Source organism: Choloepus didactylus, chromosome 6 (assembly GCF_015220235.1).
Source record: "Choloepus didactylus isolate mChoDid1 chromosome 6, mChoDid1.pri, whole genome shotgun sequence".
Classification (NCBI taxonomy): Eukaryota; Metazoa; Chordata; class Mammalia; order Pilosa; family Megalonychidae; genus Choloepus; species Choloepus didactylus.
The window spans coordinates 45,737,018-46,792,726 of NC_051312.1; the positions used below are offsets into that span (position 1 = coordinate 45,737,018).

Genomic DNA, 1,055,709 nt, shown 5'->3' on the forward strand with positions numbered 1-1,055,709 from the left:
GTTACAGGACCCTTTTCAGGGTTCTCACATTCTCGCCATTAGAGCTCCCTAACTCCAGCTCTCAGGGAGAAGGGTTTGGGAGTAGGGAAAGGGACTGTTCTTTTTCCTCCCAGAAGCCTTGGCTCACTCTGTCAATTGGCTCCTAACTCCCTCCCCAGAGCCCTGTCCACTGGAGGGGCTTCCTTCCCTCAGTTATGCATTAGGTCAACACACGTTTCCTTAGGTAAGGAAGACTGCAAGAGGTCATCTATGCCTAATTGCTGGCAGCTTCTTTTGCTAAACAGAAAAGAAAAAATTATTTCTGGCATCTGCCACAAAGAGATGACCTCATTTCCTCCTCTCAATAACCCTATGAGGTAGGCGTTACTACCCCCATGTCCTAGGGAAGGACACTAAAGCCCAGTGAAGTGAAGTTCTTAGAGGGGACTCAAAGGCCCCTCAGGCAGGCTGCCTCCCAGTCATGAAGAGCCACCATCCTCAGTGGATAACATTCACCTATGAATAAATGACATTGAGATGAATGCTAAAATCAAGAATGGGTTTCAGAACTCAGCAGGTGAACTCGCTGCCCTCTCTGCTATGTGGGATCTGACATCCAGGGGTATAAATCTCCCTGGCAACGCAGGATATGACTCCCAGGGATGAATCTGGACCCAACATTGTGGGATTGAGAACATCTTCTTGGCCAAAAGGGGGATGTGAAATGAAACGAAATGAAGTTTCAGTGGCTGAGAGATTTCAAGTGGAGTCAAGAGGTCACTCTGGTGGACATTCTTACTCACTGTATAGATAGCCCTTTTTAGGTTTTAATGCATTGGAATAGCTAGAAGTAAATACCTGAAACTATCAAACTCCAACCCAGGAGCCCTGACTCTTGAAGACAATTGTATAACAATGTGGCTTATAAGGGGTGACAGTGTGATTGCGAAAACTTTGTGGCTCACACTCCGTTTTCCAGTGTATGGATGGATGAGTAGAAAAATGGGGACAAAAACTAAATGAAAAACAGGGTGAGATGGGGGGGATGGTTTGGGTGTTCTTTTTTACTTTCATTTCTCATTCTTATTCTGATTCTTTCTGGTGTAAGGAAAATGTGCAAAAAATAGACTGGAGTGATGAATGCACAACTATATGATGGTGCTGTGAACAGTTGATTGTACACCATAGATGATTGTATGGTATGTGAATGTATCTCAATAAAACTGAATTAAAAAAAAAAGAATGGGTTTCATACTTTTCTGCTGGTGAGTGTTATTTTTATTTAACCCCCCCCCCCCATATTTATAGCTCTTGCTACTCATTGTGTTTCCCATGATGTCAAGAGGGTAGGTTTCTACAATATTGTCTTGCTTCCTTCAAGAGTATTTTTTCCCTCTGTGCCAGAAGGAGTGACTGGAAAACAGGAGAGGTTATTAATATGAAGAAGGAGGCATCCTGCATGTTTTCTTTTCCTTCATGGTGTTAAGCTTACCTACCATTTAAAAAAATTGAAATAGTCATCTTTATTGAGTACTCTGAATGTGGGATGCTTTACACACATTTAATCCTCACAGCTATCCTATGAGGTGACTGTTCTCAAGACGGGGAAACTGAGCCACAAGAAATGTAAGTTATTTGTGGCATTTTACAGTGTGTCAGTAAACGCTCATGCTTTTATTGACACGATTCATGCTTCTCAAACTTTCCCATTTAAGTATTACTAAAAGCTGAATAGAGTAAAAGGATGGGCTTTGCCTCTCAAGTGTGGGCCCTGGACCGGCAGCGTGGGCATCACCTGGGAGCTTGCTGGATATGCAGAACCTCAGCCTTACCCCAGACATACTGAATCAGGCTCTGCATAATAAAATTCCCAGGTGGGACTGGCTAAATAACTTGTGGGACCAAGAGAAAAATGAAAATGCAAGGTCCTTGGTTCAAAATTATGAAGAATTTCAAGGCAGAGGTAGCAGAGCAGTAAAACAAGCCAGGTATAACCATACAAGTCTCACACCCAGGAAGTGGCCCTGTCCACAGATTTGTTTGCACAGTAACATGGGAGAAGCGTTGTCTGAAAGGATTCCGAGCTAGAGCTTGACACAGTCCTTCACTAGAGGAATGGTTTTATTTTTATATTATTTTATTGTAAAAATTCAAAAATTTTGCATTACACTCCAAAAAACATATATAGGCCTTACTATAAAATGACATCCCCCCTCCCAGATTCTTGAAAGATAATTGATACTCCAAGATAATGCACCATGTCTATCTGTAGTTTCAATAGCTCTGTGGTGTTCTGCCCATTCACACATGCATCCCAGCTTGAAAAGCCTAGGCTTAGCCCATCCTGGATGCTGACTGCAGAGCCCTTAAGTAGGGAGTAGATGCTTTCAACAGATTCACCCCATACACATTCATGACCCTTTTTTTCAAGAAGCTGGGCAGTCATGTAGTATGACCCCTGAGCAATTATTTAAGCTTGCTGAACCTCAGCTGTCTCATCTATAAAACAGGGAAAAGAATAGAACCTACCTTAGAGGGTTGTTGTGATATTTAAATCTGATAATAAATAAATAAAACACAGAGAACAGTTCCTGACATATGTTAAATGCTTATTGAATGTTAGCTTACATTATATCCTGGAGATTAGATTATTGTTGCACCTTCAAGTAGGCAGGCAGTGAAACAGAAAGGGAGTCATAAGGGAAATTTGCCCAGCTCTCAGACAGAGCCCCATGGGATGACATTTACTCTAATGAATTCATCTTGCCCTGGTTCTGATCTTCAACTGCAGAAATCAGATTTTGTCAACACCTGGGAGTGCAGCTGTAATGAAGGGGGGAGGGGGAGGAATTTATAACAGCTCACACTAGTGATGTGTGGGTGTGTGTATGTGTGCGTGCATGTGTGTGTATGTGTAGACAGATAGATGGATAGATAGAGAGATTAAGAATGATTGAGAGAGAGCAAATAGATCTAGAATCTGGTGAGGATGACCTATATTTTTTTAAGTGAGAGAAACTATTTGTACAAAGAGCTGTAAGGTCACTGGGAGGAACAACAGCACCAGAAGTGACAGGACAGTCTCAAGGGACCGTCCAGGTTTCAGCTGTAACGCCAAGTCACCTTTCTTTGTTGGATCTTCTCAGCCAACTATAGTAGGTAGCACTGTGGCGTCCTTTGGCCTCAAGGGGGCGCTCTAAGCTTCAGCTCTAGGAGGGAAGCAAGAGCATTCAGCCATAATTTGTCTTTTGGATATAAAACTGGGATTTTTGTAGAGAGCCAGGGGATTCTATGAGTGATTGTGCTTGGGAGAGGGAAGCTGGACTCTGTTAGTCTGGTAATGTGGCTGCTTGAGAGGTGTGTTTGAGGACATTTCTGGAAAAATATCTTTTACCTCTCAAATTCTACATTTGAGTATGGTAAACACCCACACACAGACACACACACACTATATAAATATTTTTGATGATGAAAGGTAAACATGCCTATTGCTACAAAATTCAAATATTAGAGAAAGTATGGATTTGAAAGTGAAAGCTCCCTGTTATCCCCAGCCACCCCCACCCCTGGACCCCATGCCCCACACCCCCCGGACTAAGGCAAACAGACACTGCTGAGAGTTTGGTGCAATGCTAACAAGCTAGCTGAGTAACAACTGTATGTATTCGAGAATGCGCGTGTGCATATTTCTACATAAACATGGGTGCTGACCTTGACCTTCCCTGTGATAACCTGAGCTGTACAGCAGGCTGGAAAGCCTGAGCTACACTGCCCAGGGCGCTCTCCCTACGTGCCAGCCACACAGAGAGACAAATCCTCAGAAATTTATGAACTGAGTGTGGAAATAAAAATGGGAGAGGGAGTTAATCTTCAGAAATGTCTTTGAACTAAGAGAGTGCTCACCTCTTCCTCCACTCCACCGTCCCCAATCAACACGAGAGAAACCAGTGTCTCATGGAACACATTTTGGAACATGTTGACCTTCTGTGTCTATGTCATTTTGAGGCTTCCTCAAAGCAGAGCCTGTAACTTGGTTATATCACTCCTTTTACAATTCTCTACATTTGGATGAAAATTAGTAGTTTTCTTTAACCCACCTATGGGTCTTTGAAAGGATGTTTAATGACCAATTTAAGGTGAATAAGACTATCATATTAATTTTTATTCATATTTCAAAAGAGGACGGTAAAAGGGAAGTTTCCAGGAGCAGTAACTTTAGGTTAAATCAATAGGCCAAAAATCCATTAATATTAATAAACTTAAAAGTAAACCCTACCTTTAGCTGTAACTATATATAAAGTGTTTCTTTTAAAAAAAAATCCTTGTTCCTAGATCCTTCACGTAAACCTAGATATGTGAGTCATGATGACTTTTGGATGCATAATAACAGATGAAAAATGGCACATCTGGCACCAAAATGTTCTTCATCTCATCCACTAGAGGGTACCTGAGAGTTATTCAACAACAGCTCTCAGGAAACCAAAGTTTAAAATCTGAACTAGAAACCACAGATATAAAGTGCGCTCTCTCTCTCTCTATATGTGTGTGTGTGTGTGTGTATCAGTTCTGTTACACTATTGACTAAATTCAGTTTGCTTCAAGTTAGCTATGTGGTTTTTTTCTAAATTACAGCATTTTGATATTCCCACTTTAAAAAAAATTCTGAATTTTGCCTAGATAGGAAGGCACAGTGTATTTTACAATATAGTAAACATGAGTGTTTTCCTAATGAAAATTGTGGCATTTATTTACTAGAAAAGGTTGATAATTTTATTATCATAATCCCAGAATTGTTTTACTACTGTGTTCAATTACTGTATTACTTAATAGGACTCACTCAAAATAGTCTCATGAAAGATGCAGAACATGATTTTTCTTTCATTAGGTTCACCTTCTACTTTTTGCTCCCATTCCAAGTTCCAGTCATAGCAAAGTATTATACTGCATATTAAAACTAAAAACTGGAAATAGTCCAAATGTCCAATAGTAGGGAATAGGAAATTCAACACCATTGTGTTATGGCAATGGATATTTATATTAATATACTAATTATGATATGTATAAATTATATTACCAACATACTAATGCAATAGTATTAGGAATTCACTTACAAAAGTATATTGATCACCCACTAAATATCAGTCCCTGTGTTAGATGGATGATAAACAAGAAAAACTCCTGGCTCTTAAGGAGCATGTAAGGACCATGTAATGGTCTTATTCACCTTAAACAGGTGATTAAAATCCTTTCAAAGACCCATAGGTATGAATGGTGGGTGTGAAGAGACCCATAATCAAATACTCAGAGGGTAAGGATTTTGAGTATGGGCTTTGGAGTGAGAAACACAGGCTCTGCCACTCATTTATTATATGACCTTGAGCAAATTATTTCACCTCTCTCTCAGCTTTGGTTTTCTCATCCATTACATGGGGATAATCACCTACCTACCTAAAATTTATCTGAAAAGTAAAAGTGAGATCAGGAACACAAAGCACCTGTCACCCATTAGGAGTTCAGTAGTGATAGTTTCAATAGTGGTTTTTATTCCTGCTGCTTTGTGTAGCAGGGAACAGGGCTGCAGACCATCGTGGACTGAAGTCCCTCAAGCTCTATGACTGAGAGGCCTGAGAATTTCCAGTTCAAAAATAGCAAAGCGAAGGACCCTAATCAGCTGGGACTGGCTCATGTGCCATCCCCTTGGAACAATCTCTGTCACCAGTACTACGCCTGGCCTGGCCTGGGTCAGGTGCCTCCCCTGTGGCCAGAGGAAAGTGAGCCACTGTGACTGGAAGCCTCCACCAGGATCTCATGTTTGGAGCTGGGGAGGAGCAGTTCTTCAAAAGAGAGGGCGTGTTGTTTTGGGCAGAAAAAGCATAATGTCTACTCCATGTTCCAAAGCCAAGTTGAACAAAGCCACTCTATTCCACCCCTTTTTCTGAAGAGCTCCTGTTACCATCCTGGTAGAGCAGTGCTCCATGGGAGATACTTTGTGAAATAATGCCTTGTGTCGGGTTTTCACAGGCTGGAGGGATGCTGGAGCTTCTCTTGAGTAGCAGCCTGGACAACCACTCAGGCATTGACGGTGTTTGAAGGTACAGGAAGGGAGTATGGGTGGAACCCATACTTATAGTGGAGGGCAGAGCTCCGTTTAGGGGAGCAGACTCAGAGGTGGCTTGTAGAAGAGCTAGTTATATGGGTTGTTACAGTGGGATACTCCTCTGTGGGACCAGGTAATGGGCAGGTAAGGTGTTGCCTCAGGGACCTTCAGGGGCTGGGTGAAGGGCTAGACTCTTTGGATGTCTCGTCAGCCATGTTTCCTTGAAAATTTCCCCTCACAGACAAGAGTGGGACCACACAGACATGATGGAACCACATCATTCTGTTTCTCTCAGGTCACAGATTGGTTAAAAGGTGGACAGCTGACCCAGGCTGGGCCAGTCGTATTATTTCCCCCTGGAATTTAGAGTTGGGACTTAGTGACTCTGGCTGGAGGTTCACGTTAAGTGAGGTTGGTGGAGTGGCCACATATATGCTATGCCGGGGGAAGCTGGTCACCAGCTGGGGTCAAAGCAGACATGCAGGATGAACCAGAGATGAGAAACCATGCTCCCTCAGAGAGATGGAGAATGGAATCCTTGTCCCCAGCTTTCTTGTTTCTAGTTCCTGGCCCCCATGACATCCGGCTTTACTTTCTTGCCTTTTCCTTATGTAAATACTCCTGTATTCTCTTTCTTTTTAATGTAAGCTATGTTGGGTGACTTTCTGACCCTTGCAACCAAAATATTCCTAACTAAAGGAATGGGGCAGACAGAAAGTAACTGTAGATGGTCTTCAGGGTTTTGAATAGTCCTTTCCAGCCTTGCATGGTGATTTCATGCCAAAGTTATAGCCTTTTGGGGCATATTTCTCCTCCAAGAGCAAACAACTACCTGCTTTCATAGATGAGATCCTCTCTCTGTTCTGTACTCTGGGGCTGCTGCTGGATGACACTACCCCACCAAGTGCCACTGCTCACCATGTGACTGACTCAGCCAGCCACCACCAGGATGAGATAGAAGCGCTGTTCCAGGGCCAATTTCTCTGGCCAGAGAAGCTTTAGCAACTTCTTGACAGTAACAGTTGTTTGTATAGCCTGGTGCTTTGGGCTGCCTGGCCTGAATAAAATCACCAAGGAATCTCATCTACCTTTCAATGATCTGAGTTTCCGTTTTTGCTTCAAGGTACAGTGGTCAAAGTGGGCTTCTCAGGTGAAGCCTTCTTGTAGTCCCCAGGGCTAGTGTAGACTCCTGCCAGTGTACATGAACTGGCTGACCTCAGATGGAACTTCCTTCATAGGCCTGGGGTCCAGGAAAGAGACGAAGTATTTCCCAAGCAAAGTTTCAAGTCATGCTGAAATCCAGGGAAACTGCAGAGCCAAGAGTCAAATTGGGAACTGTGAAGTTAAAAAGCCGGATGATGAAATGGGTTGTCAAGGCAAGGTAGGCCAGAATCTGTGCTTAAATCCAAGGTGTAAAACAGGGACTGGGAGCCAGGGTAAATACTATTTACTGGCTACTATTTCTGATACTGGGAGCTTATATTGATGGTGATGCCACATAAATACTCATCTGTCTCTAATATATCTCTGGAGCCCAGACCTCTTCCCTGAACTCGAGATCCAGATACTATTGCCCACTTGACATGTCCACTTAGAATGCCAAAACAGAACTATGGTCTTTCCTCCAAATTCCACTCTCCTCCAACTTAACCACCTGAGTAAATGGCACCACTACTCATGCTTTGCTCAGGCCCCCAAACCCAAGTCACCCTTGATTTTTCTTTCCCTTAAGTGCCAATTCTAGTGCAAGAGTAAATCCTTCTAGATCAACCTCCAAAATCAACTTTGAATCCAACTTCCTTCTATCCCCACTGCTCCCATCTTATCCCTACAACCACCATTTCTTGCTTAATCTACTTCAGTGACCTCCTAACTGATCTTACAGACAAAATTCTTGTCTTACTATAATTCATCCTCTACACAGCCAGAGTGATTTGCCCAAAGTATAAATTAGGTCTTGTGAACCAGTCCCCCTTCCCTATTTAAAACCTGTAAAAGCTTCCCATTGCATTGATAATAAAATCTAAACTACATCTAAACTACATGATATTGACCCTGCTTATCTCTCTAAACTCATTTTCTTCCAGCCATCACTTCCTTCCCTGTACTCCAGTTATAATCACCTCCTTCTGTTGTGCCTGGCTCAGAGCCTTTGCCTTTTCTGTTCCTTCTATCTAAACAGCTGTTCCTCCACCACCTGAACTAAAACAGCCACCTCGATGATGCTCTCTATGCCCTCTCTCTACCCCTCTCTCTCCCTCTGTCTCTTCCTCTCTCTCTCTCTCTTCTTTCTATCTTTTTTTTTAGAGAAGTTGTGGGTTTACAGAACAATCATGCATAAAATACAGGGTGCCCATACATCACCCCACCACCAACATTTGCATTGGTGTGGAAAATTTGTTTCAATTGATGGTAGCACTTTTTTTGTAATTCTATTCTTTTTTAACAGTAGTTACATTTGTTACAATTGATGAAAGATTATTAAAGTAGGACTATTAAATATCATCCATAGTTTACTTAGGGATATTTTCCCCCATATTCCCATATTTTTTTAATGCATGTCTTTATTTTATTACTCATCTGCCCATACACTGGATAAAGAGGAAGTCAGTCACAGGGTGTTTACAATCACACGGTCACAAGATAAAAGCCCTATATAGTTACACAATCATTATCAAAGATCAAGGCTACTAGATTACAGTTCATCATTTTCAGGTATTTCCTTCTGGCTACTTGAATACACTAGAAACTAAAAAGAAATGTCTATATAATGAGTCAGTAGTCATAATCATTTGTTAAATACTAACTTTGCCATTACAACCCCTCCTTCTCATTTCATCATTCTCTCAAGCTTCAAGGCTATCTGAGCAATGGCCATTTTAACTTCTTCATGCTGAAAAGGGGTATCAACATTACGGGGTAGAGGAATCCAACTAGTCGATGTTCTTGGAGAGACTGGTACCTCAGGTTTTCAGGTCTTATCCAGCATAGGAACAATCTGGAGACTTTAAGTTTCTGAAAAAATAAACTTGATAAGTAAAGCTTTTATAGAGTCTTAGATAGAGTCCAGGGGCTTGGCATACTATGGCAAATTGCAATATCTGGCTGAAGCTTGCATAAGAATAACCTCCAGAATGACCTCTCAGCTCTATTTGAAATATTTTAGCCACCAAAACTATTTTGTTTCATTTCTTTTCCCCCTTTTGGTCAAGAAGGCATTGTCAATCCTATAATGCCAGGGCCAGGCTCATCCCTGGGAGTCATGTCCCATGTAGAGGGAAAGGTAGTGAGTTCATTTGCAGAGTTTGGCTTAGAAAGAGAGGCCACTTCTGTATACTCTTTTTTTATAGCACTTATCACCATCTTGTTTCATTGAAATGTAAGCTCCCTCTTCTCCAATCCTGGAACTGCTATTATACTTGAACCAGGCCAGTGGGCCTAACCTCTTGAATTCTTTGCCAGGAGGTTTGTTTTCAGATTTCCAGATAGGTACAGATCAATCTGAATTTTTGAGAAACAAAGCTTTGGGCTGCTAAGATGGGATTCCTGCTATGCAATCCCATTCTGTTTTAGTACAAATTAGGGGAAACAAAGTTTCAGGTTTAAAAAAAGTGGGGTGGAGGAGGAAGTGGGATGATTTAAGTAGCATTTGAATTATATGAATTGGTCTGGTTATTTAAAGGTACAACTTAAAAGAAAAAAAAGAATTACAATAGCTACAACTTGTTGAGTGCTTACCATGGGCTACTGGCCCTATAAATGAAACAAAGCAATAACTGACATAGGAATCTTTTTTCCTCCTCCTGTCCATTTAAGAAGGATTCTGGTTCTGCACTGACCCATGTGGGTCTTTGGTTTATTTACCTCCTTGCATACTAGGCATTAGTATTGCCACATTTTGCAGATAAGGAGACTACAGTTTAGAGAGCTTAGATACATGAACCAATTGACTAATAAAGCCAGAATTTGAGTCTAGTGCTATCTGACTCCAAAAGGCAGGCTGGAGGCACTCTACCTGCATCACATGGGTATGGTGCCAGTGACTAAGGGTGTGGACCCTGGTGTCAGGGAAACTTGGATTTGAATTCTGCTCTACCATTTACTAGCGGCATCATCTTAGGCTAGTTACTTAACACTTAGGAGGCTGTGTTTCTTCATCTGTAAATTGGGGGTAATAATAGCACCTCCCTCAAGGGTTACTCTGAGGAATACGTGAAATAATACATGTGAGACGTAGCACAGACCTGACAAACAGAAAGAGATCCATAAATGTTAGTTATTGTTTTAATACACCATGCCGGCCTTTGAGAAGGGTACTTTGGCATCTGTCTGAGCCCATTTCACTGCCGCATCAGAAACATATATCCTATCTTGGAAATGTCTCACATAATGGATTGTGTCTGCTTAGCTCACTCTGTTCTGTGCTTCACACACCAGCCATCTAGGATGATGATATTACCCAACTGCATGAGTGGGTTTGATAGCTTTTCCAAAGGGCTGGTATTTCAGTTGTGTAATTGTAACTGCTTCGTGGCCATAGAAAAGATTTATTTTTTTGGACCTCAATCAACCCTTAGTCCTATTTTTCAAACTCCAGCTCTATCACAAGATGTCAAAACTGTGCAGTTTGGTCAAAGGTGCTAGTGGCATCTTGCAGGTGCAAGATTGCTTTGCGATGCTGTCTGCCCCGAGACCTGCTTGCCCTTTAAGGCCCAACTGGTCGAAAAATTCAGCCACAAGCTCATCTAGAAGGCAGATGAAGAACAGAAAATTAGTTTGTTCTGCAGGGGCCTGGGATTTTGTAGTGGGGGTAAAAGATGCCACCAAGAAAGGAAAGGGTCAAGTAACCATCTTCCTTTAGATCCAGGGAGGGCAAAGAAAAGGCCTCCCATGAAAAAAACATTCTTTTATAACATAAAGGAATGGTTTTCTAATGTGGGTGATTGCCTAGTTCCTAAAAAGGAAACAAAGGAGAAAAAAAAGAAGGATTTTCTTTTTAGAGGGCCACTGTTGTCAGTGAGGTAAGCAGTAAAGAAATCATCATTTAATTTGTGGGACCAGATTACTTGACCTGAAGGGTGAATAATTGGGTGCTTGCTTCAGTCAGGGGTTCTAACTAGTCTGTTCTCCCATCAAAGAAACTGAGTCAACTTGACATATTTTCATAGTGTAAGAGCACTTCCCCAGGGGAACTTTCTGCATCCTGCCCTTGGATTACCTCTTCTCTCCCCTAAATCCTGGTTCATGAGATGTGGAGTTGGACAGGCCTGGGTTCAAATAGTGGTCCAGTCACTTACTGCACTGACCCTTTGGGCAAGTTACCTCACCTGTTTTCTCATTTGTAAAATGGAGTTAATCAAAGACTCTACCTCATTAATGTATGTGTAATGAAAAATAAAAATAACAGTTTAAACCAAAACTGACTACAGCCTCCTCTTCCTTTTAAGGGGCGGAGGGACGTAGGCATGCTTCACATCAGTGAGGAAATACATTTTTCCCTTGTGCCCTTCCCCTGGGAGAGAAAGATTGAGCAAGTGGAATTTAGCAAAACATGTTACTGTTCATGGTCTTTGGATGTACTGAGGTGGGGTGGGAGTCAAGGATGGAGAGAGAGGTTGGAAGAGGGCTGAACTGTTCTGGCCAACAAAGTGGGAGGAATCAATAGTTTTTGGAGTTTCTGGTGGTCAGTGAGGAAGAGGGAAGAGAGAGTTGATCCAAGTAATCCTGAAGAAGGCAGATGATCTCAAAGGCTAGGTGAGCCCTGCTGATATTTGCTGACATATGCCAAGGCACTTAGAATAATTCTTGGCACCAGTAAGCATTTTTAAATGGTGACTAGGATGACTAGCCAAGCTCTAATAGCCTCTCTCCCTGGAGAACATCTTCTCTCTCTTTGTGGTGTGTGGTGTGTGTGTATGAGCGTCTGATGGTGAAGAGAGATGTGAAGCGTTCAAATTCTGGCTCCACAGGGTTTGTTTCTCTGTTTCTTCAATTTCTCCTTTTTAAATTAGGGCAAAAATGGTACCTCATTTCACATGACGTTTAAATGAGATCATCCAAATAATTCACACACTAGGCCCTTCATTAGCTTTAAGTAAATGTCAGCTCTTACTAGTGTTCTATGAAAATAGTCATATGAAAATGGCGTCCCCTCCTCGATCATGTACTATGTGTTTTTATTTTTTAACTTACATATATGTTCACTGCAGAAAACTTAGATGATAGAGAAAGGACTCAGAAAAACAAACATCCACCACTCCAACAAAAAGATCACCACTGTATGTCCTTCCTGATTTTTCTCTCTCAAGTATGTATACATTTATGTTCCACCTTTTCAAAATGGGACACTATTCTATAGTCTGCTTTTTTTTTTTTTTTTTTTTTAACTTAGCCATAAACTGTGAAGAGTTCTCTGTGGATGAGTTTCTTATTAAGATAGAGTTTCCTGTGGAAGCAGCTGTACCCTGGGCCAGCAGATTCATCACTATTCTGCCTTTAAAAAGGGGGGGTGGGAGTGTCCTACGTCCGTTCAAGTGTGGGACATGCTACTTGCCACGTTTCCCTCTTGGAAAATTAGCAGCGACATTGGCAGATTAAGGGCTCCGAGAAGTCCTTTGGTAAGGAACCCTTTGACTTTAAAAACTCAGTGTTTCCCAAACTAATTTTACACTGTGGAGCCATTCCTTCTCATAACTCCCGCTGATGTCTCAAGAATCATGTTCGGAAACCATGTTGTAGGCTGAAGTTTCCTTAAGAGCAGGGAGCATGTCTTTTTCATCCTTGTTGTTTCTCCATTGCCTTGCATTGGGGTTTTAAGAAATTATGAAAAGTGGGAGTGGATTGATGAATCTACTTTCTAACCAAGGCCACACATGTGTGAACTGGGGGCAAAGCTAGAGGCTGGGGCTGTGTTCTGAAGTGTGTCTCGGTGTAGAACTAATTGGCCCTTTGGGGGATGAACCTGTGAACTTGGCCTCGTTAGCACCAGCACAAAACAGCTGAGTTAGTTTATCTGGTGCCATGAAATTGTTTTCTTACCCAGATGCTCATGCTCTCCTCCAGGTGGCGATGCTGGTTTGTTAACCTTCTGAAAGCTTGAAATTTGGGCCTTGAAAAGTTTGAAAATGAGGGGAAACAGAGGCCGATGAGGAATGGAGCTAAGAATGGAGTGATGACTGAGAACTTCAGAAGACACAATGTCAGGTTTGCAGTGACAAGAAACTGAGGTAAACCTCATACACTGAGTGTCCAAACACAAAATTTTAAAAACTTTTGGTGAACCTGAAACTCAAGAATAAATGTCACTAGTATTTATTGAGTACCAGGCAGTATGCCAGGTAATTTCATTCACCATTCCGTTTAATCCTCATAACAGACCTATATGTAAGTGGGTCTCCTAGCTAGAAGCAGCAGAACTGGAATTTGAGCCTTGGTACTGTGTCTGAGTGTTTTGCTAGGCTGAAACAAGAAGATATTTACCAGGGATAAAAGTAAATGTAAAATGTTGATTGCTCACTTGCTCTATCTACCTATCCATCTACCTTTCTATCTATCTATCATCTATCTATCATCATCTATCTATATATTTCATTTCATTAGTACAGGGTGGGCGTAATAACACTTCATTCAATTAATACCAGGATTATTTAAATAGCGACCTGCTAAATAAATTAATTGCAGCTCTGGACTGAACTCTAGTCAAAGCAGGGTAGTGGAGATTCCACTGTATTCTTTTCAGTTCTGTTGGCCATACTGTAAGACAGACAGGGCCAAACTGAATGGTTCCAGAGAAGAGTGGCCAGCTTAAAAATTGGTTGAAGGATTGAGTGGTTCTATCACACCTATCATATCCTGATTACAGCCCTTGCCACATAGGACATGTTGAAATTGTTTCTTTAATTGTTTCCATCCCCCAGTGGACCGGGCATTTCTTGAGAGAAGGAACCAGGTCCTTCACTACTGTATCCCTAACTCCTAGCACAGTACCTGGTACAGAGTAAGTCGCTAGTAAGATTTAAATGAATGAGTGAGCGGATGAATGAATTGTGTGTCCTGCAGAAATGATATCAGAGCAGACACTGATGAAGGGACCAAGGGAGCTTAGTTTAGATTAGAGGAAAGAAAACCCGTGAGAGAGATAAGACCTATCTTCAAATATGTGAAAAGCTGTTAAATGGACGAGAAAGTAGAACAAGGTTGTGCCTCTTCAGATGGAAGGCTCGGAACAGCTAATTTCTTCAACAAAAAAAGAATCTAAGAACTGTCTAAAAACCAAAGGCATTACCTTTTAGGGCAATAAACCAGAAGTGGGATGTCCATCTGGTGGGAATGTGGGAGACTGGGTTCCTTCTTCATGTGTGAGCCTGAAAAGGGGTCACTGAGGTCTGTAGTGTCTTGTCACCACTGTGTGCCAGGGCCCAGAATGGACACATAGCACTTCGTAAACATTTGTTGAATGCATGAATCACAGGCTTCTCTGAATCAAAGACTCATTCAGCAAATATTTGTTAAGTTTTCCTATGCATTTTGTCCACGCTCAGCTGCAGGGGATGTATCAGTAAAAAGGATGACTTAGTCCTTGTCATCAAGAGGGAGTGTATCCTACCAGATGGAAGCACAGGATCTGAGCCACCTGGTCTGAGTTTGAAGCCCAGCTCTGCCACGGATGAGCCCCTACATCTAAGTAAAGGCTACAGTAAGTTACTATTATGTGATGGTTGCTCTGATGGTGTGCCAGTTTGAATGTATTATGTCCCCCAAATGCCGTTATCTGTGATGTAATCTTGTGTGGCAGACATTATCAGTGTTGATTAGATTTCTTTGAGTGTTTCTTTGGAGCTGTGCCCCACCCAGCTGTGGGTGATGACTCTGATTAGATAATTCCATGGAGGCATGGCCCCACTCATTCAGGGTGGGCCTTGATCAGTGGAGCCATATAAATGAGCTGACGGGCAGAGGGAACTCAGTGCAGCTGTGAGTGACATTTTGAAGAGGAGCTACAGCCAAGAGGGACACTTTGAAGAATGTACAGGAACTGAGAGAGGAGCTGCAGATTATGGGACAGTTTGAAGACAGCTGTTGAAAGCAGACTTTTGCTCCGGAGAAGCTGTGAGAGGAAGAGCACCCCAAGAGCAACTAAGAGTGACATTTTTGAGGAACTGCAGCCTAGAGAGGAACGTCCTGGGAGGAAGACATTTTGAACCAGAACTTTGGAGCAGACGCCAGCCATGTGCCTTCCCAGCTAACAGAGGTTTTCCAGATGCCATTGGCCATCCTCCAGTGAAGGTACCCGATTGCTGATGTGTTACCTTGGACACTTTATGGCCTTAAGACTGTAACTGTGTGACCAAATAAACCCCCTTTTAGAAAAGCCAATCCATCTCTGGTGTTTTGCATTTCAGCAGCATTAGCAAACCAGAACAGATGGGTAGGTCAGAACTGAAATATTCGAGCCCTTGGGCAGGATAATAATCAGACACCCATTAAATCAATGTGCTTTAAAAATGTATTCAACTTTCATCAGAGGAGTAGCTGAACATGTCATGAGATGGGACTTTTACTCACCTGTCAGAGCCTTTTTGATCATGTCCCCTACAGAGCCCACCAGTGTATAACATTCATTGTGATTCTGTCAGGAGGGAAGGGAAAAAAGGAGGCCTGCTGGTGTCAACATGCAGCCTCATGTCTAAGGTCCTGAGCAATTCAGCTCTGGCCCCAAACCTGCAGTTATCCACTTGGCCAAAAGCCCTGCAATCAAACAGTCCTGCCCCTCTTGGAGGGCAGTTTAATGATCATCTAGTGTTGCTGCTCAGGCTTGTCCCTTGGGGGGTATTATTCCTGAGAGCTGTTCTAGGAGAGAGAATTTTTCTAATCTCGTTACATTTCTGATGCTTTTTATTCCTCATCGACTGCTGACCCAGGTGGCTGATCAGGTGGCCCATCCGTTAATCTCTCCCTGCTGATGGGGGCGTACAAGGTGCCATGAGGACACCTCTGAGGGACCTCACCCAGATTCGGGGGTAAGGGAGCACTTCTTGGAGGACTGAAGGGTGTGTAGGAATTAGCTATGCAAATTCCCTTTCAGACAAAGGGAATGGCACGTGGAAAGGCCTGAGGTCAGCAAGAGTATGGTGCATTCAGGAAACTGAAAATTGTTTCATGTGGGGGGTGGGTGGGGAGAGAGGGTGAGGAAGACGCTGGAAAGGTACACAGGCTTCAGAGAGTGAAGGGCCTTGTGAGTTGAAATAAGGAGCTTGAACTTGATCCCAGAACAACAGAGAATCCCCAAAGGGTTTTAAGGAAGGGAGTGAAATGAACAGGTTGGCATTTTAGAAAAGCATCCTACCTAGGGAAAAGGGATTAGGAGGGATGAGTGTGTGTGCACGCTGCAGCATACATATGCTGGGGGTGGGGAGGGGTGAGGTGGCAGGTAGCCCTGGAAGCAGGGAAAACAGTTACGAGGGTGTTGGCAATAATCTAGGCAAGAGATGAGGGGACACTGAACTAAGGAAGCAACTGCATGTGACTGGAGAGAGTTGTGAACAAATTTGAGAATCACTAACAGTACTTGGTGACTGACTGGATTCTGGGGATAATTTTCTCCCATCTGGTTCTTGGTGCCAGTGTGTACAAGATATTAGGCTAGAACCAAAGTGGCAGAAATACTCCATATAGAACGTCTGACCCTCTTTTATTATGCTTTATCCAGGAATGCCCCAACTAGATCTCTTTCCTTCTTTTTAAAAATCTCTTCTTGTATGATAGGCAGTAAAGAGCATGGGTGTCAGAGTCAGGCTTTGGTTAATCACAAGCACTACCACTAATGAAGACACTTCATGAACTTCTTGGATCCTCACTTACTCAATTATAAATAGGGACAATACCTACCTCATAGGGCTGGGGTTATGGTTCAGTGCAAGTTTTCCCATTCTCCCTCTGGGGGAAGACAGTAAGTGGCACCCCTATACACATTTACTCAAGCCCCAAACCCATGATTCCCCCTTTCCTTAACCCTTACCCTGTGTGAACCGCTTTTGTCCTGTGGCCTCGATGGCTGCTCTAGCTTCTTAACTGATCATCCTGCTTCCGTTTTCATCTTTAGAGGACCCTTTCTCCATTTTCTTCATAAAGCAATCAGGGTGATCTTTACGTTGTTTGTTTTTTTTTTTTGACAACTTTATTGAGATACAATACACATACCATAAGATTCACCCTTTTAAAGTATACAATTCTGTGCTTTCTAGTATATTCACAGAGTTGTGCAACCATCACCACTAGCTAAATTTAGTACATTTTCATCAATCCATACCCGTTAGTAATTACGCCTCATCCCCTTCTCCCCTAGCCCTTGGCAACCACTAATTTATTTTCTGTCTCTGTAGATTTGCCTATTCTGGACATCTCACATAAATAGAATCATGCAGTAAGTGGCCTTTTGTGTCTTGCTTCTTTTACTTAGCATAATGTTTCAAGATTCATCTATGTTACAGCATGTATTAGTATTTCATTCCTTTTCATGGCCCAATAATACTCCCTGGTGTGGATATACCACATTTTGTTTATCCATTCATCAGCTGATGGATATGTGTGTTGTTTCCACTTGGCTATTATGAATAATGCTGTAATGAATATTCATGTACAAGTTTTTGTGTGGACATGTTTTCAATTCCCTTAGGTGTATATGCCTAGGAGTGAAATTGCTGGATCATAGGGTAACTCCGTGTTTAACATTTTGAGGGACAGCCAAATTGTTATCCAAAGGGGTTGTACCATTTTACAATCCCACCAGCAATATATGAGGGTTCTGATTTCTCTACATCCTTGCCAGCATTTGATGTTGTCTGTGTTTTTGATTATAGCCATCCTTGTGGGTGTGAACTGGTATCCCATGGTGGCTTTGATTTTCATTTCCCTAAGAACTGATGATGTTGAGCATCCTTTCATGTGTTTATTAGCCATTTATGTATCTTCTTTGGAGAAATGTCTATTCAAATTCTTCGCCCATTTTTAATTGGATTATTTGTGTTTTTATTATTGAGTTGTAAGAGTTCTTTATATATTCTGGACACAATCCCTTATCAAACATATGATTTTCAAATATTATCTCCCATTCTCTGGGTGTCTTTCCACTTTCTTGATGGTATCATTCAAAGCATAAAAGTTTTAAATTCTGATAAACTGCAAGTTTATCTTTTTTTTTCTTTCCTTCTGTCCTTTGTGCTTTGGTGTCATATCTAAAAAACTATTGCCTAATCCAAGGTCATGAAGATTTACTCCTATATTTTCTTCTAAGAGTTTTATAGGTTTAGCTCTTACGTTTAGGTCCATGATCCACTTTGAGTTAATTATTATATATGGTGTGACATTGTGCCTGGGTGATCTTTTAAAAACACAAGTCAGATCCTGCGACTCCCCTATTTAAAATTTCCACTGCTCTGAGAATAAAATTCAAGTTCTTTACCATGAGCTCTTAATTGTCATCTCATTTTCCTCCTTACTAGCTTGCTCCAGCCACGCCTGCCTTCATACAGTTTCTAATCATGCAAACTCCTTCCTCTCCCACGGTCTTTGCACTTGCTGTTCCCTATACCCCAAACACTGAATATCTGGCTACTCTCATTCTTTAGGTCTTGGTTAAACTGTGCTTTCTTCAGTGAGACCCTTGCTGACCACCCTATCTAAGTAGGTTCCCCCCACTGTCCCTTAATCCTTCTCACATCACTGGGCTTTGTTCATTTCCTTCACAGTAATTAACAAGGACCATCTTCACTAGGTTTATGTATTTGTTTAGTTGTTTATCCTCCTAGCCCCACGAGGGCTGAGACCGTGTCTGTCTGGTTCACCTTCATCCCCAGCATCTACCAGAGGATCTGGCACTAAATAGGTGCTCAGTAAATGTTTGCTGAAAGAGGGGGGTGGGGGGGAGGGAAGGAGGGAGGGGGAGGGAGAGAAAGAACAAGCAGGAAAAATATCATTTCTAGCATACTTTCCCAGTTTTCTAAAAAATTTTTTTGTGGTGATATATATGCAACTCAAAATTTCCCATTCTAACCACTTTCAAGTGTACAATTCAGTGGTACTAATTGCATTTACAATATTATGCTACTGTCACCACAATCCATTACCCAAACTCTTTCATCACCTCAAACAGAAATTCTGCACCCATTAAGCAATAACCCCCGATTCCCCTCACTCCCAGCCCCTGGTAACCTGTAATCTACCATCTGTCTCTCTGCTTTCCAAGTTTCTTTTCCCAGTTCTGCTATTTCCCATTTAACATCACACCTTTTCCCTGGATTAGCCTTCATTTCCTGTTTTTATGGAATATGAAACCATGAAGGGGAATATCCGTTTTGCTTTTTTGGGTTCTCGTATTTTTCTTTTCTCTTCTCACTGCTTGTAACATATAAGAATTGGTGTTGCTGATTCAGTTCTCTAGACCACAACAATTTTTTTTTTTCTTTTCTAAAACTTTCTTAATAGAAACTCGATATTGAGCTACCTTGGTCTTTTCTTATGTTTTGATATGCGTAACAGTTTTCTCTTCAGTGAAGATATCAGCTCTCCAAGAAAAGAATTTCTTTTCTAACTCAGCGAGTGCTTGGCTGGGTTCTGGGCAAGTATAGCTCAATAAATACTAGCGGGTTAACCAGCAGCAGTTTAACCCAGTAAGACTCAGGTACACGATAGCTAAAACATCACAAATTCCAAATCAGTGGATTCTGAAAAATTGTTGCAACCCTACAGCACCCAAAATGTAATTAATCAAGCACCCTTTGTGTGTAAATTCTATTAGAAGTAATCCCATAATAATATGTGTTCTCAAAAATCCTGTAGAATAATTTCTCACAAGCGACCCCCTATTTAAATGGAGAGACTGGGGCCTTTGTTTGGCCACATATCTCTGCACACATTTCTACTTCATAACAATTCAGCAGGATTATAACCATAAAAAAGGAACACACCTTCATCTCAATGTTAAGCCTGCACCCCATGCTGATAGAAATCCTTTTGATGAAACCAGGAGACAGAAACATGGTTAAAGACCATTTCACCTGAAAGCCTTATGTTCTGGATTTTTTTTTTTTTTTTTAGTTTGCTATCTTGCTTATCATTTGCAGATACCAAATGCCTACAAAGTAAGCCCAAAAGGTGATTGAAACTTTTGATCCAAGAAATAACTCACATTTGTTTTGCCTTACTCTAATCTTTACAGCTGTGTAGCATGCTGACAAGTCCTAGATTTTTATAAAAAACAGATTTCCCTTGGGGTTTCCGTGCCTACCCCCTTTTCATTGTGTGGTATTTTCTCCTATCTTCCATCTTCTAAAACAGTAGGTGTAACAGTCTAGTCTAATCAGGCTTTACCAACTTTTCTGCAAGAACATGGCAGAAAAAATGAAGATATAAATCAAGAATTGTTATTATTGTTTATGTAGTGGTGATATATGGTTCCACTGGGCTTTGCGTTTTACATGGCCACTTTGAAAACACAGACTGCTGTTCAGGCACAAGCGATTTGTTTCTGAGCCCTGTGCTTGGATATTCCTAATAAATATTATTCTGCCTCTGATTTTATGATAGCAACAAGATACCCATGCAATAAAATATTCTCAGATTCCTAGTATTAAGTCCACACTGTCAGACAGAGATAATGCCCCTGAACTTCCAAGAATGATAGGTAGACAAAACAGCAGGCATAGAATAACTAAATTTTTGTAAATTATAATAGTACCAATGATATTTTTATGCACAGGACAATGTCTGGAAGGATGTACAACAAAATATTAAACCATATTATTTCTGGATAGAGAAATCACATGGGGTAATTTTAATTTTCTTTTTGGGGGGCTTATCTATATTAATTTTTTCTACCTGTGAATATGTATTACTTTTGCAATTTAAAAAGAAATCTTTTTCAAAGTATAGTACATAGGAAGAGTTGGTAAAACTAAGTAAAAATAAAATGAGTAACATTCTTTTACGCAAAATAGGGAGGGTAGCTTCTGAGAAACTGAAGATCTAATTTATCTTCTATTAATTTCTGAGATCATATGTGCACATTTTCTATTAGCTTAATGAAAGCACTGGCTACTTGTTGTGCACCCACATTGCCGTGTCTTAACCAGACCAATATGCCCACATGCTGCACACCGGGAGAAGCAAGTAGCAGATCCTCCTATTTCCCAGTGGGAAAACAGGCTATTCATTTGATTCCCAATCAGCTCCAACTCTGATCCCATTTCCACCTGGGTCCTCATTCCTGGCTTTGTCTCCTGTCTGGAGTTTTCATCCTCTGAGCCTTGAAGAGTGATGACTTCTTTCAGCCCATAAACCCATGTAATTCCCTCCCTCCCCACCCTCACGACTTCCCTCCCCTCCCTTATCTCAAGAGAGTCAGGGAGGGCAAGCTCAAGAGATCCCTCTTTATTATAATAACCCACCATCTCACCTCTTAGTGCCTCATCATACAGTGTTATTTGGGAATAGAAGGGCTTATATGAAATGGCAGAGAAGGCTGGACCAAAAGACACCCTGCCAGAGTGTTTAGAGTAGTGGCCTCAGGTCAGACATCTTGGAGACATTCAGCTGTATGAACTAGAATGGCCAGATGCCTTGTGCATGGCTGGCATCTGTTTGACTGTTCAGTATCCATGTGTTATCAGTTGCTAAATATTTTGATACCTCCCACAGAGTCAAGTTACTATTGTAAGCTGATAGTATTTACAAGACCTGTACTTGAGTATGTGAATTAGGGCCAACCACTTACCTTCTCTAAGCTTTGGATTTTTCAGTGGGCAAATGGGGATATTGATACTGCCTTGTCCATCTCAAAGAGGGGCTGTCATGATGAAATTGTGGATGCAGAAGTTCTCTATAGATTATGAGAGTCCATGTACAGGCAAAGAAGAATGATAAAAATGATTGATGATGATGATAACAATGGTCATGATGAAGGTCAAAAGGATGGTGCTAATAAAGAATAAAAAGAAGACAAACATAGGAACACCAGTGAGGATCCTTTTCTACTTCAATATGCTACAGACACTGCTCTCTGGCTCATAATTCGCAGTAACAGTCGGACAGATGCACATAAACTGGCAACACCACCCCTCCCGGTTTATGCCATTGTAGCTCCTAGGTTATTTACTGGCCCAGTGCTGATAGGCACTTCTCTTTGTCCGTGGACATTCATTCCATGATTTATTTCATGTCCTGACTGGGAAATCTTTATATCTTGTAATTCCCAATACCAGCTCTTGATGTCCATTTAATGATCTGCTGGTTTCTGGAGCCAGCAAAATGGAAATGCGGAATTTTCCCACTGGGTTCCTGCTCCCCCCACACAGTATAATCCAAGCTGGATTTTCATGTGCGTCCTTCTGATACATGTCCCGTGATCCCTGAACCTACTCTGCAAGTGTCTTGGATGAGCTGTTGGTTGTGGCCAAGTGGAGTTAATAATTGACTTCCTTCCTTCCCTCCCTCCTTCCCTTTCTCCTCTTCCCTTCTTTCCTCCCTCCCTTCCTTCCTTCCTCCCTTTTCTTTCCTTCCCTTTCCCCTTCCATTTCCCCTCCCCTCCTCTTCCCTTCCTCCCCTTCCTTTCCCTTCCTTCCTTCTTTGTGCTTGTCCCTCCCATCCCCCACCCCACCCCCCTTTATGAGGACTCTGGGTCTGTGCTGAGTCATATAGGATGCTTCTGGCTGGCCTTGATAAGAGACCCCCAACTCTGACTTTGGGGAAACGTGCGGAAGTCACCACGGGATTATTCCAACAGAGGAAGCACATGCTCAAAGAATAATTGACTCCTATAATTCATTCAGAGCTATGGCTAGGTGACAGAGAGGTTTAAATTCTGAGACCTTGACAGAAAAGCATATCCTAGAAAGGTTTCCCTCCCACTTTGTTAACCATGAAATAAAAACACTCCTGCAGAGGGGCCCCCTTTCCTGAGGACTTTGCTGTCCTTTCTTGTATGATGAGTGGCCTCTGGGATACTCTCATTCCCCTTTCCCCATGCTTTGGGATCAGGTACTTAGAAGTTTTACAGGATGTAAGATAGTGGGGAAAGGGGTTGAAATGAGGATCCAAGCCTTAAATACTCCTAAAGCCTTTCTGATGCAAGGAGAGAGCAGGGCCCTAGGGTGGGGGTGCAGTGTGGGGGTCATTTGACAAGAGCCACACATTCATAAAACGCCTCGAATTCTACTTTATATATTATCTCTAAATGAGGTTTTGCATACAGTTGTAAAAATACCCTGGCAGAATTCAACCATTAAAACATCACACTTTCCATTTGACCCAGTTTTGCCGTTTCATAATATACTTGGAGTCTTTCTTGACCTGGTTCATACCATGAGGTAACCAAACTGATTGTCAGGAGCAGCTGGTTTGGACTCCATTTGGTGGGAATTAGTCAACTTGGTTGTTATATTTGACCATTTTGATGGTTATCAGTCCCACTTCACAGATGGGGAAATTAAGGTTTTGCTCAAGCTCATATAGCTAGGAAGGAGTGGAGTTGGGGAGCAAATCCAGGCTGGTCTGACCCCAAAGCCTCTTTCCAACTTTCCATTATTAATGACAACACAGTCTGTCATTTTATAGCTAACTCTGTGCATATTTATCAGGCCTTAGCTCCTGGGATCACATTCCGGGTAGCTCTACTCCCTTCCCGGCCCCCTACCAGGGACAGTGCTGCTGGAGCTGTCAGGTGCGGCTTAGGTTTATGTCTGGGTTAAAATCCTCTAAAATTCCCTTCTGAGAGACTCCAAGGCATCTGATGCCTTGATGTTATGTTTAATTTAGTCTGACCTCCCTGAGCTCATTTCTTTGTCCCGGTCAATTTTGCTCCCATCAAAAAATAACAGGTTGCTGATAAGCTGGCTTTCAGCTGTCCCACTCACGTGGTCAGACTCTGAATCTGCACTCAGAGCAGACCTCTCAAGTTTAAAAAAGCCCTTATGCTCTGTATTTTGACAGGTTGAGAAATCCAATCCATTTATTTTGAAACCCATTAAGCCCAGCCAATATGGGATATTTAGAAAGGCCAGAATTTTGCTTCCAGTCAGAAGGTCAGCGCTGTCATAAAGTAGCAGCTAAAGGAAGTGAAACAAAGCATCTTTTATTGTAGGGCTTTACTTCCCAAACATTCCTTAAAAATGTACTTTCAGTTGAAGTAACACAAAACAAAGAAACACAGCACATTGAATTGCTGGAAATTGCCACCACTATAAACTGTCTTTATTTAGAGTACTTATTCAATTTTGTATCCCCAATTCTCAGACCAGTGACAGGCATATAGTAAATGCTCAACAAATGTTTGATGAATGAGCCTCAGAATGGTTCTATGTTTATTTTGCGAGCATTTTTTGTAAGAAACAGCTTTTCTTGCTCCCAATGGCTGTTAAATCATTCTCCAGAAAAGAACATCTGATTTCAGTGCTCTGGGGTTTTAGGAAGTGAGTTTCAGAATAAGTAAATCTGATTCTTCTTGGCATCTTAAATTATGTTGTTGATGATACAGATAAAAAGGTCTTCCAGTCAGGTTCTCTAAAGATAACTCATTTGATCCTTTCAACCTTGTGAAAGAGGGATGGGAGATGTTTTTATTCTCATGTTACTCCTTGGAATGGTGCATAGGTACAGACCATTATCTGAAAGACATTAATCTTCTTATTAGGTGATCCCAACCATGCATGGTGTTTAGAAGATGGTGCAAAACATTCTTTTAATTTCCCATCAAGTCACCTTTCAATCCATATAACATCCTCCTCTGATGAGTGTCCAGGTGTTCCTCTTTTTGGGTTTCCCCTCCTTCTTTTCCTATTTCCCACAATCTCCTCGATCTTCTCTACCCCCATCCCTCCCAACTCCATCCTAGGGAATCACTAGAAGGTCTTCTAGGTTCTGAGCATGGCTCCTGCCTTTGGCCTGGTGGATGATGGCAGATCCTAATTGTGCATCCAAAAATTTGAGTTTTAGACAGAGGGAGCAAATTTATGACTGTGTTTTATTTCCTTGGCTGCTCAAGCAAATATCTTGCAATGGGTTGGCTTAAACGATGGGAATTTAATGGCTCATTGTTTTGAGGCTAGAAGTCCAAATCAAGGCATCATCAAGGCGATGTTTCTTTTTCCGAAGGCTGGCACTATGGGGCTGGCTGCCTGTGATCCTTGGTTCTTGGGTCCTTTGTCCTTGGCTTCTCCCTTCTCTTCTGGGTTCCATTGACCTTCAGCTTCTTGCTTCCCTTTCTCTCTGTCTGAATTTCATGACACTTATAAAGGATTCCAGTAATAGGATTAAGACCCATCTTGATTGAATTGGGTCACACCTTAACTGAAATAACTTATCAAAAGGTCTTACTTACAGTGGGTTCACACCACAGGAATGGATTAAGTTTAAGAACATGTTTTTCTGGGGTATGTAGCTCCAACATGGGACCAGAGATGCCCTACAATCTCAGGAGTCTTGAGGTAGACCCAGTAAATAGAATTCCTTTCCTCTGTCTGCATTGTGAACCAACTAAATAAAAAGGTCAAAAAGCAAGTTGATGGAGGTAACATATCACCTTTAATGATAAAGTGAATATTGGAGAATATGGTTGCATCTGCAGGCAAATAGAGTTCCTAATACAGAATCCTAGAATTTTGCATTCGTTCCCATGCTGGACTGGGGTAGACTACGTTTCATAGGGTCAAAGCCTGCCCCTGCAGGATCAAGGCAGAACTGCCCACTGTGGGCAGGTTGCTCCCAGGGGAAAGGAAAGAGGAAGGTGTTGGGTTATGGATGCCCAGTTTCTCCTTCCAGCAGGCTAAGTTCCTTTTCCCCACCAGGGAGGCCCGAGTGGAGAGTGCAAGGAGGCCAGAAGTATCACTCTAATAGATGTCACTTCCTATAGAAGAATCATCAGGAAGGGAAGTAAGTAGTTCCCCTTAACATGGCATGTCTTATTGACCCATGCTGTTTTCCAAAAACTTGGTTTAGTAGGTAGCATTTAAAAATAAGGAGGTTTTGCTAATGAATAGGTATCTCTGGCTTTTCTTGAAAAGTGGAATGATCCGTTAGCCCTGAGCCTGTGTTCCCACATGGTGACAACATCTTGGAGCTGAATTGTGCCTGCTCCTTTAGGCAGATCTTCATCTGTAGCTCCTCCAGGACCCCAGTCCCTTTTGTGTATATATTGCTCCCTCTGGTTCCATTCATTTATATTACTGCCTGGTCCTTCTAGGTGTTTTAGTTTGTTACATCTGCCTTACCTGTGTAAATCTTTGGATTAGAATGGAGTATCAACAGGATAAACATATTTGTCTTTTGCTAATATTGCCCACCTCTACTGATCATTGCCTCATGTTGATGTATTACTGCTTAATGAAGTCCCGATCTTTTTATTCTGTCTTTCCTCTATGCCAGAAGTCCTCCTCTATGTCAGAGGTGTTGGAGAAGATAAAGGAGGTAGGGAAACAGAAAATCCCGTCCTACTACGCATATTAAACGGAGGAGGAAGTTGAGGCTCTGGAGGTTAAGGGTCTCCTCAGGGGGCGTTGTAGAAGGAAGACGCCCATGCGGTCCTTTGCCATCCTTTCTGCTGCACTGCAGCTGTGGTTATTTCTGCTTTACTGGACACCACTGATCCAGTGAGTAATCCAGATTGCACACCTAAGTGTGAGTTTCTGAAATATACTTTGCCTGCTTAGGTGGATCAGTAAGGCAGAAGCTCCACTTGACTGCTTTGGACTCACAGCCACTTTTTCAAGGCTAGCAGTGGGCAAAGAGGAGCAGTGGTGAGGACAGGAGGTGGTCCAGAGAATGTTTTTATAGCCTGCCTACCACCACTCTTCCATTTCTTGCAGAGGAGCAAAAAGTAACATCCTTCTGGGAACCAGACCTCATTCATACATTCCTCTCCTTACCCCGCCCACCAGTTTTTATGGTATACCTATACTTTCCTCAGAGATTTGGCAAGAACCAGAGGGAAAGATGGTTGTTATGATAGACGGATGAATGGATAGATGGATGGATAGGTGGATAGATGAATAGACACATGGATGGATGGATGGATGGATGGAAGGATGGATGGATGGATAGATGGATGGATAGATAGGTGGACCAATGGCTTGATGATTCATCTCAGGGATTTTTGCAAGGTTCTTCCATGTGTTTCCATCGAATATTTGAATTTTTTTTTAGATTCCTGCTTTTAATACCTAAGATTCAAACATCAAGGCTGAAAAAGCAGAGACACTCAATAGCCAATGAGAAGGAAGAACAACAGAGATTAAAAGCATGGGCTTTGGAGTCAAATCAAATCAACTTATATTGAGTCCCAGTTTTGTCATTTGCTCCTCATCAACCTCTCTGATCTTCAATTTCCTCATGTGTAAAATGGGGATAATAGTAACTTTCTCAAAGATGGTTGTTACTAGAGTTAGATGAAATAATTTTTGGAAAATACCAATAACTCAGCACCTAGCAGATAGTAAGCACTCAGGAAATGACAACCCTTATTCAAGGGAGAGAATTCTATTTTTTACTGAACAACTTATTACATGCTAAGCACTCTTGGGGGATTTAGGTGTGCAAGTTTGTGGTAGTAACACAATTTTGGTGGCATGGCATCTGCAGGGTATGATTATGAGGTTAAGTACAAGGACATATTTATGGAAACTGTAACTGAGCTCATCATATACAATCTGGTGGGTGACTGGGTGGGGAGAGTGCTACTCTGGCTGAAGCTTTTGAGAAAGGGATTGAATAAATGAAAGGAAGTGGGCTTTAGAGGAGTATTTCAGGTAAGGGAAGCCACACCGCTAAGGGAACAAAGCAGGCATGACTGCTGTTGGCTGGCTACAGTAAGGAGATGGATGGAATTGTAGCTGCTTGTTGATTCCTTCCCTTTTTTTTTTTTTTTTAATTATTGTTGTAACATATATAACATAAAATTTGCCATTTCAGCCATTCTTAGATGTACAATTCAGTGGCATTAATTACATTTCCAGTGTTGTGCTACCATCACCACCATCTATTACCAAAACTTTCCTATCACCTCAAATAGATATGCTATACCCATTAAACAAAAACATCCTATTCCCCCCTCCCTCCCTACCCCACCCCGGTAACCTATAATCTACTTTATGTATCTATGAGTTTGCTTATTCTGGATATTTCATATAAGTGGATCATGCAATATTTATCCTTTTATGCCCTGTCCACACCCTTTTAACCTTCATCCAGGGAACTCCTCTGACGAGGCAGACTCTGGCCTAAGTCCTTTCAACTGAGTCCTGCTGCTTGCTGTTGATTTTACCTAGACTTAGTCACTTAACCCTCTCTGAACCTCAAATTTTCGTCTATGAAATAGGAACACTTCTATTCCTCTTATAGGGCATTACAATGTTAATGAGATTGCAAATGTGAAAGGCATTCCTAAATGGCAAAGCACTGTACAAATGTAAGCTCTGATTGTTGAATGCTTTCTCACCTGGCAGCCACAGTGAACTGTTTAAAACACCAAGCACATCATTCCCAGGCTAAAAATCTCACCAATGGCTCCCTATTGCACTTAAAATCCAAACCACTAGATCTTGTACAACCTGGCGAGGACCTCATCTTGTACCCTTCTCCCCACTGTTCACTGTCTTCCAGCCACGTGCCCTTTCTGCTCCACCAGAGGCTAAGTCATTCCTACTACAGCACCTTTGGACTTTCTGTTGCCTCAGCCAGAAACTTCTGGCTGGCTCCCTATTGTCCTTCAGGTCTTCTCTCAAAGCCCATCTTCTCACAGAGGCAGTCTCGGGCTACCAGATTGAAGTCATTGTCGATCCCTTCCCACCCACCCTCTCCATCATCTTGGGTGATTCTCTCGGCATTTAGGACGATCTGAAAGTATCTTTGTCATTCGTTTACTCATTGTTCAGCTTTTCCCCTCGCCTCCTCCTTCCCCCAATGGAAGTTCCTTCCAAAAGGACCTGGTGTGTCATGTTCACTGCTCCACTTTAGTGCCTGAAGCGGAGAGGTGTTCAGTAAATATTTACTGGCCAAATTTAACTATTTAACACTGACACCTTTCAACAAAAACCAAACAAGTTCCATTCATGGGGAAAATATTTACAATTCCCCCCAGACTTCTAAACTAGGAGAGTTCTGAATTATATTGCACTCACTTAACTCCCACATCATTTAAGAATCATGAATACAGAGTCGAATGTAACCAAGAAGGAGGCAAAATTAGCAAGCTTGGCCTGTTCACTACAACACCAGTTGAGGTAAAATACATCAAGCTCACATTTGCCTGGGATGTGTTGGGGACAGACAAGGACAGGGGCAATTGGCATTTAAGAGGAGACTAATGGGCTGCAAGTAGGACTTTTAGGGCAGCAAAATCAAGGACGAGGGGTGGAGCCTTTGTTAGAATTGGCAGCTGGTGGCCTTTTAGTGAGGTAATTTTTGCCTGGTTGGCCCCGTCCATGATGTTGGAGGGAGGTGTTGACAGATCTGTGTTGCCCTGTGGTGCTCGGTAAATTGCTACTGCTGCTTAATGAGCCCGTCAGCCCAGCGGTTACAGCGCCTCCCACAGAAGGGCAGCATTTGCAAATTGAGCTAATGACAGAATGTACTGAAGAAAGGAGGAGTTGAGTCTTGGTCAAAGTTCTTTATGTTCTGCCCCACCCCACCCTTTACCTCTTTCACTTTAACATTCTCTTGTTCATTCTGTTGCAGCCACACTGGTTTCCCTGCTTTTGTTCTAGCCCACCCCGGGGCCTTTGCACAGGCTGTTCCCCTGCCTGGAACTGTCTTCCCTCAGACCTCTGCACAGCTGCCTCCCTGACTCAATTCATAGCTTCCATGTGGCCACATCAGAGAGGCCGCCTCTAGCCATCCTATCAAAAAAGAGAACCTGCCCTCAGCCACCCTCAAGTCCCTTACCATCACTTATTTTTCTTGAAGTAAACCTGACAGTTTATTATTATCTATTTGTTTATTCACTCCTTACCCCTGTCCCCCATCAATTTAATGTAAGTTAAGTTCCTGGAGGATGGAGATCATGTCTGTTTTGCTCATTGTTAGCTCAGAATATCAGTAACAGCAAGTATCAGGTGAATTTGTTGAATGAATGAATGAGTAATGAATGAGATAAGGTTTAGGTTCAGGTTGGGCTGGGTTATGGAGGGTACCAAGTACCAGAGGTGGGTGCCAATAGGCAGGGGTCCAGGTTGGAGAGCGTATTGACTATTGGTATTGAAACAGGAAAGTCTCCAGGAAAACAGGTGTATTTAAAGTGCTTTATTGGTCTCACGCACAGCCACATCCCACACTAATATATATATATATATGTGTGTGTGTGTGTGTGTACATATATATTTTTTCCTCTGTAGATAAAACAGAAAAGATTTGGATAATTTTCACTTTTGAAATTATTTGGTTTCAAATACATTTATTTTAAATTGGCTATTATGACTCGACAATCACCATCCACATTCAGAAATTCCTGTGAAGTGATCAAAAAGTAATCCCCAAATTATTTTCAGTTGAGATGAAATTTCATAGATACAAAGTCCAACAAATTAATTTTAATTAGGTACTTTACTAAAAATTTCTTAATTTCAGTTCTTCTTTTCTTATTTTGATTATCAATTAAAACATATATATTTTTAGGCCTCAAACATTACCTTGGGACCCCGCAAAAGTTTTTAGGGCCTGGACCTTGTCTCTAAAGACTCTAATGACTAAAAGGGTTCTGGGGAGGGAGGAGGGCTGAGTTTTAGGGGAGATCTTGCCTGTATGTGGTCAAAAGGGTCTGGAGTGGTGGAAATCTCTCAAGCAATATCACCTGCACCCATATGGTGAGAGCTGAGGATCTGACAGTGGGTAGCAGCAGCAGGAATGAAAAGAGGGAGGTCAATCTGGAAAAGAGTTCAAAGGCAGGGACTCTCCAGACCCGGGAGATAAAGGAGATCCAGGGAGGACAAGAGGATGCTTAGTTTCAGATCCCAGGGTGTGGCAAAGTTGGAGATGATGGTGACTGAAATGGAGAAACTGAACAGGGATGTTGTGAGGTTAGGAGGAAGACGATGGCTTGAGTTTGGACATATTAATAAGGGCTGGGGTGTCAGTTTCCTTGTCTGCAAAGAGAGGACTAGTAATGTTCTCTATTACAAAGGGTTATGAGAACTAGATACACATAAAGCACTTAGCATCTGGCACATAATGAGGGCTCACTAATTGGTAGCTGTGGTTATTAATTTTATCAAAACGAATGTCTGGAAGATGATTTCTCATACCAAGATATAAAAGTGTATTCACACCAGTGTGGTGCCTTTATATGGTAAACACAAAGTAAATATTTGTTGGATTGTTGAGTTGAGAGATATTTTTGCTAAGAGTTGAATATTATATATTTCTCTTCCTGGAATGCTGACATTGTCCAAGAAGTTATTCATGTGGGCCATAAGCAAGCCCCAAGAGATCCCAAAGTAGCCATCACTTTGGGGTCCACTAATGTGAACCTTTAATTCAGGAGAGCACAAAGCCTAGGGAAAAATATGGCAAAGACGTTACACCCTACATTGCTGATAAGAGGCAGAACTTACTCCATGTCTGTAGGACCCAAAACCCCTGCTTTTACCCACCATGTTTCCTCCCTGTGACATAAACTTAGTTTTGTCAGTTCTCTCACCCATCATATGGGGAGAATAATGCTAATGCTTTCCACAAGGGTATTCTGAGGATCAAAAATTATGCAGGTGAAAGCATTACATTAACTCTAGAGAACCACACAAATATGAGTCCGTTAAGTCTATTACTTTTATCAAGGGCAACATGGTCAACACACGCACACACACACAAACACACACACATATATATATGTTCCTGTGTCCACAAATATTTTTTAAGCACCTATTATATGCTGAGGACTGAGCTAAGGCCCTGGAAATCATGGCGGAGGAGTGGGGAGGCCTTGGGGCTTTCTCAGCGAGGCCTCTCCTGGCTCACACTGTCCTAGATGGGATCCTTCATGATTAGCAACCTCAGAACTCTGCTTCTTTTCTTTATGACACTTGATTTGGTTTGTTTTGTGTGCATTCTTATAATTCTTTTATTAATACGTATCTGTCTCTGCCACTGAGATTTTAAGCTTTATCAGGGCAGGATTTTCCTACCTTATATCCCCATGCTTACCTCAGTCCTGGCACAAAATAGGAACTCAGAAACAAGCTGTCAAATGACTTGAATGAACGGATGGATGGATGCGTGGATGACCGAATGCTTTCTAAGTGCCCAGGATGCAAAACACAGGACAGAGTAAAGGCTCAAATGTGCACAATAGTAATGATTGTTCAATACAACAGTGGACCCAGGGATTTGGAATGAAGTTCTCATTAGGTGGCAACTGAAAGTCAAATTCAGTCATCTGCTTTAAACTGTCATGGCGTTGGAACTGAATATTATCTTCTGAAGCAGCTGACTGCTGCATGCAGAGGAGGAGATGGGAGGACTTTGATGCATCAAGTGCATCAAAGATGTGGTGTTCCTTCCCCAGATCCCAGAATCTTCCCCATCATGGCCCGAGAGATCAGTGCTGACCTTCCTGTGGCTCCAGATGCAGTATGGAGTTATTATCTGGCCCGACCTGCTGCTGGCCTTGGGGAGGTGGAGCCACAGTCCCTACCTCAGAGGGACCCCATCACCTTTCCACGGAAGCTACCTCCAGTACTTCTGGAGAAGGAAAAGCTCTACCAGGCACAGGACATCGGAGTGTACTGGGTATCCAGAGCCACCTCCCATCACCCAGCCACCTCCAACTGTTTGGGTGCCATAGGAGTAAGATTCACCTCCATGATAAAAGATGTGAAACTTGCAATGTGTGTCCTGCTAACTGGATGAGTCTACTGGTTTCTTCCATCTCTCCCTCCTGCTAGAGAGAAAGTGATGGATGGGGTAGGTTCCAATAAGAGTGGCAGCCTCATGAAAGATCTCACAAGCATTCTGAGTGGAGATATCTCTGAAGGGTTTGGCCAACTCTCTTCAAATATTTGAAGTCTCTCTGCCTAGAACAAAGATCAGACTTAAATTCCTTTGACTCTGGAGGGCCACAGCAAGAACAACTTTTGGCACAATGAAAAGAAGAAGTTTTCCTCAACTTTCACTACCTGAAAATGAAATGGGCTGCCTAGTAGAGTAGTGAGTTCCCTGTCCCTGGAGGTGTTCAAGCCTAGCCTGGAAATGAGCCATATATTCCATACGTGTAATGAGGGACGTTTCATAGCCCTGCTGTTCTTCAGGAAGGGTGGATGCTAGTGGGATGGGAGGCGGGATAATCTACTATGACAAGAAGAAAACTGAAAGGCATAAGTAGCTCAGTATGTGGGTATTGAGCACTAACAGGCACCAAGCCCTGTGCTAACTATGTTGTGTGAATAATGTCATTTAATCCTCACGGAAAGTCCTGTGAGGTCAATACTCTAATTATCACCACATTATAAATAAGGATACTAAGACTCAGAGAGGTTAAGTAACTTACCCAAGGTTGCACAACTAGGAAGTGCAGAGCTGGGGCTTGAATCCTAACAGTCAAACTATTAACTGTTATGCTGTTGTAACCTCCTCACTTCAGTCTCCTCTCCACCTCCCCGCCCTTTTCTATTAGAGCATAAAAACTATTACAGCATTAAAAATAGATTCTCCCAGGAAAGTTCATCGGAATGGGCCCCATGCAAAGCAGCAACTCTAACAACAATATAAAAAGCCCAAAATGGGGGGAAATTACAGCATTTGAGTCCAATTTGCAAATCACCTAGAGAGAGAGTCTTCTAAAAGCAAAATGAGAGCCAATTTTAGTACACCCACATCCTCCTGGGCTGGCTCCTTCCTCCTCAAAGTTTCTCTGACCTTGCTCAGGCAAAAATCCCTGTGCCTTTATTTGCATTGTTCTCGGGAGGGGGAAAGAGAGCCAGCTCTGAAGTCCCTCCCCTGAGGAGAGAGTCAGAGTCAAACCTCATTCAGCTTGACCAGCAGTGACTTCCTGGGAATTTGGCTTAGGAGTCCCAAATGAGTCAAACCTAATTAGTCAGCGTTTCCCTTAGAGACACTTGACCCTTCACAAGAGAAAGTGCGCCCCACCCAGTGACAAGAAATGAGGGCGCTGGTTACCAAAAAGAAAAATAGAAAAATGGGAAGAGGGGTGTTTTTTAATGTGCTTCCACCCTGTCGGACCTGGAGCTCTGGGCAGTGGAGACTTCCTCAGCCAGGACAGACTGCCGGGCCGCCATCACTTGTCAAACAGCTTTCACCCTGGAGATTCAGGGAGGCCCCGGAACTGTGAAACGTTGCCTCCCAACAGCCTCCGGAGAACCACATGGAATTTATGTGCGGCTGGGTCGTTTTGTAAAGTGGTTTTCCGTGCCCTGCCACACAGTTTATTGTAAGATCCTGAGGCTCTTAAATGTCCCGGCACCCTGCTGTGCTCTAGAGGACACACCATATGGACTTGTCCTAACTCCTTCCCTTGAACCACGTCAGGAAGCACCTAGTTGCCTCTTGGGTCCCTGTTCTAGGCTGCAGGGGTCCTGCTAAATCCCAAATCACTGATTCCCCACAAGGGCCCTGGGGTAGCCTGGACGGTCACGGTGTTTATTTAATGAGAAAACAAAAATACTTTTCACCTCAATGAAATTTCAAAACCAAGCAGAACGTGTGTGGCTCTCCTCGGCATCCTGGGGACCCCGGGCCACTGTGGCTCTGTGCTGGCAGGGAGGACAGAGAATGACGTGGCATGGCGAGGGCAATTCGTCTATTCGTCATTAGAACAACAAGGCCAGCAGCCGCGCAGCTCTGGCCTTATCAGCGCGGGAGGCCTCGCTGGGTTCTATTAATTGCCCAATGCTGTTGGGTTTGGCAGATACAGGAAGCAGTTTACATGGCTACACAGTGCCCCAGCTCACAGTCTCTCTGAAACGGTATTATTGTAGCTGGATAATTGTGATTAGGGACAGTTCCCTGAGGAAGAACAGGCCTTTGATGACTGAGTCACTTCCTCTCCGCTCCGCTTCGGCGTGGATAGAGCCGTCCGTCCCACCAGCACACACCCTTTGCTAGCTGGAGTCCCATGTCCCACAGCACGTTCCCAAGCAGCGGCCCATCAAAACCAGGAGCACTGGAGATAGGGAAGCAGGCCGGAGACCAGCACTTGTCTTCCCTACTTGCACCCCTCTCCCCACTTTCTTTTGTAGGTGACGGTGACAGGCCACCTCGACAATGATCTCAACTTTGGAACTGGGGAAACCAGGCTCTATCTATGCTTTCAGCTGTGTGGCCTTGAGAGGGCCCTTCTTTGAGCCTCAGTTTCCCCACTTGTAAAGTAAGGATGATAAGAGAATTGATCCCACATGACTGTCACAAGGATGACATGGGGTTACCTTAATGTTTGTAAGCGCTCAATAAATAGTAGCTGTTACTGTTATAATCGTTGCTGTTAATTACTGCCCCCCAGAAAGCAATAGTGCGCTGAGGGCAGGATCGAGTGGCCTTCATCCCTGGTGGAAATGCAGCCACCTCAGAGGTGAAGGCAGGGAGGGCTGGAGCTGGCTAGAAGCAAAAGACTGGAGAAGGGCCAGATTCAGCATCCTCGGAGGCCGTTCCCTGGAAACAGGGCCCATCTCTCCAGCTCTGCACTTGGCATGTGGTCTCCAATACCACTAGGCCCACCCTCTTTGCTCAAGGGTTTTTAGTCAGAGTAGCCCCTCCTGGATTTTCCTGAATTTTCTTATCTCAGCTTCCATCAGGCCTCTGAGAGAAACACACCCGTCTGTGCACATTGGTGGGGACAGTGTTCCCCCAAGTGGGGACTCCACCCTATTCCCCCAAATGGGGACCCCGCCCTAATACTGGAACCCAGGGTGGGCCCTCCAAATGCCTGCAGATGCAGGAGGTGGGGTTTGACTGGGGTGAGGTGTGGCGGAGCTGGCCTGCCTTGTCACAGCCTGCAGAGGTTGGGGACACAAGTACATGTGGCAGTAGCCTTGACTCTTGACGATTGCATAGCAATGTAGCTTACAAGGGGTGACGGTGTGATTGGGAAAGCCTTGTGGATCACACTCCCTTTATCTAGTGTATGGATGGATGAGTAGAAAAATGGGGACAAAAACTAAACAAAAAATAAGGTGGTGGGGGAATGGTTTGGGTGTTCTTTTTACTTTTATTTTTTATTCTTATTTTTACTTTTTCTAGTATAAGGATAATGTTCAAAAATTTGAGCTGATGAATGCACAACTATATGATGGTACTGTGAACAGTTGATTGTACACCATGGATGATTGTATGGTATGTGAATATAACCCAATAAAACTGAATTAAAAAAAAAAAAAAAAAAAGACCTTCCCGCAAAGAAATCTCCAGTCCTAGATGGCTTACTGGTGAATTCTACAAAACATTTTGAGGAAATTGAAGAGGATATATTCATTGTCTTGATTGTGGTCATGGCTTCACATGTGTACACAATTGTCAAAATCTATAAAATTATATACTGTATATATATGAAGTTTGTTGTATGCCAATTATACCCCAATAAAGCTGTTAAAAAAGTTTTAAAATAAAAAATAAAAAAAGAAAGCACATGTGGGCTTTAGAGACAGATTCAACCTGCTGCTTACTAGTCACGCACTCTTAGGAAAGTCACTGTTCCTCTCAGAACTTTAATTTTTTCATCTGGCAAATGGGGATAAAAATACCTATCTCAGAGTGCTGTGGTAAGGGTGAAACTAGATATATATGCAAAGCACTTAGTTTAGTTCCTTAATTTAGAAAATACTCAACAAAGGCGGGGAGGGGGGGCGGGCAGTGGTGGCGGTGAGCCAGCTAGGCCAAGGAGAACACAGAACACCACTGGCAGGTTCTCAGCTCCCACTACTCAGAAATCCTTCTGGGACCTGACGTGTCTCAGGAATTGCCTGCCAGACTCAGTGTCCCCAAACATTGGGAAAGTATATTGGGGAAACTCGGTACGGGCAGGAACCATGTTTGTATTGTTCACCACTGGATACCAAGTACCTGGTGTATTTGTTTCCTGTTGCTGCTGTAACAAATTCCTACATATTTAGTGGTTTAAAACAATACATATTATTTTACAGGTCTGGAGGTCAGAAGTCCAAAATGAAGTCACTGGATTAAAATTAAGGTATAGGCAGGGCTGCATTTCTTCTGGGGGCAATTTGCTTCCTTGCCTTTTCCAGGCTCCAGGGGCTGCCTGCATGGCCCCTTCCTCCATCTTCAAAGCCAGCAGCAGAGCATCTGCACATCTCCCTCAGACCCTCCTGCCTCCCTCTTTCACTTATAAGGACCTCTGTTATTATGTAGGGCCCATCTGGATAATTCAGGGTAATTTCCTCATCTCAAGGTCAGCTGATTAGCAACTTTAATTCCCCCTTGTTATGAAATGTAACATATTCACGGGTTCTGGGGATTAGAATGTGGCCATTTGGGGGGCAATATTACTTTGCCTACTACACCTGGAATGAAAGAAAGTAGATCAAATGCCAGATAATAACATTGAGCACCGAGTTTGGACTGAGCTCCTTGCCAAGGATGGCGGGAGGTTCTTACAGTCTACTCCAGGACTCAAAATGTTCAGTGGTGAAAACAGTCATGAACACATTACAAGTAATTACAACCTAGAGCAAGTGTTAACAGGGTGCAAAAGCCCTTAGGGGATGAAAAGTCTCAGGTCAAGCCCCAATAAATCAAAATATTTATTCACTAAATATTTTGAGCATCAGTTAGGTACTAAGTGAGGTGCAGATAAATAAAATTATTATCCCTGCCTTTCAGGAACCTGTAGACTCGAGAAAACCTCCTAGAAGAGATAAGGATTGAACCGGGGTTAGACATAGGAGAGGGCTAAGGATCTGGGGAGAGGATGATGGTTTTGAGAGTTAGTACATAGCAGTTACAAGTACAGAATCTGCAGTCAAGACTGCCTGGGTTCAGAGATTGGCTCTGCCATTTACTAGCTGTGTGACCTCCAGCAGTTTCCTTAACTCCTCTGTGCTCTACTTATCTCATTTAAAAAAATGGGAATAAAAAATAGTTCCTATGTCATAGAGACATGGGAAGGATTAAGTGACTTAATATTTGCAAAGTGCTTAGAACCATGCCTCGCACATTCAAAGTGCTATTGAATTGTTAACTAATATTTTTTCCCCTTCTTCTCCTTCTCTCAGTCTTAAAATAACAAGCAAGGAGGGTGGGATAGTCCAGTGGATACTTGAAAGGAGACGGTTGTGACAACTAACGATCTGTGGTCTGAAGTTTCATTTGGGGGTGGAATTTTCCACTTTCAGATTCTCCCAAGGCAGTTCCTACTGACAGCTGTTGGGTGACAATATGTCACCGAGCAGATTTCCTCATGATCCCCTAATATAGACAGACCAAAGGGCACTGAGTTTGACCCCAGCAGGGCAGACTCAAACCTTGGCATTGTTCTTTGTGGGTCCGTGCACCAGATGCTGGGGAGTGGGGAGTAGGAAAGCCAGAAGCTCCCAACCCAGGCTGGGGTGGGGGGCAGTCAGGCCCAGATTCCCTGGGGAAAGGTCCCTTTTGGCCACTGGAATCTTTTACCAAACAGACCTAGAAACATTATTCTTGTTCCCCAGTATCCTATGTGCCCACTCTTCCTTAGACTCAGGGTTAATGGTTGCTTAGCGAGCCAAGTCTCCGTTATCACAGGGGGCTAAAACTGGATTTGTTTGAAGCATTTTCTCTTTGGAGGTGCAGTAATTGCCCTCCGATCAGACAGGAAGTCCTATTGCTCGAAAGGAGCCAGTGTTATCAAGAGAAAACACATCAGCGCCTGTCCTCGCTGGCAGGGAATTGTGATAATCAACAAGTCTCCTCTCCAGCTGGCCGCGGGGCCCTTTGTTCAGACAGCGGACAGGTCAGGGAAAGTTTGAGCCGGCAGTGCTTTTAAGACGGGGCAATTCCAATTCTTTCTGTTCATATTTTTCTCCCCAGGGGACAGGCTTTCCCCAGGGAAGGAGGCTAATCTGGGTAAATTGTTCTGAAGCCATCAGACAAATCTGATTACATCACTCCCCTCCTTGAGCCCACCAAGGGCACCCCCGTGGTCCTCAGGATCAAGTCCAATTCTTTCACATGGTTTACAAGGCCCTTGGTCACCTGGCCCTGCTGGTCCACTTCTCCCTCCTGCTTTGTCTATCATCACTCCCACCCAGCACTCTTCTTTCCAGTTCTTTCAGTGCCTAGTGGGTACTGTATCCCTGAGCAAGTTAAGAGCAAGTTCTCTTATCTCTGTCTGGAACATTTTTTCCTTTCTCCACTTCCTCGGACTGTGGGCATGCATTTCTTATTTCCAATACTACATACCAACTGGAGAATCTTGAGGTTAAATTTTGTCATCAACCTCGTCATCGTTGTCATCACCGTCACCTCTTCAGAGAGAGCATAGCCTAGTGAAAGGAGCATGGAGTCAAGTGAGATGGATCTGGATTTTGTCCAAATTCTGTCACTCACTAATTGTATGAACTTGGATAATTCATCTCACCGTGTTAGGCCTCAGTTTTCTCATCTGTAAAATGGTTCTAATAAACACCAATTCGCAGAGTTGTTGGGAAGATTAAATAAGATAATAAATATAAAGTAAGTGGCCAGAGAAAATGCTCAGGAAATAATGGCTCCCATTCCACAGTCCCTCCTCTCCATTCATGACATCCATTCATTCACCTGTTCACTCATTAATTCATCTTTCATTTACTCCTTCATTCATTCACTAAGCAGGCCCTGAGTGCTATATGCAATATGGTGTATTGGGTCTAAGACATTGCTTATGTGCTCAGCAGACCAGATAAGCAGACATAAGAGAAAAGTCCTATAAAGGTCAAGAAATGAATGCTACAGACATGACTGACAAATTTCTCTGAGCCAGGCCCACAACTCTACCAGCTAATTGCTATGTGGCTTTCTGTGTGCTCTTGTCCTAGGATGTATGCTTCTTGAGGACAGAGCTTTCTGATATATCAGTGTCCCTCACCAGAAGATGATACTGAAGGTAATAGTGATGATATCAATAGTAGGTGCTTAATGATTGCTACCACTAATAAGTCTCATTTATTGAGCACATGCCATGTACCAAGCTTGCACTAAAGACTTCATGTGCCCTATCTTATTCAGTCTTTACAATGACCCTATGAGGTAGGTGCATTATCATCCCCACTTTATAGATGAGAAAGTTAAGGCTCACCGAGGCTGTCATGCCCAGGGTTATACAGCTAAGAAGTGGCAGAACAGAAACTCAAATGCAGGTTTTTCTGAGCCCAGACCTATCTAGAACTCAAAGGCATACTGCTTCCTGTATGTGGCCATTGCATGGACGCTCCAGGTAGCACAGCTTCTACAGGGCCTAGAAAGCTCCAGGAAAGGCAGGACAGAAGTGACCAGGGTAGTGCCTCTTTTGTTTGGCTTCACTTCAAACAAAGATCACAGCAAGGAAACTGAAGCCCCTGACTTCCTTTCTCTGAAGACCAAAGCAAGGCCAAAAATAGGAGAGAGAGGAAACATTTGATCTCAAAGTGTCAAACGAATGTAAACATCCTTCCAACTTTGCCATTGGGCTGCCACACTGAAGTTAGTCAAGGGGTCAGTCTGCTGGTCAGTGCCCAGCCAGAACCCCTTGGGTCAACACAGGTCTGGGGTCTGCTAGCACATCTCCAGGGTTTTTAGAATGTTGAACATCAGAGTGTCCATGGTGCTTCAAGATTCTTGTGGCCAAAAGAATACACCTCACAGAGCTCCAGCTAACTACAGGAGGCCCCAGCTGCTGTGCTCCAAAATCCATTGCTGCATTTGCTCTGAGGTCACAGCCTACAGGCTGTTCCCAGCCAGTGTCTGGAGAGCAGGGATACTAAGGCAGACCTGTTCTTGGAAGATGTGGGAACTTGATAGCTGATTTTGGCTCAAGGACTCCCTGACAGCCTTGCTGAACTTTCCATGTATTGTATGGTGGTCTAGGGTACTTCCACTTAACCCTCCTTCCCTCTCTCCTTCACTCAGAGTCAGACTTGCATCATGATCTGAGGGTGCTCCCAGCCTTCCCCAGCTCCTTCTCCGTTTCCTCTCCTAGGCGTTCCTCCTAACATCCTTGCACGTTCAATCCCCTGCGTTTTGGAGCACCCAGACCAACTCAGAGATCATCTAGGAATGGCCTCATTTTATGGCTGAGAAAACTGAGGCTCAGAGAGGCAAAGGGATTTTTCCAAGGTCACAAATAAATAGTGTAGAGCTGGTGTCTTAGTTTCCTAGGGCTGCCTTACTAACCACATACCACAAACTGGGTGGCTCAAACAACAGAAATGTATTGTTTCACAGATCTGGAGGCTAGAAGTCCAAAACCAAGGTTTCAACAGACCCATGATCCCTCTGAAATCTGTCAGAGAGAGTCCTTCCTCACTTCTTCTTAACTTCTGGTAGTTTGCTGACAGTCCTTGGCTTGCAGCTATCGCACTTCAATCTCTGCCTCTATCATCATATGGCCGTCTACTCTCTTGTCTATGTCTCCTCCTTGTCATACTCCTGTATGACCTCACCTTAATTTAACTAATTTCATCTGCAATGACTTTATTTCCAAATAAGGTCCCATTCAACAAGTACTAGGGCTTAGGGTTTAAATATCTTTTTGAGGATCACAATTCAACCGGCAACAGCAGGGAATGGGTCTCCCAGCTTGCGGGCTATATTTCTTTTCTTTACTTCGTGTGAGTTTGGTATGGGAAGGGAGAGAAGTGATGAGAATCATGCAAGGGGCCTCCCTCATCCACACTCACTCATAGCTTCCCTCTAGACTGAGAGCCCCAGAAGGTAAAGACGGTGTCTCTTATTCACCTATTCGTCCTGGACACTCCAGTCTCCAGGGCTTGGGTCCTTAACCATGCTGCTTGCCTGACATAATAAATGTAAGAGCACCATTCAAATGAGAGGGGTTATTATTGCCGATGTAATTGGGACAAAGGCGAAGGGGAGCAGACGATTGCCACAAATGTGTGTGTGGAGAGCAGAAAGGAGTGGGAATCTTCCCAATCAGAGAAATGGGAGCATCAGCATTTGCCCCGGGCCCTCTCCTTGCTGGAGCCCAAGTAGACCTGTCGGGTAAGAGGCCTTCTATTATTTCCTCCGCACCTGGTCAGGAATTATGGATGCCACATGGTTTCCATCACTCTAATTTCCTCCATCTCCCCAGTGACACTGAGCTCAGTTCCTGATAAGGGGCTTCCTTAATAGTCTCCCATTTCCCTGCTGACACCGGAAAATAGGCCTGATTTGGTGGGGTGTTACTGCAATGAGCAAGGCAGAGCTGTCAAGCCCCAACCATTAGTGGGCCTAGAATCAACAGTGTTCAGGCAACCCTCGTTTCCCTGAAAGCATTCATTTGGCACATATGCTGTTTGTCAGGCGGTTAGTTCCTTTCTCTAATGTCCCACAGTCCATGGCCCTGCACTAGAGCCTCTCCTTCTCCTACAAAGTGCTGAGGGAGTTTGCAAGTTCCAGACAGCATCAGCATTCTCTCCTCAGAACAAAAGAAGGGTGATAAGACTGGGTATTTGTCAGCAATGGGTTGTAACTAATGACAGTCTTGGTTGATGTTCTTTGGTTGCATGCAACAGACATTGACTGTGGTGAACTTTAGCAAAGTAGGATCTATTGGGAAATCTCTTTAGGACTCATGGGTGAGGCTGGATCAATACCAGCCAAGTTTCCTAAAATTCAAGTTCAAGGGAGAGAACATCAGTTTGGTCTAGTTTGGGTCATTTGCCTATTCTCTGGCCAAAGGAATGTAGGGCAACTCGATGGTTTGTAACTAACGAAGTTGGAATGATGATACCAGATGAAGAGAGAATGGATGTGGGTCAGGCAAAAATAATGGAAGTCCCCTTGGTGGATAAACATCTGGAGAAGTTGGGGAGCCCAAAGAAGGTGCTAATGACCCAGTGTATGGCAATCAGACCCCCTTTAGCCTTTAGTTGTCTCCACCAGCTCTGTGTAAAGTGCTTGGCATTGAATGCATGTTTAGTAATTGATAGCTAGAGATGCTTGAGTTATTGGTATTGTAGCATAATTCCAAACGTAAGGCAAAGTTAAAGCACCTGGCAGAAGGCTGGAAACATGGCATAATTATTGTCTTAGAATTCATGATGAATCCTGCTAAGTCTTTTGACCAGTTCTTTTTTAAGGTTGCTGCTAAATATAGTAGGTAATGGGAATGACCTGAGATTTTTGAAGACTTGGATGAGACATAAAGGAAGAACTTGCAGCCTTTAGAAGGGATTATAGAATAGCATCGTGAACCCTTCTTCTCAATAGATATCTTTAAACAAGGGAATTTTGTACATCCTTAAGCCAATCCCAGCACTGTCATACAGAACTTGTACTATAATTGCTTGTTTACTTGCCTGGATCACCTTTTGACTGCCAGTTTCTTGGGGAAGGAGGGCAGAGGCTGGGAGCTTCTTGCTCACTGCTGTAATTTTGGGACCCAACACAGGCATGGCCCATGATATGTGCAAAATATGTGACTGACTGAAGTGATGATTGACCTTTCAAGGTCACTGGTTGGCTAACGGCAAAGCGTTACAGTTGCTGCACCACAGCCATCTGTAGAGCCAGAATAAAGTGTCCTAATGCCCTAAAACCTTTTAAGGTTTTCTTACCTAAAGCCTTGAACTCTTTAGTGAAGTGGAGGGGAGAGAGAGATTGGAGGGGCTAGCAGGGAAATTCATGATTCAGAGGTGGGGCCAGGAGGAGTGGAAATGGAGGACAGAGGGCAGGATGTTGACGGGCAATTCCCATGGGGACCTAGACACTTCATTTAGTTCTGGCCTAGAAACTGCTGACCACAGGTGTCCTCCTGACTCAGATGCCCATAGGCTGGAGGGAAGTAGGCTGTCACTGTGCTATCCATCCTCTCCAAAGAGAAAATGTTAAATAGTATACAGGACATGTCAAAGGCAATTCTTGACGAAAGGCCATGTGCACATTGAGGGAATAAATGCTATAGGAGGTCAGATGAGTAGGACACCATCATGGCAGAAGTGGTCAACGATGGCTTTGTGGGTAAGGAGGGGAATTCAGATTGGCCTCAAATGATGGGAGAGATTTGGATATGTGGAGGAAAAGGAGGACAGGCAGGAAACAGAGCCTAAATGAAGCGCAAAAGTGAAAAAGTAGAGTGTGTGCTACCAAGGCAACAAGTTCCTGGCAAACTCAGGAAAGTACATAGTCAGAGAAAAGGTGAGACAGGGAAGCTGGGGTCAAGCGAAGGAAAGCCCTTAATATCAAGGTAAATTATTACTTTTGATTCATATATATATTTCTTAAGTACTAGCTACATATGAACTAGCACGAATGAATGAATGAATGAATGAATGAATGTGAAAATGCACAGAGAGTGAACAGGAAGGGAGAAGATGGCTCTTGTGTTGTTACATTAATTCCTTCCAATCCAGTTATGACAACGTGATTTAAACAGCCTCCCAGGTGAGTTACACTCACCACTGCCACAGGGCTGGGAGGCTCCCTAGAACTCTGGCAGAAGAGGTGGCCTGGCTCACACAAATGTGCTGTAGCTTCTGGGGCAGGTCTACAGCTAGTGAAGTTCTCCAGTGACCACTCTTGTGTCGGCCAATAGAGGGGTTTAGCCAAGTGGGTTAACCTGTTAAGTAGAACAGACTATTTCCATACGGCGAAATTTCAGGGATGCCGGGAAGGCTTACTGCCTCCAAACAGCCCACCCCATCCCTCGACCCAGTTGGATAATGCCTGAAATTTCATAATCAAAGCTTCGTCTCTTAGCTCCAAGCTGAGGATGCTAACGCTGAAAGCTGTTCTATCAGTTACACCCTGCTGCAAATGAAGGACCTAGAAGCTGGTTTTGACAGGAAGTTATGAGTGGGAAAGAAAGATGTAACCTGAGAACGTGAGGTGGAAGATTTTCAGGGACATTGAAAGGGGTAGGGAGACAGCAGAGAGAAGGAGCCGGAATCATGACAAATTTTGCCAAGGGCAATTTTGCCAGGTTCTAGCAACTAATCCGAACACTAGCCAGACTGTCCGGTTGTTAGCAAAAATGTGTTATAAACTCAGTCTGATTACAGCATCATGCAGATGATTTAAATGGCTGCATTAGGCAGCTAAATCCAGAACTGTTGACCTCTCTAACACATACAGGAGCTTGGCTAATCTTAATTTTAGCAGGTTGCTGCTCCTCCCCAGCAGCTGCCTGCCTCAGAGGATGAGTGATACTGTTCTCAAGACCCTGAGGAGGCCCAGGTTGTTCAGGAGGATGGAAGTGTTCATTCTTATTATAAAATCCCCTGGGAACACCAGGCCGTTTAAAGGATCAGTGTGTGGGCCATTTTTTTTCTGAGAAACCTGCCCTACAGTCTCATGCTGCATATTTCCCAGTCATAATAGTTTGGAGAAAAATATTGCTAAATAGCTGCATAAACAATTTTAATTGGCCTGGGCTCCCAAAATGTGCTATTTTTGTTCTGCTGCCAAGCTTGCTTTTTTACTAGCTAATTATGCCCAGCATTTAACTTTCAGCAAAAAAACAGGAAATAGGGCATTCATTACTCGAGTGACAACTTTTCAACAAGCCCACATTTCAACATCCATTGTGTAATTTCCTCTCCCGAGCTTACAGTTAGTTGTTCCATCAGGCCTTTGGAAACAAACAGCTCCTTCAGTGGGGGCTGGGAGAAGCTTTGTTCCGTTCTGAATGCTTGACTATCTCCAACTTAGGCAGAGGGAGAGGCTCCCACAAGCCACCAGCCCCGACAGGGTGGGTGTCCCACCTTGTCTGGGATCCTTGCAGAAATTCCCGGACTAGAGTTTTTGCTAGTCTGAGTTGGCTGCCAGATGGGACTCTCCCATCAGGAGCTGGCCTCTGCCTGTTGTTTACTCAGTGCTCCAAGGCTCCTGGGGACTTGGGGCAAATCTCAGAGGGATGCCCTCTTGTCCCCTGAAGAATCACAAAAGGCAGTCAAACCAATTTGTCAGGGAGTAACTCGTAGAAAGCTCTGTAAAGCCATGTCTTGTTATATGATCTCTTAAAAATTTATTTTCTACAAAAAATCTTATTGTGGTATATATCACACATGCAGAAAAAGTATTCCAGTTATTAAGTGTACTGTTCACTGAATTATCATAAAGCAAACAGCATATGAAAACCATCCAGGTTAAAAATTGATTATTATCAGCACCCCAGAAGCTTCCTTTGTGTTCCTTCCCAATCACTACTCCCTGCATCTTTGCCAGTGGTGATGACCATCCTGACTTTTAATACTATAGTTTAGTTTTAGATGTTTAAATTTAATGTAAATGGAACTATACAGACTATATAAAACTACATAATGGAACTATATAAAATGTGCCTATGCATGAGCGGGTATTCTTATAACTGGCTTCTTTTGACCTACTGTTCTACTTTGTTTTGTTGCTTGTAGCTGTACCTCATTCATTTTCATTTTTATGGAGTATTCCATTGTATGATTATATCACAATTTATCTTTTTTACTACAAAAAGACATATGTTGTTTCCAGTTTGCGGATGTATTCTTCCTAATCCAAAGTGAGGTCCTGATGGCTTGTAGGATGCCCCACTGGGCACCAACCAAGGCTCTCACACTCTATCCATGTTATTCTAAATCTCTAGCATAATTTCCTTACAAGTTTGCAAAAAACATCTTTAGCAAGTCCCATCATGGATCTAATGTCCTAGTTCTGTGCTCAGTTTCTGTCAAGGTCACCAAAGCTATCCTGCTACATTGTTCACAGTTTATATCATAATGACAAAGCATCACTCACAGAGTTTCATTGCCACTGTGTGACAATGCACATGCTCAGGCAGTCGTTTCCTATATCAAAAGGACCAGGAGGCAGGGAGAACACTGGGCCAGGCCAGGCTTACCTCTAACAATTTCTGAGCCTCACTTTCCTCTTCGGCATATGGGGGACTATAATCTCTGTCTTACACTGTCCTTGAAAGATTCAAATGGGACAAAGCCTAGGATGACCATAGACTCTGTCTGCCCAGCATGCTGCCCCAGGCCCTTCTAGTCACATATGATTCCCCTTGCTTGCACTGGTGGGCACATTTCTTGCACTTGGTAATTCACTCCTAATACAGCCCACATCTGGCTGCAATGAATGGCCCAGAGATGGTCATATGGCTCAAGTGGCAGGAGCAGGCAATGGAAGAAATTCCTTGGGATTCCTCTGCTGGCCCCAAACCATAGGCATTATAAGATAGTGTAGCTCTGAGCTAATACTGGGTGTGCTTGAGCCCCAGCTTTCTTTTTACTATCTGTGGGACTTGGGACAATCCTATTTACCTCTCTGTACCTCAGTTGTCTCATGTTGCAGTCAGGGTTCTAAGAAGCAAACAACATAAAGGATTCTGGTGAGTTCAAAAATTAAAAGCATGCTTTAAAGCATATTAGGAAGCTCACAGAATTCTCTGGGAGGGCCAGAGGGTCAGGCTTGGAGGCTTTTCATCAGAAACAACCTCCCAGGTGACACCCAGTACCGATTCAGAGGAATGAGCCCACCCCCAGCCCTGGGCATAGGCAAGGGCAGCGTGCATGGCTGAGGCTGGTCATGTGCACGGCCAGTCATGTGCACGGCCACTAGAATCTTTACTGCTGCTCCCCCTGGAAGCTGAACGCTTTGGCCATCCTCCTCAGAGATTCCACCCTATGTCGACTTCTTCACGTCATGAAGTTCTGAACTGACCTCTCTTGTGGGTGCACCAGATGGGTGACTCCTCTGTCATGTACCTGAACTAGAGCTACAAAGGAATCTAGAAAACATGTGTCTGGCTGGCTGTACCTTGGAGAGGCACAAACTCACAAAGTGGGGGAAAGCCAATTATAGGAAGGGTGTTCAAACATGCTCGGTGGCCAAAAAGAACTGCAGCCACCCACTGCATCCATCTGTAAAATGGGAATAATGAGAGATATTTTGAGGACTAAATGAGTTAACATCTGAAAAGCATTAGCCTGTGCCTGGCACATAGTAAGCACTCAATGGAAATTCAGTAATACATTGGCTACAATTTCACATCACTCATCTGAAATGAGTAGCCAGGGGCCTTGACCTCATTCAGTGGGGAAGCTGGTCTGCAAGGGAAGGGAATGAAGGGGGTACCCTGTGAGAACAGAGAAGCAAGAGGGTGAGAGTCTTTGAAAGCATCAGCCTCCTGTTATCATCCTCAGCTACCTTCCTGCCCCACTTATGTAAATCAGTAGTTCCCCCTTCTTTTGTTTAGCTTAAGTTAATGTCACAGATTGCTAGAACAGAACTTTGCAAGCCTCAGTTTTTGATTGGGACAGCAATATGATTGATGTCCAGTACCAAAGTGGATGTGCGATAAATCCAAATATAGAGATTTCAAGAGAGAATGGTCAAGAACCTCTTAAACACCCTAATTTAATTTGAGGTTTAAAAAGGAGTCAGAGCCCTCTACCATAGGTTTTACCCTTGGGAAGACGGTTGCTGCAAAGGAGAGGCCAGGCCTCCCTATAATTGTGCCTAAGAGCCTCCTCCCGAATGCCTCTTTGTTGCTCAGATGTGGCCCTCTCTCTCTAGCTAAGCCAACTTGAAAGGTGAAATCACTGCCCTCCCCTCTACGTGGGATCAGACACCCAGGGGAGTGAATCTCCCTGGCAACGTGGAATATGACTCCCGGGGAGGAATGTAGACCTGGCATCGTGGGACAGAGAACATCTTCTTGACCAAAAGGGGAATGTGAAAGGAAATGAAATAAGCTTGAGTGGCAGAGAGATTCCAAAAGGAGCCAAGAGGTCACTCTGGTGGGCACTCTTACGCACACTTTAGACAACCCTTTTTAGGTTCTAAAGAATTGGGGTAGCTGGTGGTGGATACCTGAAACTATCAAACTACAACCCAGAACCCATGAATCTCGAAGACAATTGTATAAAAATGTAGCTTATGAGGGGTGACAATGGGATTGGGAAAGCTGTAAGGACCACGCTCCACTTTGTCTAGTTTATGAATGGATGAGTAGAAAAATAGGGGAAGGAAACAAACAAACAAACAGACAAAGGTACCCAGTGTTCTTTTTTACTTCAATTGCTCTTTTTCACTTTAATTATTATTCTTGTTATTTTTGTGTGTGTGCTAATGAAGGTATCAGGGATTGATTTAGGTGATGAATGTACAACTATGTAATGGTACCGTGAACAATCGAATGTACGATTTGTTTTGTATGACTGCATGGTATGTGAATATATCTCAATAAAATGAAGATTAGAAAAAAAAAAAAAAGGAGTCAGAGGTGGTTAATGGGAGTTTGGGAAGGAAAATATCCTCAAAGAAGTCTGTGCTGTGATCCCTAATCCTCCCCGACTTGAAGGATAGATGGATAACTGCCCTCACCTGAAGTTTCAAGAAGGGGACATCTTCAAACTATTTGAGGAAGAAATTGATGGAGAAGTTTATTTGGAGGAGCCGTTGCATTAGGATAATCTTGCACTTCCCCAATTTGTCAGGGTAAACGGATGTGTGTGTATTTCCTATGGTTCAGATATAAGAAAATAGGGCTGGTATGGAGTTGCCTTGAATTTTGCCCAATAAAGCTGTCTGTTGGAGTGAAGCAACCACAGCAGAAAGAGGCTGAAAGTGTACAGATGACCATGAACTGGGAGATGAGTTACAGGAGACCACTTGGAAGAGAGACAAATCTCTCTAGGTCAAGAGCATGGCAGAAGAGAGGTCCTCAGCAGGGAACCTCCAAAATGCCCACGAAAGAGCCATGGATAGAGCCAACATGAAAGAAAGAGTCGACTGCAATCGTCTTCCAGACCATTGGAGATATCCACTTCGGCCTGACTCTAGTATATCTGGGGGTGTACCCGAGTCCAGTACATCCAGGGATGCTAACTTTAACCTTAAGTCTAGCCCATGACTCTTTCCTAGGAGAGCACAAGTCCACCTATCCAAGGAGGCAAAATCTTATTGCCTCATTTCTCTTCCCTCCCAAAGTTGACCCTGGTAGGAAGCAAAAGGGCAGCTAATAAAGTTGGGAGGAGGTTAGCAGATTGAGATTAAGGAGCAGGTGAACCATGTTCCCCTCCCTTCTAAAGTCCCAAGCTGGGAGCATCAGGGAGAAGGAATACATAAATCCAAGTCAAGTTTGGCGTTTGATGGTCTGTTCTTCTCATTACCCAGTTGGGAGAGTGTTTGCAACTTAAAGTGACAATAGAGTTGTGCAGAAGCTAAGAGGTGAGCAGAAAAGCTATATGCTTGCTAGAATTTTTATCCAGGGCAGGAAAACATTACTCCCTACTGAATATAATTTATGGGTACCGAAAGAAATAGTTTCATTTAGATTTACAATCCACGTCATGGCATTCATGTACTGATTGTACCAGGTTGGGCTGGATTTCTGTCCCTTGCAACTCAAAAGAATCCAGGTTCCAGGGATTGGACAGCTTGAAAGGCTATAATCCTCCTCCCCCATCTGATGCTCAGAGTCCTTCTGTGACTGATGTGTGGATGAGAAAGCAAACTGTAATCTCTGAAGCATACCCAAAGGCAGGCTGACTATACCCCATGTTAGCCTACTCATCTTACAGAGAGGGCCTTCTCCCAGAGCTTGTCCAGGTGTAGACAAAAGGAGGCAATGTGTCAACACCTGTCCCCACCCCAAGGATCCCAGCCTCTGATAGTTTCATACAGCTATGGGCATTCTAGGATCCCCCACTGTACATACCAATTTTTCTTCTTCCTTTATACACCTCTATTGCAGTTATATAATGCTGTGTAACAAACAACCTAAACTTGCTGACATAGAACAACCAAAATTTTTTCTGTTCATATGTTCTGCAGGTCAGGACTTTGGTGAGAATGGCTTGTAATTTTACTACGATATCTGGGGCTTCAACTGGTGAGACTTGAATGGCGGGGGCTGGAGTCATCTGAAAGCTTCTTCACTGACATATGCCTGGTGCTTGGACTGGGTTGGGCTCAGCTGGGGCAGTTGAGTGGAACACCACTGTATGGCCTGTCCACAGTCTGGTGCCTTCAGTGAGGTCAGATGTTTTATATATGATAGTTCAATTCTCCAAGACTGAGTGTTCCAGAAGGACAAGGTGAAAGCTGTATGGTCTTTCATGACTTGGCTTTGAAACTCATATATACCTTAAATCACAGTAAGGGGGCTTCCTCAAACTTTTTGAGGAAGAAATTGCACAGACTCAAGGGGAAGGAACATAGGCTTCACTTCTTGATGGGAGAAGTGTCAAAGAATGCATAGCCATATTTTAAAACATTCATGCTTTAAATTTATCTATCCACTGCCCCAGTTGCTCAGATCCTTTATTTTTGTAAGACTCTTTTGGTTGCAAAGATAGACAAGAAATAACACAAGATAGCTTAGGGGGAAAAAAAAGACATGGATAATTTATTATAAGGATAGTGATATCTCACCAAAAAACCCAAATATCTCGCTACAAGCCCTGTTGTGTGCTTAGTGCTAGGGAGGGCTGAGGGTTAATGAGGCAAACGCATCCCTGCTAATGTATTACTGTACCCGGGTAATAATGCGTTAGCCCAAAGGCCCTTTGGGAATGCCACTAATGGCAACCTTGTCACAGCTCAACAGAGAGGAGGCCACAAGTATGGGTCTGCTTGTACCTCCCTCAGGTGGGAGCTGCAAAATGAGGGTCTAGAGAGGGCTGCTTGGAGCAGTGCTCTGCAGACCCTACGCACATGGGTATTTATTTCAGAGGGTGGTCTTAGGTATTTTTTTTACCCATTCTAACTATCAGACTGATTCTGGCTATCCCCAGCCTAGCATGATCCAGTCATTCATTAATTCATCAAATATTTATTGAGCCTGTTGGGTATGCCCAGCACTGTGGCAGTGAACAAGACATTCCAGAGCCAGATGAGATGAAAAATGCTCTGATCCGGGACCCAGGAACCCTGATTCTGCCAGTTACTCTCTGAGTGACTTTGGACATCAACTCTCTGGGCCTCAGTTTCCCCATCAGTCAAATCCAGGCCTGGGCCTGGAATGATCTCTAACATCCCCCCAAAAACCCCAGAAGATGTTTTTGGCACACCAGGCACTCCTAAAATTTCAATCCTCAACCTCAAGTTTATTTTCTCTCTTTTGCCTTTACTGCTGGCTGGCTTACTCGTGCTGTAATTTATTTAACTGAGCCATGCTGAGCAGTTTGGAACTGAGTTTGCATGAATCACTGTCCATAAAATCAAGTTAAATGGATTTCATTCCACACAGCACACCTGTGTATATACTCTGGGAGAAGAAGCTGGATTTTCTTGGCTCTTCCAGACCATGGTTAGAATTGCTTCTTTACAGATACAGCATTCACATTGTATTTATAGTCCATTGTTAAAACAGCCTCCTTCAGAGACCTGAAAGTAAAGTGTTGGATGCAATTTTTCCTTCAGATCATTTTATACAGCTGTCCTGTTTCTCTATCTAGCTGGGAAAGCTGACATTGATTTCCTCTATTTTATCAGAGTTGGCAAATATCAGATTCAACTTCATTCAGTCATTCAGTAAATATTTATTGAGTGTTATGTGAAAGCACACTGAGCTGGATTGAGGAGTGGGGGTTCAGGGGAAGTGTCACGCTTGTCAAAGACTCTGCAAACTATGCAGACCGGTAAGTAACAACTCAAGGATTAAGCAAGGCACAAGAATGTCGCTAGGCAGAAAATGGGAGATTGGATGTGTTGATGTGTTCTGGGGAGGATTATGGAGAGTTTGGGGAGGATGTTGAGCTTGTGAGGTGGTTTTCTCTTTGGAATGGTGCCCACATTCCCCACCCCACCCCCCCATCCCACAGACATAACCCAGTCATTTCAGTTCACCATTTTGTAAAAGGATGCTGATCAGAAAAAAAGTAAAAAAAGGTTTTCAGTGGAGATGAGCTTTTATAGGAAGAAATGCCCAAAGGGTCCGCTATGGTGCTCATGAAAATATTTTTGTTTGAGCCAGTGTGAGGGATTATAAAGGGATTTATTTTGTATTGTAACACAGCCAAAAGCACAAGCAGAGTGTGACTAAAATGGCAGTGCCCTGGACTGGGTGTTTGGATCTTTGTTCTTATTTTCTATCTTGATAGAAAATGTGCGCTTTTCACTCTGCCGCAGAATAAACATTTCACGGTTTTCCTGGCTGATTTCAACTGTTTTGGAAAATTCAATTCTATTTTCCCCGTCTGGGACTCAGAGGGATGGACTGGGATTGTAAGGGAAGGGCACGGAGGGAACTCCCCTCTCCACTGACACTATGTTTGTAGCCGTACAGTCCTTTTGAAAAAATCGAGATGCTTCAAAAGACTTTAAGCTTTGGGTGAACCTGTGTTTGTATCTAGGCTGCAAGCAAAATTTGATTTCACGTCGTAGATTCTGTTTGTTGTGCTGTCTTGGGACAAGGCACACCCACATTTCCCCAGCAACCATTTGGGATGCTCACAGTGCTTTCGGCTGGATGGTTTCTGCGAAGAGACCTGGGTAGTGCTGGAGGGTCTTCTGGCCCTTGAGGGGAACTACTACAACGGTCTGGAGAGCAGTGCTGGTCAAAGGAAATATAATGCGAGCCACATATATAACTTAAAATTTTCTAGTAGCCACTCAAAAAAGTAAAAAGAAGCAGGTGAATTTTAATAATATATTTATTTTTTCCAGTATATCCAATATATCATTTCAGCATATACTCACTATAAAGTTATTGAAAGTCAGTTCTTATAGATGCAAAGATTAGAAAGTTTAAGAAATAATGACCCAATTATATTTTAGAAATTTACCTTAATGAATTTGAGGGTTAACTGGAATTTGACTTGGCTTTTAACTACCCACAATGTTATGTAATACAATGTTTTCTGTGGACTATGTATTAATCTTGTTGAATGTGCTTATTTCCTTATTCACAATAAAAACTATTTCATAGCATGGCAAAAATATAATTATTGAGATATTTTACTTTTTTTCTTACAAAGGCTTCATACCTGGTGTGTATTTTATACTTACAGCACATCTCAGTTCAGACTAGTCATATTTCAAGTACCCCTTGGGTCTGTGGAGGTTCCTCTTTTACCTTTATAGGTAGTGAAGAGCTCAACGCTATAGCTTTGACCAGGAACAGCTGACTACTTAGCCGTCCAACTGGATCATGGTCGCTGTTACTCCCAGAGATGGAATCTGGGGATTTTCCAGAGCCTTCCATTATGGTACCCAGCTCCACTCCCATCCTGTTTATGCCATGTGTACACCTTGCTTGTGTTTCGTGCCCTGGTCCTTTCTGTGTCTCCTTTATCCTCCCAATACTTATCTTTCCTTAGCCCCTCTTCCATCACTCTCCTACCCTGGGCTTGAGGGATAAGGATGATAAAGACTATTGATGAAAATAAACCAAGGTACTCTTCCTAGGATACCAAGACACATCGATCCACTTCAAAATTATACTTCTCCTGTAGAAGATAAGTGCAATGGGGCAGGATGACAGAGCTTTGGAACTGGAAGGATCTTAGAGAGCTCCTAGTCAGTGGTTTTTAAATAGGGCCTTGAGAAGCCCCCTGAGGGCCACCAGGCTGAGGGAGTGGGGAAGGCCAAGTAGGTAGCCCACACCCTCTTCTCCACAGTCACTCCACTGTTGTCTCTTTGACATACTTTACAACTCATGGACTATTCCATTTGAGTGTAGGGTCTGAAGCTAACGTAAGTTTGGCAGTCATTTACTAGTCCTACATTTTCTAGACCTTCGTTTTACATACGAGGAAACTGAGATCACAAGAAACAAAAGTTACTTGACTGGTGTCTTGAGATTGGAAACTTCCAAAACCAGTAATGAAGCCATATATTTTTGACTCCTGATCCCATTCTCTTTTTTTTCAAAAATGCAATTTTATTGAGATACATTCACATATGTGTGAATATCAGTGGTTCACAGTATCATCATGTAGTTGTGCATTCATTGCCACAATCAATTTCTGAGCATTTTCATTACTCCAAAATAAATAAAGAAAGAAAGAAAGAAAGAAAGAAAGAAAGAAAGAATAACAAAATAAAAAGAAAAAGAACACCCAAAACAATCTATACCCTTCCCCCCCTTTATTTATTCAATTTTTTGTCTTTATTTTCTTACTCATCTGTCCATACACTGGGTAAAGGGAGTGTCGGTCCCAAGGTTTTCACAATTACACAGTCACACTGTAAAAGCTATATAGTTATACAGTCATCTTCAAAAATTACGGCTACTGGATTGCAGTTCAACAGTTTCAGGTATTTCCTGCTAGTTATTCTAATACACTAAAAACTAAAAAGGGATATCTATATAATGCATAAGAATAACCTCCAGAATGACCTCTCAACTCTATTTGAAATATCTCAGCCACTGAAACTTTATTTTGTTTCATTTCTCTTCCCCTTTTTGGTCCAAGAAGGCATTCTCAATCCCACAATGTCAGCCAGGGCCAGGCTCATCCCTAGGAGTCAGGTCCCACATTGCCAGGGAATTTAACCCCTGGGAATCATGTCCCACATAGTGAGGAGGGCAGTGAGTTTACTTGCAGAGTTGGCTTAGAGAGAGAGGCCACATCTGAGCAACAAAAGAGGTTCTCTGGGGGTGAATCTTAGGCATAATTATAAGTGGGCTTAGCTTCTCCTAAGTTTCATAAAGGCAAGCCCCAAGATTGAGGGCTTGGCCTATTAAATTGGTTGTCCCCCATGCTTGCGAGAATATCAGGAATTCCCCAGGTGGGGAAGTTTACTATTTCCACGTTTTCCCCCCCAGTCCCTCAAGGAGGCTTTGCAAATATTTTTTATTCTCTGCCCAAATTACTCTGGAATGTATTGGGGCATCACACTAACCTGTACAAACCAAGAAGATCTCACTCCCTATTCAAGTTTCCATGTAGTTATGACATTCAAATAAACTGAATTAGATAGTTTGCTACAGAAAATATAAATTTTGTACCAAATAAACATCTATTCCTTTGGTCTCACACAGTTGAAGTTTTAAAACACAGTCAATATCACCTTTACCCCTTAGTCTGATTTACTTTAATCATAACCAAGGCCATTTCATTCATATCTCTTATTGAAGTCTAATCTCTTTTTCAGTTTTTGTTTTTTTTTTTAACAGTTGTTCTATGGTGTAATGCTGATTTTCATAGCTGCAGAACTTTAGCTCTGAGTCTCAGGTGTCACACAGATACCCGAAGTTCCAGGGAATGACCAGCTTATTCAAAAAATGCTCTCAGCATCTCAGAATTTAGAAATAACCATTATAATTTAGGAATAGATGTGACTGCTGTAAGAGCTTACAGTCTAGGACCCTTTGCTATAAGCTTTCCCCTCATAACCTGTGCTCTCCTATTCAATTCTCAGAGTTTGCACATTATAGTTAGTCCATATTAGTGAGGCATTATAATGTTTGTCTTTCTGTTTCTGGCTTATTTCACTCAACATACTGTCCTCAAGTTTCAGTCACCTGGTTGCATGCCTCACACCCATTCTCTTTTAAGGATACTACCCTGATAATAGTAATAACAATAATGATAATGATAATGAGCACATATTAAATGCTTTCCATGTGGCAAGCACTTATAACTCCTAATAACTCTGTGAGGTCCATGCCATTATGAGATACATTTCCCACTTAGAAGGCTTTTCCTTGGCCTGCAAGACCACCCACCAAGCCTGTTATCTGCCTCTCCTGCCTTCCATAGCCCTTCTCCAGCCCATGGTGCTCCTGCAGTTTATGGGAAGTCCAGCACGTTCCAGCATCAGGGCCTTATCACTCTGCTCTTTGCACCCTCCCCCCTTACTGATAAACTCTTAAGTTATAAAGTTTTCAGAATTAAAAATAATATACATCATTGGGCTTTCTCAAAAGCTTCCAGAGTAGACTTTGATAGCTCCTTTTAAAATCAAGGTAGCTAAGTCTTGGCCAGGTAAAATCAATTGCTTGGGGTCACACATTCCCACATTCATATCCTCATTCATTCTCTCAAAAAAAATTGTTTTTAAACCTTTATTTTGTGCCAAGCATTGGGATAGGTGTTGTGTGGGATATGAAGATGAAGCAGATGAAAATCCTTGCCCTCGGGGAACTTAAAGAGCAGTATGAGAGGTGAGATATGAACATAAACAGCTGTGATACAAGGTTAGAATCTGACGTGCTAGATCCAATAATCATGTACATGTGCAAAGACTTTATTAGGATTAGGTTCAGGTGCAGAAGCAGGAAACCTCAAAATAACAGTGCTTAAATAAAAGAGGCATTTATTGCCTTGTCATGAAAAGGGGGTCTGAAGATAAACAGACCTCTGATTCTGGGGTCATCAGAGATCCAAGCTTCTTCTAACCTTCTGCTCTACCTCCTTAGAGTGTGGCTTCCATTTTAATGGTTCAAGATGGTAGCAGGACCACCAACCACACTGCCTGCATTACAGGCAGCAGGAAGAAGGAAAGAGGTGAGGGCAAAAATAGAGCACTTTTCAACTGAGAAGACGCCTTCCCAGAAGTGCCAGTTACACTTCAACTTATATCTCATTGGCTGGCATATGTTCACTTGGCCTCAATTAATTGCAAGGGAAGTTGGGAAATGATATATATTTTTTTAACTGATCTTTTGTCACACCAAGTAAAATTGGAGTTCTAATCTAAGGAATAAGGTGAGAACCGATATTGGGGAATGTTTAGCAGTCTACCACAAGTGCTTACTTGAAGCACTTTTTATAGTGAAAAATTGGAAATAATGTAAATGTCTAAAACATGATTGGCTCCATAAATTATGGTCCGTTACCATGCATGCTTAAATATTATGTTTTAGAGGAATAATTAACGACTTGGTAAAATATTTTTGATATTATGTTGAGTGAAAAATAAATTACTACTGTTCTTAAAAAAACAGTGAAGGTATTATGTAAGGATCTTAAAAGAGGAACAACTACTTGTAGATATAAAAGAATTGTGGTATTGTGATTATCTTTTAAAAGGAGTCCTTATCATTTAGAGATATGTTTATGGATGAACTGATATGATGTCTGGAATTTTCTTTACAATAATCCAGTGGAGGAGGAAAAAGGGTGGAAGAAGGGAGCACAAACAAACAAACAAACAAAATGGCCATCAACAATTAAATTATGTTGATAATTGCTGAAGCTGTGAATGGCTAAATGGAAGTTTGTGAATTTTTTTTTCCTTTTACGTATGTTTGAAAATTTACACAATAAAGAATTTAAAAGAGGATAAAGTATGAGTCATTTAACCAGTCTCATTTCTGAAATGGACTAATAAGAATACTTAGCTCACAGTGGAGGTGGGATTAAATGAAATGATAGGGTCTGTGAAAATACTTTGGGATGAATAAAGGCCATTAGAAATGCCAGTTACGTCAGGATGGAGTTGGCACAAAGTCAGGTTAGGGGACAGAAGCCAGGTTTCCCTGACTCTTCAGTCCTGAGTTCGTTCACTCCCCACCTGGCCTTCCCTGCCTCTACCTCCCACCCACATGCCCCTCACAGGGGCCGGGGGAGGTACTAGGACAGTTGGCACAACGCACAGCCGAGGTGGAGCAGGTTTCCTTTATCAGATCCTCCAGCCTCTTATTATATCAGCGCTGCAAGGACCTCCCGTCTTGGCCTATGCATGGGCCAAAGTGACCACTTTGGCACAGAAGCCGCACATACAACCGCAACAGGCTGGGCCATGGCCCTGGTGCTCCCTAACTATATGGCTGCCCCTCAGGCCAGTGACTCTCCTCTCAGCGCCTCAGAGTCCTTTCTGTCCGTGGAAGGGATTGAACACACTGATTTTCAAGGAGTCTTTCAACTATGATTTTCTTTATGACCCTGATTCTTTGGTTCTGGGATTCTCTGTCCTTGATGTTTTTAGGAAATAAATGATACTAATATTAATAACAACAACAGCTGGCATTTATTGAGTGCCAACTATGAACCAGGTGTTAATGCTAAGCACCTTATACCTTTAACCTACTTAATTCTTACAACCACCTTTATGAGGCAGGGACTGTTATCATCTGGTTACAAAGGAAAACGTAGGCTTGGCAATAGTGAGTAACTTGCTCAAAGTCACGGAGCTGGTAAGTAGCAGAACTGGGTTTTGGAGCTGGGCAGTTCAGCTCCAGATCCTACAGGCAGGAGAGAGCAGCAGACTATGTGGGGCATTTAGTTTTAGCTGTTAATAAGGCTGGATCCATGTTATTGTTGCCACACTAAGTTCTGGAGTCCCTGATAAAACCCTGAGTGTGCAAAACTCACTGAGGGACTCCCCAGTATTTCTCCCAAGGAATAAGGAGCCATTCCAGGTATCCATTGCGGAGATCAGAGAGAACAAGCTTTCAGTGCCCCACTTAGGTTAAGGATACCCCACTAATTGCCAGCTGGCATGGACCAGTTTGGTCTTACGAGTTCTTTCACAGCTGTGATAGTTTTGATTAGCCCACACCCATGGTGAACCATTGTCAAATATTTTTAGTATCACTCTAGATGGAAGTACGTCCTGTTTGTAAGGGCTTAAAAATTGAACATTCTTCTCAGAGGAGGCTGGGGGGAGTCTCAGAAAATGGTAGACAGCTCTTCCAGCTCTGGTAGAAAACCAGGCTATGTGTTGATGGCCCTCCAAAGTCCTGCCCTGACCTAGAATCAGACAAACACTCATAAATACTGCTGGATTGGCCACTCTTGTTTGGGGAAGATGATAACACAAAGCCACCAGAAAAGTTCTATAGTAGAAACATGTCACTGCCAGCCCATCTTTGCCACCCCCGTCTTTAGTTACCACCACTTTAATAGTCCTTTGGGGAACTAGCTCTCCATACCCACTTATGCTCTTGGTGGGAATGTCCATAGGATGCCAAGGGAGGGGCAAGAAGCCCTGTGAGGCTGCTCAGATGCTCTCTTGAGATATGAATCTTGAACCAAAGGACACAAAAACCGAAAACACGAATGCATCCCCCAAATAGCGCCATTGAGAGAGTAGAGTTCTCATATTTCCAAGACCCAGCTATTTTAGCCTTTTTCTTCAATTATACCCCATAGTGTGCCAATACTTTTATTTTCTGAAGTTATCCACAGTCAGTTTCTGTTGCCTGTAACCAAAAGTCCCTAATTCACACAAGGCTCAGTATCGAATGTCAGCGCTTTTTTTCTTAGAAGCTTTTAATCCTGACAGACAGACCTTTCCTCCTGGCCCAACCGGCCCAGCCTCCCCAACCGCAGGACCTAAGGCCTCCCTCTTCCATTTCCTTCCACACTCCCTGGGTCGGGGTGGAAAAAGGCTCTTGTCAGCGTGCTAAGCTTTACCTTGAGGGATGAGTGAGGACACCCTTTAAATTACCCATAAAACCCTTTGATTCTCTCAACAGAGGTTGCCATGGGCAATTTGCTAAGCTTATTGATTATTTTCTGTTTAAATTAAAGTTTGATGTCCTGGAACAGGCTGTTCAGCGCACAGAGTTAATGGAAAAGGTTGAGATCCAGGGGAGAGACACTCGCTGGGGAAATGGAGGGTAGTCAAGGGGAAAACGGGGAGTCTACGAAGAGGAGATTGTCAGCGCCAAGTTGTAGTAAATATGACGGCAATAAAAAAGATAGAGAATGGAATTTTTATGGAGAAGGACAGCTTCCTGGACATTTAAAGCCCCAGGGAGATGGAGAAAATGTACTCATTCCACAAATATTTTTTGGGCTCCTGTTGTAGGCCAGGCATTGTGCTGGACGTCTGGGGAAAAAATAGTGAACAAGGCATGATTCTTGCCTCAGTGTTCTAAATCGGTGGTCCCTGAAGCAGAAGCATCCCTAAGGCCATTTGCATGTTAGTATGCAAATTCCAAGGCCCCACCCCAGAACTACTGAACAAGAAACTCTGGAAGTGGGGCCCAGCAATCTGTGAATCTGATGCAGGCTACAGTTTGAGACCCCTCGCTCTACATCCTTAGGCCTCTGAGGAATGGGCCTTTTGGCTCTGCAAACCAGGTTCTGAGTTTGTGTCAGTGTCACTGTTCCCAACATGTTGAGTATTTATTCTTGCCAGGCCTTGTGTTCTGCATGAAATGTAGATGACCTCAGTTCATCCTCACAGCAACACTTTCCATAGAAAGTGAAATGGAGGCACAGAGAGCTTAAGCCACTTTACCCAGGGGACACTGCAGTCTGAGGGAGAGGCAGAGTTCAAATGCAAGAGTGTAAACACTTTGCTTTGCTGTCTCCCAAACACCCAACTCCCGCAAGCTCCGTGACTCAATCGCCCTGGTCAATGCTTTTCTTCAGGTAGAAACAGAACTGCGGTCGGCCTCCCCACCCCTCCCCAGATAAGCTGTCTTGTGACAGTAGTGTCTTAAGTTGGGTTTGAGATGCTTGAGGAAGAAAAGGAAAGAAAGGCATACAGAATGGCCCGGGAAGGAGGCAGAGAGCATGTTGGGCTTTGAGAAGCTGGGTCAATAAACCTCACCTGCACAGCTATCCTCATCTTGTGGGAGGCTAAAACTCAAAATCACCATGTCATGATCAGGTGTGGGGAAATCTTGTCAATTCAGCCAAAAAGGGAGGACTTCAGGTTGTGATGCCTAAATTCAAGCCCTAATTCTACTTACTGTGTGATCTTACAAAAGTCACTTCTCTTGCTGAAAGCCTCCATTTCTCCCATAAATGGGACTAAAATACGACTTGGTCCTATTCTTAGAGGGCTGTGATTGCAATGAGTGAAAATGTCATTTCAATCACAGATGTAAAATATTAATGTCTCAGTTTCCTCATCTGACAAATGGGGATAAGAGTGATGTTTTCCTTCATACAGTTAAAAATATGTATTGCTCATCTACCACATTCCATGTTGCGTTCACGTTACATGCACGTGCGTATCTGTTACAGAAAAAAAAACCTCAATAACATGAAGTTGCAGTAGCAGTGTACGTTATATTTTAGAGACTTAAATATGTGTCAGCAAATGGACATAGATGAGGCCGATTCTCTTGAGGAGCCAAACATCCGATGACTCATACTATCATGCAAGAGAAGCAATCAGCTCAGGTCCCAAGAGACGCTGGCAAACTTCATGAACTTCAGAGTCTGTCCACTGGGCTAATGGAGGGTCAAAATGAGCAGCCAGCATCCTACACAGTGGGTGCCAGGGTTAGAACCAGGCATGTCCACTGGAGGCTCATGATTGCCACTCCCCTGGAACCACATTTGTTGATGATCAGAGAAACAAAAGCAGCAGTCCACCAGAAGAGAGACATTAAAGTTGATTAAGTGAGTGGGCCAATTAGTGTCTGGCTTCATGCAGTGTGGAGTTAATTAGCCGCTACAAAACAACAACAGCTGCTTTAATGGCGGGGCAGGAGGCCCAGCAGAGAGGAGCCCTGGGAAGAGAAGTGATGGGGCCAGTGCTTAATAACTTGGCTGCAGTGGGCCCTGCCCCACTAAAAATGTAGAACAAAGCCCCGGTTGAACTTCCCTACCTGCTTCCAGACAGTGCATGGGGCCTGAGAACCTGTCCCTTCCATGCCCTCCCCGTAGTGAGAAGCCACACTCAGATCTCAGGTTTGAATTTCTTTTTTGAGACTGTTTAGCACAATTTAGTTAACATTCTAACAAATCGCTACCCTTCACATTTTGTCTTGATCCTCAACTTCAAAAATAATATTAATTTGTAATGGAGATATTTATTCCTAATTATGAAAGTGTTATATTCTTATTGGGGAACACGTGGAAAGTATAGAAAAATACAGGAAAAAAATTCCTCTATCCTGAAATAGATTCTTTCATTCATTAACCATTTATTGTGGCCCTACTAAATGCCAGTGTCTGTTCACGGTAGGCAGACAAGGTATATAGCCGTTTCATTTTTTCTCCATGCAAATATATATATTATTTTACAAAGTGGACTCACTGTGCATAATCTGTAACAAACTATTTTTATTCATCAATATGTCATGAGTATTTTCCCCATCCTATTAAAACATTTTTCTAACTATTTAGCCTCTGTGATTCCACATATTACACTATTTTGTAGTTGTCCATTTATTTATGCCTTCTGCCTCCTCTTCTAATAAAGTTCTTGAGGGTAGGGATGATATCTTTTTTACCACTATATCCCCAATACCCAGACCAGAGCCAGGCATGTGTAGGCACTTATTAAAAGTTTGATGAATGAGTAAGTAAATGAGTGAATGAATTTAGCCAGCCCCTCTGTGGGCCACTTAGGTTGTTTCCATTTCTTTACCATTGCAAAAAGTGCTCTTGTATCGGTTAAGATTGGGTTCAACTACAAGTGACAGAAAACTCCCAAAGTAGCGGCTCAAACAAGATGGTAGCTTATTTCTCTTTTGCAAAAGTCTAGGAAGTTAATCCATTGGCATGGACTCCATTTTCAAAGTCACCTAATTGTTCAAACTGGCTGCTAAATCTCCAGCTACAACAGCTGCTTTAATGGCGGGGCAGGAAGGATGGGAAGGAAGAAGAAGATGATGCACCCTTCCTTTAAGGACCCTTCCTGGAAATTCCACATACCACTTCTGCTTGCATTCTCTTAAGTCAGGGTTTAGTCACATGACCATATCTAGTTGCAAGGGAAACTGGGAAATGCAGTCTTAATTATACAGCTAATATTCAGGGCTACCATAATAAGAAGGGGGGGGGGAAGAAATTGGAGGACCATTTGATGGGGTGGTTCTTGAGCCCTGGATTGACCCCCACCCTCTCCAGCTAGCCTTTCCCTAACGTGACCCTTGGTTTCTCCAGATGGGATCTGGATATCCGTCAGGTCAGTGTGGTTTCTTGGACTCCGGTCTGAGACCATTTCACTGGGATACTTTCAGAGACTTCACCTCTCTGCTGTAATCTTGATACAGTTGACATAATCATCACCAAAGATTGACTCTATAAAGATGCCCCATTTCCCAGAGGATGTTTTTCCAATTAGTGCAAAGAGGAAGTTCCAGCTGTGAGAACAGGAATTGGTGTTTCTGAAATACAATTATTATTAGTAACGATCAATCAAACAACATTATAGGGCAATGGAGAAAAAGCCAGCTCTGAAGGATGCTATGTGGGACAAGGATGATGGGCTGCCTGCAACAAGAGGCAGTGCAGCTCAACTGCAATGTGCCAAGCCCCTGAGAAAGCAAGGGACTTTGTAACGAGGCTTTACTGCCTGCAGTAAAAATCCTGCCAAAACGCACTCAGGAACGTGTAGAGAGATGTGTATTCATTATTATGCCCCTAGCAGCTATCACAGGAAACCATCTGGGCTCAGTTGGCCTATAAATTTGCAACTTGCAGTTGGGTGGGCTACAGGGAATCAGCCAAGCAGGAACTCAAGGTGTGAAGTGGATCTGGCAGGTTCCACACACACACACACACGGCTAGCTCAGAAAGTTGCCATGCCTTGCAGTTGTTTTTCTTTTTAATTCCTTATTGTGAAACATCACACACACACACACACACACACACACACACACACACACATACACACACACACACACAGAAAAGTGCATAAACATGAATGCACACTTTAACAAATTATTGTAAAGTGTATACCTTAACAATCACCCAGTTCAAGAAATACAACATTGCCAGCCTTCCGAAAGCTCCCCATGTGCCCCTTCCTAATTGCAATGCCCTCTTTTCTCCCAGAGACAGTGATCCTGACTTTAAAGGGTGTCAATTTCTTGCCTCGCTTTACTGTTTTGTCATTTATATATTCACCCTCAAACAATACAATTTACTTTTGTCCATTGTGAACTTTATACAATTGTTCAGAATCGTACAGTCTGTATACTTTTGTGTCTGGCTTTTTTCCCCTTCTCAACTTTATCTTTTCAATATTCATCCCAATTGTGTGAGGCTCTAGTTTGTTCATTTTTATTATTGAATATTATTCCATTTATCTATTTTACTGCTTGTACACATTTTACTGTTTTTAGACGTTTGGGTTGTTTCCAGATTGAGATCATTACAGATAATGCTGCTATAAACATCCTTTTTTTAAAAAAAATTCAGTTTTATTGAGATATATTCACATACCATACAATCATCCATGGTGTACAATCAACTGTTCACAGTACCATCATATAGTTGTGCATTCATCACCCCAATAAATTTTTGAACATTTTCCTTACACCAAAAAGAATAAAAATAAGAATAAAAAATAAAAGTAAAAAAGAACACCCAAATCATTCCATCCTCCCCATCCCACCTTATTTTTCATTTAGTTTTCATCCCCATTCTTATACTCTTCCATCCATATGCTGGATAAAGGGAGTGTGAGCCACAAGGTTTTCACAATCACACATGTGACTACACCATGTAAGCTACATAGTTACACAATTGTCTTCAAGAATCAAGGCTACTGGGTTGCAGTACAACAGTTTCAGGTATTTCCTTCTAGCTATTCCAATACACTAAAACCTAAAAAAAAAAGAGATACCTATATAGCGCATTAAGAATGCCCTCCAGAGTGACCTCTCGACTCCATTTGAAATCTCTCAGCCACTGAAACTTTATTTTGTTTCATTTCATTTCCCCCTTTTGGTCAAGAAGATTTTCTCAGTCCCATGATGCCAGGTCCAGGCTCATCCCCAGGAGTCATATCCTGCGTTGCCAGGGAGATTTACACCCCTGGGAGTCAGGTCCCATGTAGCAGGGAGGGCAGTGAGTTCATCTGCTGAGTTGGCTTAGCTAGAGAGAGAGGGCCACATCTGAGCAACAAAGAGGTTCTCTAAGGGAGACTCTTAGGTACAATTATAAGTAGGCTTATCCTCTCCTTTGCAGTAACAAGCTTCATAAGGGCAAGCCCCAAGATTGAGGGCTCGGCATACCAACTTGTCAGTTCTCAGTGTTTGTGAGAAGTATCAGTAATAACCCAGGTGGGGACGTCCAACATTTCCGCATTTTCCCCCAGCTCCTCAGGGGAGTCCTGCAAATATATTTTTATTCTCTCGGCAAATTACTTTGGAGTGTATCGCTAGTTCACACTAACCTGTACAAACCTACCAGATCTCACTTCCTATTCAAAGTTTTATGTAATTACGGTGTTTGAAAAAACTGACTGCTTGTACATATATCCTTTTGCACATATGTAGGAGTTGATCTATGGCTGTGATTCTCAAACTTTAGTGTGCATGGAAATATCTGGAGAGCTTGGTAAAATGCCAATTTCTGATCCTAGCCTAGAGATTCTGATTCATTGAGTCTAGAGTGGGGTCCGTAAATTTGCATTTACAACAAATTCCTAGGTGATAAAGATGCTGCTGATCCCTGGGACACCCCTTGAGTAGAAATACACCAGAACAGGAGTTGGCCAGCTACAGCTTATGGGTCAAATCTGTTCCATCACCTATTTTTGTCCAGTCCATGAGCTAAGGATGGTTCTAATATTTTTAAAAGGTTGGAAAAAGTCCAAAGAATGATAATATTTTGTGACATGAAAATTATGTAGATTTCAAATTCCAGTGTCCATAAGTACAGGTTTATTGGCACACAGCCATGCCCATTTCTTCATATATTGCCTATGACTGCTTTAGTGCCCAGCAGAGTTGAGTAGGGGTGTGCATTTTTAACACCTTTAGTGGATAATGCCAGTTTTCCTTGGTGGTTATACCACTTTGCATTCAGATTGGTAGTGGATGATAGTTCTTGTAGCACCACATTCCCATCAACACTTAGTTTTGTCAGATTTCAAATTTTCACCCATCTGTTGAGTATACGGTGAAAACCCAGCGGGGTTTTAATTTGCATTTTCCTGATAACTAATGGGACATTAGGCATGTTTTCAAAGGTTTATTGGTTGTTTGTTTCCACTTTAGGAACTGCCTGTTCACGTCTTTGACCTTTTTTCTATTGGGTTATCTGTCCTTTTCTCTACATATTCTGGATACAATTCCTTTGTTGTTGACATGTGTTGCAAAAGTCTTCTCCCACTCTGGGGCTTGCCTCTTCACTCTTGTTATGACGTCTTTTGACAAACAAAAGTCTTTAATTTTAATGTAGTTAAACTTGAATGTTTTTTGTGTGTTAAGAGATCTTTTTGTACTTTACAGTCATGAAAATACTGCCCTTTGTTATCTTTTAAAGGCTTTGTTATTTTGCCTTTCACATTTGGGTTCTTAGTGTACTTGGAATTGACTTATTGTGCATGGCGTGAGGTAGGGATCCAATTCCATTTAATGAATACTCAATTGTTCCAACATAATTTATTAAAATTAAATTATACCCCTTCCCCCACTGTTCTGCAAGGATACTTTTGCTACTTTTGTTTCTGGGATCTCTGTTTCATTGTATTTCATTGGTCTACTTGTCTATCTTTGTGCTGATACCACATATACTTAACTGCTATAGTTTATATGTGTTGAAATCTGGTAAGCAAGCCTTCCCACCTTGTTCTCCCCTTCTTCAATGTGTTTTAGCTATTTTTTGCCCTGAAAGGTTTTTTTCCCCTTAATTTACTCACAAAGAACATGAAGTTTATTGAAGTGAAAAGTTACCACTGAGTGGCACCAGGATAAATTAGTACAACCCTTTGGAAAGCAATTTGAACCTTCAAAAAGAACATGTACTTAAACTGAGTAATTCCATTTCTGGAATCTATCCCAAGGAAATATCCAAAACCAAAAATGAAAACAGAGGAAAAGTATTTGACTCAACAGGGACTCAGCACCCATTTTGTGTCAGACCTGTGCTAAATGCTGGAGGTTCAATGATGAGGAAATCTACTCCTGACCCCCAGAACGTTCTGGTCTAGTTAGGGGAGAGAGCCATATAAATAGGACATTTCAGTAGAATGTGGTAAATGCTCAGATACAAGTATGTGCAAAAACTACATGCACAAAAATGTTCATTCCAGCATTATGTATAATAGGAGGAAATTAAAACAAATGTAAGGCAATAAAGGAATAGATGGGTAAATTATGGTGCATCCACATGATGGAATATTATACAGTTATTAAACTAAAGACTGTAGCAACATGAATAAATGATTTGACTGTAATGCTAAGAGAAAAGTACAAAGAAAAAAATAATATGTGACAGTACAAAGAAAAAATAACTGGAAAAATAGATGCTGTGCTGATTTGAATGTATTATGTCCCCCAGAAAAAGTCATTTTCTTTAATGCAATCTTGTGGGGGCAGACATATTAGTGTGGATTAGGTTGGAACCTATTGGTTCAGTGTTTCCATGGAGGTGTGGCCCTGCTCATTCAGCGTGGGCCTTGTTTAGTTCACTGGAGCTCTATAAAAGCTCAGACAGAAGGAGCTCACAGCTAGCTATAGCTGAGACAGACATTTTGAAGACAGCCGTTGGAAGCTGATGCAGACATTTTGGAGAACACCATTTTGAAACACAACCTGGGAGCAAGCAGACACCAGCCACGTGCCTTCCCAGCTAACAGGTTTTCCGGATGCCAATGGCCTTTCTCCAGTGAAGGTACCCTTTGTTGATGGACACTTTATGGCCTTAAGACTGTAACTTTGTAACCAAATAGACCCCCTTTATGAAAGCCAATCCTTTTTTGGTATTTTGTGTCCTGGCAACATTAGCAAACTAGAACAGATTTATTGGAAAAAATACTGGAAGGGAATATACCAAAATGATAATATTAGTTATGAATATGGGTGATTTTTTGCTTTTTTCTACTTTTCAAACTTTCAGTAATGTGGTTATATAAATTTGTATCAAAAAGATAACTAAAAAAGTCACTTCCTATTGTCCACCCCTTTTTTCACAATAGCTGCCATGTGCCAGGCAAGAATGTTAAGAGCTTTGCATGCATGATCTCATTTAATTCTCAGAACTCTTACAGGGTAGGTGTTTTTAGATTATTCTCATCCCATGAGTAAGATGAGGAGAAAGAGGCTTAGAAAGGGGAAGGAACTTGCCCCAGGACTCACTGTGAGATACACTTGCTGTAGAACCATGGCGTCTTTCAGAGGGCAGCGGTTTCAAGGAAGGTTAAAATATGACTCTGCCATCAGAGTCTGTAACCCCTCTGGCCTGGTACTCACACTAACTAGCTGCGCAGTCTTAGACAGTGACCCAATCTCTCTGAGTCCCAGCTTCCCCTTCTGCAAAATGCAATAAACAGAGCCCACTTCATTGGCTGTTTAATGAGATAATATATATCCAGAGTCCAAAAAAAAGTAGGCACTCATTAATTTATTTCCTTCTACCCAATGACACAGGAAACTTTAAAAAGCCCCAGTCTTTAGTGTCACTTGGCCTCTGGTTATTGTCCTGGGTGTAATGGAGTGGAAAGCTCTGTAGACGGCTCCCTCTGACAGTGAATTTCTAATCTCAGAAAACTTAATGGTTTTTGTCAACCTGATTGTCCATGAGAGTGGATTAGGAGAATGACTTCCCTTGTCACTGGAAAGTTGACTTTCTTCACAACATTCTCCCTGTGCCAGTGGGAGGTGTGATCGATACAACACAGACCTAAATACTTACCTGTGGTTTCGGGGCCGGGAACAAAGGTTGGACATTCCATTTAACTGCCTTCAGCCATTTCCAGGTCGACCCAGGCGTGATGTGCATTAAGCAGTTCAGGCCGGTGACCCGGGAGCTCAGCAGTCTGAGAGGCAAACCAGAAATCGAGCAGTTGCTTTCTCCTGACCAGCAATGCAGAGGCCCCTCTGGCTGAGGCTGGATTTGTTTTCTCTGCTCCAGTTTTCCCGTCTGCAAAAGCAAGGCCCATTAGTTACTGTCTGCGCCATGCAGGAAAGACAGCTTTGCCTTTTTCTGTATCAGGACTTCCCATATACAGTGTACTGGGGGGCGGGGAGGGTGCAAAAATGGATGAGGACTGCTAATGGAAACTTGGTTCCAAGTTCCGACTCACTGCCAGCCCGTAGCCTGGAAGCCACACATCACCTTGGGCAGTTCTTGCACCGCAGCAGATGGGACTGAGACAGTCTTCAGCAGGGAGCCTCCACCAAAATTTAGTAATGTCCGGGAACTTCCTGCGTGGCCAGGGAAAGTTTCCATCCTGGAGAGCAAAACAAAGCACTATTTTCTTTGAAGCACTTAAAATCATGTCACTTCCTTGGGGGCAGTCATCCCTGATCTTTCAGACTAGGTAAGGTCCCCTGTACTTTTCCTTCATGATACTCATCCTTATTGGAAATAAAACCGTATCTACATAAACTATATAGGCAAGGGTATTTGCCTGTTTTGTGATTGCTCATCCTCAGTGCCTAGAAACATTTCTGGTACATAGTAGGTGCTCAATAAGTATTTGTTGGATACATTAATTAATAAATCTGTGTAATCACTTGCTGATGGCCTGTCTCTCCTATTTGACTAGAAGTCCCATGAGAGAAGGAACCGGGTCTGTTCCATTTGCCCTCTGTCCTTAGCACTCAGAATAGTGCCTGGTACATAGTAGGTGCTCAATAAACATTGAAGAAATGCTTAAGTAAGAAATGTTTTAAGTAAGGTACTTACAATTCTTTATGTTGGATTAACATTAATGATATTAATTTTAATGATTAAAATAATAAAACCACAATAACATTATTTTAGAAAAAAAGAAGTAAAGGACACGTCTTCCATTACTATCACCACTTCTCAAACAGCTGTTTTTATTCTTCTGATGTTTTTCCTTTCAGTTTTTCACTTGTGAATTTTATACATAATTTTAACTGGATTATTTTAAGCACATACACACACATAAACACATATCAACAACTGTCCAGGTGTAGGGAATTTTATGAATTTAAGAGCAAGAAGGGAGGTTTGAATGAATAATGTCTTTTTATTGTTATGATTAATTGTTGGTCCTACAATGGGATTGGGTGTCACAGGAACTGCTAGTGAAAAGCAGGGCTCTCTAAAGGTTCAACCCTACAGTCAATACAAATTTACCTATAGAAAAAATTTGTAAGCTAGAAGTAATCCACAGGAAAATGCTTTATTTTTATGACACAAATCAGGGAAACTTGTTTTGGTCCCTGCTAAACACAAAACAGTTATATACACTGCAGTGGACTTAGTGGTTTTGTGTTCACTCCACGGTCCTTTTTATTTGGATCATTATGTGGTAATCAACCCAGTTTCTATCTTTAGCCCTTAGTGATGTGGTGATGTAGTACCAACAAGTAATTTCTATTATAATTATAGACATGAGGAAACGAACACAATTTAAAAAACAAAACAAATAAAAACTCTGTTGTGCTGTTCAAAATACGTTCCTAAACATTTAGAAGGAAAAGGGTAAGAAACAGCTTGTGATGGTAGAATGCTTCTTAGCTTACTGTTCTAGTTTGCTAATGCTGACAGAATGCAAAACACCATACATGGATTGGCTTTTATAAAAGGAGGTTTATTTGGTTACACAGTTATAGTCTTAAGGCCATAAAGTGTCCAAGGTAACACATCAACAATCAGGTACCTTCACTAGAGGATGGCCAATGGTGTCCAAAAACCTGTTAGCTGGGAAGGCACATGGCTGGTGTCTGCTCCAGAGTTCTGGTTCAAAATGGGTTTCTCCCAGAACGTTCCTCTCTAGGCTTCAGCTTCTCTCCAAAATGTCGCTCTCAGTTGCTCTTGGGGTGTTTGTCCTCTTTTAGCTTCTCCGGAGCAAAAGTCTGCTTTCAAAGGCCATCTCCAAATGTCTCTGTAAGCTGAAGCTCCTCCCTCAGATTCTGTGCATTCTTCAAAGTGTCCCTCTTGGTTGTAGCAAGCTTGCTCCTTCTGTCTGAGCTTATATTGTGCTCCAGTAATTTAATTCAGATCCACCCTGAATGGGTGGGGCAACACCTCCATGGAAATTATTCAACCAAAGGCCTTGTGCACAGTTGATTGTGTCACATCTCCATGGAAAAACCCGAAGGATTCCAAAATCTAATCAACACTAATATGTCTGCCCACACAAGACTGTATCCAAGACTATGGCTTTTGCTGGGGGATATAATACATTTAAACTGGCACACTTACAAAGAGGAACATTTATGAAAATTTATTATTGATAAATAAGGTAGACAGGAAGTTGGTGAACAAATTACTTATCTATTGCTGGGGGACCACTTTTGGCATTGGACACAGATTCTGGGTTGACTGGAGGGAAGGAGGTGCAAGTTGATCTTGATCTTTTGTCTATTTTTCCTGTTTTTAACCTGGAATAGAAAATAGGGCTAATGGGTGGAGTAGGGTGTGGGGGTGTAGGAAGGGAATCACCTGAAATTAACAAGTCAGCACTCCTTCAGGGGATGGCTTAGTGGGAAGGCAAAGGAACTAGATGCCAGTTCCTGGTCTACACCACCTTAGTGTGTGAGAACCCAGTCACCTTTCTGGATGCTGGGGATGAAGGTAACCTCACAGAGCCTTCACAGAGTTGTTGCAGGGATCTGATAAAATCCGGACTGTGAAAGCACTTTGAAAAACCTAAAGTACTAGGCAAATGCTTTAAAATGAGAGTAGAGGCCCAATATTGAGAGAGGAAGCCATACTATTGAAAAGCCTTCATGAGGAATTTCAGCATCCAAGCTCAGGCAGCCATGTTGGAAACTTGGATAAGCTGAGGGCTTGCATATTGGGGGATAAAGAGGGTGCCATTTTCTTAAGCCTACCAAGTTAAGAGGCACTGGATAATAGCTGAGTTTAATGGGAAAAAATTCTGTACCTGTTTTGTTTTTTTTAAATTCCCTGTCCATTACGATGACTTATTTGTACAACAAAGGTAGTAAAGGAAGGAAGACTATTTATGCAAAAATTCTAGGTAAGTTAGATTTTGACCAGAACAGCAAAATAATAAGTTTTTCTCATTTTCCCTGGTTATTTACAATTGAAACTTTATCTGCTGAACAAGATATTCCCTTTAACAGGCTCCATTTCTTTTCACCTTATTGAATTCATTTATCTATTCATCCACTTGAATGCACAAGGAGGAAAGAATTAGCTTCCCTAGGGTGGGTCTTGTAGTCCCAAATCTATTGGGCATTGCAAAGACCCATAAGAAACAAGAAGAAACAAAAGAGAAATTGTAAGCTCAAAGTGCCGTTCAGAATTGAGAAAGGAAACATCATATTGCATAGCAGGGACTGATGGCTGCTGACCAAATCCATGTTTTCCTCCTCTTCCTGGGCTCCTGGATAGTCTATATTTCCCAGTATCTCTTGCAATTAGCTGTGTCCACATGACTGGATTCTAGCCAGTGGAATGAGATCGATTGGAAGTTATATGCTCCACTTTCAGGCCTGGCCCATAAAAGTTCCCCACACAATGCTCCTTTCCTCATCCAGCTGGCTGGAATAGAGAACACCTCTCTTGTGGAAGATGGCAGAGCCTTCATTAGCCTGGATCCCTAAATGACTGCATGGAAGAAGCCTTCCCTGCCAACTGTTCACCAATCCAGTACTGCTAGGAGAACAAGAAGCGATCTTCAATTATGCTGAGTCATTATACATATTGGGGTCTGTTGTTTGAGCAGTTACTGTAATATAGCTAATCCGTATGGCAACCGAGTCTTCACATTTTGGGCCAGTAAGAAAGAAGAAATAAGGAATAGCAACAGAGATTATTTTGTAACAATGGACACTTTTGCTGTTTGTCAGAAAAACAACTCTAAGGGTTTGCAGTTCTCATTCTGATTGTTCTAGGGGCTTTGCCTTGTCCCAGTAGGATGATTTTTCATCCTTATATTTTTCTCTGCCTTGGTTCTTCCATGAAGAGAGTATATGTGTGTGTGTATAAAAGATATATTTGTGCATAAATATATATATATATATATATATATATATATATATATATTTGAAGGTAAAGTGTAACCATTATGCCCTCCAAATAGTGGCAATTCATTGAACTCCTTCAGTGGAAGATGGAGATGTAATAAAAGAAGGATATAGGGCATCAGGAAGAACCCGGTTTTCCGTATCTCTGATCATGGCTCTGTCAGTCCTGCCAATGCCACCTCGCCAGGGTGGCTGACAGTAATATCAGGCATCTGTAGCCTGAGCCTCACTCAGAACCTGTACCCATCATGGTACACTAGGAACCTGCTATCTATTTATGAGCAAAAGGGGTCTGGAAATAAGCTCTCTTCTGCTGATCCAGCCTTTGGTTAGGATGCTTTCAGTTCAAAGTGATAGAAAATTAAAACTAATCTGTTTAAGCTAATAGGGAATTTATTGATATATGTAACTGAAAATCCAGGGGCAGGGCTAGCTCCAGGCATAGCTGGATTCAAGGAATCAGACAATGTCATTAGAACCTGGTCTCCCTCCTGCTCTCCTCTCTGTTCTGCTCTTTCATCCTTCGTTATGGCTCTACATAGTGACTGCATCCATATCAGTTACTTAAGGTAACTGCTCTTTTCTGAACAAATCAGTGGCCAGGGAAACATAGTGCTTTGATTGGCCGGGCCTGGTCACATGGGATATTCTGAAAGCTGGAAGTGGGAACTCCACCCAGATTACCCAGATTGAGAACAGAGGAGAGAAGGCTACCAAGGGAATACCAAGGGCTATTCCCAGAAAAGGGGGATGTCGGTGCAGAGGAGGCAAACTACACCAGACACCAAGAGGTTCCATGAGGCTCAATTCAGGTAATGGTATTGTGCTGTCCCTTTCCACGTCCCCACTCCCTGTGGCACTAACTGGCCCTTATAGGATCTGGGAAGGGGAACTAGAGCCAGTTCTAAACCCCAGAAGCAGGCTAAAAAACTGTTCCATTCATCTGCATCCTCTCAGCCCCTTCCTTCATGGCTGGTGTCTAGATTTCCCTAACCTGGAGCTGGTCCCATATCCTGCAGGGGGCATGTGGGGGGAGGGACAGCTTTGGGTTAGTTGGTAGAATTTCTGCCAAACGATCTTGCTATGATTTCTTTCCACTGATATTTATTTATCTGCCTTCTCATCTCTGCATCTGTCCCTTTTCCATACACCATTCTGTTTCTTCCATCAGGTTGGGCTCTTTGGTTACTGACATCTGCCTAAATTACACAAGATTTTTTCTAAACTCCTTTGAACTTCATTGTCAAATTCTCAAGAGGGGAGGTTCCTTCTTTTTGGTCTCATGGTTTCTCTGGCTCTTGTCTTCCCCCTTCTCCCTACCTCAGTCCCACTTGCTCACACAGCCAGACCTGCTCTGCAGCTGATGGACTCCATCAGCCCTGTAGGCTCAGAGCATGTGAGAGTTGGGGATTCATCAGCTTTCAAGTGGACCCTGGATAGAGACAGTCAACTGTTCCCCTGGACTTCCTTGGGCCAGAGAGACATTCTCTAGAATTGAGCTGGTAGCTCTGACCTTGTAACTCTTCTCTGACCTAGTGATGGGGAAGACTGGTGATGTTTATAGATTCAAAAATGAAATCATTTTTAATACAGATGTGTCTTTTTTTTTTTTTTTTTTTTTTTTTTTTTTTTTTTTTTTCAGATGTGTCTTTAAGTAGCCAGTGTACAGGCCTGAAGATAGCTTATGGACATAGACTTCTTGAGCTAGTTGGAAGAAAGCAGAAGCGCTGTGGGTTTCCCAGAGGTCTGTGATAGGAGCCATGGCCTTGAATCTCTATAAAGGCACCTAGATGGGTAGACTCTCCAGCATTGATCTTGGGGAAATTTGGATCCCTCAGTGATTAGTTTTCTATGAAAATGAACTTGAAGTGAATTTTCAGATTTTAGGAAGAAGGTTAGAATTTGTTTCTTATTTGGAAACTAATGAAAACACCTATAATGATAATGGCTAATATTTATTGGGCCCTTTCTATGTTTCAGGCACTGTTAGAAGACCTTTACGTGTCTTATTGCATTGAATCCTTACTACATGTCTGTGAGGTGGATGTTATAATCTCCCTTTTACAGATAAGAAAATGGAGGTACAGAAAGGTAAATTAACATGTCCTGGTTACACAGCTAATGAGTGACAGGATGAGGGCACCAACACAGTCTGACACTGGGGGCTGTGCTCTTAACCTCTTCATTACAGGGCTTAGTTTTAGGAGAAGAGGCTCAGGTCTTATAAAGGGTTTAAACAGAGTTGGGGGATGGTCCCAGGTGGAAAATTCCAAACCAAAGCAGAAGCATTGCCATGAGTCAAGAGCAAGTGGTCAGGCTCGTCCTAACCCAGAGACTAATCCTGGCCAATGTCACAAATAAGTAGACAGTCAGACCAGGAGCACAAGGATTCTGAATCAGGTTGCCAGGTCAGAATAACGTGCATAGGAGGTCTAAAGCAGGGCCACAGAGAAAGGTGATGCAGGAAGCGAGTGACCCGGGCTCCTTCAGTGTGAGTTTTTTCCCTCTCCTGTGCTTATCTTGGCTCACAATTCAAGTCCTTTGTGCTTGTAGGATCTGGACTTCAAAGCATTAAGCAGAGAAGTTTATCATGGGTTGGGAGTGAGCCAGCAGGGACAGAGGTGGACAACCAGAGACCAGAAACTATATCAAAATACTTTCTGGGCCGAGCGCTCCCAGTGGGGCCACACAGGCCTGCGGGACTCATTGGAAGAGTTAAGGCATGTACAGGGGTGAGATAAAAGGGGAAACAAACTAGAAAGAATTAGAAGAGGAAGGCAAGCAAGGAAAGAAAAAGAAACCAGGGGTGATTGCAGCAGGAAGGCAAAGCCTCGTGCTTTGACGATTACTGTCGTGGCCCCTTAGTGCAGCCATCAGCAACCTGTGTCAAGAGGGAACATGGGTGGACAGATCCTGTTTGATTCCTTGGGCTTCTTTCCCTGGTCTGTCCACTCTTTTAAACGAGTTTTGAGTACAAAATGTCTCTCCCTAGGCAGGAAGAGCTTTAGTACTAAGACGTCCAGAGTTAGTTATGACACTCAAGTTAAAAGCTTCTTGCAGGAAGGAAAAATTTTTTTTTATGTCATCATAAAACTGCCCAGATCACCTAGTCCTGCTGTGGAAATGGTGCCTCTGAGGACAGAGGGGAGATAAGAGCATCTGATCTGAAGCTGAGGCAAAAGGGCAAGCTGGGGAATTCATGTCCGCTCCCAGCCAGAAAGTCAAACTTGCCTTTCTGCTGTGCCGGAGGTAACATGAAGCAACAGATGGCAAGCTGCAGAGGAAACGGAGAGTACAAAAGGGAGCACCCAGCCTGGCCTGGCCCAGCCCAGCCCTGGTGCCTGGCCTTGACCTCCTCTCCTGAGGGCGTTTGTCTATGTGCCCAAGGGGCAACTGCCCTGAACCTCTGCTTGACCAGAGCTTCTCGTCCTAGATCCTGCCTAAAGGAAGCAGAATCAGGTCCACCAGGCTGAGTCCACAGACCACAGGTTCAAATGAGAGACATCATGGCTCTGGAGTCAGGCAGACCTGTGTTCAAATGTGGCTTTGCCATCCCTGAGTCACCGTGCACATCCCCAAACATCTGTCTCCTCATCCATAAAGTGGGAAAAATGGTCCCCACCTAGGAGTGCTCTGAGACTGGCATGAGTGCAAAGGACCCGGCACACAGTGCCCACGGCATTGTTAGCCGGAGCCTTAATAAGAGTGTTCAAGAAACTTTCCTTCCAGAAATGCAGCTTTGAGAGTCTTCTCACCCAGGCCCTCGAGACACAGGGATGAATGCGACAGGTGCCTGCCCTCAAGGGCACACAGTAAGGAAGGACATTTTAGTAAGAGGGAGCAGCATAAACAAAAGTATGGTGACAGGAAATGACCCAGAATATTGGGAACCCGGCGAGTGGTCTGAGGGGCTGGAGAACACAGTCCATGTTGGCAAGTGTCAGGAGGGTGGGTAAGAAAGGTCACCTGTGAAGACTTAGACGTGACTCTCATCACAGAAAGTGATCCCATGGAACAATGCTGTCCAAGAGGAGTTTTGGTGTTGATGGAAATGTTCTATATCTGCTCCATCCAATATGGTAGCCACTGGCCACGTGTGGCTCTTGAACACTTAAAGTGAAGCCAGTATGACTGAGGAAATTATTTATTAATTTTAAGTAATTTAAATAGCCACATGCAACAGTGGCTACTGTACTGTACACAGCCAAAGAGCTTATGACCAAGTCTTCAGCATGAAGTGGGAGCTCTCAAGACCCTCACCTTGCACAACGCAGCCTCAGCCCATAAAATGGGAGCTCCCACCCACGTTGCTGCTGTGATTGTGCAGCCAAGTGGACGAGTTGGGGCCAAAAGACAACTTGCACCCTGCCTGCCAAGCTGTGCACCCTGCCCAGAGGAAAGGGAGCATTTCCCAATTCTTACTAAAGGTGTCATCTGGTCTAGCAGTGGCCCTGCTTCTTCTAAAGTTTCTCTCTTGTAGTGGCCGGTCTGCAGGTGGAACCCATTTTCCCCTCTGCCCCTGCTTCTCAGAGTCGCTGTGCCAGTGATCACACCTGGGGCATGGCCCATGCGGGGCCTCTTGGGCACTGACTGTTACTCGGCAATGCTCCCACAAGCTGGGGAGGTGAGCTCCCCATGTGGCTGTGGGTGTAAGGGTCTGTCCTGCAGCCCTAACTCTGTCCATGAGCAGGTCCCTTGGTCTAAACTCAGGAGGTGGTCATAGGTTGTAAGAGTAGTTATTGTTCAGCTTTACCAGCAATAAAGCAAACATCCTGGTTTAATGCCCACCTGGCTTCCTGGTCTATTTCTCAATTGGTTCTAATATAGAGAGGAGGATGAGAGGTAAGTAAATACCCTCCTTCAGAACCTCCCCCCTTCCCCCCAACAAAAATGACAAGGGCACACTTCCTGGTCTTGAATGCCAAAGCAGTGAAATAACCATGAGCCAACAAATCCATTTATGAGGTACTGCCGTAAAACATAGGCGCAGACTGTCAGGGTGGAAAGGAATATTGAATTCTAAAATCTCTTCATAAGATGAGGAAACTTGGGTCCCAGAGAAGGTTGATGACTTGCTTAAGGCCACGCAGACATCAGATATGACCGGAGCCCAGTTCTCCTGACACAGTCCAGTTCCAACTATAAAAACCAAAGATTAAAAACTGGTGGCCATTAGTTGAATTATGCCTTCTGATTTTTCTTCTTTATTGTCCACAGTGTTGACAGACACAGGGTTTAAAAATAGTTTTGAATTGGTGGCCTAGATTTAAAAGCGAGAAGAATTAATCTTGAAACCCAGTTTAGCTATCATTTCTGGGCCTGAAGATCCATGTGGCAGCAAAGGGCTGGAGCTAAGTAGTGCCTAATCCTACCAAAAAGAGGGGTAAAGGAGAGGAAGAAGAGGCATGGGCTGTTTCAGAAGCTGATAATCCAAAGCTGTCAAACTGGATTGCAAAGTAATATAAGATGCTTTTTAGAAGTTTGGTCATTAATTAGTGCTTATTATAAGGACTGAGATTTTCAATTTGTTAGGAGTTTAAACACAAAATAGATCTTAGAGACCGTGTGGCTAAGTCAATTCATTTTACCGATGAGAATCATAGGTCCCAGACCATACCAGCCTATAGATAAAAACAGGGTCACAGGGGCATGGATTTACTTGACTCCTTTGGTTTATTTTCTATGGGGACACCAGACCGATCACATGCCCCCCAAAAGGTTCAGGGAGCATATCCTCAGGGATGTATTTTGCAGACTTGCATGGACTGAGGACACTGTTTTCTGCACCAATGGCATTAATGCCCAACCTGGCACATAATATGCGTTCAATAAATCAGTGTTGAATGAATGAATGAGTCAAATGACCTCAAAACATGGTGCTGCTGCCCAAAGCCAAGGCAACTGGAATTGGCCCTGCAGCCACCATCATTTGAAGCCACGAGCGCCATGTTTGCTTGGCTGACACCAATGCTATGGGTGCCTTGTGTCTTCTGTCCCATGGATATTACAGTGAAAAGCCTTTGATTCAAATTGTACTCCCTTTCATATTATAACACTCTTGCTTTAGGACACTACTGGGGCCCAAGAGCTATCCTCAGAAACACCTGTGTCCTCCGCCCATTGTTGCCCATTGTCCTGAGTGAAACAAGTGCTTCCCAATTTTGCCTCTCTTTAGGACAAGTTGCCTTTTGAGAAGCACCTTGGTCCTGCAGGTAATAAGGTCCTGGAGCGGGGAAGGTACCTCGTTGGTCCTCCGACTGGTTCAGACATGTCTGAACCTAGCTTAAGCTACTTTGTCTGTTACACAAAGATTGTAATCCATTGGAAAGAAAATGAGACAAAGGCTTTGCAGCTGCCTGGTAGAGTGGCATGGGTCCTTGTTTAGCATTTGCTGGGCTCCACTAGCCGTGTTCTGCCACTTAGATACCCTTTGCCAGTTGAAAGCATTCTCTCTGTAAACATCAACAGCCTGGAGAAAAATCTCCATGGTGAAAACACTTTTTTAATATTTAAAAATTAGGTCCTAGCATGCACTTTGAGACAGAAGAGCAATGAATTACAGCTTACTACTGCCAGAAATTATACTAATTATACATCTTATTAAATTCTTACAATAGCCTTGAGAAGGTTTATAATCCCCATTTATAAATGAAAAATAGAGATGGAGAGACTAAGCGACTTGCTCAGATAAGGGCCTGAGCCAGAATTCAAATCCAGGTTTTTCTAACTACAAACTAGTGTTCTTTTCTTAGTGTTCTGTTCTAGAAAGACTTTATTTTTTTCCTTAAAGCACCCCAAATCATGCAATTACAGTTGGCCTTCTCTGTGGTATTACCACAGGGATCTCATGAACTGCCATATTCCCACCATGGACTTAGACTCTGCATAATGCACATACGATTAACCTGGAAAACCTGAGAGAATACCCTCAGTATCCCAAGCATTAGTTAGCCCCTGGCAAATGCCATCAGCTCACCCATTCCAAGGCTCAGCCTAAAATCTTCTGCAGGGTGCCACTCTAAAGATAACCCAAAAGGTCTCACAGCTTCCTGGTTGTTAAAACAACAACTACAGTAGCAGGAATTGAGATCAGTGGGGTAGATCAGTGGGGTAGAAATGAGGAAGGAAATGGCATGTTAAGTGACGATTTTCCCCAGTTGCCCCGTCCTTTCTATATAGAGCTCCAGAACTTGAGTAGTTATAGTGGGAAGGTTTGATTGATCAAATGCTGAAAGATTTCTATTGATTACAAGGCTGCTCCAATCCCTATGGACTTTGAAGTCTGGGGTGCAATAGGATCCCTGAGAGATTTATGCTCTTATCTTTGAGAACTGTTAGGCTCATTTGACCCCTGCAGGAGGCCTTTACAAAGCCATTGTGTAAACAGTCTTAGACCCAACAATAGAGTTGTGTCGTTGTGGTTCTCTGCCCTTCAAATGATCTGATCTCAATACCCTCCTCTTCTTTTTTCCCCTGTCTGATTTCATCAAATTTGTTGCCAGTTTCTTTCTTTCTCCCTTTCTCTCTCTCCCTTGTTCTACTTCAGATGAAAGAACTTCCCCCATTTCTGGATTTGTTCCCTGGAGGGCAACGCAAAGTTAGCTTGCTTCTCACCTCCTTTTCCAGGCACACAAGGTGCCCCTTAGCCTAGGGAAATCTCCATTCCTAAGAGCACATCCAGAATTCATGCTCACAAGGTGTAGCAGGAGGAAAGGTTTAGTTTGATGTGGTTAATTAAGTCCTCACCACATCATTATACTCTCAGCCCCAAACCACTGTCCTCCTGCTTATTACCCTCACTTTCCATTTCTTTGGATAATCTTTCATCTGTTTACAATTCACCTCCATAGTCCCAACCAAGGCTGAAAGGGGGATGTGGTGGGGAGGCCAGGGAGGGCAGGACATTTCCTTTCCTGGTTGAGCTACTGACTGCTGTGGGTAAGCCGTTCCAGTTCAGGCTCATGACAGGGAACCCGAGAAAGAGAAAGCAAGAGTGACTGGCACTGCAAAGACTGTTGTTACGTGGTTTCCCTTAAGCCCCAGAAATAGAAAGCCAGACTTCCGACCAGCAGGGTCTCTGTGCAAACCACCAGGCCACACTGTCAGATAAGAAAAATGTCAGATTGTGTCATGTTTCCTTCATCAGCTCCCATTTCTGAAAATGATCCTGAATTTCAGAGAGCCTAGTGATGATCCTAAGATTTAAAGAAGAGTGAAGAGGGAGGACCAAGGGGTGGGGCATCTTTCTTTTCTGGTATAAGTTGTTTTCCACCACCGAAGTAAAGGAAAGAAAAGAGTATGAAAGTCATGAGCTAACTTTCTTGTTTGCATGAACAAGAGAAAGAAATGTGCGCTGGACATCGAAAGGCATTGAGAAAGGGACTCTGCTCATCAGCGATGTGTCCCGGGACCTTTCGATTCATGTGCGATGTTTTTGTTGAGCACCTACTATGTGCCAGGTATGTGCTTGGTGCTGCATATGCAAAGAGAAAAAAGATGCTTCCTTGCAAAAGGTGGAGGCTGCACTAGATTCAGATTCACCTAGATTCCAACTCTTGTGCTTACCACCACCACCACGAAAATAATTTTGCTTGACTCACCTCAAGCAGCCTCAGCAGTTGCCGGGGTTGTCAGCCGCTGCAGGAAGAGTGATGGCTGGGGTGTTGACAGGCTCCTAATTGGAAGGTAGGAGGTGTCACCAGAGATCAGCTATAAAAGTTATCTTTCGACTGGGGTGGGCTGCTAATGCTTGGAAGAGACTCAGAGGTGAGGCCTGGTGAGCTGTCACCGTGGGAGAGGAGGGCCTGGCCCAGCAGACAGATGATTCGTGCAGGGGAGGCAGCTGACAGACAAGGCCCACATGGGGAAGTAGCCATTTCAGGGGATGAGCAGTTTGGCAACAATAGTGTGCAAACCAGGCAGAGAGCTCACTAGGGGGTGGGACACAAGGACTGGAGAGCCCACAGTGGCCCCAAAACCCAGGGTCAAAGAGGCAGGACTGGGAGGGCAGCTGATAAAAGCTTTGTGGTGAAGTCAAGGGAATAGAAAGACAGGAGTTTCCTTTTACTCAGCCAATAAAGAACCAAGTACTGTACTGATGAGTGACTTCTGCATGCCTATAACTGTTCCAGACCCTCAGGGGTTCAAAAGAAGAACTGGGTTAGAAGAATTTAACCTCTAATTAAGGGATGATCAAATCCATGCACTGAAATTATTGTGTGTGTAGCATAATGTAGGCACTTGTGCAAGCTCTTTCTCTGGATTATTTCATTTAATCCACTCAACAACCCTGCAAAGTGGGTACCATTATCCCTGTTTTATAAATGAGGGTGCTGAACCTCTGAAAGACTGCATACCTTGTCTAAGTTTGCCAGCTAGTAAGTGGCCAAGCCAGGATTCAAATCCAGTTCTGTGTGAGCCTCTGGACTTTCTGGTACAGCCTCCAGCTCCCCTTTACTGGGATAACTGTCCTACCTGAGGAAGAAGGAAAAGTAAATACTGGCTCTGGTGGTTTGGAGTTATTGGAGCTATGTATCCCCAAAAACATGATCATAAATTTAATCCATTCCTGTGGGTGTGAGTTCATTGTATGTAGGACCTTTTGACGAAGTGTGGCTCAGAATGGGTCTTAATCCTATTACCAAAGGTCTTATAGGGAATGTCACAGAGAGAGAAAAAAGTCAGAGAGGGAGCAGCCAGAAGCTGAGAGTCAACAAACCCAGAAGAGAAGGGAGAGGCCAGGAGAGGCCACCGTGTGCCTTGCTATGTGACAGAAAAGCCAAGACCAAGGATTGCTGGCAGCCAGCCCCAGAACACCAGTCTTCTGGAAGAAAGCACCACCTTGATGATGCCCTGATTTGGACTTTCTTTCAGCCTCAAAACCATGAGCAAATAAATTCCCACTGTTTAAGCCAACCCATTGCATGGTATTTGCTTTAGCAATGAGGAAACTGAAACAATGGTTGATAGAGCCATAGAGAGAGGCAGAGCTGTGTGGGAACAGGGTCAAAGATGCCTGTTCAGAAATCCTGAGGTTCATGAGCCTCCTCCAAGTTCCGAGACAGAGGACACGGGCCTGAGTTAGGCTTTGGGCCATCTGGGCTTGCTGTCTAGCACCATATGTTGGGCCTCTCCTGAAAGCCTGGGGATTACACACAGGGCACATCTGGGGTGAGAGAGCTCCCTCCAAGGGCCAAGGCTCCGTACATCAGGTAGACACCCAGGCTTCAGATGGGCCCAGCTCTCCAAAGCCTGGGTTTGCAACGCACTCTAAGAACAGCAACTGGCCTTGAGCAGAAGGGAGAAGAAAACAGCCCTGAAAGGAGTGGGCATTGCTACCCTGGCAGAGAAAGGAGGTGGCATAGGCACTGGGTGCTAGGGTTACTAAGGCCTCTTGAGAAGGAACAGGTGCGAAGGAGGCCATTAGCTGAGAAGGCATCAGTGGAGCAGGCAGCCTAGATCTGATAGAGGAAGCCACCAGGATTACATCATCTGCTGGTGAGTATGCTTGATTAATTCTCTGATGAATGGAATATGGGGAGGGATTTTTTCTTCTTCTTCAAGAAACCAGAAGAAGTGGTAATTAACTTTGTCTTTTAAAACAAAAAGATTCTGAAGGGGGTACGAGATTTCAAGCATCCCCCATGGCGTTCTGGGCACTCTGGCTTCTCTCTCCACTATTCATAGGCTGAGCCTTGGAGAGGCCCCACCGTGAGTCAGGCACTTCTGCCAGCTGGGTAGTTGCTAATGTCTTTGGGAACTGCTAATTTAGCCATCTAATTTGTTCCTCTACACCAGCCACAAAGGGAGACCACTCAATTATTTTGATCCAGAAGAGAGGCTGGTGTTTACCATGATCTCCCCAGCAATGCTGTGTGTGTGTGTGTGTGTGTGTGTGTGTGTGTGTTTGCACAATGACCTCATGCAGTGGAGAGGCGGAGCCTGCCCTAGCTGGCATTTTCAAGCACATTCCTATCCTGAGTTAAGGGCAAGGATCCTAATGGAGTGTCTCACAGAGGCCTTGGCTCCTAAAGAGGTTATGACCTGAAAGGTAATCTTTAAAGGCATACGGGAGAGTGCCCACAAGTTCCTACTGCCTCAGAGGACTGATGGAGGGAACAAACATTTGGGAGTATCTGCTCCGTGCCAGGCACTGTGCTAGGGTTTTCCGTATCTCCTCTTGTTGACTTCTCACAACTACTCTTTGAAGCAGGCTTTGTGTTTTCATTATTCCAGAAGGTTCTTTCCTTCAATGTTTCAGTTTTGAGAAAACCCAAGTTTCTTTAGGTCCCATCCGAAATAGTACATCTTCTGTAAAACCTTTCCTGACTTTACCAGATAAAATTAGTTATGCCCTCCATTGTGCTCCCAGAGAATCATTACAGATTTCAGGAAGACACTAGCCTCAGCTTCCCCATCTGTAATATGGGAGTAAAGATGGGTCATTGAGAGGAAAAAATGAATTAAGTCATGCAAGTGCTTGGATAGTGGCTACCACTTAGCCCTTGTTAGTCATAATTATTGATAATAATAATATCACTTATAATTACTTACAATTAGACTCTAAGTTCCCTGAGTATATGGACACTGTATACTTTGTCAAATGTTTTATACTCAGAGTCTAGGAGTATTCAGCCCATGGCAGATTATCGATTTCTAGCTGGTGAATAAATTAATAAATGAATGGAAACATTTGTCTCCTTTTTGCCTCTGTGAGCCCCGGAGGATAGGCCCTTGTCTGACTCGTTTCTGGATATCTAATGTCACCACATTGTCTGGCTCAACATTCAGTGACTGGTAAATAAATGAGCAGGTCCAGGAGATGCTGCTGCCTGCCCAGGGCCTGGCCTGGAGCCTGCACTGCATGCACGTCTCGGTGCTCCAGTCAGCCAGTAGTTAGTCACTGCACCATGAGTTCACCAAGCACACCCTCGTCTCCTCACCCCTAGGTGGAGAGCTCCTGAAGGGTGGGGGACCGCATCTTGTTTATTTTTAAATCCTAGTGCCCACCTCAGTGCCTGGCACAAGGAAATGCTCAAATGGCCATTACTGGACTCAACTCCAACTGTACTCAGTCAAAAGCAGAGTCCAAAATGAATTTGTCATATTTCCCCTATCATCACCCCAAACTGTTCTTTCATAGAACTTCCCTAAAGACCAATTTTCTCAGTTTCAAAAGTCCAAAACTCCTACAGTATTGCACCCCTAATGGAAGAGAGCATGTTCTTGTGGTCAGACTGTCCTGGGTTGAAATCCTGGCTTTGACACCTACGAGGTGTCCTGCCCGGACAGCTTACCCCTCCCGAGCCTCAGTTTCCCCTTTTGTCAAATCAAGATAATGGTATACACTTTATTCATTCATTCATCAGGAATTTATTGGGTACCTACTATTTGCCCGGAACTGTTCTAGGCACTGGGTATACATAGATGTGAACAAAACAAACATTACTCTTGCTTTAATGGAGCTTACAGACTAGGGGTGGGAGGAAATAGACATTGATTACGAAAAGCAAATAAATGGAGAATATGTCAGATGGTGATAAGTGCCATGGTGAAAAACAATGCAGGGTGAGTGGAAAGGGCAAGGAAGTCTTTTATAACAAGGAGAACCGAAATCTGAGGAAGAATGTTCCAGGGAGAGGGAAAAGAACAAAGTCCCGAAAGCTAGAGTTGGAAGAATAACCAGGAATCTGGTGTGGCTGAAGCCGAGGGTGGTAGGGAGGGACTGTAGGAGCAGAGCACACAGATAAGGGCAGACCACGTAGGGCCTTGAAGACTTGGGTTTCTACTCTGAGTGGCATAGAGGTGGGGGTAGATATTGGAGTGTTTCAAGCAGAGGAGTGAGATGATCTGATGTAGATTACAAGAGGATCCCTTTGACTGCTGCATGGAGAAATGCCTGTGTGGATGGGGTAGAAGCAGGAAGCCAGTCATTTGTACCCCACAGGGCTACTGTGAGGAACACATGAGATAATCTACTAATGTGCTTGGCACAGGTCTGGCATGAAGTAAGTGCTCAACTGGGGGGGGCTCCCCTGGATGACTCCAGAGACCTCGTGGCTGCCTCTCACTTGTCCCCCACAGACAAGTAAGGCAGGGCCCCTGTCTGCCCTCTGCCTCCAGCACTCCTTTACTCAACCTTCACTGATGCAGGAGGTCCCCAGAGAGCAGTCTCCCCTTCCACCTCTCTCCACTCAGTCTTCCCCAAATGCAACTCCAATCGCATCCTACCCTTGCTACAAAGCTGTCAGAGGACTCTGGTCTCATTCAATCCGCATTCTTAGAGACTGGTATTCAATGCCCTCCACAACATGACAGTGTATTTACCTTTTGCTGCCCCATCTTCTACTGCTGTCTCAGTGATACTGAATATTTATGGAGAAATAGAGTTGGGTGCAGTACATCACTTCCAGCAGAATGACCAAGGAACCCAACTGCATTGCTGATGGAAGCCTGATTATACTGGGTCCTTACCCCAGATCCCCTGGGCCACCCGGTATGCTCTAACCATTGTGAATGCATATATCCATCTATTATGGCTCACCCCTCCTGCTGTGCTACGAAGGATTCCATGATAGGGGGTCTCACCAAGTCCATATTGATCCCATTCATCTGTCCCCAATAGTACCAGTTCTTATCAAGGCGTCATTTCACAGCCCAGGCACCCAGGCCCAGCCATACCCCTAGGTCATCCTCTGGAACTTCTACTTGTTGTATGAGCCCCAAGCATCTGGTCTCATAAACTGTCCTAATGGCCTCTTTTAAAATGCTCTGTTAAAACTACAGAATGGTATATGGTTTCCCAAATGGGTTTCTTTTTATAGCTCTTATCTTCCTCAATATGTACCCCAATGGGCCCTTTACCCCATACCAAAATATTCTCTGCACACCCCACCCACCCCACCACAATTCTATCATTAGAATAGTCATCAATTACCATATCCTATTGCCTGCCCCAAGCTCTCCTGATCCTCCATTCCTCTGTCCTTTTTCAATCCAACCACAAAGGATTGGTGCCTGGACTGAGCAGATAATAAGCTGGGAACTGTTGGCCACAGATATAACAGAAGAATCCCTGACATTACATTTCTAACACCCTGAAAATCAGGCACCACTACCTCCTAAAATGTCCCCTAGATATGATGGATTTAAAGACTGACTAATTTGGAGTCCTTCCTGCAGGAGATAGAAGTATTGACACCTTGACTGATACCCACCACTGTGTGGATCTTGGAGAAAGGCAAATGAGATCCAAGTCCCCAATACCAATATCCTAAAATAGCATGAGGATACCTGAGGATACCTATTTCCCCACTATTTCGGGGTAGGGGGGTGGGGCAGGACATCAACAGCCACTCATAGATGTGGGATACAGATGTCCCCTGTCATTATAAATGGAGAGCCACAAATGCTATTGTGGAGCCTAGAAGCCTGAAAATGTGATTGAGGGGTCTTTTGGTTAACACCAGCTGTCTGTGCCTGATATGGCTGATGGCCTGGGTCTAGGCGCACAGTCTGTCCTACTCAATGCCAGGACACCTGGACAACATTGTGCCCACAGTGTCATCCCTATCTTTTTGGAATATACAACTATTCTTCTACATTACCATAGGACAGGCATATTACATTAGCCAGAGCAGCCATCAGGATGAACAATAAAGAATGTGATCCTGCATTCTTCGAGTCCCCTGGGTTAGCTTATCATAGTTATGATGCCCAATTGGCAGCCCAGCATGTAGCTAAATGTGCCCCCAAGCGTCTCTTCCACTTTGTGACGGCCTTTCTGATGTCGACCTGTGCCTCCACAACTTGGTTCTGGCTCAAAAGTAGTACTGGTCTGGGAGCCAAACACCGCACCCCAGAGGATGAATCAGCCTAAGCAAACACCACATCCTGGAGGATGACCACAGCCCAGCGAACTCCTGAGCCACATCCCCACGCTTCCTCAGGCTATTTCCTGCCAAACACACCTCTGCTTATTGGGTTGGTCAAGAGAACCAACTTTGAATCTCAGGGACCTGACACTTAATCCCAACACAGTCCTTAGTAGTTCTATGACCTGGAGCAAGTTCTTTGGCCTTTCTGTGCTTCATAAAATTATGACAATAATACTTGCTTCATTAGGGTATTGTAAGAGCCAAACAAAACACTATATGTGAAGCTCATAGCACAATGCCTGACTCAATGGAAGCTCCCAGGGATTCAGCTATAAAGGAGCAACTCAATTTCTACTTCTTCTAGGAAGTCTTACATTCCTATTCCCACTATGATTTCCTCTTAACTAATCTGATTGCATTTTTGTTCAGCACCTCACTGTTGATCATGTATTTGTTCTCCATTACATAAATATAGTAAGATCTTTGAAGGAAGGAACTACATTATACTTGGTTCTCCCACTGACTTGCTGTATTATCTTGCACTTAACTTTTTTGGGGCTCAGTTTCTTTCTCTGGGATGGCAAATACATGACCTGTGTGCCATCATTTCTCCATTCCACAGCCTTGGGAGAAACCATTATTCACTGATGACCCTCTTCCCCTCAGAACCTGGTCTAGATTTAGAAAATTTCTCAACACAGTGTTTTGGGCAGCGTCTACTAATTTATTCAAAATGTATGTATTGTGTACTTACTAGGTTCCACCCCTTCATCAGTTTGCAGATATAAAACTTTGAATGCCTTGCCCCTGCACTTATGGAACTTGTCACCTAGTGGGGAAGAAAGATGATAAACAAATACATAAATAAGAAAATATCAGACAATGATAAGTGCAAAGATGAAAATAAAACTGTAGGGTGTTAGTGCCTAAGGGGATGGCTACTTTTGATTCAGGGAAAGAACTTCTGAGGCCCTTGGAGATTTTGACCCAGTAGATTTGGTGTAGGGACTCAGAAAATATATTTTTAACAAGTAAATGCAGGAAATTTCAGGAACTTTGGCATGATGAATAAGAGTGAAGGTGCGGAGTCAGAAAACCTAGATTCATATCCAATCTCCTAGACATGGGCAGTTGTATGACCCTGGGCAAGTTATTGAACTTCTCTTAGCCTTAGTTTTCTTATCCATAATATTGGAATGATAATACTACTGAATGATAATTCATTTTATAAGGATTAAATAAGATAAAACATAGAAAATGCCTGGCACATAGTAAAAGCTCAATAAATGGTAGCTAATTTTTGCAACAATAGACCCACCTATTCCTATTTGTAGTCTTTTGTCTGAATTACTCAAAAGACAAATCCAACAAATGCCACCCACTAGGTAGTATGACCTCTGGGTTGACTTTTTCCCAAGGAAACTCTTCCTCTTGAAAAATAAATTCTCAGAAGACCTCCTCATGAGCAAAATGCCAGAGCCCAACTAATAAGGATCCTATGGCACTCTAGTTTTGGCAGGTTTAATATTTGGGAGGGCTTTAGCCTGATTTTCTCTCTTACCAAAAGGGATCCTAGTTACCTGCCGTTTCTAACTCAAGGGGGGTTTTCTGAGACCCAAAGTGACGTGAGATTTGCAAAGCGTGAAACCCGGAGGGATGTCACTCGCCTTCTCAGACTGGCTGGAGCATCCAACCGAAAGGCCACAACCATAGAGATAAAGATAACTCCTAAAACCCCGGCCATACACATTTGGAAAGGGCCACTCCTTCACATTTATAAGCTGGCCTGGTACATGAAGTAGAAGAAGAAGAAAAAAAAAAAGTCAGGCAGGAAGCAGCCTTTTCAACCAGTGAAGAAACCGTTAGAATCCATCCCTCTGCCCTAAGCCAGGGCCCAGCCTGCCCCACCCAGCCTACTATCAACGACATTCACTCGTGCTAGGAAGGCCCTGGGGGTATTTTTCCCTAGTTTATCAGGGACCTGATGGAAACATTTTTCTAACTGAAGATAAAGGACTTTTTTTTTTTTTCTCTCTCTCTCTCTCTCCTCTCTACTTCTAGCTACTTAAACCAGAGAGTTCCCTCTCATTTTCTTGCAATGATGAAGGTTCTGCAAAGAAGGTATTTTTCAACTTGGCCTTGAAGGAACTGGTGGAGAGACAGGTAAGTTGTGTATCATTCATTCATTCATTCAAAAAATATTTATTAAAAGTTTTACTATGTGCTAGATACTGTGCTAGGCTCTTAGATTCAATTCTGAGCACCTTGCCATCTTTGGATAAGCCAGATGGTATTTTGCAATCAAAAAATGTAGAATTATAAATTATGATCTGAACTTTGAGTGAAAGCATATAGGTGGGTCCTAATTTAATCACAGGGGTCCAGGGGTGGTCTTTCCTGAAGAAGTGACACTTAAGCTGAGAGTGTGTATAGCAATTTTATAGATTTAGCTCTTGCCCTCCAAGTTGGTGTTTTCAGGGTTGAAAAGATGCCTCCCAGCCCAGAAGACTTGCTGCCATTCCAAGGCAGGCCTACTTCTGGTACCAAGTCACGATTACTCCACCCTCGTGAAGGTTAGGATGGAAATGACTTATTGGAGTGATAGAGGAGGCAGCATAAACCTGCCAGGACCTCCTTCAAGATTCAGTTCACTTTGCAAAAGTTGCCAGATAAAAGATATTTCCAGATGGAGAGCCATGCAGGAAATACAAATGGAATATTTTTAATAGCTCTTCCTTTGCAAGATATGACCCAAGGCACCCTCTGCAATATGATGGGAAGTAATATAGCCTGAAGCGTGAGAGGAGTCCGGGCGGCCCTGAAGCCACCCCTTACTTAAAGGAGAGCCCTCCACCCCCACTCCCACCCTCACCACCATGAAAATGGAGCCAGAGCCTGCTACTCTTCCACTCTGGGACTCTCAGGGGAGAGGCCAGATATAAAGCGTTGGGTTCCTTTAAAGATCTGGCTTTACATAATAATAGACTGCACCCTTTCCCCTGTCCCTGGAGCCAAGTGGATAGTTGCAAAGATCATCTGGAAGTCAGGGACCCGCACTGCTCACAGGGGACTAAGCAGGCAGGGATTGCCATTGGGTGACCTGAAGACTGTCTCAGAGCTCTGGGATGGGCTTTGCCATAACACCAGGGGTTGTTAAATAGGTCCGCAGATGAGCTGAATAGGTCTGTAGGTGAGGCTGAGAAGGTAGCAAACTATATGTAAAACAATGCAGGTGGGCACACAGGTTTTGTCTAGGGAATGATCTTTAGCTTTCACCAGGTTTTTAAAGGGTCTGTGACCAACAATGCATGGGCCATCCCCAGTACCAATTCTGGAATCCCAGATAGGGAGACCTTCCTCATGGATGTAGAGACTCTCCCTCCACAGGTCAACGTGAAGCTGGGAGCTGGGCCGATTAATCCTGCAATTGATGCCAATGGATGTGATATTTGAAGGCTTCAATTCAAAAGTAATTTCTGAATGACTCTAAATGTCCCTAGATTTATATCAGTGCTGTGGGAGATAGTGAAGATGCAAATCATGGCCTCTCTTCTCCAAGAACTTACGGTATTTTTGAGGTGACAAGATGCTGCCCACATATGAAATGATTGCACTGCAAGGCTGTCTAATTAGGCACCTACCCAGGGCCTAAAGCTAAGGCTGTGAGAACTCAGGAAGGGAACACTCATTATGAACTTCAGTGGGCAGAGAAACCTTCAGGGTAAAGACATAGCTTCAGCTGGGTCCAGATTGATGAACAGGATTTGGAGAGCAGAGAGGACTGGGGAGGATTTTGAACTAATTGCAAGTAAGTAATCATTGCCATTTACTGAGCACTTATTACGTGCCAGGCACTGTGCTCTGTCCACTGCATGCATTATCACAATTAATCTTCTTAGGTCCTTATTTATCATTATCCCTGTGTTTTTCACTGCAAGCACCAAAGCCTAGAGGTTTGCCTAAGACTACCCAGACAGTAAATTGTGAAACAGAGACTAAAAACCAGGTTCATTAATCGATGAAACCTTTGCTTTTAACCGCTCCACTATTCTAGCGCTGAAGTTTTGAAACACAGACGAACATTCCAGATAGAACAAAGGAAGACGTCAGAGGGAATGGGGCATAAGAAGGGTGTTTGATATTAGGGAGGAAGAGCAGCTGAATGGGAGGTTCTGGCTCTAGGGTTGTGGGATATAAAGTTGGATTGATAGAGTGGGCAAGATAATGGCGTACCTTTAATGGAAGCATGGGGAGTTTGGACTTGATTTGCTTCAGCTGTAATCATAGAGATTTTCCAGTCCATCTCCTCCCTCTGTACAGATGAGAAAATTGAGGTCCCCAGAAGTTAAGCAAGTCATGGTCACAGGCAGTTGGGAGCCCCTGCAAATTTTTGAGCAGGTGGTGACAGTGAAGAAAACAATATGCCAGGTAGGCTCATTTGGCAGTAAGGTACATGACGGCAGCTGAAGGGAAGCAGAGAAAACTGTCGGAGAGAAGCAAGCAGCTCTCTCCTTGGATTTTGCCAAAGGACATCTGAGCAGTAGGCATTTCTAGGGAGAACTATAGATGAGATTGCTGAGGCTGTAGCTTAGGAAGACATGGAGACAGAAAGTGGTGGCAAGGGTCATCAGGAAATCAGAATTTCCTTCCCTGCCAGGCTCAGTGCCCTCAGCTAGTCATGGATGCTGGAAAACACAGCTTCCCTAGCAGCAGCCTGGACTTTCCCTCTCTCCTCCTCCAAAGGAAGGCCTGTCTTGGGTGCAGGGTATCAGACCAGAGGACCTTGACTTGAGGAGCCAGTGTTCATACGCTCCTGGTGCCCTCTCTTTATGTTGGCCTCCTGAGCATGAAGATGGTGACTTTAATCCACCTGAACCATGGGGCCGTCAGAGTAGGATAGTCAAGAGCCCCCCAGATGAGGAGGCCGAACTCACCTGCTTAGGTCGAGCCCTCCCTGTGGCAGAACTCCAGTTATCCACCCATGTCCAGCCAAGAAAGGCCTTCTTAGATTGACTGTCCTCATCTGTGTTTCTCTTTGCTTAATTAATTCTAATAAAAGCTGCCATCCATGGTATGCTTATTTCATGCCAATCATCGTGCTAAGCATTTTACATGCACAATCTCATTTTATTCCTGCAACCCTGTTATGAAGATATTATCATCCCCATTTTCCATATGAACAAACTGAAGCTCAGAGCTCTTAAATAATTTGCCCAGCACTATCTAAACGAGCCAGGACTCAAACATAAGCCTGTCTGTCTCCAAAGCCTGTGCTTCTAAACTTATGATCGACTATGTTCTACACATTGGCTCGCTGCAGCCATGTCTCCTAGTGGAGTGGGGTCCTGCCTGGGAGGATCAGGCTTTAAAGAGTGGCCTCGTCGCCTACTGATAAAACCTGAATCCAAGATCCTGGTCTCTTTCCAAACCAAATCTGGGGACAGAATCTGAATGGTAGCTAGACCCTTATTCTTCTCCCAAAAATGATGTTCAGGAAGGACAAAGGACCTTCAGACTTTTACCCACAAAGCCTAGTGCAGGCAGGCTTTGGCCAAGGCAGGGGGCAGGGCTGCCATTTGTACATTCATTATTCAAAACAGATATCTACTGGGGGTCTACCATGTGCCAGTCACATTCTCGGCACTGGAGACTCAACTGGGAGCAAATAAGAAAGATTTTCTACACTCATGGAGTTTATGTTCTAGTGGGGAAGAAAGGCCAAAACAAAACTACCTTCAAAAACCCTACAAATGCATATGTAATAAAATAGAAGTAGTGATGAGCTACAAAGAAAAATAAAACAGGGTAAGGAGAGGGAGAATGATGATGAGTGGGACCCTAAAAGGCCCTTCTGATGATGAAATATTTGAACAGAGATCCGAATGAAGTACATGTGAGCCATGATTGGCTCGATCTAGAAGAAGAGTATCCCAGGCAGAGGAAAGAGCAAATGTACAAGCCCTCAGGTCGGAGTCTGCCTGATTTGTTCGAAGGAATAGAAAGAAGGTCAGTGTAGTTTGAGCAGAAAGAAGGGGAATGTGATGGAGAAGTCAGAGGGGTAGCAGGGGTCAGAGAGTGGAGCACCCTCCAGGCAACAACAGAGGAGTTTGGGTTTCAAATGTGCTGTCCCATTGTCCCAGGCACTGCAGTGCTACACTAGTGGGTGGCCTCTGAGTAGCTAAAGAGAGGCGACAGATTGCATCAACAGAAATAAGAGCACAAAGTCTGCTCTTTGTGAGCCATCTCAGTGAGCCATCTCACCCGGATTTGACAACCCTAGAAATTGGAGCAGCAAATAAGTCCAGGGACCCAGACCCAAGACAGAAGGATAGGGGGTAGGTCTGATGTTGGCAGAAGAGGAAGAAGAGGCTGTTGGCTTTTATGTCTCTTTACCTTGTCCATCAAACAAAGGGTACAAAGTATCAATGGGTTTTCAAGTATTTAAAAACTGGCATCTCTTTTAGAAACAAAATCTTCCACAGGAGTTTACTATGTGCCAGTACCTTTCCAAGTGCCTTAGATATTTTTATTTCACAGAATCCTTAAAACAGCTCTATGAGAAAGGTATTCTGAATATGCCCATTTTGCAGATACAGAAGCTGAAGTACAGAGAGGTTAAATAACATGCCCAAGGTCAACAAGTGTGGAGGTGCTGTAGGTAGAGCAGGGGTGGGTGAATGCAGCTAGGGAGGTGGCTTAGAACCCCAAGAATTCCAAGGAGCAAGCTGGAAAATCACATGGGACATGCTACAAGCTTAACTCTGTTAAGATCTCCCTGTGAAATTGTGAAGTGTTGGTGAAGTCACTTCAGCACTTAATTTTGCCTGATTTCTTAGTTGTAAAAGGTGGTTCAGGGATGTGGCAGAAGCAAGCAGTGTGGTAAGGGAAGCAGGTTAAATTAGCAGCAGACTACCCAGCAGCCCACCCCAGGGCTAAATGGGCACAGCCCTTCATTTCTGGCTGAGAGCTGTGGGCTCCCTGACCTGAGACCAGCTGATGCTTTAGGAAGGCTTCTGATTTTTTAAGTAGAACCTTGGTCTCAGCATTCTCTGGTGGATGTCTCGATTGGCTGGGAAATTGCTGCTCCCTGATATAGGGGTGACTACTTCTTAAAGATGGGTAAATAATAAGAGCAATCATTTTGGAGCATTTACTGTATACTGGCACTGTGCAAAGCATTTTAATGCACATTATTCTACTGAATCATCTCAAAACTCTGGTGAGGTGAACAGATACCCTCTGCGGCCTCACCCTAGTCCCAGCCCTGCTGAACATTATTATTACTTCCATTTGACAGATAGAGAAACCAAGGTTCAGAGAGTTGAAATAACTTCCTCAAATTGCACACCTAGTAAATAATTGTGAAAGGTTGGAGTCTGACTCATGTGCTCAATCTCCTAAAATTCAGCTGATAAGAATTTTTCTTTTTTAAGATTTATTTTGGGCTCTTCTATACTGTATAGGAAACCTGGTTAATTTATCACTAAGGTTACTAATAGGTCCAATATTCTGTGAAATCATGTCCATCTACTGTCCCTGAAATGTTATGAAACAAGTTTGTAGGCCTGTGACAATTGAATAATATAAAAGAATTTTGTAGGGGAGCTAAAACCATATTAAGATAAATGTTTATTTTTGTTCCCATATGTGAATGTCACAACTAACAGGCTTCTAATTGTTGGGGGTAGGGTGGGGATGGTAGGTAAATTGTCATTCTTGGCAGTTTCCCAATGACATTTGCATTTTCATTTCTATTAGAGGTTCATTTTAGCAAAGGGATGCAGCCTTCATCACTTGAGAATGCTCTTCCCTAGAAAACAATTGTAACTATTGTAAGGAAAAAATATCAACAATGCCGACAGGAAAATATGATCCACCAGATGCAAATTCATCATGCAGATTGATTCAGTCTTCTGGCATTCACATTCAGGAAGAAAACTTGGAAATTTCTAAATTTGAGGGTATTTAAGATTTGCAAGCACTTGGGGAGAAGGAGAAGGAATTGAATTTAAAACCAACTGGGCAGGGATCAAGTTCAGATTTCCCCAGCACTCAAGAACCATTTTACATGTTCACATCACCTCCCAGTTACTGAATTTCTCTTCTGTACAAAGCATGTTGCTATGGGAGGATGCAGTAAGTTCATGAGTGCTTAAAAATTATTCATAACAAAAACACATTTTTGAGACTTGATTCTAAATGCTAAAGTCAAATTTGAGCGACTTAATTGCCCGTTGAATAGGAATGAAATCCCACTGGTAGGCAGTTATTTCTTACAACTACTGTGTGTGAAATTGAAATCTTCAGATACCATTTCAAATATTCACCTTCTCTAAGGAAGTTCTCCCCAAAGAGTTGTGAAAGATAAGAAAGCGACCCAGAGTCATGTGTAATAATCGCTCTTTCTTTATACACTCAGGTCAAAGCAGAAGCATATTATTAAAAGGAAACTTTATGCCAAAAAGTTGGCTGTTCTGAGATTACCTTCTGGAATCCAAGGATATATTTATTTTAACAACTGATCTGAGTCCCATCCAAGGAAGGTAGCAACTTACCAGATTTAATTAAAGTGAGCAGATGCAAATATATCATCTAGTCACGAGGATAATGAACATTAAAATGGAAAATGCTTGTATGTTTTGTTTATTAGCAGTAGGGGATGAGATGAAGAGACCCTGGTCTGTTTGCTTTTTAAAAATAGGGAATAGTTTTGAATTTGGGTGGGAGATTTTTATTTTAAAGCCCCTTTTCTCCTTTAAATTTAATTTCAATCTCTTTAAAAATTCTCTCAATGAAGTCTTTTGCCATAACATAGCAGTTGCCACTTGTGAGCACTTAATATATGCTATGTGCTTTCCATGCATTTAATCTGATATATCATTTAATCTTCAAAAACTCCTATGAGGAGGCTCTATTGTAACCCTCACCCTGTTGTCAAGTCTACATACCATGCTTGCATATGTTAACTCTTTTAATCTTTACAACATCCCATGCAATAGGTTCTATTGTCCCCATTTTACAGATGAGGCCACTGGAAAGTTAAATTCCTGTGTTAGCCTAGGTTCACACAGCTGATAAATGGAACACAGCACTCTTGCTCCAGATTTCTCACTCTTGGCCACTACACAATACTGCCTCCTCATATCAAGTAACTTTCCTAGGCTGTACTAGCTGATAAGTGAGGGCTTAAATCAAATCCAGGCAGTCTAATTCCAAAGTCCCCACATTTAACCACATTGACTGATTAAGCCAGGTAAACCGCTCATTGCAACCTATATGTTTATTTTCATTTCTGATTGTAGAATTGTAGGTTATATATTTATCACATAGTTTAGGCCTGCTTAATGATTTTAGAGGTTTTCTTTTCTTAATTAAAAACAAGGGTCTGATCAGGACAATGTCTTTTTATACACTGAAGGCTTTGGACTTGGACTTCTTTTGGCACACACACCCAAAGATTTTAATTATGCTCCTTAGAGCCCCAAGCCTTGGGACAAGTTGATGAGAAAATGACAAGAGTGAAGCAGACAATAGTAAATTCTGGTTATACTTGTGAAGTCAGTGAGGATGTGGCTCTGAACGGGGAAAATGAAACATCACTTCTGATTTCAACCTCCACTCTTCAGGGTGACCCTATTCAGGACCCTTCAATGCCATCTTTTAAGGTGGAAATAAACTGCCTGTGACCATGATCCAGATGCTTTCTGTAAAACGATGGATTCTGAACGTACTTGGTGGCTTCATTTTTACACGACTCATGACTGGCATTGTGCACAAACAGGCCTTTAATCATCATTTCCGAATGCAGACATTTCCAAGCTTGAGGCTCAGGGGAACCAAAGTTGTTCTCTACAGAAGGGCAAACTATTAGTCTCCTCCTCGTCCCTTCTGCATTCTTCACTCTTAAAAGAACTTGCCTTCGAGGTTGGAGGGGCGACCCGAACCCCTACATCAAGTCTGGCTTCTTTCCCTCTCCCTGGCCCAGGCCCTATTGCTCTTGATCATTGGAAAAGCTCTTGATCATTGGAAAAGCACTTTCGCTGTGCAGGGTATTTACTGGTACTTTAGGGAGTTGGGAGGGGGGTGTATAACCGCAGGAGTCCGCCTCAGTCCACTTCATCAAAGATGCTGAGGGAGGGAATTCCGCCGCCGGCAGATGGGGATGAGACCCCGACCACCGTGGTCCCTCCCAGCCGTCTTTCCCTCGGGGATTAGCTGCCCCTGGCACAGCTCAAGCGTGCCCGGCCGGAGCGGTCCCTGCTCGCACAGCTCCAGCTGCCTCTCTGGAGTGCGGACGCAGCCACAAGCCCGCAGCCAGCAGAGCCGCGCTGTCCCGGGCATCCTCGCGCACAGCGTCGGCGGACCCGGGACCTCGAACCCCGGAAGGACGGGAAAGCCGCTCCGAACGCTTGCATTTCTGTATGTGCTTATTTCATATTCTTCTCTTTTCTTTCTTCCTCGACCTGCCCGCTGGTTACTTTCAGCATTAGTTGAACCATAAGGGCAACGCGGAGGAGGGGAAGTCCTAAAGGATTTATAGGCAGCCCAGCTTCCTCTCCAAAGAGGGGTGTTCACCCAGCGACTCACCACGTCCCCATCGTTGGCCCCTTTAAGAAGCTAAATCAGTCCTGCTCTGCTGCTGTTTGTATTGCTAATCCCCAGGAGCCCCCTTTAAAAAAAGGGGAGGGGGAAAGTAGGGGGGGAGGATGGCCGGGCAGCTGTCTCTTTAAATGTGATTTCCTTCTATTGTATTTGAATCGTGATCAGGAAAAAGGAAATGAAACCAGAGACAGAGGGAAGCTGAGCGAAAATAGACCTTCCCCGGCAAGGAGGGAGCCCGGGGGGCGACGCACTGCCCCCTCCCCGCCCGCAGCCCGCCGCCCCCTCCCTGCCCTCCGCGGCGAGCTGCGCGCTGCGACCCGGGCGGAAGGTGCGAGGGGCGCGGGGCGGCCCGGCGGGTGCGCACGATCCCTGCCGGCGGCGCGGATCTGGCGACAGCGCGCGAGCGGGACCGGGCGGTGGCGGTGGCGGCGGGACCGGGATGGAAGGTTAAGTCCTGAGCAGCAGCAGCTGCTGCAGATGCCCGGAGCCAGGCTGCGCGCCCCGGCCCCCCGCCTCGGCGCGCCCGCAGCCCGGTGATTCGCTCTCTCTCTTTGGCGTTTGAAGGGAGCGCGGTGACTGTCCTTGAGCGCGGAGGGGCGAGCTCGCCGCCGGAGCTCCGGAGCCAGAAGAGGCGTAAGAGCGGAGGCAGCGGCGGCGCCCGAGCACCCGACGGGGTCCGAGCCCAGGCAGCTGGCCAGCCCCGCACCACAAAGGGAGCGCCTCCGCCACCCGGCACGCCACCTCCCTCCCCAATGTCCTCGGCCATCGAGAGGAAGAGCCTGGACCCGTCTGAGTAAGTGTAGTGCCCCTGTCCCTGTCACCCACGTTGTCCATGGCCTCGCGCCCCGGGTGGGGTGGCGCGGGCCGCCTGCGAGGGGCTTCAGGTGCGCGCCTGCAGCATGCCCTTGGCTCCCCCTGCCTTTCGCTGGGCTCCCCCTTACTCTCTGGTGTCTCCGAGGTCATTGGGAGAGGAGTTGGGCCGAGGGCAGGGTGGGGGGAGAGGGGTTCTGACCCGGGACCCCGCGGGCCCCTCCCGTCGGTCTGGAACGCTCCCCAAGCCCTCCGCCGGCCGGAAAGTTTGCACCGGAGCAGGCACAAGGGGAGCTCGGAGGCGCACAGGTGCAGTCCGGTGAGCGTACAGGGCTTGATTCTGCTCCTTTCGCCCCTTCCCGGCCCCGTTTCTCTCTGTCCATTTGGTCTTGGAAAGGGGGGACATTCCAAGTGGAGGCCTTCGGCGTCCCCGACGGCACCCCTCCCAGCCCGCAGGTGGAGCGGCTGCCAGCAGCGCCGGTGGCTAGCGGATAACCGAGCGTCCACCTCGGAGCTTACTCTGGCCTCCAGAGACTACAGCCGATAAATCCGGAGTTAATCTGGGTTCATGTTCCTTGGGGTCCACTGATGGGGTCTGTGAACCTCGAAAGTCAGTGCACCATTTTGTGTAAAGGTGAATTTTTCTACGATGAAGAATCTCGTGGGTTTTGGGGTCGGGGAACCAGAACTCTAAAGACTATTTGCTGCATCTGTTTTCTGAGCCTCCTCCTGACTTGGAATGCTCCCCTATCCCCAACCTACACCCCCCAACCCATTCTTTGGTGATAACATGGGGAGAAAGGATTGTTGAAGATATTTTCCCGTCAACGTAAATGCCCTTTTAAGATTCATTAACTGTCTGGTTTTGAGAATTTTTACTCCTTTGAAGTCCCCATCTAATCCTTTGAAGGGATTTGTTACACAGGCCAAAGCAGCTGGTTAATGACTTGTCCATTTGTGCTTTTAAGAGGCATTTGTTTTTTGTTTTTCTTTTCTTTCTTGCTTTAAAAGAATTGTGCTTTCGTACTTGAAGTCTCCCTCCACCCATCCAATTTCAGCCCTCCATGGTGTTTATTTACCTGGGTTATACCCTCAGTTACCAACATGAAAGCTCAGCATGTTCTCATAAAACTCAGGAAGCACCATGATCCAGTGAGAATATAAACATCACTATTCAATCTTAAAGGTTAAGACACCAGTACTATAAGGAGCTGGGTTTGTGTTAACAAACCCCTAGCCTCCCTGAACAAATTCTCAAGAGAAAAATAACATTCCTTTACTTAAAAGTATGTATCTATGCAAACAATGTGTTTGAAGGGTGGTTTGTTCACTTTTTTTTTCTTTCTTCACAAATCTAAAATTACAGCTTAGCCCAGAGGCCCAGCAAGACCACAGTAATAAAGTAAGAGGGTGAATTGGATGAATTGGTGCCTAATGCCCTTTCGATCAGCAGAACTTAGTCACTAATCCTTTTATTAAAAGATAAATCTGGAGGTTTCAGTTCCCCCAAGGAAGTTTGCTCTTTTCAAAGTTTGTGCTTTTTCACTGAGGTTAGAAAATTGAAGCATCCTAGCCTCATAAAACACAGCAAGCCCCTGCTGAAGGATGCTAACCTATTCCATCCTTCACTTCAGTATTTTCCAATGAAGACAGGTAGTAACCAAAGATGGACAAGCTAGTTGAGGAATTGGTGCCAGCATATTTTTTTTCTCTTTCTCAGTAAAGGGTGATAAATTATGCCCAGAAATTAAGGCAGAAGTGATATTCAGGTATTATATTCAGGATAGGCTCTAGGAAAATATAAAATATTAATATGAAGGTGAATTCCACTCAGTCATTTGCTTGGAATGTCCTCTGTAGATAATATGATATTATGATTCATTACAGAAGGATAGACATAGCCAGTATCTTATCCTGTCCATTTCTATCTCATTTCAGGCTGTCATGATAGCTTTTTTGCTTAATATTTCTACTGTGGACCACTGTCCTGCTAGATGCTTCACTGCATACTTAGTCAGCCAACTTGGGTCATTATGATCAGCATCTCCATATTGCAGATGGAGACTTACCCAGGCTCATGCAAACACAATGTTTAGATGGAAAGGCAGCTAGAATTCACGAACTTGGAGATTTCTTCTACGATGCAATTGGTGGCCCTTACCTCTTCCCCATGAGTCCCAAGACCAATTCATTTTAATTCCAGGCAGTTTTGCTCCAGCTAAGTGCAAATTCTCCTCTTTCACAGTTGGTTGGCAGTGTCAGCACCAGGGTATTCAGTTGGTAGAGGTTCTCTGAGCGTTTTGAAAGCTCCAAGTGGGATCGTGGCCCATGGAAAGAGAAGAGATGCAATTCTGAGTTGATGTACATGAAAATGCTGGGGATATTAGTTATTTTTCCTAAAGTAGAATGGAAGTCCTTATGTATGGTCTGTAGAAACAAAGTAAAGAAAAGCAAATCAGGCCTGTAAATGATTACAACTATTTAAGGACTTGATTTGCTTTTTTCTTAACTGGCTTGGGTTGCACCTTTCCTTGTTCTAAAAGGAGATAATCTCATAAAGTGTCCTTATATGGCCCTTTACCCTCTCTATCTACAGAGTGTGAGCTGGGTTTTAGCATCTCTTAAATGTTCATATAGAGATGTGCTCTTTACCTCAGTCATCACAGGTTGTCCAAGGGTTTTATAAACACTGATTACCTGAACCTCAGAGTCCCTAAGTGCCATGGATGCTGAGCTCTGTGGTCACAGTCCAATTAGGACACCAGGTCACCAGGTAAGTTAGTGTCAGCTAGAATTAGGAGACTCAGATTTATACCTCCAAGGCACCCAGGGGAAACTCCCTTGGTGAATATTACAGTTGGAAGCGGGTCCATTTAAAAAAAAATTTGTGTTTGAGTAAGTCTAAACAGTGAATTTAATTTTTACAAATCAACAAGTATTAAACTTTTTCTGTGTCCCATTTGGTGCTGGAATCATTCTTTCCATTCCCTTTATTTTATTTTGACAAAAAAATGTTATTTATTTTAAAATGTGAAACAAAAGTATTCAGATTCCAGTTAAATAGAATGGATAGAAGACATGACTTTTTTTTTCCGAGCAAAACAAAATCACATTTAATGGTCTTAAATGCAAAAGTAAAAACAAACAAAAAAACACAAAAAAGCAAAAGAAAATTAACAGAACAGAACAACCCAAAATGTCAAGGCAGTTATGAAGAGAACTCTGAGGGTTAATCTTTAAAACTACAAGCCAAAGGTTTCTGTTAATAGACAACTGGCAAGAAGTACTTTTCTGCTGAGTGTTCATATGAAAGCAAAATTTCAAAACAAAATCCTACTAAAATAGAAAAAAAATCTAGCACTCACAAGAAGGGATGCAAGAAATACAATGCTCAAATGTTTGTATGTTATTTAAAAATAGAGCTGTCTTATGCATTCAAGCTATGTTAAATGATCTTGGAAACGGGAAAAATTCTCATGAACAACTGTATCCGAAGTGTGGGGCACTGTGCATACAATGTTTGGACAGAAATTCAGGGTGTCAGAGTTGCAACACATCTTCAGGTGTGTCTGGAGCTTAGATTTGACTCTAGAATATACTGGAGTTTCCCTGAAATTCTTTGTTCCATTCCCATTGGTGCCTGGGCTTACAAAACACACTTGAGTCCTTCTCTGGAAGGCCTGACTCAGCATGTGGTCGCCTCCCCTGTGGTGGAGCATTTGGAGACATGACTTTTTAATGAGAGAATACATGATTGTCACAGATTCATGGTTAAAGAATTGCCTAGATTGAGATTTCGGTCTGTTTAATTGCCTTCCACTCTATTTAAAATAATCTTTGCCCCCTCTCCCCATTTTCTTTACTAACTCAACTTTATCCAAGTCAGTTTTGCTTTTGTAAAAATGTTCCTGTGAGGAAAGAAAGGTCTATTTGATGGCCTCTGTAAAGCGGATGGTGTCCTTTAACATCTGGGATTTTTCTCCAAATATTCATTCAGTAGAAGGATGGGATGCTGAATTTCTGTAGAAAATAAAGCAAGTGGAATTCTGTTATATCTGATGGAATTTTTATATTGGAAAGAGAAAGTTACCTAAAATAATTTTCAGTTGCTTTCTTCTTTCTTCCTCACCTCCTGCTTTTGTGTAGTTGAGAAGGGCACAGAGTAAAGATGGCATGCAGATTCAATAGGAAATCTGCAGATTTTTAGCACTCTGGGTAGTTGACTGCTCCAGCGCTAAGCAACTCTTTTATTCCCAAGTGCCTCCTCTGGGATTAAGCAGTGCCTTTGGGTTGTGGGTATAGAAGGAGGAAAAAGAATTGTGAAGCTAGAGAAGGAAGGTAGGAGGGGACCGTGGGGAAAAGAAGGGAGACCAGAAGTGCCAAGAATGGTGCTGGGCTGTGGGTGGGGGTGCAGTGGCTCCTACAGTTGTCTTGGATGCCTCTTGGTGCTCTGCGCTTCCTGCTAGGATGCAGGAGCTTTCTCCTGTCTGGTCCAAGGCTGGCTTGGTATCTCTGCTGTCTGGCCTAGGGATCTGTGGCCTGGTCCCTTCTTATGTCACCGAAAGGCCATCGAGGGAAATTCCCGTGATGTAAGCTCTGCCATGGACCTGTTTGCTTCAGAGCAATTCCTGACCCCCACCGCGTGTCTCACCCGGGTGAGATTGTCCCTAATGCTTGGCCTTCTTTCCAGGGAGCCAGTGGACGAGGTGCTGCAGATCCCCCCGTCCCTGCTGACATGCGGGGGCTGCCAGCAGAATATCGGGGACCGCTACTTCCTGAAGGCCATCGACCAGTACTGGCACGAGGATTGCCTCAGCTGCGACCTGTGTGGGTGCCGGCTGGGAGAGGTCGGGCGGCGCCTCTACTACAAGCTGGGCCGCAAGCTCTGCCGGAGAGACTATCTCAGGTACGTTGCTTTCAGTGCACCCCCCACCCCAGCTCCTGCCACGGAGCCATCAGGCTGCTGGAACCAGGCTCAGCCGCCCCATGCCGGGCCCCATGTGGCATTTCTTCCTGTTTGAGAAGCGTGTTCTCTGGGGTACATTACTATGTGGTAAAATATGAGTTTTTTTTTTGAAAGGCTAGAGAATGCAAAACACAAAATTCAAAATCGCAGTTACTCCTGAGGGGCAGGCAAGGGGATAGGACTGGGGAGAGCGTCGCAGGAAGTAGGAAACCGGGAACGTTTTATTTTGTAAAGTTGAGGATGGGACTTTTGGAAATTCATTTTCATGCTTCGAGACATACACAGAGGTTATAAATATTTTGTGTGACTCCAAATTTGGGGACAAGAAATTTTAAAATAGAAATCGCACTCTCTCCATGAAGCCCCAAGCTTTTGATTGACACAACAGGGAGGCAGTATTCGACCTGGCTAAGGGCAAAGGCCAGTTGTAAATTGAGAGGCGGCTCCATTGCTTTCTAGCTCTGGGTACTTGGGCAAGCTACTTTTCCCTTCCCAAGCCTCCGTTCCTTCATCTGCAAAATGGGGTAGCAACAGTACCTACTTCCAGGATGGTGGTGCAGATTAGATGAGATAATATATGTAAAGTACTTGGCTTGGTACACGAGTATCAAATAGATGTTAGCTGCTGTTATAACTGACCTTCGTGACATTATCCTTAAATCCTTTCCTAACGAACAAGGAGATGGAAGCCTGGAAGGGTGAAATGGTATCTCGTCAACATCAAGTGAGATGGGAGCTAGGGACATGTCTGATGCTTTGGGTCATGCTATCGGCGTGTGAATTTTTAAGTACTCAGTGAGTGCCTCTGCCTGGAATATTCTAACATTTCCAGTTTCATAGTAGCTGCTGTGGAGGTAACTCTGTGCCCTCCACTGTCAGATCTGTTTTGCTGTGTAGCTGTCAGGTTTTTGCCACCTTCCTGTGGCAGATGCCCATTGAGAATGCATGCATGCACACAGACACACATGCGCGCACACACACACGCTTGTAATGCATTAGGACCACCAAACAGGGGAAGCGTGCTTAGACTCCGGTGCCCTTGGCTGCCAGGCCAGCTCTTCCTCCCAAACCTGCCCCCAGAGTCTTTTGCATTAAAAATAAAACTGCGGGCAATTCAGGGGTGAACACAGCTCTTCTGTTTACCCAGGGACTGATACTCTAAGCTTTCTTATTTTCTAAATTCCTTGGTAAAGTCCTTGCAGAGAAAATAAGTAAGGTTTTTCAATGATTGTGATGATATTGTTGGTCATTTTTTGTTTGAAGTCACAAGAAAATAAAACTGGGATAAATAGAGCCTGGGTTTTGCTTGGTAACCAGTTTGCCAAGTCAGAGCAGAAAGCAGAAGGGTAAATGATTCCCATTGGGCTCCCTGACTACATCCCTGTCAAATCATTTGTATCTTATTAAATGAAGTGCAGAGAGAGGAAGGTCAAAAGAGCCTGGGCTTCTCCCTATCTCTACAATTTTATATAACATTCAAGAATAAAACCAGTGCTGCCCGGGCTTGTTAATCTTTTCCGGTTTTAAAAAGGAGAGGAAAAAAAAAATAGTCTGAAAGAACCCAACGTTAATTAACTTGTGTCTTGGTGACATGAAATAATTCTTCTCCCTGCTACATTTCCAGGCAACATGTTAATTAACTGGGTTGGTGCAGGCGTCTCCAGCCATCCTTTAATATTTATATTATTGTTATTAAAATGGGCATCAGAAGGCTTAAGATGTGACACCTCTTGACAGAAGAAAGAGAAATTGTTTTGCTTCAGGGATGGTCCTTTAACCAGGGACTTGTTTATTTGCTTCTTAATGTACGCAGCAGTGTCTTTGGAAAAAGGTAAAGGAGAACAATGATGAAGTGGGATGTGTGGAGGGTTCGGTCCATCTTCTCCCTGGGAGACCCCTCCCCATGAAGATTTCGTATGACTGACTCACCAGTTCAATCCTTTTCAGATATTTAGCCTCAAATATCCACAGGACTCCCCATGCAGAGCCTAAACCCTACAGCTGTTGTTTTGTTTGGAATCTAACAGTAGCTGTTAATGTCAGTGTCCTGTCCAGATCCCCTGGATCCCTGCAGCACCCCACTTCTCCCCTCCACTGGTGGGTTTACTTTGAACAGTCAGCACCTGTATGTGTTAAAGCCAGAAGGATGCTTCTCCCCTCCCACCCCTCACCTCCAGCCAATCACTAACACTGTAGGGGTAAGAAAGCCCTACAACCCTGCCTGGAGTCAGGACGACTTAGAGACATAACTTACACTCCATAGTCCCCATGAGGTCAGATTAATGCTCCCATCTCAGGGACTTTGCCTGAGATTGCACCTTTGTTTGACCTCCCTCTGCCCCTTTCTGCCCAGCTTCCCTTCTGCCTTATCCAGATCCCTACATCCTTAGTAAATATCTTGCACCCCACATCATCTCCTCACCAATTCTTGGTGCCAGAGGTTGATGTTCGAGTTAGGTGTCAAATCCTGGTTTATTCTTACTATTATTAGAATCTCAGAATAGTAGAGCTGGCAGGGCCTTAGCAGCCTTCTCTTCCAGTTCCTTTGCTTTCCTCTAAGACACAGAAGCCCAGGGGGAGGATGTCATTTGCTCAGAGCCACCTGACACCTTAGAGGTGATGCTAGGACCTGAACTTCTCTCCCAAACCCTAGTCCTCTGCCCTGCCTGTCATTAGTTGCCCGATGTGCATTGTAATTTACCCCCTGAATTCCCTTTAATAAACTCTCTCCTTCTTCAAAGGTCACACGCCCCAGGCAATTGGGCTGATTTTGTGCATACTGTTTTGTCAGTCATTTATCCTTGCTCAGCCCAAACTGAACTTACTGAACAGTCAGGAAACCAGAACTGCCTTTTCACTCTGTGACCTCCAACGTGGCAGTTACCTACAGCTCCGCCATCTGCTACACTGGGATAAATATTCTCCCCCAGTAATGAGTTTGCTCCCAGGTGGTGCTTTGAAAACACTCACAGATCTTCAAATGAAAAGCAGGAGTCAGAGGAAAATTCGATGGCCCTGGCTCTAAAAATGAGATCTCTATGCACAGACCACATCTTCTGGTTCCATTAGTTTTGCCCAAATGTTTCAAAATTTGTCAACTGCCCCTATCTCTGATCACCTTTTTGAACATACCAATTGATTCTCTGCTATTCTGAAGTTAATAGGAACTTCCAATGAGACTGAGCATTTGCCTAAATCTGCCCCATATGTATTAAGTGGAAACCACCTGCAGACATGCCATGTTATCAGCCATGTGTGAAAATCACTTCCTGTGGAGAGACTGGCACAGCTGGGAATGCATCCGAGGTGAATTAAAACAGAACCAGCGCTGGCACATCCTTTTACCCTTGATGCTTTACCATGTTTCATTTGCTCTTTCTAACAGCTGAGTGAGGTAGATGGTGTGATCACTGCCCTTTCACGGAAGCTCAGAGAAGTCAAACGTCTCACCAGAGGCACTCAGGTTCTGATTCCAGTACTTGTGCTGTTCCACTTTGGCAGGCTGCATATCAAATCTTAGCCTGCATCAGAATCACCCGGAAGTGCTCATTAAAACACAGGCTGCTGGGCCTCACTCCCAGAGTTTGTCAAGCAGGTGGGGCCTGAGAATTTGCATTTCTTACAAGTTTCCCGGGGATGCTGATGCTGCTGGTCCCCAGACCACACTTTGAGAGCCACTGCGGTAGGGTCTACAGTGTTGCATCATCCACATCCACACCAAATATTGCTTGAAATAAGTGACTTACCAACTGAGACTTAGGAGCGTCTTGAATTAAATGTCAGAAGAGATGTTTCCCCAGAGATCCCTGCCAGCGGGGCAGAGGGTACCTTGAATTAAGATCTTCCATTCAATGTAGAGTGATGCTGTTTGTCCTCCACATCTCTGAGGCATGATTAATGGCACCATGTGCTTTCTGTCGAACTCCCCTCCCTCTGTCTCCTAGCAGCTGGGGCCCCCAGAGAATAATCAGGTGGAAATGGGCTTTGCAGCTTATGGAGAAATTCAGGGCCAGCCCTCCCCATGGGTGGAATTAGTGACTGTTGATATGGTAGAGTTTGGGGAGCCTCAGGAAGAGATGCATTTTATTGCAATCCTGGTCAATTCACTCTCCCCAGAGGGTCCCTTTGGGTTTATTCCAGTTGTTCTTCTAAAATGAAAGTTCTCCTGGGAAGGGATACACAGTACATCCTAACCCCTTATCTCAGATCACTTCAGTTGAGTGTCTTCCATAGAGAATGGCCTGGAGCAGCCTAGAGGCTGGGGTGAGTGGTTGCCAAAGGCTGGGGAGAGCTCGGAAAAGGAGATATGCTAAACACAAATGCCACTGATTACAGTTTCATCCAGATACCCTCTCCTTTCTAGAAAAGACTACAATAGTCAGCCACCTGTCTGGGCCCAACTCTTTCTACCTCCCTGACATCTTGGAAGCCCAAGTCTGTATGATGGAATCCATCCCCAAGCCCTTTCTCCCAATATTGTCTCTGCCACTGTCTTCTTAGACTTTCTTTTTTTTCCCCAGGCTTTTTGGCCAAGACGGTCTCTGTGCATCCTGTGACAAGCGGATCCGTGCCTATGAGATGACCATGAGGGTGAAAGACAAAGTTTATCACCTGGAGTGTTTCAAATGTGCTGCCTGTCAGAAGCATTTTTGTGTGGGTGACAGATACCTCCTCATCAACTCCGACATAGTGTGCGAACAGGACATCTATGAGTGGACTAAGATCAATGGAATGATATAGGCCAGAGTCCCCCAGCATCCTTGGGGAGATGTTTCATTGAAGAAACTGTCTCCATGGCGTCTTCACTCTTAGGCACTTTGGGAAGTTGAGTTTGGGGAATGGTAGACACTGGGCACTAAGACATAGCATCCAAGAGATATATAATGCAAGGGAGGAGATTTATAAGTGACTAAAGGACTAGCCCTTAGGGAGAATTTATGGCTATAGCTTGTCCATAATAACTGACAAGTTTAGAAAAGGAAGGGAACATTTGGGGGGTGGGCAGGCTCTGTGCCATCATGATGCAATTTCACATCTACAAATAAGTTGTAGAAAGACTTGTTATGACTTTGACTCTTGCAAACTAGAGACGTGCAATTGATTTCTTCTCTAACTGGCTTTTATAACTATCCTGTTCCAATTACTGTCCTCCACATATGAAAGGACAGAGAGGAGACTGGCCACCTTTTTCTTCTTGGCCACCTTCCTAAGGCCTTAAGCTTTGGATCCAAGGGAAACTGCATGGGGACATGTTTCAATTGAGAATGGAAACCACAACTTTTAACCAAATAATTATTTAAAGCAATGTTGATGAATCACTGTTTTTAGACCCCTTAGTTTTGAGGTGAGGAGTTCCACAGATTGTTTCTATACAAATGTAAATCTAAAAAAAAAAACATCATTCAACTATTTTATTATCTTAGATTATATCAAAGTATTTGTTGTGTGTAGTGAAAAAAAAAAGACCCTGCAAACAATAAAAATTATAGACTAAGCGGTTTATTTGATAATGACTTACAATTTGGAACGGCAGGAAAATGGTCTGCTTTTTCTATTGTAAAGGGGGAAGTAAACAAATAATTTCCTTTTGGGTCAAATACAAAGTTCTGTTTATTGCTGGGGTTTATAGGAGGCAGTCATATTTCTATAGTACTAACAATTACATAACAAGTCATCACTTAGCTCAGAGGGATGTAGAATAATTGAATTGATATTATAAAATGTGCGTTTCACTCCAGCCTTCTGCAGAAGGACTGAAAGGCTAGACCATTGCCTTTGGGAAACCTGTAACCTAGAAAGGACACAAATACATATAACAGGTTCCCTTTGGGAGAGGAGGTAATTACCTAGTTTGAAATGTGGCAAAGATGCTGAGCTTGACGCTTCGATTTTCTAAGACGTGCGTCTCGGGTATTTTATGACAAGTGGTTAAGAAGACCTTACTTTGAGGATTTAAAGCAGCCCCTTACTCCGTGCGTTGGCCTTTCACCCCATCTTGGCTCTGGCCACGAACTGACTCAGAACACCACCTGCTGGCCATCAGCTTTCAGCTCGCTAGTCCAAGAATGTCCCAGTGCGGGACAAACCGAGATGAAGGATACAGTTTTCAATTGTTTCATAAAAATATTGCCAAAAAGCAAGAAGCCTTTGTATGTTTAATCATCAAGACATCAGAAACACGCAGCTAATGCTAAGGTTATTTAACTATGAGAGTCCCTTAAACTCGCCAATCATCTTAAAGGCCCTCCCCCCTCCTAGAGGAGAAGTAATTAAATGATGGCTCCCTTGATCTGTAAAATGCTAAAAGAGGTTGAGAAATTAGATTTATTCAGATGCCTATTTAAAACAAACCTTATTACACTGTATTCCTGCTGAGGTGGTGGTGAAGTGCTACCCTGAGGGGGAAACTTGTTAAAATCAGTGGTTCCCAGAATATGATCTGTGAACCAGCAGTATCAGTATCACTTAGCAACTTGTTAGAATGCAGATTCTTGGGCCTCCCTCATACTTACTGAATCAGGAAGTTGGGGCGGGGTCCAGCAATTCGTGTTCTAAAAAGTCCTAATGTGATTCTGGTGTGCAACTGAAGTTTGAGAATTGCTGTTCTAAGTCATCCTCCAGTTAGAAAGATAATGCATTCTGGGTTATCAGTTGTCAATTTTTGACACAAATGTTATCACTGAGTAATTTTTCCATATGCAGATAAACTCTGTCTTCCCTTTGTCCCTAAATGGACAATTTTTACATACTTTTGACACTCAGCTAACAGTTGGCTTGCACATTATCTACTAGATCAATTACAACTCAAACCACCATTTTTAATCATACTGACATAACTAATATAGTACCCATAGATTTTGTTTGTGATTTTTCTTATAAACGGAATTAAGTAGAAATAAAAAGGATTCTTGCCTTGGAAATCTAAACCTTATTCTGAATCCCCACTATGTTACAACATACCCATGATTTAAGAAATCAGCCATGATCTTCACCATCCTCGACAGAGCAGTGATTGGCATTTTCCATTTGTCAATGGCACCACCTTGTGGAACTGTGGATGTATAGGCAGTGTGTTTGTGGCAGGTCACCCCAGGGCCCCAAATGTCTAACTAACCCTTTGCTGGGAGGACACATAAAGAGAATTCAAGTGTGACCAGCTCCACATTCCACCCTAGTGGTCCTTGCCTAGGCGTATACCCTCTGTGTCCTCCACCCTAGACCCAGTGTCAGGAGAACCAGCACCTGCTCCCTTCCTTGGTCCAGTGTCTTGATTCCACAGTTTGCTGGGACATTTTGCTTCCTCTCACCTCATTAAAGTCTTCTGTCCTGGACCAGCTTCCTTTCTTGCTGCCTCTTATAGAACCATACTTCTCAGAGAACCCTGGAAACCTACAAAGTTAAAATAGAGCAGTGGTTAGGAGCTTTATAATCCAAAGACTTGGATTTGAATTGCAATGACATGACTGTTTACTTAACAAACATTTGTACAGCACTTACCGTGAGCCAGGCACCAGGTAATACTACAAATACTACAAATATTAACTCCTTTAATCCATACAACAGTTCTGTGTGACAGTTTCTATTTATTATGATCCACATTTATTGTGAAAGAAGCCGAGGCACAGAGAGGTTAAGTACCTGCGTAGGGTCCTACAGCTAATACATGATCGCAGTAGGCTTTATCCGGGGCTCTCTACCCCTGTGCTCTGTGGCCTTTCTTGGACTCCCTCCCTGAATCTCAGGTTTCTCATCTGAAAGTAGGGATAATTCATACCTTTCTCCCAAGGTTATTTGAAAATATTTGTTAAATGTAAGCAAATCACAATAACACAAGACCAGCATCGTAATAAAGATACATACAAAGTGCTATGGAAACAGAGAGAAGGGGACAATTAAATCTGCCTGGAAGGTGGCTGTCTGGAGTAAAGAGGAAGTAACATTTGAAATGGCTCTGGCTGGGAAGGGGGGACAGTGTGGGCAAGAGTTAAGTCTTGGATGCAGACCTGCAAGCAGGGCAAGTAGTGAGGACAGCCTGGATTTGGGGACAGTTTGCTTGGGGCGAGGGAGAGTAGGCAGTAGCTGGTGAGGTGTTTAAGTTCTGATTCTGTCACTTCCTGGTGGGGTGACCTTTAATTCTGCGTTCCCTCACAGGGTGCTACTACTGTGCCAGCCACAAAATCTGGGTCCAGTGAATGTTGCTGACTTTTGATTTGACACTGGACCCCTCTGGCCAAGCCCCTCCTCTTCCACAAGCTTCCTCATCTACCCCCATACCCCTGCCCCAGTTTGCATCCACTTGTCCAAAGCTTCTCAACCTTCAGTGTGCAGAAGTCTCCTAATTAATAGGGGAAGCTATTAACATGCAGGCTCTTGGGCTGAGCATCAAATCTTCAGAATCAGGACATCTACGTGTTCGCCCAGCAATGCCCCTTGCTTTGTTGTTTGTATAGTTTGCTCCTTGCCTTCAGCAACAAACTGTGGCTAAACCCTGAGTCCCACAAAGTCAGGGACCGTATCTCGTTTACCCTTGTGTCTACAGACCCTGGCATGTGCCTGAGACATAACAGGCATTTATATATTGATGAAATGATATATAATGCTCAGTTTTCATAGCACTTCCTGCTCTGAAATATTTTAGTTTATTTAAAATTTTGTTCTCTACTTAAAAAATGCAGTTGGAAATAGGGATTGTCTTAAACTAGACTGTAAGTTCTTTAGCATCATCCATGGCATGTAGGCCAATGTTGCATATATGAAAAGAAGGAATAAATATTTGTGGGATGAGTAGGTGAGGGGGAGGGTTGGTGAGTAAATAAAGAGGAGAGGTAAAGTTTTCTGCAATTTTAAGACTAAACAACAAATCAAAATCAAAGTAGGAAAGAAACCCAAGAATCTTCAGGTCTGGGGCAAGGCAGGGCCAAGACAGGCCTGCAACATCTTGTGAGGCCCGAAAGTAAAGAAGTGCTCAAGAAAATGATGTAGGCATGTCCCAAGGACAAAGGAGCGGCTTGCAGGGACTTTCACTTTTGAATCTAGGGCAATTTGACGGCCAAAAAATCAAAGACAGGAATGAGTTATAAACATTGGGAAAAGGATTCATGAGTCCATACTGAATAAATAAATGGGGAAGAAGGAAGGACTCTTGCTTACAGTGGAATTCCAAGTGCCAACTGGTAAATGTAAAGAGAGTACTGGAGTTGAAAAATTATCATTTTGCAACTATCATCGTAAAGATAGGTTCAGACAAGAATCATCAGTAGATGCTAAATTTCAACAAAGAGCAGGATATTGTATGGTCTTAAAGAGTCTTCCCATAGATCACTTACTAGTTGCAAGAGGATCAAACGCAATCACACAGTGGAGAAACTGGATAATATCTTGACTGGGTGGTAAGTGACAGGCAGATAGCCATTGTGTGCCTCCAGATGTGATACCCTGGAAAAGACACAACATCACTCTTTTTAGTATTCTGGCTGAGAACGCATAACCTGAATCTAATTATGAGTCAAATTATCAAACTCAAAATGATGAACGTTCTATTAAACAAAAGTGAGGATGGGGTGGTGGACTCTCTTCTGCTAAAATGTCAATTTCAAAAAAGACAAAGGCTGTGGAAATGTTCCAGATTAAAGAAAGGCTCAAGAGATGCGGCAATTAAATCCAATACTTGCCCTTATACTGGATCCAGTACTGAAGGGGAAAAAAATGTTATCAAGGACATCATTGGATTAATTGATAAAATCAGAATACAAATGAATAGATTAGTTAAAAGCATTGCATCAATGTTAAATTTACTGAAATCGATAATTATACTGTGGTACAATCTCTATTCTTAGAAAACACTCACTAAAATCTTTAGTGGACCATAATACATGTAATTTATTCTGAAATGGTTGAGAAAAAAATTATGTCTGTTTATATATATGTGTGAGTGTGTGTGTGCACGCATGCATGTGTAGAAAGAGAGGAAACAAAGGGTAAAGTAAATGTTAAAACAAAAGATAAATGGAGTAAAAATGTTAACAATAGGTGAATCTAGGTAAAGAATACACAGGTGTACTATTCTTGTTCTTGCAACTTTTAAGTGAGTTTGAAAGTATTTCCAAATTTAAAAAAAAATTTAACTCAGGAATCTTGGCTTTCTCTTGTTTTGCACTTTTGGTTCAGCTAGGAGAAGAATAAGGTAGCTAAAGAGAGAAAAAACAGTCTAGAATTCAATAATATAGTACTATTAATTTGTCACAATTTTATTGTAATTTTGACCTTAGAAATAATGTGTCTCAAGAAGTAACCCCCTCTGCCACACCCGTCTCCACCACACATGTAATATGAATGATGCATCTGGGGGATTCATTTGGTGCCAATTTCTGAAGCAGGTTATTTCTCAACCTCATAAAAAGAGTTTACTAAAAATTTTGCATTTCTTTTGGAATTAGGATCAAGATGTAATCACCTCATTCTGAAATGTGTATACCATAGGGGCAGGAATCTAAGCTATAATGTTTTATATGTGGATTGAACAACTGAGCTAAAAGAAGTTTCAGAGCACTAATCACTTCCATTCTGTATCAGGGGCTGTGTATTAATTCTCCCATCATTGCTCTGAGTTAATAGAATCTTTGAAGGTAAATGTAGTCAATTTCCCATTGTCACATTGTGATGCTTTTGAACTGGGCTCGCTGAGTTATCCTATTCAACAGTACCTTGAAGATGGCTTTGTGGTCATCGCAAAAGAACCTGCAGCAGCAGCAGCCGCTGTATACCTCAGCCTCCCCACCCCACTCCATTTGTTTGAATTATTTAATGAGCAGCTCAAGGGAAACGTTCCCCCTTAAGTTATACAGTAGATAAGACAGATATGAAGGCAACACAATGTGATGGAAACAGCACTGAGTGGAAAATGAGAAACCTGATTTTACCACTAGGTAGGGGTACAACTTTGGGCAAATCTCAGTTTCCCTATTTGTGAAATGAGGAAGTTAGAATAGAAGATCTCTAAGAATGAGCTACTCCAAATGTGGTTTACAGACAGCTAACTATGAAAATTGGGGGTAAGCATTTTGAGGTTGCCAGTCTCCAAGATGGCCCCCAATGATTCTTGCCTCCTGATAGTCATGCCCTGTATATTCCCTGCTCACATCAACAAGAACTAACCTATCTTATCAAGAGGGTATTGCAGAAATGATGAAGTATGACTCCCAAGGCTAGGTCATAAAAAACTTCGTGGCTTCTGCATTGCTCTCTCATGGATCACTTGCTCTGGGGAAAATCAGCTGCTGTGCTGTGAAGATGCTCAAGCGGCTCTATTGGGAGGTCCATGAAGAAAGAGGAATGGAGGCCTCTTGCCAACAGCCAGCACTCATTTCCCAATCAGGTGTGTGAGCCATCTTGAAAGTGGGTCCCCCAGCCCCAGTCAAGCCTTCAGATGACTGCAGCCCTGGCTGACATCTTTAATGTAACCTCACAAGAGACCCCGAGCCAGAATCACTCAGCTAAGCTACTTCTGAATTTCTGGTCCACAGAAGCTATATAAAGGTAATAAATGGTTGTTGTTTTAAGCCACCAACTTTTGGGATAATTTATTATGCAGCCAGCAACAATTAAAACACATTTTAAATTTTTTATAGCAATTTGAAGGAGTAACTTTATGTCTGTTGAATCTAACAATAAAAAAATTGGACTTTAATTTTGTATGCTTTTTAAAATTTTTATTTTTATAGACATTCATTTTTATTGTATTCTACAAAAGTACCATTCCATGATGATTGGAAATTGAAAAAAAAAAAAAAAAAGGTCCTACTCCATAGAGAGTTTGAGAACCACTGGTCAGAATAATATAATCTGAGAGTTGAAAAGGTTTTAGAAATTACCTAGGTCAACCTCTCACTCAGTAAATGAATCACCTCCTATAGTTTTCCTACAATTTCCAGCAACAAAATACTGATTCTTGACAACAATGTTATTAAACATGGTTTTTATTGAGCATGTGCATTGCAAAGGCCATGGTCTAAACATTCTGTAGTTCTTACAACAACCCTATGAAACAGATAGTTTTACCCCATTTTACAGAAGAGGAAACAGAGCCTTGGGGTAAAGCCTGGACTGTAATCCAGGTCATCTGATTTCAAAACCCATTCTGTTGTTCCTAGCTTCATTAATTCATTTATTCCAAATAAACTTTATTTTACATAACCAAATGACATGTTTTCTCTGACAGTTAGAAATTGTTTCCATTTATTTTGAGGAAAAAAACCCCAGAATTTGAGTCTTAATACAACCAGTGAAAAGAAAACACCCAAAGCATTTTACCAATGTAGAATTTTTCATTATATTTAATGTTACTCGATAAAATGGAACAGGGGTATAATGTAGAAGAGAGTAAGTACTCTATGGAAACAAACAGACTTGGCTCTTTCTAGTCAGTCTTTTCATCTGTAAAATAGAGATATAAAATATATCTAAAGATATTTAAATGCAAAACTTAACTACAAGAAAAAACAAATAAAGGAAATTTAGGTCCATAAATAAATAGAGGTCATAAATATTGCATAAAACTGACATTGGGATGCCCTGGGGGAGTTACCAGCTACTATAATTTGTCTCCATCAGGTTTAAGAGTTGAGGATTATTGTGGAGTGGGAATTTGGAAAGGAGACACATACAGCAGACATCTTAAAGGGCCACATCCTCAGTGAAAGGGCAGACTGGAAAAAGAAATCCATCCACAGGCATGGAGAGATGTCAAGGACATTTGTAATCTCTGGCTGCATTCTGGGTGAGAGAAAACAAAAATCTCCTTGAAAACTCAAAACCTCAGGCCTGCCACTTATACAGGTTTTGAATTTATAATAAATGCACAGCCCAGGAAACGCCTCTCTCAATCCAAGTAATTATAATAAAAATTGGTCTTGGACCAGTGATTCCCCCAGGCAAACACAAACCTTCTTTGAAGAGATATGTTTGCAACCCAGACTGCATGGGATTTCACATACAAAAAATAAATCCTCACCCAAGATGAGCTCAAACTAAAAAACAAAAACAAACAAAAATCCAAAGTATGTGAGGTTAATAACATTTCCCCTCATGAACAAGTGCCAACAACATAACAAACAGGAAGACTTGAGAGCCCAAGAAATTAGGTTCATAGAAAAACAGTTTGAAAGATAATATAAAATACATGTTTAAAATGTTTAAAAATATTAAGAACCAGAATTTAAGAACAAGACTATGTTTTTATAAAAGGCAGATTTGAGCAAGAATTAAATAGAGCTGCTACAAAGGAAAAATAAAAGGGTTGAGATTAAAACTCAATAATGGATTAAACAGTTTAGATGGCTGAATGAAGAATTAGTGAACTAGTAGACAGAGTTGAGAAAATTACCCAGAGCAAGATTAAGAGAATTGGAGGTTAGAATGAGAAGGTTCAACATACATCTGCCAAGAGTTCCAGAGGGAAAGAATAAAGAGAATGAAGAAAAGGAAGTATTTGATAATTTCCAAGAACTGACTGAAAATATATACACAAACATGAATTGTCACATGTCAGAGGCACAACTAGTTCCTAGTTGGATAAGTAACATAAATCCACACTTAGACACATTGTAGTAAATAGGAAGGCCATTAAAGACAGAGAAAATCTTAAGGAAAGCCAGAGAGGAAAAAACAGAATGCGAAAAGGGATATCAGTAGACTGATTGTAGACTTCACAAAGGTAACAATGGAAAACAGAAAACAACGGAATAATATCTTCATATGCTGGAGGATGAAAAATTTCATACTCAACTAAACTTTCATTCAAGAGTGATGGCAAAATAAAGGGATTTTTAGACAAGAAAGATTAAGAGAGTTTACCACTGACAGTTTCTCACTGAAGAAACTTCTAAAAGGAGAAAAGAAATTGAAACTGTAAGGAAGGACTGGAATGTAAGAAGCAATGGTCTTTAAAGGAATCAGTGTATTTACATGGGCAAATCTAAACAGACATTGACCTTATAAAGCAATAACAATAATTACTAATTTAGAATTATGAAAACAAAGAGGAACTAAATTACTAAACCACAATAACATGTAAGGCAAGAAGGATTAATGGGAGTTAAAGAATTCTAAGTTCCTTGTATTATTCAAGAGGAGTGTAAAAATATTGATTGATCAAGCTTAGAGGCCTTTGAAAATTTAAGGATAAACACTAAAAGAATAAAAATAGGATGCATAACTTCCAAATGAGGAAGCATAAGGAAATAAATAAAGTGTAATCAACCCAGGAATAGGCAGTTTATAAATTTCAAATTGGCCATCAAGATATCAAAATTTCTAAACTCTTGTAGAATAAACAGAACCATAACTAGTGTCTCATAATTCATATAGCTGATTGTAAGTATTTGCAACAGTTCTATTTCATCTTTGGCTAATAGAAAAATGTTATTTTTTAGGAACTTAGGGGAAGGATGGTTGGCACTCTCCCTAAAACCACCACTGTCTGTTCAATGTCCTACTTATGTTTACAAAGCATAGAAAAGAAGTACAGAAAACTGAATAGGTTGAAAACATCAATAAATTGATAAAGGTCTAGATAGAATGCTCATGAAAAAGGAGAGAACTCACAAATTACCAGTATCAGAATGAAGAGTTAACACAATTAAAAATAAAACAGACATTATAAAGATAATTGGAAAGTTAATGAACAACTTTACATCAACAAATTAGACAGCTTAGATTAAATTTCTTGGAAGTCATAAACTACCAAAACTCACTCAAGAAGCAAGAGCTAATCTTATGCCCCTATTTCTAATAAAAAAGTGAATACATATTATAAAAACCTTCTCATAAGAAAACACCAAGCCCAGATGGAAGAAATAATACACAAATTCTTCCAGAAAACAAGGAAGGAAGGAACACTTCCAACTCATTTTATGAGGCCAGCATTAGTTTTATATCAAAACTAGACAAAAGTATTACAAAAAAAGAATACTACAGATCAATATCATTCATGAATATAGATGCAAAAATCCGCAACAAAGTTTTAGCAAATCTAATACAGTTATTTTAAAAGGCATAAAACCTATGACCAACCAGAGTTCATCCCCAGATTATAAAGTTAGTATAATATTTGAAAATAACCAATGCAATTCTCTATAGTGTGTTATTGGTATAAGTATAGGCAATGGAACAAAGCAGTTAGTCCAGAAATAGACTCACACTTACATGGTTAATTGATTTTTCACAAGATCCCGAGACAATTCAATGGGGGTAGGACAAATGTTGCTAGGATAATTGGACATACATATGCAAAAAAAGATAATGAATTTTGACCCTTACTTCATAAAGGAAAAAAATATGAAAATGGATCATACACCTAAACTCAACACAAAAATCTATATCACTTCTATAAAGAAATATAAGAGAAAATCTTTGCAATCTTGGGGTAGACAAAGGTTATTTTAGATGCAACACAACAGCACAAACAATAAAAGAAAAAGTTGATAAAACGGACTTCATCAAAATTTAAAAATTTTGTTCTTCCAAAGATGCCATTTAGAGAATGAAAAGGCAAGCTACAAACCAGGAAAAAATACTTGCAAAACATATACCTGAGAAAGTATTTGTATCCTGAATACGTAGAGAACTCTTACAACTCAATCATAGATGACAGCAATTAAAATGGGCAAAATATTTGAACAGACACTTCACCAAAGAAGATATCCAAATGGAACTCCACGCAGCAATAAAAAAAAAACTACAGATACATGCAATAACATGAATGAATCTCAGAAGCAGTGAACTAAATGAAAGAGACCAGATGCAAAAGACTACATACTGTTTGATTCCATTTGTATGAAATTCTAGAAAAGGGAAAACTATATTGATAGAAAACAAATCAGTGGTTGCCAGGGGCTGGTGATGGATGTGGATGGGGTGAATTCATTTCAAAAGGGCCTGAGGGAAATTTTGGGGGTGATGTAAATGTTCTATATCTTGACTGTGGTTGTGGATACATGACTGTGTAAATTTGTTAAAACTCATTGAATTGAACACTTAAACTTGATGAATTTTTATCAAATGTAAATTACAAAATTATACCTCTATAAAGCTTACAAAATGCTAGATATGGTGTCTCTATGGACAGGGTTAGAAATATACGGACATGCAGTTTTCTGTTTCCTTTGAACATATACAATAGTTGGGTGATATTGGACAATTTAATTAACTTCTGTGTGTTCTCAGTTTCTTCAGGTGTAATGTGAGAGTAATAATATCATATCATAAAATGTTATGAGGACCAAATTAAATAATGTATATAAAGCACTTAGGACAGTGCCTGACACATTATCAGTCAATCAACAACTCCGAGACTTTCTGACCCAATTGCTTTTGTTGTGACTCACTCAACAGCCTTCTCCACAACCTTCTCAACTGATTCAACAGCCTTCTGTTATGGCTTGGCTTCCCTTGTAGTTTCCCTACAGGGAGAGAAGGACCTAAGAGTGTCCAGTTCTCTGGATAATTTGATTTCAGAATGTTAAAATTGCATTCTGGATTATAATTTAATCTCTCATGAATTTGTTTAGTGTGAATTGCCTTCCCATACCCAACATATCTGGGACACTGATAAGATCATGTGTCTAAACTTGTAAAGCTGAGGACCTTATTCCCTAGATTGTGTGGAATGAAGAGACCTAACTGTAGTGGACTCCCAGGCACCATTTCTGGGCCATTATGCTCTAGCAGTAACTTCGAGGTGGATGTAATAAATGCCAGAGAGGAGCTGATCCATCCATCACCTCCAGGCTTTAAAAATTTGTTTGAATACAAGAAATACAGGCTATCATGCTCACTAGCAATAGAGACCCTAATGAAAAATGATGTCATTTTCTTGAAGAAACTCTTCAGGAATGGAATAGGGTTGATTGGATCATTTTGGGGTGGTTATTCTGGTTTAGAAATGATTTTCTATTTTTTGGCCCATGAGGAATTCCTGACCTTGAATTGAAATGGACATTTAGGTTGAATTCTCATTTCCAGTAAGAGGAAGTGGAAAAAGAGAGAATGAATACTAGTGCTTCCCAACTGTTTCCACATCCTAGCACATAGAGAATAGAATGCTGCCTGTGGCCAAGGGCTTTGCCTAGCCTCTCCAAGGGTGTCGAAAATATAGGCCTAATAGTATCCTTTCTAAGTACATCAAGATTTCCCACCCAACAGTTCGGTTGCTCTGCTCCAAGAGCAATAGCTGCAAATGAAGCAACTGTAAATTGGGAAGGAATAATGGTCTAAATGTTGGCTGGTTGTGATTCCACCTCTGCAGCAAGAGACCTGTAAGTTGATCAGAACACCTCAGTGTGGACCCAGACCACATTCCTGGACAGTATTCATGAAAGTGAACCGATACCACTGCTGGATTCATCTTTGCTACTTGGACATTGGCTTAATGTGTTCAGGTTTTACCCTAAATCCTTGAATCCAGGAGAAAGGCTGGATCTGGGGGCATGTTGCTGATGAACTTTTATGTATTTAATTGTCCCTCATTGACTGCCTGTCCAAGGCACTTCTGTAACAGAAACTAGACATATTATAAACATTTCTTACAATTATAAAATTGGGATAATAATACCTACCTACCTCAGTTTTTGCAAGGATAAATAAAGCATATGAAAAGGACCTGTCATGTAGTAAATGCTATATAAATGGTTAGGATGATTATTTATCTGTTCACATTCTTCCTACTAATTATTAGGTTAAGAAAAAGAGCAAAATGTTAAATCTGCCAAATTCACTTTAGAGGAGTGTGAATTTTGTAGGAAATGTGAAGTCAAGATACCTGAAATATTTTGCCGATGTGACCGATAGTAATAAATTGTCCAATGAGAGAATAGAATCAGAGAATTGGGGACCAAGAAGGTCAAAGACCAACATTTTCCTTTTTCAGATGAAGAAAATGAGACTCAAAGAAAGAAAGTCACAATAGCAAACCTGAAATCACAAAAAAAACTCCACAGTCCCTGTCCAGGTTTCTTCTCCAGGATGCTATGCCATGGATAAAAAAGGCTTAAGAAAAACAAAGTGAATAAATTGCTTCAGAAAGGCTATGCAGTCTATAAACAAAAGGTAGTGTCAACACTATATTTGGGCAAATAAATTGAGAATATGCTTAACAATTGCTCTAATGGAAATGACAACTGGCACAAGCAAAATGCCTATGATTCCAAAGATAACAGGACCCAGCTCACCAGATCTCCTGTTATTACCGATGGAAACCTTCTAGCTGTTACACTTTGGAAAAATATGAACGTGTTCCACCAGTGAAGACAATTTAAAAGAAGAGAAAGCAAGTGATACTTTGGCTGCAATGCTACCCGATATTCAAATGCACTCTTTTGAGCTGTGTTTAATGTCAGCATCATTTTTTTAAAGAGACATATCAGTTTCAGTCAAGGTTTTATTTCACTTTCCCCATTCTTCACTGCCTGGACTAAGGGAAAAAAAAATGTTACCAGCTACATTACGTTTTAATTGAATGCCCTTGAGTAAGGGCAATAGCAACGAGGCATGATAGAGATTTCAGGGAGGACAGCAAATGAACAGTTGTTCCTGCAACGTCTTCCATGAATACTGGTTGCAGCAGCTGTCTCTGCCATCATTCTCTCCAGGTAATGCATTGTTTCCCATTGTCATTGTATCTCAGAATCAAATTATTTGAATTCCAGATGCATCAACAGCACACTGAAGGGCCCCTGCCAATTTGTGCAGCTCACTTGGAAAAGAACGTCATGAAGCATCACTCATTTATACGACTCCCAGGCTCCTGTTGTAAATTCAGTGTGCCCGGCTGCCTCCAGGTGCAGCCCTTCAGCTTAGCTCTCTAAGCCTGTAACCCTTTACCACCAGCTCCTTCCCAACAAGAAGTACAAAAAAAAAATCCCATGCCAGATCTCCCACCTCTTTAAGCCTCTGTTCGTGTGGATGGAGTCCTGGCTGCTAGAACTTCCTTAGACATGGCAACCAGCTATTTTCCTCAGTCAGACCTAGAGGTAAAAGGACCCAGAGCCACCCCTCCAACATTATCTTACCAGTGAAGTCTAGTTAAAATTAACATCTGTCCTACAATAGAGAAGCAGCTGATGATAGCTTGCCTCTTGTTGGCAGCAAGAGTATGTTTGAAGAATTTTTTTTATGACCTAGGAAAAATCTCACAAGATAAATTTTTAAAAATATGTGCAGTATAATCCCAAATTTTATATGTATTTCATATTGCATGTAGGTACACACACATATTTAACCAAAAGAAATATATCAAAGTTAATAGTAATTATTTTATTTTTCTTCTGTATTCTTTTCTTTATTTTGTAAAACAAGCAGATATTATACTTTTATAATCAGAAAAATAAATGCTGCTTATACAGATAATGTCCATCGAGGGTGCCTTTTAAATAAAAGGACTGTTTTCAAAAGGTTCACCCCAGGGTCAGCGCATGGCCCCAGTCGTGAACACGAGGGCTCCTGCACACTGACCCCCACTCAGGAGAGTCCCTTCATGGGGAGCTTCTAAGCACTAGTCCACTAGTAAGCAGCTTTTGGGATTCTGGTTAAAAGGGTTTTGTCCAGCAGGAGCAATGACAACCATTTTATACCTGTCAGATTCCCTCCCTTGGTTTGAGCTTCACAGAGAGCAGCAGCAGAGGCAGAAGAAGAAGGGAAAGAAGAGGGAGTAAGGAAGAGGATGAGTCAGTGGAATGGCTAGTGTGGACTGCTGATAAGGAAACTCGAGAGCTGGAGCTACCTTAGACCCCAGACAAGCTTCTAGGACTCTGTGCCATGCAGGTCCACAATTCCTGTATTTTCCATGAGGCCTTGGTTTTTGGTCTTCCCAGGTACCCGGGAGACAGACCCTTGGCTGAGAATTCCATTTCCCTTAGTACCTGGGTATCCTTCCAACACTCTGTTTGGGGACCCATCAAAATCTCCTCCTGGATTAGGCTCTATTTTGATTCTTTTAGTTCACATGAGACAGGAATTTCGGGATAGCAAGAACCTGAGACCAGGAAAATGGTTACATGGTCCATGTTATTCTTTATTAAGTGCACTACCCAGACCTGGGTCTGCCAGCCCATATGGCATTTTGTGCAAATTTGAAAAAACAACCCCTTTCTCAAGTTAAAAAAAATTAGTATATTATTTATCGCTTTAATAATTATTAAAAAGTCACTCTATAGAAATTATAAAATTAAATGATTCATCATAAAATAAGAAAGTTCAAACATTTAATTATAATAACTAGGAACCTCAAATCACTTGGATCAAATAATTTGTCATAGAATAGCTATAGAGATAAAATTCTTTTTGACACTTTCAACACTTACTTGCTTTTATAGCTCATATTTTATAGAAATGATCACTAGAGTGATAGTCTTTATCATGACATTGTGGACTTTACAGTGGCTTTAATGTATTTAATTTTGAGGAGCCACATTCTTCACCAATATTGATACTGGCAAAAACTATTGGATCTTGAAAGTTACAAAGGGATTTGGAAATGGGTCTGGAAAATTGCTGTCCCAAAGATTTTGCAATATTTCAGTGGGAGAATATTTAGATTTTAAGAAGACACCTTCAGATTTTTAGTTCTTCATATGTTAATGAATGGTATATCAAATTCTGTAATAGATTTCTCAGTCAGTTTAATTGTACATTTTACCCATCTTTGATATGTCATATTAATAGCAATTCTTCAAATTACATATGATATCTCAAATCTTGCTACTGCAAGAATCCAGCATCAGAGCATCACCAGGGACCTTGTTGCAATGCAGAATCTCAGGTTCCTCTCCAGAAATAGGAATCAGAATCTTCATTTTAATAAGATCCCCAGATGCTCTGTATGCACATAAAAGTTTGAGAAGTAGTAATCCAGGACACTAAAAAGGACATGACTTTTGTTCAGCAATGTAAACCTTTCTTTTACAGATATTATTATTACCAGTATAAAAATATATATATATATATATATATCTTTGGATAATGGGTAGATTAATTGTGGAATTAGGATTTGAAATGAATCTCCTTCCCCTCTCTGATATTTTCTGCAAGTTGGGGTCAAGGTCAGTAAACTGCAATTTGTTTAGAAGCAACAATTTATTTTGTTATAACTATCAAAAATTCATTTTTTTCAAAGATTTTCTTAACCTATTATATGCTTTCAAGGGCATGATATACCACTGACCTTTTGTTCCTAATTTTGCTCATAAATTAATTTTATCTTCCCTCCTAATTAGTACTGACCAATGAATTTTAAAAAGGATGATTTCAAAAGTATATTTGTGACTTGCATTTTAGAATCTAAATTTTTAATCATACCATCAGCATGCATTGCACAATCCCTCTAAGTTTTAGTAGCAAGATGGCGTCTACTCAATTTTCCCATCACGTATTCAACAATGATTTTAAATTTCATGTTTCATAAACGTGTTTTCAATATGCTCCAACATTTGGTTGAAGCAAAAGCAGTAATTGTATAATTTCTTGGAAGTTATAAAAAATTCAGTGCTGTCAAACAGATTTGCATTATTCAATACTAAATTTAAAGAAGACACAAAAAATATATAGAATGCCCCACAATTTTTTTGAGGATCTGTTGCAGTCCATTATGTTCTGTACACACATTTATGGTAATCTTGCATACATTTTTTTTTCTTTTTCAACTTAATTTTTGTAAGTAGTCCTCTGAAAATGAATATATGCTTTCTTTAGGCTGGTCATCTACTGAACAATACCCCTCCCTAAATTATTCACATATGAAACATTTGCTTTTTTGGATATACACACATCTAATAACATTATCTGTTCTGCATGGCTTATACTAGGTTGCATCTAAAATAATCAAATAATATTTAGCATTTCTTACCTTTTATCAAAATGAGTTTATTCATTGTGTCTGCTAAAATTTTAGTTATTTGGTTTTGTATTGCATTCCTTTAAAATGTGTAATATTATTTGGTATCAATATGCCATTGTGATATCAAATTTTGTACAGTTTCTGCCAAAGAAGGATAATTGCCATCACTGTATTCATAATATCCTGGATAATCTTCTCCCTAGATACTGACTTACCAAAAGCTGAATCTTGTATATTATGTGCATACAGTGTTATTTCTCATTTCCATAGCATCTTTATTTGTCTATTTATCTATAATCTATCAAATCATAATTCAACTTTGAATTCCTAACACAATTGTTGAAGTGCATTTTACCTTCATGTTGTTCTTAGTACTGTATAATAAATGCTGCCCATCTTGGCTCACATTTTCATTCTTCAGTTGATATTTTTTTCCATCCCTGAAGAATTTTCAGTATAGACAAAACACAGAAATTGTTAAGGTAGAATAATGTGGGGCTTTTCATGATTACTAAAAATTTATTTGATCTGGTTTCTTTCACTCAACATGTTGTTGAGATTCATCCATGTTTCTGTAATTAATGCTGAATAGTATTTTCTAGTGTGGATATGCTACTATTTGTTTATCCCTTTACCTGTTGGTGGACATTTGTTTTTTTCCAGTTTTTGGATATTATGAATAAAGTTGCTGTGAATATTCATGTAAAAAACAAAAAAAATTATGTGTAAACAATTTTTGACAACATCCTACCTGTACTGATATTTGAAAAGTTAAATTCTTACATTAGGTAGGCAATTTTCAACTAGAGTGTTCCATTATTTATTATTCAAATTACATAGCCAGACAACTGGATGGGTAAAGAATATATGCTTAACATTTTTCTTTTCCCTTCATTTTTCTCAAAATTAATTAGTTATACTTGACATAAGTATTGACAGTAAATTCACATCCTAATCCATCAGTTTTTGCCCCTCTTTCATTCTACCTATTTTCTTCAAAATTGTATTCAATGATCCAAATAATATGCTTTCATTTTCTTCTCTGTTTTCTGAGTCTGAAATTAATTTTTAAAACTCCTTTTTAGTGTCTGGTCAAAAAAGCAATAATTCATATTTTATCCTAGAACTTACATGTATGTAACCCATAAAACATAACTAGCAAGCTGTTAAATGTCATCAAGTGTTAATATTTTTACTGACAAAATGATTATAGTAACAAGGAATTACTGTATATATAATTACTAGATAATTAGTAATTTCTGATTAATGTGCGTAAAATACTTATTTTGTAGATTATCTATGGTAAATGAGGATATGTTATTAGATGGAGACTCATATAATAATGAACCCCTTAATGATGTTACCTTTAATTGGGGAACTCAGCAATACCTTTTGGGTACAGAAAACAAACAGCAGATGACATAAAATGTTAAATTAGCCAATGCACTAATACCAATAGGGATTTCTTTTTCAATTTTGAATCCTTTGCCTATCAACACATCAGTTGGAAAAGCAGTTTCTTGTTTAGACACAGAAGTTATTTTAGATGATGTTGGCTCTCTTATTGGCTTTGATTATTGGCTCATTTTTCCTTTGTGAGTAGAATAGAACAACATACATTAAATCTCTTAAAGCAAGAGATTTTACTGCCATCTGCTGGGAAATTGTAAAAAATATACAAATCACCCATCTTGGCAATTAACAAAATAATAATAGACATACAAAACTTTTCCAGAATAAAGGCGCCTGTGCTTTGAACAATTCCCTTTTAGATGAGCAGCAAGTGTGCATGCCCATTTAAATAATTATACTTGTTATCCCAATCCTAACTATACCTAGATTTTACTCACGTTGCTTTCAATCCTCTGCCAAAGGAGAAAAACTCCAATTGTAAAAAGCATTCTTGGGGCCGCTCCAGGGTTGCTCACTCATACTGTGGGAGAAAAAGGAGGGGGGTCACCGCTTACAGCGCAACTTCTCGGGAGGGTGACCACTCCAGCAACTCAGACTGGGAACTCTGGACTTTCAGCTCTGTCACTTTCCTAGGGACGGGCTGAGGGTGAACTCTACTTGGGAGTCTCCCCAGGGCTAAAGCAAGGAGTAGGAGCTGGGGAGGGGTTAAACCCAGGTAAATCCGTACAAGGAAAAACCTCTTCCAAAAAACAGGGAGCTTTTGGATGAGCTAGCAGGATTCCTAAACAGAAGAATCGCTAATGGGGTAGGTGTGGGAGTGGTACATGTATTAGTTATAATTCTTCAGTGCACACTGGCAAATGTTCCACTTTGCAGCCAGACATGCCTGGGTTTGCATCTCAGCCCTGACACTTACATATACAGTTAAAAGTTACTGAGCTAACACTGAGCCAGGCAATCATCCCTAGAAGTTGTATGTTATTTCATTTCCTCCCTGCAACTATGGGTAATATTCCTATGCCCATTTGATAAATAAATTAGCTATGGGACTTTAGGGAAGTTAACCTCTTGAGGCTTCCTTTTCCTTATATGCAGAATGCTATCTCTCAGGGAGGTTGAAAATACTGAGATCATTCATCAATTCAGTAAATACTTATTGAGCACCTACTACGTGCCAGGGACTATTCTAGGCACTGGAGAAACAGCAGGAAATGTTTTATTATGACTATATGTATATATATTATAAAAGAGCATAAACAATTTATATTACACAACTGATTTTTTAAAAATCCAATTATGGGCTTTACATTTATCTCTGCAAAAGTCCCTCTATTTGGCTATGCAATGGCCAATTATAGCCTAGACTTCATTTGAAAAGCTAAGGGTTAATACATGTTCTCCATTCAGTTCCTGCTCCAGTACCAAACACCCTGGCTGGTAGTAATTAGTCAGTGCTTCGTTGAGGGGCTCATTTGTTCCTTGGATAGAGCAGCTGGAGCTTCATCAGGGATGTTGGTCTCTGAATAACCTCCTCACTCAGCCCTCAAAAGCAACAACCTAGAGGATAACCCAGGTTGTATCCTGTCCAGCCTCAAGCCAATGAAATCATGGCTGATATATTAGGAGATCCTTCCCACAATGAGTGAAGTCCAGAGTTTGCTTAATATTTCTTATCTGGTAACCAGGTTATGGGAGGCAAACTTTGCCCCCTGAGAGTGCACACACAGGACTGGCCTTCTACACTGGGTTCCAGGTTCCTATTTCGGATTTTCATTGGAAATGAAATAACCAAGTCTGCATATTGATCCAACCTCCAATTGCCAATGCATGTCCTTTCTTTGCCCAGAGTCTTTCTCTGGCCATCAGAACCTGCTTTGTTGACTTTTGGCAGGCCTGGAAGGACCAGGAATTAGTGCCCCACTCCACCAGAAGCGGCCCTTGATCAATGAGTGTTGGTGTAAAAATACCGGAGCTTCCTTCCCCTGGGTGGGATAACACTCAGATGCATTTCACACTGGTTCCCAGAGTGCCCCTGAGATTAAGCTCAATTACTCAAGTGGTAAGTTTTTTTTTTAATTTTATTTTATAATAATTTCAAATTTACAGGAAAGTTGCGAAAATAGTACAAAATCAATACAGAGCACTTCAACATAACCCCTATGCAGTTGCAAGATTTATCAACTTCTAACATTTTACCACATTTATTGTATCTATCATTCTATCTATCATTCTATCTATCTATCTGTCTATCTATCATCTATCTATCTACCTACCTATCATTTTCTAAACATTGGAAAGTAGGTTGTATACATTATGTTCCTTGAACACTTAATAGTCCCATGTATATTTACTAAGAACAAGGAAATTCAATTATGTAACTATACTAAGTACAGTTATCAAGTTCAAGAAATTTAACATTGATATAAAGCACACCGTCTATATTCCAAAATTTTCAATTTTTCCAACAACGTTCTTTTGGCATTTTCTTCTCCATTATTAGATCCAGTCCAGGATTATGTTTTTCATTTAACTGCCAATGTCTCTTTAGCCTCTTTCTTTTTTTAAATGGTTACAGACATACAACATAAAATTTCCCATTCCAACCACTCCCAAATGTACAGTTCAGTGGGATTAATCACACTCACCATGTTGTTACTACCATCACCACTATCCATTACCAAGACTTTCCCATCATCCCAACAGAAATCCTGCACCCATTATGCATGAACTCTCCATTCTTCCTCTCCCTGCCCCTGGTAACCTGTACTCTACTTTCTGTCTCTATGAATTTTCATATTCCAGGTATTTCATATAAGTAGAATCACACAGTATCTGTCTTTTTGCATCTGAGTTATTTCACTCAATATGATGTCTTCAAGGCTCATCCACGGTTTAGCATATAGTAGTAGAACTTCATTCCTTTTTATGGCTGAATAATAACATTCCATTTTATCTATATGCCACATTTTGTTTATCAATTCATCTGCTGGACATTTGGTTTGCTTCCACCTTTTAGCTATTGTGAACAATGATGCTATGAACATTGGTGTGCAAATACCTGTTCAAGTTCCTTTTTTCATTCCTTTGGGGTATATACATAGAAGTGGGATTGCTGGTCATATAGTAGCTCTATGTTTTACCTTTTGAGGAATTATCACCATCAAATTGTTTTCCACAACAGCTGTACCATTTTATTTTCCAATCAAGAGTGTATGGAGGGTTTCTACTTCTCACCATCCTCACCAACACTTGTTATTTTCCTTTTTTAAAATAAAGCCATTCTAGTGGGTGTGAGGTGGTATCTCACTGTGATTTTGATTTGTATTTCCCTAATGGCTAATGATGTTGAGCTTATTGTGTCATTTGTAGATCTTCATGTGCTTATTGACCATTTGTATATCTTCTTTAGAGAAATGTCTATTAAAGTTCTTTTCCCATTCTTCAATTGGGTTATCTTTTTGTTGTTGAGTTGTAGGAGTTGTTTATATATTCTGGATATTAAACTCTTATTGGATATGGTTTTCAAATATTTCCTCACATTCTGTTGGTTGTTGGTTGTCTTTTCACTTTCTTGATAATGGACATTTGGTGCACAAAAGCTTCTAATTTAATGAAGTCCAGTTTATCTATTTTTTCTTTTGTTGCTCATGCTTTTGGTGTAAAGTCTAAAGATCCATTGCCTGATAGAAAGTCCTGATGATATTTCCCTGTTTTCTTCTACAAGTTTTATAGTTTTAGCTCTTATATTTAGGTCACTGATCCATTTTGAGTTCATTTTTTTTTATAATGCCCTTCTTTATTTTTAATGCATTTTTATTGAGATATAATCACATAACCACAGTCATTCAAAGTGTATAATCAGTTGTTCATAGTATCATCATATAGTTGTGCTTTCATCACCACAATCAAATTTTGAACACTTTCATTACTCCAAAGAATAAAATAAGAATAAAAAATTTAAAAAAAAGAACAACAAAGACATCCCATTCCCCTCCTCCACCCATTGTTCATTTACTTTTTTTTTAAATAAGATTTGTTCACACACCATACAATCAACCAAACTATACAATAAATTGATCACATTACCATCATATAGTTGTTCATTGATCACTCCGATCTATTTTTTTTAACATTTTCCTTGAACCAGAAAAAGTGATAATAAGAATTAAAAAAAATAGTGAAACAAGAACACCCAAATAGACCCCCCTCCAGTCCTATTTTTCCTTTAGTTTTTTGCCCCCATTTTTTAACTCATCCATCCATACACTGGATAAAAGGAGTGTAATCCACAAAGTTTTCCAAATCACTGTCACCTCTTGTAAGCTACATTGTCATACAATCGTCTTCAAGAATCAAGACCACTGGGCTGGGGTTTGATAGTACTTCTAGCTATTCCATACATTAAAACCTAAAAAGTGTTATCCATATAGTTCATGAGAATGTCCACCAGAGTGACCTCTCGACTCCATTTGAAATCTCTCAGCCACTGAAGCCTTATTTCACATCCCCCTTTTGGTCAAGAAGATATTCTCAATCCCCTGATGCCAGGTCCATATTCATCCCCAGGAGTCATATCCTACTTTGCCAGGGAGATTTATACTCCTGGGAGTCAGGTCCCACGTAGGGTGGAGGGCAGTGAGATCACTTGCTGGGGTAGCTTAGTTAGAGAGAGAGGGCCACATCTGAGCAACAAAGAGGGATTCAGGGGGAGACTCTTAGGCACATTTATAAGCAGGCCTAGCTTCTCCTTTGCAGTAACAGGCTTCTTAAAGGCAAGTCCCGTGATAGAGGGTTCAGCACATGAACCCGCCAGTCCTTAATGTTTGTTTGCACATCAGCAACCATCCAGGTGAGGAAGCACAACACCTCTGCATTTTCCTTCAGCTCCTCAGGGGGGCTCTGCATATTTTTTTTCATTGTTTCTTTTTTTAAATTAACTTTCTCAAAAAATTTTAAAAAAGACAATAAAAAAACATTTAAAACAAAAACAAAACAAAGGAATAAGAAAAAACAAATATCCTAGAATAACAAATATCCTAGAATTACTTCCAACATGTTCCTTAATTCTGCCCCAAGAAAATATACAGACTATAACCCAGGAAAGGAATAAGAATAACAGATAACCTAAGAGAACTACATTTCTGTGAACTTGTTCCTACCATACCCACCAGAAATTAACAAAACATAGTCATTCCTGAGCATTCCCAGAACATTAAATTTACCCACCATAACTTATCTGTTCTTATTAGATTATCATTCGCCCTTCACTAATTGCTATCTATTGCTAGGTCCCCTACATTCTACATTATAAACCATTTATTGTACATTTTTCAGTGTTCACATTAGTGGTAACATATAGTATTTCTCTTTTTGTGCCTGGCTTATTTCGCTCAGCACTATGTCTTCAAGGTTCATCCATGTTGTCATGTTTCATGACATCGTTCCTTCTTACAGCCACATAATATTCCATCGTGTGTATATACCACATTTTATTTGTCCACTCATCTGTTGAAGGACATATGGGTTGTTTCCATCTTTGGCAATTGTGAATATTGCTGCTATGAACACTGGCATGCAGATATCTGTTTGTGTCACTGCTTTCAGATCTTCCGGGTATATGCCAAGAAATGCGATTGTTGGATCGAAGGGTAACTCTATATCTAGTTTTCTAATGAACCACCAGACTGTCTTCCAGAGTGGCTGTACCATTATACAGTCCCACCAACAATGAGTAAGAGTTCAAATTTCTCCACATCCTCTCCAGCATTTGTAGTTTCCTGTTTGTTTAATGGCAGCCATTCTAATTGGTGTGAGATGATATCTTGTTGTGGTCTTATTTGCATCTCCCTAATAGCTAGTGAAGTTGAATATTTTTCATGTTTTTTTTTTTTTTTTTTTGCCATTTGTATTTCCTCTTCAGAGAACTTTCTTTTCATATCTTCTGCCCATTTTGTAATTGGGCTTTTTGCACTACTGTCATTGAGTTGTAGGATGTCTTTGTATATGCAAGATATCTGTCTTGTCATTTTTTCCCATTGAGTTGGCTGTCTCTTCACCTTTTTGACAAATTCCTTTGAGGTACAGAAGCTTTTAAGTTTGAGGTGTTCCCATTTATCTATTTTTGATTTTTGAGTTAATTTTTATATATTGTTTGAGGTAGGGATACATTTTTATTCTTTCGCATGTGTAATATCCAGTTTTTCCAGCACTATTACTTGAATAGTATTCTTTCCCAATTGAGTGGACTTGGCACTATTTAAAAATTCAGTTGGCCATAGATGTGTGGGTTTATATCTGAACTCTCAATTCTATTCCATTGGTCTTAATGTCTGTCCTTGTGCCCATATCACATTGCTTTGATTACTATAACTTTGTAGTAAGTTTGGAAATCAGGACGTGCTAGTCCTCCAACCTAGTTCTTCTTTTTCAAGATGGTTTTACATATGGGTTTATTACCCTTGCATATGAATTTGATGTTTAGCTTTTACATTTCTGCAAAGAAGGCTTTTGGAATTTTGATTGGGATAGCATTGAATCTGTAAATTGTTTTGAATAATATTGACATCTTGGTGATATTTAGTCTTCCAATCAATGAGCACAGAATTTCTTTCCTTTTATTTAGGTCTTCTTTAATTTCTTTCAGCAATGATTTGTAGTTTGCTTTGTACAAGTCCTTTACATCTTGGTTAAATTTATTCCTAGATATTTGATTATTTTATTTGCTATTGTAAGTGGAATTGTTTTCTTGATTTCCTTTTCAGATTGTTCATAGCTGATGTATAGAAACACCACTGATTTTTGTGTTTTGCTCTTGTACCTTGCCACTTTGCTGAATTCATTTATTAGCTCTGATGGCTTTCTTACAGATTCTTCTCGATTTTCTATATACAGGTGTTTGGGTTTGCTAAAGCTGCCAGAATGCAATATACCAGAAATGGGCTGACTTTTACAAAGGGGATTTATTAGTTTGCAAATTGATAGTTTTAAGGCCATGAACATGTCCAAATTAAGCTGCCTCTGAAGAAAGGCAGCTGGCATCTGGGTTTCCTCTGTCACATGGGAAGGCACAGGGCAATGTCTGCTGGTCCGTCTCTCCTGGGTTCTGGTTTCAATGACTCTCTCAGCTCCCATGAGTCCTTCTTGCTTCTCTGGGCGTTTCTCTATCTAAGCTCTCTCCAAAGGTCTCTGCCTTTTATCCTCTCATAAAGGACTCCAGTAAAGGATTAAGACCCACCTTGACTGGGCTGGGTCACATTTCAATTGAAGCAACCTAATTAAAAGATCCCACCCACAATAGATCTGCCCCCACACGGATGGATTAAAAGAACATGGCATTTTCTGGGGTAAATGACAGCTTCAAATCAGCACAATAAGATTATGTCATCTGTGAGTAGGGATAGTTTTACTTTTTCCTTTCAAATTTGGATGCCTTTTATTTCTTTTTCTTGCCATTTTCTCTGGCTAGCACTTCTAGTACAATGTTGAATAGAGTGGTGAAAACAGGCATCCTTGTTTTGTTTCTGATCTTAGGGGGAAAGACTTCACTCTTTCACTGGTGAGTATGATGTTAGCTGTGGGTTTTTCATGTGTGCCTTTTATCACGTTGAGGAAGTTCTCTTCTACACCTGGTTTGCTTTATTTTCTTAATCAGGAAAGGGTGTTGGATTTGGTCAAATGCCTTTTCCACATCAATTGAGATGACTGTGTTTTTGCCGCTTCATTCTATTAATTTGCTGTATTATATTGATTGATTTCCTTACGATGAACAACCCTTGCATTCCTGGGATAAATCCCTCTTGATTATGGTGTATAATTCTTTTAATGTCCTATTGGATTCAGTTTGCTACTATTTTGTTGAGGATTTTTTTTTTTTGCATCTATATTCATAAGAGAAATTGGTCTGTAATTTCATTTTCTTGTGATATTTTTGCCTGGCTTTCGAATTAGGGTGATGCTGGCCTTGTAGAATGAATTAGGAAGTTTCTCCTCCCCATTAATTTTTTGGAGGAGTTTGAGCCTTTTGAGTGGGTATTTACAGTAATCATGAGTGGTATTTCCTCCACTTTTTTTTTTCAATATATAAGATTTTATAAAATTGCTTTTATAATAAATTCTCCATGTTGAAGAACCAGCATTATGAAATTGGAATCTAACGAAATGATAAAATTTTGCTAGATTCATTTCAGAGCCTTATTACCACCTGGGGGCCCAGTGGAAAATCATAAATCCCAGCATGGTGAAATTATATAAATATTCTGAAAACTAAATGAAAAAATAGATTAATTGATAATAGTGAAACACATTCCAGTGTTTAAGTTTTCCTTGTATGTGTGTTCCATAGAAATTGAGAAAAAGGAAGAGTTAAAGGATAAAATCTCATAAGACAATGGCATTTAATTCTGTCAACGTATGGAAGAATGAAACATATCTTATGGATAAGGGTTAATTACTGAATATCTTAGACATGCCTATACATTGATATATTTTACATTTCAAAAGAAGATAAAAAGAAAAATTGAGAAGGAAGAGTAAAAGCATATGAAAAATCCGAAGACAGATAAAGATGGAAAATTGCAAGCAATATCCAGAAAGATGGCATGAACATGGATCAGATAGATCTACATTGGAAAATGACATCTGTTTGATTTGGAAATGGAGCCAAACTTGTTCATGCTTTCTTCTCTCTTGTTTTCTCCAAGTGGCTTTGCTGAACTCCACAAGTCCTGATAGCCTTGAGGGGGTGGTCCAAAGGTTCATTCTGTTGGACATTTCTGTTTACTGCAGCTCAGTTCAGCCAAGTTCTTCTGGTCTTCCTTGTGTGGCACTCTACATTTGTGCCACTCCTAAGCCAATATCACCACAAGGGCCACAGGGACCAGCCCTGCCACGCCCATTTGGATCAAATTCTCTGTTGTGTAATCCTGGTCGATAGAGCCAGGGTCTCTGGGGCTTGACTACTCTCTGTGCCATTTCCGCAGCCTAGGGGCCTTTGCCTGCGTGGTCAGTGGAGGCCTGGGTGCCAAGGTCTTTCCTCCACTTCTACTCTGTGGTTCTTGGATCCAAAGATTTTGGCTCTGGAAGAAGTAGCACCATATTTTAGTTTCTGGTTCAAAGCACTAACCATGTCCTGCAGAACAGATACCACAGTCTCATTAAGTTCTGTCTCCTCTCTCGAACCATAACTGGCACTCATCTGGCACCATAACTGACTCTTCAGTGTGTCATTCCCAGCTACTTCTGGTGATGGGGTACTTTATAAGATTAGTGACTTCCATGGGCACCATGTAAGTTTTATTTCTTTCATTAAAAGTGAGTTATTCAAATGGGAATGTACAACAGTGAATCTTATAGTGGATAACATCCATGATTAACTATACAAATACAAAAAAGTTCTTTCATGAACTAGAAAAAATGTGCAACAATATTATAAGGAGTTAATAGTAGAGAGGTATATGAGAAAAATGCACCTATTGCAAACTATGGATTATAATTAACATTACTATTTTAATACCCTTTCATCAACAGTAACAAATGTACTACACCAATACTATGGGTCAATAATGGGGGGGTTTATAAGAGTTACGGGAGGATTTGGGTTTTCTTTTTATTTCTTCTTTGGAGTAAAGAAAATGTTTAAACATTGACCATGATGCTGTACACACAACTATATGATGATATTGTGAGCCAGTGATTGTATACTTTGGATGGTTTGTATGGTATATGAGTATATCTCAATAAAACTGCTTTTAAAAAGTGAGTTACTCAATAATAATTCATGTTATGTGGGCTAATGTAAAATTATATAAGGCATTAAGTAAATTAAATGCTGGAAGAGTGTTTAGAGCAGCATGGTGAATTAAAGATGGCAGCAAGTTCTTTTTCATTCCTTCCCCCTTCCCCCACCCAAATATGGCAGGGCGTGGTGACTTGCATTGTCAATAGAATGTGGTAGAAGGGACACTGTAATTTCCAAACCTGGAACTTAAGAGATCTGTAGCTTCCTTTTCCAAATGTCATACTGTGAGAAGCCAAAGTCAGACGGAGAGGCCACATGGAGGAGAATGAAGGTGCTTTAATTGACATCTCCAGCTGAGCTTCTTGTGGATAGCTAGCATCAATTCCCTGTCATGCAAGTGAACCATCTTGGACATTCCAGCCCAGTCAAGCCCCCAGATGACTGAAGTCACAGCTAACTCCATGGAGAGCGAAGAACCTCCCCTTGTCAAACCACAGATTCATAAGAGATAAATAGTTGTTGTTTTAAGCCACTAAGTTTTGGATTGGTTTGTTAAATAGCAATAGATACCAAAACAAGCAGCAAAAGCAAATCTGAATCCAAAGTGTCTGTTTCAGTAATGAAAAATAACTGCCTCCTTCATAATGAAATGGGTCTAATAATCAATGAATCAGTTAATTTGCTGATTCCTCTGAAGTAAGGTATCTTACCATGGACTCAGGGTTAATCAGTGCAGCTGGCAGATTGGGCACTCAGCCTTAGACAGCTGTGGTGAGAGGAAGACCATAGTGGGTTGTTGAGCTCTTGCAATTCTACCACAGACATTGTTATCATGATTCTTTTGAGAAGGCCCTGAGATGGCAAAGGGAGGAAACTGACTGACCATCTTGTTCATCAATTAGGAGCCTTCTCTACATGAAGAATTTGGGAGTATTCACATGAGACACAAATACACTCACAATCTAGGCTTATTCCAAGAGGTCCATCTGCATATCTCTTTCCCAAACCCTGTCATCAGTCTTCCAATCCTGTTTCTTCTAAGTCCATGACCATATAGCAAATTATTAGTCACTACCCAAGAATCAGCATGGATCATATCTTAAGCCATTTCTCCTTCCACAAAGAGGTCATTGAAAGATTCTTCTCAATAGGAAGACTTTCCTTTTTCACTGTTCATCAGGGTACCCTAATGGTTTAGCTACAAATCCTTTGAGATACCCATTGTGATTCTCTTCTTGGACATGCATCAGGCTCCAAATAGATCCCAATGTAATGAAACAGTGTTATGTTTTGTGGGGTGAAGAGACAATCAAAGTCTCTCTGGACTAAAATGTGGCATAGCCTTGGAAAGTTGACCTTTCTCAGCGTTGGGACAGTAAAGGGCTGTGAAATAAAGAGAAGCAAGCTGCTTCTGATTTTTTATTTATTGGACTAGAGATAGCGACTGCATACCATGTGCCAGGCACTTTACTTATTTTCTGCAATAACAATACCCAACCTGGAACAGCAGCTGCAATTGTGGTTGTCACAGATTGAGTCTTTATCTTTGGTGTTCTTTTTAACTCTGATTTTTTTTCTTATTTATCTTGCTTGGGTTTCTTGAATCAGTAATTATATTTCATTAGTTTTGTTAAATTCTTATTCATCATCTGTTCAGATATTGCCCTTGCCCCATTCTCTCTCTACTTTCTTACTGGGCTCAAATTAAATGTATTTTGGTCCATGTCCTCTTAAACACATATATTTTTCAGTCTGTTTGTTTCATTGGGTGGTGCTCTGGATAATTTCTTCAGTTCTATCTTCCACTTTACTAATTCCTTCTTCAGCTATGCTTCAAAAACTGCCCATTCCATTTTTTATTTCAAGTATCACAATTTTCATTCATAGAACTTTTCTTTGATTCTTCTGCAAATGTGCTTTCTCCTTACTACCTTTTGAAAGCTCTATTTATTTCTTGAAATATATAAAGTACACACTTATTTAATCCTGTGTCTAATAGTGCAAATATCTGAAGTTTTTACAGGTCTGTTTCTGCTTTTTGTTTTTTTTCTGTTAGTCTTGTTTGATTTACTTTTCACTATGAACTCCTCATTTTCCTTGCAATTTTTATCTTTTGAAATTCTTTTAGGTCTGGGATGAAGGATGGCTTCTCCAGAAATAATTTGTGTTTATTTTTGGCCACACTACCAGTCTAGGACCATGTTAAAAATAACTCCTTGGCTTCATATTTTGCCAGCCACACACACAGTGTGAATTCAGTCTGCAAACCAATATGAGGTCTAAGTTGAGGCTGACAATTCTCAGAAAAGATAGTTTCTCTTTCAGTGACACTCAAGTTTGAGATAGGAAGTTTTTCTTAAATTCTCCTTTGCAGGGGTGGCCTTATTTTTAACTTATCCCTACACAAATGGTGTAGCTTCTTGAAGTTGAAGCTTTATATGGGGTTCCTTATTAGACTCCCCACCACTTTGGGTGAGTCCTGGGCTTTATTTTCTGTTTCCAAGCCTCACAAATCCTAAAAAGAAAGAGAGAAGAGAAGAGAAGAGAAGACCAATACTCAACATTTACCAGAGTTCAGCAAATGCCATGAAAGCTATTTTCAGTGTTCCATTGCCTCTCTGCATTCTATATTACCTCTGTTCTTACACTTATTTTCTCATTTCCTTCTTTTCTTTTCTATTCCTGCTCAGTTAGTTTTCATAATATTAAGCATTTTAAGAGAAGATATTGATGCTTTATTCTCAAACTAAGAGATCTGGGCACGTGGAAATAGGTTTCAGTTACCACATATGGATTCTAGGTTAAATACAGGTCCTTATTTTCTTGCCTCTCATGGATGACTTCCCAAAACGCAAGTCAGAATGGTTAGTATTCCAAAGAGCTGTGCAAACAAAACTCCAGAAGTCCTCAGGGCATATGCCTTAAGTTAAATTATTCTTCAAATTGGCATCAATTTAGGTGAAGACTATGCCATTGTCATATTAGATTACACTGGACTTTTTAATACCCAAGAACTAAGACTATCTACTAAAACCCGAGAGTAATAACTTGAAAAGCTCTGGGAACTTTGTGAGATTTCACCAAGGTTGAGAGAGAACTGTCAACACAGTGGGTTTAAAGGTAGGCAGGGGAGCACCCTACTGTGTTCAACTTATCCAATAAACCAGTTTCATCTGAACTCAATGTACAAATATGCAATATTGTTTTCATAATAATTGACACTGGTTTTAATTTCCAAGGACCACCCCCCCACCAAAAAAAAAAAAAAAAGAAAGAAAGAAAGGAAAAAGGAGAAAGAAATATAACATGCCAACTAACTCCTCAGATAATATATTCTTCCACATGCCCCTTCCCCATTGCAGATTCTGAGTCTGGCCAGGCCCCATCGGTGGGGCAGGAAAAATTTTAATTGGATGAGAAAAACTTTGACATATCTCATAGCTTTCTTGTTTCTCCCAGGATTTAAATGAGGGTAGCTTATACCCCAATACCTGTCTCTAATTCCTCAGCAGAACCTGAGATTTTCTAAGAATAAAGGACACAGTTTCCTTAAGTTCAGAGTACATATGAATCCCTCTTAGAGCTTGTTTTAACAGAGTCCAAGGCCACGTTCCCAGAAATTCTCGCTATTTGTATTTCTTCATCCAAAGCAATGTTTTTGACAATGTAATGTTGGTTAGACTTCTGTGTAACCCTAACGGTACTCATTTACATGCACCCTTGGCTCTTAACCCAGAATTATAGTAAAACACTTATTTATCTGGGCCCAGGTTGTTAGCCATCTGTCACAACAAAGAATGGACAGAGAAAGGCTCTGGAGCATCATTTCCAGGCTTGGCACAGACAGACAGACATGCACACGCTTGGCTTCCACCCTGCTAAATTCCTGGTATATCACATCCCTAGCTTTGCCCTAGAAAGAATGTATATTTATAAAGACCCCAATACTTGGGCAGTGGCGGCGGTGATGGTAGTAATGGTGGCAGCTGTGAAGGGGTTTCAGAAGATGGTGCTGATTAAGGAATTCCGTGTGGTTTTGCCACGTTCTGTTCAGGTGTATCAGTTTGACAGCTTTATTCTGTGGCTGAAGCTAGTAAGAATGAAACTGGTGGTGGAGAAGGAATTGAAGTCTTAAAAAATTAACCTTATGAGAAGGATGGAGAAAATGGACAGTATACACACAAAATTATCACCTAAAGAGCAAAGTTCCAGCATTTTTTAGGATGATTGCTCCTGAGGGTTCCTTGGTGTTTCACGAAAAAGCCTGGAATGCATACCCCTACTGTCAAACAATTGTAACAAATGAATATATGAAAGATTATTTCTTCATTAAAATTGAAACATGGCACAAACCAGACCTGGGAACATTAGAAAATATACACGGTTTAGATCCTAATACATGGAAAACCATCGAAATCGTCTACATAGATATTGCAGACTACATAACTGATGAAGACCCAGCAAAACTGATGAAGACTCAGCATTATTCCAATCAGTCAAGACCAAGAGAGGCCCTTTGGGACCCAGCTGGAAGAAGGAACTGGCAAACAACCCAGACTGCCCTAAGATGTGTGCCTATAAGCTGGTGACCATCAAATTCAAGTGGTGGGGACTGCAAAGCAAAGTAGAAAACTTTTTTCAGAAGCAAGAAAAAAGGATATTTACAAACTTTCATTGCCAGCTCTTTTGTTGGATTGACAAGTGGATTGATCTGACACTGGAAGACATTAGAAGGATGGAAGATGAAACTCAAAAAGAATTAGAAACAATGCGTAAGAAGGGTTCCATCTGAGGCATGTCAGCTGCTGATGCCTAGATCAGGGTCAGACACAATATCAAACTGTTTACGTAATCAAGGTCAAGTGAGAACAAGTGCAGCCAGTGATGAGTAAAGAAGAATCTGACCAGTGTCTTGCAGTGTGATGTTTCCTAGACATGTGCTTACGACTTTGTACACACATGCAGAGGTTCCCAATCACGTGTGTATATATGTATGTGTGTGTATATCTGTAGCTGTATATAAAATGCATGTAGAGCTACAGATAAAGGTACACACATTTGTGTACATATATATGTACATACATACGGAAAGGATTCGTACAATATCTCCAAAGTACTGTACCTATCTTTGGCAACAATGCAAAAGAAAATATTTTCAATATATCTACCTGGAACAGATTTTAATAATTATCAGAATAATATCATTAATGGACAAACTGCAACATAATACTAGCTGGTATGTTTCATAAATGTCAAGTTGTGGAGATATATATATATATATATATATATGGCCTTTTATTATCTTTCCATTCTTTAAATCAGTCTTAAAATTTTTTATTTTAGACCCATAAGCAAACAGACTCCCAAAGAAAAATTCATTCTAAATTTTTTTGGTATCCTAATGAATCTGGGCTGTAAACTTTGAATGTATGTATAACTATTTATTTCTGGATGGTCATTGTCTTACAGTCAAATTTGACAATATCTATTAGTGAGGGGTAAAGTCACTGGCCAATTTTTACTTGTTTGCCCTGAAGGAAAAATCCTTTTAAAAAATTTCCAGTTTTTATTGGATTTTTGTATTTTAAATTTCAAGTATTTTTCTACATCAAACCTAGCAAAAATGGAGATGATGGTTTCTGATTTATAATAAACACTATACAACTTTCAGGCGCCTGTTAAAAAAAGGAATTAAGAAATTAATCTTAATAGTATTGTAGGCTGTGTAGAAAAAGTGGATGTATAGCACTTCCATGGAGTCTTGTCTCTGAAATGACTGTTTTCTGAAATCGCAGCTTGGAAACTAAGCAAATGGTCTAGGTTCCTCACAGCTTACACAATAGGATACAGTGATGATGTTTTGCTCTTTTCATGTTGAAATACACTTTAAGGGTGGGGAAGGGATGCTGACTTTGAGATAGCAAGAAAGACCCAGCAAGAGGCTTGCCTGCCTGTGGTTAGGGGGCCCTGCCGAGGGACTGGTGTGCCTCTGCCCTTTCGATGTGCTCTCAAGTACAAGGTCCATAGGAACGGATCCTGGATCAGCATGATGAAAATACCGGAATGCTGGTGAGAAGCTGTTGCCTTTTGGGGGGTGGGGAGGAGTGGGGAGTAGGGGTGTTTGGGAGTTCTTAAAAGAAAGGCAAAAATAGCTAGCTAGGAATTTTTTAAATCAGCTTTCTCTGTCTGAATGCAGCTTTTCTCCTGTCAGTCCTACAAGCTCGAGTATAACGATATCCTGGAAGCCTTCAGGTCACAAACTGTCTTCTTTAACTTCTTGTCCCTCCTAAAACACGCCAGCCCCTGTAGTCACATCACATTAGTAATCTGATTTGCTGACAGCCCAGCCATCCCTGTGCCTCGTTTTTCCACATGTCCGATGTCCCCATTGCAGTGATTGCAGTAACTCAGGTGGGGTGTTTAGAGCCTTACCGTACCTGCAAGGCCCAGTGGTCCTCAGCCACAAATCCCACATCTCACATGTCCTCCGTGTCCTCAGGATAGAGACTTATGTTTACTTTCTGGGCACTGTTGTAAGATAGGTTCCGTCAAAGTTTAATCATTGTCTGCAAAGTGTGTGGTAGGAGGAGGAGTATTGCTAATTTTGTGAAATAAAGAGTCTAGTCCTCTCCTCTTAATGAAGTTAATTGTCACTGGCATCTGTAGCATCATTGGGAGCTCGGGCACACATGGAAATGAGAGCCCGGTGCGTGATTTTAATTTTTTTTAACAACTGTGGAGATTTGAGGGAATGTGCAGTGAATGTAAAAAACCTAGTTTACTTGGCAGTCTCTTGTGTAAATTACAATAAAACAAAGTAAATGAAATTTAAACAAAAAATAAATTTGATCACAAAAAAAAAAAGACCCTAATTCTTGGCATAGAGATACTTGAATTATAATCAACTGGGGTTTATGCCTGGAAGTGAAGACAAACCTTGGATTGTTTAGAGAGGGATCATTCAACGCTGTCACAATATGGGGCAAAAATCTGCCTAATAAGGGGCTCTTTTTTCTGAAGTATAAATGTCAGGTGCATGCAGAGAAAACATACGCCTTCCATTACTGGAAGCTCTTAGATCCAGAGTTAGGTAAGAGTTATGAGCCGACTTCTGGGGTTCCCTCCCATCCCCTTACATACTGATACCTGCCTCCTGTCATCTAGAGCACTTTGTGTGTTTAATCCTTGTGACTGAAGAACGTCATATAGTGCTGAAGGTCCCCACTTGCTTCTGTTCTGAGTCCTATGGTGCCATTTGGTCAAGCGGCCATAGCTATAGAGCAGGGAACAGGTGTCCGAGGGTTTCAATCCAGCACAGACATCCCAGTCTCGAGATTTCCTCCTGCTGTCATGAGGTTCTGAGCTTCCCTGCAGGTGGGCACTGCTGGCTCTGCAGGGAATTCTCCTCTTGCGTGCATCCTCCCACCAGCCCCTTGCCTTGCCCACTTAGCCCTCCATACAGCTGAGCTGGCCTCAGCATTGGGGCAGCGGGTCAGATAAAGTCTCATAAGAATGCATAGTGATAGTTTTGTCTTCTCTCTCTTTCCCATATTTCCTCTTACCATAAGGCAGAGCTGTGCTTGCCCTCTCCTCCCAGGATGGTGGGGCAAAAGAGCAGAGGTTTGGCGTGGGAAGGAAAACTCCATTCCCTCCTCATCTTCTAGCTCTATGGAACTAAACCACTTTAGAGTCTGGCTCTCCTCAGAGCCCAGATCTCACACAGGGCCTCGACTCCCTCTTGGGTTCCCAGGGAGAGTTTGTAACTGTGAGAGCTTTAGGGAGAGACTTTCATTTACCAGCTCTACAGTCATTTCCATACCAACAATATTAACCCAACAAATAAACTCAATAACAATACTCAAAGAGAAAATGGCCTGTTTTGGGTACATTTAAATTCCGTACAAATCTTATTTCATTTATACCAATATCTTTTCTCCCACAAAGTATAAAGAAGTAGAAGATAAAGGTTCTTCTTCCCTTGTTCTGAATTCTTCTTCTGTGTTTTAAATTTTAATTTTTTTTATGAGCAGCATTCTAGGCCATGCATCTGGTGTACAATATAAAAATTCCAGGAAGTACAGAATTAAACAGTCTTTAGAGACATCCCCTAGGGGTTAAGGGAGGTGGGCTGTGGAGGATCCCCAACTCCCTTTGCCCCCTACCCTCAGCAGCACTTCAAGAGAAGAGCCACCTGCCAGGCCTCACCTTCTAAGAGAGGGAATGGGCCTCCCTGAGGGTGGAAGGAGGTGGAGGCAGCACAAGAGACAATTTCCCGAAAAGCTCTGTCTTTAACGTTCCCCCCACCCATTGTCCTCTCTGATCCACACCCAGACCAGTTGTGGTGAGTCAGGCAGGTGCTGTTGTCCCTGATTCACAGATGTAGACACTGAGTTACAAGGATGTGGAGGATCATATTCTAGGTCAGTTCTTCTCAAATGTAACATGCACGTGAATCTCCTGAGGATCTTGTTAAAATGCAGATTCTGATTCAGTGGGTGTGGTGTGGGAGCCTGAGACGCTGCATTTTTAAGAAGCTCTCAGGTGATGCTCAAGTCTCCGGTTTATGGACCAAAAGCCACACCATCAAACAGCAAGTTAAGTGACAGATGGTCAGTTCTCTGGATGGACGTGAGAGTTGCAGTCCCACCTCTTTAGGGTGAGGCTGAAGAGGCCCTGAGAGCTGTACTGGGTTGCAGGAGGGAGACATAATTCTGCCTGAAGTTCCTGCCACTTCATCTGCAACTTCTATTAGGAAGCTGGGAAAGGGCTGTCTTATTGCAGTCCCATGTCTTATATGTCCTATGAAAGTCAGTTATATCCTCACTCCCTCCCCAGACAGAATTCAGAGCCCTCTCTGCCTTGTCTGCTCCTCACCAGAGTCTTCTATTTTGGCTCCTTCCTCTTCTAAACCTGAATCATCACAATAACAGAAACAACAGCAACAACAACAAAACCAGCAGTGGCTCCCATCAGAGCCCAATATACCTGAGGATGACCTTAAATGGGACCTGATTTTAAACTGGGCTCAACCAAACCCACAAGGCTACTCTCCTGACCCTTACCCTGAGCCATCATCTTTCTGGAAGAGTGTCCACTGCAAGTTATCCCTCAATATCACAGGAAGCACTGTGGTCAGCCCCTGGAAGTTCAAAGGTATTCCAGAGCCAAGTCAATATGGTGTCCCTGTAGAGGAGACATTTAGACAAGTGAGACAGAGATGGGAGAGGAGGCAGTGCAGCCTCTAGACCCCATCAAGAGGGTCCCTGCTCTGAACCCCACACCTTACAGAGCCTGGCTCTGGCTCTCCTCTGGATCCACCCTCCCACTGAGTAAAAAATTTCAGGGCCAAGGTGACATGTTCCCTCAACCTGTATCCTGGCTATGGCTCTGGAATTCCGTGTCCAAACTGCAGGAACCCCATTGCCAGGCACAGGCTTCTTCCAGCTACATAACCCCAGGGACAGCAGAGCCTCAGGTGAACACACCCCTAAGCCCAGAAGTGGTCAAGGGATGTGGACAGAGCTTTAACGTGGGGCTCAGGTGTCCATGTGTGCTTTGGAGGCCCCAACTGATGCTGAATGAGGCTGGGGGTGGAAAGAGCATGGGGTCTCCCTGGAAGGGAGAGGGACGGGGCTTCTATCCCGCTTTCCCCTGCCTTTGAGGTCTTTTCTGATAACCGCCGCCACTTCCGCTCTGACCACAAGGCGGTGCTCCTCCCCTCTCAATGTTCCTGAAAGCTCCCTAGGTAACCTGTAGCACAGTAAAATGGGCCGGAATGCGGAGAAAACGGGAGTCCATCTGATTTCCACGGTTCGTTTTCCTCACCACCTTCACTTGGGTTTCTGCCCAGGGGATCCGCGGGTCCAGGTGTCTGGGCCGCCTCCACATGGGAGGCGCTGGGGACGTCTCTCACGGCCCACCCGGCCTAAGAAGACGAGGCTGCCCCTCTCCCGCCTTGTAAAACTGCCTGCTTCTAGATTTCCTTTTTTGAGAACCGTCCTCTTTTCAGAAAGAACGCCGAGGATAATTCGCTCCGCGTTTACCAGGACGGGCGACTTTAAACGCCTGGCCCTTTGGGGGCGCTGTGGCGGAAGCTCCTGCCCGCGGCTCCCGCGCAGCACGGCCTCCACGTGGGGGGCGCGGGAGAGAGAGCCCAGGGGGGCTGTGGGGGACATCGCTGGAGAAGAAAGGAGGGACGGGGGGCGCAGGGCTAGACCCCGGAGGGACTCGATACCTGGGAGAGCCTGGTCGGGAGGGGGGTGGTGATATTAGGTGGTGCCCCGGAAGCGGGGACCCCGACACCACAACTCCTCCACCTCACCCCCCACACCCTGGGCCCGCCGTGGGGCTCCAGGCTCGCTTTTCAGGTGCCTCTCCAAGACCTCACCGGGTTCCGGAGGGCGATTTCGCTCTCTGGCTGCTCGGGGATGCCAAAGAGGGACTTGTTCTCTGGAGATGGCAGAGTTTGGGGACCAGGTACCGCTCCTCACCTCACCCTACCTCCAGAGGGTTTGGAGCCCAAAGGCTTTCTGGGATCTCAACGCTGCAGGTTGCCCAGGGGTCAACAAGATGGAGCCTGTGAAGTAGGAGGGCTGCGCTCCCGCTCTCCGAGGCAGGCTCACTCCCCTCTCTGAGAACATGCACGGGCCCTTCCTTCCCACCCAACTCTTGGGAGGTGGAGGTAGTGCGGGCCTTAGTATTGAGCTTGGGTACCCTGTGCTGGCCTGGTCATGTTCTGTCCTGTGTCGCCAAAGTGGGGAAGGAAGCCCTGTCCTCAGGTCTGTCAAAAGAAGTGCTACTGCAAATAGAAAGACGAGAGCTGGATTAACAGAGTGATAATTAGCCAATTGGGCAACACCAAGTAAAAACAGATGTTCCAAAGGGTTGGGGGAAGGGGGTGGTGGGTGTGGGTATTGGAAATTTATAGTAAAAAAAAAGGGGGGGGAGTGCAGATTGCAGTTGTCGGTGAGTTGTTTTCTAACAGCTTATTGGAATATAAGGCAGCAGGAAACTTTTTCAAAGCTGATTGGTTAGAGCTTAGGTTTCTTTTTCTCCTATTTCTTGTAAGCTTTAAGATTCCGATGTTCAAGTTGCCCATTCCTGAAATCTGATTGAGTCAGTGCTAGAGTCTTGCCCATTTTGTGTGTGCTTCCTTTGCTAGGAATCTTTTTGTAACTCCAGGCCTGAAAGTCAATTGAGAGTTCCTTTCACATTTCCTCCTTTTTGTCGAGATCTTTTGTAGAAAGTGTCTCTGATAAAGATTGATTTCGCGCTGTCCCACAGTGCTGGGGGGATATCCGAGGCACCCCTGAATTTGAAAAGGTCAGTGTCATGTCCCACAGAAGAGGGAATATGTTACAGAAATATGGCCGATTGAGGCAACAGTGGGACAATGGATTCTGTCAAGGGTCAGTGACAAGGTTTCTGCAAGACAGCGGGGAAATATTATTGGGGGTCAACAGCACTTAGGGATGAGTGAGAGTTTTATCAGAGAGTTTGTCCTGTAGGGCATCATAAGTGCAGGCCTCAAGATAGACAGCCTGATTTACCAGCATGATTTTGGAAGTGAGAGTTGAACCGTGGTCATTATTCTGCAAATAAAACAACAAATTAAAATTACTATTATAATTAAAATAAGGAGTAAGATTGGTGTTTGGAATATGTCTCTAATCCATTCTCCCCAAGATCCAAGGTCCAGCCAGCAAAATAAATCCCAGGCCCTAGGAGTCCCTAGTTCTCACAGCATTTAATCTTTTCTTTGATGTCCTTAAATGTTTTGTTCAATTTTGCCAGATTGATTTACATAAAAGCAGCATTGCTCCCCTAAGAGGCCACATGTCCCTCCTTGCTAAGCCATGAGGACATTGAGTGCCCTATGGTTTTGTAGGACAACTCCCACTAGACTATCTCCCTGATTTTGTAAGTTCTCTCATGTCTTGATGGTATCATTAAAAGTGCCCTTAATGGTTTTTGACATGTTTCGGATGGCTTTTTCAAGTTTGGAAATGCCATGAAACTAAAATATTATTCTCAGAAAGTTCTGACCCTTACCAGGTCTTTCAATTGAATGGGCTGTATTGTTTAGTGCCCCACTTAGGTCTAAGTTGATAAATGGAAGATCCCAAGTTTGCTACATTTTTTTTTTTTTTTTTTTTTTCAGTTGGTTCCTCTTCTCTAGGTCAGGATTAAGGCTGATTATGCAAGTCCCATTCCAGGCTGGTGGTAAGGCTATAATAGTCATTCATTTCACATAGGAAGAAATATCTGGTTCTAGCCAGACTGAGAATTAAAGGACTACCTGTAATCTAGCGTTTTTGTTGGTGCTTCTCTCGATCTTTGGCTATGGAGAACTTTGCGTCTTTGGGGTCTAGAGGAGTATGAACAATGGACATTGTGGTATAGTTGATATAACAGGCTGTGGGAATGGTTATAAATGAGGGAAGTACTGTTAGGGACTTGTGTCCAAGCAAGGCATAGGATTTGGATTAGATGGTATGATTGTCAGAGTTACAGACAAGCACAACACTGGTGTTCCAATGCCCTGAAGTTTCCCATGGTAGAAAGAGCTGTTTAGTTTGAAATCATAAGAGTCAAGTACGTCATCATCAGAATCCTGTTTGATTATCATGTCATTGTAGAGAATATGCAATTTGCCTTCCCCTTGGTTATACCAGAGGGGCTGATTGCAGAGTTTGGCTGGGGTAGTACCTAGATAAGGCCCAGTGCCTTTATCGTTGTTTATACAAAGAGATAATTTCATTACAGTCGGGAAATTTGTACTATGGGGTCACCTTTGCTTCAAGGGTAAGATAAGTCTAACGGGGCAACCATTTCTGATATTTATCTATTGTGTGTCCATCCCTTTTGTCCCACACTTGGTCTATGTGAAATATACCTTTTATGTCTATCCAGGTCTGAGTGTCTATGGTTATAGCCAATAACTGGGGCTTTTCTGTGAAGTCTAAATTAGTCAGCCTAGCAATTTGACAGATAGCCCAGGTTGGCAGCCCATTGTATGGCTGGAAATAAAGGATGGTGGGTGGTATAGACCTGGTGAGTGATATTATGAAAGCATCCCTACCAGTTTTTTTCCATTATTTCTATCATTTTAGCTGATCTAAGGTGTATGAGTGAATGAAGTGCTCAGATCACTGATAATTTTAGGGCATCTGGTAATACTGGGTTACTGTTAGGCCCTGTCCAGTTGTTTTGGTTAGGGTCTAATTTACAGCCTGAATCCTTCCATAGGCTCTTCTCTTTGGGAGTTGCCAATTCTTGATATTTTATTAAGTCATGGGGTTTGCAAGCTATTAATTCTGCCTGTTGAGTGAACGTTTCTTTAGGAAGGGGACTGCTCTCAAGAACTTCCATTAAGGTAATCACTGCATATCCAGCTTGGCATCTGCCGTAAATATGACCCTTCAGTAAAGAGGTTTAGATCTGGGTTGTCTATCAAGGTTTCCTTGAGGTCGGGCCTAGGGTAAACTAGGGTTTTGGTAAGAATTATGCAGTCATTATCAGTTGCTCCTTCACCAGGAAGTGGGAGCAGAGTGTCAGGGTTTAAGAGAGAGCCCTTATGACTGAACATATGTGAGGGAGAGAGAAGCATAAGTTCAAAAGATGTGAGTCCTGCAGCAGTGAGATGTTGAGTTAAAGCAGAATTAAGCAAGGTTTCCACAGCATGAGGAATAAAAAAGATCAAGTTGGTTCTGCATCACTGTATCTACAGTAACTTCAACTAGTTTGGCTGTTGCCGCCAGATTGGAGACAAGGCAGATATGCTTGGGCTGCAGGATCTAACTATGTACTGTAATCTCCAGTGGGCCTCTGGACTGCTCCATACTCTTGGGTTAATACTGCCAAGGCATTTCCCTTTTTTCCATGGGCATGCAACTAGAAGCAGGGATCATAGATGGACCGAGGGCAGGGGTGTCTTCAAGGGCTTCCTTCAGATTTTGAAGGACATCAATCTGATCTTGATTCTAGCTCAAAGAGTCAGGTATTGTGTGCTTTAGGAGTTCAGAGAGAGGTTGAGCTAGAAAGCAGATGTTTGGTATTCAATTCCAACAATACCCACGAAGACCTAAGAAAACTCTCAGTTGCTTTTTGTCTAGGGTTTGGGAAAGTCTTTTGTAGAAGAGATTCTTTGGAGATCTAATAGTCTCCTGGTTGGGTGTATGTCTTCTTGCTGCATGAATTGGAGTTTGTCCCTAGAGGATTTATGAGCATTTAGGATTAGCTATTGTAGTAAATGTGGGGGAGTCAACCTGACATGTTTTTTTATTAAGGGGAATCATCAATATATTGTATAAGAGTAGAGCCTGAGAGAAAGATTATGTCTTATAAATCATTTTTAAGCGTTTGAGAGAAGTAACTGGGGGATTTGTGAATCCTTGAGGCATAACAGTTTAAGTACATTGTAATTCATGCCATGTGAACATGAATAGGTATTGGCTATCGGGGGATTGGTATGCTGAAGGAACAGCAGAGGCCAACTACAGTGAAGTGGGTAGTCCAGGGGGAATGTGGGTTAGGTGTAGATGAGGATTTGGGACTATGGGGGAAGCAGGGAATGACAATTTTTTTTATTGTTTTTAGGTGTTGGACAAATCTCCATCTTTTCCCATTGGGTTTTCCTACAGGAAAGATGGGAGCATCGCAGAGGCTGGTGTGTGGGATCACTAAGCCTTTCTGTATGAAGTCTTGATCAATGGGAGTTAAACCTCTAATGGCTTCTGGTTTGAGGGGATATTGGGGAAATTTGGGAAGGGGGTGGAGGGTTCTATCTGGGCTAAAATTAGTTCTGTGCTTTTAAAAATTCAGACCACAACTCTTGAGGGACAAGGAATAGGAGATTAGTATCTACTCATTGTTCTAGGGTGAAATCAGCTTCTAGGCTTAATGCATGCAGGTGACATAGAAGTTCTTGATCTAAGGGGGTTCTGGGTCATGTCAGAATAAAATTATTTCCCCCTTTTCATTAAACTTGAGATCACATTTCATTTACTTAGGAGATCTCATCCTGATAGTTTAACTGGGTGGTATTGCAAAGTAGGAAGGAATGAGTTTCTGTAGATAACTGATTGGGGCCAATCTGGATGTGGTTTGAACTTGACTAGAGACCCCACAATATAACTCTGAGGTGTGGGCTGCTTCAATAGAGAGGGATTAATAGTGGAGAGTAGTACCAGTATGGGTTAAGAAGGTACGAGTTTCTCCATTAATTTTGAACTTTATTTCCCCTTGCTGGTTAAGTGTGAGGGCTGGAAGCAACCCCAGAGTACCCCCGGATGGCAGCCAGTGGGCAGTCCATGGTGGAGGATGTGGATTGGCAGCCTTGTCATGTTTGCTTTTTAAAGTAAAGCAGTCCTTTTTCCAGTGCCCCATTTTTTTTTTCAATAATGACAGACCCCAGGAGGTCTTTGGAGTATGGGATGGCTTAGGAGGGGTCTGCAATTGTTGTAATTGTAAAGCAAGTAGTTGGGCTTGTTTAGTGGCCTTTGCAGTTTCTAGAGTGCATGCTAACTTTTCAGTTAATTTGTCAGCTCGATAATGGGGACCGTTTCCCAGTCAAGTCTGTGCCTTTTTGCTAAAGTGAAAAGGTCAGGCTTTAGACTGTGGACAAACAGCATTAAAAGCAATTCTGGCTCCGGATTCATCTAGGGAAACATTTTTGATAGTCTTTCTTGAAAATCAAAGACATGTCCTTCTTTGCTGTGCTTGCAGCCTTGGAGCTTGGCCCAATCAATCCTGCATGGAAAGGCTTTAGGAATGGCATCTAACAATTGTTGACATATGATTTTAGCTTGATCTAGAGTGAGGAAAACTACTTGAAAGGTCATATCTTTTTCTGGGTCCTTCCAACTTGCCATTCGAATACAATTTTGGTCTTCTCCAGACCCAACTAATATGAGAATGAGTTGAGAAAGCTCAGGCAGTCTAGGTTGATAGTCCTGAATTAAGATGTGAAATTCTTCAGTAAATTTTTGAGCATCTTCCTTTGGTTTAGGGCATTCTTTAGGTATGGTGCAGAGTTCGGCCTTAGACCAAGGGGTGAAGGTAATTTGGTCAGGCTTCCAAGTGCCATCAGAGTTGGTGCTTTCTGCAGGTTTCATCTTGAAAGGCATTTGAAGGTGGGGTTCAGAGTGGACAGGAAGTTCAGACAGTGAAGAAGAGGAAGAGATGGTGAACTCAAGAGGGGTAAGCTGGCAAAGGAGGATATAGAAATGTGGAACAGAAAGTATGGACTCAAGAGAATTTGGGTATTCATTTGGGATTTTAGTTCATGATTAGCTAGAGACAATTTAGAAACAGTATCTTTTAGGAATGCAATTTTAGAGTGTTGAACCGTTTTGAGGCCTCCAACTACCAACTGAAATAAGCATCCTATTATAGTTGTCTTATTTTAGAATTGTGAATGTAAAAATACAAGTTTATCTAATGAAAAGGATCCCCAAATTGACCATGGATTAGACAGACTATCCCAGGTGAAATTTTGCCATTATCCGGAAACAAGCATGTACGCTAGAGCACCATAGTGTTTGAACATGTAGTGGGCTCGAGTCCACGAAAGGAATTCAGAAGCCTTTTTTGAACCTCTGGTACCTGTGACCAGGACAGTAAACAAAGGTAATTACCTAAACTCCAAACCCAAGTAACAAATGAAAATAAAGCTCTAAGGGCTGCAACACAAGGAAGTGGAGCTCGGATCTGGGAGAACTTACCTCCTGCCTTTAAAGAGGCTGGAGGAGACAGAAAGCCCAAAGGGCTTGGCAGGGAGCAGAGCCTGTATCCAGCAGAGACCTCAGAGGCTGAAGGAGAGTGTCTTCGGATTTCACTTCTGATAACAAAACTGTCAAAAGAACTGCTACTGCAGATACAAAGAAGAGAGCTTTGTTAGTAGTATAACAATTTGTGAATTGGGCAATACCAAGTCAAAGCAAGTGTTCCAAAGTATTTTGGGGGGCATTGGGAATTTGTAGTCCAAAAAAAAAAGGGCGGTGGGGAATAGCCATTGTCAGGTGAGTTCTGTTCTAGAACATGAGGCAGCAGGAAATGTGTTCAAAGCTGACTAGTCAGAGCTTAGGTTTCTTTTTCTTGTATTTCTTGTAAGCTTTATGTCTTGTTTTCTGGCTGTGTGTGCCTGACATCTGTGTGTGTTGGCTCAGAGCGTTCATCTTGTGCGTCATCTTTGCTAGGAGCCATTTTGTAACCCAGGGTCTGAAAGTCGATTTAGGGTTGGATTCTGCCCTCCTCTCTCCCTAGTGCCCTAAGCAGGGCCTGTAACCTGCAGGGAAGCCCTGGAGGGCAAGTTTGCCCTGAGGTGCTGGACTCGCAGCTTCCTTCCCAGAACATCGTGCTGACCTGGCTCTGGGGTGGTGAGTGCCTGAGCCAGAGCACACAGGATCCTGGGGCAATCCTGCACGGTGGGATGAGGCCACCAGATCTGGGTGGTCACAAAGATCCCCCATGGGGAGAAGTGGAGACCCACCTGCTGCAGGGAGTCCCTAAGGCTGAGAACCCAAGACTCCCTGTGATCCCCTGTGAGGAACTAGGGGTGTCCTAAAGTGGGCTCTTCTCTGTTAGGATTAGGGGCAAGGCAGAGGTCAGGGTAGAAGTCTTGTGGGTTTAGGTGGGCGCAGTGTAAAATCAAATCCCATTTCGGAGTGACCCCTCCCCCCTCCAAGGGAAAGCTATTTTTGTTGCTGCTGGGTTTGTTTGATGATTTGAGTTGAAACAAAGAAAAGGCAAATGCAGAAGCTTCCTGCAGGGAGCAGAACAGGCCAGAGAATGGGGATGAGCAATTCTGTCTCTTCTCAGCATCCAGAGTAACCACATTATGCACATTAATAAATGTGGTTTATAATACCTGTCCCCGCTAAAATGAACTGGGGCTCCATGGAGAAAAGTTTTATAGTTTTGAGAATCGGAAGGTAAGACATGAAATTTAAAGTGCCACCTCGACATCTTTGGGCCTCACAGGTCCCCAGAAGCTTACTGTGGGTTCCCCTGCTCTCTCCAGGTATGTCCCCTATACACTGAGAAAGATTCCCCACCAGGCTAGTTCCCCTATCATCTGGACCAGCTGCCTTTCACCTGACTCTCATCCAAAAGGGCTTCATTCTCTGCCAGCCAGTGGAATTAAAACAAATCGTATCCCCCACAGGAGCCAGGAGCAACCTCTCCCTCTGGTTACTACAAAGCCTGCCGCCCACAGCCCCTGCTGGTTCACTTATTACTGAGGTCAGCTCCTAGGTAGCCCTGTGTGATGTGCTGCACCCTCCTCCACAAGCCCGTGAGTATATGTGATTAATAAACTGCTGCCAATCTCATCTCTCCAGGGTTGGGTGTTGTCTGTTCGCCATCTTATACTGTTTAAGAAAGAGGATCACTCCTTCACCAACAGGGTATATAGGAGGTGGTCAGAAAAAATAGAATTTTGGAGGGTGGGGGGTAATATGATTGTTTCACCATTTGCTAACAAAGCAAAAGTCAGTGAAGTCAGATATTGGCTAAACTTCAATCAATATAGGGAAATGTTGTGGCATTGTAACATTTGTAAAGGTCACAGTGGATAGGGGAACTAAGGAGTTGGCTCATTCATTCAACAAATATTTATTTATTGAGTACCTATTATGTGCCAGGCATGTTCTAGGTTCTAAGAATACAACAGTGAAAAATAGAGACAAAAATCTCTGTTTTACTTATTTGTATTTGTCATTTGTATTTGTGCAAGTGTATCTTTGGGATAGAATTCCTAGAAGTGGGATTGCTGGGTCAAAGGGCACTTACATATGTAATTTTGCTGGATAGTGGAAAATTCCACTTCCTAGAGGTTGTACCATTTTGCATTCCTTTCAGTAGTGTATGATAGTACCTGTTTTCCGAGCCTTGCCGATAGACTGTGTTGTCAACTATTGGATTTTTGCCAATCTGATAGATGTGAAATGGTATCTCAGTGTAGTTTAATTTGTATTTCCCCTATTTTGAGTGAGATTGTGCATCTTTTCATGTATTTATGCGCTATCTGTATTTCTTTTTCTATTAACATTTTTTTCATATCTTTTGATCTTTTTTTCTATTAGGTTATTGGACACAATCATGGAAACAAGATAGGAGCTATTGCAGTGGTCCAGGTGAGAGTTGGTGGTGGTTTGGACCAGGGTGATAGCAGTGGAGGGGGTGAAGAGTGGTTGAACTGTGGTTATATTTTGAAGCACAGCCAACAAGATTTATATTTGGGATATGAAATAAAGAGAGGAGTAAGTAACAAGAAGGTTTTGGGCTTGAGCAGCTGGAATAGAGGGATTTGCCATTACTGAAGTGGGGAAGATTATGGGAGGATCAGGTGTGGGGAAAGTAACAGGAATAGAGATGTGGGTTAGACCTCCAAGTGGAGAAGTTGAGCAGCCAGCTGGATTTATGAGCCTGGTGTTCAGGGGAAGAGGTCAGGCTGGAGATGTAAATTTGGGTATTATCAACACATAGTTGGAATTCAAAACCTGAGAAAGAGAGTGAGACTACAAGAGGTCCAAGGGCTGAGCCCTGGGGTGCTCCAAAGTTTGAAGGGAGGAGGAGGAAGCAGCAAAGAACACAGAGGTGAGGCCAGTGGAAGAGGAGGAAACCAAGGGTGCATTTTATGGGAGAAGCCAAACAAGGGAGACCAGCCTTTGAAGGAAGTAAAAGCAGCCAACCATGTTAACTCCGCTGATAAGTCAAGTAAGATGAGGCCTGAGAATTAACCATTGGAATCAGGAACCCAGAAGCCCTGGGAGACCTTGATAAGACTGAGTAAATATCCTTCCATTTTTTCCCTTTGTTTATTCAATAATATATATATTTTTTTCTTTTTAACAAACATGATGTAATTCTTATAACCAGTTATTTTCACTTAACCATCCGTACATTTTCCAAGTCAACAAATAAAAATATACCTCTTTCTTATAAATAATGAAATAATATTCCATTTTAAAGATTTTCCATAATTTATAGAATTCTATCCCTACTGCCAGGCATTCAAATTGTTCCCAGCTTTTGTTAATGCGATATCTTCCTATTTGGTCATATAAGGTTTTGCTCTAATTGTACAAGGTTTAAAAGCTCAATCAGAATCATTGCAAAACTGGTTATTAATAAGTCTTCATGTACATGGGGCCAGGGGGGACAGCAAGACAGACTAGAAGGGATATATAAACAAATCTAATATGAGTTACCAAAGGCACCTAAAGCTGGTGCTAAGTAATTACCTCAAGACCAGTGAAAGCCAACGTCTTGAGGATTATTCAATAGTTGTGGGGCTTAAGACAAAAGTACTGAACAATTCTGAGCTTATGGACACCTGTACATATTTCTTTGAAATGGAAGCAGTGCATGGACAATTATCTGAACTGTGGACAGGTAGAATGCAAATGACTGGGGGGAGGCCATATCTTCACGGAGGAATAAGAAAGACCCGATGTCACCCTGAGAAGGCTACCAAGAGCTGTCAGACCTCCCCGATGCAGGAGGGTGAATGCCAAAAGGTGTCACTGGAATTTTGTGAATGCACCAGTTGAGTATTTATAGCATCTAAATGGACATGCAAAGTTTGTTGGTGTCAGCAAATGCTTAAAATTGTATCTTTCGTAATTTTTATAACTCTCCACCATCACTGTTCAAGTAACACCTTCATGGTTCACAATCCTATGACTTAGTTTCCTCATATCCCCATCCATGTTTCAGAAATGAAAATACATGTCTACACAAGAACTTGTACATAAACATTCATGGCTGCATTATTCATAATAGGCAAAAAGTGGAAACAACCCAAATGACCATCAGTTGATGAATGGATGAACAAAATGTGGTCTATCCATATGATGGAGTATTATTCAACCATAAAAGGGAATGAAGTACTTATTGTTATAATATGGATGAACATTGAAAACATTATGCTAAATGAAAGATACCAGTCACAAAGTATCACATAGTGTATGATTCCATTTACACGAAATGTCCAGAATAGGCAAGTATATAGACATAGAAAGAGATTAGTGGTTGCAGGGACTGGTGTAAGAGCATAGGGTGGGTAGGGGAGTGACTGCTAATGGGTGCAGAATTTATTTGGGGGGTGATAAAAAAGTTCTAAAATTGTGACGGTTGCACAACTTTGTGAAAATACTAAAAACCATTGAATTGTACACTTTAAATAGGTGAATTGTATGGTATGTAAAATATCTCAAAACTCTTTTTAAAAAAGAGCAGATGTTCTTTGAGCTATAATAGCAATATCCTTGTAACTAGAAAACAATTTTCAGGAAATAGGTATGAAATTTCTTAATTTAAAATAAATAAATAAATAAAACTAAACCTACAACCACTGGTCATTCCTCCAGTTCTTGCTGTATGGAAGAGATGAGCTGCTGTCCCAAGATGGTTTTTGCAATAAGCAAACCCAAAGGACTTCCAATTTTTTGAATAATGTGATGCTTTTGAAGCCGTACCTCTTCTTTAGCTTAAAAAATGGCTTTTTATGTGAATCTGATTTGTACCATTAGTCCGTACCAAATGGGACTAGGATATAGGGTGTCTGGCAACCATTTAAACTTACCAGGCTTGTGGCCCCTGACAAGATCTTTCAGCCCTTATCTCAGTCCAACGAGTCGGCACGATCACCAGGTCTCAGAGAAGTTACCTGGCTCGTGGTCACCACAGCAGCTAGAAAATTGAAATAGTGAGAGCTGATACTTGCTACCCCCTCACTCACCAGGTACTACTTTAAGGAATTTTCATGTTTTATCTTATTTAAACCCTACAGCAACCATATTACGTGTATAGTATTTTTAATACTGTATTACAGTGAGAGAACTGTGGCACTGAGTGGTTAAAATAACTGGCTATCTTAAACAAAAGTTTGTCAGCTTTATTGGTCTTTTCATAGAACCAGCTTTTGATTTTATTGATTTTCTACACTGTTTTTCTGCTTTCCTTTTCATGATTTCTACTCTGATCTTCATCACTAACTTCATTCTACTTCTCTTGGGATTTGTTTGCTGGGTTTTCTTTCTAGTTTCTTTGGGTGGAAGTTTAGATCGGGGGGGGGTCAGTAAACTTTCTCTTAAAGGACCAGATAGTAAAAATTTTAGGCTTTGTGGGCTACACAGTCTCTGTTGCAACTACAGTACTCAACCTTTCCATTGTAGTTTGAAAGAAGGCAAATGCAATATGTAAACAGTGATGTGACTTTGTTCCAATAAAATGTTAGTTTCAACAATAGTCCATGGGCCATAGTCTGCTGACTCCCGAGCTAGATTATTGATTTGAGATATTTTTTCTTACATAGTTTGAACATTTATTGCTATAAATTTTCCTCTATCCACTGCTTTAGCTATACCCACAGATTTTGATATGTTCTATGTTTTATTTTCATTAAGTTCTAAATATTTTTAATCTTCACTTGGAACTTCCTTTTTGACCCATGGGTTATTTAGATGTATAATGCTTAAGTTCCAAATATTTGGAAATTTTCCAGGTATCGTTCTGTTATTAACTTCTAGTTTAATTCTATTATGGTCCAAGAACATATTTTTTACTACTTTTATTATTTTTAATTTGCTGAGGTTTATTTTATGATGCAGAATATGGTCATTTCAGTGAACGCCCCAATACACTTGAAAAGAAAATACAGTCTACTATGTTGGGTGTAGTACTCTATAAAAATCAACTGACCCATTTGGTTCATAGTGTTGTTCAGATGTTTACTGTGTTTACTGTTTTTCTGTTCCCTTGTTCTATCAGTTGTGAGAGAAGAGTATTGAGTTCTCTAACTATAATTGTGGATTTTTTTATTTTTCCTTTCAGTTCTAGCATTTTTTTCCTCATGTGTTTTGGAGCTCTGATGTTAGGTTCAATACACATTTAGGATCATTATATCATTTTAGAAAATTGACCCCACTATCATTATGTAATGTCTGTATTCCTGTTTATCTTTGTTTTTGAGCATATTTTGTCTGATATTAATATAACTTCTCCAGATTTTTGTGGTTAGTGTTTGCATGGTATATCTTTCTCCATCTTGTTACTTTTATTGTATTTATGTCTTTATATTTAAAGTAGGTGTCTCATAGATGGCATATAATTGGATCTTTCTTTTTTAATCAATCTTTACAATCTCTATCTTTTAACTGGCATGTTTAGGCCCATTCACATTTAATTTGGTGATGGACACGGTTGGATTAAAAGAACATTTAAGCAAATGGAGCAGAAGCTTAGGTTTTTTCCTGCACTACTTTGGAGGTTCTACCCACTGTTTCTTTTCTTTTAGTTGTAACCCTAGAGATTATAACATGGACATTTAACTAATCTAATTAATCTAATGCTGATTAAAAAAAACCTTTACTCCCAGCCTAGACAATTCAAAGAACGTAGAATACTTTATTTACCCTCTACTTATTTACATGCTATTGTTATCAACTATTTTGATTCTCTATATTTTTAAACCCCATAAGACATTAGTTTTATCATTCTGTACAGTCATTGCTCATGTAATTTTATGGACATTATTTACAGCATTCTTCACTTGCCCTTCCCTCTAGCATTTCAAAACTTTCAACTGGAATAATTTTCCCTGTCTACCTAAAAGTACAATCTTTGAATGTACTTTAATCGGTCCTACTGGTGTTAAACTCTCTCAGTCACACATTTTCTCTGAAATTTTCAGTGGTTTGCCCTCATTCTTAAAGAGTATTTTCTCTGGAAATAGAATTCTAAGTTAGCAGTTATTTTATTTAAGACTTTGATTATGTAACTCCACTGTCTTGTGACTTCCATTTTGAGACGTATACTTTTAATCTAACAGTCACTTGCTAGGTGGACAACAATAACAAACTTTTTGATTTTTTTCTACAACATGTCAGTTGTGGGGGTGGGAATTCATGATAGAATACATCACTGAATGTAGTATATTGGAGCTAGCACTTAAAAGCCAAAATTTCAAAATAAATAAGCAATACAAGAAGTATCACTCAATTCCTGATCTATATATACTGTGCCAGTTTGGATGTATTATGTCCCCAAATGCCATGTTTTTTGATGCAATCTTGGGGGCTGATGTATTAGTGTTGATTAGGTTGGAATCTTTGGATTAGGCTGTTTCCAAGGAGATGTGACCCACCCAACTGTGGGTAACACCTTTGATTAGATTATTTCCATGAAGGTGCGGCCCTGCCCATTCAACATGGGTCTTAATTAGTTTACTGGAGCCCTATGAAAGCTCACAAACAGAAGGACCACAGAGCAGCTGCAGCTGAGAGAGAGATTTTGGAGACAGCCATTGAAAGCAGACTTTTGCCGATGCTTTGGAAATACTAGCCCAGAGTTTGCCCCAAGAAGCTAAGCCTAGAGACATTTTGAAGAAAATCACTTTGAAACCAGAATCCCGGAGCAGATGCCAGCCACATGCCTGTGCCTCCCCAACTAATAGAGATTTTCCAGACACCATCGGTGTTCATCAGTGAAAGTGCCCTACTGTTTATGCCTTTGTTTGGACACTTTTATGACCTCAGGACTATAACTTTGCGACCAAATAAACCCCCTTTATAAAAGCCAATCCATTTCTGGTATTTTGTATCCCGGCAGCATTGGCAAATCAGAACATATACCCTCATCCCTTTTATGACCATTTGCCGTTGTTAAGTCAGATAAGAACCAGAGCTAAATTCAAAGATTAATGAATCCCCACTAAACATCATGCCCACCCTCAAGCCAGAAGCTGAAAAGTCACTGGAGTGACATTCTGGAGCCACCTCCACTTTGCTGAGTGACATCAAGAAAACTGTATAATCACAGGAATCCTTCCCACCCTCCATCATCCATCCCCACCCCCATTGTTAATAAGGGGCTGATGATGCCTTTTTCACGCTGGAACTCAAAAAATTCCAATAAGAATCCCCTTCTAGAATTTGAAGGGCTGGATCAATGTGAGGTACCATCATTTCACAGAGCTGGGATGGGATGTGTTCCGTTTAAGGCCAGCACTTGCCAGGAACCTCCACTGTGTTGCAGTAGACCCTTGATTGTGGAGAGACTGATGTGACCTATTGGAGGTGCCTTTTGGTCTGACTGCTGACCCAGCTAACAGCTGAGACTGGGCCCCAGCACTGTGGTCACTAGCAGTGTCAGATGATGGAAGGGCATCCCCTCCAACTCACAGGGTCAGCTGGAGAAGTGGAGCTCAATCTGAAGGAGAAGATTGACGTGGAAATCTGAGATGCCACTTGTTTGGGACAAGAGCTACCTAGCCACACCTACTAGCCTCTTAGTTGGAGGTGGTTAGTCCTACTTCTGCGGAAATCTGTACACAGAGATCATTGGTGTTTGAAGTATTTAGGAGATTGGAAGCTAGAAGGAAGAAGATTTTACATTTTATTTTATCTGCTTCTGATAATATCAGGCACTGTTGTAAGCCCTTTCCATGATTTTTTTTCTTATTTAAACCTCACAACACACATATTAGGAATGTTGTACTATTAATACAGAGGGGGAACTGAAGCAGCAGTTGATGGAAATGACTTGCCCAAAGTCACCCCATCATATGTGGCAGGAACTAATCCTGAGCACTCTGGCTCTGACATTGCACACACACCATTAACCACTTCTCCCTGAATTCCAGCGACACCCAGGCACTCCTTCCCCCTTGTGTGGGGCATAGACTATCTCACACTGAAAGGTAGAAGCATTGGCCAGCCATGGCAGAGACTGCTGTGGAAGATGATTTCCCTTTAATTTCAGATGCTCTTTTATGTGAGGTGTTAGGTGAAACCAGAGTGACAGCCAAGGGCAGCTCTGTTGGCCAAAGGTAATCCTGGGGAACCTGGAAGTTAAAAGGAATCTCTCCAAGATTCAGCTCAAGTCATCTCACCTCTCCCAGGGGAAGCAGGCAGGTTGAGCATTCACAGCCTATGAAGTTTATTACTGATGGCACCAAAGCAAGCAAATCAACCTGGGAACCAGCACTGATGGTTTATCTATGGAGTGAGATACTCAGCACTGGACAAGTGTGTGTGTGTTCATAGTCCCCACAATGCCATGCATTCAGAGGGTGATTAGTTATTAATGCCTTTGCTATTCATGTTATCTCAGCACCCAAAGAAATCAGTATTTGGGAGTTGGTAAAATAAGCCCTAATTTTTTTTTTTTTTTTTTTTTTTTTTTTTTTTTTTTTTTTACCATTTACTGGGATGGATAGTATGTTGTGCAAATCTGAGACTCACCTTCATGTAGCAGTCTGTCCCAGTCTGTCCTTGAAGTGGGCCAGTGAGGAAAGCACAGTCTTGGACACTGGAAACCAGAGCTTAGCCCTTCATCTTCTTTTTCTGATTATTGTGATCACTTGATTAAACACTGGGAATTACAGAGTGTGCTGCCTTCAACTTGGTGGAGTCCTGTGCCTGAGCTAAGATCTGAGGAGGTAGTGCAGTAATTTTTCTACTGCAGTTGTTAAAAATATTTTTCTTTTAAGCTAAGTATAGGACTGCCATATGATTGGCAATCCCACTACTAGGTGTATATTCAGAAGAACTGAAAGCAAGGACACAAACAGACACTTGCACACTGATGTGCATAGGAGCATTAATTGCCAAAAGATGGAAACAACCCTGGTGCCCATCAACTGCTGAATGGATAAACAAAATGTGTGTGTGTGTGTGTGTGTCTCTCTCTATATATATACATATGATGGAATATTATGCACTGTAAGAAGAAATGAAGTCATCACACTTGTGACTACATGGATGAACCTTGAGGACATTATGCTGAGTAAAATAAGCCAGGCACAAAATGACAAATATTGTATGATCTCACTGATATAAACTAATTGCTCTATAATAATAAGCAAACTCAACGAGTTAGAATCTAGAACATTGGTTATCAGGGGATAGAATGAGGGCAGATTGGGGAGCTAATGCTTAATTTGTGCAGAATATGTAATAAGGTTGATTGTAAATGTTTGTAAATGGATGGAGGTGATGGGAGCACATTATAGTGAGTGTAACTAATAGTGATGATATGTGGGCACAATTGTAGTTGAAATGGAAAGTTTAGAGTCATGTATGTCACTAGAGGGAAAGCCAGAGGATGAAATATGGGACTTTATAACATAGTGAACCCCCTTGGGGTGAAAATGTTCTAGAATTGATTGTGGTGATACATGTAAAACTCTGTGAATGTATTAGAAGACAATGATTGCATATTTCAGATGGATTTCATGGTATGTGGATGTTTCAGTTTGTTAAAGCTGCCAGAATGCAATATACCAGGATGGATTGGCTTTTCAACGGGGATTTATTAACTTAAAATTTATAGTTCTAAGGCCACAAAAATGTCCCAATTAAGGCATCAACAGGATGATACCTGGACTCTGAAGACAGGCTGCTGGCATCCAGGGTTCCTCTGTCACATGGGAAGGCACATGGCAATGTTTGTTGGTCTTCTCTCCTCGGTTTCATTGCTTTCAGCTTCTGGTTCCAGTGGCCAACTCTGTGGGTCCTCTCTTAATTTCTCTGGGGCTTTTCTCTCTAAGCTTTCTCAGCTTTTTCTGTCTTCTATCCTCTCATAAAGGACTCCAGTAAAGGATTAAGACCCACTTTGAATGGACTAGGTCACATCTCAGTTGAAATAACCTAATCAAAAGGTCCCACCTACAACAGGTCTGCACCCACAGGAATGGATTAAAAGAACATGGTCTTTTCTGGGGTACATAACAGCTTCAAACAGGCACAGTGGATTTATCTAAATAAAACTGCTTTAAAAATATTTTTCTCTTAATTGTAGACTATGTCAAATAGAGAACCAGCAAAAATAATAAAGTGGCCAATCACATTTAACAAATTTTGACATTTTGAAATATTTGCTTCAAAATTCTCTCTCTGCAACTTTCTCTCTCCCCTCCCCCCTTCTCTTTTAAGAAATAAATCACTGCATATACAGTTATTGCCCCCAAACTTAAACAACTCTGCCACTATTATCCTAAGAGGAAACCACTTTAATGGAGTTGGTGATTGACCCTCCTGTGTATTATACTTTTTGATATAGTTGTGAAGCCTACAGAAATATGTCATATGGCTGTCAGTGTTTTAATTGTCATAAAGGCATCATACTACACAGATCCTTTTCAGGAGTGCTTTTCTTATTTTAAAATACTTTTTATTTTGAAATAATTTCAAACTTAAAGGAAAGTTGCAAAAATAGTATAAATCAATGCAGAGAACTCCAATAGGCACCCACCCAGGCACCCAGATTTGCCAACTTTTAACATTTGGCCAAATTTGTTGTATCATTCTGTCTATCCATCTATCTATATCTTCTAAACATTGAAGAGTAGATTACATACATGATATGCTTTTAGCACTTAATACTTGTATGTATATTTCCTAAAAATAAGGATATTCACTTATGTAACCACATTAAGTACAGTTATCACGTTCAAGAAATTTAGCATTGAGGTAAAGCATACAGTCTATCATCCAAATTTTTCAGTTGTATGTCCTTTTGGGCCTTTTCTCCTCCATCATTAGATTCAGTCTAGGATCATGTACTGTATTTAATTGTCAATGTCTCTTTAGTCTCTCTTTCTCTCTTTTTTAAATTGTGGTAATATTATACAGATTAAAATTTCCCATCTCAGCCTCTCTAGGGGTGCTTCTTAATGAGGCCCAGGTTTCTTGTCTTGATATCTATTCCCAAAGTTTTGCAAAGGTGGATGTTAGGGAAGGGGGTAATAAATGACAAGGTCAGTGACTGTGCCTACAACAAGAAATTTTTTCCCATGATTTTTGCCCCCTAAGTGCAGTTTGAATGACAGACAACCGGGAATGGGTCTTGTCCCTGTCTTTCATCCAGAGCCCAGGTGGATTTTGTGAGATGCCGTGCAATCTGGAACTGCCTAGAAGGGACAAACCCATCCTTTTAAAGAGAAGAAACTGGTTCAGAAAGGTGACACTTCTTGCTCAAGGTCACAAACCAGTTAATGGGAAACAGGAACATTCATTTAATCATTCATTAATTCATTCATTCAACAGATATTTGTAGAATACCCATGTGTGCCAGGCACATGGGTCAAAAGAGAACATCAGGGAATTAAAAGAAGGAAATCTCTGCCTTTGTGCACATATATTCTAGGGGACAGAGACAGACAATAAACCAAATATATTAAAAAATCACTTGGAGGGATCTAAGATGGTGGCATAGAGAGGAGTGGAAGCTAAGTAGTCCCCCTGGAACAAATAAAAAAAACCAGAAACAGCTAGTAAATAATCCATAATAACTGCAGGGGGACAGACGTGACTGTCCACTCATCATCCACCAACCTGAATTGGGAGGAATGCCCGAGATCACAGCATAAAATCTGTAAGTAAGAACTGCGGATCCAAATCAGGAGACCCCTCCCCCCATAGCCCGAGCTACATAGCCTCCTGGTGCCGGAGAGAAGCTTTCTCCCAGCAAGCAAATATAGCTCAGCTGAGCTCCAGCTGGGGTTTTAATTAGCGAGTGTGAACTGCTCACTAAGAGATATGAAGCCCTAACAAGTAGACAGAGGCTTTGGGTGACGACTGACCTTGGAGAGCTGGAGGGTCGCCTTGTACTAGCTCTGTTCCCTTTTCGACTCAGTGGAGAAAGCCTTGGCCGTTTTTAGTTCCCAGCTCTGTGACCCAGACAAGGGTGTGTCACAGGCAGAGACAGACCATTGAAATGTTAATGACCTCCCCCTAGGGCATCTATCTACTCTAGGAGGAAAGGGGTGGGGCCCAGCTCTGCTACCTGCCTTCCATTCAGAACTTACACCAGTCAAGAATTATAGGCTAATCTTTGCATCAGGCTGGGAGTGCCCCTGCACAGCCTGGCGGCCCGGGGCTTCCCTTGAGGAACAAAGCACACTAGTGATGTAGCACAGCCTTCCCTCAGCAGAGATCCTGGAAGATCACAGCTGAGAAGGGGGGCCCACTCGGAAAACCCAGGGACGCTTCATCAATGCCAGTGGTTTGTGGGTCAGCGACAGAGAAAAGCTGGGGCAAAACTGAAATGAAGGCTTAGACTCTTGCAACAGCCTTGAATCTCTGGGAACACCTGGGAGCTTTGAATATTAAAGCAGCCCAGCCTCCCTAGCCACCAGGACACACGCCCCACATTCAGGGCAGTCAACTCCAACAACAAACCCAAACTGAGTTCACCAGCTGAACCCCACAAAAATCATTTCCCCACACACCACAGAGACAGAGTTGGGAAGAACTGACTTGGGTATAGGTGACTCGCGGACGCCATCTGCTGCTTAGTTAGAGAAAGTGTATGCCACCAAACTGTGTTTCTGAAAAATTAGATAGATATTTTTTTTTTTACAACTTGAAAGAACCTGTCAAGCAGAGCAAATGCCAAGAGGCCAAAAACAACAGAAAATCTCAATATATATGATAAAACCAGACGATATGGAGAATCTAACTCCAAACACACAAATCAAGTTGAAGAAGAGACAAGGTACCTCACACAATTAATCAAAGAACTACAATTGAGGAATGAAAACATGGCAAAGGATTTAAAGGACATCAAGAAGACCATGGCCCAGGATATAAGCGATATAAAGAAGACCCTAGAAGAGCATAAAGAAGACATTGCAAGAGTAAATAAAAAAATAGAAGATCTTATGGAAATAAAAGAAATTGTTGGCCAAATTAAAAAGACTCTGGATATTCACAATACAAGACTAGGGGAAGCTGAACAACATCTCAGTGTCCTAGAAGTCCACAGAACAGAAAATGAAAGAACAAAAGAAAGAATGGAGAAAAAAATAAAAAAAATCGAAATAGATCTCAGGGATACAATAGATAAAATAAAACATCCAAACTTAAGACTCATTGGTGTCCCAGAAGGGGAAGAGAAGGGTAAAGGTCTACAAAGAGTATTCAAAGAAATTGTTGGGGAAAACTTCCCCAACCTTCTGCACAATATAAATACACAAAGCATAAATGCCCAGCGAACTCCAAATAGAATAAATCCAAATAAACCCACTCTGAGACATATTCTGATCAGACTCTCAAATACTGAAGAGAAGGAGCAAGTTCTGAAAGCAGCAAGAGAAAAGCAATTCACCACATACAAAGGAAACAACATAAGACTAAGTTGTGGCTACTCAGCAGCCACCATGGAGGGGAGAAGGCAGTGGCATGACATATTTAAAATTCTGAGAGAGAAAAATTTCCAACCAAGAATACTTTATCTAGCAAAACTCTCCTTCAAATTTGAGGGAGAGCTTAAATTTTTCACAGACAAACAAATGCTGAGAGACTTTGCCAATAAAAGACCTGCCCTACTTCAGATTCTAAAGGGAGCCCTACCAACAGAGAAACAAAGAAAGGAGAAAGAAATACAGAGAATTTTAACAGACATATATAGTACCTCATATCCCAAAGCACCAGGTCACTCATTTTTTCTCTAGTGATCACGGATCTTTCTCCAGAAGGGACCGTAAGCTGGGACATAAAACAAGCCTCAAGAAATTAAAAAAAAAAACAACTGAATATACTCAAAGCACATTCTCCAACCACAATGGAATACAAATAGAAGTCAATAATTTTTGAATTGTAACTCCACTATTTACTTCCTACATGATATAAAATACACAAACTCTAATGACAAATCAGTGGTTTTGAACTCAATGTAAAATATGTAATTTTAGACAACTATATAAATGGGGAATGGAGGAGTATAGGAACATAGTTTATGTGTCCTATTGAAGGAAAGGTGGTATCAAAGAAAAACAAGATTGTTATGGATTTAAGAGGTTAATTTTAAGCCCCACAGTAAACACAAAGAAATTATCAGAGAATATAACCATAGAGATGGGGGAAGGGGCAATGGGGAGTTAAAAAATGAGTGTAGGGTTGCTGTTTAAGGTGAAGGGAAATTTCTAGTAATGGATGGTGGGAAATAGCATTACAACATTCTAAATGTGATTAATCTCACTAAGGGAATGTTAGGGAGGGGGTGGAATGGGAAGATTTAGGCTGTATATATGTTTCCACAACTGAAAAAAAAAAAAAAAAGACAGTCTAAATAGATGACGATTGAATGAACTTGGATGGGATTGGAGGATAGAGGACAGGTGGTTCAAAGGGACACAGTTGAGACATAAGGAAAAGGAAATATAGAATGTAAGCTTTGTATCATTGTTGAATCTCTTGTACTTCTTAGTTATGCTTAATGGGATTGCATAAAAGAATGTTCTTGTTCATGGGAAGCGTATACGTGAATTATAGTGTTTGTTCAAGGATGTGTGCAGCTTGCTCTCATATGTTCAGAGGTCAGAGCAATAGATGATGGATGATAGGGAGGAAGTGAGAGAGGGAGGGAAAGAAAGCGATGTGACAGCATGTTAAAGTTGGTGGATCGGGCTATCAGGGGAGGGGGGTCAGGGTATGATAGAATTCTGTGTATGGGGCTGGTATTGTTTTTTCAACTGTTCCTATAGCTTTGGATTTATTTCAAAAAAAAATAACATTTGGTCTATCAGTTTGGTAAAAGTGTAAAAGATTGTTATATTTTTATTAGGTGGAGGAAAAGGTCATGAACCCTCTGGGGAAGTGGAGGGCATTTATACAATATTTACTGAAATTTGCAATGTACCCACTTTCAACCCAGGGAGTTCACTGTACCATCATTTGTAACAGCAGAAACTTGGAAAAAAGCAAATTGTCCTTCAGTAGATTATTTGTTTTTCTTATTCCTTTGTTTGGATAGGGTTTATTAATTTTCTTGGAGTATGGTAGGAACATGTTGGAAACAAAGTAGTTATTTTAGGTTTTCTGTTTTTCTTAATCCTTTGTTTTGTTTGAAATGTATCTTTTGTTGCTTGTTTTAATTTTTTGATAAACTTTAAAAAATTAAAAAAAATTAAAAAATTAAAAAAAATCACTTAATATTAGAAGGGTTAAGTGTTATGGAGAAAAGAAAAAGTAGATCAAGTTTAGGGGATTGGGGCCTATTGGTGGTGGGTAGGGAGACAGCTGATAGTATTAAATAGCATGGTCAAGGTAGGCTTCTTTGGGATTGTGGAATTTTAAGCAAAGGTTTTAAGAAAGTGAGGTGAAGAGAAGAACATTCCAGGCAGAAAGCACAGCCAAAGCAAGGGCTCTCAGGCAGGAGTTTGCTGGCATGTTGTAGGAACAGCACGGAGACCAATGAGGCTGGAGTGGAGTGCCTGAGAAAAGAGGAAGATAGGGGATCAAAGTAGTAATGGAGGGGCCAGATCTGGTAGGACCTTGTAGGCCATCAAGGTTTGCCTTTTATTCTGAGTGAAAGGGTTTAAGTAGAAGATTGACTTGATCTCACTTAGGATTTAAAATGGTCACTCTGGCTGCTGTGTTGAAAAGAGAGCATAGTAGGACAAGGTACAAGCAGGGAGATGGGAGGTTGGTCCAGCAGTTTAGGCCAGACATGAGGGTGGCCTGCCCTGGGGCTGAGCAGTGGAATAATAAATGAGTGGGTGCTGGGCTGTTGTGCCTGCTGTTCCCTCTGTCTGAGTGCTCTATCTGCTTGCCCGTCTTCTTCAGGTCTCGGCTCAAATAGCACTTTACTAGAGAGGCTTCCTTTGACCAACCTATATAAAATAGCAACATCATGTTTGCACACTCCCTCCCTCTGCTGCATCCTTAACTGATATTTCTCCGTAGTATTTACCATCATCTCATATATCTCTTTTGTTTAATTATCTCCCTCTCCCAACTGGGGTAGAAGGTCTATGAGAGCAGACTATTTTTTTTACTGTTGTATTTCCAGTACAAGGATAGCACCTGACTCATAGCCATAGCTCAAAAGAAATATATTAAATGATGAAATGAATGAATGGACGATACCTGCATAACAAATTACCCCCAAATTTAGCACCCTGAAACAACATTTATTATCTCACAGTTTCTAAAGGCCAAAAAGCTGAGAGCAGCTTAGCTGGGTCATTTTGGCCCAGAATCTTTCATGAGGTTGCAATGAGGCTGTCAGTCTTGGCTGCAGTTATCTGAAGGCTTGACTGGGGCTGAGCTCTACTTCCAAGATGGCATACTCACGTGGCTTTTTGCAGGCCCCAGTCCTTCGCCTCATGGTTTTCTGAGTGTCCTCACAACATGGCAGCTCACTTCCATTAGAGCAAATTATCCAAAACAGAAAGAGGCAGAAGCTTCAATGACTTTTATACCTTAACCTCGTAAGTGACATACTATCGCTTTGTCATATTTTGTGGTCACACAGACCAACTTTGAGACAGTGTGGAAAGACATGAATTCCACAAGGTTGCAAATACCAGGAGGCAGTGATCATCGGGAGCCATCTGGGAGGCTGGACACAACACTCACTTTTATCAAGACCTTCCTCCTCCCTGTTCTAGTTACTAGTTTCTAACTCAGGGGTGGCTAACTAGTGGCCCACAGCTGTAATCAAGGTACATATGTATTTTTTTAAGTTGCATGATTTTGGTTATTAGAGACAACATTTAAAAATAAGGAAAAAGTCAGGGAAGCCATCGTAATGGGCAGCCCGTGAAGGGTTGAGGGTTAGGACAACAGTTAGGCAGTTGGAATGAAAAGGCTGTAAGGAATCTGAGAGACGGCTGAAGGCAGCCCTGAGCAGTCATGGTGGGATGTGGGAGACAGAGGCCAGGCATGAGGCAAGGGCAAAATTTCAAAGGCAGGAAGACAGGATAAATAATAGTGCCCTGAGCAGTAGGGAAATGGAGGGGATATGATCTGAGAGGCAGTTTGATTTGCCTTTACCATGTGTGAGCCAGAGAGAGGCACCAAGAGGACAGGGTTCTGTCTTCAAGTAGCTCATGGTCTAGTAAAGGAGGCAGGCAAGCTCATAAATTAGCTGCAAGGTTGAATGAAAAAAGATCACTGGAAAAGCTGCAAAATCACATTGGTCAATGACCAAGAAAGCAGTTTGAGGTAAGTTTGGGGCTCCCTGATCCTGAAATGAAGGCAGGGCATCAGGAGGAGACATCCAGAGAGGGTGGGGAAATTAAGGACAAGCTCAGAAATGGGAGGTGGGTTGGGGACTAAGATTTGGGAAATAAATATTTGTGAGTAAATGGACTAGAGGAATGGAGAGTTGCTTGAGGAGGAAAAGGAGTCAAAGACCCAGCCTGGGGCACTCAGAAAATAGAAGGCAGAGGGAGGAGTGATTAATAGCATGGTGCCTTGAACCAAACCTCTTGGATGTGAACACTGGTTCTGCCACTTGTTGGCTGTGTGTTCTTGAGCTGTTACCTACCTTCTCTGTGCCATGATACCTCCATCTGTTAAATGGGTGCTGTTATAGTACCTACAGTGAAGGTTACCCATACTGACAAAGTAAAATGTGGGGAACTTTTCTTGGTATGTAGTAAGGTTCGATCAATATTAGCCATCTTTGGGTGCATTAGGAGGGGAAAAGAACAATAAGAGTAATTGTAAGTAGTATTAAGATAGTACAACATCACTGAAGTTCCAGGGAGCAAAGGGTTTTAAGAAAGAGAAAGGGGCCAGGATCACAACAGGGAACATATATTGAGCATATGGCATTATTTCATTAATTTTCATGCAACTCTTGGAGGAACATCATCAAATTCAGTTTACAGATGAGGAAACCAAGGCTCATTGATGGGAAGTGACTAGCACAAGGTCACACAACTGGACAGATGTGGAGTTGGGGTTTGAATCCTGGTCTGCAGCCCATGCTCTTCATCAAGACCCCCACTGCCCTCCAGGAGCCTCCAGGTTGGTCAGAGGGGTTGAAGACAGAGGAGGGGCCATTCAGCCTGAGGGGAAGGAGCAAGCCGTTTTGGGAAGTGCAGGGCTGCAGCTGGTGTCTAAGAACTAAAGAGTGGGCAGAGAGGAAATGGAAGTGGTGGACATAGGTCACTCATCTGAGAACTTTGACCAAGAATGAATTGAGGAATGGGGACCAGCTTGGTGACAAGAAAGGATCACATAGGGGTTTGTTCAGAGTAGGGATGCAGGACTTGTTTTCAAGCCAGGAGGAGATGGAAATACTAAAAAGGCTGTGGGGTACAACTGATGGAGAAAACTCTTCGGGGCATGGAAAGTGCTGAAATCAGGGCCACAGCTGAAGGAACTTAGTTTTGGACTGAAGGAAGAGCTTGGCTACAAGCCAGAAAGGATTTATGAGTGTATCAAAAGGGGCAACAGGAGGCCACGTGCCCCTCTGCTCGCTCTGTGGGAGGAGGACTCCCCACCTGAGCACACGGGGAACCTGCCTTGAGACATAGGCTTCTGGTGAGTGATGGGCACACCTGATTGGAGACCACCCATTTGTGCAAGGGCTTTGGGGTCTCTAGCTAGAGAAAGCAAGAATGACCCCTGCTGGTATCAGTAGAGCCTGACCTCCACCCACCCACACACCCATCCATCCAGGCACTCAACCAATTTTAGAACTGGAGAGTCAAGATTGAACAAAACAGGCATGAGTTCAAGGCTGTCGGGAGAGACTGCCTACACAAGAATGATGCTCTAATTGGTGAAGTGGATGATGCTGTGAGGGCACCAATAAGGGGCCTCCAACTCATTTCCTGACAGGTCACAGTACAAAAGTGAGGTCTAAGCAGAAGAGCTGGAGGAAGGGGTGGTAGTAACAGGGGAGTGAGGCAGAGGCTCCAGGCAGAGGCCATGGCTTCTGCAAATAATTGAAGGAGAGTGATATAATACATTCCAAAAACTGGATGCAGGTCACAGCCATAGGAGCATAGACCATGGTGCGTGTGGGAAGAAGCTGCAAGGGCAGACAGCAACTTGTACTTTATTCTGAGGCTCATGGGGCTATTGAAGTGTTCTGAACTGGGGAGAGCTGTAGTCAGACTTATTTTGCTGGGGAAGCTAACCCTGTTTCCTCTGTGGGATTATGCACATGACAGGAAATAGGAGACCAGTGAGGAGACTGTTGTGGTCATGCCGTTGAGAGATGACACTGGCCTGAGCCCATGAATTGGCAGTGATCACAGAGTAGAATGGCAGATTTAAGAGTCTAGAGAAGGTCTTGGTGGTGTCTGCAACCTGGAGGATCATGGCATATGCTTCAGTGAGAAAGTCACTTTGGGGGAGGGACGAGGGAGAAGTTCCGTTCTGAAGTGAACTCAGGACATCTAGGGAGTCATATCCAGGAGGCAGTTGGAGTATGGAGCTGTTTAGAAGAGATCTGGGAAGAAGTTGACAACTTGGGAGTTGTCAGCACAAAAACTTAGTCTTGAGGAGGACAAGTTCTTCTAGGCACAGTGTGTGGAAGAGCCTGGCAGATAAGATGGAATTTAGATGGTCAAAGCTTTGTTTGGTTTCTCAAGATGAACAAGACTTGTGCTTATGTAAACCCTGATGGGAGGGAGCCAGTAGAAAAGGGGTTAATTAATGGATCTCTGGCTCTGAGAAGCCCAGATCAGAGCACAGAGTGAGGATCTGCCTTAGCTGGAGGAGGTACACAACTTCACTGAGGCAGGAGGGCAAAGAGGGAAAGGGGCAGGGTCGGAGGTTTAAGGAAAGAGGGTAAAGGCTTAAATAGCTGCTATAAATGTGAGAAGAGGAATTGGGAGAGAAACAGAGAAACTTGGAGAGAGCACCAGTCAGTGCTGAGGGCTGGAATGGGTTTGGGAGGAGAGGGAATTCTTGACTGTTTTTGTCCGCAGGATGCTGCAGCTCGGGTGCAGGTGAGGAAATGACAGGAAGCTGAGGCTTGGCTAGGCACTTACAAAGGAAGGGCCAGGGAGTGGTGGGCTCATGGCCCGTGGCATCCACACTGCATCTCAAAGGAGAGGCCAGAGAGCTATGTCTGGAGAAACTGTGGGACACCTTGACTGACATCTCTGTGCCCGGGAGTTTGGGCACACCCTTCTGAACTGTGGGACTGGCCAATGCTGGCCTGTTCATGGGAGTCTGAGGAGCCTCCTGGGAGAGACTCCATCCTGGGGGGTGACAGGGCCAGTTCTCATCGCTGGTTTTTTGACTAAAAGAGCAGCAAAGTACCTAGAGGGTCCCGCAGAGATGCTGCTGAGCCCTGCAAGAGAGGGTTTGCTTGTGAGAACATCTGAGATGCTCATGGGGCCACCAGGGAAGGAGGGGGCAGCTTTGGATGACTCTGCAAGAGGAGAGTAACTCATGTAATTGTCTCTGTAACCCTGTGCATGAGATGTTTCAATGCCCATTTTATAAACGAGGAAAGAGAGGATTCAAGAAGTTCAGTGATTTTTCTAAGACCACACTTCTCGAGGGTGGCAGAACCCAATCTTAATTAATGCTCCTATGTCTTTATATCCCAGCCTAATCCATGGTAATTTTTATAATCAGTTTCTCGCATATGCCCCCAGCTCCCTTCCTTGGGTTTATCCAGAAAACAGCAACCCTGGTCAAGACCAACTCTTTGGCTGCAGGATCCGGCTGGACTTGGCTGGAGCAGACCTCACCACACTGATGACTGAATTCATGACTTTTACCCTTGACTAGGCCCAGGTTAAAGGTCAGGAATTCAGTGCTGCCTGGAAGTCCTGTTACCATAACCTGGTCCAATCACTCTTCCAGTCTCCAGGATGACCGTTTCATACCTACCTTCTCTGACCTCCACCTCCTGGGAGCTTCCCAGGGCCCCAGGGAAATGAAGGCAGCAGGCTCCATGGTTTATGGTGAGAAAGACCATCAGAGAAGGAAACTGAGGTCTGGATATTGGTGCTGATGCCAAAGCCCATGTTTCATGTGTCTGCTTCCTTTACCTTGAGTAAACTAAGGCTGGACCTGACACCTGCGCTGGCCACGCCCCTGCCCATATAAGCAGATTCCCCAGGGTTTGGCAAAAACGCCTCCCGCCCTAATGCACAGATTTAATATGCTCTTTGCGAGTGAAGGTATTTTAAATTTCATTCCTCACCCCTTTCTGAATATGAAGGTTATGGGAACCATGACAACCACCTCCATGAGGAAACCGATGGTGCTCTCCCCCATCCTGTCTTTCTGTCCACTTCTGGGGAAAAGACACAGAACTACATATGGCTGTAAATGCACAACCTTCCTGCTCCTTACTTGGAGCAGGGGAGGTGACTTGGGGTGAAACTTGGGGAGACCTGCTGCAACTCCAACTTCCCTTGGCACACTTTGGGCCCGCAGAGTTGCCCTCTGCTCTACCCTGGTCTCACCCAACATCTCTGCCTAAAGAGCACCTGGCACCAAAGATAAACTTGATGTCCTTGGAGCAAGATAACTCCTCTGGGTCTCAGTGACCGTGCCCACACCTGCCAAGAGCCACAGAGCTGGGAAGTCTAACTCAGTTCTGGACTTTTCCTACCCCAGGGCCTTGGTCTTTTGGTTCACAAACCTGTTTGGGAACCAATATTACATAGGGAGATTTGAAAAATTATTAGAGGTTGTTTAAAAGCAAGACCTTTCTAATAGCATTATAGCTGCATAACTATCTAAATGACAACTTGAAATAGGGAAGCATTTCCTTCTTAGGCTACAAGTTGAGGTGATCTTGTTTTAAGTGGTGAATATTGCTTTTTAAAACCACAAATCTCAGAGTTGACTATGGCAGGTTGAGTGTCCCTAAGGACACCTTGGAATGCAGATCACATGTCTCTTACTCCAGATAAGACCCCAGTAAGAGTCTCCCAGGGGTAAGACACACAGGAATCAAAGTTGAAGAAGTGACAGATATCCATAAAGTCCCCTCAGTGGAGGAGTTGGTCCAAATGAACTGGGTTGGAGCTGGCATCCCTTCTAATAGGGATCCAGGCTGGGTATTTTGCTGGAAGTCAGATTCCCTGGCTCCCTGTATGCCTGGCAGCCCTAGGAAAACCCGAGGCCACAGGCCCTGAGCCATGGGTGGGTCTGCCGGAAGATTCTAGCGCACGAGCTGGTGGATCTGGGTGAGGAAGGGTAGAAAAACCGCACCCTGAATTTGCTTTTGAGCACTAGGGCCCAGGCTGAAGCTGACCCCTCTGCAGAGTCACTGTTGAAGGCAGCTGGGAAGAAAGGGCCAGAAGGAGCGGGGGAGACCCAGGCCTCAGCACTGAGACTCCTGTCTCTTAGGTCTCAGGACCTGGAGCCTGGCTGTCTCTCCTGTCCCTGTGACGGCCAGGCTAATTCCCTCCTCTCAGTTCCTGTCATGAGGGACCCTTGTCCCCCCCACCCACTCACCCCTTTTGTCCCGCCATTCATGGGAATCTCCCATGAGTTTCCCAAGCACCGGATTCCCAGGACTCCCCACCATGAGGCTGCTTGCCGGAAGCTGCTACTTCCTAAAGCCCAAAGTTCTGGCAGTTGCAGAGGCCTGGAGCCCCAGCAGAAGGCTTCTCAGAATACTGTGGGCCTGCACCCCACCCTGTAGTTTCCTGGCCTGCCCCTCCAAAGGCTCACTCAGACTTTGTAAAGGCCTGGAGTTTCCATAAGGCTAGTAAAAAGTCTAAAATCCTAAGCTGAAACTGCTGTGGCCTCAAGCTGTTTAACCGACAGTGATGGGGAGGGGAAGGAGGTAAAAGGAGTCTCGAGGTCAAGGGTGGCTGAGGGAAAGGGGGTAAGGGGGCAGACCTGGGGCCCATTTTTTTCTCCCACTCTCTAAAATGACTTTTACACCTTTTTATCTCCTCTCATACCTCCACCTCTCCTCTCCTCCTTCCTTCCTCTCAGCTGCTACATTGCTTCCTGCTTAGCTGATAAAACAGGAGCAATCAAATAATGCTCCACCTACTTCCTACCAGCTTCTGTACCTATAAACTCTGCCTGCCCTCCCTTTACAGCAGATTAACTATCATTAGTCTTTTTCTCTCTATGGGACCATTTTTGATCAAATGAAATTATGCTGGGATGGTGAACTTCGAAGCCAACTCTATTGAGATATAATTTTGATATATAATTAAATGCACCCATTTTAAATGTAAAGTTAGATGAGTGTTGACAAATTAATCATTAAGTTACAGAACACTCCCATCATCTCTGTTCTAGTTTGCTAATGCTGCGGAACGAAAAACACCAGAAATGGATCGGCTTTTATAAAGGGGATTTATTTGGTTACAAAGCTACAGTCTTAAGGCCATGAAGTGTTCAAGGTATGTCATCAACAATCGGGTACCTTCACTGGAGGATGGCCAATGGCGTCCGGAAAAACCTCTGTTAGCTGGGAAGGCATGTGGCTGGCATCTGCTCCAAAGTTCTGGTTTCAAAATGGCTTTCTCCCAGGATGTTCTTCTCTAGGTTGCAGTTCCTCAAAAATGTCACTCTCAGTTGCTCTTGGGGTGTTTGTCCTCTCTTCGCTTCTCTGGAGCAAAAGTCTGCTTTCAACAGCTGTCTTCACCTGTCTCTCATCTGCAGCTCCTGTGCTTTCTTCAAAGTGTCTGTTAAGAAAATGAAAAGGCAAATTATGGACTGGAATAACATATTTGAAATACATATATATGACATAGAACTTGTGTACAAAATTTATAAAATACTCTTAACACTCAATAATAAGACAAAGCACCTAGGAAAAAAAAATGGTTTTGGTAAGCAGAAGTCTAAGATGGTCTCTACTGGGCCATGCCCTTGTGTAATTGTTTCTCCTTGAATATGGATGGAATCTGTGAATATGATGGAGGTCACTCCTGTAATTAGATTTCAAAATGGTGTTCTCCAAAATGTTGCTCTTGGGGCATATTGTAGTCTCTTAGCTGTAGCTCCTCTTCAAAATGTCACTCTCAGTTTTTCTTCAAAATGTCACTCACAGCTGCACTGAGTTCCTTCTGTTTGTCAGCTCATTTATGTGGCTCCAGTGATTTAATTTAGACCCACCCTGAATGGGTGGGGTAACACCTCCATGAAAATTATCCAATCAGAGTCATCACCCACAGGTGGGTGGGGCACATCTCCATGGAAACACTCAAAGAATTACAATCTAATCAACACTGATACATCTGCCCACACAAGATTACATCGAAGATAATGGCGTTTTGGGGGACATAATACATTCAAACTGGCACAACCTCCAAAAGTCTTCCCATTGCTGAGTAGTATTCCCTTGTTTTGAAATATGTTTATTCATTCACCTATTGGTGTACAATTGGGTTATTTCCACCTTTTGGCTATTATGAATAAAAAGTGCAATGAACACTTACATGTCCTTTGTGTGGACATATGTTACCATTTCTCTTGAATAAATATCAGGTAAAATAACTGGGTCTTATGATAATGTATGTTTAATTGTATAAAAAAGTTTCCAAACTTTTCCAAAGTGGCTGCACTGTTGTGCATTTCCATCAGCAGTGTTTGAGAGTTCCAGGTACTGCACTTGTCAGGTGTTTTTAACTTTAGCCATTATATTGAATGTGCATAGAGGTATGTTTATTTTGGTTTTAATTTGTCTTTCTCTGATGATTAACAATGTTGAGTGTCATTTCATGTGTTTATTGGCTATTCATATATCTTCGTTTGTGAAGTGCACGCAGATCTTTTAGCCATTACATTAATTTTTTATATAATGCCACAAATGCATTGACTTAAGCAACGTACATTTATTTTCTCACAGTTTCTATGGGTCTGGCACAACTTAGCTGGGACTTCTGCTCAGGGTCTCACAGGCTGCAGTCAGGGTGTCGGCCAGAGCTACAATCTCATCTGAGGCTCTGGGTCCTCTGCCAAGCATACATGACTGTTGGCAGGATTCAGTTCCCCACAGCTACAGAACTCATGGTGGTTTGCTTCAAGGCCATCAGGAAAGCATTGCCTGATTAGGTCAGGCCCACCCAGGATCATCTCTCTTTTGATTAACTCAAAGTCAATTTATTAGGAATGTTAATTGCATCTTCCAAAATACCTTCACCTTTGCCATATAACCTAATTGCAGGAGTGACCTCCATCATATTCACAGATTCCATCCATATTCAAGGAGAAACAATTATACAAGGGCATGGCCCATTAGAGACCATCTTAGACTTCTGCTTACCAAAACCATTTTTTTTATTAGGTGCTTTGTCTTATTATTGAGTGTTAAGAGTATTTTATAAATTTTGGACACAAGTCCTATGTCGTATATATATATTTCAAATATATTATCCCAGTCCATAATTTGCCTTTTTATTTTCTTAACAGTGTTTTGATAGAATAGAAATTTTTAATTTTGATGAAGTCTAATCAACTTTTTTATACTTAATGCTTTTTTTAATATATAAGAAATCTTTGCTTACCCAAAATTTGCAATATTTTCTCCTGTTTTCTTCTAGAAGTTATAAAACTTCTATGTTTATTTCTATGGTCCATTTTAGGTTAATTTTTGTGATGTGAGAGAAGTGTTGAGATTCACCTTTTTTCCCAAATTGTTATCAATTTTACCAAAACCATCTGTTGAAAACACCATTTCCCATTGAATTACCTGGGCACCTTAATTGAAAATCAATTGATCATATATGCATGGGTCTATTTCTAGAATCTCTATTGTTCCATTGACTTATATTTCTATACTTCCATCTACAGTAATCTACTTTATCTTAAGTCTTGAAATTAGGCAGATTACATCCTCCTATTTTGTTCTTTTCCAAAATTGTTTTGACCATTCTATAATCTTTGAATTTCCATATAAATTTTAGCATCAGCTTGTCAATTCCTAAAAAAAAAATTAAGCTTACTGGAATTTTGATTGGGATTACATTGAATCTGTCAAATAAAAGACAAATTTTGAGGCTTTATAAAAGAGAGACTGTTTGTCACAAGAAGACAGTTTGCAAATTGGGGGATGCTCAATACCAAGACAAAAGCACTCTTCCTTCTCCCAAGAAAGAGACAACTTATATGGCAAATACATTGAGGTTACACAAGAAAAATATGATTGGCTGAAATTTAAATTTCTTATTACATAGAAGGGTCTTGCACAGTGGGGATCAGATGTATGTTCGTTAGTATGATATGCTTGTCTATATCTGATAGGTGGTCTCTACTGGACCAAAACTGGCTTATTATAAAGTGTCTAGGTATTGCTCAAACTGCAATTGTATTGGGTCTTGATCAGTTGTTATATCTTTTGGAAAGTCCCTGACATTTCTCAGAAAGGAGTCACTCTGAAACCCCCAATGCAGGATGCTATTATAAATGATATTTTAAAAATTTAATTTTCTAATTGCTCATTGCTAAAGTATATAAGTATAATTGATTTTTGTGTATTGTCCTGTATGTTTTGTCTTGTACTTTGTGACTTAGCTAAATTCACTTAATAGTTCTAATAGATTTTTTTAAAGATTCCTTAGGATTTTCTACATACAAGATCATGTCACTTGTAAATTAAGTTTTACTCCTTCCTTTCCAATCTGTATACCTTTTTGCACTGGCTAAGACTTCCAGCATAACATTAAATACAAACGGTGAGACCAGATATCCTCACCTTGTTTCCATTATTAAGGGAAAAGCATTCAGTCACTCACCATTAAATGTTTTCTGTAGGTTTTTCATACATACACCTTGATAAGATTGACTAAGTTCCCTTAAATTCTAAATTTGCTGAGAGTTTTATCATTAATGAATATTGAATTCTGTCATATGGGTTTCCTGCATCTATTGACGTGGTTATATGGCTTTTCTTTTTTTTCCCTATGAATATGATGAATTATGGTGTTCAATTTTTCTGAATGTTAAATCAACTTTGCATAAATTCTACTTGGACACGATGTATTTGTGTGTGTATGCACTAAATAAATAACTTATGAATATACAATATAAATTATATATTATGCACACAGACTGACACATCTACCTACATATATACACACAGGCAGGCCTTGCTTTCCATGGTTCTGATATGCACAAATTTAGTTACCACAGATTAGTTAAATAACACCAATACCCCAACATCACAGTTCAAATTTAGCAATAAGGTATATTAACTATGAGTAATAGCATCAAGTACAAACTTCACGGCTCGCTCTTCAGTCCACAAATCACTGCATAAATAACAGATGCGCTTCACAACCAGTGACCAATCACGTCACCTCTTTCAAAACCTGCCAGTGATTGGTCACTGCACATCTCTTGCTTGGTTCGGCAGACAGTAAAACCTGTAGTTTTACTTTTTTTTTCCTTCTTTGTCCCCCAGTAATAAACCTATGTGGCATGTTACAAATGTGGACAATCAACAGAGGGAATCTCCCGTCAAAGATGAAAGTGCAGCAAAGAAAAAGCGATCATGTTGGGAGTTGAAATTCGCGTTGAACGCAGATGACATTATAGTTTATGTAATTGGTCCTGGCGATGTCGGCATTGCCACCGATTGAGACACTTGGCAAATGGAGCCAAAGGAATTTAGCAAAGGCAGAGTTATCAACAGCAGTGAGTAAGGTGGCTGTGATGAAACAGATGAAGATGTCCCAGAGGACGACGTGTCTGCGCTTTCTCCACTTCCTCATTTTCCGTTCACTGGTTTTTCATTTGTTCGCGTGTGAAATATACCATACATGCATTAAAGTAATGTACTCAGTTCGAAGGATGATAGCGAAGGGAACGCCTCCCCTCCCTGCTCTACAGAGGCGCCAACCACCCTGAGACTTTTGTTAAATATCCCCATGCTTTCCCTTATTCCCGTACCACATATGGATTTATCTCTATCCCTTATCTTTCCTGTTGCCTTTCTTTATGTAAATAGGACAATTTTTTATGTATATAGTATACTTTTGAAAATTTATTTATATTGATACTAAAACCTGTTCTTTGTCTGCTTTCTCTGCAGTTTTGCGCTCCATTTCATGACTATGTTTTATACAGCAATATGAATCAATTACAGTCATGATGTAGAATAGTGGAATTTGGTCATGAAAGATGACACCGTGATTCCATTTATATGCTGGAGAACACGCAGATCTAATCTGTGGTGATAGAAGTCAGTGTTCTGGTACTCCCATCTAGTATTTCTGCCCATGTTCCAATGTAAGAAAACAGCCTTCCCTTTGGGTAATTCTCTGTTAGATTGGCTGGAAGTGCAGATGGGATTACCTTGTGGCAATAGCTTCCTAAATACAGTCCTCCCTATAACCTCAGAAGGTTCTAGTGAATAGAAAAGAGAGAACAGAAATGATGTCTTGAAAGGTTCATATTGCCAGCAAATAGAAGATAGTATTATTTGGTACTCTTATCCAGCCCCACGCCACTCCCTGTCCTACACAAAAACATTGTGACCTGCCAGGATGCACAGGAGAAACTATTACCCACCTACCCGGAGGAGGCCCAGTTGAACAAGGCTTCCTCCAAAACCACCCAGCACTGGGAAGGTGGAACGTGTATGTAGGTGGTGGCCAGATATCATAGACGAAGGTCAAGCGTGCACACCATCAGTGCCATGTGGTGTAAATAGAGAATAGGGTTTACGGGGGTGGGGGTGGGGGACCTATAAGCAGAGAAGGAGTGGAGCACACACAATCCCTTAGCTCTCATCATCTCACAGAGAGGTGGGGTAAGCTGGGCACAACTGGACTGGGCACAGCTCAGAAAACCCTCTGGTAAAGAGAGAGGGACCCCCACACCATAATGCTCTATAAGGATGGGGTAGAGGGGTAAATTCTGCCCTTCTGGAGCTTTCTTAGTGTGGGGATCCTAGGGTTCCCCAAGCTTATCTTGACTAGAGGAGAAAGAAGAGAAGAGAGAGGGATTCCTTCTTCACTCCAAACACCACTGCTCTTCTGGGGTTATGACCCCCCCCCCCTTAAACTGTCAGACCCAGAAAAGCCCCAGGACATGGACTCCCTGCTACTCCCCAAACTACTCTCTGCTTCATATCTTTTCTGCCATCCTGATCCTCTGCCACAACCACTGCTGAGCACGTTCTTTTACTTAAAACTTCCTTTCTACTCAAAATTCTTCTCAGGTACCTTCCGAAAGTCACATCTTTCCTGATTTCTGAGGACTTTGAAAAAGATGATCCTGGCACTCATGCTAAGGGGGCTCCCTGGACCAGGCCCCTGCACACCCTGTCTCCATCTCTCAGCCTCCAGGCCATCCTACACACTGGAGGCATCTATCTAAGGCCAGCTCATCTGGGCCCCTCCCAGACTCAAACATCTTCCATATTTCTTTGCTTCCTCTGGGCTAAGATCTAGAATATCTCTTAAAAGGCCTTGGTGCCTCTGCCTGAATGTCAAGGTCTCTCCATGTTCTGTGCCCCTTTCTCTCTTTCTCTCTCTCTAGTGTTAACTCCCCTGTTCCCTGGGCCTCACCTTTGCCCCACTCATACTGGCCCCATATGACTCCATTAACACCCTTATTCATCCTGGTCCTCTGGTTTGAAACGTGACCCCAACCATCCATGGGCCATTGAAATCCAGCCAATCCTCTACTCATGCCTCATCTCCAGGAAGCCCTCCATCACTGCAGTGGCATTGCTCTTCAGTTTATTTCTCCAATGGGTCAGTCCTGAATTCTTCCATCAATGAGGAGCTCCTTGCACCTGGGAACCCACAGGCCCTGAGCTCAGAGGGGAGGGAGTCACCCTTTGGTGTCCTCTTATGCCCAGGTCCAGCTCAAACATGGAAGAGCCCAGGAATAAGACCTGGACTGAGTGTCAAGGTCCTGGGCTCTGGCTCTATCTCCTAGTGACCCCTAAGTCTACTGTTTCTGACTCTGGACCTCAGTTCCTGAAGCTATGAAATGGGAGCAGATGAGTTGGGATAGAGGATTCCCCAAAGCCTTTACAATTTTCAGGATTCAGTATTCTACGTTAGTGGTTCTTACTCTCAACTCTCATTGAACATCAGAACCACCTGAGGAACCTTTAAACAATAGAGATGCCCGTGCCTGACTGCCAAGGGTGTAGGATGCAATTGGCTTGAGGTGAAGCCCAAGCATCCATGATTTTATAAAAGCTCCTCACATGATTCTAGGGTGCAGGAGGAAGCCATCTAGGATCAAGACTTATTTTCAGGTACAGGCAGTTATGGCCTCGTGCTGCCCCCTAGTGGTCATATTGCTCTCTGCAGGCAGATTTCAGCATCTCCTGAGTGTTACAGGCTGAGGCGGAAAAATGTTTATATAAAAATAAAAATGATAATGAAGAAGGATAAGAGAAGAGGAAGAATGAGGAATAGAAGAACAGAGTAAAAGAAGAAGAGTAACAGAAAATAGGAGGAGGAGGAGGTAAAGGAAGAAAAGGAGAAGGAGTTGAAGACCTGGCTTCTCCATGACTGAAGGGTTCACCAACCCACAAGGATTCCCACTTCCCTCTTTCCCCTGTAAAAAACAAAGCACTTCCAGAAACTGAGTTCTCAGGGCAGTCATGTCTGCATTAAGTATGAAAAAGCTCCCTCTGGGTCCATGGCCTGGTGTCAGAGAGTGGAAGGCTTGGCGTTAGCTCCTGAGACAGCAAAGCCAAGCAGGAGGCTGGAGCTGGTCCCCGTCACCTGCCAAGACTGGAGCTGGATGGGCACTCGGAGAGGCTGAGTCAGGCTGCTTGCCAACTAACTGAAAAAGAAGCATGATGCTATTTTCAGTCAGATTCTGCAAGGAAGCGTATAATGAAAAACCCAAGGGAACAGTATCTGTGATTGAAAATGGGGGCAGAGTGCTGCTGGAAGGGCCTGAGAGCCAGAGGGCAGGGGGCTGGGGTAGAGGTCCAGTGGCTGGTTAAGGGGCCGATCACGATTGGTCCCAGATGGCTTGTGCCCGTGCTTCTGTGCATCACAGCAGTTCTCTCCTTCAAGCCATGAGTTCACTCTCATGTCTAAACTCATGCAGGGACTCTAGGCCATGGCTTGCTCACATTGGGAGGACAGATAATCTGCCCTAAAGAAGTGGAGGCAGAGACAGGGCTAGAGGGGCAGCTCAGCCAACAGGGACTGGTGCTCAGGTTGGCCTGGGGAGGGGTCCTTCAAAAGTTAAATGCCAGGGCTCCCTCCCACCCACTCACCTTCAGAGCTGTCTGTGTGGTCATGGCAACTGCAATGAGGAAGGGTCATTATTTTTGCTCTAGGAATCTAGACTAACACAAATTTCTTGGTCGTTCTGCTGTTCCCAGACATTCAACAACTCCCTGCTACCCAGAGAAAAAAAAAATCCTTAACACTCCACCGTAATCTGATCATGACATCTGAGCATCCGCAAAGGACTTTCACTAACTCTCTGTATATTGGAAATATAACTTTAAAACATCTTTAAATAATTGCAAATCTTTAAAAGAGAGAAACAAAACAGCACTTCAGAGCACAGCTTGCACTCTAGTATATTTTCCCAATCACATATTTCCCAGTCATCCCAGGGTTCCACAGACATGGGAGAATCAGGCTTTGTGGTTTCCTCTGGGAAAACTGTTGATCAGATGGGACTGCATGGGACAGAGGGCTGGACCTCTGGGAGCTGTTCCTGAGAAACAGCTTCGGACATTGGCTGGAGAGAAAGTCAGTTAAGGTCTGCCGTTAATACCTGTACCACCCTCTGCCTTACTATGTAAAGGAAACAAAGAAAACAAAAAACAGAATAAAAGAACTGAGGGTGATGTTAATGAGAACAAATAAATTACCATGAACCTCAGGGCCTTGCAATAGCACTTATTTCACTAAGATTCCTATAATAACATGCTGTGGGGCTGCTGAGGAAGCAGGCCTAGTGATTGCATTACCTTTCTAATGTACGGAAGTTGGGAAACTGTAAGTCCTCCAATGTTTTCTTTTTTCAAAATTCTTTTGATTATTCTAGGTCTTTGGCTTTTCTGTATTACTCTTAGATTCAACTTTCAATTTCTACTGAAAAAAAAAAAACTTTCGGAATTTTGATTGGGATTGCATTGAATTTATAGGTCAGTTTGGGGGGGGTTGCCATCTCAACACTACTGAGACTTATACTCCACAAATATGGTATATCTCTCCATTTACTTAGGCCTTTATTTTTCTTATTCTTTCATCAATGTTTTGCAATTTTCCACTTGCAGATCATGCACATATTTTGTTAAATTTGGATTTTTGGTGTTTTGAAATGATACCTTAACAAGATTTTCAATTCTACTTGCTCATTGCTAGTATATAGGAAAACAATTGATTCTTTTATGTTGGCCTTGTATCCTGTGACCTTGCTAAACACAATCATTAGTTCAACTAACTTTGTAATAGATTTTTGGGGAAGTTTTCTACATAGAGAATCATGTTATCTGCAAATAAAGACAGTTTTATTTCTTCCTTCCAATCTTTTTGGCTTTTAAGGCTTTACTGAACTGGCTAGGACCTCCAGTACAATAAGAGTAGTGAAAGAAGACATGACTATGGTTCATTAATTTTCTTTTGGTATGGTAGGAGCATATTGGAAAGAATGAAGGTATTTCAGGATATTTGTTTTTCCCATTGCTTTACTTTGTTTTGTTTGGAAATGTTTTTTTTATTTGATGAATAAAGTTAATTTAAAAATTAAAAAAAAAAGTAGTGAGAGCAGACATCCTTGCCTTTTTCCTGATTTTAGGTGGAAAGCTTTCAAACCTTCAAGCATGACACCAGTTGTAGATTTTTTTGTAGATGTCATTTATCAGGTTTAGAAAGATTCCATCTATTCCTAGTTTACTAAGAGATGTTATTTTTCTTTTTAAATCATGAATGGATTTTGAATTTTGTCAATTTTTTTCTGTATCCTATTTTTTTCTTTCTGTTTTTTTCGTTGTTCTGTTGAATTGGTTAGTCACATTGATTTTTTTTCTTTTTTTAATTTTTTTTCAATTAAGTCAACTTTTATTTAAGGCATTGATATCATAAAACATTTCACATCCTACAATTTGAGAACACAAATATTAAGAGAACTACACAAAGTGTTGAACACAGATAACTCTTTTGGTAATCTCTAAGCACTTGAAACTTTAAAAACAAATGCAAATGGGGAAACAAGGAGGCTCAGTAGGATCTATAAAAGGTCCATAATAAGAACATATAATTTAAATTCAATATAGCAACCCAAGACTTCCTTTTTCTGTCAATACTTAGGAAAAAAGGTTAAGATTTTCTTTCTATCATTTTTCAGTCCACAATTAATACAAATATTTTCCTTGTGTTCCCAGTGATATCCAATAAATATTTGAAGATAATAGCTCATAGGGATATTGGCTTAATTCTGGATAATTCAATTAAGTAATACTACTTAAAATAGCCCCTTTGAAGGAAATCAATTCGATAAAAACTATCAGCATTTTTTTTTGGTTGGTATAGGACACATATGAATTTTTGAATGTTGATCCAACCTTGCATTCCTGAGATAAACTTTTCTTGGTCATGATGTATTATTTTTATATATTGTTGAATTTACTATTTTTAAGGATTTTTCCATCTATTTCACAAGGAATTTTGGTCTGAAATTTCATTTCTTTGTGTGTGATATCTTTATTTGATTTTGGGATCAGGATTATGCCGGCCTCATAAAATGAATTTGGAAGTGTACCCTTCTCTTCTATTTTTGGGAAGGATTTTTATTACTTCTGCCTTAAATGTTAGGTAAAATTACTAGTGGAGCCATCTGGAGCTGAAAGTTTTCTTTTTGGAAACTTTTTGGAAACTTTTTAAATGAAAAATTCAATTTCTTTAATAGACAGAGGAATCGAAGTTACCGATTTCTTCTTGAGTAAGTCTTCAGAGTACATCATCAAGTCCTTCTGGCTCACATAATTTCCAAGAGAAGTTTGGTTTTTACCCTTATATTTGTTCCGCTGTGTGTAAGGTTTCTTTTTTTTCTTTTCTGACTCCCTTCAAGCTTTTATCTTTATCTTTGGTTTTCGATGGTTTGACTTTGAAAAGTCTTGGAATTTATCTTTCTTGGGGTTCTCTGCACTTCTTGGATATGTGGCTTGAAGTGTCTTTATTAGTTTTGGAAAATTCTTGACCATTATCTCTTTAAATACTTCTTTTACCCTGTTCTCTCTTCACCTTCTGGACTCCAACTGCAGGTATGTTAGATTATTTGACATAGTCACACAGATCTTGGATGTTCTTTGCTTTTTTACCTTTTTGTTTCTGTTTGGATAATTTCTTTTCATCTATCATTATGTTGCCTGAGTCTTTCCTCTTCTGTGTTCAGTCTATTGATGAGTCCATTGAAGTCATTCTTTATCTCTGATATGTGTTTTTTATTTTTAAAATTTCCATTTGATTCTTTTTATTACTTTTCTTCTCTCTGATGAAATTCTCATTCATGTTGTCCACCTTTTCCACCAGATCTTTAAATGTATTAATTAAGGTTATCTTAACTTCCACATCTGATAGTTCCAACATCTAGATTATCTTTGTGACTTTCTCATGATTTCTTTATCTTTTGACTCTGGGGTTTTGGCTATATGTGTCTGTGTGTGCATGTGAGAGAGAGTGTGTGTGTGTGTGTATGTGTATGTATGAGAAAGTGAGTGAGAGAGAGAGAGAGGGAATTTTTTATTGAATGTCAGACAGTGTAAAAAAGAACAGTAGAATCTGAGGTAAATAATATGTACACCTGGGAGCTGGGCATGCCCCTTTTCTCAGTCCCTTAGTGTGGGAGGTTGAGCCAATTTAAGTAGGAGTTGAGCAGTGCTGGTTTTTGTTGAGCTAATCTTACCTTCATTGCCTAACAGACTTCAAATTCTTCCTGTAGACTATTTCACCTTGTGTTTGAGTTGGGGCTGAGAGGTCAAAATGTTTTCTCAGTGTTCCTGTACCCCTCTTGGTTATCAGTCATCTCTAATTTCTTCACCACAAAAGTTCTCTCACCACTTTCTTGTCACTTTGCCAGCAATAGGCAGCTACTATATCTTTCTCAGTGCTAGAATCATGGTGAAGACTAGGATTGTTCTCTATTGTTCTGGTCTAGCCTTAGATTTAGTCCTCCAGTGCCTGGACCTTGAGGGTAGGGCTTCCTCATCATTCCTGTCCCTTCTCTGTATGGCAGCCAAACTCTGCCTTGCATCTGTAGTCGGTCTTGCACAAAAGTTTCCTGCCTCTCTCCCAGCTGTAGTAGACCTCTTCTTGGTGTCAATGAACGATCCTAAGCCCAACATAGTTTCCTACTTTCCCCAGGGGTAGACTTTTTTTTTGCTTCTATCCTTATCCTAGCAGCACTGGATCTTTGCCTATGTCCTGAGAAAGCATTTTCTTCTTCTGCCCCTGTGTATTTTTTTCCTACTGTTTCTCTAAAAGCAATGGATCTTTGGTTTAGCCCTATGAAGTGAGAGGGTTTGCTGCCCTTCCTCTAGAGACTTAAGACTTTTGTTTCCTAGGAGAGAAGGGTCTGAGGAACTGGGTGTGGATTTATTCCAGTTCCTCACCTCCTCCCCACCTGGGCCACCAAAGTGGTGTAAAACTTTTATAGAGTCATGGATAGAACCCAGAGTATTCTTTAGGGGTTTCAGAAATACTGTTGGTTGGGGCAAGGCAATTCCTCTGAGCCTTGGTGATTATGGCCCATCTCACAGTACTATCCTAAACACAGAATGTGTTAATGGGCAAAGTGTATTTTGAAGGGCCACAAAATTTTGTGGTTTTTTTTTTTTTAATTTTTTTATTAGAGAAGTTGTGGGTTTACAGAACAATCATGCATAAAATTCAGGATTCCCACACACCTCCCCACCACCAACACTTGTGTTAGTGAGAAAAATTTGTTACAATTGATGATAGCACTTTTTTTTGTAATTATACTTGTTTTTTAAACAGTAGTTACATTTGTTACAATTGAGGAAAGATTATTAAAGGAGTAATATTAACTATTGTCCCTAGTTTACATAGGGGTGTTTTTTTCCCTGTATTCCCAACTGATTTTTTTTTTTCATGCATGTCTTTATTTTATTACTCATCTACCCATACACTGGATAAAGGGGATGTCAGTCACAAGGTTTTTACAATCACACGGTCACAAGATGAAAGCTATGTAGTTATACAATCAATATAAAAGATCAAGGCTACTGGATTACAGTTCAACAATTTCAGATATTTCCTTCTGGCTATTCTAATACACTAGAAACTAAAAAGAAATATCTATATAATGCGTCAGTAGTCATAATCATTTGTTAAATCCCAACTCCTCCCTCTCATTTGATCATTCTCTCAATCTTCAGGGATCTGGGCAATGATCATTCTAACTTCTCTATGGTGAAAAGGGGTGTCAGCATTATCCAGTGGAGGAATGAAATTGGTTGATGTTCTTGGAGAGACTGGTACTTCTAGGTTTCTGAGCTTATCTGGCATAGGAGTCATCTAGAGGCATTAAGTTTCTGAGAAAATATACTTAACAGGTAAACTTTTATATAGTCTTAGATAGAACCCAGGGAATTCTTTAGGGTTTTCAGGAATACTGTTGGTTGGGGCTTGGCATACTGTGGCAAGTTGCAATATCTGGCTGAAGCCTGTGTAAGAGTAACCTCTGAATGACCTCTTGACTCTATTTGAAATCTCTATTAGCCACTGAAAGTTTATTTTGTTTCATTTCTCTTCCCCCTTTTGGTCAAGAAGGCATTGTCAATCCCACAATGCCAGGGCCAGGCCCATCCCTGGGAGTCATGTCCCATGTTACCAGGGAGACACATGGGAGGAGGATAGTGAATTTATTTGCAGAGTTTGGCTTAGAAAGACACCATCTAAGCAACAAAAGAGGTTCTCTGGGGTGACTCTCAGGCATAATTGTAAGTAGACATAGCTTTGCCATTACAGAAATAACTTTCACAAGGCCAAGCCTCATTGAGGCTTGACTTATTAAATTAGGAGTCCTATTGCTTGAGAGAATATCAGGATTTCCCCAGGTGGGGAAGTTTAATAGTTCCACTTTTTTTTTCTCCAGTACTTCAAGGGACTTTGCTGATACTTTTTTATTTTATGCCCAAAATACTCTCGAATGTATTAGGGTATTATAATAACCTGTACAGAATAACAAGATATCATTCCCTTATTCTGGGTTCCATGTAATTAGTTGTTTAAATAAACTGACCAGACAAGTTTAATTGCATAATGTGCTACAGAAAATTTAAATTTTGAACAAAGTAAACATCTCTTTCTTTGGTCTCACACAGAAGTTGAAGTTTTGAAATACAGACAATATACTTTACTCTGGATTCTGATTTACCTTAGTTCTAACCAGATCAGCTTCATTCATATCTCTAACTGAAGTCTGAGCTCTTTTTCAGCTTCTTTAGCAGTTTCTGTGTGGACTAATGCTAACTGTCAGAGCTTCAGAATTCTAGTTCTGAGTCTCAGATGTCACACAGACACTCAAAGTTCCAGGGAACTACCAGGTTATACACAAACAGCACAGCATCTCAGAATTTAGAGATAACAGTTAAAACTCAGGAATAAATGTGACTGCTGCAAGAGCTTTCATTCTAGGAACCTTTACAATGAGCCTTATTGAGCATTCTGTACACCTTAATCATTGATTGCCCAATCTCTGCCCACTTGCTATCTCCGGATAACCTATGCTCTCAAATTCAATTTTCAGTTTGTTCTTTATAGTTAGTTTATATTAGTGAGACCATAAAATATTTGTCCTTTCATTTCTAGCTAATTTCACTCAACATAATGTTCTCAAGGTTCACTCACCTCATTGCATGAATCACTACTTCATTCCTTTCTGCAGTAATATAATATTCCATTGTATGTATGCACCACAGTTTGCCCTGACACTCATCAGTCATTGTACCCTTTGACCACCTCCATCCATTGGCTATCATGAATAATGCCACCTTAAATATCAGTATGCAAATGTCTATTCATATCCCTACTTTCAATTCTTCCAAGTGTATATCTAGTAACTGGATTGCAAGTCATGTGACAACCCTATAGCTAGCCTCCTGTGGAACCACTACACTGCCCTCCGGAGGGGCTGCACCATCTACTTCCCCACCAACAGTGAATAGGTATATTTCTCTCTCCACATCTTCTCCAGCATTTGTATCTTTCTGTTTATTTTTTAAACACTTTTATTCACACATCATACAACCCATCCTAAGTGCACAATCAGTGGCTCCTGGTATAACCATATAGTTATGCATTCACCACACAATCTATATGAGAACATTTCCAATTCTTCTGCAAAGAAAGAAGAAAAAGAAAAAAATGGAAAAGAAAGAAAAGAAAAAAAAATCCCATACCTCTCCCTTATGTACCCTTCTTATTGACATTTAGCTTTGGTTTATTGCCTTTGTTACAATTAATGAAAGAATATTACAGTGTTACTGTTAACTAAAGACTCTAGTTGGAATAAATTGTATTTTTCCATATACCATCCCATTTTTAACACCTTGCAATGGTGACATACAATTGTTCTCATGTAAAAGCTTTCTTGTGTTTGTACAATTAGTCACCAGCATTGTCCACCTTAGGTTTCACTAAGTTATACATTCCCAGTTTTTATCCTCTATCTTTCCTTCTGGTGCCATAAATGCCCCTAGCCTTCCTCTTTCAACTATACTCAAACTCAACTTTGTTCATTACACTTATAATATTGTGCTACCATCACACAGTATTTATCCATTTCTGAATCTTTACAATCAATTTTGTTAAACATTCTGTACCCCTTAAGCATCAAATGCCCAATCTCTATCCTCTTTCTATCTCCTGATAACCTGTGTTCTCAGCTTTAATTCTCAGAGTTTGCTCATTATAGTTAGTTCATATTAGTGAGACCATTCAGTATTTGTCCTTTTGTTTCTGGCTTATTTCACTCAACATAATGTCATCAAGATTCATCCCCATTGTTTCATGTGTCATGACTTTATTCCATCTTACGGCTGTGTAATACTCCATTATATGTATATACCACAGTTTGTTTTTCCACTCATCCATTGATGGACATTTGGGCTGCTTCCATCTATTGGCAATCATGAATAATGCCACTATAAACATCAGTGTGAAAATGTCTGTTCATGTCCTTGATTTCAGTTCTTCTGAGTATATACCTAGTAATGGGATTGCTGGATCATATGGCAATTCTGTACTTAGCTTCCTCAGGAACTGCCAACTGCCTTCCGAAGTGACTGCACCATTCTACATTCCCACCGACAGGGAATAAGTGTACCTATTTCTCCACAACCTCTCCAGAACTTGTAGCTTTCTGTTTGCTTGTTTGTTTTTTTGGTAATAGCCATTCTAACAGGTGTGAGATGATATTTCATTGTGGTTTTGATTTGCATTTTCCTAATAGTTAGTGAAGTTGAGCATCTTTTCATATGTTTTTGAGCCATTTGTATTTCCTCTTTGGAAAAGTGTTGTGCTCAATTGAATCTATTATGTCCCCCACAAAAGTCATGTTCTTTTAATCCAATCTTGTAGGTACAGACTTATTTTGGGTGGGATCTTTTGATTAAGTTGTTTCCATGGAGATGTGACCCACCCAACTGTGAGTGAGACCTTTTGATTATATTATTTCCATGGAGGTGTGACCCCGCCCATTCAAGGTGGGTCTTGATTAATTTACTGGAGTCCTTAAGAGAGCTCTAGGGATAACACAGACCCAGACTCTTGGAAATGCAGACAGAAGGACATTTGGAGATGCTAAGCTAAGAGATATAGCCCAGGATTTCCCCCACAGAAGCTATGAGAGGAACTCTCTAAGAGGATACTTAGAGAGAAATACCTGGGAGAGCAAGCAAGGATGCATGGGAGCTGAGAGAAAGAAGCTAAGAGAGACAGAAACCCAGAGACATTTTGGAGTAAGCCATTTTGAAACCAGAACCCAGGAGCAAAGGACCAGAAAAGCCAGCCACATGCCTTCCCAGCTGACAGAGATGTTCAGGATGCCATTGGCCTTTCTTCAGTGAAGGTTATCCTCTTGTTGATGCCTTAGTTTGGACACTTTTAAGGCCTTAGGACTGTAAATTTGTAACCTAATAAATCCCCTTAATAAAAGCAAATCCACTTCTGATATTTTGCACTCTGGCGGCTTTAGCAATCTGGAACAAGTATTTATCCATGTCTTTTGCCTATTTTTAAATTGGGTTACTTGTCTTTTTGTTGTTGAGTTGCGGGGTCTCTTGATGTATTCTGGATATTAAACCCTTATCCAATATGTTGTTTCCAAATATTGTCTCCCATTGAATAGGCTGCCTTTTTACTTTCCTGACAAAGTCCTTTGATACACAAATGTATTCAATTTTGAGGAGATCCCATTTATCTGTTTCTTCTTTCGTTGTACGTACTTCAGGTGTAAGGTCTAGGAAACCACCTCCTATCACAAGATCTTTAAGATATTTCCCTGTATTTTCTTCTAAAAGTTTTATAGTCTTAGCTCTGATGTTTAGGTCTTTGATCCATTTTTAGTTAATTTTTATACATGGTGTAAGATAGGTGTCCTCTTTCATTCTCCAAGCAACATTTGTTGAAGAGTTCTCCAAGCAACATTTGTTGAAGAGGCTGTTTAGTCCCAGTTAAGTGGACTTGGCTGCCTTATCAAAAATCAGTTGTCCATAAATGTGAGGGTTTATTTCTGAACTCTCAATGCAATTCCACCATGACCAGTTTATTTGTCTTTATGCTAGTACCATGTTGTTTTGACCACTATAGCTTTAAAGTCAGGTAGTGTGAAATCTCCAGCTTCATTTTTCTTTCTCAAGATATTTTTAGCTATTCAGGGCACCCTGTCCTTCCAAATAAATTTGATTGTTGGTTTTTATATTTCTGCAAAGTAAGTTGTTGGGATTTTGATTGGTATTTCATTGAATCTATAAATCACTTTGGGTAGAACTGACATCTTAATGATATTTAGTCTTCTAATGCATGAACATGGTAGGTCCTTAGATTTATTTAGGTTTTCCTTGATTTCTTTTAGCAATGTTTTCTCTAAATAGGACTTTTATATCCTTGATTACATTTATTCCTAAGTATTTCATTCTTTTGGTTGCTATTGTAAATGGATTTTTTTCTTGATTTCCTCTTCAGATTGCTCATTACTAGTATATAGAGACACTGCTGGCTTCACTGTATCACGTAAGTTTTGATATGTTGTGTTCTTATTTATTTTCATTTGCCTTAAGATATTTACTGATTTCTCTTGTAATTTCTTCCTTGGCCCACTGGCTGTTTAAGAATGTGTTGTTTAGTCTCCATGTATTTGTGAAATTTCCAGCCCTCTGCCTATTTCCAGCTTCATTCCATTATGACCCAAGAAAGTCTTTTGTATAATTTCAGTCTTTTAAAATTTATTGAGACATGCTTTGTGACACATGTGATATATCCTGGAAGACAATCCATGAGCACTTGATAAAAATGTATATCCTGCTGTTGTAGGATGCAATGTTTTGTAAATGTCTGTTAAGCTAGTTCACTTATCATATTATTCAAGATCTCTATTTCCTTATTGATCCTTTGTCTAGATGTTCTTTTCATTGATGAGAGTGGTCTTTTGGAGTCTCCAACTATTATTGTAGAGGTGTCTGCTTCTCACTTCAGTGTTGTCAGTGTTTGCTTCATGTATTCTGGGGCACTCTTGCTAGATGCATAAATATTTATGATTGTTATCTCTTCTTGATGAATTGTCCTTTTTATTAATACATAGTGTCTTTCTTTGTCACTTTTGGTTTTTTTACATTTGAAATCTAATTTGTCTGATATTAATATAGCTCCCCCACTCTTTTCTTGTTGCTGTTTGCATGGAATATCTTTTTCCATCTGTTCCAGTTTGCCAATGCTGCCCTTTTGCAAAATACCAGAAATTGATTGGCTTTTTTTTAATTCAATTTGATTGAGATATATTCACATACCATACAGTCATCCAAAGTGTGCAATCAATTGTTCACATTACCATCACATAGTTGTTCATTCATCACCTCCATCTATTTTTTTGAATATTTTCATTGTACCTGAAAAAGTGAAGATAAGAATAGGAAAAAAGAAGAGTAAAAAAAGAACACTCACTTTGTTCCCTCCCCTCCCACCCTATTTTTCCTTTAGTTTTTTTGTCCCCATTTTTCTACTCATCCATCCATACACTGGATAAAGGGGAGTGCAATCCACGAGGCTTTCCCAATCACATTGTCACCCCTTGTAAGCTACATTGTTATACGTGAGTCTTCAAGAGTCAAGGCTACTGGGTTGCGGTTTGTTAGTTTCAGGTATTTACTTCTAGTTATTCCAATACATTAAAACCTAAAAAGGGTTTTCTATTAGTGCGTAAGAGTGCCCACCAGAGTGGCCTCTCAACTTCATTTGGAATGTCTCGGCCATTGAAACTTTATTTTGTTTCATTTCACTTCCCCCTTTTGGTCAAGATGTTCTCAATCCCACGATGTTGGGTCTAGATTCATCCCCGGGAGTCATATCCCGCATTGCCAGGGAGATTTACACCCCTGGGTGTCAGATCCCATGTAAGGGGGAGGGCAGTGATTTCACCCACCAAGCTGGCTTAGCTAGAGAGGGCCACATCTGAGCAACAAAGAGGTACTCAGGGGGAGACTCTTAGGCACAATTATAAGCAGGTTTAGCCTCTCCTTTGTAGTAGCAAACTTCACAAGGACAAGTCCTGTGATAGAGGGCTCGACCCATCAGCCCGCCAGTCCTCAATGTTTGTGAGAACATCAACAGCCATCCAGGTGAGGAAGCCCAATACCTCTGCATTTTCCCCCAGCTCCTCAGGGGGGCTCTGCATATTTTTTTTCATTGTATTTTTTTTTTCAATTAACTTTTATCAGAAAATTAAAAACAAAAAAACAGACAAAAAAACCCACACTTCAAACAAAAGCAAAATGAAGAAATAAGAAAAAACTAATAACCTATAATAACTACATTATTTCCAAAATGTTCCTACTCTACCCCAAGAGAATATTTAGACTAGAACCCAGCAAAGGAATAAGAAAAACAAGTAACCTAAAATACTACATTTCTGCGAACTTGTTCCTACTATTCTTCCCAGAAATTAAAAAACCGTAGTCATTCCTGAGCATTCCCAGAACATTAAGTTTACCCACAACTTATCTGTTGTTATTAGGTTATTGTTCCCCCTTCACTATTTGCTGTCTGTTGGTAGATCCCCTACATTCTACATTATAAACCATTTATTGTGCATTTTTTAGTGTTCACATTAGTGGTAACATACAATATTTCTCTTTTTGTGCCTGGCTTATTTCGCTCAGCGTTATGTCTCCAAGGTTCATCCATGTAGTCATATGTTTCACGACCTCATTCCTTCTTAATGCCACATAGTATTCCATCGGGTGTATATACCACATTTTGTTTATCCATCATCTGCTGAAGGACATTTGGGTTGTTTCTATCTCTTGGCAATTGTGAATATTGCTGCCATGAACATTGGCGTGCAGATATCTGTTCATGTCACTGCTTTCAGATCTTCCGGGTATATACCGAGAAGTGCAATTGCTGGATTGAAGGATAACTCTATGTCTAGTTTTCTAAGGAACCACCAGACTGTCTTCCAGAGTGGCTGAACCATTATACAGTCCCACCAACAATGAATAAGAGTTCCAGTTTGTCCACATCCTCTCCAGCATTTGCAGTTACCTGTTTGTTTAATGGCAGACAATCTAATTGCTGTGAGATGATATCTCATTATGGTCTTAATTTGCATCTCCCTAATAGCTGGTGAAGCTGAACATTTTTTCATGTGTTTTTTGCCCATTTGTATTTCCCCTTCAGAGAACTGTCTTTTCATATCTTTTGCCCATTTTATAATTGGGCTGTCTGTACTATTGTCATTGAGTTGTAGGATTTCTTTCTATATGCAAGATATCAGTTTTTTTGTCAGATACATGGTTCCCAAATATTCTTTCCCATTGAGTTGGCTGCCTCTTCACCTTTTTGATGAATTCCTTTGAGGTACAGAAACTTTTAAGTTTGAGGAGTTCCCATTTATCTATTTTTTTCTTTTGTTGCTTGTGCTTTGGGTGTAAGGTCTAGGAAGTGACCTCCTAATACAAGGTCCTGAAGATGTTTCCCTACATTATCTTCTAGTAGTTTTATGGTACGGTCTCTTGTGTTGAGGTCTTTAATCCATTTTGAGTTAATTTTTGTGTAGGGTGTGACGTAGGGGTCCTCTTTCATTCTTTTGGATATGGATATCCAGCTCCATATCCATTTGTTGAAAAGATTGTTATGACTCAGTTCAGTGGTTTGGGGGGCTTATCAAAGATCAGTCAACCATAGATCTGGGGGTTTATCTCCAAATTCTCAGTTTGATTCCATTGATCAATATGTCTGTCTTTGTGCCTGTACCATGCTGTTTTGACTACTGTGGCTTTATAATAAGCTTCCAAGTCAGGGAATGTAAGTCTTCCTGCGTTGTTTTTCTTTTTTAGAATGTTTTTAGCAATTTGAAGCATCTTCCCCTTCCAGATAAATTTGATAAGTAGCTTTTCCAAGTCTGCAAAGTAGGTTGTTGGAATTTCAATAGGGATTGCATTGAATCTTTAGATGAATTCGGGTAGAATTGACATCTTAATGACATTTAGCCTTCCTATCCATGAACAAGGAATATTTTTCCATTTTTAGGTCCCTTTCTATTTCTTTTAGTAAATTTATGTAGTTGTCTATGTGTAGGTTTTTACATTTTTGGTTAAGTTTATTCCTAGGTACTTGAATTACTTAGTTGCTATTGAAAATGGTATCTTTTTCTTGAATGTCTCTTCAGTTAGGTCATTTCTAGTGTATAGGAACATTATTGACTTATGTGCATTAATCTTGTATCCTGCTACTTTGATAAATTTGTTTATTAGCTCAAGTAGCTGTGCCATCGATTTCTCAGGGTTTTCCAGTTATAAGATCATATCATCTGCAAATAATGACAGTTTTACTTCTTCCTTTCCAATTTGGATGCCTTTTATTTCTTTGTCTAGCTGGATTGCTCTGGCTAGTACTTCATTTTATATTTAGCAATTTCTCTTGCTATTTCTTCTTTAACCCACTGATTGTTCAGGAATGTGTTGTTTAACCTCCAGATATTTGTGAATTTTCTAAGTCTCTGATGGTTATTGACTTCTGATTGTATTCCATTGTGATCAGAGAATGTGCTTTGAATAATTTCAGTGTTTTTAAGTTTATTGAGGATTGTTTTATGGCCCAGCATATGATCCATTCTGGAGAAAGTTCCATGAGCACTAGAGAAGAATGTGTATCCTGGTGATTTGGTATGTAATGTTCTATATATGTCTGTTAATTCAAATTCATTTATCAGATTGTTTAGGTTTTCTATTTCTTTGTTAGTCCTCAGTCTGGTTGATCTATCAATAGGAGTGAGTGATGTATTGAAGTCTCTGACAGTTATTATGCAAACATCTATTGCTTCCTTTAGTTTTGCCAATGTTTGTCTCATGTATTTTGGGGCACCTTGATTGGGTGCATAAACATTTATGGTTGTTATTTCTTCTTGCTGAATTGTCCCTTTTATTAATATGTAGTGACCTTCTTTGTCTCTCATAACATCTTTGCATTTAAAGTCTGTTTTATCTGAGATTAATATTGCTATTTCTGCTTTCTTTTGACTGTAGCTTGCATGAAATATTTTTTCCATCCTTTCACTTTCAGTTTCTTTGTGTGCCTATGTCGAAGATGAATCTCTTATAAGCAACAAATTGATGGTTTATATTTTTTAATCCATTCTGCCAATCTATATCTTTTAATTGGGGAGTTTAATCTATTTACATTCAACATTATTACTGTGAAGGCATTTCTTGAATCAGCCATCCTATCCGTTGGTTTATGTTTGTCATATATATTTTTTCCTTCTCTCTCTTAATTTCCTTTAATGTACCCTTACTAAATCTCTTTAGTTCTGAACATTTCTCCATATCTTTCTCTCCTTTCTTTGTTTCTCTGCTGACAGGGCTCCCTTTAGTATCTCAAGTAGGGCAGGTCTCTTGTTAGCAAATTCTCTCAGCATTTGTTTGTGAAAAATTTAAGCTCTCTCTCAAATTTGAAGGAGAGCTTTTCTGGATAAAGGAGCCTTGGTTGGCAATTTTTCTCTTTCAGAATTTTAAATATGTCATACCACTGCCTTCTCGCCTCCATGGTGGCTGCTGAGTAGTCACCGCTTAGTTTTATGCTATTTCCCTTGTATGTGGTGAATTGCTTTTCTCTTACTGCATTCAGAACTTGCTCCTTCTCTTCAGCATTTGACAATCTGATCAGAACGTGTCTTAGAGTGGGTTTATTTGGATTTATTCTGTTTAGAGTTCACTATGCATAGATGATTTGTGTATTTATGTTGTTTGGAAGGTATGGCAAGTTTTCCCCTAAAATTTCTTTGAATACTCTTCCTAGACCTTTGCCCTTCTCTTCTCCTTCTGGAACACCAGTGATTCTTATATTTGTGTGCTTTATGTTGTCCATCATATCCCTGAGGTCCATTCGATTTTTTTGATTTTTTCCCCATTCTTTCTTTTGTACTTTCATTGTCCATTCTGGCCTCTTCCAGCTCTCTGATTCTCTCAGCTTCCTCTAATCTAGTGCTGTGTGTATCCAGAATCTTTTTAATTTGATTAACAGTTTCTTTTATTTCCATAAGATCATCTTTTTATTTACTCTTGCAAATTCTTCTTTACGCTCTTCGAGGGTCTTCTCCATGTCCTTTATATCCTGTGCCATGATCTCATTGTTTGTCATTAGTTCTTTGATTAATTGCTCCAAGTACTATGTCTCCTCTGACCTTTTGATTTCGGTATTTGGGTTCGGGTTATCCATATCTTCTGGTTTCTTCATGTGCTTTAAAATTTTCTGTTCTTTTTGGCCTCTTGACATTTGCTTATCTTGATAGGGTTCTTTTAGGATATGCAGATTTATTTGAACAATTATCTCTAATTTGTCAAAGCTACAACTTGGTGGTGCGCACTTTCTCTGACTTACCAGCAGATGGTGCCCATGAGCAGCCTATTACTCTCAAGCCATTTCTCCCCAACTTCATCTATGTGGTGCATGGGGGTCTGAATCTTGTGGGGGTCCAATCAGTGCCTCAAATTTCTGTGTATAGTTGGTGCTGCCAGCCCTGAATGTAGGTTGTGTGTAGCAGTTAGGGAAGGAGGCTGGCTTTAAGAATCAAATCTCCCAGGCATTCCTGGAGACTTAAATCTGTTGCAGGAGTCCAAATGTTCAGCTCAGTCTCCCCCCATTCTTTCTCTGCTGCAGACCCACAAGTCCCTGGTATTGGTGTAGGGCCCCTGGGGCTTCCATGCAGGTCCTACCTCCAAGGGCCTCTGTAGGGGGAAGACAGGGCAATGTCACAGGTGAGCACAGTCTCCAAGGGAAGCTCTGGGCAGCTGCACCTTGCAGGGGTGTTCCCAGCCCACTGAGAGCTTAGCTGTACGGGGTGTCATAAATTCCTCCTTCAGTGGACCTCTGCATTCCTAGCTCTGGGACAATTAGCTGTGAGTGTGTGAAAGGCTATCATCCACACCTGATATGAGGTGGGTGTCCAAGGTTTGGAAGGCAGGTCCCACCACACTTGACTGCACGGCATAGCTCTGGGCTGCAGTGCATGCAGGGGTGTTCCCAGTCCACTGTAAAGATGGCTGTATGAGGTGTGGTACCTTTCCCCCTTTTCACAGACCTCCACCTTCCTAGCTCCAGGACAATTAGCTGTGGGTGTGCAAAAGGCTATCATCCATGCCAGATACCGAGGCAGGTGCCAGGTGTGGGGAAGGCAGTTCCCCCATGCTCAACTGCATGGCTCTCACTACTAGATCCACAGCTGCTTTGGGGATTTTTAAACTAATCCCTCTCCAAATGCCAACTCCCAGTTTCTCCGAACTGTAACATGGCTGCTGGCTCCCTAGCAGCCTCACTCACTCATTTCTGAATGCAGACTCTGGTATTTTCCAAATCCACAGTCCCTGTGGATTTAGCAGACCTTGTCCAGTTGGTGCAGCACTGGAACTGGTATTCTGGAACACTTTCTGTCTATCTAGTATTTTTCACAGATGCTTTTTCTGCCCTGACTCTCCTAATCTGCCATCTTCCCTCCTCTCTGGATTGGCTTTTATAAAGGGTTTTTTTTTTTTTTTTTTTGGTTACAAAGTTACAGTCTTAAGGCCATAAAGTGTCCAAGGTAATGCATCAACAAGGGTACCTTCACTGGAGAAAGGCCACTGGCATCTGGAAAACCTCTGTTAGCAGGGAAGGCATGTGGCTGGCGTCTGCTTGCTCCAAGGTTGCGTTTCAAAATGGCATTCTCCAAAGTGTTGCTCTTGGGATTTTTTGTCCTCCCTTAGCTGCAGCTGCTCTTCAAAATGTCAATCTCAGTTGCTCTTGAGGCATTTGTCCTCTCTTAGCTTCTCCAGAGCAAAAGTCTGCTTTCAATGGCTGTCTTCAAACTGTCTCTCATCTGCAGCAAGCATCTGGGCCTGTGTGGCTCTTTTTAAAGTACTCCAGTAATCCTATTAAGACCCACCCTGAATGGGTGGAGCAAAACCTCCATGGAATAATCCAATGAAAAGTCTCAACCACAGTTGATTGAGTCATATCTCCATGGAAACACTAAATCAATAGGTTCCAAGCTAATCACCACCAATACTTCACTCCCACAAGATTGCATTAAAGAACATGGAGTTTGGGGGGACATAATACATCCAAGCTGGCACACCATCCTTTCCCTTTCAATCTATTTCTGTTCTTGTATCTAAAGTGAGTCTCTTTTTGACAGCATATAGATGGTGTGCTTGTTTGAAACAAGGAAAGGCATCTTGTGGATGCAGACTTATTGTGGGTGGGACTTTTTGATTAGGTTGTTTCCATGGAGATGTGACCCACCCAACTGTGGGTGACACATTTTGATTAGATTATTTCCATGGAGGTGTGACCCTGCCCATTCAGGATGGGTCTTAGTTAGATCACTGGAGTCCTTAAAAGAGCTGAGAGCCCACAAAAACTCAGATGCTTAGAGATGCTTGGAGATGCAAACAGAAAGACATTTGGAGAACTTTGTCTATTTTATGGATGGATGAGTAGAAAAATAGGGGAAGGAAGCAAACAGACAAAGGTACCCAGTGTTCTTTTTTACTTCAATTGCTCTTTTTCACTCTAATTATTATTCTTGTTATTTTTGTGTGTGTGCTAATGAAGGTGTCAGGGATTGATTTAGGTGATGAATGTACAACTATGTAATGGTACTGTGAACAATCGAAAGTACGATTTGTTTTGTATGACTGCGTGGTATGTGAATATATCTCAATAAAATGAAGATTGAAAAAAAAAGATATAGAGAAGATATAGAAAAAAAAAAAAAAAGACATTTGGAGATGGTAAGCTGAGAGATGAAGCCCAGAGTTTGCCTCAGAGAAGTTAAGTGAGGACCCCCAGATGATTTAGAGAGAAACACCCTGGAAGAAATGGAGAAACAAGCAAGGATGCACAGGAGTTGAGAGAGAGAAGCTAAGACAGAAGCCCAAAGACATTTTGGAGAAAGCAAAGGAGACCAGAAGCTAACCTCAGGAGAGACCCAGCAGACTCTGGCCATGTGCCTACCCATATGACAGAGGAACTCCAGATGCCATCGGCCTTTCTTCAGTGAGAGTGTCCTCTTTTTGATGCCTTAGTTTGGACACTTTTATGGCTTTAGAACTGTAAATTTGTAACCTAATAAATCCACTTTATAAAAGCCAATCCATTTCTGGTATTTTGCATAATGGCAGCTTTAGCAAACTGGAATAGATGGATCCTGTGGTTTTGGTTTTTTGTTTGTTTGTTTGTTTTAATCCATTCTGCCAGTCTATGTCTTTTGTTTGGGGGATTTAATCCATTAATATTCAATATAATTACTGTAAATACAATATTTTCTTCAACTATTTTGTCCTTTGGATTTTATATGTCATATCTTATTTTTCTCTTTTTCTCATTTTACCCTTAGTTACCTTTACTGATAATCTTCATTTCTACACTTTCCTCCAAACATCTCTCTCCTGTCTTTTCCTATCAGCCTGTAGCACTCACTTTTGTATATCTTGCAGAGGAGGTATCTTGCTCATGAACTCTCTCAGTTTCTGTTTTTCTGTAAATATTTGAAATTCTCCCTCATTTTTGAGGGACAGTTTTGTTGGATATAGAATTCTTGGCTGACAGTTTTTCTCTTTCAGTATCTTAAATATATCATACCATTGTCTTCTCACCTCCATGGTTTCTGCTGAGAGATTCACACTTAGTCTTATTGCGCTTCCCTTGTATGTGATGGACCACTTTTTTCTTGCTGCTTTCAGAATTCTCTCTTTCTCTTTAGCATTTGACAATCTGATTAGTAGGTGTCTTGGAGTAGGTCTATTTGGACTTATTCTGTTTGGGGTATGCTGCACTTCTTGGACCTGTAATTTGATATGTTTCAAAAGAGTTGGGAAGATCCATATTGGGGAGGCGGGGCAAGATGGCAGACTGGTGAGCTGTAAGTTTTAGTTACTCCTCCAGGAAAGTAGGTAAAAAGCCAGGAACTGCGTGGACTGGACACCACAGAGCAATCTGTCTTTGGGCATATTTCATACAACACTCATGAAAACGTGGAACTGCTGAGATCAGCGAAATCTGTAAGTTTTTGCGGCCAGGGGACCCGCGCCCCTCCCTGCCAGGCTCAGTCCCGGGGGAGGAGGGGCTGTCAGCTCCGGGAAGGAGAAGGCAGAACTGCAGTGGCTGCTCTTATCGGAAACTCATTCTACTGATTCAAACTCCAACCATAGATAGACTGATACCAGACACCAGAGACTCTGAGAGCAGCCAGCCCAGCAGAGAGGAGACAGGCATAGAAAAAAAACAACACGAAAAACTCCAAAATAAAAGCAGAGGATTTTTGGAGTTCTGGTGAACACAGAAAGGGGAAGGGCGGAGCTCAGGCCTTGAGGCGCATATGCAAATCCCGAAGCAAAGCTGATCTCTCTGCCCTGTGGACCTTTCCTTAATGGCCCTGGTTGCTTTGTCTATTAGCATTTCAATAACCCATTAGATCTCTGAGGAGGGCAGTTTTTTTTTTTTTTTTTTTTAAATCCTTTTTTCTTTTTTTAAAACAATTACTCTAAGAAGCCCAATACAGAAAGCTTCAAAGAATTGCAATTTGGGCACGTCAAGTCAAGAGCAGAACTAAGAGAGCTCTGAGACAAAAGGCAATAATCCAGTGGCTGAGAAAATTCACTAAACAACACAACTTCCGAAGAAAAGGGGGGTGTCCGCTCACAGCCACCATCCTGGTGGACAGGAAACACTCCTGCCCATCGCCAGCCCCATAGCCCAGAGCTGCCCCAGACAACCCAGTGTGACGGAAGTGCTTCAAATAACAGGCACACACCACAAAACTGGGCGTGGACATTAGCCTTCCTTGCAACCTCAGCTGAATGTCCCAGAGCTGGGAAGGTGGAGCAGTGTGAATTAACAAAGCCCCATTCAGCCATTATTTGAGCAGACTGGGAGCCTCCCTACACAGCCCAGCAGCCCAGAACTGCCCTGGGGGGACGGCACTCACCTGTGACATAGCACAGTCATCCCTCAACAGAGGACCCGGGGTGCACAGCCTGGAAGAGGGGCCCACTTGCAAGTCTCAGGAGCCATACACCAATACCAAAGACTTGTGGGTCAGTGGCAGAGACAAACTGTGGCAGGACTGAACTGAAGGATTAGACTATTGCAGCAGCTTTAAAACTCTAGGATCATCAGGGAGATTTGATTGTTAGGGCCACCCCTCCTCCCCGACTGCCCAGAAACACGCCCCACATACAGGGCAGGCAACACCAACTACACACGCAAGCTTGGTACACCAATTGGGCCCCACAAGACTCACTCCCCCACTCACCAAAAAAGCTAAGCAGGGGAGAACTGGCTTGCGGAGAACAGGTGGCTTGTGGACGCCACCTGCTGGTTAGTTAGAGAAAGTGTACTCCACGAAGCTGTAGATCTGATAAATTAGAGATAAGGACTTCAATAGGTCTACAAACCCTAAAAGAACCCTATCAAGTTCAGCAAATGCCACGAGGCCAAAAACAACAGAAAAGTATAAAGCATATGAAAAAACCAGACGATATGGATAACCCAAGCCCAAGCACCCAAATCAAAAGACCAGAAGAGACACAGCACCTAGAGCAGCTACTCAAAGAACTAAAGATGAACAATGAGACCATAGTACGGGATATGAAGGAAATCAAGAAGACCCTAGAAGAGCATAAAGAAGACATTGCAAGACTAAATAAAAAAATGGATGATCTTATGGAAATTAAAGAAACTGTTGACCAAATTAAAAACATTCTGGACACTCATAGTACAAGACTAGAGGAAGTTGAACAATGAATCAGTGACCTGGAAGATGACAGAATGGAAAATGAAAGCATAAAAGAAAGAATGGGGAAAAAAATTGAAAAAATTGAAATGGACCTCAGGGATATGATAGACAATATGAAACGTCTGAATATAAGACTCATTGGTGTCCCAGAAGGGGAAGAAAAGGGTAAAGGTCTAGGAAGAGTATTCAAAGAAATTGTTGGGGAAAACTTCTCAAATCTTCTAAACAACATAAATACACAAATCATAAATGCTCAGCGAACTCCAAATAGAATAAATCCAAAAAAACCCACTCCGAGACATATACTGATCACACTGTCAAACATAGAAGAGAAGGAGCAAGTTCTGAAAGCAGCAAGAGAAAAGCAATTCACCACATACAAAGGAAACAGCATAAGACTAAGTAGTGACTACTCAGCAGCCACCATGGAGGCAAGAAGGCAGTGGCACGATATATTTAAAATTCTGAGTGAGAGGAATTTCCAGCCAAGAATACTTTATCCAGCAAAGCTCTCCTTCAAATTTGAGGGAGAGCTTAAATTTTTCACAGACAAACAAATGCTGACAGAATTTGCTAACAAGAGACCTGCCCTACTGGAGATACTAAAGGGAGCCCTACAGACAGAGAAACAAAGACAGGACAGACAGACTTGGAGAAAGGTTCAGTACTAAAGAGATTCGGTATGGGTACAATAAAGGATATTAATAGAGAGAGGGGAAAAATATATGGACAAACATAAACCAAAGGATAAGATGGCCAATTCAAGAAATGCCTTCACGGTTTTAACGTTGAATGTAAATGGATTAAACTCCCCAATTAAAAGATATAGATACGCAGAATGGATCAAAAAAAATGAACCAGCAATATGTTGCCTACAAGAGACTCATCTTAGACACAGGGACACAAAGAAACTGAAAGTGAAAGGATGGAAAAAAATATTTCATGCAAGCTACAGCCAAAAGAAAGCAGGTGTAGCAATATTAATCTCAGATAAAATAGACTTCAAATGCAGGGATGTTTTGAGAGACAAAGAAGGCCACTACATACTAATAAAAGGGGCAATTCAGCAAGAAGAAATAACAATCGTAAATCTCTATGCACCCAATCAAGGTGCCACAAAATACATGAGAGAAACACTGGCAAAACTAAAGGAAGCAATTGATGTTTCCACAATAATTGTGGGAGACTTCAACACATCACTCTCTCCTATAGATAGATCAACCAGACAGAAGACCAATAAGGAACTGAAAACCTAAACAATCTGATAAATGAATTAGATTTAACAGACATATACAGGACATTACATCCCAAATCACCAGGATACACATACTTTTCTAGTGCTCACGGAACTTTCTCCAGAATAGATCATATGCTGGGACATAAAACAAGCCTCAATAAATTTAAAAAGATTGAAATTATTCAAAGCACATTCTCTGACCACAATGGAATACAATTAGAAGTCAATAACCATCAGAGACTTAGAAAATTCACAAATACCTGGAGGTTAAACAACACACTCCTAAACAATCAGTGGGTTAAAGAAGAAATAGCAAGAGAAATTGCTAAATATATAGAGACGAATGAAAATGAGAACACAACATACCAAAACCTATGGGATGCAGCAAAAGCAGTGCTAAGGGGGAAATTTATAGCACTAAATGCATATATTAAAAAGGAAGAAAGAGCCAAAATCAAAGAACTAATGGATCAACTGAAGAAGCTAGAAAATGAACAGCAAACCAATCCTAAACCAAGTACAAGAAAAGAAATAACAAGGATTAAAGCAGAAATAAATGACATAGAGAACAAAAAAACAATAGAGAGGATAAATATCACCAAAAGTTGGTTCTTTGAGAAGATCAACAAGATTGACAAGCCCCTAGCTAGACTGACAAAATCAAAAAGAGAGAAGACCCCTATAAACAAAATAATGAATGAAAAAGGTGACATAACTGCAGATCCTGAAGAAATTAAAAAAAATTATAAGAGAATATTATGAACAACTGTATGGCAACAAACTGGATAATGTAGAAGAAATGGACAATTTCCTGGAAACATATGAACAACCTAGACTGACCAGAGAAGAAATAGAAGACCTCAACCAACCCATCACAAGCAAAGAGATCCAATCAGTCATCAAAAATCTTCCCACAAATAAATGCCCAGGCCAGATGGCTTCACAGGGGAATTCTACCAAACTTTCCAGAAAGAACTGACACCAACCTTACTCAAACTCTTTCAAAACATTGAAAAAAATGGAACACTACCTAACTCATTTTATGAAGCTAACATCAATCTAATACCAAAAGCAGGCAAAGATGCTACAAAAAAGGAAAACTACCGGCCAATCTCCCTAATGAATATAGATGCAAAAATCCTCAACAAAATACTTGCAAATCGAATCCAAAGACACATTAAAAAAATCATACACCATGACCAAGTGGGGTTCATTCCAGGCATGCAAGGATGGTTCAACATAAGAAAAACAATCAATGTATTACAACACATTAAAAACTCGAAAGGGAAAAATCAATTGATCATCTCAATAGATGCTGAAAAAGCATTTGACAAAATCCAACATCCCTTTTTGATAAAAACACTTCAAAAGGTAGGAATTGAAGGAAACTTCCTCAACATGATAAAGAGCATATATGAAAAACCCACAGCCAGCATAGTACTCAATGGTGAGAGACTGAAAGCCTTCCCTCTAAGATCAGGAACAAGACAAGGATGCCCGCTGTCACCACTGTTATTCAACATTGTGCTGGAAGTGCTGGCCAGGGCAATCCGGCAAGACAAAGAAATAAAAGGCATCCAAATTGGAAAAGAAGAAGTAAAACTGTCATTGTTTGCAGATGATATGATCTTATATCTAGAAAACCCTGAGAAATCAACGATACACCTACTAGAGCTAATTAACAAATTTAGCAAAGTAGCAGGATACAAGATTATTGCACATAAGTCAGTAATGTTTCTATATGCTAGAAATGAACAAACGGAAGTGACACTCAAGAAAAAGATACCATTTTCAATAGCAACTAAAAAAATCAAGTACCTAGGAATAAACTTAACCAAAGATGTAAAAGACCTATACAAAGAAAACTACATAACTCTACTAAAAGAAATAGAAGGGGACCTTAAAAGATGGAAAAATAATCCATGTTCATGGATAGGAAGGCTAAATGTCATTAAGATGTCAATTCTACCCAAACTCATCTACAGATTCAATGCAATCCCAATCAAAATTCCAACAACCTACTTTGCAGACTTGGAAAAGCTAGTTATCAAATTTATTTGGAAAGGGAAGATGCCTCGAATTGCTAAAGACACTCTAAAAAAGAAAAACGAAGTGCGAGGACTTACACTCCCTGACTTTGAAGCTTATTATAAAGCCACAGTTGCCAAAACAGCATGGTACTGGCACAAAGATAGACATATAGATCAATGGAATCGAATTGAGAATTCAGAGATAGACCCTCAGATCTATGGCCGACTGATCTTTGATAAGGCCCCCAAAGTCACCGAAACTGAGCCATAATGGTCTTTTCAACAAATGGGGCTGGGAGAGTTGGATATCCATATCCAAAAGAATGAAAGAGGACCCCTACCTCACCCCCTACACAAAAATTAACTCAAAATGGACCAAAGATCTCAATATAAAAGAAAGTACCATAAAACTCCTAGAAGATAATGTAGGAAAACATCTTCAAGACCTTGTATTAGGAGGCCACTTCCTAGACTTTACACCCAAAGCACAAGCAACAAAAGAGAAAATAGATAAATGGGAACTCCTCAAGCTTAGAAGTTTCTGCACCTCAAAGGAATTTCTCAAAAAGGTAAAGAGGCAGCCAACTCAATGGGAAAAAATTTTTGGAAACCATGTATCTGACAAAAGACTGATATCTTGCATATACAAAGAAATCCTACAACTCAATGACAATAGTACAGAGAGCCCAATTAGAAAATGGGCAAAGGATATGAAAAGACAGTTCTCTGAAGAGGAAATACAAATGGCCAAGAAACACATGAAAAAATGTTCAGCTTCACTAGCTATTAGAGAGATGCAAATTAAGACCACAATGAGATACCATCTAACACCGGTTAGAATGGCTGCCATTAAACAAACAGGAAACTACAAATGCTGGAGGGGATGTGGAGAAATTGGAACACTTATTCATTGTTGGTGGGACTGTATAATGGTTCAGCCACTGTGAAAGTCAGTCTGGCAGTTCCTTAGAAAACTAGATATAGAGCTACCATTCGATCCAGCGATTGCACTTCTCGGTATATACCCGGAAGATCGGAAAGCGGTGACACGAACAGATATCTGCACACCGATGTTCATAGCAGCATTATTCACAATTGCCAAGAGATGGAAACAACCCAAATGTCCTTCAACAGATGAGTGGATAAATAAAATGTGGTATATACACACGATGGAATACTACGCGGCAGTAAGAAGGAACGATCTGGTGAAACATATGACAACATGGATGAACCTTGAAGACATAATGCTGAGCGAAATAAGCCAGGCACAAAAAGAGAAATATTATATGCTACCACTAATGTGAACTTTGAAAAATGTAAAACAAATGGTTTATAATGTAGAATGTAGGGGAACTAGCAATAGAGAGCAATTAAGGAAGGGGGAACAATAATCCAAGAAGAACAGATAAGCTATTTAACGTTCTGGGGATGCCCAGAAATGACTATGGTCTGTTAATTTCTGATGGATGTAGTAGGAACAAGTTCACTGAAATGTTGCTATATTATGTAACTTTCTTGGGGTAAAGTAGGAACATGTTGGAAGTTAAGCAGTTATCTTAGGTTAGTTGTCTTTTTCTTACTCCTTTGTTATGGTCTCTTTGAAATGTTCTTTTATTGTATGTTTGTTTTCTTTTTAACTTTTTTTTTCATACACTTGATTTAAAAAAGAAGGGAAAGTTAAAAAAAAAAAAAAAAGAAAAAAGACAAACAAGGAAAAAAAAAAAAAAGATGTAGTGCCCCCTTGAGGAGCCTGTGGAGAATGCAGGGGTATTCGCCTACCCCACCTCCATGGTTGCTAACATGACCACAGACATAGGGGACTGGTGGTTTGATGGGTTGAGCCCTCTACCATAAGTTTTACCCTTGGGAAGACGGTTGCTGCAAAGGAGAGGCTAGGCCTCCCTATATTTGTGCCTAAGAGTCTCCTCCTGAATGCCTCTTTGTTGCTCAGATGTGGCCCTCTCTCTCTGGCTAAGCCAACTTGAAAGGTGAAATCACTGCCCTCCCCCCTACGTGGGACCAGACACCCAGGGGAGTGAATCTCCCTGGCAACGTGGAATATGACTCCCGGAGAGGAATGTAGACCCGGCATCGTGAGATGGAGAACATCTTCTTGACCAAAAGGGGGATGTGAAAGGAAATGAAATAAGCTTCAGTGGCAGAGAGATTCCAAAACGAGCCAAGAGATCACTCTGGTGGGCACTCTTACACATACTTTAGACAACCTTTTTTAGGTTCTAAAGAATTGGGGTAGCTGGTGGTGGATACCTGAAACTATTAAACTGCAACCCAGAACCCATGAATCTCGAAGACAGTTGTATAAAAATGTAGCTTATGAGGGGTGACAATGGGATTGGGAATGCCATAAGGACCAAACTCCACTTTGTCTAGTTTATGGATGGATGTGTAGAAAAGTAGGGGAAGGAAACAAACAGACAAAGGTACCCAGTGTTCTTTTTTACTTCAATTGCTCTTTTTCACTCTAATTATTATTCTTGTTATTTTTGTGTGTGTGCTAATGAAGGTGTCAGGGATTGATTTAGGTGATGAATGTACAACTATGTAATGGTACTGTAAACAATCGAAAGTACAATTTGTTTTGTATGACTGCGTGGTATGTGAATATATCTCAATAAAATGATGATTAAAAAAAAAAGAGTTGGGAAATTTTTGGTGATTATTACATTTATTCTTTCTACACCTTTTCCCTTCTCTTCTTCTTCTGGGACACCCATAACATGTATATTCATGCACTTCATATTGTCATTCAGTTCCCTGAGTCCCTGCTTATATTTTTCCATTCTTTTCCCTATCTGTTATTTTGTGTGTAGAAATCAGATGTGGTATCCTCCAGTTCAATAATCCTTTCTTCAGCCTCTTCAAATCTGCTGTTGTATGTCTCTGTTCTGTTTTTCATCTCTTCTATTGTGCTTTTAATTCCCATAAATTCTCTCTCTCTCTCTCTCTCTCTCTCTCTCTCTCTCTCTCTCTCTCTTTTTTTTTTTTTTTGTTTTTGCAAGCTTCTGAGTTCTTCTTTATGGTCACCCAGTGTCTTATTTGTATTTTTCATCTCTTTTACCACATTTTCCTTCAACTTGTTGATTTGATTTTGAACTCCTTTATCTCATCTGAAGTTTTAGTTAGTTCCTTTGACTGAGCCATAACTTCGTGCTTCCTCATATGACTCATGATTTTTGCTGGTGTCTAGGCATCAGTTTTCTTAATTAGTTTACTCTGAAGGTCATTTTCCCTCTTTTGCCTAGCGTTTTCTTGTTGGTGGGCTTTGTTCTCTATCTGTCCTTTGACATTCAGTTGAACTTATTCTAGACCTCTAGTATAGCTTCTGTTCAACTGATATGAATTTGTCAGCTCTTATTTTCTGATTCTTCCCCTGCCTACATGGAAAGTTTTTGAGATTACCCTTTTTTGTGCAGCTGTTTCACACCCCAGAAAAAAGCTTTCTCTCCCTCTTCCTCCTCAGAGAATGTTGATCTCTGTTTCTTTTGTTTTGTTTTGTATTTGCCTCTATATGTTTTTTTTTTGCTTGCCCTTGTTATTTAATGTATTAGTCAATAAAATACACAACTTCCTTATGTACATGTTCATGCAAATTTTTTTGTTTTTGCACAAATATGATAACAACTTTAATCCCACCATCACTGGCATTTTGGTAAACATAAACTTCCATTTTTTTTTAAATGTATATATAAACATTTTATACCTTAGGTTAGTATGCATGGTTTTGTTTTCTTTTTTTTTATCTTCATTTTATTGAGATATATTCACATACCACTCAGTCGTACAAAACAAATCGTACTTTCGATTGTTCACAGTACCATTACATAGTTGTACAATCATCACCTAAATCAATCCCTGACACCTTCATTAGCACACACACAAAAGTAACAAGAATAATAATTAGAGTGAAAAAGAGCAATTGAAGTAAAAAAGAACACTGGGTACCTTTGTCTGTTTGTTTCCTTCCCCTATTTTTCTACTCATCCATCCATAAACTAGACGAAGTGGAGTGTGGTCCTTATGGCTTTCCCAATCCCATTGTCACCCCTCATAAGCTACATTTTTATACAACTGTCTTCGAGATTCATGGGTTCTGGGTTGTAGTTTGATAGTTTCAGGGATCCACCACCAGCTACCCCAATTCTTTAGAACCTAAAAAGGGTTGTCTAAAGTGTGCATAAGAGTGCCCACCAGAGTGACCTCTCGGGTCCTTTTGGAATCTCTCTGCTACTGAAGCTTATTTCATTTCCTTTCACATCCCCCTTTTGGTCAAGAAGATGTTCTCCGTCCCATGATGCCAGGTGTACATTCCTCCCCGGGAGTCATATTCCACGTTGCCAGGGAGATTCACTCCCCAGGGTGTCTGATCCCACGTAGGGGGGAGGGCAGTGATTTCACCTTTCAAGTTGGCTTAGCCAGAGAGAGAGGGCCACATCTGAGCAACAAAGAGGCATTCGGGAGGAGGCTCTTAGGCACAACCATAGGGAGGCCTAGCCTCTCCTTTGCAGCAACCGTCTTCCCAAGGGTAAAACCTATGGTAGAGGGCTCAACCCATCAAACCACCAGTCCCCTATGTCTGTGGTCATGTTAGCAACCACCGAGGTAGGGTAAGCGAATACCCCTGCATTCTCCACGGCTCCTCAAGGGGGCACTACATCTTTTTTTCCTTGTTTTTTTTTTTTTTTTTAACTTTCCCTTCTTTTTTAAATCAACTGTATGAAAAAAAACGTTAAAAAGAAAACAAACGTACAATAAAAGAACATTTCAAAGAGACCATAACAAGGGAGTAAGAAAAAGACAACTAACCTAAGATAACTGCTTAACTTCCAACATGTTCCTACTTTACCCCAAGAAAGTTACATAATATAGCAACATTTCATGTGAACTTGTTCCTACTATATCCATCAGAAATTAACAGACCATAGTCATTCCTGGGCATCCCCAGAACGATTAAATAGCATATCTGTTCTTCTTGGATTACTTGTTCCCCCTTCCTTAATTGCTCTCTACTGCTAGTTCCCCTACATTCTACATTATAAACCATTTGTTTTACATTTTTCAAAGTTCACATAGTGGTAGCATATAATATTTCTCTTTTCTGTGCCTGGCTTATTTCGCTCAGCATTATGTCTTCAAGGTTCATCCATGTTGTCATATGTTTCACCAGATCGTTCCTTCTTACTGCCGCGTAGTATTCCATCGTGTGTATATACCACATTTTATTTATCCACTCATCTGTTGAAGGACATTTGGGTTGTTTCCATCTCTTGGCAATTGTGAATAATGCTGCTATGAACATTGGCATGCAGATATCTGTTCGTGTCACTGCTTTCCGATCTTCCAGGTATATACCGAGAAGTGCAATAGCTGGATCGAATGGTAGCTCTATATCTAGTTTTCTAAGGAACTGCCAGACTGACTTCCAGAGTGGCTGAACCATTATACAGTCCCACCAACAATGAATAAGAGTTCCAATTTCTCCACATCCCCTCCAGCATTTGTAGTTTCCTGTTTGTTTAATGGCAGCCATTCTAATCGGTGTTAGACTGGTATCTCATTGTGGTCTTAATTTGCATCTCTCTAATAGCTAGTGAAGCTGAACATTTTTTCATGTGTTTCTTGGCCATTTGTATTTCCTCTTCAGAGAACTGTCTTTCATATCTTTTGCCCATTTTATAATTGGGCTGTCTGTACTATTGTCATTGAGTTGTAGGATTTCTTTGTATATGCAAGATATCAGTCTTTTGTCAGATACATGGTTTCCAAAAATTTTTTCCCATTGAGTTGGCTGCCTCTTTACCTTTTTGAGAAATTCCTTTGAGGTGCAGAAACTTCTAAGCTTGAGGAGTTCCCATTTATCTATTTTCTCTTTTGTTGCTTGTGCTTTGGGTGTAAAGTCTAGGAAGTGGCCGCCTAATACAAGGTCTTGAAGATGTTTTCCTACATTATCTTCTAGGAGTTTTATGGTACTTTCTTTTATATTGAGATCTTTGGTCCATTTTGAGTTAATTTTTGTGTAGGGGGTGAGGTAGGGGTCCTCTTTCTTTCTTTTGGATATGGATATCCAACTCTCCCAGCCCCATTTGTTGAAAAGACCATTATGACTCACTTCAGTGACTTTGGGGGCCTTATCAAAGATCAGTCGGCCATAGATCTGAGGGTCTATCTCTGAATTCTCAATTCGATTCGATTGATCTATATGTCTATCTTTGTCCCAGTACCATGCTGTTTTGGCAGCTGTGGCTTTATAATAAGCTTCAAAGCCAGGGAGTGTAAGTCCTCCCACTTCCTTTTTCTTTTTTAGAGTGTCTTTAGCAATTCGAGGCATCTTCCCTTTCCAAATAAATTTGATAAGTAGCTTTTCCAAGTCTGCAAAGTAGGTGTTTGGAATTTTGATTGGGATTGCATTGAATCTGTAGATTAGTTTGGGTAGAATTGACATCTTAATGACATTTAGTCTTCCTATCCATGAACATGGAATATTTGTCCATCTTTTAAGGTCCCCTTCTATTTCTTTTAGTAGAGTTATGTAGTTTTCTTTGTATAGGTCTTTTACATCTTCGGTTAAGTTTATTCCTAGGTACTTGATTTTTTTAGTTGCTATTGAAAATGGTATCTTTTTCTTGAGTGTCTCTTCAGTTTGTTCATTTCTAGCATATAGAAACATTACTGACTTATGTGCATTAATCTTGTATCCCGCTACTTTGCTAAATTTGTGAATTAGCTCTAGTAGCTGTATCGTTGATTTCTCAGGGTTTTCTAGATATAAGATCATATCATCTGCAAACAATGAGAGTTTTACTTCTTCTTTTCCAATTTGGATGCCTTTTATTTCTTTGTCTTGCCGGATTGCCCTGGCCAGCACTTCCAGCACAATGTTGAATAACAGTGGTGACAGCGGGCATCCTTGTCTTGTTCCTGATCTTAGAGGGAAGGCTTTCAGTCTCTCACCATTGAGTACTATGCTGGCTGTGGGTTTTTCATATATGCTCTTTATCATGTTGAGGAAGTTTCCTTCAATTCCTACCTTTTGAAGTGTTTTTATCAAAAAGGGATGTTGGATTTTGTCAAATGCTTTTTCAGCATCTATTGAGATGATCAATTGATTTTTCCCTTTTGACTTGTTAATGTGTTGTAATACATTGATTGATTTTCTTATGTTGAACCATCCTTGCATGCCTGGAATGAACCCCACTTGGTCATGGTGTATGATTTTTTTAATGTGTCTTTGGATTCGATTTGCAAGTATTTTGTTGAGGATTTTTGCATGTATGTTCATTAGGGAGATTGGTCGGTAGTTTTCCTTTTTTGTAGCATCTTTGCCTGCTTTTGGTATTAGATTGATGTTAGCTTCATAAAATGAGTTAGGTAGTGTTCCATTTTCTTCAATGTTTTGAAAGAGTTTGAGTAAGATTGGTGTCAGTTCTTTCTGGAAAGTTTGGTAGAATTCCCCTGTGAAGCCATCTGGCCCTGGGCATTTATTTGTGGGAAGATTTTTGATGACTGATTGGATCTCTTTGCTTGTGATGGGTTGGTTGAAGTCTTCTGTTTCTTCTCTGGTCAGTCTAGGCTGTTCACATGTTTACAGGAAATTGTCCATTTCCTCTACATTATCCAGTTTGTTGCCATACAGTTGTTCATAGTATCTTCTTATAATTTTTTTAATTTCTTCAGGATCTGCAGTTATGTCACCTTTTTCATTCATTATTTTGTTTATATGGGTCTTCTCTCTTTTTGATTTTGTCCGTCTAGCTAGGGGCTTGTCAATCTTGTTGATCTTCTCAAAGAACCAACTTTTGGTGATATTTATCCTCTCTGTTGTTTTTTTGTTCTCTATGTCATTTATTTCTGCTTTAATCCTTGTTATTTCTTTTCTTGTACTTGGTTTAGGATTGGTTTGCTGTTCATTTTCTAGCTTCTTCAGTTGATCCATTAGTTCTTTGATTTTGGCTCTTTCTTCCTTTTTAATATATGCATTTAGTGCTATAGATTTCCCCCTCAGGAGTGCTTTTGCTGCATCCCATAGGTTTTGGTATGTTGTGTTCTCATTTTCATTCGTCTCTATATATTTAGCAATTTCTCTTGCTATTTCTTCTTTAACCCACTGATTGTTTAGGAGTGTGTTGTTTAACCTCCAGGTATTTGTGAATTTTCTAAGTCTCTGATGGTTATTGACTTCTAATTGTATTCCATTGTGGTCAGGGAATGTGCTATGAATAATTTCAATCTTTTTAAATTTATTGAGGCTTGTTTTATGTCCCAGCATATGATCTATTCTGGAGAAAGTTCCATGAGCACTAGAAAAGTATGTGTATCCTGGTGATTTGGGATGTAATGTCCTGTATATGTCTGTTAAATCTAATTCATTTATCAGATTGTTTAGGTTTTCAATTTCCGTATTGGTCTTCTGTCTGGTTGATCTATCTATAGGAGAGAGTGATGTGTTGAAGTCTCCCACAATTATTGTGGAAACATCAATTGCTTCCTTTAGTTTTGCCAGTGTTTCTCTCATGTATTTTGTGGCACCTTGATTGGGTGCATAGACATTTATGATTGTTATTTCTTCTTGTTGAATTGCCCCTTTTATTAGTATGTAGTGGCCTTCTTTGTCTCTCAAAACATCCCTGCATTTGAAGTCTATTTTATCTGAGATTAATATTGCTACACCTGCTTTCTTTTGGCTGTAGCTTGCATGAAATATTATTTTCCATCCTTTCACTTTCAGTTTCTTTGTGTCCCTGTGTCTAAGATGAGTCTCTTGTATGCAACATATTGATGGTTCATTTTTTTTATCCATTCTGAAAATCTATATCTTTTAATTGGGGAGTTTAATCCATTTACATTCAATGTTATAACTGTGAAGGCATTTCTTGAATCAGCCATCTTATCCTTTGGTTTATGTTTGTCATATTTTCCCCCTCTGTCTATTAATATCCTTTATTGTACCCATACCGAATCTCTTTAGTACTGAACCTTTCTCCAAGTCTCTCTGTCTTCCTTTGTTTCTCTGTCTGTAGGGCTTCCTTTAGTATCTCCTGTAGGGCAGGTCTCTTGTTAGCAAATTCTCTCAGCATTTGTTTGTCTGTGAAAAATTTAAGCTCTCCCTCAAATTTGAAGGACAACTTTGCTGGATAAAGTATTCTTGGCTGGAAATTTTTCTCACTCAGAATTTTAAATACATCATGCCACTGCCTTCTTGCCTCCATGGTGGCTGGTGAGTAGTCACTACTTAGTCTTATGCTATTTCCTTTGTATGTGGTGAATTGCTTTTCTCTAGCTGCTTTCAGAACTTGCTCCTTCTCTTCTGTGTTTGACAGTGTGATCATAATATGTCTCAGACCGGGTTTATTTGGATTTATTCTATTTGGAGTTCGCTGAGCATTTATGATTTGTGTATTTATGTTGTTTAGAAGATTTGGGAAGTTTTCCCCAACAATTTCTTTGAATACTCTTCCTACACCTTTACCCTTTTCTTCCCCTTCTGGAACACCAATGAGTCTTATATTCGGACGTTTCATATTGTCTATCATATCCCTGAGGTCCATTTCGATTTTTTCAATTTTTTTCCCCATTCTTTGTTTTATGCTTTCATTTTCCATTCTGTCATCTTCCAGGTCACTGATTCGTTGTTCAACTTCCTCTAGTCTTGTACTATGAGTGTCCAGAATGTTTTTAATTTGGTCAACAGTTTCTTTAATTTCCATAAGATCATCCATTTTTTTATTTAGTCTTGCAATGTCTTCTTTATGCTCTTCTAGGGTCTTCTTGATATCCTTTGTATCCCGTACTATGGTCTCACTGTTCATCTTTAGTTCTTTGAGTAGCTGCTCTAGGTGCTGTGTCTCTTCTGGTCTTTTGATTTGGGGGCTTGGGCTTGGGTTATCCATATCGTCTGGTTTTTTCATATGCTTTATAATTTTCGGTTGTTTTTGGCTTCTTGGCATTTGCTGAGCTTGATAGGGTTCTTGTAGGATTTGTAGACCAATTGAAGTCCTTATCTGTAATTTATCAGATCTACAGCTTCGTGGAGTACACTTTCTCTAACTAACCAGCAGGTGGCGTCCACGAGCCACCTGTTCTCCACAAGCCAGTTCTCCCCTGCTGTGCCTTTGTGGTGAGTGGGGGAGTGAGTCTTGTGGGGTCCAATTGGTGTACCAAGCTTGCATGTGTAGTTGGTGTTGCCTGCCCTGTATATGGGGCGTGTTTCTGGGCGGTCAGGGAGGGGTGTTGCTCTAACAATCAAATCTCCCTGGTGATCCTAGAGTTTTAAAGCTGCTGCAATAGTGTAATCCTTCAGTTCAGTCCTGCCACAGTTTGTCTCTGCCACTGACCCACAAGTCCTTGGTATTGGCGTATGGCTCCTGAGACTTGCAAGTGGGCCCCTCTTCCAGGCTGTGCACCCCGGGTCCTCTGTTGAGGGATGACTGTGCTATGTCACAGGTGAGTGCCATCCCCCCAGAGCAGTTCTTGGCTGCTGGGCTATGTAGGGAGGCTCCCAGTCTGCTGAAATGATGGCTGAATGGGGCTTTGTTAATTCACACTGCTCCACCTTCCCAACTCTGGGACAATCAGCTGAGGTTGCAGGGAAGGCTAATGTCTACGCCCAGTTTTGTGGTGTGTGCCTGTTATTTGAAGTGCTTTCGTCACACTGGGTTGTCTGGGGCAGCTCTGGGCTATGGGGCTGGCGATGGGCAGGAGTGTTTCCTGTCCACCAGGATGATGGCTGTGAGTGGACACCCCCCTTTTCTTGGGAAGTTGTGGTGTTTAGTGAATTTTCTCAGCCACTGGATTATTGCCTTTTGTCTCAGAGCTCTCTTAGTTCTGCTCTTGTCTTGACCTGCCCAAATTGCAAGTCTTTGAAGCTTTCTGTATTGGGCTTCTTATAGTAATTGTTTTAGAAAAAGAAAAAAGGATTAAAAAAAAGGGCCCTCCTCAGAGATCTAATGGGTTATTGAAATGCTAAGAGACAAAGCAATTAGGGCCATTAAGGAAAGTTCCACAGGGCAGAGAGATCAGCTTTTCTTCGGGATTTGCATATGAGCCTGAGGGCCTGTGCTCTGCCCTTCCCCTTTCTATGTTCACCAGAACTCCAAAACTCCTCCGCTTTTATTTTGGAGTTTTTCGTGTTGTTTTTTTCTATGCCTGTCTCCTCTCTGGTGGGCTGGCTGCTCTCAGATTCTCTGGTGTCTGGTCTCAGTCTATCTATGGTTGGAGTTTGGATCAGTAGAATGAGTTTCCGATAAGGGCTGCCACTGCAGTTCTCCCTTCTTCCCGGAGCTGACAGCCCGTCCTCCCACGGGACTGAGCCTGGCAGGGAGGGGTGCGGGTCCCCTGGCCACAAAAACTTACAGATTTCGCTGATCTCAGCAGTTCCACATTTTCATGAGTGTTGTATGAAGTATGCCCAAAGTCAGATTGCTCTGTGGTGTCCAGTCCACACAGTTCCTGGCTTTCTACCTACTTTCCTGAAGGAGTAACTAAAACATACAGCTCTCCAGTCCGCCATCTTGCCCCTCCTCCCCTCTATATGTTTTTTACACTCCTTTCAATACCTCTAGCAACTTTTACCTAGGAGTCCAGCTCTGGGTGGAGGGTTCTCCCAGATAGGATTGACCCCAGTCAGATTTTCCCAGGCAGACAGGCCCAGGACTCAATGAGGGGCTATAATTAGTATCAAGTTTGCCTGGGGATGAGACCCAGCCTGGTGCCAGTTTTTCCTGGGAAGCTTCTTAATTCTGTGCTTTTTCTGTCCTGCCCAGCAGATGGTGCTTTTCAACCCTCTGATCCCTACAGACCTAACATGCTACTGTGCCTTTCTCAGCAGACCCCATCACTGCCAGGGGCATGGTTGATACAGAGGCTGAGGCTGAAGATGGGCTTAAACTATTTCTGTTTTCCACCTCCTGGGGTCTGAATTCTCTAAATAACAGTCCCCATCTCTGCTAGGCCTTGTCCCCCCTCTTTTTCAGGGGAGGGGAGGAGGGGCTGCTCTTCAGCCCCCTGTTCCTTCAGCCTGGAAAAGTTACAGGACTCTCAAGCACCCTCCCTTCCTCCCCTGCCAGGAGCATGTTTGAGACAGGCTGGGCTCCACTTTTTGTAGGTTGAAACTGCTGCTGATATCCCAGCCTATGGGGTCTTTTATTTTCTGAATGAGAGTCACCACTTGCACTGAGCCCTGCCCCCGCCCCTTTTTGGGGAAGAGATATGTCCTTTAGGAAACTATCTTTTCCACCTGAATAATTACTTCGCTTTCATTTAACCCTACTTCCACCCTTGCCTGGAGCAGGGCTGAAAATGGAGAATGCCTGCTACTTTCTTTACTGGGCTGCTTTAATTAAAAAAAAGAGGAAAGAAAGAAAAAAAATCTATTCTCAGAGCCAATCCCCAGTCCCCTGGGTTTGCCAATCAAGAGCCAGAGTTGGTAACCAGCTCTATGTGCCCCTTTCCTTGGGGCACAGCCCTTTTCCTTTTCCAGTATTCTGAGCTTAGACAACTCCAGAAGCCTCTGCTTTATATATATAATTTTTGTTTTTGATCAGTCCTTCCTTCACCCTGCTGGGAGCAGGGCTGATACAGAACTCCCAGTTTATTTCTTATTTGCATTGTAGATTTATCTGCTCTTGGAGCTGGTACTCAACAGTCCAAATTTGTTAATCAAATCTGCAATTGGAGCTTGGTTGAGCTTTCCTTCCCTCGCTCCTAGTAGAGAGGGCTTCTGTTTCCCACCAGGGAGAGACTCTGATTCAGCCTGCCGTGCACTGGGGGGTGGGGGGTGGGAATCAGTCTCCACAGCATGGAAGAATTTTCTTATGGTTCTGTACTGTGATTTATCAGTCTTGGCCCTTCCAGTCATTCCTGGCTGGTGTACAATGTTCTTCAAATCTCAGAAGTCCTCCAAACAGTTGTTCCAGACAATTCCTGACTATTTACTAGCTGCCCTAGAGGATGAACTAAATCACATACCTCCCTATGCCACCATCTTGACCTCTTGACACAAAGTTTTAACCGACTCCAGGAACTCCAAACTCTAGGCTCATTGAATATGGACTAGGACTTCCCAGCCCTGGTTGTGAGTCTGAAGAAACTGGGGAGCCTTTTTTAAAACATAAAACAAAAGTATGTGAGTAAAAGTATCACTTTATCATAAGAACACATTCTACATAATACATTATTTACAAGAAAAAGAAATTTAAAAAGTAGGTATGTCTTGTAAGCTACAACTACAAGGATCAGAAGGAGGAGAAGGAGAGGAGTGGGATGAACAGCTCCTCGGTATGGGTGGGTATTTTCAGTGGATGAGACCAGGCTGGACATTTATAAAAGACTTGGGTATTTTTGGCCTCAGCTTTAATTATGCCAATCCTTATTGCCTCAGGGCCCCAGATCAGGAGAGAATTTATATTGAATGCTTGTGACCACACACGAGCTGAGTTCCCTCCCACTTTGTAGCTAATTCTAACACATCCTTCAGATCTCACTTCAAACATCACTTTCTTCAGGAGGCCTTCCTTCGCATCCCAATCAAGTCAAATGCCCCAATTTAAATGTTGTCAAAATATGCTCTATTTCTCCTCAGAGAATGACCATTACATATATATATATATATATATATATATGCATTTTATATACTATGCAATTTACCTACTTAAAGTGTACCAGTCAATGATTTGTAGTATATTCACAGAGATAATTTTACCCCAATAAATTTTAGAGTATTTTCGTCATCCCAAAACAGAAACCCTGTATCCATGATGTCTACCACAACTTTAATTAATTCAATTTAAGAAGAATTCTTTTGAGTCTGTATTTGCTGAATGAATGTGAGACCTTGACAGAGGGACTGCACCTGCATCTCCAGAACCTAGGACAGTGCCCATCGCAAGGGGCTCAATAAATTGTTGATTGCATCCATCATCAAGATAAACTATTCCGTCTTTTCCAGTTATTCCATATTTATTTATTTAAAATTTCCTTATAGTTAATTCAAGGAAAACTAATTCATTTCACAGTGGCCAGCATAGCTACTTTTTCAAAAAGAGGTCATTTATCAAGTGCTGATTGTGGTGATGAATACACAAGTATATGATGATACTGTGAACAATTGATTGTACATGATGGATGATTGTATGGTATGTGAATATATCTCTACAAAGTTTCAGGGAAGAAAAATAAACAGTGGGATACAAATACTGAAGAAAACATGGAGAGAGGGATGCACCTATTCACTGTTGGTGGAGAAGTAGAATGGTGTAGCCATCTGGAGGACATATGGTGGTTCCACAAGAAGCTAAGTATGTGGGGCCGTAAGGTCATGCAACCTCATTATTGGATATATACTTGGAAGATATGAGAGCAGGGACGTGAATGGATATTTGCATTCTGGTGTTTATGGTGTCAGTATTTGTGATTTACAATGGATGAAGGTGGCGTAAGGATACATCAACTGATGAACAGAATGGTGAACTGTGGTGTATACATACAATAGAAAATTGAGCAACTGCAAGAAGGAATGAAGTGGTGAGTCACGCAAGTAGGTGAATGGATTTTGAGGACAGCATTTTGAGTGAAGTATGCCAGAAACAAAAAGACAAGCATTATAACACCTCATCTAATATGGACTAACTGTAATGTCCAGACTCTGAGAATTGAATCTTAGAGCATAGTTTATCAGGGGAAGGCTTAATGTAAAGATTCCTAAATTGTAAGCTCTTACAGCAGTCACATCTATTCCTGAGTTGTAATGGTTATTTCTAAATTCTGAGATGCTGAGCTCTTTGTGTCTAACCTGGTTTGTCTCTAGAGCTTTGGGTATCTGTATGACTCCTGAAACTCAGAGCTAGAGTTTGGCAGCTATGAATGTCAGTATTACCTCATGTAGCAACCGTTAAAAAAAAAAAAAAAAGCTGAAAAAGAGTTCAGACTTCAATTAGAGATATGAATGAAGCGGATCTTGTTAAGACTAAGACAAAACAGGCCAAAGTATAAAGGATGACACTGACTGGGGATCTATATTTTCTGTAGCACACTAAATAGTTTAATTTGTTTGGTCAGTTTGTTTGAACAACATAAATATATGGAACTTTGAATGGGAAGTGAGATCTGGTGGGTTTGTACAAGTTGGGGTGAAATCCCAATACATCCCAAAGTGATTTGGGCAGAGAATAAAAATTTATTTGCAGGGTCCCCCTGAGGAACTGGATGAAAATGCAGAAATGTTGGACTTCCCTACCTGGATTATTGCTGATAGTCTCACAAACATTAAGGACTACCAATTTAGTGGGCCGAGCCCTCAATCTGGGGGCTTTCCCTTATGAGGCCTGTTACTGCAAGGGAGAGGCTAAGCCTGCTTATAATTGTGCCTAAGAGTCACCTGCAGAGAACCTCTTTGTTGCTCAGATGTGGTCTGTCTCTCTCAAAGCCCACTCAGCAGGTAAACTTGCTGCCCTCCACCCTACATAGGACATGATTCCCAGGGATGTAAATTCTCCTGGCAATGTGGGACATGACTCCTGGGTATGAGCCTGGACCCAGCATAATGGGATTGAGAAAATCTTGACCAAAAGGGGGAAAAGACATGAAACAAAATAATTGTTTCAGTGTCTGAAAGATTTCAAATGGAGTTGAGAGGTCACTCTGGAGGGTATTCTTATGCACTATATAGATACCCCTTTTTAGTTTTCAGTGTTTTGAAATGGCTACAGGGAAATACCTGAAACTGTTGAATTGCAACCCAGTGGCCTTGATTCTTGAAGATAATTGTATTACTATGTAGCTTACACAGTGTGACTAAGTGATTGCGAAAACCTTGTCGTTCACATTCCCTTCATCCAGTGTATGGACAGATAAGTAGAAAAATGAAAAATATGGTGGGATGGGAGGATGGGAAGTTTTAGGTGTTCTTTTTTACTTTTATTATTACTTTTTCTGGAGTAAGGAAAATGTTCAAAAATGGATTCTGGTAATGAATGCACAACTATGTGATGGTGCTGTGACCAATTGATTGTACATGTGGATGATTATAGAGTATGTGAATATATTTCAATGAAGCTGTATTTTAAAAAAGAGGTCATTTATTTCTTCTTCTGTTTTTATTAGAGAAGTTGTGGGTTTACAGAAAAATCATGCATAACATACAGAGTTCCCATATAACACCCTATTATTAACACCTTACATTAGTGTGGCACATTTGTTACAATTGATAAAAGCATATTTTTATAATTGTTCTATTAAATGTATTACACTGTGTTATACACTGTTTGTGTTACATGGGCCTATGGATTTAAAAAATATATATTTATTATATATATATACACAACCTAAAATTTCCTTCCTTTATCAACATTCAAATATATAATTCAGCGCTATTAATCATGTTCACAAGAGTCATATACTTCTTAGGATAAATTGAGACCAGATTATCCAAACATTAGAAATAGTAACAAAATTAATATCCTAGCATATGTTTGATCTCCATCTTTTCCAAGTTATACTTTAGTCTAACATCCTTCTTGCCACTCATGTTCCCATAGATTTTCATCTTTTTTTAAAGAAAAAATATGTATGCACACCCTACCACTTGACTTAGAGTGCACTCCCTGTACAGACCAATGGTAATATTTAGCTTTATAAAATTCTATGCCTGGACACAGCCCTGGTCAGAAGCTCACAGATAAGAATTGTGCTCATTTGCCTTCCACAGGCTGGATGAATTCTAAATGACCCAAGCTACTCAAAATAAAGTCCTGGGATCATCAACATTGTCATCACCTTGGAACTGTTAGAAATACAGAATATCAGTCCCCACCCCAGACCAACCAATTAGAACATGTGTTTTTTTATTCAATTTTATTGAGATATATTCACATACCATACAGTCATCCAAAGTGTATAATCAGTTGTTCACAGTACCAACAATTGTTGTGTATTCATCACCCTAATCTATTTTTTGAACATTTTCCTTGTACCAGAAAATAAGAATAAAAAAAAAAAGTAAAAAAGAACACCCAAATCATCCCCCCCCACCCTATTTTTCATTTAGTTTTTTGTCCCCATTCTTCTACCCATCAAACCATACACTGGATAAAGGGAGTGTGATCCACAAGGCTTTCACAATCACACTGTCACCCCTTGTAAGCTACATTGCTATACAATCGTCTTCAAGAGTCAAGGCTACTGAGTTGCAGTTTGATAGTTTCAGGTATTTACGTCTAGCCATTCCAATGCTTTAAAATCTAAAAAGGGAGGAGCTAAGATGGCAGTATAGAGAGGAGTGGAAGACTGTTAGTCCCCCCCTGGAACAATTCATAAATGACCAAAAAACTAGTAAATAAACTGGAATAACTGCGGGGAGACAAACATGACTGTCCACTCATCATCCACCAACCTGAATTGGGAGGAATGCCCAAGATCGCAGCATGAAATCTGTAAGTAAAACTGCGGACCTGTGATGAGAGCCTAGAGCCAAGAGCCGAGAGCCCCTCCCTCACAGAATCCTTGCAGTGCTAGAGAGCAGCACTCTGTTAGCCCAGCTCCAACTGGAGTTTTAACGTTAACTGCCCAATACAGGCAGTGAATCCTCAACAAGCAGACAGAGGCTTTTGGTGACAACTGACCTCGGGAGAGTCAGGGGACTTATCTGTCTCAGGACAGGGAGCCCAGAGTTTCAGGTGCTATCTCTGGCTGATGGGTCAAACTGGGAGCTTTTCTGTCCCTTTCTCTTTCTATGCAGAAAACCTCAGCCATTTTCAGCCCACAGCGCTTTGCAGCCTCAGCCATTTTAAAATCAAAATACTTTGATCAGCAGAGTCAGAGAAACAAAGAACTTATTGATATGCAGATGACATTTCTGGAGGGGGGCATAGCTTCCCAAGAGGAAAGGGAGGGGCCCAGCTCTCCTGACTGCCTTTCGGAACCAGACCCCAAAGCCTGGGGGAGGAGAGCCACAGGCCACACCCTCTTATACCAGCCGCTGACAGGCTGACAGGTGCACCTGCCAGGCAGAAAAGCACAGGTGTATCAATCCTCTAAGAAAAACCATCAGGGAAACCAGATACTGAAAATTTCCTCCTTCTGTGACCTGAGCCTGTTCTCATCTGGGAAAACCTGATTGGGGTGGCCTAGGAGGTCAGCTGCATAGACAACAGAAAACTACAACCTACACTAACAAAAATGAACCTATGGCCCAGTCAAAGGAACAAATGTACACTTCAACTGAGATACAGGAATGTAAACAACTAATGCTAAATCAATTCAAAAAGTTTAGAGAATATTTCACAAAAGAGATAGAGGCTATAAAGAAAACACTGGACATACATAAGGCAGAAATCGAAAGTTCAAAAAAACAACTAGTAGAATCTATGGAAATGAAAGGCACAACACAAGAGACGAAAGACACAATGGAAACATACAACATCAGATCTCAAGAGGCAGAAGAAAACACTCAAGAACTGGAGAACAAAACACCTGAAAGCCTACACGCAAAGGAGCAGATGGAGAAAAGAATGAAAAAATATGAGCAACATCTCCAGGAACTTAGGGATGAAACAAAGTACAAGAATGTACATATCATTGGTGTCCCAGAAGGAGAAGAGAAGGCAAAAGGGGCAGAGGCAATAATAGAGGAAATAATCAATGAAAACTTCCCATCTCTTATGAAAGACATAAAGTTACAGATCCAAGAAGCACAGCGTACTCCAAACAGAATAGATCTGAATAGGCCTACGCCAAGACACTTAATAATCAGATTATCAGAAGTCAAAGACAAAGAGAGAATCCTGAAAGCAGCAAGAGAAAAGCAATCCATCACATTCAAAGGAAGCTTAATAAGACTATGTGCGGATCTCTCTGCAGAACCATGGAGGCAAGAAGGAAGTGGTGTGATATATTTAAGATACTGAAAGAGAAAAACCGCCAACCAAGAATCCTATATCCAGCAAAGCTGTCCTTCAAATATGAGGGAGAGCTCAAAATATTCTCCAACAAACAGACAATGCGAGACTTTGTGAACAAGACACCTGCCCTACAGGAAATACTAAAGGGAGCACTACAGAGTGATTAGAGAAGACAGGAGTGCGTGGTTTGGAACACAATTTTGGGAGATGGTAGCACAGCAATGTAAGTACACTGAACAAAGATAACTATGAATACGGTTGAGAGAGGAAGGTTGGGAGCATGTGAGACACCAGAAGAAAGGAGGAAAGATAAAGACTGGGACTGTGTAACTTGGTGAAATCTAGAGTGTTCAGCAATTGTGATAAAATGTACAAATATGTTCTTTTACGAGGGAGGACAAGCAAATGTCAACCTTGCAAGGTGTTAAAAATGGGAAGGTGTTGGGGGAGGGATGCAATCAACGTAAACTGGAGACTGTAACTAACAGACTCATTGTATTATGCTTCCGTTAATGTAACAAAGATGATATACCAAGGTAAATGCAGATAAGACGGGGGGATAGGGGAGGCATGTTAGACACTTGACATTGGTGGTGTTGTCTGACTCTTTACTTTGATTTAATGTTACTTTTCCTTTTGCTACTTCCTAGCTGTCTTTTTTTTCCTCTTTCTTTTGCCTCTCTACCTTCTTTGACTCTCCCTCCTGCCTTGTGGAAGAAATGTATATGCCTTTATATAGACAGTGGTGAAGGTGGTGAACACATAAATATGTGACCATACAGAGAACCATCAATTGTTTACTTAGGATGGAATGCATGCTGTGTGAACAAAACCATCTTAAAAAAAAAAAAAAAGGGTTGATGACAAAACCTCAAGGGCAATATACTGAGTGAAATAAGCCAGACACATAAGGACAAATATTGCAGGGTCTCACTGATAAGAACTAATTACAATATGTAAACTCATAGACATGAAATATAAGGTACCAAAATATAGGATGAGGCTTAAGAATGGGGAGCGGTTGCTTAGTATGAGCAGAATATTCAACTAGGATGAACTTAAATGTTTGGAAATGAACAGAGGTGTCGGTAGCAAGATGTGAGAATAACTAACAGTGCCAAGTGGTGCATGAATGAGGTGGAAAGGGGAAGCTCAGAGTCATATATGTCACCAGAAGGAAAGTTGGAAATCAAAAGATGGGAATGTATAAAACTGAATCCTGTGGTGGGCAATGTCCATGATTAACTGTACAAATATTAGAAAACTCTTCCATGAACCAGAACAAATGTATGACAATACAACTAGAAGTTAATAATAGAGGGGCATATAGGGAAGAAATATATACCTATTGCAAACTATATACTACAGTTAGTAGTATTTCAGCATTCTTTCATGAACAGTAACAAATGTACTATACCAACACTACGAGTCAACAATGAGGGGAGTTGGTTAGGGATATGGGAAGATTCGAGTTTCCTTTTCTCTTTTTTTTTTTTCTTTTTTTCTTTTTCTTTTTTCATCTCTCACTTTATTTCTTGTCTGGACTACTGAAAATGTTCTAAAAATTGAACAAAAATTAAGTGTGGTGATGGATGCACAGCTGTATGAGGGTACCAAGGGCAACTGATTGTACACTTTGGTACACTTTGGATCTTTGGATAATTATATGGTATCTGAGCAATCCCAATAAAAATTAAAAAGAAAAAAGAAAAAAGAAAAAAAATAACCCTGAAAAGGGTTATCTGTATAGTGCATAAGAATGTCCACCAGAGTGACCTCTTGACTCCATTTGGAATCTCTCAGCCACTGTAACTTTATTTCATTTCATTTTGTATCCCCATTTTGGTCAAGAAGATGTTCTCAAACCTAGGATGTCAGGACCAGATTCATCCACAGGAGCCATATCCCGCATTGCCAGGGAGATTTACACCCCTGGGTGTCAGAATTCACATGGGGGGAGGGCAATGAATTCACCCAATGAGTTGGCTTAGCTACAGAGAGAGAGCCACATCTGAGTAACAAAGAAGTACTCAGGGGAAGACTCTTGGGCACAATTATAAGCAGGTTTAGCCTCTCCTTTGCAGTAACGAGCTTCAAAAGGATAAGTCCTGAGACAGAGGGCTCAGTATACCAAACCACCAGTGCTCAATGTTTCTGAGAACATCAGCAACAATCCAGGTGAGGAAGCCCAACACCGCTGCATTTTCCCCCAGCTCCTCAGAGGGCCCCTGTATGTATATTTTTGTTCTCTGTCCAAATTACTTTGGGATGTGTCTCTATTTCACACTAACCCATGCAAACCTACCTGGTCTCACTTCCTATTAAAAGTTCCATGTAATTATGGTATTTGAACAAACTGTATGAGTTAAATTGTTTAGGAAATATAAATCTTGCATCAACTAAACATCTCTTCCCTTGGTCTCACATGGAATTTGAAGTTTTATAATGCAGCCAGTATTATCCTTTACCCTTTGGCCCAATTTGCCGTAGTCCTAACCACATCTAATTCATTCATATCTCTAGTTGAAGTCTGGACTCTTTTTCAGCTTTTTTAACAGTTACTATATGTGCTAATACTGATATTCATATCTACCAAGAAGAACATGTGTTTTAATAAGATCTCCAGGTGATACATGCACAAAAATGTTTGAGCACTGCTCTTTCAGACTGCTGGATTACCAAACTCTTCAGAGCTCATGGATCCTTTGAATAATATTGAGTTCTCATTGGTCTGAGTCTGGAAAAGCTTTCCCTCACAGCTTTTAATGAAATCAAATCTTAACTGAGGCAAAAAAAAAAAGGCTTGTCAACAATTTTCCAAGACATTAGGACTGACAAACTTGCATGCCACTTACCAATTTGCAATGGCCTTATTTCTCTGATTAATGCCACATACTCACTTTGCTTCATGTTTACATCAGTTCAGCAAAGGGATGGTCAGTCAGTCAGTCTCACTGTGCCTTGGCCCTGTTTACGGGCTCATTCCTAGAAAAATCAAATAACTTGCAATTAACAATTAACTTTCAGGTGCAAAACACCTTTAAACCTTGACCTGTCTACTAACATTACATGGAGCCACAGAAAACTGAACAAAGGGCAAGGATGCATAAACACTGACATATTTGACAAATCTGGGTTAGAAGCCCCAGCTTTGGAGACAAAAGATGTCATCTCTTTCATGGGTGATCCAGCTCACAGGAACTCCTCACATGATGAGAGCTAGTGGCTAGAATCAGCCCACCCTTGAAGTTCAGTTTCCTTACTAAGCCACTTGAGTTCTTTGTGGCTGTTGATGGTATCCCTCCTAGGAAAAAAAAAGATAAATAATTAAATTGGGTTTCTAATCATTGTCATTTTTATATGAGTTTAGATATCAAAAGCCAGTTTTCTGAAGATTTGACTACCAATAAACAAGAAGAAAAAGATTTTGCAGTCCAAATTATGGAATGTAGCGTGGTAAGCAAAACCCAAAGTCTGCCCTTTCATATAACGTAATTGGCCTCCTACCACTGGATGTTACAAACTCTAAACCAATAATAAATGTAACAGTTGGCAAAAAATTTAGTTCAACCATTTCATTTGTTCAGATGATACTAAGAAATTAAGCGACTTGTGCGAAATCACATTTCTGGTTCCTGTCAAAGCAAAACCCAGCATCTGGATCTTCAGATTTAGAAGCAAGTGTTATCATCATCTATACAACTCTGCACATGGAACATAACACCTCTCCTTATGGAACAACAACAAAAAACAAGACAAAACAAAATACATAAGGGCAGGGATGATGTTGGTTTTATTTATTATTCTATCCAGTATAGCATAAAATCATGTATTTACTAGCATTCAATAAATCTTTGTTTAATGACTTGCAACAGATTAAAATTCAATAAATATTTACTGAATGATCTACAATTTGTTAGGCAGTATAAGGGGTCAAATCACATTATTACTTTCCTTTTATACTAATCATATCATCATTGACATTATTGATATTATCTAACTTATACACAGGTAATAATGAATGAGATGAAGACAGAGGTTAACATTTTCTCTCATTTGAGATAGAAGAGAAAGAAGGGTAGTAGACATGGGAGGATATTATTTCTTGGAACCTGTAGAAAGAAGGGCTCATTTTAAGCATGATTTGAACATTGACAATTTCTGGAGTATATAAAATATTATCTTTTCTCATGGAATATATTTTCAGTGGATAAATACTTAACCCTGAATTTTGCTCAACTAATGCAATTCCTAGAGGAATGTCACTATTATTGATAAGAAGTGAAGGAAAAGAATTAAAACCAAGGACTCAACCAGATATTAGCATACTGATGTTCCTAGTGGCTTTATTCATAGTTGCCAATAGAAAGAAGCAACCCAAATGTCCTTCAATGGAAGAATAGATAAAAGAAATGCGATGTATCTCTACAGTGGAATTTTATTCAGCCTTAAAAAGGAATGATGAGAGGATCTAAGATGGTGGCATAGAGAGGAGTGGAAGCTAGTTAGTACCCCTGGAACAACTAATAAGCAACCAGGAACAGGTAGTAAATAATCCGGAATAACTGCAGGGGGACAAACGTGACCGTCCACTCATCATGCACCAACCTGAATTGGGAGGAATGCCCAAGATCACAGCATAAAATCTGTAAGTAAAAACTGCAGATCCAAGCTGGGAGCCCCCTCCCCCCATGGCCCAAGCTGCAAAGCCTCGTGGAGCCAGAGAGCAGCTCTCACCAAGCAAGCGAGTATAGCACAGCTGAGCTCCAACTGGGGTTTTAATTAACAAATGTAGATTGCTCGATATGAATTCCCAACAAGCAGACAGAGGCTTTGGGTGAAGACTGACCTTGGAGAGCCAGAGGGTGGCCATGAACTGGCCCTGAAGGGGGATTTCTGCCCCTGTTTTGGCTCAGTGTAGAAAGTCTCAGCCATTTTTGGTTCCCGGTGCCCTGGCCCAGACAAGGATGGAGATAGCACAGGCAGAGAGAGACCACTGAAATGCTAATGACCTCTCCCTAGAGGGTCTATCTTCCTTAAGAGGAAAGGGGTGGGGCCCAGCTCTACTACCCACCTTCCATTCAGAACCAGACCCCAGAGCCTGGGGGAAAACAGCCACAGGCCACACCTCCTTACCCAGTCTGGAGTTACAGGCTAACAGGTGCCACCTGCTAGGCAGAAAAGCACAGTGACCTGAGGCCTCACAGGGTATACCAATTTTCTAAGACATGCCCTCAGGGAAACCTGATACTGAATAGTTCCTCCTTCTAGGACCAAAGCCCATTTTGGTCTGGGAAAATCTGATTGGGGTAACCAAGGAAACTATGCCTAGACAACAAAAAACTACAACCTACACTAAGAGAAATGAAGTTATGGCCCAAAGGAACATACTTACACTTCAACTGGTATACAGTAACTTAAACAACTAATACTAAGTCAATTCAAAAAGTTTAGGGAGGATATGACAAAAGAGATGGACCATATAATGAAAACACTGGGTGTACATAAGGTAGAAATTGAAAGTTCGAAAAACCAACTGGCAGAATCTATGGAAATGAAAGGCACAACACAAGAGATGAAAGACACAATGGAAACATACAACAACAGATCTCAAGAGGCAGAAGAAAACACTCAGGAACTGGAGAACAAGGCACCTGAAAACCTACACACAAAAGAACAGATAGAGAAAAGAATGGAAAAATACAAGCAACGTCTCTGGGAACTTAAGGACAAAATGAAAATCAGGAATGTATGTGTCATTGGTGTCCGTGAAGGAGAAGAGAAGGGAAAAGGGGCAGAAGCAATAATAGAGGAAATAATCAATGAAAATTTCCCATCTCTTACAAAAGACATAAAATTACGGTTCCAAGAAGTGCAGTGTACCCCAAACAGAATAAATCTGAATAGGCCCATGCCACGACACTTAATAATCAGATTGTCAAACGTCAAAGATAAAGAGAGAATCCTGAAGCAGCAAGAGAAAAATGATCCATCACATACAAAGGAAACTTGATAAGACTACATGTGGATTTCTCAGTAGAAACCATGGAGGCAAGAAGGAAGTTGGGTGATATATTTAAGATACTGAAAGAGAAAAACCACCAACCAAAAATCCTATATCTGGCAAAACTCCTTCAAATATAAGGGAGAGCTTAAAATATTCTCAGACAAACAGACAATGACAGAGTTTGTGAACAAGATACCTGCTCTACAGGAAACACTAAAGGAAGCACTGCAGACAGAAAGGAAAAGACAGGAGTGAGAGGTTTGGGAAACAATTTTGGGAGAGAGTAGCACAGAAATGTAAGTACACTGAACACAGATGACTGTGAGTATGATTGAAAGAGGAAAGTTGGGACCATGTGGGACACCAGAACAAAAGACAAAGGATAAAGACCGGGACTATGTAACTCAGAGAAACCTAGGGTGCTCAATGATTGTAATAAAAGGTACAAATATGTTTTTACATGAGGTAGAACAAATGAATGTCAACATTGCAAGGTGTTAAAAATAGGGTGGGATTGGGGGAAAATATAATCAATGCAAACTAGAGACCATAATTAACAGAAAAATTGTATTATGCCTCCTTTAATATAACAAAGGCAATATACCAAAGCTAAGTGCATATGGCAGGGGACAGAGAAAGGATATGGGACTCCTGGCATCGGTGATGTTGTCTCACTCTTTATTCTACTTTAGGTTAATACTATCTATCCTTTTGTTGCTTTCTAGCTGTCATGTTTTTTGTTGTTGTTTTATTTCTCTCTCTTTTTCTTTTGTCTCTCTGCCTTCTTTGACTCTTCCTCCTCTTTGTGGAAGAAATGGAGATGTCCTTATATAGATAGCGGTGATGGTGCTGAATACATAAATACGTGACTATACAGGGAACAACGATTGTTTGCTTAGGACAGAATGTATGGTGTGTGAACAAAACCGTCTTAAAAGAAAGGGGTTGATGAAGAAAACTTGAGGGCACTATATTGAGTGAAATAAGACAGATACATAAAGGCAAATATTGCAGGATCTCACTGATATGAACTAATTATAATATGTGTGATGGTTGGGTTCATGTGTCAACTTGGCTGGGTGGCCTAGCTGTCTGGTCAAGCAAGCACTGGCCTGACGATTGCTGTGAGGATATTTGAGGCTGGTTAATAAACCAACGGGCTGGTTTGTCGGATCATCAGTCAATTGACTGCAGCTGACTGATGACTCATCAAGGGGCGTGCTTCCACAGTGAGAGAATGCAATTGGCTGGATTTGGTCCGGGTGAAGTTGGAGGCTTATAAGCCAGACGGTTAGAGAACCTTCACTTCTTCTTCAGCTGCTCAGTGAAGCATTTCCTGGGGAGCTCATCAAAGCTGCCAGTTCGTTTCCTGAGGAGTTCGTCAAAGTTGTGGGTTCGTTTCCTGAGGAGTTCGTCAAAGTTGCCGGTTCGTTTCCTGAGGAGTTCATCAAAGTTGTCGGTTTGTTTCCCGAGGAGTTCGTTGGACATCTTCCTTGGAGTTGACAGCTTGTTGACGGCTCTGCAGAATTTGGACTTGTGTGCTCCCGCAGTTGCGTGAGTCACTTTTACAATTTGATAATCAGAGACATCTCTCATTGATTCTGTTTCCAAGGAGAACCCTAACTAATACAATATGTAAACTCATAGACATGAAATATAAGTTACCAGGATATAGAATGAGGCTAAAGAAGGAGGAGCGGTTGCTTATTATGAGCAGAATGTTCAACTAGAGTGAACTTAAACATTTGGAAATAGACCGGGGTGATGGTAGCATGTTCTGCGAATAACAGTGCTGAAAAGGTGTGTGAAGGTGGTGGAAAGGGTAAGCTCAGAGTCATGTATGTCACCAGAAGGAAAGTTGGAGGTTAAAGAATAGGCATGTATAGAACAGTGAATCTTGTGGTGGACAATGTCCGTGATTAACTACACAAATATTTGAAATCTCTCTCATGAACTAGAACAAGTGTATGACACTATAACTAGAAGTTAATAATAGAGAGGCATATAGGGACAAAATGTATACCTATTGCAAACTATATACTACAGTTAGTAGTATTTTAACATTCTTTCAAATGTACTATACCAAAACTATGAATCAGTAATGGAGGGGGAGGTGGTTAGGGGTATGGGAGGATTTGAGTCTCCTTTTTTTGTCTTTCTTTCTTTTCTGGAGTAATGAAAATGTTCTAAAAATTGAAAAAAAAATTAATTGTGGTGATGGATGCACAGCTGTATGATGGTATCATGGGCAATTGATTGTACACTTTGGATCTTTGGATAGTTGTCTGGTATGTGAACAATCTCAATAAAAATATATATTTTTAAAAAAGGACAAATATAAAAAAGGAATGACAGTCTGATACATGCTACAACATGGATGAACCTTGGAGATATCATGTTGAGTGAAAAAAGCCAGCTGCAAAAAGACAAATATTGTATGATCTCAATTATATGAAATATTACAACATGAAAATTCATAGAGTCAGAAATTAGAATACAATTTAGCAAACAGCAGGGGTGGGGTGGTGAATGGGTAGTGAATGAACAATTGGTAGTTTCTGTTTGGGGCAATGGAAAAGTTTGGTAATGGATGGTGGGGCACAACATTGTGAATATATTCAAACCACTAAATTGTATACTTGAAAGTGGCTTAAGTGATTAATTTTAGGTTATGTATGTGTTACCAGAATAGAATTGTATAACACAAAGAGTGAATACTAATGTAAATTATGGACTATAGTTAATAATATAAATATAATAATAATGTTCCATCAATGTAACAAAGTTACTATAGTAATGCAAAATGTTAATAGGGAAAAATCTGTGTCTGGGGAGGTGGTTTATGGGAACTGTGTACTTTCTGCATGACCTTTCTACAAACCTACAACTGCTCTAATTTTTAAAAAGTGAAAAAGAAAACAAGCACCAGATGCAGTACATTGCACAGTTTTCATGCCTTAAGATAAGCATTCATTTATGAGACAGCATGGTAAATACAATGTAATAAACATGTTTTAAAGAAACATAGCAGCCTAAACATACAATTAAAAAATAAAATTGGGGGAGAAAGTGAAGGGAGGTGTTTCTAATGGTTAGCTTTTCAATTTTCCCTGGAAGTTGGCTCCTATTTGTTGCCTTTTTTAAAAATTTGCATTGAATAATCTAGAGATACGTAAACATAGGAAGAAATGGTTTGGAAGACATAAAAAAGAATGAGTTATGTCTAAGGACTATGCTAAAGTTGCCTGATTGGCACCCTTCAAAAACATCTTTTTCAGGAGAACATGGTCTTTCATTATAGCTCACATCGATCCTAGGGAAGAAATGTAGAAAAAATTCCTAAGTATAAATTTCCCTATATAGCAATAAATTCCATTTTTATTGTTACCTGCTAAAACCTTCAGTGAAAGAGTATACAATAAGGAACAAGACAGAATGAGGTTGGAATTCTGGCCTTGCTCCTTAACAGCCACTTAGAAATTGGCATATGGTGAGTGCTCAGTAAATAATAGCTATTATCCTTACCATAGAGGTAGTTGTTCTAAGCCTACAATCTTTGATGATTTTCCCCTTTTCCACAAGGATCCACATGGATCTATCAGATCAGCTTCTTCTCCCTAGAGGGACTGAGTCTTTGAACTTCAGCATTGATTTTTATCTAGATTATAAAGTACCTGCTTAATCTTTTCCTGCCTAGTCAAATTACAATAGATAATTTACAGGGTTTTGTTCTAAGACATGGTAAAATGATAAAACAAAACAAAACAGAACGATTAACAGCAGGTGAGACTCAATATTAATAAATCAGTGTGTATGTCAGGAGTGATGGCAAGAGACAGAGAGGGGTAGACTGACTATATCTGAGTGTAGGTCACCAAGAAGACTGAACTGGCACTGACCCCAGTAGAGATCTAAAGATCAACAAAGCCAAGTTTTTTTCTGAGGAATTTTCCTCGTTTATTGAGTCCAAGCCTAAGTTGACCATTTTTGGGTCATCTATGAAACTTATTGATCCTCTCCACAGAAAAACATCCACAGACCACTAAATCTGTAATGTCAGTGGTAGACCCATAAGGGTAATGATTGGACCTTATTTGATTCTCTGAACCTCATTTTAAGAAAACCTTGTCCAAGGTTATCCCCTACCAATGAAGAAAAAAGTGGGTACTCAGCTTCCTGGAAGTTAAGAGAAAAACAAAGAGTATCCCTAGACAAACAAGAGACAATACCAAACCCACCCTAAACTGAGGACAGCTGTAACACAGAAGATGGAGGGGCCAGATCTTCCCAGGGGAAAGAAAAGGTAATAATGTCACTAAGAGAGATAGGGCTGCCAGGAGCTGCAGAACTTCCTTCAGTGTAGGTGGGGGGACACTAAAGGTTAATCTCTGAAATATGTGATGGTTAGTTTTATGTGCCAACTTAGCTAGGCTATCGTGCCCAGTTATTTAATCAAACATAATCTAGGTGTTGCTGTGAAGGTGTTTTGTGGATGTGGTTAATATGTACGATCAGTTGACTTCAAATAAAGATTACACTTGATAATGTGGGAAGGCCTCATTCAATCAGTTGAAGGCTTTAAGAGCAAAACCTGAGGTTTCCCAAAGAAGAGGACATTCTGCTCAAGAATGCAGCATTAACTCCTGGCTGAGGGGAGACAGCATTTCTCTGTTGGATTGATCTGGCCATGCTGACCAGATTCATAACGTGCATGAAATAAAAACATGTGATACTTTGCCTCAGAAAAGTCACATGAAGATTCAGAGAGATCATGGATGAAATGATATTGGGAAAAGTCAGTATTGCTACACAAATAAAAAATAGTATTGTCATATAGTTCTACTCACCCCACTCCCCATAGAAAAACTCTGGTGTATTGAAAAGAAAATGGTATGGAGGGAGTGGACCAAGTTTCAAGTTGTTGCACCTCCTCTTAAAAGGTAGATGTCAATCTAATTCTCTGAGCATCATTTTTCATCTACTCTCTTGGTGATGATGATAATGATGAAGAAGGATAGATGATGATGAGATTATTGATTACATCATCACCGTCATTAGGTAGCAGCTACTCTTTCTTGAGCACTTTCTGTATGCCAAACATTGTGGCAAGCCATTTTTTAAGCATTACTCATCTCAACTCACCCTGTAGGATAGACGTTATTCAGAGACTGTGAGCAATTTTTAAAAAAGCTTTTCTCTTTCCACTGTGCTATACACATGAACCAATTTGGGTAAATAGGCAGTGAGTAGTAATGTATATCAGATATTTTTGCTATTCAAATGTAATATAATGCTATTATTCTCTAATGACTCCCAAGAAAGTCATCTCCCAGATACTCAGCTTCTCATAATCTTGTCTAGCGAGCTCTTCTTTGGAGTAACACAGGCAAGGTTTGATTTCCAGCTATATTTCATTGTTAAGTGTCTTTGGGATACTCTCTCAGCCTCTATGAGATGCGGTTTCACAAACAGTAAAATGTATGGAACGTGGTTTCTGTCAGAATTGGAGGAGTTATTCTAGATTTCCTTCAAAGAAGCTGGGTCCCAATGTTAAGGGCTTTGGTTAATCTTTTTCTCCCTTGTCCTATCATCCTCCATTTTCTACCTATTAATCAGGGTGCCAATTTGCTCTCCCTTTTGTCTTACCTTTCCTCCAATTGATAGTTAGAAAGGACAGTCCATCTCCTCAAATATGGTCAAATGTTCCCTAAAATAACACTATTATTTTAGAATTTATCACATAGGATTGTTTATTTCCTTCTACAACACTTTCAGGCAAGCTATACTACTCTTTCATTTCCATTTGCAGTACACTAGACTCTCTAGATTCATTTATATGCTTATTTTCTGCCCCACCAGAGTAAGTCACAGGCAGAGTCCATGTCTGTTTCTTCCTTTGTATCCACTTAACACATATTAGTGACACTTTGGTAGAGTCAGAGGATTTGTAGAAATCAAGTTCTTTCTCTCCTCTTGGTAAAGAGAAAGAATTATTTTAATGATTCATTATAAGCAAGTTTTAGGATTACAGCTCATTCTTGGTCATGCCCTTGTCTGACTATTACAGACATCACCAGCAAGGGCCACTGTTAATGCACCTAATCAGCCGCAGAGCATCCTGACAAAAGAACAGACTATGCAATAAGAAGAAATAGCCATGTAAGCTCTGGTCTCCAGCAAATTCAGGACATTGTGAAGCCTTCTCTTGGTGTTGGAATGGGGGTATGGGGGTGGGGGTGGGGTGGGGAGTGGGAAGGGGAGAGAAAGGGGGTGAGAAGGAAGAGCAGGGCATGGGGGTGTGGGGAGGCAGGGAGCTGGGGGCTAGATCTCAGAACTAGTCCTTATTTTCTGTTGGTCCAGTTTTGTAATTCTCCTACACCTATTGAAGGTTTTCTCATCAGACCGTAAGCCTGTCAGGATTTGTGCTTCGAGGAGTAACTAAATCCAGGCCAGGTTTTCCTACCAGCCCATCAGCCTAAATGCCCATGTCACAACTGCAGAATCCAGTCATCTGTCTTTGCTACTAGCCACTATATTTCTAGCCTCCCAGGTTCAGCCACTGGATTTTTGTGTTCTCTTCTGCATTCAGCAGGGTTTTCTGGACTCCTCAGAGCCCTCCTCCTTTTTGCTGGCAACAAGCAGCCTCACTTCCAGGGTTTTCCTTCTTCAGCGAATCTACATCTCTTTCAAATGGCCCATTTGCTTTTGGACTTTGGCAGCTGGCTAAGTCCTTGCTACCCTTCTGGCTTTCCCCTACTGCCTCTCCCCGTCCCTGAGCTCAGAGCAGGCTCTCAAGCAACTTGATTCCCAAACTCCTTGACTGCCTCACTCACTCCTGGGCTTGCACATACCTGGGGTCCTCGTCACCCAGTCCTCAGCCCTTCATAAGACCTGACACGACCGCTAGGAAAGACTGTTTCCCAACCCAAGGTGGTCCAGTTTAAAATGACCATTAGGACAAAGTGGAGTGTGTACCTTTTGTGGTTGGAACCACCATATAAGAGAACAAGGAGACACACCCCACCAGGGCCACACACCTGCAGGAGAGAAGGCAGAGCGTGCACAGGACACCCCAACCCCACCCAGACCTCATCATCCCACAGAGAGATGTGTCTAGGCTGGGCATAGCTGGACTGGGCTCTTTATGGGGACTGGGGAAAGGGGATGTGCAAGAGACCATGTAAGAGCAAAGCTTCCTGGTCGAGGAAAGGGCCTCCTTAGAAAGGAGGATCCTCTGTAGGTTGGTTTGTCCTTCCTCTGCTCTAACTCAGACCTGGTGAACCAGCTTTTTGAAAACTACTAGGGCAATCTACACTGGCCCTTAAAGTATTTTCTTACCTCTAGAGTCTTAAGGGCACAAACTACATTGCTTTAATCTTGGTAACCTCCACAATATGGAGAAAATAAAAATCAGGATAACTGGCACAGATAAAACCAGCTGCAAAGTTACTAGTAAACAATATTTCCCCCAAGGATACAATGCACTGTAAAGTATCATTACCAACCCCTCTTTGAGTGAGTACTGCCCTCTTACTCACTGAGAAACATTATTCTCTAAAATCGTTGACTGTCAGAAACATTGGTATATGAAATTTATCAGTAAGAATGAAATATCCCGTTCTTGGCTGGAAAAACTAAGATACTTTGACACAGAAAAGCAGCCTTGATTTACAACCCAGGTGCAGTGCCTCAGATAAAAGGTTTATGGATGCAACATTCCACATTTATCTTAATTTTGTGGTTTCCAGGGAAACATTATTTTGGGTCCACTTCACAGTCCAGACCTGATGACGACATTTTATACTCACCTTGCTTTGCTTTAAGCCCATCAAAAAATTACATTTAAATTTCATCTAGATTCATCCTTCCCCAAAATTATAGAACAATCCTAATTTTTTCTTTGTTTGGTGAGATTCTTCACAGTTTCTCTAGCATGCGGTTTTTCTCATTGCAATGAGCCAACAACCTGACTTTGTCAGACCACAGGTTTGTCTCTCATTGTCTTGGGCTGATTGGGTCATGACAGTACAAAGACAGGAACTTCAGATGGATTTGCTGAACAGTCAATGTGGACTGTGAAATAGACGAAGATATGATTTGAGTATACAGAGGAAGGGAATTTTCATGATAGGCCAAGTGAGTATGTTCATTTCTCAAGCATTAGATAACTCTTTTTGGGAGAAAATGATAAATTTCTTTTTTTGAAGTGTACCAGTCAGTGGTTTTTAGTATATTCATAAAGTTGTGCAATCAGAACCACTGCCTAATTCCAGAACATTTTCATCGCCCCAAAAAGAGCTAGCCAAAAAATGGAAACTACTTTGCTGCTTGTGCTTTTAGTGTCATAGCTAAGAATTCATTGCCAAATCCCAGGTCCTGAAGATTTCCCCCTATGTTATCTTCTAAGAACTTTATGGTTCTAGCTCTTATATTTAGGTCCTTAATCTATTTTGAGTTAATTTTTGTAAATGATGTGAGGTAGGTGTCCAATTTTGTTCTTTTGCATGCACTTTTTTTTTGTTGCGATTGTTCACATACCACACAATTATCCAAAGATCCAAAGTGTACAATAAATTGCCCCTGGCACCATCATACAACTGTGCATCCATCATTACAATTACTTTTTTTTCAATTTTTAGAACATTTTCATTACTCCAGAAAAGAAATAAAGACAAGAAAAGGAAACCCAAATCCTCCCATACCTATAACCACCCCCTCATTATTGACTCATAGTATTGGTATAGTACATTTGTTACTGTTGATTAAAGAATGTTAAAATACTACTAACTGTAGTACATAGTTTGCAGTAGGTATATATTTTTCCCTATATGCCCCTCTATTATTAACTTCTAGTTATAGTGTCATACATTTGTTCTAATATTTGTACAGTTAATCATGGACATTGTCCACCACAAGATTCGCTGTTTTATACATTCCCATCTTTTAACCTCCAACTTTCCTTCTGGTGACATGCATGACTCTGAGCTTGCCCTTTCTACCACATTCATGCACCATTCAGCACTGTTATTCTCACAATGTGCTACCATCACCTCTGTCCATTTCCAAACGTTTAAGTTCACCCTAGTTGAACATTCTGTTCATAATAAGCAACTGCTGGGAGAACCTAAGATGGCGGCTAGGTGAGACAGGGCAAAAAAAATACCTCCGTGATAAATACTAGATAAAAACCAGAAAGTGACCCAGATCACCAGTTCCAGCAATGCACCAGCTGGGCAAGGTCTGCTAAAACCACAGGGACCGTGCACTTGGTGAAACCGGGAGTCTGCATTCTGAAATGAGTGAGTAAGCCAGCTGAAGGTCCCACAGCTGCGCTGCAGTGTGGGGAAACCGGGGGTTGGTATTTGGAGACGGACTAGTTCTTTTTAAAAACAACAACAACAACAACAACAACAAAAAACCAGGAGCAGCTGCAGTTATGACGGTGAGAACCATGCAGTGAAGCACGGCAGGAGCGGGCTGTGCCAACCTCTCAGTGTCTGGCATAGAGGATAGACCACTGCTGATTCCCTCAGGGCCTGGGGGGCAGAGGGGAGAGCCAAAAGGAGAAAGAAACCATGCTGCTTGCAGCTGGCTCCCCAGTGGGCTGGAGACACTCCTGCCCGGGGCCATACCCACAGCCCAGAGCCATGCCAGGAAACCCAGTGTGATGGGGAGTGTATCCCACAGCACTGTGCACATGCCACAATATCAGCCATGGACAGTGGCCTTGGGTGCACACACAGTTAGTTGTCCTGGAGCTGGGAAGGTGGAGCTGTGCGAAGGGGGGGGTTGAGATGCCCCATTCAGCCATCTTTGCATCAGGCTGGGAGCACCCCTGCACGGCCCGGTGGCCCAGGGCTTCCCTTGAAGGACAGCATGCACTTGTGATGTAGCACAGACTTCCCTCAGCAGAGGTCCTGGAAGATCACAGCTGAGAAGGGGGGCCCCCTTAGAAATCCCAGGGACCCTATGTCAATGCCGGGGACTTGTGTCAGTGGCAGAGACAATCTGGGGCAAAACTGAAATGAAGGCTTAGACTCTTGCAATAGCCTTGAATCTCCAAGAACACCTGGGAGGTTTGAATATTAAAGCTGCCCTGCCTCCTTAACCACCCAGACACAAGCCCGACATTCAGGGCAGACAGCACCAACAACACACCCAAACTGAGTGTACCAACTGAACCCCACAAGAATCACTTCCCCACACACCACAAAGACAAAGTTGAGGAGAACTGACTTGAGGGGAATAGGTGACTCACAGATGCCATCTGCTGGTTAATTAGAGAAAGTGTACGCCACCAAGTTGTAGATCTTAAAAATTAGATTGGTATTTTTTATAACTTGAAAGAACCCTATCAAGCAAAGCAAATGCCAAGAGGCCAAAAACAACAGAAAATCTTAAAGCATATTATAAAACCAGACAATATGGAGAACCCAATCCAAAACACCCAAATCAAAAGATCAGGAGAGACACAGTACTTGGCGCAATTAATCAAAGAACTACAATCAAAGAACGAGAGCATGACACAGGATATAAAGGACAAGAAGAAGAACATGGCACAGGATATAAGGGACATAAAGAAGACCCTACAAGAGCATAAAGAAGAAATTGCAAGAGTAAATAAAAAAATAGAAGATCTTATGGAAATAAAAGAAACTGTTGGCCAAATTAAAAAGACTCTGGATACTCATAATACAAGAGTAGATGAAGCTGAACAATGACTCAATGTCCTAGAGGACCACAGAACAGAAAATGAAAGAACAGAAGAAAGAATGGGGAAAAAATTGAAAAAATCAAAATGGATCTCAGGGATACGATAAATAAAATAAAACGTCCAAACTTAAGACTCATTGGTGTCTCAGAAGGGGAAGAGAAGGGTAAAGGTCTAGAAAGAGTATTCAAAGAAATTGTTGGGGAAAACTTCCCAAACTTTCTACACAATATAAATACACAAAGCATAAATGCCCAGCGAACTCCAAATAGAATAAATCCAAATAAACCCACTCCAAGACATATTCTGATCAGATGGTCAAATACTGAAGAGAAGGAGCAAATTCTGAAAGCAGCAAGAGAAAAGCAATTCACCACATACAAAGGAAACAACATAAGACTAAGTAGTGACTACTCAACGGCCACCATGGAGGAAAGAAGGCAGTGGCATGACATATTTAAAATTCTGAGAGAGAAAAATTTCCAACCAAGAATACTTTATCCAGCAAAACTCTCCTTCAAATCTGAGAGAGAGCTTAAATTTTTCACAGACAAACAAATGCTGAGAGATTTTGCCAATAAAAGACCCGCCTTACTTCAGATACTAAAGGGAGCCCTACCAACAGAGAAACAAAGAAAGGAGAGAGAGATATAGAGAATTTTAACAGACATATATAGAACCTTACATCCCAAATCACCAGGGCACACATTTTTCTCTAGTGATCACGGATCTTTCTCCAGAATAGACCATATGCTGGGACATAAAACAAGCCTCAATAAATTAAAAAAAAACAATTGAATATATTCAAAGCACATTCTCTGACCACAATGGAATACAAATAGAAGTCAATAATTTTTATTTTTAACTCCACTATTTACTTCCTACATGATATAAAATACATAAACTCTAATGACAAATTAGTGGTTTTGGACTCAATGTAAAATATGTAATTTTTGAGAACTATATAAAGGTGGGGGGATGGAGGAGTAGAGGAACACAGTTTATGTGTCCTATTGAAGTTAAGTTGGTATCAAAGAAAAACAAGATTGTTATGGATTTAAGAGGTTAAATTTAAGCCCCACAGTAAACACAAAGAAATTATCAGAGAATATGACCATAGAGATGAAAAGTAGAGTATGGGTTATGAGAAGTGGGAGAAGGGGCAATGGGGAGTTAAGAAATGAGTGTAGGGTTGTTGTTTGAGGTGAAGGGAAATTTCTAGTAATGGATGGTGGGAAGGTGATAGCATTACAACATTCTAAATGTTTTTAATCCCACTAATGGAATGCTAGGGAGGGGGTGGAATGGGAAGATTTAGGCCGTATATATGTTTCCACAATTGAAAAAAAGAGAAGAAAAGAAAAGAAAAAGACAGTCTAAATAGGCAATGACAATTAAATGCCAAGGATAAGCCTGGATGGGATCTGAGAATAGAGGAGAGGAGACTCAAAGGAACACAGTGGGGACATAAGGTAAAAAAAAAGGAAATATAGACTGTAAGCTTTGTATCAATGTTGAATTTCTTGAACTTCTAAGCTGCACTTAATGGGATTGCATAAAAGAATGTTCTTGTTCATTGGAAGTGTATATGTGAATTATAGTGTTTGTTCAAGGATGTGTGCAGCTAGCTCTTGTATGTTCAGAAGACAGAGCAATAGATGATGAATGATAGAGAGGGAGGGACAGAGGGGGAGAAAGAAAGAAATGGTGGTGTGACAGCATGTTAAAGTTGGTGGATTGGGGTATCGGGGGAGGGGGTCGGAGTATGCTGGAGTTCTGTGTATGGAGTTTGTATTGTTTTCGCAACTGTTTCTATAATTTTGAATTTATTTGAAAATAAAATTACAAAAAAATAAGCAACTGCTCCCCATTCTTTAGCTTCATTCTATATCCTGGTAGCTCGTATTTCATGTCTATGAGTTTACATGTTATAATTAGGTCATATCAGTGAGACCCTGCAATATTTTCCTTATATGTCTGACTTATTTCACTCAATATAGCATCCTCAAGGTTTTTCATCACCCCATTTTTTTAAAGACGGTTTTGTTCACACACCATACATTCTGTCCTAAGTAAACAATCGATGGTTCCCTGTTTAGTCACATGTTTATGTGTACACAACCATCACCACTATCTATATAAGAACATCTCCATTTCTTCCACAAAGCAGAAGGAAGAGTCAAAGAAGGTAGAGAGACAAAAGAAAAAGAAAAAAGAAAGAGAAAAAAACCAAAAGAATAAAACAAACAAACAAACATGACAGCTAGGAAGCAAAAAAAGGAAAGATAGCATTAAACTAAAGTAGAATAAAGAGTCAGACAACATTACCAATGCCAAGAGTCCCACACCCCTCCCTTATGTCCCCCTCTTATATGCATTTAGCTTTGGTATATTGCCTTTGTTACATGAAAGGAAGCATAATACAATGTTTCTGTTAATTATAGGCTCTAGTTTGCATTGATTGTATTTTTCCCCCAATACCTCCCTATTTTTAACACCTTGCAAGGCTGACATTCATTTGTTCTCCCTCATGTAAAAATGTATTTGTACATTTTATCACAATTGTTGAGCACTCTAGGTTTTACTGAGTTATACAATCCCAGTCTTTCCTCTTTCCTTCTGGTGTCCCACATGCTCCTAACCTTCCTCTTTCAACTATACTCACAGTCATCTTTGTTCAGTGTACTTACATTTCTGTGCCACCATAACCCAAAATTATGTTCCAAACCTCTCACTCCTGTCTTTTCCTATCTGTCTGTAGTGCTCTCTTTAGTATTTCCTGTAGCACAGGTAACTTGTTCACAAACTCTGTCATTGTCTGTTTGTCAGAGAATATTTTAAACTCTCCCTCATATTTGAAGGACAGTTTTGCCAGATATAGGATTCTTGGTTGGTTGGCAAATATATCACACCACTTCCTTCTTGCCTCCATGGTTTCTATTGAGAAATCCACACATAGTGTTATCAAGCTTTCTTTGTATGTGATAGATTGCTTTTCTCTTGCTGCTTTCAGGATTCTCTCTTTGTCTTTGACATTTGATAATCTGATTAGTAAATGTATTGGCATAGGCCTATTCAGATCTATTCTGTTTGGGGTACGCTGTGCTTCTTGGATCTGTAATTTTATGTCTTTCATAAGAGATGGGAAATTTTCATTGATTATTTCCTCTATTATTGCTTCTGCCCCTTTTGCCTTCTCTTCTTCTGGGACACTCATGACATGTACATTCATACGTTTCATGTTGTCATTCAATTCCCTGAGACATTGCTCATATTTTTCCATTCTTTTCCCTATCTGTTCTTTTGTGTGTGGGATTTCAGGTGTCTTGTTCTCCAGTTCTTGAGTGTTTTCTTCTGCCTCTTGAGATCTTCTGTTGCATGTCTCCATTGTGTCTTTCATCTCTTATGTTGTGCCTTTCATTTCCATAGATTCTGCCAGTTGTTTTTTTTTAACTTTTGATTTCTACCTTATGTACATCCAGTGTTTTCTTTATAGCCTTCATCTCTTTTGCCATATCTTCCCTAAACTTTTTGAATTGATTTAGCATTTGTTGTTTCAATTTCTGTAATTCTGTTGAACTGTAGTTTGTTCCTTTGGCTGGGCCATAACTTTGTTTTTCTTAGTGTAGGTTGTAATTTTCTGTTGTCTAGGCATCTGGTTTCCTTGGTTACCCCAATCAGGTTTTCCCAGACCAGATGGGCTCAGGTTCCAGAAGGAGGAAATATTCATTATCAGGTTTCCCTGAGGATGTGTCTTAGAAGATTGACACACCCTGTGAGGTCTCAAAAAAAAAGTCTCTGTGCTTTTCCTAACCTGCCCAGCAGGTGGTGCCTGTCAGCATGTAGCTCCTGACTGGTGTAAGGAGGTGTGGCCTTCTTAGTTTTTTGTTTTGGCTGTTTTTCCCCAGGCTCTCGGGTCTGGTTCTGAATGGAAGGTGGGTAGTAAAGCTGGGCACCAACTCTTTCCTCTTAGGAAAGATATACCCCCTAGGGAATTTTTGTTTGCATTTAGGTAGGTTCTTTGTCTCTCTGACTCTGCTATCTCCACCCTTGTCTGGGTCAGAGCCCTGGGAACTGAAAATGGCTGAGGTTTTCTCCACTGTAGAGCACTGCGAACTGAAAATGGCTGAGGCTTTCTCCACTGAGCCACTCAGGTTGAGAGAGAGAAAAAGGGACAGAAAGCCCCCTTTCAGGGCCAGCCCATGGCCCCCAGTTTTACCCATCAGCCAGAGATAGCACCTGGTCCTCTGGGTTCCCCCTCCTGGGACAGAGAAGTCCCCTGGCTCTTCAAGGTCACTCATCACTAAAAGCCTCTGTCTGCTTGTCAGGGATTTGCAGCTTGCATTGAGCAGTCCATGTTGGCTGATTAAATCCCAAGTTGGAGCTGGACAGATGTATTTTTGCTTGTTCAGAGAGTGCTGCTCTCTATCACAATGAGGCTTTGCAGTTTGGGCTGCTGTGGGGGGAGGAAGCTCCTGGCTCAAGTCTGCAGTTTCTACCCACAGATTCCATGCTGCAATCTCAGGCATTTCTCACAGTCCAGGTTGCTGCACAATGTGTGGACAGTCATGATCGTCCCCCAGCAGTTATTCCAGATCATTTACTAGTTGTTGCTGGTTGTTTATTAGTTGCTCCAGGGGGGACTAACTAACTTCCACTCCTCTCTATGCTGCCATCTTCTTCTGTCACCCTAGCACCATTTTTTTTTTATAATTCAGTTTTATTGAGATACATTCACATACCATACAATCATCCATGGAGTACAATCAACTGTTCACAGTACCATCTTATAGTTGTGCATTCATCACCCCAATCTATTTTTGAACATTTTCTTTACAACAGAATCAGAATCAGAATAAAAAATAAAAAAAAAAAACCACCCAAATCACCCCCGATCCCACCCTATTTCTCATTTAGGTTTTGTCCCCATTTTCTACTCATCCATCCATACATTGGAGAAAGGAAGTGTGATGCACAGGGTTTTCATAATCACACTGTCGCCCCTTGTAAGCTACATTGTTATACAATCGTCTTCAAGAGTCAAGGCTACTGGGTTGGAGTTTCGTAGTTTCAGGTATTTACTCCTAGCTATTCCAATATATTAAAACCTAAAATTGTTATCTATATAGTGCATAAGAATGCCCATCAGAGTGACCTCTCAACTCCATTTGAAATCTCTCAGCCACTGAAGCTTTATTTCGTTTCATTTTGCGTCCCCCTTTTGGTCAAGAAGATGTTCTCAATCCCATGATGCCGGGTCCAAGTTCATCCCCGGGAGTCATATCCTGTGTTGCCAGGGAGATTTACACCCCTGGGAGTCAGGTCCCATGTCGGAGGGAAAGCAGTGATATCACCCGCCAAGATGGCTTAGTTAGAGAGAGAGGGCCACGTCTGAGCAACAAAGAGGCACTCAGGGGGAGACTCGTAGGCACAATTATAAGCAGGTTTAGCCCCTCCTTGCAGCAACAAGCTTCATAGGGGCCAACCCCAAGACAGAGGGCTCAGCGCATCAAGCTGTCAGTCCCCAGGGTTTGTGAGAACATCAGCAACAATCCAGGCAAGGAAGTCCAACACCTCTCCATTCTCCCCCAGCTCTTCAGGGGGGCCCTGAATATATATTCTTATTCTCCACCCAAGTTACTTTAGGATGTGTTGCTATTTCATTATGGTATTATGGTAGCTATACATACCTACCATAGTTCATTTCCTACTCAGAGTTCCATGTAATTGTAGTGTTTGAACAAACTGACTGTAGGAGTTAAATTGTTTAGAAAATATAGATCCTACACCAAATAAACATCTCTTCCCTTGGTCTCACTTGGAAGTTGAAGTTTGAATACAGTCAGTTTCAACCTTAATCCTTTGGCCTGATTTGCTCTAGTCTTAACCAGATCTGCTTTATTCATATCTCTGATTGAAGTCTGGGCTCTATTTCAGCAATTTTTTTTGACAGTTACTGTATGCATTAATACTAATATTCATATCTGCTGAGCTCTAGCTCTGAGTTTCAGGTGTAACATAGATACCCAATGATCCAGAGACCAATCAGGTTATACATTAAGGGATCAACATCTCAGAGTTCAGAGATAGCCATTACAATTCAGGAATAGATTTGATTGCTATAAGAGCTTACAATCTAGGGACCATTACAATAATCATTTTCCTGTTAGGCTGTGCTCTAAGATTCAATTCTGAGTTTACACATTGTAGTTAGTCCATATTGGTGAGGCATTATAGCCTAGCACCATTTTTTACAAGACTCTCATTTTCCCTTGGAACTTGGCACCCTTGTCAAAAATCAATTGACCATAGATGCATGGGTCTATTTCTGGATTCTCAATTCTATTCCATTGTTCTATATGCATATCCTTAGGCAGTGCCACACTGTTTTTATTACTGTAGCTTGTAGTAAGTTTTGAAATTAGAGAGTGTGAGTCCTCCAATTTTGTTTTTCTTTTTCAAAAAAATTAGCTATTTGGGACTGTTCTAGTTTGCTAATGCTGCCAGAGTGCAAAACACCAGAGATGGATTGGCTTTTGTAAAAGGGTCTTTATTTGGTTACACAGTTACAGTCTTAAGGCCATCAAGTGTCTGAGGTAGCACATCAGCAATTGGGTACCTCACTGGAGGATGGCCAGTGGTGTCCGGGAAACCTCTGTTAGCTGGGAGGGCACGTGGCTGGCATCTGCTCCAAAGTTCTGGTTTCAAAATGGCTTTCTCCCAGGATGTTCCTCTCTAGGCTGCAGTTCCTCAAAAATGTCACTCTTAGTTGCACTTGGGATATTGGTCCTCTCTCAGCTTCTCCGGAGCAAGTCTGCTTTCAACAGCCGTCTTCAAACTGTCTCATCTGCAGCTCCTGTGCTTTCTTCAAAGTGTCCCTCTTGGCTGTAGCTCCTCTTCAAAATGTCACTCACAGCTGCACTGAGTTCCTTCTGCTATGTCAGCTCATTTATATGACTCCACTAATCAACCTAGACCCAGCCCGAATGGGCGGAGCAACAACCCCATGGAACTTATCCAATCAGAGTCATCACCCACAGCTGGGTGGGGCGCATTCCAAAGAGACATTCAAAGAATTACAATCTAATCAACACTGATAACGTCTGCCCACACAAGATTACATCAAAGATAATGGCATTTGGGGGACACAATATATTCAAACTGTCACAGGGACCCCTTGAGATTCCATATGAATTTAAAGATTGGCTTTTCCATTTCTGTGAAAAAAAGAAAAGAAAAGAAAAAAGAAAAGAAAAGAAAAGAAAAGAAAAGAAAAGAAAAGAAAAGAAAAGAAAAGAAAAGAAAAAAACAACAGGCTGCTGGAATTTTCATAGGGATTGTGTTAAATCCGTAGATTGCTTTAGGTATTATTGACATCATAACAATATTAACTCTTCCAATTCATGAAAGTGGGATGTCTTTCCATTTATTTGTCTTCTTTAATTTCCTTCAGCAGTGTTTTGTAGTTTGCAGTGTACAGTTTTTACCTCCTTGGTTAAATTTATTACTAAATATATTGTCCTTTTGCATACTATAATAAATGGAACTGATTCCTTAATTTCCTCTTCAGATTATTCATGGCTAGTGTACAGAAATGCAGTTGATTTTTGTGTGTTGATCTTGAACCCTCCAACTTTGTTGAATTTGTTATTTATGGCCTCTCTTTTTTCCTTTGTCAGTCTAGTTAGAGGCTTGTGAATTTTATTGATCTTTTCAAAGAGCTAGATTTAATTTCATTTATTCTTTCATTTGCTTTTCTATTCTCTGTTTTGTTTATCTCCATTAATCTTATTTCCTTTCTTCTGCTGACTTTGGATTTAGTTTTCTCTTCTTTTTCTAGTTCCTCAAGATATGAATTTAAGTTATTGATTTGAGACCCTTCTTTTACATTAATATAGGCATTCATAGCTATAAATTTCCCTTTGAGCACTGCCATTGCTTCATCCCATATTTTGGCATGTTGTGTTCCCATTTTCATTTGTTTCTAAGTGCTTTATAATTTCACTTATGATTTCTTTTTTAATCCATTGGCTGTTTAAGATTGTGTTGTTTAATTTCCAAAGATGTGTAAATTTTTCCAGTCTTCCTTTTGTTATTGATTTCTAGCTTCATTCCATTGTGTTTGCAGAAGATAGTATAATTTTAATCTTGTAAAATTATCAAGACTTGTTAGTGACCTAATATATGTCTATCCCAAAAAATGATCCGGGAGCACTTGAAAAGAATGTGTATTCTGCTTTCATTGGGTGAAGTGTTCTATGTATATCTGTTAAATCTAGTTGGTGTATAGTGTTTAAATCCTCTTTTTCCTTATTGATCTTCTGTCTAGATGTTCTGCTCAAATTTGAGAGTGGTTTATTGGAATCTCTATTAATGTAGGACTCTCTTGCTTCAATTCTGTCAATGTTTCATATATTGGGGGGGCACTATTGTTAGGTGCATATACATTTATAATTGTTATGTCTTCTTGTTGATTGGCCCTTTAATGAATTTATATTGTCATTCTTTTTCTCTTGTAACAGTTGTTTACTTATAGTCTATTTTATCTGATATTAATATAGTCACCCCAGCTCTCTTTTGGTTACTATTTGCATGGGATATTGTTTTCCATCCTTTTCTTTTCAACCTATTTGTGCCTTTGGGTCTAAGGTGAGTCTTGTAGACAGCACATAGTTGGATCATGCTTCTTTATCCTCTGTCAATCTCTATCTTTTGATTAAGAGTTTAATCCTATTACATTTAAGGTAATTACTAATAATGCAAGACTTACTTCTGCCATTTTGCTAATTTTTTTTTTGTAGGTTCTTATACAGTTTTCCCCTCCTTTCCTTCATTACTGCCTTCTTGTTTTGTTTAGGTGATCTTTTATAGTGAACTATTTTTAATCACTTATTGTTTACTTTGATATAAATTTTTTAAAGATATTTTCTTCATGACTATCATGAGATTACAATTATTTTTTTAAATCTATTACAATTTAGTTTATATTGACACCAACTTAACTTCAGTAGTCTATACATGCTCACCTCCTGTATTCTTCTGTCTCCCCTTTATGTTGCTCTTGTCACAAATTATATTTTATACATTGTGTGCTCAATGTATAGCATAGGTTTATGGTTGTTTCTTATGCATTTATATTTTAAACCATGTAAGGAATAAAGAGCAGTGTTTTGAATGAATTATACTGGCATTTACATTATACATTTACATTTACATTATACTGGCATTTATATTTACCCCCATAGAACCTATATTGGAGGTCTTTATTTCTTTATATACCTTCAACATAATATCTAGTGTCTTTTTTTTTAAACATAAAGGAATCCTGTTAGCATTTGTTATACAGAAGGTCTAGTGGTAATGAACTCTGTTGGCTTTTGTTTTCCCAGAAATACCTTAATTTCTCCCTCATTTATGAAAGGCAGTTTTGCTGGATATAAAATTCTTGCTTGACAGCTTTTTTCTTTCAGCACTTTCAATTTGTCATCCTACTGCCTTCTGGCCTCTGTGGTTTCTGGTGAGAAATCAGATGTTAATCTTATTGAAGATATGATGATTCACTTGTATGTGATGATCTGCTTCTCTCTTGCTCTTTGTCTTTATGTTTGGGTCTCAGTAGTTTAACTATAATGTGTCTCGGTGTGGATCCCTTTGCGTTTATCCAGTTTGGAGTTCACTGAGCTTCTTGGGTGTGTATAATTAAGTTTTTAATCAAATTTGGGAAGTTTAGGGCCATTATTTATTCAAATCCTTTTTTTTTTTTTTGGTCCCTTTTTCTCTCTCTGTCCCTTTTGGGGCTCCTATAATGTGTGTGTTGGTAGTCTTGATGGTGCCCTCAGGTACTGTTCATTAATCTTTACTCTTTTTTGCTCTGTTCCTCAGTTTGTATAATTTTAATTGTTTTACATTCAAGTTTTCTGATTCGTTCTTCTGCCTGCTGCAATCTGCTGTTGAATCCCTCTACTGAATTTTTCATTTCAATTCAGCTGCAGAATTTCTGTTTCCTCTTTACAATTTCTATCCCTTTATTGAAATTATCATTTTGTTCATGTATCATTTTGCTGATTTCCATTAGCTCTTTGTCCATGTTTTTCTTTAGGTTATTGATCTTCTTCAAGAATTTGATCTAAGAACTTTGGTTAGTAATTCCAGAGACTGGGCTCCCTCCAAGATAGTTTTCATCTAATTCATTTTTTTTTTCTTCCCTGTGACCAGAGTGTACTTTCCTGTCTCTTTGGATGCTTTCTAATTTTTTGTTGACAACTGGATATTCTGAGTATTATGTTGTGATCACTCTGAAACTATAGTTCTGCCACTCCTCATTCCTCAAGGGAAAAAAAGGTTCACTGCCTTTTTAAGTCTTTGAATAGATGCCAGTGGGATGCCACTGCTGCCAGAATGTTCAAAACTAAGGTTAACATCTGTGCTGAACTCTCAGGGATCTGTCAGACAAAAAAAGAAAGAAAAAAAAACAAAATGAAAGGTGTACAGCCTCTTTAAGATTCCCAACAGATGCTGGAGAGAAGCTGGACGCTGCTGCTCTTGAGAGGACTAAAACTGATCCTCAGGGATTTGCCAGACCAAACTCAACTTGAAACCCCAACTTTTGGAGGACAATATTTTTTCTTTGCTGCTCCCCAAATATAGGGCCTCATTTCCATAGCTTCTGCTGTTGGCCTGAGGAATGGGTGGTGTGGGTGGCTGGCTCATGTGCACCCTCACTTATGAGAGCTTGAAAGCTTTGCAGGCTCTCCCTTTACCCAGCTCTCCTGTATTTGTCCTAAGTGTCTGTTCTAGTTTGCTAATGATGCCAGAATGCGAAACACCAGAGATGGATTGGCTTTTATAAAGGGGGGTTTATTTGGTTACACAATTACAGTCTTAAGGCCATAAAATGTCCAAGATAATGCATCAACAATCAGATACCTTCACTGGAGGATGGCCAATGGTGTCCAGAAAACCTCTGTTAGCTGGGAAGGCACATGGCCAGTGTCTGCTCCAAGTTCTGGTTTCAAAATGGCTTTCTCCCAGGACGTTCCTCTCTAGGATGCAGCTCCTCAAAAATGTCACTCTCAGTTGCTCTTGGGGCATTTGTCCTCTCTTAGCTTCTCCAGAGCAAAAGTCTGCTTTCAAAGGCCATCTCCAAAATGTCTCTGTAATCTGAAGCTCCTCTCTCAGTTCCAGTGCATTCTTCAAAGTGTCCCTCTTGGCTATAGCTCCTCTTCAAAATGTTACTCTCAGCTGCACTGAGTTCCTTCTGTTTGTCAGCTCATTTATATGGCTCCAGTGATTTAATTTAGACCCACCCTGAATGGGTGGGGTAATACTTCCATGGAAATTATCCAATTAGAGTCATCACCCACAGCTGGGTGGGGCACATTTCCATGCAAACAACCTAATCCAAACATTCCAACTTAATCCCCACTAATATGTCTGCCCCACAAGATCACATCAAAGAATATGGCTTTTTCTGGGGGACATAATACATTCATACTGGCACAGTGTTCAATCTGGTTCCAGAGTTACCAACTAGTTAATTCCCCTCTCATTGTTATGGTGGAAGGAGTGATCTGTAGAACTTCCTACCCTGCCATTTTGCATCTGCACCTTCTTGAAATGAGTTTTAAATGCAGTTTGTTTATTTCTATATGTGGAGTATATTTTTGTTTCACAAATGAAATTTGCTGTTGCTCTTCTCGAAGGATGGTGGGCCCCTCCTAGGACTTGGCTTCACCTATCTCCTTTGGGGAGGCAGCATGTTAGAACAGAAAGTACAGTGGCTGTGGAGACAGACAGAACTGTATTTTATTTCCAGGCACATCACTTCCTGGTTTTGTGTCTTTGAGTATGTCTCTTGGCCTCTCTGAGACTCAATTTCATTAACTACAAAATTTGAAGAGTGTGGGGAACTCACTCATCCAGATTTTTTTCTAGAGGATTTGGGAACGATGGCCAGAGCTGCTTTGGTTAATAATTCTTTCCCTTTGCCCCCTAGCCTTGGTCAGGAGCACAGCACTCTATCATCCATTTCTACTATTAAGCAGAGTGACAAACTGCACTCCCTTTACTTTTTCCTTTTCCCCTAACTTCTTTGTGAGATGGCTCACTGTCACAGCCCAAGACGGCCATGCCAGTCCAGAGGCCAAAGAAGACAATGAGCATTTTCTGATACATGAACATTTATTCAGGGCTTACTTACAGGGTGAGTAGTCATAGAGAGATCATGACGGCTCTCTCAGGCCAGGCAGGCATCATGTTCGCAGGGAAGACAACTGAGTGATGCAAAAAGGACAGGAAGCCTTTTATAAGGGTTTAAGACAAAGGCCTTCCTAAGGGTGGGGGGAGCATAGATGCAGGAACAGGTTACTCTGACGTGGGGGGTGGTATAGGAAGGACTAGAATAACACTTGAACAATTACATTTTGCTCTTTTTGTGAGACTAAGAGCCTCTCACTTCCTGCCTGCTTCCCATAAAGTTACATTTTAATGTCAATTTACCCTTTTTCTCTTTACTGGCTTAGAAAGACAATAGGTTAAACATTTAGCTGCGTAGGTCATGCAGACTGCTGTGCACCAAAGATCTGCAGGCCTGTGTTGCTCAGGCCACAGGTTGCCACACTCACCAAGCCCCCAAGTATCATTGGTTGTTTCTTTCTCTGCAGGCCTGTGCCCCCTTGAGCACATTATTTTTAAAGAAATTGCCACATAATATTGTAATTGTTTATTTACTTCCATAGCACTTTCAGGTAAAGTCTTTATTATTCTATCTTGCAATTTTACTTACAGTTCCTTGAATGGTGTGTCAGTTTTGATGTATTATGTCCCGCAAAATGCCATGTTCTTTGATGTAATCTTGTGGGGGTAGAGATATTAGTGTTGATTAGGTTAGAACCTGTTGATTGAGTGTTTCCATGGAGATGTGACTCAATCAGTTGTGGGCAAGACCTTTGATTTGATAATTTCCATGGAGGTGTTGCCCCACCCATTCAGGGTGGGTCTTTATTAGATCAGCGGAGTACTTTAAAAAGAGCCACACAGGCCCAGATGCAGAGCAGCTGTGAGTGACATTTTGGAAAGCAACAGAGAGTAACATTTTGAAGAGGAGCTACAGCTAAGAGAGTACAATATGCCCCAAGAGCAACATTTTGAAGAACACCATTTTGAAACACAACCTGGGAGCAAGTGGACGCCAGTCGCATGCCTTCCCAGCTAACAGAGGTTTTCCGGACACCAATGGCCATCCTTTAGTGAAGGTACCCTATCACTGATGCTTTACCTTGGACACTTTATGGCCTTAAGACTGTAACTTTGTAACCAAATAAACCCCCTTTATAAAAGCCAATCCATTTCTGGTGTTTTGCAAAATGGCAGCATTAGCAAACTGGAACAGTTTTGCCCAACCAGACTAGAAGCACCTTGTGAGCAAGGCTTTGTCCTCTACTTTCTTTGTTTCCCTCATAACATTAGCTGTGGAGTTGAGGTACTATGCATTATGGAGAAACTATTTCAGGAATCCTGAATAAGACCTGCTAAAATAGACTATAATTTGGTTCTTGGGTGTGGTAGGGACATGTTGGAAGCAATGCAGTTATTTTAGGTTATTTGTTTTTCTTATTCCTTTGTTTTGTTTTGTTTGAATTTTTTTAATTTTTTGATAAAGTAAAAAAATAAAAATGAAATAGAATGAAATAGACTATAACTTGGAAAAAACAGAATCATAGAGTTTTAAAACTGAAAGAAATTGTCATGATTGTATTCTTCCTTTTCATTTTCTATGAGAGGAAACTGAAGTCCAGAGAAGTAAAGTGACTTTCCCAAGGTCATGGGGTCTTCAAGTGCCCAAGGAGGACGACATCCTAGATTTCTCAACATTCTGGCAGGCAAAACCTGCTGCTGCACCTGTTCTAAAAAATGGCCATCCTAATGTTGAAGTTCAACCTTTTCATCAAGCTTGGCCATGAAGCTTATAGCAAGTGTGGCCAGTGGACTCTGGAGCAGCTATAAAATGATGGATCCTGGACACAGAGGCCCCCAGTAAACCCAGCAATGGCAAAGAGCAGCTCTCTAAACCATAAGCTTTGTACTTCTAAAAACTGTCACACCCTCCTCTTCCAAAATTGTCAAATTATCATTATCATTGTAACAACAAAACAATACAAAAGTATAAAAAGAATTAAATGAATCACCTCCCTCCATTCTCTGTTATTGTCCTCACTCATCTTTTCCGCAACCTCCCCCTCTCCATCCCCAAGTAAGTAATGCTAACAGCTACTTTATTATATCATTCTACACCTTTCTCCAAATCTTTATAAATCTTTCTTCAAATTTTTATATCATTTCAAACCTTTCTCTGCTTTTCAAATTTGCTTGCATGAGTGCATGTGCATGCACACACACACACACACACAAACAGTGGGATGATAGCATTGTTTCTTTTCCCCAAAATAGGGTCATACTGAACTTAGAAATTTTTACTTTGGATACAGTCTTAACAAAGAAGATAATCAAAACATATCTTTTTGGAAAAAAGTTCTGCATACCTCATATTCCTATTATACATTTATGGTGTAAAATACTACTTAGTCATGGGAGGCCCAACAGATAAATTCCTAAATATTTAAAATTAATGAAAAGATTTCCATCTGGTTTTACAGGTCTCCATTCCTCAGTCACTAAGATCCACACAGCATATCCTTCCATAGGATGAACTAAGTACTGAATCTATCTTTGCACACTAACATCATCAGCTAATTACAGATAAAAACTAAAACAACATACTACATTCCTTTGAAGTTCATTTTCTGTCACAATTACCGATTATGTAAAGCAGGCTCTAAAAATAGATTGCCTGAATCAAAAGAATGGCAGCTCTAAAAGAAAGTAGCACATAATTTAAAATGACACAGCTATATAGTTAATGGTCCCATATATGTCTAGAACTGATTAGGCATGGGAAAAAAAATCCTATCACCTTGAAAACAAACCCCCACTGTCACCATCACTCCCAGACTTCACTTCTCTCCACAAGCTTCCTTATTTAGCAAAATCCTACCCATCCCTTGATGCTCAATTCAGCTGTCACATTCTGTGGGAAGTTTCTCTTCCCTGACCTGCTAACTGCTAAATTAATCACTTCCTCCTTTGTGCTTTGATGACACTCTAATGACACTGATATTACTCCAGTAAATCCCACTGTGAATGTCAGCTAGGTTCAAGTTCTCTTGTCTGCTACCCTGTCGTTAAAATGTGGGAAGGCTCCATGGTGGTTCCTGCTCCTTTGAGCACACATGAACACACTCACATGCAAGAACATAGAGCAAGGTATTGAACAGATTAAATTTATCTGTTAATTCCATTATTTTCTATCCCCAGGTCTTTCAATTCTGCCTTTACTTTAATTTATCAAGCTCTTGGTTCCCTTAAGTGTATCTGTTCTTTTCTATCTTGAGTGGAATGGTTTGTATTTTTATTTTTATTTTTACCAGAAAATATTTATGGTTTTAAATTTTCTTCCAGTTGAAGTTTTTGCAGAAAAAAAATCTTACTTGTCATTCTGATGGTCATTACTATCGAAACAATTCTGTGACATCAGTTTTAATTTCTTCTTTGATCAAATAGTTTTTTAGCTGTTTTGTTTATTTGCTTTTCCAGGTCAAAAAGGTTGAGTTTTTTTTTTTTTTAATTGTTTTATTGAGATATATTTACATACCATACAATCATCCATGGTGTGCAATCAACTGTTCACAGTACCATCATACAGATGTGCCTTCATCACCCCAATCCATCTTTTTTTTTTTTTGACTTTTAACCACTGAGATTTATTAGCTTACAAGTTTACAGATCTAAGGCTGTGAAAATGTCCAAGTTAAGGCATCAGCAGGATGATACCTTCTTCCCAAAGACAGGCTACAGGTGATCTTCAGCCCCTCTTGTCACACAGCCAGGCACATGGTGATGTTGGCTGGTCAATGGTTGAGCTTTTTGAATTACATATTTGTAATTCATTTCTGATCATATTATATTTGGATCAGAAATTAAAACTTAGGTCTTTAGGCCCTCTAACTCCAGCCCCAGTGTATCCTTTCAGAACACAAAGCACTAGTTGTGAGGTTGTCCCACCTCAGAAAGTCAAGTACCAGTCAAGGATCCCTTTCAAGAAGGGTTGCCAGCCATCATCTATATACAGGACATGCCCTGTGTTAAGTGATTCTGTCCCATGTCCTGAATTGACTTAGTCAGGACCCCCTAAATGCCTTATATTCAGCTTTTATTCAATAAATTACAAAACACTGGCAGTTAGAGAAAGAAAAAAGGAGTACTTAAATCACTATATTGCCACACTAGCTGAACATTATACCTCCACAAGTAAAGATACAGGCAATCCCTGTGGCATCTCCTGTAGGTTTGGCTAAGGGAACACCAAAATGAGGAATGAGAATTTAAAATACCTATTTTTCATATTCAAAAAAGGATAAGAGTGTTGTTTGGACAAAGTCCCAAGCCATGAACAAATATCCACCATTAATTAGATATCTAATTAATGTACAGAAGATCAGTACACAACCTCTGAAAATCAGCCAATCACTGACAGCCTGACCCCAGTAACCACACTTCTGAAAGATCCAAATCACAGATGGCCCCAAGCTTCTGAAATCAGTGATAAACCCCTGTCCTGGAAGGCAGCCAATCAGTGACAGCCAGTACATAGTCAGTACACCAGCTCATAATGCTATTGTTGGGTGTGTTTTCTCATTAATCAATGTTCAATGGACAAAAGAACAAACTAGGTTGGATGTGACCACTGTAGAAACTATGTTACAATGTAACTAAAATATAAAGTGTTACTGCAAGGAATTTTATAAGCAAATTATGCAAAATAAGGAATTGTTAAGGAGAGTCAAATCATCAGGGAAATATAATTAAAGAAAGAGGTAGGTCATCTAGATACTTACAAGTTATTGCAGATAAAGAATAATTTTTTAGAATATGTCCAATGCAATGTTTTATTTTTTAGTTCAATTTATATGTGTATAGGCAATTGGAGATAATTTATATTTAACTAGGCTTCCTGGTTTATTTGTTTGCTTGTTTGTTCATTTTGTTTGTTTTGTTTTTTGTTTTTTGGCAGAGGGTGTTAATCAGGCAACCTTACCCTAGGCTCTAAGCATTGGCCGTGAGTTACCTGCTCTGAGATCCAAGCACTGTAAGTGTCTGTTGTCAGAGATCTCAATACAAGCTGTGTGGGATCTTTCTCAGATCAGCAGACCCTCAAGGGGTCTATCAAAGTACCACATGGTGGTGGCCCCTCTTTCCAGCTCCTAGGTTCTATGACCTCCCTTCCCTTTTATCCTGGAGCCGAGATGTGGTAGCTGCTTCTGGCAGTACTAATTTCTGGGTTATCTTAGTATTCATCCTTTGCTTTTTCAGCCTTCCCACATATGTATAACCATTCTTTGTATTAAATATCCTCTTTTGAAATATCTAGCATGGTCTCTATTTCCCAATAAGACTCTGACACACTCGTCTATTATACGTTATTCTGTAAAAAAGGGAGGTAAGGAGAAGAGTGAACTCTTCCTATTTACAATTTCCTTTGTGCCTGCCCCTTGACCCCTGGGTGCTTTGCTGCTCAGCTAAGGCAGGGATTAGTATGGTGGTGTGCAACTTATAAATAGCTGAAGAAAGCAGAACCAGCCAGTCTTATGAGGTCATCAGGTCATTGTTGGAGAAACTGGTAGTTAGCCAACAGCACAAGCTTTTTTCCTAACAGAGGCTTCTTATATGTGTCAACAAGAATTTTTGGTTGGATATCCCAATCCTTGTGGTGGTTCCATTACTATGGCAGGTTACAGCACAGAGTCAGCCTTAGCTGTCATAGATATGATGCCATATATGCTTCATCAGCTTTTTTAGTCAGCTATTTTCCTCTAGATTTTGTTGCTTCATAACTATTTCCAGACGGGCTGCCCCATATGGTGTACCTTTATTAACTCAGTCCTTGGGTGGTCCAATGACCTGACCAAATAGCTAGGCCATCAGTGACATGTCTGTGTGTGTCAGTCATGGAACTATGCTGTTCAGATCTGCTGCAGGTAACACAGTTGACTGCCAACTCCAGCTGCTGCCCACATGGCTTTTGTACCAAGGCCATGCTTCCCTTTGGCTGATCCCAGCCAATGATCAAGCATGATGGGGTATTAGTACAGGCCCATCCTGGGGGTCACAGGACTTCTCTAAAAGCAGCTTTGGCTTAAGGACTCCCTATTTGCCTGGCTGAGACATTCTCAAAGCTGCATTCCCATTTGAGACTCTTCCTGCCCAAACCTCCTTCCTTCACCCTCTCCTTTCACAGGCATCAGACCTGCTTCACGGTCTGAAGGCTCCCCTTGCTTACTTCTGCTCCTCCCATTTATCCCTCACAAGCATCAACCCTCCCCACCACCCCACACACACACCTCACCCCCAGTAAATCTCTCACGAATCTAATCCTATCTTGGCATTTGCTTGTCAGAAGATTCGAACCAACATACTACATAAAGCTTCATTTCTACCAATCTTGGGACAGTATGCTCTCCAGCCAAGAATAGCACCTGAGGTTTAGCTCATTTTTCAAGAGGTCAAATGCCATGGGCCTCAGGAATTTAAAGTTGTGGCATATGAGAATTACCCATCTTAGATATGTTATTTCATCAGTGAACCATGGCATTTTGTCAGGTGGCAAGTATTATCAGAGAGGCCCCCAAGAGGCAATGGTTTAGGCTTAACAGTAGATAGATCTCTGTGTCATTTGGGCAGGCAGCCACCTGTTCCTGAAGTTAGCTTAGGCCTTGATTGGAGGTGCCGTGTCTATATTGCTACAGGACTTTCTAGGTATTTCAGTTCAGAAAGGATCCAATGTAAGGTGAAAATGTCAGGTAGCGGAGTTATCATTTTCCTTTCTCTGTCTCCAGTAGGGGTGAATTTCAGGCTCAGCAGCAGAAGTCCTTGCAGGTTTGACCGATGAGAAAATGGACTCTCATTTCCATAGGCTCCAACAAGCTGTGAAATTGATCACTGAGATCTGTAATTCCTTGGTCGAAAGGAGATAGAAGGCTCCATGGCAAGGTCTGCCTTGCTGATGATTAGGTTGCCTTCAAGGCTTCTTGCTATTGGCACCCCCTCCTCAAATGTGATTGCTTATCTGGCATATTAAAGACTGTAGTAAAATTCCCAGGAATGAAGAGTGTTGTTTCAAACTCCAAAGGGGCCAGTCAGGAGTTGGGCCTCCATCCCTATAGCTGGTGGCCTTGGGGTTGTAACTTTGACTTTAATGAACTAGAGAATTTCCATTTTGGGGCTGTGGCACAGGAAGACCCTAAGAGGGTCTCCTGAGGGGCAGAGTCTTTTTTCTTCATTCAAAGCTATCCATCCTTGGTTAGCCTCTCTAGGATGGGATACTAACTCACTAATCAGTATAATGAAATGTTTGGCCCCAACCAGCGGTTCTCTTTCTATTAGCATTTGTTCAACCCACTAATAACATACTACTGGGAAGTTTAGTACGGTACTGCTTGCCTTGATAGTTGAAGGTAAATTTTATCAGTCAGGGTCTTGTCAGGAAACAGACAAAATAGTCAAAGGGGTTTAACTGAACAGAATTCAATGAGAAGAATACTTACTGAGGTATGAGCAGGATAAAGGAATCAAGAGGGATGGTGAGTGTGCTGGTTTGAGACTATTATGGACCCCAGGAAAGCCATGTTCTTTTAATCCAATCTTGTGGATGGAGACTCATTATTGGTGGGATCTTTTGATTAAGTTATTTCCATGGGGATGTGACCCGCCCATTCCAGGTGTGTCATGATTAGTTTACTGAGTCCTTTAAGAGAGCTCATGGAGAGAAGAAGCTGAGAGAGACATTTTGGAGAGAAGCTGAGATTTGTAATCCAGCGTTGTCCCTGAGAGAAGCTAAGAGTCAACACAGACCCAGACACTTGGAGACGCAGAAAGGAAGATGTTTGGAGATGCTAATCTAAGAGATGAAGCTCTGAGTTTGCCCTGGAGAAGCTAAGTGAGGACCCACAGAGGCATAAAGAGAATGCCACTGGAATCAGAAGCTGAGTGCAAAGCAAGCCATGAGTAAAGTACCAGCAGACACCAGCCATGTGCCTTCCCAGCTGACAGAAGTGTTCTGGATGCCATCAGCTTTTCTTCAGTGAAGGTATTTTCTTGTTGATGCCTTAGTTTGGAAATTTTTATGGCCCTAGAACTGTAAATTTTTACCTTAATAAAGGCTCTTTATGAAAGCCAATCAATTTCTAGTATTTTGCATAGTAGCAGCTTTAGCAAACCGGAAGAGTGAGGTACTCAAGGATTAGTGTCTGAGGGAAGCTGTTACCCCTACCACACCCATAGCCTAAAAGAGTAATGGGAGGGAATGGTGTTACTGGGAGAGTTGAAGATATGAAAGAGGGTGCCAGAAGAAAGTATCTTCACTGAGAAACACAGCCACAGCCAAAACCACAGCAAGGTAGAGATTGAATATCCTAATTCCTCTTTTGTCCCCCTCTTCCCCAATCTTCCACCCATGCTTCTCTTTGACTGAACCCAACCAGAAGCCAGATGACAAAGGAGTTCATAGAGATCAGCTTCCCAGGGCACAGAGCAGGGCAGAAAAGGCGGAGACTGACATTTTTCCCTTCTGCCTGGAAGGATCCAAAGAAACACATTAGCATATCCAATCTGCATACTAAGTGTCACTGGTGGCACAATTATAGTTTAACCACTTTTATTAGGTCAGGCACTTCAGGGACAACAGTGGCCACTTAACCTCTTTAAACCTCAAGGGCACACCAACACCAGTGGCTTCCCCAGCCCTGCAGGAATACTGAACTGGTCATAGGCATTGCTCAGCACCCTGGCTTGTAATACATCTCCTATGAGAAGACTAAATTTTCTCTCTTTCTGGTAGGAAACCGTTTCAGTGATGCAATCTTGTCAAGTTTTGGGATTACAGGACATTCTTGGCCATGTCCTCAGCTCACCATTTTAGAAGCCATCAATAGGGTCACTTTAAATGCATCTAATCAGCAGGTTCACTCACCATGCATCCAGAAGGTCCGTATCAATTATACAGGATGCAAAAGATTAAGAAGTATGGTGCAGACCAAAACAAAATAGCAGGCATTTGTTTAGCAAATTCAGGAAGATTTAAAGTCTCTGCCCAAGGGAGGAGCAGGAGAACAATTTCAGAACTTAGTTCTTGTAACTACTGAAACTGTGCCTATAAATCTCTTACATCCATTCCAGATATCTCATGAGCCATGGATTTGTGTTTTTGCTCCAGAGGAGCAGCTAAATCCATTCCAGATTTTTGCATCAACCATCAGGTTGGCTGCCTTTCTGACACAGTGGCAGCCCTAAATCTCCACTTGTCCCAGTAATTTTATCCTTCTCTCTGTTTGCAGTCATAAAGAATAAGCATGCTCCTGAATTTTCCTGGGCTCTGCAGAGGCAGGCCCCTTTTACATATCACCAGCAGCCTCTCAGCCCAGAGTTTTTCTTTGGGTGCTGCACTTGTTTGGGGGAGTTAGTATCTGGCAGACCCTTTGTGCACCCCCTCTTTCTCCTGGGCTCCCGGATACCAGGACTGCCCATCACAACCAGGATACTGACACCAGGGTTTGCGCTGTCCAATCAGAGGCTCTCCCTGTGACCTGACCCCATCAGAGGGGCTGTTTCCCAGCCCAGTTGGTCAAGACCATTTCCAAAAACACTTAGCACTGAGACAAAGTGGTGAGTGACCCTTAAGAAACTGCCATTCCACAAAAAGAGAAATATTGTATGTTACCACTAATGTGAATTCTGTGAAAAATGTACAATGTTTTATACTGTAGAATGTAGGGGACCTAGAGATACCAATTAGTGGAGGGGGAATGATAATCTAATAAGAACAGATAAACTATGGAGGGTAATCTCAATGTTATGGGAATGCTCAGGAATGATTATGGTTTGTAAACTTTCTTGGATATAGTAAGATCATGTTGGAAGCAATAGAGTTATTTTAGGTTTTTTTTTCTCTTATTCCTTTGTTTTCTTAGGGGTTGTTAATTTTCTTGGCATATGGCAGGAACATGTTGGAAGCAATGTAGTTATTTTAGATTATTTGTTTTTCTTACTCCTCTGTTTGGACATGGTTTATTAATTTTCTTGGGGTATGGTAGGAACATATTGGAAGCAAAGTAGTTATTTTAGGTTATTTGTTTTCCTTAATCCATTGCTTTGTTTGAAATGTTGTGGGGTTTTTTTGGTGGTTGTTTGCCTGTTTGTTTTTAATTTTTTGATAAACAAAGTTAAAAAATTGAAAAAAAATCAGTAGAAAAATGGGAGTAAAAACTAAATGACAAATAGGGTGGGATGGGGGGATGGTTTGGGTATTCTCTTTTCACTTTTATTTTTTATTCTTATTCTGATTCTTTCTGATGTAAGGAAAATGTTCAGAAATAGATTGTGATGATGAACGCATAACTATATGATCATACTGTGAACAGTTGATTGTATACCATGGATGACTGTATGGTTTGTGAATATATTTCAATAAAACTGAATTAAAAAAAAAAAAAAAGAAACTGCCATTCACGGTGGGGGTTGGGGTGGGAGGCCAAAGATCATGTGGCATATACACAAACTGGGGGAAGGGGCAAAGAGGGAGCGCTACAAGCAGAGAAGAGTGCACACCACATGACCCCTCTCCCCATCCCAGCTCCCAGCTCTCATTGTCCCATGGAGAGGTGTACTTAGGCTGTGCAGAGCCAGGCTGGACACAGCTTGGAAAGGACTCATAAAAGAGGGGCCCTACATATACAGGGGTGCGGGAGGCTTAGGGGGCACATCTAGGCCACCATTTAGCAGGAGACTCTAGAGCTGGGCATCTGATGACACCTGTCCTTCCTCTGAGCCAGCTAGTTGCTAAATCATGAAAATGAGGGTGGAGGATTGGGGGAGGAAACAAGCTTCTAGGTCCACTTGGATTCATCTCTCCTCACCCAAACTGTTATGGAGTATATCTCTCACCTTCTAAAGAGTGATTGTCTCAAGAGCAGGAACAGCACTGTGTTCATCTGTGTCCCTCACAGTCCTGGGACCAGACTCTGGCAAATGATAGGATGTGAATTAATACCCAAGGGATTTACTGGAGCAACCAATGGGAACCCTGAAGCCCAGGAAGCTACCATGTGATTGATTTCCTACAGGTAGGGCATTGTTTTTAAGGATGACTGGCTTTTAAGGATGACTTGTCATAGACCAAAGTGACACTGGGGTTCTAAAGAGAACATGTAAGAATATTTATTTCTCAAGCATTCTTCTTCTCTCCTGAGAAAATGAAGAGACCTTTAAAAAATCCACACGAGCTCTCCTTTCAGAACTCCATGCCTTCTGATCTACCATAGTAATTAAAATGCCAAGCAGATAGTGTTCTAGTGAAATTCTATGACCTTAGAGACCAGATTCCAAAACAATTAGCAGACTTGGAGGTACTGTTTCTCCCAGTCAGGCCCACAGGATCTGGAGCTCTCGCCTTCAATCTTTGTCCAGGGGAGGTGTATAACCAAGACGTGGGCTCCCTCCTTCCACATCTTTTCCCAGCCATTATTAAGGGGAGGTACAGTAGGAAGCCACAACCCACAGCCCAGGAAGGGACTGTCCTGGATCCTGCCCACTTGCATTGTCCCTGCACTTTCTCCACCTGCCTCATACCCTACCCTGTTGGGGAGAAAAATGAAGCCTGGGTGGAAGACACCTCCCCAGGGAAGCCTGGGCTGTGGCAGAAGCAACTGCAACCTGATGGCACTCTCCAAGGTGGGAAGAGGCAGAGGCTGGCAGCCTGAGAAAGACGGGCTGAGTGGGGGGATGACTGCGGCTCTGAGCTCAGTCACATGGGAGAAGCAAGTCCTCTAGCTGAGCTCCCTTCTGGCTTTGTGGAAAACAATCAGCCATTTAAAAGATAATAAAAACATGTATTTAGGGGCACATATTTTTCCTTTTGCCTCAGTCTCCAAGATGGCTCACATGGCACTTTGGGATCCTGTCTTCTGTTTAAAATTTTGGTATTTGTTCATCACAGATTTTTTAGTTAATTTTGAATTTTTAAATTATTGTATTACAATATTGTCTTGATTACCAAGTTTTTTAGGATCTCCTTAAATTTTGCACCTGAGGTGAGTGTCTCACCTCACCTAATGGTGGCCCTGACAGTGGGGACACCATTCTTTTGGTTTTCTGCATTGTGTTACAGCTGGACCAAGTCCAAAGGAAAAGAAAATGCAATAAATGCAGTGAACTTCAAACTCCTACCAGCTTTTAGATTAAAAACAAGTAGCCCAGAGAACCTAAGATGGCGGCTAGGTGAGACAGGGCAAAAAAAACACCTCCGTGAAAAATACTAGATAAAAACCAGAAGGTGACCCAGAACACCACTGCCAGCAATGCACCAGCCAGACAAGGTCTGCTAAATCCACAGGGAACATGCATTTGGTGAAACCAGGAGCCTGCATTGTGAAATGAGTGAGTGAGTCGGCTGAAAGTCCCGCAGCCATGCTGTGGTGTGGGGAAATGGTGGGCTGGCATTTGGAGACAGACTAGTTCTTTAAAAAAACAAAAAAAAAGCCCAGGAGTGGTGCAGATATGATGGGGAGAGCCGCACAGTGAAGCACAGCGGGAGCGGGCTGGGCTAACGCCTCAGTGTCTGGTGTGGAGGATACCCCTTCCCACACCCGCTGCTGATTGTCTCAAGACCAGAGGAGCAGAGGGGAGCCAAAAGAAGAAAAAAAACTGCATTCCTTGCAGCCATCTCCCCAGTGGGCGGGGGACACTCCTGCCTGGGGCCAGACCCACAGCTCAGAGCCATGCCAAGAAAACCAGTGTGATGGGGAATCTTTCCTGCAGCACTACACACAAGCCACAATATCAGCCATGGACAGTGGCCTTTAATATACCCACGGCTGATTGTCCCGGAACTGGGAGGGCAGAGCTGTATGAAAAGGGGGAAGTTAATGCGTCCCATTCAACCATCTTTGAAGCAGGCTGGGAGTACCCCTGCACAGCCCAGTGACCCAAGGCTTCCTCGGCAGGCCAGCATACACTAGTGACGTGGCGCGGCCCTCCCTCAGCAGAGGTCCTGGAAGAGCACAACTGGGAAGGAGGAACTGCTCGGAAATCCCAGGGACCCTACGCTAATACCAAGGACTTGTGGGTCAGCTTCAGAGACAATTGGTGGAAAGACTGAAATGAAGGCTTAGGCTCCAGCAACAGCCTTAAATCTCCAGGAACACCTGGGAGGTTTGATTATTCAAGCTGCTCTGCCTGCCTAACCACCCAGTCACATGCCCCACATTCAGGGCAGACAGCACCAGCAACACACCCAAACTTGGTGCACCAGTTGGACCCCACAAGAATCAGACCCACACACACCACAAAGACAAAGTGGGGAAGAACTGACTTGAGGGGAATAGGTGACTCACAGACGCCATCTGCTTGTTAGTTAGAGAAAGTATACGCCACCAAGCTGTGGTTCTGTCAAATTAAGGATCAAGTAAGCAAATGCCAAGAGGCCAAAAACAACAGAAAATCTTAAAGCATATGATAAAACCAGACGATATGGAGAACCCAAACCTAAACACCCAAATCAAAAGATCAGAAGACACACAGTACTTGGCACAATTAATCAAAGAATTACAGACAGGCAACCAGAGCATGGCTCAGGATATAAAGGACACGAAGAAGAGCATGGCACAGGTTATAAAGGACATAAAGAAGAACCTAGAAGAGCATAAGGAAGAAATTGCAAAAGTAAATAAAAAAAATAGAAGATCTTATGGAAATAAAAGAAACTGTTGGCCAAATTAAAAAGACTCTGGATACTCATAATACAAGATTAGAGGAAGCTGAACAATGACTCAGTGTACTTGAGGACCACCGAACAGAAAATGAAAAAACAAAAGAAAGAATGGAGAAAAAATTGAAATGGATCTCAGGGATATGATAGATAAAATAAAATGTCCAAATTTAAGACTCATTGGTGTCCCAGAAGGGGAAGAGAAGGGTAAAGATCTACAAAGAGTTTTCAAAGAAATTGTTGGGGAAAACTTCCCAAACCTTCTACACAATATAAATACACAAAGCATAAATGCCCAGCGAACTCCAAATAGAATAAATCCAAATAAACCCACTACAAGACATATTCTCATCAGACTTTCAAATACTGAAGAAAAGGAGCAAGTTCTGAAAGCAGCAAGAGAAAAGCAATTCACCACATACAAAAGAAACAACATAAGACTAAGTAGTGACTACTCAGCAGCCACCATGGAGGCGAGAAGGCAGTGGCATGACATATTTAAAACTCTGAGAGAGAAAAATTTCCAACCAAGAATACTCTATCCAGCAAAACTCTCCTTCAAATTTGAGGGAGAGCTTAAATTTTTTACAGACAAACAAATGCTGAGAGATTTTGCTCATAAAATACTGACCCTACTTCAGATACTAAAAGGAGCCCTACCGACAGAGAAAAAAGCTGAGGGACTTCACCACCAGTAGATCAGTCCTATAAGAATGCTAAAGGGAGTTAGCAGGCTGAAAGGAAGGGACACTAGACAATTGACTGAAACCACATGAAGAAATAAAGGGTACCACTAAAGATCACATGATAAATATAAATACCAATACTACTGTATTTTTGATATGTAACTTCACTATTTCCTTCCTACAGGATCTAAAATACATGAACTGTAATGATAAATCAGTGGTTTTGGACTCAGTGTAAAATATGTAATTTTTAACAAGAACTACATAAAAGTGGGGGAATGAGGGAGTATAGGAACATAGTTTATGATGTGTCATATTGAAGTTAAGTTGGTATCAAAGAAAAACAAGATTGTTATAGATTTAAGATGTTAAATTTAAGCCCCACAGTAAACACAAAGAAAGTATCAGAGAATATGACCATAGAGATGAAAAGTAGAGTAGGGGTTCCGAGAAGTGGGAGAAGGGGCAATGGGGAGTTAAGAAATGAGTGTAGGGTTTCTGTTTGGGGTGAAGGGAAACTTCTAGAAAGGGATGGTGGGAAGGTGATAGCATTGCAACATTCTAAATGTTTTTAATCCCACTAATGGAATGCTAGGGAGGGGGTGGAATGGGAAGATTTAGGCTATATATATGTTTCCACAATTGAAAAAAAAAAAAGTCTAAGTAGATGACAATTAAATGCCAAGGATGATCCTGGATGCGATCTGGGATCTGAGGATGGAGGAGAGGAGGCCCAAAGGAACACAGATGGGACATAAGGAAGAAAAAAAAAAAGGATAGAATGTAAGTTTTGTATCAATGTTGAATTTCTTGAACTTCTTAGCTGCGTTTAATGGGATTGCATAAAAGAATGTTCTTGTTCATGGGAAATGTATATGTGAATTATATTGTTTGTTCAAGGATGTGTGCAGCTTGCTCTCATATGTTCAGAAGACAGAGCAATAGATGATGGATGATAGGGAGGGAGAGAGGGAGGGAGGGAGGGAGGAAAAGAAAGAAAGAAATGGTGGTGTGACAGGATGTTAAAGGTGGTGGATTGGGGTATTGGGGGAGGGGGGTCAGGGTATGCCAAAGTTCTATGTATGGGGTTTGAACTGTTCCTGTAAGTTTGAATTTATCTCAAAATAAAATTTCTTAGAAATAAATAATAAATAAAAAGATGGAAGGACCTTCCCTTTTCATAGATTGGAAGACTAAATATCATTAAAATGTCAATTCTACCCAAATTGAATTACAGATTCAATGCAATCTCAAACAAAATTCTAGCAGCCTACTTTGCAGCAATGGATAAGCCAAGTATCAAATTTTTATGGAAGAGTAAGTGGCCCCAAATAGCAGAAAACATCTTGAAAAAGAAGAACGAGGTTGGAGAGCTCACACTTCCTAAGTTTAAAGCATATCGTAAAACTACAGTGGTCAAACAGCATGGTGCTGGCATAAGGATAAATATATTGACCAATAGAATTGAAGCAAGAGTTCAGAAATAGACCCTCACATCTATGGTCAATTGATTTTTGACAAGGCTCCCAGGTCTACTCAACTGGGACAGAACAGTCTCTTCAATAAATGTTGCTGGGAGAACTGGATATTCATATCCAAAAGAATAAAAGAGGACCCCTAACTCATACCTTATACAAAAATTAACTCAAAATGGATCAAAAACCTAAATATAAGAGCCAGGACCATAAAACTCCTAGATGATAATGTGGGGAAGCATCTTCAAGATTTTGAGGTAGGCAGTGGTTTCTTAGACTTTACACCCAAAACATAAGCAACAAAAGAAAAAAACTGATAAATGAGACCTCTTCAAATCTGAACACTTCTCTGCTTCAAAGAACTTTGTCAAGAAGGTGAAAATGCAACCTAATCAATGGGAGAAAATATGTGGAAACTGCATATCCAATAAGGATTTAATATCCAGAATATATAAAGAAATCCTGCAACTCAATGATAAAAAGACAAAACCACCTGTGCTGGTTTGGATGTATTATGTCCCCCAAAACACCATTATCTTTGATGCAGTCTTGTGTGGGCAGGAAACAGGTTCGTGTTGATTGGGTTTGAGACTTTTGATTGGCTGTTTCCGTGGAGATGCGATCTCTCAACTGTGGGCGAGATCTTTCATTGGATAATTTCCATGGAGGTGTGGCCCTGCCCATTCAGCATAGGCCTTGATTAGTTTACTGGTACACTATATAAACTCAGACAGAAGGAGTGAGCTTGCTATAGCCAAGAGGGACACTTTGAAGAATGCACAGGAGCTGAGAGAGGAGCTGCAGACGAGAGACAGTTTGAAGATGGCTGTTGCTCCAGAGAAGCTAAGAGGGGACAAACACCTCAAGAGCAACTGAAAGTGACATTTTGAAGAGGAGCTGTGGCCTAGAGAAGAATGTCCTGGAAGAAAGCCATTTTGAAACCAGAACTTGGAGCAGACGCCAGCCACATGCCTTCCCAGCTAACAGAGATTTTCCAGACACCATTAGCCATCCTTCAGTGAAGCTACCTGATTGTTGATGGGTTAGCTTGGACATTTTATTGCCTTAAGACTGTAACTGTGTAACCAAATAAAACCCCTTTATAAAAGCCAAAAAAACAAACAAACAAACAAACAAAAAAACAGAAAACAAGTAGCCCAATCTGATAGAGAAATAGAGACAAACATAAATTAGAATCAAATGCCTTCATAAGCATTTACCTGTATAAACTGTATGGTTCCCTTGTAAACAGAAATGACTGGTTTGTCTTCCTTTATTCAACCTGAATTTAAACTTTCTACTTCTTGGGTGCCATGCTAGGTCCTAGGGCTATGAGGATGAATAATCTTGTGAAAAAACAAAAGGAAAAACTAAGCCAAACCCAATTTGATAAATGCTCTAAATATGTGCATAAATAATTTGAAGGTACAGAGACGTAGAAAGATTTTTTTTTCATTTGAGCAAGTAAAGATATAAATTAATGGAATGTTATATTGAGAAAATGGAGTTTTCTTTTTGGGAGAATGATTTCTACTTTTCCAAACAGTTGGGAGAAATTTTCTCCAGGATGTGGAAAAGTTTGAAAACTGAGCAGGGGTGGGAATAAAATAAAGCTTTGGAAACAGCAATGGATGTTATGGACTTGGAAAATTAACATTACACAAAACCATGTTATCATCCTTAAACCATCCTAAGAGGGGACTGTTACCTTCATCTTAGAGATGAATGAACAGGCTTATAGGGGTTAGGCTTAGTTATTCCAACGTTTCACTCCTAGTAAAGTAAATGACAGGTGTGTGATGTCCAGGTCTGTCTGGACTCCCCAAAGCCCCTTATACTCTATTGCCTCTGAGAAAGCACTGGAAAAGAAGAAATCAGGCAAGTGATGTTTTCCTTAGCTTATGATCCATTACATTTCTCCCACTCCAATTTTAATACCACCTCGGCAAAGCATGTGTCCATCATCGTGCCTCAAGCCCACTGGGAGGTCTCAGTTCATCCCTTTACAATGGGGTACTTAACCCCTGGGATCTAAACTTTGGTGGCGGGGTATCTTTTTACTATACACTTTGCATTGCCCTAATAGTCTGAAAACAAAACAAAACAAAACAAAAAAACCCAAACAAACGAACAAAAACCACGTTGGCCACAGTAAGTGAAAGTGGGTGACACAGTTGCTCATGTGCATTTTTACTGTGGTGGGCGGAAGGGTGTGGAGGGGGGTGGATAGGTGTTTGTAATTATGCTCTTAACGATCATTTTCCCAGCTCGGGTTTGGGAGAATAGCCTTCGTCTGGAGTCTCTGGCTGATTTCCAAATCTGATCTTACTTGATGGACAAGGCTCCCAGCAGCTACAGGGCGCATGGGAGGCTGAGCGCGGGGAACGAGGGGTTCCTGGGCCAGAAAAGGAAAAGAAGCGATCGGTTTGCCGGCCCAGGACGGAGAGGAGTTACAGTGTGAGATTTGGGGTCAGGCTTCGAGAATACCTTGCTGTAAATTTTCGGAAACAAAGACTGCCAGGAGTCCGGGCTGGGCAAATTTAGTAATGGAAATGGGGGGAGAGAACTTGGTACATCTGAAGAGGAGGACAAGGGCAGCGACCAGAGTTGTGGCAGCTCTGAGGAGCCGGGATCACAGACGAGACGGCTGGAGCCAAGCAGGCACTCATCCCTTGGGGAAGTGGGCGGGACCTACTCGGGAACCGCCCCTAGGCCCGCCCAGCGGGAGGGGCTGGCCCAGCAGTTACACAACAAACCTGTGCAAGCGGCTTGGGAGGGGCTTGGGAGAGGCTCGGGCGGGGGCGGGGCGGGGCGGGGGCGGGACCAGACTCGCACCGGGCCAGGCAAGATGGCGGCCATGGAGACCGAGGCGATGCCGCTGACCCTAGAATCGCTGCCCACCGACCCCCTGCTCCTCATTTTATCCTTCTTGGACTACCGGGATCTAATCAAGTAATGGAACGACACGAATGGCAGGGGTGGGGACACGGGGGGATGAGGTGTTGAGGCAGGAGGGAATGAGGCCCGGCCCGCCGAGACAGGACCCCGACTCCCACGGCAGCCAGAAGGTGACGCCAGGGCCACCCTTATCCTGCAGAGCCACCCCGGGGCCCGGTCGAGATGGGAGCGGAAAGGGCCGCACCCTGAGGTCCTCCTCTCGTCCAGGGCCCAGGCTTGAGGAGCGACGAGAGCTCTTTTTCCTAGGCCTCAGGAAGGCCCAGTTGCAAGGAAGGGAGATGCTGCTCCCCGGTGCCGCCCCGCCGCGCCCTCGCGCACCCCAGCGCCCTGCACCCCGCTGGCCCCGCTGGCCCCACCGGCCTCCGCCCGGTCTGGCTGGCCTAGCCCTGGTCGCTTTGGAAAAGGGCCTAGCCCTGTAATCTGCCTGGGCCCCGGGCCTGCGGAGTCTGGCGTCGGATTGGGCAGATGGGGCGCCCAAGAGAAGGAGCCAGGCGACCTCCTGACTCCCCAGGTGCGACTTCCGTGGCACCGTAATCGCTAGTAGGGCTCACTCTCGGACTTCTACGCTTGAGAATTGTGTTTTGCTCTCAGCCTAACTCCTCGCGGTTGGATGTTGGATTTTGATTTTTGGTACTGACTTCCGGTGGCGCGATACAGGTGACCGTCTTCTCCTGTGCGCTTTGGGTTTTCCATATTACAAACATCTGTTTCAAAAATAAACACTGATTGCATTGAGGGTGGTTTTATACTCAGTTCCTTCAGAGTTTCGGACTGTCTGTGATGGTGGAAGAAATGGCGCTGTCGTCCCCCTTCCCTCCACCCTCGCCCTCCCTCCGAGTCAGGACTGCTTACACCCTTGACAGCTGGTGGCATGGTTCTAAGCTTCTTGTGCCACAGTGTATATTTGCAGAGGAGGAAAAATCACCTTTGGAGGATGAGTGGGCGAGATGTTTTTTTTTAATTAACCATTGGATTCTAGCCATTTGATAATTGTACCCTATGTATTAGGGATCCTTTTAGAAATACATCCTTCTTGGAATTACAGGTAGTTATTGGTTGGCCTAGCTAAGTGGTGATGGAAGGAAAACCAGAGTTTCTGGCTGCTATCTATATTAGTATCTACTAACACTTTCATCTTTCTAAAGAATATAATTTTCTTTACTCAGGTTTGTTCCAAAGCAGAGAGTTAACATTATCTTTTCTTTAGAAAAGGCTTTTCCAACTGCAAACTGTTTTCGTCTGAAATATTCTAGTGCTGTAGCATCTTACAACTCGAATCTCTATCCCTAACCCCTCCCTTTCTACCCATGGGCTACATTGCTGCTAAGACATACTGAATTTGTCTCTCCTGCTTGAAAACCTATGATGTCTTCTTGCTGTTTACAGACTGTAACTTCTGGAGGTATCTAAGGTTCTTATTATCTGTCTTATCTAAGGCTTTCAGGCCTTATTTTTCTTCCACTACCATGTTTACAAAGTCTAACCAAATTACACCTCTGGCTTGTGGTCTACTGTACCATACACTTGTGTTCTTTTGTTCTGTGACTTTAAGCTCTTGACCCTACATAGAATGCCTGACCAGCTCTTCTCAATCTGCAAGATGGAACTCCTTTAAGACCTCCTCTCTTGATTTCTCTCTCTGCCTGCTTTCTTGCTGTGCAGAATGTTGAAATGCTAGGTAGATTATGCACTTGTTGAATGTAAGGAATTATTTTGTTAATATTCACTTGTTCATCAGTTTTGGGTTTTTTTTTTTTTTTTTTTTTTGGAGCGCCCACTGTATATGCCACCCTGTTAAATGTTGAGGATAAGTAGTGAACAAGACAGATAAGGCCCCTCTCATGGAGCTTACACTTTAGTGGGGAAGATGGAAAAACAAGTAAACAAGTACATAAGTGCTATGAAAGAAATGGAATGCCCTGGTTAGTAATGGGAAGGAAGGATGATCTAATACAAATTGAAAGGAGCTGCCATATGTGAAGGATGGCAGAGAGAACAATGTGTTCAGAAGCTGATTGGGTGACAGCATGGCCTGTTGGAGGAGCTAGAAGGCTGGTGTGGCAAGAGGTAGGGAGTGACTCACAGGCAGAGTGGCTTGAGATGAGGCTAGCCACATCAGGCAGGACCTTGTGAGCCAAGATGAGATTTTATTTTAAATGCCTTAGGTAGTAATTGAAATTTTAAACAGAAGTGGCATGACACTCCCCCAACCCCCCAACACCCATAACTGTTTGTGAAGGTAAACTGAATTGAATAGCATCAAGTTTTATCCACAGAAAATTTCTAGTGTAATGCAGCTTCTTTTCTGCATTATACAGCCTAACTGTGCCAAGTGTCCAGCCCATTGCAAAGCTCTGAGGTTTCGAGTACATATTTGGTGAACTGGATTGGGTTAGATAGGCACATTGGGATTATCATGTTATAACTGCTGCATACTTTGATTGTGAGATTGCATGATGCCTTCTCCATTCCTAGATGATTTATTGTGTAGCATTCTTAACCCTCACTGTGCATCAGAATCACTTGTGGCACTTTAAAAATATACAGATATCCGGGTCTCACCCCCAAGCCTACTGAATCAAGGTCTTTAGAACAATAGTTTTCAACTCTGGTTATGTATCAAAATCACCTTTTATGTTTATTCCAGAGATTCTTTTACATTGTTTACCCGGGGAGAGAGAGGGGTCAAAAAAAAAGAGGAAATGGAACCTAATTCACAAAATCGGAAGGATTTCTGTGTTTGCAAGAGTTTGCCTGGGTATCTGCTGAGCTTAGCCAAAAAGGATTAGGATGATGTTTCTGTAAAATCTGAAAATTGAACAAAGGCTATTCTATTTATCATAGATTGATTTTTAATGCAATTTTATTGAGATATGTTCACATAACATACAATCCTTCAAAGTGCACAGTTGTTCACAGCATCACCATATAGCTGTGTACTCATCACCACAATCAATCCTCAAACATTTTCATTACTCCAAAAAATTAAATAAAATAAAGAACATCCAGAACATTCCATTCCCCTCTGCCCCCCATTGTTGGTTTACTTTATTTTTTTTTAATTAAATTCAGTTTTATTGAGATATATTCACACACCATATAATCAACTGGTGTACAATCAACTGTTCATAGCACCATCATATAGCTATGCCTTCATCACCCTAATCCATCTGTGACCAGCTCCTTCACACCAGAAAGAATTAGAATCAGAATAATAAATAAAAGTAAAAAAGAACACCCAAATCATACCCCCCCACCCTATTTTTCATTCAGTCTTTGTTCCCATTCTTCAACTCATCCATCCATACACTGGACAAAGGGAGTGTGATCCACAAGGTTCTACAATCACAGTGTCACCCTTTGTAAGCTACACTGTTATACAGTCATCTTCAAGAGTCCAGGCCACTAGGTTGGAGTTTGATAATTTCAGATATTTACTTCCAGCCACTCCAATACATCAAAACCTGAAAAGTGTTACATAGATTGATTTTCAACATGCCCTACTCATGGGCTTGGCAAATCCCAGGTGATTTAAAATTCTGTTAATTAGCTATTGCCTGAGTGAGATTTTTGAGTACCTACTTTCTGTAACTTGTAATTCTCTTATGAATGGTTAAAAACCCATTTCCCTAATCTTAAATTTCTTCTTTTGCCAAATTAATAGTGTAGGGTCACATTTATAGGATTGGAGCACTACTGTGTTGGGAATGTCTGTATAGTAAGAAAATTATTCTAAAGTTCCATGCATTTGAGCAGCTGACACTAATTTATATAAGCCATGAATATTGAATTGGCCCTGTTATTGTTATGAATCTGGCACCTTTTATAGGTGGACTCCAATTGCTGTTAGAATTAAAAAGTGTTTTGGGCTGCAATATTTCTTTTCTTCTTCAAGAAAAAATTAGAAGAAAAACAAAAGGCCTATGGAATATTAATAAAAAAGTCTCAGATCTTAAAACAAAATCCAGTTTATTTACATAGTAACTTTTATTCCTATATGAGTAACATTTTTTCGTTGTTTTAGTTTCCTTTGGCTGCTTAAGTAAATACCATGCAGTGGGCTGATTTAAACAATGGAATTTATTAGCTCACAGTTTTGCGGCTGGGGAAAAGCCTAAATCAAGATGCCATCAAGGCAATGCTTTCTTCCCAAAGACGCATTCTGGGGCTGGCTGCTGGTGATCCTTGATCTGGGGCTCCTCTATCACATGGCAACCTCTCCTGGCCTGTTCCTCCTGTTCTGTTAACTTTCAGTTCTTGCTTCCTGGGGCTTTCTCTCTCTGAGTTTCATTCTGCTTATAATGGACTCCAGTAATAGGATTAACAGCCATCCTGACTGAAGGGAGCCACACCCAACTGAAGTAACCTCATCAAAAAGTCCTTTTTACAATGGGTTCATACCCACAGGAATGTATTAAGTTTAAGAACATGTTTTTCTGAGTACCTACAGCTGCAAACCACCACATTCCTATATGTAGAAATGATTACTGTCCCCATAATAAATGCAGGAAAGCTCCTTGATTTCAAATTGACTCCAGTGTTGTATCTGTTTTATGGACTTTCATATGAAAATTAAAGTGATGAGAGATTTTGGGGATTTATTTGTGATCTCAAATACTTAAGATTTCACAACTCACAAGGCAGCTAACACATTAAACAGGTTTTAGAAAATATTGTTTTGCAATTATAAGGGTAGAAAATGAAAAATAGAGAAAAGCGAAAAGAATAAAATAAAACTTATTGAATATTTTAATATTTATTTTTAAATTGTTTTCTTATTTTCTTTTGTATTGCCTATGAATCTCATTACTACCAGTTGTTGCTATGTCAGTCGAAGACTTAGCCAGCTATCAAGTCATGATCCTCTGTGGAGAAGACATTGCAAAAAATACTGGCTTATATCTGAGTGAGTATGCTGGGGAGTATGTGTTCTTGAAAGTAGGCCCTTGACTTCTATAACACTAGTCTGACCTGATTTAACTCTTCCCTCTCTATTTCCTTTGATGGCTGTTCTTTTGCCAGCCAGTAAATGTTGGTGTTCTCCAAGGTTCTGTCCTTATCCCACTGCTTTTCTCGTTCTATGAATTCTTCCACATGGACTGTTGCAGTTTATAGTGACTATCTGTGTGCTCTTAACTCCCAAACCTGAATCTCCAACCCTGACTTGTTTGTCAGCTGTCTTCTGGACCTTCCATTGGTTCATGGAATTCAGTAAATGCTAACAAATTTGATAGAATAAAAGTATAGGTGATAACAGAGCTGTCAAATATTGGGAAGAGGAAAAACTAGAGAGGGGGAATTTTAAGTTTTGCTATAGCCTCTTTCTCTTTGGGGTATCAGTAGATACTAAGTAAAATTGATAAATCAAGAACTAGAAACATGATCGTTTAGAATTATTGAGGTATCTTCCAAAAATAACTAAGGTTTCCTTTGAGGAATTGAGAACAAGAAACTAGTTTTTCACCATAAGTTCTTTGGTACTTTTGGTTTTGATAATATGTGTATATATTATTTGGATTAATGAAAAGGTGCTTCCTATCCCCTGCCTCCCCCCCCAAAACCATCCTGAATTGTTCTCCTTTCTCTATCCCTAAACCTGATCCTCCTTCATTCATAGTCTTCGGGCAGTACCATCCACCCGAGCACACAAGCCAAAAACAAGAATCATGCTAGATCTCCTGTCTCTTCTTTCCCTACATTCATTTGATTGCCAAGGCTCAAATCTTCCCATTAATTTCATTTCAGTTGCCAGTTTTAGTTCAGTTTATCACCTCTTACTGGGACTACTACAAATACGCTCCTAACTCATCTCCATGTCTCTAGTGTACACCCCTTGAATCTGCTCCTCCCAAATCACAGCCACAAATCTGCTCTTTTAACTCCCTTTTTAAACCCTTCAGTGGCTTTCCACTCTTTACAAGATAAAATCTAAGCTTGTTAGTATGTTACCCTAAGGTCCTCTGTGGCTACCTTATCCTCCACCACTTCTGACTCTTCAATTTACACTCCAGTAACACTGAAAAACTTAATGGTTCACTGTAGTATACACCTTGCTATTTTATACATTGCCATGCTTTTGCTCATCCTCTACCTTCCACCTGAGCAGGAACTTTCCCACTGTTTTTTTAACTCTGTAATTCTTACTCAACCTCCAAGAAGACTTACTCCTTCAAGAAGCCCTCCTTGAATCTTCAGGTTAATTTAAGAGCTCTTCCTGTCTAATCCCTTAGCACTTATGTTACTGGAGTTATTTATATAATTTTTCCTCCCCGATTAGACCATACAATTTTTGAAGGCAAACAATGTGCCTTACATCCTCAGTGGCTAAGTGGACACTTAATAAATGTTTGCAGAATTTTACCAAGAAGAAATGTTAAATTATGTAATTACTTTGGTACTTTATGATTCTCTGACTAATTCCAATCCAATATAAATGTTAGATTAATACTATTGTAGAATTATGTTCTAAGTATTCTCTAAAATAGAAAAAATACATAGACCTTTTTAAAATTTTAAAATAGGTATATTTTTAGGAGTCAGTTTTGAAATCCATATCCCACATACTATTTTCATTATATTTTTTTAAGAATTAGAAATTAGAAAAAGATAAGTAAAAAGAAAATAAGTGACTGATCATCACCATTGCCCACCATGCCAGCAATAACTTCTGTTAAAATTCTTGATAAATGTGTCACTTTTTGCTGTCCAGCCTACATTTGTGGCTAAAATAAATCAAAATAAAAGCAAAAGTGACCATACATTCCCAATAAATTATGTTGATAAGTGTGTAAAATAATTACTAATGTTATTTCAAGAGATTTTTTAATATATATATATATATTTTTTATCTATTTAGGGAAGAGAAAACACAGAAGAATCAATGTTGGAAATCTCTCTTCATAGATACTTTCTCTGATGTAGGAAGATACATTGACCATTATGCTGCTATTAAAAAGGCCTGGGATGATCTCAAGAAATATTTGGAACCCAGGTGTCCTCGGATGGTTTTATCTCTGAAAGGTAATGGGAATGCAGGGCCCTTCCCCATTTTAGATACTATTATTATAAATAGGTTAGTTTAAATAACTTTGGGTCTCTTTAATCTTGCTGATCTGTGCATCTGTGCTGGTCCAACACTGTCTTGTAATTCAGCATTCACATTTGGCCAAGGAAGTAGAAAGCCAATATTTCTAAAAGAACAATGTACTCTTGCTCTAGTGCTTACCCTATATTTGCCCATGTTGGTACCCACGTGGTTATTTATTAGAAGGTCAAGCTGAACTCTTTTTATCCTGATATTTGTTTTATATAAAGAAACTAGTAATACTGAGATTGCTTGAAGGTAACTCGTGTGATTTCTTTTAATAGTTTTTGTAATTGAAAAACTTGGCCTCTTCTATCAACCCTCTTTCCAATTTTCAGTACAGGTATGTGGGAGGAAAACTGTTTGTTTAGCAGTTTAATATTTGGAAAGAACCTGGGTCTCTAAGAGTGTAAGAGCAGTATAATACTAACAAGGAAAATTCTTATCCCTGTTTTGTCATTTACAGCACAGTGAAACTGAGATTTGAATTGGGGTCTATTTGACCCCAGAATTTGCTCTTTCTCCTATGTTATTATTGTCCAATCTGGGCCAGAAATATTAACAAGCTATTTCCCAATGATTTGATTTCTTAAGTTATGCCTATGAAAGTATATAAATAGACTGTAGTTATATTACTACTATCCTCTTTAGCCCTTAAGTTATTCCAAATGTCTCCTCTGAAAGGAATTGTACACTTGTTTTGGTTTTCCTAAGTTGAAATTAGGACCAGTTGTTCTCAAATATTTCTTTTCCTCAGGAACTAAGGTCTTTTTTGAAATAGCATTCTCTTTATAATTCATATTTTAACTGTAATTTCCCATGCAAATATATTCCTTTCATACAAATCATGATTGTAGGTATTTACAACTGCATCTGTAGAAGGTAAAAAAAAGAATGATTTGGCAGAGAGAGTAGAACTTTGAAGTAAAGTACCCTTGATTAATAATTTTAATAGCTCCTTTTCTTAAAAGAAAAGAATAGTTTAATTCATTTGTTATGTGGGGTTAAATACTTTCACAAGGAAAATAATTTTGAAAATAGATAAATTAATAAAATAATTAAGGCTTACATTAGCTATTATTGAACATAGCTAGGTACTAAGCTAAGTACTTCATAAGTAATATTCCATTTAGTTTTCAAAAATCCTTTGAGGTAGGTAATTACTTTTCTCATTTTATAGGTGAACTACCTAAGGCATAAAAAGGTAAATTGCAAAAGGCAGAGCCAGGATTTGAATATAGGGCCGACTCCAGAGGTCCAGTCTTAACCTGATTGAATGGAGAGAGGCTAGCATTTAACATACTTTGTTTAGAATGCTTTAATTCTCTTAAAGAGCTAGTCTAATAATTGGACATTTGTAATATGAGAATATAGACATGATTCTCTTTCTAGGTACAGAGCTTAAAGAAGGGAAGAAACTAAGGATGTGTGGCAGCTGCTTCCGTTTTCTTTGCACTTAATTTGGTATTCCCAGGCTCCCTACTCACTGTCCCGTACCTAATGGTTGGAGGTGAGGTTGCCAGAGAATTCCTTAAGAGTCATTCTTTCACTCCCAGGTGCCAGCTCTCTGGGGGTTTTGCCATGTGTTGGAGTACAATAAAGGCTCTTTGATACCTAGATTGGTGGGGATGCTAGGAACTCCAGACCTATGAATTTTAGGACTCAGAAACCTAGGTGCTCAACTCAGGTGCCACAGTCCTTGATTGAATTTCAAGGTTCTAGAGGTACTGATAAAAAAGAAAGTTAGAAGGTACTTGGGCTTGGTGAAATTTTTATGAAGCATGTTGAAATTATAGTGCATTAATGTTCACATCATATATCTTCCAACTTCATATTTACCTTAAATTTGGCTTAGAATTTTAGAGATGAAGGGACCTTAGAGATTCTTTACACCAGGAGTTGGCAAACTTTCTGTAAAAGATCAGGTAGTAAATATTTTCGATTTTGTGGGTCAGATAGTCTCTATAATAACTACCCTGCTTTTATAGTGGGAAAGCAGCCGGACAGTACTTAAACAAATGGGTGTGACTGTGTTCTAATAAAACTATCCAGAAAACAGATGGCTGGCCTGGATTTGACCTTAGGCTATAATTTGCCCATGCCTGATTTATACTAGTACCTTCATTTTACAGTTGAAGGGAAAGGCCCAGAGAGGTGACTTGTGCAAGGTCCCATAACTAGTAACTGACAGGGACAGAACTCTAATCCAGGTTTCTTGGCTCTTAGTATCTTTTTTACTGTTTCCTCATACAATAGGCTAGGAAAGGAGGAAACTAAATGAATATTTATTGCGTGTCTGTAGAATACTTTATTAGGCACTTTTGTATAATGATATTTTATTTACTCCTCACTTTAATTCTCTCAGGTAGCTGATATTATCCCCCATTTTACAGGTGAGGAAATAGGATTAAAGAGATTACACAATCAGTAAGTGGTAGAGCTGAGATTTGAACCCTGGGCTGTCTGGCTCCCAAATTCTATTATAGTGGAATGTCTTTTTAAGCCTTAGTTTTACTGTATTGTAAACATATATTTCCCTCTTTGCTGTGTTTGTTGTTGTCATTTTATTGTTTTTCTTACTTTTTATCTTGCTCTTTACTTCAAGAAATTCTTGATTTTAATGTTAATGTCCAACATGTAGCACATACCACATAAATATTCTTTTCTTTACTGATGCATTTCTATCCTCAACTTACTGGTTCAGACAGCCATTCGGCTTGATTCCTTTTGTACTAAATTTTCTTTTTAAAAATAATCTTTTTATTTTGGAATAATTTTAGATTTACAGAAAAGTTGCAAAGATAGTACAGAGAGTTCCTGTACACCCATCACTGAGTTTTAGTTTTATTGTCTTATATTACTATGGAACAGTCGTCAAAACTACAAAGCCTTCATTGATACATTCCTATTAACTGAACTCTATCTGGATTTCACCAGTTTTTCAATTAATAAACTTTTTCTGTTCCAGGACCCAGTCCAGCATACCACATTGTATTTAGTTGGCATGTCACTTTAGTGGACTCTGGATTATGACAGTTTCTCTGTCTTTCCTTGTTTTTCATGACCTTGATAGTTTTGAGGAAAAATGCTCAGCTATTTTATAGAATGTCCCTCCAATTGACTTTGTCTGGTGTTCTCATGATTAGACTGGGATTATGAGTTTTTAGAAAGTTTGCCAAAGAGATAAAGTACCATTCTTATCACATAATGTCTGAGGGTACATGATATCCACATGACATCATTGGTGATGTTAACTAACATATAAAAGTGTACACAAATCATAAGTATTAACTTAAGGAATTATCACAAAGTGAACATGCCCATGTAACACTCCCCAGGTCAGGAAATAGAATATTATCTCCATTTAGAAGCCCCCCTTATGTCCCTTCCTTCCTCCATAGAGGTAATAATCACTATCCTGATTACTAATGTCATAGAGTAATCTTCTGTTTTCCAACTTAATATAAGTTGCAAGATTGAGTATGTACTTTGTATAAATTATTTCTGTTTTGTTTGTGAGATTCAATCATCTAGCGTATAACAATAGTTTGTTCATTTTTTTGTGGTATGGTATTCCGTTATATGAATAGGTTATAATTTATATATTCATTCTACTAATGGGTATTTGTGTACTTCTAGTTTGGGGCTCTTATGAATAATGCTCTAAGTCATTTTTGATGTATATATGAACACTTTTCTATTGGATAAATATACAGGACTGGATTTGCTGGGTTGTAGAGTATGTTTGTATAAACTTCAGGAGAAACTGTCAATTTTCCAAAGTGGCTCTACCAATTTACATTCCTACCAGTACTTTAATGTTGTCATTCTTTTTATTTTAGCTTTTTTGGTGGGTGTGTAGTGACGATTTTTAATTTGTATTGCTTGGAAATGTAGAATAATGACAACTTTATTCTTTTTATTTTCTTTCTTTTTCTTGCTTTATTGCACTGACTAGGACCTTCAGTACAGTGTTAATAGAAATGATGATAGTGGGCCTCTGTATCTTTCTGAATGCAGAGAAAAAGCTTTCAACTTTTCACCTTTAAATATGATGTTTGCTTTATTTTTTTGTAGATATTCTTTATCAGATTGAAGAAATTCCCTTCTATTCCTAGTTTAGGAGGAGGGTTTTTTGGTTTTGTTTTTTACTGGATAATTAAATTTTTATTAACTGCCTTATCTGCTTTGTGATTATCATATGATTTTTTCTCCTTCATTCTTTTAACATAGTGTATTACACTAATTGTTTTTCTGAATGTTAAATCAGCTGTGTATTCCTGGAATAAACTTACTTTGGTTGTAATATGTTATCCTTTTAAAATATTATTAGATTTGATTTGCTAGTATTTTACTGGGGTTTTTGCATCTATGTTCATGAGAGAGTTTGGCCTGTAATTTTCCTTTCTTGCAATGTTCTTGTCAGGTTTTGGTATCAAGATGGTGCTGGCCTTGTAAAACAAGTCGGGAAGTGTTGCCTCTTTTTCTGTTCCCTGGAAGAGTTTATGTAAGCTTGGTCTTATTTCCTCCTTAAATGATTAGCAGAATGCACAAGTGAAGCCATTCACTCCTAGAGTTTTCATGGTGGAAAGGTTTTAAATTAAGAATTCAATATCTTTATTGGGTATAGGACTATTCACAGTTTCTATTCACTCTTACGTAAATTTTGATGTTTTGTTTTTCTAGGAAATCCATTTTATCTACATTTCAAATGTATTGGTTTTTCATAATATCCTCTTAGCTTTTCAATGTTTGGTGAATCTGTAGTGATATCCCCTTTTCCGTTTCTGATACTAATTATTTGTGCTTTTTCTGTTATTCTTGATCTGTCTTGTTAGGGAGGGGCTAATCGGTCTTATTAGTCTTCTCAAAGAACTGGCTTTTGCCTTTGTTGATTCTCTCTATTGTATGCTTGCTTTTTATTTCATAAATTTTCTTTTCTTTTCATTCTTCGGCTCTCTTTGAGCTTATTTTACTGTTTTGGTTTTATTTTTCCTTCCTGACTGTGATGAATGCCTAGACCATAGATTTTCATCCTTTCTTATTTTCTTCAAACACATTTAGAGCTATACATTTCCCTGTAAGCATCCCCCAAGTTTTAACATATTTTCATTGTCATTCAGTTAAAACTATTTTCTGATTTCTTTTGATTTCTTCTTTGACCCGTGGATTGTATAAAAATGTATTGCTTAATTTCCAAATATTTGGGACTTTTCTAGTAATTTAAAAAATTTTAATTTATAGTTTAATTCTGTGATCAGAGAACATACTCTATATTTGTTCAGTCATTTGAAATTTGTTGAGTCTTTCTCTGTGGTCCAACATATGATCTATTTTGGTAAATGTTCCACGTACACTGGAAAAGAATGTATGTTCTGCAGTTGTTGGTTCAGTACTACATAAATGATTAAGTAAAATTTATCTTGTTCAAATCTTTTGTACTTTTATTGATTTTTTTAATCTGCTTGTACTATTAGTTATTGAAAAAGGTATATCAAAATCCCTCACTGTGATAGGCACAATTCTGAGATAGTCCCTAAGATTCTTGCCCCCTAGAGTACTTGCCCTATAAAATCGCCTCCTTTTGAGTGTGGATGGTACTATGAATATATTTCACTCCTGTGATTAGATTACCTGACAGAGGTGAAGGGATTTTGCCAATATAATTCAGGTCCCAAAGTGAATATTAGAAATCAAGAGGGAAATTATCTTCAGTGGGCTTGATCAAATCAAGTTAGCCCTTCAAAGTGACTATACCCTTCCAAAAGTCAGAGAGATTCCAAGCATGAGTGATTCTCCTATTGATGCTTGAAGAAGCAAACTGCCATGTTGTGGAGAGAGCCAAGTGGGAGGTAATGGTGGGAGGGAATGGCAGGTGACCTCTAAGAGCTGAGGACCTCAGTCCTACAACCAAAAGGAACTGAATTCTGCCACCAACCAATGAGCTTAGAAGAGGGTGCCAAAATGTATAAGAGATAGCAGCTCCAGTTGACCCCAGGATTTTAGTCTTGTGAAACCTGAGCACATGATCCTTTTGAGTCATGCCCAGACATCTGACCTATATTAACTGTGAAATAATTTGTAGATGTATGTTGTTTTAAGCTGTTGAGATTATGATAATTGTTATGCAGTATTAGAAAACTAAGATACCCACTATGGTTGTGTTTATCTTTTTTGCATTTTAATTCTGTCATTTAAAAATTGTATTTTGAAGCTGTGTTATTAGATGCATAAAATTTAGAATTCTAATATCTGCCCAGTGAATCTAGCATTACTCTTTGTCATTATGAAAAGTCCTCCATTAGCTCTAATAATGCTGTTTGCCTTGAAGTCTGTTTTATCTGATCTTAGTAGAGCTACTCTAGCCTTATTTTCTGTATCTACATCTTTAAGATGTGTTTCCGGTAAGCAGTATATGAGTTTTGGTTTTTAATTATTTAGTCCATTTATTTTAATGTAATTATTAATGCATTTGAGTTTAAATATAACGTTACTTTTTATTTTTTGTTTTATCCATTCGTTGATAACTTTTTTTACATTCTTCTTAATTATATTTTATTGCATTCTCCTCCTTTCTTGTATCTTTCACTTTTTTTAAAAGATTACAGGGCATCTTTGATTTATCAAAATCTAATGTAAATTAACATTTTTATCACTTCCTGGATAACAAAAGAACCTTAGAAAAAATTCATTAACTCCAGTTATCTCTCCCCTTGCCTTTTGTGTTATAGTTTATTTTAATTTTTAGTGTATTTTAAATCCCTGAAAACACTATTATTTTAAATATTTGGTATTATTTTAGATTTACCTATATGTTTACCTTTTCTGTTGTACTTTATTCCTGCCTCCATCTTCTTGTTTCCATCTGAGATCATTTGCTTTCTAAAGAATTCCTTTTAGTATTTTAGTACGAGAAACTGCTGAAGTTTTTCAGGTTTTGTTTGTCTAAAAATGTGTTTATTTCATCTTTACTTTTGAAGAATATTGTCACTGCATATAGAATTCTAGTTAGTTTTTTTTTTTTCCCCAGCACTTTGAAGATATTTTTTGGCTTCTTTTGCTTCTATTGAGAATTCAGGTGTCGGTCTTATTGTTGTTCCTTTGAAGTTACTTAAATATCTTTCCCTCTGCTCTGGCTGCTTTTAAGATTTCCCTTTGTCTTTGATTTTTAGCAGTTTTTCAGTTATGTGGCTAGACATGATTTTCTTTGTGATTAGTTTCCACGGAGTTCATATAGTCTTTCTTGAATCTATGACTTGATGTTTTCATCATTTTTTCTCTGCTTTCATTTCTTCAAAGACTGCTTCTGCCCCTTTCTGTTTTTTCTTTTTGTCTAAGATTGCAACACATCTACATTAGCCTTTTTTACCACATCCTATATGTGTCTTTCACTCTTTTTCCTGTATTTTTCTATCCCTTTTTGTATCTTGCCCAGTTCTTAATCAGCTTTAAGCTTATAATTTGCTGTTAACTCCTTCCACAATGTTCTTTTTTTAAAATGAAGTTTTATTAAGATATATTCACACACCGTAAAATCCATCCAAAGTATACAACCAGTGGCTCACAGTATCATCATATAGTTGTGCATTTTAGAACAGTCAATTTTAAAACATTTTTATTACACTAAAATAAAGGAAAAGATAAAAATAAAAAAAATACCCCAAACATTCCCATACCCCTTATAACCCCCTATTTTTTGTATATTTTTTGGTCTTTATTTTATTACTCATTTGCCCATATACTGGATAAAGGGAGTGTCAGTCACAAGGTTTTCACAATCACACGGTCACACAATAAAAGCTGTAAGTTATACAGTCATCATCAAGAATCAAGTCTACTGGTTCAATTAGTGATATGAATGAAGCAGGTCTGGTTAAGACCAGGGCAAGCCAGGCCAAAGGGTAAAGGTTGAAACGGATTGTGTTTTAAAACTTCAACTTCCATATGAGACCAAGGGAAGAGATATCTGTTTGGTACAGGATCTAAATTTTCTAAACGGTACAGCTCTACAGTCGATTTGTTCAAACACCACAACTTCATGGAACTTTGAATAGGAAGTAAGATATGGTAGGTTAGTATAGACTGGAGTGAAATAGTGACACATCCCAGAGTAATTTGGGCAGATAATAAAAAATATATTTACAGCCTCCCCCTCCCCAGCCCCAAGGATCTGGGGGAAGGTACGGATATGTTGGACATCCTCACCTGGACTGGTGTTGATGTTGTCACAAACATTGGGACTGGCGGTTTGATGTGCTGAGCCCTCGATCATGGGACTTGCCCTTATGAAGCTCGTTACTGCAAAGGAGAGTCTAAACTTGCATGTAATTGTGCCTAAGAGTCTCCCCCTGAGTACCTCTTTGTTGCTCAGATGTGGCCCTCTCTCTCTAACTGAGCCATCTCAACAGGTGAACTCGCTGCCCTCCCCCCATGTGGGACCCGACTCCCAGGGGTGTAAATCTCCCTGGCAATGCAGAATGTGACTCCCGGGGATGAATGTGGACCCGGCATCGTGGGACTGAGAGTATCTTCTTGACCAAAAGCAGGATGCAAAATGAGACGAAATTGTTTCAGTGGCTGAGAGATTTCAAATGGAGTCGAGAGGTCACTCTGGTGGACATTCTTATGCACTATGTAGATAACACCTCTTAAGTTTTAATGTATTGGAATAACTAGAAGTAAATTCCTGAAACTACCAAACTCCAACCCAGCAGTCTGGACTCCTGAAGACGATTATATAATAATGTAGATTACAAGGGGTGACAGTGTGATTGTGAAGACCTTGTGGATCACACCGCCTTTATCTAGTGTATGGATAAGTAGAAAAATGGGGATAAAAACTAAAGGACAAATGGGGTGGGATGGGGGGATGATTTGGGTGTTCTTTTTTCACTTTTATTTTTTATTCTTGTTCTGGTTCTTTCTGATGTAAGGAAAATGTTCAGAGATAGATTGTGGTGATGAACGCATAACTATGTTATCATACTGTGGACAGTGGATTGTATACCATGGATGATTGTATGGTGTGTGAATGTATTTCAATAAAACTGAATTTAATAAAAAAAAATAAAAAAAAAACAAAGAATCAGGTCTACTGGATTACAGTTCAACAAATTCAGGTATTTCCTTCTAGCTATTCTAATACACTAAAAACTAAAAAGGAATATCTATATAATGCATGAGAATAACCTCCAGAATGATCTCTCAACTCTATTTGAAATCTCTTAGCAACGAAACTTGATTTTGTTTCATTTCTCTTACCCCTTTTGGTCAAGAAGGCATTGTCAATCCCATAATGCCAGGGCCAGGAATTACCCTGGGAGCCATGTCCCATGTAGCCAAGGAGACTTACACCTCTGGGAGTTATTTCCCATGTAGGGGGAAGGATAGTGAGTTTATTTACAGGTTGCTGAAAGAGGTCACATCTGAGCAACAAAAGAGGTTCTCTGGGGGTGACCTTAGGCATAATATAAATAGGCTTAGTTTCTCTTTTGCAGGAATAAGTTTTCATAAGAGCAAGCCACAAGATTGAGGGCTTGACTCCCTAATGCTTGTGAGAATATCAGGAATTCCCCAGGTGGGGAAGTTTAATATTCCCAACTTTTCCCCAGTACCTGAAGGGGGCTTTGCAAATACTTATTAATCTCTGCCCATATTACTCTGGGATGTATCAGGGTTTCATGCTAACCTGTACAAACCAACCAGATCTCACCCCCTATTCAAGATTCCATGTAATTATGGGGTTTGAGTAAACTGACCACAGAAGTTACATTATATAGCATGCTATAGAAAATACAGTATTATGCTATCCATTTCTGGATCTATACAATCAATCCTGTTGAACATTACGTACTCCTTCAGCATCAAATGCCTGATCTCTGACCTCCTTTCTATCTCCTGATAGCCTGTTTCCTCAACTTTAACTCTCAGATTTTGCTCATCAATGTTGGTTCATATTAGTGAGTCCATAGAGTATCCGTCGGTTTGTTTCTGGCTAATTTCACTCAATGTAATGTTTACTGTCTACCATTTTGTCTTTTGGATTTTAAACGTCATATCTTATTTTTATTATTTTTTTTCTTTCTCTCTTTACTCTTACTGCTAGTCTTCATTTCTACTGTCTTCTCCAAACCTCTCTCTCTCCTGTCTTTTCCTGTCTGCCTGTAGTGCTCCTTTTAGTATTTCTTGTAGAGCAGTCTCTTGTTCACAATTCTCAGTGTCAGTTTGTCTGAAAATATTTTAAACTTCCTCATTTTTGAAGGACAGTTTTTCTGGGTATATAATTCTTGGTTGGCAGTTTTTGTCTTTCAGTATCTTAATATATCATGCCACTGCCTTCTCACCTCTGTGGTTTCTACTGAGAAATCTGCACATAATCTTATTAAGCTTCCTTTGTTTGTGATGGATTGCTTTTCTCTTGCTGCTTTCAGAATCCTCTACTTTTCTTTGACATTTGATAATCTGATTATTAGTGTCTTGGAGTAAGTCTATTCAGATGTATTCTGTTTGGGGTATGCTGTACTTCTTGAATCTGCAATTTTATGTCTTTCATAAGAGATGGGAAATTTTCAGTGATAATTTCCTACATAATTCTTTCTGCCCCCTTTCCTTCTCTTCTCCTGGGACACCCATGAGTTGTATATTCATGTGCTTCATGTTGTCATTCAATTCCCTGAGATCCTGCTCATATCTTTCCATTTTCTTTTCCCTATCTGTTCTTTTTTGTGTAGGATTTCACATGTTCTGTCCTCTAGTCCCTGAATCCTTTCTTCTGCGTCTTTGCTGTTGTATGTCTCCATTGTGTTTTTCATCTCTTCTGTTGTGCCTTTCATTCCCATAAGTTATGCCAATTGTTTTTTCAAACTTTCAAGTTCTTCCTTATGTTGGCCCAGTGTCTTCTTTGTATCCTTCATCTCTTTTGCCATATATTCCCTCAACTCGTTGATTTGATTTTTGAATTTATTTAGCATATTTATTTAAAGATCTTTAATTAGTTGTTTCAACTCCCATATCTCATTTGAAGTGTAAGTTTGTTCCTTTGACTGGGCCATACCTTCATTTTTTTCTAGTGTGATTCGTAATTTTTTGTTGTCTAAGCGTCTGGTTTCCTTGATTACCCCAATCAGATTTTCCCATACCAGACAAGTTCAGGTCTCAGGAAGAAGGTGTAATCAGTATTAGGCTTCCCTGAGGATGAGATCTAGAAAGTTGTCAGTTTTTCTTGTGAGGCCTCTAGATGCTATGCTTTGCCTATCCTGTGCAGCAAGTGGTGCTTTTCAGCCCGCAGCTCCCTACTGGTGTAAACAGGTGCATTGCCTTTAATTCTTAGTCGACCCTGTCCCTGCCAGGGGCTGAGAGTGTCAGAAGCCAAGCTTAAGCTGTTTCTGTGCTTTTTTTAATTCTCCAGGCCCTAGGATCTGAGTTCTCTGAGGGAGGGCTGCCACTTGAACTGGGCCCTACTTCCCTTTTTCTTAGGGAAGATAAGCCCTTTTAGGATTTATTTTCTATACTTTTTTACTATCTGACTATCTTAACTCCACCTTTGCCTGGGTCAACACTGACAAATGAAAATGCCTGAGGCTTTCTCTAATGTTCTACTTAGACTGAGAGGAAAAAAAGGGAAAAAGAAAGAAATCCCTTTTCAGAGCCAGTCCCCAGCCCCCCAATTACCAGTCAAGAATTGGAGTTGGTGCCCAGTTCTATGTGTCCCTTTTCTTGGGACACAGCCCTTTTCCAGTATTCTGAGCTCAGCCAACTCCAAAAGCCTTTTTTTTTTTGTATTTTTTTTTTTCCATCAGCCCCACATCTTCTCTGCCAGGAGAAACCTCCAGCTTCCTTTCCTGTTTGCTCAGAGTTTATCTGTGCTCATAGCTTATATTCGGTAGTCCAAATGCATTGACTAAAACTGCAGTTGGAGCTTGGTTGGGCTACATTCCCTTGCTCCCAGCAGGGACTGCTGCTTTTTCTCACAGTGAAGTTTTCCAATTCTGCCTGCCATGCCAGTGGGGGAGGGGCACCAGCTCTGCAGTTTGGGGAGCTTTACTTTCAGTTCTCATGCTGTGATCTCAGCCATTCCACCCATTCCAGACTGGTGTACGATGTTTGTCCAGTCACAGATGTCTCCCAACAGTTGTTCCAGACTATACTAGTTGTTCCTGGCTATATGCTAGTGGTTCCTGGCTATATGCTGGTTGTTACAGAGGACTAACTAAATTCCACACCTCCCTATGCTGCCTTCTTGCCCCACCTCTCTCTAAGACTCACTTTTGCATTCAGAATTGACAGTTACCTCAAAGGCAAGGTGTCTCCAGATGCCAGGCTAACTTCTTTTCATTTCCTTCTTCTTGATCCCACCAGTTCTCACTGCCTTGGTAGGTCTCCAAATGCCTTCAAACCATTTTTGTTTTTGTCATTCAGCTTTTCTAGTTGTTTTCTGCAGATTTGATCTGACAACCTGGTGGACTGCTGCTGGAAGTGGCTCTCTTCTCTTGGTTTTTTAATTGTTTCCTGCTCTTTAATGCTAGAATATGTGGCCAATGTACAAAATAAAATCTGGGCTAATGGCCTCTTCACAGCATGAACTTACACCTTATATCCTGTGTTTTATGTTAAGAGGCTGTATAAAGACTCTTGAGCAACATCAGTATAGAGAACTTCTGGATGTCATTTTTTTTAATAAGTAAGAAAAACATGAATATATTAGATTTAGAAAAATTATTTACAACCTTAAAGTTTGTGTTGTAATGTGAAAAAATTATTGTGGAACTCATTGGTGTCCACTTTTCCATGTTTTACTTAGAGCTGGTGTTTTCTCTCCTGAGAGGAAACTGAAAAATTTGATTGCTCAGTGCTTCAAGAGGCAGAGCCAATCTGGAATAATGTCATGTTTCTCTGAATTTTCAATTCATTTCACTGTATTTCAGCAATACATTTTGGAAAGAATTTACTTCCTCTAAGATTGTTTCATTGGTTAGCAGATAGTTTATATTTCTTTTTAGATTTAAGGCTTATTATTTCTTCACAATTTGCTTTTTGTGTGTATTTACAGAGGGTGCTCGAGAAGAAGATCTAGATGGTGTGGAAGCGCAAATAGGTTGCAAGCTTCCTGACGATTATCGATGTTCATATCGTATCCACAATGGGCAGAAGTTAGTGGTTCCTGGGTAAGATGTTCCTGGTTTTGGTTATGTATACTGATGCAAGTTATTTTCTAGAATGAAAGTAAACAAATTGTATTTGTATGTACCCTTTACAGATTAAAGGAGTATAGGAATTCCCTCTTTCTCCCTCTACCAATCAATAAGAAAAATATATAGCTTGAATTTGATTTTATCAAAATAAGTATCTCATAGAAACATCATTTCTACTAACATACAGTTAAAACGTGTCAGTTTAGAAGTGTAGGGGGGTTGGGGGCGGGGTGCAGACATGGGGTAGATGTGTGTGTGTATTTTAACAAGGTATTCAGAAACTTTGAAGTGTTTAACCTGTTACAGGCCACATAAATTGTTTTAGAGAGCTTTATGTATATTCTGTGTAGCATGTACATTGAAAGCAATAATTTGTTCAAAAATACATATACTAAAGTAAAGAGAATATAGTTTTGTCTCATTGGCGCAAAGCCTGTAACTGAATGACCTATTTTAAATTCACTTCTAAAAGATGACATATTCATAGTGGAACCTTTTAATAAAAGCAGACCATGCAGTAGCTGTCAAATTCACTCAGTTTTAGAAACTACATGCTTTGAATAGGTCTTCTCCTTTTGTACTTTTATAAAATTAAACTAAAAGACATTGCATCTGTGAAATGCTAATAAGAATTTATGGAGAGCTTAGCATTGTTCTTATTGTTGCCCCCTTGTGTGTGAAGAAGGATCTGAGTATCTGTTACCAATTCAGGTCAGAGTTAAGTGAGTACTTAAGGAATCCCAGAGGTGATCACGCTGAGATTACACGGTAGTATTCAGAAATCAAATATTGTGCATAGGTCAGAATTAGAAGTCAGTTAGGACTAGATAAGTCTAAGTTATTGGCTGTTTTTCTGTCTGAAACTTGATGAAGTTGAAAATTTCTCATATTTAAGAGCAAACAGGACAGGCGGGGCAAGATGGCGGACTCGTGAGCTGTATGTTTTAGTTACTCCTCTAGGAAACTAGATAGAAAGCCAGGAACTGCATGGACTGGACACCACAGAGCAATCTGACTTTGGGCATACTTCATACAACACTCATGAACACGTGGAACTGCTGAGATCAGCAAAATCTGTAAGTTTTTGTGGCCAGGGGACCCGCACCCCTCCCTGCCAGGCTCAGTCCCATGGGAGGAGGGGCTGTCAGCTACGGGAAGGAGAAGGGAGAACTGCAGTGACAGCGCTTATCGGAAACTCATTCTACTGATCCAAACTCCAACCATAGATGGACTGAGACCAGATACCAGAGAATCTGAAAGCAGCCAGCCCAGCAGAGAGGAGACAGGCATAGAAAAAAACAGCACGAAAAACTCCAAAATTAAAAGTGGAGGATTTTTGGAGTTCTAGTGAACATAGAAAGGGGAAGGGCAGAGCTCAGGCCCTCAGGCTCATATGCAGATCCCAAAGAAAAGCTGATCTCTCTGCCCTGTGGACCTTTCCTTAATGGCCCTAATTGCTTTGTCTCTTAGCATTTCAATAACCCATTAGATCTGTGAGGAGGGCCCTTTTTTTTTTTTTAATCCTTTTTTCTTTTTCTAAAACAATTACTCTAAGAAGCCCAATACAGAAAGCTTCAAAGACTTGCAATTTGGGCAGGTCAAGACAAGAGCAGAACTAAGAGAGCTCTGAGACAAAGGGCAATAATCCAGTGGCTGAGAAAATTCACTAAACATCACAACTTCCCAAGAAAAGGGAGGTGTCTGCTCACAGCCATCATCCTGATGGACAGGAAACACTCCTGCCCATCGCCAGCCCCATAGCCCAGAGCTGCCCCAGAAAACCCAGTGTGACGGAAGAGCTTCAGATAACAGGCACACACCACAAAACTGGGTGTGGACATTAGCCTTCCCTGCAACCTCAGTTGATTGTCCCAGAGTTGGGAAGGTGGAGCAGTGTGAATTAACAAAGCCCCATTCAGCCATCAGTTCAGCAGACTGGGAGCGTCCCTACACAGCCCAGGAGCCCAGAACCGCCTGGGGGGACAGCACTCACCTGTGACATAGCACAGTCATCCCTCAACAGAGGACCAGGGGGTGCACGGCCTGGAAGAGGGACCCACTCACAAGTCTCAGGAGCCATGCGCCAATACCAAGGACTTGTGGGTCAGTGGCAGAGACAAACTGTGGCAGGACTGAACTGAAAGATTAGACTTGCAGCAGCTTTAAAACTCCAGGATCACCAGGGAGATTTGATTGTTAGAGCCACCCCCAATCCCTGACTGCCCAGAAACATGCCCCATATACAGGGCGGGCAACACCAACTACACACGCAAGCTTGGTACACCAATTGGACCCCACAAGACTCACTCCCCCACTCACCACAAAGGCAAAGCAGGGGAGAACTGGCTTGTGGAGAACAGGTGGCTCGTGGACGCCAGCTGCTGGTTAGTTAGAGAAAGTGTACTCCACGAAGCTGTAGATCTGATAAATTAGAGATAAGGACTTCAAGTGGTCTACAAATCCTAAAAACCCTAACACGTTAAGCAAATGCCAAGAGGCCAAAAACAACAGAAAATTATAAAGCATATGAAAAAACCAGACGATATGGCCAACCCAAGCCCAAGCACCCAAATCAGAAGATCAGAAGAGACACAGCACCTGGAGCAGCTACTCAAAGAACTAAAGATGAACAATGAGACCATAGTATGGGATACAAAGGATATCAAGAAGACCCTAGAAGAGCATAAAGAAGACATTGCAAGACTAAATAAAAAAATAGAAGATCTTATGGAAATTAAAGAAACTGTTGATCAAATTAAAAAGATTCTGGACACTCATAGTACAAGACTAGAGGAAGTTGAACAACGAATCAGTGACCGGGAAGATGACAGAATGGAAAATGAAAGCATAAAAGAAAGAATGGGGAAAAAAATTAAAAAAACCGAAATGGACCTCAGGGATATGATAGATAATATAAAACGTCCTAATATAAGACTCATTGGTGTTTCAGAAGGGGAAGAAAAGGGTAAAGGTCTAGGAAGAGTATTCAAAGAAATTGTTGGGGAAAATGTCCCAAATCTTCTAAACAACATAAATACACAAATCATAAATGCTCAGCGAACTCCTAATAGAATAAATCCAAATAAACCCACGCTGAGACGTATTCTGATCACACTGTCAAACACGGAAGAGAAGGAGCAAGTTCTGAAAGCAGCAAGAGGAAAGCAATTCACCACATACAAAGGAAACAGCATAAGACTAAGTAGTGACTACTCAGCAGCCACCATGGAGGCAAGAAGGCAGTGGCACGATATATTCAAAACTCTGAGTGAGAAAAATTTCCAGCCAAGAATACTTTATCCAGCAAAGCTCTCCTTCAAATTTGAGGGAGAGCTTAAATTTTTCACAGACAAACAAATGCTGAGAGAATTTGCTAACAAGAGACCTGCTCTACTGGAGATACTCAAGGGAGCCCTACAGACAGAGAAACAAAGAAAGGACAGAGAGACTTGGAGAAAGGTTCAGTACTAAAGAGATTCGGTATGGGTACAATAAAGGATATTAATAGAGAGAGGGGAAAAATATATATGACAAACATAAACCAAAGAATAAGATGGCTGATTCAAGAAATGCCTTCACGGTTATAACGTTGAATGTAAATGGATTAAACTCCCCAATTAAAAGATATAGATTCACAGAATGGATAAAAAAAAATGAACCATCAATATGTTGCATACAAGAGACTCATCTTAGACACAGGGACACAAAGAAATTGAAAGTGAAAGGATGGAAAAAAATATTTCATGCAAGCTACAGCCAAAAGAAAGCAGGTGTAGCAATATTAATCTCAGATAAAATAGACTTTAAATGCAGGGATGTTTTGAGAGACAAAGAAGGCCACTACATACTAATAAAAGGGGCAATTCAACAAGAAGAAATAACAATCGTAAATGTCTATGCACCCAATCAAGGTGCCACAAAATACATGAGAGAAACACTGGCAAAACTAAAGGAAGCAATTGATGTTTCCACAATAATTGTGGGAGACTTCAACACATCACTCTCTCCTATAGATAGATCAACCAGACAGAGGACCAATAAGGAAATTGAAAACCTAAAGAATCTGATAAATGAATTAGATTTAACAGATATATACAGAACATTACATCCCAAATCAACAGGATACACATACTTTTCTAGGGCTCACGGAACTTTCTCCAGAATAGATCATATGCTGGGACATAAAACAAGCCTCAGTAAATTTAAAAAGATTGAAATTATTCAAAGCACATTCTCTGACCACAATGGAATACAATTAGAAGTCAATAACCATCAGAGACAGTGGGTTAAAGAAGAAATAGCAAGAGAAATTGCTAAATATATAGAGACGAATGAAAATGAGAACACAACATACCAAAACCTATGGGATGCAGCAAAAGCAGTCCTGAGGGGGAAATCTATAGCACTAAACGCATATATTAAAAAGGAAGAAAGAGCCAAAATCAAAGAACTAATGGATCAACTGAAGAAGCTAGAAAATGAACAGCAAACCAATCCTAAACCAAGTAGAAGAAAAGAAATAACAAGGATTAAAGCAGAAATAAATGACATAGAGAACAAAAACACAATAGAGAGGATAACTATCAGCAAAAGTTGGTTCTTTGAGAAGATCAACAAGATTGACAAGCCCCTAGCTAGACTGACAAAATCAAAAAGAGAGAAGACCCATATAAACAAAATAGTGAATGAAAAAGGTGACATAACTGCAGATCCTGAAGAAATTAAAAAAATTATAAGAGGATGCTATGAACAACTGTATGGCAACAAACTGGATAATGTAGAGGAAATGGACAATTTCCTGGAAACATGTGAACAGCCTAGACTGACCAGAGAAGAAATAGAAGACCTCAATCAACCCATCACAAGCAAAGAGATCCAATCAGTCATCAAAAATCTTCCCACAAATAAATGCCCAGGGCCAGATGGCTTCACAGGGGAATTCTACCAAACTTTCCAGAAGGAACTGACACCAATCTTACTCAAACTCTTTCAGAACATTGAAGAAAATGGAACACTACCTAACTCATTTTATGAAGCTAACATCAATCTAATACCAAAACCAGGCAAAGATGCTACAAAAAAGGAAAACTACCGGTCTGTTAATTTCTGATGGATATAGTAGGAACAAGTTCACAGAAATGTTGCTATATTAGGTAACTTTCTTGGGGTAAAGTAGGAACAGGTTAGAAGTAAAGCAGTTATCTTAGGTTAGTTGTCTTTTTCTTACTCCCTTGTTATGGTCTCTTTGAAATGTTCTTTTCTTGTATGTTTTTTTTTTTTTAATTTTTTTTTCCATACAGTTGATTTAAAAAGGAAGAAAAGGTTAAAAAAAAAAAAAAGAAAGGAAAAAAATATGTAGAGCCCCCTTGAGGAGCCTGTGGAGAATGCAGGGTTATTGGCCTACCCCACCTCAATGGTTGCTAACATGACCACAGACATAGGGAACTGGTGGTTTGATGGGTTGAGCCCTCTACCATAGGTTTTACCCTTGGGAAGACGGTTGCTGCAAAGGAGAGGCTAGGCCTCCCTATAATTGTGCCTAAGAGCCTCCTCCCGAATGCCTCTTTGTTGCTCAGATGTGGCCCTCTCTCTCTAGCTAAGCCAACTTGAAAGGTGAAATCACTGCCCTGCCCCGCTACGTGGGATCAGACACCCAGGGGAGTGAATCTCCCTGGCAACGTGGAATATGACTCCCGGGGAGGAATGTAGACCTGGCATCGTGGGACAGAGAACATCTTCTTGACCAAAAGGGGGATGTGAAAGGAAATGAAATAAGCTTCAGTGGCAGAGAGATTCCAAAAGGAGCCGAGAGGTCACTCTGGTGGGCACTCTTACGCACAATTTAGACAACCCTTTTTAGGTTCTAAAGAATTGGGGTAGCTGGTGGTGGATACCTGAAACTATCAAACTACAACCCAGAACCCATGAATCTCGAAGACAATTGTATAAAAATGTAGCTTATGAGGGGTGACAATGGGATTGGGAAAACCATAAGGACCACACTCACCTTTGTCTGGTTTATGGATGGATGAGTAGAAAAATAGGGGAAGGAAACAAACAAACAAACAGGCAAAGGTACCCAGTGTTCTTTTTTACTTCAATTGCTCTTTTTTACTATAATTATTATTCTTGTTATTTTTGTGTGTGTGCTAATGAAGGTGTCAAGGATTGATTTAGGTGATGAATGTACAACTGTGTAATGGTACTGTGAACAATCGAATGTACGATTTGTTTTGTATGACTGCATGGTATGTGTATATATCTCAATAAAATGAAGATTAAAAAAAAAAGAATCAGTGTATAGCTAGAGTGCTCAAAATTCTATTTGTATATTATGATGTAAATTTTATACTTTAACAGTAAAGTTGCAGCTGACAGAAGTTAGAAAGTGAAGGCTAGTGGGAAGGGTGCAAGAAAGTGTAAGGGTGCTTATTTCCTCACGCTACTTAGAGGAAAGTCATGATGATGGAAAAAAGAACCAAGGAGTTACATTAGTATTTAAAGTTATAAATATTATCAATAGAACAGTCAAATATAACATATAATTGGTAAACTGAAGAGTCTAAACTTGGATACAAACAGGAATGATTTCATTTTTCTCTAAAAAATTCCTGTAAACATGTTCTGTTGGATCTCTGCTTCCATTGCTAACATCTGGGCAGATCCCTTAGCTTTCTGGTAACTTTTAGTTTTAAAAACAAGTCTGACTTGTAATTAAGGACTTTCAAGTTAGAAGGCTATGATATGACCTAACTCAAAGCTTCAAACTCATATCCAATTCAAAAATCTTACCTTCACTTCATGGCTATTCCTTAGAGCAAGCTCTGAGTCCTGGAGTCAACCCTAATCTGGGTGAAGGTAGAAGTCTGCATTCAACCTCCTGATACAAATATATTCAACAAAATATTGAGTAGGGGAAAGGGAAGCAGTATAAGTGAGATAAACTTCTCATCTTTAATGCCAATAAATCAATTGTTTACAGTTAATAAATCAAGAAATAAGCGTCTGTGCCAGTTTGAATGTATTATGTACCCCCAAATGCCATTATCTTTGATGTAATCTTGTGTGAGCAGAGCTATCAGTGTTAATTAGATTGTAAGTCTTTGAATATTTCCCTGGAGATGTGCCTCACTCAACTGTGGGCGATGACTCTGATTGGATAATTTCCACAAAAGTGTAGGCCCACCCATTCAGGATGGGTCTGAATTAAATTACTGGAGCACTATAAAAGATCAGACCAAAGGAGCAAGCTACTACAGCCAAGAGGGACACTATGAAGAATGCACAGGAGCTGCAGATGAGAGACAGTTTGAAGACAGCCGTTGAAAGCAGACTCCTGCTCCAGAGAAGCTAAAAGAGGACAAACACCCCAACAGCAACTAAAAGTGACATTTTTGAGGAACTGCAGCCTAGAGAGGAATGTCCTGGGAGAAAGCGATTTTGAAACCAGAACTTTGGAGCAGATGCTAGCCACATGCCTTCCCAGCTAACAGAAGTTTTCTGGACGCCATTGGCCATCCTCCAGTGAAGGTACCCAATTGTTGATGCATTACCTTGGACACTTTATGGTCCTAAGACTGTAACTGCGTAACCAAATAAACCCCCTTTTATAAAAGCCAAAAAAAAAAAAAAAAAAAAAAAATCCATGGGTTGACATACCCTGAGCTGCAAAGCCTCGTGGTGCCAGAGAGAAGCTCTCTCCCAGCAAGTGAATATAGCTCAGCTGAGCTCCAACTTGGGTTTTAAGTAGCGAGTGTGAACTGCTCACTACAGGTACAAATCCCCCAAAAACAGACAGAGGCTTTGGGTGAAGACTGACCTTGGAGAGCCAGAGGGTCCCTTGGACTGGGTCTGAAGGGGACTATATGTTTTTTGGCTCAGTGGAGAAAGCCCCAGTCATTTCCAGTTCCCAGGACTGACTCAGAGAAGGGTGGGGATAGCACAAGCAGAGAGAGAGACCATTGAAATGCTAATGACCTCCCCCTAGGGGGTCTATCTTCTCTAAGAGGAAAGGGGTGGGGCCCTTTCCATTCAGAACCAGACCCCAGAGCCTGGGGGAACATGGCCATACCTCCTCACACCAGGCAAGAATTATAGGCTAACAGGCTCCACCTGCTGGGCAGAAAAGCACAGTGACCCGAGGCATCACAGGGTGGAGCAATTTTCTAAGACACACCCTCAGGGAAACCAGATACTGAATATTTCTTCCCTCTGGGACCTGAGCCTGTTCTGGTCTGGGAAAGCCTGATGTGGATAATCAAGGAAACCATGCCTAGACAACAGAGGATTACAACCTACACTAAGAGGAACAAAGTTATGGCCCAGTCAAAGGAAGAAACATACACTTCAACTGAGATACAGGAATTAAGCAACTAATGCTAAATCAATTCAAAAAGTTTAGAGAAGAAATTGCAAAAGAGAGGCTGTAAAGAAAACACTGGGCATATATAAGGCAGAAATCAAAAGCTCAAAAAAACAACTAGTAGAATCTATGGAAACGAAAGGCACAACACAAGAGATGAAAGACACAATGGAAACATACAACAATAGATCTCAAGAGGCAGAAGAAAACATGCAGGAACTGGAGAACAAAACACCTGAAAGCCTACATGCAAAGGAGCAGATGGAGAAAAGAATGAAAAAATATGAGCAACGTCTCCGGGAACTTAAGGATGAAACAAAGTTCAATAATGTACGTATCATTGGTGTCCCAGAAGGAGAAGAGAAGGGAAGAGTTGTGAGGAGCTTGATAGAAAAGGCCAAAACTGCTTTAAAGAGACTGTTTGTGGAAATATGGACTCTAAAGATACTTCTGATGAGGACTTGAACAGAAATGATGAATGTGTTGTAAACTGGAAGAAAGGCGATCCTTGTTTTAAAGTGGCAGAGAATTTGGCAAAATTGAGTCCTGGTGTCAGATGGAAGGACGAATCTGGAAGCAACAACTTGGAATACTTAGCTGAGGAGATCTCCAGACTACGTGTGGAGGACGTATCCTGGCTTCTCCTTGCAGCTTATAGTAAAATGCGAGCAGAGAGAGATAAACTTAGAACTGAACTCTTGGGTTCAAAGAAACCAGAAGTTGATGGCTTGGAAAATTACGGGCTTCCAATGGGTAGAATCCCAGAAGCTACAGCCCAACCTGAGGACAAGCCAAGATTGGATAAGGAGTTAAGCAGAAAGGATTTGTGGAAACTCCTATTGTCTGATGGCTTTGACCCCTGCATGCTTCATGCAAAGCCAACAGAATTTTTGCGAGATCTTTATAGACGGAGCCATTGCCGGTCTGGACTGGAGGAGACAGACAAGGAAAAAATTAAAGGAAAAATCTCTTCAAAGACAGAGCCATGGAGGTTGAGGTCTGGAGTCAAGAGGTTTAGGGCTGGGAGAGCGGAGCAGCCCACATGCATGGAAAGGGTGAGTTTGCCCTGGAGGTCGAGGGCGGGCTTTCCGCCTCGATGCTCTGGAAGAGTTTTGCCACCTCAGGTCCCAAAGAGGGTGGAGCACATTTCCAGGGAATTGGGGAGAGCCTGGCTGCCACCACACTGTTCTGAAGGGGTTGAGCGTGTGACCCGGAGATGGAAGGGAATCCGGGAGCTGCCCCGATGTTTGAGGAGGGTGGGGCCGAGAAGGTGGTCTCCCCAATGTGTGGAAATGTTGGAGCACTCACCTAAGTGTTTGGAGAGGAACGGGCTGCAGAAAAGGCCCTTGGGAAGGGTTAGGCTCCAGCTCTCTCAAGCCCCAAGGATGCAACGTTGTTTTGTTAGTGACTCTCGGACTTTGAAATCTAATGGACTTTGTCCTGTGGGTTTTAGGAACTGTTTTGCTCCTGTTAACCCTGTTTTCCTTACTGTTTCTCCTTATGGCAATGGAAATGTTTATCCTATGAATGTCTCTCCTTTGTATATTGGAAGCACATAACTTGTTCTAGGTTCACAGATCCACAGCTAGAGGGGAATTATGCCTTAGAACTGACCAAGCCTAAACTTATTTTGATGGGATTTTGTACTTAACTTTTGTTACTGAAATGATTTAAGTTTTTGTGATAAATGAATGTATTTTGTATTTGGAAAGATAATGCCATTTTGGGTTCCAGGGGGTGGAATGTGCCGGTTTGAGTGTATTGTGTCCCCCAAATGCCATTATCTTTGTGGTCTTGTGTGGGGCAGAAGTTTTGGTGTTGGTTAGATTTGCTTGGAGTGTGCCCCACCCAGCTGTGGGAAATAATTTTGATGAGATGTTCCCATGGAGGCGTGGCCCCACCCATTCGGGGTGGGCCTTGATCGGTGGAGCTATATAAATGAGCTGACTTGGGGGAAAGAAAGAGAGTGCAGCTGGGAGTGATGTTTTGAAGAGAAGCAAGCTTGCTAGAAAGGAACGTCCTGGGAGAAAGCCGTTTTGAGGCCGGAGCTTTGGAGCAGATGCCAGCTGCCTTCCTAGCTAACAGAGGTTTTCCGGACACCGCTGGCCGTCCTCCGGTGAAGGTACCCAATTGCTGAGGTGTTACCTTGGATGCTTTGTGGCCTTAAGACTGTAATTGTTTAGTGAAATAAACCCCCGTTTTATAAAAGCCTATCCATCTCTGGTGTTTTGCATTCTCCAGCATTAGCAAACTAGGACATGAACCTTTCTCCAAGTCTCTCTGTCCTTTCTTTGTTTCTCTGTCTGTAGGGCTCCCTTGAGTATCTCCAGTAGGGCAGGTCTCTTGTTAGCAAATTCTCTCAGCATTTGTTTGTCTGTGAAAAATTTAAGCTCTCCCTCAAATTTGAAGGAGAGCTTTGCTGGATAAAGTATTCTTGGCTGGAAATTTTTCTCACTCAGAGTTTTGAATATATCGTGCCACTGCCTTCTTGCCTCCATGGTGGCTGCTGAGTAGTCACTACTTAGTCTTATGCTGTTTCCTTTGTATGTGGTGAATTGCTTTCCTCTTGCTGCTTTCAGAACTTGCGCCTTCTCTTCCGTGTTTGACAGTGTGATCAGAATATGTCTCGGAGTGGGTTTATTTGGATTTATTCTATTAGGAGTTCACTGAGCATTTATGATTTGTGTATTTATGTTGTTTAGAAGATTTGGGAAGTTTTCCCCAACAATTTCTTTGAATACTCTTCCTAGACCTTTACCCTTTTCTTCCCCTTCTGGAACACCAATGAGTCTTATATTAGGATGTTTTATATTATCTATCATATCCCTGAGGTCCATTTCAATTTTTTCAATTTTTTTCCCCATTCTTTCTTTTATGCTTTCATTTTCCATTCTGTCATCTTCCTGGTCACTGATTCGTTGTTCAACTTCCTCTAGTCTTGTACTATGAGTGTCCAGAATCTTTTTAATTTGATCAACAGTTTCTTTAATTTCCATAAGATCATCTACTTTTTTATTTAGTCTTGCAATGTCTTCTTTATATCCTTTGTATTCTGTACTATGGTCTCATTGTTCATCTTTAGTTCTTTGAGTACCTGCTCTAGGTGCTGTGTCTCCTCTGATATTTTGATTTGGGTGCTTGGGCTTGGGTTATCCACATCGTCTGGTTTTTTCATATGCTTTATGATTTTCTGTTGTTTTTGGCCTCTTGGCATTTGCTTAACTTGTTAGGGTTTTTAGGATTTGTAGACCACTTGAAGTCCTTATCTCTAATTTATCAGATCTACAGCTTCGTGGAGTACACTTTCTCTAACTAACCAGCAGGTGGCGTCCACGAGCCACCTGTTCTCCACAAGCCAGTTCTCCCCTGCTTTGACTTTGTGGTGAGTGGGGGAGTGAGTCTTGTGGGGTCCAATTGGTGTACCAAGCTTGCGTGTGTAGTTGGTGTTGCCCGCCCTGTATATGGGGCATGTTTCTGGGCAGTCAGGGATTGGGGGTGGCTCTAACAATCAAATCTCCCTGGTGATCCTGGAGTTTTAAAGCTGCTGCAATAGTCTAATCCTTCAGTTCAGTCCTGCCACAGTTTGTCTCTGCCACTGACCCAGAAGTCCTTGGTATTGGTGTATGGCTCCTGAAACTTGCAAGTGGGTCCCTCTTCCAGGCCGTGCACCTCCTGGTTCTCTGTTGAGGGATGACTGTGCTATGTCACAGGTGAGTGCCGTCCCCCCATGGCGGTTCTGGGCTGCTGGGCTGTGTAGGGAGGCTCCCAGTCTGCTGAACTGATGGCTGAATGGGGCTTTATTAATTCACACTGCTCCACCTTCCCAACTCTGGGACAATCAGCTGAGTTTGCAGGGAAGGCTAATGTCCACGCCCAGTTTTGTGGAGTGTACCTCTTATTTGAAGCGCTTCCGTCACACTGGGTTGTGTGGAGCAGCTCTGGGCTATGGGGCTGGCGATGGGCAGGAGTGTTTCCTGTCCACCAGGATGATGGCTGTGAGCAGACACCCCCCTTTTCTTGGGAAGTTGTGGTGTTCAGTAAAATTTCTCAGCCACTGTATTATTGCCTTTTGTCTCAGAGCCCTCTTAGTTCTGCTCTTGTCTTGACCTGCCCAAATTGCAAGTCTTTGAAGCTTTCTGTATTGGGCTTCTTATAGTAATTGTTTTAGAAAAAGAAAAAAGGATTAAAAAAAAAAAAAAAAAGGGCCCCCCTCACAGATCTAATGGGTTATTGAAATGCTAAGAGACAAAGCAATTAGGGCCATTAAGGAAAGGTCCACAGGGCAGAGAGATCAGCTTTTCTTCGGGATTTGCATATGAGCCTGAGGGCCTGAGCTCTGCCCTTCTCCTTTCTATGTTCACCAGAACTCCAAAAATCCTCCGCTTTTATTTTGGAGTTTTTCGTGCTGTTTTTTTCTATGCCTGTCTCCTCTCTGCTGGGCTGGCTGTTCTCAGATTCTCTGTTGTCTGGTCTCAGTGTATCTATGGTTGGAGTTTGGATCAGCAGAATGAGTTTCCGATAAGGGCTGCCACTGCAGTTCTCCCTTCTCCTTCCCGGAGCTGACAGCCCCTCCTCCCATGGGACTGAGCCTGGCAGGGAGGGGCGCGGGTCCCCTGGCCGCAAAAACTTACAGATTTCGCTGATCTCAGCAGTTCGACATTTTCATGAGTGTTGTATGAAGTATGCCCAAAGACAGATTGCTCTGTGGTGTCCAGTCCACGCAGTTCCTGGCTTTCTACCTACTTCCCTGGAGGAGTAACTAAAACATACAGCTCACCAGTCCGCCATCTTGCCCCGCCTCTCCATGGATTTTTATCTGTACATAGCCCAAACCATGAGGCTTAGGATAGGGAGCTCATCAAAGACCGAGTAGGTCCTGACACCTGTGTGGCTCTCGTGTATATGAAGAGATTAATTTCTACCCCATGCATTCAGAATTTATGAAAATTTGGGCAGCATGTAGGATGATTTACATTCATGCTGTCTGATAGGCTATGGTGAGCTAAAAGTTGCACCAAGATAAAGATATTAGAGAGAATTTGCCTGTTTAATTAGTCATGCATACTTCTATGGCAAAACAATATATTGTGACACAGTAGATTCTTTTCTATACTGTATTTCTTTCAAAAAGTCTGAAATTTATGCTTTTAATTTAAATAAGCCTCTTCTTTCCACTCAAGAGTTTGAATCTAATATGTAGAAATTGTAGTATTTTTGGCATTCCTGGCTGAGAATTGACATGTTGATCAGTATATGTAAACTTTTCTGTGTGAAATTATTAATCAACAAAAAGATAAAGCACAGCTCTTTGGCACTGGAAGTTTATTAACTTTTTGTGTCTATATTCTTCTCAGGTTGTTAGGCAGTATGGCACTGTCTAATCACTATCGGTCCGAGGATTTGTTGGACGTCGATACAGCTGCCGGAGGATTCCAACAGAGACAGGGCCTGAAATATTGTCTCCCTTTAACTTTTTGCATACATACTGGTTTGAGTCAGTACATAGCAGTGGAAGCTGCAGAGGGCCGAAACAAAAATGAAGTTTTCTATCAATGTCCAGTAAGTAGGAAGTGTGTTCAAATGTGGCTTTCAGATATGTTCTGATGATTGTATACATACGTGTGCATTAGGTATTTTCGGGGTTGTAGAGGATTTTAGAATGGAAAATGCTTATCATAGTTATCTGAGATGTGACTCTGTGTAACATTTAAACATTTAAAGAGTTTGCATAGCTTTAATTTTTCTCCCAAGCCTTTTCATGTCTTTTCTCTCATTTTTGACCAGGTACCTCTATAAAGTTAGTAGGATAGTGGTTATTCTCTCCAATAGTTATGATTAACCCAAAATTGTTCAGGTCTCGATTCTGAATCCAAAGACCTTTCTTATAGGATAATAGGCTACATACCGTCTTACCTTAACTTCCTAATTGTTTTCATGAAGGAAAATTTCTTAGCTTCTTGTGACAGTAATAACACTAAATAAGTGTTTTAACTATTATTCCAAGGGCTTTATAGAGAGAACCCAAATATAGAAATCATGAGAACAAGAGTTGAAAAATATGAGGAATGTCAGAGTATAGGTTGGAGCACTTAAATTATTTTTATTTTTATCTGTTTTGCCTTGTCCCCACAAAGTATACAGATAAGGAATATTAAGAAATCAAGCAAAATGCATTTTTATCAATTATAACATCTTTTTCTCACCTAGGATCAAATGGCTCGCAATCCAGCTGCTATCGATATGTTTATCATAGGTAGGAGGAAGAAAATTCTTTCTTTTCCTTTTTGCTTCCTGGTAAAAAAATTAATTTGGTAAAAAAGAAAAAAAAAAAAACTGCTTTTCAATTATTTGAGCAATTGGAAATTTTATTCTTATACTTCTTAAGGTTTGCTATTTATAAAGTACTGCATTTAGACCCTCATTAGAATAGCCCTTGGACTTTGTTTGTATTTGGTTTCTGTTTGGAGAAAAAGCCATTCCCTTAACAATCTTGGGCTCTTAAGACTATGAAACTGCTACAGAACAGGGGAGATATCGAATTACTGTGAATGGGTATTTGTTCCCTTAACATGCACCTATATTTTCTGTCCATCAGATTAATGTATAATCTGGAGATAAGATATATATATCAAAACAACTTTATACTTTTTGTATTTTGATGCCAATGCTATAGTAAGATGCTTAACAGTTACATTAGAGATCTCAGAGGCAGCAGTTCTCACAGATCAGTATAAACTATGTGCTTCATAAACTCCCTGATACCTGTAGTTTTTCTTGGCTTTAAAAGGCTATTTCTTATAAATTTTTGAGAACCCTTCAATTTGTATGCAAGTATAGCTCATCCCTTTTCTATTAATCAGATTTTGTTTTGCTCAGATTTTGTTCACTTAAGAGAAGCTTCCTGACTCTCCATTCTGTTTTTTAAAGGCATTGCTGGCACATAGTAAACAGCCCTGTATGTTAAGAGTAAAGGAGCCTTGTAGACTAAGGAGTCTGTATTAACTTGTATCTTATACTTGGGTCCTTGAACAGAGTAGTAAGTCTCCATTTGTTCTGTACTATGGTATGTTCTGGGTTTGTAGTATACTTCCCAGCATCAAGAAGACTTCCCCCTAGTAAGTTATAAAAAGCATTTAAACTTTGGCCCCCCTTTTACTCCTCCTGACTCATGTAGTCTGTGGTTTCTAAATTAAGCACCCTCTGGGTATTATGCCCAGGCTGGTGGCCCTCAGTGGCATCTTTGCAGAGCACATACTTTCAGAGATGGTCATCATGCTGTAGTCAGGTGGTTCACCTCAGTTTATAAACTGAAAGCTGCCTAAGCTCTAAAGGAAGCTTCTAGCTAGGCCATATGAGTTTCTTATGTTTAGTTTGGTGCTGGTCTGACATGGTGTTCAAGACCTCACCACTATAGCAAACCACTATGGTCTGATAACTCTATTTTGGTAGCTGGGAGAGCTAGTTTGTAGAATGGGAGAGCAAAGCAAAGGATTTGGTATGCCCTGAAAAGAAATGAGATGGAAAGTTATTGCTAGGAGGAAAAATGAAAAGGCAGCCCCCAGGAAGCTTCCTTTAAGCTACCTTGATAAAATGCAATACTGTCAAAGAAATTCCAAACCGTGGGCTTACTTTAAAAGATAGACCACCCTAGAACATATAAATTGCACCTTGATTCAACCAATTTTGAATTTCTTGGAATTTTGGGGAACAGATAGGTAGCATCTTCTAGTGTTCAGTGCACTATTAATAGATATTTAAGAAAACTGAGATCTGTGTTAATTATAGTAGTGAATGTTGCATATTCTCTCACATCTTAGAGAACACACTTTAGTATGTGTTGTGATAAATTGAGAGATGTTAAAATACTCTGTGCCAATTTCTTTTTTATGTAAACCATAAGATTTTTTTTTCGTTTAACATGTTATTCCATGAAGTATAGAAAATGATTTTTAAAACTCTTTGGGGAAATTACTAATTAAAATGATGCCTTCTATGAATTTTAGATACTGACATTATTAATATAGCTCCTTAGTGTCTTGCTCAGGATAGATAGATGCAGAGTGATTGTTTTGATACAATAGCATTAATAAATAATGGGTCAGAATGGGCCAATAATAGACATTGAGAAAAGAAATAACTATTCTAGTTTACTTTCTCTCAATTGATGCCTTTACATTTTTAATGCTTTGTACCCCCAGACACAAACTTAAAGTGTATTTTCTATCATTCCCTAAGTACAAAAAGTAAATTTAGCATCTGACATTCATCATGGCAGAGTGTAGGAACTGGGTTAATAGAAACCAGACTACAAAGAAATTCACTGAGCAACATTGATTAATTGACTGTTATCTGCTCTACACATAAATAAATAATGGGAGTGGTCTAATAAAGTTGCGTTGTATTACCTAGAAGGGGTAAACATAATTCATATAAATACTTGGTATTGACCCAGTTACTAGATCATGGATGTATAGTCTGGACTGGACTGTTCCATTAATTCTTTCCTGCTTTGAGTTGGTCACCGGTGTTATGGAGGACAACTGTGCAATTAAATCCATAACATTGCAGCCAGACCACTTTGGGATTGGTCTGATGCATAGAACTCATTAATACCATGTCCCTGTTAGTTGTCCAGACTAAGCCTGGCTTTTACCAGAGTTTTGTGCATAGGTCAGGATGAATCAGGACCAGGAGTACATATGACTGAGGATAGCCACATGATATTTTTCTTGTGGTTTCTTATTAGATATAGCTGCATCTCCTTAGTTCCTTATATTCTGGAAATAGTAGACAGAGGGCTTTTCACTCTCACGCCAGAACAAATGAAAGTTTTAAAAGTAATTAATTATAAGTATTACAAGTTTAAAAAGTAGTTTGAAGGCATTTGAAGGTTTCCCTAGCACAGCACTTAGGGGTGAAAGAGTAGGATAATCCCAAAGGCATAGAATTGAGGATAGAAATTGACCTGATAAATGACTAGTGGAATTATATCTGTAAATGTTTCCAGTTTTGGTGTCACATCTTAAGATATGAGAAATTATAATTGTTTCCTGTGTAGATTTTTAAAAACTATTTTCCTTTTTTTCCCCTGGTTTATAGGTGCTACTTTTACTGATTGGTTTACCTCTTATGTCAACAATGTTGTATCAGGTGGCTTCCCTATCATCAGAGACCAAATTTTCAGGTATTTCACTTGAGATTTTTTGGATTGAAGTAATTATAAATCAGAAAAAAAAGTCACAGATCATGAGATGAAGTTAGTTATCCACAAATGGTAAAACAGAACTTAATTCTCATCATTTACAGTCTCACTGTTTTCTTTTCACTTTAAAGCCAAAGCATCCAAACAGTTGAATAGGTAGTATTTTTCTTATCTTGAAATAGCAAGAGATAAAAACTGATTTTAACTTAGAAGCTATGGCTTGATAATAGCTATATAGTTTCTTTTAGGGGAAAAGAAAAACCTCTTTGCCAATTAATACTATAAATAACAGTTTAATAACGATTAACTCCTTACAAATATTATTTATCTCCAATTGGAACATTCATGTATTGTAGATACTGGTTTACAGCAGCCTGATTGGCAGAAAAGATAGATTAATTATATGTTAGTGGTTTCTAGGAGCAACATATTAACATATTGTTTTTGTCAATGACCATTTATAATATGTAGCTGGGTTTTCAGATGTCACAGAAGTTTCTGTAGCTCTGACAACTGAGATAAGCTCTTTTTAGTTTCCGAACTAGTTACTCATCCATTATTTAAACCATTGATCACTGAACCTTGGACTGTTCCCATTACTGGTCCAGAGCAGCCAAGGTTTTCTAATTTGTTCATAATTTCCAGTTTTCTTCTAAGTTTAATAGGACTATAACTTTAAAGTCACAAATATTTAAATTTTTGATGTTGTAGTAAAGTATAAGCTATTTGACATCACGTCTTTAAATATTTTATCTTATAGTATTAAAATTAGTTGATTAAAATTTAAAATTTGTTTTAATTCTGTAGATATGTTCATGATCCAGAGTGTGTAGCAACAACTGGGGATATTACAGTTTCAGTTTCCACATCGTTTCTGCCAGAACTTAGCTCTGTACATCCACCACACTATTTCTTCACATACCGAATCAGGTGAGAATTTCATATGAGGCTGACTTTCAGTTAATAGTGGGGTATATCCTATGGTTGTGTTTTTATTGCCCCATTTGACATGATATATAAAACACATTTTGAAAGGCTGCTTCTTGCTGAAGTTTGGAGGGAGACGGATAACAAAATTTTCTACAAATGGTGTTTGTAAAGTACTGTGAGTTTACATTAACCTCTAAGTTATTTATCTGTTGCCAACATACTGTGTATAAAGAAAGTATTATGCCAGATACTAGGGTAGGTGGGCCACTAAGTTGTAATCATTGTTAAAGCTCTATATTGCAGTTGTAATGAATTCTGTCAAATTGTCCAAGATAAAACCATGCATTTTAAATTTCATCTGGCCTGTCTATATTCAATTAAAAATAGAATAAACACTCAGTGCTTCCTGTATGTCAAATATGATGTTAAGCTTTGAATTTGGTTAAATAAAAAATAAATTCACTTTAATTAGAAGTACTTCTAATTATGTCTAATTATGACATAAAGAAAAGTCATTGCTCCAAAGGATTAAGGATAGTGTATACTTAACAGAAGCATCCTAGGGTTTTGGTATGGTACGCCTACCATGAAGCAGCCTAGGAATATCTTTGATATGTCCAGTTATACGTGTATAGATGCTTGCTGTTTTAGTTGTATGATTTGGATCCTGCTGAGGACTGAGACGTGCTTAAAATAAAAACACCTGCACATGCCTATAGGATACTCAAAAAAAAGAGAGGCAAGCAGATTACTAGAAAATTGGGAGAAAGAGTCCAGGTATAATCCCAGTAACAGAATGGTGATATGGTGACATTTTGCTTTGAGCTTTCTAGCAGATAATGGAAAAATGGGAAATGGGTTGTATAGATTGTAGTGAAAGAAAGGCTATCAGTTCTTTAGCAAAGAAGTTTTATATGGCACTATATTCTAGAAAGAGTGTGTCAAACTGATCCTTACTTGAACAGCAAAAAAATTGTCACCATTGTGTTTGTAAATTTTTATGTTGCCTTTTTTATTGTTGCCCCTTACTGAAAGCTGAGTATATTTACTGAGTGAAAGTATTTCTGTGGGGGATCAAGCCAATATCTTTGAGAAGTTATAGGACTAGATGGTTAACATAGACTTTGGGTTTGGGTTTCTTATTTCCTTTGGAAATTCCTTTCTTAGTATTAACCTGAATACAATAATCTTAAAGAAAAGAAAAGGAAACAAAAAAAGCCAGATTTGTGTCTCCACCAACTCCCCACTCCCTTCTCCAGGATTGAAATGTCAAAGGATGCACTGCCTGAGAAGGCTTGTCAGTTGGACAGTCGCTATTGGAGAATAACAAATGCTAAAGGTGATGTAGAAGAAGTTCAAGGGCCTGGAGTAGTTGGTATGTAACCCAAGATTTAAACATCAGTTGCTTCTATGAAAGTTTAGAGAGTATGTGTATGAAACCTGGTTTGGTGAATGTAATTAATAAGACATTATCTTTTGTATCTCTTTGTTCTGCAGTGTGAAAGACATCAGAAATCAGGCTTCTCCTAAGTATAATACTTGGCTTCATAAATATAAAGTGTAACAGTCATTATCCTATCCGTTTAGTCCCTCAAACATTAACTATTCTAAAATTATAGCAAACTCAATTATTATTCAGGGGTTGATTTTCCATCCTGTGGATCACCTGGTTCTTTGTTATCATATCCTGTAGAGTTAGAAGGCATAGGGGAGAAAAAAATACATTTCATATTGGTCACCTTTATGAAGTTTGGAGGGAAATATTAAACTTACAGCACAGATTTTTTTTTGTTTGTACATTTCAGTCTTTAGCTCTGGTTAGTATTGACATTCAGCTTTCTTTTGTAATTGTCTTAAATTTCTACACCCTCAGATTTTTTAATGTGTGCTTTAGGAAAATAACAATGTTTAAACTATGCACTTCTGTTATCAGCTGTAAGCATACGCAGAATTCAGTTTAAAGTTGCCCAAATTCATTGCTACCAAAAGATTCATATTCTACGTGTTTACTTGAGAAATTTTTTTCCTGGACTTGTTTGTGAAATTCTTTTCCTGTCACCTGGTCTCTTGGTATAAGAACTCTTCTCTTGTGACTGCCATGTGTCTGGGATGAATGTTGAGGATGCATCTTCGAGCTTTATGTTTTAGACTCTTGCTGCTTTTAAGCATTTAGGTTACCCTTATCTCTGAGCTAGTGTCTAACTGAGAGGCTTTTGTTACCCATATCTTAACATTGGTGTCTTTCAATGACTCATAGCACTTTGAAAAATAAATTAATGCCTTTGTTTTGTTTTGTTTTATTACATTTCCCTCCTACATTATGGAGAATTTGGGGAATACGAATAAATTAGTCACTCATAATCTCATCACTGTTAGCATTTAGTTAAATTTCTATTTAGGTTTTTCCCCTAACTGTGCATTTACTTTTATGTCATTTACATAATCTTGTAGAGGGCGTGCTTATTTACTGTTTTAAGAACTGTATTTTATAATTTGTTTTATTGTTCTGTTGTCCCTGCAGGTGAATTTCCAATCATCAGCCCAGGTCGAGTGTATGAATACACAAGTTGTACCACATTCTCTACAACTTCAGGATATATGGAAGGATATTATACCTTCCATTTTCTTTACTTTAAAGACAAGATCTTTAATGTCGCCATTCCCCGATTTCATATGGCATGTCCTACATTCAGGGTATCTATAGCCCGACTGGTAAGTTAAGTTTTCCTCTTGGTGCTGATTTTATGACTTTCTATAATTAACTACATGGAAGGTCTTTATTGATTGGGAAAACAAGTGGTTTATATACAGTGGTTTATATAGAGATTCTGAGGAAGTATCTTGGGAGGTCATTTGAGTATGTTGAGGGAGGTGGACAGCACATGAGCTAGACTCCATACACTTCAAACAGAGCAACTCTACTGTTATCTATTTTAAGGATTCAACTATTTTTCCACTGTTTCCAAAACAGTTCTGTGACCTAAAAGAGTATGAGAAGTACTCATAGACCAATGAGAATAATATTATTTCATTAAGATTGAAAAAAACATTTCTTAAGTGTGTTCACTTACTAAAACTCCCAATTTAGTAAAATAATCTAAATATCCTATGGAGATGGTTACAAAGAAAATTTAATGGGTAGACTTGTATTTTTGGCAGTCTCTCTCTCTCAGATCATTTCTTAAGTCAACTAGGTATATTTTTAAAACCTGGCTTTTAGGGTTACGTTATGAAAAGTTTAGCAGAACCCCAATCTTAAAGGGCTATAAAATGATTTAAGAAAATGATGAAGCTCACTTACAGAATATGAATAAAATATGAATTGTTTACTTAGAATGTAGTTGAGACATAGGTGCTGAATTTTAGAAAATGCCCTCTGGCTCCTGGGGTAACCCTGATAATGTGTCTCAACTAAGTCTGGGAGGATGGACATGATATTAATCTACCTGAGAGCTGACATGGTCCCAACTCCAGTGCAGAAACAGAAGAATGATGATGAATCTTTAGGTCATTACTTTTGTGGTATGTTGGGGAAAAGGATCTACAGTCTAGGTTCAAAAGGGAAGTTTAACTTGCCTCCCAATGGAGGAATACTGCCTACTATATATTTCCAGTACTGGGGAATTCACTACTTCCAGTAACGGCCTTCCATTTTTGACTAGCCCTAAGTGTTAAAAAATTGTTTCTTATATCAACTTTGAGGTATAATTTACATATGAAAAAATGTGCCCATTTTAAAGGTATAATTCAGTAAGCTTTGACAAAAGTACAGTCTGTACTATTTTGTGTCTGGCTTCTTTTGCTCACCATGTTGTTTTTGAGATTCATCCATGTTTTTGATGATTAGATGTTCCTTTTTTTACTGCTGAATAGTATTCCATTGTAGTAATATAAATAATTTGTTTATCCATTTGCCCATTAATGAACACTTGGGTTTTTTCCATTATGGGGCTAATATTACTAAAATTTCTTGTACAAATATTTTTTGACCATATGTTTTCATTTTCATGGGTAAATACCCAGGAATAGAATTTCTGGCCATATGGTAAATATATTTTTAACTTCATAAGAAACTGCCAAAAAGTTTTTTATGTTACATTCTTACCCACAATGTATGATTTTTCCAGTTGCTCCACATCCTCACTAGTAATTAGTTTTTTTTTTTTATTGTAGCCATTCTACTGGGTGTAGAATGGTATCTCACTGTAGCTGTAATTTTGCATTTCCCTGATGATCTAATGATGTTGAGCATCTTTCATGTGCTTATTGGCCATTCCTGTATCTTTTGTGAAGTGTCCCTTTAAATTTTTTGCCCATTTTAAAAATTGAATTGTCTTCTTACTGTATTTTAAGAGTTCTTTATATATTCTAGTTACCAAGTCCTTTATCAGATTGTGTATTGTGAATATATCTCTCAGTCTATGGCTTGGCTTTTCATTTTCTTAACTGTGTCTTTTGAAGAGCAGAAGTTTTAAATGTTGGTGAAGTCCAGTATGTCAGTTTTTGCTTTCATAGTGTCTTTTTATGTCCTAAGAAATCTTTGCCTACCCTACAGTCACAATGTTTTCTTTAAGAAGTTTTATGGTTTTATAGTTTTTAGCTTTTTCATTAGATCTACAATCCTTTTCATGTTAAATTTTTTTGTGTGTTGAAAAGATTATTATTTCTCCCATTAAATGAGTATCTCTTTTGAAAATTGATGATACATGTATATGTCTGCTTTTGGACTCATTCTATTACATTGACCTATAGGTTTATCCTTATACAAGTACCACCCTGTTTTGTTAACTATAACTTTATGGTAAACCTTCAAATGAGATAGTAGAAGAACTATAACTTTTTCTTTCTTTTTTGAAATTGTTTTGGCTATTCTAGATCTTTTGCTTTTCCATGTAAATTTTATAATCAGTTTATTAGTTTCTATTTTTAAAAAAAAAGCCTGCTTGAGTTTTGACTGGGATTGTGTTGAATCTTTAGATCAGTTTGGGGAGAATTGATATCTTAACGATACTGAGATTTCCTCTCAATTGAGTTAGCATGTTGTTTTGTTTATTTAGGTCTTGATTTTCTCTCAGCATTATTTTGTAGTTTTTAGTGTATAGGTCTTTGCATTGTTATATTTATCCCCAGGTTTCCATGATTTGGGGATTCTATTGTAAATGATATTTTTATTTCATTTTCCAGTTGCTCATTGCTAATTTATAGAAATACAATTGGTTTTTATATATTGACTTTAATAACCTTCAACCCTAAAAATTTACTTTTTAGTTCTAGAAGGTTTTTTTTTTGTAGGTTATTCATACCACCTGTGTGTTAGTTATCTATGCTATGTAACAAACTATCACAGTACCTAGCAGCTTAAAACAATGCATATTTATTATCTCAATGCTTCTGTGGGTCAGGAATCCGGCTTAGCTGAATCCTCCACTTCAGGGTCTTTCACAGGCTGCAATCAAGTTGTCAACTATAGTCATCTCTAGGCTCCACTGGGGAATGATCCACTTCCACGCTCGCATCGTTGTTCGCAGAATTCAGTTTCTCATGGGCTGTTGAACTGAAGGCCTCAGTTCTTTGCTGGCTCTTGTCTGGAGGCCTCCCTCAATTCCTTGCTACATGGACTTCTCCAACATGACAGCTTGCCCTATCAAGCACACAAGCAGAGAAGACAATGCGTTCTGCTAGCAAGTCTGAAGTCACAATCTTTTGTAACCTCATCATGGAAGTTCATCTCATCACCTGTTCTGTGTTCTATTGGTTAAAAGCAAATTAGCCCCAGGAATTATACAAGGATGTCAATACCAGGAGGCAGGGATCATTGGGGGGCCATCTAGAAATCTGTCTACCACAACCTATAAATAATGACAGTTTATTTCTAACTTTCAAAATTTTTATACTTTTAATTTCTTTTCCTTCCCCTATTGTACTCCCTAGGATAATACCAAATGCAAGAAAAGTGGTATAAGCAGAAATCTGTCTTATTGCTGATCTTAGGGGGAGAACATTCAGTTGTTCAACACTATGTATGCTATTCACTCTAGGTTGTTTTACTTTGTTTCTAACAGTTTTATGGAAATATAATTCATGTGCCATATAATTTACCTATTTAAAGTATATAATTCAGTGGTTTTTAGCATATTTACAGAGTTGTACAACCATCATTACAATATAATTTTAGAACATTTTCTTCACCCCAAAAATAAACCTCATACCCATTATGAATCACTCCTTAGTCCTTCCTACCCCTTACGCAGTCCTAGGTAATCACTAATTTACTTTCTGTTTCTGTAGATTTGCCTTTTCTGGACATTTTGTATAAATGGAATCATACAATATGTGGTATTTTGTGACAGGTTTCTTTCACTTAGTATAATGTTTTCAAGGTTCATTCGTGTTGTAGGATGAATTACTACTTCATTCCATTTTATGACTGAGTAATACTCAATTGTAAGGCTATTACCATATTGTATCATCCATTCTTCACCCATTTTCTTAGGTGTGTTTATCATCTTTGGAGAAACTTCTATTCAGATCCTCTGCCCATTTTTAAATTGCATTATTTGTCTTTTTATTGTTGAGTTTTAAGAGCTCTTTATATATTCTGGGTACTAGTTCCTCATCAGACATTTTGTGGGTTATCTTTTTGCATTCTTAATGGTATTGTTTGCAACTTAAAAGTTTTGATGTAGTCCAGTTTATCTGTTTTCTCTTTTGTTGCCTGTACTTTTACTGTCATCTCTAAGAAACCATTGCCTGGTCCATGGCACAAAGATTTATGCCTGTGTTTCCTTCTAAGAGGTTTATGGTTTTAGCTTTTACATTTATGTCTTTGACTCACTTTGAGTTTATTTTTGTTTATGGTGTGAGAGTCCATCAATAGATGAATGAATAAGCAAAATGTGGTATATAGATACAATAGAATATTATGCAACTGTGAAAAGAAAGTTCTCATACATGTGACACTATATTGAGTGAAATAAGCAAGACACAAAGGGACAAATATTGTGTGATCTCACTGATATGAAATAATAAAAATAAGCAAATTCATAGAATCAGAATCTAGAATAGAGGTTACCAGGGGCTGAGGAGGGGATAGGGAATGAGGTACAGAATTTCTGTTTGGGGTGATAGAAAAGTTTTAGTAATGGAGAATGGTTATGGTAGCACAACATTGTGATTGTAATTAACACTACTGAATTAGATATCTGGATTTTTTTTAAGTGGAAAAAAAAATATTTATGCCTATGTTTTCTTCTAAGAGTTGTGTGGTTTTACTTCTAAGATTGTTTACATTTATATGTTTGATCCACTTTGAGTTAATTTTTGTATGTGGTGCAAGGTGTGGGTCTAACTTTTCTTTTCCATGTGGATATCCAGTTGTCTCAGCCCCATTGTTGAAAAGATTATTCTTTCCCAATTTAATTGTTTTGGCACCCTTGTTGAAAATCAACTGACCACAAATGTGAGTGTTTATTTCTGGAGTTTCAGTTCTATCCCATTGATCTATGTGTCTGTCCTCATGCCAGTACTATACTGTCTTGATTACTGTAGTTCATTGTAAAATTTGAAATCAGGTAGTGTGAATCCTCAAACTTTGTTCTTTTTCAAGTTTGCTTTGGCTATTCTGGGTCCCTTGTATTTCCATATGAATTTAGAATGAGCTGGCCAATTTCTGCAAAAAAGTCAGCTGGTATTTTAATAGGGATTGTATTGAATCTGTAGATCCACTTGGAAAGTACTGCTGTCTTAACAATATTGAGTCAATCCATGAACACAGAATGTCTTCCCACTTATTGAGGTCTTCTTTAATATCTTTGAATGATGTTTTATAGCTTCAGTATACAAGTTTTGCATTTCTTTTGTCAAATTTATTCCTAAGTATTTTATTCTTTTTGATGCTATTATACATGGAATTGTTTTCTTAATTTCATTTTTGGATTGTTCATTGCTGTGTGAAGAGTTACAGTTGATTTTTGTGTATTGATTATGTATTCTGCTCCCTTGCTGAATTTATGACTCAATAATTTGTGCATATGTGTATAGATTCCTTAGGATTTTCTTGTACAAGATCAACTAGAGATAGTATTATTTCTTCCCTTCCAGTTCTGATGCCTTTTATTTCTTAGCCTTGCCTGTGATTTATTTTAAAAATATTAAACCACCTACCTTTTGCTGGGATAAACCTCACTTGGTCATGATGTATTGTCCTTTCTATGTATTGTTGAATTTGATTTGCTGTTATTTCAAGGAGTGCTTACTGATCCAAAGTTTTCTTGTCTTTGTCTGGTTTAAGTATGAGGGTATTGCTAATCTCATAAAATGAGTTGGAAAGTGTTGCCTTCTCTTCTATTTTCTGAAAAAGTCTGTATGAGATCGGTATTATTTTATCCTTCAATGTTTTATATAATTCTTTAGTTAAGCCATCTGTGGCTTGGAGCTTTCTTTGTGGGAAAGTTGTACATTTGAATTTAATTTCTTTAATATTTAGATTTTCTATTTCTTACCTCAGTTTTGGTAATTTGTGTCTTTCAAGGAACTTTTCCATTTCATATAAATGTTAAATTTATTGGCATAAAGTTGTTCACAATATTCTCTTACTATACTTTAAATGGCCACAATAGTTGTGGTCATGTCTCCTCTCTCCTCTTTTATTCTTTATATTGGTAATTTGTTCCTTCTCTTTGGTTGATGGGTTTAGCTGAGTGTATAGATCACTTATTGATCATTTAAAGGAACAACTTTTGGCTTCATTGATTCTCTCTATTGTGTGCTCATCTTCTATTTCATTGATTTCTGAAGCTATCTTTATTTCTCTCCTACTTTCTTTGGGTCTCATTTGCCTTCTAGCTTCTTAAAATGGAAGCATAGATTATTGATTACTAGACCTTTCTTCTCTCTAATCTAACACTATTTTAGCTGCATCTCACAAATTTTGATGTGTTGTGATTTCATTATCATTTGGTTAAAAATAGTCTCAAATTTCCCTTGTAATTTAATTTTAATCTATACCTTTTCTAGAAGTATAATTTCCAAATGTTTGGGGATTTTCCAGTTATCTTTTTGGTTTCTGATTTCTAATTTTGCTGTGGTTAGAGAACTTGCTGTATATGATTTTAATTCTTTTATTTTGTGGCCCAGCATTACGGTCTAACTTGACATATTTATAAAGAATGCATATTTTGCCATTTTGGAGAATGTTAGTCTATAAATGACAGATCAGTTTGTTACAGTGTTTTTCAGGTTGTGTATATTTACTGATCTTTTTATCTCTGTTTTATCCACTAGTGAGGAATTATTGTTGAAATCTCCAACTATAATATGGATTTGTCTGTTCCGTTTTAGTTCTGTCAGATTTTGCTTCATGTATTTTGAAGCTCTATAATTACGTGCAAACATTTAGAATTGTTATGTCTTCTTAATGAAGTGATGCTTTTATCATTATGGAATTTCCGTCTTTATCTCTGATAATTTTTCTTGTCCTAAAGTTTAAAAATGTTGAAGTTTGTTTTACTACTGGATCAACTGGATCCTTTTGAGACTTGTTTTTAATCTTTGTTAGGGTGAGTGTAAAATAGTCTTTATTTAAGGACAGTAATTCTCAAGCTTTTCAGTCTCCGGCCTCCCTTAAACTTGTAAAAATTACTGAGGCATTATAAGAATCCTTACTTATGTGGGTTATATCAATATTTACCATGTTAGAAATTAAAACTTTTGTAGCATTTAATAGTTCCTTTAAAAATAACAATAAAAACCCATTACATGTCCAACCCCTCTCTCTCTCTCTTTTTTAATGTATTCTCTTTATTCATTAAGCTGTGACCAGCCCTCTCTTAACAGTGTTCTTTTTGTTTTGTTTTGTTTTCCTCCTAAACATATATAAGCATATAAAATCTTGAACTACATTGTGGAAAATGTTTTCTCTCAAGATTGAGAAAGCAATTAAAAAATGAAAATTCTGTACTTATTCCTAATAAACATGAAAGAGGCCATGGGTATCCTATTTGTTGACCTTTCCTGTTTGAATATTATTTTCCTTGATACGGAAGATGAATTGTGCTGTTTCCTCTTCGTCCTCTAACTATATGATTTTAGCCCAAGCAGTAGGCTTAATCCTTCTGGGTTTTTTTTGCACTTTGAATGCCACTTTAAAAAGTACTCTTGGTTGGTCTTAAGCCTTTTCTTAGTCTGGGTGGTTGATTGGTTGGTTGGTTTTTGGACACCTTAGAGGCTTCTGCTGCTCATTTATTTCCATTCTTGTCTGTATGTTCCACTTTCCATCTGCTGTTTGTGTACCTATACTTTTATGTGAGATCAACAATCTCCCTCTTTAGTTATATTGATTTCTTTAACAGTCTTTCTGTTTTCTTCCTCATTAAAATAATAATCATACTACCTGGATCTCATGTTTTAGAATTTCTTAAGCCTCCTCCTTCCCCTTTTGGGCCCTCTACTGAATTTTAAAGTCTTCACTCCCTAGATTAAAAAATATACATCCAAAGATAAAAATAATGGAATATGTTTTAAGTCATATCTATGTACATTTTCTCCTCTGATTGTTGTTGTTGTTGTCATCAATGTTATATTATAATAAATCCTAAGTGATACAATTCCTTTCTCCCACATTAATTCATTTACTTGCTCAACAAGTATTTACTGAGTACCTACTAGATGCTGAGGAAAATGCAGTGAACAATACAAACTGCCTTGGAATTTACATTCTAGGGAGAGACAAACTGTAGCAAATAAACACTATATATTTATGTTAAGCGGTAGTAAGTGCTATGGAGAAAAATAAATCGGGGTAAAGGGCATAATGAGTGCCCTGGTGGGTTGTTCTAGTATAAAGGTGAGTCAGGGAAGGCCTCAGTGATTTGAGCTGAGTCTTGAAGAAGTGTTGGAGGGAGCCAAATGGATATCTAGGAGAAGGGTGTTCCAGGCAAAGGAATAGCAAGTGCCAGGGTCCTGAGGCAAAAATGTGCTGGGTATGTTTGAGGAACTGTATGCAGGCCAGTGTAGCTGGAGTTCAGTGAACATGGGGAATAGGGGCTGGAGATGAAATCAGAGGGGTAGTCGAGTGCTGATCATATAATGTCATAAAAGCCTTGATTAAAGAAATTTTGCTGACATCCCATCCCAAGTTTCCCAGCAGTTCCCACATTACCAGCTAGGTCCTCCTTGCTGTTCAGCACTTTGTCCAATATAGCAACTCTTACTGACTCTTCAAACGTGTGAGAGAGAAAATTGACAGCAGAGTGAGTCAAGACTTGATTAGAGACACTGATTAAGCTGATTGAAGTTTCCAAAAAATGTTAACATATTACATGTTTAGCATCACTAATGTCCTATTCTGAGAGCCTTCAACAAGTAATTTAAAAGTCAAGGCTATTGATGTGGCTAAGTTGAAATGAGTGTCTGTATAGTAGGAGCTCAATGAAAATCTTTTTGACCTTTTGCTGATAGTACATAAAAGTTGTCAGTAGAGGTCATACCTGATTAATATTTTCACATCCTCTTTTCTGAAAGCATATAGATTATTAAAGAACTTTATTCAATACATTAAAGTATTAAGTTCAGTAAAACTTTATCTTGGGTGGTCAGGAGTATCTGCTACCTTGTATGATTATCAGCTACTATATAAATATAAATACTGTTTTAATGAAATATGCTTACCATTAAATCCCTACTAAGCATTAACATGTGATGCAGAATACACTCTAGGCTCTTGCATCAGTATGTGCATTATGAAAATGCACTGTTAAAATCTACGAATATTCGTATTTGACATGTCTGGTAGTTTGGATCCTAGATAATTGAGAATTTGGATTAAATAAGTATAAAAAACTGAAATGGAAGTTTTTTAAATCAAAAGGTTATTTTCTCTTTCAAGGAAATGGGTCCTGATGAATATGAAGAGATGGAAGAGGAAGAAGAGGAGGAGGAGGAAGAAGACGATGACGATGATTCAGCAGATATGGATGAATCAGATGAAGATGATGAGGAGGAGAGACGGAGGAGAGTCTTTGATGTTCCAATTCGCAGACGTCGCTGCTCACGCCTTTTTTAGCGAGCCTTCTGTTGAAGGAAACACTGGGATGAATCCAGTCTGTTAAATAGAGTTCTCAATAATGTAAATAACTAAATTGTTCTCAGCATATAGCAGGAAAACTAGCATGAAACATTGTTCCAGGCCCTGGACATTACATTAGGAGTTGGATTATTTTGGTTTGCTTTGTGTTTTTGAGGTAATAGAAGAAATGGGAACTTTTTTTCCTCTTCCAGAAGTCAATGGGGGAAATAGTTCCCTAAGGAACAAACATTTCTTTGTTTTAAAGTATTTTATACTTATAAAAATAAATGGGAGGGAATTGTTTTGAATAAGGATTTAAAATGTAGCAGAAATACTTATACAAGGATAGAGAGAAACTATGTGACTGAATAATTCTGTGAAGAGACTTCTTGCAGTTGTGAATTATTTAGAAGTGAGCAAAATTTGTAATTAAGCTAATCCGTTTAGTGATTCCTATATATTTTGTACTCACAGGGAACTAATTGACTAAATAACTTGAATGCTAGTGGTCTGTCCCTTCTTAGACAATCTGTCCTTGAATTTAAAGTCTTTATCACTAAAACCTTGAATTTAAAGTCTTCGTCACTACAACCTTGAATTTAGTCTTCAGTACCACAACCTTGGCCTTGAATTTAAAGTCTTCAACAGTATGACTTTTACCATATTCACAGATGCATCACTTTTGAAATACAGTGTGTAAAAGTATGTAGTGTTGTTTATTAACAAAAGATTCTTCACGTCTCGTAGTTTAAATTTGTAAATATTGCTTCTGCTTTATTTCTCCTTTATATACTTGATTGTCTAACTTTGTGATAAGTAACATGAACTTATGTTAAGATTAAGTATGTTTTCCTGAAACATGGATTTTTTTGTAATTATATAATTGAGTTTGGAATGAAATCCTTCAAATGTCAAAAACTCACATTTTAAAAGCAATTTTGGTTCCAATCTGTATTTTGTATAATTGACCATTTTCCATAAACCGACATTAATAAGCCTTTGCTCTTAAGATGGAAGATGGGATAGACATTCTTTGGTCTGTTGCCAGAGAGTAGCTGGCCCAACCAAAATCATTTCCTGGCTTTGACTACACCCTGTCATGTGCTCCACCTTCCATTTTTCCCAACAAGAGTTTTTTGTAGGGAAAATTGTAGGAAAAGGGTATACAAGGTTAAGCAGCTGCCATCAGGGACCATGACGGAAAACTACCCTTTCACATTGGCGCACGTCAAAATGTTCTGAAATGGAATAAATTTTAAGTGACTTACTATGTCATTTAAAACTTGTTTTCATGTCATAGAACCTAAGACATGACTTTTCATGTCATAGAGTATTACCAGGCTACCAAACCCTTCTCTTATGGCTAGCTCTCTTTTTTTAAAACAACCCAATGATTTAAAACAAAACAACTTTTCCAATAAAGCAGTAATGAAAAAAACACAAAAAGTAACTAGTTAATGTGAAAGTTAAAGCTTGTCACAGGATCTTTTGCCATAGTTTGCATCTTTTCTCTTTTGACCCCTCCTCTCTCTCTCAGTTCCCAGAGTTCTTGTGCCCCAGATCTACTCCCTAACCCCACTCAATCCTTGCTTCTAAGAATATTTCAAGCTTGCTTATCCTTCCACCAAAACTCCCATTCTCTCAGTATGAATGAATGACCGTATTTTATACTAAGGTGTGATTCCTGATAACAAGCTCTCGAGAATATTTTTTACTGGCAGTAATACTTATTCATATGTGTATCAAGGTTCTCCAGAAAATGGAACCAACAGGATATATAAAGAGATTTATTATATGGAATTGGCTCATATGATGTGGGAGCTGGCAAGTCCACACAGTAGGACAGGCCACAAGCTGGAAACTGCAATAAAGGTCATTTTTAAGTCTTTTGTTCAAATTCCCTGAGGGAAGCTGTGTCTGGTAATTCCAGCAGGAGCCAATGGTGAGTTCAGGCATAAATTCTTCTGACCTTGAAACCCTCAGTTCTGGCTTTTAAGACCCCAACTGACTGCATGAGAAGACCACCCACATTGCTAAGGTCAAGCTCATTTGTTGACTGTAGATGCAATTGAGTGATTATAGATGTAAATCCCATCTACAAAATACCTCCACAATAACTTGCAGGCCAGTATTTGCCCAAACACCTGGAAACTATAACCTAGCCAAGTTGAGACATGAAATTAATCATCACAGATCCACCCGTTGTCAACTTGGCAGCTATACACATTTGCTTAATCTCCAAATAAAGGCTGTAACAGTAATATTTCATCTAACATGATAAAACTGTCCTGCATGTAATATGTAAAATGAGGCTAACAGCATTAATATTGCCCAACTATGCTATACTTTTTGGTGGATTTTCTAGCTCTGAGACACCTTGAGAACACCAACTACTTTTTAAAAAAATTTTTTTTTATTGTGAAATAGAACATGCAGAAACATGCTAAATTTCAAAATACAGTTTAACAAGTAGATATAGAGCAGATTTCAAAGTATGGTATGGATTACAGTTCTACAATTTCACATATTTCCTTCTGGCTGTTCTAATAAATTAGAGACTAAAAAGAAATACCTATATAATGATTCCGTAGTCATAATCATTTGTTAACTCCTATCTTCACTGTTAGAACTCTTCCCTTTCATTTGATCATTCTCTCAATCTTCAGGCATATTTGGGCAACGACCATTCTAACTTCCTGTCGAAAAGGGGTGCTGACATTATGGGGTGGGGGAATGCAATTAGCTTATGTTCTTGGAGAGACTGGCACCTCTGGATTTCAGGGCTTATCTGGCATAGGAACAATCTGGAGATTCTGAAAAATAAACTTAGTGAGTGAAACCTTTATAGAGTCTCAGCTAGAATCCTGGGCATTCTTTAGGGTTTTCAGGAATACTGTTGGTTGGGGCTTGGCATACTGTGGCCATTTGCAATATCTAGCTGAAGCTTGCTTAAGAGTAATCTCCAGAATAGTCTTTTGACTCTATTTGAAATCTCTTAGCCACTGAAACCTTATTTTGTTACATTTCTTTTCCCCCTTTTGGTTGAGAGGGCATTGTCAATCCCACAATGCCAAGGCCAGGCTCATCCCTGGGAGACATATCCCATGTAGGGGGTGAGAATAATGAGTTTATTTGCAGAGTTGGGCTTAGAGAAAAGCCACATCTGAGCAATAAAAGAGGTTATCTGTAGTTGACTCTTAGTTTCTTCGTTACAAATATGAGTTTCATAAGAGCAAGCCTCAAGATAGAGGGCTTGGCATCTTAAATTGGGAGTCCCTATCACTTGAGAGTATCAAATTCCCCAGGTGGAGAAGTCTAATAGTTCCATATTTTTTTTCCAGTGTCTCAAGGGACTTTGCTAATACATTTTTATTATCTGCCCAACATACTCTGGAATGTATCAGGGTATTACATTAAGCTATAAAGAATTAGATCTCTACCTATTCTAGTCTCCAAGTTTTTAGAGTGTGTGAATAAACTGGCCAGACGTATTAAGTTAGATTGTGTGCTACAGAAAATTCAAATTTTGAACAAAATAAATATCTCTTCCTTTGGTCTCACACAGAAGGGGAAGTTTAAAAATATAATAGCATCCTTTACTCTGTATTCTGATTTACCTTCATCCCAACCAGATCGGCTTTGTTCAGATCTCTAGGTCTGATTTCTTTTTTTTTTTTTTTTTGGCTTCTTTAGCAGTTGGTGTATGGAGTAATGCTGCCTTTCAGAGCTGCAGACCTCTACCTCTGAGTCTTAGGTGTCACACATGTAACCAAAGTTCCAGGGAAATACCAGGTTATACACATAGAGCACAGCACCTCAGAATTTAGAAATAACACTTGATACTCAGGAATAAATGTGACTGCTGTAAAAGCTTACAATCTAGGCCCTAATTTTCTTTTGAGTATTTTCTAAATGAGATCATACATTATTTGTTCTTTTGTTTCTGGCTTACTTTGCTCAACGTAATGTCCTCAAGGTTCATTCATCTTGTTGCATGCCTCAAGACGTCATTCCTTTCTGCAGCAGCACAATATTCCATCATATGTATACACTAAAGTTTGCCCTTCTCAGCTGATGTACCTGTCGGCCACTTCCATCTATTGGCTGTCATGGATAATGCCACCTTAACCATCAGTGTGCAAATGTCTATTCGAGTTCTTGCTTTCAGTTCTTCCAAGCATATCCCTAGTAACAGGCTTGCCTAATCACATGGTGACCCTATATTTAGCTGCCTGTGTCTGCTACATTACCCTCTGGAGGGGTTGCACCATTCTGCTACCCTACCAACACTGAATAGGTATATCTCTCTCTACACATTTTCTCTAGCACTTGAATCTTTCTGTTTATTTATCTATTTATTTTGTATCTGCAGATTTTGTTGAGATATATGCACATAGCATATATTCTATCCAAAATAAACAGTCTCATAGTATCCTCACTTAGTTGTATAATGATCATCACTCTCAATTTTAGACAATTTTCATTGCTCCAAAGAGAAAAGTAACAGGTAGACACACCCACACCAAAGAGAAAACCTGAAACACCCCATAACCCTTATCCCCACCCCCAATTATTCACCCCTAGTATTGGTGTGGTACTAGAAGGTATTCCTGTTAAATAAAGTCCATAGCATGCAATAGATAGTTTTCCCATATACCACTCTATTCTTAACTCTCTGTTCAAGTGTCATACCTTTGAAATAGTTCATGCAAGAGCTTATTTATATTTGTATTGCTAATCAGTGAGATACATGACTTTACCCCTTTCTATCGTATTCACCTCCAATATGGCACTAATACTTATAATCCCACTAACTGACTTCCATTACCTCTATCCATTCCCATACATTTAAGTTCAACCTCACTAACAAGTCTGTACATACTAGGTAACCTCTCCCCCTTCTCTAGCTTCTATCACTAGGTCCCCTATATTCTACATTTTAAGACTCTGAGTTTACATTTTTTAGGGGGCTCATATTAGTGAAATCATATAATATCTCTCCTTTTGTGTCTGGCTTTTTTCATTCACATTATGTCCTCAAGGTTCATCCATGTTGTCACGTGCTTCAGGACCTCATTCCTTCTTACTGCTGCATAATATTCCATCATATGTGTACGTATATGTAGATACCACATTTTGTTCATCCATTTGTCTGTTGATAGACACTTGGATTGCTTCCATCATTTGGCAATTGTGAATAAGGCAACTATGAACATTGATGTGCAAATGTCTGTTCATGTCACTGCTTTCAGTGTGTAGGTATATACTGAGTAGTGGAATTGCTGGTTAGTAGGACAATTTGATTTAGTTTTCTGAGGAACTGCCAAACTGTCTTCCACAGCATCTGTACCATTATACAGTCCCACCAGCAGTGGATAAGTGTTCCAATTTCTCCACATCCTCTCCAACATTTGTAGTTTCTTATTTGTTTAATGGCAGCCATTTTTATAGATGTGATATTATATCTCATTGTGGTTTCGATTTGCATTTCCCTAATAGCTAATGAAGACGAACATCTTTACATGTACTTTTTAGCCATTTGTATTTCCTCTTTAGAAAAAAAGTCTACTCATATCTTTTGCCCATTTATAATTGGGTTGTTTGTTTTTTGTTGTTGAGTTGACCAACTACTTTTTACTCATTTGTCTAAACCTGATATATGAGGATCAGACAGAGACCTAAATTACCAGTAGCTTAAACAGTTTAGGGGTTATTTTCTCTCATGAAAAGTCAGAAGTAGCTAGTTCAGGGCTGACAGGGTGGCACAACGATGTCATCAGTGTCCCAGATTCCTTCCATCTTACTGCTCTGCCATCCTTCCCACAAGACTCATCTTAAATAACACTCCATGGTTGCAAGATGGCTGCTGCAGTCATATTGTATTCCAGGGAGAATGATGAGAAAGGGGCATTAAATAAAAAATTTAAAATGAGACAGGACAATGGACTGGTCTCTAGCAATAGTTCTGTGAAGCAGAAGGAACCTGGTATGAGGGAATTGTAACGTCCAAGAAAGATACGCTGCAGGCCCAAATTAGGGTAGTAGCAGTAAGAATGAAGAAGGGATGAAACTGACATATCTAATTGGTAAAGAAGTTAGGAATTGATGATTAGATGTGAGGCAGTAGAAGTAATCAAAGTTGATTGCCAGATGTTTGGCTTCATGTGAAAAAAAATGGCAAGAAAAGCAGTTGATCGTTGGAGATGAGTTCAGGTTTGGACACACGGAGTTAAAGATGTAGTTGGGACAGACGAAAGGAGATGTCCAGCAGTCAGTGGATATGAATATAAAGATCGGGTCTGTGGTCAGGGCTGGGGATAGTGATTTGCAAGTCATCTGCAAACACCTCTCTCAAAGGTAAAACAGAGTGGATGCACTACTGTCTCCCAGGGAGCACATATAGCAATGGTCCTCAGTCCAACCCTGGGAACACCAAATTATGAGTGGGTGATGACAGGGGATCTCAAGACTGAATGGTGAAGAACTGGGAGCAGAGCAAGAAAAGTGGTGTCCCCAAGAGAGCTTCAAGGAGGGAACAGTTAGCAAGATACATATGAGATAGTGCACGTGAAACAGCTTTGTAAACCATCCAGAAAATAGCATATTAGCTATTTTAAGCAGGCACACTTCAAATATTGAAGGAAAAGTCCTTCAATTTAAGAAATTAAGAGGAAAACCAAGATTTGGCCACCAACATATGAAACTCATTCCCTGACATCCCGAAGCCATCAGAGGGATCGTGGCAGAAAGCACTGCAAATGATTTCCTTGACTGAATTGTATCTCACAAGCTCTTCCCCTCCCAACTCAGCATAAGCAGCCCAGAGACGCAGAACCTACTCACCCTCAGTGTCTCGTGCTCCAACAGAGTTTAGTCTCTTGGAAAAAGACGTGTACTTTCGGCCTGTTGTTCCCACTCTCATGCCCATGGAGCTCTTAAAGCAAATTCTGCAGTGGGTGGAATACTTTCTAAATGACAAATGGAAACTTCAAATTACATTTTCATATTAAAATAATGTCCTAAAGGGTCCGGGGCCAGCCCACAGAACCATTTAAATGGTTTAACAGTTTTGTCTGGGTTCCCAACAAGTCACAAGGCACAGGGGTTGCAACTCTCCTGGCTGTGGCTGAAGGGTATCTGGGGCTGCCAGAGCTGTGAGCTGGTGCCTCAAGCTGCAGCAGGGTTGCATAAACCCACAGTCCATCCCAGTGGGTTTCAGGGTACAGGAAAGGTGTGGGCACACACACACACACACACACACACACACACACACACACACACAGCCTTGAGAAAAATGTAAATATAATTTTTTTAATTAAATTCAGTTTTATTGAAACATATTCACATATCATACAATCATCCATGGTGTATAATCAACTGTTCACAGTACCATCATATAGTTATGCATTCATCACCCCAATCTATTTTTGAACATTTTCCTTACATCAGAGAGAATCAGACTAAGAATAAAAAATAAAAGTAAAAAAGAACACCCAAATTATCCCCCCCATCCCACCTTATTTTGCATTTAGTTTTTGTCCCCATTTTTCTACTCATCCATCCATACACTAAATAAAGGGAGTGTGAGCCCCAAGGTTTTCACAATCACACTGTCACCCCTTGTAATCTACATCGTTATATAATGGTCTTCAGGAGTCCAGACTACTGGGTTGGAGTTTGATAGTTTCAGGTATTTACTTCTAGCTATTCCAATACATTAAAACCTAAGAGGTGTTATCTATACAGTGCATAAGAATGTCCACCAGAGTGACCCCTGGACTCCATTTGAAATCTCTCAGCTACTGAAACTTTTATTTCGTTTCATTTTGCATCCCCCTTTTGGTCAAGAAGATATTCTCAATTCCAGGATGCCGGGTCCAGATTCATCCCCGGGAGTCATATCCTGCCTTGCCAGGGAGATTCACACCCCTGGGAGTCTTGTCTCACGCAGGGGGGAGGGCAGCGAGTTCACCTGCCCAGGGGGCTCAGTTAGAGAGAGAGAGAGAGGGCCATGTCTGAGCAACAAAGAGGTACTCAGGGAGAGAATATAATTTGATTTTTAAGCATAGAAGGGAATATCAGAAGTCTTTCGTATTTCCTAACACTTTAGACTTTCGTGTTTTTATTTTAGAAAACGGAGCTGAGGACGACACCATAAACTCAGTTCCCAGGGTTCTAAAAGGTCTTCATCTAGTCCTGGCCATGGGCCTTTTTCTGAACATGAGCCGAAAGGCTGCGGCACTTACGCCCCTGCCGCCCAGCTCCCTGACTAGGCCTGGTCGCCGCGGCCGCGGCCCGGGGCTGCCCCGGGAACGCTCGGTGGCGCACTGCGGTCTGGAGCCTCAGTTTCCGACTTCGGGTACCCTCGGGTATAGCGGGCGGCTGCCGCGCAGCAACCCCGCCCAGAGCATCGGCGGGGGTGGAGCCGGCGGACGGAGGCGGAGTCCGCGGCGGCCTCACGGACAGGGAGGCGGAGCCGCGAGCCTAGGCTTTAAAGCCGGAGAGACGTAAAGGGTCAGGTAGCTCGAGGCTGGCGGCGGAGTTTGTCCTGTTGTCAGGTAAGGGTCGAAGGCGGTGGCTGTGAACCGAGCCACAGCTGGGAATCTCGCGAGACTGTGAGCCCCCCGGGCAGTGTTCGCCCGTGCCGTGGAAGCGGTTTCGTAGTGCGCTCCGTCCCCACGCGCGTGCCCTGGTGGCCGGGAAGCCTGCTCCTGTGAGTCCCGGGTTGTGTCAGGATCTCAGATCCGGACCGCTCTAGCTTTCCTCCGGTTTGCGCAGGCCAGGGCGAGCCCCCCTCGGCCTATTCGCGGTCCCGGCCGCGGATGATCCGGCTTCCCGCGGCATCCCCGCCGCGCTGCCTCCGGACCAGAGGCCCCTAGTAGGATGCCTTAAGCGCCACAAAGAAAAAGCCCGGAGCGGTCCCTATTGCTGAAACACCACTAATTCCACGGGCTGTGTTCTCCATTCTCTCGGGAATATTTGTCTCAAACCTTGACCGCCTGCCCTGCCCTACTCTGAAGGGAAGCTCTTGAAATTTAGGGGAAAGAAGTCGTGCCTTGAAGAAGGGTAGATTAACGCCGTTTGGTCATGGCCATTCTTTTCTTCCCCCGAGGCCCGAATTTTGAATTTTATAAAGCGGGCATCCAGGGCTGAAACGTAGATGGCGTGTGACGTTTAGTTTTGTTTTTTGGTACCTGTTTGGGTCGCACTCTTCTAAGAGTCTGACTTAAAAAAAAAAAAAAAAGTTTTATCGTGTTAAAGAGAAAATGGAGTAAGTGAACTCTGGAAATGTGCCACCTAACTTGTTACATTTCTCCTCTTTAACAGACATGAACACTAGCCAGTGTGTTGGCTGCTTCTTTTTATTTTGAAATCCAGAAGTGAGAAGACCTAAAGACTGTAGCTCACCCTAAAATTATCTAATTGGGTAACTTAACAAAACTTGGTCTCCTTTCGGCCTTCACGTTTCTTGTGTGTGAAGTAGTGGTTTGACATGGTTGCCACTTGTCAGGAGGAAAGGCTTCCTTCGTTTTCCGTCTGACTGGTATTTTCCTACCTTCCTATACTCCCTATTTCCATTTGGAAAGTGCCTCCTGCTGTGACTCAGCTAATTCTGTTAAAAATCATGTTCTTACTGGGTGTGGTTTTCCTAAGGAGGTTAACAGGTCTCAGCTGAGACCTGGCTCCCCACCGCTCTAAACAGCAATAATTCTACTTCATTCCAAATAAGTAAGTTCATAAATTTGACAAATTTAGGGACATAGCCCACATTACATCAAGTTAGCTTATGATGATGACAGTTTTGAAAAGGAGAGAGGGACCACAAACACAGGAGAGATAACCCAAAGGAAACTTGGTTTTCAATTCTCAGAAATTCCTGATCAGGGAAACACCTTTTTCCTACACTGCCTTTCCATTTCTAGCTTTATCTATTTTTGGTGACCATGGCTCTGGAAACCAACTAGAATCAGCATAGACTGAGACTCAGTATGTTTTGAGAAAAGTGGAGACACCACATATTCTCACCAATTTCACATGTCAAGTGTAGTGGTTAGGGGCATGGGCTTTGGCATCAGACCTGGGCTGGAACATTGCTCTGTTTGTTGGCTGGATAATCTTGAGCAAGTTATTTAATATCATTTTCTTATCAGTTGACTCATATGCCTTACTTTATAGGGTGGTTGTAATACATGGAAAGTGATCAGCCTGGCACCTATGAGGAGGACAAAGGTGTTTTTTTAATATTTTGGGTACCCTTGTGACCCAAAAGCAGTTGTTTAACTCTCCCATTAGGGACAGCTTACTTCCAGTTCCCCAGAGAAGGCACACAGAGCTCAAAACATTAATTGAGAGCAGAGGCAACATTTATCAAATGTTCTACCCAGGTGACCATCACACCATTTCTGTAATGTGGCTATTTACCATGTGTGGATAATTTATCACCTGAAGGCATAAGGGAGTTGCCTTCGGACAGGCCTGATGTGCTGTAACTTTTGGCTTTTGTATTTGCAAAGTGGAAGCAGGAAAATGCTTATCAAGCCTTGTGTTCCAGTTTGCTAACGCTGCCTTTTTGCAAAACACCATAAATGGATCAGCTTTTATAATGGGGTTTATTTGGTTACAAAGTTACAGTCTTAAGGCCATAAAGTGTCCAAGATAAGTCATCAACAATCAGGTACCTTCACTGGAGGATGGCCAGTGACGTCCGGAAAACCTCTGTTAGCTGGAAAGGCACGTGGCTGTGATCTGCTCCAGAGTTCTGCTTTCAAAATGGCTTTCTCCCAGGACGTTCCTCTCTAGGCTACAGCTCCTCAAAAATGTTATTCTTAGTTGCTCTTGGGGTGTTTGTTCTCTCTTAGCTTCTCGGGAACGAAAGATTGCTTTCAAAGGCTGTCCCCAAAATGTCTCTGTAAGCTGCAGCCCCTCTCTCAGCTCCTGTGCATTCTTCAAAGTGTCCCTCTTGGCTGTAGCAAGCTTGCTTCTTCTGTCTGAGTTTATACAGTGCTCCAGTAAACTAATCAAGGCCCACACTGAATGGGCAGGGCCACACCTCCATGGAAATTATCTAATCAGAGTTACCACATACAGTTGTGTGGGTCACATCTCCATGGAAACACTCAGTCAAAGAATTACAATCTTATCAACACTAATATGTCTGCCCACAGAAGATTGCATCAAAGATAATGGCATTTTGGGGGACATAATACATTCAAACTGGCACACCTTGCTATAAGGAAAACATCCCTACAACTGAGAGGCTTGGAAGATAAAAGCTGAAATAAAATAGATTTTAGGGTGGGGAGAATGGGTGTGTAATGGAATTCATTTTTGACAACTATGAGTACAAGCTCTTAAAAAGAAGAGCATTAAAAATTCCAGGCCAGCTCTTTCTTTAAGAACCTCAGCCAAACTGCCACAAACAAAACTAAGCCTGGAGCTACTTGAGATTTTCTTTAAAAAAAAGATGTGGTGGGTGGGTGGAGATGTGTTTCTACCTGTGTCCCATATCCTTGTGAAATATCTCCATTAAATCCTTGGCTCTGCAAGGATAATAACAAAGGGCAAGGCCAAGAAAATGGAGTAAGAGGGTTTCTTCCAGCCTTGGGGGCTGAGGCTAGGGATTTGGGGTCCTGCAACAAATTGCAGAGAAGACCCTCAAGGGAAGCTGCAGATTTGTGTGGTTTAGAGCACTGCAGTAGTAGTTTCTGGTGGATGGACTTCCTGATGACTGGCATGGCCTCTTTCCATTTTAAGGGTGGCTTCCTCTTGTCTCTAGCTGCTAATGGGAGCCCTGGAAATAATTACATCTCTGAGCCAAGCAACTGGTCTTTGTCTGGGCATGTAAGCTTCCTTGGCTACCATGGACACTGTGTGTGTCCAAAGTGATAGGATGCAGAAGCTCCAGGCCCCTGGTAGTCTGCCAGCGCTGAGTTATATTAAGCAGCTGTGAGTCCTCAGTGCCTGGAAAAAAGACACAAGATCCTCCCAATGTGGCTCTGCCACTAACCTGTTGCTTTGGAACAAGTAACTTCATTTCCCCCGCAGACTCTGTTCATTTCCTATAAAATCATTTCCTAAAAGATCCTTTAAGCCTTAGAGTTCATCAGCCTCTAAGGCCCCAGGCTTCAGGAGCAGTAACTATACCCATGGGCATCCGGAAGTCTCCCAGAAACTGCCAGTATAAAACCTCTCCCCTAGAGGCCTCAGCTTAAATACTTGCTTTCAGAAGGTGAAGTCACAAGAAGTCTCCCCACCAGAGAGTTTAACCATGGGTTAAACTGGGTTTAAATGCTGCTCCACCATTTACTAGTTCTGTAAGGTTGATACATTAGTTTTCTATTACTACTGAAACAAATTACCACAAACTTAGAGACTTAAAACAAAACAAATTTATTCCTCTTCAGTAAGTTAGAAGTCTGATAGGGCTAAAATCAAGGTGTCAGCAGGGCTGTATTCCTTTCTGGAGGGGAGCATCTTTTTCTTTGTTCCTTCAGGTTGTTGGTCATTCCTTGTGGTGTAGGACCAAAGTCCCCATTTCCAGCTGGCTGTCTGCTTCTAGAGGCCACCTGCCTCTGTCTTCAAATATGGACTCAATAATGGGGTTGAGTCCATCTCACTTTTGAATCTCCTGCCTCTCTTTCTGTTATGAGGTGCTGTTCTGCCTTCCTCATCCTCTTCTAATTCCTCTGCATCTTTTTTTTTTTTTTTTAATATTCCTAGAAGAATTGCCTGGAAGCTTGGTCTCCATTCCCTTCACATCAAATAGGTTTCTCTCACCATTGCACCAAAACTGCTTTTATTCGACTACTGGTAACCTCCACATTGTCAAATTTAATGGGTACTTTTCAGTCTTTTAATCTACCTTTCGGTGTTTTCAAAACTGCTGATCATTCTCTTCTTCTTGGTTGCTGTGGCTCTACTTCTGAAGCTGTTCCTACTTCTCTTTCTGTACTAGGCCTCTAAATATTGCCGTTCCCCAGTTCTATTCCCCTTTGCTTAGTACTGTTCTCTTTTCTCTTTATACTCTCTCTCTAAATGAGATCATCCATTGCCATGGCAGAAGTCAGCAACTCTCAAGCTTCCTTCTTAGCCTAGACTACTCTGTTTTTGTTCCAGATTCACATACCCAACTATGGATTTAGCAGTTCCACTGGGATGTCTCATAGGCATCTCAGACTGAACACATCCAAACATAAATTCTTAGGATTGCCTCTCAAAACTGTTATTTTTCTAGTTTTCCCCATTTCAGTTAAAGGCACCTCTGTCCATCTAGTTGCTCAATCCAAATTCCTAAACAAGGTCTACAAGGCCCTGCAGGACCTGCACCAGCCTACCTCTTCACCAATCATCTGCTATCTACCCTAAAAAGTACTCTGTTCCAGCCTGCTCACAGATCCAGGAACATGCCAAGCTTTTCCCCAACTTTAAATCTTTGTGTCTAAGTGTTTCCTCTACGGAGAATAATCCCCTCCTCTTTTCCTGCCTCAGCCCTTCTCCTAAACACAGACATCACCTAGCAAACTCCTGCTCATACTCAGGTTCAGTTTGAATGCCATCCCCCTCCCCACCCCCCCCAGAAGTCTTTCATGACCATCACTCCTAAGGTGGATATTAATTCCCTTCCTTCCTTCCTTCCACCCTTCCTTCCTTCCTTCCATCCATCCTTCCTTCCTTCCTTCCAGTTAGAGAAGTTGTGTGCTACAGAACAATCATGCCTAAAATTCAGGATTTCCATATACCACTAATACCTTGCATTGGTGTGGAACATTTGTTACAATTGATGGAAGCACATTCATTTTCTTAATTGTACTATTAACTATAGTCCATGGTTTAACTTTAGGATTCACTGTTTGTGTTGTGCAGTTCCATGGATCTTTCTTTTTAGTCTTCTTCTACTTTCAAGTGCCCATATGATTACGTTGGGCCCGTCCATATAATCCAGGATAATAATCTCCCTATTTTAAAGATCCGTAACCTTAATCACAGCTGCAAAAGTCTCCTTTGCCATGCCACATGACCTAGTCACAGATTCCAGGGATTAGGGGTGGACGTCTTGGGCAGGGAGGGGCATTCTTCTGCCTGCCACAATTGGGTAAATTAGTTCCCCTCTTTCATTCTCAGTTTCCTCTTATAAATAGAGGCAGACATAAAATACTTTTTAACTTTAAAGCAGCCAATTTTGAGAAGTGGTATGTATTTTTATACCTAATCGGGTTGGGAAGTAGAAAAATTAAAAATTAAGAAAATGCTAGTGAAACGATACATAAATACATTAAAGTATTCTCTCATGTTACACTTTTTCTATAAAAATGTTCACTGTTAAAAAATAATAAATTTAAACATAAATAAGCCACTCATAATTCTACCACCCTGTGAACCACATGTTCCAAAATGTTTGGAAGAATTGATAAAATATTCCAAACATTTATTCTTTTTAAGAAAAGCTATTTTGAAGCCAGTTTTTTTTTTTCTTTATACACTGTAAACAGCCTTCCATGTCTGTTACTCTTAATGGCTATGTAGTTCCCCACCATGGGACCATACCATAATTTACTCAATTTCTTGTTGTTGGATATATGTGTTGCTATTTTTATGCTATTTTAAATCATGCTTGTATATCCTTGATTGTTTACTTATTCATGGGATGAAAAGTCTTTTTAGAGCTCCCCTTAAGGAATTTATTTTAGAGCTTCCTAGGAAAATCTGTCCTTACTATATAAGGCTGGATGAAAGTCTGTTTTACAACCTGTTTTGGTTTCCTAGCTGCTAAAATAAATACCATGCAATGTGTTGGCTTAACAACAGGAATTTATTGGCTCATGGTTTTGGAGACTAGGAGGCTTGCTTCCTCCCAGGGTCGGTATCTTCTGGCCAGCCAGCAATCTTTGGGATTTCTTGGCTTTTCCGTGACATGGCAATGCACATGGCTTCATCTTCTCCTTTCTCTTCCGGGTTCTGTTAACTTCCAGCTTCTGGCTGCCGCCAGCTGCTTCTCTTGCTTGTAAGGACTTCCTTTGCTTATAAGGACTTGAGCCATATTGGACTAAGGCCCATGCTCATTTAGTTTGGGCTCACCTTAACCAACAGCAACTTCAAAGGTCCTGTTTACAAATGAGTTCACACAACAGGAACAGGGAGTAGGACCTGAACATAAAGTCTCAAAGTTGGAGTCAAAGTTGGGGGATGTGACTCAATCCCCAACACAGCCCCAAATTGTATTTTCCAGTAGGCTCACAAATTTTATTCTGTGGCCCTTACTCAGAATGACTTCAGGCTGTTTCCAATAATTAAATCCAGCTTCAAAAGGTGAAGACTTGCTACTAAATATCTTCTTTGGGGATCGCCAGCAATGCATTCTTTGGGAGTTCTAAAAATCATGTGAAACAACAGCAGTATTGTTAGTGTTGTTGGGACAAACCCACTGTTTTAATAAGTCCTGGGTATGTTGGAGGAGTTGGTGCCTTCTGAGTGTGTCTTATATGTTAAGGCTTGATTTGGGTGGATTGGGAAGTTGTGACAGCACCTTTGGTTCATCCATCATCTTATATATGCTTAACTTCTGGGCAACAGTATTTTATTTCATTTTGTTTTCATTTAAAATGGAGGGTGTTAGACTGGGAGACAAGAGTTTCAAACCATGAGGTTGGGTTTTTAAAATTTTTTTTTTAACCTGAAACAGACTTCCAAAAGATTCGTTGATATTCGACTACTAAAAAGGAAACATTTATGATGTGTAGATTTTCTTGATATTTCTGATTAAAAATGTAATAAGTTCATTACAGGATATTTGAGGAACGGAAGGCAAAAAGTAAAGGGTGAGGAGGAAAAATTAATAAGTCATACATAATCCTTCTGCTTAGTGTTAACTACTATCAACATTTTGGAGCATTTATAAAATAACTTTAAAATAGATGTTTCTTTTCCTGCCCTCCCTTCCCGCACTCCACAACAACATTTTGCTCCTGGAAATTCATACTTGAGTGGCGGTTGACAAAGACCTGATCTTATTTCGATGCAAATAGCATATGGAATTTTCATCTCATCGTACCTTATAAGCGTAAAATAAGCAAATTTGCAAGGCAAGGACATTAGATAGGTGCTGCTTTACTGATAAACCCATTTGGGTTGTACTTGCTTTGTAGCTGGCTATCAGCAGAGATGAGAACTGGCCTCACCTAGCTGTCCCTTGAAAGATGGCTTCGCTCCTGGGGTCAGCTGTTCAATCTTGGTCTCACTGGCCATTTCTTCCCTCTGCCCTCTCCTTCTCTGTCTTTGCCCTCTTTCAGCCATGTCACAGAAGAGCCCCCATGATCACCAGCCAGTTGTGTGGTGTTGAAACTAAGACCTGACACTCCCCATCCAGCCCAGAAAGCCAGGGGCTGTCTTAGGCTCAGGGTCTGGGGTATCCCCTGCTTATCTAGTCCTGAGTGTTTATCTGATTCCTTCACCCCACTGTCTATGCCCTCTTCTCCTCCTGCCTCCTCACCCTTCTACCTCTACTGAATTTCTTCCTCCTGGTAACCTCATGATTTCTGTATAATTCTAACAGTGGCTCCTGCTTTTTGAGTTCCTTCTTTGTGGCACTGTGCAATGCAGTGAATATAATTATCTCCGTGTTTTCTAGATGGAGAATGGAGGCTCAGAGATTGGGTAAAACACAGCAAATAAGTGACAGAGCCAGAATTAAACAAGGGCTGGACTCAAAAGCCTGTGCTCTTAACCAGTTCATTGTGTTGTCCCTGCTGCTTTTGTAAGAGATGAGTCTTTCCTAGCAGACCAGTTCTTTCTAATGTACTTCGTCAAGGAGCAGTCTTCTGTAAGGGATCCTGTATGTTGTAACAGTATTATTTATGTCAAAGACCATTCAAAAAGAAGTCTCCTAGAGCCAGCAGTTCCTGCCAGTCTTAACCCCTTTCCAGCATGTAACCCAGCTTGCGAGTCAGGAAGTTCCCTCCCTCCTCCTCCAGTGAAATTGCCTGAAGCAGGGGCTATTCTTAACTTCTGGGTTTCTAAAATTCAGTGCCTCTCTGTTTGGGGACTTTAGCTCAGTACCTTCTTCTCCTTGCTCACTTGTAGCAGGTAGAAGCAGTTTTTCACATACGTGAGCCCTGCCTAACTTAAATCCGTGAATCGTTCTTTCTATCCAGAAACCCCAAGCATGGGGAGCCAGGCCAGAGGCTGGCTGTGTGCTGGGTCCATGGACTGGGTCACGGGCTAGGGAAGAACGGCTATGTTTTTTCCACATTCCTCATCTGACTCCAGGCAGAGGGCATTGCTGGTTAGTCAGGGTGTCAGCAGGAGGGGGGCTGGGGTTGCCTTCTGTTCTATAGGGGTACAGAGACCTCAGTGCCTCTCTCTGTAAGGGTCAGAGAAATAGCAGAAAGATCCCTGGAGAGTCAGGTACTTAGACCAGGATGAATTGGACATACCTGTCTGGTTTAGGGCAGGAAGTGTCCATGTATGGTTGGAGGCAGTTAAGGGTGAAGAAGGAAGGGGTAAGTGACAGCTACCACTTATCCATGACCGACCATGTCATGTACCCACTGTTATTTGTTTTAGTTGTTTTCTTCTCACTGCATTCTCATGGCTATTCACATATCCCTTGAGAAAATTGAGATTTGGTTGCTGCAGCAAAGTCAGACCTCATGTCCAGGTCTTTGCTACTTCAGGTTCAGTCTCACATCCTCACGGGGTAGGGTTGCTGGGGCAGCCAAACCCGAAAGGTCACGGGGGGTCATGGTGGTCCTCAGCCGGCTATAAGTTTTGAAGAGGCCAGATGGACGCACAAGATACTTAGCTTGAAAGGAAAGGCCAGGCCCGGTTTGATTTCCTTCCTTGTCCCCACACATCAGAAGGCGACCTTCCTCTCACCCAGGCGTGGCTTGCTGACTTTCTTCTTTGAACATTACCAAACTCTGCCCTTTCCACTTGTCAGTTCTCCCGTGACCTTTATCAGCCAATTCCTGAGCAGCACGTGACCCTTAAAAATGCAAGGTGATGAATGGAGAGCCACAGGGATCCCTTCACTGAGGGCCTGGCCTGGCTGCCAGGCTTAAGTCCTGGCCCACGGGACTCAGTAGAATAGAATGTTGAGCACCCTTGTTGAGAGGAGCTGTCACCTACTTATTTCAGGATGGGTTCACAGAAGAATGCGCCTTGGAAACAGCAGGGAAGTAGGAGTGGAGTTGGGAAATTTATTAGGTCTGCTACTGATGTTTTGGCCTTAGGCAAGTTAAAAACCTCCCTGTGCCATGACTGCCTCAACTGGTGAAAGGTAGCTTTGAGGCCTTTCAACCTCCCCTCTTCTTACCTAATGCAAGATGATGATTGATACATGTCTAGGCACTAATACAATGGGAACTAATTATTGCGGTTACCCCAGAGCCAGAGTTTCCATGCATGCTAAATCTTTGCCTTCTCTTCCGCTACTGAATGCATGCTGGAGTCCTCCAGTGGCCCCTTTGGTTTGATGCCCGTAGTGGCCTCATCTGAAGTGGTCCTGACGAGGTTCTGGCTCAACCAGCAGCTTGGGGTAAGGGCCAGCAGAGCCGGACCTGTGATTGCTGGACGGAACACTTTTCTTGTATTCTCATTTGACGAAATAACCCTGTTCTAGTTTGCTAATGCTGCCGTTATGCAAAATACCAGAAATAGATTCGTTTTTATAAAGTGGGTTTATTTGGTTATAAATTTACAGTTCTAAGTCCATAAAAGCATCAACAGGAGGGTACCTTCACTGAAGAAAGGCCGTTGGCATCCAGAACACCTGTCAGCTGGGAAGGCATGCGGCTGGCGTCTGCTTGCTCCCAGGTTGCGTTTCAAAATGGCATTCTTCAAAATGTCTCAGCGTCAGTGTCAACAGGTGTCTGGGTCTATGTGGCTTTTTTTAAAGGAATCCAGTAAACTAATCAAGACACACGCTGAATGGACATAGCCACATCTCCATGGAAATAATTCAGAGTTATCACCTACAGTTGGATGAGTCACATCTCCATGGAAACAACCTAATCTAAATATCCCACAAGACTGGATTAAAAGATCATGGCTTTTGGAGGGACATAATATATCCAAACCAGCACAAACCCTCTGGGGAAGGTGGTGCTGACCCCACTGCATGGTCATGAATATTGAGGCTTGGAGGGGCTGAGTTTATTCAAAGGTACATGGCTACCATGGATTTCAGCTGAGCAGGCTCTGGGTATTCCTGACTCTGAAGGTAGTGGGCTTTGACCCCTTCTCCCCCTAGTGCTGCCACTCTCACTTAAGATCAGCAGTGTCCCCTTAGGTAAGTTGAGGTCCCGGGGCAGGAAGTGGGGTCAAATCTGCCCCACCTGAGAGCTAGATTCTTGGCATACAGCCCTGGGAGGTTTCCTGTGCTTTCTTATTCTGCTCGCTCCTTCCCCCTCTCATTTTCTGAAGGCCTCTGTGTCTTCCAACTCTTGGCTTCTGAGATAACCAGCAGTCATTTGTTGGTTCATGACAACCCTTCATGTCCCTTCCTTCTAGGCTCTGTGGATAGTCACAATGGGAAGCAAAGGAAGGTTTGTCCTGCTTGGGCTCCTGCTCATCCTGGCTGACCTCTGCCATTCAGGTGAGTGGTGCAGAATCCTGGGATATGCCTTGCCACGAGTTGCCTTTTCCCCAGGCCTCAGGAAGACTGCACCAATGTCCCTGGCCTTGGTTGCAGCCCCACCCCCGTCCCAGGCCTGGCTGTGGCTTGTTTGCCTTCCAGTGTTACAGGTTGTGTGACAGCTCCCTCCTACATTACAGCCTCAGTGGGACATCTTCCAGAGTTACAGCCCATCCTGGGTTACAGGGCTGCACTTTTTAGGGTGGGGAGAGGGACTCAGATTTCACCCCTCTCTTCTTAGCTCCTAGGGATGCTGCTGGATGCCATCTTTTTGTGCTGTACAAGCCCCTAAGGGGTTCAGTGTGCTCAGAGCCTTCTCAGCTCAGTGCTTCTGCCCAGAGCTTCTCCTGTATTACAATGATGATAAGCATAGTAATAGCAGTAACAGCTTATGCTTCTAGCACTGTGGGCCAGTCACTAGTCTAAGCATATTACATGTATTTAGTTATTTAGTCCTCATGTCAACACTATGGGATAATTACTATTTTGATTCTCATTTTACAGATGACAAAATTGAGGCCCAAATAAATTTAGTAACTTAAAAAATAATCACACAGAAGTGGTACAGCCAGAATTTGAACCCAACAGTCTTGCATCAGAGTACCTGTTCTTAACTTCTTCCCCAGGGCCACCCCTTCCTTGGGCCACCCTGTCCCCTGGCAGTAACTGTGTGCTCCCAAGTCTTGTCTCTGTAACAGTAGGAATTTCTATGCTTCAGTGTAAGAATCCAAATGTCATTTCCTGCCTGATACAATATTGTGGCCCATTCCTTTTGGGGTAGGTGGGTAGGAAGTTGGAATACAAGGAGAAAAAAAGAAAGATTTCTGAAGTGTTAGAGCATGTCTATAATATTAGTAGCTACCATGTATTGACTGCTTATTACAGGGATTGTGCTAAGCCCTTTCCATGACTTATGTCATTAAATCCTTCTAACTATTCTGTTAGGGGTCAGTATATTATACCCTGTTCTGGTTTGCTAATGCTGCTGATTTGCAAAATACCAGAAATGGATTGGCTTTTATAAGGGGGGTTTATTTGGTTACAAAGTTACAGTCTTAAGGCCATTAAGTGTCCAAATTAAGGCATCAACACAAGTATACCTTCACCGGAGACAGGCCGTTGGCATCCAGAAAACTGTTAGCTGGGAAGGCACATGGCTGGTGTCTGCTTGCTCCCAGGTGGCAGTTCAAACTGGCATTCTCCAGAATGTTGCTTTTGGAGCTTTTTGTCCTCTTTCAGCTGCAGCTGCTCTGAGGTCCCTCTGTTTGCAAGCTCTTTTTATAGGACTCCAGCGATTTAATTCAGACCCACCCTAAATGGGTGGGGATAACACTTCCATGGAAATTATCCAATCAAAGGTCTCCAACCTAATCAACACTAATACGTCTGCTCCCACAAGATTGTATCAAAGAATATGGCTTTTTCTGGGGGACATAATATATACAAACCAGCACATACCCTATTTTCCAGTTGAGAAACTGAAGCAAAGAAATAACTTGCCCAAGGACACAATTGAACATACTCTCTTTCTGAGAAAAAAAAAAAGGCCGTGACTCCTTACCCCACCACTTCAGCTAATTCTAGCCAGGAGAGGTTACAGTGCAATTCACCTATGTTACAACAGCATGTTATTTTCTCAGTTCTTCCACCCAGTGTATTTTTATAATTTTAGTGGCCTAATCATGTCCTATTCCCTGCAGTCTGCATTTATTTATGGAAAAGGCTTGAGTGCAGGGCTAGCTATCAGTTGTTCTGTGACAGGACTTGGGTGTCACGCAGGCACACACCCAGGTGAGAGGCCTTCTTTGCTGCTGCCCCCAAACTCCAAAGACCTTGAGGGGAAAGCCTTCCCCTGCACTCCAGCTCTTGTTGGCTCAAGGTCAAATCCTGTGTACTCTGATTTAGTGGCTAAAGTATCAGTTGTCCAGCTGACTTCTTGTTTGTTCTGGACCTGGGTTTGCCCCCAAGCTTTCTTTCTCTTCCCTGCTCAGAACAGTAGAAGAACATCATGCTTAAACCCATCATGGGTTTTAGACCTGACAGCCTGAGTTTGAATCCCCTCTGTCACCACTCAGTAGCTGGGTGACTGTGGATAAACTAGTTAACTTCTTAGTCTTAGTTTGCTCTTCCAAAATGTGGATGGAGATAATTGAGTCTGCTTCATAACAATTCTGTGATGATTTAGAGCAGAGCACATAGGTACTCAGATATGTGAACACTGAGTGAACTTGTTAGCTATGAATATTTCAGCCCTACAGAAGTTCCAAACAGGGGATTTGACCCCTCCACCTAAAGGTTTGTTAAGAAGGCAGATGAGCCCTGGTTGTAGCCAGGAAAAAATTCATTTATATGGGGCAACCTTTTACTTAACCCTGAAAAATAGCCAGACTAGAACAACACCCTCCCTTTTATGCAACTTTTCACTCTTGCTTGTGTGGGTACACATATCCAGAACCAAAAAGGGACCATAGAAAAATTGCATCTTGGTCACATCTCCTTGTGGCTCCCTTTACACAGGGACGACATGTGCTGACACTGGGGGAGAAGAGGCCAAAAAGTCTAATGGAACCCTGTCCACAGCCTTGGAGGCTAGCTCCAGCTCTGTTGCTTCATAGCTCAGTGTCCTTGGGCAAGTCACTTCACCTCTCCAGGCATCTGTCTTGCCTTCTGCAAACAGAGTGGGGAGGGAGGGTTTTTATTGACAGATGTGTCCAGGGTTTAAATGTGAAACTTTCACAAATCAAAGAGTCCTCGGCTGGGTGGAATTTCAGACCTGTAAAGGCAGGTTTGGCCATATAAGGTGCATAAAAAAAGCCTGACTCCTGTCTGAGCTCAGGTAGTGACACACCAGCTTTCATCTGATCTTCTGGAAACCACCCCCACCCCTCTCCTTTTCCCCCAGTGGTTAAGCTAGGTTTTGGCCTCAGAACTGGAAGTCAGCCTCTAGTTCTTGGGTTCTAAAACCCAAGCATGGTTTAACTGTGACACAACATTTTTAGCTACTGCTAAATATCAATTAACATTTGGCAGAGGCAGTGTGGCAGGAAGAAGGTCATTTCTTCTTCATGCATAGAAGTGCATGTCCATATGGATCAGGAAGATTTCCTTCCAACTCATCCTTCCCCAGCTTCTTATCCACCCTGTTTTCCATCACCATTGTTACAAAAAATGGAGAAAGAAAAAAAAATCCAGCAAAAGCTTAAATCTAGCCAGAAAAGATGAATCTGAAGAACTTGAGTGGGAGCATTAGTTGTTTTTCAAATTAGGAAACTGGAGGCAATTTGCTTCTGATGTCCTCTGGCTCTTGGCGTTTTGTGTCCAGTGACTCTGCCAATACCTGGCTGCCCCACATGGGCTTAAAGTGTGCAGCTGTGGTCTTGTCCTTGATTGTGTGTTCTTCTAGTGAAGTGCCTTCAGTGATGACATACTACCCTAGGGGTCATCAAGCTTTTTCCGTGCAGGGCCAGATAATAAATATTTTTAGGCTTTGCAGGGTAAGAGACACAATTGAGGATCTTATGAAGGCACTTATGTATAACAAGAGAGGGATCACATTTCTACAGATTTTTATATTGATGAAATTCAAAATATAATGAATACAATTACAATACAGGCCTTCTAATGAGAAGAATGGAATTCTTTTTTGGGAGAGATAACATTTTGCTTAATTGGGGTTCAAACTTAATGTTCCCTGTCATCAAATCCATTGCAAATGTTGATCTGTCATGAGATTTTGTGTATTTCATCTTTGAAAATAATCTTTTCACATATTTAAGTACTGGAAAATACTGATAATCAATCCACAAGCATTTATAGATTGGTTGGAAGGCATTTATCGATGTCTGTGACTTTCTCCTCTTGAGATGTTCCTTTTAATATGTCCTCACATTGTAGATTAATCACTTCCAGTTGAAGGTTAGGAGAAAGCTCCTCAGTTGCACAGTTAGATGGATTTTGAAATAAGAAGTTCCCCTTGCTCTTGCAGCAGGGTTCAAAATATATTACTGGAGCTGTGGTTTAAGTTTGGCAAAAAATATCCACTGAAAATGTGTGTGGGCATGGAGGCAGACTGCAGGTTGCTGACCTCTGCCCTATACTAAGGGAGATTGTAGGCTTGCTTCTGCCAGGAGGGCAGATCAGTGCTGGTCCAAGAGGTTCTAACAAGCTTTCTTCCTGGCTCTAGGTTACAGCCTGCAGTGCTACAACTGTATCACACCGCCTTCTAAGTGCACCATGGTCAGCAATTGTACACATAACATGGATGCGTGTCTCCTGGTTGAAGCCGGTAAGAGCCTCCCCTTTCCCCTCTCCTAAGTGTAATGGGGTGATGAGAGCCTGGGAAAAACATTTTGCCACCCTAATTCTCATTAGACTTTTATTTAACAAGTAATAGCTACCATTTATTAGCACCAGTTGTGTACTGAGAACCAAGCACTCGCCATACATTTTCTATTTAATGGTTCCCACCAACCTTTCAGGGGGAGGAAAATGAGGCTCAGATTTAGAAATAGGCTAAAGTCAAGTAACCAAGTCGGGATTTGAACCTGGGAGGACATCTGATTCCAAAGCTTGTCCTCTTAATAACTACACTCTGCTGCCTTCAAAAATCTTAAGAGCCTACTGTGTGCTAGAGTCCAAGCCAGGTACTAGGGATGCAAAGATGAAGAAAGGAAACAATTTAAAATTAAAACAGAGGCCTATTCGGCTGTTTCATATTACTGTATTTTTACCTCTGGCTCCTTCCCACAGAGTATCTAGTACCTCAACAGTCTGAGAGCACTCAAGCTGGGTTCAGAGGACAAGTAATTGATAAGAGAGTCAAGGGGGGATGAGTGTTCGGGAGAGGCAGCAGCAGGTACCAAAGTTCAGTGGCCCCAGAGAGCAAGGCACTCACGAGGCTGGGGTGGGAGCGGGAGGGTGGGAACACTGACAAGTCCTAATTCCATGTTTTCCAAATGGGTTAGACTATGAAATCTCCACCTCCATAAATCCTATTAAAACAGAATTTAGGAAATGCAGTTGGGGGAAGAAACCAGCCAAGAGATGCCCTCTGTTCTTGCTCAGGTGTGGTTCTGGATTGAATCTGTCTGTGTAAATGATACTGGTGAGGAGTGGCAGTACAAGGGAAGATGCCCAGACTTACATTTCTAAGAGATGAAAGTTATTTTTACTCCTGTACCCTCTACTAACCCTTCCCAGTGTCAACATCAAGGAACAAGAACATCGCAGGTAACTTCCAAATGAGAGAATAAAGGCGATATTTTGCGTCAAGCGAATATTAGATTAGCCATTGGGAGCTCTGGCTTCTGCCCTGCCTCTGTTTCTTTTTTATGAAATGCCTGTGTCAGGCGGTAAAGGTGGGGAGGGGAGGAAAGTAGGCCAGAGTTGAGATCTTGTCTCCAGCTCTCAGACGCCATAGTTTCTTACCTTGAATTGTTACACTTTTAAAAATGGCTAATGTGAATCTTTAATGTGTTTTTTTCCTCTCGTGAACATTAGGCCAGGACTTCACCTAAGCATGCGATGGCAGCAGTTCTTGAAATACCGGTATTCTGGCCTCCCAGTCAGGCAGATGTTAACAGAGCATTGAAATCCTCCTCCAGTTGGGGTGATGTCACCTGGGAGAGGTGCAGGGCACACAGTCATAATATGTACTGAATTCTGAGTCTATTCTGAGTCAGAGGCCAGCCCCTACCTTGGAGAAATTGTTTGCTCCAGCCACATTTCCACACCACCACCCCCTCGCTGTAAAGTGAGAATGCTTATCTCTCAGGGTCAGTGGGGCAGTTCAGAGAGAGCGTGGATATAATCGTGCTGTGTGGAGTAAGTCTACAAGAGAGGTGAGTGTTGGGTGTTAATTCAGCCAGTTCTTTCTGGCATCTAGCCAGGCCCTAGAAGTGTAAAACTTGTATGTATTTAGAATCCCACGGGAAACCTCTAGAAGTGCCAAGCAATCACTGCTGTAATTGTGCTGTGAATAAAGACCTGCCTAGGAGAATTAGGGACTGCAGCAGGAGGTTGTAGGTGATATATGCTCAGCAGAGAGAGAGCTGATCACTCCAGTGTCCCACAAAACCTTCCTTTCTCTTGGACCTCCCTCGTTCTCCAATCTAATCTGGTTTTATTTGGGTGATTCTGATACTGGCTTTGGTGAGAAAATCACCATTAAAAATCCCTTTCACTGCTTCGTAAGATTGTTATGTGAATATGATAATGCATTTAACATGCTTGGCACACTGCAGTATACATAGTAAGTGATTATATGGTAGCAACTATTAAAAAATACTATCTGCTCTCCCCAGACTGTTAGGTTTCCCTAATTAAAATTCTGGAAGCTTTAGTGCTTTGCAAGTTCTAATACTCAATTACTATTATATAAAGCAGTCACTTGTCCTATTTAACAGAAGCTTTTAGTGCCATATTAGCAGCATTCACTTAAATCCTAGTGACTCTAGCAAGTAGAGCCATTTCTGGAATAGTCTCTTTGACTTTTACCACTTGACCAAACTTCATTAAAATCCAATCCAAACACCCCTCCCCTCCAAGGCAGGGAAGATGGCAGTTATACCTGTGGTTATAAACTTAGAACTGATCTGTTCTAAAGCTATGAATGAAATTGGATAAATTAGTTATAATCCTTAAATAAAGAATAGGATATATTTTTTCCTTCCAGTACAGAAAATATGAAAATGATTCCAGGGCAAGGATCATACCTTCTTCATTTCTGTATCCCCACCGTCTAGCCCATAATATGGCTCATAGACACTAAGTTATTTTTGGAGAGGAAAATCGACCATACTACTTATCTCTCAACTAACACATTTTTTAACTTACCATGTTTTTTCTGAATATTAAAAAAACACTATAAGATATTTGGCATATACACTTCCGGCCTTTTTTTCCTCTATCCACACAAGGGTATTTTTCCAAAGTGGGGACCATAATGGCATGCTCTTTTGAAAACTTTGCCCATGTTACCAAATAGTCTAGTGATTTTTAAGTGAAGTTTAAAATATTTTGAAAATAAAGGAAATTAATCCATAAAATATGACTGTTTAAAACACCTCAAGTCATATAAAAATGATGAATGAAGAGCTGTCTTCTTTGATGAAGATAACAGTTAAATTACTTGGAAATCCTTCCAGAGCCAAAATGACTGCATTCACCCCTATACATACAGGCTTTATTTATGCAAATGGATCACATTCTACACACTCTTCTGCATCTTGGCTGGTTGTTGTTTGTGTGTGTGTGTTTTACCAATAATTCACATATAAAATTCACTGTTTTAAAGTGTACAATTCTGTGGATTTTATTATGTTCACAAGGTTGTGCCACCATCACCACGGTCTTCCTTAACATTTTCATCTCTTCAAAAGAAATTCCTATTCTGGACAGTTCATGTAAATGGAATCATACAATTTGTGGCCCTTTATAACTGGCTTCTTTCACTTAGCATATGTTTCCAAGGTTCATCCATGTTGTAGCATGCATCAGAATGTCGTTCCTTTTTAAGGCAAAATGATATTCCATTGCATGGATATGTTTCATTTTGTTTTTCCATTTATCATTTGATGGTCATTTGGGTTGTTTCCTCTTTTTAGCTATTTTGAATAATTTTGCTGTAGACATTCATGTATAAGCTTTTGTGTGAACATGTTTTCAGTTCTCTTGTATATATATTTAGGAGCAGAATTGCTGGGTCATATGGTAACCCTGTGTTCAACTTTTTGAAGAACTGCCATTGTTTTCCACAGTGGCTGTACCATTTATGATCCCCCCAGCAGTGTATGAGGGTTCCCATTGTTCCCTTCTTTGCCAACACTTATTTTCCATTTTCTTGATTATAGCCATCCTAGTGGGTGTGAAGTGAAATCATTGTGGTTTTGATTTGCATTTCCCTACAGACTAATGATCTTGATCATCTTTTCATGCTCCGTTACTTGCATAACTTTTTTGGAGAAATGTCTACTCAAATCCTTTACCCATTTTTAAACTGGATTATTTTTCTTTTTATTGAATTTTAAGAGTTCTTTATCTATTCTGGATTCAAGTTCCTTATCAGATATATAATTTTCAAATATTTTCTCCCAGTCTGTGGGTTGTCTTTCACTTTCCTGGTAGTGTTGTTTGAAGCACAAAAGTTTTAAAATTTGATCAAGTGGAACTTACCTGTTTTTTTCTCCATCTTGTTTTTCTAGCTTGCTATCTTCAAGCTCTTTCCGTGTCAGCACATGCAGGCCTATGTCATTCTTTATCTGCATGGAATTCCATTGTATGGAATTGTACCAAAATTTCTTCACTTTTTTATTAGTGGACTATTTGTTTTTTGGTTTCTTGCTGTTACAAATAGTACTGCAGTGACCATCCTTGAGCATATATCTTGACCTCATTTACAAGTAACTTCACAGAGTAAATTCTAAGAATGGAATTGCTGGATCAAAGGCAATATGTGTTTAAAATCTTGGTAGATATTAGGAAATTTCCCTCAAAAATAATGCCTGTTGGCTCCCACACTTAACTATACTGACTAATGAGACTTCTGTTCTATGAAAGAATTCCATTTAGAGCTGTATCATCATTTACTTACCTGTCTCCCTTCATATCCCAGCTGGGATGCACATTCTTGCTGAGATGTCTCTACTTCCACAGGATAAGTTCCAAGAAGGAGAATTGAGGGTTCAAAGGCAGTTACAGAACTTTACACGCTTACTTTCTCACCCTTGCTTGTGTGTCTCCCACAGGTTCAAGACGATATTATCAGTGTTGGCGGTTTTCAGACTGTAATTTCGAGTCCATTTCAAGGATCCTGGGAGAGAAGGAACTGAAGTACAACTGCTGCCAGAAGAACCTGTGTAACGGTCAGGGGGCGCTGACCTTGCCAGTGAAAACATTTCTGCTGGTGGCCTTGCTGCTGGCAGCCTGGAACGTCTATCTCTAATCAACACCAAGAGGGCTTCTCTTGAACTCTGTGCATATTCCCCATCCCCTTGCCACTGTATTCCCCAAGTCTTTATTTTTAACAAGTAGATGCTGTTGTGAAAGAATAAAATTAGTGTGAGCAGCTTGTCTAAGAGGGAGGATTCTGAAAGACCTTGAAGACCAGTCTTGTTCAGGCGGGGAGGATCTGTTTGGGGAAAAAAGGTAAAGAGCTAGGTTACATGCTTCTTCCTCTGCTCTTTGGAGGACCAGCTTTGCAGGGACAGCTCGGGTGGGTTCTTTGCAATCCTCAGTTCTTTCTCTTTGATTCCTTGAATGTAGTTGAATACTATGATCATTGCTTTTTGAAGAGGCAAAAGAGGAGCCTGTGACATTCTCTCTCGTGGCATTTTTTCATCCCTTCACGGCCCCTGCATTGCCATGTGGGTGCACTGAATGTTCCAGATGGTGGGCTGTCAGCAGAGGCAATGAGATTCTTAATGCAGAGTGAATGGAGTGACTATTGTACTCTCAACTGGAAGGTGTCTGGCAGGGAAGGGAAGAAGCTCTTCAGATAACAGAGTAACAAGGTTTGTCTTTAGAGAGGTTTCCTGTGTCCCTAAGTTGTGTATGGGCTTTGTGTCTTTCATTAGAAAAACTTACAGTATAAACTAATGGTGTGTTAAAGCTATTTTTCTCCTTTTTTTTTAAAATGGTGTGATATCTTGGCTTTGCCACAAATAAAATATTCTGTGCTACACATGACTTTCAGTATTAAGTGTGCTTGTTTTAAATATCACTGGTAAGACTTTTGATTTTGCATGTATACTGCAATGGACTAGCCATTGAAGTTGCAATTTGGGATGTCCAAATTTCATCATTAACAGCAACAGATCTATAGAGATTTGTTTTCTTTTGTTTTTAATTTTTTTTTCTTTTCACTTTATTTTTTTTCCACGTGTTTCTTTATTTTATTACTCATCTACCCACACACTGGATACAGGATAAAGGAGTTGTCAGTCAAGGTTTTTACAACCACAGTCACAACATGAAAGCCATATCATTATCAAAGATGAAGGCTACTGGATTACAATTCAAGAATTTCATGTATTTTCTTCTGACTATTATAATATACTAGAAACTAATAAGAAATATCTATATAATGGATCAGTAGTCATAATCATTTGTTAAATCCTAACTTCTTAGTTACGACTCCTTCTCATTTGATCATTCTCTCAATCTTCAGGGATATATGGGCAATGACCATTCCAACTTCTTCATGCTGAAAAGGGGTATCAGCACTATGGTGTAGAAGAATGAAACTCATTGATGTTCTTGGAGAGACTGGCACCTCTGGGTTTCAGGGCTTACCTGGCACAGGAGTCACCTAGAGGCATTAAGTTTCTGAGAAAATACACCTAATAGGTAAAACTTTTATAGAGTCTTAGATAGAGCCCAGGGTATTCTTTAGGTTTTCAGGAGTACTGTTAGTTGGGGCTTGGCATACTGGCGATTTGCAATATCTGCATGAAGCTTGCATAAGAATAACCTCCAGAATGACCTCTTGAGTCTATTAAAAATCTCTGAGCCACTAAAACTTTGTTTCATTTCTCTTACTACTTTTGGTCAAGAAAACATTGTCAATCCCATGATGCCAGAGCCAGGCTCATCCCTTGGAGTCATATCCCATGTTGCCAGGGAGACTTACACCACTGGGTGTCATGTCCCACATTGGGGGGAGGGTAGTGAGTTTATTTGCAGAGTTTGGCTTAGAGAGGCCACATCTGAGCAATAAAAGAGGTTCTCTGGGGGTGGCTCAGATATAAGTGGGCTTAGCTTCCTCATTACAGAAATAAGTTTCATAAGGGCAAGCCTTAAGATCAAGGACTTGGTTTATTAAACTGGGAGTTCCTAATACTTGACAGAATATCAGGAATTCCCCAGATGGGGAAGTTTAATAGTTCCACATTTTTTCTCCAGTCCCTCAAGGGACTTTGCAAATACCTTGTTTTCTGCCCAAAATACTCTGGAATGTATCAGGGTATTACAATAACCAGTAAAGAATAATAAGATCTCATTCTTTATTCTAGGTTCCATATAATTAGGTTGTTTAAATAAACCTATCAGGTTAAATTGTGCTACAAAAAATTTAAATTTTGGACAAAATAAACATCTCTTCCTTTGGTCTTACACAGAAGTTAAAGTTTTAAAAATACAGTCTCATCCTTTACCCTGGATTCTGATTTACCTTAGTCGTAACCAGATCAGCTTCATTCATATCTCTATATGAAGCCTCTTTTTCAGTTTCTTTAACAGTTGCTGTATGGAGTAATGCTGACTTTCAGAGCTGCAGAACTCCAACTCTGAGTCTCAGGTGTTCCAGGGAACTACCAGGTTATACACAAAGAGCACAGCATCTCAGAATTTAGAGATAATGGTTAAAACTCAGGATGTACTCAATGTACTCATTAATCACTGATTGCCCAATCTTGCAGAGATGTCTTTTACCTGTCTACCTACAGCCTGTTGACTCCTGGCTGATTTAACACACACTGTATAAAGTAATTTTGTAAGAGCTATTAGCATAAGGACAAATGTTGAGGCTTTCTAGGGAGCCCTTTTGGGAGGCCACAGTTGTTCTTTTCCCTTGTGGATGCTGGTGAATAATTCTCAAGATCTGGTAGACTTAATGATGGTTGTATTCTTATGATCTTGGCTGTATTTAATAGGACAAGTCTGATATTTGCAGATGAAAACAATTCTTGATTAAATGATTTTTTTAAACCTCTTGATTATTTAATCCACTAGACAAATTGAAGAGTGAATGATGTCTTTCTGAAAATAAAATGTAATCAAATGGATGTGAGTATGATTATCAGCCCCAAAGGGTAAAAATATATACAATGTGCCCAATGTTAGAAACTGAAAGAAGAGCTCTTGGGCAATACCAGTTCTCTTCTGTTGACACCATCACCTGGACATAAACAAATAGACTCCTTTGGAAGAACCCAGAATGACCTTGGTGCTGTGTTCTCTGTTGGCAAGGTGTTTTTCCTTGCATTGTCTTAATTATTTGTTCCGAGACAAAATACTAGGTGTGGCTTGTACTTCTGTGCCTGGAGAAGTATTCAGCTACTGGCTGACAAAAACAGCCTGTTTCATGTAGGGCTTTTTGGTTCTAAGAAATGACAACCAATTTTGATCATTTAAGCAGAAAATTAGTTTTTTGGAATTTGCTGAAGGGATTCAACTAGATTGCAAAAATCCAGGAATTGGAGATTTAGAAGTCTCTCAAGATTCAGACTCCAGCATGAGACTGGCCTATCTTGGGTCATGTATCCACTTTTGGGCCAGGGCATGGTGGGGGTAGAGTTATTCTCTGAAGTAGAATGTGGAGCAGAGGAGAACATCGCTGAGCAGTCAGAATCAGCAAGGGTCATAGAAATGACCTTAATCTCAGGGGTTTCCTTCTGCAGAAAGTTGCTCTGATCCATGCCATGGACCAGGATTTGGGTGCCTAGACCCAAAAGCAACACTGCAAAGGCCAGTTGGCTATTCCAGAACTTTCATGGTGCTCAAGATTGGGTAGCGATAACCACATTGGGTCTTCTTTTTTGGGGGATGAGCTGTGAATACAAGGTACACACAATGGGTAGGTAAGTGTGTACAAGTGTACTTAATTTCCTCAGCAACTGTGAATAGTATTGTCCATACCCAAATTCATCAGAATGCTTGCAAATTTCAGATATCATGCCCATTTCACTGACTGGGGCTTTGGGGCCTGGGCAGCTCTGTCAGTGTGGGTCTCTCCTTGGGTTCAGTAAGGCCTATCCATATCATAACTCCCTCTGCCCTTTTTTGTTGCTTGAACTAGTGTGAGAAAGTTTCTGTTGCTTGCAACAAAACATCTTTGACAACTAACAGTGAGAAAGATTAACTGATAATTGCTAAGGAAACCACCCTCCTTCTTGAGGCAAAGGAGAGGCAGATAAGAGAACATTGAAGATTGAAGTGGAAATAGCATGTATATGATGTGAAAAGAGTAGCTTTGAGATTTTTTTTTTAGGTTTACATGGACATAATCCCCGTGCAACAGACCTTCACTCAAATGCAATACATGTGTAGTATAGTTGCAAAGTGTCCTTATTCATTTCAAGTCTAGCTTTTCCTATCCTGTCTAAAACTTGAGGGTAGTGGAAGCTGTTACCTTCCACTCATTAAATAAATGTTTGAGTCTATAAAGGGGAGGTATCATTTTAGGACAGTGCAGGAAAGCCTGGACTTCAGTTACACTGACCTGTGTTCATTTCGGCATACCACCTCACCTTTCCAAGCCTCTGTGTTGTCTTCAGCTGGAACAATGCCACCATAGGGGATGTTTGATTTTTTTAGCCACCCAGCATCTACTTCCTCTCCCTTCTGGCAACAGAACCTTTAGGGGAATTCTACCCTTTAAATGCAGTCTTGCTGGAGCTGTGAATAAAGGTCGCCTACCCTCCTTTAGCCAAAGAATGGGATGTTGTCTCCTGGAATTTATGTCTTGAGTGGAGTTATGGAAGGACTGAAAAAAAAAAGACTGGCTGAAGCTGTGAATCGCTCAGGAAGGCACCCAACTAAAAGTAACAGAAAAGTTATAGTGACTAAAGCAGATGGAGACTGATTCTCTTGCATCAAAAATCTGGAAATAGTTAGCTGCTGGCATTGATTCAGCTGCTCATCAGTGTCTGGGCTGGAATAATTGTAATATTCTTGGTCTTTCCTCATGATCACAAAGTAGTTGCAGACTTTCCAGCATTGCATCCAGGTTCAAGGCAGGAAGAAGAGAGGGCAGGAAAGCATCAGTTTCTCCATCCCTTTTATCATGGAAGCAAAGTCTTTTCGAGAAAGCCCACAGCTCCTCTGGTCATCTTCTGGCTGGAACTATCTCATGGCCATTCCTAGCTGAAAAGAGGACTGAGAAAGCTAGTATTTAATTTTTCCAGCCTATGTAGCAAGGAAAAAGGGTTGAGAATAGTCATTGACAATAACCAACTAACAGCATCTACCATCCCAGTACCCACACTGAGTAGGCTAATGATTCTTTCTTGCTATCTGGATCCCTGACGTTGCCCTGGTCTCTGTGCCTTCTAAACCTAATTTGTAAGCTTTCAGTTCCATGAGCCATCTCAGAGCCCTCTGACAGATTCTCAGCATCAACTTCTGTTGCTCATGAATAGAGTATTTTGGTTTTTTTTTTAATTGTGAATTTTAACAGATAACATGAGAACAGGTCAAAGTAATTGGTCAATAAATGTTAGCTACAATTATTTTGTCCAAGATCACACAGCTAGTTGATGTTAGTGGATAAGACTTAAATCTAGCTTTCTTACCTTCCAGGCCCCTGTACTCTCCATTCCACTAAACTGCATCCCAGGCTTCAGATTATAAAATTTTTGCTTACTCTGCAAGTGAATAGGAGAACATCTACCAAGTAAAACAAAGAATAAGGGCTGGGCTGCAGTTTTAAGAAACTTTTGAAAGAGCGGGCCTTGTGAAGGAACCAACACAATGGATATTTCAGAAGAGTAATAAAGAAAATACTGTTCTGGGTTTCCCAGAATAGTTGAGCCCTTGAATTAGAACACAGCCAACCTCTAATCAGAGCCATCCAGCTGCCAGAACACAGACCAGAGGCCATGAGGTCATGGAGGTGGCCTTGCCCTGAGGGTGGGGAATGGCTGAGAACTACGGAAGAGTCTGTGTGCTGGAGCCAGACTGCCCGGTTGGAATGCCAGCTCTGGCAGTGACCAGCCAGAGGACCTCAGGGAAGGCACTTAACCTCTACCTACCTCAGTTTCCTAATCTGGAAAATGAGGACAATGGCACCTAGGGCTTGGGGTTGTAGGAAAGAGTAAATGATTCAAGACAAGTGCCGGGCACACAGTAGCCTCTGTACTCTTATATCATTATTCAAAGCAGGGCAACAGGCTTCTCAGAGATGGGCCTTGCTAAATGATCTGGAATGAGGTTGGTTTTCTAGGGGGAACCCCTCTGCTCAACCTTCCTTGTCAATTCATCAGGACTTAACAGTGACTTAAAGAATCCATTGTAAAAAGGTATCATAACCATAGCCACACTTAACTGAGTACCTGGTAGGTGTCCCAGGTACTGCTTATCCATATTTTTATCGAATACAACAATCCTATGAAGTAGATATTGTCTTCATTTTATAGATCAAAAGGTTGAGGTTCAGAATGCTGCCAGGACTTTCCCAGGGTCACAAGAGTCCTGATTCAAACATAAGTCTCTTGTATTCCAAGCCACAATCATTACACTCCTCCCCAAAAAGGGGGCACGTCCCTACAGAGGCCAGGAACCTGGTGAAGGTGTGGTCACCAGCAGTGTGTCTAGATGCAGGGCTAATGTGACGAAGGGCAGTGTGACTCCCAGGGGAGCAAGCACAGAGGAGGCTTTCAGCATTGTCTCTGAACGAAGTAGTTAGATGACGGGGGGAGCCAGGCAGACAGCAACCCCCACCCTCCCAAGACCTCCTGGTTGGAGAGGGTTGTGGCAAGTGGTAAACAATAAACCCCAACACAAGAATTGAGTCTCAGTTAACGATCAAGTTGAACACAGGGTGTTGGAAACGAGCCTCACCCTGCTGTGTTGTGTTTCTTAAGAGTGACTCTCTCGGCCCCTCATCACCTGTGTGCAGGAATGACAGCCCTGACCAGTGGGTTTGGAGAAGGCACCAGGACTGCCCTTGGCCTACTCTTTGCAGCACCGGTAGAGGCCTTTCCCTGCGGGCAAAGCCTTGTGCTGGGTGGGTCAGTTCAATTCAGAAGTGCGGTATTAGCAAGACCACCTGGCTGCCAGACCTAAAGCTGTATCCAAGCCAGCTTCATCAGCAAGGATGGCGATACGTTGATCTCCACTGCACCACCACTCTTGTGTGTCTTCCTCAGTTGATTACCAATGCAGGCAGTGAGGAGGGGTGTTAGGAATTGAATCCCTCAAGCCCCAACACAGTGTTATTTAATGGGGAATTTGAGAATTTGAGTGGAGAAGTAGCTGATATAAGAGCTTCAGAACCCAGGAAGAGAAACTTCTCCCCTGCTCTATCTTTTCATCATGGACTTGAATTTCCTGGACTATTGTTTGCAGGAACAACTTGTGGGTTTTTTGTTCATTTTTTGCCTTAACTATATGGTTTGTTATGAATCCACATGGACTTAACCTCCAGTCTGACGTATAGTCACCTCTGTGTTTGTTCTTTGTGGCTCCTGAGTGGTTTTGTTACACAGTTTTTAGAGTAAACAATTTACTCTTATTTAATGATAGCATAAACCCTTCACGGTTTATGCTATCATTAAGCCATCTAGTGTAAAACTTGTTTGGGTGGAGTTAAGAAAGAAAAAAACAATTGCAAGCTTTTTCTCCTTGGATGGATATTGCAGTAGAGTGAATCATGTACCCCAACAAAAGATATGTTCTTAATCTTAATACATGTTCCCATGGGTGTGAACCCATTTGTAAACAGGACCCTTTGAAGAGGTATTCTTATTTAAGGTGTGGAATCATTTGTGAATAGAATCTTCTAAGACCCTATTAAGGTGCGGCCAAACTGAATCAGGGTGGGTGAGCCTTAATCCTTTTTACTGGAGGCTTTATAAAGAGAAGCCATAAGTCAGAGAAAGCCACAGAAAGAGACCAAGGACATCGCCATGTCACGGGAGGCAGAGATGCAAGCCAAGAAAACCCCAGGAAAGTGGCAAGCCAGCACCAGAATGCTGCAGGTTTCAGGGAGAAAGTTTAGCCTTGCTGATACCTTGAGTTTGGACTTCTAGTCTCCACAACTGTGAAACAATAAATTCCCATTGCTTAAACCAACCTATTGTGTGGTATTTGCAAGAGCAGTTAGGGAAACTAAGTCAGATACATACAAGCAAAAATGTGATAAATTGCATGATTTAAAAAGCATAATGCAGAATCTCTTTCTCTTCTAAGATGTTCAATGTATAGTAACAAGAGCTAATGTTTACTGAGTGCTTGCCATGGCCAGTGTGGGGACTCAGGGCCCAGGCCCCCTCCCCTCCATGGTGAGTGTGAGTTATTTCACGTAGCTGCCAGGTGGGGAAAGAATCCATCCAAAGAGAAATGGTGTCATAAACAAAGCATTAAAACTCCCCTCCCCTGATCACTGTTAATAACAAATCTCCACACCCCTGTGTCACAGGACCCTGCCCAAACTCGAAACTTGGTTCTCACACCCCATGGAATATCTTTGTCCTAACCCTTATAAACACACCCCTGGAATTCCCTGCTGTTTGCAGAGCGCTAACTTCCATCTTTTCTGGCTGGCCGCTGCCCTGGAACCATCTCTTCTGTCCGTAAGTCCCATTAAACTGTTGTCCAACTCTGTGCCTGGTGTGCTCTCTGGTCTTGGGGCAGAGCTGGTTTGGAACAGCCAACTAACTTAGATTGTCTCATTTAATCTTACTAATCCAAGTGAGTAGGTGGCATTGCTATTCTCATTTTACAAATGAAAAACAGGTGCAGAATACAGCCTTGGTGGATGGATACACATAGTGAATCCAGGGCTTGGTCCCTGGTCTGAGTCTAAAACCTAGGCTAGCACCACTACTGAGTTTCCCACAATACATAAGAGTGTTTTAAAAGTCCCCCAATTTTTATTAAGTCCTATTATGTGCTCAGTATAATAGAATTCTTGCCTTCAAGGAGCCTACAGACACATATGGAAGGAAAAGCTTTCCCGCTACAGACAAGCCACTGTGTAGAGATATGCTCCTTACATTAGGACAGTTTCCAAAGTTTCCGAAGTGATTCTCTGATTATCACAAAAAACTTTGTGAGGCAGCCTGGTTCTCTTATTTCTGTTTTATAAAAACTGACTCAGAGGTCAAGCAGCTTACGCAAGGCTACCCAGCTTGGACCTGTGTCTCTCTCTCTTTGCAGCCTCCAGCAATGCTCTCTATATAGAGTTTACTGGCAGAGCTGGTACTGACTCAGACCTAAACTGGCCCCCCACCATCCTTGTTCATTTCCACCATAATGATTAGGTGGAGGTTCTCAAGGAAATTTACTTCCCTTCAGTCTAAGACATAGTCACAAGCTAATTATATAAACAATGGCTGATGGGCACATCCATCAGACAGAACATCCAGTTTGCTTATAGCCCATAATCTAACTGAGGTGGGTCCAGCAGGATTTCCTTTTGGTGGTTAGTCTATTGTCTATTAGTCACGATAATGTATGTGCATGGAAGAGAACTAACTTGCACGTCATTGAAAATGACTGCAGATCTGTTACAAATCCAGACCACACTCTCCTTTTGTAGAATCTTTCCCATCCCTGGTAAATTTGGCAGAAATATAGGTTGGCTCTAACAGCCATTCCCACTCAACACTTTTTTCCTTTGTCTACTTTCAACTGTAGAGGATGAAAAGTCCGATACTCATTTTGATAGATTCCAGGCCTGAGACCCCCAGGTTGCCCCAGCCAAGGTCCCCCTCCTGCTCCCTCCCACTCCTGGGACACCCAGATAAAAACTGAGCCAAGGACCCCTTCCAGTTCCTGAAATGCCCACATAAGACCGCGGAACCCACCTAATCTAAAAAAAAAGTCCAAACCAATTCGTTGTGCATGTGCTGAAAAAGGGACCCTGAACATAAAACACCCTGTGAACAGAATTAAAGAGGGCAGGAACAACAGGAAAAAGAAATACCGGACCCAAAAAGAAAACAAGGGGTCCATCCATTATCAGTTCTGGCAATGCCACAGGCCCCAGCTATTACAACAAAGGACCAATTAGCAGAAGTAGTATTTTGCAATCCCTAATTTGAATATCTAAAACAGCCAATGGCACTAGTTAACCTGTCGCTAATAATTTAGATATTTACTAACAAATTACCACACACCAGTATCCCATACATCCTTGTCTCTGCCTTCCTTTGTTTGATTTTAATAAAATCCCACAGTTCTCTAGTTCAGTGAGAGAGTTTTGAGACTGTGAGGTCTCGTCTCCACTGGCTATTAAATCACTTTCTTCTGCAACAAACTGGTATGACGAGTCGTTTTTGTTGTGCTGGGCAAGGACCCAAGACCCACAGGGTCCCCTTCAATTTTCCCAGAATCCTTTGTAGCGAGGGGTGGTCACTGAGATGTAAGGGAAATCTGCAGGGCAGGGGACAGGTTTCTAGGAAATATTTTTCCTCCCTGATACAAGGAAAGAGTGTTGAAGAATTTCTTTCTTTCTTTTATTTATTTATTTATTTTTATTTTTTTAATTTTTTGCAGTCTTGGCCACCTCTCTGATTCTTGCTTTTGGATGAAGTTACATTGGGATGTGTTAGCAGGAGCTGGGGCAGCTATCTTGCGACCATAGGAGAAAGCAAGAGAATCCCAGGGACAGCAACCCAGTGCCCTGACCCTGTGAAGACAATGAATAAACCCTAGCTGCCTATCTCTAGGCTTCTTGTTAAGGAAATTTTATGGTTTTAAAGCTCTTATGGTTTAAACGAGGGGTCAGCAAACTTTTTCTTAAATGGTCAGACAGTAAATAGTTTAGGCTTACAGGCCAAAAGGCAGAATCTATTCTTAGCTCATACAAAAACAGGCAGTAGGCCATATTTGGCCCACAGGTCATAGTTTTATGACCCCTAGTTTAAGCTACTGCAAACTGAATTTTCTGTTATTTTCATACAAAAGTTTCAGCAAATAAACAGTGCAACATTTCAACCTATTGTGGGCACCTTTTACGGTGTTTGCCCAGCCCATACTCCTCTTTTCTGAAAAACTTTCCACATGTTTGCACTGCTTTAACCTCCCCCATGGCCACTGATCATTGAAGCAGGGTAAGTACTTGACCCCAGGTGAGCTGTACTAGGATATACCAGCTGCTCTAACAATCTCAGACTGAGTAGCTTAACATAGTAAGACTTTGTTGCCTGTACCATGGTCCAATGTAGTCTAATGACTCTGCTGCATGCATTCAGGATGTCAGGCTTCTGTCTTACGATGCTACTATCTCAATTTGTGGTTTTCAAGGTCTTTCAGAATGGGAAAGGAGGGTTTAAAGGATTATGCAAAGGGTTTGTGGTAGTTTGAAGCTGTTATGTACCCCAGAAAAGGCTATTTTCTTTTAATCCATTCCTGTGGGTGCAGACCTATTGTGGGTGGGAACTTTGGATTAGATTATTTCAATTGAGATGTGACCCACCTCATTCTAGTTGGGTTGTAATCTTCTTACTGCAGACCTTCATAAGTGGATAAAACACATACAGAAGCTAAGAGATGAAATTAAGGGAAGCTCAAAGAAAACCCCCCAGAGAAGCTGAGAGGAACCCACTGAAGACAGAAGCTGAAAGCAAGAAACTCAGGAGAGAAGGAGCAACAGATGCTGGCCATGTGCCTTCCCATGTGATAGATACTGGCAGCCTGTCTTCAGAGTCCAGGTATCATCCTGTTGATGCCTTGAGTTGGACATTTTTATGGCCTAAGAACTGCAAATTGTAAGATAATTAATCCCCATTGTAAACACCAACCCATTTCTGGCATATTGCATTTCGTCAGCTTTACTTTTGACCCCACAATTCTTGATAGCCCTTTCACATTTTGCTTTGGAAGGTCTGGGATTTGGGCACTAAAAAGAGGCAGCTCTGAAATCCATCTGAGGGAGAGGAGGAAAGGATGGTGTTTGTCCATCAGACACTGATCAGGTTCCATCTGGATGTTGTCCTCCACCACTTCCCCAGTACCCACCATCATCAGTCAAAGCCACATAGTCTGAAGCACTGAAAGATGAACAAACGGAAAGCAAGGGTTATGCCTTCAAAGTACTTAGGGTTTAGTGCAGGAGACAGGGAGGCAGAAGGACAATTCTGATGCAGGGAGCATTTGCAGTGATGGAAGTTTCCACAGCAGGCAATGAGGCTGAGAGCCTGGGGCGTTGAGGAGGTGATCTCGAGCTTGGCTTGCAGGAAGGGTAGAGGCTCAATTACCAGGGAGAGGAAGAGGCACAGGGTAGGGAAGGAGGGATACGAAGCGGCGCCCACGATAGCAACAGAACGGGGGAAAAACTTGTGGAATTTAGGAGCGGTAGGAGCAGCTGTCTAGGGCTTTTCAAGTTATGGAAATTTACAACTCGCGGTTCGCCCAGGGCGCGCCTGTAAAAGTTTCCAATCGCTCCACCGCGCACGGTACTGGCTTCCTGCGCCCCCGGGGCGCGCCTGTCGCCTTGGGCGGGGCCACCTTCGGGGGCCGGGCCAGGCGCGCGGCCGAACCCCACCTGTTCGGGGGGGGGGCTGGGGCCACAGGGTGGGCCGCGCTCCCTGGGGGCGGGGCTCGTGGAACCTCAGAACCCCGCGGACTCGGGGCCGCGGCGCGCGTCTCCCGGCGCGGGGTTCCTCCCACGCAGCCTCCCATTCAAATGATGCCGAAGGGGCGGCGCGGCAGCCAGAGCCCCACGATGAGCCAGCGGCCCGCCCCGCCTCGCTACTTCCCTTCTCTCTATGACCGCGGCATCTCCTCCTCCCCGCTCAGCGACTTCAACATCTGGAAGAAGCTGTTCGTGCCGCTGCAGGCGGGCGGGACGCCGGCGGGGGCTCGGTCCCTGCCACAAGTGTCCTCGGCCCCGGCGCCCCCGCCCCCGCCGCCGCCTCCCGGCCTGGGTCCCCCCAGCGAGCGCCCCTGCGCCCCGCCCTGGCCCTCCGGCCTGGCCTCCATCCCCTACGAGCCTCTGCGCTTCTTCTACTCGCCTCCGCCGGGGCCCGAGGCTGCCGCCTCGCCCCTGGTCCCCGGCCCTCCGACCCCCCGGCTCGCCTCTGCCTCCCACCCGGAGGAGCTGTGCGAGCTGGAGATCCGGATCAAGGAGCTGGAGCTGCTCACCATCACTGGGGACGGCTTCGACTCCCAGCGCTGTGCGTGATCACCTCGCCTGCCCTGGCTCCCTCCCTGGCTCCATGTCTTGTCCCAGAATGGGGCCCGGGGCTCAGACTCCAGATCCTAAATCCATCCCCCAGAACCGAGGCTCCCTACATCCTGGATTTCAACCGACCCTTTCCTTCCCCCACCACACATCTGGATTTCATGACTCCTTCTGTCCCAAACTCCATTCTCCCGCCCTGAACTCTCTCTCTCAGTAATCTGGACTCTGAGCCCCAGAACCTGGAGCTCTATCTAGTACCACCCGGATCTTGAACTTTAAGCCTCCTGCCCTGTAATCCCCCCACCCCTGTACTCTGCAGTCTTCCCACTCACCCTAGACAGCCCATAGCCAATGACCTGAGCTTTAGTGTTTGATCCTAAACTGGAGCCCTCGATGGGAGGTAGGGGAGGGTCGGTTGGAGTGTCCCTAGGAGAAGGTGGGAACTGAGCAAGGCCCAGTAGGCCTAGGGACTTTCACTGAGATGCTTTGGGGCACTCCACTTAGTGCTGGAAGTCAGCCTCCCTGGGACCCCATGTCCCTGGTAGTCCTCCCACCATGTAACTTTAGGACTGCAGCTGTAGGCATCTGGACCAAGGCAGAGCAGCTGTAGTGTGCAGATAGGGTCAGCATTCCTCTGCTGTGCGAGCTGACTAGCTCCTCCTTGTTGGAGGACAGAGCTGTTATATCCCATTCTACTCCTTTTGTACAAAAAGACATTCAGTAACCTTAGGTTGCTGCAAGTGTTGTCTTGCTCATCAGCTGTCCTGGCCAAGGCTTACATTTAATCACTGGGGGAGTGCAGATAGTTCTAGAAAGACCATCCCACTAGGTCCTTCTAGGTCCTTTCTAGAAATTCAGGTTAAATTGGTCCCCTGCCACACAGGGAAAAGGAGGCTGCAAGAACCCAAATGCTTAGGTTAATGTAGCCCTTGGAATGGTCCCTGATTTAACAGACACCCTGTGATATCCCCTTCCCCATAACCATGGAGAGGAAACAATCCCTAGAAAACTTGGGCTTTTTTAAGCCCCAGGTTTCTTAACTGTATTATTCTCCAGTTAAATGCATTTCAGCTTTATACTTTTTCCTACCAGCTTGGATCACAAATGAGTTTGGGTTCCTATAGGCAGCACAATTGTCTCCCAGAAGCCTGGCTTTGGTAGTGTTAGAAAAAGCCCTTATCTCTACTACAGCTAAGTTTGTTTTGATCTCCTGCAGATAAATTCTTGAAGGTGCTAAAAGATGAAAAGTTACAAGGACTGAAGACCAGGCAACCTGGAAAGAAGTCGGCCTCTCTCTCCTGAGGAGCCGCCCACCTGAGTTTAGGCCGCCACCTCCATAAGTGTTAGTGCTTAGATAATGTGCCCCGTTTGTTGTCATTTCAAAGATCGTTATTTTCTGTTTTGTATTTACTTCTGTTCTTGTTGCTCCCAGCACTTAACTCCACATACAGTGCCCACTTGAGTGGTAAACCTCATGGTCTCTGTCTTGTCTGTACTCCTGGGGGAGCTCGCTCGCGGGGTCTGCAAGCTGTGGCCGTGTCAGCATTCGGGGATCCTGCTATCAAGGGAGGAGACCTGTGGGGCCCTCAAGGAAGGGGGACCCCCAACACTGCCACAGTCAGGCAGTATACACTATACAGCCGGAATATAGTAATTGATGTCAGGAGGGAATTGGGAGAAACCAAGGGCAAAACAGAAAGAGTCTTTGAGGGCTGGAATGGTGGGGGGTTTTTCAAACACCTTTAATTCTTGGAACCTTCCTTTTTTGTTTGTTTTTGTTTTTGTTTTGGGGTTGTTTGATTTTTTAAATGATTTTTGGACGACAATACTGATAATCTGATCAAAGCCACAGTCCTTCCTGGAAATTCATTTATCCAAGAAATATTTATTGAGTGTTTATTATGTGCCAGGCACCCTCCTAGGCACTTGGGATTAAGGTTGGGGAAGAGGCAGCCAATAAATATTATAAATAAGTAAATGAAAATATGGCATCACAGAATATGACATACTAAGAGGGAAAAAGAGTAGGGTAAGGATGGTCAGAGGAAGGCAGGGAGAATTTCAAATAGGGTTTCTTGAAGAGATAACATTCAAACAAGATTTGAAGGAGGTTGAGGGTATGGGGCACCCTGGGGGAACGTCCCAAGCAGAAGGGCCTGTGCAAAGTCTCCAAGGTAGGAGCATTTTAGCATGTCTGAGGGTCAGCAAAGGGACCAGAATAGGTGAGCAGGATGAGTGGGACAAGGGCAAAGAGGGTCAGGGAGTCACGTTCAGGGAAGGACTCTGAGTTTTACTCCAAGTGGGATAGGAAGCTGCTAAACGGCTTTCAGCAACAGAGGAAAATGATCTGACTTGTGGTATTAAAGGTTTTCCGCTGCTGATGTAGTGGTGTTGGGGTAGGCAGCAAGGAAGAAAGCTGGGAGAGCATCTGGAAGCTATCATGATTAATAATCCAGATAAAAAGATCACAAAGGTAGCTGTGGATGTAGTGGGAAGTGGTCAAGTTCGGATTATGTTGAAGACAGAGCCACCAGGAATTCCTGATGAGACTGGATATTGGCATGTCACGAAGAGGTCCCATGGATGTTTCCAAGGCTTTTGGCCCAGGCAACTGCAGGACAATGTTGTGATCTGAGATGGGGGGTGGTCTGCAGGTGGAGCAGGTTTTGTAGAGAAGATCAGCAATTCAGTTTAGGTTATATGAAGTTTCTGGTCTCATCTCTTAGACGTCCTGGTGGAGATGCTATGTAGGCAGTTGGAAGTGAGCCTGGAGTTCAGGAGAAAAGCCTGGGCTGGAGGTATAAATTTGAGAAGCTCTGACATATAGATATATTTGAAGTGTGAAATCAGATAAGTTCACCAAGGGAGTGAGTGTAGTAATAAAGAGGACAAACAATGAGCTTGGAGGTATTCTGATCTTCAGAGTCTGGGGAGAAGAGGAGGACCCTGCAAAGGAGAATGGAAAGAAGTGGCAAGCAAGATGGGTGTCTTAGAAGCAAATGAAGAAACTATTTAGGAGGAGGGAGTGATCAGCCCTGACAGATATTGCCAAGGGGCCAAGTATGATGAGTCTGAGAACTGACACTTGGATTTAGCAACGTGGACTTAATATTAGTGATATTGTCGAGAACAGTTTGAGTTGAGTGATAGGGGTTAATGCCTGACTGGAGTAGTTTTAAGAGCAAACAGGAGGAGAAGAATTGTTGATGATGGGTGTATCTCATTTTTTTAGAGGAGTTTAGCTGCAAAAGGAGAGCAGAGAACTAGGGAGTGGTAGCTGGCAGGACAAGTGGGATCAAGAGGTTTTTATCAGGATAGAAGAAATAGCTCCATGTTTGTGGTTTGATGGGAGGGATCTAAGAGAGAGATCGGAATTACTGGAATGACATCCTTGAACGGGTGAGAGGGATCTAGTTTAGGAGTAGAGGATGATCTTTCGATGGCAGCTGGGATGGTAAGAACAGGATGTTACGTCTGTGTTTTGGAGTGCTGAAGCTGACAGGTGGGTAAATTGGGTGATGGGACCCCTAGAAGTTGTGCACACATGCACGAAAATTTGTGCAACAACCAATATCTTGAGGACACAAATGTGCATGCTCTCAAGGCCAGGCTGGAAATTGTAAAGTGACTGAAGGGAGCCAGGTGGAGACTGACAAGCTGCAGAGCTCATGCCCAACTACCAGGGGCAGATGATGCCTGGTTCCAGCTGTTTGTTGTCAGGGGTATGGGTGGAAGCTTCTGGTTTCTAAATCTTAGCCACTAATTCAAATGCTTCTAAAACACGGTGCATGCCAAATAAAATAAACCACAGCCCCCCAGGATTTGCATTCTGTTTTACCCAAGGGAATCCACAGACCCGGGGCAGGGATTCCAGGCCCTGTTTGTCTTTCTGCAGGAAGAAGCCAGATTCCTGTTGCCCTGGGCTGGTTGCTACTAGAGAAGCTTTTTGTTCTCCCAGAATACTTCAGGCTGGCAAGGCCAGTCAAGGGGGCTGGAGAAGCTTAATGAGGCATTGAGAATTAACCAGGCATTGTGAAAACCCAGCACAGGGTTCAGATAGAGTCTGAGCTAGCCGTGGGGGCCTTGTTCCCAGTCCCTCACCAGAGTCCTGATAGCCCTGCCCAAGCCATGCCTAAAAGAGCAGCCACTTATTAAAGAGCATGTCATGTCCTGAGCACTGAAGGAGGCAAAGTTGGCATGCATCACCTCATAATTTCATTTCATCCTCACCACCACCTTGTGAGGTTAGTACTATTGGCAAATTTTCCAAGTGAGGAAATGAGGCTCAGAGAGTAACTTACCCACAGTCCCAGAGCTAGGAAATGGAAAAGCCAACTTTGGAACTCAGGCCTGTCCAGGTTCCCCTAAGCACTCCTTCCCTGGTAAGGCTTAGGTACTGGAGAAGCCCCAGGCGAGCTGTGAAAAGAGACGTCTGGTGTTTCTTCTGAGTTCTGATCCCGTCACAGCCCTCAGGCATCCTCTTGGTGTGGAAGGTGGCAGAGCAGGTTGTCAAAGAACAGTGACCATGGCACTTGCTCTGTCCTCACTCCTCAGTGCCCTCCTATAGAGCCACAAAGTCACTTGTGTAGACGGGGCCTCCCCTTCTGGGTTTCCCGGGATGGCCCAGAACCAGTCCCTCCACCAGGCAGCCAATTGCTAGACATCCTCAGCGACACAGGCCCTGTTCTCTGCAGGCCTGAGCCAGCCAAGACAAATAGCTTCAGCTCTCAAGTTCCAACTTCTGTTTGTTGGCGCTGGCCCTCGGGAGCTCTTGGGGAGCTCAGAGGGAGAGAGCGCCTAGATTGTTCCTTGGTGGGGAGCAGCAGCACACCGTGCCATTCCTGGGGCACAAGGCCCTTCGGTCAAGGCTTAGCTTCTGGGCCTTGAGTTTACAGAGAAGAGGTCTGAGCAGGGCCAAAGAAGGGCCTGCGCACAGTGAGGGAAATAGAATTATGAACACTTATTGGCAGGTTCTAGGGAACACATGTTGCTTGAAGCTTTCTATGTGGACCATCTCATGTAATCCTCGTAATAACCTTGTAAGGTAGGGACTGCTGTCGTCGTTTTTTCAGAAGACTCAAGACTGGGGCACAAAGAGGTAAAGTAACTTGATGACAGTATTGTCAGACCCCAGAAAAAAAGAGTCTAACAAATAGAAGGAATGTCTGATCCAGGGGCCCCGCAGCTTATCTCATAGATACCAGGTGCGCCATAAACTAAGGGTTAGAGGCTGTTTTAGAAATCCCAGTCACAGTGGTGCCTAGACCCCAAAAGGTGGCTAAGACATGATCAGATAGGCCCATAAGTTGAACGACCACAAGCAAGCCAAAAGGCCTGCTTCCTCCACATAGATGATACAGCTGCACATCAAAGAAGAGTAGTGTGTTAGAATGCTAGTAACCGGTCAGCTCAGAAGTTGATAAGCCCTCACCCACTCAAAGCACAAGACACCCTTCTGTCCCCATGTGGTTTTTTCTTTAAAAAATGCTGCTCTCAGAAAGAGAGCTGGAGCCGTTTTCTTTCTTTTCGCTGGCTTCCACCTGCTTTCTTCCTCTAATGAATCTTAAATTTTATACGTAAACTTTGACTCGCTGAGTTGTGTGGATTCTTGAACAACTCTGACCTAACAAGTATTGCAGCTAATAAATGGGAAAGGCAGAATCCAAACTTGGTGCTGACTCCAGAGCCCAGAGTCTTAGTTCCTGGGCCATGGAGCCTCCTGGACAGAGCAGGTGGGGAGTTCTTGGATGGAGATAAGCAGGGGATGTGTCAGTCAAGGTTCCAACAGGAAACAGATGGCACACTCAGAATGGATAATTCAAGGAGAGTTTAATCAAGGGGGTTTATAAAGGTGTGGGCAGGGAGCAGGGAAACCCAAGGGGCAGTGTAGCACCAGGCACTGGTGACAGCACTGCTGCCATCTCTGGGCCTGTAGGAGTGAGGGGAGGGAGCTGTGGCCAGAACTTGGGTACAGAGAGGACTGTGTGGAGAGGGCTCCACTGGGGAGACATACAGTCCACAGAGACCCTGCAGGGAGGGAGCCCCTGCAAGAGATTACAGGGGAGGGGGTTTGGAGCAATTTGCTATATGGTCTGTTATGGGAACATAGGCTCAGGTACAACAGAAACTTTCTCAGCAAATGACCACTTTATTACTTACATGGTAAGAAGGGTCCAAAAGAGCAGGGCAAGTGATTCTGTGGTGGCCTGTCTCCCTGGGAGGCCAACTGCTCAGGGCAGGATCCGTGGATGGCAGCTCCCCACGCCCCATTTTGTGTGGGAGAGGTGAGACCACTCTATGCTGCCCAGGGAAGGGGTATTTATATGACCCACTGGGAGGGGACCCTGCCACTGAGAGTTCCCACCCTGATTAGTAGCTGTGGCTGCTTGTTCCCAGTTTGAAGTTTAAGGTACAGTCAGGCTGCTCCATTGGCCCTAACGTCTCACCAGGGCTGCAGAATGGAAAAGTATTGCAACATCTGCACACAATGGAAAAGAGGAGTGGGGTGGCTAGGTGAGGACTGGGGAATGGCCCCCAGCGGGGGGAGTGAGGGCAGAGTGTTTTAATAAATGTAATAGGGGTAGGGCATGATTTGGGGGTTGGTTGGGTTGCTCTCTGCAACTTCTTAGGTGAAAATGGGGTGACGGTATTATAGTAGTACAGCCAAGGCTCAGGAATGCCCAGATCCTGCCCTGCCCTTTTTGGTCACTGATTCTGTTTTATCAGTGCTCAGTGGGGTGGGGGTGGGGTCAGGTGATCGTCAGCCCCTCCAGAACAAAATAGAATGGAACAGAAGAAGCAGTTTCCCAAAGTAAAGGCTGTTTGGTGGTTGAAAACTACAGGGGTCCTGATTGAGAGAACACCATGTGCAAGGAATAATAGATAAGGGCAGTGGTGTGCTGGAGCCAGTTTGTGAATTACTTCTGGGCTGGCTCAAGTTCCTTCAATAATAAATAAACATTAAGGGGCTTTCTAATGATCACAAGACTTCAAGGTTGTAAAACAAGATAAGGGGATAGAAATGGGACTAGTCACAAGGGTTTTATATCACAACGTTTTATATCGCAAGGGTTTTATAATGTAAAGATACAATCATTATCAAAGATCAAGGCATGGGTTTACAGTTCAATGAGTTTCAGTAGATTCTGGTATTTTACTTTTGGCTATTCTACAACATACTAGAAAGTAAAAAGACATCTATATAATGATGCAGTAATTATAATCATTTGTTAACTCTTACCATCTTGGTTACAGATTCCTCCAGAAGGGACAGGGTACAGCAGGCAATGATTGCTAGCCGAGCTAATGCAAGGAGAGAAAACCACTAACCTCTTAGTTCATACATGGGAAGGGGGAGATGAATAGTGGGGTGGGCATTCCTATCCATCGCTGCAGCCTTATGTCTCTGGAGACCCTGCCTTGAAATCTTTTTTCCATCCAGACTGAATGACTTTCTGTTTTTCCAGCTCCCATGGGCTCTATCACTTCTGAGCCTTTGCTTCTGCTATTTCCCCTCCTAAAACACTGTTTCTCACTTGCCAGAGTAACATAGCTTCACTGTGTGAAATCTCTGAGGGAACAGAAAATAAATTGCACCCATCTTTCCCACCAGGGCTCTGAAAAATAAATAAGACAAAGCTGAAAGACAGAGAACTAAAATAGCATCTTTATTCCTCACAAAGTCCAGTTTGGAGCATGAAGCCTGAGTATGAGAGAAAATGGGCTTCCTACCACTAAAATGCAGACCTACCCATCTTGTCCCAAGTAACAATGGAGAAGCAGCAGAGAATGCTTGCTCCTGCAGGCAGCTCTCTCTAAAGGGGATGAGGGGCAGGGTAGTGTCAGGCATGCCCAGTTTACTCTTCCCCAAATCACCAATAACATAAGCCCTCCTCTGACCTGTGGCACTGAACAAGCAAAGAGGCAGAGATAGGCCAAGATTGCTGTGCTAATGGAGGCATCCCTTGGAAAGGGAACAGAGGCTGAGAAGAAGTGCCCCCCTCCCAACAGCTTGGATGTCACTTCCTCCAGGAAGCCTTCCCTGATCCCCCCACTCTGAGTCTGGGTTACATGTCCCTCCTCTGAGCTCCGTTAGCACTCTAAACAACCCCTCTCCTGGCATTTACCACCCTGGATTACAATTGTCTGTCTGTCTGTCTGTCTCCCTAGCTCAATTGTGATTTTCTTGAGGGCAACAGATGTGTCGTCATCATCCTCATCAAACTTAAGCACAGGTTTGTTTTTTTTTTATTCAGTTTTATTGAGCTATATTCACATACCATACAGTCATCCAAAGTGTACAATCAATTATTCACAGTACCATCTAACAGTTGTGCATTCATCACCTCAATATATTTTTTGAACATTTTCCTTGTACCAGAAAAAGTGAAAATAAGAATAAAAAATAAAAGTAAAGAAGAACACCCAAAACAGCCCACCACCCTATTTTTCATTTAGTTTTTGTCCCCATTTTTCTACTCATCCATCCATACACAGATAAAGGGAGTGCAATCCACAAGGCTTTCACAATCACACTGTCACCCATCATAAGCTACGTTGCTATACAATCATCTTCAAGGGTCAAGCCTACTGGGTTGCAGTTTGTTAGTTTCAGGCATTTATTTCTAGCTCCAATGCATTAAAACCTAAAAAGGGTTATCTATATAGTGTATAAGAATGTCCACCAGAGTGACCTCTCGACTCCATTTGGAATCACTCAGCCACTGAAACTTTATTTTGTTTCATTTTACATCTCCCTTTTGGTCAAGATCTTCTCAATTCCACGATGCCAGGTCCAGATTCATCCCTGGGAGTCATATCCTGCGTTGCCAGGGAGATTTACACCCCTGGGAGTCAGGTCCCACGTAGGCGGGAGGGCAGTGAGCTCACTTGCTGAGTTGGTTAAGCACAGGGTTTTGCACAAAGTACATATTTCATTAACTCGTTGAGCAAATTGATGGCTGTGGATGAATAGGGAAATGCAGTCCTCAGTCTTTTGATTTGATTTGTAGTCCTACATGGTGAAACATCAGTTGGTATAAAATCTTAAAGGATGGTCTAGGTGTAATATCTTGGGACTCAACTGGGCCAGGAGCCTGTTCATAACAGGTTGGGGGCTCGGGATGTGACTTGCATTCTTTACCCGGATTTGGGGACGTGCCTTAGCTATCCCTCCTTATCTAAGAGGCCATAGATAACGAGGCCACTAAGAGTGCTGGCTCTGGAGCCAGACTGCCTGGGCCCAAATCCCAGCACACACCAGCTATGTGACTTTGGGCAAACTACTTTGTGCATCAGTTTCCTCATCTGTAAAATGAGGAAATTAATAGTACCCCTCTCCCATCCCACTTCATAGGTTGCTATGTGGTTTAAGTAAATTAACATGTACGGAGCTCTCAGAACAATGTCCAGGTCAAAGCAAGAGCACAATAAATGTTAGTGATCCCATCTCCTTCACAAACTCACCCAGGATTATTATCTGAATAATAATAAATTCCAGAGTTTATCTGAATTAAGTGGAAACATTCTTTAACTCTGAAAAATGTACTTAAATTATGCCTGCATTCATTTACTCATTTGTTCATTTATTCATCCAATCTTTCTTTCAATCAGACAGGTTCTTAACTTCTCTGAGCCCCTTTTCTCATCTGGTAAATGTGCATAATTCCCCTTGCCTGGGGTTTTTGTGAGTCAACTGAGATAACATGTATAAACTTCTCAGCTCAAGATATGACACATAGCCTACACTCAGGAAATTGGCACCATAAACTGCCCCACAGGGTTTGCTGGACAAATTTACATCCAGGTCACTACTGGTCTTTAACACGAAATCCCCACGCTTCTCTGTGGTGGGATCCACTAGGTGGCAGCGTGCCTTTGGAAGTGGGTTTGAAAGAGCCCTCTTCCCTTCCTCGCCATCTCTGCAACCAGGGCTGATATTTATCAGCGTGTTCATTCTTATCTAGAAGAAAATCTAGTTTGGAAGCCTTTGGGGAAGAGGCGATACTGCAGTCATTGAAGGTGTTCATTGGGAAAATAAACACAGGTGCACCAGCTTTCCCAGGGGCTGCAGGTGGCTGCCTGCTGAGTGCCACATCTAACTGGCACAAGGAACATTTGCTCTGTTCAGAACTGGTTTCAAGGTGAAAAGTTCAGTTCATGTGAGTAAAACAAGCCAGACTCAGCTCACTGGCATTTATTTACAATGTGTATACCTCCTTACTTCTCTCTCTCCTGATATCTATTGTCAAAACAAAACAAAACAAAGTCACCAGAGTAATCAAAGCTGCAGGTTTATTGAAAGGAATGCTCTAGAGATCTCAAGAAGTTGGAGTGAGAGTCTCAAAATGGTTACAGCATCCTATAAAGGCAATTAGGGGGTTTCCAAGTGGGCAGTTATAATGATTGCTTGAAATTTAAATTTTTCATTACATAGGAGGGCCTTGCAAAGCAGAAAACAGATAATCGTCGGTTAGTGTAGCATACTTGTCAATTTTTAATAGACTCTCCCTATTAAATAGGCCTGAGACAGCTAATCACTAAATGTTGCAAAAATTGCCGCTTTGTTGAGACTGCTCCAGTCTCTCGGAAGTCCTGTCCTTGGTCAGTGTTTCAGTTTGCTAAAGCTATTGGAATGCAATATACCAGAAAATGGGTTGGCTTTTAACAATGGGGATTTATTAAGTTAAAAGTCACAGAACTAAGGCCATGAAAATGACCAAATTAAGGCATCAACAAGAGGATACCTTTTTTGAAGAAAGGCTACTGGCATCTGGAGTTCCTCTGTCACATGGGAAGGCACATGGTGACGTCTGCTGGTCCTTCTCTCCTGGTTTCTGGTTTCAACAGTACTCTCAGCTCCCATGGGTTCTTGCTTGTTTCTCCCAGGGCATTTCTCTCTAAGCTCGCTGGGATCTTACTGTCTTTTATCCTCTCCACAAAGGACTCCAGTAAAGGATTAAGACCCACCTTGAATTGGATGGGTCACATCTCAACTGAAATAGCCTAACCAAAAGGTTCCACCCACAATATGTCTGCACTACAAGAATGGATTAAAAGAACATGGTCTTAGATGAGTGGAAAAATGGGGACAAAAATTAGATAAAGAATAGGGTGGGATGGAGGGGATGGAAAGATTTGGGTGTACTTTTTTGCTTTTATTTTTCTTTTGGAGTAAGGAAAAGGTTCAAAAATGGATTCTGGTGCTGAACACATGACTGTATGATGGTGCTGTGAATAACTAATTGTACACTGTGGATGACTGTAGGGTGTGTGAATAAATCTCAATAAAACTGTATTTTAAAAAGTAAATGAATAATGGGGGAAGGAGGGGAATGAGATGTTTTGGATGTTCTTTTTTATTTTAATTTTTATTTTATATTTTGAAGTAATGAAAATGTTCAAAGATTGTGGTGATGAATGTACAACTATATGACAATACTGTGAACAACTGATTGTACACTTTGGATGATTGTATGTTATGTGAACATATCTGGATGAAATTGCATTACATAAAAAAGAACATGGTCTTTTCTGGGGTACATAACATATCCAAACCAGCGTAGTCAGTTTTTATTTTTATTTCGTTTTTAGAAATGTCCCTGTCATGTCTCAGAAAAGGGACTGTTCTCAACAACTCCCAATGCAGGTAGTTGTTTTATTTTTGTTTAACACTGCTTAGTTTCCTGCTATTCAGATACATATCTATTTCTCTTAACTGACTGCTGTCTACCTGACTATTTGTTATCTGTTGTTATTATCCATTAATGGTTGGATGTTCTAGATGAGCACTAAGATAACTTTCCTCAGTGATGGAAATGTGCCATATCTGTGCTGTTTAATCCAGCAGCCATTTTCATATACAGCTTGTTTAGACTTGACATAGTGGTTTGTGCATCTGAGGGACCGAATTTTAAATTTTGTTTCAATGTAGTTATTTAAATTTAAGTTTAAATAGCCACATGTGATTAGTTGCTACTGTGTGGGACAGTGCAGGTCTAGATAGAGGCACATATATACATTTCCCCCTTCTTTAATGATTAGATTGTATTGAGTCTGGAAAGAAGGAAAATTTAGTGTTTCATGTTGGCTTGGTCTCCAAAGTTAACTGTTGTAAGGGTGGATATGCCAGTTTGGATGTATTATGTCCCCCAAAATACCGTGTTCTTTCATGCAATCTTGTGGGGGCAGATGTATTAGTGCTGATTAGGTTGGAATCTTTTGATTGAGCGTTTCCATGGAGATGTGACCCACCCAATTGTAGGTGATAACTCAGATTGGATAATTTCCATGGAGGTTTAGTTCTGCCCATTCAGCGTGGGTCTTAATTAAATCACCGGAGTCCTTTAAAACTGCTGGCACAGACCCAGATGCTGGCTGGCTTAGCTCAGAGATGCTTGGAGTTGTGGACCCCCGACGCGGTTGCAGCCTAGAGAGACGTTTTGAAGACGGCCATTGAAAGGTGATGCTGACATTTTGGAGAACACCATTTTGAAACGCAACCTGGGAGCAAGCAGGCACCAGCCATGTGCCTTCTCAGCTAGCAGAGGTTTTCCAGATGCCAATGGCCTTTCTCCAATGTTGATGCCTTACCTTGGACCCTTTGTGGCCTTAAGACTGTAACTTTGTAACCAAGTAAACCCCCTTTATAACAGCCAACCCATTTCTGGTGTTTTGCAAAATGGCAGCATTAGCAAACCAGAACAGTGGGTAAAAATGCCACTTCTGGGACACTAAGACTCAGAGGAGTGATGATATCACCTGAAGTGACCCTGTGGTTCAGGGGCTCAGCCTACCTGCTGTCTCCGAACCTCCAGGTGGCAGCTCCTCCTTCTGCCTAAGCCTCCAGGAAGCCTAGTTTGTTTCTTGGCTTTTCTGGAGGTGACTTGGAAAGAGGTGTGGGACAATCAGGACAGGCCCATTTGTCCAATCTGTGAGGTGCATGTGTGTACACGTGCATGAGTCGGCATCTTACAACCAGAAGCTTATATGACCCTTTGAGTGGGAAAGAGGGTGGTGTGCAAGTCTGAATTGTTCACTGCTCCCCTGCCCCATCCACCCCCAAAGAAACAGTTTATGCAAGGTGCATTTCAAGGTGCTGGTGTTAGTTTAGAGTCTATTCTAGGACAGAGCAAAGATGTTTCAGGCAACCATTCTGGTGGGGCCAGTTAGAGTATGGAAAAGTTTTCCTAGGGTCTGAGCCCAGGGGAGGCTGATGGGGGTTCAGAGATGCTGTTAGAGTTTCTTTTCAAGCCCTGCCATAGCCACAGCCACCAATACCGATTACCAGTCCTGTTGTTGAGGGATCCAGGTATGGCAGGCCCTGTGCTCAGCACTCTACATACAAGACCGCACTCAATTTTACTGTCTCAACCTGCGAGGAAGGTGCCCTCGAGCTCCATCTTACAGATACACTGAAAGCCCCTCCAGAGCTGGAGCACCTGGACCTTGGCTCACCATTTGGTGACTGGCTTCAAGCTGTCATTTTCTCCCTGTCTCCCTTAAGCCCTCCTCACCCACTGATACGGGGGACATTTGTGTGCACGTGTCCTGACTGCCAAGGGTCTAGACTCTGACCTGAGGATGGGCAAATTTTCTCCTGATTTCAGTACAGGTGAACTTCACTTTAAATGACACTGCCCCTGAGGAGCTACATGGTGGACTTTTCCTAAGTAGAATCTTATTTTCTCTTGGCTTACTGTCCATTCATGTTTGCTAATGCTGCCATTATGCAAAATACCAGAAATGGATTGGCTTTTATGAAGGGGATATATTCAGGTACAAATTTACAGTTCTGCAGCCATAAAAGTGTCCAGACTAAGGCATCAACAAGAGGATAATTTCACTGAAGAACAGCCAATGGTGTCTGGAACAACTCTGTCAGCTAGGAAGGCACGTGGCTGGCATCTGCTGGTCCTGGGTTTTGTTTCAGCTCCTCTCTCAGCTCGTGTGTGTCCTTAGCTCAGCATCTCCAAATGTCCTTTCTGCAACTCCAGGCATCTCTGAGCATCTCTGTCAACTCCTGAGAGTCTCTCCAAAAGTCTCTCTCAGCTCCTCTTGGGGTGTTTTGTCCTCCCTTAGTTTCTCCAGAGCAAACTCTGGGCTAGCATCTCAAAGTGTCAGCAAAAGTCTGGGCCTGTGTCAGCTCTTTTGAAAGGACTTCAGTAAACTAATCAAGACCGACCCTGAATGGATGGGGTCAAATGTCCATGGAAACATTCAATCAAGAAGTCATACCCTAATCAAAAAGATTAATAACTCTGCCCCCACAAGGTTGCATTAAAGGATATGGCTTTTTAGGGGACATAGTATATACAAACTGGCACACCTTACTTTGGTAAGGAGTTCCATGCCATTCTTTTTTTTTTTGGCTTTTATAAAAGGGGCTTTATTTGGCTACACAGTTACAGTCTTAAGGCCATAAAGTGTCCATCAACAAACGGTACCTTCACTGGAGGATGGCCAATGTCCATGCCATTCTTACAGAGCTGACTGTCTTTGCTGCTGTGCCTTTAAATGTGCCAAGCCCAGCATTTTACAGGGAGTAACTTGCTAGGACCAGAGCCTTATATGCTGGGTAACTTGAGTCTGTTTGTGGCTCGGAGGAACGGCCCCTGGAGGTGATGAGGCTGTCACCCAAAGAGTGTGTTCCACACCCTGTCTAGAATCTGTGGGAGATCGAAAGCTGTTTCGAACTCATCTTCCCTGGGCCAGGCATGAATAGCTTTTCCTTCCACAGTACCGTTCTCCACTCCCTGGGTGTCCTGAGCTCCGCCCTCTGTTCTGGGGGTATAGGGATGTCCTGGCTGTTGAAAAGGGAGATTGTCCACAGGGGCTGTTAGGATGGGGATGAGCATAGGAGTCACTCCTTCTGGGTGATCAATGAGCAATGCATGGGCTCTGGTCAGATAATGAGCTCCCCAGTGACCAGGAGTATTCAAGGAGGGGCTACATAAATAACAATAATCCGTCATGCTTGTAGAGTTCCTTCCAGCTCTACGGTAACTTCATGGCCTAGGCCTTGCCGTCATTTCACAGATCAGGCTCAGAGAGTGGACATGACTTACTCAAAGTAGCACAGCTAGAATGTGGTAAAGGCAAGGTTCAAACCCAGATCTGATGGCCCAACTTTTAAGATGGGAATCCCTTTAAACAGAGACCATGACATAGATTCAGAGCTGGATTAAAATCTTTACAGGCCCCAAACAGGTACCCTTTCCCTTTTTATGTAATTGAAAATCAAAACAATCCTTAACTCTAAAATAAGTACAAAGAAGTTCAATAAAGTTGTGGATCCCCTGTCCCACTCCCTGAGCAGTTTCCAAACATGAAACTATATTTAAAATTCCTCCTTCTCTCCCCTCCCCTCGTTCTTCCCCTCCCCCACCTCCCCCCACCATTTGAGTACTTGCCTTGCCAAAACCCTAATTCTGCTTAACCTCTGACCAGGTTAGCCAACATCATGTACATATGTCATGAAGTTTATTCTTTGATGACTGCAGGGTGAAAACTGAATAATATCACCACTGAATTCTTTTCCAACTTTAAGCTGTATGTTGCTCATCATTTAATCCCCATCGCCTTGCAGAGAGGCCCACCAGAATCCAGAGCAAGCTCATCCATTTCAAAGATCCTAAGATACATCAGTTTATTTCATGGTGATTTCTAATACTCTTGGGATATCATAAATGCTTGTTAAAGTATTTTCCTTATGGGGGATGACAAAGGAAATATTAAGCAAGAGAAAAGACAAAATGTGAACACAAATATCCACTAACACCTTGGGAGGAAAATTACCAGTTAAGACAATGTGCTTTATTTCATATGCAGATTTTTCAAGAAAGAACTAACACACTTTCAACTAAGCTAAACAGACTAATGCAGCAAAGAAATGGTATCACTGAAAAGCTCCACCTGGTTCCCATATTTAGATTTGCTGCATAGAACACTATATTTCAGAGATGGAATAAAACCCAAATCTATTCATTAATAATCTAGTTCATTCTGAAAGGTACTTTATTGATAGGAGCAATTAAAAATGAGTGTGTTAGGTGAACTGTGGTTTTGTTTATAAAGTATATGGTTTCTGAAAATTTCATTTGGATTGCATGGTATAGTTCCCAAATTGGTTTATTCCTTTCCTTGCCTTTTGGGTTCCTGATTTCATCTGATGGTGATAGCACTGAAATTTGGGTTTGTAACGCTTGTTGATTCTAGGCAGTTGGCAATTTGCTTCGATCTCCCTGGAGACATTGTGGGTATCTTACTAATTGGTTAAAGATATTGGGAGGGAAAAGCTATGCAGCATAAAAGGAAGATGCAACAGCCGAGTCTTGTCCTTTTCCAAACCTTTTAAATGTTTCTAGAAAGAAGCAGACTTCGGATTTTATTGATTGGGACTTTTATGAGGTAGAAAGAGCACTGAATGAACAGTGGCCCATAATATGCTGCACTTTGTGTCTCAAGGATTGACCTTCCTTGACTGAGCTCTCTGTGGGGCAAGAGCTGTGTGTTGCTCACCGCTGAATCCCCATGTCCTAGCACGCTGTCAGATGCGTGGTACCTACAGCAAATGAAGGTCTGAATGGATGGCTATGTAGAAGGTTCTATTAGTGATTCCTGAACAGTGCCAATTAAATGAAAGATTAATGATCAACAGGATAAAACCATAGCCAGACATGTCAGTCCTGGCAGAAAGACAGCTCTGTAGCCCTTTCCAGGGACCTGCCCAGTGGTGGCATCTGGTATTTCGTCTCAGCCATTGGTTGTCTGTTACCTGGACCCCTTTTTAAGTCTTTGGGGTCTAAGAGGCTTGTTTGTGACCTACCCATTCTAGAGACAAAACCTTGAATTAAAGAGAAACAAACTTTTAGTGCCCAAAGCACTCAACCATTAATACACAAAGTAATTTGGGCATTTTGGCAGCCCTCTGTTTTCAGTCTTAAGATTATCCAGATCCTTTCTCCTGTTGCTGCCAAAACGTGATTTACAACATGGGCTTCCCCAAGAGAATATAAACAGCCTTGAACTTTGTCTCCACAGATCCCAGCAGAGTAGGATGAAGCATGATAAAACTAGCCCAACATCCAGCTCATTGGCAGACCCTGTTTCCAAATGTCCCATAGGCAAGACACCTGGTTGGCAGTCTGATTTTTTCCATTAGGTTATGTCAACATTACTGAGAATAAGTTCTCAAGGAATGTGACTTCCACAGGTCCTTTTGATCTCTTAGAGGTCTCAGCCACTAGGACTGAGGAGCTGGGTGAGGGTGTGGCACCAGGGGGAAAAGCAAGCTCTTCTTATATTGTGTGGAGGCCCACCAGAGTCCAGAGCAAGCTCATATAGCCCATTTCAGAGACCAGGTAATCTGGAGGTCTTCCACTTCAAAGAGTTTGCCAGAGCTCTTTGGCTTGGAGGAGGTGTTGGTGGTGAAAGTGTTATGGCAAACAAACTTTTTTCAATTCCAATGAGGAAGATGGTCTTTCCCCAAATGTGGGTTTGTGCATGTGCCAACGTTAGCATTGAAATGTTAAGTGAGGCACCCAACTGTGCAGGCCAGTATTTATTATAATCACACTCCAGGAGGTCATAGAGAAACACTCACAGCAATTATGTTTCCTACTAACCATCCATGTATATTTTATAGGTGGTTGACCATCAACATCACCCTTACTTGGTCCCATCTCCTTTATGGCTGTCAGTGGCTAGCAGAACTCATGAGTTGGATGCATGACATTTATTCAGGGAAGTCTAGAGACCATGCTTTGGAATATTTGCTCTCCTATTTCTGTCGGGGACCTAGCAAAGAGTGGCTGGGTTTGTCATGTGTCTTTTCCAGCTCCCTGGGTTTGTGTCTGCCTGCCATTCCTGGGACTGAAGGAGGTACCAATTTCTTTCACTTCATCTTTTCATTTGTCCTGCAAATTAACAGCAGCTAGGGTCCAGGAGGATGGAAAATAAGAATGGAGGAGTAGGGAACCTCTCAGTTTCCTAGACCCACTGATCTTAGTCTTTGCAGTGCTGTCCATGCCATGGTGAAGCCCACATGGCACTTTGTGGGGCTCTAAGTTTACTCCTCATCTCTGCAGCAACACAGTGGTTTGGGGTATCTTTTGTGCATATCTGAGCCCTCTTTACAGAGGGGCAGAGGAAGAAATAAAAAAATTGCTCCTTTAGTCTCTAGGTGCTTTCTAAGAACTTGCAGAGAACTTCAGAAGATTAGGCACCCATGAGAAGCAACACTGTATTGCTGCCCAAGTCTTGATGCCCCAGAGCTATGGTTTCCCATTACAGCACAGAGAATCCTCAAAACATTCAAAGTTGGCTTGTCTTTTTTGTTGTTGTTGTTGTTGTTACTATACAAGAAATAGGCTTTCTTGCCTCTACTCTAAATCTCTTCTGCCTCAAGACTACTTCTTACTCAATATTCTGCTTTCTCAGACCTTTGCTTTGTATATAGTCCATCACAGTCTCTCTGAAGGCATGATCATCCACCTTCTACATCCACTGCTAATAGACTCTGCTTCTTTGCATTTCCTGGAGAGAGACTCTGATTGGCTCAGCCCATGGGCCCAGCCACATCTTCTTGGCAGGTTGGATGTCTCTCTTGTCCAATCAGCTAAAGCTGTGGGCAGAGCATGATCTCTGGATAAGTCTGAAGATATGGCAGGCATCCGACTAGCACAGGATGGGAGAAGTGCATGGTCTTGGTTCTTTGTGTCCCATACCAATATCAACCCTGGACTCACTGGGAGCCACTGACCTAGGTGTGACTTCTTTATGCTCTGAAAAAAGCATCTAAATATACATTGGCTTCTTCTGCCCTGGGGCAGGAGTACATCTTTTCTTTTTTTTTTTTTTTAAATGCTTAATTCAGAAATTTCAATTGAAAATCCATCAGGTTTTTTATATTCCTCATTTTTCCCTAAAAGAATTGTTTGTGTTCTAAGAATTCTTTCAATAAGCACTACCAAATTTATAAAAGGACACTTCTCTGGGAAAGGAATATCTAGAATCCAAAATAATTCTAGAAAGTAATACACTGTACTTAAGAATATTTGAACATGAACTGAAACTCAATGTATCTTGCAAATTAAATTAAATTATAATTTAATAGCAAGATTTCTAAAAACACCTTTTATACGGTGTTGAAATTAATAAATTTATAAATTATTACAGTTGATATAACTTGATTTCTAATGTGTTAAATTTATTTGACTTCAAATATGGTAAAATAAATGGAAACCTACTATTTCCTAAGGGGAAATATTTTGGGGGTAAAAAATATAATTAAAAGAGTCCCTAATAGGTTCCAACTGTATGACTCCCAGACGTGTGAGTCTCCGTGGCAACATGGGACACGACTCCCAGGGATGAGCCTGGCACTGGCATCATGGAATTGAGAAAGCCCTCCTGGGCCAAAAAGAGGGAAAAGAAATGAAACAAAATAAAGTTTCAGTGGCTGACAGATTTCAAATAGAATGCAGAGGTCACTCTGGAGGTCACTCCCACGCATTTCATAGACATGCCTTTTTAGTTTTCAATGCATTGGAATAGCTAAAAGGAAATATCCGAAACTGTTGAACTGTAATCCAGTAGCCTTGATTCTTGAAGATGATTACATTACTATATAACTCTTAAGATGTGACTGTGTAATTGTGAAAACCTTGTGACTGACATTCCCTTTATCCAGTGTATGGACAGATGATTAAGAAAACAAAGCAAAAAATAAATATAGAATAGGGGGATAAGGGATTTGGGATATTTTGGGCATTCTTTTGATTTTTATTCTTATTTTAACTTTTTTTTGGAGTAATGAAAATGTTCAAAAATTGTGCTGATGAATGCACAACTATGTGATGATACTATGAACCACTGATTGCATACTTTGGATGATTATCTGGTATGTGAATATATCTCAAGAAAATTACATTTAAAAAAAAGGTCCCAACTAAATAAGTTTACAGAAAAAAATCTTTTTTAGACAATTCAATTTTTTAAGCTTCATCTATTTTTCCAAAGAGGAGTTTCTCGAATAACCCTTCCTAACATTCTTTTCTTTTTTTTTATCTTCATTTTATTGAGATATATTCACATACCACACAGTCATACAAAACAAATCATACATTCGATTGTTCACAGTACCATTACGTAGTTGTACATTCATCACCTGAATCAATCCCTGACACCTTCATTAGCACACACACAAAAACAACAAGAATAATAATTAAAGTGAAAAAGAGCAATTGAAGTAAAAAAGAACACTGGGTACCTTTGTCTGTTTGTTTGTTTCCTTCCCCTATTTTTCTACTCATCCATCCATAAACTAGACAAAGTGGAGTGTGGTCCTTATGGCTTTCCCAATCCCATTGTCACCCCTCATAAGCTACATTTTTATACAACTGTCTTCGAGATTCATGGGTTCTGGGTTGTAGTTTGATAGATTCAGGTATCCACCACCAGCTTGGAGTACATCTTTTTTTTTAGTTCCAATCACAGATAGGTTGAAACTGATCCTTTGGTGCCTATTGATGGTCAGGGTTGAGCTTTCTTTTGTCCCACAAGCTCATGCCCCAGTTTGGGGTAGCTTCTGGGCCTATATTGGGTCTGCCAGGCCTGTAAATGTTCATCAACAACCCCCAGAAGGCACTGCTCTGTGAAGGGGTCATGAAAGCATGGATTCTATCTCACTGTCTGGAAGAGGTAGAATGAGAACCAGGCAGGTTTTGGGGTACGAAAGCCTTTGTTATTTTATTTTACAATAAAAAAATTCTAACAGCATATGAACACTCTGTTCTCAGCAGAGGCTAAGGACATACAAAGTTAATTAGAAAGCAAAGCATCAAAACGACAACAGCTACATTCAAAGCTCCTGTTCAGTACTTGTCTTTGCCCAATATGTCTAACATGGTTGGCAAAGAGAAGCTGTTCTGGGTGTTTCACCCAGAGTTAAAGCACACGTACAAGTACTTACACATCCTCTGAATCATGTACAACAACAGTAACAGCAAAATACAGCTCCAGATGAAGCTGGCTTTTATGGGCAAGTCCAAACATAGAAAATTCTTTATTTTTCCTTGACAAGAAGTTGCATCGTGGAACATGTGAAAATACAAAATAATTCAGTGGATGGGAAGAGCTAAAATATTTTGCCAGATAAAATTGAATTATGAAGCTAATAATTTAATAAGAACACCTTCAAAGATCCTTTTCAAAGAATTTTCGGATACATTATGCCATGTGCTCCTTGCATCCACCACGGGAGGTAGGAAGTGTAGATGTTGTTGTTATATCCACGTACAGGTGAGGAATCTGAGACTGGTTTAAATTGAGCCGCCCAGGGTCTAGAATATTTACACGTTTTCCAAAATTTCCAGTCCTCTGGCTTTGTTCAATACAAACCTTCTCCACTCAGTTTGTGTGGGGGATGGGGGTGGGGGAATAGACATAAGGAATAGATGGGGAAAATAAGATGAGGCCAAAGTTAATTTATGTAAAATCCATTGACAGCTTCCCTCCATAATTTATAAAAGTTTGACCAAGGCTGGAGAATGAGAATAATCAATTTCTAGGTTTCATTACATAATGGCTCTCATTAAAGTGTGAGTTTTACCTGTAGAGACACATTCTGTCATGTCACAAATTTCCTTATTTTTGAAACCTTCAGAATCAAAGCAGCTTAATATCTTCTAAAAGCATGAAGAATTTGCTTCTGTCATTACTAACTGTATTTTCTAAATATTCTGTTCTAGAAACGCCCTGCATTTTAGCACTGATCACAGGCTAACATTGTTTAACAGTCACCTAAGGAAAGCAAGAGAACTTTCAATTCTCAGGATGCTCATTTATTATATTTGGAAGGTCAGAGCCAAAATCAGTTGAAACCAATTTGGTTTCAAAGTCTATTGAGAGGCTTATTGGTTTTCTCATCCATGCAAGTTGGTGGCTTGAGCCACATTAATAGCACCTGAGCTGAGATCATGCAATTTGATTCACACGTATTTATTGTCTGTTGAGTGAGACACTATGCGAACTGGGCCTTGACCAAAAATCAGCCCTCAGACCCATCAGCAGTATCCATAGGACTGGTGTTGGGGTGGAAGTGGTTGGGGCAGACTGGGCCAGCCTACCAGGGTTTTAAGTGCATGCATTCTCACCTGACGCTTGACTGAGGGATGCCCCTTTCCTCTCTGAGGCAGTGTCCACAGGGATTGCTCACTGAGTAGTGGCCACTTGTTGGCATCTTGGAGGGGGCAGGTCAATTCCAATCTGTACTAGGTTCCTTTGGAAGGTCCTGCCCGGTTCTGGGTTACCAGCCCCCAACAAAAGCCCTGGCTGAAAGGGTCCTTCCAGGTGGCCATGCTTGCAAAACATGACCCTACCTCCTTGGTTACAGCTTGTTGGATAAGCATCTGACCCAAGGGTGCCTCATCCGTAGGCAGAGAGGGGAACCAATCAGATTTTCCAGAATTGGGGAGCACAGAGAAAGATGGTGGGCCCTGGGGTGGATTTTTCAGCTGCATATATACTAATGAGAAAGCAGAGAAAGCTGGTTGGCTGAGGAGAGCATGAGAACTGAGCAGAGATGCACAGAGAAACAGTGAGGACAGATGCTGTGGAGAGAGAGCATGAGAGAAAGTGAGCAGGGGTGAGGGTAGCCGGCACCATCTCTGTCCCATGATGCGAGCTGTGTTTTGTTCTTATGAAATATTCCTGTTTTCTTTCCATCAACCTCTATATTCCAGCAAGTGTGAATGGGTTTCTGGGCTTTGCAAAGTTCCTTGACTAGAATACCTTCAAGGTTGAACTAAATGGAACTTAATGTCCAGCACAGACCTGAGTCAGACAATTCTCCAAACAAATTACTATCTTTCCCTAAGAGTATTTGGCTGTATTTTATAAGGCAAGTCCAGATTATTTTCTGGCTTGTGGTGTGGGGTAGAAAGAATAGATTTGGTTCAAATCCCGATCTTGAGCTCCAAAATAGTATCCATTATTTTATTCATTAAATGTTGAGCTCAAAATGGGAAAAAAGAAGCTCATTTATATGCAATCAATATTTAAATCTTTTGATCCAAGACTCTAATTTCTGCCTATTAGAGAAACGTTTCTTTTAATCACATATTTAAATTCCCTGCTTCCTCCTTTCTGCACTCTCTCTCAGAAAGTGTGTTAACTTTTTTTTTTGAAATCACAGATCTTACAACTTCCTATTCATTCTTCCATCAAGATTGTTTAGATCACATGCCCATCTGCTGAGTTCTTAAATTAACAAACACACAATGCAACTGCTCCCGGGACCAGAGGATTAATCGATTCTTACATGACCTACCTTGAAAGAGGCAACTTCCTGCTCCACAGATAACAATTTCCATCTCGTTATTGCACAACCCTCAGGTCATAGATAACCAGGGCACACAATACACACTCTGCTCCTGCACCACGGGCAAGGGTCGCCTCCCCCCATGCAGAGTACGGAACCGGTACCTCAGAGTGACAAGCCTGTTTGGATCCAAGGTGCAGAGAAGGACACACCCCAAGTCTTGCCAACAGTCAAGATCACCATTTCCTTGCTGGCACCCTGGAAGAAGCCAGTTTTGACAGAAAGCATTTCTTTCTCATTAAAACAGAAAACCCACACCAATACCAAAGCTGAAAGTGTTTATTATGTCACAAACGCATTGCATGCTATACACTTTATCTGAAGTTCCTTACAGATTCAGTCATCTTTTCTCTCCTCAAAAACATTACAGAATCCCTCATATGACCCGTTTACTTTTTTAAATGTATAGCATGGTTAAAGAAATGTGTCCCACCCAAGTGTGGAGGCAGTAAGGTGAAATGGAAAGTAGGCTGGATTACGGATCGGCAGGCTTGGATTTGAGCCCCCAGGCAGGTCACCCCTCTGGGCCTCTGCTTTCTCCTCTAGGTCTCCAAGGTCTTCGGGGCTTCTGCAACCCTGCCTGGAGGGTCACGATGAAGAGCTATGCGCCACCTCCCCTGAGCTCCTACAGAACTTGATTTTCACTGCTATGAGGCACTTTTTACAAACCGCCTTGTCTCCCAGTCAGCTCTCCAAGTATCTGTCACCTCCATGAGATGCTGAGACTCTTTCGAGAAGGGACCACATCTTGGTCACTGAAAATCAAACAATGGCAGCTATTTCCCAATAGGCGGGAAAACATGAACAAAATGGATTTCTTTTCAACTTTTTCCCTCCCATATACTTTTCTTAAACCCAAGGTGCCTGGTTTAAGAGAGTGTCTGATTTAGTATATTATATATTTCTTTGTTCCAGTTGATTAACCTGGTTTTTCATGAGATTCTGCAAAGACCACCGTGATTTGTGGCCTGGTCCTCTTAAGTGTTCACTCTTAAGTGTGAACTGTGGGCTCATTTTGTATAAGTTACTGGAACATCCAAAGCTCAGACACTGTCTTTTGAAGCATGTACATATATTTCAGTTATACTAAGGTCTTGAAACTTCATTTTCACCAACTGTATTTCCAGGCATTTACCATGTAGACAAAGTACTGGATTGATTCTACCGCACTGATGAAATACTAATATTATTGATAAAGTGGGACAATGTATCTGACTTTATCAGACTCTTACAATTTGCATGAAAAGGCTGAGTTTCTTTGGCTCTTTGTTCATTCAAGTGCACTGAATGCCTATTTGGATAGACTTAGGCATCGTGTTAATCCGTCAATAAAATCTTGCACTGTCCAAAGTGTTTTGCAAGCGGATTTAGATTTTGGATTACAACAACTGGCCATTGGTAGAAATATACCATATATACACACGGAAATTACAAAAATACATTTTATTTATAGCTGTTTTTTTTTTTTTTTTTTTTTTTTAAGTAACAAAAAACTAACACTATGAAAGATCAACCAGCATACCAAAAGGATACTACCTAATATCATCCGAACAAGAGACTTGTTTGGGGTTTCCATGATACATCATCTCTGGTACTTTCTAGAAGGGCGATTTTCCATTGGGGAATAAAAACAGCTTCTTTAAAAGTCTGTGCTTTGACAGTTTGAATTTCCCATCCTAATCAGTTCCATTCCTAGTCTTCTCTCAGATTTTAAATTTCCACCTTCTCTTCTCTTGGTAAAGACCAAAGAAACTCATGAGGAGAATGGAAAGATGGGCTGAGAAGGGAATGGATAGAGCTGAAGCTAGATGGATCATGGGGTGATGGCAGGACAGGACCTCGGTCTCCAACAGACACCAAGTAAGGTCCTGATGCTGTACACAGAGTCCCAGAGTGTTCCCTCCCCCTCTGCCACCCAAAGTCAGCAACGGAGTGACCAGCTGCTGCCTCTGTGCTATGAAGCCACGACCTCTGCACAGAGCCCTGGGGACAGACCCCGAGGTCACAGATCAACACCCTGTCATTTCATTCAACAAATGTCCCCCTGCCTCCTCACGTGTAGGGATCCAGCTAAATCGTTTTAAAAATGTTATTTACAGTTTAATGCCAATCAACAGATTTTCTACATCCAGAAGCTTCTAAAAACACTGCCTGAAGTCTGGGGAAACCGTGGATCCACCATGTCTGTTTCTAACAGGCGTCAATTACCGTTTCCTTTTGTACCACTTGGCAGCACATGCTGAACATCATTGTTGAAGAGAGAACTTTTACGACTTACAGAAGTTGATGTATCTATTATCTCAAAAAGAGAGAAGCTCTATTCTCAGGTCCCCTTCAATGTTGGGTAAAGAAAAACTTCCACAAATAACTTTCACTTTTGCAGGATCCTAAAAGCTCTTAGCTCCGATTCCCTTTCATTTAGATCTTCCTCCAAACTTGCAGGGTGCTCTATTTCCAAAATGATAATACCTTTTCAAAACCCTGTCAACACAAATCCACTATCCCCTCTTATCTTCTCTCTTGGTCTTTGTTTAATTAATGGGATTAAAAAAAAAAAGGAGTCAGGACTATTTACAGGCGCAGCCATTGACAGTACCGATTCTCATTCAATTCACTGGACTTTGAATGAGAACTTGAAAAGAAAAGGACTCAAGTTACTGAGTGCCTCCTTTACGGCTAGAGATGATTTTAACGATTCCAATCATGGCTGAGTGACAGAGAGGACAGTCTGTTGCTTAATCCACACTCCTGCATTGGCTTTAACACAGAAACTGAGTTCACATGCAGAGGTCAACGAAGACAGAATTATATTCTCCCCCTTCTGGTGATTTATTAAAATGTGTCATTGGACAGGAATCTGTAGATTAGCTAGTGCCTCTCGTAGCTAAGGCTCCCAACGGTTCATACATTTAACATAACAGAATATCAAACATATAGTCCCAAGCAGGGACTTCTTGACATACAATCATCTGAATAAGCCAAACACCCCATTGCTCAATAGTTTCCTGTTTTGTAGAAGTCCCACTGCTTCCCTTTCAGAAACTGAGGGTGAGAAAGACTCACCCATCATCTACCTCTTCTCAAAAGTCCCAACACGTTAGTCTTGAGAAACCAGAAGACTGTTTCCTTGGAGTTTGGGAGTCCAGCGTCCCACAGGCCCAGGCATTAGACCTGGAACTCAAACATGTCTGTCTGTTTCTTGGCCAGCTTGGCCACCTCTTCCCGGATCGCCTTCACCAGGGCTGCGGTGGAGATGTTGGTCAGGGGTGTGTCGGACGGGTCATTCTCTGCCAGGCTCTGCTGTGAGGCCGCTGTGGAGGGCCCCGGGGCCTGCTCCAAGCTGGGGTGCAAGTTGGAGGGCTGGCTGTACTGGCGAGGGAGCCTGGAGGGCGAGTTCTGCTGATAACGTGACCGGGGGTAAGCCTCAATGTACCCGGGGAGGGGGACCTGTAGCAGATGTTGGGAGAGAAGAGAAAGACCTGGGATTAGGAAGAAGCTCACGTCATAGGCTACGACTGTGGAGGCAGGAGGGGTTTGGGGACAAGGAACAGCATTTAGAAGAAAATGGAGGCCAGAGACCATTGTACAGGTGCCAAACCTATAGTCAGTTTGTTTAGAAAATAGGTAATTTGGACTCATTGAATATGTTGGTTGGATGAATTAATTAGGTGTTTTAACCCTTGCTGAGAAAATGTGGAATACATCTGAGTGTACATCAGAGTCTACTTGGCTCCCTTATTCATGGGCACAGTCCAGCAAACAGCACTGTTTCTGTTTATGAATCTTAAAGGAACTCAGAGATTTATTATTAATAATAATAGCTAATTAATACCTAATATTGATGGAATAATGTCTGCATGCCAGGCCTGGTGCTAGGGACTTTATACATATTATCTCATTATCTCATTTAATTCTCAAAGCAACAACCCATGAGGGTGGTATCATTATCCTCATTTTACAGATGAGGAAACTGAAGCAAAGAGAGCTATGCCACAGTCTGAGGTGACACAGTTATTAAGCCACTGAGCCATGCTTTGAACAGGTCAGTGTGGTTCCAAGGGCTGGGAATTAGTCACTGCACTATGATGACTTGAATCTATGATATGATCTTAGTCCCTGGAAAAAATTTTTCTCTTTTCATTAAAAGTGGAGGGCAAACAGTTCTATGCTTAAATAAATGGAAATTTCTAGTAACAGGGACAAGATGAAATTTGGAATTCAGGATTGACTTTTCCACAGGAACAGTCACACATGGGAATGCTGTTCCAGAGTAGCCCACAAAAGGCACTTATATCCCATAACATTAGTTGCAATACAGAGGGATCAGTGCTTGTGGAGGTAATGGCCACAGGATGCTCGCTGCAGGGAACAGAACATGTGGCAGGTGGAAGGGGAGCGGTGAGACAGCTTTCTGGAAGAGGCAGCTCAGCTGAGACTTGAAGAGGAACAGGCTACTGCCAGAAGACAAGGGACATTACAGGCAGAGGGAAAAGTGAATACAAAGGCATCGGGGAGCAGAGAGTATGGTTCATACAGGGAGGGCCAGTGAGTCTGGCCTGGCCAGAGACGGCATGTATGAGGTGTGAGAGGAGCTCAAAGAGCCATGCAGGGCCAGGTTGTAAAGCTGCCGAACGCCAGGTTAAGGAGTGTGGGCTTCCCTGGTACATCCTTACAGTTTTCCATGTACTAATTCCAAGGAATACAGCATATTGCCATTCTTAACAGGAATGCTCATCCAGGCCCTGGGTGAGGATGGGATGGGATGGGATGGGTGACGATTCAGAAATTCTGAATGTGGTAGTGTGTGTGTGTGTGTGTGTGTGTGTGTGTGTGTGTGTGTGTGTGTGTGTGTGTGTGTGTGTGTCTGTGGTGTGAAACTATGCTCCTCCCTACACATACACTTAGCCCCTCCAGAGAAAGGTTTCTGAAGCTGAGATGCATGCTGAAACTTTGCCTGGGAGCCACTGATGTGTGTTAGGCAAAGGAGGGGTCTGTCATTTAGAAAGGATACTCTGGAGGGAGGTGATGAGTTATGAAGACCTGAGCAAGGGAAAAAGTAATGGGATGGCTGTCCCAAGTTTGGGGCTTTAATTTCCCCTCAAGACCCATCAAAGAAGTCAAAGCGGCAAAAAGATGCTAATGGCAGGTCTTTATATATGAAGGCTGTTATGTTTCACTTGCATCTTAGAGGAAAACCAGTGCAGGTGACTGGGGTTAATGGAGAACCAAGGTGAGGATGTGGGACTCACACTTCAGGTCTCAGCTGAAACTTTCTTTCTTCCAGACCCTTCCTAGCCCTATACTAGATTAGGGCTCTCTGTTAGATGCTTCTATGCAGTTTCTTTAGCCTAACAGTCATCACTCATGACATAACCACTTGTCTCAGACTGTCACTCTATGGAGGCAGGGGTTGTGCCTCTTGTGCTTACTACTCTACACTAGTGCCCATAATTGTGCAAGGACCATAGTGAGGAGTCTCTCAGAACCTGGGGTTGAAGGATGATTCAAGGATGATCACCTGGTGCCAAATGCATGGGAGGAAAGCTGCCATATCCCCCTTTCCTGCACTTCAAACCCAGCTAACTGCACTTGCTGGAAATGAAAGAGTCAATTCTTGAGAGCCCTTAGCTCTGCTGCATCAAGCAACTTGGTGCTGGTGGTTGGGAAAGGCAAAGGACACCTGACCCCACTGAGTGGCCTCAGGGTAACATTTAGAAGTAGGGCGAAAGCAGGGAAGATGAGATAAAAAAAACTCTTCCTCCCTTGTAGTAGATGCAGGCTGGAGCCTTCACATTTTGCTGGCCAAGAATCAGGACTAGCAAATACTGCTCCTTTCCTAGCCAATACCCACGGCAGACATCACCAATTGATCACAGCATACTCTCCTGCTGAGCCTGGAATTCTCCTCTCAATCCTTCTCCAAGCAGAGTCAATCAGAGGCAGCACCAAGGATGAAGCCTATTTGTCATGCCAGGTCCAGGTGATTTTATTCAAGCTAGCTAATTATGCCTGGATACCTGGGATGATGAAGGTCAGACATCCAAATGATGGTGAGGGAACCTGATTCTTCTCATATGGATGTGTAGGGTGTGTACTATCCCTGTCCTAATGGGGTGTCTTTCTCACGCTGACAACTGGTCTCTTCTGAGCTTTCGGCAATGCCTTTCATTGTGCAATAAATCACCTGCCCTCCCAGCTTGGTCCCTGGGTGCTGTGCTCCATGCATGAGTGCACCTCCCTGCTTAACTGGGTGGTAACTGGGTTCCAGGAAAGATGCACTTGGTCTGCAGCAGTCATCTTCCTCTTAATTAAAAACAACTAATAGGAAACTGGCTCTCGTTAAGACGGAAGAGGATGAGCCCAGTATGATGGAGTTATCCTAACAGGAAGGTTAGTTTTCGATTTGCTGGGCTCATTTTAAGGTGATACAGATCCAAAGACATCAGGATGTAGCTATAAGCCTGGCTAAGCTACCATTTTTAAGAGTCTTGAAAGCAAGAGCCAAGTCGGTGGAAAACACTCCTGCTGACTCCCACAGAGCATACCAGCGTAGCACACTACACACAGTGGGTGAGCCACAAGCTCTGCTGCCTTACTGCCTGATTAACACAAGTTAAATCATCTGTCTTCTGAAAAGCATACATTGTGCTTACACCATAAGTGGAATTATGGAGTCAAATAAGCAGTGGATGGATCAGTTCCTACCCAGTGATTTCAGCTATTTAGAATAGACAAGAATAACAAAGGAAGGGAAAAAAAAAGCCCCAAACAAAAACAGATGTCATAAAGTCCAATATTAAGATATATACACCTAACTGTAGGGAATCCCTCCAGTTCCTCTCTCAGAGCTTATTTACCCTGACTCTATAAACAATTCTAATCTGATATCCCTCACTTGCAGATCACAGTACTTGAGGAAAAGCAAATTTAAGGGTGAGCATATTGCTGGAAGAGGGGATACTGACAGCAATATAAAGTGCCAGCTGGTAGCAAGGTCAGAGAAAGCAAAGCCATCTCAAACCATTGTAACAACTCTAAACATTATAGTAGTTTGGAGATTTTTGATATGGGGTGATAATCTATAAACCATGAGAGCCCATCACACAAGCTTCATTTTAGTATAGTGAGGCATAATAAGGATACTGAATAATTCATTAAAGACAAATTAAAATATGTTGTAATCCTCTTTTTTTAAGAAGGAGGAGAAAGGATATCATTCATTTCAGAAAGTTTTTTTATGCAAGATAGCTTATATTTTAAAATGCAGAAATTAAAGGAGTCAGCTTTGGTCATCAGGGAAGTTAACATATGTAGGATAGCTTTACCCCAATGATGTCATTTAAATGGGGGCAGTGCTACAAGAAGACTAGACACTTACTGAGGGTAAGAGGTGAACCTGTAGGGGTAAAGGGCGTGACCCCAGGGGCTTGGGTAGAGAGAAAAGCTGATGACCCACACCTTGGGTGTCAAGGAGCTTTCTAACTCTATGATATATTCCAAATGCTGATAATTGAACCCTAAAATGAGCGAGCCCACCAGGGGGATAGCCTGTCTTTCTTATCCCTGATGGATGGTCCCACACAGGGACTGGAAAACCCACTCTGGAAGCCAGCTCTGGGCTTTTTTGTTTGTTTGTTTGCTCATTTTCCCACTTAGCAGCCCTTGAGAGGAGACTGGTTTGGGTGTGAATATCCAGGTTCCCCTGGTTGCTGTCCCTCTTTGGTCCAGGTGGGGACCGTGACCAGAGAGTCCTCAGCCGGAAGTTAGGCAGGAAGCCTTGGGGTCTACATGCAATGCCGTTCAGCCTTGGGTTTCTAACGCTTCACTTCCTGGTATTTTATCTACAGTTTTAAAGTTAAAATGCTAGTGGGCAAATTTAACACAAGCTTTGGAGCCTGACAGATGCAAGTGTGAATTCTGGCTACTGCGCTTACTAGCTGTGTGGCTTAGATGGGTCATGTCACCTGATGAGGCCTCAGTTTTCGCATCCGAAAATGGGAATAATCATGGTAATAAGACCTACCTGATAGGTATAAGACATTGTAAGACAAAATAAACAAAACATCTAACGTGTTATCTGGCACAAGATCAACAAAAGATAGTTATTACTATAAAAAAGCACTTGAGAGGCGGGGCAAGATGGCAGACTGGTGAGCTGTATGTTTTAGTTACTCCTCCAGGAAAGTAGGTAGAAAGCCAGGAACTGCGTGGACTGGACACCACAGAGCAATCTGACTTTGGGCATACTTCATACAACACTCATGAAAACGTGGAACTGCTGAGATCAGCGAAATCTGTAAGTTTTTGCGGCAAGGGGACCCGTGCCCCTCCCTGCCAGGCTCAGTCCCGTGGGAGGAGGGGCTGTCAGCTTCAGGAAGGAGAAGGGAGAACTGCAGTGGCAGCCCTTATCAGAAACTCATTCTACTGATCCAAACTCCAACCATAGATAGACTGAGACCAGACACCAGAGAATCTGAGAGCAGCCAGCCCAGCAGAGAGGAGACAGGCATAGAGAAAAAAAAACAACACGAAAAACTCCAAAATAAAAGCGGAGGATTTTTGGAGTTCTGGTGAACATAGAAAGGGGAAGGGCCCTGAGGCGCATATGCAAATCCTGAAGAAAAGCTGATCTCTCTGCCCTGTGGACCTTTCCTTAATGGCCCTGGTTGCTTTGTCTCTTAGCATTTCAATAACCCATTAGATCTCTGAGGAGGGCCCTTTTTTTTTCTTTTTTTTTTTTTTTTAAATCCTTTTTTCTTTTTCTAAAACAATTACTCTAAGAAGCCCAATACAGAAAGTGTCAAAGACCTGCAATTTGGGCAGGTCAAGTCAAGAGCAGAACTAGGAGAGCTCTGAGACAAAATGAAAAAATCCAGTGGCTGAGAAAATTCACTAAACACCACAACTTCCCAAGAAAAGGGGGGTGTCCGCTCACAGCCATCATCCTGGTGGACAGGAAACACTCCTGCCCATTGCCAGCCCCATAGCCCAGAACTGCCCCAGACAACCCAGTGTGACGGAAGTGCTTCAAATAACAGGCACACACCACAAAACTGGGCGTGGACATTAGCCTTCCCTGCAACCTCAGCTGATTGTCCCAGAGTTGGGAAGGTAGAGCAGTGTGAATTAACAAAGCCCCATTCAGCCATCATTTCAGCAGACTGGGAGCCTCCCTACACAGCCCAGCAGCCCAGAACTGCCCTGGGGGGATGGCACTCACCTGTGACATAGCACAGTCATCCCTCAACAGAGGACCCGGGGTGCACAGCCTGGAAAAGGGGCCCACTTGCAAGTCTCAGGAGCCATACGCCAATACCAAGGACTTGTGGGTCAGTGGCAGAGACAAACTGTGGCAGGACTGAACTGAAGGATTAGACTATTGCAGCAGCTTTAAAACTCTAGGATCACCAGGGAGATTTGATTGTTAGAGCCACCCCCCCCTCCCCGACTGCCCAGAAACACGCCCCATATACAGGGCAGGCAATACCAACTACACACGCAAGCTTGGTACACCAATTGGACCCCACAAGACTCACTCCCCCACTCACCAAAAAGGCTAAGCAGGGGAGAACTAGCTTGTGGAGAACAGGTGGCTCGTGGACGCCACCTGCTGGTTAGTTAGAGAAAGTGTACTCCACAAAGCTGTAGATCTGATAAATTAGAGATAAGGACTTCAATTGGTCTACAAATCCGAAAAGAACCCTATCAAGTTCAGCAAATGCCACGAGGTCAAAAACAACAGAAAATTATAAAGCATATGAAAAAACCAGACGATATGGATAATCCAAGCCCAAGCACCCAAATCAAAAGATCAGAAGAGACACAGCACCTAGAGCAGCTACTCAAAGAACTAAAGATGAACAATGAGACCATAGTACGGGAGACAAAGGAAATCAAGAAGACCCTAGAAGAGCATAAAGAAGACATTGCAAGACTAAATAAAAAAATGGATGATCTTATGGAAATTAAAGAAACTGTTGACCAAATTAAAAAGATTCTGGACACTCATAGTACAAGACTAGAGGAAGTTGAACAACGAATCAGTGACCTGGAAGATGACAGAATGGAAAATGAAAGCATAAAAGAAAGAATGGGGAAAAAAATTGAAAAAATCGAAATGGACCTCAGGGATATGACAGATAATATGAAACGTCCAAATATAAGACTCATTGGTGTCCCAGAAGGGGAAGAAAAAGGTAAAGGTCTAGGAAGAGTATTCAAAGAAATTGTTGGGGAAAACTTCCCAAATCTTCTAAACAACATAAATACACAAATCATAAATGCTCAGCGAACCCCAAATAGAATAAATCCAAATAAACCCACTCCGAGACATATACTGATCACACTGTCAAACACAGAAGAGAAGGAGTAAGTTCTGAAAGCAGCAAGAGAAAAGCAATTCACAACATACAAAGGAAACAGCATAAGACTAAGTAGTGACTACTCAGCAGCCACCATGGAGGCAAGAAGGCAGTGGCACGATATATTCAAAACTCTGAGTGAGAAAAATTTCCAGCCAAGAATACTTTATCCAGCAAAGCTCTCCTTCAAATTTGAGGGAGAGCTTAAATTTTTCATAGACAAACAAATGCTGAGAGAATTTGCTAACAAGAGACCTGCCCTACTGGAGATACTCAAGGGAGCCCTACAGACAGAGAAACAAAGAAAGGACAGAGAGACTTGGAGAAAGGTTCAGTACTAAAGAGATTCGGTATGGGTACAATAAAGGATATTAATAGAGAGAGGGGAAAAATATGACAAACATAAACCAAAGGATAAGATGGCTGATTCAAGAAATGCCTTCCCGGTTATAACATTGAATGTAAATGGATTAAACTCCCCAATTAAAAGATATAGATTTGCAGAATGGATCAAAAAAAATGAACCATCAATATGTTGCATACAAGAGACTCATCTTAGACACAGGGACACAAAGAAACTGAAAGTGAAAGGATGGAAAAAAATATTTCATGCAAGCTACAGCCAAAAGAAAGCAGGTGTAGCAATATTAATCTCAGATAAAATAGACTTCAAATGCAGGGATGTTTTGAGAGACAAAGAAGGCCACTACATACTAATAAAAGGGGCAATTCAGCAAGAAGAAATAACAATCGTAAATGTCTATGCACCCAATCAAGGTGCCACAAAATACATGAGAGAAACACTGGCAAAACTAAAGGAAGCAATTGATGTTTCCACAATAATTGTGGGAGACTTCAACACATCACTCTCTCCTATAGATAGATCAACCAGACAGAAGACCAATAAGGAAATTGAAAACCTAAACAATCTGATAAATGAATTAGATTTAACAGACATATACAGGACATTACATCCCAAATCACCAGGATACACATACTTTTCTAGTGCTCATGGAACTTTCTCCAGAATAGATCATATGCTGGGACATAAAACAAGCCTCAATAAATTTAAAAAGACTGAAATTATTCAAAGCACATTCTCTGACCACAATGGAATACAATTAGAAGTCAATAACCATCAGAGACTTAGAAAATTCACAAATACCTGGAGGTTAAACAACACACTCCTAAACAATCAGTGGGTTAAAGAAGAAATAGCAAGAGAAATTGCTAAATATATAGAGACAAATGAAAATGAGAACACAACATACCAAAACCTATGGGATGCAGCAAAAGCAGTGCTAAGGGGGAAATTTATAGCACTAAACGCATATATTAAAAAGGAAGAAAGAGCCAAAATCAACTGAAGAAGCTAGAAAATGAACAGCAAACCAATCCTAAACCAAGTAGAAGAAAAGAAATAACAAGGATTAAAGCAGAAATAAATGACATAGAGAACAAAAAAACAATAGAGAGGATAAATATCACCAAAAGTTGGTTCTTTGAGAAGATCAACAAGATTGACAAGCCCCTCGCTAGACTGACAAAATCAAAAAGAGAGAAGACCCATATAAACAAAATAATGAATGAAAAAGGTGACATAACTGCAGATCCTGAAGAAATTAAAAAAATTATAAGAGGATACTATGAACAACTGTATGGCAACAAACTGGATAATGTAGAGGAAATGGACAATTTCCTGGAAACATATGAACAACCTAGACCGACCAGAGAAGAAATAGAAGACCTCAACCAACCCATCACAAGCAAAGAGATCCAATCAGTCATCAAAAATCTTCCCACAAATAAATGCCCAGGGCCAGATGGCTTCACAGGGGAATTCCACCAAACTTTCCAGAAAGAACTGACACCAATCTTACTCAAACTCTTTCAAAACATTGAAGAAAATGGAACATTACCTAACTCATTTTATGAAGCTAACATCAATCTAATACCAAAAGCAGGCAAAGATGCTACAAAAAAGGAAAACTACCGGCCAATCTCCCTAATGAATATACATGCAAAAATCCTCAACAAAATACTTGCAAATCGAATCCAAAGACACATTAAAAAAATCATACACCATGACCAAGTGGGGTTCATTCCAGGCATGCAAGGATGGTTCAACATAAGAAAATCAATCAATGTATTACAACACATTAAAAACTCGAAAGGGAAAAATCAATTGATCATCTCAATAGATGCTGAAAAAGCATTTGACAAAATCCAACATCCCTTTTTGATAAAAACACTTCAAAAGGTAGGAATTGAAGGAAACTTCCTCAACATGATAAAGAGCATATATGAAAAACCCACAGCCAGCATAGTACTCAATGGTGAGAGACTGAAAGCCTTCCCTCTAAGATCAGGAACAAGACAAGGATGCCCGCTGTCACCACTGTTATTCAACATTGTGCTGGAAGTGCTAGCCAGAGCAATCTGGCAAGACAAAGAAATAAAAGGCATCCAAATTGGAAAAGAAGAAGTAAAACTGTCATTGTTTGCAGATGATATGATCTTATACCTAGAAAACCCTGAGAAATCGACGATACAGCTACTAGAGCTAATAAACAAATTTAGCAAAGTAGCGGGATACAAGGTTAATGCACATAAGTCAGTAATGTTTCTATATGCTAGAAATTAACAAACTGAAGAGACACTCAAGAAAAAGATACCATTTTCAATAGCTACTAAAAAAATCAAGTACCTAGGAATAAACTTAACCAAAGATGTAAAAGACCTATACAAAGAAAACTACATAACTCTACTAAAAGAAATAGAAGGGGACCTTAAAAGATGGAAAAATATTCCATGTTCATGGATAGGAAGACTAAATGTCATTAAGATGTCAATTCTACCCAAACTCATCTACAGATTCAATGCAATCCCAATCAAAATTCCAACAACCTACTTTGCAGACTTGGAAAAGCTAGTTATCAAATTTATTTGGAAAGGGAAGATGCCTCGAATTGCTAAAGACACTCTAGAAAAGAAAAACAAAGTGGGAGGACTTACACTCCCTGACTTTGAAGCTTATTATAAAGCCACAGTTGCCAAAACAGCATGGTACTGGCACAAAGATAGGCCAAAACAGCATGGTACTGGCACAAAGATAGACATATAGATCAATGGAATCGAATTGAGAATTCAGAGATAGACCCTCAGATCTATGGCCGACTGATCTTTGATAAGGCCCCCAAAGTCACCGAACTGAGCCATAATGGTCTTTTCAACAGATGGGGCTGGGAGAGTTGGATATCCATATCCAAAAGAATGAAAGAGGACCCCTACCTCACCCCCTACACAAAAATTAACTCAAAATGGACCAAAGATCTCAATATAAAAGAAAGTACCATAAAACTCCTAGAAGATAATGTAGGAAAACATCTTCAAGACCTTGTATTAGGAGGCCACTTCCTAGACTTTACACCCAAAGCACAAGCAACAAAAGAGAAAATAGATAAATGGGAACTCCTCAAGCTTAGAAGTTTCTGCACCTCAAAGGAATTTCTCAAAAAGGTAAAGAGGCAGCCAACTCAATGGGAAAAAATTTTTGGAAACCATGTATCTGACAAAAGACTGATATCTTGCATATACAAAGAAATCCTACAACTCAATGACAATAGTACAGACAGCCCAATTATAAAATGGGCAAAAGATATGAAAAGACAGTTCTCTGAAGAGGAAATACAAATGACCAAGAAACACATGAAAAAATGTTCAGCTTCACTAGCTATTAGAGAGATGCAAATTAAGACCACAATGAGATACCATCTAACACCGGTTAGAATGGCTGCCATTAAACAAACAGGAAACTACAAATGCTGGAGGGGATGTGGAGAAATTGGAACTCTTATTCACTGTTGGTGGGACTGTATAATGGTTCAGCCACTCTGGAAGTCAGACTGGCAGTTCCTTAGAAAACTAGATATAGAGCTACCATTCGATCCAGCGATTGCACTCCTCGGTATATACCCGGAAGATCGGAAAGCAGTGACACGAACAGATATCTGCACGCCAATGTTCATAGCAGCATTATTCACAATTGCCAAGAGATGGAAACAACCCAAATGTCCTTCAACAGATGAGTGGATAAATAAAATGTGGTATATACACACGATGGAATACTACGCGGCAGTAAGAAGGAACGATCTGGTGAAACATATGACAACATGGATGAACCTTGAAGACATAATGCTGAGCGAAATAAGCCAGGCACAAAAAGAGAAATATTATATGCTACCACTAATGTGAACTTTGAAAAATGTAAAACAAATGGTTTATAATGTAGAATGTAGGGGAACTAGCAGTAGAGAGCAATTAAGGAAGGGGGAACAATAATCCAGGAAGAACAGATAAGCTATTTAACGTTCTGGGGATGCCCAGAAATGACTATGGTCTGTTAATTTCTGATGGTTGTAGTAGGAACAAGTTCACTGAAATGTTGCTATATTATGTAACTTTCTTGGGGTAAAGTAGGAACATGTTGGAAGTTAAGCAGTTATCTTAGGTTAGTTGTCTTTTTCTTACTCCCTTGCTATGGTCTCTTTGAAATGCTCTTTTATTGTATGTTTGTTTTCTTTTTAACTTTTTTTTTCATACAGGTGATTTGAAAAAAGAAGGGAAAGTTAAAAAAAAAAAAAAGACAAACAAGGGGAAAAAAAAAAAAAAAAAAAAAAAGATGTAGTGCCCCCTTGAGGAGCCTGTGGAGAATGCAGGGGTATTCGCCTACCCCACCTCCATGGTTGCTAACATGACCACAGACATAGGGGACTGGTGGTTTGATGGGTTGAGCCCTCTACCATAAGTTTTACCCTTGGGAAGACGGTTGCTGCAAAGGAGAGGCTAGGCCTCCCTGTATTTGTGCCTAAGAGTCTCCTCCTGAATGCCTCTTTGTTGCTCAGATGTGGCCCTCTCTCTCTGGCTAAGCCAACTTGAAAGGTGAAATCACTGCCCTCCCCCCTACGTGGGATCAGACACCCAGGGAAGTGAATCTCCCTGGCAACGTGGAATATGACTCCCAGGGAGGAATGTAGACCTGGCACCGTGGGACGGAGAACATCTTCTTGACCAAAAGGGGGATGTGAAAGGAAATGAAATAAGCTTCAGTGGCAGAGAGATTCCAAAAGGAGCCGAGAGGTCACTCTGGTGGGCACTCTTATGCACACTTTAGACAACCCTTTTTAGGTTCTAAAGAATTGGGGTAGCTGGTGGTGGATACCTGAAACTATCAAACTACAACCCAGAACCCATGAATCTCGAAGACAGTTGTATAAAAATGTAGCTTATGAGGGGTGACAATGGGATTGGGAAAGCCATAAGGACCATACACCACTTTGTCTAGTTTATGGATTTATGTGTAGAAAAGTAGGGGAGGGAAACAGACAGACAAAGGTACCCAGTGTTCTTTTTTACTTCAATTGCTCTTTTTCACTCTAATTATTATTCTTGTTATTTTTGTGTGTGTGCTAATGAAGGTGTCAGGGATTGATTTAGGTGATGAATGTACAACTATGTAATGGTACTGTAAACAATCGAAAGTACAATTTGTTTTGTATGACTGCGTGGTATGTGAATATATCTCAATAAAATGATGATTAAAAAAAAAAAAAAAAAAAAAAAAAAGAAATCCTACAACTCAATGACAATAGTACGGTCGGCCCAATTATAAAATGGGCAAAAGATATGAAAAGACAGTTCTCTGAAGAGGAAATACAAATGGCCAAGAAACACATGAAAAAATGTTCAGCTTCACTAGCTATTAGAGAGATGCAAATTAATACCACAATGAGATACCATCTAACACCGGTTAGAATGGCTGCCATTAAACAAACAGGAAACTACAAATGCTGGAGGGGATGTGGAGAAATTGGAACTCTTATTCACTGTTGGTGGGACTGTATAATGGTTCAGCCACTCTGGAAGTCAGTCTGGCAGTTCCTTAGAAAACTAGATATAGAGTTACCATTCGATCCAGCGATTGCACTTCTCGGTATATACCCGGAAGATCGGAAAGCAGTGACACGAACAGATATCTGCACGCCAATGTTCATAGCAGCATTATTCACAATTGCCAAGAGATGGAAACAACCCAAATGTCCTTCAACAGATGAGTGGATAAATAAAATGTGGTATATACACACGATGGAATACTACGCGGCAGTAAGAAGGAACGATCTCGTGAAACATATGACAACATGGATGAACCTTGAAGACATAATGCTGAGCGAAATAAGCCAGGCACAAAAAGAGAAATATTATATGCTACCACTAATGTGAACTTTGAAAAATGTAAAACAAATGGTTTATAATGTAGAATGTAGGGGAACTAGCAATAGAGAGCAATTAAGGAAGGGGGAACAATAATCCAAGAAGAACAGATAAGCTATTTAACGTTCTGGGGATGCCCAGGAATGACTATGGTCTGTTAATTTCTTATGGATATAGTAGGAGCAAGTTCACAGAAATGTTGCTATATTAGGTAACTTTCTTGGGGTAAAGTAGGAACATGTTGGAAGTTAAGCAGTTATCTTAGGTTAGCTGTCTTTTTCTTACTCCCTTGTTATGGTCTCTTTGAAATGTTCTTTTATTGTATGTTTGTTTTCTTTTTAACTTTTTTTTCATACAGTTGATTTAAAAAAGAAGGGAAAGTTAAAAAAAAAGCACTTGACTCAGGTAACCCTGCCAGGAAGAGGTGGAACCTGAACTGCAAGGCACATCTCGAGTTCCCCCATCCAGAGGCCATCCCACTGTCCCACTGTCTCCTTTAAGCCACCTGAGCTGTGGGAGGGGGCTGAGATAAAACAACACTCAGTCTCAACCTTTCATTCAATATTCTCCCCTAAAGGGTGTAAAGCAGGTGAGGTTTTGTGAGGGAATCAACAAGGGCTTCACCGAATCGGCCCACTGGCCCGGGAGTTCGCTGTCTCCTGCGTAGGACATCCAGGCCTGGTTCCTGTAGGATGAGGAAGGCGTTGGGATGAAGTAGCCGGTGAAGCCAGGCCTGTTGGCAGCTGGGATGGCGAACACTGCCGGCACTGTATTACCTGGCATGGAGGAGACGAATGAGGAGATTAGGAGAGGCTCATCTCTGCAATCCACCGCCCAAGAGGCAGTTGCACAAGCCACTGGCTGGCTGCTGTGTGTGAAATCCCTTTAACCAGGTCTGAGCTGAGGGGGGCTTGCTCTGTGATGATCATTTGCTGGGGAATGCAGCTCTATCTAAGGTATGATGGACCCTGGCCATGAGACGCCAGGTAGTCTAGCAACAGGGAGGAGGGTGGCATGTAGAGGAGGACGCTGGCCTTCCTTCTTTGTGGAACTCTTCTACCGCCATTCTGCAAGGCTGAGTGGGGGTGGGGTGGGGGGTGGAGGATGGGGGGTGGGGGAGTCAGGGGGGCAAAGTCCCAGACCTTGGACACAAAATCCAGCTTGTGTTCTCTTTGCCAGGGGTGGAGTCTGCGTTTGCCCAGGAGAAGAGAAACCTTTTCTAATTTCACCAAAATGCAGCATGGGCTAGTAGTGCTCTAGACTTTTTCCATCCTCCCATCCCTTGAGAGGGAGTTGTAGGCCCAGCTGGCCATCTGCCCACTGCACCTGCATCTGCATAAGTGGGGGGAGGAGGGAAGGGGGAGAATGGAGAGGGGAGGCTGGGGTAGCAGGGGAGGACTCAGCTTTGGCCCTGGCTGGGGGATGAGAGGATGAAGGCCTGGAGGTGGCTTGGAGGTGGCTTGGAGGTGGGCAGCACGACAGACGCAGACTCCCACTTGCAGTGCCAGCCCCGCTCTCCTGCCCAGTCAATATGGAGGGCATCATCTGCTGGGACTCAGACCTGGCTTCTCTGAGCTGATGGCTAAACTCCCCTCTCTGAGTTCTCACTGACTCCCCCTGCCCCCTCCCAACATCCCTGACTTGCTGGAAAAAGGAAAGGACACCTTGGGGCCCAGGTGTTTTCCTCCCAGGATGATGTGTGTTTTTTAAAGAGCCAAGGAAAAGTACCAAAAGGAATGAATTAATTTCAGTGACTTCTTTAACAAGTGTAAAGTTTTAAAAACTGGGGCTTGCAGTTTAGCCTAAAAGGTATGGTGTGAATAAACTCAAAAACCAGTTAGGGCAAGTACGATCCTCGATGTTCATTTCAGCACTCTGTAATAACAAAAACATGGGAAACAACCAAAACGTCCATCAACAGGGGATTGGATAAATTGTGGCATATTCACATAACAGAATGCCACTTGGTGGATCAATCACCTGGAACTACAAGTGGCAACATGGAGAAATCTTGAGAACAATGTCGAATCAAGAAAACAAACTGCTGAAGGAAATGCACAGCATGATATCACTTATGTAAATGTAAAATCCATAAAACAATAATATATACTGTTATATCTACATTCATGTAGCAACAGGTGGAAAAAGCCCTGACTGAGGGAGAGGGAAGGGAATGAGGATGGCTGTATCTGTAAGGCTTCAAAAATATAATAAAAAAAGATTGACGGCTGGCAAAACGTTACCATATCCCCTGACTTAACATGTCCTAATATTTTATCAGGTTTCAGATCTTTTTAAGAAATAAAACCAGCAGCTCTTTTAGGCAGGGCTAACTGACGTCATGAGGGGATTCAGTGGGGGGCAGGGAGAGGGCGGACAGGGTGGATTTGGGGGGCTGCTAGACCACAGCAGCCGGAATTGGGGCTGCGGTACCGCTCAGGCTTTCTTCGGGGTTCCTTCTCCTCCCACCTGAGTAATTTAAAGCCGACTGATCCAACACCGGGCCTCTGGCCACCTGGGCGAAGGAGGCGCTGTCGTGCAGCTGGGCCGGCTCGGGCCCCGCGGACTCGGCCATTCTCGTCTTGCTGCCGATGTCCGAGGTGGACCTGCAGGGGCAAGGGGGCTGCGGTCAGAGCTTCCCACGGGGCAAAAGGCAGGCAGGGCCGGCGTGGGCTGGAGCTCCCGCGGGCCCCATCATTTTTAGGGGCAGCCTGGGCAGCCCCAACCCTCCCTGCCCCCCCCCCCACACACACCCAAATCCCACGAGGGTGGGGCCCTATTTGCCAAAAAAAAAAAAAATAACAAAGGGAATTTTGGGTGCGCAAACACCGCAGGAGGCGCTCAGGCTTGCAGCGGCCTTCGTGGTGGCCCGAGCTGGACTAATTTTTAGATATTCAAGGTCAATTTTCCCCTAAAGGTAGCTCTCCTGTCTCTGAGTAGTAGAACATTTAATAATGAGCAAAGCAATTAGCGCCGGGTATTAGCTGGGGATGCCGGACCCAGGAGGCGATGACATCATCGGCAGCCAATGAGAAGGCTGCGTCTGGACCGAGCGTCCTCTCCCTCTCCTGACACTGGGACGGGGTGACCCTGGAAAGCCCGGGAGGACATTTCCTGCTGCTGTTGGCAGAAGCAGGAAGCCCAAGAGTCCGGGAAGCTCGGGCTGAGCCAGGGAGCAGGAACCTGGCACTATGTGGGCATTATGAGTGAGGGGACACTGTTCCCCCCAAAGGCAACACCGGATAATCAGGCCCATTTAACACATCATATTTCCACTTAGTGCTCAGAAAGCCGTGTAGGAGGACGGGGGCAGGCAGCAGGCGATAGCCAGGGCTCAGTGGGCACCTGCCCATCTCCCTTTTATAGAGGATGCTTCAGCCCCAGATGCCGTCTTCCCTCAACAGGCATCACCCTTTGCCTGAGGTGGTATCACAGAGGGACTTCAGGCTCCCCTAAAATTGAAATGGGAGGAAAGCAAAGGCAGCTGCAGCAAGTGGCAGGCTGCCAGCCCTCAGGGCTACCCTCTGAGCTGAGCAGCGGCTGTCACAGTAAGAACAGAGTAGAGCCTCAGCAAGGGACCAGATGCGGAGGCCGAGGCTGGGTTCTAGCTACTGCCCCCCTCTCTCAGCCTCAGTTTTCTTGTCTGTAAAAGGGATGGATGAACTCATCTCTAAGGATTCCTTCTTTCCTGGTCAAATTCTTTGGTTTTATATGAAGGGCAGGTCCCCAGCCAGTGGCCTCCCAATATTTGGCAAGGATGGCAGAGGTTGTAGAAGGATATCGGAGGAAGCTGGTGGTTGAGAGAAGAAATAAATAGATGCTGGCCTCAGCAAGCCTACCACAAATGGCCAATGAGAAGTTGTCTCCAATCCAGAACTCTTGGGAGCAGCCAAGACGCATTCCCTGCCGAGGGTTAAATGCTGAGGCTGTGATGATTTGACTATACATCAGGGTGGGTGCCAGTGGCTCTGAGCAGGGTCTTCCTTCCTCTCTCTCTCCCTGTTCTGCCTGCAGACAGCCCTTGCCTGCCACATGCTGTTGCAGGCATCAGCTCCTCATCCGGAAAACCCTTCTTGGGAGAATTCCTGGGTGCTGGCTCCATACCCAGCCTCCTTCTAAGGAATCCCAGAGTCTTTTGAGATCATTTAGGCCATTGCCCTCACTTTATGAATAAGAAAATGGGCAGGAGAGGGAAGGCAACTTGCCTGCAGTTACACAGCAAGGTACTGGTGGATTAGGGATTGGAACTTTGGTCTGCTGCGGCCCACCCCACTCTAGGCTGAGCTGGGGCCAAGGGGTTATGTCTATACACAGCTCTGCATCCTAAACCACTGGGAATGAGGGCAGGGTCCTTTCTCAGGGGAATTCTTATTTTTCTTGACTGTTATCACAAAGTCCAGAGCTGTTGTCCACAGACGGGGTATGGTTGGTATGTGGTGGGGAGGCAAAATGACCCACGCCTACCCCACGGCACAGCTGTTTCTCCCAACCCTGGACATGACGACTAATCCAACCTCTCCCAGTGCTCATGGCTTTGATATTTCTCATCCATCTTTATTTAAAAAGGTGTGCTTTTCAACTACATAACGGTACTGTGAACAATTGATTGTATGCTTTGTATGACTGCATGGTATGTGAATATATCTCAATAAAATTGAATTAAAAAAAACAAAACAGAAAAAGACAGAAGCCCAGAGACATTTTGGAGAGAAGGGCCAGCAGATGTTGCCATGTGCCTTCCCATGTGACAGAGGAACCCCAGATGCCATCAGCCTTTAGTCAGAGTCAAGGTATCTTTCTGTGGATGCCTTAATTTGGACATTTGCATGGCCTTACAGCTGGAAATTTGTGAACTAATAAAGCCCCATTGTAAAAGCCAAAAAAAAAAAAAAAAAAAAAAAGGTGTGCTTTTTAAAATATCATTACAGAGCAAAGATAATTTTTTTTAACCTAGGTTTCACAGTTGATATATGTGAGTTCCTGTGTTTTCAGCCTGTCCTGCTTGGAAGTGATGAGCTGGGGGTTGGTGTCCAGGCATGTTTCTCCCTGGCCTCCTGGACACTGCCCATAAATAACAAAGGGATTCTGGGTGTGCAAACACAGTGGGAGGTGCACAGTCATCGTGGTGGCCCAAGCTGGAGTAATTTTTAGATGGTCAAGGTATGGGGCTTTCAGGGTAGGGGACAATGGGTCTTGTGTTGTGGTTTCCAATTGTGGATTCTCAAGGACTTTCTGTTTAAAATGACATGGCAGTTGGCCAACTCTCTTTTGGCTCCCACTTCCTCCTGGTACGCAGAGTGTTTGTAGAGGTGATGGGCCCTGAATAGGGTAAGGCATGAAGGAAATTTGCTATTGTCAGGCAGGGGTACACAGGGCCAAATTCTTTCAAAGTATTCCATACAAAGCAAAGATAGGAATGTGTTACCTTCTAAGAGAAGCGACAGCCACTGGGCCAGTCCGGGGAGGTACAGGTGGAGGTGGGGAGCCCATGACCATTTCGGGAAGCTGGGAAAACCTGTAGGCCTGTGAAAGGGAAAGCGAACAGAGGGAGATTTGTTAAAGCCCAGTGTCCATCAACACATAAGCTCTTCTTATTTTTAAAGGGGAGGCAAACCTCCAAAGACCAGACTTTGATTCTTTCCTCAAACTTTTTCCTGGTTCCCAAACATGTCTTCTAGCTCGTCTCCCACCACTTGTCTCTTTGATCTGCCTCTGTAGCCACAGAGCCCTTCAGTTGTTCTTAGAACATGCCATGTTCTTCCTGCCACAGGCTTTTTACTTGCTGCTGCTTCTACCCTGAACATTCTTCTCCCAGTCCTTCACGTGCTTTCTTCTTTCATTCTACTCATCCAGCCACATCCTTCCGTAGACCCTCATTTTATTCATCCCCATATTCTGCTTTGTTATTATTATTTCTTATAGCAAGTGTCACTCTCCAACATTACATTATATTGTTGCTTGGTTTGTTATCTGCCACCCACTGGACTGCAATGAGGGCAGGGTCTGTTATCAGCTATATCCTTGTACCTGGAACAGTGCAACAGTGCCCAGTGTGCAACAGATGCTCAATAAATATTAGATGAATGAATGAATGAATCATTCATTGTGTTTTTACTTTCTTGCTCACAGAAAGTAGGTTTGGTGGAGAAAGCATTGGATTTGGAATCAGGAGGTATGGGTGGAGGTCCTGCTTTGCTGATGAATAGACCTATGTCCCTGAGCAAGTCAGGTGACCTCACTGAGCCTCAGAGTCCTTTTCTGAAATAGGGACAACACTGCCTTGCTCAGAAGGGTGCTGACAAGTTCAGGCAAGTCAGTGTATGTGTAAGTATTTTGAAATTTATATAGCACTACTCAAAGGTAAGTAATTGGAATGGTCACAAAAGTGAAGGCTTCTATCAACACAAGAAGGGGTAAAAGGAAAATGGACAGAGATGAACAGGATCAGAGAGCCAGGTCACAGGCTTCTTTAGCAAGAAAACAATCTATAAATGCTCTTTGGGAAGACAAAGCTTAACTTGTATTTCTCATCCATTTCTTTTAAGTGTCATTTCTGCCAGATTTGGCAGAGCAAGATTACAGGACTTTAAACCTGAAGGCAAAGCAGTAGCACAGGGAAGCCATAAACAGATTTCTTTACACTGACTAGGGGTCTACCCCCTCCAACTTTATGGCAGACTATGTACTAGTAAGGGCGACTAAACAATAAACAGATCCTGGATGAAACATACTTTTGAATGCATTGTGGGAATTGCAAGGTGTAAAGGAAATCTCCAAGGAGCTTCTCCCTCCCCCAAAATATACATGGTAGCAAACTAAAACAAAACCATGAGCTGGAAGTACTGAATAGTGAGCAAATATGAAGAGTGGAGTTGCCTAGAAGCCAAATGCCACATTGGCAATCAATTAAGAAATCAAGCCTTGGGGGCAGGGTAAGGTGACACAGCTGAACTTGAGACTCTCATATCAAACCCAGAAGGGAAGTAACATTGGTCCCAGGTTGGTAGCACTCCCAGGCACAGCAGAAGCAACCCCAAGTCCTTTTTGAAAAGGAGTATCCTTAAACTAGGCTCTCAGGATCACAGGTTAAGATGAAACAAATACGAGCTCATCATCAAAGACTATAGAACACACAGAAACCATGAGTGAATTTCAGTAGATTTAGACCTGCAAGGACTTTAGATTTTGAAATTTTCCAATACAAAACAGAAAGTAACAATGTAAGAAATGTTTAAAGACATAAAAGAAGAATCACAAAATTGGGCAAACAGAAATATACTATCAGGAATGATCTGGCAGATTTGAAAAAGAAGAAATAGAACTTATAGAAGTAAAACACAATTATCGAAATAAAACACTCAGTGCAGGAGAGTTAAACAATAGATTAGACACAGACAAAGAGAGTTAATAAAATAGAAAATGGAATTGAAGAAATTACTAAGAATGTAGCACAGAGAGAAAGGAGATGGAAAATATGCAAGAGAATTAAAAATATGGAGGATATATGAGAAGGTCTGAGGTGGAGACACGGAAGTTTCCCTGGCTCGATAGATTATACAGCAGGCCCATTTCCCAAGCTCCAGATGCCTGAAGGCGGGCCCCAAGCTGGAAAAAGGCCAAAGTTTTGCATGTCTGAAGGCAGACAGCAAGTTAGATAAGGGCTTCTTGCTGGGCTCCTTCCATGCTCCTGTCTCCTGCTCCTGCTATCTCCCATCTAGCCCCAAAGAAATTGTCCCTTGAGATTAAAGATATGTAAATACACCTTATGGCTTTAGAAAAAATGTACCCTCCCTGAAATACCTGAGAACAGTCACGTAGGAAACTACCTTGTATGTTATAAAAACCTGTAGAAATGAGTAGAATAAAACTTTCTTTTGCAGGAACACAGAAGACGGAGTGGGCTCCCTTCTTTCACAATTGGTGCCCCGGGTGAGTCTCACCAATCCTGACCACGACGTTTGGAAGCTGCGCAGTAAGTACAAGCGAGTTGTCTCGCGGTGGGTCAGAAGTTTCAGCCACTCAATGATATGGGTCAGTCTCTCAGTGTTCCCCAGCGCCAGTATGTGTTAATTTTACAACGGCTGCTGCAGGCTAATGAAGCTTCTGTTTCAGAAAATAATTTGTACTCTTTATTTTATGATGTTGTTCAACATAACCCTTTGTTTCCTGAGAAAGGCACATTAAACTTAGATGTGTGGGAGTGCACTGGACAAAATTTAAAGTGCCACTTTGAGCGAGGACAAAAAGTTTCCTCTAAAACATTTACTACATGGGCTCTTATTCGCACTGCCCTGGCCCCTCTTCATATTGCCGAAACTGAGGCTTCAGAAACTAAGGTACCTGAAAGAGAAACCTTCGCTCTCTCCGATAAATGCCTCCCACCCCCCAAGCCCTCGGTTCCCATACTGCCAGCCGATAAAGGCGGCGGAGAAACAACTATAGCCTCGCTCCCTCCTTCCTCCTTTATTGCCACCACCGCTGCCTTCCCTCCCTAGAGGAGCCGCACCAGTTTTGCAATGCTGTCTTCACAAGGCGACATTAGCTGGAGATTTTATTTACCCAATTACGCTTAACCAGTTGCCCAGAAATTTTTCCTACAGTACCGGGGCTGGGAAGTCCAGATGAAAGTACCTGCCACAAACAAACACCAAACACATCTGAGTTAAGGTAGCTTTACCATTCAAACTTTCCCTGTGCTGGGTAAGTGTGTTAATTTTTTATTTATTGTGTTCACTTTGCTTTCTTTATTTTAATTAGTCTATTATGTAGTAAAGCTAATTAAATTAATCCAAGAGTCATGCATGCAAAATCAGTGGGTTTCAGCCCCACTAACTATAACCCCAGATTTATAGTTCTTTTAAATTTTGTGCAGTTTGCACAGTTTGCATTTGTGTGAAAAACCAGTGTCATAAAAGAATATCTCTACTAAGGAATCTATAATGAGAACTTTAACTCCCTCTCTCTATAAAGAATGTTTAAAAATATTTAGCATCATTCTAACAAGTTTAATTTTGGTGATAATAGCATGTTGTATAGAAGGTATAAATAATGTTTTTCTAATTAAGGGAAAAAGGCAACTAGCTTTGCCCTAAATAACTAATTGTTTAGAAATGTAAAATAAAGCCTAAAAGGATAAGAATGTGGGATAAAGCTTAGATGGATACAGAAAGTTGTAGAAGGTTTGTAAAAAGTGGAAAATTTATTTCTGTAGTCAGGGTTGAAAGATAGGTACAGAAAGCTGTAGAAAGTTTGTAAAAACAATTATTTCTGTGGTCAAAGTTAAAAAATAGACAAAACTAGTAATAACACTGCTTAACAATAAAACCTCACAACTTAAAGAAAAAAAGGTGGTTTTATAAAACAAAAGAGCATTAAACATTTTAACCACCACCCAAAGCAGTAATTAATATTCAATGTTGTATGTGCCTAATAATTCACAAAATATAAAACATTCCTCACCGTACTGCAAGCTCCTCATGTTATGGTCTCCTGCTGTTTTTATTAAGAAAAGGTTTCCTTAAATTATTAAGGTATTATTTCTTGATAAAAGGTTGTAAAAGTGTTTTTCTAAATAATCGGTGTAAAATGCAAAAAGTCTCTTTTATCAACCTAACTTCTTGCACTCAACATATGTTAAGTTTATCATGTCCTTGGTTGTTTAAAAATGTTGTCTTCTCACTTTTAAAAGAGCTAAGTCTTTTCCTTGACTTTAATTAAAAATAAATAAATACTGCCTCAAACCTAATAACTTTTAACATTTTACTTTCTCAAAATCAAACCTAAAGAATATCTTTTTATTCCCAACAGTTACAAAGAATTTATTCTTTCACCTTAGAAAAATAAATATATAAATAAACTACTAAAAAATGATTAAATTCATGCAGTATGTTGTAAATTGCAAAAAAAAAATGTTTAGACAATGTTATAAAAATTAAAAACTTCTAACCTTCCTTTGGTTACTAATGTGCATAACATCAAACAACATAATACTAATAATTATAATTTCAGTCATTTTTAAAAGGTTATCTGTCAAAAAACAGCCCAGTGGAACTCTGGAACCCACCGTCCTGCTTCCCAGGGAACCAATGATGCTGTAACAACTGTACAAAGAAGATACCTCCCAAAGCTGACTCCAGTGCGGATGGACTAGCCTAAGAAGACGCGGCACCCATTCCCGAAACCACCATGATATCCCTATGAATAAGCTTTATATCACTACACCAACCTGTAGTCATAAAAAAAGGGGGGAGATGTGGAGACACTGAAGTTTCCCTGGCTCCACAGATTATACAGCGGGCCCATTTCCCAAGCTCTAGATGCCTGAAGGCGGGCCCCAAGATGGGAAATGGCCAAAGTTTTGCAAGTCTGAAGGCAGACAGCAATTTAGATAAGGCCTTCTTGCTGGGCTTCTTCCGTGCTCCTGTCGCTGGCTCCTGCTATCTCCCCTCTAGCCCCAAAGAAATTGTCCCTTGAGATTAAAGATATGTAAATACACCTTATGGCTTTAGAAAAAATGTACCCTCCCTGAAATACCTGAAAACAGTCACGTAGGCAACTACCTTGTATGTTATAAAAACCTGTAGAAATGAGTAGAATAAAACTTTCTTTTGCAGGAACACCAAAGGACAGAGTGGGCTCCCTTCTTTCACAGTCTAACAGGCAGCTACATCCTTTTTTCCAAAGGAGAAAAGTTGGAGAAGAGAGGAGAGGCAATATTTGAATAGATAATGGCTAAGAATTTTCCAGAATTTATAAAATGAATGATTTTGGGAAGTACAATGTATCCTAAGCAGGATAAATAAAATAAAATAAAATATACATCTAGACACATTGTCGTGAAATTGTAGACTACCAAAGGCAAGGAGATCTTAAAAGCAGCAAGAGAGAAAAGGCATATTACCTGTAAAGGGATGGCTTCTAGACTAACAGCTGACTCCTCCATTGTACCCAGGTGACCATAGAATGCAAAATGCTCAGACAGAATAATCATCAACTTAGAAATATATGCAGTAATACTACAAATTTCAAGAACAAGAATGAAAGAAAACCTTTTCTGTAAATCCAAACCCTTGAACCCTGTGAGTCAGCCACAAGAAGGACACTCATTTTATTTCTAACTTCTGTCACTAGTGTGAGACAGTAATTTTCATAGTTTCACCCCGAACCATCCCCTAAAACATTGTCAGTGTACTCGACATCTCTTGTTTTTGACTGTTCAGTCTCTGTTCTCCATCTTTTGGTTACCAGCATCTCAGTTTGGCCTTGTGAAACCATTGTTTCCTCACTGGATACAGCCATGGTGGGCCAGGCCAAGGGAGGGTACCGACTTCAAGCTGGACCAATCAAATTCTTTCTCACTGGAATCTGAATCCTAACCAGAGGATTCACAAGAACTGTGAATGGTTTGCACTCATGGATCCTTATGGCAGTGCCCTGAGAAACATTATCCATTAGTTCTGCTACTCAAACATTTGGAACTATCCTGTGTCTTCACTTTTCTGAAGACATTTTTTCTTTTGCAGCTTTTTCCTTTAATTCAGTGAGTTATTCCATAGTATTCTCAAAATGTTTCCCAACTTTTTTCCCCCTCACGTTAGCCAGTCAGTTTTTGTTGGTTGCATTCAGTGAACCCTGGCTGGTATAACCAGCATTTTATTGGTACATAGGCTGTCTAAGGTATCCATCAAAGGAGTCCTCTCACTTGGCCAGGGACCCTGGAAGACTGGGAAATACTTCCTAAGGGACCCAGGGCATCCAACCACAAGACCCTCAGTTGCCTGTGTGCATTTTAGGTTAGAATTATGGATGCTTTCTCCAGTTCTTCAGACCAAAGACCACAGGTTCTAAGCTACAGGACTTCTAAATCGATATAAATTGATTTTAAGATACATGACTTATAAATTGGTATAAATTCAACTTATCCTTCCATAGTTCTGGGCAGAAAGAAAGAGTGAGATTCAAAGCAGGTACTCTGGGTTTGCCCAGATCTAGAGGTACTGACTGAACCATAAGGAAAGCTGTGTTACTCTGCTGCATTTCCATAAGCATCAGTAAACTATGTAGGCTAAGGTAGTATTCAGGGACCCAGTAGCTTCAGCTCCACTAGATCCTGAGCTCCTGGGGTCCAGTCACCATGTCTGCTTCATACCAGTACTCCTATATCACCAAGCAAAGTTTCTGAGCCTTCCAGGTACTACGTAACTCTTTCCTGAATGAATGAATGTTGAGGGAACCAGGAGTAGTAGAGACCAGGCTCACATGTTGTCATGTATTACTTCCTGTGGACATGGCTCTCAGCCTCTCTGAGCACCTTTTTGTTTGATTGTTTTATCCTTGTGAAATAAGGCATCTGACTAGCTCATAGGCTTCCAAATATTTCTTTAGCCACGAAACCATTTTGATAGAAACCAAACACTTAAACAGAATAAAGCAGAGTTTCTCTGGTTGAAGTTGGGGGGGGGGGAGCCCTGGTGAATTTGACTCTGTTTACCTGCATGATGGTCCCCTGGGGACCTCCCTTGAACCCCAAGGTTTTGCAGACATTTGAAAATCACTGTCCTGGAGGTCCTTCCAGTTTTGCAATAAACCAACCAGTTAGGATGCACCTTTCCCAGAATAGAGAAAGGGATTTATAGCCCCTTTTCTCTCTCTTGGCCTCTCATGATAGTCAGTAGAGGAGACAGACATCATGTTTTTACCACTGGTTCTTGGGAGACTAATTCTGTAGTCAATATAGTCTCCCAGCCAAGAAAAGGCTTTCTATGCCTGTATCTATCCTGCAGCAGTTCACCAAAAGAATGGATTGATGTTCTGAACTTCTGATAAACATCAAAAGAATTCCCTTTTCTGGAAGGGTTTTCCAGGTACAAAGCAAGACTGCACAAGAGACCAGACAGTCCCCTTTGGGCTGAATCCTTTAGGCCTTGGGGCAACCACAGGGTCCACATAAAAAGCAGAGGGGCAACCTGCGCTGCTGCTTGCAGGCTGAAGGAATTCCCCTACACCATCTTTCCACCACCCCCTGCGCAGCCTCCCTGTGGTTCTGAGTCATCGTGGCTTTGCATTTTGGCTCCCCTTCTCATGTATTCGGAATCTAACTCCTTGCTGGCTGCTTTGTGACTAGGCTCCTACTGAAAGCGATTGCCTAGAACCATTGCCATTTTCCAAGTTCCATGAAGATGGCCGTGAGGTGCCCAGCCTCACACCCCAGGACACTCTCTTTCAAGGTCCCTGCCCTCTGGCCAGGAAGGAGATCAGGGACTCTGAACTTAAAGCAGTCTTTGTAAATAGTTCTTGGATCTCTGAAGTGGAAGGAGTCTGGGTGTGACTAAAATAGGACAATCCTTGGGTTCAGAAGGTTGGTTGTGAAGTGGAAGGAAAGATGATGCCAGTCTGCTCAGAGTCCCAGTCCTTTCCATCAACCGCTCCTGTTTACTGTGGATTCACTGGTTGCTCCTTACTATCAGGTTCACAGGGGAGCGCTGCAGAGGCATTGCTACGGCTCTTGCAAACCTCAATGATTTAAGTTGTCCTAATTTCTTTTAACTGCTTTTTATATTTTGATTGCTTTCATATTTGAATTTTATTCATCTTTCTAGTAGAAAATACACTGAAAAATTAGCAAAATAATATATTAAAAGATGACAAAATTGGAAAAAAAAAGTTGCTGTGCTGACTGTCCTCAGGTGGGGCGGGTGGAGAGAGGACCCACTCTGTGCTGGTCCTTCTGGAAGTGCGGGTGTGCATCCAGCCAGGAGGAATCTGGTTAAAGATAAACGCAAGGGTAGCACTTCAGGGAGGATCGGGCAAGGGGGGCAGGCTGCAGCTGGAGGAATATCTCAGGAAGTCATTGGCTTTGCCTTGGTGGGGGAAGGAGGACTGAGAGGCCAAAGTCAACCCGACCTCATTGAAGGCTACTGTCCAGTACCAGCAAGACAGCCCCAGGTCAGAGCGGACGTGCCTGTGCCTTGCCACACCTGGCGACAGCTCTGCATCTCCCTGCACGCGGCTCCTTCCACTGCATTGCACTGACCCTGAGAACACTGCTCCAGCCTGAGAACACTGCTCCAGGCAGAACCGGGGCGGGTAAGTCCGCAGGCAGCTACAGATGATAACTTTACATCTGGTGCAGTGGGAAAAGTCTTCCAGAAGGACAGTTCTTATTTGATTGAAAGCTGGGGGTTTGGTAATTGAAGAAGACTAAGCCCATGGTGAAAACCCAGTGCTTATCTTGATCTGTCAATTCACTAAGAGCTCTGCATAGGGAATATTACCAGAACCTTTTAAGACTTAGGGAATCACAGACGGTTAATGGTGGAAAGAGAGCAGGAGATATTGAGATGGTGACCCTTACCTTAACAGAGGGGCATCCAGAAGCCCAAGGAGGTAAACGGACTTGTCCAAAGTCTCACACTCACACACTGTCTCACAATTCTGAGTTCATCGTGGTGTGGTACAGAGAACATGGGCTTTGGAGTCAGACACATCTGAGTTTGAAACCAGGCTCTGACCTTTCTCTGCTGCTTGCCCTTGAGCAATTTACTAACAGTGCCTGCTTTCTCTCTCCCTAGGTAAGTGAAGGTAACAGTGTTAGACTCCAATTTCAAAGGCCATTTTAAAGACTGATTTTATATATTAATGTAATATCTGGAACACAGTAGGTACTCAACAAATGATATTCCTTTCCTCCTGAGGTAGGATAATATTTGGTATAGTAACCAGGATCCCTCCTTCCCTCCCCCCACAGTTCCCTGAATCTGGGGCTCCTCTCCTGCCCTAAGCAGGTAGGGCACCCCACCTTCATGCCTCAGGGAAGGAAGTCCAGGCAGACAGAAGACGGAACAAGAGCCGAGTCTTAATTTTGGAGTTTCAAAACTGTAAGCATCTGGGATTTGAAATATCAAAAACTCAAGTCATGCAAGGACTAAGGTGATTGCCATAAACAAGAGACTTGGAACGCTGGAGGTAGATTTAGACATCTGCCCCTAGATTAGATTAATGCCTTCAGGGTAAGCAAGAGGGCAGATGGGTTTGGAGAAGGGGCTGTGTCCTGAGGAGAGGACCTAAATCCCATTAAAAAAAAAATGTGGGAAATCCGTGAGACACACCATCTGTGCCTACCTCTAGGAAAGCATAGGGAATTAGCAACAGCATGGAATTCCCTCTCAATGGGCACGGGGCAGGAGAAGAGTATAGCAGTATGGGAGTCCAGTTAGAAGGGCTTTTAATAGTCTTGAGTGGTGACCCCAGAGTGGGGGCAAAGCTGCTAGAGAGGAACAGAAGTGTGTGAGCGGGTGTGCATGTGTGTGCATGTGGCTGTGTGAGTGAGCATGTGAAAGAGAGAGGGAGAGTGAGACAGGCAGAGACACAGAGAGAGATAGAGAGAACATGGGAGGAAGGAAGGAAGGGGTCTGGAGGGGGCTTGTTAGCAGAAGGAGGAAGATATAGCTGTGTTCTGCCCAGATATTAGCTGGGAACAAGGACTTCTCAGAAATGCCAGCCAGGGTAGTTAGTTGAGGCTAAACTGGGACCAGATACGGAAGCTTTCTCCCTACGGTTGACCCCACCTCCTACCATGCTCTGCACTGTGTAGATCCTCCAAAATAAGTCTAACCCAAGGCGAGGGAGGAAGACCCTGAACTGAGTGAGATCAAGCATCTGGCACCTGGAGGAGATCATGGAAAAAACAAAAAGTTATGTTTCTTGCACACCTGAGTTTGCGGATTAGCTAAATATGCTCCATCCACTTTCTCTTCTGCCCTCCCTCTCTACCTTCCCATTCAGCCCGTCTGGATTAGGATGGCTTTTATTCATCCTAATGATCTTTCTAAGCGTTCTAGTTTGCTAATGCTGCTGGAATGCAAAACACCAGAGATGGACTGGCTTTTATAAAAGGGGGTTTATTTGGTTACACAGTTACAGTCTTAAGGCCATAAAGTGTCCAAGGAACACATCAGTAATCAGGTACCTTCACTAGAGGCTGACCAGTGGTGTCCAGAAAACCTCTGTTAGCTGGGAAGGCACATGGCTGGCGTCTGCTCCAAAGTTCTGGTTTCAAAATGGCTTTCTCCCAGGATGTTCCTCTCTAGGCTGCAGTTCCTCAAAAATGTCACCCTTAGTTGCACTTGGGGTATTTGTCCTCTCTTAGCTTCTCCGGAGCAAGAGTCTGCTTCCAACGTCCATCTTCAAAATGTGTCTCATCTGCAGCTCCTGTGCTTTCTTCAAAGTGTCCCTCTTGGCTGCAGCAAGCTGGCTCCTTCTGTCTGAGCTTGTATACTGCTCGAGTAATCAAGGCCCACTCTGTATGGGCGGGGCCACACCTCCATGGAAATGATCTCATCAGAGTTATCACCTACAGTTGGGTGGGGCACACCTCTATGGAAACACTCAAAGAATTCCAATCTAATCAGTACTAAAATGTCTGCCCCACAAGATTGCATCAAAGAATATGGCTTTTTCTGGGGAACATAATACATTCAAACAGGCACACTAAGCTTAAAAGGGTATGTCGGCCAGATGTTGGACACACAGTTGGTGTTCAGGAGGCGTTTCTCAGGACAGTCCCGAAGCAATTGTCCCCGTTACCAGTCTGGCCCAGTCTGATGGAGTGACCACCTTCAAGGGCCCCAGAGAGTTGGACAATGCACCATCAACAGTGATGGTGTAGACCCGCCCCCAGTGTCCTAAACTTCATTAACCACCAACAACTTTCATACTGCCAGAGGTGGAGGGAGACCAACAGTAACTGACACTGAATTTCCCACCTACCTAAAGCTCAGAGCTGATTCAAGTTTGATTTGGAGAAACGGAAGAAATGTAATATTTCTTGAATCCAAGTGTTACGGTGGATGCAAACCCAGGCCTGACATGTCTGCATATTTTATCATTAACAAAGGCTTAGGGAGAGTTCTTTGTTTTGTTTTGTTTTTCAGAAGAAAGAAGGAAAAACAACTGTAAAATTCCAATTTCCAACCTAACGGAGATGTCTCCATTACTCGACGCAATGATAGGGATGGACAAAATTCCTTCACATCAAGTAAGCTTCCTTCTGAGAGGATTATACTGCAGAGTTTTGGAGATTCGAGTTCTCATCCGAGTCTGGAGGACATCACCATGGCTCACCTTGGCCAGGTGGTGAAAAAGTATGGGCTTGGGCCATACAACTCTGGGTTCAAATCCCGGTTCTGTCATTGATAGCTGTGCATCCTTAAGGCAAGCTGCTTTACTTCTCAATGACTCAGTTTCCTTACTGACTACGTGGGGTAATAGCATTGTCCTCATAAGGATGGTTGTTGGATTAGAAGAGGTAATATCTCTACTTAACACTCAGCTTAGTGTCTGGTACACAGTGGGATCTCAATAGATGGCAGCTGTTGTTGTTATTATTATTACTCTTAGTTCCATCTGTAAAGTTCTAGTAGGGAAGATGTTTTAGCCCTGATCCCTTTCTTGGAATCCCCTACTCTGACACTAACAGGAAGGCTGTAGGATGTTTTCATTCCACTTGGCACAGGCCCAGTAAAGATGCTAGCAAAATTGGACTGGTCATTAGGTGTCAAGTCCATTTTTTTCCCACAGATTCAAGGGATAAAATATGATCAAGAGTCTCCTGAATGGCAGTGCAGAAATCCCAAGCTGCCAGCAGTAACCTTTTCCATGATATAAATGCCATCAGCCTAGCCTAGTGCATTTAAAACCACCAGATTCCACTTATCCCCCAGACAGTGCTCGAAGCACTTTCTTTTTGGAAGATAAAAAGTAATCACAGTTATCATTCTGTATTGTCACCTTTTCTATTGATTTCCACATTATCATAGCACGAGGAGGCTCTGCAAGAGCTTGGGTTAAGAATCATCATTTGTACTGCATATTTTACCTATTTTCTCCTGTCATGAAAACAGGGACCACATAAGTTATTGGCAAAAAAGGAAACATTAATGACAAAAGAGCTAACTGCCTCTAAGATTGTTCTGCTTTGATGGCCCATCTCTCTGTCACATTATTTCTCAGTCCTTCTCCATTTTAGGTGTCCTCATTAAAAAAACTATATATATATACATAAAATTTAAATATATAAAAAATATATTTATTTATTTATATATATATAAAATGTTGATTTTTTGCCCTTCTTGGCACAACTGCTACCTCTCTAATAAACAAACAGAACCATCTAGCTTTTCACGTTTCTCAGTTTTGTAAATGGAGGTGTAATGGATGTGGGCTGTGGCATTTTCTTGCATGTCACTGGTTGGAAAACTTGTCCTGGCTATTTATAAACTTTTCTCATTGAAACCCAGAACTCTTCACAGACACTTGGAATCTGGTGTCCAGCCAGAGGAGTCCCCTTGTTCTTGAGAATCATCTTTAAACTGAAGCAAAGTTTCTCTAGGACCTCAAGGTGGGCCTTCCAGTGCATGGTCTTAAAAGAATTTAACAGAATAGGAGGAGGAGACAGTGTCATCTCAGAACTGTCCAGAGAAAAGGGCTCTAACTAGCAGAACCCAGCGAAAAGGAGGGAGTAGCTTGGTAATAATGACTGCCATTTGTGGAGTAAGTCCATGGGCTGGCACCACACTGAGCACCCTGATTAACATCAGTTAACACGCACTGGGTGCTTACCAAGGTGTCAGGACTGTGCCAAGCACTTGATGTGAATTATTTCATTTCGTTCTCACTGCAGCCCTAATAACACCACCACTTTATGGAAGAGGGGGCTGAGGCTGAGTTGCAGACACTTACCCAACGTCACTCAGCTGATGGGGCCTTCCCACGGCCTGACTTGTAACCATCCTGCTCTGGGCTGGGGGAAGATTATGATCCGCTCATGGAGATCAGGAGGGAAGAGCCAATGAAATTGAAGGCAGCGCAATTCAACATATAACGGATATAGGGTAACCTTTTCCAGGGGAGAGCCACGTAAGAGGTACTTATAAATGTGGTAAGATTAGGGAGTTTTCTAAATCTCAGTAAGGAAATACCCTCTCCCCCAAAAAGGCAGGTACCAGTATAGTGTGCAATGAGTAGAAAACTGTTATATTGGAAATGGTAAAGTGACTGTCATAGGAAAATATTTTAAGATGAGAGATTTTTAAGGCTGAGTGAGAATTGAAAAAAAAAAAAACAACAACTCTTTCTGAAGGTGGATTCTTGGACTCCATTCTGATGGGAATACAGTCAGAGAGGCTGACACTCTTCTGGAAAGGGGTGTTTCTTGAACGTATCCATCAAAGTTCCCTGATGGCAGAGGCAAACTCGTATGCCTGAGAAGATCTGGACATTGCCCAAAAGTCTTCTATTTTACCTTAAAACTTATATTAAGAATTTTGCATTGCCTTCTACCCATATCTCAGAAAATGTGGTGTACAAAAGATGCCTCATGTTTACTGTGTTTGCTTGTGCTCTCTGGATTTGCACACCTCAAACTGAGAAGATAACTTTAAGGACAACCAATTCTCCTGATACGGCTTATCTTCCCCAAACTGGCTTTGACTTAGTAGAAGAGTAAGTGACAGAGCAGGGATTCAAACTCAAGACATCCAGCCCATGCTCTTAACTACTACACTACAAAGCCCCTTAACACATGGCGCCACAATACTCTGATATTCAAAACAGGTCCTTGTGTTTGAAGATGTAGGAAACCAACAGTGCATGAAGAATGAGGTCAGCCCTCTACAGGAGGGATAGCAGAAAAGGAAATTCATCCTAAAATATAGTATCATTGGACATAAGGGCTTCTTATGTGCCTGCTTGCACAGGATTAAAAGGCTTAGCGTTCTGGATCACAGATGAGAACCCAGCCAAGTTGGTCTCCAAATTCCAAGGTGACCCCCATCAGAACACCCTTGGTGGGGCCGACCGGATGCTGGCTAGTGGGCGGGACGTCTGACTTACCGGCCGGGGGAGACTGTACTGGTATATTTCTGGGCGGTAGGTGGGCACCCACTGCACCCCTGCCCGGGGCCGCGTCATGGTCCCAGGCGCGCTGGTCACCACCTCTGAGTAGGGCAGGTGCTGTGCTGAGCCGTAAGCCTCCGGGTGCCGGCTCTGGCCCGCGTGGCCGGCGGACGCCAGGCTGAAGGCCTCCTCGAGCAGCATGTGCATCTGCTGCCTGACCTCATCGATGGACGGCTGGGAGCTCAGCGTGGAGGTCTCGGAGTGGCCTTTCACCTGCCGCGACCTGGCGTAGCCCCGGGGCTCATTAACTCTGTCGATGTTGGTTTCCTCGATGATTTCCGGCTCAGTCTGTGGGATTCAAACAAAACCCATTATTTGTTAATTAACTTTCCTTCTCAGTAAGGCCTGTAACTTACTTTATTATGTTGTTCATGGACATATATATACTAATTTAAGTTATACCAGGGAGCCCTATTCAAGAATTCACGCTATGGGGTAGTCACCTCACATTATAAGGGTAAGGCCACACTCCTGCTCACCATGTGCACTTTGGTTGACCACAGACCGATCAATGCCACAGGCTTTGCTAATTAGCATCATGATGGTGAGAAACACATTTTCACTGGTGAAATTGATGGCATTCTTTAAAATCTTTTAGAAATAGTTCCTACTCTCATGTCTTTTGGTATAAGAATCTAGAGAAGTTGTAGTCTACACCCAGGGGGACGGCTGCCTGGACTAACTTTCTAAATGGCCCCGTGTCCCATGTCAGGGAATTGCTGGTTGCCTGATACCAGTTATCAGAAAGAGTAGCAAAATCCTGCCTCTAGATCACTGTTCTGGCCTGAAAGAAAAACTTCTGGGTGGGGTCCAGCAATCTTGCTTTAACAAGCCCTCCAGGAGATTCTGATGCCCTCTAAAGTTTGAAAGCCAATGTTCTAGAATGTTCTCCTGCCTTCCTCCAGTGATGCTTTCATGCAAAGAGCAGTATCTAAAAGGGAGAGAGCTGGGCCTTCACTGAACTTCCAGAGCTGGCTGCCTGGAGTGTCTTGTGCTTGACTGCCCAGGAATGCTTGTTTAAGAAAGGCCTGTATGTGTGGCTGATTTTGGAATGAGACTTATTTTCATAATAACCTGACAGTAAGGCTCAGGTTAAGTATTTCTGTGGCTAACCTTGTCGGCTAAAAGAACTTAAGAGTTCTGTGTGAATAAACTGGCTTAGGTCCATTTCACCACCTGCTCTCCATGTATTACTTCTGTAATTAAAAAATTAAAAAAATATTGGTAATAAAGATTAAAAAAAAAATTGAAGTTCCCTTTACATCCAGCATCCATTAACATTTTGGTGTACTTATTCCAATCCCAATCCTATCTGAGTGTTTGTGTATACCCTTCCTCCATACACACACACCCATTTGAAAATATTTATGTATGTAGATACTAGTTCTGGTTTCATCTTCTTATTTTACATATGGTGAATTTTCTCCTGCCTGGGGCAGCTGTGTGGCCATAGACAACGCAGAGCCCCAAACCTAGATTTAATGCAGATCATTTATTTTGGAAAACAATCCCCCCAAATAGGAGTGAGGCCTAAGACCAGTAAATTATAGAATCGTTCAGGGGCAGGTTACTGAGTCAGTGACTGCTGTGGGCAACAGAGGCTCAGTCCCACTGGACCCTCTGAGGAGCCATGGAGAATGTGCCTGTGAGTCGTATTACAGTTTTGTCCAGCAGCTCTTGTCTGCATTAGTCAAGGGTTGTCCCAGAGAATGCCTTGGCACTCCGAGGTCTGTGCATGGGCCAGAATGGCTGAATGGTCTCCCAAAGGTGTCCCACGTAGCAGTGGCAGAGAAGCCTTAGGGCAGAAAGCCAGAGACTGGGGACTGCTAAAGTGACATAGGTTGCTGCTCTGATTGGCAGATTCCCGCAGCAACAGCCAGATCTAAAAGGTGTGCTGAGAAGATGAAAGACAGGGCATAAAGGTGTTCCAACTAGGAAAGTTACCTAACTTTTTTGTGCTCCAGTTTCCTCATCTGTAAAATGATGATAATAATAGAACCTACACAGAAGGGTCATATGAGGATTAAATAAGAGGACATACTTAAAGAGTTTACAACAGTGGATGTAGTAAAAACCATAGTAGTTGCTCTCATCATCACTGTCATCATTATTATTTTCATTCATTCAATGGCACATATTTTGCATGTGCTTACTGTGTATAAAACACTAGGATGTATAAATGTCATTGGGAAGCTCATTCACAAAGTGAAGACCTTCCCTCCTCAAATACTACAGATGGAAGTTCAGAACTTTGCTATTTTTCATTTTTTAAAAATTTATTTACTTTTCTTTAGTATTAATATCTGCTCATTGGAGAAGAAATTGAAAATACAGAAAGCCCAAAAAAGAAATTAAACATTTGTAATCTTACACCCAGATTTAGGACTTGGGTATATTTCAAGATAAAAAAAAATGAGGTTCTTTGTCAACCTTCAAGTTAAGATGCATTGACAAACATTTACAGTAAGTTATTTAAAATACTATTTCTACATTAAAACAAGCAAGGATAGATTATGGGGTAGAATGCAAAATTCCCCTTGCAATAAAAAATGAGAACTCAAAGACACTTCATGCTTGGATGCATGCCCCAGACCCCGGCATGAGGGACGCATTGGGGCTTTTCTGCTATTAGGGGATCTTTAGGGAAAGGCCTGAGATCACTCTCAGGACAATGTGTTCCATGTCACACATGCCAGATGCCAATCAAAGGCCTGCAAAGCTGCCCACTGATATTTTGCCTTGCAATATCTTTGGTGACGGTAGAAATTGGAGTGGCTGGCTGGGCAGATGGGAGATGCAGACAGTGTCTTCGTTGGTGCAGCTGTTAAAAGGCCAAGGACCTTAAGTTCAGTTGGGAGGATTAAGTAGCCAATGCATGTGCTGTCCTGGATATGCATCATTGATTGGCTTTTAAATGATTTCTAGGGTTGTGAGCACAACTTCTGGAGTAAAATTTTTTCACACTGCGCAGAACATTCTGAACTGAATTTCTGAGACGGAAAGGACTTTAGAAGACCATTTAATTCAAACCCCATTTTGCAAATGAGGATGTCTTGCTCAAAGCTGCCCAGAACCTTGCTCTCCCAGCTACTGTCTGCCCACGCCATGCCCACACATTGTCTCTTACATCTCCTCGTTGATGCTACCCACACGCTGCCCTTCCTCCCTACATTCCCTAATAAATAATGGATGCTTAATGCTAAACTGCTCCCTGGTGGAAGATTAATGGCATTGGAGCAAGCTGAGCTATACTTTTTCCTACCCTGAGCTGTACTGTGCATCTCCAGTCACGCTGGTGGATCTATGATGATGTGAATTGATATCTGTGACTCAGGCAGGGCAAAAGTACACTCCTTAGTAACGTCTCCCTGCTCTCCCCCTTCCACAGGTGCTGGAATGGTTCTCTGAGTAAGGTTGGTAAGAAAAGGCACTGCTTTTGCTGGGGATGTAGAGACATTTTCTCCAGGAACCCTCCCCCAATGGAAATTAACTTCTGCTTCCCTCCATAGGGTTTCCTTTCTACATGGGGGGAAGTGCTGGGCCCAGAGCCACAACCCAAGTGTGACCTCAACTGGTTTTCTCAAGCCTCCTGTAAGAAGTCCTACTGCCCCATGACTCTCACATGGTTTCTTCTGCCTCTTCACATCTACAGGAGGAAACAAGACTAGTTCTCATTGTACTCCGGGCTTCCCCTCGTCATACTAGTAGTTATTCACTGTCTTATCTAAGACTGGAAGTTCTGTGAGCCCGTCTGACCTCTTTCTCCCATGAGCCTAGCATAGGGCACTTGGCATTCAATAAAGCGTCATGAAATTGAACTGAAATTAAAAATTTTGTCAATTGCACATGGGATGCAATCTGAGGTAAGATAAAAGCCCCCACATTCCCTAACAAACTTCCTCCAGTGCTGCGAGACCGTAGACAAGTCACCTGGAATCCCTAAACCTCAGCCCCCTTGTCTGTAAATCAGGAGAGTTGAACTATGATCTGCGAAGTCCCTTCTGATTGGCCATTTGCTGTTTCTTGAACTCTTCCTACCATTCTCATCCAGGGGGGAATCTGATGTCTACTCATGAAGGACAAGTCCCTGTACATTCCCCTCCTTAACCTACAACACATGAGTAGTGATATGTTTGTTCTTTCACTTAAAAGACAATTATTGGCTTAAACAATGAGTTAAGGCTCTGAGTTGGGGATTATGGAAACAAAAATTAATAAGACACTGATGTGGCCATCAAGTAGCTCCCAGTCTATGGGAGAAGACAAATAACATCAACAACAATAATAGCACCTAATATTTATTAAATGCTTACATGCCAGACACCATTTTACTTTAGTGTGTTTAAGTACTTTATATATATTGACTCTTTTCATCTTCTGTAGTGGCCAGGGGATGGGGAGGGCTGGGGCCTGGGGGTGGCAGGGGCTGGCAATGCTCTGGCATTCTTAATCTTCATCCTATTTCACATGCATAGGAAAAATCTTGATGGACATGCACGAAGGTCAAAATGTTAACAGTAGTTATTTCTGGTGGTAGGATTAGGGTGGGTTTTAATTTTCTTCTTTTTGCTTATCTGTGTTTTCTAATTTCCTACCATGAACAGACATTCCTTGATTAAGTTTTTTAGAAATTTTACTGAAGAACATGTTGATTAGTTTATACAAATAGTTTTAAAAAATAGTTTCCTAGCCCTTTTCAGGAGTATGCAATTGGGGAAGCAAGTATGGTAAATTCCAAGTTAAAGAGGAACTGTCTCTGACATCACACATAAGCCAACCATGAGACAGATGGAAACACCAGTAGGCACTGGCAGGTTTGTCTTTGCTCCTTTCTCCCCATTTTTGTCAAATAAAAGCAAAAGGTATTTCCAGAAGGGCAAGTTAAGCAGTAGGAATGGTATCTGTTATCTCAGGGATTAAGTGAGGTAACACACGTGGAAAACCCAGCCCAGGTTGGCACATGACAAGTCCTCAGATGGATCTGGGCCCAGCTGGCTTGTCCTACTCAGTGTCCCCCTGCTCCCCTCCCACAGAGGGTCTAGCCTTTACCACACAGGTTCCCCAGCTTTTGTGGTGGGGAACAGGAGAGGAGGGGGTGGGCAACAAGAGGTAGCAGCGGTGTGAGCTGCAGGACTTTTTAGTGGGATTGTGAAGAGCGGTGCAGAAAAAGCTATGGCAGGATGAGAGAAGAAATAAGGGCATTTTAAAAGTATTACTGGACATAAAGTATTTCTCTTCACATATATGAGAAATATGAGTAAAAGAGTAGAGTCATTTCAAAATGACTTTTGATGGCACAGTCTTTTGATTTAGATATTACTCTCAGACTGAGCCATCTGGGGCATGATTTTATAAACAGAATATATATACCCACACACACACATTTACATATATAAGGTTTTTTGTTTTTTTTTGTTTTTTTTTAGAAAATAGGATTATATTAAATATACTATTTTAAAACCTTTTTTCTCCAACAATTCTGTAAATAAATTTCTCAGCCAGTAAGTATGCTTATAGGGAATAATTTAAAATGACATCATAGCATTCCATTATATGGAGTTTTCAGTCCGGTATGTCAGGTGTTTTCCCAATGTCTTATTATATAAACAAAGCCGTAACAAGTATTCTTGTGGTTAAAACTCTGCGTGTAGCCATGGCTTTTTCCTTAGGTTAAATTCCTAGAAGTGGGGAGATGCACATATTTAAGGTTTTGGATACTCATGGATGAACTTAAAGCCATTCCTTCTCTACGCCTGAACGCACAGGGCTCTGGTCTCAACATCATTCTGCAGTGCTTTCAGTTTGGTTTTCAAAAGAGCAAAACAGTCCCACCTAGGACAGCCCAGCCAATGGCTAGGTATCCATGTGCCTTCAGCACTTCTGCAACACCACAGGAACATACTTGAAGGAAATTATAGCCCTGTTGAAAATCCCAGTACTCCTTCCTGGGACATAATCCAATACAGCTTAGTCCTATTGTCTAATTAAGCCACTTCTTGTCATAGGACATGTTTGGCAGTCCTAGGACCTCATCAAAATTAAAAGTAGTTTTTATCAAATAGGAAATAAAAAGACAAGCCACTGACCAGGAGAAAATATTAGGAGTTGTATCCAGAATATATAAGGATTTCACACAAATAAATAATTTTAAAAAGACAATTTTAAAAACCCAATTAAAAAATTGGGCAAAAGACTTAAATAGACACTTTAACAAAAGACACAGAAATGTCCAATGAACACAAGAAGAGTTACCCAACATTATTAGTAATTAAGGAAATTATGTATCACTGGAATGGCTAAAATTAAAAAGATTAATAACAACAATGTTGGTGAAGTTGAAGAGCAGAACTAGAATGTTGCATTAATGGTGGGAATGGAAAATAGTACACATATTTTGAAAATCTGATGGTAGTGTTTTAAAAAGTTAAACATACACCTATGTATGACCCAGAAATTCCACTCCTTGATAAATGAAAACATACTCACAAAAGACATAAAAAAATTTTTCAGCAATTTTATTTCTAATCCGTCCAAACTGGAAACGACCCAAAAGTCCCACAATGGGATGATGGAGAAACAAACAGTGGTATACCTATACAATGAAATAGTACTCAGTAATAAAAAAGAATAAACTACTGATAAATGCAACAACACATAGATGAATCTTGCAAATATATTGGTTGAAGAAGTCAGACACGAAAGTGTACATACTGAATGGGTCCATTTATATGAAGTTGAAGAACAGACAAAACTCTCATGGTTAGGTATCAGAAAAGTGGTTGCCTAAGGGGGTGGGATGGGGTGGAGTGAGGATTGACAGGGCAATGAGGGAATTTTATGGGGGTTACAAGAGTATATACATTTGTCAAAACTTATCAAATTGTATACTAAAGACATGCGCATTTCACTACATATAAATTTTGCCTTAATACAACAAACAAAATAGGTAGGGCAACATATCTAGTTAGATGGGGATAGTTAAGGAAGACTTCTCTGAGGAGTTGACAATTTTGGAGATTTGAAGGAGAATGGGCTGGTCACATGAAGATAAGAGGAAAGAACCCAAGGAAAGCTTGTGACAAAGCCCTGAGATGGGAAATAACTTGTAGGGTTTGAGAAAGAGAAAGATGAACCATGCAGCAAAAGCCCTGACTGTCAGGAAATGGGGCTGGAGAGACGGCAGGATCTTTCAGGCCATGGTTGGACTGTTTTTAAATGGCATTGGGAAACTCTTGAGGAATTTTCAGCTGAGAGAGATATGATTGGAATTTATATTTTAAAAAGACTCCTCTTAGGTGTCTTGTTTTTATTTATTTTATTTTATTTTATTTTTGAAGTAATGAAAATGTGCAAAAATTGATTTTGGTGATGAATGCACAAAAATATGATGGTACTGTGAACAACTGATTGTACACTGTGGATGACTGTAGGGTATGTGAATATCACTCAATAAAATGGAATTAAAAATGAAAATTAAAAAAAAAAAGACTTACTGTTGGGTGTGCATTCGCTTTCTTGAGAAATATCTGTATATCAAGGGACGGAGGGAGCCTTGCTCTCGGCCCTGTCCTCTAGTATGTCCATATCCAGACCCCGTGGATTGCCTGAAAAGTGCCCTAAGGCATATTTTATTGTATGTCTGGCCTTTTCCAGGACATCCCCCCCTTAAAAGGAGCCCAATATCTTGGCGGCATGTTCCTTCCCTCTAGCCCAATCATAGCAACATTCGGGGCTGGCACCGGGGAGATTCCTTCCCTAGAGCTTCTCTGCTTATAGCAAATCCTTTCTGTTCCCTTAAGCAATTACCTAGGTAGGAAGTTAGAAGCACAGACACCCAGGAAGACAAGTGGGTCGGCTCAGCAGCCTCGGGCTGGCACTGGGCCATCTGTCCCGAGGACCCTGGAGACCCCCGGGGATAGGGAGCCTAATCCCACGGTGCCAAGGGATCAGCGCTCGGAAGGACAGGCCGGTGACTCAGGACACCGGGCACCAGTACAGAAATCTGCCTTTTTCTTCTTTCTCTTCCTTAAAAATGGGTGGTGCTTCCAGTAGTCCGGCTGACAGTCCATTGGACTGCCTGTTATGAAACTGGGATAATCTTCCCTCCACAGAGCTCAAAAGGAAAAAGCAGCTATACCCCTATTTTACAAATTAGATCCCTTTTGTCAAAAGGAAGGAAAGTGGCAAGAAATTCCTTATGTACAGCTTTTTTATGGCCTTGTATCAGAATAAATCCATGAGGGGCTCTTGCAGATTGCGTTATGCCCAGGAGGACTGTCAGGAACTTCCTCCTCATGGCCCGTCTACGCGGAAGGAGACAGATATTTCAGATGATCCTCTTTTAAGTAGCACACCCCACTACAATCCTGTCCCAGAACCCGAAGTGCCTCTAGGCCCCCCTAGGCTCGAGACCCCAGCCCCTCAGCACCCTCTCCCTCTCCACCCTACCTCGCCTGGCAGGCCATACCTGCAGTGGCGCCCCACACCACGCGACGCAGGAAAAAGGGAAAAAGGTTGGTATGTTTCCCATTTGGGAGGCGGCAAATGGGGACACAGGAACCATCTGCGTTTGTGTTCCTTTTTCTATGGCCGATCTGGCACAGTGTAAGACACAGGGAGGTTCCTGGAGGGCCCCTCGAGATTTCCAGAAGAATTAAAAACCTAATATTAGCCTTTGAATTCACTTGGGGGATGTGCAAATCATTCTTTCTTCTCGTTGCATTCTTGAGGAAAAATATCAAATTTGGATGGCAGCACAGGGCCACGCAGACCAACATGTGGGCCAGCAGCCAGCCCAGTGTGCAGAGGAGAGGTAGCGGTTCCAAATGTTAGTCCAAACTGGAACTACCAGGGTGTCAGGCAGACTTGAAAGCCAGGGATCACATGATAGCTTGTCTAATAGAAGAAACGAAAAAGTGTACCACCAAGCCTGTAGATTATAATATATAACAGCGCATAATTAAGGAGAATAAAGAGAACACAGCCTTATTTCAGGAAGGCTGGTGGGGGGCTCTGAAAAATATACCCAAGTGGACCCTGACTCCCCAGAAGGGCAAATAATGTTTAAAATCTATTTTATTGGTCAGTCAAAACTTCACCTTCAACAAAAAGGACTTTAACGGAAAAAACAAGGCAAGTACATAAATTATGTTCTACTCATTAATTAACATAATGCTCTTGAATGTGTAAAGGTAAAACAGGACAAAATTTCTGCTATTGTTTATCAAATACTCAGCCAAAAGAAAGTGAAGCTAAAGCCCTGCCTGCAGGGACTTGAGCTCAAAAACCAAAACTAATCGCCCTCACTTGAGTTCTAGAACTAGGAAAAGGGAAAAGGCTATGCCTTCCTAGTCCTGCATGCTCGTATAGCAGTACAGAGCCAGACCTTCTACCAATTAAACGCCACCAAGAGATACCCCAACTCTTAAATGCCATCCTCTTGCTGAAAGAAATAGCTGTAATTCACTGTCCTGACCATCAAAAAATACTAACATCTCTCGAGGAAATAACCAGGCCGACATAGCAGCCAAAGCTGCAGCCTGATCAATCAAGCCCCTTCTGACCTTATTCCTGTAGCCCTTAACTTGCCACATGCACCGTCTTATTCCCCAGTTGAGCAGGAATGAGCTGCCCAGCTCGGATTCACTCCTGAACCTAAAGGACAGTCGTTCCCTTCCTTCTTCCCCAGTCTCTCTTGGCTAATGCCTCTCCTAGGCCCGCTCTTTTCCGTCCTCCCCTACTATTGATCAGCCCTGGCATTTTTAAACTTCTCACTAAGTTTATTTCTTTTAGACTAGAAGCCTTTCACACCAAACTAATGCGAATGCAAGGATTTTCAGCCATTACAGCCACCCCTCCAGACTCTCTCCTCTCAACTTAAATGAGAGAGCCAGAAAGTTCTATGCCGTCAGGCAGGGCCTACACCCTCTGACTAGCAGGAAGTTATGAAAGCCGACCCTCATCCGTCAGCAACCCTATTGATTAAGGGGTGAGAACTCTGAGGGGGAAGTTGAAGCAGGCTAGAACAAGGAGAGAGGGGAGAGAAGAGACCGTGAAGGAGCCCCTGAGCAAGGATGGTTAATCAAGGTGGGGAGGGTCTTTCCTGGACAGATAACCTGCCAGGGGGCTCCCCACCTACAGGAAACATCTAGCTCCAGCTGGCCCACCCAAATGTACCATCCACCACCAAGCACTGCCCTGGAGAGAAGGGAGGGAGAAAGGAGGGTAGGAGGAGGGGCCCGGCACAAAGAAGGGGAAGGGGAATAAGTAGTCTATAAAAGCAAATGGCCCCACATTGCCAGGGCCTCTCACCTCTGACCTTTCTGTTCCTGTGAAAGTCCTGGCATGTTCCTCTCATATGCATACCTAATAAATTTTCTGCCTGCTTATTCTAAAAAAAAAAGATTCCTCTTGTCCAGATCTTTTTTTTTAAATACCATTCTCCACTAAAAAGGACCAGGCCTCCTTAGAGAAATGGCTGTGCCAGGGTGGGGTCAGGGAAAGTGCGAGAAGATCCTGGAATACCTTGCTGGGCCAGAAAGAAAGGGAGTGCTCAAAAAATAATGGAGACATGTCAAAAGCAGAAGTCTGCTTGAATGGGCGCCCACTAGCTTAATCTTAGACATTATGAGCATCAAAGTAAATAATGACAGCAATGGGTTATAACTCATTGAATAAAATAAATATCCATAGGTCCATGCAGAAAATAAATTAGAAGTAGATGAATAGGTAGATAGATGATAGATAGACTGATAGATGGAGAGATAAAAGGAGAAGGGAAAGCTCTTCCTTACAACAGCGTGCCAACTAATAATTAAGAAAAAGTATTGGAATTAGAATATCACCACTTCACAACCATCAAAGTAATCGATTCAGGAAAGAATCATCAATGGATGCTAAAACTAATGGGTGAATGTTTGATCTAGAACAGGATGCTAACATAGTCTCAAAGACTCTCCCCACAAATTACTTATTAATTATAGAGAGAAAAATAGAAGCTTTACAGTGGAGAAGCCTGGCAGATATCACCTTAACTAAGTGATCAAAGTTAATACTGCTATTAAGGGGACAAACTGACGTCATGTGTCTCCTGATGAGGCGCTGTGAAGGACAGAAGATCATCCCTGTGGTATTTGTACTGAAATGCATAACCTGAGTCTAATCATGAGGAAATATCAGATGAACCTAAATTGAGGGCCATTCTACAAAAATAAATGGTCTGCACTCTTCAATAGTGTCAATGCTATGGAAGACAAAGAAAAGTGGAGAAACCATTTCAGATTAAAGGAGATGAAAGAGACAAGAAAACTAAATGCAATGTATGATCCTGGATCATTTCCTGGGCCAGAGAAAAAAACTTGCTATAAAGGACATTATTGGTTCAACTTGCAGATTTTAATACTCTAGCTTGGAAGATAGCATAAATGTTAAATTCCTGATGTTTGATAAATGTACTCTAGATGTAGAAGTAGATATCTTGCCCTAAGGAAATACACACTGGGGAATTTAGGGATAAAGGGCCTGAAGTCTGAAATATACTCTAAAATGGTTCAGAAAAGAAATAATATATAATGAGAGAAGGATAAAGTTAAGTGCAGCAAAATGCTAAACTGGCGAATCTAGGTAAAAGGCATATGAAGCTACCAATCTTTTCTCTAAGTTTGAACTATTTTAAAATACAGAATTAAAAAAAAAAAGTGTCCTCTGGCCACTGGGTGGAAAAGAGAATGGAGGCCAAGATTTAAGGCTAGGAGGTCAGTTAGAAAGCTCTTGCAGGAATCCAGGCAAGACGAGACAGCAGTGGCTTGGATTCAGGTGGTGGTGGACAAGAGGCCATGGATGAATTCAGGATATACTTTAGAGACAGCGCTGACAGCACTTGATGATGGGTTAGATGTGGGGCAAGGGAAGGAGAGGAATGGAAGGTGGACCAGGCACGGTTTGGCCTTGACACCTGGGTGGAGGGTGGCCCCATTCCCACGGAGGGAATCTTGCTACCCGGGTCTCCGTGGCTGCATTCTCTCTGTGCCTGAGGCCTGCACCTTCCCCTCTGGGCCCTTCCACCTGCTGCTCCCCCAGGTGCCAGCCGGGCTGGCTCAGGTCTTCTGCTCCCAAGTCCCCTCGTCAGAGAGGCCCAGCCTGGCCAACCTATTAAGAGCAGTAACTGTTCTCCATCGCTTTGCCCTGCTTTTTGTCCCTCCATAGCATTTCCTGACACTGTGTGGTACATCTGTGTGCTTAGGTGTTTATCATCTGTTCCCTCTACTGGAATATAAGCTCCACCAGGGCAGGGAATTTGTCATGTTTCTTGCTGCATCCCAGACTGGCACATAGTAGAACTTCAACAAATACTTGCTGAATGAATGAATCAATGGAAATCAGAGCTAAAAGAGAGGCTGGAGAATATCTGCTCAGAAGCCTTCAATAGCAAAAGACATTTCCTTGTGTCCAAACTGAGCCAGAGTCTTATCTGGAGTGGCAGCGGCAGGATGAAGTGCTCTTGAGGCCCCATTTGTTCTAGGATGTCTTGAGTCCAGAGTGAATGGAAATCACAGGTCATACTTTCCGGAACAGGTGAGTCTCTGCAATAGCACTCGCCTCACCCAGGCATGTCATTCCTGGAGCACAGGAATGTGAAGGCTCACTCCAAAATTTTCCCACAGCCCTGATTTTCAGCTCAGTGCCAATCACAGCTCCATCCCAGAAGGGGAACAGATTCTGAACAAATTCTGCAACTCCACAGCAAGGGCCCCAAGACCAGGTGGGAGTTTCAGCAAGATAAATTTCCGGGCCATCTGGCCGTGATGAAATTGATCTGGCTCCATGTCCATTTTTCTCTCCACCAAACGGGGTCCTTTGGGCAACTTAAAACAGTGCTATTTTTCTCCATGTAGTGCCTCCTTTGGTGTAACAACCCTTCTGCAAATACTGACTATCATTGAGGAAATGGAGACATATTTACAAAGCTGTTTCTGGAAACCAAGTTTCAGGGAGTTTTCACTTTCTCTTGAGGGAAAAGAACTATGATGGCATGGGGGCAGGCAGAGAGACCTTCACAGGTGTTTCCTACTGAGCCCTCAAACTCATCTGACATTTCAAAAGCTTCTCTGACAATAAAGTGAGATCGCTACCCCTCAGAACAGGTGAGGGGCATGTGTGTCAAAATAATGGCTTCCTGACTTCTCTTCTGCAATAGGTATGCAAATGGAATTTTTAAAAAATATTGGAAAAATTTCAAGTTCCACCCTGATTACCTTCCAAAGGATAACTCCCAATCACTTAATGCCATGGGAATATGAAAAGAGCATGATGTTTCTGTGTTTCAGGTGATAGAAAAGAAATAATAGAGTCTACCATATATTTCTAAGCAAAGAAGAAACATTCTCTCTTTCTCTCTGTTTTTAATTAACTTTCAAAGAGTGACCCACAATTACACAGAGACTATGGAGACAGGACAGTCAAGGCTAAAAGATGGAGCTTCAGTGTCCTTGCAAACGGGCAAATTTCAGCACTACCTACTACTCCCAAAGCTAAAGGTCTTTATCCTGCAGCAGGAGTTTCAGGAACCAGCTCCATCCTCTCTGCTCCATTTGCCCCCTCCCCACAGAGCAGTGGAGTAGAATAACTGAGCAGGTCACAAAGTCCCCTTTTCCCTGAGTCATAACCACTGGGCCACACTGTCTTGGGTGAAGGGTGACCTTGGAGGCTGCCTCCGTCAGAGTGGCCATGTGCTGAGGCAGCAGAGCACAGGGCTTGGGTGCCCTTCACAAAGCCCTTCTGCAGTCACATCTTGTCAGAGCAAGGGACACTTTGAGGAGTATAATCCTCTCTTTGATATATGACAAAATTCATAGCAATTCTGAGATGTCTAAAGTGGCAGAATGGGAAAGAAACAGAAAAACAGGTATCACTCTCTCCCTCCTGGAATCTGTTAGCCACAGTTGTAACAGCTAACGCTCACTGCATGTTTTCTATTTACTTTACCTGCATCCATTCATTCAATTCTCACAACAACCCTGAAAGGTAAGTGCCATTTGTATACCCATTTTATAGATGGGGAACCTAAAGCACAGATAGGTTAAGTAACCAGCCTAAAATCACACAGCAAGTAAGTAGCCGAGGTGGAATTTGAACCCAGCTTAGCTCCAGAAACTATGAGCATAGCCTCTACACTGTCATGCTTGTGAACTTTGAGCTACAATCAGTTAATTAAAAATACCTTTTAAAAAGGAATCAACCTGAAAGCATGTGTAAAGATGGCCTTTTTATCCTGGGGAGCTACTTGGCTTTTAGTTTTTGAGGTGCGTCATCACCTGCTTTTTCTCTTCTTAGCTGAGCTGGCACTGCAGAAAGCAAGGACACTGAGAAGATCAATCCCACGAGGCAACACGATTACATAATGAAACAGGTCCTCCCCGCCATTGTCTCAGACCTGCTTTTTCTCCTTTTCAGCTCTTGAAAAAGCCAGACAGATACACAAAATCCCTCTTTGTCACTCTATCTTCCTACTCCAAAACACGAACCTCTAACCATAACCCAGGTTTCCTAGCCTGCAGGGAATAGTGGTCAGTGGCTCATCACGAGCTGATTTTCCCTTTTATGGAGGGCTAAACAAAGATGAGAACCCAAAATTGAAGGAAGAGTGGCACAGGCTGGTTCTGCCCCTTATAAAGCCCGAGCACAAGTGTTCCCCAAGTTAGCGAGCTCTGTGGGGGCCTCCTCAGCACCCATTCCACTCCTCTGCCCTGTATCACAGGCAGGGGGTCTGGATGGGACAAGTCCTGCCCCAGCTGCTTTGGTGAGGCCTGCTGGGTTTAAATCAGTCAGTGTAACCCCCCAGGGCTCCTTGCTACAGTGAGTGATACAAGGGCGGGCACTTGACCGTGGCTCAGGCAGAGCAAAACCCATAATGCTGTTTTGCAGTTGGGAAAAGAGAAGTTCTCTCTTACATTGGTCAACGTGGTACCTAGAAGGCTGGGACAGCTAAAGTCATTTTCTCCCGGAGGGAGCTAACTGTGGATGGAGCCACCCTGTGAAGGAGGACAACTGCGATATTCAGAGAAACAGAACTGGACCCTGATCACACCATGCCTGACTTACCATACCCAGTAAATTTCCTTTGCTTTTTAAAAAGGCAGTGTGAGTTGGGTTGGGTGTTCTGTTAGTTTAGCTGAACATCTTAAGTGACACCCATCATTTAGGCTGAACTCCAAACAGTAATGGATGTTTGTCTACAGTTTTGATAGTCAAATCAAGTGTTTATATACCTCAGAGATACAAATCTAGGCCAATTTTTTCAAGTCTCAGCTCAGGAGTCACCTCTTCTGGTTGACACATTTGTTTGTTCATTTGCTCAACAAACAGAGACACGGCATCTACTAAGAGCCAGTTCCTATTCTGAGTGCTGAGTTTTCAAGGATGAATAAAATGTGATTCCTGTCCTTGAATGGGGAATAATACACATAAATCAGCAAATGTAGGACAGGGGAGTAAGGGCTCTGATTCGGGGCGAGTACCAAGTGCTACTGGGACACAAAGGATGGGCATCTCAGTCAGTCCCATAGGCATGGGGTTTAGGGACGATTTGAGGGGCAGAAAATCTTAGTAAACTGAGGTCTGAAAGCATTTCCTAGATCAGTGGTTCTCAGCTGGGGGTGGGGGGGAGGGGGGTTTGCCCTCCAGGAGACATTTGGCAATGTCTGGAGGCATTTTTGATGGTCACAACTGTGGTGGGTGGGGGAGTGCTACTGGAATTTAATGAGTAGACACCACATGTGCTGTAAACATCCTACCATGCAAAGGGCAGTCCCTCACAACAAGGAATTACCTGGCTCAAAATATCAGGCCGAGAAACTGGGGCCTAGACGAAGCATGCAGGAAGGGATGTTTCAGCAGGAGCACAGCATTGCGAAACCGCACAAGTCTGGGGAAGGGCACATGAAGCCAAGCAGGGGGCTACGGGGAGGTGGGCGTCAGCTAGAAGGGCAGGCCAGGGCCAGCCAGAGCAGATGAGTCCTGGGCCTAAGCTTAGAGTTTGAGTTTTATCCCACAAGCTGTGGGGAGCTACTGAAGGATTGTAAACCAGGGTGTATGTCTCAGAAGGATGCCCCTGGCAGCAGCTTGGCAGCTCCAGCATCGTGGGTAATGGGGTCTGGACTGGGCAGCAGCTATGGGACAGAGAGGAAGGAACTGACCTTCAGGAGGACTCACTGCAGGTCACTGCCCCTTTTGTGCCACTGCATGGAATGTTGCCTGTGCCTCTACCAAACACACATTTCCTTTCTTCTCCCCTGGTGTGTAAGCATCTGGGGGCAGGCACTAGAGTTAATTTATCTTTCTCCTCTCCATAGGGTCTCACACAGGTAAGTACAGTGAGACTGCATGAAGGGCTTAGATGCTACAGCTAGCAGAATAGGGAAAAACCATATACAGTAAAACCCTGAACATCTCTAAAATTATACATGTGGTACAGCATATCTAGTGTGATGGTCAGGTTCATGTGTTAACTTGGCCAGGTGATGGTGCCCAGGTGTCTGGTCAAGCAAGCACTGGCCTGTTACTGTAAGGATGTTTCGTGGCTGGTTAATAAATTGGAAGGCTGGTTTGTTAAATCATCAGTCAGTTAATTGCATCTGTGGATGATTACATCTATGATCAACCAAAGGAGTGTTTTCTGCAATGAGAGAATACAATCAGTTGGACTTAATCTAATCAGTTGAAGACTTTTAAGGGAGGAGAACGTTCATTTCTTCTTCAGCCAGCCAGCTTCTCCTGGGGAGTTCATCAAGGACCTCCATCGGAGTTGCCAGCTCGTAGCCTGCCCTGTGGAATTGGGATGCGTGCATCCCCATAGTTGCACGAGACACTTTTACAAAATCTCATATTTACAAATATCTCCTGTTGGTTCTGTTTCCCTAGAGAACTCTAATACACCTGGCTTTGTGTATACACTATAGAGTAACATGTAAAAAGAAATATGCAATCAGTAAAGTACGATATGAAGAGAACATGTGCAAAAGCTAATTTTCAGCATAAATTTTTTTTCCCCTTTTCTTTTAGGGCCTGTATTGTTGAATTTGCATATATTAAATGCACACATGATGTAATGGTCCCACTGCACTCAGTAAACGTTTGCTAGAGGAAATGAAAGGGATAGCACCTCCCAAATGGTATTCTCATTTGTCAGCTGGCCTCCAGCTCCTGCAGGGGCTTGGGGGCCACAGGTAGGCCAAGGAGCACAATGGTTGGAAGGACTAGTATGGAATGGGTGTTATACCACTCAGATCCCCCTGCAAGACTATAGGACTTATGCCCCTAGCTGCTTGGGGCTCTGCTAGCTGACAACCGTCAGCTGTCAGCTCTCTTTGGGAATTGCTCTTGGCTAAAGAAAGTGGCCCTACCCAAGGATACCCAGAGATTAGTTAACACTAGAGTTCCAAAGCCCAGCCCCTTTGCCTAAATACAGGACAATTTTGTAGGACCATCTGAGCTTAAGAGCTCCCATTTGAGCTTAAGAGCTCCAGTTAATAAGAGCACTTACAAATTTTCCCAGGAGGCCCCAGACTCTGCAAGCTACAGGGTTTATACTATAGCCCAACTTCCACCCATGCCCAATCTTGCTTCCTTCCCTTTCACCATGGGTTTGATGCTAAGAGCACGCTGGGGGGCCTGGCCTGCAATTAGGTACATCAAGAGGCTAAGAGATGTCAGATTCTAGGAGAAGCAGGGATGGCATGTGGGTACCAAGAATAGGAGCAGGCAGTCCTAGAGCACAGGGGTCAGAGAGAATGAGTGGGAAGATGGCACTTGAGGGCTCAAAGCAGAGGAGAAGCTGCCTGCACGGCAGGGAAGTCCCACGTCTGCAGGGGAGGCCTGGTTCTGAGCGACTATCACTAGGCCCTCCCGAAATGCAGCCTGCCTCCTCCCAAACCAGCCAGCAAGAATCCCACTACCCACTCCCACTTGCCAAGTGGGCTCCAACTACATGGGATTAAATGAGGCTCTTTCCGGGCAGCCACCAGTCTGGTGAGACCTGGACTGTACCAAAAAGCCCCCTCACCACCAAACACCTCAGCATCTGCCTGGGATTCACACAGGGAGCCTGATTTCCCATTATCAGATACTTCCTTTGGATTAAAAGCCCCTGTTAAGATATAGAGGAAATGAAATATTATATATTGTATAACCTGAGATAATATGTCAAGACAGAGATACAAACAGCTTGAATTAGCAGGCAAAGGTAGGACAAAAAATTAAAGGCAGATAGAGGCCAGGTAGGACAATTCTATGTGGGATACTAAAGTGATGATGGAAGTGGGAGCAGAGTCAACACCAAAGCATCTAGTTCAGGGGTCAACATTCAGGTTGTTACAGGAGTGAAGAACAAAATTTCTGAGTTCAATCCATTGCTTCCTGATGAAGCCAAGAGCTGGTTGTACCCTTAACCTGGAACTATTAAATCATGTGTTGCCAGGGCATTGCTGTGGTTTGCCTGTACCTCTGGCTACTATGCCAACACCATTAGGGTGGTGAGGGGGTGGGCAGGAGAGACTCCCATTAATAATGGGACTTACAAATTTCCACAGGAAGCCCCAGATTCTGCAAGCTATTGCGGGCAGTCAGAGGCTTTCAAGACCATATTTCATTCCTCTGCAAATGGAACCCATCAAAACAACAGTTCCAATTCCTTGGTATCCTTCCAAGGATGGAAGACTCGCCTGTAGCAAAGGCAGCTAGCTGCAAGATAAACACAACACAATGCACCCAGGCTCTCTGCAGGCTGGGTGGACTGAGCTCCAGCGGTTCCTCCATTTCCCCTTTGACTATACTCTTCCCCACTAGTTGCCATGTGTTGCCCCACCGATGTAGTCCTCCTTCATGCCATTTTTACCCAGTGCCCGAGGGGGAGACAGTGGACAGGCTCTCGGCAACCTCTTTGCAGCATTCTCTCCTGGAGTTCTGACATCTCCTATGGGTGGCAGCTCTGGAAGAGACTCAGGCTCCGTGTGCAATCAGCGGAAACAACGCTGTGGCTGCTGCTGCTGGAAGCTGGGTTGTCGAGACCCCAGGTTTTCCTTCACCCGAGTGCCAGGGTCCAGTCTCCAGCTCCATGGGGCTCTCATTCTTGGTCAAGCTATGGCGAGTGTCCTTCAACTCGGCGGTTCCAGGCAGCCCCTCCTCAGGACAGCCCTGGGGTTTTGTCCTGGGGGTCTTTCCTGGAACACTCCTCCAGCCCCTCTGATGATTTTGTAAACACTTAATTTCTCACCTTAATTTTTTTTTGGTCTGTTTAAAATAGCTAGATTTAACTATGTTCTGCCATGGAAACTTGCCTGATATAGTAGCCCTTTTTGTAGATTTACATGCACTTTCAGTTGTAAAATCATGTGTTTTGCCAGCATTTCAAAACGTCTCCCAGAAGATAGCCTTTGGAATGAGAACCGATGAGTGTGGTTCCTACAGCAGAGGCTTCCCCATTGCCTCTTCTGAGATACATGGAGGGATCAACAATCCTTAACACTTCCAAACACACTGCCCACATTTTAGGGTCGAGACCATTGGTCTCCCAGCATCTCCAGGGGGTGAAACCTTGGACAAGGTGCTGCAGAGAAACCTAAGGAAAGCAGCTTGTCAAGGTGTCCACTTCTGAGAGGTCAGCATTCGTTTCCAAGGGAAAATGCAAAGAATCCATTTTCAGGGTCTCCCTCATAGCCCAGGCATACAGCTGGCATGGACTTTAAACCCCAAACACAAATCAAGGCTAAGAAGCTGCGTTTTCATGTCTGGGAAATGATGTGATTATTACTTGCTCTTTGGAAGTGAAGGCTGATTCATCATCCACGTATGGAGGTAAATAATTCAACTGATATGCGAAAAAGCTCTTGGGTGTTTTTCTGCTTGAGAATTCACATTTGGAAGATTTTTCTTCTCCTCATTGCTTCATTATTTTTGTATGACTTTCACTTGGAAAATAAAAATTTTTAAATACTTTGAAATAGAGATCTTTTTGCTTTTAAATATTAGGTTGACATTATCTTTTCTATTCTTCTTATGCACTGGGAGGAATTAATTCCAAGGCCAAAGTTATTTTAATGATGTAGTCTGTTCTTTTAGGGGTGATCAGTTCAAATCATGCATCCTTCTAAAGGGGGTGCCTCCTTAGAAAATTGCTACTCAAGTGAGTCATAGTTACCGCCAGCGCGAGTGGCATCTCTCAGCTGTTGAGGTGACCAGCAGGTTGAGAATTGTTGCTGCAAAACACAGTGATTCTTAAACCCCTTACAGCTAAGTGGCTATCTTACATTCTGCTATCGTCTCCGGTTCTATGGAAAAGCTTTGAAATAACCCTGACTGCCACCATTCCTGGGGTTAAGATTTGCCTATGTAGAGTTTGCTAATTTCATGCATGCTGTTTCCTTTGGGGGCTCTAAAGCGGCCAACTTTTGACAAATTCAAAATTAAATCAATTTCCCAGTTCTTCTGATTTTACAGCATCAAGGAGCAGGTCCCTCTGGCTTGTTCCCTTACCTGGCAAAATGACTGCGCATTTTGGCCAGGCATCGAGAGCCCCAGACCCAGTAGGAAGAGTGAATGTTTCCAACTGAATTCCCTATTCACTGCTGGGCTATCAGATTCTCTTGCCAGGAGCACCTTGGCATTTTTGGAAAATCAAGAGATTAGAAAATGAATGCAGTGTTTAAAACTATGACCCTCTTCTTTTTCTATGTTACCTGTTGGTTTATTCTTTGATTGTGTGTGTTACCTACCTAAGAATGCTTTTGAGACCTGACATCTAACCTCTTCCAGAGGCTCAGAAGTAGAGGATAAACAAACATACAGTGTGAAGGGATGTACATGGCAGTTAACACCAGCTCTGGAGCCAGGCAGACAAATTATGTAACTGCTTGGTGCCTCAGTTTCCTCATCTATACACTGGGGATAATACTAGTACCTACTTGACTGCTGACTGTGAATTCAATTTGATGATACACAAAAAGACAAGAATAGGGCCTGGTCCATAGTGGGCAGTCAGAAAACAATAGCTACTTTATAGATGATTAGCATAAAAAGCATAAGAGAAACAGGCAAGCAATTTCATTTTTACAGTTAACAGTATAAATTCTTAAACTTGTTCCCTGAATAATCATTTTCTCTTTCTCTTAAGGCAGCTGATATTTATGTTTTTGATATCATGTGCTTCTAGAAGAAATGTATATTTTTAAAAAATCTACTAGAATTAAGTGTGCTTCCCTTGCAATATTTAAATATTTAATTTGTGAAGGGTTAGCAACTTTCTTTTAGAAATCATCTCTTTCCTTCCATTGCTTTAGGTAATTTATCAACATGACATTCCAAAGATATTTAGTGAGTACTGCAAGTCATGTCAATGTAGTTTAAAAAAACTGCAGGGTTCTTTTTGCAAGATTAATAGGGAAACCTCTGGCCTATTTGCTCACAACTGTAAAAGTATTTGTGCCTAGAATCTCAAAGGAAACCTATTAATACCAATCTTGGAATAAATTAAGACTCCTATCATATTGCAATTGCCTCAGTAGAGAAAAAAGTTCCTCAAACTTACCGAACAACCAGGAAGAATGAATATTCACTGTTGGCAGGGATTGGTTAACTGGCACCCTCAAATGCCCAATATTTAATCAGAGGTTGATTATCAAAATGATGATTGAGTTTGGTATGAGAAATACTTTTACGATGAGAAAAATGAACACTGAATAATTCAGCTTGGGACACAAAACAAAACAAAAGAGCTCGCCCCAAACATCTGAAATCCTATAAAATGAAACTATCAAATTGTTTCATATGAAAAGGAAAAAGAAATAAAAGATAAAGGTATCACCACCGACAAACATCAAGTTTAAATTCAAATTAGGGGAAATATCTCTGTTTTTAATTGGACAATTTAAAAAAACTCGCATTTTAAGCTTTTGTGGCACACAATGACCAATCCTGAGAGAAAAGGATCTTCTCACCTTCAAATTAGCAGGGTGTTTTTAAGGAATCAAGGTTTCATTTTCAAATTATATCCTCTCAAATTATAACAAAAGGTTGTCCAGACATAATTGAATTATAAGTCTTGGTACAGAAAAATTTTCATTTGTAGTTAGAGGAGATGTTTTAGGGGAGTGGAAGAGAAACATTTTTCATGAAACTTAAGAGTATATTCAAGACTGTGTGAAATTCTGCGGCAGGGAGAAGTGTTATTGAATATCTCCGCAGAGTATTGTTCAGCATCAATGATATAACTATGTGGCAGGATACACACAGCTCGATGGGAAGCACCAAATTCTAACCCATCGTCTGGGGAAGTTTGGTGAAACTAGAAGAATTTTTGCAGTTTGGAGACATCTCTGAACATAAGTATGGGCTTCATCATATGAAATCAAACCGCCCTGTTGGATATCTCATTGTTTCCGTGGCATATTGAGGAGTTATGAAATCAGGGAACAAATCCAACCTCTCAACACTGCTCTGGATTAAAAGAAGCCTGTGTTCCAATGAATTCTAACCCACGCCATGGCTCCTACTGAATTTCTAAGGACAAAGTGGAAATACTTAAGGAATTTTAGAATCTCTGTTGAGTTTAAGGTCAATAATGTACTGTTCATAAAATGGTAGAATTTAGAAATCAAGATCCTTTTAGCTGTAATTTGTTATTCTGACACTCCAAGTCACCTTACTTTGCAAAATAAGTAACAAAGACTAATGAAATATAAAATATTTTAGTGCATTTAAAAATTCCACAATGGGAAAATAAACTGAAAAATTATGGGAAGGCAGATCCCCTTTGCTTTAAGAGGAAAGCAAAGCTTGCATTTACCCCGTCCACCAGGGAGACTTACGTCATAGCCACTGTTGCGGATTCCACGCCGGGGCCGCTCCCGAGTCACCAGAAGGTCCATCTCGGTTTCCCCTGGACTCGGGCTGTTCAGAGACTGCCGGCTCCGATAGACAGAGTTCTTCATCTGTTGCCTGAAGAAAATTTAACAACTGTTATGATGCGGCAAATGCCCTGACAGATGGAATTCTCCACTGATCCAAATTACAGGCAACCAATGAAGGGTTTGGATTTGCCTCACAAATTTCAGAATTGATATCTGTTCCCTGGCCGTAAGAGCCTGGAAAAAGAGTGGAATAAAGTTTTTGTTTTTGTTTTTTTTCCTCTCCAGATGCTGTAACCATTTGGTTGAATTGTAAATGCTCTTTCATATGGAAACTAGGTAACTACAATCCATCACAACACTGCAACCTAAATTTCTGCTAATGGCAAGGCCAGGGTTTTTCCATTGACCCTCTAGGACAGCCAACCCTGGAGGAACAGACTTCCCTTTGTTGACTCAGCAGCCTGCGGTTCCCTTTAACCTGTCTGACGTCAAATGCAGGGATCTATGTTGTGTTAATAAACCTTGCAGCTAACGGGCTGCTTAGTACTGAGACTGCTGATAGATAAGGACCCATCATATGAGAGGCAATCTGGGACTCTACTATGGGCTGAATTGTGTCCCTCTAAAGACATATCTCCTGAATGTGATCTTATTTGGAAATAGGGTCTTTGAAGATGTGATTAGTTAAGATGAGGCCAAACTAGATTAGGGCGGACCCTAAACCAACATGACTGGTGTCTTTATAAGAAGGGAAGAACGGCACACAGATGGAGCGATACCAGGGAGAAGACCATGTGAAGACGGAGGAGGCAAAGTGATGCACCTCCAAGCCAAGGAAAGCCAGGACTGCTGGCAACACCAGGGGCTAGCACAGGCAAGGAAGGATGCTCCCCTCCAGGTTTCAGATGGAGCATGGTCCGCCAACACCTTGATTTTGGACTTCCAGCCTCCAGAACTGTGAGACAATACATTTCTGTTGTTTTAAGCTATCCAGTTCCTGGTACTATATTATGGCAGCCCTAGGTAACTAATATGGCCTCATTCATTCATTCACCCATCCATCCATTCAGCCATTCATCCATGTAATATTTGCTGAGTGCCTACTATGTACTAGGTACCATGGAAGATGATGAGAATCCCCAGGTGAATAAGAGAGTAAAGGCCCCTGCCTTCATAGAGTACATTCTAATGAGGGGAGACAATTAACATGATCATTTCAAAGAGTGGTAAGTGCTATTAAGGAAAACAAGATGTGACAGGAGGACTAGGATGAGGGAAGACTTTACATAGTGTGGTCAGGGAAGATCTCTCTGGGGAGCCAACATCTAAGTGAAGACCTAAATGGAGCCAGGATGTACCAATATGGGCACTGAGCCTTTCAGACCCAGGGAGTGGCAGGTTCAGAAGCTCCACTCAAGTATGCCTGGAAAATTCAGACACTTGTTACCACTGCTTGTTTTTGTTGGCATTAGAGGAGTCTTTTTGAGGAGTGAGAAAGAAATACAACACAGTGAGAATTGTGGCTGTTCTTTTCTTCTTGCACAGAAGCAAAAGATAATGCTCTCTGCCCTTTCACGAGCTGGGATAAGTGGCATCCACGTGATCCCGCAGTGACAAAGGTGGGATAAAATCACTGGCTACTTGTTTCTCATCCAATGAGTCTATCTCTGTAAATAAACAACCTGCATTATCAAACCATTTATCTTCAGAGGACTCCACCAATTTTATGTCTCACTTCTAAAATTTTACCTATTTGTGGATTGAAGGTGAGGAAATTGCTTTATTATTTCCAGTGACTATGTAGGAAGCTAGAAGCTTGGCAGGCACACATACTTTTCCACTGATCACACAAATTAGTCCCAGCACCAAGAACAGACATTAGAACTTCAAGGCAAAGTACTATGCTTGCAACTAGCCTTGGGAATCAAACAGAAACTATTAGAGTCATTCCCTCACCATGCAGAGCTTATGCCTGTTTAGAGAACGCCTGTGGTATTTGCTTGCCTGACACCTTGCTTGCCAAATAACTTGGTAAAAGTATCCTGATGTTCCTTGGGGTAAAAGCATGCTTCCTCCAGGGCTCGGCATGAGGCTCAGCCTGGATCAATTATATGAGCCCATCCCCACAGCAACTGTGTTTGGTCAGGGATTGGGCATATGACCCAAGTTGGCCCAGTGAGACTCAGTCTCAGAGCTTTTGCTAGGGCAACCAAAAAAGAGGTGCTCTCTTGACATTGAGGTTTCTAAAGGGTGTATATAAGCCTGGAGCTGCTGGAAGCCACTTTGCCTCCATGAGCTAAGAACCTGCCTGAAAATGGGGCCAACAAAGAGTGAAGAGAGTGCAACATCAAATATGGGACACACTTAACTTTCTGCATCCAGCCATGCCTGAAGCCTTGCCCTTTCAATAATGTTCAACAATAAATTCTCCTCTCATGTAACCAGTTTGTGCTGAACTTCCGTCTAGCAACCTAAAGAATCCTGACTAAAACAGGAGGTTATAACCTAACATTATAAACTGTGCTGTATAGTTATGTGCAATTAGAGGCTTCCTTGAGGAAAGGAGCACAACTTCAGTGAGCTCAGTGATTCACACTTTATGGCAGACCCTAAAGAATTCTCATCCTTGACCTAATTACAAATCATTTTTTGAAAAAGCAGACTTGCCAACTGTCCTGAGATTGCCAATTAGCCCATTTAGAAAATATTTACTAATAAGGATAATGGGGGAATAAATACTAGGATTAGCAATTGACATTTAAATTGGGTTATTTTGTAAGTCGTAGAAGTACAATAGTGAGATTGTGTGAGCCCTTTCAAGAGCAATGAATGTGGGTGAAAGCTTAGACAGTGGAGTGTTCACAGTCCACCTGCCTGTCAGAGCCGTGCTCCAACAGACTCGCAGCTCAAGGCTGCTGCTTAATGTGGATCTCAATTGACCAGACCACTAATGTGTGCCCAGTGTGCAAGCATCTACCTAGACATAAACTAGGCTCTCTGGCAGAGAAATTACTTATTTGCATCCAAAAGAGTTCCATTAGGCGTATTCATTTCTTGTTATTTTGTTATATTCTTAAAAAGCTAATAAGGTTTGAAACTTGCAAGCTTGAGAAGTAAGTTTTTTACTTACTGAAAATCTTGCTGGGTAGATAATGATGAATTTTACTTGCGTTTTCAGGGACTTTTAATCCCAGCATAGTTTAAGAAAGTTCTCAAATTGCGTTCTATGGAACCCGGGGTTCCGTAGAGATGGCCTGGGGTCCCTGAGAGGGGGGAAGAGGGAGACCAAGCTTTATCAGAGCAGCTCTGTTATTATGTGTTATTCCCTTAGGTTGGGTTTTCCCAGAAGCAGACCCTAAGATGATTTATGTGTGAGTGGTTTATTTGGGAGAGGATTCCAGGAAGCCCCAGTTGGAGATGGGGAAATGAGAGAGGGAAGGGAAGGAAGCCAACAAATGGTATGATATAGAAGCAGATCAGTGTTTTGGGCAGGTGGGGCTCAAAGTCACAGGGGAAGTCACACCTCAAAGCCTCTTAACCAGGGGTATTTATCCATCAATTCCCATCCGTCATTTTGATGATGCTCCAGAATGCATTAACTCCCTGGCACTCCTGGTCAGCAGCTGCCAAGAAAAAGCCCTCAAGTCCAAGTGGTCAGGGCTGCAGTAAGTAGGACGCTCTGGCCTGGGTGTGAACAGTGAGAGCAGAGGGGACATGGGTGGGCCAAGGACAGTCTGTGTCTTCAGGTAAGAGTTTATAACCTAAAAATGAGGGTGGTCTGATTTTTTTAAAAACTGTGAAAACTATACAAAAATATCTAGTGATGAGTTAAAATTTGGAATCTGAACTTTGTCTTTGATGTGATTTAATTTAACTTCTATTCCTGATGCTACCTCTAGACAAGAGAATAATCCATTCACTCATGCCATGCTGTAGCTAGATCATTCAGAGCAGAACCTCTGGAGATTTGAACTGTGAACAGCAATTAACAGGTAACTTCAACCTGTGATAACAGAAAATAGTTGGCAGACTGGGAGTAGGTGGCAAGGTGTGTCAAGAATAACAGCTCAGTGCTCACCGAGTTTCTGTCACTCTCCTTTTCTCTGTTAGTCTTTCCCTCCCTTGCCCAACTCTCGCTGATCCTATCTCCATTCCTACTCCCACCTCACCCTGTTGGGGGATCATTTTTTCCCTTTAACAGGTCAAACACTTTTTAAAAATTGTTTTTGGTGTTTTAGAGCTATTAAATCATTTCTTCACCAGATATTTACTATGAATTAAATATATACTCAGCATCAGCAGGTCATAAGAAGAGTCTTTAAAAATCTGTCTACATTAGCTAGGAGGTGGGGGATAGATATACCACTACTGAAAAAGTTGTTTTCTTCATTCTTCTTAGAAAAGCTTAACTGAAATTTAGATATTTTTTCCTCAAATTACTTCCAAACTATGTTCCTTTTATTTGTGCATTATCTTGGATTCATTTTCCCTGAGCATCAGCAGGAAATCCAGAGAAAACAACTCCCCACCCCAATCTAAATAGACCACCGAAGGGAAGGGCCCCAAAGTGCGAAATGAAAGCTCCAGAAGCCCCTGGCCTCCCTATGAAATCCGTATCTTTTCTTCTCTCTTTTCTACTGTTATTCACAAGATGACACATACATTCTGAATGCTGTCACACTGCGATTTTGTATCAACAGCTTGTCATGCTAACCACGCCTAATTAGAAGCATGGTAAGTTAAGCACTGGTTTAGAATTGTCTCTTTTCTTTATTGAAAATAAAACTGTTGATTGAATTCATAAAATTTAGTTCCACCTCCACAGCTTGATTTTGTGGCTTCCATCCAAGCCTGTCATGTGGACAGTTTTGCTTTTAATAAATCCCCACTTGGGCCAGGAGTTGCCCTGTTCCACCAGTCTGTGCAGGATGTGTCTGCCAGGCGGCATGGACGGTTGGAGGATTGGCATGCTCAAAACTAAGAGGATGTTTGTCACCAAGGAGAATGTTTATTTGAAAGAGGTGGTTTCAAATCATGAAAATGCTTTAGAGGCAGCGCTTCAGGGTGGAGAGGAGAGGAAGAAGGGTGTCATGTTTAGCTTTGCTAACCTATACCTTTCACCCAGTATGTGAAATCTCTTTCTACTTAGGTAACAATTAAGTTTGGAAGGATGTCGTGGTGGTTTGGAGCTATGCACCCCAGAAAAACATGTTCTTAAACTTAATGCATTCCTGTGAGCGAGAACCCTTGTAAATAGGACCTTTTGATAAGGTTATTTCAGATAAGGAGTGGCCCAGAATGTGTCTTAATCCTATTACTGAAGGCCTTATAGGGAAGGTCACAGAGAAAGAAAAAAGCTGCAGAGGGAACAGTCAGGAGCTGAAAGTCAGTGGAAACTGGAAGAAAAGGGAGAGAACAGGAGAGGCTTCCACGTGCATTGCCATACGACAGAGGAGCCACGGACAAAGGATCACAGGCAGGCAGCCCCAGAACAGGAAGAAAGCATTTCCCTGATGACGCCTTGATTTGGACTTCTCCTAGCCTTAAAACTGTGAGCCAATAAATTTCCATTGTTTAAGCCATTTGCAGAATATTTGCTTTAAGAAATAAGGAAACTAAAACAGATGACAATTCAAACCATCTGGTCTAACCCCTCCTCTCCAGGCCAAGGCTCCCTTTTAGGCTGACACAGCATCTCACATTTCTTCATCAACATCCATCACACTTGTGATTAATGAACCTTTGGAGTGATCCTCTTTCACTCCCACCAGACCTCAAGCTCCACAAGAGCAGCTATCACTCTGCCTTGTCTACCATAAATATTGAATGAATTGGATGAATGAATGAGAAAAAGCACATATCTCCATGACAGTCTTCAGCATCTTGCACAGAGTCTAATACATAGCAGGTGGCAATAAATGTCAAATGAATGAACAAATCTATGAATGAAAGAAATGAACAATGGCAAGGGGCTCTGAGGAGCTGTATGGTAAATACTTACAGAGGCAGAATGGAAAGGTGAGGCATGGAATTTGCTCTTTCTTTTGTTAAAGCCACCAAAATAATTGAAAAATACAATGTCCCTTGATCTGGAAATTGCATAACTAAGTAGGTGATAATTATGACTTCATCTGGCCATGAAACAACTACAGGTTTGAAAAAAAATCATTAAGCTGTAGTACAATTATGGTTGTTTGCCCAAGTTTTGTTTTTTTAAATGTTTTCAATTTTATTCTCTCCCAGACTTATGATGGAGCTCCTGCTGCCACAGACCAGTGTGGTCCAGATCAGCAGCCTGCATCTAGCAGGTAAGATCCCCGTCCTAAGGTAGCAGATCAAGGGGTCAGGACTGCATTGCCTGAGGCATCCTGTGCCCCCATCCCACCAGCTATACAGACATTGAAAGACTCTCTTAGAGACCGCACCTGTTTTTCGACTCAGTGAAAGGGTCACACAGTTCTGGGTCAGGCTCTAGAACATGGTCGATTTCCTTCTGGGCTTTTTCGTACATCTTTTTTCTTTCGATCGGACCCTTGTTTGTCTCCACTGGGGGGAAATCGTAATATCCTTTCCTCTTGGCCTTGAGGCGGAGCTTGTTCCGATAGTGCTCAATGTCCGACTTCTGTTTCAGTGCTTTGTTCACCTGGAGAGAGAGAAAGTCTCAGGCCCACATCTGACCCAGCAGTCCCGACAGGTATGAGGATTTCATCAGAAGGTCACAATTGTGGAAAAGCCATCCTAGGCTTTGTCTCTGGTCCTTTGAGCCCGCCAGACCCACCCGTGTCCCACCCCTAATCCACCCACAAATGGTGGGTCAGGCACAATGTGGGCCCAGTGCTCACTGAGGTCACCTGTGACTTTCCACTGGGGCCTCACTCCCCCCCGTCTGGCCTGTCTCTGCCAGGCCTGGGTGTTACTCCAAGCTCTTAGTCTGGTGGCTTTGGCCTTAGACCTGCCCATGCACTTTTGGTTCCCCCTGTGAAAACCTCTGACTCGGCACCCCAGCTAGAGTAGGCTCCCCTATTCTAGCTCTAGCCCTGTGGAACCCAGTGGCCTCCCATGGCCATTTAGCTGGTACCCACCTGGTTAAGACAGCCTGTTCCGGAACAGGATTGGGTTGAGATGAATGAGGTGGAAAGAAGGAGTAGACACTCTGCTCCTGAGCCCTCTCCACACTATCAACCTGCATTTGAGGGTTTATTTTTGTAGATCTATGTCTTTCTTGCGAAAGAAGTCATTCTGAAACCTTGCATGGCCACTAATGCCAACATGGTCCTGCTCTATAGAGGAAAGCCAGTTTGGTTTGTCAGGAAAGAATGTGGCCAGTGTATCCTCTGACATGTCAAAGATACAAGCAGATGACTACACTACACAAATAACAAATGACAAGGACATTAAACTCATGAACACAACTGGATGGTGAAATCTGCCTGGCACTTAGTGGATGATACAGAGAACCACAAGTGCTGTATATAATCAGATAATATTTGTAGAACTATGTATAGTGTATACAGCATTTTCACAGATGTAACTTTAAGGGTCAATCATCAAAAGCCTAGGAAGTGTGGAAGTGTAGGCATTACTTCCACCTGACAGGAGAGGAAAATGAGGCTCCACAATGTTAAGCTGGTAAAGTGCAGAGTTAGGACACCCCCGTTACCTTACGAGTGTCTCAAAGTGCCAGGCATCAGAATACTTTATGCACATGAACCTTCTTTAATCTTCACAATAACCGTGAAGCAGATTATTATTACTCTTCAATTTCCACATGAGATTAAGAAACCCTCTCATGGTCCCATATATAATCAGTGGTGGAGCCAGGATGTGACCTTGGGTGGCCTGAATCCATTCATCGCACAGTTAACCATTATGTACAATGTCCCTCAGTATGAGAAGACAAGGAAGTGGGGAAGGTCCAAAGTCAAAGTTCTTGGACTGGAAGGTTCTACCCCAGGTGGGAGTGGTGAGGGTGGCTGGGGGGCTGTTGGGATTGGGATTATCATGGGCTTCCAAGACTTGGGTCTTTCCATTTGGGAAATGATCAAGGCAATGTTTCCCGGTCAGGTTTGCTCCAAACTGACTGGAGAGTTGGCAAAAAACACAGAGGCCCAGGGTTTACCTAAGTCTTTCTGAATCAGACTCCTCAAGTGTGGGGCCTGGGTATCTATGTTTCTGAAAAGCCCCTGAGCTGATTCTGACTCACCAGCTATGTGAGAAACTTCTGTCCCAGAGTACTGGTTTTTAAACCACATTTCATGGATTTGTAACTTTTTGAGACTCTACTGAGAGCTATGCATACACAGCAATTTCTATATAGCTCCCACAGTCTTGGTTAAGAACATTTACCCTAGGGCTCCAGGGGGTGCCTCAGGAGCCAGGGAAGTGTGGGAGCAGCAAGAAGATGGGGCTGAGCAGCTGGCTCTAGTCCCCAACAAACAGAGCATCCCCCACCCCTGTGTTCCATACTGGCTTCTGCAAAATACCTTGTTTGAAGAAAGGATCAGGGGTAGAGAAGGTGTGAAGTCTACTGGTCTAGGGGCTCAGAGACTTGGTGCCTGATCCTCAAGTCAATCAGAGCTGAGCTCCAGGGGGAGGAAGAGTCAGGACCATGAGCCTGAGATGGGCACATGAGAAATAGAGGAGGGGACAGTGCAGCTCTGAGGCCAGTGAGGGGAGAAGAGAGCTGCTCCAAGGACCCCTGGGACAACGGTAGCAGAGCCTCCTCACTTCTCTGGCCTTTGCTGAGGGTTGGGGGGCAGCTTAACCTTTTATATCCCTCCTGGACTTGAAAGACCCTCAACTAGCAAGGCCCCCTAGCCTGGGATGCTGGACTTGTGGCTTGTCGGGACCTTGAATTCTGATTCACTATAGGTCCTGCTGACAATACTTTAGATTAAGCTTTTTTTCTTCTTAATGAAGTCTCTCCTATTTGGATAGTTAATTTAAATCTGTTAGAACTTCCAGACTTTAAAAACTAAGGACAGGACAATACTCCCTTCTGCTGGGTAATGTTTCCTTTCCTAGAATATCTTAATATCTCTGCTCCTTATTCGAGCCCTAAGAGTTACTCTGCATTCTTTTTGGTTCTTATTTCAGGAGAGAAAGAGAGACGGGCAAGTCAGCTTCAAGAAGCTGGCTTCTGAAGATTAGGTATAGTACTAGCTGTGTTTAGAGAAGTTGTGGTGAGAGTGTGGTGTTTTGTGGAAGTCCTGCCAAGCACCCATACAGCTAGCAGGAGTTATTCGTCTGAGTAAACATATGCCATCCTCAAGGATAAACCTTCTGATACTCAGGGCTTGGTTAAATGTGCAAGTTCACTGTTAGGCTATGGTGCCAATGCATTTACTAGGTGGAGAGATAGGTACCAACCTATGGCCTGAGGCCCAAGGCTCACTAACACAAGGCTGCACATTAAATGCTTTATTTTTACAGCATGTGAAAAAACATAAATTGGGGGAAATATTTTTTCTAACTTTTGGAAAGATCTCCCTAACGTGGGACCTGATAGTATTTGAAGTTGGTAGCATTTCCCAAGACTTCATTGTTCCCTCATTCTGCCTCCCACTGAAAAAATTAGTAAAAAGAAGAAGCCAGCACAACCTATTCTGATCCAAAAATCCCATTTCTGGAAACTCTCCAAAAGTCAGACATGAGAGATAACACCAACTGTCATCAATATCATATCAATTGTATTAATACCAAGTTCTCTCTGTTAGGGTGCACTGAAAAGGATACAGAACTTTCCCATGGTTATGCCAAAAATGCATAACTTTAATCCAGTCATAAGAAAACAGCAGACAAGCCCAAACTGAGGGACAATCTACATGATAACAGGCCAGCCCTCTTCACAAGAGACAAAGAATGACTAAAGAACTGTCTCAGCCTGGAGGAGACAAAGAAAACAATGAAATGCCACTGGGGTCCTGGACTGGATCCCAGGACAGAAAAATGGCATCAGTGGGAAAACTGCTGACATTCAAGTAAGGTCTGCACACCAATGTTAATATCTAGGTTTGATAATTATTTTAATTTTGTAAGATATTATAGCATTAGGGTAGATAAACAGGAACTCTACTGCAACTTTTCTGTAAGTCTACAATTTTTTCAAAATAGAAAGTTTTTAAAGAGACATACATGAAGAAAAGACATAAAAATATAAAAACAAACAAAAATAAAAAGATAAAAAGAAAATAAGAAAATATAAAGAACAAAAAATACAAAGAAAGAAAAACCTCTAAAAACACTTTAAAAAAGGCAGACATAAAATTATTCTTTGTAGTGTTATTTACAATAATCAAAACCAAAACCAGAAACAAAGAAAACCTGGAGGTTTGAACAATGGCAGATTAGTTTTTCAACCAATAGTGTACCTATTCAACTAGGCCATTTAACAACGATAATCAGAAAGACTATGGCAAATGTTTAATATTCAAGATATAAAGATATCTGCATGTTTAGATATTTATTTAGAATAATGGGATTCTAAAATATACAAGTTTGGTCAAAGGCTTGAATAGAATAGCCCAAAATGAAAACAGAAGATATGTTAGGGTAGTGAAATTATGATTAATTTTCTCTCTTATTTTCTGAACTTTGTGTGGCTATTGTATTTTCTTTAAGACGATTTTAAAAAGAATTTCCTATAATTCATAAAAGGAAAATTTATGGCTTTGGGACTTTGCTTTCACCACTTAAACCAGAGAAGAAGAGAAAGAAAATTACAAGACAATCTGCCTCAAGCCCTACCAGGCAGCAATTACAGAGAACAGCTCAGGGCTCTCTTCTAACCCAAATGCCAGTGAGGTCCATTCCTTTAACTACCAAAATGTATCAAGTATCCATTTCTAGACAAGGAAAATGATCATCTGTTCTTCTGTGGCAGGGTAATGGGTCTGGCAGAACGGAGTGGTAAGGTGAATTTAGCAGAGATTTGGAATCTGTCCCCATGGCATACACATCAAGCTGGGATGATGACACCCAGGCATGGCAGCTACTACCTGGGTCCATAACTGGACAGAGACCTAATCAGGAGCTGTCACCAGTGCATTAGTGTCAACCTCAGAGGCCTCTAATCGCCGGGCTTATGTTTCTGGTGGCAGAACTGGGTCCGGGGAAAGATTCAGTGGCTGTGATGGACTTTGGGAAGACATCCAAGTGCATTCTGATTTAGAGCCAAGGGGCATAAAGTAGAGGGTCAATGAATCCTTGCTATTGGCTGTCTGATGATGATGATGAAGATAATAATAACAAACACCACCACCACCACAACACATATAGTGCTTATTGTGTGCCAGGCACTGTTCTACATGCTTTACATATATTAACTCATTTAATCCTCATAACAGCCCCATTTTACAGATGGAGAAACTGAGGCACAGAGACATTGACTGCCTTGCCTAAGGTCACACAGATAGTAAGTAGTGGGGCTAGGATTTGAACCTTTGCAGTATGGCTTGAGAGTCCATACTCCTTTAAGCATGATGCTATTTTTCACTGATGGGCTGTAGTAAGTCAAAGAGAGGAAAAGAGCACTGGATAGGGAGTCAGGGGACTTGAACGTACTGGGGTCAAAAGAACCTGTAGTGTAACTTTGTGGATTTTATTTATTTATTTATTTATTTATTTATTTATTTATTTATTGTGGAAACTGCATCTATGTTGATTTAAGTGGCATTTCACTTAATGGAGAAACCTATACAGAATAATTTTGTTTATTTTCATATGTGATATAGTAAGAAAAAAAAGGAAAATGTTCATGTGAGTGAGCGCTTCTGGGCTTTATAAAGAATCTCTATATTCGTGGGACAGAGATATGTATCACTTTTTGTTTTATTACTAATAGAATCTTTCCAAACTGGTGAACTGCAGCGTAACTTTGGGCAAGGGACTTGACCCCTCTGGCCTCAGTTTCTTTGTCTAAAAATAATGAAGTTGCAATTAGAGTCTTCTGTAAGTCTATGGTGTGTGCTGGTCTGGAGCTGTTATGTACCTCAGAAAAGACAATGTTCTTTTAATCCATTCTTGCGGGGGCAGACCTATTGTGGGTGGGACCTTTAGATTAGGTTGTTTCAACTGAGATGTGATCCAGCCCATTCAAGATGGGTCTTAATCCTTTACTGGAGTCCTTTATGAGAGGATAAAAGACAGAAACATTTCGTAGAGAGCTTAGAGAAAAACACCCAGGGAGAAATAAGCAAGGACCCACAGGAGCTGAGAGAGAAAGCCATTGAAACCAGAACCCAGGAGAGAAGGACAAGCAGATGCCACCATGTGCTTTCCCATGAGACAGAGGAATCCCAGATGCCAGCAGCCTTTCCTCAGAGAAGGTACCTTCCTCCTAATGCTTTAATCCGGACATTTTCATGGCCTTAGAATTGTAACTTGTAACTTAATAAATCTCCATTGTTTAAAGCCAACCCATTTTCTGGTATATTGCATTTTGGCAGCTTTAGCAAACCAAAACAGTGAGTAATTTTTTAAAAAATCAGAGAACCTCAACCCACCACATCTTTAGGCCAGCTCAATCCTTCTGCCCAGAAAACAAGAGTTGCTTCCTGAGTCAGGGTTGCGAAATGCTTTTGTAAGTGGTCTGGATGGTGGAATGAGGATAAGCCCCTAATGTGAGTTTATGATGCCCCATTGTATAGGGCTGTGGCAAGCTCCTTGAGGTGTGGTGGGAAAAAGACTTTAAAACTTAGGAATTCTCCCATGTTTTGCAGTTAATAATAACAGAGTATAAACAAAGAAAATGAATACCAACATGACAATAACAGAGAGAAATATAAGAAAATATGTGTATGTGTGTGCAGATATGTAAATGTAAATGTCTACATGCAGGTTCCATGTGCATGTGCTCAAATGTTTGTAAATATTTTCAGCCTACTGACCATTTTGCTGCAGAAGATGAAGGAATGACAGATAATTTTTGGCCAATTTGCTCTTTTGCTAATTCCCCTATATCTAACTATCCATCCATCTATCATCTGTTTTTCCTTGGTGAAATCATCACTCTCTAGTGTATATTACAATTTTTTTTAAACACTTAAGAAAGTTGATTAACATGATGATACCCATTGACACCCTAGAGGAAGCAATGGACTATTTCAAGCTTGCTCAAAAGAGTAAAACAAAGCTTACACAGTGGGCTACATCCCTGTCTATATGACAATAAGGTCTCTGGTTCCCTCTTGACTCAAGCCCCTTCCATCCCCACTCAATCCACATCCCACAGCAACAGTTTAGGACTGTTACCCAGAAAGGCAGAAGACACATGTGTGTCTTAGGTGGGGTGGTGTAGAAGTTCTGATGTTCCTCTTTATAGCTACAGTTTTTAAAAGTTCCCTCTGAGCTTTCTAATGAAGACAGATAATGCTCTGAAAACATTTCCCATCATATTCATTGTGCGTGACTTGTGTCCTGATTTATTCCGCAGAGGCTTGGTGCATGTGGAGGGAAACCTGACAAACGAAGTCTACACCCAGCTATTCCAAGGTGTTGCTCCTGGGTCCTAATCCCCTGAGGCCTGGCTGGGCTCTCCCGCTCTGGATCTTGAGTTCCTTACCTCGCCATTGAGGACCGCCGACTCCTGGCTCCGGTCTGAGGAAGGGGGTGCCATGGGGAGGGCAGTGGGTTTTATTGCGATGAGCTGCACAGAGCCGGAAGACGTGTCAAAGGGGTCTGTGGCCGCCTTGCCAGAGTTGTCAAAGAGAACCGCTCCCTCCTCTTCGTCGCTTGCTGGCACTAAAGCACAACATAAACACATCGATCTTATGATCAGGGAGACTTTATGTGAAGCTCACAGCCTAAGGACATTACTCAAAAATGACCTCAGAAACAACAGCATCTGGTTCAGTGCCAAGGGCTCACAGATGTGCAGGGATTTCTTTTAAATATCAGATCTATAGTATTTATACCTCCACTGCATTATCAATGGGTAGGAAAACATTTTAAAGTTTTGAATTTAAACCATAAAAACCATTCTTTTAAAGTGCATATGACAATATGCACTTGAAAAAAAAAGTAAATATTTCTCTATTCTAGCCAGAGATGGGAAAAGTGCAATTTTGTCAAACTCTGCAAATATTTTTAAACTATGACAATCAACAGAATAACAGCATGCAGTTCAGTCTCTGTCACCAATGCTACCAATTTTTGCATGATATTAAGGTAATGCATCTTTGGTCAACTGGCCATAGTACTCGCTGATGACACTTGATTATGTTTTTCTTTAAAAGGCTACTTCTCCAGTGGTTTGGATTTCTGTTTCTTTCATTTGTTTAATACAAAAGAAAGTTAAGAAATAACCACCAGAGAAACTGATTTAAAGCTACAGACAACTCCCTTAATTAGAGTGATTTCTACCTACGCTCTGTTAAACTAATTCTCCCTTCTGACAGATAATTCTGCTGCGAATGCTAGGAGACACCCGTCTGCCGTGTGCTTCCATGACTAAGCTGATGAAAGAAGTTCCAGAGCCAGTGGTATCTTGCTGATTTACTTGTTCTGAAATTATATTCCCACTAAGTAACTATAAGAATGACAGTTTATTGAGCACAGCTTGGCAAGAGACAAATTAAGCCTGTTCAAACAACTACACCAGTGGACAATTTAGGAGCAAAATAGGTGTTATATAAAATATGAATGTAATAGAAGTGTATTCATCTTCCCTGCTGTCTGCTAAAGAGATTGGGATGTTATTTAAATTACTGAGAAACACCTAGTTTGTATCATTCTGTCACTCGTAATCACAGATTTGTCAAATTAAGTCAAGTCAACTGTTACTTTAGAATGTAGATAAAACACCTCAGAGTCTAACAAGGGGTAATAATTGGAGTATTTTTTCAGTTCTGTGGACATATTTGTGAATAGCTGCCCACCATGTAGACAATGACAGAAGAAAGTCTCTACTCAGAAGTGTAGCTTCATAAATATTTTTAGAGTGGAGATTTGCTGGGCAACTTCGCTTGGCCACCATCATCTTCCATCTGGACAACTGCTATAAATGTCTTCTATGGTAGCCAGCCTCCAGGATGGCTCATTATAATTCTCACTTTCATACCCTAAGTAGCAGCCTCCCTTGATGAATAGGACTGATCTGTGTAACCACCAGGAAATTGAAGAAATGACAGTTGTTAACACACTTCCAAGGCTAGGTCATAACTGACACTGTGGCCTCCATCTTGCTCTCTCTTGGATCGTCTGCTTTGGGGAAAGCCAGCTGCCATGTTACGAGATGCTCAAGCAGCCCAGCACAGAGGTCCATGTGGCAAGGAATTGAGGCCTCCATCTACAGCCTGGTTAGGAATTGGGACCTCCTGCCAATGGACATGTGAGTGAGCACTTGGAAGCGTATCTTCCAAGCCCAGTCAAATTCTTAGATAACTAAAGCCCATGCCAACTAGTTGACTGCACCCTCTCAAGAGACCAGAACCATCCAGCTAAGCCACCCATGAATTCCTGACCCACAGATACTTTGTGAGCTAATACATTTTTTATTGTTGTTTTAGGTAACTAAGTGTTGGGGTAATTTGTTGCGCAGCCACAAATAACTAATATGCTTTCTAAACAGGCTCCCACCTCTGAGCTTCCACTCTTGGCCCCCTATCCTTATGATACATAATCCATCAGCAGCCAGTATGGAGGATCTTTTCAAAAGACAAACAGATCACATTACCCTTCTGCTCAGAACCTTCTGAAGGTTTCATTTCTCTCACTATAAAACCCAGAGTCTTCCCTGGGGCCTACAAGGTCTGGTGCTGGCCCTCTTGCTGACCTTATTTCCCACCTCTTTGCCTTACCCCCCCCTGCTCCAGCCTTCTTTTGGTCCTTGAACCCACCTCAGGGTTTTTGCATTGGCTGTGCCCTCTGTTCAAAATGCTCTTTCCCCAGATCTTTACATGCCTGAATCTTTTGTATTCTTCAAGTCTTAGATTAAAAAGAACCTTCCCTGACCACCAATCTAAAATAAACCCCCTTACTACCCCATTACATTTTCTACATAGCACTTATCACTATTGATTTATTGTATTGATTTATAGTCTTCCCTCACCTCTGCCACTAAGATATAAGCTCCATTCTTGTCCATCTTTTTAAAAGCTGATGGCCATTTCCTTTAAAAATGCCTCACTCATAGGTGGCTTTCAATAAGTATTTGTTGAATGAATGAATGAATGAATGAACTTTCCCTACTTGGAAAATGAAATGTTAGCACCTGCAAAACAGCAAGAAGTTAAACAAGTGTTATTGCTAAACTGTTCGGAGGATGAAGAAATGGTACTTAGAATTTCTGTTGCTTCTGAGTCATGACCACTCTGTGCTTGGGGTAAGGTAGGGAGCATAACTATAATGGAACAGGAAAATGACACCCTGGAAACCATACAAACCACAGTTCTTTTCCACCCTCATATTAAAAGGTCATATTCAGATTTGTACAATGAATCCGCTATGTTTTTATTAAGAGGAAAAATAATCAGTTCTCCTCCAAAAGAATTAGAATATACTTTATGGAAAAATACATTAAAAGACATTACATTAAATATTGATACATTAAAATGTGTGAGCACAACAGGTTCATGGGAATTTTGAATGCATAATTAGTTTCTAAAGAAAAGGACATGGGAGAATGCTAAAGGACAGGGAGTCCCAGAACATCATCCCAATGTCACAGTAAATGCCACTAAACAACCGCCCCACATCTTGTGGCATGCCTTATTTGCACTGATGGTTTGAACTTCAGTAATGCAGGCTGGAAAGGGAGACTTCATTTCTTCACATTTGAACTGGCATGGGAAGAGCTCTCCCACTTACGGCAGAAAATGTTTTTTAACCAACACATCGTCCTTTCTTTCTGAAACTTTCATTAAAGCTCAAAGACAATCTACAGTCAGCATCACTGCCCTCTGGTGTTTATCAGATAACAAGCAGATCTTCACTTCATTGGGAAAGCAAAGGAAGAATAAAAACTGAAACCATGTTTTAGAGCTAATATCTCTGAAAAAATCTTCCTTTATTTCTCAATCCCAGACACCCCTCAAGAGCCCTTCCTAAGAAAGGAGTAATCCATCCTCTAAACCCTCAAATTCTTGTCCTCTCCATGCCTCACCTGCCCCATGACTTTTAAGAGGTAAGGTCAGGTTAGATTCTGAGCTTTGACAGTGAATCTTTTAATAACATAAAACAAGGTGCACGCTTAAATGACTAAATGACTGGAGATGAAAATACATATATTATGTCCTAACTTGAATGCATGTTTAACACTTTCCTGGAAAACATTCTTTCTAAGGTAACAATGGTTTTGGTTCAGAGGTTCAAATATATGTATTTAGTTTAGAAAACACCAAATTGCTTTCAAACTCCTAGCTCTTACATCTATCTTTCCAATTAAATATGAACATCATCATGAAACAGGTCATAAAATGGCCTTGCAGCTATGGTAACTAATGAGGTCACTGAGCCATAAGGACCAATACCAGCCATGTGCTAGCAGGACAGTGTTTTTATTTCCTTTTAAAGTTCTGATTTTCCAAGGAGAGCAGAACTGGAGGCTACAGATGCAACACACCAGTTAGAAAACAAGAACAGTTTTAAAATGACAGCATGGTAAAACAGTATTTTTTAACTGTCCTTAGTAATCTTAAGAATGGAAAGCAGAATGGATAGTAAACCATAAGAGAACAACACTTGAATGTTCCATATCAACAGAATAATCCATTCTCAGAGGCCACATTCACACAATAAAGTCCTTACTATTTTTTTGTAAGCTGACAATATGATGAAAATACACCTTTCTGGTTTCCCCATAATTCCATTCAATATTTGTTATTTTCTTGCTTTCTTCCCTCCCCCATCCATTCCTTTGGGTCATCTTTCAATCTAATAAGATTCACTGCTGATTCTTTTAGTTAAAATCTAACCCAATATTATGACCAAATGAAGCCCTTTGATAAAAAGGACAAGTGTAGGTTTCATTAAAGGACAATCCTAGAATTCTACCTCTCTCCCCACTTCTGGAAGGATAGAATTTTTCCCAATGTGAAATGTACCGATAATTTAATGGAATTTACTTGATTTTGCCTTCTTAAGGTCTGACTTCAGAGAATCAAATTTCAAAGTCATCCTCACATCCTATTATTCTGATATGCTTTAGCATCGGTTGTGTTTTAACATTAAACTAATTGGTTCTATCATTTCTATTTGAAAATTTCAAATCTAAACCTCACTGAATGGAAACCTGTGGTGAAACAGAAGCAACCCACCCTGAAAATATGCCGAGTTTACTTTGGCAAAAAAAAATGCAATCATTCTGAACCTGGGAAAAGGAGGGCTTTAAAAAAAAATAAAAAATAAAAACCCCAACCTGGTATAGTAATTGCCTTTTATTCATACACCCATCTGCTGTTATATCTGAATTGGTCATACTTAAATAATCAAAATGATCTAAATAGAACAAGGTGTCGGGCAGAGAAGGCAGACAGACAAGAATGGTGAAGGTCAGCCAGGACATTTAGAGCAGATCAGTATTTCAACTGGGGTGGGCAGTGGTGGTGTCCACTGCCCACTTCCTCTTCCTCTGTGAATTAAATGCAGGGGAGGAGAGCAGGGATCATTTTGTAGTCATACTTACTGACAGAGGAGTATATATATAGCACATTTTTAAGCAAGGAAAAAGGGCATAGAAAAATATGCACAGTACACCCATTTTAAAAATGAAAACAAAACAAGGCAACAAAAAGACATGCGATGTGTTGTCTGAGAAAGACACACCCTAAATTATTAAAGGCCGTGTGAGGACTGGGGTTGGGTGAATGGGGCACCTGGGGGATGTTGGACTTGGACTTGGCTTTGTATACTTCCGGGAAGTAAATGAAGGAGGGGGGTCGGATGAGGAGAAGGGTGGAGGAGAAGAAGGGGAGAAGGAGGGGGAACCTCATCTTGGTTTGGCAGTCACAGTACTTAGTTAAAGCAACCTTCCTTTGTGACTTCACTGTCCATTGTCTCCGCTGTCACCTTGTTCCCACTGCCCGTCTCTCTTAACACCTCACTCTGGGAAGAAAGAGAAGCTGCTGAATTCATAGGCCCCTCCTTAAGTTCTAAAGCTCCTCTTACTCTTTCTTTGCTTGCTTGGCAGAGAGCTGATGGGGCAGGATTTCAAGTGGTTCCAAGTGGGGCAGATATTCCAAGAAAATCCCACATGTCATACCATAGTTCTGATGTGGAAAGCATAATCCCTATGTCACAGGGCATGGGGAATTCAGGGGAAAAAAATTCAAGAAAAAAAAATTCAAGAACCAAATCGGTATGACAGTTTAAACAAGTACTTTATATAATACCTAGAAATGGAAACAGGAACCACATTTTCCCTGCACAATACAAATCCTCCCTCTCTCTCTCCCTTCTTCCCTCCCTCCCCTCCTTGCTCTCTCTTCCTCTCTCCCTCTGTCCCCTCCCTTCCTTCCTCTCTCTCTCTCTTTCTCTTCTTCCTTCCTCCCTCTTTCCCTTCTTTCTTTCTTTAGTTCTTTCATTCTTTCATTCTTTCTGGGTCAGAAAAAAGAAGAGTGACATCTGAAAAAGGGAAGTACAGCTAACAAGAGTGCCAGATTTCTTGGCTTTCCACATGGCATTTCTGTGTGGCCCCACCTATAACTCTTTGAAATCCAAAAGGAATTATCTGTCGCCTGAGTGGCAGAACTGAGTACGTTAATTCTGGGCCCCCATAAGCCACAGCTGAAGGTTCAGCATCACACACACAAGGACTGAGTGTGGAGGAGGGTCACAACGAGGTGGGATGGGGACGAGAGGAAAACAGCACAATGATGCCCTCAACAGATGAGGCCTCAGTGTAATAAGGTGGCCCAGACGACTCATAAACACAACCCAAACTCCAGCCATTTATAGGGAAGGGGAAAATCTGTGAGAGAAACAAAGCAGGTAAGTATTCCTGGAGAACAAAGGCAGAGCATAAGGCTGCTTTTTTTATGATGACAGATTTATTGCTTTGCTATTTTTTTTTTTCTGCAAGAGATGGATTTGCAATATCTGGACTCAATGTCATAGACTGAACTGCTGAAACTGATCAGGGGAGTTGGGGCAAAAAAAAAAGTTTTATCCATGAAGAAGAAATGATACAGAAAAAAAAAAAAAGGAAAAAAACCGCATACTGCAGCATGAGTTAAGCAGCTAGTTGTTGTGAAGAGCATTTACTGGAGCTCAGCTCTGAAAAGTCCAAAACAAGCAGAGACCTGCCACCTTAGTAGATCTGGTGCTGGAAATCACATTAATTCACCCAAGAAATAAGAAAATCTGTATGCAAACATCAGTTCATTCTGCATAAGGTTTTTCTAAGGCACTGTACAATTCCATGAAAATAGGGGTAGCAGGAGGTGAGACAGAATAATTCAGAGAAGGGGGATAAGGTGAGACCCCAGGAGGTAGGTGTGACTCCTGGACCCTGTGGGGCAGAAGAGAGAGAAGTGAGGGCTATAGCACACCAGTGAGTGTGTATGTGTGTTTGTGTGCACCCAGGGGTGTGTGTGTGTGTGTGCACATGCGTGCGTGGGGTGGGCTCAAGGATGGTGCTTGGCAGGGAAGGCTTCTCACCATTTCTCCTCCTTGCCTCCTCCTTTGTCACTTTTTGCTGTGCCATTACATTCTGGGGAGAACGCCTTCCTGAGCTGGGCTTCCCTGATTCGTTGCTGATGACAGAGCCATTCTCACTGGGAGACCTGCTGGAGGTAACCATAGCAACAGGGGAGACAGTAAGTTTCAACTGAAGCAGCCTCGTCTCAAGGTTATCTTACTTGCACAGTTTACGTCTGTAGCCTTTCATTCCGGTTTTATCCATGAAGAAGAAATGATACAGAAAAAAAAAAAAAAAGAAAGGAAAAAACCCTCATACTGCAGGATGAGTTAAGCAGCTGGTTGTTCTGAAGCACATTTACCAGAGCTCAGCTCTGCAAAGTTCAAGGAGTGCAGCCCTTCATTCCCACTTTTTCATTAGCCTCTAGTGACTATGGAAATGGTGATAATGGCTGTTTGTATAGCATGTCCACTTTTTAAAACCCAGCACTTTGAATAGTGTCTCAGAGTGTCTGAATCACATAACCACAGAAAACACGGTTCTCTTTTGCTACTCTTTATGACATCTACCTTGGCTACTGAATATTGTCACCCCACCATTGGGTTCTCTCCCTCCCTCCCTCTCTCTCACACACACATACACACACTCTTTAAATGCGGCAGCCAGTGGAGTAACTACTCACATTTGAAACTATCAGCTGTAGCCACTCACTCACTCCAGAAATACTTCTTGTACACCTACTCTATGTCAGGCACTGTGCCAGGGATATGGTATACAGAGCTACTAAGACACCACCCCATGCTCTCCAAGAGCTCCCCATCAAGGAGCATTTACTATGTGCCAAGGATTGTGTAGAGTACTTTCAAAACTACTAATGAGTCACAGCTCATTGCTAATGAGTCAAACTGCTAATGAGTCATGGCTCATTGCTAATGAGTCAAGATCCCCTGATTTGCTGACTGTCACCCCTGTTTAGCAAGTGAGGAACGTGAGGTTCAGAGAGGTGAACTGTTTTGTCTAGGGTGGAGTTGGGAAGTGGCAAATTAGCACTGGAATCCAGGGCTCCCCCTGCAGGTAGGGGCTTTCCTCACACCGCCAGAGGCACCTCCCTTTACTGTCTCCTCCAGTGACCCCAGAGGAGGCAGGCCTTACACAGGCCAGTTTGCTGGCGAGCCACTGGGCCTTCTCTCTGTCCCTCAGCGCCAGTCTCCCGTCTTCCAGAACTCTGTGGGAAAAGGGGCTCTTGAGGTCTTTTGCTAAGGTTCACGGTGCCTCGTACCTTAGATCCTGCCAGCCTGGGGCTGGGCCAAGTAAAAAGACTAACTGCCTTCCCCTCTGCGGGAGACAGTCAGAAGACAGGTATCTAGAAGTCTCATCAAACCTCTTGTTCTTCTATCGTCAATTGTCCAAAGTCATAAAATAATGACATCCAGCCCCTACCTACAACAGAAAACTGACTGCAATAGAGTGCACTTGACCAGAAAGTGGAAGCTGTCTATGCCTGCAAATTTCTGTTCTTCCTCTCTTTCTTTCTGCCCCAGTCATCTCCTGGGACTTTAAAAATCTCAGTTCTGTGCACTTTTGTGCCCTAAAAGCCACAAATGAGGTAAGTGCCACTTATATTCATGGGATAAGGCACCATCTGCCAAGAGTGTTCCCCAAATACTGGAGCCAAGTGAGATATTCTTCAACCCAGCACACCAACCACCACCAGCACTCACAAAGTTCCATGGACAACTATAAGTTTGGGAAATGCTGTTCGCCATATTTCTTCTTTGGAGATTCCTAATGCACATTAACATATCGAAGTCCTGTCATAAAGAGACCCAGCCAACTTTTTTTAACCCACATTTCCCAATTTACTTGGCCACAAATCTCTTCATCACAAAATCTTTTAACATCCTATAAAACTAGGAATACAAAGAATGTAGATTGGGAAAACATGGATAAAACATTAATTTATTGAATGTAGGTTATTTATTTACCCAACAACTATTTGATCACTGAGTGCTGTGGTACACACACACAGAGAAAACATATGCCCTTGGATTGTTTTGGGAATCTCATTGTTAAAGGCACCTACTTTTCTAACTGGTTTCAGTGGGACAAAGAGGCTTTTATTTATTTAGGTAGTATTTACTTAATGGTTTTCATACCCTTTCCTTCATTTGATCCTGAAACAATTTTTTGGCTGTTCCTCCTCATTGCAAGGAAAGGTATAAATAAGCAAATTTATGGTGAGAAAGCCCAACTCTGCTTTATTCTATGCATCAGTTAATAGACCATGTTTACATGGAGATACCAACTCAAACATTCTGTTTAAAACAGAGTGAGATTTGTGTGTATATGTGTGTGTGTGTGCCCACTCACATAAAAAGAACAGATGGTTTTGAAAGTAAGACTGTGTTGCCTGTGAGACTGCAATTTTAGTCCTTGATCTTGAAATCAGTGGTTCCCACTCTGAGAATGTGGTCAACATGGAGCCTGGAAGAGGAGTCATGGGGTGCTTAATCAATATGTGCTGAACATTTATGGCCAATCACTGGATTTAAGTGCCCTTCGCAAATGGCTGTCCTGATGAGGTTTATTCTCCACCCCTGACTATCAATCACACTCATGGACCAACAAGAAATAGCATCACGAAGAGCCTGGTTGAAGGAAAAGAACCCACAATGCCATTCTGGTTGCCTGGAAGTGAATGAATCCTCATATTTCAGTTTTGAAACAATTTTTTTAAACTTCAGATATCTTAATGACTATCAAATTACTTGTTTCCCCTATATTTTCACTTGTGAAACTTTTTCAATCATTCATCATGAGGATCATGATTTGGTCATGCAGTCTTTAGTAGGAGCAGTAAACTCAAAGGAGTAAACAATTAACTGATGGGGCAAGATGGGGAAGCCAGAAACATAGATTCATGATGGGTTTGCTCTTGGGTTTGGCATCTTAAAATCCTCAGGAGTCAGCTGGACTTGAACAGAGGAGAGGTTTCTCCCACAGGTTTGGCAATGATGCAGCCAGCCCTGTGTAAAATTATATTTACGTGGTAAAATTATGAAGCAAATGTGGAGATTGTTCAGCAGTGTAGACATCATTTTCTTTATTTGTATGTGGTGCATGAGATACTATTTCTTAATAAAAATTTGAGGGATTGGAATGAAGTTTGATTAACAAAAGTAAACTTGCAAATCCAATAAGACACGCTTGTTCTAAAAAATTTTTTTAAAAGAAATCTTTACACAATTTAAATCACTCAACTAGAATGGGGCAAAAGTAATTTTTATTTTTCCTGGTGGTGCTGTTAAAACCTTAATTTCATTAATTCTATTTATTTCCTTTCAGTATTCTCTAAATAGCTGATAAATAATTTGTTAATATGCCTTCTTTATTGTACTCATTAAAGACCATTATGAGAATAATTACTGTAGGTAATTCTATTTGCCAGTCATCTAAGATAAATCATTGATTGCTTCTCCATACATTTCAATTCTGCTCTCCCTAGACTCTCCAATGTTGGGGTATATTGCTGCAGTAATGGCCTGAATTTGTTCATACCTCCCTATGGTAAAGCTCTGGGTTAGTCCCTTCCCACACTAACTCTGGACTTGACCATGTGACTTGCGTTGGCTAATGGGACAGTAGTGAATATGACATAAGCAAAGACTTGAGAAGTTCTTGCTATCCTTGGAACCCTGTAGCCACCTTCTGAGAAAGCCTGGGCTAACCTGATGGAGGATAAGACACCACATGGTCAGAGGCTTCAGTTTACCTGGGCCATCCCAGACAAGGCTGTCATCAACAAGCTAGCCCAGCCAACCTACCACCTGACTGTAGATGCATGAGTAAGCCCAGGTGAGATAAGTCAAGCCTAGCAAAAACCAGAAGAAACACCCAGCTGAGTTCAGCCCAAACTGCTGACCACCAAATGTGTGAACTAAATAAATAGCTGTTGTTTTAAATTAATTAGCTTTGGGGCCTCTTTGTCCCGCTGTGACCTGGTCGTGGTGTGGAACTGGAAGCAGGGCAGGTGCACCCACATGCTCTGGTCTCGCCACTCTTAGCCCTTTCCCAAGAGCATCAGAAAATGAACAAATCCCAGGGATTAGTTTCATTTAGGGACCTAACTGTGGATTTCACCCAGGAGGAGTGGTAGCAACTGGACCCTGCTCAGAGAATCCTGTACAAGGAGAACTAGAGCAACCTAGTCTCAGTGGGGTCCCTGAAGTCCAAAGAGCTTGGTCCAGCTTCTGTATCATTTCCCATTAACAAGGTATCACGTTAGCAAACCAGATGTGATCTTCAAATTGGAGCAAGGAAAAGAACCATGAATAGTGGAGGAATTCTTAAGACAGAACTACCCAGAAATTGATGATGCCTTGGAGAATGACAAGGAAATCCAAGAAAAACTTTTGAGGCAAATTGTATTCTTTAGCAACAAAACACTGATTACAGAGAGAGCTAATAACGTATTTAGAAAAACATTTAATCCAGGCATGGATATTGTTCCCTAAGAAAAATACCCAATAAATAAGATTCATGTGAAAACAGTTTGAAAAGTAATTCAGAAGTAATTGTTGTAAAGAAAAGCTATTTTTAAAAGATTCCCAATGAATACAGTGAATGTGGAATATCACAACTCCATACTAAGCAGGAGAAAAGTCATTCATAAATGAAGAAGTACAAACATAATCAAATTAAGAAAGCTGGAAATCAAAATGAAGATCTTATTCTGCACCAGAACATTCAGACTTTGAAACAAACCTTTGACTATAATCAATGTTGGAAAACCTTCCTCAAGGAAAACAGTCCTCATTACACAGAAGAAAGTACATGCTGAAACGAAGCCAAATGAATGTAGTAAATGTAGGAAAACCATCTCTAAGAATTCCACCCTCATTGTACATCAGAGAATGCATAAAGGGGAGAAACCCTATGCTTGTGATGATTGTATGAAAATTTTCCATGTGAAGACACACCTCACTCAACACCAAAGAACTCATACTGGAGGGAGACCCTATGATTGCAATGAATGTGGGAAAACCTTCACTGACAAGTCAGTCCTTATCTTACATCAGAAATGCATAGAGGGCAGAAATCATATGAGTGTAATGAATGTGGAAAGACTTTCTTTCAGAAGTCAGCTCTCACCAACATTTCAGGTTACACACAAGGAAGGAACCTCATGAATGTAATGAGAGAAAACCTACTGCCACAAGGCAGACCTCGCTCACCATAAGAGAACACACACTGGAGACAGACCCTATGAATGTACTTAATGTGGGAAAACTTCCTGCCAGAAGTTCTTCTGCACTGAACATCAGTGAGTTCCCACTGAAGAGAAGCCTAATTGTAATGAATGTAGGAAATCCTTCTGCCATAAGTCAGTCTTCAGCATACATCTGAGAATTCACCCAGGAGTGAAACCTTGTGAGTGTAATGAATGTGGGAAAGCCTCCCGTCAGTTGTGGATTCTCACACAGGGCGGAAACCCTATGAATGTAACAAATGTGAAGAAACATTTTGCCACAAATCAAACTTCCTTTTACATCAGAACACTCACAAAGAATAATTTCCAAGAAGGCAACAAATAAAATAATTTACATGAGACTAAAACTCCATGAATTCTCATTAAGGAGTGAAATCTTATGAATGTATTGACTATGGGAAGTTTTTCCACCATACTCAATATTCACTATATGCCAGGAAACTCACAGGAGAGGAATACAGTGTGTTTATTAAATGTGGTAGAACATTCAGTATGAACGGTGAAGATGTTCAGCAAGAGTTCAAACATTATGCCAAGTGTACTTCCCTTTTAAAATAATGAAACAAGCATTATTTAAGTTAAATTGTTAATAGAGTCCTTTCCATTGTTTCTTGACAGTATATGTAACGATGTGTGAGTTCATTCTAAATCCATACCAATTGTTCCTATGCTGATTGAGTACTTTACAATTTCCCACTTTATGGTGTGTTAAATTCTCAAATTAGGCAAAAAAGTGCTTTGGGGTGGTTTATTATGAAGCAATTGATAACTAATCTGTATGCCCTCAACCTTCTTCCCCACACAAGCTGAAATCCAACCCTCTGTTCCTCTGTACTTCTTTTTTTGAGGTACCAAGAGCTCCTAAGAAAAAACCCAAATAACCTCATTGATTCCAGTACAAAATTGCCTGGCTATTGCTTAATTTACTCCCTTCTTCCACTCCTATAGCAGCTGTTCTGAGTCTTTTTCTTTTCTCTATCACCCAGTCACCCATTCCCATGTCCTCATTTAAGAGAGACTGGAGTGGAAACTCCTTCAACTTTCCATCCTTCAACACAATTCAATCTCTTCTGGCTTAGAGGAAGCAATGTATCTTCATAGCAGTGCTCTCAACCCCACCCCTTCTCATGTGCTCTGAGAGATTATTTCATATACTATGCTCTCTTCTTCTTGAGTCTCCACTTGATCCTTCTTCTCTATGTGCAAATTTTTGTTATCCTGAAAAAAAACCGAAAAAAACCTTCCTCAACACTGCCACCCTTTCTCTCCACTACTACCTTCCTTTTCTCCCCCTAGCGATCAAATTTCTTGAAAACTGTCTGCACTTACTCACACTACTTCCTCATCTCCCATTCACTATTTAACTCTACAACCTGGCTCCTGACCCACCCCTCTACTGGGTTTCTTGAGCTCAGGTCCACGGTGACCTTTTGTCTTTTCCAGTGGTGCCTTTTCAGACCTCATCCACAGGCTTTATCCATAGCCTGTGTCACTGCTGACCACTCTTCCTTCTTGCTTTTGCTTCTTTCTTTGAACTTTTTTTCTCCCTTCCTTTCCCCTCTTCCTCTTTTCTCTTTTTCCCTTTCTCCCTTTCTCAGTGACTTCATCCATGGTTTCACTGAGACCTTTTTGGGTGAGATCCCAAATTGGCCCCTTCCGCATCTCATTTCCTCAAACCTTCTTACTTCTTTTCCATATCTCCACAGATAAGAAACAGCAAAGTCTCTTTGACTGTTCTTCCTCACTCCTCCCAATCAAATGGCCACTAAGCTCTGCTGAATCCACCTTTGCAAAAGCCTCCGATTGCTCTACTCTTTTCCATTGCCACTGTCCTGGCCTGAATCTCTGAATCAAACAGGAATGCTTTCAGTGGCAAGAAACAGAAAACCAGGGTAACAATGGCTTCCATAGACAGGGGTTTATTCTTTTCACAGAGCAAGATGTCTAGAGCTTTTTCTGTAAAGGGCCAAATAATAATATTTTAGGCTTTACAGACCATAAGGTTCTTCTTTTTTTTTTAAACAACCCTTTAAAACTGTAAAAAAACATTCTTAGTTCAAAGGTCAAACCAAAGCAGGGAGGGAGGTGACTGTAGGTATTAGTTCAGCAGCTCAATAATGTCAATGTCACCGTTTCTGAGATCTTCCTGCCTTGTGGCTGCAGGAAGGGTGCTGAAATTCCAGGTGTCACACCTAAATTCAATATCCATGTTAGTTAGACAAACTAATACCATGACCCATCAGTTCCTTGATCTTCTCTCTCCCAATGACTTCCGCCAGCCCCTCCCACAGTCAGACCTTAGACTGTGTCTTTACCAATAAGTACACACCACCCCAAAATCTCAGTCTCAAACATTCCACTGCCCATCATCTTCTCCTTCCAGCTCACCTCCTCTTGATTCCAACAATTTGTGAACCCAACCAGAACCTTCACGTCACTGGCTCTCACTCCCTGCACCACTCACCCCCACCTCCCACCCCATAACCTTGTTTCCTACTTGGATTAGATTCTATAATCTATCACAAAATCATTCCTTCACATGCACCCTTGACTTCTTTGCCACTCTCTCTTTTCATTGATTTCAGGAGTAAACACCGCACATAAGCCCCACTCCTGGATAAACCCAACTCTCCAACCAGATCATACTTCCTGTACTTGAACAACAGGATGATTGAATATGAATGGAGAAAACCACAATGACTGGTCTTACTTGAAAATTTCCTACCCAGTTGACTTGCTTACCCTCCAAAGTGTCTTATACCACATTTCCTTTCCTCAACTCTCCAACATCTCTTTTCCTCTCTCCACTCTCAGGTGATGCCTCTGCTTCTTATTTTACTGAGACAATAGAAGTAACGATAAGAAAACGTCCACATCCTCTTATCCCGGAATCAACCAACCTACCTGCATCTCTACCTGACACTCAATCTTCCCTCCTGATATGATGGATGCTCTGCTCAGGCACTAACCTAAGGCAAACCTCTCACTTGTGCCTTGGGCCCCCTCTGACTCCCATACTTAAGGACTTCACTTCTAAAACTGTCCTCTTTCTTTTACATCATCCATTGTTCCCCACTATTAGATTATTCCCATAAGCAAACAAACCTGCTGTAATTCCTCCCTTCTTAAAGACAATAGCAGCAACAACAAAACCTTCCTTGCTCTCGCATTTTCTTCCTCTGCTCCCCTCTACAGTTCAACTCCTCAAGGCTATATCTATAGGAAATGTCCATATTTGCTGTCTCCACTTTCTTTCCTCCTATTTTCCCTTGAAGCCTCTATAATCAGCCTTTCATTTTCACCATTCAACCAAAGATGCTCTTAGCAAAGTCACCAATGACCTATGTTATCAAGTCTGATAGGTGCTCCTCCAAACCCATCTTAGGTGACTTATACCAGCAACATTTGATAAAGTTGATCCCTCCTTCCAACCTTAAACTACTTTCTTCATTTGGCTTCCTGGACACCATTCTTGCTTTGTTCTCCTGCCTCCCTTCCTGATGCTTTTCAGTCTCCTTTGCTGATTTTCCCTCATCTTCTTGGCCTTTAATCTTTGGAAAGTCCTACAATTCCATTCTTGGACCTCTTCTTTTCTCTATTTATACTCTCGTAGGTGACTCCCTCCAGTCTCATGGCTTCCAAGAACTAAATATTGACAACTCCCATATTTATATTCTACCCTGGACTCCCCTTGGAAATCCAGGTTCATATGGTTAACTGTTTTCTCAACATTTCCATTGCATCTCTAACAGGCATCTCAAACTTACCATGTCCACATCCAAACTCTTGATGCTCCCCTGCAGACCTTCTTCTCTTCCAATCTTCCCCAACAGCATGAATAGCATTTTCATTCCTCTCTATTTCCCAAACCCACAGCAATCTACCAGCAAATATTGTCAGTTCTTCCCTCAAAATGCCTCTAGAATCAAACCACTTCTCACCTCCATGCCACAGTGCACAGTACACCATCTCTCACCTCCTATCTTTGTCTCCTTGATTCTACTCTGCTTCCCTACAGTTTACTTTCCACCCAGCAACTGTAGGGAGCCTTTAAAACTGCAAGTCAGATCACAGCACTGCTCTTCTCAAAACCCTCCAATCAACTGTGATCTTTATCCACAATAAAATTCCAAGTGCTGACTCAGTCTGGAAGGCCTGATGTGCCCTGAACCCTGGCTACTTCTCTGACTCATCTCCTACTTCTTCCTCCATAGTTCACTCCAGACGCCTTGGCCTTCTTGTTCTTCTTTAAGCATATTAAGAAGTTCTCTCCTCTGGGCTTTGTACATATTGTTCCATCTTCTTGGACACTCTTCTCCCAGACAGCCTCATGGTTTACATCTCATTTTAATCAGGTCTTTCTCAAATGTCACTTTATCAGAGAGCACCGCCCCCCGCAACCTCGTCTATCAAATAGTATCACTGCATTTCTCCACCTCTCTATCCTTCAACCATGCATAGGTTTTCTTCTTTGTACTCACTGCTACCTGCCCACTATATATTTCTCTGTTTACTGTCTGCATCTCCCCACCAGACTGTAGGCTCCATGACAACATGAACTTTGTTTTGTTCACGGTAGGATCTCCAGTGCTGGGTAAATAGAAGACAATAAAAAAATGTGCCTGTTAAGGGAGGGAAAGAGGAAGGGGTGGGGGAGGAAGGAACATCTAGCTTTTCCAGCCTCCAAAGTGGTCTTAGGTGAGGGAGAAAGGGGCTGGCAATGGGTGTTGGTTTAGCCAGACAACAGCACCTGCCATAGGGTTCATTATCACTATAGAGTGCTATTGCCAAGTCCTTCTAACAAATCTGCCAGCCTCTAACCTAACCTATTACCCTCCTAGTATCCACATTGCACTTGAGTAGTCTTTCTCAACTACAAACTGGACATCATTGCCTTCCTGAAGAATTTTCAGTGGCTTCCCATTGCCTAGAGAAAAAAATGGTCAAACTCCTTAGCCTAGGAGTCAAGACCCCCACAATCTTAATCTATTTTCTAGTTTCATCCTTCACTATATCTCAACACTATGAACCCTAAACTACAAGGACACAAACCATTAAGTGGACATGCCTGCCCCTCTTCTTTCCCGGCTCTCAGACTAGACGCTTTACCCCATCCCCTACTGACATCCCACTCACCCTTAAGCCTCAGCTAGACCATAACTTCCTCCATGAAGCTTTCCCTGGGCAGAACTAAGTCTCTCCTCCTCTCTCTCCCACAGCAGTCTGTTCAGACTCCATTGCAGGCATCTGCCCATCATGCTTGGTATTCCAGTTATTTATCTCTGTTTCCTTCATCATAAGATCCTTGGGGCCACGAATCAATCTTATTCATTTTTGTAGCCCTCCCAATGCCTCCCAAAGTTCATAGCAAAAACTCAATAAATGGCCTTTAAATGAAATAATAAAACTCTCTTGAGAAACTGCCAGATAAAATACAATACTGAATCAAAGGCACTGCTTTTAGGATAGTTTAGAAAACAGAAGTGTAACATCAGTGCCAAATGTGTTATAATAAATATAAGAGCTAAATCTCTGCTGTTGTCATTGATCAGTGACAAAAAGGTTGGCTCATGTTAAGCTAGCATTATGAGTCTCATCCTCTTCCCTAATCTCCATTCAAAATGAGCATGAAGGGGAATTTTTAAAGAGAACAGCAGAATTAACTGAAGGGCTTCAGCTGCTCTCACCATCAACTATTTCTCTTGCTGATACAGAGAGGCAGACGTTTGCCTCATGCCTACCTCTTTCTGGTTTCCGTGGACTTGGCCGTCTTGATGGTGCTTCCGTCCTGAGCGATGTCTCTTTCCTGAGAGGCAGGAGCATCTCTAATGGGAAGTGGGAGGACCACTGTTTCTTGAGTTACTGGGATGACCTCCTCGTCTGCCCCTTGTTGGCCCAGGTGTTGCTTGGCATAATCAAAGCCTTGCACTGGCTGCAAAGAGGAAACAGATTTGCAATCACATTTCCAGTGAAGGGTGACTGTAACGACGGCTTTAAAAGACGGTGTGTAATGGGACCATGCTTAGCTTTTCGATGAGCACGAGTTAACTCAAATCCTCACTGTTATTTCTCCCTCTGCAAAATCAGAATCCGTGTTAATTCCACCTAGCTGCAGAAACTCTATCGGTAAGACTTGCTCAGAAAAATTAACAAATCCAAATATGGGTGTGAGAACAAACTTATTTCAAGGATTTCAGAACATTAATTTTAAGTCCATAGATACTGCTAATTAGAAACAACTCTTACTTAATATGTTCAAACAGGCCTGGCAAAATCTCCCGCCTAGAAATATTTTGTCATCCCTTAACTCTACTCTCATACAGTGTTATATGTAATAACAGGTGTGTAGCTTTGCCAAGTCACTTGAACTCTTGAGCCACAATTTTCTTGTCTGAGAAATGAACATAATCATATCTGTGATACCGTCGCCACCCTTGAGTATTAAAGAGGATTACAGATCTGAAAACAGAGGGAAATGGGCTACAAAACGAGGCAGTAAAATCATTAATAATAAAACGGAATTTATGGAATCACTCTTTAATCTGATCCAGACTTCCCCCTTAAGCAGGCTGGCTCTCCAATAGTTTACTATTGGGTAATTAGCAAGGCTTTTCCTGTGCACTGTCTGAAATCCCAAGTGAACAGGGCAGCTGTGAGCAAAACCCCATAGACATCTATTAGTAGGGTAATAAAAAGCCAAGAGGCACATTTAAACAACTCCTGGGAGTGTTTCAAATCTTCTTTACACCCCCAAGCAGCACAATACAGATTTAAGGCAGGACATTGTGGTGATGAAGAATGGCATCTCTGAAAGCAGACTGCCTGGGTCCAAATCCCAGCTTTACCATTTATTAGCTGTGTGACCTTGGGTAAGTCACTGAAATTCTCTGAGCATTAGCTTCCTCATTTGTAAAATGGAGATAATAGTGCAAATATGATGAACTATGTGTGTGAGAGACAATGACATTTAACCACCCTCATTCTCACCTTCAAGGGGATGTTGTGAGGATTAAATAAGTAATTTTTGGGGGGTAAGTTGTACTAGTGGCTATGATCATTACAGCAAAAGGGTACAAAGCAAAACCAGCAAAGGGAAAAGGCATATGAGGTGATGTCTAAAAGAAACCAGCAGCAAACTTGCAAGATTCATCTCCCATTGGAGTCACAGGATGCACTTAATTCTGCCACCTACAAACTATGACAGCACTGGTGGAGAGTTGTCTAACAGGAAAGCTCAGTAGGGACTTGGTGCCTGAGGTTTTTATTGGGGGTGGTCACGTGGGCACCCTCTGCCTAGCACATGACAAAATTCCAGACTCCCAGCAGGAAAGCAGGTATTTAGCATAAACCACATTCTCTGAACAAATAGTGGCACAGTGAACCATTCTTTAAATAAGTGAATTTACGTTCAGCATTTAGCTAAGTGCTGGTACACAGCAAGTGCTCCATCAACATTAGTTATTGTTATTTGTCTTTCTACTAAATCACACCCCAAGTGAAAAGGACAGCAGTAATTCTCTTCAAAAGATTTTGAGGATGTAACTCAACCTCTACCATTTGGATTCTATCAGAACTTGATATGATAGAAGCTCCTCCTTTAGCAGCTAATTTTGCTAAGAAATGCAACAGGGAGGCTTTCAACCAGATTAAACAGTCGAGGACTGTAGCCCAACCCATCCAATTGTACTATCCTGACTCGGAACAGGATGGAGTTTGATTGCAATTCCAGCAAAGCTTCCTCATTTTAAGCTGCCTCTAGCTTTGCTGAGGAGAGTTCCTCCAATTCCCTGGGAACTCACTCTGGGAAGTGCAGTCACCCTCCCTCTACTCTGAGACACTCACTCTCTGACCCCTGGGGTGACCACTGACATTCTGCTGCCAGGATCTGGGAATGTGTTCTAAAATAGCAATTTTGCTAAAGAAAGAAAATGCCTTTATCCCCCCGCCCCCTTATGTGGGTGCTACCTGAACAGAAAGAAGCCTTTGGAAGACTTGACAAGGTCTCTAAGATACTGAATTGCCTGCTGCTCCCACAATTAACTGGTCACTGTCTCAGTCTCGCTCTCAATTTTTATAAATCTCATATATATTTTATATATATATATATAATAAGGAATTGACTCATGGAGGAGGCTGGCAAGTCCAAATTCATAGGGCAGACCAGAGGCTAGAAATTCCAGTGAGTGCTGTTGAATTCTTGAGTCCAAATTCCTTAGTCTGGAAACCCAGAGAAAAGTCTTGAGGCAGAATTCCTTCTGATCTCTGGAACCCTCAGTTTTCTTGCTGCTATCTTAAACTGATCAGATGAGGCCCACCAACATTCTGGAGGGTAATCTCCTTTACTTAAGTTCAACTGATTGTTGAAATACCTCCACAGCAACAACTGGACCCCAAAACCTAGCCAAGTTGAAAATAAAATTAACCATCACAGTCACCAATTAGATTCAACTTCATGTATGTTTCTTGGAGCTGACTTTTTCTCTCCAAGCCCACTGTTTCATTAGAGCCTGCCCGGGCCTTGTTTCCGTTCAGCTCCTTTCCATGCCCACTCTCATTAACCCTCCAAAGTTATCTTCCTTAAAACATGTTGGGAAGAGTGCAGGGGCAAAATAGTAGAGTAGGAAGTTTTACAAATCACTCCCTCCACTAGAAAATGAAAGAGCTGGATAGATAGGAATAAACTAGATGGTAACCCTGGAACTAAAATGGACATTTAGAACAACTACAGGAGTGCCAGAGGAAGTGACAGGCTGCTGAGATTTCAGTTTTTGTAAGTGACAGCATGAACCAGTGACCAGTCCCCATTGCTCAGTCTTGCAATAGCAGCTGTGGAAACAGCTGCGACTGCAGCAATACAGCCTGAATTCTGGGAGCAGCTGGCTAGGGCAAGAGCTGGCAGAGGAAACTTCTTCCTCTAAAAGTTGGGGTTGAGGGTCAAGGTTGGTCTGTGGGATCCCCAAAGGACCAGGGCGGAAGCCGTGCTCAGTTTCAGCCCTCTGGGAAGCAGTGCTTCCAGCCTCCCACTAGCATCCACCTGGACATAAAGCGAGCAAGTGCACCTTCTTTGGCTGTTCTTTCTTCCTCCTTTCTTTTGTACGTGAGTGTTTCCTGGTCTCAAAGGTCCCCAAGGGCCCAGTATAGACTCTGGCCTTGGTTTCTGTCCTCTCCACAGCAGTGACTTCTGGCTTCACACCAACATACTAGGACTAAAAACCCAGTACACTTTTTCATTGGTTGGGTTTCTTTTTTCTCTTTCTTATGTTGTTTAGTTTGGTGGATCTCTATCTCTGAGGGCCCAGCACAGATGTTAGCCTCGGTTTCTCAGAAGCAGCATCTTCTGGCCTTAAACTAGCATCTACTGGGACATAAAGAGCTAGTGCACCTCTTTTTCTTTCTTTCTTTTTTTTTTTTTTTTGGTTGGCTGGTTGATTTCCTGCTTTGTTTTGTATTTTTGGGTCTGGCAGAACCCTGAGGGACAATCATGGATGCTGGTCTAGATTTCCGCTTAGACAGCAGCAGCTTCTGGTTTCTTATTGGCACATAACTAATGACTTGGAGAGGCAGCATACCTCATTTTTTTTCTTGTTTTTCTTTTTGTGGATTTTTTTAATGTTTGTTAGTAATCCACTCCCACTTTATTTCCTTCCTTTTTTCATTTTCCTTTTTTATTTTTATGTTTATTTCTTTTTGTTTTTAGTCTGCTGGGCTGAAGAATGGGAGAACCAGATTTCCAGAGTGACAACAACATAATACTTGGAATGTCCGGTTCTCTACAAAAAAATTACAAAACATACAAGGAGACAGGAAAGTATGGCCCATTCACAGGAAAAAAAGAATTCAACAGAAAATATTCCAGAGGAAGTGCAGTCACTGGAATTACTAATCAAAGATCTTACAACAACTTTCATAAATAGGATCAATGAACTAAAGGAAAACATGGACAAAGAACTAAAGGAAATCAGAAAAACAATATATGAACAAAATGAGAATTTCATTAATAAGACAGAATTTATAAGAAGACCCAAATGGAAATTCTGGAACTCAAAAGTACAATAACTAATGAAAAAATCATTAGAGTGGTTCAAGAGAAGATTGGAGGAAGCAGAAGAAAGGGTCATCAAGTTTGAAGATAAGACAATTGAAATTGTCCAGGTTGAGGAGCAGAAGGAGAAAAGAATGAAAAAAAAATATATATGAACAGAGTCAGAGGAACCTGTGGGACACCATCAAGCATACCAATATACATGTCACAGGAGTCTTAAAAGGAGAAGAGAGAGATAAACAGGCAGAAAAAAAAATTGAAGAAATAATGGTAGAAAACGTCTCAAGTCTTATGATCTACATGGAGGCACATAATGATCAAGCTTTGGAATGCCACGGACAAAAATGGAATTTTAAAAACAGAAAGAGAGAAGCGACACATCACATATAAGGGATCGTCAATAATATCAACACCCGATTTCTCAATAGAAACCTTGGAGGCCAGAGGGCAGTGGGAGGACATATTTAAAGCACTGAAAAAAAAAAACAAACAACCCCTGGTACATAAGAATAATATGCCTAGCAAAGCTGGCCTTCAAAAATAAGAGAAATGAAGACATTTCTAGACAAAAAAAAATTGAGGGTGTTCATCACCACTAGAACTGCCTTAAAAGAAATGCTAAAAGGAGTCTTCCATGTTAAAAGAAAAGGACACTACACAGTATCTTAATGCTGGAAGAAGACATAAAGGTCTCCAGTGTAAGTAAGAATATGGTCAATAAATTCCAGTATTATTTTGTTTTCCATTTGTAATGCTGGTTTTTACTTATAAGGCTTAAAATTCAAATGGATTAAAAAACAAGCATAAATCTTTGTTACTGGATGCACAATGCATAAAGATGTAATTTGTGACAAGAAGAACATAAAAGGAAGGGATAGAGGGTTATAGGTACAGTGTATGTGATAGAGGGATATAGGCACAGCTTATGTGTAGGCTACTGAAGTCAAGTTGGAATCACACCAACTAAATTGTAATAGATTTAGGATGCTAAATGTAACCCACATGGCAACCATAAAGAAAATATCTTAAAAATCTACACAAAAGGAAAGGATAAGTGAATTGAAATGGCTAATTATAAAAGATCATTGAAACAAAAAGGGAGGCAGTAATGGAGAAAAGAAAGAACAAAAAAGGTATAAGACTTACAAAAAACAATTAGCAAAATGCCAGAAGTAAATCTTGCCTTACCAGTAATTTCCCTAAATGTAAATAGATTAAACTCTTCAATCAAAAGTTAGAGATTGGAAGAATGGATAAAGATACATGGCCCAACTATATGCTGTTTACAAGAGACCTATCTTAGATCCCTAAATACAAATAGGTTAAAGTAAAAGGATGGAAAAATTAGTTCATACAAATAGCAATCAAAAGAGTGGGGGTGGCTATATTAATAACAAATAAAACACACTTTAAGTCAAAAACTGTTTAAAAAAAAAGACAAAGAAGAACATTATTTATCAATAAAAGGGTCAATTCAAAAAAGAAAAATTAACAATTATAAACACGTATGCGCCTATGAGCAGAGTGCCAAAATATTTGAAGAAAATACTGACAAAATTGAAGGGAGAAATAGGCAGTTCTGCAAAAGTAGTTGGAGATTTCAATACATCACTTTAATATTGGATAGATCATCTAACAGGAGATCAATAAGGAAATAGAGGACCTGGATAGCACTATAAACCAATTAGATACAACTGACATATATAGAACACTTCACTCAACAACAGCATAATACACATTCTTTTCAAGAGTACACAGATCATTCTCTAGGATAGACCATATTTTAAGGCACAAAATCTGTCTCAATAAATTAAAAAATCTTGAAATCATTAAAGTAACCTCTCTGACCACAATAAAATGAAGCAAGAAATCAATAACTGAAGGAAACTGAAGGAAACCACAATAAAATGAAGCAAGAAATCAATAACTGAAGGAAACATATTTACAAATATGTGGAAATTGAGTAGCATACTTTTAAATAACCATGGGTTGAAGAATAAATTACAAGGTAAATTAGAAAATACTTAGAGACAAATTAAAACAAAGACACAACATACCAAAACTTATGGAATGCAACGAAGGCAGTGCTCAGAGGGAAATTTAGAGCTATGAATGCCTGTATTAAAAAGACACAAGTTCAAATTAATAACTTGCTTTTACATCTTGAAAAACTACAAAAACAAGAGCAAAGTAAACCCAAAATTAGAAGAAGAAATAAGATTAGAGAGGCAATAAATAGAGAATAGAAAAACAATTGAGAGAATGAACAATACAAAAAGTTGGTTCTTTGAAAAAAAAATCAGTAAAATTGACAAACCTTTAGCGAGACTGACAAAGAAAAAAAGATGCAAATAACTAAAACTAGAAAGAAAAATGGTAATATCACTACTGACCTTACAGAAATAAAAAGGATTATAAGAGAATGTTATGAAGAGTTGTACACCAACAAACTAGATAACCTAGAAGAAATGGAAAAATTCCTAGAAATACATCAGTTACCAAAATTGACTCATGAAAAATAGAAAATATCAACAAACCTATACAGGTAAAGAGATTGAATCAATAATCAAAAACTTCCATCAGAGAAAAATCCGGGACCAGACGGCTTCACTGGGGAATTCTACCAAACATTTGAAGAAGAATTAATACCAATCTTTCTCAAACTCTTCCAAAGAATTCAAGAGGAAGGCATACTTCCTAATTTATTCTGAGACCAGCATTACTCTGACACCAAAGCCTGGTAAAGACATCACAAGAAAAGAAAATTACAGACCAGTTTTCCTTATGAATATAGATGCAAAAAAAACTTCACAAAATACTAGCAAACCAAATCCAACAGTTTATTTAAAACATTATACACCATGACCTAGTGGGATTGACCCCAGGAATGAAAGGGTAATTCAACATACGAAAATCAGTCACTGTAATACTACATAAATAGAATGAAGGAAAAAAAAAACCCACATGATTTCCCAATAGAGGCAGAAAAGACATTTGACAAATCCAGCACTTTCCTGACAAAAAGAAATACTCATAAAAGTAGGAACAGAAGGGAACTTTCTCAACATGATAAAGACCAGCTATGAAAAATGCAAAGCTAACATCATACTCAATGGTGAAAGACTGAAAACTTCCTCCTAATATCAGGAATGAGACAAGGATGCCTAATTTCACCACAGCTATTCAATATTATATTAAAAGTTCTTGCTAGAGCAACTAAGCAAGAAAAAGAAACACCTGGTGTCCACACTGGAAAGGAAGCAGTAAAACTATCTCTTTGCAGACAACATGATCTTATAAATAGAAAACCCAAAGGAATCCACAAGAAAATTATTAGAGCTAATGAATGAATTCAGCAAAATAGCAAGATCAACACCCAAATAATAACTGTATTCCTATACACTAGCATTGAACAATCAGAAGAGGAAATTCAGAAAACAATTCCATTTACAATAGCTTATAAAATAATAAACTATCTAGGAAAAAATTTAACTAAAGATACAAAAGACCGGTATACTGAAAACTACAAAACACAGCTGAAAGAAATCAAAGAAGACCTAAATAAATGGCAAGACACCCCAAGTTCATGGACTGGAAGAGTTAACATCATTAATATGGCAATATTATCCAAAGCAATATATAAATTCAATGTAAACCCTATCAAAATTCTAGCAGCCGTCTTTGCAAAAATAGAAAAACTGATCCTCAAACTTACATGAAACTGCAAGAGGCCCCAAATAGCCAAAACAATCTTGAAAAGGAACAGGGTTGTAGGACTTACACTTCCCAATTTCAAATTTATTACACAGCAACAGTAATCAAAACATTGTGGTACTGGCACAAAGATAAACAAAAGTGGGACAGAACTGAAAGTTCAGAAATAGACCCATACATCTTTGGCCAACTGATTTTTGACAAGGCTGCTAACTACATGCACTGGGGAAAGAACAGTCTCTTCAACAGATAATGTTGGGAAAACTGGATATCCACATGCAGAAGAATGAACTTAGAACCTCTTACTCATATCGTATACAAAAATAAACTCAAAATGCATCAAAGATCTAAATATAAGAGCTAAAACTATAAAACTGTTAGAAGATAACATAGGGGCAAATCTTCATGACCTGGGATTCAGCAATGGATCCTTAGCTATGACTCCAAAAGCACGAACAACAAAGAAAACAATAGATAATGTGATTTCACCAAAACTTAAAACTTTTCTGCATTGAAGGCGTTGTCAAGAAAATGAAAAGACAACCTACAGAATAGGAAAAAATAGTTTCAAACCATATATCAGAATATACAAAATATTCAGAATATTTTAGGTTTAATATCCAGAATATAGAAAAATCTTTTCAGTGCAACAACAAAAAGACAACCCAGTTTAAAAATGGGCAAAGGACTTGAACAGACATCCAAAGAACATATACAAATAGCCAATAAACACATGAAAAGATGCTCAATATCGTTAGGCATTAGGTAAATGCAAATTAAAACCACAATGAGATACCACTTCACACCGAAAAGGATGGCTACTATTTAAAAAATGGAAAATATTAAGTTTTGGAGAGGATGAGGAGAAACTGGAAATACAGTGTTTTGTTGGTGGGAATGTACAGTGGTGCAGTCACTGTGGAATGCAATGTGCCAGTTCCTCAAAAGTTTAAATATAGAATTACCATTTGACTAGGCAATGCCACTTCTAAGTATATATCCAAAGAGAGTGAAAACAGGGTCGCAAACAGATACATGTACACCAATTTTTATAGCAGCTTATTCACAATAGCCAAAAGGTGTTAACAACCCAACAAAAGAATGGATAAACAAAAGGTAGTACATACATGGAATATTATTTGGCCTTAAGAAAAAAGGAAGTTATGAGACATGCTGCAACATGGAAGAACCCTGAAAACATGCTCAGTGAAATAAGCAATATAACATAAGGACAAAACAGTATGGTATCACTTTTAAGAGACGACTAGAAGAATGCTGCAGTCCCTCTGGAGGGCAGTGTGGTGGTTCCACAGGAAGCTAGGTTTAGGGTTGCCATATGATCCTGCAATCCAATTCCTAGGTATATTCTTGGAAGAATTGAAAGCAGGGACAAGAGTAGATATCTGCACACTGGTGTTTATGGCAGCATTATTCATGATTGCCAGTGGGTGGAGGCGGCCCAAGGGAATATTGACTGATGAGCGGAAGGGCATACTGAGGTGTATACACAGTGTGGCTGAAGAAAGGAATGAAGTCGTGAGTCATGCAACAAGGTGAATGAACTTTGAGGACAATATGAGGAGTGAAATAAGCCAGAAATGAAATGACAAATATTGTATGGTCTCATTAATATAAACTAACTTTAATGAGCAAGCTCTGAGAAATAAATTTGAGAGCATAGGTTATCAGGATATAGAAAGTAGGCAGAGATTGGGCAATCGATGATTAAGGAGTACAGAATGTTCAATAGGCTCACTGTAAAGGTACCTAAATTGTAAGCTCTTGCAGAACTCACATTTATTCCTGAGTTTTAACTGTTATCTCTAAATTCTGAGATGCTGTGTTCTTTGTGTATAAACCTGGTAGTTCCCTGGAACTTTGGGTATCTGTGTGACATGTGAGACTCAGATTAGAGTTCTGCAGCTCTGAAAGTCAGCATTCTCTATACAGCAACTGCTAAAGAAGCTGAAAAAGAGATCAGACTTCAGTTAGAGCTATGAATGAAACTGATCTGGTTAGGACTAAAGTAAACCAGAATATAGGGTAAAGGACAATACTCCTCATATTTTAAAACTTCAACTTCTGTGTGAGACCAAAGGAAGAGATGCTCATTTTGTCTAAAATTTAAGTTTTCTGTAGCACACTATCTAATTTAACCTGTCTGGTCAGTTTATTTAAACAACCTAATTACATGGAACCTAGAATAGGGAATGAAATCTTATTATTCTGTACAGGTTATTGTAATATGCTGATATATTCCAGAGTATTTTGAGCAGAAAATAAAAATGTATTAACAAAGTCCCTTGAGGGGCTGGAGAAAAAAATGTAGAACTATTAAACTTCCTCACCTGGGGAATTCATGATATTCTCTCAAGCAATATGGACTCCCAATTTAATAAGCCAAGCCCTTGATCTTGAGGCTTGCCTTTACAAAACTTATTTCTGTCATGGCAAAGCTAAGCCCACTTATAATTATGCCTAAGAGTCACCCCTAGAGAACTTCTTTTGTTGCTCATATATAGTTTCTCTCTCTAAGCCAAACTCTGCAAATAAATTACTACCCTCCCCCTGCGTGAGACATGACTCCCAGGGTGTAAGTGTCCCTGGCAATTTGAGACATGGCTCCCAGGGATGAGACAGGCCCTGGAATTGTGGGATTGACAATGCCTTCTTTTTTTTTTTTTTTTTTTTTTTTTAATTTTCTTTTTTTTTCATTTTTATTGAGATTGTTCAGATACCATACAATTATCCAAAGATCCAAAGTGTACAATCACTTGCCCCTGGGTACCCTCATACAGCTGTGCATCCATCACACTTAATTTTTGTTCAATTTTTAGAAACTTTTCATTACTCCAGGCAAGAAATAAAGTGAAAGATGAAAAAAGAAAAAAAGAAAAGGAAACTCTAAACCTCCCCTATCCCTAACCAAACCCCCTCAATTGTTGACTCCTAGTATTGATATAGTACATTTGTTACTGTTTATGAAAAAAATGTTGAAATACTACTAACTGTAGTATATAGTTTGTAATAGGTATATAGTTCTTCCCTATATGCCCCTCTATTATTAACTTCTAATTGTATTGTCATACATTTGTTCTGGTTCATGAAGTGATTTCTAATATTTGTACAGTTGATCATGGACATTGCCCACCATAGGATTCAGTTTTATACATTTCCATCTTTTGACCTCCAACTTTCCTTCTGGTGACATATATGACTCTGAGCTTCCCCTTTCCACCTCATTCACACACCATTCGGCGCTGTTAGTTATTCTCACATCTTGCTACCAACACCCCTGTTCATTTCCAAACATTAAGTTCATCCTGATTGAACATTCTGCTCATACTAAGCAAGAGCATCTACATTTCTTCCGCAAGGCAGGAGGGAGAGTCAAAGAAGGTAGAGAGGCAAAAGAAAGAGGAAACAAAAAAATGACAGCTAGGAAGCAGCAAAAGGAAAAATAACCTTAAATCAAAGTAGAATAAAGAATCAGACAGTACCACCAATGTCAAGTGTCTAACATGCCTCCCCTATCTCCCCCTCTTATCTGCATTCACCTTGGTATATCACCTTTGTTACATTAAAGGAAGCATAATACAATGATTCTATTAGTTACAGTCTCTAGTTTATGCTGATTGCATCCCTCCCCCCAATGCCTCCCCATTTTTAACACCTTGCAAGGTTGACATTTGCTTGCTCTCCCTCATAAAAGAACATATTTGTACATTTTATCACAATTGTTGAATACTCTAGATTTCACCAAGTTACACAGTCCCAGTCATTATCCTTCCTCCTTTCTTGTGGTGTCTCACAAGCTCCCCATCTTCCTCTCTCAACCGTATTCATAGTTACCTTTGTTCACTGTATTTACATTGTAGTGCTACCATCTCCCAAAATTGTGTTCCAAACCACACACTCTTGTCTTCTATCACCCTGTAGTGCTACCTTTAGTATTTCCTGTAGGGCAGGTGTCTTGTTCACAAAGTCTCTCATTGTCTGTTTGTCAGAAAATATTTTGAGCTCTCCCTCATATTTGAAGGACAGCTTTGCTGGATACAGGATTCTTGGTTGGTGGTTTTTCTCTTTCAGTATCTTAAATATATCACACCACTTCCTTCTTGCCTCCATGGTTTCTGCTGAGAGATCCGCACAAAGTCTTATTAAGCTTCCTTTGTATGTAATGGATTGCTTTTCTCTTGCTGCTTTCAGGATTCTCTCTTTGTCTTTGACATTTGATAATCTGATTATTAAGTGTCTTGGCGTAGGCCTATTCATATCTCTTCTATTTGGAGTACACTGCGCTTCTTGGATCTGTAATTTTATGCCTTTCATAAGAGATGGGAAATTTTCATTAATTATTTCCTCTATTATTGCTTCTGCCCCCTTTCTCTTCTCTTCTTCTGGGACACCAATGATAAGTACATTATTGTACTTTGTTTCATCCTTGATTTCCCGGAGACGTTGCTCATATTTTTTCATTCTTTTCTCCATCTGCTCCTTTGCGTGTAGGCTTTCAGGTGTTTTGTTCTCCAGTTCCTGAGTGTTTTCTTCTGCCTCTTGAGATCTGCTGTTGTCTGTTTCCATTGTGTCTTTCATCTCTTGTGTTGTGCCTTTCATTTCCATAGATTCTACTAGTAGGTTTTTTGAACTTTTGATTTCTGCCGTATACATGTCCAGTGCTTCCTTTACAGCCTCTATCTCTTTTGCAATATCTTCTCTAAACTTTTTGAATTGATTTAGCATTAGTTGTTTAAATTCCTGTATCTCAGTTGAAGTGTACGTTTGTTCCTTTGACTGGGCCATAACTTTGTTTTTCTTAGTGTAGGTTGTAATTTTCTGTTGTCTAGGCATAGTTTCCTTGGTTATCCAAATCAGGTTTTCCCAGACCAGAACAGGCTCAGGTCCCAGAGGGAAGAAATATTCAGTATCTGGTTTCCCTGTGGGTGTGTCTTAGAAAATTGCTCCACCCTTTGATGCCTCGGGTCACTGTGCTTTTCTGCCCAGCAGGTGACGCCTGTTAGCCTATAATTCTTGACTGGTGTGAGGAGGTAGGGCCGTGTTCCCCCAGGCTCTGGGTCCTGGTTCTGAATGGAAAGGGCCCCACCCCTTTCCTCCTAGAGAAGACAGACCCCCCAGGTGGAGGTCATTAGCATTTCAATGGTCTTGCTCTCTGCTTGTGCTGTCTCCACCCTTCCTGGAGTCACAGCCCTGGAAACTGAAAATGACTGGGGCTTTCTCCACTGAGCCAGAAAAGAAACAGATAGTCCCCTTCAGACCCAGTCCACGGCAACCCTCCGGCTCTCCCAGGTCAGTCGTCACCCAAAGCCTCTGTCTGTTTTTTGGGGCTGCGTACCTGTAGTGAGCAGTTCATACTCGCTACTTAAAACCCCAGTTGGAGCTCAGCTGAGCTATATTCGCTTGCTGGGAGAGAGCTTCTCTCTGGCACCACGCCGCTCTGCAGCTCGGGCTATGGGGGAGGGGGTCTCCCGACCTGGTTCCGCAGGTTTTACTTACAGATTTTATGCTGTGTTCTCGGGCATTCCTCCCAATTCAGGTTGGTGTATGATGAATGGATGGTCTCGTTTGTCCCCCCGCAGTTATTCTGGATTATTTACTAGTTGTTTCTGGTTTTTTCTAGTTGTTCCAGGGGGACTACTTAGCTTCCACTCCTCTCTATGCCGCCATCTTGCCCCTCCAAGATCTGACAATGCCTTCTTGACCAAAAGGGGGAAGAGAATTGAAACAAAATAAAGTTTCAGTGGCTAAGAGATTTCAAATAGAGTCGAGAGGTCATTCTTGAGGTTATTCTTAAGCAAGCTTCAGGCAGATATTGCAAATTGACACAGTAAGCCAAGCCTCAACCAAGACTATTCCTGAAAATCCTGAAGAATACCCTGGGCTCCATCTAAGACTCCATAAAAATTTTACCTATTAAGTTTATTTTTTCAGAAACTTAAAGCCTCCAGATGGCTCCCATGTCAGATAAGCCCTGAAACCCAGAGGTACCAGTCTCTCCAAGAACATCCACCAGTTTCACTCCTCTACCCCTGGTATCGACATCCCTTTGTAGCATGAAGAAGTTAGAATGGTCATTGCCAGATATCCCTGAAGTTTGAGAAAACGATCAAATGAGAGGGAGGAGTTGTAACTGAGAAGTTAGGATTTAACAAATGTTTATGACTACTGACTTATTATATAGACATTTCTTTTTTCATTTCTAGTGTATTAGAATAGCCAGAAGGAAATATCTGACATCATTGAACTGTAATGCAATAGCCTTGATCTTTGATAATGATTGTGTAACTATATAGCTCTTATCTTGCGACTGTGATTGTAAAAACCTTGTGACGACACCTGCTTTATCCAGTGTATGGGTAGATGAGTAATAAAATAAAGACATGCATGAAAAATAATAATAGGTTGGAAATATGGGGAAAAGATACCCTTATGTAAACTACAGAAAATAGTTAATAGTACTACCTTAATAATCTTTCATCAATTGAAGCAAATTAACTACTATTAGAGAAGAAAAAAAAACAGTAGCATTACAAAAAAAAGTGCTATCATCAATTGTAACAAATTTTCCACACCAATGCAAGTGCTGGTGGTGGAGAGGTGTATGGGAATCCTATATTTTATGCATGACTGTTCTGTAAGCCTACAACTTCTCTAATAAATTTTTTTTTAATAAAAAAAAGAGAGATGACTAGAAATGGTAAATTTACAGACATAGAAAGCAGATTAGCAGTTACCAGGGGAGGGAGTAATGGGGTAGGAGGGAGTAGTAGTATTTTTTTGTAAAGTAGAAAAAAAATTAATAAATAAACACATCAGAAAGAAGAAGATTAAAAAAAAAAAAAAAAAAAAAAGCATGGGCCTTGAAGTCAGCCCAAATAGAAGCTGTGTGGACCTGAGCAGGGTACTTGGCCTCCCAGAGCCTCAATTTCCCCATCCATAGAAGAGGCATAATAATGTTCCAAGCAGAGAGCTGCTATGAAGTCTACAGATTGTGTGTAACAGCTGGCACAGAGCCTGGCATCAGGGGCCTCCGTACTTGAGGACTGGAGCAGGTCAGCAGAAAGGCCTGGGAGGCCCACCCCTCTCCAGGTAGCAGGTGGGTCTGCAGGTCCTCCCCCACAGTCAACCAGCAAGGGCCCCAGGGGCTAGCAAATTGTTTCTTTGAAATGCTCTCAACACAACAGTACTTGCGCTGGTTTGAATGTATTATGTCCCCCAAAAGACCATTATCTTTGATGCAGTCTTTTGGGGGCTGATGTATTAGCATTGATTGGGTTGGAACCTTTTGACTGGATGTTTCAATGGAGATATGACCCACCCAACTGTGGGTGATGACTTTGACTGGATAATTTCCATGGAGGTGTTACCCCACCCATTCAGGGTGGGTCTGAATTAGTTCACTGGAGCCACATAAATAAGCTGACAGACAGAAGGCCCTCAGAGCAACTGAGAGTGATATTTTGAAGAAGAGCTGCAGCTAAGAGAGGACAAAACGCCCCAAAAGCAATCTTTTGGAGAACGCCATTTTGAAACACAACCTGGGAGCAAGCAGACACCAGCCACATGCCTTTCCAGCTAACAGAGGTTTTCCGGATGCCAATGGACTTCCTTCAGTGATGGTACCCTGTTGTTGAGGACTTACTTGGACACTTTATGGCCTTAAGACTGTAACTTTGTAACCAAATAAACCCCCTTTATAAAAGCCAATTCATTTCCTGGCATTTTGCAAACGGCAGCATTAGCAAACTGGAACAGCACCTTATACCTCCAACAAGTTTAAAAAAAAAAAAAAAAGGTGGCTAAGGAAAGAAAAAAAAACTACTTTGGGTCATATCACTCTTTTATTAAAAATGTTCGATAGTCCCCAAACTCTTTGGCAAGGCATGTGAGGCCTTTCACAATTGGCTGCACCCATGTTCCCAGCCTCATCTCCTATTGCCCCCTTTTTCTGCTGCACTGCCATGCGCCCCACCCGCTACCCCCTTTTCCAATTCAGTTTAGTTGCAACATCAGTTATTGAGCACTGGCTTGTGCCAGGAACTGTGCTTGATGCTGAAGATATAAAGAACAATAAATGGTCTCCCACCTACAAGGGGCTTGCTATTTCAGATCATTTGAAATTTTCCATAAATTATGCCATCTAATCCTCACTGTAGTTCAAGGATGTAGATATCATCAAGATTTTCCATTTGAGAGATGAAGACACTGAGGTCTGGAGAGTTTAAGCAGCTTACCAAAGCCCACACAGCTGGTTTGCAGTAGAGCCAGGATTTTGACCCAGTACTATGTGACCCATCTAACAATGCTTCACAGTTCCTCTCCCAGGCCCTCTTCCCTTCTGCAGCCCGCCACTGTGGTTGGGGATCTCCTGCTGTACTTGGCCGGACTCCCATGCTGAGGCTCCTGACCCACCTGGGCGGCAATGGAGCCTCCAAGGGCAGCTAAGGCTTTCCGGGACCCCAGTGAGCAGTGCAAGCTGCCCTGGTTCCCTCCCTTCCTCATTCCCCACTTTCTCTGGCTTTCGCCTCTTACCCTTTACACTGGGTAGAACTTATCTCCTGGATACTTCAGTTCACCGGAAAAATGATGATGGGGGCGCAGAGATAAAGGCATCGAGGAATCTTAAAAGGGGGCGATTGTTATTAGGTTCATTATAACAACCCCTGCATATGTTTGGCACTTAAAGCCTGCAAAACACTGACATCTCATTTTGTGCTCACAACAAACTTTGAAGTAAGCAGGGCAAGCATCACGGTCTCCATTTTACAGATAAGTAAATAGAAGCTCAGAGAAGGTTCGGGACTTGCCTAAATTCACATAGCCAAGTGCTGAAAGACTCAAGACTAGCCCCTCAGTCTTCTGATCCCAGGGCAGTGGCCTTTCAACCTTCAACTTGAAAATTACCTGGGATTAATTAATAGCCCATTGGATGCACAGTAGTGACTCCCAGGCCCAGTAATACATCATGAACTGTCTATAATTACTTCAGTGGGGTTTTTAAAAATTATCAAATCAAAATCATTTCCAATAGACATGTTCCCTAGACCTTTAAAGAAAGAAAAAAAGAAAACACAAGTGTAATTATAACAGCCAAACTGTATTTAATGTTTCTTATGTGCCAGACACAATTCAAAGCAATTTATGTAAATTAACTCTCTTAATCCTCAAAGCAACCTACCATGGGTACTGTTATCATGCCCATTTTACAGATGTGGAAGTTGAGGCACAAAGAAGTCAAGTAACTTACTGGAGGCCATACAGATAGTGTGTGAGACAGAGGAAATAGAAGGCTGTCCTTAGCGGGTGACTGATCTGTTCCAAGCAGATTTTCATTTAGAGGCTCCATCCTGTGCACACCTGTGGCCCTGACAACTTCCCCCTAAGGTAGCCTGTCCAGGTGGCCATGTTCTTTTCAATTATATGAAGGGAAAAATTGGGAAAAGGCTGTGATTCCAATAACAAAGAGTCAGGAGAAGTGAGGTAGGAAGTGGGGAGGCATGACCCCTTGCCCTCCTGCATTTATCATTCTCTCAACATTCCACCTGCAGAAGCCTGGGTGACAACAGTGGTGACAGGATTATGTCCACAGCACCTTGTCTCTAAGGAGGGGTGCAGATGTCCACGCCCTGGCCTCGGTTCCCAGGAAAGCCACACTCACCTCCTGTGCTCAGCATGTGAAGTTTATAACTGAGCCTCAGCAGGGATCCCGAGAGATCCCTCTGTCACTGTCACCTGCATTCTAAAGATGCAGTGATGTCCCTGGGACGCTCCTCCTAGCCTATGCATTGGTGGCAGGAGCTAACTTTCTCATTCAGTATCATCACCTTGGCATTAACTGAATTCTGCTCACACACACAAGGTTGTGGGAAGGGATACAGGCGGCTCCCTCCTCTCTCGAACGCTGCAGCAAGAAAGAGGCCGTTCCACACTACTGGCTTCCCATGAAGAAAGGGCTTTGGAAATCAACGTGCATAGCCCAGCCTCATTGAGGGGGACAACCACCACCACTGCCACACACAAGGGAGTTCAATCTTCTTGTGGAACATCAATTTGCTTGATTTTCAACGTCAGCCAGATATCGCATGAAGTACCATGCACTGGGTAGGAATATAAAAGGGGCTATAGAAACCACAAAATTTAATCTGTTCCAGCTTCAGGCAGCTTTCAAGCCAGAAGGTATGCTGAAATCATGTGTAACCCAACTCATCTTGGCAAATTAATAAAATTTTGACTTAATCTATGACACAAAGATTTCAGTATGGCATGTTTTGTATTTCTGGACTTGGTTGCAATTAGGTTCTGGTGATTACCATTACATCTGGAAGGCTAGAGCTGTAGCTAAGTGAAGATGAAAATAAATGCCCCTTCTTGGAATAGTTTCATTTTTCCCTGATTGGGTAATTCCTAGTGTACACTTTTTACCAACATTGTGCTGTATCTGGGAAGTGATGTCTTTGTGTCAACAGAAACAGAACAGCTTGCCTAATCAATCTGCAGCTCTGCAACAGGTGTATCAATTCAATAAGCAATAAAAATCCTTTGACTTCTTTTGCTGAAGCAAGGTGTGATCATGCAGAAAGAACTAGGTGTGTGGTGTGTGACTCCTGCAAGGACAATCTCCATGCCTGGAGTGACTTCCAATGGATATACACAGCAAGGAATGATTCACCGATTCATTCCTGCACAGGCAGACAAAGCCTGGAAGTTCAGAACTGGCAGGGGATCCCACCCCCAAATCTCAGGGTCCAGGAAGGTATGTAAAGTAGAAAGAGCCCAGAGACTCCGATGTGGGCCTGAGTTATCCCTCTGCTGCCAGTTGTGTGACTTTGGACAAGCCCACAGTCTCTCCTTCCCTTAGACTTCTCGGCAATAAAACAAGGATAATAAATCCTGTCCTGACTATGACCTACCTTGCAGTGTTGCTGAGACAAGCAAACGAGGTGATGGACCTGGAAGGGCCCAGCAAATTGTAGGGCATTATTTAAACCTCAGGTATTACAGGTTACTACATTTCCCTTGGGGAATATCACACAGGGAGCTACATGACTGGGAATCGGCCTTCAGAATTCCCTCAGTCCATTCCCCTCACAGTCACCAGGAGTGGGTGGTGTGGGGAGGTGGAGGCGGTGGAGGGAGGCCAGGGCTCCAGGCTGGGCTTCTGTCAAGCTGCAGGACTGGAGTTTGGTGGCTGCCCAGCCAAGGCTCTGCAGTTTGACCGTGAAGGTAAGTCATTCCAGCCAATGGAAGAAGGAGTGTTTGGAGGGTCTAATGTCCCCCAAAGAGGCCTGCATTGGGACCCAAAAGACCTGATTCTGTATCATCAGTTCTGTTACTTACTAATTGCATGCCCTTGAAGGAGACACTTCTCATCTGTAAAAGGAAGGAGTCTCCACTCAAGGCTATCTAGCTTCTAATTTTCTGTGCCTCATTTTCCTCATCTGTAAAATAATGGTGCTTCCTCAAAGGGTTGCTGCAAGGATTGAGTTGCTATATGTAAAGCACTTAGAAGCCCTTAGGGCAGAAGCATTAGATAATATTAGCCATTGTGTCCTGATTGTAAAAGTGAAGACTCTCCTTCAAAATGAGGATGTGCAAGGATGTTTCTGAAGGTACTTACGATGACCTCAAAAACCAGGAGGGAAAAGACAGGAAGAGCCCCGCAGGCCCAGCTCTTGTTACCCTTCCCGCCGCTGCTTCTGCTTACCTTCGCTCTCTGAGGCAGGTTCATCACAGTGTCCGGCTTGAAGTCATTCTTATTCTTCCTGCAGAGCACAGCCGTGATGATGATGATGATGACTGTGACCACGGCGATGGGCGCCAGCACCGCGGCGATGATCCACAGGTTGTTGGGCGGGTTCTTCACGACAGCTGTGGGGAAGAGCAAGTGGGAAGCAGAGGAGAGGGAGGAGGAAAGCACGCCCTAAATAAAGCCCCTCCAGCCTCAGGTCAGGAGACGGAAGGTTGAGGAGGTTAAGAGGGTTTGGGGTCAGAAAGTCTCCACCTCTGCAGCCATGGGACCTTGGGCAAGTTACTCAAGCTCTGTGAGTCTCAGTTTCCTCACCTGTAAAATGGGACCATCACTTTGTGAGGAGTCAGAGAGACAAGGTACATGTGGCATGCAGCCCCTGGTAGGTGCTCCATACATGCTAGCCTGGATTATTAAGGAGGGGGTTGAAGAAGTATCATCACCAGTTTTCTCCCAAGTGATGTCCATGAGCCAAAGGAGAAGAGAAGAGGAGAAATCTAAGGATGAGATTTCTGGAGTCAGGAAGTAAAGACCAGTGGGAGATGGTCCTAAATGTTATAGTGAAGTTACCCTCTGAGAAGGCAATGAATAAAATGCAACTGAGTGGATGACCCTCCTCCAGAAGAGGGGGTGGGAGATGCTTGGAAATGCCTCAGTCTAATCAAATTCATCAGGCTGTTCTCAGAACCAGAGTAAAGAAAAGAGTACTCAAAGTCATTGTCAGCAGTTAGAATGTGTTATTTAAAAAGTAGGTGCCTCTGGGAGGAAAAGGGATCGATAAACTTGGAAGGGGCAACAGGGTGATGGTCATCCTCTATATCATGATAGGGACCTGAGCTACACAGGTGCATACCTTGGTCAAACTGCATCAAATGGTCTATTTAGGATCTGCGCATTTCATTGTATATAAATTTTACCTAAAAACATAAACAAATACTAAACTGTATAGTTAATAATATGCATGCTAAAGTATTAAGGGTGGAAATCTACTGATGACTACAACTTATTTTGAAATGTATCAGAAAAATAAGATGGTTGCACACCAGTGTTCATAGCTGAATTATTCACAGAAGTGAAAAGGTGGAAGCAACCCAAGTGTCTATCAACAGATGAATGGATGAACAAAATGTGGTATATAGATACACTGGAATATTATTCATCCATAAAAAGGAACGAAGTTCTGATACACGTTGCAGCATGGCTGAACCTTGAAGACATCATGTTGAGTGAAATAAGACAGACTCAAAAGGACAAATATTGTATGATTGCACTTACATAAAATACTTAGAATAAGCAAACATAGACAAAAAGAGTACAGGTCCCCAACTGCTGGGAAGTTATTGCTTAGTGGGTACAGAGTTTCTGCTTGGGGTGATGGAAGAGTTTTGGTAAATGGATGGTGGTGTTGGCACCATATTGTGAGTATTATTAACATCACTGAATTGTACACATGGGAGTGGTTAAAATGGGAACTTTTGTGTGGTATATATGTTGCCACCATAAAACTTTTTTTAAAAGGTGTATTGATGGATGGATAGATGAACAGACATGTGATAATGAAAATACAGTAAAATGTTAATTGTGCAATCTAGGTTTAAGAAAAATGCAAAAAAAAAAAAAAAAAAAAAAAAGATGAGAAGAAAAATTTTAAAACCATCAATGTGAGATGGTTGAGTCTCCCCCAGAATCACTACTCAGGAAGCTTGGAAAACACTTCAGTCCAATAGAAAACCAGTATGTTTTTAGAACTGGAATAAAGTAAGTAAAAAACCAATTGTCTGTGGGAAGAGAGAGTTGTCAGACAGGAGTGAGGCCTTCAGAAAACCTAGATAAAAAGAACCAAAGGAAGAGATCTTGGCCATTCCAGGGGAATGTGCTCTCCCTGGCACATTCCGGTTGGATGGCAGGTCTATCCCAGTCGATAAGAAGGCTGCAATGGGAAGTTTCTGTGCTACTGTCTGTTAATATCACCCAGTTCTTCTCTTCTCTCCCACTCCCTAATGACCTCATCCAGACTCAGGGCATTAAATACCCTCTAAGCCCGGACGATGCTTATTTATGTAACTCCAGCCAGGACCTCTACCCTAAATTCCAGACTCCTATATTCAACTGCTTACTCAAGTCTCCAACTGGATACTTACAGGCATCTCAAACTTCTTATGCCCAGAATCCAACTCTCAAATTTTCCCCTCAAACCATTCTTCCTGAAGTATTTTCCACTCAATAAATGGCAACTCTTTCTTTCCAGTTGCTCAGGCTAATAGCCTTGACATCAATGCTGATTTTTTTCTTATGCTTTCACCCAACATCTTAGTCATCTACAAATCCTGTCATCTCCGCCTTCAACATATATCCAGAATCTATTCACTTCCCAACACCACTAATACCACTGTGGTCTAAGCCACTGAAGTCTCTCACTTGAATCACTGCAGTGGCCTCCTACCTGCCCCTTATCCCCTACAGTCTATTCTCAGCACCGCCAGAGGGATCCTTTAAAAAACAGAACTGTGATCACAACACTCCTTTGCTCAGAACCTTTGAGAGGCTCCCACCCCACTCAGACCAAGAGCTAGTGTCCTTACAATTTCTATAAGACCCTAAACTATCTGGCGTTTGTGGGGACATAATATATTCAAACCGGCACAATCACCAATTGATAAAAACTGTGAAAAAGACATCTTAGCTAACCAGATACCAGCTGTCTTTCTTATCTGGTAGTACTTGGATGTGACATACTATTAGTACTACCCCATCCCCACTACCTCTCTGACCTTATATATACAGCTCTTCCCTTCACTCACTCCGTTCCACTCCAGTGACTTCCTTATTGTTCTTCAAACATGCTGTGCATGCTCCTGTCCAGGGCCTTTGCACTGGGCTGATGACTCCACTCTGGGAAGCTCTTTCTCCAGATAGCCACATGGCTCCCTTCCTTCAGGCCTCTGTCCAAATGTCATCCTATTAGTGAGGCCCGTCCTGTGCTCTGTATATAAAATAACGTCTGTCCCTGTCCCTGGCTATCCCCCTCACTTATTTAATATAAATATTCTCTAAAGCAGAGTTCTCAAACATTAATGTGCACCAATCACTTGGGGATCTTTTTCAAATGTGGATTCTGATCCTTGCACGTTTGGAATGGGCCTGAGATTCTGCCTTTCTAACCAGCCCTCAGGTGATGTCTCAGCAGAAGGCCCCCAGACCCTCCTTGAATGGCAAGGCTTTAAAGCACTATCACCCCTGTCACGATACATATGTATATGCTCATTATCTGTCACCCTTTGTCCCCTCCATTAGAATGTATACTCCAAGAAGGAAGGGAGTTTTCTGTCTCTTGTCCACTGCTGCATCTCTAACACCTAGAACAGGGCCTTACACATAGTAAGCACTCAATCAAAAGTTGAATGAATGCATAAATGAACTCCATTATTCTTGTTGCAAGTTGGCTCCCCCTACAGGTTTCTTACAGGACTAGTCACCAGCTAAGAGGAGATACTCTATCTTCTTCATAGTCCTATTCCATACTTTAAATTAATATATTGGCAATCTGATTTATATATCAACCTATTGTAAGTCTGGTTAGTATGAGTTGGTCCCCCTAATCCTTTTGAACTTTGAGGGGTACTAGACCTGCAAAGCTGAGGACCAGACTCTGGAATATAGAGACCCTACTAGTGAAGGCCACATGGTGAGGACGTGCTGGAGGAGACAACTGCCCCTGACTTCAACTGGTATCTGGTTAGCCAAGATGTCTTTCTTATCTGGTAGTACTTGGATGTAACATACTATTAGTACAAAAGAACTTCTTTTTCACAGTTTTTATCAATTGGTGATTGTGCCAGTTTCAATGTATTATGTCCCCACAAACGTCATTATCTTTGATGTAATCTTGTGTGGCAGACCCATCAGTGTTAATTAGATTGTAATTCTTTGAGTGTTTCCATGGAGATTTGCCCCACCCAACTGTGGGTGATGACTCTGATTGGATAATTTCCATGGAGGTGTTGGCCCACCCATTGTGTGCGTCTAAATTAAATTACTGGTGCACTATATAAGATCAGACAGAAGGAGCGAGCTTGCTACAGTGAAGAAGGACACTTTGAAGAATACACTGGAACTGAGAGAGGAGCTTCAGCTTACAGAGACATTTTGGAGACGGCCTTTCAAAGCAGACTTTTGCTCCGGAGAAGCTAAGACAGGACAAATGCCCCAAGAGCAACTAACAGTGACATTTTTGAGGAGCTGAAGCCTAAAAGAGCAACGTCCTGGGGGAAAGCTATTTTGAAACCAGAACTTGGAGCAGACTCTGGCCACGTGCCTTCCCAGCGAACAGAGGTTTTCCAGACACTACTGGCCATCCTTCAGTGAAGCTACCCAATTGTTGATGCCTTACCTTGGACACTTCATGGCCTTAAGACTGTAACTGTGTAACCAAATAAACCCCCTTTATAAAAGCCAGTCCATTTCTCGTGTTTTGCATATGGGCAGCATTAGCAAACTAGAACAGTGATTAATCACATTATTAGCTTCTGAAAACAGCTCATTAGATAATGTGCTTCTGTTGACATTAAACACTTTAATTGCTTCTATTTTTAGAAATTCAGTATTTTTTGGGAGTTTTATGCCACTAACATTTTTTAAAACTCAGAGTTTCTGTGGAAGGTATCAATATGCCTTTTTTTTCCCGTGCTATTCTATCCTGATGGAGAAAAGTATAGCATTAGAATATGGTACCTTGAATATATTTATTTTTCATTAGCAAGAATGAAACATTTATGTGTTCAGCTTTTACTCAGCTTTACTGTTTTACAGGATGCATTTCTTCTTGGTGCAGTATATAAAATCCCTTCATTGCTATTCAAATGTGGAGAGAGAACAGATTTATCTTATGTACATTAATAAATTCATTTAATGGTCAAAATGATAGTAAAGTTAGGACAACCGAAGTCATCCAAGCCCAATACATTCATTGGCATAATGATCTAAGAGTACAGTCACGTACCAAGGTGAAAAGATTATTTAATTTGCAAGAATTGCATTAGAGGAAGGCTAGGAAGAGGAGCCAACTTGTCCTGAGTGCCTACTGTGCGTCAGGCGCTAGGACAGGTCCTCTGCCCGCATGCTGTTCTTATCCCAATTTGCATGAGGAAATGAGCCCCAGGGATGTTAGACATGGATAAAAATTCATTTATCTGAATTATACAGTTTGTCAGTCCTGAGTTAACACGTGCATGGAAGTGTGCATGCATGTGCACACATGTATTTGTCAGAAGGAGTGAAGTCAAAAAGTCTAAATAAGCTAAACTCGATAAATTATTCTCAAGTAAAGCGAATGTTGAAAAGAGAAGGAACTCATTGAAAAATATTTCTAGCTCATTCCTGTGGCTATCCCTTATGTCTCAAACATAGAAGTTATAAAGTGGTGTGAGTTGATGCAGGGAAGAGTCTATCTAATCCAGTGCCCAGCTGCTAGTGAGTGTTCAGTCCATGCCTTCTCCTGATCAGAACCCTCCCATGGCTTCCTATCCCACTCAGGGTGCAAACTGAGGTCCTTACAAGGGCACAGCCCATGAGGCCCTAGTGATCTCGGCCCCTCATCAGCACCTCTGCCATCCTCACTATCACTCTCCTCCCTCAGTGGCCTCCTAGCTGGCCTCAAACCCTCCAGGCACTTCCTTGCTCTTCCCTCTCCTTGGAACCTTGTCCCCAAATATATATGCTCGAGGACTGCTCCCTCCTTCCCTTCCTTCAGATGGTCATTCAAAGGTTACTCCCTCAGTGAGCCTCTCCCTGACCCTCCTACAACGTAAATGCACAACCACTATCTCCTGGACATCCCCTAGCCCTTCTCTGCTTAATTGTTCTCCATCCCAATATCTTCAGTGTGCAGATAAGTACACACAGTAGGTGCCTGAAAAATATTTGTTGAAGGAATGAATGAGTATGAGTTCCCTTGGCCAAGGTGTCAGATGATCTCTTTCTTTAGGGGCATTTTTTTTAAAAAGATAAATGCCTGATGGCCATGTAAGGTAAATCACTGCTTCTCCATGGGGAGGCATTCACCTACTGCAGCTGGTTAACTGCTCTGAAAGGCTCTAAACTCAGTCCCTGCAAATGAGCAGATGAAAACCTCCATACGAAATGCAGCCATTTCTTAAGGGATCGAATGCTGCACCATCATCCAGAAGGTCAAAAGGGCATTGCACACTCCACTCTTGACTCTAGAATTAGTGGTTTAGAAGGCATTGGAACACACAGAACATCAACACTCCTTTCACAGGGACAAGGGCTTCGTTCAACTCTGACTACTCATAGTGCTGACCTCAGATTAATACTGTAGGCTGATTTCAAAACTATTAGGAGAAAATAGGATTAAAAAAAAAAAAAAAAACTCTGTTGGTTCCTCCTCTACCTCATTGGCTTGGGCTTCCTCTTCATCTGCTCCTCGGTAGTATTTCCCAGGGTCCTGTCCCCTTGCTTTCCTCTTCTTTCTTCCAGCTATACTCTCTCCCCAGGCATTCACATTTACTCTGGAATTTTAACTCTCACCTGTAGCCACATAATTCTCAAAATCTATAATGCTAATGTCAACCTGCCCCTGGAGCTGCTCTAGGCTTGGATTCCCATCAGCTTTCCTAACATCACCCCTCAATATCAGCACCTCTCTATATCCCATCCCCACCCCGTGATAATCTGTCAGTTCTCCCTTGACACAGCAACAGCATCCCTTCAATATCTCATCAGTATCCCCTCAATCTCCCCATGGCACCCCTTCAACATCCCATCAACACCCCTCAATAGCCTATCAGCACTTTATACTAAACATTTTATGTGCAATAACGAGTTCTTTTAATCCTCCAAGCACCTTCATTAGATAGCTCTTTTTTTAATACTCCCATTTTACAGATAAGGAAATTGAAGGTCAGAGAGGGAAATAATTATTCTCCAAGCTCCATAACCAGAAAGTGGAGGAGCAGAGACTCAAGCCCAGGGCTGTCTTATTTCAAAGTCTCTGCTCTTAACTGCTTTGGCTTCTTCTAACCATGTGCCTCACTCAGTGCCTAGCAGAGGCATTTAGGAAAGGTTAGTCCCTTTGCCTTCACTAGTATACAGCCAGGCAGTAGCTGGGGCTGGGTATAGAATGGATGAAGACGAATGGGATGTGGTAGTAGTCTTTAAGGAACCCAAGTTTAATGAGGGAGAGAGAGAGAAAACAATTCACTATTGCTCAATGTGGTAAGCGCAACGGAACTCTCTGCTCCTGGAACTAAGGGAGAGGATGCTAAGCCTCAGGGGGTCAGCATCATATTCAGAGGACTGGGGAATATGAAGAATGAATACTCTTGGGTTAGCAAAGCTTTAGGTGTGAAGGAAAGAAAAGTAGAAGGCACGGCTGCAAAATTAGCCTGGTGGCCCATCCCTGGGAGTCGTGTCCCACTTTGCCAGGGAGACTGCACCCCTGGGGGTCGTGTCCCACGTAGAGGGGAGAATATGAAGTTTATTTACCGAATTCTGCTTAGAGAGAGATTGCTTCACTTTTAAATGGGCACCTCTGTGTTGGCTAAATTTTAAGTCTATAGTCTCAGGAACCAGATTGCTCGGGTTTGAGTCCCAGCTCTACCATTTGCTGTGTGAGCTTGCATAAGTTACCTAATTCTCTGTGCCTCACTTTCCTTATCTTTGAAATGGAAATAGTTATGGTACCAACCTTGTAAGCCTATTTCACAGTGTTATGAGATTTTAAATATTTTTAAATATATTTAAATATTTTTAAATATTTGTGCTGTACTTAGAACTTAAGGGTTAAATAAAATAAATATATGCCATTAAAAAAAAAAAAATTAGCCTGGAGCCAAGGTTGTAACAGGACCTGAACATTTGTTGAGTACCTATTGTGAAATACTTGAAAGACCCTTTTTAAGGAGTTTCTATTTTATTCCATGAATCATGGAAAGCCACCAAATATTTTTTTTAATGGAGTAGAGGTAAGATCAGAATCTACATCTTTTTACGATGAGTCTAATTACAGTGTGGAAGGTACATATATGGGAAAGTGTCATTTGGGAAACTACTGCAGTAATCCAAGTAGTAGATAATGCTGAAATGGAGAAAAGGACATGAATTTGTGAGTTATTATAGAAGAGAACTGATAGGATTGAATGGATCTGAAGGAGATAAAGAAGTGGAATGGAGAGAAGGGTAGCAGCTTTGGAGCCAGAACAGGATTTGAAGCTTGAGTCTCGAGCCGCAGGCAAGACTTCCAGGTCAATCTTGCCACCTGGACTCCCATTTCCAAAAGGTGACATGCATCCTCTAATCTGACATGATCTCTCTCTCCTGCGCATGCTCCAAACCCTTCCCTGCTCCCCATCAACTTCCATCAGCAAAGACCCCTTAGCCTCTTCCACCTCTCCAGACATTCCAGTCACCTCTTGTTCTAAATGAAGCCGGCCCCTCCCAAGTACCACACAGCCTGGAGGCAGAAGTGAGGAGGTCATGGAACTGAAGGGGAGAGACAGGGGTTGGATTGTGACAGGAGAAATGATGGAGGGAAGAGACAATGAGCTAGATGTGAAAATCTCTAAAGAACGATGGGAGTTCCCCGGGCATCTAGAGATACCTGCAGCCAGGAGGAGGAGGTACCTCAAAGGACTGCGATTTTGAAAGAAGAGAAGAAATGGCCTGGACATGGCAGTGGAGAACAGGAAGAGGTAAGCCCTGCCAATCCTACTGCATTTCTCTAATCACTTTGTTCTTCCATTGTCAGCACATATTATCACACCCCTCCTGCATGCTCCACTGTTCAAATCCCCCCATACATAACCTCAACCTCAGCTGCCAACCTCGCTTCACTGGGCTTTGAGAAAGCAGCAAAAATCAGAAGAAAATGTCCTCAGGCTTCCATTAAAGTGCACCATTTGACCAGCCCCCACACCCCTGTGTTCTCCTTTCCATCCTGTTACAAAAGGATGAGCTGAGTCTGACCCCTCGTCCACTCAAGGACTTCACTCCTGCAACTCTCACCTCTCTTTTCTGCACTGTCAATTTCTCCCTCTCTATTACAGCATCCCCATCAATATTCAAACATATTCCAATATCTCCCATGTGCCCCATCTGGCAACTGTCCCATTAATCTTCTCCCCTTTGCTGTCACTGCTTCCCACCCCCATGCCTCCTCAGTCCACTCAGTCAAGCTGTCACCACTACTCTTCCCTGAAATCTCTCTTGCCAAGGTCACCACCAACCTCCAACTCATTCAATTCAGTTAATCTCTGTCTTTTATCTTACTGCTTCTCAAGAATAGAAGCTGACACAGTAGCTCACTCTCCTCCAGGAGAATCACTTTCTTCACTTGCTTTCTGGACCCCACCATCTCCTGGGTTTCCTCTCATCTCCCTTTAACTGAGAAGTTAGGATTTAACAAATGATTATGATCACTGAATCATTAGATAGATACTTCTTTTTACTTTCTACTATATTAGAACAGCCAGAGGGAAATAGCTGAAATTTCTGATCTGTCATCCAGCTGCCTTGGTATCTGATAATGATTGTGTAACTACATAGCTTTATCTTGTGACTGTAAAAACCTTGTGACTGACCCCCACTTGTACCCCCTTATCCTGTTTTTCAACTTTAGAGTCTTATGATCACTCAAGACAGCCCCTAATGTTTATTAGTGAAGGGCCTTGAGTCAGCCCAGAACTAACCTATCCCAATTCCAAAACTATCTTGTTAGCAATCTGCTCATGCTCAATAAATTAGATCATCTCTAACTTTGTCATCTTAAACCACTGGGCTCATTAAATGAAAACCTGCCCATCTTTTGATGCTATAAAGCTATTACAGTTCCTGCAGTTTGGGGAGACAGATTTTTAGGCCAATAAGCTGTCTGATCTCCTGCTTCGTGCTTAGCAATAAACTCTTTCTCTCTTTGAAACCCTGATGTCTCAGGAATTGGCTATTTTAGTACATCGGGCAGAAAATGCACTGCTTTTGATTGGTATCATCCCAGGCTGCTCTTTCTCAGTGTCCTTTGCTGGCTTGAGCTCCTTCCATATGTGGATTCCCCAGGGCTCCGTTTTCACCCTCTTCTCTCTAGCTATATTTATCTCCTGGTTACCCTTACCTACTCTCTCAGCTCTAAATATCACTTACATATAGGTTTGTATCTCCTGAGCTCCATGTGTTGGTCTAATAGATGTCTCACACCCAACATGCCTAAAACCAAATTCTTGATTCCATTTCCTGCATTCCCACCTCATCCCCACTAAACCTCTTTCTCCCACATCTTCCCCATCTCAACAAAAGACAGCACAATTAGTGCTCAAGTTTAATCAAGGAGTCACCCTTGAGTCCTCCAACTCCCTTGCCCCCAAATCCATTAGTTTGCTCTATCTCCAAAATATATCCATCACCTCTGTCTCCAAAATATATCCATCCACTTCACCACCTGTTGCCTGTGCACCTGTGCACCTGAAAGTCCATTTTCACTAATGTCCTCTATAATTTATTCTCCACCTGGAGAGAAGGAGAAGCAGCTGACAGCAAAACTCTGGGAAGCCTCATAAAGAAGATGTAGCAAAAGAGATGAATCAAGTCACTGAAGAGAAATGAGAACAGAGCCCAAAATGTTTATTGAATCAAATTGGCTTCAACTCCTCCAGCATACAAATATAATCTCAACGATAGTGATTTACATAGCTATTCATTAGATTAAACTGAGGAGGAAGAATGGGTAGGAACTTGGGGCAAAGCGATATCATTACCATCATCCTAATATCCAAAATATATCCCTTGCCCTAAACCGACTGCTTCAAACAACATGGGAAACCTAGCTAATCGATTTAAGGACCTTGCAGAATAGGAGCATGTTTAGCTCTGCGTCCATTAACACAGGTTTGGGGAATCTCTTTGATTTTCAGGAATCATTTAACGGTGGCATTAAAAATAATGAATTAAAAGACTACCCCCTTACGGTCAGCTTGCAGAAGGACAACGTGATGCAGGGTCAGGGCCATCCTTTGGGAGTCAATGGTGCTGAGGATCTTGGCAGCCGCGGTCCCCAACAAAGGTTTCCCGTTGTACAGGGTGTAGTAGGTCAGCTCCGCCGGGTCCTTCGGTCCTGGCACACGCTGCATCTTGACCATCTTTCAGAAAAAGAGGAGCTGTGTTTCCAGGGCATCTTACATAGACCCTGCATCCACCCCTGAGATCAACAGGCTCTCCTTCCCGACTGCTGAAGCCTTCCAGGCTAAGTGGATCAACACCGTATGTTTTAGATGTCAATCTTTGTGTGCCTCTCTATCAGCAAAATTTCAAGAAGCCCTGCTATCGCTGGTGGTGAAGAATGGAAGGGGAAAAAGAGTTTTGAAAATACATGAACATCTGGAAAGAACCATTTGGACACGGAGAAGAAAATAATGGAATAGTGAAGTTTCCAGCTTCTAGAGGACTCTGACCATATTTACAAATTGGCCTCCCTATTAAATCAGGACACGTTAGATTATTCTCAAAGAAGAATTTTCATTTCAAATCCTTGTAATTGCTTAAAAGGGGAAAACAATTAATGTGTGTGCCTGCAATTTGAAAGATATTTCATGAAAGCAGTATTTAGGGACTTGTAGCTCTTTTTCTAAAATACTATTTGTTGCCTTTTCTCCCTTTAAATAGTAAACTGTTCACTTCAGAAAATCTGAAAACCCAGAAAAACATAAATAAAACAAAAATCATCCTCAATCCCTCCACCACAAGCTGTTACCATTTTGGAGTATTTGCTTCTATACTTTGTTGTTTTCTACACAAACTTTTAAAAATTATTTTACAAAATTATTTATTATACTGCATATATAGTATCATATCTTACTATTTTCACTTGCATCTTTAAATGGCCTTAAATATAACAAAAGCATATCTGTTAATTTTTCCTGGTATTCAGTGCATACCTCATAAACTTATTTAACAAATCTTTTATAATTAAATTTAGATTGTTACTAATTTTTCACTATTTTAATTAACAATTGATAAACATTATAAATACATAAAATGTAAATTTTATACCCATAGTGTTCCATTTATGTGTGCCTCATAAACTTACTTAACCAACCCTTTATTACTGAACATTTAGATTGTCAACTTTTTGCTGTTATCATTAATAAGTGATAAACATATTATTAGTACAGTATTTGTGAAGTACTACAGAATATGAGTTTCATAGGATATTTAAAAAGAGGAATATAAAATTCAAAAAACAGGCAAAACTAAATGATGTACTATTAGGGATACAAATGTGGGTGGTAAAAATTACCTAGAAAAACCAGAAATGATTTAACATAAAATTGAGCCTCACACTGAACTCTGATGGGTGAAGGGGGTAGAATCAGAGAATGTCCACAAAGGACTTCTGGCGTAGGTGAGGGTAATGTTCTTTTTATTAGTGTTCTTTAAACTCTACATATTTTTTATACTCTTTGTATGTGTGCTATATTAAAAAAAAAAAAAAAAAACAGGTGTCACTACAACCCAATAAAAAATGGGCAAAAGATCTGACCAGACACTTCATAAAGGAATGTACCTAAATAGCCTATAAGCAGATAAAAAATGCTCACCATCATTAGTCATGAGGGAAATTCAAATTCAGACTACCATGAGATACTACTATATGCCCACCAGAATGGCTAACAGAAGGAGGAGTGACAGTACCTAGTGCTGCTGAGGATGGGGTGCCACTGGATCTCCACATCCAGTTAGCGAGAGTGTGAAATGGTACAACCACTTTGGTAAAAGGTCGGCAATCTCTTATCGAACTAATATACACCAACCCTACAAATCAGCAATTTCATTCCTATTTTCTCTAGAAAAATGAAAGCATATGGCCATAAAAAGACTGGTAGAAGACTGCTCGTAGCAGCTTTATTTATAATAGCTAAAACTGGGAAAAGCCCAGGTGTCCATCAAACAGATGAATGGATAAACAAACTGTAGTATATTCATAGAAGGGAATATCATTCAGCAATAAAAAGGAATGTACTACTGAATAACACAACATGGATGAATCTCAAAAACACTATACTGAGTCATAAAAGCTTTACACAAGAGTATGTAAATGATTGCATGTACATGATGTTCTGGAACAATTCAAAACTAATCTATGGTGTGGACATCATATATGTTAACAAATACAACATAGTAACATAGTAGAATGTTAATTGTAAAACCTTAGGTAGTGAGTATATGGGTGCTCACTACATAATTTTTTTCAACTTTTCTGTAAGTTTGAAATTTTTCATAGTAAAATGTTGGGGAAAGCAGATATTACTAAAAATAAGGGTCTTATTGATGTGTAAATTTGGAAAGCATTATGTTAAAGTTATACAGATTTTTTTTACTGCAGGTCTTTTTACAGTTTTTAGTATACAAATATGCTTTGGGAATCTTCAAGAAGGGGCTATTGGATGGGCTTTGTCCAACCTGATTTGACCAGAGCTCCTTTGCCCCTTTGCTCTGAGGAGCACTACCCTCCCCCATTTGTCTTTGGATTCACCTCTATCTCCTTGAGATAAATTTGTAACCTTCTAAAGGGCTCTTAATGGCTACATTACTCAATTGCCCTCTGGAAGCTGGTACTCATTTACTGTGTTTGAAATTGCTCATTTCACGTATTCTTACCAACACTGGATAGTACCATTTTTCTAATACTAATCTTTGGTAGGTGAAAATGGCATCTTGTGGTAGTTAAAATTTGTACTATTTTTATTACAAATGGAATTAAACATTTAAAAATGTTTATTGGTCATACTGTATATCCTCTTAGGACTCAATTTTTCAAATATAGCAACTGGAGAAATATATTTCAATTCTAGACATCTAAATCTACATATTCATGAAGAGCACTCATTTTTAAAAATTATCTGGGCCCAGAAGAAAGGTCTTTGGGGTGGAAGGATGATGTAAACTAAGTAGAATGAATTTTATTTGGGAAATCTGGGCATGTTATTCCTTTTCCTAGCGGGAAAGGAGGTGGGGAAAGGTTTAGTACAACCAGGTTGAAGGTGAATGAGCTCTCAAATATCTAATAACTTCACCCAATTTCCATTTTGTACCAAATTATTCCTACCAAGATTCCTCCCAGGGTGATGTTAGAAGGAGATCTCTAGCCTTTTGCTTATTGTTCATTTGGGAGGCGCAAGGAACTGGCAGGAGGGTAGGAGGTGATACAAGGAAGGGAATGCAGCCATATGGGTGCATTATTAAGGGAGTTACCACAGTGGGTGACTAAAGCCTAATGCTGTGGGAAAACTCTGGAACTGATGTCAAACACACCTCAAAATTCTCTTGGCCATGGAGTGAGGAGCTGGAGCATTTCTTCCCCTACGCTTTGGTTAGCGGTTAATTCTCAGGCATTTTTGGCCAGCCATGGCGTGGGCAAAGTGGGTTCCAGTAGCCCACCTGCAGTCCTCCACTAAAGATGCAAGGTCTGCCATTGGAAATCTAGCTGGCATGCATAGAAATGGTGAGGAGATATGGGCAGAGCACCAGTAGTATCTGCTAGAACTCCCTAGCCAAAATCCCTAAGTGGACTTATGCTCAGTTATAAACTTGGAGGATCCTGATTGCTGAAACTGACTGTATAAGGAAAACATAATCCTGCATCGGAATATTGGTGCATCTGCCATTCATGAGAGCAGTGGTGAGAGGGCCTGAAAGGACCGAGAGCTGGGACATCATCGAGCCTGCAGTAAAGGTTGCTGATTGGTTGATGCTTGCTCACTAACAACTTTTTGTTTAATAAATATCTGTGTGTGTGGCAGAATTTGTTCTGAGACTGCTTTTATTACAACCTGGTAGTAAGGCTGTGGGGGGAGTAGTTAATTCTTTTCCTCCTTCCTGTCTCTGCCGGTTATGACAGTCAACTCCCAAAGCCAGAGAGCAGAGTCCTTGAAAAGGCTTAATCAGTGTGTAGCACAGGTGCTCTCTGCTGACAGCAGGATTTATTTCATCTCAGGAAGCACAGTCCCCCATTTATTAGGAAACCCCAGTGGCTCTGCACACACTGACCTGCACGGTGTAGCTTCCCAGGGTGGTGGCCCGTTTAAACCGCCGGCCTTGTTGCTGGGACATCATGAACAGCTGGGCCAGACGCTGCTCCATGAGGCGGGCGAAGCTCTGGTTGTGCAGGCCGACCAGCGAGTTGTCCACACCTTGCAGCACTGTGGATGCAGAGGCACAGGGGATGCTCAGAGCACGGACTCCTGCTGCCTCAGGACCCACAACCACCACTGGCCTTGCACCGGCCATGAAGGGCCACTGTGCCTTTCCCCAGGCTATGGCTTGGCCACCCTTGCCTCACTTTACCCTCACATGCTCATGCTAGGAGTTAGGAACCATTATCCACATGTTATAGATGCGGGAAAGGCTAAGCAACTTGTCTATGGACACACACAAGTAACTAGCAGAGTCAGGCTTCGAACCCAAGTCCATGTAACTCCAAAGCCTGGGCTCTTTCCTCTTTGATCTGTCACATCTCTAATGCTGCCTTATTAAATTCAAACTGTATTTGAGATGATATGCATTGTTAGGAGTCCATATGGGAATACAGCATGACTACAGGTGTGGCTAACTGGTTTTTTGTGGACTCCCACTCAGAAGCCCTGGCTCAGAGCTGCCCCCATTTTTTTTTTTCCTTCTTCACAGCTTTCCTGAGGATTCTGAGCTCCAGCATGCGACTCAGCCCCTCACTCCTGGGCAAACCACCCTGTTCAGCATCATCGTCATTCCATCCCCTGGAAGTCCTTTTGGTGCCCATTCCAAGATGCCCAGGGCCTCTCAGGAACTCTCCCGTTTGAGAGGCAGGATGGCTTATGGAAAGAGTGGGCTTCCGCTCAGTTCTGGCACTTCCAATTATGGGACCTTAGGCAAGTTCCCTTCTCAAGGGAATCAGGATGTCTGCCTCAGAGAGAACCCACCCCTGATGGGCTCTGAGGTTAGAACGGGACAGGATGCATGGAGCAACTTAGCACACTGCCTGGTGCATGGAAGGTAAATGCAACTCTTCTTTCCCCTCTCCTCCACTGCTGCACGTCATCTATACCCAGAGGTATCAGGCCAACAGGAGAGGCACCAACCGTGACTTCCAGGCAATGGCCAGTGCAGGCTGGAGGGTTTTACTGCAAACCAGAGTGTCCTAGGAATGCTGTGGGAAACCATGGCGGTGAGTGCTTTTTTCCTTCTATTCTGGGAAGTCCGGTCCCTCCTCCATGTCCCTGGGGAAGCACACTTCATCCCAAACACATAAACACTGCCCTCAAAAGATAGTCATCCCCATAGGTTCACTCGCTGTGACAAGTGTACCATACTAATGTCAGAAGTTAACATTAGGGGAAACTGGGTTTATCTTTTTAGAAAGATGCCAACAGTTTATCTGGGTGGTGAGGTTACAAGCAATTGCTTTTCCTAATTTTACTTCTCTTTATTTTCTAAGTGATCTACAATGAATATGCTTTGCTTCTATCATCAGAAAAAAAAACTCAATAAACTTCACTTACAAAATTTTTTTTAAATGACAGCCCTATAATCATAAATGCTAAAAACAATTCCCATCTTCCTAAAGGAACCACAGCTTACATGGGCTGGGAATGTAATACAAGATTCTTTGTTTAATAGAATTTGTTCTACTACAGCCCAGCCAAGGGTCACTAATCTCACCATCTACCAGGACATGGACATCTCCTGGATCTCTATAAGCCATTTCTTAGCTTACAGAATGTGCCATTGTTATGGCATCCAGGACCACGGGGTCTACAGTCACCTTCTACACAGACAGAGCAAGCACCTGATGACAATGAGATACAGAGAATGATGTTTAAACCAACCAGGAGAGAAATAAAACCCACAGCTGGGTCTCAGAAATTACTGCTCTGAAGGCATAAATGCCAAATAATCCCCTTGGAGGGTACAAAGCAGCCCTCTTTCCAGGGCCCTGGTGAGCAGCTCGCAGCTCATCTGTCAGTTGAATTCCTGCAAAGATAAAACACTGCTGTGCTGTTCCTACTGTGTTAGATCCCAGAGAGGCCCCTAGAATTCCTCCTGACAGAGCTGTTGGGAAGAGCCAGCCTGCCTCCTAGCACCAGACAGCAAAGCCTTTGTGCTTGCTGAGTCAGAGATGCCCCCTCTAGTAAAGTTACAGTACAAACTGCTGAAGCATCACTAAGCTGGGCTCTCCTGACTGCTGGACAAGAGTGAGAGAGGATACATGGGACCGAGTGACTCAAGGGCAGACATTAAATAAAGGGACCAGTCAGGGTCTCCAGGGAGGGGCAGGAGGCTGTGGGAGCCTCCTACAGAGGCTTCTGGACAATTCATTTATGCCTCATTGTCTCTATTTGCAAAGAGAAGGAATTCTTCTCAGGAGTCAGGGGTCTGGGTTTGAATCCTGGCTCCTGCTGTTAACTTGGGAAAGTCAGTCTGTCTGGGCCTCAGTTTCTCTCTGGACACATGGGGATCATATCCTATTCCTGATTGTGTCATTATAAAGAACATATAATTGTAAAAAATGCTTATATAGCATCGTGCTATAAGGCACCTGAAGGGAGTTGATAAATGGTAGCTGTTGTTGTTAAGATATGCGCCCCCCTCTTTGCTGGACATATGCTTGCCAGGAGCAGAAATAACATGGAAAGGAAAGAAGTGTGTTCCAGGATGGGGCTTCTTTCCTTTCCAGACATGTGCAGCTGGTCTTGGGTCCCCTTGCCCTTTCTGCCCTCCAGGAAGGTAGTGGAAAGGAATTTGAGCCCATCTCTCTGGAACAGGGACACAGAAACCACAGGGAGCTGCAACCCTAGTGTGGACACTCAGGAAGACAGCAGCCCCCTCAGCCCATCAGCCAGAGCCCTGACCACCCACCCTTAGCCACCACCGACTCAGGCCACGGGAAGCCAACAAATCCCCAGCTGTGGGCAAAGGAGCTTTGTCCAGAAGATTCCATGGCTGTTCCTGTTCATCTAAAATCACACCGGGCTTTAAAAGTCAAACGATCAGTCCTGGTTCTGTCCTCTGTCCTCCAGCTACATTGTTTTATTTGTGTTGAATCCCGCACATTTAGAGCTGAAAGAGTCTGAGTGCTCAGCTAATACTGACCTCCCACACCCCGCTGTTCTAGTGGTGAGAGCATGAAGTCTGGAGGGCCTACGTGACCTGCTCAAGGACACTAGGTGAGTAAACAGCAGAACCAAGACCAGAAGAAATCTCTCATCTCCTGGCATGAGACATTTTGACTCTGGTGGGTGAAATAAAGACAGCTGAATAAACCACGTATGGGCTCTCGCCTCTGTCCGGGTGCATTAAGTCTCTACATTTTTATCTTGTTTTGACTGTACAAACCTGGTTGCAGGACCACGGACAGCAGGGCAGCCCCTGGGTTCTCTGTAAAGAGGGCATGCAGCATTCACCCTAAGCCAATGATTTTCCATTAGAGATGGCTATACTCTGGGAGGGGACAAGTGTCCAGTGTGCAAAAACATATTTAATATAAGTTTGGCTGGAAAATAGATGAAAAACATGTCATGTTCTTATAATATGAACAACAGAAAGGAAAGTTGTTCCAGATCTTTCTGACTGATAGTAATGGGCAGAGGATAGAATGTCCAGAAAGGGCAAAGTGGCTACTAAAGGGGCCACAGGTATAAAAAGGTTGAACAACACAGCCCAAGGCTCTCTTCTCAGCCCCAAGCTCCCATCCCTGAGCCGAAAGATGGGGCAGGTTGGAGGAGATGACCATGGGTTCAGAAAGCAGTCATGGGCCATGGAAGGCAGGAGGGTCTGCCTGAGACCTAATGCCCACCCCTCTCTCCTCTCCTGGGCATCAGGCACTAATCCCCTGACCCAAACATCTATGGAAGCCAGTGTTTATTCTGAATACCAACAGCAATAACAACAACAAATGGGGGTGCAAAAGTGAGTGGGCAGAGGGTTAAGTCCCAAGAGAATCCTGAAAACAAGACCATGTGTGGAACTTTCTATTAAGATTATGTCACTAAAAGAGAGGCAAGACAAGACATGGGTACATGAGGAAGACGTGAAACAGGAGGTTATCCAGGACAGACACCCTGTATTTCAGATGTTATCATTTCATATTAATCTTTACTTAAAGTTAATTGAAGGGAGGAATGTCTGCAAGTTAAAAAGCAGCATTCCTTGTCGGGGGAAACATGGTTTTGTAAATGTTACATAATCTGCTGGCTTCAAAAATGTGTTGCTGGGTTAGCAATGTCTCTCTCCTGGGCACAAACTTTTTTTTTTCTTTAACATGCTCTTTTGGTTTGCCTTCTTAGCAATTAAATAATCTCCACCTATCTATGGCTCTGCAGAAGGGGGAAAGAAACGCAATTTTCTACAATTTAGAAATGCCTTGAGCAGGCTTCATCAGGTGGGCTGTGTGTTCCTCAGTTAGTGTTTTAGGCAGCAGCCCATCTATTGCTTGTTTGGGGCTGCAAGTGAGGGAGGAGATGGGCGAGGGAAGAAGAGAGTTTGAGAAGGGCCCCCTTTTCCCAGGCATCTTTCCTGATCTGCAGGACTTTTCACCACCACCACCCACTCCTGTTCTTCCACCTTATAGCTAGTCACTTTTCCTCCTACAGACATTTGCCTTCTCCCTTTTGCTCCCAATCTTTGCTTCTCCGATTTTCAGTGTCTGCCTCTTGGGAAAAAAACAAAAAAAACAAAAAAAACTTTTTTTGCTGTTTCACAAAGCTCAGCTGGGAAATGTCAAGGACAAAAAAAAGAAAACACCATCAAAACCCTCTTGCATTTTCATCCACCTTCACAGTCAGGGCAAGGCTGGGCTCCAGCAGTCTTGGTGTGGGGGTGGGACTTGTGGTAGGGGAGAGAGAAAAGTGTATGCTGGCATTCTTACTTTCACTTGATTTTGCAGGGCAGTGCAGAAAGCCTGCCATCTTTAAACAGACAGTCATCTATGTGGTTAATGCTGTAACTTCAGAAAGGTCCACGTTTTACAAAGAAGAGGCCACTGGATGGGACTTTAAATGTAGTTGCTTTGCATTACTTATCTAATATTCATCTTCGTTGTGATGTCTTTTCTCATCTCAGCTCCCCTCTTACTTCTTGTGGAAGTAACTCCCTTACTTATAAGGCAGGACCAAAGAAAACATGCCATTCCTGTCACTGAATGGCAGGCAGTTTTAAAAACCTAACCACTAACAGCAAGAAGAGAGGGGGAAAAAATAATAATAAAAAAATAATAATAAAAATAATAATAAGAGATTACCTGTAATTACCCAATAGTCTCTGGTTGTTTCTGATATATCAAGGTTGGGATATTCCAGAGCTAAAACAAACAAAAAACACACCAAATTACTTTGATAGGTTTCATACGTAAGTGGTATCAAGGGAGGCACAATACCAAGCAGCTGAATCCTGCTTTATCATCCTCTAGGACATAGCGGCAGAAACTATCTTGCTGTTTAGAAAATTAATACACTTAGTAAAGGCTAATTTCCAGATGAAGAGCTTTCTAGGGTTTGCAAGTTTCTGGTTTTTTGTTTTGTTTTGTTTTGTTTTTTCCCATTTTTTTCTATCAAAACTTTCTTACAATGCTTTCACTATAAAGGCCCACAGCTGGAACCTGTCTTACCTATCGCTTTATCTTTAAAATTGTCTAACCATCACTAGTATCTATAGGAACAATTTGCTCTTGCATAGATTTTTCCAATGCCAAGAACTAAGTCCAGTAGCCCAATGCTGGTAACAAATGGTCTCATATCTCTTTACATGTCTGGTGACAATAAAAGTTACTACATGTAAAGGAGGGCTTAGCCCAGTGCCTGGTACTCAGTAAGTGCTCAATAAATCTTAGTTATTGCTGTTATTATTATCAGAATATCCAGACGATGAAAGAAAATAAATTCTTTGCTTGCTGCCATGTGACATAATATCGTCTTTTATGATATCATCCTCTCCATAAAATCCAGAGTCATCTTTCCTTACTATGTGGAAATTCATAAAAGCTTACCACTTAAACATTAAAAAAAATTCTGAGTGGCTACAATGTTGTAAGCATACTCACACACATTATCTCACTTATTTACAGTATCCATAGAAGGAAATTAAGAGACAATTTTTGCTAATGTATGCTTTTTAAAAAAATTCTTGCCCAGAGACCTTGAGAAATGCACCAACAATTATACAGAAGAGCACAAACCTTTACCTCCCTTGGCTACCAAGTAAGTGTTTGGGTACAATATGTGGGCTGTCTCAGTCATCGAAGTCTACACCTGCAGCACGATAATGAGGGTCATGTAACTGGAGCATTAGAGGCCAATGAGGCAACAAGGCTATGGAGACTTCATCAAGGGAAGTCACAACACTCATTGCAAACGAGTTGCATTATGATATCTTTACCCAGGGCAGGGGCTGACGAGCCAAGAATATTTGATAATTGCAGAGTGTGGGGAAACTGTGGCAACACAGATTGCCATGGGAACAGACACCCTACCAGGCAGGGTGCATAGGGGGTTAAATGTGTAAGCCCGGAAGGTTTGAAACTAGGCTCAAACTCCAGGTTCAACCTCTCGATAGCTATGTGAGAGTGGCGTCTTGTTAAACCTGTCAGAGCTTCAGTTTTCTCCTCCACAAAACAAGCCTAGTTTTGTACCTCCTTAAGAGGGTGGTCAGGAAGGTCAAATGAGATATAATATATGTGAAGGTAAAGGCACATAGCAAATGCTTAGGAAATGTTCTCTCTCTGTCTTTTTTTCTATATGACATAAATGTTTCATCATTCCACCCCAGATCATCACATATTTCCATTGTTGTGTAGGTGGTATGTGGCCTGGCACAGGCTTTACCTAGAAATATCTAGGTATTATATTATTATAATATAATAATATATCTAGGTATTATATTATCTATATTATATATCTAGGTATTATATTATTAGTGAATACACTAATGGAGAAAGGCCCCGGGAAAATGACCATGAGCCCCCATAAGACGTGGACGTACTCACGTTCAGCGATGGTGAGCGGTGGGTAGGTGAGGTAGAACCCCACCAGCTCAACCGAGAGCTGGCCAAGGAGGCTGCTGGCGACGGTGCCGTTGAGAAATGTGCTCTGATTGCCCACCACGTACACCAAGGTGACTGTCTGGGAGGCGTTGGATGTGCTCAAGATCTGAATCGACACAGGAGGAAAGTGGGGGGGAGACATGCAAATAAGATGAGGGTCTGTTTCATGGAGGCCTGGGAGGAGCAGTGTAAACAGAAGTTGAGGGCAGGAATGAAAGGGAGGTGGGGGAAAGAGCAAGGAAGAGACAAGAATGATAAGAGTCATCATTTACTGATTGCTCGCCATGTGCCAGGCATTGTGCGAGGGGCACAGGATCTCACTTAATCCTCACTACTGCAGTAATGCTACCTTTTACAGGTGGGGAAACTGAGGCCCAGAATGACCAAGAGACTTGCCTGAAGTCACGCAACTAACAAGAGACAGAGCCAGGATTTGAACCCAGGGAGTCTGGCTTCAGAGCCCTTAACCACTGGTGTGGATCTTTTTCAGGAGCTAAATTGGCTCAGGTTACTTTGATGATTCCAAACATAAAAAATAAAGCATAGGAATGCTAAATTTAAGGAGGGCTCAACTGCTCAAACAGAGAAAGCCAGAGTCAAACTTTCCAGGAATTTAAAAGTTGAAAGGCCCAGGAATATACCCATTTGATCGTCAATATAATAATGGACGGGGCAACAGAACCTGATTATAGAAGGGATTCAGAAACGTGCTCACATTTTCTTAGGGTCTACTAATTCAATATAGAACATGTAAATACTTCTATGAGATGGCGTGGCTTTCTTTTCTCACTTTTGTCTGTCAGTTTTTCGGTTACTGGGAAATGAGGTTTTCTGGGTCAATGTATGGACTAAAATATCCTGCAGATGAGATATGAACAGATGCCGTAGGAAGCCATTCGAGGCGGAGAGATATTGTTTGCTCAGGGTCTGTGCTGGGGTCTTTCCCTCGCCCCTCCAGACCCCCTCTCCACCCTGAGCCCCAGGGGAGGTGGGGGGGGGGGGAGACGAGCCTTGAGGAACACTCAATGGGCTGCTTTGCCCTCTGGCTTCAGCTGAAGGGAGCTCAGAGACCTGAAGAGAAGGTTCCCTCCCTGAGAGTCTCAGCTCCTGCCAGGCAGCTCTGGACTGTCTCTGGCTTCCGGAAAATGCTCTCTTCCCTCGCCCAGCTGGGCCCCAACTTTTACAGCTTTGAGTACCACACTACCCCCTTGTGATTTCCTGAGAGCCTGCCCACATTTCTGCATATGGTCCCTTCACTGGACTTTCGTCAAATTACCCTAATTTGAGCGTGTCATCTGTTTCCTCCTGGAACGCTGACTGATACAGGGTCTTCCCCAGACTTCGGAGTCTAAGACACAAATACCCTGGCAACTTTCCTGTTAAACCCTTCTTTAAAGAAGACAGTCAAAAATAGGTTCATCACTGTATTTTCCACTTTTCCCATAAGTGGAAGTTTCTTTTTAGTTCTCTAACCCAAAGCCTCCATTCCCATATGATTAATGATATGTCGAGTCAACACTTCTGGTCAGCTCTTACTTCCCTCTCTGCAAGCATTTTTGGAAAGTAGTTTAGCCACAGGTACTGTTGTTTCCAAAGAATTCAAAAGATCCCACTATAACTCCACCTAAAAAAATAGTAACCAAAATAATTTTCCAGCCTTTATTGTGAATATTCTATTTTTTACTTTTCAACAAAATTAAATCTCACTGGATCCCAAGGAAAACTTCAGCCAAAGAAACCTATAAAACCTGTAATATGGTACCTTTGTACACACTACACTGTTCAGATAAGTTATACTTATTTTTTTATAGCCAAATAAAGCATGTTCATCCTTTGTGGCTATTTAACATGAGCTCCACAAATAAGAGCCCATTGGCCTGAGACCAAGGACACATCTCCTGTGGCCCCCTGAGACCCCATAGGAGAGGGAAGGCTGCCTGCCCTAGGGTTATGGGGATGGCCCAACATACACATCCAACACGGCAAGTGAGGGTGACAGCTGTTCATGGGCCACAAATACTCACAGCCCGAGGGAGGAGGACCCACGCAGGGCCACCAGGCTTCCACTCGGGAGCAGCATGATCACGCAGGGGCTGGGCGAGGCAGGCTTTCCAGTAACGAGAGGGGAGGGTGGCCTGGTTCCCACGGGAGGATGTGATTCCACGGGCTGGCGGGGAACCAAAGCCCACCACAGTGCCTGGGGATAAGCAGGCACTGTGTCTGGTGCCCCTGATAAGGAGGGCTGTTTGGCTAAGGGACCTTATCCACAGGAGCAGAGGAGTAGGGGAATTTATCACTTGAAGCCCTCCCAATTTTACCAGATGTCAAGGCAGCACTTAATTTTTAGGCCTTACACCATGCACTCAAAGTCACACTTTTCTCCCCCAACAGAATCAACCCCTGCGGGGGGTGGAGTGGTGGGGTGGTGGTGGTGGGGGGTGGAATTTCCCACCATCCCTTTATTCTTAGACTTCTGAAGCTTCTGACCTCCATCTCTTACTTCCCATTTACTCAAACCATGATTCAGTTAGCTAACTGGACCTAAGAAGCTGATCGAGTAGAAAGCTGGTGTACAGTTTTTTTGTTTTTTGTTTTTTTCTTCTTTTGTTGTTTTTTTATCTATCAAACATCCATTCCCTCTTCTATTACAGCACCAGAGTTTTCCCTGGGGAACCACTTGTCCTCCGCCCTACCCAGACCCCAGGAGTGGGCATCTGCCAGGTCAGGTTCATGGGACATTTCATCTCCTTGGCCACAGTTACTGGCTCAGGAACAGGCACATGATACAGGTTAATTCAATCAACGTGAATCCTAGGCGTTTTCCTGGAATGGCACAAAAAGGACACTCTTCTTCCATGAGACCGTGGAAGAAAATGCAAAGAGAATGAGGCAAGCCTGGAGGTGCCAGGGGCCACCTCATGGGTCCCAAGGATGACGCTGGCCCAGAGCAGGGCAAGTCAAAAGATGACGGGAGACATTCACGAAGACATCATCTAAGCACCTAGATCTAATTGTGCCTGAAGTAGATAAACTGTGAACTTTTAAGGCATATGAGTCAATAATGTCATCTTTTTGCTTAAGCTCTGTGAGCCTGGATTCTGTCACTTGCAACCAAAAAAGTCCTAATTGAGCTGATTGTAATCTTGCCCTTAAAACCAATGCTTTTCAAGTTAAAAAAAAAAAGGTCACCTTTCAACAACTCTCTGAACTAATTAATTCATTAAATATCTATGAGGTCTCATTTCGCAAAGGACTCATGGTGCCTCACAAATTATATGTAACACAGTAAAATGGAAATTTATTCATTACAAAACCAGGTCCTGGAAAAACAGATGAAAGACAACTCCAGGGGGGTGGTTAGCTTGTAGCCATCTACGCATGAGAGGATTACTAAATCCAGACAACGAGTTTGGCTCTGGGCTTCCTGTCCGCCAAAGCAAAAAAGCAAAGCAGGATTAGTAAAACAATTCACAAAAGTATCCATTCATTTGAAGACCTGTTTCAATGGGCATAATAAAATAACAAATCTATTTAGATGCAATTTTTTAATCACCAGGTGTTGTCTTCTCCAGGGAAGGATTGTTATTTGCTTTACAAAATTTCATCTAACGATTCATGATATGATACAGCAACACAACAGAGTCTTCTTGAGGCCAAGGACAGCTTATTTATCTTGGTGCCCCTCTCAGTGCCTGATAAATAGCAGGCACTCAATAAGTCTGTGCTTCCTGAATACAATTAGAGCCTGTGCTCTACTGCCAAGCTTTACCCAGGCTCCTGCACCTGTGAGGATCACAAATCCAATCAGAAAGAAAAAGATATCCCATAAGAGAGCTGAGTCATACTCCTTACATAAATCTTAAGTCGGTGGCACATTTTTAGATCTTAGTCTAATAAGAACCAAATCATAACAAGCCACTTCCATATACACTTTGGATGGATCTAGAAAAGGAAAGCTGCTCAAATTAAATTGTATGCTTTCTACATCATATTGGCTATGCAGATAATTCATTTATGCTAAATGTTAATTTCAAAACCACTAGCTTTAATTGCAAAGACTTTAGTTCAGTAGTCAAAACAGAGACATTGGATAGTAGAGTTAATTAGAGAAATTTGGAGGCTGGATGAATATCACTAAGAAGCATCTGGCTGTAGTGAGATGATATCCATATAATTGCAAAAAATGAGTCTGAGGAAGACTTTTGGTGGCATGTGTACCGTTAATCTAGGAAGGTGAAATACACTATGAATGAAATTTCCCTGGGAAAGAATTCATGTATTTGCCAGAAGTTTCATCAAGGACCTCCTTTCTACACTGACGGCTGGTATGGTATAGGGGATAAGAGTATATATTCTTGGATGAAGTACTTGTTCTATTCTTTACCAAGTGAGTGACTTTCTGGAAGTTTCTTAACCTCTTTCTCAGTTCCCTCTTCTGTGAAATGGGGTTGGTAATACCTCAGGAGGATGTCTTGAATATTACATAGCAAACCATCTGTGAAACAGCACAATTCCTGGCACATAGTAAGCCCTCAATATAAAGTGTATGTGTCTATGTATGTATTTAAACTAAGGTAATGGTTCACATGGGTGTCTGGAATATAATTCAATGCAAATCGCGGAATAGCCAAATCTTGGTGAGTTAACTGTTTGGAACTGATTCATTTTTGTATTAGACATTTGCCACATCTTCTAGTCCAATGTGTTTTTTTAAATAACAAACGTGTAAGAAAGACCAGAGAAGCATCACATGGGAAAATAAGTATAAAATCCCAAACCACAGAAAGTACACAGTGATGCAGATCCCTAGTTGTGATGGCCACACCCCACGCCCTCACCAATGTCACTACCACCTTGATGCTGTGGCACCAGAGTGGCACCTTCTCCTGTCTATGTCACATGCCGGAGGTGCCACCTTACACTTACACATGGCAGTTTTGAAATGAGGGCTCCAAGTCATTGCCAACACTGGCATTGCAATTGGCCTCTGTCAATTACACTGCTGAATGCCTGCCGCCCCCTTACCTGAATTGTCAATTTGCTTTTGGTATTCAGAACTTTCCTCTCAGCATCTTGGAAAGCTTTCTGCAGCCTCTGTTCCATTGTCTGAGCAAACTTGCAGGACTGTATGTTGTCTGATTGACTCACAAACTGCAGCACTAGAACAAGAGTAATAAACCAGTGCTCACCAATGTCTTAGTTCCTTGGCTTTAATAGCAGTCATGATATAAAACAGCATGATTTTAGATTATGGAAATTAGGCAAATAAGCAATAAGGTTGGACAAGGTTTGGTGATAGTTTTGAAAGCAGCTCTTAAAATGATTTATAACATACAAAAATTAAAAGCATGATTGAATCTGCAAAGTATTTTATGATTTCATTTGATTGGAATATGTAGACATCTGCTTAAAGACTGAGAAAAATAATAACCTAAGAGAGATCATGCCTTCTATTTCCTTAGAGGGGGAAAAAATCAATTGACTTCCATTACTAAGTTGATTGAACCTTTCAATTTCAGTGGCGTCCCCACTCTTGTGGTTTATAAACTTTGCAAATCATAATCACTAGGGTGCTTTAAAAAAAATATATTCCAAGGCCTAAGTCCAGAGAGTCTGACTTGGTGACATTTGGAATCCATCGCTCCAAACCATAGATTTTATGGGTGCTCCATTCATACCCACTGCTAATATAGAAAAACATATAGTACTTGGTACTCTTAAATACTCATTGTATAAATTCTGATGAATCCAGGGATGGAAACATTTAGGCTGATGTGCAGGGAACTTGGACAGTTGCTTAACAGGGTCCTTTAAGGAAAGTCCACAGGAACTTTAAAAGATTACAGTCAGCCCGGCAATGGAGATTTTAAACAGGTGTCCTCTTGGTACTGCCCCTTGTTCCAGAAAGAACAGGAATCCTTTCCTTCTGAGTTACTTGCCTGTTTTCAGCTGGAAGTAGCCTGCAGGCTGGGGATTCCATGGGGAAGCAAGCACTGCCACAGACTGTAAGTTTGGGGTGTGTTGCTTCAGATCTGCAGTGACGTTGCTGACCCCGTAAACACCCAACATTTCCACCACGACGGCCGGGAGGTAGACCAACCTCCCCTTGGTGGCATAATAACCAACTGTGATGTTGTGAGAATGTTCCAGAATGTCTACCTACAAAACAAATGGACCACGGAACTCATTGTTTATTTCCACCAGACTTTAAGTTCTCCTTGGTGCTTCTTAGAACCACAACTGTTATTTAGCAAGGCTGGGGAATAGGGTGTTCTCATTCAACAGTCTAACAATCCTATAAAGCAGGCATGGATTGCCAAGTCTCAAAGTACCAGAATCCAACAAAATGTAATTTATGTCAAACCTATATGGACTAGAATTAAATCTGTGTTTTTTGATTCCTTAAGTGCCTCAATACAATCCCATGAGTGCCAACTATCACCAAAAAGGCAAAGGGAGGAGATTGCAGGCAAAAGAGATTTTCAGGGAATGGAATGAAGGAGAAAACAGCTTTAATATATTTCTCATCATTATAAAAATTTATAGGCAGAAATTATAGATAAAGTGGGGCAGGAGTCAGGAAGAAAATAAGGTGAAAACTCTTCCCTCTAGAAACAGAGGAGTTCTTCAGACTTAATTCCATCTCACATTTCCTTGGTTTATAAATTGGTTGAAGACTAGGGTGGAAATGGGCCACAAATAGTTTCTCTTACAGATGCATCCTAAGGAACACTGATGTTCTGAGCTCTTTTCTGTTCTAATTGGAAGATTACGAGCTTTGGGTTTTATTCTTATTTTGTTTTGCTTTCTTGCTATTTTACATTAACAGTTCAGGAAGTTTTTAACACCTGCTTTCCCTCCCCCTTTTTTTTTTTTTTCTTTTTGCATCTCCATTTGTCTTATCATTTGTAGTTTCCAAAGAAGCCAAGCAAATGATTTTGCAACAGGATAGGTGCACCTTTAGTTCCCCCATGTGTGCTCCCCAACAGTTTGTTTCCTAAAACGGAGTTCAAAATCAGTTTAGATGGAACAAGAGATTCTTCTAGATGGAGCATGGACAGCGCACAAAACACTAAATCACCCAGTGAGAAGGTTGCTCCCTTTTGAATCCTTCTAATTATCTCAAAGAGCAGCTCTGTTTGGGGTTTATTTGCCTTTAACCCCTTTCCAACTCTTGCTAATCCTTTAAAAAACAAAAACAAAAGAAACAAAGGGACACCAGGCCCAGAGCCCACAGCAGGCAGCAATGTCTGGCCTGAATTTAACAAGCTGTTTTGTTCCCACTATTATTCCAACAATCACTTCCATTTGCGGCAAATGATCTTGGTTTCCATTTATGGTGGTTATATCAAATGTCCTTTCAAAAGAAATGTATTTAGGTATTAAAAAGTGAGCCGATTGTTAAATGCTAGTATATGCTAATTGCCACAGTGGTCTGTGATGATGTGCAGAAAAGACAAAAACTGTGAAGGTAGTTTGCAAATAATGACTGAAGTTTAGTGAAAACCAAATCAGGCAACCAAATGGAAACATTCACATTTTCAACTTTCAAATAAAATCTCTGGTGCTGAAACCACAGAAATCTCTCATGGAAAGCATTTCTTTTCCCTTTTTTTTTTTTTTTTTCCATAATCATATAAAAGAGATTGACAATGGCCAACGTGTGCAACTTTTATTTCTAGTCCTTGGGGTGGGGAACAGGGAGGACCACTAAGCTGAACGCAGCTGTAGAACAAAGCATCAAAGGAGGAAGCCAGAGCAGTAATTTTGAGTAGTGCAAGGGGGCTACTGGCTGCCAATTGCATTTACTCCTTTAAAACTTGGAATCAAACCAAAGGAGTGTAAAAGCAAGACTTCCATCATTTGGATATTTCATCAAAATCAGCTAGCAGTTGTTAAACAGTACTTGGCATCCAAGTATTTGGAGAAAAAATTAAAAAAAAAAAATCCACAAAACTGTTTATTTCCCTGTCTGCTGTTGGCAATTTAAGCGAAGTCAACTTGATATATAAGTCAGAATGATTTTTAAATGTCCAGAAATAAATCACTACTTATTTACAATGATGAGGAAGATAAAGAAAAAAAAAATAATGAATGGTTTCTGGAGGATACTAACAATTTTAAATACTTTCCCCCAAAAAAACAGGATAATGGGACTATTTATAACAGACTTATTAAAAAAAAATCTAGACAAAAGACAATTAGCTTCAATTTTCCTCTCAAAATCTGACCTGTGTCTCTAGCCACCATGCATTAGCTATTTGCCAAAACGAAGAGCGATCCAACTTCTGGCAAGTGTGGTTATGGTACCTAGGAAGGGGGGAAAAAATAAAAATAACCCTGTACCCAAGCTGAAAAAGAGGATGGATTAGCCCGATTACAAAAGCAAGAGGCTTACGTGAGCAGAGACATCACTCTGGTGGAAAGCCTTCCGCAAAGCCTGTGTGAGCCCTCTGGCCACATTGAACTTCAACGATTCAATGATCTGCATTCTCCTTTGAGTCAGAAAGAGAACTGCGGGGCAGAACAGAAGCATGGTAATCAGGGTAAGGCAGCAGGCCTCATAATTGACAAGCTCTCCTTTCCTCCCCAGCCACCACCTCCTGCAAGTTCTCAGCAAAGATGTAAGCACAGGTCCAACCGACAAGAGAGGTGGAGCAGGGTCCCACTGAAGTCCTAGGAAAGAAGGCCCTAGCCATTCGCATGGCCCTCATGAAGAAGGTGTCCTGCCCAGGCTGAGTGAGAGCTGGCATGCTGCTAGTGCTTCATTTCTGACCCATGGTGCCCCTGACTCTGAAAGCTGGGCTCATCAGCACCTGCCCCTGATGGATCTGCACACAAGGAAATTCCAACAACAGCATCCACTAAGAAACAACCCAGGACAAATTCTTTTGGGTGCTGCAGCACCCAAGCTAGGTGCTGCAGCTACAACAAGCATGAAGCAGGCAGGTGCATCCCCAGCTCACCAGTGGGGGTAGAGATGAGAGAATAAGCATCCACCACTGAATGAGACCGGTGCTACCTAAAGGGAAGCCCAGCATGCTGAGGGAGCTTCTAGGCAGAGTATCCGGCCCGACCTGGGCAAAGGGGTGGGGATCAGGGAAGGTTTCCTGGGGGAAGTGATTTTTCAGCTGAGTCCTGAAGGATAAGTGGAGTGAGCTGGGCCTAGGGGAAACCGGTTGCCCCCACCCACTCCCAGCAGAGGGATTAGCAAGTGCCAAGGTCCAGAGGAGAAACATGAAAATATTTTCTGCAGAGATGTTTAGGCTTTGTCCTGAAGCAATAGGAAGTGGAGGGTTTTAAGCAAAGGAGTGCATTTTAGAAGGTTTCCTTGACTGCAGAGTGTAGAACAGATTGGAGGGGAGGGGAGTCTGAAAGCAGACAGATAAATTTGGCTGTCCTGGCAGAAATTTGCAGAAATGTAGGTGAGTGAGGATGCCAGTCTGAGCTAGGATATGGAGAGAATGGGGTATTTAGGAGGTAGAACTGAAAAGGACGTGTGATTGGTTGTGGTAGGGGTGGGGGAGTAAAGAAGAGAGAGGGGAGCATGCTTCAGACCTCTGCATCTGGGGGGCTGGGGCAGCCTGTCACTCAGAGGAGGAGGTGCAGATCTGGAGGGAGAGGGGGAGGGAGAAGGGGAAAACAGATGGTATAATTTCTTGAGAAATAGAAAGAGATACTGTACTTCGTGTTATGCCTCATTTCACAATTTCCCAATTTGGAATAGGACATGTCTCAAGATAAAATTTCATTTAATTCTCTGTGGGGTGAGGAGGAAGGCAGGATGTGAGCATTCAACACTGGCATGCTCTTTCAAATAATTGGCCTAATGCTTTTCATAGTAAACACTAACACACTATTAAAAGCACCCTGTACCTTCTAGGCCTGCTTTGCTGCAATTGGGAGTGGGGGCTAAAAAAATAGCATCCACATGTTTCTCACGGCTCTTGTGCTGCCCACTTAACCTTTTCAAGAAGGTCTGCTTTTAAACATCAAAAGAAATCCTTGACTCCCACATCATAGTGTACCATAGTTGTTCTTGTAGTATCTGCTGATTGAGAAAATGCATGATAAAAAGCCTTTCTGGGTTCTGCAGTACTTCCAGAAATTCTGCATTTTACCAATCACATCATTCATTCATGTGAGGCATCGTTTAATTCCCTCTACAGGCAAAGCCTGGTACACATTTGCATTCTCAGACCCACTGACAGAACTGTGGTTTCTGAGGGGCCTTGAACTAGGATCACATCTCTAGACTCAGTGTCACATAATTCTCCTTTTCTCTGTCATTTGATGAAAAGCAGGGTTTCTCAACCTCACCATGACTGATATTTTGGTCTGGATAATTCTTCGTAATTCTTTGTTCTGGGGGACTGTCCTGTACATTGTGGAATTCTAGCAGCATCCTTGCTTGGCCTGTACACACTAGCTGCCAGTAGCAAACCCTCTCCAACCACAGCTGTGACAACCAAAAAAAGGCCTCCAGACATTGCTAAATGCCTCTTTGGGGACAAAATTGCCCCTAGGTGGGAAACACTGATCTGAAAGCAAATACAATAATCCTGTTACGTCTTGGAGGCAGGGACATGCTTGTTGCTTTAAAGTAAAATCAGAGGGACAGTAGACCCTCACCTGTCTTCACCAGGAGTTTACTGGACATCTGACACTCCAGGTTGGACGCCATTTTACCAGTTGTGACCACTGCCGTGGACGCAGCGGGAAGAGCAGCATTTGTGTTTTCTGCCGGCAAAGGTGGCAACCGGCTGGCCTTTACTGAGGCCGTGAAGGATGTCAACGCGGCTGTGACTGACAGTGGGCGGGTGGTGGACGCTTTGGGCATGTCTGGGTTGGTGGGGTTCGGGAGGCCCGTGTGCATGGCTTGTGGTTTCCTGGGGAGGTGCGTTGTGGACAGCAGGCCAGAGGCAGTGCCCGGGTTCCCTTGCATGGCTGAATGTGTGCTCACGGTATGTGCTGTCCTTGCAAACACATAGGTTGGTGTGAATGGGAAGTCTGTATGGACCGCCCCTGGGGTTGCCTTTGGGCCAGATGCTGCCTTGTTTGTGACATTTTTAGCTACCGCGGGGGTCAAACTGCCCTTGGCTAATCCTGAGGCCACGGCCAAAGGGCTGCTGCCGGTGCCCTTGGTGACCAGGGCTGCAGACAGCACCGGTGGACTTGATCTCCTCAGAAACAACGTGGCTGCTGCCGCTGCTGCTGCTGTTGGTTCTGCCTCGGATGACACTGAGGAGACTGCTGTAATGAGAGAAAAAGCAAAGTCTGTCACTGGCCTAGAATGCACACCTCCTCGTTCGGGTGATGAATGAATGTTACTTAAGGGTTTGCTAGGGTGAAAAATCTCTGTGCTCTGGGCTTGCAGTGGGGAGAATTTAGGCAAAACAGCTTTAGGCTCATTAAGTGAATTAACATAATGAGAAAGCCATTTATAGAAAGCTATGCTTGGGAACAAGGAGACTTAAATACGGAATACTTCCAAAAAATCAAGCAGGCAGAGGTTCAAGGAATGACATGGCTATTTGGGGCTGCTAACTCATTCCTGAAAGAGTGTGTGTGCTCCTTCGGAGTAAAGCTACTTATTTGTGTTGTGCTTGAAGATGCTCTGGCCATGGAAGCAGTCATACCTGTTGGTTGGGTGCCAGGAAACAAACTACCTGCATTAGTGGCTGCACCTGTCCATTTCTCAGGGTGCTGAGAAGCCAGCAGCTCTTTGGATGGTGTCCTAAATAAGACACTGGTTGATATAGAAGGAGATTCAGCAGTAGAGTGATAGCTCAGGATATTCTGGAATGGTGTGGAAGCATTTCTCACAGGTGATGGATAGATGTCACTGGAAATTTGGGAACGTGTATCTGTTCCATCAGAAAGCATTTCCCGCAAGCTAGCTCTAGAAATTAGACTTGGTGAGGTTAGCCAAAAAGGATGTGTTGAACGGGCAGGCAGCTCTAAATGGGAATGAGACACAGAAGGCTGACTTGTGGATGGGTACTCTTCGACCCCAGTTGTTTGGAAGTCTCTGGAATGGTCATTATTGCTTGTGGGCCAGAAGTCTGTATGGTTTCCAACCCTTGTAATGTTTGGCTGTAGTATGGGCTGGTCTGTACTTGCATCAAGAAATGGATCCTGAATGCTAAAGCTGCCTGCAGTCTCTGAATGCTGAATAGTATCTTTGAATTCCTGAAATTTTATTGCACGGACAGCTGAAGTTAAACCACTGGGAATAGCAGTTGAAGGGGAATGAGTTTTCCAACTTGTGGAGTTAACTGTGTGCCCATTTAAAACATAATCTGTTTGCTGCAGGAAGCCAGATATTCTTGATTCTGTGGAAAGAGGTCCAGTTCCTGCTGAAAGGGGACTCCAGAAAAGATCTGTGACTGCTGGCTTTTTCATGTCTCCCATTATGGAGGGATCATAAACCTCAGTGGAGGAGGGAAATGCTGTCACCTGCTTGGATGCTGAAGCTGAGTATTCAGAATGGTCTATAGCAGCTACATATGTCTCTGACATGGTGTTGGAAAAGCCAAGAGATGGAGAAACTGTCTGGATGGTGTGTATGGATGGGATGGAAGGTGGGGGTAATTCTGAAGGAGTGAGATTTGTTCTTGGTGTTATAGTGATAGTAGATGATATATGATCAGTGCTAAATTCAGAAATGAATCCATTTACAGCATGAAGACTTGAAATCTCTTTTCTCTGAGGGGTCTGGAGAGGAACTGTCATATTTGCCTTTTCGTTTTCCTTTAAAACAGTTGTCATGCTCCCCTCTTTCCACAGGGGAGATGTCCAAGTCGTGGAAAGAAGATTAGGAAATTTACTTGAGAGGAGGAAGTCAGTAGCTGCAGTAGGAGGAGATCCAGACTTGCCATCTTTTTTCGGAGTTGGCATTTTTCGCATGGAGGATGTCGAGGCACCATTCTGTCCAAGAGAGTCTGCTGTGCTGTTCCATGGAGATGGAGGAGCTGCCTCAGAAAGGCTGGTCTTCCCTGGACCCGCTGGGGTGAAAGGCAGAGGAGCTGGCCTCAAAGAGGAAGATATGTGTTCTGCTGGAAGGGCAGGCCTTCCGAAACTTGCTGGAGCTGGCAACAAATGCGGCGGGTTAGCAGAGTCTTCTGCAGTGGCAGAAACAAGCTTTCTGCTGGTCATTTCTAGTGCCACTGATTCTTTGGTCTGGAAAAGTGAAGGCTCAGCCTCATGGGTCGCTGCTGTGCTCCTAAAAGTTGGCAAAGATACACTCTGGTGTGCTTTTTTAACTACTTCAGCTCTGATTGGCTGAGTAGATGCAGGACTTCGAGCTACTTCCAACTTTGACAATGTGTTGGTTCCATCTGGAAGCCAAAGAAGACTTCCTGGTGCTAGGGGAGGAGAAGACAGTTGGACTGATTCTGCTGCAGAGCTCAAAACCCCAGGTGTGGGTGAGCTTGCTGGGTGGGGTTTCTTTGTTGGGGACAACTTAGAATATTGTTTTGTTAAGGATCCAGGAAAACCTAGGCGAGGTATGCCTATTAAATCCTGGGTGGTTTTGGATGGAGTATGGTTCATTTCATTAGCAAATGGGCTTAGGGGATTAGCTATGCTCTGACTTGAGTAAGAATCAGCTGGAGCTGTTGTTTGAGGGAATAAAGGCACTTTGGTGGGTTGCTCTGCTGGCTTAGAAAAGATGATGGAATGAAGTGATTCAGGAGCCAATGAAGAGGATGAAGGTGGGGGAAGGACTGGAAGAAGGCCCGACCTTGGGGTGTGTTGCTTTGACATGGAGGGAGCCCTTACTGGTACTGGCTGAAATGGGAGGACAGCATTCAAGGGTGTCATTGATGGGGTTGTGGACAAAGCGGGGAGCATGCTGGTATGAGGCAAACCTGAAGCATCGGCTGCTTCTTTTCCCCCTTGAGGTCTTGGTTGTAGCAGGGATTCGGTGGAATCCTTGGAAGGCTCAAGGGAGGCGCTGTGTCCACTTCCTTGGTAAAAGGAAGAAGAGAAATCCGCGTGAGCCCTGGTTCTGCGAAGCATCTTAGGCGGAGGTGTCCAGGGTAACTGAAGCAAGTTGGTGTTGTCAGGGGACTGTCCCAGCACATTCTTGATTCTGTCCACTGCTAAGGAAGACTTGACTTCTGAGAAAGGCCATGTTGGTGAAATTGGTAACAATTTCCGGTGAGGAAATGACTCTGGAGTTGGGGTGACATTTATCTGTAGATTGTCTGTTCCTGTGAAATACAATATCAGGCAGTCAGGCAACAGATAATCAAGTGCTTGCTCTGATCAGGTGTTGGAGATAGAAGCGGATAAGACAGGCACAGCCTGAACCTCACGGAGTTCCAACTTCGTCAAAAAGACTTACTAGACAAATTCAAACAACGAATTAAGCAATCACAAATATGCAAAGTGCTGTAGCTAACATACTGGAAAGTAAGGGTGGAATAAAGTAATGTTTAAGGGGAGACTTGAAGAGATTTGTGTATTTTAATTTTTTTTTTTTTTCTGTACCACTTATGAGGGTTAGATTGTGGGAATCACAACCTAGAAAATCAAAGACAAAGTAGCTACCTTCATGGCCAATGTCAGCAAAAGAAATCTCAGCCAAGAATCCAAAATGCTTGCAAAACTAAAGAAGGAATATGTGTCCAAACACTAATCTTTCTGGACCCTAAGCATCTCAAGAAGAAAATGTGAGGTTGCCCCTCTGGAAAGATCACATGAAAGAGACATATTTATCCTGTTGTTTTTAAAAGGATTCCTGATGCCATCATTCACACTATGTCAAATAAGGAAGAGGGTTTCTTTCAGATTAGGTCCTCAAGGAAATGCTATTCACATCCAAATAATCCAGAGACACCCCCCACAAGGCCTGGGTGTCACTACAGGCTGTGGTCAACACTAATGTGTGAAGCCATAGGCAGAAAGGCGAGGAAACACAATGGGCTCAAAACAGTGACCTCTACAGGAAAGGAGGCAAGGAAATAATCCTTGGGAAAGCTGGAACATTCACATGCTTGAGAACGGCGATGACATCCTGCTTAAATGATTCTCTGGTCCCCTTTTCCATGGTTCTACAGAGTTGATGGTGTTGATGACCGCAGAGGTAACTAAAAGTCCTTAAATAATATTTTAAATTAAAAATAAAAAAGACAGAATTGGTACTATTATGGCCATCTTTCTATATTAGTAGCTAAAAAATGTTAGAACCGTGTGCTAGGAAAAAAAATAATAAAACCACCACCAAGAATTGAAGTCGTAAGATTTGTGTTTGTCTTTAACCTCAGCCACTTCAGGGTGACGTGTGCATCTTTAGACCTCTGTCGTATGAAGTGGGGGCAATAAGCACACCCTAACTACCCCCACAGGGCTGTTGTCAGGAGCAAATGGAAGTATGGAGGTCAAAGTAAGGGTTCTCTGAACAGAGGAGCACTAAATAAATGTCAGCTGCTGTCATTTGGGTTTTGCTGTAGTTGTTGTTCCTTTGTTTGTTTAACAAAAGAGGACACTGTGGCCCAAAGAGGGGGCTCTATTTGCCAAAAGTCACATAACTGATGAGGGACAGAAGTGGGTCTAGATGTAAAGCTTCCTTCTCACAACACAGTGCTTTCTTTTTCACTTTTTTCTACACAGCTTTTCTCAGCACAATTCCTAGTTTTCACTCTACCCCCATTGTATTCTGCTAGCAGAAACAAACAACAAAAAATACACCAAGCAAAAAACTAAATCTAAAATCTTAAAATATTTGAGCTTGTAGAATATGTAATAAAGAAAGCCCTTTCCCATTTTTCTCTGCAGTCATTAAAGCTAAACAGTGATGGTTTTCTGAACATTATTTTCAGTTTCATGTTTTAAAACATGATGGAAAGTGAGGAGAGAAGGTGTCTATTACTCTGAATTAGGTAACACAAAACATTTCCTGATTCTTTGTTTTCTTGTTTTAAAAATTCCCCATTCTTGGGATTTATGGATACCCCCAAATTAGCTCTAAAGTCACTTTTAGAGCACGTCAGGTGTAAGTCAAGACTAGATTAGTCAATGGGCTTGTTCACTGGATTTTGTAAGCGAGAACCAACCCTTCTTCCTGGGCAAGCCATCGTCAGCAGCCAGGCTCAGCCCCTTGGTCCCTTCATCACTAAACTGGAATCATTAGGTCCTTCCCTGCAGGGCTTAAAGCTCCCTCTGGCCTCTGTTAGCCAAAACCCTCCTTAAACAGAAATGCCTGTCAAGATGCATACACAGCTACAGGACATAAAAATCTACACAGCATCCCAAATGCCTCTTTGTTGCTCAGATGTGGCCCTCTCTCTCTGGCTAAGCCAACTTGAAAGGTGACATCACTGCCCTCCCCCCTAAGTGGGATCAGACACCCAGGGGAGTGAATCTCCCTGGCAACGTGGAATATGACTCCCGGGGAGGAATGTAGACCGGGCATCGTGGGACGGAGAACATCTTCTTGACCAAAAGGGGGATGTGAAAGGAAATGAAATAAGCTTCAGTGGCAGAGAGATTCCAAAAGGAGCCGAGAGGTCACTCTGGTGAGCACTCTTACGCACACTTTAGACAACCCTTTTTAGGTTCTAAAGAATTGGGGTAGCTGGTGGTGGATACCTGAAACTATCAAACTACAACCCAGAACCCATGAATCTCGAAGACAGTTGTATAAAAACGTAGCTTATGAGGGGTGACAATGGGATTGGGAAAGCCATAAGGACCACACTCCACTTTGTCTAGTTTACAGATGGATGAGTAGAAAAAGGGGAAGAAAACAAACAAACAGACAAAGGTACCCAGTGTTCTTTTTCACTTCAATTGCTCTTTTTCACTTTAATTATTATTCTTGTTATTTTTGGGTGTGTGCTAATGAAGGTGTCAGGGATTGACTTAGGTGATGAATGTACAACTATGTAATGGTACTGTGAACAATCATGTACGATTTGTTTTGTATGACTGCGTGGTATGTGACTATATCTCAATAAAATGAAGATAAAAAAAAAATCTACACAGCATTTCATCAAAATACCCATACTCCTTGAGAACCGCCTCATGTTTTGCAATGCAAATTGTGTTTCTATGTCATCGCATGCAGCCTAAGGAAGTAAATACTGATTCTATTCTTCAGCCAGTTACAATTTTAAGGCTGATACTTCCTTTATGCCTCAACCCTTCCTAGTTTGTGTTTGATTATCTCATAGATAACCTCAGCTTCATATTTTTCATGAGACCATGTTTGGTTACTTACATGGTGGTACTTATATGGGTGAATATAACACCCATATAAAATGTTTGCAGATTGGTATTTTCCAGTAACACTTTAGAATCCATTTCTATTACTTGGATATCAGGTGGAATCTCTGTAGAATTTCTTCTTTTGTGCTTTCATTGAAATGGATTTAACCAAGGGTTCAACTCATAGATTCATGACTCATACCAAATTAACCTTGTTCCAAGCAAACAGCCTTGAAATTCAAAAAGGATGCGTACAGGCAGGACAGCTTTTGCTTTCAGCCAGATGTTTCACAAACTCTCTCACAATAACCTTGCAAACAGGATAGAGGAATGGGTGTTGGGTGGTAATACAAGGAGGGGGATTTGTGACTGACTGAATGATCACAGCCAAAGGAGGCGGATGGAAAACTCCATGTCAAAGTGAAGGGCAATGGTCTCTCGAGGATGTATCTCTACTGGACCCTGGTGTTTTCCAGACTAGAATCAGTGTTCCCCAAGGTATGCCTTATAAATGCAGTACTCCAAGTTGCCTCATGAAGAAACGTTTCTAAGAACAAATAATTTCAAGAAGTACTGCCTTACTCTACTCACATGTGAGAGGCATTGGTCATTCACGTACAGTTCTGGCTTTCCACCTTCTGGTCACAAAAGGATGAAATACTTTTCTATTTAAAAAGTGAAAAAAATTCTGTGCAGCCTAAGAATTCATTACTTCCTTGCTACCCTACCTCTCTCTTTTAGTTCATAAAAGAGTTCTAGTCAACTCTCCCCACAGGTAACATAAGTTGCTCTTAAAGGGACACTCTTCCATCCTGGGTACAGGATTGGGCTTCCTGCTACCCATGTGGTTGAATGAGGCCATGTGACCAGTTTGGGCCAGTGAGTTGTAATCAGAAGTGACAAGTATCACATCTGCGTTAGAGCATTTAAATGCTGGAGCAAGACTCTCCGGAATTACCTTCCTCCATAGCAAAAATGTAGCAGTGTTCAAAATGTTTGCCAGTCCAGCAGCCTGGGTCCCTGAGGGACTACAATAAGCAAAGCCCCCTGCCGACAAAAGTTGTATGTTAGCATGAACAAAAAATGTATTTTTGCTACTGAAATTTGGGGGTTGTTTGTTATTGCAGCAAAAGTTAATCTACCCTAGCCTATTCAGAAATTAGCACCAGAAGCGGATGTAGAACCAATTCAGGCATAGTCCATGTACATCAACATTTAAATAAAGGCTTGTAAATGTACCATAGTCAAGAAAACGTAAGAGTGCCTGGTATGTAGTAAGAGATAAATGAAATAGAGAACTAAAAAACATTGGAGAGAATCAATGAAACCAAAAGTTGGTTCTTTAAAAAGGTCAATAAAACTGACAAACCTTTAGCTAGACTGACAAAGAAAAAAAGGAAGAGGACGCAAATAACTAAAATCAGAAATGGGGGGGGGGCATTACTACCAACTCCACAGAAATAAAAAGGATTATAAGAGGATAAACTGTATACCAACAAATTAGATCAAATGTAAAGGTTGTCTTTGGTCCCAAAAATTATCTATATAAGAACAGGATGGGAGAGCTTCCCTTTAAAAATAGTTTATGTTACCTGCAAGAAGAATTGACTGAAGCTCATGAATTAGAAGGGAGATGTAAGCTAGCAAAGAAGTAATTAGTTCCTAGGCTGCATTAATTTTTTTTTAACTTTTCAAATAGAAAAATATTTTATACTTAGAAAATAATATTTATAATATGTAAGGTATAAAGAATAAACAATGAAATGAATGCTCATTTTATTATTACCCACTACCCATCTTACGAAACAGAACCAATACTTTTAGATCTCAGCCCCTCCTACTTCCTCCTCCCCAGAGCTAACCAGAATCATAGGTTGCATATTAAAAAGTCAGTAGCAGTCCCATTCAAGAAGGCCAAGTGCACCTTTCTCTGCACTGCTCAGATCCTACCTGGCCAGCTGGGTTGAATTCTGAGTGTCACAATTTACAAGACATTAACAAATTGACGCAAGGTAGTACATGAGCTTCATTGGACTGTTTTACATTATAAAAAGGAAGCTTGGGGCCCTCCTCACATTGGGGTGAGAAGATCCCTTGTGTTACTCAAAGTTTCAAGAGTGACAAGACACATCATTCTGAAGTGTCAAATTTATTGAAAGATTTGGAGAAAGAGTACTTATATATAAAGATAAGAACATTCTTGAGTAGAATGTCAAATTCACATGACTTTTTAAGATAAAACTAGGAACTTTAAAGACGTGTTGACAAATGTTAGCCTCTGGCATTTATCAGTTTATGATTCTCTGCTGTGAGGGGTATTATTTCAGTGAAAACATCTGAAAATATTGACTGAAGGGGACCATGAGCTCTTTAAAACATGTGAGAAAGGGGTCGGATGTGTCATTTGGTGCTCCAGGGACAGAACTAGGGCCAGTAAAGGAAATGATTTGAGCTTAATAATAAAAGAAAGACTTTCCTAATTATTAAAACTATTGAAAACAGGATGAACCAGCTGAAGTTAGCAAGTTTCCACCACTAGAAGTATACAAAGTTGCACATTTTAGATTCATTCATTCCCACCCTCCTCCCTCTCTCCCTTCCTTCTATCTGCAAATGAGTACCGGCTGCCGACCATATGCCTGACCCTGTGGTAAGCAATATGCATTAAGGAAAAACACAGTAATGGTCTCTGGCTTCATGGAACTCACAGCCTTATGGGAGATATGGACTTAAATCAAGCATTCTCTTTAAGTGTAAAACTGCAACTGTGATAAATGTTACAGATGAAAGATGCATAGTTCTTTAAAAACATGCAGTTGGAGGATATGACCTGCTGGTAGAGGTCAGAAGAGCCATCACTGAGGAAGTGACCATCAAGCCGAATTCCAAAGAATGAGTATAAGCTAACCAGGCAGAGGGTAGGAAAAGCTTCTCAAGTAGAGGGAACAGCATGTGCAAAGTCCCTCTGGCAGGAAAAAGCACAAGTACAAGAAACTGAAAGAAGGTGACTGTAGCTACATCAGGGAGAGCAAAGACAAACACCGCATGAGATAAGGCTGGAGAGGTAGGTGATTAGCCAGACCATGGGAGCACTACAGGCTGTGATAAAGATTTTGGTTTTCTTCCTAAGTGCGTGGACGTGTACTAAAGGTGTTTTAAGTAGGGGATTAAGGTGGGGGTGGAGGGTGTACAGGAGCACATTTGTGTTTGGGAACAATTACTCTGGCTGTGGAGTAAAGAACAGACTGGAAAGGGGCAAGAGGGATGACAGAGAGCAGTCAGGAGGTGGTTGCAGTGGTCCGGTGCAGGACAGCAGGCATGCTGTAAAGAGCGCTGCCGTCGTGGGATGGAAACAGATAAACCTTTATGGTCCCCTGCAATTCTCAGACTTCAGGATTCTGGTAGTCTTTAAAATATGTTTGGTTTTGTACATGTGGTGGGTTTTTTTGTTTGTTTTTTTAAGCTGCAAATACTTTGACATGCCTGCCACTGAGAGGTGGGTCTGTGCCCCCTCCCCTTGACTCTGGGTGGGCTTGTGACTGCTCAACCAATCAGAGTATGGCAGAATTAACACCGTGTACTTTCAGGTCATTAAAGGTCGTGCTGTCTTGGACTGCTCGTTCTCTTGGAATGCTCACTCTCCCTTGCTCTCCCTCCTGGACCCCAGACACGCTCTGTAAGAAGCTCAATCCACATGAAGACATTCCAGTCAACAGTCCCAGCTCAGCCAACGCCTCCCACCCATCCTAGCCTGGGCACCAGACATGAGAATGAAGAAGCCTCCAGATCACTCCGGCCCCCAAACACATGAATCACCCCTGCTGCTCAGGTTGTTCTAGTTTGCTAATGTTGCCAGAATGCAAAACACCAGAAATGGATTGGCTTTTCTAAAAGGGGTTTATTTGGTTACACAGTTACAGTCTTAAGACTATACAGTGTCCAAGGTAAGTCATCAACAATCGGGTACCTTCACTGGAGGATGGCCAATGGCGTCCGGAAAACCTCGTGCTGGGAAGGCACGTGGCCGGCGTCTGCTCCAAGTTCTGGTTTCGAAATGGCTTTCTCCCAGGACGTTCCTCTCTAGGCTTCAGCTCCTCAAAAATGTCACTCTTAGTTGCTCTCGGGGCATTTGTCCTCTCCTAGCTTCTCCAGAGCAAGAGTCTGCTTTCAAAGGCCGTCTCCAAAATGTCTCTGTAAGCTGAAGCTCCTCTCTCATCTCCTGTGCGTTCTTCAAAGTGTCACTCTTGGCTGTAGCAAGTTTGCCCCTTCTGTCTGAGCTTATACAGTGCTCAGTAATTTAATTCAGACCAACCCTGAATGGGTGGGGCAACACCTCCATGGAAATTATCCAACCAAAGTTCTTGTCCACATTGATTGAACCACATCTCCATGGAACACCCAAAGGATTCCAAAATTTAATCGACACTAATATGTCTGCCCACACAAGATTGCATCAAAGATAATGGTGTTTTGGGGGACATAATACAACGAACTGACACACAGGTCTTCCCAATAAGGCCTTAGGGAGTCACAAGCTATCTCCACTGTGCTCCGTCTGAATTCCTGAATCCATGCGCATAATAAAATGGTTGTTGTTGTACAACTAGGTTAGGGTTGTTCTGTTGTAGAGCAATAACTGGAACAATACAGATGGGATTTTCCTGGGAAGTGAGAACTACAGTTTTAATCAGATGTTTCAGCTACTCAAAAAGGTTTAGGAGCCATAAAAAAGTTAAAAACTCTGATTTCACTGAAAAAATAACTTTTCTTTGGATACAAGATTTTAGAATCATATCTGTGTTAAGAAGTAAGATATATCTGCACTAATTAAAGTTGTATCATGGAAGGCATAGGAAGAGAAGAAAAAAATTTGAGGGAGAAAGCAGAGACAGATGGTGTTTATTAAAGGAAAAGGAGAAAGTAAATTTGGAGAAGTAGGGCAAAATTAAGTGACAGAAAGCTCAAAACACACTAAAAGGCAGACAGTGAAGTAGAAGTTTTCTTTAGGGGGTGTGGTGAACAGGCTCTAAGGTGGCCCCCACAGTCCCTGTCTCCTGGGTTCCAAGCCCTTGTGTAAACCCCTCTCCTTGAGTATGGGCAAGGCTGAAGACTTGCTTCTAAATAACAGTATGTGGCAAAGATTGTGGATGTCATCTTGTGATAACATTATATTATGTAAAACTCTGTTTTGACAGCAGACTCACTCTAGAGACTCTCCTTGTTGGCTTGGAGAAGTGGCCATGTGGCAAAGAACTGTGGAGGGCCTTATGGAGCTGGGGCAGTTTCTAGCCAATGGTCAGCAAGAGGCCGAAGTCCTCAGTTCAACAACCACAAGAAAATGAATTCTGCCAATAAACTGAGCGAGCTTGGGAACGGATTTTGCTCCAGTCCACCTCCAGATGAGAACACAGCCCATCCAACAATTTAATTACGACCTTGTGAGACCCTGTGCAGAGAACCCAGTAAAGCATTGCCCAGACTCCTGACACACAGAAACTGTGAGGCAATGAAGTGTGTTGTTATAAGCCATTAAGTTTGTAATAACTTGTTACACAGTAATAGAAAACTAACACAGGTAGGAAGAAGGGAGCTATGGAAGATTGTATAATGAAGCAGGAGTGTAGGAAGAAGGAATACAGCACAGGGAATCCTGATTGAAGAATAGCATGAAGGAAGGTGAGAAGTTGCAATCAAGACAGTAAAAAAGAAGCATAAATTAATGTTTCTTGGAATGTCAAAGAGAATGAGTTATAAAATAAAATTCTCAACATAGTACCTGAGACTCTGGGAACTTCTTTAAAGATAACACAGAGCTCAGCAAGAGGAGCAACAAAGCCATAGCAGCAAACACTTTGGAATGTTGCTATGAGTCAGGTTGTTCACTTATGTTTAAAAACGCATTTTCCAAGCGGAAAAATGTCAAGCCATTCAAATCAAATTATGAATTCGTGATTTCCTCTATGAACTCCCACTGCCCTCCAGGAGTTCTCTCCCTGCATATTACCTTCTTCTACTTAGAATGACATGGATTATTCTTTGCTGTAAAATATGGTCATTGACTTGAAAGAAGTCCACAGTAAGCAACAGGAGAGGGAGATGAAAGCCAGTAGTATCTTCTTGCAGAGGCCCAGATTTGAGCCTTTACAAAATCAACCTTTCCAGGAAAGGCCAACAATTACCTTCTGTTTGGATATACAGTGCCTCCCACAAAGGGAGTGGTAATCAAAGAATTTTAAAGAGAAGTAGCTTAAATGGTAAGAGATTTAAGGAGATGTTGGATAAAGAAAGATGGGGAACAGACATGGATATTCATTAGAAACAAGAGTAAAAGCAATCAAGATAAAGACCCTCAAAATAATGAAGAGAAAAGTTGAAATTAGTCAATCCTGCCTCTTCCCATCTCAAGGAAACAAGAATGGATAGTCATACAAAACTCTATTCAGTAAATAAGTTATACACACACATACAGGCACACATATTTGAAACTAAGCTTGTTTGAGTCAGGTTTAAATAAAACCATGGGACTCGGAGATTCAGAAAAATTCATGTAAGAATATCAGATTTAATGATAACCAACACAAATTGAGTCAGCAAATACAAGTGTGCACACACAGGCTAAGTAGCAGATGTTTCTGTGTGCATAGCAAGTTTGTATAGAGTCCCATGAAATCTAAACTTGACCTTGAGCTAAAAGAATCAGGAAGTGGATCATTAACACAGTGAAACACAAAATTAGTTTAAGAAAGAGCTTGACTGGTTTTGCACCCAGTGAGATGTTATTGACAAGGGAACGTAGTGATGTCACCAAGATGATGGAGCAAGACACTCCAGGGTTCTGCTCCCACACAGAATTTTTGAACAAGACAAAACTGGTAGAACCATCTTTCTTAGAGCTCCAGAAAACAGTTAAAGGGTTGCAGTAACTGGGCAAGCACTGGATCAAGAAAAAGGCAACTTAAACATGGTAGGAAACCTCACAGTGCCTTTGCTGGCCCTTCCTCCATCTCCTCTCTGGCTCAGTGCAAAGCCGGCCTGTGCTCCAAGTGTGGGTCCCTGGTTCTGGTTCCAGAGGTAGCAGAGTAACCCTTATGCATGTTTGGGGTAAACGTATGTCTGTACCAATCCTCTAGTGGCAGTCTGAAGGACAGAACCAAGATGCTCATCTCAGTCTGGCAGGTTCCAGAACTTGCTCAGGATGTAGAAGGGGCTCAGAGGACAGCTAAAATGAGAATTCCATAAGAAAACAATCAAACTGCCACTGCCTGGAGCAAAGGAGAACCAGCTTTAAGATATACAACAGAGCACCACAGGCCTGGGAAGAAAGACTGCAGATTTCCTTGGGGCGGGGGCGGGGGGCATTTGGAGAATTCCTGGGGGGTTATTAAGGCCACCCATGCATGATGTTCAGGAAAAGACACATGATCAACAAAGACCCAAGAGGACCCTACACTTTTGCCTTAGGATGTACTTTAGGCTCATTGTAAAGCTGGATGAGTTCTGAAAGAGAGCATTCACACAGAGCCAATCCACAAAGACTAGAAAAAGTATTTTCTTTTTTTTTTTTCTTTTCCTTATTTTTCTACCACTTCCCCCTTCTTTTTCTTAAATCCTGGCATTCAAGGAAATCTCTGTCATGACACAATCTCTGTCAACACAAGCTTAAGGAACAGAACACTCAATGACTAAATTCCAGAATTAATACATTAAAATACTACACCACATTAACGGAATGAAGGAAGAAAGCCGCATGATCATCTCAACTGATGCAGAAAAGACATCTGACAAAATCTAGTAGCCCTTCTTGATAAAAACACCCAGTAAACTATGAATAGAAGGAAGCTTCTTCAACATGACAAAAGTCATGTATGAAAACCACAGCAAAAATCATATCCAACAATTAAAGACTGAAAGCTTTCCCCTAAGATCTGGAACAAGACAAAGATGCCCACTTTCACTACTACCATTCAGCACTGTACTAGAAATGCTACCCAGAGGATTTAGGTAGGAAAAAGAAATAAAAAGCATTCAAATTAGAAAGGAATAAAGAAAACTATCCCTGTTTGCAAACATCATGATCCTATATACAGAAAATCCCAATGAACCTACAAGAAAGCTAACTTTAGCTAATAAATTCAGCAAAGTGAAAGGGTACAAGATCAACACACTAAAGATCAGTGCTGTTTCTACACACCAACAATGAACAATCTGAAAAGGAAATCAAGAAAACAATTCCATTTGTAATAGCAATGCAAGGAATAAAATACCTAGAAATAAATTTAACCAAGGATGTAAAGGGCCTGCACACAGAAAACTACAAAGCATTGCTGAAAGAAATTAAAGGAGACTTAAATAAATGGATAGACATTCCATGTTCATGGACTGGAAGACTAAATACCTCTAAGATGTCGAAACTAACCAAAACAATTTACAGATTCAATGCCATCTCAGTCAAAATTCAAATAGCCTTCTTCACAAAAAGGGAATGTAAAATGTCAGCCCTGTGGAAATCGGTTTGACAGTTCCTCAAAAAGTTAAACACAGAACCACCATATGATCCAACAATCCCAATTCTAAGTATATACCCAAAAGAATTGAAAGCAGGGATTTTTACAGATATCTGTACACCAATATTCATAGCAGCATTATTCACAATTGCCAAAAGGTGGAAGCAACCCAAGTGTCCACCAACAGATGAATGGGTAAACAAAATGTGATATATACATACAATGGAATACTATTCAGCCATAAAAAGGAATGAAGTTCTGATACTTGGTACTACATGGATGAACCTTGAAGATATCATGATGAGTGAATATGCCAAACACAAAAGGACAAATATTATATGCTCTCACTTGTATTAAATAACTAGAATATGCAAATCTATAGAGACAGAAAGTAGATTACAGGTTACCAGTGGCAGGACGGGAGTGGAATGGGGAGTTAATGCTTAACGGGAATTTTCTGTTTGGGGAGAGGAAAAGTTTTGGTAATGGATCATGGTGATCATACAACATTGTGAATGTAACTAATAGCACTGAATTGTATATGTGAAAGTGGTTAAAATGGGAAATTTTACGTTGTGTACATGTTGAAAGAAAAAGAGAGAGAGGGAAAGAAAGAAAGAAAGAGAAAGAGAAAGAGGGAGGAAGGGAGGGAGAGAGGAGGAGAAGAGTGAGACCTGCCTCTCTTGTGTCCCCAGATCTCAGAGACCCACATGGTGATGCCAAGGGGCACAATGATGGACTGTTCAGGCCTCTGTCTGCACAAGGATCTTAGCACTCCTACTGTGGGGCTGGCTCCATCTTCTCAGAGTGACCCAGACAGACTGACACACACACAGTAGCCGCCTCTTCTTTCTGGTTTTGATGGCGTCTCTGCGGTGCAGACATTACTGAGCATGCACTAAATCACGGAGACCCATCAGGCTTTGATTCCCCAAAGGTCAAAAGGGATGGATTAAGAGTCATTGCTATGCTGAAGCATCCACCACACAGGGCACATAACTTCTGAAGTTTGGTGCCAAGGAAGTTCCTGCCTGAGATGATTTCTCTTGGGACTCTTAAAAATGAAATGCGCCCGTTAATAGAATCAAATTGCCATTCCTTGAAGTGTGCCAGCAAATAGAGAGTTTTGTTTACGGCACTGATGGAAACATTTTAACTTTCAAAGCTCTTTCACAGCTATTTTATTTTTTAAAAAGTTTATTGCTTTCAAATCCTTTGTGGAACAGGTTTAAAAATAAAGTTGATCACTCCCATTTTAACAATAATACAATTTCATTTTTATTTATTTTTTAATCCAAACCTACATAATCATTTCAAGAAATTTAGAAAAGATGGAAAAGTAGAAGGAAAAGAAATGAGCCCTCCACCCCCACTCTCAGCCCTCACCACATGAGTGTCCCACCACACAGAGAAAAGTGTGACTTACACAGTGGTGAATTTTTCTTCCAGACTTTCTTCTTGGCCAGGCTTTTGTGTGCTTGCTTTATATATCTGTGACACTGCACTTCCAACTTTGTACCTGATTTTTCTCTTTTAAAATTATATTAAAAACATTTTTCCATATTGTTAAGAGGTGGTACGATAATTTGTTTAAACATCTGTTATGACACAGGTGTTGTATAAATTCTCAGTAATATGAATAACAGCCTCCTCTCTTATAATTTTGTGGTCATAATTACAAAATTACAATTATGCTGCAGGTAGGACAAACAAATGACCTCCTCTCACAGACTAGGACACCACACACACAGAAGGTCAGTCACTTTCCAGGACGAATATCGTGTCAAGAGAAGTAAACCAATGGGACTTGGGTTTTCCCCCTCCCCCACATCATTCTGACAGGATCATTTATAAGTTTGAAATCATTACCCCACTCAACAGCCTAAACTCAACCACAGACAACAACTGATCACCAATAACTGGCTTTCAAAACTAGGCCAATCCTATTAGCAAAGATTTCCAAAGTTTCATATTAATTTTTACTATTTCATTCTAATGTCCCTAAGGGGAGTCAAGGCCATTTAAATCCACCATGCAAGAAAGACTCTGGAGATACAGGAAATTCTGTAGCCAGAGAAAAGCAGTAATAGGGGCTAAGAGATTTGGACAAGACAAAATATATTACAGGGCCTCATATTATGTTGTATTATTATGTACCTTCTCTAAGTGATAGTCCCATAATTTGAGAAGTCATTTCTCCCACAACTCTTTCTTTATAGCTCTATTATAGTACTTTTCCCATTCTGCCTAGTAATATAGACAGTTATCTCCCTTATTTGCTTAATTGTCTAATCATTTATTCCACAAATACTTACTGACTCCTTTCTATGAAAGTCACTCAGTTGCAGAGACCTACCCACTGTAATCTTCACCGTGCAGAACTGAAGCTGGATCAGCTGGGTTCGCAACCTGACTGCTGAGTCCGTTTGTGTAAATGTAGGCACATTGCATGACCTCTATGTACCTGTTTCCCCCTTTCTAAAATGATAATAATGTTTGCCTCACAAGGTCGTTTTAAGGCTAAAAGGCATTAGTCTATGTGAAATATTTCGAACACAACCTGGTACGTACATTTTCAGCAGTTAATAAATGTTAGTTATCATGATTATTATCAAGGAGTACAAAATCCAATTAAGAGGTTTCAGAGCTCTATTGTTTTCCTAAACTCTGACAATAATAAATTTTTATAATTCCATGTTTGTGGTCAACTTTTTCTATCTTCTCTGGAATCTTTTGCATTTCTTACAATATATCTCTTTTCTCCAATCGTAATTCTCCAATGAGTACCTGGGAAATATCTGGCTTTCTTAGCATTATAAGATTCAGGGCAGGTGTGCATTAGATTTCTCCCCCAAAGTCTGCTTATTTCCAAGTATTTGTCGTTGCGGAGTAACCATTTCTCCATTAAGATTCCTCACAAATCCAACTACAACTACAATTGAGATGCTAAGAGGAGAAAGCAGAGATGGAACAAGAGATTCTCCAATTATACATAATACTGACCAAAACTGTTTTTCTTTCTCTTGACTGAGCTGCCAGCCTTATTTCTCACACCTTTACCCACACCCTCCCCCATCCTGACTACCTTAAAACTAATCTTGCAGCAGTTAGGCCTGCAGGGAAAAGCAACTCAGACTGCAGGGGGAAAAAAAGGAAAAAAAAGACAACTTCAGACTAATTACTGTAAAAACCAAACTAGCCCAAGGCCTCCCCCTCTTCTCTCCCTCTCACCCTGGCCCTCAAGCTACCCAGGAGCCTAAGAGATTCCTAACTAGGAAATTCTCTATCTCCCTTGTAATTCTCCCAGTAGGAGAATTAGGCCAAGTGGCCTAATTACTACAAAGGAAAACATTCTGAACCAAGTGGTCTAATTGCAACAACAGTAAATTCCTCACCATTTTGCTGTAACTAAACCATCCTAATTGCAACCTCAGTAAATCACTCACCACTCTCGGTTATCAACCCCCCTTACTATCTTCCAGTACTTTTCCTCCAATCCACTCTTAGCCCTTAAAAATCTGGCTGTCCTTTGTTTTCATGGAGTTGAGTTCTTCTCTCTCTGCCCCGCTATAGCAACCCTGGAATAAAGTCATCTTTCCTGTTGAACACTGTCCAATGCTGCTTTTTCTTTGATAATATATACAGACATACACATAGATAGAACATCTAGACAGGAAAATAAATAAGAAAATAGAAGACATGAAAGATACTATAAACCAACTAGACCTAACAGACATATGTGAAACACTTCACACAACAGCAGAATGCATTCTTCTTTAGTCCACATAGATTATTCTCCAGCATAGACCAAAAGTTAGGTAACAAAACAAAACTCAGTAAATTGAAGAATATTGAAATCATAAAACGTACTGACTCTTACCACAACGGAATGAAGCTAGAAATCAATATCAGAAAGAGAACTGAAAAATTCACAAATTGGATATTAAACAATGTACTCTTAAATAGCCACTGAGTCAAACAAGAAATCACCAGGGAAATTAGGAAATATCTTGAGGCAAATGAAAATGAAAACACAGGATACCAAAACCTACTGGATTCAACAAAGGCGGCACTGAGAGAGAAATTTATAACTCTAAGTTTTTACTCAAAAAAAAGAAGAAAGATCTCAAATAGAGACCTAACCTTGATATTGAAGGATTTAGGAAAAGAAGAGCAAACTAAACTCAAAGCAAGCAGAAGGAAGGGAATAACAAAAATTAAAGAGATAAATGAAATAGAGAATTAAAAAACATTGGAGGGAATCAATGAAACCGAAAGTTGGTTCTTTAAAAAGGTCAATAAAATTGACAAATCTTTAGCAAGACTGACAAAGAAAAAGGAGAGGAAGCAAATAACTAAAATCAGAAATGAAGGGGGGGGGGCATTATTACCAACCCCACAGAAATAAAAAGGATTATAAGAGGATAAACTGTATACCAACAAATTAGATAACCTAGATGAAATGGACAAATTTCTAAAAACACATGAACTACCAACACAGACTCAAGAAGAAACAGAAGATCTCAACAGACCAATAATAAGTAGAGATTTAATCAGTAATCAAAAACCTCCTAACAAAGAAAAGTCCAAGATCATATGGCTCCACTAGAGAATTTTACCAAACATTCTGTGTTGGTTTGGAGCTGTATGTACCCCCAGAAAAACATGTTCTTAAACTTAATCCATTCCGGTGGATGGGAATCCACTGTAAGTAAGGACATTTTGATGAGGCTCCTTCAGATAAGTATCTTAATCCATTACTGGCATCCTTTATAAGCATAAAGAAATTCAGACAGATAGATAAAAAGCCACAGGAAGCAAGAGGCTGAAGGTCAATGGAACCTGGAAGAGAAGGGAGAGGCCGCCATGTGCATTGCCATCTGACAGAGAAGCCTAGAGCCAAGGATCACCAGCAGTCAGCCCCAGAACATCAGTCTTTGGGGAGAAAACATTGCCTTGATGATGCCTTAATTTGGACTTTTTTCCTAGCCTCAAAACTGTGAGCTAATAAATTCATACTGTTTACGCCAACCCATTGAATGGTATTTGCTTGAGAAGCTAAGGAAACTAAAATAAATTCCAAGAAGAATTAACACCAATCCTGATCAAACTCTTCCAAAAAAATTGAAGAGGAGGGAACACCCCTTAACTCATTCTATGAGGCCAACATCACCCTAATACCAAAGTCAGTAAAAGATACCACAAAAAAAGAATATTACAGAGCAATATCCCTTAGGAATATAGATGCAAAAAATTCTCAACAAAGCATTAGCAAACGGAATTCAACAGCACATTAAAAGAATTAAACACCATGATCAAGTGGGATTTATCCCAGATATGCAAGGATAGTTCAACATGAGAAAATCAATTAATGTAAAACACTACATTAATAGAACTAAGGAAAAAAATCCATATGCTCATCACAGTGGACGCAGAAAAGGCATTTGACAAAATCCAGCACCCTTTCTTGATAAAAACATTTAGAAAACTGGGAATAGAAGGAACTTCCTCAGCATAATGAAGGGAATATATGAAAAACACACAGCTAACATCGTACTCAATGGTTAAAGACAGAAAGCTTTCCCCCTAAGATCAGGAACAAGAAAAAGATGTCTACTTTTATTTAATGTTGTACTGCAAGTTCTAGTCAAAGCAGTTAGGCAACAGAAAGAAATAAAAGGCATCCATATTGTAAAGGAAGAAGTAAAACTTCCCCTATTTGCAGACAACATGATTCTGTATATAGAAAATCCCATAAAATCTACAAAAAGCTACTATAGCTAATAAATGAATTCAGAAAAGTAAGAGTACAACACCAGCATGCAAAAATCAGTAGTGTTTCTATATGCTAGTAAAGAACAATCTGAAAGAATTAAGAAAAAAATTCCATTTACAGCAGTAATTTAAAAAGTCAAATATCTAAGAATAATTTTAACCAAGGATAAAAAGGACTTATACACAGTAAACTACAAAACATTGCTAAAAGAAATCAAAGAAGACTGAAATAAATGGAAGGACCTTGCATACTCATGGACTAGAAGACTAAATATTGTCAACATGTCAATTCTATGCCCCCAACACCAAATTTGTAGATTCAACACAATACCAATCAAAATTCCAACAGCCTTCTTTGCAGAAATGGAAAAGCCAATCATATGGAAGGCTAAGGGGCCCCAAATAGCTAAAAACATCTTTAAAAAGAAGAAGGTTGGAGGATTCACACTTCCCAACTTTAAAAGTTATTAGAAAACTACAGAGGGCAACACAACATGGTACTGGCCCGACAGAGTTACATACCAATGAAATGGATCAAGAATTCAGAGACAGACCCTCACACCTATGGCCAACTGAGTTTTTACAAGAGCGCCAATACCACTCAGTTGGGAAAGAATAGTCTCTTAAACAAACAGTGTGAGGAAAAGTTGATATCTAAATGCAAAAAAATTAAGGATGACCTCTATCTCACACCACATATACAAATTAACTCAGAATAGATCAACGACCAAAATATAAAAACCAATTCTAAAGAACTCCAAGAAGAAAACATAGAGAGCATCTTCAAGACTTTATGTTAGGAAAATGGTTTCTTAGACTTTACACAAAAAAATATTAGCAAGTCAGATGTGGCCCTCTCTCTCTAGCTAAGCCAACTTGGCAGGTGAACTCACTGCCTTCCCCCCTACATGGGACCTGACTCCCAGGGGTGTAAATCTCCCTGGCAACACAGGATATGACTCCTGGGGATGAACCTGGACCCGGCATTGTGGGATTGAAAACATCTTCTTGACCAAAAGGGTGATGCAAAATGCAATGATATAAAGCTTCAGTGGCTGAGAGATTTCAAATGGAGTTGAGAGGTCACTCTGGTGGACATTCTTACTCACTATATAGACATCCCTTTTTAGGTTTTAATGTATTGAAATAGCTAGAAGGAAATACCTGAAACTATCAAACTCCAACCCAGTAGACTTGACTCTTGAAGACGATTGTATAACAATGTAGCTTACAATGGGTGACAGTGTGATTGTGAAAACCTTGTGCATCACACTCCCTTTATCCAATGTATGGATGGATGAGTAGAAAAATGGAGACAAAAACTAAATGAAAAATAGGGTGGGTGGGGGGATGATTTGAGTGTTCTTTTTTACTTTTATTTTTTATTCTTATTTTTATTCTTCCTGGTATAAGGAAAATGTTCCAAAATAGATTGGGGTGATGAATGCACACTATATGATGGTACTGTGAACAGCTGATTGTACATCATGGATGATTGTATAATGAATTCACTCCACCCATCTCAATAAAACTCGATTTAAAAAATATGAGCAAGAAAAAAAAAATAGATGCGACTTCATCAAAATTAAACACTTTCATGCATCAAAGAACTTCATAAAAGTAAAAAGACAACCACATATCTGGCGTGGGTCTATTATCTAAAATGGATAAAGAAATTCTATAACTCAACAACAAAAAGACAAACAACCCAATTTAAAAATGGACAAAAGACTGGAATAGACATTTCTCCAAAGAGGAAATACAAATGGCTAAAAAGCACATGAAAAGAGGTTTAACATCACTAGCTACAGGGGAAATGCAAATCAAAACCACAATGAGTTGTCATTTCACACCTACTAGAATGGTCACTGTTAAAAAACAAAACAAAACAAAACAGAAAACTACAAGTGTTGGAGAGGATGTAGAGAAAGAGGAACACTCATTCATTGCTGGTGATTTGAAAGGGGAAAAAAAAGAGTTCTGTATATTCAAAACAGTTCAGGAAATCTCCTTAGGGAGGTTCACAGTGCATGTAAGTGATACTAAAGGCTTTAAAAAGTCTTGTGTTACACACCTACCAGAATGGCCATTACCCAAAAAACAGAAAATTACAAGTGCTGGAGAGGATGTGGAGAAAGAGGCACACTTATTCATTGTTGGTGGGAATGTAGAATGGTGCAACCACTCTGGAAGACAGTGTGGAGGTTCCTCAAGAAGCTAAGTATAGATTTGCCATATGACCCAGCTATTCCATTGCTAGCTATATACTCAAAGGAACTGAAAGTTAAGACACAAACAGACATTTGTAAGCTGATGTTTATTGCGGCATTATTCACAATTGCCAAGAGATGGAAACAGCCCAAATGTCCATCAACGGACAAGTGGATAAACAAACTGTGGTATATAAACAAGATGGAATATTATGCAGTTGTAAGACAGAACAAAGACATGGAATATATAATAATGTGGATGAAACTTGAGGACATTATGTTGAGTGAAGTTAGCCAGAAACAAACGGACAGATACTGTATGGTCTCACTAATATGAATAAACATTAATGAACAAACTTTGAGAGTTAAAAGCTGACAACACAGGCTACCAGGAGATAGAAAGAGGGTAGAGATTAGGCATTTGATGCTGAAGGACTACAGAATGCTCAGCAGGATTGATTGTATAGATCCAGAAATAGATAGCATAATACTGTGTGATGGTAGCCCAGTATTCTAAGTACTCTGAACAAAGATGTCTGTGAGTAAAGCTGAAAGAGGTGGGATAGGAGAATATATGACACCAGAGGTAAAGATAGATGATAAAAACTGGGACTGTATAACTTGGCAAAAACCGGAGTGGCCAATGACTGTTACTAAAATGCACAAATATAAAAATGTTTTTGCATGCAGGAGAGCAAATGAATGTCAACCATGCAGAGTGTTGAAAAAGGGATGGTATTTGGGAAAAAACATAATCAAAGCAAACTGGAGTCTGTGGTCAACAGTAACATTGCAATATGTTTCCATTAAACGTAACAAAGGCAACATACCAATGCTAAGTGTGTATGAGGGGGGATATAAGGGAGGGATATTGGATTCTTGGTAGTGGTGTTGTTTTCTGTCCTTACTATTATGTTGTCTTGTATGACATGTTATTGTTCTTTTTATCATCTTTTTCATTATTCGCTACAAAAAAAAAGTCTTGTGTTATAAAAAATTTCTTTAACCTAGAAATTCCCTAAACTATTTAACTGTGGAACTCTTTTTCTTTCTTTGTATAATATCAGTTAATATTCCAAGGGATCCCTGATCTGAAGAACACCTTTAGGGAATTCTATCTTAAATCATTTCAGAGCTAAAGCTGTTGCCCTTCAGCAGTTTCAGAAACCAATGGAGGCGGGGCGGGGGGAGGCGCGCACCTAGCGGGCCCTTTGAGCCCCGACCTGACAGAGGTGTGATAATGGATCATCATGCTTCTACCACCAAACCTTGAAGAATCCAAAACCAAAACGTCATTCATCGCTTGGAATGTCGGAGGATCAGTTCAGGCAAGGCCAGACCTCTCTCGAACTCTATGAGTACCAGGGCTGCCAGGCAGCAGAGGACCTTCTGCAGGGATACGAGGGGAGATCCTGCCCAATGGCGATGACCTGCGGTCAGTCAACATCTGGGGCCAGCTCTTTGAATGCTTTTTTGTCCTGCTGCCCATCACCAGCGTGGCGGCCAATGGCGGGCTCCTGAACTGGGAGTGCAGCCTCTTCACTGTCGACTGCCGCTGCCTCACGGTGGGCTCCCCTGCCTACCCCCGGACCAGCCTCACCCTCCTTTCTATGAGAGCTATCAGAACAGTGAGTCAGGGACTCCCAACGTCCCCTCTGGAGGACTATTCCCTGCATATCACTGACCTCCCCACTGGCCGCTTATGTGATACCCGTACTTTCAGGTGTTACAAAGTGGTCCTGTCACACAACCAAGGGCTGTATTTGTATAAGAACATCCTGTCCATCTTGTAAGTGCAGCAGCAGACAATCCACATCTTCCAAAGTGACTCCCGAAGGCACTTTTCATTGATGTGCAGACTGCTGGCCACTTTTGCTATGAGGATGACCTTCTCACTGTGTCAGCTGTTTTTCCTGAGGTACAGCAGGACAGTCAGACAGGCATGGCCAATCCCTATAGGGATTCTTTCATCAATTCCCTGAAACGTTGGCTGCTGGTATACTTGTGGCATCAGACAGAACAGGATGGTAGTGCAATGGCCAAGAGGCGCTCCTTCCAGTATTCTGACCAACTGCGTCAGCTACGCATGTGGAAAATGCAGCTTCTGGATGAAAACCATCTGTTTATCAAGTATACGAGTGAGGATGTAGTGACATTGCAGGTCGCAGACCCATTGCAGGCTTCTTTTTTTGTGGTATACAATATATTGACAACAGAGGTGATTGCTGTGTTTGAGAATATGTCAGATGAGCTTTTGGAACTCTTTGAGAACTTTTGTGACCTCTTCTGTAATGCTACCCTGCACAGTGAAGTCCAGGTTCCCTGCTCAGCTTCCAGCAACAATTTTGCAAGGCAGGTCCACTGCCAGTTCAAAGACACTATTATAAATGCCAAATATGCAGGGCACAGGGACGCAGTATGCTGGCTGTTGGGCCAGCTTCCCATCAATGCCCAGTCTTCAAGTAATAGTCCCTACTTTGATTTGTCTCTCTTCAGCTATGATGACAAGTGGGGATCAGTCATGGGGCAGCCCAAGACTTGTGGAGATCCCCTATCAGGTTCTATGCCCAGGACTCTGGTCTGCTGAACTTTGAGATCCAGGTAGGCCTACTGGGCCACCCCATCAACCACACAGCATGAAGCCTTGTTGCTTTCACCTTTCACCCTTTTGAGCCTTTCGCCATTTCCGTGCAGAGGACTAATGCTGAGTATGTTGTCATCTTCCATATGCGACACTACTGCACATAGATGCCTCACCAAAGCCAGCTTCTCTGGTCTCCCAAGACTTTCTTATCTGAGTTAGACTCCATAGCAAAGCCTCAGACTACCAGCTGCATTCCTACCGAGGTATTCCAACTGGTATACCTCGAATGAGAGAGCCAGAGGAGAGGAGCGAGGTGGTTCAGCCTAACTGAATTCTTTTATTGTCTACAATCCAACTGCTAATTTGATTTAAAGTCCTCTTGCCTTTTCCCTGTGGGAATGTCCAGCATTAAGTCCAGCTAATTTTTGTTTTATTTTGCATTTTATTGCTGTGAAGATGATAGCATTACACCTGTACCGCATCACAACACTGCTTTGGCATGTGTTTTGCAGCCTGAAACAGTTAAATCTTTTTTCCTCATGAGGGTAAGGGCCCTCTTAATAAGAATAAAATAAATTAAGAAGAGTAAAATAAATAAATAAAGCCTTGATATTTTCTTAAATAAAAAAAAAAAACAATAGAAAAAACTCAAGAACTGATGGATGGAGTGAATTCATTATGCAATCAGAAAACATGTTCTTCATCATTATATAGCTGACAAATTCATCTAATGTTTGCTTATTTCACAGTGTATTTTATCAGACTTATTCATGAACTCTTCTATGGATGCACATCACTTGAGACCGCATATGGCTGAGCACCAGGAAACCTGTAAAGTGCTGTAATAAATGCAAGGGACCATCGTTATTATACTGATTGGCTCTAATGTCTTCTTGGGGCACCAAGTTAATTTAGGCAAAATGATAATATCAATAATTTGCTCATTTGCCTCTCTGACTGAAGATATACAAGAAAAATGCTCCGATGGAAAAGGTTATGTGATACTTCATGGATATTGATACTTTTCTTCACAATTGGATATTAAAAATCTTCAAGTATATATTGTGGGCTAAAAGAAGCAGAGTTTGTTGCCAATATGAATAATAAATATTGGTAACTCATAATTCATATTCATTGATGACTGATATAGGCATACAGTATACTAGAAAAATTTAACTTCATTAATTTGAATACCATTATTTAAGGTCTTCTTAATTCAGATTATTATTAAAAGAAACCATAACTCAACTTCATTAGGACTGGATAATGATTAAACAGATTGCCTCCAGGATTAAAGAAAAGAAAATATTTGTTCCAAGTAAATAATTTCCAAGCCCTTTAAAAGCACCCAAACTTAAAAAATAGCCACTATGTTCATATCAAATAATTTTCATTTATAGTTTATTTGCCTTGGGTTGTTTATATAAGTGGTCATATCAAAATAGCATTTATCTTAAAACTTCTACAATTTAGATATTTCACTAACTATACTGGGTTAGTGTTCCCCAAAATTCATGTTCACCCAAACCTTAGAATGTGACTTTATTTGGAAATAGGGTCTTTAGAGTTGTAATTAATTAAGTTGAGGTCATACTGAATTAGGGTGCCCCTAAATCCAATGACTAATGTCCTAATAAGACCTTGTGAAGATAGACACACTTAGACACCTAGAAAAAAACACAGGTACACACATACACACAGTGGGGAGAAGGCCATATGAAGAAATGGGAAGAAGGCTGAGATCAGAGTGATGGAGCTACAAGCCAAGGAACACCAAGCATTGTCAGCAGCCTCCAGAAGCCAGTAGACAGATGTGCCAGTATGATGTATTATGTCCCCCCAAATGCCATTATCTTTCATGCAATCTTGTGTGTGCAGACATATTAGTGTTGATTAGATTTTGGAATCCTTTAAGTGTTTCCATGGAGATGTGATTCAATCAACTGTGGGTGATGACTTTGGTTGGATAATTTCCATGGAGGTGTTGCCCCGCCCATTCAGGGTGGGTCTGAATTAAATTACTGGAGCACTATATAAGCTCAGACAGAAGGAGCAAGCTTGCTACAGCCAAGAGAGAAACTTTGAAGAATGCACAGAAGCTGAGAGAGTAGCTGCAGATGAGAGACAGTTTGAAGACAGCCATTGAAAGCAGACTGTGGAGAAGCTAAGAGTGGACAAACACCCGAAGAGCAACTAAGAGTGACATTTTTGAGGAGCTGAAGCCTAGAGAGGGACATCCTGGGAGAAAGCCATTTTGAAACCAGAACTTTGGAGCAGATGACAGCCACGTGCCTTCCCAGCTAACAGAGGTTTTCTGGAGGCCACTGGCCATTCTCCAGTAAAGGTACCCGATTGTTAATGCATTACCTTGGACACGTTATGGCCTTAAGACTGTAACTGTGTAAACAAATAAACCCCCTTTTGTAAAAGCCAATCCATTTCTGGTGTTTTGCATTCTGGCAGCATTAGCAAACTAGACAACAGGGGAGGAAGGAAATTGCTTCTTAGAGCCTTCAAAAGGAGCCATACTTCTATTGACATCTTGACTTCTAGCCTCTAGCTCTGTGAGAGTATAAATTTATGTTGTTTCAAGACACCCAATTTGTAGTACGTAGCTTCAGCAGCACTGGGAAACTAGTATACTGAGACTATATTTCCTCTCATTTAGTATAAAATAGAAAGTTCTGTCTATATTAAATTGAAATTTACTCTATCAACAAAAATTCCACTTCATTTCCCTGGTAATAACCACAAATGTTTGTAGAAACTACCTGCATTGTTCTGAAAAGTATTGGCCAGTTCTTTACCAAGTCCAATATTAAATTATTTTCAAAGTCTTAGCCTCATAAGTGTATGATTTCCTCCCCTAAGAATACAGGGGAAACAAAGCGTTTCCATTTCAGCTTACAGTTCCTTTCCTGGATTCTTGCATGAATGGCTACTCACCTGCCTTTATTTATTAAGTATTTCTTCTGACCTTTTGGTGGGTCTATGTCTATATTTTTCTAGCAGAACATTCCATTTTATATCATATAATGTTTACTTTTTTAAAAAACAGTTTTATTGAGATTTATTCACATACCATACAATCCATGCAAGTGTACAATCAGTGGCTCTTAGTATAATCACAGAGTTGTATATTTATCACCACTATCAATTTTAGAACATTTTCATGACTCCAAAAAGAAAAATCTCCTGCCCCTTAGCAGACACCTCTCAGTATCTCTTTCCCCAACTGTACATAATCACTAAACTAATTCTGTCTCTATAAACCTATTTATATTTTATATAACTGGTGTTCTGGTTTGCTAATGCTGCCGGAATGCAAAATATCAGAAATGGATTGGCTTTTATAAAAGGGGGTTTATTTGGTTACACAGTTACAGTCTTAAGGCCATAAAGTGTCCAAGGTAATGCATCAACAATTGGGTACCTTCACTGAAGGATGGCCAATGGCGTCCAGAAAAACTCTGTTAGCTGGGAAGGCATGTGGCTGTCATCTGCTCCAAGTTCTGGTTTCAAAATGGCTTTCTCCCAAGACATTCCTCTCTAGACTTCAGCTCCTCAAAAATGTCACTGTTAGTTGCTCTTGGGGCATTTGTCCTCTTTTAGCTTCTCTGGAGCAAAAGTCTGCTTTCAAAGGTTGTCACCAAAATATCTCTGTAAGCTGAAGCTCCTCTCTCAGTTTCAGTGCGTTCTTCAAAGAGTCCCTCTTGGCTCTAGCAAGCTTGCTCCTTCTGTCTGAGCTTATATAGTGCTCCAGTAATTTAACTCAGACCCACCCTGAATGGGCGGGGCAATACCTTCATGGAAATTATCCAACCAAAAGTCTTGTCCACAGCTGATTGAATCACATCTCCATGGAAACACCCAAAGGATTCCAAAATCTAATCAACATTAATATGTCTGTCCACACAAGACTGCTTCAAAGATAATGGTGTTTTGGGGGACATAATATATCAAACTGGCACAACTGGAATCATACAATATGTAGTACTTTGTGTCTGGTTTCTTTCACTTAGAATGATTTTTTTTAAATTATTGCTATTTTTTTAAAATTAGAGACATAGTAGATTTACAGAAAAGTCATGTAAAAAATACAACATTCCCATATACCCCTTTATTGTTGACACTTTGCATTAGTGTGGTCTCTTGTTGACAAACTCTCCAAGATTCTGTTTATCTGTGAATATTTTAAACTCTCATTTTTGAAAGACACTTTTGCCAGATAAAGAATTTTTGGCCAAAAGTACTTTGGGCAGAAAACAAAAAAAAGTATTTGCAAAGCCCCCTTGAGAGACTGGAGGAAAAGGTGGAACTATTAAACTTCCTCACCTGAGGAATATCTGATACTCTCTCAATCATTAGGAATGTCCAATTTAATAAGCCAAGCCCTCAATCTTGAGGCTTGCCTTGATGAAACTTATTCTTACAATGGCAAAACTAAGCCTACTTATAATTATGCCTAAAAGTCACCTCTAGAGAACCTCTTTTGTTGCTCAGATGTGACCCTTCTCTCTACGCCAACTCTGCAGTTAAACTCACTGCCCTCCCCACTATGTGGGACATGACCCCCAGGGATGTAAGTCTCCTTGGCAATGTGGGACAAGACATCCAGGGATGAGACTGGCCCTGGCATCGTGTGATTGAGAAAGCCTTCATGACCAAAAGGGGGAAGAGAAATGAAACAAATAAAGTTTCAGTGACTAAGAGATTTCAAATAGAGTTGACGGGTCATACTGAAGGTTACTCTTATGCAAGCTTCAACCAGATATTGCAAAGTGCTACAGTATGTCATGTCCCAATCAACAGTGTTCCTGAAAATCCTAAAGAAAACCCTTGGCTCTATCTAAGACTCTATAAAAGTTTTTCTTAATGAGTTTATTTTCTCAGAAATGTAAGGCCCCTGAGATTGTTCCTATGCCAGATAAGTCCTGAAACCCAGAGGTACCAGTCTCTCCAAGAATATCAACCAGTTTCACTCTTCTACCCCGTAAGGTCAACACCCCTTTCCAGCACAAAGAAGTTAAAATGGCCATTGCCCAGATATCCCTGAAGACTGAGAGAATGTTCAAATGAGAGGGAGGAGGTACAACTGAGAAATTAAGATTTAACAAATGATTGTGGCTACTGACTCATTGTATATATATTTCTTTTTGGTTTCTGGTGTATTGGAGTGGCCAAAAGGAAATACCTGAAATTGATGAACTGTTATCCAGTGTATTTGATCTTTTACTTTGTATAACTATACGGCTTTTACTGTGTGACCATGTGATTGTAAAAACCTTGTGACTGACACTTTCTTGATTCAGTGTATGGGTAGAAGAGCAATAAAATAAAGACAAAAAATAATAATGGGGGGGGAATAAGGAGTATGGGATGTTTGGGTTTTCTTTTTTTATTTCTTTTTTTGAAGTAATGAAAATGTTCTAAAATTGATTATGGTGATGAATGCTAGCGATTACATACTTTGGGTGGATTATATGGTATGTGAATATATCTCAATATAATTGCATTAAAAAAGAAGTCTTGGCTGGCAATTTTCTCTTTCAGTACCTTATATATGATACATATAAACCATGGTTTCTGATGAGAAATTGGCATATAGTTTTACAGCAGTTCCCTTGTATGTGACAATTCACATTTCTTTTGCTGCTTTCAGGATTCTCTCTTTATCTTTGGCATTTGATGTTCTGATTAGTATGTGTCTTAGAGTAGGTCTATTAGGATTTATTCTTTTTTGGAGTATACTGCACTTCTTGGACATGTATATTTACGTCTTTTGTAAGAGTTGGGAAATTTTTGGCCATTATTTCCTCAAATATTCTTTCTGCCCCTTTTTCCCTCTCTACTCCATCTGGGACACCCATGAAATGTATGTTTTGCACTTCATGCTGTCATTCAAGTCCCTGAGTCTCTGCTCAGTTTTTTCCATTCTTTTCTCTATCTGTTCTTCTGTCTGTAAAAACTTTTTTTAAACAAAATTTTCTTGAAAACCTTGTTAACATTTAATAGCAAAAAGTCATTCAACTTTTTCATGGTTTTTATGAAGTTTTTGTTTTAAAGATTAAACATATTTCAAAAGTATTCATGTAAACCAATGAGATGTGAATAAAGCTTTTATAATGAGCTTCTCAAATAAATCTTTTAAATATCTACCTTCTTTCTTAGTATGGCTTGTAATTTTTTGCTTTCTGATTATCTTGATGAGTTTACTATGAAGGCCAGTTTCTCTCTCTTGCCTAGGTTTTATTATTGATTGGCTTTGTGTTAAGGCTCTTCTTTGATATTTGGATCAACTTATTCTAAACCTTTAGAATTGCCTGTGTTTAACTGATCATATTTTTCCAACTCTTCTTCATCTGATTCTTGCCCTGGATATGTGGTAAAATTTTTACAATTGCACTATTTGTGCAATTGTTTCACCCACAGGAAAAAGCTTCCTTTTCTCTCTTCCTTCTCCGGGAATCTTGATCTGCTATGTTTTTTGTTTTGCTTCTATATATTTTTTTAACACTTTTTATTGTGAAATATAACATACATGCAGAAAAGTGACAGATTTAAAAGTACAGTTTAACAAGTAGTTATAGAGGGAATTTCAAAGTTTGGTATGGGTTACAGTTCCACAATTTCAGGTATTTCCTTTCAGCTGTTCTAGAAACTAAAAAGAAAAGTCTATATAATGATTCAGTTGCCATAATCATTTGTTAAATCCTAACTTCTCTGGTACAACTCCTCCCTCTCATGTGATCATTCTCTTATTCTTCAGGGATATTTGTGTTTTGCCTCTATAGATTTTTTACACCTTCATTGCCTCTAGCTGCTTTTCCCTGGAGGGCAAATTCTTGGAGGAGGGTCACCCCAGAGAGGACTTTCCTAAGCCAGTATTTCCCAGCCAAAACAGGGCCAAGGACCCAGAAAGGGGGCACAGTCCAGCTCCGAAGAGTCCTGGGGAGAAGTTCAGGAAAGACACCAAAAACCTTTTTTGACAAGTCTCGAAGATGTGCTTTCCTGGCCTGCTCAGCAGATGGTGCCCTTCAGCCTCCTCACAGCCGTAAGGAGGCACTGTCTTTAATCCCCCAACACCTCTGCCCCTGGCCGGGGTGGGTTTGAAACAATGGCCATGGCCATCCCTGTCCAGGGTGGGTGGAAATAGCAGCTCAGAGCTGGAACCCAGCAATCTGAATTTGCCAATCAAAAGCCATGATCAGTTCTCAGTCATTTGCCCCTCAAGGAGTTCCATGTCCCTCTCCACCTGCAGCAGCCAGCCAGGGTGGGCCACCTTGAGAGTGGGGGGTGGGTGCCAGCAGCTGCTTCAGAGTGAGCTGCTCACAGTTCTATACCGTAGTTTCTCAGCCTCTCTGTCCTGCTTTTCCCTGGATGCTGTACAGGGCTCCCCTGGCCTCCAGAGCCCCAGATCAGTTGTTTCAGATAGTTCATGACCATCCACTAGCTGTTTTGGAGGAGGAATGAGCCCTGGAGCTCTGCACTCCACCATCTCCCCTGAAGTTCAATGTTTACTTTTCATGGTTTCTCTGTGTCAACATGTTTGTTACCTTCCACTTCATCTTGTATTATTTCTCTTCATACCACTTCAGTCCATCAATGAGATTAAATGAACTCCTCATCCATGTGTGACGAGCAATTTCAAATGTATCTAAACATCATTCATCTGGTACACATTTATCCCAAAGCAGAATGTTATCTGTGACTTCCAGAAAGCCTACCAGGTTGCTTCAGAACTGATAAGGAGTTTCCATGATGAGTGGTGTCCTAGTTTGCTAATGCTGCAGAACGCAAAACACCAGAGATGGATAGGCTTTTATAAAACGGGGGTTTATTTCGCTACACAGTTACAGTCTTAAGGCCACAAAGTGTCCAAGGTAACACATCAGCAATCGGGTACCTTCACCGGAGGATGGCCAATGGCGTCCGGAAAACCTCCGCTAGCTAGGAAGGCAGCTGGCGTCTGCTCCAAAGTTCTGGCCTCAAAACAACTTTCTTCCAGGATGCTCTTCTCTAGCAAGCTTGCTCCTCTTCAAAACATCACTCACAGCTGCACTCAGTTCCCTCTCTCTGAGTCAGCTCATTTATATAGCTCCACTGATCAAGGCCCACCCTGAATGGGCGGGGCCACGCCTCCATGGGAACATCTCATCAGAATCATTACCCACAGCTGGGTGGCGCACATTCCAAGCAAATCTAACCAGCACCCAAACGTCTGCCCCACACAAGACTACAAAGATAATGGCATTTGGGGGACACAATACATTCAAACCAGCACAAGTGGATATGTATTCCCTCCCAAGCCCACCACCATCTTCACCATCATCATCATCAGTATAACACTTACTATGTGCCAAACACTGTTCTAAGTACTTTTTAACATATTGATTTAATTCTCACATACCCAAGGAGTTAGGCACTACTATTATACCTATTTTATAGATGAAAAAAATGACATATAGTAAGGTAAATAACTAGATGAAGGTAACAGCTAGCAAAATGGCAAACTTCAGACCTCACACTCTTAACCATACTGCTTATGCCCTTTCTTTTTTATCCCATTGATTCCTTTATGGTTCCCCAACCAGCCTCCAAAATGAATCCACATCTGATTTTATCCCACTCCAGAGCTGCTTTCTGCCCATCAAGTTTTCTCTCCAAGTCTTCTTAAATTCTTCTCTTCATTTTTCCTTAGTCCTCTCTATAACCATCACATGAAAACTAGTTGGGTCATGATTTCTAAAAGTATATGGTTCATTCTTAGTGAGATCCTAGATAACTGATGATAGCTATTTAAATGCTCCAAACATCTGCATATCTACTTGTTAATAAAATGCTCATCAGAGTCAGAGGAACTATGAGGAAGGGAATATGGAGGAAGGAAAGAGAGGTAATTTTCCACCCCCTTCACCCAGACCAGCTCTGTTTTTAGCTGTTGTATATATTGGACTTTTTCACATAAGATTTCACTTGAAGAAAGATCTCCAACATATAAAGGACTCATGTTTGGATGTGATTTTTCGTTACTGGCAATGGGTTTTCCTATATCCATCCAGTTTCCTCCAGGGCAATCTGTGATTAGCAGCAGAGTCTTGAGATGTCTCGCCAGGACCAGGGGTGCCCATGGAGAAGGTACCAGAATGCTGGTACTCTCACCACTTGGGGTTATAAGCACAGACACCACTCTTCTCTAGGGGAAGCTAAGACAGACTGTCCACCATTTGGTAGGAGTCTGGAAGGAGATGTTGTGTGTCTGCCTAACTGCCGCATACTTGAAAGACAATAGTCCATGGTCAAAGTATCCTACCATATACATGAAACTCATCCTTTATGCATTCATTCAATAAACATGCTGTGTACCAGACCACATGCCAGACACCAGCACTTACTGAATGTTTCCATATAGCCCATCATTGTTCTAAGCGTTTACAAATATGAACTCATTTAATCCTCAAAACAATGCTATCAGGAAGGTGCTAATTCTTATTCTCATCTTACAGATGCAGATATAGGCATAGAAATTAAAAATCTTACCGAAAATTATACAGTTTGCAAGTGGTGGAGCTGTGATTCTAACCCAGGAAGTCTGTCCCAGAGTTTGCTATCGCACAGCACCAGGATGAAGTGTCCCCACCCCACTTTAAGGAACTCCAAAAGGCTCCACTTTTTAGGGATGCCATTTTAAAAAAATAAATTACCAAGCGCAAGAATTTCCAAATGCCAGTGTAAACTCCAATCCAAGGCAAAGTTTTTCACTCAACCAAGACAAAACAAGAAAAATAATAATAGGTGTGTGTGTGTATTAGTTAGGCTTCTCTAGTGAAACAGAACCAACAGGAGATATGTATAAAGAGATTAATTACAAGGAATTGGCTCACATGATTGTTGGGACTGGCAAGTCCAAATTCTGTAGCGCAGGTCAGAGGCTGAAAATTCCAGCAGGAATGATGTTGTAGTCTTTAGGCAGAGTCTGTAGGGGAGGCCAGGAATAGAGGTTGCAGTTTTGAGGAAAACTTCATATATATATATATATATATATATCCTGATGGTTCTATTTCTCTGGAGAACCCTGATGTTGGTACCAGGAGTGGGATTAGAAGGGGCTCTGACTATTTAGCTGGTTGGCTGAAACATAGACCAAAAGGATATCTAAACTAAATGAAGTTGGGATGCTGTGCCAGTTTGAGTGTATTGTGTCCCCCAAATGCCATTATCTTTGTGGTCTTGTGTGGGGCAGACGTTTTTGGTGCTGGTTAGATTTGGTTGGAATGTGCCCCACTCAGCTGTGGGCAATGATCATTTTGATGAGATGTTCCCATGGAGGCGTGGCCCCACCCATTCGGGGTGGGCCTTGATCGGTGGAGCTATATAAATGAGCTGACTCAAAGAGGAAACGGAGTGCAGCTGGGAGTGATGTTTTGAAGAGAAGCAAGCTTGCTAGAAAGGAACATCCTGGGAGAAAGCCGTTTTGAGGCCAGAGCTTTGGAGCAGATGCCAGCTGCCTTCCTAGCTAGCAGAGGTTTTCCGGACGCCATTGGCCATCCTCCGGTGAAAGTACCCGATTGCTGAGGTGTTACCTTGGATGCTTTGTGGCCTTAAGACTGTAACTGTGTAGTGAAATAAACCCCTGTTTTATAAAAGCCTATCCATCTCTGGTGTTTTGCATTCTGCAGCATTAACAAACTAGGATAGATGCCAAACTGCCTTGGCATAATGTAAAATATATTCAAAGGTTTAGGGAGATTGGAAACTTAGAGCAGACTTACCATGTAAGACCTGTTCATCCACCCACAAGTGTCCAGAGGACACACTTTTCACCATGACTATAAGAAATAAATTTGTGTGTGTGGTAATGAAAATGTTCAAAAATTAATTTTGGTGATGAACACACAACTATATAATGGTAATGTGAACAACTGAATGTATGCTTTGTATGACTGTATGGTATGTGAATATATCTCAATAAAATTGAATTTAAAAAAAAGAAAAAAGAAAAAGAAATTTGTGAGAGGAGCCCAAGCATCCCAAAGAGCTCTGTGGTTGCTCTTCTCTGTAGGTCAGCTACCATGAAACTCCAAATCCTTAAACACAATGGGGATAATTGGATTCCTGGGTGGCAGGAGTCAAGTGGTGGCATTTAATTATCAAAGACAAGGTGGGTGTGGCTACCACACTGGACCACAGAGTCAAAGCAGTAATCAGAATAGTCTGACTTGCAGAGACTTATGGTGTTGGCTAGTTGGTCATGGGTACCTAGAGGCAAAATAGATGGGTAGTCTACTAAATTCTTACTTGCTCTGTGTAAGTGGAAGAGTTCTGCGTCAAGTGAACAAAAGTCTAACTCAAATAATGAAAACAGAGAGTCACAGCCCCTCAGTCAATGCCCAGATCTGAGACAGTTTACAGACCCAGAACACCCTGAATAAAGGGAAGGCCAGGTCCCCTTGTGCAAAGACCCTGCTATGCTGCCAAAAATATACACTGTTAGTCTTCCTCCCAGCCATCCCTAAAGGGACCTGCGGCCTTTTACCATGGTGACTGTACAGTGTGTGTTTTCACTAACTGCCTTTCTAGGTCTGCATGAAGGACCATCCTCCATTTTCAGTGTCAAAATCTCCTTTCTTTTCTAAATGACAATGGCAGTAGGTGTAGCTTTCTTCTTTGTGCCCCTAACCGACAAATTAAAAGTTAGCAATTCTAACTGAAACTTCCAAAATTTTCCATTTTACTGGTCCATGAAATCTCCAAACCTGCAAATCAATGAACTACCTTTTTTGAAGACCTGAAGTTTTCCTTTCATGGATAAGTACTTTACTACTCTGAAAGGCGTCTCAGGCCTGTTACTGCTGGGCTGGGGGAGGCAAGGAGGAAATATGAGGAGGACCTGACACTGGAGCAGCCTGGACAGAACAGTCTGGTGCTAAGGGTTTTGAGGGGCTGGTCTGGATGACCAAGGGAAAACTGCACAGGATGGATAACTATCTCTCCCTCTCTGATGACCTCTAAAGAAAGAACAGCTCTCCAGAGGTCAAGATTTTATCCAGCTTGTGATTTTCCAGGCCTTTCCATTATCTTATAATGCACGTCTTAAAGTTAAAAACATAGACTATTGCCCTCAAGATAAATAACATACAATTCTATCTTCCACTCTGAATTGTTAACACTATTCACTTCACAGTAAATAATTGTTAGAACCATTTACCAGTGAAATAGTGGCATGTTTTGTTGACTTTTTACAAATACGAAGAAGAATTAAATGATTCTTGTGGCACACTGGTTGGGTTGTTAATTACTTGTAATTGAATCTGAAACCCTGGTTCTTTAAAAAATAAAAATAATTAATGGCAAACATATGTCATTGTAGCATATAGAAATCAACATTTCTATTATGCAGCCTTGTTTAAAAGCTACTACAGTCAACCTGGATTGGAATATTATGTAAGCTAACCCTAAATTTATTTCAGTATGATGAATTTGTTGATTAAATGGCTTGCATAGTAGTGATACACATCTTGCTCAGAATTCTCAAAATTTAACTGTTTATTTTTTTTCATGCCAACCCACATCAAACAGTTCCCATTTTCAAAACACCCAGGCTATTTAATAATGAATTCCTCAAGAAAAAAAAAAATGCTACATATGTGAAAATAAGTGATTTAAATCACTATTGGGAAAAAACTGAAATTTAATAACAAAGGTAAAGATTATGTTATAGCTTTAGTTGCAACTTTAGAGAATTTTAATGTGCTGAATAATGAAACTGATTTTATAATATCAAAGCAAGTAGAAAGGAAACGAATAACTTTATTTTGCGAATTGAGGTTTCCAAAGTCGGGGGTGATGTCACAGTTCCTGGGCTCAAAGCCACTATATACAGGACAAAGCCAGGAACCAATTTTGTTTGAAAAGTAGTTGTTAATAGAATAGACTAACACAAAGTAGTCTCCAACATGTAGTAGACTCTGCTGTGATTTTACCTGCTTCAATGAATTCAAAGATAGAGTAAATATCTGGTTTAGGATCTGGGGTGGGGGTGGGTTAGTAAAAACATCATCCGTGGGGCCAAGAAAATGGATTCTGATCACGGTTCCCTCACCTGCTCTCTTTGAGGCATTAATTAAATCACTTTGCCTGAGTGGGCCTCTGGTTCCTCATCTGTAACAACAGAGAGTACAATTAAGTCATCTACAAGAGCCCGTTAATTACAGCATGATTTAAACAAAAAAAAGAAACTGTTTCTTAAATAGTTTTATCACTCTAGACATAGATTAGTCATGTCCAGTAAAAATTTTCCTGCTACCTCTTTTAAGTCTCTCTTAATCTCTAGGTTCTCCCCAGCATTCCTTCCTTTCCATTACAAGGTGCCTATTGAAAACCCTTTTCCCTGTAGTTTTCCACAGTCTGGACTGTGTTGATGCACATGCAGGGTGAAGTTCAAGGTGTTTCCCTGCCCTCTGCATTCCCTGCAAATGGGCAGCTGAATCCAGAGATGGAAGCCTTTGTTAAGCCCTCACTTTTATTAACTTATAATATTTTTAAATGGGAATGAAGTAACAAGAAAAACATTCAAATGCAATCTCTATTAACCATACCCCTTATCTTCCTCATTTGCCTACAGCACTAACTCTTTCCAAGGAGGAATAAGGTATAATTGCCACATTCGCTATCAACACCAAGGATTGTTTTTATTAGAAAGCCAGCTCTGAGCTCTTATGCATCAAGGATCTGGACTTTATCCTAGGTCTAGTTTTTGCAAAAGTTGCCTGCCATCTTATTTTCACTAGTCTCCTTTCTTTCTAGACCTACAGCTCTCCCTCCTACAGAGCTGTTATATAACGTGGCTCTACCACATGGAGGTTGCCATCGGTAACTATTCCAGGAGGCAGCCCTTCAGTAGAAATAACAGAAATATGCTGCCTTAGAAGTATGACCCCATCTCTCCCAGGGAAATGAACTCCAGAAGGCTACTTTAAAAACAGCATCCAGCAGGAAAGGAGCCAAGGGTGAGATGTTTCCTAGCGTTGTCGTCGAGGAAGCAATTCTGCCACCAGCCATTGCGGTTGCATCAGCTGCAAAAATGAGCATTCTGTAGGCAGAGCAGATGTTCCAAAGCTGTGTCATTTACAAATATAGATGGCAAATGTGAATTGAAGATGCGATCTCACTCAGTCTCATATTTGGGGGTAACAGTAATTAGGAACATTGAATATAATTGGAGCTGAGGATGCTAGGATCTTTCTTCAGTCTAAATATAACTAGAAAAAAATTTTTAAGTAAAATAACTCTCATTGTTGCCTGCCACCACAGTAGCAGAGTGAGCCAGTCTAATTCTGGGCAGCTTAGACAAACATGGCTAGTTCCACATCTTTGCTAAAAGAACTGTCAATTCAAAAGAACTGTCAATTCTTCAGCCATATGAGAAATTAAAGGGAGGATAAGATGATGGTCAGGAGGTAGTAGGGTTTTTTAAAAGAATAAACAATTAGGAAGAAAAGGGCTGAGGAGAGTAATTTTTCCCTTCAAAATTTCAGGGAATTGGGAATAAGGGCTTGATGTGTCTAATCCCTCCAAGGGAGTTAAGAGGGAGAGGTTTGTAAATATCTGGGCCTGGATTTCTTGCTCAGAGATGGCTTATTGGTCTCATCTCAACACCAAGAGTCACCTCTGATAAATTAATAGTGGCTACCTGGACTGTTTTGAAGGATTCTAAGCACAGTTCCAGATCATCAGGGAAGGGTGCTGTGATCAACTAGCAATGTCTGCCATGGATGCTTTTTTATAGGGTGGCAGCATAAGTGAAAAGATATTTAGCATCCCTGGACAAGGTGATCCCTAAGGATTTCTTTCAGATTCAGTCCAGCTCCATTCATTTTTAGACAATGAAATCAGGGCCAAGGTGGGTTAAGTGACTTGCCCAAGGTCTAGCACCAGAACTAGAGACTCAGTCTTGGACTGAGTCTTGGACAATGTTCTTTCTACCACCAGATGAATCATGTTTGTTTGTTTTTCTACAATGTCAACTGGAAAGAGGAGAGAAAAGGAAATGAAGGAAGCAAAGGGAGGAGGTTAAAGAATGACTGAGAGAACAAATGAAAGAGAGGAAAAGGTCAGCAATATTAGTATAGCTGGGCCAGAAAACAAACTTGCATCCCAGGAGGCAGTTACTACCCAGATAAGCTGTTTCCAAATCAGGTGAACCAGAGATACTTACAACTCCCTTACTGAAGGTTTCCTCCTCACCACTGGCCTTAGAGAAGCTACTTGCATCACCTCCCCTGTGGTGCTGAGAATCTGCTCTCACAGCCTCTGCTGAGCAGGTCATGTGACTATGGCTTCCTGGCCACTGATGCTTGGACTGGGAATGGATAACTGGTCTGTACTGGTTTATATATATTACGTCCCCCAGAAAAAGCCATATTCTTTGATGCAGTCTTGTGGGGGCAGATGTATTAGTGTTGATTAGGTTGGAACCTATTGGTTCAGTGTTTTCATGGAGATATGACTCAATCAGCTGTGGGCAAGACATTTGACTGGATTATTTCCTTGGAGGTGTTGCCCCACCCAGTCAGGGTAGGTCTTTATTGGATCACTGGAGTACTTTAAAAAGAGCCACACAGACCCAGATGCAGAGCAACTGAGAGTGCCATTTTGAAGAGCAGCTGCAGCTAAGAGAGAACGAAATGCCCCAAGAGCAACACCTTGGAGAGTGCCATTTTGAAACATAACCTGGAAGCAAGCAGACACCAACCACGTGCCTTCTCAGCTAACAGGTTTTCCGGATGCCAATGCCTTTCTCCAGTGAAGGTACCCTCTGTTGATGCCTTAGCTTGGACACTTTATGACCTTAAGACCGTAACTTTGTAACCAAAATTAACCCCCTTTATAAAAGCCAATCCATTTCTGGTATTTTGCATTCTGGCAGCATTAGCAAACAGGAACATGGTCCAAGCTGGATTACTTGGAGGTTTTTCCAGGAATTTGAAACTGGAATTAGAGACACTTGTCATTCTATATTGGATGCTTGACGAGGGAAGTGATATAAAACAGGAAGCCAGGTTTGGCCCACATACATGCAAAAATAGAGAATGCTGGTTTGAAGAGAGACAGAGAGGAATGAAACAGAAGATGCTTAAAAGGAGGAAGTTAGAGAGATTAGGGGCCTGTTCTAGTTTGCTAATGCTGTCAGAATGCAAAATACCAGAAATTGATTGGCTTTTATAAAAGGGGGTTTATTTGGTTACAAAGTTACAGTCTTAAGGCCATAAAGTGTCCAAGGTAACACATCAGCAATAGGGTACCGTCACTGGAGAAAGGCCATTGGCATCCAGAAAACCTCTGTTAGCTGGGAAGGCACGTGGCTGGCATCTGCTCCAAAGTTCTGGTTTCAAAATGGCTTTCTTCCAGGACATTCCTCTCTAGGCTGCAGTTCCTTAAAAATGTCATTCTTAGAAGCTCTTGGGGTGTTTGTCCTCTCTTAGCTTCTCTGGAGTGAGAGTCTGCTTTCAACGGCCTTCTTCAAACTGTCTCTCATCTGCAGCTACTCTCTCAGCTCCCATGCATTCTTCAAAGTGTCCCTCTTGGTTGTAGCAAGCTTGCTCCTTCTGTATGAGCTTACATAGTGCTCCAGTAATTTAATTCAGATCCACCTTGAATGGGCAGGGCAACACCTCCATAGAAATTATCCAACCAAAGGTCTTGCCCACAGTTGAGTGATCACATCTCCACGGAAACATCCAATCAGCAGTCTCCAACCCAATCAACACCAATACGTTTCCTGCCCACACAAGACTGCATCAAAGATAATGGTGTTCTGGGGGACATAATTATCCAAACCAGCACAAGTCCCCTGTTCCATTTTAGGGGGATTCAGCTCTAACTCCATACCACTGGATTCTGTGAGATATCCTTGTTATGTTTTCCAAAATACAAGCCTTTTTTTGCTTCAACTAGCTTAGGTAGATTCTGTTCCTTGTAAGTGGATATGACTCCTGGCTAAATCAACTGAACTGTGGCTGGTTTCCATTTTCTATTGGTAGTAACACTACCGTGGGGGAGGGGAAAATAAAAACGATGGCATATTATGGGTTAAACATTCTCAAAAAAAGCCAAATTAATGGCCTAACCTTTGCAATAAAATATTGTGTTTGTCTACCAAGTAAAGCATTAAGGCAATAAATCAACTTAAACAAAATATCAGCTCTTTGAAATGTATTTTGGTGATTTACCTTCATAAATGAATGTGAAACAAGTCCACATTATTGCCATGCAAGTCATGCACAACTCCAGAAATGAGGCTACAAAATCCTGAAAACAAGCATCCACTTGCTTTTCACAAGTCACTAAAAATCCCAGATGGTAAAGCCTTTAAAATCGACTGCAGGAAAAATTAGTCTGTCTCCTGATCAAGATTCTGAGGCTATAAAATTGGCTGGCTGGCATATGAAGAGTTCATAAAACTGTGATTAAATAAAGACACCAGGAAGGGCTTAGGCAAAGCCTGTTCAAAGACAGCTCTGTAGGCTCTTTGTATGAAAGCAAAATGATATGAAGTCAGGAAAAATAAAGCCTTTCAAAAGACAAATTATTTCTGTAGGAATGAGATTTTCAGTGAAGTCTTCTGAATCTGACACAGACAATGAGACCATTGACGAAGAAGCCTGCTGAGATGTCACCAAGGCCAACACTGGTCAGTGCAGACCTGTTAAAATAATGCAGTTTGAAAAGGGTTGACCGGTCTGTGGCTTCTACCACATATCCTGGGAAACTAATTCTCCGGATTAAAGTCTTCATTGTTTCAGGTTATGTCAGTGATTTTGCATAAAACATAATTTAGTTTTGGTAAGTTTACTCTTCCTCTGGTTTTTCCCAGAGTCATGTTTACGTTTAATCCCTAAAGGGATAAACCTCCTGGTGCTTTCCCAAGGTTGTCAATCTTTATGTAGGCCAGAAGGCCTTAAAAGAGATAACTGGACAGTGAGGAAAGGTTGTTGCAGCTCACAATGCAACATGATCCAACATTTCTAAGCAAAGTTTCCTTGTAAACAGCGCAAAGAGAGCTGTAGCTTCAACTTCCTTTGTCATTTACCAACTTGGATACCTGACTTCCAGATATCATAGGTATAATCTGGAGCAGTCAGGGCAGTCCAACTTTTAATTTTGAGGCAGTAGAGAGTCTTGCACAAGATAGATGGTCAATAAATGCACACATTTTGTCTAGCAGTAGAAGACACTATTTGGAACATCTGCCAGCACACAAACCCTTCTCTAACAAATGCCTCCATCCTGCAAACTTGAAGTTCACTTCCTATCACCCCTTATCGCTGGTTGGCCCAAGGGTGAACACTTGCCCCAGGGAGAGCCAATCACTGCTGGCGTCCCAGCAATAAGAACTTCTCTGAGCCTCAGAAAGCTTTCAATAGTTACCTGTGGGACACTGTTCGGTGTGCTGACATCTTCGTTTGGCTATTTGTATCATAGACCTAGAAAAAGTCTTCAGATAAGCATAAGGGAGAAGGCCAGGGAGAAATGGAAATGAGAGAATACGGTGGGAGAAGGAAGAGGGAGAGACAGGCAGAGAGAGACAGAAATAGAAGCCGAGCTGGCTGGCCCTGGTTCTAGTGTTTTCTTTTCTCACTAAGCCCAGCTGCACTTTCTCCCCTGGGGTTCCATGATGTACCCCTGCAGAGCCTTCCAGTAAAAGCTCTGTCTTGGATTCAAGCTAGGGTGAGGGCTACTACCAAACAAAGACTCCCCACAGAACACCCACCCATCCAAGCCTCAGTTATGACTATAAGCTCTCCCCCTCCCTGCCCCACCCCCATCCCCAGTCCTGCACCTAAGGGAGAAAAAACGCCCAATCCTCAATTATAAGACTTCCTTTCTCTACCCTAGTATCTTCTATTTAATTGGAAAATATTTGTTTTATTTTAATTTTACCCCATTTTTTTTGTAGTCTATGAACATTTCAGTACCATACCAAACACCTTGTAACTTTTGAAATCAGCTTTTTCTTAAAGACACTTGATAGATTTTGTTTAAAAATCTAGAGACTGCAAGGAAAGCCTCCCAGCTGACATCTCTGGGAAAGCATAGCTGGTGCTCTCTGCCCCTCCTTTCCAGAGGACACCACAGAATGGTGACAGCACCAAGGGGTGGGAGGGGGTCAGTGCCACTGTGTGACACCAACAAAGGTTACCCACTCAGATTTCTCCATCCCATGCAGTTTTCTCTTAGCTTTCTTTTATGTCTTCCATCCCACTGGGAATGAACATGAGCCTTGGAATCTGAGATTAAAATCCCAGCTCTATTCTTGGTCATTGTGTGATGTTGGGTAAGTCACTTTTCCTCTCTCTGTGCCTAGTTTTCTCATCTGTGAACTGAAGACAAAATACCTCCCTCACACAGATAATGCAAGGATTAAATGAGACAGTGCACAAAAAGGGTCTGGCATAGTGCCTAATACATAGTGATCATTACAAAAAACTGACTTACAAAGATAAACATAGCCTTACCATACAATCCAGCAATCGCACTCCTACGTATTTACCCAAATGAGTTGAAAACTATGTCTACACAAAAGCTTGCACATGAATGTTTCTAGCAGCTTTATTCATAATGGCCAAAAATTGGAAGCAACCAAGATGTCCTTCAAAAGGTAAATGGAGAAGCAAACTGTGGCACATCCATACCATGGAATGTTATTCAGTGATAAAAAGAAATGAGCTATCGAGACACAATAAGGCATGGAGGAAGCTTAAATGCATATTGCCAAGTGAAAGAAGCCAGGCTGAAAAAGCTACATATTGTATGATTTCAACTATATGATATTCTGGAAAAGGCCAAACCACAGACAGTAAAAAGATCAGTGGTTGTAAAGGATTGGGGGCGGGGAGGAGAGGAGGGAATCGGTGGAGGACAGGGGATTTTTAGGGCAGTGAAACTATTCTGCATGATACTGTAATGGCAGACCTATGATACACATTTGTCACAATGCAAAGAGTGAAGCATAATGTAAACTATGGACTTTAGTTAATAATACTGTATCAATTAGGGTTCATCAAATGTGACAAATTTATCACACTAATGCAAGATGCTAATAATAGGGGAAAGTGTGGGGAAAGCATTTGGGAACTCTCTGTACTTTCTGTTCCATTTTTTTTCGGTAAACTAAAACCTCTCTAACAAAATAAAGTCTATCAATTAAACAAAACATTAGGTATTACATTTATTAATCATTACCACTATTGCAGCATTAAAAGATATTTTTAAAGAAAATATCAGCTAAATTCAAAAGTTTATTAATGTTTACAAAGAAATAATGAACCCCTTTTATAGCATAATTATTATCTATGTCCATAAAGTTGTCAAACGTCCAATCACTCTGAGAAAGATGTCAAGATATCTACACTTTGTATCTTGTCCATTTTTAAAACTACAAATCTGATCTTTTAATGAAAATTTCTCATACACAAGTGTATATAATCAACTAAATAAACAATCTGGCCACTGGAATTTTACCTGACCTCTATAGTGCTACATTAGAATATTCTGAGATATTTAGATATACCTCTAGCATACATTATCCAGAATATCCAGGGGAAATGGCGATGGCTTGTGAAAGAGATCTGAGGCAAATTTCATCTTCAAAGAAGCTCTCTAGATAAATAACCATTCTCAACCTAATCATGGCTAGCACTTTACCTGATATACACTCACAATGTGGCAGGCTGGGCTGAGCTTTTCATGTGCATGAACTCAGTCAACCATCACAGCAATGCTATCAGGTAGATACGCTTACTACTCCCATTTTACAGGTGGGGATGCTGAAGCTAAGAGAGGTGAGGTCACTACTCTGAGGTAGAGAGAGAAATGCTGGCATTTGAACCTGTGTAGTCAAATTCCAGAGCCATCTGTGTAAGGAGATTCTGCCCACAGGCTCTACACAACTCTCCATGCCCAGTGTATATTTGGAATTCAGATTTTACAGTCATCCATCCTGGGTGCTAAGGCTTTGCATTTTGACATATGGATGACTACACAGCTTGGATTCATCTGGACAATCTTAAATTTCAATTTCCTGGTGAAACGGCACACAGGTGCTCAGTTAACACTGCGTGACTGATTCCATGATTAACAGGGAACAACCCCCCATAGTCTCCCCAATGTCTTCTAGTTGGAAATTTTGTCCCCTTCTGAAAAGAAACAAAATTTATAGAAGACCAGCTACCTACAGATATTTGACTTATGTTATCACATTAATCCTCCCAATAATGCTTTGAGTAAAATATTATTCTCCCCATGTATCAGTCAGGCTTCAAATGTAGAGAAGCCAGTATAAGCGGAATGGATTTACTAGGGATAATGCACAGCTTAAGGAATTTATTATTGGGAAGCCTGAAGAAAGAGTATCTAGAGACAGAACTTCTAGGAACACACCCAAAGGCACAGCAAAGAATGGGGCTACTGCAGAAAAACAGCCAACACAGCCATGCCTGTGCTTGCCTGGGGAAATAGCAGCAGAGGTGTGGCTTCTGCCTTCTGGGTGTCATGGAAGCACATCCGATTGGCTGGCCACAGCTCACATCCAGAACCACAGCTGTACCTAAATGGGGCTTGAACTCAAGTCTGTCTAAATCCCAAGCCCGTGCTCTTTCCATAACACCAAGCTGCTCCCACTTGCTTTGCCTCCTGTTTCCCAGTCTTTGTGGTTCTCAAACCTGGCTTCATGTCTGGCCACACCCATCCTCAGACCTACTGAGTCAGACTTTCCAGGGCTTGGGATACCCATACTTTAAGAAGCTGCACAGGTGGTTCTGAAGATGGCCAGTTTGGGATCCCCTGCATTTGCTTCCTGATACCTCATGTTGTTTCTTACTCCCCAGGAGCTCACCATGGCCTTCACACTCAGACTTTTTTGGGGATTTTCATCAGTGTCTCTCTTTACCTCTCCTCTCTGGTCATGTCCACCCCCTCTCTAGCACCTTCACGCCTTTGCTTTCAGGGCTGACCACCCAGTTCTAGAAGCCATCACCTTTCTGGTAAACATCTCAGAAGCCTGAGTCACATATCAGTGTCCCTAAAACCTGGTTACTTTAGAGACAGTGTCCCTAAAACCTGGTTACTTTAGAAACAGTCCTGGGGTTCTAGAAACAAGCCCTGTCCCTCTATACTGTCCTGGCCAGTCTCTATGGCACACACTAACCAAGTATCCTTCTGCAGTTTCTTGGCCCAACTGTGATCACCAGCTTACTCTAAGCAGCTAACTTACCAAAACCTCCCTTAAATTCCACTCTTATTTGATGTAGCCTATAGAATTTTTTCCTGTATAAACATGGCACCATCAGAGCAATTACTGAAGCAGAGAAATGAGCCCCCAAAAGCACTAGGAGGAGAATATACAACATCCTGGTGAGGGAGTCATTTCTACTTGCCTCCAGTTTCTGAGGATGATCAGAGAGACATTATTGAGGGCAGCCCAGGATGGCAGAGGTGGCTACTTTCATTCCAAACACAAACCACCCTAGTCCCAGCTATAAATTCCAGCAGCAGCGGGTGTGTGCTTCAGAGGACTGGTTTCTGAAATTTAAAAAGTGACATTTTAATCGATTATGCAGATCAGCTAAGGCTCTAACCCATAAGTCTCCTGCCTTAAATGGAATCGAGTGTACAGGCCAAGCAAGCAGAGAAGGCATAAACACTATGAAAATTTTATCACACCTTATGACCTTTTAATACTTGGCTGTGAAACTGAACATTAACCTTCACTTTCAGAGCAGATCCTTTCTGCAGCTGAACAAAGGCAATAATTCATCTTTTTAATAATATGTGAGCTTGCTTGACTTTATACTTCTTAAAAATCACAAATGCTATCTGGTGTGGCCCATTACCACTGGAAATAAAATACACTGTCTTTTTTGTAGTAATTGTATGAGGAATAAGAATAAAGGAGGTGAACTGTACGGTGTGTGAATATATTTCAATAAAATCACATTTACAAAAAAAAGAATAAAGGGGATGGAGGGTGAGCAGGTGCAAGGCTCCAGGAGGTAAAAATGCACAACTAGAAACAAAATGGGGCCTAGAAGATGGCTGGTATTTTCTGTTTGCAAATCATGGAGGGGAGGTTTGCCTTTCTTCCTTGACCTAAAGCTAAGCTGATGAGAATAGAATCCATGTCTTTAAGGAGTGTGGAGAAGATAGACGTGCCAAAAGGTCATTAGAAACACAACGTAATGAGTGCAGAAAGAGCTAGAAAAGCGATGGAAACCAAGCAGGCAGGAACTGTGTAATGGTGGTGTCAAGGTCACAGAGAAGGTCACGGAGAATGTGGCATAATCCACTGGCCTCACTTCAGCAAACAAGTCACGCCATCAACGGTCACGTAGGAACTTGGCTCTCCCAAACAGAAGACGGAATCGAGGAACTGAAAGGAATCAGTAGGGATCACATACCCCACTCCTCCCCTCATTTTATACACAAAGAAACTGAAACCAGAGGTTAAAGGACTTGCCCAAAGTCACATAGCAAAGAAATGGGCTAGCCTAAGGCAAAATCCCAGTCTTCCACTTTCTTTGAACACTGTGCTTTCCCTTCCTTATTCAGACAACAGGTCTTAAAGAGTTTGCAAGGCGTTGGGGGAAATGCCCTGCGTGCACATTAGAGGTACCTGTTTCTTATGCAACCGTGTGACATGGCACGATTAGTGAATGCTTAAATGAGGAGTAGGCTGAATACAAGGTATGGTGGAGGTGGGAGGAAAAGGATGTGAGCTATATTTGGGTTATGGGAAAAAGCACCTTGCCCAAAGCCTGGGGGTCAGCAAAATGAGGACACAGCACGTGAGTAGACTCTCAGGTGTAATTTCTCAACTCTGGCACTTTGTGCATTATGCCAGCAGCCATTAATTTTAACCTTTCCTCCTGTATCTGTAAGGAGCAAATTAGAGCAATTTATTTCTCCTCCTCTCCCTGCCTCTGTTCCTCTTGAGGTTAGGAGTCTAATGGACAGTGAAAATGATAAGAAGGAGAAAGAAAAGAAGCCAGTGCCCAGGCTCCTCACTCATGGAACCACCATCCCTTGGCAGAAAAATTGTGACAGCAGGCTGTGCTGGATAACGTTAACCAGCTTGCTCAATGCCATTCTAAAATCCCTTTGAGCACGCAGAGCATGGAAAGCCAAAGATTCCCTTGCAGCTGGAGTTTTATGTGTGAATTGGGTTCTGTCAAGCAATTGCATTGCACAAGATTTTGATTCAAAGTAAAGTCATGTGCAGAGAAAGGCACAGTGCAGCAAGTCAGTTTACTGCTGAGGGTCGTGGCTATGGTGGTGTGGTTCTCCAGCCATCACCTGTGGCAGCAGCTTCATGATCATGCAGAAGCAGCAGCTCCCTTGGTGGCCCAGTTCTTCAAGATGGTTTTGGAAGTGATTCCTGGAAGTTCAGTTTGGAGTATGTTCTTCAACACTCCCAATGATTCAGTAAAAACATTTGTACTAAATCCCATTTCTGCTTAAACTAGCTAGAGTGGATTAAATTGTCTGCAACTGAACCCTAGCAGTCACATATGAATAAAATTTTGCTTGTAATGAGCCCAGGTGAAGAACAGGAACTAATAGGTTGAGTGCTTACTCTGTTCAAGGTATTTAATATATATCAAATGATTCAATCCTCAAAAATGCCTTGTAAGTAGAACCCAGAATAGGGAATGAGATCTTGTTATTCTCTATGGGTTATTGTAGTACCCTGATACATCCAGAGTATCTGGGGCAGAAAATTTTAAAAAAGTATTTGCAAAACCCCCTTGAGGGACCGGGGAAAAAGGTGAAAATATTGGACTTCCAAATGTGGGGAATTTCTGATATTCTCACAAGCATTAGTGACTCCCAATTTAATAAATCAAGTCCTTGATCTTGGGGCTTGCCCTTATGAAACTTATTCCTGCAAAGGAGAAGCTAAGCCTACTTAAATATGCCAAAGAGTCACCCCCAGAGAATCTCTTTTGTTGCTCAGATGTGACCTCTCTCTCAGCCAACTCTGCAAATAAACTCACTAACCTCCCCACTATGTGGGACATGACTCCCAGGGTGTAAATCTCCCTGACAATGTGGGACATGACTCCTGGGGAAGAGCTTGGCCCTGGCATTGTGGGATTGACAATACCTTCTTGACCAAAAGGGGGAAGAGCAATTAAACAACATAAAGTTTCAGTGGCTGAGAGATTTCAAATAGAGTTGAGAGGTCATTCTGGAGGTTATTCTTATGCATTATATAGATATTCCTTTTTAGTTTCTAGTGTATTCGAACAGCTAGAATCAACAACTAGTTCAACCTGTAACAGTTCAACCTGTTGAACTGTAATCCAGTAGACTTGATTCTTGATGATGATTATAGCACTACATAACTTTTATCATGTGACCATGTGATTGTGAAAACCTTGTGACTGACACTCCCTTTATCCAGTGTATGGGCAGATAAGTAATAAAGACAAAAATATATATAAATAATAGGGAGGATAAAGGGTATGGGATGTTTGGGGTGTTCTTTTTTATTTTTTTCTTTATTTTGGAGTAATAAAAATGTTCTAGAATTGATTGCAGTGATGAATGCACAACTATATGATGATACTGTGAACCACTGGTGTATACTTTGGATGGATTATATGGCATGTGAATGTATCTCAATAAAAAATGCCTTGTAAGGTAGGTACAATTATCTCCATTTAGCAGATAAGGATTGTGCTGGTTTGGATGTATTACGTCCCCCCAAAATGCCATTATCTTTGATGCAGTCTTGTGTGGGCAGGAAACATATTGGTGTTGATTGGGTTGGAGACTTTTGATTGGATGTTTCCATGAAGATGTGATCACTCAGTTGAAGGCGAGATCTTTCATTGGATAATTTCCATGGAGATATGGCCCCACCCATTCAGCATGGGTCTTGATTAGTTTACTAGAGCACTATATAAGCTCAGACAGAAGGAGCAAGCTTGCTACAGCCAAGAGGGACACTCTGAAGAAGGCACAGGAGCTGCAGATGAGAGACAGTTTGAAGATGGCCATTGAAAGCAGACTTTTGCTCCGGAGACGCTAAGAGAGGAAAAATGCCCCAAGTGCAACTAAGAGTGACATTTTTGAGGAACTGCAGCCTAGAGAGGAATGTCCTGGGAGAAAGCCATTTTGAAACCAGAACTCTAGAATAGATGCCAGCCATGTGCCTTCCCAGCTAACAGAGGTTTTCCGGACACCATTGGCCATCCCCCAGTGAAGGTACCCGATTGTTGATGATTTACCTTGGGCACTTTATGGCCTTAAGACTGTAACTGTGTAACCAAATAAACTCCCTTTATAAAAGCTGATCCATCTGGTGTTTTGCATTCCAGCAGCATTAGCAAACTAGAACAAGGATTGAGGTCATACAGCTGGTAAGCCACAGCCAGAGATCAGACTGAGAACCAAAACTGATCTGCAGCCACACAGCTTACTGTCTGTGCTAACGTGACTATTCAGCTGACTTCACAAATAGGACTTGACTATCTTTAGAATCTTCATCAACATGATTTTGCTTTCCCAGGAAATTCTTTGCAAGGAAGATATAAAAGTTGCAAATACCTTTCTTCTTCATTTGAGGAACTTCCCCCAAACCTATTTTAAAACCACTCAACTTTTCAATATATATATATCATCAAATAACTATTTGAAACTCTTGCCCTGCTGTGCCCACTAATCCTAAATAATTATATCATGACTATCGGCCGACTCTAGTCAAGATTCCCTCAAAACCTCATAAATACCCAGTCTTTACCATCCCCACTCTAAGCCACTTCACCAAAGGGTGCTCTCCTGGCAGCAAGTTGTTTTGGTAGCATTTTGGGGAACCAGCATTCAAGGAGACCCAGGTATCCCTGTGCTCTTTCCACAACACCACATTGCTTCCCACTTCAGGTAGTGACACATCAGTACTTGTCATTTTTCCTACAAATTGAGGAGCTCAGAAGTTTGGTACAGATAATTGAAGCAGGACTGGTAGGCACTAGTTTTGAGGGTAGTGGGGTACTTGCAACAACCTAGATTTTGACACTGGTCTGCTTCTGTGTAGATTTATGAAAGTAGAACTCCAATATCAAGTGAGGCATAATTTTAGGAATCATTCAAATATATTTATATTGGTCCAAGTAGTCTAAAACCTAGGGGCTTTCATAGTTTGGGTGCAGCAGAAATGGTGATGAAGTAACATATCAGCTCAACAGAATATCAGATGGTTTTCTAATGCCAGCTCCTTGCAGCCCTATTATGTGTTTTGAATCAAATTTATACTAACCGAGGCTGTATCACAAGGCAAGTAACACAAGGCAACAATGCTCATAATGCTACATCTAGCCTGTGCTTTATAATCACAAAGTACTTTTACATGCAATATCTTCATCTGACATCACACCAACCCAGTATGTCCCCATTTTATAAATAAAGAAAGTAAACAACCCCTCTCCCTACCTTAAATGGCCAGCCAATTAAGGGGCAGGATCTATGCCAGTTTCCTAACTTCAGAAACAGAGCTTTCCAGAACCCAACGCATTCACCCACTGGGCAGGGCAGCAATGAGTAAATGTAATTACTAGAGTTAGACTGCCTGGGTTCAAATCCTGGCTCTGCCACCAGTTGATAACCTTGGGTAAATTTCTTTACTTCTCTACACCTCAATTTCCTTATCTGTGAAATGGGGATAATGACAGAATTTAATATATGCCATATAATATATATATAATGCACCCTGAATAATGCCTAGACAAGGTAAGTGCTCAATAAATGTAAGCTAATATTATTGTGGAGGAAGCGCATTAGAATTTTTGACTTTGCTACTGAAATATTTTGTGGTCCTGGAAGCATACTCCTGGATGCCAAAAATCTGGCCATAAAAAACAAACTCAGAATTGTAACTACAGATAGGAAGGATCAAAGAGAAAACTCTGTTTTCAGTAATTGTTACAAATATTGCTACATTAACCTCCCAGAGAGCACAGATGGTGAAAGAAGGAACTGTCCCCATTGCTTTGCTCAGACCTGAAATGACAAGCAAACGAGCAGACATAATAGGTGAAGGCTCAATTTGATGACAGTGGGAACAGGATATAATCAGAGGGAAGCAGGGAGGGGCATGCCGGAAAGGAGTGGGAAACAGCCTGGATTTCTTGCACAAAAAAATTACACAATTGATTTGGAATCCAGTGTAAATCAAGCATGGGGGTATCATGTAGTGGGGGTAGGAGAGAAAGGTTGGGCTGGCAGCAGAATATTGAGCTGGCTGGCAAGGAGAGAAAGACAAGGAGCTAACAGTTGCAGTTTTCAACGATCACTGACTAAAAGCACAGATACCAGAGTTCACTGAAGATTGTTCTGACAACCAACGAACTTGCGAGAACAGAAGAGAACAGAACATTCATACGGTAAGATTCACTTCAGAGGGTTTTGTGCATGAGGTGTTTTAGCTCTCTGTAATTTAAGTACTTCTGAAGGGAGCAAATGAGATGTGAATGTGAGGAGGGGTGTGTGATAGAGAGGAAACAGTTGAGTCCTACAAGCTGTGGTTAGAACTTGGCTCAATCACTTGCAAGCTGTATGACTTTGGGAAACTTACTTAACCTCTCTGTGCCTCAGTTTGATAACCTGTAATGATACCTATTTGATGGGCTTGCCATGAAAATTAAATGAAATAAAACATGTGAAGTGATTCTCTCAGTCTCTGCTCACAGTAGGTAGGAAATAAGTGATGATTATAGTGAAGATGAAAAAGAGTATAAAACTTCTTAAATAGGAAGGAACAAACTCACATAATTGGTAAAGATTCAAAACAACAATTCTTTAGACAGCTTTGAAAGTAGGACTTTGTGAATGTCATATGAGTTGAATAAAGAAAACAAGTGCCTTGTTGCCTCTTTGGCTGCACATTAGAACAGCAAGCCAAACTCTGGTGAGAACAAGAAAAGCTTAGAATAAACACTGAAACCATTATTGAAAATCAGTCAGTTTAAGCCGTGCCATATTTGGAGCTGTCAAATGACTTTTTGGTGGCCAAGAGAGAGGAATTCCCAGAAAAAGGAACTCTCAAGAACAAAATTACAAGCATACTCAGATATATGTCACTTTATATAATGGTAATATTACTGACGGTATTGGGTATCAATAAAATTTTGGCAAATAGATTCATACGGTAAATGTAGTAACTCACTCATATAAAAAGAACCACAAGGTAAATTCTTTTGTAAAAGGAAAGAAAATAAGTAGAAGCACTTTGGAAAAACTGTCTGGCAGGGTCTACTAAAGCTGAACACATGTACATCCTATGACCAGCAATTCCACTCCTAGAAACATGCCCAGTAAAAATTCACACATATGCAATACAAATGCCTATGTATGTTCAGCAAAGGACATGCACTAGAATGATAATTAGCAGCAAAATTCATAATAGCCAAAAAGGAAACCACACAGATGCCCGTTAACAGTAGAATGGATAAATAAGTTGTGATTCATACCATGGAATATTATACAGAAATGAGGATGAATGAATCCCAACTATACACATCAACATGGATGAATCTCACAAACATGATGTTGAACAAAAGACACCAGACACAAAAAAGGACACACTCTATAATCCCATATATATAAAAACACTCAAAACTTATCTATGGCAGGTTAGGGTAGCAATTGGAAAGGAGCGTGAGGGAGGTTTCAGATGAAATGGTAATGTTGTGTTTCTTGATCTAGGTGCTGGTTATCCAGGTGTGTTATTTTGTGAAAAGTTACCAAGCTGTACAACTTAGGGTCTGTGCATTTTTCTATGTGTATATTTTATTTCATACAAAGTTTACATTAAAAAAAGAGTGGTCGACTAGCATTTATTATTATCAGGCACTGTGCTAGGATCTTTACCTGCAAAATCTCATTTGACCCTGACAGGTAATTCTATGAGGTAAGTGTCATCCCCATTTTAATACACAAGGTGACACATCTCCAAGATTATGTCACACAGTTGACAAGCGGCAGATCTGGAGTTTAGACCCGGGTATCACTGACATAGAAGCCTAGAAGCCCATGTTCTTTCCATGAGACTACATTACTGCATGCAGCATCTTTTGGTGATAAAAATAACTGTTTCTTTGTTATATAACTATTTGTGGTTTATTTATTGACTTTCTTTAACATTTAGAGTGGGAGATACCTATATTCCCATTAGATGTTATTTTTTTTTTGTTTGATTTTGGATAAAATATTAAAACTCCATGACAAATGGCAACCATGAAATAAGCTCCACGGTCAGCCTGAGAAACTGAAGTGGACAACATAGCAGGTGTGTCTGGGGACATTAGGGAAAATCCAGTTCAGATCTCACCAAGCTTCCTTCACAAGGAGGGAAAATGGAAAACCTAGAGAAGAAAAGCGTTAAAAGCTTTCAATGCAAAACTTTTCCACAAGCCAAACTGATACTCAATCTGTTTTCCCATCTCTCAATTTTCTCTCAAGAATGAAGGTGGTAACATAAAAACCTCCAATTAAAACTGACTGCTCATGAGTGATGGCGTGTATCTCCCTCCAGAAGCTGGTGGAGCAGAATCTCATCAGGAATCAGATCCCAGCAACAGAATCACTCATGTAAGAACAAGGGAAAATGAAGACTGATTCATGAAGATGAGAAAACTAAGCTCATCAAAAGTGAAATGCAAAGTTCTGCCTGAGCTTCTCTGAAGGTCCTCCCTCTCCTGAGTTCCGAGCACCTTCTCTGCCTGCATGCGGGGATAGCTTGTGTCCCTTATCCTTTCTTCCCATATCATCTTCCCTCTCTCCCTCGCCTGACTTCTGCGTATCTGGGATTCTGGTGTAGGCTCTGAAACCAGTCTGTCTGGGTTCAAATTTCAGCTCTACCACTGACTTACTGTGCAACTTTGGGCAAGTACTTAACCTTCCTGTGCCTCAGCCATCTCATCTATAAATGGGGATTATTACAGTAGCCACCTTATGGGTTTGTTGTAATTATTAAATGAGTTAATACAGGTAAGATATTCAGAACACTGCCTGGCACACAGCACTAAGTAAATGCTGGTAGTTATTATTATTATTAATTGCATATGGTATTCTCCACAAATACAATTCCAAGAAGGAAGATAATTTTCTTTCTCAATAATTGGTGGTTATCTTCTTTATAGTAATTATTAGTTTCTCAAATTATTTATATTTATTTATCTTCAGTCTTCTCCCACAAAAATATTAAGTCTGTTGTCAGTGAGACCTTATCCTTCCTGCTCACCACTCTTTGTGTGAATTCCAAGTGCTTGGAACACAGTATGCTCAATAAACATTTATAAAATAAATGAACTCAGTTACAACTATCCTTCATTATCTGAATTATTTCCACTTCTGAGATTGAATAGCAAGTTTGGACAGTGAGAGGTAGTGTGTTATCTAACTCTGTTTGATTCCCAATTTTCTGATGGCACTAGTAGCAAGAGTTTGGAGAGCGAGGGATTTATCTGAAAATGTATTTGTAGCTATTTGTTTTCTGAGTTTGAATAACAAAGGATGTCTGTAGAAAAAGAATAGCGAACAAAAGCCTTTCTTTTTTCTCCCTGGAAATCTGTCATTAGAAAGGCCTTTCCAAAAGCTTCTGTCTACCTGTCTCTGGGTTCCTGCTCCCTTTCTTTTTTGTCACCTCTCCTTATTCCAATACTCAGGACATAATTCCTGGGAGAGATTGGACAGGGATCACCACCGTTCCATGCAGTGAAATTTCAGAACCAAGGACAGCAGTGCGTGGCCTGGGGGAGGTTTGTGCCACACTGCTACCATTTTATGGTTCAGAAAATGAGGAATGCAGATGTCTAGAGTTAAGGAAGATTCCATATCAATTCCTTTATTTTGCTATGGACTGCACTGAGTTTTAAAGGAAAATAATTCATAAGCTTGTTTTTTTGTTTTAATAATTGTGAATGAACTTAACTTGACTTCTCTATTAAGAAACTAATAGTTTTGATGTCTTTATGTTCCAGGCACTGTGCTGAGGGCTGTTATACACTTTGTCTCATTTAATTCTCATAGAAACTCTGTAAGAGTACTAAATTTAGAACCATAGAGACCTAGATTCAAATTTTGACTCCACCTAATGGGTGACCTTGGGAAAATTAACTTCTCTGAGTCTCTTCTAATCTCTAAAATGGAGACAGAATCACCTCTCAACCTGGAAACCCCAGTCTAAAGCCCCTCTTCATAAGAAGTTTTCTTACCTTTAAAATTGGGAAAACAACTGCTCACTGTAGGTTGAGTGGGAAGTAGGAGGTAACATCGTACTAAGGTGCCAAATTTGTGAGACAGTGAGATTACCCTGACACCAGTGAAGGGAGAGGGATAGGATGCAGGGATTTGAACATATGAGTAGGGGAGGGGGAAAGACAAATTACAGAGGGCCTTGAAAGCCAAACCAAAAATTTCAGATATAACAGAAGTCTTGAAGAATATCTATACTGGCCAGAACCATATTTTCCCTTCTTTATTAACCCACATGGTAGCTACTATAAGGCTGGCAAATAATAAGTTCTTAATAAATGCATACTTACAACAAGAATGGTTTTGATGAAGTTTTTGGCATGCAAAAAAATTTCAATCTGCTGTAATGTTGGGCTAGATGTAACAAGAGGAAGTGAAACTGAGATCACTCTGAGATCCTGCAAGATGGTCCAAAAACTAACTGTACAAAACCAAGATGGAGTGATGGAAACGTCTGCTCAACTTTCAGGGAACAGTAAGCCTTTGCCTATATTATTCTCTTCACTTAATCAACAAATGTTCATCGAATGTTTACTGAATCCAGGCACTCTGCTAGTCCATAGGACTAGGACAGACACAGACCCTGCTTTCAATAAAGCTTATATTCTAGTACGTGAATACACAACCCCTGCCCCCCACCCCCCCAAAAAAGCCCACCTGAATAAACAAACTGCAAGTACTGCATCTCCCGCTACTTGCACCTATTCAATTTCTGAGGTTACGTATTAAAAGTTTGGATATGAATCTGGATAGTGAGGAATGTTGCATTATCTAATCCTTTTGCGTAATCAAAGTTCAGATGGTGAGAGGTTTATTTAAAAAGTAACTTAATCTACTCAATTTCTGAGTTTGGATAGAAAGCCTACTTGGCAAAACAAGCTGGATGAAGAAAATGACCAAGAAGCTGGCATGGGGGAAAAGAGAGGAGGACCTTTTCTATGCAGCAGGATGCCAGCTGGGATTTTGTTTTTTAATTGTCCAGTGCAGTGGTTCAGAAAAAACTGAGCACATATTTAAGTTCATATTTAAGTTCAAATGGCTACCAGCTTTGGTGCCAACTACCTACATTTCTCCATAGAGCTCCCCCTTACCCATTGGTTAATGAAAGAAGAGGACTAGGAGCTACAGGAGTGGTCTCATAGGGAATGCACTGTGTGTGTGAGTCTATTCCCCCCCCCTCACCCATTGCAGGGGGGGAAACGGGTGCTTTCTCACTGTAGTAGATCATCTCCAGAGATGGCTACCAATAATTCCTCCCCTCCTTGTGCACATAAGCTTCATCAAGACATAGAATCTATTCCCTTCTCCCATGAATCTGGGCTGGCGTTGCAATTGCTTTGATTAATAGAATATGATGGGAGAAATGTTCCAGAACTTCTGATCTGGGCTTTGAAAGTCCTAGCAGCTTCTGCTTTCTCTCTGGGAGGATGCCAGCTGCCATGTAAGAAGTTCAAATACCCTGAGACGACCATGCTATGAGGAAACCTAAGCTAGCCATGGTGGAGAGATCACACAGAGGAGAACTGAGGAACCAGACACATGACCCAGCTGAGTCATCCAAGCTGACCCTCGGCTGTTAAAGCCAACTCCTATACAATGAAGCACATATACATTCTCTCCACTGTGCCCTGAGGAATGGGATACTGCAGAAGAGTATAAAGAGCTCAGTCAGCTGGAACCCAGATCAGGCAAATCACACAACGTATTCCAACTAAAGCACAAGCCACCACAGCAAATTCCCCTCTCAGTGCAACCATTGTGTGCTGATTGACAGAAAAGACTGGAAAGAGGAAGGAAGGCAGGGTGAATCTGGGGTGGACTCTGGGGTTGAAAGTGGAGACAGACAGTGTGGGGAAGCTTTCTGGGGAGTTCCAGATAATATTAACATGCTCTGACATCACACCCAGTCCCATTAACAACTAATAATTTATGGTGTTAAAATTAATCCTTTTTATGGATTTACAAGAAGTTCAGAACTGTGTTAAGTGCCTTACACACATTATCACATTGAATCTTCACAAAAGATACTTACTATAAGATTGTCATTACTAGTATCCCTGTTTTACAAGTGAAGAAACCATATAAGCTCAGAGTTTGACTTGTCAAAGATCACACTGATAGAAAATGGTAGAAATGGGTTGAATCCAGGTTAGTCCAGCACTGAAGCTCTCACAAACATCAAGATCTGCCAACTGTAGTGCAACAGCTGTTACTTTAATTGCATATGTAAATTCTAATGGACTTTTGTGTGCAAAAATTTATTCTGGGTAATTTTGAAGAAAGGTTAAGCAAATACAAAATGTGTTTGTAATGGTAGAACACTGCCTTTTTATGTTGTATCCATTTTTTTTTAATTTAATAAATTTTATTTTGAAATAAATTCAATCTTACAGGAACAGTTGCAAAAACAGTACATACCCCATACATAGAACTCCATCAAACCCCGACCCCCCTCCCCCAATACCCCAATCCACCACCTTTAACATCCTGACACACCACCATTTCTTTCTTTCCCTCCCTCTCTCCCTCCCACTTCCCTCATCTATCATCCATCATCTATTGCTCTGTCCTGTGAACACGAGAGCAAGCTGCACACATCTTTGAACAAACAATATAATTCACATATACCTTTCCCATGGACAAGAACATTCTTTTATGCAATCTCATTAAGCACAGCTAAGAAGTTCAAGAAATTCAACATTGATATAAAGCTTACATTCTATATTTCCATTTTTTTTTTCTTGTGTCCCATCTGTGTCCCTTTGAGCCTCCTCTCCTCCATCCTCAGATCCCATCCAGGATCATTCTTGGCATTTAATTGTCATCTGTTTAGACTTTTTTTTTTTTTTTCAATTGTGGAAACATATATATAGCCTAAATCTTACCATTCCACCCCCTCCCTAGCATTCCATTAGTGGGATTAATCACATTTAGAATGTTGCAATGCTATCACCTTCTCACCATCCACTTTTAGAAGTTTCCCTTCACCCCAAACAGAAACCCTACTCTCATTTCTTAATTCCCCATTGCCCCTTCTCCCACTTCTTGGAACCCCTACTCTACTTTTCATCTCTATGGTCATATTCTCTGATACTTTCTTTGTGTTTACCATGGGGCTTAAATTTAACATCTTAAATCTATAACAATCTTGTTTTTCTTTGATACCAACTTAACTTCAATATGACACATCATAAACTATGTTCCTATACTCCATCATTCCCCCACCTTTATGTAGTTCTTGTCAAAAATTACATATTTTACACTGAGTCCAAAACCACTGATTTATCATTACAGTTTATGTATTTTAGATCCTGTAGGAAGTAAATAGTGGAGTTATAAATCAAAAATACAGTAGTATTGGTATTTATATTTACCATGTGATCTTTACTGGAAATCTTTATTTCTTCATGTAGTTTCAGTCAATTGTTTAGTGTCCCTTCCTTTTCAGCCTGCTCAACTCCCTTTAGTTTTTCTTATAGGACTGATCTACTGGTGGTGAAGTCCCTCAGCTGTTGATTATCCAGGAATGTTTTCATCTCCCCCTCATTTTTATCCTCCAGGTGTTTGTGAATTCTCCAAGTCTCTGATGGTTACTGACTTCTATTTGTATTCCATTGTGGTCAGAGAATGTGCTTTGAAAAAAAAAAATTTTTTTTTTTGAGGCTTGTTTTTATGTCCCAGCATACGGTCCATTCTGGAGAAAGATCCGTGATCACTATAGAAGAATGTGTGTCCCGGTGACCTTGGATGTAATATCCTATATATGTCTGTTAAAATTCTCTATATCTCTCTCTCCTTTCTTTGTTTCCCTGTGGGTAGGACTCCCTTTATATCTGAAGTAGGCAGGTCTTTTATTAGCAAAATCCCTCAGCATTTGTTTGTCTGTGAAAAATTTAAGCTCTCCCTCAAATTTGAAGGAGAGTTTTGCTGGATAAAGTATTCTTGGTTGGAAATTTTTCTCTCTCAGAATTTTAAATATGTCATGCCACTGCCTTCTCGCCTCCATGGTGGCCACTGAGTAGTCACAACTTAGTCTTATTTTGTTTCCTTTGTATGTGGTGAATTGCTTTTCTCTTGATGCTTTCAGAACTTGCTGCTTCTCTTCAGTACTTGACAGTCTGACCAGAATATGTCTTGAAGTGGGTTTATTTGGATTTATTCTATTTGGAATTCGCTGGGCATTTATGCTTTGTGTATTTATATTGTGTAGGTTTGGGAAGTTTTCCCCAACAATTTCTTTGAATACTCTTTCTAGACCTTTACCCTTCTCTTCCCCTTCTAGGACACCAATGAGTCTTAAATTTGGACGTTTTATTTTATCTATAATATCCCTGAGATCCATTTTGATTTTTTTTATTTTTTTCCCCATTCGTTCTTTTGTTCTTTCATTTTCTGTTCTGTGGTCCTCCAGGAGGCTGAGTTGTTGTTCACCTTCCTCTAATCTTGTATTATGAGTATCCAGAGTCTTTTTAATTTGGCCTACAGTTTCTTTAATTTCCATAAGATCTTCTATTTTTTTAATTTACTCTTGCAATATCTTCTTTATGCTCTTCTAGGGTCTTCTTTATGTCTTTTATATCCTGTGCCATGCTCTTCTTCATGTCCTTTATATCCTGTGCCATGTTCTCATTGCCTGTCTGTAGTTCTTTGATTAATTGCACCAAATACTGTGTGTCTTCTGATCTTTTGATTGGGTGTTTTGGTTTGGGTTCTCCATATCGTCTGGTTTTATCATATGCTTTAAGATTTTCTGTTGTTTTTGACCTCTTGGCATTTGCTTTACTTGATCCCTAATTTGTCAGAACTGCAGCTTGGTGGCATACACTTTCTCTAATTAACCAGCAGATAGTGTCCGTGAGTCAGCTATTCCCCTCAAGTCAGTTCTCCCCAACTTTGTCTTTGTGGTGTGTGGGGGTCTGATTCTTGTGGGGTCCAATTGGTGCAATTAATTTGGGTGTGTTGTTGGTGCTGTCCACCTTGAATGAGGGGCATGTGTCTGAGCGGTTAGGGAGGAAGGGCAGCTTTAATAATCAAACCTCCCAGGTGCTTCCTGAGATACAAGGCTGTTGCAGGAGCCTAAGCCTTCATTTCAGTCTTTCCACAGATTGTCTCTGCTGCTGACCCACAAGTCCTTGGTATTGGTGTAGGGTCCCTGTGGTTTCTGAGTGGTTCCCCCTTCCCTGCCATGCTCTTCCAGGACCTCTGCTGAGGGAGGGAGGGCCGCGCCACGTCACAAGTGCGCGTCAGCCTCCAGGGAAGCCCTGGGACGCTGGGCCGTGCAGGGTTGTTCCCAGCCCACTTCAAAGCTGGTTGAATGCAATGCGTTAACTTCCCCCCTTTCCGCACAGCTCCGCCCTCCCAGCTCCAGGACAATCAGCCGTGGGTGTATTAAAGGCCACTGTCCACGGCGGATATTGTGGCGTGTGCACAGTACTGCAGGAAAGACTCCCTGTCACACTGGGTTTCTTGGCGTGGCTCTGTGCTGTGGGTTCAGCCCCGGGCAGGAGTGTCCCCATCCACTGGGGAGATGGCTGCAAGTCATGCATTTTTTTCTCCTTTGGGTCCCCTTTGCTCCCCTGGGCCTGAGACAGTCAGCAGTGGGTGTGGGAAGGGGTATCCTCCACGCCAGACACCGAGGCGTCAGCCTAGCCCGCTCCCATCGTATCTGCAGCTGCTCCCAGGCTTTTTTTTTTTTTTTTTTTTAAAGAACTAGTCCGTCTCCAAACGCCATCCCACCATTTCCCCACACCGCAGCATGGTCAAAGGACTTTCAGCCAACTCACTCACTCATTTCAGAATGCAGACTCCTGATTTCACCAAATGCACGGTCCCTGTAGATTTAGCAGACCTTGTCTGGCTGGTGCTACTCTGGAAGTGGTGTTCTGGGTCACTTTCTGGTTTTTATCTAGTATTTTTCACGGAGGTGTTTTTTTTGCCCTGTCTCACCTAGCCGCCATCTTAGGTTCCTCTCCCCTGTTGTATCCATTTTTACATTTTGATTTTCAAAATTTATTTTTATAATGTAAATTGGAACGTATTTTGTAATAAAAGATGAAAATATTAATTAATAGGTCACAATCCACCACCTTTAGAGATATTAAAGAACAAAATGAAGAAAGAGGATGTTGACAGTGCTTTAGGGCTTTTACTTCAAGCTACAGTAAAGATTCCAATTTTTTTTTTTATTATTTCAGAGGACAGCATAATTTTTCGTTGAAAGTGACATCATACCTAAATTAGGCCACCAGATAAGTGGGCTTCATATTGCTACAATAATGACTTTTAAATTTTCTCCAAAAGAATATAACTTGCTTCCTAATAAAGTTACATATTTAGGAATGGCAGCTTAAGTGCTTGTTGTAGGCTGGGGCTGTGTGTTGGTTTGAATGTATTATGTCCCCCAGAAAAGGCCATATTCTTTGATGCAATCTTGTGGGGCAGATATATTAGTGGGGATTAAGTTGGAACGTTTGGATTAGGTTGTTTGCATGGAAATGCGCCACACCCAACCATAGGTGATAACTCTGATGAGATAATTTCTATGGAGGCGTGGCCCCACCCATTCAGGGTTGGCCTTGATCAGTGGAGCCATATAAATGAGCTGGCAAGCAGAAGGAACTCAGTGCATCGGAGAGTGACATTTTGAAGAGGAGCTACAGCCAAGAGGGACACTTCGAAGAAAGCACAGGAGCTGCAGATGAGAGACATTTTGAAGATGGCTGTTAAAAGCAGACTCTTGTTCTGGAGAAGCTAAGAGAGGACAAATACCCCAAGTGCAACTAAGAGTGACATTTTTGAGGAACTGAAGCCTAGAGAGGAACGTCCTGGGAGAAAGCCATTTTGAAACCGGAACTTTGGAGCAGATGCCAGCCACGTGCCTTCCCAGCTAACAGAGGTTTTCCAGACACCATTGGCCATCCTCCAGTGAAGGTACCTGATTGCTGATGTGTTACCTTGGACACTTTATGGCCTTAACACTGTAACTGTGTAACCAAATAAACCTCCTTTTATAAAAGCCAATCCATCTCTGGTGTTTTGCATTCCAGCAGCATTAGCAAACTAGAACAGGCTGCATATTAGGTTTTATCTCAGGGTTTACTGTTATACTCTTTGTGCTGAGCACTACTCTCAGTACTAGAGAGACAATGGTAAATTTTTTCAATGTCCCTGCTCTCATGGCATTATAGTTCTGGGGGAGAGATGGAATTGAATAGGACACAAAGTGGTAAGTTCTAGGAAGAAGATAAAATAAGACAATGTGCTGAAGAGTAGCCAAGCTGCTTTAGACTGAGTAGTCAGGGAAAGATTTTCAGAAGAGGTAATGTTGGAGCTAAGGTCTGAATTCTAAGGAGTAGCCACAGAACAATTCAGGGGAAGAAGTTCTAGGCAGAGAGAATACCAGTTAGTTGTAAGGGCACTGGGGTAGGAATGTGGGTGGTGTATTTAAGGGACTGAAAAGAAAGCCAGTGTGGCTAGAATAAAAGGAAGAATTCTACAAGACAGGCTTAGGAAGGAGGCAGGAATAAATCACATGGGCTGAGCTTCTGGTTCACCCTAAGGAGTTTGGGTAGAGAGCCTACTTGGTAAAACAAGCTGGATGAAGAAAATGACCAAAAAACTGGCATGTGGGGGAAGGAGAGAAGGGCCTTGGGTTTTATTTTATGGAGATAAGTTATTCAAGGATTCTAAATGAGGGAGTGATACAATCTGAGTTGCATTTTTAAAACTGCACTCTGGCTGTGGTGAGTGAATTGCAGTGTTGGGGGGACAGGAGCAAAAGTGGAAGCAAGACAACCAGTTAGGAAGTTATTACACTGGTCTGACAAGGCTTATGGTTGTTGGACATGAGGAGTGGCAATGGAGATGCTGAGAAGGGGATGGATTTGGAATCCATCCATACTGAGATAGGAAGACCATATCTGGGTAGAACTCAAGAGCTGCACTTTGGGCAAGTTAAACTGAAGATGTGGATTAAACTGGAAAGCAATGCTGCAGAAGAGATGCCAGCACTGCATGAAGGGCTGGCTGGTGTCTTCTAACCCAGAGATCCTGTGATTCAAAGCCCCCACTTCACAGATGTTATAAGAAAGTCCAGTGACATCGGGGGCTGTTTCTCTGCAGGAGAAAACAGACCTGACAGTTTTAAAGTGGCAATTGCCACAATAACTCCTGGTCTCCTTCTGAAAGTGGCCTAAGAAGACAGTTAATATACTTGACCACAATCCCCAAGGACTAGATGTGTGTGAACCTTTTTACAACAAAGCATAGCACTCCTCTCTTAGCACTTAATAAAGAATGCACTTAGTACCCATCAAGATCATGCTGCTTCAATTTTGACTTTGATGAAAAGCAATATGACCATAAATGCAGATAAATTATTCACAGCATGGCCCACCAAATTACAAATTATTTCTTCTCATCCTAAGGCTGCATGCAGCACCTCTGCACCTCTGATCAGAAACCCAAAATTCAGCTGTGCACCCAGGGGAGAAGCATTAAACCGAAGTGGCTCTTTTCCGGATTTGCAATGCAACCAAAATGAAATTTGGCTTTTGGAAAAATTTTCGTTTTTCACCAGCCACTTATCACCCTCATTCTCTAAAATATAACTTCCCCTCCTGTGATGTTAACTGGAAAATCTAAGACACAAAAAACTCTTTGAAGGTTTGTGTCAGTTTGAATGTATTATGTCTCCCAGAAAAGGCCATGTTCTTTGGTGCAATCTTGTGGGGCAGACATATTAGTGGGGATTAAGTTGGAATGTTTGGATTAGGTTGTTTGTATGCAAATGCGCCCCACCCAACTGTAGATGATTAACTCTGATGAGATAATTTCCCTGGAGGCATGGCCACACCCATTTAAGGTGGGCCTTGATCAGCAGAGCCACATAAATGACCTGGCAAACAGAAGGAACTCAGTACATCTGAGAGTGACATTTTGAAGAGGAGCTACAGCCAGGAGAGACACTTCGAAGAAAGCACAGGAGCTGCAGATGAGAGACATTTTGAAGATGGCCGTTAAAAGCAGACTCTTGCTCTGGAGACAGTAAGAGAGGACAAACACCCCAAGTGCAACTAAGAGTGACATTTTTGAGGAACTGCAGCCTAGAGAGGAACGTCCTGGGAGAAAGCCGTATTGAAACCAGAACTTTGGAGCAGACACCAGCCACATGCCTTCCCAGCTAACAGAGGTTTTCCGGACACCATTGGCCATCCTCCAGTGAAGGTACCCAATTGTTGATGACTTACCTTGGACACTTTATGGCCTTAAGACTGCAACTCTGTAACCAAATAAACCCCCTTTTTATAAAAGCCAATCCATCTCTGGTGTTTTGCATTCTGGCAGCATTAGCAAACTAGAAGAAGGTTCAAAAAGCCTTCCTGTTGTCAACTTTCTTTTAAGATGGCCTACAAAAAAAAATTTTTTTTCACTTGAGTATTGCCAGTGAGAAGCTATTTGGCTACATGTTAATTCCTATCTAGCAGGTCTAAAGAATGAAAAAGGAAAGTGTTGGTGCTTACAGTGTTTTTTTTTTTCTTTTCTTTTTTTTTAAATTATAGTGTCTTTTTGCTTAAGCCTCCCAGGAATGCTTAAAAATTTTTTCTTAATACCATGCAAATCCCTAGTCTTGGTGTTGGTAAAATAATGGGCTTATCTCCTGTAAGTGGACTTGACTTTTCCATTAGGAAAAGAAGAAGATTCATTGGCTTTAAACTGCCAAATTCATTAGTTTTGGTTTTCTTGGCAAAGCATCTTATACTTGCATCAAGTTCAGAGTAAAACATATCCATCCAATTTTTTTTCATTTTAATATCAGGAGTCAACTGTTACAAGAAACAAAACCAACTCTGACTAACTTAAACAATCTGGAGATTTAAAGGGAGGCTTTTAGTAACTTACAGAATCAAGAAGGCTAGCAAATTAGGCATGGAAACCAGAGCAGTTTTGGAAGCCTGGCCGGCAGCCACTATGGCAGCAGTTCTCACCCTGGCTGCACACTAGAAACCTTAGGGGAGATTTTTTTTTTTAATTCAGTTTTATTGAGATATATTCATATACCACATAATCATCCATGGTGTACTATCAACTGTTCACAGTACTATCTTATAGTTGTACATTCATCACCCCAATCTATTTTGGAAGATTTTCCTTACACCAGAAAGAATCAGAATGAGAATAAAAAATAAAAATAAAAAAAGAATACCCCAATCACCCCCCCCATCCCACTCTACTTTTCATTTATGTTTTGTCCCCATTTTCTACTCATCCATCCATACACTGGATAAAGGGAGTGTGATCCACAGGGTTTTCACAATCACACTGTCACCCCTTGTAAGATACATTGTTATACAATCGTCTTCAAGAGTCAAGGCTACTGGGTTGGAGTTTTGTAGTTTCAGCTATTTACTTCTAGCTATTCCAATATATTAAAACCTAAAAAGTGTTATCTATATAGTGTGTAAGAATGTCCACCAGAGTGACTTCTCGACTCCATTTGAAATCTCTCAGCCACTGAAGCTTTATTTCGTTTCATTTCTCATCCCCGTTTTGGTCAAGAAGATATTCTCAATCCCATGAAGCCAGGTCCAGATTCATCCCCAGGAGTCATATCCTGCATTGCCAGGGAGATTTACACCACTGGGAGTCAGATCCCACATAGAGGGGAGGGCAGCAAGATCAACCGCCAAGGTGGCTTAGTTAGAGAGAGAGAGGGCCACATCTGAGCAACAAAGAGGTACTCAGGGGGAGACTCTTAGGCACAATTATAAGCAGGTTTAGCCTCTCCCTGCAGCAACAAACTTCATAGGGGCCAGACCCAAGATAGAAGGCTCAGCACATCAAGTCTTCACTCCCCAGTGTTTGTGAGAACATCAGCAACAATCCAGGGGAGGAAGTACAACACCTCTGCATTCTCCCCCAGCTCTTCAGGGATGCCCCGAGTATATATTTTTATTCTCCATTGGGGGAGATTTTTAAGCTTTAAAGAATATTTATGCCTTGATCCCGTCCTCTGAGACTGATTTAATTGGACTGGGATGAGACTGCTCCAGCTGGGGACTGCTGCTATAAAACAACTGCACTCCAATAATTTTCGATTCCCTCGTCATGCTGCTCAACACTGAAATTCCAAGGAGGGAGGGTTCTGTTGGCTCAGTTTGAGTCACCAACCTGCCTCTCTGCTAGAGGAGGACAAGGCGCCTGGTTACCAGCCCTGCCAGACTGTGGCACTGGGGAAAGAGGCAATCCCCCAGAAGAAGACTGGGGTGCTACTCGGAAGGCAATTAGATGTTAGGCAGCCAAAATGATTCTCCACCATCTTTTCCAGATACAAAGGCAATACTTTAATTGATACACAAATGTGTGCTCTTTATTCCCCTTTGGGAAATCAGACCCGTGATTCTGGAATTTTGTGTTTTTTGCCAAAACTATCCTTTTCAATAGAACAGGAACACAGGGAGATAGATGCTCAGTGCCATGTAGCACTGTGTTAATGCGCGCAGTCAAGCTCACCATCCCAGCTGCAACTCAAATGAAAAACTCCATCACCACAGTGAGTCAGGCCCCAAGGGAGGATGCAAGACCTCTGTCACCACTCTCAGAACTACTGGAGGTGCAAGTCCGACAATGAGGAATCTCGTTTTTCTACCTTTACATTAGAAATCATGGCAACGGCATGGACTCACACTAAAAGACAACACCGTGTTTCCCTGATAGTGACTATAAGCTGTACCATTTCCCTCTTCCCCCTTCTGCATTATTACTGCAAAGACTAATGTTAACAAAGCTGACAGTTACTCCAAACAGCACTGAGAACTATCCTATAGAATGCCTGGGGATCATCTGATGACAGTACTGCAGACGGAGAGAATAACAAATAGAGTGTGCTGGATAACTTTTGATAGGAAACATTGTACGGATGCCTGGGACAATAATAAATCTAATCTTGCCAAAGAAGAAGAACTAACACAGCGACCTAAGTGGCACAGTGATCACAACTGTCAACATCTCTGATTGTCTTCAAGATTGTTTCAATATTTGAGACAAGAGGCTTCCTCTGAGCTGCCTAAAAAATAAAATGACTCTTACATGTGTGAATTTCCATTTGGGGCTAGATGAAAGAGAAAGAGAGAAAAAAACCTCTTTGAATCCTATCCATATCACCTCACTCATCATGTCTCTCTACTCCAGGGACTCTTAGTTTGGGATCCGAAGAACACCCTGAGTTCACTGAAATCATATGCAAAATTTTGCACAGATCCGTCTCCCTGGGCAGAAGTATGACAGGTTCCCATTATATATCTGAGGGAGTTGGTTACCCACAAAAAGGTTTAATTCACAGCTCTCTGGAACCTCTACCTTCTTCTCTTCTTTGCCTGTTCTGACCCCTCCCTACCTCCCACCTTTTACAGACAGGCTAGTCTCCAAGCCATTTGAACTTCTCACAGAAACAAGCCCTCTCTTCTTGGCACTTGATGGCCATGTGTTCTTCATTCCTGTCTATGGTTAGTCATTGATTAGAACTGGGGGGACCAGCAGCCTCAGATAACCCACCTCAAGGGAGGGATGTCTTTACAAAGTAGGCTGATACCATTCATTTCGGTTTGCTAAAGCTGCCGAATGCAATATACCAGAAATGGGTTGGCTTTTACAAAGGGGGTTTATTAGTTCACAAATTTACTGTTCTAAGGCCACGAAAATGTCCAAATTAAGGCATCAAGAGGTAGACACCTTCTCTGAGGAAAGGCTGATGCACCCAGGGTTCCTCTGTCTAATGGGAAGGCACATGGCAGCATCTGCTGGTCCTTCTTCTCCTGGGTTCTGGTTTCAAATGGCTTTCTCCAAAATGTCTCTCTTAGCTTCTCTGAGCTCTCTCCAAACTATCTCTGGGCTACGGTCTGTAAGCGTCTCTAGGCTTCTGTCTTAGCTTCTGTCTTAGCTTCTCCCAGGGGCATACTCTGGATTACATATCTTAGCTTCTCTCCAAAATGCCTCTCTCAGCTGCTCTGAGCTCTCTCTCTCTCTCTCTGTGTGAGCTCTCCTAAAGGACTCCAGTAAAGTATTACAACCCTTTGAATGGGCAGGGCCATATCTCCATGGAAACAATCTAATCAAAAGGTCCCACCCACAATAGGTCTGCCCCCACAAGACTGGATTAAAAGAACACAGTATTTTATGGGGTGCATAACAGATTCAAACCAGCACACCATCCCATTTCCAGATATGGCCTTCAGAGATTCTGAGTCCTCAGAGAAAACAGAGCTTTTTCTGTAGAAAAATAAAAATGTGAAAGGATTTTTCTGGGGAATGATGTTTGTTTTAGCTTTTTTTAGTTCAGGCTTCAAAAGTACTTCCAGATTCAATGTCTAGCATCTATGGGAAAATAGCCAAATAAGAACTGCAATTACCACTCTAGGCTAGTTGGAATGTTATGGATTGTGAATTCTAGATCCTTCCTCCCATTCCCACCAAATTAATGTTAGCCCTGCAATTTCCTATTTAACCCTCTACTCTTTGATCTTGCATCATACTGTAAGTGCCATGTTAACAATGAAGGAACTAGAAGAATTAAAAGCCCTGTGTGACCTGCTGATGGTCTGCTAACAGTTTTCACATAGCATTCTATAGGGTGAGAAGTAATGCCCTTTAAATTGCTTCAAGAACAGGATTCCATGAAGCCTCTCTGCATACCTGCACTTGCAGCCATACTCCTATTTATTCACAAAATATGGATTAAGCAACTATTATGAATCAGGCATTCAGTCAGACATAAAAGTTTCAAAATAAATTATCTTGGCCCTCAAGAAACTCAGAATCTAATTGACACACAACTATAGCATTAGCTACAGTACAATACAATAAATGAAATAACAGATATGAACAAGAGTGCTAAAATAAACTGAGGGAGCAGACTGCTTATATCTGTAATACAAGTACCAGATCCTTGCTATTCAAAATATGAGTGAGGGACCAGCAGGATGGGCAGCACCTGGGGGCTTGGCAGAAATGCAAAATCTCAGGCCCCACCCCAGACCTAATGAAGTAGAATCTGCACCTTAACAAAATGCCAGGTGATTCGTGGGCACATTCGAGTTTTAAAAGCACTATGTTAAATGTCAACTAAAGGCAGGCAACTGAGTCCCCTGCTAACTACCTAACTGCAGCTGCAAATAGAATGTGCCGAGAATCATCAAGGGGAAAACATTTTACATCTGTTTGAAAGTATACAGATGCAGGATTTAGAAAAGGCTGGCTAATTAGAAGCAAATCAAGTTGTTCTACCAACCTCCACACCAGACTCAGAACCTTCACAGCTAGGCTTTGACTGACAGAGAAGGGAAGATAATCATGTCCTCCCCAAACATTCCTAGCTGCCTAATCACTTAAGTCCTGTGTTGTACCATAAGTGGCAAAAGTGGGACAGGGACCCCACTCTCCTGACTTCCCCTGAGAGGATGTAAAATGGTATTGAGTTGTTATTAATACTGACTCCAGAGTCAGAAAGACCAGGGTTTGAATTCAATCTTCACCACTTTACCATATAACTGTGTGACCTTGGGATAGTCACTTAATTTCTTTCAATGTCTCTCAATTTCTGCATCTGTAAGAAATGACACCTATCTCAAAGACTTTATTGAGATAATGGTTATAGATTGTCTAGATCAGTGATCACATAAGGCAAGGACCAATGATGTTTGATATTTTCACTGTTATTAGCTGTTGCAGCAGAATCATGCCAGTTATTCACCAAACCCGTTTCCCTTCATTGCTGAGCACAGATTAGACTACATCATCCAGACTTCTGCTCCATTTAGAGTGGCCATGGAATGTACTGGACGATGGAATGTAGGTGGAAGAGACAGATGCCACTTCCAGATCTGGCTCATGAAAAACTCCGGTGGGTGCTCCCTGCTCTTGCTCCCCATGTGTGCTGGATGTCAATGTACAGGGTGGGTTTGGAAACCATGAGATAAAGTTGCAGGGCTTCCCTCAGCTTGGGCTCCAGAAGGACCATATAGAGCAAAGCATGTTACATCGCTTTAATAACCTTCATACTGACTAGACTGTATATGAGTAAGAAATTAACTCTCACTGTGGTAAGCCACTGAGATTTCATGGTGTATCTGTTATAGTGGTTTGTGTCATCTAACTGCAGTTGGCCAATATGACATTCAAATTTTTCAGAGTTTCACCTTACAAGGTTGTTGTGAGGATCTAACAACATAACAAATGTGAAAATGTACTGTAAACTGTGGAGTGCTGTGAAAATGCATAGAGATATTAAAGAGAGCACCAGATTTGGAATCAGGACCAAGTTCAAATCCAACCACTGTTAGGTACAAATGTTATGCACAAACTGGGTGAGCTTGCAAAATTTTTTATACTCTCTGAGCTGATCTAGGAAATGGAGATAAGAATATGGCTTACTTCACAGGGTTACTGGCAGGTAAAATTAGCTCTAATAGTGAATGCATCATAGAAGTAAAAGGTGTTGTTATAGAGGTGATATGACTTAGCGGTTAGGAACTTAGTGGTTTAAACCTCAGATCTGCTACTTCCTGGTTAGTAAACTTTATGTGCTTCAATTTGGGATAACAGAATCTACCTCATTTGGTTGTTAGAAAAACTGAATGAATTGATACATGTAGAGTTCCTAAAACAGCATCTGGTATATAGCAAGCAATTAATAAATGTTGCTTACTATTAGTATCACACAGGACATCAAATTGTCAGTTTTAATTACCTGCTTTGTCTATTTTGGTCTCCCTTACTATGAAAACATACCATATTTGATGAATGTAAATATTTTTGACAACTAAAATATCAGACAGCCCTTTTGACATCCTTTGATATTTGTTCTTTACGAAAATTGAGAGGGGGAGAAACACCTGTAGATGGAGTGTCGCATATTCAGGAGCCATCCATAGACTAGGCCAGGGGAAAGTAACACTAGGGTAGGTGAAGGAGACATCAGTTTAATTCATTTTCTTAACACTCTCTTTGGGTTGAACACCACAAACATCACAGATGCACTACTGCAGGAGTAAATCAGCACAAAAGTCCACAGTTAGGAAATGATAGAACTGGGGAGATTCTAAAACTCGAAGTTTTTGTTTCACCGATGAGAAAATTGAGATCCCAAGGTGTTAGATGATTCACCAAGATCACGGCCAGTTGTAAGAGGATGGATCAGAATGCAAGTGTCTCGATGTCCTGGACAAACTCTATCATTCTGCCTCTGAGGGATAGCACAGAGAAGAAAGGAGGCAACGGAAATGAAAAAAGAAAGAAAATCTTGGAAAGGTGATTCTAGAAGATTCCATTTCCAAGATTTCCACCACATGTAAGAAACAGAGCTTTTGCTCATCAACAGGCTCCCCAATCAACCTTGATCAACTATAGATCCTGTTATACCTGATCTTGGGCCTTCAACTTCCGACCATACCCCTTTCTTCAGTCCAGGGGTTCCCAAACCTGGCTGTATATTAATATTACATGAGAACGCTTCTAAAAAATACTGATGCTTGGAACCTACCTTAGAATTTCTGAGGATGGGTCCCAAATATCACTTTTTTTAAGTTCCCTGAGTAATTCTAAAGTGCATTCATAATTACAAACCACTGCTTCTTCTCATGGACTTTATTTTTTTAATTAAATTCAGTTTTATTGAAATAGATTCACATACCATACAATCATCCATGGTGTACAATCAACTGTTCATAACACCATCATACAGCTGTGCATTCATCACCACAATCCATTTCCGAACACCTTCCTTTACATCAGAAAGAATCAGAATAAGAATAAAAAATTAAAGTAAAAAAGAACACCCAAATCACTCCCCCCATCCCACCATATTTTTCATTTAGTTTTTGTTCCCATTTTTCTACTCATCCATCTCCTCATGGACTTTTGAGGGCAAGGTGAAAAAGAACAGCTACCAAAACTGAAATGCTAGAGCTTTGCTAGAACATCCCATTCTCTGAAGCTCCTTGGCATTCACTCATTCACCCAATAGACATCCAAGACCTTCTGTATCCCTGGAATGTGCTAGTTGCTGAGGATATAAAAGCAACAGACCACAGTTCCTGCCTCCAGGCACTCACCATCCAGCAAACTGCCTCCATCTAATGAACTGGGCTTCTTTATTGGTGGGTACCACTTCCCCACTGCACAGCCCTGCCCCTCCAGATCAGTCTCTGGGGTCCACAAGAGTCTCACACATGATCTACAGCTGGGGGTGGGAAAAGAGCTGGTCATTTCCTTCCCAAATGAGATTATCCTTGTCAGAAACTGACCTCAACATTTGTCATATGGAAAACAATCACCCTTTTCATTATTACAGGATATCTTGTTCCCATCAGTGGGCCTCCTAAAGGTCAAGGCAGAGTACTTGTTTATAAGTGAGTGAATAATCAATTACCATGGAAATCCATGTAACTCTTCTTGATATTTATCATGTACAGGCTCTTGAAAATGCTTACAGCCAATTTCTTTCATGGGTCCACAAAGGTTTGCTGGCAATGTAGTGGTTCCAATAAATGAAGCTGTTAGTAACTGATGGACTAAAGTCTTGGCTAGAACAAGGCTGAGAATTTCTGCTCCATCATCAGTAATCAGTTTTCTATGACATACCTATCACCATCAGAAATTGAGTTTTGCAGCCAGCTCCTTGGTTGAGTTATTCACAGATTTTTTTTTTTATCTGGAAAGACCTTGACATTTGAAAGACGTTAAAAGAATTGTTGGACTTAGCTAAAGATTCAAAGGATATGGCCTTGAATGACAAAACAAAAAGCTCTTATGGTGTCCTTCCTATCAAAATTCATTTATTAGCCCTTAATAAAGCATTTTCTAAGTATAATATTACTTACTACAAAGACCCAATTAAATTTATTATAAATAGTATAATTTTACACATAAAATAAATACAAAAATAGTGTTAAACCCAAAAGAAAAAAAAAAAGTTGAATCGAGTGTTGAGTCCCGAGTATTTTCTCTGAACCAAATTCACCAAAATAAAGAACATTAAGATGTCTTAAACCAGCATAAATAATAAAACTAAGCAAGATGATTCAACCCCACCAGATTCTCAAAAGCTTTGTGACTCCAAAGGACAAGTTGACAAAATAACCAAATGCTCCTCCCCTTGACCCGAGTTTTCCATGGGCAGGCTGGGTAGGCAGGGGTCCTCACCAAAGAGGACAGGAAGTATCAAGGCCTGAGTAGCAAACTAAGCCTCAACTATGGCCCTAAAGTCCAAGATGCTGGGTAGCGAGTGCCAAAAAAGAGACCACATTGAACTCGGCCGATGGCAGCTGTCAAAGTTGGGGGTGAAGAAAGCCCTCTGACCCATACAGATGATCAAAGAACCAAGCATACTGGGATCAAATAGGGCAGGGGAAGTTGGTCCCAAGCCTTGACGAGAATATGAGTTTGGTGCTTTTTGAAGGCTGCCAGGGGCATGATACATGGCTACTTATTTTAAAGATACAGGAAGAAATAAACTAGTATCAAAATGAGATTGGACAGTAAAGTGAAGAAACTATGATAAACTTTAGAATAAGACTGGGGAAAAGGGGGGGAAGTAAGACACAAAACAGTGGAAAACACATATGACTACAGAAAACCTAAATTACAGCTTCACTACCCCAGCAGAGTATAACAACATAGCTACAGAGGGTATTTATGGAACTCTCACCTCTGTTAGGTACTCTACAAAGCGCTCTATGTAAATAATCTCATTGCATGCTCACCAAAACCCAGAGTTGTCATAATTCTTACTATATAGATGGAGAAGCCAAACTATACAGGAGTTAAGGAACTCACCAAGGTTATTTCGACTGGGAGTGGAGGGGCTGACTGAGAACCCAGGCCATGTGTCTGCAGAGCCCTTGCTCATAATCACATGCCACACAGCCTCCAACTCAGGAGAAACAGCCATGGCTGGAAACAAAAAGTGAAGATCCGTACCACGCAACTCAGGCACTAGGAGAAGGAGGGACAGCAAATGTGGTGATGCTGAGAACATAAAGAAGCCAAACAGTTGAAGACAAGATTCCCAGGTGAGAGACCATTTCCATGGAGGTATCAATCAACAGCTCTGTAGGGTTAGGCTCAAGATTAAGATCAAAGAAAGGCCTGAAGACTTCAACTATTCAGGTTTCTAAACCTGAGACTCAAAAACAGGATCAATCAGCTTCCTCCAAGAAAAGAAGAGTTTAAAGTGAAAGAATAAGGATAACCTTAAGATGACACCTTTCACACTTTGGAAAACAGTCTGGGAAGAATCTACCTAAAATGAAGCCATATGTGGCCAACATAGTGTGGACAGTATCACAGCAAGAAGAATTTTTCCAAACTCAAAGACCAAGATCAAATTGCCAAGCTAATTCCTAGTTAGAAACAAAACTATCGGAGACAGAGAAGCCCAAGAGCAGAAAGCTTCCTTGCCCGTCCTGCCCAATCATATGTCAAGTGGGATAAATTCCACCTTTACAACGTCTCTTTCCCCATCTACTCACGTCATGACCACGATTGTGGTCTTCTTTCTAGGAGATGTCCACCCCCATCACCCTCCGAAGTCAGTCTCCTCAGGGTTGGCGTATCAATTTTCCCAAAAGGTACACCACAATGAAGCATTCACCTGCCCACAAATATGCCCATAAGGGCTTCCTGCTCCCCTGACCACCCCTCAAATAAAAAAATTTTTCCCACTGGACTCACAGGAGAATTTCTACAAAACAACTTATTATATAAAGAGTCTCATATTCTAGAATGATGGTATTACTAACGAGGGTGGTTTATGAGGTAAAGGCCTTGACTCCCAAACCTAATAAAGATACCACGGGATGGAAAGGAGAAAGGTGGGAGGGAGGGAGGGAACAGCTGAGGAGGGGAGGGGAGAGGGTGGAGTTGGGAGAGGAAAGGAAGGAAGGAGGGGGCAGGATGGTGGGAGAAAGGAACAAAGCGGGGAGAAAGGGAAAGATAGCTAGAGAGTAGTTTATTTCTCTTATGAAAATACCAAGAAAAAAACAGGAATTTTAAAAATCCACTAATAATCAAGTAGTTTATCCCAGTTATGTAAATCTAGTACCAAAAAATCTATTTTTATAATGCAGCATATTCAAGCAAAAAGCCCTATAAGATACACAGAATTATTAAATATGTGCCCATGAGGAACTCAGTGAAATTCAGCATTAATTTCTTTTTAAAAAAGGATAAACAATTTTTGTCTTAACCTGGTGGAAAGGGTAAGTATATTTATTGTGAAGCACTAGTTTTATTCCCAATGGAAAAACAACAACAATGCATCTCTAGAAATGTTAACAGATTCAAGAAATTTTGGCAGATTCAAGGAAAAAAAATGTGCAAAGATAGTAAAGGGAAAAAACAAAAGTATCAGTACTTCCAGATGACATGTTTATATTTCCAGAAAATTTCAAGAAAATTAACTAGAAAATGACTTGCTCAAAATTGAGGATATAAAATAAAACCTCAAAAATCAATAACCTTCACTTACACAAGTGCCAGACAGCTTAAAAAGTGCCAGGAAAAAAATGCTATTTGCAATAGTAATACAAAACATTAAATACCTGTATTTTCTTTAAAAAAAAAAAACAAAACAGTTTTATTCACACAATATACAATCCATCCAAAGTGTACAATCTATGGCTCTTGATATACTCACAAGTTGTGCATTCATCACCACAATCAATTTAAGAACATTCTCATTTCTCCAAAAAAGAAAAATCCCATGCTCCCTAAACCTCCTGTTATTGACACTTATCATCTGTAAAGTACCTTTATTACAATTTATAAAAGAATATTACAACATTACTGTTAATTATAACCCAGTCTGCATTAGTTGTATTTTTCCCATGTACCAACCCTATTATTAACACTTTATAATAGTGACATACATTTGTTCTAGTTCATGTGAGAACATTCTTATATTTGTACAATTAACATCGTCCACAACAGGGTACACATGTTATACAGTAGCATGTTTTATCCTCTAGCTTTCCTTCTAGTGACATACACAACCCTAAGCTTCCCCTTTCAACCACAGCTACACCCATAATTGAGCACTGTTAATTACACTCACAATAATGTGTTAACATCACCTCTATCCATTACCAAACATTTACAATCAACCTTATTAAAAATTCTGTACAAATTAAACATCAGGTCCCCATTCTCTACCTTCATTGTACCTCCTGATAACCTATACTCTAGATTTTAACTCCAAGAGTTTGCTCATTATAATTAGCTCGTATTAGTAATTAGCTCATAATTAGCTTTTGTGCCCTGTTTATTTCACTCAACATAATGTCCTCAATGTTCACCCATGTTGCAGCATGCATCAGGACATCATTCCTTCTTACTGCTGAATAATGTTCCATCATACGTATATACCACGTTTTGTTTATCCATTCTTCGGTAGATGGACACTTGGGTTGTTTCCATCTTTTGGCAAATGTGAACAACACTGCTATGAACATTGGTGTGAAAACTGTATTTTCATTTCAATTGAGACACACTAGACTTAAAGAAAATCATAAAACTGTGTTACATTTTTTAAATGAACAAATGGATTGATGCCACCTGTTCCTGACAGTAACTGCCCAATTTCCTCTGAGAGAAAAAGGAGGGAGGTAGGGGAACTGCGCAATGTGGGGGCACAGGGATGGCCCAGACTTAGAAGGGCAGTTCAGGGCACAAAGCTGCTTCAGGGGGTAGAGATGAAAATACTTCCCAAATTGACTTGTAAATTAATCCAACATGTATTAAGACCCATTAGAACACTTTTTAGAATCAGAAGAGTACATAGTAGAAGTCATCTGGAGAGTAACAGACTTTAAAAAAAAAATAACAGCAGGTGGGTCCATAAACCATACTGGATAATCCTATACATAAACTGGATTATGAACAATAAAGTCACAGTTATGGAAATTGTATGGAACTGTATTCAAAATGGGTGTCATTGAGCTGGTATACATTCTAGAAACAGAATTTGAACTATTAAAAGAATGTAATAAATGACATATTGGAAGCAGGACAAAAAATGGAAGAAAAATGACTATCGTTAAATGGCAACAAATATTGTACCTTGGGTCCTGGTCCTACAGGTTAACAAATTTCAAAGAAGGCAACAAAGTATGCTTTAAAAATATCTGCATTACATTAAAAATGAAAAGTGAAGATGAGATAATGTTGTTAAAGCTGAAGAAATAAAAGAGAAAAGATCAATGGATTTGAGAAATTTAAAAATAATCTGGAAATGTGACAAACATAATTGATAAAAGCATTACTGTTTAAAATACCACATAAAGAACTGACATTCATAAATACAAAAAGTTCAGATTCCATTCATTAAGTGGGCCAAAGAAGAATGGCCCACTTAATCAAAGGAAATTTAAACTGGAAAAGAAAACAAAGAAAAATGTACAATCTCTAGCCAGTAAAGAAAATCTAAAACAACTTTAAGATACCCCTGTACATATAAACTAAAATAAATACAAATGATAAAACTCCAGGCTGTCCAGAGCTGAGAGAGTTGGGGGTAATGGGAAGTGACTGCAACTGGGATCCAGGGTTCTTTTTGGGGTGAAGAAAATGTTCTAAAATTCACTGTGGTGATGGTTGCACAACTCTTGAATATACTAGAAACGACAGAATTGTACAATTCAAATGGGTGAATTTTATGGTATGTGAATGATATCTCAATAAAGCTGCTTAAAAAAAAAACACCATGCTCACACCATCAACAGGAAGTGCCCCCCCCAATCCTGATAAGTGGAGGCTTGGAGCCAAACTTAGTTTGATTTAGGAAAATAAGCCAACAGGATGTTTCCTGCAGCCCAGTCTTTTGGAACAACTTTCTTCTTGGTCAACATATTACGATTATTAAAGGGAGACCCTAGGTAGGGTTCTGAGCCACTCCTCTCCCACCTTGTGTGGTCCTGACAGTCCTACTCTTCTCTTTCTTTTCTTTTAAAAATTGTTTTAATTCTCTATTAAAATGTGACCAGCATTGGCCCTGACTTTTCCTTCCCAACAATTCTTCTAGAGTTTTGCTCTTTACAGCAGAAGAAAAGGTTTGAGAACCACAAGATCTCTCTTTTAATCCAATACTACCAAAAGGCTTCTCTTATCCCCCAAGGCTCCTTTCATTTCAGGTTTGCTACCCAACTTTTAAATTTCCCACTGATTTTCCATTCTCTTCCTGGCACTTCCTTTCTCTTTGGCTCAGTCCCTTCAAGGGGCAGCTTGTCATCTGTGTAGCCCAGACCTCCTGTCCATGGCTGCCTCACGTTTTTGGTTGAGGGTTTGTTTTCAGTCCTCGCCAACCTCTCTCAACCTTGTCGTCCCCCCAGTCCCATCCCTCAACAAGCCGATTGTTAATTTCACTTCCTGGCTTTTCTTCCTAACACTGGCCAATCGCAGATGAGGAAAGACCAGGTGGCGGCTCCTGGGTGGTCTGTGTACCACCCGAAAGCCCTCTGGCTTTGCTCAGAGCCTCCCCACTAGCTCCGTTGCAGCTGACAGCTCCTACCCCAGGAGCCCCCTCTCCTCCAGGCTCCAGTTGGCAGATCCACAAAAGGCTTCCACTTCTGCGACCTTGGCTATGCCACTTCTCCACCCACACAAAGGCAAAGAGGACAAAGACATCCCAATGATCACTGCTGAAAGAGAAAAATCTGAAGATATGCAGATTTGCATATATCCCGATTAAATCTTTAACTGCCTTAGGTTCAAATCCTGGCTCTGTCATTTACTAACTGGGTGACTTCAGGGTCAATATGCTTAGCCTCACCAAGTCTCAGCTTCCTCAGTGGTGAAAACAGGAATAATAATAGTATCTACTTAATAGGGATATTTCGAGAATTAAATGAGATAGTTCGAGTAAAGGGCTTGGACGGAGGTCATTCTATAAATCCATATAAAGCAAAATCATAGATTACTCTTTCTTTACATGAAGGACAACACAAAAATCAGATGGAAAAAAAAATGCCATTACTATCTGTGACCAGCTCTATTAAAGGACAGTTAGGGAGGTCTCCACCTTCAGCAAGCAACCCCCCCTTGTTGCTATGCAGCATTCTGCTGGCGGTGCCTGTTTGCTCTGAAAATCTACTCCATGTGTTCTAACCGCTCTGCAAAAGCCTCTCTCTCTGTTCCTCCCCTCAACCGGTTCAAGCCAATGTGTGTTTTTCCCTAGACAAAACTGCAATCCCTGCAAGACATAGCTTTGCAGAAACCCTTGCCCACTGCGGGATGCAAAGCCAGCCAGGCCTTGTCAGGCTGGAACAAAACTCGCCTCTTTCAGAGCCTGCTCGCTTGGCTTCCTTGGGCAGCTGCTACTGCAGCATATTGCAGGTGGCAGTTCAGTCAATACCATGTCATCACCGAGTTCAAGGTCAGAGGAATCTACATGCTACTAAAGACAATAATTTTAATACCGTTGGGGTTTTTTTTCCCCCTCCTTCTATTGGGTTTCTTTTCCCTCCTTTTCTGTAGGCAAATAAATCTCAGAGAAAAATTTGAGCCTTGCCCTTCTAGTAGCAAGCTGACACCCCCTCTGGCTGGACCTTGGCCTTCTCTCCAAACGTCCCCCACGTGACCCTGCAGATCACAGATTTCCACACCACATGCTTTCTGAATAGAGCAGGTGCCCTGCGCTGGTCCCCCAGAGCTGCTCCTTGGTCCTGTGAACTCGGACAAGCAGAAATATGTTCCTGCCATGACACGTGTGTGCACATGCATATTTGCATTCAGCAAGCATATTATAAAGCACCTACTGTGAGTCAGGCACTATGGAATGATGGGGATACAGAGACAAATAGCAGAATCCTTAGAGGGTGCTTGGGGGCTGGGGAACAGGAAACTGAAAATCATGGGAAGGTGGAATGTGCTGTGACAGAAGAATCCAAAGGGATCACAGAACAAGAGTGGCTCACCCAGCCCCAGGGCGTTCCAAAACAGGTGGTGTCTGAATGAGGCGGAGATAGAAAGGGTGAGTCAACCAGAGAGAAGAATCATGTGCAAAGGGATGTGTGCATATGTGTGTGTGCGCCTCGGTGCTCCACAGTCACACCCAACACAGATTATTCATCGTGATGCCCTTCTAAAAACCTCACATGAAACATCTTACATCTTGAAATTTATTGTGTTCCATCCCACTGGGCAGAAGGTCAGAGGGAACGTTTCTGTGAGTCAGACGTCACTGGATTTGTACATGTTGTTAAAGGTAGGTTCACTCTTTCTGAAGTGTCAGAGACAGACAGCCAAGCTTCCCTCCCCTGTGTGGGGGAATGAGGGAGATTCTACTCAGGTGGACACATTTCTTTCCCTTGGTCTCAGGCCCTGCCAAGGAGGCTTTAGGATGACCCCTCCAAAGGAGAAAGTTGACTGAGCTGTCATCTTAGCTAACAGCTCTGCTATTACTGGGTGACAACCGCCTTGCCTAGATTTTGAGCTGTTACTGCGTTTGCCTGGTAGCTGATCCCAAGTTTCTAGAACTTCAGTCTAAGCCTCTCGCCTTCTGGGCTTCCATTTCCTGGCCTGAGATCTGGAATCTGCATTCATTCATTCATCCATTCACTCAATCACTCATTTATTGAGTTCCCAATCTGTGCCTAGCCATGTTCCAGGTCTGGGGGATACAAAATCAAACATGACACAGAGGCTCTTGCTATCATGGAGCCTGTTCAGGAGACAGATAATAAACAAGCAATAAGTAAATAAATGAGAGATTTACATATAATGATAATTTCTATGAGAAAATAATCTGTATCAGAATGACACTGGGAGAAGTTATTTTTAATAGAATGAACAGGGAAGGCCCACTCGGGTGACACTGGAGCTGAAACTTGCACAATGAGAAGGAGTCAGCCATGCAGAGATGGGGTAGGGATGTGAATGAGCTTGGAAGAGAGAACTACAAGGTCCCGAGATAATGAACTTGATGTACTCTGTGCAGCTAGAGTAGAAGAGAGATCAGGACAGGTAGGCATCAATAGACTACTGGACAGAGTTTGGATTTTATTCCAAGTACAATGGGAAGCCACAGAAGAGTTTTAAGCAAAAGGGTGACATTATGGCTTATGTTTCTAAAAGAATACTACATCAAAATTCTGGCCCTACAGCATCTACCTGGTCCTCTGTTTCTTGAATAACCTCTCTGAACTTGATCTTTGGCCTACGGGACTTGAGGGTCTGTCCAGTACATGTTTGGTCCCAGCCTGCCAGCTGTCCACAGTGAGAGATGGAGGTGACCCTTGTCAATGACCACACACACACCCTATCCATTCACCCAAAATGCCTTATTCCCTAATCAGCATGGTCTGAGTGTTCATTAGCCACGTCCCCTGATTGTGGAGTAAACACCCCTTTCAACAAAACTGCAGAATCTCATTTCCTTTAAAGCTGCTAGCCTGGCAGCTTGCCAAGTTCAGCAAGTAATAGATTTCCTGGGTGACATTCAAACTTGCCAACTCTCTCACAGGTTGTCACCTTGACCCCTTGGGTGGGGTTTACAAGTTTGAAAAGATTGCTTGGGTGATCTAGAGCAAAGCTTCTCAACCTGAGATGGGCACATCTGGGGAGTCTGGGAAGGATATGGATGTGCCTAGGCCCAACCTGGATTTAATGAATCACAATCTGGAGTGGGAACAGGGAATCTACATTTTTAAAGCTCCCCAGGCAATTCTGATACACCCTTCTGTTTAAGAGCCACTAAACTGGGAGGGACATAGGCTCATTTACAAGCTACTGCAAGATCTTTTTCTGAACAAGGCTATGTAATAAATAAATAAATGTCCATCCATACACTAGCAGCCACAGAACCATATGAGGCAAAACTATCTCCTGACTTAAAAGGATCAGGCTACCTAAAGAAAGAGAGGAGGAGGTGAGGCATCAGGTGTTAGCGGGTATATGCAGCCCTTACCCTCTCTGCTCAGGAACTCAGTGCAGGAGAATGAGAGGCACCTACTTCTTCATGCTCATTGGTTTAAACATTCACAGCTCCCCAGCAGCAACCAGCAAACCCACACGTCCAGGTTTTTCAACACCACATTGCCTGACAGTACATATTCTGCCGGACTTTCAATTTCCTTGGATATTCCCACAAAAATTTAAAATATTACAACCCTCCTCAATTAAAAAAAATACATAGCATCAAATAATTAGTATTCCTACACCATTCCTCACATCAGGCTGTTTATAAAGATGACAGGCCCTCAAGTCCCTGGCCTGGAAAAAGCAGAACCAAAATAAAAGGAGCAGCAATTAGGTTGCAGCCCATTTAATTTGACAGGTGTTTACTGAGCATCTATTACGTGCCAGTTTCTATACAAGACACTTGATTTGTGTTATTCTATTTCTTTGTCCAATCCACTCCCCAAGGTGGGTATTGTCATTATCTCTACTTTACAAATGAGGAAGATGGGAGCCCAGGGAAGTTGAAGGGCTCCTCCAAGGCACGGTATTAATGCCAGAGTAGAAAGTCAAATCCAGATTTGAGTCTAATACGGGTGCTCCATGCCATTCCACATTGCTCTCTTGGTGAGAATCTTGTATATGGTAAGCACTGTGTGGGATATAAAGATGAATCAGCCTCACCTCCCACCCTCAAGGAGTTCACAGAACAACTGGCAAGCATATAAGCAAATGTGATCAGTGTTACCATGGTGAAAGACATAAACTCCAGAACCACGGAGATGGGCAAAGAAAGTCCAATTCAGGACAAATATAAAGGCTTCACAAGCAAGGTGACATCCTAGTTAGGACTTCCCAAAGGGGAATAATGTTTGACCATTAGAAAACATAGGAAAGGTTATTCTTGGTAGAGGATATAAAATCAGTAGAGTTGGGAGAATGAGGAGCATGTTCAGGGAATAATCCAGTGTGATGGGAATAGGGCATGGGTAGGAGACCAAATGGGTGGAAAGCCTTGAATGCATATTCAGAAGCAGGGACCTCATTCTTCAGGCAAAGGGAACTAAAGAAATCTGCTGGGAAAAGGAGTGGGATGATAACCCAGGGGCTTTAGGAAGAGTTTCCATGCATTTTTTTTTTTCCCATCCCTTCAATGCTAGAATGACTCATATATAGTCTTTAGGGCTCTCCTTGGGCATGTCGTCCTCTACACTTCAGCCACAGCCATCTAAGTTTGAACTATAGTTACATTTGATCCATTTGTTCTTCATTCTTTCAACAAATGTTTCTATTTTATACCTCGTGCTTCAGGTTTGGCAATTATGAGATATATTAGTCAGGGTTCTCCAGAGAAACAGAATTGAAAGGATACATGTGTGTGTGTGCGCACTCATGTGTAAGCGTGTGTTTAAACACTAAGAGATTTATTACGGGATTGGCTCATGCAACATGGGAATTGGCAAGTCTAAATTTTCTAGGGCAGGCTTCAAGTTGGAAATGTTATGTAGGTGAAATTGAATTCCCCAGGAGAAGCTGGCTGGCTGAATCAGAGATAGAAATTCTTTCTGACTTCTGAAATCCTTAGTTCTTGCTTGTTCCAACTGATTGGATGAGGAGAATCCTCTTATTGCTGAAGGCAAATTAATTTGTTGATCTTAGATATAATCAACTATAGATGTAATCAACTGACTAATGATTTAAATCCATCTATATAATATCCTCACAGTAATAATCAGGTCAGTACTTGCTTGACCAAATAACTGGACGCCATAACCTAGTCAAGGTGACACATGAAATTAATCATCACACCCCTAATCTCCCAAAATTGGATAAGCAGCTCCTCCGATGTGCTTCCTCAGCACCACCCTATCTTAGCACTTATTACCCCATATTAAAATTTCTGTTTGCTTCCTGCCTTCCCCATAGACCTCTTTCAAAGTAGGGACCATGGCTATTCATCCTTGATTTCCCCCAATCTTTGATTTCCAGGCATGTAATAGATGCTCAGTAAGTGTTTGATGGATTAAAGTGAACAAGCATCAGAAAAGCCCCCAAAAGCACACTGCAGCTACAGCATCAAAGTCTGAACTACAGGTACTATAGATACAACTGATTCACTTGTTCATTTGTTCTTTCAACAGATGTTTCTATTTTATACCCTGTGCTTCAGGTTTGGCAATTATGGGGTGTCAGCCTCCAAAGGCAGCGTCTACTTTTGCATATAGCCACACATTAGACTCTGAAGGCCCAAAACACCCACTCTCAGAGAGCCTCAAGGACCAAAAGCCAGCCTTGGCTGAGAGTGAAGTGTTATTTTCAGAGAAAGTTCTGCTTCTCAAACTGGAAAACACAGACCTGTGGGTAAGCAGGATCACCAGAGGAAAATGTGAGGGGAGATACAACAAGTCATGGTAAAGGTATCTGTGTCAGTTTGGATGTATTATGTCCCCCCAAAATGCCATTATCTTTGATGCAATCTTGTGGGGGCAGATGTGTTAGTGTTGATTAGGTTGGAATCCTTCGACTGAGTGTTTCCATGGAGATGTGACTCAATCAACTGTGGGTGAGACTTTTGACTGGATAATTTCCATGGAGGCATTCCCCCACCCATTCAGAGTGGGTCTGAATTAAGTAACTAGAGTCATATAAAACAGCTGACAAACAGAAGGAACTCAGAGCTGCAACTGAGAGAGACAGTTTGAAGATGGCCATTGAAAGCAGACTTTAGCTCTGGAGAAGCTAAGAGAGGACAAACGCCCCAAGAGCAACATTTTGAAGAATGTACAGGAACTGAGAGAGGAGCTGGAACTCAATCTGGGATCAGCAGATACCAGCCACATGCCTTCCCAGTTACAGAGGTTTTCCTGGACACCAATGGCCTTCCTTTGATGAAGGTACCCTATTGTTGATGCCTTACCTTGGACACTCAATGGCCTTAAAACTGTAACTGTAACTGAATAAACCCCCTTTATAAAAGCCAATCCATTTCTGGTGTTTTGCAAAACAGTAACATTAGCAAACCAGAACAGTATCCAAAGCACTGATGTTACTTATGAGTTTTCATAGTTAAAGCAACTTGAATATATTATGAACTGTGGTGCAAATTGTGCACTGAATTTTATGATTAAAAATGAAAGACTTGCTTCAGTTTAGGGTGATGAAAAAGTTCTGGAATCAGACAGTGATGATGGTTGCACAACATTATGCTTAATGCCACTGAATTGTACACTTTCAAATAGTTACAAATGGTAAGTTTTATGTTATATGTACTTTACCACAATTTTTAAAAAATCAATTAAAAAAATAAAAGACTTGAAAGAAATGTCCGGCAGGCAGGCAACTGTTTCAAGATATACCTATTGAATTTCTCCAGATTCTGCATCCCCTCTCTTCTGCTCTTGGGGTGGGTGGCAGAGACTCCTGGTTGTAAAACCTGAAGCCATTTTCCCATTCTTCTCTAGTATTAGAACACTCAGATTTTAGCTGGGCACATGACCCTGTGGAATTACATTTCCCAGTCTCCCTTGTGTGATCATAAAACTAAGTTTCAGTCAATCAGATGTGGATAGAAGTGTCCTTAAAGAGAAGAGACATACTGTCTTTGCCTCTTTCTTTCCCTGATGACAGGAATGTGGATGTGATGCACAGAGCTCTAGCAGCCATCCTGGATCATGAAGCGGCACTCTAAGGACAGCAGAGCAGCAGGATAGAAGCAGCCTGCATCCAGCGCTTGACTGCCCAACTCCAGCCTTTTCACACAAGAGAACAAAACCTTGTGTGTTTAAGCCTCTGTTTGGTTGTTTCCATGAAAACATGCAACAGGCCAAGGAATTTGAGGCCTCACAGACTCACAGGTTATGGGGCCCAGGAACCTCAGAAACCTGGCTCCCTATTACTTCCCACCATAGTCCATGCCAGATCTGCAGCTGCCTAATACATTCCATGATGAGGCCTACAGACTTTGCTCTAAGTCAACAGGAAAGCAGGTAGAGAATTTTTTTTTCTCTTAGCAGGGGGCAAGGAGAAGCCCTCTTAAAGAGAGACAATCCTCTGTTGGGTAAAGGCTCTGCTGAGCTCCTTGGACTAGTTGTGTCTTCAAAGCCTGAAGGAAGCATCCAAGAGAGGAAAACTGGACACAAGGATGGGAGGATCTGGAACGAAGGGGCTGAGGAGAGAGAGGAGAAGAGGGATGACTGAAATGGAAGAATGATATACCTTGCCTGATCACTCCAACTGAACCCCAATTTTCATAAAGTCAATCAAAATTGCAAAATGCTAGGCATGTCTGCAAGACTTGCAGAACCAATGAAGTGACATCAAGAGTGACAAGGAGGAAGAATCCAAGATGGCACACCCAGATGCAGGGGCCTGAGGCCTTGGAACTGAGTCTGAGAAGCTATTCAAAGAAGCCTTGAAAAGGCATTTCAACTTCCCTGGGCTCTGAAAAGTTGTGGGGAGGGGTGGTTTTCAAGGACACTTCACCCAGAATACTAGAGACTGAGTGAAACACATGGGTTTCCTATGCACACTTGAACAAACCACCAAATTACACTGCAGCAGTACTATGCTGATTCATTATCCCCTCCATCAGCCCCCAGCCCTGCCCTCTTCTTGCAGCCAGAGTCTTGAATGGAAATGGCACTCTAGTATTAAAAACTCCACTCAAAGACCCAGAAGAGCTAAAACAATCTTGGAAAAGGAGAACAAAGTTGGAGGACTCACAGTTCCTGATTTCAAAACATTACAAAGCTACAGAATCAAGTGTAGTACTGGCATAAGGACAGACATATAGATTAATGGAATAGGATTGAGAGCCCAGAAATATACACTTACAATTACGGTCAATTTTTTGACAAGAATGCCAAGACAATTCAATGGGGGAAAGAATGTTAACAAACAGTCCTGAGAAAACTGGATAACCACATGCAAAAGAAAAAGTTGAACAACTACCTCACATCATATACAAAAATTAACTCAAAGTGCATCACAGACCTAAATGTGAGAGTTAAAACTATAAAATTCTTAGTATAAAGCACAGGAGTGAATCTTGTGACCTTGGATAAGGCAATGGTTTCTTAGACATATCACCAAAAGCACAAGCGACAAAAGAAAAATAGATAAAGGGACTTCATGAAAATTAAAAACTTCTGTGCTTCAAAGGACACCCTCAAGAAAATGAAAAGACATCCCACCGAATGGGAGAAAATTTTTGCAAACCATTTATCTGACAAGGGACTTGTATACAGACTATATAAAGAAAATACAACCAAACATTAAAAGGACAAATAATCCAATATAAAAATTGGTAAAGGATTTGGATAGACATTTCTCCAAAGAAGATATATAAATGGTCAATAAGCATATAGAAAATGCTCCACATCATAACTCATTAGGGAAATATAAATAAAAACCCCAATGAGATACTCTTCACACCCACTAGGATGGCTAGAATCAAAAAGACAGACAAAAACAAGTGTTGACAAAGATATAGAGAAACTGGACCCCTCACATTGCTCTAAAATGGTGCAGTTGCTGTGGAAAACAGTTCAGTTCTTCAAAATGTTAAACACAGAGTTATCATGTAACTCAGCAATTCCAGTCCCAGGTATCATCTAAGAGAATGAAAACATATGTCTACGCAAAAACCTGTAAACGAACGCTCACAGCAGCATTATTCACAATAGTCAAAAGGTGGAAACTACCCAAGTATCCATCAACTGATGAATGGGTAAACACAATGTGTTATATCAACACAATAGAATATTATTCAGCAATGAAAAGGAATGAAGTACTGATACACGCAACCACATGGATGAACCTTGAAAACATTATGCTAATTGAAAGAAGCCCAACACAACAAGCCCACATATTGTACAAGTCTATATAAAATGTCCAAAATAGACAAATCTACAGAGACAGAAGGCAGATTAGTCATTATCTGGGACTGGGGACAGGGAATGGGGAATGCCTGTCAAAGAGTATGGGCTCTATGGCGGGGTGGGGGATGCTGTAATGAAAATATTCTAAAATTAGATAGTGGTCCTGGTGGTACAACTGCAAATGTACTAAAAACCACTGAATTGTATTGTAACTTTAACTCGGTGAATTTTGTGGTATGTGAATTATATCTCAATAAAATTGTTCTTTAAAAATCAAAAACAAATGAAAAGAAACTCCATTTGAGGCCCACTTCTGCCCAGAGCCAACACAGCCCAGAGCACATTACTGCTCCCTTGTCCAACACTTGCTGCTTCTACTTTTCTGGGGCCATTTAAAACAACTACTTGTTGTGACAATTTTCGAAATTACCTATAAAACTGCTTGTTGAACTGTACATCAAAAGTTAACACCTTTCTGTAAGTATGTTACATTTCACAATAACGAAAATAGCTGAAGTTGTGGAACTGTGGGCCATGACATTCTCTGAAATTTGCTAACTACTTATTAAATGGTACTTTGAAAGTTATCACTATTATGTATATATGTTAAAGTTCACAATAAAAATTGCAACTTTAAACTATTTGTTGATGTTCTTACAACATTTTAAAAGAAAATAGTCTCAGTATCTTCATTCCACCCAAGATCAGGGAGCAATAAAGTATAATCATGGAAATTAGAATGGCACAGAAGCCAGAATTATGATCATGTAATGCCACATGTTGCTGAGAAGAGTTCATTACAATATATATTTTTAAAGCAGTGCTGAGAATGCTAATCAACACTCACAAAATTTAATCTTCTCACTGCATATGTGATATTTCCTCCCCAAATTTATTAATAACCCACATCGCTCACCAGTGCATAAAATGAGTGGTGAAAAGGAAAATGTTCAGGGTCACAACAACAATCAAAGAAGATAAGTCCTCTGTCAATACAGCATCATCCCAGATAACGTGACAGTGATGTACCTGAGGCCACAGGTGTGTCCCAGGTCTGGGATGACATCCTCCTGGCCGATGTCACATTAGATGCTGGGTGGTGGACTTCATAACACTTCCTGCCAGGGTGCGGCATTTCCCCATAATTACAGTAAATTCAAACTAATTTCTTATTGATAATTTTTTCACAACTTTGTGACACCCTTAGAGATCAGTGGAGCTACCCCGGAGTGTCGACAGAAAGTATTACTACACAAAAGCTTTGGTGCCATGGAAACCACTGACAGGCAAAGGATACAAAAATGTGTTCCCTTGTGAAACTTCCTAACGTGCTAAAATCAGCAGTACTCTCTGAAGAGCAGAGTGTAATACTTGCCAATCGATCTGTTTTAGAATCCAAATGGCTTTACTCAAACCACTATAGCCCCACTGGGCGAAAAAAGCTTTGGCACTTAAAAAATGATTAAAAACTCCCTGCTATTTATAATGATGGAGAAATGTCACTGAGAATTAAATGTTTTGTCACTGGAAAAATGTGGCTCTCTGGAAAAGGCTGTAGATGCATGCAGGGAATTAACGATGGTGTAGCTATGAACACTCGATGCCCTACTCCTAGAAGCTCAAAAGACAAGTGTTAGCTTTTATTTGTATTTTTTTTCTTTTTTCTTTGTTAAATGCAGGGTGTTTTCCCTTATTCCCCAGAACTCTGGGATTGCATGAGACAACCAAACCAGACTCCCAGGGTGTTACACTTGGCTCACGGCAGTGGCACCATTATTTTTCCTCTGCACTCTCAAAATAATGCTAGAGTCTATCACTCCACAGCAGATTTTCATTAACGCTGCTCTAGAAACAAGCAAAAAACAAAGAAACAAAACAAAACAAAAAACTGAATCTACTATACTGCCCAGACAGAGAAAGCAATGAACTAAAAACACACAAATGGCAACACTGATTTGGTATTTGATGTTTGGGATTCTGCTATACTTCCACATAATCAGGGTAGTCACAGCCAACTACTCAACTGGCAGCAAAGACCTTCCTCAAGGGCTGTAACAACCTCTCCATCTCCACTTCTACTCCAACCAAGCAAGTCTGCTAACCTCCTGGTGGTCCTGGCACACTCTCCAGAGCCTTGCCACTTTGTCCCTATGATTAATCTAATGCAGCAGCTACCACGCCTGTGTCTACTTCCTCCTTCCAGCTCTAGCCGGAACCCTCCGTTTGCACCATTGCTCACTATCTGGTGGACATGCTTTATAATAGAAATGTTTCCATACTTTCATTAGCATAGGTGTGCTTGTGTTCCGTTTTCTACTTGTTAATCACAACGTGCTTTATCATAGAACAAAACATACCCATATTCTCATCTCAATATATTCTAGACTGCCTTTCCCAGCCCTCACCTGTTTCTCTGATCCCTGCTGCTTTCTCAAATTTTCAACAACTACTCTTTGATGTATGTGCATGTTAGATAATCAACTTAGCCAAGAAAAAATATATAAGAAAAAGCTAACCATTTTTTAATGCTTACTTGTACAAAAGCAAAAACAGTAACTGCTTTCCTCACACTGTATATGGATTTATGATCCACTCACTCAAGAAAGTTTATTAAGCTCCTACTACAGGCCAGGCCAGGTGCTAGCTGCTGAGGGCCCAACAGAGAAAAACGCCAAGTCTCTGAAGATAAGGCACTTACATGCCAAGAGAGGACACAGATGGAGTCACAGGAATTGTAAAGCTATACAATACATGCTCTACCTGGGTCATGCATGCAGGAGGGGCCCCTGACCAAGTCTTTTGGGTCAGGAAATGCTTCCCACAGGAGGTGAGGGTGAGGAAGACAAGAAGGTCAAGTGGGAGTTGGGAGTTGGGAGTGGGTTAGGAAGAAGAAGGCTGCTGCAGGCAAGGAGAACAGCTGGGGTGAAGGTTCGGAGCTCAGAGAGACATGACATGCCCTCAGATTTCGTAGATTTGCAAGAAATTCAGTAGAGCTGTATAAAAAGCTTGGAGGCGGGGGGAGATGCAGGGCTAAGGGGCCTGGACTCTATCCTGAGAGCATCACAGAAATTCCACGTAGCTGAATCAAGGACTTAAAAATGAGGGGAGATGTAGAGCCTGATCAAGAAGATGCTCGTAAACCTTGCTAAGAAGTCTGAACTTTGTCCTGGGGCCATCAGGAGCCAGCAAGGCATTTTAAGCAGGAAAGTGATATGATCAGGTAGCTATCTAGAAAAGTCACTCTGGTTGTAGCATAAGGAATGAACTTAAACAGACATGGCAGGGACAGGGAAATGGGAATGCTAACTTAGTCAAATGGGTGTATGTTAATATTACTCAGGGGAAAAAGTGCAGGGGCTGCCAACTATCTTGTACCAACACACACACAGCTGTGCAGTGATGATGTGTCACTGTTGGCTTGTCTGCGTCCTCCATTGGAATATAAGAGTCTTATTCATCTTTGTAATTTCAGGGCCAAGCATAGTGTCTGACACAGAGCAGGCAATTAATAAATGTTTGCTGGTCGAATGAATCACTGAGTGCATGAATGAGTGCATGAAAGTGTGAATGAATGAACAAATGACAGAACAAGGACCTTCTGAAGTATTAATGGAAAGATCGTGAGCTTTGGAACCAGGCAGACTTCACTTAAATCCTGGATCTAACATTTACTGAGTACATGATCGTGTTGAGGAAGTTACCTAACTACCTGGCAATAATTTCCTCATTTCTAAAAAGATTATATCTGCAAACGGCATTATTGTAAGAATCAACATTGTATGCAAGGAGGGTCTGGCATGGGGTGGGCACTGAACAAACGTATCTCTGCCCCTTTCTATTTTGTTTGTCCCCCTCCCACCAGGCACCCAGCGTAGTATTCCCGAAATACAGCACAGGGAGAGAAGAGCTATGATACAGAGATTCTAGCACTGAAGCAAAGTGGAAGACAATGTTTTAAAAATTCCCTTTTAATAAATGGGCAGAATTGGGCAATCCAGCAGATACTGAACCACTGAATAACAGGAGTGTAAAATAATTGTTTGGAGAGCAAAAGAGTTACAGCATTTAGGAAAGGTGTCATAGAGAGTAATATAAAATAATGTAAAACAGCCTTTCCTAAATGTGGTGGGTGGAATAGAAGACTGTCTATGACCAGTAACTATTAACCATAAAAATAATCGATTCCAACTGAGCACTTTTTCATTGGTGACCCTAGGATTAACCTGAAAACAGAGAGGCATCATTTATTTTCCTCTGCTACAAGAACATGTGGCTATGGGCTTGGTTGTTCTCTTGCCCAAGAAGTTAGTATTTATTTTGGATGGTTTCATCTGGTGGTAGTCATAATTAATTCATCTTACAACACTATCTTTTTTTTTTTCCAATTCATTTTCACTGACTTTTAAAAGGAACAAACAAAACAAACTGAATAAACTGAAAAGGTAGAGAATGGTTAAGAGTAGGAGAGCAGATGAGCCAAAAATAAGGCTAAATATGATTCCTGGGACTGAGTTTGAAATGAAAGTAATGGCATTCATGTGCTAACTTATGTGGACGCATCATTACATTATGTGTATAAAGTTCTTGTAATAGACACCCAGGGGAGTGAATCTCCGTGGCAACGTGGAATATGACTCCCGGGGAGGAATATAGACCTGGCATCGTGGGACGGAGAACATCTTCTTGACCAAAAGGGGGATGTGAAAGGAAATGAAATAAGCTTCAGTGGCAGAGAGATTCCAAAAGGAGCTGAGAGGTCACTCTGGTGGGCACTCTTACGCACAATATAGACAACCCTTTTTAGGTTCTAAAGAATTGGGGTAGCTAGTGGTGGATACCTGAAACTATCAAACTACAACCTAGAACCCATGAATCTCGAAGACAATTGTATAAAAATGTAGCTTATGAGGGGTGACAATGGGATTGGGAAAGCCATAAGGACCACACTCCACTTTGTCTAGTTTATGGATGGATGAGTAGAAAAATAGGGGAAGGAAACAAACAAACAAACAGACAAAGGTACCCAGTGTTCTTTTTTACTTCAATTGCTCTTTTTCACTTTAATTATTATTCTTGTTATTTTTGGGTATGTGCTAATGAAGGTGTCAGGGATTGATTTAGGTGATGAACGTACAACTATGTAATGGTACTATGAACAATCGAATGTACGATTTGTTTTGTATGACTGCGTGGTATGTGAATATATCTCAATAAAATGAAGATTAAAAAAAATTTTTTTTAAAAGTTCTTGTAATAACCCTATGAGTGAGATACCATATTTTCATTGAATATTAGGCATCATTAAGAAAAAAAATGCAGCCAATTTAACTATGGTACAACACCTTGATTTTAGAAATGTCAAAATATGTTTAAAATGTACAGCTGAGAATCAATGACATACAGCATTACCATCTCCATTTTATATGTAGGGAAACTGAAAGACAGGGCAGTTAAGGAACTTCCTGAACATCGTTAGTCAGCAAGTGGGAGAATTCAGGTTTTGAAGCCAAGAGGTCTGATACCAAAGAGCTCAGGGTTCTAATCATTGACTTACATGAGAACCAGGGTAAAGATGGACATGGGTAACATTATGTAATTCTCATTATTTGGGTAGGAAATGCTAGTTTGTAAGGAAGGCCAAAGCTTTTCCAGTACAGGCACACCTTGGAGATATTGCAGGTTCAGTTCCAGATCACCACAACAAAGCAAATACCGCAATTGAGTGAGTCACACGAATTTTTTTGGTTTCCCAGTGCATGTAAACATTATGTTTATTCTACACTGTAGTTTATTAGGTGTACAATAGCATTATGTCTAAAAATACAATGTACATACCTTAATTAAAAATACTCTAATGTTACATTGGGGACTGACGGCTTGATGTACTGAGCCCTCTAACTTGGGGCTGCCCCCTATGAAGCTAGTTGCTGTAAGGAGAGGCTAACCCTGCTTATAATTGTGCCTAAGAGTCTCCCCCTGAGTGCTTCTTTGTTGCTCAAATGTGGCCCCCCTCTCTCTCTAACTAAGCCACCTTGGAGGATAATCTCACGGCCCTCCCCACTACGAGAGATCTGACTCCCAGCGGTGTAAATCTCCCTGTCGTCATAGGATGTGACTCCAGGGATGAACCGGGACCCAGCATCATGGGATTCAGAACATCTTCTTGACCAAAAGGGGGATGCAAAATGAAACGAAATAAAGCTTCAGTGGCTGAAAGATTTCAAATGGAGTCGAGAGGTCACTCTGGTGGACATTCTTATGCGCTATATAGATAACCCTTCTTAGGTTTTAATGTACTGGAATAGCTAGAAGTAAATACCTGAAACTACCAAACTCCAACCCAGTAGCCTTGAAACTTGAAGACGATTGTGTAACAATGTAGCTTACAATGGGTGACAGTGTGATTGTGAAACCCCTGTGGATCACATTCCCTTTACCCAGTGTATGGATGGATGAGTAGAAAAATGGGGACAAAAAACTAAATGAAAAATAGGGTGAGATGGGGGGGTGATCTGGGTTTTTTTTAATTTACTCTTATTTTTTTATTTTTATTTTTTATTCTGATTCTGATTCTTTCTGGTGTAAGGAAAATGTTCAAAAATAGATTAGGGATTTTTTCCTGCGGGTCTCCTGGCGGCGGGCCCCTCCTGGCTCCCTAGCCGAGGAAGGGCCCACGCTTTACAGACACGTGAGCTGCAGAGGGCTGTAAGCCGGGTCTTTCCCTGAAAACTAGGGTTTAGAAGTAAAAGGATTCTAGAAAAGCAATTTAGGGAATTCATTTGGGGGACCAACGGGGAAGCGCGGTTTAGTTCTGGCTGTGACATTCTCATGGGCGAAGTATTGTATTTAGTATTTACACGCTCTGAATTGTTGTGAGGATTAAAGATAATATGTACAGAATCACGAGGAGGCGGGGCAAGATGGCAGACTGGTGAGCTGTATGTTTTAGTTACTCCTCCAGGAAAGTAGGTAGAAAGCCAGGAACTGCGTGGACTGGACACCACAGAGCAATCTGACTTTGGGCATACTTCATACAACACTCATGAAAACGTGGAACTGCTGAGATCAGCGAAATCTGTAAGTTTTTGCAGCCAGGGGACCCGCGCCCCTCCCTGCCAGGCTCAGTCCCATGGGAGGAGGGGCTGTCAGCTCCGGGAAGGAGAAGGGAGAACTGCACTGGCAGCCCTTATCGGAAACTCATTCTACTGATCCAAACTCCAAGCATAGATAGACGGAGACCAGACACCAGAGAATCTGAGAGCAGCCAGCCACGCAGAGAGGAGACATCCATAGAAAAAAAACAACACGAAAAACTCCAAAATAAAAGCGGAGGATTTTTGGAGTTCTGGTGAACATAGAAGGGGAAGGGCAGAGCTCAAGCCCGAGCTCAGGCCCTGAGGCGCATATGCAAATCCCGAAGAAAAGCTGATCTCTCTGCCCTGTGGACCTTTCCTTAATGGCCCTGGTTGCTTTGTCTCTTAGCATTTCAATAACCCATTAGATCTCTGAGGAGGGCCCTTTTTTTTTTTTTTTTTAATCCTTTTTTCTTTTTCTAAAACAATTACTCTAAGAAGCCCAATACAGAAAGCTTCAAAGACTTGCAAGTTGGGCAGGTCAAGTCAAGAGCAGAACTAGGAGAGCTCTGAGACAAAACGCAATAATCCAGTGGCTGAGAAAATTCACTAAACACCACAACTTCCCAAGAAAAGGGGGGTGTCCGCTCACAGCCATCATCCTGGTGGACAGGAAACACTCCTGCCCATCGCCAGCCCCATAGCCCAGAACTGCCCCACACAACCCAGTGTGACGGAAGTGCTTCAAATAACAGGCACACACCACAAAACTGGGCGTGGACATTAGCCTTCCCTGCAACCTCAGCTGATTGTCCCAGAGTTGGGAAGGTAGAGCAGTGTGAATTAACAAAGCCCCATTCACTCATCATTTCAGCAGACTGGGAGCCTCCCTACACAGCCCAGCAGCCCAGAACTGCCCTGGGGGGACGGCACTCACCTGTGACATAGCACAGTCATCCCTCAACAGAGGACCCGGGGTGCACGGCCTGGAAGAGGGGCCCACTTGCAAGTTTCAGGAGCCATACGCCAATACCAAGGACTTGTGGGTCAGTGGCAGAGACAAACTGTGGCAGGACTGAACTGAAGGATTAGACTATTGCAGCAGCTTTAAAACTCTAGGATCACCAGGGAGATTTGATTGTTACAGCCACCCCCCCCTCCCTGACTGCCCAGAAACACGCCCCATATACAGGGCAGGCAACACCAACTACACACACAAGCTTGGTACACCAATTGGACCCCACAAGACTCACTCCCCCACTCACCAAAAAGGCTAAGCAGGGGAGAACTGGCTTGTGGAGAACAGGTGGCTCGTGGACGCCACCTGCTGGTTAGTTAGAGAAAGTGTACTCCAAGAAGCTGTAGATCTGATAAATTAGAGATAAGGACTTCAATTGGTCTACACATCCTAAAAGAACCCTATCAAGTTCAGCAAATGCCACGAGGCCAAAAACAACAGAAAATTATAAAGCATATGAAAAAACCAGACGATATGGATAACCCAAGCCCAAGCACCCAAATCAAAAGACCAGAAGAGACACAGCACCTAGAGCAGCTACTCAAAGAACTAAAGATGAACAATGAGACCATAGTACGGGAGACAAAGGAAATCAAGAAGACCCTAGAAGAGCATAAAGAAGACATTGCAAGACTAAATAAAAAAATGGATGATCTTACGGAAATTAAAGAAACTGCTGACCAAATTAAAAAGATTCTGGACACTCATAGTACAAGACTAGAGGAAGTTGAACAACGAATCAGTGACCTGGAATATGACAGAATGGAAAATGAAAGCATAAAAGAAAGAATGGGGAAAAAAATTGAAAAAATCGAAATGGACCTCAGGGATATGATAGATAATATGAAACGTCCAAATATAAGACTCATTGGTGTCCCAGAAGGGGAAAAAAAGGGTAAAGGTCTAGGAAGAGTATTCAAAGAAATTGTTGGGGAAAACTTCCCAAATCTTCTAAACAACATAAATACACAAATCATAAATGCTCAGCGAACCCCAAATAGAATAAATCCAAATAAACCCACTCAGACACATATACTGATCACACTGTCAAACACAGAAGAGAAGGAGCAAGTTCTGAAAGCAGCAAGAGAAAAGCAATTCACCACATACAAAGGAAACAGCATAAGACTAAGTAGTGACTACTCAGCAGCCACCATGGAGGCGAGAAGGCAGTGGCATGATATATTTAAAATTCTGAGTGAGAAAAATTTCCAGCCAAGAATACTTTATCCAGCAAAGCTCTCCTTCAAATTTGAGGGAGAGCTTAAATTTTTCACAGACAAACAAATGCTGAGAGAATTTGCTAACAAGAGACCTGCCCTACTGGAGATACTCAAGGGAGCCCTACAGACAGAGAAACAAAGAAAGGACAGAGAGACTTGGAGAAAGGTTCAGTACTAAAGAGATTCGGTATGGGTACAATAAAGGATATTAATAGACAGAGGGGAAAAATATGACAAACATAAACCAAACGATAAGATGGCTGATTCAAGAAATGCCTTTACGGTTATAACGTTGAATGTAAATGGATTAAACTCCCCAATTAAAAGATATAGATTCGCAGAATGGATCAAAAAAAATGAACCATCAATATGTTGCATACAAGAGACTCATCTTAGACACAGGGACACAAAGAAACTGAAAGTGAAAGGATGGAAAAAAATATTTCATGCAAGCTACAGCCAAAAGAAAGCAGGTGTAGCAATATTAATCTCAGATAAAATAGACTTCAAATGCAGGGATGTTTTGAGAGACAAAGAAGGCCACTACATACTAATAAAAGGGGCAATTCAGCAAGAAGAAATAACAATCGTAAATGTCTATGCACCCAATCAAGGTGCCACAAAATACATGAGAGAAACACTGGCAAAACTAAAGGAAGCAATTGATGTTTCCACAATAATTGTGGGAGACTTCAACACATCACTCTCTCCTATAGATAGATCAACCAGACAGAAGACCAATAAGGAAACTGAAAACCTAAACAATCTGATAAATCAATTAGATTTAACAGACATATATAGGACATTATATCCCAAATCACCAGGATACACATACTTTTCTAGTGCTCACGGAACTTTCTCCAGAATAGATCATATGCTGGGACATAAAACAAGCCTCAATAAATTTAAAAAGATTGAAATTATTCAAAGCACATTCTCTGACCACAATGGAATACAATTAGAAGTCAATAACCATCAGAGACTTAGAAAATTCACAAATACCTGGAGGTTAAACAACACACTCCTAAACAATCAGTGGGTTAAAGAAGAAATAGCAAGAGAAATTGCTAAATATATAGAGATGAATGAAAATGAGAACACAACATACCAAAACCTATGGGATGCAGCAAAAGCAGTGCTAAGGGGGAAATTTATAGCACTAAACGCATATATTAAAAAGGAAGAAAGAGCCAAAATCAAAGAACTAATGGATCAACTGAAGGAGCTAGAAAATGAACAGCAAACCAATCCTAAACCAAGTACAAGAAAAGAAATAACAAGGATTAAAGCAGAAATAAATGACATAGAGAACAAAAAAACAATAGAGAGGATAAATATCACCAAAAGTTGGTTCTTTGAGAAGATCAACAAGATTGACAAGCCCCTAGCTAGACTGACAAAATGAAAAAGAGAGAAGACCCATATAAACAAAATAATGAATGAAAAAGGTGACATAACTGCAGATCCTGAAGAAATTAAAAAAATTATAAGAGGATACTATGAACAACTGTATGGGAACAAACTGGATAATGTAGAGGAAATGGACAATTTCCTGGAAACATATGAACAACCTAGACTGACCAGAGAAGAAATAGAAGACCTCAACCAACCCATCACAAGCAAAGAGATCCAATCAGTCATCAAAAATCTTCCCACAAATAAATGCCCAGGGCCAGATGGCTTCACAGGGGTATTCTACCAAACTTTCCAGAAACAACTGACACCAATCTTACTCAAACTCTTTCAAAACATTGAAGAAAATGGAACACTACCTAACTCATTTTATGAAGCTAACATCAATCTAATACCAAAACCAGGCAAAGATGCTACAAAAAAGGAAAACTACCGGCCAATCTCCCTAATGAATATAGATGCAAAAATCCTCAACAAAATACTTGCAAATCGAATCCAAAGACACATTAAAAAAATCATACACCATGACTAAGTGGGGTTCATTCCAGGCATGCAAGGATGGTTCAACATAAGAAAATCAATCAATGTATTACAACACATTAACAAGTCAAAAGGGAAAAATCAATTGATCATCTCAATAGATGCTGAAAAAGCATTTGACAAAATCCAACATCCCTTTTTGATAAAAACACTTCAAAAGGTAGGAATTGAAGGAAACTTCCTCAACATGATAAAGAGCATATATGAAAAACCCACAGCCAGCATAGTACTCAATGGTGAGAGACTGAAAGCCTTCCCTCTAAGATCAGGAACAAGACAAGGATGCCCGCTGTCACCACTGTTATTCAACATTGTGCTGGAAGTGCTAGCCAGGGCAATCCGGAAAGACAAAGAAATAAAAGGCATCCAAATTGGAAAAGAAGAAGTAAAACTGTCATTGTTTGCAGATGATATGATCTTATATCTAGAAAACCCTGAGAAATTGATGATACAGCTACTAGAGCTAATAAACAAATTCAGCAAAGTAGCGGGATACAAGGTTAATGCACATAAGTCAGTAATGTTTCTATATGCTAGAAATGAACAAACTGAAGAGACACTCAAGAAAAAGATACCATTTTCAATAGCAACTAAAAAAATCAAGTACCTAGGAATAAACTTAACCAAAGATGTAAAAGACCTATGCAAAGAAAACTACATAACTCTACTAAAAGAAATAGAAGGGGACCTTAAAAGATGGAAAAATATTCCATGTTCATGGATAGGAAGACTAAATGTCATTAAGATGTCAATTCTACCCAAACTCATCTACAGATTCAATGCAATCCCAATCAAAATTCCAACAACCTACTTTGCAGACTTGGAAAAGCTAGTTATCAAATTTATTTGGAAAGGGAAGATGCCTCGAATTGCTAAAGACACTCTAAAAAAGAAAAACGAAGTGGGAGGACTTACACTCCCTGACTTTGAAGCTTATTATAAAGCCACAGTTGCCAAAACAGCATGGTACTGGCACAAAGATAGACATATAGATCAATGGAATCGAATTGAGAATTCAGAGATAGACCCTCAGATCTATGGCCGACTGATCTTTGATAAGGCCCCCAAAGTCACTGAACTGAGTCATAATGGTCTTTTCAACAAATGGGGCTGGGAGAGTTGGATATCCATATCCAAAAGAATGAAAGAGGACCCCTACCTCACCCCCTACACAAAAATTAACTCAAAATGGACCAAAGATCTCAATATAAAAGAAAGTACCATAAAACTCCTAGAAGATAATGTAGGAAAACATCTTCAAGACCTTGTATTAGGCGGCCACTTCCTAGACTTTACACCCAAAGCACAAGCAACAAAAGAGAAAATAGATAAATGGGAACTCCTCAAGCTTAGAAGTTTCTGCACCTCAAAGGAATTTCTCAAAAAGGTAAAGAGGCAGCCAACTCAATGGGAAAAAATTTTTGGAAACCATGTATCTGACAAAAGACTGATATCTTGCATATATAAAGAAATCCTACAACTCAATGACAATAGTACAGTCGGCCCAATTATAAAATGGGCAAAAGATATGAGAAGACAGTTCTCTGAAGAGGAAATACAAATGGCCAAGAAACACATGAAAAAATGTTCAGCTTCACTAGCTATTAGAGAGATGCAAATTAAGACCACAATGAGATACCATCTAACACCGGTTAGAATGGCTGCCATTAAACAAACAGGAAACTACAAATGCTGGAGGGGATGTGGAGAAATTGGAACTCTTATTCATTGTTGGTGGGACTATATAATGGTTCAGCCACTCTGGAAGTCAGTCTGGCAGTTCCTTAGAAAACTAGATATAGAGTTACCATTCGATCCAGCGATTGCACTTCTCGGTATATACCCGGAAGATCGGAAAGCAGTGACACGAACAGATATCTGCACGCCAATGTTCATAGCAGCATTATTCACAATTGCCAAGAGATGGAAACAACCCAAATGTCCTTCAACAGATGAGTGGATAAATAAAATGTGGTATATACACACGATGGAATAGTACGCGGCAGTAAGAAAGAACGATCTCGTGAAACATATGACAACATGGATGAACCTTGAAGACACAATGCTGAGCGAAATAAGCCAGGCACAAAAAGAGAAATATTATATGCTACCACTAATGTGAACTTTGAAAAATGTAAAACAAATGGTTTATAATGTAGAATGTAGGGGAACTAGCAATAGAGAGCAATTAAGGAAGGGGGAACAATAATCCAAGAAGAACAGATAAGCTATTTAACGTTCTGGGGATGCCCAGGAATGACTATGGTCTGTTAATTTCTGATGGATATAGTAGGAACAAGTTCACAGAAATGTTGCTATATTAGGTAACTTTCTTGGGGTAAAGTAGGAACATGTTGGAAGTTAAGCAGTTATCTTAGGTTAGTTGTCTTTTTCTTACTCCCTTGTTATGGTCTCTTTGAAATGTTAAAAAAAAAAAAATGTAGCTTATGAGGGGTGACAATGGGATTGGGAAAGCCATGAGGACCACACTCCACTTTGTCTAGTTTATGGATGGATGAGCAGAAAAATAGGGGAAGGAAACAAACAAACAAACAGACAAAGGTACCCAGTGTTCTTTTTTACTTCAATTGCTCTTTTTCACTCTAATTATTATTCTTGTTATTTTTGTGTGTGTGCTAATGAAGGTGTCAGGGATTGATTTGGGTGATGAATGTACCACTATGTAATGGTACTGTGAACAATCGAAAGTACGATTTGTTTTGTATGACTGCGTGGTATGTGAATATATCTCAATAAAATGAAGATTAAAAAAAAAATAGATTAGGGTGATGAATGCACAACTATAAGATGGTACTGTGAACAGTTGATTGTACACCGTAGATGACTATATGGTATATGAATATTTCTAAATAAAACTGAATAAAAAAAATTGTTAAAAAATGCTAACTATCATCTGAGCCTCCAGCAAGTTGTAATCTTTTTGCTGGTGGAGGGTCTTACCTTGATGTTGATAGCTACTGAGTGATCAGGGAGGTGGTTGCTGAAATTGGGGTATCTGTGGCAATTTCTTAAAATACGACAACAATGAAATTTGCCGCATTGGTTGACTCTTCCTATCACGAAAGATTTCTCTGTAGCGTGCAATACTGTTTGATAGCATTTCATCCACAGTAGAACTTCTTTCAAAATTGGAGTCAATCCTCTCAAACCCTGCTGTTGCTTTATAAACTAAGTTTATGCAATATTCTAAATCCTTTGTCGTCATTTCAACAATGTTCACAGAGTCTTCACCAGGAGTAGATTCCATCTCAAAAAACCACTTTCTTTGCTCATTCATAAGAAGTAACTCCTCACTGGTTAAAGTTTAATTATTATTTTGCAGTTATTCAGTCACATCTTCAGGTTCCACTTCTAATTCTAGTTCTTTTGCTTTTTCCACCACATCTGCAGTTATTTCCTCAAAGTCATCCGTGGAGGTTAGAATCAGCTTCTTCCAAACTCCTGTTAATGTTGATATTTTGACCTCCTCCCATGACTCATGAATGTTCTTAATGACATCTGGAATGGTGAATCCTTTTCAGGTTTTCCATTTACTTTGCACAGATCCATCAGAGGAATCATTATCTGTGGCAGCTATAGCCTTAGGAAATGTATTTCTTGAAAGTTGAAATGACTCCTTGATCCATGGACTGCAGAATAGATGTTGTGTTAGCATGCTTGAAAACATTAATCTCATTGTACATCTCCATCAGAGCTCTTGGGTGACCAGGTGCGTTGCCAATGAGCAGTATTATTTTGAAAGGAATTTTTTCTTCTGAGCAGATCTTCAACAGTGGCCTTAAAATATTCAGCAAACCATGTAGTAAGCAGATGTGCTATCATCCAGGGTTTGTTCTAGTTATAGAGCACAGGCAGAATAAATTTAGTATAATTCTTAAGGGCCCTAGGATTTTCAGAATGGCAAATGAGCATTGGCTTCTACTTAAAGTCAATGGCTGCATTATCCCCTAACAAGAGAGTCAGCCAGTCCTTAGAAGCTTGGAAGCCAGGCATTGACTTCTCTCTAGCTATGAAAGTCCTAGATGGCATCTTCTTCCAATAGAAGGCTGTTTTCCCTACCACTGAAAAGCTGTTGTTTAGTTTAGCCACCTTCATCAGTGATCTTAGCAAGATCTTCTGGATGACTTGCTGCAGCTTTTACATCAGCACTTTCTGCTTTACCTTGCATTTCTATGTTATGGAGGTAGCTTTTTTCCTTAAACCTCATGAACCAAACTGCTAGCTTCAAACTCTTCTGAGCTTCCTTACCTCTCTCAGCCCTCAGAGAACTGAAGAGAATTAGGACCTTGCTCTGGATTAGGCTTTGGCTTAAGGCAATATTGTGGCTAGTTTGCTCTTCTATCCAGACCACTCAAAATTTCTCTATGTGAGCGACAAGGCAGTTTCTTATCATTTGTGTGTTCACTGGATTACCACTTTCAACTTCCTTCAAGAACTTTTCCTTTGTATTTGCAACTTGGCTGTTTGGTACAAGAGGCCTAGCTTTTGGCATAGCTGGGCTTTTGGCACACCTTCCTAAGTTTAATCATTTCTAGATTTTGATTTAAAGTGAGAGACATGTGATTCTCCTTTCACTTGAACACTTAGAGGCCATTGTACAGTTACTAATTGGCCTAATTTCAATATTACTAAGTCTTAGGGACTGGGAGGCCCCAAGAGAGTGAGAGAGATGGAGAACAGACGGCTGGTGGAATAGGAAAAAAAACCGTACAACATTTATTGATTATATTCACTGTCTTATATACCACATACCATAAATGGTGTGTGGTGCTTCAAAACAATTACAATAGTAAGATCAAAGATCAATAATCACGGATCACCATAACAGATAAAATAATAATGAAAAAGTCTGAAATATTGTGAGAATTACCAAAATGTGACACAGAGACATGAAATGAGCACATGCTATTGGAAAAATGGCACTTGCCCAATGCAGTGTTGCCACAAACCTTCAATGTTAACAATGCAATAGCTGTGAAGTGCAATAAAGCAAAGTACAAGAAATGCTTTGCTTGTACAAAACTCAGAAAAACTTCTTACAGATACTACATAGGAGGTATATTGCAGATGATTTCGCTGAAATCTTCAAAAACAATTAGAGACTAATCTAAAAACACAGTTAATGAAGGCAATTTTCCATGGCTAAGATGATGTGGTCCAAGACTGTCACCTTCTCACAGTCTACTACAAACCACAGGTGCAGCTAAACATATCCAGAGGAGAAAACAAGTGCCTTACGTTATCTTCCCTAAACATCTTTGCTCTCCACCCAGTCTTCACTGGGAGCTGGTGTATTAGACAGCTCAAAATACTCTCAAATGGCTCAGGAAAGAACTTAGCTGATTGATAAACTCTTCTGTATAGTCATACGTTTATGAATTAGGACTTAGCCTGTCACCTTTTAGAGAAAACCCTAAATGATTTAGACATTCTTTAGGATTCAGCATTCACCATCCTCTCTCCTCCAGAAAGAGTTTTCGCAGCTTTGGCTACAGCATGGGAGGCGCTTGGCAGTCATGAACCAGCAGAAAGAAGCAGGGGCTCTTCAGCATCCATGACCTGATAAAGCTTGTGGCTTTGGAGTCGTCTGTGAGGGTCCTAAAACCAGCTTTAATATTCACAGCCGAGTGATCCCGACAAGCTGAGCTCTCTTGACCCTCAATTTCCACATCTGCAAAATGAGGATCATAAGAATATCTACCTCCCAGGGTGGCTGTAAAAACATAATTAAATGATTGATATAAAAAACTTAGTACATCTGGCACATGGTGAGCACTTTATACTTGTTGACTGATTTTATTATTTGGAGTAGATTTTATCAGATAATTAATTAAGCAATAGTAACACTCACACCCTTTGGGAGAAAAGTTTACATCGGTGTGAACCATTTTGCTCTTCAGACATGAGGTGTAGTGAAATGTCTGAGGACAAACAGCCATCCTGAGATACAGCAAACATAAGATCCCATTTCACTGATCCTAGATGTCTTCACATCAAGGGAGGCAACCTGGCACATGGGAAGAACCAAACTGTAGAGTCAGGCCCTTGCTAAAATCCCAGTTCAGCCTTGGGCAGGCTGGTTAATCTCTTTGTACCCCACGGAGAATCCCATCTATAAAATGGGGAAGATACCATCTACCACGTGGGGTTAGTTATAATGACTGAAAGTAATAGTTGCCTAGCACACAGTAGATGCTCAATAAGTTATTATTATTATACCAGCCTATCAAATTTTATTTAAATATCAATTTTGCTCTTTTCTGAAAGAGTGGCTTATAGGAATGTTTTGTTTTCTTTTTCACCAAGCAAAAAGTTGTCCATTTCTCCTGAAAAAAGGAAATAGATAACTAATTATGTACATAGAGAAAAAAAAATAGACCAGCCAATTTAATTTTTAGTGCTATTCTTTTTCACCTAATTTTTAAATTTGCTTTTCCCATCAAAGCAATTTCTGGGAAAAATTGGAAAATACAGATAAATAAAAGGAAGAAAATTAGTCTCCCCACCATGCAGAGATAACTGCCAATGGCATTTTGGTTTCTAGTCTCCCAGAATGTTTATCTCTGCATATAAACATATATGTGTAAATCAATTTTTAATAATCTCACAGCAAAGATCAGGAACCCCATTTTCCTCAGCAGCATCTCTGCCTGCACCAATCTTTGTGAGGAACAAAATGCAAATGCTTCAGAAGGATTTTTGTTTATGCATTTATTTAGCAGGAGCTCAAGGATAAAGAAATTATATTTAATTGAACATACTATCCCAAGGCTTACAGCCTTTCCATTCGCATAAAGCTCCCTGCAACCAACAAAAATGTTATCAGCTACCAGAAAGACAAATACACACACATTCGCAAAAGATGCTCAAGCCAAATGTACTCAGTGTACCTACACTCAAACACACTAAAGAGAAAAACTTAATGTTTCAGCCTTACGTACCATTCCATGTCTTTAAGCCACTAGATGGTTCACATATATCAGAAACCTATTAACCTATTAACTCACCCCTCATATACATGTACACACCCTCATGAGTCCCAGCAAATAGAAATTTGTTTCCATCCTACATCTCCTTCTCACAACACACAGCAGGCTTGGGCTGCACTGTTGTGTAGTTTTGGGGACTCGAACTCTTCAAAATCAGATACGATACATGCATGCTCATCCCCACTCGTCCTGTCCTCCTCCTCATCTCATTCTTTGCTGACCCACTCTCTCCCTTCAAGAGGTGTTATTGAAAAGCCAATTTTCTAATCCCACCCCTCCCTGAGGCCAGCAAGCCCCACTTGGATTAATTGTTATTTGCCATCTTTGAGAGACACAGGTAGTCCTGTCCAAGACAGCCAGGGTCGGTGAGTGCTCATCCATTTCCATGACATTCTTTGAAAGGAATCACTCTCAGAAAGAGTAGGGAGTATGGTGAGGAGCATAATAGCTATGCTGTGGGTTGCCAAGGGAGAGAAGAAATAAAGGTAAAAGAAGCCAGTGGGATGAAGGCTATTTCTACAGGCAGAACAAGAGAAGAGATAAATGGATGGTTCTGATGAAGGCCAGGGATCAGAATAAGTTTTTCATATCCTCCAGGACACCGGTTTTTCAACTTCTCACTCCTTTTTAAGTGACAAATTAAAAAGTAATATGTTATGCTGCTAATAAGACATTATTATCTCACCAAGCAAGCCTTCCTACGGGGAGCATCATGAGAGATGGGACTTGTGTGAGATGGAGCAAAACAAAGTGGCCAAAGGCAGAATGACACTGAATGGTGGATCTGTCGGGTAATGGCTCAAATGCTCATGATCTTTCCCAAGGAAGCTGACATAAACCACCCTGCAGAAAGACCTGCCATGCCTACCCCTTCTCCCGAGAACACACACACACAAAGACACCTCAGAACGGGTAGATCCAAATGAATATAGATGTAAGAACACCCTCCCCCCTCAACAAGGTTAAAACTGGCAGCATCTAAAGAAAGTAGTTTCTTGAGATGCAATCTACTCCTGGTGAGGATGCTGTGAACATTGTTAAAATGACAACAAAGGATTTAGAATATTGCATAAACTATTTAGAATATTGATAAAGCAGAGGCAGGGTTTGAGAGGATTGACTCCAATTTTGAAAGAAGTTCTACTATGGGAAAAATGCTATCAAACAGCACCATTTGCTAAAGGGAAATCTTTCACGAAAGGAAGAGTCCATCAATGTGGCAAACTTCATTGTTTCCTTATTTTAAGAAATTGCCACAGTCACCCCAACTTCAGCAACCAACCTGATCAGTCAGCAGCCATCAACATTGAGGCAAGACCTTCCACCAGCAAGATTACAACTCTCTGAAGGTTCAGATGATGGTTAGCACTTTTTAGCAATAAAGTATTTTTTAATTAAAAGAAAAATTGGCAGCATCTGAGCCAAATGGGAGAAGCCCAGGCATCCTTTACACACATGTCATTCCAAGCTGCTGTAAAGTTGAAGTAAACTCTCCACTAGCATCCAAATGCCCAAATATATCAATCAGTCCGTTAAAAAAGCCTATCTCCTAGCAGATGGTAATTGCCATCAAAACTGGGAAATATATGATTATAAAAAGCAGTATAAGTAATAAACATGTTGTTTAAAAATTTGAAAATGCTCGACTTGCCACTCCTACCATCCCAGCTGTCACTTTCAAACACTGCCGTTTCCCAAATTTTAAGTCCTGTATGCTCAAGTTTAATGCCGTTAATTGTACGTTTTCCATAAATGTGCATAGAGCAACCCATGGGGGACAAAAGTATCAGCCTGGTGGTCAGTCACCTTGGGCTCTAATCCTGACACCTGTCACTTGATCAGCACAATTCTTACTGAAAAACACAGCCGCGTGGGGGCCTCCTGCCTTTTCTTCCTTCTTAGATCACCGTCTTTGCTAGATGTCTGTATCCTGCATGCTACTGGTCTTGCAAACAGAGCCAACCTTCAAGATGCCAACCAGCAGTTAACCCCAAGTGCTGCTCTGTGCAAGGCCGGATCTGTAAGCATCCACGATAGGCCAATTTAGACAAAGCTCCCTTCAGATACCCTCATTTTCCTACTTGCAGCCAGCCTTACCTCACTAAACTGAGCCCTCCTATAATTGCAGATTTCATCTAAAATTCATCTGATTCTTGGATTCCTTCCTAATTAGGATTCTTTTCCAATTAATCTAGAGCTATCTTCTATCCCCTATGCCCTGAAGCCATCCAGTCACCCAAATTAATGTGTTTACCTTAAGTCCCACTCCTAACATTTGCAGAACCTGGGGCAAGAGTATAAATGGAGACCCACATTCCTTAAGTGTAAATATTTAAAAGTTACAAATCAAGATGACAAATTATTAAATTAAGTATGCTCTATCCTATCTAGACAAATACACTTTCACAATGACCCGGAAAGCTAGTTTCAAACTCAGAATTCTCACTCTGGCCCTTTCAGCCTGCCCACCTACTTTCTGACCCCATCTCCATCCCACACCACAAGGGGCCTCACACTTACAGAAATGCCGAGCTGCATATCCACATCCTTCTATCCCAGTCCCTCAAACTGCTACCTCTTTGTCATCCCTTGACCCAAGGGTACACACACTGGTGTCACAGTATGCCCTTGGGAGGAAGGAATGAGGCCCACACAGACCCTGGAAGCAGGCATGATGGGGAATTCTGAGCTCCTGGGTATCCAAAACATGGTCTAGATTCTAGACGCCAAAAGAATGGGCATGGGTCCTAGGTGGGCCTGGACTCTTGGCCCTGCATATCCCCTGCCCTGGAGGCAGACCAAAGAGGGCAAGAGTGAGGACCCCATTGCCTGGGCCTAAGGGTGGTATAGCTCACCTTTGTGGGCATATCCCATTCCTCTTTCAAAACCTAGTCCAGACAACATCACCACCCCCAGGAAGTCTTCTCTGACTGCCCCTTCACCCTAGGTCCTAAGGAGCCAATCACACACCCCTTTGTGTGCTCTGTCTGTATCTTTGACCTGTTATCCTCTCACCTGCTGGCTTATCTGCTTTGTGCACAAGGCTGTCACTCCCTCTAAGTTTCACGGACTCTGTGGAGGCAGGAGGGGCTTCTCAGTCACCACTCCTCCCCATAGTTTAGCAACCAGCATGGAATCCAGTAGGCTTGATAAACGCTTGTTAAATGAGTGCTATGGAAATGCCTAGATGAACATGGATTACCTGTAATACAAACTGAACTTGGGTTTTTCACTCTTGACAGATCCTGTGGGCAGGGCCCACATCACACTGAAATGCCACGAACATCTGGATTCATCACCAAGTGTGTGGGAATTAGGGTTCCCAGCTGAAAGGCCTGTTGAATTGGCCTCTGCCTGGCTGAGAAGTCCAGCTGCTCTTCTGTGGACTCAGAACTTGGAGGCTCTGCAGGGCAAACACCATTCAACAGACGCCAAGAGACCTCATATCCTGGACCACCTTTGCAGGACGTGCTAAGAAACTGAGTTGCCCATTCTGCCAGCTGAACTCACCACCACCTTGGAGAGGGGCCTGAAGTACCCCACTGACTGAAAAATGAGAAGCCTCGGCAATGGGGGCCCCAAAGAACCCTCATAAGCATCTACAACAAGCCAGGAACTGTGCCTCCACCAACCCAGAAGACCTTGACATCAAACCACAGTGTCAAGTAAGATCATTTCTCATCCTTGACCCGTGGCCATCTTCCCTTTCCGTCTCCCCACTACCGCAGCTCAGGGAAGGACGAGAGAGAGCAAGAAGTAGAGATGAAACCCACTACACATCTTTCTTCTCCGGTGCCCATTCCCACACCAAGGGAGGCCTGAGTGAGGATGGGGAGAGGTCTTACGTTGGTTGACTATTTTACATGGATTTTGATATTACATTGACCTGCCATGGATTTGATACTACATTTTGATATTACAGAGACTATTTATTATCTGAGAGTGGCCAGAAAAGCTAAGGAATTGAAAGGGAAAGATATAAGAAATAGCAAAGTTGTTTCCTACATGCTCCTTACCAAGTCCAGCATGTTCAATGGGTCAATTATAGTTTCATTAACACTTATGTATAAAACGCCTTCATTGTTAAGGATACCCATGGCCCATGATGACATTTTCATGACCCCCCACCTCCTACCCAGCATTGGCTGCCTTGGGGGAAATATAAATTAGGTCAACAATTTGGGTTTTTGATGAGATTCAAAAAGTCATCTTGTCCCCTGCTCGAATTATAAATTGCTTATTAAACTGACTTCAGTTTCCATTTTCATTTTAAACTCATACATATCATAAAGATTATCAGCCAGCTAAAGAGGAGTTCTCTTGTTTGGTAATTGAATACCATTATCTTCCCCACAATTCTCTGGTTGTCCACTTTTCCTAAGAGATGTCATCTTTAGCATGACCACACTCACAGATATGACCAATGGTGAGTTGGTGAACATTTCTCCTTCAGGTAACTTAAAACATAAAAGTGTTTTAGCTGAATATGTTAGTGAAAAAAAATATTTTTGATCCCTAAAACCTGTTTGGAAGACTTGATCAAAAATTTTTCCCTACTGTTCCCAACATATATCTGGCAGGTTAACTCTGAAAAAATGAAGATAAGTACACCAATTACTTTGCACGGAATTAACCAAGAGTCTTGTGACCTTGTGATTTTTCTAGGATCAGCTGTGCATTTAGAAAAAAGAGTCTCATAAATGGCACATTTTCAAATTAATTTTCTGGTTGCCCCCAGACATTACAGAAACATTACACACATGAAACTATTTCAGATACAGTATTTTACTGACTATGACGCTAACCAGAGGTAAATCTAACTAGAATTCCACTATGGAGTTAAGACAAATATCAAACACCATAAGCCAAACAAAAGACTAAGACTGAAAGGTGTACACATGATTGCTTTAATTCCCACATGAAACCTTGCTGATCTACTCCAGCACCCAGCACTCTAAGCAGTGGTATCCAAAAGAATATGAGTTTTCCATAATGAAGGAAAACTGTACTTTCCAATACGGTAGCCACTAGCCACAGGTGGCTACTAAGCACTTGAAATGTGACCAGTGCAACTGAGGCACTGATTTTTAATTTTATTTATTTCAAATAGCCGTGAGTGACTATGATACCATTTTGGACAGCACAGTTTTACAGCACTTACTACTGCTGACAATCCAGAAAATTCCCTTGGAGAATGAGTCCTTGTGGCTAACAAGCTTTCTGGTAAACCAAGGGTCAATTGCTAAACCTTTGTTTCACCAAATGGGTTTTCAAACTCTTTTTCAAGCAGCAATTACTTTTCCTCTTATATGTCCTTTCTTTTCAAAAGATAATTGCACTGCCTCTTTTTTCAATATCTCTACTTCAGAAATTGGATGGATGTCTTTCTAAAATGGTTAAAGGAAAAAAAAAAAAACAATATACCCAAATACCTTCTTAAACAACAACCACCGAACATAATTCAATCTTTCCTGCAGGCTTCAGGGCCATCCTTATGCACACAGGCTATGGGACCCAGAAGAAACACATCAATTACTATAATGCACCTTAATGCAATTAAGCTCTCAGGGTCACTGGGCTTGGAGGGGCTATCTAAACCTACCCAGGCACAGATTTTTATAGATTTCTATCACATCTGTTGTCTAGCTATTAATGTCAAGTCCTATTATTGTCAGGGTGTTTGCCTATGTTTATTTATTGCCCATTTCTTTTAAAAAGGCCATTGCTTGTGTCAATGGTAGCCCCTTTCCATCTCATTTCTTGCCTCTGATTTGCTAACTTGGAGACACAAAAACTGGAGCCAGTTAGAAATGTTTATAAAGTAGGAACAATTAGGGTATAAGCAAGGGAGTGAAGAGTTCTCGGTAAACTACAATTTTAATGCCTGGACCTCTTGACTTCCATTTCATGAGCGTAAGCCTCCTCTGCTTACTTGGTTCAGGCAGAAAGGATGCAAAATAGCAGCTTTGGGATCTTATTCTTGCCCTTAATTGTTATTTAACTTTTTATTCAGTAACACTTGTTTCCCAAAGAGAATATAAACATTTTCACAAGAAAAGAGTAGAAACCTGGGGGAATATATGGAGGGAAAAAAATGTGTTATTATTATCTATATTCACTACGATATATTGCCTGGTACTGTTCACCTAGAAAAGATTAGTTGGATACTGAATGAACTAATATTATGCTTAACTTTTGAGGTTATTTTCATATAGCTTAAGCATAATAAAATGATTTTCAAAGTTAAACATTACATAGAGCAGCAACTACAGGTGCTCAACAATTGACTAAGTATTGACATTTCTTAGTTATTTTCTTTACCTGATGTGTTAGGAATTCAGGTTGGAACTGAATTCCCTTCTCCATATTCAATAATATTCATAACATTATCAGTTGTCTGACACTCCATGGCAATTATTGCTTTTTAAGCCCAGAAAAGTGACCCAGAAAGATTCCAGAATTCCCTAAACAAAGCTGAACTAGTGAAATTCCAGAGACGAACCAATATTCTAGGAGCATCTCCCCAGCAATATGGGGAAACCATCACCTCCCTGGTTCTAGATATCATATTTCTGTTAATGTGACCTAGGAATGAATCAGCTTTTTTAGGTGGCCACATCACACTGGTGATTCATCTTTAACTTACAATCAACTAGAAGTCACCCCCCAATTCCTCCAACATCTTACTGTACTAATTAGTACCCTCCAATCCCCATCCTTGACAGTCATTCAACCAAAACACTCTCCAGAAAAACTTAAGAGACTTTCCATGCTTGCTGATCCCAAGTTTCTTCCAGAAATAACAGGGCTCCATGAAATCTCAAATTTTCACAGCTCTGCAATTCACTGACATTCTCAGCATCTCATTTTCTTCATCTATCCTGCGACATTTGCTGGGATCCAGCTCCAGCCCGAAAGAGCAGTGCTAGCCTACGTGAGCCACTGTGAAAATGCATGTGGCTTCCCAGGAAATAATTGGAGTCATCAGGGAAAAAAAAATCTTAAAAGTGTGAGTCTGGCTGGAAAGATTTCTTTTAAAGCTTACGCATTAGTATAGTCTAGCCATGTCTGAGTCACCAAGAAGGATACAAAAAAAAATAAATAAATACTCCTGCCTCATAAAAAGATTGGATGGGGGGTTGGCCCTGCAACTTGCACCTCAGTCACCCAAGCCCTGCAAGAGTCCTTGCAAAGGGGGAAGATCCAAAGAGGGAAAGACACACAGAGAGGGCTGAGAAGGCATCAGAGCAACACCTAACAGGCTGAACTATGGGGCAAGAGGTAAAACCAGTTCACCCACAGCCAACACCAAGGAGGTTTCTAGGAGGAAAAGGTAGAAAAATCATGCCATAGGGGGTGGGCACGATGAGCATCTCCCTTCTCCGCTGTTTCTCCTCAGTTTCCCCTAGCTCCAGGGTCTGAGAGCAGGAGGACGGAGGGTTATCCATATTAGAGAGCCGGGTAAATGGACACATTTACCCATTTACACAGGTTTCTTAAAGCCTGTGAATTTGGGGTGTTGGAGTTTGTTTGTCCAAATTCTAGTTATGTGACCTTGGGCAAATTACTCAACTTCTTGGCCTCAGTTCTCCGGCTGGTACTGTGAGAAAATTAGAGGTAAAAATATGCTATTGTCTATGTCATTATAGACACTCAATATATGATGGTTAATTGCTCCTGAACTCTAGAGTAGTCCAAGCAAAGCCTAAATGAGTGAAAAGGAAAAAGGGTCTTTTGGGGGACCTGTTCAAGGGGGAGGAATTATTCTTGCTTTTGAGGATTTTTTAGATAGACCAACTCAGTTCACTAAGGTGGGATACGGGTGTGGAGAGAAGGTCGGTCGCGTCCATTGCTTGCTTTTGAAACATGGCTGATGGACAGGGAAAGGTGGGTGAGCCTTTCTCACTCACGAGAGAGTTCTGTTTTCTGTCTTCCAGACAAGAACAGAACCACAGTACCTCAAACAACCCTTCAGCTTCAAAGCAAACAAATTAACTCAGAGTGGAGAGTGAGCAGAATTTAATCACATTTATGCATAATGATAAATTTGCCACCATGTGAGCAATAAATAGAAATAATGTACAGGAAAATGGCCATATGTTAGAGAAACTTGGGGGAAAATAAACACATTTCTTCATGTGCACATGGATGCTTATAAATATATCCAGGTTGGTTGTTCATATTTTCCTCTTGTAGATAGTTAAGAGTTGGGCTAGTAACACTTGATACCTCCCCTTGGGCAATTTCCACTTTCATTTTTGTGAAATTTATTTGTGTGTGCCCTTCTAGGCTAGTCTGTAAATTTCTCCGGGGGGGAATCTGTGTCTTAATCCCTTTCTGAATTCTCAATGACTTGCACATTATAGGGCCCTCATAAAGACAACTGGCGAAGGAATGAAGGAAAGAAAACCCAATGCAGGCCCACGTGGCCTAATCTGCAAACCTGAGGGGTTTCTAAGCATAGCTTCTTTGATGGCACCAGGATTGAATTAGCAACAGCAGGCTTTCAAAGCCCACACTTGCCTATTTTCATGCCAAGTGGTGATTCGGAGGATGTTTTTTTAATATTTGTCCTTCATCTTGAAGATGAAGTTTCCCAGGTTTTAATTTGATGAGGTAGTCAGTTATGCCTGAGTACTATCAGACTCACTGAGTAACCTCTGAAACCTTCATCCAAGGAAAAGCTGCAGGAATCTCATTAAGCCACATCACCATCAAGCCACTGAAGCCACTTTACAAATAGCTACTTGGTCAAGACAAACAGTGATGTATGGCTAGTGGGTTGGCAGGAAGGGTGATTTCATTTATTTTGCCACCTCTGTGTGCTCTTCTTTAGGAATCAGAGCCTGAGAGTTGAAAATTAGTGAACTGGTCAAATATTTTAGGGCTTATTTTCAAGGCTGTCTTATTTTGCTCAAACCTGCTGCCTTCTTTCTCTTTCGGGTCTAGGACTTGACCTGACATGACACATTGTTACTGTGAGCCAAGCACAGCCAGTGAGCCCATAAATTACCTGATGCTTGTGCTTTCAGAGGAAGGAGGGTGGGATGGTGAGGTCAGAGGGACGGTCAGGAGATGAGATATCGAAAGACACACTGTCAGACTGGCAAACACTCGGTAGGGCAAAACTGGGCTTGGGAGCTTCACTTCACCAACAGCAGAGTTGCAGAATAATAGTCGTTTCCAGATCCCCTTGAAAGGAAGAAACCTATGGACTGGGGACCAGTCTCCCCTTTGGCTGCCTGACCCAGCACAGAAGCCCCAGTGGCCACATTTGCTTGGCTCTGCCTTGCTCTGCTAACCTTCTCTAGGCAAGTTTTAGTTAATAAATGAGAATTCTCCTCTGCTATCTGAAGACATCACTCAATCCACCATTACCGATGTTGAAAAGTGGCTCCCAAGAGGAAAAGGAGTGAGGACTCAGGGCCTATTTTGCAAAACGAACACTGAGAGATCACAGAAGGTACAGAGTTTGGAAAGCAAATTTTCAAATTAAAGTTTTCACTTATTATAATTAACCAATTATTTAAAAATACATTTCATTATTGATATTTTGGGGGTGGAAATGAAAAGTAGAAGTCCCATCACCCAAAGACATTACTGTTAACATTTTTTTCAGTTCAAGAGAAAATTTGAGTTCTGCTTTTTCCACACATTAATTGCCTCTGTAAAATGCAAAAGTTCATTCTTCGATACTAAATAATTGCATTGCTAAGTGTGAGTAGAGGTATGTAATAAGAAAAAAATAGTTACTGATTTTTAAAAACGGCAACCAGCAAAAATTCTTGGAACCAAGTTGCTTCTTTTGAAGTATTTTCAAAGGTTGTGTTAATACTTTCAGATTACCTGAGCATGGCTGCCACTAAGGAGAAATTTCATAAATGCAGTAGTTGGAACTGTATGATGGTTTTATCTTTCCTCTGAGCAGTTGTTCCCTGAAGTTCACAGGAAAGGGACAAGCGGGGGACCACAAGAAAGCACATGGCTTGCCAACGTTCCTGCACTGGGGAAGAAGACAGAAAAAAAAAAAAAAAAATCCAAAGAGCTCTCAAGCTTTCCCTAGAGTACAGTAGTATAAGCAAAGTTTATCAACCCATCCTCCTTACAGACCTGCAACTTCACATGTCCTTTATGGTAAAATATCCCAAACTGTGGCTCTATCCAGTACCAATCTGACATAAAAACTTGACTTACCTTCAAGCCAACAGTGCTGCCAGAAACCATATATCATGTCAACTCAATAAAGAAGACCAAATGTATTGCCATTCCAGCAAGGAAATAGAGTTCAAAAGATTAAAGACGTACAGTTTTGAGAATAAGGCTCAGTGATGGGAAGAACATGCAACCCTGGTATTCATGCTTTTGAGTATTTAGTGATAGCAACAGCACAAAAAGCGTCCATCACATAGTGGGTTTTTAAGTTCAGAAGTATCTCCAAAGTATTCCTCTGATGGGTTTAAAAAATAAACTAAATAAAAGCAACTGCTAGAGGATGCTTATTTTATCTGGTAGTTGTACATTTTCCCCCACAAACTATATAAATAGAGAGGTACAGGTATATAAAACCAAGCATCATCTGGAACTGTGAGTGTGCTTTCATAAATCTCCATTTCTTTGCTTATGAGATTTCCTCTGTCTTCACTGCTCACCCTCTCTTTGTCTACCTGGCAAACAATTCATAAGGCAAGTACTCTCCAAAGCCTTTTCTAACCAGCTCCTTCCTCCACCCTAGGAAGACCTGGACATTTTCCTCCCCTCAGTCCCCACAGCATCTTCTGCATACTTTTATCAATCACCTCACTTCACTTAAGAATTCATTCAACCAAATATTTATTGAGCAACTAATATGTGCCAAGTATTTTTCTAGACACTAGGGATATAATGAGGTAAACATAGACAGTATCCTTGCTGTCTCAGAATTTATATTCTAGAGAAAGACACAAGCAACAAACATAGAATATAATATAATGCTAAGTAGTGACTAGTGCTAGGAAGAAAAAATAAAGCAAAGTATGCTGAAATTATGAAATTATGACTGTGGACAGAACAGAAACTGCACAGGACAGAAATGAACAGGCTGTCACAAAGTCTAAGTGCAATAAATATTTGCTGATTAGTTGGATGGGTGCATGCATGTATGGATGCATGGATGGTTGCATGGATGGATGCATGGATGCATCAACGGTTGGTCGGATGAAACCTAGAACTCCACAAAAGTATTTTAGGGAATGAACCCTTAAAAAGCGTGAAAGAGTTTTCATTCATTTATGAGTGTGAGTGCAGCTGTCACAATCTATTTTAACCATCGCCCTGTCCTTCTCATCTAGGCAGGGGCATCATCACTACATTTATCTTATGCCCTTGCTCCTCCAGATCTTCTGAGCTTCCAGGGCATATTATGCTCACTCTTACTTCCATGCTTTTCCATCTATAGTTCCTTCTGCTGGACACCCTATTCCCTCACACATGGAGCCAAACATCTTCTTTTCCTTCAAGACTGAGCTCATGCTTCACCTTCTCCTTTCCTCACAAGACTGTGCTGCCATAAGGAGCTCCATCGCAGCACTTTTCATATGTTACATGTCTTCCTCCCCATCTTTGGTAGACTCTTTCCAAGATAGTCCACAGGATCAGGATCCTCAATTCCTGAAAACACATGCTGTTACAAAAAGTTCCATCCCACACTGAGTCAAGGTTGAGATGTAAGACCAATAAAATAAGGCTGCAGTTACGTGTTTGGCTTCTGAGGCCAGGTCATTAAAGGCACTGCAGCTTCCAGCTTACCCCCTGGGATCACTTGTTCTGATATGTCACCAGCCATGTTGTGAGGACACTCAAGAGGCACCATGGAGAGGTCCGCACGGAGAAGAACCAACTTACCAGTCATGTGATGCGCCATCTTAGAAACGCCTCTTCCAGCTCCAAGCAAGAGGTAAGATGATCGCGGCCCTGGCCAACAGTTTGACTTCAAACTCCTAAAAGGCCCTGAGCCCCAACCACCCAGCCAAGCCAATCCTATGTTCCTGACCCAGAGACTCTGAGAGACAGTAAATGTTTTCCATTGTTTTATATCACTAAGTGTGGAGGTATTTGTTATACAGTAATAGATAACTAACACAGCAACTAACTGTTGAGTTCTCTGAGGGCAGAAATTATGTGCTACATCTTTATAACCTCTAGTACCTACAGCACTGCTTGGCACATAGCAGGAGCTCAAAAATGTTCAATGTAGCAATGAGTGTTTTTTAAACTAACATTTATTGAGCCCCAATTATTTCAGGCACTGTACTATGCACTCTACATGTGCTCTCTTATTTAATCTTATGAAATAGGTACTAGTACACCCATATTAACAATAAATATAAAACCTATGGCACTCAAAAAAAAAAAAACAGTAAGTAAACTGAGGCACAGAGAGACCAAATTACTAGATTAAATTGCAGAGGTAGCAAGTAACGAAGCCAGGATTTGAACCCAGGAATCTGACTCCCAGAGGTCATTCTTAATCTTAAGCAAAATTATTTTTTTGGCAATAACCTACTTGGGCACAGGGAACCTAATTCATCTCTATATCCTTCACAGGACACAATGTCTCAACAATAAATGTGGAGTAAATGAATGAAAGAATAAATGAATGAGCATGCCCAGGCATCCCTTTCACACTTGATTACAAATTTTTTCAATAACTCACACAAATTATTTCTTACAGAGTTTCGATATTAATCAGCCTGTCTTTCTCTTCGGGATTAAAATTAAATTCTAAATATAAATTGAATTTCATTCTTGAAAGGCACTGTGAAATTTCACTGAACAACTGCTGTTATCCCACTTTTCTCTGATTCTCTCCCACCCACTGCTCCTACTGTTCTGCCGGCTTTGTCTCCTCCAACAGCAGCCACCCCCACAACAGAGGTTTGGTGAAAAAGTTAGGGAAGCCAAGGACAATGCCCTCACCAGACTCACTCCTTCCTGGTCTGGCTTCATCATTCCCGTCATGCCCCCCATCCGGCTGGGAACAGCCAGGACATGGGTCTGACTGTGCTGCCTGCTCTGCTATAGGAAGATTCAAGGTCTACTACTGATTGCTGCTCCCTGGACTTCACCCCTGGCAGGATCAAGAATGGCTCATTCTTTCAGCATTTATTATTGGCCTGCACTGCATGAATTCACAGACCAAGGAGAGGAACAGAAGAGAACATATACAGCTCTAAAGCAGTGTACGTGGAGTGGCAAAGAAGAGGCCAGGCCCCAGGAGAGCACTCAGAGGACATGGGGTACACCCTGAACTCTGGTGTGCCCCATCTGCACTTCTGAACTCAATTACCAATTGGTCTCATTTGGGGCAGGCTTAATTATTGAAAATTTCTTCCCAGTGCATGGAATAGTGCATTAGTTAACGACATACAGTTACTTGACTAGCTTCACCAATATGCATTCTCCATATGTTTTAATCTCATTTCAATACCAATAGCTGTTAAAAGCAAGGACAGCTCATTTTTTAATTAATTAATTGGAATGGTAATATATGTGCTTGGCAAAGCATGCAAACAATACAAATAGATATACAGTGAAAAGTAAGTCTTCCCCATCTCCCTCCAAACTCCAAGTCCTTCCCAGAAACAATCAACATTTCCAATTACTGATGCCTCTGTCCAGAAATATCCTATGCTTATAAATGGACAAATTTTTACAAGTGAGAAAACACAACACACCCATCTACATTTGTCTTTTTCTACTATAAAACACATCTTAGAATTTATTGTACAAGAGCTATTCTTTTTAATTTTTCAATGATGTGAAGCAGTTGAATGTTTTCTTTCTACTGAAAAGACAATAAATAAGCAGCAGTTCATTCTATTGTGGCAGTTAATAAATAAACCACAGCTTTCCAAGACAAACTGATGTCCATTTCTTTTCCCCTCTTGTTGTTTGTTTTCTCAGGACATTTTAACATATATGGTCAATAACAGGAGGTGGCAATGATCTTGTCTAACCCTATGGGTACAAACTAAGAACTTTGGAAGTTCCTTTCCAATGTACCATGTTATTGTTACAGCTGAAATGCTTTACCCAAATAAATGTAATAAGACTTCTGACTTGCATTGCCTCTGGAGAGCTGGTGCCAGTTCTAAGATATTGAGGAAATTCATATCGTAGACTACTTTTTTATTCTATTCAAGAATAGAATGTAATTTAAACATGTCACAGAGGTTAATAATCTAGATCCCTCCTGACAGTCTATGGACAAGACTGTATTTCCAATTATTTGATTTTCTTTTTAATTCTATAGATTTTAAGAACTGAAAATATCATTCTGAGAAAGATCCATATGCTTCCCCAGAATTTCAAAGGGGTCCATGGGAACAAAATGGTTAAGAATCTTTGGCTACTAGTGAATTAAAATCAGTTTGAGGATACCAAGAAAAATTGACTACTTTAAAAATGCAGCTTCTTACCCATTCACCATTTACACCTCTGAAAATTTCCTGACATCTCATTAGCAGGAGCTCTTTCTAAATCAGGTGAAAGAAACTCAGTAAATCAAGCTGATTTACTGGGTTCTTGAGTTGATATTTTGAGATATTTCTCATGCAAATAGCTTTCTCTCAAACACCATTTGACTCCAAAGCAGATCATCAGATGATCAAAATCTCTTGCATCAACTTTATCATCAGATGTTTTGATCATGTCATTGTTTAAGAAAAAACATTTTAGCTTTTTCTTCTCTCTCCTCATGCTTCCAATTTAAAAGGTATGGATTAGTTTGAGCATTTGAAAGTACTAACAATTTGTTACTCTTTGACAGTCTATATCACTGATAAAAATGAGACAAAATTTTTTGTTGGTTAAAACATGACTTTAAAATATAGTTTAACTGCAGAGAAGAGTTGCTATCAGCATGTCATTAAAAAGTCCTTTGCAATCTCACACATACTTTAATAAATCATGTAAATACAACTGCTTAGTTGGATGTGAATGTTATTTAACTCTAAGCCCAAACTCAAGTGCTTCTCTACCATTTTGTTCTTATCATCAAATCAACCAATCACTTAATAATGGTGGCTTCACTTAACCACTGCAGAACAATGGGTAGATCCATCTTACAACAAGTTAATAGAGTAATTACAATACACAAACATATAAAGACATACAGGGCCAAATCCCAATAACAAATGAGTCATTGTGAATATTTAAAAGGACCACAGTATTCCCACTATCTGAAATCATCTTGCATATTTATTTATGTATTTACTTCCCCTCCTCCACTTAAATGTAAGCTCTAGCAGGGATGGGATCTTACTGTCTTGGGCATTCACTATTGAAATCCAAAACATCTAGCACATGCAGAAACTCATTTCTGCCAACATGGCTGACTAGATAGGTAGTAGAAAGGGGTAGAGAAATTCTTTCTCATACAGATCATCAAAAGAGAGGGCTAACAAAATTATAACTATCCATTTTAAAACATGGCATAATTTGTAATAAAGTAAGGAAAACAGTTGGAAGCCAGAAACGAGAAGAAAGCACAATTTTACTGTGGAATGAGGAGCTGCTTGTTTGCCCTGAAGACATCTGCAAACCTATCACTAGAGCCTGGGTCTTTACACAATTCCTTGGGCTGGGAACCAAGAGACAAAGTCTGCGGCCCAGTTATGGTGGTAGGTCAGATTAAATACCCCTTTCCAAAAAGCCATTAATTCCAAATTGAAACAACCTCAGAGAATGTTGCAGATTAAAAACCATGTCCATAGAAGGACACTTGTCTATTTTAGTGGGACAGAAAAAAAAGTCTTTCCTAGGAATCTCTAATCAAGAGCTCACACTCATATAGGTTTGAGGCCAGAATGCACATTACCAGGGTGGCTTAGAATAATAACAATGACAACAACATGAACTGAAAATGTAATTTAAAGCAATCCTTAGTTGGCATTACCCTATGGCTGGGACAAAACAAATCCTTTCTAGACAAAGGCATCTGAAGCATAGGCCTCTAACAATTTCCACAGATGAAGTTTCAAGGAACATGAATTCACAATCAGAAATCACTAAAAATAAGAAATGGGTCACTACATATGAAAGTTTGTCAGAAAACTAGACATAGCAATTGTTATGTATTTAGGATGTTAAATTTTAACAAGGAAAAATATATCCAGATAGAAATGAGAAGGCACTCAATATGGTACAAAACAAGAATCAAATGATTATTGTTCTAGTTTGCTAATGCTGCTGGAATGCAAAACACCAGAGATGGATTGGCTTTTATAAAAGGGGGTTTATTTGGTTACAAAGTTACAGTCTTAAGGCCATAAGTGTCCATCAACAAGGGTACCTTCACTGGAGGATGACCAATGGTGTCCAGAAAATCTCTGTTAGCTGGGAAGGCACGTGGCTGGCGTCTGCTCCAAAGTTCTGTTTTCAAAATGGCCTTCTCCCAGGACGTTCCTCTCTCGGCTGCAGTTCCTCAAAAATGTCACTCTTAGTTGCCCTTGGGGCATTTGTCCTCTCTCAGCTTCTCTAGAGCAAGAGTCTGCTTCAACAGCCGTCTTCAAATTGTCTCTCATCTACAGCTCCTGTGCTTTCTTCAAAGTGTCTCTCTTGGCTGTAGCTGCTTGCTCCTTCTGTCTGATCTTATATAGTGCTCCAGTAATTTAATTCAGACCCACCCAATGGGCAGGCCAACACCTCCATGGAAATTATCTAATCAGAGTCATCACCCACAGTTGGGTGGGGCACATCTCCATGGAAACTGGCACAATTATAAAACTAGGCTTTAACAGAAGGGACAAAATGGTTTAAGACTTACAAAGCCTAAACAGTAAAATGGCAGAAGAAAGACCCATATTATCAGTAGTGGCTTTAAATGTACATGGATTAAACTCTCAAGTCAAAAGGCAGAGATTGGCAGAATGGATAAAAAAGCAGGACCCAACTATATGCTGTCTGCAAGCGACTCACCTTAGAGTCAAAGATACAGGTAGGTTGACAGTGAAACGATAGGAAAAAATATACCATGGAAGTAGTAACCAAAAGAGAGCTGGATAATTACACTAATATCAGACAAAATAGACTTTAAGTCAAAAACAGTTATGGGGGACAAAGATGGTAATTACATACTGACAACAGGGACAATTCAACAGCAAGATGTAGCAAGTATAAATATATATGTACCTAACAGCAAAGCCCCAAAATGTATGAAGCAAATGTTGACAGATGTTAGGGAAGAAACTGACTGTTCTACATTAATAGTAGGAGACTTTAACACACCACTCTCAATAATGGATAGAACATCTAGGCAGAAGATCAATAAGGAAATACAGAAATTGAATGATAAACTAAACCAACTAGACCTAACAGACATAGATAGGACACTGTAGCCCTCCTAAAAAGAGAATACACATTCCTCTCAAGTGCGAATGGATCATATTCCCAAATAGACCATATGTTACATCACAAGTCTTAATAAATTCAAAAATATTGAAATCATATGATGCATATTCTCGAACCACAACAGAATGAAACCAGAAATCAATAATAGACGGAGAAGGGAAATTTCACAAATATGTGGAAATCAAACAACAGAACTCTTAAACCACCAATGGGTTAAAGAGGAAATCAAAGTGACATTGGGAAATATCTTGAGGTGAATGAAAATGAAAATAAAACATACCAAAACTTATGAGATTCATCAAAGGCAGTGCTGAGAAGGAAATTTATAGCTTTAAATGCTTACATTTAAAAAGAAGAAAGAGACTTCTGGGAAGATGGCAGAGTAGGTGAGGTGGAACGGGCATCTCCTCTGTGAAACTAACTAGAGAGGGGCCGGAGGACACCAGGACCACAGTTGCAGGGTGTGACTGGCCATAGAGGGTTCCCCACAGGACATGGAGGGGACACTGACAAAAAATGGAGGAGAGACAGCGGCTGGACGGATGCAGTGAGTTTGTTCCGCCTCCTTTCCCCATCCCCACCCCCAGGCTGGTAGCAGCAAAACAACCGCTGGGCAAGGGAGTGAGCAGCAGCTCTCCACTCCCATGCACTACCATGACAGTTTGCTGCAGGGTGATTCTCCACAGTCAGACAGTGGGGAGTTCCCTTGAGGGAATCCGGTGGGTGGAAATTACTCCCCACCCCACGGAAGTCCAGGGAGCGGTGCAACAGTGAGAAGCGGGGAAGGGAGAAGTGCCATACCTGTGATCAGGAACCCTTCCCACACCCAAGAGACTCCCAGGTTCAAGGAGGGCAGAGAACTGGCAGGCAGGGCCCATGCTCCATCTCCCTACCTACCTGTTTAGGGCCTGCACCACAATTATTCACATTTCCACCATATAGTTGTGCATTCATCCCAGCAGCAATTTTTGAACATTTTTTCTTACTCCAAAAAAATAAAAATAAAAGTAAAAAAGAACACTTAAAACATTCCTTCCCCCCATCCCACCCTATTTTTCATTTAATTTTTGTCCCCATTTTTCTACTCATCTGTCCATACATTGGATAAAGGGAGTGGGAGCCACAAGGTTTTCACAATCACACAGTCACACCGTGTAAGCTACATAGTTACACAATCATCTTCAAGAATCAGGGCTCTGGGTTGCAGTTCAACAGCTTCAAGTTATTTCCCTCTAGCCAATCCAACACCCTAGAAACTAAAAAGGGATATCTATATAGCACATAAGAATACCCACCAGAGTGACCTCTTGACTCCATTTGAAATCTCTCAGCCACTGAAACCTTATTTTGTTTCATCTCTCTTCCCCCTTTTGGTCTAGAAGATTTTCTCAATCCCATGATGCTGGGTTCAGGCTCATCCCCAGGAGTCATGTCTCGTGTTGCCAGGGGGTTTACACCCCTGGGAGTCATGTCCCACGTAGTGGGGATGGCAGCAGTTTACCTGCTGAGTAGGCTTAGAGAGAGACATTTATGGCCAACTAATTTTTGACAAGGTGGAAAAGACTACTCAATTGGAAAAGAATAGTCTCTTCAATAAATGGTGCCCTGAACACTGTATCTCCATTTGCAAAAATAGGAAGGAGGACCCTTACCTCATACCATAAACAAAAGTCAACTCAAAATGGATCAAAGATCTAAATATAAGAGCTAGAACTATCAAACTCCCAGAAGAAAATGTAGGGAAACGTCTTCAGGATCTTGTGTTTGGCAATGGATTTCTTAGACTTTACACTGAAAGCACAAGCAACAAAAGAAAATTAAATAAATGGACCTCATCAAAATAAAAAACTTTTGTTCCTCAAAGGACTTTATCATGTAAAATGACAACCTACACAACAGGAGAAAATATTTGGAAACCACACATCCAATAAAGGATTAATATCCTATATATATAAAGAAATCCTTCAACTTAACAACAGAAAGCCAAACAACCCAATGGAAAAAAAAACGGGCAAAAACTAGAACAGACATTTCTCTAAATAAAATATACAAATGGCCAATAAGACAGGAAAAGATGTTCAACATCACTGATCTTCAGGGACATGCAAATCAGAACCATAATGAAATATCACTTCACACCCACTAGGATGGCTATTAACAAGAAAACAGAAAATAATAAGTGTTGATGAGGATGCAGAGAACTAGGAATCCTTCTACACTGCTGGTGGCACTGTAAGTGACTGTGCAATCACTGAGGAAATCAATTTGGGGGTTCCTCAAAAACTTGAAAATAGAATCTCCAAATGATTCCACTTCTTGGTGCATACACAAAAGAACTCAAAACAGAGACTCAAACAGATATTTCTATAACAATGTTCACAGCCACATTATTCTATAGCCAAAAGATGGAAGCAACCCAATTGTCCATCAACAGATAACTGGATAAACGAAACATGATATATCGACAAAATGGAACATTATACAACTGTAAAAAGGAATGATGTACTGATGTTACAACATGGATGAACCTTGAGGAAATCATGTTGAGTAAAATAAGCCAGACACAAAAAGACAAATATTACATGATCTCCCTTATATGACACACCTAGAAGAAGCAAACTTCATTGACACAGATAGTAGTTTATAGGTTACCAGGAGCTGGGGTGGGGGTTAGTTATAGTTTAATGGGTGAAGCATTTCTGTTTGAAGTGATGAAAAATTAGGGGTAATGGGTATTGGTGATAGTAGCACAATATTGTGATTATAATTAATACTATTGAACGCTATGTTTGAATGTGGTTAAAATGGGAAATTTTGAGTTGTATATTTGTTACTACAATAAAAAGTTTATTTTAAAAAATCAATGTGGAAAAACAATCCTGGATAACAATAATAGCATATGAAGTCAGGAAGGGAAAATTGGATTTTAAGGCCTTTTCATACATTGTCTTATAGGAAAGTAAAGACTTAACTTTAGACTTTGCTAAGTTAAAGTTTCTAGGCTAACTACTTAAAAGAATAAGAATAGAGTATTTAAACTAGAAAAGAAACCAAAACAAATAAGGAACAAATCATGAGGATGAAAGGGGAAAAAAGGAAACAAAAAGTAGGACAAAATGAGGGCATAAAATAAGACGGTAGCAATGTATCAAAATATTTTCATAATCACAATAAACCTAAATAGACTAAATTTTCAAGATAAATGACAAAAACTGCCAGAATAGATTTGAAAATAATCTACCTACATGCTGTTTACCCTTATATGAATAAAGATACAGAAAGGTTAAAAGTAAAAGAGTAGACACCAATGTGAACATTGAAAAATGTAAAACAAATGGTTTACAATGTAGAATGTAGGGGAACTAGTGATAGAGAGCAACTAAGGAAAGGGGAATGATAACCCAATAAGAACAGATAAGCTATCGTGGGTAAATTGAATGTTCTGAGAATGCCCAGGAATGACTATGGTCCGTCCATTTCTGACGGGTATGGTAGGAACAAGTTCACATAAATGTTGCTATATTAGGTTATTTTCTTGGGGTAGAGTAGGAACATGTTGGAAGTAAACCAGTTACCTTAGGTTAGTTGTCTTTTTCTTACTCCCTTGTTATGGTTCGTATGAAATGCTTTTTTTATTGTATGTATTTTTTAATTTTTTTATATAGTTGATTAAAAAAAAAAGAGTTAATTAAAAAAAAAAAAAAAAAACAATGAAAAAAATATGCAGAGCCCCCTTGAGGAGCTGGTGGAGAATACAGGGGTATTGGGCTTCCCCACCTCAATGGTTGCTGATATGTTCACAGACATAGGGGACTGGTGGTTTGGTGGGCTGAGCCCTCTACCACAGGACTTGCCCTTGGGAAGACTGTTGCTACAAAGGAGAGGCTAGGCCTCCCTATAATTGTGCCTAAGAGCCTTCTCCCGAATGCCTCTTTTTTGCTGAGATGTGGCCCTCTCTCTCTAGCTAAGCCAACTTGGCAGGTGACATCACTGCCCTCCCCTCTAAGTGGGATCTGACACCCAGGGGAGTGAATCTCCCAGGCAATGTGCAATATGACTCCCGGGGAGGAATCTAGACCCAGCATCATGGGATGGAGAGCATCTTCTTGACCAAAAGGAGGATGTGAAAGGAAATAAAATAACCTTCAGTGGCAGAGAGATTCCAAAAAGAGCCGAGAGGTCACTCTGGTGGGCACTCTTATGCACTATATAGATAACCCTTTTTAGATTCTAATGAATTGGAATAGCTAGCAGTAAATAACTGAAACTATCAAATTACAACCCAGAACCCATGTATCTTGAAGACGATTGCATAAAAATGTAGCTTATGAGGGGTGACAATGTGATTGGGAAAGCCATATGGACCACACTCCCCTTTGTCCAGTGTATGGATGGATGACTAGAAAAATGGGGGCAAAAAAAAAAAAGGCACCCAGTGTTCTTTTTTACTTTAATTGTTCTTTTTCACTTTAATTTTTATTCTTCTTATTTTTGTGTGTGTGGTAATGAAAATGTCAAAAATTAATTTTGGTGATGAATGCACAACTATATAATGGCACTGTAAACAACTGAATGTACGCTTTGTTTTGTATGACTGCATGGTATGTGAATATATCTCAATAAAATGAATAAAAAATTAAAATTTAAAAAAATTTTAAAGACAGTGAATGGTTTTAGTCATATTAAGTGCTAAGAGGACTAATATAAGCTGTAGTTGAAGAAAACAGAATTCTTTTTGTCTATTGGTCTAGGTGGGAAATGGTTGGACAGAGGCAGGAGGAATCTGTTTGGAAATACTGTTTTTACTGTGATGGAGGTTACTCTGGTATACATTTTTGTTAAAAAATTTCAAACTGTAATTTAAAATCTGTGTATTTCAATTTAGTTAAAATCCATCTCAAATTAAAAAAAACACATAAATCTAAAAAAAAAAGTAGAAGGGTAGAAAGACACATCAAGAAAATAGCAGACAAAATAAAGCTGACATGACAATACTAGAATCAGATAAAATAAAGACAAAAAAATCACATTATGAAGAATGTCACTTTACAAGGAAAAAAGTCCAATTCACTAGGCTGACAGAAGTCCAAACAAAAGAATGCATGATGTTTTCTATTAATTCAGTGTATTTTCAAGAAATTCCCAGCCAGACTGCTTGTGGAACTTAAACAGACTGATTTTAAAATGTACGTGGCAAAGCAAAGTAACAGGCAAAGCCAAACACTCCTGAAAAAGAACAGCCAGTCAGCAGGACATCTTCTGCCATATATCACAAGTTCTTTTAGAGCTTATTTAGGACAGCGATAAACAAACAGACCAGAGGAATAGAATAAAGGATGCAGAAATAGATCCATGCATATGAATATCTGATGTATGACAAAGAAGTGAGAAAAGACTGGCTAAAAGTATGAGGGAAAAGGGGGAAATGAATCCCTATCTAAAGTAATACATACAAATCAGTATCAGATTGATAAAGGACTTACAAGTGACAGGCAAAACTGAAACGTTTAGAAAAAAATTATAGAGGATAGCTGTATGCACTCAAGGTAAAGAAGAATTTCTTAAAAGAAACACAAAAGATTAATAAGTTCAACTAAATAAAACTAAACACTTCTGTCCATCAAAAAATACCAGTAAAGAGAATGAAAGGTCAATTCACAAACTGAGAGAAAATACTTATGACTTACATAGACAATAAAAAGATGAGTATCCAGATGATGTAAAAATTGCCTGTGAATTAATAAGTAAAAGAAAAATGGGCAAAAGACATGAACAGGTAATTCACAGAAGAGGAAAACACCATGTGAAAAGATGCTCAACTTCCTTAGTAACTGGAAAAATGCAAATTAAATCACAGTGAGATACCATTTCACACCCCTAAGTAAAAATTCATCAGAATGATGATACTAAGTATTGGCAAGCATATAGAGCAACAGGAAGTCTCATATACTCCTGGTGAGAGTATAAACAGGAACAACTACTTTGAAAACAACTTAGCATTATATAGGGAAGTGGAAATTTAATTCCTAGGGATATACCAAGAAATGTCTGCCATATACACCAGCAGACAGGTACTAGAATATTCATAGTAGCAAAAAGCATTGTCCTTAATAGCAAAAACTAGAGACAATTCAATGCCTACCAACAATAGAATACATAAATAAACTGTGGTATAGTCATAAAATGAAGACCTGACAATGAGTAAAAATCAATGAACTATATTGCTTAATGAGTGCTTAATGGGTACAGAATTTCTATTGGGGGCAATGAAAAACTTTTGTAATGGATGGTGGTGATTGTAGCACAACATTATAAATGTAATTAACACCACTAAATTATACACTTAAAGATAGTTTAATGGCAAATTTTATGTTATATATATATATATATATATATATATATATATATTTATTCTAATACTTTTTAAAAAACCAATGAACTATAACTACACACATCAATCAAGATGATTAAAACTTAAAATACATTGTGCAAATAACAAGAATTCATACAGTGTGATTCCATTTGTACAAAGTTCAAAACATGCAAAACAGAATATTTTATTTAGGGATAGATAAATAGATGATAAAGCGATACGAAGAGAAAGCATAGGAACAATTAACACAAAATATAGTTTGGTGCTTGTTATCTGGGAAGGAGGAAAGACATGGGATCAAGAAGGAGCATCTAGGAGGCTACAAATGTACTGGAATTGCTCTATTCTTAAGCCAAATGTCAGGGGATTCATTTAATTATTATTCTATAAACTATACACACACCAAAGCACACACTCTTATATGTTTGGCATATTTCACAATACAAAATATTTAGGTATGCAAAAAAATAAGATATAGATATACTAATGTAAATAACTAAATATTTGTTGACTGAAGGAATGAACATGAAAGGCACACTGCAAATTAAGAAGTTCATTATTGTTGTTACTGTCACTAAATCAGCAGACACAATTTCCATGTCACTGCAATCAAACAATAAAATTTTTCATCCATAAAAACACTAACAGAAAGGAGCAAAAGCATGGACAACCTAAAAATCATTTACAGGTTCTTGGGACAAGAACGAAAATAGCTCATACAAATCAAGTGTAGGGCCAGACATTGTACTAAACAGACTATTTTACCAACAATTTATGATAACCCTATGAAGCAGATATTTTTTGTATCTATTTACATATGGAGAGAGGCCCAGAAAGGTTAAATAATAAATAAATTGGCCAAGGTCACCCCATTAGTGGTAGAGCCAGGTGTAACATGCCTGAAGGTGTTACTTCCCTGCAGAGACCAAACTTCTGAGCACAGAATTATAAGGCCTCTTCATATTAGGATTCATCTGTGGCCACTTACCTTCCTTGAAATGTTTACAATTTGGACACGTCTGCTCTCTTTGAGCCCACCTTGGTAGAGCTTTGACACTTTTCTAAAATATGCTAGTCAGAAAGGGGAGGCTAGCAGGGGGCTTAACAGGCTACTGCTCACAAAGGGAATAAAGTGGATATGGCCTAACCATGAGTTGCTTAACAAAGAAATGTTGGACAAAACTTATTCCTTCATTTTCCTGCAAACTATAATTGCTGTAATTTAACACAACTCCATAGGATAACAGAATTCCACAGCCAAATGAAATCAAAATACCAAAAATAAAAATTTTCAAGAGAATGATAATTTCACCAAATCCTTTCTGAGAGATTATTATTAGTTCTTCTTTGTAAACTTCTTGTGAAATAAATTCCACCTTCTATGTGAAGCTCATTCTCTCTCAAATGAATGGCTTATGAAGATTTTTATTTCCAGGCCCACGGATTGAATCACAAACACGATCCTTCTCAGGATTAAGATCCATTTAAGATGGCAGTAAGAGAGACTGGAAGAGGAGGAGGTGGGGCAAGACAGCGGACTGGTGAGCTGTATGTTTTAGTTACTCCTCCAGGAAAGTAGGTAGAAAGCCAGGAACTGCGTGGACTGGACACCACAGAGCAATCTGACTTTGGGCATACTTCATACAACACTCATGAAAATGTGGAACTACTGAGATCAGTGAAATCTGTAAGTTTTTGCAGCCAGGGGACCCACGCCCCTCCCTGCCAGGCTCAGTCCCGTGGGAGGAGGGGCTGTCAGCTCCGGGAAGGAGAAGGGAGAACTGCAGTGGCAGCCCTTATCGGAAACTCATTCTACTGACCCAAACTCCAACCATAGATAGACTGAGACGAGACAACAGAGAATCTGAGAGCAGCCAGCCCAGCAGAGGGGAGACAGACATAGAAAAAAACAGCACGAAAAACCCCAAAATAAAACCGGAGTATGTTTGGAGTTCTGGTGAACATAGAAAGGGGAAGGGCAGATCTCAGGCCCTGAGGCTCATATGCAAATCCCGAAGAAAAGCTGATCTCTCTGCCCTGTGGATCTTTCCTTAATGGCCCTAATTGCTTTGTCTCTTAGCATTTCAATAACCCATTAGATCTGTGAGGAGGGCCCTTTTTTTTTTTTTTTTTAATCCTTTTTTCTTTTCCTAAAACAATTACTCTAAGAAGCCCAATACAGAAAGCTTCAAAGACTTGCAATTTGGGCAAGACAAGACAAGAGCAGAACTAAGAGAGCTCTGAGACAAAAGGCAATAATCCAGTGGCTGAGAAAATTCACTAAACACCACAACTTCCCAAGAAAAGGGGGGTGTCTGCTCACAGCCATCATCCTGGTGGACAGGAAACACTCCTGCCCATCGCCAGCCCCATAGCCCAGAGCTGCCCCAAACAACCCAGTGTGACAGAAGTGCTTCAAATAACAGGCACACTCCACAAAACTGGGTGTGGACATTAGCCTTCCCTGCAACCTCAGCTGATTGTCCCAGAGCTGGGAAGGTGGAGCAGTGTGAATTAACAAAGCCCCACTCAGCCATCATTTCAGCAGACTGGGAGCCTCCCTACACAGCCCAGCAGCCCAGAACCGCCCTGGGGGGACAGCACTCACCTGTGACATAGCACAGTCATTCCTCAACAGAGGACCAGGGGGTGCATGGCCTGGAGGGAGGGACCCACTTGCAAGTCTCAGGAGCCATACGCCAATACCAAGGACTTGTGGGTCAGCGGCAGAGACAAACTGTGGCAGGACTGAACTGAAGGATTAGACTATTGCAGCAGCTTTAAAACTCCAGGATCACCAGGGAGATTTGATTGTTAGAGCCACCCCCCATCCCTGACTGCCCAGAAACACACCCCATATACAGGGCGGGCAACACCAACTACACACGCAAGCTTGGTACACCAATTGGACCCCACAAGACTCACTCCCCCACTCACCAAAAAGGCTAAGCAGGGGAGAACTGGCTTCTGGAGAACAGGTGGCTCGTGGACGCCACCTGCTGGTTAGTTAGAGAAAGTGTACTCCACGAAACTGTAGATCTGATAAATTAACAAGTCAAAAGGGAAAAATCAATTGATCATCTCAATAGATGCTGAAAAAGCATTTGACAAAATCCAACATCCCTTTTTGATAAAAACACTTCAAAAGGTAGGAATTGAAGGAAACTTCCTCAATATGATAAAGAGCATATATGAAAAACCCACAGCCAGCGTAGTACTCAATGGTGAGAGACTGAAAGCCTTCCCTCTAAGATCAGGAACAAGACAAGGATGCCCGCTGTCACCACTGTTATTCAACATTGTACTAGAAGTGCTAGCCAGGGCAATCCAGCAAGACAAAGAAATAAAAGGCATCCAAATTGGAAAAGAAGAAGTAAAACTGTCATTGTTTGCAGATGATATGATCTTATATCTGGAAAACCCCGAGAAATCGATGATACAGCTACTAGAGCTAATAAACAAATTTAGCAAAGTAGCGGGATATAAGATTAATGCACATAAGTCAGTAATGTTTCTATATGCTAGAAATGAACAAACTGAAGAGACACTCAAGAAAAAGATACCGTTTTCAATAGCAACTAAAAAAAATCAAGTACCTAGGAATAAACTTAACCAAAGATGTAAAAGACCTATGCAAAGAAAACTACATAACTCTACTAAAAGAAATAGAAGGGGACCTTAAAAGATGGAAAAATATTCCATGTTCATGGATAGGAAGGCTAAATATCATTAAGATGTCAATTCTACCCAAACTCATTTACAGATTCAATGCAATCCCAATCAAAATTCCAACAACCTACTTTGCAGACTTGGAAAAGCTAGTTATCAAATTTATTTGGAAAGGGAAGATGCCTCGAATTGCTAAAGACACTCTAAAAAAGAAAAACGAAGTGGGAGGACTTACACTCCCTGACTTTGAAGCTTATTATAAAGCCACAGTTGTCAAAACAGCATGGTACTGGCACAAAGATAGACATATAGATCAATGGAATCGAATTGAGAATTCAGAGATAGACCCTCAGATCTATGGCCGACTGATCTTTGATAAGGCTCCCAAAGTCACTGAACTGAGTCATAATGGTCTATTCAACAAATGGGGCTGGGAGAGTTGGATATCCATATCCAAAAGAATGAAAGAGGACCCCTACCTCACACCCTACACAAAAATTAACTCAAAATGGACCAAAGATCTCAATATAAAAGGAAGTACCATAAAACTCCTAGAAGATAATGTAGGGAAACATCTTCAAGACATTGTATTAGGCGGCCACTTCCTAGACTTTACACCCAAAGCACAAGCAACAAAATAGAAAATAGATAAATGGGAACTCCTCAAGCTTAGAAGTTTCTACACCTCAAAGGAATTTCTCAAAAAGGTAAAGAGGCAGCCAACTCAACGGGAAAAAATTTTTGGAAACCATGTATCTGACAAAAGACTGATATCTTGCATATATAAAGAAATCCTACAACTCAATGACGATAGTACAGACAGCCCAATTATAAAATGGGCAAAGGATATGAAAAGACAGTTCTCTGAAGAGGAAATACAAATGGCCAAGAAACACATGAAAAAATGTTCAGCTTCACTAGCTATTAGAGAGATGCAAATTAAGACCACAATGAGATACCATCTCACACCGATTAGAATGGCTGCCATTAAACAAACAGGAAACTACAAATGCTGGAGGGGATGTGGAGAAATTGGAACTCTTATTCATTGTTGGTGGGACTGTATAATGGTTCAGCCACTCTGGAAGTCAGTCTGACAGTTCCTTAGAAAACTAGAAATAGAGTTACCATTCGATCCAGCGATTGCACTTCTCGGTATATACCCGGAAGATCGGAAAGCAGTGACACGAACAGATATCTGCACGCCAATGTTCATAGCAGCATTATTCACAATTGCCAAGAGATGGAAACAACCCAAATGTCCTTCAACAGATGAGTGGATAAATAAAATGTGGTATATACACACGATGGAATACTACGCGGCAGTAAGAAGGAACGACCTCGTGAAACATATGACAACATGGATGAACCTTGAAGACATAATGCTGAGCGAAATAAGCCAGGCACAGAAAGAGAAATATTATATGCTACCACTAATGTGAACCTTGAGAAATGTAAAACAAATGGTTTATAATGTCGAATGTAGGGGAACTAGCAATAGAGAGCAATTAAGGAAGGGGGAACAGTAATCCAAGAAGAACAGATATGCTATTTAACGTTCTGGGGATGCCCAGGAATGACTATGGTCTGTTAATTTCTGATGGATATAGTAGGAGCAAGTTCACAGAAATGTTGCTATATCAGGTAACTTTCTTGGGGTAAAGTAGGAACAGGTTGGAAGTAAAGCAGTTGTCTTAGGTTAGTTGTCTTTTACTTACTCCCTTGTTACGGTCTCTTTGAAATGTTCTTTTATTGTATGTTTTTCTTTTTCTTTTTTTTTTTTAAATTTTTTTTTTTCCATACAGTTGATTTAAAAAGGAAGGAAAGGTTAAAAAAAAAAAAAAAAAAAGGAAAAACAAGGAAAAAAATATGTAGTACCCCCTTGAGGAGCCTGTGGAGAATGCAGGGGTATTGGCCTACCCCACCTCAATGGTTGCTAACATGACCACAGACATAGGGAACTGGTGGTTTGATGGGCTGAGCCCTCTACCGTAGGTTTTACCCTTGGGAAGATGGTTGCTGCAAAGGAGAAGCTAGGCCTCCCTATAATTGTGCCTAAGAGCCTCCTCCCGAATGCCTCTTTGTTGCTCAGATGTGGCCCTCTCTCTCTAGCTAAGCCAACTTGAAAGGTGAAATCACTGCCCTCCCCCCTACGTGGGATCAGACACCCAGGGGAGTGAATCTCCCTGGCAACGTGGAATATGACTCCCGGGGAGGAATGTAGACCGGGCATCGTGGGACGGAGAACATCTTCTTGACCAAAAGGGGGATGTGAAAGGAAATGAAATAAGCTTCAGTAGCAGAGAGATTCCAAAAGGAGCCGAGAGGTCACTCTGGTGAGCACTCTTACGCACAATTTAGACAACCCTCTTTAAGTTCTAAAGAATTGGGGTAGCTGGTGGATACCTGAAACTATCAAACTACAACCCAGAACCCATGAATCTCGAAGACAATTGTATAAAAATGTAGCTTATGAGGGGTGACAATGGGATTGGGAAAACCATAAGGACCACACTCCACTTTGTCTAGTTTATGGATGGATGAGTAGAAAAATAGGGAAAGGAAACAAACAAACAAACATACAAAGGTACCCAGTGTTCTTTTTTACATCAATTGCTCTTTTTCACTTTAATTATTATTCTTATTATTTTTGTGTGTGTGCTAATGAAGGTGTCAGGGATTGATTTAGGTGATGAATGTACAACTATGTAATGGTACTGTGAACAATCCAATGTATGATTTGTTTTGTATGACTGCGTGGTATGTGAATATATCTCAATAAAATGAAGATTAAAAAAATAAAATAAATAAAAAATAAAAAAATAAAAAAAGAGAGACTGGAAGAATCAGAAACAGTAAATTCAGAGAAGGACTAGATGGAGATTTGTTTTCTTCTGTAAATCACAAACTGAGCAGAACACCTTCAGAAATGGCCAAAGCACCAACCTATGATGGATCTGATGACCCTGTGCAAAACAAGATTCGCAGTTTCTAAGAGTCCCAAGGTAACATCTTAAAGGATCTTTACATTTTAAATCTCTGCACTTTGATCACTGAGGAGCTGAAAGGGAAAAAGTCCATAGAGGAAGAACAGTTTTCACCCCATAAAAGGAGCTTTCAAGAATGTTTAACGAGGTTGAACTTAAATGTTTAGAAATGGATAGAGGTGACAGTAGCAGACATTATTGTGAGAATAATTAACAGTGCTGAACTGTATGTGAACATGGTGGAAAGAGGAAGTTTAGAGTCACGTATGTCACCAGAAGGAAAGCTGGATGTTAAAACAAGGGAATGTATAGCAGCGAATCTTGTGGTGGACAATGCCAGTAACTAACTGTACAAATATTTAAAAGTTCTTTCATGAACGAGAACAAATATACGACACTATTACAAGGAATTAATAATAGAGGGGTGTATGGGGAAAATGTACCTATTGCAAACCATGGACTATAGCTAGTAGTAATATTTTAATATTCTTTCATCAACAATAACAAATGTACCACACCAATATGATGGGTCAATAATGGGTGTTGGGGGGCAGGTAAGAGGTATGGGAGAATTTGGGTTTATTTTTTTATTTTTATTTCTGTTCTGAAGTAATGAAAATGTTCTAAAATTGATCTTGGGGATGTATGCTCAACAACGTGATGATATTGTGAGCCATTAATTGCATACTTCAGATGATTTGTATGGTGTGTGAATACATCTCAATAAAATTTCATTTAAAAATAGATATACAAAAGAAAAGTGCTTTCAGGAACTATAGCAGAGGAATGAGTGTCTTCTATTAAAGTGGACACCCATGCTTCTGGGTCCCTGAGTGATGTTTCAGTGACTGAATCACACTCCTGGCCAGCCTCTAGCCAAAAAGGTTCAAATGATAGCAATTCCTAAAAGTTACATGGAGTCAAATAATCAGTTGCATGGATTCTGATTTAATGAACTATCTCTTTGCTGGCATGGAAGATGCAGATGCTACCTGCAAATCTGCCTTTTCTTGGTATGGGCCTACTGGCCAGCAAGACCACTGGCCCAGCACTCGGGGCCCCTGCTGGAAGCAGCAGGGCTCCACCTGTCATCCTCCAGCAGAGCTGAGATCTCGCCAGGCTTCACTCCCATACGCTGAAGCTTCCAGAAGCTTTCACGGCAGGTCCAGCCAAAGCAAAGACCTGGGTTCAAAGGAATTCTGCAGTTAATGCTCTACAGACAGAAGATAAGGAGAAAACAACATGACAAACAGGATGGGTCATAAAGTCTGCATCTAAGCTGGTCACCAGTTTCACCATTTTGATTACACAGGCCAGTGAGTTTAATGAAGCCACCAACCAATGCAGTCAGTAAACCACCAGCTTAAGTGATTCTCCCTCCAGAAATGACCAGTAATTGGACTCAATTAACCAAATCCAGGATCTTCTCAAAAGAGGTGGCATCTTCTAAAATGATCCATGTGAAACAATTCTTTGTCCAAAAGCAAATTAAGAAAGGAAAAAAAGACCTGCCCAGTTTGAGGCAGGGCATTAGCCAACAGTTGGAAAAAACAGAGATGGGGCTGGCTCTGGGGAGAGTGACCTGGAAGGGGCTGGAGAGGGCTAAGCAGGTGTAGTGGGCCAAGCCAGGCAGGCCAGGTTCAGGGAACAGGGAACTGGCCCCTCTATACAGTCTGGGAGGTGAGAGGCAGGTGCTTCTCCAACCACATCTGGCCTAGAGCAGCAAGATGACTTCCTGGCCCACCCCAATGCTGGGGACAAGAATCCTAATAGTCAGCAGGAGCTGGGTGGGAAACAGCAGGCAGGCAGAGGTCTTTCAAACTTACAGCTCAGGGCTGGTAAAGGCAGGCCTTAACAGTAGGAGAGGGGGGTAATTATAAATAGTAAAAGCTACTGTTTATTTAGGACCTTTGATGTGCCATGCACTGGACAACTGTTTCTCATCCTCACATGTGTTATGGATTGAACCACGTCTCCCACAAAGATATGTTCAAGTTATACCCCAGGTCCTATGGATGTGAGTCATTTATAAATAGGATCTGTTCCGGTTTGCTAATGCTGCCATTTTGCAAAACAATGGATTGGCTTTTATATAGGGGGTTTATTTGATTACAAAGTTACAGTCTTAAGGCCATAAAGTGTCCAAGGTAAGGCATCCACGATAGGGTACCTTCATCAGAAAACCTCTGTCAGCTGGGAAGGCACGTGGCTGTGTCTGCTTGTTCCCAGGTTGCGCTTCAAAATGGCGTTCTCCAAAATGTCAGCCTCAGCTTCCAACGGCCGTCTTCAAAATGTGTCTCTCAGCTTCAGCAAGCATCTGGGCCTGTGTGGCTCTTTTTAAAGTACTCCAGTAATTAAGTCAAGACCCCTGTTGAATGGGCGGGGCCACACCTCCATGGAAATAATCTAATCAAAGGTATTACCCACAGTTGGGTGGGTCACGTCTCCATGGAAACAACCTATTCCAAAGATTCCAACCTAATCAATACTAATACATCTGCCCCCACAAGACTGCATCAAAGAACATGGCATTTTGGGGGACATAATACATCCAAACCAGCACAGGATCTATTGAGGATGTTATTAGTCAGGGTGAGGCTTAAATGAAGCAGGGTGGGCCTTAATCCAGTATGAGTGGAGTCCTGATAAGCAAGGGAAATTTAGACATGGTAGTAGGAAGAGAGATGGCCATGTAACAGAGGCAAAGATCGAGTTATGGACTGCCAACGTGCCACCACCAGAATGCTACCGGCTTTGGAGAAAGCATAATCTTTCCAATGCTTTGCTTTTGGACTTCTAGCCTCCAAAACTGTGGGATAATAAATCCCTGTTGCGTAAGCCAATTACTCCGTGCTATGTGTTAAAGCAGACAGCACAATCGAAGACAAAGTGTCATTCCCATTTTACAGATGGCAAGGTGCAGAAAGGTGAGTGGCAGAGCTGATATTCAAACCCAGGCCTGTCTGGCTGCAATGCCCATGTTTTCCATGACTACCCTCCTGGCCCAGGACTCTGAATCTCCATCAGAGCTGCCTCCCACTGATCATGCTGCTTGAATAAACCTTTTCCTTTTCCAGGATCTTCTCACAACTCAATGTTTTGTTTTTGTTTTTGTTTTTTTCTCATCTTGGCTAAGAGGAGGAAAAAGTCTTTTTTCCATTCACATCCACAAAAGGCCACAATCCCAGAGTCAATCCACTTTGTCAAGCTAATCCATTTAAAAATAGAATGTATAATTGCTCTTAAGCCAGATAAGTCCCAAAACCCAAAGGCACCAGCCTCTTCAAGAACATCAACCAGCTGCTTCCCCCTTCCCCATAATGTCAACACCCCTTTTCAATATGAACAAGTTTGAGGGGTCACTGCCCAGATATCCCTAAAGATAGAGACAGTGATCAAACAAGAGGGAGGCGTAGCAATAGACAAGATAGGATTTAACAAAGGATTATGACTACTGAATCATTATATAGATACTTGTTTTAGTCTCTAGTATATTTGAACAGCTAGAAAGAAATAACTGAAATTATGGAACTGTAACCCATACCATACTTTGAAATTTTCTATATCACTTGTTAAATTGTACTTCGTAAGTTATTTTTCTGTATATGTTATATTTCATAATAAAAAATGTTTAAAAATAGTATGTACATATGAAAGTGCTACAAAAAAGTGTGAAGTAATAATTCCTATACTTGTGCAAATAGGCCAACTCACCTGAGGATAGTTTAGACTGGAATATTATAGACAAATTATAATGCTGATAAAGTGAGACAGACTACTGCATACAGTGGTTAAGTCAACAATTGGGATGTATAATTAAAAGTTAACTTTTTTCCTTTCACAGGCTAAATGTCCATTTTACAGAAGATACCACATATTGTCATTGAAGAAATCCTTGGAGGCTGGGCAGGAGTCAGGAGACCTGGGCTCAAATCCCAGCTCCACCTCTAACTCACTGGATGTGTTTAGGCAGGTTACTGGACCCTTCTGCTTTCCCCACCCCACATGTCTAAGTTTCCTTATCTGAAAGGTACACTCAATTCTTGTTATTCACAGTAGTTCTGTTCTACAAATTCACTGCAAACACTTGATTAGCAAATACTGAACCATTGTTGCTAGGTGTGCCGATTTGAATGTATTATGTTCCCCAAATGCCTTTATCTTTGATGTAATCTTGTGCAGGCAGACCTATCAGTGTTAATTAGACTGTAATTCTTTGAGTGTTTCCATGGAGATGTGCCCCACCCAACTGTGGGTGATGACTCTGACTGGATAATTTCCATGGAGGTGTTGGCCCACCCATTCAGGGTAGGTCTGAATTAAATTACTGGAGCACTATATAAGATCAGACAGAAGGAGCAAGCTACCACAGCAAAGAGGGACACTTTGAAGAACACACTGGAACTGAGAGAGGAGCTTCAGCTTACAGAGACAGTTTGAAGATGGCCATTGAAAGCAGACTCTTGCTCTGGAGAAGCTAAGAGAGGACAAATACCCCAAGTGCAACTAAGAGTGACATTTTTGAGGAACTGCAGCCTAGAGAGGAATGTCCTGGGAGAAAGCCATTTTGAAACCAGAACTTTGGAGCAGACACCAGCCATGTGCCTTCCCAGCTAACAGAGGTTTTCTGGACACCATTGGCCATCCTCCAGTGAAGGTACCTGATTGCTGATGTGTTACCTTGGACACTTTATGGCCTTAACACTGTAACTGTGTAACCAAATAAACCCCCTTTTTGTAAAAGCCAGTCCGTCTCTGGTGTTTTGCATTCTGGCATCATTAGCAAACTAGAACACTAGGGAAATACAGGGTTGAGTCCCTGTGAGCCTTTGGTCACATTTTCATCAACCAAACAATAAATAGCCTTGTTCTATGTGTGTTTCTATTAAAAGACACTTTATTTAACATTTAGTGTTGACTCATTAACATTGAACTCACAACCAACAGCACTATAACCCATGCCTGGACAAAGCTTATCTAACACACGCATTTTCTCTGTAAGGCACACCACATCCTTCTTGTACATGGGAACACTAGACAGCACTTCCGCACTATGCTTGGGGGGCATCTTAAACAGCAAAATCACCAGCAAGGAGCATAAAAATGTGAAAAATGTGGCACTAGATACAGTACAGAAAAAGACACTTGTTTACAGTATGAGAGCTAAAAAAAAGAAGGCAAAGCATTGCCTTGTTTGACCTTGATTGAGAGCATGCGTGTGAACCAACTTAAATTTTTCACTGCTCTGCTCACGTCCGGGAATGACCATAAAATTGCAGCAGGTATTGATTTGCAGGTTACAAATAATTTCAGTGAGCAGGAAAATTTGCAAATAAAGGATCTTCAAATAATGAGGATCATCTGTAGTCTGATATACTGATTAAAAATGAGAACTTTGGAAGGCAGAGTTTGCATTCTGCTTCTCTCGTTAGTGAGTTTGCATTTTGCCTCTCCCATTACTGGCATGTGACCTTGGGCAAGTTTTATATCCTCTCTGTGCCTTCATTTCTTCATCTCTAAAAGTAGCTACCTTCAGGATTACTGTGGAATTAAATTAGATAATACTCTTAGGAAAGAGTCTGCCACAGTATAAGACCTCCATAAATATTATATCTGGCCACCACATTTAACATCCCAGTCCATAAGTCTTTTAAAAGGCACCATAAAGAATGTAATAGAAGATGTGTTAAAAACCTATAGAATTGTAAAAATTTAGGTTACTTCACCACAAGTTTCTTCATTTTCCTTCCTGCAATACATGTGTGATTTACAGAGACACTTTAACTATAGTGACATCTATGAAAAACTACAAAAGCTGTAGCGCCAAGGTCTATATTACAGCCCCATTTGCTTCCTCACCTCTGTTTTTACAGCCTGTCTTCAAAGCAAATGCCCATCCCCTACCTACTCAGGTGGCTTTTGAATTTGCTGAATTTAATTAGAGCAAGGCAAGGCACAGAAACTCAGACATTAGTACTCAGTTAATTAGCCAAATATGATGCAATTCTTACGTTCAAATCAGAGAAACACCCTTGGAGAAGCTAAAAGGAAAGGCCACATCATTCTGAACTTAAGGGAACAAACTGAAATACAAAATCTTGGGCTTTTCCAAGTGATCTTTTACTTTTCCACATTCTAGAAATAGTACAGCTTTTCTTTTGACCATTTCCAGGAAATAAAATATCAAACCACTATTTACATTTTGGGCTGACATCATTTCTTCTATCCTCTCAAATTCAAAAAGTCATCAGGGAAATCTAAAAACATTGATTAAACAAGCCGCTTTCTAACTATTATGGTGGCTTTCAAATTAGATACCCAAGTTAAATCTTTTTTTTTTCCTATCTATTTACCACAAACTGTTCAAACACCCAAAGAATCTTTCTAAGAATGTCTATGTTATATTTGTGAGCATAGATAACAGAAATAGGAGAAGGTACTTTAATTTCCATACAGAATCTAAGGAGCTTTACAGAGGACAAAACTATCATTGTGCCCAAAAAGGGTTACATGCAAAATTTTCCATTTATGAAATTCTCTGGGTCTGTATTCTCAAACAAATCCACTGAAGTTGAACCCTAATTTTAAGTCATCACAAAGCAGGGCTAAGAAAAATGAGATTTCCCTGATGCTGCTCTAAAGGGTCAGTCAGATTGGAATATAGACTGTAAGCTTTATGTCAGTGTTAAATTTCTTGAACTTGGAAACTATACTTATGTGGTTATATAAATGAATATCCTTGGTACTTAGGAAATGTACATAAGAGTATTAAGTGTTCAAGGAGCATGATGTATACTACCTGCTGTCAAATGTTTAGAAAATAGATAAAGATGATAGAAAGATAAATAGAATGATAAGGCAAATGTGTCAAAATGTTAAAAAAAAAATGGTGGATCTGGGTATGTGAGTGGAGAGTATTTAGGAGTTCTCTGTGTGGATTTTGTATTAGTTTTGCAACTGTCCTGTAAGTTTGAAATTATTTCAAAATAAAAAGTCTAAGAATGAAATAAAAAACAGATGAATCAACAAATATTGATTGGCCATCTACTATGCGTACAGCGTGGTGCTAGGGGTTTGGGTCTACAGTGGTGAACAAAACAGCAAGACCCCTGCTTTCTTGGACGCTTGACAGGGTCAATGTAAGTCCAGTCACAAAACGTGACAGTAGCCACCTAGGGACTCTGCACCCTCTGACATCACAGAGGGCACAGCAGAGACCAACTGGGGAATTCAGACTAAAGCACAGAAAGAGAAAGCTTGAATTATTTCAACAGCTACAGGTGAAACCACTTGAGAGTTTTTACCCCACTTTCCTTATGAAGATGGAGCTACTTAAAAATACTCAAACGTAAAACTACTTTTCAAAATCAAAGAAGAAGACCAGATCTTACCTAATAAGTTATCAAAGCACATCCTTAAGATAAGTTCTGGGCTTTTGCATGTACAGTTTTCCCACATGCTGCAAAGCTTTATTAGTCAAGGAAAAAGACTAAGGTTACACAACATTCTCCCTACCTACATCACCCCTAACACATATTATAGACAAGAGTCTGTTCCAGCATTTCCCAAAAATATTTTGGGAAAAATGGGTCCTGTTGTTTAAAAAAAGGGAGAACATTGCAAAAATATCCTCTTCTCAGAGATTCATAATGACCAAACTAGGAGAAGCCCTGAGTATCCACATGGTTGTAGCAAGCATTCTTGTAAGCATCGGGACTAAAGCAGTGAACAAAAAAAGTCCTTGTTTCGTGGAGTTGACAAACCAATGGGGGAAAGCAGGCAATAAATAAACGCTAAGGAGAACAAAAGCAGAGTAAGGCCGATTAGGAGTGGAAGAAGAGCACTGCTATTTTATACAGGGTGATCAGCGGAGACCTCACTGACAAAGTGACATTCAGGCAGATGGAAGGGGGAAAGCCATTGGCTTTCTGGAGGAAGAGCACATCAGGCAGAAGGGAACAGTACATGCAAAGGCCTTGAGGCAGAAGTGTGTTTGGTATGTTCAAGGCACAGCAAAAAGGCCAGTGTGGCTGGAGTGGTATGAGCAAGGGGGAGATGATAGGAGATAAGATGGAAGAGGCAGCCAAGGGCCAAATCATATAGAGACTTTGATCCAAACTTTGAGTGAAAAGAGACACAATTGGAGACTTCAGAGCAGAGCTGTATCATGATCTGGTTCATATTATAGCAGAAACCCCCCCTGACTTTCACACAGATGAAGCTAAGGCAAGGGAGGAAGCAGAGGAATCAATTAATTCGGCTACTTCAGCAATCTAGCTGACAAATGATGGTGACTTGGACAGGATGACTGCGTTGGAGGGTGCAAGAAGTGACCAGGGTCTGGATATATTTTGAAGGTAGAGCCAGGCAAAGTAGGAGAAAAAGAAAAGTAACAAGGACAACTCCCAGATATCAGGCCTGACAACTGAAAGAACGGGGACACATGGGGAGTAAGTGGCAAGAAAAAAGAGAGAAGGTCCAAAAGCTGAGCCCAGTGGCATTTCAGGGTGTTGAGGTCATGAAGACAGGCACAACCAGCAAAGGAGACTGAGAAGAATCAAGAAAGAACAGTATCCAGGAAGCCAAGTGAAGAAAGTGTTTCAAGAAGGAAGGAGTGATGAACTGTGTTAAACGCTTCTTTGAGGACAATAAAATTAGGGCTGAATATTGACTACTGAATTTGGCAAAGTGGGAAGTCATCAAGTGCCCTTGACAGGAGTAACTTCGTGGAATGGTGAGAATGAAAGCCTGATTACAGTAGATTCCAGAGACAATGGGATAATGGGTAGAGAGAATGACACAGCAGGTGTGGCAAAATATTAAAAGATGGTGGATCTGGGTATCTGGAAGGGGGCTGTGTTGGAGATCTCTGTGTGGGTTTTGGATTATTTTTGCAACAGTCCTGTAAGTCTGAATTCATCTAAAAATAAAAATTTATTTTAAAAAATGACAGAACGGGTAGAGAGGAACTGGAGATAGTAAGAAAATTCTCTCAAGAAGGTTTGCTGTAAAGGGGAACAAGAAGTAAGTAGGGCAGAAATTGAAGGGGGTCATGCAGCCAAAGGAGGGTTTTCTAAGATGGAAGATAAGCTGACACACTACCTGCGATGGGAGAGAGGAGAGCTGCCCGTGTGAGGTCCTTGATCCCATGGGAGGGAATGCAGTCTCCTGCACAAGAACAGTGGGTGGTTTGTCCTTAACAAAAGGCAGCAGGGATTCAGGTGATTTGGTCAAGGAAGTCGGGCGGTGGCGGAGGGGGGGGGGTGGTGCCTGTTGAAATCCTATTTCAGGCTACTTATTTGTTTCTCGGAGGATGTGCAGCCAGGGTATGTGGTTTTCTCCAGCTACATTCGGATGCCTGGGTGAAGGTGGTGGGCTGCTTATCCCTCCCTTGTTCCCCAAACTTGTTTGATCACAGAAACCTATTAACAGTCCCAAATAGCTTACATAAAATGCTAGTCTATGCTCAAACGGGTAATAAGGGAAAAGGAAAATACTGATAGCCACTAATTCCTCTTTTCTAATCCAGTGTAGGCATAAATACCAGAGGGGCCAGGTGTGCAGGTCCCAACAGGGAGCACAGCATTAGGATGGCCGGAGGAGCACTCAAAGAGGAGAGGAGAGGAGAGCAGATTGGCATGGCTGTAAAGGTCTGAGTTTTGGAGTCAGATTTCCACTCCAGCTGAGTGATCTTGGGCAAATGAATCTCTCTGAAATGTATCATAAAATGAGGGAACTATCAGCTGCCTTTCAAGGATGTTATGATGATTAATGCTGATAAGCACTTAGCAACTATTTTCTAACCTACAACAGGCATCCAATTGAAGGAGGTAATCATCATCATTAGCCAGTCAGCTCTAGTTGCCACAGCAACCAGGTGAAAGATGCTACCGCACCATCTCCAGGTACCCAACCACCTGTGCACCAGGATGGCCCCTGGAGATCTCAAAGGGTTAACACACCTTGTTCTCAATTTACAGGCAGGCACTTCATCAGCCAAGATACAACTTGACTGCTTTCTCTCAAGAATAAATTGGTTGTTTCTATCTCCCAAGTTCATGTGCAACAAATGAAGCGCCCTCCTTTTGCTACAAAACAGTTCACTTCACTACAGCTCCCATATATCCCAGTATCATGTTTTTAACTTTCGAAATGATTTGAGACTTATAGAAAATTACAAAAACAGTACAGACAGGTGCCAAATACCCTTCACCCAGCTTTCTCTCATGTTAACCTCTTACACAGCCATAGGACAACGATCAAAAACAGGAAAATAACAGAGATAAATTACAAATAACCAATCTTACAGATCTCATTTGAATTTTGCTAGTTTTGCCTTAAATTTCCTTTTTTTTTTTTCTTTTTTTTTCTGATTCAGTATCCAATCCTGGATCCCACATTGCATCCATGTCTCCTTAATCTCCACCCATCTGTAGTAGTTCCTCTGTCTTTTGTTGACTTTCATGACATTGACACCTGTGAAGAGGACTGGTAAGGTATTTTGGAGAATGTCCCTCAATTCGGGTTTGTCTGATGTTTTCTTATGATGAGACTGAGACTGTATGTGGTTATTAAGAATCCTCCAAAAGTGATGTCACACCTTGCTCAGTGCATCAGTACATGACGTCAACACATCTCATTACTGGTGAGGTTGACATGGATCATTATTTGGTTGGGAAGGTGTTTACCTGGTCTCTCCATCCATGTCATATGTGATGCAGTGTGAAATCGAATTCCACCTTTCCCCTGGATCACAATGGAAATGAGCAGATGTTTTCATCCACAGCCCAGCATCTGTGCACCAGTAAATTTACAGTGCTCAGCACTGTTTGTTTGTTCTAATCATATTCTAAATTATTTTTGCCCCTAAACGTGTTTAAAAGAGGAGAAGGTGGCAGCACAAATTTTTAAAATGAGTTGCACCCCCGACCCACAGCACCTGCCCCTTGCTCAGTCAGCCACATCCCGAATCCTCTGCCACCTAAGAGCCCCCAAGTCCCACATGAGAACTAAGTTATCCAAAGTAACAATAACAAAGCGCAGCAGCCTCGTGTTGAGCACTTCCTTCCAGGACCTTTACATACATCCCCTCTATTCCTCACAGCTTTAAAAACAAATGTTATTAGCCACAGTTGAGAGAATCAGCTCAGAGAGTATAAGTAATTTGCCCAGTATCTTAAAACTACTAAGTGGTGGAGCAGACATTCATGCCCAAGTACATGAGACACAACAAACACCACACCATAATGTTGTCTGTTCAATGTGGGAGGAAAACAGCCTCTCCTGAGACCCAACCCTCCAAATTCTAATAAAGGGGATGTGAACCTCTCATAATGGTAACTACTCTTTCAATGGTGTCATATGGTCCTTTCCTGTAGATTCGCTTTTTAAATTTCTCAAAAGCTAGGAGATGGGTAATACATACCCCATTTACAGAGGTCAAAAAGGGCAAGAAACACGGCCCAGATTACACACACGGCAAACGTGGGGCAGAGTCAGGGCTTCAAATTCCAAATGCAGCCTTCTTTCCACTCACTACTGTTCCTGGATGGCTCTCATATTTATTTGTCTCATTTCAAAGCCTATGTTCCATAAGGAAATGCCACAACAAACATTCTTATAAGCCCCAAGTTTCTCTGATGAAAGCTACAACACAAAGTACAAAATACATCTATCAGAGGAACAAGTATTAATAGGAAGATCCCTTGATACATCGTTCTGACACAGAAACACTTTCAACTCCTACACTTTGTTTTCTGCAGATAAGGAAAGAAAATCAGCAGAGAAGGAGCCAACCAAGAGAACCAAAAGTCCCCTGATTGACGAATATTTTAAATAGGACTTGAGGACCAATAAGAAGAGCTGTTAGAAGAAACAAAGGAAGGTTCTCTCCTGCCCTCAGTAATATCACATATGTATCCCGTAACCTTTCAGATCAATAAACTCATCTTAGGCTCTCCAAAACTCTGTGAGAAAGAGCTAGATCACATATTATCATCCCTTTCTTACAACTGAAGCAAATGAGACATAAAGAAATCAAGATCTGATACCTGAACAGGTACTCAACATCCAAGTTTCTTTCATGCATACAGTCATTTAGTCGTTCAACAAACACTGACTCCCTGCCTCCTTTCTATTCTACGTACTGGGGAAACAGAGATACTGGGACCCATGGTCTATGGGCTGAAGGTTAGACTTTCCCCATACCCTGCACACAGAGTCCAGAAGGGCAGTGCTGCTTCACCTCCAACCCACATCTGAGTCCCACAAACATTCAGGATTCTACAGAAAAAGGCTGGCTCTATGGGGGTTCTTGAGGACAGGGGTCACTGTGCATTGAAATTTGAATAAAGATCATCATTCTCCTGGCTGGTTCTCTTCTGTTTGCCACTCTCATGAGCACCCAGAGCAGGCCATATATTTTCACATGTAATAAAGGTTCAAACCAAAAAGAAAATATCAGCTTCACCCACAGGAAAACAATTCACATTTACATCATTCAACTAATATTTATTGAGCATATAAGAGAGTATATGTAATTTGCCCAGTATCTTAAAACTACTAAGTTGCATGGGCAACCAAATAGACGAATACAAGACATTCTCAGCCCTCCAGGAGCCCACAATTCATAGGACTATAAGCAGAGATATAATAGCTATCACAAAGGAAGAGGACAAGCAAAGCCAGAGGGCAGTGCTGTCTGGTGTGATATTCCATTGGATTTTTAACACTTAAAAACTCTGAAGTCAACGTTACTGCAAGGGAGAGGCTAGACCTGCATATAATTGTGCCTAAGAGTCTCTCCCTGAATACCTCTTCGTTGCTCAGACGTGACCCTCTCTCTCTCTCTAACTGAGCCACCTCGGCAGGTGAACTCACTGCCCTCTCCCCTATGTGGGACCTGACTCCCAGGGGTGTAAATCTCCCTGGCAATGCAGGATATGACTCCCGGGGATGAATCTGGACCCAGAATCGTGGGATTGAGAACATCTTCTTGACCAAAAGGGGGATGTGAAATAAAGTTTCAGCGGCTGAGAAATTTCAAATAGAGCTGAGAGGTCACTCTGGTGGGCCTTCTTACGCACTACATAGATAACCCTTCTTAGGTTTTAATGTATTGGAATAGCTAGAAGTAAATACCTGAAACTACCAAACTCCAACCCAGTAGCCTTGACACTTGAAGACAATTGTATAACAATGTAGCTTACAAGGGGTGACAGTGTGATTGCAAAAACCTTGTTGATCTCACTCCCTTTATCTATTGTATGGATGGATGAGTAGAAAAATGGCAACAAAAACTGAATGAAAAATAGGGTGGGATGGGGGGGATGATTTGGGTGCTCTCTTTTACTTTTATTTTTTATTCTTATTCTGATTCTTTCTGATGTAAGGAAAATGTTCAAAAATAGATGGGGTGATGAATGCATGACTATATGATGGTACTGTGAACAGCTGGTTGTACACTATGGATGACTGTATGGTATGTGAATATATTTCAATAAAACTGAATTTAATTTAAAAAAAAAGAAGAGGATGAGATTCAGCTCAAATGCTGAATGCATGACATGAAAGTTTCTGTGTGTACTGAAAGACTTGAGATTTCTGAAAGCCAAATGCAAAGTCACATCATGTGAATAACTGAATTACAATGCAAATTGAATTCCCAACCTTGTTGTGTGTCTGCTGTTAAGCTGAGGGCATTCACTGAAAGGAATGTGATTCTAAAAAGTGGAAGGAGAGTGGGGACGTTGAAACCCTAATTGTGCCAAGTCTTCTGTACCAGGAAAACCTGTAATAGTCTGCCCGGAGGAATTAGCCATTCCACCTCTGTCTGAAAAAATAAACCTTGCTTTGCCTGATAAACCTAAAACAAACAAACAAACGAACAAACAAAAAACTCTGATGTCAAAAGCTTTTCTTTTTCTTTTCCTTGTTTTTCATGGCAATTTCAGTGACCTACACCTTAAGATAAGCCACGTGTGCAATATGTTATCAACTCAACACAGAGGGAGGAAGAGGGCATGGGAGGGGTGAAAAAGCCCTCTAACAACTGATCAAAATATACAGGTACACCTTGTTTTATTGCACTTCACCTTACTGCGTGTCATAGATATTGAGTTTTTTTACAAATTGAAGGTTTATGGCAACCCTGTGTCGAGCAAGTCAATGGGCGCCATTTTTCCAACAGCATGTGCTCACATTGTGTCTCTGTCTCACATTTTAATTAAGGTATATACATTGTTGTTTAGACATAATGCTATTGCACACTTAATAGACTACAGTATAGTAAACATAAATTTTATATGCACTGGGAAACCCAAAAGTTCATGTGACTTGCTTTACTGCAATAGTCACTTTATTGCAGTAGTCTGGAACTGAACTTGCAATATGTCCAAGGCGTGCCTGTAAGGACTGACGTCTCATTTTTAAAAGTTTACTTTATGCCCCCTTGAGGAGCCTGTGGAGAATGCAGGGGTATTGGCCTACCCCACCTTGATGGTTGTTAACATGACCACAGACATAGGGGACTGGTGGTTTGATGGGTTGAGCCCTCTACCATAGGTTTTACCCTTGGGAAGACAGTTGCTGCAAAGGAGAGGCTAGGCCTCCCTATAATTGTGCCTAAGAGCCTCCTCCCGAATGCCTCTTTGTTGCTCAGATGTGGCCCTCTCTCTCTAGCTAAGCCAACTTGAAAGGTGAAATCACTGCCCTCCCCGCTACGTGGGATCAGACACCCAGGGGAGTGAATCTCCCTGGCAACGTGGAATATGACTCCCGGGGAGGAATGTAGACCTGGCATCGTGGGACGGAGAACATCTTCTTGACCAAAAGGGGGATGTCAAAGGAAATGAAATAAGCTTCAGTGGCAGAGAGATTCCAAAACGAGCCGAGAGGTCACTCTGGTGGGCACTCTTATGCACACTTTAGACAACCCTTTTTAGGTTCTAAAGAATTGGGGTAGCTGGTGGTGGATACCTGAAACTATCAAACTACAACCCAGAACCCATGAATCTCGAAGACAATTGTATAAAAATGTAGCTTATGAGGGGTGACAATGGGATTGGGAAAGCCATAAGGACCACACTCCACTTTGTCTAGTTTATGGATGGATGAGTAGAAAAATAGGGGAAGGAAACAAACAAACAAACAGACAAAGGTACCCAGTGTTCTTTTTTACTTCAATTGCTCTTTTTCACTTTAATTAGTATTCTTGTTATTTTTGTGTGTTTGCTAATGAAGGTGTCAGGGATTGATTTAGGTGATGAATGTACAACTATGTAATGGTACTGTGAACAATCGAATGTACGATTTGTTTTGTATGACTGCGTGGTATGTGAATATATCTCAATAAAATGAAGATAAAAAAATAAAATGGGTATTTAATTTCCAAAAAAAAAAAAAAGAAAAGCACTGTCTGTAAGAAGGAAGAGATGGAGGAAGAGAGAGAGGGAGGGATGGAGGGAGGGACGGAGGAGGAAAGAGAGAGATCACATCCAGCTGGGGAGATCAGGGAAAATATCAAGAAGGATGTAGCTTTTCACAAAGTCCTAGAAGGATAGAAGAATCCTAGCAGGTGAGTAGGGGTGAGTGAAATTTAGAATGTAATGCAGATGGGAAGGAGTACATTGGACAATGGTTAATTACCGTATATGTGCAGAAGTGTCACCCTGGGGTGTCAGGAGACATGAGGACTCCCATGCCCCATCCCCAGGAGCTCTCCTAGTCGGCCACCGAGTCAGCACTTGCAGCAGGACAGCATCTTCCTCTCATCTGCCTGAGTGGGAAGAGGAGGGGGCAGAGCTGTCTGTGCCCTTGATGCCAGCACAGAGAGTTCATACATTTTCCCAGGCACCAGCCTTGGACCTCCAGAGGGATTTTGGCATGCAGGAAGATCTGGTTCATTTGTTTGCAGAGCTAACTATCCATTATTTAAAACATAAACTATTAGGTTTAGCTTCATTTGAGGATACAAATCAATAGGCATTCCTCAGGGCCAAAGGGGCCCTTGTCACCCTCTCACAAGCTCCATCAGTCAAAATCCCAGCTGGGACCACTCTACTAACTCAGTAAAAACCCTGATGCTTGGAGACAGCATTTCCCTAACAAGTAGGCAGTACTGTTTTAACCTGCTGTACACTGCACCAGTAGCCCACTCTATGAGCTCATCAAAGATTCTGTGGTTATGAAACGTTTATGCTAACAAAACTGCAGAGTTGCAGCCTGAGACATAGCTGTAAATATTTATTAACCGCAGCTATCAAGACACAGCTTCCCTTCTAATACAGGGTCCATCTTCTTGTTTTCCCTTACTGGGCAGTTCAGTTCTCACCCTCTTCATCTCTCCCTAAAAAGGTAGTTCTCACATAAAGACGTTTGAAAATCCACATGACTTCTTTAGAATGGTTAAGCTAAAATTAATAGAAGATTTCTGAGATGCAAACCAGGATTCTAACATTTGAGCCCAATGGGTAGGGATCAGCTTTGCAAATGCTCTTTCTGTGTACAAGATCATAAAATGATGATTTAATCACCGGGGAATATTTATCACAAATAGTGAGTGGCAGATCATGTACAGTAAAATTTATGCAGCTAAAAGTGTGAGTGTGCAATATACAGAGATTTCTCAAATGCTTTGGATTTATTGGCCCAGCTCCACTGTTTATTACATGGGAGCCCAATATTTTAATAGGTTCTCTTTAAAGACTTCCTGCTAAAAATAATAAAGCCATTCAACAACTTATATTTAATGTGTACACTCAACAAAGAAGAAAAAATACAGCATCATCTTGATGACTCTCTAATGAAAGACAAGGGAAAAGCCCAAGGAATAATAAATCTGATAAAAGGAAAAGATGAGGGAAATAGACCAAGAATAGAAGCACTTTGTGCCTTCAAAATGGATTCAAGAACCACCAACATATCCGTAGTGTAAGCAGAAACCATAAAGTATAAAGATTGTCTTATAAAAATTTCAAGGTATGATTATAATTAGAGAGATATCAACACAACCCATTACTCAATTCTCATTAAGCTTGCTACTCAGCAACTAAAGCTCTGATTTTTTTACAGGTTGGCCATCTTTATTTCTATGTTGAGAGGAAAATGCAAGAAAAAAATCATAAAGAGATGCAGGGAAAGCTAATGGCAAGACTTCTGACACAGACCAAAAGGGGGAAGAGAAATGAAACATAATAAAGTTTCAGTGGCTGAGACATCTCAAATGGAGTCAAGAGGTCATTCTGGAGGTTATTCTTATGCACTATGTAAACATTCCTTTTTAGTTTTCAGTGTATTGGAATAGCTAGAAGGAAATACCTGAAACTGTTGAACTGCAACCCAGTAGCCTGGATTCTTTAAGACTATTGTGTAACTAAACAGCTTATACGGTGTGACTGTGATTATGAAAACTTCGTGGCTCACACTCCCTTTATCCAGTGTATGGACAGGCAAGTAGAAAAATGGGGACAAAAAGTAAATGAATAACAGGTGGGGATGGAGGGTAGGGGTGTTTTGTGTGCTCTCTTTTACTTTCATTCTTTTTGGAGTAATGAAAATGTTCAAAAATTGATTATGGCAATGAATGCACAACTGTATGATGATTCTAGGAACAACTAACTGAACACTGTGGATGATTGTAGGGTATGTGACTATATCTCAATAAAACTGCATTTAAAAAAAGATTTCTGATAGAGAAGAGACCAGAATTCTAGAAAAAGGACATTAGGTTAAAAAAAAAAAACCTAAGGAAATCTAATTAAACTATGACTTTAATTAATAATAAAGTATCAATATTGATTCATTAATTGTAACAAATATCTCAGACTGATATAAGATGATAATAATAGAGGAAACTGAAATCCGGGTATATGGGAATTCTCTTCTCAATTTTTCTGTAAATCTTAACTGCTCTAAAAAATAAAGTCTATTAAAAAGAAAAAACTGGGGGAGACCTGAATCCTAGTCCCAGCCTCTCATAGTGTTTAAGTCTACAATATAAGCTACATATACATAAAATAATACACGTGAAGACAGGTTACATCACCAATACCCACAAAATTCTGTTTGTGTTTATTTTCCTACAACTCCAAATAGCTGCTTCCCCACACCTCTGGCAGCCCTACTAAGGGCTGCTTATACTTTTGAAAAATGCAAATCTCCACACGACTGTGCTAATCACCTTGTTTATATCCAGACAACTTCTAGAACAACATTCCCGGACCCAAGAGGCCCAAATGCCAATTAAACCTTCCAAAAGCACAGGGACTTGTCTGCCTTCTCCTTTGGCATATCTAAATCCAGTGCCCAGGACAGTGGCCGACGTCTGGTATAAACCCAGTATTTTCAAATGAATGAATGAAAACTTCCACAACCCTCTCAGCATGTGCAGCCACGATGAGTAACCTGAGTGAGATCACCAGGGGTGTTCTAGTTGGGGAGACAAACAATCAACAAATAATAGATATGTCAGATGGTGAGAAGTGCTATAGAGGAAAACAAAGCAGGGTAAGAGGGAGGGGAAGCTCCCCAGAGTAGGGTGGTTATGGGGCATTTGAGCAGAACGCTGAGGACGTGGGGAAGGCAGCTCTGAGATGAGATGGGGGAAAGCACACCAGGCAGAAGGAACAGCAAGTGCAGAGGCCCTGAGGAACACACCAGGAAGAAGGAGAAGCAAGAGCAAAGACCGTGCCAGGAGGCTGGATGCAGAGACAAGAGGTGGTTGGACGTGGGGGGAGATAACAGAGGTGGATCACCACCCACTGATGAATCATGAAATCAGTTCAGCAGGTCACAGCCAGCACTGTTAAAAATGAAATCAAACAGAAAAAAAAAGAGAATAAAATAGACAATACCAGTGTGCACTGCCTGTAGTAAGGCTAAATATTGTTTGGTGAAACTTTGGTGAGGTTGTGGGGAGTGAGTGCTCACACACATGTTGTACATCTGTGCTGCGGTGCAATATAATAATGTATTTCTCAAAGAGAGCTGCATTCAAAAAAGTTTGAAAAATACTGGTGTAGTACTGCTATGGGTTGAATTGTGTCCCCAAAAAAAGATACGTTGAAGTCTGAATCCCTGATACCTATGAATGTCATCTTACTTGAAAATAGGGTCTTTGCAGATCTATTTGGCTAAGATGAGGTCATAGTAATTAGGGTGGGACTTAACCCAATATGACTGATGTCCTTATAAGAAAAGGAGATGGAGACCCAGGGAAGAAGGCCATGTGAAGGCAGAGGCAGAGATGGGAGGGACGCAGCTACAAGCCAAGGATTGCTGGAACTACCAGAAGCCAAGAAGGCTTCTCCCCTACAGGTTTCAGAAGGAACATGGCCCTGCTGGCACCCTGATTTCAGACTTCTGGCCTCCAAAACCGTGACACAATACATTTCTGTTGTTTTAAGCCACCCAGTTGTGGCACTTTGTTACAACAGCCCTCGTGGGGCTTATACTAGGGAACTAACACAAGTATTTTATTGATCTGCTCTATCCGATATGATATCTACTGGACATATATGGCTATTTAAATTTAAATTAACAAAAATTAAACAAAATTAAAAATTCCACTCCTCAATCGCACTAGCCAATTTCAGGTGCTCAGCAGCCACATGTGGCTACTATATTGGACGGCACAGACAGATACCATTTCCATCTTGGAGAGCACTGTTGTAGGTCATTCCCTGTCTGGGTTTGTGGCCCCTCTAATGTCACCTGAGAGAATTACAAGTTTGTCCATGATGATCAGATGAATGGATTTTCTGAATAGAAGGCTCTGAGTTTATAATGTTTTCATAATCCAGCTGGCATCCAACTGGAGATAAAACCAAAATATACTGAAAATCACCCTCATATTCATACACATGGGCTCATAAGAGTCTGTGCCTCAACTTCCTTCTCCATAAACAACCATTGATCAATAACCCATTGTTCTACTTTGCTAATGCTGCCAGAATGCAAAACACCAGAGATGGACTGGCTTTTATAAAAGGGGGTTTATTTAGTTACAAAATTACAGACTTAAGGCCATGAAGTGTCCAAGGTAACACATCAGCAATAGGGTACCTTCACTGGAGGATGGCCAATGGCATCCAGAAAACTCTGTTAGCTGGGAAAGCACGTGGCTGGTGTCTGCTCCAAGTTCTGGGTTCTCACAGGATGTTCCTCTCTAGGCTGCAGTTCCTCAAAAGTGTCACTCTCAGTTGCTCTTGGGGCATTTGTCCTTTCTTAGTTTCTCCGGAGCAAAAGTCTGCCTTCAACGGCCATCTTCAAACTGTCTCTCATCTGCAGCTACTCTCTCAGCATCTGTGTGTTCTTCACAGTGTCCCTCCTGGCTGTAGCAGCTTGCTCCTTCTGTCTGATTTTACATAGTGCTCCAGTAATTTAATTCAGACCCACCCTGAATGGGTGGGCCAACACCTCCATGGAAATTATGCAATCAGAGTCATCACCCACAGTTGGGTGGGGCACATCTCCATGGAAACACTCAAAGAATTACAATCTAGTTAACACTGATAGGTCTGCCCACACAAGATTACATCAAAGATAATGGCATTTGCGGGGATATAATACATTCAAACTGGCACACCCACCTATTGTTTTGTTTTGAATTATAAGGAATTACTCGGGGGAAAAAAAACTGCAAGATTTATGGAATCCCAAAGAAGAGCACTTCGGCAAGAGGGCAGCTGACCGACTGTGGTACAACAGTGTGATTTTTTAAAACTCATTTCCTGGCCCTGAGCAAGAGCTGAAACCAAAGCCAATGAAGTCACAATATCCCCACGTGGGATTCTACCAGTTATCAATCCATGTTACCATCAGAAGCCCTGCAGCTCGAGAAGGCGGTGAGACATCACAGGGAGAGTCTCCAGGGCACCTAACTCAAGGGTGGTCGCCCAGCCTCAGGACAGATCCTCGCCCTGTGGTGTCTGGGGCTGGCTGGCTACCACTTGAAAGGGGTCTTTTTCATACTGGAGAATCAACAGCGTTTGCCAGCTCCTTCATCCTGGCTGTCTCCCATGGTAACAGATGTAATGTGAGAGTCCTGTCTCCCTGCTTTGAGTTACTGTATTGCTTAGAAAGGCAAAATGACTCTGCCAACATGACAGTATGGGACAAGGGGAAAGGACAGGGACTAGGCTATTCCACTGGGGTACTCCAAACAGATGCTGCTCCCTCTTAGTCAGAACCAAAAGGAGCAAGGTTTGCATTCACATCTTCCACTGCAGCAGATTCTTGGTCCCCTTCCAGCTGCAGGGTGGGATGATGTATTTGCCCTCTGGGCCCAGGTGTAGGCAGGCAAGGAAGGAAATCCCAGTAAGCATGTTACTCAAGGATAGTATAGTCACACATTCTGAACCCAAATTTACAACAGGCAGTCTGACATCAAAGACTGACAACGGGGTGGAATATTTGAAATTGGGCATGTCCATGAAGTTCCACAATGTATGGAACCATATTTCCTGCAACTCAGTTGCATATTGTGCTTCCAAATACTAAAACACTGCCTAAAACATGGTGGGGCCTCAATAAATATTTTTGAATGAATAAACAAATGAATGATTGAATATGAAATGTACAATGCCCTGCCATTAGCCTAACAGGACTACAACTACACTTGCCTTTCTGAATTGAAGCAGGAAGCAGGGAAAGGTGAACTTGCCTTTCTTAATATTTTACCAATCTCATCAATAATGTACAGAGGAAAGAAATCATAAAGGAAAAGGTTCATTGATTTGGTCACATTAAAATAAAAAAAATCATAATAATTAAAAGGCAAATAAATAATGATTTGGGATAAACACCTGCAACATATGATAAAGGCTTAATATTATAACTATAAAAAGATCTTCAAAATCAGTAAGAAAAGATATATAGTACACTAATAGAAAAATGGGCCAAGGAAATGAATAGGTACTCCACATACACACAAAATAGCTAATAAACAAACGAAAAAAATTTACTCTTTTGACTGGTAATCAAAGAAGTACACATGAAAAGGACAATATGATACCATTTTCAACTATCAAATTGGCAAAGGTCTTTTGTTGCTTTGCTTTTCAGTGACAATACCCAACATTGGCAAGGGTGTGGAGAAAAGGCTCCCTCCTACCCTGTTCATATGCTTTCAGAAAACAATTTGAAAATGTGTGCCAAAAGCCTTAAAAATCTGAAATCCCTTTGATCCAACAACTGTATTCCAGCGATTTATTCTAAGGAAATAATCAGAAATGTAACCAATGATTTATATAAAAGACATTCATCACATGTTTATGGTAGGGGAAAATAGAAATCACCTACAAATCCATCAATAGAAGGTGGTTGACTGAACTATATATTACAAGTCCATAAAAGAAAGTATGCATCCATTTTTAAAAGTCTTTTTCAAAGATTATCTACTCCTCTATGGATTATCCATTTCATAAATTATCATACTATAGAATAAACTTCATGCTAAATCCATACTGTCCATAGCTTAATTTTAGTGTGATTCTGAAGGCACTTAAGGACGTTGCAGAACTCATTTACAATGATGATCTTCATAACTATCAATTATAATTTTAATAGATTTTTAAGCCTATATACTAATTGAAAGCAGCAGTTAATAAAAATATTAACCAGCATATTTCCTGACTAAGAACTTAAAATGCCACAAATGCTGTGCTAGCTCACACAGCATTTTGGGCATTTCCAGGGAATTTCAAATATTCTGTTTCCATGTTTCCATGAACATCCAGATCCTGGAGATTTCAATTCTTAAGTAAGTATCCTCACACACATCTCCTTCATCAGACCCCTGCTCTGATTTTCTGTTTGTAAATGTTGGCACCCTAACTAGACTGGACACATTCAAATATTCTCATCCTCTACAAGACAAGTCTAAAAGGACAGCTGTGCAAAGACGGATGCAGCATCTGGACCTTGTTAAGGCAAAGGAATCCACGCCACTAACTCATGTACACCTCTTAAGAAGTTACCATTTTCAATATGATTGTCATTTCCTTGTTTCCCCAATGCCTGAAACAGTACCTGGCCTACAGAAGGAGGTTAATAAAACCCAGAGATAATTAATTAATTACATAGAATGTATTCTAAATAAAAACAAAAAGACCAAAGTCTGCAGAAGTTTTGAATATTTACATAGTTTGCCACGTGACAGCATGACAATCCTAATTGAGGATTGCTAAGGGGAAGTATCTTCTAAATCCACACCCAATGAAAATTATGTTCCATAGAATACCCATTCTGCAGAATGTTAACAGGTATTACTTGGTAAAAGGATTCCACATTCAAACAAGTTTGGGAAATTGTGGAGTAAACAAAGTAAAACCAGTTTCTTTGCTGTCAAACTTGTCAAGCTTTAGAAAGTGCGGTGATTTGTTCATCTTCAGGAAGGGGATGTAGGCTGCAGACTTCCCTAAGTCATCTGAAAATGAAATGCTTTTAAATAAGAGAATCTCATGAGATTTGTGTTCCCCAGAGCCGGCTTTGGAAAATCTTATTCATAATCCCTCTTGGAAAGTCTTCAAGTAACTCAGACTCCTGTGTTACATCGGCAGGATAGTATATTGGTTAAGATGACAGCTGTATCCTGACTTCCTGAGTTCAAACCCTGCCAAAGCCACTTTCTAGCTCTGGCAAGTTATTTAATCTCTCCATATCTCAGTTTCCTCATTTGTGAGAAGGAGAGAATGTAAACACCTACCCAATAGAAAATTACTATGCATAAATGTTTGTACTCTTACTTCATCAGTTTATATAATATTTCAACAAATTAAGAAATTATAATAACATGTCGAACAGACATCAATAGGCTTGGGAACAAGCACAACTGATCCTCACCTGGTCAGAGAAGCCACCAGCTTTCTAACCCTAAGCGATCAGCATGCCAAGCCATGGGTCAGTATGGCTTATAGAGCAAATGGCCAGAAATGATTAATCCAGCCAGCTGGTTAAGTGACGGTCTGTTAACTACCAGTATCCACTTCAGTACTCATACTAGAGCAAGGTGGCGTCCAAAACCGCCATTTCCTGCCCTTCGGTAGAACCTAGCCCCACCCCCAGCATAATATAGCCCATACAGTCCTATTTATAGCAAGTCCCTAAGGGTGTTAGTAATTTAGGGAATGCCTATATTAGCAAGATTTTTAGCAAGATTTAGCCAGCACACTTAGTCTGCAAAACAACCCCCAAGAACAATGTATGCAATTCTTTTTGAATTTGGATACACAAAACAGGAGTTATATAACAACCTAAGAAGACAAGTCTCCACTATCCTCTGGACGTAAGGTTAGATGACATACAGATTTTTCTCCCTGTGTAGCCCATATAAAATATTCATATAAATATAGCACATTAGCCGATTTAAACATCACCGTTTTTTTTTTTTCGGTTTTTTTTTTTTTTTTTTTTTTGGCTACACTAGGAACACACAGGCTTAGAAACCTTTAATGGAAATTAAATGCTTTGCATTTAAGATGTTTTCTACCCTGACCTTTAAACATTAATATGACTAGAAGGAAGACAAAGGAGAAAGGAGAATGTTTCACTTATAGGATGCTCCATTTCTGACTTGCAATTACAAGTGAAAAGATATTTCACCTTCAAGGTCAGAAAGGACAAAACGTTCTGGGAGCAGCTCATTGTGGCTCCACTGAATCGCATTAAGAGCCCTCTTCCCCACAAAGGAGGCAAGAGAAGACTCAACGGGAGCATGCCCTAGTGCTTCACATCCATCAAATCTGAGTCTCTGACTCGGTTTTTCTAATTGTCCTCACTGGTACTCTGCACTTGAGAACACAAGTGAGCCTTACTTCATTCAAATGCAATGTTTCTGAAAATGTGAACACATGGGATGATAGTTGGAAAGTATTAGGAGAACTAAATCAGTAAAAGGAAACCTATAACAAACTCTTCTTTGTCATTAAAAAGTGTCACCTGCACTTGGGTCCCTACCGGTTGAAATTCACAAATCGGTAAAACAAAAATTAAATAAAAATGAAAAAAACAACATATGAGCTTAGGCAATGGACCAAGAGTTTCCAACTTTTAATTTTGCCAAGTAAGGTAGCTTTTAAAAATTAAATTAAAACAAAACCCTACTATCCACTAGCACAGAGGTTCACAATCCCGGCTGCACAACAAAGTCACCTGGAGAGCTCTGAACCCACACCAGTACCAGGTCTGCCCCAGGATTCTGATTCAATGGTCTGAGATGGGGCCAGGGCTCCATTATATCTAAAAGTTCCTCACATGGTTCTAATGTGCAGTCAGGGTAAAGAGCCATCACCATTTCATAAAAGAAAGGAGGCTTTAAAACCAAAACGTAAAGTTATAATCTCAGATTAAAGGATGGCCATTAAAATTAAATAAAATTAGGCTTATATAAAACACACTAACCCCAAAGAACTGAAAACAAGGACTCGAACGTACTTTAAACCAATGTACACAAGCAACATTATTCACAATAGCCAAAAGGTGGAAACAACCCAAGTGTCCATCAACAGATGATGTGATAAACAAAACGTGGTACATACACACGGAACATTATTCAGTCTTAAAAAGGAATGAAGTACCAATCCAGACTACAACACAAATGGACCTTGAAAACATTATGCTTAGTAAAGTAAGCCAGACACAAAAGGAGTGTATGAATTCAATTATACGAAATATCTAGAATAGGCAAATTCATGGAGACAGAAAATAGATTAGAAGTTACCAAGGCTGGAGTGGGAGGGGAATGGGGAGTTATTGCTTAATGGGTTCAGAGTTTCTGTTTGGGGAGATGAAAAAAGTTGGAAATGGTGGTAATGATTGCACAACACTGTGACTATAATTAATGCCACTGAAGTGTACACTTAGAAATGGTTAAAATGGCAATTTTTCTCATATATTTTACTACAGTAAAATTTAAATAAAAACAAAAATATGAAAAAAAAAAAACACTATATTAACCTTATATTTCTTGTTTCATCTCTAACAACTTAAAATAAGAGCCTGGAAACCAGTATTTGGGAACATCTTGTCTACACAACAGACTCCTCTTCCCCATCCACTCTTTCTGCTCCCCTGAAGTAGACCTTTCAAAGCTTACAAACGAATCCAATCACTTTTTCTCATTCCTCCTACCTCCACCACCTTGTAGCATTTCAGAGTGAGCTGGTTCCACCTTCTTAAAGCTGTCTTTTCCCAGGCATCTGAAAGACTTAGCTCCCACAAAACTATCCTCTATTCTCCAAATCCATCTTGCAAGTCCCTGCTTCTGATTTTGCTCTTGCTGTTCCCTTGCCCTGAAACTCCCTCCTGCCTTCCCCACAGGACCAAATCCTACCTGTGCTTCAAGAACAAAGTCAGACGCTACTCACTCCACTACTCCCATCCGTGTTTCACACGGAGAAGTACTAGAATTTAAAATGCAGTACCAGTTCCAAGGGGTGAGGTGAAATTATCAACTGAGAAGCCAACTTCCAGGTGAAAAGCCAACGTCAAGATCAAAAGCCATGAAGACTGAAAACCTATCGGGAAGCAAAGCACGAGATGGATTGAGGCAGATAGTTCAGAACCAAGATAATTACTGTTCATTACAGGACCTGTATCAAAGAACCAATCAAGGTACTACCTCTAATTAGATTATGATAATAGCTACCATTTTTTTAGTGCATCGGTGAGCCAGGCACTGCCTAGGAACATGACATTATCTGGTAACAACTCTACAAGGAATATATTACAAATGCAGTAGAAATCAGCAGTGAGTCAAGATACATCCTGAAGAGCATCCAGCTAGTGGCTGAGCCAAGATTCATACCTGCCCGTTTCCAATTCCAAAGCCTGAGTGATAATTTCCAATACAATCCACTGCCTCCCTTAATGGTAGCTTCTTGAAGCCTTAGCTTCTTCCTCCAAATAATGGGGTTGGCCCAAGTGATTCCTACAGTCTAAACTCCAAATCTAACATTTCCAGTTCTTAAAAAAGGGAGACAGACTCCCCGAGTGCCTCTTTGTTGCTTAGATGTGGCCCTCTCTCTCTAGCTAAGCCACCTTGGCAGATGATCTCACTGCCCTCCCCACTACGTGGGACCTGACTCCCAGAGGTGTAAATTTCCCTGGCAATGCAGGATATGACTCCCGGGGATGCATCCGGACCCGGCATCATGGGATTGAGAACATCTTCTTGACCAAAAGGGGGATGTGAAATGAAACAAAATAAAGCTTCAGTGACTGAGAGATTTCAAATGTAGTCGAGAGGTCACTCTGGTGGACATTCTTACATACTAGACAGATATCCTTTTATAGGTTTTAGTGTACTGGAATAGTTAGAAGTAAATACCTGAAACTACCAAACTCCAACCCAGTAGCCTTGACTACTGAAGATGATTGTATAACAATATAGATTACAAGGGGGTGACAGTTGTGATTGTGAAAAACTTCGGGATCACACTCCCTTATCCAGTGTATGGATGGATGAGTAGTAAAATGAGGACAAAAACTAAATGAAAAATAGGGGGGGGATGCGGGGGATGATTTGTGTGTTCTTTTTCACTTTTATTTTTTATTCTTATTCTGATTCTGATTCTTTCTGGTGTAAGGAAAATTTTCAAAAATAGATTGGAGTGAAGGGAGGGGCAAGATGGCGGCATAGAGAGGAGTGGAAGCTAAGTAGTCCCCCTGGAACAACTACAAAAAACCAGAAACAACTAGTAAATAATCCAGAATAAACTGTGGGGGGACAACGAGACCATCCACTCAATCATACACCAACCTGAATGGGAGGAATGCCCGAGAACACAGCATAAAATCTGTAAGTAAAACCTGCAGGTCCAGGTCGTGAGACCCCCTCCCCCATAGCCCAAGCTGCGGGCCTCGTGGTGCCAGAGAGAAGCTCTCTCCCAGCAAGAGAATGTAGCTCAGCTGAGCTCCAACTGGGGTTTTAAGTAGCGAGTGTGAACTGCTCACTACAGGTACGCATCCCCAAAAAAACAGACAGAGGCTATGGGTGACGACTGACCTGGGAGAGCCGGAGGGTTGCCTTGGACTGGGTCTGAAGGGGACTATGTTTCTTTTTTGGCTCAGTGGAGAAAGCCCCAGTCATTTTCAGTTTCCAGGGCTGTGAAGCAGAGAAGGGTGGAGACAGCACAAGCAGAGAGCGAGACCATTGAAATGCTAATGACCTCCACCTGGGGGCTCTGTCTTCTCTAGGAGGAAAGGGGTGGGGCCCTTTCCATTCAGAACCAGACCCCAGAGCCTGGGGGAACACGGCCATACCCTCCTCACACCAGTCAAGAATTATAGGCTAACAGGCGTCACCTGCTGGGCAGAAAAACACAGTGACCCGAGGCATCAAAGGGTGGAGCAATCTTCTAAGACACACCCTCGGGGAAACCAGATACTGAATATTTCTTCCCTCTGGGACCTGAGCCTGTTCTGGTCTAGGAAAACCTGATTTGGATAACCAAGGAAACCATGCCTAGACAACAGAAAATTACAACCTACACTAAGAAAAAGTTATGGCCCAGTCAAAGGAACAAACGTACACTTCAACTGAGATACAGGCATTTAAACAAACTAATGCTAAATCAATTCAAAAGTTTAGAGAAGATATTGCACAAAGAGATAGAGGCTGTTAAAGGAAGCACTGGACATGTATATGGCAGAAATCAGAAGTTCAAAAAACAACTAGTAGAATCTATGGAAATGAAAGGCACAACACAGAGATGAAGATACAATGGAAACATACAACAGCAGATCTCAAGAGGCAGAAGAAAACACTCAGGAACTGGAGAACAAAACACCTGAAAGCCTACACGCCAAAGGAGCAGATGGAGAAAGAATGAAAAAATATGAGCAACGTCTCCGGAAACTCAAGGATGAAACAAAGTACAATATGTACGTATTACATTGGTTGTCCCAGAAGGAGAAGAGAAGGGACAGGGGGGCAGAAGCAATAATAGAGGAAATAATTAATGAAACTTTTCCCATCTCTATGAAAGACATTAAAATACACATCCAAGAAGCGCAGCATACTCCAAACAGAAGAGATATGAATAGGCTACGCCAAGACACTTAATAATCAGATTATCAAATGTCGAAGACAAAGAAGAAAATCCTGAAAGCAGCAACGAGAAAAGCGATCCCATTACCTCCCAAACGAAGCTTAATAAGAATATGTGCGGATCTATCAGCAGAAACAATGGAGGCAAGAAGGAAGTGGTGTGATATATTTAAGATACCTGAAAGAGGAAAAAACCACCAACCAAGAATCCTGTATCCAAGCAAAGCTGTCCTTCAAATATGAGGGAGAGCTCAAAATATTTTCTGACAAACAGACAATGAGAGACTTTGTGAACAAGACACCTGTCCTACAGGAAATACTAAAGGGAGCACTACACAGTGATAGAAGACAGGAGTGTGTGGTTTGGAACACAATTTTGGGAGATAGTAGCACAACAATGTAAGTACACTGAACAAAGGTAACTATGAATACGGTTGAGAGAGGAAGGTGGGGAGCATGTGAGACACCACAAGAAAGGAGGAAAGATAAAGACTGGGACTGTGTAACCTGGTGAAATCTAGAGTATTCAACAATTGTGATAAAATGTACAAATATGTTCATTTACGAGGGAGAACAAGCAAATGTCAACCTTGCAAGGTGTTAAAAATGGGGAGGCATTGGGGGAGGGATGCAATCAGCATAAACTAGAGACTGTAACTAATAGAATCATTGTATTATGCTTCCTTTAATGTAACAAAGGTGATATACCAAGGTGAATGCAGATAAGAGGCGGGGATAGGGGAAGCACGTTAGACACTTGACATTGGTGGTATTGTCTGATTCTTTATTCTACTTTGATTTAAGGTTATTTTTCCTTTTGCTGCTTCCTAGCTGTCATTTTTTTTTTTTTTTTTTTTTTGCTCTTTCTTTTGCCTCTCTACCTTCTTTGACTCTCCCTCCTGCCTTGTGGAAGAAATATAGATGCTCTTATATAGATAGTGGTGAAGGTGGTGAACACATAAATGTATGACCATGCAGAAAACCATCCATTATTTACTTGGGATGGAATGTATGGTGAGTGAACAAAACCATATTAAAAAAAAAAATGGGTTGATGACAAAACCTTGAAGGCAATATACTGAGTGAAATAAGCCAGACACATTAGGACAATTATTGCAGGGTCTCACTGATAGGAACTAATTATAATATGTAAACTCATAGACATGAAATATAAGGTACCAAGATATAGGACGAGGCCTAAGAACGGGGAGTGGTTGCTTAGTATGAGCAGAATGTTCAATTAGGATGAACTTAAATGTTTGGAAATGAACAGGGGTGTTGGTAGCAAGATGTGAGAATAACTAACAGCACCGAATGGTGTGTGAATGAGGAGGAAAGGGGAAGCTCAGAGTCATATATGTCACCAGAAGGAAAGTTGGAGGTCAAAAGATGGGAATGCATAAAACTGAATCCTATGGTGGGCAAAGTCCATGATCAACTGTACAAATACTAGAAATCACTTCCATGAACCAGAACAAATGTATGACAATACAATTAGAAGTTAATAATGGAGGGGCATATAGGGAAGAACTATATACCTATTACAAACTATATACTACAGTTAGTAATATTTCAACATTTTTTCATAAACAGTAACAAATGTACTTTATCAATACTACGAGTCAACAATTGAGGGGGGTTGGTTAGGGATAGGGGAGGATTAGGGTTTCCTTTTCTTTTTTTCTTTTTTCATCTTTCACTTTATTTCTTGTCTGGAGTAATGAAAAGTTTCTAAAAATTGAACAAAAATTAAGTGTGATGGATGCACAGCTCTATGAGGATACCCAGGGGCAAGTGATTGTACACTTTGGATCTTTGGATAATTGTATGGTATCTGAACAATCTCAATAAAAATGAAAAAAAAATAGATTGGAGTGATGAATGCACAACTATATGATGGTACTGTGAACAGTTGATTGTACACCATGAATGACTGTATGGATGTGAATATACCTCAATAAAACTGAATTTTAAAAAAAGTGGGGGAGACAGAGGCAGAGGCAAAAACATAGCAGAGGACCATAAACAAAGAGAAATAAAAACACAAAGTAAAGAGGCAATCATAGACACAAGGCACATCAGAAAAGACAAAGAGGCCTTGGTGGCCCCTACCAGCCCAGACTCTCTTGGGTTTCTTTCTGGCTGTTTTAAGTATTTTTCCTACTCTGAGATGGATGTAAAGTAACTTTATACTGTATTGAGTTTTCCTTCCAAATCTCATCCAAAAATGCCCCCAAGGACTTAGAGAAAACCTCTATGGAAATAAAAGTACAGGTCGGTGGGAGGTGAGAACACACCAGAAAGCAAGCTTTTGCGTTTTCATTTTAAATTGAGAAAGGGAATGGGTGATAGTGATCAAATGAAGTCATTTGAAAAGGGTGTTTTTCAAAGGAAGAGAATAAATGGTGAAGAACGAAAGAAAGAAGGAGAATGACCTTGATTTAACAACCGATCTTTATTGGTTTTCTTTCCCCTTCTTACTTGATTCTGGGAAAAGTCACAATCCAAAGTATGTGACATTAGAGCCTACTCTTAACGAATTGAGTGGATTAACAAAAATGTCAGCAAAGCACAAAGGAGGAGGGAAATATCGTGGAAGAAAAGCTACCTCATTTAATCACTAGGAAATCAGCAAGAAAAACAAGAACTTGGTGGATACTTTCAGGGTGGCAAATGTTATCTATTTTCTTTTTCTACAAAAACCTCTTTAGAGAACAATCAATTATGAACCACCACCTTTCTGTCATGGGATGAAGGATTTTGCAAAGCCATCAAGCCAACACTATTTAGTACAACAGAACATGAAAAAGTCTGGAGATACTCATGCATTGCTAGTTTGAACATAAAATGATGCAATCACTGTGGAAAATAGTTTGGCAGTTCCTCAAAAAGTTAAATCTAGAACTAGTCAACCCAACAATTCCATTCATAGGTATTCACCCAAAAGAACTGAAAATAAAGACTCATAGAGATACTTGTACACCAACATTCACAGCAGTATTATTCATAAAGCCAAAAGGCGGAAACACCCAAGTGACCAAAAACCAATGAACGGATAAACATGTGACAAATATGTCCAACGGAATTTCAGCCATAAAAAGGAATGAAATTCTGAAACAAACAACATGGATGAACCTTAAAAAAACATTACACTTAGTAAAATAAACCACACACAAAAGGGTAAATATTGAATGATTCCACTTATATGAAATAGCTAGAATAAGCAAATTCATAGAGACAGAAAGTTGATTACAGGTTACTAGGGGCAGGGGCAGGGGAGGAAGAACAGGGAGTTATTGCTTAATGGGTCCAGAATTTTTGTTTGGGGTGATAAAAAAAATGTTGTAATGGATGATTGTGATGGTAGCACAATGTCAAAAATGTAATCAATGCCATTGAATTGTACACTTAAAAATGGTTTAAATGACCAATTTTATGTTATATATCTATGTTACCACAATTTTTTAAGTCAGGGGTTTCACAGCCGTTGGCACTGATAATGATTTGACTTCAGCAAAGGAGGCAGATTTTTGAGACTCTTTACAATGTTCACAATCCCCTCCAAAAAAAAGAAAGAAAGAAAAATGCTATGCTGCCCACCACCATCACCACCACCCAGTACCGTTCATATTTTATCTAACTTCTGACTGTTGTGTTGTTTCGAAGGAAGAAAATTGTCCCACACAAGCAGTTTTTGGCTTTTTTCAGAGCCCAGCTTAAGGCAAGGATGCCTAATCTCAACAATGGTGTCAGAGGTGTTGCAACCAACCCCGCCAGTCCTCAGAGGCAAGCAGGGCAAGCAGGGACAGTGAACAAACTGCTCACATAAGGCATCTGTGTGTAGAACGCTTTCTTAGAGGTTCGGGAAGCTTTAAAATTCATATATCGGTCAGAATTTTATATAAGGGCTGGAAGACATTAGAAATCACTGAATCCAATTTTGCAGATGAGGAAAAAGAAGGCAAATGACTGGCCCAAAGTCAAGGTCATACAGCCAATAAAAGGCAAAATCCCCAGTGCTACACTCCCAGCTCAGAACTCAGTTCTCTACTCCCCAATCTGCCCCTACCTCCCAAACACGCTGGTTCAAGTAACTTCCCTAAGAAGCTCCAGAATGTATTAGATGCTGCAAAACATACTTTGTTTTCCTAATTTTTAAAAAGTAGAATTCATTAAGGGTTTTTTTTTTCTTATTCAGAAAGTAGATAAGTAATGGTGAATTTCTATTACCACAACAGCCCTTAAGGAGAGAACTAGCTTGTTTAAGGGGAGGAGAAAAAAAAAAAAAAAACTTGATAAGCCTGTTGCATCTGGATGGTGAGAACCTGAGAGCATGGGTCGTTCCAAGCAAGAAGTGACCTAAGAGGGTTTAACACTCCACATGAAAATGGATGAGGAATTTGGAGGTTGGAGATGAAAGGGAAGAGAGAGCGGGGACTGAGAGGGGCCAAAGGCTGACAGGTTTTAGGGTTTTTAGAATTGGCCAGGAAACTTTTCAGCACAGGGACACAGCACTAAAATTGAAAGCTATTTCCCTTGCTGCACCGCAAATCTTTTGGACTCTCCAACCTTCATTAAAGTCTCCCCTGCACTTGTAAATGCTTAGTTCAGGTGACTTGTTTGAAGAAATTAAGAAAAACAGGCTGAATTCCACATCTAGATGGACATATGAAGAACCAGGAACAGAAAGCCCTTAACCGAGCTAACTGGACACAAGCAGGAGCTCAAAGGAACAGTGTATGAACATAAGCCCCTGAGGAATTTGCAGGAACCTTAAGGCACTAGACTTCCACCATCTGGCAACAGGGCTGCAGCCAGTTGAGGTAGGGCTTAAGGACCAGAAGACCTCATCTGATACTTGGATTGCTATATGTAAACAACGGATAATAAAAGAGTTACCAAAAACTGAAGACTAGCAGCTGCAGCAGCAAAATAACTGCTTCCCAGTCGGTGCCCTGATCTTTTCAATTACATTTGGGAAGAAAGATGCAGTGGGAGCTAATCTCTTTGATGCAACGTGAGGTTAGTGGGCTTTAAGAAAGAAAAGTACAGGGCAGAGAGCAAATGTCAGCCTGCCCTGAACTTCAGGGTCCGCCTGCCCTGGGAGCTTGGCAGATACTCCCGGACTGCATGGCACTAGCAACAAGGGCAAGTCTGTGCGCCAGCTGCCCCATCTACATTCACCTGTCTCTAAAGAGACACCAATGAGGTCACACGGTTTAGACTAAAGATCATTTGGAAGCAGAGACACAAAATGAAAAGACAAACAGTCCCGGGCGCCACCCCTCTTGTGCACACACACATTTGTGCGGCCATATGGCCCGTGCACGTGTGAAGCATAAGTTGGGGCCGCAGGAGCCCCCTCCCCTCGCAGCCATTCTGAGAGCGAGCCAGACAATTAAAGAAACACTCAGCTGCTAACAGCAATGCTAACAGCGTGTGTGATGGGGTCATGGGGTTCTGGATCCTTTTTTCCCTCTTCTCTGTGTGCCCGTTTTGAGAGGAGCAAAGTGGTTTTGTTAGGGTCACAACAACAACAAAAATTATAATAAAATTTTAATTGTGTTCCTAGAGGGAAAAATGAAGGCTCATCGCAGTGGCCATTTTTCATTCCTTGACTGTTGTAGTAATGAGTTAGCTTTGCTCCAGCTGCCAGAATCACACATGGGTAATAATAAATAGCCTGAGTTGGAGAAACCATTAACCTTCCCCATGGCAGGCCAGGTCCAGAAGCTAGATATTCTTTTGGCACATATCTCTCCTCTTCTAAAATCAGGACCAGTGATACCTACAACATGGGTAAGATATTCTTCCTAATGACGCTTTGGGTTCCTTAGAAGCAATGTGCTATATGAAAACAAAATGTTTTCTGGGATGTTATTTTATTTGATGTTATATACAGGTTTTATTAAAGCTCTAAACCTCTTTCACCGAGTAAATCCTTTTTATGAGGCCTCGCCCAGCTTTTCACTTTCCTGTGTCTGCAAGAGATTTAAAGGATCCATTTCACCCTCCCTGAGGTTCTGAAAATATTAACTTCATTTAACAACAAACAATACAGTGCATGTCAGAGATCTGACCCAAAGGGCCCACACTCAAAATAATTACTACTAATTTCTATGCTTTGGGTGCAGGAAACTGGTGATTTCAAATCCAATTGAAAATAAATATCTAAATCCATGTTTCTGAAATCTGTTTTGGTATGGGGCCCTTGGAAAGCTGAAAACTAAGAAAGTTCCTCTCTCCTGGAAAAAAACATGGTATGGTAACACCAGATTTAAACATATAAATTCAAGGATTTATAGACTCCCTAGGGAATTGTTTTTCAAACTGTGGACTGTGGTCCATTAATGGATCATGAAAGCAATTTAGTGGATCATGACCAACTTGGAAAGAAAAAGAAGAAAGGGAGGAGGGAGGGATTGAGAAATAGTAAGGAAGGGAGGGAAGGGAAGGGAAGAAAAAGGGAGGGCAGGGGAGGGGAGGAGGAGAGGGGTGGAAAAGGAAGAAAGGGAAGGGAGGAAGGAAAACAGGTAATGGGATAAGTATTATTTCCTAACACTTTTTCTTTCCATTTTTTTTTGTGTGTGTGTGAGCATGTGTGTATACAACGTCAAAAGGGAAAATTTAGTTCTTATTGTACAATACCATCAAAAATAAAATAAAAATTCAGAAACGACTACCCTAGAGGTTCAAGAACCCCTGATCCAAAGGATTCAGTACGAAATTGTTATCGTATTTGGTTGTCAAGATCCTCCGAAAAGAACATTGCCTCTTGTGTGAGTTTTAACTGGAAGAGGAATATGTATAAAGACAGAGAAGTGTGAAACAAAATGCTAAGTTTGCAGTACTCCAAGAAATCAAGCATGACGGATGCAAGTACAAGGACTAGGGTGGGGCCTTTGTACTAGATGAGGCCCAACTTCATCCCACAAACCAAAGGCCACCAGCTCAAATGATGCATGAGCTGGGCGGGCCACAGAAATGATCAAAGCACAACTGGGGAAGCGCGATGGCAGGTCTGTGACTAACTGGAAAGGATGTACCCCAGGTAAGGGGCACAGCCTCCCTCAACTGCAGCCAACTGGTATCGGGGGTACAGCAGGCGGCAGAGGGCTGAAGTTTCTGGTTTTCAAAGGGAAGCCAGAAATCTGGATCTTTATATGAAAACTTCTGATTTTTAATGTAGGCAACTAAAATCAAAAGAAAACTGTTTTGAAACATAGTGCAGGCTAACACTACAACTCAACTAAAACATGTCTGTGGGCACATACAGTTTTCAGCCTCTGCATGGATTGGGAGGCACCACTTCCTCGAGGAGTTTTAGGCTAAGGAAGTGGGTATGATTTGTTTCATTTGTTTTAGTCCATGGAGGGTGGACTGAGGTGGGAGCAGGAAGGAGACCAGGGACAGAGCGGCCAGATAGGAGGCTACAGAAATGATCCAGATGAGAGAGCACAGGGGCCCGAGTGAAGGTCGTAGGAGGAGGGGATAGACACAGGACTGAGGAGACAGAATGACAGGACCAATTAGATGTGCGGGTGAGAGAGAAGAAGGAGGCTACGTTGACGGTGGCTTCCGGCTTGGGCAGAGACGTAGAGAGAGGGAATCAGCCAGGGGCCCAGGTCAGGGGATCAGGCTGGGAGAGAGCTGAGTGTGAGGTGACTGGACACCATCTAACTGGAAGTGTCCATAAGAGAAAACAGGGCGGGACTCAGAAGAGACCATGCTGGTGATGCATTATCATGAGTCATCCACCCCCACCTGGGGGCTACAACAGAACCTTGGGGCACACTTGCCTTGAAAGGGTAATAGGTGAAGAAGAGGCCGTAGAAGTCATCTGTTGAGAAGGTAGACTGGGTGGCTGCAAGAGGTTTAGAAGGTTCATGGAGAGTCATGATCATTTAGAAGAGCCATTTGGGCAAATGGAAAATAACAGTGATGAAGATCTCATGAAGGGATTGCCCAGCGTAACTGAAGATTCTGCTGAGATTGGCAGTGTTGGACCACAGGGATGGTGGAAACAAGAATCACAAGGGGCTCAAAAAGACCAGTTGTATTTTTACATATTCAGCAGCCTGGGGGAAGAGGTAGAGACAGTGAATGGCTGGACTATTCCAAGGCTGAAGGTATGCAGGTTGAGAAAGACAGAAAGACAAGGGGGCTGGAACACACATGGGGCTTAGGTTGGACAGAGAAGAAAATGCAGCATAATATGGAGAAGAACTAAGATAAAAGTCAGAGATGCAGCAGATAGAAACGTCAGAGAGACCAAAAAATAGGCAAGGTGGGAACAGGGAGAGAGCATCAGAATGCTGAGAGGTGGTGGAGAGAGTGGAATACTAGGGCCTGAGATGTCAGAGGTGGTGCATGATCCAGAGGATGGCCATTGGGGAAGGGTACAAACCAACATGAAAATAAAGATGGTTCAAATTAAAGAAGGCTAGAAGCTTTGAGGCTAGGGCGGTGGATGTTTTATCCACACAGATCCTGATGCTGCTTGGAATGATGGCAGGACTTGGCATGGTAAAAAGGACTTTGAGCAGTATGAAATCCTCAGTGAATGAACCAATTGCCTATGGAGTCAGGTGACAGCAACAACGAGAGAAAAGGTTGGTACCTCTGGGTGGCAGGAATCTGAAAGGAAGAGGAGGCTTTCTATGAAGGTGAAAGAATAGAGGTACCAGACAAAACTGGAAAAATTCAAGACAACTCCCCACTCCAGGAAGTGCCGGAGAACAAGCAACCTCATTGCCAAATCTAAAATACCACATATGAAGCCCCAAAATACCATGCTCATTCACCCTGTCTCTTCTCCCTTCTTCCATTTATGATCTATTCTCTTCCTTTTCCTTCTCCTCTGCCAATGCCTTGGGCCTCACTAAAATAAAAACTTCAATATTATTGGTTACTTAATTTGGCCAAATGATTGTTCTCTGGACCTCAGTATCTTATCTGTAAAAGAGATGGATTGGAGGCGGGGCAAGATGGCAGACTGGTGAGCTGTATGTTTTAGTTACTCCTCCAGGAAAGTAGGTAAAAAGCCAGGAACTGCGTGGACTGGACACCACAGAGCAATCTGTCTTTGGGCATACTTCATACAACACTCATGAAAACGTGGAACTGCTGAGATCAGCGAAATCTGTAAGTTTTTGCGGCCAGGGGACCCGCGCCCCTCCCTGCCAGGCTCAGTCCCGGGGGAGGAGGGGCTGTCAGCTCCAGGAAGGAGAAGGGAGAATTGCAGTGGCTGCTCTCATCGGAAACTCATTCTACTGATTCAAACTCCAACCATAGATAGACTGAGGCCAGACACCAGAGACTCTGAGAGCAGCCAGCCCAGCAGAGAGGAGACGGGCATAGAAGGAAAACAACACGAGAAGCTCCAAAGTAAAAGCAGAGGATTTTTGGAGTTCTGGTGAACACAGAAAGGGGAAGGGCGGAGATCAGGCCTTGAGGCGCATATGCAAATCCCGAAGCAAGGCTGATCTCTCTGCCCAGGGCACCTTTCCTTAATGGCCCTGGTTGCTTTGTCTATTAGCATTTCAATAACCCATTAGATCTCTGAGGAGGGCCGTTTTTTTTTTTTTTTTTTTTTTTAAATCCTTTTTGCTTTTTCTAAAACAATTACTCTAAGAAGCTCAATACAGAAAGCTTCAAAGAATTGAAATTTGGGCACGTCAAGTCAAGAGCAGAACTAAGAGAGCTCGGAGACAAAAGGCAATAATCCAGTGGCTGAGAAAATTCACTAAACAACACAACTTCCCAAGAAAAGGGGGGTGTCCGCTCACAGCCACCATCCTGGTGGACAGGAAACACTCCTGCCCATCGCCAGCCCCATAGCCCAGAGCTGCCCCAGACAACCCAGTGTGACGGAAGTGCTTCAAATAACAGGCACACACCACAAAACTGGGCGTGGACATTAGCCTTCCCTGCAACCTCAGCTGAATGTCCCAGAGCTGGGAAGGGGGAGCAGTGTGAATTAACAGAGCCCCATTCAGCCATCATTTGAGCAGACTGGGAGCCTCCCAACACAGCCCAGCAGCCCAGAACTGCCCTGGGGGGACGGCACTCACCTGTGACATAGCACAGTCATCCCTCAACAGAGGACCCGGGGTGCACAGCCTGGAAGAGGGGCCCACTTGCAAGTCTCAGGAGCCATACGCCAATACCAAAGACTTGTGGGTCAGTGGCAGAGACAAACTGTGGCAGGACTGAACTGAAGGATTAGACTATTGCAGCAGCTTTAAAACTCTAGGATCATCAGGGAGATTTGATTGTTAGGGCCACCCCCCCTCCCCGACTGCCCAGAAACACGCCCCACATACAGGGCAGGCAACACCAACTACACACGCAAGCTTGGGACAACCAATTGGGCCCCACAAGACTCACTCCCCCACTCACCAAAAAGGCTAAGCAGGGGAGATCTGGCTTGTGGAGAACAGGTGGCTCGTGGACGCCACCTGCTGGTTAGTTAGAGAAAGTGTACTCCACGAAGCTGTAGATCTGATAAATTAGAGATAAGGACTTCAACTGGTCTACAAACCCTAAAAGAACCCTATCAAGGACAGCAAATGCCACGAGGCCAAAAACAACAGAAAATTATAAAGCATATGAAAAAACCAGACGATATGGATAACCCAAGCCCAAGCACCCAAATCAAAAGACCAGAAGAGACACACCTAGAGCAGCTACTCAAAGAACTAAAGATGAACAATGAGACCCTAGTACGGGATATGAAGGAAATCAAGAAGACCCTAGAAGAGCATAAAGAAGACATTGCAAGACTAAATAAAAAAATGGATGATCTTATGGAAATTAAAGAAACTGTTGACCAAATTAAAAAGATTCTGGACACTCATAGTACAAGACTAGAGGAAGTTGAACAACGAATCAGTGACCTGGAAGATGACAGAATGGAAAATGAAAGCATAAAAGAAAGAATGGGGAAAAAAATTGAAAAACTCGAAATGGACCTCAGGGATATGATAGATAATATGAAGCGTCCGAATATAAGACTCATTGGTGTCCCAGAAGGGGAAGAAAAGGGTAAAGGTCTAGGAAGAGTATTCAAAGAAATTGTTGGGGAAAACTTCCCAAATCTTCTAAACAACATAAATACACAAATCATAAATGCTCAGCGAACTCCAAATAGAATAAATCCAAAAAAACCCACTCCGAGACATATACTGATCACACTGTCAAACATAGAAGAGAAGGAGCAAGTTCTGAAAGCAGCAAGAGAAAAGCAATTCACCACATACAAAGGAAACAGCATAAGACTAAGTAGTGACTACTCAGCAGCCACCATGGAGGCGAGAAGGCAATGGCACGATATATTTAAAATTCTGAGAGAGAGGAATTTCCAGCCAAGAATACTTTATCCAGCAAAGCTCTCCTTCAAATTTGAGGGAGAGCTTAAATTTTTCACAGACAAAGAAATGCTGAGAGAATTTGCTAACAAGAGACCTGCCCTACTGGAGATACTAAAGGGAGCCCTACAGACAGAGAAACAAAGACAGGACAGAGAGACTTGGAGAAAGGTTCAGTACTAAAGAGATTCGGTATGGGTACAATAAAGGATATTAATAGAGAGAGGGAAAAATATGGCAAACATAATCCAAAGGATAAGATGGCCGATTCAAGAAATGCCTTCACGGTTTTAACGTTGAATGTAAATGGATTAAACTCCCCAATTAAAAGATATAGATTCGCAGAATGGATCAAAAAAAATGAACCATCAATATGTTGCATACAAGAGACTCATCTTAGACACAGGGACACAAAGAAATTGAAAGTGAAAGGATGGAAAAAAATATTTCATGCAAGCTACAGCCAAAAGAAAGCAGGTGTAGCAATATTAATCTCAGATAAAATAGACTTCAAATGCAGGGATGTTTTGAGAGACAAAGAAGGCCACTACATACTAATAAAAGGGGCAATTCAGCAAGAAGAAATAACAATCGTAAATGTCTATGCACCCAATCAAGGTGCCACAAAATACATGAGAGAAACATTGGCAAAACTAAAGGAAGCAATTGATGTTTCCACAATAATTGTGGGAGACTTCAACACATCACTCTCCCCTATAGATAGATCAACCAGACAGAAGACCAATAAGGAAATTGAAAACCTAAACAATCTGATAAATGAATTAGATTTAACAGACATCTACAGGACATTACATCCCAAATCACCAGGATACACATACTTTTCTAGTGCTCACGGAACTTTCTCCAGAATAGATCATATGCTGGGACATAAAACAAGCCTCAATAAATTTAAAAAGATTGAAATTATTCAAAGCACATTCTCTGACCACAATGGAATACAATTAGAAGTCAATAACCATCAGAGACTTAGAAAATTCACAAATACCTGGAGGTTAAACAACACACTCCTAAACAATCAGTGGGTTAAAGAAGAAATAGCAAGAGAAATTGCTAAATATATAGAGACGAATGAAAATGAGAACACAACATACCAAAACCTATGGGATGCAGCAAAAGCAGTGCTAAGGGGGAAATTTATAGCACTAAACGCATATATTAAAAAGGAAGAAAGAGCCAAAATCAAAGAACTAATGGATCAACTGAAGAAGCTAGAAAATGAACAGCAAACCAATCCTAAACCAAGTAGAAGAAAAGAAATAACAAGGATTAAAGCAGAAATAAATGACATAGAGAACAAAAAAACAATAGAAAGGATAAATATCACCAAAAGTTGGTTCTTTGAGAAGATCAACAAGATTGACAAGCCCCTCGCTAGACTGACAAAATCAAAAAGAGAGAAGACCCATATAAACAAAATAATGAATGAAAAAGGTGACATAACTGCAGATCCTGAAGAAATTAAAAAAATTATAAGAGGATATTATGAACAACTGTATGGCAACAAACTGGATAATGTAGAAGAAATGGACAATTTCCTGGAAACATATGAACAACCTAGACTGACCAGAGAAGAAATAGAAGACCTCAACCAACCCATCACAAGCAAAGAGATCCAATCAGTCATCAAAAATCTTCCCACAAATAAATGCCCAGGGCCAGATGGCTTCACAGGGGAATTCTACCAAACTTTCCAGAAAGAACTGACACCAATCTTACTCAAACTCTTTCAAAACATTGAAAAAAATGGAACACTACCTAACTCATTTTATGAAGCTAACATCAATCTAATACCAAAACCAGGCAAAGATGCTACAAAAAAGGAAAACTACCGGCCAATCTCCCTAATGAATATAGATGCAAAAATCCTCAACAAAATACTTGCAAATCGAATCCAAAGACACATTAAAAAAATCATACACCATGACCAAGTGGGGTTCATTCCAGGCATGCAAGGATGGTTCAACATCAGAAAAACAATCAATGTATTACAACACATTAAAAACTCGAAAGGGAAAAATCAATTGATCATCTCAATAGATGCTGAAAAAGCATTTGACAAAATCCAACATCCCTTTTTGATAAAAACACTTCAAAGGTAGGAATTGAAGGAAACTTCCTCAACATGATAAAGAGCATATATGAAAAACCCACAGCCAGCATAGTACTCAATGGTGAGAGACTGAAAGCCTTCCCTCTAAGATCAGGAACAAGACAAGGATGCCCGCTGTCACCACTGTTATTCAACATTGTGCTGGAAGTGCTAGCCAGGGCAATCCGGCAAGACAAAGAAATAAAAGGCATCCAAATTGGAAAAGAAGAAGTAAAACTGTCATTGTTTGCAGATGATATGATCTTATATCTAGAAAACCCTGAGAAATCAACGATACACCTACTAGAGCTAATAAACAAATTTAGCAAAGTAGCGGGATACAAGATTAATGCACATAAGTCAGTAATGTTTCTATATGCTAGAAATGAACAAACTGAAGAGACACTCAAGAAAAAGATACCATTTTCAATAGCAACTAAAAAAATCAAGTACCTAGGAATCAACTTAACCAAAGATGTAAAAGACCTATACAAAGAAAACTACATAACTCTACTAAAAGAAATAGAAGGGGACCTTAAAAGATGGAAAAATATTCCATGTTCATGGATAGGAAGGCTAAATGTCATTAAGATGTCAATTCTACCCAAACTCATCTACAGATTCAATGCAATCCCAATCAAAATTCCAACAACCTACTTTGCAGACTTGGAAAAGCTAGTTATCAAATTTATTTGGAAAGGGAAGATGCCTCGAATTGCTAAAGACACTCTAAAAAAGAAAAACGAAGTGGGAGGACTTACACTCCCTGACTTTGAAGCTTATTATAAAGCCACAGTTGCCAAGACAGCATGGTACTGGCACAAAGATAGACATATAGATCAATGGAATCGAATTGAGAATTCAGAGATAGACCCTCAGATCTATGGCCGACTGATCTTTGATAAGGCCCCCAAAGTCACCGAACTGAGCCATAATGGTCTTTTCAACAATGGGGCTGGGAGAGTTGGATATCCATATCCAAAAGAATGAAAGAGGACCCCTACCTCACCCCCTACACAAAAATTAACTCAAAATGGACCAAAGATCTCAATATAAAAGAAAGTACCATAAAACTCCTAGAAGATAATGTAGGAAAACATCTTCAAGACCTTGTATTAGGAGGCCACTTCCTAGACTTTACACCCAAAGCACAAGCAACAAAAGACAAAATAGATAAATGGGAACTCCTCAAGCTTAGAAGTTTCTGCACCTCAAAGGAATTTCTCAAAAAGGTAAAGAGGCAGCCAACTCAATGGGAAAAAAATTTTTGGAAACCATGTATCTGACAAAAGACTGATATCTTGCATATACAAAGAAATCCTACAACTCAATGACAATAGTACAGCCAGCCCAATTATAAAATGGGCAAAAGATATGAAAAGACAGTTCTCTGAAGAGGAAATACAAATGACCAAGAAACACATGAAAAAATGTTCAGCTTCACTAGCTATTAGAGAGATGCAAATTAAGACCACAATGAGATACCATCTAACACCGGTTAGAATGGCTGCCATTAAACAAACAGGAAACTACAAATGCTGGAGGGGATGTGGAGAAATTGGAACTCTTATTCATTGTTGGTGGGACTGTATAATGGTTCAGCCACTCTGGAAGTCAGTCTGGCAGTTCCTTAGAAAACTAGATATAGAGCTACCATTCGATCCAGCGATTGCACTCCTCGGTATATACCCGGAAGATCGGAAAGCAGTGACACGAACAGATATCTGCACGCCAATGTTCATAGCAGCATTATTCACAATTGCCAAGAGATGGAAACAACCCAAATGTCCTTCAACAGATGAGTGGATAAATAAAATGTGGTATATACACACGATGGAATACTACGCGGCAGTAAGAAGGAACGATCTGGTGAAACATATGACAACATGGATGAACCTTGAAGACATAATGCTGAGCGAAATAAGCCAGGCACAAAAAGAGAAATATTATATGCTACCACTAATGTGAACTTTTAAAAATGTAAAACAAATGGTTTATAATGTAGAATGAAGGGGAACTAGCAGTAGAGAGCAATTAAGGAAGGGGGAACAATAATCCAGGAAGAACAGATAAGCTATTTAACGTTCTGGGGATGCCCAGAAATGACTATGGTCTGTTAATTTCTGATGGTTGTAGTAGGAACAAGTTCACTGAAATGTTGCTATATTATGTAACTTTCTTGGGGTAAAGTAGGAACATGTTGGAAGTTAAGCAGTTATCTTAGGTTAGTTGTCTTTTTCTTACTCCCTTGCTATGGTCTCTTTGAAATGCTCTTTTATTGTATGTTTGTTTTCTTTTTAACTTTTTTTTTCATACAGGTGATTTGAAAAAAGAAGGGAAAGTTAAAAAAAAAAAAAAAAAAAAAAAAAAAGAAAAAAGACAAACAAGGGGAAAAAGAAAAAAAAAAAAGATGTAGTGCCCCCTTGAGGAGCCTGTGGAGAATGCAGGGGTATTCGCCTACCCCACCTCCATGGTTGCTAACATGACCACAGACATAGGGGACTGGTGGTTTGATGGGTTGAGCCCTCTACCATAAGTTTTACCCTTGGGAAGACGGTTGCTGCAAAGGAGAGGCTAGGCCTCCCTGTATTTGTGCCTAAGAGTCTCCTCCTGAATGCCTCTTTGTTGCTCAGATGTGGCCCTCTCTCTCTGGCTAAGCCAACTTGAAAGGTGAAATCACTGCCCTCCCCCCTACGTGGGATCAGACACCCAGGGAAGTGAATCTCCCTGGCAACGTGGAATATGACTCCCAGGGAGGAATGTAGACCCGGCATCGTGGGACGGAGAACATCTTCTTGACCAAAAGGGGGATGTGAAAGGAAATGAAATAAGCTTCAGTGGCAGAGAGATTCCAAAAGGAGCCGAGAGGTCACTCTGGTGGGCACTTTTATGCACACTTTAGACAACCCTTTTTAGGTTCTAAAGAATTGGGGTAGCTGGTGGTGGATACCTGAAACTATCAAACTACAACCCAGAACCCATGAATCTCGAAGACAGTTGTATAAAAATGTAGCTTATGAGGGGTGACAATGGGATTGGGAAAGCCATAAGGACCAAACACCACTTTGTCTAGTTTATGGATGGATGTGTAGAAAAGTAGGGGAGGGAAACAGACAGACAAAGGTACCCAGTGTTCTTTTTTACTTCAATTGCTCTTTTTCACTCTAATTATTATTCTTGTTATTTTTGTGTGTGTGCTAATGAAGGTGTCAGGGATTGATTTAGGTGATGAATGTACAACTATGTAATGGTACTGTAAACAATCGAAAGTACAATTTGTTTTGTATGACTGCGTGGTATGTGAATATATCTCAATAAAATGATGATTTAAAAAAAAAAAAAAAAAAAAAAAAAAGAGATGGATTAATTGAATGTTACCTGATGCCAGCAGTTATTCTGTTTCTGAGAGTTTTCCTCTCTGCTCCAATGGCTGGTGGTGTTTCTTTGACCAAAGTTGCCCAGTATCAGCCTCAACCATATTATAGATAAGTATGACTGGGTCATAACATCACACAATCATCACAGATAATTGGCACCCAGTAAATGTTTGGTGAGCAGACGAGTGCTAAGGTCTCTTAGACATAGTTAGTAGCTACCCTGAGAAATGTACTGGCCAAGAGTAAGGGTGAGCCTTGGGAACAGGTGAGTTCAGAGCCTGGCACACAGCTAGCACTCAATAAATACTGCTGAATATATGAACGATATAAGAAATCTATTGAAAAATCTTCTACTACGTATATGGGTGCAGGAAATACTCAACATCCACCTCAGAGCTAGTTCTCTGGTATAAATTTATGTGAAAACTATAAAAGGTAGCTGGAAAGCAAACCATTATTTTCAATATTGCCAGCATGAAAAATATAGCGGTCACAGGGGGCAGGGAAAATGACGGGTTCCCGGGACAAATTCACAATTTACTAAGCTCAAAGGGCAAATGCAGAAACATATCCCATAGCATCTAAATTTTATTTAGATGTGACCATGGTATGACTCCTGCCTGTGGGTTTCTTAAGGTCTGAACAAGACCAAAAGCACAAGCGATCCAACCCCTATATGAACTTTGAAGAATTCCACAAAAATCCTTAGGAACTCTTGCCAGTGTACTTAAGTTTAAAGCACTGTGTGGGTCAAAACACCATCTGGTCAATTCTCATTATCCCCAATAATAAGGGCTCAGAAATAAATATCACTTAGTATGTATCTGAAATCTGTTCTGTAAATACTTAATTGGTTGGTTTCTACACACTTGCAAGTACCACTGACTCCCAAAATGTGCCATACCCAAAAGGCCATAAACCAATCAAAATTGCCCAAGAAATTATTTTTCTATTAATTAAACCTTTAATGAACACATTTAATTTTATTACGTTCAGAACAGATTATTAAATATCCTTCTTAAAAATGGCTGGAGATAAAAAAAAGGAAGTACTGAGGAATCACAAGTCTGTTTCCCATCAGGGTGATAACCAGTGCAAGCTTTTTGATGCCGTGAGCCAGAAATCCAAGCCCACAAAGTAGATGAGCCACAACAAATTACAGCTTGATTGCCATAAGCATACAACCAAAACATGGCCACATCCTCCTTCCTTCTTTATCTTTGTCAATCTAAATTCACAAAACTGAGTGAGTTCAATCTGACACCATTCCCAAGGTTTGAGAAGATATTAAAAAAAAAAAAAAAAAAGACCCAGGTGGGCACAGGTGACTCAGAAGAAATCTCATCTGTCAACATACAAAGCCAAACAAACCCTGGAGCGTGAGGGTGGGGGGCGGCAACAGATGGCCAGTGGGCGGGGCCAAGGGATTCGGAACACCGGTTCCCTGGATGGCAATCCACCACGGGGGATGCCTGTTTGTATGAAGTAAATGTCCATTTCACCAGATGGTCAGCTCACAACCTGAACCCTCAACCGCAGGTAACCTTGGTGACTTGCTAGAATTTTACCTCACCTTAATAAAGAAAACTAACAGAGGATAAAAACTGCATCTACTGCAACCCTTGGGATTAATGAGTATAGAATCCTAAAAAGGTAGACATTTGAATTATTTTATCAACAGTTCTTCTTTGGCTGCATGAAAATAAACCAGTAAAGTTTCAAATATAGAAAAAAAAAAAGCACCTCCCCAATAAAAGACCTTGTAAATTTTAGGACATTATAAACACTAACTTCAGCTGAAGGAGACAAAAATTACTAAAATAAGTATTCACTAGGAGACACATAACTGATTACCAAGTCTTTAACTCAGACTATATATGAAACACACAATTGCCCATGTATCAACTAGCAACCTGTGAATTAGTCTCGAGTCAGAAATTCTGATGAATTATGGCTACAATTATATTTGCAAAAGGCATGTACACACACACACAAGGATGAAAAGAAAGATACCGAAGTCCTAACAATGGCTGTGTGATAATGCTATGATTATGGGTGATTTTCTTCTTCTAATTTGGCTATGAATGGAAGAAGAGTGAATGCCAACCAGTAACAAGCAGGGCAGAGCACCATTCATGGTGAAGGACCAGTTGGTGGGTTGGTTGGTTGGTTGGTTGGCTTTTATCTTTCAAATCATCAACTACTAATTCATGGCTCTATGGCTCATGCCACTTATGACACACCTTGTAAGTTCAATGACACCCAAACTGGACTAGTTCCTGTATTATGAGACAAGTCCACTGATCACACATACCTGGATGTCTACTTGCTATTAAAGTTTCTAAACTTATAATTCCTGCAACTGTCTCATCACTGACTTGGTAGTAAGCAGTGTGGACCAGCACCAGTCCACAGTGTAGCACAACATGGCATAGGGTAGATACAGGCCTGACCACCACTTCTAACTAACTCTGTGTGCTCTAACCCAATAAAAATCTGCATGCCTATGGGCCAAGAGGAAGAGTCACATTAGTGTAGGGAGTCTGTGAGTGATTTTTCCTCCTTTCAAAACTCTTCTTCATTGTTATTTAAAGGTTGCCTTCTGATAAATAAATATACAACTTTTTTTTTTAACTTTTAAAGAAATTATAATGAAATTTAGGAAAAGGAGGAAAGCCTAAAAGTAACATTAATTCATGATTTCAGGCTTTTAAAAGAAAAAACAAAAAGACGGATAGTTAGCGCTGTTGATAAATTAAAGGGAACAAGAAGAACAAGTAACTATAACTCAGTCCCTCTGCTCACCTCAATTATCCTGCTTGTTTTTGACCAAGTTTCTCATATGACAGGAACAATCCCCGAGTCAAATTCTGCCATTTAACCCCCGTTCAAGGTCTCCCCCAGATTAACCCAATTGATCCTAAATTCTACCAGCACAGTCCACATTCATCCTTTCCGCTCAGCACTTCAGTAAAAATCTTAAGGATCTATTTCTTTTGGTTACGGGTTTATACTTTTCTATTTTTATTGCATTTTTCCCTCTTCTCATAGATATTTTTCTGGCAAAAGGGATTCAAGCAGAGTCTGGGAGAGACTGGGAGACTTGCAGCTGAACTGCTTAGCATCAGCAGCCCCTTCAATAAATGAAAAGGTGAATTCCTAAAAGCCTGATGGTCCGGTAATAGGATATACTTCACAGAAAGGTAATTACACTTCCTGCTGTCCAGAACACTGGTGTCACCACCTTAAACTGCTCTAGGTGAGGTCTTCAGGCCATGTAGTCTGATAATAGCTAGCAAAGATGCAGTGCTGGTATGGAGAATTTCACTTTTGAGGAAAGAGATACATGCAATTATTCCTTCCAGTTAGCCTCATACCTGCCCCCCAATAAAGCAGAAAGTAACAACAACAAAAACTATTGCTTCAAATGTATCACAGTTTCCTACAATTCAAGGAAAACTGTCAGATCTTATGCCCACCATGCTGTGTACTGCTAGGTCATCAAGGTGATTTTGAAAAGGGATGCCAATTTTTTTTGACAAATAGAAAACAGCAGATCATGATCCATTTGAAGTAAAACTAGTTCAATATAATCCAAATTTGTTACACACAGAATAAAAATCTTACCCTGAAATAGCAATCATTTATCTAACAAAATTATGACGGTTGAAAACACCTGTTCTTTACACTAGCAGTTGGCCAGGGAGAAAATATATCTATTTTCTCATCAATATATAGATGGAAAGGTGCTCCAGAAAAACACTGAAAGCAGGACAGAGAAAAAGAAAACAATTTTCACATTTACCCTTCTTCTAATCTTGTGGCCAATATCACTGTCCAAATCTTAGCTCCTTTTTACTGAGATAGCCCCAGACTACTAGCAGAATTGAGCACATAATCAGCACTAAGTAAATGTTGGCTATTTTTGCCCAGGGGCATAAGTGGGATTCATTCATACAATCAAAAAAGATTTATTGAGCACCTGCTGTGTGCCAGGTACTGTTCTAGGCACTGATTATACAACTGCAAACAAAACAGATTAAGTCCCCGCCTTGCTGATGCTGATGTTCTCATGATTTTAGCTCAGGTTTCTTTGTCTCCAGTGCCTATTACCATTCAACCAGGAATTGCAAACTCAAATGCCGAAAGGAACAAGGCAGATAGGATAAATGGGTTGGGTCAGTCACCAGCTGGCCGTTCACCGCACCTGTTTCCTCTTCTTTCTGGGCCCAATATTAGCATATGTTTCCCATGAAGGTAGGTGTGGCCATGTGACTGAGCTCTAATCCATGGAATGTGTGCAGACTGATGCACATCACTTCTGGGCCTGTCCGCGGTTCTCCTCACCCTTCCATCTGCTGGATGCAGACAAGCATGGCAGCCTAAGAGGCCACAGAATGAAGATGGCAGATCCACAAGATTGAAAGGTCCTGGGCCCCTGAATCACCATTTGGAAAAGAGCAACCCACCAATCAGGAACATTTATTTTGGTCTTTATGTGAGTGAGAAATAAAATTCTACAGCTTTGAGCATGATAAATTTGGGGGGTTGTTTGTTACCACAATTAGTCCATCTTGGCCAATACCTGAGTGAAAACAGGGGGTCCTGAAGCAGGTGCCCATCCAAAGGAGGCACCACTCCCGAGCCTCAGCCAACTGTTGCCAATCTTCTGAGGATTTCAAGGGAACCTGGAAATTCTGATTTTTATGGAAAAGCTCTTGATTTTTAAAATAATTTCTAATTTTTTCACAAGTATTTAATTTTTGAAAATATATTTGTGGACAGAAGTCAGTTCTCTGGTTTGTGGTCCCTGTATTCTACTCCATCACTAGTGTCATGCATAAATATTTGTTGGCAGAAAAGTCAAGAAAGTTTTTAGGATCAAAAATAATATAACAGGATTTTTACTGGTATGGTGAGAACGTACCAGGAAATTTTTTTCCTTCCTCTATACACATCACACTTACCCTGTACTTATGTATGTACAAGATCCTGTGCTAAGACAAACTGGAAATGACTCCTGCCTTTAAGATAGCGGCTCTCAAACTTTTGGGGTTGTCTGCACACTTTCATACCCTAGAACTGAAATTGCTTCCACAGTTATCCCACCTTTTATCATATCCTAGAACTGAAATTGTTTCCACAGTTATCCCACCTTTTAACAGTGTATATTGGTCTATTTCCTGCCCTGAGAGCACTGACTTCAGTGCTCAAGAGGTAAGGTGTCTCAGTTGTTCCTTAGTGCTGACTTGACTGTATAGCATATTTTCCCCTCTTACTCTTACAAGGTGTCTTGCTAGCCACTCAGCTCACTGGTTCTTCTAATAGACATAACCATAAAAGCATGTGACCTCAGCCATAATGAAAACAGCATTTACACATTGATCATGGTTAAAAAAGGGTTTCCAAGACCCCAGTTGTTCCAGTTTGCTAATGCTGCTGTTATGCAAAATACCAGAATTGGATAGGCTTTTATAAAGGGGATTTATTAAGTTATAAATTTACAGTTCTACAGCCATAAAAGTGTCCAAACCAAGGCATAAACATGAGTATACTTTCACTGGAGAAATACCATTGGCCCCATCCAAAGGAGCTCAGAGGGCATGTGGCTGGTGTCTGCTTGCTCCCAGGTTGCATTCCAAAATGGCATTCTCCAACATGTCTCTAGGCTTAGCTTCTTGGGGAAAACTCTGGGCTAGTATCTCCAAAGCATCAGCAAAAGTCTGCTTTCAACGGCCATCTCCAGAATGTCTCTCTAAGCTGCAGCACCGAGCTCTTTCTGTCTAAGCTCTTATAGTGCTCCAGTAATCTAATCAAGACCCATGCTGAATGGGTGGGGCCACACCTCCATGGAAATAATCTAATCAAAATTACCACCTACAGTTGAGTGAGTCACATCTCCATTGAAACAACCTAATCCAAATATTCCACAAGACTGGATTAAAAGATCATAGCTTTTTCTTGGGATACATAATAAATCCAAACTGGCACACCAGCATAAGTGGGATTACCTTTTCAGAACCACTGCTCTAAGGAGCTCACGGTCTGATGGAGGAGGCAGACTAGTAGACCATGGTGGATGGTACAGAGGGTGGAAGCAGAGAGGATGGAACCTCCTACAGTGAAGGGCAGAGGGGATACCAGGGAAGTCTAGCTGAAGGTAGAAAGGCTTGAAATGAGTCTTAAAGAAAGCAGAGATGCTAACCAAGCAGATAGTGCTGGGAAGAGCTTTCCAACCAGAAAGACTGAACTGTGGGAAGGTAAAAGGGCCTGAAAGGGCTTCTGGGGAATGGCAAGTCTGGCTGTAGTCTCAGGTATGAGTTGGAGATGGCTCATAGAGGACCCAGATTTGCCAAGTACTAGAGTTGAACTGAGTTATGGGGAGCTGCTGAAGGATGCAGGCAGACATTTTCTAAAATCTCTGGCTGGAGGATGAGACTAGTTTGAAGCGACCAAGACTGCAGGCAGAGAGCCAGTTAGGAGGTTTGGCTTTGGTAAGAACACAGACCCGAAGGAAGGAGAGCCTGAAATAAAGCAGCAGAGACAGAAAGAAAAAAGAACTACAAGGGTGCTCAGAAATATAATTAGCGAGATATAGTGGCCAGCCTGATGAGGGGAGGGAGAGAAAGGGGTCTAGAATGATTCTCAGATTTCTAGCTCCAACAAATGGGTGGTGTTTGCACTTATTGAAAGAGGATACACAGAATGAAGTGTGACACTAGGGAAGAGATGAGTTCGTTCTGAGAAAGAAATGTTGCAATGTCAGTAGCTCTGGAATATCTGGGTAGAGATGTCCAATAAACAGTCGGGCAAGTGAGTCTCATCCTCAGGCGACAGCCAAGAGATTTTTTTTTTTTTTTGCATCCTTGGTACCTAAGGAGTTGATAAATCAGTGATCTGGATGAAGCTACCCTGGGAGAGTCTATAGAATGGCAGAGCAGCGGAGATTAGGCAGAAAACAAAGCCTCAGGATTAAGCAATCAGGAAATCACTGGAAGCCTTTCCTGGAGAAGTAAGGGATAGAAAGGGAGTTAGTAAAAGAAACAATGAAATGGAGGCAATAAGCATGACTTCACTGAGAAGGGAAGGGCAGAGCAGGGCAAGAGCTGGAGGCACAAGTGATCTTTATTTAGTAACTATAATGCCCAGGTAGCCAGAGAGGTAAGGGAGAAAAATCTTATGAGGCATCTGAAGATCTGTGATTCATAATGCAGATTAGGGTTTGCCTAAAATTTGGAAGTTTCATACTGATGATATTTTAACTTGAGCTGTGATTTCACAGCATATGGTCCATGTCTCCTTTTCATCAACTCAGGTGGTTGGAAAATTGAATGGCAAGGTCTCACTTCTGCTTAAAACTAGACAACTGCTCTTAAGATAAAGGCTGGCACTACTGGCACTACCACCTGGCTTCTGTGTGACCTGGTTCATGTCACCTCCCCATCCTGGTCCACCGTTCACTCTCCCCTCCATCCCTGTCCATCACCCACATGGACCTTCTCTCAGGGTCAGAAATGATGCACACTCCTGACCTCAGAGGACAGTACCCACTTGTCCCTTCACGCCCAAGTCCCTGCTCCTTCCGCTGGTGACCTCCTCCTGTTTATTCATCCTTCTGATGTTGGCTTAGATGTCACTTCCTCAGGAAAGCCTTCCCTGACCATCCTCAGGCACCAAGCCTCCATCTATCCTCTCCCCAATGCTCTGGGCTTCCTCTCCCCAGTGCTCTGGGCTTCCCCACCCAGCACTCATCTCCACTGGTAATTCTGTTTCCTTGCTGCTGTACCCCTTACAGCCAGCACAGAGCCTGACACATTCCAGACGCTCCATAAATATTTTCTGAATTAATACATATAATTAAAAATCAATTTGGAAACAACAGACATTATTATTTAAGACTGTAAGGGCATAAAAACTGAAACATGGTGAAGAAAATCCCTAAGGGGGCAGAGGGAGGCGGAGGAACCTGGAGAGAGGCAACTGGAAACCTACTTCCTGCGGGGGATGGTAAGGTTCTATATCATGATAACAATTCGGGTCATGCAGGTGCATGCATGTGTCAAAAGTCAGGAATATATACTTAAGATTGCTGCATTCCACTGTATGTTAAAATTTACCTTAAAAAAAGAACCATAAACAAATATTGAACTCACTAAATGGCATGCATGCTAAAGGGTGCAGGGGTGAGATGTACTGGTAACTGCAACTTACTATCTTACTTTGCATGCATCAACAAATAAGATGGACTGATGGATGGATAGAGGAACAGATGGATATATGATAAAACAAATACAGCAAAATGTTTATTGAACAAAGTAGGTGGTGGGTCTTTGGGTATTTGCTGTACAGTTCTTTTCTTTCAACTCTTCTGTACGTTTGAAAATTTAATAATAAAACATTGAAGGATAAAGACTGCAAGGTATAGCTGAAAATATATTTGCACTGTAATCAGGCCTGGTTTCAAATCCCAGCTCCACTACTTACAAGCAGAGTGCCCTTAAGAGAAGTGACTTTTTTAAATGTTCTCTCAATCTTAGCTTCCTCCAAGCCAAATGGGTAAGAAGGATCTCACAATGTTGTCATAGGGATAAAAGAAGATAAGAGCCTTAATCCATGACTGACACAATAGTAGCTGTTTCGTAAGTGCAAGTTCTCTTATTCAGAAGTCAACATATCCACAAACTAGGACAAACCTTCAATATAACAAAAAGAAGATCCTGTCAATTTATTTCCCTCTTGCTACATCCTAAGGGAAATTATAGGAATAAATTAATTGTGCTATTTTTATAGGTAAAGACACCGACCTTCCTTCGGTAGGACACTTGGCGCTCCATATCTAAAGAGAATGACAGATCTACCCTGTCACCACCTCCTCACTCCATCTCCCAGAGGCCTGGGTTAGCGACGATGATCGAAGGGGAACGTCAGCAGAATTGTAAGTGGTCCTCCCAGACCCCTTCCCAGATGTGCAAAGGAAAAGAGCCAACCAGTCAGGCCTCTAGATTTGTTAAAGCCTCTGACACACTCTTAGAGGTGGTAAACTCGAGACTGTCTTTGCTTTTAACATAATTATGTGAACTGAGAGTTGGCCTTATGGTCATAAATAAAGCTTCCAGTCAAGAGTAATAGCATGCATTCAACTGGAAAATGTCCAACAGGCCCCCACAAGGACTTTGCATCTCTAGGTTTGGAAGATGGAAAAAAGGAATCTGTTAATGACAACTCCAAACGAGGAGAAGATGATGACATCTGGAAGTAAGGAAAAATTACACCTGCGGAGCCAGGAAACAAAACCAATACCCATAAAGAAAAAGAAGTCTGATACCTTAAAATCAGTGAAAGGGTTAATTATATGCCACCAGTGAGATATTAAAGTCAAAGGAAATTGCAATTTTTCAGAAAGCATCTCTGTACATACCAAGATTTCATGCTTGGGACTGTGCAATTCAAGCTACTTGGGCTGTGGGTGCCAAATCTAAGTGCCACCTCTCTACCTTGAAATCTTGTTCCCTTTTGCATAATTACAAACACTTCTAGTTGGTTGACCTATTAAGCACTGACTTCAAACTCCTTAAAATATCCTGCACTTACTGTACAAGCTGCCTTGCATCCAGCCCCACCTACATATGGACAGGAGCAGCAGTGCTGGAGCCAGATCATATTGGTGCTGAGCCAGTTGTGCACATGTCATCTCTACTCCGTTGTCACATTGGTAACTTGAAAGCAGCCGTGGTGGGAGTACTTACACCTCGGAAACTAGCCAACCTTATAAATCAGGCCATTTATCATTATTTCTCATAGAACCAGCACGTGAACCTGCCTTTTATGGACATGAGGAAGGAGCTGTATTTTGGGAAGTCTGCCCTGCCCACACCGCCTTATTTAAAACTGTCTTTTACCAAAAGCCATAGCTGAAGGGGTGAGCCCAAAAAACTATTTTTGTACCGTGTGTCCCTTCTCCTCTGGCCACTGCGCATCAGGTGAAGGGTGGATCCTTGATTCCATTGGCCAGCTTGGGGCAGCCTGATTCTCCCTCCCAGGAATGTGGGACTGGAGCCGAGACCGGATGGTAGCACTTCATCTGAAAAGTCTTGCCAACTCTGGCTGCACTGAGCACCTCTGCAAGCAAAAGCTCCAGACAAGGTTACAGGTAAGTAGAGAAAGCCAGTCAGCAGGAAGAGGCAGAAGAATGGACCAGGAAGAGAGGCAAGAGGCCACAGGGCCCATGAGACACAAAGCCAGTGTGCCAGTTTAGATGTATTATGTCCCCCAAAATCCCATGTTCTTTGATGCAGTCTTGTGGGGGCAGACATATTAGTGTTGATCAGGTTGGAACCTATTGATTGAGTGTTTCCATGGAGATGTGACTCAATCGACTATAAGCAAGACCTTTGATTGGGTAATTTCCATGGAGGTGTTACCCCACCCTTTCAGGGTGGGTCTGAATTAAATCACTGGAGCCATATAAAAGAGCTGACAAACAAAGAACTCAGAGCAACTAAGAATGACATTTTAGAGAAGAGCTGCAGCTGAGAGACATTTTGAAGAAGCTGATGCTGACATTTTGGAGAATACCATTTGAAACACAACCTAGGAGCAAGCAGATGCCAGCCACATGCCTTCCCAGCTAACAGAGGTTTTCCAGGCGCCATTGGTGTTCTTCAGTGAAGGTACCCTACTATTGATGCCTTTGGACATTTTCATGGCCATAAGACTGTAACTCTGTAACCAAATAACCCACCTCCATGAAAGCCAATCCAGTTCTGGTATTTCTGTATAACAGCAGCATGAGCAAACCGGAACAGCCAGTAACCTCAGCCTCTTATTGTCCAGGAAGGCAATAAAATGATGAGTGAGAGCCGTGGAGTCAAACTGTCCAGGCTATGACACTTAATTGTGTGATCCTGAACAAGTTACTCAGCCTCTCTGTGCCTCAATTTCCTCATCTGAAACAGGCAGATAATAACAGAACCTACTTCATAGGATTGTTGGGAGAATCAAATGAGCTGATACAAGTAATAAATGCTGAAGAAGTATTACATATTATGTCTATCAATTAATTATAGTCCCCATGTGGCCCAGTTATACTTCATTCCTATTCTGAATATGTCCCATAACATTTCTCTGTGGCCTGGGACCCCATACACTAAGACATTTGTGTTGGCTCTAAGTAATCTATCCCCTGAGTCAGAATAATGGAAAATCCCGGGATCACTGTGTGACCTTTGCAAATCACATCCTCAGCACTCTCTTAGGAGTGACGTGAGATTCAAACAGGAAAAGAGAGTTGAATGCCTCAACAACTGTGAAGTGCTGTACCAAAGTCTGGGGACTGTTAACCCTACAGGAAAAAGTAAATACAGTGCATTAGCCATAGGAATAGGGGGGAAAAAAAAAGGAAAAAAAAACAAAAAAAAAAACACTTGTTTAAAATATAATTTTTAATTGCTGACCAGAGACAAGAAATCATTCTCCATCCTACAGAAGAAAAACGTTCAGATTCTGTAGGATTCATCAGGTTGATTCGTGTTCACCTCCAGCATTAACAACATAGTAACAGGAAACTGCCAAAGACAGCTCTGTGATGCTGATTTCTGAATACACTTTTCATCCAGTTTAATTACATGAAAAAATAAAGCTCATGATCCAGATCCTCCTATTCTTTTCAAAACAAAGACTCATTTGATAATGAAATATGTAGGTTCCAGAGATATTTCTGCTCTGCTCTTTTCAACAAAGACTTAGAAGCTGTACTTAATTTCAACATATTTTCTTCTCAGACTTCACATTTTTCTTCAGCCTTCCTTGAGTCACTGTTGACATTTGGAAAATAAAAAGATAAGTGACAGAGAAGCAGTGCTTCTTACCAGGGACATAAGTAGAGGGGTAGGTCTGGGAGTTCTAGTTTTATTCCAGACACTTAATTCCATATTTTAAATTGAAAACCATAAACAGAAATATTCTACACCTTTCTGTTTACCGGTACTGCACAAATACCAAAGCCATTTTGGGTTTCTGATGTCAGGAGATCCTATTTCAAGCTAAGAATAGATTTAACATATATAAATCAAAATCAAATTCCCCCTCGTGGTTAGGATGCAAGAGGCAAAGTCTTGCCTGAGTGGTCAGACAGCAGGCGTGGCCATGACCTTGGGCTGAATGCTTGAGGCAGCTACTTGTTCTGATTTACATCTACACTAGCTTAAAAACAGTGTTTATCCTCATTCTGTTTGATGTTTAAAGGGGTCCATGATTTTCCTTGAAATCTGTGGAATTATTTTCCAGAGAAGCATTCCAAGGAATAGAGGAAATGGGAGGAATATCTAAGGAGATATTCTGCAGGTATGAATCTCCCTGTGGTTCTCAACACTTTTCTTTTATAGTGAAGGCTTTCCTATGTTCTGGGAGAAGTTCAAATTCTCTTATGACAAAATCTAGGTAGCATGGAAAGAAGGCCACAACGTCATGTTAAGTGGAAACAGCAAGGTGTTAAACATTACACGCTGTTTTTGTTGTTGTCAGAGAAGTTGTAGGTTTACAGAAAAATCATGCCGAAAATACAGAGTTCCCAATTACCACCATATTATTAGCACCTTACATTAGTGTGGTACATCTGTTACAATTCATGAAAGAACATTTTTATAATTGTACTATTAATTATAGCCCATTGTGCATCATTACACTCTTTTTCCCTTAAAAAGTTAAATGAGGGAGGCGGGGCAAGATGGCAGACTGGTGAGCTGTATGCTTTAGTTACTCCTCCAGGAAAGTAGGTAGAAAGCCAAGACCTGCGTGGATTTGACACCACAGAGCAATCTGACTTTGGGCATACTTCATACAACACTCATGAAAACGTGGAACTGCTGAGATCAGCGAAATCTGTAAGTTTTTGCGGCCAGGGGACCCGCGCCCCTCCCTGCCAGGCTCAGTCCCGTGGGAGGAGGGGCTCTCAGCTCCGGGAAGGAGAAGGGAGAACTGCAGTGGCAGCCTTTATCGGAAACTCATTCTACTGATCCAAACTCCAAACATAGATAGACTGAGACCAGACACCAGAGAATCTGAGAGCAGCCAGCCTAGCAGAGAGGAGACAGGCATAGAAAAAAAACAACATGAAAAACTCCAAAATAAAAGCGGAGGATTTTTAGAGTTCTGGTGAACATAGAAAGGGGAAGGGCCCTGAGGCGCATATGCAAATCCCAAAGAAAAGCTGATCACTCTGCCCTGTGGACCTTTCCTTAATGGCCCTGGTTGCTTTGTCTCTTAGCATTTCAATAACCCATTAGATCTCTGAGGAGGGCCCGTTTTTTTTTTGTTTTTTTTTTTTGTTTGTTTTTTTTGTTTTTGTTTTTGTTTTTAATCCTTTTTTCTTTTTCTAAAACAATTACTCTAAGAAGCCCAATACAGAAAGCTTCAAAGACTTGCAAGTTGGGCAGGTCAAGTCAAGAGCAGAACTAGGAGAGCTCTGAGACAAAACGCAATAATCCAGTGGCTGAGAAAATTCACTAAACACCACAACTTCCCAAGAAAAGGGGGGTGTCCGCTCACAGCCATCATCCTGGTGGACAGGAAACACTCCTGCCCATCGCCAGCCCCATAGCCCAGAACTGCCCCAAACAACCCAGTGTGACGGAAGTGCTTCAAATAACAGGCACACGCCACAAAACTGGACGTGGACATTAGCCTTCCCTGCAACCTCAGCTGATTGTCCCAGAGTTGGGAAGGTAGAGCAGTGTGAATTAACAAAGCCCCATTCAGCCATCATTTCAGCAGACTGGGAGCCTCCCTACACAGCCCAGCAGCCCAGAACTGCCCTGGGGAGACGGCACTCACCTGTGACATAGCACAGTCATCCCTCAACAGAGGACCCAGGGTGCACGGCCTGGAAGAGGGGCCCACTTGCAAGTCTCAGGAGCCATACACCAATACCAAGGACTTGTGGGTCAGCGGCAGAGACAAACTGTGGCAGGACTGAACTGAAGGATTAGACTATTGCAGCAGCTTTAAAACTCTAGGATCACCAGGGAGATTTGATTGTTAGAGCCACCCCCCCCTCCCTGACTGCCCAGAAACACGCCCCATATACAGGGCAGGCAACACCAACTACACACGCAAGCTTGGTACACCAATTGGACCCCACAAGACTCACTCCCCACTCACCAAAAAGGCTAAGCAGGGGAGAACTGGCTTGTGGAGAACAGGTGGCTCGTGGACGCCACCTGCTGGTTAGTTAGAGAAAGTGTACTCCACGAAGCTGTAGATCTGATAAATTAGAGATAAGGACTTCAATTGGTCTACAAATCCTAAAAGAACCCTATCAAGTTCAGCAAATGCCACGAGGCCAAAAACAACAGAAAATTATAAAGCATATGAAAAAACCAGACGATATGGATAACCCAAGCCCAAGCACCCAAATCAAAAGACCAGAAGACACACAGCACCTAGAGCAGCTACTCAAAGAACTAAAGATGAACAATGAGACCATAGTACGGGAGATAAAGGAAATCAAGAAGACCCTAGAAGAGCATAAAGAAGACATTGCAAGACTAAATAAAAAAATGGATGATCTTATGGAAATTAAAGAAACTGTTGACCAAATTAAAAAGATTCTGGACACTCATAGTACAAGACTAGAGGAAGTTGAACAACGAATCAGTGACCTGGAAGATGACAGAATGGAAAATGAAAGCATAAAAGAAAGAATGGGGAAAAAAATTGAAAAAATCGAAATGGACCTCAGGGATATGATAGATAATATGAAACGTCCAAATATAAGACTCATTGGTGTCCCAGAAGGAGAAGAAAAGGGTAAAGGTCTAGGAAGAGTATTCAAAGAAATTGTTGGGGAAAACTTCCCAAATCTTCTAAACAACATAAATACACAAATCATAAATGCTCAGCGAACTCCAAATAGAATAAATCCCAATAAACCCACTCCGAGACATATACTGATCACACTATCAAACATGGAAGAGAAGGAGCAAGTTCTGAAAGCAGCAAGAGAAAAGCAATTCACCACATACAAAGGAAACAGCATAAGACTAAGTAGTGACTACTCAGCAGCCACCATGGAGGCAAGAAGGCAGTGGCACGATATACTTAAAATTCTGAGTGAGAAAAATTTCCAGCCAAGAATACTTTATCCAGCAAAGCTCTCCTTCAAATTTGAGGGAGAGCTTAAATTTTTCACAGACAAACAAATCCTGAGAGAATTTGCTAACAAGAGACCTGCCCTACTGGAGATACTAAAGGGAGCCCGACAGACAGAGAAACAAAGACAGGACAGAGAGACTTGGAGAAAGGTTCAGTACTAAAGAGATTCGGTATGGGTACAATAAAGGATATTAATAGACAGAGGGGAAAAATATGAAAAACATAAACCAAAGGAAAAGATGGCTGATTCAAGAAATGCCTTCACGGTTATAACGTTGAATGTAAATGGATTAAACTCCCCAATTAAAAGATATAGATTCGCAGAATGGATCAAAAAAAATGAACCACCAATATGTTGCATACAAGAGACTCATCTTAGACACAGGGACACAAAGAAACTGAAAGTGAAAGGATAGAAAAAATATTTCATGCAAGCTACAGCCAAAAGAAAGCAGGTGTAGCAATATTAATCTCAGATAAAATAGACTTCAAATGCAGGGATGTTTTGAGAGACAAAGAAGGCCACTAAGTACTAATAAAAGGGGCAATTCAGCAAGAAGAAATAACAATCGTAAATGTCTATGCACCCAACCAAGGTGCCACAAAATACATGAGAGAAACACTGGCAAAACTAAAGGAAGCAATTGATGTTTCCACAATAATTGTGGGAGACTTCAACACATCACTCTCTCCTATAGATAGATCAACCGGACAGAAGACCAATAAGGAAATTGAAAACCTAAACAATCTGATAAATGAATTAGATTTAACAGACATATACAGGACAATACATCCCAAATCACCAGGATACACATACTTTTCTAGTGCTCATGGAACTTTCTCCAGAATAAATCATATGCTGGGACATAAAACAAGCCTCAATAAATTTAAAAAGATTGAAATTATTCAAAGCACATTCTCTGACCACAATGGAATACAATTAGAAGTCAATAACCATCAGAGACTTAGAAAATTCACAAATACCTGGAGGTTAAACAACACACTCCTAAACAATCAGTGGGTTAAAGAAGAAATAGCAAGAGAAATTGCTAAATATATAGAGACGAATGAAAATGAGAACACAACATACCAAAACCTATGGGATGCAGCAAAAGCAGTGCTGAGGGGGAAATTTATAGCACTAAACGCATATATTAAAAAGGAAGAAAGAGCCAAAATCAAAGAACTAATGGATCAACTGAAGAAGCTAGAAAATGAACAGCAAACCAATCCTAAACCAAATACAAGAAAACAAATAACAAGGATTAAAGCAGAAATAAATGACATAGAGAACAAAAAAACAATAGAGAGGATAAATATCACCAAAAGTTGGTTCTTTGAGAAGATCAACAAGATTGACAAGCCCCTAGCTAGACTGACAAAATCAAAAAGAGAGAAGACCCATATAAACAAAATAATGAATGAAAAAGGTGACATAACTGCAGATCCTGAAGAAATTAAAAAAATTATAAGAGGATACTATGAACAACTGTATGGCAACAAACTGGATAACGTAGAGGAAATGGACAATTTCCTGGAAACATATGAACAACCTACACTGAAGAGAGAAGAAATAGAAGACCTCAACCAACCCATCACAAGCAAAGAGATCCAATCAGTCATCAAAAATCTTCCCACAAATAAATGCCCAGGGCCAGATGGCTTCACAGAGGAATTCTACCAAACTTTCCAGAAAGAACTGACACCAATCTTACTCAAACTCTTTCAAAACATTGAAGAAAATGGAACACTACCTAACTCATTTTATGAAGCTAACATCAATCTAATACCAAAACAAGGCAAAGATGTTACAAAAAAGGAAAACTACCGGCCAATCTCCCTAATGAATATAGATGCAAAAATCCTCAACAAAATACTTGCAAATCGAATCCAAAGACACATTAAAAAAATCATACACCATGACCAAGTGGGGTTTATTCCAGGCATGCAAGGATGGTTCAACATAAGAAAATCAATCAATGTATTACAACACATTAACAAGTCAAAAGGGAAAAATCAATTGATCATCTCAATAGATGCTGAAAAAAGCATTTGACAAAATCCAACATCCCTTTTTGATAAAAACACTTCAAAAGGTAGGAATTGAAGGAAACTTCCTCAACATGATAAAGAGCATATATGAAAAACCCACAGCCAGCATAGTACTCAATGGTGAGAGACTGAAAGCCTTCCCTCTAAGATCAGGAACAAGACAAGGATGCCCGCTATCACCACTGTTATTCAACATTGTGCTAGAAGTGCTAGCCAGGGCAATCCGGCAAGACAAAGAAATAAAAGGCATCCAAATTGGAAAAGAAGAAGTAAAACTGTCATTGTTTGCAGATGATATGATCTTATATCTAGAAAACCCTGAGAAATCGACGATACAGCTACTAGAGCTAATAAACAAATTTAGCAAAGTAGCGGGATACAAGGTTAATGCACATAAGTCAGTAATGTTTCTATATGCTAGAAATGAACAAACTGAAGAGACACTCAAGAAAAAGATACCATTTTCAATAGCAACTAAAAAAATCAAGTACCTAGGAATAAACTTAACCAAAGATGTAAAAGACCTATACAAAGAAAACTACATAAATCTACTAAAAGAAATAGAAGGGGACCTTAAAAGATGGAAAAATATTCCATGTTCATGGATAGGAAGACTAAATGTCATTAAGATGTCAATTCTACCCAAACTCATCTACAGATTCAATGCAATCCCAATCAAAATTCCAACAACCTACTTTGCAGACTTGGAAAAGCTAGTTATCAAATTTATTTGGAAAGGGAGGATGCCTCGAATTGCTAAAGACACTCTAAAAAAGAAAAACGAAGTGGGAGGACTTACACTCCCTGACTTTGAAGCTTATTATAAAGCCACAGTTGCCAAAACAGCATGGTACTGGCACAAAGATAGACATATAGATCAATGGAATCGAATTGAGAATTCGGAGACAGACCCTCAGATCTATGGCCGACTGATCTTTGATAAGGCCCCCAAAGTCACTGAACTGAGTCATAATGGTCTTTTCAACAAATGGGGCTGGGAGAGTTGGATATCCATATCCAAAAGAATGAAAGAGGACCCCTACCTCACCCCCTACACAAAAATTAACTCAAAATGGACCAAAGATCTCAATATAAAAGAAAGTACCATAAAACTCCTAGAAGATAATGTAGGAAAACATCTTCAAGACCTTGTATTAGGCGGCCACTTCCTAGACTTTACACCCAAAGCACAAGCAACAAAAGAGAAAATAGATAAATGGGAACTCCTCAAGCTTAGAAGTTTCTGCACCTCAAAGAAATTTCTCAAAAAGGTAAAGAGGCAGCCAAGTCAATGGGAAAAAATTTTTGGAAACCATGTATCTGACAAAAGACTGATATCTTGCATATATAAAGAAATCCTACAACTCAACGACGATAGTACAGACAGCCCAATTATAAAATGGGCAAAGGATATGAAAAGACAGTTCTCTGAAGAGGAAATACAAATGGCCAAGAAACACATGAAAAAATGTTCAGCTTCACTAGCTTTTAGAGAGATGCAAATTATGACACAATGAGATACCATCTAACACCGATTAGAATGGCTGCCATTAAACAAACAGGAAACTACAAATGCTGGAGGGGATGTGGAGAAATTGGAATTCTTATTCACTGTTGGTGGGACTGTATAATGGTTCAGCCACTCTGGAAGTCAGTCTGGCAGTTCCTTAGAAAACTAGATATAGAGTTACCATTCGATCCAGCGATTGCACTTCTCGGTATATACCCGGAAGATCGGAAAGCAGTGACACGAACAGATATCTGCACGCCAATGTTCATAGCAGCATTATTCACAATTGCCAAAAGATGGAAACAACCCAAATGTCCTTCAACAGATGAGTGGATAAATAAAATGTGGTATATACACACGATGGAATACTACACGGCAGTAAGAAGGAATGATCTTGTGAAACATATGACAACATGGATGAACCTTGAAGACATAATGCTGAGCGAAATAAGCCAGCACAAAAAGAGAAATATTATATGCTACCACTAATGTGAACTTTGAAAAATGTAAAACAAATGGTTTATAATGTAGAATGTAGGGGAACTAGCAATAGAGAGCAATTAAGGAAGGGGGAACAATAATCCAAGAAGAACAGATAAGCTATTTAACGTTTGGGGATGCCCAGGAATGACTATGGTCTGTTAATTTCTGATGGATATAGTAGGAGCAAGTTCACAGAAATGTTGCTATATTATGTAACTTTCTTGGGGTAAAGTAGGAACATGTTGGAAGTTAAACAGTTATCTTAGGTTAGTTGTCTTTTTCTTACTCCCTTGTTATGGTCTCTTTGAAATGTTCTTTTATTGTATGTTTGTTTTCTTTTTAACTTTTTTTCATACAGTTGATTTAAAAAAGAAGGGAAAGTTAAAAAAAAAAAAAAAAGAAAAAAAGAAAAACAAGGAAAAAAAAAAGATGTAGTGCTCCCTTGAGGAGCCTGTGGAGAATGCAGGGGTATTCGCCTACCCCACCTCCATGGTTGCTAACATGACCACAGACATAGGGGACTGGTGGTTTGATGGGTTGAGCCCTCTACCACAGGTTTTACCCTTGGGAAGACGGTTGCTGCAAAGGAGAGGCTAGGCCTCCCTATGGTTGTGCCTAAGAGCCTCCTCCCGAATGCCTCTTTGTTGCTCAGATGTGGCCCTGTCTCTCTAGCTAAGCCAACTTGAAAGGTGAAATCACTGCCCTCCCCCCTACGTGGGATCAGACACCCAGGGGAGTGAATCTCCCTGGCAACGTGGAATATGACTCCCGGGGAGGAATGTAGACCTGGCATCGTGGGACGGAGAACATCTTCTTGACCAAAAGGGGGATGTGAAAGGAAATGAAATAAGCTTCAGTGGCAGAGAGAATCCAAAAGGAGCCGAGAGGTCACTCTGGTGGGCACTCTTACGCACACTTTAGACAACCCTTTTTAGGTTCTAAAGAATTGGGGTAGCTGGTGGTGGATACCTGAAACTATCAAACTACAACCCAGAACCCATGAATCTCGAAGACAATTGTATAAAAATGTAGCTTATGAGGGGTGACAAGGGGATTGGGAAAGCCATAAGGACCACACTCCACTTTGTCTAGTTTATGGATGGATGAGTAGAAAAATAGGGGAAGGAAACAAACAGACAAAGGTACCCAGTGTCCTTTTTTACTTCAATTGCTCTTTTTCACTCTAATTATTATTCTTGTTATTCTTGTGTGTGTGCTAATGAAGGTGTCAGGGATTGATTTGGGTGATGAATGTACAACTATGTAATGGTACTGTGAACAATCGAAAGTACGATTTGTTTTGTATGACTGCGTGGTATATGAATATATCTCAATAAAATGAATATTAAAAAAAAAAAAAAAAAAAAAAAAAGACATAATGCTGAGCAAAATAAGCCAGGCACAAAAAGAGAGATATTGTATGTTACCACTAATGTGAATTCTCTGAAAAATGTACAATGTTTTATACTGTAGAATGTAGGGGACCTAGAGATACCAATTAGTGGAGGGGGAATGATAATCTAATAAGAACAGATAAACTATGGAGGGTAATCTCAATGTTATGGGAATGCTCAGGAATGATTATGGTTTGTAAACTTTCTTGGATATAGTAAGATCATGTTGGAAGCAATAGAGTTATTTTAGGTTTTTTTTTTCTCTTATTCCTTTGTTTTCTTAGAGGTTGTTAATTTTCTTGGGGTATGGTAGGAACATGTTGGAAGCAATGTAGTTATTTTAGATTATTTGTTTTTCTTACTCCTCTGTTTGGACATGGTTTATTAATTTTCTTGGGGTATGGTAGGAACATATTGGAAGCAAAGTAGTTATTTTAGGTTATTTGTTTTCCTTAATCCATTGCTTTGTTTGAAATGTTGTGGGGTTTTTTTGGTTGTTGTTTGCCTGTTTGTTTTTAATTTTTTGATAAACAAAGTTAAAAAATTGAAAAAAAATCAGTAGAAAAATGGGAGTAAAAACTAAATGACAAATAGGGTGGGATGGGGGGATGGTTTGGGTATTCTCTTTTCACTTTTATTTTTTATTCTTATTCTGATTCTTTCTGATGTAAGGAAAATGTTCAGAAATATATTGTGGTGATGAACGCATAACTATATGATCATAATGTGAACAGTTGATTGTATACCATGGATGGCTGTATGGTTTGTGAATATATTTCAATAAAACTGAATTTAAAAAAAAAAAAAAAAAAAAGTTAAATGAGGCTTTGGATACAGATATAAATATTTGTATGAAGAAATGTCTGAAGGACCCATCACACCTGACAGCCCAACTCCAGCGAGTAGCAATGGGGCCAACAGGGTGTTTTGCATTTTACTGCATAACTTGTATATTTTTTTTGGATGTAGTAAAGTATAAATTACTTTGATAATTTTTTAAAAGCCAATGAAGATTTAAAAGTAGCTAATGTTTAACTGGGCTCCAAATTGGAACCATGACAGCAGAATATGGGCAAATGCTTCTCTTTGCAGGATGAGAGGCAGGCACCTGGTCCTTTACCGGGTTTGTTGCTAATATAGGAAGAGGTAAAAATACATGGCTATATAACCCCACCAAAACATCTGCTTAGGAGCTCATAAACACACAGCCAGGGGAATGGGGTGCAAGGAGGGACCTGGAGGCTTTTTTTCACAGATGGTAAAACCAAGGCCCTAAAAAGTGAAGAGACTTGCTAAATAACAAACAGCCTCAGGCTGCTGAACACTATTTCCAATGCAATTTCCAGTAACTTGGGCTGTTCTCCCCAGACCTTTAACCAAATCTCTATCCAAATGTTCAGGAAGTGTCCACTGATAGCCTTGAGAATGAGTAAATGCACAAAAGGTACTTGATACTTTTTATTTTACTAAAGGAACCTTTGAATGATTTTCAATCTCATCTATAAGACCATACATAGGCCTTAAGGGAGAGACAAGACAAATTCTACACAAACACTTTCAGAAAACAGAAGAGGGAACACTTCTCTACTATTTTCCAGGCCAGCATTACTCTTATACTGAAACCAGACCGAAAAAACATTTCAAGAAAGAAAGCTGTAAACCAATATCCCTCATGAACAGAGACTCAAAAATTTCTTAACAAAAATAGAAAATCAAACCCAACTAGAATATACACTGGAGCTTATCCCAGGAATGAAATGCTAGGTTAGATCAACATTCTAAAATCAACCAATTCATCTTTTTCCAGACTAAAAAAGGAAAAAAAAAACCAGGAAAAAAAGCATGTGATTATTTCAGTAGATATGAAGAAAAAACTGTATCTACTCACGATTAAAATCTATAGCAAACTAGGTATGGAAGGGAACATCCTCAACCTGACAAAGGGCAAGTTCAAAAAATACATACAGCTAAGATCATACTTAATAGTGAAAGACTGAATATTTTCCCCTAAGACTAAAATCAAAGCAAGGATATCCACTCTCACCTCTGCTATTTAACAATATGCAGGGGGTTCTAGACAATGCAATAAGGCAAGAAAAAGAAATAAGAGTCATGCAGATTGGAAAGAAATAAATAAAACCGTCTTTATTCACGGATGACATGATTATCTATATAGGAAAATCCCAAAGATTTTACCAAAAAAATTGAATAAAACTAAAGTGGGTTTAGAAGGGTCACAGGATACAAGGTTAATATTTTAAAAATCATATTTCTGTGATTTAACGTACCATTTACCAGAGCACTGAAAAACACACAAAGCATATGTACAAAATTTGTATGCTGAAAACCATAAATCACAGATGAAAGAAATTAAAGAATACCTAAATAAATGGAGAGTAATCTCATGTTCATGGATCAAAAAATTCAATATTGCCAGGATATCAATGCTCCCCAATTGCTCTAGATGCAATGAAATCGCAATCAAAATTGGGCTTTTTTTTCCTTTTAGAGATTGGCAAAATGACTCTAAAATCTAAATGGAAAACTATAAGACTTAGAATAGCCAAAACAATTTTGAAAAAGAAAAACTAAGTTGGGAGACTCACAGTACCTGATTTCAGTCTTACTATAAAACTATGGCAGTGAACTCAAAACAGGGGTGATTTGACCTCCAAGGGACTTCAAACAATGTCTGGAGACCCTTTTGGTTGTCACAGCGGAGGAAAAGGTATCGGGGGGAGAGAAGTGCTACAGGCATTGCCTGGGCAGAAGCCAGAAATGCTACTAAATGTCTTACAATGCACACATACCAAAGAATTATCCAACTCAAAATGTAAACAGTGCCAAGGTTAAGAAACCATGGGATCGAGAAATCAAGATAGTGTTACACTGCCATAAGGAGAGAAGTATAGATCAATGGAACAGAATAGAATCCAGAAATAGGTGCACACATATATGGTGCTAGGGTAATTCAACAGAGCAAGGATAGGCTTTCCAATAAATGCTGCTAGAACTGAATACCCATATTAAAAAAATTAACCTCACCTTGAACCATATACAAAAATTAACATGAAATGGATCATAAACCTAAAAGTAAAAATAAAACTATAAAACTTCTCAAAGAAATCATATTGATGATCGTGGTGACACTGAGTTAGGCAAAGATTCCCATGTTGGGACACACAAGAACAACAAACCGTAAACTAAAAAGTTGATAATCTAGAGCTCATCAAAATTTAAAACTTCTGCTCCTTGAAAGACACTGCTAAGAGCCAAGCCCCACAGACTGGTAGAAAATATTGGCAAAACAATATCTAAAAAATGATTTGTATCCAGAATATATTAAGAAAGCTCAGAACACAATAATAAGGAAACAACCAGCACAAGTTTTAAAATGGGCAAAAGATTTTAACAGATACTTCAAAGAAGAGATATGGATGACAAGTAAGAACATGGAAAGATATGCAACAATAACATCATTTGTAATTAGAGACATGCAAACTAAAACCACAACGATACCACTAAAAAACTATTAGAAGGGTGACAATTTAAAAAAAAAATGTTAAGCTGACAATATCAAGTGCCAGTGAGGATGCAGAAAAGCAAGTGGGACTCACATACCTTGCTAAAGAGAATACGAAATTGTACAGCCACTTCGGAAAATAGTTTGGCAGTTTCTTTTCTAAAATTAAACGTATGCCTAACATACGACCCAGAAATCCCACCAATGGGTATTTACCCAAGAGAAATGAAAGTTGTCCACGCAAAAACTTTTATGCCAAAAACTACAAACAACCCAAATGTCCATCGTCTGCTGAAAGGACAAACAAATTGTGGTGAAATGGAATGAATACTATTCTGCAATAAAAAGGACAGAACTAGTGATACATGCAACCACATCAGCAATTCTCAGGAGGATCCCACCAAGTGAAAGAAGCCAGACATAAAAGGTTACATACTGTATGATTCAATGTATATAACCTTCTGGAAAAGGCAAAACTATAGGGAGAGAGAATAGATTAGTGGTTGCCAGGGGCTAAATGTGTTGGGGGAGAGGACTGGCTGTAAAGGGGCAAGTGGGAACACTTTGGTGTGATGTAAATGTTCTATATCTGCATTGTAGTGGTAGATACATGACTGTATATATCTCAGTATACAGTAACCTAAAAGGGTGAATTTTACTGTATGCAAATTATACCTTCATAAATTTGACTTAAAAAAAAGAAAAAGAGTGGTAGCTCTTGGGTGTGTTCTGCTTCTACAGCATGACATTTCAAAATCTGAATTGGCTGTTAACATTTGAAAACCAGGAGATTTTAAATAAAGATCCAACTTTTCTTGAGAAGTCAGAAATATGGCACCCTGAGCTGTATTCCCTCACAGGCTACAGCTAGCAGTGGCTGCACCTGTGGACAAGGCAGGCACTTTCTGTCCTGCTACCTGCCCCACTGACCTAATTCACCAAGGTGCTTTACTAGCCCACCTGAATATGGCTTCTTATCCTGGACTACAGGTGACTCAAGAGAAAAGCCTGACTTGTCCTCCACTATATCCCTAGCATTTAAGTAAGAGCCTGGCGTCTGCCGGGTGCCTGATAAATACTGCCAACCCAAACTGACTCATTTGCCACCTTCCCACCTTCTATCATAACTGGCATTTAAAGCACCCAGACTGCTAGCTGCTCCTTTGCTCTGGGGGTCCCCAAAGAGAGTCGCCACCCATAGCAGCCATCCCATGACCTAGAATAATGCGTCCCTCTATGCATTTCGAAATCTCCTGTAATATGTTGTCAAGCAACTAAAATGTTTTAGGGTCATTCCAACTATTAATTTTTGTCTGGAGAAGAGTAGAGTTGTTTGTCCTTTTAAAAAAAAAAAGGAAAGAAAGAAAGAAAACCATAATTCAGGCTTGAAGGTTAATGAAAATGAAAAAGGAAGCGTGCACATTCATTTTGAATATTTTCAGATCATGTTCTAGTAATGAGAGACTTGAAAGAAGGAAGCTTCTGAGCGAATCTCTGATTGTCATCGGAATTTCAGTATCTCAAACTTTCCACAGGGATGTTCAGTTTTAGGGGAGACGTGAGACAGGAAGCGGATATCTGACTTCTGTTTTATGCCAGTATTAAAAATACAGTGTTACTATTCCCCAAGTCTTCTTGACTTCGTATGTGGAGTGAGAAAAGAGAGGGGAGACAAAGTTGCGGGCATCTTGCAAGAACCTTCGAAGTAAAAATAATTAATGTTGAGAGTAGAAAGTCCAAATATATTTTGTTGGGCTGTCCAGATTTGAAAAACACACACACACACCAAATTAAATACCCTTGTTGTATATCTTTAATGTTTAAAAAAAATTGGAACATACAACAGAATGTAATTATATCCCATCTTAAGCCCTCCCTTGGCCACCTACCCCCGCAGCCACTACTACCCTATTACCCTGCCTCTCTTTATAGAAAAGACTTTAAAGAGTTGTATATTAACTGTCTCTGACTTATCTTCTTCGTTTCACCATTGAACCTGTTGCAATCAGACTTTTGTCTCTAACAGTCTCACGGCTTCCAAACACCCCCCTATCTTCAAACCCAATGTCCATTGCTAGAACCATCTAACTCCACTCACAGCAGCATTTGGCCCAGCTGATCACACTCTCCTCCTTGAACACTTTCTTCACTTGGCTTCCAGGGACTGTTCTCATTTCCTTCTTGTCCTATCTCCCTGCTGCTTCTCCTTGGTCCCCTGAGCTGGTCCCCTTCTTCTTCCTGAACCTTTAAATGCTGTGGGGTCCCAGGGCTCATTGTTCAAATCTCCCTCTTCTCTATACTCACCCTCTAGGTTTCTTATCCATTTCCAACTGATAGATCCCAAATTCATAATTCTGGGCCTGATCTCTTTCCGGAATTCCTGACTAATTTATTCAACTGGCTACCTGACATCTCTGCTTGGATATTTAACAAACATTTCAAGAGTAACATACCCCAAACCAACTCTTAATTTTGTAACCCAAACCTGATCCTCATCCAACCTTCCCCCATCTCAATTAACTGTAACCCCATCTTCCCAGCTGCCTGTGCCAAAAGCCTTGGTACCATCTTGGTTCCTCTTTTTCTCTCACACCCCAGCTCTAATCCATCAGAAAATTCAATTATCTCTACCTTCAAAACATGTCCAAAATCTAACCACTTTTTATCACCTCCAATGCTACCACCCTGTCTAAGCCATCATCACCTCCAGACTGGATTTCAACAATAACCTCCTACCTCATTTCCCTGCTTCCACCAAAGTCAGATCATGTCATCTCTTGCTTGGATGCTCCAATGCTTTACCATCTCATTCAAAATAAAATATCAAGTCCTCACCACAGCCAATTAGACCTACAAAATCTGGCCCCAGCTCCCTCTTCAACATCATTTCTTATCACTCTCCCCTTGTTCACTCAGGTCCACACTGGCCTCCTTGTGGTTCCTCCACCATCCCAAGCACAACTTCTCAAGGCCTTTGTACTTGCTCCACTGGTAGGTCTCTAATCAAACACCATCTCATCATGAGGCCTTTCCTCATCACACTATATAAATGAGCATGTGTGTGAGAGCACACACACTAACCATCAGTCTCTCATCGTCCCCTTACCCGGATGTATTTTTCTTCTTAGCACTTACCACCACCTGACCTACCTTTATTTGTTTACTGTCAGTCTCCTAGACACTTGCTACTAAAAGCGGGGTCCAGGAACTAGTAGACTCAGCATCACTCAGGTGCTTGATGGAATCTCAGGCTTTATCCTAGACCTACTGAGTCAGAATCTACATTTCAACAGGAGGCTGCAGTGATTTGTATGTACACTAAAGTTTGGAAAGCACTGGACTAGTTTCTAATGGCCTTGAGAAGAGGAGACTGACTTTGTTCATTCCTGTAACTTCAAAACAGCTGGGCACTCAAAACATATTGAATGAATGAAGGAGGAATGAACTCTTGAAGCTGTTTCAAATGGGAGTCTGTTTGATGGCGTGTGTAAGGAGGCTGGAGGGAGGCAAGGAAGACATCTCAGGTCAACATTATCTCCCCTACATATCGCCTTATAATAGAGATTCTCTGCTATCAGCAGACCCTTCTTTCAAGCGCAAATATCTTCGCAAATAAAACAGTCATTCATAACTTATCATGAATTGCTTAAATGAGATAATATACTAACATCGAACAAAATCGGCTCAACTGAGGGAACAGGAATGAGAAGGCTGAAAAATTTAATAAGTGCCTACTCTGTACCAAGCCTTGTAATAGGCAATAGGAAAACAAAGATAAATCAGGTACTTGGATGTTGGTGGGAGAAACAGAGCACTTCAGAGAAGAGCCAAGAGGATGCTGCCCGTGAGGAGGGCTTGGAGAAGCTCCAGGCAGTGAAGGGTCCGCAGCACTCCTGCCTGCAACACCCTGTGCTCTGGCCTCAAAGAACCCTTGACTCCTTCCTCTGTTTTGAAAAGCCACCATCAACCTGCTAAACCCTATTCATCCTTCAAGGCTTCCACTCACCTAGAATTAACTGCTCCCTCATTTTATTAGCTCTGATCACACAAAATCAAAGTTCAGAGGCCCATGGTGCCCTCTTCATGAGGAGCTTCTAGAAACCACCTTGTCCTTATCCACCTCTGTATCCACTGCCCAGTAGAGTGCCCAGACGCAGTATACACTCCGTCAATTTCTGCCATTTTAAAAGAACAGCTAGCATTTTAATAAGCATTTACTATGGACCAAGCACTGTTTTAGACACTTTACATGTATTAACTCATTTAATCCTCACAACAACCCAATGAGATTGGAGCTATTATTTTTCCCATTTTACGGAGGAGAGAACTAAGGCCCAGGGAAGTCAAGGACACACTGAATAGATGCCCATAAAGAGACAAGCACTCTCCTGCCCATAACAGGTACTCTGGGAATGTTTGCTGACATGAAATGAATTGAAGACAGAAAGTTAAGAAGACCATAAAGTCAAATTTGAACTTTACCATTATGCCTGGTGCCCCGGATGGCATCAGAGAAGAGAGGTTGTCAGAGCTTGTTGCTATAAAGAAACTTCTTTCCCACACTAATCTCCCACATCCAAAATGGAAGTTATTGCCTGGGAGCAAGGGTTCCATGGAGATGGAAGTTAGGAGAGGAAGTCTGAGAGAGGATATTAAAGACAGCAGCCTTTCCTTTAGGTGGAAAAGAGAAGGAACTCAGATTCCCCAGGAATATTAAAGCAGAAGGGGTTGGAGAGAAGTGGGCGGAGGTATGCTTGGAACATGCTGCAGGAGCTCCAGGACACAAAGGTTCTGAAAACCACTACAGCATTTTCCAGAAATAAATCTCTTTTTATACATTTTTCAACCACAGCCAATGTCTGGCTTAGCCTTGCTTAGCAAACAAGGAACAGCAACAATGTAAATGACATGACTGTAGCAAGCAAAGCACTTCTAGTAGGTTCTGAACCTTCACAGGTTTGGCTTCTGCTGCACCTCGGCGTGAGACCTATTCTGCAGTGAGTGATGGCACCAAACCACAGCTAACCCCTCAGAAAAAGTTCAGAACTAGGTTGTCTGATGGAAGTAAGAGGTCCCAGGAAAGTGCTGTTCATTCTCCTACCTCCCTCCTAACATTGGTTCCTCACACAAACCACTTGGGACACCTTGCAACAGGCCCAGGACTTGCTCACCCTGAGGTGAAGCTGCCTCAAGTGGAAGCCAGAGAACAAATGAAAGGAGGGAGGAGACAATGTGGGGGGCCCAGGGTTTAACCTTTCCATTGAGGGAGAAACCAGTAATGAAACTGAATCAGCAGCAAACCCACAGGAAAGCAGATAGACTGTGGATCCACAGGCGAGTCAGACCATGGGGAGCTGATCCTCAAGGGTGACAGCAGAAAAGGCACCCCAAACACACAGAGGAAGCAACAAGTCACAAGAATTTGGGGAGCAACATCAACTTTGATGATTTTCACCATGAGAGAAAGGGAGAGAGAGAGAGGACACCAGAGTTACAACCAAGAGCTACAGATAAGAAGCCCCCTAAGTTAAGCTCTGGCATCTGAAAGAAGAGCCAAGCAAAATCACAGAGGTTCAGAATGGTCGGTATACAAAGGCCCAAAGGGAAATTAGAAATTCAAAACTGACCAAGGAAATCATCGGACATTAGCCTGAATAGGAACAATATATGAAATCCAAATTTCACATATTTCAGATGGTTGAACAGTTCATAGCATCTGCGAACATCCAAACGTTAAAACCTCATTAAACAGTTTACAAAACCATGAAGGATCTGATCCATTGTAAACAGAAACTCTATGTGTGTTTCTGATCAAATGAATATTAAGGTATTTACATGTGTCTTACTCAGAACTTACCTTTTAACCATTATGACCAATATGTTTCCTGAAAACTGTTAAGAGCACAAAAATTGGGGAGTAGAAGTCATCAGAGGACTTTCTCACGTCTCTAGCACACACCCAAAGATTACCAAACTTCATGACCACGAAGTTATATCATAACAGAAAATTCCTTGACAGTAACTTGCATGCACAGACACCTTATGTCAGTGATGCTAACTGAATAAAAGGAAAATGGGCTTTGAATTAAACTGATGAAGAAATGTTTTTTAACCTGAAACCCTCTTATCTATAGTGTGAGCTCACTCGCAATTAAAGAATTATAATCTAATTTGCCGGAGGGGTTACTCCTTAAAGATGCAGTCCTCATTAGTCCTTGCTTAAAACCCCAAACACTACAGAATCCTACTAGCTGAAGTGAGGGCCATAGTCCTAGATAAGCAAAACGTACCAAAAGCCCAGAATTTCAGCACAAATACAAAATCCAGTCCAAGTGCTGTAGTAATCATTCTTATTTCAAAGACAATTATTGACTTAACAGTGTAAATTTTGAAGCACATTCGGAAAATAATTCCCTCCAACTAGTTTCAACTGATTTCTCAAAATCGTCCAGGGAATTACAGAAATCTATTTCCTGAAGATACTTAGGATTCCAAGAGTCAAGCGTGACTATCCTCAACTAGCCTCCAGCAAACAATGGATTATATAGCTGATTAGAGTCTGCATTCCTTTGCAAGGTGCAAGCAATTATTTTTGGAACCTCTGTCCCAAAAGAAAAGGAGTCTGTTGTTAATACAGAAGAGAAAACCCTATCTGGGGCGCCGACATAGGATTTGGCTAAAACTCTCTAGCCATTTCAGCTAAGACACAGTGGACACCTAACAAGGAGTCCGAAACAAAGTGGACGCCCCTACCATTAAATGTGTCGGACCAAAACGCATTCCTTTTAATGTGCCCTAAACACATCAAGTCCATCTAAAGGAAGCATGCCTACGGGACCACTAGGAAAAATCTGCAACTTGTCGGGAGAAAAAAAGATGAGAATGCACCTCTTTATTCTCCCCAGCCCAGCGGTGCTTTCCTGGGACACAGATTTCTGACAGTTCGCCTGCTGCTGCAGCAGCAAAGGGCGGGGGAAATCCCAGCACCCGCGCTGCGAGCACCTCACCACCCACCGCCGCACCGCCAGGTGCGGGTCCCGACGGGCGGTTCCGCTCCTCCAGAAACCTCCGCGGGCGCAAAGAAGCCGCTGAGTGCTTACCCGGGTCGGCCCGGCAGTGCTTAGGAAGGGCCGCCAGCAGCAGAAGTCCCAGCAGCAGCGGAGGCAGCGGCGGCGGCGGCGCAGCCCTGGACGCTCCGGCCCAAGGGCCCCACACCGGCCCGGGACCCCTCACTCCCGGGCAGTGCTCGGTTCTCCCGCCGGCCCCAAGGAGCCCGCGCGCCCCGTGCCGGCTCCTGCGCCCCGGCGCCGCCGGCCCAGCTTCCCTCGGACCCTGGAGCTTCGCCTCCTGCCGAGCCATGGGGACGCTTCACACATCCAGGCCGCTCTCTCGCTCGGCACCGCGCTGGGGATCCCAGCCCTCGGCGCCCCGGTCCTCACCGGGCATCTCCGGCCATGGCCTGGGAGCCGGAGGGAGGGGGCGCCGGACCGCGCGGCTTGCTCGCTCGTCCTGCCGCGCCCGGGGCGGGCTCCAGGGAGCCGCGGCTTCAAGCGCGTAGGGCCTGGGGCCGCATGGAACCGCGGCGGGCGCAGACCCGGGTTCCCACGGTGCCTGTCGCCGCGCGCCGGCGCGCCCCGTGCAGCGAGGGTGGGACAGGCGACGCCCGGGGCCCCTCCCTGGGGCTCGCTCCTGCAGACCCAGGGAAAGAGGCTGCAAGGAGAGGGGGCTGGCGGGAACGGGGCGCGCGCGGGACCCTCCCTCCCGCCGCCGGCTGCTGCCTCTCCGCCCCGCTTTCCTTGGTCGCTGGCTGGGGCTCCGGTCCCAGCTGAGGCTCCCGCTCCCGGGCCGCGTGTTACTGCAGCTCAGAGCGGCGCTTCATTGACAAAGAAATCACGTAGCAACCGGAGAGGGCGAGGGAGGCGAAGCAGGCGCGCGCGCGCACCCTCGCGCGAAGCCACCGCGCGCCCCCTGCTCCCGCGTACCCGCCCCGGCCCCGGGCCCAGGATGGGGGACCCCTCCAGGCCGTTCCCGCGCCGCAGAGGTCCATGGTGGGAGAATATTCCCTGTCCTCTTTTCCCCTCCAGTCCTCATTTTGGAGGAGGGGAGGTCGGCGGGAGAGGTCGTCCGGCCCCAGCAAGGAAGGGTAAATGGCCATGGTCAACGTGCTGAAGCCACCAGAAAGCTCTTCAGCCTCGAATTGGGAAAGCTTTTTGCAGGTGGGCGGGCGCTCTTTGTGCTGCTTGTTCACAACTTCTCTTGAGAGGCCGGCGGACACCTGCACACCCGTTTTACCCCTGAGGAACCCACGCAGCTGTGGCCTAGCTGTATAAAACACTGGATTAAAACACATGTTGGTTGCAGCCTTACCCTTTGCCCTCCGTGCAAATAGGAAAATTAGGCAGTCAATAACAAGTGGGGCCAAAATGACCCCCTGTCCCTGCTCGTCCCCTTGCCAGGCTGCATGGACTTGAACAAGTTACCTAGTTCATCAGACCTTCCTCCATCCCAAGGATCAATATATATTTGAGCTCCCACTCTTTGCCAAGATAGGACACTAGGCCTAGAGATACAAATGGTGAGTAAGAATATGTCTCCCTGGTCTGGTGGTGCTCTAACTCTATTCATTCAGCAATACTTATTGACAGGCTTTGTGCCAGGCATTCTAGATGCTGGGGACAAAATTCCTGCCTCTTAGAGCTGGCATTCTAGTGGGGGGACACTGTCAATAAATAAATAATAAGTAGATGGTATGTCAGACATAAATGCTATCGAGAAAAAGAAATGGAGGTAAAAGAATTAAAAGTGTGTGGGGGGTAGGGGGAGTTTGCAATGTTAAATAGGGTGAAGAAAGACCTCACTGAGAAGGTGACATTTGAGCAAAGCTCTGAAGGAGTTTGAGGGAAGAAGCCACACAGGAAGAACATTCCAGATTAAAGCAACAGCAGGGCCCAAAACCCTGAGGAAAAGCATGCTTGCTGTGTCCCAGGCACAGCCGGCTGGCCAGTGGGTCTGGAAACATGGTAAATCTCAGTTTTCATATATCTGTAGGATAGGAATAATACCATTTTGCACATAAGACATATTTTTCACATGTTAACTTCTCAGGAGTTATGTGTGACTTATAATGGATTCTGTGTAAGATTTGTTGTGGGAGGTTATGATTTAAGCTCGCTGTTCAATTAAATTAGTTCTGCTGTTTTTGTTAAACTTACATTCTAGTCAAGGCAAAAATACAACTCAAGAAATCAGTTTAAGACACGCATGAGAACCGGTCCATGACTGTGATTTGGCAGAAGGGATGGGCCTGGCAACAAGAAGCAGTGATCCCAAGGCATGGAGATCAGGGATAATGGTGGAAGGCTGTCAAAGGAAGGGCAGAGTTGGGAACAGCGAGGGGTTGAGGACCAGGGAGCCTACCATGGAGAGAGAAGATGACTAAGCAAAGGTGAGGAGGGAGGAAGGGAAATTTATGGCCTGGCAAGGTGGGACCTGCTTGCCTTAAGTCGAGAACTTATACTGGGGAGAAGTGGTAGGTAGAGAGAGGAAGGGATGTTTGGGCCAATTTGTGGGAGGTCTTAGCCATGTTTGGGTTTTACCCAAAGGGAGGGGGAGAGAGAGGGGAAGGAAAGTCACCTTCAAGGAGCAGCAGTCCTATGCTGGGCTCTGAGTTAAGAGCTGAGGACAGAAAGGTGAGTGTGATGGGGGGAAATATGAACCCTTTAGTAGCCACAGCCTCCCCCATCCACCCAGCCCTTTTCTGCACCTGGCCCATTGTGGTGTTATTGGGATGGAGAAGTGAGCCTCAAAGTGAGGAAGCTGGAGAGGCCGTGTGTATTCATACAGGAAAGAACCCAAAGTTGTTGGTTTGTGAGATAGAAATGACCCAGAAGAGGAAAGCGAGGTAAGACCTGACCATGGCTGGGTTCCCCATGAGAGTTAGAAAGGGAGAGAGATTTGGAGGACAACTGTTCTGGGGTTGAGAGACAGCAAATGCATATCTCAAGGTTTCCTCTGCTTTATAAATGGGATTTTTCCTTTATGCTTATTGCCAGTTAGACAAGCTACAAATTATTTTTCAGTCATTTGGGCTGTTAGACTGGTATTTTTTTTAAATTTATCTCCTTGGCTGGCCTCAAGTCAGGCATATCTCTTTCCTCAAGAAGCCCACAGTCTAGTGAGGGAGACAGACACACTGCAGTAACTTCAGAGCAACATGGTGTTATGTGTAATGGATTGAATTGTGTACCCCAGCTTGGGCAAGTTCTTGGTCTCACTCCACATTCTGGTAGGTGTGGACCAATGTAAATAGGATTTCTTGAAGATGTTACTTCAGATAACTGAATCAGGTTGGGCTTTAATCCAGGTTACTGGAGTCCTTTATAAACAGAATGAAATTCAGACGGAGGGAGAGAGAAAGCCACAGAGAGAAGCCAAAGAAGCTGGTATCAGTGGAAACTAGAAGAGAAAGGAGAGGACATCGCCATGTACATTGCCATATGACAGAAAAGCCAAGGACCAAGGATTGCTGGCAGCCAATCCCAGAACGACAGTCTTTGGGAGGAATGCATCACCTTGCTGATACCTCGAAACCATTAGCCAATAAATTCCCATTGTTTAAGACAACCCATTGTAAAGTATTTCTCTTAGCAGCCAGGAAACTAAGACAGTATGCAATGGAAGTACAATACGCAGTAGAGGTATGTGCAAATCATGGGTCTTCATAGGAATGTGTGGGTAAGAAGTAGCTATTTCTCCTTGGGGAAGGAGAGGTGAAAGAAGGTAACATTTGAAGTTGGAGTTTGCCAGTGCAAGCAAAAGAAAAACATGAATTTTTGCAGCATTTTGCAGGGAATGGGGAAGATACCTGGTGAGGGTAGCACAGAAGGGACTTGGGGATATCCTGGTTCAAGGCAGGAGAGCTAATTGGAGGCAGACGTGGAAGGCCTCAGATTATACCTCGGCCTCATCCAGTAGGAAAGGTTTGCTGTTGGAGCAGGGAGTTTGATCAGATCTGTGCCTCTAGTCCTTGATGGATGAGTCCTTGAGTACACAGATCGTTGAACTTGACAACTTAGTTTTAAATTCAGGCCCTACCATCTACTAGCTATACAATTTTTTGAATTTCATCTTTAAAACTGGAAGTGATGAGTACCTACCTCACTGGGTCATTTTAAGGATTGAGTTAATACACGTAAAGCATATAGAAGTATACTTGACACACAGTAAGCCTCAATCATTCTTAACTATTATAATTTTATTACATGACAATTGCAACCCCCTTAAACCATAAACCCTTTTGTTAATTGTAGTCTATTTAAACTAGTACTTTAGTGCCTTCCCTATGAGTCAATTTATTGTTACATAGCTTTAACAAGTCAGTGTCTTTTGTGCAAAGCACAAAAAGGGGAAAATCAGTCTCTGGGCAGTGGTTTCAAGTCCTCAACTGAAATTTCAGTCATTGCCACAGAGAAGAAATCCTGGGCAGCTGTTTTCATTCATTTTGCAATAAGCAGGCTTTTCTCCTTGACCTCTGTGTTGACCTCTGTTACTGATCCTCCTGGCTGGTACAAGACCGAAGTCCACACTGAGCCCCTTCTTTTGTGAACTCCTTCATTAGCCCAGGACTGTGCTAAGTTCAGGGGTTCCTACCGTGAGCAAGGCCCTGTCCCCACCCTCACTGAGCCAAATGGAGGAGAGGAGAAGGCAGAGTTAGGCTACCAGGGCAAGTGCTGTGACAGGAGGGGAGTGCTGAGAGGGGCGGCTGGAGAGGCGCCCAAGAGACATTTGCCACATTAAGAAATTAAAGTCTACCTTCATAGGCCATAGTTGCCTGACTTATCTTTCAAGTTACCATGATGTGTATCTCAGACTTCTTAAAGTTTCCTCAGAAAAAAATGGGAAAAATTAAAAATGAAATGTTAACATGGTTTTCCTTGTTTTGGGTGCCCTTGAGAAAAACACTGCACATCAGTGGGATGGAACATTTACTGGGCCCTTCCTGCATCTCACTGTCCTGGCCCTGAGAAAACTGCTTACCACAGCCTTGTGGGTACCCTGCAGACAGAAACTACCCCTGAGATCAAGGAGATGCAGGAACTACTGAAGAATTTTATAGCAGAGGAGTGATACCACCAAAAATGTGTTTCTGAATGATGATTCTGGCCTTCGCAAAGAATGGACAAGCAGAGAGTGAGACTGCAGACAAGGGGCTGATTAGGAGGAGGCTGTTGCAGAAATGTAGGTCATCTTGGTTTCCCCTTTCCCTCATCTCTCAATTTTTCTAAAACGGTTTCCCAAGCTGTCCCCAAGGCCCAGCACAACATGCCCAACAAGGCCGTGCCAGCACTCACTAGCACCAGTCTCCAGCCCCTGGTGAAGCTGATCTCAGCCACCATGGTGACCGCACAGCAGTCTAGCAATTCAATGTTTCTTGATTTGAACTGGCTTTCCTTTGCTGCCATTTCAACTCCCCCAGGTTCTGGCTGATTATCCTCCAAATCCTCCCGTGGGAAGAGGCAATTTTGTTTTAACCATCAGGGGATTATTTATCTCAATAAGTAATATTTCTGAGACTTCTGGGACTCATGCAATCACAGAGCAGAGATATGACCCAACCTCTAGCACTATGGGGTTTGCTCATTAGCTCATTTTTACTGCATCTCTTTGCCCTCAAGTTCTGGCTCAGCTGTATTAAGCCCATTTTTCAGGACCTGTGGAATGAGAACTAGGATTGGCCACTAAAATTACAGTGATTTACAACCTGGGTTTGAATCTTGACACCATTACTCAATAATTGGGTGGACTGGGAAACTTTTTCAAACTCTCTGTGCTTCAATATCCTTCTTGGAAAACTGGGGATAATATTTACCTCATTAAGGTGTTTGATAACACATGTAAAATTCTTAAAACTGAACCTGGAGCAATGACTTCTTAGATATGCTACCAAAATTACAAATGATTAAATAAAAATTTACTAAATTGGAATTCATCAAAATTAAAAACTTCTGTGCTTTAAAAGACACCACCAGTAGAACCTAAGATGGTGGCTAGGTGAGACAGGGCAAAAAAACACCTCCGTGAAAAATGCTAGATAAAAACCAGAAAATGATCCAGAACACCACTCCCAGCGTAGCACCAGCCAGACAAGGTCTGCTAAATCCACAGGGAACATGCCTTTGGTGAAATCAGGAGCCTGCATCCTGAAACGAGTGAGTGAGCCAGCTGAAAGTCTGGCAGCCATGCTGCGGTGTGGGGAAACAGTGGGCTGGCATTTGGAGATGGACTAGTTCTTTAAAAAAAAAAAGCCCAGGAGTGGCTGCAGATATGATGGGGAGAGCCGCGCAGTGAAGCACCGTGGGAGTGGACTGGGCTAACGCCTCGGTGTCTGGCGTGGAGGATACCCCTTCCCACACCGCTGCTGATTGTCTCGAGACAAGGGAGCAGAGGAGAGCCAAAAGGAGATAAAAACTGCATTCCTTGCAGCCATCTCCCCAGTAGGCGAGGGATGCTCCTGCCCAGGGCCAGACCCACAGCCCAGAGCTGTGCCAAGAAACCCAGTGTGACGGGAGTCTTTCCCACAGCACTGCACACACGCCACAATATCAGCCGTGGACAGTGGCCTTTAGTGCACCCACAGCTGATTGTCCCAGAGCTGGGAGGGCAGAGCTGTGTGAAAAGGGGGAAGTTAACACTTCCCATTAACCATCTTTGCATCAGGCTGGGAATGCCCCTGCATGGCCCAGTGACCCACAGCTTCCCTGGAGGCCAGCGCACACTTGTGACGTGGCACAGCCCTCTCTCAGCAGAGGTCCTGAAACAGCACAGCTGGGAAGGGGGACCCACTCGGAAACCCCAGGGACCCTACACCAATACCAAGGACTTGTGGGTCAGCGGCAGAAACAGTTGGTGGAAAGACTGAAATGAAGGCTTAGGCTCCTGCAACAGCCTTAAATCTCAGGAAATGCCTGGGAGGTTTGATTATTAAAGCTGCCCTGTCTCCCTAACCACCCAGCCACACACCCTACATTCAGGGTGGACAGCACCAACAACACATCCAAACTTGGTGCACCAAATGGACCCCACAAGAATCAGACCCCCACACACCACAAAGACAAAGTTGGGGAGAACTGATTTGAGGGGAATAGGTGACTCACGGACACCATCTGCTGGTTAGTTAGAGAAAGTGTATGCCACCAAGCTGCAGTTCTGACTGCAAATGCCAAGAGGCCAAAAACAACAGAAAATCTTAAAGCATATGATAAAACCAGACAATATGGAGAACCCAAACCAAAACACCCAAATCAAAAGATCAGAAGACACACAGTATTTGGCACAGTTAATCAAAGAACTACAGACAGGCAAACAGAGCATGGCACAGGATATAAAGGACATAAAGAAGACCCTAGAAAAGCACAAAGAAGAAATTGCAAGAGTAAATAAAAAAATGGAAGATCTTCTGAAAATAAAAGAAACTGTTGGCCAAATTAAAAAGACTCTGGATACTCATAATACAAGATTAGAGGAAGTTGAACAACAACTCAGCCTTCTCGAGGACCACAGAACAGAAAATGAAAGAACAAAAGAAAGAATGGGGGAAAAATTGAAAAAATTGAAACGGATCTCAGGGATATGATAGATAAAATAAAACATCCAAATTTAAGACTCATGGGTGTCCGAGAGAGGGAAGAGAAGGGTAAAGGTCTAGAAAGAGTTTTCAAAGAAATTGTTGGGGAAAAATTCCCAAACCTTCTACACAATATAAATACACAAAGCATAAATGCCCAGCGAACTCCAAATAGAATAAATCCAAACAAACCCACTCCAAGACATATTCTGATCAGACTGTCAAATACTGAAGAGAAGGAGCAAGTTCTGAAAGCAGCAAGAGAAAAGCAATTCACCACATACAAAGGAAACAACATGAGAGACTAAGTAGTGACTACTCAGCGGCCACCGTGGAGGCAAGAAGGCAGTGGCACGACATATTTAAAATTCGCAGAGAGAAAAATTTCCAACCAAGAATACTTTATCTAGCAAAACTCTCCTTCAAATTTGAGGGAGAGCTTAAATTTTTCACAGACAAACAAATGCTGAGAGATTTTGCTAATAAAAGACCTGCCCTACTTCAGATAGTAAAGGGAGCCTTACTGACAGAGAAACAGAGAAAGGATAGAGAGATATAGAGAATTTTAACAGATATATATAGAACATTACATCCCAGGTCACCGGGACACACATTCTTCTCTAGTGATCACGGATCCTTCTCCAGAATGGACCATGTTCTAGTTTACTAATGCTGCCAGAATGCAAAACACCAGAGATGGATTGGCTTTTATAAAAGGGGGTTTATTTGGCTACACAGTTACAGTCTTGAGGCCATAAAATGTCCAAGGTAACACATCAGTAATTGGGTACCTTCACTGGAGGATGACCAATGGCATCTGGAAAACCTCTGTTAGCTGGGAAGGCATCTGCTCCAAAGTTCTGGTTTCAAAATGGCTTTCTCCCAGCACGTTCCTCTCTAGCAAGCTTGCTTCTCTTCAAAATGTCACTCACAGCTGCACTCAGCTCCCTCTGCTCATCAGTTCATTTATATGGCTCCACTGATCAAGTTAGACCCACCCCGAATGGGCAGAGCAACACCTCCATGGAAATTATCCGATCAGAGTCATCACCCACACCTGGGTGGGGCACATTCCAAAGAAACACTCAAAGAATTACAATCTAATCAACACTGATAACATCTGCCCACACAAGATTACATCAAAGATAATGGCATTTGGAGGACACAATATATTCAAACTGGCACAGACCATATGCTGGGACATAAAAACAAGTCTCAATAAATCAAAAAAAAAAAAAATGAATTTGTTCAAAGCACATTCTCTGACCACAGTGGAATACAAATAGAAGTCAATACCCATCAGAGACTTGGAGAAATCACAAACACCTGGAGGGTAAAAATGAGGGGGAGATGAAAACATTCCTGGATAATCAACAGCTGAGGGACTTCACCACCAGTAGATCAGTCCTATAAGAAAAGCTAAAGGGAGTTGAGCAGGCTGAAAAGGAAGGGACACTAAACAATTGACTGAAACTACATGAAGAAATAAAGATTACCAGTAAAGATCACATGGTAAATATAAATACCAATCCTACTGTATTTTTTATTTATAACTCCACTATTTACTTCCTACAGGATCCAAAATACATAAACTGTAATGATTAATCAGTGGTTTAGGACTCAATGTAAAATATGTAATTTTTGACAAGAACTACATAAAGGTGGGGGAATGAGGGAGTAAAGGAACATAGTTCATGTGTCATATTGAAATTAAGTTGATATCAAAGAAATACAAGACTGTTATAGATTTAAGATGTTAAATTTAAGCCCCACGGTAAACACAAAAAAAAAGTATCAGAGAATATGACCATAGAGATGAAAAGTAGAGTAGGGGTTCCGAGAAGTGGGGGAAGGGGCAATGAGGAGTTAAGAAATGAGTGTAGGGTTTCTGTTTGGGGTGAAGGGAAACTTCTAGAAATGGATGGTGGGAATGTGATAGCACTGCAACATTCTAAATGTGATTAATCCCACTAATGGAATGCTGCAGAGGGGTGGAATGGGAAGATTTAGGCTGTGTATATGTTCCCACAATTGAAAAAAAAAAAAAAAAAAAAGACAGTCTAAATAGATGACAATTAAATGCCAAGGATGATCCTGGATGGGGTCTGAGGACGGAGGAGAGGAGGCTCAAAGGGACACAGATGGGACATAAGGGAAAAAAAAAAGTAAATATAGAATGTAAGTTTTGTATCAATGTTAAATTTCTTGAATTTCTTATCTGCACTTAATGGGATTGCATAAAAGAATGTTCTTGTCCATGGGAAAGGTATATGTGAATTACAGTGTATGTTCAAGGATGTGTGCAGCTTGCTCTCACATGTTCAGAGGACAGAGCAATAGATGATGGATGATAGATAGGGAGAGAGGGAGGGAGGGAGAGAGGGAGAGAAAGAAAGAAATGGTGGTGTGACAGGACATTAAAGGTGGTGGATCGGGGTATCAGGGGAGGGGGGTCGGGGTATGCTGGAGTTCTATGTATGGGGTTTGTACTGTTTTTGCAATGCTCCTGTAAGTTTGAATTTATTTCAAAATAAAATTTCTTAATTAAAAAAATAAAAGACACCACCAAGAAGGTAGAAAGACAACCCACAAACTGGGAGAGAATATTTGAAAATCATATATCTGACAAGGGAATGAATTCAGAAAATAACTAGTATACTCAATAATACAAAAACAACCCCATTAAAATATGGGCAAAAGATTTGAATAGACATTTCTCCAAAGAAGATATACAAATGGCCAATAAGCACATAAAAAAATACAATATCACTTATCGTTAAGAAAATAAAAATCAAAACAACAGTGAGATATCATTTCTTAACTGCTAGAATTGCTATAATGAAAAAGACAATACCAAATGTTGGCAAGAATGTGGAGAAATTGGAACCCTCATGCATTGCTCATGAGAATATAAAATTATGCAAACACTTTGGAAAACAGGCAATTTCTTAAAAAGTTAAACATAGACTCATCATTTGAGTCAGCAACTCTACCCCTGGTTATCTATCCAAGATATACAAAAACATGGTTCATACAAAGATGTACACAAATATTCATGTTCATAACACCATTGCTCTCAATAGCCAAAATGTAGAAACAATTCAAATGTCCATCAACTGATGAATGGATAGACAAAATGTAGTGTATTAATACAACAGAATACTATTCAGCAATAAAAAGGAACTGACACATGCTACAACATGAACCTTGAAAATACGTTAAGTGAAAAAAAAGTCACAAGAAGTTGCACGATATGATTGTATTTATATGCAATGTTCAGAAAAGGCAAATCCATAGAGACAGAAAGTAGATTCGTGGTTGCCTGGGGCTAGGGTGGGAATGAGGATTGACTGTAAATGGGCACTAGGTTTCTTTTTAGGGTGATGGAAATGTTTTTAAATTAGATTATGGTGATGATTATCCAACTCTGTATATATACTAAATTTAATTATACACTTAAAACTGATCTATTTATGTATGTAAATCATATCTCAATAAGGCTATTCTTAAAAAAAAAAACTAAACCTGGCAAAAAGTACTCAAGAAGTCTTTTTCTCAAGCACATGAAAAGAAATTTATATCTAAAATTTCATTTTAAAGTTTGATAATTTTTAAAAGTCAGAAAGAAGTCTAATATAAATAACATATATATTCTAACAAGGATATTTGCCCAATAATATTGCTATAAATTTCAACTCCCCAACCAATCAATGTCCCTTTCCATTTGCCGAAAATACTTCTCTTTATTAGGAGGTCCAATTGGTAAATCTTCAAGACTAGATGAACCCATCATTCCTTTAAAGGCATCAGACACAGTAACAATAGCATCTTCCATTTTTAAAGTATCTGTTGTATGTCTGACAGTAGTCATTTTCTGTAGGTTAACCCAGTCACATCTATCATTCTTCACAATGTCTCATCTAAGCCATTATTTCAATGTCTACGTCTTTCATTCATTCAATAAACCTTTATTAAGCATCTGCTATATGCTCACCCCTGTGCTCAGGCACTGGGGCTGTGAAGATGTGTAAGAAAAGCCCATGCCCCAAACAGTCTCAGGATAGAGCAAGAGAGAGAAACATAATTACAACACAATTTTATATGCCATAGGTGAAAATCACATCAGGAAGGATGTAATGAATTTCGTCCTGGGTCAAGGATGGCTTAAGAGGAGATGACAATTAAAGCTGGGGCCTGACAAGCAAACAAGATGGAGGGCAAGAGAGAAGGCCTTTTACGCCAGGCAAAGGTGTGGGATTATAGACCAACAGGTACCCTCAAAAAAGACCAACCAGCTGATGTGATAGAGTGCTGAGTACAAAGAGGGGAGCTCTGAGAGATTCTATTGGCAGACAAGGAGGATTTAATGTATGTCATCCTGAGAAATTTGGAAATTATCATGAAAGATTTTAAAGCAGGCTAGAATCTGACGGGAACTCCAGAGTTCCCATATGAGGGGCTTTGCAGAGGCTGGTGGAGGGCTTGACTTGAAGTTGAATTTGATCGGCAGAACTCTGCTTTCACTTAAATTGTATGTTTACTTGCACCACCTCCTTTGCCCCAAGCCTCTCCTTATCACCTCCACTGCTACTATCCTGATCAGAATTGAATTTTAATAAAACCATCTGGCAAGAGACAAGAGGCAGATTAGAGTTGGGGAAGGGAGTAGATTAGAGGCAAGGAAGTCAGATAAGAACTCCAGTTTAGACCACCTAGGCCTGAACCAAGGCAGCACTGGGGGGATGGAGAAAAGGAGCCAGGAACAATACTGAGGTGGATCTGCCAGGGGTAATAAACGATCAGAGGAGGAAAAGGAAGAGCAATAGAAGACAATCTTCAGGTTTCCAAATGGGGTGAATGAGGATGTCATTAACCAAGATCTGGGAATACAGGAAAAGAGGATTTGGGGAAAAGAAAGGAGCTAGAGAGAGCATCCAGTAGAGATGCCAATTAGCCCCGAGTTTTACAAACTTTCATGTGCACACGAAGTCCCTGAGAATCTTGTTAAAATGTAGATGCTGATTAAGCAAGTCTAGGGTTACCCAAGAGTCCGCATTTCTAACAACCCCCAAGGGATGCTGATGTTGATCCATGGACCACACTTTGAGTAATAAGATATCAGGTTATTGGATATAGGGGCTTATACATTATCTCAGTAAATGAGTTTAAAAAAAAACACACACAACTATCAAATTCCCAAGCTTTGGTAGTTTTTAAGCGGTTATTCCTGAGTCCTCACAAGAAGATGACTTTGTGTCTACTCTTCAGTTCTCTGCAGGAAGATTATACTTCTCCATCCATCACCGTGTGACTGCAGAGCCTTCCTGTCCTGATTATTCTCCCCACCTATTGATATTAGGTTTTGTCATGTGACTTTGTGGTGGGAGGGGCTAATGACATGCGAAGAGAAGTGACAGTGTGTCAGTTCAATTGCAAGGTTCAACTCTGTATCTTTTCCCTCCTGTCATGAGGATCACATGTCCTGGATATGAACTGCCCCTTCAGCCAGGATCCCAAACTGAGGGCAAGCCATGGAGATACGTGATCTGCAGCCAGAAGCAGAGATGCCACCAACCTGCAACCAGCATACAGAAAGAACACAAGGTAAGCTAGTGTTGTTTTAATCTACTGGCATTTGGAGACTCATTTGTTACCACAGTATAACCTAGCAAAAGTCGATTCTTTCAGCTATTGATGAAAGAAATAAAGCTAGGAAGGAAATAGGGGAGCTAAAAATAAGTGTTGCATCTTTTTAAGTTGTTATTCAACTTTTAAATATATCCTCTTTATGGATAGTGTTCTGGTTTGCTAATGCTGCTGTTATGCAAAATACCAGAAATGGATTGGCTTTTTTTTTTTTAATTTAATTTAAGGCCATAAAAGTGTCCAAACCAAGGTACCCAACAACAGGGTAACTTCACTGAAGGTTGGCTAATGGTGTGTGGAAAACCTGTAAGCTAGAAAGGCACGTGGCTAGTGTCTGCTCCAGGGTTCTGGTTTCAAAATGGCTTTCTCCCAGGATGTTTCTCTCTAAATGTCTTGGGGTTTTCTCTTAGTTTATCCCAGGGCAAACTCTGGGCTTCAACTCTTAGCTAAATGTTCTTCTGTCTGCATCTCCAAGCATGTCTAAGCATCACCATCAGTAAGCGTCTAGGCCCGTGTGGCTCTTTTTAAAGGACTCCAGTAAACTAATCAAGACCCAAACTGAACAGGTGGGGCTACACCTTCATGGAAATCATCTAATCAAAATTATCACCTACAGCTGGGTGAGTCACATCTCCATGAAAGCAACCTAATCCAAACATCCCACAAGACTGAATTAAACATGTCTTTTAGAGTGACAATACATCCAAACTGGCACAGATAGCAAGACAATATAGAATAAGGTTGTAGGCCTATTATAGCCCTTTAGGTTCTTTGAATGCAAGTTACCATAAGAGTATCAGCTCTGGAATGAGATCTTGCTCTAGCTCAGGCCATGCTATTCTCCCTATGAACTCAAACAGGTCATAGTCCATCTGCTTTCAGTTGAGGACAATGAAGTACTAAATACTTTATGGAGTTTTGCAGTGGTGTGCTAGATCTGGCTCCTCCTAGCCAGAGAGTGGTTGTTAAATTTTTAAAAATTCTGTGAACCTGTTGTTAAACAGTCATTACTCAAAAGTTAAATTATACAAAGTTAGAATTACATTATATTTCTAAAAAGGTAATAAATACAGGTGGTCTTTTCTTTGCATGGTTCTGATATGTACAAATTTCAGTTACCATGGTTTAAATAACACCAGTCCCCCAATAAAATGGTTCAAATTTCACTTTCCATGGTATGTTATCTGTAAATAATTCCCTAAAACATAAACTTTGCTGCTAGCTCTTCAGTCCACAAATGATGAGGTACATAACAGATGCAGCTCACAATCAATGATCAATCACATTGCTTCTTTCAAAGTCTATCGGTGATTGGTCACTGTGCATCTGTTATTCAGCTCACACACAGACACAGAGGTATGTAGCTGTATTGCCTCCTTGTCTTCCAGTGATTAACTCAAGTGATATTTTACAAAAATGGATACTGGAAGAGTAAATTGGCTAAGAAAGATGTAAGTGCTACAAAGTGACAATGCTGGAAGCAAAATTCAAATCGAACATAGAGTTATAGAAGAAATAGCGGATTGTGGGAATGTTAACACCGCCACCTCTGAGAGACTCTACATATGCAGCCAGAGGAACTTAGAGAAGGCAAACTTACTGACATACATGAGAAAGTGGTTGTGACCGAAAGGATAAAAATATCCCAGAGAAGTATTTCCAGCAAAAAAAGAAAAATCATGAAGGAATTCTCGGAGGTATTTCACAACATTGACAGCACAAAAGATAAAATGTTGGAAGTTGATCCAACTTAGAAAGGAGTGTAACAACTCACCACGGTATAGAAGAGACACCTGCTTATATTGTAAGTTCTACAATGAGAAGACAAGTGTTCTTCAAACTCCTTTTGATAAGTTTTTACCCAAGAAACAAAATGCTTTAATTTTCAATGTTTCTAATGTTTTAATTACAGTGTGACTAAATAAAAACTAGTTTCACTATTTTTTTCACTTTCCCATATAACCAACAGGAGAGTTTATGTAATGTTTTGAAAAAAACAAATGTTGAAGGTCATGGAACAATCACACTTTTTTCCCATTGATTTTTAAGATCATTTTGGATGGTTTCAGCTTGCACGGTCATTTTTACGGTCCCACACTACTGTGCAAAGTGAGGGCTGCCAGTTCTCAAAACTTAACACTTTTTAATTATTCTACCACATTTTACTCTTTTCTGTGCTCTTGATGTTATATAGGTCTATTGTATCTATATAGTAGAAATACTGTAGAATGGTGCACATCTCTTCCCAAGTCTGCATTTAGTGACATCATCTAGGTAGCTTGAAATTGTCTATAGAAACCAACAAATACTACAAATCAGGGCTTGATTTATTGTTCTATTGATTGTCTAGACTTAAGAAAGTGATGAGAAAAATGTTAATGTAGATTAAACTTAAAAGCGTTTTGTGTCTGTAGCTGTACATTGTGAATGGCACAAAAAATTAAGCAATATTCTAGTATTCAAAAACTATTATTAGATTGAGCAGAGAAGTTGATTAAGTCATTAATGTACAAGTTATAACATATGTCTTTGTTATTTTATTTTGGTCTTACTCTTTAATGTAAAAGAAAATAATTATCATTCTTGTTTGAACAGCACTTGCTCAATGACATCAGTAACTTCTTTGCTGAATCATATAGTAATCAAACATTTATTCATAGCCTGATTTTATTCAAATCATGGTTGAATTAAAACCATAGGTCTACTAAGATACAAGAATTTGGTAAAATTCAGTGAAAGCATTCTATGAGAATCAATTGGCTCTATGGAACTTACAGTAAAGAATATTTTTAATTTTATCATTTGTAAGTTATGTGCTACACATCCTTTGTATCAATATAATTTACAAGTTTATGTACAAATATATGCACACATGCCCCCTCCCTTCTCCCTCCACCCCCTACCATGAGCTGGTTGTTAGACATTTGCCAGCAACTGGATTTAGAAAATGTAGTCAGGTGGAATGTCCACAAGCCTTAGAGTCAAATGGTGCTTGAATTTCAGTATCACCTCTTTCTGTGTTATCTTAAGCAAATTACTGAGCTTCTCTAAGAATTCTCCTTCTTCTGAAAATAAATTTAAAACAAAAATTAAAAAGGACTTTGGCAAAGAAAGGGGTTATTATGAAAAGGATAATGTATGTAAAAGACTGGTACAGTCTAGGTGCTGGCTGATTGTTGCTCTTTTCCTCCCTTTCCATCTGCCAAATCTGTAAGTTTAATTTCCTTTGCTGGAGTTAAAATCATCCACAAACTTTTGGATTGCCTGGCAGGTCTGCATGGCAGCAGGTAAATGGACAGATGAGTGAATGTCTTTCTTCAATTCCGAGATAAACCATTCAGTCTAAGAAGCAATTTAAAGATTCTCCAAGGTTTGGAATCCTCTCTTAACTTTTCAAAATCTATTTATAAAAAGTAGAGACTTCTAACATTTTATTATCAATGTTCATGGAATATAGCCTATACCTCCCCTATTTTTGCTTAATTTTTATTTATTTTCTTCAAAAGTTATTTTGGGTTCAAAACCAAAGGAAAATTAGAGCACTTCTTCCCCCTGCTGGCCATAATGTGATATAGCAATATTGTATTGAACAAAATTAGGAAGCGCCAAAATTGAAAGGAGACTCAAAAAATATTTATTCCAGCCAACTGGCTACCCAAAGACCAACTCTGGCCTGTATATGCCTTGTGTTTGTTCTACATGGTATTTAAAACAAATTTAAAAATTTTTTGAATTAGTTGCCAACATTCCACAGATATCCATATTTATGTGATTTCTTGAAAAACTAGTTCATGTACCACTGGGCCTGCCATCCTATATAGCAGCAATCTACAGTTAGCATTTCCTGCTCCCTTTGGACTTTTACTTTCCACTTTGACACAGTCCCCATGCAGTTCACATCACTCACTTAAGATGTCTGCCCATCCCCTACTGCCTTTGAGTTTGTAGCCCTGAGCTCTCTCAATTTACCAATGAGTTAACTGAAGCCCAGATGTACTCAAAATCATACCATTTAATTATTTGCAAGGCAGATAGTGAAATGTAGGCCTTTTTTCTAAATCCCAAACAAATGTTTGAAAGCTACTATGTCCCAGACACATAAAGCACCAAAGAAATGGAGCATACAAGAAAAAAATGGTCTTTGCTTTCAGAGTTTACAGTTAATGGGAAAGGCAGACTGATGAAAAAAGAGAGAAGGGGACTCTAATGATACTCTAACCTCTTCAACTGGTTCAAGTTAATCATCATCATTGATTGATATCATACAAATACTATTAGAGCTTACTATAATGTCCTCAAGCCCTAGAGTCCACATTTACTTAACATCCACTGGGCATGAGTGCTAAGCACTGGGGAAACAACAGTAAACAAGGCAGATTTTAGATTAATCTTCTTCCAGGCATGCCTTCTAAAACAGTCACTCTCACCCTTTCCCCTGTTCATCCTGGCTTTGAAATTACTATTTGCAATCAATGTGCTACGCTATGAGAGAATCAAGATCAGTAATAGTTCACAAGATGGCCAAAGGATGTGGGCAGTAGCTGCCAAGCAACTGACTTCTCTAGAGAAATCATAGTCAGATATGAATTGAGTAATGGGGATAAGGGATTAGTTTATGACACTGTAACTGGTAGTACTACAAAACAGAAAGGGATTGTTTGTATCTAACTCATTAAAATTATTCAAATTGGGTTCTTTGAAACTGGATTCTTTGAAGAAATAGCTTTTATTTCAGTTCTGAGGCAAGAAAAGTACAAGGTGAGCCTAAGACACCTCATTGGACCAGAAAGTAAGGAAACATTCAGAGACAAATAGTGGTCATGTCAAAAGGATTCACAAGTCTTGAAGAAAGCTGATGATAATTAATTTTAACTTATTGAATGAAGCAAAATCCGAGAATCCATACTGTTGGGGACAGAGGATGAGTAGAGAAGGGCAGGAGAAAGCCTTTCTTTATAGAATAATGCAGGGAATACACATAGTAGGAATGACAAATTGAATATCACCATTTTGCAAATCCCCAGTGAAATATCTGATTCAGGCAAAGATCATCAATGGATACTACAGCAACTGGGTAAAGGTTATTGATACTGCCAGACTATCACACCACAGATGACAATGGAGAGATTTACTAATCACTTCTTTAATCAAGGGTCACCACTAATAGTAGACAATCTGCCATTATGTGACTTGTGATGTGACACAATAAGTACACAACAACCCCTATAAAAATTCTTGCCAGAACATTGAATCTAATTAAGTCATTAGACCCAACTTCTAGCTTACAGAATATACAGAGGAACCAATTAGCACGAAGAAATAACCAGACAAATCCAGAATGTAAGTAGGACATTTTAGCCTGAACTCTTCAAATTAAAAGCAATCAAAGGCAGGGCATAACTAAATGCAAAAACAGGTGGATCTTGATTGGTTCCTGGAGTGGGGGGAAAATATGGACTGGAAATTGGATAAATTTCTGTTAATTTTGCTAGGTGTTACAAGGTTTTGTGGTAGTTGAAGAATGTCACTATTCTTACAGATGTACGATTAAGTATTTTGGGTCAAAGTGTCAGGGTTACTCACAAATGGTTGAATTAATATTTACATATAAATGTAGATATAAAGTTAATGTGGCAAAATGTTAACTGGCAAATCTAAGTGGACGTTATATGTATGTTCATTGTACTATTCCTTTTTATCTGTAATTTTTTTAAAAAATAAAAAAATTGGGTAAAAAGTATTAAAAAATTCTAAGTGACAAGAAAATAAACTGGATTCTCCATAGTAACTCAGGAAACAAGCTATGATTAAAATAAAGCTGAACACATTTAAAATTTGAATTTTGGCATTAATATGAGTTTTTAAAAAAATCATGTAATCATGTGTTATTTATATGGGGGGAAATATTAAACATTAGCATCTTATTTTTCTAGTTAAAATAATCATACTTTTTTATTAGGTATAGTGTATGTAGGTGCTCCATAAGATAAAACAATATCATTAAAATAAAAGGTTGACAATAAAATTAACTTGAAATGGACCACAGACCTTCTAAAAGTTAAAACTATAAAACTCCTAGAAGAAAACATAGGAGAAAGTCTTTCCAATTTGGTTATAGGCAAAAATTTCTAAAGACACAAAAAGCACAAACCAATAAAACAATATTCATAAACTGGACTTCATGAAAATTCAAAACTTGTGTTCTTCCAAACACTCCATTAAGAAAATGAAAAGACGAGTCACATACTATTAAGGAGAAAACATTCATAATACTAGTATCTGGACAAAGGACTGGTATCATCATCTCGCACATGAAGAACTTCAAGTCTCCTCACTGATCTTCCGGCTTCCACTTTTGTTGTAACAGCGGTCACGTTTAAAACATGCGAATTGGGCCATACTATTTGCCTGCTTAAAATCCTCCCATGGCTTCCCATAGTATATGTAATTAAATCTACACTCCTATCCCAGGTGGAAGGCCAGCATGCCCACACCTCTAGCCCACATCTTAAAGCTCCTATCCCCCATGCATACAATGTGCGCTGGCTACATTCGTCTCCTTCCTGTTTTGCCCATATTATAAGTTCATTCCCTACTAAGGACCTTTGCACTTGCTATTCTGTCTGCCAGATACTCTTCCCTTGCCTGGCTGATTAGCTTTCTCCTTGTCACAGCTCAAAGGCTGCCTTCTCACTGAGGCATTCCCTGATGTCCAGCCCTGCCCCCCATCACTTATCACTATACCCTATTTTATTTTCTTCACCCCACTTACCCTAGCTGAACTTATCTTATTTACTCATTATAATCTTTCTCCCCCACAAAAATGTAAGATCCATAAGAGCAAAATAATCTTCTGTTTTGTCCAGTGATATGTACCCAATGTAGAGTACTTGAACATAGTTAGGTGCTTCATAAAGACTTGTTGGCTGAATAGTTTACCCCGTTTATAAAAAAAAATTTTATATTACTAGATACATTTTAAATAGCTGAATATTTCTTAGTATTCTCCAGAGGCCAATTTACTTTCATGTAAATTGCAAAATCTGGATTTCATGGAAATGCTCAATTATCGAGAATAACTCACACCTACAAGAATGACTTAAAAATATATATAAAGTGTTGGTAAGGGTGTAAAGCAAATGGAACTCTCACACTCTGCTGGTGAGTGTCAAATAATTTAACCACTTTGAGAAGCTGTTTGGCAGTACCTACTAAAGTGAAACATATGCATACTCTATGAACCAGCGATTCTATACCTACATATACACACAATGAAAGTACAGACACATGTTCACCAAAAGATAAAAGCAAAAATGTTCAGGGAAGCACTGTTTGTAATAACTAAAACATGGGAACTATTTAAATGGTCATCAGCAAAATTGTGGCATATTGCACACAAAGGACTACTAAACAGCATGAGGATAAATGAACCACAGCAATCCTCAACATGGGTATATCTCACCAAATAAAAATGAATGAGTCAGACACAAAAGGTGCATACATGTTATACTTCAAATAAAAGTTTACTGAGAGAGAACACATGGATTTCTCAGTAGTGTGTTCTGGTACCATGTTCCCCCTCCCCCCCAATTTTCTAGTGATGTACTTTTCAGATGCCTGAAGTACAGCATGGTATTTGTGGACAAAGCCCAAACTGGCCTACTACAACCACATTCTTTTGAAGACTCATGTTTTATATCTTAAAAATTCACGTGAAGTCCAAATTCTTTATCCATACATACTGAATGAAAATATTTCCCTCAATAACTTAATACCCAAGGAAAAGCAGCCATGCTTATCCCACGGTTTCAGGTACTTCTGGTACAATGCCTCAGACTTCAGTTTTAAAAAACTGGTAAAAAGATGAGTTAAGGCTAGACAGTCTGGTTCAAATCTTAGATTCACCATACATTAGCAGCAGGACTTTGGGCAAGTTACCTACACTTTTTGAACCTATTCCTCCACTCATATAAAGATAATAATGTTTATTGCACAAAATGGTTTTGAGAATTAACGAAATGTGCAAGTTAGGTACTCAGTGTTATTAACCTTTTCCCTTCCCTACCGTGTAAGCAGTACTTGGGTAGAAAAAAAGTCAACAAGCTGTTTGCTGCAATATATATATTTTAATTCAAAGTGAATCGACAGTAATACACCATAAATTCTTATTTTGACACTCACCAAAATAGTCACCTGGAAAACCCGCTTTTTGTGACAAAGTACAGAAGGCTTGGTCACATTTAAATCACTGAGAACTAGAGAGAAATACTATCGCAAACCGTAATAGACATTACATCCATAAAAATTTTTCCCAGTCCTTATTGTAATATTGCACAGTGCAATTGCTACATGGCAAACTAGTGTAGCATAGAAGTAAAAGCAAAAATAAACAAACCAAAGAAAGAAAGCCACAAGTCTAAAATTGTTAAACAGTTAACAGTTCAAACTTAGTAATCAAATCTATATCATTGAGTTCATTAAAACAAATCTTCCTACACCTTGCAGTGTATGATTTAACTTTTACTTAACACAAACCAAGTTTAAAATTAGTAGTAGAGATTTTTAAAATGAAAAGGTTTTGCTAATACAGTAGCATATTTAAATGTCTTGAAGGAAAAAAACTAAATATCAAGATATTTTATAAAAAATAATTTGCAAATTAAAATAGTACACAAATATGCAACTTGGAAGTCATGCAGTGTTTTATTTAAGAAAACAATAAAACCAAATAAAACTGGTAAAAATGGTTTTAAGGAGGGTATTAGCCCAGATTCTTTTGTCAATACGCTAAATTTAGACTTTAGCAGGGTTTTGAATTTTTTTTTACTTTTAAACACATAAAAACCCCATGATTACAATTAATTAAGAGCAGAGTATTTAGCTGGAGTATACCTATATCAAACATTACTACTGTATTATGAAAACGTAGAATTTTACCACTTATTGTCAATTTAACAGGTCTATCTCCTTCTTGGAACTTAAATACAGAAAATAAGACATTTCAGTGTAGTAAACATGGCCCTGAACAAAACAGAACAAAACAAAAAACAACACCAGTTTTGCACCTGTGTGGTACAAACATCAATCAAAACTTTGCACTTGGTGATTCTGAAACATCCGCTGCCATAGATTCTTTTCCAAGAAGTGAGCAGATTCCAGTAATCTGATGGACTTTATAAATAAAGTTAGAAGACTATGGAGGGTGGCAAGTTTACATAAATAGGGACTCCATAAATTTGTCATCTGTAAATAATCTTTTAAATTAATCTTACACTATTCCTTTTTTGTGTGTATTATATATATATATTTATATTTATATAAAATGCATAGAATTGATTACTAAAAACACTGAAACTTGTGGGGAAAATTAAGTCCTTCATTTTCAGTGTGACTAAAAATGTACTGCTGGTTTTTATTTTATGATCTAATACTGTAATTTTAAAAAATCAATTTCAGGCACATTTATTTCATTGATGATTATTAAATAAAACACTGCTTGTGTTAATGGAGTAAAGAAAAATTTGTCCATTATTAGCTTATTATCAACACTGTACTAGAGCTGTACTATTGGTATGCAATTCATTTATCAAAGAAATGCTGTAAGTCCAAAACATTTGAGGAACTTTATACTCAAATGCTCTGTACTGTTTATTCCAGTAAATGCTATAAGAGTATATTCCAGATTTTTAAGAAAAAAAGTTAAGTCAAGCCTGCAAGATACAGCTTTCTCAAGTGTCTACAATGCCAGTATGAAAATAAAAAATTAAGTTACATCGATACATCCAAGTTTTTTATATGCAGTGATGAGCACAAACATTAATAGAGATAAAATACTGATGCAAATAACACACCCCAAAATAACATATGCAATTATTTTCCATCATTTACAATACAGTAGTTACAATGACACTCCAAACAGAAAAGCAAAGTAAAAAATCAAAACCCCAACTTCTATTTCATGTAATTAGACTTATACAGAAATTAGAAGGCTAAATAACAACTAGTTAAATCACCTAATTTCACAGCTATCTGAAGTGGCAATCGTTATATAGCAGCTTATCTATGATACATTCAAGATAAATGATACAATTTATTACTTGCCCATAAGCTAAAACACAGCCTCAGTTTAATACCTTTCCTTAAATTCCATCTCTATACTACAATATACTTGAGGTCTATGCAAAAAGTAGCTACCTTTTATATAGGAAATGGATGATAAGTCTTTGGTGCTGTAAAAGCAATTTCATTTAAACATCACCACCACCATCAAAAAGAAAAAAATAAAAGGGGGGGGGGGAGTCCAAGACACACTTCCTAAGAAAACAAGCATGTAATTTTTGTCCCTGACGGAATGTATTAAATAAGCAAACACCACCAACAAGCAAAACAAATACTATAATGTAAAAATACTTAAAAAGAAAAAAAAAAAAAACCCTCTCACATGCATAAATGAAAAATTGCACACAAAAAACTCACATCTTTTCAAGCTTCAATAGTAAATATTCTGCTACTATTTAGTAAATACTGCATGGTTTGCCCAAGCTAAGATGAAACCACATCATGAATCAATGAGCATTTTGCATTTTCTTTCATTATCTACTCAAAGTCATGCCTACTGTACCTCTAAACATTTTATGAAATCCAATTATACAGCAAACACTTCCAAAATAAACTTAGATTGTATTGCAGTTTCACTTAACAGTATATAAAATGCTGTGTTGTGACAGTTATCAACTATCCATTAGATACTGAATCAATTTTTCTTAAGCACTACTAACTGCTTGCTTTTCTTGAAGCTAGATCATTCTGAAAAAATCAGACAGCAGAATTCAGTTATAGCAAACATGCTACCCTCTTAATAAAGAAAAAATAGCTACTACCCAAAATCATACCACACTAAATTAAAAATGAACATCACTCCATCAAAAGAAAACTAAAGTGTAGGTCTGAATTTTAAGTGCTGCAGTCCTCAACATTTATATATAGGTAATAACATCAACAACCTCAAATATTTAAGGCACTATGTGTGGGAACGGTTTACAATGCAGCTGAGATTATTAGAACAACATTTAAGAGCAAAGTATAGGCAACATTTTGCCCATGCAAAAGACACATGCAAATGTAAAGAACAATAGTTCAATTTCTTAGGTAAGTGACTCAACATTTATACACTAAGACACAGATAATACAATTCACTTGTATGCTGTAATTCAGACATATGTGCATCTGTTGTTCTAAGTCTGTACACAGAATGGCTTCCCAAATGTGAATGTGTCTTGCACTAGTTAGAAGGCAATTTTATAAAAAATAGCAGGAGCAAAACTGGACTTCTGCTCCCATAAGTCACCTGTCTAAAGTTACTACATAAGAAGATAACATGACCAAAGACAAGTTATACCAAATGTGCAAAACACATTAAAAGTGAGTTTTTTTTAAAGCTCAAAGTTGTTTAAATTGCACCCAAGTCTACATGATTCAAAAATAATTTTCTTGTGCCATGGCTAATATTTATTAAATACCATGTTTTTATTTTTAATCAAATGTTTGTATCAGTGAGCTTCCTCAATATACTGTTTTTGAGTTTTCACATATATGGATACTGGCTGAGTTTTGTTGGACTCAATGGAAATCCAGTATATGCAGGTGAAGCTGCAATGTAAGAATGTGGTGGGAAGATTGGTTTGTATTGAGTCTGATGAATGGTTGGGGAAGGTAACAGACGGGGATTTATACCCACTGGGACTTGGTGAACTATGCCACTGGGATGGGAGATATTATAGGCTGGATGCTGTAACAGAGGTCTTGAGGTACATGGAGAGGCTAAGAGGTGGGCCACTGGTGCAGCACTACTGAGGGTAGCTGATGATGGGTATGGAAGTAGAGTAGGCTGTCCTCCGAGATGCGTATTTCCAGCCAGACGGGCATGCACTGCTGTGTGATTGGGACTTCCATGAGAAAGAGTGAATGGATTACTGGTAACACTAGCAGGGATATAAGCTTGCTGTCTTCGATGCCCAAAGTTTCCATTCCACTCTTGAGGCCCAGATCCAAAGTGCTGAACCTATCCACAAAGAAAACATATCTAAATAACATTTTTTGTAAGTTAAAAAGAAAAGAAGGGAAATCACAGTACATTCTCTGTGACAGATAACTCATAGTGAATTGCTCAGAACTAGCTTGTGACTAAGTATAAGTAGAAAAGAGAAAAATACCAATTATTTATTATTATTAACATTTTATATTTAATATTACATGTTATAATAATAACACTGCCACTACTGCTGCTAGTACTAATATTATTATAATAGCTACCATTTGTGGAATACTTATTAAATGTCAGGTTAAACACTTTTCGTACACAATTTTAATTCTAAAACAACCCCATCATATACCTATTATTCTCATTAACTGTGGTCCAGATTTGTTGCAAAGACCTGGCCAAGGTCATGGACTGTCATGCCCTGAAGAATCTGATGTTGGAGAGCCATCTACAGTGTCACCACCACTTTCTTGCTCTTCATCTGACATACTACAAGAAACTAGAATTTGAACCCGGGTCTGACTCCAACACCTGTGATCTTTTCTTTCCCCAAGTGAATCATAACCTCTGAGCACAGTGCTGAATAGATGGAGAGTATTCAGTAAGGCTAGATGATCACCACTACTAACAAATAAGAAAAGTAGCCATCAATACATTAGTGTACATTCTGATTTAAAGGGTCTAAGATACTAAAAAATTATCTAGGAGACTCTACAAATCTAATCCTTCTGAAGAATTCCAAGTTCTATGGATAATCTACTTAATTATGCTATTATTAGGCCTATTACTCTTTAGTCACTTTAGATAATGAAAAGGGAAAAATTTATTAAGACTGCATAAAGTATTAGAATCTTTTTATCCCCAAGTGAAAAACAACTGCTGAATCTGAATCCCAGAGACTCTTATGAATTCATAAACAAACGTACCTGACTGAAGTTCAGATGCTGCTGCTGGAATGTTGACGGTAATTTTTGCTGACGATTACCCATTGCAGAAGGCTGGTTTAATCTTCCAGGGGCAGATCGTCCTTTAATTAACGGCTGGCATATGGAATCTGGCAAAAAATAAAATATTACAGACTTGATGCTTTTTCCATCTCTAATAAAATTGGAATGGACTTTGAATATTTTACATGAAAGTCATGTGAGAAATTAAAATTTTTATAAAGCAAGGGCTCATGTTTCCAAGAAATGGATAATATGAGATTTCTTCTAGACAAGAGATAACGGCAGAGTCAAGTTGGAAATTCAGATTTGACATTTGGCAAGGCTGTGCTCTGATGTTACTAAATTAAGACCTTTTAAAGGACAACCAGAGAAATAGAGAGGACTCTGTTTACCTGTGTTTGCCATATGCTCGTCAGCATTTAATCCATTTTCTAGACCCACTGGTGGCACCACAACAGTACAAACAGCTGGTTTGGGTTCTGTGTCAGCAGAGGTTACCAGTTCTGTGTTTTGATGAGTGTCCTCTACAAAACTGCTTTCTGCAAATGGACTGTCATGCCCTGAAGAGTCTGACGTTGGAGAGCCATCTACAGTGTCACAACCACTTTCTTGCTCTTCATCTGACATACTACAACAAGACAGCATTTTTATGAACATTAATTTAATGTTCTCTAACATTAAATCTAAAGTAATATCCAGGCTCCAGCAAACTGATAAGAATCTTATTCAGTTTTCATACCAAATCACACCTTTTTCCTTATCCGATAACATTTGCTTATAGATTTCTATACCCTAGCAGTACCTCTGTTTAGACTACTAACCTTAAATTCATTCAGGACTATCCATTGGCCCTTAATTTTCTCACCTTTCCCTTCTCACTTGATCATCAGTAACAGTTCGTAAAAGTTCCCTTTATAAATTCCATGTATTTTCATCAAGACACTACTTCAGAAGCATCATTCTGGATAAATTAAATGAAATGTCTGAACATGTGTGATTTGGATATTTCAGATTAAATTCTAATGTTAGGATATGTGTCTTTTTGGTAATCTGAGTCCCTTGAACTAACCAGTTATCTGAAAGGTCTTCCCCACCCCTCTCAACACCTAGTCAGAGTCCCATATCTCTTCTCTTCCTGAGCCTCTCAGGACCAGACAGTATGTCTTTCCTTGGGATTTACAGCATTTACTATCTGTCTACATCACTCGTCTCATACTTAACAAACTGAAGCACGCAATCTCTTTTTGTATGTACATACCAACGTCCAAACCACATTATAAGTAACCAGCAGAAAACTTCTTTATATCCTCTACAGCACTTTGGTTAAAAGTTATTTACTATCATACTTCCTGACTAAGAAAAAAGAGACACCTAATGTATAAAATTAAGACAAAACATTCAAACTTTGTTACCCCTAAAGAAAAGAATTTCTACAAGCTAAAATCAAATGTGCTTCACTGAAATTTTGTGTCTTATCTCAGCTATCTCTACTAGTCCATCATGCTGGTTAGGAAAAGCTCCTTCTTTTATGGCAGTGCATGTCCTAGCCAAATGGATGGCGAAGCAAGGAAATATGGATGAAACAATGCAAATCAATCTCCAAAAGAAGAAAAAGTCATAGTGGATTCACTACTGACAGTGGGCAAAGTCCGTTCATCAATATACAAAACATGCCTTTATAAATTTTGCTAAAGTATATTTTTTATTCCAAATTTAAGTTACAACAATAGTCTGTGGAGCTGAAGTTGATAATCTGGATTTTTAACCCTTTCAAAAACAAAATGATTTTTTATATCATTTATTAAGAACCTCAATTTTTTCATGTAGTTGTTCTAAAACAATACAGAGGCGGGGCAAGATGGCAGACTGGTGAGCTGTATGTTTTAGTTACTCCTCCAGGAAAGTAGGTAAAAAGCCAGGAACTGCGTGGACTGGACACCACAGAGCAATCTGTCTTTGGGCATACTTCATACAACACTCATGAAAACGTGGAACTGCTGAGATCAGCGAAATCTGTAAGTTTTTGCGGCCAGGGGACCCGCGCCCCTCCCTGCCAGGCTCAGTCCCGGGGGAGGAGGGGCTGTCAGCTCCAGGAAGGAGAAGGGAGAATTGCAGTGGCTGCTCTCATCGGAAACTCATTCTACTGATTCAAACTCCAACCATAGATAGACTGAGGCCAGACACCAGAGACTCTGAGAGCAGCCAGCCCAGCAGAGAGGAGACGGGCATAGAAGGAAAACAACACGAGAAGCTCCAAAGTAAAAGCAGAGGATTTTTGGAGTTCTGGTGAACACAGAAAGGGGAAGGGCGGAGATCAGGCCTTGAGGCGCATATGCAAATCCCGAAGCAAGGCTGATCTCTCTGCCCAGGGCACCTTTCCTTAATGGCCCTGGTTGCTTTGTCTATTAGCATTTCAATAACCCATTAGATCTCTGAGGAGGGCCGTTTTTTTTTTTTTTAAATCCTTTTTGCTTTTTCTAAAACAATTACTCTAAGAAGCTCAATACAGAAAGCTTCAAAGAATTGAAATTTGGGCACGTCAAGTCAAGAGCAGAACTAAGAGAGCTCTGAGACAAAAGGCAATAATCCAGTGGCTGAGAAAATTCACTAAACAACACAACTTCCCAAGAAAAGGGGGGTGTCCGCTCACAGCCACCATCCTGGTGGACAGGAAACACTCCTGCCCATCGCCAGCCCCATAGCCCAGAGCTGCCCCAGACAACCCAGTGTGACGGAAGTGCTTCAAATAACAGGCACACACCACAAAACTGGGCGTGGACATTAGCCTTCCCTGCAACCTCAGCTGAATGTCCCAGAGCTGGGAAGGGGGAGCAGTGTGAATTAACAGAGCCCCATTCAGCCATCATTTGAGCAGACTGGGAGCCTCCCAACACAGCCCAGCAGCCCAGAACTGCCCTGGGGGGACGGCACTCACCTGCGACATAGCACAGTCATCCCTCAACAGAGGACCCGGGGTGCACAGCCTGGAAGAGGGGCCCACTTGCAAGTCTCAGGAGCCATACGCCAATACCAAAGACTTGTGGGTCAGTGGCAGAGACAAACTGTGGCAGGACTGAACTGAAGGATTAGACTATTGCAGTAGCTTTAAAACTCTAGGATCATCAGGGAGATTTGATTGTTAGGGCCACCCCCCCCTCCCCGACTGCCCAGAAACACGCCCCACATACAGGGCAGGCAACACCAACTACACACGCAAGCTTGGGACACCAATTGGGCCCCACAAGACTCACTCCCCCACTCACCAAAAAGGCTAAGCAGGGGAGATCTGGCTTGTGGAGAACAGGTGGCTCGTGGACGCCACCTGCTGGTTAGTTAGAGAAAGTGTACTCCACGAAGCTGTAGATCTGATAAATTAGAGATAAGGACTTCAACTGGTCTACAAACCCTAAAAGAACCCTATCAAGGACAGCAAATGCCACGAGGCCAAAAACAACAGAAAATTATAAAGCATATGAAAAAACCAGACGATATGGATAACCCAAGCCCAAGCACCCAAATCAAAAGACCAGAAGAGACACACCTAGAGCAGCTACTCAAAGAACTAAAGATGAACAATGAGACCCTAGTACGGGATATGAAGGAAATCAAGAAGACCCTAGAAGAGCATAAAGAAGACATTGCAAGACTAAATAAAAAAATGGATGATCTTATGGAAATTAAAGAAACTGTTGACCAAATTAAAAAGATTCTGGACACTCATAGTACAAGACTAGAGGAAGTTGAACAACGAATCAGTGACCTGGAAGATGACAGAATGGAAAATGAAAGCATAAAAGAAAGAATGGGGAAAAAAATTGAAAAACTCGAAATGGACCTCAGGGATATGATAGATAATATGAAACGTCCGAATATAAGACTCATTGGTGTCCCAGAAGGGGAAGAAAAGGGTAAAGGTCTAGGAAGAGTATTCAAAGAAATTGTTGGGGAAAACTTCCCAAATCTTCTAAACAACATAAATACACAAATCATAAATGCTCAGCGAACTCCAAATAGAATAAATCCAAAAAAACCCACTCCGAGACATATACTGATCACACTGTCAAACATAGAAGAGAAGGAGCAAGTTCTGAAAGCAGCAAGAGAAAAGCAATTCACCACATACAAAGGAAACAGCATAAGACTAAGTAGTGACTACTCAGCAGCCACCATGGAGGCGAGAAGGCAGTGGCACGATATATTTAAAATTCTGAGAGAGAGGAATTTCCAGCCAAGAATACTTTATCCAGCAAAGCTCTCCTTCAAATTTGAGGGAGAGCTTAAATTTTTCACAGACAAAGAAATGCTGAGAGAATTTGCTAACAAGAGACCTGCCCTACTGGAGATACTAAAGGGAGCCCTACAGACAGAGAAACAAAGACAGGACAGAGAGACTTGGAGAAAGGTTCAGTACTAAAGAGATTCGGTATGGGTACAATAAAGGATATTAATAGAGAGAGGGAAAAATATGGCAAACATAATCCAAAGGATAAGATGGCCGATTCAAGAAATGCCTTCACGGTTTTAACGTTGAATGTAAATGGATTAAACTCCCCAATTAAAAGATATAGATTCGCAGAATGGATCAAAAAAAATGAACCATCAATATGTTGCATACAAGAGACTCATCTTAGACACAGGGACACAAAGAAATTGAAAGTGAAAGGATGGAAAAAAATATTTCATGCAAGCTACAGCCAAAAGAAAGCAGGTGTAGCAATATTAATCTCAGATAAAATAGACTTCAAATGCAGGGATGTTTTGAGAGACAAAGAAGGCCACTACATACTAATAAAAGGGGCAATTCAGCAAGAAGAAATAACAATCGTAAATGTCTATGCACCCAATCAAGGTGCCACAAAATACATGAGAGAAACATTGGCAAAACTAAAGGAAGCAATTGATGTTTCCACAATAATTGTGGGAGACTTCAACACATCACTCTCCCCTATAGATAGATCAACCAGACAGAAGACCAATAAGGAAATTGAAAACCTAAACAATCTGATAAATGAATTAGATTTAACAGACATCTACAGGACATTACATCCCAAATCACCAGGATACACATACTTTTCTAGTGCTCACGGAACTTTCTCCAGAATAGATCATATGCTGGGACATAAAACAAGCCTCAATAAATTTAAAAAGATTGAAATTATTCAAAGCACATTCTCTGACCACAATGGAATACAATTAGAAGTCAATAACCATCAGAGACTTAGAAAATTCACAAATACCTGGAGGTTAAACAACACACTCCTAAACAATCAGTGGGTTAAAGAAGAAATAGCAAGAGAAATTGCTAAATATATAGAGACGAATGAAAATGAGAACACAACATACCAAAACCTATGGGATGCAGCAAAAGCAGTGCTAAGGGGGAAATTTATAGCACTAAACGCATATATTAAAAAGGAAGAAAGAGCCAAAATCAAAGAACTAATGGATCAACTGAAGAAGCTAGAAAATGAACAGCAAACCAATCCTAAACCAAGTACAAGAAAAGAAATAACAAGGATTAAAGCAGAAATAAATGACATAGAGAACAAAAAAACAATAGAAAGGATAAATATCACCAAAAGTTGGTTCTTTGAGAAGATCAACAAGATTGACAAGCCCCTAGCTAGACTGACAAAATCAAAAAGAGAGAAGACCCATATAAACAAAATAATGAATGAAAAAGGTGACATAACTGCAGATCCTGAAGAAATTAAAAAAATTATAAGAGGATATTATGAACAACTGTATGGCAACAAACTGGATAATGTAGAAGAAATGGACAATTTCCTGGAAACATATGAACAACCTAGACTGACCAGAGAAGAAATAGAAGACCTCAACCAACCCATCACAAGCAAAGAGATCCAATCAGTCATCAAAAATCTTCCCACAAATAAATGCCCAGGGCCAGATGGCTTCACAGGGGAATTCTACCAAACTTTCCAGAAAGAACTGACACCAATCTTACTCAAACTCTTTCAAAACATTGAAAAAAATGGAACACTACCTAATTCATTTTATGAAGCTAACATCAATCTAATACCAAAACCAGGCAAAGATGCTACAAAAAAGGAAAACTACCGGCCAATCTCCCTAATGAATATAGATGCAAAAATCCTCAACAAAATACTTGCAAATCGAATCCAAAGACACATTAAAAAAATCATACACCATGACCAAGTGGGGTTCATTCCAGGCATGCAAGGATGGTTCAACATCAGAAAAACAATCAATGTATTACAACACATTAAAAACTCGAAAGGGAAAAATCAATTGATCATCTCAATAGATGCTGAAAAAGCATTTGACAAAATCCAACATCCCTTTTTGATAAAAACACTTCAAAAGGTAGGAATTGAAGGAAACTTCCTCAACATGATAAAGAGCATATATGAAAAACCCACAGCCAGCATAGTACTCAATGGTGAGAGACTGAAAGCCTTCCCTCTAAGATCAGGAACAAGACAAGGATGCCCGCTGTCACCACTGTTATTCAACATTGTGCTGGAAGTGCTAGCCAGGGCAATCCGGCAAGACAAAGAAATAAAAGGCATCCAAATTGGAAAAGAAGAAGTAAAACTGTCATTGTTTGCAGATGATATGATCTTATATCTAGAAAACCCTGAGAAATCAACGATACACCTACTAGAGCTAATAAACAAATTTAGCAAAGTAGCGGGATACAAGATTCATGCACATAAGTCAGTAATGTTTCTATATGCTAGAAATGAACAAACTGAAGAGACACTCAAGAAAAAGATACCATTTTCAATAGCAACTAAAAAAATCAAGTACCTAGGAATCAACTTAACCAAAGATGTAAAAGACCTATACAAAGAAAACTACATAACTCTACTAAAAGAAATAGAAGGGGACCTTAAAAGATGGAAAAATATTCCATGTTCATGGATAGGAAGGCTAAATGTCATTAAGATGTCAATTCTACCCAAACTCATCTACAGATTCAATGCAATCCCAATCAAAATTCCAACAACCTACTTTGCAGACTTGGAAAAGCTAGTTATCAAATTTATTTGGAAAGGGAAGATGCCTCGAATTGCTAAAGACACTCTAAAAAAGAAAAACGAAGTGGGAGGACTTACACTCCCTGACTTTGAAGCTTATTATAAAGCCACAGTTGCCAAGACAGCATGGTACTGGCACAAAGATAGACATATAGATCAATGGAATCGAATTGAGAATTCAGAGATAGACCCTCAGATCTATGGCCGACTGATCTTTGATAAGGCCCCCAAAGTCACCGAACTGAGCCATAATGGTCTTTTCAACAAATGGGGCTGGGAGAGTTGGATATCCATATCCAAAAGAATGAAAGAGGACCCCTACCTCACCCCCTACACAAAATTAAATCAAAATGGACCAAAGATCTCAATATAAAAGAAAGTACCATAAAACTCCTAGAAGATAATGTAGGAAAACATCTTCAAGACCTTGTATTAGGAGGCCACTTCCTAGACTTTACACCCAAAGCACAAGCAACAAAAGAGAAAATAGATAAATGGGAACTCCTCAAGCTTAGAAGTTTCTGCACCTCAAAGGAATTTCTCAAAAAGGTAAAGAGGCAGCCAACTCAATGGGAAAAATTTTTGGAAACCATGTATCTGACAAAAGACTGATATCTTGCATATACAAAGAAATCCTACAACTCAATGACAATAGTACAGACAGCCCAATTATAAAATGGGCAAAAGATATGAAAAGACAGTTCTCTGAAGAGGAAATACAAATGACCAAGAAACACATGAAAAAATGTTCAGCTTCACTAGCTATTAGAGAGATGCAAATTAAGACCACAATGAGATACCATCTAACACCGGTTAGAATGGCTGCCATTAAACAAACAGGAAACTACAAATGCTGGAGGGGATGTGGAGAAATTGGAACTCTTATTCATTGTTGGTGGGACTGTATAATGGTTCAGCCACTCTGGAAGTCAGTCTGGCAGTTCCTTAGAAAACTAGATATAGAGCTACCATTCGATCCAGCGATTGCACTCCTCGGTATATACCCGGAAGATCGGAAAGCAGTGACACGAACAGATATCTGCACGCCAATGTTCATAGCAGCATTATTCACAATTGCCAAGAGATGGAAACAACCCAAATGTCCTTCAACAGATGAGTGGATAAATAAAATGTGGTATATACACACGATGGAATACTGCGTGGCAGTAAGAAGGAACGATCTGGTGAAACATATGACCACATGGATGAACCTTGAAGACATAATGCTGAGCGAAATAAGCCAGGCACAAAAAGAGAAATATTATATGCTACCACTAATGTGAACTTTGAAAAATGTAAAACAAATGGTTTATAATGTAGAATGTAGGGGAACTAGCAGTAGAGAGCAATTAAGGAAGGGGGAACAATAATCCAGGAAGAACAGATAAGCTATTTAACGTTCTGGGGATGCCCAGAAATGACTATGGTCTGTTAATTTCTGATGGTTGTAGTAGGAACAAGTTCACTGAAATGTTGCTATATTATGTAACTTTCTTGGGGTAAAGTAGGAACATGTTGGAAGTTAAGCAGTTATCTTAGGTTAGTTGTCTTTTTCTTACTCCCTTGCTATGGTCTCTTTGAAATGCTCTTTTATTGTATGTTTGTTTTCTTTTTAACTTTTTTTTTCATACAGGTGATTTGAAAAAAGAAGGGAAAGTTAAAAAAAAAAAGAAAAAAGACAAACAAGGGAAAAAAAAAAAAAAAAAAAAAAGATGTAGTGCCCCCTTGAGGAGCCTGTGGAGAATGCAGGGGTATTCGCCTACCCCACCTCCATGGTTGCTAACATGACCACAGACATAGGGGACTGGTGGTTTGATGGGTTGAGCCCTCTACCATAAGTTTTACCCTTGGGAAGACGGTTGCTGCAAAGGAGAGGCTAGGCCTCCCTGTATTTGTGCCTAAGAGTCTCCTCCTGAATGCCTCTTTGTTGCTCAGATGTGGCCCTCTCTCTCTGGCTAAGCCAACTTGAAAGGTGAAATCACTGCCCTCCCCCCTACGTGGGATCAGACACCCAGGGAAGTGAATCTCCCTGGCAACGTGGAATATGACTCCCAGGGAGGAATGTAGACCTGGCACCGTGGGACGGAGAACATCTTCTTGACCAAAAGGGGGATGTGAAAGGAAATGAAATAAGCTTCAGTGGCAGAGAGATTCCAAAACGAGCCGAGAGGTCACTCTGGTGGGCACTCTTATGCACACTTTAGACAACCCTTTTTAGGTTCTAAAGAATTGGGGTAGCTGGTGGTGGATACCTGAAACTATCAAACTACAACCCAGAACCCATGAATCTCGAAGACAGTTGTATAAAAATGTAGCTTATGAGGGGTGACAATGGGATTGGGAAAGCCATAAGGACCAAACACCACTTTGTCTAGTTTATGGATGGATGTGTAGAAAAGTAGGGGAAGGAAACAAACAGACAAAGGTACCCAGTGTTCTTTTTTACTTCAATTGCTCTTTTTCACTCTAATTATTATTCTTGTTATTTTTGTGTGTGTGCTAATGAAGGTGTCAGGGATTGATTTAGGTGATGAATGTACAACTATGTAATGGTACTGTAAACAATCGAAAGTACAATTTGTTTTGTATGACTGCGTGGTATGTGAATCTATCTCAATAAAATGATGATTAAAAAAAAAAATAAAAAATAAAAAATAAAACAATACAGAACATGACCACATCTTAATCCCTGATTTTATAAAAAAGTGATCTAGTTCAAACTGTGTTCAAGAGAGAAACCACAGTGGTAAAGTGATAGGCAATTATGAATTTAAACAACAATAAAAAGAAATCATAAGCTTTTTAGTAGACTTAATATTTACTGTAAACTACTATTGAAATTCCTTTACCTGTTCGGCCTCTTGCAAGGGGATGGGCTAGACTGCCCAGAAGAGCTGGTGCTCAGTGTACTATCAGGACTACTTAATGAACACATCCGATCAATATTCAAAGTGCTCTGGCAAGCTTCACAATCTAGGCTACCTTTACATCTAACAAAAGAGAGGAGGGAAAAACATGGGTCAAAAATTAGAAGATACTGCCCAAGTAGCTGAAATTTATATTATTCAATTAAGGATATAAAACAGTTAAGAATAACCTACCATGGGCAAAAATTTAAAGCTTATAAACATGAAAACTGCTCTAATCGTCATGCTAAATACTATTTAGGAAAATTCCTCTGTCTAGAACCTGATTATCTAATTTGAAAGTTTTGCTCCAAAGAACAATGACAGCCAGGTATAAGTCACAGAAAGCTTATTCCCTCCACAATAGAGGGGCACTACCATTATTATTTTAAGGATACCGCATAAACACAAGAAACTGCCTTCGGCACACTTACTCTCTGAGTGAATGTCTCTGCGATGTATCTTCCTCATCAGTGTCACTGCTAATAGTGATTACACTAACTGCAGGACTTGGAGAATCAGCGATGATGATGGTTTGCCTCTGTTTGTCTGAAACCGACGAATCAGAGTCCTGTCTGATAGATGTCTCATGACAATTTCTCACCTCTTCTTCTGAGTTATGATTGTCCTGTGTTTCTATGCAATTCACTTCCTCAACATCTTTCTCATTTACTATTTTTGGAGAAATAAATGCTGGATGTGGGATATTGGTATTCTGCAATGAATTGCTCCTGCAACCAAAGGAATAATATATAATTTTGTAATTAAAACATGTACATGATATTTTTATGAGATTTCTTGTTAAACTGAACAACATGAACAATCACTTGTTGAAGATCATGTACAAAACAAACTAACATATAGATCATGGGTTTTTGTGAAATATAAAAATTAAATATCTCTAGAAACATCAGTGTAGACTGCATTTATATAAATTCAAACGTTATTTTGGTAAGTGTGGTATCTGTATGTCTAAAATTGCTGTTATAGGTAGATAAATCAAAAGGGCAATAAAGACAATCTTACCAACTGAAAGTATTTATTTCCTCTCTTCCTGGCTCCCATTCCATTAGTTTTACCAAAATACCTCTGAGAAATTGAGAAGGGGGCTGGCTTAGTGTTTGTAACATGGCTATCAAAGAGGTTACTTTGAATAAAACAGAGTGATCCTTTAGTGTACATGCACAACTTATTTTAAAGATTAATTCTCAAAATGCAGAAAAAAGTTAAAGTAGCAACACCAACCTTTTCTGGCACAGTTTATTTTTCTTGGTAGTAGCAGGCTGAGGCCAGACAACATGTGCAATGCCCACACTAATTGGCTGAGGAGCCGATAGAGTTATTTGATTGGTTAGAAGAGGTTGTGGCATCACTGAGTTATAATGATTGCTGTGTGAAATCATTTTCCTAGGGAGAAAATTTAGAAAAACTGAATACCTTCTTTACCAAGATGTATTTTGCAAACTATTCACAAAGAAGTACTTTTTTAAAAAAACTTACCCCCAGTCTCCAAGCCTTTGTGAACCAGCCACACCCTCAGAAGTTAGTGTAGTAGTAGCAGGAGCCATCGGTGTTACCTGTTGCCAGGCAGGTAGTAGCATCTGCTGTGTTCTACCAGACCATGTCTGCTGCATCAAAAACAAAAACTAGATAATGATAAGCAATTCATCTTTACTAAACTCAAAAACAGATTAAAGAAACAACTAATAATTATAAAAGTTAAAGTGAATAACCTACGAAGAATTGAATCCCCATCCAAGTCATTTTATTTTATTCCCAACATCAAAGGCTGATATATTACAAATGGACCAGTACTCTGTACTTATGTGTAAGGAGGACAGCACATATGGAAGAGTAATGAAATATTACCAACCTGAGAAAGAACTCCTGGTCGGATCTGCAGTGGCTGCACAGCTGGGGCCTGAGTTACAAGTGGAACTGTATTATCTACCCTTATTGAATAACTAGTAGGTTTACCATGCGTTGCAGGAATACCTATAAAATAGAAAAGATCAATTCTCAAACAAAAGCAAAAGTCCTCCTCTGATTTAACTTATAAAAGTGTTTTAAACTTGAAGAATTGCTAACATTCTGATTGGAATTATAAAACCAGTCCTTATATATGATTTTCATAAAACTAGCAAAGCAATGTATTAGGAAAATGAGGTATTTCATATGTATCTTGTGGCATATCTTTCCAAGTACTGTTATAAAGCTACTCTTTCTACTGTTTTAAATGAATATTACAAAATGAAATCGTTTATTTTTCTTGAAAATTTTCATTTCCTTTTAAAAGTTTGCTATTGCAGCTTATTTTCCTTTTCAAAAAGTTCTGCCACTAAGATAAAGGACATGGAAATGTGAATCTGACTTAACATCCTGATCACCTAGGAGGGCAAATGTTCATCTTTTCACACAAACTCTGCTGTTAGGTGCATATATATTTATAATTGTTCCATCATGTTGAATTGTTCCCTTTATTGACATATAATGAACATCTTTGTCCCTTGTGACTGCCTTTTTTTTTTTTCTTTTTGTCTGAACAACAGGAATTTATTGGCCCATGATTGAGGCTAGGAGAAGTCCAAAATCAAGGCATCAGCAAGGTGATGCTTTCCACCTGAAGACTGTGGCATTCTGAGATGGACTGTCTAGTATCCTTTCCTTTCAGTCTGAAGAACTCCCTTTAGCATTCTTTGTAGGGCAGATCTAGCGGTGATGAACTCTTTCAGCTTTTGTTTATCTGAGAATGTCTCAAACTCCCCCTCATTTTTGAAAGACAATCTCTCTGGATATAAAATTCTTGCAAGTTATTGTCTCTCAGCACTTTAAGTACTTCAACCCCACTGCCTTCTTGCCTCTACATTTTCTGATGAGAAGTCGGTACAGAATCTAATTGGGATTCCCTTGTACATAACATGTTGCTTTTCTCTTTACAGCTTTCAGAACTCTCTCCTTGTCCTTTGCATTCAATAGTATGATCAGTATATCATGGGTTGTATTTTTCTTCATATTTATCCTATTTGGGGTTCTCTGGTCTTCTTGGTTGTGCATATTCATGTCTTTTGCTAAGTTTGGGAAGTTCTCTGTCATTATTTCTTTAAATATTCCTTCTGCCTCTTTTTCTCTTTCTTTTCTTTCTGGGACTTCCATAATGTGTATATTGATGTACTTGATGGTGTCCCAGAGGTGTCTTAGGCTATTTTCACTTTTAATAATTCTTTTTTTGTTTTCTGCTCCTCAACCTAACTCATTTCAAGTGTGTGTATGTGTGTGTTTTGTTTTTGTTTTTGTTTTTTTGTCTTCAAGTTCATTGGTTTTTTCTTCTGAAGCTTCCATGTTCTTGAAACCCTTCTGGGCATTTTCCATTTCAATTATGTTGGCCTTCAACTTAAGTATTTGTGTTTGGTTCCTTTTTAAAATTTCTATCTCTCTACTAAGACTCTCACATTGCTCATTCACTGTTTTCTCGATATTTTGGAGTTCTTTCTCTACATTTTCCTTCATCTCTTGAGCATTGTTAAGATCAGTATTTTAAAGGCTTTGTTCTGTATGTCCACATTTTGGTCTTCTTCGATGGTGTTTTCTGGATTTTCTCCCTCTTCCTTGTGGTTGGGACGTGTGTTTCTTTGTTTGTCTTGTAGTCTTTTGTTGCATGCTATACACTGTAATATTTGAGAATGTTAACTCTGGGTTTATTCCCTGAGATGCCTGTTTCTTCCCTGAGATGTCTGTTTCTTGGTTTTGTAAGCAGCTGGTGATAAGACAGAGGCTTTCTTGTTCTTCAGCCCTTCTATCAGGAAAGTTAACCCAAGGCAATTGCAATGTGCATGGTTTCCTCTCTCTTTCTGTGCCTCTGCCTTGTCCTGGGCTTTTGCTTGTTAGCTGTTTTGGATTCCCCTGTTTACAAGCATTTGGTTGCCCCCTCTCTTTTCCAGGACACAGACCTCCCTCTCTGGGTGTTTGAAGCCAGACGCCTTTGCCCCTGACTGACTGCCTCTATAGTTTCTTACACTCCTTTTGTTGTCTCAAGCTGCTTTTGTCTGGAGGGCAAATTCTGGGAGATGGTGTATGCCATATAGGACTTTCTCAAGTCAGTCTTTCCCAACCAAAATGGATAGGGACCCACAAAGGGGGTGAACACTGGCTCCAAAAGTGCCCTGGGAAGTGGGGATCAGGAAGGTTCTCAAAAACTTCTCCATCAGCTCCCCAAAGCTGAGCTTTCTTGGCCTGTCTAGCAAATGCAGCCCTTCAACACCCACCCCCACCCCTGACACACACAGCCCTGAGGAAGCATAATGTCTTTAGGTCTGCTCCACTGTGGCCTTTGTCCAGGGAAGGCTGAAACAGTGCCCACTTTCAGTGATCCAAAGTCTTTAATCAAGAGCTATGACTGGTGGCCATCGTGCCCACCCCTGGTCTTGGGGAACAGAATTTTTATGTCTCTGTCACCAGCTACTACCCAGGTGTTGGACCCCACGAGAGCCTGCGCGAGTGGGAGATGGATGTCATTATACAGTATAACTATTAAGTTTAAAATAGTCGTTTAGGGCATCATTTGTAATCTACCTCTTGCTTAAACTATAAGTAGATGTTAAAGCCCTAGCAAGGAAAAAATCCTGGGAAAGGACCTAAGAAGTAGGGTTTTGTTCTAGATACTCAAGTTGCAAGGTTTGCTACTTCTTCATCGCTTCTTCAAAGATATTCTGCTACCCACCTACTGGAGAATTTAATTGCTCTTTTTATCTAAAGAGGAGCAAAATTTAATTTAATCAAAATCGATCCAAATTTTTTACTTAAACTATGGGACAGAACTCCTTTGATCAAAATTTCAAAGAATTGAGCTCTGAGTCATTTTAATGTCTAGTAATGATATACAGATAATATGTACATATCTGAACATCTAGGGCAGCAATATCCAGTATAGGGGAACCCACAACTTTCCAAGCTCATTAATTTCTATTAAGACATTGTACCATGTTAGGCTCTACAGAGATTATAATTGTCATGACCCATGTTGTTAATAAAGATTACTATGGAGATCCAGTCAAGAAATGAGTGTTACTGGTATAGAGGTTATTGAGCCGCTTAAATATAAAAATCAAATGTAGCAAGTTATGCAGCAAAAAATATGCTGTATATTTAATGAATAAATACCTAAATTTGTTTAAAAAATATACATGCCTAAACTCAAAATAACTGAAATGAAAGAATACCTTGAATAGCTGGAGGACAGATAATCAGTGTCTGCTGAAAAGCATCACCACAACCAAACTGAGCAGTTCCTGCCTGCAGAGGTATTCCATGGTGTACAACTGAATGAGCAGATGTGGTTAATGCCTGAAACGATCAATGTGTATTGCATTACAGAGACAGTCTTCTAATTGCTACACATATGCATTATAAGTGGAATTCAAACATATTTCTTAAAATCATAATTCTATGATAAAAATGGGCCCAAAAATGAGCACAAAAACTAGTTGACCAAAGTAAAATTTAAAAATTGATCCTACTAAACAAAAAAGCATTTTATTTTTTGGTAGACTTGTGACAGGGAAGGGCAGGTGAAACGATACTGAAGAGAATGAAAGAAGAAAAGAAAATGATGAATTCTGTATATATGTTCTCATTGTTACCCTGAAACATTAGAAATTTAATAGACTAGCCATAATAAGACCTCACCAAAACTATAACATCTAACTGCCAACATGAAACTTCTATATACTTCAAAATCATTTTTTAAAAAGAATATAAAGTATTAAATATTATACCTTCTTACCTGACTTCTTAATGTGCCAATTTTAGTGAAATTCGCCGTCAGATTAGCAGCACTACCTGAACCAACTGGTCTTAAAAGTGAAGTTTTATTGTGATTATTTGTGTCACATGAATTTGGGTGGGACTTACAAATATCCATGATATGAAAACAGGACTTCACACTGCCAAAGGAAAAAGTGAAAGGTAATTGTAAGATTTTTTAAAATGCTTATAGTAGTTTAAAATTAATTTACATTAGAAAATTAAATAAAATAATTTCCCCCAAAAAACTTCTATGAATTATACTTAATCTGCTTATTCCCAATACTATTTTCACCATGAAATCCTATAAGAAAAGATCAAATTTCAAGGCAAGTAAAACTATATCTTCTATCTGAAATGTCTTTTTTTGAAGGCAATAAAACAACAGTAAGCATTTTTTAGTTAGCAAACAATAATTTTATAATCCCTACCCTAAATAATTTTTCCTTTTATTTCCAGAAATCCACACCCCTAAATTAAGGGCATCAAGTCTGTGGTTATCATCTTATATTCAAAGCCCTGTATATGAAAACCATTAGGACATTTTCTATGTTTTGGAAAAAATGTAATTGGGCTTTGTACAAATGCCAATTTTAAGGACAATTCACAATAATGGATATCAGTTCAACCCTATTTCCTGTGGTAGTTTAGAAGTGTATGTACTCCAGAAAATCATTTTCTTTTTAAGTTAGTCTATTCCTGTGGGTGTAAACCTATTGTAAGTAGGATCTTTTGATGAGGTTACTTCAGTTAAGGAGTGGCCCATGGTGGTTCTTAATCCTCCTATTGGAATCCTTTAAAAGCTGAATGAATACAGAAGAAAAAAAGAAACCCAGTGAAGCAAGAAGCTGAAATCAACGAAACCGGAAGAGAAGGGAAAGACCAGTAGATGTTGCCATGTGCCTTGCCATGTGGCAGAGAAACCAAGGATTGCAGGCAGCCAGTGTTTGGGAAAAAAAGCATCACCTCAATTTAGACATTCTCTCAGCCTTGAATCGTAAGCTAATAAATTCCCACTGTTTAAGCCAATGCATTTCATGGTATCTGCTTTAAGTAGCCTAAGAAACTTCATTCAGTTTTTAAAAAGTATTTTACAATATTAAAATTTTAAGTTACATTTTAATCCCTTCATTCTATATTGTTAACAAAAGTTCTGGGAATCAAAAAATTCACAAGAATTTGCCCACTATTCTAATTCATAGAAATAAGACCTTCTGTATTTGAGCACATATTCTTCTCTAAAAACACCTCCTTTCCTTCCACATTGCAGATGAGAAAGAAAAGGAAAAAGAAAAGCAAATGATGTGAAGGATAATGGAAAATGGAAATTGCAGGACTCAAAAGAGAACAGAATCTAAGGTCTATGAAAACTAAAATGTGACTTGGAGAGAAAACTGTTATTCCCTTTTGTACATATATGCCTGGCTATTAAGAGATGAATGCCATGTAAAAACAAAATCACTCTGTCTTATTTTTGGTTTGGTATTTTGGAGAAAGAACACTGGAGAACAATGTAGATTTGTGTTCTAGCTCTACTGTGCCACTTACTCGTCTATGTGTCCTTGGCCAAGGTAGCTCAACCTCTTTTAACTCAATTATTCATTATATTCAATGAGGAAATTAAATCATTTTTGTAACACACTGATTTTCTATAGCTCTATCATTATTATTTTTCCAGAATCACTAAAAGATTTTTAAAATAACATACTGGGTGCTATGAGGGAAATCTAGAAGATGTTTCATATTAACAAAAGGGTGATTCAGAGTCTCAGCTGGAGTAATTCTTAAATCTGCATCAATGAGCAACATTTTCTTCAACAGACTAACAAATTCTCTTCTATCAGCTTTCTCAGCCAAAAGATCACTTCCTTCCAGGTCCATCACCGTGTTCACCTAAGGAAGCAAAATTTCAGGACGTCAAATAAAAATTAAACCATACAGGGTAGTATATGTTAAAGTTTCAAAGTTAAAAAAATATTATCACAACACCTGAAAGAACAAAGAACTTGCTCTTTGTTTAAAATTTAACTATTTAAAAACAAGAAAGAACAATTGAGCTTAATAAATCCTCAAAATGTTTTGAGATACCCCACAGAATTCAAAACAGGAAAAAAAAATTTTTAACAAACAAATTTCTTTTCTAATGAGATAAAGGGAAAAGAAATTTGCTTAGATTTTTCCTTTTAAATAAATGGCTTTTTACTAAAGAAGAGCATAATGTAAATTAAAAATTTACTAAGACAAATGTAATTTAGCTCCTAAAGGTTGAAAAGCTTAAAAACAGCAAGCATTCTATAGTCACTTAGAAAATGATTAATGTGTTTTGGTATCCTTGACAATCAAGTCTACCATCTTAAGTATATAACATTGCCAAGTGTGACCTGTAGTACTCACATGCACTATATCATCCAAACTGCTGAATATGTACTTCCTGGCTTCTTTAGACTTCATTCCTGTCTCTGCTTCATGCTCTTCTAGTGTCTTATTGAATATAACAAAGATGGAAGATAATAGATTGTTAACCACCATTTGAAAATTTCTATTTCTTTAATCCTGTCACATTTAGTTTAATATATGGAACATTCTTAGGCAAGCAGAAATTTCAAAGGAGTAACTATGAAAAATGTGTTTTTCAAAAGTACAAAAAAAATCAGAAGATCTTGGTAGAGGCCAAAAAAAAAAAAAACAAAAATCACGTCATTACATATATAACAAAACTCCTTAAACAAAGTAACTAATTATAAAGCTAGTCACTGAGGATTTACTGATCCTCTGGAGATCCTAACAATAAATTAGGTACTCGGGCTTTGTAATCAGTTGTCAAATTCAGTCTCTTCCCTGTAAAGCTTAAATAATGTAGAACTGGGTAAGAAGATAAAACATATAACACAAAATAATCATACACACAAAAGTTTAAAAACCTTTAAGTTAGTAATTATGTTGCCAATTTAGAGAATGAGCTAAATTATTCTGAGAGCATTTCCCCTCTCTAAGAAGAGGGTAAAAGAAAATTAAAAAGAAAGAAGAAATATAATACAATAAAAATAGTTATGGAGGTTATCCATGCATTTGGGCATCTCAGAAAAATGATTTATTTCTAAATATTATATGATTTGATGAATTACCTTTAATCTCCAACCAGAATGAGAAATATCTGTTTCTCTGAAAAAAAATCTCGTGGATTTCGTACCCACATTTAACAACTGTTCTCCTGGTAAACCTTGAGTCTGAGAAATATATCGAATCTGAAAAATAATTTATAAAACAGAAAAATTTATTCTTTCATGCAACAGACATTAATTGAACACCTATTACATATTGGACTTAAGCTAGATGTTACATCAGTATTGAAAAGACAGTCTGTGCCCTCAAGAAATTCAGGGAACATACAAGTTAACAATTATAATACAGTGTCATAAGTACAAAAGTAAAGGTGTATGCTATGGTAAGTCATATAAGGGGTACCTAAAGTAATTATAGTCAGAAAAGGTTCCAGAATAGGTGATGTTCAAGTTGGGTCTTAAAGGACGAACAGAGTTTAGCTGTGGAGGTGTGGGAAGAGCCCAATCTAGGCTGAGGTCATAATGTGTGTAAATATGGAAAATCAAGAGAGAATACTTATACACTGGGGACTGGAAGCAAGGTTCACTATGGAGAAATGGCAAGAGATCAAACTGAACTAGCAGGCAAAGGCCTTTATCAGCAAAGTAAAAGAGTTTGGATTTTACTCCAGAAAGTAATAAATGGGAAACCACCGGAGAAATTTAAGCAGGGAATTAACAACTTACATTTTTAAAGTGATGTATAAGAATGGTGAGGGGATGAGGCCAAAGGAGAAATGAAGGGGGCCTGCCGTGAGAGACTGAATGGGGATGGAGAGGAAGGAATGAATGGATTCAAGAGAGACTTAGAGAGTTGATAAGGACTTGGTGAACGATTACTGTGGGAGTAATAGAGGGGACACTTCTATGAGTCACTGGTATACACAAGGTTATCCACCATGCGTGCAGATGAGCTCTCCCAAGGGGATCACAGAAAACCTCCTGCCTCAGGGCCTCTGAACTTAACATCCCTTTTCTCAACACTCTTCCCTCAGCTACCTGTATGGCTTTCACTTTCTTCAGCTATCAGCTTAAATGTCACCTTACACGAGGCCTTCCATGACCCACCAATAAAAAGAGGCAACCTCTCCCCTCCCCAGCACTCCCTATCTTCCGTACTCCAATCTATTATTTTCTCCACCATACTTTTCACCATCTGATATTCTTGTACATTTACTTTCTTTTTGCTTGCCCCAACTCCTATTAGAGTGTAAGTTCTGTGAGGGGAAGGACTTTGTTTTGTTTACTTACATATCCCCAGCACCCATGATAATGTCTAGTATGCAGTACACCTTCAAATATTAGTCCCCTGACTTAATGATTTGGCAGCGTAGAGAACAGAGGCTTAGAAAAGGAAGAGCGTTCCAAAAATTAAAATAGTCCCTCCATCCTTCCCTCTACTATGATTTAATAACCCGTATTTTTGAACCTAGGGAATTTTTTTTTTAACCTCAAGTATTATGGTCTATTAATTAGTCCATCCTCTCCTGCATCTTCTTTTTCTTCCTTTCTGAGTTCTTTCCCCCTCAGTCTACAAAATGATCAGTATCTTATATCCTCAAAAAAAAAAAAAAAAAAAAAAAAAAAAGTCAAACAAAACCTCCCTTAACCATTTAATTCTCTTTTCTCACTCAGTTAAAAGTCTTAAAGAAGTAGGCTGAATTATATCAACTCTTATTCACACCTCAACCTGAATTCATGCACAAGCTGAAACATCTGCCTGAGAAGTACATGATGAACAGCATTCTGGCAAACATCACCATCCTGCAGGTGGTAACTAGCTGGGACTCCCAGGAGACTGCTCGTCATCATTCAATGGAAGGCAGCCTGCCTGAGACACTAAGCCACTATCACCCAGTGCTGCCCAGCCTCCAATGACCTCAGAGGTGGGGATGGGAGAACACCTTCATGCTCAGGCATGTGGGGCTACTGACACTGCCTACCCCCTGCCCCTGCCCCACAGGAGTGTGATGTGCAGGTGAGGACGGAATGGAATTAGAGTGAGTCAGAGTAAAGGGGTCCCAGGAAGAAGTGTCAGATTGAGGAGAGAGGGGGCCCACACTTATTTTGCACCTGTTGTGTGCAATGGAGGCCCCTGGCAGAGCTCCTACCATCCTCAGAGTCTGCAAGGCAAGCATGGATCTCTGTGCTTCAGATGAGATGCTAAGACTCAGAGGAGTTAAGGGTTCCAGAGGAAGGGTGGGCAAAGTTGAATTCTCATCCAGGACCATCTGTCCCCAGAGCCCAGGTTTATCCACTTCCATGGAGCAGGACCTGGCCACAGGGGCGCTGGGTCTCTGATCTGCACTGTGGGGCTTAAATAAGGGAAAGTTTTGTTTTATTTTAACCTGCAATCTGAATTCTACTCATCACTCCCATGATATGGTATTAACATAAGTAATGGCCTCTTAATTGACAAATTTCACAGACACATATTAATCCTCATTTTACTTTCATACTATTGGCTACTGTCTTTTTACTTAAAAATTCTGATCCTTCAATTTCCATACCACCACATTCTTTTCTGGCTCTCTTTCTACTTCTTGACACTCCTTAATTTCCGTTCTCCATTTGCCCCTTGTATGATGCTGCTTTCTAGAATTTTATCTTTCTTCTTTCACTCTATAGATCCCAAGTGCCCACCATTTTATCTATAAATCTATACCTAAATCTGTATCTCTAGCCCTGGAGTTCTAGACCCAATTGCTTCCTAAAATTCACCTGACTACACTTTAGGTACCTCAAAGAGAACATGTCTGAAACTGACATTTCCCAGAATCTGCTAATCCTTATGTATTTACACTTCTGATTAACAGCAACACCATCCAACCAAATCAGAAACCTGAAATTTATGCCAGTCTTACATACCTCCTTTGTCACCCACTCTCAACATCCAAAACCCTATCAATTTTCTCCACTGACATTTTTTATAATTGTTCTTTTCTCTTCATCCTTATTTCAGGTCCTCTTTAATTCTAATTTATGTAATTTGATAAGCCCCCTAATTGGTCTACCTGCCTCCAATCTCTGTTAATGCCCCCATTCACTCACCCTCAATTCATTACACATTGGCTAGAAGCCATTTTGTTAAAGTGTTAATCTGGCTGTTATTGCTCTGTATAAAATTATTTAACAAGTCCCTAATGCCTACAGGATTGATTCCAAACTTCTAATCATGTTATACAGGCTCTCCAGCCTTATCTCTTCCCTAACCTTTTACATGTTCACTATATACCAATCGCACTGAGCATCATGCTAAGCTATACAAAGGCTAGTTAGTCTCTCTTTCCTAGATGGCTTTCATATTCCTACTTAACACATACCTGTGCCTCCCACCCACCCAAATCCATGTGACAAACTTTTACAATTTCTTCTTCAAGATCCCATTCAAGAATCTTCTCCTCTGTAAAGACCTGAGCATCCAAGCAAAGGTAATCACTCTCCTCTGTGCTACCCCATCATACCTAAAACATAACACTTTTATTGCATTAACAACACTATATTACAATTATTTTGTAAGTGTCTGCTTTCCTTGCTATATTATGAGTCTCCTGACAACAAAGCCTAAGTTTTACCCATATTTGTATTCCCAAGTTTTCATGAAATAACTGAAATCTCTACCATACAAATTAGTATCACTTCATTAAAGTGCTGCTCTCCTTCCCTTCCAAGTTCCTTATATTATTGTAATGGAAAATGGAGGAGAAAAATACTAGGAGTTGGGTACCTAGTTGCTAAAGAGTCTCTCAGATGGTAGGAAAGGCATCAAGAATTCACATTCAACAAATGTACAGAGTCTATTCTGTGTCAGGTACTGAAGATGTGCAGATAATAAAACATGGTCCCAATCTTCAAAAGCAATTAATTCAGTAGAAAAGATAAATAAGTTAGTAATTAATACCAGTAATTAAGCTAGTAAGTGGCATGATGAAGAAGAAAACAAAGTGTTATATGAGCACAGAGAATAGCGCAATTAATGTACCCTAGGAATGAGGGTGGCACTGCAAAAAAAAAGTGGCAAGTGAACTACTTGTGAGTGTGTTTTGGCTCTGTTAGTCATAACGCTTGCCCAGTCTTCTGAAGGAAAACTGCTCCATCTATAGCCTCTAATGTATGAAACAACTGACCCTTTCCCTCCCCCATCCCCAGTGGATGAAGGTTGGGGAACTGACTTGGAAACAGTAAATTCATGAATTAGCCTGTAAATTCAACAGAACTAAGCTAAGCAAATCAGATTTACAATGTCAGAAATGTGAGCCAAGAAACATCAGTGAAAAGACAAAAAATAGGTTATACGGTAGAGCTGGGGTTTGATGGCCATGCTAACTTAACAGCAGTTAAGAGTGAGCAGAATTCTGTGTAGCAAGTTAGGGTCAGGACAGATAAAAGCACTTGAAGAGCAGCCAAGTAACACTGATGGCCCAGCACCAGAGAGAAATTCTACCAATACCTATTAATTCCTCTAGTGCTGCCCTGAACCCAAAAGCACCTCTAACTTCAGACTTCACAAAACCCAGCCATCCCTGGATTTGTGTGGTAGTGCATAGATGTCAATAAATGACCTCTTACTTCAGCCACCTTGAATAGGTCTCTTTACAACCCAAATAGCCTGACAAAAACAGAAGTCTTCAAATATTTTCTTTCCTCTGGAGATGAAAATAGTTGAAAATGGTGGGAAAAAAATAATGAACGTTTTCTTACAAAAGGCTATGGCTTGAAATTACCAAATATAACAATTTAAATACAAATTTCAGACTCTTACCTGTTCTGGATAAGATTCTATCTAAACTCCAAAAAACATTTTGGAGGAACAATGTTTACCAAGTAAATACTGTTCCCTGATCTATTCACAAAAATATTAAATTTCCTAGAATGCTTTTGGCTCCTTCCCTAGAACCCAAACCTGGAGACAGATTGATGATGGATTTGAAAAATTAACGTAGACTCTGAAAACCTTATTCCAGTGATAGCAGACTGACAGTGACGCAGTGGGAGAAGGGTCCAGAAGAGGGCCAGTGCCAGAGATTTGGGACAGACGAGCAGAATTTAACTGGGCACTTTTAACTCACCTATCCCCCCATTTCCTCATTATCCATGAGGTGGTTCACTGTTAACAGATTCAGACTTAGATTCTTGGGCAAGTTATTTAATTAACATCATTGTACCTTAGTCTTCTCATCTGTAAAATGGAGTTAGCAGATTTTATCTGATAGCATTGTAGTGGGCTTTGAATGAGTTACTATAAAGTGTTAAGAACAGCTCCTAGCACATGAAAGGGCTCAATAAGTACAGATTAGTAATATTAATATTACTGTTGCCTCCTGCGTTGACACTGTAAGGCCAAAAAAACAAAAGCAGCAACACCCCAACTGGGTTGTCAAAGTATTTTAGGGCAGCTGATAATGGAATAGGGTACAGATAACAGGGTCAGGCATACTCTACTCTTCATACCCTATGTTAGGTGATCATAATCTAGACAAATGGGAAAATCTATGAAATTCAACCACATTGATAGACTAGAGGGGGAAAAACTTATATGAACATATTAAACAATGTGAAAAAGCATCTGCAAGGTTAAAACCAATTTAGGATTTTTTTTAAGGAACTTAAGAAATTCAGGAATTATAAAGGGCCCCTTTATCTTGAAAATAGACATTTATCAAAACCTATAGCAAACATCATACTTGAGAATAAGATTGGGACTAAAGCAAGGATATCCACCACCACCACTCTTATTCAACGTAAGAATCCCAGATTACTGTTAATGAAACAGGACAAGAAAAAGAAATAAGAGCACTATAGAACAAAACTGTCACTGTCTTCAGATAATGTAATCATCTACACAGAAAACCCAATAAACCAACAGGCAAGCAATTAGAATATGAAAGTTCACCAAGGTTGTTGTATCAAAGATCAGTTTATCAAAATCAACAGCATTAGTTTATCCCAGCAATAAATCAATTTAAAATATTGAAAATAAGCCATCATTCACAACAGCAACAAAAATATAAAGTAACTGGAACTTAAAAAGCTCACTCTCCTACATAAAGAACATTTTAAAATTCTTGATTTATGGAAATGAAAAGATGAAACACTGAAACTCTAATGACTTCAAATACCTCCTAAATTGATCTATAAATCTAATAGAAATTCCTGCAGTGTTTTGAGGGACACCGAACAAATATATTCTAATATTTACCTGAAAAGGTGCTCATGGCTACAAATGATAGATTAAATATGTATTTATCTCCACTCTCTTCTAAAAATCCCATTAAAATGACAATAGGCAAATAAAAAAGGCATCATAAACCCCAATGACAAATTATAGGAGAGGACATAAAAGCAAATGAAAGATGTTGATTCTACTAAAACTTTAGAAGCTGGAAAATGAATGAACAAGAATAACTGACTGTAGGGTGAAGAAAAGAAAACCTAAGCCTATGGAGAGAGGTGATCAAGAAGCAAGCCTAAAAAAAAATAAAAAAATAAAAAAATAAAGCAGCAAGCCTACCCGAGCAACCAAACTCCTAAAAGCTGAGGAGTTAAGAAGCGTCGTGTTCCTCTGAATGCTGGGGTACAGCATATGACTAAAACCTTGAAGACTGGCTGAAAGTATAAGAACCTCTAAGAATCTTTTGAAACCTAGAACCAACTCCCATCACCCTTCACTCCATATAATCAGGTGACATGCACCCATTCTGGCAGAAGATTGAAAGATCAGCGGTCTACTTGTGGAAAAAATTGAAGGGAGGAATGATGAAAGCAGAAATGAGGTACCACAGTGGAAACAGGGAATTATTTGAAAATTTACATTCTGAATGGTGAGAATCTTTCAGCTCTCATTCTCACTCAGGTTTTAGAATACTAATGGTTAGACTCACACCATATAGAAGATTAGCAGCCCAAAAGGAAAGACCTTATACCATGTGCCCCTAGACTCAAGAGTATACCTAGGAAACTCACTAGGCAACAACCTCTTTCACACACAGAGACTTCTAATCAGTTTTGTGCCTTACTCTGAAATACGAATGGACAGCTAATGACCAACAGACTGGTAACATAATAGACAGAGACCCAATGGGAAAAGGGTGGATTATTTAATAAATAGTGCTGGGAAATGAATTCATTATACGGATAAAAATAGAATACATACCTCACACCATTTATTACAGACCATAAAGAATTTAGGAAAATTGGTTTTGTTCAGGGCTTTGTCATAAATTACCTTTGTGAGCTTAGTAAGTAATTTCATTTTTCTGGGCCTCAATTTTCTCCTTTATAAAATGGGAGGGGCAGTAATTAGATAATTTCTAGTGTCCCTTTCAGTACTAGCATCAGTTGTCTAAGAATAGAATTGTTAAGTCGAAATCCAGAGTATAATGGCAAATCAACCTGAAATTGCCACTAGATGGTGTCCTGCTCCAGGGTACCATGCATACCATAAATTATAATCCACAAAGCCAAAGGTATATTTCCAGCATCTGACTGGTGTCAGTACCGCTTTAGCAGCTAAGGAATCATAGAAGTCTCCACCTAGATTACCAGCTTTTTCAGAACTAGCAACAGTCCAGCATCTGTATCAAAAGCTAGTAGTTGGACAAAAAGCCCAGTGAACTATAATAAAGAAATCCAGAAGTATGGAAAATTGTACAGAACATGTAGGGGAGAGTGAGGGAGTGGAGGGGAGTGAAGAATATAGGAAACCTGGCCTAAAACAGGATGCTTCATGGGTAGAAAGTCATTGGAAATGATAAGAGATTAAAGCCATTGATAACATATAATCAAAAAATTAAGATTAAATGGGAGAAACTAAGATGGCGGCTAGCTGAGACAGGGTGAAAAAAACGCCTCCATGAAAAACACTAGCTACAAACCAGAAAGTGACCTAGAATACCAGTTACAGCGATGCGCCAGCTGGATGAGGGCTCCTAGCTCCAGAGGGGCCATATACTTGGTGAAACCGGGAGTCGGCATTCTGAAACGAGTGAGTAAGCTGGCTGGAAGACCCGCAGCTGCACGGTGGGCTGGGGAAGCCAGGGTCCAGCGTTTGGAGACCAGCTGGCTCTTTTAAAAAGAAAAAAAAAAAAGGAGCGGCTCCAGCAGCAATTGTGGGAACCACGCAGTAAAACACAGCAAGAGGGGGCTGGGCCGGCCTCTTGGCGTCTGGCCAGGAAGACAGCCCGCAGCAGATACCTTTGGGTTCGGGGGAACGGAGGGGAGAGCCGGAAGCAGAAAGAAACCCCGCGGCTCGCAGCTGGTCCCCGGAGGGCTGGATAAACTCCTGCCCGGGGCCATGCCCGCAGCCCAGAGCCCCGCTGCTGCACGGCCTGGCGGCCCAGGGCTTCCCTTGTGGGATGGTGCACACTGATGACGTAGCACGGCATTCCCTCGGCTGAGCTCCTGGAGGAGCGCGGCTGGGAGGGGAGATCCGCTTGGAGAACCCAGGGATGCTACGCCAAGTCTGGTGGTTTGTGGATCAGCGACAAAGAGGGTCTGGGGCTGAACTGAAGTGAAGGCTTAGACTCTTGTGGTGGCCTTGAATCTCTGGGATCCTGGGGGATTTGAACATTAGCACTGCCCTTCCTTCCTGGCCACCCATACACACGCCCCACATTCAGGGCAGACAGCTCCAGCAACACACCCAAACTGAGTTCTCCAACTGAACCCACAAGAAACATTTCCCCACACATCACGGGAACAAGGTTGAGAACTGACTTGAGGGATACAGGTGACTCACAGATGCCATCTGCTGGTTAGTTAGAGTAAGTGTACGCCACCAAACTGTGTTTCTGAAAAATTAGATCACTATCCCTTTTTCTTTACAAAATGAAAGAACCCTATCAAGCAAAACAAATGCCAAGAGGCCAAAAACAACAGAAAATCTTAATGCATATGATAAAACCAGAAAATATGGAGAATCCAACTCCAAACACACAAATCAAAATATCGGAAGATACAATATACCTCGCAAAATTAATCAAAGAACTACAATCGAGGAATGAAAGCATGGCAAAGGATTTAAAGGACATCAAGAAGACCATGGCCCAGACTGTATAACATGGCAAAAATTGGAGTGGCCAATGACTGTTACTAAATATACAAATATAAAAATGTTTTTGCATGTGGGAAAGCAAATGAATGTCAACCATGTAGAAATTTGAAAAAGGGATGGTATTCAGGAAAAAACATAATCAAAGCAAACTGGAGTCTATGGTCAACAGTAACATTGTAATATACCTCCATTAAATGTAACAAAGGCAATACGCCAATGCTAAATGTATATGAGAAGGGGATATAAGGGAGTAATATGGGATTCTTGGTAGTGGTGTTATTTGCTGTCCTTAGTAGTATGTTGTATTGTATGACATGTTATTTTTCTTTTTACCATTTTTTCTTATTGCTAAAAAAAAAAAATTTTTTTTTTCTTGTAGTAATCAGTATGTTCAAGTGCTGATTGTGCTGATAAATGTACAACTTTATGATGATACCATGAACAACTGATTGTACACTGTGGATAAATGTATGGTGTGTGAATATAGCTCTATAAAATTGTAGGAAAAAATATATATAGAAGTAAAAGTGTTGGAGAAAACATGGTAAGAGGGATGATGCCTCACCAATATGGACTAACTACAATGTGTAAACTCAGAATTGAATCTTAGAACATAGCCTAACGTGGACACAATAATTGTAATAGTCCCTAGATTGTAAGCTCTTACAGCAGTTAACTCTATCCCTGAATTGTAAGGCCTATCTCTAAACTTTGAGATGCTGATCCCCTAGCGTATGTTGTCACAAACATTGGGACTGGCGGTTTGATGTGCTGAGCCCTCAAGCATGGGACTTTGCTCATTACCACAAAGGAGAGTCTAAACTTGTATGTAATGGTGCCTAAGAGTCTCCCCCTGAGTACCTCTTTGTTGCTCAGATGTGGCCCTCTCTCTCTCTAACTGAGCCTTCTCGACAGGTGAACTCACTGCCCTCACCACTACGTGGGACCCAACTCCCAGGGTTGTAAATCTCCCTGGCAACGGAGAGTATGACTCCCGGGGATGAATGTGGACCCGGCATCGTGGGACTGAGAGTATCTTCTTGACCAAAAGGGGGATGCAAAATGAAATGAAACAGTTTCAGTGGCTGAGAGATTCCAAATGGAGTCGAGAGGTCACTCTAGTGGACATTCTTATGCACTATATAGATAACACCTCTTAAGCTTTAATGTATTGGAATAGCTAGAAGTAAATACCTGAAACTACCAAACTCCAACCCAGCAGTCTGGACTCCTGAAGACAATTATATAATAATGTAGATTACAAGGGGTGACAGTGTGATTGTGAAGACCTTGTGGATCACACCCCCTTTATCTAGTGTATGGATGAGTGGAGGAATGGGGATAAAAACTAAAGGACAGGAGGCGGGGCAAGATGGCAGAGTGGTGAGCTGTAAGTTTTAGCTACTCCTCCAAGAAAGTAGGTAAAAAACCAGGAACTGCGTGGACTGGACACCACAGAGCAATCTGACGTTGGGCATACTTCATACAACACTCATGAAAACGTGGAACTGCTGAGATCAGCGAAATCTGTAAGTTTTTGCGGCCAGGGGACCCGTGCCCCTCCCTGCCAGGCTCAGTCCCCGGGGAGGAGGGGCTGTCAGCTCCGGGAAGGAGAAGGGAGAATTGCAGTGGCTGCTCTTATCGGAAACTCATTCTACTGATTCAAACTCCAACCATAGATAGACTGAGACCAGACACCAGAGACTCTGAGAGCAGCCAGCCCAGCAGAGAGGAGACAGGCATAGAAAAAAAACAACACGAAAAACTCCAAAATAAAAGCGGAGGATTTTTGGAGTTCTGGTGAATGCAGAGGGGGGAAGGGCGGAGCTCAGGCCTTGAGGCGCATATGCAAATCCCGAAGCAAAGCTGATCTCTCTGCCCTGTGCAGCTTTCCTTAATGGCCCTGGTTGCTTTGTCTATTAGCATTTCAATAACCCATTAGATCTCTGAGGAGGGCCTTTTTTTTTTTTTTTTTTTTTTTTTTTTAAATCCTTTTTGCTTTTTCTAAAACAATTACTCTAAGAAGCTCAATACAGAAAGCTTCAAAGAATTGCAATTTGGGCACGGCAAGTCAAGAGCAGAACTAAGAGAGCTCTGAGACAAAAGGCAATAATCCAGTGGCTGAGAAAATTCACTAAACAACACAACTTCCCAAGAAAAGGGGGGTGTCCGCTCACAGCCCCCATCCTGGGGGACAGGAAATACTCCTGCCCATCGCCAGCCCCATAGCCCAGAGCTGCCACAGACAACCCAGTGTGACGGAAGTCCTTCAAATAACAGGCACACACCACAAAACTGGGCGTGGACATTAGCCTTCCCTGCAACCTCAGCTGAATGTCCCAGAGCTGGGAAGGTGGAGCAGTGTGAATTAACAAAGCACCATTCAGCCATCATTTGAGCAGACTGGGAGCCTCCCTACACAGCCCAGCAGCCCAGAACTGCCCTGGGGGGACGGCACTCACCTGTGACATAGCACAGTCATCCCTCAACAGAGGACCCGGGGTGCACGGCCTGGAAGAGGGGCCCACTTGCAAGTCTCAGGAGCCATACGCCAATACCAAAGACTTGTGGGTCAGTGGCAGAGACAAACTGTGGCAGGACTGAACTGAAGGATCAGACTATTGCAGCAGCTTTAAAACTCTAGGATCATCAGGGAGATTTGATTGTTAGGGCCACCCCCCCTCCCTGACTGCCCAGAAACACGCCCCACATACAGGGCAGGCAACACCAACTACACACGCAAGCTTGGTACACCAATTGGGCCCCACAAGACTCACTCCCCCACTCACCAAAAAGGCTAAGCAGGGGAGATCTGGCTTGTGGAGAACAGGTGGCTCGTGGACGCCACCTGCTGGTTAGTTAGAGAAAGTGTACTCCACGAAGCTGTAGATCTGATAAATTAGAGATAAGGACTTCAACTGGTCTACAAACCCTAAAAGAACCCTATCAAGTTCAGCAAATGCCACGAGGCCAAAAACAACAGAAAATTATAAAGCATATGAAAAAACCAGACGATATGGATAACCCAAGCCCAAGCACCCAAATCAAAAGACCAGAAGAGACACAGCACCTAGAGCAGCTACTCAAAGAACTAAAGATGAACAATGAGACCATAGTAAGGGAGATAAAGGAAATCAAGAAGACCCTAGAAGAACATAAAGAAGACATTGCAAGACTAAATAAAAAAATGGATGATCTTATGGAAATTAAAGAAACTGTTGACCAAATAAAAAGATTCTGGACACTCATAGTACAAGACTAGAGGAAGTTGAACAACGAATCAGTGACCTGGAAGATGACAGAATGGAAAATGAAAGCATAAAAGAAAGAATGGGGAAAAAAATTGAAAAACTCGAAATGGACCTCAGGGATATGATAGATAATATGAAACATCCGAATATAAGACTCATTGGTGTCCCAGAAGGGGAAGAAAAGGGTAAAGGTCTAGGAAGAGTATTCAAAGAAATTGTTGGGGAAAACTTCCCAAATCTTCTAAACAACATAAATACACAAATCATAAATGCACAGCGAACTCCAAATAGAATAAATCCAAAAAAACCCACTCCGAGACATATACTGATCACACTGTCAAACATAGAAGAGAAGGAGCAAGTTCTGAAAGCAGCAAGAGAAAAGCAATTCACCACATACAAAGGAAACAGCATAAGACTAAGTAGTGACTACTCAGCAGCCACCATGGAGGCAAGAAGGCAGTGGCACGATATATTTAAAATTCTGAGTGAGAGGAATTTCCAGCCAAGAATACTTTATCCAGCAAAGCTCTCCTTCAAATTTGAGGGAGAGCTTAAATTTTTCACAGACAAAGAAATGCTGAGAGAATTTGCTAACAAGAGACCTGCCCTACTGGAGATACTAAAGGGAGCCCTACAGACAGAGAAACAAAGACAGGACAGAGAGACTTGGAGAAAGGTTCAGTACTAAAGAGATTCGGTATGGGTACAATAAAGGATATTAATAGAGAGAGGGAAAAATATGGCAAACATAATCCAAAGGATAAGATGGCCGATTCAAGAAATGCCTTCACGGTTTTAATGTTGAATGTAAATGGATTAAACTCCCCAATTAAAAGATATAGATTCGCAGAATGGATCAAAAAAAATGAACCATCAATATGTTGCATACAAGAGACTCATCTTAGACACAGGGACACAAAGAAACTGAAAGTGAAAGGATGGAAAAAAATATTTCATGCAAGCTACAGCCAAAAGAAAGCAGGTGTAGCAATATTAATCTCAGATAAAATAGACTTCAAATGCAGGGATGTTTTGAGAGACAAAGAAGGCCACTACATACTAATAAAAGGGGCAATTCAGCAAGAAGAAATAACAATCGTAAATGTCTATGCACCCAATCAAGGTGCCACAAAATACATGAAAGAAACACTGGCAAAACTAAAGGAAGCAATTGATGTTTCCACAATAATTGTGGGAGACTTCAACACATCACTCTCTCCTATAGATAGATCAACCAGACAGAAGACCAATAAGGAAATTGAAAACCTAAACAATCTGATAAATGAATTAGATTTAACAGACATCTACAGGACATTACATCCCAAATCACCAGGATACACATACTTTTCTAGTGCTCACGGAACTTTCTCCAGAATAGATCATATGCTGGGACATAAAACAAGCCTCAACAAATTTAAAAAGATTGAAATTATTCAAAGCACATTCTCTGACCACAATGGAATACAATTAGAAGTCAATAACCATCAGAGACTTAGAAAATTCATAAATACCTGGAGGTTAAACAACACACTCCTAAACAATCAGTGGGTTAAAGAAGAAATAGCAAGAGAAATTCCTAAATAAATAGAGACGAATGAAAATGAGAACACAACAGACCAAAACCTATGGGATGCAGCAAAAGCAGTGCTAAGGGGGAAATTTATAGCACTAAACGCATATATTAAAAAGGAAGAAAGAGCCAAAATCAAAGAACTAATGGATCAACTGAAGAAGCTAGAAAATGAACAGCAAACCAATCCTAAACCAAGTACAAGAAAAGAAATAACAAGGATTAAAGCAGAAATAAATGACATAGAGAACAAAAAAACAATAGAAAGGATAAATATCACCAAAAGTTGGTTCTTTGAGAAGATCAACAAGATTGACAAGCCCCTAGCTAGACTGACAAAATCAAAAAGAGAGAAGACCCATATAAACAAAATAATGAATGAAAAAGGTGACATAACTGCAGATCCTGAAGAAATTAAAAAAATTATAAGAGGATATTATGAACAACTGTATGGCAACAAACTGGATAATGTAGAAGAAATGGACAATTTCCTGGAAACATATGAACAACCTAGACTGACCAGAGAAGAAATAGAAGACCTCAACCAACCCATCACAAGCAAAGAGATCCAATCAGTCATCAAAAATCTTCCCACAAATAAATGCCCAGGGCCAGATGGCTTCACAGGGGAATTCTACCAAACTTTCCAGAAAGAACTGACACCAATCTTACTCAAACTCTTTCAAAACATTGAAAAAAATGGAACACTACCTAACTCATTTTATGAAGCTAACATCAATCTAATACCAAAAGCAGGCAAAGATGCTACAAAAAAGGAAAACTACCGGCCAATCTCCCTAATGAATATAGATGTAAAAATCCTCAACAAAATACTTGCAAATCGAATCCAAAGACACATTAAAAAAATCATACACCATGACCAAGTGGGGTTCATTCCAGGCATGCAAGGATGGTTCAACATCAGAAAAACAATCAATGTATTACAACACATTAAAAACTCGAAAGGGAAAAATCAATTGATCATCTCAATAGATGCTGAAAAAGCATTTGACAAAATCCAACATCCCTTTTTGATAAAAACACTTCAAAAGGTAGGAATTGAAGGAAACTTCCTCAACATGATAAAGAGCATATATGAAAAACCCACAGCCAGCATAGTACTCAATGGTGAGAGACTGAAAGCCTTCCCTCTAAGATCAGGAACAAGACAAGGATGCCCGCTGTCACCACTGTTATTCAACATTGTGCTGGAAGTGCTAGCCAGGGCAATCCGGCAAGACAAAGAAATAAAAGGCATCCAAATTGGAAAAGAAGAAGTAAAACTGTCATTGTTTGCAGATGATATGATCTTATATCTAGAAAACCCTGAGAAATCAACGATACACCTACTAGAGCTAATAAACAAATTTAGCAAAGTAGCGGGATACAAGATTAATGCACATAAGTCAGTAATGTTTCTATATGCTAGAAATGAACAAACTGAAGAGACACTCAAGAAAAAGATACCATTTTCAATAGCAACTAAAAAAATCAAGTACCTAGGAATCAACTTAACCAAAGATGTAAAAGACCTATACAAAGAAAACTACATAACTCTACTAAAAGAAATAGAAGGGGACCTTAAAAGATGGAAAAATATTCCATGTTCATGGATAGGAAGGCTAAATGTCATTAAGATGTCAATTCTACCCAAACTCATCTACAGATTCAATGCAATCCCAATCAAAATTCCAACAACCTACTTTGCAGACTTGGAAAAGCTAGTTATCAAATTTATTTGGAAAGGGAAGATGCCTCGAATTGCTAAAGACACTCTAAAAAAGAAAAACGAAGTGGGAGGACTTACACTCCCTGACTTTGAAGCTTATTATAAAGCCACAGTTGCCAAGACAGCATGGTACTGGCACAAAGATAGACATATAGATCAATGGAATCGAATTGAGAATTCAGAGATAGACCCTCAGATCTATGGCCAACTGATCTTTGATAAGGCCCCCAAAGTCACCGAACTGAGTCATTTCAACAAATGGGGCTGGGAGAGTTGGATATCCATATCCAAAAGAATGAAAGAGGACCCCTACCTCACCCCCTACACAAAAATTAAATCAAAATGGACCAAAGATCTCAATATAAAAGAAAGTACCATAAAACTCCTAGAAGATAATGTAGGAAAACATCTTCAAGACCTTGTATTAGGAGGCCACTTCCTAGACTTTACACCCAAAGCACAAGCAACAAAAGAGAAAATAGATAAATGGGAACTCCTCAAGCTTAGAAGTTTCTGCACCTCAAAGGAATTTCTCAAAAAGGTAAAGAGGCAGCCAACTCAATGGGAAAAAATTTTTGGAAACCATGTATCTGACAAAAGACTGATATCTTGCATATATAAAGAAATCCTACAACTCAATGACAATAGTACAGACAGCCCAATTATAAAATGGGCAAAAGATATGAAAAGACAGTTCTCTGAAGAGGAAATACAAATGGCCAAGAAACACATGAAAAAATGTTCAGCTTCACTAGCTATTCGAGAGATGCAAATTAAGACCACAATGAGATACCATCTAACACCGATTAGAATGGCTGCCATTAAACAAACAGGAAACTACAAATGCTGGAGGGGATGTGGAGAAATTGGAACTCTTATACATTGTTGGTGGGACTGTATAATGGTTCAGCCACTCTGGAAGTCAGTCTGGCAGTTCCTTAGAAAACTAGATATAGAGCTGCCATTCGATCCAGCGATTGCACTTCTCGGTATATACCCGGAAGATCGGAAAGCAGTGACACGAACAGATATCTGCACGCCAATGTTCATAGCAGCATTATTCACAATTGCCAAGAGATGGAAACAACCCAAATGTCCTTCAACAGATGAGTGGATAAATAAAATGTGGTATATACACACGATGGAATACTACGCGGCAGTAAGAAGGAACGATCTGGTGAAACATATGACAACATGGATGAACCTTGAAGACATAATGCTGAGCGAAATAAGCCAGGCACAAAAAGAGAAATATTATATGCTACCACTAATGTGAACTTTCAAAAATGTAAAACAAATGGTTTGTAATGTAGAATGTAGGGGAACTAGCAGTAGAGAGCAATTAAGGAAGGGGGAACAATAATCCAAGAAGAACAGATAAGCTATTTAACGTTCTGGGGATACCCAGAAATGACTATGGTCTGTTAATTTCTGATGGATGTAGTAGGAACAAGTTCACTGAAATGTTGCTATATTATGTAACTTTCTTGGGGTAAAGTAGGAACATGTTGGAAGTTAAGCAGTTATCTTAGGTTAGTTGTCTTTTTCTTACTCCCTTGTTTTGGTCTCTTTGAAATGTTCTTTTATTGTATGTTTGTTTTCTTTTTAACTTTTTTTTTCATACAGTTGATTTAAAAAAGAAGGGAAAGTTAAAAAGAAAAAAAAGAAGAAAGAAAAAAAAGAAAAAAAAAAAAACTAAAGGACAAATGGGGTGGGATGGGGGGATGATTTGGGTGGTTTTTTTTCACTTTTATTTTTTATTCTTGTTCTGGTTCTTTCTGATGTAAGGAAAATGTTCAGAGATAGATTGTGGTGATGAACGCATAACTATGTTATCATACTGTGGACAGTGGATTGTATATCATGGATGATTGTATGGTGTGTGAATGTATTTCAATAAAACTGACTTTAATTAAAAAAAAAAAAAAACTGAATTTAATTAAAAAAAAAAAAAAAAAAAGAAGACCATGGCCCAGAATATAAGTGACATAAAGAAGACCCTTGAAGAGCATAAAGAAGACATTGCAAGAGTAAATAAAAAAATAGAAGATCTTATGGAAATAAAAGAAACTGTTGGCCAAATTAAAAAGACTCTGGATATTCACAACACAAGACTAGAGGAAGCTGAACAACATCTCAGTGTCCTAGAAGCCCACAGTACAGAAAATGAAAGAACAAAAGAAAGAATGGAGAAAAAAATCAAAAAAATCAAAATGGATCTCAGGGATATGATAGATAATATAAAAAGTCCAAACTTAAGACTCATTGGTGTCCCAGAAGGGGAAGAGAAGGGTAAAGGTCTACAAAGAGTATTCAAACAAATTGTTGGGGAAAACTTCCCCAACCTTATACACAATATAAATACACAAAGCATAAATGCCCAGCGAACTCCAAATAGAATAAATCCAAATAAATCCACTCCAAGACATATTCTGATCAGACTGTCAAATACTGAAGAGAAGCAGCAAGTTCTGAAAGCAGCAAGAGAAAAGCAATTCACCACATACAAAGGAAACAACATAAGACTAAGTAGTGACTACTCAGTGGCCACCATGGAGGCGAGAAGGCAGTGGCAGGACATAGTTAAAATTCTGAGAGAGAAAAATTTCCAACCAAGAATACTTTATCTAGCAAAACTCTCCTTCAAATTTGAGGGAGAGCTTAAATTTTTCACAGACAAACAAATGCTAAGAGACTTTGCCGATGAAAGACCTGCCCTACTTCAGATTCTGAGGGGAGCCCTGCTGGAGGAGAGACAGGGAAAGGAGAAAGAGATATAGAGAATTTTAACAGACATATATAGTACCTTACATCCCAAATCACCAGGACACTCACTTTTCTCTAGTGATCACAGATCTTTCTCCAGAAGGGACCATAAGCTGGGACATAAAACAAGCCTCAAGAAATTTAAAAAAAAAATTGAATATACTCAAAGCACATTCTCCAACCACAATGGAATACAAATAGAAGTCAATAATTTTTGAACTGTAATTCCACTATTTACTTCCTACATGATATAAAATACACAAACTCTAAGGACAAATCAGTGGTTTTGAACTCAATGTAAAATATGTAATTTTAGACAACTATATAAAGGTGGGGGAATGAAGGAGTATAGGAACATAGTTTATGTGCCCTATTGAAGTGAAGGTGGTATCAAAGAAAAACAAGATTGACATGGATTTAAGAGGTTAATTTTAAGCCCCACAGTAAACACAAAGAAATTATCAGAGAATATAACCATAGAGATGAAAAGTAGAGTTTGGGTTAAGAGAAATGGGGGAAGGGGCAATGGGGAGTTAAGAAATGAGTGTAGGGTTGCTGTTTAAGGTGAAGGGAAATTTCTAGTAATGGATGGTGGGAAAGAGCATTACAACATTCTAATCATGATTAATCCCACTAATGAAAGGCTAGGGAGGGGGTGGAATGGGAAGATTAAGGCTGTATATATGTTTCCACAACTGAAAAAAAAAGTCTAACTAGATGACAATTGAATGCTAAGGATGAACTTGGATGGGACTGGAGGATAGAGGACAGGTGGCTCAAAGGGACACAGTTGAGACATAAGGAAAAGGAAATAAAGAATGTAAGCTTTGTATCATTGTTGAATCTACTGTACTTCTTAGCTGGGCTTAATGGGATGGCATAAAAGAATGTTCTTGTTCATGGGAAATGTATACGTGAATTATAGTGTATGCTCAAGGATGTGTGCAGCTAACTCTCATATGTTCAGAAGACAGAGCAATAGATGATGGATGATAGATAGGGAGGGAAAGAAATAGCGATGTGACAGCATGTTAAAGTTGGTGGATTGAGCTATCGGGGGAGGGGGGTCAGCGTATGATGGAATTCTGTGTATAGGGCTAGTATTGTTTTTGCAACTGTTCATGTAACTTTGAATTTATTTCAAAATAAAAAAAAAAAAAGATCAGATCAGGTAATGTCTAAGATATTTGCCAATATTCTCTAATTCTTTGATTTGTAGATGTCCTATCTGCTCAAAACTGTTCTGAGTGGTCTGGAATTATAAAAAAAAAAAAAAAAAAAAAGAAGATTAAATGACTCTGACAGCCATTTCAGGAACACTTAAGTCATTCATATTACTTATTTCCATATCCCTTTTGAAATAGAAAACTACGTTCTGAAAATCAGATTTAAGGCACAACATATAATTAGAGGTTATGTGTACTTTAAAATGTTCTATTTTATTTTCTACTGCTTGACTGGATGTTCAACAGTGTATCATCTAAATAAAAATTACATTTATCCACTATAAGCCAATAACAGAAATACAAATTAATATAACTACTTTGCTAATTCTGACTAACACTTTCCACTAAAATGAGTACATCTCGCCTAATAAGAGAGACACTATGATGAAACTCTTCCAAGAACAATGAGTAAGATGAAAATATCTCCAAAAAGAATCTTTATTTTAAAAATCAAGAAAATGCAAACAACATTGTCTACCAGCTTGGCAAGGCTAATGAACATACCTGAAAACTACAATGAAAAATGGGGTTTAATGAGGTAATTTCCCGGATTCTATAAAGACTCATTTAAACAGTGCTAACCCTGCCTTTCAAAAACAGCTGAAAAACTGAAGAGCATTAAGGTGACTGTGAGGTACTTAAGACCAATAATGGTTGCCGCTTTAAGACCAAAGTTATAATACCTTTTAGGAGCTTTTATACCTTGAGAGAGGCTAACGTTTCATTCATCATCAAAGTTTGTCACCCAAGCAAAAACAATTATTTAAACGGATGCAGTCCAATCCTCTATATATCTACAGTGTAAAAAAATCAATGAACAAAAAAAGAAAAAAAAAAAGAATTGATACAGCAAAATCTCCCAAGAGGTCTACAAAACTGGTTTTTGGGCCTTTGAATTGTAATTTTGGTTATGAAAACTTTTTTCTGCATTATGAGAGGGTTTTATTAATCAAATACTATTTTTGCAATCCTGAATTTAAATTCTATACCCTAAGTTTTTCCATTTTATTTTAAAAAGCTTTTCACATGTCCTGTCTACCTGGAGCTGTGTATTTCTATTGTTCTTCATTTTCGATCAGTTTTACTTGCTTATCATGACAATGCTGTTACCTGGTCATACTCCAAGGCTCCTGGGTAGAGTGGCCATCCAAGGAATAATTCTGCAATCACACATCCCAACGACCACATGTCTATGGCTTCACAAAATGGCAACCCCAATATAATCTCTGGAGCTCTGAAATTTAAAAAAACAAATCATCAGGGTGGTTTTCCTTTAAAATTTCCTGATTTCAGCTGACGTTCTAAGAAAAGTTGGTAGAATATTCCATTTTTATTAACTACGCACTTTTCAGAACTCTGAAACCTAGCCACAACCCAGCATTCAACTGAAAAGGGCCCTACTGGCATTACATAACATTACTCTTACCAAGGAACTATATCTAAATCCTTATTCATTATAGAATCTTCTTAACATAACATAAAAAAACATACACATGGATCTTGTTTTTTGACACAATAGCAGATTAGAAAGAGAACTGACCAACTATTGCATGCAGGCACTATGACATCAATAGAACAGAAAAACAGACATTGAGGGATAAGACCAAAACAAAACAAGACAAAACAAAAACCCCAAAGGCTAAAAGTGGACCTATATCTAGTTATTAATTCAGAACACAGTAATAAATATTCACAAAATTAGGACCATTAGCCACCCAGAAGAGACAAAACCAAGTATTCTATTTAAAAAGGCAGAAAGTTGAGGATAAATCAATAGTAAAAAGGCATTTTGGCACTTGGAGGATTTTGATTGCTTGGAAAATGTACTCATTCCCAGATAAATTACGTTGCTACTTCACATGGCTTTCCCGTGAGAAGAACATACTTCTAAGAGAGCCTGCACATATAGGGAAGTGTATAATTCCAGAGGAAGTCATACACACTACAGCCATCCTAAATTTGTGTGTATTTTTAATTTTAAAACAATCCCAGTCTTACAGAAAAGTTCTAAGAACACTACAAGGAATATTTTTTTTCCTAAACCATTTGAGAGTAATTTGCCAAGTCACTGAATACTTTGTATTGTATTTCCTACAAACAAGAATATTCCCCTATATAACCCCTATACATGCAATCATCAAAATCAGGAAATGAACATAGATACATCTCTACCATCTTAAGTCTCAGACCCCATTCCAAGTTGACCAATTATACGAATAATGGCAAAAGTATCAAATTCAGAATCATGCATAGCATTTAATTGTCATATTTATTTTAGTCTCTTTCAATTTGGATAGTTTCTCAGTCTTTCCTTGATTTCCATGATGTTGGCATAAAATATTACAAGCCAGCTATTTTGTAGAATGTCCCTGAGTGTGGGTTTGTCTCATGTTTCCTCATAATTAGATTGATTATACATCTTTGGGAGAAATACTACAAAAATGATGTTTTCTCATACCGCATCAGGCAGCAACGCAATTTTGATTTGTCCCATTGCTCTTATCACTTGATTAATATGGCGTCTCCTAGACTTCTCCATTATAAAGTTCCTCTTTTTCCTTTCTAATTAAGTATTTGAGGGATTTCAATTTGAAACTACATAAATATCCCATTCCTTACCAAACTTTCAATGTATTCACATTTACCTGCACAAATATAGATTAATTCCTATTTTATTCAATGAGTTATAATCTACTCTAGTATCATTTATTTTGATATCCAAATTTACCCAGATTTGACCAATGAGAGCTCCTTCAAGCCTTTATGTTCTTTTAGACATGTCCCCAATCATTCTCTGATCATTTCTTTGCTTTCTGGCTTCACCAGATAGTGCTCTTTCTCTGCCCCAGCTCTGGAAGAAGCCACTTCTCCACAAATCCCTAGTTTCTTTTAGTGGAAAACAGTACTTAGAAAACAAGATCTGTGAGCTGGAGTCCATGTCATTATCATTGAGATGTTCCCAGGCTTACTCATGTATATATAAATATACATATAGTACATGTGTAATTATACACACATATGCATATAGTATACATACATACACACACCTTTACAGATAAATATTTTAAAGTACGAGTTCACATTGATATATTCAATGCCAATCTAGCTATATCCAATTCCAAACTAAAATTCCAATTTTAGTTTCCCCCCTTTCCATATTTGCAATTCCCTTCTCTATCAGTGATAAACCTGGCTCTCATTAACTAATCAGTGCTCCTGTAAGTAACCAATCTCCTCACTGTCACCCTCCCAGCCCCTACCACATAAACACCCACCTCTAACATCCCTTGCTGGACCAGCACTGCTCCTCTCCAATTTACAAGAGCTCACTCCATTCAAGCTTAAATGCACCATAGGTCAGCACCACTCTCCCCCCCAACATAAATACCCTCAATCCTCTTGGGCTCTGACACTTGCACCAGCCAGCCCCCAATATGGATCCCCTCGTCACTTTGCACCAGGTTGCCCACATGCAAAGAGTCACCTTTCTTATCCTACAGAAGATCTTTCCTCTGTATGGACACTCTCCTCACTCTGTTTATGCTTCAAATGCCTTGTACTGGGCCACTGCTGCCACAGATCACCCTCATCCTCCACATGGACACCCTCCTCAACCTGCTCAGGCTCCACCACCCATATATTTCTATATTAACTGCCATTCCAGTTCATGCAAGAGTGCCATTTGGGTGGGGCTAGTGCAACTTGGCTAGATTTGTGAACTTTAATGTGCATAATATTCAAAAGACCAGGAATGCAGCCCAAGAATCTTCATTTTAACAAGCACCCCAGCTGATTATGAAGTACTTAAGTAGTTGTCAGACCACTGTTCCCAGGACCCCTCAGTGTATACGTATGCATGTACATATGTGTGTGTTGGGGGGTGGAGTGTAAAAGTAGAGGCCTATTCAAGATTAAGATGGAATGCACAATCCCCTCTTGGAAATAATATATTTATTATAACACTTTCTAAGCCAATTAAACAGAATAAACATTCTGCTAATTTCTTCAACTGAGATTGCTGGTTGTCATTATCTCTTAAGGCAGTGGTTCTTAAACTTGGCTGCACATTACAGTCACTTGGTTCTGGTCACACTCCAGACCAATTAAATGAGAAACACTGAGGATGGGACTTAGGCAGCAATATTTTTTTAAAGCCCCCAAGTGATTCCAACATATATAGTCAAAGCTGAAAACCAATGCCCTCAATTCAAGAAGTCAGACCAATGAAGTCAGACTCTCCCACTCCCTCCCTACCACTCTTCTGACCAGGATAAAGTCAAAGGATAGTGACTCTTCTTCTGACTCTTTGTGCTATAATTAATACTTAGACCTTTAATCAATCCAGAAGTGTTTGTTGAAAATGAATAAGCAACATGGTGAGATGCTAGGAGGTATAAAAGATCTTTAAGACATAGTTATGAAAAGTTTTCATTCTTTCAACAAAAGACCTAATCAATAAATGTTTGTGTGGATGTACATACATATATTACATTCAGATATAAGGAAGTGCTAAATTGTGTGGTAGTAAGAGGAAAAACAGGTCACATTAGGGTTATCAATCCTATGTATTCACAAATATCATACAAAAGAAATTAGAGAAGAGGGAGATCTTATCCCTTCTTTTTCAGAACCTACCACAGAATATGCAATTAGTAAACATTTCTTAAATAAATCATTCCAACACAGAATGGGTCATACCATGGAAAACATCACAGAGAAGTCTAAATTTGAACTAGGCCTTGAGAAATAGAAGTCTAGGCAGAAAGAAAGAGAAATGGGCACAAGAGTTTATTAAAAAGATTCAACAACAACCAGATGTGTCCCCTTTTCCCATAATATCAATACCCTTTTTCAACATGAACAAGTTAGGATGGTCACTGCCTAGACATCCCTGAAGATCGGGAAAGTGTTTAAACTAGAGGAAAGGGTAGCAACAGACAAGACAGAATTTAACAAAGGATTACAAATACGGCATCTCTATATAATTTTCTTTTTCTTAGTTGCTAGGGTACTAGAATAGCTAGAAAAAAAGAACTGAAATGGTGGAACTGTAACCCATAACATTCTTTGAAATTTGCTATATAGTTACTTGTTAAATTATAACTTTAAAATTATCATCTTTTTGTATATATATTTCACAATAATGAAATAACTGAAACTATGGTACTGTAACCCATAACATTCTTGGAAATTTCCAATATAATTACTTGTTGAATTGTACTTTGCAAGTTATCACCTTTTTGCATATATGTTATATTTCACAATAAGGAAATAACTGAAACTGTGGAACTGTGACCCATAACATTCTTTGAAATTATGGTGTAATAACAAGTCTAACTACTTGTTAAATTGCACTTGGAAAGTTATCACTTCTATGTAAATATGTTATATTTCACAATAAAAAAAATCAAAACAAAAAAGAGTCAAAGCAAAAATTCAGTGCCAAAAGTATGAAGTAAAAAAGGGATTTGCTAGTGTTCCGGTTTGCTACTGCTTCACTGGAGGATGGCCAATGTCATCCATAAAATCTCTGTTAGCTGGAAGGCACCTGGCTGGCGTCTGCTCCAGAGCTCTGGTTTCAAAATGGCTTTCTCTCAGGATGTTCCTCTCTAGGCTGCAGCTCCTCAAAAACGTCACTCTTAATTGCTCTTGGGGTGTTTGTCCTCTCTTAGCTACTCCGGAGCAAAAGTCTGCTTTCAAAGGCCATCTCCAAAATGTCTCTGTAAGCTGTAGTTCCTCTCTCAGCTCCTATGCATTCTTCAAAGTGTCCCTCTTGGCTGTAGCAAGCGCACTCCTTCTGTCTGAGCTTATATAGTGCTCTAGTAAACTAATCAAGGCCCAAACTGAATGAGCAGGGCCACACCTCCATGGAAATTATCTAATCAGAGTTACCACCTATAGTTGGATGGGTCGCATCTCCACGGAAACACTCAATCAAAGAATTAGAATCTAAACAACACTAATACGTCTGCCCACAGAAGATGGCATCAAATAAAATGCATTTTGGGGGACATAATTCATTTAAACTGGCACATTCCACCCCCTTGACCCCAAAATGATATGCTCTTTCCATACACAAAGTACATTCATCCCATCACAATATCCTAAAAACTTAAATCATTTCAGTAACAATAAGTACAAGATCCCATCAGAATCAGTTACAGGCATGGTCTGTCGTAAGGCATAATTTCCCTATAGTTGTAGATCTGTGAAACTTAGAACAAATTATGTACTGCCAATATACAAAGGAGGGACAGTCATAGGATAAACATTCCCATTGCCATAAGGAGAAACTGAAAGGAAAACAGGACCAAAACAGTTCCTAAAACCTGCAGGGCAAACTCCATTAGATTCCAAAGTCTGAGAGTCATTTTACAGAACGATGTTTTATCCTTGGGGCTTGAGACAGAGACAGTCCCATACATTCCAAAGGCTTATGCAGCAGCCCTTTTCTCTCTAAACGCTGGGGTGAGTGCTCCAACAAATCCACACATTGGAGAGACCACCTTCTCGGCCCCACCCTCTTCAAACATTGGGGCAGCACCTGGATTCTCTTCCATCTCCGGGGCACAGGCTCAACCCCTTCAGAACAGTGGGGTGGCAGCCAGGCTCTCCCCAATCCCTGGGGAATGTGCTCCACCCTTTCTGAGGCCTGGGGTGACAGCAGTCTTCCTGAATATCGAGGCGGAAGGCCCACCCTCAACCTCCTGGGCAAACTCTCCCTTTCCATATGTGTGGGCCACTTGGCTCTTCCAGCCCGAGACCTCTTGACTCCAGACCTCAACCTCCATGGCTCTGTCTTTGAAGAAATATTTCCTTCAGTTTGTTCCTTGTCTGTCTCCTCCAGTCTAGACCGGCAGCAGCTCTGTCTATAATAATCTCGTAAAAATCCTGCTGGCTTCGCATGAAGCACCCAGGGGTCAAAGCCGTCAGACAATAGGACTTTCCACAAATCCTTTCTGGATAACTCCAACTCCAACCTTGGCTTGTACTGAATGGTGGTCAGGTTCCATGTTTGCTTAAATCCTCACGTGGGGCTGTAGCTTCTGGGGTTCCAACCCCTGGAAGCCCAGAATTTTCCAAACCATCAGTTTCTGGTTTCTTTGAACCCAAGAGTTCAGTTCTAAGTTTATCTCTCTCTGCCTGCATTTTACTATAAGCTGCAAGGAGAAGCCATGCTATATCCACAACTTCTAGTTTTGAAATCTCACCAGCCAAGTATCCCAACTCGTTGCTCTCAAATTCTTCCTTCCATCCAACACCAGGCCTCAATTTTGCCAAATTCTCTGCCACTTTAAGACAAGGATCACCTTTCTTCCAGTTTGCAACAACACATTCATCATTTCTGCTCAAGACCTCATCAAAAATATCTTTAGAATCCATATTTCCACAAGCAGTCTCTTCAAAGCAGTTTAAGCCTTTTCTATCAAGCTCCTCACATTCTTCCATCTGCTCTGGAGTTCTGGTTTCCAAATGGCTTTCTCCAAGGACGTTCCTCTCTAGGCTGCAGCTCCTCAAAAATGTCACTCTTAATTGCTCTTGGGGTGTTTGTCCTCTCTTAGCTTCTCTGGAGCAAAAGTCTGCTTTCAAAGGCCATCTCCAAAATGTCTCTGTAAGATGCAGCTCCTCTCTCAGCTCCTGTGCATTCTTCAAAGTGTCCCTCCTGGCTGTAGTAAGCTCACTCCTTCTGTCTGAGCTTATATAGTGCTCTAGTAAATTAATCAAGGCCCAAGCTGAATGGGCAGGGCTACACCTCCGTGGAAATTATCTAATCAGAGTTATCACTTAACAGTTGGGTAGGTCGCATCTCCGTGGAAACACTCAAAGAATCACCATCTAATCAATACTAACAGGTCTGCCCACACAAGACTGCATCAAAGATAATGGTGTTTTGGGGGACATAATACATTCAAACTGGCACAGTTAGCGATGTTTAATCATATACTAATTTAAATTCTAAAGAAGAATTATTAAGACTAACAGGGCTATTGCTGTATAAGACCTTCATGATTATTTTTAAATATTGAATAAAAATTCTTCGAAGGATTTGAAATTTGTTAATGTACAAAATTTCAACATCACATTTGGCAATGAAAGAAAAATGAAAGAATGATAGTTTCTTGGACATACAATTTAAAGAGACGAAAATTATTTCAATTCTGGTTAACAGTAAGAAAGGCATTTCTATCAACTGAACAATAAGCAAAGAATTTCTTCTGCCATTTGCTACCATTTAATGAATGAGCCAGGTTTCTAGTTGAAGGTGATAAGAATTTGGAGATACCATCTTTACAAACTCATGATCAGGAATCATTTCAGATCAGAGCCTCTGAGAAACAGATTAGACGTGCAAGAAATCTGTTGGGAAAAATGCCTGTGAAGGATACAGGGGAAGGTGTAGGCAGAGAACATTCAGACCTCGAGTAGGTGTGACACCTATGAAAAAAGAGAGGCAAAAGAAGAGCTGGGTAGAAAGAACCTCAGATTGTAGTGCAGTTAATAAAAACTCTTGGCCAGAGAGTCTCCAAGGAAAAACTGCCTGTTAAAGAAGCCCCCACCAAGCAAGAATAGCCCAACTCTAGTGACTCCATCATTGCTGTGCTTCGTCATTGGCTGGAACAGCCCAGAGGAAGGGTGGGCTTGGCCTGAGCACTAAGGCATATCTGAAGATTCAGCAGCTGAAGGTTTTCAGTCAACCGTGCTCTATGCAGTAAGTTCTCTTGAAGGGGGATCTGAATGACACAATTCCACGTCATTGTGGACATGAAGATCGCAACAACTATCTTCTCAAAAGCTTTGTATTTTATTTAACAATACAAAATATCATAAAGAAAATGCAATAATTCTTCACCAACTCCCATACAAATGCACCCAGATTCTCTCCAGTTTACCCCAGTATGCCATAAATTACTGTTTTCTTTGTAAATCATCACAAAGTAGAGAAATAGTACCTTAAAGCATTTAGTCTAGATGAAACTGCAAGGGATGTGAGAGTTCTACCAACTGTAATAATTAAACTGCATGAAATAATAATACATTAATCTAACAATAATGAATAAAGCTTATTAGTTTAATGTTTTCATCTTAATTGGCTCTCAAATTTAACCTCTGTGCTAAAAACACATTTGTATAGAAATGACCATAGCAGTGATTCTGACTGGTAGACCAATCTTAAAATAAATCTTCTGTTCTACTCCTACAGGAAAGGTCCTCCACTTCTTTTTTCTTCGATCTTTACATCATTCTGAGAAATAAAATGTGGTAGGTACTTTGGTAAGTGCTAAGGATATAGCAGGAAATAGACATCATTTGTACCTCTGTAGAGCAGATAAGGCACACATTAAACATATCTACTGAACAGAAAGTGTAACTAAATCTGTTGGTTTCCAAACCCACAAATAAACTCAAAAGTTTTCAGGTTATATGACAGCAAAGGCAATCTATATCTAAAATGCCCTCTGCTTTAAATCAAATTTTTCAATATTTATTACGACAAAATCCTTTCTACTTCTGTAAAACTACTTCAAACACTGCTATAAAACTTAGGTTTGCCCGTTTGGTCCTTGTACACCAAAGACGAGGTCAGGAAAGCGTAAGAAGTTGGTGTCGCCATTTCTTCTGCCCTCGGTTTCTGCACTTTTTGCAGAGCCTCCAACAGCGCCATGTTGGGGCAGAGCATTTGGAGGTTCACGACATCTGTGGTCTCTAGGAGCCACTGTGAGGAGGGTCCTGGGAAGAATTTGCCATTTTCAGTGGAAAACAGTGGTGGTTACTAGTTATGATGACTTTGTACCTTTGATCTGGATTTGCTGCAACTTTCTTTATAGTAAGACACCAACTTCTTAAGAAATAAGGACGTTTTAGTTCATCCATGAAACAGCTACGAAGAGGAGCATTTTAAGAAGCTCAGTCCTAAAATAAGGATCAAACTCTGTTAAACTCGTACAGCATACTGGATATGTTTGTAAATAAACTTACTATGTGAGTGAACAAACAAAACAAAACAAAACAAACAGGTTAGTGGGTAAGCTGGAAAAAATTAAAAAGTAGGTAATTACAGTGGATTCTGGATGGTTTGCAGGACTTTTGCTAGAGTACTAGAAAAGACTCTTCTGGCAATAAATGCTTCAAAAAAGAAGGGAATGACTGTCTGACTGTCACTCAGAAAAAAAATTTGGCTATTAACAGAATTTCTTTTGTTTCATTTTAATTTACATTTGTAAGTCCAAAATCCAACTGATAGAAAAAGGCTAGCACCTAGAGTTAGAAAAAAGGGCATCTTAGTTCAGGAACTCAATATACCCAGTTTTAGGAACAATTATATTCTTATAGTAGAGACAGTTGTCTTGGGTTATAGATGCCATTGAACTTTGAACTCATGTTCTGATTCCATGCTCATCAAGAAAATGTTGATCATAATATGACTCACAACTCAGTTTTCCTACATAGAGAGAATATGGTTAGGCCGATGTAAATAGCTAGTCTGCCTAACAGCTTTGCTTTTCATTAAAGTTAATAAACTAGCATAATGCTGATATTCTTCAGCTTCCTGTGAGTTTAATGTCAGTCAGAACTACCCAGTTCTCGATAAGTCTAGGATATTGACAAAACAATTTCTGAAATGGCAAAGCTAAGGGCTAGTAGCTGATGATTCTGTCAGATAATTAGTCACCCAGTAAGACTGAAAGGAACAACGATCCCAGCTTCACCTGATGATACATCTATACAAGTATATGTCAACATGCTTCTCTCTCAACCTTTAACAATAAGGAAATAACAGAAATGCAACACAAACTTGGAAAAGATGAATAAATGGTAAGCTTAATAAAGATAAAAATACTAAAACTAGAACACTGTTCTCTAAGGTAGAGAAATCATGCCATACCCGTTACACTGACTGCTGTTTAAAAAAAAAAAACTGACAATAACAAGTGTTGGAGAGGATGCAGAGAAATAGGAACTCTCATTTACTGCTGGAGGCAATGTAAAATGGTGCAACAGCTGTGGAAGACAGTTTGGCAGTTCCTCAGAAAGCTAAGTATAGAACAACCATATGACCTGGAAATCCCACTACTAGGTATATACCTAAAAAAGCTAAAAGCAGCAACCTGAACAGATAATTTGCACATCAATGTGCATAGCAGCATTATTCACAATTACAAAACGATGGAAGCAACCCAAGTGTCCATCAACTGATGAATGGATAAACAAAATGTGGTATATACATATAATGAAATATTATTCAGCCATAAAAAGGAATGAAGTCCTGATACACGTGACAATATGGATGAACCCTGAAAACATCATACCCATTTGCAAAAAAAAAAAATTTTTTTTGCATATGTTGAGAGAAATCAGCCAGACACAAACGGACAAATATTGCACAACCTCATTGCTTTGAAACAATTAGAATAAGCAAACTCATAGAGTCAGGACCTCAAATACAGGTTACCAGGGGCTGAGATGGGGATAGGGAATGGGAAATTAAGGCTTAAAATGTATCGTTTTCCTATTTGGAATGATGGAAATGTTTAGTAATGGATGGTGGTGATGATAGCATATTATTGTGAATGTAATTAACAGCTCTGAAATAAGCATGTGAATATGATTAAAAGGGGAAATGTTAGATTGTATAATACGGTAAGAGAATGAGAATTTTTTTAAAAAAATCCATGGAACTGTATTACACTATACAGTGAACTCTAAGTTAACCCATGGACTTCAGTTAATAGTACAACTGTAAAAATGTGGTATCATCAATTGTAATAAATATTCCACACCAGTGCAAGGTGTTGATAGAGGGGTAGTGTATGGGAATCCTGTATTTTATACATGATTTTCTGTAAACTCACAACTTCTCTTACGAAAAAAAAAAATTAAGAACAAACAAACAAAAATATCATTTACTCAGCTTTAACAATGGGCCAAGCATTCTGGGAATGACTTTTTAATGCATTATCTCATATAAAGAAAATGTTTTGAAAACAGTTTTCTGCATTGTCCTTCTGCCCCAAGATCAATAAATGCTGGTAAATAACATCTTCCATGTAAAACAGAAGAATGCCTTGGCTGAATCCAGCCAATCCAAAGACTCATGAGAAATAATTAATTTTTTTTGGAAGCGACTAACATTTAGAGTTGTCTGTCACAGACCAACAGATAACAGGGCCCAAAGTCACCCAGAAAGTGGTGGAACGAAGGTTTTAAACGCCTGATTCCAGAGCCTTCTTCTCTATACCACACCATCTCAAATTATAAAATCTTTTGACTGAAAGAAATGCAGGAAGCCATACTAACCAGAAAAACCTAGAAATTGATACAAAAGTCATTTTTAGCATTTCACTTAAAGCTATGTCTAACATTATTTTCTATAAAATAGGAAAATACTAACTGACCTGTGTTTTCCATGGTTATATTCCATAACATAAGAAACCCACCTGATACGTGCCTTTTTTTTTAACTGGTCTTTAGCTTTCTAGGGCAATCAGAAATCAATGTTCTCAATGCCAATGCTTCATAAATATTAACTCATTTAATATCCATGACAACCCTTTTACTAGATGATGAAACAGACACAAGAGGAGCTGGGATTCAAACCCAGGTTTCATGGCTTCAGAATCCAAGCTTTTAATTACTATACCTTATTATAAATAATTCTTGTGATTACTTAAACTACTGGACTTTTATTGGAAATTCTCCTTCTCAGATGCTATTCTTATCATTAATGTATTTCTTCCTTTATCTTTACATTTATCACCTTTGATTTTAAGACTAACCAGGAAATGTGAAATACAAATACACTTACGTTAAGAGAACTCTAGCTGACACTTTACTAAGCCGTTTCTCAGATGTTTACGCATTTACTTATTTTAACCTAAATAATCTCTTACATTAAATACACAGACACCCTCTAGATACCTCAACTAAAATAAAGCTCTTATTATGGGAATTACTGTGATCTTAAATATGACTATAACATCCTTTTCCAGAGGCAATTAGGAAATAAGCTCACTAGTACATGTGATCTTCCACTAGCCAGTAGGTATGATTACTCATAAATAGCAATTCAACCAAATTCTTATAAGTTAAAGCCCTGTACTTTTCCAAAGTCAGCAAAGACCAAATATGGTTATAAAATGCAGATGCAGATAGGAACACACTAGATTCTATAAACACAAATAAAGTACAACCCAATATAATAGGTCTTAAAAAAATTGTAGGTCAAATTCTACATAGGAAGTAATAGGACATATCAGGCTAATCAAGAGTGAGGAAGGCAAGAATGGTTTTCATCTATACTAAAGAGATTAGAATCGAGCTAAATATCTGGGAAGCAAAGACCAATAATTCCTGGGTATTCCTTTCTAAGAGACAGCAAAGTTCTAAAGGTCAGAGCAGAAGTGGAAAGGTACCAACATTTTAGCTACTGAAGACACAAAATCCAGCAAGCCTGGCAGATCAGAATAGCATCAACAATCAGAATGCCCAGAGTGAGCTTGGTCCAGGAGGTTATAAATAGCAGTGCTTCCCAATATTTTTCATGCTATAACATTTTACTAGATACAAGAACAAACTGGAAGGAATCAGTTAGAAAACTATCTTTATACCAAGTAATTGTAACCAAATAAAGAACTAGGAGGATTTTAAATACTAATTTTTTTTATCAGTACAATCTTCCATGGGGAATAATCTCTGTGTGGTTTTAATACTTTCTTTCTCAGCTTTAATGGTTAATTTCCTTCATATTAATAGACACCCTGATAATTTACCAGCAACTACATAAGGTATTGGCATTCTTGTGAGCATCCTATTCTTCTCAGTTTCAACAGTGGTTCTCATCTGCATGGTTCTGATCCCGAGGAGACAGGTAGCAATGTCTCTACACATTTTTTGGTTATTATACCTGGCAGGAAAGAAGGGGGCCCACTAGTGAAATCTAGTGGTATTCCAGATCATGCTACACAGGATAGCCCACACAAAGAATCATCCAGTCCCTACAGATGTCTCCACAGAGCCACCAGGGTTTTCTGCTTCAACAGCACCTGAATGGAACGCAGTGCTGGCTCCCACTGGCCCCCTGCTCTGAGCTGGTCTTCCACCACCTCTTCACAGCACCCTGAGACTGCCCCAAGGCCCTCACTGCCCCACTCTGCTCAGCCACCCACCATGAGGACCACATCCCCATCACAGGGGTGCCAGAACAACAACCAGCACTGGAGGCTGACATCAACTACCAGATCAACCTGGAACTCTCTGCCTCTTATTTCTGCCTATAGATGTCTTACTACTTTGAACATGATGATGTGGTTTTGAAGAACTTTGCAAAGTATTTCCTTCACCAATCTCATGAGGAACATGCTGAGAAACTTAAGAAGCCACAGACCCAACAAGGTGGCCAAATCCTCCTTCAGGATATGACAATTGGGAGAGTGGACTGGATGCAATGGAGTATGCATTACACTTGGAAAAAAGGGTGAATCGGTCACTACTAGAACCGCACAAACTGGTCACTGACAAAAATGACCCCCACTCGTGACTTCACTGAGACTCATTTCCTGAAGAAGAAAGTGAAATCCTTCAAAGAACTTGGTGACTGGTAATCACTTTGCACAAAATGGAGACCCTGGAATATGGCTTGACAGTGTATCTCTTTAACAAGCACACCCCGGGAAATATGGATGAGAAGAACTCAGCCTTAAGCTGATTTCCCCAAAACCATGAAGGTGACTTCCATGGTCACCATGGCAGCAAATGCACATTGGGTTTACCTTTGCCTTTTCAGTAACTTGCATAAAAACATCAACCAAGTTCTTTCATTTGTACCATTCCTTCAAATAAAGTAATGTGGTATTCCCCCTTCCCCGAATAAGAATTTTCCAGTTGGTATATAGATACTGATGAGGTTGAGAAACCCTGGTATATAAGTATTTTTCTTGAAATTCTTCCCAGAAATGTGTCGCTTCTTTTACTCAGGCATAATGTTTTTCAAGATTCATCCATGTGGTAGTATGTATCAGTACGTCACTACTTTTTATGGTTGAAAAATATTCCATTGTATAGATATCACATTTTGTTTATTCATCAGTTGTTGGACATTTCACCTATTCAGATCCTTTGCCTATTTTAAAAATTGGATTATTTGTCTTATTTTATTTGAGTTTTAGGAATTCTTTATATTTCAGTTAGAAGTCCCTATCAGATATACAGTTTCCAAAAAATTTCTCCCATTATGTGGGCTTTTCACTTTCTTGATGGCGTGTCCTTTGAAACAGAAAATTTTTAACTTTGGTGAAGTCTAATTTATCTATCATTCCTTTTGTTGCTTGTGCTTTTGATGTCATATCTAACAAATCACTGCCTAATCCAAGGTCAAAGATTTACACCTGTGTTTTCTTCTAAGTTTACAATTTGAGCTCTTACATTTATGCTTTTGAACTTGTTTAGTTAAATTTTGTATATGGTGTTAGGGAGGAGTCCGACTTCATTCTTTTCTATGTGACCAGTTTTCCCAGGACTAAGTATTGAAAAGATTATCCTTTTCCCCATGTTCTTGGCATCCTTGTCAAAAATCAACTAACCATAAGTGTAAGGGCTTATTTCTGGACTCAATTATATTCCATTGACCTGTACGTCCATCCTTATACCAGTTCACACTGTTCTAGTTTGCTAATGCTGCCAGAATACAAAATACGAGAGGATGGATTGGCTTTTATAAAAGGGGGTTTATTTGGTTACACATTTACAGTCTTAAGGCTATAAAGTGTCCAAGGTAACAAATTAGCAATTGGGTACCTTCACTGGAGGATGGCCAATGGTGCCCGGAAAACCTCTGTTAGCTGGGAAGGCATGTGGCTGGCATCTGATCCAAAGTTCTGATTTCAAATTGACTTTGTCCCAGGACATTCCTATATAGGCTGCAGTTCCTCAAAAATGTCACTCTTAGTTGCTCTTGGGTGTTTGTGCTCTCTTAGCTTCTTCAGAGCAAGAGTCTGCTTTCAATAGCCATCTGCAGCTCCTCTCTCAGCTCCTGTGCATTCTTCAAAGTGTCCCTCTTGGCTGTGGCAAGCTCACTCCTTCTGTCTGAGCCTATATAGTGCTCTAGTAAACTAATCAAGGGCCATGCTGAATGGGTGGGGCCACAACTCCACAGAAACTATCCAGAGTCATCACCCACAGTTGGGTGGGGCGCATCTCCACAGAAACACTCAAGAATTACAATCTAATCAACACTGATAAGTCTGCCCACACAAGATTACATCAAAGATAATGGCATTTTGGGGGACATAATACATTCAAACTGACATACACACTATCTTGATTCCTGTAGTTCTTGCCATTTTCCCTTCTTGTCTTAAATAACTCATTCAAGTACTTTGGATTTCAGTAAAGAGTCAGTCCACTTCTTCAAAGAAGAGAAATCCCTGTAAAATGACAATACATAAGTGCCCTCCAATAAATAATCAATAGGTAGTTTGTATGGTTCAAACTTGGTCCTTTTACCCTTAGAAACTAAGTTATAAATGTAATTAGGTCTCCATACCTGCCCTGCATCTTATCTACAAAACTGCACTAATCATACTACAGAAACCATTATACCCTATTCCACCAGAAGCGTTTGCAAGGATTCCCAGTGCATAAATATATAACACAGATAAACATGGATTCATACAAACACAACTCTAAGGAATGATACATACTCATGTTTTATTAGTAATTACCTCTGAGGAATCCACCAGGCAAAGAAGAAGGAAAGATATACATTTCAAAAATATTTGATTGGCTGGGGTAATGGATGGTGGTAATGGTAGCACAACATTGTGAATGTAATTAACAGCACTAAATTACATATTTGAATGTGGTTAAAAGGGGAAATTTTAGGTTGTATATATGTCACTAAAATAAAAGTTTTAAAAGGAAACAAGCATAGGACTGTACAACACAGTGAAGTCTAGTATAAACAATGACTCTAGTTAATAGCACAATTATAAAAAATGTTCATGAATTGTAACAAATGTACCACACTTGCTAATAATAGGGTGGTATACAAGCTCTATATTCTTCTTTTTATTAAATTCAGTTTTATTGAAATACATTCACACACCATACAATCATCCATGATATACAATCCACTGTCCACAGTATGATAACATAGTTATGAGTTCATCACCACAATCTATCTCTGAACATTTTCCTTACATCAGAAAGAACCAGAACAAGAATAAAAAATAAAAGTGAAAAAAGAACACCCAAATCATCCCCCCATCCCACCCCATTTGTCCTTTAGTTTTTATCCCCATTCCTCCACTCATCCATACACTAGATAAAGGGGGTGTGATCCACAAGGTCTTCACAATCACACTGTCACCCCTTGTAATCTACATTATTATATAATTGTCTTCAGGAGTCCAGACTGCTGAGTTGGAGTTTGGTAGTTTCAGGTATTTACTTCTAGCTATTCCAATACATTAAAGCTTAAGAGGTGTTATCTATATAGTGCATAAGAATGTCCACTAGAGTGACCTCTCGACTCCACTTGGAATCTCTCAGCCACTGAAACTATTTCGTCTCATTTTGCATCCCCCTTTTGGTCAAGAAGATACTCTCAGTCCCACGATGCCGGGTCCAGATTTATCCCCGGGAGTCATACTCTGCGTTGCCAGGGAGATTCACACCCCTGGGAGTCAGGTGCCACGTAGAGGGGAGGGCAGCGAGTTCACCTGTTAAGATGGCTCAGTTAGAGAGAGAGAGGGCCACATCTGAGCAACAAAAAGGTACTCAGGGGGAGACTCTTAGGCACTATCACATACAAGTTTAGACTCTCTTTTGTGGTAATGAGCTTCATAAGGGCAAGTCCCATGCTCGAGGGCTCAGCACATCAAACCGCCAGTCCCAATGTTTGTGACAACATCAACACCAGTCCAGGTGAGGATGTCCAACACATCCACACCTTCCCCCAGATCCTCGGAGCTGGGGAGGGGGGAGGCTGTAAATATATTTTTTATTATCTGCCCAAATTACTCTAGGATGTGTCACTATTTCACTCCAGCCTATACTAACCTACCGTATCTCACTTCCTATTCAAAGTTCCATGCAATTGTGGTGTTTGAACAAATCGACTGTAGAGTTGTACTGTTTAGAAAATTTAGATCCTGTACCAAATAGATATCTATTCCCTTGGTCTCATACGAAAGTTGAAGTTTTAAAACACAATCACTTTCAACCTTTACCCTTTGGCCTGGCTTGCCCTGGTCTTAACCAGACCTGCTTCATTCATATCACTAATTGAAGTCTGGGCTCTTTTTCAGCCTTTTTTTTTTTTTTTTTTTTTTGACATTGGCTGCATGCACTAATACTGACATTCATATCTGCCGAGCTCTAGCTCTGAGTTTCGGGAGTCTCAGAGATATGCATTGTTCCAGAGACCAATCAGGTTATACGCTAGGGGATCAGCATCTCAAAGTTTAGAGATAGGCCTTACAATTCAGGGATAGAGTTAACTGCTGTAAGAGCTTACAATCTAGGGACTATTACAATTATTGTGTCCAGTTAGGCTATGTTCTAAGATTCAATTCTGAGTTTACACACTGTAGTTAGTCCATATTGGTGAGGCATCATCCCTCTCACCATGTTTTCTCCAACACTTTTACTCCTATATATATATTTTCCTACAATTTTATAGAGTTATATTCACATACCACACATTTATCCACAGTGTACAATCAGTTGTTCATGGTATCATCATAAAGTTGTACATTTATCACCACAATCAGCACTTGAACATACTGATTACTACGAGAAAAACTGTTTTTTGTTTTTTTTTTTTAGCAATAAGAAAAAATGATAAAAAGAAAAATAACATGTCATACAATACAATATACTACTAAGGACAGCAAATAACACCACTACCAAGAATCCCATATTACTCCCCTATATCCCCCTCTCATATACATTTAGCATTGGCATATTGCCTTTGTTACATTTAATGGAGGTATATTACAATGTTACTGTTGACCATAGACTCCAGTTTGCTTTGATTATGTTTTTTCCTGAATACCATCCCTTTTTCAAATTTCTACATGGATGACATTCATTTGCTTTCCCACATGCAAAAACATTTTTATATTTGTATATTTAGTAACAGTCATTGGCCACTCCAGTTTTTGCCACGTTATACAGTCCCAGTCTTTATTATCTATCTTTACCTCTGGTGTCATACATTATATCCCACCTCTTTCATAAGCTCTATATTCTTGCATGATTTTTCTATAAGCCAATAACTTCTTTAATAAAAATCTTTTTTAATTTGACTGTTTCTAAAACAAGTATATCATACTATAAAATAAAAGACTAATGTTAAAAATTGTCGGTCACTTAGACTGTATAGGAATTTCACATTTTCTTCTGTTAATGCCACCAAAATCAGAGTACATAAACAGTGTTTAGTGAATCTTTTTAATTTCTACTTACTATCAAGAAGAATTTTGTAATGTAGCATACGAAGTCAGAATGCACTGCCTCAGGAGGGAAAGAATATTGGAGGTGTCCCTCAGAGGCTCTGCCACTGTCTGTGAGGGATTATCATGAAAATATAGAAGAACATTTCTACAACTTCAACTTTAACAGAAGTATGACTGTTAAAATACTTCAAGTTTATTTCCAGCTTTATCAACACTCTTGTCAATATCTTTAAGAATGGTGCCTTTTAAACACAATCAACAAAACCTCAATACTCTTAAAAATGTTTTTCTTTTTTTAAGTCATAAATCTTTTCATAGAAGAAAATTTTTGCTATATAAAAAATAGCAACACATTATTACAGAATACTGGAGATTCACACAGACTGTTTTCATGACTGTAATGGCAACTATTCAATTACATGTTGAAATGTAATCAAAGCACAGTCTCTTAGAATAGGCACTCATTCAAAAGTATCTTGAGTTGTAGGCTAAAAATATCACAATTAAAAATATCCTTATTGCAAGGCCACTTAATCTTTAAGTATTCTGGACAATGATTCAGATCAAAGCACCAAGTACAAAGAAGAGCAGTAATAATAAATACTTTCAAAACCTATTATATTTTAAGCCTGAGGGTGGAGGACAGGAGATTTCAAAGATTTAATATTCATTATCAAGTTGCCAAATCTATACTTTATTGCATAAGACCAAAAAATATGGATATATCTATGACTAATCAATAATTAATATTTCAGATAGGAATCAGAAATTTATTTCACTAATAGACAGCTATTTACATCACGTTTTATCTATCAAAAACAGGTGCAATATTTCTCAAAATTCTCATCATATGGAAGAGAAAAGGAAACAGTGAGAACCCTGCTATTAATATATATCAAAAGAGAAAAGCCAAGAGGCTGGATTGGTAGGACTATTTGAAAGGTTTCTGTGGGAAATAAAGGGAAAACATCTGAGGAACTGAGGCTGAATGTGTCTGTCCTTTATATGCTGCTTTATATACTAGTGGATGTATATTATTAATACCTTACATTTGTATTGCATTTGTATCTTATAACCCTTTCAAAAAATATTTTATTGTACCGGTAACAAGATGAATGTTGTTATCCCTATTTTACAGATTGGATTAGGAGGGCAACACAGAACAATCCAGAATTTCTTAAATGTAAATGAGATGAAGAACATCTTCTTGACTAAAAGGGGGATGTGAAAGGAAATGAAACAAGTTTCAGGGGCAGAGAGATTCCAAAAGGAGCCGAGAGGTCACGCTGGTGGGCACTCTTACTCACAATATAGGCAACCCTTTTTACGTTCTAATGAATTGGAACAGCTGGCAGCAAATACCTGAAACTACCAAACTACAACCCAAAACCCCTGAATCTTAAAGACAATTGTATAAAAATGTAGCTTATGAGGAGTGACAACGTGATTAGGAAAGCATATGGACCACATTCCCCTTTGTGCAGTGTATGGATGGATGAATAGAAAACTGGGGGCAAAAAAAAAAAAAAAAAAGGGCAACCAGTATTCTTTTTTACTTTAATTGTTCTTTTTCACTTTAATTTTTATTCTTATTATTTTTGTGTGTGTGTGGTAATGAAAATGTTCAAATATTAATTTTGGTGATGAATGCACAACTATATAATGGTACTACGAACAACTGAATGTATGCTTTGTATGACTGCATGGTATATTAAATAAAATTGAATTTCAAAAAATTTAAATTGAGCATGAAATATATTTTAAATTGTAATGTATCACCAGTAAAACACCAATAGATGCTCATAATCAATAAGGTGTGAGTAGACTGAAATAGACAACAAAAATTATCTCGCTGCAAGAAACCATTTAATTCTCTAACTTTATAATGATTTTTTACAATAACAAAAAAAAAATTTACTGAGCTCTTGTTAGGAATCATATTCTGTGCTAAATGCTTTACATTCATTATCTCAATTAACCTTAACAAAGACTTCTGAGATAGTTCTGTATTATCCCATTTTTCAGATGAGAAAACTGAAGCACCAAAATAACTTGTCAAGTTGTCACAATTCGTGAGTGGTGAGGTTTACAAATCAATTTATGCAGTTCTGTGTAATAGTCAAGTTTTTCAACATTATACAGATAAACCAATTTTTTTTTATTTTAAGACCACATTTAATAAACAGACCACATACCTATGTATGCATGATCAGGTAGAAGATTACACACTGATTCATCAAGTGATCTCTTATACAACCAAACACAGCATTTCTTAAAGGAAAATTATCAACTAACAGCTAGGCAAATATATTTAGTATTTTTCTCATCCTTTTTTTTTCCTTATAACTTTTTATATTGGCGCAATTTTAGAAAGCTTGCAAAAATGGTTGAAAAAATTCCTATATACTACTTCAACCGGATTTCCCAAAAGCTAACATTTTATCACATTTGCATTACCTTTCTCTCTTTTATACACAGTTTTCTGACTCTTTGGAGTTAAGTTGCAGACATTGTGCCCCTTTGCCCCTAAATATTTCATTCAGTGTGTAATCCCTAAAAACAAGGGTAGTGTCTTACATAACTACAGTATATTTGTCAAAATAAGTTAATTAAAAGCAATACCATACTATTATTCAGATTTCATCAATTAATGTCTTCCTTTTTAGCAAACAATAAATATTTTTAAATAATAATAAATTTCACACTCAAATATCTTTAATCTCATTTAATCTGGAGTAACTCCTCAGTATTTTTTTTTCCTTTTCATTGATATTTTTGAAAAATACAACCCAGGTATTCTATACAATGTCTCTTAATTTACATTTATTTAACATTTTATCACAAGAGGATTCAGGTTATCTATTTTTGGCAGAATTACCACACGAGTGACACTATCTTACTTTTCATTTTTAAAAGCACATTTAAAAGAAGCGCATATTCCTATGATCAATTTTTTCAAGGAGCACCTATTAATGCTTCTCACAACAGACTGTTATGCTGGTATAATCACATAAATACAGGCTTTGGAGTCAGATCACTAAATTCTAACCCCAGCTCTAGGAGTCATTTACAAACTCTAGGCTTTAAGCAAGTTATAAACTTCATTGTAGCTTCAATTTATTCACTTGCCTTTACAGATTATTGTGATGATGAAATCAAAGTATTTAGTTCCCCAAAAGCATCTGTAGTTAAGAGCCCTTGAATCATTTTCCCAAAGTCTGTGAAAATTCACACAACCACTTGGGAAAACAGGCAGTATCCACTAAAGCTGAACATACGTATAATTTTTGACCCAGCAATTCCATTTTAGACATATGCTAAACAGATATGTATTCACAAGTTTGTTTCACAACTCTTTGTAATAGTAAAAAAGAGCGTTCAACACTCTTTGAAATGGTACCAAAAAAAAAAAAAAAAAAAAACCCCAAAAAACAAAAAACTGGAAACTACCCAAATACTCATTAGGAGTAGAATGGATAAATAATGGTGGTATAGATATACAAAGAAATCTTGTACAGCAATGAAAAGAACAAACTATAGCTACATGCAACAGTATGGATGAATTGTGCAGGCATAAAACACTGATTAAAAGAAACAAATGAGTTCCTACTGTATGACTCTACTTTTATCAAGTTCAAAAACAGGCAAAACTAATCCATAGTGATAGAAGTCAGAAAGCTTTACCTGTGTGGAAGGAAATGATTGGGAGACACATGGAAGACTTCTGGAGTGCTGGCAATGGTCTAAACCTTTTCTATATCTTGACTTGGGTATTATTTATATAGCTCTGTTCACATTGTAAAAATTCACTCAAGCTATATACTTAATATACTTTACAAATGCTATACTTCAATAAAAATTTACCCAAAAAAGATAAATGAACAGATTAATCATTATTCACACAAATTCAACCACTTTTTGTAAGCTTTCAAAGTTTCTACTCTAAAGAGCAACAGCAACACATATATCAAAAGTAGGGCAGAGAGAAACTAAGATGGCAGCTAGGTGAGACAGGGCAAAAAAACACCTCCGTGAAAAACACCAGATAAAAACCAGAAAGTGACCTGGAATACCGGTTATAGCGATGTGCCAGCTGGACGAGGTCTGCTAGCATCACAGGGGCCGTATACTTGGTGAAACCAGGAGTCTGCATTCTGAAATGAGTGAGTAAGCTGGCTGGAAGACCTGCAGCCGCGCAGCTTTGTGGGGAAGCCAGGGCTTGGCGTTTGGAGACCCAGTGGCTCTTTTTAAAAAAAAAAAAAAAAAAAAAAAGGGAAAACCCAGGAGCGGCTGCAGTTGCGGGAGAGGGAACCATGCAGTAAAACACAGCAAGAGGGGGCTGGGTCGGCCTCTCGGGGTCTGACCTGGAGGACAGTCCGCTGCAGATACCCTCGGGGCCGGGGGAACGGAGGGGAGAGCCAGAAGCTGAAAGAAACCCCGCGGCTCACAGCTGGCTCCCCGGAGGGCTGGATAAACTTCTGCCCAGGGCCATGCCCACAATCCAGAGCCCTGCCAGTTGTCCCAGAGCTGGGAAGGAGGAACTGTGTGAGGAGGGGGGTTGAGACGCGCTGTTTGGCCATCTTTGCATCAGGCTGAGAGCACCGCTGCACAGCCCGGTGGCCCGGGGCTTCCCTTGAGGGATGGCGCGCACTTGTGATGTAGCACGGCATTCCCTCGGCAGAGGTCCTGGAGGATCGCGGCTGGGAGGGGGACCAGCTCGGAGAACCCAGGGACATTACGCCAAGTCCGGTGGTTTGTGGGACAGCAAGAGAGAGGGTCTGGGGCTGAAATGAAACGAAGGCTTAGACTCTTGCAGCAGACTTGAATCTCCAGGAACCTGGGGGATTTGAATATTAAAGCTGCCCTTCCTCCCTGGCCACCCGTACACACACCCCACATTCAGGGCAGATGACTCCAGCAACACACCCTAACTGAGTTCTCCAAATGAACCCCACAAGAATCATTTCCCCAGACACCGCGGGGACAAGGTTGAGAACTGACTTGAGGGGTATAGGTGACTCACAGATGCCACGTGCTGGTTAGTTAGAGAAAGTGTACATCACCAAACTGTTTCTGAAAAATTAGATTTTTTTTTTACAACTTGAAAGAATGCTATCAAGCAAAGCAAATGCCAAGAGGCCAAAAACAACAGAAAATCTTAAGGCATATGATAAAACCAGAAGATATGGAGAATCCAACTCCAAACACACAAATCAAGATATCAGAAGAGACTAAGTACTTGGCAGAATTAATCAAAGAACTACAATCAAGGAATGAAAACATGGCAAAGGACTTAAAGGACATCAAGAAGACCATGGCCCAGGATATAAGAGACATAAAGAAGACCCCAGGAGAGCATAAAGAAGACATTGCAAGAGTAAATAAAAAAACAGAAGATCTTATGGAAATAAAAGAAACAGTTGGCCAAATTAAAAAGACTCTGGATATTCACAATACAAGATTAGAGGAAGCTGAACAACGTCTCAGTGTCCTAGAAGTCCACAGAACAGAAAATGAAAGAACAAAAGGAAGAATGGAGAAAAAAATCGAAAAAATCTAAACGGATCTCAGGGATACGACAGATAAAATAAAACTTCCAAACTTAAGACTCATTGGTGTCCCAGAAGGGGAAGAAAAGGGTAAAGGTCTAGAAAGAGTATTCAAAGAAATTGTTGGGGAAAACTTCCCCAACCTTCTACACAATATAAATACATAAAGCATAAATGCCCAGCGAACTCCAAATAGAATAAATCCAAATAAACCCACTTCGAGAAATATTCTGATCAGACTCTCAAATAATGAAGAGAAGGAGCAAGTTCTGAAAGCAGGAAGAGAAAAGCAATTCACCACATACAAAGGAAACAACATAAGACTAAGTTGTGACTACTCAGCGGCCACCATGGAGGCGAGAAGGCAGTGGCATGACATATTTAAAATTCTGAGAGAGAAAAATTTCCAACCAAGAATACTTTATAAAAAAAAAAAAAAAAAAAAAAAAAAAAGAATACTTTATCCAGCAAAACTCTCCTTCAAATTTGAGGGAGAGCTTAAATTTTTCACAGACAAACAAATGCTGAGAGACTTTGCCAATAAAAGACCTGCCCTACTTCAGATTCTAAAGGGAGTCCTACCAACAGAGAAACAAAGAAAGGAGAAAGATATATAGAGAATTTTAACAGACATATATAGTACCTTACATTCCAAATCACTAGGACACTCATTTTTCTCTAGCGATCACAGATCTTTCTCCTGAAGGGACCATAAGCTGGGACATAAAACACGCCGCAAGAAATTAAAAAAAAAAAAAAATTGAATATACTCAAAGCACATTCTCCAACCACAATGGAATACAAATAGAAGTCAATAATTTTTGAACTGTAACTCCACTATTTACTTTCTACATGATATAAAATACACAAACTCTAATGACAAATCAGTGGTTTTGAACTCAACGTAAAATATGTAATTTTAGACAACTATATAAAGGTGGGGGAATGGAGGAGTATAGGAACATAGTTTATGTGTCCTATTGAAATGAAGGTGGTATGAAAGAAAAACAAGATTGTTATGGATTTAAGAGGTTAATTTTAAGCCCCACAGTAAACACAAAGAAATTATTACAGAATATAACCAAAGAGATGAAAAGTAGAGTATGGGTTAAGAGAAATGGGGAAAGGAGCAATGGGGAGTAAGAAATGAGTATAGGGTTGCTGTTTGAGGTGAAGGGAAATTTCTAGTAACGGATGGTGGGAAAGAGCATCACAACATTCTAAATGTGATTAATCCCACTAATGGAAGGCTAGGGAGGGGGTAGAATGGGAAGATTTAGGCTGTATATATGTTTCCACAATGGAAAAAAAAAAAAAAAAAAAGACAGTCTAAATAGATGACAATTGAATGCCAAGGATGAGCCTGGATGGGATTGGAGGATGAAGGACAGGAGGCTCAAAGGGACACAGCTGAGACATAAGGAAAAGGAAATATAGAATGTAAGCTTTGTATCATTGTTGAATCTCTTGTACTTCTTAGCTGCGCTTAATGGGATTGCATAAAAGAATGTTCTTATTCATGGGAAGTGTATATGTGAATTATAGTGTTTGTTTAAGGGTGTGTGCAGCTAGCTCTCATATATTCATAAAACAGAGCAATACATGATGGATGATAGGGAGGGAGGGAGGGAAATAGCGATGTGACAGCAGGTTAAAGTTGGTGGATTGGGCTATCGGGGGAGGGGAGTCAGGGTATGATGGAATTCTGTGTATGGGGTCAGTATTGTTTTTGCAACTGTTCCTATAACTTTGAATTTATTTGAAAATAATAAAAAAAGAGTAATTGTGTTTACCAACAACTTCTCTAATAAAATTATATATATATATATATAAAGCAGGGCACCAGGGAACAACTATGGGAGACTCCCTACCATATCTTTACCATTGTATAATTTTCCTTTAAACCATGCCACTCTGCATTTTTTAATAGCTTCTATTTATAAGGCTTATACAGTATCCCAAGCACAGTATTAAATGCTTTATGTGCATTATAGAGTTTAAGCTTCCCAAAAACCTCTGAGGTAGCTATTATCACCATTATATTACAGATGAGTAAACTGAGGCTCAGAGAGGTTAAACAACTTGCTCAAGGTGACACAGTAAGTGACAGAACCAGAATTATTAACCTGGGAATAAATACAGTAATATAATTAGTCATTTGGCATTATTTAGCACCATCACACATTAAGTATATTGTTTCATTTGTTTTTTAACTTGTTATATTCTTTGAAAATACTTTGTATTTAACGCCTCAAGAGTCATTGCAAAGTATAAAACTTTCTTATCAGCCCTTAAAATGAATACTGTTATATGCAAAATACTGTAATGTTGAGACCCTTGTTACTAATTCAGTAACATTCTCTCTAAAGAGATTATATGCTTATGAAAAGCAATTTAGACCAAATAAATTTATTAATGAATTCAAGCACATACTTTCATGTTTTAAAGCTTTACTACTATGTTATTCAAACATAAATTTTCTCAATGAGTTTATACTCTTTCTGAATACATCTAAAAGTATTTTGTTTCAAAATGGTACCTTATTTTCAGGTGACTTTTATGATCATTAATTGTCCATTTCTACAATCACTTCTCTTCATCATTTATAGAGAAGCTATAGCCTTAGGTTCAAAGGATCATTTTATCTTTACTTTGCTACTACTCAAAAACAAATATACCCATATTACATACCTGTAAAAGGTAAGTAAAAAAATTATTTATAAATGTTGATATGCCAATGCTCATTGAAGTATATTGGATTTCAGTTGCCTCTTCTAGAAAATAAGTTAGACTGTTTTCTAAAGTTTCTTCCAGCTCTAAAATTCTGCACAACTACATCCTTAATACAAATTTTTTATCTTTAGTAGATGTTGATTAACTTAGCCTTGAGGGAGGAATTTTTAAAACACATTTAGAGTGCCAGCGAATATTTTGCTACAATATGAAACAGCTTCCGAACACAAAGAGAGTTGTTGGCAGGCAGAGACTTCTGACACAGGAGAGAGAAGGGCTCATATTACCAGGGGTGTACTATAAAACCGATTGAAAGTTACCAAATGTTTCCTGAGCACAGCAACATTCTGTTCACTTAAGACACTTCAAAAGTATTCAAATCCCTTTTATAATTTACTTTCTAAGCTTTTCCAATTCCACAGAACTCTAGCAAAGCCAAGGGCATGCAATAAGCTTAGTGCCACTGCAGTTAGGTTTCCAAGAAGTCATTAGCTTGAAACATATACTGAAGAATACATGCATAGTTAAGAGTTGAAGGAATAAGCAGCAGCAAAATGTAAAGTTATAGTTCTCAGTTGAACATGTGAAATCATTTAAACATAAACATGTCAAATCTGAAATGCACAAGCTTTTTGACACGGTTTGACAGGGAGCCTCTAAGAAAGCCCCCAATGCCCCATGCCTCCTGGTTTTCATGTCCTGGGTAATCCCCCCCCCCCTTGGGTGTGGGCTGGACCTGATGACTCGCTTTTAACAAAGAGAATATGGAAAAAGCAAAGAGATGTCACTTCCAAGATTAAGTTACAAAAGATTGCAACTTTCTTTCTGTCTACCCTCTTCCTGCCTGCTCTGAGGGAAGCTCACTGCCATTTAGTGAGCTGTCCCATGGAGAGGCCCCACGTGGCAAGGAACTGAGCGAGCCAGTGAAGAACTGCAGCCCTCAATCCAACAGCTCTTGAGAAACTGAATCTTGAATCCTAAATTCTAAACGGACTTTGAAGTGGATCCCCACCAAGTCAAGCCTTCAGATGAGACTGCAGCACCAGCCGAAACCTTAATTGCAGTCCTATGAGAGACTCGGACCCAGAGGCATCCAGCTAAGCCACTACATTTTGGGATAATTTGCTACACAGAAATAGATAACTATTATACGTGGCATTCCATTCATAGGAATTTATCCCACAGATATTACAAAGGCATATATGCAAACACATATGTTCAAAGATTTTGGGGGCTACATTCTGATAATAACAAAACTGGCCAATATTAAACTTTCATTATGAGAAGACAACATTAAAACAGAACATTATTAATAAGATAGATCCTTAGGTTCTACTAAGGAAAGTTGTCCAAATATACTGTTCAGTGAAAGAAGCAAGATTCAAAATCATGGGTATGCGAGTTCTACTTTTGTTTTACTTTTTAAAAAAAGTTTTTTTAAATAATAAACATAAACGTTTCATAGGCAGTAAAAAGTTCTGGAATGACAGCACCAAAAATAATAGTTATTCTCACTCAAGGGTGTAAAAATATTTTAAAACTAAATATTCCAATATTTTAAATATATGATTTACAAAATTTCTTGAATAGATCTAATTCAGAGTCACAGAAAATATTTGGGGGTTCAGATTTTTAAAGTATCAATAAAAAAGATTAGATAACTTTTAAAATGCATAAAAGCACAAACTGCACCCACAAATGTCATATACAGATTGAGCTAATCTGAATATTTAATGCAACTTCCCATTAATTTATTTCAATTTAAGATTTCCATTCCACAATAAATTTGTTAACCTTAAAAAAGGAATTCTCAGGGAAAAAAAACATTTTATTTCTACTCAATTCAGCAAATACTTCATAATAACAATAATAATGGCTAACATTTATATAATGCTTACTACATGCCAGACAACATTCTAAGCACTTCACATATATTAAATTATTTCATCCTAATAGCAGCTCAATGAAGTAGACAAGTACTATTATCTTCCCCCTTTTACAGATGGAGGAAACCAGTGCAGAAATAAAATTTGTCCCACACATGCGGCTAGTAAGTGGTAGAGCTAGGACTAACACAGGCACCCAGACAGTCTGACGCCATATGCTATACTCCTAAGCACTATGCTGTACCACTCCTCTGAAGAGCACTGTTCTACATAGCATGGATAGATACAAAATTAGAAACTAGAGTCTCTAAGTGCTAACAGTTTACAAAGCAATCCATATACAGATACAAACAATTCCAATTTAAGCAGAAAAGTGCTCTTATTGCAATAAGTTCTGTACTATGGCAGTACAGGAAGAGACTGTCTAGGGAATTCTAGAAGGTCTCATAAGGTAATATCCATGCTGGGTCTTTAAAAAGTACATATGAAGGCATAAGGTTATACCAGGACCAAAAACAACACAAACTAATACCCGGAAATGCAAGAATACAAGGGGTGGTAGAATCAAGGAATGGAAAACATATAACAAAAAGGAGTGGCTAAAGAAAGTAAAACTCAAGAAAGTTGGAATCATTTGTAAAGAAATTCAAATAGTAGACAGGAAGCTAGGAAGTAAGCAAGTAAGGAAGAAACATAAATAGATCAATATTTTAATAAGACCTCATTAGGTAATGGATTTATGATTGTGGACCAAACTCAGCTCAGAATCACCCAAATAAAAGGACATTAAAAATCAGAGACACTAGGTTGACTGCAAGAAAATGAGCTTTCAAGGGTCCTGGAAGACAAAAGGCAAAGGTATTTTTTCTACATCGGTAACATTCATGAAGACATGGCCAGCCATCCCACATCCTGTACTTCTCAAAGGAGTACACTCCATTCCAGTGCTGTTTATTCAAGAACCAGGAAAAGATGATATTTTTTAAATAATCCTATAACACTGAAATGCATAGTTTATTAGTGTAGGTTCTTTCAGAATTGTGATGTTAAAAGGATTGGGGTACATTCTCAAATCAAGAAGTCGGGAAAAGGCCTATCAGTCTATGTGTCTATCCTTAACTAAGAAGGGAACCTGAAGTATGTATGCATGTGTTTGTGTATGTGCATGCACACTTCTGTGGTCTCTTAACCAATCCATAACTGTACATATCTGAATCAATTTCCCTACTTGTAAAGATGGCAAATCCCCGGAGAAACAGCATGGTAGAAAGGTAGCATTGAGCTCAAATCACAGCTCTGTAATTAGCAGTGTACCACTGGGCAAGTTGTTTAACCTACCTGGATCTCAATTTCCCTATTTGTAAAACGAAGATACCACTACTACTTATCATGGTTGTTTTAAGGGTAAAGACGTCATTATGTAAAATTTCTAGTACAGTGGCTAGTACTGAGCAGTTATTTATGTATTGTTTTATCTACTGAATTTACCTTTTCTAGTATGTAAATGTTACCTATTATTACGAGAACTTCGTTTACATTTATATTCTCATTCCTCACATACTGAGGAATACTTTTTAACATATGACAGAGAAAATAGATCTAAAATTCTTTTTAAGTGTAATGCAGAGTGATGAGAAAACTTGATTTTGTTTTTTCCTATCAAATGCCAACAATCTGAAAGACAGGAAATGCCCGGGTACGGACAAAAATTGAAGAAAAAGGCATTTTCACACACCATTGGTGAGATTATAAATTGGAATCGTACATTTAAGGAAGGAAATTTGGGAGTATCCATTGGTAAAACTAATTTATCAGGAAACAACCTAAACCAGTACATCAAAGAGAATGGTTAAAGCATAAAATATCTTCCATAAAATTATAAAATAAAGCCATGATATAAAGGGGAAATCATTCCTTTTTAACTTCATACCTGTGCCAGTTTGTACATATTATGTCCCCAAAGAAAAAGTCATGATCTTTTGATCCAGTCTCCTGGGATATTGGGATTAGGTTGTTTCCACAGAGATGTGGCCCACCCAACTGTGGTTAGGGTGTGACCTCTGACTGAATGTTTCCATGGAGGTGTGACCACACCCATTCAGCGTGGGCCTTGACTAGTTCACTAGAGTCTTATAAAAGCTAACAAATAGAAGGACTTCAGAGCTGCAGCGGAGACAGACATTGTGAAGATGGCCATTGAAAGCTGACACTGACATTGTGGAGAATGCCATTTTGAAACGCAACCTGGGAGCAAGCAGACACCACCCCCGTGCCTTCCCAGCTAACAGAGGTTTTCGGATGCCATCGGCCATCCTTCAGTGAAGGTACCCTATTGTTGATGCCTTACCATGGACACTTAATGGCCTTAAGACTGTAACTTTGTAACCAAATAAACCCCCTTTATAAAAGCCAATAGAGGGAGGCGGGGCAAGATGGCAGACTGGTGAGCTGTATGTTTTAGTTACTCCTCCAGGAAAGTAGGTAGAAAGCCAGGAACTGCGTGGACTGGACACCACAGAGCAATCTGACTTTGGGCATACTTCATACAACACTCATGAAAACGTGGAACTGCTGAGATCAGCGAAATCTGTAAGTTTTTGCGGCCGGGGGACCCGCGCCCCTCCCTGCCAGGCTCAGTCCCGGGGGAGGAGGGGCTGTCAGCTCCGGGAAGGAGAAGGGAGAACTGCAGTGGCAGCCCTTATCGGAAACTCATTCTACTGATTCAAACTCCAACCATAGATAGACTGAGACCAGACACCAGAGAATCTGAGAGCAGTTTTTTTTTTGTTTTGTTTTGTTTTGTTTTGTTTTGTTTTTAATCTTTTTTTCTTTTTCTAAAACAATTACTCTAAGAAGCCCAATACAGACAGCTTCAAAGACTTGCTATTTGGGCAGGTCAAGTCAAGAGCAGAACTAGGAGAGCTTTGAGACAAAACGCAATAATCCAGTGGCTGAGAAAATTCACTCCTTCTCTTCTGTGTTTGATAGTGTGATCACAGTATGTCTCAGAGTGGGTTTATTTGGATTTATTCTATTTGGAGTTCGCTGAGCATTTATGGAGGTGTCCGCTCACAGCCATCATCCTGGTGGACAGGAAACACTCCTGCCCATCGCCAGCCCCATAGCCCAGAACTGCCCCAGACAACCCAGTGTGACGGAAGTGCTTCAAATAACAGGCACACACCACAAAACTGGGCGTGGACATTAGCCTTCCCTGCAACCTCAGCTGATTGTCCCAGAGTTGGGAAGGTAGAGCAGTGTGAATTAACAAAGCCCCATTCAGCCATCATTTCAGCAGACTGGGAGCCTCCCTACACAGCCCAGCAGCCCAGAACTGCCCTGGGGGGACGGCACTCACCTGTGACATAGCACAGTCATCCCTCAACAGAGGACCCGGGGTGCACGGCCTGGAAGAGGGGCCCACTTGCAAGTCTCAGGAGCCATACGCCAATACCAAGGACTTGTGGGTCAGTGGCAGAGACAAACTGTGGCAGGACTGAACTGAAGGATTAGACTATTGCAGCAGCCTTAGGACTATAGGATCACCGGGGAGATTTGATTGTTGGAGCCACCCCTCCCCGACTGCCCAGAAACACGCCCCATATACAGGGCAGGCAACACCAACTACACACGCAAGTTTGGTACACCAATTGGACCCCACAAGACTCACTCCCCCACTCACCAAAAAGGCTAAGCAGGGGAGAACTGGCTTGTGGAGAACAGGTGGCTCGTGGACGCCACCTGCTGGTTAGTTAGAGAAAGTGTACTCCACGAAGCTGTAGATCTGATAAACTAGAGATAAGGACTTCAATTGGTCTACACATCCTAAAAGAACCCTATCAAGTTCAGCAAATGCCACGAGGCCAAAAACAACAGAAAATTATAAAGCATATGAAAAAACCAGACGATATGGATAACCCAAGCCCAAGTACCCAAATCAAAAGACCAGAAGTCACACAGCACCTAGAGCAGCTACTCAAAGAACTAAAGATGAACAATGAGACCATAGTAAGGGAGATAAAGGAAATCAAGAAGACCCTAGAAGAGCATAAAGAAGACATTGCAAGACTAAATAAAAAAATGGATGATCTTATGGAAATTAAAGAAACTGTTGACCAAATTAAAAAGATTCTGGACACTCATAGTACAAGACTAGAGGAAGCTGAACAATGAATCAGTGACCTCGAAGATGACAGAATGGAAAATGAAAGCATAAAAGAAAGAATGGGGAAAAAAATTGAAAAAAATCGAAATGGACCTCAGGGATATGATAGATAATATGAAACGTCCAAATATAAGACTCATTGGTGTCCCAGAAGGGGAAGAAAAGGGTAAAGGTCTAGGAAGAATATTCAAAGAAATTGTTGGGGAAAACTTCCCAAATCTTCTAAACAACATAAATACACAAATCATAAATGCTCAGCGAACTCCAAATAGAATAAATCCAAATAAACCCACTCTGAGACATATTCTGATCACACTATCAAACACAGAAGAGAAGGAGCAAGTTCTGAAAGCAGCAAGAGAAAAGCAATTCACCACATACAAAGGAAACAGCATAAGACTAAGTAGTGACTACTCAGCAGCCACCATGGAGGCAAGAAGGCAGTGGCACGATATATTTAAAATTCTGAGTGAGAAAAATTTCCAGCCAAGAATACTTTATCCAGCAAAGCTCTCCTTCAAATTTGAGGGAGAGCTTAAATTTTTCACAGACAAACAAATGCTGAGAGAATTTGCTAACAAGAGACCTGCCCTACTGGAGATACTAAAGGGAGCCCTACAGACAGAGAAACAAAGAAAGGACAGGGAGACTTGGAGAAAGGTTCAGTACTAAAGAGATTCGGTATGGGTACAATAAAGGATATTAATAGACAGAGGGGAAAAATATGACAAACATAAACCAAAGGATAAGATGGCTGATTCAAGAAATGCCTTCACGGTTATAACGTTGAATGTAAATGGATTAAACTCCCCAATTAAAAGATATAGATTCGCAGAATGGATCAAAAAAAATGAACCATCAATATGCTGCATACAAGAGACTCATCTTAGACACAGGGACACAAAGAAACTAAAAGTGAAAGGATGGAAAAAAATATTTCATGCAAGCTACAGCCAAAAGAAAGCAGGTGTAGCAACATTAATCTCAGATAAAATAGACTTCAAATGCAGGGATGTTTTGAGAGACAAAGAAGGCCACTACGTACTAATAAAAGGGGCAATTCAGCAAGAAGAAATAACAATCGTAAATGTCTATGCACCCAACCAAGTTGCCACAAAATACATGAGAGAAACACTGGCAAAACTAAAGGAAGCAATCGATGTTTCCACAATAATTGTGGGAGACTTCAACACATCACTCTCTCCTATAGATAGATCAACCAGACAGAAGACCAATAAGGAAATTGAAAACCTAAACAATCTGATAAATGAATTAGATTTAACAGACATATACAGGACATTACATCCCAAATCACCAGGATACACATACTTTTCTAGTGCTCACGGAACTTTCTCCAGAATAGATCATATGCTGGGACATAAAACAAGCCTCAATAAATTTAAAAAGATTGAAATTATTCAAAGCACATTCTCTGACCACAATGGAATACAATTAGAAGTCAATAACCATCAGAGACTTAGAAAATTCACAAATACCTGGAGGTTAAACAACACACTCCTAAACAATCAGTGGGTTAAAGAAGAAATAGCAAGAGAAATTCCTAAATATATAGAGACGAATGAAAATGAGAACACAACAGACCAAAACCTATGGGATGCAGCAAAAGCAGTGCTAAGGGGGAAATTTATAGCACTAAACGCATATATTAAAAAGGAAGAAAGAGCCAAAATCAAAGTACTAATGGATCAACTGAAGAAGCCAGAAAATGAACAGGAAACCAATCCTAAACCAAGTAGAAGAAAAGAAATAACAAGGATTAAAGCAGAAATAAATGACATAGAGAACAAAAAAACAATAGAGAGGATAAATAGCACCAAAAGTTGGTTCTTTGAGAAGATCAACAAGATTGACAAGCCCCTAGCTAGACTGACAAAATCAAAAAGAGAGAAGACCCATATAAACAAAATAATGAATGAAAAAGGTGACATAACTGCAGATCCCGAAGAAATTAAAAAAATTATAAGAGGATACTATGAACAACTGTATGGCAACAAACTGGATAATGTAGAGGAAATGGACAATTTCCTGGAAACATATGAACAACCTAGACTGACCAGAGAAGAAATAGAAGACCTCAACCAACCCATCACAAGCAAAGAGATCCAATCAGTCATCAAAAATCTTCCCACAAATAAATGCCCAGGGCCAGATGGCTTCACAGGGGAATTCTACCAAACTTTCCAGAAGGAACTGACACCAATCTTACTCAAACTCTTTCAAAACATTGAAGAAAATGGAACACTACCTAACTCATTTTATGAAGGTAACATCAATCTAATACCAAAACCAGGCAAAGATGCTACAAAAAAGGAAAACTACCGGCCAATCTCCCTAATGAATATAGATGCAAAAATCCTCAACAAAATACTTGCAAATCGAATCCAAAGACACATTAAAAAAATCATACACCATGACCAAGTGGGGTTTATTCCAGGCATGCAAGGATGGTTCAACATAAGAAAATCAATCAATGTATTACAACACATTAACAAGTCAAAAGGGAAAAATCAATTGATCATCTCAATAGATGCTGAAAAAGCATTTGACAAAATCCAACATCCCTTTTTGATAAAAACACTTCAAAAGGTAGGAATTGAAGGAAACTTCCTCAACATGATAAAGAGCATATATGAAAAACCCACAGCCAGCATAGTACTCAATGGAGAGAGACTGAAAGCCTTCCCTCTAAGATCAGGAACAAGACAAGGATGTCCGCTGTCACCACTGTTATTCAACATTGTGCTGGAAGTGCTAGCCAGGGCAATCCGGCAAGACAAAGAAATAAAAGGCATCCAAATTGGAAAAGAAGAAGTAAAACTGTCATTGTTTGCAGATGATATGATCTTATATCTAGAAAACCCTGAGAAATCGACGATACAGCTACTAGAGCTAATAAACAAATTTAGCAAAGTAGCGGGATCCAAGGTTAATACACATAAGTCAGTAATGTTTCTATATGCTAGAAATGAACAAACTGAAGAGACACTCAAGAAAAAGACACCACTTTCAATAGCAACTAAAAAAATCAAGTACCTAGGAATAAACTTAACCAAAGATGTAAAAGACCTATACAAAGAAAACTACATAACTCTACTAAAAGAAATAGAAGGGGACCTTAAAAGATGGAAAAATATTCCATGTTCATGGATAGGAAGGCTAAATGTCATTAAGATGTCAATTCTACCCAAACTCATCTACAGATTCAATGCAATCACAATCAAAATTCCAACAACCTACTTTGCAGACTTGGAAAAGCTAGTTATCAAATTTATTTGGAAAGGGAAGATGCCTCGAATTGCTAAAGACACTCTAAAAAAGAAAAACGAAGTGGGAGGACTTACACTCCCTGACTTTGAAGCTTATTATAAAGCCACAGTTGCCAAAACAGCATGGTGCTGGCACAAAGATAGACATATAGATCAATGGAATCGAATTGAGAATTCGGAGATAGACCCTCAGATCTATGGCCAACTGATCTTTGATAAGGCCCCCAAAGTCACTGAACTGAGTCATAATGGTCTTTTCAACAAATGGGGCTGGGAGAGTTGGATATCCATATCCAAAAGAATGAAAGAGGACCCCTACCTCACCCCCTACACAAAAATTAACTCAAAATGGACAAAAGATCTCAATATAAAAGAAAGTACCATAAAACTCCTAGAAGATAATGTAGGAAAACATCTTCAAGACCTTGTATTAGGAGGCCACTTCCTAGACTTTACACCCAAAGCACAAGCAACAAAAGAGAAAATAGATAAATGGGAACTCCTCAAGCTTAGAAGTTTCTGCACCTCAAAGGAATTTCTCAAAAAGGTAAAGAGGCAGCCAACTCAATGGGAAAAAATTTTTGGAAACCATGTATCTGACAAAAGACTGATATCTTGCATATATAAAGAAATCCTACAACTCAATGATAATAGTACAGTCGGGCAAATTATAAAATGGGCAAAAGATATGAAAAGACAGTTCTCTGAAGAGCAAATACAAATGGCCAAGAAACACATGAAAAAATGTTCAGCTTCACTAGCTATTAGAGAGATGCAAATTAAGACCACAATGAGATACCATCTAACACCGGTTAGAATGGCTGCCATTAAACAAACAGGAAACTACAAATGCTGGAGGGGATGTGGAGAAATTGGAACTCTTATTCACTGTTGGTGGGACTGTATAATGGTTCAGCCACTCTGGAAGTCAGTCTGGCAGTTCCTTAGAAAACTAGATATAGAGTTACCATTCGACCCAGCGATTGCACTTCTCGGTATATACCCGGAAGATCGGAAAGCAGTGACACAAACAGATATCTGCATGCCAATGTTCATAGCAGCATTATTCACAATTGCCAAGAGATGGAAACAACCCAAATGTCCTTCAACAGATGAGTGGATAAATAAAATGTGGTATATACACACGATGGAATACTACGCGGCAGTAAGAAGGAACGATCTCGTGAAACATATGACAACATGGATGAACCTTGAAGACATAATGCTAAGCGAAATAAGCCAGGCACAAAAAGAGAAATATTATATGCTACCACTAATGTGAACTTTGAAAAATATAAAACAAATGGCTTATAATGTAGAATGTAGGGGAACTAGCAATAGAGAGCAATTAAGGAAGGGGAACAATAATCCAAGAAGAACAGATAAGCTATTTAACGTTCTGGGGATGCCCAGGAATGACTATGGTCTGTTAATTTCTGATGGATATAGTAGGAGCAAGTTCACAGAAATGTTGCTATATTAGGTAACTTTCTTGGGGTAAAGTAGGAACATGTTGGAAGTTGAGCAGTTATCTTAGGTTAGTTCTCTTTTTCTTACTCCCTTGTTATGGTCTCTTTAAAATGTTCTTTTATTGTATGTTTGTTTTCTTTTTAACTTTTTTTCCATACAGTTGATTTAAAAAAGAAGGGAAATTTAAAAAAAAAAAAAAAAAAAAAAAAAACAAGGAAAAAAAAAAGATGCAGTGCCCCCTTGAGGAGCCTGTGGAGAATGCAGGGGTATTCGCCTACCCCACCTCCATGGTTGCTAACATGACCACAGACATAGGGGACTGGTGGTTTGATGGGTTGAGCCCTCTACCACAGGTTTTACCCTTGGGAAGACGGTTGCTGCAAAGGAGAGGCTAGGCCTCCCTATGGTTGTGCCTAGGAGCCTCCTCCCGAATGCCTCTTTGTTGCTCAGATGTGGCCCTGTCTCTCTAGCTAAGCCAGCTTGAAAGGCGAAATCACTGCCCTCCCCCCTACGTGGGATCAGACACCCAGGGGCGTGAATCTCCCTGGCAGCGTGGAGTGTGACTCCCGGGGAGGAATGTAGACCTGGCATCGTGGGACGGAGAACATCTTCTTGACCAGGGGGGGGATGTGAGGGGAGATGAGGTAAGCTTCAGTGGCAGAGAGAATTCAAAAGGAGCCGAGAGGTCACTATGGTGGGCACTCTTACGCACACTTTAGACGGCCCTTTTTGGGTTCTGAAGAATTGGGGTGGCTGGTGGTGGATACCTGAAACTATCAAACTACAACCCAGAACCCATGAATCTCGAAGACAGTTGTATAAAAATGTAGCTTATGAGGGGTGACAAGGGGATTGGGAAAGCCATAAGGACCACACTCCACTTTGTCTAGTTTATGGATGGATGAGTAGAAAAATAGGGGAAGGAAACAAATAGACAAAGGTACCCAGTGTTCTTTTTTACTTCAATTGCTCTTTTTCACTCTAATTATTATTCTTGTTATTCTTGTGTGTGTGCTAATGAAGGTGTCAGGGATTGATTTGGGTGATGAATGTACAACTATGTAATGGTACTGTGAACAATCAAAAGTATGATTTGTTTTGTATGACTGCGTGGTATATGAATATATCTCAATAAAATGAAGATTAAAAAAAAAAAAGACATAATGCTGAGCAAAATAAGCCAGGCACAAAAAGAGAGATATTGTATGTTACCACTAATGTGAATTCTCTGAAAAATGTACAATGTTTTATACTGTAGAATGTAGGGGACCTAGAGATACCAATTAGTGGAGGGGGAATGATAATCTAATAAGAACAGATAAACTATGGAGGGTAATCTCAATGTTATGGGAATGCTCAGGAATGATTATGGTTTGTAAACTTTCTTGGATATAGTAAGATCATGTTGGAAGCAATAGAGTTATTTTAGGTTTTTTTTTCTCTTATTCCTTTGTTTTCTTAGGGGTTGTTAATTTTCTTGGGGTATGGTAGGAACATGTTGGAAGCAAAGTAGTTATTTTAGGTTATCTGTTTTCCTTAATCCATTGCTTTGTTTGAAATGTTGTGGGGTTTTTTTGGTTGTTGTTTGCCTGTTTGTTTTTAATTTTTTGATAAACAAAGTTAAAAAATTGAAAAAAAATCAGTAGAAAAATGGGAGTAAAAACTAAATGACAAATAGGGTGGGATGGGGGGATGGTTTGGGTATTCTCTTTTCACTGTTATTTTTTATTCTTATTCTGATTCTTTCTGATGTAAGGAAAATGTTCAGAAATAGATTGTGGTGATGAACGCATAACTATATGATCATACTGTGAACAGTTGATTGTATACCATGGATGACTGTATGGTTTGTGAATATATTTCAATAAAACTGAATTTAAAAAAAAAAAAAAAGCCAATCGATTTCTGGTATTTTGCAAAATGGCAGCATTAGCAAACCGGAACAATACACTTCTCTATTATTGAATTTTTTTCTGACAGTGGGCATCTATTAGTTTTGTAATTTAAAAAAATATTAAATAAAATAATTTTTTATTTAGTCCACTGATTTTTAGATAAATACATACAATTTTTTTTCTAATTTCATTCATGTTTTTTCACAAGAGAAACTTTGGTTCTTTTTGATATCAACGTTTTTAGCACATTATCAGATTCGCTCTCCTAAGTAACACAATCTCAATATACCAACTGATGCCTAAATTATTCACTGGCCACCAAACTGGCACTCTTCGTTGGCAGCACTTGCCCTATTAATAACATCCACGGTGATGAATTCCATTCATGGGAAAATGCTGAAGACTCGGAAACAAATAGGAACACACATTTTGAGTTGTGTGAGGTCAGGATTGCCATCTAATCCAGGATATCATTACATTCTATTGTCATAATACATTCATGAGGCTATCTCCTTAAAACAAGGCTATATATCACAAGGGGGAAAAAAAAAACTTTGAAATTACCTTTATTACCTTTGAAATTAAAGGCTTTTATTCAACATAACAAAAACCCACCATTGAAGTCTTCTTTTTAACCCACTATTTCACAAGTGTAAGCAATTCTAGAATATAATCATTCAACCTTGATATAAATTTACAGCTCAGTTTACATGGAATTATGTTTATTACTTATTTTACAGCTACAATCTATATAATTTAACAAACTCATTTTTTCCCTTAAGCCTAACTAGTATTACTCAGTATTTATATATTACTGTCTCCTAACCTAATATCACTGCTATAAGGCAAGAATATACTAATAAGATCAGACTTTGGCTCATTAATGTGCAAATATAATAAAGTTAAATAGTGTCTTCCCAAGTACATATAATAAGTAAGCCACTGACAGAAATCGGGTTAAAATTCAGCTCCTAATCTGTTAGTTCTACACAAATTCTATCATATTATTCATATTATTTCTTTGTCAGGTTACAGAAATCATTTACTGTATTATATGCACTGATTTATCATATATAAAAAGAAGATAATAAGGAATAATGTAGAGGAGTTAATTGGGTAGAATAGAGTATATGGATTCTTTAAAATGCAGGAAATTATGGGAAACATTATATTATTTTTCATTTCATTTCAGGAAAGATGAAGGGAAGGAAAGAAATTAGAAGTTACAAGTCCCCAGGCCTGTGGGACCATAAAATTTTAGTACTGCAAGGAGTCTTAGATAAGAATATTAGAGGACCTAATACTTCAACAATATCTAAATTGATTCCAATGCAGTTGCAACTAGACATATTAATATCAAAAAGCTTCACTAAAGCTTAGAAGACTAAAAGACATAAAAGATTATGGTTACAATTTTATTTAATTAAGCATTCTAAATATTACACTCTGAAGTTTATAGAAAACAAAACAAACAAAAAATCCTGCCTTCAATAAAGGCACATTCATGCCAGATTTTCAGATTTCTAAACATTATTTAAGAACCACAGTGACTATTTCTGGCATGAAATTAAGATAATGTTTAAATTATTTATGACATAACTATTTATTTATCACATTTGAACCACTATGTACCCATTAACCAGCTTCAAAAATTACCAACATGTCAACAAAACTTTTCAAAGCTATCAAAATAGCCACCCATTAAGTGATGATGGGGAATCCCAAATATATAATTTCAGTTATAAATACTTCTGTATAGACCTGAATAATAAAAACCACAATACTGTTATCACAAGTTAAAATTAAAAAAGCAATAATTCTTAACATCATTTGATATCCAAATTTCCTCAACTGCCTTTAAATCCACAAATATATGGAAGTATACCATGTAATCAGTGGATCAAAGAAGAAACTGCAAGGGAAATCAGTAAATATCTTGAGAAAAATGAAAATGAGAATACAACATATAAAAACTTATAGGGTAAAGGGAAGGCAGTGTTGAGAGGAAAATTTATAGCCCTAAATGCTTACATTACAAAAGAAGAAAAAGGTGAAATCAAAGACCTAACTGCCCACCTGGAGGAACTACAAAAAGAATGGTAAACTAGTCCTAAAGCAAGCAGAAGGAAAGAAATAACAAAGATCAGAGCAAAAAGAAATGAAATTGAGAATAAAAAAAAATAGAATTAACAAAACCAAAAGTTGGCTCCTTGAAAGATCAATAAAACTGACAAACCCATTAGCTACAATGACTAAGAAAAAAAAGAGACAAGACACAAAGAAATAAATCAGAAATGAGAGGGGGAATATTACTACTAACTCCACAGAAATAAAACAGATCATAAGAGGAAACTATGAAAAACTGCATGCAAACATATTAGACAACCAAGTTGAAATGGACAAATTCCTAGAGACACACACACAACCTACACTGACTCCAGAGGAAACAGAAGACCTCAACAGACCAATATCAAGTAAAGAGATTGAATTGGTCATCAAAAACTATCCAACATAAAAAAAGTTACAGAACCAGATGGTTTCAAAGGTGAATTCTACCAACCATTCCAAGAAGAATTCACACCAATCCTGCTCAAACTCTTCCAAAAAATTGAAGAGGAGGGAATATTACCTAATTCATTCTATGTCAACATCATCCTAATACCTAAACCAGAAAAAAATACTATAAGAATAGACAATTACAGACCAATTACTCTTGTAAATATCAAAGCAGAAATCCTCAACAAAATACTTGCAAATCTAATCCAACAGCACATCAAAAGAATTACACACCATGATCAACTGGGTTTTGTCTCAGGTATGCAGGGTGGTTCAACATAAAAAAATCAATTAATGTAATACACCACCTTAACACAAGGAAGGTGAAAAAACCATATGATCATCAAATGATGCAGAAAAGGCACAGACAAAATATAGCATTCCCTTCTTGATAAAAACATGTAGAAAAGTAGGAAAAAGAAGGAAACCTCCTCAACATAAAACCCAAAGCTAACACTGTACTCAATGGTAAAAGACCGAAAGCTTTCCCTCTAAGATCTGGAACAAGAAAAGGATGCGCACTGTCACCACTATTATTCAACAGTGTAGTACAAATTCTAGCCAGAGCAGTTAGGAGAGAAAAAGAAATAAAAGGCATCCAAATTGGAAAGGAAGAAGTAAAATTTTCCCTAAATGAGGATGACATGACCCTACATACAGAAAGTCCCAAAAAATCTACAACAAAGCTACTAGAGCTAATAAAAAAATTCAGCATAGTTGCGGGTACAAGACCAACACAAAAAATCAGTAATATTTCCATACACTAGTAATGAGCAGTCTGAGGGGGAAATAAAGAAAAAATTTCACTTACAATAGCAACTAATGGAATCAAATATCTAGGAATAAATTTAACCAAAGACATAAAGGATTTGTACACAGAAAACTACAAAATATTGCTAAAAGAAACCAAAGACCTCAATAAATGGGAATGACATTCTGTGTTCATGAATTGGAAGACTAAATATCAAGATGTCAATTCTACCAAAAATGATTTACAGATTCCATACAATCCCAATCAAAATTCTAACAGCCTTCCTTGCAGAAATGGAAAAGTTGGCCATCATATTTATATGGAAGGTTAAGGGGCCCTGAATAGCCAAAAACATCTTGAAGAAGAAGAACGAAGTTGGAGGACTCACACTTCCTGATTTTAAAGCATATTACAAAGCTAGAGTGGTCAAAACAGCATGGTTCTGGCATAAATACAGATATATGAATGAAGAGAATCAAACTGAGAATTCAGAAATGGACCCTCACATCTATGGCCAGTTGATTTTTGATAAGGCTGCCAAGTCCACTCAATTAGGAAAGAACAGTCTCTTCAACAAATGGTGCTGGAAGAATTGGATATCCATATGTAAAACACCTCATACAAAAATTAACTCAAAATGGAGCACAGACGTAAATATAAGAAACAGGACTGCTATTTTCTTGGTGCACCAGGAGCTGGGGTCCTCTTTCCATGCCTAGCACAGCCACGGCCCATGGCCCCAAGAAGCATTTGAAGTGTGTAGCAGCTCCAAAGCACTGGATGCTGGACAAACTGACTGGTGTGTTTGCTCCTCATCCATCCACTGGTCCCCATAAGCTGAGAGAATGTCTCCTCATCATCATTTTCTTAAGGAACAGACTTAAGTATGCCCTGATGGGAGCTGAAGTAAAGATCCATATCCAGCGGTTCATAAAGATTGATGGCAAGGTCCAAACTGATATAACTCATCCTGCTGATTTTATGGATGTCATCAGCATTGACAAGACTGGAGAAAATGTCCGTCAAATTTATGATACCAAGGGTCGCTTTGCTGTTCATTGTATTACGCCTGAGGAGGCCAAGTTGTGCAAAGTGAGGAAGATCTTTGTAGGCACAAAAGGAATCCCACTTCTGGTGACCCATGATGCTTGCCACATCTACTAACTTGATCCCCTCATCAAGTTGAACACCATGAGGACTGATGTGGAGACAGTCAAGATTACCAATTTCATAAAGTTCGATACTGGTAACCTGTGTATGGTGACTGGAGGTGCTGGCCTGGGAAGAATCGGTGTGATCACCAATTCACCTGGCTCTTTTGTTGAGGTTGATGTGAAAGATGCCAACGGCAACAGCTTTGCCACCTGGCTTTCCAAGATTTTTGTTATTGGCAAAGGCAACAAACTGTGGATTTCTCTTCCCTGGGGAAAAGGTATTCACTTCACAACTGCTGAAAAGAAAGACAAGAGACTGACAGCGAAACAGATCAGTTGGTAAAATGACAATAAATTATAAGAGGGAGAGGACAGGAGAGGGAAGAGAAGGAAGAGGAGGAGGGGGAGGGAACAGGACTATAAGACTCCTACATGAGGGAGGCATCTTCAGGACCTTGTGTTAGGCAATGGTTTATTAGACTTTACACCCAAAGCACAAGAAACAAAAGAAAAAAATAGATAAATGGGACTTCATCAAAATGAAAAACTTTTGTTCCTCAAAGGCTTTATCATGAAAGTAAAATGACAACCTACTCAAGGGAAGAAAATATTTGGAAATCACATATCTGATAAGGGTTTAATACCCAGAAGATATAAAGAAACCATATAGCTCAACAATAAAAAGATGAACAAACCAATTTAAAAAATGGGCAAAAGACTTGAATGGGCATTTCTCCAAAAAAGATATACAAATGGCTAAAAAACACATGAAAAGATGGTCAACATCACTAGCTGTGATGGTTTGGATCTATTATGTCTCCCAAAAAGCCATACTCTTTAATGCAATCTTATGGGGGCAGACTGATTAATCTTTTTGATTAGGGTGTGACCTCTTGATTGAATGTTTCCATGGAGATTCGACACCCCCCCCAACTCAGGGTAGGTCTTGATTACTTTACTGGAGTCCTTTAAAGGAATCTCACACAAAAGAGCATAGAGACGAAAATGCCCCCAGAATATGCTAAGCCAGGAGACCCAGACACTTGCTGACACTTTCAGATACTTGGAGATGCAGACAGAAGGATGTTTGGAGATGCTAAGCTAAGAGATGAAGCCCAGAGACATTTTGGAGAAAGCCATTTTGAAACACAGCCTGGGACAAGCAGATACCATAGGCCATTCTTCATCTTGTTGATGCCTTAGTTTGGAAACTTTTATGGCCTTTGGACTGTAAATTTGTAACCAAATAAACCCCGTTTATAAAAGCCAATCCATTTCTGGTATTTTGCGTAACAGCAGCTTTAGCAAACCAGAACACTAGCTATCAGGGACACGCAAATCAAAAACGCAATGAGGATATCATTTTACACCCACAAGAATGGCTACTACTAAAATACAGAGGACTACAAATGTTGGAGAGGATGTGGAGAAATAGGAACACTCATTCCTTGCTAGTGGCAATGTAAAATGGTGTAGCTGCTGTGGAAGACAGTTTGGCAGTTCCTCAGGAAGCTCCGAATTGCACATAACCCAGCAATCCTGCTATTAGGTATATACCCAGAAGACCTGAAAGCAGCAACTCAGACAGATATTTGCATGCTGATTTTTATAACAGCATTATTCACAATCGCCAAAAGATAAAAGCAACCCAAGTGTCCCTCAACTGATGAATGGATAAACAAATTGTGGTATACAAATATAATGGAATATTATTCAGCTATAAAAAGGAATGAAGTCCTGGCACATGCATCAACATGGATGAACCTTGAAGATATTATGTTGAGTGAAACAAGCCAAAAACAAAAGGACAAATATTGCATGATCTCACTGACATGAACTAATTATAATAAGCAAACTCATAGCGTTAGAACCTAGAATATAGCTAACCAGGGGATAGACTGGGGTTAGAAAATGGGGAGTTGATGCTTAATTTGTACATAATTTCTATTTAGGCTGATTTGTAAAGGTTTGGAAAAGGATGGTAGTGATGGTAGTACATTATTCTGAGTGTAATCAACAGCACTGAATTATACAGGTGAATGTGGTTAAAACGGGAAACTTTTATTTTTACTAGAATAAAAATTAAAAGATAAAACATACATAGGACTGCATAACACAGTGAACCCTATTGTAGACAATGGACTACAGTTAATAGTGCAAGTATAAGAATGTTCTTTTATGAATTACAACAAACGTACAACACTAAAACAGGTGTTAATAATAGGATGGTATATGCAGAAAAAATATGCCTAATATAAACTGTGGACAATAGTTAACTGTACTATTTTAATAATAATCTTTCATCAATTGTAACAAATGTAACCTCTGTTTAAAAAATACATAGTACAAGCATAAAGAAGTGCTATCAACATTTGTAACAAATGTTCCACACCAATGCAAGGTGTTGGTGGTGGGGTAGCGTGCCACTTTGGATGTATTATGTACCCCAAAACACCATTATCTTTGATGCAATTTTGTGGGGCAGATGTATTAGTGTTGATTAGATTGGAATTCTTTGAGTGAGGGTTTCCATGGAGATGTGACTCAATCAACTGAGTGAAATGTTTGATTGGATAATCTCCATGTAGGTGTTACCCCACCCATCCAGAGTGGGTGTTAATTGGATCACTGGAGTCATATAAAGAGTTCAAAGAGGATCTCAGAGCAACTGAGAGTGACATTTTAAGAGCAGCTGCAGCTAAGAGAGGACAAAACACCTCAAGAGCAACATTTTGGAGAATGCCATTTTGAAACACAACCTGGGAGCGAGCAGATGCCAGCCACGTGCCTTCCAGCTAACAGAGGTTTTCCGGATGCCAATGGCCATCCTTCAGTGAAGGTACCTGACTGTTAATGCCTTACCTTGGACAGTTTATGGCCTTAAGACTGTAACTGTGTAACCAAATAAACCCCCTTTATAAAAGCTAATCCATTTCTGGTGTGTTGCATAATGGCAGCATTAGCAAACCAGAACAGGTGGTGTATAGGAACACTGTATTTTATGCATCACTGTTCTGTAAACCCACAACTTTGCTAAAAAAAAAAAAAAAAAATCAGAAACATACTGTGAATGATGAGAGCTAAGATTCTCAGTGCTGGAGGAGGGATCACAAATAAAGAAAGGGAGAAGAACAGAATAAATCCCAAAGTACTGGAATAGAACTGGATGTATCAGGATGAATTAATGAGCACACTGAGCACTAGCATCCAGATCTTGTTTTCTAAATCCCGTTCTCCAATAAAAGTAATCAGAACTCCTTAGAGAAGTGGTTGATTCCAGGCCTGGGGCAGGGAAAGTACAGGTAAGTGTGAAACTTCTTGTGGTGCTAGAATGCAAGTGCTCAAAGAATGATGGGACCATGTCAAAGGAACACAGGAAAAAAACTTAAAGAAGTTCTGGTTCTCAAATATGGGACGCTGTGCACAACAAAATGATGACAGTATTAGATTATAACCCACTGAATAAAATGATTCCATGAGTCCATACTGATATAAACACGTAAGTGAATAAAGAAAAAGAAAGAAAAAAGAAGGGGAAGCTCTCCCTTATAGAAAAATTCTAAGTAGAAAACATATAAGGAATGATATATTTAGGAAACCAATATTTGGCAACCACCATAGCTGTAATTGCTTAATGCCAGATTCATTACTGGATGAAAATAAGATGAGAAATAGTATATGTGAATCACCTCAAACTACTTCCCCATAAGATATTCACTAATTACAAAGAAAAAAATAGTAACTTTATAGTGGAAAAACCCGTCAGTCACCACCTTAACCAAGTGATCCAAATCATTATATCCAGTAACAGGACAAATTGACATCATATGTCTCCTGATATGTGAGAAGACACAGAACTTCTGTGGCGTTCCTGCCAAAAATGCATAACCTGAATCTAATCATGAGAAAACATCAGACAAACCCAGATTGAGGAACATTCTATAAAATAATCAGCCAGTACTATTCAAAAGTGTCAAGGTCATGAAAGGCAAAGAGAAACTAAAGATCTGTTCCAGATGAGAAGACACTGAAGAGACAAGGCAAATAATTCAACTTGTCATTTTGGATTGAATTCTGAACCAGAAAAGTCATCATTGGAAAAACTGGCAAAATTCAAATAAAGTCTGTAGATCACCATATTGAATTGATGCTAACCTGATGATGATTTTGATAACTGTACTGTGGTTATGCAAGAGAATGTACTTATGTTTAGGAAATACACACTGAAGTATTTAGAGGTAAAGGGGCTTCCTATCTGAAAGCTACTCTCAAACACTATAGGTAAAAAACTGTGGTGTGTGTATGTGTGTGGGGAGAGAGAGAGAGAGAATGTGAATGATAAAAGTAAGTGTGGCACAAAGTTAACATTTGGAAAATTTGGGGAATCTGGGTGAAGGTGTAGGTTATACAGGAATTCTTTATACTATTTTTGCAACTTTTTTGTTATGTCTAAAATTATTTCAAAATGAAGTTAATTTTTTTTTTAAAAAATAAAAAGGGAAGTCCCCCTCTCTCAGAATATCCTGTTCTTTTCCATGACAGTATTCCTTTTTTTTTTTTTTTTTGTCTACTCATTAAGATTGTAAAAACTATAAAGGCAAGGACTATATTTGTTCTGTTCCTCAATAAAACCAGCACCCGGCACAATATCTTACATTTTATAAGCATTAACAAACATTTTGAAAGATTTGGTCATGGATCACAGTTTTCTACTCACATTTCTTTCACTGATAGAATTCTAAAAGGTCTCCATCAAGTTATGAATAGGTAAATAAAATGTGACGAATCCATACAATATGATTCAGCCTAAAAGAATGAAATAATGGCACATGCTGCAGTATGGATGAACCCTGAAAACACTATGATAAGTAAAAGAAGTCAGAAACAAAAGGCCACATAATGTATGATCCCATTTATATGAAATTGTCCCAACAGGCAAACCCACAGAGACAGAAAGCAGATTAGTTGTTACCTAGGGCTGGGTGAAATGAGTGACTAAAAAATTATGGCAAGGGGCATGGGTAAGAAAAGTGACCGTGGTGATGGATGCACAACCATGTGAATATACTAAAAGCCATTGAATTGTACATTTTAAATGAGTGAATTGAATGGTATATAAATATGTATCAATAAAGCGTTTTAAAAAAACCTTCAAGAGCTCTGCCATGATGTTTATTTCAAGGGCTGACACATGTAGTAACACAATCTATGTCTTTAGACACAACATATGGTGTTGAAGACCAAATCATTATACATTTGGAAATTTCTATACAAATTTCTGTTTAAATTAAACCCAGTTAACAAACTTATATTTATCTAATAAAATTGCCAATCAAAAATAACTATTTATTTTATGATACAGAGAAGAAATTACCAGCAATATCAGCCCAACACAGAAATTCTTTAGGTAAGAGTGGGTTAGTGAGACAGTGCTCTCAAAACTAGTCAAAACTAGCCTTCTCTACTCTCAGGCTCATTCAGGGGTTATCTTTGCCAGGAAGCCGCCTCTGAACTCGCAGATTAGACTAAGTGCTCTCCTCTGGGTTCCCACAGCACCCTACACATACCTCTACCTTAGCATTTCCTCTGTATTCCCAGCACAGTGCTAGCAAACAAAAAAGGCTTCAAAAAGTGTTGAGTTAAATTTGCAGTATGAATTTGGACCTGCCTGACTTCGTATAAGCCTCAGTTTTCTACCTATCAAATAGTAATTCCATGACTCTTCTTACCTAATTCATAGAGATGATATGAGAAATTATAAAATACACATAAAGCCCTTCAAAATATGATACTGTATACATACATGGTATTCTAATATAAGGTAGTCTACCTAAAATATTATTATTAATTTCATGAGTCTTTCTATGTCCCTTAATTACAGGGACATACATACTTTGTCTTTGATACTTCAAGGGTATAGAAGAGCATGATGCATAGGAATGCCCTAAACAAGAACTGAGAATGCAACTATTAAATACAAAATAGAAAGCATGTTTTACTTCAACAGCAGTTAACAATAAATTACTCAAAAAAGCAGCAAAGAGTATAACTACTATACAGGTTATGTTACAGTCCACTTGGCTTTCTCTGTTCTGAAATGACTCAGAACCACAGGCTGAAAACAAAACAAAACAAAACACCGTGAAATCTATGACCTCAATGTTGCCACCACACCTCATAAATACAGCACTTTCTGCTGTTAAAACCTTTCATGCATTCAAGAGCCCTACTGCTCTTGACAGAAAGCAAACTCACGCAACTGAATTTAGAACATGCTGACCTTGAGCAAATCAATGCCCTTAGCATGTACTTCTGGCTTATATCACTGCAACAGCTAGACAGCCTCACCATCTATAGTAGTCAACAATTTCTGGCCACTGTCCCCTGCCTATTTTAAGATATCCCCATTACATTTCTGTGTTGCACAGTCCGAAGAAACAGAATACATGAACCTATGATTAAACACACATTGTTTACCTTGAAATTTGGGGTATGTGCGTTTCTACTGTGCTTAGCTTAAAAATATTTAATTTGGTTAAGTTTCCATTTCCTGCTTTCATTTTTTAAAATATAATACATTTTTAAGAGAGTGAAAAAAAATCAAATACAAAACACATTTGCTTATTGCCTAATCAGATTTATAGGTAACCAGAATTGGCAAGGTCTCAAACATAAAATGCAAACAAATATTGAAAAAGAATAATGGTTACCTGTCATTTTCATGTAAAATTATACTAGATATTAAAAAACATCTGATTAAGGAATATACTCTCTTTTGGCCAATCTACCTTAATACTTGCTAACTCTTGGATCTAACTGATATAAAGGGTCTTCTTTTTTCCCCCTTATCCAGGCCACATCAACAAAAATGCTAGCACTAGTCTGATTACAAATAAGAACCTCTGAACACAGAATCTGCAATTTAGCACCGAAACTGTATAACTTCTGAAAGTCAGATAAACCGTTTATCTGAAATTTATATATGAACACAAATTAGAAACTTCAAATTGTACTTAGCAATTATTCACAGCTTTTGTTCCCATTCCCAACACAAAGGCTAATACATTTGTGGAAGGCTTAATACTAGAAACCACTGTAATAAAATATTTGGTATTTTAGATTGCTTTATAAAGGATTTCTTTTACTCTCTTGCTACATTTAATGAACCAATAGATATTCTCAAGTATAAATATAAATAAGGTTTTTTACTCTCATCCAAAAGACTTCAAATCAGAAAAAGGAGTCTAGGTATTACAAGGAGCTAAATCTGATATGCAGAATAATGCCAGACCCAAATAAAGTGAGGTCATTTACTAACAAGAGAACTAAATATAGGGCCTGAGCAGCTGGAGACTGAGGGTTTATATAATATGCTACCAGACTACTGAAAGCTCTTAAGACAGAATCCATAGAGTACAAAGGGTTGAGGAAAAACACTATTCTCATTTATATTGCTAAATAAAATTTTAAAAATAATTTTTCCAGAAAAACATTCTCCTAAAAGCTAATCTTGTATTGCATTAAACTGAAAAACTATTTGTGGGGAGAGTACAGAGGATCAAATAAAATTGGGGGACTTCTCCAGTTTTCAAATTTCAGCACATTATATTTGACTATGCATAAAATACTCCTTAAATCTAATTATATAAGATACTAAATAAAAATTTCTACCCTTCCACAAGTAAAAATTACCTTTTAAACTATCTTTAAAAGTTTTAAAAGTTCTATCTTCAAAAGTTTGAAGAACCAGGACATTCATGCCTGGCTTGCCATCTCAGAACTTGCCCTGCATGCAGAAGCAGCTTGGAGACAGCTCGATTAGTGTACGAAACAATCAAATCACAGCTGCCTGGGACACAGGATTTCCAATTTTAAATCATACAATAGAGCGCCCAGAACCTGGAGCAAAGACTATTTCATTGGGAGAAGAGGGAGCACTTGAATCCATGTTAATGGGGATATTACTAAGGCCATGAGAGCATGTCCAGGATAAGACATGCTCAATAAAGACCAGAGAGGACCCTATGCTTTTGCCTCAGACTGTTTTTCAAGTTCACTGTGAGGAGAGCTAAGCTCTGAAGGAGAGCACCAGCCAACACAGAGCCCATCTGCAAAGACCAAATCTGAAAGGTATCTTTGTGTGTTTTTGTTCTCTCCTGGAATTCAAGGAAATCTCTGGTGATACTAGCTGGACACACACTTAAGGAACAGACTCCTCAGGGACTAAATTCCAAAACTAACATATTAAACTGCTAAAACGCACAGTATACAAACAGAAGAATACAAGGCACACCAAAAGGAAAGGAAAGCTCGAGTTTAAAATATGGGATTGTATAACACAGCAAATCTTATTGTGGCATTGTTTATGATTAACACTAAAAATATAAATAAGTTCTTTCATGAACTAGTACAAAGGTACAACACTTGTACAAAGTTAATAATAAAGTAGTATATGGGAAAAAGGTACCTATTCCAAACCATGGACTATAGTGAACAGTAATATCTTAATGTTCTTTTATTAACTTTAAAAAATGTACCACACCAATACTAGGGGTCAATAATGGGGGAGGATAAAGGGTTTGGGGTTTTGGGGGTTTTCCCTTTTTATGTTTTTTTTGTTATTTTTCTTTTTGAAGTAATGAAAATGGTCTAAAATAGTGTGATGATGACTGCACAACTAGGTGATGATACTATGAGATGCTGATTTTACACTTTGGATGGATTATATGATATGTGAATATTTCACAACAAAATTTACAGTTAAAAAAAAGAATACAATGTATACAAAGAAATGGGAAATAATAACCCATCCCAAAGAGTGACATAAACATTAGAAATCATCAACGAAGACTAGACTTTGGACATACCAAAGACTTAAAAAACCGTCTCAAATACGCACAGAAAAATGATATATGAGCAAATGAGAACTGCAATAAAGAGACAGCAATCTGGGGCAAATTGAGCATAAAATTAATCATAGTAATAGATTATAATCCAGGAGTCCATACTAATAATAGATAAATGGAGGAAGAGGAAAAGCATCTTTTTATTGTAGAATGCTGACCAATAACTGCAGAAGGAAGATGGAGTTAGAAAATCACTAGTTCCCAACCAGCACAGTGTAATAATTGATGTAGGCAGGAAAAAAAAAAGAGAACCCAACAGCAACTCTCTCTTGCGTTGCTCTCTCTTGCATTGCTCTTCAGTGTATATGACCCTGACCTGTAATGCTACCTGAGTGGGACGTTTGCCTGAGCTAGCATCCCGCTGGGAGCCATCTCTGCCCTGTTTGTGAATTTCTTTTTGATGGTCCTGGAACCTGGATAATCTGCTCAGGATACTCTACTGAGGAAGGAGCAGCTTTCCTTTAAAAAACAAACTGGTGAGGAGGGAAGATGGCGGATTAGGAGGGTCAGGGCAAAAAACATCTCTGTGAAAAACATGAGATAAAAGACAGAAAGTGTTCCAGAATACCAGTTCCAGTGCTGCACCAACTGGACAAGGTCTGCTAAATCCACAGGGACTGTGCACTGGGTAAAACCAAGAGCCTGATACTAAGGTGGGTGCCTGGGGTTTGGAAGGCAGTTCCCGCTGCACTTAGGGAGTCAGCAGCCACACCGCGGTAGGAAGAAAATGGGAGTTGACGTTTTGAGAGGGATTAGTTTAAAAACCCCAAAACCGGCAGTGGACCTGGCAGCAAGAGCCACGCAGTCAAGCACGGGGGGAGTGCCTTCCCCACCCTGGGGAGCTGCCTCAGTATCTGGTGTGGATGATAATCTTCCACACACCCGCAGCTACTCTCCCAGAGCTAGGAAGGCAGAGGTCTGCGAAAAGGGGGAAATTACCACACCCCATACAGCCATCTTTTCAACAGGCTGGGAATGCCCCTGCAAGGCACCATGGCCAAGAGCTATGCCATGCAGTCAAGTGCAGCGGGAACTGCCTTCCAAACCCCGGGCACCCACCTCAGTATCTGGCATGAGCAACAGCCTTTCACAAACACAGAGCTAATTGCCCTGGAGCTGGCAAGGTGGAGGTTGGCTAAAAGAAGCATTCACCACACCCTGTACAGCCAACCTCTCAGCGAGATGGGAACGCCCTTGTGCAGCACAGCGGCCCAGAGCTTCCCTTGGAGACCGTGCTCACCTGTAACATTGCACTGTCACCCCCCTACGGAGGCCCCTGAGGCAGGACCCGCACAGAAGTCCCAGGGGCCCTACACCAACACCAGGGACTTGTGGGTCCGTGGCAGAGACAGACTGGGGGGAGACTGAACCGAAGATCTGGACTTCTGCAACAGCTTTTAAGTCTCCAGGAAGACCTGGGAGATTTGACTCTTAAAGCTGCCCTTCCTCCCTAACCGCTACACACACCCCACGTTCAGAGCTGGCAGCATCAACTACACACGGAAATTTGATGCACTGACTGAACCCCCACAAGATTCGGACCCCCTCTCACCACACAGACAAAGCTGGGGAGAACTGGCTTGAGGGTAACAGGCAGATCACGGGCACCATCTGCTGGTAACTCAGAGACAGTGCACAACACCAAGCGGTAGCTCTGACAAATTAGATAAAATTGTTCAAATAAGCCCACATATCCTAAAAGAACCCTATCAAGATAAGCAAATGCCAAGAGGGCAAAAACAACAGAAAATTTTAAAGCACATGAATAAATAGAAAATATGGATAACCCAAACCCAAACATCCAAATCAAACTATCAGAGGAGACAGTACTTGGAACAATTAATCAAAGAACTAATGACAAATGACGAGATCATGGCACAGAATATAAAAGACATGAAGAAGATCCCAGAAGATGATAAAGAAAATCTGCAAGCATAAATTAAAAAATAGATGATCTTTTGGAAATAAAAGAAACTGTTGATCAAATTAAAAAGATCCTGGATACACACAGTACTAGAGTAGAGGAAGCTGAGGAGAGAATCAGTGAGCTGGAAGAGGCCAGAATGGATGGTGAAAGTACAAAAGAAAGAACGGGAAAAAAAAAATTGAAAAAATTGAAATGGACCTCAGAAATATTACGGACAACATAAAGGACACCAATGTAAGAATCACTGGTGTTCCAGAAGGGGAAGAGAAGGGTAAAGGTCTAGGAAGGGTATTCAAAGAAATTGTAGGGGAAAACTTCCCATGCCTTCTAAACAACATAAACAAACAAATTATAGACGCACAATGAACTCCCAACAGAATAAATCCAAATAAATCCACTCCAAGACATATTCTGATCAGACTCTCAAATGCTGAAGAGAAGGAAAAGTTCTGAAAGCAGCAAGAGAGAAGCAATTCACTATACACAAGGGAAACAGCATAAGACTAAGTAGTGACTACTCAGCAGCCGCCATGGAGGTAAGAAGGCAGTGGTATGACGTATTTAAAATTCTGAAAGAGAAAAATTGCCAACCAAGAATTCTTCATAGAGCAAAGCTCTCATTCAAATTTGATGGAAACCTTAAAAATTTCACAGACAGACAAATGCTGAGAGACCTGCCATAATTGAGATACTAAAGGGAGCCCTACCGCCAGACAAAAAAAAAAGAAAGGAGAGAGAGGTATGGAGAAAGGTTCAGAACTAAAGAGATTTAGTAAGGGTACGTTAAAGGAAATTAAGAGAGAGAGGAAAAAAAATATATCTGACAAATATAAACCAAAGGATAGGATGGCTGATTCAAGAAATGCTTCACATTAATAACACTAAAATTGAAAGTGAAAGAATGGAAAAAATTATTTCATGAAAGCTACAGCCAAGAGTAGAAATATTAATCTCAGATAAAATAGACTTTAAATGCAAGGATGTTATGAGAGACAAAGAAGGCCACTACATGCTAATAAAAGGGACAATTCAACAAGAAGAAATAACAATAATAAATGTTTATGCACCCAATCAAGGTACCCGAAAATACATGAGACAAACATTGGCAAAACTAAAGGAAGCAATAGATGTTTGCACAATAATTGTGGGAGACTTCAATACATCACTGACTCCTATTGATACATCAACCAGACAGAGGACCAACAAGGAAACTGAAAACCTAAACAATGTAATAACTGATTTTGACTTAACAGACAAATATAGAACATTACATCCCAAATCACCAGGATACACATTCTTTTCTGGTGCTCATGGAACCTTCTCCAGAATAGATCATATGCTGGGCCACAAAACAAGCCTCAATAAATTTAAAAAGACTGAAATTACTCAAAACACATTCTCTGATCACAACAGAATACAATTAGAAGTCAATAACCATCTGAGACTTAGAAAATTCACAAATATCTGAAGGTTAAACAACATACTCCAAAACAATCAGTGGGCTAAAGAAGAAATAGCAAGAGAAATTGCTAAATATATAGAAACAAATGAAAATGGGGACACAACTTATCAAAACTTATGGGATGCAGCAAAGGTGGCTCTAAATGCATACATTAAAAAGGAAGAAAGTTAAAATCAAAGAACTAATGGAGGAACTGAAGAAGATAGAAATTGAACAACTAATTAATCCTAAACCAAGTAAAGAAATAACAAGGTTTAAAGCAGAAATAAATGACAATAGAGAACAAAAAAGAGAGAGAGAGAGAGAATAACACCAAAAGTTGGTTCTTTGAGGAGATCAACAAGATTGACAAGCACCTAGCTAGACTGACAAAATCAAAAAGAGAGAAGACCCAAACAAACAAAATAATGAATGGAGAGGTGACATTACTGCGGATCCCAAAGAAATTTTAAAAATTATAAAAGGATACTATGAACAACTGTATGTCAATAAACTAGATAATTTAGAGGAAATGGACAATTTCCTGAAAACACATGAACAACCTAGACTGACCAGAGAAGAAACAGAAGACCTCAACAAACCAATCACAAGCAAAGAGATATAATCAGTCAGCCAAAAGCTTCCCACAAATAAAAGCCCAGGGCCAGACAGCTTTACAGGGGAATTCTACCAAACATTCCAAAAAGAACTGACATCAATCTTACTTAAACTCTTTCACAGCATTGAAGAAAATGGAACACTACCTAACATGTTTTATGAAGCTAACATCACTCTAATACCAAAACCAGGTAAAGATGCTACAAGAAAGGAAAACTACAGGCCAATCTCCCTCATGAATACAGACGCAAAACTTCTCAGCAAAATACTTGCAAATCAAATCCAAAGACACATTTAAAAAAAACATACATCATGACCAAGTGGGGTGCATTCTAGAAATGCAAGGATGGTTCAATATAAGAAAATCAATGTATTACAACACATTAACAAATCAAAAGGGAAAAATCAAATGATCATCTCAATAGATGCTGAAAAAGCATTTGACAAAATCCAGCATCCTTTTTTGATAAAAGCACTTCAAAAGGTAGGAATTGAAGGAAACGTCCTCAATATGATAAAGGGCATATATGCAAAATCCACAGCCATCATAGTACTGCAAAGCCTTCCCTCTAACATCAGGAACAAGACAAGGATGCCCACTGTCACCACTGTTATTCGACATTGTGCTAGAAATGCTAGCCAGAGCAATCTGGCAAGACAAAGAAATAAAAGGCACCCCAATTGGAGAAGAAGAAGTAAACTGTCATTACTTGCAGATGATATGATCTTATATGTGGAAAACCCTGAGAAATCAACAACACAGCTACCTGAGCTAATAAACAAATTTAGCAAAGTAGCAGTGTGCTGGTTTGGATGCATTACGGCCCCCAAAACACCATTATCTTTGATGCAATCCTGTGGGGACAGATTGGTTAATCTTTTTGATTAAGGTGTGACCTTTTGATTGGATTTTTCCATGGGGATATGACCCACCCAACTGAGGATGATGACTTTGATTGAATAATTTCCATGGAGGTGTGAACCCATCCATTCAGCATGGGCCTTGATTAGTTTACTAGAGCACTATATAAGCTCAGACAGAAGCCACGAGCTTGCTACAGCCAAGAGGGACACTTGGAAGAATGCACATAAGCTGAGAGAGGAGCTGAAGCTTACAGAGACATTTTGGAGATGGCCTTTGAAAGCAGACTTTTGCTCCAGAGAAGCTAAGAGAGGACAAACGCCCCAAGAGCAACTGAGAGTGACATTTTGGACAGAAGCCGAAGCCTAGAGAGGAACGTCCCAGGAGAAAGCCATTTTGAAACCAGAATTCTGGAGCAGACGCCAGCCACATGCCTTCCCAGCTAACAGAGGTTTTCCAGAAGCCACTGGCCATCCTCCAGTGAAGGTACCCGATTCTTGATGTGTTACCTTGGACACTTTATGGCCTTAAAACTGTAACTGTGTAACCAACTAAACCCCCTTTTAGAAAAGCCAATCCATTTCTGGTGCATTCCAGCAGCATTAGGAAACTAGAACAAGCAGTATACAAGATTAATGCACATAAGTCAGTAATGGTCCTATACACTAGAAATGACTGAACTGAAGATTCACTCAAGCAAAAGATACCACTTTCAACAGCAACTAAAAAAATCAAGTACCTAGGAATAAACTTAACCAAAGACATAAAAGACCTATATAGAGAAAACTACATAACTTTACTAAAAGAAATAGAAAGGGACCTAAAAAGATGGAAAAATATTCCTTGTTCATGGAGAGGAAGGCTAAATGTCGTTAAGATGTCAATTCTACCCAAACGCATCTACAGATTCAATGCAATCCCTATCGAAATTCCAACAACCTACTTCGCAGACTTGGAAAAGTTAGTTATCAAATTTACCTGGAAGGGGAAGATGCCTTGAATTGCTAAAAACATTCTAAAAAGGAAAAATTATGCAGAAGGACTTATACTCCCTGACTTTGAAGCTTATTATAAAGCCACAGTTGTCAAAACAGCATGGTACTGGCACAAAGATAGATATATTGATTGATGGAATCAAATTGAGAATTTGGAGATAAACCCCTGATCTATGGTTGACTGATCTTTGATAAGGCCCTCAAAACCACCGAACTAGGACATAACAGTCTTTTCAACAAATGGGGCTGGGACAGCTGGATATCCATATCCAAAAGAATGAAAGAGGACCCCCTACCTCACACCCTACACAAAAATTAACTCAAAGTGGATTAAAGACCTCAACATAAGAAACAGTTCCATAAAACTCCTGGAAGATATTGTAGGGAAACATCTTCAGGACCTTGTATTAGGAGGTCACTTCCTAGACCTTACACCCAAAGAACAAGCAACAAAAGAAAAAATAGATAAATGGGAACTCCTCAAACTTAAAAGCTTCTATACTTCAAAGGAATTTGTCAAAAAGGTGAAGAGGCAGCCAACTCAATGGGAAAAAATATTTGGAAACCATGTATCTGACATATCTTGCATATATAAAGAAATCCTACAATTCAACAACAATAGTACAGACAGCCCAATTATAAAATGGGCAAAAGATATGAAAAGACAGTTCTCTTAAGAGGAAATACAAATGGCCAAAAACACATGAGAAAATATTCAGCTTCACTAGCTATTAGGGAGATGAAAATTAAGACCACAATGAGATATTCTCTCACACCAGTTAGACTGTCTGCCATTAAACTAACAGGAAACTACAAATGCTGCAGAGGATGTGGAGAAATTGGAACTCTTACTCATTGTTGATGGGACTATATAATGGTACAGCCACTCTGGAAGAGAGTATAGCAGTTCCTTAGAAAACTAGATAAAGAGTTACCCTTCGATCCAGCAACTGCACTTCTCGGTATATACCTGGAAGATCTGAAAGCAGTGACACAAACAGATATCTGAAAGCCAATGTTCATGGCAGCAATATTCACAATTGCCAAGAGATGAGTGGATAAACAAAAATGTGGTATATACACACGATGGAATACTATGCAGCAGTAAGAAGGAATGAGGTCGTGAAACATATGACAACATGGATGAACCTGGAAGACATTATGCTGAGCGAAATAAGCCAGGCACCAAAAGAGAAATATTGTATGTTACTACCAATGTGAATACTGAAAAATGTAAAATAAATGGTTTATAATGTTAAAAAAAAAAAAAGAACCCAACAGAAATACTGGCACCAAAGATCACGAAACTGAAATTTAAAATTTCCTAGAGAGGTACAACAGATTAAAGCAGGCAGAAGAAAGGATCAGTGAACCTGAAGATTATTCAGTCTGAGCAGAAATAAAGATTACAAAGCAAAGTGGACTCTAAGACCTATGGGACACCATCAAACATACCAACATACACATATGGCAGCCCCAGAAGAAGAGAGAAAGGGGCAGAAAGAATATTCGAAAAAATTTTAATGACAGTATCTAGCACTGTGATACTATTAAAAACCATATAATCAATAATATACCAAGGGGTAAATTAGGCTATATTCTTAATTCCTAAAACATATTTTAATAAACTTAATTATCACTGACATAAAGTATCCTTTCTGATGACCTACTAGTGGTAGCACATATATCTGGAGTTGATTTTTGCAGTGGGTAATTAATTTTTCCTTAATCTTGTCTGTGTACTAGAGCATATATTTGCAAAAAGGCTAATTTTGGGGGAGATTATAATAAAAGGGAGAGAAGTACAAAGGCAGATGCAATACCAGATTACTACCCATTGATAAGCCTACGTATTCAACATCATAACCCTCACATTCTAACAATTTCTAACAATAAACTGCATGTGTGTTCATCTATTCATTAATTTATTAATAACCACATTGACAGGTCCTATATTTGCCCATAGTGTTGCTTGGGGCTTAGGAATACACCCAGACCATACATTTATTCAGGCTGAAATGAAAAGAATTTATTCTCAAAATTATGAAACGATGAATTCAAAAACATTCTCATATTCAAGAATATATTTTTGCTATTCTGAATGGTAGTAATCATTAGCTAGCCCTTTACACTATCTATTGTACTTCAGACTAGTAGTATATCAATCATGGCATTGTAGCACTTGATCAACATTACATGGAAATTGTTCTCTTCTTTAAATTCCCTGCACAGTACCAACACCAAAGCAGAATTCCCTATAGGATATATGTGGAAAGAACTTAATAAAATTGGCTATGAAAAGGTGGCCTAAACATTTGCAGCAGCTATGAAAGTATACCAGTTGGATCTCCCTTCAAAAAAGAAAAGGAATTCAGTTACAGTGACTTCAAAATCCTTCTCAGCTTTATAGTCAAGGCCATGCTCCTCCTGGGGAGCCCCCAGTCAATGACTGAGCATGGTGGAGGTTCTGTTCAATGTGAGATTCTCCGATGGGCAGTCTTGGCTCTGGAGCTCCTCCTCATTAGGTTGGCCAAAACGCCTGTAAGATATGCATCATGGTCTGAGGCTCTCCTCACAAATGATGCTTCCTTTTCACTTCCCTTTCACAAGGGTCAGATCAGTATCATAGTAATTTTATATTTTGAATGAACATGTGCAACCCTTAACTAGTGCTTGATAACACCTTAAAAGAGTTCTAGTTTCCACCCTTAAAGGGAAAACTAAGCTCCTCATAACCAAAACAAATTCTATTTCATAAAATTCCTGAATGGGTTTTATTAAATCAAAGTTTTAAAGATAAAACTGATTCATAAATCTTTTGAGCTTAACTTGCCCTCTGGATAATATGGTTATTAACCATAAATCCAACAAAATACTTAAAAAGTACAAGATATGAAAAATCCTTTTTGTAAAATGTCATATTCAAAACATGGTGCTGGACATCTACTTCTGTATAGCTAATCTTTCCAATCATAGTCTGGGAACCTCAGTCTTTAGATTATTCCTATCTTGGACCTTCAATTTCTCCTCACTCTTACTACGATTTCTACCTTTCCCAACCTTCTCACCATCATTAAAAAAATAAATAGAATAAAACCTTCCCTTCAAGTGCCATTTTTATGCGCTCACTCTTTAGGGTCTAAACTTCTTCAAAAGAGCTGTCTACATTCTATCTATCTCTCCTCATCACTACTGCTGTCTCCTCAGTCCACTACAATGTGGCTTCTAGCTCCATCACGCCATCTGAACTGCTCTCATCAAGGTCAGCAATGACCCCATGGTCATGAAATCCAAAGCATGTTCCAATACTTTATTTGTGAGACTTCTGAGAACATTCAATATTAACAATTCTGCCATTGGCCTACCCCTCAACAATAAATCCAAGTTTTCTTCCTACCACTCTGGCCCTTCCTTCTCAGTCTCCTCTATAAGGTCGTCTTTCTCTGCTCATTCTTTCAAAAGAAATAATGTTAAATGTTGAATAGAAGAATGTTTAAATATATACATATAAATATATATAGCATCCTAAAAAAGTTAAACAGCATAAGAAAAGTTAACAGTACAAGAACCTGTACTTGTGTATCAAGCATTCCCATTTCATAAAAATAGAACATTATGGTAACTGTTAAAAGACCTTAGGATTTCACTCCACCTGATCCTATCACTTTCCCTCCTGACCCACCCCCAGGTAACCATTACCATGACTTTTATGCTTGCTATTCCCTTACTATTCTTTAGTTCCTGTATGTTTATATCCTTAAATAATATAGTTTTGTATATTTTAAAGAACCTTATGAATTTCTTCCAGGAAGTCTTCCGTGATCTCTGTCCCTAATCTATTTAGGTTGAACCATGTGAAATTCTCATTTGTACAGGTTTAAAAAAATGCTGACTATCAGCAATTTCAAATGGTTTAACCTAATACACCACCACTGTCACTGTTAAGGGTTCCCACAACTCCCTCACCTCTCCCTATTTTTTAGCTGCCTCTCTCTCCTTTGAAAGTACAACCTTTTTTGTAGTCACTACATGATTCTCCAGTACCTAGCACAGAGATTGGCAATAATGGATGCCCCATAAATATTGCTGCATGAATAAATGATTTACAGACCAAGAATTTATCAGTGACCACACATTTGCCACTTATATATTTAGCTTCTATCTCTCTCTCTCTCCAGGCAATCCCAGAAAGAATTCTACTCTAAATTTAGAATTACTGAATGTGTACTCTGAGTATCTGAATCTTAAAATAATTAATCAGAATAACTTTTTGAGTTCTCATTTATAATTTTTTAAACATTCAGTTATAAGATAAATATCTTTAATAAACTATTTCTCTCAAGTGCTGAAATGCCCAAAGATATATATATAAATTACTATAAATCAACGCTTTACCAACATTTAAAGACTTCTGTTTAATCATCATTAATCACCTACCATTCCTTCATGTCTCCCAGTAACAATAAAAATAATCAGATGTCTTTGATACAGAACTTTGCCGCAGAGATTTCTATTCTGCTTAGGTAGACTGTGTGCCTAGATTTTTAAAAACTTCTTACAACCTCAAACCTAAACTGATGTTGTCTTGATTTATTTATTTATTTAAAGGAGTCTCTTTTACCACATACACACATAAAATGATTATATTTACCCAAAATTCAACATTCATGAAATAACCAAAAAGTATTTGCCACCTACCTGTAGTACCGAGATTGTAGATATGTTGAACAAACAGTCTTTGATACATGACTGGCAGACCCAAAGTCAATTACTTTAACCCTATATGGCTGCCGAATAGGATCCACAAGCATAATATTCTCTGGTTTGAGGTCGGCATGAATTAAACCAAGACTTTTCAATTTTTTCAGTGCAGTAGCCACTTGTTGAAGAATGGGCCGAATTACTTTCAGTGGCAGGGGACTGAATTTATTTTGTTTCAGAAAATCATACAAGTTTTGTTCCAGCATCTCAAAGACTAAACAAGTATGGTTACGGTGTTGAAAGCATTCATAAGCTCGTACAAAATTATATTCATCAGCATTTTCAGTACTAAGCCTTGCTAATATGCTCACTTCTATTTGACCTTGACGTGCATAAGAAGGGTGATTCTTCAAAATTTTGATTGCCACAATTTCATTAGTCCCTCTTTTCCAGCATTTAACTACTTGGCCAAAAGTGCCTCGACCAAGAAAATCAAGGACTTCATAAGTATTTTTCATGGAGCATAAGACTTCATGCTGCACTAACTGATAGTCCCCTTCTCCAGTGGTACAATTCTGTTTTGATCCTGCGGTAGTTGTCACAACTGTCACTGGATTTCCCATGTTGGTCTGCAACATTGCAGGAAGTATGGACAATTCATCGACAATCTGCATCGCGCTACTCTGATTATCCAACTCCTCACTCTTGCGCTTTAATCCACATCGCTGGGGGCCTTCTAGTAAATTTAACCTGTTTCTCCACGCTCCAATCTGAGGTGCCTCCACTTGAGCTTGCTGTGCTGGAGCTGCTATGACCTTTGTAGCACCCGCAGTGTTTTTTAAAACAACAGCACTTGTCTGCAATGAAAAGTTGTGTCCTCGAGGTCTGTTAAATGGTATCTTTGTTTGAAAAGCACTACCCTTTGTGGGCGGATGAGAATTTTCAAAGTTTCTACCATTCACATAGGTCCGTGGATAGTTTCTTTCCTGGAATATACAACTGCTTGGCTCTACTTTGAGTTTCTTCACACTACAAAAGGCACTTGACTGAGTTTGATAAACATATGGTGGGTAGACCAAGACTTGTGAGGCCATACCTGCAAAAGAAAGAAAAAGACATATTGATGAAAAATAATTTTTTAAAAAATTGAAATCTCATGAAGAAAATTTTCAAAGGTCAAATCTCTAATATGTGAAAATAATTAAATTCCATTAAGATGTTTTTCCCTTTAAGAAGATAAATACTTCTACTAAAACACTTCCACTATCTCCATTTTAGTTATTTAGTATTTCAGCTATTTTGGGTATTACCTTCATTTAATCAGTAAATATTTATTGAGTAGATATAATGGCTAATTTTTGCCCTAGAAACTGTGCCACCATTTACTCTAAAAAAAAAAGGACAGATCCTGAAACTACACATTTAGCAAAAGTAAACCATTCAGTCATGAAACTAAAGTTTATAAACCAATGTCAAAGAAGAAAATATGCATTAAATTAACATAGTTTATAATCATACTCCTTAATCCTAAAGCTCAAATACTGCCTCAGAATAAATTCTATGCCTGTTTTATAAATTAAAATATATATATTGACAGGGATTTTAAATAAAATGAAGAAAGCCATATCATGAATAGCTGATCCTACATTCAACTCACTAAATATATATCCTTTATGTCTTAAAAGGCATTATACTATGAAGGCATGTTAACAATCCAGTAATACTTATGTTACCTCTCTTCTCAATTTATATTTTACTGTATGGATACTCCTTTCCAATCACTTATATTTGAAAAATAGATTACTTAAAATCAAACATTCTAAGGTTCCCAAGGACTAAAGGCCATTCTATTTTTTTGGTTGCATTGTATCCCTGTATCCAAAAAGGACTTGAGTTTATTAGGGGTAAAATACCAAACATTCTAGATGTACAGACACTAAATGCATAATGATTTTGTAAATCATATTTAATCACAATTCTGATCTAACATAGATATGAAAAAATGATCTAATATTTTATACTAGCATACCAGGATCTTACGTCTTGACTTTTTTCCTATGACTTACTTCACCAACTTAAAATTTATATAATGTGAAATCAATCCCAGCAACTGCTGAACTATATATAGAAACTAAATTTTAAAACACAACACAACAACAAATCCTGAGTACCACAGCTGTGTAAAAGTAATTACACAGCTATTCAATCTTCGACCCAACTACTTGGCCCACCGTAATATTTAAAGGTAAGTCAAAACAACCATTTGATAGAATACTACTTTAAGTAACATTCCATGTGTCTCAACTGCACAAAATTATCTTGGAATTATCCTGATGGTGAAATCTTTATTCAAATGATCACCTGTAATAAGAAGCAGATAAGCCAGATGTAAGTGCTTTGCAGTATGTTCTCTTTACTTAATTTCCTTCTCCATATCTACCCTTGAACACTTAGCAAATACCCTTAAGATTCAGATTAAGGTAACGCAATACCTTCTTCCTGAAGCCTTTCTTGAAACACAAACACTCATCACTCACCTTCCAAGCAGAGTTGAGCGGTCAGTATTCTCAGAGTAGCCCCTATTTTCACCTAGTTAGCACCCATTATATTATATTGCAATTATCAGTTTATCCATCTGACTTAACCATGAGATCTGAAACAAAGTGCCCAGGATATAGAGTTAGTGTTCAATAAATGTTGGTTGATTGAATTAATTCAAAATGTCTCCATTCTCCACAATTTAAAAATCTGTATTATATTAATTGTGCTCACTGTTTTAACACATCAGAAACATCAATTCTTTAACTCAGAAATAAGAGACTGTCATCACAATACGTAATAAAATAAAATTAAAATAAGAGCTACCACCTACTGAGCCATTACTATGCTCCAGTTTAATAAATGCTCTAGTTACAATAGCTCATTTAATCACAGCATTATCTTCTCAATTTGCAGTTAAGAAAACTGAAGCTCAGAGGGACCAGGTAATTGGCCCAAGGTCACACAGATAGGGGGTAGGAGAAGGAATAAGGAAATAGACTACCCTTCAGAAAAAAGGTCTAAAAAAAACGCATACCCACTTAAACCTCCTAAGCATTTCTTGTTAATTTCTAACCACATTACCAAGGTGACTTGGTCTCAGTAACAAATCAAATACAAGACCTCACTTTTCAATTTAAGAGAAAATCCTAAATTGAAATCCCAGAGTTCCAGGTCATTACATCTATTTCCTTAAAATGTTTTTGCCATCTATGCTATACCTTTACTCAGAGATTTCAAAAATCCATCTAAATTTCTCATCCTTCTATGAGACAAAGCCACACTGAAAACTCCTCTAGACATAGCATACTCATCCACTAATGAATGCATGGAATACTGTTTTGGGGGCTCTTCTAAATTATCTTCAATAATTTAACATATGATACTTTAAGTTTTCAAACCACCCCTATGACTCACACCCATAGCAATGGACTTAGAAACATGAAGATCATGGAACTCAAAGCAGGAATTTTAAAACAGCTATTTTAAATATGTCATGGCTCTAAAGGGAAGTATGAATATAAAAAGAGACATGTAAAGAATTTTTTAAATGGAACTTCCTAAACTGAAAAATATATTATCTGAGATAAAAAAAAAATTACTGGGTGGACTTAAACAGAAGATTAGATGAAGAAGAAGACATCAGGGGGAGAGAAGCTAAGATGGCGGCTAGGTGAGAAAGGGCAAAAAAACACCTCCGTGAAAAACACGAGATAAAAACCAGAAAGTGACCCAGAATACCAGTTACAGCGATGTGCCAGCTGGACGAGGTCTGCTAGTTCCATAGGGGCCGTACACTTGGTGAAACCAGGAGTCTGCATTCTGAAACGAGTGCGTAAGCTGGCTGGAAGACCCACAGCCGTGCAGCGGTCTGGGGAAGCCAGGGTTTGGCGTTTGGAGACCGATCAAAAAAAAAAAAAAGGGAAAAACCCAGGAGCGGCTGCAGTTGCGATAGTGAAAACCACGCAGTAAAACACAGCAAGAAGGGGCTGGGCCGGCCTCTCGTTGTCTGGCCTGGAAAATAGCCCACTGCAGATACTCTTCGGGCCAGGGGAACAGAGGGGAGAGCTGGAAGCAGAAAGAAACCCCACGGCTAGCAGCCAGCTCCCCAGAGGGCTGGATAAACTCCTGCCCGGGGCGGTGCCCACAGCCCAAAGCCCTGCCAGTTGTCCCGGAGCTGGGAAGGAGGAACTGTGCAAGGACGGGGGTGTAGAGACTCCCTGTTCGGCCATCTCTGCAACAGGCTGAAAGCGCCCGGGCACAGCCCAGCGGCCCGGAGCTTCCCTTGAGGGACGGCGCACACTGGTGACGTAGCACGGCATTCCCTCAGCAGAGGTCCTGGAGGATTGCGGGTGGGCAGGGGGACCCACTCGGAGAACCCAGGGACACCACGCCAAGTCCAGTGGTTTGTGGCACAGCGAGAGAGAGGGTTTGGGGCTGAAATGAAATGAAGGCTTAGACTCTTGCAGCCGCCTTGAACCTCCAGGAACCTGGGGGATTTCGATATTAAAGCTGTCCTTCCTTCTGGGCCACCCGTACACACGCCCCACATTCAGGGCGGACGGCTCCAGCAACACACCTAAACTGAGTTCTCCAACTGAACACCACAAGAATCATTTCCCCACACACCGCGGGGACAAGGTGGGGAACTGACTTGAGGGGTATAGGTGACGCACAGATGCCATCTGCTGGTTAGTTAGAGAAAGTGTACGCCACCAAACTGTTTCTGAAAAATTAGATAGGTATTTTTTTTTTACAACTTGAAAGAACCCTATCAAGCAAAACAAATGCCAAGAGGCCAAAAACAACAGAAAATCTTAATGCATATGATAAAATCAGAAGATATGGAGAATCCAACTCCAAACATACAAATCAAGATATCAGAAGAGACACAGTACTTGGCACAATTAATCAAAGCACTACAATAGAGTAACGAAAACATGGCAAAGGATTTAAAGGACATCAAGAAGACCATGGCCCAGGATATAAGTGACATAAAGAAGACCCTTGAAGAGCATAAAGAAGACATTGCAAGAGTAAATAAAAAATAGAAGATCTTATGGAAATAAAAGAAACTGTTGGCCAAATTAAAAAGACTCTGGATATTCACAACACAAGACTAGAGGAAGCTGAACAACGTCTCAGTGTCCTAGAAGTCCACAGAACAGAAAATGAAAGAACAAAAGAAAGAATGGAGAAAAAAATCAAAAAAAATCGAAATGGATCTCAGGGATACAACAGATAAAATAAAACGTCCAAACTTAAGACTCACTGGTGTCCCAGAAGGGGAAGAGAAGGGTAAAGGTCTAGAAAGGGTATTCAAACAAATTGTTGGGGAAAACTTCCCCAACCTTCTACACAATATAAATACACAAAGCATAAATGCCCAGTGAACTCCAAATGGAATAAATCCAAATAAACCCACTCCGAGACATATTCTGATCAGACTCTCAAATACTGAAGAGAAGGAGCAAGTTCTGAAAGCAGCAAGAGAAAAGCAATTCACCACATATAAAGGAAACAACATAAGACTAAGTTGTGACTACTCAGCGGCCACCATGGAGGAGAGAAGGCAGTGGCATGACATATTTAAAATCCTCAGAGAGAAAAATTTCCAACAAAGAATACTTTATCCAGCAAAACTCTCCTTCAAATTTGAGGGAGAGCTTAAATTTTTCAGACAAACAAATGCTGAGAGAGTCTGCCAATAAAAGACCCGCCCTGCTTCAGATACTAAAGGGAGCCCTACCAACAGAGAAACAAAGAAAGGAGAAAGAGATATAGAAAATTTTAACAGACATACATGGTACCTTACATCCCAAATCACCAGGACACTCATTTTTCTCTAGTAATCACGGATCTTTTTCCAGAAGGGACCATAAGCTGGGACATAAAACAAGCCGCAAGAAATTTAAAAAAAATAAAAAATAAAAAATTGAATATACTCAAAGCACATTCTCCAACCACAATGGAATACAAATAGAAGTCAATAATTTTTGAACTGTAACTCCACTATTTACTTCCTACATGATATAAAGTACACAAACTCTAATGAGAAATCAGTGGTTTTGAACTCAATGTAAAATACGTAATTTAAGACAACTATATAAAGGTGGGGGAATGGAGGAGTATAGGAACATAGTTTATGTGTCCTATTGAAGTGAAGGCGGTATCAAAGAAAAACAAGATTGTTATGGATTTAAAAGGTTAATTTTAAGCCCCACAGTAAACACAAACAAATTATTAGAGAATATAACCATAGAGATGAAAAGTAGAGTACGGGTTAAGAGAAATGGGGGAAGGGGTAACAAGGAGTTAAGAAATGAGTGTAGGGTTGCTGTTTGAGGTGAAGGGAAATTTCTGGTAATGGATGGTGGGAAAGAGCACTACAACATTCTAAATGTGATTAATCCCACTAATGGAAGGCTAGGGAGGGAGTGGAATGGGAAGATTTAGGCTGTATATATGTTTCCACAACTGGAAAAAAAAAAAAAAAAAAAGACAGTCTAAATAGATGACAATTGAATGCCAAGAATGAACTTGGATGGGATTGGAGGATAGAGGACAGGTGGCTCAAAGGGACACAGTTGAGACATAAGGAAAAGGAAATATAGAATGTAAGCTTTGTATCATTGTTGAATCTCATGTACTTCTTAGCTGCGCTTAATGGGATTGCATAAAAGAATGTTCTTGTTCATGTGAAGTGTATACGTGAATTATAGTGTATGTTCAAGGATGTGTGCAGCTAGCTCTCATATGTTCAGAAGACAGAGCAATAGATGATGGATGAGAGGGAGGGAGGGAAAGAAATAAGTGATGTGACAGCATGTTAAAGTTAGTGGATTGAGCTATCGGGGGAGGGGGTCAGGGTATGATGGAATTCTGTGTATGGGGTTAGTATTGTTTTTGCAACTGTTCCTATAAATTTGAATTTATTTCAAAATAAAAAAAAAAGTCAGTAGCTGGGACTTGAAGTAATGTATATGTAACTAGAAGGAAAGAAAGGAATTTAAGGAATAAAGGAGTGTGTAGCAAATTACATGACCCATAAGAAAATATGTGGCCTGAATTAACAGTAGAGTTTATAATATTAGAAATATAATTATAATCAACTGCATTGAAGATACGACAATAATGCAATCTAGGACCATGAAGCTTAGGAAGAGTAGTTACTTTAGGTTACTTGTTTTTCATAATCATTTGCTTTGTCTTGTTTGAAATATGTTGCTTTTTGGTTTTTGTGGGATGATTTTCATTTTCTGATAAAGTTAAAAATAAAAAGAAATAAAACAAAAAACAGTTAAAAAAAAAAAAAAAAGAAGAAGAAGAAGAAGAAGAAGAAGAAATCAGTAAACTTGAAGACACAGCAAGAGAAACAATGTAAACAGGAACACCTAAGGAAAAAATACCAGCTAAAGAAAATGAACAAAGGCACAATGACATATGGGACAACTTCAAATAGTCATACATGTAACTGAGGTCAAACAGAAGAAATAATGAACAAAATTTTTCCAAATTTATAAAATTATAAACCTACAGATCCAAGAAGCTCCCCAAATCCCAAAACTAAGAAACTAACAACAAAAAATCAATATAATTAAATGGCTAAAAACAATATAAACATGATTTAACTGCTAAAAACTAGTGATAGAAAAAGATTAAACACAACCAGAGAAAAGACACGTATATAAAGTGGAACAAAGATAAAAATGCCCCCCAAAAATATTATCAGCCTATAATTCTACATCAAACTATAATATCATTTAAAAATGACAATAATAAAGACTTTTTTCAAACAAACAAAAGCTGAGAGGATTCACTCCAACAGGCCTGCACTACAAGAAATATTAAAGGAAGTTCTTTCAGGTTATACAAAAATAGAACCAGATACAAACTGATCTACGCAACTAAAGAAAAAGAAATGATAAATATGTAGATAAATATTAAAGACTTTCATTTTTAAAGTTTCTTTAATAAATAACTGTTTAAGCCAAAAACAATAATAGCTCAAATGATAGGAAGGGGGAAATGAAACATACTATAGTGAGGTTCTTACACTATACTTGAAGTTGTATATTTTAAGGTAAGTTATGATAAAATGAATATTGTAAACTATAAAACAACAATTAATAATGTAAAGCAAAGATACACAGGTAATAAGACAAAATGGAATAAAAAATTAATCCAAAAAGCAGGAAGAAAAAAAAGCAAATAATACATGAGACAAACAGGAAACAAATAGCAACATTTAAGCACAACTATACTAATAATTACATTAAATATAAACTGGCAAAACACTCAAATTAAAAGACAAAAATTGTCAAACTACTGTTCTCTCTGCTGGGAAATGCTCTTCCATTCAGATCTACTCATGGCTAATTCCTTTATTTTACTGAAACCTACACTCAAATGTCACCTCAACAGAGAGGCATTCCCTGACCATTCAATTTAAAATTGTTCATACCTCACCTACTCTCCTCAGTATCTCTCTATCACCACAGAATGCCTTACATTTCTTTAGACCATTTCCAATCTTTTGACATATATTTGTTTATTACCTCTCTCCCCCTACTTGAACATAATCTTAATGTCTAAAGAAAAGCATTACAAGACACATAGCAAGTGTTCAAAAAAATTGGTTGAATGAACAATGAAGTTAATTACATATGGTTTTATTGTATACACTGATTATTGCCAAGTGAATAAGAAACTATACAATTTAAAGAGCATAAACATACTAATACTTTTCTCTCTATATTTAGCATGCTTTATTTTAGAAAAAATAAAATATATTGAGAGCAAGTTGGAGGTTAAAATATGGGAATGTATAAAACAGTGCATCTTGTGGTAGACAATCTCTGTGATTAACCGCACAAATATTAGAAATCTCTTTCATGAACCAGAACAAATGTATGACACTATAACTAGAAACTAATAATAGAGGCATATATAAGGAAAATATATACCGATTGCAAACTATGTACTACAGTTAGTAGTATTTTAACATTCTTTCATCAACAGTAAGTAACAAATGTACTATACCAATACTATGAGTCAATAATGGAGGGGGTTGTTAGGGTTATGGGAGGATCTGAGTTTTCTTTTTCTTTCTTTCTTTTTTCTTTTCTTTTTTTTCATTTCTTTCCTGGAGTAATGAAAAGGTTCTAAAAATTAATTGTGGTGATGGATGCACAGTATGTGATGGTACCGTGGGCAACTGAGTGTGCACTTCAATGACTGTATGGTATGTGAACAATCTCAGGGGACTGATGGTTTGATGGGTTCAGCCCTCTACCATAGGTCTTACCCTTGGGAAGACGGTTGCTGCAAAGGAGAGGCTAGGCCTCCCTATAACTGTGCCTAAGAGCCTCCTCCCGAATGCCTCTTTGTTGCTCAGATGTGGCCCTGTCTCTCTAGCTAAGCCAACTTGAAAGGTGAAATCAACTGCCCTCCCCACTACGTGGGATCAGACACCCAGAGGAGTGAATCTCCCTGGCAACGTGGAATATGACTCCCGGGGAGGAATGTAGACCTGGCATTGTGGGACGGAGAACATCTTCTTGACCAAAAGGGGGATGTCAAAGGAAATGAAATAAGCTTCAGTGGCAGAGAGATTCCAAAAGGAGCCGAGAGGTCACTCTGGTGGGCACTCTTACGCACAATTTAGACAACCCTTTTTAGGTTCTAAAGAATTGGGGTAGCTGGCGGTGGATACCTGAAACTATCAAACTACAACCCAGAACCCATGAATCTCGAAGACAATTGTATAAAAATGTAGCTTATGAGGGGTGACAATGGGATTGGGAAAGCCATAAGGACCACACTCCACTTTGTCTAGTTTATGGATGGATGAGTAGAAAAATAGGGGAAGGAAACAAACAAACAGACAAAGTACCCAGTGTTCTTTTTTACTTCAATTGCTCTTTTTCACTTTAATTATTATTCTTGTTATTTTTGGGTGTGTGCTAATGAAGGTGTCAGGGATTGATTTAGGTGATGAATGTACAACTATGTAATGGTACTGTGAACAACTGAATGTACGATTTTTTTTGTATGACTGCGTGGTATGTGAATATATCACAATAAAATGAAGATTAAAAAAAAAAAGGAAAAAAAAATTCAACAAAATACTTGCAAATCGAATCCAAAGACAGATGAAAAAAATCATACATCATGACCAAGTAGGGTTCATTCCAGGCATGCAAGGATGGTTCAACATAAGAAAATCAATCAATGTAACACAATGCATTAACAAATCAAAAGGGAAAAATCATCTCAATAGATGCTGAAAAAGTGTTTGCCAAAATCCAGCATCCATTTTTTATAAAAACACTTCTAAAGTCAGGAATTGAAGGAAACTTCCTCAATATGATAAAGGGCATATATGAAAAACCCACAGTCAGCATAGTACTCAATGGTGAGAGGCTGAAAGCCTTCCCTCTGAAATCAGAAGACAAGGATGCCCACTGTCACCAGTGTTATTCAACACTGTGCTAGAAGTGCTAGCCAGAGCAATCCAGTAAGACAAAGAAATAAAAGGCATCCAAATTGGAAAGGAATAAGTGAACTGTCATTATTTGCAGATGATATGATCTTATATCTGGAAAATCCTGAGAAATTGACAACACAGCTACTTGAGCTAATAAGCAAATTTAGCAAAGTAGTGGGATAAAAGATTAATGCACATAAGTCAGTAATGTTCCTATACACCAGAAATGACCTAACTGAAGTCACACTCAAGAAAAAGGTTCCATTCTCAATAGCAACTAAAAAAATCAAGTACCTAGGAAAAAACTTAACCAAGGATGTAAAAGACCTATACATAGAAAACTACATAACTTTGCTAAAAGAAATAGAAGAGGACCTAAAAAGATGGAGAAATATTCCGTGTTCATGGATAGGAAGGCTAAATGTCTTTAAGATGTCAATTCTACCCAAACTCATCTACAGATTCAATGCAATTCCAATCATAATGCCAACAGCCTAACTTTGCCGACTTGGAAAAGCTACTTTATCAAATTTACTTGGAAGGGAAGGATGCCTCGAATTGCGAAAATCATTCTAAAAAAGAAAAATGAAGTAGGAGGATTTACACTCCCTGACTTGGAAGCTTATTACAAAGCCACAGTAGTCAAAACAGCATAGTACTGCCATAAAGATAAGACATATTGATCGATGGAATCAAATTGAGAATTCAGAGATAGATCCCCAGGATCTATGGTCAGCTGATCTTTGATAAGGCCACCAAAACCAGTGAACTGGGACATAACAGTCTATTAAACAAATGGGGCTGGGAGAGCTGGATATCCATATCCAAAAGAATGAAAGAGGACCCCTACTTCACACTCTACACAAAAACTAACTCAAAATTAAAGACCTCAATATAAGAGACAGTACCACAAAACTCTTAGAAGATAATGTTGAGAAACATCTTCAAGACCTTGTATTAGGAATTCACTTCTTAGACCTTATATCCAAAGCACAAGCAACAAAAGAAAAAATAAATGGGAGCTTCTCAAACTTAAAAGCTTCTATACCTCCAAGGAATTTGTCAAAAAGGTGAAAAGGCAGCCAATTCAATGAGAAAAAATATTTGGAAACCATGCAAGATTTATATCCTGCATATATAAAGAAATCTTACAACTCAACAACAATAGTACAGACAGCCCAGTTATAAAATAGGCAAAAGATATGAAAAGACATTTCTCTGAAGAGGAAATATAAATGGCCAAAAAACACACGAAAAAATGTTCAGCTTCACTAGCTATTAGGGAGGATGAAAATTAAGACCACAATGAGATATCATCTCACACCAGTTAGACTGGCTGCCATTAAACAAACAGGGAACTACAAATGCTGGAGAGGATATGGAGAAATTGGAACTCTCATTCATTCTTGGTGAGACTCTATAATGGTACAGCCACTCTGGAAGACAGCCTGGCAGTTCCTTAGAAAACTAGAAATAGAGTTACTTCAATCCAGCAATTTCACTTCTCAGTATATAACCAGAAGAACTGAAAGCAGTGACACGAACAGGTATTTGCAAACCATTGTTCATAGCAGCATTATTCACAATTGCCAAGAGATGGAAACAATTCAAATTTCCTTCAACAGATGAGTAGATAAACAAAATGTGGTATATACACACTATGGAATACTACGTGGCAGTAAGAAGTCACAAGGTCGTGAAACATAACGACATGGATGCAACTTGAAGACGTAATGCTGAGTGAAATAAGCCAGACACAAAAGGAGACACATTGTATGTTACCACTAAGGTGAACTCTGTGAAAAATGTAAAATAAGTGGTATATATTGTAGAACGTAGGGAACCTAGCAATAGACAGCAAATAGTGAAGGGGGAACAATAATCTAATAAGAACAGGTAAGTTATGCAGGGTAAACTTAATGTTACGGGAATGCGCAGTAACAACTATGGTTTGTTAATTTTTGGGGGGTATGGTAAGAACAAGTTGGCAGCAATGCAGCTATTTTAGATTATTTGTTTTTCTTATTCCTTTATTTGGTTATAGTTTGTTAATTTTATTGGGGTATGGTAGGAACATGCTGGAAGCAATGTTTTGGTTTTGTTTGACATGTTATTTTTTTATTGTTTGTTTTTAAATTTTTTGATAAATAAATTTAAAAAAAACTACTTCTGAATCATAAAAAGAAAGAAAGAAAGAAAGAAAATAATCATAAAATCTTGTTGAAAGCAAGACAATGTCTCCTTTATCCCTCACTGTATCTAAAGAGTCTTTTAACACGTGGGAGGCACTCACTAAATATGCTGACTGATTAGGAAACTACTCATTTTAATGATATGCTGATTAGAACAAACAAATGAACAATAGCAACAAAAACTCCTTAACAACCAACACATTATGATACTTAAAATCTTTCACTATCAGAAAATTCCAAAGAGTTAATAGTCCCTTATCTTATATCCTCTTTATTATCCCCTCAAAAATACCAAGAACTGTTTCATTTACACATACTCCCTAATTTATCTACATATGTCTATGCTACATTGGCAACAGTAAAGGATAAAAAGAATTTTTCTTCAAGACAGTTTTCTTTTTACCAACTTATTGCTGTGACTACAGTAAGCTAGAGCTCTGTACAAATGGGATGTATGTGGCTACAGAGCATCTGAGGCCTATTAACCGCTTTTATCTGGCTGTACACAGTGAAGGTAATCATAACAGGCCTAGGACTCCTCTGACTCTGTTCTTTATGCCCTCTATCATATCTCCTACCTACAGGGACTTAAGTTCTAAGGCCAGCTCTGTGTATCAAGTCCTTAATGTCAGGGAGTGAGAGAGAGAAGAATTCCAGGGACAAATAAGTCTAGAAAATGCAAAGTTCCATGTCAGAAAAAAGTTTGATGTGGAGACATATCAGATATGGAAGAATGTCAGTATATATTATACACATACACCTGCACATGCTATGACAGAATAGTATTTCATTTCTACATGAGAACTTTTTGTTAAAGGCAAAGATGTCCCCTAAAGGAATTGCAACATCTTGTATCACAATCTTATGAGGTTCCCACTAAAATTAATATGCCTAATAGGATGCCAATTGTTATCACTATTGTTAAATAACATTGTTCTAAAAAGTACTAGTCAATGCAATTAAATGAAAAGTAAATGAGTATTGAAAACAGTGGCATGTGTGTGTATTTCTTATTGGCAGATGATATGATTTTTTAGCCTAAAAGAACCCAAAAGGATCAACTGGAAAACAATTTAAACAATAAAGTGGTTGGATACAAAATGAATGATAAAAACACTAAAGCAATAGGTTTACTATTTTTAATAACCTATTAAAATGTACAATGGAAGAAAAAATTATATTTACAATAGTAACAATAACAAAAAGTTTAAATTCCTCAATAAACATACAAGATCTAAGCAAACTAACTTTAAAATAGTACTGAGGGGCATACAAAGACTTTGAATGGAATGAACTACCATGATCTCAGAAAAAGAATTAATATTATAACATAAATTCTCTCTATATCCATCTACACATTTAATAAGATCATTCTTGGTGTAACACAGCAGATTCTTGGAAAAACATACAGGCAAGAAAAACCATGTGAATCTTGCAAAGAAGAAACAGAGGAAAGAAGGGGGAAAAGGTAAGCTGGTTGGATAAGAATGACTAGATCTATAATATAAATATGTTTTTGGACACAATCTTGGAAGGGATCTCAGTGCCTGGGGTATAGAGTAAGAAAAAGATTTTTTGCTGAATATCCTTTTGTATCTTCTGAATCTGATCCACATCAATGTATTATTTATTTAAAAAGAAGAAAAGGATTAAGAAATAAATATTGTAGAATTATAGCATTAAAAATTTTTTATCCTAGTGCATGAACAGACAAATGGAACACAATAGCTGGGAATATGTTGGAATATTCTATGAAAGGTGATGGGATATCTAGATAGCCTTGCCATTTGAAAGAAAAATTAACTTGAATCTCTACTCACTAATTATAACAAAATATATTTCAGTTGTGACTTAAAAAAAAAGTAATAAGTAATCATAAAAAATAAAGTGCTAAAATACTAGAAATGGAAAACTTAATTTTTTTTGTACTCCTGGGATAAAGAACAGTTTTCAAGACATAATTTTACAAAAACAGCCATCAAAGAAAAGATACATTAATTTGACCAGATTTTTAAAATTAATACTTTTTTGCAAGATAAAAGAAAAATTCCATAAAACAAAGTCAAAAGACAAATGAAAATCTTGGGAAATTATTGTAGTGACAGTTTCACAGGTATATACATGATATTGTTATACACTTTGAATATATGAGATTTTTACATCAATTATATCTCAATAAAGCTATTTAATTTTTTTAAGAAGCTGGGAAATATTTACAACATGACAAGAAAGGGGCTAATTCCTTTAAGTTATAATAATGTAAATAAGAAAAAATGACCAATAAACCAATAGAAAAAGAGTTAAGGACATTAACTGACAGCTCACAAAAAAAGGACAAACAACTTTTAAAAGCAAATAGCTTTAAGACCTATAAAACATTCACCCTCACTCTTAAAGATAAATGAAAATCAAAGCTACATTAGATTAGCAAAACTTAAAAACTTTAACAGACAGAATTGGTGAGACTGGAGGAAATCTGCATTCCATACACAGACTGTGGGAAATCAATTTGGCATCATCTAACACAGTTACAAATGGACATACCATGTAACCTAGAAATGCAGGCAATTCAACCACAGTAAAAGAATATTCAATGCAGCATTATGTAACACAACAAAATACTGGAAATAATCCAAATATCCATCAAAAAGGGACTCGTTTTTATACAACTGTATATGTTTTGTATGACTGCGTGGTATGTGAATATATCTCAATAAAATGATGATAAAAAAAAAAAAAAGGGACTCGTTAAATGCACCTTGATATGTATATTTAATGGACTGACTCCTGAGTCTTTAAAAAGAAAATCTATTTACCGTTATGCCTGATTCCCAAGATAATACTGTTATATGAGAAATGGCAAGATACAGAAAAATGTTTACTTCACAAATGTTACCAGATGGGCTTAATAAAAAAGGAGAGTTTTATTTAATGTATTTGCATATGCAATGAATATCTGTAGACTGATAAAAAAAAATGTGGGTTTCTTTTGCCTTTGGGGAGAGTAATAAGAATACTGGGGGAGACGAGAAAAACTTACTTTTCACTTTTTTTTTTTTACTGCTTTAAATTTTTTACCACATACATGTATTACCTGTTCAAAGACATTTTTTAATCATTTGGGGAATCTAGTAAAATATGCACATTTCATATTTAGGGATGAAATGACATTTCTGGGATTTGCTTCAAAATAACACAGAAGGAGCTAAAGTGGATGGGGATATTGGAAGAAATGAGACTAGCCAAAAATTGATGACTGTTGAAGCTGGATAATGGGTACATGGGGGGTTCATTTTACTATCTTGCCTACTTTTATGTAGGTTTACATTTTTCCTCAATAAAAGTTAAATTAATAAACACATTTCAAACTAGAAAAAGATTCTGATTCAATAGGTCTATGGTGGAGTCCAGCAATCTGTAAGCATACAAGCTGCCAAGGCCACTCAGATTCACAGCAGAATCTGAGACCCAGTGACGTAGTCTCAACAAAAGCCCTAGGCAAGTACAAGTCCTATGAATCCAGGACCCTCAAAACTGAAATAAACAAAATAAGGTTTCAGTGGCTAAGAGATTTCAAGTGCAGTCAAGAGGCTGTCCTGGATGTTACTCCTATTCAAGCTTCAGCTAGATATCGCAAATGGCCACAGTATGATAAGCCCAGGTCAGCAGTAGTCCCGAAAACCCTAAAGAATATTAAGTTTATTGTTCAGAAACTTAAATCCTCCAGAGAGCACCTATGCCAGCTAAGTCCCAAAACCCAGAGGCAACAGCCTCTTCAGGAACATCAACCAGTTGCATCCCCATTTCCCAAAAAGTCGACACCCCTTTTCAACATGAACAAGTTAGGGTGGTCACTGCCTAAACATCCCTGAAGATCAGGAAAATGATTAAACTAGAGGAAGGGGTAGCAACAGACAATATAGAATTTAACAAAGGATTACAAATACTTAATCTCTATATAATTTTCTTTGTCTTAGTTGCCAGGGTATTAGAATAACCAGAAGGAAAGAACTGAAATGGTGAAACTGTAACCCATAACATTCTTGCAAATGTCCTATGTATCTACTTGTTAAATCATACTTTGAAAGTTATCACCTTTTTGCATATATGTTATATTTCACAATAAGGAATAACTGAAACTGTGGAACTGTAGCCCATAATTCTTTGAAATTTGCTCTCTAACTACTGGTGAAACTGCACTTGGAAGGTCATCACCTCTATGCAAGTATGTTATATTCCACAGTAAAAACAAACAGAAAACTGAAATAACAGTATGAAGTCCTAGGGAACAGAATGCATACCACTCTAGGTCAATCCCTTGTTAATTTAACAATCCATGTTAAATTAAGATGCTATGTGAACAGTAGTTAGGATCAAGAAATTAAAGAAACTGCTGCAAAGTCTTAATCCTGCTGTTCCTACCTTTCCTTTACACCAACATGTCAAACTGGAAGACAAACAGTAGATCCAAGGGCCCCAACCAGCGTGAGGTATGTGAAACTGTAAAGAAACCATGACCCCTCATCAACCAATTCTTAACCCCTGAGCAATGTGGGACCAATTTCAAAAAGGACTTTGGAAAATTAAACACAGATAGGAGTATCGCATAATATGCATTGTAGTACATCAGAAAAAGCACATAACATGCATAGCACATCAAAACGGGAGGCGGTGCAGTGCTGGAGTAAGTTCTAAGGAAGGAACTCTAAATTACTAATTAACTTGACCACTGTGACCCCCTGCCATATCCAGGGATATGTCTTTCCCTATTCTCTTTCTCCATCAGATAAATTTGTGACCCGATAAGGGTACCTTATACCTGGAATTGATGAATTTTACAGAGTACTGTATTCCCAGGAGCTGATGAAGTCCATGGAATCCAAAACACTATTTTGGTACAATATTGTTCCCTATTATTTTTCATTGTAATATGTATCATGTTATACTTTTGCAGGTACATTATTCATGAGTTTGTCTCTGTTCTTATCAACTGGCTAAGAAATGAAGTTTTGAAATACTATCTCTTTGTGAGCTGGGACCGCCTATAAAATATTACTCAGAGGATGGTGAGGACTTCTATTAGAGCAACCATTAAGCTTGTACTCCACAGGCTTAATAATCTCAGGTACTATAACTTTGATTAATACACCTTATTTTTCCACTCTTCTGATAAACATTAAGACCAATCTGAACTGTATCCAAATTCTGCACACAATTTTACAATTATCATATCAGCAATGTAATTTTGACACCCACAGGCATAGGTCTCACCACCACTTATTACACATAATATCAGGACTTCTGAAATAGAAGGGATTTTAAAGCTTCAGTTTGTGGGTTAAGAAAACTAAACAAAGTTTAAGTTTCTTCATTAGTGCCCAAACTTTAATTTGTGGTAACAAAATACACAGAAACATACTAGAGTTTCCTCTGACAATGTCAAAGAAATAGATCACATTTTGTAGAAGGGAAGAACAGCTAATTTAATCCAATAATAAACCCTCTTGTAAACTGCTTTCATTTGTAAATTCAAAATTTTGTGTGCTATTTTTCAAGTAATCAGGATAGTTTACCCAAAGGTGAATCACTCGTTTGAATAAATTATAAAGTTGAAGCAGTGTATAACTACTTTATATCTTGAATGGACTATGGTTATCACTCTACCCTACCCTGCCCTGAAAAAGAAATCTTCATTGCTTTAAATATGTGTGTGTGCCTGTATACACACACACACACAGGTTAGTGATTCCCCAAATTTTAATCATACAACCACCACTTGTGAATTTATCCTGAAAAGTTTATAATGTTATATTTGTCCCTTACTATATTTAAACAGTTTCACACCCACATGCTCTAATTTATTCTCCAACTTTAGTGTTAGATTTCCTTTAGGAGGACAAATATAAAAAAGGAAAAAAACTTCACCAATTATAGATTCTTCCAACTTTCCATTCCAAAGCAGAGCAAAGAAAAAAAAATCAGTCCCTAAATGCCTCACAATGTTCATGTATACTCTGGTCAGCCTACATAGAAAATTTATATATTTTATCTTTTAGTATAAAATTGTTACTTTTTCAACAAATCACCAACCCCTGAGAGAAAGGTCTTCTTTTAACAGTCCACAAAACCCACAAACTATAAGAGAAAAAATGACTGACACATTTGACTATGTTAAAATTAAAGCCCTAACTCTTCAGTTCTATAAAGGCTGAGAGAGGTGAGGAAGCTGCAGAAGAGTCTAAAGCTAGCAGAGGTTGGTTCATGATGTTTAAGAAAAGAAGCCACCTCCATAACAAAAAATGCAAGTGCTGATGTAAAAGCTACTACAAGTTATCCAGAGGATCTCACCAAGATAATTCCTGAAGATGGCTATACTAAACAACAGATTTTCAATGTGGACAAAACAGCCTTCTATTGGACGAAGATGCCATCTAGGACTTGCATAGCTAGAGAGGAGGAGTCCATGCCTGGCTTCAAAGCTTCAAAAGACAGGCTAACTCTCTTGTTAGGAACTAATGCTGCCTGTGACTTTAAGTTGAAGCCAATGCTCATTACCACTCTGAAAATCTTAGGGCTCTCAAGAATTATGCTAAATTTACCCTGCCTGTGCTCTATAAATGGAATAACAAACCCTAGATGACAGCACATATATTTACAACATAGTTTACTACATATTTTAAGCCAACTGTTGAGACCTACTGCTCAAAAGAAAAGATTCCTTTCAAAAATAATACTGCTCATGGACAACACACCTGGTCACCCAAGAGCTCTGGTGGAGATGTACAATTAGATTACTTTTTAATGCCTGCTAATAATATCCATTCAGCAGCCCATGGATCAAGGAGTCATTTCAACTTTCAAGTCTTAATATTTAAGGTATACATTTCCCAAGGCTATAGCTGCCATATATAATGATTCCTCTGATGGATCTGGGCAAAGTAAATTGAAAATCTCCTGGAAAAGATTCAGCATTCTAGATGCCATTAAGAACATTTATGATTCATGGAAGGAGGTAAATGTCAACATTCACAGGAGTTTGGAAGAAACTGATTCCAACCCTCATGAATGACTTTGAGGGGTTCAAGATTTCAGTAGAGGAAATAACTGCAGATGTGATGGAAATAAAAAGGGAACTAGAATTAGAAGTGGAACCTGAAGATATGACTGAATAGCTGCAACCATGGATGAGCAAAGAAAATGATTTCTTTAGATGGAATCTACTCCTGGTGAAGATGCTGAGCACATTGTTGAAAAGACAGCAAAGGATTTAGAGTATTACATAAACTTAGTTGATAAAGCAGCAGCAGGGTTGTGGCTTGACTCCACAATTTTGAAAGAAGTTCTACTGTGGGCAAATGCTAGAGAAATCTTTCATGAAAGCAACAATCAATGTGGCAAACTTCATTGTCTCATTTTAAGAAATTGCCACAGCCACCCCAACCTTCACTAACCACCACCCTAATCAGTCAGCCACCAATGTCAAGGCAGGACTCTCCCCCAGCAAAAAGATTACAACTCATTGTAGGCTCAGACAACGGTTAGCAGATTTTAGCATAAAGTATTTTTTAATTAAGGTATGTACACTGTTTTTTAGACACACTGGCTACTGCACACCCAATAGACTACAGTGTAATGTAAACTTAACTTTTATATGTACTAGGAAACCAAAAAATTCCTGTGACTCACTTTATTGCCATATTCACTTTATTTGGTGGTCTGGAAACAAGACCACATTATTTCCAAAGTAGTCCTGTAATATGAAAAAAAATTCTCAGCCTCACGGGTAATAAGGAAAATGCAAATTAAAAATACAGTAAAGGACCCTAGCGGGCCCTAGCAACCAGAGCAGTGACAGTAGGAACCGCCGGAATGGCAAAAGCAACAACAATCAAAGAAGCCCTGGCCAGATGGGAAGAGAAAACCGGTCAGAAGCCATCCGAAGCCAAAGAAATAAAGCTTTATGCCCAGATTCCCCCAATAGAGAAGATGGATGCCTCCTTGTCTATGCTTGGTAACTGCGAGAAGCTTTCACTATCTACAAACTGCATTGAAAAAATTGCCAACCTGAATGGCTTAAAAAACTTGAGGATATTGTCTTTAGGAAGAAACAACATAAAGAACTTAAATGGACTGGAAGTAGTAGGGGACACATTAGAAGAACTGTGGATCTCCTACAATTTTATTGAGAAGTTGAAAGGGATCCATGTAATGAAGAAATTGAAGATTCTCTACATGTCCAATAATCTAGTGAAAGATTGGGCTGAATTTGTGAAGCTGGCAGAACTGCCATGCTTGGAGGACCTGGTGTTTGTAGACAATCCCTTGGAACAGAAATACTCTTCTGAGGGGAGCTGGATCGAAGAGGCAAGCAAGAGAGTGCCCAAACTGAAAAAGCTGGATGGTACTCCAGTAATTAAAGAGGATGAAGAAGAAGAAAACTAACTCACATTTTTCACTTTCTATTAACTTATTTAAATATTATAAAAACAATAGATAAGTTTTGTATAATTATCTATTTTAAAGATTCTGTGTGGGGCAAAAAGTTCTTAAGAAGATAAAACAAATCTCTCATTCCCATCTTTTTCTTTCTTAATTTACTCAAGCATTGTTTCTCTCCAAAACTGGTAACACTAACTTCATATATTCTAGCCTTCTTTTTAGAAACTACAAATTTTCAACTTCTGTCTTTAGTCTCAGTTATGTACTTTGTGGCCCCATCTACTGAAACCTTTATAGACTAATTGTTTTTAACAACAAAGGAACAAATGTGATTGATTACTAAATTTGTTTAGAATTTTTTTTAGGTCTGGCATTTTAAAAAGTATACTTGATTTTTGAATCTGTGGACCATCTTTCCTAGAGGTTCGTCTCCTTACGATTCAGAAGCACAAAGGTGTCTTGCCTTTGATTCAGAAGGTAGCATGATGGTGGGAGGAGCTACTCGCATGAACACAGCAGCAACCCTAGGACCAAGATCCCCAAATTCAATTGGAAAAGCTATTGTGAAGAAGAAAAAATTAATATCTTGGAGGCCTTCTATCCCGTTTTGTATTTACTTATTTGTTTTTTTCCAAAAATGTGTGCATTATCAACTAGAATTTAGGTTGTGTTTACCTGCATGGCCACTCGAGTCATTGTGCACAGTCATTCTGTAATATAGGTTGGTGGCTAAGTGACTGTCATGATCATTCCTTTTCCAATAATGTGGTCATGCTACTCATGTGGACCTGGCCTAGGCACTTTTTTGGTTTATAAGGCAGTAGCTATATTTGAATTCCTGGCCTAAATGCTGGCCAGTGATATATGTCAAAATTTGCCCTAATGACTGGTTTGGTGACCCTCATTGTTGGGAAAGTGATTGTTATGGTTATAAGGGTATAGAATTTAAAGATTGGATTTGGTACCTTTCAATAAATGAAACCTAGAATTTCAAAATATATTTTTTAAGAAGTTCTAAGTTAAATAGTTCTTAAAATGTATTATGTAAGTGTTGTGGAGGGAAGAGAGAAGAGATGTTTCATTATGGGATCCCAGGCAAATGGCAATATTTTTGAGGATTGCCTTCTTGTCAAGCATTGTAGGTGATTTAAATAGATGCAGAGCTTAGAATTTATCATGAAAGATAAAAAAAAGTTTATGGTATTTCTCTTTTCTGGAAAATGCAGGACACTGTAGTGAGTAATCAGATGAAGACCATAGCAGGCCATGTCACTATCACTAATAGATTGCAGAAAAGAAGTCAGGAGCCATCTGCCAAATTGTGCCTAAAGTCCTTAACCAGAAACTATTAAGATTCTTGTTTCCCCATCTAATTGTGTGATTTTACTTGAATAAAATCACAGTTAAAGAGGGGAGAGTCATTTTTTTAAAGTGGTTGCATAAGTTGTCCTGGGTTTCAGTAGTTTTCAGCTATCACTTAAGTAGGAATTACTTGATGTCTCTAAGAGTCCTTCTGATCAAAAGGGACCACTGCTTTGACAATTAACCCTAAATACAAACAGTAAGTGGAAAAATTAGTCCAATGCCTTTTTTTTTTTTTAATCATCATTTTATTGAGATATATTCACATACCACGCAGTCATACAAAACAAATTGTACCATTACATAGTTGTACATTCATCACCTAAATCAATCCCTGACACCTTCATTAGCACACACACAAAAATAACAAGAATAATAATTAGAGTGAAAAAGAGCAATTGAAGTAAAAAAGAACACTAGGTACCTTTGTCTGTTTGTTTGCTTCCCCTACTTTTCTACACATCCATCCATAAACTAGACAAAGTGGAGTTTGGTCCTTATGGCATTCCCAATCCCACTGTCACCCCTCATAAGCTACATTTTTATACAACTGTCTTCGAGATTCATGGGTTCTGGGTTGTAGTTTAATAGTTTCAGGTATCCACCACCAGCTACCCCAATTCTTTAGAACCTAAAAAAGGTTGTCTAAAGTGTGCGTAAGAGTGCCCACCAGAGTGATCTCTCGGCTCGTTTTGGAATCTCTCTGCCACTGAAGCTTATTTCATTTCCTTTCACATCCCCCTTTTGGTCAAGAAGATGTTCTCCATCCCACGATGCCGGGTCTACATTCCTCCCCGGGAGTCATATTCCACGTTGCCAGGGAGATTCACTTCCCTGGGTGTCTGATCCCACGTAGGGGGGAGGGCAGTGATTTCACCTTTCAAGTTGGCTTAGCCAGAGAGAGAGGGCCACATCTGAACAACAAAGAGGCATTCAGGAGGAGACTCTTAGGCACAAATACAGGGAGGCCTAGCCTCTCCTTTGCAGCAGCCGTCTTCCCAAGGGTAAAACTTATGGTAGAGGGCTCAACCCATCAAACCACCAGTCCCCTATGTCTGTGGTCATGTTAGCAACCATGGAGGTGGGGTAGGCGAATACCCCTGCATTCTCCACAGGCTCCTCAAGGGGGCACTACATCTTTTTTTTTTTTTTTCCTTGTTCGTCTTTTTTCTTTTTTTTTTTTAACTTTCCCTTCTTTTTTCAAATCAACTGTATGAAAAAAAAGTTAAAAAGAAAACAAACATACAATAAAAAAACATTTCAAAGAGACCATAGCAAGGGAGTAAGAAAAAGACAACTAACCTAAGATAACTGCTTAACTTCCAACATGTTCCTACTTTACCCCAAGAAAGTTACATAATATAGCAACATTTCAGTGAACTTGTTCCTACTACATCCATCAGAAATTAACAGACCATAGTCATTTCTGGGCATCCCCAGAACGTTAAATAGCTTATCTGTTCTTCTTGGATTATTGTTCCCCCTTCCTTAATTGCTCTCTACTGCTAGTTCCCCTACATTCTACATTATAAACCATTTGTTTTACATTTTTCAAAGTTCACATTAGTGGTAGCATATAATATTTCTCTTTTTGTGCCTGGCTTATTTCGCTCAGCATTATGTCTTCAAGGTTCATCCATGTTGTCATATGTTTCACCAGATCGTTCCTTCTTACTGCCGCGTAGTATTCCATCGTGTGTATATACCACATTTTATTTATCCACTCATCTGTTGAAGGACATTTGGGTTGTTTCCATCTCTTGGCAATTGTGAATAATGCTGCTATGAACATTGGCGTGCAGATATCTGTTCGTGTCACTGCTTTCCGATCTTCCGGGTATATACCGAGAAGTGCAATCGCTGGATCGAATGGTAGCTCTATATCTAGTTTTCTAAGGAACTGCCAGACTGACTTCCAGAGTGGCTGAACCATTATACAGTCCCACCAACAATGAATAAGAGTTCCAATTTCTCCACATCCCCTCCAGCATTTGTAGTTTCCTGTTTGTTTAATGGCAGCCATTCTAACCGGTGTTAGATGGTATCTCATTGTGGTCTTAATTTGCATCTCTCCAATGCCTTTTTATCTCCTTTTAGCTCTTCCTTATAATCTAATAAAAAGTAAACCTTTACTCTGCTCTCACCAACTTACACATTCAAAGTCTTTGGGCATTTCTTTTGTGAACCATGAGTCTTCATTCCCCTTGGTGATATTTACTGCCCACTAAAGGACAAGAGGGAAGGTGATCTTCTTTACTTGTAGTTTGCACATCATCCAGTAGGCAAGCTCGAAGCCATATTCTAATGTGTGGGTACATTTACTATAAGTTACCCTGGAAGAGAATTTAATAGGGAATGGATGACTTCATAATGATTTTATTTGTAAAATGGCTTACAGTTTCAGCATTTGATTTTTCTGAATTCCGTAATACAGAAACTGATTTTCTCCTTGTTTATGAATGTCTTTTAATCACTGGTAGTCCTCAGGAAATGTAAGGTGCTTTTCTGTGTCAGTTTCACACAAAATTCCTATTCATTTCCATTCAACATGAATGGAAATGAAACACACTGGAAAGAAAGGGGAAGGGGTTGGGGAGGGACTTCAACTATCAACTATTTTATTTGCAAACTGAATGGTGGCAGTTGCATAGGAACTGATTTTATTTACTCTGTGTATTTTCAAACTTTGTATTTTTAATATCCACCACAGAAAAAGAATACCCCTTTAAATATTTTTTTAAGTTAGAAAAATATAACCAAAAACATTTTGTTAATGGATGAAGATGGTAGCACAACATTGTAAATGCAATTAATGCCACTGAATCATACACTTAAAAATAATAAAAATGGCAAATTTTATGCCACATGTATATCATCCACCATAAAAATAAATAAAAGAGAACCATGCTAAATATGTTTTATTAACATATCCAATCAGCCACATCCTACTTCATTTATTTTCTTTGAATTCAAGTGAAGACATTTAGGAGCAGGATGATTGAAAGGAATAAAACATGGTTTTCATCAATGAAGTCTGACAAGAGGCACACGCATGTATACATATAATTGCATCACTGGTGAGGGCAAATAAAAGAGAATGTGTAACATGAGCGCTGAAGAAGCAGAAAAGGATGCAAAGAAAAGGTAACCTATGCGCTATGTTTTGAAGGATGAAAGGAAGGAATCTTCTATGTAGGAGTTAGAGGACATTCCATGTGATGAAAATAGCCTATGTAAGGGCAAAGACTACCAAGAAAAAAACATGATATATTAGTTTTATTTGACTAGAACAAGGGTCCACAAATAACAGTTGGCCAAATCTGACCCAGCCTGTTTTAGTATCGTACGCAAAGTGAGAATGGTTTTTACATTTTTAAACGGTTGTTTAAAAAAAAAAAAAAATGTGACACAGAGCATATGTGGCCTACAAAGCCTAAAATATTTACTATCTACCAATTGACAGAAAAAGTTTGCTGACCTCTATGCTGGTACTTCAAATGCCAGTGAAGAGGGCAGCGTACACAAAAAGATGATCTTTGGAAAAAAAGACAACTTTAAATAGAAATAGCAAAAGTAAAAGAACAGATCATGAAGAACCTTGACTTCCAGGCTAAGGGGCTGTAGGTAACAGGGCCTCTGAAACAGAAAAGCAATATAATCATATTTGTGTTTTAGAAAGATCAGTCAAATCTGTGAAAGAGAAACTGGAAAGGAAAAAAAAATGGAGGCAGCTGAAAGACTACTGCTATAGTACACAGAGGTAACAGCTGATTAGGGACTAAGCAAAGGCAGCAGTTCCTAAGGGAATAAAGTCAAGAATATGATATCAATACATAGCTAGCTATGAGGAAGAATCACAGAAACTGGTAAGAAGTAAAAAAATGGAGGAATTGACACAACCATGTTTCTGACTTGAAAAACTGAGAGCCAAATATATAGCGAAAAACAAGAAGAAAAAGGAAAATTGAGGGGAAAAGCTGGATTCAATTTTAGACAAATTAAGTTTGAGGTGCCTTGTGACTTAACATAAATGTAGAAGCTTAGAAAAAGGCTTTCATGCATAACCCCAGGTGGGGGGCAGGGGACCAGTGTGACAGACATGGGGAATAAGTCAAGGAAAGAGGGAAAGCCAATTAATAAACATAAAGGAATAATGGAATTAAAAAATCATCACTGGCAACCATGATCATAATAATTGATTCAGACAAGAATCATCAATGGACTAAAATTAGTGGGTGAAAGACTAAAGAATAACAGGATATTGTTTGAATACAATTCTCCACGGGTCTCTCATATCTCTACAATCTTGCAAGCAGAGGCACTGACTGCCTTTGTTCTGTACTCTCTTTTCAAGAATATTTGTATAGTGAAGCCTTGGAAGATGAGAACAGTATCTTCCTCCTGAGCAAAAGGCAAGTTATTTACTATCCACTATAATAAAGATGTCTCCCTCTGAAGCAAAGGTCACACAGGCTTACCCCCATTATAAAAGATTTGCATTTCCTAAACTTGGGGTTTCTCTCCTGTAATGCCTGTGTCACCTGGCCCTGCTGGCATCAACCTGTGGGTGACCAGGGAACTGTGTTGGGGAACCAGTGCAAATACTGCCATACTGACTATTGCTATTGCCATGGGTAAGAAAATCCTTTATCTCTGTGTTAGTTTCCCAGCTGCTAAAACAAATACCATTCAGCAGGTTGGTTTACACAACAGAAATTTACTGCCTCACAGTTCTGAGGCTAGAAGTCAAAAATCAAGGTGTCCTCAACAGGTGAACTCACTGCCCTCCCCACTACGTAGGACATGACTCTCAGGGGTGTGAATCCCCCTGGCAACATGGAAAATGACTCCTGGGGATGACCCTGGACCCAGCATCATGGGATTGAGAAAATCTTCTTGGACCAAAACAGGGAAGAGAAATAAAATAAGGTTTCAGTGGCTGAGAGATTTCAAATGGAATAGAGAGGTCACTCTGGAGGGTATTCTTACGTGCTATACAGATAGCTCTTAAGGTTTTTAGTGTATTGGAACGGCTAGAGGGAAATACCTGAAACTGTCAAACTGCAACCCAGTGACCTTGATTCTTGAAGACAACTGTATAACTATGTAGCTTGTACAGTGTGACTGTGTGATTGTGAAAACCTTGTGGCTCGCACTCCCTTTATCCAGTGTATGAACAGATGAGTGGAAAAATGGGGAAAAAAATTATATGAAGAATAGAGTAGGATAGAGGGGATGGAAAGCTTTGAGTGTTTTTTTGCTTCTATTTTTATTTTGGGGGGGTAAGGAAAAGATTCAAAAATTGATTCTGGTGATGAACGCACAACTGTATGATGGTGCTGTGAATAACTGTACGCTGTGGATGACTGTAGGGTGTGTGAATATATCTCAATAAAACCATATTTAAAAAATAAATGAACAATGGGGGTGAGGAAGGATATGGGATGTTTTGGATATTCTTTTTTACTTTAATTTTTATTCTTATTTTTTGGAGTAATGAAAATGTTCAAAGATTGTGGTGATGAATGTACAACTATATGATAATACTGTGAACAACTGTACACTTCGGATGATTGTATGGTGTGTGACTATATATCTCAATAAAATCACATTAAAAACAAAACAAAGCAAAAATCAAGGTGTCAGCAAGGCAATGCTTTCTCTCCCACAAGGAAGCCTGAAGGAAGACTGTGGTGTTCTGGGGCTGGCTGCCTGCAATCCTTGGTCCTTGACTTTTGTCACATGGCAGTGAACATGGAGGTGGCTTCTCCTTTCTTTTCCAGGTTCTGTTGCCTTCCAGCTGCTGCCTAGGACTCCTCTTTCCCTGACCTTCACTCTGCTTATAAAGGACTCCACTAATCAGGATTAAAGCCCAATGTGAACCAGCTGGGTCACACCTTAACTGAAGTAATGCCTTGATGAGGTCTTATTTATAGAAGGTCCATACCCACTAGATTGTGGACCAAGACCAAGAGTATGTCCAAACGGGGGTTCACAATTCAATCCACCACAATCTCTGACTCAGGTATCTAGTACCTTCTGCAGCACATACTTCACAGTTTTTGACAATTATTTGAAGAATCTAGGGGAAAGATATGCAGGAATTTTTTGTACTATTCTTGCAACTTTTGTGTAGGTCTAAATTTTTGTCACACAGTAAGTTAAATGGAAAAAAAAAAAATGCGTGACAAGCACAAAACAATGTCTTTCTTGCCCAAGCCTGCTCTTCGAAAGTCACTTATCTGTGAATGAATTGTTGATTATCCTAGGCATGGCCTAGAGCACCTAATATCTAGAACTATCAGCCACACAATGAGTCCCAGGGATAATCTACAACTTTATTAAAAAACTATTAATAAGCAATGAGGGAGAATTTTCATATTTAAAACTACTACTTAATTCATAGTAGTTTTTGGAGTTTATGGTCATTATGTAATTTCTTCAATCAACTGAAACTAAAAGTAGAATTTCATTATGTGATCCAACAAATTTTTTGACAATAAAAAGGACTCTTTGTTCTTGAAGACAGAGAACCACAATTCTAGTCCACAGAAGACTCTATGGATAGAAATTAGAAAATGGAACTATATAACCAGCAATAATATTTAGACAGTAAAAAGTAGTTTCTACTCACACTATTCATTTCTCAATCACTTTGTTTAAAGTGCATATTTATAAAAGACAAAATAATATGTCTTCTTAGGAATAAAAGGCAGGGTACATTAAAAAGTAAGTTTTTACTGTGAGAAAATAAGTTTGTTCACTGGCTAATTAAGTCCCAATATTTTAAATATCTGTATTATTAATAGGTCCATTTATCAGTATTCTAACCAAGAAATTATTTACACTAAACATTTTACATAATAAACATTTTCACATAAATGAACCTAGCACATACTGTAAAGCTTCTAAACTAAACCTGCTGTCTAAGGTGCCTAAAAAAACATTTAGTCGAAAATACTGAAGTCTTGGGTATTTTCCAGCAGTATTGTGAACAAAGCATCTAGAGAATGTGTTGACGATAACACAAATCAGCAAGTTAAATAACAAGCTTCATCTGACTTTGCAAAATGTTCCAACTTTTGGAACAGAAAATGACCTGTTAGACATTTCAAAGCTGCTAGAAATCACCCGGCCATCAGTACAAATCTTCACTTTTGAAGGGCTACAAAAGTTAATTCAAAACAGTACATAAGGACCATTCTTACTAATGAGTATATAGGGTTCTAGATTTTTAAAAACTATAAAAATAAAAAATCAGAAACAGAAATACTGAGAGGTTGACTTAAAAAGTTCACCTGACACTCTCTTCCTTGAAGTAAACCTTAAGGTTAACAACTCAAATCTAGTTTATAAAATTTAAGTACAAAAGAAAAATTTTTTATTTAAATTCTTCATTCAATGACGAATATCGACCAATGAATTGTTAGAAAAAGCAAACAGTTTTTTAAGTTTGGATAATGACCAACTCTCTTAACAGAAAGCCAAATGTATTACTTTTCTACTTTATGGGAAAATCTGTCCCAAAAGAACCACCATGAAACTTTTCTCATAAAAATCCATGTAACTAACTTTCATGGAAAGATAAACACCAAATATTAAAGATTAGGAAGGCAAAAGTCAGATGATTCTTACCAGAAGACCTCCTAATCTAATTTGCCTCCAAACAACTCAAACAGATGAAGCTGGACCCTAGATTAATAACTGATCAAATGACCACTGTTAATACTGAAATATAAAGGAAGAAGAAATTCTGCTGATAAATATGATTTGATAAGAGAGAATTCAAAAATCTATATGAACATCTATAGAATCAAAGATCAAGTTCCACAAACTTTTCAAACATATGGGCTACCCTAAACAATCTTAAGACACCCATTTCCTATTTCTAATAGAACAAAGTTCTACATTCATACCTGAATGTAATGTATATCACAAGAATTTTAATTCTAAAAACCAGTGAAGTGAGAACAGTGGCTGCCCCCCAATCCTCTCCCTCAACACAAATAATAGAGTTGAGCATTGGGAGGAACTGAAAAGACAAATATTTACATTTGCATAAGCTTGATTATAGTACTTTTGGTTTTGAAGAATCTTTATGAAAGCCATTTTGAGGTGAGGCTTGATATAAATTTAACAAAACAGTTAACAATTTTTACTTTCCAAATTATATCAAGTATGATCCTGATGTGATCTACACTGTTGAATTCAAAGATTTTTAATTTCTACAATTATGTTCTCCCTCTAGTCATATTTCAGTTATCAGATATGCCACCTTATATATACTCTTTTACATTTCAAAGTTAAACTATAATATATGTCTTGTCAATTGTGATGGCCATTCACAATGGCTTCTGGAGACCGGGTGCTTCAGAAAAGTGTGGTATCAAGTCAGAAAACAGGAGGAATGGAAATGAGAACGTGTCAAGAAATGCAAAGATCTTTTTATTCTCATCACAAATTTGAGGAAAGGAATGAGGCAGAGATTTACAACAGATCTCCTTAGGAAATACAGGAAAAGTTGAAGGAGAATAACCTAAGACAAAATCCTAAGGAGGAAAACTGTTTCTCAAAACAGTACCCTAAAAAGAAAGGACACTGAATTCTTAAAAATCCATTAAAACTGCTTCTGTTTGACTCTATGACTAATTATTAACTTTTTAAGGGACATATTGTTGGCTTGCTTGTGATAAGCTGTGCACTAAAACTGTGCAGAGTTATATGAACCTAATAAGGTCACAACATAAATATTTCTTTAATCTATTGCAAGCTCCACAGAAAAACTCAGAATTTTTTTTACATTAGTATAAAATGCCACACTGACAATACATAGTACTATAAAATTATATGTCTCAGAATTATAATGATAAGAAAAATTTCTTTCTTCAGATTTATCCATCTGAAAAGAATTTTTTAAATGCCATCAACATATAAAAAGACAAAAGGAAGATCAAGAAAACTGAAGTTGCATAAATAACTAATAGCTAACACATTTTAAGGTTAGAAATCAATGTTAACCACTGATCCCAAGGAACACAACTTTTTAAATTATCAATCATTTGACTAAAAATGGCTGCAAAGTAATTACAGTTTACTGATGAGAAATTTATTCTCAGAAAGCAACTAAAAATTTCTTATTGGCCAAAACTGACCTCATGCCATTTTTCAGGCATTTGCACAAGAAGTCTATACAGATTCTCAAATGCAAAAATAAAACTACATATTAATTATACATGAATATACCATTACTATATAACAATGTTTACTTACCACGTTAACACTTACAATGTTATGTATTCATAGAAACCATGGAAACCAAGTAAAAATTACTACTAAGCCAGTACCATTACTTGGAATCAAACTGCTAGAAACAGTAGACTAGATTAACATGTGAAATTTAACATATTTTGTTACAAAAACTTGAAAACATACACATGGTTCACTCCAGGAACGGAGAGAATTTTAGCATAGCAATCACTTTTAAATTATTCAATTACTGCAAAATTACAAAATATTCAGGAAAAAAAGCCTATTTCCTTCCAGTCATTTCAATGTATGTTTGTTTTATTATATACTTACAATCATTATATAGGTATGACTTGATAAGCCAATTTGTTCTCTTTTAGGCTATATCTTAACCATTATTTTGAATAGCAGCACAATATTCCACTACACATGCATATTATAATTTACTTAACTATTCTCCCTTTGCTGGACCACTTTTTTTCCATTTTTTTTCACTATTCATATAAAGTTGTAATGAACATTTTCATAGAAATAGCTTTTTGTACACATTCTTAATTTTCTTAGTATGGATTTTCAAAAAATGGGACTTGATAAATATTGACAAATTTTGCTTTGCAATATACAGCTGTATTTTTTTAATGTCAACACAAGAAACAAATATTTTAAGATTTAAAGTTTCAAGCATAAACTGCAATTGCAATGAGTCAGAGTAACAGATAGAGAATACAAAAAACAGAATGGATTTGGAAATAAGATAATTCAGTTTGAGGTACCCGTGAGACAAAAATATGGAGATTTTCAATAGGCAGTTCAAAATATGAGTTGAGAGCTCAGAACAGGTAGTGTAAGAGTGTTATTGAGCACATAAGGCATGGTATCTGACCTGAAGGAACAGTTCAGATGCTATATATACATACATAAAATCTTTCCCTAAAATATATTATAGTTGATTTCTAATAGGTTATGAATTGTGGGAAACAATTTCAAACTGGACACCTTCAGACGTGCGATACTTTAAAGAGATTTTGCAAGTTGTCCCTACAAGACAATTACACTATTAAACTAGTTAGCCTTGATGGAAAAGTTTATCACAAAAATAAAATTCAACAATTTTTGTTCATATTTTTAAATGATTTTGTTCTTTAAATACTATAAAAACAATGAATATTAACGCAACTTGAAGAAGCTGAACACTTTCTGACATTTTAAATATTACTTAAATGTTTCATATTTAACAAAATGAAATAAAGTCTTAAAAACCTTGAATGTGCTATATTTGAATCATTATTCTTCTTAGTGTTTTCCAGAGTCTGGTGCACATATACAAATATTAAAAAAAAATTTATAGTACTTAGCTAATTTTACCTACTACTTGCTCAAAGGAGGAACCATGTCTTATTTTCCTCATTCATAGCACAGTACCTTGCACTTAGTGGCCATTCAAGTACATACTAGTATATATAGTCTTCATACAAACATTTTACCATCATATTATACACTAAAAGATTTCATTTGTTGCCAGAACCTGTGATCTAATTACAACAAAAGATTTAAACCTTATTAGATTTAAAATCTAATATTTTTTGACCCAACTCTATTTCTATTTTAAATTAAAATACAAAACTACAACTAGTATTATACAAAGATATGAATATGGTCACCAATGAAACTGTCTGATTACATGTTGGCCTAAAACATGTTTGTGTTCTGTTTACTTGAGAATGTGGTGATCCATAGCATCAAAGCTACAGGTAATATAGTAGAATAACCTGTAATTTTCATTGTGACTTTATGTCACCATGCCCTATTTAATCTCAATAGAAGTTGTAATAAATTATATATTTAAAGCCCTCAGAAGTATTAATTTAAAGTACACTTTGTAAGAAACGTCTCTGGGAAGTCAGGTTCAATTTTCAATATGTTATCACTCTATCTAACTTATTAACTATTTAAACCTGTAGCATTATATATCTGAAGTCGTATAGTTTACCAAACCTACCAGACTCTTTTTGTATTATTAAACAGATAATGCACAGTCAAAACATACACAAATCAAATGTTTAGGCCTTTAAATATCTGCTCTATAGGGTAGGAAACATTTTGTAAACAAGTTTTCTTCTATAAATGTTTCAAAGTGTACTATTTTGCTTTTTAAAACTCGGCAAAATATTTTGCATAATTTATGAATAACATGCACAAAACAGAGGAAGGTAAGGAATTTGGAGTTAATATAAGTGCTTTTGGCAAATAAAATACTTATTTAAAATTTTTCTAAAATAGAGTAATTGGCTAGTCAACTACAGCAAAGTTTTATGTTTTCTGTCAAAATCATAAAGACAGTTTTCTTGGTTGGCCATATGTAATCAAATATAATAAATGACTAAAAAAATTTAAAAGGAGTGACAGCTCTATTCATCTATTTATTTCAATACCTACGAAAACAAACAATTTCTTTCCAACTCAAAAAGGTATTCCATAGCATAAACAATAATGCAAAATAAAAGGAAGATATCTGACCAGCCCCGGCAATCCTTATTTTCAATGTGACCAAGAGTTATGCTAAAACATCAGTCTCTCACAACTTAGATCTTTACCTAATGAGAAAAGTACAGCTCAATGGAGCAAAACTCCACTTTCCATTTATTCTTCTATAAATTAAATCTCCATTAAAATCCCCACTTCATCTAACTGCAGTCTTCTTGTTTTTTTTAAAAAAAAAAAGGTGACAAGATTAGCATCAAAAAAAATGCAAGGTGAAAAGTATATCTGGAAATCTAATCGTTAAAAAAAGAGGCATTTATCTCAGGAAGATAAAATGGATTATATGACATATCAGAGAAGTCTGGGTTTTAATTCACACAGTTTGAAGAACTAAACCCATGTATTATTTGTTCCTTAGTTTTATTTTTAAGGATCCCCCACAACTAAAAAACAAAACAAAATCCTGTAAATCAAACTCACTTTAAAGCAGTAAGAAGTTCTATGCTCTTCACACTTCTATCCAGGTTAGGTCTGTAACATAAGACACTTTTAAAGAATTATATAGAAAGTTTATCTTCCCTAAATTCAACATTAAGTGAACATCTTTCAGAATGAAGGCAAAAAAAGACACAAGAGGAAGGGAAGTAAAGGGAAAAAAAAAAGATTTAAAAAACTGAAGTCAAGGATGATAAACAGAAATGTTATCTTTTCTCAAGACTGATGATTTAGCAGGTGTCACCAGCTAATTTTTAGTCTTTCCCTCAAGCCAAAGCAATTTTTCATTGACTTTATAACTAAGTGAATTCTGGTCTCTAGCAATTTGAACAGATTTCTCAAACTCTCAAATCCAATTAAATCAACCTCTTGCCCTAGTACTGCCCAGGGTCCCCTATCTTACCTACCCCACAACTTCCCTCCCACTCAGTGTTCCATAGGAGGGAAAAATTCACACTTAGAGGACTTAATTGTCCCCAAACCAGGCCAGAACTAAAGTGTCACCCTAAAAATAAGGTATTTTCGATACTTGTCCAGTTCTTTTAATTTCCACAAGTATTAAAGCAGCATCTCTAGGTTCCTAGCAAAAACAGTGTGTCTCAGAATCAAGGCAAAGTGTTGTGTTTGTGTAGGCAAATAGGGCCCAATTATCAACTGAGAACAGCCTGATCTGCCAAAAAGTTCTAAGTCTAATTTGACTAACATGTAAAACATATATCATTCATCCTCCAAACAGCTATTGTACCTTGGTGCTAAAAACCACTAAGGAAAAAAAAAGAAAAGCTATGACAAAGTTACAGAAGCAGCTCACATTAAACGGTTTTCCCCAAAACCACTCAATCACACAAAACCAACAACAAAAAAGTGAACGATACTTCATTTGCCACATAAGTGCCTTGATTATCCTAAAAACGTCCATTGATTCAAAACTTTTACTCCAAATATATATCCCTACCCTATTCAATTTATATTTAAGTGCTTAAAGTTGCTAGGAAAGATCTATTTTTACATTGCTGTATCCAGAACCAGTAAGGACATTTAAAATAATTCTTTTAGACTCATATTTGTATCATATACACAGGCTACCCATAACAAAGCTTTCAGCAACTTAATGTTGTTCCCTCTATTCCCACAAAGAGAAATACTACATCCCAATAAATGGGGGTGGGGGGGCAGCCATTAAAAACACACACACACTGACAGATTCCTCCATTTTAACAAAGTCCTAGTAGTTTGTCTTCAGAAGTAACTTCCAAGTTAAACATACCACATTGGAGGTCTCAGCTTCGGACATTAGGAAATTAGAACAGCTGCAACCCAGAAATTCTACAACATGAATATTTATTTTGGCATCAACAATATAATCATATAGCAAGTTACTCTGTGCCCTCTAATAGTCTGCAGGGATATTTTAAATATGGAAAATTTCAAAGTTTCTTAGAATACCCTTAAATCTAAAAATTGCCATGCCATCTTTTCATCTCCAAACTGAAATATGACACTGCAGTAGAAACTATATTTTTATGCCTTCGATCAACCAATAGTGCAATTCTAGCCTACCATATAATCTTGGTGAACTGCAGCAATGAGATCAGAATATTAAGTTAAATCCTACCTGAAAATATGCTAACTTCAAAAGTTATCAGAATAATAGTCATTCTAAACTTCAAATGGAAAATGACAAGCAAACAAATACTCCACTCAATAGCTGGGTCAGGTTTGGGAATCAGTATTCCAGCATTCTGAAATTTACATTTTCCCCCTCCTCCCTTTCAAATGCCTTCTATGTTCATGTAACAAATTTTTAAAATAAAAGTTCTATCAAAAAGTTCATTTGATAGCTGTTGCCTTTAAAGTTGCAAGGGGAAAAAAAGGCTTTCAATGCCTTCTATTAAACTTAAATACTTAGGTACCCATGCCATACTTGCTACAGCAACCTATCTCTGTAATTGGCACTCCATTTTACAGTATCCCATGACAGAACATCCAAAACATTAAAACAGTATGATCTAAGCTTCTTTTCAAGGATGTTTACAAGAATTATCTCATAGAAAACACCCACTTTAATGTGACTCTAAACCCCATGCCCAGAAGCCAATGACTGGTTTATAAGCAAAATAATAACTAGTTCAATGGAAAAGGTACTATGACAATAAAGTAAGATTGACTCACCATGTTACAATCCCTAATATGTATGTTTAGGTACTGTAGTCAGCAATATCCAAATATAAATTTGAAACATTTAGTGGCCAGTTCTGTTCCAGATTTTAAGCTCATTTTACCTTTTAAAACATAGTTTCAATCTCAGGTTCTCCCTATTTTTTTTAGCAAATATACTGCCTAGAATAAAAAAAAATTAAGGAAGAAATTAAATTGTTATTCAATTTTCCCATCAGTGCAAAAAACAGATATCCAAAAATCTCAACTATTTTAGCACACCTCTATTTTCACACAAATTATGGATATGTTTCAAAAATAAATAGAAAAATAAACCTCAAACAGGTTGAGCATATTTCATAAGTAAGAATCCCTTCAGTTTGATGAATGCACCTATAAATATACCAAGAAACACTACGTTAACTTAAAAGTAAAAACTGTTATTTGGTTGATTAAATTTTAATTGCTTTTATAGGCATGGAGTTATAAGAATCAATAAAACTATTTTTAAAAGGTCAGTCGTATTTTGTTTACTTAAAACACTAAGCTTAATGTTGACCTATCAAAACTTTATCATTGCTCATTGTATAAAATTAGCACAACACTTGCAAACACAAGCAGAATCTAGACTTATCAACATATGGTGAGACTAGCCCAACTTCTAAGAATTGAATTTGAGAACGTAGTATAAAAATGTTTTAATTGGAATGAAATACAGAACCCATGGATCCTGCTCAAAAGTTTTAACCAAAAATCTGATCAAAATAGGAACCTCTTAAAATTCTTTAAAGCACACAGGATTAAATCTTTGAAATACACAAATGGTTTGAAAATAAATACTTCCACTTCAGAAGCTACAGCTAAAAGCAAATATCTAAAAACGAAAAAAAAAAAAAAAAAAAGTCAGCCGATATTCAAACAAATAGAAGGTGCACACAAAAGCATAAGAACAGACTGGTTTACCTACTAACCCGCCCCAGTATCAGAGATATCAAAACAAAGTTGACAACAGAACCCACCATTAGTTTTCCCTGTAAACTGGACGATAACGTGAAAACTTTGCTGTTGCTAACAGAAGCTCCTTACAATTAGAAACAGCGAACTGACAGGTGGAAAAATAAATTCCCTAACAGGGTAGCAAGAGGTTGTGAAAACAACACGGTTCAAGGACTGAACGTGTTATGACTACTCCGTAGCAGGTCCAGGGTAACCTACGCATACACCCTTCAGCCCAATTCCTCAAGCAGAGATAAGACTGGGAAACCACAGGCTTCGCCGAGAGCCACTTACCATTTTAAAACAGACGTCCTCCTCTTGACAGGGAATAAGACATACCCTCAGTAGAAGTCTCTCCGCGAGTTCTCCCTGTGCCGCGAAGGGAAGCGGGCAGCCGCCACCGTAACGAGAGAAGCCGGCAACAGCCCCGCCGCGCGGCCGCCACGCCTTCCTCCGGGCGCAGCGAGGGGACGCGAAGCCGCGCATCACATTTCTCCTCCCCAACAATCACACGCATTCGCGTCTCCGGAGCTGACACCCTTCAAACCCGCCGCTCCGCAACGCTGGTGATCGGGCCACAAAGCCAGGGAGGCAGCCATCGGGTGGGGCGTTCAAGTTGCGTGTGTGCGTGCGGGCGTGTTTGTGTTTGTTCCCCTTAACCAAAGAAAAGAGGTATCCGTAGTTACGGCCTGGGGCTGGGGTGGAGGAAAAGAGGCCCCCTGTGGGGCTAAACAAAACTTCGGTTGCTGGGAAGAGCCGTTGCGCAACCCTGGCAGGAGGAGGCCGGGGCCGCCCGGCCGGGCCCAAGCGCGGCTTCCCGGAGGCTGCGCCACCGCTCACAGGAACCACGCACAGCCCCCGCGCCCGGCGGCCTCCGGCTTAGTGGGTAACCCGCGGCGAAGGTGCCGCCCGGACCCGACCACACAGCGGGGCCCTGGACGGAAAAGGGGAGACGCGAGCGCTGGGAATGCAGATGGGGACGCAGGACGCGCGAAAGGTGCGGGGGATAGGACCGTTCCGAGGGTATCAGGCCCGAATGGGCCCCTCGGGCGGCCCCAGTCCTCCCTCCCCGGAATGGGAGCGCCCCTCATTCAACTCTCTTACCTTCCTAGAGGCCAGCGCTCTCCCCTCTTCGGGCGGCCGCAGCCCTGAGCATGTCCGGGGTGGGGTGCGGGGCCGTGCCGGGGACAGGGAGCCAGGCGGTTCAGCAGGCGGCACCACCCAGCCCGGGCTCAGCCCCTCTCCGCGGCCGCTGCCATCTTGTCCTGGCGGCTGAGAGGAAACGGCAAAACACCCTCTCCCGACCGCTGCTATTGCTGCTGCTACTACTGTGGCTGCTGAGCACCAGGCCCGTCTCCCTCATCTTCCTTCCCGGGGATTTGGGGTGGGATCCGCTTGGCTGGGGCGAGGGGTGGCGAGAGGCCGGCCGACCGACCTCCGTCTGCTGGGGCCTACGGGCGGCGCAGGGTGCGGGGCCCGCGGCGGTTGGGGCCCATTCCTGATGCCCCTGCCGGGAATGGAGGAGAAAGGAGACAGCCGGGAGAGGAGAGACGGCGGGGCCCGCGGCTCGGTCTCCTCAGATCGCCGTGCAGCCGCCAGTCGTCACCGAGGCAGCTGCCGCCGGCCGCCCGGGTCTCGGGCCCCTCCTCCGCGCCCGCCGGCCTCGGCCACCGCCTCCGCAGCGCCACCGCCCGCCCAGCAGCGCAGCGCGCCGAACCGGGGCGGCCCCTCTCGGCTCGGGCTGCGGCGCCTCCGCGAAGCCCCTCCCCGGGTCCCGCCCGCAGCCGCGCCCTTGTCGCTCCCTCGTCGCTCAGAGCCCGCGGGGCGGCCCCGCTCGGTCGGACCAGGATCTTGTTCCTTCCAAGCCTCCCTCAAAAGAAGCGTCCATCACCCCCTATTCTGTTCTGAACGTCTGGGTCCACCCCATCAAAACATTGAAAAATCCCAGCCTTCAAAGAAAGGGTTAAAAGGCGGAAGCAGGAGTTTACAGGCTTTTCGAGATCCCGTATTCATAATTCCCCTTTTCACTCCAACAGAATCTGCCCTTTTTTTTTTAAGGGTCCAAAAATAAAGGAGAAATGCTTAGTCGAGTGAACAATCCCAATTAAAAATAGTTCTTTCCCGCTTTCTCATCCCAAAGAGTCAAGAGACTTGTAAAATCAGGTTCATGAACGGGGAAAAGGCCCTCTTGGAAACTTCCCAAGAGCATGTCTAGGGTCCAAAATCCCATGATTATGAAGTTCACCCACCTCTGAGTTGATAACCTTCCATCAAGTTAGTCAGTTACACCCCCAGAGACTTGTTGCCTCCCTCCTGGAGACTAGGAAATCAACAGAATGACCCATCTCAAAACACGTAATCATAGAACCATAGAATTTTAGAGATGGAAGATCCTTAGAGACCCTTGGTTCAAACTCTTGATTTTTTAATGCTAGGACGGATTCAAAGAAGTGTGAGTGAGCTTGACCGAGATTATACACAACAAAGCCCTGGTCTTTGCTCTCTCTCGCCTTCCTCTTTTCGCTAGGAAACAGCTGACCTTTTAAAATAACCTTTACCGATCATTTTGATTGAATTTTTTTTTAATACTAATTTCCTTTGCTTCTTTGTGTTCTGAATTTTAACCATTTGGGAACAGAACATCTTACTCTCGGGAATGGAAGTGTCCTTTCTTTGTTCCCTTCATAATCTTCACAAGAAGTTTTGAATTTACCACATAAATATTTATCCCCACACATTTTCTATTGCATAACTGGTGCAGGGCAAACTTGCTGCACTTTTATTCCCTGCTGCTTTTCAAACTAGAATAAAAGTATTTGGAACGATGCTTCTAAAAAAGAACAGGAAAGTATATCCTGAGTCCATTGGAAATAACATTTTCAAATGACAGCGGTTTTCTTCAAGTTAGGATAACCATTTGAAAAGGCTACCAAAATAGCGAACCAAATGGTGACTATCAGAGAGATAGCAGCATATTAAGCATTCCTTTTTAATTAGTACTTAGTCACTTAAAAAAAAAAAAAAAGCAATAGTTAAAAGAACCAAAAAAGGATAAAATCATTAAAGTAAAAAGTTACAATAGAAAAAAATGTATCAGGGAAAATGTTCCATTAGAACTTCAAACTTAAAGAATTCTTACAAACATTTCTCTAAGCCATCTCTAACAGATTTCTATTTTCTGTATTTGTGGCATTGCTAAATCTATGAAGGGGCTGAAAACGTTTTGTTTTTACCATTACATTCCTAGGGCCTAATGCAGTGCCTGGATTATAATAAGAAGTCCTTAGTAAATGTTGCTAAATAAGTAAATGAACGCTTAATTCAAGCACTCCTGCACTTTATAATTTTATGATTACTATTGTGTCCCACCTTAGTTTCCTTACCTCCAGTCTCTTCCCCTCCAATCCATTCTGAACACTGGCAACCATATAATTTCTCAAAACCCCTGATTAACTATTTTGTGGAAAGTTAAAAAAAAAAATGGGAATTATGCTAAATTCTTTAAGAAATACAATCTACTAAATTATGTATGAAAAATAATTATGCATAAAAAGACTGTACACCAAAAAAACTAATTGTCCTTTTATTTTAAAATATTTGCATATATATTATGTACCAGATACTGTGCTAAGCTCTGAGTATACAAAAGTGGACAGGGAGACACCTAGTGAGCTGATACTTTCTCCAGAAAGTTGGCTATTATACAAATAATCAATTACAATATTAAGCATTACAAAAAGAGAAGTACAGAGTACAGTGAGAGCACAGACTGGAACATATACAAATGGGAAGGTGGGGAAGCCTTAAAAGGCTGGTTCACTTATTCTCCAAGACTCAACTAAACACTTGCTTCCTCTGGTAAGAATTCCCTACTTCTCCAACTAAGCCAAATTCCTATAGGATAACTTTCCTTTGTAGCATTTATCTCAGTTGCATTTTTATGTTTCTTTCTGTTTATTTGATTAATATTTACCTCTTGAACTAAACTAAAATTTCCATGAAAGCAGAGAGCATATCTTTCTTGTGCTCCATTGTATCCCCAGCACCAAGGCAATAACACACAGTATAAGATCACCAAGACCCATTACATAATTTATGGGGCCCAGTGCAAAACCAAAAAGTGGGTCTCCTGGCTAAAAAATTAAGAATTTTAATATGGTGACAGAAGATCATTAAGATCAGGGCCTTGTACAAAAACATACAGGTTAAATGAACGAGTGAATGAACAAACACTGAGTTCTGAAGGATGTGTAGGAATTAACCCAAACAGGGAGAAGAGTGGGAGAACATTTGAGGCAAAAGATAAGGTATATGCCAAAGCCATGTTGAAAAAAGTTTTGAGGAACTGAAAGACAGTTTAGTCAGAGTGAATGGATAAGTGGAAACAGATGAGGGTGGAAGGAGAGAGAGGCAAGAGCCAGATTGGTTTAAGAGCCGTTGAATGGTTTAAGAAGGGGTGCAACATGATCAAAACAGCCTTGGGCTTTGGGTGAGGGAACCATGGGTGGGAACCATTTATTTTCTTCTTTCCACATTGTTGGAATTTTCTTTTCCTTCCACGGACTTCCTTTCTCATTCAGAGCAAAAGCTAAAAGCCTTACAATGGCCTAAAAAGTCTGTAAGACCCTGCATAGAAGTGGCCCACAAGAAACTCATTTCCTACTTTTTGCTCCCCACTCCAGTCACACTGTTCCTCAAAGACTCCAGTCACTCCCCCTCCTCAGGTTCGTGGATCAGCCTCTGCCTAGAACATTCCTGAAGTTCCACCCACCTCCTTTTCAGCTCTTTCCTCAGTGACTCCCTTAGCAATATCGACCTAAAAATAAACACAAACTCCCTATCTCTCTCTATGCTTTAGCTCCTTCCACTAAGATATTACTATATGTATATATATAATATTTTTTTCCCGTCCTCAATAGAAGGTAAGCTCCCTGAAGGCAGGAATTTTGATCTGCTTTTTTGGCTGCTCTATTCCCAGAGCCTAGAACAGAACCTGGCATATAAAAGGAATGCAATAAATATTTGCAAAATGAAAGTATCACTTTTTTATGCAAGCAGTATGAACCCCTCCGAAAACTCAGACTGCAAAAACAGTCACAATTGTTTGAGAGCACTGAAACATGAGGTCTCTCTTATGTCTTGCCCCCATCCACCGAGCCTTGGGAAAAAAATTACTCCATCCAAAAGAAGCCTGTCCTCCCTGCACTTATCTTGTGTTCATTGCTGCCGTTGTTCTCAACATAGAGAAACGGACCTCCACAGCTTTAGCAGATGATGCTGACGCTTCTGTACAAAGCATTGCAATTTCAAGAAAAACCTTGGGACTAGGTCACAGAGCCTGAATCATCAGCCCACATTCCTTTTCCTCAAGGCAGTTTTTTGCTTTTATTTGTTTGTTTGTTTTTTCCCTCCAGACCCTAGCTATCCTTTAAGGCCATTAGGCCTTGGCTGGGACCCTCATAGTCAACCAAAAAGAACTCCCCACCTTCAAATGTCAGAAGAAAAAAATTCACCAGGGAGCTTCTATTTCCTCCCTCCCTGGAGGCTCTGGACTCCTTATGCAAAAGATCTACCTGTTCCCAGGAGATCAGCTTTGTATACTTGGGCTTTTGGGAGGGACAGCTGGAAAAGAAAAAAAAGGCTCAGGATTATCCCAGTCCTACCTACATTTGCATAACTAGAAAGCCCTCTAAAGTAACCCTTTGCAGCCCAAAGATCTGTTTCTCTTCCTTAAAAAAAAAAGAAAAAAAAAAAAACAAAAAAAAACACTATTCCCACTAAATTAATACAGAGAAATATAATCTCATCTTAATCTGAGAGTTCACAAAATGTCATCTTAATCTCGGAGTTACGTTGTTTAGTCAGCATTAGGCAAAATCTCATATAGTAAAATCCGTCCTTGGAAATTACTTAAATTGTCCATAATGTGAAGTGTACTGTTTTCTACATATAACCTTGTGCAATAATATGTATGTATTAATGATATTCTACTTGCAAGTGGTCATAAGTTTTTCACATTTCACCTGTTGGAGCACTGCAGAAATTTTATGAAGATTGTAACTTGGCTTTTCCAGTTTCATCATCATCTTAAAATGGAGGCTAGTAATTACTATCTTTATCAAAGTTTTTCTGAAGTCTTCAGTTAATTCTTCAATTTCTTCCTTCAGAATAGTGAAGACCCTAACGCACCCATTCATCTGACACACAAATCAGTTTCAGTGGTTGAGAAACCCTTAAAATCCTTAGCACATTATTTCCATAAATTTTGCCAAAATGCGCCTCTTTCAGTTTTGATCAAATCCACTGCCTGCGGGCATCAGCTCATTGAGGGGAATGGCCGGCCAGCACCACGTTGTTTACATTGTTCTCTCTCTCCAGAGCTTCTGTAAAGTCGCGAATGTTGAATGTACTTATCATGCAATGTAATGGACTAGAATGATTTTCATATTAGAAAAAAAGGTTAAATTACAGAAATGCAAAACAAGCAAATAAAATAAACCATCAGTCTTATTTTGATGTTGACATTTCCCTGCACACAAACTTTCTGCCTATATTTTTACCACTAAAAATGTATACTTTTTTTTAGTTTGGCAGTTGAGGTCCATTACAGTTGGAACCCATGTTACCCTTTTAGCCATTTTTTTTCCTGTACCTCTATGATTCCACCAAAGTCTTCTTTTCCTTTTCTCCAACTATAACCTTTATTTCTCCACGCCCATGTGATTTCTCCCGTCAATATTGCCCTCCCAACCATTGAAATTGTACTCATCCCTCAAAGTCAAATGTCTAGAAAGTCTTGATCGAACATTCATCCTACAAATATTTTTGAGTTCCTACTATATGCCAGGTCCTGTTCTGAATGCTTTCATTTAATAGCTCCAAGAGGTAAATATGACATCTACCCTTATTTTAGTGATAAGGAAATTGAGGCTCAGTAGGATTAAGTACTTTGCCCAAGTTTGCACAGTAGATGATGGAGATATATTTTTCTTTTTTTAATTAGAGAAATTGTGGATTTACAGAAAAATCATGCATAAAATACCGAGTTTGCATATACTACCCTATTATTAACACCTTGCATTGTGTGGTACATTTGTTGCAATTGATGAAAGACATTAGCTATAGTCCATGGTTTAACTTAGGGTTCACTGTGTTGTGCAATTCCATAGATTTTTTTTTTTATTTTATTCTAGTAACATATATACAATCTAAAATTTTTCCTTTAAGCCACATTAAATATATAATTGAGTACTGTTAATTATGTTCAGACTTTGTGCTGAGCTAAATATTTACCCAGATTGCTTGACCTTAAGCATCTGCCCCAAATCATAGATTTTTACTAAAAGTATTCTTGAAAATGATGTTTTTATAAAACATCTAATCATAAAGCAGATTACAGTTCCCCTGGGGAAGAATTAAACCTGAGGATTGTGCTCCTAGGAGATCTCAGCATCAAATCATAAATACAACAAACATTAAGCTCTAATTATAATTTAAAATGGTATATGGAGAAGGGCTATCCAAGCTCATCTGATCCCACCTTCTCCTTTTATAGATGAGGGAACAGAAGGTCAGTTAAGTGAAAAACAAAGGCTCAGACAGGTAACTATATTCACCCAAGACTATACACGTCCTGTCCTCTTGCCTCAATCATTCCCTATCCAATAGGTCAAAATGACTGTGTTACCAAAATAGAAATGCTTTGATTTATTCACAACTTTCTTCTTCTCTCTAGCTTGGTCTTCTCTGAGCTAGGAAAACAGCCCCAGTCCCCCCATATTCAGTATTGATTGCCTGACTCATGCTAGTTAATAATGCATTCCCTCTTTCTGAGCTCATGTGCCATGGGGCAATGTATGAGGAAGTTTGCAGGAATCATTCACGAGAAACTGTTCGCCTAACAAAAATTGGTTGCTCAGCCATGCTGGACTAGAGCAGATTCCTTTGCAATAATGAAGTTTCAGGCATTCAGGAGAAATACTTTGAGGGAGGTCCTGTCCTCATATCACAACACAGCCTACTCTGCCTATATATCAGTCCAGACCTTCTAGGGGACAGGAAATAGGGAGCTGCTCCCAGGACTGTAGGATGGTGAAGGCAGGACGACACCTGAGAGAAGGATATATATGCCTTTAAGACTTTCAGAGCAACAACCCAAGTAGGCCTACGTAAAGTTGTGGGGTTTACATTGGTGCCTCCTTTCTTCCTTTCTGTTTTTTTCCTACCTATTTGTGATGCCCTTTATATTACATTTCCTCAACATGCTGGTCTTCTTCCTTTGTTCAAAACACCCCCTCAAACTGCTTCAGATTGTGCTCTGGCTGCCAGAAGTGTCCCCAGATGACAATCCTACTCCCGTCTGGCCCATAGGTCATAAACACCAAAATTACTTCTTTCTTTGATTAAAATACCAGTGCCCAAAGTAAATCAAGTTTGATACCATAAAAAATATGGTATTTAAAACATACTTTCATTTTATGTCTTAAAATAGCCAAGACAGCCACTAGCCCAGGCAAAGTCTTTGTTGGAATTAGAAAAAGCACTCCTTAACTCCTTCTCATGATGCTTTGCTTCCATTTGTCAGATAATTTTCTTAATATGCCAACTTTGTGAAAGCAGAACACTTTTCTGTCACATTAGAAAAGTGTCACCATAACTAAGCAAATCTGTGATGTTTATGGTATGAATTGTGCCCACCCCCAGCTCTGATGATACAGCCTTCCTTCTTTGTCTTTTGATCCTCCTAGAAAGTGATAGGAGATTCGAGTAGGATTTAGGAGACTCCTCAATGAACTATGTCATTTTGGACACATTTCATAGCCTCCTAAGCCTTTTTCCTCATCTTTGATTTTAACATAATAAAGTCAACCTTGCAAAGAAGCTAAGGATTAGATGAGACAGCATATGCAAACCTGATATATGGTAGGCCCAACATAAAGGTTAAGTGTTAAAGAATGTCTAGTTAGAAAATTTTCAGGCTAAATGGAGAGGATAATTGGGGTCACATTGTTCATCTATGTCCCCTTTGAGATCATCCTCAGAATTGGGGGAGAAAAGGGGAAGGTTTGGGCTACAAAAGGAAAAGTTTGTCTTTTCCTCAAGATTTCCCTTCTCTTCCGCCACCCTTCCTCCTCATTTCCTTTCTAATGAAGGGAGGAATGAGTCACTCTCAAGCTTAATCTTCTCTTCTTTGCTATGTTCAGTTCTTTTGTCTGGACCATCCTTTTTTAGATTTTGTTCCACTTTGAAAGGGGGCAATTTCTCCAGAGAGAAGAGAATTGTATTGTCCTAAATGCAAAATCCCAATGTCTATCATGGGAACATCCCCAACCAGAAAATTGAGAGTCCTAACTACCTGCTTTCCTTTCAATCAATAACCAAATAGCAACAGAAATTTCTGCTCAGACCAAGTTCACATATCCCCTATGCCCAACTGACCCAAAAAATCCTTGATTTGCCTTCAATAAATATAAATTTATGTGTCCTCCTTAATATCCATATGTCTAAATTTTTATGTAGCATGATGTATATTATTAAATATGCATCTGATTAATACTGATGTGCATCTTGTTTATTTCTGAAAACACCAAATCCTGTTCAAGTGTTTTCAGTCTTCATAGTAAGTTTTTTATGTAGCACAGACACCTGCTTACATCTTTAAAAAAACTGAGGAAACATTCCTAAAATTGTTATTGGGATTAAAGCAGCAATGCATTTTCTTTACTAGTAGGGAAGAAACACATTTACAGAAAGAAAATATGAGGAAAAAAAGGGGGGGGTGGGCTATGAGATTATGGTGGGAAGCAATCAAATGTAAAAGCAAAAAAAGTAAAAACATATATCCCTACTTAGAGTACAGATAGCTCACATTGCAGTAAAATTAAGTGAAATATGCAACAAAATTAATGCAAGCATTCTTTTTTAACCAGCATACTGAGAATTATACTGTAAATGTCATTTTTGGTCTGCAATCACACTACAGAATTTCATTTAAAATTAGGGAGACCATTCATTCTTTTCATGACAAGCAATAGAATATTTCAAAACTGTACAAAGGAAAAATCTAATTTGTTTCTATATAATTTTATTTATAATACAAATTATATAATGAGCTTAATAACGATATATTAGTGTTGTTCTATATAATTGAAAGGATAGTAAAATACCTCTTACATAAATCATCTAGATTGAGAAAAAAACTGATTCACTTGCTTGTCAATTGTATGCTACATTCTGAGACTGAAGATATATTTATTCCAAATATCTAAAAAAAAATTTTTGTTTTGTAAAATCTGAAAAAGGATAAATACTCTCATAATTGTCCATGTGCTTGTAAATTTGTTTTTTTTCTTGCCCTAGAAACATTTAAAATAAAAATTATAAAACCCCTCAATTTTATAATAATAAAAATACATTTCTAATAAAAATATATTTCTTTTATTGAAAAAGGAGATAGACTGTGGACCACTCTAGTATCAATGAAAGAAACTTAAAATCTACAGTACATATTTATGAGTGTATTTGCTTGTATGTCTATGTTATTTATCCTCAATCAATTTAGAGATTCCTGAAATACCTTTTGCTAAGAAGTTTTATGAGTTGGGAATCACAAATTAGAAAACAAGAGGCATTTGAAATCTTCCATGTCAGAGCTGGTGATTAGTGTGGCATTCAGATCATCTTTCTCCTATACTACTGTTCCTTTGTCTCTATGCCTTCATTACATCATCTGTAAAAAGGAGACAACAGAATAATACAAGCCTCATATGGTTGTTCTGAAGATTAAATGAGTTAATGACTATAAAGGACTTGGTACAATTCCTGGCACAGAAAAAGAATTAGTAAATGTTGCCTGTCATCATCATCATCATCATCATCATCATCATCGTCGTCTCACTGCTTCTGTTCTTACCTCCTGTATTTGTCAGGGTTCTCCAGAAAAACAGAGACAACAGAATATTTACATTTATATTTATATAAATGTTAAGAGATGTATTATAGGAATTGGCTCATACGACCATGGGGAATGGTAAGTCCGAATTCCATAGGGCAAGTCGCAAGTTGGGAACTTAATGGTGAAGTTGAATGCCCCAGGAGGAGATGACTGGCTGAAGTAGACATAGAATTCTTCTTTCTGTCTGTTGAAATCCTCAGTTCTCCCTTCAGGCTGATTAGATGAGGAGACTTCTCTCTTTGCTGAAGGCAATCTTCTTTGTTGAGTATAGATATGATCAGCCATAGATGCAACCAACTGACTACTGATTTAAATCTACAAAATATCCTCACAGTAACAACTGGGCCATTGCTTGACCAAACAACTGGACACCATAACCTAGCCAAGTTGTTATATGAAATCAAACATCCATCACTCTATACTCCATTCTCCAAATGGCAGCCAGACTAATCTTTGACAGATATAACCCAACTTATAAAATTTCAGTAAATATTTATTGATCACTGAGCTAGTTTTGAAAATATGTCCATAAATTCATATTCTTCCCTTCAAGAGGTGGACATTAACTCCTTGCTCTTTGAGTATGGACTGGACTTAATAACTAATTTCTAACAAATAGAATAAAGTGGAAGTGATAGCATGGAACATCAGACACCAGGTCATAAAAGGCCCTTCAGCTTTCACTTCTCTCTCTCTCTCTCTCTCTCTCATTAACTGACAGCTGCTATGTTGAGACATGCCCTATAGAGAAATCCATGTGACTGATCATTAAAGATGCTGAGCCAAAATCACCCCATCAAGCCCCTTCTGAATTCCTGATACATAGAAACCATGAGATAAATGCTTATTGTTTTAAGCCACTAAATTTTGGGATAATGTGTTCCACAGCAATAGGTAATTAATAAAATCACCCACTATGTGTTAGACAGTGTTCTAGGCACTGGGGATATAATGATGAACAGAATAGACAAAATGCTATCATGTGGTATTTAAATTATGCTGGGGCTGACAGAATATAAACAAGTAAAGAAATAATGAGAGGTAGTGATAAATGCTATGAAGAAAAACAAAACAAGAGAAGTACATAGAGAGTGCCTGAGAATTGCAGAGGAGACATGCAGTAGGTGTGGCGTGAAGTATTTTTAGATAGAAGGTCCAAAGAGATGGCTTTAAGCTGACAATATATGATATGAAGGAGGAAGACATATCATTATTGGAGGAACAGTTTTCTTCAGGCATGGGAAATAACAAATGTAAAGATCCAAAGGGAGAAAGAGCTAGACATATTCCAGGAACAGCTAGAAGGCCAGTGTGGCTGGAGAGGAAGGACTAAGGACAGTGAGTATAAGATAAGGACTATGAATAGCCAGGGAGGCCATATTGCTTCCCTCCCTAAGCCCACAAAAAGCTACCAGTGAAATGGGAGTAACACCTATGCTCCTTCCCATGGCTCGCAAGGTCTACTTCTCCAACCTCATCCCCTAGGTTGCTGCATCCTGGTCATACTGGCTTTCCGCTAGCATTTATCATTCTCTAAAAATATCTTATACATTTGCTTACATACTTGTTTATTTTGTCTCTTCCTATTAGAGTACAAGCTCCACCAAAGCAGTAGCCTCTCTTAAAAACTTAATGAATGAATGGAGTGTCTTGGTTTAAGACATTGGGAACAAAATTGTTGCCTGACATACTCTACTACAAGGGCTTGTAGTAACCTCACCATAACACAGCAAATCAACGTAGATAGGAGGGTGGGTGAGCCCTAAGCTGTAGCTAATTGGACTCTGCACCTTGCGTGGAAGCTCATCTGGACTCATCCTCAATGTTTCACCTGCCTAATCACACACTCATAGACTTATGGGATACCAAACATAATATATTTGGCTCCAGGCAGACATATTTTTCCTTTCTTTGTCCAAAATAAAGGTGTGTGTGTGTGTATATATATATAATCACCAGATAATGATTGCAGAATTCTTTTTGCTTGCTTCCTTCCAGGGTTGGTAGCATTCTGGATGGCTGACAATCCTTGGGTTACTTGGCTTTCCTGTCACATATGATGTTCTCTCCTTTCTCTTCTGGGTTCTGTTGACTCCTAGCTCCTCCCCATGTGTTTCTCACTATGGCCTTCTTTCTAAAGCCTCCAGTAGAAGGATTCAGACCCATCCTGATTCAGTTGGCCTTAACTAAAAATAACATTTTCAAAAGGTGGGTTCACACCCACAGGAATGGATTAAGATTAAAAACATGTTTTTCTGGGATATGTAATTCAACAGTACTCTTGATATGATCTGATGAAAATGTCACTTTACCTCTATGGTTTTCCTCCCCAAAACACATAACACAGTCTAATCATGAGAAAAACATCAGTTAAATTTCAATACTTCGAAATACTTGACCAGTACTCCTCAAAATTGTCAAGACCATAAAAACAAGGGAAGTCTAAGAAACTGTCACAGCCAAGAACAGCATAAGAGATATGACAATTAACAGGAAAAGACATTAAGTAAAAACCAAGGAAATGTGAATAAACATGGACTTTAGTTACTAATAATGTATCAATACTGATTCATCAATTGTGGCAACTGTACCATACTAATGTAAAGTGTTAAGTACAGGAGAAACTGAGTGTGGGGCATATGGAAATTCTATGTACTATCTTCTCAACTTTTCTGAAAACCTAAAACTATTCTAAAAATAATTTTAGAAATCTTAATTAGAAAATGTATGTAGGAAATGTATGTGGGGCCCTCAGCGTGCATATTCATTGTGGATACCGTAGTTCATCTAATGTTAGACATCATCAACATTAAGATAATTATTATTATATTTGTGTGCCAGTAAAGAAAAAAAAAAATGCTGCCAATTAAACTGACACATATCTTAAGGATGTATGAATTGGTCACACCAGCCGCCCATTGTTTTGAAATATCTTTCAACAATTTTGAGTACCTTGGCACTTTCTTCACTCTTTAGTTGCATTGCTTGGCTTATGATATGCAACCGTCTTGCACACATCTCAGTAATATATTGACACATAGTTTCATCATTTATTAATATCTTACTTTCTTCAGTTCCATAAAGCATTGATCACTTATGAAATAAGGAGTTGTAGAATTATAGTTACTCTCTGAATGACAAATATTTGCTTCACTAAATACCAAATTTATGCCCTGCTGTTCTGTGTCTGTGCTTTTCTGCAAAAACAATAATTTTTTGTTTCAGTGAAAAATCATAGTGCCATCTTTTTTCAGACATTTTAAACAGCAAATAAACTCTACACCTGTAGTACCAACACACATAACTAAAGTAAAGAGATGACAATTTGAACAGTTATGATCAAACTCACATAGGTACAGGCAAAGACAACCAGGTCACAAACGGTGCCTGGTAGATGGTAATTCTAAGATGTCATGGATTATAATATATAAGTGGAATCCTGATTTCAGAAAGGTTAAAATATGGGGAAAATGTGTGTCTTCAAGGGATTAGACAAGTAACTCTGGTACAGTCATACAATGGAATACACCACAGGATTGAAAGGAATAAGACAGATCAATTTTTACTTACATAAAAGTATATCCAAGATTTATTGTTTAAAAATGTAATTTATAGAATAGCATTTAAATATGATCTATTACAGTAAAATAAAAATAATATATTAATGTTTAAATATACTAAAAAATTTTTGGATATATATATACCTAAGGATTACAGTAATTATTACTGGGAAGTACACTTTTACTTTCTGTTTTGTTTAGATTTACAAAAATAAACATGTTTTACTCACATAATCAGTAAAATATATAAACAAGTAAGGAAAAAAGGAAACTTATTTTTAAAATATTTTTTACACAAAAACCTATATGTACCAGAAACAATGCTAGGTGCTTTCCCATACATCGCCTTAACTAAGAGCAAGAAAAACTGATTAATCACTTATCACAGATAAGGGAAATTCCTGCATAGAATAGAATTTTGAGCTAGATCTCTAGTCCAAATTCTTTTAATGCAGTTCTGATATAAATGATTATAAGCAACTATTAAGTATTTAAAAGACTGTACTAATATGTAACCCATCTTAAAACACCATTATAGAAATACCATGCCATAAAAAATATACACTTTAATGAATCCTAACTAGTGGATTTAAAAAAAAAATTTTAATGCTTACTGTCATTTTTCAATTTAAGGTAAATATGATAATCAATGACCAAAAGAGGGTGCTTAGTAAAGCCACTTTAGTTCATGCTCTCTGTTGGTCACAAACATTTAAATGATGACTTAACTTTACCACTGATTCTCTGCTAAAACCCCCATCACATTACTTATATACACTCATAACAGAGATACATATATAGGCATCCATGCATATGAACACACATATATCCAAAGCATTCCCATTGTTACTCCAGTTTTCATCTAGAGCTGATACAATTCCAAATTGTGTGGGCACCCATCTAAGCAAATTAGGAAATGTTGCTGTTCCTGCATTTGCAAAACAAATCCAGCATTTTTAAAAACAGAGCCAAACACTGTTTCATCTTTTGAATGAGGAAACAGATGACAACCTTAAGGAAATCCTAGACCAGATATTTATAAGTTACAAAGATATCACAGTTGTTATGCTTCTCTTTAGAACAAGCCTTTACTAAAGAAGAATTATGACTAATTAAGTGTGAGCACATGAGCACAGGCAGGAAATTTGATAAAAATCCAACAAATTAGAGAACAGCCCCAAAAATCTCTTGGGGGTTATGTTCCTTGCAAGTAGATAAATAAACATCTTTCTAAAGGTTAGTGTTCTTTAAAGAATTCTCCAAAGCTGGTATCATAGGAAGATGGCATTCCTTATGTGACATTTTTGCTATTCCTTTCTTGTAGAAATAGATGAACATCCTGAAAAATAAGTGAAATTAATCTGTAAACACTGAGTGTAGAAGATTTTGTTACTTTTTTATCCTGTGTCACAAGATCAAAAATAAATGAACTCTTTAGATATTGTTTTCTTTGCTAAAACAAAAGTTTCCTTTAAGATTTTGCAGATCACAACTTCTGGAATGCCAACAAAAGTATCTACAGTGTGATAGGATGTAACATCTTATCAAATGTTGCAAAGTAGTTCTATTTGCTCCTGAAATACTGTGTTGTATTGAAGCTTTTCCTTTAACACAGCCCCAGTCTCTGGGGCTGTCTGTCTCTGGAGACTGTTACAAAAGGCCCAACTTTACTTACATTTCCCTTTTCTTTTTTAATTATATTTTTTATTGTAGAATATAACATATATACGTAGAAGTGATAACTTACCAAGTGCATTTTAACAAGTAGTTAGCAAATTTCAAAGAATGTTATGGGTTGCAGTTCAACAGTTTCAGTTATTTCTTTATTGTGAAATATAACATATATGCAAAAAAGGTAATATCTTTCAAAGTATGATTTAACAAGTAGTTATATAGGAAATTTCCAAAAATGTTATGAGTTACAGTACCATAAGTTTCAATTATTTCCTTATTGTGAAACATATATACAAAAAGGATGCTATAGGTTACAGTTCTACCACTTCAATTCTTTCCTTCTAGCTATTCTAATACCCTAGCAACTAAGAAAAAGAAAATTATATAGAGATTCAGTATTCATAATCCTTTGTTAAATTCCATCTAGTCTGTTGCTACCCCTTCCTCTAGTTTAATTACTTTCGTGACCTTCAGGGATGTCTAGGCAGTGACCACCCTAACCCGTTTATGTTGAAAAGGGATGTCGACTTTATGGGAAAAGGGGACACATCTAGTTGATATTCTTGAACAGGTTATTGCCTCTGGATTTTGGGACTTAGCTGGCATGTTTGTATGTTTTCAAGTTCTTAATGTAACATGCTGTTAAAGGCCACCATTCAGGAAAAAGACGGATAATTAAAAAATGACAAAGTGTCAAGTAGAAGAGCAGTTTGCTCATGTAGTTGACAAATATAAAAACAATTGTTTTATTTTATAGGACTATCATTGCAAAAATTTTAATATGTCCTTATAGATAATAATTCACTCTATTTTAAAGAAAAAACACATTAAATAAAGAAGTGTCATCTGATAACCCTAAATTTAGATCTACATGGCTCACTGTATCCTTTATACATTGTAAATTCATGATAAGAAATTGGAAATTTAATATAGAATCTACTTTTAACATGACCTTTTAAAAGTAAAGGACACATACCTAAAAGGCTAACTTCTTTAAAATAAACATACAACTCCTACATATCAATAAGAAAAAGACCAACTTGAAACAAAAACAGGTGTGGTGGTTTGGAGCTATGTATCCAGAAAAACATGTTCTTGAACATAATCCATTCCACTGGGTGTGAAACCTTTCTAAGTAGAACCTTTTGATGCGGTTACTTCAGTTAAGGACTAGCCCAACTATATCAAGATGGATCTTAATCCTATTACTGAAGTCCTTCATAACTAGAACAAAATTCAGACAAATAGAAAGCCACAAGAAAAAGAAGTCTTAGCAGAGAAAGGAAAAGACACAGCCATATGCATTGCCATATGACAGAAAAGCCAAGGACCAAGGATCACCAGCAGCCAACCCAAGAATACCAGTCTTCAGGAAGAAAGTATTGCCTTACTGACACCTAGTTTTGTACTTCTCCTATCCTCAAACTGTAAGCCAATAAATCCCCATTGTTTAGGCCAACGCATTGCATAGTATTTGCTTTAGCAAGAAGGAAACTAAAACAACAGGCAAAGTTATCTGTCCTACAGATATGCTCCCACATTTGTGAAGTAATATATATATATAAGTATATTATTAGCTCCATTGTTTAACATGGAAAATGATTAGAAACAACCTAAATGTCCATCAGTAGGAACTTGGATACATAAAAGATGGCATATCCATATAATGGAATACTATGCAGCCATTGAAATAAAACTGAAGCAGCTCCCTATGTACTAATATGGAATAATCACCAAGCTGTACTGTAAAAGAAGCAAAGTCTAGAACAATGTGGATATTATATTCCCATTAGTGTGGAATGTAAAGATATTTGCATACATGTCTACACATACATAGAATATCACTGAAAGAATACACAAAAAAATAGTAACTGTGATCCCTCCAGGAATTTAACAGTATGCAGGAAGCAGAGGAAGAAGGGAGACTTATTTTCCACTGTACATTGTTTTCCATGTTTTGAATCTTTACCTTTAATTTTCCAAAGGTCCAAGGATTAGTGGCATTGATTCGAGGATTATGGAGAAGACTGCCAGCTGCAATTCCCACTCAAATGAGAATAGCACTGAGTTAAAAAGACAGGGCATGGTAACAGCTGATGAATTGCAGATCAACCACATCTTCAAGAACCTGGTCAATTTCTACGGAGCTCTCCTTTTGATCTTCAGAAATTAAAATTTCCAAAAAGCTCTACCCTCTATCCCACCCCAAGGAATACATTCCTCTAATTTGTAGTTTAAAAGAGGGTTTTCCTAAATTTTTGAATTGCAAAACCCACTTTTCAATTAATGTCATATGAAGAATAAATTTATTTTTCTATATACATTTCTTTTATATATATCTGTATACATGGACTTATTAAGTCTATCTACATTTATAATATTTACTTGTTGTAAAGTCAATCAGGGGGACCAGTGAGGGCATTTTGTTAAATGGAAAAAATAGAAATTGAGAGTTATATATAATCTTACATCCGTTTCTGCCTCCAATTCATTTTTATACTTTATTTTGGTTGTGTAGTAATGACAATACTCTTCATCACTCTAATACATTGTTGCACAGAGTAATGATTGAATGTGGGTGTGTGTGTGTTTTAACAGTGTGCCTTGGCTCTTTGGGTTGCTCTTTAATTAAACTGATGCAGAAATGAAAAGATTTGTAATAAGAAGTTTGTCTTCAAAATTGCATCTTGAATAAATCTTAAAATTGCTTTATTTTATAGAAGTCAGATGAGAAACATCCAAAACGCACGATAAGCATGGAATCTAACTATAATTAAATATTATCATGACTTGGCATGAAATGTTCTTCTGCATTACAAATTAATTTTTTATCCAAAGCACATGAAAAACTAGCACCAGGGTCAGAAAGCATGAAACAAGTTATCTGAATCAAAGACTAGCATTTTGACTTAGAACCCACACATCTTTTGGATAAGAAAAACCACAAATTTAGCAAAATAATACTGGTGTCCTATTAGTTAAGGACAGAAGAAATCTGATTTCAGAATGAAGTCTGTTTACTTCATTATGTTTGACATTGTGCACATTGTGGCACCCAAAGTGATGCATTTTCTCTTCAAGAGAGAATTTGCTGAAGAGCACAGATGGCTGTCAGCCTCTAGCTGTGGCACCTTTGGGATCTGTCACAATATTTGAACCAAGGACACATTCTCACTGCTCAGCTCTCGGTCAATAACTGAGCATGGCTTGAGAACTAGGACCTGGACATTTCTTGCCCAATGCAGAACTCCTCTATGGGGAATCTGCAATGGAGTCAGGCCAAGACTTTCTCAGAGCTGCACAGGAGCCCAAAGCTCTTCCTATCCAATCCTCACTTCTTCCCTTGTACCTCTCACAGGTGTCAGAACTTCATCACAGTATCAAGGATTTTCTTGCTCCCTTTCCCCTTTATCTCTCAGAAGCCCCATCCCAATAAATCTCTTGTAATTCTAAATTTATCTTGGTATCTGCTTTCCAGAGGACAGGAACTGACATACACATATTTAAAATATATTCACTATCTTTATAATACATTTTAATTCACTGATATCAAACACACAATTTTCACTCATCTATTTTGTTTGGCCCTTGTAAATAATGCAAATTATACAGTCACAGTGATATGTCTGTCCCTTTCTGCCACAATTTATTAAAAGGATACTACCTGTAGGCATTTGCAATCTGAAGAAACATTTCCCAGATAATCCATTCCGTTTTAGCATTACTCTGTAGTTCTTTTCTTGGCAAGAGATACCTAAAGCACAATGCCATTTTTCATCATAAAAGCGATAAAGTCAAGACATCCAATTAGTGACATTTCCCATTTGAGACAACAGCCCAATTTGTTAAAATAAGTGCTTGCTGTAAATTTAAAATGCTTACTACTGTTTTAAAATGTTGACGAAAACTGCAAAGAGGGCTTTGTTTTTATCTGTTGGTTGTGAATTCCACATTCTAAAACTGCCAAATACTTGAGATTAAACTGAAAAGCAAAAAATTTATTTAATACACATTTCTCAGGAGTGCTCACCGTGTCCACTTAAAATAGAAATTTCCAGCTTTTATCAAAAACTACAAATTTTCAGACATTGAAGCATTCCTGTGCAATCCATCTGCCTGCCATGTGCCTTATAACTAAAGAACACATATCCCAGAACATGGCCTCATTTCCTTCCTTTGAAAGCATCAGAAAGGAAAAGTGACATCATCTTTTCAACTGCACCCTACCAAAAACTCAGAGATAAGTTTTATTTGAGTTTATTTTCCTGGCTGTTGAAAATAGGCTGGTTGCAACAGAGGTGTCAGATTGCTTCTCTCTGTGTCAACTTCAGGTTCAAATATGGGAAGTCATTCTGCCATTAGAACATGTTGTGCAAATTAACAATAGATCTCTAAGCCACAAACACATTTAATAGATCTAAATTTTCCCTACGTTGTTCTTTTTTCCATCTCATTATAGCTTCTCTGTAAAAGGGATTGTTACTCTTATGATGCACTGGGGTAAAATAACTCATTAGAGTTGAGATGTGGAAGAGAATTCTCCAAGAACAACACAGTGTTCTTGGTTTTCAATGTTTTGAATACTCAACCTCATTTTTTTTTAATAGAATGCTGAAGAAAAGCATTTATTGATTCACTACTACAATTATTTTATTATATTAGGTAACTGCTGCTTAGCAAGACCCTGAAGAAATAAAACATAGGACAGATAAGTTTTGATGAGTAGAAAAGTGTGAAAGCTGGAGAACTGCTTAGAGAAGGAATGAGTGATGAATATCAAATGGTAAAAAGCCTTGGGAATATGAAATGGTTCTCTGTAGGAGTTCACTAGAGAATCTAAATAGGGCCAAATGTATCTAGAAAAACCTAGGGATTTTTTGAGAGAGGCAGAGGAAATATGCTTTCTTTATTTCTCAATTTGTTAGACTTCATGTTAGGAATTACATTTGAGGACACGTCTCTAGTAACATTGCATACTATTTTCCCACACTGTAAGAGATTTGTTGATTAAGAAAGCAACAACATCAAATGTTATCCCAGGGAGGCCTGGAAGAGTTAATGTGCTTCTCTGCATTATTTAGATTCTTGAAAGAATCTGACTTAGTTTCCTAATTTAAACAAAAGAAGGCCTGAGTCAGTTTAAATGGTTGCAAGAGGTATTTTTCAGCTTTGGGTTCCTATGTCTCTATTTGAAATTACAATATAATATGAGTGTTCACAGTATGTTTCTGCCTACTAAACACTAAACAGAACTTTTTGCCTACTAAACATTAAACAGAACTTTTTAACAATATCTTCATTGATTCGGAACACCTGTAAATTTCTGATGTGAAGCCTGCAATAGCAGATAAATCTATTATCCTTATCTCAGGTGTGTAACAGACACATTTTTCATGAAGATGAATAAAGAAAGGCATATCATGCTGATAAGTCTTTAGTAGCCAGTAAATTAGTTTGTTCTTCAGTTCTGAATAGAACTACAATTAAATACTTTCTGTTTAATTAGATTTTCTCTAATTAGATTATATGTTATCATTTATAAAAAAATTGTGTTAAGCAAATATAAATATTTCATATAAACAAAATAATAATTTTATATGAATGACTCCCCAAAATCTTCAAATAAAAGAATGTTTCATCAAAGTTGCTTCTATTTTAAGAAAGGTCCTATGTTACTATCCCTACTCATTCTCCAAAGCCCAGTTCTGGTTCTATTCCACATAAAAACCCTCCCAAGGGCTTGAGTTGCAAAGATTTCCCCTATTCTATATTCATTCTGAACATGGAGATACTATATCTTAGCTTAATACTATAAGTATCCCAGTGCATGTCAGTATGTTTAAGATTTCAAACTCTGAAAACTGCAACTATTTTTCCTTGACTCTGAAAGTTTAATACAATGTTGGGTACATTTTAATAATGTTTACTTTGTGCCAGGAACACTATGCTAAGCATTATATTATATGACTCTCACAACCACTCTTGAAGATAGATTTAACTATTCTGTTTTTAGAGATAAAGAAACTGAGGCACAGAGAGGTTAACCATCATATTGAGCAAGTTGTGAAGCCAGGGCTTGAAACGACTGAAGCCAGAGCATAGTCTCTTAACCATGATGCTATAGAGATAAAAATGCTGATGGCCTGAAAAGAAAAAAAATTAATGAACAGTTCTTTACTTTATTCCTGAATGAAAATTGTGTTTATTCAAACTAGCAACCTTTAGTATAACCATAACACCACAAAAAGGGGGGAAAGGTAATAAATAGAACTATATAGGAGTAGCATTTCCATATATTACTGGAATTAAGCTTGTATAAATCTGAAGCTGATTTGATAAGTTAGGATGTGCATGGCAAACAGTAAAGCAACCAGTAAAAAATAACTAAAAAAAAAAAAGTGAAAAATCATTAATGAAATTAAAATGCTACTTTAGAAAATATTCACTTAATGCAAAGCAGTAAAGGAGCAAAAGAGGATCAAACTAACAACTTTCAAAGAATTAGATCTTTGGATAATGAATACAAATGCAAATAAAATACTCTCTTAATCACTGCACAATTATTTGTTAATACCATTAGAGACTAGAAGTCAAACCCTGGTCTCTATAAAACTTGTTTTTCTAGGAAAGCACCAGAAAGTGAGAGAAATAACTCACATTCAAACACTATAAAATTAAATGCCTGAACTGATCTTTGTCTCCAGAGTGTTAGCAAAAACTTAAGATGAAATTGCAGTGCAATTACATAGTTACACTGCAGTTATTAGTACAGAGAGTAAAAAAGCATGACCCAGTATTTCATATTTCCAGAACTTTGTTTCTGCAACACATTTTGGTCATGGTTTATTTTTGTATAAGCCTGGGGGAATAAGGACTGGGAAACATGTCTCTAAGGACACATATCAGAGTAACTTTTCTTAAAGTCAACAAGTACTTACTAAATCTTTTGTGAGCCAAACGCTGTATGAAGAATTTTAAGCATTACAAAAGAAGCCTAAAACTTGATTTTCTGTGTTAAAAGAAAAAAAGAAACAATCTAAAAAAAACAAGTTTCCTCTTTATAAGGTATCTCCAATGTTGTAGGGTTTCCCTAAATGTGTATTTAAAAAGTTGCTAGGTTTGTTAACATTTAAGGTTATGTAGCCTTATGCGGCATCACTACGAGACTGAAAAATAATGGGGTCAAAATTCAGGTCCTGCAATTGCGCAGAATGCTATGATTCTATCATGGGGGGGGGGGTCACCTGAAGCTTTTCTAAAATTTAAAAATTTACAGTGCACGAATTTAAAAGATTTCAAAGAACAAATTACACTTAATCTATTACTCAAGAACCTTGAGTGCCCCTGCCTACATACTGAATCCTCAATACTTCTTTCATACATACAAAAAAGGTAATTGCACAACTCTGTGGTTTGACACAAACTACTGTTGTATAGTTTTAAAATTCCCTCTTCCTTTTTTCTTTCGTCACATTTACTATGTCTATTCAGTAAAACTGAAGAAAACTTGTATTTCAACCTAGCATTAAAGCAAAGTTCAGTGTAAAACCTTTCCCTCGAACAAATATTAGATTCCTGTGGGCTCATCAGGAGTTCCAAGAAAAGTTCAGACTTTTATTTAAACTTAGTATTTGCAACATAAAACCCTCCCTATAGTGTACTCATTTATTTTAGTTTCTTTGTTAAATATTTACCTATTACTTTGTGATTCTAGTTTATGAATACAGTACAAGAAAGCCAGTTTTGTTAAATCAAGCACTTAAAATATCCCAAACACTTACAAAGGAGAGGTTATAAAAAGTAAACAATCTTATTGGAAGTGCTAATCAGAGCAATTTGGCAAGAAAGAGAAATAAAGGCATCCAAATTGGAAATAATTAAATAAAACTATCCCTATTCACTGATGAAATGATTTTATATATAAAATTCCCAAAGAATCCACAAGAAAGCTACTAGATCTAATAAACGATTTCAGCAAAGTCACAGGGTACAAGATCAACACACAAAAATCAGTGCCAGCAATGAACAATCCACAAAGCAAATCAAGAAAAAATTTCTATTTACTACAGCAACTAAAAAATTTAAATAGCTAAGAATAAATTTCATCAAGAATGTAAAGGACTTATACACAGAAAGCTACAAATTATTACTCAAAAAAATTAAAGAAGACCTAAATAAATGGAAAGATACGGTGTGCTCATAGGTTGAAAGATTTAATATCATTAAGATGTCAATACTCCAAAAGCAATTTACAAATTCAATACAATAACGATCAAAATTACAAGAGCCTTCTTGCAGAAATGGAAAAGCCAATTATGAAATTCATATAGAATGGTAAGGGGCCCAAAATAGCCAAAAACTATCCTGAAAAAGAAGAGCAAAGTGGGAGGACTCACACTTGCCAATTTCAAAACTTATTAGAAAGCTACAGTAATCAAAACAGTGTGGGGCTGGCCCAAGAACAGACATTTAGATCAACAGAATAGAATTGAGAACTCCAAAATAAAGATGGCCAACTGATTTTTGACAAGATAGCCAACTCCACTCAATGGGGGAAAGAATAGTCTCTTCAACAAAAGGTGCTGGGAAAACTGGATATTCACATGCAAAAGAATAAAAGTGGATCCCTACCTCACACAATATATAAAATTAACTCAAAATGGATCAACAACCTAAATATTATAGCTAAAACTGTAAAACATAGGGAAATATCTTCAGGACCTCTTATTAGGAATAGATTCTTAGACTTTACACCAAAAGCACATGTAACCAAAGAAAAAATAGATAAATGGGACTTCATTAAAATTTAAAACTTTAGTGCATCAAAGGACATTATCAAGAAGGTGAAAAGACAGCCTATAGACTGGGAAAAGATATTTGGAAACCATATCTGGTAAGGGCTTAATATCCAGAAGATACAAAGAATCCTACAACTTAACAAAAAGACAACCCAATTTTTAAAAGGGCAAAGGACTTAAATAGACATTTCTCCAAAGATATACATATGGCCGATAAGTACAATGAAAAGATGTTCAACATCATTAGCCATTAGTGAAATGCAAATCAAAACCACAATGAGTTACCTCTTCACACCCACTAGAATGACTTTTATTTTAAAAGCGGAAAATAACAAGTGTTAGGATATAGAGAAATGGGAATCCTATTACATTGTTAGTGGGAATGTAAAATGTTGCAGTCACTGTGGAAAACAGTTTGGTGGCCCTTCAGAATTAAGTATAGAACTGCCATATGACCTGGCAATCCCAATTCTAGGTATATATCCAAAAAAATTGAAAGCAGGAACTCAAACAGATATTTATACACCAAGGTTCACCACAGCATTATGGGCAATAGGCAAAAAGTGGAAGCAACCCAAGTGTCCATCAACAGAAGAATTAATAAACAAAATGGGGTATATACATGCAATGAAATATTATTCAGCTGTAAAAAGGAATGAAGTTCTTATAACCATGAAGGAAAATTTCAAATGCATCAGCATTCTCCTTGATTACGGTGCAGGGATCAGTGTCATCATCCTAAAAGGCCACATACCCATTTCCCATTTGGTGGCTCTGCTAGTCAGAGAACTTGGAACAGTTAAAGATGACTCTTGCTTTGAGCTCCTCCATAGAGCTGTTGGCCACTTTGAATTAATGGCACCACACCAGAAGAGGTGGCCAGAGACCACCAGTTGTGTGCAAAACTGTTCTGTGCTCAGTCTCAGGATCTAAAAACACTCATTTGCTGTGCTGTAGTGTGGGCCTCCAGTATCTGCCAGATGCAGTGAATGACTTTCCACTGCCAGCTTCTTTGAAGGATTGCCTGTTACTTGTAGAATAGCACAGAGGAGTTATTTGTACCATCAAAGGGGCAACTCTGGATGAGGATTTTTCCCAGCAGTACTCTCTTTGTCATGGAAAACAGGAAACACAGTTGTTCCTGTTGTGTGGTTTATAGATTTTGAGGCAACATGTCACAATGTTAACCTCCACACCACCTCCCCTCACTAAACCAAACAACCAAAGAACCAAACCAAAAAATCCCTCACTTCTGTTTTCTGTTTATTGCTTACTTAGCTATATATATTGTACCTTGCAAAAGAGATTTCCCTCACTTTCCCCTTTAGGGAAAGAATCAACAGTACAATTGAATTTCTGTAGGAAGATGAAAGTTGTTCAAAGAATGTGTTTTGGTTTTCCTTTGGGGACATGAGGATTAACCTTCCAGAAGAATTCCTGTGAAAGCATTTTAATTACTCTGTAAAGAAATTTAAGAAAATCACAATTCCACCTAACAACAATTGTGGCTCAGAAATGATACCACAGTCTTAAATGGTATGCAGATTCAGAATTGGATTGGATGATAGCCCTTGAGTGTCATGCCATGGGGCATTCAGAAGGGACTGGCCCCATGCCCACCATCAAAGAAGACAGGAAGGAATTTTTGCCTCTCTTCCATGGGTGTGCCTAAGGGTTACACTAGTTCAACAATGTTATTTCATAAAGATTGACTTTGCTGCTTTCCACAATGGTGGAAGAGAGAGCAGTTTCTACGGAGTTCAAAGAATTCCAGTTTTCTTCTAATACAGTTCACTTTTGCTTCCTGAAAGCCGTTTTACTCTAATGGGCTTAGCAGGCATCTCCTACACCTTGGACTAAGGGGTTTGCTTTAGCAGGGAAGGAATGTATATAGGCTGGGCTGCCTTATGTCTTATTCATTCTCTATGGAAAACTTACTCTGCATCCAGTTTTGATGCAGAGTAAGTTTTTCTTTCCGTTGCTTTGGAAATTTTGTTTTTATTGATCTATATGAGACATTGGGGGTGGGGGTGGAGTTAGGGAAGATGAAGGGGAAGAGGTAGAGGAGAGGGAAACAGTTACTTTTGAGATGATCCACCTACCTAAAACATCTGTTTTAGTCACCAATACTTAGTTAACCATATGCTTCCTTTTCATGTTCCTAAACTTGATCAAGTTATTATTGCTCTTAGTGACCTGTGTGCAAATTTGAAAAACAATTTTTTTTTTAAAAGCTGATTGGGAACTACAAAGAAAATGAATGAAATATGCTGGCATGCCTAATTTGTAAAAGTATGTCTGGTTTTGCCCTTCTGCTGTTGGTATTTTTGGGCCACTAAAAAAGTAGAAGGACTAAATAGTTCTAAAATAATTTTTTAAAAAAAGGAATGAAGTTCTGATACGTGCTACAACATGAATAAATCTTGAAAACATCAAGTTGAGTGAAATAAACCAGACACAAAAGGATAGATATTGTATGAGTCCACTTACATGAAAAACTTCACGGAAACAGAAAGTAGAGTATAGGTTACCAGGGGTTGGATGGGGGAAGGGGAATGAAAAGTTGATATATAATAGTTGCAGAGTTTCTATTTGGGGTAATGGAAAAGTTTTGGTGATAGTGGTGGTGGAAGCCCAAAACTGTGAATGTAATCAGTGCCACTGAATTGTAGGCTTGAGAGTGACTGAGATGGGAAATGTTATGGTGTATATATGTTTCCACAGTTGAAAAGAAAGAGACACTAAAGAGACACTGATAATTAAACACAATACATGATCCTGGACAGGATCTTATAATGGAGGAGAAAAAGCCTAAAAGGAGATTATTAGGACAATTGAAAAAAAAAAATGAAATATAGACCATATGTTTTATATCAATGTTAAATTTCTTGAATTTGGTAGCTGTACCAAATATCTTTGTTCTTAGGAAACATACATGGAGATATTAAGGAGCATAATGTGTGCAACCTACTATCAGGTGTTTAGAAAACAGGTAGATGATAGATAAGACAGACAGACAGACAGACAGATAGACAGGGACAGAATGAATTATGTATCCCAGGGAGAAGCAAACAAGCAAATATGTTCTTAATCTTAATCCATTCCTGTGGGTGAGAATTCATTGTAAATAAGACCTTTTTAAGATGTTATTTTTAGTTAAGGTGTGTCCCAATTGAATGAGGTTGGGCCTTAATCCTATCACTGGAGGCTTTAGGAAGAGAAAGCTATGGAGGAGCAAGAAGCTGGAAGTTAAGAGAACCTGGAAGAGAAAGGAGAGGATGTCACCATGGGATGGTAATGCCAAGGAACCCCAGGATTGCCCATTGACCAGAACGCTACCAACCCTGGGAGGAAGAAAGCCTTCTAGCCTCCGAGCCAACCCATTGTATGGTATTTGTCATGGTGGCTGGGAAACTAGGACAGATAGATAGAATAATAAAAAAATGTGGCAAAATGTTAAATGTTGGAATATCTGGGTTTCTGGGTAGGGGTATATTGGAGTTCTCTGTATTGGCTTTGTATCATTTTTCCAACTGTCCTGTAAGTTTGAAATTATTTCAAAATTTAAAAATATTTAAGTAAACAACAAAAAAAATTAGAAGCTAAACTTAGCTATGATACCCAGTAATGGCCTAAGATTTCCCTTCATGCCTAATTCCCTCCTCAAAAGAAATCACTTTTAATAGTTTGATGTGTATATTTGCAGTTCTTTTTCTATATGTATATCCATATACACACATACTTTTTATTTGTTTTTTTCTTTGTATAAATGATTTTATTTTGAAACTTACAGGAAGCTTGCAAGTACAGTACAAAAAAACATCACTAGATAGTAAGATGCTGACATAATGTCCCATCACTCCTCCCCCAATACTTTAGTTTGTATTTCTTATAAACAAGGACGCTTTCCTGTATAACCACAATAGTACTACCATATAAGGAGGAAATTAACATTGATTCATTACAACTAACTAATAGACCCCTCAAGTTTCAGTTGCCCTAATAATGGCCTTTATTGCCAAAGCATCCAGTTAAGTTACGCATTTTCATTTAATGTCATGTCTCTTTAGTCTCCTTCAATCTGGAAGAGTTCCTCTGTCTTTCTTGGATTTTCATAACTAACTTTTTTGAAAATTACAGGAGTTATTTTGTAGAATATTCATTAGTTTGGTTTTGTCTGATGTTTTCTCATAATCAGATTCAGATTATACGTCTTTGTCAGGAATATGACTGAAGCGATGCTATATTCTTCTCACTGTATCATAATTAGTGACACAGGATTTTGATTTGTCTCATTACTGATGATATTCACTTTGGTCACTTGATTAACTCAGTGTCTGCTAGAATTCTCCACTGTAAAGCTACTTTTCCCCTTTGTAATTAGTAAACATTGTGTAGGAGTTTCTTTGAAGCCATGTAAATTTCCCATTCCTTGTCAAACTTTTAACTCATTCATTTATTTATAACAGAATGGACTCTTGATTTCCCATTTTATTAATGATTTATAACATTTTGCTGCTATTATTTTAATTTGATGCTCAATTTTTCCCCATGTGGCCAGTGAGAGCCCATTCAGTTTGGTTTCTGTGTCTTTTTGACATGTCTCTATCATTCCTTGAACGCTTTCTTGATTTCCAACAGAATCAGAGAGTCAAGGCTTATCTTTTACTTTCTCTATAGCTGCCCTGGAATCCCTCTTTCTTACAAATAAAGAAAGGGGAAAAAAAGCCAGAATAAATCCTGTGCTGTTGAATTGGAATTGGAAGTATCAATGTAAACTCATGGTTTATATATAAATATGTATGTGTATTTGTATATTCTGGAATTAGATTGTGGTGATGATTACACAACATAATGAATATACTAAAAACCACTGAATTGTGAACTTTAAAGCGGTGAATTTTATGTTATGGGAATTACATCTCAATAAGAACTACTTTTGTATATACATATATATAAACGCATGCATATAAAGATAGATGTAAATATGTGTATAGACATACACATGTACATACATATATTCCTTGGCTGTGCCCATTGAGAGAGGCTGGGAGCAGCAATACCCTACAAGCAATGACACCCCTACTGCCCAGATACTGACTGCTAAATAACATTCTCCACTAAGGAAGCCATGAGTTTAAATTGATACTTCCAGTTCCAATTCAAAAGCACAAGATTTATTCTAGTTTTTTTTTTTTCCTTTCTTTATCTGTGCCTCCCTTTTCCAATTAGTGAGAAACCAGTCTTTCATTATCTTCAATACATTTATTATTTTTCAACCCCTCTGTATGTAACTAATCTCATTTCTGCAACTTCCTCTTCCCCCATGCCCAGGCGCTCTTCTCTGGCTCAGGGACTGATTCCCTATACCACATTGCACCCCAAGCAGACACACTCCTTCACCCTACTTGGACTCCTGAAACCTGCAAGAGAAAATCATCAAGTTATATACAAGGGAATCTCAATAAGATTAAGTGCTTATTTCTCATCAGAAACATGGAGGCAAGAGAGCAGTGGTACAAAAATATTTAAAGTCCTGAAAGAAAAGAATTGCCAACCAAGAATTTATATCCGGCAAGACTTTCTTTTAAAATGAGGGCAAGGTTACATTCCCAGATGAGCAAAAGCTGTGGGAGGCTGTCGTCACTGGACCTGCCCTACAAGCAACACTGAAGAGACTTCTTCAGAAGGAAAGGAAAGGACACTAAAGAGTGGATCAAAGTGGCTCCCCCAGCCCGGCCAGGCATAGATGCCTACCTGGCTCAGCTCTGCTTAACAGCTTTAGGACTGAACTGATCAGGAAAGGAAGAGAAGGGAAGAGGAAGAGAAACAATTGGGAATTTAACCACTGATTTTGGTAGTACTTTGTTAAGCAACATTAATGCAGCCTGAATTAATTGATATACTTGCTTCTACTGCGACTGCTCTCTTTACTTCTAAAGAAGAGATGGACTAGACATTCAATTCACCAAGGCCGGTTAATTCTACCTCTTAATATATTTGAATAGTTAACCTAATCTGGGGAGTTGGGGTGGGGCCAGGTTAAATCACTGATTACCTTCTGGTACATTAAAAGGGCTGGAATTGGACATGAAACTAGAATATTTGGATAAGAGAGTAACAATGTAAAGAGGAAAATACGAGTTTTTAAATTATGAAATGATTTTTAAAATTGATTCTCAGCAAAAAGATTATATCAGAGTATTCACCATACCTGGCAACAAGCAAGTCTAAATCTAACTCAGGCTAAAATTTAAGTGTTACATAGAGCCCAAATAGGCTAGAAAAATGAGCTGAGGCTGGGTAGCCCAGCTAAACACGTCTATGGGTAGAGTTTCATTAAAATGGAATTAGGAAATCTATTTTGTAAATGACTTATATTGACATATTTGATTTTACTGTTTTGTTTTTCCTTATGAAAAGATCCAATCTTTGGCATTGTAAATTGGATCCACTCTTTCCACAATTTGGCACTGTATACTGAGAATTATAAAAATGTTCATATCCTTTGACCCAATAATCCTGCTCTAGGCAATATTTTCTAGGAGGAAAAACAATTGTAAATGCATGAGATCACAGCCCCACTAAAATAGTGATAGGTTAAAAAACAGCCTAAATACTAACAATAGCAAAAGGGAGAAGTAAATATGGATTATTCTGCAATCAATTAAAATGATAAATATGAAAACTATGAAGCAACTTGGTAAACAGCTATGGGGTAATATTACTTGAAGTTACAAGGACACATATGTATACATACACCATGATTCAATAATTTTAAATTATGTTTTTAAAATGAGCAAAAAGGAAGCACATAGAAAAATAAAAGCAGTATAGTTGGATGGTGAGATTATGGGTCTTTTATTTCTTTTTAAAATTCAATCTAATCTACTATTATTGTTTGTGCTATAAATAAAAACCAAGGCTGAGTAGTGGAAAACCCAACTTTTTTTAGCTGAATTAAAGGGATAGGGAGATTTATCCACTCCCAGGACATGTTAAATTGAAAGTCAGAGAGTCCTCATAGGTGGGCAATGAAAATTATCATCATCATCACCATCATCATCACATTTAACATTACTGAGCATTTACCATATTATAGACACTGATTTTAAGAGTATTTGCATGCAATAGTATCCTTAGTCAAGACCTAGCTCCAAAACCATGGAATTACATGGCTAACTACCTAGTTGACATCTCTTCTTGAATGTTTTATAGGCATCTCAAACTTACATGTCCTAAAAGGAGTTTTTTATTTCTCTCCCCAAATCTGCTCTACCCACAGTCTTGCCCATGTCAGCCTATGGTAATTCCATCCTTCCAATTGCTCAGGCCAAAACTCTTGGAATCATCCTTGACTCATCTTTTATTTCACACTCTATTATCCAATCAATCTTGTCAATTTTACCCTCAAATATGCCCAGATTTTGACCACTTCTCACCACCTCCAAACCAGCTTGCCTTACCTGAATGAATACAGCAGGCACCCAACTGATCTCCCTGCTTCTACCCCTGCCCCTCTTCCAATCTATTCTCTTCATAGCATCCAGAGGTACCTTTGTAAAACCTAAGTCAGGTAATGTCTCTCTGCTCAAAGCCCTCCAATGGCTCCTCCTTAGCATAAAAGCCAAAGTCCTAACAATGGCCAACAAGGTTCTACATAATCTGCCCCCCATTCCACCCCCCAGCTTATCTCCTCATATTCTCCCTTTCCATCACTTCACCCAGTCACATTAACGTCCCTTCTTTTCTACAAAAATGTTAGCCATTCTGCCTCAATACCTTTGCATTAGGAACTAGCTCTTGTTTTGCTCGGAATGCTCTTCACCCACATGTCCACCTACCTGCCTCACTTCTTCACTTCCTTCAAGTTTTTGCTCACATTTCATCTTCTTGTAAGGTTGCCCTGACCATCATGCAATACACCAGCCTACACTCGCCCTCTCAACAGTCCATATATCTTCCTTATTCTATTTCTCCCCACAGCAATCATCATCTAACATACTACATAATTTATTAAGTTTATTGTGTATTGCTTTTATCTCCTAGTTAAAATTTAAGCTCCATGAGGGGAGAGATCTTTATTTTCACTGCCTGTAGATGAAGAAACTTAACCATACACCTACCGTTTGGCAGAGGTGGGAATATTCCAGAAGGCATATTCCAGTGGCATTCCTTTACTACTATACAACGATTCCAGCCCAGCCCTGTGGAAGAAAAAGTAGAGCTGGGGAAGATTCAGTGATAAATCTAGACAGAGTCCAACCAGCATGAGCTCCAGACACTAATTCTTGCCTAAAGTATGAACTTCTAGAGTCCAGTCATTCAGTTCCTGTGCTTTATTCTTTTGAAACTCTTTTGAATCCAATTGATTATAAAAAATAGAAATAGGGTAGGTTTAGTAAGAGAACAGGAGGCAGTAAGTCATTGGAACTTTAGTCTTTTCCATACCACAATGCTGTCTTTCTCTTCAGTCAGGAGACCTGAAGACATTAGAATACCAACAGCTCTTCACAATTTCCACCAAGCTGCCTTCCATTCTGGAGGCAGCTATCATATTCCCCACCTCTTCCTCTGCAGCTAGGGCATGGGCAACCAACCCAGTCCTGGCTACCGGACAGCCTGGGGAGTCTGTTGTGGGATCTCTAAAAAAGATTTATACTCCTGACAAAAGGATACCCTGGAAGAGAAACTGCCCTTTTTTGCCTTTGGACACAATCATTTGAGGTCATCATTCCTGGAGATGAGGCAACCATCTTGTTACCAAGAGAGGCTAGCATGAAAATAAAAGCCAACAAACTACATAGCAGAGCAAAAAGATGGAAGGATCTTGGGTTCTTGATGACATAGTTGAGCTACTGTATCAACTTTGCAATCACTTTGTCTCACACTTCTAGATATGTGACAATAATATGTCCTAACTATTTCAGCTAGTAGTACTGAGCAAGATTTATATCATACAGCTAGAGGAAATTGGAAATGTAAGGGGGCAATTTTCATTTATTCAGTGACTGAGCTGGTGGTAGTGGCATTTGGTGCCTGGAGGCTAAGGATGCTAAATGCCCTGCATCATAAACTTTGCCCCGCCCCTACCATAATAAACTGTATTGCATCATTTCAAAAATTATTTGACAAATAAAATGGTGATGATTGCATTTCCTTGTTTTAATCTGCATTTAATTAATGGTGAGGTGGAGCTTTCCATTTTGAAAGAGTGAACATTCCATTCATTCCTTCAACCAGCACTTACTGAGCACTTACTAAATACCAGCACTATATTTGGTTCCAGTATGATACAAATATAATTTAAGGACAAACCCTGCCCTGGAGTGTATGGCAAGATGTCCTAGAGTGAGTGGCAAAGCAAAGCATTCTTCTAGAATGCAGGCATTTGGAGTGAGGCTGGAGATACTGGGGTGGGAAGAAGGGTCGGTATGTTGTTTCCACAAATACCTGGTAACTGTGGAGCAGAGGTCCTAAGCCAATGAGGCTGTGTATCCCTAAGACAGAGGAAAGTGAAGTGTGTAGCACTGAAGGTCTGAGGGTGGGATGGAGGTGGGTAAGGAAAGGGGAAGGGATAGTCATACAGAATGGCCAAAAGCTAGGAATCTCTCTTTCACTAGCTTTACCCCAAACGTTCGTAAATATTTTGTATTGTATCCCATGATGTTCCCATGTTTGTTAGCAAATTACAATATTTTAAATGACTTACCATTCAGGAAAATGAAGGCCCTCAGAACATGCTCTCTCCTTACCTTTCCCTTTTCCAACACTCCACTGTATATTTTGAGAGAGATGTCTGCTAAATGGTGAGCTGACTCCCGTTTGAGAAGCCTGAGGCTGAGACTTCCCTGAGGAGCTGACCTCCCATTTAAACTCCCATACTGTGAAATAGTTGAAACAGGCACAGATTGGAGGATGTGCTGGTTTGGATATGTTATGTCCCCCAGAAAAAGCCATGGCACAGATTGGAGGATGTGCTGGTTTGGATATGTTATGTCCCCCAGAAAAAGCCATATTCTCTAATGCTGTCTTATGAGGCCAGACGTATTAGTGTTGATTAGGTTGGAATCCTTTGATTGAGTGTTTCTATGGAGATGTGACTCAATCAACTATGGGCAAGAACTTTGATTGGATAATTTCCATGGAGGTGTTACCCCACCTATTCAGGGTGGGTCTTAATTAAATCACTGGAGCCATATAAAAGAACTGACAAACAGAAGGAACTTAGTGCTGCAACTTACAGAGACATTTTGAAGACAGCTGTTGAAAGCAGTTTTGCTGTTGCTTTGGAGATACTAACCCAGAGTTTGCCCCAAGAAGCTGACACAGAAACATTTTGGAGAACACTATTTTGAAACACAACCTGGGAGCAAGCAGACACCACCCACGTGCCTTCCCAGCTAACAGAGGTTTTCTAGATGCCAATGGCCTTTCTCCAGTGAAGTTACCCTATTGTTAATGCCTTGCCTTGGACACTTTATGGTCTTAAGACTGTAGCTTTGTAACCAGATAAACCCCCTTTATAAAAGTCAATCCATCTCTGGTATTTTGCAAGACAGCAGCATTAGCAAACTGGAACAGAGGGGAAAGAAGCAGCGCATACCAGCTTGGTTGGGATACAGAAAGGAAGGACACTGTTGAGTGAGGGGTGACAGAGTCTTCTGTCCCAGCCCCAGGTGCCCATGTCAGGCTCCCAGGGAGAAGGAACTGGAATAAAGTTCAAACCAAATAAAACAGCTGCTGCCCCTTGAAACCCTGCAGGAAACAAAGCGGGGGCTACCCTTTTTAGTGACCTGGTAGGGTGGGGAAAGGGAGGGCACTTCTGTCACCTTGGCCCCACCACTTTGGGAGAGGACCTGAAGAGTGGTCATGGCCGTGGCAACAAAGCTTAGCAAGGATGTGATGGGTAGGCCTGCAGGGAGAGGCAAATATCACCAGCAAAGCAGCTCAGCAGTTTCTGAAACTAGAGCACAGGGATTTCCAAGGGGTGGAGGTAAGTGTGGAGGGTGAGATTCCAGCAGTTTCACAATTGGACCCTGAGCCAGAAACGTGTTGTCCTCCTAGTGGAACTCCTAGTGGGAGGAATGTAGTGAGGCAGACAGGATAAGGCCAAGAACTGGAGCTGCTCAAATCTGGGTTTGGTACCTAGCTCTGTCACTTACTTGCTGTGTGACCTGGGACAGGTGCCTTAATTTCTCTGAGCCTGTTTCCTCATTTGCAGAATGATGATAAATGGTATAAAATGATTATTGTAGAGTTTTAAAGAAACAATTTCTGGGGAAGTGTTGAGTACTTCGGCCCTGATATGATAAAATCATACTTAATAATAACATTTTCTTTAAAGCTGTGGTACTTCATCAGGGCATTTTGGAATTCAGTGGGAGCATCTTTGGATGTCTCAATGATTGGCAACACTGCTGGGATTTAATGGACAGTTACCAGAGATGCTGTCCCCTCCAAAGAATTATCCTGGGTTCCTCACAACTTTTGATGTCTCTCCTGACATTCATATTAGTGAAAACTGTTTATAATTACATAGGCTTAGAATCTACCTTCATTTTTCATATAAATATGAAGTTTTCCTGCCAACTTTAATATATTCTGGATTTTTCAGAAATCCCATTTTCAGGTAAAATGTTTGTTTGGTTTGGAATTTTACAGCTTTTCACCATTTCAAGAAAAAAATGACTGACAGCCACATATTTTGTGGCATTCAAGTCACTAGTTCAAGGCACCTGTAGCAGTCTACATTTATACTTGTTACATGATCAACAATTCTAGGCATAGGTACGAACACCTGGCTGACTCCATTGTAGTCATGCCTGAACACTGATAGAGTGTATGTAATACTTACTATTTTATTATAAACTGCCTTGCCTTAATTTTTCTTTTATATTCAAGTTAGGACATTATATTTTTAAAATTATGCATGTAAATGGGCTATTGTGTCTATGAATTTTATGTCAGGATAATGAATACATTTGTATTTGTACAAGAGAGACAGCCCTATTAGAACTACTACCTTCAAGAGTAAAAACACAGTGATAATGATACTTGAGGTGGAAGAATGGTCCTCCCTTTTACACAGTCATGTGTGCAGTTGTGTGTTCTGTGGCATACCTATGAGACTCAAGGAAATCTCCACGTGGTGTAGATACCAAGGCAAATCATGGCATTCTCCTTTCCATTTACCAGTCAGTGTTTTGCATGTAGGTAATCAGGTTAAAATGAACTCTCAGAAATCAGGGTTCCTCAGGCTGAGTGGGGAGCCAAAGCTGAGGATTTGAAAAGTCAAAGGAAGAGGGAGACTTCCTAGATCTCTAGAAGCAGGGTAGAAATAATGATAACACCAATATTTATTGAGGTTATGATGTGCCAGTGTTCTGTCTCACAAACTAAACATTGTCTCATTAATCTTTACATCAATCTTATGAAACAGATATTATTTTTATTATTATCCCTGTTTAAATGTGAGGAAACTAAAACTCAAGGAGAGCGAGCAATATCCTCAATGTCATGCAGCAAATGGAAAGTAGTGGAGACTCAGGTTTCTCTGACTCCAAAGTCCAAGCGTCTAACCACTACATTAGATGGAAAGCACAGTCTTAACTAGAGAAGAGGAAAAACATTACCTAGAACTAGAGAAATGCAGTGAAGAGACCACAGTGAAAAGAGCACCAAACTGGAATTTGGGAAGCCCAAGTTTCAGACCCATGTCACTGACTTTGCTGTGTGACCTTGGATATGAAAGGGCAATATCACATAATGATTTACGAGTGTGAGCTCTCTAAAGCAGATTGCCAGCTCTATCACTTACTAGCTGTGTAAGCTTAGACAAATTATTAACCATTCTATGCCTTAGTTTGCTCAATTATGATATAAGGATTATAGAAAATTATCAGGCATATACTGTAAGCATTTGATGAGTATCAGCTACAGTGTTAGTTAGGGTTGGCTAATCTACAAAAAAAGAGGCCTCATGTCACTCACTGGGTTCCTTGGAATCAGACTCTGAAATAAAGATTTATCTTTTACTCTGAAGGGAATGTACCAGCATACCCCATACAACTTGGACCCCAGAACACTTCACTTATGTGGCAGGACCCTGAATCACTGCAATTTATTTCCCACGCTCTGGAGTACATGTATCTTACAGAAGTTCCCAATGCACTTGTTATTTCTTCCTCATCCAATTGAATTGACATGATGTCATCAATATAATGGGCAAATGTCATGCTCTGAGTAACGGCCAGAAGGGCCAGGCCCCTTCAGAATATATTATGATAGAGGGTGGAAGAGTTAACCCTGAGACAAGACCTCAAATGTAAACAAATTGATTCTGATCTTTCTTTCTGATAGGTTTGGAAAATAAGTTATTCAGCAGACTAAAGGCTGTATACCATGTACCCAAGGCCATTTAACTTGATCAAGCAAGAATACTATATCTTGCACAGCAACTGCTGTTGGGACTACTACTTGTTTGCTTTTGTGGTAGTCCACTGTCATCCTCCAGGATCCTTTTGGCACTCGAAAAGGCTAGACTGGAAAATTAAATGGAGGTATGGTCAACATCATACTGGAAGTGCTACCTAGTGCAATGAGACAAGAAAAGGAAATAAAAGATACAAAATGGGAAGGAAGAACTAAAACTGCCTTGTTTGCAGATGACATGATTGTTTATATAGAAAATGCCAAAAAAATCAACCAAAAATCTCCTGGAACTACTGAGTATAGCAAGGTTGCAGGATATAAGGCTAATATACAAAAGTCAATGGTTTTCCTATATACCAGAAATGAAGAATTGGAATTTGAATTTTTAAAATCAATATCATTTACAATAGCACCAAAAAATTGAAATACTTAGGTATAACTCTAACAAAATATATACAGGATCCATATGCAGAAAACTACAAAACTTTTTTGAAAGAAATCAAAGAAGATCTAAATAAATGGAGAAATATTTTATGCTTAAGGATTGGAAGGCTTAATATTGTTAAGATGTCAATTCTTCCCAACTTGATCTACAGATTCAAGCAATCCCGATCAAAATCCCATCAAGCCATTTGTAACAAAGGTACCACACTAATGCAAGGTGTTAATAATAGGGAGGTATATAAGAACTCTGTACTTTCTGTATTTATTTTCAGTAAGCCTACAACTTCTCTAATAAAAAAAAAAACCAATCAAGCTATTTTGTAGATATCAATAAACTGATTCTAAAGTTTGTAAAGAAAGGCAAAAGACCAAAAATATCCAACACAATACTGAAAGAACAAGGTTGGAGGACTTACACAACCTTATTTCAAGAGTTATAAAGCTACAGTAATCAAGACAGTGTGGTATTGGCAAAAGAATAGACACATAGATCAATAGAACAGAACAGAGTTAAGAGATCTTTGATAAAGGAACAAGGGCAATTCAATGGAGAAAGGAGAGTCTTTTCAACAAATGGTGATGGAACGATTTAGACATTATGCCAAAAAATGAATCTAGTCACAGTCCTTACACCTCCCACAAAAATTAACTCAAAATGAGTCATAGACCTGAATATAAAATGCAAAAAAATATAAAACTTCTAGAAGAAAACATAGGAGAAAATCTAGGACTTTGGGTTTGGTGATGAGTTTTTAGATACAACATCAAAAGCACAATCTATGTAAGAAAAAAACTGATGTTAGATTTCATTAATAATAAAAACTTCTGTTTTGTGAAGGACACTGTTAAGAGAATGAGAAGGTAATCACAGATTGGAATAAAATATTTGCAAAACATATATCTGCTATACAAAATACTCAAGAACTCTTAAACTTTTAAGAAAACAAACAACCCAATTAAAAAATGGGCAAAAGAGTTGAACAGGTACTTCCCCAAAGATATTTATATATATAAAAATAGGCATATGTAAATATGCTTAACATCAATAATCATTAAGGAAATGCAAATTAAAATTATGATGAGATATGACTACTGTTTCAATTTGCTCAAGTTGCCAAATTGTAATATTCCAGAAATGGACTGGCTTTTAACAATGGGGATCTGTTAGCTTACAAGTTAAAATTCTAAGGCCATGAAAATGTCCAAATTAGGGCATTAATAGAAGGATACCTTCTCTGAAGAAAGGCTGCTGGCCTCTGGGACCCCTCTGTCACATGGGAAGGCACATGGCTGGTGTCTGCTGGTCCTTCTTCCCCAGACTTTGTTGCTTACAGCTTTTGGCTTCAGTGACTCTCTCAGCTTTGGTGGGTGTGTCCTTGTCTCTCAGCTTCTCTGGGCTTTTCTATATGCTCTTTCAGCTTTTTCTGTCTTTTTCGCTCTTCTAAAGGAATCCAGTAAAAGAATTAAGACTCAACTTGAATGGGGTGGGCCACATCTCAATTGAAATAACCTAACTGAAAGGTCCAACCTACAACAGGCCTGTACCCACAGGAATGCATTAAAAGAACATGGCCTTTTCTACGGTACATAGCAGCTTCAAATCACCACAACTACAAACCTATTAGAATGGCCAAAACAAAACAAAACAAAACAAAAACACCTCACAATACTATGTACTGATGAAGATGCAGAGCAGCAGGAACACCTGTACATTGCTGGTGGGAATGCAAAACGGTACAGCCAGTTTGAAAGAGAGTTTGGCCATCTCTTACAAATGGAGTTATGATAGGGACCATTATCCCTGAAACTTTTAGGTCCTTTAAGGGAGCACTAATCTCTGCCAGTGTCCCTGGAATGTGATATTATTTTTGATCTGCAATCTTGACTGGTGGTGGAGCTGGTGGCAGATTTAGAGGCTTGGTCTTCCCCCAGTGATAGTTCTCACCCCCACATCAAGGATAGTAAATGAGGGTTTATTTGAGAGAATTCACAAGATAAAACTGTGGGGCAGTAAAGGAAGCAGAGTTAGGCAGAGGGAAAAGATGAACTGCAAGGCAATCATGACAACTTAGGGAAGCTCTGTAGTTGGGATGGTTCTACAGTTTCCCAAACTGGAGCCAGTACCTACATTGACCCCTGCATCCACTGGATACAGGCTAGCAGATCTTGGACAAATGGCATGACTTCGGGTGACATATCTCCCATCAACCAAAGGCAATTTTAGGAAAGGGACCCAGCTAAGACTGTCATCTGCCAATAGTCTCAGGAGCTGGGGAAATGAGTATTTCATCTAAAGGAGGGGTATCTGAGCAGTACTCCCCCAAACACAGTGACTTAAATAAGTTAAAGGTTTATTTCTCTCTCACACATAATAGTCCAAAGGTAGATGCGCCTAGGCTGGCAAGGTAGTTCAGCTCCCCCGTAATTAGGGACCCTGATTCCTTTCATCTACGGCTCTGTCATCTTCTAGGTCAGTTCTTTTCACATATTAGTAAGTATACAAGTCCCCTGGGCATCTTGCTAAACTGCAGGCTCTCATTCAGTAGATCTGGGGTGCGACCTATGGTACTGCCTTTCTAGAAAAATTCTTAGGTGATGGCGATGCTACTGAACCATGGACCACACTTCATAGGGTAGCAAAATGCTAGGGCATTGCTTTTGTCTGAGTGGTCCAGGTTGTGTCACCATCAAGTTTGATCTCCAGCTCAAGAGAAAGGGGGTAGCACAAACAACTTCCTTTTAAGCAATGACTTGGAAAGCTGCATAAACAACCTCTGCTCACATTTCAGTGGTGGGAATTTAGTCATCTGGCCACACCTAGCTTTAATTCTATTACTGTGGAATAAGCAGAAAACAGATTTTGGAAGACAACTGACAGTATTTCTTGGCTATTATTAATTATTGCTTCACCTGTCTAGGTCTCAAATTCTTTATTGGTGAAATCAGGGCCTATATGGTGCTAATATTCTAGATTTTTGAAACACCAAACATCCTAAAGTTTATAAACCTAGACTCTGTGCTTATTTTCTTATAATGTGACAGGAATGAAAACTGAAACAAGGAAGATTTTAAAAAATGTTTTTGTACTTATTTTCTTCTAATGAAAGTCTTTAATTAGATGAACAGGATTTCAGATGTGAAGATGCAGACTTGAAGAAACCAGGAGAGTGCTGAATTGCTCAGCAGGAGAAAAAGGAGAGATTTAGGAGTTTGGAGGGAAGATCCCAGGCAGGGTGACTGTAGCTAGGCAGGTGTGATATAAGGCTGACTGAAAAAAGGGTTAGAAGCTGGAGGAGGTAGCTGGTGTCTGGAGATGAACTTGGGCGGGAGATGTGGGGTGGGGGGAACAGAACTGTTTGATGGGATTTGTAATGAAATTTTACAGTGTGTTCTTTGATGTAACCCTCTACTCCATCTTCTCTACAAAATGTTCCCTCTAGTGCCTTGTAGAATGGATTTTCTTTTGAGAAATAAAGAAAACTGAGTCCTACCCTAAAGGTAGCACAAGGCAAGAACAAAGGCTGTCACTAGGTTATATAACGCAGCAGATACTCTCATTTATCTTCAACACTTGCTTTAAAAATAAAAAGAAGAAAACAAAACACATACATAGACCAAAAAAATACGGACAGGTTATACTGCACTCCAGATTTATTGGAGTATGTTCCTGCTGTGATGACCTTCTATGAGAGTCTCAACTTTTTCATCCATGACCTAAGGAAGATTCATACAATGATTTTCAAGTTTCCTTCCAATTTTATACTTCTATTACTTGAAATAAGATGTTGTATAGGATTTAAGTGAAACTGAATCAACCATAATTTATCAGTCTGATGGTAACAGAAAGGCAGAAACAGGCAGTGAAGAATTGAGACAATATAATTTAGTCAAACACACAAACATGCACATGCATGCACACACACACACACACAAACCCAGATCTAAGATAAATGGAGAAGTAAAGACAAAGTACTCTCTTGGCTCAGAAATCTATATAATTGCACCAATTCTTCACTTTGTGCCTTGAGTTATAAATTTGCTTTTAAAACAAACATCATTCTTTCTTTAGTGTGTTTTTGCTCTGGTTTTACAAAGGGAAGAACCTTGGGACAAGATTATTATATGTATAGAAAAGGTAACAAATGCACATGGTACAAAATTATATTCCTCTTCCCCAGTTCCTCAGTGCCCTGGAGGTAAGCACCCATTTCTTGAGTATCCTTGTAAAGATATTCTCTGGATATATAAGTTTAAAAAGGATGTTACAATGAGACAATTTCTGTCTGTTTCACCTTGATCTATTCTCTAAACTTATTATATTGATAAGCTCTGAAAGAGAGCACTTGCATAGGTCAATCTGCAATGACTGGGAAAGGTGTTTCCTTTTTTTTTTTTAGTGAGCTTCTGGCATTTAAGGAAAGCTCTGTCATAACACTAGATGGGTACAGTCTTAAAGAAAAGATGCCTTGGAGTCTAAATTCCAGTGATAGCACATTAAAATATCAAAATGTCCAAGTTTCAACAAAAGATTATAAAAGATACAAAGAAACAGAGATATCCCATGTAAAGGAGAAGATTAAAGCATTGGAAACTACTAATGAAGAGGATCAGACCTGGGACCTGTGAAAAATTAACCCTAAATATGCTCAAAGAGCTAGAGGAAAACATGGGCAAAGAACTAAAGGAAATTAGGAAAACAATATATGAACACAAAGAGAATGTCAATAGAGAGAAACTATGAAAAGGAACCAAACAGAACTGAGGACCACAGTAATTGAAATTTAAAATTCCCTAGAGGGGTTCAACAGCAGATTGGGGTTGGCAGAAGAAAGAATCAGATAACTTAAAGAAACAGAAATCATCCAGTCTGAGAAGCAGACAGAAGAAAGAATGAAGAAAAGTACACAGTTCTTGAGGAACCTGTGGGACACCATCAGGCACACCAGTATATGCACTGTGTGAACCCCAGAAGGAGGGAAAAAAGAGAAAGAGGCAGAAAGAATAGTCAAAGAAATAATGGCTGTAAACTTCCCAAATTTAACCAAAGACATGAATATTCACAACCAAGATGCTCAATGAACTCCAAACAGGTTAAATCCAAATAGACCCACACCATAACATAATCAAACTGTCAAATGCCACAGATAAGAAGTTTCTGAAAGCCTCAAGAGAGAAGCAATGTGCTGTGTACAAGGGAACTTCAAAAAGATTAAGTTCCAGTTTCTCACTGGAAACCATGGGGGCAAAAACACAGTAGGATGACATATTTAAATTGCTGAAAGCAAAAAATTGTCAAACAAGAAATTTTATCTAGCAAAACTGTCTTCCAAAAAAATGAGGGAGAGATTAAGACATTCTCAGAAAAAGAAAAGCAGAGGGACTTCATCACCACTAAGCTGGCCTTATAAGAAATGTTAAAGAGAGTTGTTCAGGTTGAGAGGAAAGGACACTAGGCAATTGACTCAAGTCACATGAAGAACTAAAGATCTCTGTTCTGGTTTGCTAATGCTGCCATTATGCAAAATACTAGAAATAGATTGGCTTTTCTAAAGGGGATTTTTAGGTTATAAATTTTCAGTTCTAAGGCCATAAAAATGTCCAGATTAAAGTATCAACAAGAGGATACCTCCACTGAAGAATGGCTGATGGTGTCCAGAACACTTCTGGCAGCTGGGAAGTCATGTGGCAGGCATCTGTTGGTCCTTTGCTCCTGGGTTGTGTTTCAAAATGGCTTTCTCCAAAATATCTCTGAGCTTCTGTCTTTGCTCCTCTCTCTCAGCTCCTGTGCATCCTTGCTTCTTTCTCCCAGGGTGTTTCTCTCTAAGTATCTGGGGGTCCTCACTTAGTTTCTCCAGAGCAAATTCTGGGCTTCATCTCTTAGCTTAGCATCTCCAAACATCCTTCTGTCTGCATCTCCAAGCATCTTCAAGCATCAGGGTCTGTGTCAGCTCTTGTACTCTCTTGAGTAGTCCAGTGAATTTATCAAGACTCACCCTGAATGGGCAGTATCCATACCTCAATGGAAGTAATTCAATCAGAGTTCTCACCCACAGTTGAGTGGGTCACATCTCCATGGAAACATTCAATCAGAAGTTTCCACCCTAATCAAGACTAATAAGTCTGCCCCCAGAAAAGATATTATTATTAGTCTTTTCTGAGGGACGTAATACATCCAAACTGGCACAATCTCCAAAGAAAGATAATGACATGAGTAAATATAAATATCAGTACATTGTATTTTTCATTTGTAACTGCACTTCTTACTTCCTACAGGATCTAAAAGGCACATGTGTAAAATGTAATATAAATCAATGGTTTTGGACTCATGATATACAAATATGAAATTTGTGAGAAGAACTACAAAAAGGTTGGGAGCCACAGCAGTGTAGGAACATAGCTTATGTGTGCTATTGAAGTTGTTAAGTTGGTATCAAAGCAAAAAAGATTGCTATAGATTTAAGATGGTAAATGTAAGCCCTATAATAAACATAAAATATCAAAGAATGTGTAAACTCACAGAAAGAGAAAGCAGACTACAGATTACCAGGAGTGTTGGGCAGGGGCATGGGTAGTTAATGCAAAATAAGTGTAAGTTATACCAATGAACAGTAGTGAGGGTACTGCAACATTGTGAATGTATTTAATCCCATTAAATGTATGCCTGGGAGGGGTTGAGATGGGAAGATTTTTGTAACATATATGTTTCCACAATTTAAGGACAAAGAAAGAGAAATTAAAGAGGTGATGACAATTAAATGCAATACATGACACTGGATGGACTCTAACAATGGAGGAGAAAAGGCTTGCAGGGACATACTGGGACATAAAAACATTGGAATATAGAATATAAACTGTATATCAATGTTAAATTTCTTAAACTTGATAACTGCTATTAAGGTGATTACGTAAGTGAATATCCTTGTTCGTGGAAGTATCATGGAAGTATCACATGTTCAAGAAGTATGATGTGTGCAACCTACCCTCAAATATTCAGAAAAAGATAGATAGATAGATAGATAGATGATAGAAATAAAATGATACAGGAAAGGTAGCAAAATGTTTAAATTGGTGAATTTGGGTACCTGGGGTTTGGGGTATGTTGGATTTCTCTGTATAGGGTTTGTATTATTATTACTTTTTTTAAAAAACTATTTTCATTTTAAAAGGGCAAAAACAATCCAAACACAGAGTTAATTAAAAAAAAATCTTGAGGTGAGGCAAGATGGCAGCATACAGAGGTGTGGAATTTAGTTAGTCCCCTAGAGCAACTAGTAAATAGCCAGGAACAACTAGTAAATTTTCTGGAACAACTGTTTGGGGGACATCTATGAATGAACACACATTATACACCAGCCTGGTATGGGTGGAATGGCTGAGATTGCAGTATAGAACTGTAAGTAAATCTCCCCAAATTGAGGAGCTGGTTCCACTCCCCCACTGGAATGGCAGGCTGAGTTGGAACACTCCCCCATGGGAAAGAGGAGTGATCTCTGCTGGGAGCAAGGGAAGGTAGCTCAACCAAGCTCCAACTACACTTTTAATTAATGAATTTGGACTAATGAATACAAGATATGAGCACATATAAACCTAGAAAAGGCAGGAAAGGAACACTGAGTTCTCTCTGGCAGAGAGGAGAAGGGGCTGATGGAAAATGACAATAGTAGTAATCATCATCATCATCATCATAATAGAGGCTTTTGGAGTCAGCTGAGCTCAGAATATTGGTGGTGGTGGTGGTGTTTGACCTTTTCATTGTATTTTATTTTACTTTTATTTTATTTTCTTTCTATCTTTTTTTTTATTCTTCATTTTTTTTTCTCCTCTTCCTCTTCCTTTGCGGAAGAAATGGAAATGTCCTCATATAGGTTGTGGTGGTGAATGCATAATTATGTGATTATACCAGAAGTCATTGATTGTTTACTTAGGATAGATTGTATCATGTGTGAATAAAACAGCTTAAAAATTAAGCAGAGGGATACAAGTACTGGAGAGAATGTGGAGAGAGATATATACCTATTCCCTGTTGGTGGGGATGTAGAATGGTACAGCCCATCTGGAAGACAGTGTGGTGATTCCACAGGAAGCTAAGAATGGGGTTGCCATATGGTCCTGCAATGCTGTTATTGGTTATATACTTGGAAGAACTGAGAGCAGAGACAGGAATGGACATTTGCACACTGGTGTTTTTGGCAGCAGTATTCATGATTTTTAATGGATGGAGGTGGCCTAAGGGTACATTGACTGATAAACAGACTGGTGAACTGTGGTGTATACACACAATGGAATACTGAGCAGTTGCAAGAAGGAATGAAGTTGTGAGACATGCATACTATTAGGTGAATGGACCTTGAGGATAGTATGTTGAGTGAGATAAGCCAGAATTGAAAGGACAAACATTGTAATGCCTCATTAATATGGACTAACAATAATGTGCAAACTGAGAATTGAATCTGAGAGCATAGGTAATCGGAGGAATGCTTATTGTAAAGATCCCTAGATTGTAAGCTTGTACAGCAATCACATCAATTTGTGAGTTGTAACTGTTATTTCTAAATTCTGAGATGCTGAGCTGTTTGTGTATGACCTTGTCCGTCCCTGGAACTTCAGGTATTTGTGTGACACCTGAGAGTCAGTGTCAGAGTTTGGCAGCTATGAATGTCAGCATTACCTCATACAGCACCTGTTAAAAAAGCTAAAAAACAGGTCAGACTTCAATTAGAGATAGGAACAAAATGGAATTGGTTGGGACTAAGGTAAATCAGACAATAGGGTAAACGATGATATTAACTGTGTTTTAAAACTTCAACTTCTATGTGAGACCAAAGGAAGAGATGTTTATTTGGTGCAAAATATATATTTTCTGTAGCACACTATATAATTTAACTTGTATGGTCATTTTTTTCAAACACTATAATTACATGGAAACTTGATTGGGGGTGAAATCTGATTGGTTTGTACAAATTAGTGTGAAGCCTCGATATATCCCAGAGTAATTTGGGCAGAGAATAAGAAGTATTTGCAAAGTCCCCTTGAGGGACTGGGGGGAAACATGGAAATATTAAACTTCCCCACCTGGGGAATTCCTGATTTCCTCCCAAGCACTGGGAACTACCAGTTTAGTAGGCCAAGCCCTCAATCTTGGGCTACCAGTTTAGTAGGCCAAGCCCTCGATCTTACAATAGCTGTAAAGGAGAGGCTAAGCCTACTTATAATTGTGCCAAAGAGTTACCTCCAGAGAACCTCTTTTGTTGCTCAGATGTGGCCTCTCTCTCTAAGCCAACTCTACATGTAAACTCACTGTCCTCCCCCCTACATGGGACATGACTCCAGGGGTAGAAATCTCCCTGGCAATGTGGGACATGCCTCCCATCATTAGATCAAGAAAGCCTTCTGCACCAAAATGGGGAAGATAAATGAAACAAAATAATTTTCAGTGGCTGAGAGATTTCCAATGGAGTCAAGAGGTCATTCTGGAAGTTATTCTTACGCATTATGTAGATATCTCTTTTTAGTTTTTAGTGTATTGGAATATCTAGAAGGAAATACCTGAAACTGTTGAACCGCAACCCAGTATCCTTGATTCTTGAAGACAATTGTATAACTATATAGCTTACACGATGTGACTGGGATTACCTTGTCAAAATCTTTTGGCTCATACTCCCTTTATTCAGTGTATGGACAGATAGGTAGGAAAATGGGGACAAAATGTAAATGACAAATAGTAGGGGTGGAGGGGTATGAGATATTTTGGGTGTTCTTTTTTACTTTTATTTTTATTCTTATCTTTATTTTTTGGGAGTAATTAAAATGTCCAAAAATTGATTGTGGTGATGAATGCACAACTATATATGGTGATCCTGTGAACAACTGATTGCATACTTCGGGTGATTACATGGTATGTGAATACATCTCAACAAAATTGCATTTAAAAAATCTTGACTGAAAGTGCTGAAGGCTTATTCATAGTCCTTGATGATCGTAGTTGTTCAGACTGGGATGAATTTAGCATAGCCAGTGAGCAAAGTGCCTACCCTACCTGTGCCAGAGGATCCTGAGAAGGCCCAAGAGAGGCACAAGGCTCCTGCTTTAACATGGTGAATGAATGTACAACAGGCCCCTGTCCTTCAAAGAACTCACTGCTAGAGGGGCAACATCTCCACAAGCAGACACTTACAAGGCATTGGGCCTCATGGGAAAGGGGGGTAGTCAGGGAAGGCTTCCTGGAGGAGGTGACAGGTCTGTTCTGAATTTTTCTTTTAGGAGGGTTGTATTATTTTTGCAACTATTTTTGCAATTATTTCAAACTTTAAGGTTAAAAAAACACACAACTTTCCTGTCCATTACTTTTCTCTGTTTTCAACCCCAGAAGAGTCAGAGAAGCCTAGAAAAGTAGGAGAGAGCAATAGGAAACCAAGGCCAAGAAGGAGAGAAGCTTCCCAGCCTACCCCCTTCTTCATGCTTAAAGTACAGTTGAGCTGAAGGAAAGGATATGCTCTAATTTAGACAGGGCTTTGGAGTTTCAATTATGTCACTGGAGTGGCCAATTTAGTTACAGAAATGAAACTATTATTGGAAGTAAAAGTGCTCAGAGGACTTTTAATGATCTAAGAGTGAACAAAAAAGTAATGAGGTAACTGCATAAGATTTTATCCAAGTTTTAAAGAGCAATGAAGGAGAAGAATAAAGTTGCTTTTCACTGATACCTTACTGAGTGTGACCCATTTAATAGCATATATGGGGGTAGCTGGTGGTGGATACCTGAAACTATTAAACTACAACCCAGAACCCATGAATCTCGAAGACAGTTGTATAAAAATGTAGCTTATGAGGGGTGACAGTGGGATTGGGAATGCCATAAGGACCAAACTCCACTTTGTCTAGTTTATGGATGGATGTGTAGAAAAGTAGGGGAAGCAAACAAACAGACAAAGGTACCTAGTGTTCTTTTTTACTTCAATTGCTCTTTTTCACTCTAATTATTATTCTTGTTATTTTTGTGTGTGTGCTAATGAAGGTGTCAGGGATTGATTTAGGTGATGAATGTACAACTATGTAATGGTACTGTAAACAATCGAAAGTACAATTTGTTTTGTATGACTGCGTGGTATGTGAATATATCTCAATAAAATGATGATTAAAAAAAAAAAAATAGCATATATGTGCATGCCATACATACTGTTCTATACTTTCTTTTTTATCATAATACATCTGGTTGACTGTTCCATATTGGTATTTATAAATTAACCACATTCTTTTAAACAGCTGCAAAGTAGACCTTAAAATGGATATATAATAATTTAACGGTTTTCTATGACAGCCTTTTTAGGGTGTTATCAGTGTTTGTAAGTCTTTACATTTTTTTAAATTCAGTTTTCTTGAGATATATTCACATATCATATAATCATTCATGGTGTACAATCAGCTGTTCACAGTACCATCATATAGTGGTGCATTCATCACTCCAATCTATTTTTTTGAACATTTTCTTTATACCAGAAAAAATAAAAATAAGAATAAAAAATGAAAGTAAAAAAGAACACCCAAATCCTCTCCCCCATCCCACCCTATTTTTCATTTAGTTTTTGTCCCCATTTTTCTACTCATCCATCCTTACACTGGATAAAGGGGGTGTGATCACAAGGCTTTCACAATCACACTGTCACCACTTGTAAGCTACATTGTCATATAATCATCTTCAAGAGTCAAGGCAACTGGGTTACAGTTTGATAATTTCAGGTATTAACTTCTAGCTATTCCAGTACATTAAAACCTAAAAAGGGTTATCTACATAGTGCCTAAGAGTGCCCACCCGTGTGACCTCTCCACTCCATTTGAAATCTCTCAGCCACTGAAGCTTTATTTCATTTCACATCCCTCTTTTTTCAAGAAGATGTTCTCAGTCCCACGATGTCAGGTCCAGATTCTTCCCTGGCAGTCATACTCTGCGTTGTCAGGGAGATTCACTCCCCTGGGAGTCAGGTCCCACGCAGTGAGTTCACCTGCTGAGTTGGGTTAGCTAGAGAGAAAGGGCCACATCTGAGCAACAAAGAAGTACTCAAAGGGAGTGAAGTCTTAATATTTTAAGAAAAGTGTAGAAAATAATTTAAAGGAAACAATTTAATGCTTCTACTGTACTTAAATAAACAGATAACATCACTTTTTTTTAATGTGCAAAATGTTTCCGTTTTAAAGAAGACTTGTTTAAAAAAAAAAGACACTCATTGCTAAGCTTCAAAGTGATCCACATCGCATTTAATCACCCCCTGGATGACTGTCGTTAGTGAGTGGCAGCTGAGACTGAAAGCATTCAATATTAAGCAAAGCAATTAAAATCAAGTTAAATTCTTTCTGGAACTTTTCTACCAGTTCCAAATAATAATATTTTAATACTACCTAGAATGGTACCATAAAATAATTATTTATTTCTTAAAAGTCATTTTTGATTAACAAACCCTTTGTGCTTACTATGTGTTGGACCCTGTTCTAAGTTCATTACTAAAGTTAACTCATTTAATACTCCTATAACAATCCTAAGAAATAAGTATTATCATTATCTTCACTTTATGGATGAGGAAGCTATGTAGCTTGACCAAGGTAATATAGCTAGGAAGTGACAGCAGTCTGACTCCAGAGTCATGATTGTAGTCACTGCACTGTGCCATCCCTCTGCAGGCCAACTGTGAGTCTATCGTATCAATACAAGGATGAAGAATTTTCAAGTGCTTTCTTAAAGCAGAACTGATCATCAAAACCATAACCTTCATTAATAACAACAAAATTTGATGATGAGTGTGTACAACATGGAGTACACTACTCTGGCAACACTGCCCTTGCTCTTGAAGGGATTTCTTCGAATTTCCCTGGTAGGAGACGGGAAATGCCAGGAGCAGCACTCTATGGAGTTATCATTATGAAACCTGGTGATGAAATTCAAATGGGAAAAAAATAAGAGAAAGTCAGGCTGTAAATTCAATCAGCTTAGAAATGAAGAAAAGCTACAATGTGAGAGAGTTCAAACATGATGACGGAAGGAGGTCTCAAACCTTTACCTGGGTGAGAGTTTAGGTTTTTGCCAAAGATTGTTGTGTAGCAAGTGGCTGCTGCTGTGGTGTGCTGAAAATAGTTCAAGGATGGGAAATCCAAGGCTTGAACATACTACTGCTGACTCTATGTAGGACTCTTTTATAGCACATGCTGGAAATTTACACACATTATTGGCTTCCCTTAATAGATATTCAGCCAAGAGAGGTCTAAAGCAGGCAGCAAAAACTCAGATGGTTACAGAGGCCAAGCTGGTGACTATAAATGAATGCAGTATGTTAGTTAGGGTAGACAACTGAAGAGTGCCTACTCACTTCTTGACACCATTCAACAGCCCAGTGGTTGCATCAGCCCAAGATTTTATTATTTCATACTACAATCATTATATATGCAGTAAGCAATTGTTCTCTAGTGAGTTGTACTAGATGAAAAGGCAAAAGCTTAAAGAAAATGGAACTATACATACTGGCTTTATTCTTTTCAAATACTGGGAGGAAAGTCTGACACACGAGGGTGGATGGATCTCCCACAAAGGATATGTTTATGACAATGGCAGAGACAGCTGGATTGTACACTACTCCCAATACCCTGTTTCCTTCAGTATGTAAACAGCCTTCATGCTTATTTTCAGGGACAGAAAGGAAGAGGGGAAGCTAAGGAAACTGAGTGGAACCACAACCAGTCTTGGGTGGGATGGGGTGGGGGAGGAACCCCAGGAAATAGAGCAGGTGGTGACAGCTGTGAGGAGTAGAGAGGAATGAGCACTAAATCCCTTAGGAGCCTGCTGAAAGCAAGAAAGAGACTCCAAGGTAGGTGGCCTAGAAGTGGGAATAGATACAGGACTTTTTTTTTTTTTAATAATTCAATTTTATTGAGATATATTCACATACCATACAGTCATACAAAGTGTACAATCATTTGTTCACAGTACCACCATATAGTTGTGTGTCCATCACCAAAATTAATTTTTGAACATTTTCATTACCACACACACAAAAGTAATAAGAATAAAAATTAAAAAAAAATTTTTTTTTGGCCTGTTTTTCTACTCAGCAATCCATACACTGGACAATGGAGAGTGTGATCCACATGGCTTTCCCAATCACATTGTAGGACTTCTTAATAGCTTGTCCATGAGGTTCCATGATGGGGTGCCCAGTGATAACGTTTTTAAAGCAACGAAATTGCAGAAATCATGCATTTCTGCTTGATTAAATAAAATTAGTTAAATAAAAATCACATAGATGTAGCTAGTGTAATTGTTCAGTTCATTTGGTTTGATTTGCCCAAACTGACTCTCCAAAGGTTACCACTGCATCATATTACACTTTTCTTTGGGGTACACTGCAGCCGTTTTACTAGACATTTCACCAGAATAGCTCAAACATTATTTTATTTGTTTAGGAGGCATTTATCTTCTATTGATTTTCCTCCTCTGCTACATAATTAAAATTTTTTGCCTTCACGTTAATCATGCCCAATATAAGCTTCTAAAAATAAAGCAATGAAAAGTCTTAGGGAGGAAAGTATAGAAAGTGGTAAAATTTGTTAGCTTTACAGGTTACAAATCTTGTGACCTGTAACCTAAAAAGTTTAGAATTTTATATTTCAAAGCTTTATTCCTATTTTGTAGGTTTTTTGCTGTTGTTTCTGGTGGTTTATTTTTTAAGAATCCTACATACACATTATAGGAAAATCAGAATATTTGCTCGCCATAATTTTTTTACTTCATATCTCAAGTTTGGAAGGACAGCAGGTTTGTTATTTTTAGAGGCAGCTAAGAAAGAACGTCAGACGGTGAGTTATGCCAGCAGCTTGGTTCTTTATTGTGGAAATTAATTAATTAGTCTATTGTGCATCTAACAAATTCAAAGAAATGATAGACCTAAAAGTAGACTAAAAATTTCTAGTCATAAAAAAGATATTGGTAGGTTTCATCAGTGAAAAACTATACTGGGCCTCTAAGTAGTGGTTAATTACATGTAAGTGGATTTGCCTAATAAATCCTTTGCTTCAGAGTTATCCAGAAGACTTTATCTGAACTCCTTGTTAGGTCACTTCAAGGCACAGTAAGGTTTATTAAGTAATGCTAGTTTTCTAAAAAAAAAGTTAAATATATTGTAATAAGTTGCCAAATTTGCTTACTATACATGGGGCTGGCTTTTTAAAAATATTCCTGTTGGAAGGGTCCACCTATTGTTTGTTACCAAAAATCATATTAACTATAATTAAAAATAAAAATTTTTAAAAGCAGCCACTGAAATAAGTAACTTGGTAATTCCCTTTGGTAAAGAAATTTAAACAAGACCTTTCTGGTTGGTTTGCAATACGTGAATTATTTATTACAAATAAATTGTGTCAAAATAAGTATATTGTATTAAAAATATAGATATTTCTTTTTAAAGACCTTCTTTTCTTGGATAAATTTATCCTCTCTGACAAAAAGATTCCAAAATGTGGCAGGTGGGTGGTGCAAGTGGTTTTATAGTCTAAGTAAAGCAAACTTAGGAACAGATTTTAAAAAATAGATTAAGTATTTTCTAAGCTACTGCTTGCCTACACCAGCCAGCTGAAGGCTTTAAATAATTTAATCCCTACAACAACTGCCAGCTCCAACTGGAAGCCTTAAACAAGGACTGGGTTCACTGAAGACTCCAACAGGTGCAGTCTAATAGTGCTTCTCTAAATCTGTTACTGATCTATGTTTGTGCATGTGCAAGACACTATATTCTTAAATTCAGCAGGACACTAATTAAATTAATCCTAAATGCCTCTTGTTTTGTCCCATCTTCCACTATCATTTTACCTAAGACATTCCTCTATTTTTCTCTGAAGGAATACTCAGCACAATGTGTGCTATATGAGTTTGTTTTCAATGGTCCTTTTCTAAGCAAGAGCCCTTGTATTACAGTGTTAAAGCAAATTAGCTAATGAATTACTTTCTTCTTATCTATATTGATTTTTCTATCCAAATGACTTTTCCTGAATTAGAATTTACAGAGAAATGTTAGAGCTGCTCAGAGATTTTTTTCCCTTTTACACATTAATACTCTGAATAAGAATGTACCTGTCACTGACATATGCAAATATGTTTACAGAGAAAATTCACACATATCTAACTTTTATATACTCAAACCAAGATAACTTTTCCTATCAGGGTAACTTGAAAAGCCAAGCTGATGCCTTCAGTAATCAACATTTATCATATTATAGTCAGACATATAGGAAAAAGAAATTTACAAACCAATAATTGCCTTTCTGGCAAAATCCCTGTTTGGAAACACTATATGTGTGTTATTTCACATCATTGCTGGGAAAATTAAATGCTGTCTGTGTGACTCCACTTGGTAAGGACAACTGGAAGCTTGCTCCTGGTTTCTCCTATACCTTACCCCATGTGCCTTATCTCTTTGCTGATTTTAATCTGTATCCTTTCACTGTAATAACCATGAGGATAACAGCTTTTCTGAGTTCTGTAAGTCCTAGCGAATCTTGGAAACTGAGAATGGTTTTGGGGACCCCTGATACAGGGAGCATATGATATCAGTTTGCTTCGTTTTTGGAGTTAACCTTGATTATTTCACTAAGGTCATGTCTTCAGGATATCTTTAACCTAAAGACACTGTGTTGGTTTGAATCTATTATGTACGCCATAAAAGGCCGTGTTCTCTTAATCCAATCTTGTGGGGCAGACTTATCGTGGGTGAGACCTTTTGATTAGGTTGTTTCCACTCAAGGTGGGTCTTAATCCCCTTGCTGGAGTCCTCTATGAGAGGATAAAAGTCAGAGACATTTTGGAGTGAGCTCAGAGATGCTTAGCGAGAAAACGCCCAGGGATATTTTGGAGAGAGAGAGAGCCGTTTTGAAACCGGAAGCTGGGAGGGAAGGACCAGTAGACATCACCATATGCCTTCCTATGTGAAAGAGAAACCCTAGATGCCAGCAGCCTTTCCTGAGAGAAGGTATCCTCCTCTTGACGCCTTAATTTGGACATTTTCATGGACTTAGAACTGTAAATTTATAACCTGATAAATTTCCATAGAAAAAGCCAATCCATTTCTGGTATATTGCACTCTGGCAGCTGTAGCAAACTGGAACAGATACCTTTTTCTTTTGTATTCTGTCCTTTGAGATTGACTATCCTGTTCCCCAATAGTCTTTCATAGAATAGCTTTAGCATGTACTGATGATTCTTGTCTGAATCAGCCATTACTGTGGGAGCTGTAAAATGGTGATTTTAATTTTTAGGTAATAACATGGACTCATAGATTCTTTTTTTTAAAATCAATGAATTATAATCCATTACTGTTGTTATTTACTTTGATGTTCAAATTGACCAATATTTGACCAATGGGAACCCCTACAAGCTGGTTCCTGTGTTCCAATCAGTTTTTCAGCTCTTCCTTACTTTCTGGTACAATAAGATATACCAGGCTTACCTTGTACTTTCCCTGACCTAGCCTTGGAATCAATCATTTCTCTAAGAAGCCCTCGTTCCTTTTACTTTCTTTGGTCATTAATTCTAGAAGAAGTCACCTGTAGCCTCTAGAAGTGATGAAATAGACTCAATGCATGGAAAACAGGGTCAAATTAACCTAACAGGAGACTAAGAGAAAAATTTTAAACCACTAGCAGCCTTAACTCTCTAACTGTAGACGTTTTGTTATTTCCCTCAAGGAAACTTCAAACTTACTGTTCTAGTTTGCTAATGCTGCCGGAATGCAAAACACCAGAAATGGATTGGCTTTTATAAAAGGGGGTTTATTTGGCTACAAAGTTACAGTCTTAAGGCCATAAAGTGTCCATCAACAAAGGGTACCTTCACTGGTGGATGGCCAGTGGTGTCCAGAAAATCTCTGTTAGCTGGGAAGGCACCTGGCTGGCGTCTGCTTGAAAGTTCTGGTTTCAAAATGGGTTTCTCCAAGGACGTTCGTCTCTAGGCTGCAGTTCCTCAAAAATGTCTTAGTTGCTCTCTTAGTTGCTCCTGGGGTGTTTTGTCCTCTCTTAACTTCTCTGGAGTAAGAGTCTGCTTTTAACGGCCATCTTCAAACTGTCTCTCATCTGCAGCTACTCTCTTAGCTTCTGTGCATTCTTCAAAGTGTCCCTCTTGGCTGTAGCTCTTCTTCAAAATGTCACTCTCAGTTGCTCTTCAAAATGTCATCACAGCTGCACACTGAGTCCCTTCTGTTTGTCAGCTCATTTATATGGCTCCAGTGATTCAATTCAGATCCACCCTGAATGGGTGGGTAACACCTCCATGGAAATTATCCAATCAGAGTCATCACCCACAGTTGGGTGAGGTGCATCTACGCAGAAACACTCAAAGAATTACAATCTAATCGACACTGACACGTCTGCCCACACAAGATTACATCAAAGATAATGGCATTTTGGGGGACATAATACATTCAAACCAGCATACATAATACTGTTTTCATTCTCTCATTGGAAAAATAAATGTGTTGTATATTGCTACAGTCCCTTCTGTGCCCTATGACCTAACTTTGAAAAAGTAGTCCAATGCTATGACAAGGACATTCAAGTCTAGATCCAGAGATGTCAAATTCTACTTTTTCTAGGAAGCCAATATCTTCTGACCATCCAACTGTTAGACTAAATCTGGTTAGAGCAGACTACCAGATAAGTCTACTCCACATCCGGCTATAGTGTTTCAGGTAACAGGTTGAAGACTTCTTGATTTCATCTTTCACAAGTAGGGGATAGCCCATGTAATTTGTTTTGAAGATTTTAGTCTTTTAAGTAAAATATTTGGAACATGTGGTAAATTGAATCGTGTACCCCAGAAAGAAATGTTCAAGTCCTAATCCCTAGTCCTGTGGGTGTGAATTCATTTGTAAAATAGGATCTTCCTATCCTATTTAGATGAGGCCAAGTTGAAGCAGGTAGGCCTTAATCCAATATGACTGGAGTCCTTACAAGCAAAGGAAATTCAAACATGGTAGTAGAAGCCACAGGAGTAGACAGAGATTTCCACATGACAGAAGCAGAGATTGATTGCCAGCAAGCCACCACCAGAATGCTACAGAATACAGAGAAGCCATGGCCTACAGATACATCAGTTTTGGACTTCAAGCCTCCAAATTATGAGTCAATAAATTATTGTTTAAGCCAACTAGTCAGTGATATTTTGTACTAGCAGCTCTGGCAAATTGAGACAGACCATTTATATTTCTAGGGATTACTGATTTAATTGAATTTGATTCTACCAATTTATTTTGCACTTTCTATTTGTTCCACCTTTTTCATTTTTGTTTTATATCTCCCCTTTCTTCCTTTCTTTTGGATTGATATGTATTTTTGTTTTGTTTTTCTCATTCTATTTTGTTCTCTCTACTTAATTCTCATCTCATATTGTTTCCTCAATTTATATTCTCTTCATCTCTTTTTTTAGTGATTACTCTAGCTCTTTCAACATACCTTCTCAACAAAGTTTAGACTTAACCAATATATTTATTCTTCTAAAAATACAAGAACTTTAGAATGCTTTAAATTTGATCACCATAATGCTGATTACAATGCTTTTGGTATCCAACATATTATTTCTGGACTTTCCTCCCCAAATCAAATATTATTACAGAGAATGCTTCTTTACATTTAGTCATATATTCATCAATATTCTTATATCTCACAATTTCTATCTGCAATCATTTTTCTCTACCTGAGGAACAACTGTTAGAATTTCTACTAATGAGGGGCTTTTGGCAATAAACTATTAGTTCTGATTTGACTGAAAATGTCTTTTTTTGTCCTCATTCTTGAAAGATAGCTTTGCTGGGTATAAAATCTTAGATTCACAATTGTTTTCTCTCAGATTATCAAAGATATTATTCTAATATCTACTGTCTTCCATTGTTATTATTAAGACATCAGCATTTTCATCCTAATTAATTGCTTTGTAGATGATTAGTTTTTTTCTTTTGCTGATTTTTAGAATATATATATTTATATATACTACATATACTTATATATACTACATATATTTATATATACTACATATATTTATATATATTCTCTCTATATATTCTGAAATTTCATTCTAATGTATCTAAATGTATATTGGACTTCCTAAATCTGAAGATTGATATATATCATTCAAACTGGAAAATTCTCACCATTGTATCTTTGAAAATTGTCTCTTCTCAGTATAGTTATCTCCTCATGAAATTCCAATCAGATATATTTTAAACCTTCTCACTCTATCCTCCAACTATTTTATTCTCTCTTTCATAGTTTCCACCAATTTGACTTTTTGGTCTACATTCTGAATTTCTTCAGCTCTATCTTCTAATTTCACTTTAATTTCTTTAACTATAGTAATTATAGTTGCTTTATAGACAGAATCTTACATATCTTCCCTGGAATTTCAATCCTAAGCACACGACCTTAACCAAGTGAGCAAACTTAGCAGTGATGTTTGGGCAATCTGATATCATGTACCACCTCTTATGATACAATAAAAAGTTTACAATATCACTTTCCATCAAGTCCCTAGAGCCAACTTCCATTTTACATGAGAAATAGGATTGGAAGTTCAAATTACATGACATCATTAGGAAATAATCAGACAAATCCAGATTGTAGGACACTTAAAGAACAACTAGCCTGGATTTTTTTTTTTTAAATGTCATGAAGAACAAAAAAAGATGGAGATGAGTAATAAAATGAAGACATGCATAAAAAAAGATAAAAATATTTCTAGATTATAAGAAACTAAGACAACATAATTAAACACAATGCATGAAAACTGATTGGATTCTTGTTTATAAAAATAAACAAAGCCCATCTTATTGGAACAAAAGGAGAAACCTGAATATGAACTGCATATTAGATGATAGAAAATTTGGCTAATTTTCTTAAAATGAGGTAATAGTATTGTAATTATGGAAAAGATTGTCCTAATTCTTAGGATATCTGTGCTGAAATATTTCAGAATGAGGTGTCATGATGTTGCCAACTTAATTTGAAAAGTTAACAAAAATGAAATGTATATGCACACATATAGAGAGATATAAAGTAAATATGGCAAAATGTTAACAATTGTTAAATTGTATATTGGTTAACTATTAGTTAAATATTGGTATTGTGGGGGTTTTTTGTTGTTGTTGTTTTTTGTTTTTTCCTTTTCTGAGTGTTTGAAAATTTTTATAATAAGAAATTGGACAGGAAACACAAAAACAAAAGACTGACATTAATAGATAATATATATCATTTGCTCCAGTGATAATACCCAAAAAAGATCAACCCAAAACTCAAATGCTTTGCAATTTCTAAAGCTGTCCTGTTCTTCCCAGCATTGTTTCTTTAGCCTTCCCTTTGATTCATGTGAAGTCCCTCCATATCACCTACAATTTCCTATTTAAGATTGCCAGATTACCAGAGTAGGCTTATGGTACTAGCAGTCAGCGTACCCTTAACAATACAATGGTTATGCTGGTGTTCTTGTTTGCTAATGCTGCCTTTTTGCAAAACACCAGAAATGCATTGGCTTTTATAAAGGGTGTTTATTTGGTTACACAGTTATAGTCTTAAGGCCATAAAGTGTCCAAGATAAGTCATCAACAATGTACCTTCACTGGAGGATGGCCAATGGCATCCAGAAAACCTCTGTTATCTGGGAAGGCACATGGCTGGTGTCTACTCCAAAGTTCTGGTTTCAAAATGGCTTTCTCCCAGGATGTTCCTCTCTAGGCCACAGCTCTTCTTCAAAATGTCACTTTCAGTTGCTCTTGGGGCATTTGACCTCTCTTAGCTTCTCTGGAGCAAGAGTCTGCTTTCAACAGCCGTCTTCAAACTGTCTCTCATCGGCAGCTCCTCTCTCAGCTCATGTGCGTTCTTCAGAGTGTCCCTCTTGGCTGTAGCAAGCTTGCTCCTTCTGTCTGAGATTATATAGTGCTCCAGTAAACTAATCAAGGCCCATGCTGAATGGGTGGGGCTGCACCTCCAGGGAAATTATCCAATCAGAGTTATCACCTACAGTTGGGTGGGTCACATCTCCATGAAAACACTCAAAGACTTACAATCTAATCAACACTAATACATATGTCTGCCTACACAAGATTGCATCAAAAAACATGGACTTTTCTGGGGGACACAATATATACATATCAGTACAGCTGGTCAATATCCATTTCCCTCACCAGATGCATGCTCCTCTACTCTTTGCCCTTCTGATCTCTATGGACTGCATAATTCTGGCTCCCTTGCTCTCTAGCTTCTGGTTGGGTTCTGGATCAGTGGCTTGGGCAATGGCTGCATTCCTGGTACACATCGCCAAAGCTCTGTCAAGTGCCCCTTCTCCCATAGCCATAGTCTTGCCAGATTCTGTTATTGGATCCCTCCTCTCACCTTTCTGGATGATGATGCAGGTCCTTGTGCTCTTCACCAACCCATGTTGTTCCCTTAACTCTGCCCAAACTTCTATTAATAACTGTTCCCTTACTAAACTTCCTTCAGTTAACTCTTCTTTGGTATTTTTAAATTTACATACAGTAAAGTTATTCTTTTGGGTGTACAGTTCTATGAGTTTAATAAGTGCACTGAATTGTGTAACCACCACTGAAATGAAGACACAAATAGTCCCCCAAAACTCACTCAAACTGACCCTTTGCAATGATACTCTCCCTCCAACCTTAACCCCTGGCAACCACTGATCTGGTCTCCATCTCTATAGCTTTGCCTTTTCCAGAATGTCATATAAATGGAATTAATCAGCATATAGGTTTTGAATCTAGTCCTTGCACTGAATATAATGCATTTGAGATTCCTCCATACTGTTCTGTATTTCAATAGTTTGTTCCTTTTAATTATGGAATGATATTTCATTGTATATATACCATACTTCATTTATCCATACACCGGTAAAAGGACACTTGTTTCCAGTTTTTAGGAATTATTAACAATGCTGCTACAAACATTTGTGTATAGTTTTTGTTTGAATGTACATTTTTATTTCTCTTGGGAAAATATTCTTAGGAGTGAGATTTCTGGGTCATATGGTAAATGTATGTTTAACCTTATAAGAAACTGCCAATCAATTTTCAAAAGTGGCTGTGTCATGGGCTCTGTATCCTTGTTATTACTTGGTTTTGTTGGGCTTTATTCAAGCCATTCCTATAGATATGTAGTTACATCTTGTGTGTGTGTGTGTTTTTTTTAATAGGGGAATCTTGGTATATTATGTTGTGTTGGGAAAAAAAAACAAAAAGGGCAGACACCAAACACCTCTATTTTCTCAAGATTCAGTTTGACTATTCAAAAAGCACACCACACTGTATAGAAATCAACATTCTCTCCCATAATTCTGTGCATCTGGGACTATAGAAATGTCAGATCACAATAGTAAGTCTTCCCAAAGGGTACTTTCCAGAAAAAAAACAAGCTATTTCCTTGGCTCATATTTCCCTCTTTTTGTAGCATTCACCAGCAATCTATCCAAGAAGTATATATTTGTGAGTAAGGAGGGGTCCCACCAGCAAACCCACAGTTGTTGACAGCTGTAAGATTAGACACAAGTACAAAGAGATAGGTCAACATACTTGTGCCGGTTTGAATGTATTGTGTCCCCCAAATGCCATTATCTTTGTGGTCTTGTGGGACAGACGTTTTGGTGCTGGTTAGATTTGCTTGGAATGTGCCCCACCCAGCTGTGGGTGGTGACTTTGGTGGGATACTCCCATGGAGGTGTGACCCCACCCATTCAGGGTGGGCCTTGATCAGTGGAGCCATATAAAACATGCTGACTCAAAGAGACTGAACGGAGTGCAGCTGTGAGTGACGTTTTGAAGAGGAGCAAGCTTGCTAGACAGGAATGTCCTGGGAGAAAGCCATTTTGAAACCAGAACTTTGGAGCAGACGCCAGCCACGTGCCTTCCCAGCTAACAGAGGTTTTCCGGACGCCATTGGCCATCCTCCGGTGAAGGTACCCGATTGCTGATGTGTTACCTTGAACACTTTATGGCCTTAAGACTGTAACTGTGTAGTGAAATAAACCCCCATTTTATAAAAGCCAATCCATCTCTGGTGTTTTGCATTCTGCAGCATTAGCAAACTAGAACAATACTGCAAAAAATCCTGTGACAGTGTGGGAAGAACTCTTTATTTAACTTATGGTGGATACATCACTGTCCAGTGCATAGGTATTGACAAGGTAGGCCAGTGAGTTACAGAGCCACAAAAAAATGATGTCACCTAGGAGGTGAGGAATAAAACCTGCAAAAAATCCTGGGATGCCTTCTTCACAACAGATGGTTACTATGGGTTCACAAAGTCCACAGTATTTGGATTCTATGCCAATGAATTGTACCAGGGATCTCAAAATGATCAAGTGTAAGGGATCTGTGCTGAGGATTACAGCAGAACAAGCCATCATCTCTAGAGTTGTTTCTTTATAACTCCATCATAGGATGATGAGACTTCTTTCTGCACATTCCCAGGCCCAATTCCTCAACTTTTTCACATTCCTGGTAATGCTGTTGTGCTGGTTTGGATGTATTATGTCCTCCAAAACACTATGTTCTTTAATGCAATCTTGTGGGGGCAGACATATTAGGTTTTCCAGATTAGGTTGGAATCCTTTGATTGTTTCCATGGAGATGTGACTCAATCAACTGTGAGCAAAATGTTTGATTGGATTATTTCCACAGTTATGGGCCCTGCCCATTCAGGGTGGGATTGATTTAATCACTGGAGTTCTATAAAAGAGCTCACAAACAGAAGGACCTCAGAGCAGCTGAGAGTGCCATTTTGGAGAGCAGGTAAGAGAGACATTTTGGAGATGGCCATTGAAAGCAGACTTTTGCTGACACTTTGGAGATGTTAGCCCAGTGTTTGCTCTGGAGAAGCTAAAAGAGGACAAAATGCCCCAAGAGCAACATTTTGAAGAATGCACAGGAGCTGAGAGAGGAGCTGGATCACAACCCAGGATCAGCAGATGCCAGCCACATGCTTTCCCAACTAACAGAAGTTTTCCAGATGCTATTGGCCTTTCTTTGGTGAGGGTATACTCATGTTGGTGCCTTAATTTGGACATTGTCATGGCCTTCAGACTGTAAATTTGTAACCAAATAAATCTCCTTTATAAAAGCCAATCCATTTCTGGTGTTTTGCATAATGGCAGCATTAGCAAACCAGAACAGCTGTGTAACTTTATCCTGGATCACAGATGCAAGTACTCCAGAACCCAGTCTTGGAATTAAGCTGTGAACAACCCACACTTCCCACTGATGCTGGCAATGTAAAAAAGAGACTGGAAAGCTGACATACTTGCCAACCCCAGAATTTCATTTTATTGTTGGAGGAAAGTCTCATACCCCATCTGAGCGAGAACCTTCATGTACATGAGTGGCTGGGACAGGATGGTGAGACCAGTACTCAGGGGCACCTGACTGGCTGCATCTGTCATGATGGCATCTGCTGAGGGACAGATAGACTGACCCCCCACCTTGTGGTTTTAATTTGAATTTCCTTAATGACTAATAATGTTAAGCATCTTTTTCATGTGCTTATTTTCCCCCTGTGCATCTTCTTTGGTAAAGTGTTTGTTCAACTCTCTTGTGCTTTTTTATTTGAGTTGTTTGTTTTCTTATTGTTAAATTTTTGAGAGTTATTTATATATTCTGGATACAATTCCTTTGTCAGATGTGATTTGTAAGCATCTTCCTCAGTCTGTGGCTTGGCCTTTCATTCTCTTAACAATGTCTTCTGAGGAACAAAAGTTTTTAATTTTGATAAAGTTTAATTTATTAATATTTTCTTTTATTGGTTTTGCTTTTGACATCATATCTAAGAGCTTTTTGCCTAAACCAAGGTCAAAACATTTTGTCCTAAAAGTTTTATAGTTTTACATTTAGGTCTATGAGCCATTTTGAGTTAATTTTTGTATAAAGTGTGAGGTATATAGGTCAAGATTCAGTTGTTTGCATATGGATGTCCAATTGCTCTAGAGCCATTTGCCAAAAAGGTAATTCACTCTCCATTGAATTACCTTTATATCTTAGTGAAAAATCAGTTAGTGTATCTGTGGGTCTACTTCTGGGCTCTATTCTGTTCCATTGGTCTGTGAGTCTATCCTTTTGTCAATAGCAGATTGTCTTGATAAGTCTTGAAATCAGGTAGTGTGAGTTCTCCAATCTTGCTTGTCTTTTTCCTTATAAATTTGAGAACCAGCTTGTTGATATCTTCAAAAAATCCTGCTGGTATTAATATTGTAATTGCTTTGAAATTATAGATCAATTTGGGGACAGTTGACAACTTCACATTTAAGAAGTCTGACATTCTCAAGAAGCTTCCTGCTGTCACCTTTATGATTGCATCCTAATGTTTAAATACCTTCATGAAGATGAAATCTAGAATTAATTTATATTTTTAAAGGAATTTTAGGCATTTCTGTCTACACTGAGCACACAGAGACTGTGTGCTACCTATCTGTGAATCCACAAATACAAAGGAATGAAAACACAGAGGAGGAGATCAAAAGAGGTTTGTGGATTAAACATTTAAAGATGAGGTTTTAAAACAATTCTAATGTCTTTAGACATAATAAGGCATTGGGCTTACAGAACTTCCACAAAGCAAGAACAAGAAATAACTAACTACTTTTTCTAAAAAGAACCATACTATTGGTCCCTGTTGCAAGTGGGAGTAAGAGAAAGAAAAAACTGTCTGAAAACTTTTCACTCATTATAGGACTTAGAGTATCAAAATGTGAAGGCAAATTATTTTATAGATGTGTCATACAGTGACACATTGTATCTAACTTGTAATATGTCAATATGCATCTACAGAGAAATTTGATACAAAAGTTGTAGTAGAACTAGTTAGGTTTTTTTTCTCTGACATTTACAAAAATTGTGCATTCTTTTATTTGACTCCTGTAGTGAATTCTTTTTTTTTAGAATTTTATGTTAGGAGAATATTTGTTGCAAAATTAAGTATTTTATTTAAAAAACACATTTAATTTATTGTTGAAAAATACTGTAGCAATCATCATCAACCAATTTTGACATAACACTTTTTCCAAACTACATGTTAAGGGATAGATTATATGTTTTTGGTGCCCAGATGATACCAAATTATCTCACTACTAGTTACATAACCAAGGTGGTCAAACAAGCATCATTCTTTTTCTCTTTCACTATTTGATTTGATGTGTTTCAAATGAATGGCTTTAATGTGAAACTAAAGTGCTAAGATTTTTAATCTTCTAAAACTCTTTGTTTCCCTCATGCTTTTAATAAAGCTATTTCTGCTCATTGATAGACATATCATGATACATATTTGGGAAATACCACTACTATTAAAATGGATAGACTAATTATTTATCTAGAATCATTTAGGAATTGTTTTGTCTGTGTTTATATAAGTAGTGCCTTTCTATATGACTAATAAATAGTCTCTGAATTAAAGCTTTACAAATCCTTTGTCATTTGGACAAGTATTTTAAATTATTTTTCCAATTGTATTGATGGATTTCCCTGGATTATTTTATTCTCTTTTCAGGCTCTGTTTTGACCAAGAGAAGACATTTGTCAAACAGTTGGTTAGGGTTAGGTGTGCATACTTTGATTAAGGAAGTTAGCAAAGATAAATGAACCACACTGGGATCAAAACCATGTTCTCATTGACAAAGAGTACCAGCTAACCAGTACAAAAATATTAAGTGTATACTTCTTGGAACTTTGCTTTCCCCCTTGTACATAAGTTTGTTCTCTCTAAAAGGATGGCAGATTCCATCCTTCTATGTACTGTTCCCAGTTAAAAATTAAATGACCAAAATAGAGTCTAAGTACTTGTTGCCTCATAAGAGGAATTTAGAAGAATCTTTAGATGAAAGACACCACACAGAGCATAGTACTAGTAGTGTACTACTGTGTAGAATATTATTACAGTAAATATTATGAGGCACATATACTTTACTGAGAGCCATTTGTGGACTAAATTCATGTGCTGAACATAGACATGACCTCTTAAATAATGTGAATTTATGGAGATTATAGAATTTTGTCCAAAAAATGAATACATCCTTTATGGAATCTCCAGGATAAAGGAGTAATAATGAAACTTGTGGAAGCAAAGTTCTAAAATATTCATTACTTCTACATGACTCCAAGTTGTTTGCAGTGTTGGTAATTCTGTTTTTAAAAATTATGTGTATTTCAGTTGAATCATTTGGTGAACAGGCTCATATATAGAAGGGGAGGAAGCACAGAAGAAGAACAGGAAAGAGGAGACACATTGTTTATCAAAATGTGGTTATCACACTTTTGCTTGCAAAGAATAGTTCATTCAGACTTAAGGAAAAAGGGGATTTCTTGAAAGGACATGTGTGGTTTAAAATCGTTAAGCCATTTAGAACTCAGACAATTCTAGATCTGGTTACACTAGTGTGCTGGTTTGAATCTGTTACATATCCCATAAAAGACTATGTTCTTTTAATCCACTCTTGTGAGGGCAGACCTATTGTGGGTGGGATCTTTTGATTAGGTTGTTTCCATGGAGATGTGACCCACCCAATTGTGGGTGGGACCTTTTGATTAGATTATTTTCATGGAGATGTGACCCTGCCAATTCAAGGCGGGTCTTAATTAGTTTACTGGAGCCCTTAAGAGAGCCCAAGGAGAGAAAGTGCTCAGAACCAACACAGACCCAAACTTGGGGATGCAGAGAAAAAGATGTTTGGAGATGCTAAGCTAAGAGATAAAGCCTAGAGTTTGCCCCCTGGAAAAGTTAAGTGAGAACCCACAGAAGCTTAAAGAGAAAGCCGCTGAAATCAGAAGCTGAAAGCAAGGCAACCTGGGAGCAAAGGACAAACAGATGCCAGCTACGTACCTTCCCAGCTGACAGAGGTGTTCCAGACGCCATCGACCTTTCTTCAGTGAAGGTCTCCTCCTGTTGATGCCTTAGTTTAGACACTTTTATGGCCTTAGAACTGTACATTTGTAACCTAATAAATCCCCTTTGTAAAAAGCCAATCCATTTCTGGTATATTGGTATGTTGGTATATTGCATTCCAGCAGCTTTAGCAAACCAGAACAACTAGTGTCCACATAATCTCTCCCTCTCTCTTTCTCTCTCTTTCTTTCTCTCTCTCAGTGTCCCTTTTTTTTTTCAGCCTTACCCTCTTCATGTAGGGCACATATGAATAGATCATTTCTTTCATCAATAAAGAGTGTACCTATTGTGTAGACTCTGACTCAGGCACCCATGCATGGCAAAAGCATATTGCTTCTTTCCTAAGAAGACAATAAAAGCTAGAATAAAGTCTATGTCATACTATCATAGCCCCACATATTTAAAAACCAAAAATAACCCTACGCATAAATCAAAATTGTGTATGTACAATATTTATTATAATGGAGAATACATATTATATATATGTATGGTTAAATACAAAGAGACTATGTGGGAAAAAAATAGTTTTTAAAAGGGGTAAGATGAAGAGTGAGTTTTGTACCTCTCAGTTTTCTCCGATGTGGTTATATTGCTTTGGCCAACTTAAAAAGTTGTTTTAAATAACAATATTTAGAGCAATGAATATAATTTCACAATACCCAGATGTTGTGTTTTAACTGATTATCTCTAGCTTTTTAATTTTCAAATAATTTAAAACTCAAGCAGTAGAGTCAGATTAGATTTAGAAAATGTAAAAAATATGAGCTCAGTCAACATTCTAATTCAAGATGAGTCATAGTCATTCCAATGAGTTTCATCATGTACATGGAGGAATTCATCATTTGGAAGTATTATACATAGTTTAAAACTGAAATCCCAGATACATTAGTGTCCTGTCATACAAGCTTTTTTTTTTAATTGTGAACTTTAACATATAGACATAACAGTGATAATGTTCAAAGTATGATTTCACAAGTTGTTAGAGAACAAATTTCAAAGAATGTCATGGGTCACAGTTCCACAACTGCAGCCACATACATTATTGTAAAATATAACATACGTACAGGAAGGTGTCAACTCTTGATGTACAGCTCAACAAACAGTTATACAGGTAATTCCAAAAACTCTTAGGGGTTACAGTTCCACAGTCTCAATCCCTTCCCTAAGATTCAATAGAAGGTATATACAGAAGGGTTTAGAGCTTCAAGGCACAATTCAGCGAGCAGCTATAGAGCAAATGTGAAAGGATGCCACAGGCTTCAGTTTCACCACATCATCTACCTCCGCCCAGCCACTCCAACACCCCAGCATCCAAAAAATACATATAATTATACAAAGTTTCAGTATTCATAGACCTTTGTTAAATCTTATCTTGTTTGTTGCTACACCTTCCTCTCACTTAATCTCTTTCTCCATCTTCAGGGGTGCCTAGGCAATGAGCATCCTAACTTGTTCATATTAAAGGGGGTATCAACAATATGGGAAAGGGGGCTGCATCTGATTTTGCTCTTAAAGAGGCTGTTGCCTCTGGGCTTTAGGACTTGTCTGGTATAGGAACACTCTGGTGGATTAAAGTTTCTAAAGATAAAACTTAGTGAGTGAATCTTTTATAGAATCTCAGGTAAGGACCTAGGTACTTGGGGACTACTTTTGGTAAGGGCATGGCATACTGTGGCCATTTGGGATTTCTAGCTGGAGCTTGCGTAAGAGAAATCTCCAGGATAGCCTCTTGACTCTATTTGGGATCTCTCAATCACTGTGACTTCAGCTTGTTACCCACCTATCCTTTTGGTCAAGTAGGAATTTTCAGTCCCTCACTGCCAGGGCCAGTCTCACTCCTGGGAGTCATGTCCCACGTCACCAGGGAGATACATTCCCCTGGGAGTCATGGCCCTTGTTGAGGGGGAGATTATTTTCAGAGTTGGACTTAGAGTGAGAAAGGCCACATCTGATCAACAAAAGAGGTTCTCTCTAGGTGCCTCTTAGGCATAATTATAGGAGGGCTCAGCCTACTATTTACAATCCTAAATTTCACAAGAGCAAGCCTCAAGTCAAGGGCTTGCCTTATTAAGTAGTAGGTTCCTAACGTCACTTAATCTATATTCTATCCCAAGATAAACTGTCAGTTTCTTACATTATCTTCACTTTGTTGTATAATCATCATCACTCTCAACTTTAAACAAATATCATAACATACATCCCAGAGCTCTTATTAGCTGCTAATTATTACTGTAGAGTTGGTAAGATATTCCTATTAAATATAGTCTTTAATATGTAATGGGTAGTTTTTCCATACCACTCCATTGTTAACCCTCTGCAACAGTGTCATACCTTATAAGGATATCATACTAACACTTATTTAGCTCTGTGGTGCTACTCTGTGGGTTACATGCCTTTAAACAACCATTTACAAACATGTTCAAAATGCTTCACTGATACTTATAATCCCATTAATGAACCACAGTCACACCTGACCATTCCCATACCATTATCATATCTGTACATATTAGATTATCAGTCCCCTCTCACCAGCTTCTTTCTATCTCTAGTTACCCTATATTCTACATTATAAGACACTAACTTTACATTTTTCACAGAGTCCGCATTAGTAGTAACATACAATATCTCTTCTTTTGTGTCTGGCTTATTTCACTCAGCATTGTCTTCAAGGTTCATCCATGTTATCAGATGTTTCACGACCTCATTCCTTCTCACTGCAGCATAGTATTATATCATGTATATATACCTCATTTTGTTTATTAACTCATCTGTTGAAGGACATTTGGAATGTTTCCATCTCTTTGCAATTCTGAGCAATGCCACTATGAACATCGGTGTGCAAATATCTGTTTGTGTCACTGTTTTCAGATCTTCTGGGTATATACCAAGAAGTACATTTGCTGGATTGTAGGGTAATTTGATATCTAGTTTTCTGAGAAACCACCAAACTGTCTTCCAGAGTGGCTGTACCATTGCACAGTTCCACCAGCAGTGAATGAGTTCCAATTTCTCCAATTCTCTCTAGCATTTGTAGTTTCCTGTTTGTTTGATGGCAGCCATTCTTATTGGTGTGAGATGATATCTCATTGTGGTCTTCATTTGCATCTCCCTAACAGCTAGTGAACGTGAACATTTTTTCATGTGTTTTGTAGCCATTTGTCTTTCCTCTTCAGAGAAATGTCTTTTCATATCTTTTGCCCATTTTGTAATTGGGCTGTTTGTACTATTGTCATTGAGTTGCAGGATTTCTTTAAATATGCAAAATATCAATCTCTTATCAGATACATGGTTACCAAATATTTTCTCCCATTGAGTTGGCTATCTTTTCACCTTTTTGACAAATTCCTTTGAAGTACAGAAGCTTTTGATTTTGAGGAGTTCCCATTTATCTACTTCATCTTTCATTGCTTGTGCATTGTGTGTAAGATGTAAGAAGCTACCTCCTATTACTAGGTCTTGATGATGCTTCCCTACATTATCTTCTGTCTCCTGGATTGAGGTCTTTGATCCATTTTGAGTTAATTTTTGTATAGGGTGTGAGGTAGAAGTCCTCTTTCATTCTTTTGGCTATGGATATCCAGTTCTCCCAGCCCATTTGTTGAAGAGACTATTCTGTCCCTGTTCAGTGGATTTGGGGGCCTTATAAAAAAATCAGTCAACCATAGATCTGGAGGTCTATCTCCAAATTACTAATTTGATTCCATTGATCAATATGTCTATCTTTGTGTCAATACCATGCTGTTTTGACTACTGCAACTTTATAGTAAGCTTCAAAGTCAGGAAGTGTAAGTCCTCCCACTTCATTTTTCTTTTTAGAATGTAGCAATTTGAGGCAGCTTTCCCTTCCAAATAAATTTGATAACTAGCTTTTCTGAGTATGCAAAGCAGGTTGTTGGAATTTTTATTGGAATTACATTGAATGTGTTGATCAGCTTGGGTAGGCTTGACATCTTAATGACCTTTAGCCTTCCTATCCATGAACATGGAATATCCTTCCATCTCTTTAGGTTCCTTTTTATTTCTTTTAGCAAAGTTATATAATTTTCTATGTAGAGGTCTTTACATCCTTGGTTAAGTTTATTCCTAGGTACTTGAATTTTGTAGTTGCTATTGGGAATGGAATCTTTTTCTTGAGTGTCTCTTCAGTTAGGTCATTTCTAGTGTATAGAACATTACTGGCTTACATGCATTAATCTTTGCTGAATTTGTTTATTTGCTCAAGTAACTGTGTTGTTGATTTCTCAGGGTTTTCCATATATAAGAGCATATCATCTGCAAATAATGACAGTTTTACTTCTTTTCCAATTTGGATGCCTTTTATTTCTTTGTCTTGCTGGATTGCTCTGGCTAGCACTTCGAGCACAAAATTGAATAATAGTGGTGACAGCAGGCATCCTGGCTTCATTTCTGATCTTAGGGGAAGGCTTTCAGTCTCTCACCATTGAACACTATCCTGGCCGTGAGTTTTTCATATATGTCCTTTATCATATTGAGGAAATTTCCTTTAATTTCTACCTTTTGAAGTGTTTTTATCAAAAAAGGATGCTGGATTTTATCAAATGCTTTTTCAACATCTATGGAGATGATCATTTGATTTTTTCCTTTTGATTTGCTAATGTGATGTATTACATTGATTAATTTTCTTATGCTGAACCACCCTTGCATGCCTGGGATGAACCCCTCTTGTTCTTGGCATATGATTTTTTTTAATGTGTCTTTGGATTTGATTTGCAAGATTTTTTTTTGAGAATTTTTGCATCTATATTCATTAGGGAAATTGGCCTGTACTTTTCCTTTCTTGTAGCATCATTATCTGGTTTTGGTATTAGAGTGATGTTGGCTTCATAAAATTAGTTAGGTAGTGTGCTGGTTTGAATGCATTATGTCCCCCAGAAAAAGCCATATTCTTTGAAGCAATCTTGTGGGGCAGGCATTTTAGTGCTGATTAGATTTGCATGGAAATGTGCCCCATCCAACTGTAGGTGATAACTCTGATGAGATATTTCCATGGAGGTGTGGCCCCACCCATTCAGCGTGGGCCTTGATCAGTGGAGCCATATAAATGAGCTGGCAAACAGAAGGAGCTCTGTGCACCTGAGGGCAACATTTTGAAGAGGAGCTACAGCCAAGAAGGATACTGAAGAACACCCAGAAGCTGAGAGAGAAACTGCAGTTTGATGACAGCCATTGGAAGCAGACTCTTGCTCTGGAGAAGCTGAGAGAGGAAAATATCCCAAGTGCAACTAAGAGTGACATTTTTGAGAAACTGCTGCCTAGAGAGGAACATCCTGGGAGAAAGCCATTTTGAAACCAGAACTTTGGAGCAGATGCCAGCCATGTGCCTTCCCAGCTAATAAAGGTTTTCTGGACACCATTGGCCATCCTCCAGTGAAGGTACCTGATTGCTGATGTGTTACCTTGGACAATTTATGGCCTTAAGACTGTAACTGTGTAACCAAATAAACCCCCTTTTATAAAAGCCGATCCATCTCTGGTGTTTTGCATTCCGGCAGCATTAGCAAACTAGAACAGGTAGTGTTCCCTTTTCTTCAATTTTTTTATAGAGTTTAAGTAGGAATGGTGTCAGTTCTTTTTGGCAAGTTTGGTAGAATTCCCCTGTGAAGCCATCTGGCCCTGGGCTTTTATTTATAGGGAGCTTTTTGATGACTAATTGGATCTCTTTTCTTGTGATTGGTTTGTTGAGGTCTTCTATTTCTTCTCTGGTTAATCTAGGTTGTTCATGTATTTCCAGGAAATTATCCATTTCCTCTAAATTCTCAAGTTTGTTGGTGTACAGTTGTCATAGTATCCTCTTAAGATTTTTAAAATTTCTTTGGGATCTGCAGTAACGTCCCCCCTCTCATTTATTATTTTATTTGACTCTTCTCTCCTTTTTACTTTGTCAGACTAGCTAAAGGTTTGTCAATCTTGTTGATCTTCTCAAAGAACCAACCTTTGGTTTTATTTATTTTCTCTATTGTTTTTTGTTTTGTTTTGTTTTCCATATCATTTATTTCTGCTTTAATCCTTGTTATTTTTTTCTTCTACTTGCTTTAGATTAGTTTGCTGATCATTTTCTAGCTTCTTCAGTTGTTCCATCAGTTCTTTGATTTTAGCTCTTCTTCCCTTTTATTTTTTAAATGCAACTTTATTGAGATGTAGTCACATAACATAGAATCCTTCAAAGTGTACAATCAGTTGTTCATAGTTGTGCATTGATCACCACAATCAATCTTTGAATATTTTCATTACTCCAAAAAATAAAATAAAAATTAGAATAAAAAAGAACATCCAAAACATCCCATTCCCTTCCACCCCCCATTGTTCATTTTCTTTTTTTTTCATGCTTATTCATTGTTTTTTTAAAACGTTATCAAAAAATTAGAAAAATAAACAATAAAAAGACATTTCAAACAAAACCAAAGCAAAGGAATAAGAAAAAACAAATAACCCCAAATAACTACATTGCTTCCAATATGTTCTTACCATACCCCAAGAAAATAAACAGAATCGTGTGATAAATATACTTGGACTATATGCTACAATTTTGATTAAAAGTTCTGATTGATTTGTGATAAGGAAGCAATGTTTTTATTATGTCTGTTTAATGGTTATGTGTAAATTGTGTTTGTCTGCCACCTGGGGGATACATGAAAACATTACAATTGGTAAAATTCATAGTAATAAAATATTGCAATGTTGTAATAGTATTCTATTGGTCTTATAAGGGATGTTGACTGATGTGTGTGTGTGTAAATTCACATACAGATTTACATAATTGCGGCCAATGATGTAGGAGGAAAATCAAGAAACTTGTGTTCCGGATGTCAAGTGTAAAAAACATTCCCAAAAGATGGGAGTGACCTACTTAGTGAAATGCTGATGGTAGGTGAAATAAGATGAACAGGGCTGAAAACTGACTATTGCATTTGGCAATTGGGAAGCTGTAGATGATCTGGACGAGAACAGTTCCTGGATGTTGTATAGTTTTTATTGCTATTATAAGCAAAATTTTAAAATTATGATGTTTTCTAATCCATTTTTTAGATTATAGAAAATTATTAATTTTTGCAAGTTGATCTTTTATTTGGCCACCTTGATGGATACTATTATTATTTCTAACAGTTTTCAATTGATTTACTTGGATTTTCTAAGAAGGTGATCATGCTGTTGGAAAACATTTGACAGATTTCTTTTACTTTCCAATATTTACACCTAGTTTGGCATTGGCTGAGTCCTCCAGTACAGTATTGAGTAGAAGTGAAAGTGATCATTACTGAAATTTAGGATGAATTGCTGTTTTCTAGGAAATATTCTTTCAAATAGAGGGAAATATCCTACTATTCTTAGTTTGCTAGAGCTTTTCTTTTTCTTAAACCATAAATGGGTACAGATTTTTAACCAATATGAGATGACAGTGCTTTTTTCTAAACATCAATATAATAAACTTTGTTAATAATTTTCTAGTATTAAACTACCTTTGCATTCCTAAGGTAAATCAACAATCCCATATTTTATTTCTCTTTTAAGCTTAGTGCTGCTTTCAATTTGCTAATTTTGATTTTGGTTTCTTCTAACTAAGTTCATAAGTAAAATTAATCTCAGGATTCTTTACTTACTTTTTTTTATTAGCAAAGTTGTAGGTTTACAAAAAAAATCAAGCAGAAAAGGAGAGGCTAGGCCTGCCTATAATTGTGTCTAAGAGACTCCTCCCAAATGCCTCTTAGTTGTTGAGATGTGGCCCTCTCTCTCTAGCTAAGCCAACTTGGCATGTGAAATCACTGCCCTCCCCCCTACATGGGATCTGACATCCAGGGGAGTGAATCTCCCCGGCAATGTGGAATATGACTCTCAGGGAGGAACCTAGACCTGGCATGGTGAGATGGAGACCATCTTCTTGACCATAAGGGGGATGTGAAAGGAAATGAAATAAACTTCAGTGGCAGAAAGACTCCAAAAGGAGCTGAGAGGTCACTCTGTTGGGCACTCTTACTCACAATATAGACAACCCTTTTTAGGTTCTAATGTATTGGAATAGCTAGCAGTAAATACCTGAAACTATCAAACTACAACCCAGAACCCTTGAATCTTGAAGATGATTGTGTAAAAATGTAGCTTATAGGGGGTGACAATGTGATTGGGAAAGCCATAAAGACCACACTCCCCTTTGTCCAATGTATGGATGGATGAGTAGAAAAAATGGGGGCAAAAGAAAAAAAGGCACCCAATGTTCTTTTTTACTTTAATTTTTATTCTTATTATTTGCATGTGTGTGGTAATGAAATGTTCAAAAATTAATATTGGTGATGTTCTAGTTTGCTAATGCTGCCAGAATGCAAAACACCAGAGATGGATTGGCTTTTATAAAAGGGGGTTTATTTGGTTACACAGTAACAGTCTTAAGGCCATAAAGTGTCCAGGGTAACACATCAGCAATTGGGTACATTCACTGGAGGATGGCCAATGGTGTCCGGAAAACCTCTGTTAGCTGGAAGGCACATGGCTGGCATTTGCTCCAAAGTTCTGGTTTCAAAATGGCTTTTTCCCAGGATGTTCCTCCCTAGGCTGCAGTTCCTCAAAAATGTCACTCTTAGTTGCACTTGGAGTATTTGTCCTCTCTTAGCTTCTTTGGAGCAAGAGTCTGCTTTCAATGGCCATCTTCAAACTGTCTCTCATCTGCAGCTCCTGTGCTTTCTTCAAAGTGTCCCTCTTGGCTGTAGCTCATCTTCAAAATGTTGCTGTCAGGTGCACTGAGTTCCTTCTGTTTGTCAGCTCATTTATATGGCTCCACTGATCAAGGCCCACCCTGAATGAGTGGGGCCATGCCTCCATGGAAATAACTCATCAGAGTTATCACCTACAGTTGGGTGGGGCACATCTCCATGGAAACACTCAAAGAATTCCAATCTAATCAGCACTAAAATGTCTGCCCCACAAGATTGCATCAAAGAATATGGCTTTTTCTGGGGGACATAATACATTCAAACTGGCATAGGTGATGAATGCACAACTATATAATGGTACTGTGAACAACTGAATGCACGCTTTGTATGACTGCATGGTATGTGAATATATCTCAATAAAATTGAATTTAAAAAAATCAAGCAGAAAATAAAGACTTCCTATATACCACCTTATTATTAATATCTTCATTAGTGTGGTACATTTTTTACAACTGATGAAAGCACATCTCTTGAAATTCTACTATTAACTATAGTCCATGGCTTACATTAGGGTTTACTGTTTGTGTTGTACAGTCCAATGTTGTCATTTAAAAATTTTTATTCTAGTAACATATTAAATATAAAATGTCCCCCTTTAACCACTCAAATATATAATTCAGTGCTGTTAATTATGTTCACAATGTTATGCTACCATCACTACTGTCCTTTACCAAAACTTTTCCATCACCCAAAATAGAAACTCTGTATAATTTAAGATTAACTCCCTGATAGAAAGAGGGTAGAGATCAGGTATTTGATGCTGAAGGATTACAGAATGTTCAGCAGGATTGATTGTATAGATCCAGAAATAGATAGCATGATACTGTGTGATGGTAGCACAATATTGTAAGTACACTGAACAAAAATGTCTGTGAGTAAGGCTGAAAGGGGTGGGATAGGGGAAAGTATGACACCAGAGGTAAAGATAGATGATGAAGATTGGGGCTGTATAACCTGGCAAAAACTGGAGCGGCCAATGACTGTTACTAAATGTACAAGTATAAAAATGTTCTCACATTTTGGAGAATAATTGAATGTCAACCATGCAAAATGTTGAAAAAAGGATGGTATTTGGGAAAAAAGCATAATCAAAGCAAACTGGAGTCTGTGGTCAATAGTAACATTGTAATATGCTTCCATTAAATGTAACAAAGGCAATATACCAAAAGTTAAGTGTGTATGAGAGGGGGATATCAGGGAAGGATATGGGATTCTTGGTAGTGGTGGTGTTTTCTGTCCTTACTAAATATTGTATTGTACAACACTTTCCTTTCCTTTTTATTATTATCTTTTTATTATTCACCAAAAAAGAAACTACTTTTCATAGTAATCAATATGTTCAAGTGCTGACTGTGGTGATAAATGTACAACTATATGATGATACTGTGAACAACTGATCATACACTGTGGATAAGTGTATCTTATGTGACTATATCTCTATAAAATTGTAGGAAAAAATATAAATAGGGGTAAAATTGCTGGAGAAAATATGGAAAGAGTGACGTACATGTTTACTGTTGAGGAGGCAGAATGGTGTAGCCTTTCTGGAGGTCAGTGTGGTGGTTCCATAAGAAGCTAAGTATGTGGGGGCCATAAGGTCCTGCAACCTCATTATGGGGTACGCACTTGGAAGAGCTGAGAGCAGAGACATGAATGGACATCTGCACACTGGTGTTTATGGAGGCAGTATTCATGATTTGCAGTGGGCGGAAGTGGCCTAAGGGTACACTGACTGAGGAACAGAATGGTGAACCAGGGTGTATGCATGCAATGGAATATTGAGCAGCCATGAGAAGGAGTGAAGTTGTGAGACACGCAAGGAGGTAAATGGATCCTGTAGACAGCATTTTTTTAAAATTTTATTTTGAAATAAATTCAAAGTTATAGGAACAGTTGCAAAAACAATACAAACTCCATACACAGAACTCCAGCATACCCTGACCCCCCTCCCCTGATACCTCAATCCACCAACTTTAACATGCTGTCACACTGCTATTTCTTTCCCTCCCTCCCTCCCTATCTATCATCCATCATCTATTGCTCTGTCTTCTGAACATATGAGAGCTAGCTGCACACATCCTTGAACAAACACTATAATTCACATATACAATTCCCATGAACAAGAACATTCTTTTATGCAATCCCATTAAATGCAGCTAAGAAGTACAAGAGATTCAACATTGGTACAAAGCTTACAGTCTATATTTCCTTCTTTTTTTTTTTTTTTCCTTATGTTTCAACTGTGTTCCTTTGAGCCTCCTGTCCTCCATCCTCAGATCCCATCCGGGGTCATCCTTGGCATTCAATTGTCATCTCTTAAGACTGTCTTTTTTTTTTTTTTTTCTCAATTGTGGAAACATATCTACAGCCTAAATCTTCCCATTCCACCCCCTCCCTAGCATTCCATTAGTGGGATTAATCACATTTAGAATGTTGTAATTCTATCTCTTTCCCGCCATCCATTGCTATAAATTTCCCTTCACCACAAACAGCAACCCTATACTCATTTCTTAACTCCCCATTGCCCCTTCCCCCATTTCTCTTAACCCATACTCTACTTTTCATCTCTATGGTCATATTCTCTGATAATTTCTTTGTGTTTACTGTGGGGCTTAAAATTAACCTCTTAAATCCATAACAATCTTGTTTTTCTTTGATACCAACTTAACTTCAATAGGACACATAAACTATGTTCCTATACTCCTCCATTCCCCCACCTTTATATAGTCCTTGTCAAAAATTACATATTTTACATTGAGTTCAAAACCACTGATCTGTCATTAGAGTTTGTGTATTTTATATCATGTAGGAAGTAAATAGTGGAATTACAATTCAAAAATTATTGACTTCTATTTGTATTCCATTGTGGTCAGAGAATGTGCTTTGAATATAATCAAATTTTTTTTTAATTTATTGAGGCTTGTTTTATGTCCCAACATATGGTCCATTCTGGAGAAAGATTCGTGATCACTAGAGAAAAATGAGTGTCCTGGTGATTTGGGATGTAAGGTTCTATATATGTCTGTTAAAATTCTCTATATCTCTTTATCCTTTTTTTTTTTCCTCTCTGTCAGCAGGGCTCCCTTTAGTATCTGAAGTAGGGCAGGACTTTTATTAGCAAACTCTCTCAACATTTGTCTGTGAAAAATTTAAGCTCTGCCTCAAATTTGAAGGAGAGTTTTGCTGGATAAAGTATTCTTGGTTGGAAATTTTTCTCTCTCAGAATTTTAAATATGTCATGCCACTGCCTTCTCACTTCCATGGTGGCTGCTGAGTAGTCACAACTTATTCTTATGTTGTTTCCTTTGTGTGTGGTGAATTTCTTTTCTCTTGCTGCTTTCATAACTTGCTCCTTCTCTTCAGTATTTGAGAGTCTGATCAGAATATGTCTCAGAGTGAGTTTATTTAGATTTATTCTATTTGGAGTTCCCTGGGCATTTATGCTTTGCATATTTATATTGTGTAGAAGGTTGGAGAATTTTTCCCCAACAATTTCTTTGAATACTCTTTGTAGACCTTTACCCTTCTCTTCCCCTTCTGGGACACCAATGAGTCTTAAGTTTGAACGTTTTATTTTATCTATCGTATCCCTGAGATCCATTTCAATTTCTTTTCTCCATTCTTTCTTTTGTTCTTTCATTTTCTGTTCTGTGGACTTCTAGGACACTGAGTCATTTTTCAACTTCCTCTAATCTTGTATTATGAGTATCCAGAGTCTTCTTAATTTGGCCAAAAGTTTCTTTTATTTCCATAAGATCTTCTATTTTTTTTATTTAATCTTGCAATGTCTTCTTTATGCTCTTCTAGGGTCTTCTTTATGATTTCTTTTTGTGGTTTTGATTTGTATTTCCTTAATGGCTAATGACATTATGCACTTTTTCATGTGCTTTTTGGCCATTTGTATATCTTTGGAGCAATGTCATTTCAAGTCTTTTGCCTTAAATTGAGTTGTTTGTCTTTTTGTTGTTGAGTTGTAGGATTTCTTTATATATTCTGGATATTAAACTCTTATCAGATATGTGGTTTCCAAATATTTTCTCCCATTGAGTAGGTTAACTTTTTACTTACACAATTAAGTCCTTTGATGCATGAAGGTTTTTATTTTGATGAGGTCCCATTTATCTATTTTTTTCTTTTGTTCCTTTGTTTCCTTTTGCTTTACGTGTAAGGTCTAAGAAACCATTGCCAACACAAGGTCCTGAAGATGCTTCTCTGTGTTTTCTTCTAGGGTTTTTATAGTTCTGGTTCTTATATTTAGGTCTTTGATCCATTTTGAGTTGATTTTTGTATATGGTGTTAGGTAAGGGTCCACCTTCATTCTTTTGCATATGAACACCCAGTTTTCCCAGTGTAAGAATAGAATTAAGTTTAGCTTTCACACAAAATGGCATGGAATGGGAGAAAGGGAACTTACTAAACAAAAGTCTGCAAAACTAGCTCAAACTGGCTCCATGGAAGGGAAATGGCCTCTGACACAAGCCTAGGATTGGCACCAGTTCCTTATGGGTAAAGGTGGGTAAAGGCCAGGGTCACCAGAATGTAGGAAATGGGACTTGCATGGGTTAGTTAGCCCCCTGGGATAGGCTGTACAATTCAAATACCAAAGGCAGGCTAGTTGCTCTCTTGGATAGGCTGTAACCTCTGGAGTACCCAGCCAATGGAGGAACAGGGGAAGGACCTGTGTGCCAGGCTTAGGGAATAAATGGTGCTGTGCTCTATTGTTCTGCGTGCTAGCCACCACATTTTGGTCACAGGCTTTTCTTGCAAGATCGTGAATAAATTCTTTTCTTCTCCACAGACAGGTGAGCATTTATTCTCTTTCATGTACAGCTTTCTTTACAACACCAGCACCATTTATTAAAGAGACTATTCTTTCCCAATTGAGTGGACTTGGCAACCTTGTCAAAAATTAGTTGGTCATAAATCTTGAAGATGATTGTATAACAATGTAACTTACAATAGGTGACAGTGTGATTATGAAAACCTAGTGGATCACACTCCCTTTATCCAGTGTATGGATGGGTGAGTAGAAAAATTATTTTTATTCTTATTCTTTCTGGTGTAAGGAAAATGTTCAAAAATGGATTGGGGTGATGAATGCATAACTATATGATGGTACTATGAACAGTTGATTGTACACCATGAATGATTGTATAATATGTGAATCTCTCTCAATAAAATTGAATGTAATTGAAAAAAATTAGTTGGTCATAAATGTGAAGGTTGATTTCTGAACACTCAAGTCAAATTAGTCTATATGTCTGTCCTTGTGCCAGTGCCATGCTTATTAGATTACTGTAGCTTTGTAATAAATTTTAAGATTGGGAAGAGTGAGTCCTCCAAATTTGTTCTTCTTATTTGCCTTGGCCATTCAGGGCTCTTTACCCTTCCATATAAATATGATGATCAACTTCGATTTCTGCAAGGAAGGCTGTTGGAATTTTGAAAGGCGCTGCATTTGAGTCTGTAAATCTCTTTGGATAGAATTAACATCTTAACAATATTTAGTATTCCAATCCATATACACAGAATGTCCTTTCATTTATTTATATTTTCTTTGATTTTTTTCAGTAATGATTTGTAGTTTTCTGTGTACAAGTCCTTTACAACCTTGGTTAGATTCATTCCAAGATATTTTATTCTTTTAATTGCTATTGTAAAAGTGATTTTTTCTTGATTTCTCCTTCAGATTGTTCATTACTAGTATATGGAAACACCGCTGATTTCTACATGTTGAGATCGTGTTATGGTTTGCTAATGTTGCCATTATGCACAATACCAAAAATTTATTGACTTTTATAAAGGGGGTTTATTTGGTTACAGAGGCCATGAAAATGTCCAAACTAAGGCATCAAAATGAGTATAGCTTCACTGAAGAATGGCCAATGGCATCCAGATAACCTCTGTTTGCTGGGAAGGCATGTGACTGGCATCTGCTGATTCTTTGCTCCAGGGTTCTGGTTTCAAAATGGCTTTCTCCAAAATGTCTCTGGGTCTCTCTTAGCTTCTCTGGGGCTTCATCACACATCTCCAAGCATCTGCTTTCAATGGCCACCTCCAAAATATCTCTCTCAGATGCTGCTCTTGTTGGGGGGGGGTGTCCTTTCTTAGCTTCTCCGGAGCAAACTCTGGGCTAGCATCTCAAATTGTAAGCAAGTGTCTGGGTCTCCTAGCTTAGCATATCCTGCAGCATTTTCATCTCTCTGCTGTCTGTGAAAGCTCCCTTTAAAGGACTCAAGTAAACTAATCAAGACCTACCCTGAATGGGTGGAGTCAAATCTCCATGGGAACATTCAATCAAGAGGTCACATTAATAAAAAAGTTTATCAACCTGCCCCCAAAGATTGCACTAAAAAATATGGCTTTCTCTGGGGGTTCTAATATATAAAACTGGCACATTCTACCCCCTGGATCCCCAAAAGATATTCTTTCCAAATACAAAATACATCATCCCATCACAATATCACAAAACATAAATCATTTCAGTAACAATAGTTGTATTAGTTAGGGTTCTCTAGGGAAACAGAATGAACAAGAGATATCTGTAAATATAAGATTTTATAAAAGTATCTCATGCATCTGTGGGGATGCATAAGCCAAATTCTGCAGGGCAGGATGCACAAGTCCAAATTCCATAGGGCAGTATGTATGAGTCCAATTTCCATAGGGCAGGCAGCGAACTGGCAAATCTGATGAAGGTGTTTGATGAACTCCTTGGGAGATGCTGGCTGGCCAAAGAAGAAGTGAAGGTTCTCTCTATTCTCTCTTAAAAGTCTTCAACTGATTGGATTAAATCCAGCTGATTGAATTCCCTCATTGTGGAAGACATGCCCTTCATTGATGTAATCTGCCACAGATGCAGTCAATTGACTGATGATTTAATAAACCATCCTTCTGGTTTTTAATCAGCCACAGATGTCCTTAAAGTAATAATTAGGCCAATGCATGTTTGACAAGACATCTGGGCATCATCACCTGGCAAAGTTGACACATAAACCTAACCATCACAGTCCACCCCTTGTCAACTTGGCCCCTATAAACATTACCTTAAGCCATAACTAATCTCTAAATAGATTATGATAACAGACATTTGTTTCACCTAACAACACTCAGCTGTCCTGTGTACAACCAGAAATGCACTAAATCTCTCCAGAATAGGGTGTAAGTCCTTGGGTAACACTGACTCTTAAACATGATTTCCTATAACTTCAATACTATGAAATAAAAAATACAGTCATAACAAAACAAGGAGGAAATAGTCACACCATCATAATCCTTGTTTCTGTAACTGATCACATGGTCATAGTTCATAATTATTACTACTTTCTTCCACTACCCATTCCATGTTCCCTTTACCCTCAGCAAGCACTTCAGCTGGCCATTGTTCTGTGCCTGGTGGTGTGACCCAAACTTTCATTCCTGAAGTTTCTGTGCCATTGGTAGTCCTGCCTGGATTGGGTTGTTCAGTTTCCATTGACTTTAATCACAGGGCATGATAGTACTAAGAGAAGCCCTAGGGATCTCTTGTATTCCAGGAAAACTCTTCTTTACCTCTATTGTGTAGTTGCAGTCCTATTTCCCCTTGACAGTCAGGATCAATCACCCCAGCCAGTACAGTAATCCTAATCCCCTTCCTTGCCTGTTGATTCAGAGGCATGAGAAGCCCAAAGTGGCCAGGTGGCAGTCTTAACTTCCAGTTCAATGGAATTATTGTTGTGTCTCCTGGTGAAAGCACTCCTCCTTTTGGAACTAAGACTTGTGGATCAGCAGAGCTTAAGGTTGCAGGGACAGGAAGCAAAAATTTTCCTAGTGGATCACTAGGAGTGATAGTTAAGTGGTGCCACTCCCATTTCCACTCCTTGATTCCTGGACCCAAGAATCCTGGCTATGGGAGAAACAACACCATAGAGTGGACACTGATTCAGAGCATGCACAGCCTCCTGGAGAACACTGCCACAGCCCTCCAAGGTATTCCCACCTAATTGGCACCAAAATTGAGTCTTCAAAAGGCCACTCCACAGTTCTTTCAACCGAGCTGCCTCTGGATGATGGGGAACATGGTAAAACCAGAGAATTCCACAGGCATGTTCTCATTCCCTCACTTCATTTGCTGTGAAGTGGGTTCCTTGGTCAGAAGTAATGCTGTGTGCAATACCATAATGATGGATAAGGCATACCATAAGCCCACAGATGGCAGTTTTGGCAGAAGAATTGTGTGCAGGGAAGGCAAACCCTTATCTGGAGTATGTGTTTATTCCAGTGAGAACAAATTGCTGCCTCTTCCATGATGGAAGTGATCCAATGTAATCAACCTGCCACCAAGTAGCAGGCTGATAACCTTGGGGAATGGTTATCATTCCCCATATTGGGGACTAAGTGTGGGCCTCTGCTGCTGGCAGATTGGCCAGTCAGCAGTGGCTGTGGTCCAGTCATCTTGGTGAGTGAAAGTCCATGTTGCTGAGCCCAGGAATAACCTCCATCCCCACCATCATGACCACTTTGTTCATGAGCCCATTGGGCAATGACAGGAGTGGCTGGGGAAAGAGGCTGACTGGTATCCACCCAATGGGCCATATTATCCACTTGATTATTAAAATCTTCCACTGCTGAAGTTACCCTCTGGTGTGCATTCACATGGGACACAAATCTTCATGTTTTTGCCCACTCAGAAAGGCCTATCCACATACCTCTCCCCCCAGACTTCTTTGTCATCAATTTTCCAATCATGTTCCTTCCAAATCCCTGACCATCCAGCCAAAGCATTAGCAACCCATGAAGCAGTATACAAACGCACCTCTGCCCAGTTTTCTTCCAAGCAAAATGAACAAGGTTCACTGCCTGAAGGTCCACCACTGGGAGGATTTCCTAGAAAGGAGCTGTAGTGCTGTGGCTGTCCACTTTCAGGAGGTACCTGCATATCATACAGAACCATCTGTAAACCAGCCCCAAGTTTTCTCTTCTTCATTCAATTGATTGTAAGGAACTCCCCAAGAGGCTACAACTCTGAGCTGAGAAAGAGAAGATAACGTGGCATGAGTAGGGGCCATGGGGATTTGGGCCACTTCCTCATGTAACTTACTTGTGACTTCTGGACCTGCTTGAGACCCATCTCATGTATCACTCCAGCCAACTGCTGAGAAAGATGCACAGGCATGGAAGGCTGCTCCCTTCTGCACTCATCAGCCAGCCCCAACTTCCCTTTCCTGGCAGTGTTCTAGGCTGAACACTCACCCATCCAAAATGCAGTCTCTGTCTCTCCAGCTATATCCTCATTATGTGGTGTAGAAGTCCCTGCCAGCTAGTGGCACCCTGGAAATGCTGTTCTGGAGTGCTATCTGTCCTTTATCTACTGTTTTTCATGGAGGAGAATTTTGCTCTCCCTCTCCTTATCTGTCATCTTCCAGAAGTTTAGCACATTACTTCTTTGGATTCCATTCCCAGCTGAGCCACCTACTGACTATGCACAAGTGAGCAAGTCGCTTCTAGCCTCATCGAGCCTAGGTTCTTTGTATTTTTCTTCTTACTGCACAGAAGGTCCAAAAGAGCAGGGAAGAGTTCCATCGAAGCTGGTCTCCTGGGGAGGCAAAACTGGTTGGGTCAAGGTCAGTGGATAGTAGGTTTGCAAGCTCCACTTCTCATGGAAGAGGAGGGATAAATCTGTGCTGCCTGAGGGCAGGTTATTTATACAACCGAGGGGGTGCGACCCTGCACTGTGGGTTCCTGCCCTGATAAGAAGTTGGGGCTGCTTGTTCTGACATCTGGATTCAAAATTCATATATGTGCCTTTATCAAGTTGATGAAGTTTCATTTTATTCCTAGTTTTCTGAGCATTTTTTTCAAGAAAGGGTGGTAGATTTTGTCAAATGTCTTTTCTGCAACAATCAAAATGATCATGAAGCTTTTTCCTTTGTTCTGCTAATGTGCTGCATTACATTAATTGATTTTCTTATGCTGTATTCCCCTTGTATACCTGGAATAAATCTCACTTGATCATGGTATATAATTCTTCCAATGTGCTATTGGATTCAGATTGCTAGTATTTTGTTGAGGATTTTTGCATCTACGTTCCCATGGGATATTAGTGTATAATTTTCTTTTCTTATGGTACCTTTATCTGTCTTTGGTATGAGAATGATGATGTCATAGGATGTTACAGAGTGTACCTCCTTTTCAATTTTTTGAAGGAGTTTGAGCAGGATTGGTGTTAACTGTTCTTGGACTTCTTGGTAAAATTGACTTGTGAAGCCATCTGGTCCTTGGCATTTCTTTTTTGGGAAGTTTTTTATTACTGATTCAATCAGTTATTGGTTTGCTGATATCTATTTCTTCTTGAGTTAAGGTAGGTAGCTTGTGTTTTTCTAGGAATTTGTCCATTTCATCTAGGTTATCCAGTTTGTTGGTGTATACTTATTCATAGTATCCTCTTATAGTCCTTTTTATTTCTGTGGGGTCAGTAGTAATGTCCTCCTTTTCATTTCTGATTTTATTTATTTGCATCTTCTCCCTTTTTTTCATTGTCAGATTAACTGTCAAGTTTATTGATCTTTTAAAAAAACTAATTTTGGTTTTATTAATTCTCTCTATTGTTTTTTCTTCTCTGTTACATTCATTTTATTTCTACTCTAATCTTTATTTCCTTCCTCCTGCTTGCTTTAGGTTTAGTTCACTCTTTTTTCCCCTAGATCCTCCAATTTTCAGGTCTCTGATTTGATACCTTTGTTCTTTTTTAATTTAAGAATTTAGAGCAATAAATTTCCCTCTCAGCAGTACCTTTGCTGAGTTTTGGTATGTTGTGTTTTCATTTCCATTCACCTCAAGATATTTCCTCATTTCCTTGTGATTTCTTCTTTGATGCATTGGTCTTTTAAGAGTACGTAGTTTAATTTCCACATATCTGTGAATTTTCCTTTCTCTCTGTGTAATTTTTTTTCAGTTTCATTCCATTGTGGTCAGAGAAGATACATTGTATGATTTCAATATTTTTAAATTTATTGAGACTTGTTTTGTGACCTAACATATAGTCTATCTTAGAGAATGATCAATGCACACTAGAGAAGAATGTGTATTTTGCTGTTGTTGGTGAAATGTTCTATATATATCTGTGAGGTCGAACTGGTTTAGGGTATCATTCAAGTCTTCTCTTTCCTTGTTGATCTTCTGTCTATAAGTTCTATCTATAAGTTTTATCCATTATTGAAGGTAGTGTATTGAAATCTCTTACTATTAATGTAGTATGGTCTATTTCTCCCTTCAAATCTGTCAATATTTGCTTCATATATCTTGAGGCTCTGCTGTTATGTGAATATCTATTTATAATTATGTATTCTTGTTTAATTGATCCCTCTTTGTCCCTTGTAACAGTTTTGACTTAAAGTGCATTATATCTAATATTAGTACATCTACCCCAGCTCTCTTTTGGCTACTATTTGCATAGTATATATTTTTTCCATCCTTTCACTTTCAACCTACTTATGTCTTTGAATTTAAGATGAGTCTCTTGTAAAAAGCATGTAGCTTGTTGATGCTTTTCTATCCATTCTGTCAATCTCTGCCTTTTGACTGGAGAGTTTAATCCATTTACATTTAAAGTAACTACTGGTAATGCAAGGCTTTCTTCTGCCATTTTGCTGTTTAGACTTTGTCTTATACCTTTTTTTGAGCCTCTATTCTTCTGTTATTGTCTACTTTCATATTTGTTTGATTTTTGTATTGTACAATTTTGAGTTCCTTCTCATTTCTTAACTATATTTTTCATACATTTTTGTGGTTACCATGGGTTTAATATTTGATATCCTAAATCTATAACAATCTTAGTTGATACCAACTTAACTTCAATAGCATACACATACACTGTTCCTTTACCTTTCCATTCTCCCACCTTTTTTCCTATTTGTTACAAACTATGTCTTTGTACCTTGTATGTCCAAAACTATAGATAGATCATTAATTTTTATGCATTTGCATTTTAGCATACACTGTAAGTAAAAACTGGAGTTACATACCAAAAAATAAATACAATAGTACTGGCATATATAATTACCCATATGGTTACCTTTACTGGAGGTCTTTATTTCTTCATGCTGCTTCAATCCACTGTCTAGTGCCCTTTCAGACTGAAGAAGTCCCTTTAACATTGCTTGTAGGACAGGTTTAGAGGTGACAAATTCCCCCAGATTTTCTTTATCTTGGAATGTCTTAATCTCTTCCTCATTTTTGAAGGACAATTTTGTTGGATATAAAATGCTGTTTTCTTTCAGCACTTTAAATTTTTTGTACCACCACCTTCTTGCCTCCATGGTTTCTGATGAGAAATTGGCACTTAATCTTATTGCAATTCCCTTATCATGACTTGTTGCTTTTCTTTTGCAGCTTTCAGAATTCTTTCTTTGTCATTGGCTTTGGATAGTTTGATTAGATGTGTCTGGGCATGTTTCTTATTGAGTTTTTCCTCTTTGGGGTTCACTGGGATTCTTGGATATGTATATTAATGTGTTTTCCTAAATTTGGGAAGTTTTCTGTCACTATTTCTTCGACTATTCCTTCCACTTCTTTCTCTCTTTCTTCTTCTGGGACTCCTGTAGTGTGTATATTGGTATGCTTGATGGTATCCCACAGGTCTTTTAGGCTTTGTTCACTCATTTCTATTCTTGTTTCTTTCTTTTTTTCTTTTTTTTATTTCAACCTATTTCTGAACATTTTCCTTACATCAGAAAGAATCAGAATAAGAATAAAAAATAAAAGTAAAAAAGAACACCCAAATCACCCCCCATCCCACCCCATTTTTCATTTAGTTTTTGTCCCCATTTTTCTATTCATCCATCCATACACTACATAAAGGGAGTGTGATCCACACTGTCACCCCTTGTAATCTACATTGTTACACAGTTGTCTACAGGAGTCTAGACTACTGGGTTGAAGTTTGATAGTTTCAGATATTTACTTCTAGCTATTCCAATACATTAAAACCTAAGAGGTGTTATCTATATAGTGTGTAAGCATGTCCACCAGAGTGACCTATTGACTCTATTTGAAATCTCTCAGCCACTGAAACTTTATTTTATTTCATTTTGCATCCCCCTTTTCATCAAGAAGATATTCTCAATACTACAATGCCAGGTCCAGATTCATCCCTGGGAGTCATATCCTGCATTGCCAGGGAGATTTACACCATTGGGAGTCCAGTCCCACATTGGGGGGGGGGGGAGGGCAGTGAGTTCACCTGCTGAGGTGGCTCAGTCAGACAGAGAGAGGACCACATCTGAGCAACAAAGAGGTACTCAGGAGGAGACTCTTAGGTGCAATTATATTCAAGTTTAGCCTCTCCTTTGCAGTAATGAGCTTCATAAGGGCAAGTCCCACGATAGAGGGCTCAGCACATCAATCCACCAGTCCTAATGTTTGTGACAACATCAGCATCAGTCCAGGTGAGGAAGTCCAACACTTCCGCACTTTCTTTCTTCTCTTCAGCCTCAATCATTTCAATTGTCTTTGTCTTGAGAGCCACTGATTATTTCTTCTGCCATCTCCAATCTGTTACTGAAGTCTTCTAGAGAATTTTTCATTTCAGTTATTATGTACTTCAATTCCAGCATTTTGTTTGGTTCCTATTGAGAATTTCAAATGCTTTCCCATATTGTTCATTCATTGTTTTCTTCATATCCTTTAGTTTTTTCCCCTTGTTTTCCTTTATCTCCTTGAGCATATTGAGGATCATTATTTTAAAGTCTTTGTCTGGAAAGTCCAAAGTCTGGTCCTCTTCATTGATGGTTTCTAGATTTTTACCTTGTTTCTTTGGGTGGCCCATGATTTCCTGTTTCTTTGTTTGTCTTGTAATCTTTTGTTGCACACTGTACATTTTAATATTTTAAAGTATTAACTCTGGGATTCATTCCTTGAGCTGTCTATTGCTTAAATTTGCATCAAGCTAGTGATATGACAGAGATTTTTTTCAATACCATGAGCTAATCAAAACAGAAAAAACCAAAGCAAAATTCACCTTTCACTGTCTTCAAATTGGCTCTGCTTTGGCTGGTGGTCTCCTTCAGAGTTTAGCACTCTTATCAAGATGATCAGCTTGATGGGAGGAAATACCTGAAACTGTCAAACTGCAACCCATTAGCCTTCATTCTTAAAGACAATTGTACAACTAGGTAGCTTACATGGTGTCATGGTGTGATTGTGAAAATCTTGTAGCTCACACTACCTTTATCCAGTGTATGGATGAATGAGAAGAAAAATGGGGATAAAAACTAAATGAAAAATAGGGTGAGATGGGGGGAATGGAATGATTTGGGTGTTCTTCTTTACTTTTATTTTTTATTCTTATTTTTATTCCTTTTAGTGTAAGGAAAATGTTCAAAAATTGCAGTGATGAATGCGTAACTATATGATGGTACTGTGAACAGTTGATCATATACCATGGAAGACTGTATGGTATGTGAATATATCTCAATAAAACTGAATTTTAAAAAATGATCAGCTTGAGGCAAATGTAAAGTTTAGAGTGCTCTCTGTCTTATCTGAGCCTGTGTGGAGCTGAGGAGACTGCTTCTTTTCCTGGGCTTGTGTTTGTTAGAAGACTTAGAAATTCCCCCCATTTACAGTTTACAGGATACAGGAGTTCAAATGAAAGCCTGGTCTACTCCCTTTGAATTTTTTTTTTCATTTTATTGAGATATATTCACATACCATGCAGTCATACAAAACAAAGTGTATATTCAATTGTTTACAGTACCATTATGTAGTTGTGCATTAATCACCAAAATTAATCTTGGACATTTTCACCACCACACACACAAGAACAACAAGAATAAAAATTAAAGTGAAAAAGAACAATTAAAGCAAAAATGAACACTGGGTGCCCTTTTTTTTTTTCCTTCCCCCATTTTTCTACTCATCCATTCATAAACTAGACAAAGGGGAGTGTGGTCCACATGACTTACCCAATCACATTGTCACCCTTCATAAGCTACATTTTTATACAATCGTCTTCAAGATTCATGGGTTCTGGGTTGTAGTTTGATAGTTTCAGGTATTTACTGCTAGCTATTCCAATTCATTAGAATCTAAAAAGGGTTGTCTACATTGTGCATAAGAGTGCCCACCAGAGTGACCTCTCGGCTCCTTTTGGAATCTCTCTACTCCCTTTGAATTTAACTGTCACCCTCTCCTGGGTGCTCTCTTGTGTGACTTAATGCAGGTAGTCCTTTGCCCCAGGCCACTTTGCCTTAATTCTTTCTTGCAGTGCTTTAAACTCTGGGAAGTACTTCTCCACCCTCAGGACAAATTCTGGGAGGGCAAGCTCTAAACAAGATTTCTAGTTCAGTTTTTCAGACTTCTTTCTGCTAGACCAGCACTGATTTACAGGTACCCCAGTATGTGTGTGGGGGTTACTCTGCTCCCACTAGAAGAGCACCAGGGACACATAACGGGAGGACAAGCTAGCTATACCTTGCATTGTGGAGGTGGTGGGGAAGGGACCAGCAAGGGTGCCGGAAACTACTTCCATGCTTTTGAAGCTATGTTTTCTTGATTCAGCACTTGCCCAATTAATGTAGCCCTTTAACTGTTTTCTGTAGTTTTGAGGAAGTCTACTGTCTTTAGGATTCCTCTGTCGCTTTTGTCTGAGGAAGGTTGGAATAATGGATGCCCTCATAGCTGGCCCCCAGTGATCTGAAGTATCTGATCAAAAGCAGTGAGAGCCATCAGACGACACACCCCCAGAGTTTGGAAGACTAGGTCTTTATGTTCTGCTCTGTTATGAGTAACCTGCTCCAGGAGTCCAAGATGCAGTTCCCATTGCTGCCCACCAGGAGGCTGGGGATGGAGGATGGTAGCTGCTGCAGGGAGGATGAAACTCATCAATATTTAGGTAACTGACCAGCCTCCTCTTCCCACTTCTCCTTGGAAGCTGCACAGTGTCCCACTAGATATTGGGGTTTCAAAATAGTTGACTCAGACAGTTCCTGCCAGTTCAACAGTTGTTTTCACAAAGGGACTAATTCTTCAAGCTTCCTACTTCACCATATTCTAATAATACTATCTCCAGGATGGTGGGGTTTTTTTTAATAATTCAATTTTATTGAGATATATTCACATACCTTACAGTCATACAAAGCATACAATCAATTGTTCACAGTACCACCATATAGCTGTGCATCCATCACCAAAATTAATTTTTGAACATTTTTGTGTTTTAAGTACTGAACTTGTATCATAAATGAGTTGGGAGTTAATGCAAGGAGGGAAATAAACTATGAAAATGTTAAATAGTAACTATAATAAGACACATTTTCCAAGCTCTAGTTGATGATTCACACATTTTAAGCAATAGGTGAAATAAAATTTTGACTGCTTTTTAATTAATTCAATAGTATTCTATTAGAGAGTAGATATCTAGTAGAAGAGAGCAAACATAATTGCAAATATCAACAAAACAGGGCAGTATGTGACAAATATTATAAGGTATTAAGAGGTTAGGCTTTTTCTGAAAGGATGGATCTGATAAGATATGTAAGAAAACCTGGGGGAAAAATATATGCGACTTTCATTATAGACAGAATGGAGACCCAGGGCCTGGGATCCCCCTTCCGTATTGAGAGTAAGTCACTGCACATAGGCTTACATGACCAGGACAGGGGTTATAGGTCAACAGACCTCCTCAGGGAAGAAAGAATTTACAGATGGTATCATAAACCACTTATCTTGTAAAGCATTGAGACTCCCCACCCCTGATCACAACTGATAACAAATTTTCAGACCCATGTGTCATGAGACCCTGCTGAAACTCTGTTCTCATACCCTATGGAATGTCTTTGTCCTAACCCCTTATAAGACACCCCTTGCACCACCGCATTTGTGGAGCACTGACTTCCTGAATGGTTGCCACCATGAAAATCTTCTCCTGTTTGTAAGTCCTAATAAAACTCATGTCTGACTCTTGGCCTAGTGTGTTCTTTGGTCTTGGGACTATGCCAACCAGAGCCCTTCAAGAGCTAGGCTGGAACAGAGGGCACATTTCCCTTGTGTATAAAGAGCTTTTAGAAAATGAGAAGAAAAGAGCTAATACCCAATAGAATAATGAGCAAAGGCCAGGAATAGAGTTTATGTAGGACAATACAAATGGCCTTTAACATATGAAAATATGCTCAACTTCATTCATTATAAAATTAATGTAAAATAAAACTGCACTGTGATACCAGTTCTCACTTATGTTGGCAAAAATAGAATAGTTTGACACTATATTCTGTGGCATGACTGAAGGAAATGGACAAACTCAGACATTGGTGATGACTGGAAAATGGTACAAGCTAACAAAATTAAAAATATCTAATAGCTACCAAAATAACAAATGTGTTTACCCTTTGACTCAATAATTCCATTTATTAGAATCTATACTGAAGACACCTCCACATATAGAAACAATATATGCACATGGTTATTCACTGGGGCATTGTTTGTAACAGCAAAAGACTGGAAACAATCCACCTGTATATCAATAGGGAAATAGATGAACAAATTATGATACATCCATACAATGGACTCCTAAGCAATTGTAAAGATAAAGATCTCTATGCATTGTGGAGAGAGCTCCAGGATTATCTGTGACAAAAAATGATTTAAAAAAGTAGAAAACAGTGTAATGAGGTGGGGGGATAAGAATATGTGTACATATATACACATTTCCATTATAATGCAGTATATGCTTTCTTTAAAAAAAAGTTGCATTCTGAAAATTGGATCAAAATAGAAGGTTTATGTGAAAAAACAGGGTTAAGGGCAGACCATTCCAAATCTATGCCACTTTGTAACCAAGAACTAATAAAAGCAATACGGGTGACCTTAGAAGATCAACTTGGACCACCCAGAGAGGCAGTATAAGGTGACAGAGACTTCCATGAAGGATATTAAAAATATATAAAAACAACACAGTGAAAATAGCAGCAATATTTTAAAGAAATCATAGCTGGTGTGTGTTGAGACAATATAGATAGAAGGAGAATTTTGAGCTAGTAGGGTGCTTTCATTAAAATGGGCTCAGAAGGCACTGCATCTTTTTATGGAGGTGACTAAGAGCCTCTCACACAATCTGCAAGGTCAAAATATTTTCATAATAATACTAAGTCTATTTTCACACTCATTCTCTCACAAGTGTACAGTGGAGTTTTTCAGATGCTACATGACCTATGAGCTTGCAACCTACTAAATGTAGCAGTATGAGAATCCAGCTGCCTTCTATTAAAGCCAGATATTAAACAGATTTGCAAAATTCTCTTCTCACTAAATATTTTTGTTTGGGAAAATATGGTTATTTTTCATAAAAATATGTTATTTATATCAACTTATAATGAGTTTATTACTCTTATTCTGAGAACCTCTACTATATAGAGACTTTAAACTTCCTTCATTATTAGTGTGGTTGATGGTAGTAATATAGTTATTTTTATTTGAAATTATTTTCTTTATATTTCGCAAGGATTTAGCTCCTGGCTAATGATTTCTCTACCAATAGTATTATTAATCCTTTTTAATTCCAATTTGCATGTAGATAAACCTTCCAACATTTACTCTTCTCAAATTCTTCTACTTCTCACCTCTGACATCTTGTCCTCCAGCCTAATACAGCCACTCACTTTCACAATCGTACCCTAAGACTTGGGCATTGTCATTAACTAAAGCCACTCGGTGATCTCAATTTTCTGTAATTCATTATCTGATCACCATCTTCTATTTTTTTAAATCATCCCTCTACAGACCCTTGATGCTGCCATGGGTCCTCAAATTCAGTGATCCTCACCCTCTGGTATCCTAATTTTTCTTCCTTACCCAGCTTAAATTCCATGGTCAGTCATTATAAACACTCCCTTGCTACTCACTTTTCTCTTTTGCTTCCTTCTACTCACTTGGCAAAACCACAACACAACAGTCCCCCTACTCTGCATGTATACCTGAGCAGCTAAAACAGAGAGAGAGGAAAACAATCAAGATGATTGGCCACATTTTGCATCCATGTCTCCAAACCTTAAGTGAATCCTATGGGTTTCCAGGCAATCTTGCCTAGTGAACTCACTCTCACACTCTCCCATATTATTCTCTCTGGTCTCCTCAAACTAAATCCTCATCCCCAAAGTTCAGTCTCAGCTGGTGACCTTGCTTCCTACATTACGAGAAAATAAAAGCAATCAAAGAAAATTTCCAAGGTTTCCCACCAACACACCTAACCGCGTCCCCACATCTGTTGTTCAGTTGGGTCTTTAGTTTTAGCTCTTTCTTGTGTTTTTTCAATCATATTTTTTATTCTAGAATATAACATATATACATAAAAGTGATAACTTTCCAAGTGCAATTTAACAAGTAGTTAGAGAGCAACTATCAAAGAAAATTTTAGGTTACAATTCCACTGTCTCAGTTACTTCCTTACTATGAAATATAACATATATACAAAAAGATAATATCTTTCAAAGTATGATTTAACAAGTAGATATATAGGAAATTTCCAAAGTTATTATGAGTTTTAGTACTCTATTTCAGTTATTTCCTTATTGTGAAATCTAACATACATACAAAAAGGTATAGCTTTCAAATTACAATTTAACAAGTAGCTATAGAACAAATTTCAAAGGATGCTAGGGTTTACAGTTCTACCATTTCAATTCTTTCCTTCTAACTATTCAAATCTCCTAGCAACAAAGAAAAAGAAAATTATATAAAGATTCAGTATTCATAATTCTTTGTTAAATATCATCTTGTCTGTTGCTACCCTTTCGTCTAGTTTAATCACTTTCCCTATCTTCTGGGATGTCTAGGCAGTGACCACCATAACCAGTTCATGTTGAAAAGGGGTGTCAACTTTATGAGCAAAGGGGACACATCGAGTTGATGTTCTTGAAGAGGCTATTGCCTCAGGTTTTGGGACTTTGCTGGCATAGGATCACTCTGAAGGATTTAAGTTTCTGATGAATAAACTTACTGAGTGAAATTTTATAGTCTCAGATAGGGATCCAGGTATTCTTTTTTTTTTAATTTTTATTTTGAAATAATTTCAAACATATATGACAGTTGCAAAACAATACAAATCCCATACAGAGAACTCCAACACCACCACCCACTCCACACACCCAGATATCCGTCTCCACCAATTTTACATTTTGCTACCTTTGGAGTACCTTTCTTTCTCTTTCCTTCCTTCCTTCCTCTCTCCCTCCCCCCCACCCCCTGCTTTCAACTATATCTATTATCTTTCTATCAATTATCTATCTACCCATTTATCATCTTCTGAACATTTGAGAGCAGGTTGCATATATCATACTCCTTGAACTCATAACACTTATATGTACATTTCCTACGAACAAGGATATTCACTTATATTGTTAACTTAACTACAGTTAATTCAAGAAAATTAGTATGGATATAAAGCTTAAATTCTATATTTCAGTTTTTCCTTATGCCCCTTTAAGCTTTTCTCCTCCATTCTTAGATCCACTCCAGTATGATATATTGCACTGATTGTCATTAACTCTTAATTAACTCTTTTTTTTAAAAAAATTAACTACATCAAAAAAAAATTTTCTAAGATATACAATAAAAAAACATTTCAAATAAACCATAACAAAGGAGTAAGAAAAAGACAACTAACCTAAAATAACTACCTTACTTCCAACATGTTCCTACTCTACCCCAAGAAAACCTAATACAGCAACATTTCTGTGAACTTGTTCCTACCATACCCATCAGAAATTAACAAACCATAATCATTCCTGGGCATTCCCAGAATGTTAAATTTACCCACGATGGCTTATCTGTGCTTATTGGGTTATCTTTCCCCCTTCATTAATTGCTCTCTATTGCTAGTTCCCCTACATTCTACATTATAAACCATTTATTTTAGGAGTGTGTTATTTAACTTCCAGGTGTTTGTGAATTTTCTAAGTCTCTGATGGTTATCGACTTCTAATTGTATTCCATTGCGGTCGGAGAATGTGCTTTGAATAATTTCAATTTTTTTTTTTAATTTATTGAGGCTTGTTTTATGTCCCAGCATATGGTTCATTCTGGAGAAAGTTCCGTGAGCACTAGAGAAGAATGTGTGTCCTGGTGATTGGGATGTGATGTTCTATATATGTCTGTTAAATCAAATTCATTTATCAGATTGTTTAGGTTTTCAGTTTCCTTATTGGTCTTCTGTCTGGTTGATCTATCTATAGGAGAGAGTGATGTGTTGAAGTCTCCCACAATTATTGTGGAAACATCAATTGCTTCCTTTAGTTTTGCCAGTGTTTGTCTCATGTATTTTGTGGCACCACGATTGGGTGAATAAACATTTATGGTTGTTATTTCTTCTTGTTGAATTGCCCCTTTTATTAGTATGTAGTGGCCTTCTTTGTCTCTCATAACATCCTTGCATTTAAAGTCTGTTTTATCTGAGATTAATATTGTTACTCTTGCTTTCTTTTGGCTGTAGCTTGCATGAAATATTTTTTCCATCCTTTCACTTTCAATTTCTTTGTGTCCCTGTGTCTAAGATGAGTCTCTTGCATGCAACATATTGATGGTTCATTTTTTTTTTTGATCCATTCTGCGAATCTATCTTTTAATTGGGGATTTTAATCCATTTACATTCAACATTATTACTGTGAAGGCATTTCTTAAATCAGCCATCCTATCCTTTGGTTTATGTTTGTCAGATATATTTTTTCCCTCTCTTATTGTCCTTATTGAATCTCTTTAGTACTGAACCTTTCTCCATATCTCTCTCCTTTCTTTGTTTCTCTGTCAGTAGGGCTGCCTTTAGGATCTCAAGTAGGGCAGGTCTTTTATTAGCAAAATCTCTCAGCATTTGTTTGTGAAAAATTTAAGCTCTCCCTCAAATTTGAAGGAGAGCTTTGCTGGATACAGTATTCTTGATTAGAATTTTTTCTCTCTCAGAATTTTAAATATGTCATGCCACTGCCTCCTTGCCTCCATGTGCCTTTCTGTGGCCCTTGAGGTTGCTGATTCATTGTTCACCTTCCACTAGTCTTGTACTATGGGTATTCAGAATCTTTTTAATTTGGTCAACAGTTTCTTTTATTTCCCTAAGATCATCTATTTATTTTTTTACTCTTGCAATTTCTTCTTTATGCTCTTCTAGGGTCTTCTTCATGTGCTTTATATCCTGTGCCATGCTCTTCTTCATGTCCTTTATATCTTGTGCCATGCTCTCGTTGTTCATCCTTAGTTCTTTGATTAATTGCTCCAAGTACTGTGTCTCCCCTGATCTTTTGATTTGGGTGTTTGGGTTTGGGTTCTCCATATTGTCTGTTTTTATCATAAGCTTTAAAATTTTCTGTTGTTTTTGGCCTCTTGGCATTTGCTTTACTTGATAGAGTTCTTTTAGGATATGTAGGATTATTCAAGGATGAATCTCCAATTTGTCATATCTCCAGCTTGGTGGCGTACACTTTCTCCAACCAACCGACAGATGGCGTCCATGCGTCACTTATTCCCCTCCAGTCCATTCTCCCCACCTTTGTCTTTGTGGTGTGTGGGGGGGGTCTAATTCTTGGGGGTCCAATTGGTGCACCAAGTTTGGGTGTGTTGTTGGTGCTATCCACCCTGAATGTGGGGTGTGTGTCTGAGTGTTTAGGGAGGGAAGGCAGCTTTAACCATCAAACCTCCCAGGTGTTCCTGGAGATTTAAGGCTGTTGCAAGAGTCTAAACCTTCATTTCAGTCCTGCCACAGATTGTCTCTGCCACTGACCCACAGTCTTTGGTATTGGTGTATGGTCCCTGGGATTTCTGAGTGGGTCCCTCTTCCAAGCCATGCCCTTCTAGGGCCTCTGCTGAGGGAAGGTTGTGCTACATCACAAGTGTGTGCCATCCCTCAAGGGAAGTTCTGGGCCACCGGGCTGTGTAGGGGCATTCCCAGCCTGCTGAAAGGATGGCTGAATGGGTCGTGTTAATTTCCCCCTTTTCTCACAGCTCTGCCCTCCCAGCTCTGGGACAATTAGCTGTGGGTGCATGAAAGGCTATTGTCCACACCCAATATTGTGGCATGTATGTGTGTTGCTGGAAGCACTTCCTGTCACACTAGGCTTTTTGGCACAGCTCTGGGCTGTGGCTCCGGCACCGAGGAGGAGTGTTCCCAGTCCGCCGGGAAGATGGCTGCAAGGGGCGTGTTTTTTTCCCCTTTTGGCTAACCTCTGCCTTCCTTGCTCCGAGACAATTAGCAGCAGGTGCATGAAAGGCTATCTTGCATGCCAGATATTGAGGCGTTCACACAGGCCATTCCTGCTGTGCTTCACTGTGTGGTTCTTGCTGCTGTATCTGCAGACATTTTTGTTTTTTTTTTTTTAAAAAAGAATTAGTCTGCCTCCAAACACTAACCCTCGGTTTCCTCACACCGCAGTGTGGCTGCTGGATATTCAATGGCTTACTCACTCATTTCAGAACACAGACTCCCAGTTTCACCAAGTGCATGGTCTCTGTGGGATTAGCAGACCTTGTCCAGCTCATGCATCGCTGGAACTGGTGTTCTGGATCACTTTCTGGCTTTTATCTAGTATTTTTCACGGAGGTGTTTTTTCGCCTCCATCTTAGGTTCTCCTAGATCCAGGTATTCTTTAAGGTTTTGGGGATTACTGTTGACTTGGGCTTATCATATTTCGGTCATTTGGCATATCTAGTTGAAGCTAGTAACCTCTATGACAACCTCTTGGCTCTATTTGAATTCTCTTAGCCACTAAAACCTTATTTTATTGCCTTTCTTTTCCCCCTTTTGGTCAATCCCTCAATGCCAAGGTCAAGTTCATTCTTGGAATCCATGTCCCATGTCACCAGGAAGGCTCGTTCATCTTGGGGGTCCTGTCCCATGTTGGGGGAGGGTGATGAATTTATTTGCAGAATTAGGCTTAGACAGAGAAAGTCCACATTTAAGCAACAAAAGAAGTTATCTGGAGGTGACTCCTAGGCATAATTACAGGTCGGCTTAGCCTCTCCTTTACAACCATAAGTTTCACCTGAGCAAGCCTCAATATCGAGGGCTTCACTTATAAAGTAGAGGGTTCCTAAGTTCACATAGCATATGTTATATCCATGACAGTCCATCCATATCTCACATTATCATCTCTTAGTTGTACACTCCTCATCCCTCTCCATTTTAAACAATTCTCATGACCCAAAACATCTCACTTCTCTTCTCAGCCCTTAATTATTTGTCCCTAGTATTTGTGTAATACTAGTATAGTATTCCTGTTAACTATAATCCCTAGGATGCAATGTGTAGACTTTTCCCATGTACCCTTCTGTTGTTAACTCTCTGTGCTAGTGTCATACCTTAGAAGTATATCATATGGGTTGAGCCCTCTACCACAGGATTTACCCTTGGGAAGACTGTTGCTGCAAAGGAGAGGCTAGGTCTCCCTATAATTGTGCCTAAGAGCCTCCTCCCAAATGCCTCTTTGTTGCTCAGATGTGGCCCTCTCTCTACCTAAGCCAACTTGAAAGGTGAAATCACTGCCCTCCCCCCTACATGGGATCAGACACCCAAGGGAGTGAATCTCCCTGGCAACATGGAATATGACTCCTGGGGAGGAATATAGACCCGGCATCATGGGATGGAGAACATCTTCTTGACCAAAAGGGGGATGTGAAAGGAAATGAAATAAACTTCAGTGGCAGAGAGAGTCCAAAAAGAACCAAGAGGTCACTCTAGTGGGCACTCTTATGCACAATTTAGACAACCCTTTTTAGGTTCTGAAGAATTGGGGTAGCTGGTGGTAGATACCTGAAACCATCAAACTACAACCCAGAACCCATGAATCTCGAAGACAATTGTATAAAAATGTAGCTTATGAAGGGTGACGATGGGATTGGGAAAGCCATGAGGACCACACTCCCCTTTGTCTAGTTTATGGATGGATGAGTACAAAAATACAGGAAGGAAACAAACAAACAAACAGACAGACAAAGGTACCCAGTGTTCTTTTTTACTTTAATTGCTCTTTTTCACTTTAATTATTATTCTTGTTATTTTTGTGTGTGTGCTAATGAAGGTGTCAGGGATTGATTTAGGTGATGAATGTACAACTATGTAATGGTACTGTGAACAATCAAATGTACGATTTGTTTTGTATGACTGCGTGGTATGTGAATATATCTCAATAAAATGAAGATTTAAAAAAAAGTATATCATAAAAGCACCTATCTATATTTGTGGTGATCTGCAGGAAACATGCCTTTGAACAACCCCTTTCATTCCTATTCTCCGTCAATACAGCTCTGATACTTATAATCCCATTAACAAACAAATCATCACCCCTATCCATTATCATACCTTTGAATTCACCATCATTAACATATCTGAACATGTTAGATTATCATTCCCCCTCACTAGCTACTGTCTAACACTAGGTCCCCAATATTCTTATAAGACATTGATTTTACATTGTTCAGATAGTTCATAGAAGTCATAACATACAATGTCTCTCCTTTTGTGTCTGAATTATTTCACTCAGAATTATATCTTCATGGTTCATCCATATTTCCATATGCTTCAAGACCCTATTGATTCCAACTGCTACATAGTATTCCATTGTATGTATATACCACTTTTGGTTATCCACTCGTATGTTGAAGGACACTTGGATTGTTTGCATCTCTTGGCAATTGTGAACAATGCTGCTATGAACATTGGTGTACAAAGGTCTGTTTGTGTCACTGCTTCCCGATCTTCAGGGTGTATACCGGGAAGTGGAATTGCCAGATCATAGGGTAACTCAACATTTCATTTTCTGAGAAACTGCCAAACTGTCTTCCAGAGTGGCTGTACCATTATGCAATCCCACCAGCAATGAATAGGAGTTCCAATTTCTCCAAATTCTCTCCAGAATTTGATGTGAGATGGTATCTCATTGTGGTCTTAATTTGTGTCTCCCTAATAGCTAGTGAAGAACATTTTTTATGTATTTTTTAGCCATATGTATTTCATCTTCAGAGATATGTCTTTTCATATATTTTGCCCATTTCATAATTCAGCTGTTTGTACTATTGTCATTGAGTTGTAGGCTTTCTTTATATATGCAAGATATCAGTCTCTCATCAGATACATGGTTTCCAAATATTTTCTCCCATTGCATTGGCTGCCTCTCCACCTTTTTGACAAATTCCTTTGAGGTAAGAAGGTTTGGGTTTTGAGGAGTTCCCATTTATTTATTCTTTATTTTGGTGCTTTTGTTTTGGGTCTAAAGTCTAAGAAGAAATGTCCTAATACTAGGTTTTGAAGATGTTTCCCTACATTATCTTCTAGGAGTTTTATGGTATTGTCTCTCTCACATAACATACAATTCTCCAAAGTGTACAATCAGTTGTTCATAGTATCATTATTTAGTTGGGCATTCATCACCACAATCTTTGAACATTTTTATAACTACAAAAAATACAATTAAAATTAAAATTAAAAGAACATCCAAAACATTCTTTTCCCCTCCTCCCCCCACTGTTCATTTATTTACTTTTTTAAACACTCATTCATTGTTTTTTTTAACTTTACCAAAAATTTAAAAACAAACAAACAAACAAAAAACATTTCAAACAAAACCAAAACAAAGGAATAAGAAAAATAAATAATCTTAAATAACTACATTACTACCAACATGTTCCTACCATACCCCAAGAAAATTAACAAACCATAATGGAGCAAAGGAATAAGAAAAACAAATTACCTAAAATAAATACATTGCTTCCAAAATGTTGCTACCCCACTCCAAGAAAATAAACTAGAACCAAACAGAGGAATAAGAAAAACAATTAACCTAAAATAACTACATTGCTGCCTTGTTCCTACCATACCCCCCAAAAATTAAACAACCATAGTCATTCCTGAGCATTCCCAGAACATTAAGTTTACCCTCCATAACTTATCTGTTCTTATTAGATTGTCATTCCTTCACAATTTGCTGTCTGTTGTTACCTCCCCTACATTATACAATATAAACCATTTATTTTATATTTTTCACAGAGTTCACATTAGTGGTAACATACAATATCTCTCTTTTTGTGCTTGATTTATTTCACTCAGCATTATGTCCTCAAGTTTCATCCATATTGTCATATGTTTCATGACCTTGTTCCTTCTTACTTCTGCATGGTATTCTATCCTGTGTATAAACCACATTTTTTTATCCACTCATCTGTTGAAGGACATTTGGATTGCTTCCATCTCTTGGCAATTGTGAATGATGCTGCTATGAACATTGGTGTGCAGACATATGTTCATGTCACTGCTTTCAGATCTTCTGGGTATATACTGAGAAGTGAAATTGCTGGATCAAAGGGTAACTCTATATCTAGTTTTCTAGGGAATCGCCAGACTGTCTTCCAGAGTGACTGTACCATTATACAGTCCCACCAACAATGAATAAGAGTTCCAATTTCTCCACATCCTCTCCAGCATTTGTAGTTTACTGTTTGTTTAATGGCCACCAATCTAATTGGCATGAGATGGTATCTCATTGTGGTCTTAATTTGCATCTCCCTAATAGCTAGTGAGGATGAACATTTTTTCATGTGTTTTTTGGCCATTTGTATTTCCCCTTCAGAGAACTATCTTTTCATATCTTTTGCCCATTTTATAATTGGGCTGTCTGTACTACTGTCATTGATTTGTAGGATTTCTTTATATATGCAAGATATCAGTCTTTTGTCAGATACATGGTTTCCAAAAAATTTTTTCCCATTGAGTTGGCTGCCTCTTCACCTTTTTGACAAATTCCCTTGAGGTACAGAAGCTTTTAAGTTTGAGGAGTTCCTATTTATCTATTTTTTCTTTTGTTGCTTGTGCTTTGGATGTAAGGCCTAAGAAGTGACCTCTTAATACAAGGTCTTAAAGATATTTCCCTAAATTATCTTCTATGAGTTTTATGGTACTGTCTCTTATATTGAAGTCCTTAATCCATTTTGAGTTAATTTTTGTGTAGGGTGTGAGGTAGGGGGTCCTCTTTCATTTATTTGGATATGGCTATCCACCTCTCCCAGCCCTATTTGTTGAATAGACTGTTATGCCCCAGTTCAGTGGTATTGGGGGCCTTATCAAACATCAGTCCGCTGTAGATCTGGGGGTGTGACAGCCCATGGCCTGAGCAAAACAGGCCTGCAGATCTTGGTGCACAGAAGTCTGCATGACCTAGGCAGCTAATGTTTAACCTATTGTCTTTGTAAGCCAGTAAAGAAAAAAAGGGTAAATTGACCTTAAAATGTAACTTTATGGGAAGCAGGCAGGAGGTGAGAGGCTCTTAGTCTCACAAAAAGAGCAAAATGTAATTGTTCAAGTGTTATTCTAGTCTTTCCAACACCACCCCTCAGGTCAGAGTGACCTCCCGCATCTATGCTCCCCCACCCTTAGGAATGTCTTTGTCTTAAACCTTTATAAATGGCTTGCTGTCTTCTTTGCATTGCATGGTGAACTTCCTGTGAATGCAATGCCTGCTCAACCTGAAAGAGCTGTCATTATTTCTCCGTGACTTCTCACCCTGTGAGTAAGCCCTGAATAAAAGTTCATGTATCAGAAAATGCTCGTTGTCTTCTTTGGCCTCTGGACTGGCATGGCCCTCATGGGCTGTGACAGGGCGTCTATCTCTGAATTCTCAATTTTATTCCATTGATCAATATGTCTATCTTTGTGCCAATGTCATACTGTTTTGACTACTGTGGTTTTATAATAATCTTCAAAGTCAGGGAGTGTAAGTCCTCCTGCTTTGTTTTTCTTTTTTAGAATGGTTTTAGCAATTTGAGGCATCTTTCCCTTCCAAATAAATTTGATAACTAGCTTTTCCATGCCTGCAAACTAGATTGTTGGAATTTTGATTGGAATTGCATTGAATCTGTAGATGAGTTTGTGTAGAATTGACATCTAATGACGTTTAGCCTTCCTATCCACGAACACAGAATATTTTTCCATCTTTTTAGGTCCCCTTCTATTTCTTTTAGTAAAGTTATGTAGTTTCCTATGTATAGGTCTTTTACACTCTTGGTTAAGTTTATTCCTAGGTACTTGATTTTTTTAGTTGCTATTGAGAATGGAATCTTTTTCTTGAGTGTGTCTTCAGTTATGTCATTTCTACTGTACAGGAACATTACTGACTTATGTGCATTAATCTTGCATCCCACTACTTGCTAAATTTTCTTACTAATTCGAGTAGCTGTTTCATCGATTTCTCAGGGATTTCAAGATATAAGATCATATCATCTGCAAATAATGACAGTTTTACTTCTTCCTTTCTAATTTGGATGCTTTTTATTTCTTTGTTTTGTCAGATTGCTCTAGCTAGCACTTCTAGCACAGGGTTGAATAACAGTGGTGACAGTGGGCATCCTTGTCTCATTCATGATCTTAGAGGGGAGACTTTCAGTCTCTTGCCATTGAGTATTATGCTGGCATATACTCGTATATGCCCTTTATCAATATTGAGGAAGTTTCCTTCAATTCCTACCTTTTGAAATGTTTTTATCAAAAAAGGATGCTGGGGAGACCGGAGACACCCCACAGCTAATACCGGGACGACGCTGAGCGATCCTATTGGAAAAGGACGATATGAGCTATTGGGGACGACGGGGACAGGCTTCTGGCTGGGACCGCGATGACACTTCAACTGTTTACATAGATGGCAACTGCAAAAATAATGGAAGACATGGTGCACGAGCAGGATTCGGAGTCTCCTGGGGACCTAACAATCCTTGAAATGTAAGTGAGAGGGTTTCTGGACAGCAGACAAACCAGAGAGCTGAACTGCAGGCAGCCCACAGAGCAATTGAACAAGCAAGGAGCCTCAACATGGATAAACTCACTATTAAAACTGATAGCAAGTTTGTCGTCAGAGGCATGACAGAATGGATTGATAACTGGAAAGAAAATGGATGGAAAACAGCCTCCGGAAGGGATGTTGTCAACAGAGCAGATTTTGAGAAGATTGATCAAGCTTCCCAAGGAATGGATATTCAGTGGAAGTATGTTCCTTCTCATTCCAGGGTCAGAGGCAATGAAGACGCTGATAGACTGGCCACAGAAGGATCTAGAAAATAAGAACTTTCCTCATAGGAGTTACTGTCCTCTTGGAGAGCTGTATCTTCTGACACCCATTTCCAAAACCATCCTGCCATGAGCATCTCTATGTGTAGAACTTGTCTTCTCACCCTTACTTGTTTCCACCTTTTTCTGTTGCTGATAGTACCAACCTCTTTGTCAAGTACAGTGTAATAAAAGCAAACTTCCTGCTCAAAAAAAAAAAAAAAAAAAGGATGCTGGATTTTGCCAAATGCTTTTTCAGCATCTATTGAGATGATCATTTGATTTTTCCCTTTTGAATTTTCAATGTGTTGTGTTACATTGATTGATTTTCTTTTTTTTTTAATTCATTTTTATTGAGATATATTCACATACCATGCAGTCATACAAAACAAAGCATACATTCAATTGTTTATAGTACCATTATATAGTTGTGCATTCATCACCAAAATTAATTTTTGACATTTTCATTACCACACACACAAAAATAATAAGAATAAAAATTAAAGTGAAAAAGAACAATTAAAGTAAAAAAGTATTTTGTTGAGAATTTTTGCACCTATATTCATTAGGGAGATTGGCCAGTAATTTTCCTTTTTTGTAGCATCTTTGCCTGGTTTTGGTATTAGATTGATGTTAGCTTCATAAAATGAGTTAGGTAGTGTTCCATTTTCTTCAATGTTTTGAAAGAGTTTAAGTTCTTTTTGGGAAGTTTGGTAGAATTCCCCTGTGAAGCCTTCTGGCCCTGGGCATCTATTTGCAGGAAGCTTTTTGATGACTGATTGGATCCAACCGCCCGCGACTGGCTGGCTGAGGTCCTCCGTCTCCCCTCTGGTCAGTCCAGGTTGTTCGTATGTTTCCAGGAAATTGCCCATCTCCTCTACTTTATACAGTTTACCGGCATACAGTTGTTCATAGTATCCTCTTTTTTTTTTTAATCTTCATTTTATTGAGATATATTCACATACCACGCAGTCATACAAAACAAATCGTACTTTCGATTGCTCACAGTACCATTACATAGTTGTACATTCATCACCTAAATCAATCCCTGACACCTTCATTAGCACACACACAAAAATAACAAGAATAATAATTAGAGTGAAAAAGAGCAATTGAAGTAAAAAAAAACACTGGGTACCTTTGTCTGTTTGTTTCCTTCCCCTATTTTTCTACTCATCCATCCATAAACTAGACAAAGGGGAGTGTGGTCCTTATGGCTTTCCCAATTCCATTGTCACCCCTCATAAGCTACATTTTTATACAACTGTCTTCGAGATTCATGGGTTCTGCGTTGTAGTTTGATAGTTTCAGATATCCACCACCAGCTACCCCAATTCTTTAGAACCTAAAAAGGGTTGTCTAAAGTGTGTGTAAGAGTGCCCACCAGAGTGACCTCTCGGCTCCTTTTGGAATCTCTCTGCTACTGAAGCTTATTTCATTTCCTTTCACATCCCCCTTTTGGTCAAGAAGATGTTCTCCATCCCAGGATGCCAGGTCTACACTCCTCCCTGGGAGTCATATTCCACGTTGCCAGGGAGATTCACTCCCCTGGGTGTCTGATCCCATGTAGGGGGGAGGGCAGTGATTTCACCTTTCAAGTTGGCTTAGCTAGAGAGAGAGGGCCACATCTGAGCAACAAAGAGGCATTCAGGAGGAGGCTCTTAGGCACAAATATAGGGAGGCCTAGCCTCTCCTTTACAGCAACCGTCTTCCCAAGGGTAAAACCTATGGTAGAGGGCTCAACCCATCAAACCACCAGACCCCTATGTCTGTGGTCATGTTAGCAACCATTGAGGTGGGATAGGCCAATACCCCTGCATTCTCCACAGGCTCCTCAAGGGGGCACTACATCTTTTTTTCCTTGTTTTTCTTTTTTTTTTTTTAACTTTCCCTTCTTTTTTAAATCAACTGTATGAAAAAAAAAGTTAAAAAGAAAACAAACATACGATAAAAGAACATTTCAAAGAGCCATAACAAGGGAGTAAGAAAAAGACAACTAACCTAAGATAACTGCTTAACTTCCAACATGTTCCTACTTTACCTCAAGAAAGTTACCCAATATAGCAACATTTCTGTGAACTTGTTCCTACTATATCCATCAGAAACCAACAGACCATAGTCATTCCTGGGCATCACCAGAACTTTAAATAGCTTATCTGTTCTTCTTGGATTATTGTTCCCCCTTCCTTAATTGCTCTCTATTGCTAGTTCCCCTACATTCTACATTATAAACCATTTGTTTTACATTTTTCAAAGTTCACATTAGTGGTAGCATATAATATTTCTCTTTTTCTGCCTGGCTTATTTTGCTCAGCATTATGTCTTCAAGGTTCATCCATGTTGTCATATGTTTCACGAGATCGTTCCTTCTTACTGCCGCGTAGTATTCCATCGTGTGTATATACCACATTTTATTTATCCACTCATCTGTTGAAGGACATTTGGGTTGTTTCCATCTCTTGGCAATTGTGAATAATGCTGCTATGAACATTGGCGTGCAGATATCTGTTCGTGTCACTGCTTTCCTATCTTCCGGGTATATACCGAGAAGTGCAATCGCTGGATCGAATGGTAACTCTATATCTAGTTTTCTAAGGAACTGCCAGACTGACTTCCAGAGTGGCTGAACCATTATACAGTCCCACCAACAATGAATAAGAGCTCCAATTTCTCCACATCCCCTCCAGCATTTGTAGTTTCCTGTTTGTTTAATGGCAGCCATTCTAATCGGTGTGAGATGGTATCTCATTGTGGTCTTAATTTGCATCTCTCTAATAGCTAGTGAAGCTAAACATTTTTTCATGTGTTTCTTGGCCATTTGTATTTCCTCTTCAGAGAACTGTCTTTCATATCTTTTGCCCATTTTATAATTGGGCTGTCTGTATTATTATCATTGAGTTGTAGGATTTCTTTATATATGCAAGATATCAGTCTTTTGTCAGATACATGGTTTCCAAAAATTTTTTTCCCATTGAGTTGGCTGCCTCTTTACCTTTTTGAGAAATTCCTTTGAGGTGCAGAAACTTCAAAGCTTGAGGAGTTCCCATTTATCTATTTTTTCTTTTGTTGCTTGTGCTTTGGGTGTAAAGTCTAGGAAGTGGCCGCCTAATACAAGGTCTTGAAGATGTTTTCCTACATTACCTTCTAGGAGTTTTATGGTACTTTCTTTTATATTGAGATCTTTCATCCATTTTGAGTTAATTTTTGTGTAGGGGGTGAGGTAGGGGTCCTCTTTCATTCTTTTGGATATGGATATCCAACTCTCCCAGCCCCATTTGTTGAAAAGACCATTATGACTCAGTTCAGTGACTTTGGGGGCCTTATCAAAGATCAGTCGGCCATAGATCTGAGGGTCTATCTCTGAATTCTCAATTTGATTCCATTGATCTATATGTCTGTCTTTGTGCCAGTACCATGCTGTTTTGGCAACTGTGGCTTTATAATAAGCTTCAAAGTCAGGGAGTGTAAGTCCTCCCACTTCGTTTTTCTTTTTTAGAGTGTCTTTAGCAATTTGAGGCATCTTCCCTTTCCAAATAAATTTGATAACTAGCTTTTCCAAGTCTGCAAAGTAGGTTGTTGGAATTTTGATTGGGATTGCATTGAATCTGTAGATGAGTTTGGGTAGAATTGACATCTTAATGACATTTAGTCTTCCTATCCATGAACATGGAATATTTTTCCATCTTTTAAGGTCCCCTTCTATTTCTTTTAGTAGAGTTATGTAGTTTTCTTTGTATAGGTCTTTTACATCTTTGGTTAAGTTTATTCCTAGGTACTTGATTTTTTTAGTTGCTATTGAAAATGGTATCTTTTTCTTGAGTGTCTCTTCAGTTTGTTCATTTCTAGCATATAGAAACATTACTGACTTACGTGCATTAATCTTGTATCCCGCTACTTTGCTAAATTTGTTTATTAGCTCTAGTAGGTGTATCGTCGATTTCTCAGGGTTTTCTAGATATAAGATCATATCATCTGCAAACAATGACAGTTTTACTTCTTCTTTTCCAATTTGGATGCCTTTTATTTCTTTGTCTTGCCGGATTGCCCTGGCTAGCACTTCCAGCACAATGTTGAATAACAGTGGTGACAGCGGGCATCCTTGTCTTGTTCCTGATCTTAGAGGGAAGGCTTTCAGTCTCTCACCATTGAGTACTATGCTGGCTGTGGGTTTTTCATATATGCTCTTTATCATGTTGAGGAAGTTTCCTTCAATTCCTACCTTTTGAAGTGTTTTTATCAAAAAGGGATGTTGGATTTTGTCAAATGCTTTTTCAGCATCTATTGAGATGATCAATTGATTTTTCCCTTTCGAGTTTTTAATGTGTTGTAATACATTGATTGTTTTTCTTATGTTGAACCATCCTTGCATGCCTGGAATGAACCCCACGTGGTCATGATGTATGATTTTTTTAATGTGTCTTTGGATTCGATTTGCAAGTATTTTGTTGAGGATTTTTGCATCTATATTCATTAGGGAGATTGGCCGGTAGTTTTCCTTTTTTGTAGCATCTTTGCCTGCTTTTGGTATTAGATTGATGTTAGCTTCATAAAATGAGTTAGGTAGTGTTCCATTTTCTTCAATGTTTTGAAAGAGTTTGAGTAAGATTGGTGTCAGTTCTTTCTGGAAAGTTTGGTAGAATTCCCCTGTGAAGCCATCTGGCCCTGGGCATTTATTTGTGGGAAGATTTTTGATGACTGATTGGATCTCTTTGCTTGTGATGGGTTGCTTGAGGTCTTCTATTTCTTCTCTGATCAGTCTAGGTTGTTCATATGTTTCCAGGAAATTGTCCATTTCTTCTACATTATCCAGTTTGTTGCCATACAGTTGTTCATAATATCCTCTTAAAATTTTTTTAATTTCTTCAGGATCTGCAGTTATGTCACCTTTTTCATTCATTATTTTGTTTATATGGGTCTTCTCTCTTTTTGATTTTGTCAGTCTAGCTAGGGGCTTATCAATCTTGTTGATCTTCTCAAAGAACCAACTTTTGGTGATATTTATCCTCTCTATTGTTTTTTTGTTCTCTATGTCATTTATTTCTACTTTAATCCTTGTTATTTCTTTTCTTCTACTTGGTTTAGGATTGGTTTGCTGTTCATTTTCTAGCTTCTTCAGTTGATCCATTAGTTCTTTGATTTTGGCTCTTTCTTCCTTTTTAATATATGCGTTTAGTGCTATAAATTTCCCCCTCAGGACTGCTTTTGCTGCATCCCATAGATTTTGGTATGTTGTGTTCTCATTTTCATTCGTGTCTATATATTTAGCAATTTCTCTTGCTATTTCTTCTTTAACCCACTGATTATTTAGGAGTGTGTTGTTTAACCTCCAGATATTTGTGAATTTTCTAAGTCTCTGATGGTTATTGACTTTTAATTGTATTCCATTGTGGTCAGAGAATGTGTTTTGAATAATTTCAAACTTTTTAAATTTACTGAGGCTTGTTTTATGTCCCAGCATATGATCTATTCTGGAGAAAGTTCCGTGAGCACTAGAAAAGTATGTATATAGAGAGAGGCGGGGCAAGATGGCAGACTGGTGAGCTGTATGTTTTAGTTACTCCTCCAGGAAAGTAGGTAAAAAGCCAGGAACTGCGTGGACTGGATACCACAGAGCAATCTGTCTTTGGGCATACTTCATACAACACTCATGAAAACGTGGAACTGCTGAGATCAGCGAAATCTGTAAGTTTTTGCGGCCAGGGGACCCGCGCCCCTCCCTGCCAGGCTCAGTCCCGGGGGAGGAGGGGCTGTCAGCTCCAGGAAGGAGAAGGGAGAATTGCAGTGGCTGCTCTTACCGGAAACTCATTCTACTGATTCAAACTCCAACCATAGATAGACTGAGGCCAGACACCAGAGACTCTGAGAGCAGCCAGCCCAGCAGAGAGGAGACAGGCATAGAAAAAAAACAACACGAAAAACTCCAAAATAAAAGCAGAGGATTTTTGGAGTTCTGGTGAACACAGAAAGGGGAAGGGCGGAGATCAGGCCTTGAGGCGCATATGCAAATCCCGAAGCAAGGCTGATCTCTCTGCCCTGGGCACTTTTCCTTAATGGCCCTGGTTGCTTTGTCTATTAGCATATCAATAACCCATTAGATCTCTGAGGAGGGCCGTTTTTTTTTTTTTTTTTTTTTTTTTTTTTAAATCCTTTTTGCTTTTTCTAAAACAATTACTCTAAGAAGCTCAATACAGAAAGTTTCAAAGAATTGAAATTTGGGCACGTCAAGTCAAGAGCAGAACTAAGAGAGCTCTGAGACAAAAGGCAATAATCCAGTGGCTGAGAAAATTCACTAAACAACACAACTTCCCAAGAAAAGGGGGGTGTCCGCTCACAGCCACCATCCTGGTGGACAGGAAACACTCCTGCCCATAGCCAGCCCCATAGCCCAGAGCTGCCCCAGACAACCCAGTGTGACGGAAGTGCTTCAAATAACAGGCACACACCACAAAACTGGGCGTGGACATTAGCCTTCCCTGCAACCTCAGCTGAATGTCCCAGAGCTGGGAAGGGGGAGCAGTGTGAATTAACAGAGCCCCATTCAGCCATCATTTGAGCAGACTGGGAGCCTCCCAACACAGCCCAGCAGCCCAGAACTGCCCTGGGGGGACGGCACTCACCTGCGACATAGCACAGTCATCCCTCAACAGAGGACCCGGGGTGCACAGCCTGGAAGAGGGGCCCACTTGCAGGTCTCAGGAGCCATACGCCAATACCAAAGACTTGTGGGTCAGTGGCAGAGACAAACTGTGGCAAGACTGAACTGAAGGATTAGACTATTGCAGTAGCTTTAAAACTCTAGGATCATCAGGGAGATTTGATTGTTAGGGCCACCCCCCCCTCCCCGACTGCCCAGAAACACGCCCCACATACAGGGCAGGCAACACCAACTACACACGCAAGCTTGGGACACCAATTGGGCCCCACAAGACTCACTCCCCCACTCACCAAAAAGGCTAAGCAGGGGAGAACTGGCTTGTGGAGAACAGGTGGCTCGTGGACGCCACCTGCTGGTTAGTTAGAGAAAGTGTACTCCACGAAGCTGTAGATCTGATAAATTAGAGATAAGGACTTCAACTGGTCTACAAACCCTAAAGAACCCTATCAAGGTCAGCAAATGCCACGAGGCCAAAAACAACAGAAAATTATAAAGCATATGAAAAAACCAGACGATATGGATAACCCAAGCCCAAGCACCCAAATCAAAAGACCAGAAGAGACACACCTAGAGCAGCTACTCAAAGAACTAAAGATGAACAATGAGACCCTAGTACGGGATATGAAGGAAATCAAGAAGACCCTAGAAGAGCATAAAGAAGACATTGCAAGACTAAATAAAAAAATGGATGATCTTATGGAAATTAAAGAAACTGTTGACCAAATTAAAAAGATTCTGGACACTCATAGTACAAGACTAGAGGAAGTTGAACAACAAATCAGTGACCTCGAAGATGACAGAATGGAAAATGAAAGCATAAAAGAAAGAATGGGGAAAAAAATTGAAAAACTCGAAATGGACCTCAGGGATATGATAGATAATATGAAACGTCCGAATATAAGACTCATTGGTGTCCCAGAAGGGGAAGAAAAGGGTAAAGGTCTAGGAAGAGTATTCAAAGAAATTGTTGGGGAAAACTTCCCAAATCTTCTAAACAACATAAATACACAAATCATAAATGCTCAGCGAACTCCAAATAGAATAAATCCAAAAAAACCCACTCCGAGACATATACTGATCACACTGTCAAACATAGAAGAGAAGGAGCAAGTTCTGAAAGCAGCAAGAGAAAAGCAATTCACCACATACAAAGGAAACAGCATAAGACTAAGTAGTGACTACTCAGCAGCCACCATGGAGGCGAGAAGGCAGTGGCACGACATATTTAAAATTCTGAGTGAGAGGAATTTCCAGCCAAGAATACTTTATCCAGCAAAGCTCTCCTTCAAATTTGAGGGAGAGCTTAAATTTTTCACAGACAAAGAAATGCTGAGAGAATTTGCTAACAAGAGACCTGCCCTACTGGAGATACTAAAGGGAGCCCTACAGACAGAGAAACAAAGACAGGACAGAGAGACTTGGAGAAAGGTTCAGTACTAAAGAGATTCGGTATGGGTACAATAAAGGATATTAATAGAGAGAGGGAAAAATATGGCAAACATAATCCAAAGGATAAGATGGCCGATTCAAGAAATGCCTTCACGGTTTTAACGTTGAATGTAAATGGATTAAACTCCCCAATTAAAAGATATAGATTCGCAGAATGGATCAAAAAAAATGAACCATCAATATGTTGCATACAAGAGACTCATCTTAGACACAGGGACACAAAGAAACTGAAAGTGAAAGGATGGAAAAAAATATTTCATGCAAGCTACAGCCAAAAGAAAGCAGGTGTAGCAATATTAATCTCAGATAAAATAGACTTCAAATGCAGGGATGTTTTGAGAGACAAAGAAGGCCACTACATACTAATAAAAGGGGCAATTCAGCAAGAAGAAATAACAATCGTAAATGTCTATGCACCCAATCAAGGTGCCACAAAATACATGAGAGAAACATTGGCAAAACTAAAGGAAGCAATTGATGTTTCCACAATAATTGTGGGAGACTTCAACACATCACTCTCTCCTATAGATAGATCAACCAGACAGAAGACCAATAAGGAAATTGAAAACCTAAACAATCTGATAAATGAATTAGATTTAACAGACATCTACAGGACATTACATCCCAAATCAACAGGATACACATACTTTTCTAGTGCTCACGGAACTTTCTCCAGAATAGATCATATGCTGGGACATAAAACAAGCCTCAATAAATTTAAAAAGATTGAAATTATTCAAAGCACATTCTCTGACCACAATGGAATACAATTAGAAGTCAATAACCATCAGAGACTTAGAAAATTCACAAATACCTGGAGGTTAAACAACACACTCCTAAACAATCAGTGGGTTAAAGAAGAAATAGCAAGAGAAATTGCTAAATATATAGAGACGAATGAAAATGAGAACACAACATACCAAAACCTATGGGATGCAGCAAAAGCAGTGCTAAGGGGAAAATTTATAGCACTAAACGCATATATTAAAAAGGAAGAAAGAGCCAAAATCAAAGAACTAATGGATCAACTGAAGAAGCTAGAAAATGAACAGCAAACCAATCCTAAACCAAGTACAAGAAAAGAAATAACAAGGATTAAAGCAGAAATAAATGACATAGAGAACAAAAAAACAATAGAAAGGATAAATATCACCAAAAGTTGGTTCTTTGAGAAGATCAACAAGATTGACAAGCCCCTAGCTAGACTGACAAAATCAAAAAGAGAGAAGACCCATATAAACAAAATAATGAATGAAAAAGGTGACATAACTGCAGATCCTGAAGAAATTAAAAAAATTATAAGAGGATATTATGAACAACTGTATGGCAACAAACTGGATAATGTAGAAGAAATGGACAATTTCCTGGAAACATATGAACAACCTAGACTGACCAGAGAAGAAATAGAAGACCTCAACCAACCCATCACAAGCAAAGAGATCCAATCAGTCATCAAAAATCTTCCCACAAATAAATGCCCAGGGCCAGATGGCTTCACAGGGGAATTCTACCAAACTTTCCAGAAAGAACTGACACCAATCTTACTCAAACTCTTTCAAAACATTGAAAAAAATGGAACACTACCTAATTCATTTTATGAAGCTAACATCAATCTAATACCAAAACCAGGCAAAGATGCTACAAAAAAGGAAAACTACCGGCCAATCTCCCTAATGAATATAGATGCAAAAATCCTCAACAAAATACTTGCAAATCGAATCCAAAGACACATTAAAAAAATCATACACCATGACCAAGTGGGGTTCATTCCAGGCATGCAAGGATGGTTCAACATAAGAAAAACAATCAATGTATTACAACACATTAAAAACTCGAAAGGGAAAAATCAATTGATCATCTCAATAGATGCTGAAAAAGCATTTGACAAAATCCAACATCCGTTTTTGATAAAAACACTTCAAAAGGTAGGAATTGAAGGAAACTTCCTCAACATGATAAAGAGCATATATGAAAAACCCACAGCCAGCATAGTACTCAATGGTGAGAGACTGAAAGCCTTCCCTCTAAGATCAGGAACAAGACAAGGATGCCCGCTGTCACCACTGTTATTCAACATTGTGCTGGAAGTGCTAGCCAGGGCAATCCGGCAAGACAAAGAAATAAAAGGCATCCAAATTGGAAAAGAAGAAGTAAAACTGTCATTGTTTGCAGATGATATGATCTTATATCTAGAAAACCCTGAGAAATCAACGATACACCTACTAGAGCTAATAAACAAATTTAGCAAAGTAGCGGGATACAAGATTAATGCACATAAGTCAGTAATGTTTCTATATGCTAGAAATGAACAAACTGAAGAGACACTCAAGAAAAAGATACCATTTTCAATAGCAACTAAAAAAATCAAGTACCTAGGAATAAACTTAACCAAAGATGTAAAAGACCTATACAAAGAAAACTACATAACTCTACTAAAAGAAATAGAAGGGGACCTTAAAAGATGGAAAAATATTCCATGTTCATGGATAGGAAGGCTAAATGTCATTAAGATGTCAATTCTACCCAAACTCATCTACAGATTCAATGCAATCCCAATCAAAATTCCAACAACCTACTTTGCAGACTTGGAAAAGCTAGTTATCAAATTTATTTGGAAAGGGAAGATGCCTCGAATTGCTAAAGACACTCTAAAAAAGAAAAACGAAGTGGGAGGACTTACACTCCCTGACTTTGAAGCTTATTATAAAGCCACAGTTGCCAAAACAGCATGGTACTGGCACAAAGATAGACATATAGATCAATGGAATCGAATTGAGAATTCAGAGATAGACCCTCAGATCTATGGCCGACTGATCTTTGATAAGGCCCCCAAAGTCACCGAACTGAGCCATAATGGTCTTTTCAACAAATGGGGCTGGGAGAGTTGGATATCCATATCCAAAAGAATGAAAGAGGACCCCTACCTCACCCCCTACACAAAAATTAACTCAAAATGGACCAAAGATCTCAATATAAAAGAAAGTACCATTAAACTCCTAGAAGATAATGTAGGAAAACATCTTCAAGACCTTGTATTAGGAGGCCACTTCCTAGACTTTACACCCAAAGCACAAGCAACAAAAGAGAAAATAGATAAATGGGAACTCCTCAAGCTTAGAAGTTTCTGCACCTCAAAGGAATTTCTCAAAAAGGTAAAGAGGCAGCCAACTCAATGGGAAAAAATTTTTGGAAACCATGTATCTGACAAAAGACTGATATCTTGCATATATAAAGAAATCCTACAACTCAATGACAATAGTACAGACAGCCCAATTATAAAATGGGCAAAAGATATGAAAAGACAGTTCTCTGAAGAGGAAATACAAATGGCCAAGAAACACATGAAAAAATGTTCAGCTTCACTAGCTATTAGAGAGATGCAAATTAATACCACAATGAGATACCATCTAACACCGGTTAGAATGGCTGCCATTAAACAAACAGGAAACTACAAATGCTGGAGGGGATGTGGAGAAATTGGAACTCTTATTCATTGTTGGTGGGACTGTATAATGGTTCAGCCACTCTGGAAGTCAGTCTGGCAGTTCCTTAGAAAACTAGAGATAGAGCTACCATTCGATCCAGCGATTGCACTTCTCGGTATATACCCGGAAGATCGGAAAGCAGTGACACGAACAGATATCTGCACGCCAATGTTCATAGCAGCATTATTCACAATTGCCAAGAGATGGAAACAACCCAAATGTCCATCAACAGATGAGTGGATAAATAAAATGTGGTATATACACACGATGGAATACTACGCGGCAGTAAGAAGGAACGATCTGGTGAAACATATGATAACATGGATGAACCTTGAAGACATAATGCTGAGCGAAATAAGCCAGGCACAAAAAGAGAAATATTATATGCTACCACTAATGTGAACTTTGAAAAATGTAAAACAAATGGTTTATAATGTAGAATGTAGGGGAACTAGCAGTAGAGAGCAATTAAGGAAGGGGGAACAATAATCCAAGAAGAACAGATAAGCTATTTAACGTTCTGGGGATGCCCAGAAATGACTATGGTCTGTTAATTTCTGATGGATGTAGTAGGAACAAGTTCACTGAAATGTTGCTATAGTATGTAACTTTCTTGGGGTAAAGTAGGAACATGTTGGAAGTTAAGCAGTTATCTTAGGTTAGTTGTCTTTTTCTTACTCCCTTGCTATGGTCTCTTTGAAATGTTCTTTTATTGTATGTTTGTTTTCTTTTTAACTTTTTTTTTCATACAGTTGATTTGAAAAAAGAAGGGAAAGTTAAAAAAAAAAAAAAAAAAGAAAAAAGACAAACAAGGAAAAAAAAAAAAAAAAAAAAAACGATGTAGTGCCCCCTTGAGGAGCCTGTGGAGAATGCAGGGGTATTCGCCTACCCCACCTCCATGGTTGCTAACATGACCACAGACATAGGGGACTGGTGGTTTGATGGGTTGAGCCCTCTACCATAAGTTTTACCCTTGGGAAGACGGTTGCGGCAAAGGAGAGGCTAGGCCTCCCTGTATTTGTGCCTAAGAGTCTCCTCCTGAATGCCTCTTTGTTGCTCAGATGTGGCCCTCTCTCTCTGGCTAAGCCAACTTGAAAGGTGAAATCACTGCCCTCCCCCCTACGTGGGATCAGACACCCAGGGAAGTGAATCTCCCTGGCAACGTGGAATATGACTCCCGGGGAGGAATGTAGACCCGGCATCGTGGGATGGAGAACATCTTCTTGACCAAAAGGGGGATGTGAAAGGAAATGAAATAAGCTTCAGTGGCAGAGAGATTCCAAAACGAGCCGAGAGATCACTCTGGTGGGCACTCTTACGCACACTTTAGACAACCTTTTTTAGGTTCTAAAGAATTGGGGTAGCTGGTGGTGGATACCTGAAACTATTAAACTACAACCCAGAACCCATGAATCTCGAAGACAGTTGTATAAAAATGTAGCTTATGAGGGGTGACAGTGGGATTGGGAATGCCATAAGGACCAAACTCCACTTTGTCTAGTTTATGGATCGATGTGTAGAAAAGTAGGGGAAGCAAACAAACAGACAAAGGTACCTAGTGTTCTTTTTTACTTCAATTGCTCTTTTTCACTCTAATTATTATTCTTGTTATTTTTGTGTGTGTGCTAATGAAGGTGTCAGGGATTGATTTAGGTGATGAATGTACAACTATGTAATGGTACTGTAAACAATCGAAAGTACAATTTGTTTTGTATGACTGCGTGGTATGTGAATATATCTCAATAAAATGATGATTAAAAAAAAAAAAAAAAAAAAAAAAAAAGAAAAGTATGTATATACTGGTGACTTGGGATGTAATGTTCTGTATATGTCTGTTAAATCTAATTCATTTATCAGATTGTTTAGGTTTTCAATTTCCTTACTGGTCCTCTGTCCGGTTGATCTATCTATAGGAGAGAGTGGTGTGTTGAAGTCTCCCACAATTATTGTGGAAACATCGATTGCTTCCTTTAGTTTTGCCAGTGTTTCTCTCATGTATTTTGTGGCACCTTGGTTGGGTGCATAGACATTTATGATTGTTATTTCTTCTTGCTGAATTGCCCCTTTTATTAGTATGTAGTGGCCTTATTTGTCTCTCAAAACGTCCCTGCATTTAAAGTCTATTTTATCTGAGATTAATATTGCTACACCTGCTTTCTTTTGGCTGTAGCTTGCATGATATATTTTTTTCCATCCTTTCACTTTCAATTTCTTTGTGTCCCTGTGTCTAAGATGAGTCTCTTGTATGCAACATATTGATGGTTCATTTTTTTTGATCCAGTCTGCGAATCTATATCTTTTAATTGGGGAGTTTAATCCATTTACATTCAATGTTATAACCGTGAAGGCATTTCTTGAATCAGCCATCTTATCCTTTGGTTTATGTTTGTCATATATATTTTTCCCCTCTCTGTATTAATATCCTTTATTGTACCCATACTGAATCTCTTTAGTACTGAACCTTTCTCCAGGTCTCTCTGTCCTTTCTTTGTGTCTCTGTCTGTAGGGCTCCCTTTAGTATCTCCAGTAGGGCAGGTCTCTTGTTAGCAAATTCTCTCAGCATTTGTTTGTCTGTGAAAAATTTAAGCTCTCCCTCAAATTTGAAGGAGAGCTTTGATGGATAAAGTATTCTTGGCTGGAAATTTTTCTCACTCAGAATTTTAAATATATCCTGCCACTGCCTTCTTGCCTCCATAGTGGCTGCTGAGTAGTCACTACTTAGTCTTATGCTGTTTCCTTTGTATGTGGTGAATTGCTTTTCTCTTGCTGCTTTCAGAACTTGCTCCTTCTCTTCCGTGTTTGACAGTGTGATCAGAATATGTCTCGGAGTGGGTTTATTTGGATTTATTCTATTTGGAGTTCGCTGAGCATTTATGATTTGTGTATTTATGTTGTTTAGAAGATTTGGGAAGTTTTCCCCAACAATTTCTTTGAATACTCTTCCTAGACCTTTACCCTTTTCTTCCCCTTCTGGAACACCAATGAGTCTTATATTAGGATGTTTTATATTATCTATCATATCCCTGAGGTCCGTTTCGATTTTTTCAATTTTTTTCCCCATTCTTTCTTTTATGCTTTCATTTTCCATTCTGTCATCTTCGAGGTCACTGATTTGTTGTTCAACTTCCTCTAGTCTTGTACTATGAGTGTCCAGAATCTTTTTAATTTGGTCAACAGTTTCTTTAATTTCCATAAGATCATCTATTTTTTTATTTAGTCTTGCAATGTCTTCTTTATGCTCTTCTAAGGTCTTCTTGATATCCTTTGTATTCTGTACTATGGTCTCATTGTTCATCTTTAGTTCTTTGAGTAGCTGCTCCAGGTGCTGTGTCTCTTCTGATCTTTTGATTTGGGTGCTTGGGCTTGGGTTATCCATATCATCTGGTTTTTTCATATGCTTTATAATTTTCTGTTGTTTTTGGCCTCTTGGCATTTGTTGAACTTGATAGGGTTCTTTTAGGATGTGTAGACCAATTGAAGTCCTTATCTCTAATTTATCAGATCTACTGCTTTGTGGAGTACACTTTCTCTAACTAACCAGCAGGTGGCATCCACAAGCCAGTTCTCCCCTGCTTTGCCTTTGTGGTGAGTGGGGGAGTGAGTCTTGTGGGGTCCAATTGGTGTACCAAGCTTACGTGTGTAGTTGGTGTTCCCCGCCCTGTATATAGGGCATGTTTCTGGGCAGTCAGGAAGGGGGGGGGGGTGGCTCTAACAATCAAATCTCCCTGGTGATCCTGGAGTTTTAAAGCTGCTGCAATAGTCTAATCCTTCAGTTCAGTCCTGCCACAGTTTGTCTCTGCCACTGACCCACAAGTCCTTGGTATTGGCGTATGGCTCCTGAGACTTGTATGTGGGTCCCTCTTCCAGGCCGTGCACCCCCTGGTCCTCTGTTGAGGGATGACTGTGCTATGTCACAGGTGAGTGCCGTCCCCCCAGGGCGGTTCTGGGCTGCTGGGGTGTGTAGGGAGGCTCCCAGTCTGCTGAAATGATGGCTGAGTGGGGCTTTGTTAATTCACACTGCTCCACCTTCCTAACTCTGGGACAATCAGCTGAGGTTGCAGGGAAGGCTAATGTCCACGCCCAGTTTTGTGGAGTGTGCCTGTTATTTGAATCACTTCCGTCACACTGGGTTGTGTGGGGCAGCTCTGGGCTATGGGGCTGGCGATGGGCAGGAGTGTTTCCTGTCCACCAGGATGATGGCTGGGAGCGGACACCCCCCGTTTTCTTGGGAAGTTGTGATGTTTAGTGAAATTTCTCAGCCACTGGATTGTTGCCTTTTGTCTCAGAGCTCCCTTAGTTCTGCTCTTGTCTTGACCTGCCCAAATTGCAAGTCTTTGAAGCTTTCTGTTTTGGGCTTCTTAGAGTAATTGTTTTACAAAAAGAAAAAAGGATTTAAGAAAGAAAAAAAAAAAAAGGGCCCTCTTCACAGATCTAATGGGTTATTGAAATGCTAAGAGACAAAACAATTAGGCCCATTAAGGAAAGTTCCACAGGGCAGAGAGATCAGCTTTTCTTCGAGATTTGCATATGAGCCTGAGGGCCTGTGCTCTGCCCTTCCTCTTTCTATGTTCACCAGAACTCCAAAAATCCTCCGCTTTTATTTTGGAGTTTTTCGTGTTGTTTTTTTCTACGCCTGTCTCCTCTCTGCTGGGCTGGCTGCTCTCAGATTCTCTGGTGTCTGGTCTCAGTCTATCTATGGTTGGAGTTTGGATCAGTAGAATGAGTTTCCGATAAGGGCTGCCACTGCAGTTCTCCCTTCTCCTTCCCGGAGCTGACAGCCCCTCCTCCCACGGGACTGAGCCTGGCAGGGAGGGGTGCACGTCCCCTGGCCACAAAAACTTACAGATTTCGCTGATCTCAGCAGTTCCACGTTTTCATGAGTGTTGTATGAAGTACGCCCAAAGTCATATTGCTCTGTGGTGTCCAGTCCACGCAGTTCCTGGCTTTCTACCTACTTTCCTGGAGGAGTAACTAAAACATACAGCTCACCAGTCCGCCATCTTGCCCCGCCTCGTTGATTGATTTTCTTATGTTGAAATATGCTTGCATGCCTGAAATTAACCCCACTTGCTCACGGTGTATGATTTTTTAGTGTCTTTGGATTCAATTTGCAAGCATTTCATTGAGAATTTTGCGTTTATATTCATGAGGGAGATTGGTCTGTAGTTTTCCTTTCTTGTGGCATCTTCATCTGGTTTTGGTATTAGAGTGATGCTATCTGCATAAAATGAGTTAGGTAGTGTTCCATTTTCTTCAATGTTTTGCAAGAGTTTAAGTAAGATTGGTGTCAGTTCTTTTTGGAAAGTTTGGTGAAGCCATCTGGCCTTGGCCGTTTATTTATTGGAAGCTCTTTATCATTGATTGCATCTATTTGCTTTTGATTCATTTTTTTGAAGACTTCTATTTCTTCTCTGGTCAGTCTAGGGCATTCATGTGTTTCCAGGAAATTGTGCATTTCCTCTACATTATCTATTTTGTTGGTGTACAGTTGTTCATAGTATCCTCAAAATTTTTTTTAATTTCTTCAGGATCCACAGTAATGTTGCCTCTCTCATTTATTATTTTGTTTCTTTGGGTCTTCTCTCTTTTTTATTTTGTCAGTCTAGCTAGGATCTTGTCAATCTTGTTGATCTTCTCAAAGAACCAACTTTCGGTTTATTTATTCTCTCTATTGTTGTTTTGTTTTGTTATATATATCAGTTATTTCTGTGTTAATGCTTGTTATTTCTGTTCTTGTACTTGATTTAGGATTATTTTGCTGTCCATTTTCTAGCTTCTTCAGCTGTTCCATTAGTTCCTTGCTTTTAGCTCTTTCTTCCTTTTTTGATGTAGGCATTTAGAGCTATAAATTTCCCCCTCAATACTGTCTTTGCTGCATCCCCTAAATTTTATTTTTTTTTAAATTCAGTTTTATTGAGATATATTCACATACCATACAATCATCCATGGTGTACAATCAACAGTTCACAGTACCATCATATAGCTGTGCATTCATAACTAACTTGGGTGAGACCTTTTGATTAGATTATTTCCATGGGGATGTGGCCCTGCCCATTGAAGGTGGGTGTTAATTAGATCACTAGAGTATTTTAAGAGGCTCAGGAAGAGAGACAAGAGCCGGAGCTGACTGAGATGCTTAGAGATGCTTGGAGATGCAGACAGAAGGACATTTGGAGATGCTAAGCTAAGAGATGAAGACTAGAGTTTGCCCTGGAGAAGTTAAGAGATGACCCCAGACATTTAGAGAGAAACATTCTGGGAGAAAGAAGTAAGGATGCATCCCCTAAATTTTGATATGTTGTGCTCTCATTTTCATTCTCTAGAATTTAGAAATTTCTCTTGCTATTTCTTCTTCAACCCACTGATTGTTTAGGAGTGTGTTTGTGTACCCTCAAGTTATTTGTGAATGTTCTAAATCTTTGATGGTTATTGACTTCTAATTGTATTCCATTGTGATCAGAGAATGTGCTTTGAATAATTTCAATCTTTTAAAATTTATTGAGGCTTGTTTTATGGTCCATCACATGATCTATGCTGGAGAAAGTTCTGTGAACACCAGAGAAGAATGTGTATCCTGGTGATTTGGGATGTAATGCTCTATATATGTCTGTTAAGTCAAATTCATTTATCACATTGTTTAGGTTTTCCAATTCCTTATTGGTCCTCTGTCTGGTTGACCTATCTATAGGAGAGAGTGATGTATTGCATTCTCCCACAATTATTGTGGAAACATCAATTGCTTCCTTTAGTTTTGCCAGTGTTTCTCTCATGCATTTTGTGGCACCTTGATTGGGTGCATAGACATTTATGATCATTATTTCTTCCTGTTGAATTGCCCCTTTTACTAGTATGTAGTGGCCTTCTTTGTCTCTCCAAACATCCTTGCATTTAAAGTCTATTTTATCTGAGATTAATATTGCTACTCCTGCTTTCTTTTGGCTATAATTTGCATGAGATATTTTTTCTATCCTTTCACTTTCAATTTCTTTGTGTCTCTTTGTCTAAGATAAGTCTCTTGTAAGCAACATATTGATGGTTCATATTTTTTAATCCATTCTGCCAATCTATATCTTTTAATTTGGGAGTTGAATCCATTCACATTCAACGTTATTACTGTGAAGGCATTTCTTGAATCAGTCATCATATCCTTTGATTTTTATCTGTCAGATATATTTTTTTACCCTCTATCTTTATGTCCTTTAATGTACCCTTACTAGAATTTAGTTCTAGTAAATTTAGTTCTGAGCCCTTCTCTATACCTTTCTCTCCTTGCTTTACTTCTCTTCCACTTGGGCTCTCTTTAGTATTTCTTGTAGGGCAGGTCTCTTGTTAGCAAATTCCCTCAGCATTTGTCTGTGAAATTAAGCTCACCCTCAAATTTGAAGGAGAGCTTTGCTGTATAAAGAATTCTTGGTTGATGATTTTTCTCTTTCAGCATTTTAAATACATCATACCACTGTCTTCTCGCCTCCATGGTGGCCACTGTGTAATCACTACTTAGTATTAAGTTGTTTCCTTTGTATGTGGTGGTGAATTGCTTCTCTCTTGCTGCTTTCGGAACTTGTTCCTTCCCTTTAGCATTTGACAATCTAATCAGAATATGTCTTGAAGTGGATTTATTTGGATTTATTCTGTTTGAATTTTGTTGGGCATCTATGACTTGTGTATTTATGTCATTTAGAAGGGTTGGGAAGCTTTCCCCAACAATATCTTTGAATACTCTTCCTAGACCTTTACCCTTCTCTTCCCCTTGTCAAACCCTCATGATTCTTATATTTGTGCACTTCATATTGTCCATCATATCCCTGAGATCCATTTCAAATTTCCCAATTTTTTTCTCCATTCATTCTTTTGTACTTTCACTCTCCAGAACATTTTCTTCCATTTCAGGTACTCATTTTTCAAGTTCATCTAATCTCCTGCTATGTGTCTCCTGGGTCTTTTTAATTTGAGCAACAGTTTCTTTTATTTCCATAAGCTCATCTATTTTATTTACTCTTGTAAATTCTTCTTTATGTTCTTTTAGGGTCTTCTTCATGTCCTTTATACCCTGAGCCATGATCTTGTTGTTTGTGATTACTTCTTTGATTAATTGCTTCATGTTCTGTCTCCTCTGTTTTTTTTTTTTGATTTGGGCATTTGGGTTATCCACATCTTCTGGTTTCTTCATATGCTTTAAAATTTTCGGTTGCTTTTGGCCTCTTGGTATTTGCTTATCTTGATAGGGTTCTTTTATGATATGCAAGCTTATTTGAACAATTATCTCTAATTTGACAGAGCTACAGCATGGTGGAGTGCACTTTCCCTGACCTAACAACAGATAGCACCCCCATGTCACCTATTATCCTCAAGCCAGTTCTCCCCAATTTTGTGTGTGTGGCCAGTGTGGGTCCAAACCTTGTGGAGGTCCAATCAGTGCACTAATTTTCCATGTGCCATTTGGATTGCCGGCCCTGAGAGTGGGGAATGTGCCCTGTGCAATTTAGGCAGGGCAGATGGCTTTAAGACCCGGAACTCCCAGTTGTTCCTAGGGCTGTGACTGTAATATCCTAGGGCTGTTGCTCGAGTCCAACCCTTCAGCTCACATTCCCCACAATCCCTCTCTGCCATGGGCCCACAAGTTCCTGGGACTGTGTAGGGCTCTTTGCACTTCCGTGTGGAACCCCGCCTCTCAACTGTGAACTTCATGGATCTCCGCAAAGAATGACTGCACAATGTCACAGGCAAGCTGAATCCCCAAGGGGAGCTCTCAGCTACCCCGCAGCAAAGGGGTATCTCCAAGCCTACTGAAAAGATGGCTGTGTGGGGCTGGATAACTTCCCACTTCCACGGTCCTCCGCCTGCTGCAGTGTTCTGTTCCTGTCTCCAGGACAATTAGCTGCAGTTGTGTGAAAGGCTATCATCCACATCAGATACTGAGGTGGTAGCCCAGGGCATGGAAGTCACTCCGAACCACACTCGACTGCACAGCTCTCACTATCAGATCTGCAGCCACTTTCCGGTTTTTGTTTTTTTTTTTTAATTGAGATTGTTCACTTACCATACAATGATCCAAAGATCCAAAGTGTACAATCAATTGCCCATGGTATCATCATATATCTGTGCATCCATCACCACAATTAATTATTGTTTTTTTCAATTTTCAGAACATTTTCATTACTCCAGAAAAGAAATAAACAGAAAAAAAGGAAACTCAAATCCTCCCATACCCCTAACCACCCCTCCTCCATTACTGATTCATAGTTTTGGTATAGTACATTTGTTACTGTTGATAAAAGAATGTTAAAATACTACTAACTGTAGTATATAGCTCGCAATAGATATAATTTTTTCCCTATCTGCCCCTCTATTATTAACTTATAGTTATAGTGTCATACAATTGTTCTAGTTCATGAGAGAGAATTCTAATATTTGTACAGTTAATCATGGACATTGTCCACCACAAGATTCACTGTTTTATACATTCCCATCTTTTAACCTCCACTTTGCTTCATGTTGTCTATCAATTCTCTGAGATCCATTTCAAATTTTTCAATTTTTTTCCCACTTGTTCTTTTGTGTGCTTTCATTCAATTACCTTATCCTCAAGTTCACTTATCCTTTCTTCTGATTCTTCAAATTTACTACTGTGTGTCTCTAGTATATTTTTAATTTGAAGTGCAGTATCTTTTACTTCCATAATGTCTGCTATTTTTTTAATTTACTATTTTGAATTCTTCTTTATGGTCTTGTAGAGGCTTCTTGAGTTCCTTTATGTCTTTAGCCACCTCACTGAAGTTGTTTTGGAGACTTCTTTGTACTTCTTTAATTAATTTCTCCAACTTTTGTGTCTCTTGTGGCTTTTTAATTTGTTCATTTGGCTTGTCTATATCTTATAGATCTTTCAAGTGCTTTGTAGTTTTCTTTTGGCTTCTGGTCATTTGCTTGTCTTGATAAGATTAATTTGTGACTTGCAGAATTATTTGAGCATTTATATATAATTTGGTTTGCTCCAGTGCAGTTTCCCTAATCTATCAGCAGGTGGTGCTCTCAAATAGGTCTTCCCAAAGTTCTCTTGTGCAGTGGGCAGTGTCCACACTGGGTGTGAAACCAATCTGTGCACTCGTTCTCTTTGTGCACTGGGGAATGCCTGTCCTGGGGCTGCTATGAGATCCCTAAGCAGGCAGGCAGGGAGTCCAATCATGGGCACCCCACAGATGGACCGTGGGCCCTGCCTGCCTGCTCCCTGCTTGCTGTTTGCCCACGAGTCTTTGGGATGTGAGAGGGCCTCCTGATTGCCAGAATGGCGCCTCTCCCTTCTCCGTCTCTCACCCTTGCACCTCCCAGACTTCTGTGTGGGGAGAGCAAATGCTGCCCACAGGGTTCCCTCTCAGGAGCTCCCCGCTCCCTATAGAGGATCACCCCACAGCAAACTGTCAAGGCAAGTGCACGGGAGTGGAGAGCTTCTGCTCACTTCCTTGTCTGGTGGTGGTTTTGCTGCTACCAACTGGGAGGCAGTCTGACGGAAACACACTCACAGCGTCCCTCCATTCTCTGTCTCTCGTCCGTTTTTGTCAGTATCCCTTCCACATATTGTTGGGGACTCTCTATGGCTGGTCACACCCTGAAATTGCATTCCCTGCTGTCATCTGGCCCCTTTTTGGTTACTTTCATGGAGGAGAAGCCTGTTCCACCTCACCTACTCTGCCATCTTCCCTGCCTTGTCTGTTATTATCTCATCTTTTACATGCTACTGTGTCATAACTACCAGCACACAATTTTATTGCCGTTGTCCCATTTTAAAAACAAACAAATACATATTTCTCTTGACTCCACTTCCTAGCAACTACCCTCCCCCCACCCCACTCCTGCTTTTCACTTCATTTTGCAGGAAAATCCCTTTGCAGACATGATCTCTAATTCCTCTCCTCTCCTATTTTTTCTTTTCTTCTTCCTTTTTTTTTTTTTTTTTTTTGCAACATAAATAAAATAGCAGAATTGGCTCCGCCACACCAAGGCCTGGTGAGGCCCAGTTGAGGCCGGGGATGGGGACTGAGTGGTGGGGAATTGAGGAGTAGCGAGGTCACCAGACTCGTAATCGTGAGCAGGTTCCGGACAGACTACTGCTGCCGAGGTACTGAGAGGTGAAGAGGCGGCCACTTCCTTTCTGTTGGCCGCGGTCTTCGGCGGTAGGTAAGAGTTTGGAAATGGTCTTCTCGGCCTTGATTACTGCGCCAACGCAAAATAGTGAAGGTTTGGCCGCAAGTCAAAACAAAACTGCCACAACTAACTATACAGATCTGGCCTCCGTCTTACTATGAACCACTGAAAATGCCTTCCTAGGTAACCTTTAACTAGTGCCTCAAATGACGATTTTGACTTACACTTGTGAGTTTCACCATACACGTGTGTACATTGATAAAATTGGGGGCGATAAAGTGTTGAAGTGAAATAATTCTTAAGATCAGAGCACTGAGGTCAAACAGACTGGAGACAAGTTATCTGTCTATAACAAAATAACAGATTGTAGACACCTATGTTTGGGTTATCTGCCACCTTTTCTCTTGATTTCACACAAAGTTCTAACAAGTAAAGACAAAAAAAAAAAAAAAGTAAACGCATCTCTACAACACTTACTTTATATAGAACTCAGATAAACCATTATAAGATTAAAAAAACAGACTGAATTAAGTTGATTTCATCCACTTAAAGGGTCAATAGCAATTACAGAGTTTTGAACACTGTTTTGTGAAAGAAAACTTTTGTATAAGGAAGGGTAGAAGGATAAGTTTCTATCCCTTGATGTTACAGTCTCACAACTATTCTGCTGCTTTTAATATATTGAGCTTCAGTAACTATTCACTTCAAAAAAACGGTTCCATCCCCTTAAACTAAAAGATTTTCCAGATCAATAACAACCATTCCTAATAAAAATGCTTAAGAAAAGTTGAAGTAGAAAAAAAAAAAAACAACAAAAACAAACAGCAGAATCAATTAAATGGGAAGAAAACATGGTATTTCATGTGCAATGTATGAAAATCAGAAGAGTGACCTTGTTCATCACAAATGAGCCCTTAGAAATCAGTACTAAGTAACTACTATTTCAAGAGAAATAAAAACATTCCAAGAAAAATAAGAACATGGAAGTGAAATACAAATGACTATTAATGTGATGATAATCAAGCTTGACTGCCTTACATTTAGAGGGAATTTTCACTCAAAATGCATATTTTCCTTTTCCTTGACCCCAGCAGTTTCAATTCATAGGAATTATTCCAATAAAGTAGTGGGACAGATTCAAAATAATTTACATAGAAGCATGTTCATTGCAGAGAAAATTTGTAGCAAACATAAAGATCTATTAAAGAGGAATGTGTCATCAATAAATTTATATCTCTTTTTCCAAGAGAGGTAAAGCTATATAATCAAATTAGAACAGGGGTTCAAGAAAGAGTTAAAAGGGAAAATAAATTATGATCCCCCAAAACACTACTTGCATATTGTTTATGAACATACCCCAAAAGAATGTGCAGAAAATCCCATCAATAGCAGATAAAACTGGGAGTACGTATAATTAGGAGGAGTAAAGACACTTCAGAAGTAAAAATATTGTACTTAAAAAACCATATTCTTTCTTAAACCCACTCTGTCAGGTATTTGACCCAACTTCCTCAAGGTTACCAATAACTTTCATAAGTTAAATCCAGTGTCAATTCTCAGTCTTCATCTTACTTGACCTAGCAACAGTATCTGACAGTTGGTCAGTTCCTTCTTCATAATAAACTTTCTTCGGTTGGTTTCTAGGATACTGTACTCTCTTGGTTATAGTTGATTGAAATATATTGAATTTATGAAAGTCTATGAATCCAAAATAATACTCAAAAAAGAGAAAATCAGGAAAAAATCATTTGCCCCCATTTGAAGCATATGTTGTTAATTTACTTCCTTAAAGGATTGGCACTTAATTCGGAAGAATTAAGTATTTAACCTGCCTTTCTAGTAAACTAAATAGCCCCAGTTCATGAGGGAAGACTCTTCAGAAGAATGCTAGTAAATAAGTGTAAAATTAATTATAAAATTAGAAATATGTAACCATCCCTAATTAAATTAGTAAGGTAAAGATTATCAATTCATATGAAAAACCATTAGGAGAATGATTGCTAGGGTATATGACATTCCATTCAGTTTACTTTCTGTTTGGAAGGAGATGCCATTATAACAGTACAAATGAAGAAATCAGATTATCTCCATCTTAATGCAGCAGTAAGTCTTATCTTTAATGGACTCTAACAAAACTTTATAGAAAATTGAAAAGCTAAAGAAACAAGCTAAATGAGGAAATAATGAGACGAGTCTTTAAGGTGGGGCATCCTAAAGGAAAATTGGCTTGGTCTCTTCAACAAAGCAGTTTCACGATAAAAGATTAAAAGAGAAATAAGGTAAATAAAAACCAAATGCAAGGTGTGGTCGTGGATTGGCTCTTGGTTTAAGCAAACCAGCTATAAAGGAAATTTGGGGACAAAAGAAAAAATTTGTGCTGGATGTTAGGTGATGTTAAGGGATTGTTATTCATCTTGTTCAATGTGATCACGGGTGATAGGTTGGCTAGGTAAGAAAATTTTCTGAAAGATGCAAAACACAGAAATCAGGGATGAAATGTCAAATTGTCATTAATTTATTTTAAACTACTTGTTCATAAAAAATTACTTTTTGAAAACATAATTTGTATTTGAAAAAAGATAAAATTATATTCACACTTTCTAATGTACACCAGCATAAACTCTAAATGGATCAGAGATCTAAATGTAGGTTTGCCAGATGAATTTAAATTTCAGAAAACAGTATATAATTTTTTTTGTATCCGTATTTCTTTTGCAATATTTGGGACATGCTGATCCTAAACAATTATGTGTTGCTTATCTGAAATTCAAATTTACCTGATTGTCCTGTATTTTTATTTGCTAACTCTGGCAACCAATCTAAATGGACAAAAATGAAACCACAGGACTACTAAAATCATGGATGAGTTTCCTTATAACCTGGGGGTGGAGAAAATCTTTCTATCTTGGACTCAAAATCCAGAAGCAATGAAAGAAAAGGTTGACACTCTATTATATGAAAACATTTTTTTACATGTGCTCCCACCCCAAAATCTGCCTGTCTCCCACCCTGCCCCCCTAAACCATAAGCAAAAATTGAAAGATAAATGAGTAATGGGTATAAAATATTTGTAACCTATATAACACTCAAGGGGTTGACCTCTCATATATAAAGAGCTTTTAAAAATCAAAATGATGAAGACCAAAAATACTTTAGACAAATGGGCAAAAGACATGCATAAATAGTTCAGAATAAAAGAAATGATCTTAAACACATGAAAAGATACATAGCTTCAGTTGTAATAAGAGGAATGAAAATTAAAACTACAGAGATATGATTTCTTACTTGTCAGATTGGTAAAAATCCAAGTTTGACAACATAAACTTTCGAAGGAAGTGTGAGGAAAAAGGCACTCTCATACATTGATTGTGGTAATGTGTTAGAAACAGGCACTATACCTAAAAATGCTCACTCGATTGTGGAGGAGAAAAGAATTCACTCACGATCTTGCAAGAGCAGGCACACCACCAAAGAAACAAAGCAGGTGCGCCAAAAAAAAAAAAAAATGGCCCTATTTATCCTAAGCCTAACACGCAAGTCCCTCCCCCGTTTCTCCATTGGCTGGATACTCCAGAGGGTATAGCCTGTCTGACAGAGCTAACTAATCCGTCTTTGGGATTTTAAATTGTACAGCCTATCCGAGAGAGCTAACTAGTCTGCCTTTGGGATTGTGAATTGTACAGCCTATCAGAGAGAGTTAAGTAGTTTAAATTTCTCGCGGAGAGTTCCCGCCTTTGATTATACCCCCTACATCCCTTTACATTCCAGAAACCCTGGTTATTTTTCTCAAATAAGGATCTGGCACTGATTCTAGGCTTACATCGTGGCTGTCTCTCTCTCCTTCCCTTTACCACGGAGACAGTTTAGACCAGTTCTGCTGCAGAGTCTCCATTTTTCCCTATTCCATGTTACCTTTATGTGAAAGCTAAACTTAACCCTTTCTTACATAATGCAAAATGGCACAACTCCTATGGAAGAGAATTTGGCTATATCTAATAAAATTACACACATTATTTATCCTTTGATACAACAATCCTATTTCTAAGAATCTACTCTGAAGCCATGCCTCCACAAATATAAAACAATGTGTGCAAGATTATTTACTGAAGCATTATTTGTTTAGCAAAAGATGGAAAACACAAATATCAATCAAAAGGATCAGGTAAATTTATGCCAAAGCCCCTCAGTGGAGTACTATGCAACTGCTAAAAAAGAAAAGAGATACAAAATCAATTAAGTTAAGGAAAACAACAACAACATAATGTTATAATTGGAATTGAATACAGGGTACGGGGTGGGGAGTGAGGAATAGGGAGTTAATTCTTAACGGGTACAGAGTTTCTGTTCCCTATGATGGAAATGTTTTGGCAATGGATGATGGTGATGGTAGTACATTGTGAATGTAATTAACACCACTGAATTGTATACTTGAAAGTGTTTAAAATGGAAAATGTTAGGTTGCAAATATGTTATATATATATATTAATTTTGGTTGGAAATCTCAGTGTGAACTCATGATTAAACAAATAAATTTCCTGCTATGAACACTGAAAAGGGATAGAATCAATGCCACTACAGTAGGAACTGGGATCCCCTGAAGAAATGACCAAGTCTGGTTCTCTAACCAGGAAGGTACCTAGTGAGCCTGGTACATCTTGTGAAGTCCAGGAAGTTAGTTGTCCAAGACTAATGGCATCATGTAAAAAGAGACAGGCCCACTCACCCAGGACAAAAGGGCTTCCACTATTACCAAATGAATAATTGTTACAATTGATTGAAACACCTTAAAATCTTTAAAAAACCCATGACTCCACAATGATACTCAATAAAGAAAAAGTCAGGAAAAAATAATTTTCTACTACTTGAAGCAGGTATTAAATAAAACACTTTACTTAGAAAATTAGTCAGTAAAGGGAAAAAAATAAACATCTATCCTTTCTTAAGGCTGATGAAGGAAAGCTCTTTTTTACAGAACAGAATGGAAAAGGAAGAGTTTTTTTGATAAGACCTGATCTCATTTAATCTCACGCTGTGTCAGGTACTGTTCCAAGCATTTTTTTCATGTATTGACTTATTTAAATAGCAGGCACTATTATCATTCCCATTTTCAAGCAAGAAAATTGTGGCACAGAGGTGAAATTGCTCAAGATTACTCATCTAGTTAGAGGTAAACACACAATCTGGCTCCAAAGCCCATGTGCTATTATTATCTTCACTTTGCAGATAAGGAACCACGGTAAGATACAGGGTTTAGAACCCTGGATTTACTGATTTCAAAGCCTTCTACACAATAGTAGATGGTGACGGTAAAAATTAATATGGGCTTGATCAGTCTGTCCCTCCTACCCTCAATCCCAAGAAGCATAAATAACTTTAGTTGACACCACAGAAAATCTCGACGGATTCTTTATCCTCTTCAAAATAGAAGGCATTTAGCAGTTAACATTGTTCCTTATATAGGAAGATTGCCTGACCCGAACTGATTGGCAGTCAGGCTTCAACTGGGAGGAATAGGGCTCTGTAACTCGGTTAACCAAATT

General features: G+C 40.2%; 7 protein-coding genes, 2 long non-coding RNA genes and 6 pseudogenes across 23 annotated transcripts; 11 read left to right on the top strand and 4 right to left on the bottom strand.

Annotated features, from left to right (window-relative positions):
• The first annotated feature begins 5,999 nt into the window (after positions 1-5,999).
• On the top strand, positions 6,000-99,076 carry LOC119536345. Of its 2 annotated transcripts, XR_005217386.1 has the most exons (5): positions 6,000-6,071; positions 13,139-13,302; positions 14,617-14,771; positions 90,821-90,922; positions 98,178-99,076. It is a non-coding gene; the product is annotated as an uncharacterized LOC119536345 (long non-coding RNA). The 2 variants fall into 2 exon arrangements; XR_005217387.1 differs by lacking the exons at positions 90,821-90,922; positions 98,178-99,076 and adding an exon at positions 50,987-51,069.
• LOC119536343 lies at positions 65,785-82,636 on the bottom strand. Of its 2 annotated transcripts, XR_005217385.1 has the most exons (4): positions 82,484-82,636; positions 70,027-70,141; positions 69,604-69,831; positions 65,785-65,838 (listed from the first exon to the last, which is right to left on the bottom strand). It is a non-coding gene; the product is annotated as an uncharacterized LOC119536343 (long non-coding RNA). The 2 variants fall into 2 exon arrangements; XR_005217384.1 differs by lacking the exon at positions 65,785-65,838 and having other exon boundaries at positions 69,187-69,831.
• Positions 99,077-99,467: 391 nt separating the features above from the next.
• Positions 99,468-111,277, top strand: LMO2 (LIM domain only 2). 2 transcript variants are annotated; one of them, XM_037839104.1, is made up of 4 exons: positions 99,468-99,689; positions 99,926-100,154; positions 104,862-105,077; positions 109,658-111,277. In XM_037839104.1, the coding sequence occupies exons 2-4, from the start codon at positions 100,114-100,116 to the stop codon at positions 109,875-109,877; spliced, it is 477 nt and encodes a 158-aa protein (XP_037695032.1). In that variant the 5' UTR covers positions 99,468-99,689; positions 99,926-100,113; the 3' UTR covers positions 109,878-111,277. The 2 variants fall into 2 exon arrangements, with proteins under 2 accessions (XP_037695032.1, XP_037695031.1); XM_037839103.1 differs by having other exon boundaries at positions 99,686-99,807.
• A 30,901-nt stretch (positions 111,278-142,178) lies between these two features.
• LOC119537736 lies at positions 142,179-143,064 on the top strand (annotated as a pseudogene).
• Positions 143,065-278,072: 135,008 nt separating this feature from the next.
• FBXO3 (F-box protein 3) lies at positions 278,073-330,298 on the top strand. Of its 2 annotated transcripts, none has more exons than XM_037839074.1 (11): positions 278,073-278,190; positions 283,013-283,102; positions 285,053-285,216; positions 298,329-298,443; positions 312,187-312,391; positions 313,040-313,085; positions 315,932-316,016; positions 316,842-316,964; positions 318,224-318,339; positions 319,486-319,676; positions 328,849-330,298. In XM_037839074.1, exons 1-11 carry the CDS (start codon positions 278,087-278,089, stop codon positions 329,023-329,025), a joined length of 1,416 nt encoding a protein of 471 aa, XP_037695002.1. In that variant the 5' UTR covers positions 278,073-278,086; the 3' UTR covers positions 329,026-330,298. The 2 variants fall into 2 exon arrangements, with proteins under 2 accessions (XP_037695002.1, XP_037695003.1); XM_037839075.1 differs by lacking the exon at positions 328,849-330,298 and adding an exon at positions 322,367-324,033.
• A 7,165-nt stretch (positions 330,299-337,463) lies between these two features.
• On the top strand, positions 337,464-358,342 carry CD59 (CD59 molecule (CD59 blood group)). 2 transcript variants are annotated; one of them, XM_037840825.1, is made up of 4 exons: positions 337,464-337,586; positions 348,535-348,619; positions 352,842-352,943; positions 357,403-358,342. In XM_037840825.1, the coding sequence occupies exons 2-4, from the start codon at positions 348,553-348,555 to the stop codon at positions 357,597-357,599; spliced, it is 366 nt and encodes a 121-aa protein (XP_037696753.1). In that variant the 5' UTR covers positions 337,464-337,586; positions 348,535-348,552; the 3' UTR covers positions 357,600-358,342. The 2 variants fall into 2 exon arrangements, with proteins under 2 accessions (XP_037696753.1, XP_037696754.1); XM_037840826.1 differs by lacking the exon at positions 337,464-337,586 and adding an exon at positions 337,684-337,741.
• Positions 358,343-369,976: 11,634 nt separating this feature from the next.
• On the top strand, positions 369,977-371,950 carry C6H11orf91 (chromosome 6 C11orf91 homolog). Its single transcript, XM_037841520.1, has 2 exons — positions 369,977-370,494; positions 371,719-371,950. The coding sequence occupies exons 1-2, from the start codon at positions 370,005-370,007 to the stop codon at positions 371,802-371,804; spliced, it is 576 nt and encodes a 191-aa protein (XP_037697448.1). The 5' UTR covers positions 369,977-370,004; the 3' UTR covers positions 371,805-371,950.
• Positions 371,951-391,223: 19,273 nt separating this feature from the next.
• KIAA1549L (KIAA1549 like) lies at positions 391,224-754,467 on the bottom strand. Of its 2 annotated transcripts, none has more exons than XM_037840404.1 (21): positions 754,032-754,467; positions 540,672-541,016; positions 537,433-538,053; positions 535,199-535,314; positions 532,740-532,959; positions 531,826-531,959; positions 526,744-526,906; positions 525,004-525,063; positions 519,780-519,931; positions 515,701-515,872; positions 504,687-504,850; positions 484,950-485,140; positions 473,960-474,084; positions 466,926-467,104; positions 459,790-460,007; positions 453,323-453,452; positions 430,404-430,754; positions 415,939-416,036; positions 412,983-413,119; positions 411,138-411,289; positions 391,224-397,329 (listed from the first exon to the last, which is right to left on the bottom strand). In XM_037840404.1, the coding sequence occupies exons 1-21, from the start codon at positions 754,288-754,290 to the stop codon at positions 397,048-397,050; spliced, it is 4,269 nt and encodes a 1,422-aa protein (XP_037696332.1). In that variant the 5' UTR covers positions 754,291-754,467; the 3' UTR covers positions 391,224-397,047. The 2 variants fall into 2 exon arrangements, with proteins under 2 accessions (XP_037696332.1, XP_037696331.1); XM_037840403.1 differs by having other exon boundaries at positions 473,960-474,087; positions 754,032-754,466.
• Positions 478,027-478,453, top strand: LOC119535839 (annotated as a pseudogene).
• Positions 561,744-563,251, top strand: LOC119537824 (annotated as a pseudogene).
• A 20,839-nt stretch (positions 754,468-775,306) lies between the features above and the next one.
• Positions 775,307-922,564, bottom strand: HIPK3 (homeodomain interacting protein kinase 3). 9 transcript variants are annotated; one of them, XM_037838936.1, is made up of 17 exons: positions 921,969-922,564; positions 882,966-884,064; positions 819,726-819,849; positions 799,043-799,162; positions 798,312-798,398; positions 797,626-797,810; positions 795,898-796,057; positions 795,335-795,458; positions 791,992-792,113; positions 791,619-791,764; positions 791,364-791,525; positions 791,145-791,207; positions 790,553-790,849; positions 790,062-790,202; positions 780,580-780,815; positions 780,167-780,294; positions 775,307-779,261 (listed from the first exon to the last, which is right to left on the bottom strand). In XM_037838936.1, exons 2-17 carry the CDS (start codon positions 884,060-884,062, stop codon positions 778,785-778,787), a joined length of 3,669 nt encoding a protein of 1,222 aa, XP_037694864.1. In that variant the 5' UTR covers positions 884,063-884,064; positions 921,969-922,564; the 3' UTR covers positions 775,307-778,784. The 9 variants fall into 9 exon arrangements, with proteins under 9 accessions (XP_037694864.1, XP_037694866.1, XP_037694869.1 ...); XM_037838938.1 differs by having other exon boundaries at positions 921,159-922,564; XM_037838941.1 differs by having other exon boundaries at positions 791,619-791,743; positions 921,969-922,563.
• Positions 828,278-828,468, top strand: LOC119536232 (annotated as a pseudogene).
• LOC119535840 lies at positions 863,100-863,861 on the top strand (annotated as a pseudogene).
• On the top strand, positions 903,555-904,659 carry LOC119536231 (dynein light chain 1, axonemal-like). The gene has a single exon (XM_037838945.1). The coding sequence runs from the start codon at positions 903,558-903,560 to the stop codon at positions 904,128-904,130; it is 573 nt and encodes a 190-aa protein (XP_037694873.1). The 5' UTR covers positions 903,555-903,557; the 3' UTR covers positions 904,131-904,659.
• Positions 922,565-983,104: 60,540 nt separating the features above from the next.
• Positions 983,105-985,190, bottom strand: LOC119536919 (annotated as a pseudogene).
• Between the last annotated feature and the right edge of the window lie 70,519 nt (positions 985,191-1,055,709).

Bases quoted from the DNA above. Each gene is read 5' to 3' on its own strand.
- LOC119536231 (XM_037838945.1), top strand. From the start codon at position 903,558: ATGGCAAAAGCAACAACAATCAAAGAAGCCCTGGCCAGATGGGAAGAG.
- HIPK3 (XM_037838936.1), bottom strand. From the start codon at position 884,062: ATGGCCTCACAAGTCTTGGTCTACCCACCATATGTTTATCAAACTCAG. The intron at 791,765-791,991 runs GTTGGTAATATT...ATCATTATCTAG, and splicing joins GACCAGGAGTTCTTTCTCAG to TTTTTGTTTTTGATGCAGCA. The intron at 791,208-791,363 runs GTTGGTGTTGCT...TCAATTTCTCAG, and splicing joins AATAAACTGTGCCAGAAAAG to AGGTATTTTGGTAAAACTAA.
- CD59 (XM_037840825.1), top strand. From the start codon at position 348,553: ATGGGAAGCAAAGGAAGGTTTGTCCTGCTTGGGCTCCTGCTCATCCTG. The intron at 348,620-352,841 runs GTGAGTGGTGCA...TCCTGGCTCTAG, and splicing joins GGCTGACCTCTGCCATTCAG to GTTACAGCCTGCAGTGCTAC. The intron at 352,944-357,402 runs GTAAGAGCCTCC...TGTCTCCCACAG, and splicing joins GTGTCTCCTGGTTGAAGCCG to GTTCAAGACGATATTATCAG.
- LMO2 (XM_037839103.1), top strand. The intron at 100,155-104,861 runs GTAAGTGTAGTG...CCTTCTTTCCAG, and splicing joins AAGAGCCTGGACCCGTCTGA to GGAGCCAGTGGACGAGGTGC. The intron at 105,078-109,657 runs GTACGTTGCTTT...TTTTTTCCCCAG, and splicing joins TGCCGGAGAGACTATCTCAG to GCTTTTTGGCCAAGACGGTC.
- FBXO3 (XM_037839074.1), top strand. From the start codon at position 278,087: ATGGCGGCCATGGAGACCGAGGCGATGCCGCTGACCCTAGAATCGCTG. The intron at 278,191-283,012 runs GTAATGGAACGA...CATTACTACCAG, and splicing joins GACTACCGGGATCTAATCAA to TTGTTGCTATGTCAGTCGAA. The intron at 312,392-313,039 runs GTAAGTAGGAAG...TTTCTCACCTAG, and splicing joins AAGTTTTCTATCAATGTCCA to GATCAAATGGCTCGCAATCC.
- C6H11orf91 (XM_037841520.1), top strand. From the start codon at position 370,005: ATGATGCCGAAGGGGCGGCGCGGCAGCCAGAGCCCCACGATGAGCCAG. The intron at 370,495-371,718 runs GTGCGTGATCAC...GATCTCCTGCAG, and splicing joins CGGCTTCGACTCCCAGCGCT to ATAAATTCTTGAAGGTGCTA.
- KIAA1549L (XM_037840403.1), bottom strand. From the start codon at position 754,290: ATGGCTCGGCAGGAGGCGAAGCTCCAGGGTCCGAGGGAAGCTGGGCCG. The intron at 526,907-531,825 runs GTAAGGGGGCGG...GTGTCGATTCAG, and splicing joins AAAGCAAATTGACAATTCAG to ATCTTGAGCACATCCAACGC. The intron at 413,120-415,938 runs GTAACACATTCC...TTGCCCCTGCAG, and splicing joins GCTGTCGCTTCTCTTAGAAG to GTCCACCTCGGACATCGGCA.